Source organism: Aotus nancymaae, unplaced genomic scaffold (genome assembly GCF_030222135.1).
Source record: "Aotus nancymaae isolate 86718 unplaced genomic scaffold, 86718_ANA_hifiasm-v0.15.2.pri h1tg000025l, whole genome shotgun sequence".
Classification (NCBI taxonomy): domain Eukaryota; kingdom Metazoa; phylum Chordata; class Mammalia; order Primates; family Aotidae; genus Aotus; species Aotus nancymaae.
Window position 1 is genome coordinate 37,821,545 of NW_026988438.1, and position 1,153,433 is coordinate 38,974,977.

Sequence of the window (1,153,433 nt, forward strand, 5' to 3'; positions counted from 1 at the left end):
GAACCTTGTCTTCTAACTTTATTCAATCAACAAATATTTATTGAGCACTTAACACATGCATGCACTACTCTGGTCTCTTGGGATATGTTAGTGAACAAACGGGTAAGAATCCCTGTCCTCTAGAAGCTTACGTTCTAGCAACTTAAAGGCAACTTACTATTCAGATATTAATGGCATTAAATATGTTTATTTCTAAAGAAAATCTAGTCCATTACAGTATTCTGATAGAGTGCTGGTTTCTTTTTCTTTCTTTTTTTTTGAGAGGGAGTCTTGCTCTGTCTCCCTGGCTGGAGTGCAGTGGCGCAATCTCAGCCCACTGCAACCTCTGCCTCCTGGGTTCAAGCTATTCTCCCACCTAAGCCTCTTGAGTAGCTGGTACTACAGGCATGTGCCATCACACCTGGCTAATTTTTGTATTTTTAGTAGATATGGGGTTTTGCCATGTTGACCAGGCTGGTCTCAAACTCCTAACCTCAAATGATCCACCGGCTTCAGCCTCCCAAAGTGCTGGGATTACAAGCGAGAGCCACTGCACCCAGCCTATAGGGCTGCTTTCTAACTACAGCCTTTCAATGACCACATGGGCTGGCAAATAATCTGAGTAAGGAATATGGAAAGGAAGTATTCTTATAAACTCAACATGTGCTTTCAATGCTTCTGTCATTTGGGCCCTACCTCAAATGACACAGCTGAGAGAGCCTGATAGAAGTTATGGGATAGTAGCCCTTAAGCAAATGATCTTTCTGTAGTGGGGCACAGGGTTAAGGTTAAATCAGATTCAGAGAAGTACCTCCTTCATAGCAGCCAACTCCAAAGAAATCTTTCCTTCACCTCCTTACTCTCAGCATTATACTAACTATTCATTGCTTGTGAATTTCTGACATATATATCATTTTTCTGCACAGAGCTCAGTAAGGATAAAGAAACAAAGGGTTCGAGATGAAAATAAGGCAGAATGATGAGGGAGAGGAGGGATGACAGAAGAGCTTGGTGGCTTATATCCTAAGAAGTGTCAAGAAGCACAAAACTGCAATGTTTCATTGTCTTTCACGTTGCTTCCCAATCTAGCCTGATCCTTTTGAAAAGTAAGGCAGCCTTGAAACTTTCAGGAGACTGTTTACAATTCAAGGGAACCAAAACTCTCAAAGTGTTAGGGGATGGGGGAGTAGTGTGGCTTATGATTTCCTTTAGAAAATGTCTTAAAATGCAGATAGAAATGAATTCAGTACATGCCTTTAAAAAGCAAATGTGAAAAGTGTTGAGCTCATATATTTATAATTTTAAGTTCACAAAACTCTGGCTAGTAAATTAGGGCTTTATGTGTTTTTGTAATTTGAATTGTTATTTTGATACAATTGTAGATCCTATGTATTTTTTAATTTACAAATGCAGTCTATTCTATGGGTATTTGGCACTTCCCTCTTGCCCATCATTTATTTATTTGTTTTGGGGAGACAGGGTCTCACTGTGTTGCCCAAGCCTCCTGAGTAGCTGAGACTACAGGCACAAGGCACCACAGCTGGCCAGTTTTTTTCTCACAGTTTTCATAGAGATGGGGTTTCACCGTGTTGCCCAGGATGGTCTCAAACTCCTGGGCTCAAATGATCCACCCAACTAGGCCTGCGAAAGTGCTAGGACTATAGGCGTGAGACTGCCATCATTTAAATTGTAAAAAAATTGCTGTTCATTAGGCCTAACTATCTTGAGGAATTATAATTTTCTTGGTTTTATTTAAATCAAAAAAGACATTTTGTGACTTTGAACGTGGGTGGGAAGATGACAAATAGTTGAATAAACATCATTAGGAGCCATCCAAGAGATTGAGTTAAACTCTGGAATGTGTCTTGGGGATGGGAGCAGGAATGAGGAGGAAGATTTCTTAGTAGAGCAACTGCTGAGCAGAAAGCCCTTTGCTGACTTGCTGAAGTGCTTAAAAAGTGCTTCTATTCTGCAGTACGATTAAAAAGATTGCCCTTGCTCAAGGTAAGAAAAAAAAAAAACAACAGATACCTAATTAGGATTAACAAAATAGGGACCTCTGTGTGAAAATCTTCATTATTGTAACTGTTTACCCTAAAAATTACATTTTAAAAATGAAATTTATGATGCTTCATGCTTTCCTCATTGATGAAGACTTTTCCTGTCATGAAACTTCTTGCTTTAATCTTGATGGGCACTTTAATTTAATTAGTGTACAATCTGTTTAGCTATACACGAGAACTATAGCCCTTCCCAGATTAAATTTTAGAGAGGTTTTCTTCACCTTTGTTAATTACAAATTGGGAAGATTGCTTCTCTGTCCGCAACACTGACATGTGTGTGCATAGAAGTCATATTCATAAAGAGATAAAAAGACAGAGTTGGCCTGAGTTATCTTATTCAGACAAGCTTAGTGTGTGTGTGCTTTTTGTTGGGGGAAGGAACTGTTCAGATAAAATATCAGCCAGGAGTGGAACTACAAGTCCTCCATTCCATGTATAAGGTTGGAAAATTGAGTTTAAGGAGATACTGAGTGCATGCAGAAAGGGTGAATTATGGATCATCAAGACCCCTTCTTTAATTAGCAGCATTGCCAAGGGCCTGGGTGTGGATCCCTAGGGACAAATTCGGGGACAGTTGTGTCCACAGTGAAGCCTTGTGCTCAGTCCCTTGCCACCTTCCTCTGCAGAGACTCAGCCCTCTGGGCCAATATATAAGGCTGCTCCATCATACTCTGCAGTAGATCATGCTGCTTCCCCTTCTCAAGACACTGCCCTACATATAAATCAGCAATGCCCTAACATTTCTGGATGGAAGGAGAACAAATAGTACTAATTTGAATGGTATATTAGGTACGCCACAAAAACTTTCTGGATCTCCATTAGGAGCCTGACATTAACATCATTAAAATTCAAACATTACTATAAATGTGCATGCAAATCACTAGTTATAGTCTACCACTTATCACATACTCTCATACTGGAAAAGCATCAGATATCAAAAGACAAAGATCTTTTTTTTTACAATATAGAAAAGATGCATGAGAAGCATAAATCTTCATGAGAGCTGAGATTAAAATCGTTGGTCAGGAAACGATTTACAATATTCTGCGAAAATAATAATTGGTTGAAGTTCAATACTCTTTCCTTGAGTGTAATACAAAGTCATTGATTGAACCCCCTTTATTTGGTAAATTGTAGCGATTACCTCCTCATCCCACCATGCAACCCTTGAAAGCTCAGAGAGCCTAAGGGCTGGGAGGGCCTATGAACCAGACATACCTTCCCTATAGAGGGCATGGTGTGGGAATGAGTCTGCAGTCTGGTAGGTCAGTCTAACACCAGGGACATAGTAGAACTGATTCAGCAGCTGTCCAAGGACACACACTCATGGCTGTCCTTGTTGTCCTTTTGGAGATAGGTCCACCTGAATCTACATCTTCTGAGAAACCCCAAGCCTTGTCTGACTTCACTGAGAACCCAATATAGAAAATGCATAGTTGGAAATGGCTGGCCACAAATAAGATTGTAGAGCTATGTTGGTGGGGTAGGGTGATTAGTTGAGAATATGCAGAATGGTTTTCAGAAATACTGCCTCCTAACTAGGCTTGGTAACAGAGTTTATTAAGAATTCAGGGTCTCTACTGATGAATGCAATTGTGATTTGTGTATGGCAGCAGACTTCTTGTTTTTTTTTTTTTTTTTGAGACAGAGTCTTGCTCTGTCACCCAGGCTGCAGTATAGTGGCATGATCTCAGCTCACTGCAACCTCCACCTCCCAGGCTCAAGCCATCCTCCAACCTCAGGGTCCCAAGTAGCTGGGACTACAGGTGTTTGCCACCATGCCTGGCTAATTATGTTTTTTTTCTTGGCAGAGATAAGGGTCTTGCCAAGTTGCCAGGCTGGTCTCAAACTCCTGAGCTCAAGCAATCCACCCTCCTCAGCCTCGCAAAGGCGTGAGCCACTGTGCCCAGCCAAGCTTTCTTTAAAGATCTGTATTTTCTCTGGGAGTCTACTGTGTAATAGGTATTATGAAAAACTCACACACCAGAGGTCCAACGCCTTCTGAGAGAAGAATCTACTGTCCTTTTCCCCTAAAAGCTTTGAGGTGTAATCAGAAACAATGAATGAGATGCACACAAGCATCACAGATGAATCTTAAAAACATGATGCTGAGCAAAAATAGTTTGCAGTGAAAAAGAATGAACTGAAACGAGATTTACTGTACAATATAATTTATGTACATTAAAAACACAAACATACAACTAACAACCACATTTTATAAGAATACATGCATATCAAGCACTGCAGAGTAACGCTGCCTAAGGGGAAGTGAGGGAAGCTAGAGAGGAAGAGGTTGAATGAAATAAAGTAAAATAAGCAAGCTCTGGCCAGGCGCAGTGGCTCACGCTGTAATCCCAGCACTTTGGGAGGCTGAAGCCGGCAGATCATGAAGTCAGGAGATCGAGACCATCCTGGCTAACACAGTGAAACCCCATCTCTACTAAAAATACAAAAAATTGTCTGTGCGTGGTGGCACGTGCCTGTAGTCCCAGCTACTCAGGAGGCTGAGGCAGGAGAATTACTTGAACCTGGGAGGCAGAGGTTGCAGTTAGCAGAGATTGCACCACTGCACTGCAGCCTGGGTGACAGAGCGAGACTCCATCTCAAAACACACACACACACACACACACACACACACACACACACACACACACACACACACACAGGCAGTAGGCTGGATTTGGCCTGTGAGCTGCAATTTGCTGACCCTGGCCTCAGGAACTGGCTTCCCGGAGAGTCTCTCAGATGATTCTGTCACTCAAAAAAAATATGACATATGGGAACAAATGCAAAGCCATGAGCTTATTTACATTCAGAGAAAAAGAGCCCAAGGTCCACAGGGACTTCCATGGTAATAGAACTCAGACACTCCGAACATTCATTGCTGGGTAAATAACCCATGGGCAGAGTTCACATTGTTTTTCATTTGATCAAGTGGAGAGCATGTTTCATAAGCAAATTCAAGGCTCAGGAGCTTTTCAGAGTTTGTAGTGAGTGGCATGAATTCACATTCCCAGTCTCCCAGTGGAACTGTGGAAAAGGCTCCCTCGCTGCCTTTCTCAGACATCCTGGTTAAGTCGTGCAAGGTTCCTTGCGAGAACCCCCATGCTGGACAGGAGGCTGCCCAGGCAAAAACTCAACCCATGCCTGCCACTTACATTACAGGAACTTAAGACAAAAGTATAAAGCCCTCAAAACTGTAATTGCTAGATGAATAGACCAATCAAGCCCTGTACGTTCAAGTACAATGATCATCAGTGTGATTTTCAGACAACAATAGGAAAAGGTAAGCACAATCAAGTGCCTGGGCTGCTTTCTCCTCTGCCCTAGTCCGTTCACTTCTAATTGCTAATTGTTGTCTCTAGAGGTGCCTGCTCCCCATCTTGTTGTCCAGCAAGCGTCTCAGCCTCTCTCTCATTACTGAATCCCTGGCTATTTCCCAGCAGAGGGACAGCTTCCTCTAGCAGAGGAAGGACAGCCTGTGCCCACATTCAACTGACATCTTAATTCAGTCCTGTAACAATGCCCTTATCTAAGATGATGCATTTGTTCCAAGTTAGATTTCCCAAGGCACCCCTCCCCTGCATTTTACTCAAGTCTATACTGCCACAGCTTCTATGCTCCACTCTCCTGACAAGAGGCTGTAAGGCAGAAAAGGACCCTTTTAATGCCTGTATAAATTAGTGTCAGTCATAAATTTACCCACCAAATTGCCCAAGAGTCCTCAGGTTAAGAGAGAGGTGAAGAGAATCATTAGCTAGGCACGCATGTCTGTTGGGGCCCATCGAGATCTCAGCTCCAGGTTCTGTACATCTTGATGATGACAGGGAGGGAGTTCTTCAAGCAGACTTCGGGAAAAAAAATTAGCAAAGTCTCCATGGACCTATTATTCCCATGTAAGGTTGTAAATCCAGAATATTGAGAGATTGAAACTTGCTCACAAATGAAATTCATTTTGTTAATTTCCCTGTAAGTCATAGGAAATTGTCCTCAGTAGGGTTAACTTCACCTGATTTGAAAGTTTGCTGTTAGTTGAAAGTGCTGAAATGTTAATCTGACTGCATATGTTCCTACAAATAAATGTTACCTCAATAATTCAAAATGATGCTAAAAATGTTCATCTTTGCTCACCCATATGAAGCTTTGGGTACCGGATAATGACTACAACATTTGCATCTTCTGCATTTGCTGGGATGAAAGGAAAGACTAACTTATAATTACCGAGTTTCCTCTGTCTCTCTCTCTCTCTCTCTTCCTTTCTCTCTCTCTCTCTCGTGGTCAAGCACGGCTGTCATTTTCTCAATTCTGCAGCTCTGCCTTCTCTTCTTGTAGCAGTTCGGATATCTGGATGCTCCAACCCAAACCTTTTCAATCTTTCTAAACCTGGATTTCACTAAGGAAAAGCAAGTGTTCCTCCTCCTTTCCAGGCACAAAGGTGATAGTGGGCTCAGGAGAGAAACAAAAACACAGAATTTCTTCCAGTTCTGGTGAACACTCTGGGCATTTTGTTTAAAGGGGTAATCAACGGACCTTTAATTAATAACAGTATAAATGGCTAACACTGAGTGCTTACTATGTGTCAGGTGCTGTGCTAAACACTCTGTATTTTGTCCTCACAACAGCCCAGTGCAAGAGATTATAATTGAGTGACTTTTTTAGGTGGGAAAACAGAGGTATAGATAAGTTAAGAGACTTGCCTAGGACACACAGCTAACAGAAGGGGTGGAATTTGAAATCAGGAAACCTGGACCCTACTTTCAGCCCCTGTAGTATAGTAGCAAAAGAAACAGAGGAGAGTACCCTCCACAGTCTGGCCACTTTTGGTATGTAACTTCTTAAGGGAGACCAATCCTCATTATCCAATGTAAGATTTATTCAGTGAAAATTTAAAATGCCTGGTAGATTAATCTGGCAGCCAACAAGTTATTACCTGCCTCCCCTGAGCCTGCAATCAGTCCCTGTCTGTATATAAACTCAGATTATTATTAGCTGAGGAAAGTTATGAATATATGTGATTCATGTATGTAACTATTGAAAATATTACCGTAATGCCCTTTTCCTATCTTTAATCTTGTCTAAAGTGTTATCACTAGAGGCATTTTGGTGTCTGCCACCTAATTTCTTAGAATAGGGTTTTCTTTGTTCTGATTAAATGTGCATGTTGCATAAATACATAGTTTAATAGAGACTGGATATGTTTTTGACTTTTTTTTTAAGAGAAATGTTTGTGCCTGGTCTGATAAAAAGATGCCACTCACCTCTTCATCAATGAGATGCTGTTTGGGACTATTTTTCCTGGCATCTATTGGGAGTAATGATGCATGTATGAAATGGCTTGGCTGAGTAGGAGTTGTAGAACTGCTTTTGGAACAGTGCAAAACTAACTGTCCTAAGCATGGTCCAAACTGAAAACCTGGGCTCAGTGGCATTTTTCTCTAATGGAGGATCATCCAAAGACAAACTTACACACATCAACAAAACCCTGGAGCAGCAACAGCGGTGAGACCCTACCTCTATTTAGAGCTCTCGAAGGATCAGATGCTGTGCTAAGCAATTTACACGTGTTAAGTGGCTCCTGTAGATTTGGTACTCTATTATACCCCCTCAACAGATGAGAAAACTGAGGAACAGAGAGGCAAATGACACAGCTAGAGCCAAGATTTAAACGATTCCATTCACCTTTTAGCCCTCTGAGTCACCATGATGCCCAGTCAAGTGACACAACCTCAGCTGCTGCAGGGGCCTGGCAGGCAATTTAAATGAGTGAGGTCAGCTGGTGAGAGAAAATGGGGAGTGGTGGGGCTATAGCAAATGGAAAGAGTCTAAACTAATGAAAGAGAAGCTGCTACTCACATCTGGCAGGCAAGCAGGCCCGGCGCAGCCAGATCTTTTGATTACCCACAGCAGCCAAAAATCTAGAGTTCAATGAGAAATCTCCCAATTTTTAAATGTTGGCATGTAATTTTATAAAATCTTTCTGTATGCCAACAGCACATGCTGAGCCCATGGGCTGCTGTCTTCCACCTCTGCTACTCTGGCTCCCACCACACAGAGCCTCAGCTACAATGTACTTGTTCTTAAATGTTAACCTTCTCTATGGAAGTGCTCCTGGGTTCTGAGATCTACTTCTTGATTCAGCTTTATGAGAACATGCTGTTGAAGCCTGGAGGAGTGGTGAACCCACCCGAATCAGTGCCCCATACTGCACTTTACATGCTCAAGTGCCAATTGCCTCTTCAAGTTCTCCTGCACTCTCCCCACTGGGACTTACATCTTCTTTGCCCGAGTTCTCATGATGCCATGAACTGCAGTTGGTTGTATTACATCTCCCTCTTACCTAGCACATTTCTGCTTTCTCCCTAATAGAGTCTATTGGCCTATTTCTCCCTATTACAGTTTAGAGGCCTATTACAGTCAGTCTCTTGGGGACAGACCCAAAGTCAAATAAATTACCCGATTTTTTCTGCCTTCCTCCAAGGCTGAGCTCATTTCTTAATAGGTTCACCTTAAATATTTATTGAATTAAATATAAAAAGCCTGGGCAACATGGTGAAACCCCATCTCTACTAAAATACAAAAAATTATCTGGGCGTGGCAGCGTGTTCCTGTAATCCCAGCTATTTGGGAGGCTGAGGCAGGAGAATTGCTTGAACCCAGGAGGCGGAGGTTGCAGTGAGTCAAGATCGCACCACTGCACTCCAGCCTGGGCGACAGAGCGAGACTCTGTCTCAAAAAAAAAAAAAAAAAATTGCAGGTAAAGCTTGTTTTGTATTAAAGTTCAGTTGCTTTAATAAAAACCTAAAAATTCAGTGACTTTGCCTCTGCAAACCTCAGTTTTCTCATCCGTTAAATATTAATTATTTAATACCCAAGTACAAGACTCACTTAATCAATGTGGATTGCTTAGCACAGCACCTGATGCATAAGAGGCACTCAGTAGAGGTTAGTTCTTGCTGTTATTGTAACTTTCACAGATCACACGTGGGATTTAATAGAGTAGAGCCAAGAGTCATTAAACACCAGGAGTCTTATTGCAGGTGGTCCTCACATCATGGACTGGGGTCTTGAGGAACTCATAAAAGTTTTCTTTCAACTTAAGAAAACAGCTAGAGTTCTGAATATGTTTTTACTGTCAACTGTAATTGTTTATTTGGACCTCATTAATACACATTTTCTTTCATCACAGAAATATGCATGAATCTAAATATGCAAGAATCTAAATCTAAATGCATAAATGAATGTGCTAATTACTCTCTGTCATGGACTGAATTGTATCCCCCCAAATTTAAATATTGAACTCTTAATCCCCAGTACCTCTGAATGTGACTGGAGATAGAGCCTTTAAGGGGGTAAAGTTAAATGAAGTCATATGAGTGGGCCCCAGCCAATCTGATAGCTGTCTGTATAAGAAGAGGAAATTTGGACATACATAAAGACACCAGGGAAAGGGTCATGCCAGGAGATGGTGAGAAGGTGGTCATTGGCAAGCCAAGGAGATTGACTTCCAGAGAAATCAAACCTGCTGATACCTTAATCTGTACTTCAAACATCCAGAACTATGAGAAAATAAATTTCTGTTGCTTAAGTCACCCCATCTGTAATATTTTGTTATGTAGGGAAGGAAAAAAAAAACCTTCTACCCCTCTAAGCTCTCAGCTGTATCCCCTGTAATAAAAGACAGAATAACAAGAGAAAAACATTTTATTTATAATATATATTTATGTTTTATGAAAGAGGAGCCCTCAAAAGGAAATGAAGACCCCCCAAAAGCAGTTAGAGTTGAATGCTTATATACTGAATTGGACAAAGAGTAGTAAATTATAAAGAGGTGATAAGACAAAGGGTTAAGTAATCGTAGAGAAATGACTAGGAACATAACAGTTTTACGAGGTTTGTTTGTGCCGATTTCTCTCCGTTTTAACTTCCGGCCCTTGAGAATAAGAATGTTACTTTCCTTCTGGTACAGGGAGGACAGTTTCCATGTGGGAGTTTTATCTCCTCCTTCCAGGAAGAAAAACGGGAGGGCCAGAGAGCCCTTCTTGTATATGCTGGTTTTTGAAGTGTCTTTAGCTTTATAATCCTTATGCCCAAGGGGCATATTGTGGCCTGGCATATTCTGCTTTCCTTCACAAACGATTACACTTTTCTTCCTTTGGACCTTAGCCTCTTTTCAGTCATGAAAATTCAGGAAATTGGAAGTGGGTATCTGCCAGAAGTAAATGAGGAAAAATATACTTTGGAGGAAGAGCATGTTTCTTCCTGCCTCAACTGTCTCCTAGCCTGATACCTAGGCGTTTTCTGAGGAAGACCTGTGTGGTAGATCTGGTCAGTGTCCTGTCCATTTCCCCTTGGGGCCCCATCTCTGTCGTACATCCCAGCCAGACTTTAAACTGCCAGCATCGCATGTCTGCATGCAGAAGGATTCTTTCTGGTGGCTGAAACCTGCTCTACCAGTGCTCAGAGCAGGCTGGATGTACCAGAGAATTGATGGCCAATGATAGATGGGCATCGAATATAAACACCTCAGCTCTCCCATCCTTAAATGGGGAAGCTCTGATAACCCTACACTGGCTTCCAGTGTTCTCTAGCAGGGTTAACCTTCAGTACCCAAGTTGTAGCTTTCCTTTTTTTTTTTTTTTGAGATGGAGTCTCACTCTGTCACCCAGGCTGGAGTGCAGTGGAACAATCTCAGCTCGCTGCAACTGCCACCTCCTGGGTTCAACTAATTCTCTTGCCTCAGCCTCCTAAGTAGCTGGGATTACAGGTACGCGCCGCCATGCCTGGCTAATTTTTTGTATTTTTAGTAGAGACAGGGTTTCACTGTGGTGGCCAGGCTGGTCTCAGCTCCTGACCTTGGCCTCCGCCTCACCCACCTTGGCCTCCCAAAGTGCTGGGATTACAAGTGTGAGCCACTGCACCCGGCCTCCAAGTTGTAACTTTCTTTATAATGAACCTTTTATTGGCTTCCCTCTCTAATCCTGTTGAAGTTGTCCACTCTTCTATGTGTTTTTAGGAGCACTTCCCAAGTAAACTACTAGCTTTCAAATTCTTATTTCAGGGTGTGAAAATGCAGGAGGAGCTAGAACTAAGAAACCTGCTTTCTGGCTACCAATACGTGTACATGAAGCTTCCGTTTTAAAGATGCTGCTCTTGGCTGGGTGCAGTGGCTCATGCCTGTAATCCCAGAACTTTGGGAGGCCAAGGAGGGTGGATCACTTGAGCTCAGAAGTTCGAGACCAGCCTGGGCAATACAGCAAAACCCCATCTGTACTAAAAATATAAAAAAATAGCACGCCGGTGGTCCCAGCTATTCAGGAGGCTGAGTAGGAGGATTGCTTGAGCCAGGGGTCGGGGTGGGGTGTGGAGGTTGTAGGGTTATAGTGAGCCATGATTGTGCCACTGCATTCTAGCCTGGGTGACAGAGCGAGACCCTGTCTCAAAAAAAAAAATAAGAAAAAAATGTGGCTCTTGCTCCTGCTGTTTCTAATTTAATGAGCTGATACGCTGCACTGCGTTCCTTCTGTAGTAAGTAGTCCATCCTCTGGTGAACTCTTGGAGCCTCTACCTGCAGGGAAGGGTGCTTTGACAGTCTTGTTCTTTGCCTCACGTAAATATCTCTGCCTCAAATCCACCACTCTGCATTTCTTCTATAAACATGAGAGCCTAATCCCTTCAATACCTACTGACTGTCATTAGCGCGTACTCTTGCATCATATCTGTATTTTGGGAAAATGTGTTTGCATCAGTGTTGCATGATTTGAATAGTTGTCTTGTGGCTGAGCCATACATTTCTTATGGAGCTGCTGCAATAACTTTTGTGAAGTTTGGTTTGTCCAGGGGTTGATTCTGTCATTAGACTATGGCTGACGATGCTTCTTAGGAATGATACAAGCTGTCCTATGTGTACAGTAAAGCTCTGGCTAAGCATCACTCCCTTTTGTTCTCCTTTGAGTTTGACAGAGTGAATGTCAGAGGTTTAGGTCTTCTCAGACACCACTCAGAACAGTGCTACAGACACTCCCAAGTTATGTAACTTTTAGCATTCTGGGCTACATTAACCCTCTGCAAACCATTTACACCCAAGCCCTGGAGTTTTGGAAGGAGGACAGCTCTGGGTTAAGCCTCCAGAGAAGTGCATTACTAACCCGACCGTGCATTTAACCTCCTCAGAGGTTTTGCCAGCAAGATCACTCATCTTTCCCTCTCCTGGAAAGGTTTCGTCACAGCAACTGTCTCTGTTGTGTCTTTTGTGAATCTCTTATATTAGTGTGTAAATCCTAAGAAGTATTGCCGGCTTAGGGGATTTATAGGAAACATTCAGGGCTCCACCATCTTAGTTTTTAATCAGCAGTTAGTGCTCCATGGTCTTCAGCATAGGGATAAAGGCCAAACCACAATTAAAGGGCTGTGGCGGATGTACTCCGTGTATCTCAGCCAACCTATTTGCCTTCTGCTCATTTACCAGTAAAATGGAAATAAAAGCGCATGTTACTCTATTATTCTCTCTCTAATAATTTAGAAAAGCCCGGGCATTGATTAAAATATTATATGGAGGGAAGATTTCAAATAGGCCCTGGGTAAATCTAACCCCTGTAAATCCAGCTATTACATTTGAATGGGCTTCCTTTGAAGTAGGCCACTCTGTAAAAAGATGAGGGTCTTAATCCTGCCTGTCTTTGAAACATGTTCAGTAGGATAATTTCACCTAGCAGCTTGTTGGGGTATTAGTCTGGACCTGATGCAAAAGGAGTCAGCAGTGAATCGTGAAGCGCAGAATTCCTCGTTCGGTTTTCCAGAGTTTGTTTTCCCAAATTTAAAAGTGCTTATTTGTTTTTGTTTTATGTTAATGTCAAATGAGTTTGTTGAGACTGAGGAGCTTTGATATGATCTTATTATTCTTGACAAAAGCATGGAACACCAGGACTGCACTGGTCAGCTTGTGGAGAGCGAGTGTCACCTTCGCCTGAATCCCTTCTTTCGTCTCCTCTGTCCCATGCCATCATCTTCTGGGATTTTGCTTCAATAGGTCTCAGCTCTGCCTTTCCTTTCCATTCCTGATTTCACTATTTTGTATCTTGGGTTGTTTCACAGCCTGTCACTGTGATGCCTCCAAGTTGTCCTGATCTTAGTTCTTAATATTCCAGGCAACTCTGCCTCCTGTTTCCTGCTGTTCTATAAATATTGGTTATTTGATTACAGGGCATGATCTACGATTAAACCAGAAAGAAAAAAAAAAGAACATTAAATATTGTTATCTTCCTTAAGGCAAAATCAGCATCATATTTAGTTTGATTCTATAGATATCTAATGTGGACCAACAGTGAGATTTTCAGCCATATAAGGCCCATTTCAGGAAGCTGTCAAAATTGTCCAGGGAAAATAAAGAATTAGTCTTTTTTTTTCTTTCTTTCTTGTTTTTGAGATGGAGTTTTGCTCTGTTGCCCAGGCTGGTGTGCAGTGGCATGGTCTCGGCTCACTGCAACCTCCACCTCCCAAGTTCAAGGGATTCTCCTGCCTCAGCCTCCTGAGTAGCTGGGACTACAGGCTTGTGCCACTACACTTGGCTAATTTTTGTACTTTTTTAATAGAGACAGGGTTTCACCACGTTGGCCAGGTTGGTCTCAAACTCCTGATCTCAGGTGATCCACCTACTTTGGCCTACCGAAGGGCTGGGATTACAGGCATGAGCCACTGTGCCCGGCCAAGAATTAGTCATTTTTTAGGCAATAATCATAAAGTAGTTTTCCAGCAAGGTAGTTTCAATTATTTAGAACACTGAGTAGGTATTCAAGCCTATTAATATGCAAACTCAAAGGCAGAAAGGCTAGAAAAGCAACATCTCTGCCCTCTTGTTAGGGTCTAAAATTTTATGAGGATTACCTGTTGTCATGGCAGAAAATTCTAACAAATGCATACCCATCAGTAACTATAAGGAGCTGTGAATTCTCTAGTAAATGCTCCAGAAGACAGCCACAAAATGCTGCCATCCCATCTGTTTCTCTTTTCATGGAGGATCTGTGCTGCTTTAGGAAGACAAATGCAAGATTCAAACAAAAAATAAAGTTTTCCTCCTGCAAATGCTTAATTTTGGTATTTTCTTCTCTCCCATTTTACCTCTCACATGTGATCCTGTGCTGATGGTGTCTTCTTCAGTGTTTTTAAGATTTGAGCATAGACAGATGTGTTGGAATTCCATTAGAATTGTCCCTTCCCTCTAATCCCTCCCAAAATTGCCTTGTCAGAAGATACTGGTCCACTTCACAAACACTGGTGTGGAGTGTGACCTTTGCTCATTTTCAGGGTTGTGTCTTTTGGTGGTGGTGGGGAATGTCCATTTGCATTAGTTAGGTATCCTCTAAGATAGAGAGCAGTCCTCTGCATTGTAGTTGAATTCGCAATGACCGCCTTGTAGTGTAAATGGGGCAGCTTACATCTGTCTTGCTTCTGGTCTCACATGCTCACATTTACGAAGTTAGGCTCTGCCCCAATACTGTATGTCTTAGAAGATTTCCTTATTAGATTGCTTACTCTGAGAGTCTGATGAAGCCTGTGTCTTTCTACCAGAAAAGTGCACAGGCATTTTTCATGTAAGGAGGCTCCCCGGTCCTGTAAAGCCTATGGACTCTAGACTGAAAAGAATGATGAAGATAATCTCTAACACACTTATACTGACTGTGCCAGCTCCATTCTAAGTGCTTGACAAATAATGACCCATTTATTCCCACAATGATTCTGTGAAGTAGCTCCTAAAATCATTCCAATTTTACAAATGAGGGAACTGATTCCAAAGATGTGGCCCGTTAAACATCTCATGACTGGTTAAAGGCAGAAGGAGGATTTGAATCCAACGGTACTGCTCATTTAGGATTAGAAACTATAAGGAAATTTGGTAAGAAAGAAGAAAAATAAGATAAAACAAGAATGTTTCCAAGCCTTTTCTATGATTTCATGAACTCTTAAACATATTTCATGTTCTCTTCTAATGTCTGCACTATGGAGACCTAAATTATCTTGTCCATATACCCTGAGAAAAGCTAATAAAACTTTACAAACAGTAAGTCCTGAGTCTCCCATTTAAATAAATACAAAATTCTATTGTTATCATTATAAAAAATATCTGAAAGAATGTTTCAAATCTATATATTAGAAAAGTGACACATTATCAGTGTAGATCTGGAATCATATAATTATAGTTCCATGTAATGCCCACTATGCAGAAAACCATACTAAAACGTAATGGGGAATTTATACAATATTCAGAAAGAGTGACATTAGTCCCCAAGAAGTTCACAGCCAAAGAGGAGTCAAAGATAACAAATATGCAGATACCCTTGGGGACTAGCTCTCCCTGAATGGACTGGAGAACTGACTCAAGCTCTCTCAGCCTTAACCATGAAGGTTTCAACATTTCACTTGGAATAAACAGAAACTTTAACATCTTTTCCCACTTTTTTTTTTTTTTTTTTTTTTGAGACAGTCTCACTCTGTTGCCCAGGCTGGAGTGCAGTGATGTGATCTTCGCTCACTGCAGCCTCTGCCTCCTGGGCTCAACTGATTCTCCCACCTCAGCCTCCTGAGTAGCTGGGACTACAGGCGTGTACCACCATGCCTGGCTAATTTTTATATTTTTAGTAGAGATGGAGTTTCACCATGTTAGCCAGGCTGGTCTCAAACAACTGGCCTCAAGTGATCCGCCCAACTTGGCCTCCCAAAGTGTTGGGATTACAGGCGTGAGCCACCATGCCTAGCTAGCTTTTCCCATTTCTGAATGAATTGACATAATAGAGCATCTGAAAATAACAGATTCAGCTCTGTTAATAGCAGTTAGGAATTATTACCCCTTCAAGTGTCTCCTCATTTAGCCCTTCCTCTCTGGGGAACAGGTTGTAGAGACAGAATCAGATGAGTATCACATTTAAATTTTTTTTTTGTTGTTGTTTTTGTTTTTTTTGTTTTTTGAGATGGAATTTCGCTCTTGTTACCCAGGCTGGAGTGCAATGGCGCGATCTCGGCTCACCGCAACCTCCGCCTCCTGGGTTCAGGCAATTCTCCTGCCTCAGTCTCCTGAGTAGCTGGGATTACAGGCATGCGCCACCATGCCCAGCTAATTTTTTGTATTTTTAGTAGAGACGGGGTTTCAGCATGTTGACCAGGATGGTCTTGATCTCTTGACCTCGTGATCCACCCGCCTTGGCCTCCCAAAGTGCTGGGATTACAGGCGTGAGCCACCGCGCCCGGTCCACATTTAAAGTTTTAAAAAGAAAGTTCTTCATTGCTCCTCTTATCAATATTACCTCTTTCAAGTAGGTTTATTTATAAATAAAGCATTTACATAAGCTTTAGTGTTTCTCTTTATTGGACTTGATATAAAGCTGAAAAATAGGAAAACAAATTTGGGAGATTGACCAAAACCGTTCACAGAGTTTGTGTGCTTGTAAAAAGATATGCAAATTTCATATGACTGTCCAATAAATGTGTATGTGTGTATAATTTTGATTAAATATTCATTGTGAATTCTTTCTTCATTTACACCCCTTCTGAACGTAGAAGAGGTGAGATTTATTAACAGCCACTGACACTTCTGCACATTCTGATAGTTAATGGGGTTAACCATCATAGGCATTCACAGGCATCATTTACTTTAGCCTTCATAACCACCTGAAGGCTGGGTTTTATTATCTCTATTTTACAGATAAGGAAACAGGCTCAGAGACGTGAAGTGTCAGGCCAAAGTCACAGAGCTAATAAATCATAAATGTAAGACTTGATTCAGGGTTTTCAACTCTATGTTCAATGTCTGTTCTAATTCCCTACAACTGGATTTAGAGTTTGAGGGATGAAAAATTTATACTTTGATACTTGGCAATAAAGAAGCTGCTTCCAGAATAACCCATCCAAAGATTTGGAGTTTGCCAAGAGTGGCGAATATGTGAGAAAAGAAAGTTGGTGAAAAATCATATCTGGACCACGGTTTATTCATCAGGTTATGCGGCTTCCCTGGGACTCACTGGGAATTAAATAACTACAGCACCAGCAACGTGGAGACAAGCAAGTGCACCGGCTACAGTTTACAAGCCACCTCGTGGATTACAGTCTTTGCACATATTTTGTCTAATCTTCTCAACAGCCTGGTTGTATAGGTGTTAGAAGAGAAGGTAGAGGCTCAGACCAAGACCCTGGAAGGGTTTTGAGCAAGTCCAGAATCCTCAGATCACTGTCTAAGAATCCCTGCCCTTTAATCACTTCATTAGGTACTAGGGCCAGTGAAATAACTGAATCGTTGATTAGAAAGGACATTACAGATCATTTAGTCCAATCCTCCATCTGATGAAACAAAATCCCACCAAATCCTGCCTAAGCTCCCCATTTTGCAAGGACAGGAACCACTCCAGGTTCAAAAAGGACTTTAAATGAATAGAAAAACTCTTATTATGTTGAGAAGAAACTGTTTTTCTCTGTAGTTTCCTACTTTGGTCTTAACTCTGCATAGAATGAGTCCAGTTCCTTTTCAACAATTCAAAATATTTGAAAACAACTCCCTTGTCATTCCTTGAGTGCTGTCATCTTCTCTAAGCTAAAGGCTTCTTTATGTTTAAGAACTTGGGACAGCTTCTGCTGCTCTCAGTGTACTTCGGCCCAGATTTGTATCTTCTGATCAAGATCTTCAGAAGCCAATCTGAGCTCATAGAATGTTGCTAGTACCCTCTAAGACAGGTTTGCTCACAGTCATTCTGTATTTAGCTTGGATCAATGCTACAAATGCTTAACATTCACAAACAGAGGAGAAGCATATTCTTTAAGGTTTCTAATTTCTGTGTGGGCCTGACTTTGAATCCTTGTTTCCTTTTCCACTCTTTTCTGTCCTATTTTCCTGGTCCAGGCTCTGATTTATCCAGGGCATCATTTCATTTGCCCCTTCCTTTTCAATCCGGTAAGAATGGCAGTGCTATCTGTGCAGAGCTTTAAAGTTTGCAAACAGTGTTACAAACACCATTTTGTTTAATTTGCACAGAAATTCTGTGCACAGAATGCACTGATACAAATAGCAAAAGAAAGCACAGAAGAGATTTCCATGAACTTGATCTTATGGATTACCATTTTAATACTTTGTGCCTGGGATCCTATAACCTGCTTTGCTGGCTTTCAGCGTCTCCCTATTCTAAAGCATTTTACATACTGAGGCTAAAATCATCTTCGTTCCCTGCTGATCTGAACATGCCACCATCTGGTGTCCATTTATAGCCTCCCATCACCCATGGGATAATGTACTTTCCTACAACCTTAGAGACTATGCATCTGCTGAGACCTCTGTCTTGCTTTCCTTAATTTAGGATTGCCGTGTTTAGCTAATCATGATTTTGTTCATTCATTTGTTCATCCATCCAGCATTCATTCATGCATGCATTTATTTGCTTATAGTCTACTATATGGTAGCCCACTGTATTAGATGCTAGAGGAAAATACAAAGAAGAATAATTTCTGCCCTCAAAGGGTTTATAATCTTGCATAGGTCAGATGAGCAAATCTGACTTAATTCAAATGCAGAGATAGACTATGGTAACAGAGGTGGTAAATGTGGAATCATAATTTTAGGTAAACACTGGAGTTTACCAAGGAAGGATTAATCCCAAATGGAAAGAACAGAGATGGCTTCTAGGAGGAGATACTGTTTTACCTGTGTAGGGATGAGTAGATTTCCACAAGCAAAGAAGGGACAAGATTGTCTTGGCTTTCTTGCTGTCTGTTGGTTAAGGTAGTTCTATTTCACGCTTTTCCTCTGTCTTCTTGGGCATTCAACCATATAGATTTTTTTTTTTTTTTTTCAAAAATGTCCCAAGTACTAAAGGGCCTGGTGAATTTGCACAATTGACTTTAAAAAAGAAATTTCTAGGATGGTGGTAGTGAATAGCATATGAAATGGCATGAACAGACAGACTTTGTTTCAAGATTATTAGTGAGTGAATATCAGATGAACTTATAGGGAGGATCCCCCATCTGGCACCCATCCCTGTCAGCCACTGTCTCTGACTGGAGCCACCAAGGCAAATAATATAAAGAAGATTTATCATTCCCAAGGGGGATATATGCATGATGCACAGTGCGTGATGTGCTACAAAAATAATAGCAAGTGTCACACAGGTTTGTCATGAACAGTCAGATAGCAGATAGTTACATTTATGATTCTTGAAAACGGAAATAAAATGAATAAGGCTTAACATTTTTAGGTTGGAAACATGTTTCCTTATTTTGCTACATTTCTCTCAATTGCATATTCATTCCATAAGAAAACATAAAAATAGAGTTAGTATCAAGTACTTAAGACGTTCTGTCTGGCATTCTCAGCAGAGGCAGCACGGGGAGACTTGGGTTTCTCCTGCAAGGATCTGCCTTTTGCTCTCTTAAGATCAAATGAGAGAAGCCACTAAAATTAAATGAGAGAAGCCATAAGAGTCAGTGCCCCAAATTCCATACAACTGGGGATGGAAAGTCACCTGCAGCATGTTCCTCAAGCTTAGCAAGGGACAGTTTCCCTGCTACTTCTCTCCCCTGAGCACCCTGCTCTAGCTGTACTGTTTACCATCGTGATTTTCAACACTGGTGCCTCTCTCTCCAGTGCTTTCTCTTCAGTTCTAGCTCACCTCCTCCTCTTGCTGGTGGGAGTTTCATCTGAGTACCCTTTGCTTTAGTTGGTGTAACTGCTATATAAAACAAAACCCTCAAAACCAGCTTTCCCAAACTCTGACTTCTCTAAACCTGGAGGATGGATAATATATTCCTATGTTCTAAAAAACAACAAAATGTAAAAAGTAATACAAGAAAAGCTCCCGCCTTTCCTTTCCTCATGTGCCCAATTCCAGCGACTTGAAAAAGTTTCCGGAGTTTCTTCATGCATGTACAAAAATGGATATAAATTTCCATCCTTTTCATTCACAAGGGAGTATGTTCTTCACATTTTTAAAACCATGCATCTTGGTCATCTTTGGTTATGTAACAAATACCTCTAGACTCAGTGGCATCAAATACTTGATCACCTCTTACAGTTTGGTAGGTTGATGGGGCTTAGCTGGGTAGTTCTTTCTGGAGCTTCTTATGGATGGTTGTAGTCAGACATCACTAGCACAGGAGTCATCTGAAGGCTCAACTGGACTGTGTCCAAAGTGGCTCCCAAATGGCCAGCAATTCATCTTGGTTGTTTATTGGGAGCTCAGCTGCCAGACCAACTCTCCAGGGCTTCCATGTGGCTTGGGCTTCTCCCTGCAAGGAGGCTGGGTTCTTAGGAGGTACATCCCAAGGCCAAGCAATCCAAGACTTACAGGAAGTGAGAGCTGCCAGGCCAACCAAGGGCTATTTACAGAACAGGTGAAGTCACCTCTATTTACTCTTTTGGCCAAAGCATTCACAAGTTAAGCGCCTACATTGTCTGGGGTACATATCCAGGGTTTGTCGTCTCATGCCAGGAAAATTTAGGACACACATGAGGAGTTTAGGAGTGGAGATTTAATAGGCAGAAGAGAAGAGAAAGAAAAACATCTTTCTGTATAGAGAGAAGGGGGTCTAATGAGCGGAAAACACTGGCTGGTGGTGGATGTGCTGGATTTTATAGTCTGGCTTGTGGGGGCGGTGTCTGATTTACCTAGGGCTTGCAGATTGGTTCGATCAGGTGTGATATTTACATAGCACGTAGGGAAGGTTGGTTGCCTCACCCTAATCTTATTATGCAAATGAATTCTCCCCTTGGCTGCACCATCTTGTCTGCTCCTTAGTGTACACATGGCTAGCAGAGAAGGGAAAATGGAGCCACCATCTTGAACATGTCTAGACCCCAGTTCCTGCTGGCATTTACTTGTGCAAGCTCCCAGCTTGCTTGTCCGTGTCTGCAGCTCGACTTTACAGGCTGCTCTTTGTTAGACAATGATTTGGGACTGCTTTTCATTAAAAAGGAGGAAAACCTTATGGAGGACTTGCATACCCTTGCTATTTACCTAGGTGATTTCTTCTTAACTCTTATATCACAAAGTCTGCTCAAATTCAAAGGGATGGAGAGAGAAACTCCATCTCTTTATGTGGGGAGTGGCAAGATCACATTGCAGAAGAGCTTGGGGGATAGGAGATGCTGAACTGTCCATCTTTGGACAATACAATCTGTGACACCATCGAAAGTCTTTTTCTACTGCTTCTATTCCTGAGGAGCCTTCTTTTGAACTAACATCTAACCCCTCATTTCTGTTTACATTTTCACAACTAATTCAGGCCTTAATCACTTTGTAGCTAGTTCATTGTCAGAGCTATCTTCCTGTTCTCCAATTTCCCTATCCTGCAAATAGCCCTTAAAATTTGTGTTTTCTCACCATGCGTCTTTACACACACTTTGACTTTGATGATCTCATTCTCTTAAGTAAAATTCAGCTCTGGTACCCCATCCTCTAGGAAAAATTGCAGATGGCTGGCAAGTGGTCCCATTGACTTGTGTGATTTTGGCACAAGTATGATCTACATTTTAAAAAAATATTTATTATTGGTAAATCATAGTTGTACACATTTATGGGGTTCATGTGATGTTTTGATACAGGCATAGAATATGTAAAAAGCAAATTGGGGTAATTGGGCTATCCATCACCTAAAGCATTTATCATTTCTTTGTGTTAGGAACATTTCAATTCCACTCCTTTAGTTATTTAAAAATATACAGTAAATTATTGTTAACTATAGTCACCCTATTGTGCTAGATAGATCTTACTCATTCTAACACTAGATCTTATTCATCCTAATGTATTTTTATATGATTTATATTTTTATAAGCTTTCAATACTGCAAGATTAGATTTTGTACAGAAATCCAGCTTAAGCTCTGTTTGAAAACTTAGTTTCCATATATGAAATAATTCAATTATTCAACTCATGTATTCTAGAGACTGAACAAAAGAGGAAAGAAGCCCTGTCCTTATGGCATATACATTTTAGTTGCAGGGAGGCAGACCATAGGCAGAGTAAATAAGGGAAATGTATAGAATAAGGATGGTGGCAAGCTCTGTGGGGCGCTGAGAAGCGTATGAGGAAGGGAATAGATGGGAAAGACTGCAACTTCAAATCACATGGTCATGGAAGGCCTCACTGAAATGGTGACATTTGAATTTAAAAACTGAAGACACTGAGAGAAATGTGGATTTCTAGAACTGCACTGTCTAATATGGTAGCCACTAGCCATATGCTGCTATCTAAATTTATTTGAATTAAAATTAAAGTTAAAAATTCAGTTCCTCAGTCATGGTAGCCATGTTTCAAGTGCTCAGGAGTCACGTGTGGCCAGTGGCTGCAAAACAGATACAGAACATGCACATCATTGCAGAACGTTCTGTTGGACAGCACTGCAGAAGAATCTTATTCCAGGCAGAGGGCACAGCGAGTGTAAAGGTTGCTTGAATTGAGCTAAATAGTGACATGGCTCCTCTGTTTACACATCCTACTAATACCTGTTGTTGCCTGTTTTTATTCTGAGGCTAAATGGCATTTGTCATTTATCACCTTAACTTAAACCAATTCTCTAAAGGCCCTCCTTAAGCTTGGTCTGTCCCACAGAATCTATAGAATGAAGTCTAAACTCCTTGGCCTTGCATTGAGCAACTGTGTGAAGGGGCATGAAGACCAGGAACTTGAACCAGGAGATGGAACATGTGTTCTATTTTGGAGCAGAGTAGGTTTATGGTATGATTCACTGGTGTCTTCAGGGGTGATAGGGCACAAGCACTCACTAATCTGAGTGTCTTGAAGGGCTTCTAGTGGGCCAGGTGTTCACTCTTTAGTCATATGTCATGGGGAAGTTGGAAGTATGGGGGTGAGTGGCACTCTGGGGCTCAAGACAATGACTAATTACCAGCTACAGCTGAAATATTTTAACACTGTAAAAACTGATAGAGTCTGACATGGTAACATGCAAGTGCAATTTCAGCCTTGGATAAATACATGTGATAGGTATTTGGAAACTGTAATGGACTAAGGAGTCCTATTGTAGAGTCCTTTCCAGTTCATACACACAGCTTTGGGTGGCAGGATTTCAGGCCTGCAGTGTGTTACCAGCACCCATTCTGGTATTTTCTCTTACTTCTTCATTATGTCATCTTTCCCTTTGCTAGCAAGACATATTATCAGTGCCCAGTGAGTTCTGTGTGATACCACCCTGGTGTTTTTTCATGTTTTTCTTCCTTACTTGAAGGACACCCACCCTCCTTTCTGCCTGGTTGAATCTTCCCTACTCATCCTTAAGGTGCAGTTTAATCTTCCTTCCTTTCGTGGATTTAGCTTTGCCTGTCCCAGGCCAGAAGCATTTTTCTCTCCTGTGGCCTGAAGTGGTCTTACCCACACTTACTTGGCAATTAGCAAGAGTACAATTGCATTATCTTTGTTTTTTTCTGGATGTTTATCTACTCCTATGTTAAATCTTACCTTCCTTAAGGGCAAAGGTTATAGTTTGTTCTTCCTTTTTTGTTACATGGCATGTTTTTATACATATTTGCCAAGCACCTACCATGTGAGTGGCTGAGGGTGCAATCGTAAAACAACTCGGGGCCCTGACCGCTTATGATTCTTACTTGTCATTTTTTAAAAATATGATAAGCTTATTCAACTCTTCTAAGTCTTACACAAAGGTGAGGATTGCAGTGCCCCACTGATGAGAAGTCAAAACCCTGGCTGGCCCTTGTTGAAGACAGATTGAGCTGGGATGTGAAGATTCACCCTCCCTGGCGTTGAAGGCACTGGTGGAATAGTTTCACTCTCAGTGATCCAGAATTCCTGCCTCCTGGAAGGGTGTAAACAATGATTCACACCACGGCAGGCCTTTACAGTTCACCAAGCACATTCATCACAGCAGCGGGCTTTCAGGGAAGGTCAGGTTCTGACATGCTAACAGAGATTCACCTTCGGGTCACCAGACTTGCAGCTATTCTGCTCAACACCTATCATAACCAACACAAGTTTTCTCCCCTCGTCCTTTAAGAACGCGTGTGCCAAGAAGGGTCAGCGCAAAGCAATTCTGCCTCGTGGTGTTTGCCTTGTAGCATGCCTGTTTTGAAGTTCCTTGGCCAAAGCAGTTCCTAGGAGTAAATATTACGATGAGGGGCCAGGCTGTGCAAAAGGCACGGGAGGGCGGACGACTTCCCGACACACTTGAAGTCCAAGTCAATCCCTAGCTATTCGGAAAAGTGAAGTGAAGCAGGACCTTTCAACTTAAGGGGCAGGGGGACAGGGGAGAAGGCAGAAGAGCAGGCTTGGCGGAGATTCTGGGGATTCTGCACCTGTGGATGGAGCCGGCGCCCAAGGTGCCGTCTTCCTCCCGCGTCCCGAGTGGGAGATCCGAGGGGGCCAGGTCCCAGGCGGAGCTCGCCGGCGAGAGGGCGGGCGGGACGGGGCGGGGAGGGGCCGGCGCACCTGGGCGGGGAGGGGAGGGGAGGGGAAGAGCGACGAGGGGAGGTGCGCGGGGCTGAGCCTCGCGGGGGCCGCGGCGCGCGCCAATGGGCAGCGGCTGGCAGCGCGCCCCGCGCCCGAGCCGCAGTCGCGCCCTCTCGCTTCCTGGCGAAGGCGCGGACTGCGCGCGGAGGCGAGCGCGGTGGAGAGGAGCCCCCGGCGCCGCAGCGCCGTCAGGGCATGAGGATGGCCGTGGGCTCCGTCAAGATGCAGCCGCCGTGCGAGAGCCCGGCCCTGGCCACTGCGGCGGCGGTGGTGGCGGCCGACGGCGCCCTGCGCCGCAGCCCCAGCGCCCGGGAGCCCGAGCGCGAGCAGCCGCCGGCGTCGCTGCGGCCGCGGCTGAGGGACCTGCCCGCGCTGCTGCGGAGCGGGCTCACGCTGCGGAGGAAGCGGAGCGCCGCCGGGGGCCGGGTGAGTGGCCCGGCCCTGGCCGAGTGGGCACGGGCGGCGCGCACGTGGAGCCCGCGCCCACCTCCCGGGCCGCTGCGGGGGACGCCTGGAAGTTGGGGAGGTGGCGGAAGGGACACCCTTCTGCCGGACTCGGCTGAAGAGGGGCCCGGGACGGCGGGGTTTTGAGGTGCCACCCTTTGAGCGACGGTTCCCCCCCCCGACCCCTCCCCGCCCAAGCTGCACCTGACTTAACCCCAGGGCTCCCGGATTCAGGCTGCGGGACCGGGCGTCGGCGGAAGAAGAGCTGTTTGCCTCTTCTCGGAGGGGAAGCTGCAGGTGTCCAGCGTCCAACAGCCAGCCAGCCCTGTCGCAGCTGCAAGCTTCAGGCCCCACGAGCGGCATCCCAGTTTGCAGGACGCATGAGATGTGTGTGCTTGTTTTGGAGGTCCCGTTGCAAGCTCTGGGCATCAGGACTGGTTTTGGTGGCCTCCACCGTTGAGGGGGAGACCCAGGAGTCGGAAGCTCTTGGGTGAGCTTCCAGTTTCTGGGTTCCAGTGTCTCCAGCACTTAATACTCTTGGACATCCTCTTGAGCAGGAGGGTGCACACCTCCAAGAACCTTAAATATTGACTTCCTGATAGTGTGTTCAGATATGATTTCCTGGTGAAGGAGTGTCCCTCATTGGGTTCTAAGTGCATCTAATGACCTGAGCAGGTCAGGCATGTTTTGTATTTTTAAGAGAAGCAGGAAAGGTCTGCTGATTGTTTCCTGGGATCTTTAGGAAGCCACCTAGGAGGCTCTGCCAGGGCCTCAGGACACAGAGCTAACTTACGCAGATTTCCCCGCTCACCAGGGCTTGGTGGCACCTTTAGTGGGTTCTACACATCTTTAAAAAATTTATTATTAAGTAGTCTTTAATGAGAAGCCGCAACAATGTAGGTTTCTTTCCCGTTTGGCTGTAATTTTTGAAATGCAGTCTTGTCTGTCTTAGAAGACCTTACTGGGAGACTTCTAGCTCTTTCAGAGATAGGTTTGTGTAAACTTGAGAGTGAGGGAGAGCTGCTTATTTTGATACGTCCTCCTTTGGGGTAGGGAAGGGTCTGAACTGATGTAGGTCTTCAGTTTCTCCAGGCTACATTCCTCTTTTCCTAGACTTTTTCCATCTCAGATGGAAAATGGTCCATCCCAGGTCCATCTCAGAAGATTTTCTGAGGATTTTCTGGGTGTGATGGGACATTCTTAAAGTCAGTGACCCAGAGAGTTTAGGAATTGCCCACAAGTGACCTTAACATGTGGCATGTAGGATTGTGTGCAAAGTAAGTGAGGAAATGTGTCCCAAGATGTGGTGGTGAGATAAACAAGAACCGGAGTTAAAGACTTTGCAGGAATGTAGGGAAAAGTAGGTCAAATTGTGTTCCTGTTATCCTTGACAGTTACTTTTTCATGGCACAGAATACTGAAGACATGGGGGCCGGCAGGCAATCTGTGACAAGAATTGCTGAGGGTTTCTGTATAAATAGATCTATAGTATTCAATTGTGTTCAAACTCATGTTTCTTGCTGCCTGGGATGATGTTGTATACCTTGTCAATATACCTATTTACTTTTATTTTTAATTACTCTGAATGTGGTTACCTCAAATAATGTATGTTTTATTAACCTTTTTTGATTCTAATACTGTATTACTTCTTTTTGGAACTTTCCAAACACATTTCATAAGTGCATGACCAGTTTTTTATTGGAGAAAGATTGATTGTCAATTTTTCCAGTGTTGGAAACCCATACTTTTAGACTATTTATTTCCCTTTTCTGCTGCCTAGGAACCACTTTTGTGATTTTGGAATCTTCCCCAGGAAGAGGATAGGAAGGGGGTTGAAAGGAGGAGAAAAACAAGTGAAATATGTACTTGTCTTAGGCAGCTCAGACTGTCATAACAAAATAGCATAGACTGGGTGGCTTAAACAACAGAAATTTATTTTCTCACAGTTCAGGAGGCTGGGAAGCCCGAGATCAATGTGTAGGCTGATTTAGTTTCTGGTGAGGGCTCTCTTCCTGGCCTGCAGATGACCACTTTCTCGTATATCCTGGCATGGTTTTCCCTTGGGCTCTCTCTTCTCATAAGGCCACTAATCCCATCATGAGGGCCCCACCGTCATGACCTAGTCTAACCCTAAATAATTATCAAAAGCCTCATCTCCAAATAATATCACATTGGGGGTTAGGGCTTCAACATAAGAATTTTGTAGGGTGCATAAACATAACAGTCTGTAACACAAGGGGTTTGAAAGAAAGAGAGATACAGGTAGAATATGTACCAGACTGGTTCGTTGGTGACTTGTTAGCATCTGAGATTGTCTGGTTAACCACCTTGGACTGGGTAGTGATGCTAATACAAACAAATCATGGCTTGGTTCTTTTTGTAGACCAGCTTTGTGTCTCATGGGCCATACCTTTACACTGGAGCTGTGTGACTCCAGGGATAAGTTAACAGAAATCCATTATCACGAGTAAAGACGCAGCTTTGTGCATTACATAAGTTGGTTGAGTTTTCAACTCCTGTATTGACCAAGATCTGATTTAGGCATATGTGCGGTCCTTGTCCATGCTGCCTTGGGCTCCCACAAACCTGGACAATCTCAATCTGACATCAACTGACATTAACAAAGCTCTTTGTGGGTTGTGTTGCTTAACCCAGGTGCATTGTAGGCTTTTTTTTTTTTTGAGACCAGGTTTTGCTCTGTCACCTAGGCTGGAGTTCAGTGGTGCGATCACAGCTCACTGTACCCTTGACCTTCTGGGCTGAAGCAGTCTTCCCACCTCAGCCTCCTGAGTGGCTGGGATATAGACACCCACCACCATGCCTAGCTATTTTGTTTTCCCTATTTCTTTTAAAGACTGGGGGTTTCACTATGTTGTAGGCTATAACTTACTAGGAAAAAATCAAATCGTCATTTGGTTAATATACTTGAGTTCCTTGGTTCCTCAGTTCAGTCACTTCTAGCTGTGTTCAGCATGCATACTGGTTAAGACTCTTTGCACCTCTTTAGGACAAATGAGAGAAAGACTTAAGTTGTGCATTGTGGGAGGGCCCTAACTACCTCTTAGAAATCAGTAGCAAGGTAATGCACAACTTGAGTTCCTGACAAAACCCTTTAATTTTTTTAATTGTATAACACAGATGATGAGAGAATGGTATAATGAACACCTGTGCTTCAACAGTTATTAGCATTTTGCCAGTCTTATTTCATTTATTTTCACCCTCCCTACATTTTTGTAGGGGCTAGTGTATTTTAAAACAAAATCCTATACATCATGTTGTCTTACTCACAAATGTTTCAGTTTTCATCCTGTTAAGGATATTAAAAACAACAGCAAAACTTTGCCTTTTTCACACCTAAACTATTAGCAATAATTAAAAAATATTCCCATATTCAAATTTTCTCAAAGATGTCTTTTTACTTATGATTGGTGGAACCAGGAGCTAAACAAGATCCACATACTGTTTTTAGTTGTTAGGATTTTAAATCTATTTTATTTTATAACAGCTTCCCCTCCCCTTTTTCATGCCATTGATTTGCAGAAGAGAGTGGGTCATTTGTGCAATAGAATATCCTACTGTCTAGACTGATTCCTTGTGGTGCTGTTTAACTTGTTCCTCTATCTCTGTTTCTTGTAACCTGGCAGTTAGATATAGAGGCTTGATTAGATTCAGGTTCAAAGGCATGTAACCTTCATAGATGGTGCTGTGTAAAACCTCTCACATCACATTGTGAGACACAGAATGTCCGAATATCTCTTTTTGAGATGGTAAGATTGATTTGTGAGTTTGGATAGTGTCACTTACCTGTACACCTTCTACTTAATGATTTTAGCATCATAGATGGTTGTAGCCTAGATCCTTTTCATTAGCGGTTGCAAAATGGTGATGATCTAAATCCATCATTCTTCTTGCATTTATTAATTAGAATTCTGTCTATCAAGAACTTTCCCTCACAAATTATTTAGGTCTCCTGAAATTCACAATATGCAGGATAGACAGGGGAAAGTCTTATTTTTTTTCCTTTTATCAGCTATCAGACTAATGGTTTGGTGCTTTAACCACCTCCAGTTAGAACCAGTCAGTTTTTCTTTTTAAGTGTCATTAATGACTTATGAATCTTAATGTATTTGTTTCTGTCCATTGCAGTCAATATCCTTTTTGGTGCTTGGCTTGTCCTTGTCTCCTGTATAGTTTTTAAATGGCCCCAGTAAACTCAAATACCTTTCTTACTTTTCTGGCATAAGATATTCTAAGTGTATCTTGTCCATACTCTGCTGCTCCAGACCTGAAACCCTGAAATCATCCGTTTTTCCAAGGAGCACTGATTTTTTTTTTAAACAACCATTCATTTCTCCATCTTTTGCCTCTCTTAGTGGTTGCATTATTTTTCCCTTGGTCTTAAGCCTTCTACCTTACTGTTTTGTTTCTGTTTAAATATTTCTCATCAGGTTGTTTCTAAAACTGATATTTTTCCCCTAATAAAAGAACTGATAACAGCTATTCCCTTTTTCTATATATACTGTCAAAATGCTGAGACTGACTTATTTTGGTCTTTGGCTGCTGTGATGTTTTCTGCAGCCTCTGCCACTGTCTTCACCATCTTGAAATCTGTTTCATTTACAGCAGCCAGAATGATTCACCAACTGTGCCAAATTGCTCACCAAAGACCTTCAGTGATTCCCAGCTTTTGGATTGGACATCAAAAGGGCCTAATTCTCTTTAACCACCCTTCACTAACAAGGGTTCCTATGGCCAGTGCTCTTCAAAACTGAGAAACTGGGAAGAACAGCTGGTAGCCCCTGAATGAAGTTCTCTCTTTTTCTTTTACAGTTTCTTTGCCAAGATGATTCCCTCTCAAAAAGGAGCAAAGTATCCCTTTCCCTTTGTCCAAGCTGGAGTGCTTTAGCTATGACTCAGTACCCTCCTCTGCTAGAAACTTGACTTTGTTGATTGAGAAATACATACTGATCCAAGTTATATACAAGTATGCCCAATTTATTGCCATTTTAGGCACCTATTTTACAGGCAGAGCGTGCCATTTATTCTTTGTATTTAAATTGAAATCAATGGCTAACATATGGTAGCACTTAATTATGTACCATTCATGTTCTCATATAAACTTCAACTCTTACTATAAGCCTGTGAGTTAGATGCTGTTATTTGCGTTCTACAGATGAAGAAACTGAAATGCAGATATAATTTGCCCAAGGTTACAGAGTGTGTGCCAGAAGGGAGGTTTGCATCTAGGTATACTGTTTCCATAGAGCCAAATCCATGCTCTGAATTTAGTTTTCCTCAAATGCATTGGGAGGGCAAAGGATCTATTGACTCTAAACTATCATAGCCTTATAGTACTTGCTGATATTATCTTACCATTCTGAGAGAGGTTAATAAATGTCAGATAATGCCAGACTTTAAACTTTTATTTGACACACAGAAGCTTATTATTGACCTCTTGGATTTAGGAGGAGTGGGGAGAAGCATAGTGGTTATAGTTGAAAAGTAACTAATATTTACTTAAATTAAAAATAGCTCAAGACCAGCCTGGGCAACAAAGCAAGACTGTGTCTCTACAAAGCAAAACAAAACAACCAAAACAGTAAAAAACAAAACAAAACAGCATCCATGTGTCATAAGCAAAGTCAGCCATGCTCACTTGATCAAGGTCAATTCAAAAACCTTGTGAATTTGCCCAGCTTAGTTTGTTCTCATCTGCTTATGGTAGCCAGAAGATAAAGGCCATTAAGGGAGGCATGCATCTGCCAGGAAAGGTGAGTCAGATCAGATATGAGGGACACATTCTGAACTTATATGAGAAATACTGACTTCGCTGCCTCTGCTTACTGACAAACTACTATCCTGATCCTTGGTGTAAAACCATGTTAGCTATGGCTACAGATAAAATGAAACTCTGTGGATGCCAACTTCGAAATATTTATTTGGGAAGAAGGAAAAGAAACTGTAGATTCATTTAATTTCATGTGAATTAAAGCAAAGGAACTCAATGGCAAGTTGATACTTTACTTATTTCTTCCTATCCCCCTAACCCCTACCTACCGCACTTCAGTTACATAATTAGATCCCAGGAAAAGACACAGGCTGTGGCTTCAGAGTGCGTTTGAATCTCAGTGCTGTCTGTTGATATCTTTGCATGAGTTATTCTCCGACCTCTCTGAGCCTCAGTTTCTTCCCCTGTAATGACATACACAGTGGATAAGGTTTTCTAAGAATAGAGATAATATAAAGTGTTGAGTACTTTGGAACTTAAATAGTTATTTCCCTGGCAGGATGCTTACTCTAGGCAAATGGACTTTCATGGACATATTTATAGAAATCTAGACACAAACATTTTTGCTTTCGTATGCAATGTCGGATTCTATATTTTAAAAGCACATGATATCCTAACATATAGTGAGTATTTTAGGTGGTGTCTAAATACTGTTACCATAAGAAGTAGGCTTCACTTCATCCTTGCACTGTCTCTTAAATTGATGTGGCAGTAATTGGCAACTTGTGTAGCTAACAATAGATGGAAAGGTAGGAAATAAGACACTCGTCATGACTTTGAGCACTTGTGATTTTTTTCCTCAATATTGCATAACAATCTTTGTTAGGAGTACAGATACTTCCAGTAATGATATGTGATCTGGAAGTCGTTTGTGAGAAATCATAAGATTTTATATGAAGATAAAATAGTTAAAATCAATGACTTAATTTTTGTAGCAAATCATTGTTATGGTAAGTCATTCGTTAATGGGTATGGACAAAGGAAAATCCACAGATGCCACTGTGGCAGGTCTTCTTCAGATTGAAGCCTCCATAGTCCCCTGAAGGGAGGAGGTATTTTCACCTATGAGGAAATTACAGTCCAGAGTGTAACAGCCTTCCCATGGCTAAGCAGCTAGAAAATAGCAGAGAAAGAATGGAGCCCAGGACTACCTGATTTCAAAGACTATAGCCTATCTGCAATATCATGTTGTTTAAGACTTGGAAAGGATAACAGCATATCGTGTATTGGAACAGTGGGTGCAGGAAACATTTCAAGTCTTAGTGCAAAGCACAGCTCATTCTTTTTCCACTGTCTTTAGTAATGGCTTCCAGGATCAGTCATTTACTTATTTATTTTTATTGATACATATTTTCAGGGTACATGTGATAATTTGATACATTCATATAATCAAGGGTCATTGGGATATTCATCACCTTAATATTTATCTTTACACTAGGAACATTCAAATTTTTCTCTTGAACCTACTTTGAAATGAAATGCACGATTAATTAACATTAAATTATAGTCACCTTATTTTTTTTTCTTTCTTTTTCTGAGATACAGTATCACTTTATCACCCAGGTCGGAATGTATTGGGATCTCAGCTCACTGCAACCTCTACGTCTTGGATTCAAGCAATTCTCCTGCCAGCCTCCTGAGTAGCTGGGATTACTGCCACAACTGGCTAATTTTTGTATTTTTAGTAGAGACAGGGTTTTAGTTGGCCGGGCTGGTCTTGAACTCCTAACCTCAAGTGATCTGCCTGCCTTGGCTTCCCAAAGTGCTGGGATTACAGACGTGAGCCTCTACTCCGGGCCCCTACTCATCTATGGAACACTGGATCTATTACTTTTTTTTTTGAGACAGAGTCTTGCTCTTCCACCCAGGCTGGAGTGCAGTGGCACCATCTTGGCTCATGCAACGTCCACCTGCCAGGTTCAAGCAATTCTCATGTCTCAACCTCCTTCCGAGGGAGGTGTGTGCCACCACACCTGGCTAATTTTTTTATTTTCAGTAGAGATGGGGTTTTGCCATGTTGGCCAGGCCGGTCTAGAATTCCTTGCTTCATGTGATCTACATGCCTCGCCCTCCCAAAGTGTTGGGATTATAGGCGTGAGCCACTACAGCCAGTCCATTACTTATATCTAAGTGTATATTTGTACTTGTTAATCAAACTCTCTTCATCCCCTCCTCCCCACTACCCTTCCTGACCTCTGGTAACCACCAGTGTACTCTTTATCTTCATAAGAAAGGATCAGTCTTTATTCAGAAGCTTTGGCCATGGCTTGAGCTGAGTCGTTATCAGTCATCTCCCAGCAAGCAGTACCAGCCATTGTACAAGAAACATGTAGGTTTGGGATGACTTGTCCTAGAAGTCATTGTTTTCTCAGCTCCATAGTACACATCTACTTGGAGATTTATAAAACACGCGAGCTCCTTTTCTGGCCTGTGTGGAAAACTGGAAGAGGGAGAATGAGTTTCTTGTAACTCAGGATTTATGTTTCTGATAGTAACATGCTTGATATTTAAGCAACTTTAGATTAGGAAGTTGAAAGTACACACACCTGTCAAAGTAACTGAACCTATTTACAACAGAATAAAATCATCGAGAATACACAGTATCTTTTAATTAAATTTTTGTATTTTTACCTTTTAATGCGTTATGGTTACCTGAAGGGAATTACTCTTAATTGTTTTTGTTTTTTGGAGGGATTCCAGGCCTTTTTAACAATCAAAAGACAGCACTGCTAAAGAAATGCACATGCAGACATAATTTTGCATCTCATTTCAGAGGGCTTGTAGATATTCTGAAGCCTGGGCCACAAGACCCCTGTTTAGAAGGTACTTCCCTAACTTGCCTTCCAGAGAGCAGCATCATGGTTTTGTAATTATTTTACCTTTTCTCTGCTTTTCCTCTAAAAATTTGATGTAAGTACTCATTCAGTTGCTAGTAATTTTTTTTTTTGAGTTGAAATATTTTACTAGTTTGTTGAATTGAAAATCATTTCCCTCCGAATCTAGCAAATGCTTCAGTAAGTCCTGATAGGTGGTGGTACTGATAATGATGATGACTATTAATATTTAACAAATCTTAATATAACATTTATCATATGAGGTTGTTTGAAGTACTTAAAGAACAGTAACTCATTTAGTCCTGGTAACAACAATCTTACGTCGCAGACGGTCTCATGGTCTTTTTCCAAAGAAAAAAATGAGACATAGGTTGAGTTGCCTAAGATTACCCAATAAGAGAAGGAGCCAAATTCGATCCCAAGAAGTCTGACTCCATGTTATATAATCTAACACTTCTTCTGCATTCTCTCTTTAAACAAGATAATTAATGTATGCCTTTGATTAGAGTCTCTTTTTTTTTCATCTTGACACTTTCAAAGTTGAGATGTATCTTATGGTTGCTGTGATCATTTGAAGAACTTACTGTTTTTCTCTCTTTAAAGCTGGTATTAAGTTGATTGTATATCTTAAAATTATTGGTGCCTTTGAATAAAGGAATTATGGTAAGCCATGCTTTCATTTTAAAAAATAGCTGCATAGTTTATAGAAATATCATAGTAAATCACAGCCTTGATGTGGTGCATACAAACAATCCCAATTTATTTATGAAGTGTGAAAAATGTAAATTAAGATTATATTAACAATCTAAATGAATGATGATATTGCTTAGGTAATGATTTAAATGTCAAGAGAGAATAAATTTAAATTTTTTCCTACCAAAAGCATTAGTAGCCTTAGAGTAATGTTTAAGGTAGAAGAAACCAAAATTCTAAGTGGGGGGGATGGTTAATATATATATGTGTGTGTGTGTATCTGTCTGTATACATAATTTATTATCAGTTTCCTTACAGATTTTTTTTTTAGGAAAGCAAAATTTAAAAGTTAAGCTTTCCATATAAATTTCCTAAAACTGAGAACCATGAATATAACTAAATGAGATTGGATTTAGACATGCCTCTGAGTCACTGTAATTTGTGTAGTGAGTTGGCAGATCTTACCTTCTATGATTCAGTTAATCTGTTTTGTATTCATCTGCTTTGTTCATGGGACATTGACTTCTTGCTTATAAAATCCTTTTCATTTTGTACTATTTGTATTATCTGTAGAGAAAATATCATCCAGGATTTCTAACAAGGCAAAACAAACCTTTACTAAAGTTACAATTCTGAAAAGCAGGGGTTTTGCATTCTAGCTGGTTGTCTTCCTGTATTTTTTCCCAACTGGTCTAGCAACTTAAACTCAGTCCTATTGGTGGTTTTGTGGCTCAGTTGAATTTGACCTTGTCAAATCATTTACCTGCAGCTGTTATGAGGTGTACATGCAAATACTTGTGATTGCCTAATGCTTAGGACTTCGGTGCTGACTGTAAATTTATTTTACTCTCTCTTGTTACTGTTGAGGGAAGTGAACAGCTTATCACTTCTGCTTGCTCTGACACTCTAAATGTTGACTGTAATAAACAAACACTGCAAGTGTTTGACTCATTATATTGTGCTGTGAATTTGTACGTAGGTAATCTTTGCAAAAAAATCTTTGCAAAGAAATCTTTGCAAAAAATTTTTTTTAAGTAGAGAAGAGGATATAATAATAACTTTTGGAGATTAGGGGAAGTATGATACCTGTTTCAATCTGTTAAAATGCAGTTTGGCTGTAGTTTAATAGAACATTTTTAAAATGAGTTTATCACTTAAGGGCTGCGTGACCTGGAGTAAATCAGATAACCTCTCTGAGTCTGTCTCTAAAATGGAATACCAGTATTCTATCATGGGAACCAATGGTGGGATAGGAAATCAAGTTTTATTTCTTGTCCCTTGTCTGGCCAAGGTCCAAGCAGTGTTCTGTGTTTAGATGTCAACTCAACCGGTAGGACACTTTGGGGCAGACCTTAGACAAATGGAAAGATGGGTCTTTAATATAAACCACATCTCTTTAGTTGGGGAGGGAGAAGTTAATGCATTAGTAGAGGGAGCATTTGAAAATGGGAAAGGAATCTAATTAAATCAAGAATCTGTCATATCAAAAGAGTAAAAAGAACATATCTATAAATCTGTTTCTAGAAGATTAAATGGTTTGTTTGGCCATAAACAGAATTCTGGGAGAGATGTCAGAAGAGCACTTAGTAGCAGCAACCCTATGTGTCTGTCAGAGATCTTTCCAGGTGGTTTTCTCTTCTTTTGGCTAATGTCAAAGCATTCAAATTTCCCACTATTCTTGGAACATAACTCTCAAAAAAAAAAAAAAAAACTGCCTAGACATATTCTAATCTACCTTCAGTATCTCAAATGAAGTCAGAGCTTAAAAAAGCCCATCTGTAGTTGTGTGTTCACTGTTGTCAGTCATTTCTATAATGCTTTACCTTCACCAAGTGCTTTCACATACATTCTTACTTCACTCTTTTCATAACTGGAATAAAGTCTTTTTTTTTTCTCTTATAGACTCAAAAGCAAGTTACTGAGCTTTTCTATATGCCGCAGCCTCACTGTCTGAAGCATAGGCGGTGCCCACCTGGTTACATACAGGATGCTCAGTGAGGGTGAGCTGCTGCTGTTGTCATTGCTCTCATCATCATCAGCACCCGAAATTACAGATCTGAGGGATTCCGGGGTCAATCTCTCTGAAGAGCTAAAAAAGATCTTACTGGTTATATTGGTAGAAATTAAGTAAGGAAGCTGAGGCTTCACAATTGGTATCCTGCTGAAGGTCATCGTGAGGAAGTTAAGAGTCAGGATCCCCTTAGGCTCGTCTTCTCAGTCCAGGGTCTCTGAGAGGTTAGTCTCAGGCTGTGGTGAAAGGTGAGGCTAAAGCAGAACCTCTCAAACTGGAACCTGCATCAGAATCCCTGGAAGGCTTGTTAAAACACATATTCCAGGGCCTCAGCCTTAGAGACTTTGATTCAACAGCTCATGGACAGGACCCAGTAATCTGCATTTTTATCAAGTTTCAGGGTATGCTATTGCTGCATCCACAGACCACACTTAGTAGCACTGGTGCTAAGGCCTCCAAAGTGTGGTGACCTTCATCATCAGAACATTGCCTAGGTCAGGAGTCTGCCTGACCGTTTACCACCTCCATGATGAAGGCCAGACCCAAATAGAGGACTCTGACTATAAGAACTTTATTGAATGAATGATTTTGGAAACTCCCCTTTGGTGGTTTCTACAGAGTAACTGCAAGTTAAAAAAAAAAAAAAAGAAAAGAAAAAAGGGAGGAGTATTTGGAGCATCAGGGCCCACGGCAGCTATGCTGGTTATTCTGTTTGTCCATCCTGAGTCCTCTCTGCCCTTCCCTGTTCTAGTCTGCGCCATGGAGACTGCTGTTATGGATATGCATCACCAGGACTCTGTTGTCCTCTGGCTTAGGTTTGGGTTTAGTCAGTGGGAGGTCAGGAGGAGTAAGAGGCCAGGAGTATCTATTCTTCCTACTTGCTCTCTTGTTCTCTGTGGTGTTTGCAATGTCTGTGACCACCTATAACAGCAGCTCCCCCTGGGTAGTCCCACCTCAATCACATCAGCTCTCTCCAGCCTCCAATACAGCTGTGTCTCAGCTCAGCCCCCAGGCCTTGGACTGTTCAAGACTTGTCCTGACTGGTCCCTTTGTGCTATAGCATCTCCTGGGACCTCTTAACCTTGCCCACACATCTTTGATAGGCTCTTTTCTAGAGGACCCTTGATGGATGGAGGGGACCTAGTAAGAGACATGCTAGAAGATGTGACAGTGGGAGGTGTCACCATCATGAGAAGAAACTCATGAACAGAGTGGGCACTGGCAAGGATGATGGCAAGGCAGAGGCCCAATCCATCTTTGGGTGGAGGATAGAGGGAGAGGCAAGGGAAGGTCTGGCCTTGAAAGTGAAGCTGGGCTTAACTGTAGAGGGTCCTGAGGGGTCCCTGGACCTCTGGTCAGAAGCTAGGACTGCTTGAATGTGAATCAAGTGCCATTTCTATACATAAACTTGGGTGGCTAGGGTTTGGAATTGGAGAAGCTATTATATGAGGAACTGGCATTCCTTCCCTGCAGTTACCTAGCAGTGTTTTTTCTGCTCCTGCCTTTTTTTCCCAGACACCCTCTGCATTGTCAGCTTATACACAGGAATGATAAAACCTTTATGTGAGACTTTGATCTTGCTAAATTTTGTCACAGTATATTGAATATGTTCTGAAATGCCTGCCAAAACTACATTCATGAAGTAACAAATAGTTGAATAGGATAATCACAGCTTCAGTTCCTTTGCCCACAGGTTCCAGCAATGGCTCGTTGGTGAGATAAAACAGATTTTTCATGGTTTGGGGGCTCAACCAGATCATGTTCTACAGTAATCTCACCACGAAGCAGGAGCAACACACATACTCATACCAATTCTGTGTGTTTATTAGTTCTTTTATATTGAAATGTCATGCTGGGTTGAAACTATTTCATTGCTTTTATAAATAATATTGGGTTGGTAAAGGTTGGGTACCAACATCTTAATACCTTGTCTTAATAAACGAAATATATAAAGACAAAACAAGCACCCAGTCTCAAATTTTCTGTTGTTACAATTCTTTAGGTAGAAGAAAAGTTCTCTAAGAGGAAAAATCAACCCTGGAACTTTTTCCCCCTCTTTCTGGGTGATGTGGTTTGGCTGTGTCCCCACCCAAATCTCATCTTGAATTCCCATGCTTTGTGGGAGGACCCTGGTGGGAGGTAACTGAATCATGGGGGCAGGTCTTTCCTGTGCTGTTCTTGTGATAGTGAATAAGTTTCATGAGTTCCAATGGTTTTAAAAAGGGGAGTTTCCCTGCAAAAACTCTTTTCCCTTGTCTACCACAATGTGAAACGTGCCTTTCACCTTCTTCCATAATTCTGAGGCCTCTCCAGCCACATGGACTGTAAGTTCATTAAACCTCTCTTTTGTAAATTGCCCAGTCTTGGGTATGTCTTTATTAGTAGCATGAAAACGGACTAATACAGTAAATTGGTACCAGTAGAGTGTGGAGACTGCTGAAAAGATACGTGAAAATGTGAAAGCGACTTTGGAACTGGGTAACAGGCAGAGATTGAAACAGTTTGCAGGGCTCAGAAGTGTGGGAAAGTTTAGAACTTCCTAGAGGCTTGTTGAATGGCTTTGCCCAAGATGCTGATAAAACAATAAAGTCCAAGGTGAGGTGGTCTCAGATGGAGATGAGTAATGTGTTGGGAACTGGAGTAAAGGTGACTCTTGCCATGTGTTAGCAAAGAGACTGGTGGCATTTTGCCCCTGACCTAGAGATTTGTGGAACTTTGAACTTGAGAGAGATGATTTAGGGTATCTGGTGCAAGAAATTTCTAAGTAGCAAAGCATTCAGGATGTGACTTGGGTGCTCTTAAAGGCATTCAGTTTTATAAGGGAAGCAGAGCATAAAAGTTGGAAAATTTGCAGTCTGACAATGTGATAGAAAAGAAAATCCCATTTTCTGAGGAGAAATTCAAGCCAGCTGCAGAAATTTGCATAAGTTATGAGAAGCCGAATATTAATCCCCAAGACAATGGGGAAAATGTCTCCAGGGCATGTCAGAGACCGTTTCGGCAGCCCCTCCCATCACAGGCCCAGAGGCCTAGGAGGAAAAAGTGGTCTCGTGGGCTGGGCCCAGGGTCCTCGTATTGTGTGCAGCCTAGGGACATCGTGTCCTGTGTCCCAAATGCTCTAGCCATGGCTGAAAGGGACCAACATAGAGTTCAGGCTGTGGCTTCAGATGGTGGAAGACCCAAGCCTTGGCAGCTTCCACGTGGTGTTGAGCCTACAAATGCACAGAAGTCAAGAATTGGGGTTTGGGAACCTGTGCCTAGATTTCAGAAGATATATGGAAATGCCTGGATGCCCAGGCAGAGGTTTGCTGTAGGGGTGGGGCCCTCATGGAGAACTTCTGCTAGGGCAGTGTGGAAGGGAAATGTGGGGTTGGAGCCCCCACACAGGGTCCCTACTGGGGCACCACCTAATGGAGTTGTGAGAAGAGGACCATTGTCCTCCAGACCCCAGAATGGTAGATCCACTGACAGCTTGCACATGCCCCTGGAAAAGCCATAGACATTTGGGAGGGGCTGGGGCAGAATGATATGGTTTGGGTGTGTTCGCACCCAAATCTCATCTTGAATTCCCATGTATTGTGAGAGGAACCCAGTGGGAGATAATTGAATCATGGTGCAAGTCTTTCCTGTGCTGTTCTCCTAATAGTGACTAAGTCTTGTGAGATCTGATAGTTTTAAAAAGGGGAATTTCCCTGCACAAGCTCTTTTCTCTTGTTTGCTGCCATGTGAGACATGCCTTTTACCTTCCGCTATGACTGTGAGTCCTCCCCAGCCACATGGAACAAGTCCATTAAACCTCTTTCTTTTGTAAATTGCCCAGTCCTGGGTATGTCTTTATCAGCAGTGTGAAAACAGACTAATACACTGGGTTTTCTTATATGTCAGAAAATATGGACATGCGAGGGAGTCAAGGGATGACCTCGTACAATTGAGGCAATCAGTGGCATGAGTTCAAGTATATGAATCCTTTGGTTTCGCTCCATTTTCTCTCTTTTTTTGGTCACTTCTCCAATAAAGCTTGGTTGCTGGGTAACTGGAGAAGACAAGCAAATGGAAGCACAGAGGACAGGAGTCCAAATTTGCCAGGAAGGAGATAGAGCCTTCCTAGTTGAAGGCTTCCAGGAAGTGGCCATGGCTGTGCATCACCTTAGTGGGAACAGAGCAGAGGGAAGAGGTGAGCGGTTCTAGTGCAAATGACCCTGGGAAGAGAATCCAAGCCCTGGTCAGGGAACAAAGAGGAGCTTGGTGTGGAGGAGGGGCTGTGGGGGCTGGGAGGCCCAGGCATGCAGGCATCCCTTTTCCAGCCTCAGACCCTGGGGGGAGGATGGTTCCCACAAATCCACCTTTTTTTCACCTACAGCCTAGAGTGAAAATTCTCCCTATTCCCTTAGCTGGGAAAGGAAGTTATCCTGTTCAGAAACCTAGGTCCACTTTCTGTGCTTACCATCTCCTTCTCTGGTTTGGACTTCAGAAGTCTCTGATCAGCCTTCCCCCTGGTTTATGAAGATTCAGCTCCTCACTTCCCTTGGATGAGCTGTCCATCTTCACTTTGGGTAGGGTTTCCTTTGGCTTTTCGGTTCCTGTTGTCTTATTCTCCTCTCCTGAGCTTTTTTGCTGGAGGCTTCTGTGGTGGGCTGTTTTCCCAGCCTCTCTTCTCTGAATCAGCTCAGCTGCTTGTTTGCTGTCATTGTTTCCCGGCACAGCACTCCTGTTTCTTCATCCTGGCACCAAACCATCAGTTTGCCTGGCCCCCAGCTGAGGGCTCCATTTAGTGTGGGAGAGGGTGCTTGATGCCCTTTTCAGGAGTTTGGATGACTGAAGCACACCTCTGCATATTAAAATTGTCAGAGAAGCCCTCACTCCAACCAATCTATTAATTTTTTTAAAGAATCTTTATGTTCTCACATTCCCCACTTCCTGTGAGAAGGTGAACTGTTGCAAAGGCTTGAGTAACCATCCACCTGGTCTGCTTTAGCGGGTGGAGAGTTGCAAATGTGTTGATTGCTGATTAGCAAAACAGTTTCAAAACTACCTGCTTTAAATAGGGACCTCTGCCTTGGTCAAAGGATCCATACAAGAAGGTATTGCTCAGGTAAGCAGTGAAATTGTGAAATTCAAAACCAGTTTCATTTCTTAATGACTGTAATAAATGTAGAAGCTTCTACTTAAACAGTTACAATAGCTGTGGCCATATAAGGTTAAACACAAGACAAAAGAAAGTGGATTAATGATTTTGTTAATTGTTTCTTGCACTGCAGGCCCCACCTGTCCCTCACATCCCAGACTGCCGTCTGATGCAGTCACCCTCTTTTGCCTTTCTGGGTATCTTTTCTTCCTTCTAAAATCTGTATCATTCATCTACTCTCTGATGTGTCCATCAGGATCGTCTAGGTTTTGCTGCAGTAACAAAAAAGCACCACCAAAATCTTTGTAGTTTAACACAACAGTTTATTTCTAACTAAAACATTTTGGATCTGAGTGCTCTCCAGGGGAGCTATCTTCTATGTGGCTGTGTTACTGGCTGTGAATCTGTACAGGTCTTCAGCAACCTCAATTCTTGCCTCCTCAGAAGAAAGAATTTGACTGAGTGGCATAAGGCAGAGTGAGAGACTGAAGCAAGTTTTAGAGCAGGAATGAAGGTTTATAGAAAAGTATTAGAGCAGGAATGAAAGGAAGTAAAATACACTTAGAAGAGGGCCAAGTGGGTGACTTGAGAGACCAGGTACATGGTTTGACTTCTGACTTGTGGTTTTATATGTTGGCTTCTGGGAAGTTGTGTCCTTTCTTCCCTGATTCTTCCCCTGGGGTGGAGTGTCTGCAGTCACCTGCTCCCGTGGGAGGGGAGCATGCGGTGTGTTTACTGAAGTTGTAGGCATGCTCACTTGAGGCGTTCTTCCCTTAGCAGTCAAGTGTTCCCATAAGGTCATAAACCAGTTAAACTCCATCATTTTGCCTCTTAGTGTGCATGCTTGAGCCCACTCACCCAGCTCCTAAGATCTTATCTGAAAGGTGCTGATCACTAGCTTCAGGGTTTTTCTAGTTATTGGGAGACTGCTTTTCACTGGCACTGGCTCTGATCAATTATTATTTTGGAGAGACAGTTAACAAATGCCTGATCCTCATCTGATGGTCTTCTGACATTCCTGGTGGTGGGGGCGCAGGGCGGGGGGCGGCAGCGGGGGGATGCCTTGCCTGCCCTGCTTATGTCTGACTAGCTACGGACTGTAACGGCAGCTCTGCATGTATGTTTCCCTGTCACCATCTTCCTCCACAATGCACGCAGCATATGAAGAAATAATGGAGAATTGCACATGGGCTTTTAAATGCTCTGGCCAAGGTGACTTTTGCTCATATTTCACTGGTCAAAGCATGTTACCTGGTCTCACTCATTTGAGGGACTCATTTAAGTGTCATCCTCCCAGGAATCTTGAAGGATAAAAGAAGCACAAATATTAGGAATGTCTACATTAGTCATTGAACATTTAGAATACACAAATGACTAAAGGAATCATCCCAGTCCTTAGCTACTCAGGTCCAGTGGGGAAGGTAATCATGTTGATTGTATTATGATTTAGTTTTATGAAATTGTACGAATTCTAACATACATAATATAATAACTACAATATTAGAACAGAAAATACCCTAGGGAGTGCAAAGGTATAGGCTCTGCCTCTCTAAACTTGGAATGAGAGCAAAACTTCAGTGTGGAGGTGATTTAAGAGCTGGGAGTTGTCTGTGCACCACGTTTAGAGCTACATTACCTTGGTAAGGTTGGTATCTGACTTATTTTATGTGCTGCATAACATATAAACTAATACTTTGGGTTGCAGCTCTAAGAAATAGGCTTATGTGGTCTTTGAGACCTCAAGGAAGAAATGAAAGCAATCTTTCAGCAGTAGAATAGATCCTCTAGTTCAAATGAAATGCAGCTGGTAAGTATCTTCCTAATGAAGACTTGCTAAAAATACTTTTACTGAGCAATTATGCTACTGACAGTTCTTTGATCTCAAAAATTAAACTTGTTGCTACAGTATGAAAAGAACAAAGCCAAGTATAAAATGACAATCAGGGTTAGTTATTAGGCAACAAAGGTTGCGTATAGGTACTTTGATTTGGCCAGAGATTTCTGACATATTTTACGTTAGATGTAAATGTGAGTGGTGTGGTAACATTGCAAACTATGTGCTTATAAACAAAAGACAGTCTCTTCCTCAGATCTAAGAGCCATGGTATTGTCCTCTTGCACTGCTGTACTCCCCACTGGCTTTGCCCATCATGCTGGGCATGGTCCCGCTGAAACCGCCTTTGTAAAGGTTGTAACAGTGGGAAAATTTTGACAGTGAAAGAGATCTGACCTAACCAACTCTATCTTGTCTTTAACCTCCAGCCTGCCCTTGGCCATTCCTGGCCGTGGGCCACTCTAACTTTGGGAGAAATTTAGTTTATAGTTTAAATGGTAACAGCTCTTCCCAAAACTAAACTGCCTTTATCAAACTACTAAAAGGCCACAAGTTTAGGATTATGAGAGGGTCCTGAATTCTGCTAAGATGTAGGTATAGTTAACCAATTATCAGTCATGTTGGAGATCACAAGATTTGCAACTTTCTCAATTACTCCTGTAAATAACATCACTATTATAGAACGTAAGATTGGTCTTTTAAGATGTCTTTTAAAACTTGTGCATTTCTGATGACCTGACGGCCCCACTTGGACCCACAACGCTTGACAACAGGTCCTGTGATTCCCCCCAGCCAGAAGTGGTGTCAGCACCAGAGGACCACTTTCCACACCCCTATGATTGCGATCACATCCCCGACCAAACCAGCAGCACCCATACCCTAGCCCCTGCTCGTCAAACTATCTTTGAAAAAGTCTAGCCTTTATTTTCAGGGAGGCTGGTATGAGTAATAATAGAATTCTGGTATCCCATTTAGCCAGCTAGACATGTATTATACTCTTTCTGAATTGCAGTTCCCCTGTCTTGACACATCGGCTCTATCTGGGCAGCTGGCAAGATGGACACATTGGGCAGTTACACCACCTCAGCACTGTGCACTTGTTTTCTCAGTCAGAAGCTGTCTTTCTCCAGATACCCATTCACCTGTCTGCTCAAAGGCTATTCTCCCCAAGAGACGATTGTAGGACTCTTTCCTTAGTTCAGCTAAAGATGGGGGTCCTTGTCACACAGCCATGAAAAATTAGCCTCACAGACAATTTGAAAGGTGAGGAGGACAGGGTTTATTGGGTGAAAAGGGAAACAGGGACTCTGCAAAGCCAGAGTTCTGCTTGTGTACTTCCACCCTGGCAGATTGAATCTCAGGTTCCACCCAGGAAGAGGAGGGGCCAGGCTCCTCCCTGCTGCAAATGGCAGGAACATCTGTGGCTCCACCCCACTGTGCACGCCTCACAGTGCACAGGCTGGTTGGAGTTTCTCTGCGGACCCCTTCCTAGCTGAGTGTCTGAAGACCCCTTGGCCACTGTACTTAAAATTGCAACATCAACCTCCTCTCCATGCCCTATTCCTCTACCACTGTCTAACATAAATAATGGATAATTAATTTATTTATTTTGCTTAAGTTCAGTCTTCTCCCAGTAGTGTATAGCCTGTTTCTATACCACCAGAATAAAAGACTATGCTTCATAATTAAGTAATTTCATTTTATAAAAAAGCTTCCTACATTGCCCTTCTTATTGTGCCTCACATGAGCATTTTGGAACCACTTCATGTAATAGGTATATGGTTTGGGGACAGAATAAAGGTGAGACTAGGTGGACATGATGTAACAGATGTAAGGTGGCAATCATCATCAGTTGACAAAACCATTTCTTTAGAAAGATTGGTCTCTTTCTTTTTTTTTTTTTGAGACGGAGTTTTGCACTGTCACCAGGCTGTAGTACAGTGGCGGTATCTCAACTCACTGCAGTCTTTGCCTCCTGGGTTCAAGCAATTCTCCTGCCTCAGCCTCCTGAATAGCTGGGACTACAGCCATGCACCACCATGTCCAGCTACTTTTTTTTGTATTTTTAGTAGAGATGGAGTTTCACCATGTTGGCCAGGATGGTCTCGATCTCCCGACCTCGTGATCTGCCTGCCTTGGCCTCCCAAAGTGCTGGGATTACAGGCGTGAACAACCACGCCTGGCCAGATTGGTGTCTTTCTAAAGAGTGTACAGAGTGGAGAAAGGGGAGGTTGAGGCAGGGAAGTCACTTAGGGATTGTTGCCCAGGTGATAGGGCTTGAGGGCTCATTCTAAGATGGAGGCATTGGGAATAAGAAGTCTGGGAGCTGGGAAGGAAGGGATGCTAGGATTCAGTAATTTCTTTTCTGTTTTAACAAAAAAACTAAAAATCAACCAGAATGCAAAATAGGATTCTGGTGTTGAGAGGACTAGAACTGTGTCAGAAATATAACCAAAGGTTGTCTGTTCTATGCAGAAAGTCTCTTAGATTTCCAAGACTCCTAATTTAAGAAATTCTGAGTGTGGTTGTTTGCGTGTTTGTATGAAAAGCTGTCTCAGTTGTGTAAGTTACCTTATATGACAGAGAAGGAAAGGAGTTGCTTTTGAAATGACTAAATGGTGGTATTTGCCTCTAGGACAGTTTTTGGAGTTTCGTGGGTTTTTGTTTGTTTGTTTCTTGTTTCGGCTCAGGGAAGGAGAACTAGATGGCAGTTTGACCATTCTGTATGTCCCCCACCCCAGAGTTGATATGGTTTGTGGCCTCCAGGGAAATGGAAGTAGCTGCCCCACCCGCCCCACCTTGTCTTCAGGCTGCATATGCCCAGTGCCAGGTCTCCACCCTCATTGCCCAGTCAGCATGGTGCCAGCTGTCCTCAAGCCCAGCCTTGGGTTAGGTGCTGAAAGATGAGGTAGAAGATAGCTCTTGTGGGAAGAGAGGGAACTGACTGGATATAATGGAGAGAGTTTATTCCCTTTATCGACCTCTCCCTTTCCCAGTTCTTAAATTTCTACGTGTGTGAAGTCCAGGGAATGGTGGCTTAAAGATACTCATAGCTGCTTGTCAGAGTAGACTCTGGTAGAAAACTGTGAACGTGTGTAGCTGAACACATGAAATCCACTTGCCTCACTGAAATCGAGAAGAATAATGAACACCACTGTTTCTTGCTTTCATAAATTTTTCAAGTCCTCTTGACTCCCACCGTGTAAGGCAAGGATTTGGCTCGTGTAAGCATGCATGTCCCTGCCTACCCCCACCCATTGCCTCTTCGTAGTGTTCCTCAGGTAATTGACTTGCTATTGGGGCAGGATACAATGGAGGCTTTTGTTTTCACATAACACTCTTCTTTGTAATTGGATTTGGGCCTGAATCAGTCAGGGGTCTTAACTGCAAACAAGAGAAACCAACTCTGAAATTACTGGAAGGATGTTGAGATGCAGGTTGGCTTGCAGAATTGTTGGAAGGTTGAAAAGGTAGGCTTCAAATGGGGCAGGGACCAAGGGCATTCTCCAGAGAAGGAGAGGAAGAACGTAGAGATTACAAATATAAAAGCTGCACCCATCTAGCCAGGGTTTCCCTGACCCTCACCAGCTGAATGACTGTGGGCAAGTGACTTAACCTCTTTGTACTTCCAAAGATAGTTATGAATAGTAAATGTATTAATATTTATAAAAAGCGCTTAGAATAGTGACTGGAAAATAAGCAGAACATCAATGGTTGGCAAATACATATTGCTAAGTGATCTTCTATATATATATATATGTATGTTGGCAGTGCTGCTAAATAAATGCCAGGTTGCTGTCCAGGATGCAGATGTTCCTTCTATGCCACAATCTCTTCTTGGCTTGCCTTAGCTTTTCCCTGATCAGAAATTGCCAATCTCTGTTCAAGGACTTTGTTTCAGTTCTTCATGGTTCCCTCAGAAACACTGGTTCTGGAACTTGATTAACAACAGAGGGTACAGAAGACCTCATGGTCTACATTTTGGGCTTTAGTTTTACATTTCTGCCCTTAGGAATAGGGTATTCATTTTCTTTTCTCCAAACTTGTGTGTGTGCTTTTTAATACTATGTTTTCATGATCATTTTTAACATTCCTCTTTCTCTTTCCTTCTGTTGTTTCTTTAAGTGAGAAAAAGCCAAAATGGAAACTCTTGTAGTAGACAAACCATCTGTCAGGTTTACGACTGAGCCAGACGTCACGCTTAGGGTCAGGTTCGGGCCCATGCTGAGGTCCGCGGGGAGTGGTGGATGGGCGATAGCGGAAAGAACACCGGGCTTACCGTAGGCAGGTGAAATGTAGTTTTATTACAGCTCTCTCAGTAGCAGCTCTCGTACACTGTCCGCTCTGTCTCGACTGCTTGAGCCAGCAGCTCCCCTGCACACCTGCGTGACCAGCTCTCCTTTGCCTTCGGGGTCAGCAGCCTAACTCTTTCTCTGGGCACGAGCATGAGCCATGTCAAGTCGTGCCATGTCCTGGCTCCCCTCTGTCCGTCTGCAAGACAGACAGCTCTGGTACTCTCTCTTGTTCTCTGGGTGCCGGCACAACAGTGCCTGTAGAGTGCCAGCAGGGCAGTTATAGTGGCTGCAAGTCAAATATGAGCTTACACAAACAGGTTATATAAGAAGTGGAGGTGTGTGCCTGCGCACCAATCCCACCCAGGCATGCAGGCCTGGATGTCAGCCTCGGCCTATTCCTTGACCAAAGCACATCCATAAACCTTACACCATCCTACCCCTATTAAGGTTTTTAGAGGCCCCTCTCTTTTTAAAAATTGCAGCATTAATATTTAGAAATAAAAAAGGATGGGAGATTCCTGTAATGGATACTCTTTTCATTCTTCAAATTTGGTTCAAAGAAAACTACAGCTGTTCATTGTTTTGTTGAAATAATCTTTCCCTTAAGGGAAGATTGTATTTTTTGGTTTTTTTTTTTTGTTTTTTGTTTTTTTTCAAAAAAAGAAAGAAAGAAAGAAAAAGAATGAAGAAGAGGAAGAAAAAGGAAGAGAAAGAGGAAGAGAGAACGGGAGTATTGCTTTATTGCCCTGGCTAGAATGCAGTCTAAAAATGGGAATTGGGGAAGATTGTTGAGTGTTGGGAGTATTACTTTATTGCCCAGGCTAGAATGCAGTCTAAAAATGGGAATTGGGGAATATTGTTGAGTGTTGGTTATTCTGGCAAACCCACATCAAAGTCTGTTTATAGGGAAGCTTTACTTAAAAAAACCTTAATTTCTAAGTATATCCGATGCATTGAATATGCTGTTTGGGTTCCAAGGTTGGTTAGTGTTGCCCTCTCTTTCTCTTTCTCTCTCTCTCACCTTCTCCCTCACTATAAGTATATAGTAATGCAGTTCAACATGATTTTAAATATGTAAATACTTAAATGTTTATCTACTGAATATTTGAAGGCTCAAAGTAACTTTTAAAAAGTGTTCTTTTCATGACAGTTTCACATGAGAATTATAGAATCACTATAGGGAAATGTTAGCATTTAATGTGAATATATATTTATGTCACATAATGAGCTCAGAGTTGATCTCACTTGGCAGGCAGAGTAAGAAGAGGATGATTAAAAGCATTTGATTTCAGCCACGTGCCTACACACATATGTTTCTGTGACCTGGATAACCATATAAATTATACTCTTTACAGTGGGTTGCAGTAAAAAACAAGTTTGAAAGCCAGTGATTTATGAAAATAGCCACAGGTTCTTCCAATTGTGTGTCTGTGCACCTTGTAGTGGGTTGCTCCCTCAGGCATAGAAGGGCGTGAGAAAGCCGGAGAGAAGGTGGCTAAAGATTTAATGTGCCACCTGATGGTTAATAGGACTGCGACTGTGAGAAGCGTTTGCTGTCCAGCTTGAGATACATAGGACTTAGGTGAGGACTGTGTGAAATAAATTGCCTGCTATGACTCATGGGATTAATTTATAACTGAAAACCTTTCAAAAACTAGTTTCCTGTGTGTGTTAAATCTTGTCCATAATAAGAATGGGAACCAGTTGTTGAAAACCTTTTGTTAGGATGGAATCTTTACTACAGAAATGTGGGTGAGAGTGGAGGGAGAAAGTGCTTTTCATGGAAAGAGGAACATCCTGTTCTGTGTAGGTGGAACACTCCTCATTTTACCTTTGTATTTAAGGCTTCATTTATTTGATGACGTTTTTACTGCTTTTAAGTAAAACATGGGGATACAATAGCGCTAATTAACTCCTGGAGCTTCATTTGCTCGTGATTACCTTTCTAAGGTCGCCATTGAAAACCTCACTGAAATGAAGAAGGTTTGACAGGGCATTAAATCTCCCCAGGGCATGGAGGCCGAGCAACTTACAGGCAAAGTTACAGTGCTCTGGCAAAGAGCCTTCAACCAGGAGGCTTTAATTTTATGTTTAGTTAGCTTTGGAGATTATCATTTGCAAGTAAATTTATAATTTCAGAATCTGTCAAATATAATTTTTTTTGCTTTTAATTACCGTAAAATACACATAGCATAAAATTTTCCATCTTAACCATTTTTCATTGTACAGTTAAATAGTGTTAAGTACATTCATGTTATGCAACCAATCTCCAGAATCATATGTGGTTTTCAAGTTGGAAGTATATAATGCTTTTACCCTAGAATTTTAACAATATTTGAATGTTCTAAGTTTTTCCATTACTTTCAACAAGTTTCCTCTAAGTCATGATTTTTGAATTATGTAGTAGAAATAGAAGGAAATCCTTGGTTGCCTGCACACTGCTGTCCCTGTTCTGAATGTACTTCTTTCTTGAATGTTCTTGGTCAGCTCGGTACTTCCTGTAACTTTTTAAAGGGATGTTGACCTTTTATTTTAAGGACACACATAATATCAAACTTAAGAGGGTATAGAAAGATCAAGCTTCTGTGGGCCTTACACCTTGGAGATGGGCATATTTTAGAAAAAAGAAAAAGAATTCAATCATTCTATTTTCTGTTTCATCTACAAGTTTTAAAATAGTTTCAGTCTAGCTTAGGAACTGCTTTAAAAGCAACTATGTTGGTGATTTCATCTTACCCTCAGTGAAAGATCTGTGTGGAAAAGCATTTAATTGAATATTTATTTCAGGGTTCTTTAAAACCCCTTTTCCTCCCATGGGTTGCTAACTGTGTCCCTCTCTGCATGCTGAAGCCTGAGTACTGGCATTCTCTGGTGTCAAACTGGAGAGTTGGCACTCAGGACTCATGAAGGAATGTTGTGGACAGTGGAGGGCCACAGGGCAGAGATCAAAGCTGAAATTCTTGTTTATGGAGCTCTAATGAACCTAGTATCCTATATGTGAGGAGGATCATTTTAATTTAAAAATTGATGTGCAGTTTACATACCCTAGAGTGAGTAGCTAAGGCAATACCTGCACTCTGGGACAGAGAAAGGGAGTTTGGATTTTACTAAAAACGACATTGACCATGTGCCTTCAGATCATGTATTAAATGTAGATGTTGTCTTGTAATCCATTGCATATGTCACACACCTCCTTCTGAAGCTGACATAGAACCTGGTTGTGTAGAGACGTAAGTAACCTAAACGTGAGGGACCCGAGAGTTATTGGTATTTGACTTTGCAGTACTTTCTGAATTGTTTTCTTCAGATGTTGTTAGATTTGATTATTCAAAGGTTAGTGGTAAGAGAAAGTGGCCCTAAGCACTTTAGCAAATGGGCTACAAAATATCCGAGCAATGATGTTTTTAGAACAGGAATGTGGGCAGAGCCTAGTTTGTATCCTTTACCTACAAAGGGCCATTTAGAAATGGAAGGGCTGCCTCTTCCCTTCCTGCTTTGCTGTTTGAAATTTCCCCACTATAGGCTGTCACTGCCTTCTGCCTTTACACTTGCAGAGGGCTCCTTCCCTTACCTCTCCATGGTCTCCTCTTTGCTCACATCTCTTCACGGTGGGCAGAAAGCCAAATGGACTTCCCTGAGCAGAAAGGGAGCATTAGTGCCAACATCCTTTCCAGTAGAACTCAGCCTCGTCCAGTCTTCTCAGCTCTTTACCTAGAGGTTTAGCTCTTCCCCCATCCATAACTACACTTACATGAGCGCTAACTTAGTGTGGATTTCCTTGTCTGTAGACTTGTTCTTAATCCTTTATGTATCAAGAGTCACCCTGTTTATCTTTGAACTTTGCCTTTCCTTTATAGGGTTGGCAGTGACAGGGCTGTGAGAGTGGAAATGTTATCTTGTTTCATAGCTTTTTTATATGTTGTTTTATAGCTGTCTTGTAGACAGACAGAGGGGAGCCAGGACACAGCTCTTCTTCCTTGTGCTCAGAGGGAGAGTTAAGCTGCTGACCATAAAGGGAGAGCCCGCCAAGCAGCTGTGTGTGGGAGCGGCGGGAGCAGGTAGCAGAGTCAGGCAGTATAAGACAGCTGCTGAATAAAACTATCTTTCACCTGCCTATGCCCCGCTTCCCGCCCGAGTGTTCTTTCACCTGTCTGCCACTCAGCCACCCACTCCCTTAGGACCTCAGCATGGGTTGGAAGCTGATAATGTGAGGAGGCCTCACATTATCCAACATCAAAAATGTGAAAGTTTGGGAAGAAGGAAAAACAACAATCTAGCTATGACACAGGGCCCGTTCTGTTAACATTTTGGCGTATTCCATTTTGTTTGTTTTTAAAGTATTGTTGATCTTACTCTGTCTCCTTTACTTATTTTTATTTTTCTCTTTTCACCAAGATATTTCCATGTGTTAAAGCTCTTGAAAACATTTGTAATGGCTGCGTAATATTTCATTATGTACCTGGACTAGGCTGTGGTAAGGAAGGAGGAACCAGAGTGAGGGGAATCCTTTTAAGTAGTAAACATACCCTAGCAACAAGTGCCTGCCTCTGTAATTCACACATATTTTGTTGACTGATTCCCTAGTTATCTACTTTGGGAATGGAGGACACTTTATTAACTTTAGGTCTTTCATCTAGAAACAGATTATCAATCAGTGTAAACACACTTTTAAAAGGGGCCTCTTTGAAAAACTTAGGGTTGTGATTTACTCTAGCTGTGCTGAATAAAAGAGAAGAAATTAAGTTTGCTACCTAATTTCATGCAGATAGAAAGCAGAAAGAGTGCAGTTGTTGGTGTTTAAAATGAAGTTTGATTAAAATTAAAAATTGAGAGCATTGTAAAAATAGAGCCCCTTATGAAGTACCTCTTATAGTAATTATGCTTAAAGAGGAGAGGTAAACTCAACCTTAAGTCACTCTTGGAGATTACGTAGCACAATACATGTAAATTGGAATCTGAATATGACTTTCCCCCTATATAGTGAAAAAGTTAGAGAGGATGCAAAATAGATCCAGTAAGTTTGAGGCAATCAGGTTGCTTCCGTCTGAAGATCAGGTGACTCTGGTGTTGGCCTGTTTGCCCTGTTGTTCATCTTGACTGTACAGCGTCCTGCTTTTGGGACCAGGGCTTGTGTCTGCTTGACCTCCCCCACCGAGAAAGTAAGAGGCAACACCACATCTGACAAGTCATTGGTAGGAGGCCAGTAGAGGACTGTGGACGCAATGTTTTGCACTTGTCAAGTGGAGGTATTTACACGATGTGTTAGCTTTTTAATTTACTGGTTTCTGTTAACACCAATAAATGTGCTTTGAGTTGGTAACAGATGTTTAGATTAATAGATGTATGTACGTGGGTATGTATCTTACAAATTCCTTGGTCAGATGTTTGAGAAATGTTGGATTAACCAGGTTTATGTATTGTTGGAATTCTTCAACACCTTTAATGTGCTAATGTGCATTTTTTTTATCTTCAAAGAGGGAGATTAGAGTAAGCAACATCTTCAAAATTTATTTTGGCCACATAATCTCTTCCTGGGGGACCTTTGTTGATCTTGAGGGGCTTTTTTCATTTAGAAACATTGCAGCAGGAGCAGGATTTAATATCTAGGAGGTATAAATCAACGCTTCTCAAATTGTACTGTGATATCAATCACCTGGGGATCTTGTTAAGCTTCATCGTCTGATGGAGTAGGTCTGGCTGGGGTGGGGCCTCAGAATCTGCATTTCCCAGAAGTGCAGATGCTGCTGGTCCACAGACCACACTTGGAGGAAGTCTGTAGATGACTGTTGATTACTGCTATCTAGAGATTAGCTGAGATAGGCCTGAGGAAGTTAGTATTTGCCAGGTGGTTTTAGTAGCATTCCAGGAGACTCTATGGGAGCTTCCTAATTAGCAGGGAGAACAGATTGAAAGTGGCTGATGCCTGCTAACAAGTAAGGGGAATTTCCAGGGGAAGCCAGAGAACTAGAGATCCCCTTGAATTCCAGAACATCTGAACGCACTTCTGGTGACCTGAATGTGTGTGCCGTATTTCTCCTCTGGCTGAAGGGATCACTGGTTCTGTTTGCTGGGACTGTAGTGGGTCTTTGTGCCAGAGCAAAAAGTTGTGGGAAGGAGAGAAACAATCTGAGGAAAGATTATGAAGACTTACTAGAGAAAATAAAGGCTGTCTACACAGGTTAGAAGAAATAACTTAGTTGGCTAGAGAGAAGGTGGCAGAAGAAAACCTAAACCAGCATCAAAGAGTTGGGAAGTATAAGGATATAGTTAGGGCAACAAACTCGTCAGCATCAAAGCAGCCCGATACTGATTAGCCTCTTCCCATTAGACAGCGGGAAGCATGGGAGAAAGTGACCCTGTTCTGAACCCTGCACTTTGTGGAATCTGATTTCAACAAATTAAGAGAAGTGATAGGGTACTGTAGCTAGAAATATTAAAAGGTAATATAGCACATGATGTGAATGAAATTCTGATTCTGTAGTAACATTGTTGAAATGCATTAGAAAAGTAGAAGGAAGTGAAACAAGTCACTGTGGTTATCAAGTGAGCTTTTGATGGACCTGAGATTTTAAGAAGACTGGCATGCAAGAGGAAGGACTGACATGTGACCCAGAATCTACAGAGTTTCACCAGCCTGTAAGACTCAAGTGCCAGCTAACTGAGGGATTGTGAAATAAGTGAAGGATGACAAAGCTAACAATTTTATCTGTAATCAGTGCAAAAAAGAAGGAAGGCACAGACCTTATGGCAAATGGCAAGGCATTAACAAATGAGCCACACTATTCTTATCTCTGTCAAGAGGGTAATTTTTTTAACTGGAATTGCAAAAGATAGGCAGAGATAGAGTCGCTAAGTATTCTAAATGACCTCAGGGGAGCTAGAAAAATGACCTTGATATTGAAAGTCTGCACGTGGAATTATAGCACTGCTGTTAGGATTATTTGCAAGACTATAGAAGGTCTGTGTAATAACCCTGGAAGTGCAAGTGTCATGAATTTTATAAGTTGTCTGTGTGCAATTTTAGATTCCTAAGGTTAATTTCGATCCTCTCAAATTCCAAAATGAGTTATTAACTAAAATATTTGAGAATGCTAAGGAAAATATGTGGTCATAACCAGGAATTAGGTTTAGTGTCAATTACAGGATTTCCACTTGCCACTGTCTAGGTAAAATGTTGGTTTATATAAAAATTGACTGGACTTAGGGTTATAAACAGTGGTGATGGCAGATTGTTACACAGACAGAAGCCCATAGAAATTCTGTACCTATTTGGGAAAGGACTCTGGTCCCAGGAAACTAATAGCAGTTGAATAGTTCCAGGTTAGCAATTGTAGACTCCTAGGTAGGGGAAATGGGACCTAACCCCCTTGAGTCAAGCCGGTGAATGAAATAGCCCATGTCCAAAAGATGCTTGTTGGGAAATGCCTGGGAATGTTGCCAGGAGGAGAATTTTCTTTCTCACACATCCTATTTTCCCTTCGGACCAGGAGGAACCTTGGGTAAGAGGATTCTCTCTTGGTATGCAGAGAATTCTATTAGGGTCCCACTGGCCTTGCTTTGTGACAGGCACTCTGCCATGTTCTAGGGATGTGGGTGAAAAAGATGTAATCCTGTCCCTTGAGAAGCTTACAGTCTGGTAGGGGAGAACCACGTTCATGGACATAATAATACTGAAATTTCCTGAGTGCTCAACAATAACAATAGCTAACATTCTCCAAGCACTTGTTATATAGCAGGCTCTGTTCTAAGCTCTTTATATAATTTTACATTAGTAGTTCTCAAAATGTAGGCTTGAGACAGGCAGCATCAGGATCCTTTGGAAACTTGCTAGAAATGCAGACTCTGAGGCTTCACCCCAAACCAACTGAACCAAAATCCACGGGTTGGAGCTCGGCAATCTTTTAAATCAGCCCTCCAGGTGTCTCTGATGTCTGATGCATGCTGAAGTTTGGGAATCACAATTTTAAGTCATTTATTCTTTACAACAATTTTAAAAGATTTTATTTCATTTAAAGGAGAAACAGAGGCACAAAGAAGTTAAATAATTTGTCCAAGGACACAACTTTTAAATGGTACTGATGAGCTTTGACTCTAAGCAAGGTGACCCCAGAGAACTCCACTCTTTTTTTTTTTTGAAACGGAGCCTGGCTCTGACACCAGGCTGGAGTGCAGTGGCGCAATCTCAGCTCACTGCAACCTCTGCCTCCCGGTTCAAGTGATTCTTCTGCCTCAGCCTCCTGCGTAGCTGGGACTACAAGCATGCACCACCACCCCTGGCTAATTTTTGTATTTTTTAGTAGAGACGGGGTTTCACGATGTTGATCGGGATGGTCTCGATCTCTTGACCTCATGATCTGCCCGCCTCGGCCTCCCAACGTGCTGGGATACAGGCGTGAGCCACTGTGCCTGGCCGAGAACTCTTACTAGTGACCCAAGACTGCCTCCCGGGAGGAGAGGGTGCAATGTGTAGAGGAAGAGGAAGGAACTGGAAACTCTGGAAGGTGAAGAGCATTAAGGAAGGTATTAAAAGAGCTAGACTTTTTTTTTCGTTTATAAACATTTAATGAAAATTAGCTATACAGAATGCATCATGTTGGACACTGTGGACATTTATAAGTACGAGAACAATATAGACCCTATCTTTAAGATTCTTGTAATGAATCAGGGGAAATTCAAATGTAAATAAGAATCTGGAATCTAAAATGCTTTAGAAGCACGTAAGTTCTAACAGGAGATTTGAGCATATGAATACATTTTTACAATCTGTGAAAATTTAAACATGAAGAGAACAGCATTCTAGGAGGAGAGAGTATTATGTGCAATATTCAGATATTTGAAACAATACTTTATACTCATGGATTTACTAGTACTTTTGTATATTTGGCCTTTAGCATCAGTTTTCTGTAGTCAAGCCTTGTCTAGATATTTATAGATTGAAAATTCCCAATTTAAAAGGAGTTAGTGAAACTAATTGCTCCTTTTTCATTTGCTTTTTTAACCACTTTGTTGAGGTATGATTGTGTACAACTTGAGTTTGGAAATAAGTATACACCTGTGAAACTTTGCCACGAACCTATCCATTACCTGCAAAAGTTTCCTCCCATCCTCTTTATTATTGTTTTTTTGTGGTAAGAACACTTAACATAAGATGTACTCTCTCAGCAAACTTTTTAAGTATGCAATACAGTGTTGTTAACCATAGGTGCTTTGCTGTATAGTGTATCACTGGGACTTACTCATCTTATATAATTGGAACTTTGTACCCTTTAACTAGTACTTCTACGTTTTGTTTTAATCTTAGGTCAAAGTAACTTTTAGCTACCATTTCTTGCTTTCATGTAACCCAAGTAGAGATGGAATTGTGCCTTAAATAGTTTTGGAGGAAATAGTCTTAAATTGTAATGAGAGATAGTTTTGATTCAAAATTAAGAGCTCTTACCAATAACTGGTTAAGCACTAGAATATATTGCTTGGGAGCTTGTATAGCTCTTCCTGTTCTGTAAAGTTTGATAATCCAGACCAGGATTGGCCAACCTTTTCTGTAAAGGTCCAGATAGTGAATACTTTTTGTTCTGCTGGCCACTATGTAACTCTGCTGTTGTAGCAGGAAAGCAGCCAGAGTTGATAGGTAAACACACAGTGTTCCAATAAAACTTTATTTATGAAAACAGGTGACAACAGGGTTTCATCCGTGGACTCCTCATCTCCGTCCCCACTGTCTCACATAGTTTAGAGGAAGGCCTGGTGACCCCCGGAGGTCCATTCTGCTGCTACATTTCTGAAGCTCTTTGTATATCCTAGTTGAGTAATTGAAAAATAAAAAGTGGAACAAGTATCCTGAATTCTTCCTTTCATCAGAAGACTGTACACTATCACCTTTATTGTTCTGCAGCTTTTAAAAATTTATGTACAAATTGAAAAGACACATTTAGGACAGTGATTTATTTCCAGATGCCAAAGAAGGGAAGAAAGTTGGCTACTTCAAGGTTTGTTTGTTTCACTCATTTCTGACTTGTGAGTAATGTGGGAAGCAAAAAGACCATTTTTCCTGTTGACGACCCCATACAAACAACTTTCTTATTTTTCACTACAAAGGAATAATTGGTATTGAAGTGGATCATTAAGTTTTCAAACAAGCTTATAAGTCATTCAGTATATAAAATTGAGTCAGGTGCAGTGACTCATATAATCCCAGTACTTTGGAAACCTGTGGTGCAAGGATTGCTTGATCTCAGGAGTTGGAGACTAGCCTGGGCCACATAGCGAGACCCTGTCTGTACTAAAAATCAAAAACTAGCCAGGCATGGTGGTGTGCACCTGTAGTCCCAGCTACCCAGGGGGCTGAGGTGGAAGGATTGCTTGAGTCTAGGAGATAAAGGCTGCAGTGAGCCATGATTGTGCCACTGCACTCCAGCCTGGGAGACAGAGTGAGATCCTGTCTTAAAAAGATTACACACAGACACACACACACTTTATAGAGTTGTGTCTACTCCCTGTCTGTATACTCAGCTTGCTCTGTGTGTACCCTGTGCACACTCTGCACTCTCTATGGATGACCACTTAAGGCAGGGATGGAAACGAGGAAAAGGATAGGTGGGGATTGGAGTGGGGTGGTGGTGGCTATGGGTTTCATAGGTTTGGAGGTGGTAATATCATGCTTTACTACTTGGCAGTTATCAGACAGTGAGATATTGGAAATAAATCACTACTGGCTGGTTAGCTCCTCTTCCACATTGATGGTCCTAGGTCTATAGAGGGCATGACTCACTCGGGGAGTTAGGTTGGTTGAGAAGAGATGGCATATACCTGCAAATGGGGCCAAGAGCACTGTATTTCAGTGGCAGATATGGAAAGTGCTAGAATGTTTGGGGAAAGAGATTAATCATGGGAGGCTCAGGGGTTGGTTGGGCTTCATGCAGCATTTGTGTGGATTGACTATAGGGCAGAATGTAGAAATATAGAAAAGTTCACAGAGCAGAGATCATGGCAAGGGCTCAGGCACGGAGGGAGAATGCACATGGTTTGTCTCGTAAAAATGAGACCACCTGCCTGGCTGAACCAGAGTGTCTGTAGAGAAGTGAAGCAGGAACTCTGTAGACAGGTAAGGAAGGTGTGGACCAACAGGTTAAAGACTTGGAATACTGTGAGCACTCAGGGAGAGTAAACTTTAAAATATATATGTGTTGTATTAAAAATAAGGTGACAAGTAAGTAGGTGTTTTTGGGAGATGAATTTGTGTGTGAAGATGCTAGAGACCTGAGTGGGCAGGAAAGCTATTAGAGTCATTCTGTTGTGCAGCCTGAGAAGGTTATGTAGGGGCGATGCAGCTTTTAGCAAAGAAATAATTGCTGCATTTTGAGATAATATTTGAATAATCTTTGAGACTACATTTGTGAGGAGGAAGAAGGTCATTATTCTTTTTTTAAAGAATCTTTTTATTTTGAAGTAATTTTAGACTTAAAAGTTGCAAAACTAGTACAAAGGGAGTTCACTTACAAGCATCACTCAGCTTCTCCAAATGTTAACAATTCTGCATGACCACCAGCACAGTTGTCAAAACCAGCTCTGATCCACACGATTAACTAAAATGCAGACGTCATTCACATTTGCCAGGTGTCCTGCTAAGGTCCGTATTCTAGTCCAGGATCACACAATGCATTTAATCGTCTGGCTCTTTTGGTCTCCTCCCATCTGGGATAGCTCCTCAGTTCTTAGTGGTCTCTGTTAACCTTGACAATTTTAGCAAAGTACAGGCCAGTTATTTTGAGAAATGTCTCTCAATTTAATGTTGTTTGATATTTCGTCATTATGTTCAGGTATGCATTTGACAAAAATACCACAAAAGCACCTTTCTCAGTTCATCATATGAGGCAGATGATGTCAACATGTCTTATGATAGGCGATAATTTTTATCATTTGTTTAAAGTGGTGTGAGCTAAGCTCCACTGTAAAGTTCTTATTTTTTTCCTCTGTACTTACTAAGTATTTCTGCGGGAGAGACTTTGATACTCATGCAAATATCCTGTGTCTCGTACTTTTGTCCACTAATGTTAGCATCTATTGATGATTCTTGCCTGCAACATTTATTACTATGGTGTTTGCCTAACGCTGGTTTTCTGTTTTCTTCTTTTTATTGCATTTAGTAATTAAAATAATCCCATAAGGAAAGGCTGTCCTTTCTTCCTGATCCTCATTCATTTATTTATCAATTACTTGTATCAGTACGGACTTGTGGTTATTCATTTTATGAATTATAATTCAATAATTTTATTCTTTATTTTGCTGCTTAAATCATCTCAGATTTGGTCAATGGGAGCTTCTTCACCTTGGCTTCTATGGGGAGGGTCAGTCTTGGAGTCCAGGTATGACTGGATGAGTTCTTGAGTAAGAGTAGGGAATTCAGTGACCAGTGGAGATAAGTAAGCAGGCTAACTGAACCACTTTTCCTAAATCTTTAGTTACTTAATTCCCAAATTTTAAAGGTTTTTCTGTGATTGCATTAACCAGGGAAGTCCATTTTGGTAGGCAAAACTATTCTTTTGTTTGTAAATACAGCCCAAAAAAATTTGTCCCAAGAACTGAATAAAATCAGATTGATGAAGCTTTGGAGTTTGTTTCTGTTTTATCTGTTGTGTATATTTTCCCTAGGGTTCTTGCTGATTTATCTCCCTAGCAGTGAAATGTTTACGAAATGTTTATAAGTATTCCTTGAACCCACTTTCATTTTCTACTTAGCTTTTAAGTCCGGAAACATGTTTCTGCTGGAATAGAGCTCCTTAATAATGGGAAGTCAAAATTAAGTTTTATGCCGTGCATGCCATTAAGAGGGTTCTTTTTTACTTAAACCTTTGGCCCTTGCTATTTTGGTTCAGTACTGAAAACTAAGATAAAGTGTGTGGAAGTACAGTTAATGATAGTTGTTTTCAGTTTAGGGAGTCAGTGCTTGACTGAGTTCCACAGAGCCCTCTGGCTCCCCATGCTCAGCTAACAAGTTTGAGAACCGCTGTCCTAGAGTGTTAATGAAACAAAGCTCCCCTGGGACCAGTGAAGAGAGGGCTTCAAGGGAGTTCCTGACCCTTTCCAAAGGTAGGTAGATTCTAGCCTACTGTGCAGACATGGAGATACTTTAGCTTAGGGCTATGTCTAGGATGGGTTGTGTGGAAAATACATACCACATGAGCAGGTGCAGGATGGGATTTGCTGAAACAGTGGATTTTTGTTCTACACAGGCCACTTGGAGGTGCAGACACAGATCCCCATGCTGTTGGTAAATGACAGTACCTCTCCTTCATTCAGCAAGCCATGTGAAGGAGGTGATGTCTGAGCAGTGCTCCAAGCCCCACAGCTGAAGTGGATGAGGACAGGTTCAATGTGCCATTCCCAGTGACTTATTTTTAGTTCTCCTGAAACCTGGCTGCACCTTAGAACCACAAGAAAAATTTGAGAAAAGCCTGCTCAGGTCCTCCTCCTAGAGATTCTAATTCAGTATGTTTGGGGTGGGTCCTTAGTACCCATTTTATTTGTTTTTCTTCAGCTTACCAGATGGTTCTGTTTACATCCAGAGTTGAGAACCACTGGGTCTAGCAGATACTATTTGTGACTTCTTACTGAAGTTAGATTCACTTATTTGTCACATTACTTTTTAATTTTTTAAAGACAGAGTCTTGCTTTGTCACCCAGGCTGGAGTTCAGCGGCGTGATGTTGGCTCACTGCAACCCCCACCTCCCAGGTTCAAGCACTTCTCCTGTCTTAGCCTCCCGAGTAGCTGGGATTACAGGCACCTACCACCATGCCCAGCTAATTTTTTTTTTTTTTTTTTTTTTTTGAGACGGAGTTTCGCTCTTGTTACCCAGGCTGGAGTGCAATGGCGCGATCTCGGCTCACCGCAACCTCCTCCTCCTGGGTTCAGGCAATTCTCCTACCTCAGCCTCCTGAGTAGCTGGGATTACAGGCATGTGCCACCATGCCCAGCTAATTTTTTGTATTTTTAATAGAGACGGGGTTTCACCGTGTTGACCAGGATGGTCTTGATCTCTTGACCTCATGATCCACCTGCCTCGGCCTCCCAAAGTGCTGGAATTATAGGCATGAGCTACCACATCTGGCCCACATAACTTTTAAATTATCAAATTCTATGTTAAGAGACATGCATGGGACAATAACTGCAGCTAGGTTGCAAACTTGGGCAGACTTCTTAACCTCTTTAATTTTTTCATCTGCAAAATAGCATTAATTATAGTACCTAACTCGTAGGTTTTCAAATATTAAGTAATGTGATGCATGCAAAATATTTAGTATAGTCTGAGTGCTTTAGCTCACACCTGTAATCCCAGCACCTTGGGAGGCTGAGGTGAGCAGTTTGCTTGAGCCCAGGGGTTTGAGACCCCTGGCAATAGGGCAAAACCCTGTCTCTACAAAAAATACAAAAATGAGCTGGACATGGTGGTATATGCCTGTAGCCTTACCTACTCTGGAGGCTGGGGTGGGAGGATCCATTGAACCTGGAAGTTTGAGGCTGCAGGGAGCTGCGCTTGCACCGCTGCACTCCAGCTTGGATGACAGTGAAACCCTGTCTCAAAAAAAAAAGAAAAAGAAAAAAACACCAAAAAATCTCTGTCACACAGCAGAAACTCAGTTACTATTACTTAATAACGTGCAGCATGTTATCATAGAGTGACGTGAGCCACCGCACCTGACCCATTATCCCCACTTTGATAACTGGGTGATTCTTAAGCTTATAATCTGGCTGGGATTCTGTCCTTTTAACCTTGATCAAGCTTTGGTTGAGATGTAAGTTTATTTGGGGGCTTAAGAAGGGCCCGCAAGTTCTTCTTGTGTTAAGAATCTGTTGGGCAGCTTAATAGATCATAGCCTTTATTATTTTATTTTATAATCCTTCACATAGTGCCTGCTAGTTATGCAGCTTTTGAGCTTCCTGGGTTTATAAGAAGTTCAAGTGTACTTAGTCCATCTTCATATTCTGCCTGATCACCCAGAATAGGAAAAGGGACAGTGGCTGAAGTTGGCAGAAAGTTGTATCATGAACTTAATTCTTGCATTGTCAATACATTTGGGAGTTCTTGTTGGTTCATGTTAGTAAAAGGGCAGGTGGTACTTCTGTAGTGACTGAAGCGATTCAGTCTTTTTTCTTTATTTCTGTCACCCCTTAGGAGCCTAAGTACGTCAACTGAGTCTAAGGATAGGGTTAAGGCATCACCTTTAAAAGCTGATGAAAACTGTGCCTATCTCTTTTAAGGACTAATGAAAAATATGCCTTAAATCTATTACACTGTTTAGCAAGATATTTTTAGCAACCCTGGAATGAGTTCCATGCTTGCTTCAGACTCAGCTTCATGAACTATTATACTTTAATTTTAATATGTACCTGACTTAAAAAAATGTAACATATGATTGCTAACCAATTATTTTTTGAATTAGGCCATTTTTTTTTCTAGAAGTCCATTTGTTAATATTAAAGGATTGCAATTTACTAATTCACATTTAAAATATGAAGTTTGCCTATAATCAGTTAGGGAACCATTTTCCAGCTTCATTAAAATGGAAAAGAGGAGAAATACATTTGATTTAAAAATCTGTTTTCATTTGTGTTATTAGTATTTTCATCTCTCTGGGATATATATGTCTTTCATGAAAGAATCATCGCATCCAACTTAAGTAATTCTAGGAAATTGAAAATATAGAAGACAAAGGAATCATCACTTTGGGCATTATATTTGGTGAGATTATGGTGGAAGCCATTTAAGAGAGGATACCCTGCTGACCAGCCATCTAAGATTGCAGAGCAAATTGATAGGGAGATTAGGATGAAGAAAAAGAATTCATGGGCTTAATAGGTTCTTTAGATCCTATGCCTTCTGGCAAATCGGTTTTCTAAATTAGGGATGGTATCTTGTCCATGTGTGTGTTTCTGGAATTTCCCACAATGCCTGGTGCTCAGCTGAGTAAGAGCTTCAAAAATGAAATGAATGGAAGTAAGTTGCCACAGGAGTGATGAGATGAACCCCCGGGATGCTGAAAGGAAAAATAAAACCAAGGGATTCCAAGATAGGATGAAAACAGCTGAGTAATTGTGTATCAGGGAAAGAATGTTAAAATGGAAAGAGGAGGGTGTTTGCAAGGCTGTTTTTGCGGTATGCTTGCCGATAAATGCCAGGAGGGCAGATCTTGAGTGATTTACAGCAGCAGTTAAGATGGCCCATGGTGTTCCTCTGATAAAATTAAGTAACAGTCCTTTCCCAGTACCTGCTAAAAATGAGGTAGTGGATGGAATATTCCCCGTGTTCTTTTTTCCTTAAACCTTTGGCCCTTGCTATTTTGGTTCAGCACTGAAAACTAACATAAAGTGTTCTCTACGGAAGTACAGTTACGATAGTTGTTTTAAGTTTAGGGAGTCAGTGCTTGACTGAGTTCCACAAAGCTCTCTGGCTCCCCATGCTCAGCTAACAAGTTTGAGAACCGCTGTCCTAGAGTGTTAATGAAACAAAGCTCCCCTGGGACCAGTGAAGAGAGGGCTTCAGGGGAGTTTCTGACATCCAGTCTGGGAATTGTGTCCTGTAAAAGGCAGTTATTATGTTGAGCTTGTTGAGTCGCTGGGGGCCAGTAGCTTATCTAACACTGCTATCTATTCAGTAAAGAAGAACCCCATTGCTTTATTTACTCACCTTACCTACTTTTTGAGACCAGCCATCCATGAGGGAGGTTTCTGTTAAGTGGAATTGTGTGAGTGTAACACGATTATGTAGACAGCCAGATTCCGGTTGGCAGCAGCCAGGAAGGGAAGTGGCTTTTCTTCTGTGAAAATGTCCCTGCCCAGTTTTTGTTTTTTTTTTTAACTAGATTATATAAACTATTTGCTTTTCTGAGCCGATTCAGGCAATTAGATGAGTAATAAACATTGTCATTTCTAGTCTGCCATAGTGATTTTAAAAGTCTACCTGTTTAGAGAAAAAAATAAATTGTAATGATTCATCTTCATATACTCTGGTGCATTTAAAACTTTTAAATTGTTCAGTATTTCAATAAAGGACTGCATTTCATAGGCTCAGGGTACATGAGGCCTAGGTGGGGCTGATTAGGAGTACATTTAGACAAGAGTAGAAGGCTCGAATTAAAAATGGGCTCTCTACCTTATAAAATTTATTTTCTTTGAATCAAGCTACTTATCTTTAACAGGGTATCAATTGGCATTTCTGGGTAAAGAGTTGATTCATTTTATTTTAGTTTAACTAGGAGAAGTGTGAGGGCCATGTGGCCTGGAGAAAGGGCAGAATGGAAATTCTCATTTTAGACTAAAGTTTGGTAGAAGGTTCAGATGCTGGAAAGTGAAGACTGGAGGGTATGTTTTGTACATTTAGCAAATTTTTCTATGACATGGAGGCGGCAGGCTGAAAAGCTATAGGATCTCAAAAGATAGCAAGCCTTAGAAGAGAAATGTAAAGAGCTTTTAAATATAGGTTGGAAGTTCAATAAATGTTAGTTTTTCTGTTCTTTTTTTTATACTGCAATAGGAAATGATAATAGTTCTCTATTGTGCTTAAGCCTATGTGGGTGATGGTGTGTTTCCTGGATCATTAGGCAGGAAAAATTAGCTCCTGCAATTCAAATCATTCAGCAAATACTTATTAAGTTCATGCAGTTATAGAAATAACTAAATAAATGAATAGAAATATAAACATCTTTATGTACAATTGTGTGCTAGATGCCATAAAAGCAAAGCAGTATAAGCTGCCAGCACTCCGTCAAGGAGCTTATGGATTCCTTGGGGCAAATGCACACACAGAAAAATAGCCAACAATGCCACAATGCCGAGCACCCAGGCCCTGCACCTGAATAGTAGCAAAAACAGAGCTCTAAAGAGGAACACACCCCAGCAGGAGGAGGAGATTCATGCAGAAGCCTATTGCACAAAACTGGACTTCAAGTCTGGTGGGATTCTGGGAAGCATCAAGGAAGATGGAGGGCTTTTAACGTGAAGACTGATGTGACTAAAGGCAGGGTTATGAGTGGCAGGTTCTTCTGACAAGTAGGTCTTGCTAAACTGAAGAAGCCTTGTTGGGAGTTGGAAAGAATATTGGAAATCTCTTAAAGCAGACTGTGGTGAGCCAAGGGGGCATGGATTAACTCAGATAAGCAATAGGGACCCTCTGTAAGTCAAAGGGGTGATTTAGGGAGATTTGCTTAGTTGAGGTTTGAAGGATGGCCTGCAAGGGATGTGACTTAGAGAGCAGGAAAATCCACTGGGAAGCTGAAGCAAGTAGTTGGGGATATATAGTGATGAAAGCCTGAGTTAGAGTGAGGAAAAGGAAAGGAGAAATGGAATCCAAAACACATCAAGAATAAAGTGACTGATCCAAGAAAATCCCAGTCTTTCTATTGTACTTCTGCTGGGAACCATTCAAGTGGAATATCCTGTCCTGTTATTACAAATGTTGATCAGATATTTACATTGAGTGAAAATAAGGACACTAGGCTCTTAGGAGGGACCATGATTTGAGATTCAAGCTCTTTTTTTTTTTTTTTTTAAACAGGGGCCTGCCCCTGCCCCTATTGCTTATGTTTTCCTTTTAGGATACAAAATTTATTTGGTTCTAACTATTTTTTTTCTTTGTTTTAATATAGACTCTATCGAGAAGAATATCCAATCCATACCTTGAACATACACCTTCGCAGGTATGATTCTTTTCTCTTTTACTGGATATTCTATAATAGTGGTTGACAAATTCTGATGTGCAGTTCTCAAATTATAGTTGTTCCCTTTGCTCCTGACTACACAGAGTTTTGCAGGGATGCTGCAGTGCTCATATCACCTTCTCCACCAAGGATGACACAGCAAAAGTGTTTGAGACGCTCTGATTGTTGTCATGATGCATGATATTCACGAAATAGAGAAAAAAATTATGTTCCCATCTTCCAGGTTCTTACATGAATGAATTATTAATGGGGCAGAGCATATATATAATATAAATATGATATAATATAAACATATCTATTGTTAAAAATCCTGTATTTTACAAATAACATATATTTTACACTGAATTTTGTGTAAAAGGAGATTGACTTCCTTGTTATTTATCATTGTGTTGCGGTACAGAATCAGTTGACAAAGGGTTGCATTTTTTAGGCTAACAGGAGACTGTGAGCTTTGTGAGGGCTGGGACCTTTTCTACCTTCTTCACCAGCATATCCCAGCATCAGGAAGAGACCTGACACTTGACAGCTGCTCATTATGTACTTTTTGAATGACTGAGTGAATGACCATTGTATACTGTCAGAACTAGCCAAGTGTCAGCTGACTCACACTGCTTCCTTGGTAATACTTTCTGTCATCTGGCTTGTTCAAGCTTTGTTTTTTGTTTTTAATAGTTTTAACATGTTAAAAAATAATTTGCTTCCCTTCTTACTTCCTTATCAATTTGTGTTTAGGAGATGATATCAGGAAAATTTAAGAAGTAAAAAGATGGGATTGATGTTCCCAGTCAGGTCATAATCATTATATTATCAATTTGTTTGCCTTGAGAGAAGTTATAAAATATTTCGGCCAGGTACAGTTGCTCACACCTGTAATTCCAGCTCTTTGAGAGGGCAAGGTGGGCAGATTGTGTGAGCCCAAGAGTTCAAGACCAGCCTGAGCAGCATAGGGAGCTCTGTTTCTACAAAAAACCAAAAATACAAAATACAGATATTAGCTGGGCTTGATGGCTTGTGCCTGTGGTTCCAGCTACTCAAGAGGCTGAGGTGGGAGGATCGATTGAGCTTGGGAGGTGTATATATATATATATATATATAGTAGGTACATAAAAAGTTTACCAAGAAAAAAGTAAAACGATGTAGGCATGTACCCCCAATATATATTAATTTTCGTTAACCTTATGAAGACAGCTTATTTTCATTTAGCCTCCTTTGCTTGTGAAACAGCATTGTGCTTTGGAGAAGATGCTAGTTATAGAGAAGATAGTATTATAAAGTAGGACCTAGCCCCCTCTAGATCTAAGAACTACCCTTCTTCATCCTCCAAGAATCGGAGACTCATATAGGGGAATTAGAAGATTAAAAGAAGAAGTTAAATGAAATTTTTATCTGATAGATGGAATCATGAAGTAGATGAAACCGGATGCTTGGAATTGACTATGAACTCCGCAGCTGAATGAAGCTGAAGAGTAAAGCAGCCTGCTGTCAGATTGTGTCATGGTTCGAGATGTTCACTAGATAGGGAAGAAAATTATTTTTCCATCTTCCAAGACCCGTGTATGTTTGCATTCTCAATATGCAGACTTAATACATAATATAAATTCTTCAATTTGCTTTATTGGTATAAATATTGTATTTAAAACCAGTGGATGTTTTACACTGAAAATTTTGTGTAAAAGAAAATTATTTATAATTGTAGTTAAATAAAGCAGGTTAGCATCTGGAGAGTAGTTATAGCTTAATAGTGCAAGTGGACCAGTAGCTAAAATAAAATAAGATAGTTATAGGCTTTATAGCTATCTTGGCTAAAATATGTCTCAGCCTTGCAAACTTGGCTATGATTTTATATATATAGTATGGTTTTGGTAGGTCACAAATTGTCACATTATTGTTTTATATTTACAGTGACTGTTTGTCTTTTCCATTTAGATTTATGGAGAGAATTCTTCTTGTGCAGGAAGAGCATTGAGGAATATTATTATCGTTCAAGCAGCTGACCTGATAAAGGACAGAGTGAACCTCAAGGGGTTTTACAGGTAACACAGTTTTCTAACACCTTGTCAGAAATTCTCTGTGAGAAAAAAAAAAAAAAACTGTGTTAAAATTGTAACTTCGATCAAAGAGAGGTGGACAATATTGGTAGTAGGAGGGTTTGTTTGTTCTATTGAAGAAACTGGTGGTGACTTTTCATTAAACTTAGTCATGCATTTGTTTACAGTTGGACTCCTGTTCTGAGATTCGGGTATGGAATTTCCAGCCCCAAGTGTGGATGAGCTCCTAATACAGTCTCCGCTCTGCTTCCTCTGAAATGTGATATATTGCAGGGGGTGAGGGAATGGTGCTACATTAGGGACTTTAATAAATATAGGTCCCCTCTTTAGGGACCTTATTGAGGCTCTGAAAGGGATGGCAGGTGTCCACCTTGACAGAGGTATGAGAGTAAACAGGCGGGTAAATGGCCAGTTTTAAAGTACAGTTGGACCAAGGCATGGTCACTTTGAAAACTTGATGCACATGTTTTCGTTTTATGGAACTGTTTAAAGAAAAAAACAAAAGTAATTTATTAGCATTTTGTTTTGCCAGATAAAGACATTAAGCCACACCAAATGATGCCAAAACTATGAAAGGAAACAAAAAGAAAAACCACTACCATTTATCACTATTCTATTTCAAAGAAATGACATGTAATACCCATCAAGAGTAGGAAGAATACTCAGAATTCATGACACTAAAAAAGTAGGAAGTTCTCAGAATAAAGGATATTCCTTTATGTTAAATAAACTTAGCTTTATGATAAATTCATTATAATATTCCTGTTTTTTTGTTTGCTGCAGATGGAAAAAATTTTATCATGACTTGGGTTTTTGGGATAGTAATTCCCAGACTGTCGGAGTAAGACAACCTCCTTTGTACTGAGGCATAATTTTGGTATAGTAAAATGCACAAATCTTAAGTGTACAACTTGAACTTTTATTTATTACACACCTGTGTAATCATTATCCATTTAGTCACTATTCAGATATAATGGATTTTCATACCTCAGAAAGTTCCTTTATGCCTCTTTTCAGTCAGTAACCATTTCCTGCAACCATTTTTTAACATCACAGACTTGACAGAATCTATGTTCTTCTGAGCCATTAATTGAGCAAAGACCGAAGTGTGAAGTGCGGGGAGGAACCACAGTGAATTAACACTTTAAGCATATTTAATCAATCGCATTAGCATTTACGTAGGTTTTGAAAACTATGCCACAGGCTAGACATGCCTATTCTGTTTACAAACAATGCTTTTGTGTGTGTGGACTTGTGGAGCTTTCTAAAAAGCTCCAAGATCCACCCTTTTCCTCCCATTAGGGGTTCATAGCCCAAGGTCTGAGAACCACAAGGTTAGAGCCCAGACCAAATAGGACAGGGAGTAAACTGTGGTGGTTGGACGACTTCACGTAGAAACTCACTTCAATAGAAATTCCATTTGACCCGGCAATCCCATTACTGGGTATATATCCAAAGGATTATAAATCCTTCTACTATAAGGACACATGCACATGAATGTTCATTGCAGCACTGTTTACAATAGCAAAGACCTGGAACCAACCCAAATGCCCATTGATGATAGACTGGATAGGGAAAATGTGGCACATATACACCATGGAATATTATGCAGCCATCAAAAACGATGAGTTCGTGTCCTTTGTAGGGACATGGATGAACCTTGAAACCATTATTCTCAGCAAACTGACACAAGAACAGAAAATCAAACACTGCATGTTCTCACTCATAGGCGGGTGTTGAACAATGAGAACACATGGACACAGGAAGGGGAGCATCACACACTGGGGTCTGTTGGGGGGAAATAGGGGAGGAACAGTGGGGGGTGGGGAGTTGGGGAGAGATAGCGTGGGGAGAAATGCTAGATATAGGTGATGGGGAGGAAGGCAGCAAATCACACTGCCATGTCTGTACCTATGCAACAATCTTGCATGTTCCTCACATGTACCCCAAAACCTAAAATGCAATTTAAAAAAAATTAAAAAAAAATAGATAATGGCATCACCTCTAGAAACATCTGACTTCTTTTTTAAAAAACTAAATTTATAGGTATAAGTCTTTGAGTATAGTCATGAGCAAGCTCACAGGATTCATTTTATTTACATCAGGCCATGTGTAAGATCGATCATTATTCTCATTTTTTTCCCTTTATTGTTTCTCCATAGATAGAGATTGAAAAGGGATTGGGAGATGCACGTTAATCAGGTTCATGGAAAAAGAGCCATCTATCCAAATTAGAACAGATTTAGGATTTGATGGGAAGAGAATGGGGGAGAGCATGTGTTTTCCTGTGATCCAGCCAGAACCAGCATTCTTTTATAATCTAAGGACTGGTTAATATTCTGGGTTTAAACATGAAGTGCTCATGTGATTGCCTAGGGATGAATCATTTTCATTTGTCTGGTAGTAAATTGAGGTAAAGTATTCCCCATATACCACATGAGAACTCACTTTCAAAACTTTGAAATGTTTTTTGTTCACTTTGTGCTGTAGGAAGAATCACACTGGTTTCTGAGACTCTATTTCTTTTGCATAATAAGGCACTAAATACCATCACCTGATTTATATTTATGATTAGTAGCTGCATTACTCTGAATTAATTGCTAAAAATCTAACTAGAGACAGGAGGAGGCTAAGAGAAATCAAATGTTCAGCTCCAGAGATTGCGTAAATTCCTGTTGTGTTAAGCAGTCATATGGGTTTTGAGCGAATCACTCCCATATCACAATGTTCCTACCTAATACCGAAACTGGAGTTAGATCTGCATGTATTTGGAGCAGTTTCTGGATTGAGTACAAGACTGGAAATACACTGCGGGTAGGAACTGCTGTCAGTGTTTAGATTGCTCTGTTCCAACCATCTCTGTTTTCTTTCTCACTGCTCTCACCTAAGTCCTGTAGATTTAGGTATTTTGACCAGATTGTTGTAGGCATGGGGACAAGGCGTTAAATGCAGAGGCCACGCCGCCTCATTTTGTATGCTTTGGTGATGTTAATGATAGTGTTTACTCTTACCCCTAATGTTTGCCCTGGGGTAGGTGGATCCTTATAAGTGATTTAAAACATAACTTGATAAATTCAGTGGGGGAAATAGAAAGGGATCATGTGCAACAGAAACAGTAGCTTGCTGTGAGAGTGGGGCTCAGTTGTTAATTAATACTGTCATGACAATACTGTGTTCTAGCATATTGAGTCAGAGCCTTGCCTCCCCAAAACAGAGTGAGCCCTTCCCAATGCTAAGGGGAAGCTGGGAGATTGGGGCTTTGTTGTCACCAGCATCACCTGAGAGCCTGTTAGGAATGAATAATCTGGCCAGATGTAGTGGCTCATGCCTATAATCCCAGCACTTTGGGAGGACAAGGCGGGTGGATCACCTGAGGTTAGGAGTTCGAGACCAGCCTGGTCAACATGGTGAAACCCTGGCTCTACTAAAACTACAAAAATTAGCTGAGCGTGGTGGCAGGTGCCTGTAATCCCAGCTACTGGAAGGCTGAGTCAGGAGAATCACCTGAACCCGGGAAGCAGCGTTTGCAGTGAGCCGAGATCACGCCATTGCACTCAGGCCTGAGCGACAAGAGTGAAACTCAGTCACAAAAAAAAAAAAAAAGGGATGTGGATTCATAGGTGCCACCCAGTCTTACTGTATCAGAATCTATACTTTAGCAAAATCACCCAGATGACTCCTAAGCAGAGTTTTGAGAAGCCCTGTTCTAAGAAGCTTTGTCCTTATCACCTGTGAACAAACAAGCAGCTGTGTCCATCTGGCCACCTTTAGAGTTTGACAGTTTCGTTTGTTTAGTAAATGTTTTATTGTGTGCTTATAGTCCAGGTAATGTCAGACACTCAGAGCAGGCTGAGGAGCTGCATTGTTTTGAGAATATGAATTAAGGTGATACAGTGTTTAATCCATGAGATAAAAGTGCTCTCAAAGCCCTGAGATGCTGGCTAATTGGCAGAGGTGTTGAGGAATTAATTAGTTAATTAACTCTTTGAACCTTTAACATGAAAGGTATCCTATAGAATTAGAAGTTAATCTTGACTGGTCTAATTGCCTGTATTGTTGCCATCTGTTTTCTCATTTTCTCTCAAAAAACATCCATATATTTCACTGTTAATCTTTATGAGGTCTTATGCTAACATGCATCTGAACATGTCTAGAATTGGCCTAATTGCCTTAGAGTATCTTTCAAATAGTGATACTTTACCAAAAATATTCTAGCTTTTGATGAAAAGTTAGGATATTTGATCAAATATCTCAGCAGAAAAGCTTACTACTTTATTTTCTTCACCGCAGAAAATGTAGCATCCATGACAGTTCATATTGTTGGTTATGGAGTGATTCTAGGGTATTTGTAACTATGCTAATCAAGAGACAGCAAAATAGGCAATATTTTTCTACTTTAGGAATACAAATACATGTTGGCATCTCTTGGTCCTTCAGTACTGCATATAAAGATAGTTATTATATGATACACTTTTTTAAAAAAACATTTTGGCCAGGTGCGTGGCTCACACCTGTAATCCCAGCAGTTTGGGCGGCCGAGGCAGATGGATCACTTGAGCTCAGGAATTTGAGACCATCCTAGGCAACATGGCAAAACCCAGTCTCTACATAAAACAAAAATTAGCCAGTGGTGAGCACTTGTAGTCCCAGCTACTCAGGAGGCTTTGGTGAGAGGATCACTCAAGTCTAGCATGCAGAGCTTGACCCTGGGCAACAGAGCAAGACCCTGTGTCAAAAAAATATTTTTTCATGATCTTTTCTCATAAAGGAGGGTGAAATTTGATGAAATTTCTGCAAATGACAAAACATTTCAGAAGTTTTTCTTTTTGTCTTCCCATGAGGCTCATACGTATTTGAAAAATAGGCATGATGATACTGCCTGTGATACCCAGGTTATGACTTTTTTTTTTTTAATATAGTTGTATGTGTTAAGACAGATTACAAAGATAAGTTTTGATGCGTGGTTAGTGGAATCCAAAGCATACGGGTTTACAGTTAGGTGACCTAGGCTACTTAGCTAGTTACATCGATTATATTAAAAAGATAAACAATCAAATTTATTGTTATTTGAGTAAATTTTAGTGTTCAGTCTTTGAAGAGTAGCAAACAAAACTCTATGCCACTGACTGTGGTCCCAATTTTATCTAACCTTGGAATTATTTTGTTCTCAAAAGGAGTAGATAAAAATCTATAAAAGGTTGAACCAAAGTTTATCACCACCAGCTTGAGGTATGTAGTTCACCAAGGTAAAAGCATTATCTTTATATAAAAGGCTGCTAAATTTATTCCTTCATTTTTCAAACAAATATATTTTGTGAACTTACTGTGTATCGTGGACTGTTCTAATTGTTGGGATTTAATAGTGAGTTATATAAAGTCCCTGCTCTCCTGAAAATTATTCGCTAGTGGGAGAAGCAGATACTGTTCATTTGTAAAGACGTATACTTACTAAATGTTAGGCGATTTGATGAAAAAATAGAGGAGAATTTGACTCTTGTTTCCCTAAGGAAGTGATATTTGAGCTTTAATGTGAAAGATGAATAAGAGGTATATGCCATTTATTCTTGGGTTGCTTGTTTAAAAAAAGCAAGCACATCAAAGATATTATATATCATTTTTTTTTTTTTGGCAAATGAGTATCAGCAATATCTTACTGTGAATGGCTTTGCTTTTGTTCAGGAGGAGCTGCGTTGGGTCAGAACTGGTAGACTGGCTTCTAGAACACTGTCCTTTTGTCCAGTGCAGATCTATGGCCATAGGAGTCTGGCAGCTCCTACTGGACATGGGAATTATGTTATCAGGTTAGTATTATGTCTTGAAGGCACAGCATCATTATTTTATTAAGCTATCTGATGAAAATACACTTGATTTTCTAAAGGATGTTACAGTCTGGATGGAAATATTTTTGAAGATAAGTATTTGTATTCTCTCTTATTTTCTAAGTGACAGGTCATCCTTTGATTCACTTATTTCTGTTACACTTCTTGTAAAAATTATTAGGTACTTGCTGATTCATAGACTAATAATACCTGTAAGAGTCCTTCCTCTACCTCCTTTCTTCTGAATTCAATATGCTGCTTACATACTTTTTCAAAATCAGTGACATCTTTAGTTGCTCTAAGTGTGTGATTTATCTTGTTGTACTTAGGATAATCATCAGAAACTGATTTTATGAGTTGGATGTGTATACCATTTTAATTGGCTAAGTAATCAAGAATACGTAGAGATACGACCTATGAACATTAGCTGTTTAAACAGAACAGAAAATAGATGTTAACTGGGGACTAAAACAGATGACAGATATCTCTTTTCTTAGTTGAGCCCAGAGAATTGAAGGATTAGAAACTGAGCAATCTGGCTTTTTTATTTAGCTCCATCTCTCAGCTGCTAGTTGGTCACTGAAAAGCCCTTTTTTCCTGTTGGTAATAAATATTAAGGGCATACCCCTGGTCCTGTGGTGAAAGAATGGTACAGAGAGGGACGTGGGTGTAATTTTCTTACATAGTCAGTAATACGCAGCACCTAATACTCTTATTTATAAAATCGGTTAACTACCTTTGAGGAATGGAGGCATTATTAGCATACTTGATAGTTACAGGGTTTTGGTTAGCAAAACGTTTTATACTAATGCTTTTTTGAAAAATCTCTAGCTCTTGATTCCTTTAAAACAGGGTTTCCCCACCTTGGTAGTATTGACATTTGGGTTAGGTAATTCTTTGTTGTGAAGGGTTGTCCTGTGCATTATAGGATTTTTAGCAGCATCCCTTTCTTCTCTCCAATACCAGTAGCACCCTGCCCAGCGAATGTGACAACCAAAAATGTCTAGACATTACCACACGTCCCCTGGGGGAGGCACAGTCACCCTTGGTTGAGAACCATTGATCTAAAACTTGCCATTGTGTTGTATGTGTGTATCACTAAAGTAATTAAATATACTAATTTGCTTTGGGACACTAAAAAAGATTTCTCCCCATCCTCCTTGAATTACTATTGATTTTATCTGCACCTGTCTCTGAAGCAAAAAAATATATACATGTGAATATGCTGACCAAAGCTTCGAGTAGTAAAAACAGACTAGCCAGTAAGTCCTTTCTAATTCAATGGGATTATAAACATAAACGAGCTTAGAATGCATAATTATAGTCTTAACCCTGATTTCTCCCTAATAATTGTTAGGGCTTTCAGTTTATCATTTGAATTATTACTCTCTGAGTAATATCCTTTAAAAAACTGATATGTACATTTTTTTGTTTCAAACAGTGGACCAGCATCTATACTTTCAAGATACTTATGTTTTCTACCAGTTTTCCTCTGATGAATGTAGCTACTTGTACTGTGAATTTGAAAGAGAAGAAGAATGGCAAAATGGCGTCAAGCTTTTATTGCAACTTGTGCCTCTCATTCCTTCTAGAGCTGGCATCTGCGAACTGTAAGTAGATGCTCTCTTGTGCCATTGTATTCTTACACAGACAACATTTATCATGTCCAGGGACTATATTCTGCTCTTTAAGATCACTATCTCATTTAAGAGGGAGTTACTAGCCCCATTTTTCAGATGCACATTTAGAAAGATAAAATAAATTGTGGAAAATTAAATCCAGCTAATAAATAGCTGGTATTCAAATCCCAGAAGTCCATGCCTCACCAGCTGTACCATGCGGCTTCTAAATTATCATCGTTATAGGGGTAGGTGATCTAAATTAGGATAAAACATATGATTGGGCTTAAGTTGAAATAAAATAATAACTCTATCCTATTTGCTATCCAAGTCGTGACTTTCCTAAGAAAGAGCTCAACAGAATGTTTCTGAAAATAATCCAGAAGCAACATTTGGCAAATTAAAACACGTGAATCATTATCACATGAAGATACTGAATCACTATATGATTAAAATGAATTAAAATTAATTAGGGAAGGCTTGGGAACAGGACTTGAGTCATGATAAAAAAAATTCATAGTTCTAAAATAAGCTATCACCTTGGATAAACAAAGGCATTCTGACATGCCTTTGTTTATCCAAGGTGATAGCTTATTTTAGAATTATGAATTATGAGTTATGGATTAAAATTTCAGTTAAAAATTTTTACATATACAGAGCACTTCTGTTTCCAGAATACCTTCCCATATTGTTGACTCTTTCAGTTTTGGGATATTAGCAGACCCAACAGTAAGGTGTTTATGTCATAGATAAGAAAGTAGGTTCAGAGAGAAATACCTGTACAAACATAACGAAGGTAACTCTTACTAGTTAAAAAATGACGATTGTTGAGAAGGAGGTGGAGCAAGATGAGGGAATAGAAGGCTCCACCAGTTGTCCCCCAGGCAAGACACTAATTTAACAACTGTCTACACAGAAAAAAACACCCTCACAAGAACCAAAAATCTGCTGTGGCTCATGCCTGTAATCTTGGCACTTTGGGAGGCCAAGGAGGATAGATCACAATGTAAGGAATTCGAGACCAGCCTGACCAACGTGGTGAAACCCCATCTCTACTGAAAATACAAAAATTAGCTGGACATGGTGGCACACGCCTGTAATCCCAGTTACTCAAAAGGCTGAGGCAGGAGAATTGCTTTAACTCGGGAGGCGGAGGTTGCAGTAAGCTGAGATTGTGCTACTGCACTCCAGCCGGGGTAACAGAGCAAGACTCCATCTTAAAAAAAAAAAATGTGGTGAGCACTCATAATACCTGGTTTTAGTTCCATATTGCTGAAAGGAGCACTGAAGAGATGGAAAAAACAGTCCTGAATCACTGACACCACTTCACCCCCACCACTTACACCAGCATTTACAATAGTCACAAATAAAATTAAATACCTAGGAACTAACCAAAGAAGTGAAAGATTTCTATAATGAAAACTGTAAAACACTGATGTAAATTGTAAAACTATTTCATGTTCATGGATTAGAGTAATCAATATTGTTAAAATGTCCATACTATCCAAAGCAATCTACAGATTCAGTGCAATCCCAATCAAAATCCCAGTGGCATTCTTTCCAGAAATAGAAAAAAAATAATTAAAGTTTATGAGAAACTACAAAAGACCTAGACTAGCCAAGGCTACCCTAAGCAAAAACAACAAAACTGGAGGAACCACTTTACCTGACTTCAAATTATGCTATAGAGCTATAGTAACCAAAACAGCATGGTAATTATATGAAAACAAACATGTAGACCAATGGAACAGAATGGAGAACCAAGAAACAAACCCATACACCTACAGTGAACTCATTTTCAACAAGGTGCCAAGACATACACTGGGGAAAACAGTCTCCTTAATAAATGGTGCTGGGAAAACTGGCCATCCATATGCAGAAGAATGAAACTTGACTCCTATCTCTTGCCATATATAAAAAACTAATCAAAATAGATTAAAGACTTTTAGAGCTCAAACTATGGAACCACTAGATTGGAGGAAATTTTCAGAAAATTGATCTGGGTGAAAATTTCTTGAGCAACACTCAGCAAGCACAGGCAACCAATGCAAAAATGGACAAATGAGATCACATCAAGTTAAAAATCTTCCTGCACAGCAAGGATACAGTGAACAGAGTGAAGAGACAACCCACAGAATGGGAGAAAATATTTGCAAGTTATCCATCTGGCAAGGGATTAATAGCCATCATATATAAGGAACTCAACTCTATAGGAAAAAATCTAATGATCTCATTTAAAAATGGGCAAAAGATCTGAATAGACATTTCTCAAAAAAGGACATACAAATGACAAACAGGTTTGTGAAAAGGTGCTTGACACCACTGATCATCAGAGAAATGCAAATCGAAACTACAGTGAGATACCATTTCACCCAGTTAAAATGGCCTATATTCAAAAGACAGTGGCTTATGTTCAAAAGACAGCAATAACAAATGCTGGGGAGGATATGGAGAAAAGGGAACCCTTGGCCACTGTTGGTGGGAATGTAAATTGGTACAACCACTATGGAGAACAGTTTGAAGTTTCTCAGAAAAGTAAAAATTGAACTACCATAGTATCCAACAATCCCACTGCTGGGTATATGCCTGAAAGAAAGGTTATATATCAAAAAGATGCCTGCACTCCTATATTTATTACGTCGCTGTCAACAATAGCTAAGATTTGGAAGCAACCTCAGTGTCCATCAATAGATGAATGAATAAAGGAAATGTGGTATATATACACAGTGGAGTACTATTCAGCCATAAAAAAGAATGAGAGCCAGTCATTTGCAGCAACATGGATGGAACTGGAGGGCATTATGTTGAATGACATAAGCCCGGCACAGAAAGACAGACGTTGCATGTTCTTATTTGTGGGGTTTAAAATGAAAACAATTGAACTCATGAACACAGTAGAAGGATGGTTACCAGAGTCTAGGAAGGGTAATTGGGGGTTAGTGAGGAAGTGGAGATGGTTAATGGGTACCAAAAAATAGTTAAAAAGAATGAATAAGACCTACTCTTTGATAGCACAGCATGGTGACTATAGTCGATAATAACCTTATTGTACATTTTTAAATAGCTTAAAGAGGGCAATTGGATTTTTTTGTAACTCAAAGGATAAATATTTGAGAAGATAGGTACCCCATTCTCCATGAGGTGCTTATTTCACACTGTATGCCTGTATCAAAACATCTCATGTATCCCATAAATATATACAACTACTATTTACCCAGAAAAATAAAAAAAATATATATAAGAGAAAAAAATAAATAAAATCTATTAAATGACAATGCTGAATAGTTATTATGGACTGTTTTTAGGAGAATAAATAAGCTTCAGAGTAATAATGAGACCGTGCTAATAGAAAGGGTGATTGTAGAAAATGTATTTTATGTCAGGCACTGTGCTAAATGCTTTATATTCATTATTTTACTTTCAGAAGAATAAGACAGGTACTACTGTTACCTCTATTAAATAAGTGAGGAAATTAGGTACAGAGATTGGGTAACCTGTCCAAGGTCACACAAGGGTTAAGTGGAGTTTTGGTGTTTGAATCTGTGTGTGTCTGACTCTAATGACTGCGCTTTTAACACCTGATATCATGTGTCCTTCCCCAGAAGTTATGGGGATCATTCTAGGACCCCTTTCTATAAAATTATAAACAGACTCTATAAAAGTGCCAGACCAAGCTCTGGTGAAATGATTATGGATTTCCCATCACCACTGTCTATAAAGGGCCTTGCAATGGTAAAGCAGGATTCAGATATCATTCAATTAGTCTGACTGTAGGAAATGTCCTTTATTGTGATATGCTCTTAATATAGGTCAGAAGTATCCTGAGAAAAGTCAAGGAGCAGTTCAATAAACTTTAACAAGCTTCCTAAAAAGGAGTGGCATGTTTTTAAACAGGACATGGCTGTGACTGGCTGTGACTGTTTGGGACTGGCGTTCTCCAGCGGCTTCTCTCAACCTTTCCTGTCCTGCACACAAGATGGAGGTGTGCATAACCCCATGGGCATGCCCAGATTCACAGGGGCATAAGGACTGTGGAAATAAACTTGCAAGCTGTCCTCATGATTTAACTCCACTTCCTTCTCCCCCACTCGGAAAGCAAATTGGAATGCCAGTGAAATGACCTTGTTATAGAGAAACCAAGAGTCTATTTTAATTCTAAAAATGAAAAGTTTTAAAATTTGCATCCTAATATTAACTCCAGATTACTTGCAGTCTTTTGTCACACTGATCACTATAAACACAAATCTTAGGCTCTGGACTTGAGAATTGCTATAGCATGCCATGTTTATCAGCAAGTTTTTTCTGTTGGTGTGAATGTGTACATTTGGGAGCAGTAACTGACTCCTGCAGAAAAATTGTCATTGGGGACCTATGGGCCTGTCTGTTCTAAGGTAATAAATATATAAAGATAAAATCATTGAACTATTGCAGGTCTCTTCTAGAGAGAGACAGTATATACCTTTTTTTTTCTATACTAGAATTACAAGCCAACGTTTATGTTATGATAGAATGCTTTTCATCCCTAGCCCACACCTCTTTACTTCCTCATGCGAGTGTGATATTCTTGCTCTTTCCTCTGCTCTTCCTGCCTTTTTCCAGTCAAATTCTTTTTTTTTCTTTTTTCTTTTTTTTTTTGAGACAGAGTCTTGCTCTGTCACTCAGGCTGGAGTGCAGTGGCACAATCTCAGCTTACTGCAATCAAAACCTCCTTAGTTCAAGCGATTCTCCTGTCTCAGCTTCCCAAGTAGCTCGGATTGCAGGCCTATGCCATCACACCCACCATTTTTTGTTTTTTTTTTTTGTATTTTTGGCAGAGATGGGGTTTTACCATGTTGGCCAGGCTGGTCTCACACTCCTGAACTCAAGCGATCCACCTGCCTCGGACTCCCAAAGTGCTGGGATTACAGGTGTGAGCCTCCACGCCCAGCCTTTTGTAGTCAAATTCTGTCCATCCCTCAGGGGGAAGCCCAAGTCCTGCCTTGACCACAAAACTTCCCTGCTGTCTCCATGTTGATACTGCTTTCTGTAACTTAGTGCTCTTGCATTTTGTGTTAAAAACAATGCCATGCTTCCATGTCATTCTTAGTTCTATGTTGCTTCGTTTTTATTTTATTCAAGTGCCCTCTTGATTCTTACTCTGTCCATTCATGTGCTGAAAACCCAATTTCGTGTGCCTTTTAATAACCTTTTTGATATTTGAAGGCTACTGATATCTACCTGTGTGAGCCTAGCTACATTAGGCCCCTCTAATTTACTATCTTCTAAGTGTCTTCAAAATAATGCAAGAAAACCATTTAATGTCTCTATGTAAACACAATTTTGTTCTATACAAATGCATTTCTAAAAATAAGAAAGGAATGGAGATTTTTCTCATTTAAAAAAGAATCTTAAAAGCAGTGGGGGAAATGAAGCTGCTACTAGGTTTCTAAGCTACTTTGAAGAAACAGAATTTCTATTTTATACAAAATAACTTTTATACCCAAACTGAATAGATAATTAGAAAAAAAAAGTGACTGAATCGGTTGTCAAGGGTACTATCTCTGGGGAAAAAAGAACAGTCATGGTATCTCCTTCCAACAAAGAGCCAAATCAAGTTACCCAGAATGTACTGTTTCTAACTCTTTTATTTTAAGCAGAGAGTCAGGGAAGAATCAGTGAGGAATGTTGAAATAACAGTGTAGGAAAAGGCAGCCTAATAATTCCCTTGGGACTAGTAAGATGCTTCTAACACTACCTTGTTTGGGCCTTTAGGCTGTGAGGGAACTTGACAATTTTAATTCAGCTGTGGTTATAGCACGCTCCCAGCTTGCTAGGGGTGCGAGTGGGTAGGGCTTTGAATAGACAAACTCTATGAAGCTTGAATGCATAAAACTGTATCCTACCACTTACACAACAGTTAACATTTATGCTGTGATTAAGACAGGACTGCTAAAATGTAACTCATATTACCCTCAAATATGGAAAGAAAATGTAGCTTCTTTGTTTTTCTCTAAGTGATGTGATGTTTGTCTATATGAACCTCCATCCTGCTGAATGGCCAGAAAAAGGAGAGCGGGGAAGAAGCATCCTTTAGTAAAATTATTCTAATATAGGAATTTAAAACGTCTCTCTATTTAACTTTTTACTGTCCTTTAGTAAAAGAGGCCAGTATTTGTATGTCTCCCTGTTTCTCAAGGTCGCCTCTGCGGGTACATGGCGAGTGGCCTCGGCACCTTGACCTTGGCAGAGGAGGATGGGGAGAGGCTCTCCTGTCAAAGTAGGCATTTTTCCATCCTCACTGGTCCTGTGAGTGGATGGGCAGCCAGCCCCCTTGTGCCCCTGAAGTATAACTGTTTTTGGCATTCTGCTGGCGTTTGCTGTTGGAGCATGGAGCTGGTGTACGTTGGGTGTCTGTCTCAGCTTGATTAATGCCTGGTGGTCCCATCTGGCTGATTGGCCTTCCTAGAGGTCTGTTGGCATTGCTAATGTTCCTGAGGTCTGGCTGTGGCTCCCATAGATACCTTGTTCAGCCACATGGCTTCTGCTGAAACAGCCGCCTCTCCATCCTGACTGGCTAATGTTATTGTGATGAAAAGATTTTGTCAAACATGTTGCCTGTCGCCACTTGGATGACACTTCTGAAAAGCCTACAAATTTAGCTTTATACATACTTGTATTCGAGAGGGATTTACAAGATCGTTGAATTTGCTTCTATTAATGTTTAGGTGAGGAAGAGGAACAGGGAGCAGAGGGTCTGGGAAAGACAACCACTTGTCACCAGCGCTCTGCGGAGTGACTTATGCACCAGTCATGTACTGATCTTAAGCTTTGTGTGAAGTACTGTGTCTGGCCCTGTGAGGGATGTGACGATGTGTAAATAATGTAAGGCCTTCGGTGACTAACAGGGCTTGAGCTCAGCTCATACAGATAACAAGCTGGGACGTCGTGTGCCACAAGTGATACCTGGGAGCTTATCACAAAGGTTCTGAAGCTGTGGAGATAAAAAACAAAAATATTTTCTGAGAAATGAAAATATTTTGTACAGTTCATTTCTAACTTCCTAAGAAATCTGTAATTACTGTGTGGAATATTCAACTCTTCTCAACTATTGAAAATTAGTTTTTATGGCTGGGTGTAGTGGCTCACACCTGTAATCCTAGCACTTTGGGAGGCCAAGGTGGGTGGATTGCCTGAGCTCAGGAGTTCAAGGCCAGCCTGGAGAACACGATGAAACCCCATCTCTACTAAAAATACCAAAAATTAGACAGGCATGGCGGCGTGCACCTGTAATCCCAGCTACTTAGGAGGCTGAGACAGGAGAATCACTTGAACCTGGAGGCGGAGGTTGCAGTAAGCTGAGACCACACTATTGAATTCCAGCTCAAAAAAAAAAGAAAAAAGAAAATTAGTTTTTATTATAGGTTATTCCTGTCTTTTGTGTTTTATATGTTTTTATTTTCTTGTTACATTTAAGAATATAACTGATGTGCATATTTTTGGCCTGTCTACTCTTAATTTTTTCCCCTGCAAACCTTGACTTTTTGGCTTCTTGTTTGTGAGACGTTAACTATGGCAAGATAATCATGAATTCCATTGAAGAGTCTTATGAAGAATAACTTACTGATGGAGCTGCAGGTTCAGAGCAGGATGTTGTAAGTCTGCTACAGCCTATCTCTTGTATTGATTGCAACTGAATCCTCTAGATAAAATACAAACAATAACTACCTGAGGCCTCTGAAAAGTAAATGAAAGCAGGCAGATTATGGAATGAAGTGAAACCTTGGGAAAGTGACCTACCAGATGTGAGTTTTCCCTTTTTGTTGTTTCTTTTATTTCGCAACTTTGCCTCAAAGGCAGGCCCCAGCTGTAGAGCGGTGGGTCAGTGGTGGCACAATTGTCAAAATCTCCAGTAGAAACCTCATCTTTCCGGCAAGAAGAATCAGGAAAATGGGCCCCTGTGGTTTTGAAGAATGTGGTCGGGTGGGGTGGGTGGAGAAATCCTTGTCTTGATTCTCGTTTTTTCTTATAGGTTTGTCCCAGGTTCAGAGCTCTGTGGTGGTGGTAGTGCAGGCAGACAATAGACAAGGAGAAACCCTGTTTGTTTTTGGTCAGAACTGGGCAGAGGGACCCCAGCTAGCCTGAGAGTGTAGGGGAATCCAGGAGAGGGGTGACCTAGAGAAGGGATTCATTAATTTTATATATGAACTACACAAATGTGAGTTCACTCCTGAGCTGTACTTCTGTGGGACATACCTAGGTGCTATAGAAAAGGCACTGAAGACTGAACTGCAGTTGGAATCATTGAGGCTGTATAGCATAGGCGAAGACTGTGACTGAAACACCGAAAGCGTTGGCAGCAAAAGCCAAAATAGACAAATGGAATCTACTTAAGAGTTTCTGCACAGCCAAAGATACTATCAATAGAGTGAACCAGAAACCAACAGAATAGGAAAAATTTTTGCAATCTACCCATCTGACAAAGGGCTAATATCCAGAACCTGTGGAGAATTTAAACAAATTTACAAGAAAAAAACAACCCCATCAAAAAGTGAGCAAAGAATATGAACAGACACTTTTCAAAAGAAGACATTTATACAGCCAACAAACATATGAAAAAAAGCTCATCATCACTGGTTATTAGAGAAATGCAAATCAAAACCACATTGAGATACCACCTCACACCAGTTAGAAGGGTGATCATTAAAAAATCAGGAGACAACAGATGCTGGAGAGGATGTGGATAAATAGGAATGCTTTCACACTGTTGGTGGGAGTGCAAATTAGTTCAACCATTGTGGAAGATAGTGTGGCAATTCCATAAGAATCTAGAAATAGAAATACCATTTGACCCAGCAATTCCATTACTGGGTATATACCCAAAGGATTATAAATCATTCTACTATAAAGACACATGTACACATATGTTTACTGCGGCACTGTTTGAAATAGCTAAGACTTGGATGCCCAAATGCCCATCAGTGATAGACTGGATCAAGAAAATGTGGCACATATACACCATGGAATACTATGCAGCCATAAAAAGGATGAGTTCATGTCTTTTGCAGGGACATGGATGAAACTGGAAACCATCATTTGCAGCAAACTGACACAAGAACAGGAAACCAAACATCACATGTTCTCACTCCTAAGTGGGTTTTGAACAATGAAAACACACAGACCCAGGGAGGGAAACATCACACACTGGGGCCTGGGGGTGGGTAGAGGAGGAATAGCAGGGGGTGGGGCGTTTGGGGGATAGCATCAGGAGAAATACGTAATGTAGATGACAGGGCGATGGATGCAGCAAACCACCACTATGGCATGTGTATACCTATGTAACAAACCTGCACTACCCAGAACTTAAAGTATAATAAAAAAATTAAAAAATAAAATGGCCAGGATACAATACAGATTTACTTGAGACAAAATAACCAGGAAAATATGACCATTTGTCAAAGGAAAAGCAATTAATGTCAATCCTGAGATGACTCAGATACTGAAATTATTAAAGACTTGATAACAGCTATTTTAACTATGCTCCATTAGGTAAACAAATTTCAAATGAATAGAAAGTGGAAGTTCTTTTAAATAGAAAACAAAAAATAAAGAACCAAATGTAGTTTTAGAACTGAAAAATATACCTGAAGTTAAAAATGTGTTGAATTGGCTCAATAGCAAAATAGAGGTGACCTGAAGATAGATTTTAAATTATCCAGTGTGCAGGAAAAGAAAAACAAAACATTGAAAAAGGTGAATAGTCTCAGGGACTTGGTGGACAGTGTTGTAAAGTCTAATACATGTTGGCATCCCAGGAGAGGACAAAGAGATGGTGCAGAAAAAACATTTAAAGAAATAATGGCCAAAAGCTTCCCAAATTCAGTGAGAAACAAATCTGTAGATTCAAGAGGTTCAGTGAACCCCAAACAGGAGCACTCAGAGAAACACACTCTTAGACACTTCATAAACAACCAAGAAACAAATAATGAAAATATCTTAGAAGCAGCTAGACTAAAATGAGACGTTACTTACAGGAGGAGTAATGATTCAAATGATTAGTGGTTTTACTTTAGAAACCATGGAGCCCAGAAGACAGTGGAAGAAAGTCTTTAAGATGGGGTGGGGTGGGAGAGAGAAAAGAACTGTCAATCCTCTACGGTGAAAATAGTCTTTTAAAAGGGAGGTGAAATAGACATTCTTAGATGAAGGAAAATTAACAGAATTTATTACTAGCTGACCTTTTTTAAAAGAAATCTAAAGGAAAATGTTCAGGTTGAATAGAAACAATATCAGAGGGAAAGATGGAAATTCAGGAATAAAGGAAAAGCTACGTAAGTGGTAGATATTTAGATAAAAATCAAAGGCATTTTAATTTTAATTTTTAAAAAATATATGTGACTATTGAAAGGAAACATATTTGGTAGGCTTTTCAGTGTATGTAGATGTAATACATTTTATGACTAACAAAAGATAATTGGGGAAGGATAAAGAGGCATATATAATAATTTATTTAAAGGTAAAATGATATTTATAAAATCTACTATTTGGAAATCAGCATTCTTTGAAGTAATTCGTGGCTGAACAAGGAAGTCCCAAAGGAAATAGGGAATATTTAGTATAGAATGTACATTAAAACACAACATGCTCAAAATTGTGGGATGCAGCTAAAGCAATGCTTAGAGGAAAATCAGTAGCTTTTAATGCTTATATTAGGAAAGAATAAATATCTTAGATCAGTGATGAAGGCTTCCATCTCAGCAAGCTAGCCAAAGAAAAACAAACTAAACCCAAAACAAGCAGAAAGAAAGAATTAACAAAAATAACAAAAATCAATTTAAGTGAAAATAAATTAGAAAAAAAAAACTAATGAAACTAAGTTGGTTCTTTGAAAAAAAAAAAGTACTAAATCTCTAACCAGACTGTTAAGAAAACAAAAAAAAATTACCAATATCAGGAATTAAAGAAGGAATATCACTGCAGACTTACATTTGAAGGCTAACAAATGAATATTATGAACAACTATATGATCATTAATTTGAAAACTTAGGTGGAATGGACAAATTCTTTGAAAGACATTAACTACCTATGGTCCTTCAAGAAGAATCTGAATGGAATTATGTATACTAAAGTAATTAAATTTGTAGTTGATACCCTTCAAACAAGGAAACTATGGGCTTACATGGGTTTACTGGCAGATTTAAATAATCATTTAAAAAATAAGTTATGTCATTTCTCCCATCCAAGTACTAACCAGGCCGAATCCTGCTTAGCTTCTGATGTGGGACAAGATCGGGCACTATCAGGGTTGTATGGCTATAGACAAATCATATCATTTCTATACAGTCTCTTCCAGAAAATTGAAGAGGAGTGACTGTTTCACATTCATTTTATGAGGCCAGCACTGTCATGACAAATTTCAGAGAAAGAAAACAACAGACTAATATGACTCATTAGTATAGATACCATCTTCCTCACATATAAAAATTATAAATACATTATGCAAAAGGGGAGTTTACCCCAGGAATACAAGGATGGCTCAACACTCAAAAATCATTCAGTGTAATTCACCATATTCACAGACTAAAAATATAAAAATTACATGATAAATTTTATAGATGCAGAGAAAGAATTTGAGAAAATTTAATACCCATTCATGATAAAAATTCTCAGAAAATTAGAAATATAAGAGAACTTCCTCAATCTGATAAGACTTTGTATAAAACCCATAGCTTGCATCATACTTAATGGTGAGAGACTAAATCCTTTCCTACTAAGACTGAGAACAAGACCAATATATCTTCTCTTAGTAACATCTCTTCCATTCCAGCCAGTGCAAAAAGTCAAGAAAAAGAAATAAAAGGCACATATTTGGAGGAAAACAGAAAGCCATCTCTCTTTGCAGACGATACAGTTATATACATAGAAAATCACAGGATAAATACTTTCTCTCTCTTCCGCCATCGCTGACCATGGTCGTCTAGCATCTTGTTCTGTCACATTTTAAAAGTAGATGGAAGAGGTGGTTCGTTAAGGAGTCTAAGGATGATCAGTCTTATTTTATATTCATGACTTTTAATCTTGAGTGGGTCTTCAGTGCTGCTGGGTGGTCCTGTTCATTTCTTGATAAATTCAGTCTCCTAGAAAACTCTATCACAATTGCTCCCCTCTTACCTCTTTTTCCTTGCTTTTTATTTCATTGAAAGGAGCATTTTTAAAACCATCTTCCTCATGTTTTATTTACCAAATCTATCAATCTGCCTGCATCTATATTGGTGGACTCTGTCTTTGCTCCTGATAAAAATGGATGCATTCTTATTTGAGGTCACTTCCCTTCACTTTGTGCACTGATCCCATCTCTGCACCCCTACTCGAGGATCTCATTTCTGAATTCTCATTTTTTCCCTGCTTCATCAGCTTTTTCCTCTCTCCTGGATTGTTCTCTTCAGCATGTGTTGATATTTCCCTATGTCTCCCTCTAGCTGCTGCACAATGTCTCTGTTCCCTTTTACAGCGAAACTCTTCAAAAGATGTGTTTGTGGTTACTTTCTCTACCTCTTCCATTCTTTTCTGAATCCGCTCCATTCAGGCTTTCAACAGTACTACTCCACTGATGTCAACCTCGTCAAGATTAGAAAAATCTTCCATGTTGCCAAATGCAGTGGTTAATTTTTCAGTCCTCATCTTACTTGACATGTCAGCAGCAGTTGGCACAATTGATCATATCCTCCTAGAAGCAGTTTTTCCAACTGGCCCCTGGGATAACATCTCTGGGTTCTTCTGTCTCGCTAGCTGCTGCTTTTAAGGCTCCTTTGCTAATTCTTCCTTTTCCTGATTGTACTAACTGTGTTTCATTGCTTTGACATCTGGGGCCTTGCTGACCCTGGAGAGACTGCCCATCCCAGGAATAGTCATTCCTAGAGATAGTAAAGAACTTACCTGCTAGCTTAGCTAGGAGCACACCTTTCATAGGTAAGCCAACCATTCCATAGCTCATAACCTAACCACTTTTTTTTATTGGGCTTTCACCTTCTGGGCTACTTTTCATCTGCCCTAATCACCCCAGCTCCAGGTACCAAACAACTAGAGGCAGTCCCTATGCCTTTGGTCCTGCTGAAGTTAATCAAACAGTCTATCCTCAGGCAGGCCTCACCTGTTCTGTTCTGGGAAACCACAGTAAAGGTTCTTTCCCACATTTTCCCCCATGTCCTCTGCCTCCTGACTGACACTGGTGCCTTCCTGTGTGGCCCCTCCTGGTATGTCATGCCTCCTCCTCTTGGGAACTGGGAGTTAAAAACTGTCTTTTTAGTGCCAGTTATCTCCTGATCTGTTGGCCTCAGGTTATTCAGACTGGCTGTTCCTAAATAATGAAACCTACAATTTGAAGCAGTGACCTCTAAACACAGTAGAGGTCAGTCTTGGACTTCTCTTATTTTTCTACTCTCACTTTGGATGTGCCCTCACCCAGTCATGTACTTAATATCGTGTCATGGTGATGGTTCCCAAAATTCAGGTACCTGTCTCCTCTTACCACCCTACACAAAATAGCACCTCCACCAACCCCTCACCTCTGCCTCCTTTGTTCTCCTTCTCCCGCCTGGTTTTTCCTTTCTACCTGACATCTGTTAGCAACATGAGACATCCCTTGGCTCCTTAGTTTCTGAAGTGGTGATGGATTCGCACTCTCTGGCTGGAGAGCTTAAGTTCGAGTCTGCTATTCCGATGTCCCAAGGCTACCCTTTGTACTCCTAACTTAACTTTTCCTAACTACATCCTCATGACACTTGGAGAGGAGGAAATACCATGTGGGTCAACAAACATTTTTTTTTTTTTTAGTATTTCTCAAAAAGTTTTTGTGACGGAACTTGGCATAAGATTTGTATTGGCATCGTAAGTGAAGAACATTTCCACTTACTGCTTTAAACTGTTTTTGTAAAAAGTGTTATGAAATCAGCTAGTCCTAGTCTTTGTGATTACTCATTACCTCCTCTCCCAAGGAAACACTGAGTCCTTCAAAATTTCCATTGTTTATAGACAAGGCTTCTTCCAGGTGTGGGAACAGATTGCTTATCTTTATCAGAGTACATCTATATTTAAGAGTAGTACAGGACTTTTAGCAAAAATTGGAGATCTAGGCCTGATTATATTAGCATTTGAAATTGAACCATCGAATTAAATATTAAACATTAATACTCAAGTCCTCCAAATCAAATATGAAAAACAGTATCAGTAATATCTAATTTTATTCATTTTAGATTAATCTATAACCATACACTCTGGACTCTTAATGAAACCTTTCACATTCACAATTTATTCCTGTTTAGCACATTTTTTCTGCAAGCGTAACTAGTAGCTGGATGCTATGAAAAATTATCTTCTCCTGAGAAGGTGAACAAGTGTTTGTATTAATGATATCAGAGATCTCAAGAAAAATCTAGTTCTCATTCTTCCACCATCCCACTTCTTTTTTTTTCCATAGGAATTTGCTTTGTTAAGCAAAACAGACTTGTCCAGAATATAGACATCATGGGTAGGGGAAATAGGGAGATGTTGATCAAAGCATACAAAGTTTCATTTATAAACTGGGCAAGTTCTAGAGGTCTAAGGTACAGCATGAGTGGTGATGGGTGTGTTAATTTGATTGTGCTAATCACAGTGTATTCACAAATAATCATGTTGTACACCTTGAATATATATCATCTTTGTTAATTACATATTTTAAATACAAAAGGATCTTGGCTATATGCTAAGTGAGATGGGAAGTCATTCAAGGATTTTGAGTAGAGGGATGTGAACTAACTTAACATCTTAGCAAGACTACGCTGGCTCCTGGGTCCAGGTGAGAGATGTTGTGGCTGGGCCCATAGCAGTAGTGATGGAGGTGGTGAGACGTGGTCAGGTGAGAGAGATGTCCTGAAGGAAGAGCCAATAAGATTTCATGGTGGATACAAGGCAGAGTATGAGAGAAAGGGGTTCAAGGATGACTTCCAACTGGAAGAATGGAGTTGCCATCAATTAAGGTGAGGAAGACTATAGGAAGGACAGGGCTTTTGTTATTTTCCTTTTGGGTGGGAGTGGGCATAATGATAATGCATCCAGTTTGATGATTAGAGGGATGTGAGTGGAGGACCATTGGTTTTTGTCGTCTCTGTATCCTCACAATGACACGCTTAGATACGGCAGACCTCTCAAACTTACAGAGACATCTGGCTAGAGCACCAGGACTCAGCAATCTCCCCTGGAGAATTACCAGGTCTGGCTTGGGGTGTTGGTAAGCAGAGACCTTAAAAGGTAACCCGGGGGATTCCTAAAGGAGAGCATCTGTTGGCATAAACCCTCAGGGATGGATCTTCCTTCCAGGGGTCACTCCATTTCTCTTCTCTTTCTGTCTTATGTCACTTGTCACTGTCATTACCTGCTGATTCCAGTAAGAGTTTCTTTATTTTCTTTCTCTATCACTGAGAAACTAGACCCACAGCTTCTCTCTATCTCTCTCTCTCTCTCTCTGTCTCTCTCTCTCTCTCATTGGCTGAGCAGCACAGCCCCCCTTAGTAATAATGAAAAACAAGCAGGTATTATACTTGATTTTCCTCTACTGCATCCATTTTGTTATTTATTTTGATCAGATAAGTGAGAACTTTGTTTTTCCTGGGTTGCACTGAAGAGTTTGCATACATAAAAATGGAATGTATTTAAATTTTGTAAAAGATACATTTGCTGGAGAAAGAGAGCCTGGTATTTTTGGGCATTTTGGCCTAGAGCTGAGGAGGGGGTTTAAGGTAAAAAGTGAGCGTAGTGGTGAGGGAGAAAGGAGAGTGGCCGAGTGTTGCCTTCTTTCTTCTTTCCCCCTTTTCAGGCTCTTCCACGATTGCCTGTTACCACCAGTCCTGCCCTCATGACTTTCCTTTACACCAGGTGAGGTACAGATGCCTGCTGGTGCAGCAGGGCATGGGGTATGTTAGCAGGAAAGGAAGAACATTTCCGAATTCTAGAGCTCTCAATGGGCAGTGAGGAAAATTCCTGAAGGTTTGGAGTCTGGGGAACAGCAGGACCAGATCTGGGTTTCAGAAAAGTGATCTGGTGTCTGTAGTCATCTGGGTACGAGAAGAGAAGTCAGAGACAAGCTTGTTAGAAGGTGGTTAAAAGAATTTGTTCAAGCGAACTTGAGAGCCCGGACTATCAGAGAGGCTTGATAGGGATGGAAGGGAAGTGAGAAGATCTGGTGACTGCCCAAAGGCTGGGAGTGAGGAGGTAGGGGATGGCTTTAGGGTGATCAGAAACCGTGATTCTAAGGGGAGAGTGGAGGGCAGGAGGTGAGAGAGGAATTCAGTGTCAGGTTGAGTTAGCCTGTAAGGTCCCCACGCGGGTGAAAATAAAGTTCCTGGAATTGCCACATACAACCACTTCGAAGGCAGATGGAAAAACATGGCAAGTTCAGGGGAGAGCCAGAATCTAGAGAGACACTTGGGAGTTCTGGGCATAAATCTTGGTGATTGAGGTGATGACAATGGGATATGGGCTGTGGTACAGCTCTTGGGAGATCATCACTCTGTCCCTCTTACACATATTTCCTTAAGAAATGTTTTTACATAAGTATGTTTTGTGCTGGAAGATCAATGAAAGACAGTTTTGCTTCTGAACAGGGAGTAAATTATTTGTCACTAAAACAGCTGCAACTCAACCATTAGTCATGAAATAGCCATTATTAGTCTTGTACACAAGAGCTTCTTTTAGAATTTTGAATTACTTTCAGCAGCTTGTTGAAAACAGATTCATGAGATAATCTGTGCTAGCGCAAAATACCTCATGCCCATTAACTAATACTTCCAGTATCTGTTGGGGTCTGAGAAACAGGAAAAGGCATGACCAGCCCATGTGCCACTACAGACGCAGACGAAGCAGCAGAAGCCCTGGTTTGGTTCTCTTGTCTCCAGTGCCTTTGGTTCTTAATTTCCTGTCTGTTAAGTCACCTCTGCTTAATCATATAAATCTGGTTTGCTGGTTGAGGTTATAAAGTGTTTCTAATGTCTTCTCAGTGTAACTATAGAAGCCTTGTGAATACAGAATCTTAATAATAAACCTTGTTTGAAAAACCCATCATCCAGGTCACCTTTTTTAAAAAAAACAATCCCAAGTTATAATGCTCAGTTCCCACAGTTTTCATTGGGAAGATTGTTAGCAAGAGTCTCAAACACTCTGCTGCATGAGCGCTTAAGTTATTTGACAACCTCAGCACTGCTTCATATCTGTATCTTGAAATTTTTGTAAAGGCATTGGTTTGTAATACATTGCTGTGATTTGAAGTGTGGGACTTTCTTTCTGGAAAAGAGTTTAATAACATTTACAGAAACAAGAAGGCAATGCCAGAATTAATCCAACTGGCTTTTCCCTTCTTAAAGAGCTGCTTCTCAGCTGTCCTATGAGCTGGGAGAAGCCCCCCTCCCCATTAGGCTGGCGTTCCAGCTGGCACACTGCAGTTACTAAGATTGAAATCAATCACTGGACTGTGATGCTGATAATGCTACTCCACAGGGCAGTTACCTCTAACCCCCCATGTCTACAGCATATAGTGAAAAGGATTGCTGTGGAAATAGATCTTGGAGACAATTTTATATGTTCACTTGGCATTGGTCAGATTTTTTTCTTTGACCAAACTAGGAAAATGTTCTTAAGAAGTAGATAATTTTGTATGTTAGATTATATATTTGGTGAAACCTTTTACATGAATTAAGTTAAAAAGATTATTTTCCCTAAACAAACTGATCTTACATTGTTATATATCTTATTATTTAACACATGCATAATATTCTTAGCTTCTTACTGAACACATGCATAATGTTCTTAGCTTCTTAGTAGTCTCTTGAGAAAGCATATACAAAGCAATGCAAAACCTCTGTGTTTTGTATTCCTCCTAATTCTCATAGTGGTATTAGGTCTGTAATACACCATTTCATAGTGAGTTTATTTTGGCTAAAACTCAATTGTAGTGGAAAATCCACATTTCATATTTTCAAAATCTGGATTTCATTTAGATTTAGAGGGAATTTCAGCATTTACCACCTTTTATTTGTATCTACTTTCAGTGCAAGCCCCTGTATGTAAAACTGTCATGTCAGGGTTATTCTGCTATTTCATGGGGTGAGTAACACCCTAGCCTCAGGATTCAATTGGTGCACTGTAAAGAGGTTCTTGCTAATTGATTTTCTAAGAACATTGGCCTGCAAGAGGATTATGTTCCTATGGCGTTACTGACACAGTCTTCGTTATTTGCATGAGTACTTTTGCTAGTACAATAACAATGTCATCATTTGCCCTTTATTCCTCCTAACTTGGTAGATAAATTTGAGCAACCAAAGATGAAACGTAATTTGTTCTTTTTTCAAAGGTCTCATCAGAAAATTGAAGACTCTGAAGAAAGCAGTGATGAAATTCTTGCTCGTCTAACATCTGCGGTAAGACCATGCAATTTTCCTGCCTAGGGGTACAAAAATATTGAAGCTGGGGTCCTAGAGGGGAAGCCGTTTGAATGGTGGTGTTAGAGAGAGATTCTCCCTGTGGCTGCTCATCATTGTGAAAGGTGTGAGGCAAGGCAGAGGGAGACAATGGCTTGAACTTTCTGTATGCAGATGCAGCCTCCCTTTGCAATATCGTAGATATTTCTGGTGGAAAGTTCCTGCAACCTTTGTGGAGGTGGAGGTGTAGTATCTGATTTTTTAAATACAGTATGAGTCAACCTAGGAAAAGTTGTGACCTGCTGCAGAAAGGAGAAAAGATTCTTTCATTAGGGGAAAAAAAGAATTACTTCAGCCAAAAAAGGCCGAGTCACTGGTTTTTAATGTACCACATTGCAACATTTTCTTTTTTTCTTTTTTCTTTTTAAAAGCCATTGATTAGACTTTGTTATAGCCTTGTTGGTTGAGGGAAAGTTCATGGGTTTCTTCATAGGAAAAGCTGGCTGTGGTCACTAATCCTTGAGTTTCAGTTTTTTTGTTTTTTGAAATGGAGTCTTGCTTTGTCGCCCAGCCTGGAGTGCAATGCTGCAATCTCTGCTCACTGCAACCTCCGCCTCCTAGGCTCAAGCAATTCTCCTGCCTCAGCCTCCAAGTAGCTGGGATTACAGGTGCCCACCACCATGCCTGGCTAATTTTTGTATTTTTAGTAGAAATGGGGTTTTCACCATCTTGGCAAGGCTGGTCTCAAACACCTGACCTTGTGATCCACCTGCCTCAGCCTCCCAAAGTGCTGGGATTACAGGTGTGAGCTACTGCGCCTGGCCTGAGTTTCAGTTTTTGACAGGCTTTAGCAATCCTATGTCACCACATCGATACCCAGCAACTTGATTATTTGGAAACTTCACTAGCCTTCCCAAAAAATTATTTAGTTCTGCTCTAACTCCATTATTAAAATGATAATTGCTGAAAATCATGCTTGATTGGGTTATGTGTATGGATGAAATTGGTCTGTACAGAGTTTTATACACCGGGTCTTGTCAACTGAGTATAGCTTGAAGATTGAAAGTATCTTTCTTACTTTTCTGGAATGTAGCTCAGAAAAGTAGTTTTTTACTAAATATGTGTATTCATTTGTTTTCACACTGCTTTAAAGAACTACTTGAGACTGGGTAATTTATAAAGGAAAGAGGTTTAGTTGACTCACAGTTCCACATGGCAGGGGAGGTCTCAGGAAACTTACAATCTTGATGGAAGGGGAAGCAGGTACATCTTGCATGGCAGCAGGAGAGAGAGAGAGTGAGGGTGTGTAGGAGGAAATGTCACACACTTATAAAACCATCGGATCTTGTGAGAACTTACTATCATGAGAACAACATGGGGGAAACTGCCCCATAATTCAAACACCTCCCCTCAGATCTCTCCCTAAACACCTGGTGATTATAATCTAAGATGAGATTTGGGTGGGGACACAAAGCCTAGCCATATCAAATGATAATCCGTGGTGAAAAACACACGAAATGGAATCTTGACAGCATATGATGAAAACATATTTAGACCTTTGCAGTTTCAAATATTGACCAAAAAGGAGCGTCTATGGTGTACAGAATTATAATAGCCATCTGTTTAAAAAGCATTCACTATGGGCCAAAAGCTATGGTAAGCATTGTATGTTTGTGTGTACACACATACATAAACATTCTGCTAAGCTGTATAACAGCACTGTGAAGTAAGTGGTATTATGTCTGTTTTATAGATATGAAAGCTTACAGAGTTTGAGTAACTGGCCTAAGGTCACTCAGCAAGAAAGAACAAAGCAAAAATCAGAACTCAGAATTTTTTATCATGATATTCTTTTAACTACTATGCCTCATTAAAAAAATATATAGTAAATAATGTAATAGACTAATTGGAATAGTTTCAAAATGATAAAGACATGTATAATTTTGTTCCTATAGCCATACCAAGAAGATAAGACAGATCTATTCTGAAAGCTAATATATAAAGTAGTTGGAAATTGTGCATCAAGAAAGGTGATGAATAAGTAAAGTCGTCAATTCAAGGGCCGTAACAGAAAGCTTCACTGCAGACACTGGACTTGAACCACCATTGAAAGCAGTCAGGATTTGGAGATGATGATTAGGAGGATGTGTATTCTAGCTGTGCAATTTGTTGTGGGCAAACATAGGAATGAGAAAGTACAATGGAAAAGTCTGAGTAGACCCACCAAGTTAGAGAAGAAGGTCCTGGTTAAGAAAAATGAAAGATTTTCTTGAACAACAGATTAACGTGATGGAGATGTTTAAGAAAGAAGATAAGTTGAAGATAGGGAGACTGATTAGAGGCTGATGAAAATCTAGTTTATGGTGGTTTTTATGGGAACCAAAAGAAAGATGAATTCAAAAAGGAATACAAGGAAATTGCTTTTTAAAAAATCTGTATGAATGGGTCAAGGAGGAGGGGTGAGATAACTGAAGTCTGAACTTGGGTGATTGGAGACACGATGATGCTCTTTGGAAGCTGAGTAACTTATGCAGTAAGAGAATTGATTTGGGGGGGCTATGTTGCGTTTGAGGAGACAAGAACATAAAAATATGCAGGAAACATCTGGAGACAAGCGTCGGAAACTCAAAGAGGTCAGCGCTAAAGTTAAGGGAGCCACTTCCAGAGAAGTTGCAGATTGAAGAGCTGAGTAGAAGATAAAGAGTCTGGGGAACAGCCATAGGCAGAGGGCAATAGGGGGATGAGAGGACAGTGAGAGGAAATGGAAATAACTGAATGGTTTATAGCCTGAAGGTCACATTCAAAAGAACCTCCGAAAAGGACGGGATGGACAGCAAAGTGCTCAGTATGGATTTAATTGACATAATCTTACTGGAAAAATCCCCAAGCTAAGAGACTGAATAAAATGAGGTAAGATGCTGGAGTGGTGTTTAGAAATGAAAATAAACGGCAGAGAGGAAAACTTCATCTCTTCAATTGATGGGCAATGTGTTTGCAATATTGAAAATATCCTGTACTGAGATTAAGGACCTTGATTCTTATTTCAGCAGTTTCACCTTGGCCAAGTTGAATGGTTGGACTAGACAATTGCTAAGTTCCTTCAAGTTCTAAAATTCCATTGTTCATTCTAGAAGCATTTGTTAATGGACAGTGGAGCTGAGTCCACTTCTTCATAACATGGTTGTTCCTGTTGACAATGGCATATAAACTTTGTTACGTAGGTGATGGTATGTGCAGAAAGATATTTACATACATCACTCAAGGAACAGTTGTCATCTACCATGATCCCTAAGCATGACAAAGGAAAGCAGAAGCGACATCTGTAATAGAGAGTTGCCAATATACTGTTTGAGAGCGTGTGTTTTGGGGGTATTGGAAAGGGACAGTGGTTTCCAGCAGTACGGTCAACTGTGCCCTCTTGTATATTCACCATTTTTATTCAAATGTGGAATTTTTGCATATGACTATCTTAGAAAATTTCTCATTTCTTTAACCCTAATAGTTTATTTTCCTGGTTCCCTCTTAAGTTCATCAGCAGGCAAAGTCCTGTCATCTAAAAATACATTACCTGAAATTTTACTCTGGAAGAGGATACATGTGGATTTTCATACTGAAGGAACATGAGAGGACAGTGCATGTGCAGAAATAAAAATATCTTTATACCTGTAATCCCAGCACTTTGGGAGGCCGAGGCGGGTGGATCACGAGGTCAAGAGATCGAGACCATCCTGGTCAACATGGTGAAACCCCGTCTCTACTAATACAAAAAATTAGCTGGGCACGGTGGCGCGTGCCTGTAATCCCAGCTACTCAGGAGGCTGAGGCAGGAGAATTGCCTGAACCCAGGAGGCGGAGATTGCGGTGAGCCGAGATCGCGCCATTGCGCTCCAGCCTGGGTATCAAGAGTGAAACTCCGTCTCAAAAAAAAAAAAAAAAAAATATCTTTATAATTCAGTCAAATGTAGGGTTGTTAAAATGCACATAAACATGAACAATTAAAATGTTTCAGCCACGTTTTTAGTAGTCTTCATTAAAGAGCCATCCTTCCAAGTGTCAGACATACAAAAACCTAAACAGTGAAAGTCTGTAAAGTTTTCAGCTTAGGGAAGAAGGACATAGCTATAATAGACCCTTTCCATTATGTCAAGTCTACAAAAACGCTCTAGGAATTATCTAACTTATTACCTTAGCCTCCTTTCTGATATTTGCTGGGGCTACACATTTTAACTTGAAAACCTCTTTTCATTGACTGTGGTAAAGCTGGCAGGCCAAGAAGGGCCTTTGAATGACACAGCTCATCAGTTTCCACCCTTGAAGTTCTGAGCATTGCTTTATTTTTAAACATGAATTCTTCCAGTGTTTATGACAAATAGATTATTCTGAATTGACCAGACAAGTTTAAGATATTCGTATTACAATCCAGGGGTCTGCTTGCTCAAACCTTAAGTAAATATGGGGAAGTTTTTATGGTGAATTATGTATTACTTTCAAAGCCACAGCTCTTAGGGATGTAAATTTAGGAAATCAGCTAAACTTTGAAGCATTGAAAAGATCTGAGAAGTACTTGGGAAGTGTCCAAAGACAGGAAATAGAAACATGAACATTCTTAAATAGGAGATAAAATCGTACTCTAGACTTCCATCTCATGTTTACTTAAAATCAACAACCAGAACAAAACCTATTAGGTTGTTTTTGTTTTTTAAGGCTAAGTTTTTATGTTGGAAATTGTAGAAATAGGAAAGACAAAAACATCTCATCTGGGTTTGAATGAAATTTGTGATTTTTGTTCATAATCTGTCAAACACCTGAGGTAATGTCAGTTAGGCTAAGTTGTGCATTGTTTATATTAGATGCCTATTTGGTTAGATGGTTATATGGGAGGCCCTTATAAAGGGACAGGGAGCATGTGATGTGTCCTCTGTGCTGCTAGATTCAACGAAGTCAGCCATCACTTGGATGGTGAAAGAGAAGAGAGTTTGAGTGTCTAGAATAAAACATTAACCTGGTGGTGGCGGGGTTGGGGGGTGGAATTTATGGCTGTATCTTAAGAGATAAATTAAAATTACAAATTAGGTGTTCAGAATTTAGGAAGAGAGATCCATGGGGTTTAGAAAAACACTTGATACTCTTGGATCATGTAACTAGGCACTCTTAGACCCTTGTGTTCCATGTCAGAACTGACCCAGTTTATGACTTTTATCCGTAGAGATGTTTCTATTTGTATGGTTCTTCTCTGTCTTCTGGCTCATTTTCTTTGGTTCATCCAACTTTGTTGTGGGATCTCTGCCTTGGATGCATTTAGTGGTGTTTTTAAAATTCCTTTTCATGGCATCTTCAGGTATAAGTCATCCCTCCTCTGAGAAATACCACTGGACTAAAATCTTACTGCCAGTCAAGTCTCTCATCTTTCACCTGAACCTTCAGTCATATTCTTTAAAGGGTATATCTTTCACAGTACTCTATCTATAGCTTTTCTTCCTCCCGAAAGGTTGTAAAATGGCAAGGATTCCTTTAGTTTGTCCTAGTTTGACTCTACAGTTTGGATTTGATATATTGGAGAAATTCCTCTTTGAACAGGAATTGTTATTTTGGACAGGAATTAATAACATTGACAACTGTTTGATTGGAAACTTTTAAATTGATACTGCTTCCGTAATAGCATGAGGTTTGGGTTTTGATGAATCTTTAAAAAGGGAAGTTTAGAGACTTGTTTAAGAGACTGTGTGCCAAGTTAGCAAGGACTGGGAATAACCTTAGTGGAGTGAAAGTGAAGGGGATTTGTCATGTTGAATACAGATGGTCCCGACCATGATGGTTCAACTTAATGATTTTTCAACTTTTTATAATGGCACAAAAATGACATGCATTTGGTAGAAACTGTACTTCGATTTTTTTAATTTTGATTTTTTACTAGGCTAGCAATATATGGTAGGTTACTCTCTCGAGACACCCAGTCAGCTCCATGATCACTAGGATACACAACCGGTATTCCACAGTGCTCTGTGCTGCCATCTGTAGGCTGATGTGAGTGTTCTGAGCACGTTTAGGCTGGGCTAAACGAAGAAGTTTAGTAGCTTAGGTGTATTAAACAAATTTTTGACTTATGATTGTTTTAATTTATGATGGGTTTATTGGGATGTGACCCCATCATAAGTCAAGGATCATCTGTATGTGATGAACACAATTAAGTGATGGATTTCTACCACATTTAGAAATATGTTTTTAAAAAGGCAAAAAACGGGTTTTCTGCTCACCACTTTTCCTGGCTATCTGCTTTTTCTTCCTGGAGAATGCAGAAATAAAGTGTAGGTAATCCCTTCCCCTAGACTATCGCAGCCTGATCAGACATGTCTATTCGAAGAATAAAAGTTAGTTGCACCCCCAGTGAATGACAAGCCTTCTTTCTGGCTGCCACAGGATCATGAACATCTTGTTACCTTATATTTCTTATTTGCAGGGAACATAAAATTCCAACTTGGAATTCTTAGGCTGGCTCCAGTCCTTGCAGTGGCTTAAAAGCTACTATATGATTTGGGGAAGGGCCAGGCAGATTGCGTTTTGAGGGAAAGTGTCAAGTGAGACCAGAGAAGACAAGGAGCATTAAAGAAGCGCCAGTGAAATTGTAGCATATCCTGGTAGCAACTTTTTTCTATGGTTTATAAGGAGCCATAGGAGTTGTTACTACCTTCTCTCCTTGTGTTTCAGTCTGTCCTCATCCAGCAGGCCTTGGGCTATGGACTGTCAGTCTCTAGGACCACGTGGAATGCTGGTTAAAGCTCCTTCCGTTTCCTTCAGTGGAAGCTTAGAGTAACACCTCACAAACCTATACCTGTCAATACCTAAATAGATCACTGAATAGTATATTTCTATGGTTGTCAATAAAAAATTCTTATATGTTCTTGCTTGTCAATAATTCTTATATGTTCTGTCTATTTCTATTGCTTGTCAATAAAAAATTCTTATGTGTTCAGTCTTCATCCTGGTAATAGAGCCCCATATACCATAATATACAAGTGTGTGCACACACACACACACACACACACGCACACACAACTTTAAAAAGTTAATTGTCTAGTCATTATTTCTAATTCCAAAGAAACTATCAAAATCTACCCAGATTGTGTGGTGACTTAACTTTTTTTTTTTTTTTTTTTTTGAGACAGAGTCTCACTCTGTCAACAGGATGGAGTACAGTGGCGTGATCTTGGCTCACTGCAACCTCTGTCTCCCGGGTTCAAGTGATTCTCCTGCCTCAGCCTTCATAGTAGCTGGGACTATAGGTGCATACCACCATGCCTGGCCAATTTTTGTCATTTTAGTAGAGGCAGGGGTTTCACCGTGTTGGTCAGGATTGTCTTGACCTCTTGACCTTGTGATCTACCCGCCTCAGCCTCCCAAAGTGCTGGGATTATAGGCATGAGCCACCACGCCCAGCCCTTGATTTTTAACGCTAGCCCCGAGACTTTGGTTTTGGTAAGCAGCATAATAATACTGTTTTGCCTATTGAAATAAAGCAATGCAGGGTAGGGGGAAATTTATCTTTAAATATGTGTTCAGAAAGGTGTAAGTGTGCAGAACTCATTCAAGGATAAAATGTCTCAATGAATCTCTTGGGAATAGGGAAAGAGGGTTGTGTGTGTTTGCAAACGTGTATATTATGGTATTGAGTATCTATATCCGAGGTGAAAATCACTTGGATAAGCAATACGCATGGAAAATATAGACTTTTTTATTGACAGGAAATAGAAATATACCATTTGACTCTCAATTTGGATATTGACAGTCATGGGTTTGTGAAGTGTTAATGTGAAATTCTCTCTGAGGGAAGCTGACGGAGCTTTAAAGGATGATCCACGAATGTTTCATATTTGGCTTCTTCTTTGTGCATTTCTTTAAAATAGAACTTCTTATAGCTGCTTTAGATGAAATGTAAGTTTTGCATACTTCAGTCAGTGTTACAGCTTTGTATAGTATGCCTATATATAGAGAAGAACCAGGAGGCATAAAAAAAGTGAAAATTACTTGAATTTTTTGGTGGTGATGGAATAAGGCAAATTTTAAATTAGTTCCTGTTATTTTATATTGTTGTAGAAATTAGAATATAATGACATTTTATGAGGCTACTGGGTAGAAATAGTGTGAATTCATTTCCTGTGTTTGTAAATGTCAAATGAGAAGTCTGACAGTGAGATAACAGTACTATGGATTATGCTTTGCAGTTTCCTTTTTACTTAGTTGACATTCATATTGTTTAACTTGAATATAAAGACTTTATCAGTTTTTAATGCAGATTTAAAAAGTGCCTGTAATGAAACTACCCAGAAATAACTTATTATTACTTGCTAGGTCATTTTTCATGTGAGAGAGTGTGTGTGTGTGTGTGTGTGTGTGTGTGTGTGTGTATTTTTTTTTTTACAGAATATTTTTTTTGGCAGAAAAACCCTAAATATTTTACTTTGTCTTCTATACTTTTTATTTAATATGTTTTGAGAGCTAAAAGCACTGGCCACAACATATTTAGTGATTCTATAGTATCCCATTACACAGATTTAAAATTATTTTCTTCTATTTTGAACATTGTGGTTATTTTCACTCTTCTGCTGTTATGAACAGCACAGAGATGAACTTCTTTGTGGGGAAACCTTTGAAGAGACTTGTTTGCAGTTGTTAATGCATTAGCCTGCTATTGATTTAAGATGACCAAGTGAGAAATGGGTAAGAGGCTAAGAATGGCTAATATTTGTTGAGTTCTTACCTTGCACAGGCCTTCTGATACTGTTTGTCATATGTTGTCACATTTCAGTCTCACATGACAGGGTGTATAATTATTGCATTAGAGAGATGAAGCATTTGAGACAGGCAATATTAATTAAATATTGAATTAAGAGTCCATATTAGGCCGGGCGCGGTGGCTCACGCCTGTAATCCCAGCACTTTGGGAGGCCGAGGCGGGTGGATCACGAGGTCAAGAGATCGAGACCATCCTGGTCAACATGGTGAAACCCCGTCTCTACTAAAAATACAAAAAATTAGCTGGGCACGGTGGTGCATGCCTGTAATCCCAGCTACTCAGGAGGCTGAGGCAGGAGAATTGCCAGAACCCAGGAGGCGGAGGTTGCGGTGAGCTGAGATGGCGCCTTTGCACTCCAGCCTGGGTAACAACAGCGAAACTCCGTCTCAAAAAAAAAAAAAAGAGTCCATATTAATTAAAAATAATATATGGGTTTGAAAGCACAGTTTTCCACCTTATCATCACTTAAAACATTTTATATTTACTGAATAGATTTCAACAGGTTGGGTTTTGAATGTGATTGTAGAATTCTCTCCTAATTTGAAGGATTTTATGTAATGATGTCCATGGAATTATATTAAATAGCATTTTAATTTTTAACTATTAGAAATTATAAAATATTGGTAAACATGGCTACATGATTTAGCAGTTTAGAAGTTTATTCAGACTGGTTATCAGGTTTTGTGATTCCATTGTATGAATTCAGAGGGAAAAAAATATGGCTTGATCCATGTCTCCAAGAAGCTTACTGCATAGGAGTGAATAGCTATAAAGGTTGTCTGTTGTGAATACAAAGTGCTGTGGAGGTCAAAGTAAAAAGTCATTGTGCTTAGTTAGGGTTTTAAAATAGGTCGCCTGGAGATGGGGGGAGGGCATGAATGATATGTTGAATGTAAAGGAGAGTATGAATGAATAAAAAAATATTAATAGCAATCTAATTAGAATAGCCTGAGTGAAAAAAACCAAGATAGGGTATGTTTGAGGAATGGCCATCTTTTCTGTTCAGCAGAAGTGTGTGATGCATAGAAGGCTGTAATAAAGAATCCTTGTATCCGGTGGGCAGAGTGAAATGTCCAGGGTCTAGAATTGCAGAGGGAGAGGTTGAGATTTAATAGACAGAAATAGCTGGTGAGGCTCCTAAGAGGATTGGAATGTGATATAAGAAGCTTTATGTAGTAACAGCTTTGTCAGATGCATTAGAATAGCAAAAGAGAATAAGGTTCCTAAATTAACCCAGGAAACCCTGTTAGGTAGCTTGGTTTCATTCAACTCATCTCAGCCAGCTTGTTCAGCTGAGATGAGTTCAATGATTCAATGGCAACATTGTAGCTCCTAACCACAGGTTCTGTGGTGTAGCTCAGTGATTAAAATGAGGAAGTGGTATATAGTTAATTGGAATTCTTCAGTTTGAGAACATCATGATTGGTTTATTTGGAAAAAGGATAGAAGGGAAGACAGTTTTAGATAGCTTCTTCACCAGGTGCAGTGGCTCACGCGTGTAGTCCAGCATTTTGGGTGGCTGAGGTAGGCAGATCACTTGAGCTCCGGATGAGACCAGCCTGAGCAACAAAGTGAGAACCTGTCTCTATAAAAAATCATGGTGGTGTGCACCTGTGGTCCCAGCTACTCTTGAGGCTGAGCTTGAATTATGGCTTGCGCTCAGAAAGCAGAGGTTGCAGATCGAACCACTGTACTCTAGCCTGGGTGACAGTGCCAGACCGTGCCTCAAAAAAGAAAGAAATCATCTTCTCCAATTACCTCATATTACAGATAAGAATAGGAAGACCCATGGCAAATAAAAGCATTGCTCAGAGACCCCAGAATCCCATTTGTGTTTAGAGAGCAAGAGAGAAGAAAGGGTCTGCCAGGTAAAAATGTAGACTGTAATTTTATTCGTGTTTTTCACATTTGCACTCCCTCCCAATCCTAAACCAAAAAAGAAAGTTGTAGGACTGCTCTTAAAGTCACAAGTATATGTTCAGGCAATATTCTTTTTTTCTTCTTCACTAAATTTTAAACTTCATACTCCCTAAGATTACCCCAGCATTGGAGATGAGCAGGCACTGCTTCCTCACCTAGATCGCTTAAATGAAATTTAGTTAGGCTGATGTTCTAGATGTCAGAGATTAAACTTAGACTGCAGCATCAGCCCAGGATGTAAGAGAAACATTCCCAGACATAAAACAAGGAAAAGGGGATAAAGTTAAGAGACAAATAACAACTAAATGGCTTTCATAACCATATGTTTCTGTTCTCATTATAAAACCAAGTATATACAAATAAATGATTCACTAAATGAACTGGTCTAGATAAGATAAAAGCAGGAAAAAATTTACCCTTTTCCACCATTTTCCTCAAACTAGTTCTGACTGGTTCATTCCCACTCCTAGGTGAATCTTTGTGCAGATCCATAGCTTTTTTTCAGCTTTCTCAGGGCACTCTCCATTTCTTTAGATATTTAAAAGTCCATTTGAGTCCAGTATCAGAGCTTCAATCTCATCCACTTCAAAGCATCTCCTTTCCCCCAGCCTGAGCCTGGGCAAAGGGACAGGGTTGACTTTGTTGACATTTCCCACCATATTTTTCTGTTTTTTTCTCTGCCGTCCCTCCTCCTCTGCTTCACAGTGCTGCTTCTGGCTGAGCCAGGCTTTGAGAGGATGGGGGAAGAGACGCCACACCAAGAAAGGTCTTTCTTGACTACTACAGTTATAATCTGGCATCAGGGTTCTCTACGTGAGAGTTGCAGAAATCTCTTATTGTCAGCCGGGCGCAGTAGCTCATGCCTGTAATCCCAGCACTTTGGGAGGCCGAGGCAGGTGGATCATGAGGTCAGGAGTTTGAGAACAGCCTGACCAACATGGTGAAAAGCCATCTCTATTAAATCAATACAAAAAAAATTAGCAGGGCATGGTGGCACGCGCCTGTAATCCCAGCTACTCAGGAAGCTGAGGCAGAAGAATCGCTTAAACCTGGGAGGCAGAGGTTGCAGTGAGCCATAATCGTGCCACTGCACTCCAGCCTGGATGAAAGAGTAAGACTCTTTCTCAAAAACAAAAACAAAAACAAAACAGGAATCTCTTTTTTTCAGTATGGGGCCATTGTGTGGATTGGTATATTCCTGTGTCTAAAGAGCTCCTGATTATAATTCCATGGTTCCAGCAGTTCCTCTTTTTCTGAAAACTTTAGGACTGTCTCTCCAGCCTCTGGCTTCCTTCTCACAGTTTTCTTTTTTTTTTTTTATTGCATTTTAGGTTTTGGGGTACATGTGAAAAACATGCAAAGTTGTTGCATAGGTGCATTCATGGCAGTGTGATTTGCTGCCTCCCTCCCCCTCACCCATATCTGGCATTTCTCCCCATGCTATCCCTCCCCAACTCCCCCCCCCCCGCTGTCCCCCCCACTCCCCCGCAACAGACCCCCGTGTATAGTGCTCCCCTCCCTGTGTCCATGTGTTCTCCTTGTTCAACACCCTCCTATGAGTGAGAACATGTGGTGTTTGGTTTTGTGTTCTTGTGTCAGTTTGCTGAGAATGATGGTTTCCAGGTTCATCCATGTCCCTACAAAGGACGCGAACTCCTCATTTTTAATGGCTGCATAATATTCCATGGTGTATATGTGCCACATTTTTCCTGTCCAGTCTATCATCGATGGGCATTTGGGTTGGTTCCAGGTCTTTGCTATTGTAAACTGTGCTGCAATGAACATTCGTGTGCATATATCCAAAGGATTATAAATCGTTCTACTATAAGGACACATGCTCACAGTTTTCTTTTATTGGGGTCACCCCACCTTTTCAAAAGACCTGTTTTCAAAATGACCTAGACCCAACTCCCTGCTGGCACATGGGAGATTCGAGGGCATTAGTGTCCTGTCAAACCCTGGAAATGGAGGCCATCCCAACACAGCACAGCTCTTTTCTCTTCCTCTGCCTCCATATACCCTATTTGCCAGCCCTCTTGGACTTTTACAGATGAGAGCAGACTTTAGGGACAAATGCCAACCAATTCAAGTGACTGAGACCCCATCACTTGACTTGAAGTATATATGTATGTATAATATTTGACTATCCTTGTAGCACTCCAGCGACTCCTTTTAAATAAATGGTCTTTGCTGATCCCTCCTGAATAATCATCAAGTCTCCCTCATAATTCCTTGAGGTGGGTGAAAGGATTAGAGTTACCAGCATGGTTTTGCAGAATTTTGCTGCTTCAGGGCTAATGGAATCTGTGGAGGTGCACCTAGCTCTATCTTTAGGAGGTCTGAGCACTTTTCACCAATTGTTTTTGACTTTGGATTTCAGTGAAAATGCTAAGACCACAGGACAAATCTCATTTAATATCCTCTTACCTCTAATACTAATATGAAACTATGCATAAGAATATAGTATATCTTGGTAGATAACAGAGCAGGTTTTCAAACTTAATAGATCCTATGCCAATCATGAAAAATTAAAGCACCATTTTAATTTAATTTGAATTTGGATTAGAAGAAATATCAAGGAATAAAGTTCAACTTTTTAAAAAGCATCTACTTGTAGGAAAGTTCTTTAAGTAGATTAATACTTAATCTACTTAAAGAAACTGTGTATTGAGAGTCAGGACCAACACGTGGGGTTCTGAAAATCAAATGGGATTTAAGAAGACGGATTTAAAAACAGATACTAAATCCTTCCAAAAAACGATTACTAGATTCTTCTAGCTATATAACAAAATTTTGCTCTTTAAAACAAAAACCTATGGATTATTTGGAATATCAGTAGCAGGTTTCAGTGGTTTGTAAAGAGGTTTGAATAAGCTATGTAGCTGGGTAAGAAATTACAAACACATAAAAGAGGTCTGATGTACACCTATGAATTTAACTTATTCTAGATCACCTTCATAAAAATTACAGAACTTTTTCAAGAGCTTATCTATGCAGGTTACTATAGGTCAGATACAAAAGGCACTATGCAAATAAATTAAGTCAGTGAATACATGGAAAATATTTGGAACAATGCCCAGGGACATAATAAGTTCTATGGAAGTGCGTGTTTTGTTGTTTTATTATTTTGTGTTCTGTATTCTGTGTCGGGGATTAAGGCTTCTAGTATAGAGCTGAAGTAGGTGACCTTTGTATTACTTCTGGCCTGCAATTCTGTGATACCAACATTTTTCTTAAAACCAACATTACTGGTATATACCATCTATTGACAAAAATAATATGGTTAATAAATCAATTTTTATAGCTCATAGCTGATAATTAGCATCATGTTACATGCAGTGAGTGAATTTAGGATTAGCTCTTTGGACACTGGGACTGGGGGTAATTTTTCTTCATCAGTTTTTATACATTTTCCAAATTTCAAAAATAAACATACATTACTATAAATAACCCAACAAAAAACACAAAAAGTGATTTTCTTTAAAAACTAACAAAAGTATAAATTATAATACATTTTCCAGATTATATGCATTGTGTGGTGGTGATGAGATGTAAAAAACAAATCAGAAAAATTATGTACATCTTGATAATTAAGGTTAGCTCCATGCAGATGCTGGAATGCAGTGTCTAGATAAGGGAAAGAAAAGAACATTCTAGTTAGATTATAAGACTTGAGAGACATCTCAGTGGTGAAAATGGAGGCAAATAAATGAGTTAATTTGAGACAGATTTGGGGCACTGATTGGGACTTTGGGGTACAATAGGAGAAAGTTGTAAAGGGAAAGAGTTTGGTGTGATCTAGTGAAGATTTTATAGCAAGTAAATCATGTTCCAGAGCTAGGCTCTATTAGCAAGCGACTTTAAGTCCCTAATGAGGTGTTGAGGGATAGTTTCTCAGGATCTGTGTTATTCTGTGATGGGTAAAATGGTCCCCCAAACAAATACCCCACTTTGTACCTGCACAGATTTCATTACAGGTCAAAAGGTGCTTTATAGATATAATTAAGACTACAGACCTAGACTGTCTGTGTGGACTCTGTCTAATCATATGAGCCTTTAAAATAAAGAAGAGAACTTGCTTTTGTGGGAGTCAAAGTGAAATGGCAAAAGGCAAGGTGAAAGAAATTCTAAGCCTAAGAAGGGGTCATTATGTCATTGCTGGCTTTGAGATGTAGGAGCCCACGTGCAAAAGCCAGAAAGAGGCCCCTAGGAGCCATAGGCAGCTTGGGAACCAGCAAGGGACAGGTGACAACCAGCAAGGGAATAGGTACCTCAGCCCCACAGACATAAGAACTGGATTCTGTCAATGGCCTGGATGAGTGTGGAAGCACATGTTCCCCCAGAGCTACCAGTAAGGAGTGCAGCCCAGCAGGTACTTTGCTTTGGGCCTTACAAGAGGCCTTGTGAGAAGCAGAGAACCCAGTTGAGCCATGCTGTACCTGGACTTTTGACCTACATAAATATGAAATAATAAGCAGATATTAAGCAGTGAAGAGTGATAATTAGCTATGGAAGAGATATTAAACTAGTGCACATTTCTTGTTGAATACAAGAGTTTGAATTTGGAATTCAATTTGAATTTGAACCCATAATCCCCTGATTCATAATACAGCAGTTCTCTTTTGAATGTCAGACACTACCAGGGCACAGCTACTTAAGTTGATTGATACTTCTGACGTTTCAAAGTGCATTTTGAAACCTAACGTCTGTCCTCCATACATTTGTAAAGGCTTCAGAATTCTGTGGAAATCTAAAAGTTCTTTTTTAAAGTCAAGTCTAAAAAATCACTTTAATCATTGTTTACAACTTTTCAATAAAATGCTTCAGTCTCTTTTATGCTAGTTGAAATGGCACTGGGCTAGGTAGGTGAAATATAATAAATGGAGGAAATACTGATAGTGAAAGAGTTTATAATTTAGGTGAAAGAAGGGACTTAAACCTATGCAGTATTAAAGTAATTAAAGACTGGATATGTCCTTTCTTCTGTCATTCAGCTCAACTATATTCTAATAATGTGATTAGAATGATAATAGCTAACACTCAAATAGCACTTACTCTGTGTCAGATCAGTCAGTCCAGATGATTTATACATATTAATTTATCTGAATCTCACAACAGTCCTATGAGGTAGAGGACTATGACTCCACCCCACCATCAGTAATCTACAGCTTCTCTCAAGGTTGGCATAAAATAAGTAGAGATTTCCTACTCTTGTTTTAGAGTTTTTGATCTTGGGTTCTGAGTCTTGTTCTTCTAGAAGGCTCCACTTGTTAGCAGTTTCTATGGGTAGAATTTCTAGTTGGAAACAGTCTTTGCTGATCTGAGTTTATCCCATTATAAGTCTTTGTAATGTAACATCTCTACAAAGTTCTACAGGAGTCTGTCCCTACAAATGAGAGATTCCTAGAATGTATGGGACTTGACTGTTGATGTAGTTATGCAATTGCTATAGTTTATAATCTTACCTCCAAAGGGCACGATGATTGGGAAAAGACATGCATGGAATGGTATTTAACATAGAATAAAAGATATAGTAAGACATGAGTTTAAAAATGATATTTTGGCTTTGAAGATGCTTTGTTGAATTCACTGAGAATCATTTATGAGCTTTTTGTAGATTGATGACACTGGGCTTACCAGAAAATGAAAAAAAAGTAACTTGAGACATAAAAATTAAAATTTTAATGATGTAAACATAATGAATGTTTTATTTCATTATTATAACAAAAATTGAAACTTCCAATATGGACTTATTTCCTTAAAATATATCTTATGTATGAAGTCTTATTTATCAGGAAATTCATGTTGATCGGCAGTTAGGGCTTCAGAGAAATTACCGATCAGAGGTTGTAAGAGCAGCTTTGAAAACTGAAGACACAGATGTACCTGCTTTTTTGAAAAGATGTTAGTGTCATTAGCTTGCTCTTCTCACAGTTCTTGTAAATATCTGTTGTTTCTCCTGTTATTTGTAGGAATAACATCTGCAGGAATCTCCACAAAATTAATGAGATTTCCTCACCAAGAAATGGCTTCCAACAGTTATTTTTTATCTATTTGTTCAGATTTGCACCACCTCTATCTCTGTCAGGTGGATTAGATGACCATAACATCACCAACTGTTCAACTTCAGGCTGACAGATGTCACCAACTCCCCAGGTGACATGAACAAACCCCATGGTCTCCAAAGAGAACATGCTTGTTCTCTTTTGATAGTGGGGTGATTAGGAAAGAAGGCATTCTTAAAACAAATCTTTAGAACAACCCTTACCATGTAAAGCATCTCCTATTGAATCTCACGAATTCAATAGACCATTTCCACTGTGGACAGTTCTGGGTATTTGAAAGTTCTTATGTTGAGCTAAAACATGCCTTTTTGTAACTTCTCTCCATTGGTCTGAATTTTACCCTCAGACTTTCAAATACTTGAAGTTAATGATCATGTTCCCCCTACACCTTCTCAGTAACAACTGTAAACATTTAACTTGTGTTCTTAATCACAAACGTGTATACCAGGAATGGTGCCAGGAGTCAGGGTCATAAAGATGAATAAAGGAGTCCATTTCAGTGGGCATTTAATCTAGTTTTGGAGCCCTCCAGCTAAAGAGGAGATTTCATTAGAATGTGATAAGTGCTGTAATTGAAACAAGTCTAGAGTGCTATTGGAGTATAAACAGGACTTTCACACAGGAGAGGTGAGTGGCACTCAGGAGAAGATGGTACCTAAATTGGAATCTGAATGACAAGTAAGTGACAGCCAGACAAGGTGGGGAGGTGGGGAGGCATTCCAGACAGAACATGTGAACAGGCTTGGGGCAAGAGAGAGCATAGTCCATCCAGAGAATCGCAAGTGTCATATTTTAATAAGCTTGGAGAATGGATTTTGGAAGGAGGAATGGAGATAGAGAAGATAAGGAAGACTAGACCAGAAGAACACTATAGATGCAGTATCAGACATTGGACTCTGTCATAGTGTCATGAAGAAATCTTTGAAGAGTTTTTTGGGAAAAGATATAATATAAAAATTCTATTTTAGGATTTAGTCTGCCTACAGAGTAGAGAATGATATAGAATGGAGAGAGAAAAATTAGAGATGGAGATCTGAGTAGGAGACATTGATGGGCTGATAGCTCAGGGGTACCTTACCTCCTGGCTTGAGATTATGATATGTGATGGTGCCATTCATGGAGCAGATTTGTGGAGTGCAGGGGAAGTGGTAAAAAGGTGACTTCAGGCTAGGGGCAGTGACTCACTCCTGTAATCCCAGCACTTTAGGAGGCTGAGGCAGGAGGATTGCCCAGGAATTTAAGACCAGTCTGGGCAACATAGCAAGATGTCATCTCTACAAATAAACAAAAAATTAGCCAGACATGGTGGTGTATGCCTGTCCTCTCAGCTACTTGGGAGGCTGAGTCAGGAGACTTAATTGAACTCTGGTCATGGAGGCTGCAGTAAGCTGTGAATGGACCACTGCACTCCAGCCTGGGTGACAGAGTGAGACCCAGTCTCAAAAAAAGAAAAAGTGAATTCACCTTTGGAAATGTTGATTTTGAGCCACTAAGTGGAACTTTCAGGTCCAGAATGTAGATGGCTATGGGCTCTAGGGCCCAGGAGATATAGACTGGACATGCAAATATAATTGAAGTCATGTGAGTGAATGGAAAAAGAAGAAGGTCAAGAGGGTTGAGGGTAAACCACTAAGGGACATTTAAATCTTTATAAAAGGCAGAGAAGGGGAGCCTTAGGAGAAGAGAAGCAGTAGCTAGAGAGGAAGGAGAAAACCTGGAGCATGGAATGCCATGATAACCCAATGGTTAAGAAAAAGGGAGTGAGTAATAGTCAAATTGTACAGAGGACAAGGTGAATAAGGATGGCTGTGTTCGTTAAGTTGAGCTACTAGGAGATGACTATCTCCTGGTTGTCCTCCTGTGGATACTGTCTACTCCTCATGGACCTTAACGAAACCAAATACAGTCCAGATGTTGATCTTTCTGGGGTCCATTTTTTTGTGTGACCTGAATGTCACACCTCTAGTAATATTTCTAAAAATACTATTATCCATTCTAAGTAGTCCCTCTCCCATTAACTCGTAGTATGCTTGTACTCAACCAAACTATCAGATCCTTCTAATGTGAACCTCTATCTCACTAGGTGTATGTGTAGCAACATTTAAAATCTGTAGAAGACTTTATTCCAGTTCATTTTGTTAGTTTCAGATCACTTCTACATATATTAGTCTTGGAATGGCCAGCTGTTATCTTGGTTACAATAAAGTTAATATGCATATTTGTTTGCATTCCACAGAAAGTCTATTTAAGAGATTTAAAACATACCCCTTAGTACCTTGAAACAGATGAGTAAGCATAGATACATTTTATACAATAAAGTTAATATGCATATTTGTTTGCATTCCACAGCAAGTCTATTTAAGAGATTTAAAACATACCCCTTAGTACCTTGAAACAGATGAGTAAGCATAGATACATTTTATCATCACAGCATGCTTAACAAACACCTCTTTGATGTGATGACAGCAGTTATTGCGGAAATAACTATCTGTTAAATAAACTATTTGGTGGAGAACAGTAGTTTCTTGGCTGGGCACAGTGGCTCACATCTGCAGTCCCAGCACTTTGGGAGACCAAGGCGGACAAATCACTTGAGATCAGGAGTTCGAGACCAGCCTGGACAACATGGTGGAACCCCATTTGTACAAAAACATACAAACAAATTAGCTGGGCATGGTGGCAGGAGCCTGTTGTCCCAGCTACTCAGGAGGCTGAGGTGGGAGGATTGCTTGAGCCCAGAAGGCAGAGGTTACAGTAAGCTGAGATCGTACCACTGCACTCCAGCCTGGGTGACAGAGTGAAACTCTATCTCAAAAAAATAAGAAAATAAAAAATGATTAAGAAGCATATTTATTTTTTTCTACATTTCCTAAAGTCTTTACTAGCTTAACATTTTATAATGGCTTAAAAGTTGTATTTTTTGGGAATAAAACATGGAAGAATATTAGATTACATTTCTTCTTACATTTAGCTTAGGAAATTGAGAAAAATGGGTCTTGTATTTTAAAAACATTTCTATCATGGCATCAAAATTTAAATGTTTCTAAGATTAATCGATTTACTAAAAGCCTTTAGGGAATTTGTGAATTGGCAATTCTATTAAAAATTATTTTGTAAGGACAACCCTTTAGTAACTAAGACCTTTGCTAATATTGCTCTGTCCTCTCAAAATGATTTTCTTTGACTTTCCGTTGAGCTTCATACCTTGCTTTCAAGGGCCCCTTCTTCCAGGAAGCCTGCTCATATCTTCTCAGTTAACCTCTCCCATGGAAAAACCCTCTGTCACTCAGAGTTTGCATGAGTGATGCAAAACAGATCTGGGGCCTTTGGATTTTAAGACTGAAGGCACTATAAGTGCCGGAGGAGAAAAAAGGCAGAACGCTGGACATAAGACTGACTCTGATTCTCACCGAATGTCAAGGCTACTTTTTGAATAGCCATAGTGTCTTTGTGGTTATCCAAGATAGAAAGCCAAAACATTTCAATATGTTTCTGACTGTAGCTTCTGATGGGTAACTAGGGGAGAGGGAAAAATTTTCTGACTGTAGTTTCTGATGGGTAACTAGGGGAGAGGGATAGGTTTTATCAGTCCCTTAATCATCCTCTATTTAGACATTTACAAGGCCAAATATAACCATCAGCTGCAAGTGTTTTGAATTGCAGTTGTTTTATATTGAGTAAACTATATTTTAAATTAAACTTGAAGCTTCTTAAAAAGCTTCCTTGCAATTTTCTTTGTACTTGAATAAATCTTGTCTGTTGAACTGCTACTGCAGTAAGTGAATCTATCATTTGATTGGATTATTGCATAATTTTTATATCTAAATACAGTGGAGGCCACATTCCTTTACAGATGAATAAAATTAGAGGAGGACAAAGTACAGATTAAAATTTTTAGTTGAAATGAAGGTCAAAATATGGGGCCTTGGAGAAAGTAAGATACTTGTTGAGTAGAGCAGTGATTTCCCACCCTGGATGCAATAGAACCACCTAGGAAGCTTGGAAACAACAACACACACTGATGCCTGGATCTTTTCCCCTGACGTTCTGATTTAGCTGTGGCCCAAATATCAATATTTTTTTAAACCTCTCCAAATGATTCTAATGTGCAGTCAGGTTTGAGAACTGCTGAACTAGATGAAAACTCACTCTATATAAAGAAAGCATCTTTCTTTCTTTTTTTCTCTTTCTTTTCTCTCTCTCTATTTCTCTTTCTTTCTTTCTTTTCTTTTTTTTTTTTTTTTGAGATGGAGTCTCTCTCTGTCGCCCAGGCTGGTGTGCAGTGGTGACATCTTGGCTCATTGCAGCCTCCACCTCCCGGGTTCAAGCAGTTCTGCTTCAGCCTCCTGAGTAGCTAGGACTACAGGTGCACACCATCACGCCTGGCTAATTTTTGTATTTGTAGTAGAGACAAGAGTTTCACCATGTTGACCAGGACCTCATGATTCACCTGCTTGGCCTCCCAAAGTGCTGAAATTACAGGCATGAGCCACTGCACCCGGTAAAGAAAGCATTTCTTAGTAAATAGACAAAAAGTAGTGACTAAATAGCAACTGGAAAAGAAGCAACATGAGAAAAAGATGAGAGAGGGAAACTTTAATGTAAAACTGATAGAGGTGTACAGTCCCTTGTTCACAGTCCTACAGTAGAAAAGCTCTTCATAGCTAACTTGTGGCAAAATCCCACCAAAACTGAATGTATTTGGTGGCAAAACTCAAGGCTTTTTCTAGTTTTCCTTTATCCCATTTGGTTTGAATAGTAATGCATTTCATGGAAGATGTATTAACATATCTCACTACAAGTTGCCTCCCCAGACTTCACTGAAGGTACCTTTCTAAAATGTGTAAAATTTTGAATTCTGAAATACCTCTAGTCCCAGGGGGTTCAGAAAAGGGGTTACAGATTATAGCAGGGAAGGGTTATGATAGGTAAAGCCAAGCTGATAATTTACTCTTTTTGTCAGATTAAGGACAATGCATTCTTTTTTCTGATTACCTAGGCAATGGTTTTATATCTTCATTGGATGAAAACAATGGCCAGTATCAGAATGTGGTTCTACTACATTTGGTACATTTCTCAAGCCTAACCTTAACAGTGGCTCTGTTTTGGGCATAGCGAGAGGAACTCAGATTAGCCAACAACACAGTTAGATTGCAGTAGAAAAATCATAATTTTCCTATAAAAGACCTTTCAGCATAACCAAGACTCCAGAATCTAGAGATCTGAAACAACATGGATTTATTATGCTAGGAGTCTAGGAGCATCTTAGCTAAGTAGTTCCTACTCAGGGTATCTTAGGAGGTGGTGGTCAGAATGTCAGCCAGAGCCCCAGTTAGTTGAAGGATCAACTGGCACTGGAATATGGTATTTCCTTTCCAATGCCAACAGGTCCCTTTGTTAGCACACGAAGAAAAGTGTAGTCCCTGTTGAGGGGAACATCACACACTGCGGCCTATCGGGGGGTGGGAGGCTAGGGGAGGGATAGGGGATAGCAGGGGGTGGGGAGATAGGGGAGGGATAGCATTAGGAGAAATACCTAATGTAGATAACAGGGTGATGGATGCAGCAAACTATCATGACATGTGTATACCTGTGTAACAAACCTGCATGTTCCGCACATGCACCCCAGAACTTAATAAGTTCTGTACATGTACCCCAGAACTTATTAAAGTATAATAATAATTTAAAAAAGAAAAGAAAGAAAAGTATAGTCCCTGTTTATGTAATTCCTCACAGTTTTGGTTTTCAATTCAATTTCATATAAACCTAACAATTATTTGCAAAGGCAGCTTTGAATCCTTCTAACATGTTCTGAAGATTTCTGCTGGGAATAGTTTATGACAAGGGAATGCCTTCTCTGAATTCTCATTGTCCTCTCTTGGGAAGCCTTTTCTCTCCCCGGGTCCTTTCCTTATTTTCTCCTTCTGTCTCTGTATAAATAGGGTTGTCTCTTTGGCCATCTCTTGTGGGCTAATGAGTGAGTGTCAATTGCCCAGGATAATGTGAAGAAAAGGCAGACAGGTCCCTGCCTCAGCGGAGCTTCCAGCCAAAATACAGTCATTAGTCACACAACTTTAAATGATTAATTAATTGATTGCTAGAGCATTAAAAAAAAAAAAAGGACTGTGAAGATACTATGGTAGCATAGCATGGGATCTTACCCTTCTTGATCAGCACTTTCCCCTTTGTGTCTTCTAGGAAGACTAACCTACCTTTTGGGTTATTTTTGTTGTTGTTGTTGAAACCTTTTTCCTTCCTAGTGCAGAAACATGGAAGATATCATACATCCCACTTCGCATAAAATACTCATATTCTCCCATGGCAGAGGTTCAGTGGATGTAGTGTAGTGCAGTACAGTAATCTCATTTATTTTTTATAAAAAAGCAGCCTAGACTCTAAGTTGAATGGTGAAGTTCTTCTTGCCTTTCTCCCTGCCCATCTCTCACCCTCCCAGTGCCCCGGAAATGCTCCATTTTTTGCTTGCTCATCTCATTCTTTCCTTTCTTTCTCTGTCAACTCTTTGAAAAGCTGTAGTGTTCTACAGTGGTGGGATATAATACTTTGCTTTTCTGAGCTATTTCTATTTTGGGCATCATTTTCGAATTGGAAAAGGAAAAACTGAGAATCCCATAAATGGAATTCGGGTGTGGAAAATTAAAAGAAGAAGATGGTGATGACTGGTTTCGATCCTTTGTGAGCAAATTAAGTGATCCACCTCATCCATCATTTTCCATCTCTGCGTTCTCCCTGTGCATGAACCACAGTGGGGTTTTCCCTGGGAGGTCACAGCATCTGGAAACCATGGACAGGATCCTAGTGAAGGTTTATAATCTGCCTCTTTGCTCCAACTCCAAATATTTGTGACACTGTGAAGGAAGAAAATCCTAAAAAGAGCCAGTAATACTACAATAAACCTTACAAACATCTTAAAATATGTAAAATATGTAATAATTGATATTTTTACTTTGATATTTTTTTAATTTATTTGAGTTCACATACCAGTACTTATATAGGTTTTCTTGTGATCGTTCATTACTTCTGTCTGCCTTAGTATTCTTTTCCCACTAATTTTTTTTTTGAGACGGAGTCTTGCTCTGTCACCAGGCTGGAGTGTAGTGCCATGATCTCGGCTCACTGTGATCTCTGCCTCCCAGGTTAAGGCGACTCTCCTGCCTCAGCCTCCTAAGTAGCTGGGATTACAGGTATGCACCACCATACCCAGCAAATTTTTGTATTTTTAGTAGAGATAGAGTTTCACCACGGTGTCCAGGATGGTTTTGATCTCCTGACCTCATGATCTGCCCACCTTGGCCTCTCAAAGTGCTGGTATTACAGGCATGAGCCACCATGCCAGCCACACTAAGTTCTTTAACTGTAAACTTTCCAACCGTGAGCATTTTCAGAGCCCAAACTCCTAAGGTTGGAGAGGGACTGATTGTCTTCTCATTGCTGTGTAAGTTTCGTGACAGAGTCTTGAGGTGTCAAATAATTGAATTCTAGCAAACTAGAATTCAGTGACTGTCACACTAGCACATCAAGGAAAGTGTGGCAATAAAGGCAGCACATGGGACAAGCTGCCTTCTGCAGGGGTGATGATGCCCTGGCCATTGGGAAAGCAGTCCTAGGTGGAGTCTCAGGGTCTAGCATATTGCTACTCTTGCCTTCTGGTAAATGAATGTAGATTAAATTAATTTGAAGAGCAAATCTGCAATTTATCCTTGAACTCCCTTTTTCTCCTTTTAAAGTGTCATTACTGTAGTATATTCAGCTACCTGACATTCCCAACCCCCTCAAAAAAAAAAAAAAAACCCACCATCACCAGCTTCAAACACCTAAACACATAGACTTCTGAGCTTAAGAGATTGTGTCCTGAAGGGGAGAGAGGTTCCTCATTATGGAATTTTTATTGCTACCTCGTGTTATCTTTGAGAGTGACTGTGCTTATCTTTTTTGTCACTGTTTGGTGGTCTGCTTTGAAAATGTTTTCAAGGATTTAAGTGTTCAAAGTGGGAAGGATGAGAGGGAGATTAAGTGCTGAAAACTTTGGACAAGTAAGTAGAGTTTAAGACATTTAAGATTTTAAAGGTCATCTAGGCTATTCCCAATTCATCTGCCCTATGAGTTGATGATGCTTGTTTTTATGTGGCATATTATCCAAAATGGTTGCTGTAAACCTGTCAGGCTTGCAGTGAACATTCATTATATTTGAGCAGAGGTCCAGTTAAGCCAGGATCGCCTATATCAACTTTACTAGAATTTTTGTATAAACTAGCATCTTTGAGGGATAAATAATATTTAATCTTTGTTATGGTATCATGTATATTTTAATAATTTAATTCATATTTGCCTTATATCTGAATGTCATATAGTTTTTTTTTAGGTACTTCCCATTATCATGGCATAAGTACTAGTGTTTTACAATGTATACATTCTGGCAACTGTCTAACTTTTAAAAAAGTAACTCAGTATGATTCTTCCAAAATTTCCCATGCAGAGGTTTTTCCATGTACTAAAAACAAAAGAGTGATGTCAGCAAACTTAGGTTTAATTTCAACAGCTCTTAATTTGGGTTGCATATCTAAAAACAAAGTACTGCTTTTGATGGCTACATTTTTCTTCTTCTAATTTGATTTTTTCCCCTAATGTTTTATTAGGTGCAGAGAGAGCTAGCAGCTGTTATTGCTTTGAAAGCAAGGAAGTCTGGTAAGTAGTCCTTTATAGGGCTGGAGGAAGATTCTAATTCTTTGGGGACATTTCACATATCATCTGGTAGTGTGCAGTTGCGTGTATCTCAGGAGGTTGTGGTGAGGGATGCAAAGAATTATCACCATTTGTTTTTTAAAATCATTTGTTCTACCATCAAAACAGAACAGGATGTTATATGTAGTTCTTTAAGATAAAATGTTACTGCTTTGCTCTAATTTATTTTTGATCTTAAGAAAAAATGAAATTTAAAGTTAAAAGTATGTTTGTAGTCCATTGCATTCATAAAAGCTTGTAGGTACATGACAAAGTAAGCTGATCACCTTGTATTATACCACAAAGGACAATGGATACTATAGAGGTGGTCTTTTTTATAAGGCTTTAAAAAAGTCTCAAAGTAATTTCTTCTAAAAATAATTGAATTGTTTAATGACATTTCAAAGCAAACATTACTCCTAGGATTGATTGATAGGTCTGGGATTCCTCATACCTATAGGATGTAATCTGTGGAAGTAATATGTGGAAACAAAAAGGGGGCTTTCAAATATATTTTAAAGGAGAAAAAAAACATAGTCTGCTAAAATTCAATATGAAATGGAGACTCACTGAAGTAGAAAAATGCTTGCTTAGACGGGAGAAATGTCAGGAAGAGGCATCCTTTGTTGTTCCTCCCTTTGGAGGGAGGAGGTCAGTGCTGAATGGAATGAAAATCAGAAGGGAGGCACTTCTTGGATAATGTTAAACTAGAATAAGACTTTTCAGGTGGAAAGACTATGACAAAATCAAAGGGTTAACCAAATTTGAAGAAATAAGATGGAATGGAAATGTCTCAGGAACACAAACTGTACATTTTATATCTTTCTTTTTCAAGTTAGAAACTTGAAGAATTTGATTTTTTCCTCAGTTACTATTTGAACCAAACAGATCTTAGTGTGAATTAGCTTATTATATTCATGTTACTTTCTTTGTTGCTTTGGCAAATGCTGAAGATACAGAGACTGGAAGCTATACAGGTAGTGGGGAGGAGGATGCAAGGAATAGCAATCTTGGGTATTGAACGGAGGGTGGCATGAATAAGGCTCCTCAGTGAATAGCATTATATTTGCAGAGGTGAAGGCCAAGGTAGAGAAAAGACGTCAATAAAGATTGCAAGAGGGAAATGCAAATCAAAACCACTTTGAGATTTCATCTCATCCCAGCTAGAATAGCTATTATCAGAAAGACAAAAAGTAATAGATGCTGACAAGAATATGGATAAAAGGAAACTCTCATACACTGTTGGTGGGAATGTAAAGTACAGCCACTATAGGAAATGCCATGGAGGTTCCTTAAAAAAGTAAAAATAGAACTACCCTATGATTCAGCAATCCCATGGAAATCAGTATATCAAAGAGATATTTGCATTCTCCTATTTATTGCAGCACTATTGACAATAGCCAAGACATGGGATCAACTTAAGTATCTATCAACAGATAAATGGATAAAGAAAATGTGGCACATATACACAATGGAATATTATTCAGCCATAAAAAAAATAAAGCCTGTCATTTGTAGCATCATGGATAAGTGTGGAGGACATTAAGTGAAATAAGCTAGGCACAGAAAGACAAATACTCTATGTTCTCACTTATATGTGGCAGCAACAAAAGCTAATCTCATTGAGGTAGCGAGTAGAATGACGGTTGCTAGAAGCTGGCAAGGGCAGGAGGGATGAAGAGTTGGTTAATGGGTACAAAAATACAGTTAGATACAGGAGTAAGTTATCTACTACTCAGTAGCACAGTATTGTGGTTATAGTTATCAGTAATTTGTTGTATATTGCCAAATATCTAGAAGGGAAGATTTGAAATGTTCTCAATACAAATGATGTATGTTTGAGGTGATAGATATCCCAACTACCCTGATTTGATTCTTACACAATATTTGCATGTATTAAAATATGTACCATACAAATATGTACAATTATTATTTATCAAAAAAGTAACTCTAAAAAAAGATTGTAGGAAGGAGTACCTAGAAATAAATTGTGCTGCAGCTGATCTTGATTCTTGTCATGATAAAGAGACAAAATGTACAGTCCGTACACGTTGAGATGAGTATCTTGAAGGATAGGATTTGATTTTTTTAAATTTCTGAATAAAGTAGAGAAGTAATCAAAAACTTATAGTGTGTCATTGCCAGAGAAAGGACAAGTAAATACAGATAGGGAGGCTAGAGACGAGGGTGGGTGATTTACACAGAGTTGGATGGGAAGGCCTCTGACATGCAGATTTTGGAGCCAAGACCTGAAGTCAGTGAGGGAGTGAGCCCTGTGGCTAACCACAAAGCATTTGGGCAGACACATTGTGCCACATGGGTTTGACAGACTGCAAGGAGGCAAGCGAATGAGGCAGACAGAGGTAGCTTTTCGACATCAGACTAAGAAGTTTGAACTTTCTGGAGGTGAAGGGAGATGAAGATGAGCAAGCAAGACCCATACATGTTAGATTGTATAATGTCAAAGATGGTTGCGAAGTCAGTTTTATTATGTTGTGATGTCACTGTATGAGAGTAGCATGTCTGTTTTCCTTACTTATTTGATCCATGGAGCTTGGAATGTGAATACAATTTTGGCAACTTATCAGGGACAGAGTAAAGTGACCTCACACACTTATACTAAGGATGGGGACATAAATTCTTAGTTTTTCAGGAAAGCAGTTGTTCAGTACATTCCAGTGACTCTATAATCCAATAGGTTTATCTGGCTGGAGGTCTGAAGAGATGCATGTGAAGAGTAAGGTAGAAGAGTATATGTTGCATTGCTTTTTTTAAAAAACAGAGAGTAGAAACAATCCTTAATTCCCTATGATAATGAAATAATAAAATTGATAGATCAGTGCATTGGAATATTAAACAGCTTTTAAAATAATGTTTAAAAGAATTAATATAGTAAAATTTTCAGTGAAAAAAATGCATACAGTAGCATGTATTCTCTTTTTCATGATGAAAATCGCTTTATTTTTTCTTACCATCATAGTAGAGCATGCTCATTGAAAAAAAAATCATAATACATGAAAGTATGAAGAAGAAATTTGAAAGTTATGTATCATCTCACCAATATAACCACTAATACTCTTTTGTTGTATTTATTTCCATTTTTTAATTTTAAAAATTATTGAGCTTTGGCTATTTCCAATCATTATTTTTTTCTTTTTTTGGAGATGGAGCCTTGCTCTGTCACCCAGGCCAGAGTGCAGTGTCACGATTTCAGCTCACTACAACCTCCGCCTCCCAGGTTCAAGCAATTTTCCTGCCTCAACCTCCCTAGTAGCTGGGACTACAGGCATACACCACCACACCTGGCTAATTTTTGTATTTTTAGTAGAGACAGGGTTTCGCCATATTGGCCAGGCTGGTCTCAAACTCCTGACCTTAGGTAATACACCCACCTCTGCCTCCCAAACTGCTGGGATTACAGGCATGAGCCACTGCACCTGGCCTCCAAACTTTTTGTTTGTTTGTTTGAGAAGGAGTCTCTCTCTGTTGCCCTGGCTGGAATGCAGTGGCACAATTTCGGATCACTGCAACCTCTGACTCCCTGGTTCAGGCAATTCTCCTGCCTCAGCCTCCCAAGTAGCTGGGATTACAGACATGCACCATTATGCCCAGCTGATTTTTGTATTTTTATTAGAGATGGGATTTCACCATGTTGGCCAGGATGGTCTCCATCTGACCTTGTGATCCGCCCACCTTGGCCTCCCAAAGTGCTGGGATTACAGGTGTGAGTCACCATGCCTGGCTTGAACTTTTTTAAAATTAATATTCATTATAGTAATATTAATCATATTAATATTAATTATTAATATAATTAATTATATTAATTATAGTATATTAATTATATTAATTATGGTATATTAATTATAGTAATAAATAGAATATTTTATTAAGTTAATTATTAAATATTAAATATAATTAATATAATATAATTAATATTAAAGTATAATAATTAATATTAAAGTAATTATAATAATAAATAGAATATTATTTATAGTAATATTAATACTATATTATATATAGTCATATGCTGCTGATTTAATAAAAATATTATCTGATATGTGGTCTTTTGAGATAACTGTAGATTTGCACACAATTGTGATAAATAATGCAGACAGATTCAGAGTACCTTTTATGCCAGTTCCCCCAATGGTAAAATTTTGCAAAACTACAGTACAGTATCACAACCAGAATATTAACATTTTCATCAACACAGAGATCCCTCATGTTGCTCCTTTACAGCTACACTGACCTTCCACTACCTCTATTCTGTTCTTAATTCTGGCAATCACTAATCTGTTCTCTATTTCTGTCATTTCAAAAATATTACATAAATAGAATCAGACAGTATGTAACCTATTGAAATGGGCTCTTTTCACATGGCATGATTTTCTGAAGCTTCATTCAAGTTGTTGAATGTATCAATAGCTTTTTCCTTGTTTTTGTTTGTTTGTTTCGAGACAAGGTCTCACTTTGTTGCCCGGGCTGCAGTATAGTGGCATGATCTTGGTTCACTGCAGCCTTGACCTCGAAGGCTCAAGTGATCCTCCCACCTCAGTCTCCTGAGTGGCTGGACTCAGATGCACACCACTACACCTGGCTAATTTTGTTTATTTTTTTGTAGAGACAAGGTCTTGCTACGTTGCTTAGGCTGAGTGCTTTCCTTTTTATTGCTCAATAGTGTTCCATGGTGTGAATGTACCATAATACTTTTAACCATTGACCAATTGAAGGACATCTGGGTTGTTTCCAGTTGTTTGGCTATTAGAATGAAGCTACTACAAGCATTCCGGTATAAATTTTTTGTATGTGTGAGCCTATCTTCATTTCTCTGGAATAACTACCCAGGAGTATAATTGCTAGGTTCTATGGTAGTTACATGTTAGTTTTTTGAGAAACAGCTAAACTGGCTTCCAGAGTAGCTGTGCCATTTTTGCATTCTCACTGGCAATCTAATAAGTGCTTCAGATTCTCTCAGATTCTCTGCATCCTTGCCAGCATTCGGTATTATTATTATTGTTGTTATTATTTTTAATTTTAGCCATTCTGATAGGTGTGTAGTGATATCTTATTGCAGTTTTTATTTGCATTTCCCCGATGGCTAATGAGGTTGGTCTTCTCAAGTGCTTATTTGCCATCTAAATGTTTTTGGTGAATTGTTCGTTGATGCGTTTTGCCCATGTTTTAATTGAATTGCTTGGTTTTTGTTTTTTGTTTTTTACTGTTGAGTTTTGAGAGTTCTTTATATATTCTAGGTAGTTGTCCTTTGTTGATAAGGACTGGTTGGCAAATATTTTCTTTCAGTCTGTAGCTTTGTCTTTTTCATCCTCTCAACAGAGTCTGTCACAGAGCAAAGATTTTTAATTTTGATAAAGTCCAATTTTTTAATTTTTAATGAATCTTTTAATGTTTTTGTGTTAAATCAAATAGCTATTTGTCTACCTGTAGAGTCCACAGATTTTCTATGTTTTTCTTCCCCTAAAATTTTTAGTTTTATGTTTTGCGTTTAAGTCCATGATTATTTTTGAGTTAGTTTTGATATAAGGTGTAAGACTTAGGTCAAGTTTCTCTCTCTCTCTCTCTTTTTTTTTTTTTTGGCCTATGAATGTTCAGTCACCTCAGCACCATTTGTTGGAAATACCGTCTTTCCTCCATTGAATTGCTTTTGCACCTTTGTCAAAAATCATGTGGGCATATTTGTATGGATGTATTTCTGAGTTCTCTGTTCTGCTCCATTGAACAGATTCCATTGGTATCCACCAATACAGTATTGATTACCATAGCTACATGTAAAATCCATTTTTATAGGATTAATATTATTGTTATTTTCGAGACAGGATCTCACTCTGTTGCCTAGGCTGGAGTGCAGTGGCACAATCACAGCTCACAGCTCACTGCAGCTTTGACCTCCCAGGCTCAAGCAGTCGTCCTGTCTCAGCTTCCTGAGTAACTAGTGCTACAGGCAGGCATGTGCCACCATACTTGGCAATTTTTCTTTTTTTTAATTTTTGGTAGAGAGGGGTTTTGCTATGTTGTTCAAGCTGGTCTCAAACTCCTGAGCTGAAGGTGTGTGGTGATCCTCCCATCTTGGCTTCCTGCAGCAGCTTAGTTTTTATATCAGTAATGTAGTTTTACATTGTTTTTATTAATTGTATATGCTAGCAGTTTATTTGTTTGGGTTGTACGTTTAGGTTTTCAATTTTTTTCCATTGTAAATAATTATAGAAGAACCTGAACATATATTTTTATACATATCTGTTTGTGGCCTTTTCTAATTATTTCCTTATAATGTATTACTAAAAGTGAAATAGCTAGGTGTGGACAGTGTTAAGATTTTGTTTTTCACTTTAGGACTTTAAGTCCTCTGGAATTAAGTTTATGTATATGGTGTGATGTGGAAATCAAAATGTTTTCCTTATGTTAAGACAATTACCCTATTAGCATTCATTGAATTTTTTGCTCACGGATCTAAAATGCTTACTCCATCATATATGAAGTTTATATATATATAGTATGCTTATATTTATTTCTGGTTTCTGTGTTCCACTAATCTATTTACCTATCCTTGTGCCTACACTATCCTGTTTTAATTACCAACGCTTTATGATAAGACTTCAGGGGAGAGTGGAGGCATTGTATGGGCAAGGCAAGTCTCTTCTTACTTTTCTTGTTCTCTTCAAAGTTTTAATTTGTCAAGTTCCATTAAAACCCGTATAGGGATTTTTTAAAATGTGTATTCACCTTATAGATTATTACATACATCTGACATTTTTGAGATAATGTGTTTCTATCAATGAATATAAGATTCTTTCCCTGTACAAGTCTTGCACATTTTTGTTTGATGTATTTTTTAGGTACTTTGTAGTTTTGATTAGTATTGTAAATGAACTATTTTTTCTAATACCTTTTTTTTAGTGCCCCTAATCTCTGCATTGTGTGGTGATTCCTCAGTCTTTTTCTTTAATGAATTTCTTTTTTTGGATAGATTTTATTTTTTAGAGCAGTTTTAGGTTCATAGCAAAATTGAATACGAAGTACAGAGAGTTGCTGTATACCTCCTGCCCCACACATGCACAGTCTCTCCACTGTCAGCATCCTACTCTGGTTTGGAATGTATGTTTTTTACAATCACTGAACTTCCACTGACACTTAGTTATCACCCAGAGTTCATAGTTTAGGGCTCAGTCTTGATGTTGTACATTCTGTGGGTTTGGAGAAACATATAATGGCATGTGTCCACCATTAGAGTATCATAGAGAGTAGTTTTACTGTCCTAAAAATCCTATGTGCTCCACTTATTCAACTCTATCTTCCCCTAACCCATGACAACCCCTACTCTCTCCATAGTTTTGTCTTTTCCGTAATGTGATATGGTTGGAATCATATAATATGTAGCCTTTTCAGACTGGCTTCTTTCACTTAGTAATATGCATTCAAGATTCTTCAGAGTCTTTTCATGGTTTCACAGCTCATTGGTTTTTAGTGCTGCATAATATTCCATTGTCTGGGTGAACCAGTTTATTTACTTACTGGTTGTTTACTTACTTGATTGTTTTCAAGTTTTGGCAATAAAGAATAAAGCTTCTGTAAACATCTATATTGCAGATTTTGTGTGGATGTAAGTTTTCATCTCTTTTGGGTTAATACCAAGGAGTTTGATTGCTAGATCATATGTTAAGAGTATGTTAAATTTTATTAGAAACTACTAAGTTGTCTTCCAAAGTGGCTGCACTATTTTGCATTCTTACTAGCATGATTGAGAGTTCTTTCTGCTCCACATCCTCACCAGCATTTGATGTGGTCAGTGTTCTGGATTTTGGCCATTCTAATAGGCCATTTTAATAGATGTGTAGTGATACCTTGTTTTCATTCACAATTCCTTGATGACATATGATGTTGAGCATCTTTTCATGTGCTTTTTGTTTATCTTCTTTATTGAAGTATGTGTTCAGGTCTTTTGCTCATTTTTTAATTGGTATGTTTATTTTCTTATTGTTGAGTTTGAGTTCTTTGTGTATATTGGATAACAGTTCTTTATCAGATTTGTCTTTTGTAAAACATATTTTTCTCTGTGGCTCGCCTTCTTATTCTCTTAAGTGTCTTTGCAAAACAGAAATGTTTTTATTTTAATGAAGTCTAGCTTATCAAGTTTTTCTCTCATGGGTCATGCCTTTGGTGTTATAGTCATCCCAAATCTAAGGTCATCTAAATTTTCTCCTATGTTATAGTCTAAGAGTTTTATAATTTCATGTTATAATGTAGGTCTGGGGTCCATTTTGAGTTCATTTACAAGGGCATAATGTCTGTGTCTAGATTCTGTTTTTATTTTATTGTTTTGCATGTGGAGATCCAGTTGTTTCTGAACCACTTGTTGAAAAGACAGTCTTTTCTCCATTATATTGCCTTTGCTCCTTGTCAAAAATCAATTGCCTATATTTGTTTGGGTCTATTTCTGGGCTCTCTATTCTGTTCCATTGATCTATTTGTCTGTTCTTTCACCGATACTACACTGTATTGATTGCTGTACCTTTACCGTAAGTATTGAAATTGTGTAGTGTCTACCTTCCAACTTTGTTCTTCGCTTTCAATCTTGTGTTGACCATTCTCAGTCTTTTCCCTCTCCATAAAAACTTCAGAATCAGTTTATCTATATCTACATCTATTATCTCTTCTAGTTGGCTCTTTATTTTTGCTGTATGAGAATTTTTGATTTTGTGTCCCATAAAAGTGTTTAACTCCAATGAGTTCCAATAGCTTTCTTAAAAATTATCTTGGATTTTTTTCTACATGGACAAATTCATCATCTCTCAGTGATGACTATTTTGTCTGTGTTTACCAATTTATATAATTCATTTTTCCCCATATTATTATATTTCATCAGAGCCTTGCAGAATAAGGTTGAATAATATCAATGATAGTTGGCATTCTTATTTTGTCCTTGACTTTAATGAAATATAATGTTTTCTGATTAGAAAAACAATATAAATGAAAAGATTGTTAGGAAAAAACAAAGACATTTCTTTCTTACAACCCCTCCCCACCCTGAACTACAATAAATTTGGGACGCAATCTAGAGGTAAAAATAACCAACAAGATATATATTAGTGTATTCAAAGAATTCAAATATGGAAATATTAGAGATGCCTGCCTGTTTCACTATGCATTCTCAGTGGTTGAGTTGGCATTGAGAGTGGATGAAAAGTAACAATGGAAAGGTACAAAAGGACCTAAGTCACAGGTGTTGTATTCATTCATTCCTTTATCCAGCTCTAGCTGGGTACCAACTATATGCTGAATGCAGTGTAAGGCACAGGATACAATCGGGAGCAAGGACAAGCATGGCCCCTGCTGTTTTAGAATCACAGCATATGTTTCATAAGTAGAATGTATTAATGAGTCAATGACTGTCAGAGAAAGGAAAACTTATTATTGTGATTTTAGGAGGTGATCAAATGCAGAACCGTTAAGCATGGCCTTCATTAAGTAGAGTTCCCAGGGGCAGAATGGTGCTTTCTTTGTATGCTTCTTATTTTTAAAACTATTTTGGATAGAAAAAGACGCTAACATACATTAAATAAAAAAGTATTTAAAATGATAGTTGATGCATCTGGAGCTTGACAGAAGGAATTTCTTATCTACTATCTTAGGTCTTATAGGTAAAACTGTTAATTAGGGCTCAGGTGGTCCTGCCAGATTTATGTCTAACTGCAAAAGGTTATTAAAATTAGCATTAATATAAAAAGTTTTTGGTTTCAGCCCACTGTACAAACAGAAATAAAACTAACTGCCAATCTATGTAGGTTTTATAAATAATTAAAGGCTGTAGCTTAGTAAAAAATCTATTTTGTTATAATTTTCTTTTTTTTTTTTTTTTTTTTTTTGAGACGGAGTTTCGCTCTCGTTACCCAGGCTGGAGTGCAATGGCGCGATCTCGGCTCACCGCAACCTCCGCCTCCTGGGTTCAGGCAATTCTCCTGCCTCAGCTTCCTGAGTAGCTGGGATTACAGGCACGCGCCACCATGCCCAGCTAATTTTTTTGTATTAGTAGAGACGGGGTTTCACAATGTTGACCAGGATGGTCTCGATCTCTTGACCTCGTGATCCACCCGCCTCGGCCTCCCAATGTGCTGGGATTACAGGCTTGATATTTTGTTATAATTTTCTAAAAAGCCATTAGGATATGCCTTTGAACACTTTTCTTCCCTAAGAGCTAAACTTAGTAGATGTGAATAGCATTTTAAGGCTTCATAAAGATTTGCAGAAATTTGCACAGATATCCTTGCACTTCTTTTTCTTTGTTGGATTGCTTATTCTTCTGCTAGTGTTGGCTCATTAGTGTCTTGAGAGATGTGTTACTTCCCTTTTCCTGGGATTCCAAAGCACTTTTATCTCTCATTATCTTTAGATCATATGAAATTTGTGCTATGGTGGGCTTCTATTTCTGGAAAGCCAGAAATCTCATAGTGGTAAATCTCCTTGGCAGTGTTTAAATTTCACTTGCTGTCCTTAGCCCATAGCTAGTTAACTGTTTTAAAACTAAAGTATCTGGGATTTTAAAGTTTGAAAAGGAAAGAAAGGGCTCCAGGCTCTGTTTTATTTTTGCCATTATATGTCTTTGTGACCTTAGCTTTGTAATTTCAATTTGTATCTTGCAGGGGTTGGTGTAAAATCTGGTAACCTCAGTAATTCCTTTTAGCTCTAATATTTAAAAATCCTTTTATAACAGTGTTTTCATTTTTTATGTTCGTTCACCTCAGTCACAACCTTGAGACTATTTTATTCAGGATTATTTTAGGCACATGTGACAGAAAAACTAACTGAAAACCAAAAAGGGAATTTTTTTGCCTCAGGGAATCTGTAGAGTTTAACGTCTCAGCAAGGGATTGTCCTGGTAGCCCCAACAGAAACTTTGATAAGGGATCTTGTTGGGAGGATGAAGAGCCCACCTCTGGAGCAGCAGGAGAATGGCAGGGGGAGGTGGATAGGTCAAGTCAACCCCACCCAAGCAAAATACGTGGCTCTGCAAAGAACAGCAGTGGAGGGGAGAATGGCTGCTGGGCAGGCATCAGTAATGTGATCACCCCAGAAGGAATTCTCTGCACTCTTTGAATCACAGGATTTAGAGAAGAGATGCCAGCCTGAGACTCACATAGGCTAGAGAGTCTGCAGCCAGAATGCAATCTCAGATTTTTCAACACCTGGTCTCTGACATTCCCAGCTACACTCCCACTCTTGGTTAGTAATTTTCAGGATTATGAGAGTAAATATGTGATTTGTGAAAAGGCATTCTTGTTTTCCGCTTTTGTTCCTGGAAATTGAAAGGAATGAATTGAAAACTCGTAAACTCTTCAAGTTGTCAGTAATAGCATTTTTTCCCTCCTTCTAGGATAAACCAGCCAGGAATTCAGGTTAAAGTGGTCTTCTTGTACCAAGATACTTTATTAAGAGAATAAAATATGGCCAGGTGCAGTGGCTCACGCCTATAATCCCAGCACTTTGGGAGGCCAAGGCGGGCGGATCACAAGGTCTGGAGTTCCAGATCAGCCTGACCAACATGGTGAAACCCGTCTCTACTAAAAATACAAAAATTAGCTGGGTGTGGTGGCTCGCACCTGTAATCCCAGCTACTCAGGAGGCTGAGGCAAGAGATCACTTGAACCTGGATGGTGGAGGTTGCAGTGAGCCGAGATTTCGCCACTGTACTTCAGCCTGGTGACAGAGTGAGACTCCATGTCAAAAAAAAAAAAAGATAGTAAAATATACATGATATATAAAAGTGTATAACATGGTTTAGCCTATTGTATTTTTGTTTTTGTTTTGAGACAGTCTCGTTCTGTCACCCAGGGTGGGGTACAGTGGTTTGATCATGGCTTACTGCAACCTTTATCTCCCACGGTCAGATGGTGATCTTCCCACCTCAGCCTCCCGAATCGCTGGGACTGATGTTTTGTTTGTTTGTTTTGTTTCGGTAGAGATGGGGTGTTACCATGTTGCCCAGGCTGGTCTCAAGCTCCTGGGCTCAAGCAGTCCTTCTGCCTCGACCTCCCGAAGTGCTTGGATTACAGGTGTGAGCCACGGTGCCCAGCTAGCTTATTGTGTTTAGTTTTAGCTTTTTAAAATTTTATTATTTTTAAGAGGCTAGAACGGACCAGAGAGAAGCCAATGTTTCATGTTAAATTGTTCTTTCTAATCTTACAGATTCTCTTATTTTATAATCTTTGGTTCCTGTGTTTAAAGAATGTATCCCATATCATCTTTGAAGGCTACATTCAAGCTTAAATAGGCATTTGTGATGGACATATGGTTTGAACAGCCTGGTAACTGTTATTTGTCATGACAGTGAACTCCAGGTAAAACATTCAAGTAGGAAACCCCAGGATCTGGTAATTATGGTGGACCTATTAGACTTGGGGTCCCCAATCCCTGCGCCATGATCAGTGCCTGTTCATGGCATATTGGGAACCAGGATGCACAGTAGGAGATGAGTGGCAGCAAGCAAGCATTAGCCCCTGAGTTCCACCTCCTTCGGATCAGTGGCATTAGATTCTCACAGGAGCGTGATCACTGTTGTCAACTGCACACACAAGGGATCTAGGTTGTGTGCTCGTCATGATAATCTAGTGCCTGATGATCTGACGTGGAACAGTTTCATCCCAAAACCATCCCATCTCCCTCTTCCACTCCAGGTCCAAGGAAAAATTGTCTTGCATGAAATTGGTCCTTGGTGCCAAAAGGTTGAGGAAAGTCTGAGGGTTTTTTTTTTTAATTACCCTTTGTCTAAAGTCCCAGCTTTCCAGATCTACTGTAAGTAACAATCACATCACCAGTAACATGATTTTGAAAAATTTAGAGGTTTGAAGCCCCCCTTTTCACATGTATGTATGTAAGATTGGGAGCAGTCACATGTTAGCAGGACTCACCAATGTGAGGCATTTGTGAGGGTTGAGATTGGACACCACTGAAAAGGCATATTTTACTTTGGAGGCGAATATTCCAGTGACAAAATATTCATGTTGCTTTGTCACAAGAAATGAAATTAATAGACTAATTTTTAACAATATAAGTAAGGCTTTCCCTTTTCCATGTTTAGAAGAAAAATATAACCTTTATACCTATGGATTGCTTCTTCTTTTATGGTCTTATAAATTTTTACTTTTTATTTTTAGTTGACAGATTCTTCTTTTAACGTAGCACCGTATTAGACTTTACCTTGATCCTTTTGTAAATACATAGCTCATATTTAGGAGGATGCGTGACAAATGGGATTTTAGAATGGATGTCAGTAATAAAATGAAGGACCAGCAGAGACAGGCTGACTTGCTTAGTATAATTATTACCATCTCAAATTTCCTTTACCTTTCTGATAATATGTGTTTAATGTTTTTGGAAAAAATTTAAGTTCTCTTAGAAAGCTATGGAGATATTCTTTTGAATCTCCTTTTGATCTTCTTTCCATCTAATCTCTGAGTGTTCTAATAAAGAGTGTTTATGCTAAAAAACATATTATAAGAGAAATCTGTTGGCTGTATTTTAAGTAATTAAAAGATTATATTTATTTTTTGGTGGTATTTTCAACCACTTAAATTTCCCAAGACTTTCACAGCCTCTCCTCAAAGGATGGACCAGGGTCCTCTCAGAATTGATTCTTCCAGATGATTTGTTTCTGTCTTTTTTTTCTTTTGCCACGTCCTTGATGCTGTGTCTGGCAGCGCCCATCACTCTCATTTGTGGTCAGCACAGGCCTACACCAATTGTCTGGTAACCCCACTGAATGTGTTGTTTAGTATTTGTCAGGCAAGAAGAAAGAAGTGCCATGTGTTTTCCCCTAAAATAATCAACACAACATTCTTGTCTTCCTGATTGATTGATGATTCCTAGGATGTTTTCCCCAAAAGAGAGAGCTTTGCCTAACACTATGCTGATTGTTGAAGTTTGTAAAATCTGTCTCCCTCTCCAGTGCTATAATAACTGCTTGTTCTGACATTTCCAGAGATGCTTCTTCTGTCCCTGCTTGCTGACAGATTTTGTACATTCACATCCTGTCTCCACCAGTACATGTTCTTGTTCAGCAGTGATCAGTTTGATATTTAACGGGTTGTATCTTTCTTTTTTATTTTAAGTGAGACAAAAGCATCATAAGATCTTGAAACAGTACTTCTTAATGCAGTGTAAAGTTAAAGTATATTTGAAAATGTAAAATTCTTACAATCAAGAAAGTAATAGCACTGGTAAAGCCCAGGAATAATTGAAAATGCATTCAGCAGATGCTTTGTAAATTTTTTCTAACTCTCCCACTGGGATACAAAGAAGATTGCCTTTAAAAAAAGTCCCATGACACTGTCTTTTGTAATTAGAGCTATTAAGTCGAAATGATAAATAACCATTCAGTGGCATACTATAAAAGAAAATAGCTCTTTGCACAGATTTCTCCTGACGAGCAGAAGATCTGAGAGTAGTGAGTATAGGAAGTTAGATTTCTTTAACCCTGAGAATTGTTCAGAATTAAGAAAATCAGAGAGCAAGGCAAGATGATTTTCTTTTTAATCCTTCAATATGGTCATGTCCATGAAGATAGTAAATGACACATTTGCTAAGGAGGTGAATAATTATAACCACAACAGCATGTACTCCAGAATGCAAGGTTTTTGAGTTCTTGGTTTTCAAAAACACATGGGGCACTTCAGTGAAGCTGTGTAACACTTAGTAGACAAAGCTAATTAAATGACTCTAAGTGGAAGATTGTTCCTATTGTAGGGAATTTGATACTGGGAGGAAGAACTGAACACTGATGGTGTCATTAAGGTGATGGTGCACAGAGCGGGTTACTCTCTGGTCTTGTGTGGTCCAGGACAATGATGTTAAGCTCTTCAGAGTCCTACTTCTTCTTGCTCATGTTTTATACACGTTGCTAAGCCTGGAGGAACAGTTTCCTGAGACATAGAGCAGAGAGGTGGGTGTAAGGCGGGGGAGAGGCATTAAAGAGATAATCAAGTTTTCTAGTTGAGAGCTGAGAAGCAGCTTCCAGCATTGCAGCTCCTGGGAACATGTTTTTTTGTGAGGAAACTAGATGAGCATAATGAGTGTACCCTGTGCATAAATCCAATATTAGTTCTGTACCCAAGGTCAAATGAAAGTTAATGACCATTTGCACACCAGAGATCTGAAACCCACATTTTGTTTCCTTCTCATAATGACAAAAGGGGAGAGCAATTTATATTTAAATCAATTTAAATTTCAAAGCATAAACACAGAGGTCTTGGTGGCACCTCCACCTCCTTTTTTTTTTTTTTTTTTTTTTTGTTTTGTTTTTCTGGTCGGTGAAACTTCCTGGCAGGGCTCAACTTTCATAAAAAATTAAATCCCATCCCATTTCGTTTTCCCAGTGTGGACAGGTTTTTGTTTTCTGTGGAACTACCTCGTTTTCACCCTGCTGGGTTAGTGACACCAAATCAGAAGTCAGCAGTGCAATCAGGGCCACTTTATTTGATGATTTAGGTTTTGCATTTGTTGAGCTAATTAGCTGATTGAGGCAACTAATGGGTGTCCTTAATATACTGTTTACTGGGCAGCTACTCCCCTGAAGCCTGCCAGCTCCTTTGTCCTTGGTCCTCTGGTGAGTGGAAGCCGCTTTCCAGATGAATCTATGATATATGCCACCCAGTATTCGGAGGCAGGGCCCAAGAGGCCATTATGCTAATCACCAGGTGCCCTACACAGGGCATGCATCCACTTAAAACCCTGTATCTGACCGATTCTGTGTATATGAATACAGGTTTTCATTGGAGGGTGCATCAGTGGTTGCTGGGGGTGGATTGTCTATGATTTATTTTTAGAATTTACAGTTCTATGACTGCTTCTCTGTAAGGTACAACAGAAAAGCAATCTGTAGGTATTTTAAAATATTGAATATTAAAATACTTAAGGAAATATTAGGTGATGATCACATAATTAAATGGAAAACTTTAATGGCTAAAATCATCTCTATATACTAAAATATTCCTTAAGAAGAAAAATCCTTGCCATATGCTGTTTTTATAGTTATGAAATTCTGCAGAAAACATGGGCATCTAACAAAATTTAGCAGTTCTAGGGATGTGGTCAGGAAATTTGACTCCTACACTGGATGTGTTGCCCCTGATTAATCACTATGTTTTTTCAGCCTCAGTTTCCATTTTTTTAATAAAAGGCAGAGGTAGGCTGGGTTGATGGCTGGAGTACCATGCTGGAGGTCATGTCCTAAGTACCAAGTACTAGGAAGCTTCCCTTCTCTCAATTATACGTTGCTGTCTGTTTCACAAGAATATGAGAATAATAATTACTGATCATTAATTTTCCTCCCTAAACTTTTTTCATTTTATCGACATTTTTTCCCAGTGAAAATCAACAGAAGGCCCTCTTTTTTCCCCCCAAGGAATATTTTTTTCTGTCATTTGTATTGACAAGTAAAGGCTATCAAGGGAAATCTTTGTCCAGGTCATATGACCCAGCTCGTGTCCATCATTCGTCACATTAAAAGTCTAATTGTATAAACAGACACGCAAATGGAAATGTTCTCAGGAAAACTGGAAATGACATGAACATGGCATGTGAATAAAAGTAAATAATGTTCCATAGTAAGTGATGCAAAGTGCGTAATTTGCTTCAGCTGAATTCTAGCAGGATAAGTGATGCTTATGACAGAGAAATGTACTTTATATATTATTCTTTTCACTCATGTAATACGAAATACTTAATACTTGAGAGTTTTTAAATCAGACATCATCCTTTTAAGTGGAGAAGCAAACCCTGGTTCTAACTATTTGCATTTTTTAGATAGTTTATAAAAATACTGTATTTTTAAAATATTGTCATATAGTGATTAGGATTAGTTTTGGGTATAGGATTAGTGATAGACATTTTCACCCTGGAGTCAATGAAGGCACATATTGTACAATTTCAGCTTAAGCAGTACATTTTAATGTTAAGTGTTTTTGTTTGGAGTTGAGGAAACATAGATGGATACTTTGTAAAATAATCCTAGGCCCCTTTCTGAATAGCCACATCAAAGTTTCTCCTTGTCTAAATAAAATTGTGTTCTTCTAAAGCAGTGGTTCACAAATTTAATTTGCATAGCAGTTACCTGCAACGCTTGTTAATTGTGCTAATTCCTGGGCTCTACCTCATGGGGTTTTATTTAAGTATAGACTGAAGCCCTGTCATCTAATTTTAACCAGCCATTAGCCCTCAATGATTTAGATGCCAGACTTTGACAATCACATTCAAAAGTCTGTATGACCTGCAGACTTAGTGAATGAGCTGGTGTTTTATAAAGGGTGTTTGCTGGTCTAAGAAACCAATCATGGCCAGGCATGGTGGCTCACGCCTGTAATCCCAGCACTTTGGGAGGCTGAGGTGGGAGGATCACTTGAGGTCAGGAGTTCAAGACCAGCCTGGCCAATGTGGTAAAACCCTGTCTCTACTAAAAATAAAAAAAATTAGCCAGGCATGGTGGCGGGTGCCTGTAATCCCAGCTACTTGGGAGGCTGAGGGCAGGAGAATTGCTTGAAGTCAGGAGCTGAGATTGCACCATTGCACTCCAGCCTGGCAACAGAGCAAAACTCCGTCTCAAAAAAGAAAAAATGAAAGAAACCAATCATGATAGAATAAAAAATATACTTTATAGTTCTGCAACTAACTCATTTATTGGAGAATTGCCTAAGTTTCAGTGTTTCTCTGCCAGTAAGAGCTTTATAAAAGGAGATTTATTACCAAGCTTTATTTAGTTGGCAGTCAGGAATAAGCAAATATTCTAACTAAAGTTTCTATACTAAACTGGTCAAGACTTCTTTTGGAGCTGATTTGCACTAGTTTGAAGGGTAAGGCTGTGTGCAGTGGCTCATGCCTGTAATCCTAGCACTTTGAGAAGCCAAGGTGGAAAGATCACTTGAGGTCAGGGGTTCCAGATCAGCCTGGCCAACATGGTAAAATCTCATCTCTACCAAAAAAATACCAAAATTAGCCAAGCACGGTGGCGTGCACCTGTAGCTACTCAGGAGGCTGAGGTGGGAGAATTGCTTGAACCTAGGATGCAGGATGCCAAGGTTGCAGTGAGCCAAGATTGTACCCTTGCACTCCAGCCTGGGTGACAGAGTGAAACTCCATCCAAAAAAAAAACAAAAAAAGGGTAAATAACTTTAAGCCTAGCTCCAATTAAGTGTATTTGACCCAAGCCATATCCTTGTAAACTGTGTGCAGGTCCCAAGGGCTTGTCTGGTTCTCCTTTTGCCAAGAAGTAGCTAACTTTCATTTAATAAAAATGAAGCATTTGCTTTAAGACTTATTAAAATCAGTTGAGGAAGTTTACACCTTATCCTGTTATTGTTTTCTGGTAGAAGAATGACTGTGAGAAATTTCAGTTGAGGTTGTCTTTATAGGCTTCGGAATAGATGGTAGTATTTAGAAATGTTGCCCATTTTCTTCCACCCTGTCTACAATAGGGAGCAAAGCAGGACAGATAGAATTTGCCATCTTACTTTTATAGGTTCTAGTCTTCTTCAGTTTTATTTTTAGTATTGTTTTAGCATGTTTAAAAGGCTCATTTCCTACATCCTAGCTCCAGAGGTGGAGCTAAGTCCAAGTTCTTCCCCTCTGTGTGAGGGGCCTTACAGAGCAGACAGACACACATTTATCACAGGAGAGTTGTCAGGAAGATTAAGGGAAACAGGAAATTATCAATAATCTCTGGCTGAGAATACTTCTTGCTGACAGTGGAGGAGTAGGGAGCATTGTCCTAGCAGCCTGTGGTCCTCAGGGAAGGGGTGTGTCCATAGCATCTGGTTAGGGAAGGGGCAGATTCCATCACTGGGCCTCACAAGTGTTAGAGCAACACACCCCATCTGGAAGTTAGCACGCTGGGCACCTCACATCTCTAGTTCTCAGCTTCATCACTGAAACTAACCCGACTTAGAATTCAAGCTTAGCATTTGTGCCTAAATTCAAGTTAGTTGAAGTTGATTGGTTTTGTTTATAACAGGCCTCCATGAGTCAACTAATTTCATGGTTAGCCTTGTAACCAAATGGACAGTCTCATCAAAAGATCACATTTATTGGAATGATCCAGGCCCCTCCAAGGAAATTTTTCTGGGGCCTACCCTAATGTAGTTTTTTTTTTTTTTTTACTTTGATAATTTTGTTTTAATAATTTCAACTTTAATTTTAGATTCAAAGGGTACATGTGCAGATTTGTTACCTAGGTATATTGTGTGATGCTAAGGTTTGGGATATGCATGATCCCGTCACCCAGGTACTGCGCATGGTACCCAGTAGTCTTTTGGCCCTTGTCTTCTTTCCCCCCATCCAGTGGTCTCCAGTATCTGTTGTTGCCATCTTTGTTCATAAGTACCTGTTGTTTAGTTCCCACTTATAAGTGAGAACATGCAGCATTTGGTTTTCTGTTCCTGCGTTAATGGCCTTCAGCTGCAACCATATTGCTGCAAAGGACATTATTTCATTATTTTTATGGCTGCGTCGTATTTCATGGTGTGTATGTACCACATTTTCTTTATCCAGTCCACCATTAATGGGCCTCTAGGTTGATTCCATGTGTATTAGTGCATTTTCATACTGCAACAAATACCCTAAACAGGGTAATTTGTAAAGAAAAAGAGGTTTAATGGGCTCGCAGTTCCACGTGACTGGAGAGACCTCACAATCATGGTGGAAGGTGAAGGAGGAGCATGTCTTACGTGGCAGCAGGCAAGAGAGCATTTGTGGTGGGAACTACTCTTTATAAAACCATCAGATCTCCTGAGACTTACTATCACAAAGAACAGCACGTGAAAAACCCACCCCCATGATTTAATTACCTCCTACCAGGTCCCTCCCACGACACGTGGAGATTATGGGAGCTACAATTCAAGATGAGATTTGGATGGGGACGCAGTCAAACCACATCACCATGTCTTTGCTATTGTGAATACTGCTGCAATAAACATACAAATACATGTGTCTTTTTGGCAGAACAATTTATTTTCTTTTGGAAATATATCAAGTAATGGAATTGCTGGGTCAAATGGTAGTTCTATTTTAAGTTCTTTGAGAAATCTTCAAACTGCTTTCCACAGTGGCTGAACTAATTTACATTCCCACCAACAGTCTACAAGCATTCCCTTTTCTCTGCAGTCTTGCCAATATCTGTTGTCTTTTGACTTTTTATTAATAGCCATTCTGACTGGTGTCAGATGATAACTCATGGGGTTTTGATTTACATTTCTCGGATGATTAGTGATGTTGAGCATTTTTTCATATGTTTATTGGCTGCTTGTGTGTCTTCTTTTGAGAAGTGTCTGTTCATGTATTTTGCCCTTTTATAATGGGATTGTTTTGTTTTTGCTTGCTCAGTTGTTTAAGTTCTTTATAGATTCTGGATATTAGACCTTTGTCAGATGCATTGTTTGCAAATATTTTCTCCCATGTTATAGTTTGTCTGTTTACTCTGATGATAATTTCTTTTGCTGTCCAGAAACTATTTAGTTTAATTAGGTCCCACTTGTCAGTTTTTGTTTTGGCTGCAATTGCTTTTGAGGGCCTAGTAATACATATATATATTTTTTTACCAAGGCTAATGTCCACAATGGTGCTTCCTAGGTTTTCTTCTACTATTCTTATAGTTTGAGGTATTACATTTAAATCTTTAATCAATCTTGAGTTAGTTTTTATAAATGGTTAAAGTTAGAGGTCCAGTTTTATTCTTCTGTAAATGGCTAGGCAGTTATCCCAGCACCATTTTTTAAATAGGGCATCCTTTCCCCATTGCTTATTTTTTATTGCTTTTGTCAGAGATCAGATGGGTGTAGGTGTGCAGCTTTATTTCTGGGTTATCTATTCTGTTCCATTGGTCTTTGTGTTTATTTTTCTTTTCTTTTCTTTTTTTTTTTTTTGAGACAGAGTCTCACTCTGTCACCAGGCACCAGGCTGGAGTGCAGTCGTGCGACCTTGGCTCACTGCAACCTCCACCTCCCGGGTTCAAGCAATTCTCCTGCCTCAGCCTCCTGAGTAGCTGGGACTACAGGCACATGCCACCATGCCCAGCTAATTTTTTTTTGTATTTTTAGTAGAGATGGGATTTCACCATGTTGGCCAGGATGGTCTCGATCTCTTGACCTCGTGATCCGCCCACCTCGGCCTCCCAAAGTGCTGGGATTACAGGCGTGAGCTACCATGCCCGGCTGGTCTTTGTGTTTATTTTTCTAACAGTACTATGCTGTTTTGGTAACTGTAGCCTTATAGTATAGTTTGAAGTCAGCTAATATGAGGCCTCTGGCTTTGTTCCTTTTGCTTAGGATTGCTTTTGCTATTTGGGCTCTTTTTTTTTAATTCTATGTGAATTTTAGAATTCTTTTTCTAGTTCTGTGAAAAAATGACAGTAGTAGCTTGATAGGAATGCCACTGAATCTGTAGATTGTTTTGGGCAGTATGGCCATTTTAATAATATTTATTCTTCCAATCCCTGTTTTTCCATTTGTATGTGTCATTTATTGTTTCTTCCAGCAGTGTTTTGTAGTTGTTCTTGTAGATACCTTTCACTTCCTTGGTTAGATTTATTCCTAGGTATTTTGTTTTCTGTGTGGCTGTTGTAAATTGGATTGTATTCTTGATTTGGCTCTCTTCCTGAACATCATTGGTGTATAGAAATGCTACTGATTTATGTACATTGATTTTGTAGTCTGAAGCTCTCCTGAAGCCACTTAGCAGTTCTAGGAGCCTTTAAGATTTTCTAAATATAGAATCATGTCATCAGTGAAGAGAGGTAGTTTGACTTCTTCTTTTCTAAATTGGATGCCTTTTATTTATTTCTCTTGCCTGATTGCTTGGCATAGACTTCCAGTACTATCTTGAATAAAGTGTATTATGTTGATATCTTAAGAAGAAATCCAAACAGTTAAAGTAGCCTATGGTTTTTTCAGTTTATGTGGAAATTCAAAATGCCCTTTTTAAAAATGGGGTTGTTTTGTTTTTGTAAAAAAAAAAAAGTAAAAGTAAAAAAAAAAGTTTTAAAAGTAAAAAAAATGTAAAAATATACTTTTACTTATTTGAGAGGAAATATGGCTCAGTGCCTTCAACATGGACTTAGAAAATATACAAAATGGGAAGTCTTTAATTTAAATGGTGCTGGAAAGCTGTATATCCTCAAGCAGAAGAATGAAATTGGACCCCCATCTCACACCATATACAAAAACAAATGTAAAATAGATTAAAGACTTAACTGTATGAACTTAAACTGTACACTTCTAAAAGAAAACATAGGGGGAAATCTATATAACATTTGCCTAGGCAATGTTTTTTATGAATATGACTCCAAAAGCACAACCAATAAAAGCAAAAAAAGACACATGAGATTATGTCACTAAGAAGCTTTTGCACAAGAGAGGAAATAATCAACAAAATGAATAGACAACACAGAGAGTAGTAAAAATTATTTATAAACTATACATTTGATAAGGGCTTAATAGCCAACATATATAAAGAATTGAAACAACATGATAGGAAGAAAACCCAATTTTAAAATGGCCAAAGAACTTAAATAGACATTTCTCAAAGACATACAAATAGCCAACAGGTTTCTGCAAAAAATGGTCAATATTACTAATTATGAGGGAAATGCAAATTAAAATCACAGTGAGATATCACCTCCTACCTGTTAGAATGGCTATTACCCAAAAGATGAAAGGTAAGTGTTGATGAGGATATGAAGAAAAGGGAACACTTGTACTCTGGTGGAAATGTAAATTAGTACAGCCATACAACAATGTGGAGTTTCCTCAAAAGAACTAGAAATAGAATTAGCATATGACCTAGCAATCCTACTTCAGGTATCTATTCAAAGAACTGAAATTAGTATGCTGAAGAGGTACATTGTAACAATGTTAGCAGTGGTCCCCAACCTTTTTGGCACTAGGGACCAGTTTCGTGGAAGACAGTTTTTCTACGGACTGTGGTAGGCGGATGGTGTTGGGATGATTCAAGCACATTGCATTTATTATACACTTTATTATTATTACATTGTAATATATAATAAAATAATTATACAACTCACCATAATGTAGAATCAGTGGGATACCTGAGCTTGTTTTCCTGCAACTAGATGGTTCCATCTGGGGGTGATGGGAGACAGCGACAGATCATCAGGCATTAGATTCTCATAAGGAGCACACATCCTAGATCACATACACAGTTCACAGTAAGGTTTGCTCTCCTGTGAGAATCTAATGCCACTGCTGATCTGACAGGAGGTGGAGCTCAAGTGGTAATGCTCACTCACCACTGCTCACCTGCTACTATGTGGCGTGGTTCCTAACAGGAAGACTCCTGCATTACAGTATTCACAATAGCTGAGGTAAGGAATCAGTGTAAATGTTCATCAACAGATGAATGAATAAAAAATATATATATTTAATGTGTATATTTTATTCATATATACACACATGTACACACATATATACACATACATGTGTATATATACGCATGTACACATATGTATGCACATCTGTGTATATGCGTATATACACATGTATATATACACACATGTGTACATACACATATATACACATGTATATATACACACATGTGTATATACACATATATACATACATATACACATGCGTTATTATACACATATGTGTATGTATACATGTATATGTGTATATATGTGCGTATATACATGTATATGTGTGTATACATGTATATGTGTATATGTGTGTGTATATATGTATATGTGTATATATGTGTGTATATAACATACGTGTATATATACACACATATACATATCTATATATTCTATATAATAGTATTCTATTATAGAATATATACTCACACATATATACACATATGTGTGTGTATATATTCTATGTGTATACACATGTGTATATATGTGTGTGTATATATTCTTATATAATAGAATACTATTATATAGAATATATGTATGTGTGTGTGTGTGTGTGTATATATATATATATATATAAAATAGAATACTATTCAGCCTTGAAAAAGAGGGAATAATGTCATTTGTAACAACATGAGTGATCTTGGACGACATTTTGTTAAGTGAAATAAGCCAGTCACAGAAAGAGAAACACTACATGATCTCGCTTATATGTGGAATCTTAGTGGAACTTAATGGAAATAGAGAGTAGAAAGGTGGTAACTGCAGGCTTGGCGGGTAGCAGTGGGAGGGGACTGGGGAGATGTTGACCAAAGGGTACAAAGTTTCAGTTAGATAGGAGGACTAACTTTCCCAGATCAATTGCACAGCATGGTGACTATAGTTAATAATAATGTGGTCTCTATTTCAAAACTACTAAAAGAATAGATTCTAAATGTTTTCATTATAAGAAATGATAAGTATATAAAGTGATGGGTGTGTTAGTTTGATATGATCACTTGACATTGTATACATAGTCATTCTAAAATGATATAATCATTCCACAATGTATGCATATGTCAAAACATTCTATTGTATCCCATAAAGATATATAGTTCATATTTGTCAATTAAAAATTAAAACTTAAGAAATAGATTGGGCTGATAACTGAAGCAGTATGAAAACTTTTTTTTTGGCCAGGTGCAGTGGCTCATGCCTGTAATCCTAGCACTTTGGGAGGCTGAGGTGGGCGGATCACCTGAGGTCAAGAGTTCAAGACCAGCCTGGCCAATATGGTTGAAACCCCGCCTCTACTAAAATACAAAAATTAGTTTGGCATGATGGTGGGTGCCTGTAATAGCCCAGCTACTTAGGAGGCTGAAACAGGAGACTCACTTAAATCTGGGAGACGGTGGTTGCAGTGAGCTGAGGTCACGCCACTGCACTCTAGGCTGGGTGGCTGAGTGAGACTCCCATTACAAAAACAAACAACAACAACAACAAAAGCTTTTTTCCCCCAAATATATTATGTCTTAGTTTTGCTATTTGATAATCTTATGAGATTGTTTTCTTTTGTGAGCCGTAAGTACAATTGTTATTCAAAAATGGTAGCATAGAGGCTTTCAGAATTATTCACTGCACTGAAATATAGAGGGGAAATACTGTGTTCTTTATTTTCTGCAGTGGTTCTGTGGTCCTTACTGGTTGCTACCCACTGTCACAGAGCAATATTGTAGTTGTTTCTGATCTGAACTCTTTTCATAATAAACAGTCTGTTTAAGATGTAGCTGCTCCCTGAGTCCCCACTTTCAGATCACTCGTTCCTGGCATGCAGGGCTTGTTGGAACCATGTGGGCCATGTCAGCTACTCTGCCCCAGTGGATTCGAAGTGGTGACCAGGGGCCCCCTCTCAGCTGGGTCAGAGTCTCTGGGCCTTTCTGGCTACCCCAACCCATATTGGCAGAACTTAAACCCCCTGGCTTCCCTGCCACATGCTCCATCCAGACCTTTGCCTTTTGTGAGGGGAAGCTCCATAGCAAGTCCCTATCCCTAGGGGATGTAGAAACTGCTAAGTGCTAGGAACCTTCCCATCCTGAGAAAGAAGAGCGACTTGGAAAAAATAGCCAGTGACTTGCTGTGACTCTGCCAACTCCCAAAGGAGCTGGGGTCAGACTTTGGGGCAGTCTTCTCTGTGTGCCAACCAGCACCCTGTCCAAGTGTACCCTCAGCCATCTCTCTGGCTCACTCATCCTCTCAGACCCAGCCCAGCCAAGAAAGTCAGGCCCATGGCTCTTACCTGCCCTCTCTGTATCCTTGTCACCCTTCTCCCTGCAGTCCACTTGATGCAACATGGGGACAGCCTTGAGCTTTTCCAGCCTGTCACTTGCTGACCTTCTCCTTTGGGGGAGGAACCTGCAACTTAGCATCACAGGAGAGAAGGTCAAGATCTGGGACTTAAAGCGTCGGTACTTGATGTGCAAAGAAAGGCAACAGAATCTCTACAGATTCTGCCATTTCAAGTTTTTTTTCTTGCTGTAAAGTTCTGCTTTGGGTGTTGGAATATAAATATTATTGACTTTGTTTTTACATTCCTTATCTTCCACTCCACCCCAGTGGTAGGTGGGTCTGACTAGGAGAAGCAGCCCATCCACAGATAAAAATGCAAAAAAGCACATCACCATGTTTTGTATAATAATATAAAGTCACTACCATTGATTAAGTAGTTTAAATCCATCTCTCCTTCCACACATCCATCCTGTGGGTTTTTATCATCTCCCTTTTACAAGTAATGAAATTGAAACTTGGTGAGTTGATGTAATTTGGCAAACGGTTGTACCAGAAGTATTGTAGGAATAATGCTATATTTTTCCCTAAAGTGTAGTAAAAGGAAATTCCTTTAAATTGTAGCAGGATAGATTTTGAAGGGGGTTAAGGCAAATTTTCCAGTCTTCTTTCCTGGACTTCTCCTGGGCTGCCCTCCCACTCTATTTATTTAGTGACTCATTTGGTGTCACTGTTTGTGTTTGTAAACACGACCCCTGGGGAATTCTTGGTGGCTCTCCTGTCTGTTTTGAAATTCCACTGCAATATCAGTGGGAAGATTTAGCAGTACAATTACTGACTATTCAGAAACAAAAAACTTGAATAATATAAGTGGCAGAAAGTTTCAATAAATGTTTTTAAAATGTAGCTGTCTGCCATAAACTTTAGTTAACCAGAATGTCCTTTAGACCTGACCTGTTGAGTTTTCCAGTTTACAGTCCCCATGGCAGAATCATGTAGCTGCGAAAAGCAAATCAAGAGACTCAGGTTCAGTCCTGGCTTAGCCACTAGGCAAGACTTAGTGGCTTCCAGAGGCTCATTTTCTTATTCTGGGCAGTGGAGCTAATGACACACACTTTTGGGGCTTGTTGGAGGGGCTAAATGAGATGGCTTAAAGCACACAAAGCTTTGTACTGACACATAGGCTCAGAGTCATTTTTCTTTTGCTGGCCGATATAAATCTTTTATAATTTAATTCCTAAGAGAAATTGCGTAGAGTAGTGGAGTGCACTAGGATCTTTTTATGAATGAACATTTTGCATTATCTAGGAATCGATGCTGCTTAATATTTTACTGTGTGATGATAGCAGATTCGCCTGAATCCGTATTGTCACCAGAACACAACCTTGAAAGGCACAAAAAAATAAGTAAAGCTAGCCAGTCACAGTGGCTCACATCTGTAATCCCAGCACTTTGAGAGGCCGAGGCGGGTGGATCGCTTGAGGTCAGGAGTTTGAGACCAACCTGGCCAACATGGTGAAACCTTGTCTCTACTAAAAATACAAAAAATTAGCCAGGCGTGGTGGTGGGCACCTGTAATCCCAGATACTCGGGAGGCTGAGGCAGGAGAATCTCTTGAACCTGAGAGGTGGAGGTTTCAGTGAGCCGAGATGGCGCCACTGCACTCCAGCCTGCATGACAGAGCAAGACTCTGCCTCAAAAAACAAACAAACAAAAAAAAGTAAAGCCTTTCTGTCTCCCAAGAAAAATGTTGGTAAAAAGAAAAACCTCAAACCTATTGCTAAGTTTAACTTGATTTTTGTTTATCAACACTTTATTTTAGTTGAATAATATACAAGCCACCTTTGCATTAAAAGAAAATCTTTTTTTCCCAGTACATTTCCTTATAAGAATGGCAATGAAATGGGCTACTGGTATCAAGTACTGATTACCTCTTTATTGCCCCAAGCCAGTGAGAGAAGTACTTATGCTCTAATTAAAGGAACCAATATGAGATACCTTTTGTTCTAATGACATTAACATTGTTTTCTGTTGAATAACTTTTCCATTGACTGGCTGTATATTAAATCTTAATCAAAAGAAAACGCTGTAAAAACCTATTACGAAATAGTAGAGAAGGAAGCTTGGAGAGTCTTGGCTATTAAAAAAAAGGCGTAAGAGTTGAAATGGAATCCTCTCTGCTGTAGAGCAGGGATAAACCATGTAGTCAGTAAGGCAGCAGGGAGGGTGGAACGAGGCCACCCAGAGCCCTCTCAGTGGCTTGAGTTGCCTCCAGTCAAGCATGCTGAGCATGGAGCGTCTGATGGGGAAGATGGGAGCTTTTCAGCCCCCTCTGCTTTCCATCTCCCCACAGTAGATTTGTTGTGCTGTCTGAGTGCTATGGCTTTCCAGAACACACAGCACGCCTATATTCAAATGTTAATAAAAGTAATACGTTTCTTTCATGTAGCAAACATTTATTATCTTTTCCCTATAAAACCATGGGGAAGATTTGGGGGGAAGTCAGTAGGTAGGAGCACTTAAAATTGTTTAAGTCATTATGGCCCTAATGACAGAGCCACCAGTGACCACTCCTGTGGCACAGGCCCACCTAGGCACATCTCCCCAGCAGGACCCTGAGAATTGAAAGGCAGCCAGCTTCTATTCCAATCCCAGCCCCATCCCTCACTGGCTCATCAAACATCACTTCTTTAAACCTCAGATTTCTTAGTTCTTAGTAGGAAATCCAAGTCAGTTCATGCTTATACTGTTTGAAATAAAGTTCCTTTTCTTTGTTTCGTTTTGGTTTGTTTTGTTTTCAGCCTCATTTCTGTTCAATTTATTTTAGGCTATTTGATCTTTAAAACATATTGGTACAGATAGAGTCAGACCTGGGTGTTCTTAACTATCTCCTTTACTCACTTCCTCTATAATTTTGGGCAAGCTATGTGGCATCTCTCAGCCTCAGTTTTTCCACCTGTAAAGTGAGCATAATCTTAATAGAGCTTAGAATCTGATTAAGGAGAGGATCAACCACACACCTACCGTAGAACATCACTGGTATAATGGATATATATGCTCACATTTAACTCAGAATTTTTTAAATGAAGAATCATATAACTGTCAAATGTAAATGGCTCCTGCTTTGGCCAAGGAAGTTGGTCTTATCTACTAAAAAGTCATAAACACCCTTTGTTGAGCTTGTATAATGATGGAGGAATTCTTTTTCAGTGAGCATAATCTCATTGCTCAAGGCCTAGCAAGGCAACCACACCAACCTATAGACTTGTTGGCTTTGGGTGGTGATTAGTGACAATTCTGAAAGCAGATCGTGCATGGGGTGTTGCTGGGTCTGGGCAATGTGATTTTATCCATGTACATGATTTACCTCTCTTCTTTTTTTTTTTTTTTTTTGAGACGGAGTTTTGCTCTTGTTACCCAGGCTAGAGTGCAGTGGCGCGATCTCGGCTCACCGCAACCTCCGCCTCCTGGGTTCAAGCAATTCTCCTGCCTCAGCCTCCTGAGTAGCTGGGATTACAGGCATGCGCCACCATGCCCAGCTAATTTTTGCATTTTTAGTAGAGATGGGGTTTCACCATGTTGACCAGGATGGTCTCAATCTCTTGACCTCGTGATCCACCTGTCTCGGCCTCCCAAAGTGCTGGGATTATAGGCGTGAGCCACTGCGCCCGGCCCTTACCTCTCTTCTTAATAAGTGTGTTGGAAAAATTATGAATGTCAGAAAAATGAGGAATTAAGTGTCAGAAAATAAACACAACTATAATTTGTCACTTTACAATTCACAAAATAATTTTTAAAGCATCAGAAAAATTCCTAATTGAGATAATTCAAGAAAAGTGAATTGCTAAATTCCAAGAAATGGTATTCACCTTTTATTAATAGAAATTTGATTTTTCACTAGCCCTACTAAGTAAATGCTGAACAGATATTTAACAAACATTGGCACAAAGAGGTATCAAATTACTAACCTGCCCTCAATGGCCATATGCCTCAGTGTGGCCTTGCCAGGACCTCTACCAGAGGGCTATGGGGAGGATGGAATGGGATAATCCACATTAAGAGTTTACCATGTGACTGAAACATATTATGAGCTCAAGAAGTATATGTATTTGTAATACGGTGGTAGTATTTCTTGTGCTCACGGTCCCTCTACGCTCCTTAGCCTAGCATCCAAGCCCGACTTACTCTTCCGGCTTTGTTTTCTAACATTTCCCAATGTGATCTACATCCTGCTCACATATCAGATCCCAGAGGTTTCTTCAGTTTACCTTTGTTTATGCCAGTTCTCCACCTTCACTCCATTCCTCCCCTTATCTCATCCACCTATCAGAATCTACCTTTTCCTGGATGCCTTTCATGATGTTAACCCCTTGCCCCCAAACTGGGTTGACATTTTGTTCTATTTTTAGCTGTTTTATAGTTACTACTGTCTGAATTGACTACCTTTGTTCAGTTTAGTAGACCATTACTTGGCACCTCTATGTTCTAGAAATTATTCCAGGTGCTGGTGTTACTGAAACATGAGGGGTTAAGTCTAGATCCTGCTGCTCAACGCACAGAAAGCCAATCTCTGAGACAAGGATTATTGCCAAGGAAGAAGGCTATAATCGGGTGCTACAGCAGAGAAGATGGGAGCTCAGCCTCAAATCCATTTTCCTGACCAACTAAAACTAGGGGCTTATATAGCAGGGAAGAGATGTAACAAGTAAAGGAAAGCAGAAACCTAGGGAAGGGCAAGGAAGCAATCAAGATGAATGGAGGATCTAGCCTGTCATGTCTAGATGCAGTGATCTGGTGAGTTTCTATTTTTTTTATTTTTTGGGGGGCAGGGGGAGGGGAAGAAGCCTAAAGATTGTTTTCTGAGGAAAGACCTCGGGTAAAACAAATATAAGTTTCAAGCTTTAAGACCAGAAGGATCAATTTCTATGGACATCCAAAAAACCAAAACCAAAACAAAAAAACTATGCGACTATTGGGTCAGTTTCACTGGAATATGAAAATATACACTCTGTCCTCTTGAAGAACTCGTAATGTAGGTTAGCAAAGTCAGATATTTGTGTTGCTGACTAAAAAGTATCGACTATACAGAAAAAGAGCTTTGTTGGGCTAGGAGGAAATACTCTTCAGTTTGTCAGGGGCCTTAGATGCAGAGAGTGAGGACTCGGAAGACTCTTCATTAAGGAGCTGGTATTTGGGCTGGGGAGCCCAGTGGACAAGAGTAATTTTACCTGCTGAAGGCAGAGACAAGGGCATTCCAGGCTAGAGACAAAGAAATGTACAAAGGAAGAGATGCACTTGGGGAGAGGGTCCAAGACCCAATGGCCTGGCCTTTGAGGACCTGTTGAGGGCTTCCACCTGAACATTGGCCAGTGGTCAATAGAGTGGGGATCACAGGTATCAGAGCTTTCAAACCTGCCCATCCCTCAGCTAAGTCCCATGACATCAGAAACACTGGGGATGGGGCTGTGGAGCCTGAATTGGTATGTATCTCCCTGTGTGACTCTCATGTACTCTAAGCGGGCATAGACAGGATGTGGGGATGGTCTGATTAGCCTCCCATTCTGGAGATGGAACTCTGGCAGCTGTGTGGCGAATGGATGGAGGATGGAGGGAGAGGCCATGCCACAGCAGCCTACGTGAAGTGTGACCATGGCAGAGAGGACAAAGGGTGGAATCATTCTAGACGTAGAAGTGACAGGATTTAGTGTGAGCTTGATGTGAGGGCTTAGGGAAAGGAGGACCGTGAAGGTGCCTGAGCTTTCCAGCTTTAGTACTTGGTGGTGATTTAAACTGAAATATACTAGGAGCAAGAAGAGGCTTGTGATATCAGACCTTCATGTCCTCACACCATATTAAATCAATTACTCTTTCTTTAGATGCAGATTGTGCCACTACACCTATCACAGCAGCTTGTTTGTAGCAGATATGTTACCGTCTATGAAATGAAAATATTCAACATGTGACTGGAACTGTGGGCCTGGAACTCAGAGAAGCAGGCAGAAATGTGGACAGATTTGAGAATAACCCGCATAGCAGTGAAAGTTGAAACTCTGGGAACAGATAAGATCACCAAGGAAAGAGGCAAAGAGAGAGAAAAGAGAGCCTGGAGAAAAATTGCATTTTTAGAAGATTTGAGGATGATAAGGACACAGAAAAGAGAGTTTTAAGTCAACAGTCTTAAGTTCAGCTGAACAGAGTGAGGTTAAGAAAAAAAATGCTGGAGCAGAGATGTAGTGGTCATTGGTCCACCTTCAAAGAGAAGTTCAATGGCACTGGAGGGGCCAGGTTATAATACCATATAGAATGGCTTGATGGTGGACACCAACCCCTACTTCTCTAATTTTAACACTGAAAAAATACAGTGATGAGGCAGAAAGATTACAATTACCATTTTTCTTCTTTTTTAAAAAATGGAAGAGATTTGAGTATTTGGAAGCATTTAAGATTATACATTGATAGCAAAAATGCGTATACTCTCTAAGCATTTCTCACTGCAGGCTTGTGTCCGTGCCATCTCCCAGGGCCGAATGTGGACGGAGTGTTGTTGAAGGGCCTCCAAAAGTAAATACTGTGACCCCACTCCAGGATGGTACAAAAAACAGCTGATTATTTAGATAATGAGGAACTGGGCTCTGCCTCCTGTGGCCTGGAGACACTATGGTGTTTTCCTAACATTTTTATGTCCACAACCCACAGAACATGTAAAAGATTCCAACTTAGTACACCTCTCATCCACACTTGTGAAAAATACTTTGCTAGTGCAATGCATTTTGATCTTAATTGTTTTTCTGTTCTTTCTGTGATATTCTGTTGTATTTCATTAAAAGAGAAAAAAAAAATGAAAAGGAACCCTGGTCAGGATCCATGTGAATGGGTTTGCTGATACGAAGTTTGACCAGCCCTGTTCTGTTCCATCCTTGACTGAGGCGGTGATGAACTGTCACCGACACGTACAGTTTACGTGTGAGGCCTAAGGCAGGTTACTTCACCGCGCTAGTCTCAGTTTCCTCATCTGTAAAATGGGGGATGATTTTACCTGCCCAGCATTTCAGGTTGAACGTCAGATGAGACCCTTCATGAAAGAGTTTTCTTTCTGTAAAAATGCTACACAGGTGAAAGATTATATTATTGCCAAAACTTTAGTTCTTGGCAAAAATACCTAGTACGTTATTTTTCTTAACTGCTTGCTGATTTCTCACATTGAGTCTTGAAATGTTCAGTTTCTATCTGTAGTCATCTCTGTGGTTGGTTTGTAAGAATTTTTTTTTTTTTGAGATGGAGTCTCACTCTGTTGCCCAGGAGTGCAGTGGTGCAAAATCTCAGCTCACTGCCATCTCCAACTCCTGGGTTCAAGTGATTCTTCTGCATCAGCCTCCTGAATAGCTGGGATTATAGGTATGTGCCACCCTGCCTGACTAATTTTTGTATTTTTAGTAGAGACGGGGTTTCACCATGTTGATCAGGCTGGTCTCAAACTCCTGACCTTGTGATCCACCCGCCTCAGCCTTCCAAAGTGCTGGGATTACAGGCGTGAGCCACTGTACCCGGCCATTGTAAGATTTTTTTAAAGAAATGGGTTGGTTGATTTTTTAAAGAATGGTCCTGATGAGAGTCAGCAAACGACAGTCATTGTGTATTTAACGTTTTCTTGTTAGTGGGGCTCTTACCTTTACAAAATTGATCAGCAGAAGTTAAATAAGCATCATTTAGAAAGGACAGCAGTCCCCTTCGTGTTTAAGTATTATTAGTAGTAGAGTTATTCACAGAGTTGTTGGTTTTTTTTGGTTGTTGTTTGTTTTTTAGCACCCATCCTAGTAAGTCCTAGAGAGAGAAAACCTGTTTTGTCCCCAAGGCAACAAGAAAGCAATATCAAGTTAAATCCAAAATCCTTGGACGCTTTCAACTGTGTTCACCTTGAATCCCTCTTGGCTAATTTACAAATAGATACGTTTAAACTAGGTACTCCTACCCAATCAGTGTTAATTAATTCACATGCATGCTTAGTTCTCCTGCGGGCTCTGGTGCTCACCACTCAAAGTATATGCTTTAGATCTTGCACTTGTGTCTTTTGTTATGGTAAGTTATTTTCAAAGGCCTTTACTTGCTTTTAGACTCTGTGTGTTGAGAGATAAGGAGATGGTTTGTGTTGGCAGAGAATGAGGCTCCTAGCCTCCCTCAGTCCCAGAAGCTGTCATTCCTGTGTACGTGTTTCGCTGGAGGGAACTGTCCCAGAATCAATATTTGCATAGGAAATTTTCCCCAACCAACTCTTATTCTGATCAGATAAAAGAAAAATTGAACTGAAAAATCTAAATAACTCCTTCCTCCTTTTTCTACCACATGAGCCACACCACTGATTGTGTCTTCATTTATTTCTTGACATTAATCTATGCATTAAAGGGTCCACAGAGCTCTCCCTTTTAGGGGACTGTGTGTATTTTATGCATGCAACTTCATGGGATAATCATAAATCCTTAGCCAGGATAAATACACTTTTGCTCTTCAGATGCATTCTTGGAATTATAATTTTTTTTTCAGGAAAATAATGCTATTTTCGCTGTCTTCTCTCTGTCATTAAGGGGTTGAGGTTGAGTCCAGCAGAACTTTGAGAGTTTCTCCATTATGCAGATTAGTTTACAGAGTTAGCTTTACCAAGTCCCTTAACTTGCTCGTGTTTCTAATTCTCACTCTGTTCTTTTGGCATAATGCTAAGCAACTGATTTTGCGGTCTTTAAAGATGTGACAATAAATGTAGCATTGTTGTTGGAGATAAGCTAGAAAAATACAGGACTGGCATTTTATCTTAGGTTTGTTTTTATGTTCATCTATTCCTCCTTTATTGTATTTCTATGTATTAAGAATTATTCCTAAATCCTAAAAAGTAGTGTGAGGCCAGGTGAGGTGGCTCACACCTATACTTTCAGCACTTTGGGAGGCTGAGACAGGAGGATCGCTTGAGCCCAAGAAGTCAAGGTTGCAGTGAGGCGTGGTTGTACAACTGCACTCCAGCCTGGGCAACAGAGGGAGACCCTGCCTCAAAAAAAAAAAAAAAGGTGTTAACTCTCAATCTGAAATTATCATTTAGTGTCCTGCATGTTCTGTGTTCTAGTATAATAAGGTAAGAAAAAGAAATGCCTATACCCTAGAGCATTGTTGTTTAAAACCAAAACTATGAATTCAGTAGGCTAAAATAGTCCAACACTTAATTTTCTTCATTTTTATTAAAATTAGCACTTTAAAGAGAAAAAATACAAATAAAGCTCAAATGAAGTGCCAAAGTATGATTGCTTTTCATGGGAAGTTATTTTGCATTGCTATATGCTTAGCTTGCCCTCCAAGAAAATTACTCTGCATTCCAGAATGAGGAAAGACTTCTTCTATTATTTCAATTAGTTAAGTGAAGTTCCTTACTTCTATAGCCCATTGCATTTTTAAGTGGAATTTAGGATGTTATTCTGTGTTTTATTTTTCCCTTTGTATTCTTGCCTCTAGTTTTTCAGAGAAAACACAAATGTTTTTCTTTGTTCTTAAGTTTCCCCCTAGCGGGGCAACAGTAGCAACAGGGGACCCCTTTGAACAAGCATGAATGGGACTTTTCTCTGAAAAATAGAAGAAAAGCCTCTACCCATTTCAACTCTTCCTACCTTGCCTTTAGATGCCCAGGTGGTCAGAGTTATCCTAGTTATCCAAAGAGTGAACAGAAGAATTTCTCTCTTTTCTTCTTTCATAAATAGTTACAAAAGGAGTAGCTTATTATATAAGTGGGCATAGTCAAGCAGTGCCGTTTTGATCACTTGGGGATACATTGTTCATGCCACTTAGCATTTGCAGGGCCCTACTGTATGCATGGCATTGTAGGTGGGCTCCATGGTGGGCACCACACAGCAGGCATGAAAGGCATAAAAAGCAAAAGGTACATGAAATGATATTTTTAAAAATACAGAGCAGAGAGCACAATATTTAAAAGTACACAGGCTGGGCGCGGTGGCTCATGCCTATAATCCCAACACTTTGGGAGGCCAACGCAGGCAGATCACTTGAGGACAGGAGTTCGAAACCAGCCTGGCCAACATGACGAAACCCCATCTCTACTAAAAATACAAAAATTACTGGGTGTGATGGTATGTGCCTGTAATCCCAGCTACTCAGGAGAATCACTTGAACCCGGGAGGAAGAGGTTGCAGTGAGCCAGACTGCACCACTGCACTCCAGCCTGGGCAGAAAGAGGGAGACTCCATCTCAAAAAAAAAAAAAAAAAAAGTACACAGAACAATGCAAACTGAGTCCATAAGTACAGTGGGTGACCTCGCTGTCAGCCAGGGTTGGTGTGCTTTGGCCTGCTTTTGATGGGGAGGGCAAAAAGGATAAGTGACGTAGTGGATACAAGGAATAACTATTTAGGAGTCATCCTTGATTGCTTCTCCTTCATCTCCTCTTTTTTCTCTTTCCATATTCAATTCTTTGGCAAGGTGTGTCTATTTTGTCTAAAAAATACAGCTCCAGTGTTCCATGTTTCTCCTGCCATTGCCACTTCCCTGGTCTGAGCCATTGTCATCTGCAGGCAAGATTATAGCAGTAGTCACTTAACTGGTCTCCCTGCTTCCGCTCTTCTTTCCCTCAAGTCTGTTCTCCACAAAGAAGCAAAAAAGAACTTTTGAAAATAAATGTATCAAATCATGCACTTCCCAGTTTAAAATTCCTTTCTGGCTCTCCATGTTCCTAGGCTTAAATCTGAATTTATTTTGGTTTCTACTCTCTCCAGGCTTGTTGAATGTCACGTCTCCTGCTAGGGACATAATAGGTGCTCCATAAAAAATTTTAAAACAAAAGAACAGGTTGTATAAAGAGAAAAGTAATCCAACTATTATGCATGAGTCAGAGTTATGGAAAATACATTTTGGTGTTGAATGTCAGTGTGAAGTTGGACATTTGGAGGAAGCTAGAGAGTTCAGAGAAGCCCTTCAATGATGAGCAGGAGTTCAGATGCCATCAGATAAGCAATACATAAGCCAAAGTCTGGCACTTGTTGTTTCTACATTTTTTGAGACTGATTATTTTAGCATTGTGCCCAAGCTGGATTGGATTAATGAGAGGCTGGAGTCAGGGGCTTTGTGTAAGAGGTCATTGTACCAACGAAGAAAGGGTGATAAGGGCTTAAATAGGGAGATGCTGGGAAGGAGAGATGGGTGCAAGACTCCACAGTACGGAATTTTGTGGTAACAATGCACTGAGCAACCCAGATATAAAATACTGTGCTTCCTTTATTATATGACATTTAAACTGCCAGCCAGAAAACCACATTAAAATTATATCTATGGCTGTTCTCACATGAAATGAACAGAAGTCTTCATCTTAAACCCCCATCTGCCCTTTTGGTAAAGCACAATACTGATACGATGATGTCTGGATGGGTTTAGGTGAAGAACAGAATTAAGATTGAATTTTCTCACTGCCATTAATTTAATACATGAGATAATATGCATGAGAAGTACCCAGTGCTATTAGCTAACTTTGCATTTGATTAACAAAAATATAATGCCAATATTAACATTTTATGAATCTTTTTTTCTGCTGAATTGCAATCTGCGAGAAAATTATCTGAAACATTTTTTGTATGATGATATATTTGTTTAATAGTGTTCTTTTTTTTTTTTTAAGCAATTGAACAAGATGAAGAAAACAATGACAAACACGTAGCTGTAACAGAAGCTGAAAGTGTTCCAGATTCTCAGGTATGATCAATTCTGTGACAGCCCCTCATCATCCCCTTCTGTGTTAAGGGTGGTGAGACAGTACAGGTGTTCAGCTTTTACCTTTTATGTTTTGTAAATAGCCACAGTTCTGGGAATAAAGTGAGCAGTTTTGATATAAAGGTATTTCACACGAAGGGTCCTAAATTGATAATTATATTTATAATTTGATTCATAGGAGAGAATCAGATAAACACACTTTACTGGGCAAAGTGAAGAAAGAGAGAAAGCAAGGGAAATGAGTGAAGGGCAGACGTTGCCCTGAAGAAGGCAGTGGAGAATGAGCCAGCTAACAGCACAAACCTGCCAGAGGTTCTGTGCTACCTCCTAGTAGCTAAATCATGGCATGAATATGCTTTTGGTTGCAACCTACCTCCAAATACTATTGCAGCATAAAAACCTTGGATACCCTAGTGCTGACAGCTATTAACTTTAGATAACAGTGGAGCATTAAAAAATTCCGACTTAGCCTAGTTGACTCATCTCACTTTACCTTTAAGGTTTCCAAATCTGTTGATTCTGGTCAGAAGAATCACATTAATTTTTTCAATGAAGATTGCAGAGACTGTAATGTTTTAAGAAAGTCACATTGTTTTGCTATGGTAATATTAAACATGCAGCAGTCCTCAAGTTCATACTGAAATTATACTGCAGGCTTCCAAGCAAACTGGTGCAGGGATTCCCCTGCTCAGTGTATTTACCACTTTCTCCAAGATTTCTTAAATCCTTAAATTACTAGTGAGACAAGGGTTTCTACATTTGAAACATTTCTCCACATCCTTGCCTAGAGCCTGAAGACAGGTTTCTACATTTGAAACCCTTGTCTCACTAGTTATTTCTACTGTTTCTACTGTTATTCTTTATTTGTTCTGAACTTATTCTATGTGTAAATGTCTTCTTTGAATGCAATTTTATTTCTCAAAAAGGATACACAGACCTCACAGTATATTTTGTGATTTTTATTCAGCAGTGGTTATGTAACTATATTTCTACAGGACCTACAGAGGAATGAAATCATGAAACCAGTAGTTGATAATTAGATCAGGAACAGATTCTCCTTAGGTTTGAAATTCGAATCAAGTTCACCAGCATGGCATCATGGCCAGGTACGGTGGCAGGCACTTGTAATCCCAGCTACCTGGGAGGCTGAGGCAGGAGAATTGCTTGAACCTGGGCGGCAGAGGTTGCAGTGAGCCGAGATCGCGCCTTTGCACTCTAGCCTGGGCGATAGATTGAGACTCCGTCTCAAAAAAAAAAAAATAATATTGAGTGTTATAGGCCTAAGCTGGGTAGGAAGGAAGGCAGTTGTCACCTCTTCTGGTGTGTGTAAGAAGGCTTGAACTGCTACCATAGTGGAAACACCAGTTTTATTGGCTTAATTCTGCAGGCCCATCTATATAAATTCTCTGGATAGAATAAGTAGTTCAAGTCATGTGAGGTAAACTTCAAGAAAACTTAGAATTTTGCCATCAGATAAGTAGGCAGAATTAGAAATAAAAATGTATGCTCATTGGTGTGTACATACGTGTGTAATTTACATGTACAACTTATTTGATCGTATAATGGCTTGAGCACCTATTTGCCAATCTTCGCAGTATTTCAGATTACTTCAATCTTCATTCCAAAACATATTTTAAGTTAAGTGGATTCCGATTCCTTCTTCCCCATACATGATGAAATATGTTACTGAGGGAAAATGCCTCTAGGTTGCTGAAAACGTTGGGTCTATAAAGGGTTAAGATGGTCACTAACCCCAGAGAGACTTGGCCTCGTGGTACACGGGCTTCCCATCTACCGCAGATCTCTCATCTTTTCTCACATATTGGCTGCATTCTTCATACTCTCACTAAATATACCTTTTCTGCTTAAGAAACTCCCTGTGTTAATGCTGTCACTTGTGAGTGGAGTGAAGAGAGCATTTAGAGTTGGGTTTACATCCCAGCCCTTCTTCCTTAAGGGATGTTCCTTAGTAGCTGTAAACCTGGAAGTTCCTGTAAGGCACCTAAGTCTTTGTCCCCATGACGTCCCCACTATGCTAGACAATACCTAGCATGCATGGTTTTCCTCTGTACAAAATAGAGATATTATAAGCTTGTCATGAGGCTGAAATGAAGCAACATAAAACACTCCCTGCAATCCTGGCACATAGGAGAGTTTCAGTAAATGTTGGGCAGCATAATGTAAAGACTAGAGGCGCTGCCTCTGGGGCCAGACTGCCTGGGTTCCTTTCCTGACTCTGCCACAGTAACCTTGGGCAAGTTAACACTCTTGTGCTCCTATCCTCCTTTCCTGTAATAATACTGGGAGCTAACACTTGGGCAGTACTTCATATATATTAGGCACTTAAGGCTCTTTGTTTTTATTAATGTATTTAAACCTCACAGCAAACCCTCCAAGGTAGGTAGTATAATCACTACCACTTTATAGATGTGCTGGTAAGGGACCAGGCCAGGTCTCAGACCAGGGCAGTCTGGTTCTGATGTCTTTGCTTTAAACCCCTGTGCAAACTGCCTTTCTAACCTCTGTAAAATGGAAATAATTTTAGATTGTTTTGAAGATTAAACAACTACATGTGAAGCAATTAGAACAGTGCCCGGGCTGGGCACGGTGGCTCATGCCTGTAATCCCAGCACTTTCGGAGCCTGAGGTGGGTGGATCACGAGGTCAAGAGATTGAGACTATCCTGCTGAACATGGTGAAACCCCGTCTCTACTAAAAATACAAAAAAAAAATTAGCTGGGTGTGGTGGCTCATGCCTGTAGTCCCAGCTACTTAGGAGGCTGAGGCAGGAGAATTGCTTGAACCTGGAAGGCGGAGGTTGCAGTGAGCCAAGATCGCGGCACCACGCTCTTGCCTAGAGCCTGAAGACAGAGCAAGACTCTGTCTCAAAAAAAAAAAAAAAAAAACCCTACAAAAACAAAAAAGAACAGTGCCTGACACACAGTAAGCACCCAACAAAGTCAGCCTCTGTCATTTATTGTCACTCTGATCATCTCTCTCATTCCTTTTTGGTTGGAATATTTAAAGTATCTAACTGGGCCAAGATGCAGCATTACTGTCTCCCATATGGTATCTTCACAGACACAAAATATTCTAGTCCCTTTATTATAGGACAAAAGGATTTAAGAATCTTTGTCAAAATGTACTGAAAATTTGCTGGTTCTAGCTTGAGTTCTCATGAGATTTTCAATTAGTTATTAATTGACTGATTGATTGGTTGATTGATTGACACAGGGCCTCACTCTGTCACCTAGGCTGGAATGCATTGATATGATCATGGCTCACTGCAGCCCCAACTTCCTGGACTCAGGTGATCCTCCCACCTCAGCCTCTTGAGTAGCTGAGACAACAGGTGCACACCACCATATCCGGCTAATTTTTTGGAATTTTTGTAGAGACAGGGTTTTGCCATGTTGCCCAGGCTGGCCTCAAACTCCTGGGCTCCAGCAGTCTGCCCACCTCAGTCTCCGAAGGTACTGAGATTACAGGCATGAGCCACCACACTTGACCTTGAGCAATTAATGTGTTGAACTTTGGAAATTCTTGCTTTGATTCCATTAGCCATTGGCCACTGGATTCAGTGACTGTTTTCATTGTCTTGGATCCTCCAATTGAATCAATCATTTCATTATTAAGTGATAATGATTGTTAATTAAGCAAATTAACTGCTAAATATTTGGTAACTAATTTATCGTAGAGTATAACTTTTAAAAATATATATACTAAAGAAAGTTCTTATTTAAGACTGTCAAAGAAAGTTGACTATCCTGTTAAATGTTTTATGTTTGATATTATTTGAGTTTGCTTACTCTCTTTTTTAACTTTTTAGTTTTTTTTTTTTAACTTTGCTACCCTTTTTTTTTTATTGTATTTGGGCTCTGGGGTACATGTGCACATCCTGCATCCTGCAGGATTATTGCATAGGTACATACATGCCATAGTGGTTGGCTGTCTCCATCCCCGCCCCCCGCCCCAAACACACACCGTCACCTACATCAGGCATTTCTCCCAGTGTTATCCCTCCCTATCCTCCCTGCTGCCCCCCCCACCATCCCCCCTTCCCTACTCTCCACCCCATCACCTAGCTCTGTGAATGTTGTTCCCTTCCCTGTGCCCAGGTGTTCTCATTGTTCATCACCCACCTATGGGTGAAAACATACGGTGTTTGGTTTTCTGTTCTTGTGTCAGTTTGCTGAGAATAATGGTGTCTAGGTTCATCCATGTCTCTACAAAGGACACAAACTCATCGTTTTTTATGGCTGCATAACATTCCATAGTGTATACATGCCACATTTTTTTTGTCCAGTCTATCATGGATGGGCATTTGGGTTGGTTCTAGGTCTTTGCTATCATAAACAGCGCCGAAATAAGCATATGTGTACATGTGTCTTTATGATAGAATGATTTATAATCCTTTGGGTATATACCCGGTAATGGGATTGCTGGGTCAAATGGAATTTCTATTTCTAGATCCTTGAGGAATCGCCACACTGTCTTCCACAGTTGTTGGACTAAGTTACACTCCCACCAACAGTGTAAAAGTGTTCCGATTTCTCCACATCCTCTGCAGCATCTGTTGTCTCCAGATTTTTTAATGACCGCCCTTCTAACTGGCATGAGATGGTATCTCAATGTAGTTTTGGTTTGCATTTCTCTAATGACCAGTGATGATGAGCATTTTTTCATATGTTTGTTGGCCTCATGTATGTCTTCTTTTGTAAAGTGTCTGTTCATATCCTTTGCCCACTTTTGAATGGGCTTGTTTGTTTTTTTCTTGTAAATCTGTTTTAGTTCTTTGTAAATTCTGGGTATCAGCCCTTTGTCAGATGGGTAAGCTGCAAAAATTTTTTCCCATTCTGTTGGTTGCCGATTCACTCTAATGACTTGTTTCTTTTGCTGTGCAGAAGCTGTGGAGTTTGATTAGGTCCCATTTGTCTATTTTGGCTTTTGTTGCCATTGCTTTTGGTGTTTTAGTCATGATGTCCTTGCCTGTGCCTACGTCCTGAATGGTTTTGCCTAGGTTTTCTTCTAGGGTTTTTATGGTGTTAGTTCTTATGTTTAAATCTTTAATCCATCTGAAGTTAATTTTAGTATAAGGTGTCAGGAAGGGGTCCAGTTTCTGCTTTCTGCACGTGGCTAGCCAGTTTTCCCAACACCATTTATTAAACAGGGAATCCTTTCCCCATTGCTTGTTTCTGTCAGGTTTGTCAAAGATCAGATGGTTGTAGATGTGTGGCATTGCTTCCAAAGCCTCTGTTCTGTTCCATTGGTCTATATCTCTGTTTTGGTACCAATACCATGCTGTTTTGATTACTGTAGCCTTGAAGTATAGTTTGAAGTCAGGTAGCCTGATACCTCCAGCTTTGTTCTTTTTGCTTAGGATTGTCTTGGCTATGCGGGCTCTCTTTTGGTTCCATATGAAATTTAAAGTGGTTTTTTCCAGTTCTGTGAAGAAGGTCAATGGTAGCTTGATGGGGATAGCATTGAATCTATAAATTACTTTGGGCAGTATGGCCATTTTCACCATATTGATTCTTCCTAACCATGAGCATGGAATGTTTTCCCATCTGTTTGTGTCCTCTCGTATTTCCTTGATCAGTGGTTTGTAGTTCTCCTTGAAGAGATCTTTTACCTCCTTTGTTAGTTGTATTCCTAGGTATTTTATTCTCTTTGTAGCAATTGTAAATGGGAGTTCGCTCATGATTTGGCTCTCTGTTTGTCTGTTATTGGTGTAAAGGAATGCTTGTGATTTCTGCACATTGATTTTGTATCCTGAGACTTTGCGAAGTTGCTTATCAGCTTAAGGAGGTTTTGGGCTGAGATGATAGGGTCTTCTAAATACACGATTATGTCGTCTGCAAATAGGGACAATTTGACTTCTTCTTTTCCTAATTGAATGCACTTTATTTCTTTTTCTTGCCTAATTGCTCTGGCTAGAACTTTCAATACTATATTGAATAGGAGTGGTGAGAGAGGGCATCCTTGTCTAGTGCCAGTTTTTAAAGGGATTGCTTCTAATTTTTGCCCATTCAGTATGACATTGGCTGTGGGTGTGTCATAAATAGCTTTTATCGTTTTGAGATACGTTCTGTTGATACCTAGTTTATTCAGAGTTTTAGCATGAAGCGCTGTTGCATTTTGTCAGAGACCTTCTCTGCATCTATTGACATAATCATGTGGTTTTCGTCTTGATTCTGTTTATGTGGTGAATTATGTTTATAGATTTGCATATGATGAATCAGCCTTGCATTCCCGGGATGAAGCCTACTTGATTGTGGTGGGTAAGCTTTTTGATGTGCTGTTGGATTCGGTTTGCCAGTATTTTATTGAAGATTTTTGCATCAATGTTCATCATAGACTGTAGTTTTCTATTTTAGTTGTGTCTCTGCCAGATTTTGGTATCAGGATGATGTTGGTCTCATAGAAAGAGTTAGAGAGGATTCCCTCTTTTTGTATTGTTTGGGATAGTTTCAACAGGAATGGTACCAGCTCTTCTTTGTATGTCTCGTAGAATTTGGCTGTGAACCCGTCTGGACCTGGACTTATTTTGGTTGGTAGGCTAATTGCTGCCTTGACTTCAGACCTTGTTATTGGTCTATTCAGGGTTTCAGTTTCTTCTTGGCTTAGTCTTGGGAGTGTGCAAGTGTCCAGGAATTTATCCATTTCTTCCAGATTTGCTGGTTTATGTGCATAGAGCCATTTGTAGTATTCTCTGATGGTAGTTTTTATTTCTGAGGAATCGGTGGTGATCGCCCCTTTATCTTTTTTTATTGTATCTATTCAATTATTCTCTCTTTTCTTTTTTATTAGTCTAGCTAGCGGTCTGTCTATTTTGTTGATATTTTCAAAAAACCAGCTCCTGGATTTATTGATTTTTTTGACAGGTTTTTTTGTGTCTCTATCTCCTTCAGTTCTGCTCTGATCTTAGTTATTTCTTGTCTTCTGCTTCCTTTTGAGTTTTTTTGATCTTCCTCCTCTAGCTCTTTCATTTTGACAATAGGGTGTCAATTTTAGATCTTCCCTTGTTTCTCATGTGGGCATTTATTGCTATAAATTTCCCTCTAGACATTGCTTTAAATGTGTCCCATAGGATCTGGTATGTTGAGTCTTCATTCTTTTCAGTTTCAAAGAACATTTTTATTTCTGCCTTCATTTCATTGTTTATCCATTTGTCATTCAGGAGCAAGTTGTTCAGTTTCCATGTGATTGTGTGGTTTTGAGTGCTTTTTTAATCCTGAGTTCTAATTTGATTGCGCTGTAGTCTGAGAGACTGTTTGTTATGATTTCCATTCTTTTGCATTTGCTGAGGAGTAATTTACTTCCAATTATGTGGTCAATTTTAGAGTAAGTGCAGTGTGGTGCTGAGAAGAATGTGTATTCTATGGATTTCGGGTGGAGTGCCCTGTAAATGTCTATTAGATCTGCTTGGTCCAAATCTGCGTTCAAGTCCTGGATATCCTTGTTGACTTTCTGTCTCCTTGATCTGTCCAATATTGTCAGTGGAGTGTTAAAATCTCCCACTATTATTGTGTGGGAGTCTATGTCTCTTTGTAGGTCTTTAAGAACTTGCTTTATGTATCTGGGTGCTCCTGCATTGGGTGCATAAATATTTAGGATAGTTAGCTCTTCTTGTTGCATTGTTCCTTTTACCATTATATAATGCCCTTCTTTGTCTCTTTTGATCTTTGTTGGTTTTAAGTCCATTTTATCAGACACTAGGATTGCTACCCCTACTTTTTTTTGCTCTCCATTTGCTTGATAAATCTTCTTTCGTCCCTTTATTTTGCATCTATGTGAGTCTTTGCATGTGAGATGGGTCTCCTGAATACAGCACAGCAATGGGTTTTAACTTTTTTTTTTTTTTTTTTTTTGAGATGGAGTTTCGCTCTTGTTACCCAGGCTGGAGTGCAATGGTGCAATCTTGGCTCACGGCAACCTCCGCCTCCTGGGTTCAAGCAATTCTCTGGCCTCAGCCTACCGAGTAGCTGGGACTACAGGTGCACACCGCCATGCCCAGCTAATTTTTGTATTTTTAGTAGAGATGGGATTTCACCATGTTGACCAGGATGGTCTCGATCTCTTGATCTCATGATCCACCTGCCTCAGCCTCCCAAAGTGCTGGGATTATAGGCGTGAGCCACCGTGCCCAGCCTGGGTCTTGACGTTTTATCCAGTTTACCAGTTTGTGTCTTTTGATTGGGGCGTTTAGGCCATTTACATTCAACATTGATATTGTTATGTTTGAATTTGATCCTGCCATTTTGTTACTGGCTGGTTGTTTTGCCCATTAATTGGCGTGGCTCCTTTGTTGCATTGTTGTTCTTTACCATTTGGTACGTTTTTGCAGTGGCTGATACTGGTTGTTCCTTTCCCTGTTTAGTACTTCCTTCAGTAGCTCCTGTAAGGCAGGTCTTGTAGCGATGAACTATCTCAGCAATTGCTTGTCTGTAAAGGATTTTATTTCTCCTTCACTTATGAAGCTTAGTTTGGCTGGATATGAAATTCTGGGTTGAAAGTTCTTTTCTTTAAGGATGTTGAATGTTGGCCCCACTCCCTTCTACGTTGTAGGGTTTCTGCCAAGAGATCCGCTGTGAGTCTGATGGTCTTTCCTTTGTGGATGACTTGACCTTTCTCTCTGGCTGCCCTTAGGATTTTTTCCTTCATTTCAACCCTGGGGAATCTGACAACTATGTGCCTTGGAGTTACTCTTCTTGAGGAATGTCTTTGTGGTGTTCTCTGTATTTCCTGGATTTAGATGTTGGCCTGCCTTGTTAGGTTGGGAAAGTTCTCTTGGATAATATCTTGAAGAGTGTTTTCCAACTTGGATTCATTCTCCTCATTACATTCAGGTACACTATCAAGCATAGATTAGGTCTTTTCACATAATCCCATAGTTCTTGGAGGCTTCGTTCATTTTTCGTTCTTTTTTCTCTAATCTTGCCTTGTTTTATTTCATTGATTTGATCTTCCATCTCTGATATCCTTTCTTCTGCTTGATCGGTTCAGCTGTTGAAACTTGTGTATGCCTCGCGAAGTTCTCATTCTGTGTTTTTCAGCTCCATTAAGTCGTTTATATTCTTCTCTTAGCTGGTTATTCTAGTTAGCATTTTGTCTAACCTTTTTTCAAGGTTCTTAGTTTCTTTGCATTGGGTTAGAACATGGTCTTTTAACTCAGAGAAGTTTATTATTACCCATCTTCTGAAGCCTGCTTCTGTCAATTCGTCAGATTCATTCTCTGTCTTTTTTTGTTCCCTTGATGTGAGGAGTTGTGATCCCTGGGAGAAGAGATGTTCTGTTCTTTGATGGTTTCATCCTTTTTGTGCTGGCTTTTTCCCATCTTCGTGGCTTTATCTCCCTTTAATCTTTGAAGTTGGTGATTTCAGAAGTCTCTGAGTGGACATTTTTTCTGTTGAGGTTGGAGCTGTATCTTTTTTGGCCTGTAGAGGGCGTTGCTGGGCTTTCTCGGGTTCAGTCAGGTTGTTGGGTGGGTGGTCCTTCCTGGAGTTTGTTTGCAGGTGAGATTGGCCTCGCCTTCCCAATGGCATCTCGCCTTCCCAATGGCATCTCGCCTTCCCCAGCTGGATCTTCCTGGTTGGGGTCAAGCTGACGTATTTGCTGCCAAGCTCTCTAGCAAGGGCTGCAGTTTTAATTCTGTGGAGGTGGGACCTGCCAGGCCTTATGGTCTGTTTCCCTGCTTTCAACTCTGCCTCCCTCCGTGGGACGTCCCTCCAGCTGGCTTAGTCCAAACTCCCGCCCGGTCAGTGCTACAACTTGTGCCCGGTGGTAACTGCTGCTCAGATTTGCATCGACTACCCACGGTGCCCCACTGTTTGGCAGGGCTCTCGTGAACCGTAGGTTGCAGGAGAGATGAGGTAAGCACAGGATCCGAAATGGAACACCGAGGGGATTACCCTCCGAACTGGCTGCACGTTTCAGGTGGGGACACGCCCCCCGCCCCCCACCCCCCACCCCGTCCTGATTTGCCCCCCTGGGCGTCTGTTACCCTGCAGCTCCTTCCCTGGGCCTAAATTCAGTGCCCTATCAGTCCCACAGAAACTAATCCAGCACCTTGTTTGGAATCGTGAAGTCCTCTAGCCCTCTGAGTCTCATTTGCTGGGAGCTGCATTCCGGTGCTGGCTTCTCTCGGCCATCTTGGTACCCCTGCTACCCTGTTTACCAGTGTGGTCAAGAATGTATACAAGTCTGAGCTGTAATTTCTCTTAGTCAAAATAAGAGAAAATATTGGTGGCCCCCTACTTTAGTCTGAAAGTTCAAGGAATCAAGTATGTGAAAGGAATGAACCCCTTACTTTATCAATTATATAAATTAATAATACTATATATTATGTAAATTTATAACTCTGCATTTTGATTTTAATCAGAAGGGATAATTTTCTAAATACAAAAGATTAAGAAAGTATTTGAGGGAAATAACAGCATAAATTCCATGTAAGTATGGTTTCTGCCTTATTCCCGGCTCTCAGCATGCTCTGACAAGATGCAGTGTTACATAGTATTTATTTGGGATGGGTCTGTCCATCCCATACAAAGGTGCTGTTTTAACACAAGGAATTCTACAAAAGAGTAGGGCCAGAGAAACTGAACATCCATTGTCTTGCCTGGACAGTGAGGAGCTAGGAATTATGAAATGATTTCTAAGGATTTATGATGCCCCAGCAGGGTGTTCGAGGCCCATACCACTAACTCCATAGGGATTCCTCACCCGCCTTGACCGTCACACTTTCCATTAGGTGCGTTTCTCAATGTGGATGCTTCGTAGTTCTTTTCCCAATTCTCAAGGGACACATTCTTCTATCACTAATAGGGAGAGCTTTTTCATAGTGTTACTTTTTTATCTGAAGAAATTTGAGAAAATGAATATTTGTTGTCCTAAAATTATTATTACTTTTTGACTATGAACTGTCTTCTGAATTTTCCTGGAAAAGAATTCTTAATGTTTTCTGTTTTGAAAATAAGGTGCATACAATTGAATAATATATCATCTGAGCTTATCAGTGTTTTATTCTGTCATTTATATTTCTGTTTAAAATAGCTAAAATATTATATGAACTTTATTCCAGGATTAATTTTTTATGAAATTAAGATATTACATAGTAATTAATAAGTATTTATCTAAGCACCCTGAATTTGAACTGAATAGCATTCTGTTATTGCAAAAGTGCTTTCATGAAAGTTGGTTTCCCTCCTGGTTTCCCTGACCTTGATAAGCAATTTTTACCTAGGTGTTTTAGAAAAGGTGGTTGTTAAAGTTACGATAATGCAGAGAATGTTTTAATAAAAGAACTATGCTTTTGCCACAGTAACATGCTTATCTATCATCCATGTGGCCTTTCCTACGGGCATCTTGTCCACTTCATTCTACCATTGAGGGGATGGACTCAACATTTTTGTGACTCTATTTGTAAAGGAAACAGGCTTTTCATTTACATTCATAACATTTCTCTTCTCAAATGCTGAAAATCACGTGAATAGCTTTAATTATACATTATGGAGACTTTTTTTCTAAACAGACCTTGAGCTAGCTCTTAAATAACTCTTCTGACAGTTACACATTAATCTTTTATTTTTTTTCTGGCTTAGCAGTGTTAGGTAAACTGTTTATAATTAATTTTATGTAGATAAATTAAATAGACCAGGGATGTGAAGGTCTAGATCAAGGGCTGTTAGTTATCTTGCTTTTTCTGCCACAACAAAGCTCCCAAAATATATTAATAAATTCATGGGTTTCTTGAATTAAATCACTAAATTATGGAGCTCAGAAAGGAACCCTGAGGAACATCTGGTTTGGCAAGATGCTTCCACATAGCACTGCCTTATAAATCATCTAGGATATATGGGCTTAAAGTCTCCCAGTGAATGAAGAAGCATTCATAACCTCCTTGAAAGCCTTTTTTGATAGTTGTTATGTAAGGAGTGCTATAGGATTATCTGTGAAAATGCATCTAGAAGTTATTTTAAAACCAGAAAATCAAAACAGTAATGTTCTCTCTTTAATTATAAGATATGGAATTAAAGAAATACATTAGTCTGAAGCCCAGTTTAAAAAGTAAGAAAATTTTGCCTTTAAAATACATATTTCCTTTGTGGGCCCAAGTATATGGTTGTAATAAAAATGTTTCTTCCTGAAAGGAAAGCTTATTTTATTTATGGATTTATTTATTATTATTTATAGAGAGAGGGAGGGTCTTACTCTTTTGTCTAGGCTGGAGTGCATTGGCGTGATCGTAGCTCACTGTAGCCTCTAACTCCTGGGCTCAAGCGATCCTCCTGCTTTGGCCTCACAAAACACAGGGATTATAGGCATGTGCCACTGCAATTGGCTGAGATAAAAGTTTATATTTAGGACCCTAGTCATATGTGAAAAATGTTTAGAATTACTTAAAAAATCATATTCACACAGAAATCAAAAAAATAGTGAAGTCCTCTTAAATTTCCTCTACTTAATTTCAGGCTTTCATTGATGATGCTGTAATCAGCTAATTAAACACACACACGTACACACACACACACACACACACACACACTGTTTTGGGGAACTACAGATAGAAGGGAAGACTTTATCTCCAGTTTGAGTCTGTGGGAGCTAATCTCAGTTGCTTTGGAGTCTGTGCTGGAGAAAGGAGGGAACAGGCTCCCCGTGGTGATGAGTTATAGCTGCCCAGTACTCTAATCTGTGTCCCACCGCTGCCTGGGCCTCCAGTCCCCACATGCTGTCTTTTGTATGGGAGGGCCATACTGTGGAGCAGAGCAAGATCAGGTCTAGCCCATCACACCACTGAATAAACTATGGAACAGGTTTCCAAGTTGGCAGTTTGGAAGGTCATTAGCATGCTCCCTCTACTGGCAGGACAGTATATTATTACTGTTATTATTGTATGCATTTATTTATTTTTGAGACTGAGTCTCGCTCTGTCGCCCAGGCTACAGTGCAATGGCACAGTCTTGGCTCACTGCAACCTCTGCCTACTGGGTTCAAGTGATTCTCCTGCCTTAGACTCCCAAGTAGCTGGGATTACAGGTGTCCGCCAACATACCCAGCTAATTTTTTATATTTTTAGTAGAGACAGGGTTTCACCATGTTGGCCAGGCTAGTCTCAAACGCTTGACCACATGATCTGCCTGCCTTGGACTCCCAAAGTGCTGAGATTACAGGCCTGAGCTACCGCGCCCAGCGAGACAGTATATTAAACACTATGCAGACTACATGGAAGGAGAGAGACGAAATTCTTGCTGGTTGACATACTTGCATTTTCTAGATAACAGAAATGTATTTAAGTGTCAAAGCATTTAAAGAATGTTTATTTGTAAGTAGAAATTGCCCCCGTTTCCCTGCCTTCATAGTTATTTTATAACACCATTGAAACTCTTTTACCCTCCTTAGTGTAGATTAAAAGAGCATCCTCATGATAGACCCATATATTTACCATTGTCTCAGATTATGGACTGCATTAAACTCCTGACAAACAGAAATATGCCCTAAGGAGGATGGCTAGGAGCGTAAAAGGATCTAAAAAGAAAATCAGGTAGGCCTTTAGTAATGCTTGGCAATCTTTATTCTACTTCTCTTGTCCAGTTTCCTCTTCTCTTAGTCCAGGGGTTGACAAACCACAGCCCACTGCTTGTTTTTATTAAAAAATGTCATTGGAACGTACTGTGCTCATTCATTTATGTATGATCTCTTGCAGAATTGGGCAGTTGCAACAGAGACCCTGTGGCCTACAAAGCCTAGAATATTTACTCTCTGGCCCTTTACAAAATAGTTTGCCAGTGCCTGCAACCTAAATGACTATTAATGTGCCTTCTTTTCTTATGCCTCCAGCAGCAGCTCCCCACAATTTTTTATTTTCAGTTAATAACTTGCTACTTATTTTTCTGGGAAATAGAAGCCTTCAGAAAAGAATTTCTGCATGTTTCTAACACCAAATATGCCAACGTACCCACGTATTTACCCCTGTATTTCACTGTTTCTCCTGTTCAGTGGATGAAGTATTTATATTCGTATTTCTTCCTGAGAGTAGATCTTTATCTTCTCCTTCCTACTCAAGAACATTACTCTTGAAAATGCCCCTTTCTCCTTCCCATGTCATCAAATTTTGCTGTCTACTGGAATTCTAATAAAGGTAAATATCCTGGAATAGCCCTCATGTTAAGTAAATAAGCATCCCAAACTCTCTTCAAGGTCACTCTTAAGCTAATGCCTCATTTCTTGTCACAAAACTCTTTGGAAGAATTGTGTCCTATTTCCTGTTGAACCCATGCTATTAAAGGTTTTGTCTCTATCGGTTCAAACAGAAATTGCTCCACTTGAAGTTACCCGTTACTTTTGTCAAATCAGTGTCAGCTATTTTGAGCCCACCTTGTTTGACATTTCAGCATCATTTGATAGAGTTTTTCACCCCTTCCTTCTTGAGACAGCTTCACTACTCTCCAGATTCTTTTCCTGGAGCCACTCCTCCTCAGTCACCTTTTCTGATTGATTACTCTTCATCTTCCCAATATCAAAACACTAGACTTAATTCCTGGATTTACACTATTCCATTGGTAAAACCAGAGGAATACCATCTGCACTCTGAGGACTCTTGAATTCATACCTTGAGCCTGGACTTCCCCTGAACCTCCAGACTTCCAACCAGCAACTCCACTTGGATGTCAAATAGCCATTTTCCTTCCCAGACCAACCCCCACATCTCCCGTGATGACTCCATCCTTCCAGTTACTCAAGCCAAATATTTTGGAGACTCCCAAACAACAAAATCTGCTGACTCTACCTTTGAAATCTGTCTGCTGGTTAGAACCACATTTACCATCTTCACCACTAGCACATCTTCCAAGCTATGTCTCATGTGAAAACCAGGCTCCTAACTGGTGTTCTGTCATCAACTACTTCCCCACGTCCAACCCAGAAAACACAATGATCCTGCTAAAATGTCAATCATGTTTTGCTAATTCTCTGTTCAAAACCTTCCAAAGGATTTCTGTCTTATTCAGAAAAAGAATCCAAACTCCTTATACAGCCTATGAGGAAATTATGTGTTGGGCTCCTGCATTACCTCTCAACCAGTGTCACCAGTCTGCTGCTTCTGGCTCTCCTCTAGCCCTGCTGCGCTCTCTGCTCATCCATGAGCGTGCCAAACACACTTGAGACTTAGGGCCCCTGTACTTGCTGTTCCTCTGCCTGAAACACACTTCCTTCTGGATATCCACAGCACCTCCTCCTCATTTCCTTTAGGTCACCATTCAGATGTCATTTTACTAGAAAATCCTTCCTTGATCTTTTTATCTTAATAATGCCTTCAATTATTTCTCTGTCCTCTTACCCTACTTCATTGTTTTTTCTGTCATATATTACCACTCCATATTTCCTATTGGTATGTTACATTATGAATGTATGCTCCATGATGTGGCGAACTTTGTTTTTTTTTGTTTTGAGACGGAGTCTTGCTCTGTTGCCCAGGCTGGAATACAGTGGTGCGATCTCAGCTCATTGCAACCTCTGCCTTCCAGGTTCAAGTGATTCTTCTGCCTCAGCCTCCTGAGTAACTGGGACTACAGGTGTGCACCACCACGCCCGGCTAATTTTTTGTATTTTTAGTAGAGGCAGGTTTTACCATGTTGGCCAGGCTGGTGTCGAACTCCTGACCTCAGGTGATCCACCTTCCTTGGCCTCCCAAAGTGCTGGGATTACGGGTGTGAGCCACTGCACCTGGCCAGAACTTTGTTTTTTTATGTTCACTACCATATCCTCAGAACTTATAGTAGGTTCTTGCTCAAATAAATCCTTCACTCTGTTGAGTGAATGAATAAATAAAATAGGGAACTAGGAATATTGTATTAGTCTTCTCTTATGCTGCTAATAAAGACATACCTGAGATTGTGTAATTTATAAAGGAAAGAGGTTTAATTGACTCACAGTTCAGCATGGCTAGGGAGGCCTCACAATCATGGCAAAAGGCAAAGGAAGAGAAAAGACATGTCTTTTATGGCAGCGGTAAGACAACGTGTGCAGGGGAGCTCCCCTTTATAAAACCATCAGATCTCATGAGACCTATCACTATCACAAAAACAGCGCAGGAAAATCCTGCCCCCATGATTCAATCACCTCCACCTCGTTCCTCCCACAACATTTGGGGATTATGGAAACTACAATTCAAGATGAGATTTGGGTGGGGGATGCCACCAAACCATATCAGATATATATCCGGAGAGTATTAAAAGGAGAATATAATAAATATTTGTATTTAAATATATTGAAAGATTGTCACATTGGAAAAAGAATAGGCCTCGTTTCCATTGCTTTAAAAGGCAAAACTAGTCGTCACGGATTGAAGTTAAATGGTTACAGAGTTTTGTCTAGTGTGATAAGAATAAGGGACTTTCCAACAATCCTGGCTATCCAACAGGGTACAGACTGTCTTAAGATAAACTTAGGTTCCTGTCCAAGGAAACTTTAGAAAGGAGCTGAAAAATCACTTGTGAGGGATGTTGTCAAAATCTCTGACTTTGGTGGAGGAATTCCACTTGTTGTCCTCTAGGAGTCTGTGATGTGACCCACTTCAGAAATGTTTTGTTTCCTTCATAGATAAAGAGATACCATGGCCCTTGGGAATAAAGATTTAGTCATTGCTTTGCATGGATGGTTCCAGTTCTCTGCTGCCCACTCAACAACATGGGTATCTTTAGCACAAACCATTAAGATCATGAAGTTTGAATTCTTTGCCAGCCCCTTTGCTGTATTTGGTCATGTTACAGAGTATATTCAAATCCAATAGGTTATGGACTGGATTCCATAGTTTTGTCTGCTCCTGCCAAGTATAACTTTGGATTTCTTTATTAGATCAGGTCTTGGTATGTCATTATGAACCATTTTGGAAAGAATTTGAGCAGAAGCAGTTCATAATTAGTGTGTTAGAATGAATTTTTTTTTCAATTTCAAAGTCTTAGATTCACCTCTTTCCTCCTATTATTATTTAGGTGCTTTGACCTTATATAAAGTATGATGCTTTATGGATCATTTCCAAACCCCAATGAATGAAATTTCAAGCTTTCTTTTTCCAATCTCTTATTTTTAGTAAAATGTTTCACCATCTTTTATGCACTATTAGTGGCATTTTACTAATGCCCCATAGTAATTTTCCAGTTGTGAAAAATATCATCATGTGATATTTTTAAACATCTTTCAGGGTTTATTTATATATGGAATAATTTGATGTGGAGCTAAATAATTGGGGTGTTATTTTTAGGGCTCTGTATCAGTTCACCCTTTCACCAGTGTGGTTCCTGGCTAACTTTCCCATGAGTTTTTAACCTCTTGCTAGGCTCTGCTTATGTAACAGGAAACAGGCTGTCAGGAACAAACAAACAGGGGCATATCAGGCGCACACTTAGTAGCAAATGATTTAGTTTGCTCTGTCCTTCACCCTCTTAAAGTAGGGCGATACGCAGACTCAACGTTAAGTCTTTTGGCATGGTGCCCCTAGATTAAAATAATATAACTTCAGTTTTTGAAAGGCAAAATATTTACCAAGACCATGATTTAATCCAGGCAGTGGAAAAGATGAGCTTATTATAAGGTGAACTTTGCAGTGGTGTCATGTCCTGGGACTGTGGTTTTAAGTATATCTTCGCTTTTTCTCCGACTCTTAAGGCAGGGGTAATGTGCAAGCTTCAAGAGAAAGATGAAATCGGACGAATTGAACTAGTCCAGAAGCTGGCAAGAGAAAACTATCAGTTTTTGCAGACAGACAAAAAAGAACAGGAGAAGTCTGAACACGTAAGCCTTTTGCCTCTTGGGGATGCAGGTTTGAAGGGTTGGAAAATGTTTCTGCCTGATTGCATGTTTGAATGAAAGAATATTTTATTTTAAATTCTTTAGGTTTTGGGTTTTTAGGGGTGGAAAATGTTTCTGCCTGATTGCATGTTTGAACGAAAGACTTTTATTTTAAATTCTTTAGGTTTTGGGCTTTTTTTCCCCCAAGAGCATCCTCCTTAGTAAAAATGACAGCTGCTCGTAGCTCTAAGCAAGTGGCTTATGACACTGGATTTATAAGAGACTTCTCAAAAGTAAATTATGTAGAAGTATGAGAATGCATTTAAGCAAATATGAATGCTTATCTATTTATGATCCTGCTTGGGTGGTTTTCAAGTTTGATTTTGGAAGTTTTGCCTTATCATATAGTTTGTAGAACATGAATTTTGAAAAAAACATTTCAACGTATTTTTATGTTTAGTACAGAGGTGGATCTAGTTGCCAAATGAATGTGTCCTAAGTCCCTAGAAATAGACAAAAACATGAAAACAGATTATAGATGCTCTCACCAAGTGGGAGGGTCAGAAGGGAGATTTCCCAGCATCTTATGAAGGCTTGTGTTCCAACAAGACTTATATTGTTTGAATACAGTTAAAACTGGAGGAAAGGGACGTTCCGCTTGGTCCTCCTGAAAGCAGTTATTCAGATAGAGTCTTAGAACTGAGAATGCTGCCATCATGCTGGGAAGACAGTGGGACCAGTTTCTTGTGCCACGCGTTGTTATCTGTTGACTTTGTTGTTGTTGGTTGTAAGACTTCGCTCTCAGTGCTGCCCTATCCAGGACTGCTCATGAAGGGGAAAATTCCCCTGTGCTATGTGTCTTTCTCTGACTTTAATTTTTCCGTGCAATTTTATTTTCAATCCTTTTCAGGGGGGAAAACATTGCTTCATGCTTTTTCTGCTCCAAGTCTATTAATACAAATGGCAGGGTTTTACTGAGCAGGAGAGGGGTGAGATGCTCAAGTCTGGCTGGCTGCTTAGTTTAATAACACAGCACTTCTCTAACAGTGAGACTTCGAATTGTAGCAGTTGATGTCTCGTGAAAGAGAATAATTAGGCAGTTTCAAAGCCTTGTGATTGAACTATTTCAGAGGTGACTATTGACTTTAAGTGTCATGTAGGTCTCAGGCAACCTTCACTTTGCTAGGTACTGTTGAAAAATTTAGCACCTTGTTCAAGTTGTGAAAAGCACCCTGAAGGTTGACTGTATCATAGATTGACTCAACCTCGGCTGTGTCCTTAGGATATTTGAATATCCTAGTGTGCGGCTTAAATTTCTCAAAAAATTTCCTTTTGATTCATTTTAAATAGATGAGCAACAGTTTTCATATGCCGTATTTTATTGATTTCAAGATGCATGTTTTCCCCACAAGAGTCTTAACAATTGATGATATAAAAACATGTCATAGTTAAATTGTGAACATTTTTCTTTCCTTATGGTTGTTAAAATGAATGCTATATCTTACAACTGATTGCAAATTAGGTGCAGTGAACCAGTGACAACTTGAGGTATGGTAAGATCTTTCAAAAATCAAACTGTTGGTACCAAAGTTAGAAATCATAAGCTTTAGGCCACAAAACAACTTTGCGCTTATTAGAAAGATACCTTTATGTTGTCTTTGTTGTATATTTAGTTCAATCCAGAATATTGTAAGTAGTTACAGCCAATAAAATTATAATACTCTCCAAATCTGTAACTATAGAAATCTAAACTTGGGGCTGATAATTTTAAAGGCTTTTAACATGAGGCAGAAATTTACTGGTTGAAGATTTACAGCTCTGCTTATGGTTATCTGCTGTGTCACCTTTACACCTTTTTTTCATTTGTAAAATAGAACACTAACATTTTTTACTTCTTGCATGACTGTCTTATGGAAACATTAACAGCTCGGAAACGTTTGTGTTTCTGAGAGGAAAGATGGTGTGTAAATAAACATTGGGATTAGGACTTTTTCTGTGTAGACTTTTCTGTGAAGCTTAAAATAAGGAAAGGAATATTAGGGATCTAGTGATAAATATAAACTGAGCTATCCTGTCATCTCCCTTCTGCAGGATGACACCAGTGGAATCTCTCGACTCTTAAGGCTGATATTGATGTAGTGCTCCACTAAATGAATTATTTGGTACTAGATGCTTACGCTTTTGCAGTAATTTATTAGGGATAAAAACCACCTGCTAATTCATTTCAGTCTTTCATGTCTTGGGCATTTGATGTGCCTGTGCCTTTGCTTACCCGTTAACCTCACAGTGTTCATGAAGGTGGTGCAGCGTTTTCATTTTTCCTGACCTCGCTTTCTTTACAATAGCTGTCATCTGCTCTTCATAGAAACTCAGTTCCAACACACAGCATGGACAGAGGAAACTGCAGTTTACTTAACATAAACCTAGGTCTGCAGTTTCCTCTTCTTGTTATAACAATAATGACCAAGCCCTGAAGTTATATACAGATTTCCTTTCTTTCATGATTTTAAAATGCTTCATTGACCTCATCCGGGCCAAAGCTAGTTAAGTAGCAGTGATAAAATTTGAGTTAGAGTCCACGTTGCCTATTGAGTCATTCTTTTGACTAACCTACATTACTTTTCCAGTTCTAGAATGCCACATAGATGCCAAAGAGAAAGCTAATTTGCAGCACTACCGCGTAGGGAAAGACATGAATTTGACAGAATAAAGCTTTTGTTGCTGGTACATCTTGTTACAAATTGAAGGGGATTACAGCTTTCTCTGTAGGCATTTCTAATATTAACTGCTTAATGCTATGATTATAAATGCATGACATTAGAGAAATGCTTCACTCTGTGCTTTTGCCAAGGTGTTTCTGAAATTTAAAAAGTTAACTGTATAATTGTCACAGGTTTCTCAGGAAGCACTCCGTTTTTCTATTTTCTATTAACTAGCTGTAGGCAAAATTAGCAAGCACTCATTCCTATGTGTTGAAAATTATTAGGGAAGGACTTTCAGAAGGGGAAAGAAATGGGCTGTGTCTTCTAAGCATTATGATAGTAGAGTTAACGTTGAGTTGCTGGTTCTTTAAGGACGCTATCTCTTATGCAGCCATTGTCTTTGCTAGCTTTAATTCTGTGACTGTACCAGTAGAGGAAGGAGCATGTGTTATCAGATGAGGACTTTTGAGCTTGACCCTGAAGAATGACTGATGGTCATAGAGGAAGCCAGGGGACAGCATTTCAGGCAGAGGGACCCTCGGGAGGACACATGACTGCAGTCCTGATGATTCATAGGGAATGGAGAGGGGTGGGCTGGGAGTCAGCCTAAAATTCCATTGTGAAAGACTAGTAAGCTACCCTAAGGAGTTTAAACTTGCCTTTTTGGCAAAGGAAAGCCATCAAAGAAGGGAAGTGGCATAATCAGATGTGGCCTTTGGAAGTTCTCTCTGGCATTACTTTAGAGGAAGGATTGAGTGAAGAAGAGGAAAATGTTGGAAAGAACCTGTAGAAAGCTACTGTAGTGCGTCAGGTGAGAGGTGCCAGCCTGAACTGGGGCAGTAACCATAAGAACCAAGAAGGGAGTAAATGTGGAGAGTCATTTACGCAGTAAAATGGACAGAATTCGGTGACTGGTAATGGAGGATGTGCATGCTATTTTATATTAAGCAGTTTTTAAAGATTCTTTGGTATAGCAGCAGACATAAGAATGTTCTGTTTTTTACCACCTTTTCCAGAAAGCTACATGAGCCATTTACCTTGCTTTGTTTGCCTGCGGTTTGCTTCAGGTGACTGAGACGTTAGTATTTGTCTCATTGACAAATTGTTAGGTGGGGGTTCTGGCAAACAGTATGGGGACTACATAAACTTTTCTTTTCAGAACCCTTTGAAAATACCTTAATCAGAGTCTCTGGTAGCTCCCAAATGAACTGACGTGTTTGGCTAGAGCTTTGGCATTTGCTGCAATATCTATGCCTTCCTCAGAATTCACTAGGATTTTAGAGTTGCTCTCCTGATCTCTGTAGTCTGAGTTGATGTTACTATACTTCTATTCTAGAATACTCTCTGTCATCGATTCATTCACTAAACTTTTGTTTAAGCTGATGTCGTAGAAGAGCCAGACTGACTATGGTGGCTCCTGCCCTCAAGAAGTATAGTCTAGTTGTGGAGAAAAGATACCAACACGAATAACTGAGATACAGGGAAGCAGTGAAGAGAATCCCAAGAGAGATACATAGGAGTTATTCAGAAAAAGAATTTACAGCTGAGGAAACAGGATTCTTTCTTAGGGCAGAAGTAGGGTTTGACCCAGACCTTAAATTAGGTTTCGGGTTGGATTTAAAGAATCCACGTTGAAGAAAAGTATTCCTAGTGGGAAGAATGGCATTAGGAAATGCACAGATATCTCAAAATACAAGAATTTTTTTGGAACTCTGAAATGATTTCATGTTGCCAGAATACCAAGAGTTGGGGGTGTGGAAGGGGAGTGAAGGGAAGGAAGATTTCATGAGACATGAGATTGGGACCAGACTGTGGAGGACTTTGAGAGCTGAGAAGGTTCACTTCATTCTAGAAATAATGAGGACCGACTGAGCATTTGGTTTTCTAACTTTTCCAAAGGAAGGTGGTTGAGGCAGGGCCTTCATGAGATAAGTTATATTATTTCAGCGTGACTGAATAGTGAGGGAGCTGAAGAGTGATTAGGCAGACTCGCGCGCAGAGTGAATTCAGGTGATGGCCTCTGGAGGGTGTCTTCCTTCAGCCCTCATCACTGGAGTGAGGACTGATAGGCGGCCAGGAAGCCAAGGTAACCAGCACCACATCAGTCCTGCGAAAGAGGGCGTTCTTGGAGAGGGCAGCCCTGGAGGCCAGAGACAGAAAGAATACGTGGGCCGGGGGGAGTGGGGAGGCAGAAAAAGAAAAGGTGCTCGCCCAGTTAGTCATAACTTAGATTTGAAAAGCTCATAAAGTCTTCACATTTTAGTTTCAGTAAAATAGTTACATTAAAGTATACGTCTAGATGGAAGTGGGTCCCATTTTCTGGAATATAGCTACACTATTTACCAGAAAACTGAACCTGTATTTTTCCTGAAATGTAGTTTATGCTTTGTAATGTATTAAACTGTAGATTAGAAATACCAACAATAGCTTCTAAACTGACTTCCTAAATTCCAGCTGTAGAAATAAGCAGTGTCTGTAAAATGTCTGTGAAAACCTTGTTCGGCAATACTTTCCCTAGGGATCCTGTCTGTATCCCTCCCTTCCCCCCCCACCCCATTTTCTTCTGTTCCTTTGTTAAGTCTGGGGACCCACCCTACTTCCTTCCCCTTTTCTAATTCACTCATGCAATATGGATGGGCGGGAAGGGGATTTTGCACACTCTGAAACCGCATCTTGGCATAGTCTGCTGCCAGGGTAGGGTCCCTATCACTCAGCCTCAACCGGAATTTCCTTTCCCCGTTTCCTGCAGCCTCATCCTGGAATTCTGCCTACGTCAAAGGGTTCCTTGTTTAAGGATTACTAGGGGAGACGTGGTTCGGAGTATTCTGGCTGCTGTCACTCTTCTATTACATATTATAAGTTGGTCTCTACCTTTTTCCAACTTTCATTTTGTCTCTTTTTATAAGCAGTTAAATATAAGGTGAAAGTCCACTTTTTACTTTATATGAAATACTAAAAGGAAGAGAGGTTTTATCGTTGTTTTTAAACTTACACATCTAGGTGAGTAAAGTTTCAGGCAATCCCAGCATTATTTGAAGTTTGTCAGTAATTTAGTTTAACCAAGAAACTGCTTATTAAAGAGAAGGAGAACTTTCTAATGTTATTGTAATAGAATTGAAAGTCAGAACTAGGGTGTAACAGGCAATTCATAATACATTAAGTTGCCCACTTATAAACTGACAAATCACCTCAGGTTATTTTCCTTAATAGCAAAATCCTGACTTAGTGTTGGGTTGGGTATTAAAGTATCTTTTCATCAGAATTAGGTTTCCTGGAGTGAGTTATTATAGTCCATTTTTAATAGAGAATAATATGGCCAAGTAGAAGCTAGTTCTTTCCTCCAAGAAGTTTACAGTCTAGCTGGGGAAAGAATTTATACATGGAAAACAGTTAACCATTCAAGACAGCATTTAATGAAGTGTCTAAATAAGACATTTAGAGGAAAGTAAAATCTGGCAAACACATTTCACAACTGCAGCAAACCGTGCTCTTCTCATTTACTTCGGAGCAAGGTTTACAAGTTTGGTTCACTCTGTGTGCTCTTTAAATTCTAGCTTTTCCTCCAGAAAAATAGCAGTTAACTGCCAGTGTAAGTCAGTGGTGTGCTCCTGCTGTCTGGTGGAGCCATCTGCTCATTAGCTGTATTTTTAGGTTCTCGCAAGAAGCCCACTGCAAGTCCTAACATTTTTTAAAAATTAGTTTGAGCGTTTTTGAAGAGAGAAGAATTTGTCATTATGCTATTTTTTTTTTTTAATGCTCAAGTTTATTTTAAAAGGCCCAATTAAGAACGTGGATACTGGCTCCGTCTGATTTATCAAACTCGTGTTATCAAAGGTCTTTTTATTTCCTGCTGTACAGATGCTGCTCCTAGCTTTATTAGGTTCTTATTCTTGTAAAATTAAAATAGCCGTATCATCTGCAATATGGTTGAGAAATTGTTGAAGTGAAGTATTGAAAAACAGGTTATTTTTTCATTGTTTTTGTGCCCTCACCCTTCTCCCCCAGTGATATATCTCATTCCAGACCCCAGGTGACCTTATATTCTTTTCTTCTCTACCCCCATCAAGGCCTGATCTGCATTACAATAACAATGTTACTACCATATAGACTGGTGTCTGATCAGGCAACACTAGAAACTTTTGGCAGTCTGGTTTTATTTGGGATTATAATGAGTGCTTTAAGGCAAAAAGTTTAGGGAAAGGATGCACAGACAGATGGAGAGTCGTTCGTGATAACTGTGTACTACCGAGGTTTAGAAAAATAAAAAGAAGAGATATCAAGAAGTAGAGAAACATAGGTAGCAACGTATAGTGTGCCTTAGTTCCGGAAGGACTGCCCTGATACACCTCTGACCTCATGAGCTGATGCTCTGCGAGAAACTCAGAGACTGAATTCACAGCTTACCTGTATGGTCAGCATCCGAGTGCTGTGGAAGTGTTTAACAGGGACCTTGGCTAGTCTAGGGAGTCATGCACATTTCCCTGAGAGAGAGAGACAGAATCTGAAGGGTCAGGAGAACTGTGAAAAGTGAGGAGGGATGGGTATTCCAGGCAGAGGACAGAACACCTGTGATAACACAAGGGGCCTGGTGTGCAGAAGAGAGGCAGCTCTAGAAGCAGAACCAACCAGCTGGAGCCTAAGTGTGGACTCTGAATGCTGTGGATGGAAGAGGCAGGGCCAGGTGAAGAAGGTGCAGGAGCTGGAGGATGCAGGACCTGTGGGTTTAACCAAACATATGTGCTAAGAGCAGTAGCAACCTTATGTAGAATTTAAGCATGTACAATTTAAGCAAATAATTAGATTCAAATTTTTCAGATTCCTCTGCTGCAGTGTGGGGACGGATTTGAAGGAGGGGAATAGGTCACACTCCCTCCTTCAAAGCTTTCTGGTCCCCCTTTCCTCACCATCCACTCTGTCAATTTCACATTAAATAGTAACCAGCATACATGCAAAGGATTTGCTGTGGGCAGTTGAAGTCAGGGGACTTCAGTTCCAGTGAACACAGAATGTCCAGTGATGGTTCACTTCTAATTTACTACCTTTTCCCTAAAATATACTGTTGTATCACCATTTTTCTTTAAAAAGTTGGCTTGGAGTCAGTCCTGTTTTTTTAGAAATGAATTTTGCTCACACATATAATGTGAATACCTTTTGTTAATAAACACCATGCAGGCAGATATGTTCACTTTAAATACAAGTTACTGTGCTATATATTTGCCTCATACTGATTGAGCCAAAGTTTGGTGGTTTCTGAGTCATTCATATACTTTGGTTGCTAAAGATGAGGAAAAGGAATTTATAAAAGATTTCCATGTAGGATGCAAAGAACCTTTTTTTGCTTTTGCAGTGGGAAGTAGGTGGAAGGAAAAAATTCCATCTGGCATCCAGTAGTCCTAAATGTTGTTTTAAGATTGCAAAAATAGAAGATTGCTGAAAATATCATAACAGAACATAACAGACTGTGGGCAAGTGTACAGTACATTTTTTCTAATAAATCATGTTAAATATGCATATTTTACTTAAAACGTGACCAAGTTCTTATTTGCTGTTACATAAAAATTTGTCTTTATTTTTTGTCATAAAATTATCTGCTCTATTTTTTGAAGCAAAAAGGATGATTGTTTTGGTCTCAAGAGGTCAATGTTGCAGTGCTTAGTTTTAGCTGGAATGGGTTTTTGAATTTTGCAGTTTCTCCTCCTTTTTCCAGCATTTCCCTCCTACATTAAAAAAATAGAGAAATAAGATATGGCATGTATGTTCATTTATTGCACATTTATACATAAGTAAGTGAACAAGACTCATCCATTTTAACAAATCCTTGTAAATGTCCTCTTTGTTCGAGTTCCAGGAATGACTGGGCATGACTGAGGCAAAGTGAGTCAGAGTAAAGGATTAGGGGCACCGCAAGATCCAAGAAACACATAATAGGAGAGAATAATGGTGATAATGAGACAATTAAGATGTCAGAAAGTGGCTTGGAGGTATAGATTCACAAGAAGGCTCAAAAAATGAGTCATACCAGCATATCTGGGTGACCTCAGAGGTGGGACTGGGGTGGAATGTGTCAAGGTAAAATTTTTGCCATCTGCCATCAAAGAGGAAAGAGAGTGGTACTTCATACAGATAGTTCCTAAAACCTTCCATGATCTTGCCTTGGTTTGGATTTATAGAATTAGAACAAGCTTTATGTTAACAACCCTATGAATAAAGAATTCTAACATTCCCCAAATGGCACAATGCATAATAAAATCCCAAAGTGAGTTTTATGGTTGATGGATGCTATCACTTTCTCTCTGCTCCATCAGCTTACAGTTATTACACATTGGGGGGTTGTGATGGTGCATTGTTTTTCACCATTAATCTGAGTAGTCTGGAGTTTTCCTCTGAGAGTCATAGGCATTAGAAAGATCTTTAGATATTAGCTGGGCATGGTGGCTCACACCTATAATTCCAGCACTTTGAGAGGCTGAGGCGGGTGGATCATGACATCACGAGATTGAGACCATCCTGGCCAACATGGAACAAAAGAGAGAGACACCCCATCTCTACTAAATATACAAAAAATTAGCTGGGCATGGTAGCACATACCTGTAGTCCCAGCTACTCAGGAGGCTGAGGGAGAATCGTTAGAACTGGGAGGCAGAGGTTGCAGTGAACAAGCAAGAGAGAGAAAGAGAGAAAGAAAGAAAGAGAGAAAGAAAGAGGGAGGGAGGGAGGGAAGGAAGGAAGGAAGGAAGGAGGACTTTAGAAATCTTAATGGTTCGGGGAAGGAAAACTTTATTTCGAAAACTGATACCTGCTAAATAAGATTATAAGCAGTTTCCACCAAAATGGGCAAAATATATTCTGTGACCATTAATTTTGTTGAAAGTGCATAAGTAACAAGAAAATGTTAAAACATTTCCATTGATAATATTCTTCTAGGAAAAGTAGATACCTTTTAGCCTCTGTAATCAGAAGCAATTTTGTTAATGATTTATTAACAAAATTATAATTCTTTAGTTTGTTAGAGAACTTCTTAATTCATCCTTTGTGCTTTTATCTCTTTGTCTTTCTGAAGTTAGATTTTGAGGGGCCCTAAAGTGAGGCTGGGCTGACTGACATGACCCTTGCCCTAATACAACACTTCTTTTGAACTGCTCCTCCCCTACCTATTAGCAGTTAGTCTGTCAGAAAAGTAGTGACTCATGAAAGCGGGCACAATTTGGCTTGCAAAAAATAAATGGGATCATTCAGTTCTTTTCATTAAACACCCATCGGGAAGCACATGTCTAAAAATTATCTCAGTGTTAGAACAAGACTCAGGTATAACTCTAAAAACATGGTGGGGGGAGGACAGTTGAAGCTACAGAGATAATACTGTCCTCTCTAATAGTATGTATGAGTGGAATTTTAAAAGATATGTGAGTAAAACTGTAGGATAGGAAATGGAGAGCACACACAGCCCAAGTTGGTACTGATTTATACCTACAGGTTTGCGATTAAGGGATAAGCCAAGAAAAGGATGAAAGGAAGATCTTGAGTCTAGACAAGGCAGAATTCTGCCTATTCCTTAAAATCCGAGAAAAGAAACTTTGGAACAAAAGAGAGAGCCAGTTTTATTCTGATTGTCTTTATGGAATATACTTGAATGCCGATGTTTGTGCACAGAAGCCTTTCATGACTTGTTGAACTATTAAATGCCGTTTCCATTATAATTTGGCAATCACATCTGACCTTTATCTCAATTTTCAGTAGATCCCATTTCCATCCCAGGTCAGTAAATCTAAGTTCCTGTCTATTAGTATTACTCATAATCTTGGCATATAGAGGAGATATGCACAGACCTGAGAAAATTCACCACACCCTGGAAAGAACCTTATTAATGACAATCAGAGTGGCTGTAGGTACCGTCAGCATCTGCAGCTGCTTATTGGTGCCCCACCCTTTGTGGTTTTCGATTTTTGCACCTTAGCATGACTTCTACTTTATGTTCCACATCTGGCTAGTCCAGAACCTTTGGGGAAGAACATAGTGAAAGAGTGTCTTGTTGGTCTCATTTTGGTCCACACCTAAGTTTTTAGATTGCTTCAATCCAGACTAAAGAAGTAAGAAATGGTGGCTTTTCCTTCTGAGTGATAGATGATAGTAGGCTATAGACATCTCAGTCTAGGGGACCCTATTAAAAAAAGAAGAGTTGGGCAGCACAGGCCTGTGGAAGACGTAGTGAAGGGAATTATTCCTTAGCTGAACGTAATGAGCCAGAGATATAGGGATTTTGGTCACATTGGTTATTGCACTGAGGCCTTCAGACCAAGGCCAGCATCCCTTATGATCATCCCTTATGATCATCCCTTATGGTCTGTGCTGCCCAACTCAAACTAAGTGTCTTATCACCTCAGACACTTAGTTTCTCCATGATTAGCAGCCTAAATCAGATTCCTACATTTGAACTCACAGAGATTTTTTGAAAGAGTTATACTAGTGAAGATGGAAGACAACCAAATAGCTGTTTAGCTTGTTGCCACCAGTGGTAGTCATTCAGTGACAATACATAAAGTTGACTTTGTTGATGGCCTAAATAATTTTAATGTTAATATAACCTTTTTTTATAAGTAGAGCAAAATTTTAAAATATTTGGCTAAGAGTAATTTGTTCTTACCTTCATTCACTGAGAAAAGCATTTGTTGAGCACCTATGAGCAAGACATCACATAAAATAGAACAGAGACAGAAATGAGCAAGGTGTGATGTGAACCCCAAAGATACCAGCATTTAATGAGACAAAAGCATGTGAAAACCCACACAGGAGAGTAAAGAAAAAGGGAAAAACACACAGAAGAGAGGGTCAGGAAAGGATTCCAGGTGGGAGGAAAGGGTACACTTTGAATAAAGTATTTGTTTCCAGAAAATTGTTTTCTCACATTCCTGTAAGGGATTTGCTAAATTAAGCATCATCTTTTTTACTTCCTGGGTTATGGCCAGGTCAGGACACAAATCATAAATGACAAAGATTATATAAATCTCAAATCTAAAGGAGGTTGCATATTGGAGTTTACAATTCATTCCCTTTCCCATATTCTAGCTATAATATACTTTCCAAAAAATTTTAGTATATTATACATAGTCCTTGGCCTGTTTCACTGATTGAATTTGTTTTTGAAAACAAGCTTCATCTGGAAGAGGTTTACAGGTGTTTTAACAGTCCAAAGTAACAGGCAAGTCGCTAGAATTTATATCACATTTCTGCTAAAGATTTTTTGTTTAAAGTTGTTCTACTACTGTAGAAGTAATATGTGCCCTTCATAGAGAATTTACAAATAATAGAAAGCTACAAGGAAGAAAATAAAAATTTAATCATAAACCACTATTCCTCTGCTACCCCCTTGCTGTCCCCAATCTTTGTATTCTCAGGCTTTCCTCATATTTTCATAATGTGCTTTATTTAGCCACCCTTCCATTTGGGGGAATTTTGCTATTATAAACTGTAACACACAACTCTCTAAAAACCTTTACCTAAATTGATATTCTTAAGTATAAATTTCCAGCAGCATAATTAATACTTAGAAACTGCATTAATATCTTTTATGTTTTTGCTCAACCACTTTCCATAAAGCTTGTGCTAGTTTTTATTTAAATCAGCAATATATGAAATTACTTGTTTTGTAATCCCTTCATCCTAGCCTTCTATTTCATTGAGTATTATAATTTTGAGAAGGAGAAACTATGTGTCTTTGTTAGGTTGATGGTGGGGCAGGGGAGAGGGAGGAAAATACTATTTTGTTCAAATTTGCATTTCTAGTGAAGTTGAATATTTGCAACTTATATCAACCTCTTTCTCTTTCTTCTGTAAGTAATTTATTTTTCTCCTTTCTCATTTTCTTCACTGAAATGTTCTTATTTGGATAAGTTCTTTATATATGAAGGATATAAAATTTTGTCATATTGTTTCCCTAAGTTTGTTTCTCCTTAGTTTCCTAGTTATTTTATACACACGACTGAAACTGTTAATACTTTTTTTATTTTTTAAATTGTCTTTAAAATGAGAAATCCCTTCCTCATTTTATTTTATTTTTTAAATTTCTTTTGGAGTTGTTCTTTTCACTCAGATTTTGTTTTTCTTGATACATGGGTCTCACTCTGTTGCCCAGGCTGGAGTGTGAGGGTAAGATCAGAACTCACTACAGCCACAATCCTCCCACCTCAGCCTTCAGAGTAGCTGGGACTGCAGGCAGGTACCACCACACCCAGCTAAGTTTTTGATGTTTTTGTAAAGACAAGGCCTCATTATGTTGCCCAGGCTGGTCTCCAACTCCTTAGCTCTAGAAATCCTCCCAGCTCGGCCTCCTAAAGCACCAGGACTAAAAGCATGAGCCACTGAGATTGGCCTCACTTGGATTTTTAATATAGCTGTGATTTATTTTTGTAATGTAAGATTTCTTGATCAAGTATTACATGCATAATTTTTCTTCAGTTAATTTACTATTTTATTACTAGCATCAAAGAAATTCATTTTATTTTGAGAGAACTGAAATTCTGTGGTGAACACACTACCTCCCAAGTTAATATGTTGAGTACTGATTTAGTAAATCACTTTACCCCTCTGAGCTTCAGTCTTCTCATCTAATAAATCAGGATATTAGAGGTCTAAGATTTCTTCTAGCTCTAAAATTCCTTTCTTAACTTGAAGACACCCTTCCCCCAAAATTTGGCAATATCCATGCATTTGAGTGTTGGACTCTTTCTGGGAAAATGTCACCATTTTATAAAGGATACCAGTTGATTACTCAGGAAGTTCTCAATAGCTCTTTTTTCACTCTGATCGAATATATCTATCAATGCCAAGAATCATTCTGTTCTTTTATGTTCCTAAAATACTCCAGTGGGTAGAACTTCTAAAAACTTAACTCCGCGGAATGGTGCTGATAAAGGACAGATGGCTAATCTAGCATATCCAGCTAGAAGTGTCTGTTATCAGGACATTAAAATGATGTTTCAAGTCAAGTCATTAAATATTTGGAATTGTTTTCCTGAGATCAGAATGTTCTGAGGAGGATCAAAATCTGGAATTCCCAAATCTCAACAATGAAGGAAATGCTAGCTCTTTTTGCCTTGAACCCTTAGAAATACCAAGAAAATAACCTAGTTCTTGATGTTGGCTAGGTTCATTAGCTAGCCACTACCCGCAGCCTAGCTCCAAATCACTGTTTTTAAAACATGCAAATTTTTGTCTGTTACATATCTATCTCCCACGTGAAAAATGTACTCTTTGAGAGCATTCCTAGGTTTTATTTGATTGAACTTTTAACCCTAGTGTTCAGCACTAGGCTTTCAGTTTGTGGAACTGGAGCTGACAGAGAAGGACATTGTGGGTGGTTTGAAATGTGTCCCATAGTCAAGCACTTCACATCAAATCTGTGAAAATCCAAAGTTGTTCCAGCTTCAGGATTCCAGTTCATTGGATATTTAAAGTTTTAAATTAGAAGTTTTCTGCCTTGGAGAATTCACCTGGAAATGACAAGCAGAAAAGGCAGGGAGGTTCATAACCAATAGTCACTTTGTAATATAGAAGAGTCTTTGGAAGAATCCATGCTTGGTAAAGAGTAGATACAGACTTTAATGGGTCATAGGTTATGGAGCAAAGATCTTACCTAGGCAGGTTTTTGAGGATTTCGACCTTCCTTGGCATTCCGGGTGCACATTAATATTCAGGAAAAGAGAATTTGTTTTTTGTATGTGGTATCACTTCAATACTAATTCCTCACTTAAATACTAATTCCTTTTTTGTTCCCCCAGTCTATCCCTTCCTCCACACCTATTCCCTCCCTTAGGAAAAAAGGCAGGAGAGAACTGCTACTTTGCAAGCAAATTTATCTTTGTCTTATTTTAACCTTCTCTATTCCTTTTTACCTTCTGTTTTTTTTTTTTACTTGCCTCTCAAATCATTTTAGCAATTTTTCATTACATTTTAAATTCTCTTAACCTGTTTTCAGTACCAACTTCCGGTTACTGTTCCAAGCACCAAAAGTGACACTTTGTCTACCTTTCACCCAACCTTGTTTCAAACTGTGGAATGAAGTTTCTGAGATGGTTACAGCAGAGACTAAAGGCGTGCCTCCCCAAAAACACCAAGGAATGTACAAAACATGAAAAAACAAGAGTGTTTACTTAAGAGGCTTTGTATCTCCTCACTCCCATTCCATGTGATCTGGCAGCTGCTACACTAGCTAGGAATTTTTCTTTCCATAACTCGCGTAAATACTGGAACTCCCCTTTTGATTACTGCTTTGCCCTTGCAGAAGTTCTACATGCATGCATGCACACACACACAAAGCATATCCTCACGTACACACATGCAGATGCACATTGACACACACAGGAAATTTGGGAAGAGTGATAGAGTTCCTTGACATGAAGCCTTTCAATCTTTTAGGGTTTATTTCAAGTTTGAAGAATACTTCTGAGTCTACTCAGAGATAAGAACTAGCTTTTTCAAATAATTTCTGTTTATAAATTAGTTCCTCACTGAGTCAGAGGTATGAAACACAACTCAGTTTCAGATCCTATGGGAGGAATTTGAAAGGAGAAGTCAAGGCCATAGGAACCAGTCAGGGCTAGCTATTTCATGCTGCTCTGAAAAGTCATGTTATTCTCTTGTTATTCAGTTGTAAAGTCTTCTGTAAAACTGCTACCATGCATTATTTAAACCCCATGGGACAAATAATCTGCAACCAGAATGTAGAAACTTTAATCATAATTTAGTGTAGGTTTCTGTCCTATCTTTGGGCTGCTAGTGAAAAGCAGTGATTCTGGTCACTGGCATTTTTTTCCCTTTTCTTCTACATTTCAGGAAATGCTTAAGGATCTAATTTAAATTTCTGAAAGATCCTCATTTCTTCTGACGTGCTCTCAAATAGGCCTCTATCAGGTTGTGTGTGCACACAGTGCCGTGCCCTCAAGTTGCCCGTTGACCCAGCCTGCTTAGTTGCAGGGAACTGAGGCACTGCTGAAGAGCCCTGGTCCACAGCATGCAGGTGGTAAGTGGCTCAGAAAATCTCAGCAGTTTCCCAGTTTGGCTGACCCTTCGCCTGTTCCCTCAGGCCTTCTAACCAGGGTGAGTCGATGTACCTTCGAGTCTCTGCAGAAGGAAATAACCACCATCTGGAACAGAGGAGCAGCAGAAAGCAGTGGCATTCCAGCTGCCTCACCTCAGGTGACCATGGCTGGCATCACACCTTGTTTGTCACTGCTGTGTTTTATCCTGTCTATACTCCAGTCATGCCAACAACACAGGATGCAACTGTGCCTTTGCAGATCATCAGTAACCCTGACCAAAGACCAAGAGCCCACAGAGCGTTAGCTAACCCTTAACATTTTATGTTTAAAAATGTAAGAGTCAGAGAGACAACTGAACTACCTTGTCTCCCTTCTTTTAGTTTTTGGTCTCTAGAGGTGTATGCTTCTTGGCGAGTGAGATTTGGGGTGAGGTGAGTGCCAGAAAGAAACAGCTCTACATGCCCATGAAAATGATCAATTTCATCATCGTTAGTCCTTCTCTGGCAGAGGGGCTTGGAACCTCCGTTTCTGCAGGTTCCATGAGCTCTGTAGTTAACTCCTGTGATGCCTTCTCCCTCTCAGTGGCGCATACAACACCATAGGCAGCAGTTTGCATTGCAGTAGGAAAAGTTTTATGATGTTATTTGTGTGTGTTTTTAAAATTTGGATATTTATATATACACATACATAAACAAAATTATACCAAGACCCTGATGCAAATTCAATTTTGTAATACTTCAGTGTTAGTACACTTGGATGGTATACAGTTACAATATAGCTTGTATATTTTTCTGTCCTCTATTTATTGAGGGCTTTCTCTGTGTCCAGTATTCAATTGGGTCTATAAGGTAGGGATTATCCCATTTCACAGGCAAGAAAACTGATGCTCAGAAAGACCACTCAGCTAGTAAATGGCAACTCTAGGATTTGAACCCGGTCTGTCTTTGCTTTGGTGGATATCAGTTTAATTTGATTCAGGCCATAAGTTCTTTGAAGGGATGCCATCATCTGAGTTTAATTTTTATGCTATTAAAAATTGGTTATTACCCATGAACTAGAGAGAAATGGACCATATCCCTGGCTTGTGGCTTGGTGGAAGGGTTCTTGGTAAGGCGTGTAAATTGTTAAACAAATTAGATTTATCTAGTCATTGGTGATTGAACTGTAGTTGGGGTGGCAGGGGACCGTGGTGGGCCTTCATTGTCTTTTTTAGTGCCTAAAAGTCCTGGGAGCTGCATAATGGCCTTATTTTTTAGATGATACTTTGGAGTTTGGGGAGTATATTTTTATTTTCCCAGCAAAACAGCTATTGGATGGTTGCCAGGATTTGACTCTGGATAAGGCAAGCCCTGTAACCCAGGTCCTCTCAGTATAGGTTGAGGCCTTGTCTGCAGCTGTGAACTCAGCCCTTTGAGGATGGACATCTTTCTGGGTGAGAACTGGCTCCAAAGACCCTGGAGTCAGAATCAGGCTCTATGTGTGCTATCAGAGAGCTATGCCCATTACTCAGACTTAGCCTAGATCTGACTTTACAGCTTTGGTTCCTAGCTACAATGGACTAGATTTAGTTCTTTCATTCCGCAGACTTTAGGCTTGAATCTTCCTTTTCTACCCTAGCTTACCCCCTGGACTTATTTCCTCTGAGTCTGAGCCTCTGCCTCTTTTGACCTTGAGCCATTCTGATTTACAGTATCTGTTCACTTATCCATCATTCGCCAGGCTATCCATTCACTTAACAGACATTGTTCTGGATGGTGGGATGAGATAGAAAATCAAACCAACCCATTTACTGTTCTCATGCAGCTATCATCAGAGTGGAACTGGCCCTGCCATTTCTCCTCCCTCTTCTACCTTCTATCCCACTCCCAAATCTGGTCATCAGCCAAGAACTTTTATACTGGAACTAGAAGCTTGCTGGAAAAGATTTAATAAAATTCAAACTTTTATGATAAACAGTAACACCTGTGTGATTGACTAACCACTCTCAAAGGTCACATGGGAAATGTAGAGTGTGAAGCAAGCTGCGGAAGCTAAATTACAGTAAACTGATGTAGGCATTAGACAAGAAAGACTGTTAAGACCATAAAGCATGTAGAAATTGGATTCAGTCAAGTAGGAAAATGCTAACACACCCTACCCTAAAGATTTTAGATTTCGAGTTGTTTTCTGGACAGCAGGAAGATGACATACATGACCAATATGGTGTAGTCTAAATTAATGAAAACTTCACACAAGCTTCTCTGGAAACTGTGAAATGTGAAGCATGCTGGGCTGTCTCTGTTTGCATCCCCTTCTCCATTCTCACGTCTGCCCTGTGCTGGGACAGCAAGTCCTCACCACACACTATGGAATGCATCACCCTGGATTTCTTGTCCTCATGCTCTGAATGGGATGCAGCCAGTGGGAAGCATCGGCAAGAGATCAGAAGCAGGAAGGAGAGAGAGGTCAGGGTATTCCTCTCACCTCTGTCCAGCTTCCTCCTTAGTTCTGGCAGTGGCCACAACTCCTCCTTGGTAGCTTCTCACTTATGCCTCTAGCTCCCAAAGGGATCCAATACTTACTTTTACCTCCTCTTACCCCTTCCAGCCCAGGACTAGTTAAGATCTCCCTCTTTTCTAGTCCTGGTTATCTCTCACCATTTTTGCTTAGTTTCAGCAAACCTACCTACACAGCTGTAAATAGCCCCTTCATTAAACACTTTCAAAACCCTTGCTGAGTGTGCTTTTTCCTGCCAGTATCCAGAATGATCTGTCAAGCTAATACAGCATGTTGAAATATATTCTCAATAAAAAGGCATTGACTTTATATTTCAAGATGCTACAGTCTGTCCCATCACTTCTGCCCTGTTGTGTGGTAGGTATACTAGCTGAAGTTGGCCCTGGGATCAAATTCCAAGGCTTGCTCTGGTTTTGGGGTTATTAAACAAGTTGTTTTATATGACGATATTCATAGAGGCAATGAGATTTAATACATAAAGTTTTTGTCTAGTAGCCAGTAGCTTTCTGTTTAGTTATACATACTGGTTTTCTGTTGGGAGTTTGGTCAAGTTCCATAAGAAATATATGTTTATTTTCATATCTATAAAAGTCAGACTTTACCTAGATTTTATAAATGTTGGGGTGAAGAATTTTATTACTCTTATTTAGGCTTTCATTAGAGTTATTAATCTTGATATGTGTGGGATTGAAAAAAGGAAATAACTAATTATCATTGTCTAAATACTCTCCTTCTGCCAGAGTATCCTGTACAAAGACGTATTTGTTAGGCCAGCTCCTTTGTGGTCGGCTGAGTCTAGGCGGCTCACCTTGACATACATCTGCTAACTTAATCTCTCTTAATCAGTTCTGTCTTGCCAGCAATATTCTTTTGACCTTTTTATAAGACATGTTTACTTTTTTTTTCATAAGAAAAAGAATCATGAGATATATTTTCAGCAAATTATCTAAGGGTTGTTCTCAACAAAATTCTTTTTGGCTAGAGGAGTTTTTTTTTCAGATAAGCATTCTAATTCTGCTGTACCCACATAGAACAGAAACAGATGTGGGTATTGATGGCTTGGTCAGCTAGGCTTTAGGTGAATTTCCATAGTGCAAGATGGGAAGAGATACCCAACTGCTAAATCATGTGCCTTCTTCCTATTTAGGAGAGCCAACGCTTTGGGCTTCTGTGAGAAAGTGGAATCAAGAATAATTTTATAGAATCTTTATGTTAGAAAGGGTGCAGAGCATGGCCCTGACTCTCAATCCGGAATCATCTTCATTTTTTAATGATATGTTGACACACTGTGCTTCATCTTGGGAGAGAGCTGGGTCCATCTCTGCTGTTAGCACTTCTTTGAATTGGTCCACAATCAGCCACTTTTATCTCATCACCCACTAGTGGAAAGTCACCTTTCTAGAACATCATGAGTAATTCCAGGGCTTCCTCTCCCAGAGGGCCGAGTGGCTCGGAAAGTGGAAATAACCTGCTGTTACTTATCCTTCTGAACTCTTCTTTCTTGGACCTCTGGCTACCTAAACTGTATCTCTCAGGACATATTTCTCAGAGCTCCTTGTGGCTCCTTGGGGCAGATTCATGTGGCCCCTGACTAACAAATCTGTGTCCACAGACTCATCTCTGCTGAGATCTTTTTTTTTTTTTCAATTTTAAGGTAAAATTTACATAACATAAAATTAACCACATTAAAGTCTGTAATTCATGTCCACCCAGTTCTTGAGCCCAGCAGGCCTGAGGCAGCTTACATACCGGGAACCCCACCTCCACCAGCCTTAACCTGCATGTCTCTGTGTCCCAAGTTGCATAGACATAGGTGCCCACAAACATCGCCTTCCTCTAAAGCCAGTCCCTGCCGTGTTTAACTCCGTTTCTGCCTTGGTCCCTGCCTCGGGTCTGGTCGGCACTTCATTTTCCCCTTGCAGGGTCTCGAGCGCTGCCTGATCTGAGCTGGTTGAGCTGTGGTCACACCACTGCACTCGGCTCCTCCAACTCTCTTCCTCTCTTGGAATGAAAGCCCTTGTATGGCTTTCCCAAACCAGACAGGTCATCTGGAACTAACAACTGGCTATGCTAGCTCGAGCTTTTGACCCTGACTTTGGCCTAGGCACCCCTGTTGCCTGACCCACGAACGATTGCCCTGCACTGGCAGTCAGCACGAGGGAAAGTGGCATCTTTGATAATTGTCATCTGTAATATAGAGCACTGGCCATCTTAGGGGACATTTGTGGTTCTGGTTAAGAGCACTCGCATCGAGCCTGTCTGGGTTCAATCTCAGCTTTGCTCTGTGATCTTTCTCCTTTCATCTCTGGGCTCCCGTCTCCATTTGTAAAATCGGAATTTTCATAGCATTAATCTCATAGGATCATTATAGTGATTAGGTAAGATAGTGGATCTTCAGCTCTTAGCTTTGCCTGTGGTACAGTAAGCCCTCAGTTACTGGTAGTTGTTATAGGTTTATCTGCCTAGTGGTGGCTGATTCCTCCCCAGTTGCCCATTCCTAGTGGTTCTGTTTGTTGCATGTGGCAGTATTGTCTCCTTAGTTCTTGAGTTGTCATTACCTCTGCCACTATGGAATAAAATTATATTAGCTATTAATGGTCCAGTAACTAATAATTGCATGATGTTTTATACTTCACAAAATACTTTTCATATATTAAGTAGTGGTCAAGGCTCGGTGCTGTCTGACATAAGCCACTCTCAGGCTGAGATCCTGAATTAGAGCAGGTCGTTCTGATCTGATATGTAACCCCTTGCCTTGCTTTGCCATTGTCCAATTTAACAAGCATGCCAGCTGTTCTTCTCAGGTTAGCACTGTCTGTTTGAGTGCCTTAGCTAAGCTGATGGTCAGGATGCAGAGCAGGTAAGGCCAGTGCCCTGCAGAGTTTGACGACCACCAGCAGAGTTTGACGATCCCTCCTTAGGAAGAGCACCTCTTAGCAAAATGTCGCTTCTCTGGGCTCTATCACAATTCACCAAGTGAAATATATTCAGAGATTTAAGGTGTTCTTTGGGAGACTGACATGGGCAGATTGCTTGAGCTCAGGAGTTCAAGACCAGCGTAGGCAACAAGGTGAAACCCTGTCTCTACAAAAAAATAAAATAAAAAATTAGCTGGGCATGGTTGGTGTGTGCGCCTGTAGTCCCAGCTACTCAAGAGGCTGAAGTGGGAGGATCACTTGAGTCCAAGAGGCAGAGGTGGCAGTGAGTTGACATTGTGCTCCTGCACTCCAGCCTGAGTGACAGAGTAAAAATGTCCCCCCACCCCGCAAAAAAAGAAAAATGAGATTTAATGTGTTGCTCTCTAAACCTCCACTTTAAAATGCACATGCATTCATTCATCCTTTTGTTTATAAACATATTCAGTAAATGTTCATTGAGTGTCTGTGAAATGTCAATACCTGGTTAATTGTTGGGAATTCAAAGTGAAAGAAGATAGGGTACTCGCCCACAAGTGAGCTTGGGCAAGGCAGGGACAGAAAGTGCATCAGTAAGTGCTCCTCAGAGTGCTGAGTTAGAAGGATACGTGTGGTGCTGTGAGGTCACACAGAAGGGCCAGCAAGATCAAACTGAAGGCCAGGGGGCTGCCTGGAGGAGGTGATTCTTGAAGTGAACTTTCTGGGATAAATAAGAATTAGGCCAAGAAAGTTGTGAGATGAAAAGAAGTATAACAAGCTATTAGCGACAAATGCATCTTCAGTTAATGCATTCACAAACCTAAAGGCAAACAGCATTGGAAGTTGTGCTGCTTGTATGACTTCTTGAATGTCATGGGGTCGAGCTAGATGATTCTCAGCATTTGCCATCTGAAAGGTTCTCCGGTACTGGCTGCTTCAGACAGGTTTGATTTTGGAGGAATGGGCCTCTTCAAGCTGACTTCTTTCCTTTATAAGGAAATTTCCAAGATGTAGTCTTCTCTTCCTCTTTGTTCACTCACAGTTGAACACATTTGACCTAAAGTGACTTCATCATCACTTTTTCTTAGACTTACCATCTTTGTAAACGTTAGTGTCAGGCAGGCTTTCTCCTGGGGTCTCCTAATACAGCGCTGTCCTGGCTCTCCTGGCTCATCTTGGTGGTGGTCTTCATGGTCTCTCTGTAAGTAGGTTCCCCCATTTCTCTAATATTCTCCCTCTTTACTTCTTCCCCTTACTCTGCTTTTAGTTCCTTTAATCCCCCATGTTCATAGTTCTGCCTCTTTCCTGCTACTCCTTAACAATCTCATCCACTACCAAAGCTTAAATAATTCTTAAATTTGTCTTTTCCCTTGACCTTTGTTTAGAGGAGGCCTAGTTCTTTACTTCTAACTGCTTGCTAAACATCTATGGCAGGCAGGCTGTCTTAGTACGAAATGTCAATGTTTAAAATCAGAAGCATCAGTCTCCCTAGAATCGCTCCTTCATACACTTTCTCCCCTGTTTAATGGTATTTCCATTCTCTCCATCACCTGTAGTTATCTTTGATTGTCAGAGCCCATGGATTCTACTTTTGCATTGTCTCTTGCATTTGGCCACATCTTAGGGTGGTCACCTTGTTATACTTATGTTGTCATGGAGCCTATTAACTTGTCAGTTAAGAGCAGGATACTTGCCTCACTCATCTTCACTTGCCACTTGGTGTCCAGAACAGTGCCTTATGCAAAGGAAGCCCTCATTATTTGTTGAATGAATGTCACTTAAGTGTTTTAATACTTTACCTGCATTTTATGAACTATTTGTCATTGAATATATTTTCTGTTATTAGTTTTCTTAACACTTTTAATCTTAACCAAGCAAGCACAAGAACAAAATTTCATACCCAGAACCTCAACTATGATGATTCTGTTCTTTCTCATGATGAGAAATTAGTCAAGCATACCTGGGTCAGGAAACATTAAATTACCTTTCCTTCTTGAGAGCCAGATGTAATACAGAGGATTATTATGTTTTTATGGCAATTTTAGATAACATATTTCCCTTTATACATTAATTTTTCTGCTTTTTCTCTTCTTCACTTTTAACAGGTCTTCAAAATGGAAAACTATCACAATGACATAGATGCTATTGATAGTACATCAATATGATTCAGCCCTTCCCCTGCCCGGCAGAGTGTGGCTGCTGTGTGCACAGCCATGTAATACATATTAGTTACACAGGCATTAGAGAAGCCCTTCCCATCCATATGTATGTGCATGGCCTGTGGAAGTTAATAATGCCATATATCACATGCACATAGAATGTAAAACACGCTTCAGAATGACAGCAAGCTCATATAAAATGAGTATTGGCGCACGATTTAAGGGAAAGATTTTTGTCCTTTCAGAGAACAGAATTATTTGTTTGTTCTGTGTGTCTCAGCATCCCAGACCCTCATTCTGCTTTTTTTTTTTTTTCGGTCAATGTATGCACTTCTCTTCAGCCACCTTATTTCACTTCAGCCACATGTATAACAAAAGAACCCCTTTGGAGAAATGAAAGATAGCAATTACACATTGGTATTCATGTTACGGGAGTCCCACTGTCGTCCCCAGGGAGTTTAACAATGAATATCCAGCATTAATTGCCACAGTAACTGCGTGCTTCTGACCTTGCTGAAATGTAATACATCGGTTTTACATAGTGAAATTATTTACCACTAAAAGATTAAAAATGAATGATCATAAAATTATATTGCTGTTTAGAATGACAAATATTTTTTGGTTTTAAGAAAATCCTGGAGGACGTAAATGATTAGCTTATTACATTTTCTAAGGAACCAGAATACCAGGAGGTAAAATCACAATTTTATTACTGATTTGGCTGGCAATTAGGGCAAGATTAGTACCTTTCTATTCTTATGAAAGGTGAATAAAATACATTGACATCCCTGATTAGCCTGTAGAACCAATTAATAAGGCCCAATGGGTATTTTTTTCTCTTTGGGGGTGGGGATATCCTCTTTTATGTTTGTACCTGAGCCTAGGTAGGTAGGATTTTCTGTCATTAGGGGGAAACATGCTAGGAGCCCTAAGCATGTAGTACCCTTTTTAAAGAGGTGATATCGTTTTTAAAGTGAAACCTACTTACTCTCAACTTTTCTTGCTTTAATCTTTTGCTCAAATCCTCAGAAATAGGGACGCCAGATTTTCTGACATGCATCTTATAGTTCTTTTTTCCCGGGCTACCTTACGCTTACTGGATGTTGCACGTCGAAAGAATTTCACACGAAACACTCTGGATGTGTTTATGGCTCTCAGAGTCTGAGGCCAGCCTGCTGGGTCAGCAGCAAAGCTGTCCTCTGTGACAGAGCCACGTCAGCGGGCCACACTCACTCTGGGCTGTGGAAGCTGTGTATGCAGAAATGAATGATGGTTCAGCCGTCTCTCCTTTTTAAAAAGGGACTGAGGTGAAGAAAGTCTGTGCACTCACCCATGACATCCAAATTTCAGCCTAGATGAGATTCTAACTAGAGATCCATTTTTGCTTGTGTTCTGGCAAAACAAGTACATGATAAATTTGAAGGCCATCTCAAGTCTTGAAAAAAAAATTGAACTGAATGATGGAGTGGGTAGTTTTGTTTTTTTTTCCTTGCCTGCCTTTTAAAGTAGGGGTGATTACAGCTACTGAATATGGCTGTCTTATTGTTTAAATAATGTACTTTTTATGATTTTTCAACTTTAATAGAGTGTTTAATAAACATCTACCAGTTAAAAGAGAATATAGTATACATGTAATTAGTATTTGTACTTTTTGAAACTTTGAACTTTGCAGTTTCTAAATTGTTCAGGTAGTTTTCAAAATAAACTCTGAATTCCACTTCTACTTTGTTTTTTTATTTCCTTTAAACTATTTATGTCTCTCTAATGTTTTAAGTTTTCATAGCACTTGAGCCTGGATACTTTACTATTAGAGGGAGATTTTGGACCAGACTCCTAATTTATTTTGAATCTTTAAAGAGATGATACTGTAAAACAACTCTAGAAAATGCAGCTTTAGTTAGCTCCTTCCCCCCGCCCTTTTAATTTTCTCTCTCTTTCTCCTTCTCTCATCCATCATCCCTGTCCACAATTAAAGCAAGATGATGAAGTGACGACTGTTCAGGTTAAAGAGCAAGACCAGAGCGTCCTGGTGCTGAAGAAAGTGCAGTGCTGTGGCCCAGCCCCCACAGCTGGGAGTGCGGAGAGCCATTGGAGGTGAGAGTTTCCCTGCAGCCACAGAGGCACGCGCTCCCGTTTCCTTTTCCCTGCCTGCCTTCCCTTCCCTTGCTCCATCTCACTCGCTCTCTGCCTCCTCTACCCTCCCTCCCTCTCTTTTCTCTCCGCCTCTCCAGCGTTCTAGCTGACTGCAGAGCTCTTAGCAGCCAGATGGACTCAGTTCCCAGTGAAAGGACAGGGATGGCAAGATCTCTTAGCATTTAGGGGATGCCTTTGTTAGTAACCATTCACAATGGGCAGCTCCCGGCTGAGGGTCTTTGACCCTCATTTGGAGAGGAAAGATTCCGCCGCAGCGCTCTCAGACCGAGAGCTGCCCTTGCCTACCTTCGATGTGCCTTATTTCAAATACATCGACGAGGAGGATGAGGACGATGAATGGAGCAGCCGCTCGCAGTCTTCCACCGAGGATGACTCAGTGGACTCTCTGCTCTCTGACAGATATGTGGTGGTGTCTGGGACCCCAGAGAAGATTTTGGAGCACCTTTTGAATGACTTGCACCTGGAAGAAGTCCAGGACAAAGAAACAGGTAAGGCTCTGAGTAGCTCATGCTTCCAGACTCACAGCAGCTGATGCCCTTGTCAGTACCCTCAGGGGCAAGGTTCCCACTGTTAGCTGAAACCGGGGTGGGGAGAAATAGCATATGCTTTGTGCAACTCATCCCTTGCCTTGTGCTGATTTGTTTAAATCCAGTAAATGGACACATGTAGATCCCAAGCAGCTCCCTGGGAAGTAGCTGTACAAAGAAAATGATATGAAGGCAGCTGTTCTTGTTTCTTTGGCAATTTTTCCCAAATCTCACCTAAAGGCAGTTGGCAAGAGGCCAACATTCAATAGAATGAAAAGAAATACAAGGGGGAGGAGGGTTAGCAGCATTCACCTGGCATGTAGGCACTGCTGAGCTGGGGGCAGCAGCCTCCGTGCCAAATGTCAACAATTAATGCAACTACTCAGCAGCTACATGGTTAGTGGCAACTTCTGCCTTTTTCCAAGTGGTTTACAAACTGCTTGGTCAGAACGAGCCCTGAGGTGCAGGCTATGATACTCACAGCTTTTCAGACCAGAAATTGTAGTGCACTAAAGCCTTATTGATCAGACTTCTTGTCTTTTAAATGTAATCTGAGAATAGAACACTCATTTTGCTTTTTCACCCATGCACTTTTGGAAACCCTACTGTTCTACTTACAAAATGACTTATCCGTAACTTCCTTTATCTCAGAAGGGAGAGTACTTGCTTCTCTTAACCAGAATTTGTAATTTGTTCCATGCTGGAGCAGTTATTCCAATGAATAGGCCTCTGACTGTAGCCTGCATTTTACAACTTGATTCCTTAACTAAAATGCACTTTTTGCTTCTACCATAGAACCTGTGAGACCCACAGTTTTCTTAGATTTTTACTGTGCAGGAAGAATTGTTAAATGACAGCTTAGGTGGGAACAAGAATTTCCTTGTGTTCCTGGAGTTGTATCTGAACATAAGTGATGTCTGGGTCTATATTCCATTATTAAGGACAATAAGAGAAACAAGGATGTGTGAAATACGTAAATGGGCACCAAAAAAAAGTATAAAAATGACCGAATCATGTATCCTACAGAAAAGTTATTGTTTGGTTTTAAAATTCAGATAGATACCTTATTTTGCATATGTTTGAAGACAAAATCAATAGCTGTCATTTATATACCCTAAACACACCACTAAAAAAAAAAAAACGTATTCTCTTGGCATTTGCTGGGTTGATTTTGTATGTCTATAGATTAATATTTGGTGCATTTTAGCACTATTCTCATGTTCTGCTTCATCAAAAATAGTCATCATGGAAGTGGGTCTAATTTTCAGTCTACTGATTGCCAGACTGCTTTACACAGGTGGTTTGAACTAGAGTATAGGCAAATTATCTGTCATGGAAGAGACACTTTAGTAGATGTTTGGAAAGATTGAATGCTTTCTTCTTCTTCTTAGTAACACTACAGTTCTATAATGCAAGACTTTGTGTCTGGGTCACATTGGCAAGTGGGGAAATTATTAAAATTTGCGCAGGCCTAGCTTGATTTCTTTTTCTTTCTAATTGTCATTAGTTTGTGTTCTCTTTACTTTTGAGAAAATGGCTCAGGTGCTCACAAGTTCCCACTGCTTAACACTGGGAATGACAGATCACTCTTGTTATTGTTGCTGATGTCAGAAGTTGCCTCCTATTGGGAAATAGAGTGGTTTACATGCTGTCTAGTGACTTATTCTTGCTTTCTTCTCAGTTATACCAACCCCTGGGATCACTTATGTCACTTCTGCCTTGTGCTCACAAAGCCAAGAGGACCAGGACTTCATGGCTTGACTTTCCCAGCACCAACCTAAGTGGGGATAAAGGGGTTGGTTGGGGTCACCTCGCCTAATTCATGCTCGTTTCCTTAGAGTTTGGGAAGAAGACACATGTGAAACTTTAGAGTTTTGCAGAGTCATCTGAGTGGCAAAAATGGTAATAACTTTCATCAAAGAAAGATTTTATGAAAATGGAAAAGTCAACTTTGGAGAAAGTGATTAATATGTATATAAAAGAGATGCTTAAGTGGAAGTCACATGTAGCTCTTCAAACCTCAACTGTGGCACTTGGAGAAAACTCAACAGAAAAGCCACCATGTGGTTTCTGTTAATAAGATTACAAGATATATAATAAATATAAAACAAGTGTGTGCAAATTGAAGAAAAGCAGATATTAATAGTTTGAATACTAAGCGAATCAGTTATTTAAAGTAACAAGGCCCCTTGTCACTGACAAAGGTGAATTCTAGTTCTTTATCTCGGTCAGGTAAGCAACCCTCATTATCAAAGGCCCGGGTATGCAGGAGCTGAAGAGAGTTGCATAAACCATATGGAGGACAGATGGAGGAAAATGAGAAGGGGCTGCAATAAAAGTACACAGCAGCATTTTTATGTTCTTGAGCACCCCTTTTAGGGAGATGGAGCCATCTGGGGCCGCATGCAGCCATATGGTGGCCCTCCACACGGTCCAATAGCAGTGAGGAGGAGAGGGTCCATGGGAGAAAAGGAATGGTCCTGGAGGCTGGGATAAGCCTGTTCTGGATTCTTACATTTTTGGACCCACCAGAGGCTGAGGAAGATAGCTGAACAAGAGATGTGAGTAATTTCTCATCCCTTTCCCACAAAAGTCACTAAATTGTGAAAATGTAGCTGCAGGACCCAATAGAGGAGGCCTGTGCTCCCATAGGACAAGTAGAAATACTGATTGATGTTAACATGCAAATAAAGTTTACTCCATGGAATATAGCAGGAGGAGAATGCCAAGGCTATTTAGATAAGACATTTCTGTTGTGACTGGACTTGAGAATAGAATACAAAAAAACTAAACAATTCATACAGTATTCTGTCAGCAAATCAAGCTGAGTTTTTAAAGGAAATAATTTTAGAGGTGCTTAAAAGCAACCTACTAATGATTTTCCTAAATAAGTTGACCCCCACACACCTACTTTACATATTTTCATAGTTCCTAAAGTGCATATCTTTCCTTCTTAGTAATGAAAGGCACAAGAAGTCATCCAGTGATATCTGTGGAATGAAGGAATGCATGAGTGAATGAGTGAATTTCTTAAACTCTTAAAGAGAAGATCAGTGGGAAATGCTGATAAGGAACAAGTAAATCAACCAGGCATTTGGGTCCTTCTTTGCAGCCAGTTTTGAAATGTTCATTCATCTGTGACAAGCTCCCTTTTTGTTTACTAAGTTAGCTCTCTGAAAGCAAGCAGCAATGAAATTCATTGTCATCTAAATTTTTCAACATTTCTTCCTTTGTTCAATAGTTCTTCATTGTTTAAAGTAGGAAAGCTGTGAGTCTGGTAACTGGATATTTATTTGTGAACCTGGACGGTGATTGAAGCTATTTTCAAAGATTTTCCTTTTTTTTTTTTTTTTTCCAAGGTTCAGGTTTTGACTTGAAATATTTTGAAATATTAGAGGAAAATCAAGTTGTTTCTGGAGTTTTATCTTTTATCTTCCCAGAAATAGGGCAAACATCATTGGGCATGAGATTTATTTACATGAGAGGAAGGCAAGAAAGAAAAAAACAAGGAGCTGTGAGTTAGAGGAGTTGAAGGGATGGAGGAGCAAGTTTGGGCCCAGCCAGTCCTGCTCTGTTGTGGTCCTGCTGGTAGCTGGACCTGTTTAACCCTTTCTTCTCCCTAGAGAGGATAAAGTGTGTTTTGTTTACAGATGCTTCTGTAGTGAATGATGATTTATGTTTCAAAGCAGGGGGAAAACTGTGGATTATATAGAGAAACCCCTTCTTACTGATTTTCCTTTCTGAATTTGTGTTATGACAGGTCTGCCTTAGGGAAAACATAGGAAATATGTTCTTTCCCATTTCGTTATTCATCTTTTTGAAGAAAATGTACTTATGATTACAGGTTTCCAAGAAAAAAAAAGCCAACAGAGAATAGAATAGTAGGAATAGGTAAAGCCTACCAGCTGATTCTCATTAGGCCTGACCTGATTTCCTTTAGGTATGGCTGCTTTTTTTTAAATTTATTTCAGGAGGTTATCATTCAGTATATTCTGTTAACATGCCTCTGTGTGGAAATGTCTACACAGCCTGCCTTGATTCTTTCAGAGATACCTCAGTGTTGGGAGTTCACGTTTAGCGGCACATAGTAGGTTGAGCATGTGATTGAAGAAGTGAGTTCCTTACTGTTTTAAAGAGGAAACAACCTCTGTGAAGTGCCTGTTGTATATGATAGGAGTGTCTCACTCAGCTGATACCATCTAGAAGCTCTTGATGGTCAGCCTAGTGACCATTTTTTTTTTTTTGAGACAGAGTTTCGCTCTTGTTACCCAGGCTGGAGTGCAATGGCACGATCTTGGTTCACCGCAACCTCCGCCTCCTGGGTTCAAGCAATTCTCCTGCCTCAGCCTCCTGAGTAGCTGGGACTACAGGCGCATACCACCATGCCCAGCTAATTTTTGTATTTTTAGTAGAGATGGGGTTTCACCATGTTGACCAGGATGGTCTCGATCTCTTGACCTCGTGATCCACCCGCCTTGGCCTCCCAAAGTGCTGGGATTATAGGCGTGAGCCACCGCGCCCAGCTAGTGACTTTTTTTAACATTGCACTGATAAAACATTGAGTAAAGCAAGGGCAGGCACCTCATTTTCTATTAACTTTCTAATCTTCCCTCCTGCCAGCACCAAGCTCATGATCGTCCCTTGATATTTAATGATGTAATTTTCATAGAGGAAAATTAAGAATATCTGTCTTCTTCTCCTTGGAAAGGTAGAAGACAATGTAGATGAACTTCTTCCTTGCTTACCTTGCCTATTTGCATGTCTGGAATGATGCTGGGTGCCTGTATTCCAGGCTTTTTCTCTCAGGTTACCAGACCATAATAACCCTGTAGCAGCATGGCTTTTGCAGTACTAAAACTTTTTGAGGGTGGGTAAATATTTAGATGGTGGTAAGTCCTTTCATGATTTTGTGCAATTGATATGCACACAGAATTATCTTCTGTTTATGTCTTTTTATTTCTGTAAGGTCATGTAATAGACCAGTGTAGCTTATCTGTAGCTGTACATTAGCAGCACCTGGGACACTTTGAACAAAATAGCAATGTCCAGAGATCCTAATTCAGTTGGCCTCAGTTGAGGCCTAGGCCTGAAGGGCTGTAAAAGTTCCCCAGGGGATGCAATCTGCAGGCAAGCTGAAAGCCACTGAAATAGAACATTGTCTCACTTCTACATTTTTAAAGACCTATTCCAGGTTTCTAATGGTTATAGATATACAGAGAGTCAGGGACATCATTCCCGTTTCTGACCCCTCTTAGAGGACTGTATGTCCAGCCTCATGTCCACTGGCCCCTGCCCTGGAGTTCTACAGCCTGGGAAGTTCATAACTGACCAACCCACCCTGCCATTCCATCCATTAAAGTGGTTTTAGAGAAAAGGACACCATCAGAGGGAACAGAGGTACTGGACACACAAAATGTTTGGTTTCTCAGCTCTTGGAATGAGAAGGTGCAACTATAGTGAACAAAAGCCATTTGGATTTTTGTGTGGATTCTGTCACACTACATAAATTCCTGGGTGGTCCTTAGGTTTCACAGCCAAGAATGCTTCTGAAAGAAATAATGTTTTAAGAAAGGAGAAAATGCATATAGCAGAGTAGAAAGGTTACTAAAATGAAATTCTAACGTCTTGAGTACCAGATCTGGACTCCATTAAAAAACCAGCCAGAGACTTTGAGCAAGTAATAAATGAAATGATCTCTGAAGCATCTTTCATCACTAAAACTCTTTGATTCAAAAAGATCTATATCTTCTTTCCTTTCAAAATATGTTACAGAAACATAGGATTTTAGATGGGAGGGAGACCTGAGAATTCGTGTGGATGACCTCCAAAGTCATTTTATGCTGAAAACACCGTCACTTAGCCCTTGCACAAGTGATGGAAATTTGGTCTAACTTCATATTACTGCTACATTTCTGCAGCCTCATAGAGCTGTTAGAATGTTGTCAGGGTATTAAGCTTAGAATCCAAGGCTGAGTGGCCATACCTGCTTATGATTTAAGTGTGTTTTTATAGAACCTTGTCCAATGGGAAACTTTTTAAGTTCCTTTGAGAAATTATGCCATAACATTTCTAAAGAATAGCTTTGATTTATCACCTTACTACTAAATTCCATTTGCAGAGTTTTATTACCAAGCTATTTTGGGATATTCAGAAATAGTGTTGCAGGAGAAAAGCAGCAGTTTTCCCTCAGTGATGAAATATGCTACATCATATCTCTTTCCCTTCAATTCCTTAACTTTAAGCTTTATAAGCTGCTTCTATAAAAAATGTAACAGTGCATTTGTAGTTATTCAGTTTGTGTATGCACCCGAATGAATCTCTTAGAAAATTTTAGTTTCTTTATTTATTTAATTCCTTTAAACATCTTTGACCTCCAGCTGCATAGGCACTGTTCTAAACGCCAGGGATACAAAACAGACAAACTCCTTACCCTCCTGAAGGCTTATATTCTATTGGAGGGAATCAGACAATAAACAAAATAAGTAGGAAAATATTGTATATTAGATGATGGGTTTCTAAATAACCAGTATCATTCCAAGCACTAATTTGGGATAACTATATCCATGTCTTTAAAAATAAAAAAAACTGGAGGATAGTTTAATGTATTTAAAGTATTTTAAGAATTAACGTGAAACTTCTCATCAAATGCAACAAAGTTCAGAATCAAAAGAAATAGACTTAATTAAAAATTTTAAAATAACATAAAAGAAATTTGAAGTATGAATAGGTATCCCTAGATGGTAAATAACTACTGTTGGAACCCACAGAATCTGCATTTGTGGAAATGTTTGATAAGGATATCAGCTTTCTACCATCTTAAACTGTGAAAATCACTTTATCCAAGGCAAATAACTGGACTGGGCTGCTACTTAGTCTTTTTCAGCTTTATGAAACTGTAGCTTTAAAATCTTAGATTGAGCACTTTGGGAGGCCAAGGCGGGCAGATCAGTTGAGGTCAGGAGTTCGAGACCAGACTGGCCAACATGGTAAAACCCCGCCTCTACTGAAAATACAAAAAGCCATGAGTGGTGGTGCTGAGGCATGAGAATTGCTTGAACCTGGGATGGGGAGGTTTCAGTGAGCTGAGATTGCACCACTGCAGTCCAGCCTGGGTGACAGAGTGAGACTCTGTCTCCAAAAAAAAAAAAAAAAAAAAGATTAATTTGTTTGCATACATGCTAATAAAAAAAAAAAATCAATGAAAGACTGAATTCATTAGCACAAACTCCAGCTGCCCTGGGTGTGCCTCAGATGCAGATGAAGAGTACCACTGTTTGCTAAGGGCTTGTTTTTTCTAGATAAAGCAAAGACTTGAAACAGCTATCTACAGTGACAGTAAAAATCTCCAGAATGCTATCAAAAGAGAAAAAGTGCTCAAATTAGATTATGATTTCTGTTATGCTTTATAATGTGTGTGCTGTGGTTTTTGTTTTGTTTTGGTTTGGATTTTGGTAGTTCCTTGAGCTTCTCTCCTAATTACTAATATGGAGAATGTAATGTACTATATTTGTTGACCATAACTGAAGCATCGAAAGGCTTTGTAAATTAATGCTGACAAAGTGATGAGATAATTAGAATTGTTTAGAAATTTTCTCAATTGTTTCACTTATGAAAGCAGAGGCTTTAAGCCACATGACATTTGAGAACCAGGTTCAAAGATTATTCCAGACACAAATTTATTTATTCAAACCTTGTCCCATTAGATGGATCCTTGTGCAAGATAATTATCCCCATTTAATAGACATAGAAGCCAAGGTAGAAGTTAATTCAGTTTGCTTCAGTGATTGGGTGACCATTTGAATCGGGAAACAAGCCCAAATATATTCCGAGTTTTATGTCAAAGATTATTTTTGCTAGAGACTGGAATCATGGCTGAAAGGCATAATTGAAATAAAAATCCAACTTTCAACTCAAGCTGTAAGCCCCAAATCAGGTGCTTCAGTACCCACTTAAGAGTGTTCTAATCTCCAGCACAAAGACCTGCTTCTTGGCATCCAGCTGTGAGCAGGATGGCCACTGGGTAAGCTAACTACTTCAAAAAGGTCGAGAGAGAGAGAGAGAGAGAGAGAGAGAGAGAGAGAGAGAGAGAGAGAGAGAGAGATAATCCTAGTTCCAGCTGACGCTATCAGACTACTCACATGAGAAGTGATTAAAAATTAAATTTTGACTGTGGATTTCATTTGAGGTGCTCATCTTCTGGGTTAATCTATTCTCACCACCTTTGAACATGCAATATTATGTATGATAACAAGGGAATTGATGCTTTTACACTGCCAGTAGATTGTGGGTTAATTAATACCCTTGTTGTTAATGAAGCAAGGTGAAGTGAAGGGAGACCCAGCTGAAGCATAAGATCATTAACATACACTGATTAATAATGGAAATGTGGAAGTTTTCATTACAACACAACCAATGGGCAAAGGAAAATGTTTAATGGATAAGGATATATTTAATAGAAGTATAGCATACTTTCAGGGACACTACCGCGATTTAGAATGAGAATGGATCATTGGAATTCGTTTTTTAATTGCATCATTTTCATGTTTATACCACATTTGAGCTATAGTTTATAATCTGAATGTTAATTTTACAAACAATTTCAGCGTGAAAGGTTATGCAAATGTTACAGTTTTCCAAATGAAATTAAAGTATTCAGAAAAATGTTCAGTAGTTTATTCAGTGATTACCTAATATTTGTAGTGAACTATGTGGAGAGATGAACACTTTCATTAAACTTTTAATTTTATGATTTGCTTTCATTTTCCACCCTTGTTTATTCTGTGTCCGCTGTTAGAATTTACTACAATAAAGGCATAGGACTGTATATGTATATTTATTTATAAAGTAGAAAATAAGACATGGGGTAACTAAACTTGTAATATTTAATTAAAGGGAAGCTACAGTTAGCTTCATGGATCTGGCTTTTGCCACAGAATGTTGACCATTTACAGTAGACTTTGTAAAGAAAAAGTTCGAGGGGAAGTCTAGAGCGTGCTGGAAACAAACCAAAATATTATAGGGTTCTAGGAAGTTAATTTCAAGAGGATCTGAAGATCGGAAATGGAAAGTGGAGTACATGAAGGGGAAAGAATGACCTTAGAAATTAGATCCCTAGCTTCCAGACTATGAGAATTGTGGAAAACTTGGGCATCTTAACAAGACTTTATGGACTTTCTTTTTTAAATACTTTGAAGGAAAATGTCAACCACTTTCTGATAGATTGGAGTGGAGGTTTTGTCCTAGAAGCTGAAGGTGAGCTAATCTGGAGGTTTCCTGCACACTGTGTTCTGTCTCAGTGACATATGTATTTGACTGTTTGTTTCCTCAATTTCAGTGCTGACCTTAGCCCCTGAACCCCAGTTTTCCTGTGTAAACTGCAGCTAGCATGGAAGATGGAGAAATCAGGGGACTTTCTCCTTTATTCATATTTGCATATTTTATTTTATTTTTATTCTTTATTTACAGTTATTTACTTCACCTGAAATACTTTAACCTCTACCTCAAATGCCCAACTTGATACTCACCTTTTTAGCTAGACTTCTATGGAGAACTTTAGTTCTTTCTTTGGAGTTAAGTAAATTTCTAAGTTTCTAGAACTGGAGGATAAATTATTACAAGTAATAAAATACCCTGCTCTACTGATAGTTGCCATAAGTATGTACACGATTTGTCAAGTTTCAGAGAATCAAAATATATAAAATTACAATCTGCTTTCAAATATAAAATTTTTTTTTTTTTTTTTGAGACAAAATGTCACTCCATTACCCAGGCTGGAGTGCAGTGGTGCCATCTTGGCTCACTCCACCCTCAAGAGATTCTCCTACCTCAGCCTCTCGAGTAATCTGGGACTAGAGGCATATGCCAGCACACCCAACTAATTTTTGTATTTTTAGTAGAAACAGGATTTCACTATGTTGGCCAGGCTTGTCTCAAGCTCCTGATCTCAGGTGATCCAGCCACCTCAGCCTCCCAAAGTGCTAGGATTACAGGCATGAGCCACTGTGCTCGGCCTCAAATATAAAATCTAGTGGCAAACTATGAGTCCTTGGTTTTATTGTTATGTAGATATTGGCTTACATCTATATTATCTCTTTAACATAGGATGAAGGCTGCTTTTGAAACACAAATCCTCAATTTAACTTGTGTTTTCTCATAAAAATAAATTTGAGACAGATAACACCTTTTTAATATTCTCTTTATATCCTGTCTCCCTAATAGGTACCCTTTAAGGAAGAAGGCTACATACATTACTTTTCTATTTGTATTTCTTTGGAAAAATAATTTCTTCAGCACTGTTTCCCAGTTCAGTTAGTGCTAACTGGGGTTTTAGTTTATTTGAAAGGAAAATTCTGTTCTAAAACCTTTAACATTTTTTAAATTGCCATTTTTCTCAGTTTTGTGTCTATTGGCATGTTTAATATTGTGCTTTGGTAGAAACACATGTGGTTTTGTTAGTGTTTGGCTGTATTTCCAGGAACTTGTTTAAATGTGTGATTTAACTGGGGCATTTCTGGAGCAGCAAACTGAAAGGGAACAAGAGATACTGAAATTCATGGAGACAAGATATTGTCAGTTGTAGGTTTGACAACCTAGTAATTTTAGCAAAATGATAGTTTCACTCTAATATCGGCAGCTGAAATTACTTGAAACTGTGTTTAAGGCAATGTCAACGGTTGAAAAACCTCTGTCTTTCTTTCTTTTTCTGTGTTTCTCTCTCTCAGAGATCTTGTGTCATCTCCTCAGACAGTTGTTGATTTAAAGTGAGATCATCAGATGTCCTTGTCTGAATTTTAAAATGTTTATGACATCTTCCTCAAGTAAAATTTAGCATCCTATCAGAAAATGGGGGAACAAAGTGGGTTTTTTTGTGTAAGAGTGTGTACTTGAGATAGTCATATAAAGTATGAGGAAGGAATGTTGGTGGATGGCAATTTGTTGATTACAATCACTGCATGTTAATGTCTCACAGCATGTTTCAATCAATTATTGCTTCATTGAAAGGGTGTAATGTCATAGAATTGCTCTAACTGACAAGCCTGTGTCTAAAAGAGATATTCTTTGTGGGGGAGAATGTTTGCCTTTAACCTACCTATAATGGAGCTTCTCTTCATTTTTCCTATCAGCCTTTCAGCACTATAACCTTCCCCTCCCATTTCCCATTATCCTCATTTTCTGCCTCAGGCTTTCTTACTCTACAATTGAAACCTTTTTTTTCCATTCAGTTTGCAGCTTTTTTGCCTTGTACTTAACCGTGCTACTTGGCTGGCAGTCCTTCCCTTGAATCTAGAAAATAAATATGAAATTAGAATTGTTAAATACAAATGAACAGAAACCATCAGAAACTAAACACCACCACCAAAAATCCCAGAACATCTTGTCATAATCTAAATAGTGACAGAAAATAATGTTCAGAACAATTCTGTAGCCTTTTCTGCTTCAGTCTTGGCGTCCTTGTCTAACATTTAGGATATTTGCTGAACCTTCTAACTTTGGAATCTTTTAATCCTTTAAATAAGCGTCATTGAGTGTGTACAATTTAAAATTGTCTATTGCATACCTGGCTGGATATTCCTACGTAAATTCTCAGTGTAAAAATGAATATGGTTTTGATGAATGGGTATATATAATAGCTTCTGCTATTTTCCTTCTTATTATATCCCTTTCAATCTTCTTCACCTGTTATGAAGAAGAATTTATGTAGTACTGACAGCAAGTTAGCTTTTTCCCCCTGAGTTTTCTTTGAGTCTTGCTTGATATTACATATTTTCTTTTGTGTAGCAGCTTACAGATCTTAAATCTATGTCATATCATGTGTTTTATTAAGAAAAAAAAAAGAGCAGAGTGATCTTTTCATCCTAATTCTGGATTACTCCTTGGAGTTGGATATATCAAATGTGACCTTTGATGTCTTGGTTCAGTTTGATCTGAATTTGAAGGCATTGCAAGCCATTTTTATGTATCGATGGCTTCTAAAGAACAATTTTAGTAAACTCAAGTTCTGCCAATGGTGATTGGCATAGTGTGCATGTCTCAGAATTATTATGACAATTTGCACTATTCGACAGTTTCCCAGGGAAGGTGTTTGTTCTTTCAAACAAACCAACAAACAAACATTCAAGGCAGTGTGTCTTCATTAGCACACCCTAGAAATCCACAGTAGTGAGATCAGGATGAATTCGCATACTCAACACTCCTTAAATGTACCTTTCCTACTTTTAATAATTGAGAAAATTGAGAACCAGATCATACTGCCGATCAGATATTTGAGCTTCTGAAAACTTTCAGTGTATATGTATTATTTGTGATTAGGCACAACTGCATTTAACAGAAAAGCTCTAATGGTGATTTAAACATGGTATAAATGTGTTTCTCTCTCACATGAAAATAAGTATGGAGAAATACAGTCCACAGCCAATAAAGCTACTCTGATGTCAGTCAGTCTGAGATCCCTTGTCTGAACTTGGTCTTCTGGGCTCTGATGGAAACTAGCATAACTGTCCATGCAGCAGGATGAAGAAAGTCATGAAGAGCACACCTGTCTATCACACATGGCTTTGCTTTTACCTCGTGAACCAAAACTTAGTCCTGTAGCCACAACTAGCTGCAAGTGAAGCTGACACATATATTGTTTGGTTCTGATTTTAAAATATCAGGGGAGCAATACGCCCAGGGAAAAAAAAAGTTGGATTCCCAAAGAAGGAACAAATGGCATGCAGTTTTATAAATAGAAGCTTATGTTAGTTTGTTTTGATATTGTAGGCCCAATGCCTTAATTATATATTTGTTTCTTCAAAGAAATACAGACATACTATGATTTAAAGCATTGTATAGTTGTCACCAGAAAGGGGTCCTAATTCAGACCCGAAGAGAGGGTCCTTGTATCTCATGCAAGAAGTAATTCAAGGCAAATCCATAGAATAAAGTGAAAGCAAGTAAGAAACAAAAGAATGGCTACTCCGTAGGCAGAGCAGCAGCTTGAGCTGATGGACTAAGGATACTTATAGTTATTTCTATATGCTAAACAAGAGGTAGGTTATTCATAAGTTTTTCTGGGACTCAAGGTTCTTTCCTTTTTTAGAGTATATATGATAACTTCCTGATGTTGCCATGGCATTTGTAAATTATCATGGTGCTGGTGGGAGTGTCTTTTAGCATGCTCTTATATTATAATTAGCATTATAGTGAACAGTGAGAACGACTAGAGGTCACTTTCATCACCGTCTTGGTTTTGGTGGGATTTGGCTGGCTTCTTTACCACATATTGTTTTACCAGCAAGATCTTTGTGACGTGTACCTTGTGCATACTTCCTATCTCATTCTGTGATTTAGGATGCCTTAACCTTCTGGGAATGCAAACCAGTAGGTATCAGCCTTATTTTACCCAGTCCCTATTCAAAATGGAGTCACTGGCTCAAATGCCTCTGACATAATCATTTTTTTTTAAGCCTATAAAGTGGTTTGGATCATCTCTTAAATCCTTCACAACAAGTGAATATTTAGAATAATCTTATGTATGCTTAGCACTCAAGGTTTACTTAGCTATAAGTACTTTTCTTATGTCTGATTTGAGCTGTTGATTTTGTGATTGAGAGTTATACATCATTCACTCTCATATTCTTCCTAGTCATTGTTAGAAACATTTTTCAAATAAGAAATTAAACATGAACTAAGAAATATTCCATATATTATGGCTTGGAAGAAGGATTATTTAAACAATGCCACAGATTAAATTTGTGCTTATAAGAATAGATTTTAGTATCTAATTATATATAATATTCTATTATTGTGACATAATCAGAAATACCTATTTGGTCTCTGCCACTGGTATAGAGCTCTTAAAACCATGGAATTTCATGAGTGATAGAGGTGATAGGAGCATCTTTTGTTTTAGCATTTGTTTTTAATCCCTCTTTTTTTTAATCACAAAAGCTTGTAAGACTTTTGGAATCTCTAGAGTGATAGGAGAATCTTTTTGTATGCTAATGTGATGACTGGTGGCTGGGGTCCTTAGAAAGCTTCAGGGTGACTAGAGAGGGATGGAACTCTCAGCCCCAACCCTCAACCTCTGGGGAGGGGTGGGAAGGGAGATGGAGATTGACTTAATCACCAGTGGTCCCTGATTTAATCAATCATGCCTACCTAATGAAGCATCTATAAAAACTCTAAACAGTGAGATTCAGGGAGCTTCCAGGTCGGTGAACACTTCCATGTGCCATAAAGATAGTGAACCCAAACTCCACGGAAACAGAGGCTTCTGTGCTCTGGACCTTTTTAGACCTCATGCTGTGTAACTGCTCTTCACCTGACCATCTTTATATCCTTTATAATAAAACAGTAAGTGTAAGTAAATGTTTACCTGAGTTTAGTGAGCCCTTAACAGTTATCAGACCACAGAGGGTGGTTGTGAGAACCCTGATATACACTCATTGGCTGGAAGTACAGGTGACAACCTGAGACTTGTGATTGGCATTTGAAGTGGGGTGCAGTCTTCTGGGATGGAGCCCCTAGTGTGCGGGATCTGTGCTATCTCCAGGTAGTTAGTGTCAGAATTGAATTATAGGAAACTCAGCTGATGTGTTGAGAGTAGAAAAACAGTTTTTTTCAATATCTATAATCTTTCATATAGAGAATTTATGTAGAAGGGAGGGAAGAATTATGATTTGGCCTTTTGTAAGCAATTTTTTTTAGTTTTTGCCTTTACATTTAGATTTTTAAAAGTAGAAATACCTATAATAGGCCAATCTTAAAAGCATTAGGAATTTGTGGACCATTTAATCCTTCCATGTGATTGTCAGTTCTACCCTTTGTAAAGAAAATTGGCTGATCTCATATCTATTTGCTATGGCCAGGTGTCCTCTAGAAAATAAAAAACAAAATAAAATTTGAACAGGAATAAAGGAATTCCAGCATCTTGGAACTTAGATAGAAAACAACTTTATAGGGGCATCTTTGGTGATTTAAGACCAATAAAAGACCACCTTCTTGTGTCTATGACTCTACTCCCACTTCCAAACCTGGAGATTCCGTTAGTTTCCTGTATTTTCTTTTCCCATAAACCAGATGGGTTATTTGGGTCCACACCCTCACGAGAGCATAGTGTCATGAAAGAGCCAGGGCTGGGACTTAGGCCCTTCAGACATCATCTTGCTGAGGAGCCCTGGGTGGTTGTTCACTTTACTTATCTCAGTCCCAGTGCTGTCATCTCAAAAAAGACAATGTGCAATCCACCTTCTAGGGTGGATATGAGGAGTACAGGTCATGTAGGTAAAGCCCTTAGTGCTAACAGGTGAGGAATGTTGAATGATGGTTCAGCAGTTATCATTAGTACTGGCACACAGTTTGTGGTCAGTAAACAGTGGCTGTTGTATGTTCACCTAGAGAGGCCAATACCATTTTCCTCTCTTACTTTTTCTCCTTCCCCATTTTGAAGCCACTACAGCTTCTTGGTGCATGGCAACAGATAGATATGGTTCAAAACAAATTTGGGGCTCCTTAGAAAATAAAGACAAAATAAAATTTGAGTAGGAATAAAGGAACTTCAGCTTGCTGGCACTTAGATGGAAAACAACTTGATAGGAGCATCTTAGGTGACTCAAGGCCAGTGACATGTGCTGGATAGGGGTTGCAGTGTGGAGGACTGCCCAGATATTCACAGGAGTGTGGTGTTCATCAGCCTGGGGTGTGGAGGATGCCTTATATGGTCATTTAATTATCTCACCAATCACATTCCCAAACCCTGTGAATAACTTTCCATTCTCCATGGCAGAGGGCACAGTGCTTATCCCTTAGTCACAGAAGTTCAGTAAATGGTTGCTGACCAAACCTTTCTCTGTGACCCAAAAACACGAGTCTTCTTTTCACCTGTGTGAGAAAGAAAGCAGCTGTGCATTATTAAAAACACTAATGACAGCTCTGGAACCAGAACACAGACATGTCTACTGTTAGCCACTGATTGATATATTTGTCCTAGCAGTATTTTTAAATACAGGCAATACATTAAAGTAAATTTTCTTGTGTTGAAAATTGTTGGTATGTGTAAGATCCTGTACCAGATTATTTAGAAAGAGGCTTAATTGGTCAGGCACAGTGGCTCACACCTGTAATCTGAGCACTTTGGGAGGCGGACGTGGGTGGATCATTTGAGGTCAGGAGATCCTACCAGCCCCACCAACATGGTAAAACCCCAACTCTGCTAAAAATAGAGAAAAATTAGCCAGGCATGGTGGGAAGCACCTGTAGTCCCAGCTATTCAGAAGGCTCGGGCAGGAGAATTGTTTGAACCCGGGGGGTGGAGGCTGCAGTGTGCGGAGATTGTGCCACTCCACTCCAGCCTGGGTGACAGAGCAAGACTCTGTCTCAAGGGGAGAGAAAAGCTTTAATTGTGCTTACTTGTGTTTACTTTAAATTAGTTTTGTAGAATAGCTTATCTTTAATATAATCTAGCTATCATGCCAGTTCTTAGCCTTGAAAGAGGCAGATAACTCTGTCTCATATTCCTAGAATTTCTTTTAACCAGATGATATGGTTTGGCTGTGTCCCTCCCCAAATCTCTTCTTGAATTGTTGCTCCCATAATTCCTACATGTCATGGGAGGGACCCAATGAGAGGTAACTGAATCATAGGGTGAGTCTTTCTCCTACTGTTCTCATGATAATGAATAAGTCTCATGAGATCTGATTGTTTTATAAAGGGGAGTTCCCCTGCACACACTCTCTTGCCTGCCACCATTTAAGACTTGCCTTTGCTCTTCTTTCATCCTCTGCCATGATTGTGAGGCCTCCCGAGCCAAGTGGAACTGTGAGTACATTAAACCTCTTTTTTTTTATAGATTACCCAGTCTCTGATAGGTCTTTATTAGCAGTATGGGAACATGTTAATACACCAAAAAAAAAAAAAAAAAAGTCAATAAAATGTTTTCTGAAATTTAGTGCCAATATTAACATTCGGAATGATGATGTATTTCAAGTTTTGAAAAAAGTTGATAATACAGATACTTTTGGTGCTTGAGTGGTAAAAACATTACACAGGCCCTAAGTTGATTCAGATTAATTTGCTTATAATAACCATGTCTCAGGCTTCTAAGATATTATGTTTAAATTAATTTTTCTTTGTTTCCTGAAAGTTAAGAATGTTTAATTGACAATCACTTAGTAACACAGCTTGAATGTTTAGAACACATTGTGCGATGTTAATCAGAGCCAGATATTAATTTTTGTTGGTAGATGCTGGCAGATTGGTGCTGAAGGCTTCATGCCGATGACAATTTCCACATTCTAATTTTTAAAGTTAAATAAAATGATAGTTGTATTGATCATTGAGAAATTTTTCATCCCAGCTCCTTGTGAGAGCAACTGCTCTTTCTAAACAATGAGCTCTACAACTTTAAGAGGAGTCTTTTGGGAAAAAAACAAAACAAAAAAAACGGTATGATATATGGTGTGAGCATTGATTATCAGTATATCTTTAGTTCCTTTTAACTACAATATGTCCCCACCATTGATCAAGGGGCATCTCTCTAAGGTCATCAAACCAGGGATTGTCCACATGAAAATCCAGTGCCCTTTGAGTGCTAAGCCTGATGAAGCCCCTTCAAGCAGCATTTGACGCTCTCTTTTGCAATCCTTTTTTTTTTTCATGTTGGTTTATTACATTTGTGTCTCATTTGTTTGTTTACAGAAAGGAAGCATTGACTACTTTCATTTCTCTCGATTCTATGTCTCTCCTTCTTCTCTTTCCCCTTCAATAACTCATCTTTCCCTTACCATCACCCAAACGTGAATGTCCCACTCCCTTAGACCATTGCTTATTTTTCTGAGAAATCATGTTGGCCACAGCCATCCTCTTTAGGTACTGGCTACCACAATCATAACTGTAACCCTCTTTGGCAAGCTCTGGTCTTTGATATTTTTTTCCAAATAGCTTTCCGTAGAGTAACTTGGGGAACCCAAGATCAGCAAGTTTAAAAGGAAACTCACCTCCCTCCCCTTATCATTCCCTTATCCAGTCTGACTTCCCTGATGAAGGAAGCTTAACTCGTATCTCTCTTGTCACTTCTGGTCTTGAAAACCTCCCTTCATTTCCCTTTTCCTGTGGAGTAAGCCCCAGGCTCTTTAGTGTAGCATTCAGAGATCCTTCAGGAATTGCCGCCAACCTACTTCTCTAGGTTTACTTTTCAATTGTACTATGTGATCTCTTCTATTACTACTACACAACTATGCTGTAGACCAAGACTTACCAACTTGCATGTCCACAGGTGTAAAAGTGAGTGAGTAAAGCCTGCCAGAGCAGAAGGGTGATGAACTGGAGCGTGTCCCCTGCATGAAGTAGGCAAGTTGGCTCTAAACATGGTTGTCATAGGAGATACGGGCTGGGCGTTTGCCAAATCTTCTGACTTTTAGATTTTGTCAACTCACAAAAAGCATCCTCTAGGGGCTAAACAAGACCTGCAGGTCACAAGACCATAGGTTTATGACTCAGCCACAGACCCACCCACATCCATTGCTTTGCTCATATTTGCTTCTCCTTTTCCTCCTCCAGTTCTTCTTGGAAACTTATAGGTCTCAATACTCAGTTTTTGTTGGCAGATTAGTAGCACTTGGAGAATTGGTACAAGATTGAAATAATTTTATTTTATGAAAATATAGAATAGGTAGTATTTATTTAGAGTGCCCAGGGTATACCAGGCTCTCTGCCTTAGATGTACTGGCTTCTTTTAAATCCTCTCTACAACTCTGCTAGGCCTAGATATGATAGCCACTTTACAGGTGACTTAACTAGGGTCTAGAGAGATTAAGTACTCTGCTTTAGGCTACCCCGTTAGATTTTCATCTCCATGATTACATAGTATTCTTTGTACTGTTTTCTGAGCTTCCCAGCATGCCTGTCAGACACATGCATATGCCATGAATGGGGCTGCAATTGTGCCCAGACACAGAGCATTTGATTGGGGCGGTAACAGCAGAAGCCATGAGGCGGCTCACTGCTCTTAGTCCCAGGGTGACCTGTACCCTTTCTCTGAGTGCGACAGACAAGCCTCCTGTTTTTTACTCTATGCTCCTCCTAGTAACATTTTTAAAAGGCAGTGTATAGAATCAAGTGTAGCTAAGAATGGAATACCTGTTGTATTCAAATCATTCTTTCCCAAAGAAGGAGGGATGGGATTCTAAAACTGAATTTTGCAAGTTAAAATAAAAACAGATTTGATTATTTGAAGTGTGTCCCCAAGCCCTGTCTGTAGTAAGTTCCTGTCTTTTAAAGGGGTGAGTTTTAAGATTTGATATAGAAACAGCATATAGTAAGTAAGCATTTTTTTTTCTGCCACAAATACCTAAAAATAAAGCTAGATCTCAAGATTTGGTCATGTTAGAATAGCTAAACAAAACTCTATGGTGAGATTGTAAGAATTGGCAGGAGTTAAGTGAATTTAAGAGCTGTAGTAAAGAGCTGCGTTTGAGGTCATTAATATCACTTTCAGAAATAGAAGATACGCAGGGAGAGCAGCATTGCTTTTAATGGCATAGCACTTCATGATTCCAACCTGAACATGAAAAAATTTTTTATTTGTGCTTAATCAAATTACATGGTACATTTTGGCACTACTTCTCAAAAAATAATGGCAAGTTGTAACATTCCTGGATCAAAAATGGGCCCTTTCATGTTCAAAGCTTTTCTTGGCTTCTTGAAATAAAGGTTAAGTGGAACATATTTGAGATTGCCTTAAATTCCATTGCATCTGAAGTAGAAATACAGGTGAAACAAAACTGCTAACAGTACTTCAGGGAATATGAGTTAATACAGAAATGTTAAATATTCACATTACTATACTTGGATTAAATGGTTACTATAGGCAGTTGCCTGTCAAAACTCTTTTAATTTGCTTTCTTGATAATTCACTTTAACAGATGAGTAGTTTCGTTATCGTAGTGCATTTTGCTTATGAGTGTTGAAAAAATAACCAAGGTAGATTTCTATAATTTTTCCTACATGACGATATACTTCTAGTGAGTTTTAGGCTTCAGGATTTTGTTTTGGTTTTTTGTTTTTATGCTAAAAAATAACATTAAGCTTAGACCTTTTGATAACATTTAGATCCGTTTTTAAAATTTGATTACATTTATATAACAGAACTCTGTAAAAAGGGTCTGTACCTAACCTCTTATTATTCCACCTTGACACAACTCTAGGATGCTCTAGGGGTACTTGTGTTTTGTAGAAATAAAATGGGAGTTTTTAGAGCCTCATATACTTAAGATGAGACTGAGAAAAATGTTTTAATTGGTGCATACAAGAGAAATACATTCAAATAAAATCAAATAAAAATAGATAATTGTTTTTATAAGCCTTAAAAATTAAAATAGTAGGCTGGGCCCAGTACCTCATGCCTGTTATCCCAGAATTTTGGGAGGCCGAGGCGGGTGGATCACCTGAGGTCAGGAGTTCAAGACCAGGCTGGCCAACATGGTGAAACCCTGTCTCTACTAAAAATACAAAAATTAGCTGGCTGTGATGGTGTGCACCTGTAATCCCAGCTACTCTGGAGGCTGAGCCAGGAGAATCACTTGAACCTGGGAAGCAGAGGTTGCAGTGAGCCGAGATCATGCCACTGCACTCCAGCCTGGGTGACAGAGTGAGACTCCATCTCAAAAACAAACAAAAAAAAATTAAAATAGTAGCAGATGATAGGGAAAAGTCCTATATGACATCAGTATAAGTATTACACACATGGATTTCAGAACCACTTCTATATATATTTTAAGTTTTATAATATTTAAAACTGTAGAAGTATTACCTTCCAATTTCAATGATTATCAAGATGTTACTTTTTTACTTGCAAGGATTTTTCTTGTATTCAAAAAGCCACTACAGAAGTATTAGATTATTTTGGAGTGGGGAGGATAGTCCCAAAAATTTAGTGATGAGCCAAGAATTTGGGATTAGATTTAGTAATTAACTTAATACATAGAATATCAAAGAAAATGACTGACACAGTGGCTCACGCCTGTAATCCCAGCACTTTGGGAGGCTGAGATGGGCGGATCACCTGAGGTCAGTCAGAAGTTCGAGACCAGCCTGGCCAACATGGTAAAACCCCATCTCTACTAAAAATACAAGAATTAGCTGGGTATGGTAGCGCAAACCTGTAGTCCCAACTACTCAGCAGGCTGAGGCAGGACAATTACTTGAACCCATGAGGTGGTTGTACTGAGCCAAGGTCACGCCACTATACTCCAGCCTAGACAACAAGAGTGAAACTCCATCTCAAAAAAAAAAAAAAGAAAAAAGAATATCAAAAAAGTTTTTGTATATTAATATATGTATATTAATATGCCTAGGTATGCACAAAGTTAGAAATCAAAATGAATGCATTTTTATTCAGAATGTTAGTGTATATGGTAACTATGAATTTGTTTAGATGAAAGATACTTTTATATATACAAACATGCTTTTTTGCCTGTTATATTAAATTACTATTAATTAAATACTATGTAGTGTAATAGATAATTGTAGTGCTTTAATTTGAATTCCATTGAATTTGCTAGTCTTTCTAAGTGGCTGTTGTCGGCTAATAGTCTTCATGGGATCATTCATATAACCATCATTGTTCTAAAAATATCTCTAAATACCAATGGGACAGCCTCTTTTTTGGAAGTATGGTTATTATAAAATGCACTTTTATTTGAATTGCATGATTTTGATTATAGTATTTGAATTCATACCTCTCAATTACTTTCAGAATCTGTACAGCAAAAAATTTTTTAAATGCTGGAAAAGAATAAAATAAAGCGTTTTATATAGAAAAAATTTAGAATAATATGGTAGTTAAATAGAGAGATATTTGAGTTAGGAGTATTGGGAATCTGTCCTAGTCATTAGAATTTTTAACTATTTTCTTTATAGGAATTCAAATGGAGCTGTTTTTATATAGCCTCATTGTTTTTATTTTAATTAATATTTCTATGACAGATAATTAGGTAAATGCTGTTGAATTTTATATATGATATTAGCTTAGAAGAAAATAAGCATTTCTGGATCAAAGCCCTTAACAAAATATTGTCATATGTGAGCTGATTAATTGAACTGAATGCCAAATGGGTTTGCCACCATCCAACCAGACTCTGATAGTCAGTTCATTGTCTAAGGTTGTTTTGGAATGGAATGACTGGTTATGTCAAAGTTAATGGTTTAATGGTGTTCTTTTCAATCTCAGTTACTAATGGAGTAAATCTTGATTAGAGAATAGTTCTAACCTCATTAAATGCAGCTAAGTGTAAGAACATCCCAAAGAGTCTGAACCTGTATGTCACATCCAGCATTTTAAATGGCGACTTCCTTTCAATGCTGTCACCCAGTGGTTTCTGCATACTGGGGGCTCCTATCTATAAAAGCCATTGAAAACCTTAACTAGATTCAAAGCTACTCTGTTGGCTGGGTGCGGTGGCTCACGCCTGCAATCCCAGCACTTTGGGAGGCCGAAGCAGGTGGATCACTTGAGGCCGGGAGTTTGAGACCAGCCTGGCCAATGTGGAGAAACCCTGACTCTACTCAAAATACAAAAATTATCTGGACATGGTGGTGCATGCCATTAGTCCCAGCTACTTGGGAAGCTGAGGCACAAGAATCACTTGAACCCAGAAGGCGAAATTTGCAGTAAGCTGAGATTGCACCACTGCACTCCAGCCTGGGTGACAGTCTCGAAACAAACAAACAGACAAACAAAAACTACTCTGTTATCCTTCCTGCTTGTATCTAACATTGAGTGCAAAAAAGAATCAGCTTAATTTTTTTTTTTTTTTTTGAGACAGAGTCTCGCTCAGTTGCCCAGGCTAGAGTGCAGTGGCATAATCTTGACTCACTGCAACCTCTGCCTCTTGGGTTCAAGCCATCCTCCCACCTTGGCCTCCTGAGTAGCTAGGAAGATTCAGCTTAATTTTTTTTTTTTTTTTTGATACAGAGTCTCACTGTGTTGCCCAGGCTAGAGTGCAGTGACATGATCTTGGCTCACTGCAACCTCCCCTTCCTGGGTTCAAGAGATTCTCCTGCCTCAGCCTCCTAAGTAGCTGGGACTACAGGTGTGCACCACCACACTCGGCTATTTCTTTTTCTTTTTTTTTTTTTTTCTATTTTATTAATAGTAGAGTTGGGGTTTCACCATGTTGGCTAGGCTGGTCTCTAATTCCTGGCCTCAAGTGATCTACTCATTTCGTCCTCTCAAAGTCCTGGGATTTCAGGCATGAGCCACCATGCCTGACTACATTCAGCTTAGTTTCTAATCAGACCAGAAAGGTTGAGGATTTCGATCAATCACATTTAACACAGAGAAATGTTGTAACTTGTAAACATTACTCTTCAACAGAATCCCAGAGGGATAGTTTTCAAATTGTATTTCCAAAATATCCTAGGTTTCAGCTAATATGCAAGTGATTGATTTTAATTGAAACTATTTTATAAAACTGTAATGAAAGGAACACATTATATATTCCAAATTTCTCCTTAGGATGACCAGTGATTAACTTGAGCTGCCAGGTTAAGTTGTTTGGAGACAGATTTTAAAGGAAACCTTCCCCTGCCTTGTTCATATATTTGAAACTTCCATAAACAGAGACTCTAGTAGGGGGCTCCTGGCTCTTCTGCATACACAGGCTGTGCGTGTCCACCCATGAGACATTGTCGGATCAGGCACACCACCACAGCTTTTTTGTACTAGACCTAATTTATGCTCAGCAAGGCCCAGGTTTATCTGTTTAGAAATTTGCTTTTGTCATAGAGTAATAGTAAGTTAGACTAGTGATTGCTAATGTATTGCAGTGTGATACAACAATGTAAGTTTTAGGCTTTTAAAAACATGTTTTAAATCAAATAAAATGTGTCAAATTTATTATTTTGATATAGAAAGCTACAACTTAGAGAAATTCCATTAAACTCTTCATTGACACCCTTGGTTCATGTTAATTATGGGCATCTTGCAATTAAAAATAAGCTTAAAAAAGACTGCCATTTGCAACCACTTACCTATGTGGATCAGGATTACCTTGATATTCTGCAACCAGAAAGAAATAAATTATGCCTTGCAGCTAATACAGAACCATAGATGTCATCCACAACCTTTTGTATCAGAGTTTTGTGTTCATAAATATAACCTTGTTGTTGTGATTAACTTTTAAAGTAAATATTACTGGTTATTCCTAAAAATTCTGGAGATTTTCTTTCATCCAGTCTTCAATGTAGAGCTCTAGGGCTCTATACTGGGCAATTACTTTTACTTACACATCATCATTATAAGCTGGAGATAGTGGAGAGCATAAGCAGTATTGAGTATATATCTTGGTCAGCTCAAGCTGCTATAACAAATACCATAGCCTGAGTGGCTTAAACAACAGACGTTTATTTCTCACAGCCTGGAGGCTGGGAAGTCCAAGATCAAGGTGCTAGCAGATTCAGTATCTGGTGAGGACCTGCTTCCTGGTTCATAGACCACAGTCTCCTTGTATCCTTGTGTGGCAAAGAGAGGAAACGAGCTTTCTCAGGATTCTTAGAAAAATAGTGATGGCATTCAGGAGGGCTCCCCGCTCATGGCCTTATCTAATCCTAATTACCTCTCAAATACCCTGCTCCTAGTGCCATCACACTGGGGGTAAGATTTCAACATATAAAGTGGCGGGGTAGGGGTGTTGCAGAGGATATAAGCATTCAATCCATAACAAAAGTACACAAGCTAATGACTCTAATAATTTATTACTATTTTATATAACTAAAAATGTGATGTCTAGAATGTAAAAGATGAAAATTAAATCATACAGTATAATGAATTTTAAGTTAAGGGACTAGATAAAGACTATTATGGCAAAATCACTGCTTTGTATTATGCATATAATCTTTTGTGCCATATTGGAAATTACACTGAAGGTCAGAGTTTGCCTGTATAGCAATTCCATATTGTATACAAACTGGACTCATCTAAGAATGCTCAGAGTACAAAGATGATAACGATGTAAACTGTTTTGGCTGGTAGAAAAAAGAAATTAGAAAGAAGGCCGGGCGTGGTGGCTCACGCCTGTAATCCAAGCACTTTGGAGGCCAAGGCGGGCGGATCACCTGAGATCGGGAGTTCAAGACCAGCCTGACCAACATGGTGAAACCGCGTCTTAAAAATAAATAAATAAGTAAATAAATAAATAAAATAAAAAATGAAAGAAGGATGTTGTGATACGTTGTACCTGCTTTCAAATTTTAACTGGACTCAGTTCTGTCTCTCTTCCAGACTAAGAAAATCACTCATCACTTTCCCAACTTTTTAAAAATGCATTTAAGAGATAAAGGTGAATGGCCTTGGAACCTGATATGTGTCTTCTGGGTTTTATTATTCGTTGTTCTTGCCCTGGACTTAGTAAATGGCTTGGAAAAACCTTAATTTATTAACACATGAAGGCTTTATTCCCTATAGGACTTGAGTGTACACCTCAGAAGTCTTGTAAAATTTATTTCTTGAAGCACATTATTTATGCATTGGTTTTCTATGGCATCTTTGGCCACAAATATAAATGAGGTTTCAAGAAAACAAGATGATAACAAAATTGTATGTTTAGAGAGCTCTGCAACAAAAATATCTTATTGCTTGAGGCATTCTAAATAAGGAGTTTTTCAAATCTTAATTTTAATAAATAATGTATTTGTGGCTAAAATTCTCCTCTTCTAATCCCTCCCACAGCCATCAACATTTATCATATTTCTGCCATGCACATGGTTCTGGGGCCCGGATAAGCAGCTGCTTTTCTTATCCACTTCTTTGCTGACCTTGTATTTGTTTTTTTTTTTTCCCTTTGCAGAGACCCTCCTGGATGATTTCCTTCTCACATACACAGTCTTCATGACAACTGATGACTTGTGCCAGGCTCTGTTAAGGCAATATCCTTCATTATCTTCAGGCTGCTCTGTCCACTTCCTCTCAGACAGATGTCCCACATTAGGAATTAACTACTTTCCTTAATTTATTCCACCCCACAGTAGAGCGTGGATATGTTAAATATTAATATAATGATATCCAAGATAGAAGATGAAATGAGACAGACAGGGAAACTGGAAATGTGAACGGCTGTTTTCACATTCTATGTTGTGGGTATATTATACTGTTTATATTATGTTTGCTTCACATCTGTGCCTCACGATTGCTTAGAAATCTGGAGGTAAGATTGGCCTGCTGGGTAAACTCCAGAGTCAAAAGGTTGTATGGATTGGCACGATCATGGAATAAATGTACTTAAAGGAGAATCAGTTAGTTAAGTGTCAAACCACTTGTGAAGGAAAATGCACATATGTGATATCATGTTCCTGGCAAGTGTTCCAGGGGAGACAGGGGGAGGTCGAACCTAGTCCCTGGAATGAACTGTCATCTTTTCATGGCCTTGTCACTGCATCCTCTCTTAGAATGATGATTGTGATTAGAAGGTTAATGACCAGTTAAGGAAGCCTTATAATTTTATTCACTAACTAGAAGAGATGCAAAATGAGATCATCGAAAGGCCACAAAACAAAGCCGTGTAAACTTATTGAAAATCTCCAAATGGTCTTCTTGTTTCACAGTATTTAATGTGTTCAGAAGCATTTAAGTAGGCTGTTAGCTGTACTGTTTTTATTAAATGAATCTGAAGATTCCACTCTAAACCACATGAAAATTTTAAGTAAAATGGAATGCTTTTTGTATATACTAAACTTCTATTAAGACCTAATGATGGCTGGGTGAAATGGCTTACACCTCTAATTCCAGCACTTTGGGAGGCCAAGGTGGGAAGATTACTTGGGCCCAGGAGTTCAAAACCAGCCTGGACAACATAGTGAGATCCCATCTCTACTATATATGTGTGTGTGTGTGTGTGTGTGTGTGTGTGTATATACACACACACACACACACATACATACATACATACAAAAAAACACCAGAATTAGCAGGCATGATGGCAGTTGGCCTTTGATCCCAGCTACATGGGATGCTGAGGAAGGAGGATTACTTGAGCCCAGGAGGTTGAAGCTGCAGTGAGCTGAGATTGCATCACTGCTCTCCAGTTTAGATGACAGAGGGAGACTGTCTCCAAAAACAAACAAACAAAAGACCTAATGATAATGCTTATTTAACATTCTTTCTCTGCTAAATAATTATTATGTGTCTCCCAACTTTACAGCATTTTTACACCTCAAAGAATACTTTAAAACTTCATAAAGAGCATAAAGTAACATCTCTCTTAAAAAATATATAACTAGAAATAATGATTACATTTTAATCCTTTACTATATCCTATGACCAAACAAAGCTGTAGTAGGTATTCTGATACTTTTTAGAAGCAGTTTATAAAATTGATCCTGAAACATTGTTTGTTGGTTTTGAATTTGGAAAGTTTCAATAATATGTGCAGATTTCTTTCAAGCTTTCAAGTGGGGTGTTGCTAAGACATTTAACAATAACTATAAGATTTTGAACATCTCATTCTTCAAAAGCATTTTGGAAAAATATCTGTGAGCTAATTTCATATACATTTTAATGCTAACATATTTCTAAAACAATTACCATCCATTAAGTAATATAAAATGTACTTATAACAAATGAGAGGCCTTCAAACTACATTTTTTAACTATGATCCCAATATTATTTGTGATTATCATTTAATAATTTAATGTCTTTTGAGTCTTTGACTAAGACATTATATATAAAAATTTAGTTCAGATTTTTATGAGCCTTTCTACCAATAATCAAAACCCATGAACTCTAATAAGCCAGAAGGCTTTCTTTATGATTGTTTCTATAAATTTGCAGTCTGCCTTTTATGAAATAATGCCACAAACAAAAAGGGGAATCTATATTTAATCTGAGTTATTTTTGTGCACATCTTAGTGAAGATGTGTTACATATTCCACTACAGCCAACTTTTGAAAAATGGTCTAAATTACTTCTGTGTTTTTTCCATTGATTTTTAAAACATTATTTATAGATTAGAGCTATTTGTGCTGGGTTTAGATATTTTAGATAAGAATTTTTATTGTAATAGTATTTAATAGCTTTCACCTTTTATCATCATAAAAAGCATTAAGTTTATAGCTCTGGGCCCCCTAATATTCTGTGCATTACATAGAAGTTACAACTCCCACCACATGCCTTCCCACTATTCACATCAGCAGCTAAACTTATAAATCAGTGTAATCTAGCATAGACAAAATGTAAAAGAATATCTGTATCTTAATTTTGGAAATCAGATGAATGCAAATGCAAATTTAACCAGTAAATATATTTTAAATGTATTTCTTGCAGGGAGGAAAACAAGGTAAAGCAGATAACTATTTACAAATGGAGAACTGTGGTTGAAGTGTCACTCCTTGATTGCTTTATTCTGCTAGTCTATAATTGTAGAACATGCACCTCGAATACAAAGTTCATATCTTCATTTACGTATGCTGACCTAAAAAATTGTATTTCTTAATTTTCTAGATTTTTTTCCTTTATATTAGTGAAGGCATTATATTTACAGGAAAAAAAGAGAAGAACGTTTAAGTGGAAATAATATAAGATAAATCTTTGAGACAGGTCTTGCTCTGTCACCCAGGCAGGAGTAGAGTAGCTCAATCATGGCTCACTGCAGCCTCAACTTCCCAGCCTAAAGTGATCCTCCTGTCTCAGCCTCCCAACTAGCTAGGACTACAGGTGTGCATCACCACACCCAGTTAATATTTTTCTTTGTAGAGATGAGGCCTCACTTTGTTGCCTAACCTGGTCTTAAACTCCTGGGCTCAAGCATCCTCCTGCCTCAGCCTCCCAAAGTGCTGGGATTATAGGCATCGGCCACCTATTTTTTTAAAATAGGAAATAACCTAAATGCCACCGTGGTTGGCCTAGATAAATCTTTATTAAATTTTTCCTTTCAAGAAAAAAACTAAAAGAAATAGAAACAGATTTTTTTTGTGTTTGCCTGAGTTTATTTCACAGGTGGAAATTAAAGATAGTTTTAATGTATTTTTGCAGGGTGGGGAGACATTGACTAAATTATATTTTAAAATATTTACAAAGCCTGACATAAAGTTTATTCCAATTTTGCAATTGTATATCAGTGTTAAAGAATATGTAATCCTGTCCAACAACCATCAAGTGTTTGGTGTCATAGCATTTCCTATTCCTCGTCATCTTTTTAATGTGTCCAAGACACTCAGAAATTACCATTTTGGAGACAACTATAATAGATTGGTTTGGAATATGCCAAGCTGCTGTTGCATTCTTAGTAATTTAAACACTTTGCCTTTGAGGTTGTTATTTTTATGTAATTTAAACAGCATAGTTAACATATGGTCATTGTATATAAATTAGGAAATGCTAATAAGTACAATAACAATAATTTATGTGCTCTGAAATCTCATTACCTTGAGAAGCCACTGTTAACTATTCAATATGTATCCCTCCAGATAGCGAGATTATTCATATAAATAAACATTGTTAACAGAAGTAGATCATCCTAACATATTCTTTTCTTCCTTGCATTTCTGCTCAACAATACATTGTGCATACTCTCTGTCAGTAAATGTACTGCTGAACCATCATTTTTGTGGCTGCTGAATAGTCCATTAAGTGGATATATAATAATTTTGTCAACTGTTCTCAGTTGTTGAGGCATTTAGTTTATTTCCTATTTTTAAAAAATTTTAATCAAAATGAAATTAGTCCCTTTTACCTCTGTGTTTGCACAGGTGTCCAATGTTTTCTTCAAGTAAATTCCTAGGAGTGGGCATTTGAATCATGTTACAAATCATGTTCCATAAATCTATACTCATTAGGAACTACTTTAGAAGTACCTGGTTTTACAGAATGTGAATTTCTGAGAATCAGACAGTATCTGGCCTACTTCTGACCTCAAATGTATTGAAATAGTATTCACCTGTGTAGTGAGGCCAGTTTCTTCTCAGAGTCACTGTTGAAATTCACGGGTCACGTAGTATCTCCTTGAGCTGGCATTAACCGCATGCTGCCTGTGGAACCACGTCACCAGCTGACAGTGAAATGGTCCAACCCGTCGCTTCCTGGCTGCCCACCGAGTATGCTTCAGTCATTTTCCTCAGTTTACTTTTGCTCTTTTCAGGGCACACCTTTTGCTCTCCCTATGCATATTTTATCCTTCCTGCGTGTTTATATACTTGTATGCCTTCACTGTTTTGTAAAAATGAGAGTAAATGGATGTCTTCATTTTTTTTTATTTTCAACAATATAATTTTTTCTTAACCATTTGCACCTATTCTGCTAAGAAATATCAAGGCAAAGAAGAAAACTCAGATGTTCCTCGTAGGAAACGTAAAGTCTTACATCTTGTTTCCCAGTGGATTGCTCTGTACAAAGACTGGTTACATGAAGATGAACATTCAAAAATGTTTTTAAAGGTAATCCAACATTTCCAGATATTCTTTGATGCCAAATAACTGGTTTTATTTTTAGATCTGCATTTCAAAAATCTCCTTTGTAGATAAGTCATTCAACTTCCTTGTGATAGTCAAGTTGTGATTCAGAGAATATATACATTTATTTTGACTTCTGGAGTTTGATATTCCATATCTAAAAGCCATGGAAATTTTGATTGCTAATGAAATAATTAAAGAAGGTAAACCAAAACATTCAAAATTTGGTATAGTTTATTATGTTGATATTCATGATAAGTTTGAAGTAACTAGTTCTATATATATAATATTTGCATAAAACATTACTTATCATTTAAAAACTATATTGACATCCCAGCTACTCAGGAGGCTGAGGGGGGAAAATTGCTTGAACCCTGGAGGCAGAGGTCACAGTGAACCAAGATCACACCACTGCACTCCAGCCTGGGTGACAGAGCAAGACTCTGTCTTAAAAAAAAAAAAAAAAAAACTCTGTTGACAATATATGTTCTATGAAACATTTGTCAGACATGGCATACTTTGATAATTTTAAGCAATAATAATTTGTATAATAGATGTAATCTAGATTTACATTTGGAGTGAGACAAACTGATTTTTCTAATTAATAGGCATCAATATCTTTTCAAAACAGATGATTTTCTGGAGAGATAATTAGTAAGACAGTTGGATTCCTTTGGCCACCAAAATCAGATATTAAGTCTGCAGGTTAAGACAGAGAAGGAATGCAGTGGAATTCTAGCAAGGAAGAATTCTAGTTCAGAGTCAGCAACTGCCTAAATAGACTCAGCCTTTCATGAAGGAAACCACTTTGAATTCAACATTTAGTTGTCATTTAGGCATCCAGTTAAAAACGAGTCCAACCAACTCTTTAAATTCATGTTGTTTTCAAAGCAACTGCTTAATTCAATTCAATTGACTTTTTTCTCCCAAATGATTATGTGGAATTTTTGGTGGGGGGAGCTGAAACAGGGTCTCCCTCTGTTACCCAGGCTGTAGCGCAGTGACGCAGTCATAGTGCACTGCAACCTCAAGCTCTTGAGCTTGAGAGATCCTTGCACCTCAGCCTCCCAGCTATCTGAGACTAAAGGCATGCACTACCACACTCAGTTATTTTTTCTTTTTTTTTAGAGATAGAGTCTTGCTTTGTTGCCCAGGTTAGTCTCATACTCAGCTCAAGGAATCCTCCCCACTCAGCCTCCCAAAGTGTTGCGATTATAGCCTGAGCCACTACACCCAGCCGATACTATTTTTTTAAGATATAGAATGATCATGGAAATCTCTAGTAGCTAGCCAGCCAGGGATCTCTAGAATTCTCTTTCCAGAATTCCCACCTACAGCCCTAACAGCAAATAGGAAGCCATGGCAGTTGAGCGAAGAGCTAGGAGTTATGATCCCGCTCTGGATCTCATTGACACCTGGTGAAAACTATACATTGTCCTGAATCCCTCCTTCTTTCCTCTGTTAGGATAGCCATGGTATGAGTCTTAATCCCTACAAAATAGACATTCAACCACTCAGCTGTCATTTGTCTTTTTCTCCAGACTATATACAGGAATGTACTGGATGATGTTTATGAATATCCAATACTTGAAAAAGAATTGAAAGAATTTCAAAAGATACTTGGAATGCACCGTCGTCAGTAAGTATTTCATTTTCCTAAGTATAGTTAATGAAAGAAAGCAGCAGCAAAGATGAGAGAGTTTGGAATGCCCTATACATAAAAGTCGATTCTGAACATTTTGACTCAGATTCATCTTGATGCTTTAGCTTTTCTAGTAGTAAATTGTGTGTTTTGTTCTTGTAACTCAAAATGAAACAATATGGAATTGACCTCACTGACTGTTGTTTTAACCCTGTTTGGTATAGTAAAAACGACCTGGGTCATAACAATCGAGTGCATATAAACAATTAGTAAGTCATTACTTAATTTTAAAAGTCTGTTTAATTTGTCATTGTGGGACTTGTAGCTATCTCTATGGAATAGGGAGGAAACATTTTATAAATAGATCTCAGGGAATTGTGGAACATTTTATTTTGTTTTGTTTTGTTTTGTTTTATTTTATTTTATTTTATTTTTTGAGACATAGTCTCACTTTGCTGCCCAGGCTGGAATGCAGCAGCGCGATCTTGGCTCACTGCAACCTCCACCTCCTGGGTTCAAGCAATTTTCATGTCTCAGCCTCCTAAGTAGCTGGAATTACAGACATGCAGCACCACACCTGGCTAATTTTTGTATGTTTAGTAGAAATCGGGTTTTGCTATGTTGTCCATGCTGGTCTTGAACTCCCTACTTCAGGTGATTTGACTGCCTCAGCCTCCCAAAGTGCTGGGATTACAGGTGTGAGTCACCACACCCAGCCTATGGAGCATTTTAAAAGCTCAGTTGTTATGGGTTCCCTGAGGTTTCTTTATCAATTTAGAAAGATTACAAAAAGCCATTTACTCAATGACTCTTGGCATGTCAAAGTATCCCCTAGGTATCTGTCATTAATCTTTCAGATTGGCAACACCGACTTTACTATTAGTGATATTACCATTCAGTCCCCTTACTAATTTCAGTAAAAGAAAACATCACGTCATTCGGTCTTCATATTTAACCACAGAGTTCATCTGAAGAGAAAAATTGTTGTCTGATTTACAATGTAGTTTATATTTCGTAAACATGAAGCATATATATTGTCAAGTTGTGAAAAGCTTCTGTTAAGATTTCAACAGTCACAAATTGCACCTCTCATAGAAAATGTTAATTCAAGGCTTTCAGATTACTGATTTGTGATTTAAAGCTTGACCTAATTTTAGTAAAGGGAGACCTCATTACAAATGAAACATCTGTATAAATTAATCTTAGGTAGCAAACCATGTGTATACTTTAGTCCTCAGTCATCCAAATCTTATATTGAGAGATTTAAAAGTAAAGTGCAAATTAGCACAGTGCCCTAGAGATGAGTGCTGTGAATGTTGGAGGTCCTCTTCTATTACAGTGTACATTAAGTTTCCATAGCCTAAGACTGATACGAAAATATGAACTAGTAAACGAAATCAAAAAAGAAAAAAAAGAACAGCCTTGTCATCAAAATAATCCCCTGTATGGAAGTTGCTCTGTGCTGTGAGGCAGACCTGTTACAGCTGGGAAACTTTAATTCATGGTTTAAAACGTGTAAACACATTTCATCAAATACGTTAATGGAAATGTAATACATTTCATTTTAGAAACCTACACAAAAATGGTAAACTGTAGAGTAAAATAAGAATATGATGTTAAGAAATAATTCTTGGTCAGGCACGGTGGCTCACACCTGCAATCCCAGCACTTTGGGAGGCAGAGGTGGGAGAATCGTGTGTGTCCAGGAGTCTAGGAGTTTAAGACCACCCTTGTGAGACCCAGCCTCTACAAAAAAAATAGAAACTTAGCCGGGCATGGTGGCACATACCTGTAGTTCCAGCTACTTGGGAGGCTGAGGCAGAAGGATCAGTTGAGCCCTAGAGGTCAAGGCAGCAGTGAACACTGATCATGCCACTGCAGTCCAGCCTGGGTGACAGAGCGAGATTCTGTCTCCAAAAAAAAAAAAAAAGGAAATGATTCTTACCTATTTTTATAAGATTATGAAATATCTTTAGATTCTAGAATAAGATTCAAGCCCAAAATGTAAAACTCATAACATTTTTTTGTCTAGCCCCAGTGCATAAATAGAGGAGAAAACGTTTCTTTCTGAGAGCAAGACTGATACCTTTAATTCATAGTTTACCTGGTGATGTATGAAATTGTTCCCAGTACTGCCTCCTTCATCAGTAGAGGTGACCTTCAGAGGGCACTTGAAGGTGGAAATTTGCTGAGATGATCAGAGATGGGCAGAGTGTTCCCAGTTCCACCACACAGAGACCACATCCTGGAAAAGATGTGCCTTTAGCTATCTAAATAGCATAATATCACCTAAAATCTATCACTATCACTGTATGAGAAAACTTAGTTCTATGGACTGATTATTGCAATTTTAAAAAATCCTCATTTCTGTAGACTGAGTTCCCATGGACTGAGCAGATCCAGTTCCTCCCTGACTTCTAAGCTTCACTTTCTGTAGGTGGAAGGCAAAATACATCTGTGGAATTGATAACTTCTTTACTTCCTGGGTCATTTGAAATTCATAGCCCAATGTCAAGTGTGTTGTACGTAGTAAATTAATGAATACTGTGTTTTACCTTTTTTAAAGCGCAAAATCCTCTGTCTAGTGCTGGAAAATTAGTCTTCCATAACAATAACTGCAGTATTCTGGGTTTGGGACAAAGACTGACTTCTTGTCATTTTTTTTTCTTTTCAGTACTGTAGATGAATATTCACCACAAAAAAAGGTAAGCAGATGCTTCTGTACCTAAAATGAGGTGATCCGGTTTGGAGACCTTGCCTTGCCTCCCTTGGCATGTTTCATGATTAAAATGAATACTGCCTCGAGCATAACACGACCCGGCGAGGCGCCTGGGGCTGCAGCTTCCCTATGCTTTCCTGCTTTGCTTTTGTATCCCTGTGCTGGTATAGGTCCGATTTCAGCTGTGTACCCTTGACTTTTTGACATTCTGCAGATTTTGTGGTGCATTTTAGAGTCTCAGGGCTTCTTGCTATCCCCAGAGTGATATAAATTTGAATTTTAAAATATTTGTGTCAAAAAAAAAAAATCCAGGCAGGAAGAATCTTGACTCTAAGAGGAAAGGAGTCTCATAAGGAAAATATTTGCTCTTTTAATACAACAGAAAGAGAGAAGGTAGCAGGTGGGAATGTGTTCCCAGTCCAATTTGATGAGGGGAATATGTAGACTGAGATGTCAGGCACAAGTTTTGGAGATACAGATGTATCAGGTGGATCATCGTAATGAACAGTATACCTGTGTCCCTTAGGAAAGTCATTGTACTACAGCAGAGGTACTGAAACCATCTCAAAGTTGCTTCTGTGAACAATTTAATAGCGGAGGATCTGATTGTGATAACTATACCTTAGAGGTTAATGTTGGAATGGGGAAATGATATTTATCTCAGGAGAATCTGTGGATGTTCGTAATAGCCAGATGTGAAAAATCGTGTTGTAGGGAATGAAGATTGGGGCTTTTGGCCTGCCGCTGGCCTTAGCCCAGGCCCATCAGATTGCTCAGAATCTCCACCAGTGTTTGCATTAATTGAGGCAACTCCCAGTTTATTTTTCTAAGATTGGATGGGGGAATTTAACATTTAAAAAAAAAAATTGGCTGGGTCTTTTGGAACATGTCGTAAACAGCTATGGTTTTCCAAAGGGCAGTAATACATTCATTCATTGTTCTCTTTCTCCCATCTCACAGAATAAAGCCCTTTTCCACCAATTCAGTCTTAAGGAGAATTGGCTCCAGCATAGAGGAACTGTGACTGAAACGGAGGAAAGTGAGTATGTTTTAAGTGAGGGTTTGGGGGTAGGTAGCAGTTAGCCACCATTTTTCTCCAACATTGGCGCATCAGCCTGACTAACCTTCATTTCTATCTGTCACCCCTCAGATAAACATGTTAGCATCAAATAGGATGGTTTTTCTTTTCTTGCTTTGAGCATTATAGTTGTCTTAGATCATATAATTCTGTCCCAAGCACCAAGGGTGCTTATAATTTGGGAAGCAAGGAAAGTAGAAAATGCCTAGAGCCTCCTTGCATTCTTGAGAAGAGGTAAAAATGATCAGGAAACTCAGCCTTTTTCTCCTAGAACCAACTCCTCCCTGCCTTCATCAGCCCATTGCCTGTGACTAACTGGAAGGATCACCAAAGTCAATGTGCAGAGTTTGAACTGAGTCAGTCCATGACTGAGTCAGTCCATGACTCAGTCCAGAAGAAACTCTTGGATTAAATAATGGACAGGAGGCTGTACGGTGGAAGCTCCTGCAAGGCCAGGCTCTGTGGGCAGTGCCACCCATCTACTGTGCCCTCAGTCACTGCTCATTTGTGTGGCAGAAGCTCATGGCTTCCCCTGAAGAAGGCTGTTCATTCAACACAAGGAATAACACCTTTTTAGCACCCTGAAGATGCTGATGGGCTTTTCTATGTTAATACTTTAAAGAGGAACAAGAAATATTAATAGTGGTTTTCTCCTTTTAGATAAAGGTTGAGTCAAGTGCAGAGCTGGAAAACACAACAAATTAAAATTTTAATGCGATTGTGACTCACAGACCCTCTCTTTTGACTCATCTTTCTCCATATGCTGAAATTCTGAGTGTGATCATTCAATATTTGCCCGTTTAAAGACTGAATTTTGTCGCTAGTCTGTTGGCAAAATATAAAACAACTATTTGTTAGATGCTATTGTTTTAGCGACGTACCCAACCAAACCAAATATGTCAAATGTCTCCTGGTGGTGTGTTTACTTTGAGATTCTATACATATAAACTCACAGTTAAACTTTTGCTTCATTTGCATTTCTATGAAATCATTCCTGGGTTTGTTTTTGTGGTGCCATTTAAGCTGCATATAAAATTTCTCTAGAAGCTTCACTCCCAACTTTTTTTGTAATACCAAAGGGTAGAATATCTAAGTATATTACTGTCCTTCTGTCGATTTGAAAGAAGATAGTGCATTTTATACATTTATAGTAGCTGATATAAGAGGCAATGTGTCGGTTACTTCCATTGCTATTAAAACAGTTTCCGATATTAATATCATAAAGAAAACACTTTCCAGGATCCATTCACTCTGATAGTGATAACGTCCTATAAATAATTATTAGCATCACAGACAGTGAAAAGGAAATTAAAAAGGCTAGAAATGTGACCTCCATTTGGAAACTAAATTCTTCACTATCTTGATGGGGGAAAGGGAGTCATTCTTAAATGACTGAGAAAGCTGAACACAAAAACCAAGGCAGATGACAGATTTTTAGATAAGCGTTAGAGAATTCTAATAGCAAAATACGGTGTTCTTGATTGGGCCACTGAGATTGTCCTGAAATGGAGTGTAAAGTAAAAAGTTATGAATTAGACACTTTAATATGCAGCTTTGGGAGATCTCAGAAACTGTCAAAGAAGGGATTTAAAAGTACAGTCTGTGTACCACAGATTCTACTATATTATGGTCAGATGGTTTCTACCATGAGTACACACTTGCCTGACTCAGGTCTCTGAGTACAGTATGAAAAGATTCAACACCACTCTTGCTTGTTGGCTGGCTTTGTAACATCTGAGTTTCATGTGTTTGCAAGCATACACTTATAGACATACACCCTTAGGTGCTCATGTGCATATATAAATATGCAAATCTAACTCTATATGTGCTATACTGAAGAGAATAGCAAGGTGGGTTGATTTGAAAGAGTTGATCCAGGTGCGTTGATTTGGAAAAGTCTGTATGTCATGACCACTGTTCTCTGTTTACAAACAGTTTTTTTCACTTGTGCAGTTTTCTGCCACGTGTATATAACGGAGCATTCCTATGTCAGTGTGAAGGCAAAAGTTTCCAGTATAGCCCAAGAGATCCTAAAAGTCGTGGCAGAAAAGATCCAGTATGCAGAAGAGGATCTGGCTCTGGTGGCCATCACATTCTCTGGGGGTAAGTTGTTTTCTATCCTTGAATATTAATCTTTCACTGATCTTCAAAAGGGGAGGGTTGGCCTTTTTGTAGAGTAAAAGTGCAGCTCCTCCCTTCTGGGCCGGCAGCTGAATGACCACAGGAACAATAAGAAGCTGCCTACCAGAAGTGTTTCCATGACAACAGTTGGGTACTGTGGGATACTGAATTTTCTCCCCAAGAACTGAATAGAGAGGCATGCCAGTGTTTTGAAATACATTATAAAGCTTTTCATATTTTGTACTCTAGATAAGCCTTCTATTTTCATATTTAAATTAACTTGGGAAATTACTAAAGAGTGAAATTACTTTACGGGGGAAGAAAAAAGGAAAGATTGCCTTGAACCAGTCGTATTGCGGGCTGACAATTTAATAGTTAAAGACTCCCTATTGAAAGAAAGACAAACTGTACAATAAGGCGAAAGCTCACACAGCAGTGTTCCTTTAGGTGGACTTGGGGAGTGAGGCCTGGTTACAGCTTCTCCTTCTGTTGGGCCTTATTTATCCTCAGAGAATGGTTTATTGTCTGTTTTGAATAAGATCACACAGATTACAAGCTGACACTATTGATCTCTGCAGCTTGAACAGACCCCTTAGTTTTCACTGGAGCCTGTCAGATCTCAATGTTGCTGGCCTCCTTTTTTGGTTTGCAATCTTTATTTAATATCTCCTTAACCCTGAGAAAGAAATACAAAGGAAGTGACTTAGCATCAGTAGTTGAAAAATGTGAGTACTGTGTGGACTAATCAATCCAGGATGTGGGCGGGTGAGGGGAGCAGATAAACTGCATTCCTGTTTACCCTTTGTTATCATTCTCCAGTTGGGAGATGTGTATCAGAATATACTTGAGGGTAAAGTATTATGTGACAGAATCTTCTTCCTAGGGCTCTGTTGCTCACAGGCAGGTAAAATGGTCCTAGGAGCTGGTGGATTACGTTTGCAAATGAAGCCTTTCTCTCTGGCCCTCCTCCCTCTCCCAGGGCTCTAATTGTGTATCTTAGCAAAACATGATCTAGAAAAAAAGAATTGAGAAACATGAGGGCTAAATGAATTTTAACTAGGTAGTGGTTAGATTTTTAATAATATATTTCAAATAGGTATGATAAATGTGTGTTATGTTTAATTTTCAATTGACCAAAAATATAAAAGGATTTTAAACAGTATTAAGCTTCATCAATACTGTTTAATTAAGCAGCATTAAGCTTGAGCATCCGCCTCTCAAGGTAGCACCACTACAGATACTGATCCTGGGGTCCCCATACAAACAGAAGGTGCCAGAGAAGGAAGACCGAATGAACTTTGCAGCACAACTGAGACCCATCTCCCTTGGGAGCTGACTCAGAGTCAACCCAGGGACTCGTGCTGGCAGTTAATGAGCGGTTCTTTCACTACCCAATATCTGTTTGGTGGCTGTGAAATACCATTTTCACACTCTATTAAATTAGATTCATTAGGGTGGGCAATAGCATTATAATGTGTATAGACCCATTGCTAATTATCACTAGAAATATCAGCATATCTCTTGAATTATCCCACAGATTTGGAAATGTGCCATTATTTTCCATCCTCTACTTTTTTTTTTGCCTGTAGAGAACCTTTATGCCTGCATCTTTTTATCCCCCAAACAATAATGTTTTAATGAAGAAAACAAACTCAAGAGCTTAATGCATTCCTTGTTCTAGTTATGTAATTTTTTTTTTCTTTTATTTGAGACGGAGTCTTGCAATCTTGTTACCCAGGCTGGAGTGCGATGGCGCGATCTCGGCTCACCGCAACCTCCGCCTCCTGGGTTCAGGCAATTCTCCTGCCTCAGCCTCCTGAGTAGCTGGGATTACAGGCACGCGCCACCATGCCCAGCTAATTCTTTTGTATTAGTAGAGAGGGGGTTTCACCGTGTTGACCAGGATGGTCTCGATCTCTTGACCTCGTGATCCACCTGCCTCGGCCTCCCAAAGTGCTGGGATTACAGGCTTGAGCCACCGCACCTGACCAATTTTTAATAAATTGTATTTTAGTGCTACTTCAAAAAGAAATAATGAGATATTTTTTCTTTTTGTCAAAAAAAAAGTTTTAAGATGTCAGAGATGTTGGAGGTTTTATGGATTTTTCTGAAAGCAGCAATAGTATCATTCTCATAGCTTTAGTAGGTTTTTAGCTGTTTTATACCCAGGGTAGTTATATGTACGTAGTAACAGTAAACTACCCAGTTAGTGAAAGGTTAAAATTCTGTTAGTTTTATTTCTTTCTTTTATTATTTTTTTGAGACAGAGTCTTGCTCTGTTGCCAGGCGCCAGGATGGAGTGCAGTGGCCACTGCAGCCTCCTCCTCCCAGGTTCAAGCAGTGCCTCTGCCTCAGCCTCCCAAGTAGCTGGGACTACAGGCATGCGCCACCACTCCCAGCTAATTTTTTTTGTTTTTTAGTAGAGACGGGGTTTCACTGTGTTGGCCAGGATGGTCTCAATCTCTTGACCTTGTGATCAGCCCGCCTCGACCTCCCAAAGTGCTGGGATTACAGGCGTGAGCCACCACGCCTGGCCAAAATTCTGTGAGTTTTTATCTTTCATAGTATAGTGACAAACCTGAAAATAAGGGGATGGGATGAAATGTTTCTCAGCAAATAGAAAAACTGCGGTCAGAAAGTCATGACATTTTATTCTATAAAGTGTGAATGGCTCTCATAAATTCAGATTTAAGGTATACATAGGCACAAAAAAGGCTGCAAGAAATTATAGCTAAACAAAGAAGGAGCCGATGGAACATAGGAAATGGAACTTCAGAACCCAGCCATGTGAGAACATCTGCTATACAAGTCACCAGCCCAGTATTATAGCACTATGGATCTTTATAATGCTGGGCCATAAAGAATACATTAGATTATCATTTGTGTACTCTGCATTAAACAGAAATGTTCAAAACAACACTTTGTATTTGGACCAACTAAGTTGTCTAGAAAAGGCCTGTAGAATATTGCATTTCCCAATCATGCTGGATAGCTCCCTTAGGAGAAGTTGATTGTGTCACAGTGAAATAAACTTTAGTATGACTTTAGTCTACTCCCCTATGCATTTTGTAGTTAGGAGTAGGGCATTTTCTATGAAGAAACTATTTTGTTTTAAGAGGATTCCAACTGTGGTAGAAAATGGTCAAAGGATAGGAATTTGCAACAAGAAAAATAAGATAGAAGAGGAATATACAAAAAATATTCAACCTAGTAGTTAAGAAATACAAAGTAAACAGAGAATCTACTGTTTGTGTTAGCAAAATAGTAAACTTACCAAAAGTAGTGATCAGGCTGGGCATGGTGGCTCACACCTTGTAAAATCCCAGCACTTTGGGAGCCAAGGCAGGTGGATCACTTGAGGTCAGGAGTTCGAGATCAGCCTAGACAACATGGTGAAATTCCATCTCTACCAAAAATACAAAATTAGCCAGGTGTGGTAGCAGGCACCTGTAATCCCAGCTACTTGGGAGGCTGAGATGGGAGAATTGCTTAAACCTATGAGGCAGAGGTTGCAGTGAGCTGAGATCACACCATTGCACTCCAGCCTGGGTGACAGAGTGCAACTCCATCTCAAAAAAAAAAAAAAAAAAAAAAAGAGTGATGATCAGTGTACAAGTTTTATACCTATTTTTAAGTAAAATCTGTTGGCTTTTTAAAAAGTCACAAAGCAATTTGGTAGTTTATATCAAAAACATAAAAAATATTCATTCCCTTTAACCTAGTAATTCTAATACTAGGAGTTTATCTTAAGAAAATCCTTTATAATCAAAGATTTATACATAAGGATGTTGACTTCAGCAGGATAATTATGGCTGCTATAATAATAGATCCCATTTACCAAACCCCCCATGTTTCAGGCCCCGTCCGTGCCAGTACTTAGCATACATCATGCCATCTAATTTGTATGACCAAAAAAAATTGAAAACCATTAAATGTTCAATAACAGAGGAAACATTAAATGATGGTATACTGAACTATTGGTATTTAATTTTGTATACCAGGGCAGTTATATGTATTGGAATATACTATTGGTATATAACCAATTAAACATGACATATATGAATAATTTTGGCAAGTGGATAAAGTGCTTATAAGAACATCAGAATATAAAACCGTGTATGGAATAATTGCAAATATATATGTGTATCCACGATAATTATAAATGCCTATGCATAAATCATTGCAAATCGATGCAATTATTTCTGCGTATACACACAGTTACATAAAAATCAAAACAAAAACAGACCTAAAGGTAACCAGTGTTAACATTGTATGGTTATCTTAATATGTTACTGTTTCTCTTAAACTGTTCTGTGTTCTAAACAATGACTGAATGTTATAGGAAAGAACTCCAAGAGGGCTCCACTTTTTGGCCACTGAGCAGTGAGAGCTGTTCGTGATGCCACTGGTGTCATTGTACAGCGTGTGCAGAGCTGAATTAATCCACTTAGTTCTGTTTACTTTAAAGTATTTTTCTTTGGCAAGTTTCACTTTTTAAATATACTGTGTAGGCCTACTGCTGCTACTCTTGTATTTCTAATTATTCTTTTTTTTCTTTTTTTTCAAATAAAGAAAAGCATGAACTTCAGCCAAATGACTTAGTCATCTCCAAATCCCTCGAGGCATCTGGTCGGATATATGTCTACCGGAAAGACCTGGCCGACACTTTGGTAAGGACCTTCAGCCTTGTATTGGAAACAAACAGGCCAGGCGAGGTGGCTCATACCTGTAATCCCAGCACTTTGGGAGGCTAAGGAGGATAGCTGGAGCTCAGAAGTTTGAGACCAGCTCAAAAGTTTGCAATCTTTTCTCTACAAAAAAATTTAAAAATTAGCTGGGCATAGTAGCACACTCCAATTGTCCCTAGGTGTGTGCTGAGGTGGGAGGATCTCTTGAGCCCAGGAGATCAAGGCTACAGTAAATTGTGATCTCACCATTGCACTCCAGCCTGAATGTCAGGGTGAGATCTCAAAAAAAAAAAAGGAACACACACACAAATGTCAGATTCAAAGCACAGTTTTTATATGTTAATAATGAATATTAGAAAAAAATATTAAACTATTTCCTCCCTTATCCAATGATGCAATTCCCAAATAACATTACTTTTACAAATCAAAAAGGGATTGAGAAATTTAATTCAATTTAATCCAACATGAGGAGTTCTAAACCCTGCCTAAGTAAAACACTTTCGGTCCCTGAAATAAAGGATTTGAGACAAGTGACTCCTCCCATGGAATTTTAATTTTATTTCTTCTTTTTCGGTGAGCATATGGAGATGAGGTGAGAAATGCATCCTGGGTAGATTTAAGGGGAAAGAGACCTTTGTTTCCGTATGTTTCAGTACACTTTGTTCCATTCCCTTGAAGAAAAGCATGGATGACCAGCCTTCACTGTGTAGAACAGGGTCATGGCAATGGGGCATCAGATGCTGCCAAAGAGAAAGAGTCTGGAGAAATGTAGAACCCATGCTTTAAGTTACTTTCAGTCCAAAATTTAAGAACACTTATCCTAAGTGGATGATTTCATTGCTGCTGTGGTTCCTAAAGACCTCAGTAGAATGTGAGGATTTTTTTTTTTTTTTTTTTGGAGACGAAGTCTCACTCTGTCTCCCAGGCTGGAGTGCAGTGGCGCAATCTTGCCTCACTGCGACCTCCACCTCCCAGGTCCAAGCGAATCTCCTGCCTCAGCCTCCCAAGCAGCTGGGAGCATAGGCGCGTGCCACCATGCCTGGCTAATTTTTTGTGTTTTTAGTAGAGACGGGGTATCACAGTGTTACCAGGATGGCCTCGATCTCCTTACCTCGTGATCCGCCCGCCTCGGCCTCCCAAAGTGTTGGAATTATAGGCGTGAGCCACCGCACTCTGCCAGAGTGTGAGGATTTTTAAATGCAATTATATGTTTGACTCTGAAGCCCCTGCATATTCCCTTCATTTGTACATGTCTTAGTTGGACCTTTCCTGTGCTGTCCTTCAGCAGGTCACAGATCCTGTGTGATTCTCTCAGTGAAACGTGATCAACTGGGTGCTGCACAGCATTTCTGAGTAAATAATGAGGTTGATCTTACCCCTCTCCGTGAAGGAGGACAATCTGACACGTAGCTACTGTGGGGATCATTGTGGTAGAGGAAATCACCACTCTGAGTATCTTCCACGCCTCTTCCACCAGCCACATGTGGCCTTCTCAGGCAGCTCCCTCCCATGCATCTCCACGCTCAGTCTACTGCTATTCAGGGCCACCTTCAGAAAATAAGGCTGGCTTGGGCAATGCTTTGATGGAATAAATAGGTGCTATGAAATAATGTTCCGAAGGAAGCCAGACTCCATCCTACCCTCAAAAGCTTCCCCACCAACTCTTGATAACACCTAAAATTGTCCCAATGGAATCATAGGTTTAGATACTTCATCACCAAAAGATGTCAGTTAAAATCAAACATTGTAAGGAAAGAATAACGCATGAAAACACCAGTACCCACTATCACTTTCACATAGATTAGTTAATCCTCTTCGAAAACAGGAATTAGTGCAATGAAGGAATGAGATAGAAAAATTTCATGTTTCCTGGCAAGGGCAGGACAACCTTGAATAGAGTTATTCAACCTTGAATAACTGGAGTTAATAACTCCAGTTGGGTAAGGGACCCAATTAGGAAGAAAATGGGGACAAAAAGCCAAGTAGAAATATCCTGACACCTCCAAATTATTAAGCAGGTATGTGTGCTGCTTCCTCACTCTGGTTCTTCCTTTGAAAGTCAGCAGTAGAGTCTGTCTGTTCTTAGCCTAACCAGACCAGTCCCTGAGAAACCTCGGCTTTTCTTCCACCTCCACTGGTTCGTTAGCTGGTTCATTTAGTCAGTGCTTTCTGAGCACCACACTTAGTCCTACGCTGGGAATACAGAGACAAAGTGAACGTTGACCTGCTGCTGAGAGGGATGAGTCTGTGGGAAAGCTCTGTGAAGACCTTCAGTCGTTAGGTTTAAAAAAAAAAAAATAGGAAACCTACTCATCAATGTAAAACTTCTAAAATGCAAATAATTTATTTTTTAGTTTAAAAATATGGATTAACATTTGGCACCTGGAATATCCCCTTTATCCTACTATGTCATTTATTTTTGCAAGGTTCTTTCTTTTTGTTTTAAAGTTATTATTCAAATCTAACCCTTCAAATGAGAGAATTTATATTTTCATTAGAAAACATCAACTATTTTGGAAAGATGCCAAGTAATGTTTTAAATAACTTTAGTGGTGAAATAGATTTAAAGTTGTGATGGCATCTAATGACTTTATGCCATATCTTAAGGAAATACTGTTACCAGCCTCATAGTGGTTAGGCCCTATTTACATAGGGAAAGCAGTTGATACTTAAAATAATAATCTACCATGGGATGTAAATGAAATAATTTTTATTTTTTATTTCATGTTAAATTTTTTTCACTTTCCATGGGGCATTTTAATAAAATGTGTAAATGTGTGTCTGGAATGAGACTTGTTAAACATAGTTCCTGTTAAAGCCATGTCTGTCTTTATTGAAGTGCACCATGACATTTCTTTTGTTTGTTTTTATACTAACCCTGCTGGCACATTAATTCTTGCCAGAAGCCAAAGTGATTTCAGGGCTTTCGCTTTCATTATGCTGTCTGCCAGGGCAGTGTTTTATAATCAGATTTGTGCGGGCGTGTGTGCGCGTGGGGGCGGGGGAGAGGGATGGAGGAGGAGTGGGCGAACTCACTGAAGTATCATTGATCACGTTGTACTATTTCCAAGACCGTTTCCTAAATTGCCTGTAACTCACTGAAGGTGAACAGACCAGGGAAAATACTAAGTGCACTCAGAAAAGATTACTTTGCTAATGTGGGCTTCTAGTGCTTTTCTACAGCCAGTCAATGCCGTGCGAAACATTTGGGAATTCCTGAGGATCTTTTTGCTTCTGTTGGTTTAGAACCCGTTTGCAGAAAATGAGGAATCACAGCAAAGGTCGATGAGGATTTTGGGAATGAACACTTGGGATCTTGCTCTGGAATTAATGAATTTTGATTGGAGTCTATTCAATTCAATTCATGAGGTAAGTGAGGAATGAAAAGATAAAATACAAATGCTGTTTTAACTCTGAATTCTTTGTGAAGAATATCTATGTGTGTGGTGATAATATTATGTTAGAATAACATGGTCCAAAAGATATTTGGGGACTTTAAATATATTGAAAGACTGACTCAATTCTTAAAAAATCAGAATAGGTGAGCATGCTTTTATTTGCTTCTAGTGTGATCATATGCTTGTGTAATGTATAAATATGCTATATTTTGTACATATAAATACATATATGTATTTGGAGATAAGGCTGTAATGGGATTGATTAACTGTTTTACCTCTGATATTGATAGATTTATTTTTTCCATGAAGTTTATGATAATTGTACAAGAATCATATTCATATTTATGTATGTACACACAGTTATCCATCTTTTCACTTAAGAACATTCTATAAATTTAGACTGCATTGTAAGACTTCGAGTACTTTATGGAAAATTTTGGATATATTCAAGCTTTTATGTCTATCAGTTTTTCACTTGAGGACAGATTATAACATTTTTGAAACAATAGATTGGGAGCAAAATGCTGCTGACAATTCACGAGTACGTTTGGCCAGAGGAAACGCTCACAGGAATCGAGAGATGAAAAATGTTAGAGCCCCGTGCAACCATATGTTGCATTTGCTTTGCCATATAGTGAAATTTTTAATTCTAAAGTGGCCTTTCCTTCTGAAGAAGGAACCTCACGCCCAATTTAGAGATCCAGATGTCCTCATATTTTCTCATTAAACAGATTTCAATATTATGATCAGAATGTGAGCAAGTAGTGAATTCATTCATGCTAAATGGCTTGTGTCTTTGGAAATGTTAGTAGACTAGGATATACCCCTGCTTATGCAGCGGAAGAATGTAGATTGCCTCTGAAAATTCACACACACACACAAACACACACACTTATTTAAAAGCAAATCTCTTCTATTCCTTTGCACATGATCAGTCTATATAAATAGTTACTGGTGTTGTTTGCTCTTGTACCCTTGCCTTAATCTCATTCTCTTTCCATTTATGGTTTGACAATGTTTTATATCAGTGGTTTTCAAAGAGCAGGTACTCAGACCAGCATCATCAGCGGGACTTGGGCATTTGTTAGACATGCAGATTTCCAGCCCCTCCACACACCTACAGGATCAGAAGTTCTAGGGATGGGATCTAGCAGTCTGTGCTTCAGCAGTCCTCCAGGTGATCCTGATTCACACTAAAGTTTGAGGACCATTGTCTTAGAGAACAGACCTGTGAGGGTCTGATGTGCACCTTAACGAATACTGGTAGTACTAGCATTTGTTTTCACTTGAATTTTTTAACATGACAAGTTTGGGAAATTAGGGGATTCCATTTATCCTGTGATTTAAACTTTAGGATATCTTGGATTTTTATATAGAGATGTATTCCTTACATTCTGAAAAATCACTTACATAGTTCTAGGTGAACATTATTGAATGAGGCACCTCTAAAACTAAATCACTTTGAATTTAATGTATTACTATTCGCCATATTTTCTATTCACCTATTAATAATATGGGAGGGACTACCTGAAGTAGCTCTTAAAATGTGACCGAGTTTTGTATCAACTGTACTTTGCTATAAATAAACCCTGGCATGAATACATTTTCTTTCAGCAAGAGCTGATCTACTTCACATTCAGCAGACAGGGAAGTGGGGAACACACTGCAAACCTCAGCCTTCTGCTCCAGAGATGCAATGAGGTCCAGCTCTGGGTGGCCACGGAGATTCTGCTCTGCAGCCAGCTGGGCAAGCGAGTGCAGCTGGTGAAAAAATTTATCAAAATTGCAGCTCAGTAAGTTTCTAGTGTGAGAAGTGCCATTCCTCTACTCTCCTTGAGAGAGTATATTGTTTTTCTTTCTTTTTTCCTTAGGATGATAAGGGTTGGGATATAAACGTGTAATATGGAGTTAAATGACCAAATGGCTGAAAAGGTCCATTTTTGAATATTTATATCTTTGCATTTCAAGTATTTATACCTTAAAGTAAATGTCAAAGTATCAGACATAAGCACTTGGCTCTCTGCCTCTGTACTAATAAGCAGGCAGTACACACATCCTTTATCCTGCAGCTGAACTGCAATGTGCCTGGGTGAGCTACAGGAGGCTAGAAAAAAAGGGATGATGATATGCGAAAGTGAGAGTCATTCACCCCACCTCCTGAGCCTCACTCCTGGGTGCACCCCATGGTCCAGCCACTCATCTTTCCCACGAGCACCATCTTCCAAGCATGAACACTTGTTGGCTTTGCCAAGAATGGCTGCTTGCACCCAGCAAGTTGCTGCCATTCTTCAAGACCTCAGTCAAATAGTACTTCCTTCCTGAAGTTACCACTGATTTTCAAATGCAGAGGTACTGCTTCCCCTCTGCACACATATACTTTTTACTTTCTAAAGTCCTATTGTATTTATTAAATTTATCTGTTTATATAGGATTTCTTCACTAGGCTGTATTTGCTTTCAAAGAACAGAGACTATTTCTTATCAATCACTATACTTGGGTGAGTAGTACAGAACTTGGGTAAATAGCAGTGACTCAGAAAATTTTGAATGAAATTTTAGTCACTTGCTAGGAGCATCTCTTAAAATATCAGTCATGTCAAGAGTCTGTTCTTTGGACAGCTCCCCAGCAGAAGCAGGGAGCATGAATCAAAATATTCCTCAACTCCTTTTGCTTCCCAGCCTTAAGATTTTATTTCTCCTTTGTCTTCCAAAGTAGTTTTTATATCAGTTTTCAAGTACATGTCAATATCGATCACTCATATGTACAGATGTATACAAGGTAGTGTGGGGAAATCAGACTGAGTCTACACACAGTTCCTGCCTTTGTGAGGCTTGCAATGTTATCAGTGGGCATTTCTATACCTCAGCTGGCTCCTCTGCAAAGTAGAATGGGGAAATGCCCTAGAAGAAGATGTAATTCTGTTGAGGGCTTTGGAGGAGGGAGAGCTCATACCCCAAGGGTGTAGAAAGTAGGATCAGGAAAACATTGGTGAAGGAAGGTTTGAATCTATTTGAATTCTTGGGGAGGATGTGACAGGTAGGAATTCAAAAGAGCACACTCTCTGTGGGAGGCCAACTCAGCGGAGACAATGAAGCAGAGCCTGTGGTCAGAGAAGGTAACAGCTTCTGATTAAGAGTGGAGGGGGATGTATACAGAAGTTGTGGGAGAATGATCTGTAAAGACAGGTGGGATCAATTGCAAAAGATCTTGAATTTCAGACTGAAGAGTTTGAACTGAATTGAGAAGGGAGAAGGGAGTTTTTGAAAGTTTTTAGGCAGGAGACTGACAGGATCAGAGATGTCCTTCAGGAAGGTTGGTCTGAAACTAGCACATTGAACTGTAGCAAAAGGACCCCAGGAGCAAGATAATTTTTCTTAGCCAAGAGACTATGAAGGATCCTGACCTGGTATTTGGTGTGACTGGGCGTGGAAGGATAGATAACATGATATTCCTAAATCTTAAAGTCTTATTGGACTGCTTTTATAGTGAATGCTTTTTTGGGGGGCGGGGGGGCCATCGTGTTCCAAAATGGCTTGTGAAATTCCTGAAGGTGAGGCTCTTTTGGGTAAAAAGCTTTCTTGTAAATGCTAGTCACTTAGATAAATGGAAAATTAATGTTCCAAGGAGTAAAACGACACCGCCCAGCTCAGTTCCCACTATAAGATTGTCTGTCCTTGGGGAAATGAAATATATTCATGTCTTCTCCATATGGCCCCGTTCTCTTGAATTTTTATGGTGCTGGTCTCTATCCTTAGCCCAGGGGATAGAATTCAACAGAAACATAGAGTTAAATTCCTTATAATCACGCTAGTAGGAATAACCAAGGGAAAATAGTAATTTCCACAATCATGAAGTGTTTTTCCTGCCTAAGGCATCCTATTTGCATATTCATGTTTCTCCTCCATCTCACCATCCCCATCCCCCACCTCAGTGTATTAAGTGGATTTTATTTTCTCACACAAAGACAAAAGGAGTGTTTGCTGAACTGGAATGTTTACTGTCAGACAGTCTGTTCTTATCATGGAATGAATGACCCCTGTTAACAGAGGATTCCAGCCTGGAATGGGATCTAATATTTGTACTGTATCAATTTGTCTTCTCCAGAAATTGTATCTGTATTAATTCCTTTTTTTTTTTTTAACAGATTTAGATGTTAGTTATATGTGTGTTTTCTTAGATTTTTTTTTCCTTAAAATATGACTAAAAAGGACAGCTGTATGGACCAGGAAAATTGTTCATTGGGAGCTAAAAGATAAAAAGATGGGAATTCTAAGATTTCACATAGATTAATGAAGCTGAATAGAAAGTAGAATAATAGACATCTTTATAATGATAAATCCATTTCCCCAGAAGTTTGTTTTCTACTTCAGCAAATGCTGTTTAAAAGTCTTACTGTGTACTAGGCACCTGGGTGATGGACAGAATATAAAAAGATTAGACATATGCTCTATCCTTAAGGGACCTACTATCTAGCAGGGATTGCATAACCAGTGGGGCCTCCATCATATCCTAAGGTGCAGAGACCCGGGGTAAGAGAGACTTCCAACTGAAGAGCTTCCAGCAGAGTGATGGAACAGTTCTTATTGACCACAAGAGCCTCTGCAGGAGCCTGGTATTTCAAAACATCAACTCAGGAGATGTCACTAACTCACGTCTGTTCTGGCTGTTGGGAACATTCAGGTGTAAAGAGTCAGAAAAAGTAAAATGAGGGAAGTGAACAGCAGGAGGAAGGGGAGTCACCATGTGAAAGCAGTGATTCTCAAACGCAAGTAGGTTTCCCAATCACAGACTGCGAGGTATCTTGTTTTGGTTTATTCATGACTATACCAAGTAGGGTCTACCCAGGAGAAAGGTGGCAAAAAAAATGATTCTCAAACGCAAGTAGGTTTCCCAATCACAGACTGCGAGGTATCTTGTTTTGATTTATTCATGACTATACCAAGTAGGGTCTACCCAGGAGAAAGGTGGCAAAAAAAAAAACAAATAAGGGGTCACTTAAATGAAGGTACAGGGCCTCACACTTACCAAGGAACTGCTGGCAGAGCCAAAAGCTGGACAGGAGGACCATGAGAGGAACAGATCGTGCCCATTGGAGGCTCAGCAGCAAGATGCCTATGAGACACGTGTCCACCACAGATACCTTCGGCACGAGGTGTGGAGGCAGCACGGCCTCTCCAGGTTCCACTGTTCTTGGGAGTGGAAATTCTAGAATGCCCCCAGGCCTGAGCCTTCCTGGCTTGGAGCCTGGTACAGCTGGACTCAGGCAGTATCTAATCTGTGAGGCTGGCTCTTGGGCGGGCCAGTTTAGGCAGGGCCTGCCAGAGCACAGCTTCTGTGGGTCTTCCTACTCACGCCACAGCTCAGGTCATTCTCCTAATTCTGAACTAGACAATCTCATACACTGTGTACAACTGGGAATCAGTATAGCTTTGGGGGACAGCGGCTTGTAGTATGTGCGAGAACCTTTAATGTCTTCACAGCTTTTGACCAATCATGGAATGACTGGAAGTCTAACTTAATGGGGGAAAAAATCATAAATACAGTAAAAAGTTGTATGTATAAGAAATTTATTGCAGCATTCTGTGTAACAGGGAAAATTGAAAATTATTGTCCACATTAGAGGAATAAATTATATAATATGCTCTTGATAAAATATTACATCGCTGTTAATGATGATAGTAAATAATCTATAGTATATAACATAACATGGTATTTAACCGGAAAAACAGGCCATAGACTTACACGGTTCCTAAATTCCATAGACATTGGTGGCGAGGTCATGAAGGAATGGCATCTGAGGGAAGCTAGACAAACATCACGAGGTCCCTGATACACACTCTGCTTACTAAGCACTTCATATTTTTTCATAGTAAACTTTCAAGGTAGGGTAATTTTTTTTTAACTTTGTTTTAAAGCCCTACCTCAGAGAAGTTGTTTTCTAATGCTCTCCAGATAAAGGAGTGCCTGGAATTCACAGGCTATTCTGGTTGCCCTTAAAGCCCGAGCTCCCTCTGCCATTTCAAGCTCTCTTAGCTAGCTTTGGAAATTAGTGGAATGTTGACCAGTTAAGTCTCTGGGCATGATTGATGTTATGCAGAGTGAATGGCCTCATGAAGTGAATGGAGCTCAGCATGATCTTATTTTGCATTTCATTTCCTTGTTTAAGTGAGAAATGTGGAACAGTATTCCCATTAATATATGCCATGTTTAAAATATATACATAATATAGTAGCTATTTTGTTAGTAGCAAAGAAAAGTGTCTAAATGTAATGGGAAGGAGAGCTTAGACCTGTGAGGTGAGAAGGGCTTGTCTGTCAAAAAATGAAAAAAAGCATTTTGATGAAGGAATCAGGACTAGTGAGCTGTTAAAAGGAGAGTGCAGGATATACAAAGAAACATGAATTTAAAAGAGTGCTCAGTTGAAATTGTAAATGCACACAACATAGGTTTAAAAAGGAGGAATCTTGTGAAATGTCAGGAAGGTGTCAAGAGCACAGATCTTTTCCTTTAGGTAAGGGTGAGCTGAGGTGTTTGGAATCATTTCTTTGACATTTAGAGACAGCTGAGGGGCAGTAAGGGGTACGTAGGCTGTAGAGCAGAATTCCTGAGCTCTGTGGCCTAGGAGAGTATTTTCAGCTTTGTCTTTTGTGATCATCTCAGGAAAGAATGTTTCCTCAAAGTGTCCTCTACTCTCTTTTATTTTATAGCTGCAAAGCCCAGAGAAACCTGAATTCCTTCTTTGCCATCGTGATGGGTCTCAATACTGCTTCTGTCAGTCGACTGTCGCAGACCTGGGAGGTGAGCCTTGGAGTCCCATGGTGGGGGGATGGGCAAAAAAAAAAATAATTTACATGGACTAAATGAGATGAGTTCTTCTAAACTAAAAATGTTTGAAAGTTGTGTGTCAAGGTGGTGGGTATCTTTTTGATCAAATGGTCTTTAAACGGTTGTATAATGTGTCCGAACTAGATACAAATGGTAATGTGCTCCCCAGCTAGAATCAGTCTTCCCCTCTGTGCCGCCTGATAGTGCGGTTCCCATCCAGGCTGGTCCCCGAAGTCTCCCTGCCCGATGATGTGTGCTCAGAAGTGCGTTTGCCGTGATGCTAATGAGTTTAAGCTTCAGGGCCTCTCACGTGCAAGACTGCTGGCAGTGTGTTCACATGGAGGATATATATTTTTGTAAAATTTGTGAAAGCAAAGTAATTTTGTATTCTTTTCCTTAAAGAGGATCCACAAAACGTTCTCAAGTTTCAGGCCTCCCACATCCTGGCTCTGCACGCCGAAGGCTGTTTGGGTTCTGAGCTGCAGAGGCCCACTCAAGTTCGCACAAGGTCTGATGCGTGGACTGCGACATTCACGTGGGAAGACCTGAAACTGGGGAGCCCTAAACTTAGCCAGACGCAGGCGGAGGACTCGGCCCCTCTCATGGCCGCATCACCTTCCTTCCTTGGGCTGCTGTTTCCTTCGCTCGTTTCCTTCCCACTGGCTACCGCCCTGTGAACCATTTCTCCCCTCATCATTGCTCTTTAAGCCTCATGCCTCTGCCTTTGGCCTGCGTGTGCTCCCTGCGGTCTCCTCAGTCTCCCTCACAGTCCTCTCACATTTAGTTCCTATCACTGACTGTGCCATTTCTTCATGGTTGCCAACTCAAACTCCTACAAGAGAAAGGCTGATAGGCCAGCTCTCTTTTTCTCAGTATAGGTCTCTGGGCAACCTGTGGATTTGCTTTCTCTCAGTCAGGGGTCATACCCTGATGGAATGCTCTGTGCTGACCCAAGGGTCAGAGTCAGTGTTCCTTAAAGGGGCCCAGAAGAAAAGAAACGAAAGCCCTCCCTGCTCTGGTTAAGCAAACAAGACCTTCACACACAAAGCCAGATGACAGAGATGGGGATAGATGGCACAGTTCATTAGAGTAGGAGAAAAACAAATGGCTGGCAAGGGTCAGTGGGGGGCGAGTTTGAATTAAACCTGGAGTGAAACTGATTTGGAAAAATTGAGAGGAGAAGTAACTCAATTAGATTTAACCAGCTTATGTTTAATCTGCACGTTGACTGCCTGCTACGTGCAGGGCGCTGCATCAGTGCCATGGCAGACAGGAGATGACCGCGTGAGAATTGAGCGTGCCTGTGATGACAGAAGTCTTGCACCAGGGCAGAGCAAGTGGAGGGATTCATTCTGCCTCCCGGTAGCTGAGAAAACTCAAAGGAGAAGCTTCAAGCTGCAGGGTCTTCGAGGTCGAGCTGGGAGTTACTGGAGTGTGGGGATGGGCATCTCAGGCAGAGGTGACCACAGGATCTCCAGGTCTGGTGACTGGGTGAATGGAAAGTGATCACACTATCCCAAATAGATAATACAGGGAAAGAAGTAGATTTAAAGAAATAGATCAGAGGACAGCAAAGTGCGTTAGTAAAGGGCCAGCGAGTAAAAATGTTTAGGCTGTGCAGGCTACATGGTCTCTGTGGCAGCTGCTCAACTCCGCCATTGGAGGGAAAGAGCAGCTGTAGTATGTGCGTGAATGAAGGGGTGTAGCAGCAATCCAATAAAACTTGACCTACTAAAGGTAGCTTATGGCTAGATTTGGTCCACAGCTGACATTGGACATGTTGAATTTGAGGTGCCACTGGGACATTTATGAGGGATGTCCCACAGACTAAGGTAGGCAGCTCAGAAGAAAGATTGGAATCAGTTGCAAATACCTCCATTTCGTATCTCCTCATTTAATTTATCCTCCGTTCATTAGGGTTCATGCCTGTGTGTGTGTGTGTGTGTGTGTGTGTGTGTGTGTGTGTGTGTATGTAGTTTCCAAACAGATTAAACTACCTGTTTGCTGTGAGAAACTGAGTCCAGATTCAAAATTATCACATTGAAAAAAATCTCTAAATAACTGTAAAGTCTGTTTATTGTAGGAGTTGCCTCACTGTTTTGATTCCTTTTAGAGACAGAAAATCACAGAAATATCTTCTTAAAATTTGTATTTAGTGTTAATGGCTGGCATTTGTTAAGCACCAGCCAAGGACTGTGTACTTTTCATGGAGTGGTTTCTATATCCTCAGCTGAAGAAGCAAATCCGAGAGTTTGCTGACTCACACCAAAACACATAGCTAGAAAGGGCAGAGTCGGAGTTCCAACTCAAGCTACCTTTAAATATGTACTGTTTATCACAAAAGATTGCTAAGTCAATATTGAAAGGCACCCAATATTTTATTTAGCCCTGTTAAAGGCAGGCTGGAAAATTCCAGGCCCTTCTTCCTCAGGCCTGAATTTTTATTTGGGAGCATGGCCTGTGTTTCCATCCCTGTCACTTTGCCTGCCACCTGTTGTGAGCTCTGCAATTCAGTGATTCCACTCGTTGAAGTGCAGGCTTCGCCACTTAAAGTCTTCCTGGCCCTTCACTATTTAGCTCGATGCTGTGAAATAAAATTACATCATTTATACTAAAAATGTCAGCCAACATAATTACTTCCCACTCAGGAAGACTATTAAGAAGATGAGAGCATTTGTCAAAGGTAGGGTATGGAACTGAAATCTAAGTTTTTATTAAATGACCACCAATATGTGGAATGTCTAACCAACTAGATTCCTGAATCATGGGGTTGTTATTTTAAGCTCTTTTAAGCAACATTCCTAAGAAAGATCACATTAAAGAGATGATGAAAATTGCATAATGCGAAGCAATCATGGTAGAACAGATGATAGGGGTATTTATATTTATGTTCAGAAGTGTGACACAGATAAACAATGTAATGAAAACTCCCTTCGATGCTTCTGAAAATAACCAACTTCTGTGACCTTCTGTTTTTTGTTTGTGTTTGTTTTTCAGAAAATCCCTGGGAAGTTTAAGAAACTTTTCTCTGAACTTGAAAGTTTAACAGTAAGTAGTTGAGCTGAAGGGGACTTATTCTTCAAAATAATTCCTAGAGTGTAGTTTCTTTCTGGATTTCAGTGGTTGGTATTTGTACTCTACCGTGTCAGGTAGGCTAGACTAGTTTACTTGTATATGAAACTGTAGCTTTGCTTCTTATGGAGGGAAGGAAGTTGACAGTTAATGCTTCTTCCTCTCCTTCTAAAAGGGTAGTGAAAATAATCCTTTTAGTGTGATTTTTCAGAAGGCAAGTTTTTAAGTATAGTCCATTTCAAAGCCTGCAAAATTAATCAGTATCAATTTAGCATGCAATTAGTATCTTATGCATTACTTTTTCCCTTTTCTCCTTTTTACAATTTCTTAGATTGAGATTTTTAAGTTCCTTTTTAGAATACAATAAAACAGTATCCTCTTGTTTTTTCTGCATTGTCTGTGTATTACAAGGACAGATTTTCTTGGTAGTGTAACAAAAGACTTTGGGTTAACTCGTGATATAAATTATGCAGAGGAAACTGTACTTAAAGAACCTTTTGAGGAAAATAATAGGGCAATCAAAAGATGTCTCTCATTTGCAGTCATTTCTCCTTATTGTAAACCAATAACTTGAGTTTCATTCATTGCCTGGATTTCCTGCCCTAATTTGGTGAGTTTATTCTCCTAGGAAACCTTTATCTACTTTGTTCTTAGGAGGAATCTCTCTATATCTAAGTCATGTTCAAAGTATATAGCAAAAGTGGATTTAGAATTGTTTCTATAGCACACTGATTTCTCTTTCTCTTTGTAATCTGTTTGGTTCGGCAGGATCCTTCTCTAAATCACAAAGCCTACAGAGATGCATTCAAAAAGATGAAGCCACCAAAAATCCCTTTCATGCCCTTATTGCTTAAAGGTAATGATTTTCTATCTTTTATGCCATGTAATTTCATCTTCCAGAAATTTCTTACTCTATTGAGGCTAAAAAAGGGACTGTCAAGTTTGTCTCTTTACAGTTATTTTGACATTCGGACCCATTATGTTTCCCTGTGATTGTTTTTCAAACGGCCAATTTTTTTTTTTTTTTTTTTTTGAAACAGAGTCTCACTCTGTTGCCCAGGCTGGAGTGCAGTGGCGAGATATTGGCTCACTGCAACCTCCACCTCTTGGGTTCAGGCAGTTCTTGTGCCTCAGCCTCCCTAGTAGCTAGGACAACAGGTGCGTGCCACCACGCCCAGCTAATTTTTTTGTGTTTTTAGGGTGGAGACCATCTTGGCCAGGCTGGTCTCAAACTCCTGACCTCATGATCCGCCTTGGCCTCCCAAAGTGCTGGGATTATAGGCGTGAGCCACCGCACCTGGCCTAAATGGCCAATTATTTTTGAGATACCTAGAATACTTAATTGTGTTTGAGCAGACACCGAAGCATTTTCACTTGACTCACTAAACTTGGCACTGGAAACGTTTGTTTTTCTTTTACTCTGCTTTAAGCCCTGTATTATTTTCTTTGAGCCAACAGTCCACTGAATTCAACCAAGAATAAGGCTGGCATAAAGAACCCAAATGGTGATCAATCATGTTCTAGTTTTGCAACCTAAACTTCAGAGATGCAGCCCGCAATTTGCTGTTGTATTACAAGTACCTTTGGTCAACACAAGCAAGAGAGCCTTTGAAAATTGTTGACCGAGAGTGTAGTTCCTTTTTTCTAGAGTGGAATCTAGTTCGGAAAGTATTTGATAGCTGCAAGTTAAGACCACTGACCACTTTCCACTAAGCACCAAATAATTCATCATGAAATATGTTAGTTAAATTTATTGACGAGATCTCTGTGATCTCTCTTTCAAACTGAGGAGATTAATAAAAGGAAAATCTTTTTAAAATCTGGTGTACACCCCTGACATTCAGTGTAAATCTTTACCTGTATACTTTCCAGGGAAAGGGGGTTTGGGCATTGTCCTTGGCCATATTTTGATTCCTTCAAGGGGTTTTGTAGGAATACTCTTTGATGCAGCCACTTCCCTTCAGAGGCTTGTAACTTCTGGTAAGCCAGGCCCCAGTGGCTGGATCCATACATGTGCTTCTGGAAATGAGCTGTGTGGGAACTAGATTGCTGGTTGGCCTGGCCATCCTCATTCCCCACTTCCTCCCATTGCCACCATCCCCACACCCCTCACCCACCCAATAAAGCTGGCATTTTTCTCTTCAGCATCTCTCAAGAACAGCCAGAGCTTGGAGAACTATTGTGAGTTGCTGTACATCCTACAGCTACTCGTTGAGTCTTCCTTCATCAAATATGAAGCAAGGATCTCTGTGAAACAAGAATATAATATTAGGACAATGGAGATAGATATGCACAGATGCTTCATCAAGCTGTAAAGATTCTCTTAAATACAAATGTGTGAAATAAAGAGAGTCTGTGGTGCCCAAATAATAATGTATAAGTTTATTTGATTCTTCAGACTTACTTGCTTTTAAAAGAAGGGTGTTCAGGTCTGTGCTTTTTATTTGCGGAATAAAACACCTTCAATTAGTGGGTGGGAGGTGGCAGGTGGGAAGTAACACTTAGGATCATTTAAACACAAATAAAGACAATAGAAAATAGGACAGATGTAGGAAAGGAAATCATTTGTATAAAGAAAAAATTTTGAAATAATACATACTTTTGAAGTAATGAGAAATTAGTTGACAGTGTTCCTTTAACTTAATTAGATAGGAACAGAGCCTTCTGCCACATATTAGTGGTTTTCCCCAAAAATATTTAATGCAGTCAAGTGTCTCACACTTAACGTTTTAGCTTGGATGCAATTTTCTGCTCTACTGAGTTTATCGAGACCTCTGTTGGCAGCAAGACAAATTTCCCCTTTTCTACTGAAAACACATTTACTTATTTCAAAAAGAAATAAACATTTTTTCCTTTATTTATTAGAAGCTTCCTTGAGTTTAAATAAGCACTTAGTTTTCCTTTATCTTAATTTTTTGTCATTATAAAAATATATAGTAGTAGTACTTCATTGTACTGAAAGTTACTGTTTTTGTCCAAAATAATTTCCAAGGCAAATATGATGAAAATATAAAAAATATATATCATGCCTAAGATAAGACATTTTGGCAAAAATTATGACAATTCTTAGGCTTTTTAAATCATATAATTATTTTTTAATTGCAGTGAACTATTTTAGAGCAAGCAGCTTAATTTCTAATGAAAGCTCTTCTTCCTCCCGCTCTTGTGCCTCCTACTTTGAATAGCTTTTGATTAGAAAAGTGAGACCAAATTGAACTCCTTGGTGTTGAGGAAGGATTAGGCCTGCCGTGTTGCATTTTTTGAAAGTCAGTTTCCAAGTAGCCTGCAGATGATCAGGTTAGTGAATTGCCTGAGGATCCTTCCAGCCATCAGTCTTCCTCTTTCTCATTTGCATTTCTTGCCTTTTGATGTACTTTCCCCTTACGGTGGTGGGAAATCTTGGTCAGAAAGAGATGAATGGGAAACACTAAGTGCTGGGGAGAAGACCCAGCTGAGCTAAGGGTCTAAGCAGTTGTATATCGTGCTCTATTTTTGGAAGTGGAGTGAATCACCTAGTTGTTTGAGGATAAACTGGGGTCTCTGTGGTAGGTTTCATGTATGTGTCTTAGAGTGGAGTTTACTGTTGCAGATTTGTGCGGGTCTCTGAAGGAAATGAATGTTGGGACTCTTAGATGTGTCTCCTTCTCTTCCACTCGCCATCTCTTCAAACTGTCGTTTTATCGAGCAGTTGTATTTCAGGAGATGTTTGGGGTGTGTTCAGGTGTCTCCAGGTGGCAATTGCTCATTTCTCATACGCCAAAACTGCTTCTTGTCCCATGACTTAAATTCTGACATCTTGGTTTTTTTCAGCTCAGCCACTCATTTGTTTCTCTCTCGCATGCCTTCCATGTCAGGCACCTGCCATTCAGCTGCATCAAAATCTGCAGCCAGTTGAACTCTTCTCTTTCTTCCGAGCTGCAGCCCCTTCCAGCCTTTCTCCCCTCCCACCTGGCCAGCACCCTCAGAACCTTCCCTGCCTTACCCTTTGACAGTACCAGCCTGACAGGCCCTGGCCCCTCAGCAGAGCTGCCACCCACTCTGCTGATAGCTAAGAGAGAAAGGGACTACCCAGGAAGAGGAGAGATTGAAGGCAGGAGGGACTGCCTGGAGGGAGTGAAGGGGGAAGCACACTTTGAGCATTGCAGGGGAAGCTGATGTGTTGTAAATTAAGCAGGTTGACTGCACCTGGCAGCAAGGAAAGTCAGAGTCCTTTCCACATGAGGTGCCTGGAGGGGCACAATGGTGACGGGGAGCCAGCCTCCCTGGGTTTGAATCCTGTCTCTGACACTTGTAGCTGTGAGCATGGGTTGGCCATAGACGTCCTCGGTGCCTTAGTCTCTTCATGGGGTTACCTCCTAGAATTTACCTGATGAGTTAATGCAGCTAAAGCACTTAGAGCCATGTCTAACGCTGTTAATAAACGTAAGCCATCATTATTGTCACTGCCTTCCTCATCATCCCTAGGAAGGGGGTGAGGGTCAGGTGAGGGATAAACCTGTAACACAGGGGAAATGGACCAAGCTACTCTGAGAAGGTGTTTGGAATCTGGAATTCTCAGAGAGTTAGTAAAGGCCAGGCCTTTGGGTGATGTTTAATATAGACAGAGTGTGTGCACAGATTTGCATTTGCTATACAGAAAAGGTAAAACGTAACTCTGTTGCCTTCTCTTTTCTGAATAGCATGTCACAGAATGAAAGCTTGTAATTATTTTCTGAAAGCCAAGTTTCAAAAGATAATAAAATAACCAGAGAGTTTGTCAGGAGACTGTGTTGTAATTAGCTGTGAATCATTTTCCTATGAGGACATCAGTTTACAAGCAAAAAAAGAAAAAAGAAAGAAAGCCCCTCCTGAAAACACTGCAGTCCACATGGGAAGCTGTGTGTAGGGAGCCTTGGGGAAAGGGCTGCCTCAGTGTGTGCTGTAACTACGTAACTAGTGTCACCTCCTGGTGACAGTAAAAGTTTTGTGGCCCAGTGTTTTGGTGGCATATTTTAGGAGCACCTATCTCATAATTAGTCCTTAGGGACCAGCAGAATAAAAGTCTTGACTAAAAGCAAACACATTCCTTTTCTATTTATAGGCATTTTTAGGACATTCTTTTTCCCTCTTTTCTGTCAGGTTACTTTTACAAGATTTTTGAAGGCTGTTTTTATTTGGTTGGTTCTCCATGTCTGTAATATAATGTGATTATTTGCACATGCTTTAAAATACAGTGTATTTATTTTTGTGACGTTTGTCTGTGAGGATTCCCCGATGCTCAGTCATCACCTCTGATCTGATTGTGGCTAAGTCATCCACTCTCAGAGCTTCAGTTGCTACCCTTATTTAATGTAACTAATTTCCAAAACTATATGTCGTGGGGAGGCACTCTTTTGTTTACTGCAGCCAACAGGAGATATTTAATGAATATCTTCAGTTACTTTAAATGCAGTGAGCCTCAAACCAAATTGAACTTTCTCTTCCTCTGGAAATGCACTTTCATTCTACTTTCTTCCTTTTATTTTCGTCAGTGATGGTTGCTTTCTGCTAGTCGAACGGGGCCAGAAATCTTGCTATTTTCAAACCTGCCTCTTTCCTCACTTATTCCTGGTACACAATCAGACGTCAGCTTTGGGAACCAGAAGTTTAAATGTAAACATCTAAATCTAAATCTTAACTAGTTGTTTTAAGTAAAGCAGGTTCCATACACTTTGCCAGGGATTTGTAAAAAGCAAACACGTAATTGCTAAAATCCTGTTGTTTCTGGGTATTCAGTCCTTTTCTGTTCAGTCTTTGGACCTAAAAGCATAATGGAACAATTAAGTTATAGACCAGCTTTAGTTTTTATTAAGCAGATTGAAGTCAAACACTTCATTATAAGTGCAAAATATATACTTTCAGTAAGGTTACACTGTTTTTACATACCCACACACACCCGCACACATAAATTATGCAGTTTTACATCAAATAACATATAAATCCAATTTCAAATTGCCTCTCTAAGTGCACAGAAAGATCCATAATGTTTAAGAAAAATGAGTAAGTTGCATTGTACCTAGACTTCTTCGGCCCTAACTCAAGATCCATTCCTAATGATACATACATCTTTTTGTTTTTAATTTTCAGATGTAACATTTATTCATGAAGGGAATAAAACTTTTTTGGATAATCTTGTCAATTTTGAAAAGCTGGTACGTAAATTTCATTACTTTTTTCTTTTTTACAGTAAAGGAAATGTATGCTTTTCTTTCCTGCTCTAGGAAACAAATAGTTTAAGTACTCTTCTCCTTTGGATGTATGGTGAATTCAAGGAGCTTATTTGCTGCATGTTGTACGTTGCCAACAAAATGTATTCCAATTAACAACAAGTATGTTAGCAAGGTTTTTGCGAACCCAATATGAAAATCTGTTTTTTGTTTTTAAAAATAGAACATCATAAGATGAAGAATTGAGTGTATATTGTTGAACCAGAGCTAAAACTACAAGGTTGCTGTCAGGAGGAATCTGCACTCAGGAGATGAAGTTTTAGTGCTTTAAGAGCATCTCTCAGTGTCTCAGCCTGCAGGCTTTCAAGGCACAGAGGGAGAAAGTTCCCCTTCTGGGGATATATATTTGTCTCTCAGGACCGCAAGCTTAAATGTGAGGCTGGGATTTGCAGGATCTTGTGTGAAGGGAAGGGCCACCCCTTTATCAGCCTATGGGCAAAAGATGCCACCTCTGAGCACCGCGGCCAGAGCGGCTCAGGCAAAGCACCCTCCCTCCTCGTGAGCAAGAGGTTTCCAGCGCAGTCCTCTCTAAATGTGTCTGAAGCACCACTTCCTGAATGATCTCCAGGACATTCCCAGGTGCTTTGTGATCCGGTGGGCTCATCCAAGCCTTTCTGACCTGCCCTCGAGCAAAGGAGGGGTTAGCCATAAGAACTGAGCAACTGTAAAATAGAAGTACTCCAAAGAGACCCGCTTGACTGCAAGAGGAATGGATTTATCTGACAGATGAACTTTAGTGTCATAGAGTAAACTGCCCTTCATGGTTAAAGACGATGCCAGTAGCCCTGCTCCACAGATCCTGACCTTTGAGCGACCTTTTCAATAATGGTAATGGATTTGTGTGAACTCTTGCAGAAACTGACCCTGGTTCCCTGTGAGACTGAGTCAGGCACTTGAGAGGAGGTTAAGTGAGGCAGGGACCACAGACCATGATCAAAGAACAGTAGGAACTGATGAGTCCCGCCGAGGCTTGGCCCCTGACCTTTGCCTCAGAAGTACATTGTCTGCTCACCCAGCCAGCTCCCCACATGCAGAGTGAGGCAGCTCGAGAACAGTGTAGTTGGCTCTTATACAACCCCACAACCCAAGCATCTGGAATATGGAAGACAGTCTCGGAATATCTTGTTTTATCTCCGTTTTAACCACACGGAAGACAATCCCTTCTCGGCTAGTGCTTTCCTAAGTGGATGTGTCAATACATTTTCAAGTCTGTCTCTGCAGTAAGTGTTTTGGAATCAGAGCTCAGTTATTTTAGATGTTACAGTCAAACCAGCAGAGCCAGAAATGGATAAAGTGTTATTTTTTGTATGTGTTTTGTGTTGCTGTGTGAAAGTCTGAAGATCACAGGGCGCTTATTGGCAATGACAAGCTGCAGGCGCTAGAATTCTTGCCTCTAAGCAGGTTAATCCCTGGTGTTTGGAATTAAAGAAACAATTGCGAGAATATGAAGCCTTTGGTTGATATTTACTTCGCTTCCTGGCCAACACATCTTCCTCGGAACAACACATGAGCTTTGTAGAGCATCTGTGAAAATATGGGATGAGGTGTGTCACACCAAGTGGAATTCCCTGGAAAGGCCTGGTAGTCCTTTCGCCTGACTAGTCCAAGGGGCTGTGGGAGAGCAGCTGGACTCTTTGTCAGCTGACTGTTGCCTGTTGTTGAGGGCAGACGTGTGGTGACCTCCCTAAAGTGAACCTTGCTCCTGCTCTTGCCATGTAACGTACCTGTTCCTCCTTCACCTTTACAGTGAATTTGTAAAGTTCATTGTGTCATTTCCCCCTCAGATAGTGCCACCAAAGTGACAGAACAAGTCCGTAAAGTCACAAATGGGAACGAGCTGTGGAAAGCTTGTTCCCACCTTCCTTCTGACCAGCATCCGTGGCCTTCCCCTGTTCTCTCCAGTACTCCAGAAGAAGCCTCTTAACACCAGCTCTCAAATGTGCTAAGACTGCCAACTAACCGTAGGGTGTGAAACGAAGGAGGAGGTCTGAATGATACGACTTCTGTTAGGGTCAATCATCATACCCTTAATTCCTTGAGAAAGTTTAAGGGAATAGCATGGCATCAATGATATTTTAAAATCCTAAAGAGAACTTCTATTTTAAAAAAGAATGAAAAAATGGGTGCAGTTCAGCATGAACACAGCAGGCACGTGGTGCACATGCCAGCCTATTAGGCAGGCACGGGCTCATCATTTCCTCAGAGGGCAGGCTCTGCCCACGGGACCAGTAAGCTCCTGGTCCACAGCACACCTCATGCTGACCCCTCCTTATGCGGAGTAGACAGGATGAGGTTAAAACTGTGTCCAGGACAAAAAGCAGTTTTATGTCATATATAGCCCTGTGTGACACTTGGATGCTGGAGAATGAACTGACCTTTTTAGGAGAATCACTATTTTCAAAGAATAGTTCTTAGCAAAGGACTGAGTTTCTTTAAAGCTAAAACAGGATCATCTTTCACCATAATGAACCAATAGAACCTAAGTGAATTAACTTGTGAGAAGTCAGTTCCTCATGATGGATATTAACTTAAGCCAGCTCACATAATTCATTGTGTTATCTTTATCTGGCTGATGCAGGCCAACACATTAAGTCAGACCCCTTGAAAATCCAGAAGCCCTCATCAGGTCTAATGAGATTTATGTTCTTTATGGTACATTCCTTGCTGCCTCAACAACTGGAAATATTTTCATCTCAAACTGTTTCGTAAACAGAAACAAATGGTTTTTCTTCTCTGTATCCCTTGATGTTAAGAGCATCACCTTTTACCCTGTCTACCCCCTCCCCTTTTAGAAAGCCTAAAGATGAAGACCAGGACTCAGGTTTCAATGCCACACCCAGTACCCAGCCCTACATCAGTTTGAGCCTTGCACAGGCTACGCAAATGGCACAGGATAGAAATCAATGTGACGCCAGAGCTTAAAATGAGAAAACTGATCTGGGAAAAGTGGTAAAATTTGGGGAAGGAAACTGAACAATACATTCACAGACATGAGTCAGGTCTCATTTCCTTTACAAATGCAGCTTGAGCTACTGCAGTAATCACTGTCCTATTTAATTTTCCACTATTACATAGAAGTGCATTAGAAATACGGTTATGAGAACAATTCAATCAGTAGGTCATATCAAATAATGTTTCTGTGTAGTTCTTCTGAATTTTAAGTAAGAACATTTTTTAGCGTTTAATATTCTTTCAGCAGCAATTCACTGAGGGTTTGCCGTATATGGTGATCCATTGCTCAGTGAGTACAGTCAGGACATGAAGGACCAGATAATGAATGATGTTAATTCTTGAATAACAGGATGATGTTTGGATTTTGATGTGAAACAAAGTAGAGAGCTACTGTTGTTTCTCAGGAGGACTAGAACATGGTGACAATAGTATTTAGAGATTGTTCTGGCAATCAAGCCGGCTAACAGAGCATTTTGGAAGAGACTTTCCTTCACTCTAGTTCCTCCTACACATATACATATATGCTATAGGAGGAACTAGAGTACAGGATGGTCTCTTTCAAAATGCTGCTTCCTTCAACATGAAAAACTCAAAGTGGTAGAGACAGCTAGAAGACTCTTGTGGGTACACAAGTATAAGATGATGCGATCTTGTCAAAAGCAGCTGTGAATTTAAGAAGACTTTTACCGGGAAATCAGTGAGGACTTCAAGGAAAGAAATTAAATTAGAATATTGAAGACTGTAAGCAAATATAAACTTTGAACAGAAAATGGTCTCTGAAGATGTTGATGTTGGCTGGGTGTGGTAGCTCACACCTATAATCCCAGCACTTTGGGAGGCTGAGGCAGGTGGATTACCTGAGGTCAGGAGTTTGAGACCAGCCTAGTCAACGTGGTGAAACCCTGTCTCTACTAAAAATACAAAAATTAGCCAGGCATGATGCCTGTAATCTCAGCTACTCAGGAGGCTGAGGCAAGAGAATTCCTTCAACCGGGAGGCAGAGGTTGCAGTGAGCTGAGATGACACCACTGCACTCCAGCCTGGGCCACAGAGCAAGTCTCTGTCTCAATAATAATAATAAAAAAAGATGTTGATGTTTTAGAGAATGTTCATCTTTTATAAGTATCTCATTTCCAGTTACATTTAAGATACTTGAACCTTTGAATCTACAAAATTCCTACTTCCATTTAGCACATATGTGTAAATCAGTGTGTCTGACATAGCAGGCTCTGCATATGTAAAGCCCTCTGGTGGTACCTGGTCTAGAGGAGGAGAAAAGTTCAACAGCAATGACAGTGACACAAAGCCAGTAGGCGCTGCACAAAGAGCAGTGGGAACCTTGAGACTGGAGCCTCTAAATCCAGGAGGGACATCTCAGAAAGGCTTCATGAAGAGAAGGTGAAGCATGCCCTGAAGGGAAACACATGCACAGATGTGAACAGGATGATTGGGGTTGGGGTGCTGCACTTCTCTACAGTGTATTTTCTCATGGCTCGGACAGAACCTGTACAACCCGGATTGGGTGCTACTGTTGTTTGTTTGCTTGTTTGTTTGTTTGTTTGTTTTTCAGACGGAGTCTCACTCTGTCACCCAGGCTGGAGTGCAGTGGTGTGATCTCAGCTCACTGCACCTCTGCCTCCCTGGTTCAAGCGATTCTCCTGTCTCAGCCTCCCAAGTAGCTGGGATTACAAGCACTTTCCACCACCCCCAGCTGATTTTTTTTTTTTTTTTTTTTTTTTTTTTTTGTATTTTTAATAGAGATGGGGTTTTTCCATGTTGGTCAGGCTGGTCTTTTTCCATGTTGGTCAGGCTGGTCTTGAACTCCTGACCTCCAGTGATCTGCCCACCTCGGCCTCCGACAGTGCTGGCATTAGAGGTGTGAGCTACCCTGCCTGGTCTGGTGCTACTGTGTTTGCGGACAAGAACTAAATATTATTTGGTAATCCAACCTCAATATAATCAATCAGAGCTAAGTCCAACTCCAAATACAGTTTCTCTGTTTACAGCCAAGGGTGCTAGATGATCCATCCATCCTAGCAGGCAGTGCTTCTTCAGTAACACCTTTAACGGCCCTTTCATTGATGTTTCTGTTCTACCTTACAGCATATGATCGCAGACACTGTCCGAACCCTGAGACACTGCAGGACTAACCAGTTTGGTGAGTAATTGAAGTCAGGTGCAGAATATAAATTGACTCTACATTGGTACCAACTGTGGTCACAGTATTGGGTGGTAATCAATTTAAACAGATTGAACAGTATGATGTGTATATACTTATGCATATTGTGTATATATAGTAGATTGTCTCTTTGTTTCCTCATTGCATGTTTGGGATGCAAAGACAAGATATGGCAGATTATTATCCCCTCATGGCAGCGAGTTTATGCTGTGAAGAGTGACTTTAGGCACTCAGAAGCCTCTTTCCCCAAGCCCCCGCTGACTCCTGGCCCCAGAGTGTCTTGCTTTGCTTGCCCATTGGCTCAAAATCACTGGTGAGATTAGCAGGGGTGACCTTGTCCCTAACCTCCTCGCATGGAGCCTTCCTGGAATAGGACTATAGCTTGTAAAAGGGCCTAAAGCAGCCTTCCAGATTCTTTTCTCCTCTCCAAGAAAAACTTCCTGTCTGGAGCTGCCTTTCAGCTGCAAAAGTGTGGTTCTGAGCAGTTTTGTAGATCCCCGCTGAGACTAATGTATGTAGGAATATTTGTTCCATTTTAAATCTGTTATAATTTATACTATGCTTAAATGGTGTGAGAACATTGCAGGAAGGAAGGAAATCGACTTTATTGAGTTGAAGGAGCTTTCTCATGGGCAGTGGAATCCTGACATCAGTCCTAGTAGATGGGGATTATTAACCCTGCAGGTGTAGAGCAAAAAGCAGAGACTCAGAGAGGTTCACTTATTTAGCCATTATTCAGCCTGAGTCTGCCTGACTTCCTTGCCCTCTCTTCTGCTTTCAGATCCTATGGATACAAAGAGTAATTAAAAAATACAAAGTCGAGTTCAATAATTATAAGTTAATCAAAGGCAACCACTCAGTTCAACTTCATTTTTTTAAGTCAGGCATGCGCATTGTAAAACAATTTTTCAACAATATAGAAGTATATATAAAGTAGAAAATCAGAGTCCCACCTCTCAAGAAAAGTGCTACTGACAATAGAGTCGACCTGCTTGAGAATGTTTTGGTGTTCAGTGCTGGTCTAGGCTGGCAGTATTGTCCCCCAACAAAGTAAGTTAAGAACTGGACTTCTATGTGGATTATGTTTTCTTTCTGAAAAGGAGACTTATAAATACAGGGCCTAATTTTTTAAATATTCACATAAATTAGTACCACTTTAATGTACCTATATAATTCGTCATTAAGCATACAAGAACAATGCAGTTATAATAAAAATAGTAATCATACCATCATCATGGAGAGTCACTGAAATGTACAAGCATAATGCTGATGAGTATGGCTTCATATTGCTTTTACAAGCAATATGGAAAAAAAAAAAGCATATTGCTTTTCCCCAGTGTTTACTGGGGATTCAGCTAATTCTAAGACATCAGTCTCACTTAGCCAAAGAACTCTAGTTTATATATGCTCCAAGTACAGACAGGAAGGTGAGAGTTATACTAGCTTGTGTGGCCTTGAACCTCCCACTCATCAGAGAGTAATGCTCTGTGTGGCACTAAGCAAAGGAAAAATTTAAATTTAAATAACTATCAAGCCAGTTTGTGTTCTAATATTTATATACTGTATCTTTAAAAATCAGTTTGGGAACTGAATTATCTGAATTCATTTTAACAGTTTATATGAGCATAGTAAACCAACGTCAGCATTTGGGATAAAATATGAGAATGTTAATTCAGGTCACTTATACATTATAAAGTGTCATGCAAATGCCAGTTATCATGGTTAGAACCATTCATTGTGCCATTTTTTTTTTTTTTTTTTTTTTTTTTGAGACGGAGTTTCGCTCTTGTTATCCAAGCTGGAGTGCAATGGCGCGATCTCAGCTCACCGCAACCTCCACCTCCTGGGTTCGGGCAATTCTCCTGCCTCAGCCTCCCAAGTAGCTGGGATTACAGGCACGCGCCACCATGCCCAGCTAATTTTTGTATTTTTAGTAGAGACGGGGTTTCACCATGTTGACCAGGATGGTCTTGATCTCTTGACCTCGTGATCCACCCGCCTCGGCCTCCCAAAGTGCTGGGATTACAGGCATGAGCCACCGCGCCCGGCAATTGTGCCATTTTTAAGCCTTGAAAATTAAGAACAGAATTACCTTTCTATCATGTTATCCAAACCAATATTTAATAAATGAAAAGCACTTTCTCAATGTCTGCCAGAGAAGGCATTCTGGAATAAAACAGCTTTTTGTTACTTTCAAATAGATGGGATGGCATAAACTTTAACTCCTAGTGCTTTTACTTGCTAAAACCAGGAAACCTTGTTTCTATGAAGCCTAATAATTATAAGCCACCCATGTCCTACAGGTCTTAAATTATTTCCTCATGAAATGCATTTATTATAGAGGAGAAAAAAGGGGGTTTCACCAAAAGGAAAAAATGATACAAGAAAATGCTCAGCCTCCTGCATTCCCCTTCCCTCTGCTCAAACAGCTCCAGCAGCTCGCCCTGCCTGTCCCATGCATAATCTATAAAGCAAGAAGATATGATATCTTTGTCACTCACCTTTACATTGTCTCACTGTACTGCAGTTTAGCGTTCCCACCCTCGAGTGGTTTCGTATGTGCGTGTGTTTGACTGTGGTGTGTGGGCTTGCCCCATGGCTCCTGCTGCTGTATCCTGGTTCCTTATCAGCACGGGCCCTAGCAGGGCAGGGTGTGTTCACAGCGCACTAAGGCCTCTTTTGGCCCCTGGATTCCTTGACTACCCTAGAAATGTAAGTGAAAAAGCCCCTTGGCTTGTCCTTCTCTGGGTAGACTTTAATCCATACACATTTTCTGAACCTACTTTGTCTGTTGACCACATCTTAGAGTCTGTTCTGTGGTATCTCTTCATTCAATTGCTCCATTAAATTTTTTTTTCCAAAAACTGAGAATACCAAAGAGTTGTACAAAATCTAAACAACAAAAAAAGAGTGATCGCATTCATATGCTAAACACATTATCAGCGATTTTTAACACGTCTAGGCTGCGATATAGAAGCCAGTGCTGTCCATTTAAACAGGTGACTGCTGTGAAAGGCTGCATAGATGGACTCAGGAACCATATGACCTGGGTCCGAATCCTGGCTGTGACACTTGCTGCATGACTGTGCTCAGTTTCCCCATCTGTGGAATGAGATATAATTTCTAAATAGTATATAATGTTAGATAATAAATGCTGTAAACATCCTGCCAGTCTGTTTGCCTAACCTGAGGAGTCCATTCTGAGCTGAAAGAGCATGTCTACTGTTAGGACAAGGACACCTCTTACGGGATTCTGACTAGTGAGAACCTACCCGGTAGATTTACTAGCCTTAGTGTGGGGTTTTGTGGGTATGTAGACATAGCGTTACTGCTCTCCTGAGGTTGTCTTTTTTTTTTTTCCTCTAAACAACAGGTGACCTGTCTCCAAAAGAGCATCAAGAGTTAAAGTCCTATGTTAATCACCTGTATGTCATTGACAGCCAGCAGGCCCTGTTCGAGCTCTCACACAGGATCGAGCCTCGGGTATGAGCCCCACCACCTCACCTCCTCTGTATCTGCAGCACTTTGAGCTACAGGAATGTCTATGCCAAGCACGTTGCTTTCCTGTGAGAAAAGAAGTTGCTGAGTTTTATCAGCATAACCGAAGACATGCACAGGAAAGCCAGCCAAAGCGTGTTCAGGAAGTGATGTCAGCCACCAGAGAGGGGGAGAGGCCTCTCCATGCCACTCTTGGAAGAAGAAGGCAGAGGGAGAGTCAGAAGCATTCTTAAGATGGAGAAGGCTGCTTTTCATGATCACATTGTTGATCCAATCCAGTTTTCGAGATGAGATACGCCAGCATCAAGACAAGACAACTTCTTGACATGCAATGACCAAATATTTCATTAAGAGTGTGCATGGAACAGGAAAGAGTTTTTACTTTGCCTAGTTTTAGATTACTGTCTGCTGGCTGTCAAAGAAGTCATCTTTTGAACACCTGATGACAGAGACACCATCTCTAGATCTCCAGGGAGGAGAGGTTTCTGTTGATACAACCTATGACATCACCAAAAGCCACTTGTGTCTAGGGAGTTAGTGAGGGCTTCTGCTAGCATCCACGCTCTGATGGACAGATGAGCAGTATCAAGGCATGCATCGCTTCGCACCACGATCAACTATCGACACGTGCTTGCAGGTGAAATTGGTTTCTGTACAACTCATTTGCAGCTATAGGCAAGGTAGATGAGTTGGTTTGCCAATAAGGAAAAATAGTAATCTTTAAGAAATTGCCTCACTGTTTAATTTTTGGGGATTTTCTTTACATTTGCAAGCAGGCTCTTATCCTTCATTGGACATAATATGATTTTGAAAAAGCACAGTGCCTGACACATTGTAGACACTCACTAACTGCTTACTGAGGTGACAGAGTCACAAAAGTCTGCATTCTTGTGCCTGATGATGCATTTTGCATACCTCATACAGGCTCCTTGCCCACACTATGGAATGACAGCAGCCAGTGCAGGGAAGTTGAGTGACATTTAATGAGTGAAGCACTTAGCACTCTCTAGGTAATTAGATAGTGGTGATTACCAATGTTTCGGCAAATGAAAAATGCCCTGAAATAGCCGAATGTCTGATTTATGTGGGAGACTTAGAAGTCCTATAGTCCACCTACCAGCCAAAGCAGGGAGCCTTTCTATAATTTGCCTTTTTTTTTTTTTTTTTTTTCCCAAAATCTGAGTCTTCTAAAACCTTTTTTATTATTCCCATTTTTACCAGTTGGGGCTCCTGTAGCAAATAAGACTTCTTGATATTTTTAAGGACTGGTTAGAGGATTTCTTTCAACCTTCGTATGAACAAAACAGCCTATGGGTCAAAATAAAGAAATCCACCCCTGCCTGCTAGATACTTGTCACTTCGCTAAAATGCAAGGGCCTGGTCCATTCATTTTCCAAACGCAGGAGTCTTGGTGCACTTCTCACTCTGCCTGCCTGTTCATCTCTTTCATGCCCACACAGACCTGCTTGCTTTTTGTCTCAACACCTCATTCATCCTCATCACTGAGGCATGTCCAATGCTTTTTGACATCTTTGTAGCAGTGCTGTTTCCTGGGCTCAGGAACCACACTGAGCTTGAGATGCTGCTGGAAGGAACCATGTGGAGAGAAGTTTTGGGAAGACTTTCAGAGAGACTTAGTCTGGCCCAGCATGTAAACTTCAGTCCTGAACATTTACAGGGTTTTATAGAAGGGCATCCTCCAGAGCTGGTCCATTCAGAGAAATGCTGCGTGCTGCCGGTCATGGAATGCGGCCCGTGGGAGGGCAGCGGAGGCATGAGAACCAGGGAGAGCAGATTTCCCTCACGGCTGGGCTGAGCAAACCCTCCGAAGCCCTCCTCATGGCGGTTGCTGACGATAGCATGGGCTTACAGCACAGGCATGTGTTCTCATCTTTGGCCTGTCTAATCATATAAGTCTGTTCCGACACTGTTTCTGTGTTTCACAATTTGGATTTTTATTTACATTAGAACTACATTGCTCCTAGTAGAACATTACCGTTAGGGGACTAATTTTCCATGGAGAACTAGTTCAGCATTGTGCATGCTGCTTAGACCCCAAGTCAGATATGTACATCACGCCAGATCAAGCTACGTAAATATTGTGTTTAAATGCATTTTGTACAGTGACTTCAGAGTATCTCACATGACATGAGTGGAAACTGGCTGGGGAGAAAATGATGCTTGCTCACCTCTTCCTCCAGCTGTGGTTATGTGGTCCTAGGGGTAGCAGAGGGAGGATTTCGAGCAGTCGAGATGTGCTTCTTCATCCTTGTCTTCTGAATGTCTAAAATCTCTACATCTTTCTGAAGTTTAACAACTGTCTCCAGAGGTTTGCCAGGCAGCAGCTCTCAGAAGTTTCCAAGGCTTTGCGGAATCTTAGATCTGGAATTAAAGAATTCAAGCCAGAATTGTGAGTACCAGATTTTACTCAACAGAAAGCTCTTTCTTAGGAATCTGGGTTGCTCAACAGTGAATGGCCTCTGTGGGGCTTGAGTGCTCCTTGTTAATGGGATGGGCATGCTCTCTCTCTGGATATTCACCAAGGCCTCTTCAGAATAGGTTTTGTTCTGGCTGGAAGTGTGGACTAGAAGACGGCTAACGTCTTTGCCAGCTCTCATTCGCATAAAATCTAGGCTCCCTCTGCACATCTTAGGTCGTCCGCCATCTTCAGCAGCAGGTGGTGCAGGGGCACTTCTAAGTGGGCTCTTTTGGTTACAGCACAACTCCCAGACAGCCCTATGGGTCTTTGGCTTCATCAGCGTTCCAGCAAACTAGCGCTGCTTAGAAGTTAGCACAAGACAGCAGAATGCAGGGTCCCGTAGGCAAAATCATAGCCTTGCCGTTAAAAAAATTTTTTTTGCGTACACATTTGCAGGTGTTCCCTAGAGTGTGGTGTTTTGAATTCGCTCTTTGTCATCTGTATAATTGCCAAATGATTGTAGAGATACACATGACCTGCATTCACTTTTTTCTAGTTTATTTAATTAATGTTTAGAATAAATTCATTTCCTTAGACTGAGAACCACAGACAGGTAGTGTGGAGCATACACCGAATTTAGAAGCATGTGGATAAGGTCAATGCTCACACTGCCTAGTCCACCAGGAGAGGATGCTGCATGAATTTATACCCGCCTCTGAGTGGAGGAGAAACCGTGGCATGAAAGAGAGGGTACTGGTGATAACTTCTTATCCCTGGAGCTGGGCTTCCACCGCTACCCATATCCCAGCCCCGCAGGTCTGTTCTAGTCAGCACAGACACCACAGATCCAGAACCGAGTGCTCCTAAATGGCACAGCCAATCCAGGCTTCTCAGAAACTGGGCAAAAACATTAAAATGGGGGCGTTCAGATCTTCTGCAGTTGTCTAACAGAGAATTTCTTTTAAATGTTTCAAAAACATGTCCTTAAAATTTCAGCCTGCTTCTTAGCAAGTGGGCCAGTTTTGCTTAAAACTGGTGGTGGTGGGGGAAAGTTTTTAAAAATTGCCAAAAAGTTAGATGAAAATGTACTACTGTATAAAGCAAAGCTGTATATACTAAACATTTTTTAGCAGAGTAATATTTATTTGCATAGTCTATTTATTGTATTCGTATTACACTGTTACTAAATACTGGGATGAAATCAGTGACCTGAAGCAAGAAATCTTGCCTTTTAATGTATCATTAATTAGGGCTGCTGTGATATTGTCAGCTTGCATTAACAATTAGAAGATAGAGAACCTGCCATCAGGGTGTCTACCTAACTTCTCAGGGACTACACTTGGTAGTTTTCCACTATTTAAAGAAATGGTAAATATGAAACATTTGTTGAGTTACCAGAATTGCCATTAACAGTGTTTTCATTCCCGTATTTCATGCTTTCTGCCTCTGTATGTATATATATACATATATATATATGACTGTGCTGTGTATTTATCGAAGCTAGTAAGCAATAATTTATATGTAAAAATGGCCAAGCAATATAAGGTTAAAACTTATATAAGTAACCCTTACCTTATCTTGTATTTTCGATTGTTTTTTTTAAAACTGCTTTTCCAAATATAAGACTATGTTAAAGACACTATTCATGCCTCTTCGTTTCTTGCTTTCTCTGTGACGCGTGTGGATTAAATGGCTCTGTTCTGGCAACATATGATGCTCAGGGGTTTGGAACTCAGAAGTCATTTGCTCGCTGAAAGAGCTACAAGTAGGTGAAGAGGTTCTCAGGCAGCCCAGAGAAGCCTAAGTCGCTTATCCTGCTGTTGGGTTACTGCGGAAGCTATACACCCTGTTTTGAAAATGGCATCAGTGTCCTCAGAGTCTGAGATTTAGGGAATCCGGCAGCCACTAGCATTGCCTCACCCCACTTGAGCAGGACCAGGAACTGTCCCTCACCAGTCCAGATATTGAATGCAGCTCCAAGCCCAACGGTGATAGCCGGGGCCCAGGATAGAGGTCCGGATAGTGGGTAGATGGCGCAGCACCGGGGTAATAAGGATGCTCTGGACAGTGGGGTGACAGGCGGTGTATACACTAGCAGAGACTGTGTGACTGTGCAGCGTCTTCTCTCTGTATAAACAGGAAGTTTGTACATCTTGCCCATCGAGGTCAGGTTTGGCCTTTGGCATGCTTGGAACTCAGAAGTCATGTCAGTGACTTACAGGGGGATTATAAACCTCACCTTGTTGAACCCAGGAGTGGCCAAGCGTCTTGCTCTGTCCAGTGAAAGCTGGGGAGACATGTCTGTGGAAGCTTTACGAGGTAGCCTGCGCCTGCCATGTCTGCTCTGCTGAGAGACCTGCACTGCTCCAGATGAAGGCCCCCCATCAGCCTGGGTCCTGGATCACGGGAAACATGGAGCAGAGCCCCGGCTTGTGAACGACACATAACTTGAGGGAGAAATCAGACATCATCACTAGAAATCTCTGAGGTCTGGGAGTGGTTTCTTACTCAGTGGAATGTAGCCTCAGCTGACTAATACAGTCCCTCGGGACAGTCTTTCCTTGGCAAATTGCCCTTTTCCTCACTTCGTGGATGAAGCCACCTGTTGTCACACATCCATGCAAAGGGCTTGCCTTTTTATGAGAAATGGGAAGGAAGACTTGAAGACAATTTTCTTGGGTTTTTAATCACCAGGAAGTAGCACTTTTGTGAAACAAGGGGAAATGGGGAGAGAAAACACAAGGATATTGTGTCTCAGGCAGCCACTGGAAGCAGAGAGAAGTCCTGATCCCTAAATCACTTCATCTGCAGGGGCTGACCCCACAGGGTCCTTCTGGAACCTGGAGAACCCAGGAGATGAAGGGAGAATGGGACGCCCAAGGCTCCAGCTTCAGAAGGGACTAGGAAAGAACGGGAAACGCCCATTGCTTAGGATGCAATAGGATATTCTTCCGTTTTGAGTGGGATAGCCGGTGCTGGGAAGATGAACCAGGGCTGCCGTGGACTCAGAAGCCTGTTCTTGTTAGCAAAACTCAAAATGAAACTTCTGGTCCTGTCCCTGGTGCACTAGCGACAGAATCCTACTCAAGGCCTGAGGCTGCATATGAGGTTTTTTGTCTGAGGTCTTCTGAATACCCCACAGGCAACTTGTGTCTTTGCTCTTCATTCACTACTTTAAACAAATGAGATTCCTAAAGCTTTAGACTTGCTGATGTTCTTTGCTGAAATACTCCTGTTACCGAAGGCAGCAGGAATTTCTCTTGCCTAAACAGAGCCACAGCAGTTCCCGTTCCCAGCACCTAAGGAGCAGGATGGACTTACTGGGCAGCAAGTGGCGTCCTGAGGACCGAGCTAGTGCAGGGCTCCTGGGGGCTGCGCTCAGATCCCTGATCCAGTCAGACTCAGAGCTGGGTTCAGTCGCGCATTTGTTTATTTTGTTTCTCTTGTGGTGAGTCAGTGCCCAGGAGAAACTCAGCCTGTGTTTTGGCCCTACTGTGGGTCTAATCATGCATCCTTATCCTAAGCAGGGGAGTCTTCCAAGGGTTGGGAATTCAGACAGTACCCTAGGGTTAGCTTTGCGGGCATTTCTGCCACCGGGTCGTCACTGCTCACCACAGCAGTCCCATAGAAAACTGCAGCCACCTTCTGAGTCTACGGCTCTCCCCCAAGCCTGGAATTAAGGAACTTGCGGATTCTCCTCACGTGACACTTGTGCGCCAGGGTAAAGCAAGCCCCCTTCTAACCATACATGTCACCAGTATTTTCTGCTACAGCCACACCATGCAGAAGATCCGACAGGCCTGGAAGTTTTCCCCTAAAAGAACAAGCTCCCCAGTTGTGGATTCACCCCATTATCTCTGGGTGGCTCCTGCATTCCCAGGTTTTCAACCTGGAAGCGGGCAGGTGGAAATGCCAAGCTCTCCTGGTTGGACTTTTCCTCTCTCTGGAAGACCCTGAACAACAGTCCCAGCCTCGGAGGCTGGCTCACCTGAAATGCCATCATGGGAAGTGGTATGCGCCTCTCTGGAAGGCCCCTCTTGCTCACAGACATTTGGAAGTTCCCAAGTTGTGTGAAAGTTCCCAGCTTGAGTGAAAATCATCACTTCCTGAGAAAATCCCTCTACTGGTCACCTTGTTCTGGGAGTCCCGACCAAAAAAACAACAACAACTTAAAATGGCAAAGAGATTGACGTCTCAAAAGCAGTTAAAGCAATTAGCCCACCTGGAAGCCTTGAGGCAGTGGCAAAAGCTGCCCAAATTCTTTTTCTGTTTTTTGTTTGTTTGTTTGTTTGTTTTGAGACAGGGTCTCACTCTCTCACTTAGGCTGAAGTGCAGTGATGTGGTCACAGCTCATAGCTCATTCCAAACTCAACCTCCCCAGGCTCAGGTGATCTTCCCACCTCAGCTGCCTAAGTAGCTGGGACTACAGGTGTGTACCACCACGTCTGGCTGATTTTCTGTGTTTTTTGTAGAAATGAGGTCTTGCCACGTTGCCTAGTCTGGTCACAAACTCCTGTGCTCAAGCAATCCTCCCACCTCAGCCTCCCAAAGTGCTGGGATTACGGGTGTCAGCACCACACCTTGCCCTTCCCAAGTTCCACAGTAATAGGGCTGTGGTGTCTCAACTCTCAAGTCCCTTTCAAGGTGGTAAATCTTAAAGCCAGACTGATAAGGATGCATATATAACTGTGTGTAACTCTGTGTGTGTGTTTGTGTGTTGGCCCTAACTAGAGAAGCCCAGGCCACCAGAATTGCCTTTAGGACAATGAGCTCTTCCCTGTCAGAGATGTGCAAACAGACCTGAAATCAACCAGCAGAGATGATTACAAGGGCAATCCAGTAATCGCATGACAGCCACATGAGGAGACCTTTGAGATCCTCTCAGCTCATGGCAGTTAGGGAAGCTGGCACAGACCTGTAGTGGCCAGAACTAATTAGTTTTTTGGTGGGTTGGTTTTTTTTTTTTTAAGTGACTTGAGTAATGTAGGAAATAAGAACTGTTCATGCTCCTTTGTATTCAGTTGACCTGGGCTAGGCCTCAGAAGCTGGAAGGGAAAAGGCCTTGGGAGGATGCTGGAAAGAAACACCTCACCCCTTCCCTGTCCTGTGCCCACTGCTGACTCCACAGTCCTACCAGGGATGAATGCCTGCAATAAACAAACAGAAAAGCCTCTGGAATCAATGCATCAGGGCCTGCTTCCAAGCGCCAAGCTGGCTACTGCCCCCCAATAGTAGGGACTGGGTCTGCCTGGCTCCTCTCCTGGCCTCCCGCCGTCCAGCCCCATCCTGCCTCATCTCCCAGCCTCCCTGCCAGGCCCCAGCTCTCAGGTCTGGCCCATCCCTTCTCTGCTCACTCAACACAGTGTGCCCAGAACTCCTTCTCTACCTACCAAACAAGGACTGGTGCACTCTGAAGCCCTCCCGGACAACCCATCTGACACCAACCCCCCCCCCCCCACCCATCTTATCTGAATCCCTGCAGCTGGTTGCACCTGCTGCTCTCTTTCAGGAACCACCTTCCATTATCAAGAGCTGGGAGAACTGACGGAAGTTTCTGCCCTGCTCTTGGCTGCTGTTTCTGCATCTCATAAAATGCTCCCTACCTCACAAGATTGTACAAAATGTAAAATGAGAAAGTGCATATAAAGTGCTAAATACAATGCCTGGTACATAGTTCACACCCGATTAATGTGTGTGTCTGTGTGTGTGTGTAAAGACAAGGTCTCACTCTGTCACCCAGAGTGGAGTTCAGCAGTGTGATTGTACCTCACTGCAGCCTTGAACTCATGGACTCAAGGGATCCTCTTGCTTCAGCCTCCTGAGTAGCTTGGACTACAGGTGAGCACCACCACACTGGGCTTATATAATATATAAGAGAGATGAAGTCTCATTGTGTTGCTCAGGCTGGTCTCAAACTCCTGGGCTCAAGCAATCCTCCAGCCTCAGTCTCCTAAACTGCTGGGATTACAGGCACGAACCACCATACCTGGCCTGTTATTGTTATTAATACAGGATGCATGCCAGAAGATGTGTACCCACATTTTTCCTCCGTCATTGACTATACATGGCTGTGGGTAAGTCATTTGACTTCTCTGATCCTCACTCCCCTTCTTGTCAAACAAGATAATAGAACATCTCTATCACAGGGCAGTTGTGAGAATGAAATGGACAATGCACGTATGAGTTCTTCGTTCATGCTAACGTGCAATACGAATATGAGAGATTTCCTTTTGGAATCCCCTCATGGCTTGCACAATGCCAGGATGAAGCAACGGCTCCCTGAGTATTGGCTGATTTATCTGAATAAAGATGTCTGGCTGTAGCTTGCCAAGTTGGGATGATATTCCTGTTAGTATTTGTGTTATTAGTAACATTGCTAACACAGCAAGCAACAATGCTGACTAGACCTTGGGCCACAACTTCTCTGAGGACTGGGCGAAGTGCTCTTGCTAGGCGCCACCCCATTCCTTTCCCTGCTGCCCCTCTGCGGAGACTCCAGGCCAGGAACCCCTGAACAGCAGCCCCTCTTCCAAGCCTTGGGCTGCCAGTCTGCCCCACGGAAGTGTCATCATTTCTAACAAGAGCCTGAGAAGAACAGTGCTCCGTGGTGTGCTCTGTGCTTGGGGGAAATTTTCTCTGGTTTCATTCAGAACTCAGTCTGCAAGCGAAAGGGCAGAGAGCCTGCACTCTGAGCCCTGGGTTGAGATGAAGTCCCCTTTGTAAGTGAAAAATCAGGAGAGGCCCAAAAAAGGCATGGTTCACCCTGGGCCCTATATTATGCTTGCATGGTGTTTTTCTTCCTTAAATCAATCAATAGCTGACTTCCCCTCCACCTCTCTCTACATGCTAGTATTAGCTCACTGACATTAGTCTGCATCAGCCCTCATCAGCTCCATCTTCTGTTCTAGGTACTGCTCATCTACTGAGTGTCAGGTACTATTCTAGGTGATGGGAAAACAACCATGAACAAAGAGCCCTTCTTCATGGAGCTTTGATCCAAGGGAAAAGATAGACCATAAACAAAACAGGTAAGTAACACGTAGCAGCACATTCGATGGTAATAAGGCTCTCAAGAGCAAAAAGCTAAGGCTTGGAAGGGAGTTAGGGAATGCTAGGCAGGCTTCATGGGATTTGAAGTAGGGTAACCAGGGAAGGTCTTTATTATGAGTTGAACTATGTCCTCCTAGAGTTTAATATTTAAAGTCCTAATCCCTAATACCTCAGAATATGACCTTTTTTGGAATAGGATCTTTGCAGAGGTAATCATCTGAAAACAAGATTTTAGGGTGGACCTGAATCCAGTGTGACTGGTGTTCTCCTAACAGGGAAATTTGGAGACAGACACAGGCAGGGAGAACACCCATGTGAACGTGAAGGTGTCCATCACGCTGGGGGTGGGAGATGGAGGGCAGTACCTGGAGCCGACGTTTCCTTCACAGCCCTCAAAAGCAACAGACCCTGCCAGCACCTTGATCTCAGACTTCCAGCCTCCAGAACTACAAAGCAATACATTTCTGTTGTCTGAGCCACCCAGCTTGTGGCATTTTGCTGCAGCAGCCCTGAGAAACTCACGTAGCTTTGCTGGGAAGACCTGAAGGATGTGAGGGAACCACCCGCACAAAACCCTGGGGAAAAAGCATTCTGGGCAGAGGGAACATCAAGTTCAGAGGTGCCGAGCGTGCCCCTTGGAGTTCAGGAACCAATGAGGATCCTGGTGCGGCTGGAGTCAGTCAGGAAAGGAGGAGAAGTGGAGGAGGTCAGAGATAACGGGGGTCAGATCATGTGGAGCCTTGACGTTTACCTTAAGCCAGATAAGAAACCACTGGAAGATTTTAAGCAGAGAAGGACATGATCACTCTGGCTAATGAATTTCAGACCAAATATGGGCAAAGGCGGAAGTAGAGAAATCAGAGAGCTTATCGCAATAATGCAAGCAAATACAATGGTGACTTCCCCCAGCTGGTGGCATGCGGTGATATGACATTAGAGTATGGAATATTTAGGAAGAAAAATATGGTAGTGTTTGCTGATAAATTAGATATGGAGAAAGAGAACAGTTAAGCGTTGACCACAAGATTTTTGGTTTGACCAACTGAAACACTGGAATTGCAACTAATTGGAATGAGAAAGACGTTGGAGGTGGCAGGTTTGAAGGAGAATATCAGGAACTCAATTCAGGACATATTTGGTTTGCAATGGCCGTTAGACTTGGATCGGAACCAAACAGTCCCTTTGTACCAAGTCTGTACAAAGTCTACCTCATCACAGCTGGGATTTCACCAGAGTCAAAGCCTTCTATGAGCTGGGGTGTTGTGCTGGATGAATACTTGCTAAATAATGATGCTTCAGACCTCCAGGTCCAAGCCCCAAGCATTCTCAGCATGGCCATGTGGAGCAACTTCGACGCATAGAACCTCTTCAAGTCCAGCCAAATAGACACCACCCCCTTGGGCAGCAAACCATCTCGGGGCAGCCACCTCACGGGGTCTCGACACTCTTCCTCTAGCGACCATAGTTTCAACTTTGACTTCACGGTTTTGTTAATGCCGCCTGCTCATTCGGAATTTCCTTCCCAGAAGAAATGCAGGAATATGATTCTGCCATTAGAGATTCTGGAGTCTTCAGTTAGCCAAGCTGAAATAAAATCTGTCTAAAAGACATGCAATAATAGGCCTTTGAAAGAAGCTTCAGGGTGGTCCCAGATACTCAATTCCAATTTCACATTGCACAGCCAGAAACAAACTTCCACCTCAGTGGGAAAGAGCTTTCCAGACAGTCCCTTATTTTTATATGTTACCTTCTTTTGTCATCAAAAACTTACCTGGCTCTCCTCTCTGTTCCTCGTTTAAGTAACTCTTCTTCCTGCCCCAGGAATTTTTATTTACAAAGTGCTCAGCCTGGCGCACGATGCACGTTCGCTGCTTAATAAATATTTGTTGACTGAGGTGCTTGCTGCTGGCCTGACCGAAATGTGAGACGTTAGCGACATCTGCTGGGGATATGGTGATGCTGTACAGAGTTTAGGTCAGAAACGCCTGTTCTTGAAGGGCTGGGTTCAATCACATGGCACAATGGGGCACTGTTGCAAGCCCGTGTCACAGTGACCAGGCCATGTCTTTGCAGCTCTGCCTTACCAGGACGTGGTCCAGTAGATTATTGTTCTCCTACAATAGAATGCAGCCTTGTTTTTTAAAATACAGAAATCAAGACGATGGAAAAGGAGCCGAACCAGGGAAAGTTGAGGTTTGCACAGGTCTGTTGACTCCTAAGGAAATGAAGAGAATGCAGGCAGGGAAAGGAGAGGCAGGTCTCCAGTCTTCCTCCACTCCCGCCCCTGGCCCTCAGGAGACAGTGCAGGTGCCCAAATGCAGCTTCCCAGCCACTGTCCTTCTCCAGCCTCACCTCCGGCTTCTGCTGCCTGTCCCTGCTTCACACCCACACCTTAGCTCCACTCTAGCACAGCTAAAATATCCAGGCACTCGCCTCCAGGTCTTTGAGCTGATTTGTTCAACAGCCAAGTATCAAGCGGGAACTTGTGAGAACTAGGAGTCGCTGTGCTAAACACGGATATACAGTCCAGAGCTAGTCCAGGAAGTGTGGTTCCGGAACGGGTGGAGCTTCTGGTGCAGTGGATGTGGGCTTTCAGACCTGGATCTCCTCTCTCCTCCTCACGTAAGTAACTATTCTTCATGCCCCAGGTCTCAGCACTCCCGGGAAACCTGCACTGGCCCCTCTAGCCTACACTGGAATCCCGCCCCCCACAACAACCAAGCGCCCTCTTAACACTTGGGTTTTCCCACCCAACTGAGTCAGAGCCTATGGACTAGTTGGCCTCCTCCCCACCTCCCAATACACCTCAAGTACGGGCTGTCTTCTTTACCGTTTATTTATCAGCGTTCATAGCAAAACCAGAACCAGGTAGGTACCTTTGTGGTGCTGGCAGAGACCCAGGAAAGACGCTGTTTATGTGAGGTTTGAATGAAGCAACTGAGGTTCGAATGAGGCAACTGAGGCCAGTTATTGGAACAAAGAAATTTAATTGGCTCCTGGGTGAGGTTCTGCGGTCCGACAGGAGGGGCCAGAGAAGTGGCGCTTCTCTTCTTGGGGCGTGGGGTTTTATAGGGAGTGGAGGTATTTGATCGGCTGCAGGGGAAACAAAGTGGAGGTAGTTTCATTGGTTATGAAAGGACTGGGCACTTGCAAGGGTCTGGACGAGGACGTACGGGGCAAGCTGCCATAGGGCAGGTCTTTGGCGGGCTTTTTCAAAATTTCGGCAGGTGCAGGACTGAGATTGGAATGCGGAAATGGGTACGGGGAGCCTGCGTGGAGAGGGCAAATGCTGAGTAATGCGCTCAGAATGGTGACGTAGTTTTCAGGCGCGGAGAGAGAAGGGTGACGTGTCCATTTGGCTCCAGCAAGACAACCGGCCTTACAGTTTACACCCAGAGGTGCTACGGTGAGTGACAGGAAACTCAGCAGCATTGTCACATCACAGAGCAAACCCTGCCTGCTGGGCTTCCGGGCCCCAGAAGGCAGAAATCACCGATGACCTGCTTGATTGAGTGTGGAGCCCATGGAGCTGGTGGGGGTGTCAGGGAGGTCCCTTCAGATGCCTCCCAGGGTTCGGGTGTCTGCCTGTCCCAGGAACTGGCAGCAATTCCATCACATTCCTGAGCACATATTGCTAAGATAAGTCCAAGTTCACATTCCCAGAACATTTTCCAAGTCAACCATGCCAGAGGTCTATGCCATCTACACTTGGTCTAGGAGGCCTGGGACCACCATCAGCCCATTCTTCCTTGAGGCTCAGGGACAGTGTGGGACATTAGCCGAGCTGTGCTCAGAAGCAACACTCTCACTGATTAGGGCTGCTGAGAATCCCATCATCTGCTCACCTGTCAATTAATCAAGCCTCTTCACTGTCACCCTGACCATCCCTTCAGGGCTGATCACTTTGACTGCTCACAGAACCCATGAGGACTGAGAATTTCCCAGATTCTCACAACAACTGAGCAGCCTTGCTTCCCCAGCCCTTTAGAAGCACCTGGAACGTGCCCAGGTGTGCCCAGTGTGGCCTCCATGGCCTGCCAGAGGAGTAGGCAGGGAGAGCACAAAGACTGAATCAGACAAAGACTAAGCTTTGTTTCCGCCTCTTCTCCACCCTTCTTTTCCATATAAGAGTCTCAAAGCCAGATCCAGAAGGAAAAGTCAGCAGCATTTCACCATTCAGTTCCTTTTCTTGGCCCCAGTGTGTGCCCTGGGGCCCTTTTGTCCTTTGGGCTGGGTGGAGTGCCTGGCTACACTCTGCTGAAAAGGTCGGGGTCAAGATTCTGGGAGCGGCCCCTGGCACTAGGGGAACCCGTGTTTTCCATTGTGCGTTAAAATGCCCATTTGCCTGCGGCTGAGCTTCCCCTCCGAATCAAATAGGTCAACAAGGACCAAGGACAAAGCACAAATAGGGCCTGGAAGCCAAGAGATGTCGATAAAAATGGAGATAAATGGGCATTTCAGAGCAGGCAGGCAGTGGGTGTGGGGCATTGTCCCTTCTCTGGCCGGCAGTGCCTGGCCACTTTGTCTCCAGACAGTGCTTCCCTTTTGGAGATGCCAGATTGGTTTGGACCCAAAGCTTGACTGCTGTGGGGTGGGCTGAGGTGGGAGTGGGGAGGATTCACACAGAAAAAAAAGCATCCTCCTGGGTGACAAATGTGTCAGTTCCTGCATTTCTTGCTGCCGTACAAAACCCTCCTAATGTGAAAATCACCCCTTTTTGACCATATTATTCTTTCCCCTTAAGAAAATAAGTTCCCAATCTTAGGGGTTTTTAGCAGTGCAAATGCTGGCATTTCAGAGCTGCTTTCATGTCTTCAGCTAGATGTTTTAAGAGCCCAGTGTTCTCTCATGATTTCCTCTGCCCCTTGGTTCATTACATGAAGAGCTCCAATTGAAAGATTCCTGGAGCAGGAGTCAGGAAACATGGGTTCTGCTCCCGATCTACCATCTTTCTGCCACTGTGACCTTGGGCAAGTCATCATCTCTGAGTCGGACTTCCTAACATTCTGTGACTATGCAGAATCACAGGGTGGGAGGGGCCAGGGCTTAGTTGGTTCACCGGCTCACCATGAAATAAATGTTTGATTACGTATTCATGCATTCATCAAATACGCCAGGGATCGTGGCAGGCATGAAGATACAAAGTGAAATAAGACCAGTCCTTGCCCATGAACAGGCAGCATGACATGATGGACAGAGCACGGATTTTCTGAGGACACAGCCAGGTCCCACCCCTAATTAGTTTTGTGAGCTCAGCTACGTTTTTATAACTTCTCTGAGCCTCGGATTTCTCGTGTTCATCATGGGATTATTTTATATGTTGACCACCCATCCTGGTTTGCCTGAGACTAAAGGGTTTCCTGGGACACAGACCTTCCGGTACTAAAACCTGGAAAGTCTCAGGCATATCAGGATGAGTCAGTCACTTAGAGGACAGATGAACTGAAATGTTTTAAAGCAAAAAACTGACATGAGCAGATTTGATTTTTAGAAGATCACACTGGATATATGTTGGAGACAAGGCTGGAAACAAAAGGCCCAAAAAAAAGCTATTGTGAAAGTCCAAGAGGAAGGTACCACTGTCCTGAATGAAGGTGGCCACAGTGGATTTACAGAGAAGGTGACAGGCTGGGGAGACATTTAGGAAGTAGAATCGAAAGGACATGTGAGGCCGGGTGCAGTGGCTCACGCCTGTAATCCCAGCACTTTGGGAGGCTGAGGCGGGTGGATCACCGGAGGTCAGGAGTTTTGAGACCAGGCTGGCTGGCCAACATGCTGAAACCCTGTCTCTACTTAAAAAAAAAAAAAAAAAAAAGACAAAAAAACCCCCAAAAACAACAACAACAAATTAACTGGGTGTCGTAGCACATACCTGTAGTCCCAGCTACTTGGGAGGCTGAGTTGGGAGGATCAGCTGAGCCTGGGAGGCAAAGGTTGCAATGAGCTGAGATCATGCCACTGCACTCAAGCCTGGGCAACAGAGAGATACCTTGTCTCAAAAAAAAAAGGACTGAGAATGGACCTATTGAGTTAAATACATGAATGCATGCAGTTGAAAGATGTCCACAAAGAGAGACACGCCAGGACCTGACATGAAATTCACTGACACTTTTGATCCACATTTCACAAATGATACAGAAAAACAACCAGGCCAGGTCCCCATTATGACTTTCCTGGGCCCTAGGCACTTTGACTCCCTGAGCCCCTTCCTCCACACACACACACACACACATACTTTTTTTAAAGTATGTGTATGAAAGCATAATGATTGCATTAGCAGAAATCCAGGAGTATTGTATTCATTTTTTTTTTATTTTAAAAGAAATGAAAACACTTTTGTGGGTCCCCAAGAATATCATGCCCTCAAGTTCTGAAGGACACACCGGGCGCTGGAAGCAACGCAGGTCCTTTCCTTCTTGAGCATGGAGCGCCATCTGGTGGTTCTCATGCTCGCAAGGGTGCCCAGCCACCTCTGCTCTGCTGAAAAAGGTTAATCTGCAAAATTTCTATTCAGAGATTCCAGACCAAGCCCAACCGCTATGATGACTGCTTGACTCAGATTCAAACTGCCCGACACTGGGCTTTGAGACTGTCTGATTGGCAGGAGCTAAAGTGAGACTTTAAGAAGACAGCGAGAGGCCAATGATGACCACACACCAGCTGAGGAAAGCCGCAGTCCAAGCTTTTCATCAGACCGTCAGTGCAGTACTTTCCCACATTTCTGTGCTTGAGGCAACATACTGAAGACAGTATAAGATGAAGACAAGATTAAGAAAGCACGTTTTAAAACCCTAAAAAAAATCACAGCTCGTCAACGTTCACTCGTCATTTCCTGCTCTCGTCTTCCCTGTACTTCCTTCTACGTCTACAGATGTCACCAACGCAGGTCCATCCTCCGAGCAGCTGGAGGCTTGCCCGTGTGTCCCGTAGCACAGAATGCGGGGTGTGCAGGCCTCTGCCACTGGGGTAATGTTCTCTGTGTCCCAAAACTGGGATTCAGGAGCTCTTCTTTTGAAGTCATTAATTTATAAAGGGCGCTTAATAATTGTTGCTGCCATACGTATTGCTGTGTGTGAATTGTGTCCTCCAAAATCCATATGTGGAAGTCCTAACCCACAGCACCTCAGAATGTAATCTTATTTGGAAACAGGGCCATTGCAGATGTAATAAGTGAAGTAAAGGTGAGGTCATCCCGGAGCTAAGTAGGGTTCCTAATCCAATATGACTGGTGTCCTTTTAAGAAGGGAAAATTCAGAGAGACGCATAGAGGGACGATGCTGTGAAGACACAGGGAGAAGACCACCGTCCACAGACCAGAGGCCCAGAGCAGACCCTTCACTCAGAGCTCTCAGAAGGAGCCAGGCTCTGACACCTTCATCTCAGACTTTTAGCCTCCAGAGTTGCAAGACGATACGATCTGCTGTATGAGCCACCTACTTTGTGGTGGTTTGTAACATCAGCCCTGGAAAACTAATGGAGATTTTTGGTGGTTTGCTGGCAATCTTTGGAGCTCCTTGGCATGAAGAAGCATCCGCCTGTGGATGCTGCAGTGGGTCCACTTTCAGTCCAGAACCCCCTGGAAGACTGCTTTGGAGGAGGGCCTGAAGAATACACCTTTCACCAAGCGATGAAGAATGCACTGGTGTTGGGGCCGTCCTGCACAGTGAAGGGATAATGATAAAATATAACATTACAAAACTGAATTCACAAACAACAGTGAGGCCAAAAGGTGCCCCAAACAATGAGAAAGGTGGTTGTGGTCAATCGTCACAAAAGCTAGGTGGTTACTAACACAGTGACAGCAGAGTCTGAACATTAGTGCAGATGGGTGACAAGACACAGGAACCCTAGGGACAGAATGAATGGACAGCTATCAAAGGCATTGCCCAACATGTACAACCAAACGAAATCAGAGATGGCTAAGGGCAGTCGTTTCAATGAAAAGGTCCTCATCCTCTACCCAGTTGCTAGACCCGAACACATTTTCAAACTCATTGACGGAGAGGCCGAGTTCCCAGGATAAAGACCCTCTGACAAGTCAAGCACACATGATAACGATTCCACAGTCTTTCCTCAAAGAGGTTTACTGCCATTCACGCAGGTCAGCATACACTGGGGGCAGGGGAACACCTAAACGTGGCAAGGACTGTTAGATGCAGGGTCCAAGTTGGCACTGAGGGGCAAAGACCCAGAGCTTCATCCTGAGCCCCACTTAGAGGCGGGATATGGGGGCAGGTAACCAATGGAGTTCTGGCCCAGGGCTGGCTCACAGTAGATCCACTGGGTCTGTGGACCCACGGGGTAGTCATTTTTCTCATTGTTGAATATGTGATTGGAATCACCATCCTCTTTTTTTTTTTAACTTTAAGTTCCGGATACAAGTGCAGAATATGTAGGTTTGTTACATAGGTGTACGTGTGCCATGGTGGTTTGATGTACCTATCAACCCATTGTCTAGGATTCTTTCTTTTGAGACGGAGTCTCACTCTATTGGCCAGGCTGGAATGAAATGATGCAGTCTTGGCTCACTGCAAACTCCACCTCCCAGGTTCAAGCTATTCTTCTGCCTCAGTCTTCCAAGGAGCTAGGATTACAGGCACCTGCCACCATGCCCGGCTAAATTTTTTTGTGTTTTTAGTAGAGGTGGGGTTTTACCATGTTGGTCAGGCTGGTCTCGAACTCCTGACCTTGTGATCCGCTCACCTCGGCCTTCCAAAGTGTTGGGATTACAGGTGTGAGCCGCCATGCCCAGCCCTATCATCTAGGTTTTAAGCGCTGCGTACATTAGCTATTTGTCTTAATGCTCTCCCTCCTCTCACCTCCCACCCCCTGACAGGCCCCAGTGTGTGATGTTCCCCTCCCTGAGCCCATGTCTTCTCATTGTTCAACTCCCACTTATGAGTGAGAACATGTGGTGTTTGGTTTTCTGTTCCTGTGTTAGTCTGCTGAGGATGATGGCTTCCAGCTTCATCCATGTCCCTGCAAAGGACATGATCTCATTCCTTTCTATGGCTGCACAGTGGAATCACCATTCTTAATAATGAGCACAAGCCCCACGTTGGTGCTTTGGCCTCTGTGACAAGAGTTATTGCACTGGGGAAAACCAATGGAAACATCTAAAACTATAGCCCACCCTGGCCAAGACAGCAAATCAAAGACAATTTTGCATCCTGGGGGAAATAGTAGAAATTATTGCCGCTCTTAAAATTTTGAAAGGCGTAGTTCTGGTCCCTACAACAAACAAATCCTGAAGATAACAGCGGGATGCCACACACTCAACCAAACAGTGGCCCCAGTTGTAGGGACTGGACCAGATATGGCACCTTTGCTAGGAAGACTCAGGTCCACCACATCAGAAAATGTTAAAGGCCCATTGGTCTGGGATTTCTACAACTTCCTCTCCAAAATAAAGAATGAACTATTGCATGTTGAGCCTCTGATTACTAGAAAGAACCCTGGTTGGACCCTTGGAGTTCTGGAGACAATAGCTTCCATAACTATGGTTACCGCTCCAAACCATGTCTTGGAGAACACAGACAGCTGCCAGCTTGGAGGGAGGTTCAAAGCAGGAAGGAACTCTGCAGAGATCCAGCTTCTGCGGTGCAAACAGCTCTATTGTTGGGACTGCAGCACCCACCAGAACCTATGGTTTCTATAGTAGGAAAAGATGCTGTGTGGTGTTAATGGTGAGCTCCACTGGGAGAACCAAACTTAGATCCCCACGGTTCTGGAGTATGGCCATGACATTTTCATGACATTTTCAGCAGATAACTAAATTCTCTTTACTAGTAAACAGCTCCTGGTGTGCTATTGAAACTTGGTTGAGAAGGGGCACATGGGATGTTCTGTTATATGGCCAGAGCAGGCCATCATGAGCTGGATTCTGTCCAACCCACCAAGCATAATGTAGGGTGACCCCAGCAGGATCCATCCGAAGGTTAAAGGAGATAACCAGGCAATGGTGCGAGAGCAGGTTGAGTGCTCAAACAAGCCGAATGAGCAGGTAGCCCAACTCTCATGTCCCCCAGCACTTCACCTCACCCTCTCTCCCTGTGACCAGCTGGCAGAAGAGGAAGATGTTCAAGCTGATTTTACAGATGGGCCAGGTTGGTATGTGAGAGCAAGCTGAAAATGGACAGTAACAGCATTCACAGCCCCGTTCATGCGTGGCCTTGAAGGACAGTGACGATGAAAAATCCTCCTTGTGGGAAGCGCTTGAAGAAGTGCACGTGGTTTTCCACTTTATGTGGAAAGAAGACAGGCTCACAATAAGAGTATGGTTGCATTCATGGCAACCACAAATGGTTGGCTGGTCAGGGGCCTGGAAGGAGAAAGGTTGGAACAATGGAGACAGCAAGATAGTAGAAGGATATGGGTGGACACGTGGAACTTGGCACAAAGTGCGACTATCTTTTATTACACATTCACACCCAGCAGAGAGGAGCCGCTCAAGAAGAGGCTGCTAGAGAAAATGACAGCCAGTTGGTGTTAGCCAGCCTCTGTCTTGGCATCCCGGGGCAGGTGCTGCTGGTTCGGGAATGGAGGAGGTGTTGTGGCATACAGAGGCTGGGCATGAGCCCAATGGGGTGCCCTCCCCCGCCCAGGCTGAACCCTGCTACCTCCAAACACCCAGCCTGCCCAGATGAGAGACCAGTGCTCAGTCCCCAACATGGCACCGCCCCTTGAGGAGACCAGCCAGCATGTGGCGGCAAGTTACATTAAACCCTTAGCACCCTGTGGAGGCCAGAGATTAATTCTGACAGAACACTCATATTCCAGGCATGGATTTGTGTTTTCTACCCACGGGGCCTCAGCCAGCACTATTATCAGACCGCACTGGAGCAAAGGAGGTGGGCACAGTATGAGAAGATCCACGTGTCATAGCGCAAACCACGCCACTCCTCAGCTGCCCGCTGACAAAGCAATGGAATGGCTTTCAAAACCTCTGCTGAAGTTCCAGCGCAAAGGCGACACCATGTGAAGATGGGGTGCCTTCCTCCGGGGCCCAGGGCACATTCTAAGCAAAGGCATTTGTGTGGTGCTGCATTCCCCTTAGGTAGAATACGTGGGCCTGGGACCCAGGGGCCGGAAGCAGTGGCCCCTGTTACCCCCATCCCATCCCATGACCCATATGGGGAATTTATGCCCTTATCCCACCACTCTGGGCTCTGTGGTTTTAGAGACCAATGAGATGACTCCCTCCCACTCATCTCCCATTTGTAAAGAGAGTAATCTTTATGCAGGTCAAATGTAGCCATGACCACCCTGCCACAGACTGGGGAAGAAAAATGTAGCCAGGACCACCCTGCCATACACTGGGGAGGAAAAATGCGGCCAGGACCACTCTCCACAGACTGGGGAAGAAAGCCCAAGTCCTCTCTGAGATCTTTGCTAATTCCCAGGGCACCTGCCGTCTCATGCTCATCCCCTCTAGTTCCAGTTAAGTAGTTTCTGGCTCTGGTTAAATACTTTCTCCTGAGGAACATTGTTAAGAAGATGAGAAGGCTCTGGGTGTATTTAAGAGAGGCTAACTTCCCCCTTCCCCTGTCAGAAGTGCTGCGGGATTCTCTCTAATCTTAGTTGCGAGAACCTGGTTTGGCTCCCCGAGGAAACACGGGAAGTGTAGGAGGATACCTGAAGTTTTAACTTTCAAAACTGTTCCCAGCAGCGGTTCGTCAATTACACGGTAACGTTTCCCGGTCCTGCAGGAGGTTTCTGCTTCTGAGCCTCTCTCAGGTAAGTCGAGATTCTCCGTATCTCCCTGTTTGTCTCTCTAACGTTGGAGGGCAGCAGCTTGTCCTGTTGCCTCAATCCTGCGGTGGACTGTGAAGACTTGGTTTTCAGTTTGTTCAGCTTTTTCTCTTACTATAGGGATGGAAGAGGTAACTTTCAAGCTTCTTTATATGCCAAACGGGAACTGAAAGTCCGCTGACAGAATTTTTGAATGCTCCCTACGGTTTATTATATGGGAAGTAGTGTCGTTGTGGAGAAGTGCTTTGGAGACCTGGATTGTTGTGATGTTACCTGCCCCACCTCTCCTGACTAGATCTGGTAAAGCCTTGCTGCTCTGTGAGCTGGCGGCGTCCTCCATGCTCAGGAGCTTGTTAGAAAAACAGCATTTCAGGCGTTCTACCGCAGACCTACTGAATTAGAATCCACATGAAAACAAGACCCCAGATCACTCAGGTGCTTCTTAAAGTTTCAAAGCTCCGATGGAAAGTTACTTCTAACCTTTGAGCATTAGTTTACTGCCTCGGTTCCCAAACCATGCACCGTGGCCTTTTGAGCTATTGTAAATGTTTAAGGGAAACACTGCAACATCTGTCCAACACAATGTGAACTGAACTATCTGACTACTAGCTTGAGATAGTTCCGGGTCCTGCTTCTGCTCAGTTAGCATAGTTTAGGGATCCTTTTGGGTCCACATGCACTACTTGTAGTTTATACTCTGTCTAGTCACATGCTGGTTCAACCCTCTTAACTCCCATCAGAAATGATAATTAAACCATAACATACAAGTCCTTTGGTGAGTAGATTCACAGTATAATGTGCCCGACTTCACTGAGGCATCTCAAATGGTAGGGCACCGAAAGAAACTTGTTTTCAGTGACTCCTCCCTCTGGGCCCGGTGAAGGCATCAGGCTGGCTCTTCCCGCAGCTCAGGCTCAGTTACTTCCCAGCCGCTTTCACTATAACAGCCTGATTTTGGTTATAAAAATTCGTTCTTTAATGTTTTGTTGATACATAATGTACAGATTTTGGAGTGTATGTGACAATTTAACACATTCATATGATTTGTAAAGATTGAAGCAGTGTAATTGGGATATCCATCACCTCCAATATTTTTGAAACTTCACTGTTAGATTCAGTATCACCCCTTTCAGGGCAGGGCAGGGTCCCCACGATCTGGGCCTGCGAAACCAAGAGGAGTGGGGCTGCTCTGTTCTTCCCACCCTTTCTTTCCTCGGAGCTTATGTGCTGGGAGGAAGAGACAGGCTGCATTTCAGGGGCTCCCCACCGTCAGCTTCCATGATTCTCTACAAGGATTCACAGAACTCAGAGGAGTTGCTGTACTTGTAGTTACGGATTGTTACAATGGGGGGACACAGATTAAAAGCAGAGGATATGATCTGGCTCCGATGACTGGAGGAACACCAGGGTTCTTCGTCTCAAGTCAAATCCGATAAAACAACATAGACACACGTGCAGTGATTTTCAGGAGCGGAGAGTTTAATAGGCAAGAGGGAAGAAAGGAAGTACAAAACAGCTCCCCTCTATAGAGACAGAGGCAGGGGGTTCAAAGAGAAAACCCCCTGTGTGGTGGAAAAGTGGTTGCTTATATGAGGAGGCTGGAGGAGGTGTTGCCTGATTTCCATAGGGCTTAGGGAATTGGCCTGACCAAGCATGTCACTTACTTAGCCTGTGAAAAAACTGGCCCTCCCACTCCAGTCTTTTAATATGCAAAAACTGGCCCTCCCACTCCAGCCTTTTAATATGCAAAAACTGGCCCTCCCACTCCAGCCTTTTAATATGCAAATACCATGATGTTCTGCATATCTGGCTCTGTTGCCAGGCACATGTGGAGCCAAGGGCAAGAGGACAGCGATGGGAATCCCTATGTTTGGGTGGACCCAGTTTCTAATGGCCTGCATTTTCATGTCAAAGGTTGTCTGTCCGACTCTAAGAACCAGGACTTTGCTGCTAGACAAGAAATGTTTCTGTAACTGCTTTAAAAGAAACAAAAACTTCCTAAGGATCCCTTTTCCTCTTTATCAGCCTAAAATAGTCTCTTAATAACTCCTATAACAGGAAGAGGTGTTCAGGGCAGAGTCCAGGAAAGACCAGGCGTGAGCTTCTGGTTGTCTTCTCCCAGTGGAGTCCTGGAGCAGCACTTCCAGGAATGGCATGTGGCCACGTGCACAGAGCATTGCTAACCAGGGCAGCTCACCCAAGCCTTGACATCGAAGGTTTTTATTAGGGGCCAGTCACATAGGCATGGCTGACAGCCCATGTGGCTGATTTCAGTCTCCAGCTCTTAGAAGTTAAGCTGATACTTTATGGCCCAAGACTCCCAGATAAACAAAGACACTCTTACCAGGCAGAACATTTCAAAGACTCAGAAGTTAACTCCCAGGAGTTTAGCAAGGACCATACCTTTCCCTTGGACAAGGTTAATCCCTTACTGCCCACGGGCCTATCTTGATGTGACTGCTCATGGCAAGAGTTGGTCACCCTGCTAGGCTAGCTCATTGTCCACATAGGTTCCATATCAATGCTGGTAGCCTTGATGGACCTGGAGAATCTGGGGGCTTTGTTCTCTATAGTGCCCTGTATCCATTGTTATCCCCTGTACCATTCTGTAACCTCTGGGGTCAAGAATGAATATCAATCACTATTTCATATTATCCTGTTACTATAGCAACAGACATAACTTAATACTGCATTCAGGACATCCCTGTTTCAAAAAAAATGCCTTGGCATTTGTCTATAATGTAAGCTCCAGCTTTTCACCCAATGCCTCCGCTCCTCTTGGGAGCAAAACCAAATTCTTCCAGTTTCAGCTTCTTCTGTCCCCTCCATCAAAGTTTAGCTCCAGGTCAAACTCTGCATATCCAAGTCCACTTAAGAACTTGGCAGAAAAAGCCTTCCATTCTCCTAGGATCCACTCTCCTAAAAGGCATTTTTGATTATAGATGGCAATTTTTTAAATGTTACAATTACTGCCACATTATTAGTCATCGGTTTCGGATGATTCCCTTTTTTAATTGAACCCTCTGCTGCTTCCAATCCGCTACAAGAACTATGGTGCCTACATTCTGGTGGTTGGCAGGAACACTCAGTGAGACCTTGGCATTGCTGAAGTTTTACCGAATCATCTCGTGTTCTTATTGGCACGGGAGCGTGTCAATGGTGTTGAGGTAACTCTTCTTAGCAAGGAGGTAACCTGATTTGTTGTATGTCCTACTGAATAGCTTTGGCTTGCCTTAAATAAATACCTTATGAGAACTGTGCCATTCAATGGAATTGCTTTTGTGGATGAAATGCAATCTCATGCATACTGAGTTTCCTCCCAAAAACAGCTGAGTGTATGTGCTTTGCATGGTGATATGGCTTGGCGCAGTGTCCCCACCCAAATCTTACCTCACACTGTAATCCCCATGTGTCGGGGGAGGGGCCTGGTGAGAGGTGATTGGATCATGGGGGCAGACATCCCCATTGCTGTTCTCATGATAATGAGTGAGTTCTCACGAGATCTGGTTGTTTTAAAAGTGTTGCACTTCCCACTTCGATCACTCTGTTTCTTTCCTTCTCTGCCATGGTAAGACATGCTTTCTCACCTTTACCTTCCGCTATGATTGTAAGTTTCCTGAGGCTTCCTAGTCATGCTTCTTGTTAAACCTGTGACACTGTGAGTCAGTTAAACCTGTCTTCTTCATAAATTACCCAGTCTCAGGTAGTTCTTTAGAGCAGTGTGAAAATGGACTAATACTCATGAACATCCCTGCCTTGGGGAAATGGAACACCATAGGCACACTGGAGGGAAGGGGCTTTGTCTCCTGCTGCGCAGGCAGCGGTTCTGCTCTCTAGGCCAAGGCATGTGTCTGGTGTAAATTCACAAGGGGTACCATGGCTCATTGAGCGTGAGGTGGCCCTAGGGACGTTGCTGATTTGATGGGAAGCAGAGTTGGTGGAGTAAGACTGGCTGCTCAAAACCTCATCCGTTCCAGAACTTAGTTCCTGGGCAGGATCTGAAGCAGATATGTACATCTGAGAGCAACCACAGAGTTACATGTGCTAATGAGACTTTATCCTGGCATGCAGGGTGGCTTTGTGTCTGTGTGACCAGTGCAGTCACACAGGACCCTGTGCCCGGAATGGCCTGTGCTTGGGGTGTAATGCTTTGTGACTTCCATATCAAAACTCTTAATAATTTTAGCTTTAAATTTGTGTTTTGTAACTGACATCTGATGCGACAATGGAGTATGTGCTGGGGGCCTGAAGGGTCAGCTCTGGCTCTAGTGCCGTCACTCCTGCCACTGCCTTCCCTGTCTCCCCTGGATGACCTCTCAGCCTCCTGTGTCCTATGCCCTGGCTCCCCAACCCACATATGGCTTCCTCTTCCTTACCCTCCTACCTTGTGAATGTTGCTGCCCTCCATGCCCAGCAGTGCCTGGACCTGGACAAGGCAGGGGGTTGGGCTGGACACATGGTGCTTCATGGCATTGAGGGGCAGGGCATGGGTGCACCCCCACTCTGGGCTTCCAGCACCACAGCACAATTGGAAGGGACTTGGTAGCAATGAGCCTTTTATTCACCTGCTATTCAGTTATCTAGGGCATCCCAACATGAAAGCTGCAATACCGTTGGGAGTCACCCATCCACAATGACTTAGGGCAGCTGGCCCCTGAGAAGGGATGACGCCTGACTCTACTTCTCTGTCCCAAGCTATGACATGCCTCTTTGGTCCAGTAACTGACAAGAAAGCAGAGGAACCCAGCAGCCAGGGGACACATACACCAATTCTCCTAGGGGCTTGTGAGAGCCTGTATTCACCTCACGACTATCCCCACGTCCAAGGAATTGCAACATTAAAAATACAAAATTTTAAAACACAATACACACACACACACACACACACACACACACACACACAAATATATATTTCTATTTATTTTAATAACATAATTTTAAATTCACTGGACCCTGAAAATTATGTAGCCAGTTTTGCTGGCATGAAAGCAGTCATTTTTGTAGGTCATAGTTGAAACTACTTAAAAATTGTTAACAGTGTTTCTCTAGCTCCTGCCGGGATTTTGCCGATAGTCAGTATAATGGGCCAAATAATTACCCTAATTCCTGGAACCCATGAATATGTTATGTCACATGGCAAAGGAGATTATGCAGATAAAATTAAGGTAATGGACCTCAGGATAGAGAGAGCATCCTGGACTCTCCAGGTGAATGCAATGTAATCACATGGGCCATTAAAAGTGGAAGAGTGAGAAGAAGTTAGAGATATGGTGGAGAAGGGGAATCAAGAGGAAATTCAAAATTGATCGTTGTTGCTGGCTTTGAAGATGGAGGAAGGGTGCCATGAGCAAAGGAATGTAGGTGGCCTCTAGAATATGAGAACAGTCTTCAGCCTCTATCTGCAAGAAAGGGGGACCTTATGGAACATACAACTTCATACAGCCAAATGGAACTCAGTTCTGCCAACAACCTGCATGTTCTTACAGGTAGACTGTCCCCCAGAGCTTCCAGAAGGGAACAAAACCCTGTTTCCAGTGTGCTTGCAGCCTTGAGAGTCTCAGGCAGAGAAATCAGCTGAACCCACTGAACATCGGACATACACACTGTGATATAATAAATCTGTCTTGTTTAAAATTTCTAGATTTGTGGTCATCAGTTACAACAACAATTAGAAAACTAATACAATTGGTTGATCCAGTGGCAGCAAGAATCTGGCAAGGTCACAGCAAGAGCGAAATGAGAGAAAGGAAGCTCCAGAGGCAGGCCCCAATGTGTGCAATGTGTATGCAAACGTGGGTAGGTGAGTGGGTGGGGGGTTCCATATGAGCCATGGATAACTGCAGATATTGACATATGAACACTGAGGGCTAGACTGGAGGGCCAGTGTGGATAAAACAGCTGTTCCCTCAGGGGGAAGAAATGAGATTGATAGGATAGGATATTTTGTACAAAGAACATGGGCGAGGCAAATGTTTTGTGTGAACTCAAAAAGAATGTGTATTCTACTGTTGTTGGGTAAATTATTCTATAGATGTCAATTAGATCCAGTTGGTTCTCTTTCAAATTATACAATATAACTTCCTAGTAGTCTAAGTAGCTTACAACAGACTATTTCCAATTCCTTCCTTTTCTCCCTCATAAAGTTGCCGTCATTCATTGCATGTATCCAGTAGCTTTGATCGCTAAACACATTGTTGCTATTATTTTAATGAAGCTGTTACCTGTTAGATCAATTAAGAAGACAAGTGTTTTTTTTTTTTTTTTTTTTTGAGACGGAGTCTCGCTCTTGTTACCCAGGCTGGAGTGCAATGGCGCGATCTCGGCTCACCGCAACCTCCGCCTCCTGGGTTCAGGCAATTCTCCTGCCTCAGCCTCCTGAGTAGCTGGGATTACAGGCACGCGCCACCGTGCCCAGCTAATTTTTTTTGTATTAATAGAGACGGGGTTTCACAATGTTGACCGGGATGGTCTCGATCTCTCGACCTCGTGATCCACCCGCCTCGGCCTCCCAAAGTGCTGGGATTACAGGCTTGAGCCACCGCGCCCGGCCCAAGACAAGTGTTTTTATTTTATTTCTTCTCTAACACTCTTTATGTAGATCTGAGTTTCTGACTTACATGATTTTCCTGTTCTCTGAAGAAACTGTTGACGTTTCTTACAAGGCAGATCTACTGTTGACAGAGTCCTTCAGTTTTGCTTTGAGACATTACTGTCTTTTTGTTTTGAGAAAGTCTTTATTCCTTCTTCACTTTTGAAGAATAATTTAACTGGGCATAGAATTTTAGGCTGGTGTTCTTTTAGTCTTTTTAATGTCTCATTCCACTTTTTGCTTACTTGCATGGTTGCTGAAAGGAAGGCTGATGTATTTCTTATCCTCACTCCTCGATAGATACAGTGTTTTATTCTCTGGCTTCTTTCCAGATGTTTGCTTGTCTTTGATTTTGTGCAGTTTGCATGTGATGTAACTAGGTACAGATTTTTTGGTATTTATCCTGTACAGTGTTCTCTCCTTTGATCTGTGATTCTGTGTGTCAACTATTTGTTCATTTCTCTCTTCCTTCTCTTTCTGGTATTTCCATGACCTCTATGTTACACCTTTTGTAATTGTCCCATAGTTCCTGAATATTATTTTCTGTTTTTTCTAATTTTCAATTTGAATTTCAGGTTTAGAAATTTTGAGCAACATTTCTTCAAGCTCTCTGATTCTTCCCTGGGTCATGTCCAGGTTATTGACGAGCCTGTCAAAAGTATTCTTCACTTGTTAGCGTGTTTTTTATTTGTAGCATCTCCTTTTAAAAGTGTGCATCTCTCTACTGATACTGTCCCTCTGTTCTTGCACGTCGTTCATTTTTTTCCATTAGAGCTCTTAGCATATCATCATAGTTGTTTTAAATTCCTGTTCTGATAATAAAAGTGCCTCTGCCATGTCTGAGTCTGGTTCCACATCTTTGTTTCTTCAAACTGTGTTTTTTGTCTTCTAGTATGCGATACGTTTTTTTGTTGCAAGCAGGACGTGATGTACTGGGTAAAAGGAACTGGGGGAAATAGGCTATCAGTGTGAGTTTTTTGTTATCTAGCTAGGGGTTCGGCCATGTCTGCTGTTTGCTGCAGCTGTAGGTGTCAGAAGCTGACCTTTGCTCTGCTGTCCTTGTTTTTGTCTGCCCTGTTGCCTCTGGGTTTTCCTAGCGGCTCCTTAAATACCATCTGAGATGCACAGTTGTTTCAGCTGCATTTCCCTATTATTAGACGTGAGCCCTATTACTGTGGTAAGAGGAGGAGAGGAAGCATTCTGCAGTCCTGTGATTAGGTATTAGACTCTTAGTGCCCTGTGCTGTGACCTTCACAAGCGCTTCTCAGTTTTGTTTTGAATTTTTTTCTCTATAGGTGAGACAGGATGGCAGAAAGTGTTGGAGTTGAATACAACCAAGTTCTCCCAGGGTTAGGGTCTGGTAAAACCCCAGGAGGTCAGGCTCTGGTTAAATAGTTTCTCCTGAGGAACATTGTTAAGAAGATGAGAAGGCTCTGGGTGTATTTAAGAAAGGCTAACTTCCCCCTCCCCCTGTCAGAAGTGCTGCGGGATTCTCTCTAATCTTAGTTGCGAGAACCTGGTTTGGCTCCCCGAGGAAACACGGGAAGTGTAGGAGGATACCTGGAGTTTCAACTTTCAAAACTGTTCCCAGCAGCGGTTCGTCAATTACACGGTAACGTTTCCCGGTCCTGCAGGAGGGTTCTGCTTCTGAGCCTCTCTCAGGTAAGTCGAGATTCTCCGTATCTCCCTGTTTGTCTCTCTAACGTTGGAGGGCAGCAGCTTGTCCTGTTGCCTCAATCCTGTGGTGGACTGTGAAGACTTGGTTTTCAGTTTGTTCAGCTTTTTCTCTTACTATAGGGATGGAAGAGGTAACTTTCAAGCTTCTTTATATGCCAAACGGGAACTGAAAGTCCGCTGACAGAATTTTTGAATGCTCCCTACGGTTTATTATATGGGAAGTAGTGTCGTTGTGGAGAAGTGCTTTGGAGACCTGCATTGTTGTGATGTTACCTGCCCCACCTCTCCTGACTAGATCTGCTAAAGCCTTGCTGCTCCGTGAGCTGGCGGCGTCCTCCATGCTCAGGAGCCTGTTAGAAAAACAGCATTTCAGGCGTTCTACCGCAGACCTACTGAATTAGAATCCACATGAAAACAAGACCCCAGATCACTCAGGTGCTTCTTAAAGTTTCAAAGCTCCGATGGAAAGTTACTTCTAACCTTTGAGCATTAGTTTACTGCCTCGGTTCCCAAACTGTGCCCTGAGGCACCTGGTGGCACCCTGAGGAACTCACAGGGGCATTTCGAGCTATAGTAAATGTTTAAGGGAAGCACGGCCACATCTGTCCGACACAATGGGACCTGAACTATCTCACTACTCTCTTGAGATAATTCAGTTACAACTGAAATTGCTGCATTCTTTTTGATGATGTCAGAGGCGTTTGAACCAGAGCAATTCCATTTTGAGTAAGAGCTAGGAAAATGAGCTGGGACTTACTGGGAGGCATTCTCGGAAAGTGAGGCCTTCCTAGCCTCTAGATGTTTATGGTGAAGGGAACAGATTAATAATGTTTACTAAACAGACCCAGACTTGGGAGTGTTCAGATATACCAATATCTGGACAATAAAGGCGTTCCTAATTTTGCTTTAAAGATAATATTGATTCTTGCAAAATACAGTAATTAAGAAAATCCTTTATCACAGATCCTTGTAGCAGAGCATGTCTCCCCATATACACGAGTATTGTACCTAGGGTCGTGTGTTCCTTCTTACTTTCAGGAATGCCCTCCGCTGTCTGTGGAGTAGCTGTAGTCTCACCACTTGACTTTCTTAATGAACTTGCTTTTACTCTGCACTGTAGACCTGCCCTGAATTCTTTCTTGCGCGAGATCCAAGAACCCTTTCAGGGTCTGGATCGCCCCCTGTCTTGTAACAATGTCATATCTGTGAGAAGCTAGGATTTTAATTGTAAGAAAATATTAGTACTGTGTGAAAATCAATGTGGAACAACAAACAAGGTCCCAGTGTCCTATCTGATTCCCAAATCTGAGAAGCTATGCAGGGACCAATAGGGGCCAAGTCGTTAGGATATCAGTACGTATTAAATAGTTTGAATCTGGCTACATAATAAATAGAATGGTTAGGTTTTCCTTTTGGACTGGGAACGCTGACACACTAACACCATGAACTAAGAAAGTCTAGGAACCTCTGGTTTAACATTTAGCTAATTACTTCCCTCTCACTTGATTTTTGAATGGATTAAATGAGATGAGATGTGGTCAGTTCCTGTCATTGAATGTTAGTTCACTTCATATAGCCCTTATCTACTTTTTCTCATCTGCATTCTTTAAAGACAGGAACAGAATCATCATAGCAAGTTCAAGGAGCCCTGCAAGATACAATCACAGCCCATAATCACTTTCCTTACCTGTGCATCGCCCCCTGCTGTTTATAAACCAAGTTACATGCACAAGCTACTTGAATTTTCACAACCCCGTGAGGAAAGCCAAGAAAGGTATTCTTAAATTCATTGTATTTATTTATTTATTTTTGAGATGGAGTCTCACTCTGTCACCTAAGCTAGAGTGTAATGGCACAATCTCAGTTCACTGCAACCTCCGCCTCCCAGGTCAAGCGATTCTCCTGCCTCAGCCTCCTGAGTACCTGGGAACCCTTTTGGCCAGGCTGATCTCCAACTTCTGAACTTGTGATCTGCCTGCCTCAGCCTCCCAAAGTGCTGGGATTACAGGTGTGAGCTACCGCACCTGGTCGTTAAATTCATTTTAAATACGAAACCTCCAAACACGGAATTTCACAGAGGTTGCATAATTGCACAGGGTCACAGAGCAGAGTCTTTTGCTACTCCAAAACTAATTCCTCTTTTTACCTTTACTGTTTGGGGATAAAGCAAGATATTTGAGAACTGGGTGGGGCAGGAAATTTTAATCTAAACTATATGGCTGGTTGGAGGGTAGCTTCCTGCTGGAGCCAAGGGCCTCACTCTTCAGAAACTGAGGTCAGCTGGCCTGAGGGTCACATTTGTGATGCCATGGTATAATGGGAGTCCAGGTGACTCCCCCAGCTTGGCATGAAATTGCACAGGTCCTACCTAGGGCAGCAGTGGAAGTCAGCCCTTCCTGCTGGGATGATTCCACTTGGCATGGAGCAGCTGCTACAACAAAACAATCCCACAGATGACTTCTACCTCCTGCGTAAATTGAAAATAGTCACGAGGTCAGGAGATCGAGACCATCCTGGCCAATATGATGAAACCCTGTCTCTACTAAAATATATATATTTGTACACATAAAAATTAACCAGGTGTGGTGGCACATGCCTGTAGTCCCAGCTACTCGGAGGCAGGAGAATCTCTTGAACCTGGGAGGCAGAAGTTGCAGTGAGCCGAGATTGCGCCACTGCACTCCAGCCTGGTGACAGACTGAGACTCCATCTCGAAAAAAAGAGTAGTACAGTCTTTAAAATGGAAAAGAGCTTCGGATGCTGTGTAATATCCCACTCCCCTCATCAACCTGGTTTGCCACTCACCTTGGGACACTACAAAATAGGCTCCTTGTCCCCTTACTGCCTGTATGGTGTATGCTGGAGTTGGGAAGAAAGAAGTGGATTTCAGATTGTGCATGTAGCGTGCATAGAAGGAAGTTTTCAGACAATCCAGCCCCTTGCCTCTCTCTGGAGGACAAATAGAGGTGAAGGAAGTTACTTGCTTGCAGGGGTTGGGTTTCTGTTCCAAGGTGGCACTGTCTCACTGGCAGCCAGATAACTATGCTGTGAGGGTTGAGGGAAGGGAACTTTATATTCTGCTTCATTTATTTCCATTTCAGGTGATTTAATGAACCTTAAACACACACATTCGCAAAGGCAGTTTTGGAGGGACTGAGGAGATCAGGAGACTGGTAATGAACTCTGCTCCCTGTGACAGGGATGCTTATGGCCAGGAAGGACTGAGACAATTCATGGAAGGCAACCGAGGCCTCTGTAGAGGGCTTTAGAGGGGAGGAAAGCTACATCAGAGCTAAACACGCCATTGCCTCTGGATCCTTCATTTGGTTCTTGTCCAGATCAGGGGCGACCTGAAATGATGACCATCTGTCCACTGTTTCTTTGCCTCCAGCCAGGGCCAAGCAGGCCTGGCGTGCACCAGCGCTACTGCCCAGCCTCTCAGTCTACTGGGTGTAATGTCCTGCTTTGGTCCTTTTCCTACTTCTCAGATTTCATCCTTACTTAAAGAGGCAGTATACAGGATCCTTGTTTTTTTTTTTTTAAAAAAGAAATACAAATCTAGTATTTACTGAGAACTCTCTAGTAGAGATGACTTGCATTATGCAATGTGCTTTTAGATATAGTATCTCACACAGTGCTCCCAGATGCCCCCATATTAGTCTGCTAGGACTGCCAAACCTAGCAACCTGGGTGAATTAAACACTGGAAATTTGTTGTCCCCCAGTTCTGGCACCTGGAAGTTTGAAATCAAGGTGAGGGCAGAGCTGTGCCCCCTCTGAAAACACTAGCAAACAATTGGTTCCAGATCTCTCTCCTAGTTTCTGGTAGTTCCCTGGCTTCTTGAAGCACAGCTTTGGCATTAATTCTGTGTGCATGTCTGTCTCCACATTTCCCTTTATTATGAAGACACTAATCATATTGGATGGGACCCACCCTATTCCAAAATGACCTTATTTTAACTAACTAATATCATCTGCAATAACCCCTATCTACAAAAAAAAAGGTCACACTTTAAGGTACTAAGAATTAGGACTTCACTATGTGAATTTTGTTCAACCAAATAACAACTCCTCCAACTAACAAATTAAGAAATTGAAGCATTGGGAAGTCAAATAACCTGCACAGAATCACAAGGCTAGTGATACAGTTTGTCTCCCCATCCAAATCTCATCTTGAATTGTAGTTCCCATAATCCCTCACGTCATGAGAGGGACCCAGTGGGAAGTAATTGAATCATGGGAGTGGTTCTCCCCATGCTGTTCTTGTGATAGTGAGTGAGTTTTCACAAGATCCGATGGGTTTTTAGGGGGCTTTTCCCTTCTTCACTCTGCACTTCTCCTTCCTGCTACCAAGTAAAGGATTTGTTTGCATTCCCTTTCGCCATGATTGTAAGTTTCCTGAGGCCTCCCTAGCCCTGCAGAACTGTGCGTCTATTAAACCTCTTTCCTTTATAAATTACCTAGTTTTGGGTATGTCCTTGTAGCATACACCATACAGGCAGTTTACTGTATTAGGACAGTATTTACTGTCCTAATACAGTAAATTGGTACCACAGAGAGTAGGGTGCTTCTATAAGGATACCCAAAAATGTGGAAGCAATTTTGGAACTGGGTAACAGGAAGAGGTTGAAAGTTTGGAGGGATTAGAGGAAGACAGGAAAATGTGGGATAGTTTGGAACTTCCTAGAGACTTGTTGAATGGCTTTGACCAAAATGCTGATAGTGATATAGACAATGAAGTCCAGGCTGAGGTGGTCTCAGATGGAGATGAGGAACTTGTTAGGAGCTGGAATAAGGGTGACTCTTGCTTTGCTTTAGCAAAGAGACTGGCTGTATTTTACCCCTGCCCTAGAGATCTGTGGAACTTTGAACTTGAGAGAGATGATTTAGGGTATCTAGTGGAAGAAATTTCTAAGCAGCAAGGCATTCATGAGGAAGCAGAGCATAAAAGTTTGGAAAATTTGCAGCACAAAGATGCAATAGAAAAGAAAAACCCATTTTCTGGGGAGATATTCAAGCCTGCTGCATAAATTTGCATAAGTAATAAGGAGCCAAATGTTAACCTCCAAGACAATGGGAAAAAGCCTCCAGGGTATGTCAAAAACCTTCATGGCAGTCCCTCCCATCACAGATCCAGAGGCCTAGGAGGAAAAAATGGTTTCCCGGGCTGGACCCAAGGACTCCTGCTGTATGCAGCCTAGGAACTTGGTGCTGTGCATCCTAGCCACTTCAGCTGTGGCTAAAAGGGGCCAGAGTACAGCTCAGGCTGTGGGTTCAGAGGGTGCAATCCCCAAGCCTTGGCAGCTTCCGTGTGATGTTGAGCCTGCAGGTACACAGAAGTCAAGAACTAAGGTTTGGGAACCTCTGCCTAGATTTCAGAAAATGTGTGGAAATTGCAGGATGTCCAGGAAGCAGTTTGCTGCAGTGGTGGAGCCCTCATGGAGAACCTCTGCTAGGGCAGTGAGGAAGGGAAATGTGGGGCAGAGCCTCCACACAGAGTACCTACTAGGGCACTGCCTAACGGAGCTGTGAAAAGAGGGACACTGTCCTCCAGACCCCAGCATGGTAGATCCACCAGCAGCTTGCACCATGCACCTGAAAAATCCACACTCAGTGCCAGTCCATGAAAACAGCCAGGAGGGGAGGCAGTACCCTGCAAAGGCACACAGGTGGAGCTGTCCAAGGCAAGGGGAACCTACCTCTTACATCATTGTGAACTAGATGTGAGTCATGGAGTCAAAGGAGATCATTTTGGGACTTTAAGGTTTAATGACAGCCTTATTGGATTTCACACTGACATGGTGTTTGTAGCCCCTTTGTTTCGGCCAATTTCTCTCATTTGGAATGGGTATAGTTACCCAGTGCCTGTACCCCCATTGTATCTAGGAAGTAACTAACTTGCTTTTGATTTTACAGGCTTATAGGCAGAAGAGACTTGCCTTGTCTCAGATGAGAGTTTGGAGTTGAACTTTTGGGTTAATGCTGGAAAGAGCTAAGATTTGGGGGGACTGTTGGAAAGGTATGATCATGTTTTGAAATGTGAGGACATGAGATTTGGGAGGGGCCGGGTGTGGAATGACATGGTTTGGCTTTGTTCCTATTGAATTGGACCTGGTAAGAGGCAATCTAATCATCAGGGTGGTTTCCCCCATGCTCTTCTGTGATAGTGAGTTCTCATGAGATCTGATGGTTTTAATGAGGACCATCCCTTATAAGGGTTTTACCCCTTTGTTCAGCACATCTCCTGTGTGCCGCATGCGAAGGATGTGTTTGCTTCCCCATTCACCATGACTGTAAGTTTTCTGAGGCCCTCCCAGCCCTGTGGAACCATGAGTCAATTGAACCTCTTTCCTTATAAGTTACTTAGTCTTGAGTATGTCCTTATAGCAGCATGAGAATAGACTAATACAGCTAGTGAGTGACCAGGCTCGGATTCGAACCCGGGGCTGTATGATTCCAGAGGCCTCTTACTGGTTTTCGAACTTTGGAACCCAAGGTCACCTGCAGGGCTTATTAAACACAGATTGCTGGACCCCACTCCCAGAGTTTCTGGTGCAGCAGGCCTGGGTGGGACAGGAGTATCTGCTTTTCTAACGAGTTCCATGTGCTGCTGCCGGTACAACACCAGACGTTGAAAGCAGCTTTCCCAGCAGCTCTTGGACTTTTGTGGTCATAAAAATCACCTGGGAACTTTGGATTGTTCATTTGAGCAGATCTTCTGGCCCAGTCCAGAAGATTTGGATTTGGTAAATCTGAAACAGGGCCCAGGAATCTGCATTGTAAACCAGCAACCCAGTGATTCTCAGGGGATCAGCGGCCACACTTTGAGAAAGAATGTAGTTCCTGCTTCCCTGAAGACCCACGAGGTCCTCAGCTTTGACTGCACACTGGAACCATCCTGGAAAATTTCAGAAATTTGAAGCTGAACTCATATCTGGGATTCACCCTGAAAGATTCTACTTTCAGGTAGTGTGGGGAGGAGGTGACCTGAACCACTGGGTTTAAAGAAAATCTCATCAGGGTGACTCTAATGTGCAGACAAATTTGAGAACCACCGATTTCTCTACCAAAGTAATCTACTAGAAGCTGGTGACCATGTGCAAAATTCTGCAGCATTTTTTCTCCAGGAGTTCTAGTTCTTCCCCAGCACCAATCAGAAAGGACCCCCACATGACTAAGACCTTTTCCAGCCCAAAAGCCTGTACATTTTTCCAGACAGTTCACCAAAGTTAGCACACAATCATTCATTCACTTACTCATGTATTCATTGACAAGTGGCCATGTGGAGGCCGGATGAGCTGTGAGGGCGCTGGAGCCAGGTTGCCTGAAGCTGACCCCAGCTTCTGCACTTGCTGGGAATGTGACACCATGCAGGTTGTTTATGGGGTGCCTGGCTTTCCTTATTGGAAAACCTTACCTCTTAGGCTTGTTGTAAGGAATAAGTGAGTCACTGCCAGTGGAGATCTTATAACACGGTAAGCTCCAAATTAGTGTGTTTCATAATCAATCATGAAACAAATCTCGATCCAGCAGCTACCATGTGTCAGGCATGGGGCACAACGGAATAAAACACAAAGTCCCTTATCTCATTGAGCTAACAAGGAGCAGAAAGTGAAAATATAGCATGTGAGGGTAATAAGTCACTGCGTTGCTCTCAGAACCCCTCAGATGCCCAGGGGCACGCTACGTGAGGACAGCTGGACATCCAGTCCTGGGATGAGGCGTGTCAGTGAAGGTAGTGTGGAAGGCCAGGATGCCCATTCACCAGCTCGTTGCTTTTCTATCACCTGCCTTCATGCTGTCAGGTTAAACCTCCCTTGATCTCTCTCTCTCTCTCTCTCTCTCTCTCTCTCTCTCTCTCTCTCTCTCTCTCTCTCTCCCTCTTCCTCTTCCCCTTCATTCCTTCCTTCTCTGCCTCCCGCAACCGCTCCTGGGGATATGTCCCACTCTCACTAGTGTTTCCGTTTGGGGTGGGGTGAGGTGCACCGGGGCGGGTGCAGAAGTACACAGCATGGGGCGGCAGCGGTGGTGGGAGCTCCGGCTGCAGGGCCTGTCTGGCAGGGAGAATACAAATGAAGCATCTTTTCTCTTTTAACTCTGAAGGCATCTCCCAGCCGGCACTGGAGGGCTCTGGCCCCTTGATCTTCTAAGAGACACCCAGTCCCTCTGCGAGATCTGGAGGGCCATTCCCGCAGCGTCCCCTTGGGCAGCGCTCACCAGGGGGGCGCCTCGCCTCGCTCCCTGGCCCCAGGCTGCTCCGCAACTCCCCCCCACCGCCGCGCCAGGAGCTCCGACCCCGGGTCGCAGTGCAGTGCAGTGCAGTTCCGCGGGGCCTCGGCAGGTGTCACTGTGGTCGGGGGAGCGAGCTCCGGGACCCGGTGTTGAGGGACGGACGGGAGTGCTTGGAAGCACGAAACCGAGCCTTAAGCAACCGCAGGGCCCAGACGGACAGAGACTGTTCCCGTCGCGGTGGAGTCAGTGTGGGTCCGTGTGGCGAAGCAGGGAGAGACCTGGATCTGACCTCCCGGTCTGGCCCGGTGGGAGTCTGGGTGCTGCTGCTCCCTGGACCTACTTGGAGCCGTTAAGTGGATGATTCTCGAATCCCGGGGAGGGGGCACTTTAAATGCAGATCCCAGGTCCCCGCCCTAGAGATTCTGATTGGGAACCAGTAGGTGGAGGCCCAGGATGCAGCTTAGCGCCTCTGCTGTCACAATGGGTGCAGTTCCTGCTTCGAAAACAGGAAGAGAATCAGTCAGATTAAATCAATTTGCTGGAGGTTTTGCCAAACATTTGTGTGCCATTTCAAAATACGTTTCACTGGGTGATTAGGACACTACATTCGTAATTTTACCTCCAAAGGGCAGAAAGTGGCCATTTCCACTCCTGTTCCTCTGGCTCACCCACCCCCACCCCCCATCGTGGCAGGGCCTGCTTTCCACTCATTCAAGTCTCCACTCAAATGTCATTTCCCAATAATCTTCTCTGACCTCACTACCCAAGAAACGCGCTCCCTTTCCATCAATTCCCACCACCTTACTTGCTATTAATATTCTTATTGTTATGCATAACACTTACCAATATCTAAAAATGTTGTCACCGATTGTTCCTTTAAGTTTCTTCCCTCTAATAAAGACTTTATGGTCACATTTCAGTTTTCTAAAAAATGGAAATAATCACTTCTAATAACCAAACAGTGTCAGTGTGGCAATTGAAAGGCAAGTCTTACAGTCAAAATTTCAGTGTTGTCTTTAAATTGAGGCACATCTTCCTCGCCTTACTCTTGAGTCTCGGGGGTGGGGTTTAGACAGGGAAGGGGTCCCGGTAGCTTCTCCTCCCCTTTTGTCCTTGGCCCTGTCCTCCTCCTCTTCCTTCTTGCTTTCCCAGGTTTCTGACTTTTCCAGAAGGCAGCCCAGGGTGGGAGCACTGGTGACAAAGCTGTAAGGTTCTGCCACTTCAGTGGTGACCCCACACGAGCACTTGTTGGATATGATTACCTACAAGAACTCCCATGACAAAAAAAGTATCATGTTGGTGCAAAAGTAATTGCCGTTTTGGTCCTTAAAATTCATGGCCTCGCAATTACTTTTGCATCAATGTAATACTAAAGATCTGCCACATCCAGCAAGTAACAGCGTTGGGTCATGGGGAATATACGGCTCTCCCTCGTGTAGTCCTTTCACAGGGAGTGTGCACTCTCAGAGGGAAAGGGTTGGGGAACTATGAGTCCTCCTTACCTCCCTCAGCCCCTAGAAATGTAGCCATCCTCCAGCCAACACCACTCCAGTTACCCTGGCTATCTTCCCAGGCAGGACCCAAAGTAACCCCACAAAAATTCTTCCTCTCCTGTGCGCCCTCCCCATTCTGGTTCACAGGAAATATTCATGCAGTCTTGTCCAGGCTGGGTTTGCAGGCCAGCCCCAAGGTAGCAGCAAATGGCCCAGCCCCTGAGTCACCTGCCCGTTGGATTTATCACTATGAGCCAGTGTGCTGTGTCCCCTCAGCACAGGACATCCGGAGAAAGCCCTTAGAGTAGTCTTACTAAAGCCTCTTTGTCTGGATTTCCCTGGCGGGAGGTAGAGGAGGTAAGAGCCACAGCACAGTCGCAGCTTCCTCTAAAGAGACTGTTGTAACTGAGCTAGTAACGAACGTGCCAGGCTTTGAGTTTTAAGTTAAGAGTTTTTTACTGATTTGCCAGCTACTGAGAGACGGCTAATGCTTAAAATTTTTTTGGCCCCAAGTAAGGGGCCCGATTATCTTTTATACCTTGATTTAGGTAGGGGAGGGAAGTAGTACCTAGCTGAAGTAGAATTTTACAGAAGCAGAAAAGCAGGTGAGAGGAAGTGAATGCAGGTACAGGTGGTTTTTATACAATTACCAAGAAGGGGGGCGATGAGGCTCCTTTTACACAATGATTAAAGGGAAACTTTTTAGTATGCCAAGCAAAATGCAGTTACAATGGTTATAAGTGTTAAAAACAGTACACTTTAATGCTTTTAAGTGCAGCATAACCCAGTTATGCACCCAAAGGGGCTGTGGTAAGGAGGGGGAAGCCAGATTAAAGTTTACAGCTAAAATAAAGTTACGCTAGCCCAGGGCAGGTTATTACAAAATCTGCCTACTCTCAACCCCAGAACCATTTTATCCTCTGGATACATGTTAGGCAGAGCCAGGGCTCAGCTCAGGTGAGTAAGGCACCAAAAACCTCAGTCATAAAGATAAATTACGTTTTAATATATTGGTTTAAAAAAAAATCCATTAATACAAAAAACCCATTATAAGCAAAATATCAAAATGTTAAATAAAGATGGTATCAGTACTCTTAGGGTTTTAGAGCACACAGCAAGTTGGCTTTCTTTCCGCTCCTTTATCCGCGACTCTTTCCCACTGGGGATGTATTTTCTACTGTCTTGGAGCTTTGGCCAAAACTTCCATATAAAGGCCATGAGGGCCGGGTCTTTGCTCTGAGCAATGCTAAATCTTCAGTGTTGGCATTTGGCAAATATCTACGAATGAATATATGAGTTGTGGTTTTTGATTCTTGGATGTTATTTTAGTAGAGAATTTACAGTGGAAACTAGCTGTGGGGAAAAAAAAGCTTGGTAATGCTCCATTTTCCTTCTCCATGTTGACTTTAACATTTTCTAGGTTTGGGAGTAATGTGAAGGTTTGTTAATATAGGTCAACTCATGTCACGGGGTTTGTTGTACAGCCTATCTCATCACCCTTTTATTAAGCCATAGTTATTAATAACTGTTAGGCCATTAGTTATTTTTTTCTGCTCCTTTTCCTCTTCTCACCGTCTACCCTCAAGTAGACCCCAGTGTCTGTTGTTCCCTTGTGTTCGGGAGTTCTCATCCTTCAGCTCCCACTTATAAGTGAGAACATGCAGTATTTGGTTTTCTGTTCCTGCAGTAATTTGCTAAGGATGATAGCTACCAGCTCCATCCATGTTCTTGCAAAAAACATGATCTTGTTCTTTTTTATGGCTGCTTAGTATCCCATGGCGTATATGTACCACATTTTCCTTATCTGTCATCGTTGGATGATTAGTTTGAGTCCATGTGTTTGCTATAGTGAATACTGGTGCAGTGGAACAGTGTGTATGGGTCTTTATGGTAGAATGATTTGTATTTCTCTAGATATATACCCAGTAATGGGATTTGTGGGTCGAATGGTAGTTCTGCTTTTAGCTCTTTGAAGAATCACCATATTGCTTTCCCCAGTGGTTTAACTAATTTACACTCCCATCAACAGTGTATAAGTGTTTCTCTTTCTCTGGAACCTCACCAACATCTGTTATTTTTCTGACTTTTTAATAATAGCTATCTGACTAGTGTGAGATGCTTATTGTGGTTTTGGTTTGCATTTCTCTAATGCTCAGTAATATTGAGCTTTTCTCTTATGCTTTTTGGCTGCATGTGTGTCTTTTGGAAAGTTCCGTTGATGTATGATATGTATTTAAAACATAGCTGGGTACTGTGGCTTGCACTTAGAATCTCAGCTACTCCAGAGGCTGAGGCAGGAGGATCACTTGAGACCAGACTTTTGAGACCAGCCTGGGCAAAGCAGCAAGACGCTATCTCTAAAAATAAATTATCTGGGTACGGTGGCATGTACCTCTGGTCCCAGCTGCTTGGGAGGCTGAGGCAGGAGGATTTTTTTTTTCCACATGTGTTTTTGTTGTAGGTGACGTTTTCTTTTCTTTATTTTATAGAATTAAGCAGCTGTAGAAGGGTCACAGTCGTATGCTAGACACTGCCTGTTTTAGGTTTTCTTCCTGGCTACTTATTTTACCTTTTATTATTATCATTCTTTCTTTGTCAAATTCATTGACCCAGCTGGTAGGAGAAATGAGAGTTCTTTTTTGTTGTTTGGTGAGTGGAGAGGTACACCAGCCTCGGCTTTGGAGTTCATTTTTATTTGACATGACTTTTGTAATGGGTTCTGATGTGAGTCTTCAGCGTCTTAACACTATGAAACCAGTGAAAACACTTCCACAGTGTTTAGTAGAATTAGAATAGTATAGTAGAATTTTTATAGTAGAATTAAAAATATTTGGCAACCAAATCTCTATTTCTATGCATCAGTACAATAAGGTAAGTATAAAGTCACATAATGCAATAACATTTCTCTTTTTAAAAAGTAAAAACTTTTGGCTGGGCGCAGTGGCTTACACCTGTAATCCCAGCACCTTTGGGAAGCTGAGGCAGGTGGATCACGAGGTCAGGAGTTCTCGACCAAACTGGCCAACATGGTGAAACCTCATCTCTACTAAAAATACAAAAAATTAGCCAGGTGTGGTGGTGTGCACCTATAATCCTGGCTACTCGGGAGGTTGAGGCAGGAGAATTGCGTGAACCCAGGAGGCGGAGGTTGCATTGAGCTGAGATCGTGCCACTGCACTCCAGCTCAGGTGACAGTGGGAGAATCCATCTCAAAAAAAAAAAAAAAGTAAAAAATTTCCTTTCATGGTGTGTTTATATGTGGTATAATATTCATGGTATGTCTTATAATACAGTTGCATTATAAATCACTCTTTAAAAGCCTGATATCTTACCTTAGCTGTTCTATTACCGTAATTCATTTACATTGAGCTCCATCTTAAAGTATCAGATTTGAAGAATTTTACATTTGGATTAGATTTAGAAATTACTGGAACTTCGAATAATCTGGAACTTATTCATGCATTATTAACTCACAAAAATTAACGTCATTTTCCCTGTACACCATTCACTCTCATAGACATACAAAATTTAATAGATATTTTCAGTGTTTCCAAATCAGAGGCATCCTGGAGGCAGATTTCTGGATCATAGAATTACAAAACTGGAATTCAAAGGGACCTCAGAGCTCCAGAGGAACTTCTTAAGAATGTAAAATCTCTTCTCCTATAGTTGTTCTATTGGTTTGTCCTATAGTATTTCAGTCTCATAGAGTTCAGAGAATTGCCTGGGCAGAGTTATTTTCAGCAGAAAGAGAAGACTGAGTGATTAAATAGCACAGTCCAGTGCTACTGTTGCCTGGAGGATATTTAAGAATGTTCCCCGTGAAGCCTTGGCTCCAGGCTTAGCGATACGGATGTTTTCAGCTCAGACTCCAAGCAAGAGGTTATTCTTGCAGTCAGTAGGTTTTGGGGGCTCTTCTTTCTACTTTCTTGGTGAAAACATGCAGAGTGCAGTTTCTGAAGGGAGGAAACACACTCATCTGAGCAAAGGAGTGCACATCTCCCTCCTTCCGACCGCGCCCCGCGTTGTTGTCATGGGTCACTGGGTGAGGATTCATCATGAATTAGCCCACGTGTCCGAACCTGCTGTGGAAGCGTTTTCACTGGTTTGCTACTGTGAAGACACCGAAGACTCACAGAACCCATTAGAGAAGTCATGTCGAATAAAAATGACCTCCAAAGCCGAGGCTGATGTACCTTTCCACCCACCACACAACAAAAAGGAACTTTCATTTCTCCTGCCAGCTCGGTCAGTGAATTTGACAAACAAAGAATGATGTTTTCGGGTGAGACGGAAAAGGTGGAAAGTTGCTGTTGTTGTTGTGTTTCGTTTTGAAAGCGGTTGTTTGCCAAGGATCAGATGGCGGTTATCGCAATGTTGTGGGTGATGTTGGGGAAGGGCTTCCGAAGAGGCTGAGCGCAAAGCTAGACTTGCCAGGAGTCTGAACCGTGGCTGATCCCCAGCTGCTCGGGTCTGCCTCATCAGTGCCTTGGTCTAACGAGCCCCCCTCTCTCCCACCGCCGTCACGTGCCTCTCATAGTCCATGGGCCCCAATTGTTACTCAGTAGCTGCATGTGTACAAACAGCTACTGTATAAAAGTTACGATTTTTGTCTCCGCAAATATGTGGAAGCAACAACATTTAGTTCTCATGACGAAATAAGATTTCTGCCATTCTTAAAGCTTTTTTCTGTTTCTTAAAAAACAACCCAAGTTTACATTTTTCCCCAGCAGAAGTAGATTTATACTGAAACAAATAATTAAGTTTAACTGGCCGGGTGCAGTGGCTCACGCCTGTAATCCCAGCACCGTGGGAGGCCGAGGCAGGCGGATTGCCTGAGCTCACGAGTTCCTGACCAGTCGGGCAACACGGTGAAACCCCGTCTCACCTAAAATAGAAAAAATTAGCAGGGAGTGGCAGTGTTGCCTGTAGTCTCAGCTACTCAGGAGGCTGAGCAGGAGAATTGCTTGAACCTGGGAGGCGGAGGGTGCAGTGAGCCAAGATCGTGCCACTGCACTCCAGCCTGGACTACAGAGTGAGACTCCATCTCAAAAAAAAAGACTTAAGGCCAAAGATATGCATTTGTACAGCCTCTTCCAAGAGCTGTTTGTGTAAAATTAGAAAAAAATAAGATATTGGAACTGTAGTCAATTAAGACCACTGTCTTTTCTGCCTTCCCTTTCCCTTTAATGGCTTCTTGTATCTGGTGGCATTAGAGTGGCCACAGTCATTTTTGGGGTCCAGTTAAAGGAATGTTGAATGAGATACATTTTGTTTGGGTTTTATGAGATTGTATTTATTTGGTTCCCAGTTATCCTCGTAGGAAGAACTTATGCCTAGTTATGTTGATTGTCCCGGCATGGGAATGGTTTTTAGGAATGTACCTGTGGTCCACAGTGCTGCTTCTCCGGGCATTGTGAGCCAAAGGTGCCCGAAACCAAAGTATGCAAACAATGAAGGAGAAATGAGATTTGAAATGTAGTAAGTCAGAAGCTAATCTGCATCAAACGTGTACAATCATCAGAAATGTATTATTTAAGTAGAGGATGTGGTGCTCTTTGATGCTGGGTTAAAGCAGTCCTATCTTCTGAGGAAATAAAAATTTTAAAACATTCATAATGAGCCTCCACAACAATGACATCTATGACAAACTAATTCATAAGTGTTTTCAATTTATAGTATTTAAAATTAGTCACTCCCTAAAATCATAAACTCACATTTGAAAAACAACTTAATAGAGGTTTTCCTAAATTTGCTGTCAATCTGAAAAATTTGCATGACATTAAGTATACTGAGCTGCTTTTATTTCGCAGCACAGAAATCATCATCATATAAAAAAAGTACAGGTAAAATGTAGGAAAAAAATGCTGGGCTGGTCAGTCAATTGCTGTCTGTGTATATATAGCGATATATTTATTACTATGTTAATATATACAAATTATGGCATCATATAATTTGTATATAATTACTAATTATAAGTTTCTGGATGTTGTGACATTTGTGATATTTGTCAACTTTTAAAAATCTGTGGCCGGGTGCAATGGCTCCTGCCTGTAATCCCAGCACTTTGGGAGGCTGAGGCAGGTGGATCACTTGCGGTCAGGAGTTCCAGACCAGCCTGACCAACATGGTGAAACCCTGTCTCTACTAAAAATACAAAATTAGCGGGGCGTGGTGGTGCATGCCTGTAATCACAGCTACTTAGGCTGAGACAGGAGAATCGCTTGAATCCGGGAGGCAGAGGTTGAGTGGAAATCATACCATTGTACTCCAACCTGGGCATTAAGAGCAAAACAGTCTCAAAAAAAAAAAATCATCCTTGGTTTTGATCTCATTTCTCATTCTAAATCATCACTTTTATACCCCCTCACACACCTGTGTATTAAGATTTCACTGCCCAGAATGGACAAAAACAGGTAAGCAAATCCTGCTACAGGAACCTTCCTTAGCAAACCTAAGATATGAGGCAACACTACCCTACTAGCTAATCAGAATGGGAAAGGAAAGATAAATCAAAAGAGGGAGAAACTAGAGAGAAAAGGAGGAAGTACAGAAACTCAGAGGGCCAGGAGAAACATGAAAACCCGTAATAGCTACTAACTAGAGGGAGACATAGAAAGGAAAATATTAGGAAAATGTAGAGTAAAACAGACTCAACATTTGAGAGGGTTTTCCAACTTCTGCCAGGCCTTTCCCAGATGGTAACTGAACCATTTGTTTAAATTAAGTCTTGCCTAAATTATAAGGAGCTGAGCTAATTTTCAACGTCAAGAATTCTTGGAATAGGGCCACGGGAGGTGGGAGAATGTACAGTAACGTGGAGGCGTTGGGGGAGAAGCGAAACATTTGTCAGCTGAGAGTTTTGGGATCCTTCACTCATGTTTAAAACAATGGCCACCCTCCAGAAGCCAGCCACATCATCATTATTAGTGTTGAAGCTCAGTTGCATGAAATATTCGGCGTCTTGAATGGAAAACTTCTTTTTTAAAAAATCCCCTGAAATAAATGTCATGGAGGAAAAGTGAAAGCTCGGCTAGCAGCATTGTAGGTGGCTTTCTCCTTCCACTTCCTTGTTTTATAGATTTTATAAGGTTCTTTGATTTAGAAATAATTTTAAACCAAATAGGCAAACTTCAAGGTTGAAAATTAAGATAAAGTTGACATCGTTTTTGTTAAAGTGTTCTAAACAGCCACACATAGAAATAAGAATTTCCTGGCCTTACAAAATAGATTCCTAAATTTCTATGTTGATGGCACAGGATTTGAGATGAGCTGTTAAGAGAGAGTGAAAGAAACTCCCTGGAAATGGGCAGAAGCCACAGGGGCTAGTTCTGAACATCTGTGAAAAAGAAGCACCCGCTGGATAAGGGCAAATGATCCTGTTTCACCCTCTTCAAACTGTCTGTTCCTTTGCCCATGAAAACAGCTCTTGGGGCTGTCCCCACACCCTTCCCAGAATCTCCAGCTCATCTGAGTCCTTGGTCAGATGGCTTCCTTCACACCCACCTGCCCCAGCTCTGTCTTTCAAAAATGCTTAGAGGCTGCAGCCAAGCTAGTTTTTTTTTAACTTTCAGTTTTTATTGAGAGATAAATTAGGAGTTGGGAACATTCCCAACTTAACTTTCCTAAATACTGTCACTAAGTGGCCACGGGTAATTGCTTGAAAGCTGCAGCTGCCAGATGACGGATCTGCACAGAACAACCCAGGGTGGTCGGCAAACCTCAAAAGGGTCATCCATTCAGTGCCGCTCCACCGCCACACCAAACTTCCTGGGTCCATGAAATTTGGATCAGAACTACCTGAACAGCTTCTCTGTCAGCTTTTTCTCTGGGCTCAAAGGACAAGAATGATAATTGTTGAAAGCTAATGATGATGATGTCTAACAGAAAATCACCTGCTCATGTACACATCAAGTCGGATTAGTTGCTGGGGACTGTTCACCTAGCGCCAATAACTTTTAGAGTATCTCAGTGCCACAGGCAGAGGCATTTCAGCTCAAAGGCAGTGTGGCATGTTGAAAGGAAATTGAACCCAGCTTCAGGTCAGACTCTGTTGCCTACCTGCAAGCAGTGCAAAGGTCACGAAGTCTCTCCATCTCTGGGAACCTCAACACACCCATCTGTAAAAGGGGGGAAGATGTAGCAATGTATGCACTTCAAAGGGTAAAGACATCAAAGTCAATAATGTTGTCAGAGGATTTTGAGATTTCTGTACAAATGTAAGTAGAACATATTATACAAATGAAAGGGTCTCTATCACTAACACCTGGAGTTATGGGCTTGCTCTCCAGACCCTGCTGAAGCAGCCGTATCTGCTCTCGCCAAAAGCATTTCAGCCGGTCAGGAGCTATGCTGTGGAGTTCCTTGGATCAGTGAGATTCTTTCAGTTAAAGTAAGCGTCAGTAGTAGTATTTGCAAAGTCCTCTAAGACTTTGAAAGAACTTTGGAGGTCTCCGATCTGCCACAAGCTTGGCCTGACTCTCAACCAGCCTCATATGCAAAGAAGAGAATGAAATTGATAATGCATGAGTGATGGAATGAACACACATTAATGCACAGAAAATCTTAGCCACCCTGCAGAGTTTTTTAAATCAGCCCTTTTTGTTTTTACTCCATAATTATAATGAGATAAATGACAGGAGAGTGTCACTAACCTGTGGAAGTGTCGTCATTCCCTACTCTGTGGACAGATTGTCCTTGTTTACTTTTTTCTCCTGTTACATTGTTATTAAGCCTAATTGTACTATTCTGTTGAGTTCTGTCTTGTTTAGTTGACTTTAAACCTTCCAAGCAAAAGGGCATCTGTTTCCTCATCCTTACTTGGATCAGTTGCTGGGAACTGCTCACCTAGTGCCAATGACTTTTAGAGTATCCCAGTGCCATAGGCAGGGGCATTTTGGCTCTTGAAATTCCCGCAGGGCCTGTAGAGGCAGTGTGGCATTTTGAAAGGAAACTGAATGCAGTTTCAGGTCTGCTCCTGTTGCCTACCTGCAAGCAGTGCAAAGGTCAGGAAGTCGTTCCATCTCTGGGAGCCTCGATACACCCATCTGTACAAGGGGGGAAGATAAAGCAGCATATGCACTACAAAGGGTAATTAAAGACATCAAAGTTAGTGCCGAACCTTCCTTCATCGGGTGAAATAAGAAAGTCATTGCCAGCAGCAGGGAAGAAGACCACAAAGCTCTCAGGCAGGGAAAACTGAGGAATTAGAAAATAAGGAGACCTTGTTTATTTTTGCATATCTTTGTCTTTTCAAATTATAAAAGTAATACATTTTATACAAAATCTGTATAAAAAGTAAAGAAAACTAAAAGAGACAGAAAACACTGTTAACGTATGGGCACTTTCCTTCCAGTTTTTTCCCCCACAATGCCTTTGTCATAGCTCAAGTTAGTTGTTTATTCATTTAGTAACTAGTGTTTGTGTGGCACCCATGTAAGAGGCACCATGCTGGGTTGGCACTCATTGGGAAGACACTGGTGAACGGGGCAGTTTGACCTGAGGTTGTATTACTTTCTTCAGGGCTTCTCCCAGAGTATCACAAGCCCTGTCTGCAAAGTTGTGCTCAATTGTCTTCCTATGTGCATTGTTTACTAAGAATCACATCCCTCTCTGAGGCACACAAAAGTCTCTGTTCATTTGTTCCTTATGATAAAGCTATAACCATCTTAATATATCTGGTCCAGGATGGATAAGACCCCTGAATTCTGACAATTGCCATGGCCTTGGCCCAGCTGGTTCATCTTTTTCTGTGGAAGAGACAGAGACAGAGAGGGAGGGAGGGAAGGAAACAGCATTGTTTTCATGCTTGCTCACGTGACATGGAACTGTTCTCTACAGTATTCCTTCAGCCCCAGTCTCAAAGCTTTATAGACTTTCCTATTAGGATAGCCCTGCAAATGGTGAATCAAAGAAGAGAATGAAAGAGAAGTATTTTCTCTCTAAATTGTTCATGTCTAAGAATATAGGTACAGATCAGACTGCAACAACTTTAAAAATGACTCTCCCTAGGATGTGGCAAATACCTCCACCCCCAGACAAAAGTCAATTAACTTCCCACTGACTTAAGTGGCCTCCCAGCCACAGAATGGCATCTCCCTCGTTTTCCTTTGTACCCAGGCCTCCAGCCCTTGAATGAAATGGTCTAAACATTTGTACACAATCAAGCTCTGAGTACAGTGTTCACAGAGGGGCAGGCTGCACAGAGGAGAGGCATGAGATGCACAGTGACCATCTCAGTGCCGGGGATCCATCCTGGGAAATTTCTCACAGTTCCCACTTTTTAAATAGTATGTTCTAAATCCCCTTTTTCAGTACAAAGGCAAGTTTTGAGATCAGATTTTCAAAAAGTTACGTCCAATCTTTTCATATTACATAAGTCAATGGACACACGTATTGGGATGAAAATTTCCAGTGTGTGGATGATTTCCTGCTCAAATTTTAAAGAGATTTATTGTCTTCTGTCACTCATTTTTGTTCAAGAAAGCAATTTAGTAATGCTTATAAGACAAGTTTAAAAAAAGAAAAAGACAAGTCTTACTCCCTGAGAAGCAGTTATTGGAAATTAAAAGTATATATATATATTTATACATACACAATTTAAAAATCATGTATAACTTTTGACTCCCTGAAAACTAATAGCCCACTATTGACTGAAAGCCTTACCAATAACATAAACAGTCAATTAACATATATTTTATATGTTATACATATTGTAGATTGTATTCTTAAAATAAGCTAGAGAAAAAGTTATTAAGAATATCATAAGGAAGAGAAAATGTCATTACTAATCATTAAATGGATTGTCATAAAAGTCTTCATTGTCATCTTTATGTTGAGTAGGTTGAGGAAGAGGAAGAAAAAGAGAAGAGATTGGTCTTGCTGTCTCAGGCATGGGAGAGGCAGACAAAAATCTACAATAAGTGGACCCTCATGGTTCAAGCCCTTGTTGTTTAAGGATGAACTGTGTGTGTATACACACATTATAGATAGACAGACAGACACATACTGTGTATATATACACATACATATACTATGTGTAAAGTATACAATTATATGTATGTGTAATATGTATGTAGCATATATTACATGAAAATGAGCTGATGTTGAAAATACAGATTCCAGACATCCCTGAGTCAGTCTCTAGAAATGAAAATTCCTGAATCTGCTTTAAAGAAAAAAATTATGTGTACATACATATAATTGTATACTTTTTGATAAAATATGATGGATTCTTATATTTCAAGTTTTTAATTAAAAGTCTCCTAAGGCAATGAAACAGTTTCCTGTGCAAGTCCATGTGCCATCTACATCAGAATCACCCGGGGAAGATTTTTTTCTTTAATGCAGATTCAGGAGTTTTCATTTCTAGAGACTTATTTCAGGAGGTCTAGAATTTGAATTTTCAATATCGGCTCATTTTCATGCCCAGCTTGATTTGAGAACCACAGTTTAATGAAATATTGTTACCCAGGTGTGAAAAACAAAAAGCAAACCCATAGGCTAGACTTTAGTTTTCTAAAATAATAGTGACCACGGCTTCCACTGAGTTAGTGTTACATTCCAGGCCCTGTGCTAGGTATTTCCGTTATATTATCTTGAATTGCACCCTTGTTGAGAACCTATTATTGCTTTGACTTTGAGATCATCCAACCTAAGTCAAGAGTTTCTCTTGGCCGGGTGCGGTAGCTCACGCCTGGAATCCCAGCACTTTGGGAGGCCGAGACGGGCAGATCATGAGGTAAGAGATGGAGACCAGCCTGGCCAACATGGTGAAACCCTGTCTCTACTAAAAATACAAAAATTAGCTGGGCGTGGTGGCGCACACCTGTAATCCCAGCTACTTGGGAGGCTGAGGAAGGAGAATCCCTTGAACCCGGGAGGCGGAGGTTGCGGTGAGCCAGGATTGCGCCACTGCACTCCAGCCCAAGACAGAGAAGAGTTTAGCTTTAGGAGAATGTTTGGTTTCTAGACCGTATCTGAACAGTCTATTAAAGTGGGCTTCACTTTCTTTACTTTGGGTTTCTTTTGGTAAGGTGCACAAAGGAGAGTTGTGATAGACTGAAAGACTCTGAAAGACTCTCAAAGATGTAGCCAATAAGTAACATTGAAGATGATAGAAAGTACATTGTTAAGGCTGGGCACGGTGGCTCCCGCCTTAATCCCAGCACTGTGGGAGGCCGAGGCGGGTGGTTTGCCTGAGCTCAGGAGTTCGAGACCAGCCTGGGCAACACGATGAAACCCCGTCTCTACTAAAATACAAAAAAAAAAAAAAAAAAAAAAAAAGAATAGCTGGGCCTGGTGTTACACACCTGTAGTCCCCGCTACTCAGGAGGCCGAGACAGGAGAATCGCTTGAACTCGGGAGGAGGAGGTTGCAGTGAGCCAAGATTGCACCACTGCACTCCAGCTTGGGCGACAGAGCAAGAGTCCATCTCAAAAAAAAAAAAAAGAAAGTACATTAAGGCACAAAAGAGTGGAGTACAGTTTTGATAGGTGAGCTGATAGTCTATCTTTAGCAGTATTATAGATTCCTTCTGTGATGCTGATAGCAAGCGCCTAGTAAATGCCTTACTAGAGAGAAACAAAAATGTATTTAGATCAATCCCTTCATTTCTCTACCTATAAAGATCTATACATTTTTATATATATAAAAGATTTTCTGCTCGTTCATTTCGTTAATGTAACTATGTAACTGCTGATTTTGGTGGTTAGAACTGTTATTATTTTTATATCTAAGGTAGAATCATTTGCAAATTGATTCTAATTTATAAGCTATATTCCAAAGATCAGTTTCAGGGCATGGTCTTTATCTTTTTGAGAATAACCCCATTTGCTAAAGGTGACATTAGTCGTTACTGGAAATAGAATTAGAATCTAAGTCCATCCTTTCACTCTCTCAGTCACCTTGTTGGAACCAGTGTGATTTTTTGGTCTAAGACATGAATGCTACCCTCCCTCCATCCTGACTGTCATGTCAAAGCATTTGAGAATAGACAGAAAAAATTGCCATACCCAGTTTGCCCTTTCAACCCCAAAATGCAATATAGAAACTTTACTTTTAAAAGGTTTAACAAGCTTGGTTTTCAGAATGTCTGATCTCAGCACCTTTGGGTTGTAAGGTAGTGGATTTTCAGTCTGTGTGATTCTAAAGGCTCTTAACATCCCCCATATGGTCTGCATTGTTTTGAGTACATCTTCTATGAATGTTGTGCAAAGGGAGACCGTCAAAATTCATGGGTCCTGGGCAATTTCTCCCCAGTGAAATAGAGAACTGGGATCTGTTTAATAAAGTTTCAAAGGTTCTCAGCCATTATAATCATGGCTAAATGTTAAGCAGGAGGAAATCAGAACAATCTTCCTCTTACCTGTCTAGACAGCTAAACTAATGATCGCAAAGTTTTTTCTGATAATGAAGAAGAGCTATCTCTTGGACAGTGGGTAGTAATTCACGCAGCTCAACACTATTGTATGCCTACTATGTGCCAGCAACTGGTCTAGACACTTGGGACATGTCAAGGAACAAAATGACAAGGATCCTTTGTCTCTAGAGCTTTTATACTAAAAGCTTTTATGTATTAAACCCTATAGCATTATTGACTATTTGGAAATACCAATGGAATATAAATATTCCATTGGTCTGTGAGTTGCAAACCAGTCACCAGAATTGTTAGTGTAAACTTTCTTCCGTCACCTCAAAGAATCAGATACATTGAATGTATTCAGAGCTATATGTGAAATGTTTTGTTGTTCATGGGATGTCAACTCCTAAGAGTTGTACTCACTTTGCCTTACAGGGTACTCAAAGAGACCAGTGACTGACATGGTTAGTAATAGCTAAGGTGATTGTAAAACTGACCTTATCATTCCTTTCCCTTATACTGGAAAACCAAGTTGTTTGTTTTTTGACAGAACTGTATGTGCTGTGATTACAGGGGAAAGGGCTCTTGCATTTATTTTTGAGAAAGATGGTGGAAGTCCCATCCCTCATTCCTCTCAAATGTTAGCCTGTTACACTGTGTGATTCCCACACTCATCCTCTCTGACCCCCATTGACCCCCATGAATCCTTCCCATCTACTCAGTCCCACTCATCCTCCCTTCAGCTTTCCCACCTCATCCATGATAACATCCCATTCTATGCTAACCCTTGTTCATTTCCCCTTCTCTGAATCCATCACACATGTAGGGTAGTCAATGATGTTCATCCATGTATTTATTCAATATTTATGGATTGGCTTCCCTGATCTGCCCCAGGCACTCCAAAGTTAGATTTAATCATGCATTGTTTTGTGGGATTTAATGATAACTAATATGGTCATCTTGTCTTTTCAACAAAATATGCATCTTCCAATGTGACGAACCATGTCTGAGGCCACCATTAGCCACACAGTGCTCTGTGTGAGTTGGAAAAGGAGGCTCCTCTGGTGTATTTCTCCCAGCCCCTGCTTACCCCTCACCTGTGCACCTTCTGTCTGCACTGGAACACCTAAACAACCGTATGAGAGAGCCCAAGCATTGAACACAGCCCCAGCAAAGGGAAGACACATCAAAGCTTGACAAATAACTCATTTTGTTTAAAATGTAGATAGTCCTCAATTATCATTAACAACAGAATGAATCTTCCCAACTTTAGATTAACCAGGCTTTCAATTTCAATTCCTGTGTTACAAGTCTGATGCAAGGGCACAGCATCGAGTCTTTGATAAGCACTCAGTTTTTATTGGGGTGATGATAAAATTTACCTTCCAAACCTGGACATTTGTGAGAGGAGGTACACACGACACCAAGAATTAACTGGGACCGTCACAGGCAAACTGGGATGTATGCATCCTGATGCCTACAGTGGTAAAATAAGGAGCACCTTTCACTGCCCACTGTTTAAGAAGGTGTCAGCTCTAGTCTCTGACAATATAGGGCAAAGGAGCACATCGTGCCTCCTACGTTAGGACAGGATAGGAGATCATCAAGGACAGTAGCCACGTGTTCATTCAATTTTAGAGTCAAGTAGGCTGTGATGAGTCTAACATGTAGTCTTAGTCATCATGTTCTCTACTACCCTGGGCCTTTTGTGGAAGTATTAGAACTTTCCACCCCAATAAGAGGCTGCCCTCCTTGCAAATCCTCCCACGTGATCCTGTTTTCAGCCCTGATCACTACCATCCACCATAGTCATTTTAAGAGCTCAGCACCCACAGAAGCATGGTAATATAACTCTCCAGAGAAAGAACCTCAGAGCAAAAGCCCTCTTTGGTCAATGATGCAGCCCTTGGTATTCAGTTGATAAATACTAATTGGATATCTGACTGTGGGAGAAAAGTCCAGTTTCTTTCTATCCCATACTGAAGGTGGAAAGGGACTGGAACTACAGAGATTCTGTGATTTCTCTCTCCAAGGCAAAGGAAGTTGTTCCACCTTAAGATGTCATTAAAGAAGCTTGGAAGAAAGTCAGGGTTATCTATTTCTTAGGAACTTCTTTAATCTCAAGATTAAGAGAGTTTCACTCAATTTCAGCTTCCTTCTAAGAAAGTTTCGCTCTCTTAAGTCTTTCAAACATGGAGGTCGTCTTTCAGGAACTTTGAATCTATTTAAGGACATGCCAGAATATTTCTGACCTGGAACCTTTTTAGACTAAGAAACTCACATGTAATACACATATACAAGGTCCTCTATATTTATGCCTATATGTGTATTTCCTCTCTATACAAATAGACAAACACCTTTTATCTTGATAAAGAAAGCACATTCTATTCATAGGAAAATAGTTGGGTCAGGCTTTCTGGGCTTTTTGTTTGTGCGCCACAGGGAGCCTAATAGCACTGCAGGAGCAGGCATCCAGCGTCACGCCAGCCACCTACAGCATGCGTGGTGCCAGAGGCAGCGATGACAGCACTAATTAGAGGGTGTCAGGAGACAGGAGAGAAGAAAGGGACGCACACACACACACACACACACACACACACACGCATGCATAAAACTTTCCATGAAGATGGAAAGTAAAGGGCGGTGGGCTTCTCCTTTTTATTTTTGGTGGGAATTCTCTGCTTTTGGACTATGCTTCCTTCCCAAGAGTACTTTATCATTTTACAGTTTACAGCAGAGCTAGGTTTGTGGAAATTGCTGGGTCATCTTTAGAATGTTGGCTGCCTGCTTATAATAAACATTTTTTCCATCTGCTTTTATCTACATTTATATCACGATGACACCTTCTACTCTACAGCAGCCATCGCTAACAGAGAGTATATTCAGGAGTCTTCATGAAGATCCCCCAGTGTTGTAAAATTTATCCTATGGTCTAGCACTCCCTGTCTTCCTAGGGGCCATTTGTAGCTTCATGTCTTCATAGACATACCATTTTTATGTAAGTGGTCCAAGCCCCCTCACCCTGGATGGTTATGTCAGTGGGCAGAGTAGATACTACCTGTTATAAAGGCATCATTACTAATGCTACTAATAAATTGTAATGACTCCCAGCAACTATAGATTTGGATGGTTCCAGGTATTCACTTGACATTATTTTCTTGGATCTGATGTTGCCTATTTCCCCTGCCAACAGTTGTCGGCTTTTCTAGGTAAGCCTTTTACAACCCTATTTGAATATAAAAATTATCTAGGAATGTTAAAAAATACCAGTGCCTAAGTCTCACTCTAGGCTAGTGAAAGCAAAGACTGTGGAGAGGATGTCTGAGAACTGGTTTCTTTACAAGTTCTCCAGATAATTCCAGTATTCAGCGAGGGCTGAGAACCACTGGCTGTCCTCATCACATGACACTAGGGCTTCAGTGAGACCTGTGAGTGGTCTGCATGGCTCCATCGTGTCCTCGCTTGCATAAAATGCCACCCACTGCTTAATCAGCCTCTTTATGATTCTTAATCAGATCACCAGGGCCGGGACCAGGGGGACCTGAATGAGACCCCAAGTTTAAGGAGACACTCACTCTCTTGCCTCATCCTAGTCCTGGCCTGCAAACCGACTGACCTTCATAGAACCTTGCACTTGATTGTTTTGAACTAAAAGCATTTACCTCCTGATTGATCTCCTGTCATCTCCATCAAAACCTGCCTTATTTCCTCTACCTGATTTGACAGTCCTGTGTAGCAAATGTCATTTTAAGGAAATGAGACATTTTTTTAATTGCCTTTGGAGCCAGCATCAAACCGTAACTAAAAACATTGTTTTCTTTTTGTTCTCTAACTCTCATGTTAGGTTCAGGGGCACATGCACAGATTTGTTATATAGGTAAACTCATGTCATAGGAGTTTGTTGTACAGATTATTTTGTCACCATATACTAAGCCTGGTACTCAATAGTCATTGTTTCTGATCCTCTCCCTCCTCCCAACATCCCTCCCAAGTAGGCCCCAGAGTGTGTCATTCCCTCTTGGTGTCCGTGTGCTCCCACTTACTTACTTATTTTATTTGAGACAGAGTCTTGTTTTGTCACCAGGCTGGAGTGCAGTGACACAATCTCGGCTCACTGCAGTCTCTGCCTCCTGGGTTCAAGTGATTCTCCTGCCTCAACCTCCTGAATAGCTGGGATTACAGGCACACACCACCATACTCAGCTAATTTTTGTATTTTTAGTATAGGTGAGTTTCACCATGTCAAACTCCTGACCACATGATCCACCTGCCTCAGTCTCCCAAAGTGTTGGGATTACAGACATGAGCCACCACGCCCGGCCTATGTGTCTGTTTTTGTACTAGTGCCATGCTGTTTTGGTTACTGTAACCTTGTAGTATATAGTTACATAATATACACCCACCTCAGTCCCCCAAAGTGCTAGGATTACAGGCATGAGTAATGGGATTTCTGGGTCATAGAGTAATTCTACTATTAGCTCTTTGAGGAATCATCACATATAGTTCCACAATGGTTGAACTAATTTACATTCCCACCAATGGTGTATAAGCATTCATTTTTCTCTGCGACTTCGGTAGCATTTGTTATGTTTTTGACTTTTTAATCATGGCCATTCTGACTGGTGTGAGATGATATCTCATTGAGATTTTGATTTACATTCATCTAATGATAATGATATTGAGCTTTCTTCATATGCTTGTTGGCCACATGTGTATCTTCTTTTGAAAAGTGGCTATTCATGTCCTTTGCCCACTATTTAATGGGGTTGTTTGGTTTTTTTCTTGCTGATTTGTTTAAGTTCCTTATAGCTGCTGGATATTATTATAGACCTTTGTCAAATGCACAGTTTGGAAATATTTTCTCCCATACTATAGGTTGTCTGTTAACTTTGTTGTAGTGTCTTTTGCTGTGCAGAAGCTTCTAAGTTTAACTAGATCCCATTTGTCAATTTTTGCTTTTGCTGAGATTGCTTTTGGCATCTTCATCATGAAATCTTTGCCAATTTCTATGTCCAGAATGGTATTGCCCAGGCTGTATTCCAGAGTTTTTATAGTTTTCAGTTTTACATTTAAGTCTTTAATCCATCCTGAGTTTATTTTTATATATGGTGTAAGAAAGGGCTCCAGTTTCAATCTCTTGCCTGTGGCTAGCCAGTTATCCCTGCACCATTTATTGAACAGGAAATTCGTTCTCCATTGCTTATTTTTGCCAGTTTTGACAAAAAGCAGATAGTTGTATGTGTACAGCCTTATATATCTGGGCTCTCTATTCTGTCCCATTGGTCTAGGTTTTTTTGTTTTTTGTTTTTTTGTTTTTCAGGACAGAGTCTTGCTCTGTCACCCAGGCTGGAGTGCAGTGGCACATTCTTGGCTCACTGCAGTCTCTGCCTCCCAGGTTCAAGCAGTTCTGCTGCTTCAACCTCCTGAGTAGCTGGGATTACAGGCACGTTCCACCATGCCCAGCTAATTTTTGTATTTTAGTAGAGATGGGGTTTTACCATGTTGCTTAGTCTGGTCTTGAACTCCTGACCTTGGGATCTGTTCATCTCAGCCTCCCAAGTGCTGGAATTACAGGTGTGAGCCACTAATTTACAAAAGTAAAGTAATTTGCTTTACTTTTTCCAAATACAAATTCTTCCTCAAAAGACCAAATCCCAAAACTATTGTTCTATTTCTGAGAAAATGCCATGGTGGAATTCCAAGGGCTTTTGTACTATATATCATACACTGACACCCCAAAACACCTTCTACGGGTAGAGTTGTTTTACTTCCATGATGATTAAATGATATAATTTACTTTAAACGGCTATTACAGACCCTGGATGTTGCAACAGATGTTAGTTTTCTTTCCTTTAGACCCTCATTTCCAATTGCCCATTGCCTTCCCCTTCACCCAGAGGCCCCACACCTACCTCAAATGAACATGTCTGAAACTCACCTCATTAGCCTTCCCTCCAGACCTTCTGCTTCTAAGTCCTCCTCTCCCCATTCCCTATCCTGGTGACTCACTCTTCTTTCTACCCCACTACACCAGACCAGAATTCTGGAAGACATTCTGTTATGCCTCCAACCAATCCAACTCCAACACCTGCTAATTCTGCCCTCTCAACATTCCTCTTAGCTGGTTTCATGAGTAATAGCACCCATTTCCTGAACCTACCATGTTCTTCTCATGCTCCTTTGCAAATGTTATGTTCTTGCCCAATGAGTTCTTTCAGCACTTGTCAGACAAGTGCAGTCTTTCTGACCTAGTTAATGGCCGCCTCCCATGGGAAACCTCCTTTAAACCCTCTAGTTAGTAATCTCTCCAGTTCTGAGTCCCCATTGCCCCAAGTGGATGCCCCCAGTATAAGCTTTTATCATATTTACTGTAATTGCCTGTGACTATGACTCTTTCTTCCCCTGAAACCCTGGATTCCTTGAAGACAAGAGCCACTTTCCTTTTATCTCCATAGCCCCAGTCTTTAACCCAGTTAATGACAGCTAACAAATTTACAGTGGATGTTTAAGTGGGAGAATAGTCTAGTGGTAAGAGTAAGAATCCTTTAACAGGGAGTTAAACTACCTGAAATCAAACGCTTCAGGGTCACTACTTGCTAGTTGCATGAATCCAGGCAAGTTACTTTAACTCTCTCGGCCACAGTTTTTTTTTTTTTTTTATCTATAAATTGATATAATTATAGGACCTGTCTCATGGGATTACTGTGAACATTAAATGAGCTAATAACTTTAAAGCACTTTCCAATCTTGAGATTTAAGAAAACTATAAAAATACTCCCTCTCCTCCCATCCTCAGCAAATGTATGTATGAACTTACAGACTTTGAGAGCCCTTTTGAAATCACTTGCCGCATTTAACCCAATGTAGTGCTTAAGATCAACTATTTCATAGAATAGTTGTGAGGATGAATTTAGTACCACATGTAAAGGACTTAGAACAGTGCCTGATACTTTACATAGTAAGTGCTCATTAAACAGCTATTCTTATTATCCTTATTGCCACTTCCCTCCCCAATTCCTTCAAGAGCTCTCCAAGGTTAACTTAATCAAGTCCAAATTCTGCAGCCCGAGAATATGACTCATGTACCTGCTTCTCAGTTATAACTGACATTTACTACTTTCACAAATGTTGTTCCCTGTTCCAGTATTCTTTTCCAGTCCCACTGACTTTTTCACTTGTTACAATCCAATCATCTTTTAAGGCACGTCTCAGATATTATCTTCTTAATACAACTTTTTTTGAATTTTTAAATTATGTATAAACTTTCTTATTCTCAATGCCCTATGAACTTTGTCTGTATTATTATTATTTTTTACTACCACTAACATTTATAGAGCACATAGTATGTACCAGGACCAGGACCCTGATATACACAAAATATACACATCATATCATTTAACTGAAGGAAGTATGAGGTTGTATTAGCACATTTTCACACTGCTGTGAAGAACTACTTGAGACTGATTAATTTCTAAAGGAAAGAGGTTTAATTGATTTGAAGTTCTGCATGGCTGGAGAGCCTGGTGTGTTGATATCCACTCTCCCACTTAGTCAGCACTGCTGTGTGCTCTCCTGAAATCAAGGAGCTTCCTTACTCTCTGGGTCCAGTTGGGTTTGGCCAGTGGGAAGCACCAGTAAGAGAATGGAGGGAGAGTGGGAAGTAGTTGAAGAATTTAGTTCCTCGCCCCTCCCTGGCACAGTACCTTGGTCTTAGTTCCCATCAGTCTACCTTTTCCACACAACTCCCTCTGGCAGTAAGCCCCTTCCTCCCCTTGCTGGTTGAAGCCTAGGGGTGGTAACAGTTCTAGGATCACTAGTCATGTGGTATCCTTTACTTTGATGATATCTTCATAAACAGTTCCTGTATGAAACTTCCTCAGATTTCCAAATTTGGGTCTGCTCCCTGCTCCTTAGATACTGGCTGAGAAACCACCATTGCCATATCTAGATCTCTTAAAGTAACAGTGTCCAGTTTCAGGTAGGCAATAAGAAGACATCAGGTGCAGCCAGGAGGTCTTTCTAAATCTAAAATAAGTTCTAACTTGAGGTCCTACCAAAGCTCTCGAAGAATGGCCTTGAATGGGGGAGAAATTTCTCATATGGTTTTCATATAAGACCACTCCTATATATATCACTGTTGCTTCTTAAAATTAGATCCAGAGCAAAAATGCCGGTGAATTCCGGAGACGACTTGTCTCCTTAAATCCATGTTTACTTGCCAGGCTGGAAATTCATTGCAGCAGGCTTTGAACGGAAAATATTTGTCTTAAGTAAAAACCTGGAAGCTAGCAATGCACAATTCAGAAATGGAAAGTGCCATTTTTTAAAATTGGGGAAGATGGCTGTAAGTGGAAGATTCTGTTATATCCTTAATTATGTGCTGGTTCTTCATAAACTCTTAGTTAATCTGCATAGATACAAAAATTACACAGCAATCTGGAAGCTTTAAAAAAAGAAAGAATGAGAGAAAAGAAAAAATGGCAGTAATTAAACGACAAAACTATATTCAAATAAAATTAAGGGGTTGACTTAAAGCCATGGGGGGCATCTCCCTTTGTTTCCTTCTCTGTAGCATTTAAAGGCGAATGAAACAAAAAGAGCATTCTGGAAGTGTCTGAGCACTGACTTGTAGCCCCAGCCTGAGGAGAGGTTCGCTGGCCCGAAGTGCCCTGTGAGTCCAGCACGTAGTTTTGCTGCTTTGGCTTCATTGTTGTGCTTCCTGTCAAAGCTCCAAAGAAGAGGCCCAAGATCCAGACAGAAGGAAGGACCTCGAGTTTAGTTTTTATGTTTATCTGTCATATCAAGGGCTTAAAAGATCCATTCTTGACTAAAGTGGAAGTTATTATAATATTAATAGTGAAAAAAGAGGAGCATTTCAGATACAAAGGAAAGCACCTATATGCCCAACTGTATTTAAAATATATGTGAACATTTTGCTTCATTTTTAAAGGAATAGAACAGTTTCGGATATAGTCAAAGCCCCTAGAGTAGTCCTTCCTCTTTCCATTCCACACACTCTCTCCAGAGTCACCACAGTATGGAAGCTGATGCTTACCTTTTCTCTCATTTAATGCTTTGACTGCAAAGGTGTATATTTAGAAATAGTATGCATAGTCATCTGACTTTTTTTACTTTTAAGTCAAGATAAATTGAATTATATTGCATTGTGTTTTCCAGAATTATCGAAATTGACACATTGTAACTTTTAGATCACTCATTTTAAATGCTGGGTACTATTCCATTATATAAGTATACGCCATGGTTTATTTCTCCATTTGCTATTGACAAATATTTAGAATGTATCTGTTTTTTTCTGCTATTATAAGCAATGGTTTGATGAACATCTTGGTAAACATCTTCTTATGTACACCTGCAAAAGATTCTCTAGGATTCTTACTTTGGAAAAAATATTAGGCCATATGTCATGTGTACTAGCAACTTCCCTGCACGTTGACATAGTGCCTCCAAAGGGGTTGAACAATTTGTGTTCTTACCAGAAGGCTCTGAGAATATCCATTCTCCCATCAACCTTGTTTATATTTTATATGACCAAACTTTAAGGTTTTGCTAATCTAATGGTGGTTTCATTTGCCTTTCCCTGATTGCTAGTGAGGCTGAATTTCTTCTCAAGGGTTTATTGGCTGTTCAAGTTTTCTCTTTTTCAATGAATGATCCTTTATGGTGATTATTGCTCTTTTTTCTTTTATATTGTTTGCCTTTCATAAGTGATTTGTATGGCTTCTTTATGCTGTGTTCTCATCTTTTGTCGGTTACTAATTTGTCTCAGAGAAATTCCAGGTTCTGTCTACTAAGCAGCAAATATTGCAGGTGCCTGTTGCAACTGACACGTTATTCCAGGGCTGACTCTAGGTTTTGTCAAAAGGAAGAAGCAAGCCTGTTACGATATATGTTCTGAGATGAATATGATAGCAGAACAAGTCACCATCCTTTGTGGATTTAGGACCTGAGTTATTAGGGAGAAAGATCCTGGGAACACACCAAAAGCAGAGAACTAAGGATCTGTTGGAGAATAAGTCAAAGTTCATACAAGAGAGGCCAGCCTGGAAATTTACAGAAGGACAGGAGTGAAGGGTTTTCAACAAAATGTGTTGAAAGATGGGTTAGTGGTATGTGCTCTGTGGTGGATAGGATGACTCTAATGGTCTCTGTGAACTACAGAAAGAGGCATCCCAATTCCCCACTGTCCGCCCAGTGTCACCACATGCCGAGGTGGGTGGGCAGCAGGGAGATAAACCAAAACTGATTTGAGAAGGAAAAGCTTGCAGCTAAGTGGTATTCTTTCCCCACTGGCAGAGCCACTAATAACTTTGCAGTGCTTTGTCAGTGATATTGATAGTGAGGATGGCCAAAACCTAGCCAGGCTGTCTCCACTGCAATGTAATAACCATGATGGGGTAGGGCACCAGAACTGAGATCTGTTACCAAATTGTAATTTAACTTCAGATTTAGTCTATGCTGACTCCAACCTAGAATTAGCAAATAACAAAACTGGATGGTTTGCATTTTACCTCCTCGGCCTTCCCTTCCTCCCTGCCTGGTAGAGGTTGTGTAACTGACAAAATGACCCTCACTGAGGTGAAGGTAGGTGCAAACACATTCTTGGCTTGAATGGCTGGACCCAGAGTAAGAGAATTGATGGTAACAATAGTAGCCAAACTGACCCTATCTTCTGCTCTTGAGTATAGCGACCTGTGTGTTATCATCCATGAAGGTAAGTAAAGGCTGATAGGGTTTGGCTGTGTCCCCACCCAAATCTCCACAAATTGTAGCTCCCGTAATCCCCACGTGTCATGGGAGGGACCCAGTGAGAGGTAATTGAATCATGGGGGCAGTTTCCCCCATGCTGTTCTCTTGATGGTGAGTTGTCACAACATCTGATGGTTTGATAAGGGGCTTTTTCCCCTTTTGCTTGGCACTTCTCCTTCCTGCTGCTGTGTAAAGAACATACTTGCTGCCCTTTCCATCATGAGTGTAAGTTTCCTGAGGCCTCCCTGACCATGCTGAACTGTGAGTCAATTAAACTTTTTTCCTTTATAAATTACCCAGTCTCATATATGTCTTTATTAGCAGCTGAGAACAGACTAATACAAAGCTGAAAAGCAATTAAACTTAGAAATCCGCCAAATTGAGCATCTCTTTGGTTTGTAGCTATTTCAGGCCCAAATAAATAAAACTACTTGAAAAGCTTGTTTCACTTGGGTGGTGAAACACTGTCTCATAAATCAACTAAATGAAACTGGATCAACCCCAGCGTCTTGGGCACAATTAGCTGTATTAGAGAAATTAAGAAGCACTCTTAACCTATTGCTTAAGCTAAGCACAGCCTTTCCCTGTCAAGCCAGGCGTCAATCTTTGTTGCTGTTGTTTGTTGTCTTCTTGCTAGTACGTGTGAGAGCTGGTGTTCTCACCTGAATGTAGACTTCAGGGCAATGAAATATAATATAGAGCAGACACAGTAAGGCTTGCTGTAAGCATATAGATAAATATTCTAGTAAATACACAACTAGTCCTGCAGCATTAATTCCAAAGCCTAATTTCCTTTTGTTTCTTTTCATTCACCAAAATCCATAACTAAGTCTCCCTTCACAATCCATCAGAACCAATTCTACATGTCCTCAAAGCATATTTGGGAAACAAGCAAAGGCGGATCAGAAAACTCCCAGATTTCTTTTTGGCAGTATCAGTGGTTATTATCACAGAGCCATACAATGTTGTCAGAGACTTTAAAAAATAATAAGAATCAAATCAGTCTGGTGTCACAGATGGCCGGGAAGTGTATTAGCATGTTAGAGGATGTCCCTTGCCTTTTCCAGAATTTGGGAATACAAGACAAAATCTTAGGTTAACGTGAAATTTCAAACAAAGCCTAGCCCACCTTTGATATTCATCTTTACAGTTCGAGTAAAAGGTTTCAAAAGAAGAGGTTATTGGGTTTCCAGAAATAAATGATAATCATCATTCATAGATATCTTTTCTAAGGTTATCATTTGGTTGTATAGTCTCTGAAATTTCTCTTTCATTGCAATTTTAAGCAAATTTACCTTTGCACAGGGCTATCTTCCAAATTAAGCTATAGCCCATTGAAAATTTTCTATATCCATTTTATTAGGAACCCAACGTTCTGTTTCCAATTTATTTGTGCTTCTAAATGTAAAGAAATTGTTTTTTAGAAGAAGTCTCGCTCTGTTGCCCAGGCCAGAGTTCAGTGGCACGATCTCAGCTCACTGCAACCTCCACCTCCTGGGTTCAAGTAATTCTCCTGCCTCAGTCTCTCAAGTAGCTCAAGTAGCTGGGATTACAGGCATGTGCCACCACACCTGGCTAATTTTTGTATTTTTAGTAGAGACAGGGTTTCACCATGTTGGCCAGGCTGGTGTCGAACTCCTGACCTCAGGTGATCCATCTGCCTCAGCCTCCCAAAGTGCTAGGATTACAGGCATGAGCCACCATGCCCAGCCAAAAAGGTGCACTTTAAAATTAGATTTTATCTAAAATTCCCTAATCTTGTTTTCAGTCATATCCCTATTGCCTTGTTATCTGTGTACCTGGAAAATATTTCTCCTCAAAAAAGTGATCTGACCTCTTTCTCCAGAGTTGTATGAGGACCCTTAGCCCCTTTGATAAACTACTGAAGATGTGAAGGAGGCTGATAAACATCTCATTACTGTATGGGAGAAAAAAGTGGGATATGTTGGTCAGGTAGCATAGGAAAAGTTTCTTTCCTGTACTCCTCTTTTCTGGAGTGGCCCTCCAGGAATGCATGTTAAATTCTCCTGGGAACTCTGAAAGATGAATAATGCTTAAGTTCCACCCTACACTAGTTAAATCAAGATCTCAAAGTGATGTCTCCAGATCAGCAGCAGCGGCAGCATCACCTGGGAACTTGATAGAAATGCTCATTCTCACCCCCCACTCCCGAAGACCTGCTGAATCAGAAACTCCAAGGCTGGGCCCAGTAACTGATGTTTCAATCAGCACTTCCAGTGATTCTTGTCACATTCAAACGTGCGAGGAAATTCCTTGCAGTTGTTATTTTTGTAAGTTCCCTAGATGACTCTGATGTGAAACCTGGGTTGAGAACATTTAGGGCTTTCCTTCTCTTCCTATGCATTTACTTCTGTTTGATTTCAGTAAAGAAAAGACCAACTGCTTATTTCATTTATAGTTATTTAGCTCAAACAGCTATAGCTGAGAGAGTCCTGGCTTTGTATACTGTGGTTCAAAAATCTCAGCCTAAATGTGCCTGGGAGAATCTATCTCCGGGACCTGCCCTTTGACAGAAAGGAAACCTCTTCTCAAAGTACTAAGAAGTATCGCAAGATCCTTGAAGAAATGAAGAAACATTATTTTAATTACTAGAATACTAGTCATCTTTTTTGATATTCATAATGTTCAAAATCTCAAGACCTTTCAGGTTTGTTTTGTTTTCAAGGGATCTGAGTGATGTTCTGATTACTATTCACTTAATAAAATCTCAGGTCTGATATCACTGAACTTGGTTTGATTGATAGATATCCTCACAGCTTTATTAAATATGAATGAGTCCATGAAACGATTTCCTCCTCTCAACTACAGTTTCTCAAAATTTTCATCCTCTGCTTCCTCCTTCTTCCTCTTTTCCATTAACTCTCACCATACTCCATTCTTCTCCTTTTATTAGCAAGTTTTCTGCACCTGTGTGAGATAATAAATTACTCTTACTTGAGCCACAGTCTTCTTTACAAAATCCCCGGGACCAGATGGTTTTTAAATTCATGGCTATTTCAGTTTGTAAGGAATAATGCATTGTTCATATTGTACATAGAGGTCTGGAGAAAAGGTGGAGATATTCAGATAAAGTGGAATAGAGGCTATGCATAGCCTTATGATGGGCAAGGTTAGGTTTGCCATCAAATAACTTAGGAAAATTCAGGCTTTCAGAGTTTTTTGCATTTCAGCATTCTGAGTAGGGGATGGGGGATGGTGTTCTATCCTTGAACCCAACGGTAAGCCAGCACCAGCAGCATTGAAAAGTCACGGAATCCTGATATGAGCTTAACATCTTGATTATGTTCAATTTAGACTGTTGATATCTAAAGGGAAGAACTTGTGAATACATAGCTTTGAGTGCTTAGTGCTAAGACCCTGTAATGATGATGAAAGCAGTCTGGCTTAAAACATGTATTTTCTATGTGATGACAGTCTGGATGGTCACGGTACTCCTTAAGATGGACTGCTAAATAATCACGCTGCGTCTTTCACCCACTTCTTAACTACAGTACAGTCCAGGTGGCTCAAGTTATAAACATTCTTTAAAAAACTAAAGGAATGAATATGTTTACAATACTGCAGTGGGGAGGACTTTTCAAACATAATGAAACCCCCAAAAGTCACAGAGTTAAGAGTTGTTAAACTGCACAAACATCCAAAATTTCTTTAGAGCCAACATTACTATGAAAGTGTCAAAGTGTCGACAAGTATTTGCAAGATACAGATATACTAGATAAACATCTTGGATAAACGTGCCTTGAAGAGTGCCTTTATAAATCAGAAAGGAAAAGACCACCAGCCTAACTGGAAAATGGGCAAATAAGCCACAGACAAAAGGAATTACAAATTTCTTTGAAACATGAAGAGATTCTCAATCTTACTTTTAATTTAATAAGATTAAATGTGAAAAACAATCAACTGTCAAATTGCTCAGGATTAAGCTGTTTGGTAATTCTGTTTTTAGAAATTCATCCTACAATTATACGAATGAATGAGGATATACCTACAAGGATTTTCACTGCAGTATCAGTTTCAATAGATTGCTTTAGAAACAACCTAATTTCCTTCAGTAGAAAATTGGTTGACTAAAATGCATCCACATGCCAAAATATTCTGTTAATGTTAAAACAAATGAGATTCATCTGCCTGTGCTGACACGAAAAGGTGTCCACTGTGTCTTGATCAGTGCAGAAAACCAGTTGCAGAATAGGATATGGAAGTATGATTACACCTCTGTGTACGCTGGTATAAACATAGAGAATGTCTGAGGTGATGCAAACCACACTTATAACAGTGGTTACACCTAGTGAAGGCAAGCATAGAGGGAGAGAGTGTTTTATACAATTTTATATACTGTTTGATTTATTTGTGATAAGCATGTATTGCTAGGTGCGGTGGCTCACGCCTGTAATCCCAGCACTTTGGGAGGCCGAGGCAGGCGGATCATGAGGTCAGGAGATCGAGATCATCCTGGCCAATGTGGTGAAACCCCAGGTTTACTAAAAATACAAAAATTAGCTGGGCATGTTGGTGCACACCTGTAGTCCCAGCTACTTGGGAGGCTGAGGCAGGAGAATCGCTTGAACCCAGGAGGCGGAAGTAGCAGGGAGCTGAGACTGCACCACTGCACTCCAGCCTGGTGACAGAGCAAGACTCCGTCTCAAAAAATAAATAAATAAAAATAAGCATGTACTAATTCAGTAATATATTTTGGAAAACCTTAAAAATCTGTGCACCCTTCTTGCAAGTCAGTCTTACTGTGGTAGACTTATAGCTGGGCATAGATGGAGGTACGGTTGAAGGGATAGTATTTCATCATTTTGTAGGAATGTCTTATTTGCAGTGGATGCCTTACTGTCCATTTGCAAGAATGTCTTGTTATATCAGCATTTGTTGAGAATCTTAGTTTGCTATTTTGAGACAATCCCCAGTGGGATCTCAGATTAAAGATACTAGCCTCATACTAAATGAACTTCATAGCATTCAAATTTTCTTGATTGAGAAACCTTCTTCCTTTCACTCCTTATAATACATTGAATGTTAGTCAGTGTGTCAGGGGCCAGAAAGGGGCTGTGGACACTAATTTAGTCAGCAAGTGTCCAGGAAGGTCCTAGTGCAAGCCCCAGTCCTGGATGATGCCAGAGCGGGGACCCACGGATATCCTGCTTTGTTACCTTTTGTAGCTGTGCAGTATAGATGTATCATGTGAGCAGTCAAGCCGGACTGTTCAGGCTCTCTTCTGGAAGCTTTTACCAGCTGCCTAAGAGGATATGATGAGTAAGTTTGAAGCTAAAATCCAGATGACCAGAGACAGGAAAAATCAGTGCCGGATATGAGACCCTGTTTAGTTTTGTTCTTTTTTTTTTAATGGAGTTTTGGTCTTGTGGCCCAGGCTGGAGGGCCATGGCGCAATCTCAGCTCACTACAACTTCTGTCCCCAGGTTCAAGCAATTCTCCTGCCTCAGCCTCCCGAGTAGCTGGGATTACAGGTGCACACCACCACACCCAGCTAATTATTGTATTTTTAGTAGAGACAGCGTTTCACCATGTTGGTCAGGCTGGTCTCGAACTCCTGACCTTAGGTGAGCCACCCACCTTGGTCTCCCAAAGTGCTGGGATTACAGGTGTGAGCCACCGTGCCCTGCCTAGTTTTGTTGTTGATGGTGTGGAAAGATAAGAGCTGATGCAGCCCTCATAGTTCCAGGCTGTCCTCCCACAACCTCACATCATTGCTACAAAAGGCTCCAAACACACTTTTAACCAAAACTCGGTTCATCTCCCTATCAGCCAGGACCTCAGGCAAAAGAGAAACAGTGGGGTTGATATGAGTGAAACCTGCTGGAGACCTCAGTCCTCAGAAAGCAGCCCCTCTTCCTTAGCCTGAGATCAGCTAGCCAGGGGCCTGAGTCAAAAGTTTGGGCCTACAAAGATCTTCACATTACCCTCTGTCATTTTACCTCTTTTTTTGTTTTGCAAGCTAATCTAATGCATTTTAAGCTTTAGCTCGCAAGTTGGGTTTCTATTAGCAGCCAAGTCTGTACCGTTCACAAAATAATTAAAGAATCAAAAGGGGATCTACTGTGAAAATAAAAGCCGTGAAGCCTTTTATCGCTGTGATTTGCATCACTAGCTTCCTAGCAATCCATCTGATTTACAATGACGTCTTCATGACTCCCAATTTAGAGCATTTATTTGGGAACTTTGCTTCAGTCTCTTAACAGCTACTTCTTGACAAGGCACATTGAAATGTATGTTGTATGTTTTGGGTTTGCTAATCCAACAGTCATTTCTGAGATCCATGTAAATGAAAAATATACCAATAAGACACGAAACCCTTAATTACTCTAATGTATGTACCGAGGCTCTCCTCCCAGCCCCTCTCTCCCTTCCTCCCTCCACCCCAACCTTCCTTAACTCCTCCGGGCACAATCGCTAGCTGAAGCATCCAGCCCATCGCAGTTCACTTAAACGGCTGCAGGAAATTTGTTTTACAAGGCTGGTTTTAACTGAACTACCTGCTGTGCGCCACATTGCTACTGTTTGTGAAATGAATGATGGGAAAGGCAACTCTGTGATTTCATTTGTTCAGACCGATTACTCACACGTTGCACACGGTATCATTTGCTTGTCACTTAATGACTGACCAGCCTGCCTGAATCATTAGTGCTGCAGTGCAGTGAAAAGAAGACCTCACGGCATAATGAGGAGCTGAAGGAAGTGGAGTGCTGTTTTACCTAAAAGAAATGGTGCGCAGAAATCCAGCACAGCTGCAGGTGTTCCAATGACAATGTGGGAAGCAGTTAGCTTCCAATTTAGCAGAAAATTAAGAGCGAAAAAACTGTTATTTGTGAGAGAAGATACTCATGGCAGGCAATCATCCTCGCTCTGCAGCCACAAGATGAGCATTCAGCTGTCTTTGTCGTGACTTAAAACAATTGGTATCTTGGGCTGCATTCAACACCAGATTGGTGCTTATTATCTGCAGTTTATTCTTTCTTGGGATATTTTGTTTTTTCTCCCCCCTATTTTATGGTTAATTTGCTTGCTTGAATGTAAAGCCATTTAAGCTGAAAAATCTGGATTGTGGCTGATCATTGTGCCAGGGCTCTGAGCTGTATGATACAAGATAATTGGCAATTTTCAAATTCATAATCTATTTTGTTTCACTCACTTCCCCCCCTCCCTCTTCGTCCCTTCTACTTTCTTTGGCATAGTCTTCGAAACTGGCCACAGAGGGAAGGTGAGAGCATGCAAATTCCTCCAGTCAAGACCCCAAACTCCCTAGGTGTCTCTTTGGGGAAATTAAAGGGCACAGCTCTGTGATGTGTATCTACATACCTCCAGGGAAGGCAGTCACAAAACACACACACACACACACACACACACACACACACACACACACACACACAGTTTTCTCATGGAAAGATTTAATTCCATTTGGAACTAACACTCAAAGCCACATTGGTAGGATAATAAGATTTTTACTTAATTTGAGGTTTTGGTTTGAGGCAGGCAAGAAAATCCTGACATTCTGTAAACCAACTGACATTTTCCCATTTGGTTGTTGTCCAGCGGATAGATCTCACATAGCATGTTATGTTCCTATTACCCCTTGCTATGCTAATCAGGGTGATGATAGGGAAAGATGCCCATATCCATGATGACTGATACCTTTTTACTTTAAACAAGTTTAGCCCATTGACTCCTAATAGTGTGATCTCTTCTTGATTCATTCTTTTCTATTTTCCTGATACGTTATCAGAGTTCACTCATTTCAGTCAAGTAATTTGGGACCTGCTATGTTTCCTTCAGTGATCTTTAGAGATGAAGTCGTGCGCTCCTGTTATTCTACCCCGACCTGAACGCAGAACGATGGTGGTACTCCATGTGCGATTTCTCAGTGGAACTGCAATGGGTGATAGCAATATGTTAAGCAGACTGGGGAGCTGGCAGCAGTGATCTTGCTGCCTCCGCTCAACAGAATAGGCAGAGATTTGCTCTCATTAAGAGGGTTCGGTTTTCAATGACATTTTTTATTCTTGCAAACGGCCAGGCCTCATTTCCTTGAAAGCAGGAAAGTAATGTTCCGGTTCACTTTTCTTCAGCTTATTGATTCCAATATATTTATTTTTCCATTCTGTCACCCTGTCATGTCGATAAACACACCTGCTAATAACATCAGTTAAAACTGTAAAACATCATGTTTCCCATTTTGCAATAATTTGCCACTTGAATTGTAATGCTGTTGTTCATATACATTTGGGTAAATTCACAGAAAGAAAACAAAAGAGAAAGAATAGAGAGCATGAATATGGTGACCAATTACAGGCAAAACAAGCCGCAAATTAGCAAACGGAGGAGAAAAGCAAGCCGAGAGGGGATAAAAGGGTTTCCACCTGCAGATCCTATGTTATGTCCTGTGTTTATCTTTCATGACTGTGTCTTTCTCCTTTCATGTTACTCCCCAACTCAGATACGGTGAAATTCCCTTTCACTGTAGCTGTGTTTATTTTTCAAAATACTGGCAGGCCGAAATTTACAGCTGATGCGCTGCTGTCTGTGGTGCAACTTGGATTTCCAAGTACTCCCCATCCCACGTGTGGGCTTCATTTTACTACTTCCTCGCGCGGATATTCTGCTGTCACCAGCTGGCCTGAGAAAACACTCAGCTACACTGTATGTTCGTGTCCACTAATAGTCACTCTGTCTTCGATTCTGCCAATTTGGTGCATAATATTTTCATTTTCTCTATATTCATTTCCAATACTGCTGTCAGGTTCCAGCATCTCCTTCATTAAGCTTCTCCTCTGGTTTCATAGCAATCAGCAATGAAGGATCCTTTGTGAGGCCGGGGGAGAATTGATCTTGTTCTCCCAGCGCACTTTTGAAGCTGCCAGAATGGGAGGATTTACTGCGTGTCACGCAGATTGCCTGGAGGATGCACTGTGTCCCCATTTGTCACACGGTTCCCGTTGCTTACCAGGCATGTGGGCTTGTAAACTTATTTCTGAAAACGTGAAAGGATTATCCTCGCTCATAAAATGCAAAATATGTTTAACTGCCTTAGAAGATATAAGGCTGTTCCACTTGTTTTTAAAGAAAGGCTTATTTGAATTACAAAGTATGACTGCTGCTGTGGTCGGAGAGAGGGAAGGGATGGCACCAGGCTGGCTAGACAGAACTCACTGTCAACCATGCATAAAGGAAGCGGTCATGTTGACTTCCATGCTCTTCTACACTGTGAAACAAAGTCGTGGAGCAGGGCATCTATTTCTTTAATTTAAGGGTTCTTGGTCCAATCTGCCTAATTTTCCTAACGGGCAAATATGCCAATGCAGAAGCGCATGGGAAAATAATTAAACTCCAGTTGGCTATTTATCTTTTATTAAGCTCCTAAGGAACTGTAGATTTGTAATAGAAGACACAAAGGCCCAGACCAAGGGTAGAATCTCCGTATTTGGTAAGTCTAGTAACATCTTAAATATGCATATGAAAGCCTTCATGTTTTTTATCATTTACAGAATCCCATAGTTATTTTTATACCCAACCCAGACATAAACCAACTCCTACAAACGAAGTTGGATGTGGCATAACAGAATCCAGATATGACTATACTTTTGTAAAACCATCAATGAGCAAACCAAAAAGCCTTTGTTCCCTTATTAAATCTAGATCCTTCAGAGAATATACCCTCAAGGACTAGCAATAAAATAAAATCGCTATGAGAGGGGGCAGCTGTATCTCTTGAAGATCCTTCCCCAAGGCCAACCTAGAAAGCCATTCTCACCCTGACCATTTCTCTCTGCAGATCCCTTGGTAAAAATGACGATGTCTTATTGGATTTTATATCCCCCACACCTGTTTTGGGGATTGGTACATATCAGTGCTCAGTAGATGAGTGTCTGGGTAAGTGGATGAGGTGTGAAGTTTTGTGGCCACTTTTTTTCTTCTTCATTCTCAATAAATAATTTCAGCTCAGTTCATTCAAAGCAGTTCATAAATTCACCAATTTATAAATGGATGTGATATTTTTGGCGGAGAGAAAACTTGTTGAGGAAGTCTTAGAACGTGAAGTTAAAGGAGATTTGTAAAGAGAATATCAAAGAGAATGTTCAAATGTAACACCATGGAATGGATGAAATAAATGATAGATACAAAGACAGAAGAAAGAAACAAGGGCTATTATGCAAACAGCTGAGCCAAATGCCCATCTTCTTTAGAGGTGAGTGACAGGACCCAGATTTTACCACCTGCAAAAAGGGGTTCATGAGTAAGCTTTGCCATACTTGTGAGTCAGGAAAAGTTAGCTGCTCTTTTTCTGTCACCCCATTTCTTGTCCTCACTCCTAGGTGAACTATGCTACATTACTCTGTCACAGAGAGAACTGCAGTACACTTCAGCAGTTCTTACTAAGGCAGGGCAACAGAAAGAAGTTCTGTCATGGCTCCCTGCAGAAATTCAACAGAGTGTACAAGGAAATCTCTGGGATATAGAAAGACGTAACTGTTCTACCTAATCAAAATCAAGCACCTCCCCTTAGCCCCACATTGGCTGTATTTGACAATGGAATTTTTTTCCCTTGACATCCTCTATTTGTCCACTTTGGTAACGTTGACTTCACTGTTTTCTTCTGCCAGCTCCTTTGAGTGGCTCTCTCCTGACTGTGAAATAGGCCTCAGCCTCCCATTTGGAGATCAGGTGCTTTCTCTCAGGTCCTCCCTGGGCTGGCTCCCTGTGGACGTCACCATCAGGCTCCATGTGATGCCTGTCTGTGCCTTCCCATTTGTGGCAAGGGTACCACCCCATCCTGGCCCCCAGTGCTGCACTTCAGACACCACTCTGACCCTCTTTCTTTTTGCCTATCATCTAATCAGTCTGGCCAAGAGTTATCAAGAGTTCATTCTAAAACTCTTCCATTTTTCTCATTTTCACTGTCACTACCCCAATCTAGGCCTTCATAGCTTTGGGGCTGAATTATTGTATTAGCCTAGATTTTATTTTTCTCATTACCACCCCTCGCACACACCCACCCACACCTTCACCTTCTTATACATCTGACATACAGTTGCTAGATTAATTTTATGAAAATACCATTTCTATTAAGCTTATCTCCTTTTAAAAAAACAATCTTTGATATTTTTAAATTCACAAATAATCATCTCATAGATTTACATGTACAACATGAAGTTTTCGTATATGTATACATTGTGGAATGGCTTAAGCTAATTAACATATTCATTGCCTCACACACTTACTCTTTTTTGGAGTGAGAACATTTAAAATTTACTCTCCTAGCAGTTTTCAAATGTACAATGCATTATTATTAACTATAGTCACCATGTTGTACAATGGTCCCTTGGACTTATCTCCATCTGAAGAGCTAAAAATTAGTCTCCTTTTTAGATTTTATGTAATTTTATTAAATATTATATCTTAATACAAGTCTAAATGTGACAATTTTTTTGTACTTTAGTACCAGGAGTATTACTCTCTACAGTTTGGAATGCAACTAAAATGCCCCAGGACAACTACCTGTATTCAAAAATCTCTCCTCTCTTTAGTTTCGTGGATCTCCAAACTCTGATTCTACTTCATTAAAAGATGCCTTTGACCAAATTAATTCCTTCTGCTTCTTTGATATTTTTCCTCAAAGATGAAAGGTTTTCTTTCATCCTTAGAGATGATTTTAAACAGAAAGAAAGGGAATATAGATATACTCAGAGGGTACAATGTTACATAATCACCGATATGCATTCCTTTTCACTTAAGACGAGCTTTCCTTGGCACCCAGATGATTCTTTCCAAATTCTGTTCCTCGCCCTGTGCTTTACAGAACCTACTTTATTGAAAATTTGCTTTGCATAGACTACTTAAGGTTATATTTAAGGTGATACTTGAATTGACTTCACTTATCTAAGGACAATTGGATATCCAAGAGCATTGGATATCTTTCAGTAAAAGGACTATGGATATCTTTCTCTCTAATTATTTTAAAGCACATCTGGAAAAAACAAGTTTTAAAGTATAATTTTTTAAAAATAATTTTGCTTGGATGAGAGGTGCTAGAGAAAGAAGTAGGACAGGAGTCCCCAACCCCTAGACCACAAACCAGTACCAGTCCATGGCCTATGAGGAACCTGGCCACACAACAGGAGGAGAGGAGCTCTGCCTCCTGTCAGATCAACAATGCCATTAGATTCTCACAGGAGAATGAACCCTATTGCGAACTGCACCTGTGAGGATCTAGGCTGTGTGTCCCTTATGAGAATCTAATGCCTGATGATCTGAGGTGGAACAGTTTCATTCTCAAGCCATCCCCCACCAGTTCCCTGTTTGTGAAAAAAATTGTCTTCTGCTGGTCCCTAGTGTCAGAGAGATTGAGGACTGCTGAAGCAGAGGACCTCTTTGTGAGGCTGAGATCTTGAATGGTTTGTAGCTATGCAGAGACAGGTTGGGACTTGCATTTGTGAGAAAGGACAAAAACGCTGAGCAGCTGTGCATGAGAAGACTTGAGAGCTCTAGAGGCCAATCTGAGAGGAAGGGGAGGAGTCAGGCAGCCAGACTAAGATGCGGAGTGCTGTGTGGAATGAGTTAGCCAGTGAGAAATCCCTGGTGTCTGGGCAAACGAAGGCAAATGGAAGGACTTCCACTACAGGAATGACAGAACGCCCTACAGGTCCATCAGAGGGATCAGTAGATTTGAGTATGTTCATATAATGGAAGACTTGATAGCAGAGAAAATAAATGACTTAGAACTACATTAACTAGTATGAACCTTATAAGCAAAATAGTGAATAAAACATTTTCCAAAGCAGATATAATAAGATGCAATTGATATAAAATTTTAAAACATCGAAACAATGTGTCATAAAAATATCAGTAAGTGCATGGGAATAAGAAATTCCAAATTCAGGATAGTAGTTACCTCTAGAAGGGGGATGAGAGTATAACAGAGGAGTATGCAAGGGGCTTCAACTCTATCCATAAGCATTGTTTTTTAAGCTGAGAGTGGACAAAAGACACATGGTGTTTATTTTACTTTTTAACCTGTGTATCGGTCAGGGTTGTCTACAGGGACAGAACTAATAGGATAGATATATACACAAAGGGGAGTTTATTAAGGAGTATTGACTCACAGGATCACAAGGTGAGGTCCCACAATAGGCCGTCTGCAAGCTGAGGAGCAAGGAAGCCAGTCGAGTCCCAAAACCTCAAAAGTAGGGAAGCTGACAGTGCAACCCTCGGGCTGTGGTCGAAGATCCAAGAGTCCCAAAGCCGTAGAACTTGGAGTCCAGTGTTTGAGGGCAGGACGTATCCAGCACAGGAGAAAGATGTAAACCAGAAGTCTAAACCGATCTAGTCTTTCCGCATTCTTCTGCCTGCTTTTATTCTGGCCATGCTGGCAGCCCATTAGCTGGTGCCCACCCAGACTGAGGGTGGGTCTGCCTTTCCCAGTCCACTCACTCAAATGTTATCTCCTCTGGCAACACCCTCACAGACACACCCAGAGACAATACTTTGCATCCTTCAATCCAATCAAGTTAACATTCAATATTAACTATCACACCTTTTTTGTATATCTCTTAGATACCTCATAATACACTTTTTACAATAAATTTTATTTTTGGACGTTTCAGATTCATTGAAAAATTACAAAGATAATATAGAGAATTCCCATATACTCCAAAGGTACCCAGTTTCTCTATTACTAATATCCTAATATGGCATACTTTTTAATTAATGAACCAATATTGACCCATTATTATAAACTAAGGTCCATACTCTATTCAGATTTCCTTGGTTTTAACCTAATGTCCTTTTCCTGTTCCAAGATCCCACCCAGCATACTAGGTTACATTTAGCCATCATGTCTCCTTAAGCTCCTCTTGGCTGTGACTGTTTCACAGACTTTCTCTGTTTTTGATGATCTTGATAGTTTTGCCAGTACTGGTAGGGATTTTACAGAATGTGCCTCTTTTGTAATTTGTCTGTTGTATGTTTCGTGATTGGACTGGGGTTATGGGTTTGGAGAGGAAGACCACAGATATAAAGTTTCGTTCTTGTCACATCATATCAAATGCATATGTTGACAGCACCATTGATGTTGACCTTGATGAGATAGTGTTTTTCAAGTTTTTCTCCTATAAGTTTACATTTTTAGCCTTTTTCTATAAAGCAGTAAAAAACTTTCTTTTGTTTTACAGCAAAACGAAAGTTCCACCTTATCCATGGGGGATAGGTTCCAATCCCCCAGTAATCACCTGAAACTGCATATACTACTGAACCTGATTGCCATTGATTGGAACACATTTCTCTTCATGTCTTCCACTCACAAACTTAATGCCTTTTTCATCATAACTAAGCACTTTTAAAAATCATGCACTATGACTATAACTTTTGTAGTTGGAAGTGAGACAGCAAAACTAGCATGCATGCATTTTTTCTTCTTCACAATTTCACGGGTAGAAGATTCATTCTTACCAGATAATTTAGCAACCTGAACATACGTTTTTTGTTTTGTAGAGAACTTTCACCTTTTCACTTAAAGGAAGCACTTTATGGCTTCTCTTGGGCATACTTGAATTGCCGGCACCACCACTCTTGTGCTTCGGGCCATGATTAAGTAAAATGCAGGCTACTAAAACACAAGCCCACTGCAATACTGAACAGCCTAACTGATAACTGAGATGGCTGCTAAGTGACTATCAGGCCAGTAGCTTTTGCAGCATGGATACTCTGGAGAAAGGGATGATTCACACCCCAGGCAGAATCGCAGGAGATTTCATCACATAATTCAGAATGGTGTGCAACTTAAACCTTATGAATTGCTTATTTCTGGAAGTTTCCATTTAATATTTTCAAATCACAGTTGACCACAGGTAGCTGAAACCTCAGAAGCAACACCATGAATAAGAGGGGACTACTGTAATCCCTTCCTCACTTTCTGGCACGTGAGGTGCTCCAGGCTCACCTGTGTACTTCTCACGTAGGTCCTAGAATCTACCATTTCATGAAGGAGCCCTGGTTACTTTCACTGACAAATGGGATTAGACACCAAGGTTTGGATGTTAGATGTGTTCATTGCTACTGGGATGTTGTTGCTTCTATGCTCTCTCCACAAACAAAACAAGAAAATTACATACATGTCTATAAGTATATATACTAACCCATATGTATATATGTGTATATATATATAGTAATATATATATACATATATGCTAATATATAGTGTATATATATACTAACCCATATATATATACACACACACACGAGTACTTCTATATATAACCATCTCTATTAAGCTAAATAAGAGTTCAAGTTGATATCTCTAACTCTGATCATTACTATATGGGTCATTCTAGTCTCTTTCCCTTGCTTATCTGTAAAGTTTCACTCCAACAATGAGAAACTTGGCTTCCACAGTAATCCACTAAGTCAGTCTAAAATTTGGAAAAAGGAAAACCTGTATATATATGAGGAGTACGCTAATAGTTTTTCTGTTACAGAAAGCGAATTCTGTATGTACACTGAGAAGCAAAAACACAGCAATTGAGTCGTAATGAAAGTGTTCCTAGCCAAGAAACAGAATATATGTGGACATTCTAGATTAATATACAAACTATACATACACAGTTTTAATATAGGACAATAAAACTGAAACATACATATATATGTATCATATTTACAAAAGAAATTCATAAAATGAGTAAGCCTTACATTTACAAATCAACATTTATAAAATATTCAAATTAAAATTAAAATCATGTGTATTATTTTTCTCCTAAATAATTGTGTATGTGTGTATGTGTGTGTGTGTGTGTGTGTGTGTATGTGTGTGTGTCACTACCGATGAGTATATAATGAGCTGGGCATTCTACCATTAATACATAACTGACAATGATATAAAATTGTAACTACTTTCCCAGAAATAAATCTGAGAATAAGAATGAAAATGTTAAATACATTCTTATCTTTGAGATCAATAATTTCTCTTTTCAAAGCCTATTCTAGAAGTTCATACGCAGAAAAATAGACAAATATTTTTGTTCCAAAGTGTTTATCACTGGATAACTTAAGAGAGCAAAAAATGGAAATGACTACTTTAGCAGCTAGAAAACAATTAACTAATTTATGGCATCTTCATATAAAAGTATTGTAGTCATTGAAAGTAATGTATATAAAGTGTTTTGAATAATATAGGGAAGGAATAACATAAATTCAGTTAAGTGAAAAAATTCAGAAACTAAAATTGTTTTATAGTATGATCTTACCTACATTAAAAATTATATAGCACAATTTCATAATACCTAGCAAAAACTTTCAAATGTGTATGTCCTTAGATTGAACATTTCTTATTCTAAGAATTCATCCTATAGATATACTGACTTAAGTGTCAAATGCATATGTGCAAATATGCGTCCTAATATTGTGATAGAAGATTGGCAACAACTTAAATGTTCACAAAATGGGACTGATTAAATAAATTATAATACATCAAGACAATGAATAGCATGCATTGAGGCAGTGCTGTATGATTATATGTCATCTTGAAGATTTAGCATTTCACGAAGAAAGTTGCAGGATAACATTTTTATTTTCTTAAAAGATAAGAATATATTCACATAATGTTTTATACTAATAGGATCGCTCTGGATGCACAAGTAACTAGTAACAGTAGCTGCCTCTGTGAGATGGGGAACATGAGGATAAGGTGTAGGAGGAAGAATTTTCACTTTTTTAGATCTTGCATGTTTTGAATATGTTACTAAGTGCAACCATTGTCTTTTTAAAATAAATTAACGTTTTAATTTTAAAGGACAGCACAAGAACATGCAGTAAATTAGTTTCAGTTAAGTAATAAGTGGTTTGCTATGTGTTGCAGTCTTTTAAAAGCTGCAATAATCTTTTAAATGCTCTCAGCCTCTCCCAAACATTCAAGTCAAGCCTTCATACAAAGGCTTTCTGGGAGTAGGGCTTTTCTATTTTTTTTGGTTTTTGGATTTTGAGGGTTTTTTGGCAATCAAAGAAAGCGGTTGAATTTCACATGTTGTTTGAAACCAATTAGGAAAAGAACAGCAGTTTTGAGACAGTAAAAATCATCCTCAAAATCAACTAAAGGCACAGAAGCAGCAGCTCAGAAAGCCAAGGGTAACCATAAAAATATAGTATGGTTGTAATATAACCATAAAAATATAAATATAAATGTAAAAAATGATATATGTTTTATACGTTTTTATAAATATGTAATTCCCAGAATTATAGACCTCATGGGGAAGTCATCAGAATTCATGGAGGATATGAAAATAGATGGGAGGGTGGTTAAGCTTGTTTTATCTAGATGTTAAGGAGAAGTGTGACTCCATCTGGCATGGAAATCTACATTTCTATGTGAAAACTGTGGACACTTTTATTGACAGTTTCTCAACGAAAACTGAGGAGAGAAAAATGGCCAGCAGAAAATATTAATTACCAATCTTTAGAAAACTCAAACAACAAATTAAGCTGGGTTGAAAGGTCTTTTAAAATTCCAGGCAATGTTTAAGCCTAACTCACTCATTAGAATTCTTCAGTGCTTTTTTTTTTTTTTTCAGTACATGGAAAAGTCCCTTACAAGAATGGATACATGGATCATATTAATGCACAATTCTAACAGAGGTGTCACAAAACCTTATATACCCATTCGACTGCCAACAAAATATTTACACCTATGTTATCTTTTTAAAAAAAGTGGATGTATATCCAAAGCAAATGTTTACCATGAATAATAGGCTCTTAGACGATAACAAAAGAAATTTAACGCACTACCACTAAGTTTTGATAGATTGTCAGTTCCTCCTAATAAGTATCAGCAATAGAAGCTAGAAAAAATCATTGCTTGTGAGTGGTTACTTTTTTAAAAATCATGATTTCAATAAAACATGTTCTGATTGCTAACACTTTGCAGTGGGACCTAAAGCACACAAAATAATAAATAACCGTTTGCTTTTGGAATTTCCATCAAGGGGATAGGAGACTTGTGACCGTTGGAGAAGTCTTCTTTTCCCTTCAGTGGAGTCACTAACAGTTGTTGTAATGGTTGGAACGTTATGATTCAATATAAGGCATCACGCTTGGTTATGTCATGCAGGTATTAGTCTATTTGCAAATGGTGTTTTATTACTGCTGCTCTTAGAATAGTAAACAACGCTCTGTGTTGTGTATAGGATTTTGAAACCATTAGAAGCTCTTACAGTTGTCACCACTGCAGAGAAAAGACAAAAGGCAGCCCGTTGTTTCCATTGAATTTACAATGTATTGGAGAACATGGGGCTTGCTTGAGGCAGGAAAAAATAAAAGTTCATTTGCAGTTCAGTTGTGTCTGAACTGATTAACGATAAGTATAATTTGTGAACTATTGCTGTTTCCCACCAAAGGCAGGTTTTATGATTTTCCATAATTATCTGAAACATATTTTACAAAATTTTGACAGCAATAAAAATATAAAGGTCTACAATTTAAATGGCTCAAGACAAGTTCTGTAGAAATTTGACAGGTTTCTTGCCAACACAGAGAAGGAATTTACAACATAATAACTGAAAAAAAAAAAACCAAAGTGATTTTAGATCCATGGAGATTAGTTCACAGTCTTCCTTTAATTAGAAGTTGAATTCCTTCTTAAATGGAGATTTGTATTTCTGATTTCATATTATCCTTCCTAAAAGAGGAGATTTATATTATTTTTAACACACTGTCAAATTTAGTTAAAAATATAGACAAAATTTTTTCTATCCACTGCAGATTATAAAATCAATGATAACTCAGAATTTGTAGCAATGCATTTAGTTAACAGCCTTCTTTGTTATCTCTAGTTGTAAAAATATCTAATTGTGGAAATCACTACAAGAAAATGTGTCCCCTTCAATCTCCAGTTGGGTCACAGGCTTTTTACACAAAATTATTTTATTGAATCCGAAAGCCTTATTACATTGAACAGATCTCTAAATATTAACTAGAAATATATTGCCTTTGACTTTGTCTTTTAAACAACTGCGTGATGTTTGTGTTGCTGCCTAGCAACCAACCTCAAAATTTCATAGCTTGAAATTTTCTTGATTTGAGGTGATTGATTAATTCCCCTGATTCTGTAGGTCAGCTGGCAAGTTATCCTGCAGAGTTCGTCTGAGCTCACACGTTTAGCTGCATTCAGCTAGGGAGCCAACTTGGGCTAAGCTTGGCTATGACAGGATGGAGGGCTGTTCTCTCCATGGCTGACAGTCACCTGGACATGTCAGCTGGGACCCTTCCATTCTCCTTCAGGCTGGACTGGACTTCTTCATAGAAGAGCAGAAGAGTTCCAAAGCTGCTTCTTTAAAAGCACAAGCTGCAAGGCCATTTGAAACCTATACTCCTCAAATTGGAGAGTGTCGCTTCTACCACATTCTTGGTCAAACCAAGTCACAAGCTAACACAGATTCAAGAAGTGGAGAGATAGACTCTTATCTCTTTATTGGAGTAGCTACAAAAATATTCTGGCCATGTTTTCCAGTCTACCATGGCCATATAATTAGAGATACCAAAATTCAGTCCCCACTGATAGCTATGCAGATTTTGTCTTTCCTCAAGACATTTCACTACCTTACTACCATCTTCTAGAAAATTGTAATAACTACACAGATCTAGGAGGATTACTAATAAGAATGATATCTCTTGCCGTCATGCAAAGTACACATACATAATTGTAAATGGCTGTTTTGCTCAATTTCATACTGATAACTATGTTAAAGGCAAGAAGTGGCTAGGCTTAGTGGCTGCTGCCTGTAATCCCAACATTTTAAGAGGCTGAGGCAAAAGGATCGCTTGAGCCCAGGAGTTCAAGGGCATCCTGAGCAACACAGTGAGATGTCACCACTACAAAAAATAATAATATTTAAAAATAGCTGGGTGTGGTGGTTCACATCTTTGGTGTCAGCTACTCAGGAGGCTGAGGCGGGAGGATTTCTTGAGCCCAGGAAGTTGAGGCTGCAGTGAGCCATGATCACACCATTGCACTCCAGCCTGGGCAACAGAGCAAGACCCTGTCTCAAACAAATAAGCAAGCAAGCAAACAAACAAAAAGCTAATAAGGACTGGAATATCAGTAGGTACTTGGAGATGATAATGAAATAAAGGGGTATTGGAAACCAGAAATCTAGGATCTAATATTCATGATGATAGTAGATTGTAATGGTCAAGAGGTTAGACTGTACAATCAGCCGGTTTGAAATACAATTCTGGTCCCCTGTTCATGAGCTGTGTGATCTTAGGCAAAGTACTTACTTCCCTGTGCTTCAGTTTCCTCATCTGTAAAATGGGGATAATTCTGTCACTTCTCACGTCGACTTTTGGTAAGGATTGATTGATATAAAGCACTTGGAAAGTGTTTGGCATCTAGTAAGTGTTGAATAAGTATTCATAGTTTTCATTATCATCATTGGTAAAAGAAAGAGTCCATCAAGTTAGGTACACCATTAGAAAGGGGAAGAGAGATTTTTTCCTAAGCGGAATCATTCTGAGAACCAAAACAATAATCATATTGGACCAGATCCCATCTTCAAATCCAAGCTAAATGTTTGGGACAAATAGAAAATTTAAGAAGATGATAACTTTGAACATTTCTGAAAAAGAATTTTAATCAGGCATTTATCCAAAAAGCTTCAAAATCTAGAAAATTGGGTTACTTCATCAACTAATTAGGACTGGCACAGTGCTAACAAGGATAGAACTGAAAGATGAAAAGCAGAAATTGTCCAAGAACTTTTGTTGGGTATGAAAATATCTGAAGTTTGTAAGTAGCCTTTGGGTAATTTCTTAGAAACTGAGGGATTCAGGCCAGGTACAGGGGTGCACACTTGTAATCTCAGCACTTTGGAAGGCCAAGCTTGAGCTCACAAGTTCAAGGTTACGGTGAGCTATGACCATGCCACTGTACTCTAGCCTGGGTGACAGAGTGAGACCCTGCCTTCTAAAAAAAGAAGAAAATAAATTGAGTAATTCACAATGAATATCAGTGAGTTTCCACAGGAAATGTATCTGTGTGTCTAATACTTATTTATATATTACAAGATGAACATCCCAAATTCAAAAGTTTGAAATGCTCCAAAATCCAAAACTTTTTAAGCATCAATATGATATTCAAAAGAAATGCTTATTGGAGCATGTTGAATTTCAAATTGTGGATTTGGTATGTTCAGCCAGTAAGTATAATGCAAATATTCCAAAATTTAAAAAAAACCCAGAGTCCTAAACCTTCCACAATCTGAAACATTTCTGGTCCCAAGCATTTCTGATAATGAATACTCAACCTGCAGACATTAGTAAACTTCCAAGTCCCCAAAGTTCTGTTCCATGAACACAGATGTTTTTGTGGTGAGAGGGTCGGCGGGGGGTGAGGTGTTTACACTTAAGAGAGTCCAGGAATCTATGTTCCTAATAAGCATTCTAAGAGGTTTTTACCATTAGTCAGGATTGTGATACACTGTTGCCACTGAAATCTGGTCAATGGGCCAGCAGCATCAGCATCACATGGGATCTTATTAAAATGCAGAGGTCTGGCGTGGTGGCTCATACCTGTAATCCCAGCACTCCAGGAGGCCAAAGCAGGTGGATTGCTTGAGGTCAAGTGTTCGAGACCAGCCTAGCCAACATGTAAAAATACAAAAAATTAGCCAAGCATGATGGCAGACACCTGTAATCCCAGCTAATCGGGAGACTGAGGCAGGAGAATCATTTGAACCGGAAGGCAGAGGCTGCAGTGAACTGAGGTCATGCCACTGCACTTCAGCTTGGGCAGCAGAGCGAAACTCCAGCTCAAGCAATAAATAAATAAAATGCAGGATCTCAGGCCACATTCCAGACCTCAGCATCTGCATTTTAATAAGATCATATGATTCCTATGCACATTAAAGTTTGAAAATAACTAGATGACAACCTTTGGTCACAGTGCCATTGTGGTTCCATTTTCCAAATCATTTTCAAACATTGTGAAGTTGGCATTTAAATTACTAGCTACGTAATTACTAGTACTGTTCTCTTAAATAATGCCATTTCAATAAATTCGACAAGAAGATAAACCAAAGGTTCATTTTGTCACACCTGCTGTATTAAGTCTTGAAATAAAGGCTTTAAAATAACAATTATATGTGTAGAATAACAGAATCATTTTATTAATTCAAAAGAGAAAATAATCACCACCACCACCATAGCTACCCTTTGACAATGTCTTTGACAACAGACTCTATTATGTGTTGCTCTGGCTTACATATGTTATCTTATGGAATCTTCAAACTTCTCATAAAAACACAACATGATTTTTATCATTATATGGTAATAATTTAGATACTTTTGCTTAAGGTACAGGTAAAATCTCCTCTAGCTCTGCTTTTTTCCTTCTACCTTTTAAGCCAATTCCCCTTTAATTACATTTGAAGCCAATTCCCCTTTAATTATATTGCTCAGTTGTGAATCGCTTCACTAGTAGAGTAAACCAGTGGGTAAGGCATAGTGCAAACTCTTTTTGTGACTTTTGCCCATTCATACATACATTCATTCATTCATCTAACAAATAACTATTAAGCTCAACATGTTTTGGGCTTCATATTCATACAAGACAGAGAAGAACAAAATACAACCTAAGTCTTTAAGAAACAAAAATCTAATAGAAAAGACAGATGAAGCCAGGCACAGTGGCTCATGCCTATAATCCTAACACTTTGGGAGACTGAGGCAGGAGGATGCTTTGAGACCAGGAGTTTGTAACCAACCTGGGCAACACAACAAGAACCTGTCTCTACAGAAAAAAAAAAAATTAGCCAGCCATGGTGGTATGCACCTGTAGTCCTAGCTGCTCAAGAGGTTGAGGTGGGAAGACCAGTTGAGCCCAGGAGTTCAAGGCTGCAGTGAGCTATGGTTGTGTCACTGTACTTCAGCATGGGCAACAGAAAAAGACCCTGTCTCTAAATGATGGATAGACAGATATGTAGGTAGGTAGGTAGGTAGGTAGGTAGGTAGATAGATAGATAGATAGATAGATGATAGAGATGATCAGCAATCATAACTTGATTCAATACATAGCTTTAATAGCATTTTAAGAGATGCATAGGAGAGGCTCAGGGACCACTTACACAGAATGAATAGCCTGTGAGCTGTCATAATAGATGAGGGAATTTGATGAGGAAACGTGCTACATACAGACGGTGGAAGCAAAACCAGCAAGGGGGTGAAATTGCCTGCTGTGTTTGGGGAAGCATTCTAGTTCACTGTGGTTGTAGAGTGAACTAGGTGCATGTGTTTAAACGTGCTTTGAAATGTTGGCGGAGGCTACATTGAGAATGTCAGGCTACAGAATTTGAATGAATATTGTTCTGATGGCAATAGGGATCCTTTGAAAGATTTATTCAGGAAAGTGAGATCATCAGAAGTACAATTTGGAAAGATCATGCTGGCAGACATGTGGCAGATAGAATTGAGACAGTAGAGACAGCATTGAAAAATAAATGTATAGGCTAAGCCAGTGGGCACAGGGAGAAGAAGACAAATTAGAGAGAAGTGCAAAGTCAAAATGGACATGGCTTGATGTGCAGTTGAATATAAGGGATGCTGAAGACAGCAGCCTCCAGAGTACTGCTTAGCTTTCTGGCATGGATCCTCGGTGGATGATGGTGTCAGTACCTCAGTAGGGAACACCATAGGACAAACAAGTTTGGAAAGAGAGTAAGATGTGCCATTTGGAGCGGGTTGAGTTTGAACAAGTTTGCGCGTTATCCACTGGAAGTGTGCAGTGCGTGGCTAGTCTGCGGCCCAGCACAAAGGCCTCAAATTACTTATGAAGTGTCTATCATAATGAACCATAATGGAGTGACTGACCGTAAGTTATTATTATTCTCTTACACAACCATTTTAGCTGTCACATGCTGGGAAGGGATTTTCTTCCCTATGTGTGACATGTTTCTTCTTTAAGCAATGCTGTACAATGGAAGTTCTCTTTGCTGACCTCCATTTGAACAATATATAGAATTAAGCAAAATTCTCCATTCCCTCTTGTAAATCATAAACACTAACCTCATTGAACACTTCCAGTCAGTAGGTTTCTCTCACATATATCCTCATACATCCTCTCGTGCCAGTTGAGTTGAATACTTACCAAGAGTTAACTTGATAAGTTCCAAGACCTATTTCATACCAGTGTAGTTGCTATTGTAATTACATCATTTGAATAAATATTATGTAGAGCCATGAAATAGGAATGTGAAAGTAAAGATGAATAGGAATGTGAAAGGCACATCCACCCTCAGTCTGGGTGGACATGATCTAATCACCTGCCAGTGCAGCCAGAATAAAAGCAGGCAGAAGAATGTGGAAAGACTAGGTGGCTTTGTCTGCTGGCCTACATCTTTCTCCCATGCTGGATGCTTCCTTCTCTTGAACATGGGACTCCAGGTCCTTTAGTTTGGGACTTCTGGTTTCTATTAAGATAATAAAAATAAGTTTACTAAAAAGAAATTGCTGTCAAATGAGTGGATAAGACAAGTATGATAGATTAGGGGAAATAATCACAGCTTGGACAAACCTACATATTCAGATGGCTTTGCGTACATGTTAATTTCCCACTCCACTTCGAGGAAAGAGGAAACTGTGGGTAAAGGATTATGGCTATAGTTAATGCGAGAGAGATGTTAAGAGATTCTAACCAGAGGACCCATTTTCATAAAGTCTTGAATCTCCATTGTAAAGTTAAATTGTCAAGTTAATGTCCATATGTAATTGTACTTTGAAATAAAACGTTTAAATTATGTAAGAACCTTTTAAAAGTATTTTCCCACTTCAAATGATTTTTTTCGATTAAGTAACCAATATTGGTCCTGATCCCTCGGTTAAGAGAGTTTCTATTATTTTTGACAAATGTGTCAAATGTTGTCTATAGCTTGAACTCCTAAAGAAACAAAGTGACCTCAAAGAACCTAACGCTGAAGCCCCCTAAGGCATAGGAGACGGGAGCCTCTGGTTGTAGCTCTGACTCGAGTTGTGTGCTTGGCCTCAAACAAGTTTTCCTCCCTCTACATCAGTCATTTCTCTTGGAAAATAGTTGTTTTAAGGCAAATCAACTACATTTTTAAAAAGGCTGAGCACGATGGCTCACACTTGTAATCCGAGCACTTTGGGAGGCCAAGGCAGGTGGATCACGAGGTCAGGAGTTTGAGACCAGCCTGACCAATGGCGAAACTCCATCTTTACCAAGAAATACAAAAACTAGCCAGGCATGGTGGTGCATGCCTGTAATCCCAGCTACTCAGGACTCAGGAGGCTGAGGCAGGAGAATCGCTTGAACCCAGGAGGCAGATATTGCAGTGAGTTGAGATTGTACCACTGCACTCCAGCCTGGGCAAGAGAGTGAGACCCTTTCCAAAAGAAAAATGTGTGTGTATGTACGTGTGTGTGTACATATATACACATATACACATATATAAACAAATATATAGCCATTTGTTCAAGTGAAAGCAATTCAAGCCACCAGTCAATGTTTCCTGAGTTTCATGCATCATGCCACATACACCAGCCTACAGTGAGGGGACTAATGTGCGTAAGTGACACCCCAGTGGCTAATCCCTTAGCTATATTTGGAAAAGCATGGGGAAAATACTGCAACCGAAGCTATCTGAAAAGCAAGCCTCTCTAGAAGCAGTACCCTTGATAATGATTTAAGAAAATCAGAGAAAATCTTCTCTTTCTTTTCTTGGTCTTTTGTTTAAAACCCTTTATAAACCACAAGTAGCACAAAAAGATCTGAGCACAAACTGGTGGCTCATGGATCCAGTTTGGCTTACACTGCTCTATAGAATCAACTGTTTCTACATTTAAAAATTGGGAGATTTCATACAAGACCCTGAATCCAAATTTGGAGCGTTTTCACAAAATCAGAGAGGCTGACAAGAATCAGCTAGATTCAGCCATTGTGGCAGAGTATATAATATTCCACAAGTGGGTGCCTGCCTGTTGCCTGTTTGCTATAAACATTTAAGTCTGTAACTCCCAAATTTTAGAAAGTAACAATATAAAATCAGCCCTTGATATAAAACTGTGGCCCAAACTTTACATTCATTCAGTTATGCTCCTTCAATTGTTTTCAATTTACCTTTATCAATAAATGTTGTCTATCTGTATTTAGCTATATATCAACTTCTGTCTTCTCTAATTAATAATATTATCCATTGCTGTCTGTATTCATCTATATAGGTGCTACATGGCTACCTGCTTGTAATATGTCTTGAGGGCTTTCTTCCCCTCTTTAAAAAACAGTCTTATTCTCTATATATGGTTTTGGAGGCTGGAGTTCTGTATCAGGCATCAACAGACTTTTGCTGTAAACAGCAAGATAGCAAATATTTTTGGTTTTGTGTGTGACGGTTTCTATCCAACTGCTCAAATCTGCCATAGCACAAGCGAGACCATGGACAATGTCTTAGTCAGCTTGGGCTGCTGTAACAAAACACCATAGACTGGATGGTTTAAACAACAGAAATTATTCCCTCACAGTTCTGGAGGCTGTAAGGCCGAGAGCAAAGTGCCAGCAGGGTCAGGTTCTAGCAAGGGTCCTCTTCCTGGCTTGCAAACAGTCCCCTCCTGCTTCGCTCTCTTGGCCTTTCCTCAAGGCACACACAGAGAAAGCCAGATCTCTTCTGCCTCTTATGAGGCCACCAATCCTATCGGATCAAGACCCCACCCTCAGGAACTCATATAACCTTAATACTTCCTCAAAGTTGTCTCCAAATACAGTCACACTGGGAGCTAAGCCTTCAACATATGCATTTTGAGGGTACATATTTCAGTCCATAGCAGATAGTCGGTGAGTGAAAAAGCATGACAATATTCCAATAAGACCTTGTTTCCAAAACCAGGCAGCAGATTGGATTTGGCCTATGTTCTAAACCATTTCTTTATTTCTTTTGAAAGTATATTTTTAGGTTAAGTTTTTTCTTTTCATCTCTTATTGCTGTTGAAATCAGTCTCTCCTTAGTAAGCTAAATGGAATGTTGTTTTTGAATTGCAAAGAGAGCTCAGCATGTGCAGTGTGCAATGATTAGCCTTGGAGGAGAGTAGAAGAGGCCTCGATGTGGGGCTGCTCATTCAGGTAAGTTGCATATGAGGTGCTAAAGGACCTAGGGTTATCTGAAATGAACCTGAAGGTCACATCAAAATCACTGACATCCAGATCCCTGCAGCACTTGCAGCCATGACCACCGTCTGTTTAACAGAAATTGTTCTTGCTTTACAAGCTTGGTCTTTCAATCAGTGATGTCGGTACACTTAAAATGAAAACTGGCCAAGAAATTAGCTATACAAAGTAACAAAACAAACCTTAGCATAATATCCCCAAACAGAATCTTTTAATCTGATAGGATTGTTGGTTGGGAAAAAGAATGATCTCATTTCCCAAAAACCCAGAGTGCTTCACAAAATTTCAGGACTTGCTTGGTAGATGAGTTAAGAATATATATTTTAATCCTGGGCAGCAAATTTGCCCCCCTGGCAATGGAGGGAGGGCAAGGGAGCCGTCTCATCCCATGGCTGGGAGCCGCGTTTCCTTCCCAGTGAACCGCCCCACAGCCTGATGCTGAGTGGGGCGCCCCCAGCCTCCTCCTCTCCTTGTTTACGTTCTACCCACACGACCTTTAACAGTCAGCATCAACAGTGTCAAAGCAACATTCTCTGTTGTTTTCATGGAAGGGATGTGTTGACATGAGCTCCCTAGCTGTGAATGCAAACACGATGTTGACAGCAGTGAGGCAGATGGGTTAGCAGGTACCTCTGTTTACCAGGGGCAGATGTTTAACCTTGACATGAACGGCAATTAAGCAGAACCTCAGAAACCAGTGCCTTCCCAGGAGCCAATTAATAATTTAATGGGGAAATGCCATATGCAAATTTCCCCCAGAAACCACTCCAGAGTGGGCTTTCCCCCTCCGCTCAGTGGACTGAGCAGGGGAGGCATTTGTAACAAAGCCCTATGGTGTGGGTGTGAACAAATTGTAATTAGGCAAATTAAATGAGTGTTGCATGTACATCAATTAATTCGTGGTAGGAGATACTCAGTGATTGGTACTACCTGTATCATACATGGAAGGCTTAATCCTGACAGCAGCCTTTACCCCGCTCTCCTCCCTCCTGTCCCTTCCACACCCACTCCCAGCAGAAGCGTCGCCCTCACTTAACTCTCCTTGAGTTACTTCATCCCAGTTTGCTTTTACGTTATAACAACTGAGTATCAACACACACACTGCAAGCAGTCTTCTCACTTATAAAAGCTAAAAAGAAAAAAGCATCTCCTCCCCGGCTTCCAGCGATGTTTATGAAATGCACGTATCTAGCGCACATTGCTCTTTCCGGGCACAACAGTGATAAAATCCATTTCCTCTCCCACTGAGGCAAACACAATAAAATAAGGCTTCTGTAAAAGAATGGCAGGCACAAGTTGGGGACTTCCCCACAGAGTAAATTGTTTGGGGAAGGCACATGATTCAACATAATTGTCCCAAGTTAGGTCCCCCTACTGTGGATTTATGTGGGACTGAGTCATCCCACTAAGAAAAAAGCCTTGGAGGAAATGTAGTGAAATAATTGGCCTCGCTTGTCGCTGCTTAGACAGACTGTGCAGCGTTAAACCCTCTCAAGGCTGTAGTAGGGCTGTCCAAATTTACACGCTAAAATTTTATGGAAGAAAAACAAAGTAATTTCTCTACTGTATACAGCCCCGACAGGAAAAGAATAAATAAAAGCAAAGTTTAGGCCTCCACTGTAATTCAGTCCTAATGGAGCCTTCATCTTGGACTGAAGTCTCAGATGCTGAACCCTCATTCGCCACCGTTGTTTAGTTTTCTGCAGAAGCTGTTATCTATTTACTGTCCTGGTAAAACTGACCATTCACGAGGTGAGGGGTTTCCAAGCAAAAAGGCCAACGGGGATGGAGCAATGGTGGGCTCTGGCGGGCCAGGTGTTGCTCCCTGGTAGGTCAGCACTCCCTGAAAGGGAGGAGGGTCCAAGGCCAAGAGGAAGCAGCTGGGGGCAGGATGGGTGCCCAGTGGTCACATGGTGTAGGACGCCTCAGCCCTGGAGCCTGGAGCTTGGGTTGCCTCTTCAGTCCTATATGATTTGGGGCAAAGTATTGTATGGACCATGAGCAAAAGGACCCAAGGACACTCCGTTCAGCACTCATGAGAGAACCGATGCTCCTCCCCAAATCAAAGCCCCAAATTCAGCAAAACACTCAGATTCAATTTGGGAATGCTTTTTATAGCTAAGTGTTTTTCATTTATATTTATTATATATAATTATATATTTCCTTTATATTAATTATATATTTATCATATGATATAATTTAATTATATTTATCATTGTATATTACATTTCACTCATATTTATATTTCATTTATAATTAATATATATTATAAATTATATATTTATATTATATAATAGTTATAAAATAAAATCGATTTTATTCTATGGCTGGCTGGGTGGATGAGTGTTTACTGAAATGTTTTCCACCGCCTGTAACGCATCCCATCTGCAGCACTGACTTTGTTCCATCATCCTGCACTAGACACTGTGGTCTCCACACAACTGTAGGCTCTTCAAAAGTAGACCCCGGGCCTTTATTCACTTTTCCATCACCTCCCCCAGTCGCTCTGTTGTGCAGTGTGGAGCACAGCTGGCATGGGTGCTCAGAATACATCCTCAAGTATATATCCAATAGATCCAATAGCCTCAGATTGAACCTAGCAAAGGAAAATAAAACCCTTAAGAATTTCTGGAGTCGGGAGCCAAGGAATTGCCTTAGAAAGCACTGAAAAGAAACAGAAAATAAAAAGAATTTCAAGAGTCCAGGAACTAGAGTTACATTCATAGACATTTGGGACGAGGCCCAGCGGCTGGGTGTAAGCCACCTGGCTTCTGCCGGCATGACCAGCCCCTCCTCTTACTACTCCCTGCCCCTACTCTCTGCTCTAATCATACTGATCTATTTTTCAGTTTTTCAGAAAACACCAAGTTCTTTCCTGATGCCATGCCTCTTCTTTCCTGTTATCCCTTTATTTTTGTCACACCAGCTGATGAGCAACTTTCAGTTGTTCTTTCTCAGCTTGAAACTCCCCTCCTTTGATAGCCTCCATCACCCTTTCAGAGAGAAAGATTCTCTTTTACAAACTCCCATATCAGCCTACTCTCCACCTTTGTAATTCTCATCCTATATGTAGTGTTCATTAGCCATCCTTACGATAGGCTTTGGGTTTGATGAGAGGAAAGGGACTGGAGCTGTCATGTCCATTATTTAATTCCCAAGCATCTAACATAGTAGATACATGCATTGAAGGCATGGGTAGATGGATGGAAGGATGAGTGAATGAAAGGAGGAATGGGTGCATGAGTAGATGGACAGATGAGTGAATGGATGAGTAGATGGATAGGTGAATGGATAGATGGATAGATTTTTCTGTCCTTCCTTGACTTTTAGGGTTAGAAACGCAGGCCTCTGCTGTGGGCTGGGTTCTCTGGCGCTGAGCTGAGAAGGGACTAGGGTTACAGAGGCCAGCCACAGCAGGAGGCAAGTCAAAGAGTAGAACCAAAGATGTTAATCAGAGGTAAGGGCCAAAGGAAAAATCAGAAGACTATCTGAAGAGAAGACCCAGGGGAAGACAGGCAGGTATGTTGTGGGGATGAGAGGCTGCAGACAGTCTCCCCAGAATAAGAAGAAAAAAGAAGCCTAGAAGCTGTCTTGAGAGGGGCTATAGTTTGTGTAAGTGTTGTTAAATGGTGTTTTCCTGGTAGGTTGGCCCTCCCTGAAGGGGAGGAGGGTGCAGGAGACAGAGGAAGCAGCTGGGGGTGGAATGGGTGCCCAGTGGGCACATCGTGTGGAATGCCTCAGCCCTGGAGGCTGGAGCTTCTTCTGATGGTTTCCCAGCTTCTAATGATGAGGAAGGAGCTATTGAGCATGATGAACTGTTTTTTAAACAAACATACAAACTTGGGGAAAGGGTCATCATTTTGAGTATTTTCTCCCAGAAGTTGAACACAGGGATATGCTCTGTTGTTCCACATTTCTGATTTTATCAAGTCAGTAGCCCAATGATGGATGGAATATAAATGTCAAATGGATCATGCCTAGCTCAGTGGCTCTCAAACCTAGCTGGAGACTAGAATCACTGGAGAGTTTCTGAAAAACGTAATGCCCAGGTCCTGCCCACAGAGATTCCAATATATTACATTGCAAAATTATTCTCAGTGAGTGATTCTAACGTGAAGCCAGACTCGAGAAGCCCCTTGCTACTCAAGAGTGCTATGATCACACAACTCACAGTGTGGTCTGTGAACCAGTAGCATCGGCATCACCCAGGAGCTCATCAGAAATGCAGAATCTGGCTGGGCGTGGTGGCTCATGCCTGTAATTCCAGCACTTTGTAAGGCCAAGGCAGACAGATCACCTGAGCTCAGGAGTTTGAGACCAGCCTGGCCAGTATGGCAAAACCCCATCTCTACTAAAAATACAAAAATTAGCCAGGCATGATGGTGCGGGCCTGTAATCCCAGCTACTTGAGAGGCTGAGGTAGGAGAATCGCTAGAAACCAGGAGATGGAGGTTGCAATGAGCCAAGATCGCACCACTGCATTCTAGCCTGGGTGACAGAGCAAGGATTTGTCTCAAAAAAAAAAAAAAGAAAAGAAATGCAGAATCTCGTGTCTCACCTACTCTATCGGAATTTGCATTTCAGCAAGATTTCTGGGTGATCACAGGCAATTTAGAGTTTGAGAAACACAGCTCCATTAACCCAGGCGTTATGAGAATCCAAAGAACATTCACCAAGGACTGGACCAAGAGACCTGGGCGCCTGTGTGAATTTGCTGGGGCTGCTATCACAAAGCACTACATGTTAAGTGGCTTAAACAACAGGAATTTACTTTCTCACAGTTCTGGAGGATAGCAGTCTGAGGTCAAGGTGCTGGCAGGGTTGATTCCTTCTGAGAGCTGTGAGGGGAGGATCTGTCCCAGGCCCCTTTCCTTGGCCTGTCGGTGGCCATCTTCATGTTCACCTGGTGTCCTTACTATACGAGTGTCTGTGTCTAAATTGTGCCTGCTTAGAAAGATACCAGTCAGATTAGATTAGGGCCTCCCTGAGTCCAGTGTGCCTTACCCAACAACTTAACTGTTACATTTGTAATAAACTGAGTTCCAGTTAAGGTCACATTCTCTTGGGGTTTAGGACTTCTACATATGAATTTTCAGGGGACAAAATTCAACCTGTAACAGTTGCCCAAGATTTTTTACACAGTTTAAGAAACTTTTCTAAGGCAGGACAATGATAAGAAATAAAGGACAAAATGAGAAAATTGAAGTTCTCCTTCCACAGGATAAAGTGGGCATCCTGCCTCCACTCCCAGCACAAAGGAATTGCACAATGCTGTCTTTCCTTAGCAGAGACTTGAGTAAATCAGCAGCAAAATCTAAATTTCTACCTTCTCCAGGTGAAATACAGGGGCACTCCTGAAAAGATATGGCTGCCACCTTTTAATTTCACCATGTAGAAAATTATCGTCTCGAATGTCCTCTATACTCAGGCAGCTTTAATCCACTAAAGGATCAGCAACATTTCAAACAAAAAATAGCCACAATTTTACCTGATGTGGCCAAATAGATGGTTGGCAACAAATTCAAATTTTGTAAAACATGAGTTGACAGAAAGTGGTTTTCTCTCCGTACTCACAGGGGTCCCCGACTTTGAAGGAGATGGCAGGTGGGATTCCAGTGTGCCAAAGTAACATTCATCTCTTCCCTCCTAGTGGTCTCCTAGGGTGGACTTTGGAAATAAAATAATGATAATGGGTGAGACCTTTGATCATAGAGAGAGATTTTGTGCTGTTAAACTGGGGTTTCTCAACCTCAGACTATTGACATTTGGGGCTAGATAACCCTTTCCCGTGCCTTGTGGGTTTAGCAGCATCCCTAGGCTCTATCCACAAATCCAGTAGCGGCACCCCCTTTTTGGTTGTGACAACCAGAAGTATCTCCACACATTGCCAAATGCCCCTTGAAAATTGAGCAGCTCTAACCCAAAAACCGTGTTTTAATTCTCCTAATATCCTATATTGTTATTATTTTTTAATTCATGTAACAAAGTCCTGCTCTGATTAAAATAAGATTTACACATGATGGAGCTCAACTTTTTCTTCTTCGTTGTGGCAACCACCACTGTTCTGAACTTTTAGAGAGATGATAAGAAATAAGGGACAATGTGATCAGTGATTTTAAAACTACTGGCAAAAACGTAAGGACATCTTAAATTTGCCACAATGCACCATAGTCTAATGACACTATTTCTTAAGATGCAGCCAAAAAGCATTCTTAAGCCCAAGTGAATCTCATAGCAAAAACAAAGTCAAGTCAACAGGTTCTCAAGTTTCTTAATTTAATGGGTTCTAAAATTTATCTGAATACAACAGAGAGATATGGGAGGCTGAGGTGGGTGAATCACTTGAGGTCAGGAGTTCAAGACCAGCCTGGCCAACATGGTGAAATCCTGTCTCTATTAATAATACAAAAATTAGCCAAGAGTGGTAGTGGGTGCCTGTAATCCCAGCTACTCCCAGTGGAGGCCGAGGCAGGAGAATTGTTTCAACCTGGGAAGTGGAGGTTGCAGTGAGCCAAGATTACACCACTACACTCCAGCATAGGTGAGAGAGCAAAACTCCATCAATTAATCAATCAATCAATACAACAGAAAGTCAATTAAAAAGCTATGTTTTTGGCTGGGCAGGGTGCCTCACACACCCCAGCACTTTGGGAGGCCAAGGCAGGTAGATCACCTTACGTCAGGAGTTCAAGACCAGCCTGGCCAACATGGTGAAACCCCATCTCTACTAAAAATACAAAAATTAGCCAGGTGTTGTAGCATGTACCTGTAACCCCAGCTACTCAGGAGGCTAAGGCAGGAGAATCACTTGAATCCAGGAGGCAGAAGTTTCAGTGAACTAAGACTGCATCATTGCACTCCAGCCTGGGTAACAGAGTGGGACTCCATCTCAACAACAACAACAAAGGTAGTGTATTTTGGGCTTCTTTGGGTCACAGTGAACCAGCAGTCATTAGACCAAGTGCATAATAAAACAGGACCAGCTCTTATTAAGCATGGAAAACAAAAATGATGTTTTTAACCAAAATTTCACTTAAAAGAACAATTAATTAAAAGTCTATAGCTTTGCTCTCAGAATTTCTTAAAATTTCAGACTAAATTATCATGCCTTATCACAAATGATGGAACATTTTTCTGTAGTTAAAAAATACATGTAAATGCATGTGTGTGTGTGTACACATATGCTCCTCAACTTATGATGGAGTTACATCCAATAAACCCACCTTAAAGTTGACAAATCACAAGCCAAACCATTGTAAGTCAAGGGGTGTGTGTGTGTATGAGAGATATCTTTCTCTGATTCAATTCTATGTTGTCTCAAATCCTGTGGAATGTTATATTATAAAAAGAAACGTGCAATAATATCTCTGTATGGATACTTTTCTCTCTTTTTTTAACTTTTAGTTTAAGTTCAGGGGTACATGTGTAGGCTTGTTACATAGGTAAGCTTGTGCCATGGGGGTTTGTTGTACAGATTATTTATTGTCCAGGTAATAAGCCTAGTATCCATTCATTATTTTTCCTTATCTTTTCCCTTCTCCCACCCTCCACCCTCTGAAAGGCCCCAGTGTATGTTGTTCCTTTCTGTGTGTCCATGTGTTCTCATCATTTAGCTCGCACTTGTAAGTGAGAACATGTGGTATTTGGTTTTCTGTTCCTGTGCTAGTTTATTGAGGATAATGGCCTCCAGCTCCATCCATGTCCCTTTAAAGGATATGATCTCATTCTTACTTATGACTGCATAATATTCCATGGTGTATATGTGCCATATTTTCTTTATCCAGTCTATCAGTGATGGGCATCTAGGTTGTTTCCATGTCTTTGCTATTGTGAATAGTGCAACAACGAACATACAAGTGCATGTGTCTTTATAATAGAATGATTTCTGGTCCTCTGGATTGTAATGGGATTGCTGGGTCAAATGGTAGTTCTGTCTTTAGGACTTTGAGGAATCACCACACTGTCTTCCACATGGTTAAATTATAATTTACGCTCCCACCAACAGTGTATAAGCGTTTGTTTACAACCTCACCAGCATGTGTTATTTTTTGACTTTTTAATAATAGCCATTCTTACTGGTGTGAGATGTTATCTCATTTGGTTTGGTTTGCACTTCTCTAATGATCAGTGATGTTGAGCCTTTTTTCATATGCTTCTTGGCCACATGTATGTCTTCTTTTGAAAAGTTTCTGTTTATGTCTTTTTCCCACTTTTTAATGGGGTTGTTCGGTTTTTTTCTTCTTGTAAATTTGTCTAAATTCCTTATGAATGTGGATATTAGACCTTTGTCAGATGCATGGTTTGTAAAAAGTTTTCTCCCATCCTGTAGGTTGTCTGTTTACTCTGTTGATAGTTTCTTTTGCTGTGAGGAAGCTCTTTAGTTTAACAGATAGACGCTTTTCAATGGTGTATCTTCCACGTGTGTTGCACATAGCAGGTGCTCAATAAATGGCTTCAGGAGAACAAAAGGAGGAGGTTTAATTTCTCAGCTGGCAGAACTAAGGATCAGATTCAGAAGTCAAATCAATTTCAAGAAAATACAGCATGCGATATTCTTGTACATGTGAATATCTGGACTGAGAGGCATGCTAGTTATGTACCTTTATGCTGCAAGATGTAACAAAACCAGTGTGTTAGCATTTGCCATCTGAGAGCCTCTCACCTACAGACTACTTAATGCTATAGGGTTGCAGAGATAAAGTGTTCCAGAAAAGACCAGACCCTTATTACTGTCGACAGTAAGTAGATTCAAGCTGTTTTGTGTAGCTTTCATCATCAGTGCCCACCCAGCAACATGGATGAATGAGCCCCTACAGGAGAGTCATGTGTTCTAGGCATTACCGCCAGCGATGACGAAGACACAGCTCCTGCCCTTGGGGAGCTCATAGTCTTAGAGGGGAGACGGATTTAAATAATAAATATTCAGTGACTGCATAAAGAAGTAAATAATAAATTGTTGTCAAGGACCAGAGGACGTCAGGGATGTTTTGCACAAGAGATGACTTTTATATTGAATCTAGAAAGATGTGTTTGTATTCATCTGGGTGGAATGATGAAGGGGAAGGGAAAATATCAGGCATAAGAAATAATGCATGCAAAGACAGGGGGTCATACAATCAAGCTCAGGAAACAATGACGAGAAGGTCAGGGTTTCGTAGGGCTCTGGCAAGGCAAGACGTCACACACAGAAAGGGTCAGATAATGGAGGGCTTATATGCCCATGAAGGAATGTGGATTATATTCTGAAGGCAGTGAGAAGCCACTAAGGGAGAGGAGAAAAGTAATCAAACCTTCATATTGATTTTAGAAGATGAGGCAATAATCCATGGTCAAGTGTAGCTCTCAGAGACAGTGAGACCTTTCATTTCCATGAAAATGATGGAAATACCATTATAGCAATTTTAGACCTAGGACATATAGCACTAAGTGTACTTTCAAATCAATAAGAGTCCAAGCCAGAAAGAAGAAGGGAAGTGTGTCCCAGGCCGGTATCTCCCAGCTCTTGACCTCATGTCTTAACTGGCAGTGGGTAGCCCTGGGGTCTGGGGACAACTTGTAATGAGAGTGCAGTGCAGAGCAGGGGAACATTACGATGACGAGGTAATTTGCAGCTGCAGTGAGTGCCCTTCCTCCGGAATAGACAAGAGAGGGCCCCATGGTCAGCCTGTGTTGTGGCCCTGTCCACCGCTGACCAGTGGAGAGGTGGACACTTCACTGAGCTGAGCCTGGAATGTGGGCATCATCTAAGACTCTTGCAGGCAAGAAGGGTTGGAGCCGAATCTCATCAACGTCAGGGCCCCACAGAGCGAGTCTATCTGCTTTATCATGTGACATCCTGGGAGAAGGCCCTGTTCTGACCCCAGGATTATTTGTTCAGCCGTTCCATAGATAGAGCTTTTCAAATAAATATCTTCCCAATAAATCTCTACCTTTTTGAAGGAAACTGGGAGGAGCAGAGTTGTTTTCAGCTACTTACAAAAAGAACCAAAAACCCACTTAACTAGTACAGAGGATTGATATGTTGCAAATGCTTTGTTTTTTGTTGTTTGTTTTGTTTTGTTTTGTTTTGTTTATTTTTGAGATAGAGTCTTGCTCTGTCACCTAGGCTGGAGTGCAGTGGTGCTATCTGGGTTCACTGCAACCTCCGCCTCCCAGGTTCAAGTGATTCTCCTGCCTCAGCCTCCAGAGTAGCTGGAACTAGAGGCATGTGCCACCACATCCAGCTAATTTTTGTATTTTTAGTAGAGACGGGGTTTCACTGTGTTGGCCTGGATGGTCTCGATCTCTTGACCTCGTGATCCACCTGCCTCGGCCTCCCAAAGTGCTGGGATTACAGGTGTGAGCCACCACGCCCGGCTGCTTTAATTGTTTTAAATCATGGCCCCCTATACATTCAGAGCCTTGTTTCCAAATAGACCATGTTTCCAGATAGACCTCTCATGCTGGGAGTAGACAGTGCCTTATTGGCAACAGCCCTTGTATGTTGACAATCCAAGCCCAGTGTTTAGTGAACCAGGACACCCAGGTGAGAGATGCGACACAGTCTTCTAGGTCTCCCTCTTTCACAGTCACTGGGATCCCCAGTCCTGCAGAAAAAGCTGTGGTCGCAGAGCTAATGCCAGTACAAAGCCCTGTTCAGCGAGGCAGAACGAACCCAGCTGTCAGCAGGATGGCACAGTCTCTCTTAGTTCTTTTCCTTCTTTAAAGCTTCCACTAAGATTTCCAGGAACCGTCAAGTTGCTTTTTCTGCCCAGTCTCCCTGTTACTGATACTTGAGCAGCAAGAGATGAAAGGCATGGAACAGGACAGACTAGAAGAAGGAGAAAATCTGAGGTGAATTCCAAAGTAGATGGGCTTTTCTTTTTATATGTGGTCTTAACACTGTTTATAAAATTTCATGTCATGGAAAAAGCTGGGAGGTTAGGGATACCCCTAGCCTCTCCACTAGGAATTTGTTTTAGTTAGGTAGAATTACATTTAGATTCTGAATTTCAGATGCATTCTTGTTTAATACGCATCTCTATTACATATAGAACCTAATTAAAATGCTTAATGTTAATGTATCTTAACATATATTTCTGTAATGTGTAGAACTACTTAATTTAGCATAATTATCAAGATGAACCACATCAAACCTTACAAGGAAATTGCAACCTGTTATAAAATAAGAGGACCCATATTATAGCAGAGCCTTCACCCTCTGAGATACCCTGTTAGAAAAGCCAAACAGTGCAAATAAATCCTCACTCCCCAGTCGGATGCTGCTTTGGTGATTTGATTAATTACTGTGAAGTGAAACAGCTAACAAAGAAGGATAAATAAAAATAACTTCTTGTATCCAAAAAAGGGTATAAATTTTAACTCCAGTGCATGACAGCAAATGTAAGCAAGAATTATAAACAATGGAGCCTGCTGAATGAATTAATATGCATCGGCCTTTGTTGCTGAAATAGGCCCCTGTATTGTACTGGTAAACTGTGGTTCCACTCAACTGCAAATCTGGCTTTTCTTGTCCACTTCTCCCGGGAATTCAGAAACTGTCCTATTAACAACAGTGAGGAAACACAGCAGCCGAGAGAATCCTGAAAGTGTCTGTCTGTGAGCTTGGCCCTTTTTCCTAGACCCTGCTATTTTTATAAGACATTTCTGCATTTCGTTTGGCTTCCATTTCTCTTAATTCTTTAATATGATTTAGGTAACTGCCGACATTCAAGTCCCACTACAAATTTCTGCTGGTCTATTTCCACTAGTCTCTCACTGATGTACTTCTGATTTGTTGTTTTTGTTTTTTTGTGACGGCATTTCATTCTTGTTGCCCAGGCTAGAGTGGAATGGTGCCATCTCGGCTCACTTGCAACCACCCACCTCAAAGTTGGTTTCAAGCGATTCTCCTGCCTCAGCATCCCGAGTAGCTGGGATTACAGGTGTGCGCCACCACACCTGACTAATTTATATATATATTTTTTTCATTTTGGACCTGTGTCTAGAAATAATTTTTGTGTTTTTAGTAGAGATGAGGTTTCGCCATGTTGGCCAGGCTGGTCTTGAACTCCTGATGTCAGGTGATCCGCCCACCTCAGCCTCCCAAAGTACTGGGACTACAGGTGTGAGCCACTGTACCTAGCCCTGGTTCATTGTTAAAAGTCAAATCCCAACCCCAAAAGTTGCTGTAAATATCTCACTTTTCTGCAAGCCCCCAACACAAGCTGGTTTCTAAGCGCCTACCTTATGGAGCTTAAGACCAGAGGCAAACTACTAGGCACTTAACAGCTGTACGTGGCGTGAGAGGCCACCCTGACAGCGTGAATCACATTGTCAGCACATCGGCTTCCCTTCTTGCTCCATCCTCAATCCTATCCTTCCTGTTTCCTGAGTAACCTTCCTCCCACGTATTTGTCTCTTCAACAGTTTCTTCAACTGCTCTCTTTCCTAACTGCTTCCTTTGTGCCTCTCAACATGTTGCAAAAAAATTCTTTTTTTTTTTTTTTAACAAAAACAATCACAAAAGCCAACCAACCAACTGACTAAATAAACCAAAAGGCATTATAACCTTGCCCTTAGGACTCTCAATTCCTGGAAAGCTGGACAGGTCCAGTCCATCACAAATAGGCCTGCCCTCCTAGTGGTGAGATACGTATACAGACAGGTCCAGATGAGGCCGTACAGTTTTCCTGACTGAACCTTTCAGCTCAGAAGAGCCCACTTTCCATGGGTGTCCAAGAATCCCCTTGCCCCGAGTCTCTCTCCATTATCCCTTTACCTCCCGTGTGGGTGCAGCAAACATCCCCTTTCTTGCATTTCTTGGATCCATGCAGCAATTCCCATTTGTCCTAGGTTGTCATATTCTTCCATTAGAACGCCTTCAATGCCAGCAGCCCTCCCACTGCTCATCACATAGCTTTGATGTGTGTCCTTGCCCAAAAGCCCCATCCCACAAAGCTGGATGCTGGGGAGGGATAATGAAAGGGGGGCCGGTTCACCTGACCCGACTGCTCCTTCCATCTGCCTTTCTATTTCTCTTTATTTCCTGACAAGTTTCTCTAAATGGTCTATAACTGCAGCGCCCATTTCCTTGTTATCTAAGACTGATTCTGGCCATAACTACCCTTTGCCCCTGCCTTCCTGGGACTGTGTTCCAGCACCCTTCTGAGTGTACAGTTTCCTTGGCTTCCCCTTTGTCTGGCTCCCTGGGTACCCCTTCCAGATCTGCTCCTGTACTCTCAGTCACCCCTTCTTCCTCACCCCGAAAACATTTCCAGTGCATGTAACTTTAATAAAATGCCCTTTCTTCTCCCCATAAAAACTTCCATTCCCATTTCCTGGGAGAGGCTGATCTCAGCTAGATGTTGGACTTAAAAGGGGGATTTTGTGTTTTTTATGGCACAGAAATGGCTGAGCTGCAGATTCTAACTATTCATATTTAATAGCTTCTGCCTGGTCTGCTAGGTTCAGTGTGCTTATGGACTGTGACTTCACCCAGACTCAAACCAGCTTGTCAGGGAATCATCAGATTCAGTCACCTCGCCAAAAGAACAAGGTGCCAACATTTTTCTTTGGCATTGTGTTTAGTGGGCATCTGGTCTTAGCATTGCTAAGTACCCAATTTCACCAAGCCAGTCATGCGTTCCCACATCATCCACTAAAGCCAGAAGTGAAGAAGGAGAATGCTATGTTACAGTACACATGTGTGTGCGTGTGTGTGTACAAACACACACACACACAGCTACTGTGGGAAACTCAGTTTAGGAGTCTTATTGCAATATGGAGGAAATGCAGCAAGGTCACATTAAGGTTTTTAAAAATACAGATATGTTTTCATTTTTTCCTACTATAACTGCAAAGTACAAAAGCTACAGTTGTGTATTTTAATTTACTGACTATGCTGTGTCTTTAAATCTCCATTAACTTTTTATTCTCGGCTCCAACCCTACTTTTGTGAGTGGACTTGTGACCACCTCATGCTCAAGTGATAGATACACCATAAACTTGTGGTAACAGAGGCCTTGTCATCTTGGGGTCATCATCGTCGTGATTTGGGGTGCTATGGTGGAACATGATTGAAGAGCTTCAGCACCAAGCGGTGTGAGGTGAGGGTGTCATCCTAAAGGAGCTGTAACTACATGAAATGATAATTAAAATCTCGTAGTATTATAGAAGTGACATAGTAAACAGGTGCGAAACCATGAACAAATACATATGGATCAGAGCAGAGAGGTGGAGAGGCAGAAAGGACTGCAGGGTTGAGCATGAAGGGATTAAACCTGGTTGGTTATTAACATATCTAAAGAAATTAGCTTTTGGTCAAAAAGGAGAGAGGTCAACAAAGAGGACACAGCCCAGGGAGAGTCTGAAGACAGTGTCTGGCAGGGGCCGTTAGAGTACTGCCCATCTAGTGTGAGGATGGAAGCACGGGCCAGCAGAGAGAGACACCATTATGTACTCAGAGCTTCTGATTCTTTGCTCACCAAGCAACCCCCTGGTAATTTGCCCCCCACCCCCATCCTGCTTATAAACATGGAACAATTGTGTTGATAACAACCCATCCATCCAGTCTCTTTGGAAGTAATATTTTTTGTAATAATTTTTATTGCATTCTTATTTTATACATCAGTGTCTTGTAGGCTTTTCTTTAAGTCTCCTCCCATTAAAATTCTTTTTTTTTAAATTATACTTTTTCATGTGCACATAGGTAAATTTTTAAATTATACTTTAAGTTCATGTGCACATGTGCAGAACATGCAGGTGTGTTACATAGGTATACACGTGCCATGGTGGTTTGCTGCATCTATCACCTCATCATCTACATTAGGTTTTTCTTCTAATGTTATCTGTCCCCTAGTCCCCGACACACCAACAGGTTCCAATGTGTAATGTTTCCCTCCCTGTGTCCACGTGTTCTCATTGTTCAGTTCCCACTTATAAGTGAGAATATGCAGTGCTTGGTTTTCTGTTCTTGCGTTAGTTTGCTGAGAATGATGGTTTCTAGCTTCATCTATGTCTCTGCAAAGGACATGAACTCATCCTTTTTTTATAGCTGCGTAGTATTCCCATAGTGTATATGTGCCATATTTTCTTTGTCCAGCCTATCACCGATGGGCATTTGGGTTGGTTTCAAGTCTTTGCTATTGTGAAGAGTGCCACAATAAACATGCATGCATGTGTCTTTATAATAGAATGATTTATAATCCTTTGGATATATACCCAGTAATGGGATTGCTGGGTCAAATGGACTTTCTATTTCTAGGTCCTTGAGGAATTGCCACACTGTCTTCCACAATGATTGAACTAATTTACACTCCCACCAACAGTGTAAAAGTGTTCCTATTTCTCCACATCCTCTCCAGCATCTGTTGTCTCCTGATTTTTTAATGATCCTCATTCTAACTGGCGTGAGATGGTATCTCAATGTGGTTTTGATTTGCATTTCTCTAATGACCAGTGATGATGAGCTTTTTTTCATGTGCTTGTTGGCTACATAAATGTCTTCTTTGGAAAAGTGTCTGTTCATATCCTTTCCCTACTTTCTGATGGGGTTGTTTTATTCTTGTAAATTTGTTTAAGTTCTTTGTAGATCCTGGATATTAGCCCTTTGTCAGATGTGTAGATTGCAAAAATTTTCTCCCATTCTGTTGGTTGCCTGTTCACTCTAATGGTAGTTTCTTTTGCTGTGCAAAAGCTCTTTAGTTTAATTAGGTCCCATTTGTCTATTTTGGCTTTTGTTGCCGTTGCTTTTGGTGTTTTAGTCATGAAGTCCTTGCCCATGCCCATGTTCTGAATGGTATTGTCTTGTAGGCTTTTTAATGTGAGTCATCCTCCCTGACAGTGATCAATTCTGGGACTTTGTAAAGGTCAGAGCCCCCTGAACTTCCACAGCTGATGGACAAACTTTATACCCAGGACAGAGATTGCTATTTGTTTCTTAAAATGTATTTCCCCTTTTTCTGTTACTAACTGTACTTCTAAATTCTAGCTGGATACATGGCCTCAAATAATAAAAACCCTATGTCCAAGCTTCACTGCTCCTTGTGGCCATATGACTAAGTTCTGGCAAAAGAAATACAAGTGGAAGTGATGTGTACAACATCCAGGTCATGTCCTTACAAGAAAATTACATGCCGATGTCTTCTCCTTGTTCTTCTTCTCTCTCCTACTTGCCAGAATGTTGACAGGTAGACTCAGATAAGATGAAAATTTCCTAAACGATGGTGTATCCAGGAATCCAGTTCTCTAACACAAACAGTCACCAAATCATCCTTTAAATTCTTACTCTCGATAACTACATAAAAAATAACTAACTTCTCTGCTGCTTCAGCTGTTATTATTTACTTGAGTAATTATTATAACAGAAATTGTGTGACCTAATAGTGTACCATTAGCAGTTGATCTCCCAGAGGGCTACCATTAATGTTCCCCAGGCCAGCGGACGTGGTGGCTCATACCTGTAATACCAGCACTTTGGGAGGCTGAGGAGGGTGGATCACCTGAAGTCAGGAGTTCAAGACCAGCCTGGCCAACATAGTGAACCCTATCTCAACTGAAAATACAAAAAAATTAGCTGGGCATGGTGATGGGGGCCTGTAATCCCAGCTACATGGGAGGCTGAGGCAGGAGAATCACTTGAACCCAGGAGGTGGAGGTTGCAGTGAGCCAAGATGTTGCAATTGCACTCCAGCCTGGATGACAAGACCGAAACTCCGTGTCAAAATAAATAAATAAATTCCCCAGGCCACAACATTCCATTCATCATGTTGGGAGCCTTCCCACTGGAAATGTCCAGCTAATACAATAATAATCAAACAAGCAGAAAATAAAATGGTGAAAATGGAAACCAAAGGGCTAAGGGGAAATATGCACAGGGACAGATTAAAAGGGAAAAACAGCAGCAGCCACCATTACCCAACACTTGTTCCATGTCAGGCATGTTAAAGGATTAGCATAGCATTAATCTTCACAATAAGCTGGCGCGGTAGATATTATTTCTGCTTCTACAAATAAGCCAACCAAGGAACAGGCAGTTTAAAAAACTGCCCAATGTAACACAGCTAGAAAGTGGCAAAGTTAGGATTTGAATCTAATTCTGTTTGAAACTGGCCAAGTCAAGCCCCATGAATGAGTCAAGCTGACAAAACAGCAATTCTCATACCTTAGACATCAGCAGCCTTGCTGGAAGGGGACCAGACTCAGAAACAGTCAAGATTATATACTTCAGAAAAATTTTTAATATGCTCATTCAATCCCTAAATATATATGTACAGGAAGAAGAGGAATTATTCAAGACAGCAACTATAAAATTGCATCTTATCATTAACGTGTAGCATCAATAACCACCACTTCAATTTAAAACTTTCTATGGAATAACATAGGAATCTTGGCAACCTTGCTCGAAGGCTGTTGCTCAATTGTGTCATTAAATCTCATTAAATTTCACTGTAACCATCACATTGATCAGCTCTCATGTTTTTAACAAAAAAGACCAAATGTTTTTAACCAAACTTGTAAAACTATATTTATTGTTAACCAATTTTTTTTTAGTTAGGGATTAACTGGCAAGGACCCCCATAATTAAAATGCCTTAATTTTTTAGAATAACTTTTTGGCTGGGCAAGGTGGCTCATACCTGTAATCCCAGCACTTTGGGAGGCTGAGGCGGGCAGATCACGAGATCAGGAGTTCAAGACCAGACTGGCCAACATGGTGAAACTCCATCTCTACTAAAAAATACAAAAATTAGCTGGGCATGGTGGCTCATGCTTGTAATCCCAGCTACTTGGGAGGCTGAGGTAGGAGAATTGCTTGAACCAGGACCTGGGAGGCTGAGGTTGCAGTGAGCCGAGATGACGCCACTGCATTCCAGCCTGGGCTACAGAGGGAGACTCCGTCTCAAAAACAAACAAACAAAAACTTCTTAAAAAGCTGCTAAATTAGAATCCTATTTGCTCACCTGTTGATTCTCAGAACCATTATTAAACTTGAGTGTTGATCACGCCAGGCACCCAGTTGCCTCTGGGGACATGTGGAGGAATCCGCAATGGACTAGCCCCAGAGCAGCCTATTGGAATAGGAGGCCTCATTCCTATTGTAACTGAGTACCCACATTTTTCTAACAAAAAGCATGAGTTCATATGTTTTATTTTTTTCTCTTTTCTTTTTTAACGGTTTCCCTTTGATCCCCACTTCCTACTTAGGGCTTCAGAAATGCAATTGTAACCTTTCACCTCCCCTTCACCAAACACTCCCTTCAAGGCAAGTTGAGCTAATTATGAGCTTAGAAGTTCTGGAGTGGAACTCTCCCACCAAGAGACTGCCTAGAAGGACAACAGTCAATCCACAGCCCAAAGTCTGCCCACCATGATCTCTTCCATCTGCAGAGTTTCGGCCACCTTTACAACCTAGTTCTGCCCACACACCTAACTGGACTACCCAGTAGATCCGCACTTGCTCGCTTCCTCCCTTGGGTGCTATTCATGCTAGGCCCACTTTTAAAAGTCCCCATATTCCTGCTCCAGAAGCCACGCAGTGCCCTTAAGGCAAGAAGCCTGAACTTCTTCCCCTAAGCTAGCTTTGCAATAAAAGGGCACTCTCTTTATGCAGGACTTTGCTCTTGTTGATTGCACTCTGCAAGCTGCAAGTGAATGAACCTGCATTTTGCTTATGCTATCAGTGAAGAATCACAGTCAGCCTTCACAGGTGGAATCACAAAGGCAAAGAGCCTGGGAGCATGGGAGAAAGAGCAACCACCATACGGGAGTAATTCTTTGGCGAGGTTTGCAGAGCAGCCCCATCTTCTCTCCCATTCTTACTATCCACTCGCCTCCGCTCCATACCCCTGACACTTTTGGAGAGACAGTGACTGTGACTATGTATCAGGTTTGATAGTTCCTTGTCAAACATATTATAAAATGTCATATTTGTGCCTGGAAACTTAAAGTTGAAATCTAGATGAGCTGGTCAGTAGCTTTCTCCTAAACAATCGCCCCATCGTTGTTGCAGGAGAGGTGAGGTTCTGTTTCCTAGGAAAAATCTGTGGGGTTAAATTACCTTGGTACTTTTTAGAAAATGTAATGTGCTTGTCTGTGCGCGGTGGCTCACACCTGTAATCCCAGAACTTTGGGAGGCTGATGCAGGTGGATCACCTGAGGTCAGGAGTCGAGACTATCCTGGCCAACAAGGTAAAACCGTGTCTCTACTAAAAATACAAAAATTAGTGGGAGTGGTGGCACACACCTGTAGTCCCAGCTACTCGGGAGGCTGAGGCAGGAGAATCCCTTGAACCCGGGAGGTGGAGGTTGCAATGAGCCGAGATCGTGCCACTGCACTCCAGCCTGGGTGACAGAGACTTAGTTTCCAAAAAGAAAAGGCGAGGAGAAGTGGCTCACACCTGTAATCCCAGCACTTTGGGAAGCCAAGGTGGGTGGGTCATGAGGTCAGGAAATCGAGACCATCCTGGCCAACATGGTGAAAGCCCGTCTCTACTAAAAATACAAAAATTAGTTGGACTTGGTGGATCACTCCCGTAGTCCCAGTTACTCTGGAGGCTGAGGCAGGAGAATTGCTTGAACCTGGGAAGCAGAGGTTGCAGTGAGCCAATATCATACCACTGCACTCCAGCCTGGCAATGGATCGAGACGCCATGAAAGAAAGAAAAGACAAGAGGGAGGGAGGAAAATGTAACGTGGTTGATTAATTTTAGGAACAGCTTTGTGTAATAGACTGCTTACCTTAACAGGCTGGGCATGGTGGCTCATGCCTGGGCAGGCAGATCACCTGAGTTCACGGGTTCGAGACCAGCCTGACCAACATGGTGAAACTCTATGGCTACTAAAAATACAAAAATTAGCCAGGTGTGGTGGTGGGTGACTATAATCCCAGCTATTCTGGAGGCTGAGACAGGAGAATTGCTCGAACCTAGGAGACGAAGGTTGCAGTGAGCCAAGATAGCACCACTGCACTCCAGCCTGGGCAACAGAGCAAGACTCCGTCTCTAAATTAATTCATTAATTAAATAATTTTGTTAGTGATTTTTTAAAGGAACCTCATTAGGAAAAATGAAGCAGCTCAGTAGAGGCAATGCTAAATAAAACGTGTTTTCAAAATTATTTTAACTTTTCAACTGTAAAAAATTCCCAAAAGCACTTGGATAGGTGGCTTCCAAGCTACCAGAAATTTTTGAAAATGTCATAGTTAAAAGATCTGCATTTGAGAGCCATAACCTTGTGAAAGATTTTTTACATTATAATTATTGATTATATATATTTTTACATTATATTATTTCATTATAATATGAAATACACCTATTTTTGACAAGTTCTGGGAATATCATATGGTAGTGGGAACAGAACACAAATATGTGGCTCAAAATGACCGATACTCAACAGAATATCAAATGTTTTTTTTAAAATCCTCCAATTTTCAAAAAAAAACCTATATTAAACTGTAGCCTTTTTAAAAAATGTGATTTTCAACAGTTTGAACGTGTGAAAATACTAGTGGTAGAATGTGAATTTAACAGGCAAGATACAAAGTTGAATGTGCAGTGTGATTTGAACTTTGTAAACAATGAAACGAGGTGAGTTTAGATGGCTGAAAGAGTAGAAAACAGATCATTAATGAAGGTTATTTCCTAGTGGGATTTTTGAGTAATTCTTATGTTCGTTGTTGTATCTTGCTATGTTTTACAAATCTCTGTAATGAGCACATACTATTCCCCCCACTTCTTCTTTCCATCTTCCCTCTGCCCCCACCTCCCTCTGCCCCTACTTCCCTCTCCCCCCACTTTCCTCTTTTTATTGATTACCTAATAATTGCCAGGCAATATACCAGTTTCTGAAACTAAACAGATGTAAATAACAGAGTTCCCTGAGGAAGTAGTCACACTAAAACTTCCGAAGTGCAGCCATAGACAGACCAAAGGATCCCTATTCCAACCCATCCATGGGACAGAGGATGCTGCTCTGAAACATATCATCATCTCTTTGGAATTTTCAAGTGAAATGTAGCCAGTGATTATGCTTATTGTAAATTGTGGACTCCCTTGGACAAATGTTCCCTTCAGTACAGAAATGCACTAAATAGAGACTTTGGCACCTATTCTTGAAACGAGTGTTAGGAAGCACAATTCATTTTGGATCCTTCCCAGAAGATCCTGGACAAAGCCAGTTGCTGTGATGGCTTGGTGGGGGCGTTGGTGCTCCTGTCTCATCATCCCACGCCCCACTTCTGGCTTACTACCGAGAGAGCGGACATCAGGGTTCAAGAGCAAGGCAGCAAGGCAGCTGGCTTCCCGTGCCCCCTTGCATCCTGGGGGCCTCTGATGACTCCCAGCACAGCCTGTCTGCTGCTGCTTCTCCTGGACTTCTCAACCGGTCCCAGGGACAAACTCTGGCTTTTCAGTGGAGTCCTCAGCAAGGCCCCTGAGGGTCCGTGGTTGGCAAAGACTAAAGTGTGAAATACCTGGGGTTAAACAGCTGTAGGAGAAAATAAGTCTCTTTCTCTGGCCTGGCTACACAGCTTTCTTTTTTCTTTCGTACTGTTCTTTTTTCTTTATTTGGTCTTACAGACTGTTTTCAAAGCCCAGCTGTTTTCAAAGCTCATGAGAGAAAAATATATATTGAAAAGACTAGTAAGCATCCAGAAATCTGGAAAGAAGAAAGAAAATCTTTGACCTCAACTGACTCAAATAAGGTGTTCATTACCGAAAGATTAGAACCACCTATACAGGACAAAGTGAATTTCTAATCAACAGGTAGTAATAACAAAACCCCTTCAAAGGCCAAGAAGCATTAGAGTGGATTATCCACAAAGAGAGGATTAGAGAAAGAGAGACCCGGAACCCAGCAAAGGAAACCCCAGCGGGCCAGCTGGCTAATGTTTGGGATAATAATTCCAAATGTATTAAAATAAATTGTTAGAAAGAAAAGGCTGAAGGCAATAAAAGCAAGCTTCACATGATACTGTATATTGTGGATAAAATCATGCACATTTGCAGTAGTCAATTCCCCTGAGGCAGGCTGTAAAGGCACCCCCAGAAGAGACGGCAGAATTTAAAGAGACACAAAGCCCACTGCATGCTAATAAGAGTTGCCAGAATAGGGATTGTGGGGGGAGGTGTATAAAATGAAGCCTGCCTCAAGGAACCTTCCCGGTCCATTTTTCCTGTGGCCTGAGGAGTACTGTTGCACAAACAATGTTGAAATGGGAAGGATATAGCAGGAGTAGACAACTTCGCTCCTCCACAGTCTTAAATGCAGTCTTGCTTTATAAAGGACTTCTTCATTCCCTGAAGAAAGAAGAGAAATGTCTCTTTGTAAATTATTTTTTATTTTTGTTAAGACAGGGTCTGGTTCTGCCATCCGAGCTGGAATGCTGTGGCACAATCACACCTGCTGTAGCCTTGACTTCCCAGGCACAAAGGATCCTCCCACCTAAGCCTCCCAAGCAGCTGGGACCATAGGTGTGCACCACCACGCCTGGCTAATTTTTAAAACCATTTTTTGTAGAGATGGAGTCTTCCTATATTGCCCAGACTGTTTTAGAACTTCTGACCTCAAGCAGTCCACCTGCCTCAGCCTCCCGAAGCCTGAGATTACAGGCATGGCCACTGCATTGGCCACATGTCTCTTCTGTTTTTCCCACTTCAGGAGTTTCACCAGAAATCCTTCTTAGCTGTTGCCCCTCAAGGGAAGGACTAGAATTCAGAAGGTCACAGAAGAGTAGAGTAATCCATTTTTGTTTTCCCTATATCCAGAGCCTGCCAGCATTTTAAAATACTATTATTTCTAGGTTTTCATTGATAAAATTTCTCACAGCTCCGTGACTACAATGAACCATTTGGGGAAAAGCCTGGAATGTATTAAACATCCTTAGCGTCTCCAGAGCTATGTATATTCCGCTCCCCTTTTGCATTCATTTCATTTAAAATTTTTTTTAATCCAAATTTCATTAGATATCAGCAAATCTTAAACTTTCTTATTTCATATATTTCAAATATACATACAGTTTAGAGAATAATTTTTAAAATAATCTACAAACCCACCAGCGAGCTTTGTCAACTCTGAATATTTCTGCCATTATTTTTTTATCTTGAGTGTCTGACTTTTTTTTTTTTTTTGATTAAGGTTTCATGCTCCTTTGAGATGGCTTTGTTACTTCCAGGAAATCTGTAAATGCTATTTATTGGAATGTCCACCCTAATTATTTCCATTTTTAGTGTAGGTCAGTGAAATAGAACAACCAGTCTGAGCTGGAGGAACTCACTGAGCAAAAGGTTACAGCTCCTTATATAATGACTGGGTCAAAGGTTCCTATGGTTACAGGCTCCTTCTTAAATGTTTTCTTTATGAAGTCTGAAATTCCTCTATGGTTAACTTTTGAATAACTGGTGGTATTATTACTGAAGGATTTCCTTTCTGACATGATTCGAGAGTGTGCACTGAGCCTCTGGTTCCCGTTTAATACCACCCATCCATCAATCCATTCAACTATTAAGTGCCTAACACTTAGTAGGTGCTGTTGAAGATGAAATAAACACAAAGATAAATAATAATGATTCTTGTCCTCCAGCCTTTATGGCTTATAGAGGAAACAAGACATGTGACAAGTAATTAGAGCAATGGTTTAAGAGACAGAATAAAGGCTTTAGAGGGTTTTATGAGGATCTCTATGAGAAAGCTTCTGATTATTTTAATGAGTACTCAAAGAGGTCTCTATAGAGGATCTGAGCATGAATTAACCCTGAAGAAAGAATGGGAAGCCAGAGGTCAAAGATATGTGTGGGAAGGACATACCAGGGAAAGAACAGGAGGCAAATACAAGTTCAAGACCCGGGAGGGAAGAAAGAGCACAGCTTGTTTGGGGATTAGCCATGTTTGGTTGCATGGCTGGAATACAACTGTGTGTTGGGGTTTTTGAGGTTGGAAGGGGAGGAGTAGAATGAGGAGAAATGACAGGAGATGACAGAAGAAAGCAAGCCAGGGGCCAGATCATGCCCACTATTTTGCCCATAAAACAATGTAGCCAAAGCAGAGTTTCCTGGATACAGTGTTCCTTTCACTAATCTCCCTTGGCTCCCAGTCTACCTTCCAGCTAATTAGAACTTGCTAAATGCTCCAGCATCCTCTCTTTTGGATAGCTGTGCATCTAGTTGGTCTTGATTTATTTGATACATGAGAATGTCATGAGGCCATTAAGTAATTTACCTCTTTGTAGATTTCTCAAGGAATAAGACCGAGATTAAATCTGTTTTTCCATACCCTGACGTTGCCTTATATAATTCTTCCAACCAGAAAGTTTCAAACCTTTCAAGCAAGGCCGAGGATAGAAAATTGGGGCCCTAGATCCACACAAATCAATTCAAAATGAAATTGTGCTCTCTCAACTTTACCAATCTATTGCACTGCAGCTGTTCAGCTCTGCAAGAGACACATACACCTTTGTAAGGACTAGGAAAAGACAATCTAATAGGTATAGCCTATTAACATAATAGTTCAGGTTCAGAACTTTTTTTTTAATTAAAAAGCATTTATTGAATAATACTTGTTGAAACAAGTGAAATAAAACACAGGTGGGAAGACAAAATTATAATTCAGGATAATTTGCATCAAACACAATAAAATCATATACGATTGGAGGCAGTATGGCGTGGTGGTTAATGACCTGGGTGCGTTGGTCAGACAAATCAGGTTTTAACTCAAGGCACAGCTCTTATTAGCTGGGTGATTTTAGACAACTTACTGGGTCGCTCAAATCCTCAGTTTTCTCATCGGCAAAAAGAGAAACATGACACCACTCCTAGAGAATTGTAGTGAGGATTAAATAAGATAACATGTCTTAGGTGCATGCCACATGCTGATCAGGTAATAAGCACGTGCTAACTGGGGCTATTTAAAATCCAATGAGGTGAATAGAGTCCTAGCTTATTCATCAATTCCTCCAGGAGGTATTTTTGATGCCCCCACAGCACCCCACCATCCACCCTGCAAGACTGGGCTCACGCCCCTTCTAAAAAACATATTCCTATAACATTTTATTCCACCCTTACTTAGGAACCCATTCCATTTTCCAGTTAGTGGTCTAATTCCCCCTACTAGCCTGTGAGCAACCGAAGCACAGGACTGTCTTTTTCCCCACTGGCTCTCCAGGCCCTACCACAATGCCAGGTGTATGCAAACACTCAGAAAGTAATGTATTTTAAAATAAGTTGTAGGCCAGGCACAGTGGCTCATCCCTGTAATCCCAACACTTAGGGAGGCTGAGGTAGGTGGATCTCCTGAGGTCAGGAGTTCAAGACCAGCCTGACCATAGTGAAACCCCATCTCTACTAAAAATATTTAACTAAAAAGGGTGTTTAGAGTTAAAGACCATAGTGAAACCCCATCTCTACTAAAAATACAAAAATTAGGTCAAGTGTGGTAGCTCATGCCTGTAATCCCAGCACTCTGGGAGGCCGAGGTGGGTGGATCATGAGGAGTTCAAGACCAGCCTGGCCAATATGGTGAAACCCTGTCTCTACTAAAAATACAAAAATAAGCTGAGTGTAGTGATGCACACCTGTAATCCGAGCTGCTTGGGAGGCTGAGGCAGGAGAATCGCTTGAACTTGGGGGCGGAGTTTGCAGTTGCAGTGAACCGAGATTGTGCAATTGCACTCCAGCCTGGGCGACACAGCAAGACTTCGTCTCAACAAACAAACAAACAAACAAAAAAATTAGCCAGGCGTGGTGGCGAGTGCCTGCAATCCCAGCCGCTCAGGAGGCTGAGGCAGGAGAATTTTTTGAACCCGGGAGGTGGAGGTTGCAGGGAGCCGAGATTACACCACTGCACTCCAGCCTGGGCAACAGAGAGGGACTCTGTCTCAAAAAATGTTGATAATTAATTAACTAAAATAAGTTGTGGTTTAAAAAGAAATTGTTGGCAGGCCACAGCAAATAAGCAATGCAAAAATGTTAACATAACTTTAGGGTGTTGTCATCTAGCTTAGTGCATGGAACGCCCACAGGCTTTAGCAGTGGAGGAGTCTGCATTTTAGCTCAGGCTTTACTGCTTGCTGGCTTGTGACCTTGGGAAAATTAATTAATTTCTCTGAGATTCCCATTTGCCATCTCTAAAATGTGATTAAAACAACGAATAAAGTATGTAATATGTCTGGCATATAGTAGTTACCTATCAAATGGAAATAGCTGATTTTGTTAATGTCATCTAAATTGTGTTAATACCTTTGCTGATGTTTTGGGGAGCTTACGATAAATAGTATACTAGTTCATTGGCCGTGTAGATAATGGTAGCAAAGAGTTATTGAGAATTCTAAAAAATCTTCCAGGCACTGTCTCAAATGCTTTATTAATTTGTTTAGCATCCTAAGAACTGTATAAGATAATGTACCGTCATTATCATCATCCCATTTTACAGCTGAGGATATTGAATCAAGAGAGATTAGCAATGTGTTCAATATATAGTTAGTAAATTACAGAGCCTAGACTCAAACCCAGGCACCAGGTCCATACCCTTGACCAAGCCAAGAATATAACTTCAGAAAAATGCACTGTGGAAGGAAGACTGAGATGCCAGCCTCTACTGTGCTTTTATGAGACAAAGTCCCTGCAGCTCTGAGGCTTCATTTCCCTTCTGTAATGTGAAGGATCGTGCTTGTCCTCACAGGATTCCAAAGTCAAGTACAGACATACTACTTTTTGTTTCCATGATGGTCTCCTGGAAACCACACTGTGAGGTAAATCACTGCCAAGTGTTGCATATTTTCCCATAGGAATGATGGTCTAATTGCGGGTTATAGTCCTGAACAAGGCCTCAGAATCAAGTAAATCATTAATATGACCCAAAATGTGTCAAAGGAGAAGATATTAAGCAACTATAAACCTTTAGCATCCTTTTAAGAATAAAATTGTCTTCCAGGTTCTGCAAAATAGACACATAAAAGCTTCCCAGGTTAAGCAAGTCCGTAAAGAGAAAAAGCACTGCTAACAAACTGAACCCATATGTTGAGGATTCTTGCTTTTAATAACAGTTAATTAGGAATGGTATTGCTCTTTTTAGAATTTAGAATAGTTTTGCAGGCAATCATTTAATGGCTCATGGCTTACATTTGTGCTTTCTATGAAAAGCAGAGGCATTGAAAATAACTCCAGTGATCTCCATGTTCCTCTTAAAATGGGGATTACTGTTTTCCAATTTAGTGACTACAGAGTCTTAATGTTTAAGGCACCCCTAAGGACTGTTGGTTCAGGGCAGAGAATCCTCTTGAAACTGGTCTTTTAATTTATTTTTTCTTCTGTGATTCAACTTTGCCACCACCTCACTTCCCCTTTGCCATGTGAGGGACAGTTAGAAAGATGGGGAACCTAGTGTGTTGGAAAATATTTACCTCCTTGTTCAGTTACCGCTTTACTAATAGAAGGTATTTGGGGCTGATTGAATGGATAAACACCCACAAGAGACCAAAGTCCTTGTTTAGAATTGTCCTGAGACCCTACTATCCACATGAAACTGAAATGAAAGTGACGTGCATTGACCTAAACTGTGAGGATTAAAGCATTTGGAACAATGATGATTATGACTGTTACTAAATGGAAAAATCCATTTACAGTACAATAAATGTAATATGATTCCATAACTGTAAATAATTAAAACACAAATTTCAAAGGATAGCTATATTTAGCAGAAGAATTACAGTAATTGTGTTTTCCTTTGGCCTCTTCCCTAAATGTCTTTTTCTTTCTACAAAGGACAAATTCTTTGCGATCCTTTCTTCTATTTCCAAGGAAAAATAAACTTGGACTGATAGGTGCTCATCTGTTTCTACTTGGTCTGGTATGAAACCCTTCAGCAACTTTTGTAGGCTGGTATGTAGTTTTAATACATGCCCAGGAATTGACCAGGTCTTTGCCCTATGATATCATATTAATTAATAAAATAGAGCTGTTCATAACACTAACTGAGAATGGAGATACTAACGTTTTTAGCTCATATGAGTCTAGAGTGTCCTGTAATTCTGAGTTACTCCAGTAGATGGAAGTGTTGTACAAAAACAGCCGATGAATTGAGGCTGAAGGACTAGAGAAAGATTTTGGCTTTCTAGAAGAACCCTCCGTCCCCCAGTGGACAAATCACCGGAATGAGGTGAATAATAAAAACGGTATCTTCTTCCGTGGTACAATGTCGATTCCGTTAATGGCGTTAAATAAATAAAATAAAAATTATTTTATTTATTTAAATATATATGTCTTTGGTAATTCCCAGGCTGGATGCTTTTATCTGTGACATTAACAGAGGATTTACCCTCTCTCTCCCCACCCACCACCAAGTTTAACAAATCTTTGGTTTAAAGAAAGAGGATCTCAGAGACCTTAGCTGTATTTTTATTTCTTTTCCTATATTACTACTCTGAGGTAAATGTAGGAAGTGAGAGATTCACACCCTTTTTAGTTAAATATTTTCCTTTGTTTGTTTATAGCTGAAAAACTACAACTGCATGGTGGACAGATAAGATGCTTTGTACCATAAAGGATTCTCATCTTGGGGTTTCCACTCACCCTCTGGGCTGATTCCCTGATTTCTACAAGCCCCAGGTTCCTCATCTGGGAGAAATGGAGCCAGCAACAAGTTTCAGACAGTCGTCTCTAGGGATTAGCCGTCTCCATACACACAGCTTGCTCACACCCTGCACAGTGTAAATCCCCAATAAATGGTGGTGATTCATACTAAAATCGATAATGCCATAAGATCATATTAATTGATTAAATTTTCCCTTGATTAATTTCTGCTTTTATTCAATCTTCCAACATTGCTTTAAACTGAGGCAAGATAATTTGCCAGCCTTGACATGGGATCTGTGTCCATCCGTCCTTCTTTCCTTCCTTCCTTCCTCTCTCTCTCTCTCTCTCTCTCTATTTCTCTTTCTTTCTTTCTTTTTGTGAGATAGAGTCTTGCTCTGTCACCCAGGCTGGAGTGTAGTGGCGTGATCTTGGCTCACTGCAATCTCCGCCTGCTAGGTTGAAGCCACTTTCCTGCCTCAGCCTCCTGAGTAGCTGGAACTACAGGCCAGGGCCACCATGCCCAGCTAATTTTTCTATTTTTAGTAGAGATAGGGTTTTGCCATGTTGGCCAGGCTGGTCTCGAACTCCTGACCTCAGGTAAACCCGCCTCGGCCTCCCAATGTGCTGGGATTAGAGGCATGAGCCACTGAGTCCGGCCCTTTGTCATTTCTTAAAGAAGTATGGACATCAGCAACTACCTTAAAGTGATGTATGTATGCTAAAGTGCTATCTTCACCAGAAACAAAATACTGTTGTTTTTTGTTTTGTTTTGTTTTAAATAGGGTCTCACTCTGTTGCCCAGGCTGGAGTGCAGTGACATAATCATAGCTTACTGCAGCTTCAACCTCCTGAGCTCAAGCAGTCCTCTTACCTTAGCCTCCAAAGTGTTGAGATTACAGGCGTGAGCCACCATGCCCAGCCACAAAATCCTGTTTTAGTAAATGAAGATGACAGCTGATTGCTTAAGCACATGCATTGACTGGGGAGGGCTGACGTTCGCCCGGCAGGGCGACTGGGGACTCATGAGCTCATGCCCCAAATGGATCTTACACGTCATATGATTCAGCATACTCATTGTACAGACAAGAAAACTCAGGTCCAACAAGGGTTTCATTTTTAAATTTTTCTTTTGCAATACTTTTAAACATAGAGAAAAGTTGCAAAATTGTACGAAGAGTTTCTATATACCTTTCAGTCAGTCTCTTCTAATACATGACCGTAACATAATCTTACATAACCACATTAAGTTACGTAAAGAAATTAAACACAGCTACAGTACTGTGAACGAAATCTACTATCCTTCTCTGAATTCCTGTTAACATCCTTTTTCTGTTCAGGACTCAGTCTAGGACCCCACATGCCATTTAGTTGTCATGACTCCTTCGTCTCTTCTAGTCAGTAACAATTCATCAATCTTTTCTTGCCTTTCCTGACCTTGTCACTTTTGAAGACTACAAATCAGTTATTTTATAGAATGTGCTTCAGTTGGGGTTCACCTGATGCTTTCTCATGGATAAATGGGGTCAGGCATTTTTAGCGAGAGTGCCGTGGAAATCATACTGCGCCTTCTGTGTGCATCATATGACACCTTATGTCTGTTACTACAGATATGAACCTTAATTCCCGGTTAGGGAGGTGACTACCAGTTTTTCCAATGTAAAATTACTATTTTCCCATTAGGAATTGATTAATTAATATATCTGGGAAGATACTTTAAGACAATGCAAATATCTTGTTTCTCCTTAAACTTACACCCACTAATTTTAGCATGCTTTGATGCGTATGGCCATTTTTACTGTGGGATTTCCCCCCCATTTCTTCTCTTCCTTCTGCATTTATTAATAGAATTTCTTTGTAACGAAGATGTGTGCCTTCTCTCCCATTTATTTGCTGTATTATCACTGTAGACTCGTGGATATTTATTTTAGTTATGGTTTATAATCCAATGCTGTTACCCTTTCTCGCTTGCTCAAAATGACTCCAGCTTTGGCCACTGGGAGCTCTTTCAGGTGTTCTTCTGACATGGCTCCATCCTTTGTGGCTACTTCTTTGTATTCTGGCACAACATGATGTTCCAGGCTTTTTTTTTTTTTTTTTTTTCTCTGAGACGGAGTCTTGCTCTGTCGCCCAGTCTGGAGTACAGTGATGCAATGTCAGCTCACTGCAACTTCTACCTCCCAGGTTCAAGCAACTTTCCTGCCTCAGCCTCCTGGGTAGCTGGAATTACAGGTACCCACCACCATCCCCAGCTAATTTTTGTATTTGTAGTAGAGACGGGTTTCACCATATTGATCAGGCTGGTCTCAAATTCCTGACCTCAGGTGATCCACCCACCTCACCTCCCAAAGTGCTGGGATTACAAGCATGAGCCACTGTGCCTGGCCTCCAGGCTCATTTTATATTTTGCCTGCCCCAGTCCTGGAATCGCCAACTTCTCCAAAGAGTATGGTTCTTTTTATTTAAGAGCGATATTTAGAAACTAAGATCTAAGCACTAAATATATTCATTGCTAGTAAAGTCATTATTTCTAGGACCTTCCAGCAAAGCGAGGAACTGTGTGTACATATACTAACTCATGCAGGCATACACATCTGTATGTGTGTATGTCTGCCTGCCTGTCTATCATCTGTTCAACTACCCACGTACACACACACACACACACACACACGCACATATATATATGTAAACATGGGTTTATACTGAGATCTGTAACTCTAATAAATTCCACAGAATTCATTTTAGCCTTACCCCTCTTCTTATGTATAACGTCCTTCTCCAACAGTGAGAAACTTGACTCTCTTTATCTTTTCTGGTATATAATTCTAGTATCTGTTGGAAACAAATTTACAAGCTACATTACCGTATACTGTTTCTTTAGACTTTAGCCTTTTACTATTAAGTCAAAATCATATTTTCCAAGTGTACTTAGGTTTTTTTAAGGTATAGGAAATTTTGCAATGATTCTAAAAGTCAAAGTTATAAAAAAAACTGTACTCAGAGAAAGGTTACTTCCTCCTCATTCCTGCTACCCTGTTCCCATTCTCTCATCCTTTCTACCTGATTCCCTGCTGTTCTCTGTAAGTAACCAGTCTGTAATTTATGGTTTGTAATTCCTATATTTCTTTCGCACAAATAGCAGATATAGTTATATTACCTTATATCTCTTACATAAAGGTAGCATATAATAGAAAGGCTTGTAAACTTTGCTATTTACACTTAACAATATATCCTGAAAACTATCAGTTCACAGAGATCTTCCTCTTTATCTTTTATAGCTGTGTAGTATTTCATCGTGTGGCGTTATCACAGTTTATTCAACACACTTTCCTATAGACAGACATTTACACTGATTCCCATATTTTTCAATTATAAACAATACTGTAGCAAATAGTTTATACATATAAATTTTTTAAATGTTAGATGCGTATCTTCAAGGAAGATTCCTAAAAGCAGAATTGCTGGGTCAAAAGGTAAGTACAGCTGTGGTAAACAGACTGACAGCTTCTCAAAATGTTACACATAGAGTCCCAGTTACTTCGGGAGGCTGAGGCAGGAGGATCACTTAAAGCCAGGAGTTCAAGACTGTAGTACCTATCATCATGCCTGTAAATATCCACTGTACTCCAGCCTGAACAACACGGATCCTGTCTCTAAAAAGAAAAAAAGTTAAACATAAAATTATCATACAATTTGGCAATTCCACTTCTAGGCATATAGACAAAGTAATTGAAAGCATCAACCCAAACAGACACTTGCACTCCAATATTCATAGCTGCATTATTCACAAAAGCTAAACATATCCGTCAATAGATGAATGAATGAAGACAATATCGTATATACATACCAGGGAATATTATTCACCCTTGAGAAGTAAGGAATTCTAATACATGTTACAACAGGGATAAACTTTGAAAACATTAGGCTACATGAAATTGGCGAGACACAAAGGATAATATTGTATGATTCCACTTACAGGAGTTACCTAAAGTAGTCAGATTCACAGAGACGGAGAGACAGAAGGTAGAATGGTGATTACCAAGGGGTGAGAGAAGGATTGGTGATTACCAAGGGGTGAGAGAAGGAGAAATAGGGAGTCAGTGTTTAATGCGTACAGAGTTTCTTTTTAGGATGATGAAAGGTTCTGGAAATGGATGGTGGTAACGATTACTCAACATTGTGAATATACTTAATGCCACTGAACTGCCTTTAAAATGGTTAAAATGCTGACTTTTATGTCGTGTATTTTGTTAAAACTTAAAAACTGGAAAAAATAGGTACATGTGTAGTGTTTTTAGGTATTTCCAACATCTCCCAGCAGGAGTCCCTGTTTGCCCACAGCCTCAAAACAGGTATTAAAAATTAAAAAGTATAACAAGTGTATCAAAATGTTATACTTTTTAATTATTGTGATCTGATGGGTGAGAAATTGCATATCATATTGTTTTATTTGCATTTCTCTAATTATGAATGAGCTTGAATATATTTTCATATAATCAAGGGCTATTTTTCTATCTTTTTTGGTGAATAGTCTGCTCATATCTTTCCCCGATTTTTAGTGGGTTTTTGGTATTTTCAATTTTTAGAAGTTTTTTTTAAATACACATTAGGGGTATTAGCATTGTGGTTGTAGTATATGCTGTAAATAGTTTCTTCCAGTTTGCCAGTTGTCTTTCAGTTATAATTTTGATTATAGTGCTTTCACCATACAAATGTTTTAATATTTATGTGAACAAATGTATTGATTTTTTTCTTATATTCCCTCTCAATTTTGAGTCCTAGTTTAAGGAAGTTTCCCTACATTGAGGTTGAAGAATTCACTGATATGTTCTTCTAGCACATGTATAGTTTTGTTTTAATACTTAGATTCCCTAAAACATTTGGAGTCTAGTCTTGTATAATTTGTAAGATATGGATCTAATTTAATCTTTTATTCCAAGTGGATACCCAGTTGTCACTGCTCCATTTATTAAAATTTTCATAATTTCATTCGAGATGTCACTCTTACCATATGCTACATTTCCATATATCCTTAGGTGTGTTCCTGGGCTTCCATTCCATTCTGTCTATGGATGTGCCATTACCACATTGTTCAAATTATAGAGCTTCTTAGTATGTTTTCGTGTCAGTGGGATTAGTTCTCCCTTGTAGTTTTTCTTTTTCAGTGTTTTCCTGGCTGTTCTTGCATTTTTGCTTTTCAGTGTGAACTTTACTATCAACTTGCCTAGCTCCATCAAAGTGCTTACTGACATTTTTATTGGAGTTTTATTAAATTTATATGTTAGGAAGAACTGGTATCTTTATATTTTTTCTACTTACTAACGTGTTTAAATTTTTTAAATATATTTTTAATTGACAAAAAGTATATTTATTGTATGCAACATGCTTTGAAATATGAAATTGTGGAATAGCTAAATCAAACTAATTAACATATACAGTACTTCACATAGTTACCAGTTTTTTGAGGTGATAACACTTATAATTTATCCTCTTAGCAATTTTCAAGAATACAATACATTGTTATTAACTGTAGTCACCCTGTTGTAAAGTATATCTCTTGCCCATTCTAATTGATGTATCTAATAAATTTATCTTGTCTAATTGTACTAATATAATTTTTAGTAATAGGGAAGAGAGTGGGTATTCTTGCCTTGTTAGTAATCTTAGTAAAAACACTTTTAATGTTTTCCCATTAAATTAGGTACCAGATTTAGGATTTAGACAACACATACACACACGTGTGCACACACACATGCATATGCATGCATATACATATACACATATAAAGAAAACATTTCTCATTTTCTTTTCTCTTTAGTGTTTAAATCATAAATGGAAGTTGAATTTTATCAAAGACTTTGTCAAAATGTATGGAGATAATCGTATTTTTTTTCCCCTTAGGTCTATAAGTCTGATGTATGCTATTAGTGGATTTCCTAATATTAAACTAACATATTCTGCAGAAATTTTTTGAAATCTAAAACTTCAATACTGTGAATTAAATTAAAATTCTAAATACTAAGTGAAATATTGTATCCTAAAATTTGCTTAAAAAAATCTAAAAAGTGTATGCCATCATTAGCAGATCATCAAAAACATTCCCAGGATTATGCATGTTACTGTATAAAAGGAAGCCTACATGGCCTAAAAATAATTAAATAGAAGAATTCATTTATAGAGTTATCCCACAACTAAGGATACCATTAAAAAAATAACACTCAAATAGATGTTAAAATACAGCATATAGGTACACATGTATATTTACATAAGATTTAAAAGGCCAGAATTTCACATTTTTTCTTTGGAAACAGTAATGCATTATGTAAATACAAAGTGTTGCTAGTACTTGACCTCTAGTTACTTTTTTTAATCTCCAAAATTAAAAAAAAATCTGCTATATTAAAAAATCTTTCTTTTATATTCATATGTGAATATGTTAGGTAACTTCTCTTTTTCTCTGTTATGATATACACACACACATACACATTTGCACACACATTCATACACATATATATGGTATGAGGTCCCAGTCAGGTTCTCATTTTATTGGCCTTGAAAGCAATAAAAGGAAAAAGCATTCAGCTGTAGCAGAAGTGAATCCCATACCCTGAAAGCTCCCACCTAAAATATCAGAAAAAAAAAAAAAAAGACCAGGCACAGTGGCTTATGCCTGTAATCCCAGCATTTTGGGAGGCTGAGGCGGGCAGACCACTTGAGGTAAGAGAGTTCAAGACCAGCCCGGACAACGTGGCAAAACCTTGTCTTTACTGAAAATACAAAAGTTAGCTGGGCATGGTGGCACAAGCCTGTAATCTCAGCTACTCAGGAGACTGAGTCACGAGAATCTCTTGAACCCCTCCAAGGTTGCAGTGAGCCAAGATTGCGCCACCACACTCCAGCCTGGGAGACGGAGAGAGACTGTCTCAACAACAACAACAACAACAACAACAACAACTAAAACAAAACTGTTTGCTAGTAGGGAATTGAAGGCAGCTGTGAGAATTAATCTCAGTGGCCTACTAGAGAATAAGGGAAATGTTCATCCTTTAGTAACTTAGAGGATTGCATAATGTGTGTATATAGTAGGTTCTTTTTATCTGATAAACCTGTTATTTATAAATTGTCATTCAGATCAACAACAGCTAGTAATTATTCATTTTTGTCCCTGGGAGACAACATGTAGGTGAAATCAGGAAGGATAGTAAGGGCAATAGGGACGGAGGGTGCTCAAAAAAGAAAATTGCTTTCTCTCAGGCATCTTCTGTCTCTAGAATAACAAAAACTCTCAGTCAGGCAACCTAGATATGGTTATTTTTATCAATGCCTTTTGCAATTAAGAAGTAAATACTGTATTTTGTCAAACTAAAGACAACATATACAGAAGACATCATTCTTTTATGTACCACTAAGAAAGGGAAATTATGTTGCATCTGCTAGTTGATAATCCAGTGAAAATTTGATAAAAACTAGTTCAGGTTAAATTCACTCGAAATATTTGTTGGAGACTGAGACAGCAATCCTACAGAGGATGTCTGAAAAGTAGTCTGAGTGTTCTCGCTATGGTGGTTTTGTCATGCGTCATTTGGTATAAATTTATAGCTACTTATTTATTTTACTATCTGATAATACTTTTTGTAATACTTTATAAATTTTTTCCAAGTAAACCTTTTTAGTAACAATGAGCTCAAAAAAGATAAGTACGTTTAACAAATTATTAAATAAAAATATCTAATTTCTCAAGAAAGTTGATGAAGAACTTGTACCTTGAACAGATTGTTGATATTATCTACTGTTGGTGTCATAGTGGTATCACTAACCACATGAAACTCCGAAGACGCAAATCTACATAAAAAAGTGTCATAGTATTATAGGAAGTTACTGTATTATAGAAAGACTTTGCTTGAAAATGAAGATTTAACATTCAGCTTCAGAGGTGTGTGTACATTTCACTCTGTGGAGCATAACTTTTCCTTTAGATCAAAAGACTAGACTGTTGTTCTAAATCAGACTTTTTTTGTAAAAGCCCAGATAGTAAACATTTTAAGCTTTGAAAGTCCCATATGGTCTCCGTCATGCAGTCTTCTTTGGTTTTGCTTTTCAACCCTTTAAAAATATGAAGACACTTCTTAGCTGACAGCCACGGCCATAGTTTGTCCACCTCTGTTCTAAGTTAATTTCATTCATTTTTAAGTCAAAATTTTCTTGCACATGTTCAAAAATAAAGGAATAGCTCTTAATATGTTGGCTCCATTACCAAAAGAAAAACTTCACAGATAATTAAATGATGCAATTTTATATGAGTGACATATATATAAGAATTAACATGTCTACTAATTTAATAAAAACAATTTCTTGACCAGTAAGTCAATATTCTTTGAATTGTATGTTTACTTTGTTAGGATCCCCTTTCATACATATTTATATCGTGAATGACAAAACGTGGTTATCCTACTTAAAGATTATCTCATCTATGAACGACAAAATGTTTCTGGCAATCAAGATGACTATTTTTCAGGCTACCACAATAGGGATAATGATGATTAATGAGGAATGTCTGAATGAAAAGGGAGGATGGTCTAGAACTTTACAGAGGCAGACAGACAAGTGTACTGGTCCGTTCTCACACTGCTAGAAAGAAATGCCCGAGACTGGGTAATTTATAAAGGAAAGAGGTTAAATTAGCTCACAGTTCCACATGGCTGGGGAGGCCTCAGGAGACTTACAGTCATGGTGGAAGGCAAAGGAGAAGCAAGGACCTTCTTCACATGGCGGCAGGAGAGAGAAGTATGAAGAGTGAAGTGGGAAGAGCCCCTTCTAACACCGTCAGATCTCGTGAGAACTCACTGTCATGAGAACAGCATGGGAGAAAACACCCCCATGATGCAGTCGCCTCCCACTAGGTCTCTCCTTAGACACATGGAGATTATGGGGCTTACAATTCAAGACGTGATTTCGGTGGGGACACAGCCAAACCAAACCAAGCATAAGTTTTCAACCCATTGGGGTAAATATCAAAGAGCAGGGCTGCTGGATTTCATAGTAAGTGTAGGTTTAGTTTTGCAAGAAACTGCCAAACTGTTTTCCAAAGTGGATGTACCATTTTGGATTCCCACCAGCAATGAATGAGAGTACCATATCAACAAAGTGTCAACAAGGGTGTCATCCACAAGCCTTATGGGAATCATGAGGAAGGCTGGCGGTGGGTCTTATCTCATAATATGTGAGGACATATGGCTTTGGTGTTGCTTTTTAGTTAGCTCTTCCCCAGAATACAAATGGGGAGGTGAGTAGAGAGGTTCTTTTTTTTTTTTTTTTTTTTTAAGACAGAGTTTCACTCTTGTTACCCAGGCTGGAGTGCAATGGCGCGATCTCGGCTCACTGCAACCTCCGCCTCCTGGGTTCAGGCAATTCTCCTGCCTCAGCCTCCTGAGTAGCTGGGATTATAGGCACACGCCACCATGCCCAGCTAATTTTTTGTATTTTTAGTAGAGACAGGGTTTCACCATGTTGACCAGGATGGTCTCGATCTCTTGACCTCGTGATCCACCCGCCTCGGCCTCCCAAAGTGCTGGGATCACAGGCGTAAGCCACCACACCCGGCCGAGTAGAGAGGTTCTTAACTGTCACTGTTTTCTGGGACCACAGGACTCAGTATAAGTTCAATATTGTCACTCCCTGCTGTTTTTTTTTTTCCAAAAGAAGTGTCATTTGTTTTTGACAACTCAGAGGCAACTTCCTTAATGGGGTGGCCAAACAGGGTCTAAGAAATAGTCTCTGAAATACCCTTATTGGTATTGTTTCTGCAAAACTAGTTGAACAATCTTCTGAGATGTGGTAGCAAAAGTAAATTGTTTAAGGGTTTTGGAAATCAGGCATCTTAAAACAGAGATACTTCAAACAAAAGAGAAAATATTAACATAAATGATTGGACTAAAGAGCCAAAAGCTGAACCTTGAGGGTGATCAGGGCAGTGAATTCCAAGAGGTCAGTGGAGGAAAATCATTTGGTTGTGCAAGACCATTCACTGAGTTTCTTAAAGCTCTCAAGCTAGGACATTGATGCTCTGAGTGATGTTGTCTAGTGCTGGCTGTTTTCCTCCGGTGTAAGGGCAGGTATGGCCCGAGAATTTTTCTAGACTCTCTTAGTAGTCCAGATAGTGGCTTGTCCAGGAAGAATTCCAGCCCATCTGTCTTCTGGGGCAGTTGAGTCCTATGAGGTTAACATCAAGTCTTCAGACTTCAGTGTGCAGGGCTTCTTCAGATCCTGAGGGGAAAGGCCAGCTGCAAGATAGCCTAGAGCCCTGATGTGGATCTGGGCAAACGGGTTTTAGTTCACAGTGATGTCAAATTAGGCAGAAGGGAGAAAAATTGGAAAAGTTACTGGATGATTGTAGCCAGATATCGAAACACACTGGAAGAGTTTAAAATTGGGTAAGGATTGACAAATGGGGCAAGATAACAGGATCTAGTGCAACTGATAGGTTGATACCCAAACTGATTTTCCACAGATGGAAAGAAGCAATTAAATTCCTACCAGAAAAGATACAGTTTCCAAATTTTCTACTAATGATTCACAAATATGTACCAAGACAAGGAACAAAACTGCAATCTGATAATTTGGAAGGTTGTACATAGTTTTCCATTGAAGCACAGAATTCTTTCTATAGTTACCCTTATTTTGATCAAAGAATTCTCAAAGAAAAATTATTCTTCATCACAAAATAAGACTGATCTCATTAAATGTGACTGGTTATTTACACAGGTGCAGCAAGAATGGTAATTTACGCTATGCACTTTAAGTATGCTTTGCTGAAGTTTTCATAATGAGTTCCTGAATTGGCTTGTTAGTTTCTTGAGGGTAGGAAACCAAGCCAAGAACTTGCCATCAAATTTCACCCAGAATATTTATAAATTTGCATGAAATCGTCTCCTCTCCAGGTCCCCAATATATTCTAAGGATCCTGGAACTCCCAGAAAGTTAACTTTCTTATTCATCTGTAAGCCTGGGTACCAGGTCAGTTTTCCTAAGAGGGCTTTGTAAGCGTTACCTCCATAAAATCAACCATAGTTCTTGTAAAGTTTCTGGTCACATCTGATTAAAAGAGTATCAGTGTCAAATACCATCTTCCAGGAAAAGCTTTGGCTGCATACATAATGTTTCCAATTATGTCTCAGTAAAAAGAGGACACATTGGACCTATGCAAGTAATTATATTGCCAGGAGAATAAGGCAATTCTATAAGAGTTCTTGAATTCTGGAGGGGCCAGGAAGAGAGAAAAGGGGGATTTATTTCTGTTTATAAGAGCATAGTCAGCTGGGTGCTGTGACTTATGCCTGTAATCCCAGCACTCTAGGAGGCTGAGGTGGGCAGATCACCTGAGGTCAGGAGTTCGAGACCAGCCTGGCCAACATGGTGAAATCCCATCTCTATTAAAAAAAAAAAAATTAGCTGGGTGTTGTGGCACATGCCTGTAGTCCCAGCTACTCGGGAGACTGAGGCAGGAGAATGCCTTGAACACAGGAGGCAGAGGTTGCAGTGAGCTGAAATCATGCCACTGCACTCTCACCTGGGCAACAGAGTGAGACTCCGTCTTAAAAAATAATAATAAAATAAAAGAGCATAGTCTGCTAAATGGCTATGGCTTATAGATAGCTTAAGGGAAAAGAGAAAGAATTTACTCCTGTACCCAGAAAATAGAACATTAAGACAGCAACGATATTTGAAATGAGCCTAACAATTGTGCCTTATCAGTTATTCAGCCCTGTGCAATTCATTCTTATTCTGCTGCATCTTGGGTAAGCAGTCATGTGAACCCATCTGCTTTGTCACTGGCGCTCTAGAAACCCAGTACACTGGTATTGTCTCAAAGTTGTTCGCAATGCCTCCAAGAGTCTGTACCCAAAAACACCTGGCATAGTCTTTTTCTACAAGGCCCTGAGATAGTTCATTTCTGAAGACAGAGCACTTGGGTCTGTAACTGGTTACAAGAGCTTTCAGGAAAATATTAGGGTAAAATAAAAACTATCTGAAAAGGACAAAAGACTTAAAGTGGCTGTGTTTAGGTTATTACTGATCAGTCTTCAAAACTGAATGATCTGATGAGTTTATTTACAAAAATAATGCAACTGACATGGAAATTTGGTTGTTTCTGTGGCGTGCAAAACAAGATTAAAGTCAACACAGAAACATTTTAAACAAAACAAGATATGTTTATAATCTATAAACATGATTAAACCTGTGTTCAGAGAAGAGGAGACAGTCTATTTAATTTATAAAAATTGATAACATCTTTGCAGAGAAAAAAGTCAGCTATACTATGTAATAATCCTGATATAATGTACCATGAGTATACCAGACATGTAGTTAGGACTGGATGTGGTGGGTGTACGAAGTTTGGAATCCCAGCACTTTGGGAGGAGAAAGCAGGAGGATTGTTTGACCCCAAGAGTTCAAGACCAGCCTAGGCAATATGGCGAGAACTTGTCTCTACAAAAAATATAAAATAAGAATATTTAGCTGGGCGTGGTGGCACATGCCTGTGGTCCCAGCTACTTGAGAGGCTGAGGTGGAAGGATTGCTTGAGTTGGGGAAGTCGAGGCTGCAGTGAGCCATGATCACAGCATTGCACTCCAGGCTGGGTGACAGTGAGGCCCTGTCTCAAAAACAAAAACACAAAAAAACATGTAGTTAGAATACACTGAGAATATACAAGAGTGGCAAGAAAAGAGGTTCAATAAATCTGGCATGGGTCCTAAACAGCTTTATATCAGTAAAACCCCAGAAGGAAGAGGTGTGAATACCCAATGGAAGCCTACGGGTCTTTAGATGCTAGATTCAAATTAAGTAAAGTTCCAACAGATTTAACATTTTTTTTAAAACAACTGAAATTATTACTGATAACACTATACAGTTGTTGTCTAATATCAGAAAAATAGCACCAGGACTGTGAAAAATAGAAACATATCAGAAACAGTGAGGGCATTGACTAGTATCTTTCCATACTACATCGTCTTCTGAAATATTTATATTAATAACATGTATCCATACAAACTTAACCAAGGGAAAGTTAAGCATTTCTTTTGACTCAGTTCTGCTTCCTATGCAACTCATCAATTGTTTATTTATTCAATGTGCCTAATCATTTCTAGCACATCATTTTAATAAACTTTATTTTTTAGAGTAATTTCAGATTGACAGCCCAATTGTGCAGAAGATACAGGGATTTCCCATATATACCCTGCTCCCACACACACATAGCTTCCTGAATCATCGACATCACCCTCCAGAGAGGAACATTGGTTACCATCAATAAACTTCCATTGATACATCATTATCACCCGAAGTCCATAGTCTACCTTAGGGTTCACTCTTGGTATATTTTATGGGTTTTGTCGAATACATAATGACATACAGCCGCCATTATAGGATCGTACAAAGTAGGTTCCCTGCCCTAAATCCTGTGTGCTCTATCTATTCCTTCTTCCCTCCTCCCTAACCCCTAGAAACCACTGGTCTTTTTAATATCTCTATAGTTTTGCCTTTTCCAGAATGTCATACAACTGGAATCATACAGCAGGCAACCTTTTCAGACTGGCCTTTTCCCCAGAGTATCAGGCTTTTAAGGTTTCTCTATGTCTTTTCATGACTTGGTAGCTCTTCTCTTTTTAGCGCTGAATGATATTTCATTGTCTGGATATACCAAAACTTAATTATTCTTTCACCTACTGAAAGACTAACTTTGTTTCAAAGTTTGGGCAATTATGAAAAACTGCTGTAAACATCCATGTGCAGATTTTTACGTAGACATGTCTTCAACTCATTTGGGCAAATACCAAGGAGTATGAGAGCAGGACTGCTGAATTCCGTGGTAAGTGCATGTTTAGTTTTGTAAGAAACTGCCAAACTGCCCTCCAAAGTGGATGTGCCCTTTTGGATTCCCACCAGCAATGAATGAGTGTTCCCGTTGCTCCACATCCTTTGCAGTATTTTGGATTTTGGCCGTTCTCATAGGCGTGTAGTGGTACCTCGCTGCTGTTTTAATTTGCAATTCTCTAATAACAAGTGATAATATTTGAGTACTTTTTCAAATGCGTATTTGTGATCTGTGCACCTTCTTTGGTGAGATGTCTATTCAGATATTTTATACATTTTTAAATTTTATTTATGTATTTTTATATTTTGTCCATTTTTAATTCAGGTTGTTGGTTTTCTTATTTTTGAATTTTAAGAGTTTTTATATATTGATGCCAATCCATTATCAGTTATGTCTTTTGCAAATATTTTTCCCCAGTCTGTGGTTTGTCTCCTCATTCTCTTGACATTGTCTTTCATGAAGCAAAAGTTTTTAATTTCAGTGAAGTCCAGCCGATCAGTTATTTCTTTCATGGATCAGGCCTTTGGTGTTCTATCTTAAAAGTCATTAATGCCAGGAGCAGTGGCTCACACCTGTAATCCCAGCACTTTGCAAGGCGGAGACGGGCAGATCACAAGGTCAGAAGTTCGAGACCAGTCTGGCAAATATAGTGAAACCCCATCTCTACTAAAAATACAAAAAGTTAGGTGGTGTGTGACTGTAATCCCAGCTACTCGGGAGCCTAGGCAGGAGAATCATGTGAACCTAGGAGGCAGAGGTTGCAGTGAGCCAAGATCGCACCATTGCACTCCAGCCCTGGCGACAGTGTGAGACTCCATCTCAAAAAAAAAAAAAGTCATTAACACACCCAAGATCATGTACATTTTCTCCTATATAATCTATCTTCTAGGAGTTCTATAATTTTGCATTTTACATTTATATCTATGATCCATTTTTAGTTAATTTTTGTGAAACAGTATGCAGTCTGTGTCTAGATTCTATTTTTTTTTTTAATATGTGGATGTCCCTCATTTTTTACAAGATGATAGAACAAATTCTTTGTGATTTTGCAGGGGTCCTTTGGGAAATCTTAAAGACAGTTTTAGGGCAAAAGATATCATTTAGGTAACATTTGGGGAAGGCAAAAATCTAAAGTCATCAAAAGTTTAAATACTTAAGATAGGAGTCATGGAAACCTTACATTGTATACTGTAAATATATGTGGTTTTTATTTGGCAATTCTATCTTAAGTAAAACTTCAGGGAAAAGGCAGTAATTATGGTCACCTAAGAGAAATGTCTTGCTGCTTATTTCAAAGTGACAATAAAATGCTTCAAAATAACCACAGAAGGTAGCATATTTGTAAAGAACCTCAGCTCTTTCCCAAATGAGAAACTATTTTTTTTTATTAAATAATCAAGAACATAATAAAGTCAACAAAAATCATAGATTATTTTGGTAAGACACAAAGGTAAAGAATGACCTTTTCAACGTTTTAAGAGCAGACCAATAATCCAAGAAAACTGTGTCATTTTAACACGGAGAAAACCAAATTCTAGGTTTATCAGAATAATGTTTGATACTACAGTTCTTTTGAAAATCTTATAAGTAAACCCATCAATCCTGAGCCAGTTTCGACCTCATTAAATAAAATTCCTCTTCCGTGAACCTTCTCCAACTTTCTATGTCAATGCAGGTTTTGGCCTCTCCTTTCCTTTTTCTCATTGTAGAACAACTAGTCATTTAATTTCAGAGGAAAACTACTTTCTTTTTCTTGAACATAAACATGTCCTGCATATTCAGCATACAAAGTTGCAACTATTGCTTCTAGTAGAGTCTCATTCACAGATACTGATTGTAACTTTTCTTTCTTTCTTTCTTTTTTTTTTTAATTGCATTTTAGGTTTTGGGGTACATATGAAAATCATGCAAGGTTGTTGCATAGGTGCATACGTGGCAGTGTGATTTGCTGCCTTCCTCCCCTTCACCTATATCTGGCATTTCTCCCCATGCTATCCCTTCCCAACTCCCCACCACCCCCTGTCCCCCCCACTCCCCCCAACAGACCCCAGTGTATAGTGCTCCCCTCCCTGTGTCCATGTGTTCTCATTGTTCAACACCCACCTATGAGTGAGAACATGTGGTGTTTGATTTTGTGTTCTTGTGTCAGTTTGCTGAGAATGATGGTTTCCAGGTTCATCCATGTCACTACAAAGGACGCGAACTCATCGTTTTTAATGGCTGCATAATATTCCATGGTGTATATGTGCCACATTTTTCCTGTCCAGTCTATCATCGATGGGCATTTGGGTTGGTTCCAGGTCTTTGCTATTGTAAACTGTGCTGCAATGAACATTCGTGTGCATGTGTCCTTATAGTAGAACGATTTATAATCCTTTGGATATATACCCAGTAATGGGATTGCTGGGTCAAATGGAATTTCTATTTCTAGGTCCTTGAGGAATCGCCACACTGTCTTCCACAATGGTTGAACTAATTTACACTCCCACCAACAGTGTAAAAGTGTTCCTATTTCTCCACATCCTCTCCAGCATCTGTTGTCTCCAGATTTTTAAATGATTGCCATTCTAACTGGCGTGAGATGGTATCTCAATGTAGTTTTGATTTGCATTTCCCTAATGACCAGTGATGATGAGCATTTTTTCATATGCTTGTTGGCCTCATGTATGTCTTCTTTTGTAAAGTACCTGTTCATATCCTTCACCCATTTTTGAATGGGCTTGTTTGTTTTTTTCTTGTAAATCTTTTTTAGCTCATTGTAAATTCTGGATATCAGCCCTTTGTCAGACGGGTAGGCTGCAAAAATTTTTTCCCATTCTGTTGGTTGCCGATTCACTCTATTGACTGTTTCTTTCGCCGTGCAGAAGCTGTGGAGTTTGATCAGGTCCCATTTGTCTATTTTGGCTTTTGTTGCCAATGCTTTTGGTGTTTTGGTCATAAAGTCCTTGCCTACGCCTATGTCCTGAATGGTTTTGCCTAGGTTTTCTTCTAGGGTTTTCATGGTGTTAGGTCTTATGTTTAAGTCTTTAATCCATCTGGAGTCAAAAAATATGGAACGCTTCACGAATTTCCGTGTCATCCTTGCTCAGGGGCCGTGCTAATCTTCTCCGTATCGTTCCAATTTTAGTATATGTGCTGCTGAAGCGAGCACTGATTGTAACTTTTAAACACGGCAACATCTGTTGCACAGAGAAAAGGACATAGATAATTGTGAATTGCTTGAGTGATATTTTGCAACAGACTAGCAGAATGCACAATTTTCTATAGCCATATATATTCCTTATAGCATACCTTCTTAAATTGGCAAAAATAAACGTGTTCATTAACAGACAAAAATGTATATATTTAGAGAGAGAGCCTACGTATAGCATACATGTAGGTAAGAGAAAGAAAAGATATGTATACTTAAAATTATGCTTAGTAATTAAGGTTTTAGTACTTTATCTTATTTAGAAATAACCTAGGTATCCAATAAATACCCATTATTTCAACTTAGTTTAAGTTTAGAGTTTTTTGTTTGGTTGGTTGGTGTTTGTTTGTTTGTTGTTTGTTTCAAGAAAGAGTCTTGCTCTTTCACCCAGGCTGGAGTGCAGGGGCACAATCTCAGCTCACTGCAACCTACACCTCCTGGGTTCAAGCTCTTCAAGTGCCTCAGCCTCCCAAGTAGCTGGGATCACAGGCATAGGCCACCACGCCCAGCTAGTTTTTGTATTTTCAGTAGATATAGTTTCACCATGTTGGCCAGGCTCGTCTTGAATTCCTGACCTCAGGTGATCCTTCTGCCTCAGCCTCCCAAATTGCTGGGATTATTGGCATGAGCCACCATCCTCAGCCAAGTTTAGAGTTCTTATTACATAAAGATCTTAAAGGTCAAGTTGACATAATCCAAAACATAATTACTTTGGAAATAAAGTTATCAATTCGGTTAAACGAAATTTTCATTTTTTAAAATGATTTTAAACATGAAGTAGAAGTAATGCTAGCTAATTTGATGAGTAAATCTATATATGTTTAGGAGGAACATATCTAAGTAGAATAAAAGTATATGCCTATGTTATGCTTGAGGCTGATGATGCAGATAAAACAGGTTTGTTTTTATTAAACAAAAATTATTAAACTAGTCCTGTTTGCTAAAATCTACCTAAATTATTTGAACTTGAATTCAAAAAACATTTCTGAGTTAGGCTGGGCACAGTGGCTCACGCCTGTAATCCCAGTACTTTGGGAGGCTGAGGTGAGCAGATCATCTGAGGTCAGAAGTCTGAGACCAGCCTGGCCAACATGGCGAAACCCTGTCTCTACTAATAATACAAAAACTAGCCAGGCATGGTGGTGTGCACCTGTAATTCCAGCTACTAAGGAGGCTGAGGCAGAAGAATTGCTTGAACCCAGGAGGTGGAGGTTGCAGTAAGCCAAGATTGCACCACTGCACTTCAGCCTGGGGAAAAGAATGATACTCTGTCTCAAAAGAAAAAAAAATTCTGAGTTACTGGCTTAAAAACACTTTACTCCCTGTTGAAAGTATGTGAGGTTCAATTTTCATAATTTGGGGCCGATTAAAGAATATTCAATTTGTTTAAATGCTTATTTATTTAAGCCAATCAGAACAGAGCTCGTTTGGATTTTATAATCTAATTTGGTGGTATTTGGAAAATCTTACACAGTGAGAAGTAAAGGCCTTTCTGAATCACATAAACATGTATATAAATACAGAGAACTTCTAGCTTCAGTTCTAAAATTTCAGCCATGGATAAAGCATAAATAAATATTTACAGAACTTACTGGTCTATATCAAAGAACAATTATCTTTTCAGTTGGTATGAATTCTTAATTGATTTGAGCTAAAGCAGACAAATAAATCAACAGGAAAGGCTAACAAACCAGATTTTACCCAACAGAGATTTCTAAGAACTGCCAGTTTATTTACAGAAGTCACCAAATGGTCAAACCATAAAACCAAAAAAAGCAGGCACAAGGAATGAAGCAAGCACTCAGAAAGAATCCAAATCAAGTCTTGACTATGCTACCAATGGACAAGAATCTGTAGTATAAGACCAGGAGTTGGATTCACCACTGGATCTCTGATCACCAGTCAGGAATAGAATCACTAAAGGCTCCAAGGGGCTTGTTCCTTAGGTGGAATTCATGGGGAGCAGAAGGTGAAGTCCAAAGCTATCCAAGTCTCAGAACCAAACCGTGCAAGACAAAGTGCACCTCAAAATTAAACAGATTAACTTATCTAGAGAATAGTACTGGGAAAAACCTTTATTAATGCAGTATGTATCAAAGAAAAGGAAGGGATCCTGGGGTTTTATAGAATCAAGTGATGCAGGGCAGGCAAGCCCCAAACTGGGGCTTAGCCCAGGAGGGTTCTTTGCTTCATCCAGAAAAGAATTGAAGGGCAAGTCAATGGTAGAAGAAACAGCTTTATGGAAGTGGCAGTGTTGCAGCTCGGTGACTGCTCCAGCAGAACAAGGTTACTTCATAGGCAGTGTGCTGAGAGTAGCAGCTCAGGGGAGTTCTGCAGTCATGTTTATACCTACCTTTAATTACATGCAGATTAAGGGGCGATTTATGCAGAAATTTCTGGGAAAAGGGTAGTAACTTATGGGTCATCAGGTCATTGCCATGGAAAAAGGGAGGTAACTCCTGGGTGTTGCCATGGCACGTCTTATGGAAAGTGGCTTCCACCTCATCCCTGACCCCATCCCTGTTTTAGCTAGTCCTCAATTTGGTGCAGTGTCTGAGCCCCACCTCCAGAGTCAAATCCCATCTCCTACCTCACAAGGGCTTTCCTGAAGAATTTTTCTCTATAACATCCAGGTAAGCAACTGTGCAGACACTTCTCGAAGACCTCTTTTGATGAGGAACTCCTCCTTAAGACCACTCGTTCCACATTTAAACACCATTGTCATAGAAAGCTGCTGCTTTCCTTCATGTCTGAGTTGAAATCCGTATCTCTAGATCTTCCATCCAGCTCTCATTTGAGGCAGCTGGGCCAGATCTGCTTCCTCCTCACACAACAGCCCTTCAGATTTTTGAGGAAATCAACAACCTCCAAACAGAATCTTCTCTCTCAGTCCAGACATCTCCAGCTCCTCTCCCTGTCCTTGCACATGATGGTTTTCACCTATTCACACTTGCTCCGATTACAATCTGTGTTGTTTATGCTCTTTATTCCAAGTATGACATGTACCACTCCTTGTGCTCTTCTTAGCACATAGTAGGGACTGAATTAAGGGGGTTTTCTTGCTTGTTTGTTTTGGAAAAACCAAGTAACTTGTGAACTGAGGTTAGGTTTTCTTGATTTTTAAAAATATTTTAATTTTCAACTATGGTAAAATATACATAACATAAAATATATCATCATAACCATTTTTTTTTCTGGGACGGAGTCTCACTCTGTTGCCCAGGCTAGAGTGCAGTGGAATGATCCCAGCTCACTGCAACCTCCACCTCCCAGGTTCAAGCAATTCTCCTGCCTCAGCCTTCTGAGTAACTGGGATTATAGGCACTTGCCACCACACCCAGCTAATGTTTGCATTTTTGTATTTTTTAGCATGTTGACCAGGCTGGTGTTGAACCCTGGCCTCATGTGATCTGCCTGCCTCAGCCTCCCAAAATGCTGGAATTACAGGTGTGAGCCACCATGCCCAGCCCATCATAACCATTTTTAAGTATATAGTTATGTAGTGCTAAGAATATTTACATTATTGTGCAAACAATGTCCTGGACATTTTCATCTTGCAAAACTGAGACTCCGTACCCATTGATCGGCTCCCCATCTCTTCTTATTCCAGCCCTGGCAACTACTTTCTATTAGTTTGCCTATTCTAGATATCTCAGTGGAATTATATAGTCTTTTTTTATGATTGGCTTATTTCAGGTAGCATAATAACCTCAAGTTTCATCCAAGCTGTTCATCCAATTCATATGTCAGAATTTCCTTCTTTAAGGCTGCATAAGATTGTATTCTATGTATATATGGCATTTTGTTTATCCACTTATTCATCGATGGACATTTGGGTTGCTTCCACCTTCTGGATATTGTAAATAATGCTGGTAGATCTTGATTTTTTAAAGAGTAATCAAAAACTTGGGTCAGGCACGGTGCCTCACATCTGTAATCCCAACACTTTGGGAGAGGCCAAGGCGGGTGGATCATTTTAGGTCAGGAGTTTGAGACCAGCCTGATCAACATGGTGAGACTCCGTCTCTAATAAAAATACAAAAATTAGCTGGGGGTACTGCCACATGCCTGTAATCCCAGCTACTCGGGAACCTGAGGCAGGAGAATTGCTTGAACCTGGAAAACAGAGGCTGCAGTGAGCTGACTGCGCCACTGCACTCCAGCTTGGGTGTCAGAGTGAGTCTCCGTCTCAAAAAACTAATAAATAAATAAATAAATAAAAACCTAACTGGCTGGAAAATATCAGGAGCTTCAAGTCATACATTATGCATTCTTTCATTCATTTCTTCAACATTTATTGAGCAGTTACTATAAGATACTATTCAAAGCACTGTGGGGAGAAACAAAGATGAAATAAACTGTAAAGTCTAGTCCCAGTAGAGTATGTGTCTAATAAACTTTGTCTTGTACTGTTATTCTTAAATTATACTCTCCTATAAATAAATCCTCACCATTTCAAGTCTTAATAAAAGAAAAGAAGACTAAAAAAGGATAATATAGATCAAGGGAAAGCAACTGAGATCAAAGGCAAAACAGGAATTTCCCAAAATGTCTTCTGGGAGAGTCCTTACGTACACACACTTTGTCGTGAATGTGTGAAGCCTTGAACTCTACTCTCTTGGAGTACCTTGTGGACTCATCAAAAAGCCCTGGTACCTTGTTTTTTACTTAAAAATTTTTTAAGGCACAAAATTTGTACATATTTATGGGGTACAGAGTGATGTTTTAATGGATGCATTCAATGTGTATGGCCAAATCTAGGTAATCAGCATATCTCTCACCTCAAACATTTATCATTTATGTTGGGGACAGTCAAAACCCTCTCTCCTAGCTATTTGAGAATATTTGATAAATCATTGCCACCTAGTTACCCTCCAGTGCTATAGAACACTGGAGCTTATTCCTCCTATCTAGCTGTAATTTGTTTGTTTGTTTTTGAGACAGAGTCTTGCTTTTGTCACCCAGGCTGAAGTGCAATGGCGTAATCTCAGCTCACTGCAACCTCCACATCCCTGGTTCAAGCAGTTCTCCTGCCCCAGCCTCCTGAGTAACTGGGATTACAGGTGCCTGCCACCACACCTGGCTAATTTTTATATTTTTAGTAGAGATGGGGTTTCGCCATGTTGGTCAGGCTGGTCTTGAACTCCTAACCTCAGGTGATCCACCCACCTTGGCCTTCCAAAGTACTGGGATTACTGGCTTGAGCCTGGCTAGTTTTATATCCTCTAACCTCTTTGCTTTCTTCCCTCCTTCCTATGCCTTCCCACGTCTGGTAACCACTCTTCTGCTCTCTAGTTCTTTGATATCTACTGTTTTAGCTTCCACATATGAGTAAGAAAACATGGCATTTATTTTTCTGTGACTGACTTATGTCACTTAATGTCTTCCAGGCTCATCTATGTTGTTGCAAATGTCAGGATTTCATTATTTGTAAAGGCTGAGTAGTATTTCATTGTGTGTATATACCGTATTTTCTTTATTCACTCATCCACTGATGAACACTTAAGCTGAACACTTGGCTATTACTAATAATGCTGCAATGAACATGTGAGTGCATCTCTTCAACATACGGATTTTATTTCCTTTGGATGAACGTGAATAGGTATAACCCAGAATGCAAAGTGATATGAGCGTGTGAAGCATTAGTCTTGAGTTCGAGTTTTTGTTTTTTGTTTTCATTCATCTAACAAGTATCTGTATAGGCGTACTGCACTTCCAGTTTCTTTTTCATTTTCTTTTTTTTTTTTTTTTGAGAGATGTAGTCTTGCTCTGTCGCCCAGGCTGGAGTGCAGAGACGTGATCTCTGCTCACTGTAACTTCCGCCTCCCAGGTTCAAGTGATTTTTCTGCCTGAGCTTTCCAAGTAGCTGGGAGTACAGATGTGTGTCACCATGCCCAGCTAATTTTTGTATTTTTTTAGTAGATACAAGGTTTCACTATATGTTGGCCAGGCTGGTCCCGAACTCCTGACCTCAGGCGATTCACCCGCCTTGGCCTCCCAAAGTGCTGGGATTATGGGCATGAGCCATTGCAGCTGGCCCGCACCTCCAGTTTCTTATGAGGATCAAGATGCCTACACGGGAAGAAGATGTTACATACAGGAGTGTGTGTGTGGGTGTGGGGGTGTGTGTGTGTTAAACAGAATTATCCATGCAAAGCGCCCAGAATAATGCCTGAATCATTTTTTGTACTCTTGACAATTGCTGATACTAGCTAACTTTTGCATAGCACTTACTCTGAGCCCGGTATGATTCTAAAGGCTTGACATATGTTCGTTCATTTAATCCTCACAACTCTAATACTATTTTTAATCCTAATTAAAAATGAAGAAACTGAGGCATGGAACGTTTAAGTGACTCCCCCAGGTTATTCAGCTAGAAGTAGAGAAGCGTATCTGCTCTAAAGCTCATGCTAGTAACGGCTTCATCATTATTAACCACAGGTGGGAGACCCTTTCGTTCAGAGTCTTGTCTCAGTAATTTGAGTCTGGACCATGATATTTACTCATCTATGGGTGAGTGGCACTCCTTGGTGCTCCTATGACTGTGATGCCATGAGCAATAACAGGTAACAGTGGCCCAAAAGTGCGTGGAGATAAATCACGAATCAAAGTAATTTTGATGATATCGGGACATAGAGATTAATAGATATTAAACAGTAGTCAGGCAATTCTAAAATCAAAGAAAATGATCCTTCTTTCTACCCCCTGGAATACCCATGCCTGAGGGCCTGAGCAGAATTTGGGGGAAGCAAAAATGGTCTCCCCAGGCCAAGCTAGGAACCTGCTGATGAGCCCTCATATTCAACGTAGGCTCTCATTTACTTTAGTTGCGTTTTAGATTTGTCTCCCAAGTGACATAAGGGAGAGCTTTTAGAAACACAAAACACACATTTGATGTCTGAATTCCTATTGACTGCCCGTCCTGCTCTCAGGCTCCTGGACTCCTGTCCCTTTTCCCAAGGCCTGGGCTCTGCTGGTCTCCTGCCCTTGAGGTGTGACTGGGATTCCTTCGCTGCTTTCTCTCCTCTCTTCACTAGATTTCAAGCCCTTATGAGTGGTGGCAGTTCATACTTCGCAGGTGCTTTGAAGGCAGTTAAGTAATGCTAATTGAGCTGAAAATATTTAAAATTTAATTCGATAAACATTCATCAAGTTCCCCACTGCACGCTACATGCTCTTCTAAACACTGGTAATGAGGGCAGAAAGATCTAGCATGGTCGTTTACACTAAATAGCAGTTCAATAAATAGCAGTTCCTGTGCAGCAGGAAGGAAAGGCTCTTGGTTTGCTCATCATAGGGCTCAGTATCTGATGGGAAGGCAGACAACTAAGAAAGTACCTGGCACTAAGAGTGGGAATTACCAGGAAGGAAGGTAAGCAGAGCTGCTTGCTCAGGAAAGAGGCACACCTGTGAAAGGACAGGTAGGAGCCAAGTCAGGTCGTTGAGGGAGAGTGTGCCTGGGATGGGGAGGTGCAGAGCAGCGTGCTGCACTCAGTCCTCTCCTGGGCTGCTGCAGGACTAGAAGGCAGTTGTGGGGAGAGGGGAGGGATGAGGCTCCACAGCATGGCAGGAACCAGACCAGGGTGGCCTCACTTGCAATTTAACCTGGGAGTTTTGGATGAATTTAAATAGGGGAATGAATGACCGGATTTGTGATTTACTGCTCCCTGACGGCAGTTCAGACGTATATTCGGAACAGGGGGGCATAGGACAGAAAACTAGTGACGGGCATTTGTGAAGCAGGCCCAGCAGGGATAGGGTGTGACCAAGACAGTAGTGGCAGTGGAGAGAAGGTCAGAGCCTGAGACATTTAAGAGAGAAACTTTTTGAAGGTTGTGAGCAGGGAGGGTAGAACAGAGGAGATTAGGAGCACTGTAATTGTTTTTGCTTGGTCCTTGGGAAGAGAGGAATAAACTTGACCAAGACAAGATGCGTAGGAAAAAGAGTAGGTTTGGGAAAATCAGATAAGTCTTCTTATGATGGGTGGAAGCGTCTATGACACTTTCAAAGGAGGTATCCTGGAGGTGCTTTGCTGGCCTGTGTGATGACAACGCAGGTAATGATGATGATGCCGCCATCCTGAAGAGAGGGTAAGTAGGTGGAACAACCCCATGTGTATACTATTCTTTGTAAAGTGAGTCTTTTTGGCCAGGTGCAGTGGCTACAGCCTGTAATTCCAGCACTTGGGGAGGCTGAGGTGGGCCAATCACTTGAGCCCAGCAGTTCCACACCAGCCTGTGCTACATGATGAGACCCCCATCACTACAAAAAGTACAAAAATTAGCCGGATGTGGCAGTGTGTACCTGTAGTCCCAGACACTCAGGAGGCTGAGATGGGAGGAACATTTGAGCCCAGGAGGTCGAGGCTGCAGTGAGTTGAGATCATGCCACTACACTCCAGCCTAGGAGACAGAGCAAAACCCTATCTCAAAATAAATAAATTAATTAATTTAATTCAATAATTTTTATTGTAGTTAATGCATAACCTAAAATATATCATCTGTACCATTTCCAAGTGTACAGTTTGGTAGTGTTAAGTATATTGACATTGTTCTGAAAACAGTCTCCAGAACTTTTTCATCCTGTAAAACTAAAACTCTGTACCCATGAAACAGCAACTCCCCATTTCCCCTTCCCCAGTCCCCACAATGACTATTCTCTTTTCTGTTTCTATGAATGTGACAACTCTAAGTACCTCATATAAACGGAATCATACAGTATTTTTCCTTTGGCGACTGGCTTATTTAACTTGATATAATGGCCTTGTTATAGACTGAATTGTGTGCCTGCCGATCATATGCCGAATTCCTAACTCCAAGTACCTCAAGAGTTGACTGATTTGGAGATGGGGGTGTTTAAAAAGGTGATTAAGTTAAAATAAGGCCATTAGGATGGGCCCTAATGCAATCTGACTGGTGTTTTTAATGAAAAGAGAACATCTGGACTGAGAGATTCCAGGGGTGTTTGTGTGCAGAAAAAGACCACGTGAGGACACAGTGGTGAGGCGGCCACCTGCAAACCTTAGAGAGGGTTCTCCAGATAAACAAACTAGCTGGCACCATGATCTTGGACTTCAAGCCTCCAGAACTGTGAGAAAAGAAATTCCTGTTTGTAAGCCACCTAGTCTGTGGCATTTTGTTATGGCAGCACTAGTAAACTAATACAGGCCACGGGTTCACTGACTGATGTTCTAGCATGTATTAGAATTTTGTTCCTTTTTAAGGCTGAATAGTATTCTGGTTTTGTTGTTGTCGTAGAGACAGGATTTTGCTATGTTGCCCAGGCTGGTCTTGAACTCCTGGTCTCAGTCACTCTGCTAGCTTTGGCCTTGCAAAATGCTGGGATTATAGTCATGAGGGCTTCACCAGCCCTGTTGTATGTTTATATTACATTTTGTTTATCCACTTATTTGTCAATAGACACTTGAGTTGTTTTCACTTTTGACTAGCATGAATCATGCTGCTATGAACGTTGGGTGTACACTATCTCTTCAGTATCCTGCTTTTAATTCTTTTCAGTATATACTCAGACATGAAATTGATAAATCATATATAGTAATTCTACTTCTAACTTTTTGAGGAACTGCCATATTATGCTATTTACCCCATTTTAAATCTACGCCATTTTATATTCCCACCAACAGAGCACAGGGTTCCAGCTTATCCACATCCTCACCAGTAGTTTCTGCCTTTCTTATAGAAGCCATTCTGTGAGCGTGAGGTGATATTTTCTGTAGTGTTAATTTATATTTCTCTAATGATGAGTGATGTTGAGCATCTTTTCATATGCTTCTTTAGGCCATTTTTAGAACATCTTTGGAGAAATGTCTATTGAAGTCCTTTGCCCCTTTTAAAATCAGGTTTTTGTTGTTGCTGCCGAGTTGTAGGACTTCTTTATATATTCTGAATATTGACCCTTTATCAGTCATATGATTTGCAAGTATTTTCTCCCATTCCATTGGTCGCCTTTTCACTCAAAGGACTGTGCCCGTCGATGCACTGAAATTTTGGTTTTGAGGTAGTCCAATTTGTCTATTTTTACTTTCGTTGCCTGCGCTTTTTGGTGTCATATCCAGGAAATTCTTGTCAAATCCAATGTCGTGAACCTTTTCCCCTGTTTTCTTCTAAGAGTTTTATAATCACATATGCACTATTCTTTAAGAAGCTTGGCTGTGTAGGAAAGGACGAGGAGAGAGAATCCGAAACGAGGGAAGAACTATTTTGAGATGAGCAGAGATGTATCTTACTTCCAAGCTAAGAGACATACCAGAGCAGAGCTAGAGCTTAAAGATACAGAAGAAAAAGAATGATGGGTGGGTCTCAGACATCATGGAGGTGTATGTGTGAGGGGGAAGAAGGTGATGACCAAAGGCCACAAGAAATGGGTGAACTGGATATAAGAGAAGCATCTTTTCCTCTGACAGGAGGTGAAGAAGGTAGGATGAGTATGATGGAGCTGAGGTTGTCAAGTGAGGGCATATTGTGGCAAGATATGCCCTCAGAGGGCTTCCATTTTTTCTGTTAATCAGTCCCAACATCGTCTAATGAGAGTAATGGAAGAGACGATGGTGAATGGTGAAGGTGGGAGAAGCTGCTTAGGAAAACAGGGAAGAGCTGCCCTTGGACATGTTAGAAGAACTGTGCAGCCCAGTAGGCTAAGGGATGTGAAGTGATGCTGGTTCCAACCCCAGGTAGTTTTATCATACAGTCCCTAGCAGCTCAGTTGGAGGTGAAGAAGTCAGGCTATTGGGGCCAGGTGTGGTGGCTCACACCTGTAACCCCAGCACTTTGGGAGGCTGACAGGTGGATCACAAGGTCAAGAGATCAAGACCATCCTGGCCAAAATAGTGAAACCCCATCTCTACTAAAAAAAAATACAAAAATCAGCTGGGTGTGGTGGCGCATGCCTGTAGTCCCAGCTACTCTGGAGGCTGAGGCAGAAGATTCGCTTGAACTTGGGAGGCGGAGGTTATGCCACTGCACTCCAGCCTGGCAACAGAGCGAGACTCCAGATCCAAAAAAAAAGAAGTCAGAAGTCAGAAATCAGGCTGTTGGATTGAATTAATGTCAGGGTTTTCATCTCTGACATTGTATTTTTCATCTATAGAAGTTCAATTGGGTCATTTAAAAAATATCTTTCATGTCTCTGTGTAATATGCACATGCTTTTGTCTATTTTAACATAATGTTGAATTGTCTTGTCTTCAGATTTTATCATTAATGTTATTTCTAGGTCAGTTTCTATTGATTTATTTTCCCTTCTCATTATAGACCATGTTTTCTTGACATGCCCAGCAATTTTTCATATGATCCAAGTCATGGTGGGTTTTATTTATACACTTTTCAAAATTTGTAAAAGTAATCTTGAGCCTCATTCTAGGATGCAGTTAACTTACTTTGTAACACCCATTTGTTTATTCATTCGTGTGTTTGCTCTTGCCATTTTTAGGGAAGGCCATCAGGCTGGGACAGGGTGAAGGAGAAAGGACAGTACTACTTTAGACTTTCTGGGAGTCTATACAGAGGTTCGCCTGTAAAGAACTGAGGAGACCTGTTTTGGGAAGGAGGCCAGGGGATTGAAACTAGTGAAATGGCTGAGACATGTTCTTTAAGATGTAACTTCATGCCCTGTGACCCACCAGTATTCAGTGAGACCCTAAAACCCATACTGTGCTTAGTGTGATTGGGTTTCCTGTAGAAGCCAGCAGGGGACATCCATGTCACCACAAGGCCAAACCAAAGTGGTCCATGAAGACTTAATTTGTGAAATAGAGAAGATCAGGAGGAAATAGGTCTGGGTTTGCAAAAATTATGAGGAGGATGGAAGTCATGTGTGAGTTCTTCTGTCCTTACACATGAACGTGATGTTTGGATCTGTTCATATGCAGTAGATAAGCAGGGGAATAAACCAACAAAATGTGGGTGTTAGTCCGAGTACACCCAAGAAGGAGACATCACAACAGGATTAAACATTCAAGAAACTTATTAGGAGAAACATCTGTGACAGAAAATGGAGAGGGAGAGGCTGGGAGAATCATCAGACCCCGAGTGAATCCAGAGTGCAGGGGAGAAGGAAGGAAAGAGGGGTTTGTGGGTAGAAGGGTCTGAGACTTCCTTAAATTCTTTCAGGAGTTCAAGATGTTTAAAACTAGGGTCACATTTTTATTGGGCCAAGGGGAGCCTGGCAACTCCACCAGGCAGTTCTCTAGCCAGAGTCATCTGATAGAAGATTCCCGTGTCTCCTGGAAATGAGCCTGCTTTGTTACCATTGTCACCAGAAAGAGCAGATAAGGAGGTGACTATGCTTTTTTCTTGTGTCACCAGAACCAAAAAAACCCATGATCGCCTTGGAGACAGTGACCCATGGAGGAGTAGACCATATCCAGAAGCATACACACACACACACACACACACACACACACACACAAAAAACACACAAACACATACAAACACACACACACACATACACAAGGATCTTCATTTTTTTCTTCTTATCCCAATTCGCCTTCCCTGTGGTTATCTCACATTTTTGTCCTACGTTTGTACAATTTTCTTGATGCAAATGTCTAATAAATGTGCCAATGTCAATTTCCTGGTTTGGATCTTGTACTGTAGATGTGCAGGTTGTCATCACTGGTGAGGGGGTAGAGGCTAAGTGAAGGTTCTCCTGATCTCTCTGTAATATTTTTGCAACTTCTTATTAGTCTAAAATTATTTAGAAATAAAAAGCTTTTGAATAATGTTTAACGCAGAATTCCAAACATGAGTAAGCCTACTGATTTTAAGAAACCAAGTAAAACACAAAAAAGAGAGCCTTCATTATGGAAGCGAATCTTGATATAATAAAAGACATCTGTAAGAAATGATAGAAAATGCATGTCATACCACAGAGCAACAGGCCTAAAGAAATATACTGTGTGCCTTCAGAGACAAGGCTGCAAACTTAGCAGAAAGGAGAACGGAACACATCAGAGTTTTCCTGGCTTTAAGTGGGGTTGAACAGCACTTGAAGTGGATTGAAAATAATGACTGTAATATTAAGCCCAGCAGGCTACCATTTCGTGGAATCTAGTCTTGCATGGAGTCATACAAGCTGCTGCTTTAAGAAAGCAAGAGACTGAAAACAACAAAAGCAGGTTTTCTCTTTGAATCCAGACCAGAAGAAACAAAATCAGGACAAATGAGCCATCTACCTCTGCTACTGCACATCTGGCTTCTAACATGATGGTCCTATTCACCACTTCTTTCTCCATCCTAAAGAAGCCACAACACCTCACCACATCACTCTCACCAAGCAAACGTTACCTCTTTTATCCAGGCCAAGTCCTGCATTCATTCTATTAGGAATTCAAGATGTTTAAAACTAGGGTCACATTTTTATTGGAGCAGTTTGCTTTATTTTAATAACTTTTTTCACATATTACTCTTGAGGTGTTTGTTTCACATATTACTCTTTTTGTTTGTTTTGTTTTGAAGAAGGAGTTTATTTTTTTATTTGCTTTAGAGAAATGGCTCACTCTGTCACCCAGCCCGGAGTGCAGTCGCCCAGTCATAGCACAATACAGCTTCAAACTCCTAGGCTCAAGTGATCCTTCCACCTTAGCCTCCCAAGTACCCAGAACTACAGGCACACACCACCACAATCAGCTAGTTTTAAAATTTGTTGTAGAGATGGGGTCTCACTGTGTTGCCCAGGCTAGTGTCAAACTGGTCTCAAGTGATTCTCCCACCTCAGCCTCGCAAAGTGCTAGGATGACAGGCATGAGCCACCATGCTGGGCCAGACTTTATAGTTTTGAACGTTGTGCCTATAATTCCTTTTTCCCTTTAGGCTATTATTTATATTGTACAAGATCCAATAATAACACGGTGATTTTTAGTAACACGTATCCCTTGTTGCTGTTTCTTCTTGTATTTTAATTTGCATTTCCCTAGGTACTAAAGTCATTCTTTCATTTTCTGGCCATTTGTGTATCTCTTTTGTTGTGACACAGATAGCCTAACTTTTGCTCATTTTTCTGTTGCCTTATTATCTTTCTAATATGTACGAGTTTTAAAAAATCTACTTTGCCTGTAATCCCAGCACTTTGGGAGGCTGAGGTGGGCAGATCACTTGAGGTCATGAGTTCAAGACTAGCCTGGCCAACATGGTGAAACCTCGTTTCTACTTCAAATTATAAAAATTAGGTGGGCATGATGGTGCACGGCTGTAATCCCAGCTACTTAGGAGGCTGAGGCAGGAGAATCGCATGAACCCAGAAGGCGGAGGCGACAGAGCGGGACTCCATCCCAAAAAAAAAAAATCTACTCTGGAAGTTTATCTTTTATCTATCATATATGATCCAAATATTTTACCAGTTACTCTTTATTTAATATACTCTTTTCTTGCCACTCTGTTTTTAATCAAGATATGTGCACACAGTTAAAAAAAAATAAACTCATGTCTAGAAGTAGATTTCTCTCGGAGCTAATGAAACTTAAATTTCAGGGCCTTTACTTGCATAGGTTCTTCCCCAGGCCCCAGAAGAGGCCATACCAGAGTACCACATTGTCATGAGTTTTTGTGAAATGTACAAAGCAGATACATATTCATTTCTATTTTTGTTTTGGGCAGGTTTATTACAAGGGTATATGGTGTTGATGCTGAGGTTTGGGCTTCTATTGATCCTGTCACTCAGATAGTGAACATAGTACCCAATAGGAAGTACCCAATAAAGTTCCCATCTTTATGTCTGCGCATATCCAAGATTTAGCTCCCACTTATAAGAACATATGATCCTTGGTTTTCTGCTTCTGCATTAATTTGCTTAGAATGATGGCCTCCAGCTACATCCATGTTGCTGCAAAGGACATGATTTCATCCTTTGCTGTGGCTGCATAGTTTTCTATGGTGTATATATACCACATTTTGTTTATCCAATCCATAGTTGATGGGCACCTAGGTTGATTTCATGTCTTTGCTATTGTGAATAGTGCTGCCATGAACATATGCGTCCCTGTGTCATTTTGGTAGAATGATTTATTTTCCTTTAGGTATATCCTGGGTCAAATGGTAGCTCTATTTTTAGTTCTTTGAGAAATCTCCAAATGGCTTTGCACAGTGGCTGAGCTAATTTATAGTCCCACCAACAGTGCATACGTGTTCCCATTTCTTCACAGCCTCTCCAACATCTGTTATTTTTTGACTTTTTAACAGTAGCCATTCTGACTGCGGTGAGATGGTCTATCATTGTGGTTTTGATTTGTATTTCCCTGATGATTAATAATATTAATGTTTGTCAGCTGACAAAGTAAGATATATTAATGACAATCTGTTGAGACTGCTGCCTCTTCCTTTCTTTGTGTTTGGTGGTATTGGAGCAGCTGCTGGAATTATTGGGATCTGGCCAAGGGCATGTTGAACTGGGACATATTCTGTTTGGGTTTAGTGAGATATGTCTATGTGGTTCACAGTCACTTCCACATAAAGTTATTACTGGACATCTTGGTGTAGGTATGGCTTTCAGGAATACATCTGCTCATCATGCTAACTCACCCAGCACTGTGACACAAAGGTTTGGGGCCAGAGGTCATATTGAGATAGAAATGTGTTCTATTCTCCCAGCACTGGAAGTATGTGAGTAAGGGAGGAGAAATGAGGTTTGAAATTTGCAGAGCCAGAAACTAGTCTATGGAAAATCCTTCCAATGATTGGCTATGTAAATTATAAACAGAGGACAAGGTTCTCATCCATGCCTGGTCAAATGGAAGTTCTCAACTGTGATAATGAATCATTATATCAATACATAATGCACCATTACAAGGAGAATATAGATAACAAGTTGGTTTGTGAGTATCTTCAATTCAAATAGTATTAAGATTAATCACTGCACAAGAAAATTTTACATGCCCTGAAATTTTACTGTTCATATATTAAAGAAAGTGAACAGAGCTTTTCAAATTTTTAATAAATTCCTGTAAATTAAATAGCATTACCAATAGCAAGATGTGAAGCTTAGAGAAACTTTTCTGTTCTTCTCTTTTTTTTTCTTTTAAGAGATAGGATCTTGCCCTGTCATCCAGGTTGGAGTACAGTGGTGTGATCATAGCTCACCGCAGCCTCAATGTCCTGTGATTAAGTGATCCTCTCTCCTCAATTCTGAGTAGAGCTAGGACTGCAGGCATGCACCACCATGCCCTGCTAATTTTTTTTATTTTCTATTGTAGAGACAGGGTCTTGCTATGTTGCTCAAGCTGGTCATGGACTCCTGGCTTCAAGTGGCCCTTCTGCCTCAGCCTCCCAAAGTGCTAGGATTACAGGTGTGATCCTGTAATCCTGCTCCTGGCAGAAACTTTTCTAAACTGTCAATAATAAAGAACAATTTCAGTTATCTGTGCTAAAGAAAGACTTTTACCCTCCAAAAGAAATGGTGTGACATTATTTTTATATTACAAATGAAGAGGCAGTCAAAAAATATGTACCAAAAAACCAGAAAATGTTTTAAAAGGAGGTGTCAGGTAGTTAACAAAAATATGGTTTTCCATATTTTGTGATGTCTGTGGATTTATATTTTTTGAAATTTGTAACTTTTGTGTTTTTTAAGTTCTAAATATTCACTGTTATAACTACTTTTATTTATAAATGTTTATTGTTTTGTTTAAATAGGACTCTGCTTTCCCCGTATTGTAAAAACTAAGTCCCATAAAACCTAGATGTGCCCCTATAATATTTTCAAAAGCTTATACTAAAAATAATAAGTCTCCTCTACTACTTTTCCATTGTTCTCAATCCCCAGAGTCATCCATGTACATATATATGTGTGTGTGTGTGTGTGTGTATATATATATATATATATATATATATATATATATATATATATATATTTGGAGACAGAGTCTCGCTCTTTCACCGTTGCTAGATTGCAATGGTCCGCTCCCAGCTCACTGCAACCTCCACCTTCCAAGTTCAAGCGAATCTCCTGCCTCAGCCTCCTGAGTTTATAGCTGCCCAGATTACAGCTGCCCACCACCACACCCAGCTAATTTTTGTTTTGTTAGTATAGATGGAATTTCACCATGTTAGCCAGGCTGGTGTCAAACTCCCGACCTCAGGTGATCCACCCGCCTTGGCCTCCCAAAGTGTTGGGATTACAGGCGTGAACCCCTACACCTGGTCCATATTTTTCTTTTTTTTTAAAGCTGTGATTCTATTAGTAATTTTCATATTCCAAAATAATATGCTTATACTTTTCTTGATTTATCCAATTTTAGGCATTATCTAACGGCATCTTCCTTGATAGATTGAAATTTAATAATCTACTTTTACTTCTTTCACCATGTCTATGTATTTCATCATTACTTTTAGTCAAATAAATAATCGATATTTATGTCACAACTCTGCATACATCATATATTTCAGAACCAAGACGTAAACCACAATTATAGCTGCTTTGTAATACAGCTTTGTGTTTTTATTGAAGTTTCAGGTTGCTCATCTGTTTCCTTGTGTAATATGCTATTCTCTAGTTTCCTCAGTGCTTCATTTTATCATTAACAGTTTTCAATTTCCCCTCTCTTTTTTTTTTTTTGAGACAGAGTCTCACTCTGTCGCCAGGTGCCAGGCTGGAGTGCAGTGGCGAGATCTTGGCTCACTGCAACCTCCGCCTCCTGGGTTCAGGCAATTCTCCTGTCTCAGCCTCCCGAGTAGCTGGGACTACAGGTACACACCACCACACCCAGCTAATTTTTGTATTTTTAGTAGAGACAGGGTATCACCATGTTGGCCAGGATAGTCTCAATCTCTTGACCTCGTGATCTGCCCACCTCAGCTTCCCAAAGTGCTGGGATTACAGGCGTGAGCCACCATGCCTGGCAATTTCCCCTCTTTTCTAAGGCTCTTCCCTTTGGAGTCCACTACCCTGCTCCAGTCTGAGCTGTTACTTCCTCTGCCTGATTTATAGCTGCTGTTCACGACTTTCCTTTGATGTTGTCCTTACTGGATCCATATCTACGAGGTCTCTCTCTAATTTTCCTCCCCTGTTTTCCCCGGGCAATCCTCTAACATATGGGAAGTAAATTTTCATGTATCAAATGATGTCTTTATTGTATACTTACATTGAATTCCTAGTTTTGCTAGGTATTTAATTACAGTTAAAAATCATTTTCTATCTGGGCAAGGTGGTTCATGCCTATAATTGCAGCATTTTGGGAGGCTGAGGCAGGAGGACCTTTTGAGGCTAGGAATTTGAGACCAGCCTGGGGAACATTGAACGACCCCCATCTCTATTTTAAAAAATTTTTAATTAGCAATACCAAAAAAAAAAAATCACTTTCTCTCTGTACTTTGGAAATATTGCTCCATTTTCTTCTAGATCCAGACTATCTATGAAATTGGATATTATTCTGATACTTGTGATCTATTCTTTCTGGAAACTTTAGGATCTTCTTTTAATTCCCTGTGTTCTGACATTTTATGATGATTTGGAATTGCCTGAAGGTGAGGATATAGCATCACTTGTTATGTTAGCTAATCAGTGGATTCTTTCAGTCAGGATATTTATGTCCCTCATTTTTGGATTGATTTATTTGCCTGTTTCTCTATCCATCCATATACTCATTTATCTATCTATTTACTAACTTATCTAATTCTTTTTTAATTTTCTCCTTTCTCTCAAACTCCCTTAGTCAATATTGGAACTCCTGCATTCATCCTACACATTTCTCATCTTTTCTCTAACACTTTCTATGTCTTTTGCTTTACTTTGGGAAACTTCCTGGACCTTATCTTGAAAATCTTTCATTGAATGTTTCTTTTGACTGTTATGTTTAATTTCTAAGTGCTCTGTCTTGTTCTATTTTGTTCCTTTTTCATAGCATCCTGTTCTTATATATGAATATAACCTAACCTTTCTGAGGACACAAATATTTTAAAAATGTTTCTTCTAGTGTCTGTTACTGCCTTTTTTGGTGAGTTTATTTTTCCTATTGGTTTGGTCAAATTTGTTTCATGTTGGAGCATTCCTGAAAATATCTGGTATTCCTTGTTGTGTTGTATTGTTTATATTCAAGAGGAGCCCATATCATGCTGATTGGAAGCCTTGGTGGCATGAACCTGACTTGTTGGCCAGTGGGCTTCACTTTTGGACAACAGAAGAGAGCCCTGAATGTTTCACTTAAAGACCCACAGATGTCAGTGTGTGGGGATCTTCCTCCTAGGTTGTCCAACCTGCCGGTGGGATTCTGGACTACTGACATGCTGCATGAGGAGTAAAAGAAGTCTCAGGTCGAATCACAGTCCATGCACACTTTGAATTTCTTTGTTTTCAGAGCCTCATGTCTCCCTTCCCTAGGCCATACTTAGCCTAGGGCAGGGAGTTGAAGTAAATTGTATATCTTCTGGTTGTTGAAGTAAATTGTGTATCTTCTCTTCCATATCCTTCTCTGGATTTTGGCTGCAAATTCTTCCACTATGCTAAATCAGTTACCAGCCACCCATTTGCTGTGATTCTTCCAAAAGTGAATTGAAATCTCTCATTCTATCTTTTCTTCTACATTTCTTTTTGTTCCTGTGGGTTTATACATTTGTTTATAACTTCCCAATCATGTTAGTGAAGCCTTGAGAAAGGGGAAAGATAAAAACAGTCCATCTAGCATCTTTAATGGAAAGATCGTTTATCTTTTAACTTTGCTATGGCAATGTATTAGATAAATTTTAACTCATCAGTTTAATGTAAAAAATTTACCACAAATGACTCACCACTTATCCCAACAATATTTGTTGATAGGCTTTCCTATCCCCATTAATTGTAAATGTTGATTTTGACATACACTAAAATCCCTTATGTGCATGGTCCTTTCTCAACGGTCTATTATTTTTCCTGTACTAATGATGCAGTGGCTGCTGCCATCATTCCGGCTGCAGCAGGGAGGCGTGGCTGGGGCTGGATACTCCATGGAGCTGGTGGGAGCCCCACCCCTTCTGAGTTGGGAGGGGCGCTCCCCGAGCCACTGCAGCCACCCAAACCCCAGCGGCAGACCCAGGCCTACCGCTCCACGGAGCAGGCAGGAACCCCACCCTCCTGGGCGGGGCAACAGCCGCCCCAACTGAAGCTGTGGATCTGAGCCTCCCTGTGCTCTTGGAGGAGCCGGGAACAAGCAGGATCTGTCCTCCCCAGGTGCAGCTGTTGCCGCTGCACCTATGGCTGCAGACCTGGGCCTCCTGCTCCAGGAAGCAGGCAGGCGCCAGGGACAAGCGGGAGCTCCCGCATGCAGCTGCAGCTGCCCTCCCAGGCTCAGGACCCAGGTGTCTCTAAAGCCTGCAACCTGGTGTGCCCCAAGAAGGACCCCATGTCCCTGCAGGCTCACAGGTGTCTGCTTCCACTGCCTGGCCTCTCTCCACTCTCAGTGCTAACTTCCATTTGGGTTGGAATGGCAACAGGAGGCAGACAGAGCCCTGGGTGGAAGCAGGCAGGGTCCCTAGTAAGGCCCCATCCTCAGGCTAGGGAGGCCCTGAAGACTGGGGAGCTAGGCTGCTAGTACCATGGACTTGAATGGGAACTTGTGGTGCCTCTTTTGGGCCCACCCCTGGCCACCCATGGACAAATTGGCACACACTTCCTCCCCTCTGAGGTCCATAAAAGCCCTGGGCTTAGCTAGACCAGGGCAGATGACAGCCAGAGGACAAAGAGAGCAGAAGACAGAGGATAAGACGACCAGCTGCAGAAAGGAGAACCCTCTCTGCTGATACCTGGATAGAATGGGATGACCAGCTACAGAGAGGCATACCCTCTCCACTGAGAGCAGCTACTGCAGGAGAGAGCTTCAGAGACCTGCAGAGAGATCAAATGACCTGCTTGCAGAGAGGAGCTACCCTCTCCAGGGCCTCCTCTCTGCTAAGAACTGAACACTCAAGGAGGACCTGCCTACAGAGAGGAGCTAACCACTCATCTGAGCTGTTCTAATGCTAAATGAAAGTCTTCTTCACCCTTCACTTGTCTGCATACCTCATTCTTCCTGGGCACAGGACCAGAACTTGGGCAAAGACACTGTGGCCACAATTTCTGCCCAGAAAAATGGACACCCCAGAGATCTCGTAACACTAATACTACAATGATTACTCTACATAATACGATTTGGTGTTTGGTAGGGTAAGTCTCCTCTTTCACAGGTCTTTTCAATTCCTGAAGTCTCTTCTCACATACACATTTTAGAATTTAGTCCAGGGCACAGTGGTTCATGCCTGTAATCCCAGCACTTGGGGTGGTTGAGGTAGGAGGATTGCTCAAGGCCAGGTGTCTGAGACCAGCCCAGGCAACACAGCAAGACCTTGTCTCTACAAAAAATATGAAAAAATTAGCCAGGCATGGTGGCTGAGTAGTCTCAGCTACTCAAGAAGCTGAGGTGGGAGGGTTGCTTGAGCCCAGGAGGTAAAGGCTGCAGTGAGCTATGATCACCACTGCACTCCAGCCACTCCAGAGAAGAGGCCCTGGAGAGGGTGGTTCCTCTCTGCAGGCAAGTCATCCAGATGTCTCTGCAGGTCTCTGAAGCTCTCTGCTGTAGCTGCTGTTCTCAGTGGAGCAAGATCTTGTCTAAAAAAAAATTATATATGTATATGTATGCGTATGTATATGTATACATACGCATACATATATACACACACATGCATATATATATAATTTGTCAATTGGCACACAGATTTTTAATTATGGTTCTTTTACTTTACATATTAAACTAGGAGATTTTGAAGAATGGAGTTTTCTCATTCATCAGTATACTCTGTCCCTTTATTCAGATCTTCTTTTATGTGTTTCAGTAACATGTTATTTTTGTCATATACAGCTTCATTTATTTATAATGGTCTCATCAGGTAGAGCCATTTAATAACCCATTCCAGTTTTCCAACAGTTCTTTTGATTCTGAAGATAGGCTATGTGACACAACCACTTGGCATTCTTTTGGGCCATGTTTTCTACTGTTGGCTGGTAGAACATGTATCCTAGATGGAATAACATTAGATTCAAGGTTCTAATTGATGAAGATTTGCCCTGTAGAGTGCTAGCTGCAGAGCCTCAGAAATAAGAAACGAAATTCCAAATCCAAAGAGACACTGGCTTTTTTCAGAGCACAGCACACCCCTCTTGCTCTGTGGGCAGGGGCCTGATACAGTCCATCTGCCAGCTGCAAGGAGTGCGTTTGTGTTTGAGATTGTTCCTGATTGTATTTGCTTTGTCCTTGTTCTGCACCACCCATTTGGTCTTCAGAGATACAAAAAGACCTACCTCAGCATGACCTGCAGCCTACCATGCCCTGACATCCTATGAACCCACCCACCTGACATGCTGGAGGTTGATTAATAAAATGTTCATTGAACTTGCTAATGATAGGCCCCCATTTTCCCCCCAGTAACTGTTGAGTTCCAATGCAGGCTGTTTTATACTGCTCAATTGTCCATGTCCACTTGGCTTCATTGGGTCTTTGGAAGTTATCCAGGAGTTGGTATGAACCTGTGCCAGATGGTCCACAATCACGGCTGGCCACACTTGGGTCTACAGGCTGATTGTCTTCTGTTCTTCCCACTTAGGTGCTCCAAAGTTGGGCCATGGGCCATAGAAAGCAAGCTTTCCATCCACAGCCTAAGGGTATCAGTAAACCAAGCAAAGGTTATCAGTCTAAGGCTATCAGTAAACAAAGCTGTGGCTTGTAACTATTAAGAAAGACACTCAGCCAGGCCCTGTGGTTGATGCCTGTAATTCCAGCACTTTGGGAGGCCATGGTGGGCAGATGGCTTGAGCCCAGAAGTTCAGGACCAGCTTGGGTAACATGGTAAGACCCCATCTCTATAAAACAAACAAAAATTTGCTGACATGGTGGCATATGCCTGTGGTCCCAGCTACTTAGGAGGCTGAGGTGGGAGGATCACTTAAGCCCTGGAGGTCTGGGCTGCAGTGAGCCATGCCTGCCCCACTGCACTCCAGCCTGGAAGACAGAGTGAGACCCTGTCCTCCTCAAAAAAAGAAAGAATCTCAGACGTATAGCCCATTGATCCACAATGGAGACCATCCATTTGGAGTTCACGAGAGGGCACTACAGCATCATCTCTGAGCTCTGCTGGGCCTTATTCAAGAATCCAGTTCTCTCCACCTACACCTCCCATTTGGCATGTTCCTGACTTCCTGGCAGCTCCTTCTTATGTGAAAGTTGCTCTGAAATACCCAAGACGTGATTGTAAACTGTAAGGAGAGTAATAAAATTGCCCATCAGTAGTTAGTGAGAGCTCAGATGAAGCTTAGTAATAATCGCAACAATGATAATGAATGATAATATTGAAGGCTTACTCTGTGCCAGGTGCTATTGTATTTCATACACATTAACTCACAAAATTCTCGCAACTACCTCTATCATTATTCTAACTTTTCAGATTATAAAATTGAAGCACAGAGAACTTAAAAAACTGGCCGAAAGTAACACAGCCAGGAAGTACCAAAGGTAGAATTTAAACCCAAGCCAGCTGGCTCCTATGTCTTTAGATCTAAGCACTTTACTGTTTCCAGATTTAATGCAGATTGTGAATATCAGTTTCTGGGAGACACTGGGTTCGAAGCCAGTGCTACACTGCCCAATGTCAGGCTGAGAAGTCGCAGCTGATGCCCCAAGTTTCACAGGATCCTGTGGTTTGGCTCCCACAATGCAGTTCCTGTCATGGCCTTTTTGGAATACCATAGAGCAGCTTCTACTCAGTTGCCCACGTGATCAGTCAATCTTTCTAACCTGGAGGGCTGGACCCAAAGCAATCCACGATCATGGGATACAACTTTGCCAAAATCTTAGTGGTCTTACCAAGTGATGGGCTTTATTGCATGGATTTGGGTAGAATCGGGGCTGAAAACTTACTATTAGTGTTTTGTCAGATAGAGTCTCGCTGTGTCACCCAGGTTGGAGTACAGTGCCTTAATCTCAGCTCACTGCAGCCTCTGCCTCCCGGGTTCAAGTGATTCTCCTGTCTCAGCCTCCTGAGTAGCTGGGACTATAGATGTGCACCACCACACCCAGCTAATTTTTGTATTTTTAGTACAGACGGAGTTTCACCATGTTGGTCAGGCTAGTCTTGAACTCCTGACCTCAGGTAATTCACCCATCTCAGCCTCCCAAAGGGCTAGGATTATAGGCATGAACCACCGCACCCGGCCCTAATAACTTCTTGATTGTATGTCCCTTCTATGCTAGTGCTGGGCTGACATCCGTTAGGCACAGACGGCTGGGGCCTGTGATACTTCAGGACCTAAAAAAAGTTTTAATTTCGTCTAAAATCAGAAGAAAAAAATGGATATAATAATAATGAACCCAGCATGGATTATATGAATATTTGTCTTTATACCAACATAGTCACGAAATATCATTTTTAACACAGCTTATAGAGGAAAGCACCTACAAAGGCACAAGGGTTGAGGGTCCGCAAAAGTCACCATGCAGCCCCGCCGGTGTATGTTAGTTATTTTTGCTGAATAACAAGTTTCCCTAAAATTTTACAGCTTTACACAACACCCATTTATTATTTCATGCTGTTTCTGAGAGTCAGGAATCTGGGAGTGGCTTAGCTCGATTTTTCAGGCTCAGGTTGTCCTAAGGTGAGGTTGCTGTCACCTGAAGGCTCTGCTCTAGGAAGATCTGCTTCTCAGCTCACTCGTATGGCTGTGGGCCTCAATTTCCCCCTGGCTGTTGGCCAAATACTTCAATTCCTCACCACTGAGCCTCCTCACAAGCTGCCTGGTATGTTCACAGCGTGGCAGCTGCCTTCCCCCAAAGTGAGTGAGCAGAGAGAGACAGAGACAGAGACACAGATAGAAAAGGGAGAGGACACACAGCTGTGACAGAAGCCAAAGTTTGTGCGTTTATTGTTGTTGTTACTGCTTTTGCTTAATACAACAAATCTTATTTCTCACATCTGCCACATGTCTGTCATGGGTTGCCAGTGAGGTTCTGCTTATCACGGTTGCCCAGAGACCCAAGCTGATGTAAGTTCCATCTTGACATACACTTCTAGAACTGCAGAGCCCCGGAGAAGATGTTGAACCACATGCTGGCTTTTAAAACATTATTATTTTCTATGATTTGAAGTGATTATAGACTCACAGGAAGTTACAAAAATAGTACTGAATTTGTAATGTTCCACTTAGAGAGCAAGTAGTTCTTCCAAATAGAAAAGTGCCTTCAAGACCCTGACCTCTGAACTCTGTTTTAAAACTCAGTTAGCGTCACTGAACCATATAGTTGCAAGGATTCCATGCTTTTTTTTTTTAAGATGGAATCTAGCTCTGTTGCCCAGGCTGGAGTGCAGTGGCCCTATCCTGGCTCACTGCAACCTCCACCTCTCAAGTTCAAGCGATTCTCCTGCCTCAGCCTCCTGAGTAGCTAGGAATCCAGGAGCGCACCACCATGCCCAGCTAATTTTTGTATTTTTAGTAGAGATGGGGTTTCACCAAGTTGGCCAAACTGGTCTTGAACTCCTGACCTCAGATGATCTGCCCACCTCAGACCCACAAAGTGCTGGGATTACAGACATGAACCACCATACCTGCGCGCGCGTGCGCTCTCTCTCTCTCCCTCTCTCTCTCTCTCTCTCTCTTCTTTCTGAAGCTACAGGTTCAATATGAAAAGAACAGGAAGATTGTTTCATAAACATTAAAACAGAAATTCTTCTTAAAAGTAATCATGTAACATATCTGTGAATACACATGAAAAAGGCCTGGGTAGACACATACCTTTGATTCAAGATCTCCTCTGGGTGTTTGTCAGAGGTAAAGAGGAGCTGTAATGTTGCCTTACACTTTGAGTAAGTTCATGCAAATGTCTTTGTGTGTTATATGTGTAACTAAATGTTTTAGGGAAAATATAGAGAAGTCAGTAAAACTTTTATTTTTTCATCCTAATCTAACTTCCTCTTTTTTTGATCGCGCAGGTAGAGTCACAGCAATTAAAACAGTTTTAGGTCCATTCTCACTCTACGTCAAAAACATCAGCAATTCTCTAATTTCTGCTTGGGAGCCCCCATTCAGAAGTCTAATGGGGTCTTGAGGAGCCCTCAGTCTCTAGATCTTTTCTAATACATGGCCCAGGTGTCAGATATTGGCGTTCACTCAAGGTACCTGGTCCAAACTTTAAGTTTCCCCCACACTTCAGGGATCCTTGGCTACTTGGCTGTATGCTTCTGGAAAACCAGGGAACCACATCTGGGGTGACTGCCCCTAGCTCAGGTCTCTTTAATTAACCACTGGCAGGCCAGTTGGAGTTAGGGGGAAACTGGGTAAACTGCACTAACAATTCCTTCAGTGGCGCAGAAGCTAGCCTGTCTCTGCATAGGGGGCCTCAGCATTTTCTTCTTCAGCTTCCAGAAGTTCCTTCCAAATACAACTGAGGTGGGGTGGAGGCTGGGGCTGAGGCCAACCCCAATGATGACACCAAATGCAACATTTAGTGACTAAGGGAAGACACACACACACACAGAGTTACCAACTTAGGTTCCAAAGTCTTAACAGAAAGGAAGTAGCCACACAGGATAAGGGCAGATACAGATAAGATAATCTTATTTTAGAGTAGTTTCCCTTAATCCTTGAAAACCGCTAAGGGGAATGTGAAGTAACCAGAGACACTGACGATGTCTGCGACGTCTGGGGGAAAGCCTCATTCTGTGCTTTACTGCTGACCTTTTTACATCGCTCCTGAGGTGGAACTTGCCTAAGTATAGTGCTCCATGCTTCTATTTAAGGAAGTGTTTTAAGACCTTGGGCTTTCCCCAAGCTGAGCATCTGGAAGGCCTCTCTGTCACTGGAGGAAAACAGCAGTCAATCCTGGGGTGTTCTGAATCAGCATCCCTGCCTCCAGCCTCCCGGGGCTCAGGAAGGTCCACAGCCTCAACAGCATTTACTCATGGTTGTGTCCAGTGGTTCTTTATCTTTTCTCTCTTTTTGTCATCGTCAGTCTTATCAGGAATTTGTAGAAATCACATCTTTTCAAATAATTGGTTTGGTTTTTTATATTGCTTTTACTGCTTGCTTTATTTTGTTAGGTATTATTTTTAATCCTTATCATGTCCTTGGAATTCATTCTGAAATGGGAGAATTCCCTACCTCCCCCTTGCAGGACATGTGACTGGGTGTTGTAACTCTCTATGTGGCCACCACAAGGTCAAATGCCTTATGAGAGGAGGAGCACACAGATGGGCAGGTGCTGGAGCCGGGGTGAGCACTCTGGGCTCTGGCCCCATGGTAGCAGATAGGGGTGGGTGTCTGCGACTCTTGAAGCCCAAGTGGGCATCTTACAGTGTGGCTCTTTTAGCTTTGCCGTCTGCAGATGGCTTAAGTGTTAAGCTGTTCAGTGCCCTCTTGGTACCCAGGTCCTTGCCCAGAGTCCAGGAAGAATCAGCTCACACACGGACTTGAAGAGTGACTGCAGGGGTTTTGCTGAGTGTTGAAGGTGGGATGGATGGAGAGCTAGAAGGGGGATGGAGTAGGAGGATGATCTTCCCGTGGAGTTTGGCTGTCCAGTGGCCAATCTTTTCTCTGATCATCCCCACCCAAACTCCACTCGCTGTTCAACGTTCCTTCTCTTCTGTCCTTCTCTGTTGCACTCTTCTGCTGTTTGTCTGCTCGTCTTCTCCTGGAGTCGGGGTTTGGGGTTAATGTGGGTACAGGATAGGGGGTGTGGCAGGCCAAAAGGCAACATCTGGGGCTTGAAAACAGGAATGTCTGTTCCCATGTAGGGCCACGGGTTTCCAGAGTTGAAGGTGGGACTTTTGCTGGGAAACCATCCTCCTCTACCCAGTATTTCCCTGTCTCCTATCCGTATCAGTTCTATCCTTTTTTTTTTCTAACTTTCAGATGAATGATTTACTCATTTATTTTAAATATGTATTGTATCCTAATAGATGCATTTTAAATTTTTACATTTTCCACAAGTTGGTCTTTAGCTGCATCCCCCAAGTTGTGACTGGCAATACTTTGAATACTTTTCGGTGCTATTTCATATTTTTAATTTTATCTCCTTGAAATTGCAAATTAGTCAGAAGTAAGTTTTTGATTTCTAAGAATCTGTTTTTGGTTTCTTTTTCTTTTTGTTGTTGATTTCTTTTTTTTTTTCATTGAGACTAGAGAACATGATAGTTGTGATTCTGAGTCTTTGCAAATAACTGATACTTCCTTATTGCTATTCCTATTGAATTTTTAAATATGTTTTAGGATATGCATATCCAGTATGTGCACATATGTGTATTTTAGATCCTTCCTAATATTTTGTCAGCTTCATCGAAAACTTCCTAGAGTGAGATACATTTAAAATTTCTCACACTAGCTTTATGGATGTGTCAGTTTCTGTATTAGGCTGTTCTTGCATTGCTACAAATACCTGACACTGCATAATTTATTTTAAAAAGAGACTTAATTGGCTCTGGTTTCTATCAGTATCTCCCCAGCAGTGTTTCTTCACCCAGACAACGGCAGTTCCTTCCATAGCAGTAGCAGAACCCAGCTTGGGTTTTTGTGACCCTTATAGAACCAGCTGTATGAAACTCACCTCAGACACATCAGCATCAGCTGAGCAGCATGGCCCTTCAGGGTGTGTGTGTTGCATTTCTGTAGGCCTTCTTCTTAGCACATATGGACCACGCTAACCTTTTCCCTTCCTTCTACCCCAGGCCTAGGGATGCTAGCTGCTTCCTGCAGTTGCCCTCTCTGTGATACCACAGTGTTCTCTTTTTATTCTTTGCTACCTTCTTGTATATCTATGTAGCTAACAGTTCTTCATAATCAATCCTCTCTCTTCAGATAACTGGCATGGTTCCTATCTCTTGCCTGGACTCTGACTGATACAGGTTGTGAAGATGTCAAGAAATGAAACTCTTGGATGTTGAAATTAATAAGAATGAGGATAGGAAAAAGAGTGACGAGCAAGACAGTGCTTCAGAGGAGAAGGTCATCACGAATGTCAGGGACTGAGCACTACAAGAAGAGGGACATTAGATGTAAAAATATGGTAGATTTTGTACACTTAAATATTTAATTTGACATTTTCCTATCTATGATTTAGGCTCAAAGGTAACTACACTTAAAATCCACCAAGTTGTTTTCATAGCTACACTTGAATGACACCTTTCCCTTCCACCTCGTAAGAATTGTAAGCTAACTTCAAGTCTCCAAATCAGTCTTTCTGAAAGTATTGAGGACCACTGACATCTGAATTTACTAGATCAGGGGTCCCCAACCCTGTACTGGTCCATAGCCTGTTAGGAACTGTCTGCACAGCAGGAGGTGAGCAAGCAAAGCTTCATCTGTAAATATTTACAGATGTAAACACAGGCTGTATTTATAGCTGCTCCCCATTGCTCGCATTACCACCTAAGCTCTGCCTGCTCCTGTCAGATCAGCAGTGGCATTAGATTCTCATAGGAGTGCGAACCCTATTGTAAACTGCACATGTGAGTGATCTAAGTTGTGCATTCCTTATGAGAACCTAATGCCTGATGATCTGTCACTGTCTCCCATCACTCCTATATGGGACCATCTCGTTGCAGGAAACCATGCTTAGGGCTCCCACTGACTCTCATTATGGTTAGTTGTATAATTATTTCATTACATATCACAATGTAATTACAATATAAATAAAGTGCACACTAAATGTGATGTGCTTGAATCATCCCAAAACTACCCTCAACACATCTGTGGAAAAGCTGTCTTCCATAAAACCAGTTCCTGGTGCCAAAACGGTTGGGGACTGCTGCACCAGAGTGCTTACTAAATGTGCAGAATCCTAGACTGCACAGCAGATAAGAAGATCCCAAACTAAGGAGTTTTGCAAATAGCATGATATTGGTATGGTTGGCCACACTAATGCCAGACCTATTGAGTCTGAGTCTTAAAAGGTAGGGCAGATCCCTACATTTAAGCAAGTGCCTCGGGTGAGTTTCAGGTATAGTAGTATTTGAGAACCAGTGCTCTAGGTGTCCTGGACTTGATGATCTCTGTGGTCTTCTTTTCTTCTGGGCTTTATGCTACCTTTAAATTGGGAGGTATTCCCTGGCCAGGGCAGAGCGTCCCACTTGCTTGTCATGGGAACACTGTGGAAATCCTAGCCATCACTTCTGCTGCTAGTTATGAGATCCTGAGGATAAGAAGTGAATGAATCACACTTCTTTATGGTCTCTTCCCTTGGTTCCTAGAAGGAGGTATACCACTAATGCTGTTTCATGGTAGTAGAGGGAGGCAAACTCCACCTCCATCCTCTCAGGGTCTCAGCTGGGCCTGAGAATTAAACTGATGTAAGATAGATTAATAGGAGAAAAGCACACAAATTTATTTAACACAAGTTTTATGTGGCAGGGGAGTCCTCATAAGGAAATGAAGACCTGAAGTTACAGTCGATCACTTACATGATGAATCGGACAAAGAACAGTGAGGTGTGAAATAGGATAAGGCAAAGAGACTTGGGCTATGGTAGCTAATTGGGTGGAGAAGCGACTAGGAAGATACGAGTTAGTTTAAAAAGGTTTGTGGCCGGGCTCATGCCTGTAATCCTAGCACTTTGGGAGGCCGAGGAGGGTGGATCATCTGAGGTCAGGAGTTTAAGACCAGCCTGGCCAACATGGTGAAACTCCATCTCTACAAATAATACAAAACAAAAATTAGCCAGGCACGGTGGCTTATGCCTGTAATCCCAGCTATTCAGGGGGCTGAGGTAGGAGAATTGCTTGAACCCAGAAAGCCAGAGGTTGCAGTGAGCTGAGATCACACCATTGTACTCCAGCCTGAGTGACAAGAGTGAAATTCCATCTTAAAAAGTAATAATAATAAAAATAAACAAGCCAAAAAATAAAAATAAAAGCAAGCCTTCAATTTTCCTTGGCTTCAATTTTCTGTCTTTGATAAGAAGGCTGCGTTCTTTCCAGGGTAGGGAGGGCATCTTCCACATGGGAGTTTCATACCTGGCTTTTAAGAAACAGCATGAAAGTCAGAATGATGTTCATGTACCTGCTATTAAGTGCCTTGAACTCCTGACCTCAGGTGATCTGCCTGCCTTGGCCTCCCAAAGTGCTGGGATTACAGGCATGAGCCACTGGAATCAAATTTTAACATGAGGTTTGGAGAGGTCATATATCCAAAGCATAGCAGAAGACATAAATAAGTTTACATGCATACCTTGTTTATAAATTAAAAGAATCAACATAATAAAAATATACTCTGCCAATTGACCTGTAGACATAATACAATTACTATCAAAATTCCAGTAAAGTTTTACATAGACATAAGCAAACTTATTCTAAAATTTATAAGGAAAGGCAGAGGCCCTAGAATAACTAAAACAATCTTGACAAAGGTGAACTGAGTGGGAGGGTTGTATCTGATGTTAAGGCCTATGCTACATAGCTGTAGTAATGAGATAGTGTGATATTGGTGGACAGATAGACACATAGATCAATGTGCCAGAACAGAGAACTCAGAAGTAGACCCACATACATATGCTCAACTGATTTTTTGACAAAGATGCTGATATGGTTTGGATTTATGTTCCCATGCAAATCTCGTGTCAAATTGTAATCCCCAGTGTTGGAGGTGGGGCCTGATGGAAGGTGATTGGGCCATGGGGGTGGACTTCCCCGTTTGGTGCTGTTCTCATGGTAGAGTTCTCATGAGATCTGGTTGTTTAAAAGTGTATAGCACCTCCCCGCTCTTTCTTCCTTCTGTTCTGGCGACATAAAACATGCCTGCTTCCCTTTCTGCCATGATTGTAAATTTCCTGAGGCCTTCCCAGCCATGTTTCCTGTGCAGCCTGTGGAACTGTGAGCCAGTTAAACCTCTTTTCTTTATAAATTACCCAGTCTCAGGTATTTTTTATAGCAGTGCAAGAACAGACTAATAGAGGTACAATACTAATTCTACAGAAGAGAGAGTTTGCCTTTTCACCTAATGATGTTTACACATTTCAATATAAGCCACACAAAAAAAAGTCTCAACCTGAAACTCATAAAAAATTAACACAAAATGGACCATGGACTTAAACATAAAATGTAAACTAATAAAACTTAAAAAAAGAGAGAAAATCTGCAGTATCTAGGTCTAGGCAAAGAGTTCACAGACTTAACACCAAAAGTAGGATACTTAAAAGGGAAATTGGCTGAGCATGGTGGCTCATGCCTGTAATCCCAGTACTTTGGGAGGCCAAAGTGGGTGGATTACCTGAGGTCAGGAGCTCGACACCAGCCTGGCCAACATGGCGAAACCCTGTCTCTACTAAAAATACCAAAATTAGCCGGGTGTGATGTCGTGTGACTGTGATCCCAGCTACTAGGAAGGCTGAGGCAAGAGAATCTCTTGAACCCAGGAGGCACAGCTTGCAGTGAGCTGACATAGCGCCACTGCACTCAAACCTGGGCAAAAGCGCGAAACTCCATCTCAAAAAATAAATAAAAGAGAAATTGATTAATTGAAGGTCATGACAATTTAAAACTTTTGCTCTTTGAAATCATCTGACGAACACGAAAAGACAAACTAAAAATTGGCAGAAAATACTTGCAAACCATGTATCTGACAAAGGACTAGTATCTAGAACATATGAAGAATTCTCAAAACTCAATAGTAGAAAGAAAATCCAATTAGAAAATGGGAGGATAACCCAAGACGATGTACCGATGGCTAATAACAAATATTATTCAATATTTGTAAAGATCTTCAATATCATTAGACATCAGGGAAATGTAAGTTAAAACCATAGTAAGCTATCACTACACATTTATCAGAATGGTTAAAATGACAAATAGTGATAACACTAAATACAGGAGAGGATGCATTTGGAGAAGGATATTGGGATCCTGGGGACTGGACCACCCATATATGTTAGCTGGAATGTAAAATGGTATTGCTACTCTGGAAAACAGTTCAGCAGTTTCATGGGAGACTAAATTTACAACTTCCATATGACCCAGTAACTGTGCTTTTGGGTATTTACCCCAGATAAATGAAAATTACATTCACACAGATATTCATACAAGCCTTATCTGCTATACCCCAAAACCAGAATCAGCCAGATGCTCATCCACAGGTAAATGGTTAAAAACTGTAGCACATGCATACCACGGAATACTACACAACAATCAAAAGGAACCAACTGATCAATACACATGGCTACTTGGATGAATCTCCAGAGAACTGTACTGAATTTTTTAAAAGCCAATTCCAAAATGTTATATACTACATGATTCCATGCATGTAACATTTTTTAAATGACAAAGTTTCTGAAATGGAAAATAAATGAATGGTTACCAGGGGTTAAGGAAGGAGGAGGGCAGGTGGGAGGAAGGTGGATGTGGCTATAGAGGGCAACAGGGGGAACCTTGTGTCCTCTTTGTGGTGGTGCATGGGCAAACCTATACAGGTGGCACCCATGACAGACAAGTAAAACTGGAGATATCTGAGTAAGTTTGGTGGATTGTATCAATGTCAGTATCCTAGGTGGGACAGTGACTACAGTTTCCCAAAATGTTACCATTGGGGGAAACTGGGCAAAGTGTACACACAGTCTCTCTGTATTGTTTCTTACAACTGTCAGTTAATCAGCAATTATCTCAATAAGTATTGTAATTACAAATGACACTTTTAGAGATCTATTTCAAGCTTGATATTTGTCCCCAAAGAGCATGAAATAAAAAACAGCTGACTTACAGCTTTTGCCACAGGAGCACATGCTCTGTCATTTATATGTAGCTATAACTTGGGGATTTCAAAAGTTTAGAGATCTACAGTGACTACCAGATGGTTAGTAAAAATCTGAAACAATGTTGCACATCAGCCGTGTTGCTGGAAGGAATCAGGATGGAGATACTGAAGCAGAAGCTGTTAACACAACAGTTTTTGCTTGCCACTGGGTTTCAGTTAAAAGATTTCATGAGGATGAAAAAAAATCTGAACAGTTTCAAGCAGTTACACTTTTGTCCAGAGTTAATGAATTTCAGAAACTGCTGATTTTAGCCTATGCCTTCTGCCTAACCTATTTTGACACGTTTAGTTGGCTTTTTTTTTTTTTAAGGGAAAGGAGTGGAAAGCCAAAGATAAATTTATGATGCCAAGTAAAGGGCATGATTACATTGCTGCCTCTTTCAGTTGTTCAGCCTTGTAGCTCAGTTCCTTTTTGTTTGTAACATAGACACTGCTTTCCCTTCTCTTCTCTTGGAACATGGTGTATAAATATCCCAGGCACTAGTAGGTCAGAGAACACAGGCAGTTTCTGGAAAAAAAAAAAAAAGAATTCCATCTATTATTATCACTTTGACTTTCTGTTTGATTGTTTTGCTTTTCTTACTACTTTGGGGAAGCTTGTTTCAAGTTTTAAGCATGGTAGATTTCTGTCTGGGCGCTCACATGCCCCAGCGTTCCTAAGAAACTGCAAAACCTATGCTTTCTTCCAGAAAAACTCATCTATGCCTCTCCTAACCCCTATGGAGAACTGCAAGTTCTCTTATAGAAAATGCTTGAGAGTTTCAAAGTGTTCTGAAAGGAAATGAAAGGGAGAGATGGAGTGGGAGCAACTGCAGGAAAGAAGCAGGGAGGCTTTTGTTGCTTTTCTTAAAAAACAAAATGACTCAGGCTGTAACATCATTACATTTAAGTTTACTTGGTCAGAGTCTGATGGGAACAGTCCACCTCCTGTTTATAAGAGCAGTGTAGAAAGGCTGTGCTTGCAAAACGAACATTCTGTAACAAGCCTTATTTAACATGCTTTCAGACTAGCAGACTTTGTGGTAATTCATATACAGATATGATATGCTTTGGAAGTAATGGTCAGAAATGCCAAGTCCTGTTGTACTGAGCCCATCTTGGAATTTATGGTTATCAATTTCATTACATAGTCTTAAGATTAGGTCTTGAGTTTTATACTGTCAGAAATCTCCTGGTGCTGGGCTTCAGTTAGAAAGGTCAGAAGCCTGTCTGGACTCAAAAGCTATAAAAGAATCCAGACATGACTTGTAGGTCAGAGCTGAAAGCTGTTAAAGACATGATAATCAGATTATCAGATTCGAAAAACCAGCTGGGGCAAATTTTACAGCGTTAAAGTCCAGACTATGTGTAGATGGCAGAAAAGAGAGCCAGGGGTGTGTGTATGATGAAGTGGGGGAAGTCTTTTGAAAAGAATTCAGGAATAACTGTTAAACATGGCATATACACAGATAAATAATCATTTTCAGAAAGAAATGGGGGAAGGTATCGGAATCCTCGGCATAGTAAATAAACAGGTTGGGATTGTAGTATATAAAGAATCTAGTTCCTCGGTTTTATTCTTTTATTAACTTGATCTTTTAATACTTTTTGACATTTATTCTTACTGATTGATAAATGTAGATCCATTTTTTTCATTTGAACTGATATACAGTATTCTAGTATATGAATTAAACAGTTTACATCTACATGCCCATTCTGATAGACAAATTAGGTTGTCATTAGCCTTTTAAACATTTTTAGTTGACATGTAATAATTGTACAGATTTATGGGCTATAAAGGGATATTTGGATACATTTTATACAATATGTAATGCTCAAATCAGGGTATTTAGCATATCCATCACCTCAAGCATTTATTATTTCTTTGTGCTGGAGACCTTCAAAATCTTCTCTTCAGCTTTTTAAACATAGACGATAAATTATTATTGACTGTATTCAGCCTACAGTGCTACAGAACACTTAGAACTTACTCTTCCTCTCTAGCTCTAATCTTGTATCCATTCCCAGTCCTGTTTTAATTAACTATATATGTTTAATTAATTAAATATATATTTATAATTAATTATATTTTTATGAAATATATATACGTATTTGTTGTTGTTGTTTTTGAGATGGAGTTTCACTCTTGTTGCCCAGGCTGGAGTGCATTGGAGCGATCTCAGCTCACTGCAACCTCCGCCTCCTGGCTTCAAGCAATTCTCCTGCTTCAGCCTCCCGAGTAGCTGGGATTACAAGCATGCACCACCACACCTGGTGAATTTTGTATTTTTAGTAGAGACAGTGTTTCTCCATGTTGGCCAGGCTGGTCTCAAACTCCCAACCTCAGGTGATCCACCTGCCTCAGCCTCCCAAAGTGTTGGGATTATAGGTGTGAGCCACCACACCTGGCCAATTAATTATATATATATTTTGAGATAGGGTCTTGCTCTGTCACCCAGGCTGGAGTGAAGTGGCACCATCATAGCTCACTGCAGCCTTGACCTACAGGGCTCAAGCAATCCACTTACCTCAGCCTCCTGAGCAGCTGGGACCACAAGGGCATGTTACCACACCTGGCTGATTTTTAAAAAATTTTTTGTAGAAATGAGGTCTCACCATGTTGCCCAGGCTGCATTTTTAAAATCAAAGTTTGAATTTCTTCTCCCTCTCTCTCAGACTATCTGAATAAAGGCAAAAATGTGAAAGGGTATAGCTTGACAGTAGCACACATCTGACTTCTAACTTGGCTCTGCTGGGTTACCCTGAGCAAGTATCTTAAACCCTCAAAGCCTCAGTTTCCTCATCTGAAAAAAAAAAGGTGGTATTCTGTACAACACATGTTTGTGGTAATGACTGAGTGGTATAATATGCCAACAGGTTCTGGAACATGGTTAGTGATCAATAAATGGAAAGATTACAACTATTAATACCATTTTACAAGTGTAAAGCACTCTAGCCTTCTCAAATACTGTCACACTTAATATACACGTTCATCTTTGTAAGAATACTGTTGAAAGGGGTGGGAGAACTGGGGGAGGGTTGGTCAAAGAATGCAAAAGTTTCAATTTGACAGGAGGAATAAGTTCAAGAGAGCTCTTGAATATCATGGTGACTGTAGTTAATTAGAAAATATTGTGTATTTGAAAATGCTACAAGGGCCAACTTTAAGGTTCACCAAAAGTGTCAACTATGTGAAGTAAGGCATATGTTAAATAGCTTGATTTAGCCATGCCACAATGTATACATATATCAAAAATATCATGTTGTACACCATAAACATATATAAGTTTTGCTTGTCAAATGAATAGGTACCTCCACATACATACAAAAAGAAAAATACTTTTGAGGGACTAGGCAGGTATATAGTGTCCCCATTTTAGAAATGAGAAAAATGAAGCTGAATGATTAGTCTGTGTAAGGTCTGTTCTCGCCGAGTTTAAAAAGAAGAAACTGAGGCCAGCACAAGAAGATCCAATGCGAAGGAATTTATTCAGGCTCCCAAAAGACGTTCTGCGGCCCGATAGGAAGGGCCAGAGAAGTCACGCAGACTCCTCTCAGATGTGGGGTTTTATAGGGAGTGGAGGCATTCGATTGGTTGTGCCCAAGGTGAGTGGGACAAAATGGCGGGGAGTGGGGCCCGGATGGAACAAAATGGCAGGCAGGGAGTGGGGCCCGGATGGGACAAAATGGTAGGCGAAGAGTGGGGCCTGGCTGGGACAAAATGCTATCGGGTAGGTCCTGGTGGGGCTTTTTTCTGGGCTCCCGGTGGGGGGTGTGTGTCTGAGCTCCCGGCAAGGGAAGGGGCTGTGTCCGAGCTTCCAGCGAGGGAAGGGGCTGTGTCCGAGCTTCTGGCGAGGGAAGGGGGTGTGTCCGAGCTCCTGGCGAGGGAGCGGGGTGTGTCTGAACTCCCCGAGAGGGAAGGGGGTGTGTCCAAGCTCCCAACGAGGGAAGAGGGGAGTGTCGGATCTCCCGGTGATGGAGGGGGGAGTGTCCAGGCACCCGGCGAGGGAAGGGGGGAGTGTGCACGAGCTCCCGGTGATGCAACCAGCCTTACAGTCTGTAGATTGCCTGGTTGGAGAGCAGTACACCTTGGATTAGAATACAGAGGTTTGTAAATTTCAGTAAGGATCAGAATCACCAGAATGGTGACTAAAATTCAGATTGTTGGGCTCCACGTCCAAAGTTGCTGATTAAGTAGGTCCAGAAGGGGGCCCAAGAACGTGAATTTCTTACCAGAGCTCAAGTGACGTTGATGCCATTGATCTTGCCACACTTTGCAAGCCACTGAGCTATGCTAGAGCAATGGTTTTCAAATATGCCTGCTCTTTAGAATCAGCTGGAAGCTTAAAAGAAGAATAAACCTATAACTGCATCACTTCCATAGGTGTTCTGCTATCACAAATGCGATCCAGCCTTATCACTGGCATACAAATACTTGATTATTCCAAGTAAAGAAGGATAAGTCTGTAACAACTTTGGAAATTTTGCAAAGCCTGGAAGGTTTTGTTTGTTTGTTTTTTCTCTCGAGAATATAGTATTACTATACTTCTTGGCCAGGCGTGGTGGCTCATGCCTGTAATTTGAGCACTTTGGGAGGCTGAGGCTGGTGGATCACTTGAGGTCAAGAGTTCAAGACCAGCCTGGCCAAAATGGCAAAACCCCATCTCTACTACAAACACAAAAATTAGCCGGACGTGGTGTCACACGTCTAATCCCAGTGACTTGGAAGGCTGAAGCAGGATAATCGCTTGAACCCGGGAGGCAGAGGTTGTAGTGAGCTGAGATTGCACCACTGCATTCTAGCCTGGGTGACAGAGCAAGACTCTGTCTTTAAAAAAAAAAAAAAAAAAAAAAAAAAAGAATATAACTATTTCTGATCCGAAATTTTCCATTTTACAACCTAAGATTTTCTATTATTGCCTGTCAAATACTGAATCAGGCTAGCAAATAATTGAGATTAATTACCATACCTGAAGCAGTAAAGTTTTTTTCGGGGTGGGGTAAATGAATCCCGGTCTCCTACATGACTAGTTTTTTTTAATATTGTAACAAATATTGATACTTTGATGTTCGTTTCTGAAATACTATATGGTTGGTTATTTTAGCCTTGTCAAAATAGAAATTTAAAACTCTGCTTTAAAATATATCCTGAATTGCCAGGTGCAGTGGCTCACGTCTGTAATCCCAACACTTTGGGAGGCCAAGGCAGGCGGATCATGAGGTCAAGAGATCAAGACCATCCTGGCCAACATAGTGAAACCCCGTCTCTACTAAAATACAAAAATTAGCTGGGCGTGGTGGTGTGCACCTGTAGTCCCAGCTACTCAGGAGGCTGAGGCAGGAGAATTGCTTGAACCTGGGAGGCAGAGGTTGTAGTGAGCCAAGATGGCGCCACTGTACTCCAGCCTGGCGCCTGGCAACAGAGCAAGACTCTGTCTCAAAATAAATAAAAAATAAAAAATATCCTGAATTTATTGAACTAATGAAATGTTTTATGACTTTTTGCTAATTAAGAAGTAATTTAAAAGTTATTTTTATAGATACATTATTCTGAACTCTGTATATTGACCTTTTATAGATTTTTAAGTATGCTGCCTAAATAATTATGAAGAAAAATGTAGTTCTTTAAAAACTATGTATCAGAGTACTTTCATTGATACCAGTAATTGGAAATTAAACATTTTCTTTTATAAGACCTAAATTCATAGAAAGATAAGATTTATTTAATAACATGTTTTCATTTTCATTCATTTATTGTCAGTGCCTAGTCAAAATCATATTTTATGTTCACATACTAAATGATAAATAATGTACTATCTGTTGCAAAAACCTATGTAATAAGGGTTGTATTAATCGTATTTGGGGTTTACATAGCATCTCTAAGAAATCCCAAATGCTTTGAAAATATTATTTCACTTACTTTTTTTTTTTTTTTTTTTTTTGAGACAGAGTCTCTCTCTGTCGGTTACAGAACTTGTTTTGAGGGGATGTGGTGGAACTCTCAGCTGAAGGATTGAAGAAGGGAATGCATTCAAAGGTTAATTCAGCACAGGCTTAGAGCATGGTGAGTACTCTTTAAATCAGCTGCTATTCCTGATACAGTATTACTGTTGACTTTTTGATAGACCACAGGCTTTAAAGTTTCATCATGATGTGTATTTTTCTGCATCTGATGTATGGACAGATCTGATTATTGATTGTCCACATTATTTTCTCGTCAGCCATTAGGATGATTTTCATCAGAGTGTACTTATATTGTGAGATCGTGACAATATCATCTTGACATGCCAAGTCAGGAAGATGAAATACCAGGTTGTACTAATAATTTTTTTAAAACTTTCCAGAAAGACACCCAGTCTGTGTTAGAGGATGATTTTACAAGAGACTTGATTCTAGATCTTTTTTTCTGTAGCAACTTGGAAATTTTATATCTGAATGTTTCAGATTTAGGGATGTCTCCCCCTTCTAGGGTAGGCGTTATCTAATCACAATGAGATGAAAGGTTTAAGAGACCAAGAGCTAAAGAAAAACCAGTTGTTTTCTTGTTTAATGGTCACTTTATTTTTTCATGACCACATACAATGCTAAGTGGTGCTCAGATACTGTTACCAGCTAGGTCCTGGTCCTATTCTGCCCTGAGCAGTAAATCTATTACTGTAACATAGGTTTTGCAAAAGAAAAAAAAATTATTCACAAGGGCATAGAGTTAGGAGGTGGGAGAATAGCTCTGAAATATGCCTCTCTGAAGATAATAGGGTTATTCATGGGTTAGGGAAATGGGATGGTCTGAGGTGTGGGGAAATGTAATTGGCAGTGGGGAAAAAATGAAGTAATAGGCTCATTCTGCACAAATGTAGCCAGAGTTCATGGCATTATATAGGACGTATGTACAGAAAAATGGCAGTGTTAGCATGATCTGAGGGTGGAGTTTTTGACCCTCTGACATCAAAAGGCCACCTCTCAGGCACTTGAAGAGTCAGTGGTCTCAACCAGTTTGAACTGGACAAAAGCTGGCCTGTTTCTGAAAACAACACAAGCGACAGTTACCATGGTGACCTATGAATATTATCTATAATATCGCCAGTGAAGGTTAAGTTTCAGTGTTCAGTGTCCCGGTGCTCAGCCACTGCAGCCTTCAACTTCATGGAAAAAGGAAACAACAAGAAGAGGCAAATGACCAAAAGCAAGCAGGGGAGACTGACCTAATGAAATTAACCTCTCAGTTGCAATATATTCATGCTGCTTCCACCTCTCTGCAAAAGGTAGATTGTCTGCTGAGTTGTCCAGAGCACCAAACCAGCATGATTTTCTATTAAATGGGGAGGACTAGGGAGTTTGCACACAACTAAGCTCTGTGGGGAAGGCAGAGATACTACTTCAGATAGAGGAGAGATGTTTGGGCTCCTTTTACAAAGCAAAAGTGGACAAGCATTGACAACCAATCACAACTCTCTCGCATCATTTCTAAACAGAAAGGCTCAACAGCTTACAGATTTCCAGATACAGAAGTAGCTAGGCTAGGCTGCTTCAAGTGCTTTGCAAAATCTCACCTACTTCAAATTTATGCTCCCTTTTCCAAAATTGATTTGATTTAACCTACAACGAAAAGAAGTAAGTGCAATCAAGATCAGCAGTTCATGAGGAAACAATTATCTTAAAAAAAGAGGGAGAGAAAGAGAAAGAAGAGCTCTGATCAAATCAATTTTCACTCTAAGCTTCCTGGCAGCCAAGGGAAAAAATAAAGAAAAATAGAAAGAATGTTGGATCTGGAGGCATAAGGAATGGGTTTCAGTTTGGCAGTCTGCTGCTGTCACTTAGTGGCAGGGTAGGGATCTCTTAATGTATCTTCTTAGATTCTGTTTCTTTATTTTTAAAATGTGGACAATAAGAATCTGGAAGGATATTGAGAGGATTCAAGGAGATACTGAATGTGAAGGAAAACTCTAAAGCATAATAAAAATGAAGTGGCTATAATGAGTAATTAACATCCAATAAAAATAAAACCTTTTAAGTCAGACAATGTTACATTTGTCTTACCACCACCAAGAAGAACACAGAGGGCTGGAACATGAGAACTCATAACACACGTTGTTTGCTGAACTAACGAAAGAAGGAAGGAAATCTTTCCCAAGTTTTCTCTTCAAGCTTGAGTAAACGTCTGGCAAATTTCATTCACTCCTTCAATATAGAAAAGATGAACATCAGATCCCAAGCAGCTGAGGAGGGCTGCAGAAGGTCCTATGCATGCAGGATGCTCTACTGTAAACCCATGACCGCAGTTCTAAATAGGTGTGCAACACTGTCCAGTAAACTGTGATTTCAGCACAACTTCATTGACCATTCTCCCCATTCTCTACTTCAAGTCTCCTACAGTCTCCACCCACTTAATTCCTCACTCTTCATACCTGAGCTCTAAGAACTATTCCCTGACCTCTGCCAGATTGTCTCCCTATTTTACACCACCATGGAACAGTTGCCTTTTTCTCATAGCATTATCACTCCAAAGTTACATTTCTTTGCATCATGATTACATTATGGTATCAAATTAATTATACATCTAATTTATAAAATGTACATCATCATTATTATTACGCTTACTTGCATCATTATTTTATTTATTTAGAATAATGCAATTAGGTTGGCAACGGGCTCTCAGGCTGTAAACCCCAACAGAGCAGGGGCCTGTTTTTGTTTTCCCTTGTGTTCCTTGGCCTAACCCAGTGCCTGATGCTTAGTAGGTGCCCGGGGCAATTTTGCTAAATTAGTCAGGATTCCTGACCTCTACAAACTCTCTGCCTAGTAGAGGTGGAGGCCTACTGTGTGTAATGGCCATCTAAAGTTTCAGGAGAGTTTGCAGCTCTCCACCTGGGCTTCGGTAAAGAAACTTGGGTTGCTTGTTTTGCAAAGGGAACCCTGTAGCAAATGTTTTGGGAGACAGAATCCTCCCAAAGAGAACCCTGCCCCTTTACAACAACAAAACAAAATAAGCCCCAAAGCCGCCACAAAATATTTTCCTGGATCAGAGACAGGGGTTGCTCAGAAGCCCGCGCCCCAGGGAATGACCTGGAATAAACCCTTCCAAGTATCGAGCGCGCGTGCCAGCTGGAGGCTGCGCCGGGACAGCCCCCTCTCATTTCTCCCGCGCGAAACGCCGCCGGACGGCTCCACTCCCTCCCTCCGCTGCAGGGGGGAGCCCGGCGCCCTAACACTGGCAACTGGTCTTGCCGCGCACAACTGCAGCCCCCTCTCGCGCCGTCTGCGAAAAGAAATTCAGTGGCTGCGAAGTTGAAACAGTGATCGGAGCCACGAGGCTCAGCGAGGCGGCGTCAAGCGGGCAGCGCAACGCGCTCCCCCTGTCCCAGGCGCGGAGTGCGCCCCTCCCGGGTCCCGCCCGAGCTACGGGCGGAGCGCGCTGGCTGCTCGGCCCCGGGGAGTTCTCGGTGCGTCCGGCCCTTGGCGAGGCCCGGCTCCGGTGGCCGAGTGCTTGGAGGAGACCGGGGCCTCTGTAGGAAAAATGGAGTTGGCGACTCGCTACCAGGTGAGGGTTCGGCCGCCCGCAGTCACGCGGACGCACCCACAGCTTGACTTTCCTTTGCGACCGGGTCCTACTGGCGTTGGACTGGAAACGTGGCCCTTGGCTGCGGCGCTGACGATTTCGCGTGCCCAGCCGTGAGTGCCGGAGTGGGCGCGCCCTGCAGGTGTGCGCGGTGGGTCACGTTTGTGCCACGCGGACCGCGCCCCCGCACACAACCGCGCTCAGCCTGGCGCTATGCTCCGTCTCGAGTGGCTGCCGGGGGTGCAGGCGGGGAGCTAGCGGGGCGCAGCGCCTGCGTTTGCAGCCCTCGTGAGACGGGGGAGGGGCTTTTTTGTCCGCTCCCCACACTTTCTCGTGGAATTGGCACAGATATCAGGAAGCTTAAGAAAGTTGTATTTTTTTTTTTCTGATAGTCTATCGCCAGACCAGTCCAACTTGGATAATGGGGTTTAAAAAGAGTAACTTTAGTGTTTGTTCTAGAACTTCTGTAAACGTTTTCAAGGAATCATGTGGGGGAAATAGCAACGTTGGCCAAGTTAAACAAGCTGCAAGATCCCAAATTTTAGGCACAGCAGGACCCCAATTACGCGTTAAGGGCCTAACTAGCCTTTAAAACTCATTAGCAAACACTTGAGTAAGTTCCCCCAAAGGTTTCAGCGAGTGGTGGGAATGTGAACGTGACTTCAGTTTTCTCTTTTTACTTCTTCAAAGCGCTTTTCTCTGCCTTATCGTAATGGAGATACATTTTTTCTTAGAGATACAATTTTTCAAAAGAACTAAAAGTAAAATCTTTAAAAAGAGAAAGCAGCAGCCACGCCTCTGCTTGTGGGGGCGCAGAGATGCTTTGTGCGAGAATCGTTTTTTTCTTTTTCCACTTGTTTTTGTGAGAGTCGCGAGATTCACCACTTTCACCTTGCCTTCTACTGGTGTTTACTTTCCTCCACCTGCGTGCCTAGCCCGGGAGACGAGGAGGCGGGACCCCTAGCGTTGGAAGGCGCAGAGTGCCAGGTGTCCGAGCCCGAGCCGCTGTCACCTGCCAGAGTCTGGCGGCAAAGACCGAGCCCCTAATGGTAGTTTTGGCAATTTCTGAAGGCTTCTTGAAATGGTTGTTTGAGGAAAATCTCGTTGATGCTTCTGAGAAAGAGTATTTGTAAAGTGCCTCCTGTGAGAGAAACTGTTAAAAGCAAGGGAAACAGTAAAACCTAGGGAATGAGACGGGGTTCGATTTTTTTATTTTTTGCCACTGGCTTTTATTGTGTATTGGCATCCTAATCTTTTATTTGTTTTTTGTTTTTTTGAGACGGAATTTCCCTCTTGTTTCCCAGGCTGGAGTGGGAGTGCAGTGGCGTAATCTCGGCTCACTGCAACCTTTGCCTCCCTGGTTAAAGCAACTCTCCTCCCTCAGCCTCCTGAGCAACTGGGATTACAGGCGCCCATCACCATGCCCGGCTAATTTTGCTTTTTTTTCCCTTTTTTTAGTAGACACGGGTTTCACCAGATTTGTCAGGCTGGTCTTGAACTCCTGACCTCAGGTGATCCACTTGCCTTGGCTTCTCAAAGTGCTGGGATTACAGGCCTGAGCCACCGCATCCAGCGGCATCCTAATGTTCTAGGAGTTTCTGCTGGTACAGGACAGAAAACAAAAACAACAACAACAAAACGCTCTGGATGGAGATTTGCGCTTCCTGTGAATTTCATCGCAAAATGTATCTGGAATGTGTCACTCCCGAAACCTGTTGTTAGGCTGGAGAGTTCTTTTCACTTCTGCCACTGATATTCATAATTCATGCTTAGGAAACTCAGAAGTTCCCAGAATGTTACATAATGAGGCTAATTTTTGGTAGTTGTAAAATGTTAAATAAACTATTTTTCATGTGGGGATTACCCACAAATTATATCCGGTCCATTTATGCACCAATTAAGGCAAATTACTATATGTAAGATGATCAGGGTGTTTTTTTTTCTTTTCTAAAGACCTAATTGGCAGCTGAAATCAAGATGTGTGATGATTTTTTCCAGTGGAAATGTTCCTGTTCATCGTAATTTAAATGTGAACAGATTATAGTCTCTAAATTAGTGGAGAGTGGTTCTATGGGGTGAGCAGATGACTGCAGATAAGAGTACTTAATGAACGTTTCAGGCACAGCAAGATGTTAAATTCATGTGGTTCCACCCTGTCCCCCAGCCTTATGAATAAAGCAGTGTGATGAACTGCCTGAAGTGGCATTACTGCACGCTCAATGTCGTTCAGCTCAGTGTGCAGTGGGTTTTAATCTCACACATTGGAGTAAGTATAATTTTTATCCCTTGGAAAGCACAAAGCTAGACGGTGTTTTCAGCAAAGCAGCTTAGGCCTAATGTTATGAGTAATAAGCAAACAAGGAAACACTCATTTACTCTCAACTACCTTCGAGTCTACTTTTCTGCCGTTCCACCCGTGTGTTGGTTTTGATGTTCTCTGACAGCAATCACGCTTCCTACAGTCTGGAGTCTTGTCTAACTGACCACTGTGTCTTTGTGCTTTTATATGGGATGACAGAAATACCTCGTAAAGACAAGGGTGTGATCCCTTACTAAGAGCTGTCAACAGTGCAGCTTGCTGCAGCTCCCTTGGACGGAAACTGGTAGGCACAGAATATCAGTGTTCTCCTGGTACTGTCTTCTAGCTCCAGGGTGCAGGATGGCCCATTTAAGAAGGAAATGATGCTAAATGTTCTTGTAAATAGGCAGGAGGAGCATGCTGTTAAAGGGGTAAGGGGTAAAGGGGAATTTTTCTGGTATTGATTTGTTAGCTGCAAAGGGCTCCCATCTGATGCTGTTGCTTACCATGTAATCCCAGAGCCCCAGAACCTAGTCACAGAAAGGGCAGTGATTTGCCAATTTAATAGTTTTGTATTTAAAGCCTCCTCGGTTCTGTCTGTGTTCTGCTGGCTACCCCATCCATAGCAGAGCAGGATTCTCAATAATCAGGAGAAAACCTCAGAGACCATAGCGATTCTGATCAGGTACACAGGCCAGGAAACAATGAGATAAGTGTGGCCTAAAACAATTAGGAACATTAGCGTAAATTAATGAAAACGATCGGAATGCCATTGGAATAGAATAAGCCAGGTATACTACGTTTAAACTGCTCTTGAGACTTTTCCTTTACTCAGAGTTATGGTTTACAGTTTTTACCTCCAAGATAATTTTGTTTTAGGAAAGACTCAGCTTTATTCACCAAAGTAGAATTGATGCAGGCTACTTGAGGTAGGTAGGGATAGAGATAAGAAAGTATTATTGGGGCCATTTTATTTTCTTTTTGTTTAGGAAAAGCAGTGGTTTCTGGAGAGTTTTTGACATAGGTCCATTCAGAGGCATATTTGGTAAATGTCACTGAACACTCAGAAAAATGTATCTTCTCTAGTAGTAGCACCTTGTATGCAGTACAGAAATAAACTGTTGAGTCTCACAATGCAAGGGGCCTGAGCTTTGGTTCAAAATAGTTGGTGCTTCTTGCTGGTTTTCCCTTGTGATCATGAGCTGAGGACAGAGGGTTTGCTGGGTGGGTTAGTCCACTGATCAGATATTCAACAGAGCACCTACTATGTGCTAGACATTGGTAGGGTGATAGAACAAAGACACAGAAGACTCTATTCTTTCCCCATACTCTCTACCAGAAAGCCACCCTTGAACTTCCTTCCTCTTCTGCTTTTGCCACAGCTCAGCTGCCTCCTGCTCTGTGCTGTGGGGACTTATGGGGACTTTGGGTTTGGAGAGAAGAGGGAGACCTTAAGAGCCATCCTTTTTTGCCCTCAAGGAATGGAAACTATCACTTCCTTTTAAAAGTCATGCTGTGCTAGGTACTTAAAAGTTATCAAGTTTAATCCCCACTGTAGTTCCCCGAAGTAGGTTGTGTTATCTACATTTTAAAGATAAAGCTAAATTGACTAATTTGCTCAGGGCAATTTACAAGGAAGGTTACTTAGCCAGGATTCTGTCCCCAGAGCCTCTGCCTGGCCCTTGCTGCTGGAATCCTGGGGCCTTGGTGAGTCAGGAACTTGCCCTGTTCCCTCCTCCCTTTAACTAGAAGGGCAGGAGTGTTAACAGCAGCTAGTCTGGTTCTTTTTTTAGGAACTCAACAGATTATGCTTTACACTGCCTGTAAAAGTCAGTTTGGAAATGTGAATCAGATCCACCAGGCTTTTACATAGGAATGACTTTTATGTGAAATTTGCATTGTGCAGACAATAACATGCTGCCTTGAAGCACTTCTCTGCTTCCCCTACTCTCTGTGCCCCATTTCCTGGAGACTTTCCATGTAGTGTTTGCCTAATCTTTTCAGTGTGATTGCTGTTGGAATCTGCTTTCCTTAGCACTGTCAGTATTATGTTTCCTAGTAGCTTAGAGGTCTTTACAGTTTTCATTTTTAGTGACTGTGTAGTGTTTCTAGATGTGCATTTTATGTATTTTCTGTTGAAAACTTTTTTTCTTTATTAGAGGAACTTTATAGTAAATATCTCAGGGTAGTGTCCTGTGTATCTTACAGCTTGTGTTGGAGTCTGCACTATATATATGTGTGTATGTGTGTGTGTATATGTATATATATATATGTGTGTGTATATATATATGTGTATATATGTATATATATGTGTATATATGTATATATATATGTGTGTACACATACACATATATATACACACACACACACACACATATATATATATATATTTTTTTTTTTTGAGATGGAGTCTCGCTCTGTCGCCCAGGCTGGAGTGCAGTGCCGAAATCTCAGCTACTATTACACTCTTTTAATTAACGTTTATATAGCATCTTCTACTTGACAGAACACTTACAGGCATAGTTTGGAAGTCATCAGGGCTTGTTCTTTTCCTTCCAGGTAAGTGGTAGGGTTGCACTTTCCTGGCCCTGAAGCAGGCAAGGCTATTTGACTTGCTTTGGCCAGTGAAATATGAGAATACTGTCTGTCACTTCTAGGTGAATTGTTTAAATGCCAGCATACCACTCACTACATCGCATTCCTTCTGCCACTGCATCCACGGGCATTCTGCAGGGTGATAGCTCTATCAGCCCAGGCTCTGGTGTGAAGGCAGTGTGGAATAGAGCCTTGGGCTGTCCTGTGATGAACATGTAATGTGAACAAGACGGAAGCCTTTGTTTGTTTTAAGGCATTCATTGAGATTTAGAGTTGTTTGCTACTGCTTTATAGCTTGTCATATTCTAACAGGGCTCTCATACTTCAGTTTTGGATTCATTCACTCTGTAGTTGTCATCTGAGTGAACTGGGATCATGGGAGTCTTGGTAACAAACGTGGGTGTGTTTCTTTTTAATTGTTAAAGTGCTAAGAGTAAGGGGAATGCCCCTGGTAAATGGTTTGGAGATCAGGGATGTTAAGTACCATATGGCAGGCAGGAGAGTCCCACAGGACGAAGCGATCGTTCTGTCCAAAATGTCAGTAGTACCTTGTTGGAAAACACTGAGAACGGACTTGTTCAACTTGATAATTTTTTTTTTTTTTTTTGAAACAGAGTCTCGCTCTGTCGCCAGGTGCCAGGTTGGAGTGCAGTGGCGCAATCTCGGCTCACTGCAACCTCCGCCTCCCAGGTTCAAGCAATTCTCCTGCCTCAGCCTTCTGGGTAGCTGGGACTACAGGCGCATGCCACCATGCCCAGCTAGTTTTTTTTTGTATTTTTAGTAGAGAGGGGGTTTCACCAAGTTGGCCAAATGGTCTCGATCTCTTGACCTTGTGAACCACCCACCTCGGCCTTGCAGAGTGCTGGGATTACAGGCTTGAGCCACTGTGCCCGGCCTCAATTTGATAATCTTTTACTTAGACTCCAGAGAAAGCTTAACATTGGCTTCACATTTCCTATCTGCTGACCTCCCTGGAGGAAGATATTACTTCACACTTCCCAAGTGATTTGGTTCATTTCGCTCCTAGGATCTCTGCCAACAGTCTGGTTCATTGGGTGCTCATCTGCTGGATAGCTCTTCTAAGCCCCCTATAAATTCATGTCTGAAATGTCTCCCCATTTATATCTTCTCTTTTAAACATAACATTGACTATCTTGTGGGGCTTTTTATTGTGGTAAGATATACATAATAAAATGTACTATTTTAACCTTTCAGTGTTATTAAGTACAGTCACATAGTTGTGCCACCATCACTCATCTCTCATGAGCTTTTTCATCATTCTAAACTGAAACTCTCTACCCACTCAACCATTATTCCCCATGACCTCTTCCCCCAGCCCCTGGTTACTTCTATTTTAGTTTCTGTCTCTGAGGATATGACTCTCCTAGGTATCTCATATAAGTGGAATCATATGGCATTTATCCTTTTCTGACTGGCTCATTTCACTTAACATACTGTTTTTAAGGTTTATCCATTTTGTTGTATGTATCAGAATTTTTAAAATATTTTATTTATTTGTTTTTTGAGACGGGGTCTCTGTTGCCCAGACTGGAGTGCAGTGGTGCTGTCGTGGCTCACTGCCTTGACATCCTGGGCTCAAGTAATCCTCCCACCGCAACCTCCCGAGTAGCTGGGACTACAGGCGTGTACCACCCCGCTTGGCTAATTTTTCTTTTTAAAATTTCTTGTAGAGATGGAGTCTCTCTGTGTTGCCCAGGTTGATCCTGAACTCCTGAGCTCAAGCAATCCTCCCGCCTTGGCTTTCCAAAGTGCTGGGATTAGAGGCGTAAGCCACCATGCCTGACCTCATTTCATTTAAAGTCTGAATAATACTCCATTATATGTACATACTACCTTTTTCCCCTCATCTATTTATTTTGTCAGTTTCCACCTTTTCGCTATTGTGAATAATGAATTGGCACACAATGAATAAACATTGGTATACAAATATCTGCTTGAGTCCCTGCTTTCAATTGTTCTGGACGTATGTACCTAAAAGTAGAATTGCTGGGTTATATATATGATAATACTAAATTCAATTTTTTTCAGAAACCAGTATACTGTTTGGCACAGCAGCTGTGTCATTTTATATCATCACCAGCGGTGCATGAGGGTTCCAATTTCTTCACATCCTTGCCAGCACTAGTTCTTTTCTGTTTTTTTGATAATGGGCATTCTAATGTGCATAAAGTGGTATCTCATCCTGGTCCTGTTTTGCATTTCCCCAATGATTAGTGATGTTGAGGATTCTTTTTCTTGTGCTCATTGGTCACCTATATATCTTCCTTTAAGAAACATTGATTCAAGTCCTTTGTCCATTTCTTAAGTGAGTTTTTGTAGTTGTTAAGTGAGTTATTTGTATGTCCTGGATATTAATCCCTTATTAAATATTATGATTTGCAAATATTTCCTCCCATTCTATAGGTTGCCTTTTCACTGACTTGATAGTGCCCTTGGCACAAAGTTTTTAATTTTGATGGTCTAGTTTATTTACTTTTCTTTTGTTGCCATATCCAAGAAATTATTGCCAAATCCGGTATCATGAAGCTTTTCTACTACATTTTCTTCTAAGAGTTTTATAGTTTTAGCTCTTATATTTAGATTTTTGATCCCTCTTGAGATAGTTTTTATACATGGCTTAAGATGAGGGTCCAACTTAATTGTTTTGCATGTAGATATATCCAGATTTCCCAGCACTGTTTATTGAAAATACTGTTCTTTGCCGTTAGTCTTGGCATCCTTGTTGAAAATCAGTTAACTGTATATGCAAGAGTTTGTATCTGAGCTCTTTATTTACTTCCATTGATATGTATGTCTGCCTTTATGCCACGACCACACTGTTTTGATTACCATAGCTTTTTGGTAAGTATTGAAGTCACGAAATGTGAGTCCTCTAACACTGTCCTTTTTTTTTTTGGTTTGTTTTTGGAGATGGAGTCTCACTCTGTTCCCCAGGCTGGAGTGCAGTGGCACGATCTCAGCTCACTGAAGTCTCCACCTCCCTGGTTCAAGCAATTCTCCTGCCTTAGCCTCCCGAGTAGCTGGGACTACAGGCGCATGCCGCCATGCCAGGCTAATTTTTTGTATTTTAGTAGAGATGGGGTTTCACTATGTTGCCCAGACTGGTCTCAAACTCCTGAGCTCAGGCAGTCTGACTTTCTTACCTCCCAAAGTGCTGAGCCACTTTGGGATTACAGGCGTGAGCCTCTGCGCCCACCCACTGTTCTTTTTTAAGATTGTTTTGGCTATTTAGGGTCCTTTGAGATTCCACATTAATTTTAGGATGGACTTTTTTGTTTTTACAAAAGAAGTCACTGCAATTTTGAGAAGGAATGCATTGAGTCTGTAGATAGCTTCAGTTAGTATTGTCATCTTATATTAAGCCTTCCAGTCCATGAACATGGGATGGTTTTCCATTTCTCTGTCTTCTTTAATTTTTTCAGGGATGTAGTTTTCAGTGTACAAGGCTTTCACCTTGTTGGTTAAGCTCATTTCTAAATACTTGATTATTTTGATGCCATTGCAAATAGAATCGTTTTCTTAATTTTCTTTTTATAATTATTTGTTGTTAGTGTGTAGAAACATAGCTGATTTTGGTGTTGATTTTGTGTCCTGCAATGTTGAATTGTTAGCACTAACTACTTTTTGTGTAATCTCTAGTATTCTTTACATATACAGTCATGTGTCTTTAAGCAGAGATAAATTTCACTTCTTTCTTTCCAATTTGGATGCCTTATTTATTTTTCTTGCCTGACAGTCTGGCTAGAGCTTCCAGTACTGTGTTGAATAGAAGTGGTTAAAAACAGGCATATTTGTCTCTTTCCTGATCTTAGGGGAAAAGCTTTCAATCATTCATTCATCATTGAATATCATGTTAGTTACGGGTTTTTCATAAATGGCCTCATGTTGGTGAGTTTAAGTTTCCTTCTGTTTTTTTTTTTTTCTGATGATGAAAGGGTGTTGAATTTTGTCAGATATTTTTCTGCATCAGTTGAGATGATCTTTGCTTTTCCCCTTTATTCTGTTCATATGGTATACTACATTAATTGATTTTTATATGTTTGAACCATTTTGCATGCCTAGAATGAATGCCACTCGGTGATCTTTTATAATCCTTTTGCTGCAGTGCCAAATTTGTTTCACCCGCATTTTGTTGAGGATTCTTATATCAGTATTCATAATGGATATTGCTGTATAGTTTTCTAGTATCTTTCCCTGGCTTTGGTATCAGGATAATGCTGGTCACATAAAATGAGTTTCAAGTATTCCTTCTCCTTCAGTTTTTTGGAAGAGTTTGAGAAAGATTGGTGTTTGTTCTTTAAATGTTTGGTAGAATTTACCCGTGAAGCCCTCTCGTCCTGGACTTTGTTGGGAGGTTTTTGATTACTAGTTCAAATATGTTCAAATCTTCTGTTTCTTCACAAATTAATCTAGCTAGGTTGTTTCTAGGAATTTATACATTATATCTAGATAATCCAATTTGTTGGCATACGGTTGTTTAGAGTACTCTTAAAATCCTTGTTATTTATGTAAAATTAGTAGTAATGTCCAGTTTCACTACTAACTTTAGTAATTTGAGTTTACTCTGTATAGTAGTCATGTAGTTTAAGACTTGGCAATTTGTTGATTTTTTTTTTTCAAAGAATAAACTTTTGGTTTCATTGATTTTTTTTTTTTCTCTATTTGCACTCTATTATCTATTTTAATCTTTGTTCCCTTCCTCTTGCTAACTTTGGGTTTGGTTTGCTGTACATTTTCTATTCCCCAGTGTGTGACGTTTACTTGTTGGTTGGAGAGCTTCATTTTTGTTGTGCTTACAGCTATAAATTTACCTCTTAGCAATGCCTTTTGCTGCATCCCAAAAATTTTGGTAAATTTTGTTTTCATTTACATTTGTTTCACGGTATTTTCTAATTTCCCTTGTGATGTCTTCTTTGACCCATTGGTTGTATAGAAATATATTATTTAATTTCCGTGTATTTGTGAATTTTCCATTTTTCCTTCTGTTCTGAATTTCTCATTTGGCTGTGTTCTAACAAGAAAGGATAGTATGATTGCAGTCATTTTGAAATTTAATCACACTTATTTTGTGGCCTAACATACAGTGTGTCCTGGAAAATTTTCTATATGTACTTGAGAAAAGTGTTTATTCTCTTGTTGCGTAGAGTGCTCTTTATTAGTTTTAGTTGGTTTATAGTACTACTCAAGTCTTCTTTCTGTTTGCTTATTGCTCTGTCTTATTCTGTTCATTATTGGAAATGGGATCTTGGAAGTTTCCATCTGTTGTTGCAGAACAGTCTGTTTCTTCATTCAGTTCCATCAGTATTTGCTTCATATGTTGGGAGCTTTGATGTTTGGTGTGTGTATATATTAATAATTGTTCTATCTTCTAGTGAATTAACTTTCTTATCAATCTATAATGTCTTTGTCTTTTAAAACAGTTTTCGACTATTGATTTAGTCTCATATTACTATAGCCACTCCAGCTCTCTTTTGGTTACTATTTGCATTATCTTTTTCTGACCTTTTCCTTTTAACCTATTGGTGTCTTTAGATCTAAAGTGAGTCTGTTGTAGATAGTATATAGTTGTATCCTATTTTTAAAAAGACCCTTCCTGCGAATCAGTTTCTTTTGGAGTTTAAAGCATTTAAATTTAAAGTAATTTCTGGTAGGGAATTATTTAATCTTGTGATTTAAAAAATAGGTTTTCGGCATACCTTATGGCTTTTTTGTCCCTCATTTCCTACGTTATTGCCTTCCTTTGAGTCTAGTTGATTTCTTGGTAGTGACACATTTTGACTCTGATTTCCTTTTCTGTGTTTTCTTAGATACTTTCTGTGTTACCGTAGAGATTACATATAACAGTCTAAAGTTATAACAGTCTAGTTTGAATGATACCAATTTCACTTCAGCAACATACAAAAATTTTACTCCTATATAGCTGTGTCTTTTCCCAACATTTTATGTAATTGAGATCAGGAATTACATCTTTATGTGTGTATCCACTAACAGATTTGTAAGTATTTTTAATCCTTTAGAAAATAACAAGTAGAATTATCAGCCAAATTTATAATAATTCTGTAGTTTTTATATTTGTCCGCGTATTTACCTTAACCTGAGAACTTTACATTTTTGCATGGCTTTGGCAAAGTTACAGTGTAGTGACTTTCATGTCAATGTAAAGGACGCCTTTCAGCATTTTCTCTTGCAAATGCCAGTAGTAATGAATTCCCTTGGCTTTTGTTTATTTGGGAATGTCTTAATTTCTATCTCATTTTTGAGGGCACTTTTTTTTTTAAACCAGATACAGAATTCTTGCTTGATAGTTTTTTTTTCTTTTCAGCATTTTAAATATATTATAAATGTACCATCCTACTGCTTTGTGGCCTTTAAGGTTTCTGTGATAAAACAGCTGATAATCTTACTGAGTGTGACTTATATGTGACAAGTAGCTTTTTTCTTACTGCTTTCAAGATTCTTTGTCTTTGAGCTTTTGACATTTGATTGTATGGTGTCTTTGTAAGGATCTCTTCCAGCTTATCCTACTTGGAATTCATTGAGGTTCTTGGATGTATATATTCATGCCTTTCAGCCAGTTTGGGAAATTTTCAAGCTACTGTCTTACCAAATAATCTTTGTTTCTTTTTCTCTCTGTTTTTCTTCTGAATCTCCCATCATTCCTGTATTGGTCTGCCTAAATACGTATTTTAGGCTCTTTTCACTCTTCTATATTCTTTTTAGTTTTTTCTCCTCTTTAATTTTTTTCTCCTTCAACTCAATGTTTTCAAATCTTATCTTCAAATTTGCTGATTTGCCCACCTCCTCAAATCTGTTTTTAAACCACTCTAGTAAAGTTTTCAACTTGGTCATTTTGTTTTTTTTCAGCTCCATAATTCTGTTGGGTTCCTTCTTCTCTTCTCTTTGTTTATAGACTCATTTTGCTCATTTTCTTGATGGATGTTAGTTCTTTGTGCCTTTTGTTCTTTCAGCATGTTTAGGATAGTTGTCTTTGTCTTCCTCTGGGAAAGTTTCTGCTAATATATTTTGTTTCTTTGAATAGGCCAGGTTTTTCTTCTTCTTTATATAACTTTGCTCTTTTTTTGAAAATTGGATATTTGAGAAAGTGGCCACCTCTTCCAGTCTTTACAGAATGACTCTGTGCTATGGAAATCTTTAAAAGATTGGCTGGGCATGTTCTGAGCCTGAAAACTTAAGGTCATCATAGATCTTTTCTGAACGTACTGTCTTACCTGTACCTGTGTGTGGCTTTTTTCAATTCCCCCATTGGCTTCTATTCAATGTCTTTATTATTATTATTAGTTATGAGCCAGGGTCTTGTGCTGTCACTCAGGATAGGGTGCAGTGCCTTGATCACAGCTCACTGTAGCCTCGAACTTCCAGGCTCAAGAGATCCTTTTGCCTCAGCTGCTCAAGTAGCAGGGACTACAGGCATATGCCATCATGCCCAGCTAATTTTTTAATTTTTTAATTTTTTTTTTTTTTTTTATAGATGGGGTTTTGCTACCATTGCCCAGGCTAGTCTAGAAGTGAGCTTAAGTGATCCTCCTGTCTCAGCGTCCCAAAATTCTTGGATTACAGGCAGGAGCCACTGTATCTGGCCAATATTGCCTATTTTTGATTTTCATTTCCTTAATGACCACTGATGTATGTATTTTTATGTACTTGTCATTTGTATGTCTTCCTTGGAGAAAGGTCTATTCAAGTTCTTCACCTAATTTTCAATTGGTTGTTTGCCTTTTTCTTGAGTTGTAAGAAATCTTTATATATTCTAGATTGTAGATCACTATCAGATACGATTTGCAGATGTTTCTCCCATTCTGTAGATTTTCTTTTCACTTTTGTGATGTCATTATGCACAACAGTTTTTAATTTTGATGAATTGCAATGTATTATTTTCCTCTTGTTGCTTGTGCTCTTGGTGTTAACTTGAGTTTGTATTTTTTGATTAACTGCTGAATACTAATTAATACGTAGTTATAGAAAAACAGATTGTTTTCCTATTTAGATGTTTGGAAATTTTTTTTTGTAAGGACATTAACAAGCTACATGCCTTTGAGTAAGTCTAAGTGTGGTTGCCCTAATTTTATTTTATTTTTATTTTTTATAGAGATAGGGTCTTGCTTTGTTATGCAGACTGAACTTGAACTCCTGGGCTCATGCTATCCTGCCTAGGCCATCTAAGTAACTGGGACTATCACTCCATTATATGAAGAGAGATGCACAAACTGATGGATGAGATTCCATCACAATCTGACAATCTTTTTTTTTTTTAATTGTTTGAGATAGGGTCTTCCTCTGTTACAGTGGTAGGATTATAACTCACTGCAGCCTTGAACTCCTGGGCTCAATTAATCTTCCCTCCTCAGCCTCCCAAGTAGCTGGGACTACAGGCACATGCCACTATGCCTGGCTCATTTTTTATATTTTGTAGCGGTGGAATCTTGCTGTGTTGCCCAGGCTAGTCTTGAACTCCTGGGCTCAAGTAATCATCCTGCCTTGGTCTCCCACAGCACTGGGATTATAGGCATGAGCCACCATAGTTGGCTTGATAATCCCTGATTTTATGATTCTTTTAACTGCTAATGGTAATTCACATACTTCTTCACCCTGAGTTTAACCACATTTTCCTAGCAGTCTTGAAATTGCAGTGTATATAGCTTTTAAAAAATTTACTACCCTATTTTCGATGTATATGGTGATGTTTATTTTCTGAAACTGGGTCCAGTATCCTCAAACCAGTTCTATAGGGGAGTGTTTGTCTCCTCACACCTTCCACATCATTTAGCATGCCCTTAAAAACAGAAGCAAAATGTTGCTAAATTGCTAGATGAAAAGCATACTTGTTTTACTTTCCATTCTTTCATTACTAGGTAGGCTGAGGACTTTTAAAGTGTTTTTAGCCTCTTTTATTTTCTCTATTCAATGAGTTTTCTTTTTATTTTTGCCATTTTGTCTGTGTGACCTTGGTGTATATTTCATTTTGTATGAGGTTTTCAGCAATTTTAATAATTTATCATCTTCTTATCGTATCCTTTGCCCTACCTTTGTTGTTTTTGTTTTTGTTTCTATGTTTTCTTCTTTTAAGTAAGAAGCTTTAGATTACTATATGGTCAGTAATACACTTTTCTATTTCGGTCTCCTTTACATGGATGGTGAAAGTCCTCCCCATTCAGAGGTCAGATGCATGTGTGTGTGTTAATTAAATTCTCCTTTGTGCTTGTTTACCATTTAATTCTTTGATCATCTGATTGGTTTGTTTTCTTTTCTTTTTTGTTTTTTGAGACAGAGTCTAGCTCTGTTGCGCAGGCTAAAGTGTGGTGGTGTGATCTCAGTCCACTACAACCTCTACCTCCCGAGTTCAAGCGAGTCTCCTGCCTCAGCCTCACGAGTAGTTGAGATTACAGGCACGCACCACTATGCCTGGCTAATTTTTGTATTTTTGCTAGAGTCAGGGTTTCACTGTGTTGACCATGCTGGTCTTGAACTCCTGACCTTGTGATCTGCCCTCCTCGGCCTCTCAAAGTGTTGGGAATACAAGTGTGAGCCACCCTGCCCAGCAGGTTTGTTTTCCTTTTATTGAGTTTTGAGAGTTCTTTATATTTTATGGGTGCAAATCAGAGATTCCATTTGCCGTTATTTTCTCCCAGTCTGTGGCTTTTCTTTTCATTCTCTTAACAGTGTTTTCTGGAGAGCAGAAGTTCTTAATTTTGACTCTCTATGCATGATCTGTATTGCGCTTCTGGTGGTGTGTCTCAAGAATTCTTTGCCTAACTTAAAGTCACAAAGATTTTAGTTTTATAGTTTTTTATTCAAGTTTGTGATCCATTTTGAGTTCGTGTGATTGGTTCATGGTATGTACTTTTCTTGTGGGCCAACCAATTTAATTGTGAAAGATTTAAAGAAATGATTTTGCAAAAGAAACTAACACAGAACTCTCACCCTTCATAGAAGATCTCCTTTCACAGATGCAAGATAGTACACCCTGCACATTCTGCTGTCATTGCTATCAAAATCACTTTCAAAACACTTAATAAGAAAAATGCAGTAGTGTGCATCAATATCTTTTGTCTGCTTTTTAAATCTTAAAATGGAGGTTGTTTCTAGGTGAAATACACACTGAATATTCTTGGAGTATATCATAATCAGCCCTTGTATCAATTGGCCTTAAAAGTGAATCTTACTTTCTTTTGCTTCAAAAGCTAATACTGATAAATGTGTTCCTTCTGGTTAGGAGGTAGTATTTTTTTTAATCCAGGAAGGATGAACTTAGATATCATTGAGATATGGAAAAGCTTTAATTAAAAAAAATATATAATTTCACAATATAAAGTTTTAAATTAACAATACTTCACATTAAACTATTTTCAAAGGTAAATACTTGACTGAAAGCCACCTGACAGTTTGACGATCTTTTTAAAGCTTATTAGTTTTTTAAGTTGAATTTTAATGGAGACTCAGGCTGACAAAGTTCAAAATGATATGGAGACCTCCAAAGCACTGCTTTTGTATGCCTGAAAGGCACCTACTCAACAAGAAGCCAGCAGCAACTCAGCAGGGTTTATTTTTATTAGGATAGCTTAGCTGGGATAGAACAAAGCTGGATTTCAGCCAAACGTGGTTCAGCAAACAGCTCTGTCCTTCAGACTGTCAGTTAACTTCTGGGCTTACAGGCCCAGATACCTGGTTTGTCAGACACTAAAGCTGAAGCCTTGGCACCTGCGTAATGTATGTGAACCTTCCTTAGGTGTGAGAGTGTTGGGTTCTCAAGCCACATACTCCTAAGGTGATGGTAGCATTAAAACCAGGCTAAGGTCTGGACTTACTCTGTCATTTTGGAAAATTTCATTCACTTAAGGAAGGAAAAATTCCCCTCCACCCTGGTTTTTAATTTTTTTTTTTTTTCTTTCAGAGACAGGGTCTTGCTGAGACTCTGACTGCAGTGTAGAGGTGAGGTCATCTCACTGCATGCAGCCTCTTAACTCTTGGGCTTACCTGATCCTTCCATTTTAGCCTCTCAAGTAGCTGGGACTACAAGTCCACACCACCACACCCGGTTCATTTTTCTGTCTTTTTTGGTAGAGATGGTGTCTCACCATGTTGCCTAAGCTAGTCTCAAACTCCTGGGCCCAGGGGATCTTCCTGCCTTGGCCTCCCAGAGTGCTGGGATACTAAATTGTCTTTCTTTTTCTTTTTTCTTTTCTTTTCTTTTTTTTTTGAGACGGAGTTTCACTCTTATTGCCCGGGCTGGAGTGCAATGGTGTGATCTCAGCTCACTGCAACCTCCACCTCCCGGGTTCAAGTGACTCTCCTGCCTTAGCCTTCCGAGGAGCTGGGATTACAGGCATGCAGCACCACACCCAGCTAATTTTGTATTGTTAGTAGAGACAGGTTTCTCCATGATGGTCAGGCTAGTCTTGAACTCCTGACCTCAGGTGAGCCGCCTGCCTCGGTTTCCCAAAGGGTTTGGATTACAGGTGTGAGCCATGGTGCCTGGCCTAATTGTCTTTCTTAATTTGTCTTTTTTTGTTGTTGAATTTTTAAAAATTGTGCTGATTCATATTACATAAAATCTACCATCTTAGACACTTTTAAAAGTATGGTTTAGTAATGTTAAGCATATTTAAATTCCAGAACTCTTTTTATCTCACAAACCTGAAACTCTGTATCCATCAAAGAGTAACTCCATATTTTTCCCTCCCCTCAGCATCTGGCAACCACCATTCTGCTTTTCTGTCTCCAAGAATTCAACCATTCTGGGTACCTGTTACAAGTAGAATCATACAGTTCTTGGTTTTTGGAGACTGGCTTATTATCATTTAGCATAATGTCTTCAGGGTTCACCCACGTTGTGCCATGTGTCATAATTTCCTTCCTTTTTAATGCTGAATGATATTCATTGATAAGTATGTATCACATTTTGTTTATCCATTTATCCATTGATGGATACTTGGATTGCTTCCACCTTTTGGCTCTTGTGAATAATGCTGCCATGAACAAGGGAAAGTATATGTTAAGTTTTTCTTAATATTCTTAACACGTTGGTGCCCTCTACTATTACTGCTAGGCACTAGTAGATATATTAACGCTGTTGGTAATATTTGGAATTCCGGCATTTACACTTTTCCTTTGTGTTCCACAGAGTCCCATGAGTTCCACTGTGTGTGTTTCCTGAACAAGTTTCAGATCCAGTCTGTAGATGGGATGTTTCTTAGCAAGACTCAGATTCCTAGGTTCTCTGGGAATGTTGGAGGTCAGGCACACTAGACCCCTGTTCCTGCAGGGCAGTGATTAGCTGGAGTGGAGGAGTGGCCTCCCTTCCTGGATATATGTGTTCTGCCCACCAGTCAGCACCATCTCATATTGTCCTACAGCTGACCTACTGCCCTGTTGCCCACCTGCTTGGCCCCAAAGCCTGTTGAGTTTGCAAAATATAAAAGCTCTCAGGTAATTTGTATGGCTTATTAGGGAAACTTGCAATCCTTTCCAAAAGAGGAGCTGGGAATATGACTGCTTTGTAGATGGATGTCCTAGGTATTCTGGGTGAAAATTCTTAATTCCTCTCATGTAGGAATGCCACAAAGAGTACCTTTTTGACTTAGTACTTTCCTAGTAAAATATGCCTTTCTTAGGAAAATGACTACAAAGTCAGATGCATGTAAATGCTTTCAGCAAGGGTTGACTGATCACCTGCTATAGGCTGGGCCCTATGTTAGGTACCTGGGGATTCCCTTCCTAGTATCTGTGTTCCCAGGGAATTGAATCCTGGTCCCTTACATGACTTTTGATGACATTCACACTGTTAATTCCAAGAAAGGCAGAATAGAGAGACACTGTACATGAAAGGAGTAGCATAAAGTTGTTGATTTTTAAAAAGTATTATAAATAATTAGTCTTTTCACTTTCAGATGTGAATAATTTGTTTTTTGGTTTGCTAGATTGCAGTTATCCTAATTTTGTGGAAGTTCTAATTTACATTAGAAGAACTAATGTAAATACCATCCGGTGATTGAGAAATTTTGTGTTTGTGTTGTTTTCAGTTACTTGCTTTAGTTATCTTTTTGGTGAGTCTTATGATGGGCATTATTGGAATAGAATGGAACATAAACTTAAAAAAAAAAAGATCTGTTGCATTTTGTCTAGACTGTGCAGCTACCCAGTGGATCACTGCGGGATGGAACAGGGAAATGACAGATCCTTGGGCCTCAAGTATTGCTATTCTGTGGAACTGGTCATTCGCTAGAACAGTGTCCTGTGTATCCTTTCTATCAGGTCCTTCTCACACAAATATTGCTGCCTTTGTCGCATCTGTTAAGTCAGTTTGTTACATTGATGACACTTGTACAGAATTGTGATTGTGTGTGTGTGTGTGTGTTTGTGTGTGTGTGTTTGCCAAATCTGGAAGCTTGTGACTATCTGAAGCTCTTTTAATACCTTTTGAAGTTCAGCAAGGATCAGAACCCAGCATGCCCCAAGAATGCACAGTGTTTTTTGAAAGTGTGCTCTTTCCTTTTGTTCCTAATCAGTAATTACAGGCCCCTAATCGTACCTCTGGAGCAGATGCGGAAGTCAAAAGATGCAAGAGGAATTAGCGAGGCGGACACAGGCTCGCAGCAGCGGTGGGCTGAACACAGTAGCACAGGGACTAATGCAGTTGCCGCTGGAAGCACTTTATTCCTATCACTGACCCTCTCCATTCCTTATATGTCATGGATGGGGTGCTCCTCCTCCTTTAAACCATTTATATTTAAAGAAGCTTCTGGGCCAGCAGGGCTTTTTGATTTTTGTGGAATGGTGAGAAGTCAAAAAGAGAAAGACTGAAACTGACACAATATCCCTCTCAGTGCCTCTGCAGGGTCTGAACTCAGTAGCTGTCGTGTAACTACAACGTAGGCTCACTTTCATTAAATATTGTCTGTTTCTCTAGTCTGGGTGTTTTCCTTGCATATTAGTTCTGAGTTCTGAGTGCTAAACAACAAAAGGTGTCTTTGACAAGATAAGGTGGCAAATGTTGTTAAACATACCTCCTCGAGAAAAGTTTCAATATTTTTCCCAAGAACGATGTCAGAGTTAGGCTTTGCTAGTGCTGCCCTGCATGTGACTGGCAGAAAAAATGTCAGTGGAACTCTACTTCTGTTATAAGTATTATTCCTGTTTATAACTTGAGATTATTTTACTAGATGGTGGGAAAGTGTATTAACCCGTTAGCATCACTGAACTTGGAGTATTCCATCTCTGTATTTATGTTACAATTCCTTTGATTGAACCATTATTTTATAATTATTTTTAATCAAGAAATGAACCTGACAAAATGCAAAATTAAGTCAACACACCTACACAGAGAATTCCAAGGAGTGAAGTAGCTTTAGAATACACAACTCTGTGTATGCCAGCACAGTGGTCAAAGTGTGAGATGGAGGACCCTGAGACCCTTTCACGGGTCCATAAGGGCGAATGTATTGTCATCATAATACTGAGACATTATTTGCCCTTTTTGCTGTGTTGATGTTTGCACTGATTACGCAAAAGCCAAAGTGGAGGAAACTTCTGACCTTTAGCAGGAATCCAGTTGGTAGCAGCAAACTATAGTAGTAGTCATTGCATTATTCACCTCCATGCACTCAATTTACAATGTCAGTTTCACATAAGAACGTTTGGATGAAACAGTAAAAATCATTAAATCTCGACTGTTAAGGACATCTTGTTAATACACCGTATGATGAAAAAGTACATGTAAAGCATTTTTGCATAACCAAGTGCAATGATCATCTGGTCAGCTGAAGGAAAAGATCTCATGTGCAGTGGGACTATGTCGAAGGCCAGAAAGAACTGCAAAGAAATCTTGACCTGCGCTGTTTGTTGTCGGTGGTGTCAGTTTGGCACTATTTTGTGTTTATTGTAGATAGAGCACCACATGGATAAGTATATTAAAAATGTTGGGAATCGAGGGTTTTCCTTGTGGTGGAACAGCAATGCTAATGTGGGATGAGGAAGCAGAGGAAGAAGCATCCATGTTGGATTTGAATTCACAGTGTCACCATCAACTTGTGATTTATGTATTTACAATATCCTTGCTCTGTCCAAAGAGCCTACAAGCAATGATATTTTATTAACAAAGAGGTACGCCGTGTTCTCCGAACTTGGTTTTTAAATGCCATTTCCAAGAAAGGTTCCAGGGCTCCTTAGAGAAATGGCTGATTTGAAGTCTGGGATAGGAAATGCACACGGTTAGCTGGCCATGCTTGTTGTGTAGAAAGCAGGTGTTGAAAGACCCCTAGTACCATGTCAGGAGGACAGAGGATGACTTAAAGGAGCTCCCAATGACCAAATTTGGGACAGTCAGAAAGAAGTATGACAGTATGGATTTTAACACATTGAATAATAATGTTAAAAAAATCCATGGATATACATGGTAGAAGGAAAGGGGGAGAGTGAAAGAAACACTATGTTATACAAGAATGCTAGCTACTTTATAAAGGAGAGGGAATTTGAAACTTTGTTTTGCAGCCCCTTAACAAAGTAATTGATTCAGGGGTACACTGGCTCACGCCTGTAATCCCAGCACATTGGGAGGCTGAAGTGAGAGGATCACTTGAGGCAAGGAATTTGAGACCAGCCTGGGTAACACAGACCCTGTCTTTATTAAAATAAAAAATTTTTTAAAAAGTTGTCAATGGGTGTTCAAACTGTTGAGTGAGATGTTATTACGGAGAAGGATATTCACAGAATTTCAAGTATCACTCTGCATATTCCTTATTAGTAACGAAGGAGAAAGCATGTCCTTTTTTTTTTTTTTTTTTTAAGCGAAGGATAATTCAGGCTGATTCCACCTTAACTTGTTGACCAAACAGCAGCACCGCTAAAAAAAGAGCCAGACCTTACATGCTTTCCAAAGGAAGAACTTCTACAAACACTTAAGTAGTCTTGGCAAAAGCAAGCAAACTAGAAGTGAGCCTCCAGATTCAACTCCCAAATTATAGAAAACCCAAATGAGCCTGTTAAACACCACCTTGGGCTGGAAAAAAAAAACAACTTCAGACTTGGGCAGACTCCACAGTCAAATTACCCAGTTTCTTCGAATATAAACTGCAAGAGAAAAAAAGATAAAGGAGTGATGAGAAGAGATTTATGAGCCATGTTGATCAGTGTGTGACTCTTATTTGGATCATGACGCAGATAAACTAAGCTTTTAAAAAATGAGGCAGAAGGATTATGAACACAGACTGCGCATTTGATGATGCTGCTGCTGCAGAGTGACATGGTACTATGTCTATGGTCGCTTCACAAGAATTTGGAAGAAGAGGGGTTGGGTTGGGATACAGGGGAAGCAGAGTTAGCCATGGGCAGATAATTACTGGGAGGATCAATGTGTGCTCATTAAAATATCCCGTCTACTTTTGAAATATCTTTGAAAGTTTTTACAATGAAAAATGTCTTAAAGTTACTAATTAATAGTGGAATAACTTGACATTTTGTGCCCGCTTATGCAGTGCATTGAGAAGTACATGTCACCTATGTAGAATTGGTGCCAAAAATATGTTACCTGAATCTAATCATGAGGAAACACTCAGATAAGCTCAGAATACATGACATTCTACAAGGCAGTTGTCGTGGTCTAAGAAAAAGTCAGTGTTGTGAAAAACAGCAAAAAACAATGTCATAAAAAACAATCAAATGCAATACAAAACCTCGCTTGTGTGGCTCTTACTGTCTCCAAAAAGTTATGAAAGACATTTTGGGAACAGTTGCAGATATTAAAATGTAGAATTACAGTAACTCATACTGTTAAATTAATGTTAATTATGTTTACTGTACCAAACATAATTAACATTGGTTCTGTGGGTGCTATGGGAGAATGTCCTCATCCTTGGGAGATACATGCTGAATTATATTAGGGCCAATCAATACAATGTCTACAAATTACTTTAATCGGTGTGTGGATATATATGGATGAGGTTGGCTCCTATTAAATGCTGTTTTCCTAGGTTAAAAACAGCCAAATATCATCACATGCCCACGGTTCAACTTAATATTCGATGAAACAGAGAAAGAAGGCAAATGCAGCGACAAATAGTGGCTCTAGATAATGAATTGACAGGTGTTTGTACTATTTTTTTCACTTTTCTGTGTGTTTGAACTTTTTTAAAACAAAGATTTGGGAGAAAATAGTCAACTTAAAAAATGAACTCCAGCAGATACATATTCGTGGATTAAGTGTGCTGACAACGTCCCCTCTGGGGTCAGTCGTCCCCTAATAGCAATTAAATTCTCTTAGAATTCATTTCCAACTACTCAAGTTGACTTACAATATTGAAGAGAAGGAAAGCTACTTATTTCATTGTATGAACTTTCTACTTTCTGAGTCAGCCTGTGACAAAGAAGAGAAAAATAAATAATGTAGGTGAACGTTAAGAAAAGAGCTTAATCATATTTTATGGCAACCTTTTTATGTAGATGACATTTAAAGATGCATCCACTGTGGGAGAAAAAAAGAGATCATTGGTTCTCAGAAAAAAAATTTATTTTTGTCAAGAGATCAAAAATGTCCTCTCTCTGGCCTGGTTTTAACATTCTCTGTAAAATAGGGTGTATGTCTGGAATTTTAAGTTTTATCACCCCCTCCACACACCCCTTATTTTGCCATGAGGTCTTAGCTGAAGCGTGTTTTACTCAGGGTTACTGGAGACTTCTGGGCAACCATGGCAGTTAGATGAAGTGGTGAAATCTCTACTGCCCTCCAGAAAATGTCCCTAAGTGATTACCAAGAACCCCTGGTTTAATCCCACCTCTTTTGAATCCAAAACAGATCCCTAAAGAAGTGGCTGATATCTTTAACGCCCCCAGTGATGATGAAGAGTTCGTGGGCTTCCGAGATGATGTTCCCATGGAAACCCTCTCGTCAGAGGAGAGCTGCGATAGTTTTGACTCACTGGAGTCAGGGAAACAGGTACGGATGCTTCCTTCCAAGCAGATGTGTTCATCTGGAAGCCTGAATCTTGGTTTGGATGTTCCTTTATTTGAACATAGTGTGAGACTGGTGATACAGTTCATCGTCTAGCATTTTATTTTAGAAATGTTATGCCTTCCTGTTTTAAAAAAACTGGTGAGAGAACCTAGTTCACTTTGCTGTGTTAATCCTTTTCTGTACCATAATTCAGGGATTTTTTTTTTTAAATACAGGGACCTCACATGATCAAGTGCATTTTCTTGCTGCCTTGGGGCTGTAACCTGCAGCGACGCTGTGTTCAGAGTCTTCCCACAGAGGCGAGGCTGCGGCAAGCCATGAGGGACCGTGTGGTTACTGGGAGACAATTGCACCTCTGTGGTCCTGTGGTGCAATTCTGTTGGCACACCACTCTTGGAATTGCTGGGGAGAGCCTTATTCTTGCGTTAATGACTTTGATCTCTAGCACGCACAGGTTACAATTCTCTGAGAAGTAGATTCCTGGAGGTTCACATTGTGTCCTAGTAGTAGAATGGCCAATCAGAATCTCTATCCTTCAGTGGCATTTTCTTCTGAGTTGATTATGGCACTCAGAAGTCCTCATTCTCCCTTGACCATGGCTTCTCCAAAAAGGCAGCAAATTAAGCCCACCTTGCTTCTACCCGGCAAGTACAGGAAGGGAAGCAGTGAATTATATGTAAGTGAAGTACCCGCTTAATTATGCGGGACACTGTAAGTTCTGGCCTGGGTGGGAGCTGTGCTTTCCGAGATCACCAGGGGCTCCCTGGTCTCTGCTGTCCGGGTCTCATTTAACATCTCCACAGCAGTTGATCCAACTAGCCACGTCCTTCTAACCCTCTGGGTTACTTCCTCTCTGTTATACACCTTTTCTTCTTTTTTCTTTCTTTCTGAGACAGAGTCTTGCTCTGTCGCCTAGGCTGGAGTGCAGTGGCATGATCTTAGCTTACTGCAACTTCTGCCTCCCAGGTTCAAGCAATTCTTCCTGCCCCAGCCTCCTCAGTAGCTGGGATTACAGGCGTGTGCCACCACACCTGGCTAGTTTTTTTATTTTTTTTAGTAGAGACGGGGTTTCACCATGTTGGCCAGGCTTATCTTGAACTCCTGACCTCAGGTGATCTGCCTGCCTCGGCCTCCCAAAGTGCTGGGATTACAGGCGTGAGCCACTGCACCTAGCCTGCTCTTTGGTAATGTCGCTTGTTTTTCCTGTCCCTAAATGCGGATGTTCTCTAAGGTTTGTCTTCAGTCTTCTTACTTGGCCATCTTGTCTGTTGTCTTGCTTTGAGCTGGTACTGTGTTTTGTGGAGCTTGTCTTCTCTCTCCAGCCCCCGGTGGTTTCTGACTACCAGTTGGACTGGTTGCTAAGGGAGACCTGAAACTCACTTTTCCTTCCCTTGGTTGTCTTTCTGACTTCCCTCTTTCCTCATCTTGATCTCCATCTTTTGTTGTTCTTGACCCTCCTTCCGCTCTTCCATTTCCCCAGCATTCGTCCAGGAGTTGATGAAACTTCTGCTGTGTTCCTCGTGTTCGTCCTTCCCTTCCCTCTGCAGCTGTGGACGCCCTTGTAGCTCTTACCTGAATGCTCATCCCTTCCTACTAGGATCTGTTATAGGACTGAGCTCCGGTCGGCTCCTCCTTTACACAGAGATTGCCCAGCCCTCCATCTGATCACAGTCAGGCAGTGGGGAGAGTAGAGCCTGCCGGATCCACCTTGAGCATTTGAGCAGGGCAGAACATGTCTAAAGTGCTAAACACAGAGCCTGGCAGGCACCGGGCATTAAGAAACAGAACAGCTGCTTCTGCTGCTATGATGACTGCTTTTGGAGTCAGGTCTGTCCTCCCCAGGGAGGAAAGTATGTCAACTGCTTTTCATACAGATACTACATTTAATCCACAGACCTCCCAGGAAGCTGCCGGTGTTGTTACTATCCCAATTTTGCAAGTGCTGAAACTGAAGTTCAGGAAGGTGAAATGATTTGCCCAAGGCCCCACATCTGGGAAGTAGCAAGCTGGGATGTTCCAAATCCAGGGCCACCACTTCCCAGCCTCTTACCCTGCAGGGCCTCTTTCCTACCTGCTATGCTACAGGGCTCAGGAACTGTACTGACATTCTCATTATCCACTGTTCAGGCCTTTCTGCCCACTGGCCCATGCTGTTCTTCCTGCCTGTCTGCTCTCACCATTTTTCTAGCCTCTACCCTGGATCACATCCGTTTATGCTACTTCTTCCATGAAGTCTTACTGGGTTTTCTTTCCCTCCGTGTGCTGTATTGCTTGAGTATCCCTTGGAGCACTGACCCTCACTAGGGTTATTCGTGGACCAGTCTACCTCCCTCTTAGACTATAAACTCTTTGAAGAAGGGGGGGCTCATACTTGAATGGTGCTTTCTAGCTTCCTGGCTCTGACTTTTTGTCCTCATGTATCGTCCCTTTCCTCGCATTTCAGGCTCCACCTGACTGTATACAGTGAGCACAGGGAGGGTTTTGTTGGCAGGGTGCAGTTGAAATGGGGTGCTTGTCTGCTTGTCTGGTTCAACCGGCCATTGCTCTCCAGTCTGTTTCTTCTTGTCACATGGGCTTCAAAATGAAAAGCTTATCCACTAGGTTAGCTTTGCCTCTGATGTGTTATTTGCTTATGGTCCTGATCATGGTAGATGACCAAGGCCCATAACATAGTGCCCAGAATTGATTTTGAAGGAGAATCAACCAGTGCCAGAGAGCAACTAGCAGTGCAAGGGTTTGTAACTAAGAATGCAACGGAACAGTGTAGAGTGGAGATTGATGTCCTACAGAGCCATGTGAAAAACAGTGTTTACACACTTTGGAGTAAAGAAACTAAGGCATAGGCCTCAGTTCACAACAACGGTAAGTTATTTTTCTCTATCGGGACTGACCATCTCCCAGGCTGCCTATTGCCCTGTGAGGCCAGCACACAGGACTGCAAGAACCAGAAAAAAATGGAAGACGGGAACTCACTGCTTCATGGCTTGCTCTGTTCTCTTCAGGGCCTAGGCAGGGGCTTTAAGTAGTTGATGAAATTTACACACAGAAATACGGCTCCAAATAAGCCTGCATGGGCTGCCCAAGGCTCTGTGAGCCAGATGTTTCTTGCACTGAGAGGCCTCAGGTGCGTGGTGGGTTTCCTTAGCAGCAGCTGTATACCATTCTTCCTTAATAATCAAGCCCTGGCCTGCTACTTCTCTACCCTGACCCCACACGCACAAGATCCATTTAACCAACAGAAGCTGCGTGAACTTGCACACAGCATGCGTATGCTAACTCTGGTCTCCCTTAAATACGATTTGAATTTCACTTTAAAGAAACTTCGCTTTTGTGTGTGCAATTTTTTTTTTCAAGCAGCTGCACTACAGCTATCAACAAAGGAACAAAGTAATTTAGCTCCAATTACCCGTAATAATTCATAGGAGACATTTTTAAGCATACAGAATGCTAGATGGAGACATTTCTTTCTGTTTGCCCCTGTAAGTTTTTCTACTTGTCCATTATATCTGTTTTTCTGCAGAGATATATGAGCTTGAAGAAGTATATAATTACAGTCGAGGAAAGGCAGGGGGAAGATACAGATTCTCAGCCAAGTGTGGTGTTAAGAGGGGTCATTGCTATATCAGGGATGGCGGGGAAGAGATGGCAAAGGAAACTGGGGACAGACTCGAGCCCCGATGAGGCGTGGCAGCCTGGCAGGAGGCTGGTCTCGCAGGTCTCCCGTTGGCCTGCAGTTTGTTCTTTTTTTTCAAGCATACTATTAAGAGAGCTGGGTTTCCTTCTTTGCACTATTTCAAAAGAAAGAAAAAGTCATTATTAGAAAATGCCTTTTCTTAAAGAGTCACATTGCATCTTTCCTTCTGCTCACTTGACACCTTGCCATGGTTGCTCACCTCTCACCTCATGCAGAAGAGAAATTTCTGGGGGTGACCTTGGGTGAGCTTTCGATCAGGCGTGTCTGGTCATGCAGCAAGTCTAGGCTCTCTGGTGGTGGGCAGTGAGGGCTGGGAGAGGACCCAGCCTTTTCCTACAGGGAAACTCGCTGTTGGTGAACGGGAGTCATGCTCACCCACTTGGAGGAGACTCTGGCTTTGAAAGGCTGTTGAAAAGGGAAGCCAGCACGTGGGAGGGAGCCAGGTTTTCTCCTCATGTCTTCTTTCCATGTGTTTTGGTTCTGTGTGAAAGCAGACGTTTCTGGTTGCCAGCTTTGGCAGGAGAAGCTGAATTCCGTGAGCACTTACCAGTCATATTAGAAGCTGATTGAGACTACACCCATGCTGATTTTTAAAAACTGTCTGATTTCTAGGTCTGAATTTTGTAAGCTTTAGAAAATGTGTATATATATAAAATATATATGTATGTATATGGGTTTTTTGAGACAGGGTCTCTTTCACCCAGCCTGGAGTGCAACGGTGTGATCTCAGCTCACTGTAGCCTCAACCTCCCAGGTGTGGGTAATCCTCCCACCTTAGCCTCCTGAGTAGCTGGGACTACAGGTAAACGCCACCAGACCCAGCTAATTTTTGTATTTTTTGCAGAGACGAGTTCTCACTATGTTGCTCAGGCTGGTCTTGAACTCCTGAGCTCAAGTGATCTGTCTGCCTCGGTCTCCCAAAGTGCTGAGATTACAGGCATGAGCCACTACACCTGGCCAGTGTTTTCTTTTTTTTTTTTTTTTAATTGTGGTAAAGTATGCATAACATGAAATATACCATTTCAGCTGTTTTTGAGTGTACTGTTCAGTGGCATTAATTACATTGACATTGTTGACCATCCATCTCAGAACATTTTCGTCATCTGCATCAGAAACTCTGCACCTGTTCAGTAGCTCCCCATTCTCCCCTTCCCTGGTAACCTCTATTCTACTTGCCGCCTCTGATGTATGTGTGTATTTCATTTAGCAGGATATGCGCTTTCATTCCAAATACTTCACCGAAGAGCTAAGAAGAATTTTTATAGAGGACACTGACTCAGAGACTGAGGATTTTGCAGGATTTACACAGAGTGATCTGAATGGAAAGACTAACCCAGAAGTAATGGTAATAATTAAAACCGAAGGGATGTGGGTGGTGATGTTTGTCATCCTGTCTCTGCATTAGAGTTTTACTTGTAAGAAGTCACTTCACAAGTGAAAAGATTTTACTTTTTCTTACATATTTATCTTTCAAGCTAATGAACATAACCTAAAAAAAAACAACGCTCCCAGAAGGCTAATCCGTGGTCCACCAGTCCATTATTCTCTTAGAGAAAATCCGTTCATCTTCCCCTTGTTCCTGTGGGGTTTGGGGATGTGTCCCAGGCATCCTTTATTGTCCTTCTCAAACTGAGCCATGCACGGTGGCTCATGGCTGTAATTTCAGCACTTTAGGGGGCCGAGGTTGGTGGATCACCTGAGGTCAGGAGTTCAAGACGAGGTTGACCAATATGGTGAAACCGTGTCTGTACTCAAAATAGAAAAATTAGCTGGACATGGTGGTGAGTACCTGTAATCCCAGCTACTTGGGAGGCTGAGGCAGGAGAATCGCTTGAACCTGGGAGGTGGAGGTTGCAGTGAGCTGGGAGTATGCCACTGCACTCCAGCCTGCGTGACAGAGCGAGACTCCATCTCAAAAAAAAATTAAAAGAATTTATCTCACAGTTTTCTTGAGATTCTTACTGTGTGTGAAGTGATAGTTTTTGGTTTGAAGTCAATGTGGCGAAAATTTGGCTGTGGTACAAATTTGGTGTTCCCCGTGCATTGTGGATTTGGATTTGTCCTGCTTTTTAGTGTTAAAGAGGACCTGCCTGGATTCTGGAGGGAAGTCTACTCTCAGCACTTCCTATGAGCAGCCTTCTTAGTTGACCTCTTCATGTTATTCTGCACAGTTAGGCTACCTGACTGCCCAGTTGTGTTTCAATCTTAAGGTAACTTTAAGGCACAGCCTTTGGATTTAAGTAAAGAAATGTACTTATGCTTACTAAAAATGGCATACATTTATGCAAAAAATAAATGCTACTTTCTTCTTCAGTATGAAGGTGGAACGTAGAGTTTAAACTTCTTCACAGCCAGAGCTGCTTAGGACTAACTTTTGGCACAGAGCCTGTATAGAGGTATAAACAAGCCGTGACTCCTAGGCTGGCCTTGTCCCTCACCTGTCCTAGGAGAGGACTTAGAGTATAAAAGCCCTCATGGTCGGCTGCTTCGTTTGATGGTGACTTTTTGCCATGAGTAGCAACATAGAGCCGTGCTAGCCTGGAGGCCCCAGCTCTCCTGTGGCTTTCTTTGCAGAAGCTGTTTGTATGGCAGTTCATTGGTTCTGGCCAGAAAGTCCCCAGTTTCTTGCCAGCAAGATATTAAGATCCTTCTAAACCCCTAATGGGCATTATGTCTTAGTGACTTACTTGTCTTCTGTTCTTCAGTGAAGTGATGTCTGGTTATTTGAAGCATTTGTTTCTAGTGAGAGAAAGTGAATTACCCCAGAAGTCTTCCCTCCCACCTGCCCCCACGTCTGTGGACTGTGATGTGTTACATAGATCATGATATGGCGTACGGTTCAGCACAGGCCCTGCAAATTTTATTTTAGAATCCAGTGAGAAGAAAAGCATGGTTGCCTCCTAGCCCAACCTCCTGCCCACCCTTGTGGGAACTGGAGAGACCATCTTTCTTGCTAAATGGGATATTGCTGTCACCTTGGTTTCCAGGGATCTGTGGGCCGGATGTGACATAGCCACATGCACGTGCTAGACCGTGCTTTACTCTCAGGTCTGATTCTGGGCTGCTGTGGACAGTTTGTTCTTCCCTCCCTCCAGGCCTCTGTAGTGAGCTGTTCCACGTCTGTCTGTGGTAAAGAGAGGCCTGTAGATGATAAGGATGGAAGATAAATGGATCGAAACTGAAGTTCTTCCCTGACAGTGTCCCCTAAAATTGGGTTCCTTTGCACTACACTATTTTGAATTCTGAAGCTACTAATGTGGAAAGTAATGTGGAAAGGTCAGAGTATTAAAAAAATAGAAAAATCAGTGCTGTATAGTCTTATTTCTCCCTGGGCTTGGTGTGGCTGTACCAGGGTTGGCAGTCATCTGCATTTTCTTTCTCCCTCTGTCTTACTTCTAACTTTAGTCCAGCTAGAATTTGGCGGGGGTGATGGTGGTCACTGGGGAGGAAGCAGAGTTCCTGAACTGAGTCCTGGGTCCGTCCTGCTGCCACTCCATGTTCTTGGTAGATTTTCGGAATTCCCAGATAGCGGTTCCTTAAGTTTTCTAGCTTGTGGTCATGGAAAGATGCCCAGAAGATGTCCTGGATCTCACATACTTAAACCTGTCTCTGTACCACTGCTAAGAGTCTCATCACATGTCACTTAGGTGATGTGACCCTGTTACTGCCTTCCAGTTCTCACTTGTAAAGCGAAGCAGTGTTTGAGTGCTGGAGACCTATACCATGTGGAGCTTGAAAACGTAGGGGGAGGATTTCTTGAGTTGACTAAGTGCGGTGTTGCTACAACCTGTAGAGCTTTCTGACTTGATTTCACCCCGTGGCTCTGAGGGTTCCAGAGAAGGGAAGGGTGCTCCTTGACTGAAGACCCAGTGGCAGGTCATCAGCCTGGCCTGGGTCACTGCCCTGAGGTGCAGTCAGTTCTCCTGCCCTCTTACTTGGAAGTCTGGTTCCTGCTATTTGAGGAGACCAGTCAGCACTTGTTCCCCTTAGCACCATTGCTTGTCTGCAGATCACATGTGTCGTGTACACCCTTTTCTGTGACTGTCTCTCCTCTTGCTGGTGCTCCTTGGTCTTCCCATGGTGGAGGAACCCACCCTGTCCGTGTTTTGCTTACAGCCTGATGCTCCAAATGGACCCAGTTCTGTCATGGGGTTTGATGGTCCACAGTTCAGTAGTAGATTGCCTGTTCTTTGATTTTATTCATCAGCCGATTTCTTGCACATTTAAAAGAAATTCAGAGGGAACTCAAAATATGAAGGGGAAGCTTTTCATTTCTCATGTTTTTTTCTCATATACTACCAGAGTTGTTTTAAATGCATGTCTTTTTTCTGGGTCTGAAACGGTGTCTTTGTGCTTTTTCTTGCTCTTATTTTATTAGCTCGTGGAGTCAGATTTGAGTGATGATGGCAAAGCATCTTTGGTGAGCGAGGAAGAGGAAGATGAAGACGATAAGGCTACCCCAAGAAGAAGCAGGTCTCGAAGAGGTAGTATTGGTCTTCGAGTAGCCTTTCAGTTCCCCACCAAGAAGCTGGCCAACAAACCAGATAAAAACAGTTCCTCTGAGCAGCTGTTTTCTAGCTCACGCTTACAGAATGAGAAAAAAGCAGTTCTTGGAAGAAAGAAAGCCTGTAGACAGGCGATGCAAAGGGAAGATTCTACTTCTGAGTCTGAGGACGACTCTCGGGATGAGAGCCAGGAGAGTTCGGATGCTCTGCTGAAAAGGACCATGAACATCAAGGAGAACAAAGCCATGGTGAGACTCGCGGGGGGCGCCCTGGGAGTGGGCTCCAGGCTCTGGCAGCAGTTGCTGGGCTCCCAGAACAAGGTTGCTCCTATAGATGCTGCTGTTGCTTTGGCTTCTGTCAGGAAAATATACTCTGGGTATTGTGTATCCTTTTTCTTTTCCAGAACCCAAAGCAACTATTACATGATCAGCTCTGGTTTGGGAACAGAGAGACTCCCCAGGACCATTTTTAGCTCCTCCATGGTGCCATGAACTAATGCTGCTTACTCTTGACCAAGCTAAGTTCTGAGTGTATAGTGTGGTGTTGGGGATGAGATGGGCTGAACAACTGGCCTGTTCCCAGCAGAGTAAAGCAGGGGGAGTGGGATGTCACTGAGTCCGTGGAGGAGCTGCAAGGAGCAGATTGGGCAGGTAGCTTTTCACCTAGAAACCACTGTTCTGTGGTGACTGGCCCTGGTTCCAAGACATCTCAAGGAATGGAAGAGGTTTAGGAGTTAAAATGACCTCAACAGTGTTAATTCACTCTAAAATGTCTTCATTAGAACAATTAATGGAACAAGGTGAAATCTTTGTTACTATATTTGGTTTTTCTGTGTGTAATCAATTACTGTTAATCTGATCATTGTAGAGAATCATTGTTTGCTTCATAATTGTTTATCGACAGAGTGTTTTTTTATAGTTCTACCACTTACCACTTTTAGCATTTTGGTGTTTTTTTAATCTTTTCCTTTTAAAAAAAGAATGATATAGTGATACTGTATATGTAAGCTAATATGTCAAATATAAATTACTTACAAAAATGGAACGCCTACTTTTGGGTTAATTTTATCCTAAGAAACATTTTTACTTAGCTAAGGGAAACTTTCAGCACTGTATCCATCTGCATCTTTAAGAGCTGGCTGGGCGTGGTGGCTCACACCTGTAATCCCAGCACTTTGGGAGGCCGAGGCAGATGGACCACGAGGTCAAGAGATGAGACCATCCTGGCCAACATGGTGAAACCCCGTCTCTACTGAAAATACAAAAATTAACTGAGCATCTTGGCACGCACCTGTAGTCCCAGCTACTCGGGAGGCTGAGGCAGGAGAATTGCTGGAACCCGGGAGGCAGAGGTTGCAGTGAGCCAAGATCCACTGCACTCCAGCCTGGCGACAGGGCAAGACTCCTTCTCAAAAAAAAAAAAAAAAAAAAATTCTTTGATTTTCTTTTTTAGTGACGCTCATATAATTGTATAAACTAAAATGAATCCTAATTAAATTATCCTACATATTGATGCCTCTTATTTGGTGTTATTGTCCATTTAGGAATATGTTCATAAATTACTTTTATTGATGAGAAATTAACCTATTTAAAAAATCAGATTTTTGGAGCTCTAAATAACCACTGAAATAATCTAGTTGAGCTTCTTTTTTGAACATCCTGAAACTTGAGACTAACATGTACAAAACGAATTGACATCACCTTGGATTAGCCTTCAAGTCAGGTTTGGAATTTCATGCTCCAGGTCTGGATGATTTCAGGACTGTTTCATAGTGTTGTGTTTTCCTTATATGTAAGGAATAGGCTAGTGTTCATTCACATGAATGATGACATCAGCATCACAGGTCTGGAGATAAAAACTTTACATGTGAGGTTAAAAGTATAAGTGTTGTGGGTTACATAAACTATTCAAGTTAGGTTTCTTACTGTAGCGGAATGGAAGACTTGAGATAGGTGTTGGATGACCTAGCCCTGGAGCACTATTTATGTAAAATTCTTTCTTTTGTTTGAACTTCAGCTTGCTCAGTTATTGGCGGAATTGAACTCAATGCCAGATTTCTTCCCAGTACGAACCCCGACCTCAGCTTCTGTAAGTAGAACTCCTTATAATTACACCCATATTGATACATGGTGATCAGCCACCAGACAGCTTTTGTTTAAGAGAGTCCCCAATTGCTTCTGTCTGTGCTCTTGATTTCAGAGGAAGAAAACAGTGAGGCGGGCCTTATCGGAGGGACAGATCACGCGGCGCATGAACCCGACCCGGAGCGCGCGGCCTCCTGAGAAGTTTGCTCTAGAGAACTTCACTGTCTCAGCCGCCAAATTTGCAGAAGAGTTTTACAGTTTCCGAAGAAGGAAGACAATTAGTGGGGTATATTCTGACTAATATATGAGTTAGTTTTGTCTGAGCCACTGTTCCTCCAAACGTGAATGCACATTGCTGTCACCCAGGGCTGGTTCTGATCCCATGGGTCTGCAGCAGCTGAGAACTTGCATTTCTCTCTGGTCCCAGGTGATGCCGTTGCTCCCAGGAGCACACTTGGAGAAGCAGTGCTGGTCTAAGCTGGCGGTCACAGAGAGAGCCTTTATCCAAGCCGAGCTGAAAAGCAGCTCATTTGTTAGGATGCTGCTTTGATCTCTGCGGGAGGCAGTAAAGGCCTGTCCACAGCTCCTGTCAGCTTTGTGGTTTCCACTTTGTGGAAGAGTACAGTGATTCCTCTTTGCTTTTCTGTTTTAGGCCTTAGACATTTCAAGCGCTTTCAGTTTGGAGGGAAAAACTTTGGACCCATTTGTGGGTTTGGCTGTTCACTGTGGTTCATCTCTCCACAGAGTTCACAGCAAAGAACCAAAAACCTTGAGTTTCTCCTCTATGATTGTATTGCCTTGCTGAGAAGGAAGCTTGGCAGGTAGCAGAATCTCAGTAAATACCGAAATGAAATGGCTGCAGGGAAATAGAAGAGGGACCGGGTTAACATGAATGGTGCTAGATCTTTGAGAGTTTAAAATGTTTATAATTTTTTATAACTGCTCAAAACAGCTCACTCTAGGTTCTGCTTGTGTTCATTGTGCAGGGAAAATGCCGGGAGTATAGACGACGTCACCGTGTATCTTCTTTTCGGCCAGTGGAGGATATCACCGAAGAGGACTTAGAAAATGTTGCCATAACTGTTCGAGATAAAATCTATGATAAAGTTCTGGTAAATTCTATATTATGAGTAATTTGCATGATTGCCATTCTTATTGGGAGTCTAAGACATTGGTATTTGAAATCTCACGTGTTTTTCAACTGGATCAGGGCTTATGCCATCTCACCAGGGGCTCAGAGCCAGGCTCTGAATCGGAGGGTCAAGGGTCAGCTGTACCTGGGGAAAGGGGAGCAGCTTAGTGCAGTAATTCCCACTGGGATGGTGTGCTCTCTTACGGATGCATAGAACCTGGGGGAAGGCAAGGGTATAGTTTAAAAGGGATTTTTACATGTAGCTGTTACGGTTTAAATATTGTATAGTGTTATGTTTTAACTATTGGAAAAAGATTGTGTATTTGGGGGTAACATCACCATAGAAAATAAAGGTTGGCAGAATATCTTTGGTAGGAAACCGGTTCAATTTCTTCTAAATGGTGATTTAGAGGGAGGCTTTGTATTCTACTTTTGTATGTGTTTTCTAGATAAGTAGTGCGACACTGTCTTAAGATAGTATTAAAATGCTTTACGTTTAGTTGCCAATATTTAAAAAAAAATAGATTTCACATTGGAGATATCCAGGTCTGCAGAGCTAGGGTGGAGCCGAGATGATGCCATCCAAGGCTCATTGCCACTTAGTCACCTGTCAGGGGCTCAGCCACCCCTGCCTTAAGCTTTTTCCTGGTCTCTCTTCCTGACAGTCTGATCATTTCATTCCTTCCGGCTCTCTGCTCAGCCTCATGTGACCTCATGTGCTCCTTGGCCCTAGAATGTGATGCTTACATTCTAGAGCAGTAGTCCCCAACCTTTTTGGCACCAGAGACCAGTTTTGTGAAAGACCATTTTTCCATGGATTTGGGGGGACAGGGAAGGGAGGGTTTCAGGATAAAACTGTTCCACCTCAGATCATCAGGCATTAGATTCTTAAAAGGGAGCACAACCTAGATCCCTTGTGTGTGCATTTCACCATAGAGTTTGTGATCCTATGAGAAGCTAACACTGCCACTGATGTGACAGGAGGCAGAGCTCAGGTAGTAATGCTCAGTCACCTGCTGCTCACTTCCTGCTGTGCATCTCAGTTCCGAACATGCCACAGACTGGTACTAACCCGAGGGCTGGGGACCCCTGGTCTAGAGACACTGCTATGGTTCTTATTAGGAAAACAATCCTGCTTGATTCGAGGAGACAGGTGGTATTTCTTCATGCACTTGGTAATGCACATGATGGCATCTGGCTTCAAATGGGCATCAGCAGATCCCTGAGTTCACCTGCTCACTGCCTTCACCCTCTAGGGTAACACATGCCATCAGTGTCGACAGAAGACCATCGACACCAAGACGGTGTGTCGGAACCAGGGTTGCGGTGGTGTGCGGGGACAGTTCTGTGGACCATGCCTGCGAAACCGCTATGGGGAGGATGTCAGATCGGCATTGCTGGACCCGGTAGGTGCAGTGTTTCTATTTGTCGTAAATTGTATGGGTGAAGGAAGCAAGCCAAAGATGGGGCTTCTGGGCTCTCACTGGGAACTGGGAGCTCCAGAACTTGGGTTTTTTTGCCTTCCATCAGTCCCTTAAGGCTCCAGAGAAAATGAAAAATAGGGATCCTGGAAGGGAGAGCAAGCTGACCAGTGGATATAATTTGTTAGATTTTCCATCGTCAGAACAAAACTTGGTTACAGTTGTCTAGCTTTGTACAAGTAATCCCGGTACCCTTCCTTCAGCAAAGTGATTTCCCTCTGATTTTTTTTTCTGAGCCAGGCTGAGATGGGTGTAGATTGCAGTATAGACTGTGTTCTGTGTGCCTGGCACTGTGCAAGGTGTTGCTCACGCTATCATAAATGTTTAATACCGAGAAATAGGTGTGTAACCCCTCTCTGCCTCAGCCCCCTCAGTAAAATGAGACATAGTATCACGGTTAGTAAGCACGACCTTGAGCCTGGGGCAGTCCTGCTACCGAGTATAACCTCTTAGGCAACAGTCAATGGGGTAAATATATCATCCTCAATTGACAGATGAACGTAAATTGCTGCTCAGGTCAGGTTAGTCATTCAACAAGCACACATATTGGAAGGGCTGAAATTCACACCTTGATCTTTTGGAAACCTTGTGCTCCTAAACCATGGCTGACATTCTGCGCTGTGACCTGCACGCTCACACAGAGCTATGCTTGGCCAAATGCTGGTGAAATTCTCCGTAAGTTTTAAGCAGGGGGCCCTGAAACCCATTGTTTCTCAGTGTTTGCATGTGACATGGGGTGATGAGCCTTCCTGCCTCATGAGGAGCCCCCTGGGGTGTAGACTGAAAGATGCCATGTGATTAAAAGTTGGGGGAGAGGCCAGTTGAGCCAGTCTGAATCTAAATCTCAGTTCTGGCCAAAGCCTGCAGATACTGAGGGAAGTTTCTGCTGTCATCTCTCTGTTAGGATTGGGTGTGTCCTCCCTGTCGTGGGATCTGCAATTGCAGCTACTGTCGGAAGCGTGATGGCCGCTGTGCCACAGGAATCCTCATTCATCTGGCCAAGTTTTATGGTTATAACAATGTTAAGGAATATCTGGAGAGGTAAGTCTCTAGCAGTTTACAGATCTTGAAATCCCCAGGCCGAGCATGGGAGACCCTCTTGGACAGATTTTTATAAAGCACGAGTGCCATTCTGCATCTGTTTGCATTGGAGAAGCTCAGGCCTGATATTTTCCCTGTTGGGGAATATTCTCCTTTCCTAGATTTTTCAACTCCACATGGCCTTTAACCAAGATTTTTTCTTGAGGTGTGTGTCAGAAATGGAAGGAGTGAACAAGGCAGGCTAAGGAGAAATGGCACAGTCTATGAAGAGCCAGAGGCAGCCATAACCCTAATGCACAGAGAAAGTTGAGGCAGTGTGCACTTTAGGGCGAGGAGACAGAATATGAGTGTGCGAGAAGTCATGCTTAGGGCATACTCGACCGGAGGGTGTCCTGTTAGTGATGCTTAGACTGTCAGGAGATCTGGGTTCTGGCTTTGTACTCTTAGATGATTGTGGACTCTCTCCAGCCTAGAATGCTGCCTTTGGATTTGTCCTAATGACTTACTTACTTACCAAATACTTCTCATCTTTTTCTCAGCTTACAGAAGCAGCTGGTAGAAGACAATTAAGAAGAGGAAAATGGAACTAGCCACCTCGCCATAGACTACTCCAGTGAGACATGCATACCATTTGTGCCTAAGATTTTTTACAGTTGTGTTTTTGTATAGAAATTCTTCATAGAGATTACTGTTTGTTTGTTTCTAAATACTATTTTTTAAAAAGATTGTTTATATGCTTACAGAGATTTCTCAGGAAGACAGCAGAGCAGAGGAATCTATATAGTTGTATACACAGACCTGTTTGTATGCTGTATTTTGTTAAAAGTATCTGCCAATGATTAAAAAGCACAATTTAAACTTTAAACGGGGTGGAGTTAAAGTTCAGGTAAGTTAGAAAACATTGTATGAGCAGCTCCTGTTGATCTTTCGCTTCCCAAACAAACAGTAACTCCAGGCCAAGTTTGTACAGGGGTCCTATATCCTTTAGTTTGCCTTAGCATGAGTGACCACAGTTCAGCATTCAGCAGACCACATGTATCGTTTAACCTGCTCTGGGTCATTGGACATTTATACTGAACAAAGTGCAATTTAACCACAGCACATGAGAGTACTACAGTTTTATTTTTATTAAAACTTGACTGAACAAAAGGGGACTGTCAATGTTGTAGACACTGGAGGGCTCAGAGTACCAGCCTTTGTCTTCAGGACTCACCTGGGGCTTGCTGCTTCTATATTTTGAAAAGAATGTAGGGGGTAATAATTTTTATTTTAATTTGCTGTTTAAAAATCCCCCTTCTTTTTTTGTGGCTGCATTGCTTTTGTAGTTGTATGTTTAGATGTACTTTTGTCTTTTTTTGAGATGGAGTCTCGTTCTGTCCCCCAGGCTGGAGTGCAGTGGCACCATCTCAGGTCACTGCACCCTCCTGGGTTCACGTGATTCTTCTGCCTCAGCCTCCCACGTAGGTGGGACTACAGGTGCATGCCATGCTAATTTTTTGTGGATACAGGGTTTCACCATGTTAGCCAGGGTGGTCTCGAACTGCTGACCTCCTGCCTCAGCCTCCCAAAAAGTGCTGGGATTACATGCATGAGCCACCATGCCCGGCCTCAGATGTACTTTTTTGTCTTGAGGGAGCCATGGGGTTTCAGAGGGAAAGCTACAATCTAATCAATGGACACAGATTTGGAATAGGTTTCTAATATTTTTTCTGCATTTGCTGATTTTTCTCTCTCTCTCCTTCACTTTTTAAGGATAGTGTTGAAAAAAGAGAATGTACGTGTGAGGTACTAAAACATTAAAACAGGATACATTAGAACAGTGCAGCAACACAACAGAAAATCCTCACTGCACTCACTCCAGCCAAGGCTGGAGGAATGACAGTGTTATCTTACGCTTCTAGCAGCAGAGCCACTCCGGCCAGAACCCATTTTGCCGTCTTCTCTTTGCTCTTCAGCCTAAAGGTCCAGATGTAGCTGGGGCCTCTCAGTTTGGTTCTGTACACTGGGCACTCGTAGGTTTGTCTGGTTTCTTGTCTGTCCACAAGGGTGGCCTTCGCAAAGATGACCGGCATTGTGCACGTCAGCTCCTTGAGACGGGCTTCGACAATGGTTCCTGACTGGGTGTCCCATCGGGCGCCTATGGCAAAAACACAACGGTTGCAGTTGTGTGGCATGTTGCTACTGATGATCTAGTTGTTTTTGATGCAATAAATATGCTGGTTTTGTCACATTTTTGCTTGTCAGTGGTTATTTTTACCCAGCTGGCCAGACTGAGCTTTGGAAGGTAGGTTCCCCTGCCTGTGGCCGAGGCTCTGCTTTGCTTCCATGTTTAGTAGCGAAACTTTATGAAATGGGATTCTAAGAATTTGCATACATTAAAATAGTTTGCTCTTCCTTTTAAAACAAGTAAAAGAAATCTCCAATTCACCAAATTCCCTCCCTGTCACACCTTATTCTGTTACACCAAGTACCAGACACTCACTTACATCAGAACTTGAAGTAAAAAAGGAACATCTTAGTAGAGACTAATTGTCCTGCAGAATAATGCATGGCCACATAAATTCGGAAACTATTGCATAGTCTAGCCCCCTCTTAGAGACTCACCCTATGCAGTAGCATCTTCAGGGCTTGGAGAAGTCTTGTAGCAAACTATTGGAGCAAATTTACTGATAGTTTTTAAACAAAGGAAACATTTTGAAATGATTACATTATTTTGCTTTTCAATATAAATTCAGTCTTTCTTAAGTAACTCTGTGGCATTAACACCCAGACATATGTGCAAAATTTAAATGACAGCCGTCACCCCAAATATTTTACAATTTAGTTCACATTGGACACCCATCCCAGCATTTCAAGTGTTTGAGAAAGAGGAAGAAATGCGATAAATATGATTAGCATAAGGTTACTGTGTGAGGAGATGCTGAGAGACCGTAAGCAGAGGCCCAACATTGATCTGAACCTGAGTAAGAAAAGGCTCCCCACCTACTCCTCAGGTGTCTTACCCTCCATGAACAGCCCGTGGAGGTATGCACCTTCCCTTGGCGGGTGGCCATAATCTTCCTTTGTTTTTTTGGTAACATCAACAGTCAAGCACGTTTTATCCAGTGGCCACTCATTTTTTCGAGCCATTGTCTGCATGATTGCTTTGGAAACAAAAACGCAATAGGATCAATAGGATAAAAACGTTGTATATAAGGTTCCCAGGAACTACCAGTAAACTGAGGCATCCTTTAGTCCCATGGGGTGTTTTAGGTTCTTAGGCATTTGCACGTGGCTGTGCCGGAGCAGGGATTGGCCAACTAAGGCCTGCAGGACAAGCTCACTGTTTCTATAAACAGTTTTACTGGAATAGCCACAGCCATTTGTGTATTGTCTGTGGTTGGTTTTGCAGTACAACAGGAGAGTAGCCGCGCCACAGACCATGTGGCCCTTTCCAGAAAATGTTTACCAGGGAACACACCGTGCCCCACCTCGCCGTAGGAGGTCCTTTTCCTTTTGCTGCGACTCGCCTGCCCAGGACTTTGTTTCCTCTGTAGCTGCTGGTCCTTTCTGTAATGGCTGCTGCTTGAGGATTGCTGAGCAGGGCAAGGCGATGCTGTCATACATAAAGCAAGCAGGACTTCTGCTGGGGGTATGGTCCTGTCTGCATCGGGGACTGCACTGCCTCAGCCCTTACCAGTTAAGAAGGACTGTGGGTTGAAGAAGCCTGAGAGCCACACGACAGCTGGAAGGACAAGGTCTTGTGTCCAAGTATCGAGTTCTCGGCATCGTAGGAGGAGGTCATTGAACCTGGTTAATGGGAGGTAGGAAGAAGGAAACTTGCTGTTGAGTAAAACTCATTTTCCAGTACATTCTGGCAGTACGTGGGAGGCAGTTAGGGCGGGGTGGTGGTGGAGGAGAAGTATACCACTGACAGCTGGTAAAATCCTTCCCTGGGAATTTGCAGGGCACTGTCCCTTTAAAGGGCTCGTTTGTTTCCTGTTGGAGACGATGCCTGTAGCCCTTGCATTAGGGCAAGATGCACTGAGGAATGTGGAAAACTGATTTCCATTTATTCAATGGATCCTCTTTATGCTATGTAGTGACTGTACAAAGATCATCACTCTATGACTTGGACTTGGACTGACAAGCGCCAACTTGGATGTATGGACAGGGTGTCCGAGGACAGGGATGGCAAGGCTCCTGGTTACAAGGCCAGCGTGGGCAGAAAAGCTGATACAGAGAGAACAGCACGTGCAGAGGCAGTGGAGCATGTGACAGTAGTCTAACCACGTGCAGTAACTACCTGAAAGCAGGGAGGGAAAGGGTAATAAGGAAAACAAGTCAGCCATGAATGGCGTGCCAATGGTTTGAGAAACGCTGCTGTTACAGACATGTTCTCTCCTCTACTCACAATTGCAATTGGGCAAGGTAGGAAGTATCTTCATTTTTGTTTGTTTGTTTTTAGATGGAGTCTCGCTCTGTCTCCCAGCTGGAGTGCAGTGCCACAATCTTGGCTCACTGCAGCCTCCGCCTCCTGGGTTCAAGTGATTCTCCTGCCTCAGGCTCCTGAGTAGCTGGGATTATAGGCACACGCCACAACACCCAGCTAATTTTTGTATTTTTAGTAGAGACAGGGTTTCACCATGTTGGCCAGCATGGTCTTGATCTCCTGACCTCGTGATCCATCCGCCTCAGCCTCCCAATGTGCTAGGATTACAGGCCTGAGCCACCATGCTTGGCCTCTGCAGTTTAACTACAAGGAAGCTGGCTCACAGAGGCTAGGGACAGATGAACCTCTTTGATAAAATTAAGAGACAAGTAAAACCTTGAAATGTCAAGTTTCAGAGGCTGCTTAAAGGCGACCAGGAGAATGGAGTACAGAGAGCACAGCCTCAACATAAAAGCCAGAGACTTCTCCAGAAGGAAGGACTGGCACTGAAGTTTTCTAGGACCTTGTCTGCTTCAGAGTTGCAGATGAAGTGGGGATGAATGAGCAACCAGCCAGCCAAACCACATGGCAGACGTCTGCCTGAGACACCTGGCTGACGTGGCTGTGAAGAAGAAAAGGCTCATAATGCTCACATTCAAACTTAGGTCACCACAAGGAAAATTCCTGTTCCCAGACCTATATTAAATTCTTCCAAATAGCTGGATCAGAAAAAGCATACTTGAAGATAAGAAGAAACCCGCATAGGCACCATACAAAGGAAAAAGGGGAAGAAGAAGAAAAGCAAGAGCAGGAAGACATTCCTCTCAAAATGTTGCCATCATGAGGATAAACACTGCAACCAATTTGTAACAGCTAAAACCAGTTTATATAAACAAGATCATGACTTGGATCAGGAAGGAAAAAGTAAGGAAATTAAGTTTGAAGACCTCAGAAAAGAAGAAAATATAAAAATGAAAGCAAAAAGCAATAAGGCATAAGGGAGAATAAAAACAAATGGAAATAAAGAGGTAAAGGATTAGAGTGAAAGCAATAAAATGAAAGCTGAAATGAGGCCACATGTGGTGGCTCACATCTGTAATCCCAGCACTTTGGGAGGCCAAGGCAGGTGGATCACTTGAGGTCAGGGGTTCAAGACCAGCCTGTCCAACATGGTGAAACCCCATCTCTACTAAAAATAACAAAAATTAGCTGAGCGTGGTGGCACATGCCTGTAATCCCAGCTACTTGGGAAGCTGAGGCAGGAGAATCACTTGAACCCAAGAGGCAGAGGTTGCAGTGAGCTGAGATCATGTCACTACACTCCAGTCTAGGCAACAGAATAAGAATCTGTCTCAAAAATAAATAAATAAATAAAACTGAAATGAAACAGTATGAAATAGTGTAATTCTAGACAATTTCAGTTTTCCTAAATCATATCTTTGAATCTATGTAATCAAGGGCACATGATGTTCCAAGAAAATTTGGTAGCGAGTAATCAATACTAAAATATAAAGAATAATATGAACAATAAAGACACAGAAGCCCTGGACGGCCAGGGGAAAACAAGAAGCCATTTATAAAGGGAAAAGAAGTATGCTAGCTTTCGACATCTCCATGGCAGCATTTGACAAGAGGAACGCGATGGCTACAAAGGCCTCCAACTGAGGATGTTACTATTATTGTTTAATAACTAGCCAAACTGTCATTCAGGTGTAGGCATGAAACACCACCAGCAAATCCAACAAACAGGAAGGTTTATAACCCAGGAAAGAGAGAAGTCTTGATCAAAGTACTCATTTGTAAGAATATTTACACTTCTCAGGAAAACAGTGTAATAGTTGTAAAAACAAAAGTAGGAAGTTATGAAACTAGGCTGGGCACCCTTTCAAAAATAAACAACCTGGAACTGAAAAATTACGGACAATGAAATATATTTTATTTAAGACAGTGTCTTGCTGTGTTACCCAGGCTGGAATGCACTGGCATGATCACACCTCACTGCGCCCTTGACCTCTCGGGGTCCAGCAGTCTACCACCTCTACACCTCGAGTAGCTAAGACTACAGTCACATGCCACCACACCTAGCTAATTTTTAATTTTTTTTTAAGAGACAGGGTCTCATTATGTTGCCCAGGCTGGCTTCAAACTCCTGGGCTCAAGTGATCCTCCTGCCTTGGCCTCCCAAAGTGCTGAGATCATAGGCATGAGCTACTACACCCAACCTGGACAATGAAATTTAAATAATTAAGAAACAGATTGGAGGCAGTTGAAGATACAATGAAGATCACCCAAAACTGAAGTCTACAAGTATACACCCGAGAGACACTGAAAACATAACAGGTCCGGCAGGTAAATGCAGTTATGAGGACAACATTCGGAGAAACAAGTGCTAAGACTTTTTCGGAACGGAAGCTATGGATGGAGTCTCGTGTTTATAACAGCACTTTAAAAATCCACACCTCAATACAATAGTAAAACTGTTGAACAACAAGGGTAAAGAGAAAAGTCTTAAAACTTTACTCGGGAAGGAATGGCAAATATGTAAGACCAGACCCACCCTCTACAATCAATGCTAGAAAACCATGGAGTTAGAACATCAAAGTCCTGAGGGAAAATAATGGTGTGTCCTAGAATTCTACGTATAAGTAAACTATCAATCGAGACTGAGTGCGCTGAGGACAGTTTCAGATACACAAGACGATTCACATTGCCCGCCGCCTGAAGCCCTGCTCTATATTTTATACTTTGGTAAAAAGAAAAAGGAGCCTCAACAAGATACAAAAAAAAAAAAAAGGCAATGATGAGCAAAAAAAGCAGTGCAGTATATTAAAGCAAAAGTAATGATTGAGCATAAACAAAATAGGACAAAATGACTCTGGTTTAAAATAAGGTAGAACTACAATTCCAGAGCAGGAGGCTGATGTTCAGAGGGAAGCTTAAGGGTCTAACGTTGTGTTGGAAAAATCAGAACTGTGCATGTTACAATGTAAAGGGTCTCCACTAAAATAATAGGAATGGTACAGGGATAGTTCAGGTTCATGGAACAGGATTCGGGAAAGCAGGGGGAAAGAAACTCAGCACCAAAAAGCCAGGAATAAAGAGCTTTGCGAAACTTCCTGAATTGTTTGCCAAGACCAAGGAGCAGTTAGGTGTAACACCCGCCTTGAGTAATCTGTGAATTTCTGCCCTGGCTTTGTGACACATCTCTGCAGTTATATCCCTGGTCTAGTTTACTGCATACGGCATACCATATTACAGACTTCCAAAAGTTGTCTATGAGAAGGCATAGGAATCTTAGGCTTGTAAAGTAAAGGTAGAAGATGACACAAAGGCAAATTCAAGTTGCTTTCCGTGGCCATTTAACTCTTACAACTCATGCAGAGGATTCTATTACTATCTGCATTTCTCAGATTTAAATAAGAGAGATTATTTTGGCTAAGATCATATACACAAGGAGTGAGAGGCAGAATTTGAATCTTGCTCTGACCCTGACTTAACTGGTTTTTGCCTTTGATGCAATAAACCAAGTAAACCCAAATGAAGTTGGCGGAAGAGTTTTCACAGTGACAGGTTGAGTACAGTCACAAAGCGTAGTCTGTGTAGTTCTTAGGAAGCCTTATTCAGAACACTAACCCAGCATCGAGGCTGCTCAGGGCCACTGGCAGTGAGGACGGGGTAACTTACCACTGGGCTAGGCTGTAAGTAGAAGGATAAGCCAGTTTGCTCCAAGTGTCTGGTACCGTGTCATAACTTAATGCAAACTGCTGGGCTTCCACAGCAGGAGATAATGCCAACTCCCCCTTGCATGGAGAAAAAAAAGCCACGTAGTGAATACCTTCCAATGTACTGAAGTCTACTATAGTCTCAGTTTAAGCTTACCTTCAAGCTAAGGTCCAGTTGTTCAAGTGATAAACGTATTTCCCGAATGAGAATATTCATCCTCTCACATTCTTGGAAGCAAACAAGAACATATGGGCTTCTATTTGAATTTTTTTGCATTATCTCTGCCATGTTGAACTCTTCTGGAAGTTTCTCCAAAATGTCATCCAAGACATTCTTAACCTTAAATCATTAACATAAAGATTTAGCTCCTTTCTGTTTCGGTGTTGGTCATGATGACTATGTATATCCTCTACTTTTTGAAGTTCCAGAATAGAGCATACAGCTTCTGAAGGTGCCTGCAAATGCATCTGAAAGATGCCTACGGCTACCAGGAGGTGAGCAACATGGCAATGCCAACTCCCTCAGCTGCTTCTGCACCAATGCCAGCACCTCCCCTTCCACAGAGCCCCAAATCTAGTCAAGAAGGAGCTTCAGTTATTTGCAGTTTATTCACTTCACATTTAGGAAGTATAGAACTGTCATCAACTACATGTCATTTGTATGTAAAGACACAATCAGAGGAAGTAGAGGCCTATTATCTTGGGACTGTATTTTATAATCTGCTAAATTAATAAGATCATTTTAAAATTCATGTAAACCAGGGGTTGGACACAGTGGCTCATGCCTGTAATCCCAGGACTTTGGGAAGAAGTCAAGGTGGGCAGATCACTTGAGGTCAGGAGTTTTGAGACCAGCTTGGCTACCCTGGTGAAACCTCATCTCTACTGAAAATACAAAAATTAGCCAGACATGGTGGAGCATATCTGTAATCCCAGGAATTTGGGTGGCTGGGGCACGAGGATCACTTGAATCTGGGAGGTAGAGGTTGCAATAAGCCAAGATGGTGCCACTGCACTGCAGCCTGGGAAACAGAATGAGACTTTGTCTCAAAATAAATAAATAGATAAAACATGAAATAAAATTTACATAACCCAAATAAACCTTTTAAGCATAAGCAAATTCTGGTGAACTATGAAGCTGCCTTCCCAACCATGGCATCCGAAAATTCCTAGAGCAATTTAGACCCACATTTTTAACAAGGCAACTTCTATCTTCTGTAATTGTTGGCCTGAAGGAAAGATTTATATATTAAAGATACGACTATGCACATGGTACTCAGATATGCATATTAATTCTACCAACACGGCTCCACTGAGCCAGAAAAAACAGTCAATATCTAGAAAGGACAAAACATGGAAGAACTTTGCTTGTCCTTAGCCCTGGGTGGCTTTCCTTCTGCCCTTGGTTTCTCAGACTACTGCCTTTGGTTCTGACATAATGCCTGCCAGCTGGCATCACTCTGGCAGGTAATTTATCAGGTCCTAAAATCTTAAGCTCATTTACAGCAGAGGTACACAGTATATCCAGATGGCCATAAGCATGTGAAAAGATGCTCAATATTATTCCTCAACTGAGGAATGCAAAGCTGAAACCACTGTGAGATATTACCCTAACAACATCACAAGAAGGCAGAGCAACTGGAACTCATACACACTGCTGGTACAACCGCTGGGGAAAGCTGATTGGGAAGGCTGTTAAAGCTAAACATGATACCCTATTATCTGGCAATCCCACTTCGGGGTATAGATAAATGGGTATTATGAATGGATGTTTTTGGGAGTTACCTTTGCATATTGACAAAAGACTGGGGAAGCATGTTCATGGTTGTGATATTTCTACAAAAGTGAAAAACAACAAACAACCAAAACATCCATTCACAGGAGGATGAAGAATTTTATATTCATATAGAATTCTAAACAAAAATGAACCACTGGTACATGAACAACATGGATGAATCTCACAAATGTAATGCAGAATGAAAGAAGTTAGACCTGAATGAACGCTTACTATATGATTCCATATATTCAGAATCAGGTAAAGCTAATCTATGATGATAGAGGTAAAGATATTGATTATCTCGGGGGTGTGAGGGGCACACTGACTAATAAGGGGCATGAGTATCTTCCTGCAGTGTTGGAAATATTATTTTGATCTAGGTGGTGGTTATATGAGTATAAACGTAGGTAAAAACTTAATGATTTGCACAACTGAGATTAGTACACTTCAGTACAAGTAAGTTATACCTCAATTAAAAAGAGAAGAGAGACCCTCTACCTTTTCTTCTGTAGACTGCCCCAGTTCATCACCACTGAGTGCCTTCCTGGGCTGCATCTCCAGCAAAGTTCTAAAGAGAGTGTTGGACGTCGTTGTCAGAAATTCGATTTCAGCATTTGGGTGGAGGCCGTACAGGGCTGGGCTTTCCGGAGGAAGCATCTCCTCTATGTACTGGTGGTAGCCTGCATAATCTAGGTAGGGTGGGGCGGCAAATCCCGGTGCCAGCATCAGTTCATCTTCAGTCTTCAACCACAAAGGAAAAGTCAGTTATTCCAAATGAAGGCAGGCACCCATTTTCACTTCCTAAGCACTTGGAGAAGACTGACAAGAAGGCCCCAGCACAATGCTGGCTGGGTAGGAGGCTCTCTAAACTGTTTTATAATCAACCATTCTGTTCTATATGCAGCACCAGACTGATCTCTGGGGAAGATCTCAAGGAACGCACATTAATCCTATTCCTAAGAAGACTCAGTTTGCAGCGTGCATAGGGCAGTGTGATACACGCACACAAAAGGAATGAGCACGTGCTGAGCCATCACGGAGCATGGGCTACCCTGTAACACACTCCCAGTCATCGACTCTCCCAACAGTCCCCATTTCCCTGAGAGGAAATCGAGACTCTGATGTGAACTTGCTGAAGAAGACATTGGATTTAATCTGAATTCTGAATTCATTTTCGTACGACTCTATAGCCTGTCCTTCCCCAGGGTACCGTACTTTCCACAGAACTGCTTCACATCATTTTATGTATGATGTGAATTTATATACATGAATTGTATAAATACAAATAACATGTGCATTTAATGAAAGCTGTGTGTGTGTATAAGTACCACTTATAGGCCATATATCCTAAGAGTCAAACTGATGTCACCTTCCCAGGACTTGGAGCTACTCACAGCAGAGTCTGTGTTGTTCAGGATCCACAGACCCTGAGAGAGCTGCTGGTGCTCAATACACAGTTACCTGCTGAGTGAAAGGCTGGAGTAAGCGGGCTTTGATCATGCCCATCTACTTCAATAAGGCTGGGGCCAGAGGGTAGACATTCCGTTTAGAGGGAAGTTTTGAACACAGGCAATGTGAGCAGCAATAAAAACCCTCTAAACGTTAGAACATAGATCTTCAAAACGTAACAGAACAATTTATGAGCCTGAGTCTCTGACCAGCCATAAACAGAGTCAATCAAGTGCTTACAATTTTCTAAGTAACAGTGTAATCTCAGATTTATTTTTCCATGATTGCTCTTTGATTTCCAGGGGTCATTAACCCCTCTGCTTTAATTCTCCCAGCCTCTTGCACCATAAATCCTGTCTGTATCTGCACTTAAATGTATAGGGGAATGTTATTTTTAAACTATTGCCTAATGTAGCTATTTTCTGCCTAGATTTTCTAAGTCGGTTTTTGAAATGAGATTCGTCTGTAGATGTGTATGCTATGCTGTGGTCCCCTCCCTATAACCTGGAGACAAAGTGAATGCTCTTTAATTCATTCAGTAATGTATACTCACCACCCAGTACCCTACAACAAACCATGAAGTATAAGCTTCATATGACCTAGTTATTAGGAAACTCAGAGTCTAAAGAGGACAAAGTAAGTGTGAATCTCCACACAATCATGTGGGTAACAGTGGTTTTCTCTTTCCTCCTTAAACCTTCAATCCTAGGTTGCTTAGAAAGCCTATGGCCAAGTGGGGTGGCTCACGCCAGTAATCCCAGCACTTTGGGAAGCTGAGGTGGGCAATCACAAGGTCAGGAGTTCGAGACCAGCCTGGCTAACATGGTGAAACCCTGTCTCTACCAAAAATACAAAAATTACCCAGGAGCGGTGGTAGGTGCCTGTAATCCCAGCTACTTGGGAGGCTGAGCAGAACTGTTTGAACGTGGGAGGCGGAGGTTGCAGTAAGCTGAGATCACACCACTGAACTCCAGCCTGGGCGACAGAGCAAGATTCTGTCTCAGAAAAAAAAAGCCCATGTCCTAATAAGGATGCTCGACGGCTTTCTGCAAAGTCTCGCATTTTAAATACTCAACTCAGCATTTTTGTTTTGTACCAGGAGGATTTTCAAGTTAACTAATCTTGCAATAAAACCATATTGCCAGAAATTCTGACCAATGAATATGAGAAGGAAGAAGTTGAACTATTCCACCACCATTATCCATTGGCTTGGTTTTATTTATTTATTCACATTTGTATCATTTCATATTTCTTTTTTTTTTTTTTTTTTTTGAGACGGAGTTTCGCTCTTGATACCCAGGCTGGAGCGCAATGGCGCGATCTCGGCTCACCGCAATCTCCGCCTCCTGGGTTCAGGCAATTCTCCTGCCTCAGCCTCCTGAGTAGCTGGGATTACAGGCACGCGCCACCGTGCCCAGCTAATTTTTTTTTTTTTGTATTAGTAGAGACGGGGTTTCACCATGTTGACCAAGATGGTCTCGATCTCTTGACCTCGTGATCCACCCGCCTCGGCCTCCCAAAGTGCTGGGATTACAGGCTTGAGCCACCGCGCCCGGCCATCATTTCATATTTCTATATAAGAATAGTCAAAATTTATATGTCACCTGGCTCAGAGTGACCAAAATAAAGCTGTGCAGGAGACTTAAACTCATCATTATTAGTCTATGATGGATAAAGTAGCCAAAATAAAAATATGAGCAAAATATGAATAGGAAAACCAAAAGCTAGAATTTACACATCCCGAGTGAACATTATTCCCTACAAACAAGTACTTGGTCTTCTCTGCTTGTGCTTACTAGGAAACTGAAATAAATTTCAGAAGCTACAGTTAATCTGTCCTTCAATAAAAACAAAAAGTTAACACAAAATTTCAAGCAAAGAAACTGACCAAAAACAAAACCACTTGGAAAAGTTAAACTGCCACGGGGTTAAACGGCCGCGTCTGAATGCGTGCTCATGTACTGCTGATGGGACTGCAATGGTCCATGCTCTTTGGAAAGAAAATTAGTCTTTATACACACGTGACAAGTGCTTCCATATGGTAGGCAAGGAGCAAAGCAAAAGAAAACAGCCAACTCAAAAGGACGGACCTGAGGTTTACAGCTAGACAACCTGGTTCAGCTCCCATCCTTTAATGATTTGGTGGCCTTATGAAATGACGATTTATCTGCGTTTCAATCTCCTAATGGTTGTGGCTATGTGAATTTAATAAGGTATGCAAACAGCTTGGCACACAGCAGACTATTATGTTAGTTTTGCTCTTCCTCAGAACCTAGCAACAGACGTGATTATTTTAGTACTTCTTGATTTTTCTAGAAGGAAAAAACATTTCTCATTTTTCTGAGAAATGTTCTATACACAGAGACTTGTGTTCTCTTTTACTTTAAGAAAACTTTTGGCCGGGCGCAGTGGCTCATGCCTGTAATCCCAGCAATTTGGAAGGCAGAGGTGGGCGGATCACGAGGTCAAGAGATCGAGACCATCCTGGCCAACATGATGAAACCCCATCTCTACTAAAAATACAAAAATTAGCTGGGCGTGGTGGCGTGCGCCTGTAGTCCCAGCTATTCGGGAGGCTGGGGCAGGAGAATTGCTTGAACCCAGGAGGCGGAGGTTGCAGTGAGCCAAGATTGTGCCACTGCACTCCAGCCTGGCACCTGGCGACAGAGCAAGACTCTGTTACAAAAAAGAAAGAAAGAAAAGAAAACTTTCAAGACTTTAATATACTCAAGGAGCCATGTGAATCCTGATGCTGAATCTAGACTTTCTCCTTTCCCACTCGAGTTTTTATGAAAAGCTGCTTTTTGCTAATGGGGCCATAATTGCAGACCTCTCTACACAGTGGCCGTTTTTCTTGCTTTTGGGGGAGGTTTGTTTGAGAAAACTGTTGTAATGCCTCAAAGAATCAATAGTTCTAACTAGACATTTCTCCAAAGAAGAGACACAAATGGCCAATGAGCACATGAAAAGATGCCCAACATCATCAGTCTTCAGGGACATGCAAATCAAAACTACCGTGACACCACTGCACCTCCACCAGAATGGCTAAAATAAAAAATGTAGACAGTAGCAGTGCTGGTGAGGATGTGGAGAAAACAGAACCATCACGGACGGCTCGAGGGAATACAAACTGGTGCAGCCACTATTTAAAAAATAGTTTGGTGGCACTTGCAAATAATAAACAGTCACTGCTTGGGCCAGCAGTTCCACTCTACCTGCAAGAACTGAAAACACACGTCCACACAAACTTTGTACATGAAAGTTCATAGCAGCATTATTCATAATAGACAAAAACGAGAAACAACCCAAATGTCCACTGACAGACGGCATAAACAAAATGTGGTATGTCCATACAATGGAACATTATTCAAACTCACAAAGGAGCCGAGTGCCGATACATGCTACAGCATTGATGAAACCTGAAAACATTATGCTAAGTGAAAGAATGTTGTATGAGTCCATTTATATAAAATGCCCAACTCTATCAAAATTGATTAGTAGCTGCCATGGGCTGCGGTGTAGGTAGTGTGGGGTGGGAAACAGACAGTGAGTGACTGCTAATGGTTACAGGGGTTTTTTTGGCGGGGGGTAATAAAGCTGTTCTAAAAGTGGTCATGGTTGCAGAACTGTGAATATACTAACGACCTTTGAATTGTATAATTTAAATTGGTAAATGTTATCATGTGTAAATTATATCTTAGTAAAATTTTTAAAAAAATAAAATGAATCAATAGAATCATGCTCAGGCAGAAAGGATCTCCACATCATGAAAATATCATCAAAAATTTGAAATCATATTTGTTAATGTCAGGGCAGGCACAATTATTAGAAACTGGAGAACCAGCATCCAGCCCAGCTTGTTGGACTCCAAGAAATTATTGTCCTTTTTACATTTTCCTATCTGCATATAATAAAAAAACTGACCCCCACTCTACTGCTTCTCCAAGTAGTGTTGGTAATGGCAAGAAGCTCCAGTTCATTGTGAGTTTAAACAAATGCATTTGCCTTTGGCCTTTTGGGTCAAAAATGCCATGGCCCCAAAGTACTGTTAGGGATTTTAAGATATTACTCAAGTTTGAATTATCATGGTGTCTTGAGAATTGAAAGGTACCCTGGTGATTTTCTAGGCAATACCTTAATTTTACAAATGAATAAACTGAGGCACAGGGAAGCCATGCACAAAGCTAGACAGCAAATCAGAAGCGGAACCAGAACTCTGGTCTCCTGTATCGTCCGTGTTGTTCTCAGTGCCGGCCTGTACACCATCCACATGCAGACACGAGTCACTGTTTTGGTGACCTGTGCTACAAACAGGTCAGCACTCCAACCAGGGCAGTATGGTGCAGAGAAAGACTGGCCTTTGGAGTCTGATTGCGAGTAAATCCTGGTTCAGCTGCTTGACCTCTCTGAGTCTGAGGTTCTTTTTTGATTAAATGGGATAATACCTAATCATACATATAAAGTGCGTGGTATTGACCCTTGGCACAGAGCAGGTATTTACTAAAAGATTCCCATTGTTATCACAGATTAATGTACAGCCAAGTATTAAATATATATAATGAAATGAATACTTCATAATAAAAAGAGTTCACATTTTTTAAGCGTATTGTTCTAGCACTGTACCAATGTTTAAACCTGACAGCAAATCTGTAAGTTGATCATTCTTGTTTTGTAGATGATAAAACTGAGGCTAAGAGAGGTTCAATTACATCACATGGCAAATACAAAGAGGTACTTCAATGTGAACCCAGGTGGTTTTTTTTGTTTTTTACTTCAAAGCCCAGATTCCTGTTGTTCTATATTACTAAAATAGTTTGTATTATGTAATAACTTTAAGGTGACCTGGTACCTTATTCTCTGAAAGTAATTTCCTGTAGTTCTTACTTAACACTGCCAAATACATGCTTTATGCGAGATGATGTTTTCTTTCTTAACTTTGGCCGGAGACCCTCTGAAGGCATTGCCATTGGACAACTCTCTCTGAGAGCAAACTCACTTATTCAACAAGAAACTCACTGACCCTCCTAAAAGCAAGATCTCACTGAAAGCATTCTGATTCTTTTGATAAGAGCAGCAGAACATTAAACCCCACACCATGAATGGGTTGCTTTTTTATCAAGTTCCAATGCAACCAAAGACACTAATTTTCAAACACATTAACTACTTGTGGGAAGTGGCAAAAAGATGTCCTGCAAATGAAGTGTTAGATCACGTTGCTAATCATATAAACAGCATGAACAGGAAGAATGTGCATGAGAACCAAATAACTGGGATTTGCAGCCTCTGACATCAAGTCAGTTAAGTGCTTTAATTTCCTCTGGTGATTTGAGGAGGTAGCTCTCCAGTGAGGATGCCAGCTTGCAAATGAAGCATTTCGATCCTGAAAACCTCACCAGATCCGTATGGAAGGTCAGGTACCTGCAGTTCTAAAGGACTTACACACACCACTGATGCCCCTTCAGGTTGCATCACCTATATTTATTTTACAATTATTTGAATGGGAGTTCAGGCTTGTGAAGGTTAATGGACTGCTGCATTTGGCAACAGTAATTCTCCCCTCAGCCACAGGCCAGAGCCAGGGGAGGGACCATCCACGGGAGCTCCTCGCGGGCCCCTTGCCCTCCACCATCATTCGGAGAAATCAGCCTCTGTAAAGGTCGCATGCCTCCCATCTCCATGGTAACATGCTCCCAGAGCTCTTCTGAGGAGTGACTTCCAATTTAGCACAACTGGAGCCTCTCTCTGATATGTGAAATCCTGCTCATTAGAACTAAGGAAAGATCATGAGACTCACAATCGAGAGAAACAATTACATAGCATTGTGCATTTTTTGCACTCTCTCCAAATGTTCCACATTATTAAAAAGTAGTAACAAAATAATGTCCCCAGTTTTCTACATTAGACTAAAATACACTATGTTTTCCTGGTGTATTTTAGCCTAATACAGTCTAAATAATAGACTAAAATGATTTTAGTGATTTAATCTAATACAGACTAAATATTAGACTGATATGATTATATTACTTCTCCAAATGAACTGAAGGAAGGTGATCAAATCTATGTAATGCTTCTCTAAGGTGAAATTTTCAGAGAAACTATAAATAGGACATTGCTCAAGCTATTGAAAGCATTGCTTTACACAGAGCTGGTGTCTCACCCGCCCAACAGATTATATATAAATAAAAATGATATGGTGTACTGGCACTTTAGGTCCTCAAGAAATAACCCGGAATGGCCATGAACCTGGACACCATTAGAGAGAGAGCATGAGAAAACTACAGCCACCATGCTCAGATTCCATAGTATGAGAAATGTCATTGGGCTTATTTGGCTCTTGTTCCAAATAAACTGTAAAAACAAAAAAAGTCAGATTTTTTTTTTTCTTTTTTTACAGTTTGTTTGGAACAAGAGCCAAATAAGTTTCTTACCTTGCACTTGGTTGATATAACGTTTTTTTTTAGAATTCATTTTAATTTTATTTTAAATTGACAGATTATATATATATACGTACATATATACACGTGTGTATATATATGTGTGTGTATATATATATCAGGAATCATTTCTACATAAACACAGGGTCACTAAGATGAGAAGTCAGAAAAGGAAGCCTGGTCTTTTAAAACTGCACCTACAGAGGTGATCTACCTCTTCCTCAAGAGAGAAGGAAGAATGAGGTTCTCAAATCACCATACTTTTCTTTTTAATTGACACATAATAATTATACAAATGATGGGGTACAATGTAATGTTTTGATACATGTATGCATTGCATAATGATCAAATCAGTTAATAAGCAGGTCCATCACCTCAAATATTTATCATTTCTTTGGGTTGGGAACGTACAAAATCCTTTCTTCTAGCTATTCGTAGATACACAGTATCGTGTTGTTGACTACAGTTAGCATACTGTGCAGTAGGACACCAGATTTATTCTTCCTTTCTAAGGATGGTAACTTGGGACCCGCTGACCATTCATTCCCCATCTTCCCCTCCCCAGTCTCTGGTAACCACTGTTCTATTCACCACTTATAGGAAATCAGCTTTTTAAGAGTCTGCATGTGAGTGAGAACATGTATTTGTCCTTCTGCACCTGACTTATTTCATTTAACATAATGTCATCCAGGTTTACCCATGTTGTTGCGTCTTTTCTCTTTTTAAAAAATACAACTATATTACTTTATTATCACATGTAAAATATTAGTAGAAATTCTATATTACCATGATATGTTAATGTAAATTTCCCACTGTGCCATAAATATCATTTTTTTTTTTACAGTTTGTTTGGAACAAGAGCCAAATAAGTTTCTTACCTTGCACTTGGTTGATACAATCTTTCTTTTAGATTTAATTTTAATTTTATTTTAAATTGATAGACAATAATTATATATATTTATGGGGCACAGTGTGACATTTTGATACATGTGTACATCATAGAATGGTTAAATCAAGCTAATTAACAAATCTATCACCTCTCATAGTTATTCACCACATTTTTCTTAAGCACGTATTTATTAGGGTAACTGTAGCTGGTCAAACTGTAGACTATTCCCTAGGACTTCTATGACAGGCAAAAAAGGAACTTTAGTGAAATGAACTTTGGAACAGAAATCAAAAGACTTCTATCAAAAGATGCACACAACTCTTGCCCATAACAACCTAGTGGCCTGGGGCCAATCTCCATGTTTTAGCATCTCAGTCGATAAAATGGAGTTTAACAGTGTCAGCTCTGTATATGTCATAGGGTTTTCATAAAAAGCCGACGAGTCAGTGCATATGAGGATGCCTCATGCTGACGCACTCTCTAGCACGCACAGAAATCACCTGGAAGACGTGTGAAAATGCAGATTCTCATTCCATAGGTCTGAGATGGGACCCGAGATTCTGCCTTCCTAAGAGATTTCCCAAAAGGCCAAGAATCCTCAATACATTAAATAATTATCCATAGTGCAATTCATTTATAAGATTCTTACCAGAATTTTTCCACAGTGAAATTAATTTAAAATTAATTAATTTACAAATGTCTTACCAGAGATGAATTCATGAATTCTTCTAAATACACCCGACACAGTTTGCGATCCCAGTCATCTGTGATGTGGCCTCCGTACATGATCTCACCAAAGAGGTAACGGAGATCCTCCCACGGGACCTGGGGGGAAAAATCACACAAATACTCACTGCTGGGTGCAGAGTCTGCCTCAGAGTAGCCAACCAGTGGCATGTGCCCCTCATACACAATGCCCTCCAAACCGCCGTCAATAGGAGCAATTAAAGGTGGTTCAGAAATTGTCTAAGTTCCTAATTTCTTGGGAGAATTATTTTCAGTGTCTTCTAATATAGTCAGTGAAAATTCACTAACATTGAGATATTTACGAAGACTTTTTAAGAGATGACGTCTGGCTCTGTTGCCTAAGCTGAAGTGCAGTGGCACAATCACAGATCATTGCAACCTTGGCCTCTCCGGCTCCAGCAATCCTGTCACCTCAGCCTCCCAAGTAACTACGACTACAGGCACATGACACCACACTCGGCTGATTTTTAAAAAATTTTGTAGAGACAGGGGTCTCAATCCATAGTCCAGGTTGGTTTTGAATTCCTGGCCTCAGGCCATCCTTCCTCCTTGGCCTCCCAAAGTACTGATACTACAAACTTGGGCTGCCATGCCCAACCTTAGGCAGATTTTAAAGAAAACTGAATCATTCATAGAACATGTTTCCAGGGAAAGTTTATACATTCAAAATCTCATCTAAAAATTGTGAGGGGATGTTGATTCACAAGGCCTTTGAAGCATGACATGTTTTTATTATCTGATTTATATCAGCTTTCATACTCTGATTCAGGAAAAGAAAACAACATTCACGCAATTTGAAATTGGGGTGTATTTAGAGTCCAGGCAAACAAAGCCCTTTGCCACAGACGGATTTGAGGGCTTGGTTTATGGCATGACTGTTCTAAGGGCTGTAACTAATGACTGTACCACGTTTTATTCAAGAAATCACTGTATCTCCTCTTTATTTGGCTTAGCAGGGTTTGAAGCCTCTTTTGCTACCCTTTAGCTTCTTCTGGGTTTGCAAAACATGCCAGTGTGTGATGAAGCCTTTCTAGACAGGAACCTTTATACCTTCGGGGGCAGTAAACTGCCTCCCAACAGTTCAAGTAAAAACATAATTATAGCCTTTGCTTGTTGCGTGATGTGACAGAACAGAACAAGTAAAATTGCTTCAACTATGCCAATGTACTTGCTACAAGTTTATTTGAATTTGAATAAATGAACCTCAAATATGTCTTTAAGCTGGGTTGAGGTGAATGAAAGATGAGAGGGGTGCCTAGGCTGCAACATGCTCTCTGCATAGACTACCTCAAAATAGCTGAAATGGATGGGAAACAAAGTCTTCTTATTCTTTTTTTTTTTTTTCTGAGACACAGTCTCACTCTGTCACCCAGGCTAGAGTGCAGTAGCACAATCACGGCTCACTGCAACCTCCGCCTCCTGGGTTTAAGCAATTCTCCTGCCTCAGCCTCCTGAATAGCTGGGATTACAGGCAGGCACTATCATGTCCAGTTAATTTTTGCATTTTTAGTAGAGACGGGGTTTCACCATGTTGGCCAGGCTGGTCTTGAACTCCTGACCTCATGATCCACCTGCCTCGGCCTCCCAAAGTGCTGGGATTACAGGTGTGAGCCACCACACCTGGCCAGCTTCTTACTTTTATTTCCTTTTCTGCTTACATTTAATTGGTATTTGCTATGCATTTCAGTATTCAATATGTATCTCTTTTTAATTTTTATTTAACTAGGGATCTGTTCTTTTTAATAATTCTTTATTTCAGTAATTATGTTTTTGTTGTTTTTTGTTTTTTTTGAGATGGAATCTCACTCCGTAGCCCAGGCTGGAATGCAGTGGTGCAATCTTGGCTCACTGCAACCTCCACCTCCCTGGTCCCGGTTCAAGCGATTCTCTTACCTCAGACTCCCAAGTACCTGGGATTACAGGCATGAGCCACCATGCCCAGAAAATTTTTGTATATTTTACTAGAGACAGGGTTTCACCATGTTGGTCAGTCTGGTCTTGAACTGCTGACCTCATGATCCGCCCACCTTGGCTTCCCAAAGTGCTGGGATTATAGGCGTGAGCCACCGCACCTGGCCTAATTATCTGTCTTTTCAATAATTATTCAGCTAAAAATTTGTTCTTTCCTCTTTTGTTTTTAAGACAGTTTTGCTTTGTTGTTCATGCTATAGGGCAGTGGTATGATCTCAGCTTACTGCAACCTCCACCTCCAGGGTTCAAGCGATCCTCTCACCTCAGCCTCCTAAATAGCTGGGACTACAGGCATGTACCACCATGCCCAGCTAATCTTTTGTATTTTTTTATATTGGGTTTCCCCAGGTTGCCCAGGCTGGTCTCGAACTTCTGGACTCAAGCGATCCCCCGACCTTGGCCTCCCAACGTGCTGAGACTACAGGCATGAGCCATTATGCCTGGCCTCAGATCTATTCTTTTCAATAATTGATTCTCAGCCTGGTGCGGTGGCTCACGCCTGTAATCCCAGCACTTTGGGAGGCCAAGGTGGGTGGATCACAAGGTGAGGAGATGAAGACCATCGTGGCCAAGATAATTAAACCCCGTTTCTACTAAAAATACAAAAATTAGCCGGGCATGGTGGCAGGTGCCTGTAATCTCAGCCATTCAGGAGGCTGAGGCAGGAGAATTGTTAGAAGCTGGGAGGCGGGCGGAGGTTGTAGTGAGCCGAGATCGTGCCACTGCACTCCAGCCTGGGTGACAGGGCAAGACTCCCTCTCAAAAAAAAAAAGAAAAAAGGAAAAAGAAACAAATTGATTCTCTTTCTCTCAATCCTGGTCTTCGTTTTTTACATATACTTTCTTGAAAAGGGCATTTTGTACAACCAAACTATGTGCACAGAGAAATTTAATTCCCCAATCCTGATAACTCGCTTTGTGATATGCAGAAAATGACTGAGGTCAAGACATCTGAGAAACATGAGAATGTGTGAAAAACTTGAGGCTGTTCTGATCCTGGAGGCCCAGGAGGAGAAATGGGCAGGAGACAGCGTGACTCAGTTGGTCAACTGGTGTTTCCAAGACTAAGGAAATAAGAGCTGGAGAGAAACACGTGTCCACTTCCCTCTTCTTCTCCTTCATTTCCACTTCAATTAGGTACAGGATTCAGCTGAAATACCATTGTATTCCTGGTCTTAGCCTTGCAGGACAGTTATGAACAACTTGAATAAAAGTCTTAAATGGTCCATTCCTTTTTCTGCCTAGAACTGTAATAATCTTATGTGCAATAGTTTAGACAAAATGTGCTGGGAATCAACACAAAAATATTACCATTTATTAGAATGGGCAAAATATGCTCAAAGTATACAGAATTACTTAATTCTATAAATTAAAAAATGAGAGATGTGGAACATTGAACATCAAATACCATATTAAAACCATTTATTTTGGATACAACTTATTTAAAATTTGTTCCTTGGGAAAACACACCTATGTTATGTACTGAGGGTATATATTCTAATAGCAATCAAGTCACCACTAAAACTTGAGAAAACTGGCAACCAAAACTGTAACAATTGTGACTGAAGAAACAGAAAACAAGAGTTTCCATTTAGAAACAGGGCCGGGTGATTTTAAAAGCCCTTTATGGAAAACGTGGCTTAGAGTACAATACTCGATTGGTTTTGACACATCTATTCTAGTTTTAACGGATTTAACTTAATGAAAAAAAGTTTCCCTTGAGAGGATTAAGGTAAAAGAATTCTTAGGAATGAATGGTTCTTGCTTTTTGAAATCCAATCATAGGGTTTATGAGAATTTATACAAATGTTCCTGATGAGGCATTCCCATTCCCATCTGTAAAACACAATTTAGCTATGAAATAAAATCATTCATCTACCTTTAGCTTCAAATCAAGGGGAACATTACTGAGAAAGTCACAACAAGGTGGCATCCTTAATACATAATAATGACATATGCAGGAAATGCACCATTATTTACACATGTGACGTGCTGTAAATTGCTTCCATCATCAGAACTAATTGTAGTGATTATTAATGCAGTGTTATGAACTGTCAGAATTGCTGTATGTAATTACATTTGTGCAAATGCTTCATTACCTGCCTAATGAATCTGGCATATATGCACATGTAAACCACTGTTTTTGTTAACATAATGAAGGACATTTTTTTTTTTCCACTAAGCTGCTGATGTAGAACTGGTTTGACCTATCTCATGAAGTTCGAACATCTACTGCTGGAAAACCTTTGATCTGGTTTATTTTCACACTTGGCAGAAGATGCATATATAGTGTCAGCTATTTCAATAATAGCTTCAAAAGAGAAATTATGGGCAATTTTGATAGTGCCCAAAGACTGACAGTTTTGTAAACTTGGAAGAGCTTATCTGACCACTAGCACTCACCGTAGGGTTTGCCTCTAAGTAGTTGTAGAGGACGTTGGCACAAATGGTGAGGTCTCCAGGACTGAAAGGATAGCTTCGGCTCCAGCCCTGGGCGCCAAACCTCAGTCTCCCAGCAACACAGGCGTGGAAGTAGCAGAGAGAGAAGAGGATGCTTTTAAACTCCTGCTCCTTGGAGCATATTTCAAGTGTATCCTGAGAGAAAAAAGAAGAAATGCTTGATTATCCATCTTTATGGTTTCCAAGGGCAAGGGTCTGAGTTTTCGATACTCTGGTAAAGAACTTTGAGAGAGAGATACTACAGAGGTAACATGCAGTTTTCAGCATGGCTACCTCTGCTATGAGAACATAGTAGGAGACTATTTAGCATTTGCCAGCCTGTTGGCTTAAGAGGAATACTTTTATTTTGCTTCGGTCATTCTTCTGAATGCCTCTAAGTTCACTAGGAAGTAAGACAGTTCATTTTAACCATGTTGATACTGCTTGACATCATTTTCCCCTGCAAAATTTTCTTTGTAGAATCTGGATGACATAAAGCCATCATCTTCATTTCATCACTGTGGTGGAATGCTACTACAGACGGGAGAATGCTAGTTCACCACAGCTATCCGTTCTTCGCGGGTTCCACGGCAGTAGAGATCATCTGGGCATATGGACACCCATGACTGTTTCCCGCCTCCCCTGAAGTCAGTTGTGTCATATGACCAAGATTTTGCCAACAGAATTTCAGCTAAAGTATTGTGTATAACCTCTATGACATTTGTTGAAATACTCGTCTTGGCTGTCACTCTTCCCTTTTTCTTTCTTTCTTTCTTTTTTTTTGAGGAGTCTAGCTCTGTTGCCCAGGCTGGAATGAAGTGGCACCATCTTGGCTCACTGCAACCTTTGCCTCCTGGGTTCAAGCAATTCTCCTGCCTCAACCTCCTGGGTAGCTGGGATTATAGATGCCTGCTATCACATCTGGCTAATTTTTGTATTTTTAGTAGAGAAGGGGTTTTACCACATTGGCCAGGCTGGTCTCAAACTCCTGACCTGAGGTGATCCACCCACCTCAGTCTGCCAAGGTGCTGGGATTACAGGCATGAGCCACAGGGCCTGGCGAACTCTTATCTTTTCTATGGCTAGAAATGATGATGATTGAATATCTGGAAACCTTGAGTTAGGTGTAGCAGAGGCACCCACCAGCTTGGAGGTATGAATGATCTCATGGAACAATGCTGCCTAATATGTGACAGTGAGAGAAACAAACTCCTGTCTTGTTTGAATCTCGTTTTGATTCTCTTTCTTACAGCAGCTTAGCCTCTACCTTCACTAATACAATCACCATGACACATGATTTCCTTCCAATGAACTAAGAGTAAAATTCATTGTTGGGATGACTGGGTGACAAATCGAAGATTGGGAAACATGTGTCTAGACCTGTGAGATTTTTTTGAGAATGCAGAGGGAAAGTGGAATCCTGGAATGCTACGTTGATATGGTTATGGCCCAACTACCATAAAAGGAGAAAAACAGCTGTCCAATATATGGCTTAAAAGTCATACTTCACCCATGTTTGGACTTGGCAGTTCTGTGAGGCAAGGAAAGGAAGTTGAAGACTACTCCTTCAGCTGGCATTGAGCAGCAGGGGAGGAAGAGGCCAAAATCTGCACCTCCCTGCCTAGTCCTTTAAAATGGGCAAACTACAGCCAATTCCCATTTGAAATGGATCTGACGACTTGGGCCATATATGAAGTATACTTAGAACCAGTGGGAGTAGGCGTTCAGACCTAGTCTTCCAGGGGACTTCTGGTACTAAACCGAACCTGGATTTGTTCTCTGTGGGCCGGGACCAGAGAACTCTAGTTTCTTTTGACAGTGCTTTTAGCAGAATCCCGGGCTCCCACCTAATATGGTTCTAGAATTGGCCAGGAAGCATACAGTGCAGACCCAATTACATCACAAAGTCACTTTAAATCACTAGGCCATTTTTAGGTCAGTTATGGGGCTTGGAAGTATACAATCATTACAAAATAACTTTTCCACAAATAAAAGGCAGCTTGTGAAGGCAGAAAAGATAAACTGTATTACTGGAATTAACCTTGAAGGATATTTGAAAAATTACTTGTAAATGTAAGAAATTTCTAGGAGATCCAATATAAGTATCAAAATTTCACTTTGGAATTATGATCTAACAAATCAATACCTTTCTGAATTACAGATAGTCCACATAAAACCCAAGGTACTACAATAGCTAAGACATTAATTCAATCTGTATTTTAAATAACTGACTTGGCTTTATTCTCAGTGCTAAAACAAACACAAGTCAATCCATTTCATTGTGTTCTGATAACATAAATGATGTAGGAAGAAAATATGAATCAGGCTTTCTGAAGAAAAGGTATGAGTCTACCTACCATTCCACATTTCAGGCCAGTTGTATTTTTGCAAACAAGTGATAGGCAAATTAATACTTAAAAAATACAGACTGCATTGTGAACACAGAACAGGCATCTGCATACACATAATAGTGCTATTTGCCCACAATCACCAGTTTTATATGCACAATGATCAATTACTTGTTTCTGCCTGCAAATTTTACAGAAACAGAAATCTATATTCTTACTCTAAAAAATATAGTTATCTGCGTGTGAGGGGAGCCAAAAGAGCACTCCTTTACAGTATCTTCTTCAAGAGAATCTTTAGCTGACACGTGCAGGTAGATGGCACCCTGCAAGAAACGGTTCTTTATGTCTCGGCCACTTAATGATTAAATCTACATAAATACTCTGTATTGCTCAGGAGATTAAAGTACCAGTATTAAACAAACTGTTTATTTTGAATTCACATGCCAAAGTTTGGAGGTAAATTCTAATTTGAGGGGAAAAATTAAAAATATGGATTTAAAAATTAGCCAGGCATGGTGGCATATGCCTGTCGTCCCAGCTACTCAGGAGGCCGAGGCAGGAGGATCACTTGAGCCCAGGAGTTCAAGGCTGCAGTGAGCTCTAAGTGTGCCACTGTACCTGAGCCTGGGTGACAGGGCAAAAATGAAAAATATATATATTTAATTTGATTTGAAAACTATCCCAGCAGTACAGCTGACTTACTAAACCTCTTGGGTATTTTACTCCACTGCAAGGGACACCCAGGCAACAGGAACAACTGATCCTGATTTACCTAACTCATATGAGTAACAAGAGAACTAGTATTCATCATTCTATCCATTCACAGGCTTTAACAAGACTAGACCATAGTAGCCACACACAACACCCAGGATGATACAAGGAGATGTGGCAAAGGGCATCTGCGATAGAGGCTGCTGACTGCCTTCCTTAAAATGTCTTCTTGCTGATTTCTAGCTGGGCATATGGTTAAGATAAATTTACTTTTCCCAGCCTCTCTTGCATTTAGGTAATACAATGTCTGATCAATGACATGAAAGAAGTTCTGTATGTTAACTCGTAGGAAGCACTTGCACAGCAAAGCAAACACAATCCTTTTCTTTTTGTCATCTTCTGTGTTTCTTTTCTCATCCTCCTGTCAGGAATACGGATATAGGGGCTGCAACTCCCACAGCCACCTGGGACCATGACGAGCCTATTCTAGACATGGTGAACTATCAAGAGCCCGAATGATGGCAATTGTAGTAACACACGGGTTCTGAATGGACTATCTATAAAACTCTCATGTGGCAGAACTACTTTTGACCCGTAGCCAACCCAACATTCTAACTGATAAAAGGGTAATGGGAACTTATTCACAGACAGCCAGGGAGCACAGGCTAATACCCTTGAATTATATAATCTGATTAAAAACTGCATTTTGTTTTCTAACATAATGACAGGTCAGCATTAATAAAAGATGATAACATTTTAGCTTTTCTGCAGAGTTTTTATTTTGTTGGTTGGTTCTAGCTAAAATAGGTTTGATGAGAAGTTTATTTAGTGAATCACTTTGGTCATCTTTGCTTTTGCTGCTTTTTATTAAGTTCAGTCTTAATATTTCAGAGGACCCTCTCCACAAAATAAGAAATATTCTTCCTTAAAGTTCTTAAAAGTCTTTTCAATAAATGTAACCTTCAATTAATAAAAATGGCTTTCCAGATAGCCGTCAAAAGAACTGAATAGGTTCATGAAAAGACTAGAACAGGTGTTCTTAACTAGGGAATTCATACATAGACTTTGGGAGAATCTGTGAATCTCTATCAATATATGCAACGTATTTTTAAAATTCATTATTTATTATTTTTTGAGACAGTGTCTCGCTCTGTTGCCCAGGCTAGAGCACAGCATAGCTCACTGCAGCCTCAAACTCTTGGGCTCAAGTGATCTTCCTGTTTCAGCCTCCTCAAGGGCTAGGATTGTAGGCATGAGCCACTATGTCTGTCCCAATATGCAACGTATTTTCAAAAGTGTATTTCTCTGGGGAGAGTGTCCATAGTTTTATGCGATTCTCAGTGTTTTGTTCTTATACCAAAAAAACACAACAAACAAACAAACAAAAAACTGAAGGATAATTGGGCTGAAGAGTATTTGTTCATGAAATGTTCACTTTCAGGAATAAATATAATTATTTTAGGGGGTAGGTAAGTCCTATTTAAAGAAATCAAATTCCTCTTTGTACTTACTTTGGAAAATAGCTTGAAAATGTCATAAATAGAAATTATAAATTAAGGGATGATTAAAAAACATGTATGTCTCTCAGTGGATTAAGGCATATTGCAAATATTTAATAGTTTCAAAAAGATTTTTTGAGTCCTATTTACACAATCTTCTGTGTGTACATAGGATACAAATCACTCAATTTTTCAATGAAGTAATTAAATGCATTCTTCAACACTGTATTCTTAGGTAGTCAATTATCATAATTCCTTCATAATGTTGGTTTAGGTATTGACCCAAAAAGTACTAGAAAAGAAGTTGGATGTTGACATGCTTCATAAAGAACAATATTTCTATGAGGGGGCTGAATATTTATCACCAAATCATATGTATTTCCTCTTTAGGACATGCATGTCATGTCCCTGTAAATGACATGCATGGGTGATGCTGGGCCCCACAGTCTTTGAGAACCCATTCTACTCTCCTAACAAGAGTGTGATTTACCAAGGATTTCCAAGAAATTAGAGGAAGGAAAGAGATCTCAGAGCAATAGCAAGAAAGGAAACTGGAAGACTTGATAATGATATTGACAGATAGGATAATTTGGGTAAAAAGAATAATGATAATATAGGTATCATTAACTTATATATGTATTTAGCCAGGTGCAGTGGCTCACACCTGTAATCCCAGTACTTTGGGAGGCTGAGGCAGGCAGATCACCTGAGGTCAGGAGTTCGAGACCAGCCTGGCCAACATGGTGAAACCCTGTCTCTACTAAAAAGACAAAAATTAGCCAGACGTGGTGGTAGGCACCTGTAATACCAGCTACTTGGGAGGGTGAGGTGAGAGAATCACTTCAACCCAGGAGACAAAGTCTGCAGTGAGCCAAAATCACACCACTGCACTCCACCCCGGCAACAAGAGCAAAACTCTGTCTCAAAAAATATATACATATATAAACATATATATATAATCTCACATACACATGTATACATTTGTCTTACCTTGTACAAACATGAAAATATAAATAAGGTATCAGAGATATAACCTGAAAAGAAGGCTTTAAATTCAGTCCTATCAAAACCAAAGCTAAAACATTACACTGAAACTTTTACCATGTCATTACTGTTGCCATCATCAACAAGAATAACAATGGCTTCTCCTCTTTCTGTGGTCAGAGATACCAGTCTGCCACATTTATTGTCGAGAAGCGAGTTCCAACCGGGCACGATGGCTCACGTCTGTCATCCCAGCACTTTGGAAGGCCAAGGCAGTTGGATCACCTGAGGTCAGGAGTTCAAGACCAGCCTGGCCAACATGGTGAAACCCCGTCTCTACTAAAAATACAAAAATTAGCTGGGCGTGGATGGTGTGTGCCTGTGAACCCAGCTACTTGGGAGGCCGAGGCAGGAGAATTGCTTGAATGCAGCAGTGGGCTGAGATCACACCACCACACTCCAGCCCAGGGGACAGTGAGACTCTGTCTCAAAAAACAAAAAGAAGCAAATTCCTCAAGAAGTTACCTAGTTGGTTCTCCCTACACAGTAGCTGAAGTTTTCTTAGTGTCAGGGTGAAACGGAAATATATTTACTAGTCATTAGAACAGAAAATGACGGGGCAATTCTTTCAAGAGACTAAAACACACCCACTCCTAGCCCTCCACACTCAAACATTGAGAAGTTGCTTCATCCCTGTAAATGACACGCATGGGTGATGCTGGGCCCCACAGTCTTTGAGAAGACTCTGACTTCACTGTCTGCCCAGGCTGCTTTGCTTTCTTACCTGATCAAAGTTGTAGAGGGCCGCATGCAAATTGGCCAGCATCCCTGTGGGAGGCTCATTAGTGATCTTAATGGAATTTTCCAGGAGTCCTTGAGGGATGATATGCTCATCTGGGGAAGGTGCAGGCTCGGCACTCATGAAAACCCTGTAATCTCTGTGGCTTCCTTGGCTGAGTCTTTCAAGGAGCTTCTCCAAGGTTCCTAGCCACTTGGCTACCAAATGAACATTCTGAAAGATAGTATGGTGCATAATTCCTGTGAAGGTGAGGCATATTACTTGAATTATAAGATTACATTTTCCTATATGTAACTGCATTGAAAACTCGGAGAACCATGATTCAAATTTTCCTTTATCAATACATCAGAAAAAGGAAGGAAAGAAAAGCAAAAAGGGAATTGAACCTTGAATGTATTAAATGTTCCCAATCAACACAGATTATCTTTGTAACCCCAAATCTCCAGGCAATACACATACCTACTTCAAACACCCACCAGTCACTTCTGAGATGGAGTTGCTTAGTACTTTTCTTTGCTATGGTTCAAATCCAATTACTGGGACATATCTAGGTTAGTTTAAGAAAATATAAAAATTAAAAGCCAGAAATGTGCCTGATCACCCACTTCATTGTTTCTGATGGAAACTTCTTCTACTCAGACTCCTACCATGAGCAGATGAACTCAAAAGGATATAAGGGAAGTAAGGCCAGCTGAAAGAAAGCACTCACTCACTGTCAAGATGCTTTGGATATTCCTAACAGATGACTTTCCTTAAATCCTAGGACTCTCAGAAGTTACACAAAAAAAAAAACAAACGCCACCACTGTCATCATCCTTTTCTTTTCCATTTTATGATTCACAAATTTGCTCCTCTAATACTAAACACCCACAGGGTACAGCTTGGCAGTTGGTGCTGGGAGGGTGGTATAAAGGCTGCACCTTACACACTCTCTGGCTTTGGAGAAGTCCTTGATACAGTAATTGAAACATCACACCCAGAGATATATAATTATTTCCAACAAAGATCATAACAGCCACAAAAATACAGAGAATGAAGGCAAACAAGGAACAAAATAATAATACAGGTATCCTTCTTTAAAATTCCTACTGCAAAAAGACCTATGCCAATTCAGTCATTCACATTGTTGGCTATTATTCCCTTGGCAAATCATGAACACTGGTAGATGTGATGGGCTGAATAGTGTACCCCCAAATTAATATGTTGAGGTCTTAACCCCCAATTTCTCATGTGACTATACTTGGAAATAGGATCTTTAAGGAGATAATTAAATCTAAATATGGTCATTATGAAGGGTCTTAAACCACTAGGATTGATGTCTTCATGAGAAGAAGAGATTAGAACCCAGAACACAGAGGAAAAATCATGTGAAAACACAAGAAGTTGGCCATCTACTCTAGCAAAGTAATACAGTAGGTAAGGGTTCTAAGTTCCCTCCTTTGCATGTTTGCTAACAGGTTATAAGGAGAGAGTATTTCTCATTCCTAATTGTGCCACTCATAAAAGAAAACAACAGAAACAATAGTAAAGCCTGCTTTGTAAACTCAATTGTATCTTCATTCTCTGTCTTATGGACTACAACAGAACCTTACTTGAAAAGTTCACTTGAAACAAATGTAAAAATATTCCAGGCAGTGACTGTGGAGCCACTGAAGGGGACAGGAAAACCTCCAGGTGAGCCACTGTGGAACACAGGCACGCTCTGGAATCCAGCCTGGCAGCTATGCCTGAGGCTCTGGGACTGGCTAGATTCTTACGTCTATTTTTCCAAGAACTGCGATGCTTGTGCAACATTTTTAGACAATCTACATGTCTTGGAAATGTATGAAAAATGGTCATTTTGTCCTTGAAAAATGGTTTTTAATACCTGTTATGTTAATTCACAAACATTCTGGTGTGCATATGAGATAAAGATAGTTGCCAGCCTGCTACTTTTTCTCTGGAATGTGGGCTTTCGATGAACGACCATCTCAACACCTTTAAAGGGCTCTATCTAATCATAACAAGTGATCATATTGAGGTTCGGGTAAGAACTAACACGTACATACATATCATATACCCATGTTAATAAAATTTAATGTAAATTACGAACAGCACAAGTTTCCATTATGTTGGTCTTCTCTTTCTTCAAAGTCCTGCTTCTCTTTTTCCTGCTGATCAAACAGATAACTAGAAACCTCTAGACACTGGGACAGCCAAAAGTCTGGCATAACCTCTCCTTACCAATTACTCTATGTGGGTACGGGGATAGGGAGTGAAGAGGCTTAAACAGTCAAATTCGAGGTTACTGGCTGAGCAGTAAGAGCAAAAATCAAATGTCTGAAACAAATATCCAAAAGTTGATCCTCGATAAAATAAGATCTTTTAAGGTTTTTTTTTAAGTGGCAAAATTGACAGCTTGCAATTTTAGGGACAACAGGTAGCTTAGCATAGATACAAAAGTAATAGAAACATTTATTTTGAGTATATTCTTTTGAGGATCACTATAGCCCTCCTAGTGCTCTCTCCAGTCTGAGCTGCTGGGCGCATGAGAACTCTCAAAGAGCTCCTTCCTTTCTGAGACGATCTGACAATCTACCAAATTGTATGACCACCAACTGTTTTCTTGGAAAAAAACAACCCTCCTGTGTTTCTGATTCTGAGCCTAAGAAGGGGATACACTACATTACCCTCAAGTCTCCTTACAAAGGTCTCTATTAAGGCCTCATCTAAGCAGTGAGTATTATTGTCCCAGAAGGTTACGTTCCTGGCATCATAAGCCTGCTTGGACTCTGGAAGCCCCTCTATGAATCCAGTTGGATTTCAAGCAGAAATGCCAAAGGCACTGAACGTGGATACTGGAGACACTAAGGGAGGCCAATGCTGTATCCTGCATGAGGGTGGCTATTTTCAGGAATGCCTCCTGCTGCCAAACACATCTAGACTCCAGTACCAGCTCTGCCATCCAACCAGCCCTGTGGTCTTGAGGCTCTCCAGACCACTCCAATGCTCACTTCTCTCATCTTGATATGGAGAATGACGACTCCTAACCTTGGAGCTTTGTTGTAATAATGAGAGAGAAGGTAGCCTGTGAAGTGTCTACTAAAGAGAACCTTTGCAAGACTGAGCTGAGAACTAGACAGCCATTCCTAGACTGGCTGAGACGGCTAGCAGAGCTTGCTGTGGACGGAGTCAGCACATTTCTCAGGTGCCCCCTAATGCTGGCCTGTGCTCCAGGGGTTCCTGTAACACTCAGCCAAGGGGACCATCCCAGAGGACACTGGGTGGTATAACCAGAGGTCTGTATGATGTTAGCCTGGGAAGGGATAAAGGGGTTGTCTACTCAAATCCCTTTAATTTATGATCAAAGGGAATATTACACACTAGTTAGGGGCAGAGTCAGACTTGTATGAGATAATAATGATTAATGCAGAAGGCAGATAAGAGAGGGTCCCCAGAGCATCTCTGACCTGCCTGCGCACTGGGAGAATACAGTGGAGCCCTAGGAAATTCGCACCTTTTGCAGTGGGGAGGAGCCAGATCCGGGGAGGGTTTCCTTCCCCCTTATCTCTGACCTGACTGCGCACTGGGAGAACGCGATGGAGCCGTAGGAAATTCGCACCATTTGCAATCAGGAGAAGCCTGGCCTCTCCAGCTCTTGTGTGGTGGCCTAGTATTCACTCTATGAGGCCAGGGCCTGTTAGCAGGATCCTCTCTAATTTTGCTGAGATTTTTTTTTTTCTTTTTGCCCAATACATTCATTCCCCTCCCCCTTCAGTGTATCTGTGTTCCTAATCCTGGTTGTGTGACAAGAACCCAGTTTAGTTAAGTAGCAAAATTCTGCAACAATAATATACATTTAAACAGGGTTCTGTTGACTCTAATGTGCAACAGACACTATGAAAACAGTGTTGGCGATCTAAAGGAGCCTGTTTCTTTTCAGGCACTACTGAGTGTTCCAGGTATCTCTAAGAAAGGGGAACGATGAAGCTCTTCCAAATCGTTTTAATTTTAAAGCACAATGGCTAGACAGTCTCTCACTGTCTAGCCAGTGAGAGCCATCGCTGTCTACAGAGCCCCTCACTGTCTTTTGCAGGTGTCATGAACACTGACGGAACTGTCTGGACCCTGCAAATCGCCATGCGGAGTGGTGTGAAGGGGGCGTTCTGTTGGGCGGGACAGCTCTCCCTGGCCCTCCTCTGTGTTTATGCCCAGTGTCTTCCTGAAACTGAATACTCACTTGGAGGATGACCCAGTGTCCTCCTTTGGAAGCTTTCTCCAGTGCCATTTCTGCCACCGTCTCCTGACCTTGTCCTAAAGACACGTTGTGGAATTTTCCAGAGTCAATTGTAAAGCCAAGTCTTTTGCCTGTGAAAGAATACACCACAGTGAGAGGAAACCTCTGTGAAGGAGGGTGAGAGAAGCCTGGAATTCTGTGGTCTAATGCACAGCTGTGCTCACCGCAGCTATCTTCTGGGTGACTTTCCTGAAGAATCCAAACAAAACTTCTGTTGTATCCACAAGCAGCATTTTGAGCTCTCCACAGCTGCCTCATTGCAACCATTAGAAAAGCCTGTGGAAGCCAGTTCCTTGGGTTTTATGATAATGAAGCTTTTGACATTTTGATAGATGGCAGGCATTGTTATGGAGCTTTATAAACTCTTGCAGGAGTAGCAAAGCATTTCTCTCAAAAAAAGGAGCAACATGTGGTAGATATCACATCATTTTTTTGAATGGATCTGTTCATTGGGTAAATGCACAAGCCTCTCACCTTGAGAGGCTGCATTTAAATTGAGCGCAGTCAGGTCACAGCTATATTAACCTGGTATTCTTGGTGCAGGCCGTGGGGAATGGTAATCCAGAACACAAAGGCGACAGTGCCTTGTGCAATCAAATACACTTGCTCTAATGACCATTATTTAGTCACAGGGGGCACAAGATTACATGAGCATGGGGAAAATTGCCCTCTGGCCCTCATAAAGTCGAAAAGTGGAAAACAGTACAAAAGAAACTTGCATTATGCCAGCCAGAGGAATGTTCCATTTGAACATTTCTTCAGACTACAGTGTTATTAGCCTTACATGTTCCATACACCCAATCTTCAATGAAAGAAAGAGAGAAAGAAAAAAAGAAAGAAAAAGAAAGAGAGAGAAAGAGAACTGTGAACTGAAAGGAAGGGCAGGGGTGGTGGGTGAAAGGGAGGGAGGGAGAAAGGATGGGTCAGCAAGCCTCCCGGCCACTCACCAAGAATCTCCAAGTCTTTAAGGGCATCTACCCCTGGGGATAGGATGAAGAATATGGGGGTGGCTGGGCTGCTTTCTTCGAATGCTTTAACTAAGTCCAATCTGGTCCTCTCTACATACTTTGCACCCAGTTTTTCCTCTACAAAATTTCTACAAAAAAAGAAGAATACAGAAAACACCATCAGTGGTTTTGACCTTGAAAAGAGTCACCATTGGGATAAGCTTAAACCACAGGCACAAGAGAGAAGTAACCATGTTTATTACATGGGAGGTCTTGTTAGAAAAACAATGTGAGTCCAACCAGATGTATGCAGTAGGTGTATCAATGAAACCCCTCTCTTCCTTAGAAGCTCTGAAAATCAGAAGCCTACATTCCATTTTGGGGGCTACTGAGACCCCCCTCCCCAGTGCCATCAGCTGTCTGTATGGCTTTGTATCCCCCAAATCCCCTGCCAGATTCCCCCATTACTTATTAACAGTTCATTAGATTTGCCAGTGCAATTTTCCAGCCTGCTGGGCTTCTCATGAATATACAAATGCTTTTTGGGGTGTTTCTTACACAGGGAGGCTCAATTAAGCAGGGATTATTTTCCAGCATCAGATTTAGCAGAAAGTAAGTACTACTAAGCAGAATTAACTTGTAGAGTTCAGCAGAGGCTTTTGCAAGGGGAAAATTGGCTGAACTAGACAAAGCCAAAGAAAAAACCTGAGGCACATGAATATTACCAAGAAACACAATAGGGAAGGAAGTTAGGAACTCTTTCGTTGGTGAACTCAAATTAGAATAAGACTTGTGTGAATTAAGCAGCACATTACCATTTAGAAGCCAAGAGGGCAAAGAAAAAGGACACTTGAACCAAGACGTAGACAAAAGTTTCTGCTTTTAAACTGTGTTGGTTGTAAAGTTATAGGACTACGAGTGACTCCATGACAGGAATTCATTTTTGTTTGACATGCAAAATCTTCAGAGCCCAAATGCCATCACTGAATGAAAACGATGGAAATTACACTTGGATAATGCATGTTCCTGGCCTCTGAACTCTGCTGACACCCATCTCTCTTCCAGAAATATTTCCATCAGTCCCCTGTCTCCCCTACTGATTTCAGAATTAAGCTTTTTGGGAAGAATGTGCTGGGTCTGCCTAGCACGCGGTTTAGTGTTTAGCAAATTTAACAGTAGCAATGATTATTGTATCAAAATCCCAGCAGAATCACTCCCCATCCATGTGGATGGTAAACACTTCCACCAGATCCTCCTAACTCCTCAGACTAAATTTCCTCTATGTTAACTTGTGTTCCTAAAAATGCTGACCACCTCACCTGAGAGCATATGTCATTCTGTCAGGGCGCACTGCTCTCAGAATAATCAGCTTCTGTATTAACCTTTTCTTCTTCCATTCTTGAGGTAATTTTTCTTTTTCTGGACACTCGGATTCTACCCACTTCCTCCACTGCTTGGCAGATCCTTCCACATCCCGGTCTATGCCTCGAAACTCTTCCAAGAGGGCGATTGCCTGTAATGAGATAGGGAAACAAGCAGGAATGGTGTGAAAGGTATTTTATAGTTTGAGATGAAGACCTGTGAATGTATCTAATCTTATATAAAGACTTCATGCTGTGAGGTCAGGAGTTTGAGATCAGACTGGGCAACACAGTGAAACCCCGTCTCCACTAAAAATACAAAAATTAGCCGGGCATAATGGCACACAACTGTAGTCCCAGCTACTCGTGAGGCTGAGGCAGGAGAATCGCTTGAACCTGAGAGGGGGAGGTGAGGAGGTTGAGTAGAGTCAAGATCATGCCACGCACTCCAGCCTGGCCAAGAGAGCGAGACTCAGTCTCAAAAAAGCAAAACAAAATAAAACAAACCAACAACAACAACAAAAAACGTGCTGGATACTGTTCACTTTCCTCTCCAGATTTCCTCCTTTCTGTTTTTGTTTTTCGCTCTGCTGAGAGGGTGAGCTCAAAGGACAGTTGAGCTAAGTTCTCTAGTTCCCTAACCTGGTTGGGTTTGGCCAACAGAAAGCAACGGTAGGAGCCTGGAGGATGGAGAAGAGAGAGGAGGGGGTCCTTCTGTCAGAGGCGTTTGAACCAGAGCAACCCCACCTTGAATAGGAGCTGGATAAACTGAGGCTGAGACCTGCTGGGCTGCATTCCTAGCGGGTTAAGGTATGAGTCACAGGATGAGACAGGAAGTTGGCACAGGATGAGACAGGAAGTTGGCACAGGATACAGGTCACGAACACCTTGCTGATAAAACAGCTTGCAGTAAGGAAAATGGCTAAAACCCACCAAAACCAAGATGGTGATGAGGGTGACCTCTGGTTGTCCTCACTGCTACGCTGCACCAGTGCAGTGACAGTTTACAAATGCCATGGCAACATCACCTAGTTACCCTATATGGTCTAAAAGGGAAGGCATGAATAATCCACCCCCTGTTTAGCATAATCATCAAGAAATAACCATAAAAATGGGGAACCAGCAGCCCTTGGGACTACTCTGCCTATGGAGTAGCCATTCGTTATTCCTTAGTAAACTCGCTTTCACTTATGGACTCACCCTGAATTCTTTTTTGTGCAAGATCCAAGAACCTCTTTTGGGGTCTGGATCAGGACCCCTTTCTGGGAACGTCTCTAGCCCAGCTCTTTCTGCGGGAATGTGGTTTGCTAGTGACTAGGTTTCTCTGCCACAGGCCACAGGTCCTGTATGACTGGCTCTCTCCCATAACTTCCTTTCTCGGCAGTTCCACTCACTGTCCTTCTCCTCCCTTTTCCTTCCCCATCTCCTTGTTGATTTCCTCTTTTGCCCATACTATGAAAATATACTCTTGGTTAAACTTTCTTCATCACCCTTTTGAATGTGCCATCTGTCTCCTGCTAAGACCCTGACTGATACACACTTGAACTTGATTTTTGAATTCTAAAGTTACAATCTAATTACAAATACTAATTTAGAAAGCTGAATATATATAAAAATAAGAGGTAGCACAGTTATTTTTAATGCATAGAAATGTTTCCTTCTTAGAAAAAAGAGTGGGGCAAAGCTTAACATATGTTGACTATCATTAAGAAACTCCAGATCCTAGGAGAATTAGCTCCTAGCAATAGGACCTTTGACAGAAAAATGCAATGAGGATTGATAATTAAGGTTTGTGATAATGGTCACTTTTTTCTCTACACTATTCTGTTTTGCTGAAACATTTTACAATGAGAATAAACTACTCTATTGTGGTATAATTTAAATAGCTACTTAGAAAAATGGAAAAATAATTTAAAAAGAAAACAAAGTAGATATAAGGAAAATTTTAAAAATATTCCTTTGCATGACTTGGCTTTTATCAAAGGTCCTGACAGACTGTACATATTTATTAACTTTCCATCCACACTTACGTCAAATGCTCCTTTACATCTAAATGAGAAATTAACCAATTTAATAATAAAAAGATTCACTAAATAACATCACATTATATAGTGCATTTCTACAACTGAGATGGTGCTTAATACATCACCTGTATTCTTTAATGTTTACATTTCAACCCTGGAGACAGCTAATATTTTAAATAAGATCTAGAAATTGAGAAACTGCATTCCTAACATACCTTGATAGCGCTCCATGACTGAGTAGTTAGGAAGTCAACGGGACTCCGATGACTGTGTTCAACCTTGAATCGAAGCAGGAAGTCCAATTCAAGGGGGTCTATCTCTTTCTTTCTCAACAAAATCTTGAGAGTAGACACAATTGAAAAGGATTATTTGGTTTACATCAAAATCATGACACAGGAAGTAGTCACACATTTAACAGACATGACTGAGTAGGTGGAACCATATCTGCTGATAACTCTGTCTGAAATCTGTTCTACTGTTGAAATAGGGAATCTTAGATTATGTCAATGATCTCAAAACCATGATCAGAAATCTAACAGAAAATAATTGTGAAGGCTGATTTATTCCAATTCTAACACCTATCCCTATTGGCAACATATTTAAAACATGCATTTGTAATTATTTTATTATTAGATCAAACATCTTAACACTTATATAAAATGAGAAAGCCTCAGGTGACAACGGATTAAATTACTCAACAGAAGGCAGAACCAGTATTATTAGTTAATTCTGATATAGTAGTTATTCAATAAACTATGAGGTACATGAAGGTTTTTTTAATATGTAAGATTATATTGAAAAGAATGAGAAAATCCTTTATAGGTACAACTAAACAAACACTGTGAAGTGGAATAAACTTTAGACATTCTAGTCACAGAACTGATAGAAAGTCCACAGTATAAATTTTGGAGAATATAAATAAAGTGTTCCTAATTTTCATATAAAAACCGTAACAGGCTGGGCATGGTGGCTCACACCCGTAATCCTAACATTTTGGGAGGTCAAGGTGGGTGGATCATTAGGTCAGGAGATCGAGACCATCCTGGCCAACATGGTAAAACCCCATCTCCACTAAAAATACAAAAATTAGCTGGGCGTGGTGACACACGCCTGTAATCTCAGCTACTTGGGAGGCTGAGGGAGGAGAATCGCTTGAACCAGGGAGTCGGAGGTCGCAGTGAGCCGAGATTGTGCCACTGCACTCCAGCCTGGTGACAGAATGAGACTCCGTCTCAAAAAAAAAAACTAAAACAACAACAACAAAAAACCCCATAACACCCCACAAAGCTAACCAGGTGAAGTTTTTGAGCTTTGTACTATCTTTAAATTCCAGATATTTTCAAAAGGTGTTATGGATGATAGCATGCCATTAAAATATTTTATTAGATTTTTTTTAAATCGAGTTTATTTCAACAAACAAGTAACTGTCCATACAGTTATGAAACTTTGATTTATATAGACTGTCAGGACTTGAGATAGATTATGATATAGCTATGGCTTCCAAGGAGAAGTTTTAAATAGATGCTCATGTCATGTGGTATCATCCCTGGCCTTTTCCTATTAATAAGCAGTACATATAAAAACAAATATTTCACACCTGTAATCCCAGCACTTTGGGAGGCTGAGGTGGGTGGATCATGAGGTCGAAAGATTGAGACCATCCTGGCCAACATGGTGAAACCCCGTCTCTACTAAAAATATAAAAATTAGCTGGGTGTGGTGGCACATGCCTGTAATCCCAGCTATTCGGGAAGCTGAGACAAGAAAATCACCTGAACCCAGGAGGCAGAGGTTGCAGGGAGCCCATGTGGCACCACTGCATTCTAGCCTGGAGACAGAGCCAGACTCCGTGTCAAAAAATAAAAATAAAATACAGTCAATAGAGTGAATTGGCAACCAACAGAATGGGAAAAAATTTTTGCAGCCTACCCATCTGACAAAGGGCTGATATCCAGAATTTACAACGAACTAAAACAGATTTACAAGAAAAAAACAAACAAGCCCATTCAAAAATGGGTGAAGGATATGAACAGGTACTTTACAAAAGAAGACATACATGAGGGCCAACAAGCATATGAAAAAATGCTCATCATCACTGGTCATTAGAGAAATGCAAATCAAAACTACATTGAGATATCATCTCACGCCAGTTAGAATGGCGATCATTAAAAAATCTGGAGACAACAGATGCTGGAGAGGATGTGGAGAAATAGGAACACTTTTACACTGTTGGTGGGAGTGGAAATTAGTTCAACCATTGTGGAAGACAGTGTGGCGATTCCTCAAGGACCTAGAAATAGAAATTCCATTTGACCCAGCAATCCCATTACTGGGTATATATCCAAAGGATTATAAATCGTTCTACTATAAGGACACATGCACACGAATGTTCATTGCAGCACAGTTTACAATAGTAAAGACCTGGAACCAACCCAAATGCCCATCGATGATAGACTGGACAGGAAAAATGTGGCACATATACACCATGGAATATCATGCAGCCACCAAAAATGATGAGTTCGCGTCCTTTGTAGGGACATGGATGAACCTGGAAACCATCATTCTCAGCAAACTGACACAAGAACACAAAATCAAACATCACATGTTCTCACTCATAGACGGGTGTTGAACAATGAGAACACATGGACACAGGGAGGGGCGCACTATACACTGGGGTCTGTTGGGGGGGAGTAGGGGGACAGCGGGGGGTGGGGAGTTGGGGAGAGATAGCATGGGGAGAAATGCCACATATAGGTGAAGGGGAGGAAGGCAGCAAATCACGCTGCCACGTATGCACCTATCCAACAATCTTGCATGTTTTTCACATCTACCCCAAAACCTAAAATGCAATAAAAATAAATAAATAAATAAAAAAACCAATAAAACAAACAAGTCTTTCATTGTGCAATGCCTTGTTCCTGTTTATCACATACGTTCTAAAACACTCATACCTGTATATTCTTATAGAGCCCAGAGGAATCTGTGAATACCAAAGTATTGAAAGAGAAGTCATAGCTTATCATTAACTGCAGGTGTGTATAAAGTGTCTTCTTTGGCACACACAGAATAGGTAAGATATACACCTTTCCTTAACATTTGGATAGAAAAAGCCATAAAGCAAACTAGCTGATAAAAGGACAACCTGCTTATTTTATCTGGGAATATGGTCTGGAAGGGTTTCCTTTTTCTTATCATGAATACTTTTATTTAAACAAAGTCTTTCATAGAAACTCATGTAAAAAAGGAAAAAAAGGAAGCTGGTCTCACTGAAGGTTTGGGCAGGAAACCTGGAGCTCTCTTTACTCATTCACTACTGTCATTTTCTGAATTTCAATTGACAAATAATAATTATATATATTTATGTGGTACAGTGTGATGCTTTGATACATGTTTACAATGTAGAATGGTTAAATTAAGCTAATTCATATATCCACCAGCTCACATACTTGTTTTTGTGATGAGATTTAAAAATCTACTCCTTTAGCAATTTAAAAATACACATTATTAACTACACACAATGGAAAAAAAAGGAAAATTAAGTTATTTGTGGCAACATGGATGAACCAGTCACTATTTCATAAGGAGACTCTGAAAAATTCCCAGCTCTACTCAGATCTGGACTCACAACCTTGATCTCAAAGAATCTTCCTGGTAGTGCCTGGAAGTTTATAGGACCTGAGAAGGTGAGAAAATCTCTCATGTTTTTCAGGGTGACCACTGTGGTAGAGCTTAATGTGCATACCCGCCCCCTCCACTCTCTAAACCAACGCACTGGGACCTGGGAGAAGGCGGTCACATGCCTAAGTTTCCTGTGGAATGCAAGGTCTCCTCGTGCCACCAAGGGCTTCCAAAAAAGGTGTCTACATTTTGCTTGAGCAGAAATAAAATATATAATGTAGAGAGGCATCTGCCTTTGGTTCTGGGATCCTTTCAAGTAACTGATCTCCTTACCTGAAAAGCCATCTGGGACAGGAAGGTGAGCTTGTCCTTCTCAAACAGTGCCTGGCTGGTGTAGAGGAAGACGGCGTGGGTGACGCTCTCCATCAGGGTACAGATGCGTCCCTGTGTATCTTCCACCTTGTCAGCCTGCTCGATCGCTCTGTGGAACAGCACGTTAAAAGCCTGGGAAATTTAATGTGACCATTAAAATGTGACAATTGGTGCCTGGATGTCTAGCTAGCACTGGATACACAGGGCAACAGTTTAAGGTTTATCTACAGGGAGTGCAAATGAGGCAAAATTTTAAGGAGGATTATAGTTTCTGGCACACGGTATGTGCTCATTAAATGTTTGCTGTCATTACTGTTATTATTAATATGATTCCATGAAATTCATTCACAACTCCTTCCAAGCAACTGAATTGCATCATTTTCTCTCCTTCTGCACATGTACTTAAAAGAAGTTTTTAATATTTAATTAAGATACACATAACATAAAAGTTACCATCTTAACAATTTTAAGTGTACATACATTCAGTGCAGTAGTGTTAACTATATTCACATTCCCATGCAACCAATCTCTAGAACTGTGCTTTTCGTAAACATGAATTATACTGTTTAACGTAGACTCAAGGTCATACGTTTTCAGGGGAGTAGGTTTTATTTGCAGTACCGATTCTCTTCATGTAAGACTACAAAAATATAACACAATGTGAAGAGCCCAATTTAAAAATTACACATGGCAGTCCATATTAATACAAATAGCACCCAAAGAACAACAAGAAAAGCTAAATCCAATGTCACTAGAACTCCACAGCTTTTTCATTTTGTAAAACTGAAGCTCTGTACCCATTAAACAACTGTATATCCTCCCTTCCCCCAGTCCCTGGCAACCACCTTTATTCTACTGTTTCTATGAGTTTGACTATTAGAGGTATCTCATGGATATGGTTTGGCTGTGTCCCCACCCAAATATCATCCTGAATTATAGCTCCCATAACTCCCATGTGTTGTGGGTGGAGTGGACCCAGTAGGATATAACTGAATCATTGGGGTGGTTTCTCCCATACTATTCTGGTGGTAGTGAATAAATCTCTTGGGATCTGATGGTTTTATAAGGAAAAACCCTTTTCACTTGGCTCTCATTCTGTCTTGCCTGCTGCCACTTAAGAAGTGCCTTTCACCTTATGCCATTGTGAGGTCTCCCCAGCCACAAGGAACTGTGAGTCCATTAAGCCTCTTTTTCTTTATAAATCACCCAGTCTCTTGGGTATGTCTTTATCAGCAGTGTGAAAACAGACTAATACACTCATGTAAGCAAAGTCGCAGTCTTTCTGTGATGGGTTCATTTGAGTTAGGATAATATCCTCAAGGTTCATTCATGTTGTAGCATGTATGAGAAATTTCTTCATTTTTAAGGCAAAAGAATATCCTATTACATGTATATACAACAATTGATTAATCTATTCATCCACTTATGGACATTTGGGTTGCTTCTACCTTTGGCTATTGTAAATAATGCTGCAATAAATTTGGGTGTTTGGAAATCGCCTAGAGACCCTCTTTTGATTCTTTTTGATATATAGCTAGAAGTGGAATTGCTTTATCACATGGTAATTCTAATTTTAATTTTTCTGAGAGACTGCTACACTGTTTTCCATAGCGGCTGTACCATTTTGCATCCCCATCGGCAGATTCCAATTCTCCATGTCATCACCAACACTTGTTATTTTTCTTTGATAGAAGCCATTCTAATGTGTGTGTGAGGTGGTATCTCATTGTGGTTTTGATTTGCATCTCTCTAATAATTGGTAATGTTGAACATTTTTTCATATATTTGTTGACTTTTTTTTTTTTGAGACAAAGTTGCATTCTGTCATCAGGCCTGGAGTGCAGTGAAGTGATCATGGCTCACTGCAGCCTCAACCTCCTGGTCCCAAGCAATCCTCCCACCTCAGTCTCTTGAGTAGCTAGCGCCACAGGCATGTGCCATCACACGTGGTTAATTTTTATTTTTTTTGGTAGAGATAGGGTTTCTCTGTGTTGTCCGAGTTTGTTGACCATTTCTATAAGATTTTTAGAGAAATGTCCACTTATGTCCTTATCCTATTTTAAAATCTGGTTATGTGCTGGGTTTTGTTTTTGTTTTGTTCCCATGTACTTTTGGGGTGCCCTTGGTCATCTGTTATTCCTTTAAAGACCACTCTTGATATTTATTACTGTAGTTCATGACTTGATGATAATGGTGTCGTATGAATTGTTTTATCTCTCTCTATAAATATAAATTTGAAAAATATATCTTTTTTTTTTTTTTTGAGACGGAGTTTCGCTCTTGTTATCCAGGCTGGAGTGCAATGGCGCGATCTCGGCTCACCGCAACCTCCACCTCCTGGGTTCAGGCAATTCTCCTGCCTCAGCCTCCCGAGTAGCTGGGATTACAGGCACGTGCTACCATGCCCAGCTAATTTTTTGTATTTTTAGTAGAGACGGGGTTTCACCATGTTGACCAGGATGGTCTCGATCTCTTGACCTCGTGATCCACCCGCCTCGGCCTCCCAAAGTGCTGGGATTACAGGCGTGAGCCACCGCGCTCAGCCTGAAAAATATATCATCTGTCTATATAAGTAGCTATAAATATAAAATATTTATTTATTTATTTATTTTTGGATGACAGGGACCAGAGACCACAGATTAATTCACCTTGAAATATGTGTATTTAAGTGAAAGTAAAATCCTACAATGACAGATACATACAGCAAATATTGCTAAGAAGGCATTAATGAAGTATAGCTTGAATATGTCTTATCTGAAATGCCGGGGGCCAGAAGTGTTTCAGATTTTGGATTTTTTCAGATTTTTGATTATTTGCATATACATAATGAGATATCTTGGGGATGGAACTCAAGTTTAAACACAAAGTCATTTATAGGTTGGGCATGGTTGCTCACGCCTGTAATCCCAGCACTTTGAGAGACAGACGCTGAGGCAGGTGGGTCACCTGAGGTCAGGAGTGTGAGACCAGCCTAGCCAACATGGCAAAACTCTGTCTCTACTAAAAATATACAAATTAGCTGGGCATGGTGGTGGGCGCCTCTAGTCCCAGTTACTCCAGAGGCTGAGACAGGAGAATCGCTTCAACCTGGGAGGTGCAGGTTGCAGTGAGCCGAGATCGTGCCACCACATTCCAGTCTGGGCAACAGAGAGACTTTGTCTCAAAAAACAAAACAAAACAAAATGAAAAAACAAAATTCATTTATGTTTCATATACACCATATACACATAGCCTGAAGTTAATTCTATACAATATTTGAAATAATTTTGTGCATGAGCGCATGAGATCAGGTATGGAATTTTCCACTTGTGGCATCATGTCAGCATTCAAAAAGTTTCAGATTTTGGAGCATTTTTATTTTTGGATTAGGATGCTCAATCTGTACTAACCTGATATTTACACTTTTTAATCAGTTTTGCATTTACATACAATAAAATGTGCCTATTTTATGTACAGTTTGATGAGTCATGACAGATACATTCCAATAATAACTGTAGCAATCAAGATACAGAATCCTTCTACTTACATCACCACAAGAAGTTGTCATGTGCCTATGTATAGCTAATTCCCACCACCACCCCTAGCCCCAGTCAAATACTGATCTACCTCTGTCACTGTTGATTAATTTTTCCTTTTCTATAATTCCACATAAATAGCATCGTAAGGTATATACTCCTCAGTATCCAGCTGCTTCTTTTCAACATAATGTTCTGGTGACATATCCATGTTGTGTGTATCAGCAATTCATACCTGTATGTTTTGAGTAATAGACTACTGTGAGAACATGCAAAATCTGCATAACTACTAATGTGTCAGTTCTTTGGATTGTTTTCAGACTTTGGCTATTATGAATAAAGTGTCTATGAACATTTGTTAACAAGCTTTTTGCAGGCATTCCTTTTCATTTCTCTTAGGTAAACGCCTGGAGTAAAAGTGTGAGATCATGCTGTAACTGTGTATTTATCTTTATAAGATATTGCCCAACTGTTTTCCAAAATGGTTTATTGCATTCCCTCCAGCAATGTGAGAGAGTTGCAGTACAATATCCGTGCTACACTTGGTATTAACAGTCTACTAAAATTCTTCTAAAATTTTACCCATTCTATGGGACATAGAATAAGACCTTATTCTGCTTTTATTTTGCATTTTTCTGATGACTGATGAGCATTTTTAATGTGCTTGTGGATAATAAATGTATGTTATTATATGTCTGTTCAACTCTTTTTACTGAGTTTTATAAGTTCTTCATGTATCCTGATACAAATTCTTTGTTTTATATATATGTATTGGGAATATTGTCTTTGCTTATCTATGGCCTACCTTTTCATCTTCACATCTTTTGAAAACCATAAACTTTTAAGCTTGATAAGGTTAAATTTACTACTTTTTTGTTTTCTATTGTGTCCTAAGAAACTTTTGCCTAAGCCAAAGCCCAAAGCTTTTCTCTTATTTTTTCCTAGAAGATATATAGCTTAATCAGTTCATTTTGAATTAATGTTTTATATAGTAGGATATAATAGTTGAGGTTTATTTTATGCCATGTGGATATTCAACTGCCCTAGCACCATTTGTTGTAAAAACTATCCTTTCCTCATTGAATTGTCTTGGCGCCACTACTGAAAATCAATTGACCATGCATTTGTGGGTGTACTTCTGGATTCTCTATTCTGTTCCTCCAATGATATATGCATTTTTCTTCAGGCCAATACCACAACATCTTGATTAGTGTAGGTATAAGTCTTAAAATCAGAAATTGTAAGTCTTCCAACATTGTTTTTTTCTTTTTCAAAATTGCTTAGCTATTTTAAGTCCTTTGAATTTCCACACAAATTTTTAGAATAAGGTTGCCAATTTCTACCAAAATACGACTATGTCTTCTGGCGCTTTGATTGGGACTGAATTGCATCTATAGATCAGTTTGGAGAGAACAGACATCTTAACAATATTGAGTATTCCAATTAATAAACATGGTGTACCTCTTTATTCACTTAGGCCTCCTTTAATTTTTTCTCAACAATGTTTTGTCGTTTTTAGTATACAAAACTTGCATACATTTTATTAAAATTATTCCTAAAAAGTTTCATGGCTTTGGAAGCCACTATAAATAGTGCTAAGATACTTATTTTTCACTTGTTTCTCATGTATATAAATACAAGGGACTTTGTATATTAAACTTGTATCCTGCAACCTTGCTAGAAATTTACTTCTTAGTCCTAGCAGGTTTTTGGTGAGTTTCTTAGGATTTTCTATATACTTAATTGGGTCATCTGTGAAGAAAAGAAAGTTTTTCTTTTTCTTTTAAATCTCTTGCCTTTTATTGTCTTATTGTACCGAGTATAACTTCCAGTGCAGTGTTGAATAGATGTGCTGAGAGAAAGTTATCTTTGTTTTGTTCCTGATTTTAGGGAAAAGCATTCAACTTTCAACATTGAGTATAATGCCAGGTGTAGATTTTTTCTAGATGTATTTTATCATGTTGAGAAGTTACATCTATTTATTAGTTGAGGGTTGGGGTTTTTTTTAAACTCATTTGTTGAAATTTTTCAAGTTCTTTGCATCAACTGAAACAATCATATGAGCTTTATTCTTTTATTCTGTTAACTAATTGATTACACTTCGTGATTTTTATTTATTATTTTATTTATTTTTATTTTTTTTTGAGATGGAGTCTTGCTCTGTCACCAGGCTAGAGTGTGGTGGCATGAACTCGGCTCACTGCAACCTCTGCCTCCCGGGTTCATGCTATTTTCCCGCCTCAGGCTCCCGAGTAGCTGGGACTACAGGCACGCACCACCTCACCTAGCTAGTTTTTGTATTTTAAGCAGAGACAGGGTTTTACCATGTTGGCCAGGATGGCCTAGATCTCTTGACCTCGTGATCCGCCCACCTTGGTCTGCCAAAGTGCTGGAATTACAGGCGTGAGCCACCGCACTCGGTCATACGTCATGATTTTTGAAAGTTAAGCCAATTTGATTCTTGGCATACATTCTACTTGGTCATAATATGTTGTGCGTTTTATATGTGGTTGGATTCAATTTGCCAATATTTTCTGGAGGAGTTTTCCACAATGTTTACAAGGGGAAATACCCAATATTTTTCTTTTATTGTAAAGCTGAGTGTAGTTTGGCATTTGGGTAATACTGAGCTGACACTACTGATATAGTTTTATTTTTCTCCTCATACACATGTACTTTCAAATTCCAACCACACTGTGCTTGTTAAAAGTTTTGCATAGCCGGGCGCAGTGGCTCACGCCTGTAATCCCAGCACTTTGGGAGGCCGAGGCGGGTAGATCACGAGGTCAAGAGATCGAGACCATCCTGGTCAACATGGTGAAACCCCATCTCTACTAAAAATACAAAAAATTAGCTGGGCACGGTGGCGCATGCCTGTAATCCCAACTACTCAGGAGGCTGAGGCAGGAGAATTGCCTGAATCCAGGAGGTGGAGGTTGCGGTGAGCCGAGATCGCGCCATTGCACTCCAGCCTGGGTAACAAGAGTGAAACTCCGTCTCAAAAAAACAAAAAAAAAAATTTTGCATACTAGTTCATACTATTAGGAAACCTGCTAGTTATGCGTGACCCTTTCCTCTTCTCCACTGCCCATTTCCTCTTCATCGTAAGCAGTCCATCTCCAAGAGCCAATGATTCCAGCTTCAAATCATCTCTCAAGTCTGTTCACATCTCTCTGAGTCTTTTGTCATCATATCAGTTATCTACTTTGAATCTTCCAATGGCTTATCGTTGCATACAGAATGTAATCCCCAAATCCCGCAGTGGTCTACAAAGCTCTATGCGATCAAGTCCTTTCCACCTCTCTAGATTCATTTCTTACTACCTTTCCCCTTGCTCATTGCCCTCCAGCCACAGAGATTCACTCACTACCTGGAATCTCTGAATTCCTTCATCTCACACATTCCTGTTTTCTCCAAATGCTCTTTACATACCTAAGTCTAACTTATCCTTCAGAAATAAATGTTACTTCCTCTGGAAGGCCTTCTCTGACCCCGAGTAAAGCAGTCTCTCCATCCCTATCATTCTTTCTTATGGTATTTTCTGCTTTTATAAACAGATGTATGTTCATAAAGGTGGAACTATATCTATGTGTACATATATATCTATATGTATCTACATATACATATAGCTCCACCCATTCTTTTCTCCCAAAACTATACACTCAAGTGACAAGCATCTGAAATGATGACTGACCACAATAAGCAACTGTCTATAAACTGATGAACAGATATACAGAATGAATGAGCACCGCCCAGCAGGCAGTAGATGATAAAAGGTATAGAGCATGGGCTTTGGAAAGAGTTACACGTTGAAATGCTGGCTCTTACAATAACAAATACAAATTATTGGGCAATTTATTTGAAGTCTAAAAATGTCATCATTATTTTTTTAAGGGGATGAAATTATATACTTTATTGAGATTAACAGGGATAAAGAATGAGCCAAAGTATAAAACGCCTTGCATGTAATAGTGACTTAATAGTTGTTCTCATTATTTTTCTTTCTTTAGCAAAGAAATATGAGCGTTTTCTTTCCAAGACACATTTTCACAAAGACAAAATAGGAGTCTCAAGAAAAATTCCCTTAAATTTAAAAGTCTGCTTAGGAGCAATACACCAATATAATATGATGCCATATCCATAGTTTAATTACTTCAAAGTCTTACTGAAAATTATATACAAAAATCCCTGAGAATGAGGATTTTGCTTTTGTTACTTTGTTAACCAGATCCTCATGACTCCTTACTGGGTACAGAGATTGCTTAAAAATACATTCCAGCCGTGCGTAGTGGTTCACACCTGTACTCTCAGCACTTTGGGAGGCCGAGGTGGGTGGATCACTTGAGTCTAGGAGTTCAAGACAAGCCTGGGCAATGTGGCAAAACCGTGTCTCTACTGAAAACACAAAAATTAGCCAGGCATGGTGGCACACTCCTGCAGTCCCAGCTATTCGGGTGACTGAGGCATGAGAATTGCTTGAACCTGGGAGGCAGAGGTTGCAATGAGCTGAGATCATGTCACTGCACTCCAACCTGGGCTACAGAGTGAGACTCTGTCTCAAGAATAATAATAATTATTAATAAAATAAATTCCAAATTTCCAGAAACAAATTGAACTCCTAGTTTTCCATATTTCTTAGCTACTTCAGCATTACCTTCAAAGAGAATTGGTAGATGGGGTTGATTTTTTGGAGGTCATTAATAACAAAATAAAGAAGAGATGCTCTTGCTGCCACTGGTCTGTAACATTCTCGGGCCTCGTTGATTTTTCTTTCATTTTCTTTGGCCTCAATCACCTACGGTGGGATCAAACAAAAAAAGTAACTTACTTACTCTTCATATTCTCTACACATATCCAAGGAATGGAAGGACGTACCCGAAATGAACAATTACGAGGATTAAAATAGGTAACATGCATGGCATCCACGTGCTCAAGCTTTTCTAAATTCATATTTAAAATTTTTTTTTTCGTAAGCTGAGTTTCAGGGAGAATGGACTTAACTCTAGCCATTTTAGAGGCCACAGATTAAACAAACCTAGTTGTTTCTGGGTCTACAGAATTTGTTTCTGAGTAATGTCACCTTCCTGCCTCCCCTCTCTCTTTCAAGGCTTAATAACCCAGCTATATCACCTCCCAGGGATGGCTCTTAAAAGTCTGCTGGGTCAATTCAATGCCAATAACTTTATTAGGCTACGAGGTATACAAAAGCAGTCAAGGTCAATAATACATCCGGTAACTGTACTGACTAAAGAGCCTTTATATGAAGACTCTCATGCCTAATTCTAACTTTGCACTGGATCATCCATATGTCTACATATTTCCATTTAGTTTATCTTTATGTATTAGCCTCCGGGTACATTCAGAGATAATTAAACAATTAAAAACACCACCACCATCAACTAACATACTCAGTTTTACTCAAAGCTCAAATACCTATTTCTTTTATCTAGGACTACTGCTGGTCCTGCAGGATACAGTATTTTCCCCAACCTTCTCTATAGACTTGACTCATAGTATTTGTGTATAAAAGGAAATAAAATGTAGGGCAGAGAAGAAAGTCACTACATGGTGATGTATTAAGAAGACAGGAAGACGCATTTTAAGAGACAATTGGAAGTTAACTTCAAAGCTAAGTTAATTTACTTAATTGCTCTAATCTTTGCCATCTCAGGAGCCACCTAGAATTCACTTACTTGAAAAGACAGAGTAATTTGGGATTCCATTTCCTTGCTTAATTTAAGACAAATATACAGGATGTGTAGTAACATAGCTTCTCCTGGGTAATTAATAACTACTTACTAATAAGGATATTCCAGAAAGCAAACGAGGGTCTAATTCTCACTGCAACAATGGAATTTTAAGGGTTAACAGTCATTTGTGAAAGTCCAAAGTGCGTATCACACATAAGGCATATTGGGACCCATGTTGGACATTAGCAGGAAGGCTATTCAATGAAAATTTCTACTGCCGTTTAGGAAATGTCATTTTTCCTGGGGTGAATAGTGCATTTGAGTGCAGCAGGAGACCATCCTTTGTTCAGTATCCTGCCATGGCAGGCATATAAACAAAACTTCTAAGAATTTCTCTGAAATGTCCGACAGCCTGGAGAACCTGCAGAGAAACTGTAGGATGCCAGTTTGGTAGAGCTGGTTGCTAAGGCTTTTCAGATTTTCAGCCATAGAAGCCAGCAGGCCTCAATTTTCTTCACATTTGGTTGCCCAGGAAAAATAATAGCCAGATACTGTCTAATCTGAATGAGATCTGTATGGAATTAGAAGAAGCACACATTCAACCATCTCCATCTCCATTTCGAATCCCACACAGTCCAATTGCAGCTTATTAAATCACCTCAATTCCACACGCTGGTCCTCTTTGAGGAATTAACAAGTCTGATTACACTGCCGCCCCATGTATCTCATTCAAACACAGCATTAGAACCTGCCAGGCATCCTCAGCCCTTCCTACCTTGTGCTGTATCTCTGCCGCGGTGGTCTTTGTCGCCTCCAATCTCTCCACCAGTTTGGTGTCATCCAGAAAGCTTCCCTCTGCCGCAGAAAGGCGCAAAAGGAGGTCGTCTTCCAGATACTTGAGCTCAATCTTAAAATCATTTTGGTGCTTTGTCAATACCAACTAATACAAACCAAGAAAAGTGTGAGAAATGGTGGTTAAGTACATGTTCTTTTTGTTCGTTTGTTTTGAGAGGGAGTCTTACTCTGCTGCCCAGGCTGGAGTGCAGTGACACGATCATGGCTCACTGCAACCTCTACCTCCTAAGTTCAAGCAAATCTCCTGCCTCAGCCTCCCAAATAGCTGGGATTACAGGCACCTGCCACCACACTTGGCTAACTTTTTGTATTTTAGTAGAGATGGGGTTTCACCATGTTGGTCAAGCTGGTCTCCAACTCCTTACCTCAAATGATCCACCCACCTGGGCCTCCCAAGGTGCTGGGGTTAAAGGCGTGAGCAACCAAGCCTGGCCAAGTACATGTTTTTAAAGCACAGTTTCCTTAATCACAAATTTCATGGAATCAGTATATAATAAAACACCCTTAACATTTAAACCATACCAATCATAACTTCTGGAAATTCTTTAAAAAACTTCACAAGGTATGTTAATGTCTGGTTGCACTCCAGGGCACAGAGTATAAACCCTTTTGGTAATTTAACATCATGAACCATAGGAAGAATCTGTTTAAGAAAACATCAGAAACTGCTGGTTTCTGCTTAGATATATAAAGGCTTAAAAGTTTGGTTTCTATTCTCACAATAGGAAAAAAGCTCATCATCAATTCTTCTTACATATATCAGAGAACTGAGATCACAGGGAAAATTACCATTGTAAAAATAGGCAAATACAGAGAATCACAACTTCTCAGGAACACTGACACAGTAATAGGCTAATTGCTGAAGGTAGAGCTTGAGTTAAAAATTCAGGGGGGCGTGGTCACAGTGGCTCATGACTGTAATATCAGCACTTTGGGAGGCCAAGGCGGGCGGATCACCTGAGGTTGGAAGTTCAACAGCAAGCCAGGTCAACATGGTGAAACTCTAACTCTACTAAAAATACAAAACAATTAGCCAGGTGTGGTAGTGGGCACCTGTAATCCCAGCTACCTCGGGAGGCCAAGGCGGGAGAATTGCTTGAACCCAGGAGGCGGAGGTTGCAGTGAGCTGAGATTGCGCCACTGCACTCCAGCCTGGGCAACAAGAGCAAAACTCTATCTCAAAGAAAAAAATTTCAGGGGGCCCCGTCTTTGGAGTCTCTCTACACTTCTTTGCGTTTTACCTCCAGGAAACCCTATCAGGTTCTTACAGTGAAGGTTAGATAAAATCGACTCCTGCTCTGGGCTGAGGATGGGAAAAGTAACCTTTCTGACATAAGCTCAGAGCGAAAGTAACCATTTTAAATATGTCCAGAGCTTTCTGTTCTCCTTAACAAAAGCTTGCCCACAATGGAAACTACTTGGCCAGGGCCTAATATGACCTGGATGTATTAGTCTGTTCTCAAGTTGCTATAAAGGACTTCCTTAGACTGGGTAATTTATAAAGCAAAGAGGTTAATTGAATCATAGTTCCACATAGCTGAAGAGGCCTCAGGAAACTTACAATCATGTTAGAAGGGGAAACAAACATGTCCTTCTTAACTTGGTGCCAGAAGAGAGAAGTTGCCAGCACAGGGGGAAAAGTCCCTTATAAAACCATCTGATCTCATGAGAACTCACTATCACAAGAACAGCATGGAAGAAACCAGCCCCATGATTCAGCTACCTCCCACTGGGTCCCTGCCACATGTGGGATTATGGGAAACTGCAATTCAATATGAGATTTGGGTGGGATCATAGCCAAACCATATCAATGGGGAAGGGCAGACTTCCTGTATTTTAAAAAAGGCTAAGTAACTCTTCTGAAGGTTACATCCCAGTGATTCAGGCCTCCAGAAAAATCCTGAGATTTAATTATAAAAGAATGCTTCTCCTTCATAATACCTTACCAACACATTGACAGACTGCACTATCAGTGGATTATAACTGAGAGATTTGCAAAGCACAGATTCTATTTAAAAAAGAGTTTTTAGGAAAACCTAAAGACAACAAGGGAGACAAAAACAAGGACATGAGATTAAACTGAAGTCTATGACACAAGCAGCTACAATGAGCATGAAACACAGCCTTAGCTCCTAGCCCTAGAAACATAAAACCTCACACTAAAACGCTATTTCCTTTTGTGACAATTATCTAATACATCACGTCTGGCTTTCAACAAATAAGTATAAAGTATGCTAAAAGGCAAAAAAAAAAAAAAAAAAAAAAAGGAAAAAACAGAAGAGACAAAGCAAACCTCAGAACAAGATGCAGACGTGGCAGAGATTTTGGAATTATCAGACTGGGAGTTAAAAATAACTACTTAATGTGCTAAGGGCTTTCTGGAAAAGTGAACAACATGCAAGACCACATGGACAATGTAAGTAGAGATACAGAAACTCGAAGAATAAAAAGAAAATGCTAGAAATAAAAAACAATGTAATAAAAATGAAGAAAATTTTTTGATGGGCTCATGAGTAGATTAGACACAGTGACAGGAATCAGTATGCTTAGACATATGTCAGTAGATACTTGACAAGAAAAGAAAGAATAAAAATTAAAAAAGAAAGCATGTCCAAAAACTGTGAGATGCTTACAGGAGGAAGAAGGAAAAAAAAAATGAGCAGAAGGAGGATTGGAAATTATGGTAGCTAAAAATTCTTCAAAATTAATGAAAGATAGCAAACCACAGATCCAGGACACCCACTGCACATTAAGCAGAATAAATGCTGAACATCAAGTCCTAGGCATTTCATATTCAAACTGTATAATGTCAAAAACAAAGAAAAAATGTTGAAAGAATCCACAGGAAATAAATTACCTCTGAAGGAACATAAGAATTCCATAGAAATTCTCTCAAGAAACTATGCAAAAAGGAGAGCTGAGTAAAATATTTAAAATTTTTAGGGAAAAAATCAACAAATAATTTTGTATCTTTTAAAATTATCCTTTAGAAGTGAAGGAGTAATAAAAGCTTTCTTGGACAAACAAAGCCTGAGGGATTTTGTTGTTGATGGACCTGCCTTACCGGAAATGTTAAAAAAAGTTTTTCTTCATAGACAAGAAAAATGATATAGGTCAGAAACTCACATCCATATAAAGAATGAAAGAGTACGAGAGAAGGAGTAAATGAAGGTACAATATGTTAGTTTACTAACTGAGCTGTTTGCTCAAAACAGTAGTAACAGCAATGTAGTCAGTGAGGGTAAGTGAAATGAATGTCAGCAATGTTATAAAGGATGAGAGGGAGCAAATGAGAACAGTCCATTAAAATATACCTGCACTACCAACGAGGCAGTAGTGTTATTTGAAAATGAAATGAAAATTTTTATAAGTCATAGATCCAATAAGAGTGACATTCAGAATAAAGGACTCCTGCAACTTTCTTATGCTAACATTAAAAAAAAAAAACAAAACTATTTTCTTATATGGTCTAGTGGTGCCTTGACTACAGATATGGTCCCTGATCCAGCTTGGCAATTAGCGCACAAGGCAGCAAGCCAGTGGTCCTTTGAACTCTGACTCGGTGAACCACTCGTTTCTGGCATGTTACAGTTCCACTGAATGTGAGCACATCTGTAACGAGGCCTCAGGGAGCCAAGTGTACTTATACCCAGCCTTGATCTCATGACTATCTTTGCCTACTTATCAACTGCTGCAGTGGCAAATCCAAGTAAAGTAGCCTCACACAGAGTCTGAGCACAGGCCAGAATTTCTTGCATGGCTCAGTAAAACATGATTGCCATACGCCTCCCACCAACCTCCAGAGTTTCTCATTTAGTGGGATCTGGAGTGTGGTCAGAGAATTTACATTTAAAGCAAATTTGCATCAGCACCAGCTGATGGTAATGTTGCTGTTCCAGGACCCATAGTTTGAGAACAATGGATTTATACCAGGGTGGCAATCGTTCTCTAGAAAGGGCCAGACAGTAAATACTTCAGGCTAAAAGGTCTCTGTTGCAACCATTCAACTCTGCCATTATAGTGCAAAAGCAGTCATAGACACTATGTAAATATATGAACACACTGTGTTTTGGGTTTTTTTTTAAGACAGTCTTGCTGTGTCCCCCAGGCTGGAGTGTAGTGACACTATTCTGGCACGTTGCAACCTCCACCCCTCTGGGGTCAAGTGGTTCTTATGCCTCAGCCTCCCGAGTAGCTGGGACTACAGTTGTGCATCACCACACCTGGCTATTTTTTTGTATTTTTAGTAGAGACAGGGTTTCATCATGTTGGCCAAGCTGGTCTCAAACTCCTGGCCTCAAGTGATCCACTCACCTCAGTTTTCCAAAGTGCTGGTATTATAAGTCTAAGCCACTGTGCTTGGCCATGGCTGTGTTTTAATAAAACTTTATTAACAAAAAGAGGTGGCAGGCCAAATAGTTTGTGGACCCCCTGATGTATACTAAGAAAAAGTATTCTAGCTTAGTTATTCAAAATATGAATAATGTTAAACTGTGGAAAGAAATCCCTTCAATTTCCAAAATGCAGGACATAGATCTCTAACATCTGAAATATCAATTCTTGTTTTAATTCTTAATATATCTCATTTAAATGTTTGAGACACACTATTGCCAAATTTGCCCATTACCACATAAATTATTTTTAATTTTCACATCACCATTTCAATTTTCAACTTTATTGTTAGAAAGCTGAGCACAGCACTCCTTTATATATTTTAATCTGTGTAGTTATGTGCCCTTTTCTTCTTTTACCTGCCTTTTGTCTTTCATTCTTCACTAGCCCTTATGGAGGTATATCGACTTTATCACTTCCTCACCCCTTCTTGCCAAAGAACGATCTTTTTATTTTGTTCATCTTTTGTTTCTCTATTTTCTATGTCATTATTTTCTGATTTTATCTTTAATATTGCCTTTTTTCTGCATTTTAAGGCTATGTTGTTTTGTTTTCTGTACATAACACTGAATTTAAGTATTTTCAGCACTGTTTCTTAATATACTTAGGGCCATAAATGTCCCGTTGTATACTAGTCATAACTGGCTACCAGGTCCTTAATTTTTCCAAGTTTATTCATTACACCTCTTCTTCATTCTTTTGCCCAGGCTAAATTAGTCAATTACCTTCCAACCTACCTGGGCACATACCTGCTTCTATACCTCTTATTGTCCATCACTCGTACGCCTCTTTGTTTGCCCCAGTCCTATGCCTCAAACAAGATCTACAGCCAGCCTATTTTCTACTTGTGGCATAACTGTAACAATCTAGCATTTATAAAGAGCAACTTTGAATTGTTTAACTTTTAACATGTATACTTATTTTTCCCAATTACACTGCAAGATTTTAGAGGGCAAGAATCCTATTTTATACTTCTGTGTCTAGCACTATGATCTGTGCAAAGCAAGTGCTGTGTAAGTGTTAGTGGTGACATAAACATTTTTACCTTAAGTTTCTCCAAATCTGGCCTTTCAATACTGACGACCTCTGCCAGCAGCTGTGCTTCTAGACCATCTTCCGTGACTGTGAAATTGAGGAGAGTTGTCTGAGCTTGTAATTCCGGCTTATAGTGAGGATTTGCCAATTTTGTGTGAAGGATAAGGCGAAAGTTCTTGTTAAATTCACATTCTTTATCTCCAATCCTGATATACCTAAAGGGAGGATAACACAGACTTTCAGGAGATTTCTATGAACCATAACTGATACTAAGGTGTCATTCCATTCCTGCATTCTTATAATGGCCAGAAGGCTAGGTGATTTAGAAGTTTTCGGCTGCTCCCAAATTTCCTGAAGTACAGCAGGATCAGCAATCACCCACTAAGTCATATGATTAAGTTTCCTCATATGTGAAACGGTGACAATTGTACTCACCTCACAGTGTCACTGTGACAATTAAATACAATCATATAAAGGACCTATAACAACAAATGTTAGCTTTTATTATTATACAGTAAGTCCTCAATGTTGTGGATAAACTCTTGCAAATTGTGACTTTAAGCAAAACGCCATATGAGGAAACCAGTTTTACCACAGGCTAATTGATAGAAACAAGACTGAAGTTCCTACGGCACGTTTCTGGTCACAGAAACATCATCAAACTTTTAAATAAAGGCCCCAAACACTTCTAATATTAAACACTGAAACAAACATGAGCTACACATAGATTTAAAAAGATTAATAAAAATAAGTAAGGTAATTATTTACTTAATTTTTGGTGCATTAATGAGAAATGGTGGGCATGGTGGGGGTGGGTTCAATTGAGAAATAAATGCATGCAAAACAGGAAATCTTAAGTAGCACCTCCTACCACCAGGCGGTTCAAAAACAATGACAGATCTGGCAGGCTTGAGAAGGGCTTTTGTACTGCAACGTTTAGTGTTGTGCATTTGTATGATTATCATCTACCTTACAAATTTTTATTTGACAATAATTTTCATTCACTCATTCATTCCTTTTCCAACCCACTGACTGCAGTTCAGGCTCATGGGGAGCTAGAGCCTACCCTGGCAGCTCAGGGCGCCAGGTGGGAACCAGGCCTGGAGAGGATGTCATCCCAATGCGGGGCCACTTGTACACCCCACACTCACTCACACTGGGACCACCACGTAGACACTCCAGCTCATCTAATGTGCACAGCTGTGGGATACGGGAGGAAACAGGAGGACAAGAGGAAACCCAGGCAGACATAGGGAACATGTGCAAACTCCACACAGACAGCGGTCCCAGCAAGCAGGAAGTGATTTTTTTTTCATCGACATTATAATGAAAGGATGTTATTTCAGGGCCAGCTGTACTTTCTGTGATTAAATGTACATTAAATGCTGCTATTCTTTAAGGATAAGATAAAATGTGTATGTGTTTATATATATTTGTATATATGTATGCTATATGTGTGTATATTATATATATAACATATATACACATATACAGATATACATAAGTGTATATGTATGTTAAATAATGTATTAAAATATTTTATTTTTATAAAGATGAAATATTAAAAACACATATATTCTCTTTCGTTTTGAGACAGAGTCTCACTCCTTCACCCAGGCTGAAATGCAGTGATACAATCTCAGCTGACTGCATCCTCCACCTCCCAGGTTCAAGTGAATTCTTGTGCCTCAGCCTCCTGAGTAGCTGGGATTACAGGTGTGTGTTAACACACCCAGCCAATTTTTGTATTTTTAGTAGAGATGGGGTTTTGCCATGTTGGACAGGCTTGTCTCAAACTCCTGACTTCAGGTGATCCACCCATCTTGGCCTCTCAAAGTGCTAGGATTACAGGTGTGAGCCACTGCGCCTGGCCCCAAACACATATTCTTAAAACGACTTTCCAATACTTTCGGCAATGGCTTCCTGTAACTGCAAATGCTTGGTTGCCTCAACATCTCTACTTAACCCTTTCCTCTGAAATTGATTTCTGTGAATAGTCACTACGCTAATTCTATTCAAAACTCCAAGCTTAATTTATGTTTTTTCTTTTTAAATTTTAAGGGTACATAGTAATTATATGTATTTATATAGTACATGAGATGTTCTCCTACAGGCTTTATGGTCACTTTCCTGCGAGGAACCTGCTATGAGGATCTAGTAAAGGGGGAGCTTTCTAATTCATGCAAGAGACAGAGAAGCCAAAACCACAAATACTGGAACTTCCTAAAGCAGCCCAAGTTGCTTAGAGTGAAACTTCTTACGAGGCCTGGAGGCATGGCTGCAGCAAGGAGTATCTTCTGTCTCCTCTTTTGCCTTACATATGAAAATTCTGGATTCTTCCTTATTAAGTGTATAAAATATTTAAATTGTATAGATAGTATCATGATAGAATATCAGCCAGAGCCCAATTATAATTGAAATTATTTTAAATAGCCATGAGAAAAACGTATTTATTGCCTATCTCACTGACTTCAAGGTGAGATGTTATTTCACTGAATTTGTCAATTTTGAACAACTGGGTAAATTCAAAATAAAAGACATTCTATCACATTCGGGCAGGGCTCCTTTTTATCAAAATGTCACAATATTTGCAATAATTTTTAATTTGAGGAGAGATATCCAGAATGCCATCAAGTGGCAATGTTTTATGTGATTCTTGGGGGATGTTTTATAATTGCATCTTGTTCAGAGGTTAAGTCTCTTGTGTCTTTGATAAGGAAAGTACCTCTGAACCACTGGCCGTGTTATTTGACCGGAAACATTTTTAATGAGACAACTGGTTTTAATGTGTAAAGATTATTTAAAAATTATAATTTGCTTACATTACTAAAGCTTTACTTGCCTGAATATGAATTTAAAATTCCAAAGGACTGACCAGACTTATCACCTACTGTGTTCATCCGACTCTCACATTTTCCTGCCCCTGCAGAGGATCTTACACTGGCAACAAAAACCTTCAGAGTTGTTGATTAAGTGTCTAAACCTGAAAAAACGTCTGCCAAATAAGCCACTTTTAAAACCTACTAGTTGCATGATTAATTTATTCACTTTATTCAGTTCGGATTTGTTTTTACTTTGTCAGTACCTCCTACTATTTAATTGTTTTCTAACAGGAGAATGAGCAATTCAGCTAGCAACCCTCTTCAGACCAAGCGAGTGTACAGCTGGGCAGTATACATCCCTTTTTCAAAAAGGACAAATTTTAAAAGATGAGTATTGTGAGTATTGATATCACTATTAAAAATAAACACTAAAACCATTAAGAGGTGAATGAACTACAGGCCAAGTATTGTAAGTGAACCAGGCAGCGGCTACTAGTGTATCTGGCAAAGGCGGTGGTCCTGGGCCCTTGTTTTATACGTCCTGGATTTGACACTATTTGTTCACATATTTGCAAATATTTTTGAGTTAATAATCATGCTCATTTAAAAATCATCTTATTATCTTATTGATATCTTCTTCAACTATTGGTGATATCATACAACACATTGCAACCAAACATTTATTCACCCGGTGAATAAACACCTATACCATGCCAGACTGTCAGAGAGTCTTCTAGGTACTGGGCATATATAACCATTACCAAGACAAACACGGTCTCTGCTCTCACAAACGTTATTACTTACTATTTCATTATTGGCATCAACTTTTAATATAATGATTTGTTCTTTCATCTATTCAGTCGATAATTATGTATTCAGTCATGTTCCTACAATGTGATAGGCATACAATGATCAAACATCCGTACAAGTAGAAGATGGGTAAAATAACTAAATAGACATTTCTCCAAAGAAGAAATACAAATGACCAATAAGCATATAAAAAGACGTGCAACACCGTTAGTCATCAGAGAAATGCAAATCAAAGCCATAGTGAGGTACTACTTCACACCAATGAGAATGACTGTAATAAAAAGCCAAGACAGTAACAACTGTCAGTGAGGACATGGACAAATTGGAGCCCTCATACACTGCTAGTGGGAATGTAAAATTGTGCAAACATGTTCACAAACGGTTTGGCCCTTCCTTAAAATTAGCACGGTGTCATGGTGCACACCTGTGATCCCAGCTACTTGGGAGGCTGAGGGTGGGAGGATCACCTGAGCCTTGGGAGGTTGAGGCTGCAGTGAGCTGTGATCAGGCCACTGCATTCCAGCCTGGGCAACAGAAAAAGACTCTGTCTCAAAAATAAATAAATAAATAAAAATTTAAAAAATCCAAGCAATGAAATATTATGGAAAAACTCACAATTACTTTTGCACCAACCTAATATTTGGCCATAGAATGGAATTAAGTATTGATACATGCACAAACGAAACCTGAAAATGTACAAAGTGATAGAAGTCACAAAATATTACATATTGTATAACTCCACTTATGTGAAATGTCCAGAACAGGCAAATGAATACAGAAAAATACAGAAATTTCAATTCTAAAATAGAGTGTGCTAATGGCTGCCCAACTCTGTGAATATACTAAAAACGACTGACTTGTACACTTTGAGTGGGTGAATTATATGGTATGTGAATTTCAACTTGATAAAGATGCTACCAAAAAAATGGAACAATTATCATGGGTCAAATCACTAACATTTGGGCTTTTATCAATCTGTAAGTTACCGTGCTAATATTGTTTCTCAGAGGTTCATGCTTGTCTTTTGAGCATAGTAATGTGTATCACAAGGCAATCTTGTTTGATAAGGACACCTTTCTAAGTTAATCTGCCTCTTTTGACTGACAATCTAATCAAACATATCTATAGTAGGAGCATCATCGAAATTTCTCCTACTGAGTTTCCTCTTTTCAAGGATTTCCAAAATGATGTTACAAGTAGCTTTGAGAAAATCTTTGTTAGTGCTATTCACTGTACAGTTCACTGCCAGTTCTGTTGACTCAGCCTAACTTCAGGATTTGTACGACTGACTTTTAAAAGAACTATTTTTAACTGACACAAAACTGTACATATTTATGGGGCCCCATTAGGTGTTTCAATACATGTATTCATTGTATAATGATTGAATCATGATATTTAGTATATCCATCATCTCAAACATTGATCATTTCTTTGTGGTCGGAATATTCAGAATCCTATTCTAGTTATTTTGAAATATACACTATAATACTGTTTACTATAGTCCCTCTACTATACTATAAAATACCAGAACTTATTCCTCCTTACTAAAAACCACTGAATTGTACACTTTAAGTGGGTGAATGGTATAGTATGTGAATTATATTTTGATACTGGTGTTACCAAAAAAAAAGTAACAATGATCTATTAAAATGATCAATAGGTAATTTCGTAACCACTGACCAATCTCTCCCTACCATCCCCTCTCCTTTTCCCTCCCCTGCCTCTGGTAACTACTTTTCTACTCTGTACTTCTATGAGATTGGCTTTTATAGATATCATAAATGAGTGAGATCATGTGGTATTTTTTTATGCCTTAGTTCACTTAACATAATGTCCTCCAGGTTCATTTATGTCACTACAAATAACAGGATTTTATTCTTTTTTTATGACTTTTTAAAGTTTTCTAAAGATTTTTCACCTCCTTAAATTTCTTAGTTTTTATTTGATAGCTTTTGTAAATAGAATTGCTTTCTTGCTCTCATTTATGTCACTACAAATAACAGGATTTTATTCTTTTTTATGACTTTTTAAAGTTTTCTAAGGATTTTTCACCTAAATTTCTTAGGTTTTTTTATTTGATAGCTTTTGTAAATAGAATTGCTTTCTTGAATTTTCAGACAATGAGTAGTATTCCATTGTTTATATATACCACATTTTCATTATCCATTTATTTGTTGATAGGTTGACTCCAGATCTTGGCTATTGTGAATAATGCTGTAATAAACATGTAAGTGCAGATATCCCTTTGACATGCTGATTTCATTTCCTTGTGATAAATCATAAAACTACTGGATCATATGGTAGATTTTAGTTTTTTGAGGAACCTCTATACTCTTTTCCATAATGGCTATACCAATTTACATTTCCACCAATGGTGTATAAGCATCCCCTTTTCTCCACATCCATTCTAGCAATTATATTTTGTCTTTTTGATAATAGCCATTCTAAATGAGGTGAAATGATATATCATTGTGGTTTTGATTTGCATTTCCCTGATAACTAGTGAGGGGGAACATTTTTCACGTACTGTTTGCTCATTTCTATGTCTTGTGAGAAATGTCTATTCAAGTTTTTTGCCCATTTTAAATCAAATCTTTTTTTTTTTTTTTTTTTTGCTACTGTGTTCCTTATATATTCTGGATATTAAGCCCTTGTCAGAGGCATATTTTGCAAATATTTTCTCCCATTCTGCAAATTGTCTCTTTAGGCTGTTAGTTATTTCCTTTGTTGTGCAGATTTTTAGTCTGATACAATCCCATTTGTCTATCTTTACTTTTGCTGACTGAGCTTCTGAGGTCTTACCCAAAAAAATCCTTGTCCAGACCAATGTTATAAAGCATTTCCTCAAAGTTTTTTTCTAGTAGTTTTATGGTTTCAGGTCTTACATTTAAGTCTTTAATCCACTTTGAGTTGATTTTTGTAGCTGATGAGAAACAGGGGTCTAGTTTCATTTTTCTGCATGTGGATATCATTTTTCCAGCACCATTTATTGAAGAGACTGTTCTTTCAACAATGTGTATTCTTGGTACCTTTGTTGAAAATCAGTTGGTAATAAGTGTGTAGATTTACTTCTGAGTTTTCTATTCTGTTCCATCTGTCTATATGTTTGTTTTTATGCAACTGCCATACTGTTTTGGTTATACAGCTTTGTAATATACTTTGAAGTCAGGCAGTGTGATGCCTCTAGTTTTGTTCTTTTTGCTCAAGATTGGTTTGGCTATTTGCAGTCTTCTCTAATTCCATATAAATTTTGGGGTTGTTTTTTCTATTTCTGTGAAGAAAGTCATTAGTGTTTTCATAAGGATTACATTGAATTTGTAGATCACTTTGGGTAGTATGGACATTTTAGCTATGTTAATTCTTTCAATCCATGTACAGGAAATATATTTCCATTTATTTGTGTCCTCTTCAATTTATTTCATCAATGTTTTATAGTTTTCTTTCTAAGGATTTTTCACCTCCTTGGTTAAATTTCTCAGGTTTTTAATTTGGTAGTTTTTGTAACTGGAATTGCAATTTTCAGGTAATATTGGTGTATAGAAATACTATTGATTAATGTATGTTGATTTTTTATCCTGCAACTTTACTGAATTTGTTTATTAGTTCTAATAGGTGTTTTGTTTTGTTTTTTTGGTGGAGGAGTCTTTAGGGCTTTCTATACATATAATCACATCATTTATAAACAGGGAGAATGTGACTTTCTCCTGTCCAATTTGGAGCCCTTTATTTCTCGTTTACTTGCTGTCTAGAACGTCCAGTGTTATGTTAAATAGAAGTGGTCAAAGTGAGCATTCTTGTCTTGTTTTAGATTTTACAGGAAAAGTTTTCAGTTTTTTCCTGTTCAATATGTTAGCTGTGGGTTTGTCATATACAGCCTTTATTGTTTTGAGGTATGGTCCATCTATACACAATTTATTGAGAATTTTCATTGTGAAAAGATCTTGAATTTTATCAAAGCTTTTTCTGTGTTGATTCAAACAACTGTAAGATTTTTTTCCCTTGATTCTGTTAATGTGATGTATCATGTTTATTGTTTTCTGGATGTTGAACCACCCTTGCATTCCCAGAATGAATTCCACTTAGTCATGATGAATGATCTTTTTAATGTGCTATTGGATTTTGATTGCTCTTATTTTGTTGAAGGTTTTTATATCTATGTTTATCAGGCATATTGGCCCATAGATTTTTGTGTGTGTCCTTATCTGATTTTAGTATCAGGGTGATGGTGGACTTGAGGTTGGAAGAACTCCCTCTTCTTTTTTTTCTAACAGTCTGAAAAGAATTGGTATTACTCCTTCTTTAAACGTTTCACAGAATTCTGCAGTAAATGCATCAGGTCCTAGGCTTTTCTTTGATGGGACACTTTTGACTATTGATTCAACCTCATTACTCATTATTTGCTTGTTCTGATTTTCTATTTCTTCACGATTTAATTTTGATAGGTTGTACATGTCTAGGAATTTATCCAGTTCTTCTAGGTATTCTATTCTGTTGGCATATAGTTGTTTATAATAGTCTATTTTTATTACTGTGGTATCAGTTATGTTTTCTTTTTCATCTCTGATTCGAAACTTATTAAAATTTAAGTCTAAGTAGAGGTTTGTTGACCTTATGTTTTTATTTGCTTTTTGGGACAGTATCTCACTCTATCACTCAGGCTAAAGTGCTAGACTGGTGTGCAGTGGTGTGATCATAGCTCACTGCAACCTTGAACTTCAAATCTCAATCTATCCCCCTGCCTTAGCCTCCAAGTAGTTAGAGCTATAGGCATGCATCACTATGCCTGGCTACTTTATAATTTTTAAAAGTTTTTATAGAAATAGTCTATGTTGACCAGGTTGATCTCGAACTCCTGTCCTCAAGCAATCCTCCTGCCTTGGCCTCTCAAAGTGTTGGAATTATAGGTAATTTTGTTTATCTTTTCAAAAAACCAATTGTTTTGTTGATCTTTTGTATTTTTTTTTTAGTCTTTGTTATTTCTATTCTGGTATTTCATTTCTTCTACTAATTTTGGGTTTAGTTTGTTCTTTTTTTTTAGATTCTTGAGGCATAACTATGGGTAGTCTGAGATTCTTTTAATATTATTAAACTTTCCTCTTAAACTGCTTTTCTGTGTCCATAGGTTTTGGTATGTTGTGCTTCCATTTTTGTTTCAAGAAGTCTATTTTAATTTCCTTTTTCTGTTCTGACCCATTTGTTGCTTAGGAGTATATTACTCAATTTCCAAGTGTTTGTATAGTTTCCAAAGTTTCTCCCATTATTGATTTCTAGTTTTATTCTGTTGTGGTCACAAAAAAAGACTTGACATAATTTCAATTTTGTAAAACTTTTTGATGGAACTTATTTTGTGGGATAACATATGATCTATCCTGGAGAAAGTTGCATTTGCTGATGAGAAGAAGGTATATTCTGTGCTATTGGGTGAAATGGCCCTAAACATCTTTTAGGTCCATTTGGTCTAGAGTGTGGTTTAACTCTGACGTTTCTTTATTTTCTATCTGGATGTTCTGTCCATTGCTGAAAGTAAGGTGCTGTGGTCCCCTATTATTATCGTTTTGCTGTATTGATTGACATTTAAATGAAATTTCAAGAGTGAAAGTTTCATCTAGTTAGGGCCTAGGGTTCTCACACATAAAAGATAATAACACCTCTACAATAAAAGCTACATTTTAAATACACCTCTGTGTACATCCTGTGATTTTTGTTTTTTGCAGCGGAGCCTCACTCTGTTGCCCAGGCTGGAGTGCAGTGGCATGATCTTGGCTCACTGCAACCTTTGCTTCCCAGATTCAAGAGATTTTCCTGCCTCAGCCTCCTGAGTAGCTGGGATTACAGGTGTGTACCACAGCACCCAGCTAATTTTTTTTTTTTACTTTTTAGTAGAGATGGAATTTCACCACGTTGGCCAGGCTGGTCTTGAACTCCTTACCTAAGGTGATCCACCCGCCTCGGCTTCCCAAAGTGCTGGGATTACAGGCGTGAGCCACCACGCCCAGCCCATCCTGCGATCTTTTGATTGCCACTCTACCTTGGATTCATTCCTCTCCTTGTGGAAAGTCTCAGAGAAATTCCAATGGGTCACAACCTTCTATCATTTCAGGATTCTTGAATTTTTCTTCACTTGCTTAAGAATTTTCACCTGGTTTATGTTCATACTTCGTAAACTTCCTGATTCAACCACTAACTTATATTCTCAGATGAAGAGAGAATTTATACATTTTGATAATTAAAAATTAAACAAATAAAAATATTTAAGTCAAAAACACTGAATCAGAGAAGTCTAGAATTTTTGTTTTTGTTCAATGGGACAGTTCACTGTGATGGGATTAGGAACTGGTAAGAAGTCAGGTTAGCTTTGAGATTTGTGTGGTATGTATGCATGTGTTTGCGTGTATTCACATATGCACAAGAAGCAAAACAAGCCACCAGCAAGATGATTAACTTATTTTTTAAAGTAGCAGGTGTTCAGGCTTCAATGAAACATTTCTCTAGAGCAGGGGCCGACAAATTTTCTCTGTAAAAGGATCAGAGAGTAAGCATTTTAGGCTTTATGGGTCACATACATCTCTGCCATATATTCTTCTTGTTTCCAATCCTTTGAAAACCATTCCTGGCTTCGGGGTTGCACTGAAACAGGCCATTTCTCCACTGCCACTCTAGAGGGTCACATCAGCTAACAGTATTAGTGTAATCTCTTCTCAAAGCAATAGCAGCTAATTTTTCCAGTTAGCCACTATACATAACCATGCTCCTTCCTCTAGGGTTTCAAGAATAAATGTGTGAGACTAGTCATCAGAAAGCGTGAGGTTCTCACGATTTTGCTTCTGGGTGTAAGTGACAGAAGTCTGTTGGTTTGTTTGTTTGTTTAAACACAGTCTCGCTCTGTCGCCCAGGCTGGAGTGCAGTGGCGCTATCTCAGCTCACTGCAATCTCCACTTCTAGGTTCAAGAAATTCCCCTGTCTCAGCCTACCAAGTAGCTGGGACTACAGGCACCTGTCACCATGCCTGGCTAATATTTGTAGTTTTAGCAGAGACAAGGTTTCACTTTGTTGGTTAGGCTGGTCTCAGACTCTGGACCTAAGGTGATCCACCCAGCTTGGCCTCCCAAAGTGCTGGGATTACAGGTGTGAGCCACCGCACCACACCGACAGAGGCTTTCAACTGGTTAAATGTTTATTTAACCATAAATATCTGAGTTAACCTCCATAAGATGCCTCATAGATGACTCCCTTGCTATCTCTCTTGCATATCTACACAGACCCTAAAGAATTCAGAGATTCCAGTTTGAAAATCAGAAATCTATCTGCTTGGGGAACAGGTCTGATTTTCTCTGTGAAAAGAGAGGTTAATAGAGGGGAGGAAGATGCTGCTATGCTGATGGAAAGGAGAAGGATGTCTGCCTATAAAATTGGGTTTTACATCTTGCTCTGAAACATTATTTGATATGTTTAGATTTCCCAGGGATAGTAAATTATCCTCAATTGGGGTGTTTATGACCTATGAAAGGCAAAAATTATATAATGACTCAGTGGGTTTTATCATTGCTGCTAAATTAATTTTTGGTTAATTTCCTATCTGGGAAAATTAAACAGACTGCTAATGTTCTCTTATGATTTGAAGGATCAAAAAGCAACAAAGTTAACCAGAGGGGTGGGAAAAGCAAACAGAATCACTTTGTTGTTTTTGTGAAAGACATGAATCCAGAGGTTATGACTTCCAGAACACTGAAGGTAGCTATGAGCTCTTGAACTTAAACTCCAAGGAGGAGCAACAGCAGGTGTGAAAAGCAACATAAAACTTGGAAGTGTGGTCGTGTTCTTAAAACAGAGGTTCTTAATCCATCTTCCAGTTCCACTCCCAGCAGGAACAAAACACACCGGCCTTTGTCACTGCATCATACTGAGAATCAAGTGGGTGTGAATCTCCAAATTTGCCATGGGGCTGCTCCCATAGGGTTTTTATACGTTCCTCTACAGAAGTGAGTTCCTCCTCTGTCTCTTCCCACTGGCTGAGATTTGCTGGTTTGGAGGTGAGAAGCTGATTATGCAATCTCAGAACAGAAATAAAACTATTTTTCTGAGTACAAATACCCCGGTTTAATTGGCTAGGACACTGGGTGAGTAAAAAACATGCTGTTTCATCTAGCAGAGCATAATTTTAGACCAAGAAGGACCACTAAAGGTTACTCAACTGATTTCTTTTTATGAACCTAAAGAGTTTATGGCTTGCCAAGGTCGCTTAGCTTAGTGGCAGAACTGGGACTAGAACCTGGGTCTCTAGACTCCTAGTATGAAGTTCATTCCACCACATAACATTGCAGGCTAATTTGCTCTGACAGTGGCAGCCTATAATGTCAGCCTCTGTCAACCTGCCTGCCTTTCTATCACAAGAGGGTACTGAGAGAATATGACTGACTCATTACCAATCTACCGCCACTAGAGAAAAACAACAGACACAGGTCAGAGCACACGCCCTGCTGGTTGGTCTCTGGTCAGAAATTCTGTCCTTGTTTATGAAGGAGAATAGCACCAACTACCGAAGCATCAATTCCTAATCTAAGATCTTTAATTTCTGGTCAATAGATTCATTAAACTGAATTACTTAATTCATAATACTTTTACAATACATCACTCAATTTATATAAAAGTTTTCTATTGTTTAGCTCTCAGGAAAAGAAAAGGTATTAAGTGTGCCAAAATGTTCGCTAGTTAACCAAATGAATTATTTTATCATAATGACAACCATCTTCAAATATGTATGATCTATAAAATAACCTTACGTACATTAGATTTACATTAAAGCCAGGTACACTGGGAATATCAAAATACTTTCAATGTTTATTCAAAACCCAGATAAAAAGTGAGTGTCCTGGGACCAAAAGTCATGGAAAATTGTTACTGTTGTGGAGGATAGCCATGCAAATTACATTAAAAACACTTAGGAATGCGGATTCACAGCTGAATTCTACCAGAGGTACAAAGAGGAGCTGTTACCATTCCTTCTGAAACGATTCCAAACAATAGAAAAAGAGGACGCCTCCCTAACTCATTTTATGAGGCCAGCATCATCCTAATAACAAAACCTGGCAGAGACACAACAAAAAAATGAAATTTCAGGCCAATATCCCTGATGAACATCGATGCAAAAATCCTCAATAAAATACTGGCAAACCAAGTCCAATAGCAAATCAAAAAGCTTATCCACCACAATCAAGTTGGCCTCATCCCTGGGATGCAATGCTGGCTCAACATATGCAAATCAATAAACGTAATCCATCACATAAACAGAACCAATCACAAAAATCACAAGATTATCTCAACAGATGCAGAAAATGCCTTTGACAAAATTCTACACCCTTTCATGCTAAAAACTCTCAGTAAACTAGGTATTGATGGAATGTATCTCAAAATAATAAGAGCTATTTATGACAAACCCACAGCCAATATCATACTGAATGGGCAAAAGTTGGAAGCATTCCCTTTGAAAACCAGCACAAGACAAGGATGCCCACTCTCACCACTCCCATTCAACACAGTATTAGAAGTTCTGGCCAGGGAAATCAGGCCAAAGAAATGAATAAAGGGTATTCAAACAGGAAGAGAGGAAGTCAAATTGTCTCTGTTTGCAGATGACATGACTGTATATTTAGAAAACCCCATCGACTCAGTCCAAAATCTCCTTAAGCTGATAAGTAACTTCAGCAAAGTCTCAAGATACAAAATCAATGTGCAGAAATCACAAGCATTCATATACACCAATAACAGACAAACAGAGAGCCAAATCATGAGTGAACCCCTACTCACAACTGCTACAAAGAGAATAAAATACCTAGGAATACAACTAACAAAGGATGTAAAGGACCTCTTCAAGGAGAACTACAAACCACTGCTCAAAGAAATAAGAGAGGACACAAACAAATGGAAAAACATTCCATGCTTATGGATAGAAAGGATCAATATCGTGAAAATGCCCATACTGCCCAAAGTAATTTATAGATTCAATGCTATCCCCAGCAAGCTACCATTGACTTTCTTCACAGAATTAGAAAAAAACAATTAAAATTTCATACGGAACCAAAAAAGAGCCCGCATAGCCAAGACAATCCTAAGCAAAAAGAACAAAGCTGGAGGCATCATGCTACCTGACTTCAAACTATACTACAAGGCTACAGTAATCAAAACAGCATGGTACAAGCATCAAAACAGATATATACACCAAAAGAACAGAACAGAGGCCACAGAAATACCACCACACATCTACAACCATCTGGTCTTTGACAAACCTGACAAAACCAAGCAATGGGGATAGGATTCCCTATTTAATAAATGGTATTGGGCAAACTGGCTAGCCATATGCAGAAAACTGAAACTGGATCCCTTCCTTATACATTATAGAAAAATTAACTGAAGATGGATTAAAGACTTAAAGGTAACACCTAAAACCATGAAGACCCTAGAATAAAAGCTAGGCAATACCAATCAGGACATAGGCATGGGCCAATACTTAATGACTGAAACACCAAAAGCAATGACAACAAAAGCCAAAATTGACAAATGGAATCTAATTAAACTAACAAGATTTTGCACAGCAAAAACAACAACAACAACAACAACAACAACAACTATAATCGGAGTGAAGAGGCAACCTACTGAATTGGAGAAAATTTTTGCAATCTATCATAATATCCAGAATCTGCAAAGAACTTAAACAAATGTACAAGAAAAAAACAAACAACTGCATCAAAAGGTGGGCAAAGGATATGAACCGACAGTTCTCAAAAGAAGACATTTACGCTGCCAACAAACATGAAAAAAAGCTCATCATCACTGATCATTAGAGAAATGCAAATCAAAACCACAATGAGATACCATCTCACGCCAGTTAGAATGGTGATCATTAAAAAGTCAGGAAACAACAGATGCTGGAGAGGATATGGAGAAATAGGAACGCTTTTATATTGTTCGTGGGAGTGTAAATTAGTTCAAGCATTGTGAAAGACAGCGTGGCGATTCCTCGAGGATCTAGAAATTGAAATTCCCTTTGACCCAGCAATCCCATTACTGGGTATATACCCAAAGGATTATAAATCATTCTATTATAAAGACACATGCACACGTATGTTTACTGCAGCACTGTTTACAATAGCAAAGACTTGGAACCAACCGAAATGCCCAATTATAGACCAAATAAAGAAAAAGTGGCACGTATGCGCCATGGAATACTATGCAGCCATAAAAAGGATGAGTTCATGTCCTTTGTGGGGACATGGATGAAACTGGAAACCATCATTCTCAGCAAACATACACAAGAACAGAAAACCAAACATCCTATGTTCTCACTCTTAAGTGGGAGTTGAACAATGAGAACACAAGGACACAGGGAGGGGAACATCATGCACCAGGGCCTGTTGGGGGTAGGGGGCTAGGGGAGGGATACCATTAGGAGAAATAGCTAATGTAGACGACAGGTTGATGGGTGCAGCAAACCAGCATGGCACATGTATACCTATGTCACATACCTGCACAATCAGCACATGTACCCCAGAACTTAAAGTGAAATGTATATGTGTGTGTGTGTCTGTATAATACAGACACACACACACATATACATACATATATATACACACACACACACACATACACACTTGGGAATGATTTCTTGGCTAGTTTTCAAAGTACTTCTAAGATAGAACATTCCAAACACTGGTCCCAATGATCAGTTTCCTGAAATCCAGAATCTCAGTGAGCTGAGAAAGTAACCATTATTTTAATATAACCAAGATAAGAATTTCAATTTAGAGATTATAATCTGAATTCTTATTTCCAAAATCTTCATCGGAAAACAAAGGACATCCCTTTTACTTTTATCGGCACTATTCTCAAGACTTAGTATACTGTTGGAAATGCCTTCAGCGTTGGATTATAGAAACCGAAACCCATTTATTTAGTTTGCAGATATTCTGAGTACCTGAACACACACCATCACTATTTTTCATTGCCATCTAAAATCAAACATGGAAAGCAACACATTTAATTTGGAATGAAGATTTACTGCTGTGTCAGACCAGAGTATTTACTGGAAATGGCTATGGCAGGAATCTCTTCAAAAGGTTTGCAAAATCTGCTGTTTGGACAGAGATTTGCTAAGATATTGTATTAGATTGAAGGTTCTCACTCTAAGTTGGACAATTCAGATAGCTAACATGTTCTCTGAATAGGAGAAATTCCATTCTGGAGGCTTCAAAGAGCCATTTTGTCAAGGTAAAGAGATAGTAGGTGTTTTTTAAGATAAGCAAGTAATATAGCCCATTAGTTTGCGGGGGGTGGGGGCGGGGAAACACACATAGGAGAAGAAATAAACTTTTCAGTGGACATCTAAAAGCCTTACTGCACATCCTGCTGTTTAAAATTAAAAGCTTCTCGATTAGACTTGGGAGTTCTAACAGCTACAGTCAAGAGTGCGGTGGAAAAGATGAGGTGTAGCAAAAGTGGCAAACCACAAGAGGGGAGTTGTTACTTAGCAACCTCAGCAGGAAGGGCTGTGCAAGTTGGTCAAACCCATTTCCTGAAGAAAGGTTTTGGTTGAAAGCTGCACAGCTGGCAAGACGTTCAAGAAAAGAAGGAAAGAAAACCCTGAATAGAAATGAGTTAATTGTCTTGCTGCTTCATACAGTTAATATAACCAACATATCCTTCTAAGATAAAAGCAAATTTCAACCAGAATTAAAAAAAAAAAATAACATTGGTGCTTCAGGAATCCAGATAACATTATACAGAAAAAAAAAAACAGAAAATTAAAAAAGAAAGTCATAAGGAGACTGTTTCTCCTTTGATACACACATACACATCCTTCAACATATCCATTGTCAACACATACTGTAGCAGCAGAAACAAAGAAAATTTCATTCACTGTTTTATTGGAAGATTGTTTTTTCAAAAAGAAAAGAATCTGATGATTCTTAATCTGAAGACCTGTTTGGTACTTATTTCCAGATAAAGTCAAACAACTATTTCCAAGATGACTGTGAATGTGAGACTGCTTTATCTGCAGATGCTAAAGATGATGACACTATTAAGAAAAAAAAAAGAAAAACCTTTACTAAATTTAGGAATAGAAAAGCTGTTGGAGATTTGTGGGAATTAAATTTTATTTTGAATTTGCAAATTAGGAGAGACTAGAATGCTGAATTCGATTATAGGAGAGCATGAATGAATTGAAAACAAATCTGTTCTTACCTGCAAGGGAAATAATGAGAGAACTACGTAACTCTACAGTTTATTTAAAATCCATAAGCTAGGCTCTGCACGGTGGTTCATGTATGTAATCCCAGCACTTAGGGACGCCAAGGCAGGCGGATCACATGAGGTCAGGAGTTCAAGACCAGCCTGACCAATATGGTAAAACCCTATCTCTACTAAAAATACAAAAATTAGCCAGGCGTTGGGGTGGGCACCTGTAGGTCCTAGCTACTTGGGAGGCTGAGGCAGGAGAATTGTTTGAAGCTAAGAGGTGGAGGTTGCAGTGAGCCAAGATCGTGCCACTGCACTCCAGCCTGGGTGACAGAGCAAGACACCATTTCAAAAAGAAAAAGAAAAAGAAAAAAATCCATAAGCTTCCAACTCAAGAGAATACATTCTACTACACTATAGGGTTCAATATAACATGGTTATGCCTTAAGTCTCACCTAAGGCCTCATTTGAATAGATCTATAGTCAACTCTAATGTAATTTGCATGGCATCAACTTCAAGAACAGCAACATAATAAGAGTTAATAAACTGGAAACTTGCTAACCGAAAGCAATTCTTCTTCTTAATCTTAATATAACTTTCAGGAAACCTAGTCATTATAAAATAAATATCTATAAAATGCCATCTCCCTCTTCGTATTTCTATAAAAATAATTTTTTAAATCATACAGCTAATATTTCTAGTAGCCAATTTTAAGCTCCTTTCTAGGGCATGCTACTTAAAGCCTATTACGATGGCGTGTTGATGGGTACAGCAAACCACCATAGCGTATGTATACCTAAGTAACAAACCTGCACATGGACCCCAACGCATAATAAAAAAGAATAATTGTATACAAAGTAAATATAGAATTAAGCATAAAATAGCTTTAAAAAATATATTTATATACTCCAACCTGAAATACATCTTGCAGTAAAGTTACTCCAGTCTTTCAAAAATTATTTCCATAATATTTAGGGGTATTTGAAAGATTAAAGAGATAATTTTATGAAGATGCTTCACAGATCAGCAACTTCTCTAATACGTAAGCCAGTAAATTTGCTTTGGAAAAATTACATGTTGATAAATCTTTCCAGGTATGTTTTCTTGTCGATTGATATGATAAAATATATTTTATTTAAAATTAGGATTGTCTGGAGCTTGGTGGATTTAATTATTTGTAATTACCCAGCTGTCGTCGGCCTGTGGCCATTTTATGACAGTGGTATCTACTGTGTGGGGCAGGTTCACCTGTATATCTTCTCAAACACAGATTTAATGTGCTATTGATGAAACCATTACTCGAACCGAATTAAAGTCTGGGCTGATGTATTGGTCCACAGGGAGCTGTCAGACATGAAAGGAGCAATTAGTATTCATTACTTCATACTCCACAACATTCCAATTATTAATGAACTTCAACTTTTGGACTATGCTGTATCTATCACAAACATTTCTCAGACATTCATTATTAGGAAGAATAAACTAATACTGGTTAAAAAAAAAAAAAAAAAAAAAACTCCACCATGCAAACAGAACTAGAATAAACAAAAACACTATTGATAGCCAAAAACTTTCTGATGGATGTGAGTTTCTCAAGGGAGGATAGTGTCATCCCACCTGCATTTGAGCATATGATAGAGACGTTCCGGGTGAACGTGGCAGCTGCGCAGTCCCTGTAGGTTGTTTTCCTTGCTCTCTCTTTTCAGTGCTATCTTGTCTTTACAACACCAAGAAAAACATTTGTAAAGCCACAGGTTACATAAAGATAGAGTCAGACAGAAAAAATAAAAGAGGACAGAGAACTCGAGTGAACCGTTCATTGTTGGAGGTCAAAACAGGAAGATCCATTACAAAATTTACAAACATGTAGATTAATTTTCAAAAATTTTCTGTTCCTGTTATAACACTGCAAATGGGTAGCTCCATTATTAAATAAATACATGGCAACATTTTCTCATTAATTTTCTTTTGTATTTTCTCCCAACTTTTATTGATTTCATTGAAAAAAGAAAAATAATTTATATTTGTATCAATCGAATTTTTATTTTACCATATCTCCTACTTTGCATATGTGTGAATACTTTTTAAGAGTTAGATGAGGGAATGAGAAAGCATTTGCTTTGTTTTAAAGATACTTTTATCAAGCAAAACAATGCAATAACAAAAATACGAAAATTTATTCAAAATGCTTTTTAAGAAAATGACTTTTATAGATTTAGGGCGTATGAAAGAAGTTTTGTCACCTGGATACACTGTATGGTGGTGAAGTCGGTGCTTTCTATGTAACCATCGCTGGGAAACATACATTGTGCCCATTAGGTTACTACTTAACCCTCACTCCCCTTTCCAGGGTCCCACCTTTCAGAGTATCCAATGTCTATTATTCCATCAAAGTACTTTTAAAGTTTTTGCAACAAAACTATTTTGAAAGCTTAGTGTGCCCTCAATTTGTTCATTCAAAAACAAAAGTGGGAAAAAAAGGAGGCAGGAATAGTTCGACATAGGAAGAGGTAGCTAATAGTATTAAATATGGGAAAGCATTTGGATTGTAAAAGCAACAGAAGCATAAAAGTCCCTCTTAGTTCTCTGGAAGACTCCACAATTTTTTTTTTTTTTTTAAGATGGAGTCTCACACTGTCGCCGGGGCTGGAGTGCAATGGCACAATCTCAGCTCACTGCAACCTCTGCCTCCTGGGTTCAAGAGATTCTCCTGCCTCAGCCTCCTCAGTAGTTGGGATTACAGGTGCCCGCCACCACGCCTGGCTAATTTTTTGTATTTTTAGTAGAGACAGGGTTTCACTATGTTGGCCAGGCTCGTCTTGAACTCCTGACCTTGTGAACTGCCCACCTTGGCCTCCCAAAGTACTGGGATTACAGGTGTGAGCCATGGCACCCAGGTCATAATTCTTAGATACTACCAGTAAGCATGTAAATTTCTAAACACTTTGGAAAACAATTTGGTATTATCTTTTAAAGTTGACTGTGCATACATTCTACAACCCAACTATCCCACTACAGAATATAAACACTTAAGAACCTTGCTGTGTATACCTGTAGATGTATACATGAATGTGTGTACCTGTAGATGTATGCATGAATATTCACTAATATTTATAGCAGCATCACTGATAATAGCAAAAAATCTAAAAACAACAAAAATTTCCTTCAATAAGAATGTTAAATAAATTGAGGAACACTCCTATCATTAAATATTATAGTAATATGCTGGGCACGGTGGCTCATGCCTGTAATCTCAGCACTTTGGGAGGCCAAGGTAGGCAGATCACTTGAAGTCGGAGTTTGAGACCAGCCTGGCCAAAATGGCGAAACCCCATCTCTACTAAAAGTACAAAAATGAGCCAGGCTGGTAGCAGGTGCCTGTAATCCCAGCTACTCGGGAGGCTGAGGCAGGAGAATCTCTTGAAACCAGAAGGTGGAGGTTGCAGTGAGCCAAGATCGTGCCACTGCACTCCAGCCTGGGTGACAGAGCGAGACTCTATCACAAACAAACCGAAAAGAATATTATAGTAATGAAATTGAAAGAACTAGAGCCAGTAGCAACAATGTAGATTAAATCTCAGATACATATAATTGAGGGAAAAAATCAAGTCCTTTTAAACTATATACACTATAAGGTGTTTTTATAAAGCTCCAAAGCAATATGTTAAGAATATACACACATATGATAAAACATTACAATGAAGTGATAATAAACAACATTCAGGATCTTCACCTTCTTGTGGCTTTGATTTGCATGTTCCTGATGACTAGTGATGTTGCATATCTATTTAGATCTTTTACTTATCTTTTGACAGCTCTTTGATCTTTATATGCCTGTCACATTCTAGAAACTTGACTAAATACGTATTTATTCACTGAATTAAAAATGTATGTTATTAAAAATATTAAGTAAATAATATTTACTATGTCCCGTCTGTTAGACTTTATGGAACTGGTATCATTCCAATATGTGCACACTGGTTACCTCTGGAAGCAAGGAGGGGAGCACAAAAGTAACTTAAAGGATATTGACGATAATTTGAATGGCAGATAACATGTCTAATTTATTATGCTTTATAACTTATTTATTTGGTATTTTATAGGTCTCAGTATTAAATAATAAAATTTAAACACAGTAAAAACCCAAAATACTCCTCCTAGGATGCAACTAGGATAGGACATCTGCCTCTTCTCAGTGCCAAGCTAGAAAAGGAAAGTTTTCTAGGTTTAGCAATTATTTGTGTGTTTATTAATTTTAACAGAGTCATCCTTAAATGGAAGGTGTGTCCTCTAGCTTTATACAGCAATCTCTTAGCAGACTACATACCCTGAACAGGCCCCAGGCTTGTTCAAGCTTTATACCTCTTCAAAAGAGAAACCCAAGGTCATCGGGTTTTAGCAGGTATCCTCAGGAAGGAAACAATCTTTGGTGTTCCTTGTATGAGTTCCTGCTTTTTGGTTGCCCCCTCTTTTTTTTTTTTTTTTTTTGGTCAACTCAGTAACACATTTCAAAAGACATTTTTAATATTTTAACTAACATATTTAGGTTTTTTAGCTAATATATTTAGGTTTTTTCAAATATCTAATCTGCCACGGTAACCGAAATAAAAGTTTTATGTTTGTATTGTTCTTTTAACTTGGTTAACCATCTTTTTAAGTCATATATGATTCTTATCCATAAATAACTTATAATCAATTAAGGTTATGTATGAGTGAGAAAAAACTAAGCATATTATAAGGGGGAGAAAAAAATGGCAAAATGACACAGGGAAAATATACTATGCATGGGAGGCATTAAATATGGAAAATTAAAATTTCCTGTTAACGTTTAACTGCTATTGGCTAAATAGCAGTTACATCCTAAATTTAGTGAATTTAAGATCTGTGAAAAGAAAAGTTAAGTAAAATAAAATATCATAGGAGGGGGAATTATCTGTGGCATGAAGAAATGAAAGGCTTGGGCTATATTAGAGGAAACTGTAGGTATGAAAAACATAGTTTCCAAACAATGATGGTAAATAAACAAGGCTTGGGAAAAAAACTAAGGAGCAGGGAAAAAGTTAGACTGGTAAAGTAGCACTCATAAAAACTCTACAGAAAGAGAGTAATGCCTGTTTATTTGAAAAAGCTGGTTAAAAGATTTGGGGGATAAGACCTCAAAAAGAATAGCAACAAAAGCGACAATATACAAATGTGATTACATCAAGCTAAAAAGCTTCTGTACAACAAAGGAAACAATCAATGGAGTGAAGAGACAACCCACAGAATGGGAGAAAGTATTTGCAAAGTATCCTTCTGGTGAAGGATTAATAACTAGAATATATCAGGAACTCAACCCAACAGCGGGAAAAAAAAAAAAAAAGCAAATAATCTGATTTAAAAATGGGTAAAAGACCTGTATAGATCTTTCTCAAAAGAAGATATACAAATGGCCAACGGGTGTATGAAAAGTTCTCAACATTATTAATCAACAGAAAAATGTACATCAAAACTCATCCCAGTTAGAATGGCTATTACCAAAGAGACAGAAAATAACAAATGTGAGAAAGCAGAACGTAAGGCCTGTTGCCTCGCCGGGAGCTTGGATGCACACACCACTCCCCCCACCCGCCGCTTTCTTTTCCGAAAGCTCAGACAAGCTCCGACAAGCTCGGACATGCTCCGGCATGTTCCCTTCTCCCCTTCTCGCACAGCCTGGCCTTCAAAGGCTTGTAACCATACCCAATAGTAGTCCTGCTTTGCCCACACCCTGCTCTCCCAAACCAATAGAGCTATTTCACTCCCTATAAAACCCCATGCCTGAGAGGAGTCTGTGCGAATTCTCTGGCCCCTCCTGTCGGACTGCAGAACCTCACCCGGGAGCCTGAATAAACCCTTCGCATTGGATCTTCTTGTGCTGGCCTGTTTCTTTATTTTAAACTCGGCAAGAACAAACCTTACATAGAACACCTGTACACTGCTGGTGGGAATGTAAATTAGCATAGCCACTACGGAAAACAGTATGGAGATTCCTCAGGATCATGCCACAGGATTCAGCAATCTGATTACTGGGCATATATCCAAAAGAAATGAAATCAGTATATCGAAAAAGTATCTGCATTCCCCATGTTTAATGCAGCAATACTCACAATAACCAAGATAAGAAATCATCTTGAGTGTTTGGATATCTGTCCTCTCCAAATCTCATGCTGAAATGTGACCACCAATGTTGGAGGTGGGCCTGGTGGGAAATGTTTGGGTCATGGGGGCAGATCTATCATGAATGACTGGGGTTCTCCCTGTGGGAATGAGTTACTTTGAGATATGGTTGTTTAAAAGAGCCTGGCTCCTCCTGCGCACTCTCTATTGCCCCCTTTCTTGCTGTGTGACGTATCTGCTCCTCATTTACCTTCCACTGTGATTGTAGGATTCACCAGAAGCAGATGCTGGCACTATGTTTCTTGTACAGCCTACAGAACCATGAGCTAAATCATTATCTTAAAAAAAAAATAAATTACCCAGTCTCAGGTGTTCCTTTATAGTAATGCAAAACACATGAACACAAATGGATAAAGCAACTGTGGTACATATACACAGTGAAATATTATTCATCCATGAAAAGAAATGAAACTGTCATTTGCAGCAACATGGATGGAACTGGAGGGTATTATATCAAGTGAAATAAGCCTGGTACAAAAAGACAAATAAGGCATTTTCTTACTCATATGCAGAAGCTAAAAAAGTGGGTCTCATGGAGGCAAACAGTGGAATGGTGGTTACAAGAGGCCAGGAAAGGAAGTCGGGGGGGAGGGGGAAGATAAGGAAAAGTTGGTTAGTGGGTACAAAAATACAGTTAGAAGGAATAATTCTAATAATTCTAGTATTCAACAGAATAGTAGGAAAATTATAGTTAATAATTTGTTGCATATTTCAATATAGCTAGAAGAGAAAAACTGTAATGTTCTCAACATAAAGAAAAATGTTTGATATGACAGATATCCCAGTCACCCTGATTTGATCATCACATATTGTATACATGTATCAAAATATCTCATGTACCCCCAAAACATGTACAACTATGACACAGCAATTAAAAAACACAAAAAAGAAAAAAAGCTGTTAAAGAAACTAGGTTTTCACATAACCTTCACATAGTTATAAGGTATGCAAGAGGACATTAATTAATGTCTCTGGGTCCCCACCCAGGTGCCCTCTGTTTTTCTGGCTGTATAGAGTCTCCCTAGATAATCACATCCACCATGATGGCGTAACTGCTTCTCCAGATAGATATGCCCGGTCTACATAGTAGACCAACATTCTTTTATTAAGCTCCATACGCACACGTCCAGCTGCTTTTCAGACTTCTGGTTTAGAAATGAGTGTTAAAGAAGTACCTCAGCCTTTGCATTTATAAGTAAGAGAAATCACTACTTCTTTCCCCATACTTACTCTTATTCTTATATACATTTCTCCATAAAGCACAGTATCATTTATCTGAAAGACGGCAGAATAAACCATCCTTGAACCTTCCTTTCTCCCCACCAATAATATCCAATTAATTACCATAAACTGATGGTATTAACTTCTTGTTATCACACTGATATGTCCTCTCCTCCCTTTCCTGTCACTGCCTAAGTTTAGGCTCATACCATGTCTCAACCAATGGATTACTGCAATTATTTACTAACTGGGCTCTGGCTCTAGGTCCACACCCCTTCAGTCAACACTTTCAGAAACATTCATCTGCTCACTCTGCTTCCAGTGTGCACAGGAGTTCTTACTAGCTTCTCCAGTGACTTACCATGATTCTCAAGTGAAAATATGGAGACTCCAGGAAGCAGGGTTCTTTAGTTAAAAACAATTGCTGGGCCGGGCGCGGTGGCTCAAGCCTGTAATCCCAGCACTTTGGGAGGCCGAGGCGGGTGGATCACGAGGTCAAGAGATCGAGACCATCTTGGTCAACATGGTGAAACCCCGTCTCTACTAATACAAAAAATTAGCTGGGCACGGTGGCGCGTGCCTGTAATCCCAGCTACTCAGGAGGCTGAGGCAGGAGAATTGCCTGAACCCAGGAGGCGGAGATTGCGGTGAGCCGAGATCGCGCCATTGCGCTCCAGCCTGGGTATCAAGAGCGAAACTCCGTCTCAAAAAAAAAAAAAAAAAAAAAAAAAAAAAAAACAATTGCTATTGCCAGCCAGTGTAACTGATAGAAACAGGCCCCTTGGGTGTATTTAGGAGAGGTTAGAAATCATCGACATATAGATAAAGGCCAACCTAGGGATCAACCAAGGTAGTCTGTGCTCTGGGTCCTGCTTTCTTCTCTGGTCTCATCTACCCCAGTCCACGTCCCTCTCTCTTCCTCCCCAACAGACTCTCCACCCATTTGGATTCTATTTGCACTTCCCCAAAGCTGTTGGATTGTTTTGCGCGTTTTGCTATTTGAAATTAGGGCTCTCTCTCCAAGATTCTCTTCTCCCACTTGTCTACCTCAGAAACGCCTACTTAACTTTTGAGACTTGCATTAAATAAAAATATAATCAAAGGTAATTTTTTCCCAAGAAGTCTTTCCAAGTCTCCACTATGGAGCTGACAACTCCTTGCTATGTATACATCTATCACCACACCAATGGTTCTGCTTTACATTCATTGATTATTTATAGGTCTGTCTTTCCTGACGGAAATGTAGCTTCCTCAAGTGTAGGGTCTGTGTCTTACCACACTAAATCTGCAGACCCCAGTATAGTACCGGGCATATAGCAGTGCTCAGAGGTTTATTCAATGACTGACAGGATATTTAAGGACTCCACTGGCACTCATAGTCTCTGGGTGAAGATACTATAAAAACATCTACATGCAAGAGGGAAGGAGGAAGAGCTGAGGATACAGAGTTGAGATTCACCCTCAAGCAAGCGGTTGTTCCCATGCTTAAGGGTTAGGAGCCCGGACTGTTAAATGTAACAACTGCATACAATCAGCACCGTTTGTTACATTCTTACAGATTATCTTAAATCTTCTTGGTCTTAAAAGAAATGCTAGAGTAACACGATCAATTCTATAAGGCCTAACAGAGAGAACATATTCCATAAATATTATTAATTTGAATTAAATTGTTCTGGCCTGATATTTTGTGATAAAGACTTGAAGCTCTATGTAAAATTTGTTTCTAAAATTGAAGACCTCTAAAATCCTCACTGATAGTTAACTACATCCATACCGGGAATCATGACTCAAATTTATCAGTCTTTGGAAATTTCAGATTATCCAACTATATATGTAATGAGAATCAACAAATTGCTTACACCTAAATTGTGCTACTGAAAGTTGAAGTTGAAGCCCAGATAACATGCATTTAACTGATAAAAATTTTAGGTCTTCATAATAGAGTCAGAACCTTAATAACAAGGATTTCACTTTACCGACATTCAAGATTTTACACTGTATTTTTAACACATCAGACACAGCTACAATTATATTTATGTTAAAAGTTGCAGTTTGTCAAGTGGCTTATTAGATTGTTCTAAATGTGTGCCTGGGCAAATTTTGGTTTATTAAACAATTATAAGTTGTCAGTCACTCTGAATGGATTTACTTAGTGAGCTGTATGATAAATACCATACTAATCAGTTAGAGACCAAGAAGTTAGTCCCCCTGATGTACGCTTATTTCCACTTAAAACTGACAGGAATAATCGGGTGATGAAAAAGGAGACAGACACCTTAGAGGCAGAGCGTGGGTGTTAAGGAAGAACAGGGTGGGGGAAGTTCTGAAATTACATCTTTTTGAAGAAAAAAAAGGAGAGAGAGAAGGAAATCCAGTGAATTAAGTCTAGTCAATGTTGATTGCTTGTGCGAAGAGGCATAGGAGTCTCTGGAGTGCCAGTTTCCCCTATGCCCACCCAGACTGGATTGAAGACACAACTGCTGCGCCTGACCTTTCCCACATTGACAGGAAAGTGACATGATGACTCCTCAGAAGTGGCTTCAATGCCCCTAAGAGAATGTTCTGGGAAGTATATTGTCTTAGGAGAATGGCAGCCAGTTAGAAAGTCACACATAGCTCCTGGAGGGGCAGGAGAAAGTGTTTCTCTGTTGTTGATAATCCAACACTGTTGGCATAAGGGGTGATTTCAGGGATGCACTCATGAACTCTCCTTTTCTGAATGGTTACATTTTAAGTATATTAGAAACAAAACAGAGTTAGCCCAGTAAACGCATCCTGATTTTAAAAAACAGTGAATGGATATAAAATCTAGTTTAAGAAAAATATTAAGTAAACAGGTACAAGTGATACGTAGATACGCAACCACATTCAAGGTGTTGTGCAAATTACTGAAGTTAGAGAAACACTGGTATAAATTTAAAAAGAGGCAACTCTTCTCTGATTTGTAACAATGCATTTTTTGGGTCCATAAATCAGGAATTGGATAAAACAAATCGAAATCCACCAAACAAATAGTCTGAAAGTCTGGATTATATTGTGGTTGCCTTGGCCTTGGAGTGTAAGTCCATAAAATGGAAACTCAGAAATATCACCGAGATTTCTATACACTGCTTATTATGAGGCTAAGAAACAGATGCTGCTGCTGAAAATCATTTAGCACAAAATAGATGTTAAAAATTCCAGAATACTTACTTTCCTTTTTTAATTGTGTTCCTGCCAAGTAGTGGATCCAGGACTGGATCTACCGTTTCCTTGAGATTTTCAATTAAGATGACATCACCAAAGGCCAAAGCAGTTTCTATGGCATTCAAAAACCTTAAAATTCAGTGGGATTTGAGATCATAAAATGTCAATTGGCACAAAAATGTTCAAAATTATTTATGTGATTAAATTATCATTAATAGAGAATATTTTATAAAGTGGTAGTTTCCTTTAGATTACACAGAAATTAAAGATGAGATTTTAAGATACATGTTAGTCATATTTTTCAACTGAAATTCAATCATTTGAAATAATAAATCTATATGTAGATTAGTTGCTTGTAATAGCAACCATAGTTTAAACAAGTGTAACTTACCCAAATATCATACATTTAAATTCATTTGATGGGTCTTTTTTTTCATGAAAAATTCATGTATAAATTGCTTTATAATTTGATCAGACTTTTATTTTTTAAACCTTTAAGTTTAGTCACTGAAAATGGTGAGCTATCATTTTATTTTGGTCTTCCCCTCCAAAAAATTATCTCCCTACCAAAAATAATTTTCTGCAAGTATTCAGATAAGCAAGAACTACATTTAAAAAATAGAGATGAGGTCTTACTCTGTTGTCCAGGCTGGAGTGCAGTGGCATGTTTATGGTTCAATGTAGCCTCAATCTCCTAGGCTCAAGTGATCCTCCTGCCTCAGCCTCCCAAGTAGCTGGGACTACAGGTAGGCACTGCCACACCTGGCTACTTTTTTTTTTTTTTGGTAGAGATGGGGGTTTCACTATGTTTCCCAGGCTGGTCTTGAACTTTTGGCTTCAAGCAATCCTCCTGCCTCAGCCTCCTAAAGTGCTGGGATTGTAGACATGAGCTACTGCACCTGGTCTAAGAACTACATTTACTTGTATAACTACATTTACTTGTATAACTACAGAAATTTCTTATTTCACTCTATGTATAAAAAAAGAATGGAAAGGTCAAGTGACATATCCATAGTTCTAAGATAATTAATTCAACATTAACTGAATAGGAACTGCATACAAGACAGCTTTCTGTCTATCAGACAGTATTATCATGATGACTCAGTAACAAAGTCTCGGAGTAGATTCAGTTCTCATAAGAGACACGTAAATCTTGACTAAGATATTACATTAACTTCAGGCATTCAATGTTGGGATTTGTAGCCATGTTAAGAGCCTTCTATAAGCAAAGTACAGATTTAGGAATACGACCATACCATCATTAAACCTGGAGGCACCGCTGACAATTCTTGTGTTACTATCCAAACACTCCAGAGAAGGAATGCAATATATATAATGGATATATAATACATATCCACTCTTAGCTTTAGAAAATTTACATATGTTTCCTTTCTAATCTTCAATCTTATCTCTTCTTCGGATAACTTGATGCCATCCAACATGAATGCCTTTTCAACACAGATACGTTATATGACACACGAGCAGGCAGATAAAAAAACTAGCACCAAATTGTAATACATCAATGTGGTGGAGAGGTCTAAGAAACATCACGCCTTTATAAAAATCAGACCCACTGCACAGCAGGTAAACAGAAAGCCTTCAAACTTCACATACCCTTTCTGGCCCAAGTGTGTGACTTTCAGGTCCGTTCCATACTTATTCTTGATCCACTTAATTCCCTGCTGCTGGGGATCTATCACCAGAGGCCAGCGCTCACAGTGTGTTAGGATAGCAGCATTTTCAGTGGACATTCTGTCGCTGGGCAGTCCTTCATTATTCCAGGCGGCAACTGTAGCATCATCCGTCAACATGGAAATCAAGTCCAGGCCTTCAGTTAGTGGAATGAAAACCTTTAAAATCAGAGTTGAATGCAACAAATTGGCCATGTGGCAGAGAGAGCAGACAGACAAGAACACATGAGAACAAAGCCATGAGAAAGTAACTCTAGGGAAACACATGCAAACTCTCTGTGGATTCTCAGAAGCCAAACACAACTCATCATTAGAGGAAGTTTGACTTGATAAACCCAGCATTTTACATCTCAGAATTCTGTCAACTGTGGGATTCAACATCTTGTTTTATCAACTGCATCTACTGGGCTTCAGCTGAGAGAGACTTTGCCCCATACTTAGGTAAGAGTGAATTTACACACCAGGAAGAATGGCAGGATGCTAGAAACCTATTTGCCCATGGAGCGATCCACAACCCCCACCCCCTCATAAGCAATGCTAAAATGCAGTATCTTGCTGAGGCACTTCATTTTTTTCTACCCACTACCCACCAATCCTGCAAAGAGATGACCTCTCTTTCTGGATGGGTTAATGAAAAGTACTCAGTACACTGGAACTCCATCAACTTCTCAGTTCTGCAAAGGAACTTAGGATGTCACTTCTAGGCTGAGAGGAAATTCTCTATGCCTTGACTGCATTATAAAGTAAGCGGATGAGGAGGGGCAAGAGAGGAGGGATGGGCAAGAGCGGGGAGGGGGAGAGGGAGGAGGGGCAAGAGAGGGGGAGGGGCAAGAGATGGGGCAAGAGGGGGGAGGGGTGAGAGGAGGAGGGGCAAGAGAGGGGGGCAAGCGGGGTGGACAGAACAATCCATTTTAAAGAATAAGGATCATTCTTTATAAAAATTGACAACAAAGAATAAATATTGTGGCAAAAATTTATTAAAGAATGTATTTGTTCACTCCTTCAGTCATCAATCACTGGAAAATTATTGAGCATTTTCTGCATACATGAAACACTGTCTGAAGACACCAAAATGTGCAGGATGAATACCGAGCTAGTCCCCTGGCTTGCTGGGGCGGTTAACATGGAAGCCTTCCTCCATAAGAGACTGCAGTGAGAACCCACCTGTAGTAGGTAGAGGAGGGAACAGTTTGGTTCATTGGTTTGTCACAGAGCTTCAAAATAAAATGCTGAAGGGATTCCCACATTAAGGCTGGGATGAAATTTGGTATGAATATAGGAAAAGTAGCATAATATTCTTAATGCCTCTGACTGCAGTGTTATCTTAAAAATGAATCAGACCTTATCTCCTAGTGATACTGAACAAGTCTTGGTATCTGACTTGATACATAGTTCCCTTAGAGGCACAGGCAATTTGATCTTTTAGAGTAAGTACTCTCTACTGGCAAGAGATACGTGGCTTTAATTTGTTACTTCTACTTGACATAAACAGCTGAAACAATTGGTGGCTGTGAGTAACTTTGATTTCTGAAGCTAAAAGGACTAACAGAAGGTGCACCTGCAGATCTCCTATCCAAAATCCATAGTTTGAGCACCTGCTCTGTGCAGAGGACAGAGCCAAGGATGAAAGAGAACACCAGTCTCCCCCGAGCACTGGCTTAGTCACATTCACGTGAATGTGAAGGCCTAGGACATTACTGTAGACTACCGTGGACTTTGTATTTGTTCACAGTAGTCCTTTTAGCTTCAGAAATCAAAGTTACTCACAGTCCCCAATTGTTTCAGCTGTGTGCATTAAGTAGAAGAGTCACTAAGAGCAATTTCCAGTTCTGCAAGCTCCATTCAGGATAGCTGCTCTATACGGGTGTACCAAGTTTAGTCTTCTATGCTATATTTTCAGTGTATCTTTTCTACATTTGGATAGATTTAGATGCACAAACACTTATTACTGTGTTACAATTGCCTGCAGTATTCAATAAACTATCACGCTGTGCAGGTTTGTAGCCTAGGAGCAATAGGCTATGCCATGTAGCCTCGGTGTGTACTCGGCTCTCCCACCAAGGTCTGTGTAAGTATAGCAACAGACATATCTCAGAAATAGCCCCTTCCTTAAGGGACATATTAGAGTATACCTTTTTATTATAAGAACTTGTCTTTTCAGAATCTCTTAGAGTCTGCAGCAAGGAAAACGGGTTTGGAAACCAAGTACAAAGAGGGAACCCTTTAAGTTCAAAGTCTGCTTCTAAAGTCAGCCTATTGCATGGCTCCGTCTAATTGCTCTACTAAGTAGGGTCAACATGTCAGGTTGTTACTATGAGGTGGAGCTGAACACACACACACAAAAGGAGGCTCACTCCTTGGAAAAGAAGCATTTGCTAGAGAGAAAAGACAAGGCTGGAAGCACATGCCATGAGCCAAAGTGAAATTAGTCCTAACACCGAAAGCCCATCAGTCCTCCAAAAACTGACCAACTGGCATATTCCTAAGAAAAAAGGGTAATTTCCCGTGGAGGTAATACTTCCAGTTTCTCCTAATGTTATGGTAACGTAACAGCTAATGTTTATGTAAGGCTTGAATATGTTCACAAAATTTATCCATATATATTCATTCTTTCCATTTTCTCATTTAACTCTTAACAAGAGTTCTGCAAGGTAGATACCTCTATTTTATTGCTTAGGACATAGAGGCTTAGAATTAGTGCTGGTAATAACTAATAATAATAACTAATTACAAGCACTAATAACGCCATGTCTTTGCTCTGTCTATAAACTGCTGGGTCAAAGCAACGAGTGGAGTGCAAAGGCTGCCTTGAACTTGCCTGTGACTCTGTCCATCTGCTCAGCAAACGACAACTTTGGATCGAAACAACTTAGGAAAACTGTGATTTGGACCCTCAAGGCCATTTCAGCCACTACCCTCTGTGTTACTGTTCTCTCCCTGTCCCATCCCTCAAACTATGCCCCCATGGTTGTACTTTCTGGAAACCCTTCCCCCATACCCTTTAGTATCTTAGTCCTGTTTGGACCAAATTGCCTTATCTTCTCTACCTGTTTGCCTTAACCCAGGGCAATGGCTGTCAACCCCAGGCTGGATATTAGAATTATGGGATAGCTTTAAAAAGCTGCCAACAGGAGGCTGGGTGCAGTGGCTCACGCCTGCAATCCCAGCACTTTTGGGAGGCTGAGGAGGGCAGATCATGCGGTCAAGAGATAGGGACCATCCTGCCCAATATGGTGAAACCCAATCTCTACTAGAAATCAAAAAATTAGCTGGGTGTGGTGATGTGCACCTATAGTCCCAGCTACTTAGGAGGCTGAGGCAGGAGAATCACTTGAACCTGGGAGGCAGAGACGGCAGTGAACCGAGATTGTGCCATTGCACTCCAGCCTGGGCAACATACTAAGACTCTGTCTTGGGAGGAAAAAAAATGCTACCAAGAGGCATGGTCCTTCCCCCACTGATTCGGCTTCAGCTGGCATCAATGCACTTCAAAAGTTCTCTGTCACATGATTTTAACACGAGGCTGGGATGCAAGAGGCATTGTTGTAGAGTCTCATTTCACTTGAGGCTTTTCTCAAGTGGAAATAGTTCATTTTCCTCCCTTCCTTCTCCCTTCTTTTTCTCTTTCTCTTTCTTTCTTTCTTTTTGAAATAAGGTCTCACTCTGTGACCCAGCCTGGAGTTCAGTGGTGTCATCATAGCTCACTGTAACCTCTAACTCTTGAGCTCAACTGATCCTCCCTCCTCAGCCTCTTTGCCACCACACCTGGCTGGGTATTATATTATAATTTATTTTTTTTAGAGATAGGGTCTCACTGTGTTGCCCAGGCTGGTCTCAAACTCCTGGCCTCAAGGGATCCTCCTGCCTTGGCCTCCCAAAGCACTGAGAGATGTGAGCCACCACACCGGCAGACAGTTCATTTTCTTAATACTCCCATAACTGAAAAGTGGATGTGGGAAAGAGCTGCCTTTCTTTTTTCCCTTTAAGTCAACCCAAAGATGATTATTCCATCCTTAAGTCAAAATGCCACCTTCGAGACCCATAGTATCCAGATATACAATCTTCCATCTATTTCCTCACTTTATGAATGATACAGCTCCTGGTGCTTCTCGCCTTTCCAAGTTCTGCTATCAATCCCTGACAACCTCAGTGCCCATGCAGATGATGAATCCACTCTCTGGCCTTGACATCTGTCACGTTAAAGCACTATATTTCCTTTCTACTCCAGCATGCTGGGGCAATTGGGGGAGGAAGGGGATGACGTGAGAATCACCTGGGAGGATTATACAACACCCTTTCCCTGGCTTCCGATATGCGCACCCCCTCCCATTTTGGTGGGGTATTAGAGTACCTCCTTTTTCGATGGGAAATGTTGACTCGGACTTTGTAAAAATCTGAAATTATTTCACCATTGAAACCTAAAATTCCTATGCCTAACTCTTGGATTATGATTTTCTGCATCTCTTTCACATCTTTAAACGTAACACTCTAACAAATACTATTGAGACACCAGGCCAGGCCAGGCACGGTGGCTCATGCCTGTAGTCCCAGCTCTTTGGGAGGCTGAGGTGGGTGGATCACGAGGCCAGGAGATCGAGACCATCCTGGCTAAGACAGTGAAACCTTGTCCCTATTAAAAGTACAAAAAAATTAGCTGGGTGTGATGGCATGTGCCTGTAGTCCCAGGTACTTGGGAGGCTGAGTGAGTGAGGAAAATTGCTAGAACCCAGGAGATGAAGGTTGTAGTGAGTTGAAATTGCACCACTGCACTCCAGTCTGGGTGACAGAGTGAGACTCTCTCTCAAAAAAAAAAAAAAAAAAAAAAAAAGCACACCAGGCCTTTAGCCAACTATTTACTGTTTATTGTGGTAAAATATACTTAACATAAAATTATTTTAACCATTCTAAGTGTATAGTTCAAGTGGCATTAAGTACATTCACATTGCTGTACAACCATCACTATCTATCTCCAGAACTGTTTCATCTTCCCAAATTGAAACATACCTATTCAACAATAACTCCCCATTCCTCCCTCTCCCAGTCCCTGCTAACCATCATTTCACTTTCTGTCTCTATGAATGTGAATGTGCTGGTTCCCTCCTAAAGTGGAATCATGCAGTATTTGTCCTTTTGTGAGTGGCTTATTTCAGTTAGCCTAATATTGACAAGGTTCATCCATGTTGCATTGCAGCATGTACCAGAATCTTCTCCATTTTTAAGACCGAGTAACATTCTATTGTATGTTTATTACCTTATGTTTAAAAATCCATTCTGTCCACGGAAGAATTGCTTCCATCTTTTGGCTGCCGTGAATAGTGCTGCTATGAACAACAGCATGCAAACATCTGTTTGAATTCTTACTTTTATTTCTTTGGGGTATATACCGAGAAGCAAAATTTTTGGATCATGTGGTAATTCTGTCTTTAATGTTTTGGGGAACTTTACCGTATTTTAACCCTAACTTCTGGCTAACCTCCCATCTCTTTTCAGCCTAAAGTGCACCTCCCATTCCTTAAATGTTCTGCTAGTCACTACATGACTTTCCTCACCTCCTTTCTTTCTGGCTTACCTGCCTATAAACCTTGTACTTGGCTGGATTTGGCATTCTCTGTCCTCTCTTTTTACTCCTGGACTTTGAATACTGCTGATGAAAGCTTCATTACTGTGACTATAAACCCATCTTGTTCAAATACATCTTGGGTTTCTTAAAGCTGCATGGAGACTCTGACCACCTACTCCCCTATTGCCCTTCACAGGTATTTTTGATATTTTTACCACACTCCTCAAAGGTATTCTCCTAATTCCAATTTTCTTTTGTCTGGCCAGCTTGCACTGCATTTTCCTACTTCCTTTAAGTAAGAGAGACCAGTAGGTGTGACTGCTTCAATAATCTATCAATATCTGTGCCCATGTGCATCTTTGTCTCCATACTCCAGAAAGGACTGGATACATAAACTAAGAATCTGTTCCAATAAATTGAGATGACAGTGTTGTATAGAAGATAGAGTCCTGGAAATCAGGAGGTCTGATTTTCTATTCTATATGATTGAAGAGGTGTCATTTAGACTTACTTTCTCAGTTTTCTCATTTGTACAAGCAGGATCTTAAACTAGATGATTTTAGATCTTCCAAAACTATTACTTCACTTTGCTCATGGGTTTGAATTTTCAAATTTAGGGGAAGATACTTTATACTTACATAAAATGCTACACTTAAAGTCTGAAAGTAGTCTTTTAAAAATCTTTAACAAATAACCCATAATATTAGTAAGAAAACAAAAAGTTTCACACTACTCAATAAGGTGACAATCTGAGTTTGTTTTCGTTATCACTTTTGTTTAACATAAAAATTTACATAATTAATTTTTATGTTCTTGTTGAAACCATCACTAACATAAGAAAAACTATTCCCATCTTTTATCATGTGCAAAAATAAAATCAGGTCAGGCATAGTGGCTCACACCTGTAATCCGAGCACTTTGGGAAGCTGAGGCAAGTGAATCACCTGCGGTCAGGAGTTCAAGACCAGCCTAGGCAAAATGATGAAATTCCATTCCTACTAATAAATTAGCTGGGTGTGATGGCAGATGCCTGTAATCCCAGCTACTTGGAAGGCTGAGGCAGGAGAATCACTTGAACCTGGTGAACAGAGGTTGCAGTGAGCCAAGAATGAACCACTGCACTCCAGCCTGGGAAACAAGGGTAAAACTTTGTCTCAAAACACAAAATGAAATAAACAAAAACCAAAACCAAAACCAAACATCAAATCAAAATGGATTAAAGACTTAAACCTAAGACCTGAAACTAGAAAATTACTATAGGAAAAAATTGGGGAAATGTTCCAGGACATCTGGGCAAAGGTTTTTTGGGTAAGACCTTAAAAGCACAGGCAACAAACGCAAAAATGGGATCATATCAAGCTAAAAGGCTTCTGCCCAGAAAAGAAAACAACCAACAGAATGAAAAGATGATCTACAGAATGGAAGAAAATATTTGCAAACTATTCACCCAACACGGCATCAATAACCAGAATACATAAGGAATTCAACTCAATAGCAAAAAAGCAAAAAACTTGATTGTAAAGTGGTCAAATGACTTGAATAGATATTTCTCTCAGAAGACGATGTACAAATAGCCAACAGGTAACATGAAAAAATGCTCATAATCATCAAGTCATCAGGGAGATGTAAATCCAAGCCACAATGAGATATAATTTCACCCCAGTTAGAATGACTGTTATCAAAGAGACAGAAAATAGCAGATGCTGGTGAGGATGCATAGAATAGAGAAAGCTTGTACACTGCTGGTGGAAATTTAAATTAATATAGCCACTACAGAAAACAGCATGGAGGTTACACACACACACAAAAAAAAAAAAAAAAAAAAAAAAAAAAAAAAACCCTACCATATGATCCAGCAATCCAGCTGCTGAGCATAAATCCAAAAGAAAGGAAATCAGCGTATCAAAGAGATACCTGCATTCCTATGTTTATGACAGCACCATTCACAATAGCCAAGACACAGAATCAACCTAAGTGTCCATCAACAGATGCGCAGATAAGGAAAATGAGATACACACGCACAATGGAATACTATTCAGCCATAAAGAATGAAATCGTGTCATCTGGAGCCACAAGAATGGAACTGGAGGACTTTATGTTAAGTGAAATGAGTCAGGCACAAAAAGACAAATATCGTATGTTCTCACTCACATGTGTGAGCTAAAAAGCTGGATCCTATGGAGGTAGAGAGAGTAGAATGATGGGTACCAGAGAACCAGAGGGAGGGGGACGGGGTAGAGGGAATGCAAAGAAGTTGATTAGTGGGTACAAAAATACAGTTAGATAGAAGAAATAGGTGCCAGTATTCAATAGCACAATAGGGAAACTGTAGTTAATAACTTACTGTGTATTTCAAATAGCTGTAAAGGAAGAATTATAGTGTTCCTAACACAGAGAAAAAATAAATGTTTAAGGTGACAGATATCCTGACTTGACCATTACACATAGTATACAGGTATCAAACTATCATATTACCACTAAAATACATGCAAGTATTATAAATCAATAAAAACATTTTTAAAAATAATGAAATATTTATTATGAATTCTGTAAAAATAAAAACTGCAGCACATAAGAAACACCTTCACAGTGGAATTTCTGGTCAGTTCTTGTTACTGAGGTCCCAAAGTACCTGGTAGACACATGAGCTTTAATACCGAAATTTGTGTGATTTTTCTACCTGTTGACAAGGTAAGGAAGTGAACTTACCTTCTGCTGAAGAAAGGGAACCCACTTGCAGTCCACCAGCTCCTGGCGATACTGCTTCGTGAAGGGTCCAACATAAGACACAAAAGCTGCTGTGAGAAGAACATCTCCACACAGTGTCTTCTCTTGAGCTTCGAAGGACTTAATGGATTGACCCCAGCGAATCTTCTCCGACTGAAAGATAAAATTACTCAGCTGTAATTGCAGGCTGAACGTCAACTCAACAAATGCTTAATGCAATCACCTTATGGCACAGTTTATGTCCTTCCACCCAGTCACTAGAAGGAACAGAGTGTAACGGGTTGGTGTGACTATTATAATCTTTCATGTGTTTGAAACCCATCATTATGACGGAGTCCTCATACTCTCCTCAGTGGAGTTTATCACAATGTGACATTCGTTCTTTAACATCTCTTCTCATTGAATATCCTAACTCTTCCATTATGACTGAGGTCCTTCTTGAAAGGCTGACAGTCTCTACCCTACCCCTGTGGGAACGGAGGATGACCAAGAGCTGTGGCAAGAAATGAGTGATGTTAGGTTTGTTTGTTTGTTTGTTTGTTTATTTGACGAGGTCTGGCTCTATCGTCCATGCTGGAATGCAGTGGCACCATCTTGGCTCACTGCAACTTCCACCTCCTGGGCTCAAGCCATTCTCTTACTTTAGCCTCCCAAGTAGCTGGGACTACAGGAATGCACCATCATGCCCAGCAAATTTTTGTATTTTTTGTAGAGACCGGGTTTTGCCATACTGTCCAAGCTGGTCTCAAAATCATGAGCTCAAGCAATCCACCCACCTTGGCATCCCAAAGTGCTGGGATTACAGGCACAAGCCACCGTGTTTGGCCTGATGTTAGGATTCTTAATGTCAGCCTGGCTGCTTTCCATTCTTCCCACTACACTGCCCTAGGCAAACTTTTTATTTATCTATTTTTAACATGCTGGCAATGGTCTGATTACAGACAAAGGGAAATGACAAACACAACTCTTTTTAATTAGGTAAAACATAAGCTGAAATAGCCATCTATCCTGGATTCTATTGATTAAAGAGTAGAATCAGTAGTTACTAAACTCAGGTTAGTTTTCTAATATAATTATTAAATCAGTGGAGGAAACTATGATCTATGTACAAAGATGGAAATCAGGACTTCACAATACTCTCCAAGACAGCTGCTGAAGTCCTTATATCTAGTTGGATGGCCATTTAAAATCTGATTTACAGGTTAAGTATGTGAAGCCCTTAATATTGGATTTGAATAAAACTGCAATAAATACGTATGGATTGACTGAACTGCAGGGTAGTTCACTAATTCATTTTGTTTCAACGTATGCTAAAAATTAATACAACATTTTAAGAACATGCACATTAACAGAACTTGAAAAAAAATCAGCAACTTGTTAGTACAAGCAAACAAGCACCCTATGGAATTTTGCTTTCATGAAAGAAGATTGACCACAGAAAACAAAAATGATGTCGGAATGGATTGAAATGCCAGTTCCCTGCAAGCCATCTTAATATCTACAACACTGAGGTTGGAGGTCATGGAATTAGCATGTGAAAATGGTTATCAAAGCGGTTTCAAGATCATCTCCTTGCTTTGACTGATAAACATCCCCCCAAGTTAACTGTATAATTAAACACTAAGGAACTTCAGCTCTCTAGCCCTCTTTACAAAATGTATTACTTTCCTTCCTCAGCCATAGACAACATAACCATTAATTTTCAGGAGGAATCTCTCATTCACCTACCCTCCATCTTTGTTGTTTTTGGTTTGTAAAGAATAAAGTGTACCCATCTCATTCTCCAAAACAGCTTTGAAATTTGAAGATTTACTAAACATAGATTTATTGGCTATCGAAATCGTCAATAATTTCGCTACAGTATCCAGGCAACATAAATCATTACTGACAATGGCTAACAAGGGTTTAAGAGTTGGAACATGTCCTGTAATAAATTTCTAGACAGTTAAAAATCACTATAATTTTATTCTAATGCATTATAGATTGCCTGTAATGTCATCCTGGCCGGGGTGACCCATTTCTAATTTTGAACAGCTGCTCAGCTCAGGAGTTAGTTAATGATTAAATATAAATTGCCTGATTTATTAGTCTGAATGGCTGAGCTTCCAGGTCAATGCTATATAGACAAAATCATCAGTCTTGATGTTTTTCAGAAGTTAACTGTCTCCTGTTCTAATCAGAAAGAATTTACCCTCAAAGAAAAAGATCTGACATTTTCAATTAATCCTTTAAAAATATATTTTTTCCTAGTTAACATGATACAATCTTCTTTTCCTTTCCTTGTCTAAATCATCACAAGTAAGTAGAGTCTTTGAAAATACTGCTGTATGTTGGAGACACATGGTAGAGCCTGCTTTTCCTCTGACAAAACTTTCAGACATTCTATAACTAGTCCAGGAAAACAGTCGAATTGTATGACCCTTTTCCTCAGGCACCTCACAAATGGTGAACACTTCAAATTGCTTGAATCTTGCCACTTTAAATGGAAGTAGTAGTAGGAACTAGTACTGGTGAAATTTCTCAACTGACCTAAGAAGAGCAAGTCTTCAAAAGGCTCCAGCATTTTAACACAGGAGGCTCCCCAAACTCCCCCATTCATTAATTTATTCATTCAATAAACATCTAGTGATGCCTACGACATGCCAAGACTATACTATATGCTTGGGATCAAGCAGTGCACAAAACAGGTGAAGGTGCCTGTTTTTGAGAAGCTTAAATTTTGGTTGGGGAAAAAAAGACCAAGAAGTATTTTTGCGTATGCATACATGTACAACTATGTTCATGCAATAAATGCTACCAAAAAATGGTAACACAGGGGCCTGTAGGTCAGTAAAGCCTTTAGAGTGCACTTTGAGTGATTAGTTATTGGGGAGTTCTGAGTGAAGGGCTGATGTGAACGGACTTCAGTTTGTAAAATATCACCAAGCTGCAGTGAGGGAAATAAGCTTTAGCAGGCAATGGTGGGGCCTGCAGAGGTACTCTAGGGAACAGATGCCAGCAGGCTGGACCAGCACGGCGAGGTGAAGAGAATGCGAAGAGCTGGGATTTGGAATGAACCTGAAAGGCAGAGTCAATATGCTGATGGACTGGATGTCAGAAAGAGAGCAAAAAGTCAAGGGTGATTCAAAAGCTTTGGGCCAGAAAAAGTGAAAGAACGGAATTGCAGTTACTGAGATGGAATGGAGACAGGGCATTTTACAGAATGAATTATGAGTTTTTGCATAATGAACTACGTATTTCAGAGAGATAGTGTGTTTAAATTTGTGGTAATAAGTTAGGGTTTTAAAAATCTACCATAAGAAATTAGGCTATCACCTGGCCAGCCCGAAACACGTTTCCCCCTCCTTTCTTGCTAAGAGAACCCTGAATCTGAATGGGATGCCACTGTACCCAACCCCATGAGATGAACTGTGACTTGCTAAGCCAATCATGATAGCCCTGTTTCCCACTTTTCCAGACTTTTCTTTTTTGGGGAGGGCATGTGGTGTGGAGTTAGGAGTTTATCTAGATTGACTAAAGAAACTTAAGTGGGAATTTGCCAGAGACATTTCCAGAAAAACATCAGTGTTTCTCATGAAAGAGAAAACCCCAGCTGATAGATGGTTTTCTTTCTCTACTGTCTCTCTGAATCTGAAGGTGTAGCAGCCCCCTGGGTACTCGTGAGGCAAAATGCATGATGGCAAATGCCCACTTGCTAACTGTGGAGACGTAGAGGTCAACAAAGAGCCTGGGTGGAGATCATTATTCAGCTGGAGCTACACTGATAATGGTAGCCTTAGCATTTTTTGTAATATGTGAAAAATAAGCTCCCATTTGTTTGAGCCATGGTTAAAGTTTTCTAGCACCTCCAGCCAAATGCATTTCTAATCAGGCAGTTACATATTTTAGTACAGTTATATACTTACCAGCTGAAGGCATTTTTTTTTTTTTTTTATTATACTTTAAGTTCTGGGGTACATTTCAGATCTTACAGAATTGTTACATAGGTATACATGCCATGGTGGTTTGCTGCCTGCATCCCCACTTCATCTACTTTAGATATTTCTCCTGTCATCCCTCCCCAACCTCCCCATCCCCTGCTATCGCTCCCCTTGCCCCCCCGACCCCCCAACGGACCCCAGTGTGTGATGTTCCCTTCCCTATATCCATGTGTTCTCATTGTTCAACTCTCACTTATGAGAGAATATGCAATGTTTGGTATTTTGTTTTTGGTGTCAATTTGCTGAGAATGATGGTTTCCAGGTTCATCCATGTCCCTGCAAAGGACATGAACTCATCCTTTTTACGGCTGCATAGTATTCCATGGTATATATGTGCCACATTTTCTTGATCTAGTCTATCATTGATGGGCATTTGGGTTGATTCCAAGTTTTTGCTATTGTAAACAGTGCCGCAATAAACATATGTGTGCATGTGTCTTTATGATAGAATGATTTATAATCCTTTGGGTATACACTCAGTAATGGGATTGCTGGGTCAAATGGTATTTCAATTTCTAGATCCTTGAGGAATCGCCACACTGTCTTCCACAATGGTTGCACTAATATACACTCCCACCAACAGTGTAAAAGCATTTCTATTTCTCCACATCCTCTCCAGCATCTCTCGTCTTCAGATTTTTTAATGATCACCATTCTAACTGGTGTGAAATGGAACCTCAATGTGGTTTTGATTTGCATTTCTCTAATGACTAGTGATGATGAGCATTTTTTCATATGCTTGTTGGCTGCATAAATGTCTTCTTTTGAAAAGTGCCTATTCATATTCTTTGCCCACTTTTTGATAGGGTTGTTTTTTTCTTGCATATTTGTTTTAGTTCTATGTAGATTCTGGATATTAGCCCTTTGTCAGATGGGTAGATTGCAAAAATTTCTTCCCATTCAGTTGGTTGCTGGTTCACTCTAATGACTGTTTCTTTTGCTGCACAGAAGCTCTTAAGTTTAATTAGATCCTATTCATCTATTTTGGCTTTTGTTGCCAATGCTTTTGGTGTTTTAGTCATGAAGTCCTTGCCTATGCCTATGCCTATGGCCTGAATGGTTTTGCCTAGGTTTTCTTCTAAGGTTTTCATGGTGTTAGGTCTTATGTTTAAGTCTTTAATCCATCTGGAGTTAATTTTAGTGTAAGGTGTCAGGAAGGGGTCCAGTTTCTGCTTTCTGACATGGCTAGCCAGTTTTCCCAACACCATTTATTAAAGAGGGAACCCTTTCCCTATTGCTTGTTTTTGTCAGGTTTGTCAAAGATCACATGGTTGTAGGTGTGTGGAGTTACTTTTGAGGCCTCTGTTCTGTTCCATTGGTCTGTATCTCTCTTTCGGTACCAGTACCATGCTGTTTTGATTACTGCAGCCTTATAGTATAGTTTGAAGTCAGGTAGTGTGATGCCTCCAGCTTTGTTCTTTTTGCTTAGGATTGTCGGGCTCTTTTTTGGTTCCATATGAAGTTTAAAGTGTTTTTTTTTTTTTTCCAGTTCTGTGGATAGCAATGAATCTATAAATTACTTTGGGCAGTATGTCCATTTTCATGATATTGACTCTTCCTAACCATGAGCATGGAATGTTTTTCCATCTGTTTGTGTCCTCTCTTATTTCCTTGAGCGGTGGTTTGTAGTTCTCCTTGAAGAGGTCCTGCATGTCCTTTATTAGTTGTATTCCTAGGTATTTTATTCTCTTTGTAGCAATTGTCAATGGGGGTTCACTCATGATTTGGCTCTCTGTTTGTCTGTTATTGGTGTACAGGAATGCTTGTGATTTCTGCACAATGATTTTGTATCCTGAGACTTTGCTGAAGTTACTTATCAGCTTAAGGAGATTTTGGGCCAAGACAATGGAGTCTTCTAAATATAAAATAATGTCATCTGCAAATAGAAACAATTTGACATCCTCTTTTCCTAACTGAATACCCTTTATTTCCGTTTCTTGCCTGATTGGTTTGGCTAGGGCTTCCGATAGAGCAACCTTGTCTAGTGCCAGTTTTCAAATGGAAGGCTTCCAGTTTTTGCCCATTTAGTATGATACTGGCTGTGGGTTTGTCATAGATAGCTTTTAGTATTTTGAGATATGTTCCATCAATACCTAGTTTATTCAGAGTTTCCAGCATAAAGGCATTTCTAATAATGCAATTATACACTTTTTAATTATACACTGTTATTACTCTTTTTTTTTTGAGATGGAGTCTTGATCTGTTGCAAGGCTGGAGTGCACTGGCGCAATCTCAGCTCACTGCAACCTCCAGCTCCCAGGTTCAAGTGATTCCCCTGCTTCAGCCTCCCAAGGAGCTGGGGTTACAGGCACGCACCACCATACCCAGCTAATTTTTTGTATTTTAGAAGAGATCAGGTTTCACCATGTTGGTCAGGCTGATCTCGATCTCATGACCCCATGTTTTACCTGCCTTGGCCTCCCAAAGTGCTGGGATTACAGATGTGAGCCACCGCACCCAGCCTTGTTATTAGCTTTTAGTTATATATTTTATATACTTTTTAATAGTGTAGTTGTAAACTTTATACTTTAAAAAGTGACTGCTTTATTGAGATATAATTCACATACCATGAAATTCACCCCCTAAAGTATACAGTAGAGTGGTTTTTACTATATACGTAGACTTGCACAATCATCTTCTCTAACTAATTTTAGTACATTTCCCTCACCTCAGAGAGAAACCGCGTATCCAGTAGCAGTCACTCCCCAAACCCCATACCTTTGTCCAGCCCCTGACAACCATTAGTCTATTTTGTGTCTCTATAAATTTGACTGTTCTGGACATTTCATACACATACACTTATGTGATATGTGGCCTTTTGTGTCTGACTTCTTTTAGAATAATATTTTCAAGATTCATACATTGCAGTACGAATCAGTATTCATTTTTATAGATGAATACTATTACATTATATGGATATACATTTTATTTATCCATTAAGAAATTAATGGACATTTGGGTTGTTTCCATTCTTAGCTATTATGAATAACGCTGCTATGAACATTTGCATATGAGCTTTTTAACGGACATTTATTTTCATTTATTTGGGGTATACACCTATGAGTAGATTATTGCATCATGTGGTAACCTTATGATTAACATTCTGAGGAACTGCAGAACTGTTTTCCAAAGAGGTGGAACCATTTTATATTCCAACCAGCATTTCTCCATACCATTTGCCAATACCATTACTGTTCATATTTTTTATTATAGTCATCCAGGTGGGTATGAAGTGGTATCTTGTGGTTTTAATTTGCATTTCCCTAATGACTAATCGAGCTGAGCATCTTTTCAGGTGCTTATTAGCTATTTGTCTATCTTTTTTTTTTTTTTTTTAGATGGAGTTTCGCTCGTTACCCAGGCTGGAGTGCAATGGTGCGATCTCGGCTCACCGCAACCTCCGCCTTCTGGGTTCAGGCAATTCTCCTGCCTCAGCCTCCTGAGTAGCTGGGATCACAGGCACGCGCCACCGTGCCCAGCTAATTTTTTGTATTTTTAGTAGAGACGGGGTTTCGCCACATTGACCAGGATGGTCTTGATCTCTTGACCTCGTGATCCACCCACCTCGGCATCCCAAAGTGCTGGGATTACAGGCGTGAGCCATTGCGCCCGGCCCTTGTCTATCTTTTATGGATAAATGTCTATTCAAACCCTTTTCTTATTTTAAAATTTGGTTATTTATCTCTTTGACTTTTGTTAGGAAATACTTGAACATACACTGTGTCTTTTCAGCATCATCACAACCTTGTAAGGGAAACATCCACATCCTTGTTTCAGATACAAGAAAACAAAGTTGAAGACGTTCACTGATTTGTCCAAAACTGTTGAATGCCACATTGTAGAGCAAATAAAATCTGTGAATACTGATGTCAAAGAACATATGTTCCTCTGCCACTCATGCTCAAGCAAGAGAACGTTAATAAGAATTATAAAAAACCTTTATCGGGGAGAAGATCCAAGATGGCTGACTAGGAGCAGCTCAGGACTGCAGCTCCCAGTGAAAGCGCAGAGGGTGAGTGGACGCCGCATTTCCAGACAGATTTTTATTGCCCACAGACCAGGAGATTCCCAGGCGGAGGAGCCCCACGGGTCACCAGCGTGGCTGTTTTGGCCCGTGCTGCTGTTTTGCCAGCACCCTGGCGCAGCGGTTCTCCGTACAAAATACACAGGTCTGGGTGCCATTTTAGCTGGCCAGAGGACCTCCGGGAAGGCATGGTCACCCATTCAGCTGATTAAAAAAGGGGACTGAAACAGGGAGTCAGGCCAGGAGATTCCCGGGCAAAAAAACACCACAAATCTCAGCGTCGCTGTTTCAGCCGGCGCAGTGGGTCACCACACAGGAAATCACACACATCCCGGCGCCTTTTCAACAGGCGACTGGAACACCTGGGAGAGAGTCAACCATTCAACTAAAAAAAAAAAAAAAAAAGGCTCTGAGGCAGGGAGCCAGGTGATCAGGCTCGGCTGGTCCCACCCCCCCCACACAAAAAAAACAGCAATTGGAAGCTCTCTAGGTTGAGAGTTTCACAGCAAGCACAGCTGAAACTGGGACCATCCAGCTCTGTGGGGGAGGGGCGTCCACCATTACCAAGGCACTCCACCACCACGGAGGTAGTCCGCCGTTGCTGAGGCAGTCTGCCATTGCTGAGGCAACCCGCAATTACAGAGAGAGTCCACCATTACAGAGGTGGGCCACCATTGCCGAGGGATTTCTAACTACACCCATATAAACAGGACTGCAGGGAAGTTCACATGGCAGCTGGGCGGAGCCCACAGCAGCTCAGCAAAGCCTCTGCAGGCAGACAGTGACTAGGCTGCCTCCTTGCTGGGCAGGGAAGCCCTGAAAAAAAAGGCAGCAGCACAGTGGAAACTCATAAATAAAGCCCTAACTACCCGGGACAGAACACCTGGGGAAAAAAGGGGGTTTATGAGTTCTGCTGTAGCAGACTTAAACGTACCTGCCCAGCAGCTCCGAATGAACAACAGAGTTCACAGCTCAGCACGCGAGCTCCTATAAAGGACAGACTGTCTCCTCAAGCAGCTCCCTGACCACCATATATCCAAAGAGTCAACTTACAAAGGAGAGATCAGACTGACATCTGGTGGGTATCCTTCTGGAACAAAGATAGCAGAAGAAGAAACTGCTAGCAACCCTTACTGTTCTGCAGCTGCTGCAGGTGATCCCCAGGCAAGCAGGGCCTGGAGTGGACCTCAGCAGTCCTACAGCAGAGGGACCAAACTGTTAGAAGGAAAACTAACAAACAGAAATAACTTCATCATCAACAAACTGGACGTCCACTCAGAGACCCAATCTGAAAGTCAGCAACTACAAAGACGACAGGTGGATAAATCCACAAAGATGGGAAGAAACCAGCGCAAAAAGGATGAAAACACTTGAAACCAGAACGCCTCTCCTCCTACAAGGGATCACAACTCCTCACCAAACAAGGGAACAAGGCTGGATAGAGAATGAATGTGATGAAATGACAGAATCAGGCTTCAGAAGGTGGGGAATAAAAAACTTCCATGAGCTAAAAGAACATGTTCTAACCCAATGCAAAGAAACTAAGAACCTTGAAAAAAGATTTGACGAAATGCTAACGAGAATGGACAACTTAGAGAGGAATATAAGTGAACTGATGGAGCTGAAAAACACAACACGAGAACTTCGCGAAGCATGCACAAGTTTCAACAGCTGAATTGACCAAGCAGAAGAAAGTATATCAGAGGTCGAAGATCAACTCAATGAAATAAAACAAGAAGGCAGCGTTAGAGAAAAAAGGGTAAAAAGGAATGAAGAAAGTCTCCAGGAAATATGGGACTATGTGAAAAGACCTAATCTACGTTTGATAGCTGTACCTGAATGTGATGAAGAGAATGAATTCAAGCTGGAAAATACTCTTCAGGATATTATCCAGGAAAACGTCCCCAACCTAGCAAGGCAGGCCAATATTTAAGTCCAGGAAATACAGAGAACACCACAAAGATATTCCTCAAGAAGAGCAACCACAAGGCACATAATCGTCAGATTCGCCAAAGTTGAAATGAAGCGGAAAATGCTAAGGGCAGCAAGAGAGAAAGGTAGGGTTACCCACAAAGGGAAGCCCATCAGACTCACAGCAGGTCTCTCAGCAGAAACCCTACAAGCCAGAATAGAGTGGGGGCCAATATTCAACATCCTTAAAGAAAAGAACTTTCAACCCAGAATTTCATATCCAGCCAAACTATGCCTCATAAGTGAAGGAAAAATAAAATCCTTTGCGAACAAACAAGTACGCAGAGATTTCATTACCACCAGGCGCGCTTTACAAGAGCTCCTGAAAGAGGCACTACACATAGACAGGAAAAACCAGTACCAGCCACTCCAAAAACATACCAAAGGGTAAAGAGCATCAACACAATGAAGAATCTGCATCAACTAATGGGCAAAACAGCCAGCTAGCATCAAAATGACAGTATCAAATTCACACATAACAATATTAACCCTAAATGTAAATGGACTAAATGCCCCAATCAAAAGACACAGACTGGAAAATTGGATAAAAAGCCAAAACCCATTGGTGTGCTGTATCCAGGAAACCCATCTCACATGCAAGGATACACAAAGGCTCAAAATAAAGGGATGGAGGAAGATCTACCAAGCAAATGGAGAGCAAAAGAAAAAAAAACCAAAAAACCAGGAGTTGCAATTCTCGTCTCTGACAAAATAGACTTTAAAGCAACAAAGATCAAAAGAGACAAAGGACATTACTTAATGGTGAAAGGATCAATGCAACAAGAAGAGCTAACGATCCTAAATATATACACACCCAGTACAGGAGCACCAAGATACATAAGGCAAGTTCCTAATGACTTACAAAGAGACTTAGACTCCCACACAATAATAGTGGGAGACTTTTAACACCCCATTGTCAATATTAGACAGATCAACGAGACAGAAAATTAACAAGGATAGCCAGGACTTGAACTCAGACCTGGAACAAGCAAACCTAATAGACATTCACAGAACTCTCCACCCTAAATCCACAGAATATACATTCTTCTCAGCACCACATCAAACCTACTCTAAAATTGACCACATAATTGGAAGTAAATCACTCCTCAGCAAATGCAAAAGAATGGAAATCATAACAGTCTCTCAGACCACAGTGCAATCAAATTAGAACTCAGAATTCAGAAACCAACCCAGAACTGCACAGCTTCATGGAAACTGAACAATTGACTCTTGAATGTTGACTGGATAAACAATGAAATGAAGGCAGAAATAAAGATGTTCTTCAAAACTAACGAGAACGAAGACACCACATACCAGAATCTCTGGGACACATTTAAAGCAGTTTCTAGAGGAAAATATATAGCAATAAGTGCCCACATGAGAAGAAAGGAGAGATCTAAAATTGACACCCTATTGTCAAAATTGAAAGAGCTAGAGGAGGAAGATCAAAAAAACTCAAAACCTAGCAGAAGACAAGAAATAACTAAGATCAGAGCAGAATTGAAGGAGAGAGAGACACAAAAAATCCTTCAAAAAAATCAATAAATCCAGGAGCTGGTTTTTCAAAAAGATCAACAAAATAGACAGACCACTAGCCAGATTAATAAAAAAGAAAAGAGAGAATAACCAAATAGATGCAATAAAAAATGATAAAGGAGATATCACCACAGATTCCACAGAAATTGAAACCATCATCAGAAATTATTACAAACAACTCTATGCACATAAACTAGTAAACCTGGAAGAAATGGATAAATTCCTGGACAGTTGCCTCCTCCCAAGCCTAAACCAGGAAGAAGTTGAAACCATGAATAGACTAATAAGAAAGTCTGAAGTCGAGGCAGCAATTCAGAGCCTACCACCCAAAAAAAGCCTAGGTCCAGATGGGTTCACAGCCGAATTCTACCAGACATACAAAGAGGAGCTGGTATCATTCCTTCTGAAACTATTCCAAATAACCTAAAAAGAGGGAATACTTCCCAAATCATTTTATGAGACCAACATCATCCTGATACCAAAACCTGGCAGAGACTCAACAAGAAAAGAAAACTACAGGCCAATATCCATGATGAACATAGATGCAAAAATCTTCAATAAAATACTGGCAAGCTGATTGCAACAGCACATTAAAAAGCTTATCCACCATGATCAAGTAGGATTCGTCCCGGGGATGCAAGGCTGGTTCAACATATGCAAGTCTATAAACATAATTCACCACAAAAACAGAACCAAAGACAGAAACCACATGATTATCTCAATTGATGCAGAGAAGGCCTTTGACAAAATTCAACAGCCCTTTATGCTAAAAACCCTCAATAAACTAGGTATTGAAGGAACGTATCTCAAAATAATAAAAGCTATTTACGACAAACCAACAGCCAGTATCATACTGAATGGGCAAAAACTGGAAGCATTCCCTTTGAAATCTGGCACTAGACAAGGATGCCCTCTCTCACCACTCCTATTCAATATAGTACTGGAAGTTCTAGCCAGAGCAATCAGGCAAGAAAAAGAAATAAAGGGTATTCAAATAGGAAAGGAGGAAATCAAATTGTCTCTATTTGCAGACGACATGATTGTATATCTAGAAGACCCCATCGTCTCAGCCCAAAATCTCCTGAAACTGATAAGCAACTTCAGCAAAGTCTCAGGATACAAAATCAATGTGCAAAAATCACAAGCATTCCCATACACCAATAACAGACTTAAAGAGAGCCAAATCAAGAATGAACTGCCATTCACAATTGCTACAAAGAGAATAAAATACCTAGGAATACAACTAACAAAGAACGTAAAGGATCTCTTCAAGGAGAACTACAAACCACTGCTCAACACAATAAGAGAGGACACAAACAGATGGAGAAACATTCCATGTTCATGGTTAGGAAGAATCAATATCGTGAAAATGGCCATACTGCTCAAAGTAATTTACGGATTCAACGCTATCCCCATCAAACTACCAATGACCTTCTTCACAGAACTGGAAAAAACCACCTTAAACTTCATATGGAACCAAAAGAGAGCCCGCATAGCCAAGTCAATTCTAAGCAAAAAGAACAAAGTGGGAGGCAACACACCTCCGGACTTCAAACTACACTACAAGTCTACAGTAATCAAAACAGCATGGTACTGGTACCAAAACAGAGATATAGACCAATGGAACAGAACACAGGCCTCAGAGGCAACACAACATATCTACAACCATCTGATCTTTGACACACCTGACAAAAACAAGCAATGGGGAAAGGGTTCCCTGTTTAATAAACGGTGTTGGGAAAACTGGCTAGCCATGTGCAGAAAGCAGAAACTGGACCCCTTCCTGACATCTTACACTAAAATTAACTCCAGATGGATTAAAGACTTAAACATAAGACCTAACACCATAAAAACCCTAGAAGAAAATCTAGGCAAAACCATTCAGGACACAGGCGCAGGCAAGGACTTCATGACCAAAACACCAAAAGCATTGGCAACAAAAGCCAAAATAGACAAATGGGACCTAATCAAACTCCACAGCTTCTGCACGGCAAAAGAAACAGTCATTAGAGTGAATCGGCAACCAACAGAATGGGAAAAAATTTTTGCAGTTTACCCATCTGACAAAGGGCTGATATCCAGAATTTACAATGAACTAAAACAGATTTACAAGAAAAAAACAAACAAGTCCATTCAAAAGTGGGCGAAGGATATAAACAGACACCTTACAAAAGAAGACATACATGAGACCAACAAACATATGAAAAAATGCTCATCATCACTGGTCATTAGAGAAATGCAAATCAAAACTACATTGAGATACCATCTCACGCCAGTTAGAATGGCGATCATTAAAAAATCTGGAGACAACAGATGCTGGAGAGGATGTGGAGAAATAGGAACCCCTTTACACTGTTGGTGGGAGTGTAAATTAGTTCAACCACTGTGGAAGACAGTGTGGCGATTCCTCAAGGACCTAGAAATAGAAATTCCATTTGACCCAGCAATCCCATTACTGGGTATATATCCATAGGATTATAAATCGTTCTATAAGGACAGATACACATGAATGTTCATTGCAGCACAGTTTACAATAGCAAAGACCTGGAACCAACCCAAATGTCCATTCATGATAGACTGGACAGTGAAAACGTGGCACATATACACCATGGAATATTATGCAGCCATCAAAAATGATGAGTTTGTATCCTTTGTAGGGACATGGATGAACCTGGAAACCATCATTCTCAGCAAACTGACACAAGAACAGAAAATCAAACACCACATGTTCTCACTCATAGGTGGATGTTGAACAATGAGAACACATGGACACAGGGAGGGGACCACTACACACTGGGGTCTGTTGGGGGGAAATAGGGGAGGGACAATGTGGGGTGGGGAGTTGGGGAGAGATAGTATGGGGAGAAATGCCAGATATAGGTGAAGGGGAGGAAGGCAGCAAATCACACTGCCATGTGTGTACCTATGCAACAATCTTGCATGTTCTCCACATGTACCCCAAAACCTAAAATACAATAAAAAAAAAAAGTTAAAAAAAAAAAAACTTTATCTAATGGAATAGCTGTTAACATTAGCACGTCAGTCACCTATAAAAAGATAGAACAACAAAAACATAAGCCAACCAGTTAGCTTGAAAGGAATCATTTGCTGGTAGAATTCAATGGCAAATGTGTATTAAAAGAATTAGGCAACAAGCAGTTCAATTTCACAAGTATCTAGCAGCCATCCTGAATTTTATAAAATATTTTAAGAAAAACATGCTTTTTGTTTTTAAAGCATTTTACAGTGTGGTAAGAAAGGAAGAGAGAAAGTAGAAAAAGGAAGGACATAATCCACCCACAGCTGATGTACTCCACTGTCTTAAAGTGAATACAAGACCACTACATTCTGATAAAGTGTATGTCTTCCCTGTTTTAGTAGGAGCTCAGACTGATGGCACATCGAGTTCAGGACTACATATGAAAAGATATGTACTTGATCATTTCTTCCTTCTGGTGAGTTAGAGCCACAGTATGAGTGATGATTAAATATTACCATTTGCAGTCAATTCTATGTCTATTTAGTTATTACTGAGGGCAACGAATAAAATCCCCACAAGCGGATCTGAATTTTTTAGTTAGAATGTTTGGAAGAAAAGGTTTAACTTGCCTCAAGTTCCTTGACAAGTCTGTTAGCTAATGTGATGGTTTTATCAGTTTGGTTCACCTCTTCTTGACACCGGACTTTCTCAGCTATTGCTTTCTCAAATGAAGCTGTGAGTCTGCTCAGATTTCGATCCAGATCCTGAATCAGAGTGGAATTAAATTTTGAGTCATTTTTACTTAAAACAGAGAGATTACAATAATTCTTAAAACACCTGTAACTGTAAGGTGAATGAACAAACCTCTCCCCCACATTAACATTTACCCCTTTACCAGACATATTTTAGGGAAGAAGGAAAAGAAGAATATAACGATAATAAACACATCAGTGACACCACAAAGTAACAGTTCACAATGTGGTCTTCTCCCCTTCCGTCTCCACCGGGCAGAATTCAGGAAGCAATTGGGGTGAATGGAGGTACCCTGAAGATGCAATTACACTATGCACACACTATCCCCCTCTGCTCTTGCACCTAAGCCTCATCCTCCAATACCAGCTTTATTAAGGACAAAAATGATTTCTTTGGTTTCTCCACCTACTCCTTCTTTTCTCTTTGGGTTCAAAATTCAGGCAGTGAAGAGAGGTGTTAATTACTGAGCCCTTTAGACCCAGCTTGGCCAGTCAGATTTTTCTTTTTCTTTTGGAAAGAGTATTTCTCTGTTGCCCAGGCTGGGTGCAGCAGTGCAACCTCAGCTCACTGCAACCTCTGCCTCCCAGATTCAAGTGATTCCTGTGTCTCAGCCTCCTGAGTAACTCACATTATAGGTGTGCACCACCATGCCCAGCTAATTTTTGTAGATTTAGTGGAGATGAGATTTCCTGATGTTGGCCAGGCTGGTCTTGAACTCCTGGCCTCAAGTGATTCCCCCCACCTCGCCTCCCAAAGTGCTGGCATTATAGACGTGAGCCACTGTGCCTGGCCCACATTTTTCTCTTCTGGAGGTTGGGACTGAAACTCAGAGATAATCCACTGTCTTTAGCATTAAAAGGCCTGGGGGAAAGTATGAATCAGAGGGCTTCATTTGGAGACGGAACAACTTCCACCAGGGGACAAAAAAACAGAGAAAAGCATTGTGGAGAAAGGGAAAAGGATGAAAGGGACATACAAAGAGAAGCATGATGAGAAGTCACACAGCCCTCCAGAGACTCCAAGAGAAGCTCACGGCAGCTGCTTGTTTCCTGGATCTCTTGGAGCCCCTGCTCGCTTTTTGTCCATGAGTTTGTCTTTGTGTTGTTTTTGGCTAAGATATTTTTAATGAGTTTTTAACATTTATAGTCAAGAAGTCTTGACTAAGATGTCAAATGCCTGTGAGACTCCTCTTAATGCTACCTTGCATTAAGATCCAACAAACCTAACAAGATTTATAACACTGCTTTTATAGATGCATGCAAAGTTCCAACACAATTCAACAAGAAAACCTGTAGAATATAACCTATTAATAATTTAGAGACAAAAAAATAATTTAGAGACAGACTATATTTGCCGATGACCCAGTTATTTCACTATTACTTTATATTGCTAAAGCAGTATGTATATATACATATGTATATACATCAAATTTAAGATTAATATGCAAAATGGCATCAAATTTATGAGAACTGATGGAACTATTATACATCACCAGTTAGAAATAAGATTAAAATAAACACATTACAGGTCTGTTTTGGGTTACTAAGAGCACTTATAGCTTACTTACAGTTTTACCAAACACAGAAGCACATGAAGACTGTGGCATCAGACTCCTGGGTTCGTACTTGGATGCTGCTACCAGCTAAGCAGTGTCAAGTTGGGACTGTTTACAATCTCTATGCTTCAGTTTCATTATCTTAAAAATTGCATTAATAATGTACCTAGCTCAAAGGGGTTATTCTGAGGATTAATTTTGATGATTCATATAATAATACCTAGGACGGTGGAAGGCAATGGTTCTCAAAATTTTTGGTCTCAAAACTCTTTTACATTCAGAACCCTAAAGGGTACTGGTTCATACAGATGATATCAAGTAACATTTATAAGTTAAAACTGATAAAAAATAAAAATTAATTTTATAATAATAAACTCACCATATATTAGCATACATCATTTTATTAAAAATATTACCAAAACAAAATTAATGAAAAAAATGGCATTTAGATTTCTGCAAACCTTATTTTAATGTCTTATTTAACAAAAAACTGTTAAATTCTTATACCTGCTAATGAGTTCAGCCTGTTGGGTTGTTGTGTGTCATACAGCCTCGGAAAAACTCTACTGTATGCTTGTCGGAGAAAGAAGGTGAAAAAAGGAGACAATGCCCTATATAGGCGAGGAAACTGCGACAAAGATCAGTTGAGTGATTTGCCATAGTTTCACTAGCTAGTGTGTGAAAAAATGAGGCTATGAACCCAAGCCTTCTGAGTCCTCAACCAATTTAATGGAAGGCATTTAACAAAACAGATGTTTGAGGAAGTCCAGTTGTGGAGAGAGAGAGAGCAGATACTTCTAGGCTTCCCAGTCAGATCACACCTGGTGAACTGTATAGTTAACAGGATCCAGCTTTGAGTTAAAAAATGTCTTTGTTCTGCCAGGCACAGTGGCTCACGCCTGTAATCCCAGCAGTTTGGGAGGCCAAGGTGGGTGGATCACTTGAGGCCATGAGTTTGAGATCAGCCCGGCCAGGGTGGTGAAACTCTATCTCTACTAAAAATACAAAAAATTAGCCGGACATGGTGGTGTTTCTGGGTTTTGGGGTTCAGGGGAGCCCTCAGTTCCCCTGAGAGGATGTCTCTCCAGGTTCTAGGTCTATCACTCCCCCAAGAATAGGTGAAGACACCACGGCGCAGTGTGCAATAAATGCCAGACTCAAGTGTTGTAGAAAAGTGATTTCATTTTAGGTGGAGAAAGAGGAAAAAAAGGAGAAGAGAGAGAACTTCCATACGAGAGAGTGTGTGGAAGGGGATCCAAACATGGAGTCCAAAGGGGTGTGGAAGAAGGGGACTTTTAACCTGGGAGGAACCCCCACGTTCTCCAAGACCCCTGGCCAATGAAAGGAGTTCCTAAGAACTTCCGCTGGAGTGACTGACTTTTTGATTCTTCCCGCGCCTGTGAAAATTAAAACAGAAACTGTTAAATCTCCCAGATGGAGAGAGATGGGAGGATGGCATGGCACTGGGAAGTTCTTGCCCTTAAAACTACACCCCCTTGTTGTCCCAGAAAGACAACACCTTCCCTCAGTGGCACACGCCTGTAGTCCATCTACTCGGGAGGCGGAGGCACAAGAATTGCTTGAACCTAGGGAACGAGGTTGTAGCGAGCCGAGATTGTGCCACTGCACTCTAGCCTGGCTGATGGAAAGAGACTGTCTCAATTAAATGAATGAATGCATGCATGCATGTACGTATGTATGTATGTCTTGGTTCTAGTCCCTCTGCCTCTTACTGGCCCTGGTGGTGTGGGCTCATTATTCACTTTCTGTGAGTTTTACGTTTTCTCATTTGCAAAATGGTGCTACTCCTACTAATACCTGCTTCGTACGTACGTGCGCTATGGAATGAAATCTGTGTTAATGCATGTAAAATATGGCACAGAGCACTCAGCAAGCACATGGTAAGTTAGCTTGGTGTGCAAATATCACTGGGGTTTATTTCAAATGGGATACAAATTCACTTTGGTTCATCTTTTTCATTTACATAATCACCTTAATGGCAAATGTTTGGGTAAAAGTTGGCCCTTGGCACATAACTTTTAAGGGCATCAGTGAATGTTCACCAGGAGTAAGTACTAACCTGGTGTAATAGCCAGCATTCTAAGCATGCTTAAAGGTGACAGTCTACTACTTTCACAGGAATGTTTAGCTGTTGATTTGAGTTTACACTGACTGCTTTATATATAATCAGAGATTTGAAGGGAGTGCTAGTGTCTCACATGAATACGGTTAATATAAACATAAATGTGTAAACTACATGTACTAGAAAAAATAGTTCAAAGCAAATATATAATCACCATCAAGATGATTTTGCTCTAAAATACATAAGATTAGGTTTCCAAAATATTTTCTCAGGGTGTCTTAATATAGCTTGTATCTTTCTCCTTGTTTTAAAAAAAATTTTTCTCTATAGAAAACTCCATTCTTGCTGTTCTTTTCTCACTACCCATTCTCTCCTTCATCTCTTTTAATCTTTTATTCCTATCACTGTTTTCTTTGTTCTTCTCTACCATTTTACTGAAACATGGGATACAAACCACCTATGAATCTGATAAACAAGCTTTATTCTCTAGTTACTAATCATTGTTTGTAAAAAAATAAAATAACAACTCATAGTTACGGATCCTGTAGCATGCGCCCAGCACTATTCTAAGTATTTTACATGTGTTGATGCATTTGATTAGTTTGGTAAGTCTCAGAGAGATTTTTCCATTTTATAGGTGAGGAAATTAGAGTCAAAGAGACAAAAAAGTTACTCAAGGTCACACAGCTGGGAAGTACTGGGTAGGATGTAACAGCGATGTTTGGCCCCACAGCCTATGCTCAGATGCACTGTGGTATCCAGCCTCTTTACTCTCTGTTCCAGGTGATGGTTCCTTTCCCTCCCTTGGCCCCCAGACACCAATTTCTCCTGGGTCCTCATTCACCTTCCTAACCATCTCTTTCTTGCTCTTTCAGGTATCATCATTCGGTACCCAGTGTATAAACTGTTTATAACCCAACCTTCTCTCCTTGACTTTCTTCTGTTTTCATTCTGCTTCCCTCATCCATGTTCATTCTGCTTCCAGTCTCTTCCCTTTTGTTTGCTGGCTCAGAGTTATCTTTTCAAAAGGCGAATGTGATCAGTTTATCCCTCCTGCCCCCAACTACAGTTCTTCAATGGTTCTCCCTGTCTGATGGTGTCAGTTCTCATATATGGCTCCCAGATCCCTAGTGGGGCTAGTTTATTCTGCTAGGGCCCACTGAATCTATGTTTGCCTTAAGCATTGTCTATATAACATGGTTAAAGGAAAATATAACTACTATTCATGACTGTCTGGAACTTTTTTTTTGGCCTTAAGAGGAGTCTTCAGTATTAGCGAGCTTAAGATCTTCTGGCCTATAGGACAAACACTTAACTCTTAACCAACCCCTTGCAATTTCCTGTCTGATCATGTCCCTGCTTCTCTTTTCACCACAAGTGATCTACACAGTGACCTTTATACTCTACTCTTCAGCCATACTGAGCCACAGAATACTTGACCTTTTTTCACTGCTCCTTCATGAAATACCCTTTCCCTATCTTCTGGGTGAAAACCTATTCATCTTTTAAGAATTGTTTCAAGAGGAAACTGCTCCTCCAAACGTTTCCTGAGCATCCAGCCCCATCCTCACCTGCAGAACTGATCAACTCCATTCTTTGTGCTCCAGCGATAGCCAATGCAACTTCCCTCGACAGCACTTAGCAAATTAAACAGCATTTAGCAAATCTGTAAGATTTTTCAGAGCAGGGACTGAGCCTTCTGTGTCCCTCTGACACCAGTGCCTAGTCCAGTGTTACAAAAAGCTTTTTGATTGTTAAAAGGACAGTGAGTCCTTCAACTAGAACAAATAAACCTTTTAACTAAAATATAAAATACGGTTGTTTGTTAAGTTAATTTAACTAATAGCTTTCGAGTTCCTCTCATGTGCCAGGTGCTAGACATAAAAACCTAAGACTTTAAGGAGCTCATAGTGTGGAAGACAGAAAAGGAGATGAAAGTACACATTAGGATGAAGTGTACACTGCTGTGCAGGGTATGTGGAATAACAGAGAAACTGATCAAGTATTTTCTGCAAGGAGTGTCATGAAACGCTGCTCTTTATCTCAGCCAAAGGAGACGCCAAATCAGAGTGGCCATTCAACAGCACCACACTATAGGAGGCACACTCCACGTCTTCTGGGCACAAACCCCTCTAGCCGGCTTTCCCACAAAGCCAGAGTATCTTCTTTGGGACCCCTTACCCCCAATTCAGGATTATCAGTACTCAAACATTTCTAAGAGTCAAGGCAAACCTAGGCTTAATGTACCATATAGTGCTGAAAAGGAAGCAGTGATCTAGAATTAAGGAACTCAACGGATGGCTGCAAATAACCTCTAAGCCAACATACTCCAGAAAGACCAAAATAAGCCAATCAGCAAAGACAGGAAAAAATAACTAATCCTTCCACGTAAAGTCATAGATGTATGTCCACAAGAAACAGCAGCAAACAGGGAGCCATGACCTCTCCAAACAAACAAAACAAGGACCTAATGACCAACTCTAATGAGATGATGATATGAGAGCTCTCAGATCGATAATTCAAAATAGTAGTTCAAGAAAACTCAGCCAACTCTAAGATAACACAGAAAAGCAATTCAGAAATGTATCAGGAGTTTAAGAGATTGAAACAATTTTTTAAAAACCAAACAAGAATCCTGGAACTGAGAAATACATTTGCTGAAGTAAAAAAGAAATCTGAGGCTTTAAACAGCAGAATGAGTGAAGCAGAAGAAAGAATCAGTAATTTCAAAGACAGACTATTTGAAAGTACACAGAGGTGAAAAAAGGAAAAACAATGAAAATAACAAATGTCTACAAAGAATGACCTCAAAAAACATCTAACAGTCACTGAAGTTGAGTTTAAAAACAGCAAGATGTAGAAAGCTTGTTCAAAGAAAGAAGTATATAGAGCCAACATTAATAGATCAAAGTGGAGAGCTAGACTGAAATACAGTAATCGCAGGGGACTTCACACCCACCTTCAGTAATAAACAGATCATCCAGACATAAAATAAAGGAAAGGAAAGGAAGAAAGAAAGAGAGAGAGGCATATTTTTACAACACCTATTTCACAGATGAGAAAACAGAGGCTCACAGAGGTTAACTACCTTGTATGGGATGCAACAGTAGACAGTGGAGCTAAGATATAAACCAGATAGTCTGACTCCAGAAGCCCTGCCTGAAATTATGATGCGCTGCCCTCCCCCTTCCACTCTCAGACTGCAAATGTTTCTTAGCTGTAGAAACCATGAACATTTGCACTTTCCCAGTTCAGGGTCTAGCACAGAACAGATAAGAAATACCTACTGAATGGTATCTAAGGAAATACATTCATGGAAGATCAAATTCGTTTTTGTTTGATAGGGCTCAGGTGTGGTGCTGTCTGAGGGTGGAATCCTATGGTGGAGGCAGGAAACACCTCTTGGGAACCTTTTCAATGTCATAGTTTGTACTTACCACAAGCTTTTTCCTGATAGCCTCTAGTTTTTCAGTAGCTGCAGCCAATTCTAAGTTTGCTTGGGCTAATGCTTGGCGTTTTGGCTCCACATCACAGTAGACCTGAAAGTTCATGAATTAATAAAGATACAAAGAGGGTACATAATAATTCAAACCTAGATAGGATGGAAGCTTTACAATTAAAATCTCTACTTCATCTAGCAATTTCTTTTCTCTCTTTTATTGAGATGGGGTCTTCCCATGTTGTTCACGCTGGTCTTAAGGGTTTTTCCCACCTGAGTCTCCTAAAGCGCTAGGATTACAAGTGTATGCCACCACACCTAGTCTGTTACTTTTCAGACATGGGGCCACCTAAAGGCGGAGCACAATCTACATAGCTTCCACATTCTCTCTGGTCCACCATTATTTTACCTATTTATTCTGGACCTTAGAGTTACAAGTACTTGCATAAAATGCTATGAAAAGTCAAACACCATTAAGATACTGAAATCAATTTGTCATAAAATGTGGAGATACTTCTCATATTACTAGAAATTGCACTGTGCAGGAACTATAGCCAATGTTGAGATCATGCCTAGCCTTTAAGGCAGAAAATAAGCGTGGACAAATTCTCAACACAGAAAGGAGAGTGGGAGATATCACACAATATTAACCACACTGTCGCCTTCTTTTCTAAGTTCCCGATCACCTTAGGCACATGTTGTTTGAATGGACCATTTGAGAATTTAGGTGCATCAATTTTTCTGCTGGTGGGGAGAGAGGAAGGAAATTAAATTATTTTCCTATTTTATAGCAAAATAACACAGAATGCAGCCACAGTCAAGATCTACGCTTGTCTTTTCACCTACAGTACAAGTAGAAGACAGGGCTGAGGCATTTTACTATAGAGAGAAGCTGTACATCAACCACAACTGGCTACACTCTTCCTTTGTGAAGATTTCCACTAAGGAGAGAGATCAAGAGAGTCCTATCCCTGTGGGCCCCACAGTATAATGCGGATTTGTGAAAATTACTTTGGGAACTGAATTGACAATTTTGACTTTTTCTCAGTGATTCCATATATGAACATAACATACAACCCTCCAAGACAAAAATGAGAGTTCTTCAGAGTCGTGGGCCACGCATTGTTCTCTTTGTAGATCAAGTACTCTGCGAAGCACTTGGAATGCAATTGGTCAGCAATAAATATTTGATAAATAAATAAGTGAAATTATAATTTATTGATATACTGCCAAAAATTACAAATTTTAGATTAGATCACATATAGGCAAAAATCTTACCTATAATTAAAATACTGAAGAAATGGTTATTTTCTCATCTTACTGTATCAACAATACAGATGGTGTGAATGTTGCTTTGAGAGAAGGGACATTTAATTTGATGTGAATTCAGATTTGCAGTTGTTTCAAGTCAACATGAATTGAATATTTAAGTGTATATAAGTAAAATTCATATCTAAGTTTTTATCTAATTACTGCTCTTTGATCTAAAGTGGCCAATCACTCTACCCACAAAAGAAAAGATAGTTTCTAACATTTCAAATATTCTCCTGTGAGAATTGTTTACCCTGACATGCTTATGTCTTATTCTTAGAACTATACATTCTTATTCAGAAAATAAATAACAGATTTTACTCTTTTTGCGGACCTAGAAATTGATGTGTCTGTGGCCCTTTGTGGATAATACCTGTAAACAATCAGTATAGAATTGCTACCTCATAGAATTTAACGATGTTGATGACCCAGGCACAGAGGCCAGCTGCCGCAAAAGATTTGGTTCGAATCAGGTTTGGATTAAACTCTGGGTCTTTCAAATATTGTTCATTCACCACTTTTAGACAGTTCTCTGGAATGTGCTCTTTGTCATAGTTAATTAATGCTTGCAAAAAATCATCAACCTGCAAAGCAAAAAGACTTTTTGCAGTGAACCCATTTTGGCTGCAGAGAAAATTCCAAGATCAAAAGTTAAAATCAGCTTTTAGGACTCACATTACAAAAGCAAAATTGGCAAGCTGCATTTATCCTACTGTTTGACTTCTTCCGTCTTTATAGCATTAAGTTAGAATTAGCAATGGACACTTTTAAAACCTCTTCTATCCCAGGGTAAAATATTCAGTCCCGGCACAGGAGGCATTCACATTTTGAAGAAAAGAAAGGCAGAAAAGAAAAAGCAAAAACACACCAAAAAGCCCCTGTGCTTCACCTTCTTATACATTAGTAACATTTTTCCAACCTAAGAAATCCATGTAATTTTCTCCCTCCTGCACTTAACTGCTTTCATAATTTTGCAAATAATTAGCAACCTTCCACCTGCTGCTGGCATTGACTTAGGTATGCCATAACCCCAAGCTAACCTCCAACTTGGCAAACAAAAACTGTAAGTCTAGAGAATATATAAAGTGGATCACATTCAACAACCATTAAGATGATTTCTTCTGACTTGAACATCTTTTGCTATTAAGGATAGCCACAGTACTGAAAATAGTATGGAAACTGTTAGGATTTTCATCTTTCCAGGCTGGGCTGATACCTTTCCCATGAAGACTTTGGCTGCTTTCCAACTTCGGTCTTTGGGCACTCTTCCCCGAGGAGCCAGAAGGACCATCACAGCTGCAGTAACATTGGTAACTGCGATGGGGGGGTTGGGAAAGGCTTTCAGCTCACTGAGGTTGACCTGAAAAAAAAGCATACACACACACATACAGGATCAGGGGAGGTCTGGATTAATTCTGTAAGTTGCCAAGCTAGTTTTTAGTGGCCTCCCATGTCTTTGTATCAGATCAGTTTCAATTTGGCCATTCTTTGCTACCTGGGGACTCCGGCTTGGAACTCCAGGAGGTTGAGTTTGTGCTGGGCAGTTCTCTGATTCTCTGGAGACATCACTGCCCTTTTCGCCTCCAAGAAAAATGATCTGTGTATCAGTCCTGCAGAACCCTGCTCACTGAGTCACTGAGGCCAGGAGGGGTGTGTGTGTGTGTGTGTGTGTGTGTGGTGTAGTGTGTGTGTATATATACGTATATGTGTGTGTGTATATATACATAGATGTATGATATATACATATATATCATATATACATATATATGTATATATACACATACATGTACATATATGTGTATATATGTTGTAAGATATTTATAGGTTCTATCCCACTATGTAATAGATTTGCATCTTAACCAAGCCACTCCCAGACACATAAATCCTTAATTCAGTGTCACTTAGGTCCGTTTTTCTGTCTTACATGTACAAGTAAGTAATATTTTCCATTACATTACAGGGACTCTCAACTAGGAGATGGCCAAGATAGGCTGAACCTTCTTCTCTACTCCTTAATCTCCTCGGGTCAGACCATTGATTAATCCAACAGATGATATTAATAGTATAAATTATAGGTATCAGGGCAAATACTTTGAGGCAGGCACTAGCACATATAAGAAGCTCATATAGGCTTGTGATATTTAATAAATGATTTAAAAAACAAAAACCACCAACCAGGTATTTTCTCTGATATTTTATGTGCTACATAATACATTTTTGCTTATAAAACCTTATCAAATGTTGAACCTGATTCTGCTCTCTTATCAGAAACTGCCTATTTATTTGGTAAATAATTACAAAGAATGGAAAGAGACTGAAGGCAAGAACAAAAACAAAGACTTAAAATATGCTGATAATAAATGAGAGCTGGCTAACCAAGATTTTTTTATAATTTATAAATACATACAGCTTTATCTTTTAAGTAGTGCTAATTTATTTTGCCTGAGTAAAGAGTAATTATGCAGAGAAAAATCTGCAAATTTAGAGAAACACAATAAAAAAATATATATTCCATTACTCAGAGAAAACCAATTATCCTTTTTTCCAATCTTTTTCTGTACACATATTCTTATCAAAAGAATTAGTCATATAAAATATCCTATTTTATAATCTGCTTTATTCTCTTAATATATCATGGTTATTTTCTCAGATTGCTAACTAGCATTTAACAGTATTATTTTAATGGCAGCAGGGTATTTGAATGTGTAATAATCAGAGCTCTATCATGCTACGTTTCCATTTAAAAGTTTTCGGTTTTATGGAAATACTATAAGAAATACCAATGTAAGTATCTCTTTACTCACAGTCAAAATTGTTTTCTTCAAAAAATACTTAGAAAAGGAATTCAGTATTTCTATGAGGAACAGTGAAAGTCTAGATTCTTTACGTTCTGAAATAGAATCTTAAGAATCTCAGGCCCAGTGATTTCCTGAGCTCTCCCTAGAGGTCTAGGGGAAGACCCCAGGATGAGATTAGCTGCAGGCTCTTAAAAAAACATTAGTTGCCATTTCACTTTCCCTAACAATATGTTTGTGATGAACATAGCTTACTTTCTCTTATAAGAATCTGAATGCTTAGGGACGTTTTATTAACAACATGAAGCTTGAAGAAAAGATGGGGACCAAAACTAGGTATCTTTGCTCCCATCGTTCTTTCCCTGAGGCTCTCTAATCAGTGCTACTCTTTATCTTATTCCAGAGGAAATAAAGAATGCCTTGCCTAGCTCTTAAAGCAACACATGATATGAAAAATTGGATTTGCGTCAAATCCAGTTACCAGCAATCCAGTTGCCTTTCATAAGAGTATAAATCCCATAGGGTTGGAAATATTCAAAAGGAGACTGCTTATTGGGGTGCTGTAGGACAGAGTCCCGGATGGAGAAAAGAAGTGGAACCGTAACATCAACCTCGAAGGTTTGTTTCAACTTTAATATTCTATGGGTGTTGCCGGGTGCAGTGGCTCATGCCTGTAATCCCAGCACTTTGGGAGGCCGAGGTGGGTGGATCATGAGGTCAGGAGTTCGAGACCAGCCTGACCAACATGGTAAAACCCCGTCTCTACTAAAAATACAAAAAAATTAGCTGGGTGTGGTGGCACACGCCTATAATCCCAGCTACCCAGGAGGCTGAGGCAGAAGAATCACTTTAACCCAGGAGGCAGAGATTGCACTGAACCAAGATCGTGCCACTGCACTCCAGCCTGGGCGACAGAGCAGACTCCCTCTCAAAACAACAAAAATACTTCATGGGTGTTTCTTTCCTTTTAAAACACTATTTGGCTGCATGGGCCACGCTGAGCTCAGTTATTCAAACTCTAATAACCCCTAAATATTACTCTGAGGAAACTCAGGGACCAAAAAATCATCTTTACCCTGTTGAGTGTATTGAGTGCAGCTGTAGCAGCCACCAGTGCAGGCTCAGCCTTGACTAAGTCAGCCTCGCACTCCCTCTGTTTCTGGAACACTTCAGTCTGAATGGCTGTCACCTAATTAGAGAGGAAAAGCACACAAACTCACATAATACATAAATTATTATCACAGATATCTCTAAAGAGAAAACGGAGGTTGACTCAGATGCACTGTTAAATAATTCATTTCCCTGGTACTTTGAACAGGTGAGAAATTTGTTAAACAAACTAATTTTCCTTTAGACATATTATGTATACAAAGTTCTGTAAATGTAAGAACACACAGTAACAAATCTCAACATAAATGGATTCGAGTTCCAATGCTCCAAGAAAAGCTTTGACTAATTTAATTATAAGGTACCACTAATAGTAAAAGCAAGATTAAGTGATTCCTCTGTTCTTCAGTTTTCTTTTTCAGAGTCCTGGATAAACATCTGGGCTAGCTTAGCAACCTAGACCACAAAATATTCTCACTAGGATTCTCTAATTTTTGCTAACTTTTGCTTAGAAGCCATGTTGGCTATTCCTAAAGAAAAGATTTGAAGCTCTTTTGTTCAACTGGTGAGAAGATATCCTATTCTGTAGTCGTGGATTGCATGCCTACCTATAAACAAAATTTTAGTGAAGACTGATTACTGGTTTCTCCACAGACATGGTAAGAAACCACAGATGCAAGAGCCCACCTCTGCCTTCGGTACTGGAACAATGACACTGACACCCACTGTCCTCTTGTGGGTCCAGTGGCACCTCTTCCCAGTCCACAGAGGGGGCTGCACTGGCCTTCTGACATGATATATAATACAGAGGAAAGTCATACTGGTAAACTTGAACCAAACCAAAATGAGAAGCGGAGGTGGGGACAGAGGATGGTTTACCCTCCTCCCCTTAAGATACCTATAGAATGTGAAAGGCCAGGAAAAGTTAATTTTTAGTATGCAGTAGAAATTTGGGTTTCAAAGCTGTGGCACTGGCCACCAGGATCTAGCTGCCATGGGGGATGGTCCCTGTGGTGATGGTGATTGTGGAATATAAAGTGTGAACAAAAGTATATTTCTTCAGATGTGTTTGAAATGAACAGGTTTAACCATACCATAAAATTAAACACTGCTTACAACAAATTATGTTGTCTACTACAGCTTTATTAGCAGTAATTACCCTTCTCCTGATTAACAATTATTTTGCTGTGTGCTGCACTTTTATGAACATAATTGGTTCAGGGTAGATACAAGCCTCCTGCTAATACACACACAGCTATTGTTAATATAAATAAGAAAACCCTGAATGCTTACAGAGAACTGCCCCAAAACCACAACCCTCAAAACCTTCCAGGAATGGACCACAAAGATTTTCGGTATGCTACAGAACACTGCTACCGATAAAAGAAAGTTTATGTGAGTGAAGGAGTTACCACCTCAGGTTTATTTATTTAAATTTTTTTTTTTTTTTTTTGAGATGGAGTCTTGCTCTGTCACCCAGGCTAGAGTGTAGTGGCACAATCTCCGCTGACTGCAACCTCTGCCTCCTGGGTTCAAGCGATTCTCCTGCCTTAGTCTCCCAAGTAGTTGGGATTACAGGCATGCGCCACCACATCCAGCTAATTTTTGTATTTTTAGAGATGGGGTTTCACCATATTGGCCAGACTGTTTGTAGCCCACTGCGCCTGGCCAAAGTGCTATTTCTATCAGCCTAGGAGCTGCTACGCCTTTCTAACTCCTTTACTGTTAATGAAGTGGTTTTTTTTTGGGCAATTTTTAGAAACAAAACAATCTTGAACATTAAAACCCACTCATACAAATGAAGAAAATTCTCAGGTTGGTCAACTTATTTCTCATCCTCAACACTTCTCACCCTAAGGTGCAGTACTGGAAGAGTGAAAATCCTGTGTATCTCCATGAGCTGGTAAGCTAGTGTGCAACTTCCTTTGCCCAGTGGCTCCTAGGCAGTGGTCAGCAAGGCTCAACCTATTAAACGGGAGAAGAGTTGCATGGAGTGCCTAGAGGATGTGCTTTCCTCTTACCAGTGTAAGTTAAAGCAGGAATTTGGAGACAGATCCCCCTTTGGGTAGACCAGAAAGTCTCTGCCTTGTATTAGTCAACAGCCCCTTGCAGATGTTCTTATGATTTAGTGATGATCACAGGAAGAGAAAAAAGAGAATGAAGTCTTATTAACTGCTTGTTATGAGCTAAATCATGTCCACCTAAAATTCTTATGTTGAAGACCCAAGCTCAGAATTTGACTGTATCTGGAAATAGGCCCTTTAGAGAGGTGATGAGGTTAAACTGAGGTCATTAGGGTGAGCCCTGATTCAAACTGATTGGGGTGAGAAGTTTGGACACACACAAGAGATATCAGAGAAGTAATCACAAAGAAAAGATCACGTGAGGACATAGGAAGAAGGCGGCCATCTGCAAGCCACAGGAGGCCTCAGGAGAAACCAAACCTGCCAATACTTTGATCATGGACTTCCAGCCTCCAGAACTTGGAGAAAATAAACTTCTATTGTTGAAGTCTCCCAATCTGTGATATTTTGTCATGGCAGCCTTAGCAAACTGATACAGTGCACTTACCTGCCTACGGATTATAAGAATTTCCTTATGATCCTCTGAAACCCAGAACAGAAATACACACAAAAACTGATAGCCGCTCCAAATCAAGATTGATGTCCAACTTTTGAAGACGTGATATGAGTGCTTCAATTTAGAATGCACCTCTACTCACGAAGGCTTACAACCTACTCAAGGGAGAACACAGTTTGGAAGCAATCAGAGGATTCTTAGCATTTTAGAATTTGGAGCTGAGAAGCCAAACAAAGATGGAGGAAGAACTAATTTTCACAGGCTTATGATGCTTGTGTGACTTGAAGTCATTACTGGCAATGCCACTGGTTCAAATTGCCCTTGATTATCTTATAAATCTGAAGCAATGATTTCAACCTGCCTCTCTATATGGGCTATCAAGACACACAGCAAGACAGTCTCGAACCCCAACATTTGTTTAGTCATATTAAGCGTGGTTCTGTACTTTGTGAGCTATGCGCTGTTGCTTTTAAATTACTGCTTATGTGTGAAGACTTGAGACCCCAATTTCATAGGACCAAAACAGTCCATATTCACCCCCTTTAGTATGGCATAGTGTAGTATCTACCACGTGGTTGGACATATGACGAACGTGAGCCCACAGCATGGGCTCAAGTGTTGGTGAATTTCTAGATGCTACCTAGTTTAATTACAAAAGAACTGCCTTCCATACCCAATTTACAATAGCTCTCTACTTGATTTTCATCAGATCACCGATCTTGAAATATCCTGCTTCTCAATGTATAACATGTCTCCTGTCAGTCTTTTCCACGGCAATGTAATTTACATGAGAGCACCCTGCTTCTCAAATATCCCTAATAGTCTCCAACAGTGCCTGGTGAAAAAGCAGATGTTCCATTAAATTTGTTATTTATAATTAAACTAAGCTCTATGGATAAAGTGAAAACGTTTAAAAGTATAATATTTATGTCTTGGTATGGATTAAATATTAAAAACAGTATGTCCCTTCTTTGTGTTTTAAGAACTTCACTAAATGACCTGTCAGATGAATTCTAATTTGCTAAAACTTCTTTCTCCTTTTGTGAGGGTAATTTTTCCTTAAGAATTCATACGTAAAAATGCAAAAAAAAAAACCTCCTACAGTATTTATAATTTAAGTTTTTCAACAAGTATCTGTGATGGTAGGTTATGATATAATAAATTCTAGAATATCACGTTTGTGTAATGCTTGAGAAACATTCCCTGGGTGGAATTAGCTCATGGTAATTACATCATGTGTGATACCTAATTGCTGAATATAATGATATACTTTGTCTTTCTTGCCCCTCTTTTATGGAGAATAGAGTCTCATTATCTTGTCCAGACAGGTCTCCAACTCCTGGGCGGAAGATATCCTCCTACCTCTGTCTCCCTAAGTGCTGGGATTACAAGCATTAGTCACTGTGCCACGCCCAATAATATACTTTTAGGGACATTCTCCACTTAACTGCAACATAACAGAAACACTTATGACTCTAAATAGGAATCATATGCCCCTTGATCATGTCAAATGTGCCTTATCTTCAATTTTAAATGTCATAATCTTATTTCTTAAAACTGTCTGTTTCTAGTTTTGATGTTCAATTACTTTTCAAGTCTTTAGTTGTGCAAGAAAAACACCCTCAGTATGTATTAGAAGAAAAAGCAAAACAACTCAGTTGTATATGAATGGCAACACCACTGGGAAACTCAAATATTTTCAAGTACCCTAAAATACAAGAAAAAATGGCATAATCACTACTGATCCAATAGGTATGAGTATGTTAGCAACTCATAACTTGTTATTAATTAGGCCCTCATTATAATCTTTTGTCTAAAATAAGAATTTTTTACCTTGCACATGTACACTCAATTTTTAAACAAATATGTATTAAAATGTTTCTGTTTACGATGGTATTTCTTTTCAGAAATCAGTCAGATGTACAAAACAATGTCTTCCATTTGTAGCTGACATTTTGGAAAAAGATGACAAAAGACGTATTTCAGAATTGCTAGAACCCTGAGTAGAAAGAAAGCAGAATCTACATAATCTTAAAAGAAATTATTTCCAACAATAAAGCACAATACAGAATGCTAGGGTCTCAATCGAGTCAAAAAGAACAAATTTAGCTTAGGACTTAATAATAAACTCCAGTTGTATTATTAAAATGCAAGATTTGAAAACCATCTTGCAAAGTGATGGAATGGGCTTTGTTAACAATTGAGTTGTTCAATTTGCCTAAAAAGTGGAAACCTTTAAAAAACCTCAGAGGTGACTTCCTGACCTTTACTGTATTACAAATAGGCCTGATGTTCAAGATCCACATCCATTATATGCTTGAATGAGCTCAGTATTTATTGTTCTTTCATATCATTAAAAGAGCTAAAAGGTTGGGGAAACGCATAATGTAAAGAAAGGTCAAGTGGTAATCACGGTGTGAAATGCTGTTACATGTGTAACTATAATAATTCTTTAGACTTTATGCTCCCTGGAGAGGAACTTGTTCAAAATTGTTCACCGAGCAAGGTTTATTTTGTGCTAAATATAGCTCAGCATTCTAAATGGTAGAATTAGCCTGACCTTCCGCTCCTCAGCATCAGCGATGGTCTTTTCCCGGCTCACTTTCTCCGTCTGAAGTCCGATCTTCGTGATCAGAGCTTCGGCGTCATGATTTTTCAGTTGCAACTCGGCTTCTTGAGAGGCAAGTCTGGCTTTTAAATCTCCCACCTAAAGGAAAAGTCACTATTGTTATGTCACTTGCCTTGGTCACGACAAATCCCAGGCAGAACTTATTGTTGGGAATGAATTCAGGAATACCTAACAATTTGTATCTTGCGTCTGTTTCCACTCTGATTTCACATTCTGATTTGCAAAAATGCAGCTACATTGTTTTTCTCCATGAGAACAAACAGAATATTTTCCAATAATTTTGCAGGAAATATAATTAATTTTTGTCAGTACTAACAGGTTGAGTAGAGAAGCTTCTCTTCCTTCTGTCCAATCACATACTCCTTCTCCAACATCTGCTTTCAGGTCCTAGGCATATCAGGCTCAAAGAGGCAGAAGTTGTGGAAAGACATACTTGATGATAAACTGGAAGAACCATGCCTCTCACTCTCCAACAGAGAGTTGTTGGAGGCTTCGGTGGGTTGAAGACTTGAGTACTACTTGCCTGACTGCAGAGTAATTGGCTGCATATTAAAAAGCCCATTGACAGGTCTCACCTTTTCCCATCAAATAGAAAATGGCCCTCTTGATTTTTTTCACCTCATTTATGATCGTGAAGCTAACCCAATATTCAACTTAATAACTACTAAGAAGAGCAAACTGTGTGTTTGAGGCATGAGTATGCTGTGGCCAAAACTTAGTGAGCTTCAGGGGCATGTATGTCTCCCATCAGCCCGTCACTAAATAACCTTACTCAGCTTTTGGAGAACTCAGCCTTCCGAGAAATCCACAAATTCATCTCCTAAAAAGAACTCTCAATATTTTCATTTAAAATTTCATTAGGTTCACAGGGCATTACTAGGTTCCTCAGTTTGAGGGCCATGTAACTAAGAGCAGAAGTGAGGTGCTAGAGAAAAAGACACGACTCAGTTATCAGACGTATCTGAAAGCAGCTGTATACATCACAATAATTAACTCCTCATTGCATTCCTTTTCCAAAAGTACCAATATTACCATTTGAAAAATCATAGCAGCAAAGAACCACCATAATCATTTATTTTAACTCAATTGCTAAAGGTATTTCAGTGGTTTCATCTTGTGGAACAACGTCCCACTACCATATCCGAGTAATCCTGTAATTTCCACCCAACACAGCATATTCACACTCTAGCTAAAAAGCATGATTACTACTATGACTGCTTCTCATACTATTATAGATGAAGCTATGACTGATTTCGCAGTCTCTCTACGAATGCAGGGTAACTTTGCATAGCGACATGCTTCTCTGCTCTTTTCAGCTCTGTGAAACTAGTGTTATGTTAGGCCATAGTCAAAACAATCACCAATCGGGAAATCGCAAGGAAAACCACCATATCACTACACGCCTATGAGAACGGTTAAGATAAAAATTAGAGGTACCACCAAATTCTTGCAAGGAAGCTGAGAAACTGAATGTCTCATACACTGCTGGCGGTAATGCATAATGTCACAGCCATTCCGGAAAATATTTGCCTGTTTTCTATAAACATAAACATGCAAGTACCATATCATCCAGTAATTTCATTTTTGGTCACTTGTGGATTTATGTTTATAAAAAAATACCTGTACATGAGTACTGATAATAGCTTCATTTATAATAGCCAAAACCCAGAAATAACCCAGATGTCCTCCAATGGTTGAATGATTAAATTGTGCTACCTTCATACTGTGGAATATTACCCAACAATAAAAAAGGACAAATTATGGATACGCCCAATACCTTGGATGGATCTCAGGGGAATTACGCTGAGTGAAGAAAACCATACCCAAAGGTTACATATTATATAACTCCATTTATATAGCATTTTTGAAATGACAGAATTATAGAAATGGAGAACAGATTAGCAATGGCCAGGAACTAGGGATTCAGGAGGCGGGGAGGGAAGAGGGGTTGTAGGTGTGGTTATAAAATGGCAACATGGGATCTTTCTGTAGATGGCAGTTTTCTGTGTCTTGACTGTGGTTGTGAGTCCCCAGACCTACGTATGGTAAAACTGCATAAAACTATGCGCACACGTACACATGTACACACACAGACACACAAAACAAAAAACAAACAAAAAAACCCCTGGAAATCTGAATAAGGTCTGTGGATTGTACCAATGCCACTTTCCTGGTTTCGACATTGTACTAGTTATGCAGATGCTACCACTGGACCTATAAGATGTGACACGGACCTGTCTGTACTATGTTTTGTAATTTCTTCTGAATCTAATTATCATCTCAAAATAGAAATAAAGGGAAAAGAATCACCCAAGAGACTAGGACAAAATTATGTTATTTCAAGCCTTAATTTCAGTTTCTAAGGAAGCTGTTAGCTCTGAAATATTCAAGGTGGGTGAAGCCGTGGAAGTAAGGCTTTATTTATGAAGAAAGGTCACTATGACTATCTATGATGACCTAAGTTGACATCTAGAGAGGGATTATTTGGCTATAAAAGGGATTTACAGCTTTACTGTAAACAATGAACATTGCTAAGGTTTTCAAATGACATAGAGTTGCTTAACGCAGACCCCTAGAGGACACATGCCCCAATATGCAGGCATTATGCTCTGTACAACCTGACCTCACACTATATGGCTCTCCAATTCTCCACATAGGAAATCATCCTTCCTTTTTATAACCCACTTATTTCTAAAACTACCATGTAGCTATTGACTATTCCAACCATTTTTTTGATAGTAAGAGCATTCTATACACAAATACCTGATGAAGAGAAATCACCGTCAGTCTTTCCATCAAGACTTCATATGTCAATCAAGACTTCCTGTGTCTTCACAGACTTTCTGCCTGTGGTTCTTAGCCAAGGGGGAGTAGAGAGACCCAGGCAGCCCTGACTCGGCAGACACAGTGAACTGGCTCTCATTTCTCTTTCTCGCCCATCCCCCTCACTCATCAATACATAACCGAGGTGATTATTAAGACATCAGAGTCTCTCTACTCTTCTTTTTTCCTATGGCTGAGATGCTGCCACCACTGGAATGGTCCAGGACGGTAACCCACTTGCTTTTAGCTGTGTCATTTGGGGAAAAAACCCTTTAAGTATGGCCATAGCACTTATTTATTTGCCAAGGGTGCCCCACAGTATTGAAAGCTGTTTGGGTGACAATACTATCATTTCCTGTGGGCAAAGTCAACAGGATCAGGTTGGGACAGCATTCAAAGGAATATAAATACGCTGTGACACAGAGCTCCTTCCTTGTCTTATTCACCACGACAGGACTCCTGGGAAAATCTTTCTTATGGAAAGGAGTCTTGATTTCAATGAGGTAGAAGAGGATAGACAGAAGAAAACAGACATGGAGAAGGACAAAAACAAGAAAGTAAAATAAGGTGTGAATAAAAAGAAGCAGGTAACACAGACATTCTTCTTGTTTTTTTGAGACAGGGTCTCACTCTGTTGCTCAGGTTGGAGCTCAGTGACCCAATCAGCACACCATAACCTCAAACTCTTGAGCTCAAGGGATCCTCCTGTCTAAATCTTTCTAGTGGCTGGGTCTATGGGTGCATGCCACCATGTTAGGCTCATTTTAAATTTTTTTTGTAGCGATTGGGTCTCATTTTGTAGCCCAGGCTGGTCTCAAACTCCTGAATTCAAGCAATCCTCCTCCTTCAGCCTCCCAAAGTGCTGGAATTAAAGGCGTGAGCCACTGTGCCCGGCCTAGACAGGCATTCTTTGAGAGGGAAGGAGAAGGTGTACAAATATGGATATGCTATTTGTGGGTTTCCTGGAAACTTTTTTTTTTTAGATGGAGCCTTGCTCTGTCACCCAGGCTGGAGTGCAGTGGCATGCTCTCAGCTCACTGTAATCACTGCCTCCCAAGTTCAAGTGATCCTTCTGCCTTAGCCTCCGGAGTAACTGGGATTACAGGTGTGTGCCACCACACCCAGTTAACTTTTGTATTTTTAGTAGAGATGGGATTTCACCATATTGGCCAAGCTGGTCTTGAACTCCTGACCTCATGATCCGCCAGCCTAGGCTTCCCAAAGTGCTGGGATTACAGGTGTGAGCCACCACGCCTATTCTTAATATCACTTGATCCCAACTGTCTTGGAAACCTCCTCACTCTGGTTTCTCTTTCTCAACTGTGGTCCATCTACTCATTGCTTAGTACAGATAACAATGTTTTGCCACAGAGTCATTCTTGGTGTATAAAACTAAAAGGGAATGAGGCAAGTGGTGCTTTGGCCCAGAGTGACTGAAGGATATGGCCAGAGAGCTCTTCAGAGTGAAAAGGTACCCACATGAAAATGTGCTCCCTCCTTCGGGTCTCAGCTTATTTGTAGCCTAGCCACAGGTGGGTCACGCAGGCCACGTGGGGGAAATGACTAGCCTAATTCTTGTAAAGCATATCAGAGTGTGACCTGATGACATCACTCTGAAAAGGCCACCAGTATTTCTAGTCTTGAGGCGATCTGCAGTGAGAATTCTTTTCACTCCAGCTCTAAGTCCTGGCTGGCTCAGAGAAAGGCTGGGTTACTCTTCAAAGTCTCGAGTCTCTCATTCCAGTCTCCTCTTTCCAGCCACAGAGAGGCAGCATGGTACCATGGACAACTCACAGGCATCAGAGCAGACCTGGGTTTAAAATCCAACCTTGCTGGCTCTCTGGTCTTAAACTCTGAAAGTTGATGAATAAGAATGTCCCAAAGCCTACAATAAGATTGGCCGATTTCGGTGTCACAGCTGGTTTAGGGAGAAACCTCCTCCTGGCGTGAACAGAGCCAGTTCACTGTGTCTGCTGAGTATGGGGCTGCCTGGGTCTCTTTACTCCCCCTTGGCTAAGAACCACAGATAAAAAATCTGTGAAGACACAGGAAGTCTTGATTGACACATGACGTCTTGATGGACACATGACATCTTGATGGAAAGACTGATGGCGATTTTCTTTCATATATAAAATTACGTCACACATAAAATTACAGAAACACCTACTTCATGAAATCATCTGTTTTTTTAACAGTGAAATAATGCCGTGTGCACAGAGCCATACATGATTAACATCCTGTGCTGATTTGCTCCTGATTTACTCCAGCAAGTTAGAGGTATCACCCTTTGTGGGAACAGGGGCATCAGGACTGAGGACAAAGATGACACTGGACACTTTTATCTAAGAGAGCTGGTGGCTAAGAGGAGCAGACCAGTCACCAAGGTAGGAGAAACAGCTCTGCTTTGGGATCTTGCCACAGTCATTAGCCAGAGAATGATGCCCACACTGGAAGTTGAGAATCTGAGACCAAATGGGATACTGGTCTATCCCAGGATGTTAAAAACTTTGACGACAAGTACCGTGCACTGAAGTCAGGGACAAGAGAGGCAACCGCTGTGTCTGCTCCCTTCAAATCCCACGCTGCCTTGCACTGGGTCAGGCCAGGAAGAGAACATTTCTCCCTAAACCAGCTGTGACAAGTCATCGGCCAATCCCATTCTAGGCTCCAGAAAGCAGTAGCAGTGTGTTCCTTGGGTCATCAAACTGTACATTTCACCAGGTGGCATCTTATAGAAATGGATTTAACAGTGCTTCAAAAGGAAATACATTTTTCTCCTAAGCAGCATCAATGTCACTCAGTAATAACACATCCTGGTCATACCTGAGAGGCTGTGGTTTTTAGCTTTTGGATGCCGTTCACCAAGTGTTCTTTTTTCTCAGATGCCTCATTTTGCTTCTTCTTCAACAGGTTCTTAAACAGTGATATTTGTTCTAGAAAACTCTTTGGGGTAGTATAGTTGCGTCTTCTCTCATTCTGGTAATACCTGGCACTCATTTCACTTACAGTGGTGTGAACATGTGCCATGAAAAGGCTAATGGAGTCCTTGTGCTGTGGCTGAAAACATAAACATTACAATTCATGTGAAATCCTCTCAAGTTAAAAATACAACTTAAAAAAACAGAAGAAAAATCAAGAAAATGATCTTTTTCCCCTAAAAGTCAGAAAAAAATTATAGGATAACCTAGGAAAATTTATTTAATCTTTAAGAGCTATCCACAGGATTAGGGAGATTACAATAACGCATTCAGCTTGATGAACCTTCTTCTTGCCAAGTAGGACAAAGGACTTGTATGTGCTTCACATACCAAACCCACAAGCCAACATCTAAGAACGGCTCTTCACAACTTGATTTTTATATGCCAAGTGTGTGAAAGAGAAGGTGGAGAAACAGACACGATATCCTGAAAAATATTTGTGCCAATGATTTCAAACTAAGCTTTAGACAAAGAGAAGCAATAACCCTTCAAAGTCACTGGGAAAAAAAAGCCAAAACTCAGAAACTCACAGTTCTATGAGAACTCATGTAAAGACAAACTGGGTAGTAGGGTATATATGTCACTGCTTCTGGGAGAAAAATATCACGATCATTTCTACTCTAATTTAGGAAAAAAAACTACAGAAAGAGCAACTCTCCTTCAAAGAGTTACTGGAGGACCCCGACTATACATTCTTTCCGTTTTGTCCTCTATGACTTCTGAAGTAGTTAACTTTTCAATCTGTGGAGTCACATCTCCCTCATTTTAATGATTATTTATTGCATTCTGTACAAGATGAACCAGGTTCAATTAATCAAGAGAAGCCTAAAAATCAATTAATATGAATTAAATGAGCGACACCGACTCTTAGGAAAGTCACACATAATTTACCAAAGTGTTGCCAATAATGCTTGGACATCTTTCGGAAAATTGCACACAAGTGGCTGGTGATGCAGTTAAACGTTTCAAACCTGCACCATTAATATTATAAGCAGAGGTGCGAGGAGAGACAGGCCAATTCTTGTTGGTGAAAAACAACTGCTCCTGAACAATGTCTTTAAACAACTAGTCTTCCAACATCAGGACAAATTCCCAAGTGGGTTTAAAATACCTACATATAGGACTGTGCTGAGTATTAAAAGTCCATCTCACTAGTAAATGAAATAATGTGTATTACTATAAAGTTAAATATAATGTGATATAAATTCTGAATATTCTTGGTTTCTAGTGGACACTAGATACAAATATATTTCCGAACAGCAGACTCAGAAAAATAAAATTTATGAAAAAGTTTATATCAACTTCATGTAAATCGTAATCCCTTGGAGACTGTATTTTACAAGAGCTTGACTTCCATACAGATATGTGCAGGAATTTACTCCTGCCCTGTCTTGTTTTAATGGGAACTAAAGGTACACACATACCTTTCTACAATATAGATAAATACTTCCTCAGCCAAGTGTAACTTCCTTAGAGGGGGGGAAAAAAAACCCTCTGGCCTCTGCCCAACCATGATCCTTATGAGGAGGCTCCTTGGAGGCGCTGAAAGCTTTCTTTAACAACAGTTTCGTTTGTAAATTGGGGATGGAAGAAGTGGTTTCCGGTAGAGCTGAAAGTGGCCCGAGACAACTTGTCTCAATGGGGCAAAATAACTATTGTTATCGGGCTTAACAAAATGGCACAGCATGGGAGACTCGCTGAGCCAGGGAGCAGCTGGTTGTAATTCACACTGTTTTTCAGAAAACTCTAATCGTTCCAGAACAGACCTCTTTGATGACTGGTCTTCCCTGCATTCTCAATTTGTCACTTTCTCTTATGATAAGGTCAGTAGTGACAGCACTTCCTGACATTAACAGCTGTGGCTTTTAAAAGGGTCATTGTAGAACTACTAATTGCAGTAATTTCATTAGCATAAATTATTTATTCTGCCATTCATTTATCTCCAGTTTTTTTTCTTTTTTTTTGGTGGGGGGCATCGGGGAGAGCTGGGGGGAGTTGCTGCTGGTGCTGCCACGGCTAGGGCTACGCAAAGCTGTATTTTTCACTTTGAGAGACGTGAGGGGAGAACATCATTCCTGTGAGGTTTGGCCTCTTCATAAAAACCGGTAGATAACCGTTGACGGTCCTTTAGCAGCCAATCATGATGAAGGCAAAAATAAAAATAAGCCGAGTGCCAGTATCAAACGGTTATAAACTCAAGGTTTCCCCACTAAGATGCTTCGGAAAGGGATGCTGTCTCCAATGTATAATCAAATGCAAAGATGAAACTGCTTTTCCTCACATTAAGAAAACATGTTTAATTTCTACTCTCTCAGATGGCTCACTGCAAACACAAAAACATAAACAGATCTCGGCTATCTGGTGTGACAGCTCTCAAGCAGCCTTAGTCTCTGCCACACCAAGTACTCCAGACACCTGGCACATCAAGCAACTGCCCAGTATATTCCCCTTGAAGACGACAAACAGCAGAGTTGAATGTAAACGACACCCAGAGGTCAGCACTAAATCAGTTTAGGATTTTATACCTTCTCAAGACCAGCAAAGAAGACTACATGGTTTTGTAATATTAAATTAGGGCTTTCAAGAGCATTGTATTCAAGGGAGGGAGGAAGGGCAAAAGGAAAAGGAACAGGTGAAAAAAATCTACTTTCATTTTGAAGTTTAACTTGGGACAATTTTGTCACATTAAATGCCATATACCTACAGTAAGTCTTCAACATTTTTCTCAGAAATTATTTGTGTTAATTTTTAAATATGTCAAACTGATGTGCTGTACATCAATTACTGGATCTTTTTGCTCCCTTTAGGGCTGGTAAAAGAATGTATTACTAAGATGTTTATGGTTGTATGGTGGCTTATTAAAGAAAGGAAACTTAGGAATGCATAAAATGAGCAGCGTTGCATTTTCGCACTTGTCCTAAGCTCTTCATAGTGCTGTTTCGCTCTGAGAAGAAGATTCTGGAGGGAGCCAGGGACACAGGGTTTGAATCCTAGGACCTGGGCTAGATTTCCAGTTCTGAAAAATCTAGTAAAATACTACCCACTCTCCTGTACTTCTTCCCGCCCACAAAATTGCTCCTAAAAATTCCGTTTCCTTTCTTCTTTGACTTCTTTCCAAATAGTCAAACATTCATGCAATAGTCAAGAGAAGGATTTAAGACTATGGGCTCTGGTGTCAAACTGCAGATATGCCCCTTACCAGTGGCATTATTTACTCTTGGGCCTCCATCCCAGGGGAAACAAGTGGTCCCTCCTCATGAGGCTCGTGATGGGTAGGAGGTGACAAGCAATGCAAAGTGACAGCGGGAACAGGCTGAGCATCCCTAATCTGAAAAAATTCAAAATATGAAATGCTCTAAAAGCCAAAACTCTTTGAACATTAACATAACACCAGCTAGGCAAGGTGGCTCATGCCTGGAATCCCAGCACTTTGGGAGGCCAAGGCGGGCGGATCACAAGGTCAAGAGATCAAGACCATCCTGGCCAACATGGTGAAACATCGATTCTATTAAAAACACAAAAATTAGCTGGGGTGGCACACGCCTGTAGTCCCAGCTACTTGGGAGGCTGAGGCAGGAGAACCACTTGAACCTGGAAGGTGGAGGTTGCACTGAGCCGATATCCTGCCACTGCACTCTAGCCTGGTGACAGAGAGAGACTTTGTCTCAAAACAAAACAAAACAAAACAAAACAGAACACTGCAAGTGGAAATTCCACTTACAACCTCATGTGATGGGTCACAGTCCAAGCACAGTCAAAGCTTTGTTTCATGCACGAAATTATTCAAAATCTTATATAAAATGACCTTCGGATTATGTGCATAAGGTGTGTATAAAACATAAATGATGCCGGGCGCGGTGGCTCACGCCTGTAATCCCAGCACTTTGGGAGGCCGAGGCGGGTGGATCATGAGGTCAAGAGATCAAGACCATCCTGGTCAGCATTGTGAAACCCTGTCTCTACTAAAAATACAAAAAATTAGCTGGGCAGGGTAGTGCGTGCCTGTAATCCCAGCTACTTGGGAGGCTGAGGCAGGAGAATTGCCTGAACCCAGGAGGCGGAGGTTGTGGTGAGCCAAGATCGCGCCATTGCACTCCAGCCTGGGTAACAAGAGCGAAACTCCGTCTCAATAAATAAATAAATAAATAAATAAATAAATAAATAAATAAACAAACATAAATGAATTATATGTTTAGATTTGAGTCCTATCCCCATGACATCTCATTATGCAAATGCAAATATTCCAAACCTCAAAACAATCTGAAACCCAAAATAATTCTGGTGCCAAGTGTTTTGGATCAGGGATACTGAACCTGTATCAGTTCTGCTGCTGTGGTAGTAGCAGCACCAACGTCAGGTGCAGCAAGATTACTACCATTACATAAGGCAGCAACAAGTGCAGCTTTCTAAACCACATGCCAGTTTCATGTTTTGAGTTGTCTGGTGAGTACACTATACCATTATTTGCTTATGCTTTTCGTATTTTGTCTTTAATTCTGGAGCTCAAGTACTGGTCAGAGGCAAGACAAAGTCCAGCAGAAGCCAACAATTTCCTAGATGAGATTACAGTCATTGAAAAGGGCACCTTCAATAGTTCTCTGCCAGAAAGTTAAAACAAAGAGGCAATTGAGGACTCAGGAGGAGTGGCGGAAAAATGAAACCCAGGCTGCGTGCAGTGGCTCACGCCTGTAATCCCAGCACTTTGGGAGGCTGAGGCGGGCAGATCACCTGAGATCAGGAGTTTGAGGCCAGCCTGGCCAACATGGTGAAACCCTGTCTCTACTAAAAATACAAAAATTAGCCAGGTGTGGTGGTGCACACCTGTAGTCCGAGCAACTCAGGAGGTGGAGGTTGCAGTGAGCCGAGATCATGCCACTGCACTCCAGCCTGGGTGACAGAGTGAGACTCCATCTCAAAAACAAAAAAAGAAATCCAGCTACCTCTTTTATAGGAAGAAGACAAAGCAGGAGATGGTGTGAATGTTGTGGCTGGTTCTGGTGAGGCCAGCACCTAGAGAAAAGCCACAAAACTACAAACTTATAGTGACAGCTCCATCTGAGTTAATTACACTTTCAGCTGAATATGCATATCTAGATTCCTAGGCAGCGACAAAGTCTGGACCCTACTTATGAGGTCGAGGCCTGAAGAATGGGGAAGGACGTTAACAACTACCTGGGTCTTCCCTCAGCCACGTGACGATATGCTTAAGCCAGTGTAAGAACTGGGCAGAATCGAGATAAATGTCGTTGCATTTGTTTTTGTCTTAATATTTTTAAATGGCTTCAATATTCCTCAAAAAAGAGGATTATTTTCCTCAAATTCACAGAATTTCTATTGCATGAGGTTATCCTTCTACTTTTTATTCATAGTGAATAATTCTAATTTATATTTCAAAGTGAGAATTGAAAGTCATTAATAGAAACTCTGCTAATATAGCTATCACTGACAAATATGTTGTTTTATACCCTTTGTGTTTGTCATGCCATTTTAAAAATGAATTTACAGACCATTGGAGAAACAAGGCTTTAAATATAGCAGTAAAATAACTTTCTTCTTAGACTGGACTTTCTCACAATCAGTTGTGGAAAACAGTAACAAAACATGTCCTTCACAGGCTACCAAACTCTGCAACGACGGAAGAGGTGACTGCATGGGGCACAACTGCTTTTCCCTGAAAAAGCCGATGATACCGAGTTTGTGTCATTACTTTTAAGTGGTACCACATAAGGACAGAGGATTTTAACTCATCAGTCGGTGAACGTGCCCAAAAAGATGACCTCGTTCACCTTGCTCAGATCCACTCCACACCAACCAACAAGCACCTCACTCCTTCACCAGACAGCTGACTGCTTCATTTCCATTCAGTAACTTCTCCTTTCATCTGGCCTTGCTTTCAAATATGTCTACGATGCATTTTACCCTGAAAAGCAAAAACATCACCTGTCTTTCAATACCCCAGCTTCTCTCAATTTTTCGTTGTAGAACCCATGTACACATCAGTAAGGTCTTCACCCAATTCTCTCTCCAGTGAGCTTCTCACAGCCTTTCCAACCCTGTTCCCAGGTTTACCCAGAGGGCTTTTTCTTCTCTCACTCCTTACACATCTCCTCCCATCTTCATTTCAAAATCTCCTTGGAGAAGTAGTGTATGTTGACACAAAGTCTTCAGATAAATACTTAAGTGTCAAACTGTTTTGGTCATTGTTTGTCAGCTGTCATTCAGTTCAGTATCAGGTAACAGAAAAACAGCACAAACATTTATTTAGATGCAGCCAACCCGTACCCCTGGGTGCTGAGTGTGTACTGACGGAAAATGATGTGTCAACACACACCAAACGGCTTGCCTTTAATGAATCCTTTCTCTCTGGCTTAAGGGGGTCACCTTGTGTAAGTACCTCAGACTCAGCAAATGAGGTCAACAATTAAGAAGGGCCTAAAATATGCCGATAACTTTCAGTCTTAATAGAGGAAATTAAAACGAAGAAAGTGATCAAATTAGTGCTAGTTCAAAACATGTAAAAGCTGTTTTTGACCTCTACAGAAAAGACACCACATGTTTTTAGAAGAATATGGACACAATGTACTCTGAATTATAATCATTGCTCCTGTGCAACAAATTAAGAAGGTGAGAAAGTTAAATAAGCACCTTGTGCTGAAATAAAATCAGCTGGCTAATTGGTTCTGAGGCACAATTCAGTTCAACAGAAATGCTAAAGTGCTTTTAAAATTCCTATTTGGCGCTCAGCATCCTATAGGAGGCGTTATGACACCATCGGATCGAGCTGAGCACCTGACAGGAGCCCTCTGACTTAACACGATGCAAGTCCTGCCTCATCCAGCAGATGTCAACGGTCACTGGCATATCAAAGCTCCTTTAGCCGTTTTCAAAGTGGCACCGACCTGAACACGGAAAAAGCCTGCACAGAGCAGCAAAGCGAAGGAACTTTAAAAAGCCCTGTGCCAAATGCCAACTTAAACCATGCTACTAGCTATAATTTCCTAACATTTGAGAAAGTAACAGGCAGAAACAAGTGCTGTGGTCCCCTTCTCTTCCTACCAAACCAGCCGGGATGAAGCAGAACTTTGCTATCAGAAGATTCATACTGACTCTCTCCCTCTAATAGAGCAACACCGTGAACCCTTCTTGTAACTATGAGAAGATAAAATCATGCCCTAGAGAATTCCAGAAACGCAACAGACCTGGCAACTGCATAAGAAATTTGTGTTAACATTTACGACTATTATTTGCCATACTTAATGATTTTCCAGATGTTAAAGTACAAAATATTTCTGGCAGACTTTAGAAGAGATCATTTCTTATTTTCATTTATTTGTGGAAATGTTTTAAGTGGAAATGTAGGGGAGAGAAGGAGGGTGGGTAGCTGAATAGCCCAAAGCCTGTACTATATATAAGTATCTTCCAAATTAGATGTTACTTGACAGCTCTTCCCTAGCAATCCAGCACCAAATAATTAAATGAATAAACATTTCAGGAAAAGACTAAAGGAGAGAAGGTCTTCCTCCACAAAATTCTGTAGGTATCGCAGAATACTTGCATGTGTACTTACCTCTATAGCTGTTTTTTTTTTTTTTAGTAGAAGCAAAGGAAAATGATACTATGAACAATAAAGCTAGCTGCATACAAACAATTAAATATGTAAATATGACCAGATTTTTAACCATATGGCCACCGAAAGTTACAACATACAACAAAATGTAAAAGAATTGCTTTGGAACTGCGGCAGTTATGCCTTTTGGAGTAAGGGGTGCTACGGTGGGTTGTACCTGTTCATGATAATCTTTCAACTAGGAACAGACATCATTCCTTTCATATCTCCAGTTCTGTGTTTGCCTCTGAGAGTCAATTTCAGTGTCTGACCTATTCTAGGAAACTTTCACCTTATCACTCAATGGAATGAGGAGACAAAGCTCCCTGGGAAATGTCCACAATCACTTTGAAAAGCTATGTAATCAGAAAGGCACTAGACATGAATAAAACTTCATCTCCAGGAAATCTAAATAACTTCATAGCTACATCCCTTTTCCCTCTCAATCTGAATGCTTGAAGCTTCTGTTGTTTTGTTTTGTACAACCATTTTAGAATGCCATGGGAAGTACAAATTTCATCATGAAGACATGAATGACAAAATAACCCATAAAACCTAAGTCTGTAAAGCAAATAAGCAGATATATTATTTGACTTAGTGGTTATGGAATATGGGGGCTGATTTTTCAACTATCGATACTATGAGAATAATCACAATGAATTGCCTTACTTCATTAAGAAGCAATTACTTCGTTAAGAAGCATGGCTACAGTGACTACACTTCTGTTTGGGCTTTTAGTTCGGACTTAAAGGATTTATAATCAGTAAGCCCCATTATGATTCAAGGAAGTAATGATCCTGGGCTTCGAGTGAGTCAGTGCCTGAGTGAGAATATACTCAAGTGCTCTGTGTGTGCCTGTGCTCCCACACGTGTGCACATCCTCCTCAACCTGGTGGAAAAAAGGCCAGCCATCGTATTCCTTAGAATGTAAACTAACAGATAAGTTAACATCTTAAATCAGGACAGCTTTCTGACAGGAGATGTATTTTTGAAAAGTACTTATCTATCGAGGATTTTTGGTGTGAGTGTGTGCGTGACGCAGGCTGACACGGCCTACCTCAATTCCCTTGGTTTCCTCAATGAACCTCCTGCTGACGGAGACCAGGGCCTCCTGCGGCCATGCATGAAACCAGTCAATAGCCGTGCAGTTAACTATGGCTGGGAACTTCCGAGCTCTAACTCTCAGCGTGTGACCAACTGGAGAGAAACACAAAATGATCTGTGGAGACACGGGGGCAAGGCAGAAACAGGCGGGTGATGAGTGAGCAGAGAATTACTTTGCAATCTTAGACAATGAGAGAAAGGAGCGCAGCCAACCGTGACATGAAACTACCCTAAAGCCCTACAGAGTGGACAGCAACATTAACTTCCTTGCTAATCAAAGTACAAACCTGTCCAAAGAGGCTGCTCCACTGAACACGTGGAAACACTGCTGTCTGCTTTCCTTAAAATTTGTCTCTCTTTGCTTAAACATTTTTGATGATTATCATTAATAGGGAGACCTATTATTCATTTACATCACACAAGTAACATTGTAATAAAAAAAACCAAAAATTAAAAAGAAATCACCATGATACAATACCAATATCTTCATCTTCTGTTCCTTCCATTTTGTAATTCATCAGGCTCCATAAAGCTGCATAATGAAACACTTTAAAAAATGTTTTCTCAGCATTAATGTTTGTGTTTCCATTTAAAATGAAACACATCTACTTGAGCTCCCACTTCAGAATTGTAAAGAAATTAGAAATTCAGTTTATACTATCACACTAGTCTTCAAGAAAAAAAAATCAGTTTACACATTCTCCTGCTGAGAAAATTTTTAAGTTTCTGCTATAAAGCTAACGTTTTGTGTGGCTGTGTAATGAATTACAAGTTAATTAAAATTTAAATATACTTCTAGACTTTTTTTTAGGGACATAAGGGATTCTGTCAGGAGTCCTGAGGGTGGCCATGGCATCTGGCTATGACAGAGGGTCAAAGGAACTCAGTGAGAGGAGCACCTGGTCAGCTCCTCTTTGCTTCAGAGGGTACTTCAGAGGAGACATGCTGTATAAGGTGCCAAAACAAAGGAGGTGTTCAGGGAGCATCCTTTCCTTCTCTGCTTTTATTCTCAAGTTCCTATGGATGCGAGGACACTGGGAAGAGAACTGTCAACTGGGGTAAGGTCTGAGAGGGAGAGTCTTGGTTTCCTCTTCCCTAGAAATGGCTCAGATCTGATGATATAAAGCTTTGTAACTGCCTCTCAGTCTCTAACACTTTGAAATCAGGCAATTGAAATCACTTTTCAAAGGATGTGATTTTTTTTTACCTATAGCAGTTAAAAAGTCGACATCATACAATATTCCTGCATACATGAATCCATATCTCATTTAACAAGTGTTTTATGTTTATTTTATATACCATGTGTATTCAACAATTCAAGCTACATAAATATTAAGATTGAAATGTTTTATTATGTCAAAAAACATGAGATCTACCCTCTTACATTTTTAAGTGTATGGTACAGTATTGTTAACTGTAAGCACAGTGTTGTGCAGCAGCTTTCTAGAACTTTCTTATCTTGCATTACTGAAACTCTACACCTATTGAATAGACATCCCTCCAGCTCCTGGTAACCACCATTCTACTTTCTGTTTCTAGGAGTTTGACTACTCTTGATACCGCACATAAACAGAATCATACAGTAATTGTCCTGTGACTGGCTTATTTCACTTAACATCATGTCCTCAAGGTTCATCCATGTTGTGACATATGACAAGACTTTCTTCCTTTTTATAGATGAAATTATTCCATTGTGTATATATAGCACATTTAGTTTATCTAGTCATCTGTTGATGGACATTTTAGTTGCTTACATGTCTCAGCTACTGTGAATAATGCTTCAGTGAACATGAAAGTGCAGATACCTCTTTGAGATCCTGGTTTCAGTCTCCTTGGCTATATACCTAGAAGGGGGAATGTTAGATTTTATGGTACTTCCGTTTTCAATTTTTTGAGGAGCTACCATACAGTTTTCCATAGTGGCTGCAACATTTTACAATTTCACCAATAGTGTACAAGGGTTCCAATTTCTCCACAGCTTCATCAAAGTAACACTTATTTTCTGCTTTGTTTTTTTTCCAACTGTAACTATCCTAACCTATGTGAGGTGATACTTCATTGTGGTTTTGATTTGCACTTCCCTGATTAGTGATGCTGTGTATCTTTTCATATACCTGTTAGACATGTGTAAGTCTTCTTTAGAGAAATGTCTACTCAAGTCCTTTGCCCATTTTAAAATCAGATTTTTAAACTTGAATTATAGGAGTTCCTTATATATTTTAAATATTAATTCCTTATCAATATCAACTATCAAATCAGTATCAAATAATCAAATATCAATATCAAATATCAAATACACAGTTTGCAAATATTTTCTCCCATTTCACATAGGTTGCTTTGACTCTGTCGATCATTTCCTTTGCTATACAGAAGCTTTTTAGTTTGATGTAATACACTTGTCTGTTTTTCCTTTTGTTTCCTGGGCTTTTGGTGTCATATCAAAGAAATCAATGCCAAGACAAATCTTCTGAAGATTTCCCCTATGTTACACTTAAGTATTTAACCCATTTTGAGTTGATTCTTCCATAGGTTGTGAGATAAGGCCCAATTTATTTTTTTTTGCATGTGGTGAAATGTATTTAACGTTGCATAAGCTGATCATTTTTTCATTATATAAAATTCTAGTTATAAACTAAATGATTGCTGTAATATTTCATGTGCTAACAAGCCTTAGTTAATGCATAGTTTTTACTTATATCTTAGTTCTTATGTTTCTCTTATGAGCTTTCCCCAAAACTTGAGTATTTCTCCTTTCTTTCCAAGTTGGCTTCCCACACCCAACTCATCTCTCATTTGTGCCAATTTTAGAAATGTCATTCACATATAATGTTAGCAAAGGCAGAGAAAAAAAAGCATCTTTTATTTCACAAGATCCCAAATATTTCCATCACTTCTACACTTAATTTCCACACTTGTAACTGGCATAGTAAATGTGTTAGAAAATAAAGTATCTGAACCATGTTTGTTCAGCCTCAGGAAAAGATGCTTTCCCTGAGTTACTGAGTCATAAGCCTTCATTACTGGTATGGTTTGCCTCTGTGTTCACACCTACATCTGATCTCAAGTTGAAATCCCCACAATCCACATGTATCGAGGGTGGGACCTGGTGGGAGGGAACTGGATCATGGGGGCGGTTTCCCCCATGCTGCTCTCGTGATAGTGAGGGAGTTCTCATGAAGACATGATGGTTTTATAAGCACCTGGCATTTCCCCTCTATGCACTTCTCTTTCCTGCCGCCATGTGAAGACGGTCCTTGCTTCCCCTTCTGCCACGACTGTAAGTTTCCTGAGGCCTCCCCAGCCATGTGGAACTGTGAGTCAATTAAACTTCTTTCCTTTATAAATTACCCAGTCTTGGGAATTTCTTTATAGCAATGCGTGAAATGGAGCATTTATTGAAAACCAATATAGAATGGTCACTTAGAGAACTATTATTCTTTTCTACAATTTTATGACTGAAGATATTTCTTCCTGTGTTATGTATTATTGCTTAAATAAGGATCCTCAGAACACTACGTAAAATTTCATAATATGAGAGGGCCTGGAAGGGTGGCATGGAGACCAGGTGTTCTCAAAGAACGGTCTAGGAGTTGGTTAGAAATATAAATCCCTGGACCAACTCCAGACAGAAATAATCAGAAACTCTGGGGGTGGGACTCAGCAATGTGTGTTTTCAACAAACTCTCTAGGGTTATTCTGATACCCACAGCGATAGTCTAATAGTTTTAAGGTATCTACAGGAATACTTCAATGAAACATTGACTTTTTCAATGTTATTGCAGTTTGTTAAATACTCATAGAATCTAGGTCTCTACATACAGAGATAAAAAATTTAGAGAATTTTAAATAAGTAATCTAAATTGTATCAGCTAAACTAGACCCTGGGAACTAAATTACAGAAATATACTTGTTCATCAGTAATCTCTTTGAAGGTAAAGGAGAGTGTCATGCCAGCCTTGAGGAGTGCAGTTACTGACCCAATTCACTGCTCAGTAATTTCTAGTTTTGCCAAAAACTGAGCATAAAGCTTCTCCTGCCATCCAGCTTTCCTTGGTAGTGGAGTCATGTGAGATTCTTCCAGAAACCCACACTAATGTCTGGAAACCATTGGTTATTCTGCTCTTTTCTAAGACACTGTCTTAGAAAACAACTTTACAGACAACCTGAAGTAAACCCCAGTTGTCACAAGGAACATTATTGTGGGGGAAAAAGCATTCCAAGCAATTTTCCTGTTACTTTTTCCTTAATTTCATGAAAGATTAATATAGCAAAGGGCTTATAAGAAATAAAAACAAAATACATAATTTAAAAAGGGTGTTGTCTATAATCTAACTACTAGTATAACAAGCATGTGAAAAGTCATTTTATTTTACGCCTTAGGTGCTGTTTGTTAATATCTGCGATACATCAACAAGGGCTACACAGACTGGTGGGGATGTGGCTGAGCAGCATTTCATGGTCTCTAATGTAAGCCCACACTGCAGAGCCAGCTACCAGAAGCTCTTAGCCAACTACTTCTCTCATCAACATAAATGGCTGGTGTGGCAGCATCATGGATGGTAGACATGATTTTTCACTGATAAAATAAGTAGTGTTCAAGATACCTGAAGCAAAACCTCCCCACTCCAAAAAATGTGTGCATACCTCTGCCAATGTATGAACAAAATTTAAAAATCTAAGTTTCGAGGTATCCCAATAATTATATTTTGGGCAGCGGCCCTTGGGATTTTGGAACTTGACCAGTCCTGCAGTAAGGTGTTTATGAAGAGAGTCTAGTCTTTTGATGTGATTCCAACGAGGTCAGGTCAGCTGAATCCTTCTGTGGAAATACTGCCACATCTGCCCCAAAGAAATCTTCCAAGGATGGGCAAATCGAGTCCCCAAAAGAACAGAGCTGGGATTACACCAAACTTATAGAGCAAGTTGTAAGTTTTTTGTGTGTCTTATTATCACCAATCAACTCTCTGTAGCAGGTTTCAGTCTGAGACATCCTTTCCTGGAAGCATACCTTGAGTTGGGAGATTTGGGGAAAAAGCCCTCTCCCTCACCCAACAGACGTCATCTACCTTGAAGTACCTAAATTCACTGAACTATACCCTTCACCAAAAAGTTCTTGACAATTGCTAGTAAGCTTAAGTTAGTTTCCAACAGTGGGATTAGAAAGGAAAGTCAGAGAAAAAATAAAGTTAAAAATGCCTCTGGCAGCTGTGCTCTTTTCTCAGAGCAAATTCTCACAAGTAAAAAGCAAACCCTGAAATCACCATCTATGTACTTCCTGCGGCTCTAACATTTGGATGTCAGGAACTTGCTTTTGGAATCCATACCATAGAATTTTCTATCTTTTTTTTTTTTTTTTTTGCCCACACAGGTGTTATGACTCATTTGCAGGAATTCACTTTTCCCTGTGCTTTGTAATATGTTTCTGTTTCTTTTAGATAAGATCTCATCATAGGTACATGTTTATTTGTATATCACTAATAGGACTAGTCAATTTCATCTGGTAATGAAAATGTGAATTGCCACAGTCACTCTGTATTTTTTTTCCATTTGATATAGTTTATTCTCAGATGGTAGTAACCCTCCCACATATTTACTTCAGAAGCTTCCATCCATCACTTAGGTTTGCACTTATCCTCGAAAGCCTCGATATTTTTCAAGAATAATAAAGTCTCAATCTGAGGGAACCCTCACAGGAATGGAGGTTTAGTGTAGAAAATCTTCCCCAGTTTGAATGCTCAGTGTCACTTTATCACTGTCCTCATATCTTCCTGTATTATCCCCATCTAATTACCTTTCAATTTCAATTCATTTTTAAAAGATCCAATACCTTCAACATGCACACACTCAATACATTTTCTTATTTATTGCCCTTTTAGACAGCACACAATGAACTCATTCCCATAACCTTTGACTTGTGTAAATATTGGACATTACAGATATTTGCTAGAGGTAATGTTTGACAGCAGGGAGTTTTAGTTAATTTATTTTTCTTCATTTTCTAAACAAGAAAACTCTTCTATTCACAAAGAAAATTGTGTGTGGAATCCCAATAGATAGCAAAGAGCAAGCCTATTTCTGAGGGGGAAGACAGGAAACAGAGCCCTTGTCTCAGCTCCTGTGCTTGTCACCAGGGCCCGTGCTGGTCACAGACTGCGTTCCAAGACAATCTCTAGCCCCATAACAATGTATCAGTTTTGTTTTGTTTTGTTTTTTAAGAAAATCAGTTGCCTACTTTTCTTTCTTCTGGATAGGCCTCTATTTGAACTGTGTCACATCAGGTTTCTGGCTTCCAAGCTGTGCTGCTCACTTAGAGTAGAGGATGTTTCTCCTGACGCTATTGGGTAACTCCATACATGTGCACCACTGCAAGAACAGGCCTCAGATTCTACCAGCAAACCCCACAGGTGAATGCTAGCAAAATGAGAAAAGCACGACACGCTTTCCAAAATGCAAAGGCTATTCAACATACAGTGATGTTCCTACTCAAGGGATTAAGTGCTGGATTTCTGGTATAAAAATTTTCTTTTACAATATAAAATAACGGAGAAGACTTCTACTCACTCTTTGAAGTCTCTTCTGGATCATTATTTTTTGGTGAAATCTTTCTTATCCTGTCTTCTGTTGTCGTACATAACCTTTCTCTCTCACATACATCGTTGTGATTTTACTTTTTGTGTGTGATTATTAGATTGAATGAGGTGGCTCTAGGTGGGCAGTGGCTGGGTTAACCTTTGCTCCCTGTCACATTCCAAGGACTCAGAACCTCACAGGCACTCAGTACATATTTGCTGAGTGATGAATGGCTACACGAATGAGTAAATCTATAATGGTTTGAAAAAAAACTTTTCTGAGTAAAATAAAATACTGGTATTTGTGTCCTAATTTTTTGAGGTTTTGCCGTTTTATCTAATCTCAGAGGGTGAACCTCAGATACAGAGTACAAGGTGGCACCTTTTGCCCTTCTCTGAAGTTCTTTTCATTCTATTTATGTCAAATAATAACAGAAAATGGGAGGACAGAGACTAGAGCACTGTATCCAGAGAGGTGTAGTCCTGCAAAGCGAAACACAGCTGGCAGCACTGAGACTCCCAGAGCCCTGGAACCAGTACCGGGCAAGACAGGTGTCAGCGTTGCTTGTTTCTCATCAGTGCATGTGTCAGAATGTGCACGAATGAGAAACAAGTGGGGTGGGAGGGGTTAAGAGTGTCCCTGTCATCATCGAGATGGCCCCGCATAAGGGAAAGAAATTAAATGTTCTGCTCCTCAGCCACAGGGGGTTTGAAGAGATTCGACTTTATAATCTTGCAAAGATAAGGTTCTGTGATATCTGATTTTCCACCGGGCAAGATGAGTAGCTGAGCTTTTACACAAAATGAACAACATACCCCGAAAATTACTTATGTTACTACTAAGTCTCTTGGCTTAGGCCATGTATGTCTATGTTCATCTGTTGCTTGGATACAAGTGGTGCTTGGCATCTTTTGTTGAGACTATCAGGTCCCTGCACACGACGCAGGGTGAGCCAGTAGGAAATCATCCACCTTGTCTGTTGCCAAACTTTAGCTGTGAATTGCTGTCTCTACTATTCAAGAAGAAAGAAGAGGAAAGAAGCCTAAGTGGAGCCAGAGGAAGAAATACTATAAAACCAAGAAAAGTAGAAAAGCATCCTGCAGATTGAAAGGCAGACGATTCCTCTGAAGTTGATTTAATACAAGAACCTTAAGAAAAGAATAAAAACTTGCAAAGCACTCTCAAGAGGCTGGAAGGATAAAGAAAATAATAGAAACACACAGTAGGAGAACAGGCAAAGATGAAAGAAGAAGACAAAAAAAGGGAGTTTAAATAAAAACAGATAGGATAAACTGCAACACCTTTTCCTAAAAGTAATATTGAAAATATCCTAAGCCAGCATTTCATCTAATACCAATGACGGAAAGCTAATGGCATTCTCATAACAAAAATAAATAAATAAAGATGATCACTATAGTTACTTAAAATTTTTAAGTGCTGTTCAGAAAGTATGGCTGTCCCAGGATATACGAAAGTGGTGATAGTTATAAAGGATTAAAAATTAAACGATGATCTGTCTACTCAGCAAACTCTAAAGAACAAAACGCAAAAGCTATTGGAATTAATGTATGCACTGAATTTGTTGGTAAAAACAAATGCATAACTAATTATCCATCTATTCCTCCTTCCCTCCATCCAATGGCTTTATGTCTACAATGATCAGTTAGAAATTTGGCAGGTGTAGAAAACAGTATAAAATATTGAGAAAAGAAATTAATGAGAAATGTGTGAAATGAATTCAAGAGAATAATCTGCTTTTCAAAAGCTTAAAGACATTTTGACTAAAGGAAGAGATGTGTCACATTCCCGGAAGAGGTCAATTATTATAAAGATGCTAATTCTTCCCACATTCATTAACAAATTTTAGGCGATTCTAACAATTCCCAACAGGCTTAGCAGAATTTAGCAAAGTGATTTTAAAGTTCAGCCAGAATAAAAATGAGTAAGAACATCAAAGGATATTTGGAAAAATAGCCTTTTTGTTGGGAAAGAATTCACACTGTCAGGGAACAAACCTTAAATTGTAACAAGGAAAACAATGTAGGTGAATGAATAAAAATATTCAATATCGTAAATATATCCATTATTCCCAAATTAGTCTATACATTTTCATTGGATTTTTTTAAAAAAGTCAAACTGATTTTACAGTTAATCCAGGAAATTAAAGGTACAAATAACTAAGTAAATGTAGACAAGGAAGGTGATTTTGCTCTACTAGATTCCAGAATATACTATAAAGCTATAATAAACAAAGCAGTGTGACAATTCTGCAGGGACAAATTAATGGGACATAATAGACAGCCCCAAATAGAATGTCTTATGTTTAGGCATTTAAGGTCTGAGATAAATAGCATTTCCAATCAGTGGTAAGAGTGCGATGGCACGATCTCGGCTCACCGCAACGTCCGCCTCTTGGGTTCAGGCAATTCTCCTGCCTCAGCCTCCTGAGTAGCTGGGATTACAGGCACGCACCACCATGCCCAGCTAATTTTTTGTATTTTTAGTAGAGACGGGGTTTCACCATGTTGACCAGGATGGTCTCGATCTCTTGATCTCCTGATCCACCCGCCTCGGCCTCCCAAAGTGCTGGGATTACAGGCGTGCGCCACCGCGCCCGGCCGCAAGAAGACATTTTTTTTGGGAAAAATAACCTGAAACATCTCAGCTTACACTTTGCCATATACAATAAAAAATATAGCAAAGTTTTAAAGAGAGCGTGAAAGCATATAGGCACTAAAATGACTGATACTGCTCCTTTTGATAACTATTCCAAAATCCCTTTCCGATTTTACTCATAAAGGTAATGTCCCCAAATTAAATATTCACTCCCTCAGACTCCTTGGTAGCTGGAGGCAGCATGGGATGCATTTGCAGCCAGTAAGACATCAACTTATGGTTGTGGGGAGGAGCTTAGGTTTCCTGGTACAGAGCCTCCAGGTCCTCTTCCCCTTCCTTCCTCCTGCCTGGACCATAAACATACTGCACCCACCTGTGATCAGGAGGCAAGAGGCATCACAATGAAAGCTGGCAGAAGGGAAAGATGAGAAGAGCATCTCTTCTAAGGAGCCTCTAGGGGTGACAATGAGCCAGTCTGGACTTACTACAGTGAGAGGCTTTAAGAAACTATTGAGTTTTCTCTTATTGTAGCTCAACTTGAGTTCCAACTGTTTCTAGTAAAGATGATCTGGCTCTCGCCTTTGGGAGGCCAAGGCAGGCAGATCACCTCAGACCATGAGTTCGAGACCAGCCTGGCCAACATGGTACAACCCCATCTTTACTAAAAATACAAAAAATTAGCCAAGCATGGTGGCAGACATCGGTAATCCTAGCTACTCAGGAGGCTGAGGCAGAAGAACTGCTTGCACCAAGGAGGCAGAAGCTGCAGTGAGCCGAGATTGCGCCACTGCACTCCAGCCTAAGCAACAAGAGGGAAACTCTGTCTCAAACAAACAAAAAAGACAATCAATAAAAATAACTGGGCATGGTGACTCACACCACCTGTGAGTAAAAAGAGCATCAAAGAATTTGAATGCCTGTAACTACTGAATCCAGCAATATCCAGTCTACGAATTTATCCTGTAGAAGCAAGCGAAGTTGAGCATGAAAGATACACATATAGATATATATACAGATATGTAAACAATGCTCATTCTGGCACTATTTGTAACAATGGCTCTTAAATTTCATCATGCCTCTAAATCACCTGGAGGCCTTGTTAAGACAGATTTCTGGGGGCCTCCCGAAGTTTCTGACTAAGGAGGTCTGGGGTGGAGTTGGAGAAACTGCATTTTAAGAAAAGTTTCTTGTTGACGTTGCTTCTGCAGCTCTGAGGAAGAGACTGAGAGCCATTACTTTATACTATTACTACCTCAAATTCTATCATTGTACTTGTTTTCCCATTCTATAAAGAAAATTTGATTCAAGTATATCACAATGGAACAGGAAGAAATCCCTGGCCTTGTTACTACCTGACAAATGTATTTTTAGTCGTATTTTTGATGGAGAGAAAGCTCTTTGGGCAACTGAACCTTAAGTCCTAACCTTCTAACCTCAGCACAGAATTGCTCAGGAGGATTAATGTGGAACTTGAAATCGCAGAATGTCAGAGAAACTTATTGACTCTGCTCCTTAACCTCCAAACAAAGGCATATTCAGGGCCAATGCCAGTCCCCGTCTCCTATCCTTAAATACTTTAGTTTTATAGCTGCGGCAGCCTGCTACTAACTTGACAGGTATAACAATATGAGAAGCATCAGTAAAGTAGCAGCTTTCCTAGATTACAAGCCATTCCATACTAGACAGCCTGAATTTTCCCAAGCAGCATTCTTTAACTGGCTTCCTGCCGTAAGTCTGGAGGCACTCCCTGTTTCCTTGTGATACTTGATCTTTATTGACCTATTTTGTTTACAGTACATGCCTACGTGATACACTATAGCACAGAGCAGTTGATGGGGAAGAACTGGGGTAATCCTTCAGAACATCTGAACATTACTTTTTTTTTTTTTGAGATGGAGTCTCACTCTGTTGCCCAGGCTGGAGTGTAATGGTGCGATCTCGGCTCACTGCAGCGTCCACCTCCCAGGTTCAAGTGATTCTCCTGCCTCAGCTACCTGAGTAGCTGGGATTATAGGCACACACCACCAAGCCTGGCTAATTTTTGTATTTTTAGTAGAGATGGGGTTTCGCCATGTTGGCCAGGCTGGTCTTGAACTCCTGACCTCAGGTGATCCCTCTACCTCAGCCTCCCAAAGTGCTGGGATTACAGGTGCGCACAGCCCATTGGAGTGTTACTTCTAAATTCCTTTCCGAGAAGTTACTGACATTATCATCACTTTTTTAAATTCAAAACTCTCCTCACTGCTCACTTTATGATTTAGAAACCTCTTATCTCATTCCAGTTTACTTTTCCAGATTTATCAATCTAACTCTCTCTACAAGAACTCTATGTCCCGGCCTTTAGAGGTAACCTGGGTTTCTCCAAATATGTACTGTGAAGCTGACCTTTATATAAATGCCATTTCCTGTCCCTGAAAGCTCCTCCCTGCAAATTCTTCTCCATGCTTGACATGTGGCCCATCATCTCCTCCAGGATGACCTGCTCCAGGGAGGAAGGATACTGCGTTCCTTTGTAATCCCAGGGCACTGTTTACATTCATCTTGTATGATAAGTATTTGTCATGTCTCCTGTGTTCTATAACAGTGGAAGTTCCTCAAGGGCACAGACCACATGAAACTTCAGCTGAGGACCGCACACACTGCTCAGCAATGCTTTGCGGGATCTCAGCATCATGGGACACTTTGGGGAGGTACACTCCAGATCCAGGCATGTAGAAATACACACATCCTTTCAAAGCGCATGACTGAAATTCAATCCCATAATAAAAAACTCGAAACAAAACCAGAGAGTTGCAAAAGCAGGTTTTAAGTAACATGCAAATGAAGCAAGTATTTCTTACTTTGAGCTGTAGTCGCACCCTGGCCAAAAAGAATTTCCAACAGTTTTCTCTGGAGTCCACCATGCCCAGAGCATGAACTTCATTATGAATTCCAGAAATTATCTTGTCCACATCTTCATCACTGAACAGATCTGGGATTTCTCCTGTCCCCAAAGAATGAGTAGAATTATTAAAAGATTATTGTAATTTAAATTTTACATATAACTTTTTAACGTTTGAAATGATGTATAAGACAAAGTTCAGCATAAGAGTTTAAAATCAGAAATGTCACGTTTCTTTTTCTTTTGCATTTACAAGGCATGCAATACATTCAGAACAATCCATGATGATCACACCCTCTCTCTACACCCATAGGTGTAGGAATAATATTTACTTCACTGAAGACCTTCTCATCCATAAACAGACTAAGAAAGCCATACACCTCAAATTAGGTTTACAGGTTTCTCCCCAAAGAGTGCCCAGCAAACATCTCAAAGACGAATTCTCTCTCTTTAAAGTTCACTGAAACTACAGATAATTTGTCATTGGGGAAGATCCTTCAAGAAATGTGTTGGTTTAATCACCTGATGCCAGCAAGTCATTAATCAGCACAAGGAAGCTCTCATCTAGAACCTGGGCATCTGTCAGCAGGAACACAGTGGGCATGTTCTTGGCTCCAGTTTGGACGTACAAATTGGCAAGATCTACCTGTAAGGAAAGGCCATCATTCATGTTTTGTTAAAATGCTGATGCGGCGTTGAGAGGATATGTGTGTGAGCGCTGGGGAGAACTGAATAACTACATTGCCATAGCACTGTGGGGTGCCTTTCCCTGGTTTACATATTCCTTTTCTGAGGGACCCCATTCTAAGGGAAAGCAGCGTGACTTCACCTCCATTTCTGACATTTAAGGATGGGTGTCATGTTTCTGGTTTCTTGGAGCCGGGGGATGAAGACAGGCTGCAGATCACCAACTCCCTTCTCATTGAGTACAGATGAATTCAGTGACGCCTTTTCTAAGCAGTGTCATAAAAAGAAGTGTGCTCATTTTAACAATTGTCCTACTTTATTGAAAATGGAGTTTATTTCATTAGTAATATTTAGAAAATAAGTGATTTTTAAAAATGTAAAATATTGCCACAAACTGTAGGTACTATTTTCTAAGTACTACTGTTATTAAAAAGCAAAACTTGAAAAACCCACAAGTTTCTTGAATGTGTTATTCCTATTGCAGCTGCTTCTCCTATTCTTATCCAATGTGGAAGAAATCTATTTTCACTTGTAAAGCTAGTGGCTTTTCCTATCAGTCTATCATACAGGAACACTAACAGCGATGAGCATCAGGTTCGATTAATGGAAAATAGAAAGATATTTGTGTAATCAAGTATTTAAGTAAATATTTTCTGAGTCAGGTTTACATGTTATTAAACCTACACAAAATTTGTAGAAATTTATTATTACTAATTTGACCTTAAAGGCAAAACAGCCAAAGGGAAATTGCTGCTGTAAAGAGCTCCCTCTCTCCCATGGTTGGGGAGGCCTTGGCCAAATCTGGGAGTCACAGCGCACATGGGCACACTAGGAGCCTCGGCTTTGTCTGCCAAGCAGAAGGGTCAGAAGAACAGCCTGTCTCCTTTACTCACCCGAAGTTCCTGGATTCCGTAGCCCTCGGTCAGAGAGATCTGAAAGACCTCAAGGCCACAAAGGTAAGCTGCCAGCCTGGACAAGCTCTGCTTGCCACTGCCCCCGACTCCAACCAAGAGAGCACAGCCCTGAGGGGTGCGTAAGATCCGGCTGATGCGACACCTGGGGAAAGAAGTGCCCACCGTGGCACAAAATCGAAAATGCCCTGGGACTATGTGTGTTTGTTTGTTTCTTTATTTAGAGGCAGAGTCTCGCCCAGGCTAGAGTGCAGTGGCGAATCTCGGCTCACTGTAGCCTTCATCTCCCCAGTTCAAGTCATTCTCCTGCCTCAGCCTCCCAAGTAGCTGGGAGGCACCTGCCATCACATGCCCAACTAATTTTTAGTAGAAACAGGGTTTCACCATGTTGGCCACGCTGATCTTGAACTCCTGACCTCAAGCGATCCACCCACCTTGGCCTCCCAAAGTGCTGGGAATTACAGGCATGAGCTACAGTCCCAGTCTATGTCTGTTTTGTTTATTCATTAGATAAGTAGTGAGAGACTAAATTCCAGTTTTTTATTGGAAACCTCTAGTCCTTGTTCATTTGCTTCCTCATCAAACAAAGATGCTATCTTCATCTCACCCTTGAAATGCTGCCATGACAAACCATCCTATGCTAGTAACATTTTGGATTCTCTTGGTGCTTTGTTACCACCAAAAGTCCAAAAAGAAAATATATGCAAAGGCCTTGTGTTAAAGGCTTCAAAATATTTTGATTAGCAAGAAAGATCCAAATTCCACATCGGCATCCAAGTATGAGGACATCAAAGGGGGAACAGCCTTGTGCCAGAGATCTTTGCTGTAGAATTATTTTGGAAAGAATGGATTTGTTTAGGCCAACACGTCTCTCTGTGTGATTTACTCAGCAAATCAAACACTTGTTTCTTAATGCGATTCTTGCATCCTTCACACTAAAGCCTTCCCTTGTAACTACATCATTCTAGAATAATTTTCTGAAGCTGTTCAGTATCATAAAGTTAAATTTCCACCAAGGCCAACTAATCCCTTGTTCTATAGCATCCAAAGCATTCTGAATGCTTAATCCATTTATATTATTGCTATATTTTATGGCTATAAACCGGCTTTAACTTTAGAAAAGGATGGGTTTGGCCGAAGAAATAGTTCATAATTATGTTTTAAATATTAAGAAAACCAACAAAACCAAATATAAGCATGTAGATGGTAAAACATCCCAAATTTGATGCCACCAGTTTGCTCTAGGTCGCTTTTCTGACATGAACTTAAACTTCCGAACCTGAATAATCTACATAATTTTTTTAAAATAGTGCTTTTTGAAAAAATTAAGTTGAGATCAGTTATATTAGGACCAGCACATGTGAACATTTCCTGAAAGCCTCCAATAACTGAAAAGATAGGCTATTTTTATAAGCTCAGTCACATTAAATTTTACTTCACATGACCACACAACAAAACAACCTTGGGGAAAGCTATAAAATTACTCTGACATGAGAGATACCCCAAGCTATAAAGCAGGGTTTTCATTTCATTTTAATGTACACTTTGAGGTTTTTAACCTCACAAGATTCACTAAGTGGCAAAGTCCCTTTCTATAACACTCAAGGACATGCTCTTAAATCACCTGTAATGCTGAGTAAATCAGCTTCTAGCTCATAATCCCTGATCAAAGAAACAGTCTTACCTTTCAGGCCACTGAAAATTCTGTATTGAGGGATTATATGGGAAAACTCTTTTCCTCAGTATCAATGGGAGGTTTCTGTTTCACCTGAGCCAGTCCGCACATACACAGTAAGTGTATATGAACCCAACCAGAGACAGCATTACCAATAGTTAATACCACGGTCTTAGATTCCAACTGAAACCTCCTTTGCATAATCAGAGGAAGGATCACAACTGCAAAGGGATCAATAAAACTATCAACACTTAGTTGTGATGACAGGAAGGGTTCTACAATTATCCTAGGCACTGGGGCCTAGGAGGATTTCAAAGATTAATTCTTCTAAAAACTGAATTCTCTACATCTTATTTTATTTGGATTCTTCCTTCTCCCTTTTATTTTTGAGAGACAGGGCCTTACTCAGTTGCCTAGGCTAGAGTGCAATGGCATAATCCTAGCCCACTGCAGCCTCGAACTCCTGGGCTCAAGCAATCCTCCCTCCTCAGCCTCCTGTGTAGCTCAGACTAGAGGCACATACTACCACACCCAGCTTATTAAATAAAACAGTTTTGGAGATGATGTCTCATTATGTCGCCCAGGCTGGTCTCAAACTTCTAGCCTCAAGTGATCCTCCTGCCTCAGCCTCCCAAAGTGCTGGGATTACAGGTGTGAGACACCACATTCAGCCTCCTCTTGTTTTCAACGATTTCTTTTTTCGCTTCCTTTTTAAGTCTTTGGCTGTTGTCAGAGATGAAGGTGACTTGGACTAGGAAAGCAGCATCAGATGTAAACATATGATCAACTTTCTGCACAGAGTGGCAATGGTGAGTTGTTTAGCCCAAAAAATGAACTGTCATCCCCATGCTAAAACCCATCCAATCACTTCTCACTGGACTTAGAACAGAATCAAAGTTCCTTATTCTGGTTACACGGAAATACTCTGTATTGGTAAGGCTACTTCCTCCCTCTCCATTTTTGTTATCTTTTTCTCTATGCTGCAGCCTAACTGATCTTCTTTTCTGTTTCTCAAACATTCTTGCCTTAGGGTCAGATGCAATCTGCTCTCTGTCTAGAGTGTTTCGTTTCCTCCAGATCTTTCCATGCTTAACACCTACTTATCATTCAGGCCTCACTTTAAATGTCAACTCTTCACAGAGATGCCCAGCCCCTCTTTGGAAATTCACATATTCTATTTCTCACAGAATCAACCTATTTTATTTCTGGGCATGACACATCACTTTCTGATATTTTTCTTGCTTCTTCTCTTGCTTAGTTGTTCATGTCCTTATAAATGTCCATCTTCATTGCTAACGTGTAAGCGCGACTGGAGAGGGGACTGGACCGTGTTCACTGCTGCTGTTTCCCAGCACCTAGAACCATGTCCGATAGGAGGGGCTGCAGATGGCTGTACGGTCTGTGCATGACCCGAGGTGCCAGGTCTCGGAGGTGAGTGAGAGCCCTGTCAGCCATGCTGTATCCAAGGACAGGTGCCTATTTTTAATTTTCTGCCAAGAAAGCATGAGCCCTCCCCCTTTTTAAATAATTTGCCCCAAATTGCTGAAGAGGCTGGCAGTGTTCCTATCTGGCACTCAACAGGGGCTCAACAAACCTGCTTAATCAATGAAAATTAGTTGGAGTCCTTCATCCCTTATGAACTATATGACTTTGAACAAGCTATTTATGTTTCCTTTCTTAATATTCAAGAGAAATAATGGATGTGATGGCATCTCAGAAAACAGTGTACCTATGTAAGACATTATTAAGGTTGTGACATTAAAAGCAACCCTTTTATATTTGTAAATTATATGACAAACAGCAGATAAGAACTGGTGGTTCAGAATGCTTGGTATGATCTATTGAAAAACGACAATTGTGGATACCCAGCAGTTCTTCCTTTTGTGAAAAGGCGTCTTAACTAGTCAACTTACACGTGTTGCATGGCGTCTTCAAATAAAACTAGGTGCATGGTAGCATTTAGTTCATTGTAGTTGTCTAAGGTTTCCATAAGAATCGTCTTCAGCACTTCCCAGTCCTTCACTGGCATGTAACATGGGTCCTTCCCTCCATTAGCAAAGTGGCAATAAATGAGGGGCTGCTGAAGCAGCATGTGACTATCTATACCCTGCAGGATTAGAAAGAGAAAAATATAGCATGTCAACCATCCACAGAGATCCAGCTGTGGGCAGCATGGCTTAGCAAGGGAAAAGCTTGCCGACCCACACATGGGTAGGTGGATGGAATGTTCCCAGGCATAGACCAGCGTATTCTGGAGTCACAGCCATTGCAAAAAGGTAAGCGTTTGCGCACTTCTCTCATATCTTCTAACTTTGGTCCCAATACCCAGTTAGTGTAGGAGTAAGTAGTGACCTGTGACATTCATATACTTACTTCAAAATATTTATAAGCAGTTTCCAGCATTTTTTTCTGAAACAAATCACAATCTTTTGTGTCTATCAGTTTGTCTCCATAAACACGGGCAGATTCATGAAGCCACAGACGTACTAAATCAAGTGAACCTTTTAAACACTTGGGGGAAGCAAATAAAATCCCCTACAAGGCAAGAATGGGGAAAATACCTTTAATTCAGAGGCTGATCACATTCCAAGTAAGATTTTCTTTACCACTTTTGAAACTAAAATGTGAATTTAGCAAATGGTTAAGTTGAAATAAATATTAGCAATAGTAATATGTGTGTTTGTGTATAAAAGTAGTTTTACAGCCAGGCATGGTGGCTCACGCCTGTAATCTCAGCACTTTGGGAGGCTGAGGCAGGTGGATCACAAGGTCAGGAGTTCGAGACCATCCTGCCCAACATGATGAAACCCTATCTCTACTAAAATACCAAAGAAAAAATTAGCTGGGCGTGGTGGTATGCACCTGTTGTCCCAGTTACTTGGGAGGCTGAGGCAGGGGAATCACCTGAACCCGGGAGGCGGAGGTTGCAGTAAGCTGAGATCGCGCCACTGCACTCCAGCCTGGCTACACAGCATTTTTAAATTTTAGTACGCTCATACCCATTTTTAGGTGTGCAACTAAGACTATTTCAAGAGCCAGTGCAGGCACTAAATATCACATCTGAGTGCTTATGTCTATTAAGTCTTACAGTGGACTAAGTTCACAAAACCAAAGTACAAACAGCTAATATGAAAGTCACAGATTCGTTTTTTTTTTTACTATAAAATCATTTGATATCAGTCTCATCTCTTCACTTCTCAGATGAAGAATACGAGACCAAAAGTAAAGTACCCAAATTCATACTTTATAGGTGGAGCTGAGTCTAGCACCAACACCACACTGCGACTCCCATTCCCACTCAATGGTGCTTTCGGTGTCTCAGATTCACATCCACCACTCCTCACAGAGAGAGTCAGCCTACTCTGGATTCACAGGAGAACAGTAAGGGAGTTGTGGAGAATTAAGCTGCAAAAGGCTAAAAAATTATTTGGCGGTGTCAGGTGCAGCTGACAGACTGGATCTGAAGGGTGAGCAGGCAGCCCTCTCGTCCCATTTCACCTGTGACCTCTCTTCCCTTTTCTTCTGAGAGCAAAATTCTGCTTTTAAACAACACTGTATTAAGCACTCTTTCTGGCAGGAGCTAGATACACAGACATGAGAAGAAGTGCTCTGTGTTCATGAGAAGCAACTGCCTAATGCTGCGTTATGGTTTTGAGGCAGCTTTGGATACTAAAAAGAGGGTTATAAAAATATAAAGAAGTCCTATGGAGTCTTCATATTTAACCAATATGCCACCTCTCTCACAAAAGAAGTTTAAGCTACCCATTTTTACTGTACAGGTAGAGCATATTAGTTGATTTAAAAAAATAATTCTAGACTTTCAATTCCCTCTTCAAAATTTCCTAAATCAAATACATAAACACTGTCCTTTTACTAGGTAAGCAAGGCAATTTTCAGTATTAAACCAAAATGATCCAACAATTTAAAAATTACTATTTCTCTTAATCTATGTTGAAAATCACACATAAATGCCTTATGCAAAAACATGATCAATTTTCCTTCTTACTTGGCACTCAAAAACAGTAACAGTCACTCACTCAATCTAGGATCCAGACTTCTACCTCTGCTTCCATTGCTAAGTCACCATATGCCATGTCCTGAATTGCCCCTACAATTCATTTACTGAAAGTTCACTGCCAATGTGACAATATTAGCAATATAAGGTCACCTTTAGGAGGTGACTAAGTCATGAGGGCAAAGTGATCTTATGAGAGAGGTGCTGGGCATTTACCCTTTCGCTCTCTGCCCCTTCTGCCCTGTGAGGATGCACCACTTAGGGTGCCACTTTGGAAGCAGAAACCAGGCTCTCCCCAGACACTGAATCTGCCAGTGCCTTGATCACGGACTTCCCAGCCTCCAGAACTGTGAGAAAGAAAATTCTATTATTTGTGAATTACCCAATCTTGGCTATTTTGTCAAAGCAGCACAAAGACACTATACGACCTGAGGAGAGGCACTGTTCTCATTGACGAAACGGTAATAATAAGCCCACCATATTTACTTCCTGAGAAGTTTATGGGTAAAGTTAAAGGATACATATAAAAGTATATAGCATAGTTTTAAGCTGTTTTATAAATGAACACCATTAACAGTATGGTATGGTTTGGATATGTGCCCCCTCCAAATCTCATGTTGAAATGTGATTCCCAGTATTGGAGGTGGGGCCTGATGGGAGATGACTGGATCATGGGGGCAGATCCTCCGTGAATGGTTTAGCACCATCCCCTCTGTAAGTAAATTCTCACTTAGTTCATGCAAGATCTGGTTGTTTAAAAGTTTGGGACCTGCCCCACTCACTCTCTCGCTTCTGTTCTTGCCATGCAAAATATGAAATGCTGGCTCCCCATCATCTTCCACCATGATTGCCAGCTCCTGAGGCCCTCATCGGAAGCAGATGCTGGAGCCATGCTAGTACAGCCTGCAGAACTGTAAGCCAATTAAACCTCTTTTCTTTATAAACTACCCAGCTTCAGCTGTTTCCCTATAGTGACACAAAAAATGGCCCAATACATAGTATTATAAGTATTTCTCTACTCAAGAGGCATCACATAGAGCAGTCAATGTACCTGGAAGACGTTTGATAGATCTCTCAGATTAAAGATGTAGTGGAATTTAATAGCTGTGGGTAAAAAGTTACACATCATTGTCTGATGGAATGCTATTGCTGCCCGAATCAAAGTGGGCCCACTCCTGAGAACTGATGGACCAAATGCTTGCTGTTGGAAATGGAAACTGAAGATTTGGCCATAGATGGTGTTTAGTGCATCCAAAGATGGAAAATTGAATGCAAACACTGTGAAATGTCTCTGAAAAGAAAAACAAATATAAGAATGTAAGGATTATGATTGTACCAGAAAACTGCCAAGACCTGATTTTTTTCACTCCTGCTTATATCCAGGCCCATTACCACGTAGCTTTTTAATGCTCCACTCTGACTCTGGGGTTGGCCATGTGATTTACTTAAGCCAACAGAATGAGGTGGAAGTGATACTGTGCCAGTCGTTCTCAGAGGTGTATGTTTCTACTTGCTTTGTTAAGTCTCTAACTTTGCAATCAACTCTACAAGCCTGATAAAGTATGAGAGACACATAGACACATAAAGCAGGTCCATCTTGTCCTAGTCACTCCAGCCAAAGCCACATCAAATTAACTGACAGTTTATCCCCCGCATGCACTGATGAGTCCAGCAAAGATCAGCAGTCACTGAGCTCACTCTCAGCTGAGTCCAGAGAGGTAAGCAACCACTGTATGCTACTGAATGTATGTTGGTGGTAGCTGTTGCTGTTGTCATGATTAAAAAGCTTATATGCATACACAAAACCTGCACACAAATGTTTATAGCAGCTTCTTTCTTAATTGTCAGAAGTGAAAGAAACCAAAGTATCCTTCAGTAGGTGATTGAATAAACAAGGGGTGATGCATTCATTCAGTGACTACCATTCAGCAATAAAAAGAGATGTACTATCAATATCAAGCCATGGAAAGACATGGAGAAATCTTAAATGCATAGTTAAGCCATGTGGGGAAAAAACCCAATTTGGAAAGACTATATACCCTATGATTCTCACTATATAAAATTCTGGAAAATGCAAAATTTATAGAAACGGAAAGTATCAATGCTTAAGGGATTAATATTCAGAATACGCTGAGGACTCCTAAAACTCAGTGATAATGAAATAACCCAATTTAAACATGAGCACGAGACTTGAATAGACATTTCTCCAAAGAAGATACAAAAATGAACCATAAGCATAAAAAAATCACTAATCATTGGTAAAATGCAAATCATAACTATGAGATACTGCCTCACACCCATTAACATGATTACTATCAAAACACAAAACAAAACAGAAAATAAATGTGCGTGAGGATGTAGAGAAACCGGGGCCCTGATGCACTGTTGGAAGGGAATAAAATAAGGTCTAGTTGTCACAGAAAACAGTAAGATGATTCCTCAAAAATTAAAAGTAGAATTCTGTTATGATTCAGTAATTCTTCTACTGGGAGTATAACCCAAATAATTAAAAGCAGGGTCTTGAAGATATATTTGTTCACCCATATTCACAGCAGCAGTATTTACATTAGCTCAAGTGTGAAAGCAACCCAAGTGTCCATCAGTGAATGAATAACTAAAGAAAATGTGGTAAATATATGTAATAGAATATGACTCAGTCATAAATAGGAAAGATATTCTGCAATATGCCATAACTGGATGAACCCTGGATATTACACTGAGTGAAGTAAGCCAGCCACAAAAAGACAAATACTGGATGATTCTACTTATATGAGGTACTTAAAATAGCCAAAATCATAGCCACAGGAAGTAGAATGGTGGTTGCCAAGGGAGGGCGCGGCGGGGCAAGGGAGGAGAAAAAGGGGAGCTATTGTTTAATGGGTCCAGAGGTTCAGTTTCACAAGATGAAAAGAGTTATGGAGATGGGTGGTGATCCTGGCCACACATTATGCGTGTAGTTAATATTACTGTACACCTGAAATGGTTAACATGGCAAATTTTATGTAACATATTTTACAACCATAATTTTTTAAAAAGATAAAAGATCATCTGTTACCAGGGACTCAGAGGGGAAGGAGGGAAGAATGAACTGGTAGTGTACAGAGATTTTGAGGCAGTGAAACTATTCTATATGATACTGTAACAGTTGGTACGTGTCATTACACATCTGTCGAAGCCCATGGAATGTATAATACAAAGAAGGAATCCCCATGTAAATGCTGAACTTTAGTTAATAATGTTTCAGTATTGGCTGATCATTGTAACTAATGCAAGATGGTAACAATAGGGTAAAACTAGTGGGGGCACTAAGGGAGTATACAGTAATTATTTGTACTTCTAGCTGATTTTGCTATAATATAAAAAAATAAAGTCTCCTAGTTAAAACAAAAAAGCTTATTAGAACCCCTGTCCATTGTTAGTGGGAATAAAACACAGTACAGCTGCCACGAAAAACATGCTTAACCAAATGTCCCATAGGAATCCTAATCTGTACTCAAAAGCAATAAAATACAGATCGACAGTTCAAAAACTGTATTTAACACCCTACCTGTAGCCTAGGATTGATGGTGAAACTGCCCACCATCGGATTCATGCAGGCGACATACTGGCAGTTGCGGATTTCTTTAAGCATCACCTTCTGTCTATCATACCTAAAAGACAGAAAATAGAACCTTAAATCCAAAAACTGGAGATGATAAAACAGCAAAATCTAACAGTTCATAAAGGATTTCATAGCAAATTATCTTCTTATCTTCACAAGCACTCTGTGAAGTTGACCTTGTGAGCCTTATTTGAGAGACATCAAAACTGAAGCTCAGAAAACTGAAGGTGACTTATTTCCCTGATGCCAAAATCAGTATCTGGAACTGAATCAATATAAACTATTACTGCTTACTGATTCTCATGTTACTCTGTAGAAACTATCTTGTACCCATAGCAAGACTCCATGGATGGGCTCAGGGCTGTCCCTGTAGTTAATTGTCAGGGATTGCAGACTACAGTGCCCAAATACTTACATCCTGCCAAGTAAGATGAAGTTTCTCTTAAATAATTTAGTGAGAGTTCATTCTTAAAGAGGACATGATTTCTGGACAGTCTTAACATTTCTGAGATACTTTTCAATCCAATATTCCAAAGATACAAAGGGAAACTATTCCACTTAATATGATGAAAAGAGATACAAAGTAAACCCAAAAGATATTCCTTAGAAGGAACTGGGGATAATTCCACTTGAAAATGTTCATCCATAATAATTATTAGATTTGGGGAGAAAGTAAACTACAGAGACTTGCTTACCAATGCCCATAATCAATATGCTGTCGGATCAGGGTGTGAGGCTGAACAGTGCCATATAAGTCCACTTCAGGCATGTTCATGTCATCAATAAAATAAATCAATTTTTTATTTCCTCCTGGACCATAGTTATGACCAGCTTTTTTCTCTAGGGGCTTCTCGAGGATTTCTGAAATAAACAGATATTTCTGTCCGCCAATCAACAGAATGTAAATGTTCTGTCTACAGTCATTTTTCTCTTGCTCTTACCTTCTTCTGTTGATTTCATCCACCCACGGTTTCAGGTATCACCTCTTCATAGGTTAGGAGACCTGAGATGTGTCTCTGGCCCCTCCTTCTATGTCATGCTCTCTGGCCAATCTCCCTCTTGTTGCCAGAAGTCACTCCATCTCTCCTTTTATGGAGATCACAACATGTGCAGCACGACATCACATGGCCCATCACAGCTGAAACAACCCAACTGCTGATCTATGCACTTCTTCCCTGTACCCACTCTACATGGCCTCTGCTCGTCCAACCACGGCCTGGTCTCTCAGTTCTATTCTCTATCATCCCTGCAGAAAAGTCTGGGAACAGCTCAGGAAAGTCTCCCACACCTGTCTTCTTAGGCTGCTGCAGTGCAGAAGCACAAGAACAACAGCGTATGTAGACACTACCCACAATGTAGACACTAACTGTGAATACAAGGAGTTACATTTCTTCCTGTGATTGTATGACTTTCTGTCTATTTTTTAAAGTCCTATGTGAAGAAAATCCAGAACAGTGTGTGCCTGAGACATTGTATCTAATTACTTGTTGACTCTCCAAACAGACTATAAATATTTTAAGACCAAGGAACTATGTGATATTCAATGCTATACCACTGCTGATGGCCACAACAAATACTTTTTTTAAAATGAGCAAACAAATAAATGAATGGAAAAAGAATTGTACAATAGACAAACACCTTTTCCAAGAGGCAGACTCACATTTCTAAACACTTGCCGGACATCGATTCTTACCAGGCATTAGCATCCAATGTTCAGCCAACACTAAGTCTGCCTCTTTTGAAACTCAGCTTAACATCTTCTCTTCCTCACTCGGAATTCACCTCTTTTCTTTTGTCTCTGTGCTCTTGCTTATGGGGTTAACATGCCCATCAGCCAGATGCAAAGCCTCCCAGTAATCTCTCTCTCTTGGTCCCCTGTTTGCCCAACCACAGCCTATACATGGTACTTCATGTCATTTCCATATGTTCCCAAGTTGTCACCTCATTTTCTACAACTCTGGTACAGGGCCACATTACCTTTAGCTCTTATACTACTCAGGGGGACTGACCTCCCCACCTCAGATCTCTTTTCTCAAAAGTTAGTTCCTTGCTTCCCTATCAATGGTTCACCACTTTCCATCAAATGAAATACAGTCCCCTCTGTTTGCATCTCAGCATTCTCTAGAGTTGGTGTGATCAACCATCGGTGGTTGCCTGGGACTGTCCCAGAAGACACTCTGGTCTTTCAGGGAACTGGACAGGTGGTCATCCTACGTGCAGTATAACTGCAAGTCAGTAGCTGAGCCTTTTCCGCATCTTCCACCCAATCACTATGCTTCAGTCATCACAGAGATTCAATTCATTGAATGTGTCCCACAACTTTCTCTCTTCCATGTCTTTGCTTAAGCTGGTCCTTTATCCTAATCTTCTTTGCCCATTTGTTGTCCCATCTCAAATGGCTGAAATCATAATTCTCTTTACAAGTACACTGACAACCATAGCTCCTTCTATACCTCATACTAACAGGCCATCTCCAAGTCTTATTCATGCCTGTATTCCTTTTAGGAATTAGCAAGATGCACTCACATCATAATCAAGTAATTTGTTCAACTACTGAACTGCAGCCTAATCTTCCATTTATAAATCATAGAGTCTTTCTTTCATATCTACAAATGAAAAACATATACCCTACACAATGCTTGGGAAAAAGTAGGTAAATCATATGTATTTGCTGAAGTGATGAATGAAATAATGCAGAACTGGCTCTTTTTTTGGGACAGGTATCTCAATACATTGCCCAGGCTGGACTCAAACTCCAGGGCTCAAGCAATCCTCCCATCTTCCTCTCAGCTCAGCGTCCTGAGCAGCTGCGACTACCGGCATGTACCACCACACCTGGCTTGAGCTGGCTTTCTAAAGGTTCCATTCATAAAGACAAGTAAGACCAACTGACTAATAAAAAGATGACAGAAAAATCATCACTAGTGGCTGTTACTGATGTCAATGAGTAAAAATACTATTAGCCTCTACCGATGCAGCTAAGAAACAACATATATTCACACACATACGGATACCCCAGCAACCCACAGTCAGGGCAACTCAACAGTTTTAATCAACAACTGGACAGCAGAGAGACTGGCTGACCCCCAGCAGAGTCCCCTTTCCCTGCTGGACAGTGACTGGCCTTCCGACATCAGCTGTTTCTGTGATTTCCCCTCTACTTCCCATGTCTCTTTTGCTTGCTCTACCTAACTCTGGGAATGTCCCAATCTGGGCGGTTCTTTTGATTACACTGATTAGATATTCAATAGTTCAAAATTAGTTCTAGTGACTTCAGGATTTCATCAATAACTCTTGGCTCTGTCATTTACTCTACACAGTTTTAATGAATTTCTCCTAAATTAATATTGTACTTGAAAAAGTAACCATCCCTCCTTGAGTACACCCTTATATTGTCAAGACTCCACGAAATTGAAGGCAACCAATGGTTCTGAGGTAACACATTAACACTACTGATGTATATTCTTGCTGTTCTAAAGCATAATCACCCAAATAAAGCCATGAGTGACATAAAATGCCAAAGTGACAACAATATTTAAGCAACATATATTTAACAAGGATGATGATGGTAAGTAAAAATTCAGCTGAGGCCCAAGCAACGACTGTAAATTCTAGGGAAAGGTATGATGAGTCTTTGGGGGCTGCATGTCCCCATCTTGATGATTTTTGATCCCTTGTTTCTGGAAAATAAACAGGTGCACTTACTTTGCAGAGCTGCGGATGTTGTATAGTAGTTGAAAGGCACACGGGATACTATGTAATCTTCACAGAGACTTGCCAATGTGTCACCTACCAAGACTGTTTTCCCCACTCCGGCATTTCCTACTAGCATTAGAGGCTTTCCTTTCTCAAGCAACAACTCAATGAAATATCTAAGACGAGTTGTCTCTGATGTGTGAACCAGAACTGTCTGGGAGGAGAAACAAAATAAGACAAAGATCAGAGAGAGAGAGAGAGAGAGAGAGAGAGATTCCAAAATTTTATATATAAAAAAAGTGGCACAGTCACTTCAGAATTGAGATCCAAATAATTTGTAGTACAGATTAACACCCAGTGGGAGAGATTCCGCCTTATTTTCAGCTTTTAATGGTCAGAGTTCAGACACTGTAGCTTGACGAGAGCAATTGGGCAACGCCATCAAAGTACCATAACGTGAACAACTGGCTTATCATTTTCAACTTAAGTACTAGCCCATAAGGCTTCTTATTCCAGAATACCTACCCTCCGCCCAACATCATGGTAAGCACAGAAGGGAATATAGCAAACATATAAGAAACTATGTACAACATTTCAGGAGATGAGGAAACGTTTGTGAAGTCAAGCCACACACAAATGAAAATTGGGACTAATGCCTTGGCCTGGTTAAATTAAATGGCTAAATGATTCAGCACAGTCCATTTAAAGGAGTTCAGTGTCGGAAGAGACCAGTTTAGGGAGAAATGATGGCTTTTAAGTGGAATATTAAGAAACCAAAACACAATTGAAACATATTATGCCTTGCTTTGTTAAAAACTAAAGCTTAATTTTTATGTTTTAAAAATTAGCTGTTTATTTACTTATGCGCTATATTACTTGACAATTTGAAGTGGCTTACAGGAACACAATAAAAAAACAAAAATCAAACTCGGGGAACACATTAAAATCTAAGATCGGAACAAGAAGTAGATATAGATAGGCAGCAAACAGAATTTTGCTCAGAGATTAAAAGACAGCTGATCCTGGGTTTTGACACCAAAACAAAACACAAAGTACAAAAGACAGTTGACAATTTGGTTGCATTTTTTGGTGTTCAAATTTAAAAGGAGGGGAGAACCTACCTGCAAGATTCAGATCGTTTGTAAGAAATCCACAGAAATTCTGTAATCGATGAAGTACTTCTCTACCTGGTTAGCATGTACTAAACACAATGGACTATTTTGAGTTTTTTAAATTATTATTTTTTTGAGACAGGGTCTCACTCCTACGCCCAGGCTGGAGTGCAGTGGCATGATCATGGCTCACTGCAGCCTTGACTTCCTGGGCTCAGGTGATGCTCCCACCTCAGCCTCACAAGTAGCTGGTCCTACAGGCATGTACCACCATGCCCAGCTAATTATTTTGTATTTTTTGTAGAGAGAGGGTTTTGCCCTGTTGTCCAGGCTGGTCTCAAACTCCTGGGCTGAAGTGATCTCCTGCCTCAGCCTCCCAAAGGGCTAGGATCACAGATGTAAGCCACCATGCCTCACCCAGCTGAATATTTTATACACAATTCAAGATCATCCTCATGACGGAACATTTACTCTAGACTTCATTTTAATTCAGTGATACTCTTAGGGCTTACTAAAATCAGACTGTTTTGTGCTATACTAAACAGTCCTAGACTACTGTTTAAAAAATATTTGAGCTGCATCTCATATGTTTTCTCCTTTCTTGCTGCTAGTTGTCATCATTGGCTTTTACATTTGTCTACTGTAAATGTCTTGTCTACTGTCAATGTCTACTTGTCTATTTTCCACACATTAATACCAATAATTAACACTTACTGGGAAATACGTGGCAGGTACCATGCTAAGCACTTTATGTGTATGATGTCATAAGACACCCATAACAAACCTATAAAGAGAGTTATTAGTTTTATTTCAGAGGTGACTAAGGCTTAAAGGACACAACAGACTTGGTCAAGGCATAACTACTAGTAAGTGGCAGTACTTTGATTCAAACCCAAGTCTGTCAGAGCCTGACCTGTCTCTTATGTATACACAGAATGCTCTTCAGAGCATGGACTCTGGAGTCAGGCTGCCTGGGTGTGAAGCCTGCTTTGCTTGTTTTAGTGTGACCAACTCTTGTTTGCTCAGGATTTCCATTTTAAAATTCAAAGTCCAATGTTCCCCAAACTCCTTTAATCCCAGTCAAATTAGAACTGTTGGTCATCATATACTTACTACCCATAGAGCTGTGAACCTATTTCTTCTCTTTGTGCCTCTGTTTCTCCATGTGTAACACAGGGCTAGTGACAGTCCCTGCCTTAGAAGGTTGCTATAAGGATGGCTTTATGTATAGCACTCAATAAAGGGCCTGGCATATAACAGCATAATATTAGTATTCGCTATTATTATTGACTTACTATGGTTCTCTTCTATGATATTAAGATGCTGTTAATCAAATAACCACATTTTGTACAACTGTGCATAAAGAAAGAGTACAAACTCCTCATAGGTTCTCTTTTCAATACAAGATATCATCACTAAGGTGCATCAGCCTTTTGATACCCGTTTTCAGATCTTAAGCAGTTCTCGGTTGATTACAGTTTTTTAGCCTTCAGCCAGCTAGATCATACTTGTAGGTAGCTGAATTCTAGGCAGCTTCAACAAAAAGCAAGGTTTCCAAAAAGATAAAGTGGATGGAGCAGGCACTTTTGGCTGCATCCCAACCCCCTTTCCCTGCTTCTTCTTTTTTTTTTTTTTGAGATGGAGTCTTGCTCTTCTTGCTCAGGCTGGAGGGCAATGGCACGATCTTGGCTCACTGCAACCTCTGCCTCCAGAACTCGAGAGTCTCCTCCCTCACTGCAACCTCTGCCTCCCGAGTTCAAGTGATTCTCCTGCCTAAGCCTCCTGAGTAGCTGGGATTACAGGCACCCACCACAATGCCCAGCTAATTTTTTGTATTTTTAGTAGAGAAGGAGTTTCACAATGTTGGCCAGGCTGGTCTTGAACTCCTGACCTCAGGTGATCCACCTGCCTCGGCCTTCCAAAGTGCTGGGATTACAGGCATGAGCCACCATTTTGTCCAAGTCCCCACCACTCATCCACATAGCCATGTACTCCATGAGAAGATCTGCCTGGCTCTTGCACGAGGTGAGGACTCATCAAAGCCCATCATGGCAGCCCCACTGTCCAGGCCTGAGATTGGGTTAGAGGTGGCACATGGCCCAGTCTGCAGAATTAGATGCAGGTGGCAGTCAGCTCCAGGCTTCTGAGGAAAGTGTCCTAGCTCTTAATAAAAAGATAAGAGAAAGTCCCTTTCTCCTTTGAAGTCTTCTGGGACCACCAGAGTCATCTTGAGACCAAAGGGATGGCTGTCTTAGAATGAAGTCAGTGTGAAAGATGGGATGGTCAGAATCCTTGGTGATTCCACCAAGTCACAGAATTAATCCACATTGTGGTTATTCGATCTCTGAATTCCTTGTTTGTGAAATGATAAATTTCCTCAGTCAGGTGTTAGGGGTTGAACTGTCTACTCCCCAAATTTCTATGTTGAAGTCCTAACCTGCAATACCTCAGAATGTGATGTCATTTGGAAATAGGGTTGCTACAGATGTAATGAGTTAGGATGAAATCACACTGGAGTAATACTGCAGACTGATAATGTTGCATACCACAACATTCATGTCATGAAACCCTAACCTCCATATTTCAGAATGGGACTGTATTTGGAGATAGGGGCTTTAAAGAGGTGATTAAGTCAAAGTGAAGCCGTTAGAGCAAGCCCTAATCCAATCTGATGGGTGTCCTTATAAGAAAACGTGGACACACAGGGAGACATCAGGGATACACATGCACAGAGAAAAGCCATGTGAGGATGCAGAGAGAAAGTGACTATGTGCAAGCAATGGAGTGAGGCCTCAGTACAAGCCAAATTTGCTGACATCTTGAGCTTGGAGTGCTAGCCTCCATAGCTGTGAGAAAAGAAATTTCTGTTGTTTAAGTTCCCAGTCTGTGGTATTTTGTGATGGCACCCCAGCAAAACAATACAGCTATCCTCCCTTAAACTTGGTGAGGTATGGTCCAAGGCCCCCAGGGAATGCCTGAAACCACAGATGGTACGGAACCCTACATAGACTGTTTTCTCCTGTATCTATACACCTTTGATAAAGTTTAATTTATAAATTAGGTAAACTAAGAGATTAACAATAATAAAATAGAACAAATATGTCAGCAATACCACTCTTGCACTTTGGGGTCATTATTATGTAAAATAAGGGTTGCTTGAACGCAAGCACTGCAGTATACAACGGTCAACCTGGTCACCAAGCCAGCTGGACGAAGGGAAGGTTACAGTCCTGGGTGGGATCAAGTGGGATGGTACAAGATTTCATTCTGCACCTCAAAGCAGTGTGCAACTTAACTTATAAATTGCTTATCTTTGAAATGTTCCACTGAGTATTTTTGGACCACAGGTGACTACAGGTAACTGAGACCTCAGAAAGCAAAGTCATGGATAAGTGAGGGACTACTGTACAGGTTTGCCTGTTTGTTTGAACTTTTATTTGTAAATTTATGCAACTAGTTTCAGGATATACAGATTATTCCACAATTTGCTTTTTTCAATCAACATTATACTTTTGAGATACGCTCTGATGTATCTAGGTCTAGGTAATTTTTCTCACTGCTGTATAGATTTCCATCCTACTAAGAAACTACAGCTTTGCTTATCAATTTTCCTCTTTTTGGGTTGTTGTTAGGAATAATGTGGCCATGATCATCTTTGTATGTGCAGTTGGTTTTCTTTAGGTTAAATAATTAAATTTTTTGGATCACAGAGCTAAAATATGTTTTTAGAAAGTTAATTTTTAATTGACAAAATTGTATATATTTATTGTGTATAACCTGATATTTTAAAAGATGTATATAATCTAAAATGGCTGATTCCAGCAAATTAACATATACTTATAACTCATGTGCTTATTATTTTTTTTTGAGACAGAGTTTAGCTCTTATTGCCCGGGCTGGAGTGCAATGGCGCAATCTCGGTTCGTTACAACCTCCACCTCCTGGGTTCAAGCAATTCTCCTGCCTTAGCCTCCTGAGTAGCTGTGATTACAGGCACACCCTTCCACGCCTGGCTATTTTTCACGTTTTTAGTAGAGATGGGGTTTCGCCATGTTGGCCAGGTTGGTCTCGAACTACTGACCTCGGGTCATCTGCCCACCTCAGCCTCCCAAAGTGCTGAGAATACAGACGTGAGCCATGACACCCAGCCCCACATGCTTATATTTTATGGGAAGAATACCTAAAATTTATTCTCTTAATGATTTTCAAAAAACACTAAACATCATTATTAACTGTAGTCACCATGTACAATAGATCTCTTGAACTTATTTCTCCTAAGTGAAATTTTGTATCCTTTGACCAACATCTCCCCAACCTCCTAACTCCAGACCCTGGTAGCTACCATTACACTCTCTGCTTCTATCAGTTGAACTTTTTAAATTTCGCCAATAAGTGAGATCATGCAATATTTGTCTTTCTGTGTCTGACTTATTTCACTTAATGTCCTCCAGGTTCATCCAACTTGTTGCAAAGCACAGAATTTCCTTCTTTTTAAAGGCTGAATGGTACAAGTTGAATATCCCTTATCTGAAATGCTTGGATATTCTGAATATCCACAACTATTCTGGATTTCAGTGTTTAGGGTTTTTGGGATGTTTGCGTTATACTTATTGGTTGAGCATTCCTAATCTAAAATGCAAACTATTCCAAGGAGCATTTCCTTTGAGCATCATGCCAGCACTCCAAGTTTTTAATTTTGGAGCATTTTAGATTTTTGAATTAGAGATGCTCAACCTGTATGCCACCGTGTGTAAGAACCACATTTTCTTTGTCCATTCATCCATGGACGGACACTGAGCCTAACTCCATGTCTTGCATATTGTGAATAGTGCTGCAGTGGACATGGGAGTGCAGGTATCACTTTGACATACTGATTTTATTTCCTTAGGAAATATGCCCAGAAGTGGGATTGCTGGAACCTCCATACGATTTTACACAATGGCAGGACTAACTGACATTCTCACCAAAAATGTGCTCAGGTTCCATTTTCTCATTTTTCTTGACAACAGAAAAAAGTTTTCTTGTTATCTTTCATCTTTCTGATAACAGACATCCTAACTGGTATGAGGTGATATCTCATCATGGTTAATACAGATTTTGATTCTGAGAAGTGGGCTGCTGCTGTAACAGATACTTTAAAAGGTAGAAGTGGCTTTGGAACAGGAAAAGACGACAGGATAAAATAGTTTTAAGGTACAGGCATGAAAATGCCTAGATTGCATTGAAGAGATTGTTGGTAGAAATACGGACATTAAAGAGGCTTCTGTTGAGGCCTCAGACAGTAATGAGGAAAATGTTATTTGACATTGACGGAAAAGCAATTCTTGTCATGAAGTGGCAAGTAACTTGGAGGAATTGCATTCTGGTGTTCTGTGGAAGATAGAATCTGTGAGTGATTAACTCAAGTACTTAACTGAAGAGATTTCTAAGAAAAGTGTTGAAGATGTGACCCAGTTTCTCCTTACTGCTGGCAAATGGCAAGGAGAAAGGCATAGTGAAGAAGTAATTGTTAAGCAGAAAGGAACTAGAACTTAAAGATTTGACAAATTCTCAGCTTGTCCATATGCAGAACATGAGAAAGTGTATTCTGGAGAGAACAGCAAAGGGTGGCCAGACAATGACTCCATAAAGAAATTATGGATGTAATTCTTAGACAAAATCAGCTATTTCAGAAGAAGCCGGGAACAGAGATGGGTTATACCACCACGGATATTGCCAGCTTGGGCTAAAGAGCATAGGAACAGGACAAAATGAAGGAAGGTAAGACTTCTGAGATTCTACAAGACAAGACAATTTAGCAACCTGGCTGCAGATATGCATTATCCTCCAAGAAAAGGGAAAACAACTCCAAAGGCAATTCAGAGATCAGCAGAACATCCGCTGCCAATGTCACCACTGGCCCAAAAGGTACAGGTCTGGGAGATGAGGCTACTTCCCTCTCACTTTCAGGGAGTGGGGTCAGCACTTCTGTCACTGAGCCAGGATGATACAGCCCAGTGCCTCAGGGACAGGGCTGCTGCCCAGGACCATGGAGGTGGGGTTGCCACCAAGGGCAACACTGCCACCTTAGTGGGTCCAGAGGCAGGGCCATCATTCCAGTGGGCCCCGGTATAGGGCATTGAGCCAAAGAAGATTATTCTGAAGTCTTAAAAATCTCAAGGGCACCACTGCACTCCAGCTTGGTGACAGAGCAAGGCTCCATCTCAAAAAACAAAAAATCTGAAGGCATTTGCTCTGCTAAGTTTTGGACTTGCTTGGGAACTGTGATCCCTTTCTTCTCTGATCTCTCCCTTTTGGAATGGAAAGGTCTATCCTATGTCTGTTCTACCACTGTATTTTGCAAGCAGATAACTTCTCTGGTTTTGTAAGTTCATAGCAGAAAGGAATTTTGCCTCAGGATGAACTGTACCTCAATTCACTTCATGAACTGATAGATGAAATATATCATGTAGATGATATTTGGATTGTATTTAGGACTTAGAGTTGATACTGGAATGGGTTAAGAATTTTGGGCTGTTGGTAAGCTGGGCGCAGTGGCTCACACCTGTAATCCCAGCACTTTGGGCCAAGGCAGGTGGATCACCTGAGGTCAGGAGTCCCAAATCAGCCTGGCCAACATGGTGAAATCCCGTCTCTATAAAAAATACAAAAATTATCCAGGCATGATGGTGGGTGCCTGTTATTCCAGCTACTCGGGAGGCTGAGACAGGAGAAGCACCTGAAGCTGGGAGGCAGAGGTTGCAGTGAACCATGACAGCACCATTGCACTCCAGGCTGGGTGACAGAGTAAGACTCTGTCTCAAAAAAAAAAAAAAAAAAAAAGAATTTGGGGCTGTTGGAATGGGGTAAATACATTTCGTATGTTAGGAGGACTTGAATTTTGGAGGTCCAGAGGGCAGATTGTTACAGGCTCAATTATGACTCCTCCAAAATACCTCTGCTGAAGCCTCAACCCCTGATACCTCAGAACGTGACTGTATTTGGGGATAGGACCTATAAAAGAGATAATTCAGTTAAATGAGGCTATTAGGGTAGTCCCTAATCATGTGACTGGTATCTTTAGGACAAGAGGAAATTTAGACACACAGGGAGACAGTGACCATGAATGTGTACAAAGAGAAAAGGTTATGAGGTCACAGCAAGAGATGCCTATCAGCACCAAGGAGAGAGGCTGCAGGAGAAACAAAACCCCTCAGTATCTCCATCTTGAGCTTCTAGCCTCTAGAATTATGAGAATACATTTTTACTGCTTATGCCACCTGGTCTTTGGTCTTTTGTTATGGCAGCTCCAGGAAATGAATGCACTGGGCTTTCTGTTATTTGGCACTAACTGCCTCCTAATAAATGCCGTAGGAATCACTGACATGCCATTCATACAGCACTCCCAAAACAGTAAGCCCCAAAATGAATCAGAATGACATGATTTTGAGGAATAAATAAAATAAAAAGGAAAACAGACTGAGGCAGAATAAGATGATCAAAGAATAACTGAATCTAAGGGAAATGTAGAAGAGCAATCTATGAAAACAAACAGTAAAGAGAGAGAGAAAGGTTCATTTGGATCATCAGCTGTCACGTGACTTTGAAACATTTGAGTAGAGGAAATTAAACATCTTCATTTGCTGGAGGGTAAACGAAGAGTTATATGTGAAAAGTGGTATCTAAGAAATTTACATTAAGGTCAGAAATAAGAATCACCGAACAGAAATATGCCTCCAATTTTTACAGACTCACAACATTTCTAGGAAAATATAAAGAACAATGTTATTGCAGAATTAAGTTGTAATATTGTTTTAAAGGAGGATGGAGAGATATAACAGCTATCTCAGTAAGCATTCCTATAGCTGAGATTCTTCTCCCCCAATGACAGATGTCATATGCTGAGCATATTAACACAATAATTTATTGACCAAGCAAGAAAGAAAAAAGGACTTTTTTTTTTCCTTTTTAAGGGATCACATTAGCACACTGTCACTTGAATACTGCTGATATGGTTTGGATCTGTGATCCCACCAAATCTCATGTCTATTTGTAATCCAGAATGTTGGAGGTGGGGCCTGGTGGGGAGATGACTGGGTCATGGGGGTGGTTTCTCATAAATGGTTTAGCACTATCCATCTTGGTACTGTTCTCATGATAGTGAGTTCGTTCTCATGAGATCTGGTCATTTAAAAGTGTGCAGCACCTTCCCCCTCACGCTCTCTTGTTCCTGCTTTGGCCATGTGAACTGTGTGCTTCCCCTTCCCCGGGATTGTGTTTCCTGAGGCCTCCCAGAAGCCCAGCAGATGCCAGCATCATGCTTCCTGTGCAGCCTGTGGAATCATGAGCCAATTAAACCTCTTTTCTTGATTAATTACCCAGTTTCAGGTATTTCTTTATAGCAATATGAAAATAGGCTAATGCAATTGCTATGTTCCACACACCTACCTGCAGGGGCACATCTGGATCCATAGTAAATTGGGCGATTTTGTCAGCCCAGGGCAAGAATTTCTTAGTTTTGTGGTCCACATAATAATCAAAGATTGTTCCCTGGGATGGAAATTTCACTGCTTTCATCTCTTTCTGCCACCACCGGCTGAAGTGAGCTTGATAATCAGAAAGCTACAGAGAATGAGAGAAATCCTTATGATAGACTCAAAGGTATTCAAAATGATTAAAAAAGAAATGAATTATAATAAGTAATACTGTCACGGGGTAGAAACCTAAAATTGCCATATACCCATCAAGTACAAATTTTGTGAAATAACTAACTTAAAAAGCAAGGTAAAGTTAGGTGAATGCCAGATTAACTGTTGGTTATTTAATCTAATGACAGCATATCATGCAAATTCCTGTGCTAGGCAGTCACTATTGAACAGCGGTGTTCACTTCTACCAATGTTCACATTAATTTGTGGGAAAATGGGGAAAATAAGGAGTACTTTTTAAAAATTAGTAACATTATTTGATTTAAATGCTGGCCCTTTCAGTGATAAAATGTTTTTCCCTTATAAAACTATGGTGATAGTTATTTTTAGAAATGCTCTTGCTTAGAAAACAACTGGGAACTCTATACCATTCCTACAAATCATTATTGAAACTATGCTGATCTCTGGAATTCTAAATCCAGGAATCCCTGGCATGAGAGATGGAGGAATGGAGAAAGGCATGGACTTGGTTTCCCACCAGACCAAATCTAAGGGGTCCAACTGAAAACTGCATAGGGACCAACTTTCATCCTCCAGAGAGATTTACAGTGGCAAGAAACAGGCTCTCCTTACCGGGAGGTGCTTGTTTTAATATGATTATAGATATAAGCCATTTACTGCTAGATTAGGGTTTGGAAAATAAAGAAAAAGACAACTGTGTATAACAACTAGAAAAACCCCTCTATATCCATAGGATGACCTAGCCTAGTGATGCCCTTGTCCACAGGATGACCTGGCCCAGTGACTTCTGTATCCACAGGATAATCTGACCCACAGATTCCTATATCCATAGGATGACCTGGCCCAGTGATTCCTATATCCACGGGATAATCTGACCCACTGATTCCTATATTCACAGGATGATCTGACCCACCGATTCCTATATTCATAGGATGATCTGACCCACTGATTTCTATATCCACAGGATGACCTAGCCCAGTGTCTCCTATACCCACAGGATACCTGGCCTAGTGAGTCCTACATTCATAGGATGACCTGGCCCAGTTAATCCCATATCCACAGATGACCTGGCTCAATGCTTCCTATATTCATAGGATGACCTGGCTCAGTGCCTGTAATTTTCACAGAAGACCTGGTTCAGTGACTCCAATATCCATAGCTTGACCTGACATAGTGAGTCTGGTGAACTCTTAAAAATACTGCATCTGTCTATTGCTTCAGGCAATCTCATTCTTATCTTTGACTTCAATTGTGATTTTTCTCCCAGAGAAGTTTTTAAAGGGCTTTTACTTTGATGTCCCTATGTCATCAGAGTATGGCCTATAAACTGGGCAGAGGGTAGTGGTGTTTGCAGGGAGAGCTTTCTCCACCATCTTCCAAGCCAGCTGAGTGCATTCTTCTAACACCCTATGCATGAGTTATGAGTTTAGGTTCATTTAAATTATTTTCAGATTGGTGGCAGAAGACATTTCTTGACCCCACAACATGATATTACTTATATGACACCATTCTCTGTAGGCAGACTACATTTAACTTTCACTTTATATCAAACTTTGCTATACCTAACCACTACATAAGCAAAATGATTTTGGTGACAAATCTTTGATTCATTAATCCATTCAACAGAAGTGCCTTTGTTCTAAACAAGGGAAGAAAACAGTCCCTCCTCTCACAGAGTTTATGGGAAAGACAGAGGGGAGGAACATGAGGATGTGTCGTGCAGCTGAAGCTAAGCCAACAAATGCAGAAATGAACAGTTGCCTTGAAAGTAAAGTCTGCTATAAGTGAGAGTAACAGAGGCAACTCATTATAATTGGAAGTTCAGGGAAGGCGTCTTTAAGCGCCACTTGAGGAAGAGACCAGCATGTACAAAGTTCCTGTGGTATGAAAGAACTTGGTGTGTTCAAGAAGCTGGGGTTGGGGGAGTGGGGGAGGGAGTGGCAGAGGAAGAAACAGGGAGAGACAAGCAGGGCTAGATTCAGAGGCCTTGTAAAGAGAATTAAAAATTTTGAAATGTTATCTTAAAGGCAATAAGGAGCCTTTCAAGTGTTTTTAACTCTGGAGTATGTCATAGGATTTAATGTACATTTCAAAAAATCACCGACTGCTGAGTAGATGATGAATTATCGGAGTAAACGTAGAAATAGAAAACCCAGTGAGAAGGCTACTTCAGAAGCCAAGTGAGAAATGATGGCAGTTTATGGGAATTCAGAGAAAGTTGATTTGAAACTCGTTTTGGAGGTTGGCTGCAATGACTTCAGTTGAGAATACAGGTCCTAAGTCAGCTGGCTGCTGTTTGAACCTGGCTTAGGCATGGGTTAGCTTTGTGCCTGGAAGCAGATTAATATACCTTTCTAAGCTTCAGTTCCTTATTTATAAAAGAAGAACAGTTGTACCAATCCATATAGGGTTTTGTTGTCTTTGATGAATCAATGAGGTGCCCTGTGAAAAAGCTCTAAGCACATTCCCTGACACATATTAGGCACTCAACTGGTTAAGCTACCAAGTAGCTATCCTGAGAACATTTCTCATGTCTGTTTCATTCATACTGCCAACCTCATGGCCTTCTTTTGAACGCTTTGTAGTTACAGCCCTTTTGAAAATATTAAGCTGCTGCTGCTGCTCATGTTGACTACTAAAGAAAGGAAGGTGCCAGTGATATCCAGCTTGTGGCTTATATAACTAGGGAGAAGGCTGATACATTTGGAAATTGGAAAGATTAAAAGAGGATCAGCTGGGAGGGAGGTGAGGGATTATAAGGAGAAGTGGGAAAATGTCCGCTTTCAACATCTCAACAACTTTACAGTCCTGGAAAGGGAGAAAACTTGTGGTAAATATTGAAAGAAATACCCGGTGGAGGAAGAGTGTTGCCTTCTGTCTGCATGTGGCTTCCATAACAAGAAACCCAAACACATTGCAAAACGTGCCTCTGAGAAAGCCACCTGAAGTCCCTGACATGAACACTTGACTGTCACTCACGCAGTACCAGCTGCTAATCTTTAGAAAGCACTTGGAAATTACAGAAGGAATCTGGCTTCTGAGAACGGCTTAAATAAGATCTAGGAGGCCATGTGAGTGCCAAATATATTATTATCATAATAGGCGTGAGTTATGGTAACCTAGTGGCAAGAAGTGGAATTGGCCAACAAATAGTATCAACCATTTATTTTCGGATCTACAGTGAGCAAACCAACAGAAATACAGGTCACTCCTGGCTGTGATGCCTTCTAATGTAAATGCTCCATTTACATCTGGAAAGAATCAGGAAGCCTGGAAAATGTGTCCCATCTATTTTTAATGTAAAAATTCAGGGGTACCCATAGAAGGACCATGAGAGGTCCTGTGGTACCATGAAAGGTGTGGCTTTTGGAGAAAGACACACTTGGGAGGGAATCCCGATGTTGCCATTTCCCATGAGTATGACTTCGGACAAGTTACTTTGCCCTCTGAGCTTTACTTTATTGGTGCAAGAGGACAATCTTGAAGAACCATAGTAAAGATCACATGAGAAAAATTACACATAGAGGTGCATGGTGGCAATTAGATCGGCAAATTTCAAAGTTGAAAAATTCCCACTTTGCACTTTGGTAAGCCTAGGCGGTTCATGGGATCTGTGTGCTGGTGCAAATTTTTGTCTCATGTGTTTTCCCACAGGAACTTAGAAGCCACAAGAGGGCTATGCAAGCAATCTGTGCAGGCATGAATATTTCAGACCAGTGCAAAAGGAATTGGCCCAGGGTTGACTATGGTTCACAAATGACTATACTGGGAATAGTGCTTGAGACTGGTTAGAAGTAAGAGGGACTAGAGACAGGGAGACCCATTTGAAGGTTATCATATGCTACAAACTGAATAGTGACCCTCCCCATGCCCCACCCCCAAATCCATATTTTGACGCCCACCCTCCAGTATGATGGTATTTGGTGGTGGGGCCTTGGGATATAATTAGATTTAAATGATGTCATGAAAACAGAGTCCTCATGATGGGATTCATGTCTTCATAAGAAGAGAAACCAGCATGACTCTCTCTCTGTCACATGGGGACGTGGTGGGAAAGTGGCCACCGGAAAGGTGAGAACAGAGTCCTTGCCGGAACTCAACCACGCTGACACCATGATCTTGGATTTTTGGACCCCAGAACTGTAAGAAATAAATTTCTATTGCTTAAGCCCCCCAATCTGTGGTATTTTGTTATAGCAATCTGAGCTACTAAGACACTCTGACAGCCAGGGCAATCTAAAGATGATTTGCCCCTGAATTTAGGCTGCAGGGATGGAGACGAGGGAACAGAGTTGGCATCTATTTTACAGGTGAAACTGAAAGAGTTTGAGATCACACAACACAGAAATAAGGAAGAGAGATACCTCCCACGTTTTTAACTGGAGCTACCAGAAATAATGTACCACTGAGCAAAAGAAAAGAAGGAAAAGCAGGGGCAAGTTGGAGTACGCGGCCCAGGAGGAGGTCTGTCTCAGGCACACTGAGTGGGGCTTCTTGTAGTAAAGCATGCTGGAGGTGAGGAAACATGAAACCTTAGGTTCAGAAGACACAGCCAGGCTGGAGGGTATGGATTGGGCATTGTCAGCTGGGGTTAGCATCAGGGGTGGTTCTCTGGGGATATCCAGAGAACACACAGGCTTAAGAGAGAACAGGGCAAGCAGTACAAATCCGTAATATAACAAAAAGCTACGGATCATATATTTTAACCTCCCCCCGACCCTGTCCCACACAAAACTGGAAACTGGTCCTGTAAACCATTTCTAAACATACCTGATCTTGTAGCAGGGTACCTCCAAAAGCCCAGATACAAGCAAACACAAAATAGACTTCATAAACTTCTTTTGGGCTGTCAGATGGTACATTTTCAGGAGTCAGCAAGCACTCCAAAAGAACACATATAGTCTAAAGAAAAAGAAATTGTCAAATAAGGCGACATTTTAAAAATAGTAGAGTAAGTTAAAGGACGTTTTTCTAACTCCACTTTATCCTTGACAGAGTATATAGTTTTTCCCAACTATGATTTGCTACATTGGGAGAGACAAAAACTACCACCTTGGGTGTCTAAGTTAACAGGAGAAAACTTGTCACTTCCAACCAAAATGGTCTAGGTAACAGCAAACTATTTTTAAAAATAAAATTTTAAACACTTTAGTTAATAATCATGATACAAACCAAAATGACATATAAGCAAAAAAAAGGGTATATATCTATATTTACTTTTATATAAATAGGAAGTCATTTTATACATGGCATTCTATCACCCACTTCCTCAATTAAAAACTGTAGACCTCTTTCCTTATCAATAAGTGTTACTCTACACCATCATTGGGATGGGATGGATGCATAAGATTTCACTGGATGGATGGGCATTTATTTGACTATTTCCCTCCTGCCGGACATTTAGATAAACCACTTTCCGTTAGCGCTTTGGCAGCCATTTTACCACCTGTTGTCATAAATTTAGAATGCTGGACGGGCAGCTTAAGCCGGTGGCAGTTTTTTGGACACCAAACTAAATGTAACCTTGAAGGAAATGCTGTTCAGGAACTCAGGAACGTTCTTCATCCCTCCAGGTGAAATGGCAACACGCTCGGGGGTCCTAATGAACCTCGCCCACGCTTAGGGCACTTGCATCAGCAATGAGGGGAACGTGGCTGCTGCAGAGGCCTTCGCCATGTGAAATAATAACCAGTAATGAGCAGGTCTGGGGGCTGGCTCTCTAAAGCACAGAAACTGTTGTCATTAATTAGCATTGCCACAGGTCCTAAAAACTCAAGAGACTCTTCCTCCAGTTTCTTCAGGCAACAGTAAGTTTTCATCTCTATTATATACACAGCAATGCAAGGATCACAAATCAGGTCAGGACTGTGTGTGTTTTTCCTTGCTTGCCACAAAAGATGGGGAAATACTTTTCATTTAAATTGTTGAGGACCTATTATATTTTTAAGTCTTCTTTCTTGATTTCTGTTATTTTGCATTGTGCCACATTTCCCAATTTGAAATACTCTTTTAATAGAATAAAACTCACCAATTTGCTATTAAGAAAAACAGTGGAACACCCTGAGGCTTTGTTATTTTTAGTAGAAGCCATGTTGCTCTAAGCAACTGTTGAAATCAAAACAAAAAAGACTAAAGGGTCTCAACGTGAAGCTATCTGCTGAGATGAATACACTAATAAGGTCATATCCTGCTTCTATTTTCTCCCACAGTACTTGCAAAACATTTTGAGTTCTGTGTGAGCACTTAAAAAAATCATACTTGAATGCATAATCTGAAAGAGTTAATACACCTTCCCAAACTTAAAGAAATGTCATATATCAGAAAACAGAGTGCATTAATTTCTCAAGAGAGTCATTTCAGGTTACTATCTTCTTATACTCATTTTTGTCTCAAATATCCTGTTAGTAACAAGACAAGAGAAATTACTCTATAAAACAATAGCCTAACAGGAGCTAAAAAAATTAAATGCCATTTCTGAATACTACAGAAGAAAGAAGTAGAGCAAAAGTCATATTAATTCCTACTGACCTATTTTCACACTGCTCTTGAATGGAAAAGTTCACACCACAGAGAGTCACACAAATACACAAGTCAACCTGAGAAAGAACACGATCATGCTTTTCTGCAAGTATTACACCAGAGGAAGTCTAATTAGGCTAACTACATAATTAATTCATTATGAATAAATTCAGACCTGCTTTCAGAAATAAATTATACCTCAGATAATTACTGTTGAAGACTATCGTTTATTTAATTGGTGTGTGGATTATCCAAAAACCTGAACAGAATTTCTCTTCTTATTATGCTTGTGACTATTTCTAATTTAGTGTCAAATAAATTTGGTAACACAGTCACTTAATGGTAACAAAGTACCCAGAAAGCAATTTTGCTTCTATAGGGAAAAAAGGGTGTGGGGGGGTTTCTAATCGTAAACCTTTTTGTGAAGTTTTTTACTTGTAAGGGCTGGGATAGTTTTTCTTCATGCTGAGATTAAGATCACAACCTTCATTTCTGTGTGCTGTGAATTATTTTCATTGGCTTCCATGACAACATATCATATGTACCCTTCACTCTTTCCAGCTGTCTCAAGATGAAGATCAGAAAAAAATGTATCCCTGGGATATTATGAACTCTTCATCCAGACTGACATGCCTTCACGAATATTTTTGGGAGAAGGAGGTCTGTGAGTGGTGGCACCTAGATGTTAGAATTCAGAGGCTTTCTCTTACTCTCTGGCTGGCATCTTTAATCGCATAGATTTATTTTATTAAGAAAACATACTGGCAGGGTGCTGTGGCTCATGCCTGTAATCCTAGCACTTTGGGAGGCCAAGGAGGGCGGATCATGAGGTCAGGTGTTTCAGACCAGCCTGGCCAAACAGTGAAACCCCATCTCTATTAAAAATATGAAAAAAAAAATAGCTGGGTGTGGTGGTGGGCACCTGTAATCCCAGCTACTCGGGAGGCTGAGGCAGGAGGATTGCTTGAACCTAGGAGGCAGAGTTTGCAGTGAGGCGAGATGGTGCCACTGCGCTCCAGCCCAAGCGACAGTGTGAGACTCCATCTCAAAAAAAGGAAAACATATTGAGCACCTTCTCTGGGAAAGTTATTTAGGAACCAGAAAAATAAGTAAGGCTATTGCAACTTTGTTCTTCTAATTCTGTGTGAAGATACTGGAAAGGAACACAATGATTCAACAAACACATATCTGGCACCTACTATGTGCTAAGAACTATCTGGGGATATAAAAAAAAAATCAATGAAATAGGGTTCCAACCTTCTTTCACAAGACTGTGAAAAGAATCACAGCACAAACTTAAATGCTAACAGAATGTAACAGACATTTACAAAAAGCTCCAGGGAACATGGCGGGTGAGGGCAAGAGGTGTGGAGCAATCTAACAATTCTGGAAATCTTCTCATTTTCTTGGGCAAGCAAGAACTTCTGTTGTCTTGATCAACAAACAATACCACATCAGGACTGGAATCTTAAATGGTATAATGGAAGACAAACCTGCACCAGGCTAGTCTCAGGAATTGAAGTGATGGTTTTAAAGCTTGTTCTCAGCTTATCCAAGCATGCGGGGACATATTTATCAAAAAGAATAGTCAAATTGGCCTTTTCTGATTGATGCTGCCTTCTGTCTATCCAACTGGCCACATACCTGAAAAGGAACACAGAAAAGCTTTTATTGAACACTAGGCTTGAAAAGCAGAATTTCACCAAGTCAAAAGCTTCCTCCTTCAACACAGCTTGGTGCAACACTTCAGGGACATGTTTAGTGAGTTCATTCTATTTCTCAAACTGCAAATATTTTAAAATGGCCCTTTAAAAAGTTGTTTTAATGGCCATTCTACTTTAATGAAAAGACTGTAAAAGAAACTCCTAATAGCACTTAGAAGCCAAACATAATGGAATATAAGTAGGCCATTACTGAGCATTTATGAGGAAGTGCAGTATGTCATTTCCTGAAGGGGCGAAGCTATTCCCAGAGTGTAGGCCTTATTTATGAAAACAGCTTGCGATTTTTCATGATTAATCTTGGCATCAATTATTTAGTAATGAGAAATCTAGTTACAAATAAAAAGATGAAAATTCCATAGGGGCTATTTCAAAGTGCCTCCTTTTCCAATGGACCGAATGTAACTCCAACCTGATAGCTGATAACGAGTTTTGAATAGGTGGCTCTGATAGGCCATTTCATTCTTGGGTGGGTGTGGGGGTGTGTGTGTGTGTAATTTGAAACAAAATGTTACCAATTTGATACAACAAATATCCTTAATTATTAGTAAAATATCAGTAAAACAAAGCATGACTACGTAGCACCTATGGTAGTCTATAGGGCAAACACGTATTAGGTTAAACTAAAAATAATCCCCCAGAAAGTTCTCATTAAGGATGAAGCCAGGGGAATAAATGCATTTAGCAATCAGCAGAGAAGCAGTATGACCACAGATCAATTTTAGCGACACCTTGCTTTAAGCAAACCAGATTTTACATTTTGAGCATCAGAAGACATTAAGGCAAGATGATTGATTATCTGACAAAAGGCTCCTTTTGCTTTTCGCAAGGCTTCACAAAAGAGTTTATTAAATAGTCAATGATGTTACAACTCTGATTAATTTACAAAATGTCAACTGTCAAAACTTTTTTGGGTCCGAGAGAAATGGTTTTTCAGTCAAAGTCCAATTGCGTAAGAGTAACCTAATAATGTCTCTGTGTGGTGGTGATGGTGGGAACCACGGAACAATGGAAAGCAGGTGTCAGTGCCTGGGACAAAGGAATGAAGGCCACCCTCCCAGCTACTGACTTTACTCCATATCAGCTGCCAGAGTGCAAAGTGGAATCTTTGTATCTAGAGCTTATCAAGAAGGGTCAAAAAGAGAATTTCTCAGGGAAAGGAAAGTCTAAAGTGAGACTGCCTGGATATGCATCTCAGTCCCACCATTTTTTAACTGTGTTACCTTGGGCAAGTTACTTAACCACTCTGTGCTTCAATTTTCTCCTATGTAAATGGAGATGATAATCATCTAAACTTCCTGGGGTGGTTGTGAGGATTATGTAAGTTTGCATGTGCAAAGTGCTTACGTTAGTATCTGACAAATAAATTCTCAATCAACATTACTCATTAGTAGAGTTGGTGGCATTGGGAGACTCAGGTTCAGATCATGATTCCATCTCCCTTTGTATCTTCTAAAGGCAGTGGTGTCCTGTTGGGCCTAAGAGCGGGCATCCTGGGCTCTGATGGATATAACAAACCCACACTCACTTCCCAACAAAGTTTCTTCCAGGGCTCTGTGGAAGCAGAAAGCCATTGCAAGGATAACTAGAAACAGTAACTTCAAAAAATAGCCCAGAAGGAAAAAGTGAGCTTTGCACTTATTGTGTAAATAATAGCAACTTGACTGAGTCACAGCAGCAGCAGCTAAAGTCTCAGAGAAAATCTACCAAGCCCACTAGCAAATGGTGCTATTGCACAAATTAATTCCAATAGTGGGAGTTGCTCCGGAAAAAAGTCCAGCCAAACTGAAATGTGGTAAGAGCTGATTCTACTTGAGAAAAAAAGAGGGGGCAGACAAATCACCTCTACAAGGGGTCAATCGTACCACATAGCATAGGATCGAGAGTAAAAATGGCTATGTTGCTGAATATGGACAGTTAAAAAATTTATGTAGAAATTATTGCTAAACTTTCATAATTTAGGAATAAAACAGACATTAAAAGACATTAAATTTAGGAGAAACTGTTACCTTCAGCAAACACTGAAGCTTAGAGCTGCATTTGTGTGCAATTCCTGCAACACTGCTTCACAAAAAAGTTCCTTATGATTTCTCAAAGATGCAACAGATGTGAACATGACTACTATTATATTTCATACAATTGAAAATGGCATACTAAAATGGCACATTTTTTCCTTGAAAGTTCACAGAAAAGATCACTCATAGTGGTGTGCACCTCGGGAAATGGCTACAGTGGAATGCCCCAATGTATCATCTCAATGCCAATACATAGGTCATTAACAAACAATTTTGGCTTTTCAGAATTTGCACATGAGTCCTCCTATCAGCGGCTCAGTTGTTCTTCCCTCCTCCAGAACTGCTCCAGATTTATCAAGTGAAGTCTAAACCCTGTGCTTTTGAAACTTTCTAGTACAGGCAAAGTTTTCAGACCTCCGAAAACTTTTTATTTATTACTCAATCCTCTGGGACTGGAACCTGTTGTATAGGATAGAAGGAATTGAAGAGACTGTAAGTCTACCTTCAGAGGAAGCTTGAAGGCCGCTTTCACATGGCCTGGAAAAGTGGCAGACATTAGCAGCACATGCTGACTAGCAGTGTACACCAATTGTTTCAGAAGTTGCATGTTTCTGAGTATATACAGTATCCAAAGATGAGACAGTGGGATTGTAGGGACATACGACAGTAAGTTCATCTGATTCAGGTGCAAGTGTTAGTGATGCAAAGCCAGAATATTTTATAAGTTCAAGTAATAGAAGAAAGAGTATGATATAAAGCTGTGACTCCCAAGAGTCGTCTACCAGTACCTGCTCTTTAGTAATCAGATTTAGGGATGAAGTGTCTTAATGCCTCCAACTTACTTTCATGTATTTCAGCAAAAATGGATAAAAGTAGAAAATGTGCCCGTATGCCAGGGAAAGAGAGAGAAATACATGTGGTAAAATGGTAACAGTTAGCGATTGTAGGACGTGTCTCAGGCTGCACGTTGTCTACCTTCCCAACTTTACTATAGTTTGCAACTTTATTTCAAAGTTTTGACTCTGAAACAAAGCGCTGACACTTAAGAGATTCACTTGGAAAAGTTAATAATTATGTCTATCTCAGAAGGTAACTGTGTATTAAATGAATTAATAACCATAAAGCTATCACTTTGTTAATATAATGACATTAAAGATGTTAAAGTATCCAATAACTATGGAGTGGAAAAAATACCCTTTTTTCTAAAATAGCCATTTTGTGACTTACTGGAAGTTTATTGCAATGAGAGGTGAAAATATAAAAATATCTTTTAGAGAAGATTTCCATTGTTTTGGAAAATGACCTGGATGAATTCTTTGGTTACACAAACGAAAAGTAATACCTACACATTAATTCTGGATAAAACAAAAACCTCCAAAAGTAAAATCTAATGGTGAAAACAGAGTTGTTTAACTCTCCTAGGAATATAAGTTGGGCGTCTCTCTAGCTAACCTGTGATCTTTGATGTATTGCATGAAAATCCTTCTTTAAATAGGGATTTCGACCAAGCTTTTGTTAGCACAAATCTCCATGGGCCAGGACTCAGACTGAATTACATATGCCTTGGGAGCTGTGAGGTTCCCTACTGAAATCAGAGCACACTCAGGAGGGGTAAGGGGTCTCATGAAAGAAATGAATGCTGCCATGTACTGCGGTGCCTGAGCTCTCTGTGCAGAGGGAGTCAGGGCTGCTGGAGAGACTCCTTCAGGTAGCCCCCAAACAATAAGCATCCCAGGAGACAGAATCCTAGGTGTGGAAAGAAGTTATTATCCCAAGAAAAACACTCCATTTGAGACTTTTGAAAAATCACTCCTTCCCCCAAGCGAATCCAATAAAGCCTTGTCAAAAACAAAAGCCTGGGCATGGCTCTACTATGCTGTAGAGATAGGGAATCAGTACACAGAGGAAAGGTGACCTGGAGAAGTATATCAGTTAGGCATTCAGCAGGAAACGGACGTCATCCCCAAATCAGGATAATAAGGGAAGGATCAATAAAAGGACTAGTTACCGAAGTGTGGGCGAGGAATAGAGAAAATGGAAGGGACAGTACCATGGCAAGACGGTAATAACAAGGAATGGTTATTGTACCCATTCCTGGAGGGACAAGAGAATGAAGGACTGCCAGAACCTCAAGGAAAGAACCTTGATGGAGAGATAGAAGAAGAGCTGTGACCTGCAGTTTGAGGGACAGAACCAGCCTGACATGACCCTGTCAGGAAGAAGAATAAATAGCCTGACCTCACTCTCCTCTCTCCTTCTCACTTCCTGCCAGGATTCTTCATTGGCCAAACCAACTAGGAGCCAGAAGGCAAGGAGCTCACTAATATGATCCATATAGGACAGCCCCTGGGGCACAGAACACGGTGAGACGAATGGAGAGTATGTCCACAGGGGTAAACAGGTTTCTGACATAAGAAGCATGCCAGGCACAAGCATGGATTCACTGGCAGAGCTCAGCCATTCCTACAGCTCCGAATGGAAATGCTGGAGGTGACAAGTTACCACCAGGGTGAACCGTAGAAATTGTAAGTATTTGAGGAGTAAGCAACTGGGCACAATGAAGTTGCTCTAAACCAAAGCACTACGACTGTTCATGTATGCGAAGTATATATACTTGAAACATGTAAAACCTAAGTGATTTCTTTTTACATAAGTGCTCCATATAAGCTTTCATTACCTATTCACTTACTCAACAAATATTTACGGAGTTCTTAACATGTTCAAGATATGTGAACCAGGTAACATCCAAGTAAAAATGGCAAAGGCATTCCAGTGCTTAAGTAATTCCAGTGCTTAAGTAATTATCTTTAAATTAGCCTAATTCATTAGCCTGCAATTTAATTGTTAATACCTTCTTCAAGTAAGCATGTATTTATAATTTTATACTAAGATTTTAACAAGATCCATGAACAATTTAAAAAAGCACTGATTAAAAAGTAGGCAAAGAACTTATGTGAACATTTTTCCAAGGAAGACGTACAAACAGCCAATAAGCACATGAAAAGATGTTCAACATCACTAATCATCAGGGAAATGCAAATTAAAATGAGATATCACCTCATGCCCATGAGCATGGCTACTGCTAAAAAAAAAAGGAAAATAACAAGTGCTGGCACAGATGCAGAGATTAGAACCCTCATACACTGTTGGTGGGAATATAAATGAGTAGCAGCTGTGGAAAAAATATGTAGTTTCTCAGAAAACTAAAATTAGAATTAACATATGATCTAGAAATTCTTCTTATGGGTTCTACCCAAAAGAATGGAAAGCAGGGTCTTGAAGAAATGTTTGCGCATCCATGTTTACAGCAGCATTATTCACAATAGCCAAAAGGCAGAAGAAACCCGAGTGTTCATTTACAGATGAAGGGGTAAACAAAATATAGTATATACACACAATGGAATATTACACAGCCTTAAAAAATGAAATCCTGCAATATGCTGCTACGTCAATGAACTCTGAAGACATTGTGCTAAGTGAAATAAACCTGTCACAAAAAGACAAACACTGTATGATTCCTTTCATATGAGGTGCCTTGAGCAGTCTAATTCACAGAGACAGAAAGCAGAATGAAGGTTGCCAAGAGCTGGGAGAAGGGGAGAATGAGGTGTTATTGTTTAAGAGTTAAGTAAGGTTCAGTTTGGGAAGATAAAAAACTTCCAGAGATGGATGGTGGTGATAGCTGTGCAACAACTTTGTGAATGTGCTTAAGTAAAAATTATCAAAATGGTAAATGTTACGCACAGTTTACTACAAAAAACAAAAAAGAAATACTCACGGATTCCAGCCCAGATCTTGTGGGTTCACAAACAGAATACCAGCTCTGGAAACAGTGGCCGGGGTTGCGCTCCTTAAGTGATGTATCTCAAACACAAGCCTCATGGAGGGAGTGAGGGCGATGCGCTCATTGCTGGCGAGGGTCAGCACCTGGAGTGAGTAGCACAGTGGTGTACAGAGGTGCACTGTCACCCGCGGGCAAAAGCAGTGCTGCGAACATACAGAAGCAACAAGTACTTTCCCTACCAGAATTACCACAGGCTGTGCACTCAACGTCCTGAATCAGAAGTGCAATCTGAATAAAGATCTAAGCTCCCCTCTGAGATGACCTGATTTACCCTTGAGGAATAAACTCACCTAAATGGACTTGGAAATGCCAACCTTTAAATAATTGTAGTAATTTTATTACTAAGTCAAATAAAAGACATTTACTGTAAAAATTAATCACATGAAAAGACCTTTATACCAAAAAAAAAAAACCTTTAGAATCTGAAATGCCACAATTATCAATTGTCCCAAGACACTCATACAAGTATAAAGATCCCAAACCTGTATTTTATGATGAACAGTGTCTCAGCTGAGAAAGCAGTCATTACTGTTAATTTAAGGGGGTTACTAACTCTGTCCTGGAGTAACGATGATTACTGATCTCTCTGCTGACCCCAACAAAAGACCCTGTGTTGCCTGAATGCTATCTCACAGACCTGTACCAGGTTTTTTGCTGAGAATGCTGGATTAACTGTGGCAAAGAAAAAAAAAAAAAAAAGCTTGGGAAAACATTTAAACTCAATCCATAGCCATAGGAACTAGTTACTTTCAATTATCATATGTCACAAACCAGTTCTTTCATTGTCTAAGTATTCATACTTAATCAAAGATAAGATATAAGCCAGGTGCGGTGGCTGACAGCTGTAATACCAGCACTTTGAGAGGCTGAGGTGGGCAGATCACAAAGTCAGGGGTTTGAGACCAGCCTGACCAACATGGTGAAACCCTGTCTCTACTTAAAAATACAAAAATTAGCCAGGCATGGTTGCACACACCTGCAGTCCCAGCTACTTGAGAGGTTGAGGCAGGAGAATTGCTTGAACCCGGGAGGCGGAGGTTGCGGTGAGCTGAGAGTGCACCATTGCACTCCAGCGAGACTCCGTATCTATCTATCTGTCTGTCTGTCTGTCTGTCTGTCTGTCTGTCTGTCTATCTGTCTATCTATCTATCTATCTATCTATCTAATAATTTATGCCTACCTCTTAGTGGTAATGCTAAGATGTGTAAACTAAATTCTTAGATTTGTATCTGAGAGTTCTCAGTAAAGGTGGCTGAATTCAAAGAAACAGAACATGTTCCTTGAAATTCTTTAATGGTGAAATTAAGAAAGTTATCAGGAAAGCAACACTTATCGAAATGGTAATTACATAAAGAATACCAGGTTAATAAGCAAAAACTAGTACTAACATCAACAAGTGAATGGAACTCTTAATACACTCGGGATGTTATATTTAAGGTTTAGGACTGAAGTTTTATTCACCTTGTTATCATCCATTACAGTATTGAGTGATTCAATCCACATGGGATCAATATCTCCATCCAGGACTATCCATTTCGGCCCATCATGCTTAAGATTTGCTTGTTCTCGCAGAATGAACGAGAAGAGACCTATAAAGTAAGAGTACACAATCCTAATATAGAATGCAGTTGAGTGCTGTTTACTCCTACCATAGATTGGTATTACTCATCTTGGAAGCTCTTTTATTAACTAAATAAAAGCATGTTTCCTGCCTCTTTCTTGTGGGCAGTTTGGAACACCATTTGAGCCACATGGTTTCCAAATCCAGCTCTGCTATTTGCCAGTGTGCAAGCTTCACCTCCCTGAGAAGGAACTTCCATGACTGAGCTTCTCCATATGCCAGACAGAGATAACAAAACCTTCTGTCATGAACAGCTGTGTGGATTTACAGAGGTTAATGTACATAAAACTCAAAACTTACACCAAGTGAAGACACGATCCTTCTTCACACACATGTTAAGTATCCATTTTAGATCAAATATTTGTTTATTTCACCTTTCTCCATTTTGCTATAACAATTTTCAAGGGCATAATTCTGAAGCTAAAGCACTCAGAAGCACTATATGTCTCTTACAGAAATGTGCTCATTGGGATAACAACACATCATTCCTTAACAGGATGTATACGCAAAACCATTTTACATCTACAGTCCTTTTTGCCATTATTACATATCTAAGCATTGTGTATTTTATGTGACATATTTAACAGTCGTTAATTTTTCAAGCTCTAGTATATCTAACAGCATTGTAAAACTGTTTTGATGCATGTGTGTAGAATGTTTCCTTTGTGAAACATTTTGTGTCAAAAGTGACGGTATCTAATGGAACCTGCCACCATGATTCACAAAGCAGCTAGCAAACTTTTCTAATAGTTTGAACAGTTTCCAAGTTCTTCAGCCTAAACAGATACAGTTCTCTCCCTGCCACAGTTCTTTACAAAAAGACAGAAGCTAGGCTGAGACAGTAAAAGCTGTCCCACAGAAAATGGAGTGTTCACAAGAGGAGAGGATAGAGAATGACGAAGGGTGTCCTGCTTTATTATTCTTTTTAAAATTTCAACTTTTGTTTTAGATTCAGATGATGTGCGTGCAGGTTTGTTGCATGAGTATACTGTGTGACACTGGGGTTTGGGATACAAATGGTGCCATTGTCCAGGTAATGAGCGTAGTACCCAACAGGTAGTTTTTCATCCCCTGCCCCTTTCCTTCTCTCCCACCTCTAGTGGGCCTCACTGTCAATGGTTCCCATCTTTAAGTCCACATGTACCCAATGTTTAGCTCCCACTAATAAATGAGAACATGCAGCATTTGGTTTTCTGTCTCTGCATTAATTCATTTAGGATAACGGCCTCCAGCTACATCCATGTTGCTGCAAAGGACATGATTTTGTTCCTTTTTATGGCTACGTCGTATTCCATGGTGCATATGTACCATGTTTTCTTTATCTAATCCACCATTAATGGGCACTTAGGTTGATTCCATGTCTTTGCTATTGTGAACAGTACTGCAATGAACATATGAGTGCATGTGTCTTCTTGGTAGAACAATTTATTTTCCTTTAGGTATGTACCCAGTAATGGGATTGCTGGGTTAAATGGTAGTTCTGTCTTAAATTATTTGAGAAATCTTCAAACTGCTTCCCATAGTGACTCAACTTATTCACATTCCCACCAAGTCTATAAGCGGTCCCTTTTCTCCACAGCCTCACCAGCATCATTTGACTTTTTAATAATAGTTTTTCTGACTGGTGTGAGATGCTATCTCATTGTGATTTTGATTTACATTTCTACCTTAGATCTGCCATCAGAGAAGTCCTTTCTGATGTGACATTTGACCAGATGCTGAAATAAGATAAGGGAGCAAGTCATGCAGGCATCCAGAAGAGTGTCGCTAATGGCAGGAACATGAAGAGCTGAGGCCCCATGACAGGATCAAGTTCAAGGAACAGCAATGAGGTCAAAATGAATGGATTATAGTAAGTGGTGGGAAATGAAGTCAGGGATGGTGGGATTTGGGGACGGACAGGGATCCAATCACATAGAGCCTTATAAGCCAAGGAAAAGGTTGGATTCTAAAGGTGACTGGAACCCACTAGAAATCAAAAGCAGAGAAGTAACATTTGAAGCCTTCTGTCTGCTGTAGGTCAAATGAACTGCAGGGAAAACAGCAGGAGGAGGTGCCCAGCTGCTGTAGTACAGGTGAGACATGATGGTGGCTTCAACTAATGTGGTATCTATGGAGAAGGTGAGAAGAACTGGAATTCACAGACATTTTAAAGGTAAAGCCTACAGGATTTGCTGTGAGGTTGGATGTAGGGTGTGAGAGGGAGAGAGGCCTCAAGAATGATGCCAAGGTTAGTGCATTTATTGTAATAGCAAGTCCTAACAGATTGGCACAAAGAGACCTGTTTGTTTACAAATAATTTCAGGGCAGGAAACATGCTCTACTGACTTCTGTCCCCAGCACCTGGAATAATGCCTGCCTGAACTTCAGTCAGTGTCTTGTATCAGGTACTTCAGAGACATTCCCTGAGGCATTCATGGTGACTTCGCTCCTGATTTACAGGGAGCCCTGACATAATTGACATGGGATAAAATACAACAGCTCTGAGTGCAATTCTGCTCAATGCAAATCAAGTACTTATTCAAATCTAGTTTCAATTTATACATTATAAATGCTGTTGTGATCTGCTATATTTCCAATAATGCCAACATATAAACAGTAAATCTGGGACTATGACCAAAATTGGCTCATACTGAAAAATGGCTCTCTGGATAGAAAGAAAAGAAAACTTTAGTGCCTCTAAAGAGGAGATACTACTTACCATCTTTCCATTCTCGGGTAACATGATGTATGAAACCAAAGAGTTCATCTGTTGTCACAGCTTTAGGGTTTAAGTCATTCCAAACCGGCTTCTGTTTCATGTTAACATATGTTCGGTTCAGTGTTCTCAAAATCTGAGGGGAAGAAGAACCAAATAAATTAATACTAATGTGAGGCAAACAGAAAGTAAAAGATTTCTGAAGGGTTTTTCTTATTCATTATGTGTTCCTAGATGTTCTGTGTGCGCTAAGATTGAGAAGGGAAAACTGCACATATGTGCACTTCCATTACCATCTTGAAAAGCTTCATCTTACAAATGCTCAGCGAGACAGAATCAGCTCACTGGATTCTTTGAACCATTTAGACTAAAGGAAGTCGCTTTCTCATTTGAGATTTTTAACCATGTGTGCAAAGTGCAGGGCCATACATAAATAAGTATTCATGTTGATTATAAAATCTACCCTGCCTGCATCAGCAAGATTGGTTTTTCTCAAAATGTAGCCCACATCAGAATTGTTTGGAGGGTAGTGAAATACAGATTGCTGGGCCCAATCCCAGAGCTTCTGTTTCGGTAGGTCTGAGGTGGGGTCAGTAATGTGCAGTTCCAACAAGGCATCACTGATGCCAATGATACTGGTCTGGACATGCTTTGAGACCCAGCGACTTAGGGCAGTGGTTCTCAGAAAGAGACTGTCTTGACTTGGGGGAAGAAGCGGGAAAGGGCTTCTGGGCATCTAGTGGATGCAGGCCAAGGAGGGTGCTAAATATCTTTCAGCGCACAGGATAGACCCCTACAGTGGAGCTATCCAGTCCAGAATGTCAACAGTGCTGAGGCTGAGAAACCCTGATCCAGATAATGGAGGAAAAGCCTTGACAATGAGAACTCACAGAACAGGTGATCGGTGTATGTCTATTGAACTAATTGATACTGTAACTCAAATATCTGCCCTAACTCTCCCTTTTGCTCTCTTTGAAAAGCCGAGACTTTTGTCTTAGGTATTTATCATGCTGACCTACTCAGAGGGGTTTTGAAGAACTGATAAACAATTGGCAAACACTTTGAAATGGTAAGATGCTAAAGAATGTCACCCTGAGCTGCAGTGCTCTGGGTATCCTCGCTTCCGTAGATGTTGAGTAGAACAGAACTGGTGAAGACTAGATCAAAGAAAGTAAATGCCTTAGGAATATTAAGCTTATATTTTTTAGAAACCATTAATCTACTGGAAAGTATAGAATTATCCTTCCTTGAACTGTGGCCTACATCTGTAACTTACTCTAACAAAATAATTACAGGTCTATCAGTTATGTACTTTAATATTTCATTTATCATATTCTTCACTAGAAAAATCTCTATACACAGATTGTTTTTCTTACAATTTTTCCACTTTGGGCTCTGATCTAAACACTAGCAAGTTCCATATACTGCCATGCAGTAAAATCTCACATGCTCAATCTGATTATTTTTAGTTTTTGGCTACCAAATATGTTTATACCCAAGCATCCTGAATTAAAATGCATGCAGTTCTGCATATACCGTCTGCCAACCAAGAAAATAAGTATGTTGCCAGGACTGTCGGTAAGACAAAACAAAATCAAGCAGTGAACTAAAAACGGGGACAATAATACCCATAGTATATCACTGTTGTGCAGAATAAGTCATACACAATGCACCTAGCACAGCACATAATAGGTACCTCAAAAATCTGGCTTTTGCCACTTCCTTTTATTTTTAAGTTTTGTTTGGCCATATAGAGGGTTCCATTTCTGAGGGAGTACTGAAGGAAAATATTTGGGTTTGTTTTTCTTAATGATATGGGGAAGAAAGTCAAGAATAACTTGGAAAAGAAAATAGGGATGATAAATGCGGCTACAGCCAATCAAATCCTCCAGCCAGATATCTTGTTCCACAGTCTCTTAATATGTTTATCTTTGATAAAAGAATCCAAGCACAAATGTATTGAAAGGTGTGTAAGGTAGGAGGGCGTCCATCAGAATGCCTGTATCTGATGCTAAACATCTCATGTGGAAAGCTCAATCTTCATCTTGGCTTGCTTCTCCTATGTGAATGCAATGCTCTATTTGCTTCTCATTCTCCACCCCCCAACCAATATCAAGAAAAAGAATGATAATTGGTCAAGCAGCAAGATTATAGTCTCAGATTCTGAACCAAAATTATGATGGGCTTCATGGAGGGGAATTCTTTTGAGGAGCATTGCAAATAGACCAAACCGCAATGACAACACATGTTCTTTCTATGGCTGAAAGCTATTAGGCAATTTACTATACCTTACTCTTTCCTGTGCCTGCATTTCCAACCACAAAGACCGAGTGCCGCACAGCCAACAGTTCCTCAAGCTGGACAACCTGCAGAGCAAACAGCTGGTCGCTGGTTTCCTTTAATGGGTTGGTGACAAAAAGATAACCTACCCATTTTTGCCCAATTCTTCTTTCCTTACACCCAAGCCAGCCCCTACTGACAACCGTATGTTCAGAGAAAGTTCAAATAGACCATAAGTGCAAAGTATAGTTTCTCCTGGATCTCCCACGCAGACCACAGGGATGAGACTGAAGCTAACCATGATTTTATGCAGTACTCAGTATATGGCAGGGGTTATTTACAAAAATCATTAACTCTCCATGAAGTTTTGAACAAACAGTTGTAAATAGCTAATCACCCTCTACAACTGAGTAATGATTTATATCCTATGAAATATCTAAAATGGATAATGTATATAGTGTCTAATGTGCATTCATTCGCTGAATTCAAGTTGAATATTAATACAGCCAAGCCTTGGATATGTCGGATATCTACCTAAGTTATTCTCACACATGTTGTCATTCTTCCCTCACTAGAAGCATGCACTAATGATTTTACTTCCAATATTCTCTAAAAAGGAGGAAAGAGCAAAGTAAATTTTTAGTGTATGTCTCCAAGAACCAACTTTTGTAACCTAATTAAAAGTATGCTTACATTTAAAACTCGTGACAATCATATCTATGTTCACCTTACAGAGTGAGGCTACTAAAATATTTACTAATGTTTACTTAATACTGCCATATGAAAATGCTTGAAAGCATATAGTGAGATCCTATGAAGGTTAGGGTGCAAGTTAACATCTTGCTTTAGTATCAGTTAGCCACGATTATTTCCACTGACAATCCCAATAGCTGCCATGAAAACCAAATGCTCCTTTTACTTTTAGGATGAAGCTCTCTTCAGGCTGCAGGCGGAGCTCCAGGGTAGACTGCCTGACCATCTGTTCAAAGTGCAGCTTCCTCCTCCGGGGCACATCCAGGGCTGGAAACAGGTCACCGACCAAGCCCAGAAACACTGGGATGTCGTCAGTCACTATTTTAGGCATATTGAAATCCCTTAATGCTCTCATGAGTACCTAGAAAAAAAACATTGTATACAAAAGCCAATACAAGGTCTAACAAACACCTAAAGAACCAGAGATGTTTGTTATTTTTAATCCTAATATGGGAAGCATGAGATACTGGTACTGTTCTCCATTAAGATGGCATTCTATTAATAGGGAGGTTAAATGTCTAAAATTGACATATCAGAACATGAGAAGGGTGAACTGATACAATGGGCAATGCTTAGAGTAAGAACAGCAAGGAGGCCTTTTCCTTCCCTGCCAATGATCTGTTTTGATCTTCAGGCAGAATCTAAGGGCATTCTCTCTTGAATCCTCAAATTCCAGAATTTAATCAAACCCATCAGACCATTTTGTCCACAGTACTCTGAGAATTTAAGAATGAAAATCTTAAACATTTTGTTTTTTGTTTTTTGTTGTTTATCTATCTTGGCTGAAAGCCAAAGATTTTAAAAGCAGTAACTCAAACATCAAGATAACTTTTACAGAAAGAGCTAAGCATTTCAACAGAAATAAAAAAGCAAGAGAACAAATAAATGAAAGAAAATCTTCACCTAGTACTAAATTATGACTAAAAGGAAAAGAGAAAAATATTGGCAAAGAAAAGTAGAAAATCACATGATAAATACACCTCAGTTTAAAAAAAAAAAAGAGTAGATCAAGGTTTTTTTTTATTTTGTTTTGCTATTTCTCAGGTCACACTGCACATAGACATGGTGATACATATTGATATGGTTTGGAATTGGAGGAGAGCCTAGTGGGAGGGGACTGGATCATGGGGCGGATTCCCTCCTTGCTGTTCTTGTGATAATGAGTTCTCAGGAGATCTGATGGGTTAAAAGCATGAGGCACTTTCCCCTTCACTCTCTCTCTCTCCTGCCACCATGTGAAGAAGTTCCATGCTTCCCCATCGCCTTGCTCCATGATGGTCAGTTTCCTGAGTTCTCCCAGTCAGGCTTTCTGTTAAGCCTGTGGAACTGTGAGTCAACTAAACCCCTTTATAAATTACCCACTATCAGTGAGTTCTTTATAGCAGTGTGAAAATGGACTTATAAAGCATATGCATTGCTCTCGCTACTTATTTAATAGGGAAAAATGCATGATGTGTTATCATTTCTCTCCAGAAAGGAGAGTAGAACATTTCTCTAGTTGCTCTAACCAACCAATCAAGCATTTCACTGGTGTTAGGAAACTACCCTTCCTGTTTCATTCTGCATGCCCATCTTACATCTCATGAAATGGATGTACTTTCTCCCATTGTATCTTCACTGACTTTCCAGGATTAATATCCCAACTCAATCAGATTTCTTAAATGTTCCTCAGAGGAAATCAATGATTACTGAATTATCTGATTATAACTTGTCAAAATACTTTTTGTGGCTGATATTTCAAAAGTACTCGTACAATCACATTTTCTTTTCCAGATTCCTTACTTTGTACTCAGAAACACTTGTGACCTCTTATAAGTAGCACCACTCCTCAAATTTCCTGCATGAACAATAGATGTTATGCTTGTTAAAAGTTGTGCTATGCACACCCCACCATCCAGGCATATACTTTCACTTCTGTGAAACTGGTCAGTTACTCACTCAGCAAAATCCTATTAGCACTGCAGTACCTGATCTTCAGGTCTGTTTCTATCTCCTCGTTTCAGAGAGCCAGCCACAACCAAGACAGATTTAATAGCACGAAGTCCCCAGTCATAATGATCCTAAAATCAAAACATGGGTTGGTTTTCTCAAAAACTGAGGGAATAGGATTCTCATTCCAGAGGTAAGAGTTAAAAGTTTAAAGAAAGCGGTTCCCATAAATACACACTTTAATGATTCAAAATACCATTTTCTTGTCCTCTTTGAAATTGTGGAAAACTGTGTCCCCATAGTGTTGTCCTGTTTCTTTCACCTGTTTTTTTCTGCCTCTGTCAGCAAGTCTCTCCTTTCTGCAGCACTTAACTGCAGCATTTGCACAAGGCTCCGTCCGCCTCCCTTGCTGGAGTCTCTCAATAGACAGGCTAACGCAGTAGCTCAACAAATTCCATGTCTTCACCCCCAACCTGAAGCTCATTTCTCCAGCTGAGCTGGTTTCACCAAGGGCCCTGGTATTCTACCTCTTCCCAGACTTCAATCTCTAATGGCCCTAATTACTGCACGTCCTCATCACTCAGACGCTTCGGCCTAGATGCTGGCACATAATATAATAAAAACCATGTCATGAAGATTCAGTTATATCTTTTTGAGACTTCAACATTATCCCTAATGAAGATTCCTCCCACAGGCTCTGAGCTCCTGGAGGATCCCAGAATAACACTTCTGAGATTGGACACAATTGCAACTCCATGCTCCCTGGGTCCAATTACATTTTTTCTTCTGGCTTTTTCTCATGATAAACTTATTTCCCATATTCACCGTCTTCTCGGGCCTAGCAGAGTGTACGGCACAGGGCAGATGCTCCGTAAAGGTGTCCCGAATGAACCAACTGCTTACACAGGACTGTCCGCCTCTCTTTTGCTGTCCACCTACAACCTACATAGTAACAACCCATCTCTCCAGTGTCTCTCAGCTGTGTCTGTGGGAAAAACACTTTACCTCCCAGAGCCTCAGAATCATCAGCTATAAAAAGGCAGATAAAAGCACCCACCTACGTTTAAGTGGTTGTAGGAGTAAAGTGAGTTAATGTGAATACAAATTTTGCGTGGGCCCTGAAACAATATTACATGTGTAAATATCCCATTTACTCCATTAGTGGATAATCAAATCAATTTAGTAGGTCTCGACCATCACTGCTGTCTGTAATAAAATAGATAGAATGAAATGTAAAACACCAGGGTATGATGCAAATAAGAGTAAAAAGTGGCTGGGTGTGGTGGCTCATGCCTGTAATCTCAGCACTTTGGGAGGCTGAGGTGGGTGGATTGCTTCAGCCCAGGAGTTCCAGACCAGCCTGGGAAAAATGGAGAAAATCCCACCCCTGCAAAAAATACAAAAATTAGCCAGGTGTGGTGGTGCATGCCTAAAATCTCAGTTACTTAGGAGGCTGAGGTGAGAAGATTGCTTGAACCAGGGAGGTTGAGGCTGCGGTCAGCCATGATCACATCACTACACTCCAGTCTGGGCAACAAAGTGAAACCCTGTCTCAAAACAAAACAAACAAACAAAAAAGAGTAAAAAATCATTTGAAAGCCACTGATGGAGTAGGACGAGGCTTGAAGAGGAAAAGGAGGAGGAAGAACCAGTCTTTTTTTCATACTTTAAGCTCTGGGCTACATGTGCAGAAAGTGCAGGTTTGTTACATAGATATACATGTACCATGGTGGTGTGCTGCACCCTCAATCTGTCATCTACATTAGGTATTTCTCCTAATGCTCTCCGTCCCCTAGACCCCCACATGCCTGACAGGCCCTGGTGTGTGATGTTCCCCTCCCTATGTTCATGTGTTCTCGTTGTTCAACTCCACTATGAGTCAGAATAGATGGTGTTTGGTTTTCTGTTCTTGTGTTAGTGTGCTGAGAATGACAGTTTCCATCTTCATCCACGTCCCTGCAAAGGACATGAACTCATCCTTTTTTATGGCTGCATAGCATTTCATGATGTATATGTGCCGTATTTTCTTTATACAGTCTATCATTGATGGGCATTTGGACTGGTTCCAAGTCTTTGCTATTGTGAATAGTGCCGCAATAAACATACATGTGCATGTGTCTTTACAGTAGAAGGACTTATAAACCTTTGGGTGTATATCCAGTAATGGGATTGCTGGGTCAAATGGTATTTCTGAGAGCCAGAGTTTCAAGCTGGGAGATGGTTATGTTATTGCAGTGACAAATAAAGGAGAGGATGCAGAAGAAATTCTGGACCACAGATTTCAGAGTACTTGGTGCCTCTGCTAAACATTTAAACAATGCAAATTGCTAAAATTATCTTCATCATTTTCATTATATCATTCCATTGGCCAAAAATGTCTACTATTTTTCCAAATTAACTTCTGGAGCACAGAAAGGTATCCAAGAATTGTGTTCCTAACCCAGCTCTTCCGTCCTGGCCGGATTTTTTTCACCTCATGTCATCTGTAACATTTCTGAATTAGCGAACTCTTTCCTTCTTTGTTCTACCTGTACTCCCAACACCTTCCTCTTGTAATTGGCTACAGGTATGTCCTAGACAGAATTAGAAAGAACTGAAGTCAAATCTTGCCCTTACCACTTGTTAGCTATATGGACTCCGGGTTGTTTTGCTCAGTTTTCTCATCTGAATAACAGGGCTAATAAAAACAAACTGGTAAACTTCTTTTGACAGTTTTGTAACATAACACATGGTACCCATTCAGTAAATATTGGTTTCTTTCCTCCCTGAAAACTCTGACAATCTTTTCATTCTCCATTGTCTCCCAATTTTTATGTCATGTAAACTGAATTACCTAAATTCCTCAAAGTCAGAAATCTGGGTGTTTGTATCTTACCCATTCATCATGGTCAACAATAAGCACGTTACTTAGATATAGTAGATGCTCACTAAATGTTTAAATGTCACTACTGAAAATGGATATAGTTGAAACTCCACATTCCCTGGACTCTATTACAGTTTTTCTTCTGACTTTTTACCATTACAAAATTAAAATAGGCTTGGGCGAGGTGCAGTGGCTCACACCTGTATTACCAATACTTTAGGACGCTGAGGCAGGCGGATTATGAGGTAAACAAATCAAGACCATCTTGGCCATCAAGGTGAAACCCCATCTCTACTAAAAACACAAAAATTAGCTGAGTGTGTTGGTGCACACCTGTAGTCCCAACTACTTGGGAGACTGAGGCAGGAGAATGACTTAAACCCAGGAGGCAGAGGTTGCAGTGAGCCGAGATCATGCCATTGCACTCCATTCTGGCAAGAGTGAGACTGTCTCAAATTAAAAAAAAAAAATACCCATAATCTTATCCAGAGACAACTGTTAAAAATTATGATTCCACCCCCCCATGTGAATTCAGTTACCACAAGGACAACATAAGTTTCTGTCATATTCCATCCATATTGTGCCCAAACAACGAGGAAGTTAAAATGAATACCTGGCAATAAGGTAACTGTGTGGTTTTAACTGTGGTATTTTGACACTTCCTTATTTTTTTTGAGATGGAGTCTTGCTCTGTTGCCCAGGCTGAAGTGCACTGGCACGATACTTTCATTTTGGCTACAGAATAACGTCACCAGTAATTAATGAAATGTTATCAAGAGACCAAAAGTCAAAAATGACCATATGGCTAAACTGTAAAATATTGATGCTTATATGTAATTCCTGTGGCTTATCAGCAACTTCAATAAATCCGTGAGAAGCTTATGATTGGTGAGTGGAGAGTATGTCAATTTGATCCATTTTAGAGACAAGGAAATTGTAGAGAAAATGTTTAGAAGAACAAAAAAACAGTCAACCCTACCTTTAAATAAAGAATTACCAATAAATGAGAATAATTTTAACATTCCTTGAGATATTCTTCAGAAAATTAGCCTTGCCTTACTCTTATGAGCACTCCTGCCCTATTGTACTAGAAAATAATATTTTCATGAAGAAAGGGAGGCAACATAAAATTCCATTTATAATTACAGAATTGATAAAGAAAATCACATAGCTCACTGAAATGTCTCTAATTTCAGAAAAAATTAAAAATTATGAAATAAGCTTTTCAAAATTTATAGAAAATATTTCTAATGTCAGATCAAATGGTTGTTTTAGGTTTTTTAAAGGAATCTCCATTTGATCCAGCAGCCTCACTACTAGGTATCTGCCCAGAGGAAAAGAGGTCATTAAATGAAGAAGACACCTGCACACGCCTATTTCTAGCAGCACAATTTGCAATTGCAAAAATATGGACTAGCCTAAATGTCCATCAACCAATGAGTGGATAAGGAAAAATGTGGTATATATACACCATGGAATACTACTCAACCATAAAAAGGAATGAAATAATGGCATTTGCAGCGACCTGGATGGAGGCAGAGACCATTATTCTAAGTGAAGTAACTCAAGAACAGAAAACCAAGTATCACATGTTCTCACTTGTAAGCGGGAGCTAAGCTATGAGGACCCAAAGGTCTAGGAATGATATCATGGCCTACGGGAACTTGGGGGAAAATATTGAAGGTGGGTGAGGGATAAAAGACTACACACTGGGTACAGTGTACACTCCTCAGCTGATGGGTGCACCACGATCTCAGCAATTACCACTAAAGAACTTATCCATGTAACCAAAAAACACCTGTTCCATCCAACTACTGAAATTTAAAAAGAATGTACAAATATTTTTTAATGTCTAATGTAATTTGAATAATAAATTACCTAGAATCCATACTTCAAAAGCTTTTTCAGTGGTACATAAAAACCAAGAAAACGTAACAAATCATCCCTCACCTGCTTGGAGAGGAGCTCCTTGCAAAGTGTGTACAATGTAATGAACTTTCGGGCTAATGAGTGCGCATCCACAAAACCTTCAGCAACTAACATGATTTCACAGATTAGCTCGATGTCAGGGGCCACCATGGCACAGGGTCTAAAAAGTAAATATGAATTTTTTTTTAAAATGTGACAGGGTGATAAGTACAAATGACTGAAATCAAGTGATTAATTCATACCAACATTTTAACCATTCCTAAGCAGGTCATAATTACGTCTGTCAATCACAGCTAATAAGACCCTTCACTTCAACTAAAAAAATGTCCACTCATTACTGAACGCAAAAAATGAAAGTCTGGAATGGTAGAAGCACAGGCATAGGAGTTCAAAGAAAATCCATGAATACATTCTGTAGACTTCTGGTATAAGTTGTCACTGCAGAAAGAGGAATAGTGATGTTCTGAGCTAGCGGCCAGCCTTTTCCTGTGGTGTGCTGGTTAATGTTTTGACAACCAGCTGTCTAAAAAATAGCATTTGCTTATTTCCAATGAATAAATCATTGTACCATGGCTGATTCCCAGCTACCAACGCAATGTCACAAAACGTTGAGCTGAGGAGTATTACCACCATACAGACACAAAAGACAGAAGTAATCTCAAGAGCATAAATATCAGTAAAATAAAAAACTATAAAGTGACCAGTTTGGAGTGTTTCTCACCTTTGTTTTTAATACAATTTATTGAATCAAAAGTTGATAAAATTTAGTTTTCATTAAACTGAAGAATCAACTCAGAAAATTCATGAAAACTGAACCATCAGCTCTTGAGAGCTTGTACCAGCCGTCTCCAGCACACCACTGCCTAGGGCCAACTTGGATAGACTTGTAAAGGGCACATTCAGAAAAACATAGCTTCAAATCCCCTTTCTTTTGGAGAGGGACTTCCAGTATATAAATAAATAAGCTCATTATTTTATACTTCTTAAAGTATACATTCCAATAATACCTACCCAACCCAACTGGTTTTGTAAATATAATTATAGTCTATTTCATGCAAATCTGATTTTAATCCTGAACATCAAATCTTAAAGTATCTTTGGATTTAGGTTATTCAATACCTCTTATATCTTAACTGACCTCAGTTTTTTTTTACACATTTATTACTCTTCATCATATGATGGAAGATGATGAAGAGTAAATGGAGAGAGAAAAAGCTAACATATCTATATATTTTATATCTACATTAATATAGACAACTAATTTTTATTGAGCACTTCATACCATATAGGGTGCTAAAATCTTCTTATGCACTCTCTCACTTAACCATCACAACACTACGAGGTGCCCATTCCTCTTATCTTTATTTTACAGAGATGCAGACTGATGCTCCCTGAAGTTCAAGCACAGGCTGTAGGCCTCATGGTTGGTGAGTGGTGGAATCAGAACACTCCAAAGGCGCAAGCATACGGCTTCCACGTGTGAATAATGCTTTCATCATCCATTAAACAAAAATTATTAAAAATTCACGAAACAATTTCAAATTTCAAGTCCCAAATGAAAGACAGTATAAGTTGGGTCACAAATAGAATACTGGAAAGGCACACAGTTTTCAAACAAAGCTATTCTGTAGTTATTATATTTATTTCTAGAACGGTTATTCTCTATCCAGATATTTTCAAGAAAGTTAGACATTAAAAAATTACTATGCTAGAGAAAGCTGTTACGAGGAAAGGAAAACATTCAATACAGCATGTTAGAATAATTAACTAGTTAGAATAATTGATTAACTATTAGGGTAAATAACTGTTTAAACACTCATTTCATATTACCAACCAAAATAAGTTCTCATCAGATGAATTACATTTAATAAGTACAGTAATACTATACAAATTAGAAGAAAATACAAATAAAATTATGGTTAAATATCTAGATGAATGGGCAAGCAAACTCCAGGCTTAAAAGAATGGAAAAAGATCACACTAAAAACTGTAGAGGTTCTTAGAATATATGTGAAGTGGAATATTATTATTTTGAAAGCACACTGAATAGGTAAAAACACATATTGAGAACCCTAAATAATACCCCAAAATAAAACTAATAATCCTCTATGTTATCATCAAAGAAAAAGAGAGAAAAGATTTAAGTTACCCATGTATCAGGCATGGAACTCAAGACATCACTACATATAATAAGGGAATATTGGCCTCATGAATGTCTTCTTTTGAGAAGTGTCTGTTCATATCCTTTGCCCAGTTTTTGATGTTTTTGTTTTTCTTGTACGTTTAAGTTCCTTCTACATTCTGGGTATTAGAACTTTGTCAGCTGGAGAGATTGCAAAAATTTTCCCCCATTCTGTAGGTTGCCTGTTTACTCTGATGATAGTTTCTTTTGCTGTGCGGAAGCTCTTTAGTTTAGTTGATCCCATTTGTCAATTTTGGCTTTTGTTGCTATTGCTTTAGTATTTTAGCCATGAAGTCTTTGCCCTGAATGATATTGCCTATGTCCTAAATGGTATTGCCTAGGTTTTCTTCTAGGGCTTTTATGGTTTTAGAGTCTATGTTGAAGTCTTTAATCTATCTTGAGTTAATTTTTGTATAAGTTGTAAGGACGGGGTCCAGTTTCTGTTTTCTGCATATGGCTAGCCACAGCACCATTTATTAAATAGGGAATCTTTTCCCCATTGCTTGTGTTTGTCAGGTTTGTCAAACATCAGATGGTTGTAGACGTGCGGTGTTACTTCTGAGGCCTCTGTTCTGTTCCATTAGTTTATATCTCTGTTTTGCTACTAGTACCATGCTGTTTTGGTTACTGCAACCTTGTAGTATAGTTTGAAGTCAGGTAGCATGAGGCCTCCAGCTTTGTTCTTTTTGCTTAGGACTGTCTTGGCTATATGGGCTCTTCTTTGGTTCCAAGTAAAATTTAAAGTAGTTTTTCTAATTCTGTGAAGAAAGTCAATGGTAGCTTCATGGTAAGAACATGGAATCTATAAATTACTTTGGGTGGTATGGCCATTTTCATAATATTGATTCTTCCTATCCATGAGCATGTAATGTTTTTCTATTTATTTGTGTCCCCTCTTACTTCCCTGAGCAGTAGTTTATAGTTCTCCTGTAGGGAGGAGATCCCACAAGTGCTGAGGCAGGAGCAAAAAGCCTCAGCCTATTTCCGTATAAATAATGAAGAAGAAAGTAACTAGAAATATAACCGTAGTAGTTATTAGTTATTCATATGTGATTTTAGTTATTCATAGGTGATCTTAATTCTTTTACTAATGCCTCTCAGGTTGTTAGTGTGAATCTGGGGTGACACTGTGAAATGAATGACACTAAGGCAAGATGCTCTAAGCCCTCTTTCACGCCTGCATAAGGGCTGCTGGAGGGTGCTTTGGCTGTGCGGCAGCCTCAGCACTGGGAAAGCGCCTGCAGTTTAGCCAGCGAGGGAAGGAGACGTCCAAGATGACTGAGACATCTCCTGCCCCAGAGGAGTTAGGAGAAAACTCTGCTTCTCAATGCTCTTGTGTAAGGCCTGACAGCTGTCAGCTAAACTGACAGACATCCAGGGGCTTAATTGTCTCTATGTGATGCTGTGCTGCAGTGGTCACGTTCCATGTCCACTCTCATGTTCTGCTCTGCATTGGTTCCTTTTTTCTTAGAAAAGATAATCAGTAATAGTAATATAAATCTTAATGTCTTAGTTCTCTAATGATAAATATGGAAAAAGTGCTGATGCATTATGCTCCTTACTTCACTTCGGGTGCCAGAAATTCCTGAGCCCCTACCTGAATTACTCGTGATGTACTTCACCCTATCACTGCCACGCCCTAACTACCCTGCCCCCAGTATCCGACCAACAAGACCATGCCCTACCTACCCCACCCCCAGATTTGCAACTCAGTAAAATTGAGAGCATCCCAGCATTAGGGGCCACTGCTGGTCTCCAAGATTTGGTTAGCAGTGGACCCCTGGGCCCAAACTCTCTTTTCCCCGGGCAAGGGGAGGGAGAGCATTAGGACAAATATCTTCATGTCTTGTGTCTTTTATTTCTACAATTTCTCGTCTCCACACCAGCCAGGAGGGGCTTACAGAACCCTGTAGGGCTGGACCCTATATTCTCCTTGAAGAGGTCCTTCACATCCCATGTAAGTCGTATTCCTAGGAATTTTATTCTCTTTGTGGCAATTGTGAATGGGATTTCAAACATATGAAAAAAAGCTCATCATCACTGGTCGTTAGAGAAATGCAAATCAAAATCACAATGAGTTACCATCTCAAACCAGTTAGAATGGTGATCATTAAAAAGTCAGGAAACAACAGATGCCGGTGAGGATGTGGAGAAATAGGAATGCTTTCACATGGTTGATGGGAGTGTAAATTAGATCAACCATTATGGAAGACAGTGTGGCGATTCCTCAAGGGTCCAGAACCAGAAATGCCATTTGACCCAGAAATCCCATTAATGGGCCTATACCCGAAGGATTATAAATCATTCTAATATAAAGACACACACACACACATATGTTTCTTGCCGCACTATTTACAATAGCAAAGACTTGGAACTAACCCAAATGGTCATCAGTGATAGACTGGATCAAGAAAATGTGGCACATAATGTGCCATGGAATACTATGCAGCCACAAAAAAGAATTAGTTCATGTCCCTGTAAAGGATGACGCTGGAAACCATCACTTTCAGCAAACCAACACAGGAACAGTAAACCACACACCACATGTTCTCACTCATAAGTGGGAGCTGAATAATGAGAACACATGGACACAGGGAGGGAAACGTCACACACTGGGGCCTGCCAGTGGATGGAGGGCAAGGGAAGGGAGAGCATTAGGACAAATACCTAATGCATGTGGGGCTTTAAACCTAGATGACAGATTGATGGGTGCAGCAAACCACAATGGCACGTGTATACCTATGTAACAAACCTGCATGTTCTGCACATGTATCCCAGAACTTAAAGTATAATAAAAATTAAAAAAATAATAACCAGGGAATATTATGAACGGCATGGTGTGGCTCTGTGTCCCCACCGAAATCTCATGTTGCATTGTAGTTCAGTGTTGGGGGAGGGACGTGGTGGAAGGTAACTGGATCATGGGAGATTTTCCCCATGCCATTTTCATGATGTTGAATGAGTTCTCATGAGATATGATGGTTTTAACGTGTGTGGCACTTCCCCACTTCATGTACGTTCTCTCTCTCCTGCTCTGCCATGTAAAATGTGCTTGCTTTCCTCTTTGCCTTCTGCCATCAGTGTAAGTTTCCCGAGGCCTCCTAACAATGCTTCCTGTAGAGCCTCTGGAACTTGGAGTCAATTAAACCTCTTTTCTTCATAAATTCCCCAGTCTCAGGTAGTTATTTATAGCAGTGTGAGAACGGACTAACACAATGAACAAATGTGTGCCAATAGATTCCACTATCTAGATAACACCAATAAGTTCTTTAAAAGGTTTAAATTACCAAAATAAAATCAAGAAAATTAAAAATCAGAAAAGCCTCATATCTATTAAAGAGACTGAATTTATTATTAGAGAGATTCCAGTAAAAATCTCTAGGTCCAGATGGCCTCACCGATTAATCCAATCAAATACTTCAGGAGTAAATAATAACAATTCTACACAAACTCTTAAGAAGATAGAGAAGAAAACACTTGCCAACTTAGTTCAAGAAGTCAGCATTACTCTGATGCCAAAGCCAGACAAAAATTTTACAAAAAAGGACAGTATAGAACAATATCCCTCATGGCATAGATTTTTAAAAATTCCTTAACAAAAGAGTGTCATATTGAATCCAGCAGTACCTATTAATAAAATACCTACTGATCTAGTGAAGCTTATCCCTGGAATGCAACACTGAAGGACTGCTTAGCATTTGAAAATCAATCAATATCGTTCAGCATATTAACGGAATAAAGAAGAAAACCCATATGAAAACTATAAAATCAGGAAGCTTATAAAGGGAAACATGGTTAAAAAGTTTTGCAAGCTGTGGCTAAGCAAATTTTCTTGGATAGGATATTAACAACAAAAACAAATTGTTCAACTGTATTTTATCACATTTAAAACTTCTATCTTTGATGAACACAAGCAAATGAAAAGGCAAGCCACAAACTGAGGGAAAAAATATTTGCAATGTATGTATTTGACAATGAAACTGATGCAGAATACAGCATTTCACAAAAGATGGTATAGCAATAGATAGTAAGTATGTAAAAGAGGCTCAACATCATTAGCCATCATGGAAATGCAAACTAAACCTATGGTGACATACTACTACCTATTAAATCGGCTAAAATTTAAAAAGGCTGACAATATCAATTTTTGACAAGAACGTGAGCACCTAGAATTCTCATACATTGATGGTGAGGGTGTAAACTTGTAAAATCACTTTGGAATCCAGACTGGCAGATTCTTATAAGTAAAACATACATTCGCCATGTAGACCAGCAATTCCAGCCATAAATATATGCCCCAAAGAAATAAAAATATATGTTTATATAAAGATTGTACATGAATGTTCATAGCTGCTTTATTCATAACAGCCCCAAACTGGAAATAGCCCAAGCGTCCATCAACTAGTGAACAGATCAACAAATTGCAATAGGTGTATATAATAGAATACTAATCAGTGAGAAAGAGGAACAAACTACTGATAAGCTCAACAACTTGGATAAATCTCAAAACCACAATCTTCAAAGAAGCCAGACACAAATAAGTACATATTGTTCAGTTTCATCTATATGAACTCTAGGAATGACAAATTTAATCTATAATCACAGAAAGAACATCACTGTTATGGGAGGCTCACTTCAAAGAGGCAGAAGAGAACTTCTGGGGGTATGAAAATATTCTGTACCTTGATTGTGGTTGTGTTTTCACCACTATTCACTTGATTATATTAAATTACACCTGAATGTTTTTACTATCACCTAGTATGGTGCTAGACCTCAAAATTATATCTCTAAACCTGATGGCTCATTCTCTAAAAAAACATAAACCACAGTTTAACTCTGTAAAATTGTAATACACAGTTTTCTGGAAAACTGAACCAAAAAAGTGGCAGCTGAATGAAGTTGACTTAAATTATAAGCGAATCATAACTGATACTAGATGTAACAACACACGTTCTTTTATAGACTCCTGCTAAGCGCATACATTGGTAGAGTACTTTTGAAAAGTAGTCATCAATAGGGATTTTAATCATTCTCTTAAGTAATTCTACATTTAGAAATCTATTCTGAAATAAGAATAAAAAGAATAACCTGAAATAATAATTTTTAATATGAATAGATGTTTGTAGCCTGCTACTTCATTAAAATAAAAAACAAAAATGAAAACACAAACCCTACATAACAGACAACAGGGAATGGTTAAGAAAATTATGAACGAGGCATGAGAGGGACTATTTTAGAGCTACGTAAAATGGTATTTTTCGAGATTCTTAAATAATATGATACAATATGTATGTCAAAATATTAAATGAAGAGAACTAAAGAAAAATCATGCCTACTGTAATATCTTAATCCCACAAAATGTAAATTATAAAAGAGGCTAGAAAACATTTAACAATCATATCTGAATGGTGATGTAATTTTTTCTTTATTCTTTTCTGTATTTTCCAAACAGTTCATAATGTATGAAAATTATGTTTATGATAAAAAATATGCATTACAAAATAGCTAACAGTAAATATTCAAATATACCATGTAACTTCTAAACACTGATTTTCAGTCCTGGTTTCATAATTCAAAAGGGTGAATTTATCATAGTGAAAGTTTTGTGTATAAAAGGAGCCCAAAGAAATCGCAAAGGATTTTCCTTAGGAAATTTCAAGTAAAAGCAAATCACTTCAACAGTGCAAACCAACAACATTAGGTGGCATGAGTGTACCAGATGCTAAGCCACAAGCATAACACTTGCCTGAAAAGAGCTTTGAGATTTTCCGGTAATTCGGTTCGACCAGCATAACCCAGGTTCATAGTAATAAATATTCCAACTGATGGCTTCAGTGCAATAGCTTCCCCAAGAAATGCAAATCTACCATAAAAAGAATGTTGATGAAATTAAATGTGTTCATTGAATATGAATGCACACTGACAAATGCAAACCACTGCAAAATGCAAATTATTATTAGGAAGCTGTTTATTCTGTGTAATTTTCTTTAAAATTCATAAGCATACATATTTTGAATATATTTTGAAGCATATTTATTAAAAACACCCTCCAGAGCAATTATAAAAATAGAAATATTCTTTTTTATTTTAGCATAGCCTTAGTGTCCTAGAGTATAAAAATAAGGACTTGACTATTTTAACATTTAATGGAAGGTGATGGCATTTTTACCTTCAACATGGGCTGCAGTTCCTTGAATGGGATGTTGCATAGAAAGAGAATGCCCATACTAACAGGAGAAAGGAATGCCCTGTTCAGTCTTAAATTTTGTCTATTTCTTCAACTTCTCTCTTTCTCTTTCCCTCCATACCTTCCATTGACTCAACAAAAATCTATTAAATATCACTGAGATGTAGAATAGCTCTGGAGCCAGACTCTGAGTATTCACACACCAGCCGTATCACTTTAGGCAAGTTAATTATCCTCCCTATGTTCCAATTCCCTCATCTAGTAAAAATAATATTACCCACCTTACTGGATTATGCAAGGATTTAAAAGGGATTATAAATATAAATGGGTAAAAGTACAATGCCTAGAACATGGTGAGCACTCAAGAGATGTTAGCTATGACTATTGCTATTACTGTCACTTGAAGGCATTGGAGAAACAGTGAAAGATTTTCAGAAAGATTTGCAAGGACCCAAGGGAGTTGTTGCTGGCCAGGGAAATGAATGGTAATGTGCTATGCGAGCCATATTGAGAGACAGGTAGAAGGAAACTTTCAAATCAGGGTAAATATGACAAAATATAAGGCTGATCTCTCGCTGAGAGGGGAGAGCTGAAGCAGTTAAGGAGATGGGTCGGCATCATGGAAGAGAGAAGATACAGAGAAAGAAACCACAGTGTTTAGGACTAAGAGTATCTTATATACTAGGTAATTAAGAGCAGGTGGATTCTGTATAGTCAAGGTAAAAATGGAGAAAACTTCATTTCCCAGAATGTCAAGCTAGGGAAGGCAGACAGGCTGACAGGGCTGCTCACACACAGAGAGGTGGCTCTTGCCACAGGATAACTGCCTACTTTCCCACTGTATACAGCAGAGACAGCCACAGTCAAAGGTGTGGACCACCAGGGGGTAGAGCTGGCGAGGCACTAGAAGGCTGTGTAATTGAGGCATGGTCCCGTCTCCTAAATCTTCATGTGTAAAGAGAATTTAATAAGCTCATGAAAACAAGAAGGAGCAGAGCTGTCTGCATCTGGACTGAAAAAAGATGAAGAGAGAAGACCCACAGACATTCAGACAAGAGGAGACTACCAAGGAGCATTCCTGGCAATTTTCAGAAATCAGTACATGAATCAGTTATATAAATCTCCATAAGAAAGGATGGCCTCAAATGACATATGGGTTACAGCAAATAAAAAGATTTTAACTAAAAGCTACATAAAATATGGCTGGGGATCTAAGAAGAAAGAACTGAGCTACTCTATAATGGCCTTAGAGATGGAGCAGGTCAGGAAACAGACATCTGAACATATAAAACTGGGACCCAAGGCCCATGTGGCAGAAGGACTGAATGAGAGGTTTTCTAGAAGGCAGAAATATCCAGATGTAACTACTAATAGCCTGGAAACCTCTACAACAGGGTCACAGTCCAATAGGCAAGATAATCCTTGGCAGATTGAAAATGTTCCTATGGACAAGACAGCTAGCTGAGCAAAATATTCTAAAACCTGGGGGGCACCGGTAGGCCAGATAAGACTGCCCTGTTGATAAAAACGTTACAAAGAGGACCAGGATTGTGCTGCATATTATACTTATTTCTCAAATTAAGCCATCAAACCTAAGTGCCAGTTGCGTTTTGCTTTTTGGAGTGTGGCATCATGTTGAGAAGTGTTTAGATTTCAAATATAACTTCAAAGACCTTGGCCCAAGTTACTGGAAGAACATAAAGGTATAACCTGTTGGGATGAGACAACTAGCAAAGGAATTGTTGGTGGAGGACTAAGGTTTTGATTGTGGATATATTACATATGAGAAGCCCGGGAGACCTCCAATAGAGTCTCGCGATGCGCCAGGCAGGTGTTTAGGTCAGTCTAGAGACAAGGGGAAAGGAGGCCTGCACATCTGGCAGTCAGCAGCATAGACAGAATTTTTAAAAGCCCTGGGACTAGTTGAAATCAACAAGGGGAGAAAATATAGAGAAAATAAGTCCAAAGACCGAGGCCTGTGGTGTCTAACATGAATTGGCCAGGAAATAACAACAATAAAACATAATAGCAAACACTGATATGGTGCTTACTATGTGGTAGGCATTTGTCCAGGTACTTGGCATTTAATCATCACAGTAATCTACAAGGCAGGTACCCTTCTTTCCCCATTTTATAGATGGGAAGAAACCAGCAATGAAGCAGCTGTGAGGGGAGAGAGATGTGGGAGAGGTGGTTTCCTGCAACCCACATGAACAAAGTGTATCACGCAGAGAATGACCAACTGCATCAGATGCTGCCAGAGGTCAAGAAAGATGAGGACTGAAAACTGATCAATGGAATGAGTATCTTCGAAGTCTTTTGGGTTTTTTGGAGAAAGGGTCTTGCTCTGTCTCCCAGGCTGGAGCATGGTGGCACGAACACAGCTCACTGCAGCCTTGACCTCCTGGCCTCAAGCAATCCTCATGCCTCAGCCTCCCAAATAACTGGGACTAAACATGCTGCCATGCCTGGCTAATATTTTAAATTTATTTATTTTGTAGACACTGGGTCTCGCTATGTTGCCCAGGCTGGTATTGAACTTCTGCACTCAAACAACCCTCCCACCTCAAACTCTCAATGTGCTGGGATTACAAGCATGAGCCACTGTGTCTGGCCGATCCCAGAAGCTGTTTTTAAAGTGATTAAAGTAACGTAATATACATGTGTTGTATTCGTCACTTCGAAACCACTTATAAAAATGGGAGACTATTCAGTTCCCCCGAATCGACTAGACTCTTCCCTTTATCTATCTCATGAGACAGGGAGAGGTAGCAACAGACAGTGAAGGGGAGGTTAGCTGCATTATTCCATGTTTTTCTTCTATTTATAACAAGAGAAAACCCACATGCCACTCACCTCTTTTTCCTGTTTCTGATGGCATCATGAATAATTTTCACTTGTACCGCCACCACTGACAGAACTTCCACAGAGATTCGGTTGAACTCATCAAAGCAGCCCCAAGCTCCTGTCTGCACCAAGCCCTTATAGATATTTCCTATGGACTAAATAATAAAGTGAGGCACTCGAAATTTAACAGAAGGGGTTTTTAAGCTATTATAATGAATAATTCCCAACCAAGAACAATGCTAGAGAGTACACAGTTTTACACATGACTTTATGACTGACTTACTTTGTAGTCCATTTGCTCTGAACAGTTGAATACATAAACCATCATGCCAAGGGCACGACCTAGGTCCTTAGTGGTCTCTGTTTTTCCAGTACCAGCTGGGCCAGCAGGAGCCCCACTCATGGTTAGATGAAGTGATTGAGTTAAAGTAATGTAACACCTTTAAGCAATAGAAAACAAAAATATCACGGTCTACTGTGAGATTTCTATACAACATCAGAGGCAATAAATGTTTTTTTAAGTTTAAGAAGCTCTAGAATGTGATAGTAGCACAAAATAACAAAATTCTGATATACTTCTGATTTGTTCATGGCAATAATGAATCGATATTTTGTATCACATTTATTTTTAGGCTAGCTGTCTAAAAATACTAGAAAAGAATGTATTTCTTTGTTTATTGATCTCATTTCCTATGAATTGTGTATTTGAATACAACACTTGATTTGTGATGCTATTAGATTTCAGGTATTTCCAGGTAAAGATACTATTAATATGGCAGACAACATCTCAAACTATTGTTTATAAAGAAAAAGTAGTTTAATGCAGTTTAATGCAGCAAATGTTTAATTCATTCATCATTCAAGACTGATGAATTAAACATTTGCTGCATTAAAGTGCTACTTAATGTATATATAATTTATATAAATACATAGTATACAAATAATATATACCTATTTCAACATATAAAGCAAATATAAAAAGATAATTTATTATATTTAAATGTATTTTAGAAACTTCTTTTGAATGTGTGGCTACATGCACTTAGATTACCATAACATTATTCTACATGAAAGACTGAGAGGTTCTTAGAAAATCATGAAACAAGAATATGTAATAAAAGAAGACAAGACAAACAGCAAGGACCTCAAATGGCTGTATTCTTTATTTGGGGTTTCCTCAGGTTCATAAATTGTGTTTGTCTTACTCAGACAGCAGGTCTAGTGAAATGACACACACATCAAAGTCAGGAGATCAGAGACTAATGTCTCCTTTGCCAATCATCAGATGCTCATCTTAAATAAGTCTTTTGACATCAACGTACCTCAGTTTTCTCCTCCCTTAAATGAGGTTAACTGTAGGATTATATTCAGAAGGCCAAAGGTAAATGCCTTAAAAAATTGAAAGTACTATGCAAATACAAGCGATTAATTACAAAAACAGAAAGTATTTCTGTATTTTATATCCATTGCATGTTTAAGCATATCTTACAGTGAAAGAGTGAAAAGGCTCCCAGACTAGGAATCAGAGCATTTCTTGTAGTAGCGATTTTCACCTTGTAATTTTCTCTGGTGGTTCCAAGTTTTGGGTAGGCATATGGCCTCCAACGTTTACAGACTGCATTTCCCGCCTGCTGCCAAGTGACCAAACCAATGGTATATGTGCAGAAATGATGAGTGCCATTCCTGGGACACTTCCTTGCAGATATTTGACCTAGATTCTCTTTTCATCCTTTCAACTGGCTAAAACACACATGGAAACCATGTTTGGCATGTGGGCCACCTGCCAGCCTGTACTGCTGACCCTGTACTCTCCTCTGGACTGTGAGGAGTTATTTAAGCCATTGTTTTCTGGAATTTCTAACAGCAGCTTTACCTGCACCCTCCTAACCAACACACCTGAGTTCCAGCACAAGCTGATCAGGCACGAGGTAGTTGATTTAAGTCTTTGAACCTGTTTACATATGGAAGAAGGAGACACTATCTCCCTTGCCTACCTCACAAAGGGATGGTCAGCATCAAATGAATATAATGTTAGAATTTGAAAGGCATCATTTTGTTTATGGAAACAATTAGTAAATAATTCAAAGAATGAAATGGAAATGGAAACACTTTATCCAACACAATTCACACTATAAAAATGAACAATCATCTTCCTTTTAGCTCCCAAAAAACCCACATAGTGACTCTTCTAATTTAGAAGTTAATAAACTATCTGGCCTCACATAATGATAAACTTTAAAATGGCTCTTCCCTTTTTCTCCTGTACCCTGGGCCTGCCTTCCTTCGCTAAGCGACAATGGCATGCATACAGTAGACTCCTCATATCTGCAGTTTAGACTATTCTCAAGTGACTTCTTTAAGCTACAAATTGTAATCCCTCTCATTGAAAGCAGTGCATAAATTAATGAAAGCAGTGCATAAATTAATGAAGACAGTGAATGCTGACGTTTAGTGAGAGACAAGTTAGAACTGAATTAGACATAATTATAGAAACGATACAATACACAAGTGTTACAATTATGAGCAGATTAATATGTATAAGAACAATCACAAATGTAGCGTGACAATCCTACCAGCCTCTCAGGACTACCATAGCAAACCAGTTTTATAGACTTACATTTGAAACTGTCTACATTTTGGTGAAAGTGGATAATTGGGCATGACTTTGAGGTGTGATTTCTCCTTCATGAATGTCAAAGATTAAATGTTCTGTCTCCCATTAAACAGGACAGCAGAGATTGGAATACTAACAAAGAAATTCATGTCAACGTGACATAGTCTTACCTCCACAATATTCTAACTATGTATATATTTACTTGGAGTCAAGTGGAAATGGACTATTGATAACAGTGACCTCTTGCCCTGTTGAAATACTTGAACCACACTGGCTTTCCTTCTATCCCTGGCACTCGTCAAGTGTCTTCCCACCTTGGAAACTTTGTCCTCGCTGTTGCCTGTAACTTTCTGCCCCAGGATCTGTGCCTAACTGGTTCTTCATTGTTTTGATCCCACCTCAAGCTCTCTATAATCTATAACAGACACTCCCTCTTTGAGACAATTTTAAATATATTGATCTTTTTTATTTTTTCATAGCATATATTACAGCCTAAATAATAGTGTTCATTAATTTATTTCTTGTTTCTCTGTATCCCTACTAGAAAGTAATCTCTGTGACAGCAGGAACCCTGTCTGTTCAACACTGGAATAGTACTTAGCAGAGGACTTTAGAAGTATTTGTTCAATCATTTAATGAATGCTATGTTCTACCCCTTCCTTTCCTTTCACTGTATACAATTCCTCAAATATGAATTTGAACACAGGCAATTCCTAGTTATTTTTATACTTTGAATATAAGAATCCTGGGAGGGTGGAAGGAGGTGGTGATAGATCCTATTACCAGAATGTCAGTTGTAGATAATTGGGCAGAATAAAAAATGCTTCCTTGAGCCCTATTAATCCACTCATGATTTCATCATTTGTGCATTGTATAGCTTCTATAACTCTGTTTCTCTAATTTAATTCTCTTTACCTTTTCCTAATTAAAGTCAACATTCCCTATCTCACCTTATTAGTTAATTTACATACCACGTTCACGTAGTTCATTGTTGGTTTATCGTTTCTCCTTATTTCTTCCTTTTCATTCTCACACATCTCTGATCATGCTAGGGGACTTTTTTGGATTGGTTTTTCCCATCTGAATGGAAACTTAGAATTGTTACCTGTCAGTTAGAGGAGTGATCACTAGTCGAGGACTGTTTCCTAAGTATTCATAGAAGTACTGGAACTGGGCATCACAAATATTAACAAAGCAGTGCTTCTGGGTATCCTCCCACTGGTGACGAAGCTGAGAGAGCCATGTAAAAGCTTGGGGACTGACAACCTAAAAGCATTGCATAATCATCATATACAGGACACTGGTAGTTTTGGAGCAAAAATTTGTTAATCTAATTAACTCTACAGGTTCACATTTTATTCATAAAATTCTCACAAATAGGAAATCTCTTCCTATTGCCAATTTGTAACTGCACATACATGGTTAAATAGTAAGAAATATGCATGTAATAAGTTCTCATTTTAAACTGGCTTTTATTTAAAACAATATGAATTTCTTCAAGCAATGCTTTTTTCTCTCCTTTTATGAATCATCCCAGGGGATTAGATAAATTTTGTAACTTCATACTTATATTACTGAAGTCAGATGGAAAAACACACCATCTGTATTAAAATGACATATAATCCATAATTTCTGCACCTCAGAGGCATAAATAAACTACACTTTCAACCAAGTTCATTCTAAAACCAATATGCTTTTAGTGCAGAGATTTTCTGCTTCATTTTTAATCACATCAAATAACAGTATTTTTCATTGCTATTCTTTCCCGTCTACTCAATCCTAACCATTCATATTCTTGTTAAAAATCCCTGTCTTTTTCAAGGTATATGTGACCCTCGGATTTCTTGAGAATCAGTGGAACTTACCAAAATTACTGTATACTAACTTGTCTGATGACTACATAGATTTTGGCATTGCATATTCATGTATATTAGATGGTTGGGAATTAGACAAAGTATCTCTTTTAGTACAAAATAAAGGACGTATTTTAAATCAGAATTTATCCTACTGCAAATCAGCAGACTGATAAAACAGAACAAAACATGTAGAAAGATAAAAGGCCCTATTAAAGGAATAGTTAGTTATCAACAGTTCATTATCAAAATGAGAACTATCAAAATGGTAAGTGATGTTTTGCAAGGAAAAGTTCTGGACTAGCAATTAAAGAATATTGCTCACTACTGGTCCTGAAGCTGGATCAAGGAATATTAATATATGTTTATGGCTCACATGAAGAAGTATTTTCTTGCACTTTATAAAAAGAATTAAAATTCACTTTGTTTTTAATAAACTGAGAGAAAAAAAGAAAAACCACAGACACATTTCACAATACATCCAGGCATTCGAACTGTGAAAGGAACGGCCTTGTTTTAGTACTACCAAACAAGTGCAGTCCAGTAGACAAGCATGCTCCTGACTTCTGTAAATCGGAATATATTTTGGAAAGAAGGATGAGAAAATTCTCCTTTCACATTAAACACTGCCAGCACTTAAAGGCACACAGACTTTTTAAAGATATATAAAACAAGAGTTAATATACTACAAGATTTAGAAAATAACTTCTTCCAAGAAAATAAATTAGCTGTTCAAGGAATAGACAAAGGATTACCCAAGTGACAACCTAGAATTATGACCGATATCTCTCTCTTCAAGGAGAAATGTCTCAAAGGCACACAGACATAATTTAAATTACATACACAAAATCTTACTGCTATTGGCTGTGTAAGTCACAGAGGTGAGGCTCACAGGCCAATGACCCAAGATGTCATGAACAGAGAGATGAACACAGTGATTTCTCACGGTTCTTTCATTACAGTAAAAATTTTTTTGATGGTCTGATGTTCCTAACTTGTCAAACCCTTTGGGATATCACTTGGAATAACTCTTATCAGGATAATATATTGGCTAATCAAAATCAAATGCACCCAAGATAACCACAACTTTTGACAACTAATTAAAACATACAAACTTTCAAAAAACTTTCTTGGAACTACTCTGGCAATAAACACCATTTTAAGGCAACAATAATGAATGCATAAAATTTCTACAAATGACTTGCCTTCTGAGAAATAAGTTTGGCCACCACGTCTCTGGCATGGACATCTATGGTACAAATTGTCATGATCTTCTGTCTGTCTCCTGGTGGAAGTTCTCCCAGCAAAAGTGTAATTAGTGTATTCAGCTGAGAAATCTAGGAGGAATTGTTTTTTAAAAAAGAGGGAAGGGTTACAAATACAGAATTTAAGAGCCCAAAATTCTTCATATTTGTAAAGAGTCATTTAGTTCACAAAACAATTTCTTTCTTTCTTTGAGACAGAGTCTCACTCTGTCACCCAGGCTAGAGTGCATTGGCATGATTTTGGCTCACTGTAACCACTGCCTCCCGGGTCAAGGCAATTCTCCTGTCTCAGTCTCTCAAGTAGCTGAGATTACAGGTACCCGCCACCACGACCAACTAATTCTTTTATTTTTAGTAGGGACAGGAGTTCACCATTTTGCCCAGCCTGGTCTTGAACTCCTGACCTCAAGTGATCTGCTGACCTTGGCCTCCCATAGTGCTGGGATAATAGGCATGAGCCACCGCACCTGGCCACAAAACAATTTCAAATGTGTTACCACAGCTGGTTCTCAAAGAAGCTTGGTGTAGAAATGACAATATTATTATCCCCTCACACAGACGAAGGACAAGAGAACCTGTGAGTAAAGACAAAGCTGGGGCAGACACAGGGTTTCCTGGCTGCACTGAACTGACCCTCTACCCTAATGATAACCTGGTCCACAATACTGCTAGAATAGAAATGACTACAACACTTACAAGGCCAAATTAGACTAACTTTCAAAAACTATAGCAAGAGTTAAATGACAAATTATATTTTTCTTTAGAAAAGTATTTGCCTAACAATTTGTGTTGTTTTTTTCTTTAAATACACAATAGTGATGATTACTGAAAAAGTATTTAAAATGTAGAGCTGAAGAATATCCTCCTTTATTCTGATTCACATCCCTACTGTTTACGTCTGTCAAACTTTTAAGACAAATATTTTCAAAGTGCTGATCTTTTTTCATAGAATAGAAAGGAATAAAATGAAATGATGTGACTGACAATTCATTGAAGTGAATGGAATAGAAAATACGGCATTACAGGTAGTACATGTATATACTGTTTCAAGCTGTTTTATTTCCGTTTTGACTACATACATAAACATGAACTTGGAGCTGACAGAAAATATTTCTTATGGTAAATTGTGGTCAGAGAGGTTTGAAAGATGCTGTTATTAGGTGGTCATTTTGTTACTATGGTTATTTACACAAAAAGATTTCTGCTTACTCAAGCCTTATTTACAAAAACAGTATTTCTGCCTTATTCTAGGTATCGTACTGTGAAACAATACCATCCTTTTTTCTCTTCAGCTGTGCAAAGGACAGTCAATGACAAACTGCTAGCACCTGAGAAGGCTGGCAGTAAGTGTAGAAGCCAGATCACCAGAGACTCACGCCTTTGCAGCCTACTGTCAAATACGGGTTCCTACTGTACTATTATCATGTGCCGGAAAATGCAAAATCCTGCAAACTTCCCTGGGACTGCTGTGCAGCTGGAGGCTGGAGAAAGTCATACAGCTGGAATAAGAAGGCAGAAGAAAGGCAGGAAGAGATAACCATAACACGTGCAATTTACATGAAACGAGAAGACAGAAGGTTCCAGGCACTGACTAAGCATGTTGCTGATTTCATCACACTTAATCTTAAGACAATCTGTTATCTGAACTTGCAGGTAAGAAAACTGAGTCACAGCCTTATTAACCACTTTGCCAATCCAGGGAGGGGAAACTCAAATCCCAACAGTCTGACTTCAGAGTTTTCACATAAACCCCCTCCAGCGTCCACAAGACCTACCCACCCCTTCAGGTCTAAAAAACTGTAGCTGTGCAAGAAGAATTCAGGACAGACTTAAAGTCAAATACAAAGGGAAAAAAGAAATAAAAATATTAACATACGTCCCCTAGACATTCAGGATACACAACAGCTTTATAAGCATTTGCTCTATTTCTCCTACACCCTGGCATTATTAAGGTATGAGTGAAAAATAAACATTGCACACATTTAAGGTGATATTTTGATATATGTATACGCTGTGACTCTATTACCCCAACCAAGCTAACTGACATATCCATCAGCTCACCTATTTTTTTAAGTGAGAATACTTGATATTTACTCTCTCAGCAAATTTCAAATATATACTACATTATTAACTATAGTTGCTATATGTTACATTAGGTCTTTAGAACTTACTCATGCTATAACTGAAAGTTTGTACCCTTTTACCAGCAGTATCTTCCCTTCTCCCTACTTCCTATCCTCTGGTAACCACCATTCTACTGTTATTATGTGTTAGACTTTTTTTTTTCAAATCCACTTATAAATGAGCTCTTGCAGTATCTGTATTTCTGTGTTTAGCTTATTTCACATAGAATAATGCCCTTCAGATTCATCCAGGGTGTCACTAACGGTAGGGTTCCTTTTTTGTAAAGGCTAAATCACATTCCTCTGTACGTGTGTGCATGAGTGTCTGTGTGTGTGTCTACACATTTTCTTTATCCATCTATCAATGAATACTTGGGTTCATTCCATATCTTGGCTATTGTGAATAAAGCTGCAATACACATAGGAGTGCACATATCTTGTCAAGATAGTGATTTTATTTCCTTTACCTATATACCCAGAAATGAAATTGTTGGATCATATGGTAGTTCTATTTTTAATATTTTGAGGACCATTCACTGTTTTCCATAATGGCTATACTACTTTCTACCAACCACCAAGGAGGTATAAGATCTGTAAACTGAAAACTAAAAAATTTCAAGGACAAAAATTAACGACACAAACAAATGGAATGATCCCATGCCCTTGGATTAGAAGAATTTATATTTGTTAAAAATCTCTGCACTGCCCACAGTTCTCTGTAGACTCAATGCAAGTGCATCAAGATTTCAATGGCATTTTTTTTCAAATGTAGAAAAAATGATCTTAAAGTTTGTATGGAATCACAAAAGACCTTGAATAGCCAAAGCAATCTTAAGCAAGAAAAACAAAGCTGGAGGCATCACATCTCCTGATTTCAAACATTACAAAGCTATAGAAATCAAAACAGTGTGGTACTAGCATACAAAAAGACACATAGACCAATGGAACAGAATAGAGAGTTCAAAAATAAATTTTTCAACTTATTTTCAACATAGTCACCAAAAACACAAAGTGAAGAAAGGATAGACTCTTAAATAAATGGTATTAACAGAAAACTGGGTATCACATGCAAAAGAACAAAACTGGACCCTTACACTATACACAAAAATCAACTTAAAGACTTAAAAAAAAAACTATACAAAAAAAAATTAAAGAATTGCACTTGTAATTCCAGCTAAGTCTCTTATCAAAGACTTAAAGATAAGACATAAAACTGTAAAACTCCTAAAAAAAAAAAAAAGTGGGAAAAGCTTCATGACTTTGGTCTTGACAATAATGTTTTAGACTTGACACCATAAGTACAGACGACAAAAGCAAAAACAAACAAGTGAACTGTATCAAACTAAAAAGTTTCCATACAACAAATGAAAAAATCAACAAAATGAAAAGGAAGCCTATGAAATGGAAGAAAATATTTACAAACGATATATCTGACAAGGAGTTAATATCTAAAATATATAAGGAACTGATACAACTCAATGGCAACAAAATAAATAACCTTATCAGCAATGGGCAAAGGACCAGAAAAGACATTTTCCCAAAGAAAACAAATGGCCCACTAGTATATGAAAAGATGCTCAACATCAATAATCATTAGAGAAATCAAAACCACAATGAGCTATCATCTCACAGACCTTAGAGTGGCTACAACTAAAAAGTCAAAAGATAACAAGTGTTGGCAATGATGTGCCTTAACCTACTACAAGAGTGACATCAAAGATCACTAATCACCAGCCGGGAATGATGGCTCATGCCTGTAATCCCAGCACTTTGGGAGGCCGAGGTAGGTGGATCACTTGAGGCCAGGAGTTCAAGAGCAGCCTGGCCAACAGGGTGAAACCCCATCTCTACTAAAAATACAAAACATATTAGCCAGGTGTAGTGATGCGCACTTTTAATTCCAGCTACACAGGAGGCTGAGGCAGGAGAATCACGTGAATCCAGGAGGTATAGGTTGCAGTAAGCTGAGATCGCACCAATGCACTCCAGCCTGGGTGACAAAGTGAGATTCTGTCTCAAAAAAATATAAAAAAAGATCACTGATCACAGATCACCATGACAGATACAATAATGAAAAAATTTAAATATTGCAAGAATTACCAAAATGCGACACAAAGACAAAAAGTGAGCACATGTTGTTTGAATAATGTTAATGCTCAGCATAGGGTTGCCACCAATCTTTAATTTCTAAAAAAAAAAAAAAAAAGGCAGTATCCACAAAGCACAAGAAAGCAAATCACAATAAAATGAGATATACCTGTACTTTTAATACGCTGCATCTTTAAAAAGTAGTTAAATGTTTAAAAAGCAGATGTGATTATTGTTTTATGTCTAATGTGTTCACCATCCCCTAGATTTTATGTTCCACAAAGGCAAGGACAGTGACCATCTTATTCGGTACCTTATCCCAGAGCCACTGAAGAACTGTCAGAGTATGGGTGCTTAATGTGTATCTGCTGAATAGATGAACTAATGTACAGTAATAACCCATCTCCACTCAAGTTTCTAAAGAAAATTAATATACACATCAGTGAGTAAAGAGGTGTTTAGGCCTTGGATATTTTCTCATTTGGGTCAAGATCCAGTCTTTGAAGTATCCAATCTTAAACCATTACCAGTATTTGGTTAAAAAAAAACCAAAACGTTGATTGTAACAAAAGTAATAATATCATATACCTTATAAAAACATTTACAATTTTAAGTGCATTCACATGCATAGCCTTGTCTGAGCCTCCCAACAACCTGTGATTTCTGCATTACTCATTTTTCACACAAGTGCAGTCAAATGGAAGATGATTAAAAACGCAGCTTGTCAACATAATCTACACAGCATCGTATGTTGGGAATCTCATATTGTGCATCAAGATTAAACATTCTCTGATGATACTCTTTTTTAAGTAATAAAATTCTGTACCCATAGTTATGTCATGTCTGCATTATTTGGGCAGTGGCAACAGGTAGCAATCATTATGGACAATAATGTAGCTGCATATAAGTTTATGGTCTGTGATGTATAAAACATTCCTTGGCAGCTTTAAGAAAATATATCCTATCATGTAATCAGTACATATTCTTGCCACTAATCGCAGTAGTGTTACATGATTTTCTACTGGATCAAGCATGCATGCCTGGCTCAAGTCTAGCTACATCCCTTTGAAACTCAAGTGGCTGTTTTCCTGGTACATGGTGACTTCATCAGAGTGCAAGTACAGCATGCACCTTGAGATAGAAATAAGAGCATATTAGAGTAAAACCCAAACTTTTGTTCCCGGAACACAGTCTTCCATAGGCTCACGCCACTCCTTTCCCATCTCACTTCACTGTCCATGCTGGCCTTCTCTTTGTTCTCCTCTCACAGCTGCTTTGAGGTCTCAGCAACCATTTCATCTGCCTGGAGTCATCTTCCCTCTAATCTTTGAATGATTAGTTTCCTCTCATTACTCAAAGTTTTAGTTCTAATTTACCTCCTCAAGTTGGCCTTCTCTGGCCATTCTAATTACTATTACCCCTGTCTATTTATTGTTTTCATTTTATTCTCTTCATGGAATGTATGACTATCCTATCAATTATTTATTTATTTGTCTACTCCACCCTAAACTCTAAAGGAGCAAGACCCACATCTGTCTTATTTTGTGCTGTGTTCCCATACTTAGCATAGTGGCCACCATTAAGCATGTGTCCAACTCAACACTCACTGTATGAATTGATGAAGGAAGAAATGAACAAATAAATGATGGGAGCAATACACACCAGAACAACAGTTTTTTGTTCTCTCGTGCACTCATTTGCACAAGATGACAAATGTGGTTCTTGTTTCCAGACCTTACAGGACAACAAGGAACGCAGATAAATAATGATAACTGTTTTGCTAGGGCAAGTAAAAAGTATGCTGATATCACACAGAAATAGGGCCTTGCCTGACCTAGGGCTTAGAAAGGCACTTTAGAGGAATTTATACTAAGACCTAAAGAATGAGCAGGATTTAGGTTGAGAAGAATTTAGGGGTTGGCCAACAGGGAGGTAGTGTTTTAGCCACAGGCAGCAGCCTGTGGAAAGGCCCTGAATGGAGCGAGTGGCTCTGGGGAAGAACTGAAAGAGGTCACCAATGGCAGGATGGGACAGCAGAGGTGGGACAGGTGTATAAGGATGCTGCAGAGGAAAGCAAGTGCCCAAGATGAGTTAGGACAATGAGATGGTGCTGAAGGGTCTAGGAGGCGGGGTGATAATGAGATTTGTGTTATTATATGATTTCTCTGGCTATACTGTAAAAATGAATTGGAGGGAAGTAAGATTGACAGAAAAAAGGACCTGAAAGGAGAAAGCTCCAGTCATTTAGATGAGAGAAGAGAGTGGCTTGGTCTAAGATATTATCAAAGCGGCTAGAGAAGGCAGTGAGAATGGGGATCTTCAGAACAGCTGAAGAGGTTTGATGGCTGTTCGGATATTGAGCATATGAAGAGTCAGGTGGGCTTCTAGTGCGGGCAACTACTGAAGACATTTTTTTTCCCCTGCAGTTGGGCACATTAGGAAGCAAGTTTGAGAAAAGAGAATGTACATTAGATCTTTTAGGTTGGGTATGCCTTTGAGACTTCAGTGGAAAATCCCTATCTGCTTCTGGCTGTGCTTCAGGAGAGAGATGTAGGCTGGAGCAAAGGAAACTGAGCAGCCATACAAGTGGATGAAACCAGTCAGGGATGTGTGGGGGTGTGGGGAGGGGAGGCGAAGAAAGGAAAGGAAAAAGAAGAAAGACCGTGAGAGGCTGAGGCAGTGGATCACTTGAGGCTAGGAGTTCCAGGCCAGCCCGGTCAACATGGTGAAACCTGTATCTACTAAAAATACAAAAACATCAGCCAGGCATGGCGGTGCACACCTGTAACCCATTACTTGGGAGGCTGAGGCATGAGAATCATTTGAAGCTGGCAGGTGGAGGTTGCAGTGAACCAAGATCACACCACTGTACTCCAGCCTGGGTGACAGAGTGACACCCAGTCTTAAAAAAAAAAAAAAAAAAAAAACAGAATAGAGCCATAAGGAACAGGAATATTTAAGAGGCAGAAGGAAGAAGACTGGCCAGGTAAAGTAAAGTGCAGCCCAAGTTTTCTAAGTAGAAAACTGTAATTCAAAAACCATGAACATAAAGCATATGAAGGAGGAAGTATTTTCTAACTTACAGAAAATAGAAATAGAAATAGACTCCATCGAGTGGTAGAAATTGGTTGTGATGATGAGAAAAAGTAAAGAGCAAGTATAGACATTAGGTCAGCAAGCTTGATTATAATAAAGGTTACAGAGATAAGGCAGGAAAGAAAAGGAGATAACGCATGAATGGACAATTTTTGGTTATTATTTTGAGTAATGAGGGAATTGAGCATGTTTAATTACTGATGGGAATGAGCAAGAGTGAGAAACTGAAGAAACGGGAGAAAAGGAAGTCACGGCAGCCTTGAGAGAGGTCAGAGCAGAAGGGAACCAGAGCAGAGGCTGAGAAATAGCTTTGGGCGGTGGAGGCTACCCTTCCCTCTGAGCTGCAGGATGGTGCGGGGGGAGGGACATCGGCCTGATGGCCACTGTTCTAGTTCCTCTCTGACGATGCTGGCAGATAATAAAAGCACTGACTGAGAGGCAGTGTATGTGTACATGTATACTGTTTATGTGTACATGTGTACTGTGTATGTGTTTTCTAATTTTATCATCACAAGAACCCTATAAAGTAGGTGCAATTAGTATTCCAGTTTTACATACGAGAATATGAGATCATCTGCCCAAGATCACACAGTTCTAAATGGTGGAGTCAGAGGCTAGTACACAATTCTAAGATCTTATTGTATGTTTTACAAATATAAACCCTTCTTATGTGGATAACAGGGAATCAGACCAGCAAGAGCTGGCCTCCAACGATTGTGGTGAGTGAAGAGAGAGAGAACTGAGTATACCCCACTTAGGAATTCTCTTCCTTATATAAACATAGAGATGCTTCCTAACAAAAAGACAAGATCTTATATTTTCTATATCACACACCACAAAAAAAAGACAAAGAAAAAGACACAATCTTGACTACCACTGGGGTTTATAGGAATACACATATCTAAGGGACTATAGTGCTCCCAAAGAGGGCCAGCTAGCTTGGCAGGGTAACGGTGGGTTCACCAAGTAGGACAATGTCAGACCTAGAAAATAACAGACTCAAGGTCAGAGAGAAATGGTGGTCCTTGATACACAGTGATGGCTGGTCCCCCATTTTGTCCTGACCTGGCTACTATGGCAGCATAGTAGAAAGAGGCCATACTGTGGATTTAAAGAGTGTGTCCCTCAATACTATAGGTTTAAATAAGGCAACAACGAAAAAAAAATCTTCCTTGCAGCAGAAGCATTGCAGTTTTACCAGCATCAGCCATGGCTTATCTCCCAATCTGGGGACATCCAAGCCATGGTGGTAAAGAAGCTGGAAGAGGTCACTCTGCAGAAAAGCTGAGATCTGGAGGTCAGATTTGGCGGCTCACACCTGTAACCCCAGTGTTTTTGGAGGCTGAAGAGGGAGGATTGCTTGAGGCCAGGAGTTTGAGACCAGCCTAGGCAACATAGCAAGTCCCCATCTTTACAAAACATTTAAAAATTAGCCAGGCACGATGTCGTGCCTCTGTAGTCCTAGCTACCCAGGAGGCTGAGACAGGAGGACTGTTTGAGCCCAGAAGTTTGAGACTGCAGTGAGCCATGATCATGTCACTGCACTCCAGCCTGGACAAAAGTGAAAGACCCCATCTCTTAAAAAAAAGAAAAGAAGTCTAGAGCTAGAGGTCCTCAGCTTAGCAGACCAAAGTGAACATTACAATATAACTGCTATAGTACCTTGGGGATCAGCTACAGGAACCTTGATCCCTTTCCAACAGGACATAATACTGAAGTTCTTCTTGTTTCAAAACAATAGCAATGGGGACCTCTAATCTTGAAACCCACCAGTTTCACCTTCAGCAATGTCAGAAACAACGAATTTTCACTTCCACCAGCCACAGCAAAGGAAACGACAAAAGAGACCAAGTCCCACACTCTTAAAACTATCAGAGCATGGATTGTTGAATCTCAATTTGTTGTCCTCCTTTCCAATGCTCACTTCCCACTTCCTACTTCTTTAATCCTACTGCTAAGACCTCCAGTGCAATATGCAGCAACGAATGTCAGAGACAGCGAGCATAATTACCTCATTCTTGACACTAATGGAAACGATTCTAATGTTTCACCATTACATATGATTTTCTCTGCAGGTTTCTGGTAGATATTTTTCAAGTTATAAAAGTTCCTTTAAATGCTTATATTAGAAAAGAAAAAGGTATAAAGTTATAAGTGCCTACCTTAAGAAACTTGAAAAACAGGAAAAAATTAAGCTCAAAGTAATCAGAAGAAAGGAAATAATCAAAATAAGGGCAGAAATGAGTGAAATATAAAACAAACAATAGAGAAAACCAACAACGTCAAATGTTAGTTCTTTGAAAACAGAAATAAAATTGATAAACATCTAGAAAACCCAATTAAGAAAAAAGAGAAAAAAAAATTAACTACCAATGCCGAAAGTAGGACAGCCGGGCAGATCTTCCAGATGTTGTGAGGATAATATGGAAATAGCTTGACCGACTTAAATCAATAAATTGAAAACTTAGACCAAGAGTGGCCCTTTTTCTGTAAAGGGCCAGAGAATAAATATCTTTGGCTTTGTAGGCCACGCAGTCTCTGTCACAGCCACTCCACTCTGCCATCATGATGTTAAAATAGCCACAGACAATAGACACTGGGCCAGATTTGGCTGAGGTCTGTAATTTGCCACATGCTGAATTACACAGAATGGGCAAATATCTTAAAAATATAAAATTCCAAAACGGACACAAAAGAATCAGCCCAAAACACTATACAGCTGCATATGTATAAATCAATTTATAATAAAAAGTGTTCTACAAAGAAAACCTCAGGCCTGATGCATCACAAGTGATGTCTATCATAAACTCTTTCACAAAAGATATAAATGGATTACTTTCCAACTCTTTCTAAGGAGTGTACCCTGATTTCAAAACCTGGCAAAGATATCCTAGGAAAAGAAAATTACAGACAAATGTCCCCTTTGACTGTTACATTGTCCATGGGGGCATAACAGAGAACTGATTGGCTGTTTCTTAAATGGTTAAACATACACTTTCTTTGTGATCCAGCAATTTCACTTTTAGGTTTTTACCCAGGAGAAACGCAAATATATGTTCATGAAAAGACTTTATCTAATAATGTTTAAAGCAGCCTTAGAAATAACAGCATCAAACTGGAAACCCAAATGTCAAGTAACAGAATGGATAGAAAGATTGTAATACATGTATTCAATGTATTCGTAAGCAACAAAAAATAAAGAACAGCAAATACATGCAACAACAGGGATGAATCTCAAAAACATGTTCATTGAAAAATGTGAAGGGTCTCAAATTTTATCCTACTTTCAGACTAACAAGTCATAGATGCTGGTAGAAGACGTAAGACTCCTGCGTTAGAGATAAAGGACAGTTTATTACTCACAGCAGTAACACAAGTAATATTAGAACATCAGCATTTGCACTATCTCTGAGTACAAATTTTCAAAGGATATTCAAAGAGGGTTAGCAAATGCAGTGAGTTGTGTTACAAGAGAAACATCCTGGATTCAGGGAGCACAAATCATTTATAAAAAACAGCATGCCTGACATTTGGCCCAGAAAGAGGCATTATTTTTTATTATACTAAATAATAAGTCAACATGTCTTTGCTCTGGAGAGAGATACTATCTCTATTTTCAAGAATGTTCACAATAAAAATATCCTTGAAAAATAGAAAAAAAAAAGAAAAACAAATCCTTGAAAATACAATCTGGAACAAAGAGCAGTCATTACCTCTGTTAACAAGATGTACAGAAATGAAAGGCCCATAAGAACTGTCTCCAAAGGTTAAGTAAAAAAAATCCGCATACACAAAAAAGATATGCTAACTTAGGATCTTTGACAAAAGAATTTTCTTTTGTATTTTATCATTGTGTGGTTTTTGTATCAAGTATATTAGAACTTTACAGAAGGAGTAGAAAATCCTTAGATTTCTGTTTAGATTCCAGAACAATTGATGTAACACGGTGTTTATCTTTCCCATGATAAAATCATTGAAACAGGGTCCTATTTAGGAAGGAGTGCCCATCTTTGACTACTATAATTACCATTTCAATTATTTCCATGGTTAATGGTCTACTTGAGTTTTCTAAATTATTTTGAATCAATTCTAGAAAAAGTATTCACAGAGAATCATCCCTTTACATTTTTGGCTTAATAGCAAAAAAAAAAAAAAAAAAAAAAAAAAAAAAAACACGTATTTTTACAGTCATTTTCTAATCTATTACTTACAGGGATTATGTTTTTTCCTTATCCCTTTATTGTATGTTTTTTGATTTCTTCTCCAAACTGCAAAAATTTGTATTATTGGTCTTTTCAAAGAACCTACTCTTGTGTTAATGGATCTTATTGAAATAAAATGGCAATATATAGGTGACAAATCCTCTTTTCTCTTACCTCCATATCTCACTGTGGGGATCTTCAGTTACTTTAGGATTTGTTCTTGTTCTTTCTCTAAAGCACAGGTGGTAAACTATAGGCCATGAACCAAATTTGGCCCACCACCCATTTTTATAAACACAGTTTTATTAGAATCCAGCTATACCTATTCACTTACAAATTACCAACAGCTTCTTTTCAATCACCACAAGATAGACGTGTGCATGCAGAAGAGACTATGTGACTTACAAAGACAAAAATAATTACTAACTGATTCTTCCCAGAAAAAGTGACCAACTCCTGCTCTTCAGTCAAGACATATTCATGACAGAAGCCCTCTACAAATGGCCCACTTTGCTTGCAAAGCATTTGTCAGGGCTTTGTGCTAGGGACAAACACCTCCACTAATAGCCTTTTAGGATATACAGGAAAGAGAAGAGGCTCCCGCTGTCCCTTTCTTCTAGATTTAATCCTTATCTCTAATCATAAACTCCACATTTTTTCTATTTGTTTAAGATGAGTTCATAATTTATCTGAAATTTTGCTGGGTGAAAATAGCCTTACCATTGCAATAGCTTCCTCTTTTTACAGTTTTGGGCTGATTTTCTCTGTTCTTAGTTAGCTATCAATTCAGTTTTGTATATTCCTGGCATTCCTCAAATCATCTGTTCCTGTATTTCTAGGAACAATATGATTTTTTTCATATACCTTATCTGTCATTCAATGTAATCTTTGATCAGAGGGGAGGTAACGAGTATGTGCTCTACTCATGATCTTGTGAGTTACTGCAGATTATAAAGCATAGGCTATCAGGTCACATTGTTATATAAAGACAAAAAAACGCCTGTGTCCAATATACACTTGGTAGCTCCAGGCTTGGCAGGCTTCTCTATTCAGGTAACAGGGTTGAAACAAGGTAAGAATGCTACCAATACTGTATCTAAATTTATAAAAAGAATTTCTTAGTTAGCAACTAAAAGTGAGGCCAAAAATTGGCTTTAAGCAGCAAAATGAGGGTCTCTTTCTTAAACGAACACTGGTATTTCTGAGTCTTTGTTGGGAGGGGGAGGATGGTTAATGAGTAAAGTTTTATATTATTTATCATGAGCTTTTATCAAAAGTCTCTGGGTAAAGTCCCTGCACACTACAAATTTAACTTTTTAAGTTTAAAACACTTCTGTCTCTCTTTTGATGATTTCTGCACAGCTCAATAATAAAAGAGGAGTGGAGAAACTTCCTTACCATACCCCAAGCCTGCAAAACAAAACACTTTCACCAAGGAACCTTCAAATACGAGAAATTAATCACACTTGCCACTTTTTCAAAGACTCTGACAAGGCAGGGATACATACTCAAAATGCAGTATTTTTGCCTTTAATCCCAATACTAATATGCGATCACCACAGATCCAGGGAAAAATAGAGTTTAAAATTATGATCTTGGTTTATTTATCTCACTACAATTTGGGAGAACCAAGGAAAGGAATTACTTATAATCATCAATTATACACAACTCTGATACCAGTTTTAAAATTAAGCTATTTTAAATGACTAAACCTCATATAAAAAACTGCTCACAGTATTACCAAGAATAATTTTAATTAAAAGCACACTCCAGCAAATGGTTACATCCATTTTGAAAGGAAGAAAACTAAAAAGGTTTCAACTTAGATACAAACATTTCTCATGACCCAAACCACAGCTTTAGTAAAATTCAAATGTTAGCTTCTCTAATATACGTTAGTGCCAGTCAGAAAACTGAAACACTGTAGTAAAGGCATCTGTCTGGTCTGTCAAACATTTCAAATCATGCAGAAGTGTTTTATAATTACACGGATAAACACTTTCTTCACAAACCATCTCCTTTCTTTACTTCTCATCCAACATGAGAAAAGAAGCTCTATGTAACTCTTGAACAAAGTAGAAAACTTTTAAAAGATTGTAAGAGAATAATACAAAATTCCATTAATTAGTTGAATAAGAATATGAATAACTTTTTAAGAATGAGAAGGAAAAAAAGAACCAGCCCAATGTCGCTAACAGGGAAAGGAGTGGACACCTCTTATACACTGATATTGGGAAGGTAACCTTGGCACTGTCTTGCAAAGGCTTTGATCTAGCAATTTTACGTCTGAAAATTTATCCTGAAGAAATAAAAAAATACATGCAACATGTCTATACAAAGCTGTTCATTACAGTATTGATAGCCAAGAATGAAATAGCAACCCAACTAGCCAGTATTACCAACAATAATAATCATAATAGGTGGGTTTGCAACATATTGATTAAATGAACATGGACAATTTCTTTATTAACACAGAGAAATATTAAATAAAACAGAACATACCTAAATATAAAGTATATAGCCAAACATGAGAAAGGTGGAAAGGGATAAGAGAGAGACAGAAAAGGGAGAGGGAGACAGTGGAATGGAAAAGAGGGAGAGAGAGGGAGGGAGGGAGGGGAAGGAGGGGAGAGAGAGAAAGAGGAAGAGGAAGAGAGACAGAGAGGAGATTGATACCTTCCTGACAACAGGGATGAGCCTCAAAGCAGAGAGGTATGATGAAGTGGATAAGCAAATGCCATGGCAGCTGAAAGAATTTGGATAGACAGCCAAACATCTGGAGCTGAGGTTTAAATTGCCACAAGGGAACAGAAATGTTCCCATTTCAGTTGTGCCTCTCATACTCCCTTGAGCAAGGCAGAAAGTTGGAACTGAGATGTTGAACATAAAGCTGAGATACTGAGTGTTACAATTCTAGGAAAACTCTCCCCATCAGCTCAAGGAGCAACATGAAAGCTGGAAATATCTTAAGGCTTTGGACAGGAAAAAATCCCTGAAAACGATTCAAAATCTCACATTTATACCATATGAAGCTGTGGCATCCAAATTCTAACCCTACCAACGTGATCAGAAAATCCTAAACTTAGTAACTACAAAATTAATCTACAACTGGGCAGATGCAGTGGCTCATGCCTGTAATCCCAGCACTTTGAAAGGCGGGGGTGGGAGGATCGCTTCAGGACAGGAGTTCAAAACCAGCCTGGTCAACATAGACCACCTCTCTACAAGAACCAAACAAAAATTAGTTGAAGGTGGTAGTATGTACCTGTGGTCCTAGCTACTCTGAAATATCAGATTGGAGATTTCCTTGAGCCCAGGAGTTTGAGGCTGCAGTGAGCCATTATCAATCCACTGAACTCCAGCCTGGGAGAAAGAACAAGCCTGTCTTAATCATAATCATAATCATCATCATCATCCACAACTTAAAAGGCCTTTAGAGACCTGGAAGAAATGGCGTCGGGGGCGCGGGGGGCGGAATACACTGTAGGAACATTTGCTCAACTTAGGGAAGAAAATTCCTACAGAAAAAACAAACAATCTTTAAAAATGAACATTAAAAAACAAATCAAATTTAATAGTACATCCAGCCGCAGAACTAGAGCTAGAACAATGTAAGTAAAACTATTAAATATCTCTTTAAAATAATTAATGAGATTAAAGAATAGAAACCACAAAAAAAAGATAGGTCATCATAAAACTGATTTTTAAAGAAGACAAAGGAAAACTTTGAGAAAATGGGATCTAGCTGAAATTAAACTGATGAATTGGGTATGTAAATTTAAGTGCTTAAAAAGGGAATCCCTGTACACTGTTGATGGAAATGTTAGTACAGTCATTATGAAAAACAGAATGTTTCCTCAAAAAATTAAAAATAGTATTACCATATAATCCAGCAACCTGACTAATGGAGATATATACTAGATAACTGAAATCAATATGTTGAAGAGATATCTGTATTCCTTTGTTCACTGCAGCATTATTCAGAATAGCCAAGTTATGGAATCAACCTAAGTGTCCATCAATGGATGAATAAAGAAAATGTGGTATATATACACAATGAAATACTATTCAGTCTCCAAAAAAAAAAGAAAATCCTGTCATTTGTGACAACCAGGAGGACATTATGTCAATTGAAATTGAAATGGCAGGCACAGAAAAACAAATAGTGCATGATCTCACTTCTATGTGGAATATAAAAATGTCAAACTCCATAAATATATATTTTTCAAAAGAAGATATACAAAAACCAACAGACATATAAAAAATGCTCAACATCACTAATTATCAGAGAAATGCAAATTAAAACCACAGTGAGATATTATAAAAGTCAGATGGGCTATTAAAACGACCACTACCACCACCAACACAGATGTTGGTGAGGATGCAGAAAAAAGAGGACTCTTATACACTCCTGGTGAGAATATAAATTAGTACAACTTCTATGGAAAACGGTATGGAGATCTGTCAAAAGAACTAATAATAGAACTACCATTTGATCCAGCAATCCCACTACTAAGTATCTACTGAAAGGAAAATGAGTCATTGCATCAAAAAGATATCTGCACTCCTATGTTTACTGCAACACTATTCACCATAGCAAAGTTGTGGAATCAGCCTAAGTGGCCATGGATGGATAAATGGAAAAAGAAAATGTGATATACATACACAATGGACTACCACTCCATCACAAAAAAGAATAAAATTAAGTCTTTTGTAGCAACATGGATGGAACTAGAGGTCATTATCTTAAGTGAAACAAGTGAGACACATACAAATATCACATGGTCTCCCTTACAAGTGGGAGCTAAATGATGTATACACATGGATATTGAGTGTGGAATATAGACAACGGAGACTGGGAATCATTAGGGGGTGTTAAGGGTGAATGATGAGAAATTAATGGACACAGTATACATTGTTCAGGTGACGGATACTCTAAAAGCACTGAATTCACCATTACAAAATCAAAGCAGGTAGCAAAATTGCCCTTGTACCTCATACAGTTACGCAAATAAAAGTTTTTAAAAATTTAAACGAAAAAGTCAAACTTATATAAACAGCAAAATGGTGGTTACCAGAGGCTGAGGGGTGGGATGTTTTGAGGAGATATTAGTCAAAGGATACAAAATTTTAGTTGAGCAGAGTAAGTTCAAGGGGTCTACTGTACATCATGGTGACCTCAGTTAGTAACAATATAGCATATTTTTTAAAAGTGCTAATAAAGTAGCTTTTAAACATTTTTACCACCAAAAAAGTATGTGAGGTAATGCATATGTTAAATACCTTCATTTAGCCATTCCATGATGTATACATATATCAAAACATCAATGTTGTACCCATAAACACACACTGTATTTACTTTTCAATTGAAATTTAAATTTAAAACAAATGAAAAACTTAGGGGTAATGGTATCTGCAACTTCCTTTGAAATAATTCATAGATTCGAATTGATGGATGATTATAGGTTTTGATAAACAAGTGATGATGAAAATAAAACAAGATATTAATTACAGAATCTAAGTGGTAGGCATACATGTTACAAAATTCAGCTTTTCTGTGTGTTTGAAAATTTTTATTATAAATTACTGATAAAAACCTAGTAAATGAGTTGTGTATCACACTGGACACCACTGTCATTATTGTCGTAGCATTAACAACAGCAGCAATAGCCAGATCTTATATAGCACTTAAACTGAAATACTATTTTAAAATAGCATTTAAACTATTTTTTGGTTAAAAATTGTATTTTAACTATTTTTAGTTAAAAATGGTAAAAATATTTTTAGTTAAAAATATTTTTAGTTAAAAATAGTATTTTAACTATTTAATCTAATAGCATATTTATGGGTACAACATGATGTTTTGATACATGTAAACATCATGGAATGGCTAAATCAAGGAATTTAACATATACATTACCTCACATACTTTTTTTGTGGTAAGAATGTTTAAATACTATTTAAAATACTATCTGAAAATAGCATTTTCCATATACTAACTAATTAATCCTTCTAATGAGCCTATGATGCAAGTACTGCCACTGTCCATGTTTTGCAAATGATGAAACTAAGGCATAGAGTAGTTAAATAGCTTGTCCATATCACACAGCTAATAAATAGTAGAAACTGAGATTTGGGCCCACTTAATCTAGCCCTGGATTCCTTTTTCTTCTTAGTCATATGCTACAAGGAAAAGAGTTTTATCAGAACCACAAAAACAAAGAAATCTTAAAATTATCCCAAAACAAGACAGATAGCTTATAATGGAAAAAGAATTGAAATGACATAAGATTTCACATTAACAATAATAAAAGCTGTAAGATAAATGGAAAAATATTTTTCAGGTATTCAAAGAAAATAATTCTCAACTTAAAATTCTATACCCAGCTAAATTTTATATATATATATATATATATATATGTCAAAATAAAGACAAGGGACCAGAAAATTTCCTATAACAATTCATCACTGCACAAACTGCTAAAATATATTCTACAGAAAGAAAGAAACTGAATTCACAAATAAGGAATCAGGTGAAAAATAAATTAAAAATGAGCAAAGTCATTTTTTATTTTTCAACTGATTCCTTATTTGTGAATTAGTAAACATGTAAATATGTTGGTAAATCTAAGTAAGATTGACATAACACCACTGCCACCATAATTAATGGATAATTTAAAAAAATTAAACTTTAAGGGAGGCCGAGGCGGGTCAATCACGAGGTCAAGAGATCGAGACCATCCTGGTCAACATGGTGAAACCCCGTCTCTACAAAAAATACAAAAAATTAGCTGGGCATGGTGGCGCGTGCCTGTAATCCCAGCTACTCAGGAGGCTGAGGCAGGAGAACTGCCTGAACCCAGGAGGCGGAGGTTGCGGTCAGCTGAGATCTATTGCACTCCAGCCTGGGTAACAAGAGTGAAACTCCATCTCAAAAAAAAAAAAAAAATTAAAAAAAAAATAAACTTTAAATGACTGCATGTAAAATGGGGAATGGAAACCAGAATAAATAATCCTAAGATTCCTGAGGAGAGAGGTAAGATCTATTAACAGTTAACTAGAATCTAAGTGCCTGAGTAGAGGAACATCACTGCTAGAACCACAGAACCTAGAACAGTGACCGATAAGCTAGACAATCAGAGTAAACTGAAAGAAAATAGAAGAAAGAAAATAAATTCTGGTATATTCACAGAAAGAAATAATATTCAGTCACTTTTAGACGAGATTGGGCGCGTTCAGGGTGGTATGGCCATAGATTATTCAGTCACTTTTAGTGTGGATACAATGTATATTTATAAAAAGAAAAAATGCAGAGAATATACTGAGTGAAAATATAAAGTAATCAAATGTATGGAATATAAAAGAATTCTTAAATGTATATTTATATACAGATACGTAACTATGTAAATCACTACACTTATATATAAATAGCTACATAGTTATACATGTTTATACCTATAAATAAGGATGTTAATACATTCATAAAGAAAGAGAGACAGTAAATAGAGGAAAAGCTTTTGATGTTCGCATGCCAAAGTTAATAATTTTTCTCCTGAAAATGAATTTATAGGTACTGTTTAAAGGTTATGTCCCTTCTTTTCCTTTTCTGTGACTATATTTTCTTTATCATCTTTAACAGTAAACAATAATAAAGAAATCATAAAATAAAGCTGATATAAATAAGAAATATCCATAAAACATCATTTAATCTTATAAGTAATAAAATAGTCTAGCAATAAAAAAGTGACAAGTTGGAGATAAGGGAGAGTTAAGAGGAAAAAAAAGTAAAATAAGTAGAAATATGCTTGTAGAAAGATTTGAGTAATGATTGGTAATAGCTGAAATTTAAAAGACGATATTATTTTAACTAAGTATTTTTAAATGTCCTTACTTAAATGCATAATGAAAATGGTCATAACAGAAGCATAAATATCAATAAATTAACTAACTAGAAGGCTATTTTATAAGAAAGGCATAACAGAATTATTTGCATTTAATTATCTTAGTTATTTATGTCCATGAAAAATATATAACTACTCAGCTTCAGCATCCAAATGGCAGCTACTAGAATTGCAAAGATGGCACCCTAGGAAGAAACCAGCCACTTCTTTAAATCGCATCCTGTAACTTGAAGCCTACTAAATAGCAACAATTACCTTATCTTCCTAAGAATATAAAATCTAGAATTTTTCTCCAAAAGTAAGTGGTACCAAAACTTCTTTAGTAGCCTAAGTTGGATGGTCTCTATCCAAGATTGAAAGAGTAAAATTAAAAGGAATAACCCAGACTTGAATCTTCAAATGTGTTTAAGAATACAAGGATCACTCGCTATCTATTTTATTCTTAAGGTATTGAAGTAAAAGTATTGCTAAGGCAGAAAGGGGGCAATGAGGAGCGTCGGGAAGCATTCTAACTCACTATCAGGTAGAGGGTACAATCCTACCAGGTTAACTTATAAAGTGTGCAACACTGGGAAGGTCATTTCATATTTCTGGATTGAGATTTATCCACTGAAAACCAGAAGAAGTAATACTTATTTCCTTTTCAAGCCTAATACACTCTGAATCTGTAAGTCCAAAAAGATGCTATATCTTTGAAGTGTTACATAGCTCACAGCGCATACTAAGATGAAAGACTTAAGGAAAGGTCACAGGGCAACTGGCATCAATAAAACAGAATTCAAAATAGATTGCTTTCCAAGTTCTCATCTGTAATTTATAATTAACAGAAAACCAAAGCCCACGAAAATATCTGCTTTTGCTGAGCCACCCTCCACCATTTTGAATAATGCAAATCATGCACATATTTTCTAATAAATACATGATCAGCCTAGTCGGAGAGTCTTACATAGAAGAAACTAAGTATGTACAATATCTAGGATAGTCCTATACTAGAGCCTTACAAGATAATAGACGTGGACTTTTAAAACACCCATATAGAAAATTAGAAGGATACAACAAAGGTAAAAAATGATTTAACAACTGATTGCTAAAATCTTCCCGGCATAGTATTTTGCACACAGAAGACACTCTACAAATGAATGACTAAAAAAATGAATGAAGCAAGCTTACGTCTTGAAGTTACTTTATGTCTCAAAATCACAAATCTATAAAATACCTGTTTTTTATGGAAATCCTTTAGGGCTGTCTCGTAGCCTTCTTCCAGTCTACTGAAGGCTATTCCGACATCTGTGGTCCACCATATTTGTGAGCTGGTTAGTGCGACTTGAGCTGGGAAATCGAAAATCCACAGTTCCCTAGGTTTTTCCTCATAGGCCACTATGGCTTCCGTGATAGAAAGACGCACTGTTTCTTGCATAGTCTGTTCAAGTTGCAGAAGCCATGTTTCCACCTTTGGAAGCAAGTTGAAACGTTGTAACATAATACAGGCTTAACTATGGATGGAAAATTTCATCCTCCTACTGGCTCTAAGGCCATGCAGAGGGTCAGACAGGTGGATTCATTTTAAACACAGGTAGAAAACTTCAAAGGGGAAAGTGAACAACTAATTGGCGAAATCCTTCTCCTACATGAAGCTGCCTTCTCCCAGGAATAAGGCTCATCTTACTTTACCTACCAGCTGGCTAACGACTTCTACAGCCTAAACAGAAAAGGGGTTCTCCATGATTCATTTCTCAGCTTTGAAGGGAAGGAGGTTCTAGACCAAGATTCCCCTCAGGTAACACACAGTGTTTTCAGAAACCAAATGTCACAGACACTTAATAGAGGTATGAGTCATACTCTAGATCTTTGAGAATGAAAATTCAATTAAAAAAATTTTTCTATTAATTTTTAAATCCACTGAAAATTCTCTAAAATCTTCATAATTCATAGTTTTAAGATAAATGTTTTCAGCAAGTATCTTAATTATATTCCCTACTGGTTCTAATCTTCACACTTGTCAAAAATTGGACCACAGGAGACTATGAGAGATAGGACAACTGCTGACTTGTAAAAATTAATCTATTTTTTTAAATTCAAGTTTAGTTTGCTACCACAATCATACCTTAGCAAGTTTTCCATCCTGTTCAAATGTATTTTGTTATATTAATCCAGACATTTGTTTCCTTGGGATAGCATAGAACTAAAAGGATACATATACTACTTGCAAATAATTGACCACAGCAATAAAAAGTGACTATCATAAATAAATACCAAGGATCACATGAGATTCTGAAGATGATACAACTGATTTTTTCCTCCATCCCTGTGAAGAGAGCAGCAGCATTCCTAGAACCTCTGGAGAATTGGGACAGAGCGGTAAGTGGTTAATGAGCTGACAACCTCCTCTCTTGAAAGAAAAAGAAAACACTGCCCCGGCAATGACGTCAGTATCTCTTATTACAGGCCTTCTCTCTTGCTTCACAACTGCACTTTGTTAACAGGCATGAGTTCAGTTTAATTGAATTAGATCTGGTTGTTTTGTTCTAAGCCTTAATAACTAAGGGTAACTCCCAATGTCAACAAACAAAAAGTTCCCTCATTAATTCAGTCATTATTGTGTGTCTCCTGGATGCCCTGGGATCCATGTCCTCCACACGGCCACCTGTTCTCAAGAAACCTGCAGTCCATCTGGGAAGACCAAACACACATATAAGTCGATATATCAGCTCCTGTACAGGTGACTGTGCCAACAGTGGCGACCTAACTCGGTATGCTTTGAGAACTAAGCTCTAATGAGGTTCTTGCTGGATCCTTCCCTTTTTGGTACTTCTCAACCAACACCCTGTAACAATTGCTACCTCTGTTATCACTAATTGTGTGCATATACATTTTCTCGTTGGGCCTAAGAGCTCCTCAAAGACAAGGGCCATATATTGCTGATTTCTGAACTCCCAAAAGCCTCACCTAGCATCTGATGCATAGTAGGTATTCTACACTTGCTGAAGAACATAGAAATGGACTAAATTGGGAGAAGCCAATTAAAAGAGTGCAGAAACAGAAAAAAAGACCAAATTAAAAGCATCTTTATATAAAACAAAGGCAATTAGAGGGTGAATTTGTATATGTTTACAAGTCTCTAGCATCAGTTGCTCATACAGAATAAATTAGAGCACCATAAAAACTTTCAACATCAAGGATTCCAGCTAGTGACAACCACATCCATCAACTGGACTAGCCCCCTCTGGGCATCATGCCAGTCAGTGAGCAGTTTGCTGGGAGGGAGCAGACAGCAACATACTTTTGTCAAGATAGTTTATGGCAAATTTTTCTAATCATTATAATAATATCCTAAAAAGCCCAAGAGATCAAAAAATATATTTTAATCAAAGTATTCCACCATCTGCTTCTCCTTCATTTGGCAGGTTTCCGGTACAATACTAAAAGGCAACGAAAAGGAGTAAAGAAAACTCTTGTAAAACATGGTTGCAAGGGTTTCTGCAAATACTTTCAGGAACCACTGCCCCAACCCAAAGGTTCAACAGGCTCTATTCATTCAGTTACTCTGTGAATTAACCCAAGCTACACAAGCATCATCATAAAAAGATGCAATTCCCCTAAATCATCTGAATACACCAGACATGCTTTCATAAATCATAATGAGTCACTCTTGTGGATAACTGTTAAGAATATTTTTGAGGTATTTGGCTGCGAGAGAAGAGAATATGCTAACTTAACTCTGTGCACATGGTAATTAGAGTATAGGATATCAGCTTGCTAGACTCAATCAACTTTATTTATGAGGCACCATTTATAACATTCACAATGGACTACTGAACCACAGAGCCTCTTTAAAACATGCTTTACTGCAAGGTGCTGCTTCACTAGAACCCTTCTCTATTCTCTGAGCAGTGGTGAAAACAGAATACACTTTGGAGGAGACTGAGTCACTGAGTTGCATTTGCTACTAATTCTGGGGTCACTCATTCCATCTGTGACAGCTGCTTCTGTCTAGTTCAATTCCTAGCATCTCTGAGACCCTGCTGGGTGCCAAAGCCACATAAGTAGAAACTGGGACGCATGGCAGAGGAGCCCTCTGTCACCGTGGATATAGGTAAAAAGGAACCTCCGAGCACAAAACTAGGCAGAGCCTGATTTGACCTGACTTGAAACTTTTTCTTGTTCAATTCAACCTTCAGAGAGTATGCTGAAAATACTCCCCTAGCATAGAAAATATAATCAAATCTTACATGGCCCACGCATTCACACTCGTCTTGGAATGGGACATACTCCTTCTCTCTGCTGTACATTCCAATTGCCCTGTGTGCAGAAACATCCTGACTGTCTTCAAACTGCAGGTCTGCAATGCTGTCAAAAAGTTTGACAAGGTGACGTGTTACCTAAAATGAGAATATTAGAAAAGATAAGAGCATTTCTTACCGTAGGTATATTCTGATAATCTAGAGATTATGCCATATGAAGTAATGAAACTTTATGGAATTAGAGTTGTCTCAAAATGTTTTTCCTCAAGATAAGAGTCACTTCTAAAATGTCAGAGCTTGAAACAATCTTGGTGGAGAAGTGGCCAGGCACTCTGATTAAATAATCACATATTGGCTGATGAATGCTTACCATGTAAAGTGACCTATTTTCTACTTGGTGATGGGAGGCTTACTGACTTCTCTATCTGTACCATATTCCTGTAGACAAGCATCCTGCTGGAGCTTCTGTAGTCAAGTTTTAAAAATTCAAATTCACAGCATTAGTGTACACTATGAAAAGCTGCTAAAATGTCAGAAACAAAAAAGGTCAATTAGAAAGAATCTTACTTTTTTGGGGGGGTTGTCTGTTGTTAACATGCACTGGCCTTGATACTCTGGTAAGCCCCACAGTATATAAGAAAGGTGAGTAGGATTTCCCCCTTTTCATTGATAAGAAAATTAGAACAAAAATATTAGGTAAATTCTCCAAGATGACATCACTAAAAGTAAGTGAGAGTTAGACAGTGTATCTGCAATTCCAGGCCACATCTATAAAGATCAAGTTCTTTTGGTATCATAATCTCTTGCATTCTAAGTTTTGCATTCTCCAAACAATACAAAAGCAGTAAATGGCATACTGAACTCTATGCAGGTTCCAGATAATTTGCAGGGGAAAAAAATATCCCCACCAACAACAAAGATAAGATGAAAGACAAAATGTTAGCATTTATTTTGCTGGAGGCCAGTTTGAAGAAAACCTAACTGGCCTCTAACCACAACCCCAGAATGAGCAACACTTATCCATCATATTAATATAATCCATGTATTATCCATCATAGGATGATACAATATATACTATGTGGTATATTGTAACTGATTTCTTTCATTTAGCTTATATTGTCAAGGTTCATCCATGTTGCAGCACGTATCAGCAATATCATTCCTTTAAATGACTGAACAATATTCCACTGTATGGATATACCACATTTTGTTTATCCATTCATCATGTGATGGACATTTAGGTTGTTTCCACCTTTTGGCTATTGTGAATAATGATTTGATGAACAGAGATGTACACATATCTGTTTGAGTTCCTATTTTCAACTCTCTAGGTATATACCTAGGAGAGGAATTGGAGATCATTGGTAATTCTATGTTTAACTTTCTGAGGAACCATAGAACTGTTTTCCACTTAGCAGCTTTTATTTGCACTGTGAATATTTATGTTAGCAGAGACCAGAACAGGCCTCCTCTGGGGAGCCTGCCCTATGTTTTCATCATGGAGGAAAGGAGAGAATGACATGCGTTGTGTAGGTAAATTCACCCCCAAGGAGACAAAAGAGAACAGACTTTATCAGGGAAGTCACTCTATCATCTCTCTTGGGGTAGACTGAGTAAAGGGCAGGGATCAGCCCTAGAAAGTATCAGAAATGGGAATACATGTTCCTTTGTTATTCACGGTGCAAATAAAAGCTGCTAGGTAGGAAACAGTTTTGTGGTTCCTCAGAAAGTTAAACATAGAATTACCAATGACCCAGCAATTCCTCTCCTAGTTATATACCTAAAGAGTTGAAAATAGGAACTCAAACTGGTATTTGTACACCTCTGTCCATCAAAGCATTATTTAAAATAGCCAAAATATGGACACAACGTGAATGTCCATCAAATGACTGTATAAACAAAATGTGGTATGTCCATACAATGGAATACTGTTTAGTCATTAAATGATATTACTGATACATGCTGCAACATGGATGAACCTTGAAAATACAAGCTAAATGAAAAAAAAAAAGTCACAATATACCACACATTATATATTATCCCATTTATATGAAATATCCGGAACAGATAAATCCATAGATATAGATAGCAGATTGGTGGCTGCTAGGAGCTGGAGGGAGGGATATGAGAAGTGACTGTTTAATGGATAGGGGTAGGAGGGGTTTTTACTTTCAGCTTGATGAAAATGATTTGTCATTAGATACAAGGTGGTGGTTGCACAACACTGTGAATGTACAAAATGCTACTGAATTACATACTTAAAATAGTTCATTTTATGTTACAAAAACTTTATCTCAACAGAAAAAATAAGTATGAGCTGCTGATAACCGGAAGATATGGTAAAGCAATATAAAAACATTTCCAAGGATGTAGGCGCCATTTCTGTAACAAAATTTTCTTGAAATGCAGTTTAACTGCATGTGGTAAGTATACCACTGCAGCATCTATAAACGACAGCAACCTGCTTAAATTTTCTGCATGACAAGACCAACACCAATATCGGTAAGGAACTTCCTTAGGGTGATTTAATCTTCGAAGCTTTCAGCCTTTTCATTTTTGCTCTATGTGCAGTTTTAGTATCAAAGAATATCATAGCAAGTCCTCTGTGTTTAAAACAGATGAGTTTTTGAGACTCTTGCTTACTTTAAACACAGATAGAGTGGTAGCCACCTGATCACAGCTTGGTTTCTATGCTACATCCCTGTACATTACCCAGAGAACATTAATCTGTAGAAAGTCTCCAATAATCTCACAATTGACTCTCGCAGCTGAAGTGGCCAGGAAGTACACAGATGTTGAATGGCTTCTACTGTGTAATGGGCCTAGATAACATTCAACTGAAAAGCCTTAGGATAAATGAGACTTCAGCATCAGACACTCTCACATGTTATTGCTTGGGTGAGAAAATCATTTCAAGAGAACTCCTAGCTCTGTGGTAATTCAATGACCAGGAAACCACAAACTTTATGGCTTAGAGTCCTATTACCTATATATGGCATAGTTCAAGTTGGATGTTTTCATATTCTGTCTTTTATGTAACGTTTCAGGGAACAAGACTATTTTTTTTAACTAATGTGGACCCTGTTGCCCTCAGATTTGGTCTATTTTTAATGCGATCTCTTTGTATTTGTTAACACAAAATTAAAATTCCTTCTTCCCAGTTAGCTGTTTGGAAAGACCTTTCATTTTACAACTAAAAAGAATAGATTAGGCTGGGCATGGTGATTCACACCTATAATCCCAGCACTTTGGGAGGCCGAGGCAGATGGAACACCTGAGGTCAGAAGTTCGAGACCAGCCTGACCAACATGGTGAAACTCTGTATCTACTTAAAATACAAAATTAGCCGGGCATGGTGGTACATGCCTGTAGTCCTAGCTACTTGGAGGCTGAGGCAGGAGAATCACTTGAATCTGGGAGGTAGGGGTTGCAGTCAGCCAAGATCATGCCACTGCACTCCAGCATGGGCAATGACAGCAAAATTTCACCTCAAAAAAAATTGATTAAAAAACTAATAACTGATTAAACTTTGTAGGGTCCTCTTTTGATAGAGAAAGGATATGAGTACTTCAGATCATTTTTTTTTTTAAAGCCAATAACTTCATCATGTATTTTAAGTAGGTTTCTAAAAGACTGGTGCAAAAATTGAATACAGGTATTCTTGGCTTTGCAGAAGAGTACAAAATAATCAAAATGACCACAACAGCTGAAATTACACTATGCAATCTGAATGATCAATGGGAGAAACCTACGATGGGGCAATGACCTTTATAAGCTTTTGTCAAAACATTAAAACTTCTCACTGTTGATTATAAACATACAGGAAGATGCAAAAATTCATCAACTAATATTTGGTCGACTGCATTTTAAAACACCAAACAGTTTTCTTGGCAGAAAACTTTATGTTATTTGAATAGCACTTGCCTCCTCCCATCTCACTACTTAAGTTATAGAAGAAGCATCTTTTCTCTGCCTTGACAAACTCATACTCCCTTTGAATTTGGATTGGCTGTCAACATTTTATCCTTCGAGCATTCGAAGTCATGAAATTTCTTCTAAGTCTCTTTAATAAGAAGTCAGTTTTTGTTGTTTTGGGGGTTAGTTTTTAATATGTTTGTTTTTGCTGGCATTACTTCCTCTGGTATATCTTCATCCTTTTTGTCAAAACCACCGTTCTCATTTATATTCCTAAATTTATCTTCACTAAGTTCCCCTGGCTGTAAATCAGACTCTCAAACAGTGCACGGTTGTCACTGTCAGTCAGTTCTCCTCTGTAACTCTCATCTATGTTTGATTCCATTTTTGCTTCTAGCATTATCAATTTTCATTTCTTTGCTACACTTCCAACTTTGTGACTAATTCCTTCTGTCCCTTAACTACTGAAAAATGTCATGTAGGTTCATCACAGAACTACAAGCTTAGCTGCCTGTGTGTGAAGTGAATAAAAGCAGCACAGTGGCTGATCACTGACAGAATTAGAAAGATGTGACATGACTGTCGCTGATCATGCTGTACATCTGTTACTTACGCAGTGATTTTTGTCGGCTGAAGAGTTAGTAATGAAGTACGTGCTTTATGCAATCACTCAGAGTTAATATACCATGGTATCTGAAATTTGAACCGTGTTGTCGGGGCACTAGCGTTATTTAACCAAACCTTAGTAACTGAAATCATACATATCAGAACTGTGCACAGGGAGAACCTCTTATGAAATACAATAACTTATATTTATCTAATTGCAACTAAACTGAAAATACTTAATCACTAGGTAATTTTATAATTTAAAATGCACACCAGAATAGTGATCACTGATCTACCTTCATGACTTAGAGCTACAGTTCACTTAAAAAACAAAGGGAAAAAAGATGAAATTACCACTGCTTACAATTATATTCTCAAACCTTAACACTTGCTTTCTGCCTATATCTAACTTCGTTTTTGCCCTATCTACCTGAAGATGCTGCTGCTGCTTATTAACGGGATAAAATATACACAAAGCCTAGTGCCACTCCCGACCTGGTGAGCACCTCAGGACTCACTCATTTGTTTTCATTAACTAATTTATTCATAATGACAACACTCACAACATTTGTAAGAATATAAGTCATGGCCAAAATACAGGCAGCCCTGGTCTTTTGTGGATATTTTTTAGAAAGAGATAATGTGAGTCCATGATTTTTACATGTGTAAAAATTTAAGTCAATATGTCAAAATAGTAAACAGTTTTGCAAATGTGGTTTTGTTTTTTTTGAGACAGAGTCTTGCTCTGTCTCCAGGCCAGAGTGCAGTGGTGTGATCTCTACTTGCTGCAACCTCTGCCTCCCAGATTCAAGTGATTCTCCTGCCTCTGCCTCCCTAGTAGCTAGGACTATAGGCACATGCCACCACACCCAACAAATTTTTGTATTTTTAGTAGAGACAGGGTTTCACTGTGTTGGCCAGGATGGTCTCAATCTCTTGACCTCATGATCCTCCTGCCTCAGTCTCCCAAGTGCTAGGATGACAGGCGTGAGCCACTGTACCTGGCCATTTTTTTTTTTTTTCCAAATAATAGTTTTGGGCCAGGAGTAGTGGCTCACATCTGTCATCCCAGCATTTTGGGAGGCCCAGGCGGGCAGATCACCTGAGGTCAGGAGTTTGAGACCAGCCTGGCCAATACAGTGAAACCCTGACTCTATTAAAAATACAAAAATTTGCTGGGTGTGGTGGCATGCCTAAAATTCCAGCTAATCTGGAGGCTAAGGCAGGAGAAGTACTTGAACCTGGGAGGCAGACGTTGCAGTGAGCTGAGATCATGCCATTGCACTCCAGCCTGGGTGACAAGAGCAAAATTCTATCTCCAAAGAAAAAAATGAATTATTTATTTAATTAAATAACAGTTTGGTGATGGTAAAGGGAAATAGGTATGCAATATTGTTAAAAGTCTAAATCTGCAAAAAAAAAAAAAAAAAAACAGCCTTCTAGAAGATAGTTAAATGGCATATTCATAAAATAAAACCTTTTATAGCTACTAAACATATTGTTTCTTTCACTTTGGGAGGCCAACGCAGGCAGATCACCTGAGGCCAGGAGTTCGAGACCAGCCTGGCCAACATGGCAAACCCCTGTCTCTACTAAAAACAGAAATTGCAGAGGAATATTAAAATTTAGATTAAGTATATATATTATGACTCACAAACACAGACACATTTAAAAACCTATGCTCACTCAAAAATAGCAATGAGTAGTATATTCTAAACTTTTTAATGTATTTCTATATTTTTCAAATTTTCAGTAATGAACATGCAATTACCTATATGATCCAGATTTGCTTTTACCAAAAATAAAATCACAGCATATTTTGTAATTTGATTTTTCATTTATTACTGTAACTAAACATAGCTGTATATCATCAGTGTATACGGGGTTGATTGTTTTTTTCATAAAATGTTTTACACACATAAATCGTATAATTTATATGAATGTGTTCACAACACAAATGCTGTTTTTTTTTTAAACAAACTTTTGGAATTGAAACACATATGCTGAAAAATGGGAAAAAAGTCATGTGTGTACAGCTTAATAAATTTTAACAAAGTAGGCAGAACTCTTGTGACTACCACAAGATTAAGGAATAGAATAGTGGTCGGGCACGGTGGCTCATGCCTACAATCCCAGCACTTTGGGAAGCCAATGCAGGCAGATCATCCGAGGCCAGGAGTGCAAGACCAGCCTGGCCAACATAGCAAACTCCTGTCTCTACTAACAATACAAAAGTTAGCCAGGCACGGTGGCACACACCTGTAATGCCAGCTACTCGGGTGGCTGGGGCACAAGAATTGCCTGAACCCAGGAAGTGGAGGTTGCAATGAACTGAGATTGCACTATTGCACTCAGTACTCTAGCCTCGTTGACAGAGTAAGACCCCGTCTCAAAAAAAAAGGATAGCGTATCAGCACCCACAAGACTCCTTATGGTCATGCCAGTTACTATTTCTCTAAAAAGGAACATTATCTTTTCAGAAGTGAATTCACATAGTATGTACTCTGCCTCTTATAGTTCAACATTGTTACTTGAATTCATTCATTATTTGGTATAGCACTAGGTTTTTTCATTTTTATTGCTATGCAGTATTCTACTGTATAAATACAAAACAATATATTTAGCCATTCCACTGCTAAGGGACATTTACATTGTTTCCAGTTTGGGACTATCATAAAGTGGCTATGAAAATTCTTGTATACTTCTTTTGGTCCATCTATGTATGCATTTCTGCTGAGTGTACACTGAGAAGGTGAACTGCTACATAATAATATATGATGTATTCCTATTTAGAAGATGCTGGTAAACAGTTTTCTTACGTAGTTGTATTAATTTATAATCCTGATGGCTAGATATGAACGTTCTTATTACTTCACATTCTTTCCATTGTTTAGTATTGTGAATTTTAATTTTAGTCTTTTGCTGGGTTTGATCTCAGTATCTCATTGTATGAGCAAGTATGTATGTTTTTTGGAATCCCAAATCATATCAACAATTTAGGAAATATCTACACAAATTAAAAAGAGAAGGAAAAATGAATGCTAGGCAGACTATTTTAGCCTACTAAAGAGAAACACATTAACTTACAATGTTTTCATCAACCTTCCCAATCTCACTGCTGTCAGAACAATGATAGAAAGGTATTCAAGAAGGGAAAAAAGAAAAAAATAAGCAAACTTGGATTAATACTTGATTTTAATCAATTCTTGCTTTGTTTTTAAATTTCAAGTAAAATTATTTTAAAACAGTAGCACAGAAAGTCCTTGATATTGATGAATGTAAATCCATATACACATATATGATTACGTAAATATTAACACGTATTAATTAACTTTGCAGTATAACAAAGCACCCAAAAATTTACTGGCTTTTTTTATCCGCTACAATTCTGTGTGTTGGCTTTGGGTTGCCTCAGCTAGTCCGGCTGGGCTCTTCCACACATTTATATTCGGCTGGTGATCAATGGCTTTTCTCATGTGTGTGATGCCCACATGGTAGCTTGGTCATGGGCACATCATTTCATCATCCAGTGGGCTAGTGTTAACTCATTCATGATGGTGTGGTTACAGGTTTCCAAAGAGCAGCCAAAGGGCAAGTGCCGGTATGCAGGAAATTTTCAAGCTTTTGCTAATGACACAGTGTGCAAAACAAGTCATATGGCAACCCAGATGGAGAACTAGTATCTAGCCCTTGATCAAAACTTCAGTATTACATTGAAAGTGCATGGATACATAAAGGGAAAGAATTTGTGGCCAATTTTACAATATTGTATGTTATGAAATTTTACTGGTTCTTTACACATTTTTTTAAATTGCATTTTAGGTTTTGGGGTACATGTGAAGAACATGCAAGATTGTTGCATAGGTACACACATGGCAGTGTGATTTGCTGCCTTCCTCCCCATCACCTATATCTGGCATTTCTCCCCATGCTATCTCTCCCCAACTCCCCACCCACTGCTGTCCCTCCCGTATTTCCCCCCAACAGACCCCAGTGTGTGATGCTCCCCTCCATGTCCATGTTCTCATTGTTCAATACCCGCCTATGAGTGAGAACAAGCGGTGCTTGATTTTCTGTTCTTGTGTCAGTTTGCAGAGAATGATGGTTTCCAGGTTCACCCATGTCCCTACAAAAGACACGAACTCATCGTTTTTTATGGCTGCATAATAATCCATAGTGTATATGTGCCATATTTTCCCTGTCCAGTCTATCATCAATGGGCATTTGGGTTGGTTCCAGGTCTTTGTTATTGTAAACACTGCTGCAGTGAACATTTGTGTGCATGTGTCCTTATAGTAGAACGATTTATAATCCTTTGGATATATACCCAGTAATGGGATTGCTGGATCAAATGGTATTTCTGTCCAGATCCTTAAGGAATAGTCACACTGTCTTCCACAATGGTTGAACTAATTTACACTCCCACCAACAGTGTAAAAGTGTTCCTATTTCTCCAAATCCTCTCCAGCATCTGTTGTCTCCAGATTTTTTAATGATTGCCATTCTAACTGACATGAGATGATATCTTAATGTAGTTTTGATTTGCATTTCCCTAATGACCAGTGATGATGAGCATTTTTTCATATGTTTGTTGGCCTCATGTATGTCTTCTTTTGTAAAGTGTCTGTTCATATTCTTTGCCCACATTTGAATGGACTTGTTTTTTTCTTGTAAATCTGTTTTAGTTCTTTGTAGATTCTAGATATTAGCCCTTTGTCAGATGGGTAGACTGCAAAAATTTTTTCCCATTTTGTTGGTTGCCGATTCACTCTAATGACTGTTTCTTTTGCTGTGCAGAAGCTGTGGAGTTTGATTAGGTCCCATTTGTCTATTTTGGCTTTTGTTGCCAATGCTTTTGGTGTTTTGGTCATGAAGTCCTTGCCTGCACCTAGGTCCTGAATGGTTTTGCCTAGGTTTTCTTCTAGGGTTTTCATGGTGTTAGATCTTATGCTTAAGTCCTTAATCCATCTGGAGTTAATTTTAGTATAAGGTGTGAGGAAGGGGTCCAGTTTCTGCTTTCTGCACATGGCTAGCCAGTTTTCCCAACACCGTTTATTAAACAGGGAATCCTTTCCCCATTGCTTGTTTTTGTCAGGTTTGTCAAAGATCAGTTGGTTGTAGATGTGTGGTGTTGCCTCCAAGGCCTTTGTTCTGTTCCATTGGTCTATAACTCTGTTTTGGTACCAGTACCATGCTGTTTTGATTACTGTAGCCTTGTAGTATAGTTTGAAGTCAGGTAGTGTGATGCCTCCCGCTGTGTTCTTTTTCCTTAGAATTGACTTCGCTATGCAAGCTCTCTTTTGGTTCCATATGAAGTTCACGGTGGTTTTTTCCAGTTCTGTGAAGAAGATCATCGGTAGCTTGATGGGGATAGTGATGAATCTGTAAATTACTTTGGTCAGTATGGACATTTTCACGATATTGATGCTTCCTAACCATGAACATGGAATGTTTCTCCATCTGTTTGTGTCCTCTCTTATTTCATTGAGCAGTTTTTTGTAGTTCTCCTTGAAGAGGTCCCTTACGTTCCTTCTTAGTTGTATTCTTAAGTATTTCATTCTCTTTGTAGCAATTGTGAATGGCAGTTTGTTCTTGATTTGGCTGTCTTTAAGTCTGTTATTGGTGTATAGGAATGCTTGTGATATTTGCACATTGATTTTGTATCCTGAGACTTTGCTGAAGTTGCTTATCAGTTTCAGGAGATTTTGGGCTGAGATGATGGGGTCTTCTAGATATACAATCATGTCATCTGCAAATAGAGACAATTTGACTTCCTCTTTTCCTATTTGAATACCCTTTATTTCATTTTCCTGTCTGATTGCTCTGGCTAGAACTTCCAATACTATATTGAATAGGAGTGGTGAGAGACGGCATCCTTGTCTAGTGCCAGATTTCAAAGGGAATGCTTCCAGTTTTTGCCCATTCAGTATGATATTGGCTGTGGGTTTGTCGTGAATAGCTTTTATTATTTTGAGATATGTTCCATCAATACCTAGTTTATTGAGGGTTTTTAGCATAAAAGGCTGTGAACTTTGTCGAAGGCCTTCTCTGCATCAATTGAGATAATCATGTAGTTTTTGCCTTTGGTTCTTTTTATGTGGTGAATTATGTTTATAGACTTGTGTATGTTGAACCAGACTTGCATCCCCGGGATGAATCCTACTTGATCATGGTGGATAAGCTTTTTGTTATGCTGTTGCAATCGGTTTGCCAGTATTTTATTGAATATTTTTGCATCTATGTTCATCATGGATATTGGCCTGAGGTTTTCTTTTCTTGCTGAGTCTCTGCCAGGTTTTGGTATCAGGATGATGATGGTCTCATAAAATGATTTGGGAAGGATTCCCTCTTTTTGGACTATTTGGAATAGTTTCAGAAGGAATGGTACCAGCTCCTCTTTGTATATCTGGAAGAATTCGGCTGTGAACCCATCTGGACCTGGGCTTTTTTTGGATGGTAGGCTCTTAATTGCTGCCTCGACTTCAGACCTTGTTATTGGTCTATTCAGAGTTTCAACTTCTTCTTGGTTTAGGCTTGGGAGGAGGCAACTGTCCAGGAATTTATCCATTTCTTCCAGGTTTACTAATTTATGTGCATAGAGTTGTTTGTAATAAACTGATGATGGTTTGTATTTCTGTGGAATCTGTGGTGATATCCCCTTTATCGTTTTTTATTGCATCTCTTTGATTATTCTCTCTTTTTTATTAATCTGGCTAGTGGTCTATTTTGTTGATCTTTTTAAAAAACCAGCTCCTGGATATATTGATTTTTTGAAGGGTTTTTTGTGTCTCTATCTCCTTCAGTTCTGCTCTGATCTTAGTTATTTCTTGTCTTCTGGTAGATTTTGAGTTTTTTTTATCTTGCTCCTCTAGCTCTTTCAATTTTGATGATAGGGTGTCAATTTTAGATCTTTCCTTGCTTCTCATGTGGGCATTTATTACTATATATTTTCCTCTAGACACTGCTGTAAATGTGTCCCAGAGATTCTGGTATGTTGTGTCTTCACTCTCGATGGTTTCGAAGAACATCTTAATTTCTGCCTTCATTTCATTGTTTATCCAGTCAACATTCAAGAGCCAGTTGTTCATTTTCCACAAAGCTGTGCAGTTCTGAGTTAGCTTTCTGAGTTCTAACTTGATTGCACTGTGGTCTGAGAGACTGTTTGTTATGATTTCCATCCTTTTGCATTTGCTGAGGAGTGACTTACTTCCAATTATGTGGTCAATTTTAGAGTAGGTGCGATGTGGTGCTAAGAATGTATATTCTGTGGATTTGGGGTGAAGAGTTATGTAAATGTCTATTAGGTTTGCTTGTTCCAGTCTGAGTTCAAGTCCTGGATATCCTTGTTAATCTTCTGTCGATTGATCTAATACTGACAATGGGGTGTTAAAGTCTCCCACTATTATTGTGTGGGAGTCTAGGTCTCTTTGTAAGTCATTAAGAACTTGCCTTATGTATCTAGGTGCTCCTGTACTGGGTGCGTATATATTTAGGATCGTTAGCTCTTCTTGTTGCATTGATCCTTTTACCATTATGTAATGTCCTTCTTTTTCTCTTTTGATCTTTGTTGCTTTAAAGTCTATTTTGTCAGAGACGAGAACTGCAACTCCTGCTTTTTTTTGCTCTCCATTTGCTTGGTAAATCTTCCTCCATCCCTTTATTTTGAGCCTTTGTGTATCCTTGCATGTGAGATGTGTTTCCTGGATATAGCATACCGATGGGTTTTGGCTTTTTATCCAATTTTCCAGTCTGTGTCTTTTTTTTTTTTTTTTTTTTTTTTTGAGACGGAGTTTCGCTCTTGTTACCCAGGCTGGAGTGCAATGGCGCGATCTCGGCTCACCGCAACTTCCGCCTCCTGGGTTCAGGCAATTCTCCTGCCTCAGCCTCCTGAGTAGCTGGGATTACAGGCACGCACCACCGTGCCCAGCTAATTTTTTTTGTATTAGTAGAGACGGGGTTTCACCATGTTGATCAGGATGGTCTCGATCTCTTGACCTCGTGATCCACCCGCCTCGGCCTCCCAAAGTGCTGGGATTACAGGCTTGAGCCACCGCGCCCGGCCCAGTCTGTGTCTTTTGATTGGGGCATTTAGTCCATTTACATTTAGGGTTAATATTGTTATGTGTGAATTTGATCCTGCCATTTTGATGCTAGCTGGCTGTTTTGCCCATTATCTGATGCAGATTCTTCATTGTGTTGATGCTCTTTACCATTTGGTGTGTTTTTGGAGTACTTGGTACTGGCTGTTCCTTTCTATGTTTAGTGCTTCTTTCAGGAGCTCTTGTAAAGCAGGCCTGGTGGTGATGAAATCTCTGAATACTTGCTTGTTCATAAAGGATTTTATTTTTCCTTCACTTATGAAGCTTAATTTGGCTGGATATCAAGTTCTGGGTTGAAAGTTCCTTTCTTTAAGGATGTTGAATATTGGTCCCCACTCTCTTCTGGCTTCTAGGGTTTCTGCTGAGAGACCTGCTGTGAGTCTGATGGGCTTCCTTTTGTGGGTAACCCGACCTTTCTCTCTGGCTGCCCTTAGCATTTTCTCCTTCATTTCAACCCTGGTGAATCTGACGATTACGTGTCTTGGGGTTGCTCTTCTTGAGGACTATCTTTGTGGTGGTCTCTGTATTTCCTGGACTTGAATATTGGCCTGCCTTGCTAGGTTGGGGACGTTTTCCTGGATAATATCCTGAAGAGTATTTTCCAGCTTGGATTCATTCTCTCTGTCACATTCAGGTACACCTATCAAATGTAGATTAGGTCTTTTCACATAGTCCCATATTTCTTGGAGACTTTGTTCATTCCTTTTTACCCTTTTTTCTCTAATCTTGCCTTCTCATTTTATTTCATTGAGTTGATCTTCGACCTTTGATATCCTTTCTTCTGCTTGGTCAATTCGGCTGTTGAAACTTGTGTGTGCTTCATGAAGTTCTCGTGTTGTGTTCTTCAGCTCCATGAATTCACTTATATTCCTCTCTAAGTTGTTTATTCTTGTTAGCATTTCATCAAATCTTTTCTCAAGGTTCTCAGTTTCTTCACGTTGGGTTAGAACATGTACTTTCAGCTCACAGAAGTTTCTTATTACCCACCTTCTGAAGCCTGATTCTGTCAATTCATCATACTCATTCTCCATCCAGCCTTGTTCCCTTGCTGGTGAGGAGTTGTGATTCCTTGTAGGAGGAGAAGCATTCTGGTTTTGGGTATTTTCATCCTTTTTGCACTGGTTTCTTCCCATCTTTGTGGATTTACCCACCTGTCATCTTTGTAGTTGTTGACTTTCATATTGGGTCTCTGAGTGGAAGTCCAGTTTGTTGATCATGAAGTTATTTCTGTTTCTTAGTTTTCCTTCTAACATTCAGGACCCTCTTCTGTAGGACTGCTGAGGTCCACTCCAGGCCCTGCTTGCCTGGGGATCATCTGCAGCAGCTGCAGAACAGTAAGGGTTGCTGCCAGTTTCTTCTTCTGCTATTTTTGTCCCAGAAGGATACCTGCCAAATGTCAGTCTGAGCTCTCTTTTATGAGGTGACTCTTTGGATACATGGGGGTCAGGGAGCTGCTTGAGGAGATAGTCTGTCCTTTATAGGAGCTCAAGTGCTGAGCTGTAAGCTCTGTTGTTTATTCAGAGCTGCTGGGCAGTACGTTTAAGTCTGCTGCAGAACTCATAAACCCCCCCTTTTTTTTCCCAGGTGCTCTGTCCCGGGGAGTTAGGGCTTTATTTATGAGTTTCTGTTGTGCTGCTGATTTTTTACAGGGCTGCCCTGCCCAGCGAGGAGGCAGCCTAGTCACTGTCTGCCTGCAGAGGCTTTGCTGAGCTGCTGTGGGCTCCACCCAGCTGCTGTGTGAACTTCCCTGCAGTCTTGTTTATACAGGTAGAGTTAGAACTGCCTCGGCAATGGCAGCCCACCTCTATAAAGGCGGACTCTCTCTGTAATGGTGGGCTGCCTCAGCAATGGTGGACTACCTCTGTAGTGGTGGACTGCCTTGGTAATGGTGGTTGCCCCTCCCCCACAGAGCTGGACCGTCCTAGGTTCAGCTGTGCTTGCTGTGAAACTCTCAATCCAGAGCGTTTCAGACTGCTGTTTTTTTGAGGGGGTGGGACCAGCCGAGCCTGATCACCTGGCTCCCTGCCTCAGGGCCCTTTTTATTCTCTTTTTAGTTGAACGGTCGACTCTGTCTCCCAGGTGTTCCAGATGCCTGTTGAAAAGGCACCAGGATCTGTGTGATTTCCCATGCGGCGACCCACTGCACTGGCTAAAACAGCCGTGCTGAGATTCATGGCACTTTTTTGTCCGGGAATCTCCTGGCCTGGCTCCCTGTTTCAGTCCCCTTTATTATCAGTTGAATGGGTGACTCAGTCTCCCAGGAGCTCCAATCGCCAGCTAAAACAGTGCCCGGACCCGTGTACTTTGTATGAAGAACTGCCACGCCGGGGCGCCAGCCAAAACAGCTGCGCTGGCCAAAATAGCCATGCTGGCGACCCGTGGGGCTCCTCCACCTGGGAATCTCCTGGTCTGTGGGCAATAAAAATCCATCTGGAAATGCGTCGTCCACTCACCCTCCGCACTTTCGCTGGGAGCTGCAATCCTGAGCTGCTCCTAATCGATCATCTTGGATCCATCCCCCTCCTCTTTACACATTTTGTTTTGCCTGTTACTTAGAAGCCAAAGAGACAATACCTACTGCATTCCCCATTTGGTATATAAAGATATTGAGGTTTTAAAAGGTTAAGCAATAACATAGCCAGTATCCACAGAGCCAGTATTTAAACTTACATATATATTATTTCAATGTTTCTATTTTTTTGGTACCATTCCATCTTCTGATGAATGGCTAATGTTCCAATTTTGTCTAGTTCCATACAGTTGACATTTCAGTGTTCATAATTTTTTGGCATAGATCAAAATTTCCATCTAGAGTCATCCTCCTTTTCCTTGAAGAAAATTCCTCTAACCTTTCTTGTAGTGCCAGTCTAGTGGTGATAAAATCTTTGAGTTTCTGAATGTGTTAAAATGTTTTTATTTTGCTATCATTTTTTTAAAATATATTTTTACTGGGTATAAAATTCTAGGGCTACAGATGTTTTCTCTTTCAGTACATTGAAGTTGCTACTCCATTGTCTGCTCATTTGCACTGTTTCCAATGTGAAGTCTGTTGTCATCCTTATGTGTGTTCATTTGTATTAAATTTGGCTTTACGGATGACTTTGAGACTTCTATATTGTTTTGACCAATTTAAGCAATTTGGTGTCATTTTCTTCCTGTTTTTTGTATTTGAGTTTATTAAGTTTCTTAAGTTTGTGAATTTATACTTTTGTACTTTTCATCAATTTGGAAAACTTTGGCTGTTGTTTTTCAAATATTTTCTCTCTTTCTTCTTGTTCCCCACTTTGGAAAGTCCTAGAACACATATTAAACTCTCTGATATTTTCCAGGTCACTACTTAACTCTTTGAACACACGAAATACAGATATAATTACTTTTATTATTTATTGGCCAAGTCTATTATCTGTGTCAGTTCTAGGTCAGTTTTGATTTGTCTCTTTTTTCATGCATTGAATATTCCTATTTCTTCACATACTCAGTAAACCTTAATGCAATGCCAGACATTGTGAACTTTACCCTGCTTAAAGATGAATATATTTTCACTTCTATACTTTTGAGTTTCTTTTCCTGGGACAGATTACTTGGAAAGAGTTTGATTCTTTTGGATATTGCTATTTAAGATTTGTTTGGAAGGACCAGAGCAGTGTCTAATCTAAGGGCTAATTATACCCCACTACCAGGAAAGACCCTGTCAGTTTCTGCTTATAAATTATAAGGGCCTCAAGTCTAATTGGTGGAAACAGGTATTCTCTCTCGCCCTGTTGGAGCTCACTGGGGACCCGATGATTCTTTCCCCAGGCTTCGGTAGTTTCCTCACATATAATGCACTATTCAGCACTCTGCCTAATACTCAAGGGAGCCTCTCTGTAAGTTTCTGGAGTTCTCTTTGTATGGCTCTTTCCTCTTTGGTATTCAGTTCTGCAAACTGTAGCCACCTTGGACTCTGTCTGGGTTTCCCTTCACATGCTATGGCCTGGAAATTCTCTCAAGGCAGAAAACTGAGATAATCATAGTGCTCACTCCATTTGTTTCTCACCTGTCATGAATCCCTGTTCCTTATTGCTCATGAATCCCCCCTACCTGATGTCGAGTATCTAGAAAGCTGTTGTTGTTCATGTATTTTGCTGAAATTTTGTTGTTTCAGGCAGGAAGGTAAATCCAGTTCCTGTTACTTCATCTTGGCCCAAAACAGAAATGTATCTCTTGTTGTGGTTTTAATTTGCATTTGCCTAACAACTTCTGAGGTTAAGCAACCTTTCTTATGTTTACTAGGCATGAGAATCTTTTTTTGTGAACTGTCTGTTTAAGCATGCTGTCCACTTTTATATTAGATTATCTGTCTTGTTTCTTTGTAGGAGTTCTTTATATGTTTTGTATATGAGTTTTTTGTTTGTATTGCAAACATCTTTTCCCATTTTGTGGCTCACACTGTTATTCTCAACAGTAACTTTTAATAAGCTAAAGTTTCAAAATTTTAACATAGTCAAATTTATCAAATGTTTTCTTTATAGTTAGGACTTTTGTATCCAATTAAGAAAATTTTGCTTACCCCGAGATCATAAAGATATCCTTCCTCACATGTTGTATATATTATTGTTTTGCCTTTCACATTTAGGTTTACATCCATCTGGAACTAACTTTTAGATATGGTATATAGTAGATTCCTTCTCCCCCAACCCTGGCAACTTTCTATCCAATCTACCTTAGAACCATTTCTTATTATTGTTTGATTATCTGTATAATATCCTCCTCAAGGGAGCCTGAGTTCCAGTTTTAATTTTTTATTTTATATTTCTCCTTCATTCAAGTTCATTGAGTCTCATGAAAGCTCTGATCAGCTTCTCACGCCCTTGACCACATCTATGAACCATTGAAGGCCTCAAGGGGAAAAGCAGCACCAAACATTAGGCAAATCTCTTTGTGCTTTCTTCTGCTGCCATCTTAGCCCCTGGAACACTGACTTCCTCAATGCTCTTTAGATGCCCTTCAGTACATTTAAACAGATTCAGTTAAATATTTTATCCAGCTTTTCTAGTTGTTCCCAGAAAGAACAGTACTCTGTTAAAAGTTCATCTGTTAAAGCTGGAAGCTCTATCCACTGAATTTAAGCTGGAATTAAACAACCTTAATCAAGCAACATCAAAGCCAGAACCGTTTCAGATTCCACAGAAGGGCCTAGAACGCCTTGCTGGTAGGACCCCCAATTATAAATCCATTTAATTTTTGGATCTCATCACATTGAAGTGATATTTTACTTTAATCCCACATTATAATAGCCCTAATGTTGTTGTTTAACTTATACACTGGCTATGGAGAGAATTCCGAAGCGCCTGCAATAGAATACAATGCAGTGACAACACATGCAAAACGAAGAAAAAATTGTGCATACTGCTATACAAAATTTGTGATTAACCACATATTAATCATTTTGAGAAGATAATTAAGGATAATCTCCATAAGATATATAATTTATTCGTTTATTTTGAAAGCAGATTCTCTATTTTCTTGTCATACACCTAAATGCCTGAATCTCTAGGCTAATCAGGCTGCCTTTATATTAAGGTATCTATTTAAAATATTACATATTCTTAAGTCATGCCAAGCAGAGTTGCTCTTACTTTGCAGTTTCTGTGACAGACCACACTTTCATGAGCAGCTTCTATTCCTTGCTCCTCAGCTTCAGGTCAATGAAGCCAATGGCAAGATGGTCAAACCACGACCCCTTTTCTGTGTCCTTTTTCTCCTTCTCGTTCCATCTTCAGTCCCAACTTAAACTCAGGAACAACCCTCTCCTCCACTTAAGCTACCTCGTATCTTTCCAGCTTCCTATTTCCTTTAGGAAAGTTAGTACTTTTTATTGATTTCATTTTAAGTAAAACTCATTCATTCTTGCATGCCCTCAACTTACCATGTACATCTTGAGTCTTTTTCCTATTAATTATCTAAAGAAGAATATCCTTCTGTCAGTGAAGGTTTTGGCACACTATGAATGATTACTGAGCTCCATCCTCTTGAAATTCTTATGCTGAGACACTTTTACTCTATCAGGAAGATAACCAAATGGAAGCTCTACATAAAAACATATTGTGCTTGTGGGAGTGTGGGGTCTAGATATTTGCCCCTTTAAGATCCAGTGGTGCTTTTTATCACCTAATATAAAGCTCATTTCTCAGAAGCACCTTTCCGAATGCCAATATTTACAGTCTATTAGAGGTATCAGTTGAGTGCCATCTGTCTCATCGCTGCAATATAGGAGATTTCTCCAAAGACAAGTTGGCAGATTTCCTTTTGTGCAGACTGGTGCAGATGCCCTTGAAGGGCATTTCTTCGGGCAAACATTAAGCATTCCTGAGTATATGTATTTTGTTATTTTAGAGAATGCATTGTGGCTTCAATATCCACAGCTACAACTACCTAGTAGCCACATTAAGTAATATCAAAAAAAGGTGAAATTAATTTTAATGTATATTTAATCCAGTATATCCAAAAATATTATCATTCAACATGTGAGTAATAGAAAAAGTGAAATATTTCCCATATTCTATTTGTGGTAAGTCTTTAAAACAAGGTATATATTTTATATTTTCAGCATAGCTCATCTGGATTTTTCATCAGAAAATGCCAGACCTGTATTTTCATTTCAAAAAATATGCAGGGGCAAAGGTAGATTCACACACCCAAGTTGTTTCAAACACACTATGTTTTCCAGTAACTGAATCAAATATCAATTTTTAGATTTAAATCAACTGCGATTTATTCCAGTAAGAAGTCAGTTCCTTAGCTGCCACATGTCCAGTGCTCAGTAGCCATGTAAGAATCACAGCTATCCCATTAGAAGCACAAGCAGAGCCAATCACACTGACAGTGTGTCTTTCTTTAGCATACCTCTATTGTGGGTTAGCTTATCCAAAGCTAACCTTCATGGAGAAGCTCAACGTTTCATAGCAGATGAAACAAGAGAAAATGTGCAAACTGTCCTCAGACAAAACGATCTTTCACATCATTAGGAAACAATGGCTAAAAACACCTGACACTCCAAAGTTGTCAGTTATTTTAAGATAGTATGTAACAACTTGAAAGGGTGCAAAAGGATAAACTGGTATTATTTTATCTGACTTTAGCCACTGTATGACTTTAGTTTAAAAATACACGTTTTTCTGAAATGAGAAAAAAATATCAAAGAATGTTAATATTGAATCCCGTAACGACTTCAGACCAGTTGTCCTTAACTATTGCACCATGTCAATGAATCTGGCAAATACACCTTTAAGTTTTATTTCTACAGCAACTGCAAGAGAGTTTTACCACTGAAGTTAAGCAGCACCTGTATCCACCACCCTTTAGTTAATCAATAATCCTGGGAGGTCAGGCTGAATTCTGGGGGAAGAAAATTTTTAAAACTTGATCTTAACCAAACTTACCAACAGCTAATAATCACTGACAGCATTTTAGACACACCAGTTTTATCATTCTGCCATTCGAACTCTTGTATCTTAAACTAGGGGTTTCTGCTTACAGAGTGGGGGTTGTAGTGGTTATCAGACCTCCCTGGCTAGTCTATTAAAGCTGATCAAATTCCACAATCAACTGCAGAAACTCTCACTTGGACCAACACACTTAAATGGAGTGTGGTTGGGGTGGGGGCAGCCTGGAAAATTCAAGTCATTCACAAGATGTCAAGATGAATTATCTACACACAAAGGGCACCTTTTATGGGGAAACTGCATTGTTGCTCCACAAGCTGCAGTTGCCATGTTATCTCAGTCACACTACACGGAGCACATTCAGGAATGTTAGCACAAAGGGCACAGACGGAAAGACTAAGTCTGGTGGTCTGAAACTGATTCTAATATTGAAAAGAAGGTAAGAGAGCACAGCGAGATCACACTATCTGGCCTAACAGCCTGTAGCATGAACTCTTCCACAGTTAGTGAGCAAGAATTCAGAATGCATGTTGAATGTGCAGAACCATTTCTTTCAGGGAAAGAAGCTGACTATGGCTCTAGATGACTCAAATGGCCCTTAGCTCCTTCTCAACAAGTCACTCTTGGATGGTAATTTGTACCACGGAGGCTACTAAACACTTTTTCTAATAATAGACCTTTAGTAACAGTGTGACAGCATTTTATGTGAATTTTAATTGTCCCTAATTTTAGTGTACACAAAAAGACTTCAATGAAATCACATTTTGAACACAACTTGAAATGATATGAATTTCTTCAAAATTTTAAAATATATCAAAAGTATATCTAACCACTTCAAATGTGTGTGTCAGATCTGTAAAGCATGTTTATACTGTGGCCACAGGGCTGGATCCTTTTAGCTGGTGAGCAGAAATATCCACTTCCCTTTGTTAGTGTGGTGGCATTTATCAGCACAGCTGTGAGGGAGTCTGGAGAGCTCCGTGCTATGATTTTAACATTCAGCTTCATCACAATTTCAGATCTTTAAAATGTCTTATATAATCTAGTCATTCATTAAGGAGGGGTACTAGTACTGAGCAATGTACCTGGAGTTCAGGGATTCAGAATGCATGGTTAAAATGCTATGAATGGTGTAGGTGAGGAGACATCCACAGTAAGTCACACTGATAATGGAGAAGACAGCGCTCTGTAAAATACCGAAGTCATGTTGCAAAAAAATTTTAAAAGGATTTAAAAAGCACATCACTGAAGTCTGAAAAATAAACTGGCATCAGGAATGCATAAATTGTGAGTCAACATGTAGTCTAGCTAAGGCATGAAGCATTTTTTGATGATTTAAAAGGAGGGTGAATAGAGATGGTGACAAGAATATACCGAGTGATCTTTCCCTCTAGCACAGACTAGGACTTCAATTAAGGACAAAGAGGCAGTGAGTACGTGCACATTCTGAAGGAAATGGACAAGGGTTAGGACAGGTAAGTCCCTCCAGGGTTTGGTAAGACACATTTCAACAGGCCACCCTCCTCTACCTGCTTGCACGCCTTCTACAGAAAGTACTATAGGGAGGAAGAGAGCAAAGGAGGCCATCTGCACAGCATGAGTTATCAGCCATGACGGGGAAGCCATGGCACCTCCCTCCCACTCTGTGGGTAGGACAGAAGACTGGGTCCCCCAACCTCCACTCTAGAGTCAAGCAAGAGGAGTAGGAGAATCACTTATAAAAACTTTGGGAACCAGCAGGAAGTGAATCTTCAATGTGCCCCTTGTTTGGACATCTGCCTAGGTAGAAACAGAGGAGGAAGATGGAACCAGGTGGCTGGTTATACTGCCAAGAGCAAGAACTGGAAGGATTAAAGTGGAAGTGGCTCTGGCATATACATCCCAGAGGAGGTTCCCTTTGCCCAGAGGACCTGTACACACGTTCCACCAGAAACCCGGCACATGGATCCTTGCTGTTAAGGGTGAAGATGGACAGTCACTGCTGGCAAGGGAAGCAGGAGCAGTCATTAAGAAAGGGCAACAGGAGATAAATCATACCCCTAAACCCCTCCCAGTGATAAACGGGCAGAGAGTGGGGATGAAATAACTGAAGTCTCCCTCCCAACCCCAAGTTCTTAGATGAAAGCTTGGCCTTGACATGGAGATGAGATAGAAATTTCCAAACAGAATATGCTGAGTTGCTTTTGGTTTATTTTTTAAGTTTTGAATAAGAAAGGTGGACCAGGAAATTACAATACCTGTCCAAGATATTAGAAAGGGGTCAGCTACCAGTGCAAAGAGATTCGGCAGGGCACAGGCAAGATCAGTAACTGCAGAAAGATAAAACTGTTTCATGACTGTTATTTCATGGAATTAATATTATTCAGTAAGCCCGTCACACTTGTGTTCGTTGTATTTAAATAATGTGATTAAAAGAAAGAGAATGCTAACCTACTTACAGATTTACACACCTCTCTGCTAACTTAATTATTGAAAATTCATTTTGCATTATAAACATTTCAGATTTGAAAAGTATTCAGGAATATGTACTTTAATGGAATATGGTACCTGCTGCCCTCACAGAGTCACCCTGGGAAGAGGGGTCAGTTGCTGGTTATGAGGATGCCCTTGGGGGCTTATTGGAGCATGAGTGTAGTTACCACTATTATGTTTCAAATTAGTTTTTTTAAAGCATCTAATTGTGCGCTAATAAGTATATAAAAGATGGATATAGTAGATTCATAATCAATTCAATCAGAGAGATTTTGTTTGCAAAGCCATCTGGAAATTAGCACGAACACACAAAACAATACCTGAGTGGTGACCCTGAACATGCTGCCCAAATTGTCCAACAATTCTGTTATTAATAGCAAGACTGCACTGTATTAACAACAAGAATAGCCACCCAATTAAATTTAGGTGCAAAGTTGAATGATGAACAGGAGAAAAATAATCAAGATAAATACTGTTCCCAAAGAACAGCAAAATTCAGGGAACTGCAATGTGAAGAGACACACGTTCTAAAGAAAAATGGCATAAAAATATTTAGAGAAAAATTTTCACAAGAAAAATAAAAACATTTAGAAAACCCCACAACTATAGAGCATACGCTTCAGTTTCAAAATAATCTATAGTATACAGTCAACTCTAGGAGTGAGCAGCTATGTCAGCCACAACTGTAAGATCTAAGTGAACAGGAAGATTGAGGAGGTCTAAATGAAAGGCAACATTCTCTAAAGTTTACAGAAAGGAGTGCTTGGGAATTTGTACGAAGTCTGTCTCTGATCTGAGCTCTCAGATTCTACAAGATAATACCTCCTTTTATTAGCTTTAAATATTGACATGGGAATCAGCAAAAAGGCGATGCATTATTTATGTATAGATAGGGGAAAAGTAGAGGGTTAGTTTAGGATGATCCCAAAATTATACGAATCTAACTCGGCCAGCACTGAAGATTAGCCCAATGTAATAATTATGAAGGTTACTCTGGAGGGAGTAGTAAGAACGTACCAGCCATGATCTCGTTCCAAGTGAATCTTTCTCCCCTAAGAAAGCTGCTAACCAGGCAATGGATGTCCTAGCCCTTGTCCCAGAATTCTGGGGGATTTGGCACCAGTGTTTCTTTCCATCACCTTCTTTCAGGACTGTAAGCCTTACACATTTAATACCATTCCTCTTTACTGAGCACCACACAGTTATTCTTCCTGCTCCATTTTGCACAGCCTCTGACATCCCTGTGATGCTGCATTACAGATTTTAACTGCAGATTTTCTAGTTCCTGGCCCATATGACATGACAGGCAGCATTTGACAATGATAGAGACACTATGACATTCCTCAGCTAACACAGTGTGATACAAGACTTTCAAAAAAAAATTACCTGTTTAGGCTGAGCTCCTTTTGAGAGAATGTCAAGTAAATCAGCAGAAGAGATGAAATAGAAGCGAGGAAAGGCTACGCGCTTGGTTTCCAGGTATTCAGCGAGAGCTTTTTCACAAAGAGAAAGCCTGTATGAATGAAAAATCTTTTTAAGCATATCTTGTCCATTCAGTCATTAAAACTTCAGCAAAACGAAACTCAAGACCTGTGTGCCATTCAATACAGTAAACTCACTGTTTAACAGGTAGCCGACTTCCCTCTTTGACACCATCATTTTGGCTTATGACTAATATACAAGTAATGCCAAGTAAAAGAGTACTATGCCAAGTATACACCACACACACACACACACACACACACAGACCCCATTAGTTGCGGCCAAATATAAATTAGACTTAGGTTTATGTTATTTATTGCTTTTCTGAATGACACTCCTAATCAGAAGTGAAGACTAGGTCGTCATCCTTCATCCTGAGAGCAAAACACACTGGTAAGATGCAATTGGTTTAGGGTCTTCTTTTCCCCACTGGATGTCTACAAAACACAAGTGACTTCACTCCTCTCAGGTATTCAGAGGAGTCATTAGATCCAGAATTGGTTCCACTTTATTGCCCTCAGCAAAGCAGAAACGACCCAGAGGCAGGGTCCCAAAGCCCCAAAGAGCTTCACTCAAACGAAATAGTTAACTTCACCCTTTTAAATACCAAAACACTTTGAGACTATAAAACTGTTTTGTTTATGTAATATACAATTGTGTCTAGATCTTTTTCTTACCTTGCAATAAAAAAGGACTGCAGGTCCATAACCCATCATTTTAGTAGCAGATCTGCCCATTTTTTAATCAAAAGCCAGAATATTCTTATGACCACTAACTGTTGTAAAATTAAATGTGAAAATTACTTTACAAATGGCCCTTGGGACAATGATTTCAAAAGTGCTACTATGCTCCCTAAGGATAATTTCTAATAAAATGAAAGTGTATGCAAACTAAGGAACTACATTAACTGAGTGCAATCCCAGTTCCTGGCACACAGTACGTGCACAATCAATACTTACAGAATAGTTTGATGAAAGAATTAATCAATCAATCATGTCAGTGCTCTTGATAATAAGATATTCCAATTTTACCAGTATAACACTCCTCTCAGAAAACAAGCATTTTTGGATTTACATTAACTTACAATATATACGTTTCATGTAACATGTACGAGGCAACCAGACAATTATAAACAAAATTACAAAATAATTTAGTAGAGGTTGCACCTATAATAACACAGTATTAAATACTATTAGGTATGTGAAAGAGACTCATAAAATTACAGCAAATTAATCATCTTCTAGAGCTTTATTCTTACCTGGACTGTAAATCTTTAAGTTTTTCATAGAGGTTAGGTTGACATGTTGCTCCCAACACATTTTTTACTTTGGCTGTCTTGAACATTAACTCCTGTATGAAAGCACAACATGAAGCCATGGATATTAAAACAATCTTTTCTAAACTTTTAATCATTTTGAGAATTAAAAAAATGAAGAACAAAGAATGAAGAGGCAAGGTTCAAGAGATTTCTAAGAACGTCTGACACCACATCTGTTGACTTTTGCTTTTCAACTCTTAGATGAAGAGCAAAAGCAATGTACAAACACATAGTTTTTATCAAAATAAATGTAATAAGCATTGTCACCAATTTAGGCCCACACAGAATTTTTATCTTCTGAATCAAACAAAAGAGAATAAAGAAAGGGAAAAGAAGGAGAAAAGGATGGGAGAAAGGGAAGAGGAAAAAGGAGAGAAATGGAGAGAGGAGGAGAGGAGCGGTGAGGGAGAGAGAAAGAGAGGGAGGGAGAGGGAGAAAGAGAGAGAGAGCATGCAGAATCTTAAAAAGCACACCTCTGTATAAAAGTGACACAGAGCTAAACAGTCTATTTTTTCCTCCTCGAAAGTTAAAGGAATTAAAATTGATCCAGAACTTCTACTTCAGGTAGAAAGAAGAAACCATTTAATTCAATTTTATGAGAAAGAAATAGTCATTATCCTTTGCTAGAAATCTCTCAAATCAATTATCATTATTATGTGCACAGTGCTATGGGGTTTCCGTGGCTCTTATAGAAAAGCAAAACCCAAACTAGTAGTATTGTTTTCTACCTGTTGTCCTTTCTCAGTCTTTTACTTATGAAGACGAATCTGTTTACCTTTCTTAACACAAGTGTCAGCAATCTATGGCACATGGGACAAATATGGCCTGATGTTTGTTTTTGTGTGACGTAGAAGCTAATAATGATTTTTACATTTATTTTGGAGACAGGGTCTCATCCTATCACCCAGGCTGCAGTGCACTGGTGCAGTCATAGCTCACTGTAACCTCAAACCACCTTGGCTCAAGTGATCCTCCCACCTCAGTCTCCCGAGTAGCTGGGACTGCAAGCGTGGGCCACCTTGCCCAGCTAATTATTAAAAATTGTTTAGTAGAGAAGGGGTCTTACTATATTGCCTACATTTGTCTTGAACTCCTAGCCTCAAGTCATCTTCCCACCTTGGACTCCCAAAGGGCTGGGATTATAGGTCTGAGCCACTGAGCCTAGCCTACAGTTTTAAATCATTGAAAAACATCAAAAACAGCGTAGTATTTTGTGACACATGAAAACTATGTGAAATTCAAATTTCAATGTCTACAAATAAAGCTGTATTGGCATATAGCCATATCCAGTTGTTGATGTATTATCCATGTCTTCCTTCATGCTTTGATGGCACTATTCAGAATGTGTTAGAGAGGCTGCATGATCTACACAGCCTGAAATATTTATTACTTGGCCCTTTGCAGGAAAAGTCTCCAGACTCCTGCTTACTCATGCAAAAATATATTCATTTTTATAAATATGATGCTCCAACTCATGTTTCTTTACAAAACTTTGCTAGAATAGCATACAGCCTGTCTTTGACAAACCTTAAATTCAGCATCCACCCCATCAAATCTTCTAGCATCTTTCACAAGCTGGATTCGAATATCCTCTGAACAGACAAAAATGCTTTCCAGGTGAGACCAAGTTCGCTGGACTTCCATCCAAGTAAAGATGATCGAGTCTGCTATGTTTAATTTATTTTGCCAGCTTAACACTTGCTCAATGAAATATTCTACATACTTGCTTTGAAGAAGAGTCTGCAACTGAACCTAAAATAAAGGCAAACAATTTTAAATAGTAGCTAAATTTAGTAGACTGTGAGTGCTATGAGGGAGGCACTGTATCTACTCTGTTTATTGCTGGATTCTTAGACCTAGTATGTAATACCTGGAACTGGCATTTGTTTTTGCTGAATGAGTGAATTAATGGTAGTAAATACTCATATTAACATTTTTCCAAAAAGAAAAAAGATAAATACATCAAACAACTGTATCTCATATGTCTTTCTCAAGAAGGCCATGTAACTACTGCAGGCAGAAAAAAAGTACTGTGTATTGGGGTTCAGCGTTGGGAATTAAACTGTATTCTTTCATTATTCTTCCTCGCATCCCCGCCTACTAGTCAGGCCAAGATTATGTAAGTATGTGTTTATCAATCTTAAAAAAACAATTTAAAAAGCTGCCCCCCACCAGCCTGCTAGGCCCTCGTGCTTCCACTTTCCTCCCTTCTCGGTTCACTGCTGAGCTCCACAGCTCTCCTATCACCAGGGCTTGTTTTTTTTTCCAAGTATTGATTGCAGTTTTATTTTGAAAAGAATGCTGTAATTAATATGGTTTCTGTTTCTCATGTTCATATTAAAAAGAAAATCTAACAAACTCTGTTTTAATTAAAATGTGGCTAGTATGTCTGGAATACTGCTATCCCACAGCATTACATCTCTGCCTAACTTAAATGTTCTAAGTCTGTCTTCACACGTCTTTTTTTACCTTCCAACTTTTATTCTGGGTTCAAGGGGTACATATGCAGGCTTGTTACATGGGTAAACTGCATGTTGTGGGAGTTTGGTGTGCAGATTATTTCATAATGAGCATAGTACCTGACAGGTAGATTTCTGATCCTCACCCTCCTCCTGCCCTCCACCCTCAAGTAGGCCCAGTGTGTATCATTCCCTTCTTTGTGTTCATGGGTACTCAATGTTTAGCTCAGCAGGGCTTGTTTTAATCACCATCCTATGACATGAAATCTCAGAAAGTCACTGACCAGCATGACCTCAGCTTCTCATGTTTCTCTACTCTAGGTATTTAACAGTATTTAACATACTTGACTTTTTTTTGAGGGAAAAACATTATCCCTTCACTTCTCTATGATATTACAGTATGCTGTTTCAACTATTTCTCTGACCACTCTCTTGTTGCCTCCTTTTTGTCTTCTCCTCTTGTTCCCCAAATTCAGCCTTTTCCAATGCTCTGTTCTCAGCTGGCTTATCTTCTTTACTCTCTTTATCTAGTTCATCAAGTCTCAAGATACTGATAGTGAACTCTCAACCACCAGTTCTTGGCTGGACCTCTGTGTTGAGCTGTGGTCTGGTGCTTCACCTTTGCATAAATGTCCCTCACACTGAGTAAGCCAATTAATGTCATCTCTCCAAACCATTTTACCTAAATGTCTTATGTCTAAAGTAACACTACTGTCATTTCCTGTTTGTCCCTACTACATTTCTTCCCATGTGTGAAGAGACACTAACACCTATAATTTTAGAATTCAAGGCCATAGATCATGTTCTCAGACTATCTACTCAGGCCTACTTTTCACTATTCCCATAAAGAAAATGTATAGTCCAAGGAAACTAGAGTCTTGACATTACCTTTGAATGGCAGAGACATCCTGTCATTCCAAGGTACTACTAATATTGTCCTCATTGCATAAATATCCTTTTCTGACTTCCAGTTTTTGGAGAATAACAGACTATCCTTTAAGTCTCAGCATAAGCACCATCCTCTTCTAAGGCCCTCCCTGAGTCTTTCACCTGCCTTAATCACAAAGCTTCCCTGTCTTAGACTCCTTGGAGTCCTTTTGTTTATCTCCCTACTCAAGTACATCCTCCTAGAGAACAAGTGTTCATAACTTTGGATCCCAAATGGTATCATACCTGGAGTCTACAACAATCAGATGCTCAATGAATAAACAGATGTTGAGTATTAGAACTAGGAAAAAGTAAAAACATTACAATTTTTTAAAAATCTGATTCAAAATATATATGCACCCCACATCAGAGAACCTAAATATATAAATCAAATGTTAACAGATCTGAAGTATGAGATAAACTGCAGTACAATCTACTTCCAAAAATGAACAGATCATCTGGACAGAAAATCAAGAGGGAAACAGTGGACTTGAACACTTTAGACCAAACCAACCTAATGGACATAGACAGACTATTTCATCCAATAGCAGAATACAGATTTTTCTAAGCACAAATGAAACATTTTCCAAGACAGATCATGTGTTAGGCCAATGATATGGTTGGGCTGTGTCCCCACCCAAATTTCATCTTGAATTCTCACGTGTTGTGGGAGGGACCCAGTGGGAGGTAACTGAATCATGGGGGCAGGTCTTTCCCATGCAGTTCCATGATTGTGAATAAGTCTCACAAGGTCTGATGGTTTCAAAAGGGGAGTTTGCCTGCCCAAGCTCTCTTCTCTCATCTGCCACTATGTGAGATGCCCCTTTAACCTTCTGCCATGATTGTGAGGCCTCCCTAGTCACATGGAACTGTAAGTCCAATAAATTCTTTTCTTATGTAAATTGCCCAATCTTGGGTATGTCTTTACCAGCAGTATGAAAATGAACTAATACAGTAAATTGGTACCACTACAGTGGTGTGCTGCTGAAGATACACCCAAAAATGTGGAACCAACTTCGGAACTAGGTAACAGGCAGAGGTTGGAACATTTTGAAGGGCTCAAAAGAAAACAGGAAAATGTGGGAAAGTCTGAACTTTCTAGAGACTTGAATGGCTTTGACCCAAATGCTCATAATGACATGGTCAATGACATCTAGGTTGAAGTAGTCTTAGGTGGAGATGAGGAACTTGTTGGGAACTGAGCAAAGGTGACTCCTGTTATATTTTAACCAAGAGACTGGTGGCATTTTGCCCCTGCCCTAGACATTTGTTGTATTTTGAACTTGAGGGAGAAAATTTAGGGCATCTGGCAGAAGAAATTTCTAAGCAACAAAGCATTCAAGAGGTGAATTGGGTGCCATTAAAGGCATTTAGTTTTATAAGGGAAGCAGAGCATAGAAGAAGTTCAGAAAATTTGCACCCTGACAATGCGATAGAAAAGAAAATCCCATTTTCTGAGAAGAAATTCAAGCTGACTGCAGAAATTTGCAAAAGTAACAAGGAGCCAAATTTTAATCCCCAAGGCAATGAGTAAAATGTGTCCAGGGCATCAGAGACCTTTGTGGCAGGCCCTCCCATCACAGGCCTGGAGGCATAGGAGGAAAAAGGGGTCCCCTGGGCCAGGCCCAGGGCTCCCATGCTTTGTGCAGCCTAGAGACCTGGTGCCCTGCATCCCAGCCACTCTAGCCATGGCTGAAAGGGGTCAACATAGGGCTTGGGATGTGGCTTCAGAGGATACAAACCTCAAGCTTTGGCAGCTTCCATATGGTGCTGAGCCTGCCAGTGCACAGAAGTCAAGAACTGAGGTTTCGGAACCTCTGCCTAGATTTCACAAGATGTATGGAAACGCCTGGATGCCCAGACACAAGTTTGCTGTTAGGGGCAGTGTCCTCATGGAGAACCTCTATTATGGCGGTGCAAAAGGGAAATGTGCTGTGAGAGTCCCCACACAGAGTCCCTGCTGGAGCACCACCTAGTGAGGCAGTGAGAAGAGGGCCACTGTCCTCCAGACCCCAGAATGGTACATCTACTGACAGCTTGCACTGTGCACCTAAAAATGCCACAGACACTCAATGCCAGCCTATGAAAGCAGCTAAGAGAGAGGCTTTAACCTGCAAAGTCACAGGGGCAGAGCTGCTCAAGACCATGGGAGCCCACCCTTGCATCAGCGTGGCTTGGATGTGAGACATAGAGTCAAAGGAGATCACTCGGGAGCTTTAAGATTGGACTGACTTGCTGTATTTTGGAATTGCATGGGGCCTATAGCCCCTTTGTTTTGGCCAGTTTCTCTCATTTGGAATGGCTGTATTTACCAACAGCTGTACCCCCATTGTGTCTAAGAAGTAACTAACTTGCTTTTGATTTTTCAGGCTCATAGGTGGAAGGAACTTGCCTGGTCTCAGATGAGACTTTGAACTGTGGACTTTTGAGTTAATGTTGAAATGTGTTAAGACTTTGGGGGACTATTGGGAAGGCATGATTGGTTTTGAAATGTAAGACATAATTTGGGAGGGCCAGAGGCAGAATGATATAGTTTGGCTGTCTTCTTACCCACATCTCATCTTGAATTCCCATGTGTTATGGGAGGGATCCAGTGTGAGGTAACTGAATCATGGGGCAGGTCTTTCCCATGCTATTCTTGTGACTGTGAGTAAGTCTCAAGAGATCTGATGGTTTTAGAAAGGGGAGTTTGCCTGCACAAGCTCTCTTATCTGCTGCCATGTGAGACCTGACTTTCACCTTCTGCTGCAATTCTTAGGCCTCCCCAGCCACATGGAACTGTAAGTCCAATAAACCTCTTTCTTTTGTAAATTACCCAGTCCTGGGTATATCTTTATCAACAGCATGAAAACAGACTAATATAGCCACCAAACAAGCCTTAACAAATTTAAGAGAACAAAGAATGAAAAGCAGGGAAAACTGTCTACAAGATAAATAATATTAAAAACTTTCAAAAACCTGAGGAAGATATAAATATCCAGGTATAGGAAGGTCAGAGAACACCAAATAGAACTGACCCAAATAATACTACCCAAAGTCGTACAATAATCAAACTCTCAAAGGTCAAGGACACATAGAGAATTCCAAAGCAACAAAAGAAAAGCAAGTAAGATATAAAGGAGCTCCAATTTGACAAGAGACACCACAGCAGAAAGAATGCAGGCCAGTATAGAGTGGAATGATATTCTCAAAGTTCTAAATGTAATGGAAAAACTCTGCTAAACAAGAATACTGTGTCCAGCAAACTATTCCTTCAAATATGAGGGAGAGATTGAAGTCTATTCCCTGACAAGAAAAAGCTAAGCTAATTCACCACTACCAGACTAGTTTTACAAAAAAAGCTAAAGGAAATTCTTCAATCTGAAATAGAAAACATCAATATTAAAAACAATTTTAAGGCATAAAACCCACTGGCAAAATAAAATACATGAACAAATGCAGAAGAGTCTAGTACTATAACTATGATGTGTTATCCACTCATACCTCTAGCACAAAGCCCAAAAGACAAATCTATCAAAAACAATAGCTACAGCAACCTGTTAAGAGATAGACAATATAAAAATATGCAAATTGAGACAATTAAAGCTCAAAATGAGGGGTGGAGAGAAGGAATAAAGTTTGTTCATTTTTTTCTCGGGTTTTTTTTCTTTGTGATCTAAGTTATCATCTCTTTAAAATAACCTGTTATATTTTTTTCTAAGCCTCATGGTAACCACAATGTAAAGCCTATAATAGATTCACTAAAAATAAAAAGCAATCAATTAAAACATACTAGAGAAAATCACTTATCCATAAAGAAAGACAGTAAGAAAGAGTGGAATTATAAAACAACCAGAAGATAAGTGACAAAATGGCAGCAATAAGTCCTTACTTAATAATAATGACCATAAATGGACTCAATTCTCCAATTAAAATGCATAAAGTGGCTGAATAAAGAAACATAACAGAACTATGCAGTCCCTACAAGTAACCCACTTCACCTATAAAGACACACATACACTGAAAATGATAGAGTAGAAAATGATATATCAACTAGAAACCAGAAAAGAATATTCGTAGCTATACGTAGATCAGATAAAATATACTATAATCAAGGCTGTAAAAAGCGACAAACAAGGTAATTACATAATGATAAAGCAGTCAATTAGGGAAGAGGATATAATAATTATAAATATTAAGTATCTATGCATCCAACACCTAAGCTCTCAAGAGTATAAAACAAACATTAATAGACCTAAAGGGATAAAGGAAAAGATAGACTGCAACACAAAAATAATATAGGACTTTAACATCCCACTCTCAGTAATGGACAGATCTTCCAGATATAAAAAATCAACAAAGGTCTGGGTGTGATGGTTCATACCTGTAATCCTAGCACTCTGGGAGGCTGAGGCAGGAGACTGAAATCATCCTGGCTAACAAGGTGAAACTCCATCTCTACTAAAAATACAAAAAACTGGCCAGGCATGGTGGCACGTGCCTGTAGTCCCAGCTACTCAGGAGGCTGAGGCAGGAAAATTGCTTGAACCCAGGAGGTGGAGGCTGCAGTGAGCTGAGATTGCACCACTGCATCACAGAGTGAAATTCTGTCTCAAAAAAAAATCAATAAAGAAACATCAGACTTAACACTACACACTAGACCTAGTAGGCCACAACATTTTACTCAACTGCTGCAGAATACACATTCTTTTTGTCAGCACATGGATTCTCCAGAATAGATCATATCTTAGGGTGCAAAACGTGTTTCAACAAATTCTAAAAAGTAAAAATCATACTGAGTATCTTTTCTGATTACAATGAAATAAAACTAAAAATCATTAACAAGAGGAACCTTAGAAATGTTAAAAAGACATGAAAATTAAACAACATGCTCTTAACCAACCAATAAATCAATGAGGAAATTAAGAAGAAAATGTAAACGTTTCTTGAAACAAATTAAAATGAAAATAAAACATATCAAAATCTATATGATATAACAAAATCCAGTAATGAGGGAAGTTTATTTGAAGCCCTTCTACTTTTTTGATATATGTGCTATTGCTTACAATAAGCACATATATCAAAAAAGTAGAAGGCCTTCAAATAAACAACCTAACAATAGACCTCAAGGAAGTAAAAAAGCAAAAACAAAACTAACTGAAAACGAGCAAAAGGAAAGAAATGACAAGGATGAGAGCATAAGTAAATAAAATGGAAACTGAAGAAACAATATAGAAGATCAACAAAATAAAAGTTGGTTTTATGAAAAGATAAACAAAATTGATAAGCCTTTAGCTAGACTAAGAAAATGAAGATAGCATTATCATGATACCAAAATCAGAAAAAAACACAAGGAAAAGAGAAAACTACAGGCCAATATTACTGGTAAACATAGATGCAATAATTCTCCACAAAACACTAACTGATGGAATTCAACAATACATTAAAAAATCATTTACCACGAATTAGTAGGAGTCAATCCAGGGATAGAGGGATAGTTTAACCTATGCAAGTCAAGAAATGTGACGTATCGCATCAATAGCACCAAGAAGAAAAATTATATGATTAGTTCAAGAAATTTCAAAAAGGCATTTAATAAAATTCAACATCTCTTTATGATAAAAACTCTCATCAACATTGGTATAGAAGGAATATATCTCAAAATTGTAAAGGTCACGTATAACAAACCCACACCTAACACTATACTGAATGGGAAAAACTGAAAGCCTTTCCTCTAAGATCTGGAACAAGACAAGGATACCCATTTTCACTATTTGTATTTGATATAGTAACAGAAGTCCTGGCCAGAGCAATTAGGCAAGAGAAATAAATAAAAGGCATTCAAATTGGAAGGAAGAAGTCAAATTAGCCTTGTTCTCAGCTGACATGATCTTGTACCCAAAAAAACCTAAAGGTTCCACCAAAAAACTGTTAGAACTGATGAACAAGTTTCGGAAAGTTGTAGGATACAAAGTAGACATACAGAAACCAGTTGCATTTATATGTACCAACAGCAAACATTTGGAAAAAGAAATCAAGAAGGCAATCACATTCACAACAGCTACAAATAATATAAAATATGTAGAAATCAAATTAACCAAAGAAGTGAAAGGTGAAAAGTGAAAGTTTCTATACAAGAAACATTATGAAACACTAATGAAAAAAATTGAAGCCACACACACAAAAAAAACAGAAAGATATTCCATGCTCATGGACTGGAAGAGAATATTGTCAAAATGACACTATTACACAAAGCAATTTCTAAATTCAGTGCAATCCCTATCAAAATACCAACAACGTTTTTCCACGGAAATAGAAAAAGTTTCAAAATTTATATGGAATCACAGAAGACCCTGAAAAATAGCAATCCTGAGCAAAAAGAACAAAGCTAGAGGCATCAAATTACCTGTCTTTGAAATTTTCTCCAAAGCTATATTAACCAAATCAGCATAGTACTGGCATAATAATAGACACAGAGACCAATGGAGCAGAACGGAGACCCAAGATATAAACCCATATGTTTACAGCCAATTAATCTTCAACAAACGTGCCAAGAACCACATACAATGGAGAAAGGACAGTCTTTTCAAGAAATGATGCTTGGAAAACTATGCGCAAAAGAATGCAACTAGATTCCTATCTCTCAATGTAAACAAAAATAAAATCAAAATGGATTAAAGAGTTAAATCTAAGACCTGAAACTATAAAACTACCAGAAGAAAACACTGGAAAAATGCTACAAGACATTGGTCTGGGCCAAGATTTTGTGTGTGTGTGTGTGTGTGTGTGCATGAGTGTGTGTGTAAGACTTCAAAAGCCCAGACAACAAAAGCAAAACTGGACAAACAGGATCATGCTAAGATAAAATGCTTCTGCACAGCAACAGAAACAATAAAGTGAAGAGTCAACCTACAGAATGGGAGAAAATATTTGCAAACTACTCATCTGATAAGGGATTAACAACCAGAATACATAAGGAATTCCAACCACCCAGTGGCAAAACAAAATAAAACAAAAACAAATCCGATCTGATTTAAAAATGGGCAAAAGATTTGAACAGGCATTTCTCAAAAGAAGACATACAAATGGTCAACCGTTACATGAAAAAATGCTCAACATCACTAATCATGAGAGAAATGCAAATCATAATACAATGAGATACGATCTCACCCCAGTTAAATGGCTTTTACCAAAATGATAGGTAATAATGGATGCTGCTGGCAAGGATGCAGAGAAAGGGAACCCACATATGCTGTTGGTAGAAATATAAATTAGTACAGCCACTGTCGGGAACAGTACAGAGATTTTTCAAGAAACTAGAACTAAAAATATAATCCAGCAATTCCACTACAAGGTATATTCCCAAAGAAAATGTGTTGAAGAAATATCTGCACTTCCATGTTTTTTGCAGTACTAACTTACAATAGCCAAAATACAGAATTGACCTAAGTGTCCATTAACAGATTTAAGAATGGTGTATATACACAATAGAATATTATTTGGCTATGAAAAATAATGAAATCATGTCATTTGCAGCAATGTGTACTGAACTGGAGAAGGATATTAAGTGAAATAAGGCAAGCACAGAAAGACAAATATCACATATTCTCACTCATATGTGGGAAATTTTTTTAGTGGATCTCATAAGACCCAATGTTAGATAGATCAGTAGGGTGGATATAGTTTACAATAACCTATTGTATATTTCAAAAGAGCTAGAAGAAAAAATTTCCAATAGTTTTAGCACAAAGAAAAGACAAGTCTTGAAGATGACGGCCATCCCAATTACACTGATTTGATCTTTACAATTTATGTGAATATATTAAATTATCACATGTACCCCCAAATTATGTACATCTCTTATGCATCAATATGAAAAACATAAATGTTTTCTAAGTCTGCCAGATAATCTTAGATAGAAAACAAGATAAAAAATACCATCAAGTATTTTTCCAATCACAATGGCATAAAAAGAGAAATTAGTAACAGGAGGAATTTTGGAAACTCACAAATACTTGAAAATTAATAACATGGTCTTGAACAGCCAATGAGTCAAAGAAGAAATCAAATGAGAAAAAATTTAAATATCTGAAGACAAATGAAAACAGAAACACAACATACTAAAATTTACAGGATGCAGCAAAACCAGTTGTAAGAGGGAAGTTGTTAGAAATAAATGTCTACAGCAGTAAGAAAATCTCAAATAAAGAACTTAACGCTAACCCTCCAGGAACTAGAAAAAGAAGAACAAACTAAGCCCACAATCAATAGTAGGAAAAAATAATAAAGATCAGAGCAGTAATCAATGAAATAGAGACTACAAAGACAACAAAAAGACCAATGGAATTGAGAATTGGTTTTTTGAATAGGTAAACAAAATCAACAAACCTTTAGACAGACAAAAAAAAGAGGACTCAAAATCAGAAATGAAAGAGGAGTTAATAAAACTGATAAGACAGAAATACAAAGGATCATAAGAGACTACCGTGAACAGTTACATGTCAACAAATTGAAATTGTTAAATTCCCAGAAACATACAACCTATCAAGACATAATCAAGAAGAAATAAAAGGTATGAAAAGATGAGTAAAGAGACCAATTCAATACTAAAATATTTCCCCTCAAAAGAAAGGCCTAGGACAGGAGGGCTTCATGGTGGAATTCTGCCAAACATTTCAAAAAGAACTAATACTAATTCTTCTCAAACTCTTCTAAAAAACTGAAGGAGAAATATTTCCAAACTCACTTTATGAGGCCATCATTATTCTGAAACCAAAGCCAAACAAGGACACCACAAGAAAAGAAAATTAGAAGCAAAAATGCCAATGAACACAGATTTTAAAAATCCTCAGTAAAATACTAGCAAACTGAATTTAACAGTATATTAAAAAGGATCATTCACCATGATCAAGTGGGATTTATCTCAGGAATTCAAGGATACGCAAATCAATAAATGTGATGCACCAGATTTATGAGAATAAACAACAAAACCATATGGACATCTGAATATATAAAGATAGGCATTTGACAAAATTCAACATCATTTCATAACAAAAACTCCCAAAAAATTTGGCATAGGAAGAATGTACTTCAACACAATAAAGGCTGAAAATGAAAAGCCCACAGCTAATATACTCAACAGCAAAAAATCAAAAGGTTTTCCTCTAAGATCAGAAATAGGACAAGGATGCCCACTCTTATGCTTCTATTCAATACAGTACTGGAAGTTCTAGACAGAGCAATCAGACAAGAAATAAAAAACCCTCAAATAGGAAAGAAAGAAGTGAAATTGTGTCTGTTTGCTGATGACATAATCTTTAGAAAATCCTCAAAACTCCATCCTAAAACTGTTATAATAAATGAATTCAGTAAAGTTGTAAGGTGCAAAACCAATATACAAAAATCAGCATTTTGTTATACCAACAACAAACTATCTGAAAAAGAAATTAAGAAATCAATCCCATTCATGATAGTAACAAACAATAAAATAAAATAAATTTAACCAAAGGAGGTGAAATATCTGTACAATAAGAACTACAAAACATTGATGAAAAACATGCAAATAATACAAATAAATGGAAAGGCATCCAGTATTTAAAGTTATCACAGTATTTAATTTGTTAAAATGTTCATAGTGCCTGCTATTGTACTACCTGCTATTGTGTCTCAAAGCTTATGTGTTGCTAACTTAATCACCAATGCAACAGTGTTTGAGGTGGGACCTTTATAAGAGGTATCATGAGGGTTGCGCTCTCATTAGTAAATTAGTGATATTAAGTAAGTGGATTCTTATCAGTCACCAAAACTTCTAAAGAAAAAAAGCGTCCAAAAGAAAGTGGATTCCTTATCATGACTGGGTTTATTATAAAAGTAATTTCAACCTTCTCTTGCTCTCATGCCATGTGACACCTTCTGTCATGTTACGACAAAGGTTACGTCCATGTTACAGTCATAACATGTTACAACCACGTTATAACCAAAGGGCTGCAGAAGGCCCTCACCAACTGCAGCCCTTTGGTCTTGGACTTCTCAGCCTCCAGAACAGTGAGCCAATCAACTACTGATCACTATAAATTACCCAGTCTGTGGTATTCCATTGTAGCAGCACAGAACAGACTAAAACACTACCAAAGAGATCTACAAATTCAATGCAATCCCTATCAAAATTCCAATGTCATGCTTCCCAGAAATAGGAAAAAAAATCCTAAAATTTGTATGAAATTACAAACACCTAAATCAGCCCAAGTAATCTTGAGCAAAAAGAACAAAGCTGGAGGCATCACACTATCTGGCTTCAAAATCTATTACAAAGCTATAGTGATCAAAAGAGTAAGGCACAGGTATAAAAATAAACACACTGACCCATGGAACAGAATACAGAGCCGAGAAATAAAATTACATGTTTATCATCAATTGATTTTGAATAAAACTTCCAAGAACACACAATGGAAACAAGACCCTTTCTTCAATAAGTGATGCTTTGAAAAGTAGATATTCACAAGCAGAAAAATGAAGCTGGACCCTTATCCCACATCATATAAAAAAACCAACTCACAATGGATTAAACACTGAAATGTAAGACCCAAAACTATAAAATTATGAGAAGAAAAGTAGGGACGTGCTCTACGACATTGGTCTGCAAAAAGATGTCTTGAATATGACTTCAAAAGTACAGGCAAAAGCAAAAAGAAGTAAGACTGCATCAAACTAAAAAGCTTCTGTACAGCAATGGAAACAACAGAGCAAAGCTTACAATGCATGGACTGGGAGAAAATATTTGCGAACCACAGATATAATCAGGGCCTAAAATCCAAAATAGATAAGAAACTTAACTCAAAAGCAAAAAACCAAATAACCCAATCAAAAAAATGGGCAAAGGACCTAAACAGATACTTTTCAAAAGGTGACTTACAAATGACCAACAGATAGTTGAAAAAATGTTCATCGTCCACGATCATCAGGGAAACGCAAATTTAAACCACAATAAGATATCACTTCACACCTGTTAGAATGGCTATTACCAAAAAGACAAAAGATAAGTGTAGGTGAGAGTGTAGAGAAAAGGGAACCCTTTTGCAAATACAGCTATTATGGAAAACAGGAAGGAGATTCCTCAGAAAACTCAAAATAGACTTACCATATGATTTGGCAATCCCATTTCTGGGTATATACCCAAAGGAATTGAAATTAGTAGCCTGAAGACCTATCTGTACTCTCATGTTCACTGCAGCATTATTCACAATAGCTAAGATATGAAAGCCACCTAGGTGTCCATTATGAGATGAATGGATAAAGAACATATGGTGTATAAACACAATGGAACACCACTCACCCTTAAAAAAAGAGAAAATCCTGTCATTTGCAACAAAATGGATGACCCTAAAGGATATGATGCTAAGCAAAATATGCCAGGAACAAAAAGACAAATACTGCATAATGTCACTTACATATAGAATCTGAAAAAGTTGAACTCTTAGAAGTAAAGAGTAGAATGATAGCTACCAGAGTCTGTGGGAGGGGCAAAGAGGTGCTGTTGATCAAAGAATACATACAAATTTTCAGTTAGGAGGAATACGCTTTAGTGATCTATTACACAGTTGGTGACTATAATAAATAATGCACTGTAGAAAAGCAATCCAAGATGGCCAAATAGGAACAGCTCTGGAATGCAGTTCCCAGCGAGAGCGGTACAGAGGGTGAGTGCTCACCGCATTTTCAAACAGGTTTTCACTGCTCACAGACCAGGAGATTCCCAGCCGAAAAGCACCACAAGTTTTCAGTGCAGCGGTTTCAGCCAGTGCTGTGTCGTCGGTGCACAGAAACTCACACAAGCCAGGATGCCTGGGAGAAAGAGCTGCCCATTCAACTGAAAGGGAGGGGGCTAAGACAGGGAGCCAAGGGATCTGACTCCGCGGGCAGGTACCACCCCCACAAAACAAGCAATCTGAAATGCTCTGGATTGAGAGTTTCACAGCAAGTGCAGCTGGACCCAGGACTATCCAGCTCGGGGGTGCTGGGAGGAAGGGCATCCCCCACTACCGAGGCAGTCCGCCACCACCGAGGCAGCTTACACAGCAGGAGGGCAGAGCCTGCAGCAGCTCAACAATGCCTCTGCTGGCAGACTGTGACTAGACTACTCCGTGCAGGGTAGGGCATCTATAAAAAAAGGCAGCAGCACAATAGGGACTTATAAATAAAGCCAACCTTCCTAGGACAGAGCACCTGGGAAAAGAGGTAGTTATGAGTTCAGCTACAGCAGACTTAAAGGTACCTTTTTTGAACTCTTAGAATTAAAGAGTAGAATGATAGTCACCAGAGTCTGGGGGAGGGACAAAGAGGTGCTGTTGATCAAAGAGTACATACAAATTTTCAGTTAGGAGGAATACGCTTTAGTGATCTATTACACGGTTGGTGACTATAATAAATAACGCACTGTAGAGAAGCAATCCAAGATGGCCAAATAGGAACAGCTCTGCACGAAACAGCGGAGCTCCCAGCAGAGCATCTGAGCTCCTATAAGGGACAGACTGTCTCCTCAAGCAGCTCTCTAACCCCTGTATACCCAAAGAGATGCCTCATAAAGGGGAGCTCAGGCTGACATCTGATGGGTACCCTTCTGGGATGAGAATAGCAGAGGAAGAAACCTGCAGCAACCCTTGCTGTTCTGCAGCCCCCGTGGGCAATCCCCAGGCGAACAGGGTCTGGAGTGGACCTCCAGCAGTCCTGCAGCAGAGGAGCCTGACTGTTAGAAGGAAAACTAAGAAGCAGAAAGAAATAGCTTCAACATCAACAAAAAGGACGTCCACTCAGAGACCCCATTGGAAAGTCACCAACTACAAAGACCACAGGCAGATAATACCACTAACATGAGAACAAACTAGTGCAAAAAGGAGGAAAACACCAAAAACCAGAACGTCTCTCCTCCTTCAAGGGATCACAACTCCTTACCAGCTAGGGATCAAAGATGGATGGAGAATGAATTGGATGAATTGACAGGAACATATTTCAGAAGGTGGGTAATAACAAACTTCTCACAGCTAAAAGAACATGTGCTAACACAATGCAAAGAAACTAAAAACCTAGAAAAAAGGTTACATGAGATGCTAACTAGGATAAATAGCTTAGAGAAGAATATAAACAACTTGATGGAGCTGAAAAACACAGCACAAGAACTTCGCGAAGCATACACAAGTTTCAATACCTGAATCGACCAAGCAGAAGAAAGATTATCAGAGATTGAAGATCAACTCAATGAAATAAAACAAGAAGGCAAGACTAGAGAGAAAAGAGTGAAAAGAAATGAACAAAGCCTCCGAGAAATATGGGATTATGTGAAAAGACCTAATCTACATTTGATACGTGTACCTGAATGTGACAGAGACAATGAATCCAAGCTAAAAAACACTCTTCGTGGTATTATACAGGAGAACTTCCCCAACCTAGCAAGCCAGGCCAACATTCAAGTCCAGGAAATACAGAGAACACCACAAAGATATTCCTCAAGAAGAGCAACCCCAAGGCACATAATCATCAGTTTCACCAGGGTTGAAATGAAGGAAAAAATGCTAAGGGCAGCAAGAGAGAAAGGTTGGGTTACCCACAAAGGAAAGCCCATCAGACTCACAGCAGATCTCTCAGCAGAAACCCTACAAGCCAGAAGAGAGTGGGGGCCAATATTCAACATGCTTAAAGAAAAGAACTTTCAACCTAGAATTTCATATCTAGCCAAACTAAGCTTTGTAAGCAAAGGAGAAAGAAAATCCTTTATGGACAAGCAATTGCTGAGAGATTTTGTCAACATCAGGCCAGTCTCACAAGAGCTCCTGAAAGAAGCACTAAACAAGAAAAGGAACAACCAGTACCAGTCACTCCAAAAATGTACCAAATGGTAAAGCCAATCGACACAATCAAGAAAATGTGTCAACTAACAGGCAAAACAACCAGCTAGCCTCAAAATGGCAGGATCAAATTCACACATAACAATATTAACCTTAAATGTAAATGGACTAAATGCCCCAATCAAAAGACACAGACTGGCAAATTAGATAAACAGTCAAAACCCATCAGTGTGTGCTGTATTCAGGAAATCCATCTTACGTGCAAGGACACACATAGGCTAAAAGTAAAGGGATGGAGGAAGATTTATCAAGCAAACGGAGAGCAAAAAAAAGCAGGAGTTGCAATCCCAGTCTCTGATAAAATGGACTTTAAACCAACAAAGATCAAAAGAGACAAAGAAGGGCATTACATAATGGTAAAAGTATCAATACATCAAGAAGAGCTAACAATCCTAAATATATAAGCACCCAATTTAGGAGCACCCAGGTTCATAAAGCAAATTCTTAATGACCTACAAAGAGACTTAGACTCCCACACAATAATAATGGTAGACTTTAACACCCCACTGTCAATATTAGACAGATCAACAAGACAGAAAATTAACAAGGATATCCAGGACTTGAACACAGATCTGAACCAAGTGTACCTAATAGACATCTACAGAAATCTCCACCCCAAATCCACAGAATATACATTCTTCTCAGCACCGCATGGCACCTACTGTAAAATTGACCACATAATTGGAAGTAAATCACTCCTCAGCAAATGCAAAAGAATTAAATTATAACAGTCTCTCCGACCACAGTGCAATCAAATTAGAACTCAGAATTAAGAAACTAACTCAGAACCACACAACTTCATGAAAACTGAATAACTGGCTCCTGAATGTCAACTGGATAAACAATGAAATGAAGGCAGAAATAAAGATGTTCTTCAAAACCAATGAGAACAAAGACACAACATACCAGAATCTCTGGGACACATTTAAAGCAGTGTCTAGAGGGAAATTTATAGCAATAAATGCCCACCAGAGAAGTGAGGAAAGAGGTAAAATCGACACCCTATTGTCAAAATTGAAAGAGCTAGAGGATCAAGATCAAAAAAACTCAAAAGCTAGCAGAGGACAAGAAATAACTAAGATCAGAGCAGAACTGAAGGAGATATAGACACAACAAATCCTTCAAAAAATCAATAAATTCAGGAGCTGGTTTTTTGAAAAGATCAACCAAATAGACCACTAGACAGATTCATAAAACAGAAAAGGGAGAAGAATCAAAGAGATGCAATAAAAAACGATAAAGGGGATATCACCACAGATTCCACAGAAATACAAATTACAATCAGAGACTACTACAAAGAACTCTATGCACATAAACCAGTAAACCTGGAAGAAATTGATAAATTCCTGGACACTTGCACCCTCCCAAGTCTAAACCAGGAAGAATTTGAAACCCTGAACAGACCAGTAACAATGGCTGAAGTTGAGGCAGCAATTAATAGCCTACCAACCAAAGAAAGTCCAGGACCAGATGGGTTCACAGCTGAATTCTACCAGACATACAAAGAGGAACTGGTACCATTCCTTGTGAAACTATTCTAAACAATACAAAAAGAAGGAAACCTTCCCAAATCATTTTATGAGACCAACATCATACTGATACCAAAACCCAGCAGAGACTCAACAAAAAAAGAAAACTTTAGGCCAATATCCATGATGAACATAGGTGCAAAAATCTGCAATAAAATACTGGCAAACCGATTGCAACAGCACATCAAAAAGCTTGTCCATTATGATCAAGTAGGCTTCATTCCAGGGATGCAAGGCTGGTTCAACATATGCAAGTCTATAAACGTAATCCACCACAAAAACAGAACCAAAGACAAAAACCACATAATTATCTCAATAGATGCAGAGAAGGCCTTTGACAAAATTCAACAGCACTTTATACTAAAAACTCTCAATAAACTAGGTATCGAAGGAACATATCTCAAAATAATAAAAGCTATTTATGCAAAAACTGGAAGCATTCCCTTTGAAATCTGGCACTAGACAAGGATGCCCTCTGTCACCACTCCAATTCCATATAGTATTTGAAGTTCTAGCCACAGCAATTAGGCAAGGAAAAAAGGGTATTCAATTAGGAAAAGAGGAAGTCAAATTGTCTCTATTTGCAGATGACATGATTGAATATTTAGAAGACCCTATCATCTCAGCCCAAAATCTCCTCAAACTGATAAGCAACTTCAGCAAAGTCTCAGGCACAAAATCAATGTGAAGAAATCACAAACATTTCTATATACCAATAGCAGAGCAACAGAGAGCCAAATCATGAGCTAACTCCCATTCAAAATTGCTACAAAGAGAATAAAATACCTAGGAATACAACTAACAAAGGATGTAAAGGACCTCTTCAAGGAGAACTACAAACCACTGCTCAACGAAATAAGAGGACACAAAGCAATGGAGAAATATTCCATGCTTATAGTTAGGAAGAATCAATATTCTGAAAATGTCCATACTGCCCAAAGTAATCTATAGATTCAATGCTAACCCTATCAAGCTACCAATGATCTTCTTCACAGGACTGGAAAAAACCACCTTAAACTTCATATGGAACCAAATGAGAGCCCGCACAGCCAAGACAATCCTAAGCAAAAAGAGTAAAGCCGGAGGCGTCATGCTACCTGATTTCAAACTATACTACAAAGCTACAGTAATCAAAACAGCAAAGTACTGGTACCAAAAGAGAAACATAGAGCAATGCAACAGAACAGAGGCCCTGGAGGCAATGCCACACATCTACAACCATCTGATCTTTGACAAACCTGACAAAAACAAGCAATGGGGAAAGGATTCCCTGTTTTAATAAATGGTGTTGGGAAAACTGGCTAGCAGTGGGCAGAAAGCAGAAACTGGACGCCTTCCTGACACCTTACACTACAATTAACTCCAGATGGATTAAAGACTTAAACATAAGACCTAACACCATAAAAACCCTAGAAGAAAACCTAGGCAAAACCATTCAGGACATAGGCAGAGGCAAGGACTTCATGATCAAAACACCAAAAGCATTGGCAACAAAAGCCAAAATAGACAAATGGGACCTAATCAAACTCCACAGCTTCTGCACAGCAAAAGAAACAGTCATTAGAGTGAATCGGCAACAAACAGAATGGGAAAAAATTTTTGCAGTCTACCATCTGACAAAGGGCTGATATCCAGAATCTACAAAGAACTAAAACAGATGTACAAGAAAAAAACAAACCCATCCAAAAGTGGGAGAAGGACATGAGCACTTTTCAAAAGAAGACATATATGAGGCCAACAAACATATGAAAAAATGCTCATCATCACTGATTATTAGAGAAATGCAAATCAAAACCACATTGAGATACCATCTCACACCAGTTAGAATGGTAAACATTAAAAAATCTGAAGACAACAGATGCTGGAGTGGATGTAGAGAAATAGGAACACTTTACACTGTTGGTGGGAGTGTAAACTAGTTCAACCAGTGTGGAAGACAGACTGGCGCTTCCTCAAGGACCTAGAAATAGAAATTCCATTTGACCCAGCAATCCCATTACTGGGTATACACCCAAACGATGATAAATCATTCTATTATAAGGACACATATACACGTATGTTCATAGCGGCACAGTTTACAATAGCAAAGACCTGGAACCAACCCAAATGCCCATTGACTGGACAGGGAAAATGTGGCACATATACACCATGGAATACTATGCAGCCATAAGAAACGATGAGTTTGTGTCCTTTGTAGGGACATGGATGAACCTGGAAACCATCATTCTCAGCAAACTGACACAAGAACACAAAATCAAACACCACATGTTCTCACTCACAGGCGGGTGTTGAACAATGAGAACACTTGGACACAGGGAGGGGAGCATCACACACTGGGGTCTACTGGGGGGGGCAAGGAAGGGACAGTTGGGGGGTAGTATGGGGAAGTCGGGGAGGGATAACATGGGAGAAATGCCAGATGTAGGTGACGGGGGGATGGAGGCAGCAAACCACATTGCCATGTATGTACCTATGCAACAATCCTGCATGATCTGCACATGTAACCCCAGAACCTAAAGAACAATTAAAACAAACAAACAAACAAAATGCATTATGTTTCAAAATTCCTAAAGGAGTAGATTTAAGTGTTTCACCACAAAAAAAATGTTACGTATATGAGATGATGGTTAGCCTGATTTCATCATTCCTCATTGTAAACATGTATCAAAACATCAAATTGTATCCTGTAAATATATACAATTATTTATCAAATTAAAATAAAATTAAAAACAATCTGCAATAAAAATATCCATCTTACTTGGTTGTGCTCTAGAGTTTCAAAAAGTTGTTCATCAGACTTTAGTAATGGAATGCCTGTTCGATAGTGAACTTCATAAGAAAACTCCATGGTTGCCCAGGTCTGACTGATTTCAGTAATAACCTAGTAATCAACAATACAAATTAATTTATGTGCACAAAAGTTTAATTGAGAATTAACATCTCAGCTATTATCTGGAATTATTTTTTTTTAATTTTCAAAAATGCAAACTGGTATCAAATATTATTGGCTTCAGTTTTTTTCCTCCAAGTAATTCATGGTGATGGGGTTTGAAGAATGAATTTTATCACATCAAAGGAACGAGAATCACACTAATATCAAACATCTATTGTATAAGTTTACCATCCCTAACCAAAATAGAATTTGAGAGCAGGAAGGGACTTAAATGATTACCTAAATATTTGGTAGATATTATTTACAAATTAGCCAGCATGAAATAGGTAATGCCTTAAATGTAAATCTGTCTTTTGTGTGAATCTGGGTAAGTAAATTACCTCTTTATACCTCAGTTTCCCCATCTATAAAATAGAGATACTATTACTTACCTCAGAGGATTAAATGGGTTAACATAAATAAGCACTGAGAGTGGTGCTTGCTACTAAATAAAGGATATGTAAGTATTTTCTGCTATAATCATCATCATCAACAGACCCAATCCTCCTGTTTTACTGGGGCTTAGAATGCTTCTAGTTCCTGTTCATCCCACCCCTAATGAACAGCAAGGAACAAACTGGGACTCATCTCTCCAGCCTCCCAGGACATCAAAAGTACTTTTCTCCAGGTTGGCTTTTATGCAAATACCCAAAATTAGCCGAGTAGAAATGACCCAGCCCTGAGGACACTACCTTCTCAGTCCCCAGCTCTTTCACCGCTTTGTCCACAATCCTTCGGACATCATCTTCCACGCTGTGTAACTGCAGTGCTAACAAATCTGCCAAAGTCGTGGCTTCATTTATTAAAAACTTGACCTGATTAGGGGGGAAAAAAAGGTGGACTTTATATTCCACATATATTCATGGTTCCTTTTGCCTAATGGCTGGTGAAATGAATCTTAAATATACTCAAGTCAGGTGCTGAGTACATCTCTAGTCTTGAAAGGTATGGGCAATCTAAGACATTCCTTTTTAACTCACAATTCCTGCCGGAAGCAAGGGCCACTTTAGTCACGTTTGTGCTACACTACTTTGTTTCACATCTTTCCCTTGTCAGCACATTTTTATCTCCTTTGCCCACAAAACCCATTATTTAAAATTTATTTATTTATTTATTTGCTTTCCAACTCACATATCAGCTCAGCTAAAAACCCATTTTTAAAGAGAATCTCATTGTTCATTTATTTTAATTTGGTTGAAATCCCAGGAATCAAGTAGCAGCTTATTTGTCTTTTCTTCCTAAAGAACCCTACTCACTGAACTTAACTCCCAGCTGCTTCCATGATTTAACCTAGTTTTATCACTAATTTAATCTCAGTTCTTTGGCAAAAAGTACTCTTATTCATAATGTCATTATTCATATTTACCATATGAGATAAATTCTTATTTATTTCCACACTGTCTTGTGACAATTACTCTCCTTCTCTCCTCAATATTTGGTTAAGACATCCTCAGCTCTTAGACATGCCCAAACTCACTCATGTCTCCTGTAAATGAAGAGTAGAGCCAGCCACATGATTGCAGGAAAGCCATTTTCTTTCCTGCTTTTACTAGCAATATCCAGAATCTGCTTCTTGGAAGTGGCCGCCTTCTGCCCCTCCCTACCCTCTAACATTCCTCAGCACCATCCACCCCTCTGCAAAAAAGGACCAAATGCCCTAGTTTGCTAAGGACTGCGGGGTTTCTAGGAAGTGAATTTCAGGGATTTGAGACTTTCACTGCTAAAAGCTGAACTGAAAAGTCGTCAGCAAACGAGATGATTTTACCAGTCTATCTCTGCATCAATTTTGACCTCACTCCAAAGCTGATGGGAGCCTGGGAGCCAGGAGCCAGGAGCCAGGTCTGTCCTTGACAAAGAATGAGCAGAGATGTGTAACAGGTGCCCCCTGATTAGCTGTGCAACTCATGTACTGAATACCAGCCCAGATGACAAATGGAGAAGGAAGCTAGTCTCTGCGCCGCTGTCCTGGGGACAGCCTGGAGGAGGATGCCTTTTTCTAAATTGTCTGCGAGAGCAGATGACTTTTTCTGGCTGGCAAAAAGGCAAAACATAGGCAAGTAGAGGCTACATGAAGCCAAATTTTACTGGCAGAAATATGAGAAAGAGATGGGGAGCAGGGCACATAGTCTACTACACATTCAAAGATTCAATAAAAATTTTCTGAATGTGCAAATTAATCAATTACAAAGGCTAATTAGCCAATGTCTAAAAGACTACGAAAAATACAATAGTGCCAATAGCTTCAGAGACCCATTTACTAAGCACTTACTACACATTAGGTCCTTTACATGTAAAATCATGCATTGCTTAACAATGGGGATATGTTCTAAGGAACATATTGTTAGGTGATTTTTGTCACTGTGTGAACACTATGCAGTGAACTTACACAAACCTAGATAGCATAGCCTACTATGCACCTAGGATATATGGAGTGCAGTAGGCTATCTAGGCCTATGCTCCTAGGCTACATACCTATACAGCACATTACTGTACTCAACACTGCAGGCAATTGTAACACAGTGGTAAGTATCTGTGTACCTAAATATATTTAAGCATCTAAAAGCTACAGTAAAAATACAGTATCTTTTTATGGGACTACTATTGCATATGTGGTCCAGCACTAACTGAAATGTCATGCAGTGCATGAGTATGTGTGTATATATGTGTGTTTTAAATATATGTGTATATATGTGTGCATATCTATATATTTTTATATATTATATATACACATATATGTGTGCATATGTGTGTGTGTGTGTGTGTATAAAATTTCCAATTTGTTCACCCAGTCTGCATGGGAAGTATTGTATTTATTTTATAAAAGAATCAACTGGGATAAAAGGAACAGGTAACTCGCCCCAGATCCCAGAGTTGCTAAGTGTTAGGGTCAGAACCACAAAGCCCAGGCTGTCCCCACGTCTCCACAATGCCCTTGTCCCTGTTTTCCTACTCTGCAACTCCCCTTCACATCCTGAGAGCCTTTCTTCAGTGTCCCCCTCAAACTCTTGATTTGCTTAATGAAAATACATACACTAGACTTCCTTTTACATATTTTAAACTCATAAAGGTCACCTTCCCCCAAAATTAAAGTGTATGGTTGTTACATTTGCTTTTAAATAGATACAGAAAGGGAAGAAACCAGAAGTTCAAGTGGCATGGATACAAGAGAAGTCACTATATCCTGCAACAAAATCAAAATCATCAAAAGACCATGGAAAAATGCACCATTATTAAATGAATTACGGGTGAAAAAGAAATCACAATTTCAGATTCCTTTTCCCTATAAATTCACTTTTATACCTTCTAACCCTTTCCATGGTAAGAGTCTTTGCAGCCATCTGGTGCTCATTAAAATGTTTTCATATTATCTCACTCCTTGCAAGATTCCTCTAATGTATAAGAGCAGATAGCATCCCTTCTCATTTTATTACTAAAAAGCAAAACTCAAATGCAAGAGGTTAAGTGACTTGCTTACGGTCACATAGCCAGTAAGAGAAAAAAGTGGGGAGCAACAACTAGGACCTTGGCCATTCAGTCCACTGGTCCCCTCTCAAAAAGCTTCATCTCTTGCATTTGACTAGAGACCTTTTCATCAATTACAGTTCATCCCAAATTATGCAAACCAAGAAATAATACTTTACAGTCACAAAAATATTCAACTAGTGAGACTGAGGATACTGACCCCGATAGCCTTCATCAGCTGGTGCCAATGCCTGTCCCTGAGGGCAGGGCTCTGTAACTCTGTGACGGCCCTCAGGGATGCTGTCATGTCCTTAACTGTGCCTTCCAGGCCTGTGTAAGCATCCCAGACACGGACTTCCTTGTCGAGTGACCAAATTTCCTAAAGAAAAGTGGAGGAAAAAAACCTAGCTCCCATGATATAATAACACAGTATATATTAATAATTTGCCTCCTTTGGAAGAATAAATATACATTTCCCAACTCCTGGATTAGAGAAGAGTGAAAGCATTTGAATTCCTAGCCAAGGACAAAAACCAGAGAAAAGGAAAGGAAATGAAATGTACACTCACTTGTACATTACAAGCCCACTTCGTGCAAGCCACTTGGGTACACTGTTTTCTCATTCACAATATCTCACTAAATGTCCCATGAGGAAACATAGGTAAGTAACAGAGCTCACAGGACACATCCAATAAATAATGTTCCCTCTATAAACGGAAATAAACGGAAATAGACTGTTACCGGATTACTAAGACCTCGTTTGGAATACCTGACTCATTTAAATGGTAGCCTTGGAACGTTGATTACCGTTGGGTGTCTGTTCCTTGAAACTTAAATATTTCATCATCTTAAAATGCTGAATAGGGCTCTTGACTTGGCTGGTCCTCCTAGCCCACAAAACAACATCAGCAGTTGTGAATGAGAAAACCCGTAAGAAAACAACTAGAACTTAGCATGAAATAAAGGACAATGTCAACTGCTTTAAAAAATATGTATCTTCAGCTGAGAGTGAGGGTTAAGTTGTCACTCTGAAGTGAAGTAAGTGAATACTAGAGGAGAGAAGCAGAAAGAGAGTATAGAACGTAGAATGAGGTACAGTGACTCCATGACATCCAAAAGAACGAAAGAACATTTTAGTTTGGGTCTTTGGGACTGGCATAATATAGGAGACAACACAGGTGAGAGTGAGAAGGAGCTGAGGCAAGGAAGCCCTGAGGTGGAAAAAAGCAAATGGCCCTGTCACTTTTTTTTTTTTTTTTTTTGAGACGAAGTCTCGCTCTTGTCTCCCAGGCTGGAGTGCAATGGCACAATCTCGGCTCACTGCCTCTTGGGCTGAGGCAGGAGAATTGCTTGACCTCCACCTCCCAGGTTTAAGCAATTCTCCTGCCTCAGCCTCCGGAGTAGCTGGGATTACAGGCCCTGCCACCACACCCAGCTAATTTTTGTCTTTTCAGTGGAGACAGGGTTTCACCATGTTGGCCAGGCTGGTCTGGAACTCCTGATCTCAGGTAATGCGCCTGCCTTGGCCTCCCAAAGTGCTGGAATTACAGGTGTGAGCCACCGCAGTTGCCTGGCCCAGTCACTTTCAACTGCCTTTCACTGATATGTATTTTGGCTTTATCCAAAGATGCTCTGTCTTCAGAGGGCATATGGCTATGCAGAATAGACATCAAAATTCCAATAGGTAACAAAGTCCAATAAGCTCAGTTCTGTATACGTTAAGCCCTCTTGGGATTCCAGAGTCATTAATAAGAACAAAGATCATAGTATTCTATATAGATACAGAGGTAGCATACTCCTATTAGTTGCTCCAAATTCCAGAACCAAAAGGTATCTTTTCAGATACAAAATCTTCATGGTTGCTAAGGAAAGAAACCAAAAGCTTTCGGAAGTCTGACCCCTCGGCCCTGATAATGCTCCTCTCTGCTCTCGGAAGCTGTAGGAAGCTTATGATTAGAGCTGCTTCTCATAAATTCATTAACCCTAATATGCTTCTATCAACTCACTCACAGGCTTGATTAGAAGTGCAACTGGCTAAGGGTGAAAAAAACACTGCCTGATATGACTGTGCTAGAAGTAAATGAATACACGCAGCCCAATACACCAGATACCAGGCTAGCGAAGAGGGAAGGAGGTGGTGCTGAGGAAGATAAATTGTTATAATAGACAGTTACGGAACTCGCCTTGGCAAACCTTCTGAGTTCTACATCCATCTGTTCCACATTAATCTGTCTCCACTGGGTTTTAGTCCAATTATCAATGCTTCTCTGAAAACGCACAAGCAGATAAAAGTGTCAACAACATTTGGTGAAAGCAAATCTCTGCAGCAAAATACATAAACTGATGATACACAGTAACTCTATCATCCAGTGGAAAGTCAATTTTTTACATATTAACTGCACTTGTCAGAACTTCCCTATCACCAAAACAAAAAAGTTGTCAGAACGTGTCAAGCTAAAGGCGAAAACATTATATTAATTTCTAGTAGCGATGATAAAGTCCACTCACATACCATCATTATCACTTAATCCTGCGTACTTTGAATAAATTAATTATTAAATAACAGACTTTTATAATTCTACATGTAACAAAATAAGCTTTCATATGACAATTTTCATCCATTATAAACAAAACTCTCATTAACCATTTCTTGACCATATTTTCTATCTTGTTAATATATTTCTATATGGCTTTCAACTTACAAGATTTTAGAGCTTCTTGCAATATGCCTCGTTCCCTAGAACTTATTTTTTCACTAAAGTTTTTAACTTAACCACATACAACTATTTTTTTAAGGGACTGTTTGTATATGTCCAAGTATGTAAGTATAAGAATAGGTATATGTATGACTTGGTATGCAGCGATGACAACATATGTTATATATATTTATATATTAATTATTTTTCAGACAGTCTTGCTCTGTTGCCAGGCAGGAGTGCAGTGGTGCGATCTTGGCTCATTACAACCTCTACCTCCCAAGTTCAAGTAAATCTCCTACCTCAGCCTCCAGAGTAGCAGAGACTACAGGCACTCACTGCCACGCTCTGCTAATTTTTGTATTTTTAGTAGAGACGGGGTTTCACCATGTTAGCCAGGGTGGTCTTGATCTCCTGACCTCATGATCCGCTCGCCTTGGTCACCCACAGTGCCAGGATTACAGGTGTGAACCACTGCACCTACCTTATTATTTTTTATTTATATTCTATACAATCTCCCCAAAGGATTTGAGGCAGTCAGCTTATTATACAAAGCTTCATCCTGAACTAAAAATAAAAACAAGTGGTATGCAAAGAAGAATCATCCACTAACACAGATATACGAACTCTAATTTGGGGCTGGGGCAGGGATCTAACTTACACATGTTTCAAGCATTGTAAAACCCAGAGAGAATACTATAGACCCTAAAAACTGCATACATGAAGAAGTCCTAAATAATAAGCATGTTTTGAAAAAGCACATCTTACTTGAACATAAATAATGACATCCCACAGTCCCTTGAGCAATTTTATTTCTTTGCGACACTGCTTCATTTGTTTGTACTCTGGAAGAGCCACTTCAAAAAGATGAGTAGATTCTTGCATCTGCAACATTTCTTCTTCTAATGCCTCAAGCTCTTGATTTGCCTAAGGAGAGAACATGCACACCTGCATACAAACTGCAAGAGAAAGCGAAGACATGCAGTTCTGTAGCTCTGGTTGTCTTGACATTTCAATCTTTGATTTTTAAAGGGAAAATACAAAGAAACCTGCAGTATAATTATTGGTAAAATGTCGAAAGCTTTAGAAGAGCTAGCTCAGCTACTCAAAAAGTGAGAATAGATTACTACAAAAAACAATAACTTTAACAATATTTTCCCTAGGCACTTATTTTAGCAAAATTTCTTCTGCATCAGATTTCTCTGAATACAAATTTTCCTCTTGGTTTTTGTACCAAGAGCCGGGGAATTTGCTGAAGAACAAAAGGTGGGGCTCTAGAAACTTCCACTTAAGAATAAGTTGTCTTTTTAGTAATGACTTAGTTTATTAAAAAAAAATACTTTCAGATTTTAAAAATACCCTATAGATTATCAATAACACCAAATGCAGTCAAGGTAATTTGTGAAATAAAGCACAAAGCTAAAAACACAGCTTAGGGTGAAAACATCACCATATGACTATCTTCACCAAGGTTCACTTATATACCCCATCTACATAGAACAGTTCACATTTTACACCAAATATAAATGCTGACATGTTCTTTCATGATAAACTTTTTTCTTTTTTTTGAGACTGAGTCTTGCTCTGTTGCCCAGGCTGGACTGCAGTGGCACGATCTCGGTTCACTGCAACCTCTGCCTCCTGGGTTCAAGTGATTCTCCTGACTCAGCTTCCTGAGCAGCTGGAATTACAGGTGCGTGCCACCACACCAGGCTAATTTTTCTATCTTTAGTAGAGACAGGCTCATCACGTTTGTCAGGCTGGTCTCGAACTCCTCACCTTGTGATCCTCCTCCCAAAGTGCTGGGATTATAGGCGTGAGCCACTGCGTCTGTTTTTTTCTTTAATTAACAAAAAGGCACTATGTTTACATGGTAAAAGTTCAAGGTGTACAGAAGTGTTTGCAAGGCAGGAAAGCAATCCTGCAGGTTCACTCTCATTCTTGTGGATGCTGTTTCTGTAATTCCCAATTCTGTGCTCAAGCTGCTCTTTCTTGATTGATCAAGTTTAGACAATATACTAGGTTACAACTCGATTTGCAAAAGAAGGATTTAACTTTGTTTTTCCACTCTCTATTTTCTCCCATCCTCCTCCCAAGATCCAACAATTATACTGCTTTAGTTTCTCTGAGGTTTAAATACCTATACTTAATGCTTTTGTGTCCCATCAACCTTCAACTCTTTTTTCTTTTCTTTTTTTTCTTTTTGAGACAGAGTCTTGCCCTGTCGCCAGGATCCAGGCTGGAGTGCAGTGGTGCGATCTCGGCTCATTGCAACCTCCATCTCCTGGCTTCAAACAATTCTCCTGCCTCAGCCACCCGAGTAGCTGGGACTACAGACGCGCACCACCATGCCCAGCTAATTTTGTATGTTAGTAAAGACAGGGTTTCACCATGTTGGCCAGGATGGTCTTGATCTCTTGACCTCGTGATCCCCCTACCTCGGTCTCCCAAAGTGCTGGGATTACAGGCGTGAGCCATCGCGCCCAGCCATGAACTCTTTTTTCAATTGACAAATAAAAATTGTATATATTTATCACGTACAACATGATGCTTTGAAATATCCAGTCCCTTTGAAAACTGGCACAAGACAAGGATGCCCTCTCTCACTGCTCCTATCCAACATAGTATTGGAAGTTCTGGCTAGGGCCATCAGGCAAGAGAAAGAAATAAAGAGTATCTGAATGAGAAGAGAGGACATCAAATTGTCCCTGTTTGCAGATGACATGATGGTATATTTAGAAAACCCCAGTGTCTCAGCCCAAAATCTCCTTAAGCTGATAAGCAACTTCAGCAAAGTCTCAGGATACAAAATCAATGTAGAGAAATCACAAGTATTCCTATACACCAATAGTAGACAAACAGAGAGCCAGATCATGAGTGAACTCTCATTCACAATTGCTACAAAAAGAATAAAATGCCTAGGAATACAACTAACAAGGGATGTGAAGGACCTCTTCAAGGAAAGCTACAAACCACTGATCAAGAAAATGAGAGAGAACACAAACAGATGGAAAAACAGTCCACACTCATGGTTGGGAAGAATCAATATCGTGAAAATGGTCATAATGCCCAAAGTAATTTACAGATACAATGCTATTCCTTTCAAGCTACCATTGACTTTCTTCACAGAATTGGAAAAAACCACCTTAAACTTCATATGGAACCAAAAAAGAGCCCACATAGCCAAGACAATCCTAACCAAAAAAACACAGCTGGAGGCATCATGCTACCTGACTTCAAACTATATTATAAGGGTACTATAATCAAAACAGCTTGGTATTGGCACCAAAACAGAGATATAGACCACTGGAACAGAACAGAAGTCTTGCAAAGAATGTCACACAACTACAACCATCTGATCTTTGACAAACCTGACAAAAACAAGCAATGGGGAAAGGATTCCCTGTCTAATAAATGGTGTTGGGAAAACTAGCTAGCCATATACAGAAAGCTGAAATGGAATCCCTTCCTTACGCCTTATACAAAAATTAACTCTAGATGAATTAAAGCTTTAAACATGATACCTAACACCATAAAAACTCTAGAAGAAAACCTAGGTAATATAATTCAAGACATAGGCATAGGCAAGGATATCATGATTAAAACATCAAAAGCAATGGCAACAAAAGCCAAAATAGACAAATCGGATCTAATTAAACTTAAGAACTTCTGCACAGCAAAAGAAACTATCAATGGAGTAAACCAGCAACCCACCAATGGGAAAAAATGTCTGTAATCTACCCATGTGACAAAGGGCTAATATCCAGAATCTACAGAGAACTTAAACAAATTTACAAGAAAAAAACAATCCCATCAAAAAGTGGGCAAAGGATATGAACAGACACTTTTCAAAAGAAGACATTTATACAGCCAACAAACATGAAAAAAAGCTCATCATCACTGGTCATTAGAGAAATGCAAATCAAAAACACATTGAGATGCCACCTCATGCCAGTTAGAATGGCAATCATTAAAAAATCAGGAGACAACAGATGCTGGAGAGGATGTAGAGAAATAGGAACATTTTTACATTGTTGGTGGTAGTGTAAATTAATTTAACCATTGTGGAAGACAGTGTGGCGATTCCTTAAGGATCTAGAAATAGAAATACCATTTGACCCAGTAATCCCATTACTGGGTATATACCCAAAGGATTGTAAATTATTCTGTTATAAAGACACTTGCACACTTATGTTTATTGTGACACTGTTCACAGTAGCAAAGACTTGGAACCAACCCAAATGCCCATCAATGATAGACTGTATCAAGAAAATGTGGCACATATACACCATGGAATACTATGCAGCCATAAAAAAGTATGAGTTCATGTCTTTGCAGGGACATGGATGAAGCTGGAAACCATCATTCTCAGCAAACTGACACAAGAATGGAAAACCAACCACCACATGTTCTGACTCATAAGTCAGTATTGAACAATGCGAACACACAGACACACAGAGGGGAACATCACACACTGGGCCTAGCGGGAGGGGGGCGAGGGGAGGAATAGCAGCGGGTGGGGGGATTGGGGAGGGATAGCATTAGGAGAAATAACTAATATAGATGACAGGGCGATGGATGCAACAAACCACCAGCATGGCACGTGTATACCTATGTAACAAACCTACATGATCTGCACATGTACCCCAGAACTTAAAGTAAAATAAATGAGTTTTTTAAAAAATAAAGAAAAGAAAAATCTATACATTGTGAGGTTGGGCGCACGCATATAATCCCAACACTTTAAGAAGTCACAGTGGGTAGATCACTTGAGCCCAGGAATTTGAGACCAACCTGGGCATGTGGCAAAACCCCAACACTATTAAAAATACAAAAAACAAAAAATAGCTGGGCATGGTAGCATGTGCCTATAGTCCCAGCTACTCAGGAGGCTGAGGTAGGAAAATGACCTGAGCCCAGAGAAGGTTGAGGCTGCAGCGAGCTGAAATCACACCAATGCACGACAGCCTGGGCAATCAGAGAGAGACCCTGTCTCAAAAAATCCAAACCAAAACAAAAAATCTATGCATTGTGAAATGGCTCTATAGAGCTAATTAATATGTGTATTACCTCACATACCTCATCATCTCACATTTTTTATGGTGAGAACATTTAAAATCTCAGCAATTTTCAAAATACAATATATTGCTATTAACTATAGTGACCATGTTGTACAAGAAGTCTTGTGAACTTTTTCCTAAAATTTTCTATCCTTGCCTAACATCTCCCAACCCCAACTCTGTCTCTTCATTCCTACTATGTAAAGAATATTAGCACCCTGCTTTCATGTTTACAAATTATATCTTCACAAACAAGAACTGCAATTCTTTGACTTAGTTTTAAAATGTTTTATTATGAAACATTTTATACACATAAAAGGATCTATGCATTTGTTCCCCATCTAGCCTAAGAAATATGACTAGTAACTTTTAACGCCTTTTTCAATTTTATCCCTATTTTTCCTACTACAAATTTAACCATAAAACCTAAAGTTTTGATAGTCTAATTTTTATATTTTCACATTAATGTACTGCTAAGTGCTGTTAAAGTTTGTTTTTGAAATGTATATACTTGTATACATTTCGATTGATATGTTCATCTATATATTCACAATGATGTGTGTGAAGTGTGTTCATTCCTCTACATTATATGAATATATCACAATTTGTTTCTTTACATCTAATAGTCATTTTGGTTTTTCCTATGTTTCACCATTATTACTAATGCTACCATAAATTTTCATATTCCCTATTGTATAGTATTTTATGTAGAGTTATAATTATTCTTTCATTAGGTTAAAAATGTCTTTTAAGTGTTTCTATCATGAATGAATGTTGAATGATATCTAAAGTTTTTGAATTTCTTAAGATAATATGATTTTTTCTTCCTAATCTATTAATGCAGTTAATTATATTGATTTGCTAAACATAAGGGAAGCTTAGTTTCCCGAAATGAATCCAACTTGTTAATAAATTGGTATAATTTGATTGTTTTGTTTGGTATGTTTATATCTACATGTACATGAGAAACACTGATCTGTATTTTTTCTTTCTCATACTATCCTTGTGTAAAAATCAGACATGCTCCATGAAATAATTTTACAGTGTTCATTCTTCCTCAGGTTCCTAGAATCATGTGAATGAGATCTGTTTAGATTCACCAGTAAAGCCATCAGGGCTTCTTCACCTCTCTGTTGGAAAATTTTTTGTTTTTTAACTACTGGTTACTATTTTTTTTTTTATTATTATTTTCCTACTGGCTAAGTTTGAATAGTTACATGAGTACTCATTTACTGAGACAGTTTTGGTAAATCGTATTTTTCCAAAAATTTATCCATTTTAAGTTTCATATTAATAGTGCTCTATATTTTTGAATGTCTCTTTCTGTACAATCATTTCCTATTTTATTCTAATACTGTTAATTTTGCTTTTTTCTGTTTTTCCCTTGATTTCACTGGGTATTTGTCCACAGAGCTAGTCTTTTCTAAGAACCAAATTTGGCATTGTTTGCTTGGAGTATAACTGGAGTTATAACTAGTTATTCATCACTATAAAAAACTAGAGTTATTTAGTGATGGTTTACTGGTGGTAAATACATTACATTTTTGTTTCCCTGAAATATCTTCATTCCATTGTCATTGAGATACAATTTTTCCCAGAATTAAAAGACATCATCCACTACCTTCTGGCTGCCATTGTTGCTGATGAGAAGTATGCTCTTAACCTAATCATCATTTTGAACAGGTGACCAGTCTTTATGGTTGCTTTGAAAATCCTTTTGCTTTAGGTATTCTTCAGTCTGCTGTGATGTGTCTACATGCAGTCTTTATATTTATCCTGACTGGGATTCGGTGAATTTCCTGAATCTATTGATTCATGCTTACACCAGTGTATTAGTCACAGTTCTCCAGAAAGATAGAACCAATAGGATAAAATAAACAAATATATGAGGGAAATTTTATTAGGGATATTGGCTCACAATAAGCCATTTGCAAGCTGGAAACCTAGATGTCAGTAGCATGGCTCAGTCCAACTTCAAAGGCAGCAGAAACAGGAAAGCTGATAGTGTAATCCTCAGTCTGGGGCCAAAGGCCTGAGAACCAGATGCCGAGGATGGGGAGCTGTAGGTTCAAGTCCTGGAGTCCTAAGTCCAGGGACACTGGAATTCTGATGTGCAAGACCAGAAGAAGGTATTCCATTTCCAGGGGAGATAGCAAATTTACCTCTCCTCTGCCTTTTTCTTCTATCTGGGCCCCCAGCCAATTGGACAGTGCCCACCTGCACTGCAGGTGGATCTTCCCCACTCTGTCCATCAACTCACAAACGAGTCTCTACTGTATCCTCACAGCCACACCCAGAAATAAAAGTTGACACCTAAATTTAATCATCACAACCACTCCTTTGAAAGTCTCAGCTATTATTTTGCAGACTGCATTCTGTTCATTCCCTCTTACATGAAGTACAAGTAGAAGAGCTGGATGGCATTCTAACTTCTGTGTGTCTCTTAAGCTCTTTTATATTTTCCATGTCCTTACACCTATGCCTGCATTCTAAGTGCTTTCTTCCAATGTAATTTGCATTTCACTAAGTCTCTGTCCAATTTTAACGAGCTCTTTAACACATCTGCTGAGTTGCTTTTTATTTTTCACAACTGTATTTTTCATTTCCATGAGTATCTGGCCCTTTTTCAAATTCAATTGATCATTGTTGATAGTCTCAAAGCTGAGAACTTACTTATTTTTATCAATATTATCTTTTATTTTCTTCTAATATCTGAAGCTTTGTATGGATCTCTATCTGTGGTTTCTTTCAACTGACTCTTACGCATAATGGTGTTTACTGTTTTACTGTGGACTCATATGTGACTGAACTTAATCTGTTGGACGCCCTGAAGAGACTGAATGAGAATGCTTTTTTCCAGAGATGATTTAGGTTTGCTTCCACTAGTTGCTAGAAAGAGGTACTTGTAACCATTTCAATTTCCTGGTTTAGACATTCCTTAATCATAGGGGTAGTATAAAACTGGATTATAGACCCTTGTGAGAACAGAAATATGTTTACAAACTCCCAGAGTACCCTTTTCTTGTTTTGTCACCCTACTCTGAGCATTAGTGAAGACCCACAGCAATCTCATAGGCTTCTTTGCAGGCTGCAGACCTTCCCTAGCCCATTCTCCAACGAGGGTATCACCCTTAAGAGCATCTTCTAGTTCCCCATGAGAAACTTAATCTCATAGTTCTAGACTTCTGCTATTTTCATTGTCACTACAGCAGCACAGGCCTCTGCATTTGTCTCTACTTTTTATTGCCCTTTAGAAATTTGTTTTATGTTCTCGTAAGCTCAACAACAGATGAAAAATTATACATTTGTAAGTATGTATTCAGCATCTGTTTTACAAAAGACAACTTTTAAAAACGTCTGGTCTACCATAATCTACAAAACCAACTTCCCTTTGATTTATTTTTAATCACTTTTTTTTTCCTATTACTTATACTAATTCCATTATTCCTAGAAACATATACCCAGTTATGGCTGGGCACAGTGGCTCATGCTTGTAATCCCAGCACATTGGGAAGCTGAGGCAGGCAGATCACTGGAGGTCAGGAGTTCAAGACCAGCCTGGCCAACATGATGAAACCCTGTCTCTACTAAAAATACAAAAATTAGGTGGGTGTGGTGGTGTGTGCCTGTGGTCCCAAGCTACTCAAGAGGCTGAGGCAGGAGAGTCGCTTGAACCTGGGAGGCAGAGGTTGTAGTGAGCTCAGATCATGCCATTGCACAGAGCCTGGGTGACAGAGTGAGACTGTCAAAGAAAGGAAAGGAACAGAAAAGCAAAGAAAAACAAAAAGATAAGAAAGGAAAGGAAGAAATATCCAATATGATCATTCAACTGGTTATTATGTGGTTACTATATCTCCGGCTATGAAGAAACGGAAGCACTTTACCAGGAAACCTCATTTTAATGGGAGAGATTCACTGCACTGTTACCCTTATTCACGGAGGGTCAGTGGTTTCTGTCTTGTGGACTGAGATACCTTCAGGACCAGGTCCACCATACCAGCCCAGAACAAGAATCAATGTGCCTTTAGCTGACTGTAACTAGATTAACACTAGATATGTCTGAACAAGCACACCAAGAACATGACTTCAAGAAAAAGTTCACCGAGCCCTACTACATTCAAAACATCCCTGTAGTTAAAAGCATAAGCATCTCTGACTTTTAAATATGTAACTATATGCTGTTATAGTATAGCACGAACATGATAAAATTCAATAAATAACTATAGTAAATGTTTACATAGAGCATCTTGGTTAGTCAAGTAAAAACGTTTCCCCATCCACAATCTGTTCAGACCACCTGCAATTTAGACATAATCTTAAAAAAAAAAAAGGATATTAGCATACTCTAACCTACTCCCTTTTCAATGAATATATTAACCAATTTTCTTCTGCCAAGTGAAAGAGGCAACATGATGCTATAGAATAGTGTTTTCTGAATAAGTTTAAAGCAATTAAATCTAAATTCAAGCCAAAATTTAGGAGAGGTAAGGGCTCTGTCAGCTGCACCCGACTAAGGAGCAAAGACTGCCTCCAGCATTAAGTGAAATCAGGGTGACAGGCTAGAGGAGCAACTCGTAAAGGTGTCGAGCTCCAGAATCTAACTTCACACAATTATTTTCTTATTATGGGTGCTAAGTTCCTAGAGAAACAAAGACATGGTTTTTCTAATAAAAGTTTAAAACATATTTTCATATATTCTATGCATTACCATTTGGATTCTTCACCCACCATGTTCATTCTTATAGTCAACTATAATAAAGTACAGTTGTTCACTATAAACCAGGATTGAATGATTCAACAATTTTCATGTCCAGGGTTAAGAATAAGTTATGGGCTTCCGTGACTATGGTTAAAGTTATAAGCAAAAGCATCACAAGAGAAGGTGTATAGCGGTTAAAATTTCTGATTAAAAAAAAAAAGTTCAGATAGCCAGAATGGTAATCCTAGTTCTGTCACCTACACAAATCTGCAAGGAATTACTTAATTATACAAGTTTTTTATTTGAAATAGGAAAATTAATTCAAGCCATATCACAGAAACACTGTGAGAATTAGAAAGCAATAATGTAAGTCATATGCTTCATGAAATTCTTGATATATACTAAAGTGCTCAAAAACCAGGAGTAGTTGTTATTCTCTCTAGTATGACTATGGTGATTGTGACGGTTAACACTGAGTGTTGATTCTTCGGAAGCATCGAAAGAAAGCTTCTCCGGAGTGCAGCTATGACCAAGTGAGACAGAACCAGAGGGATATCCACATCTCCAAGCGAGGTACGGGTTTTGTTTTAAAGGGACTGGTTGAACAGCAGGATTAACCCCCCAAAAAAGGGAGTGAAAGCAGCCCAAAGGTGTCCAGCCGAAGCAAGGCGGGGCACCGCCCCACCTGGAAAGTGTATCAGGCATGGAGGATCGGGGGGCATTGATCCTCCTCGGTTCTCTGAATCTGATACAACAATTCACTCCGAGACTTTGGCAGCACACAGACTAGGAAAACGCCACCTTGCTGAGAACCACCCAGAGTTGCTGACCCAGGAGACAGCCCAGGCCAGCAGCCCTGGCCAGATCAGTGCCTTGTTAGCACAGACCAGAGCAGAGATTTGGACTAATACTAAGAAAGCCTGCAAAAAGGAACTGCCCATCCCACAGAAGGGAGAGTTGAAACTGGGGAGAGGGATACAACCAGACAAGCCTCCTCCCCTACAAGATCCAGCAACCAGAATCCCTCTCCTAGGAGCGTTCTGCAGTTAACAGATCCTCCACCTGGGAACAGCAGACTCGGCAGAGGGAAAGAGCCCGCCATTGGGAAGGCAGAGCTAACCCCACCAGTAAGGAAACCAGGTGAAGAATAAACAGCAGCCTGGCTGAGACTGAGACAGTCCAGCAGTGCCTCCACAGGCAGACAATGGACACACTGTCTCAGGTGGCACACTGACATTTACATGTTAAAAAAAAAGCCTCATACAGGACAAATAACCCCAACTTACAGAAAGGACGTCCACCCAGAAAAGACAGGAAGAAACCAGTGCAAAAAGGATAAAATCATCAAAGTCCAGAACGCCTCTCCTTTCCAGAGAGATCACAATGACACACCAGCATGGCAACAAAACAGCTCAAAAAACGATTTTGACTAGCTGACAGAAGCAGGCTTCAGAAGATGGGTAATAACAAACTTCTCTAAGCTAAAATAACATGTTTTAATACAATGCAAAGAAACTAAAAAATCTTGAAAAAAGATTAGATGAAATGCTACCTAGAATAAGCAGCCTAGAGAAGAACATAAACCACTTCATGGAGCTGAAAAACACAGCACAGAAGCTGAAAAAGAACTTCAAGAAGCATACACAAGTTTCAACAGCTGAATCAATCAAGCAGAAGAAAGGATATCAGAGATCAAAGATCAGATCAATGAAATAAAATGAGAAGGCAAAAAAAGAGAAAAAAGAGTGAAAAGAAATGAACAAAGCCTCCAAGAAATATGGAATTATGTGAGAAGACCTAATCTATGCTTGATCGGCATACCTGAAAAGGATGGGCAAAATGAATTCAAGCTGGAAAACACTTTTCAAAATATTATTCAGGAGAACTTCCCCAACCTAGCAAAGCAGGCCAACATTCAAATTCAGGAAATACAAAGAACACCACAGAGATACTCCTCAACAACAGCAACCCCAAGGCATATCATCATCAGATTCACCAGGGCTGAAATGCAGAAAATAGTGCTAAGGGCAGCCAGAGAGAAAGTTCGGGTCACCCACAAAGGAAAGCCCATCAGACTCACAGTGGCTCTCTCAGCAGAAACCCTACATGCCGGAAGAGAATGGGGACCAATATTCAGCATCCTTAAAGAAAAGAACTTTGAACCCATAGTCTCATATCCAGTCAAACTAAGCTTCATAAGTGAAGGAGAAATAAAATCCTTTACGGACAAGCAATTACTGAGAGATTTAATCACTACCAGACCTGCCCTACAAGAGCTCCTGAAGGAAGCACTAAACACAGAAAAAAAATCCAGTACCAGCCACTGCAAAAATGAACCAAATGGTAAAGACCAATGATGCAATGAGGAAACTGTGTCAACCAACAGTCAAAACAACCAACCAGTAACAAAATGGCAGAATCAAATTCACACATAACAATATTAGCATTAAATGTAAATGGCCTTAATGCCCCAATCAAAAGACACAGACTGGCAAACTAGGTAAAAAGTCAAAACCCATCAGTGTGCTGTATTCAGGAGACCCACCTCACACAAAAGGACACACACAGACTGAAAATAAAGGGATGGAGGAAGATCTACCAAGCAAATAGAAAGCAAAAAAAAAAAAAAGCAGGGGTTGCAATTTTAGTCTCTGATAAAATCAACTTTAAATCAACAAAGATCAGAAGAGACAAAGAAGGACACTACATAATGGTGAAAGCATCAATACAACAAGAACTAACTATCGTAAATATATAGGCACCCAATAAAGGAACACCCAATACATAAAGCAAGTTCTTAATGACCTACAAACAGACTTACACTCCTGCACAATAATAATGGGAGACTTTAACACTCCACTGTCAACATTAGACATATCAACAAGACAGAAAATCAACGAGGATATACAGGACTTGAATGCAAAACTGGAACAAGTGGACGTAATAGACATCTACAGAACTCTCCACCCCACAGCCACAGAATATACATTCTTCTCAGCAGCACACTGCACTTACTCTAAAATTGACCACATAATTGGAAGTAAATCACTCCTCAGCAAATGCAAAAAAACGGCAATCATAACAGTCTCTTAGACCACAGTGCCATCAAATTAGATCTCAGGATTAAGAAACTAACTCAAAACCTCACGACTTCAAGGAAACTGAACAACTGGCTCCTGAATGTCAACTGGATAAACAATGAAATGAGGGCAGAAATAAAGATGTTCTTCGAAACCAACGAGAACGAAAATACAATGCACCAGAATCTCAGAGAAACATTTAAAGCAGTGTCTAAAGTGAAATTTATAGCAATAAAAACCCACATGAAAAAAAAGGAAAGATCTAAAATCGACACCCTATCATCAAAATTGAAAGAGCTAGAGGAGGGAGATAAAAAAAAAAAACTCTACAAAGAGGAGCTGGTACCATTCCTTCTGAAACTATTCCAAACAATCCAAAAAGAGGGAATCCTTCCCAAATCATTTTATGAGACCAACATCATACTGATACCAAAACCCGGCAGACACTCAGCAAGAAAAGAAACCTTCAGGGCAATATCCATGATAAACATAGATGCAAAAATCTTCAATAAAATACTGGCAAACCCACTGTAACAGCATGTCAAAAAGCTTATCCACCATGATCAAGTAGGATTCATCCCGGGCATGCAAGGCTGGTTCAACATACACAAGTCTATAAACATAATTCACCAAATAAACAGAACCAAAGGCAAAAACCACATGATTATCTCAATTGATACAGAGAAGGCCTTTGACAAAATTCAACAGCCCTTTATGCTAAAAACCCTCAATAAACTAGGTATTGACGGAACATATCTCAAAATAATAAAAGCTATTTACAACAAACCCACAGCCAATATCATACTGAATGGGCAAAAACTGGAAGCATTCCCTTTGAAATCTGGCACTAGACAAGGATGCCCTCTCTCATCACTCCTATTCAATATAGTATTGGAAGTTCTAGCCAGAGCAATCAGGCAAGAAAAAGAAATAAAGGGTATTCAGATAGGAAAGGAGGAAGTCAAATTGTCTCTATTTGCAGACGACATGATTGTATATCTAGAAGACCCCATCATCTCAGCTCAGAATCTCCTGAAACTGATAAGCAACTTCAGCAAAGTCTCAGGATACAAAATCAATGTGCAAAAATCACAAGCATTCCTATACACCAATAACAGACTTAAACAGAGCCAAATCAAGAATGAACTGCCATTCACAATTGCTACAAAGAGAATAAAATACCTAGGAATACAACTAACAAAGAATGTAAAGGACCTCTTCAAGGAGAACTACAAACCACTGCTCGACAAAATAAGAGAGGATACAAACAGATGGAGAAACATTCCATGTTCATGGTTAGGAAGCATCAATATTGTGAAAATGGCCATAGTGCCCAAAGTAATTTACAGATTCAACGCTATCCCCATCAAGCTACCAATGACCTTCTTCACAGAACTGGAAAAAAACACCTTAAACTTCATATGGAACCAAAAGAGAGCCCATATAGCCAAGTCAATTGTAAGCAAAAAGAACAAAGTGGGAGGCATCACACTACCGGACTTCAAACTATACTACAAGGCTACAGTAATCAAAACAGCATGGTACTGGTACCAAAACAGAGTTATAGACCAAAGGAACAGAACAAAGGCCTTGGAGGCAACACCAGACATCTACAACCATCTGATCTTTGACAAACCTGACAAAAACAAGCAATGGGGAAAGGATTCCCTATTTAATAAATGGTGTTGGAAAAACTGGCTAGCCATGTGCAGAAAGCAGAAACTGGACCCCTTCCTGACACCTTACACTAAAATCAACTCCAGATGGATTAAAGACTTAAACATGAGACCTACCACCATAAAAACCCTAGAAGAAAATCTAGGCAAAACCATTCAGGCGTAGGCAAGGACTTCATGACCAAAACACCAAAAGCATTGGCAACAAAAGCCAAAATAGACAAATGGGACCTAATCAAACTCCACAGCTTCTGCACAGCAAAAGAAACAGTTATTAGAGTGAATTGGCAACCAACAGAATGGGAAAAAATTTTTGCAGTCTACCATCTGAAAAAGGGCTAATATCCAGAATCTACAAAGAACTAAAACAGATTTACAAGAAAAAAACAAACAAGCCCATTCAAAAGTGGGTGAAGGATATAAACACACACCTTACAAAAGAAGACATACATGAGGCCAACAAACATATGAAAAAATGCTCATCATCACTGGTCATTAGAGAAATGCTGCATTGAGATACTAAATCAAAACTACATTGAGATACCATCTCACTCCAGTTAGAATGGCGATCATTAAAAAATCTGGAGACAACAGATGCTGGAGAGGATGTGGAGAAACAGGAACCCCTTTACACTTTTGGTGGGAGTGTAAATTAGTTCAACCATTGTGGAAGACAGTGTGGTGATTCCTCAAGGACCTAGAAATAGAAATTCCATTTGACCCAGCAACCCCATTACTGGGTATATATCCAAAGGATTATAAATCTTTCTAATATAAGGACACATGCACATGAACATTCATTACAGCACAGTTTACAATAGCAAAAACCTGGAACCAACCCAAATGCCCATCGATGATAGACTGGACAGGGAAAATGTGGCACATATACACCATGGAATATTATGCAGCCATCAAAAACGATGAGTTTGTGTCCTTTGTAGGGACATGGATGAACCTGGAAACCATCATTCTCAGCAAGCTGACACAAGAGCAGAAAATTAAACACTGCATGTTCTCACTCATAGGTGGGTATTGAACAATGAGAACACATGGACACAGGGAGGGGAGAATCACACACTGGGGTCTGTTGCGGAGAAACAGGGGAGGGACAGTGGGGGGTGGGGAGTTGGGGAGAGATAGCATGGGGAGAAATGCCAGATATAGGTGATGGGGAGGAAGGCAGCAAATCACACTGCCAGGTGTGTACCTATGCAACAATCTTGCATATTCTTCACATGTACCCCAAAATCTAAAATGCAATTTAAAAAAATGGTAAAGGGTAGATCACTACCAATTCCTCAGAAATACAAACTACCATCAGAGATTACTACAAACAACTCTATGCACATAAGCCAGTAAATCTGGAAGAAATAGATAAATTCCTAGAAACTTGCACATTGCCAAGACTAAGCCAAGAAGAAGTTGAAACCCTGAATAGACCAATAACAAGGTTGGAAGTCAAGGCAGCAATTAATAGCCTACCAAACAAAAGAAGTCCAGATCCAGAAGGGTTCACAGCCAAATTCTACCAGACATACAAAGAGGAGCTGGTACCATTCCTGTTGAAACTATTCCAAACAAAACAAAAAGAGGGAATCCTCCCTAACTCTTTCTATGAGACCAATATCATCCTGATACCAAAATCTGGCAGAGACACAACTAAAAAAGAAAACTGCAGGCCAATATCCAGGATGAACACAGATGCAAAAATCTTCAATAAAATACTGGCAAACCGAATCCAACAGCACATCAAAAAGTTTTTCCATCACAATCAAGTAGGCTTCATCCCAGGGATGCAAGCCTGCTTCAACATACGCAAATCTATAAACGTGATTCACCATATAAACATAAGTAAAGACAAAAACCACATGATTATCTCAATAGATGCAGAGAAGGCCTTTGACAACATTCAACAGCCCTTTATGCTAAAAACTCTCAATAAACTAGGTATTGATGGAATGTAACTCAAAACAATAAAAGCTATTTATTACAAACCCACAGCCAATATCCACAATGAATGGGCAAAAATTATAAGCATTCCCTTTAAAAACTAGCACTAGACAAGGATGCCCTCTCTCACCACTCCTATTCAATATAGTATTGGAAGTTCTAACCAGAGCAATTAGGCAAGAAAAAGAAATAAAGTGTATTCATTTAGGAAAGGAAGAAGTCAAATTGTCTCTATTTGCAGATAACATGATTGTATATTAAGAAGACTACATTGTCTCAGCCCTAATTCTCCTAAAGGTGATAAGCAACTTCAGCAAAATCTAAGGATACAAAATCAATGTGCAGAAATCACAGGCATTCCTATACACCAGTAACAGACAAACAGAAAGCCAAATCAAGAATGAACTCCCATTTGCAATTGCTACAAAGAGAAAAACATACCCAGGAATACAACTAACAAAGGAGGTAAAAGATTTCTTCAAAGAGAACTACAAAAAACTGATCAAGAAAATAAGAGAGGATACAAACAGATGGAAAACCTTCTGCTCATGGTTTGGAAGACTCAATATTGTGAAAATGGCCATACTGCCCAAAGTAATTTATAGATTCAATGCTATCTCCAGCAAGCTACCATTGGCCTTCTTCACAGAACTGGAAAAAAACACCTTAAACTTCATATAGAACCAAAAGAGAGCCCACATAGCCAAGACAATTCTAAGCAAAAAGAACAAAGCTGCAGGCATCACACTATCAGACTTCAAACTATATTACAAGCCTACAGTAATCAAAACAGTATGGTACTGGTACCAAAACAGAGATATAGACCAATGGAACAGAACAGAGGCCTCAGAAGCAACGCCACACATCTACAACCATCTGATCTTTGACAAACTGGATAAAAACAAGCAATGGGGAAACGATTCCCTGTTTAATAAATGGTGTTGGGAAAACTGGCTAGCCATATGCAAGAAGCTGAAACTGGACCCCTTCCTGACACCTTATACAAAAATTAGCTCCAGATGTATTAAAGATTTAAACATAAAAACACCATAAAAACCCTAGAAGAAAACCTAGTCAAAACCATTCAGGACATAGGCACAGGCAAGGACTTCATGTCTAAAACACCAAAAGCAACGGCAACAAAAGCTAAAATAGACAAATGGGACCTAATTAAACTTAAGAACTTCTACACGGCAGAAGAAACAATCATTAAACTGGCAACCAACAGAATGGGAAAAAATCTTTGCAATCTGCCCATCAGACACAGGGCTAATATATGGAATCTACAAAGAACTGAAACAGATTTACAAGAAAAAAAACAAACCCATTCAAAAGTGGGCAAAGGATATGAATGGACACTTTTCAAAAGAAGACAAATATGCGGCCAACAAACATATGAAAAAATGCTCATCATCACTGGTCATTAGAGAAATGCAAATCAAAACCATATTGAGATATCTCACACCAGTTAGAATGGTGATCATTAAAAATTCTGGAGACAACAGATGCTGGAGAGGATGTGGAGAAATAGAAACACTTTTACACTGTTGGTGGGAGTGTAAATTAGTTCAACCAGAGTCCTGCAGGATCCAGAAATAGAAATTCCATTTAACCCAGCAATCCCATTACCGGGTATATACCCAAAGGATTATAAATCGTTCTGTCATAAAGATACATGCACACATAGGTTCACTGCGGCGCAGTTTACAATAGCAAAGACCTGGAACCAACCCAAATGCCCATCGATGATAGATTGGACGAAAAAAATGTAGCACATATACACCATGAAATACTATGCATTCATAAAAAATGATGAGTTTGTGTCCTTTGTAGGGACATGGATGAAACCATCATTCTCAGCAAACTGACACAAGAACAGAAAACCAAACACCCCATGTTCTCACTCACAGGTGGGTGTTGAACAATGAGGACACTTGGACATAAAGAGGGGAGCATCACACACTGGGGTCCGTTGAGGTGGAGCTACAGGAGGGATAGTGGGAGGGAGGGTTGGGGAGGGATAACACGGGGAGAAAAGTCAGGTATAGGTGATCAGGGGATGGTGGCAACAAACCACCTTGCCATGAATGTACCTATGCAACAATCTTGCATGATCTGCACATGTACCCCAGAATCTAAAGTATAATTTAATAATATACATGTATTGAGTGTCAACTTGATTGGACTGAAAGATACAAAGTATTGTTCCTGGGTGTGTCTTTGAGAGTGTTGTCAAAGGAGATTAACATTCAAGTCAGTGGAGTGAAAGAGGCAGACCCACTCGCAGTTTGGGTGGGCACCATCTAAGCTGCCAGCACAGTTAGGATAAAAGCAGACAGAGGAATGTGAAAGGACTAGACTGGATGAGCCTTTCTGGCCTCCATCTTTCTCCCGTACTGGATGCTTCCTGTCCTTGAACACTGAACTCCAAGTTCTTCAACTTTTGGGCTCTTGGATCTAAACCAGTGGTTTGCTAAGGACTCTCAGGCCTTTGGCCACAGACTGATGGCCGTATTGTTGGCTTCCTTGCTTTTGAGATTTTGGGACTCAGACTGGCTTCCTTGCTCCTCAGCTCGGAGATGGCCTGTTGTGGGACTTTGTCTTGTCATGGTGTGAGTCAATAGTCCTTAATAAAACTCCCTTTCATATATACATCTATCCTATTAGTCCTGTCCCTCTAGAGAACCCTGACTAATACAGTGAGGATGATAGGGTGGGGAGGCATGATTTGGAATACAATACAATTTACTTGGGGGAAAACTGCTTATAACTGAGTTTTAAATAATTCCTGTAACAGCTAAACAAAGGCAGTATGTGGCAGTATTTTGTGTCTAAACTTACATTTTTTAAAGTGGCTACTGTAATGCACACAAGATATTTGAGATCTGTATTACCTTATCAAGTGCTGTGTATGGATTTTCGGCATTAAATTCAAGAGGGGCATAGCATCTGAATCTCTCTCTGAACTCTGCCTGCTTTCCCTGATTAGTGGGAAAAAAAAGTGAATTTCAGACAAATACTTCAATTATCCTTGTAAAATCTTTCTTAAAGCAAAAACTTGGTAACTAGCTTACATCAAACAAAACACATTTTTTCCTTATAAGAGTGACTTCGGCATTATGGAGAGGTGAGACTTCATGTCTGACGGTTGCTGCCATCTTTTTGGTAGTTTCCCATCTTTCAGGTAATGCCTGCAAAAGCAAAGGTATAAATGGGAAATTACTTCAACTCCTAAAACAAATCAACCCTATAGGATTAAATTACTCTAATTTCTTTTTTTTTTTTTCCCCCTCTTGAGACAAGGTCTGGCCCTATCCCCTAGGCTGGAATGCACCGGCATGGTCTCAGCTCACTGAAACCTTCACCTCCTGGGTTCAAGCAATCCTCCCACCTCAGTCTCCTGAGTAGCTGGAACTACAGGCGTGCACTACCATGCCTGGGTACTACTTCTGTTTTTTGTAGAGACGGTTTCACCATGTTTCTCAGACTGTTCTTGAACTTGGGAGCTCAAGCGATTCACCTGTCTTTGACTCCCAAAGTGCTGGGATTATAGGCATGAGCAACCATACCCAGGTAAATGATTGTAATTTCTTTACACTAACCCATGACGTCCTTTCATTCTTACATAATGAGTTTATAAAAAAAAAAAAAAAAGATAAAAGTGATGAAAAGGCTTAGAACTAGGGCTGATTCACTGGCACTGCTGGGTTCAGAACACCAAAGCATGTACCAGAATTGTTCTCATCTCAGAATCCATGGAAATCTTTTCAAAATAAACACAAATATCCCAATTTTTTTCCTGCTGTGGGAATAAAATTAAAATGCTCTGGAAATGACTTTGCTGGTCTCTAACAACTAGAAATGGAAGCCAGCCAAGTTAAGTAATCTGGCAAGTGAAAAAAAATATATGCTTTGAAAATGGTGGGGCAAGGATGAAAATGTGAATCAATCACATCCTCTGCTTTTCTCTAGCTCTCAAAGTTCTTCTGTACATTCTCCTCCTTGTTGGAGCATTGAGGTTGGGTTTATTTTAGGTGACTAGGATTTTTTGAAGGGAGAAGAGGCAAAGGGAAGAAAGGTTAATTCCTACTCTATGTAGGACAAAAGACACAATAAATAGTTCAGGTACCAACTCAACTCTGCTCTCCCTGCCTACAATGCAAATAGGACAAAAGCAAGTTATTTTCTCTGAGGAGCCATGCATGGGGCATAACTACCATTGAAAAGCATTGCTTGTGTCCCCGCTAACAAAGCATTGTTCCTCTGGGTCATCTCCTGGGAAACTCAAATTGTTTTGTCATACAAAACCACCCATAGTGATGGAACTCTACTTGTGTAGCTGAAGTGCAAAATTCAAAGGTTCTAAAGACTATGTTGTAACCCTCAATAAATATTTGATAAATGATTCAGTAACTGCCAATTATGAAGAACGCACTGTGCTAAGTCTAAATACTATTTGAGTGGCGAACAGGGTGCTAAAAGGTAAAACACATTCTCTGACTTAAATTGTTTCATAATCTATCAGAGTGAGCGAGAATCACAATAACTATTCTACACAACAGAATGTCTATCAGGAGGTCTATGTGTTATGGAACCAAAACAGTTGGGAGATAACATGGTGTCATGACAGGAATACCAAACCAGCTCAGGAACTAAGGGACTTGGGCTCTAACCCCCCTTGTCCTTCCCTCTTGTGGCTTCTCATCAAAATTCTGCATCCTCCTCTATACAGACAGAGTCTCACTTCGCATTTCCAATTGCAATCCATGGAGCCTAAGTATTGCATGGGGTCCCTTCAGAGGCCATGGCCGGGAAGCCAGGAAGAAATCACATCCATGAGCTCAGGCCCCCTTATCCCTCTTCAAACACAACATCCTGCTTTATATTTGGGGATTCCAAACCAGTTTTTATTGGTAAAATTAAATTTTCTTGAAACCCAAAAGATCAGATGATCTCCAAAGCCTTGCTAAGTCAGATGATCCAATCAAGGATGAGGTAATATTGAAATTGAGGCTCAACAAAATGACAAGGTTTCAACAGGCAGAGATTAGGGTGAGATCCCTTGAGGTATGACAACCAATACAGGATGGCGTGAGTGTGTAACCGCTTATGGAAGCTGGACACCATTCAGGAAGTTAGGCGCAGTTAGTGAAGGTTTCTGAGCAGAAAAGGGACTGGATAAATCCTGTAGATTAGAATATTCATCTTGTTTCAGAGTATATTGTGGGTGGGGTGTGAAAAGGAATGGGATGAATTAAGGAGTAACTGCTGTGGTTGAAGTGAGACATAACAATAATTGAATTAAAACGGGTCTACCAGCAATGGAAAGAGGAGAAGACTGAAGAGATGGTGCACCGACAGAAAGATCAAAGTGCCGCTGTTGAGTCCCCTTGACTTTAAGGAAGTCATACTTCAACTCTTAGTAGGCACAGCCAGACTTCAGGGTGTTTTCACACAGAACTCAGCATAGACAAGTATTTGCTAAGTGTTATGACTTCTCAAAATAATAAAGGAGAAAATGAAAGTAACTATCACTTAAAGTTGCTTAAATTAAAATAAAATTGGTCCCTGTCACCCTCCAAATATACCATATACTGCCTATGAATCTTATTTTTCCTCCTGACAAGTCTAAATTACTGATACACAACTAAAATTGTATCCTGCTTTTGAAATGTTGAAAAGCTTAATACTTTCAACACTACCATCACCGGAAGGAGTGAACCAAACTTTTATAATACAAATTCTGGAGGCCATGTCTAAAATTCCCTCATCAATTACTTATGTTATGACTACTTTCTCTGTGAGATATAGTTTAAGGTCCAGCATCTGATTCAAGGAATATATAAATCTTCCTAGAAACAAGAAATATTTATAGTTGTTCCTACTGTAACTGTTTTATCTCTTGGTCTTGGTATGTATCTATCTGTCTAGAACTTGTCATTTTGCTCCATGTCTTACTGGATTGCAAGCTCTAAGGACAGTTTAATGCTTAAATAAAATTTAACAATTCATATAGTCATTCTTAATAGTCTTCATAGTCGAGAGAGCACTTGTAAATATCTGGCTGCATTTAATCCTTACAAAGCAAAATGACAGAACAGAAAACAGAACAGCCACTGTGAGAAACAGTTTGGCAATGGCTCAAAAAGTTAAATATGGAATTACCAGATTACCCAGCAATTCCACTCCTAGGTATACTGAAAAGAACTGAAAACAGATACGCAAACAAATACACACCAATGTTCATAGCAGCACTACTGACAATAGCCCAAAGATGGAAACAACCCAAATGTCCATCAACAGACAAGCAGATAAACAAATTGTGGTATGGACATACAATGGAATGTTACTCACCCATAAAAAGACATGAAATGCTGATACATGCTACAATGTGCATGAACCTTGAAAACATTATACCAAGTGAAAGAGGCCTAACACAATAGGTCATATATTGCATGATTCCATCTGTATGAAATGTCTAGAATAAGTGAACCTATAAAGGCTGAAATAGATTGGCAACTGCCAGGGGTTGGTGGGTAGGGCCTGGTGGAGCATGGAGGAGGATAACAGGGAGGGACAGAGAAGTGGCATGGGATTTCTTTCTGGGAGCGATGAAAATTTCTGGAAGTAGACAGAGGAGGTAGTTGTGCAATGTTGCACTAAATTGTACATTTTTAAATGATTACTTTTATATGTTATCTGAATAGTAAATTTCACCTCAATAAAAAAAGAAAAAACAAGAAATTGATGGGAGAAATTATAGAGGAATTTTTTAAATGAGGGATCATGAGGCATATTTAAGCAAAAAGGAAGTGTGGTCTTAGACATCAACAAACTTGCCAAGGCAAGCAGAGAAGATGAACTCATACAGTACTTGAAAACAAATCTAAATTTGCATTTTGTGCTCTGACTACTAAACAAGATAAATCCAGTGAAAGCTTTTTGGTTAATGTGTCCAACTGATCACCATTGCAAGGTTCAATGTAAGTACGTGTGTGGACACATACACACATACAATTTATAGAATATCAATATTGGCATAGAAAAAGAACATCAATTGTGACACTGTGGTTTGTGGTTTCAGTTATAATTAAAAAGACTTTGTTATTAAAAAGCTCCCAAATCTTTCCACAGCATGGAAACAGGAGGATGGCATAGAAATCTGTTTAGGAAACACAGTGATTTCCCCATCCAAATTGAGTTTATTTATGATGATGATTATTATTTTGAGATGGAGTCTCACTCTATCCCTAGGCTGGAGTGCAGTGGTATGATCTCGGCTCACCGCAACCTCCACCTCCCGGGTTCAAGCGATTTTCCTGCCTTAGCCTCTTGAGTAGCTGGGATTTACAGGTATGCACCACCATGCCTGGCTAATCTTTTGTGTTTTTAGTAGAGATGGGGTTTCACCATGTTGGCCAGGCTGGTCTCGAACTCTGGACCTCAGGTGATCTGCCTGCCTCAGTCTCTCACAATGCTGGGATTATAGGCGTGAGCCACCACACCTGGCCTATTTATTAACATGTCCATGATACGTTTGCAAGACTAGGACACTTCTCAACTGTTCTTTTTTTTTTTTTGAATGAAATAAAGTATGGATATATTTCATGTGTGAAAATGGTAAAAGTGAACTCAAAAAAGCAACTTACAGGTTCTTTACAACCTACATAGTTTCTAATAATAAGGCAGTGGAGCACAGTGGTTAAGAGTAAGTATGCTGTCATAAAACACACCCAGGGTGTGGTAGCTCATGCCTGGAATCCCAGAACCTTGGGAGGCTAAGGCAAGAGGATTGCTTGAGCCCAGGAGTTCAAGACCAGCCTAAGCAGCACAGCAAGACCATCTCTACAAAAAATTAAAACATTAGCTAGGTGTGGTGACTTGCACCTGTAGTCCCAGCTACTCAGGAAGCTCAGCAGGAGGATATACTATTTGTGTGACCTTGAGAAAGTTATTAAATCTCCTTAAGTATCAGATTCCTAACCTGTAAAATGGAAACATCAAATGTGTACAGTATAGATTGTTGTAAGGATATTGTAAGACAGTACATGTAAAGCACTTCGCTAAAAAGAGATGCTCAATTTGTGGTAATTATGATTATTTCACCTCTGCACTTACCTCTAGCTGAATATAGACTTGCTCAGGCATCTTCTGACCATAGCTCTCCAAGAGGGTGATGGTTTCTTTTAGAGGTTCAAAGAGTTCATCAGTAGCTTTCTGTCGGCTTCTCACAGCCAGAAGATGCCCCATGATGTCAACTAAATCATCATGATCACCTTCATTTAATTCTCTCTGAAGTCCTGCATCTGTCTCCTTTATAAATTCTTGCAGCTCATTCAGACTATGAAATATATATGTACATATATACACACAAATTCAGTTTATTAAAACATTTAGTAGTATAGGATTTCTGATTGAATCTTATTTTCATTACATACCTGATTAAACGTTATCTCTATTATGAAATTGGCAACATTAATACTCTTAAAAGTAACATCTCAGTTTTACAAAGCAGATTAGAAAGTTATAATTCCAAATACCAAAGTACAAAGGCTACCTGTCAATGACAAATCTCAAAAGATGCTCCTGAAACATCCAGCTCCATTTCTTAATTATGGTTAACAAGCTCACTTTGAAAGGCTTCATGTCCACCTTGAACCAACTATCAAACACTTTGAAGTCATCAAATTTGCTCATCTGGACATATAAAGCTTCATAAATGTCGATCTGTAGTTAGAAAAAAAGTTAACTAGAACAACTCACTGAAAAGCCAGTTCACTACATTAAATGCTAAGGGTTTTCCTTGCCTGTTCTTTGAATTGCTCAAGAGTTGGTGGTTGTTCGGGAATTTCTTCGTTTGCATGAGCCTCCATTTCCTCAGAAGATACAGTGTGACCGTACAAGAGAAAATGCTTCATAAACTCAGCTCGATCATCCATCCAGAGGTAAGCATGGGTCTCCAGGGTATTTCTAAAATCTAAGACTTTTTTGATGACATTCGCCACTCTGTTCATAATCTCCTGCCTGACCTCTGCCAGGCCTAACATATTATCCATATCATTCTAAATGAGAGGAAAACAAAGCGCTTATTATTCAAACCAATCTTGCTCCATTAATTATCTACAACATAACATTACCAAGGTAATTCTTCAAAGCGAGAGTGGTTAGAAAAATTAACAATCATGTTGCTTTTTCCAACTTCTGTTTTCCTTGTGCTTCCCATTATCCTAATTTGTTCTGGGTTTTGTTTTCCAGTGGTTTTTTTTGTTGTTGTTGTTGCTGTTGTTGTTGTTTTGAGACAGGGTCTCACTTTATCACTCAAGTTGAAGTGCACTGTCTTCATGAGAGCTCAGTGCAGCCTCTAACTCCTTGGCTCAAGCAATCCTCCTGCCTGAGCCTCCTGAGTAGCTGGGACTATAGGTGCATGTCACCCCACCTAGTTAATCTTTCTAATTTTTTGTAGAGATGGTCTTGCTATGCTACTTAGGCTAGTCTCGAACTCCTAGGCTTAAGCAATCCTCTTGCCTCTTCCTCCCAAAGTGCTGGGATTCCAAGCATGAGCTACCACATCCAGCCACTATTTGTTTTTGAATCATTAATATAAAAGTTAAATACACATTTACTAAGAAAATACCTGATAATTTTTTATTTCCAGATGTGTTGCTATTCGGTTCATCTGGGCAGACATTCTAAAACTATTGCATAGCATTTCTTCTACCAGATCATAGAAGCCATCCGCAGCCTCTCTGTCTAGAGAAGGTTTAAACACAATCTCGGGAGGCAGTAAGATCATTTGTGCTTGAAAAAATGGTGCCGGTTTCAACTGTTTCTCTGTATTCTTCAGAAAGAAGTCTAAGTCGTACATTATAGCCTGGAAAAAGCCTTCCACCACAATGTCATCAATGAATTCTACATAAATCTTCCAAGTATCCAGAGAGGGATCGGCTTTAAAGAGCTTCCTATTTTCCTAGAAACAGACAAGTATTAGTAGACGAATATAAATAAATAAATAGCATAAAAACAAAACCTTTCCATTTAAATAGTTTGTAAAAGAAGAGACTGCATTTTTGTGCCCAAGACAGGAACATTCAAATACTAAGTTGCAGAACCTTAAGCTACATGTCAGATTTAAGGAATTTAGAACATTAAGTTCACTCATGAAATACATTCAAAAGTCATTTTTTCAAGGAAAGTTCACTACAAAGATTGCTATCTTCAGATACAGACAGGAAATACACTAGCTCCAGATAAAGTCTAGAGATAATGGACCTGGGCTCTAGTTTTAGCTCTGTCACTAACTCTGTGTCCTTAGACTTTGCCTTCCAGGGCCTTCCCTATAAATAAAGAGATCCATCAAACTGGTCCTTCAGAGAACACTGTTCTGGAACATCTGAAGATTATCAAGTCAGGGAAGTACTGTGTACTCTATGCCATTCTTGGAGACTCACAAGGTACTTATTTTATTAAAGCCCATTGAGGCTAGTACTGAAAAGTCAAAAAATAACAGATGCTGATGAGGTTTCAGGAAAAAAAGGAATGTTTATACACTGTTGGTAAAAGTATAAATTATATATTAGCTCAACCATTGTGGAAGACAGTGTGGAAATTCCTCAAAGAGCTAAATGCAGAAATACCATTTGACCCATCAATCCTATCACTGGTACATACCAAAAGGAATATTCGTCATTCTATTATAAAGACACGCACATGTATGTTCACTGCAGCACTATTCACAATAGCAAAGACATGGAATCAACCTAAGTGCCCATCAATGATACACTGGATAAAGAAAATGTGGTACATGCACACCATGGACCACTATGCAGCCATAAAAAAGAATGAGATCACATCCTTTGCAGGAACATGGGTGGAGCTGGAGACCATTATCCTCAGCAAACTAATGCAGGAGCAGAAAACCAAATAATGCATGTTCTCACTTATAAGTGGGAGCTAAATGATGAGAACACGTGGACACAAAGAGGGGAACAGCACACACTGGGGCCTAAAGGAGGATGGAGGCTGGAAGGAGGTAGAGGATCAGAAAAAATAACTAATGGGTACTAGGCTTAATACCTGGGTGATACAATAATTTCTACAACAAACCTGCATGACACACATTTACCTATCTAACAAACCTACACATACTCCCCTCAACTTAAAGTCCACTGAATATGGTTTAACCCAATTGTTTTCAGATCTTGTTTAAGCACAAAGAATTTTTTTTTTTTTTTTTTGCAAATCATCTATGATAAGCAACTTGTGGAATAGAAAGTTCTAAGCTCCCTTCGTGCCTCAACAATATGAGCTTCTTGCACCTGAGCATCTCATCTCCCAAGAGTTTGGGTGACATAATGGACAAGCCAGTTGGGGCAAAAATAGGGCCTGAAGACAGAGGTATGGTTAAAGACCACTACAGGCTGAGCACACAGTGTGCTTGGCCCAGAGACACATGTTTCAAAAGGTCGGGTGGGCAGCAAAGTTGATTCCAGAGAGGCTATCTGAGTGGCTAAACTTGCACAGTCTATACAGACCAGACAGCAGATGCCCAAGGCAGGAACTATAGCACAGAGCAAAGGAGACATTGGAATGAGAGCTGATTATAAGGTGGACTCTCTGCTTTGACTATTCTTTACTATGGATATGTGATCCAGATGCAAAAGTATGTGCTTTAAGCAAGAATCAGAACTAGAGAGGTGAGTATAGATCCTAAAAAGACAGGGCAGAGAGGAGAGAACCCTAGCCCTCAGACAAATTTAAGAGCTACTCCTTCTCAGGAATGCTGTGTTGCCCACCAGCCAGGTGGAACAATTCGCATCTGTGTAATCGTGTGACATGCACCCCTGGAACTGTGCAGTACACATCCTAGCAAAGTATACACAGCTGCCCTGGCCCCTTTGTAGGTACTAAAAGGGCAAAGCATAGGTCCTAGAGTGGAAGAAAAATCCTTAGAGGCCATCTTGTTAAGTCTCTTTATCTTAAAGATACTGATATGGTTGGCTCTGTGTCCCCACCCAAATCTCATCTTGAATTGTAATCTCCACATGCTGAGTTGTAGCCTGGTGGAAGGTGACAGAATCCTGGGGCAGACTACCCGCCCCAACCTGCTACTTGCTGTTCTCAAGATGGAATTCTCATGAGATCTGGTTGTTTGATAAGTGTGTGCCTCTTCGCCTTTGCGCGCCCGTGCTCTCTCTCTGTCTCTGTCTTTCTCTCTCTCTCTCTCTCCCATCATCATGTAAGATGAACCTTGCTTCCCCTTTACCTTCTGCCATGATTCTAAGTTTCCTGAGGCCTCCCAAGCCATGTAGAACTGTGAGTCAATTAAACCTCTTTTCTTCATAAATGACCCTGTCTCAGGTAGTTCTTCACAACAATATGAATACAGACTAACACAGATATGAAAACAAAGACCTCATACGCATTCAGTGTCACGCTAGTGGGAAGTTAATAGCTGAGCGAGGACTAGAAACCAGCCCTCTTGACCTCCCAGGGTAGGGCCTTTCCCATCATGTCATGGTCATACACACTATTTCACACCAAAAGATCCAGTTTACATCACTACAGTCACACTGATGAGAAATGCTGTATATTTAGCACATTAGGGTAAAGGGAGCAAAAGGAAGAGAAGAGAGCTTTAGATCACTGAATGATCACTCAGGTCCCTTCCAGACCCAGTCTTCGATGGTCCTGCTCCTTCCTCTCTTCTCTCTGTCTTTAACTCTGACTCCAGACCGCTGACGGACACCCCACTGGCCAGCAAGATGCAGCAAGCAAAAGGCAGAACTGCCCACCCTTGGCCATATTTCTACTGCTTTTCCCCAAACCACGCTCCTCACCAGAAGCCTGAGAACTAGGTTCAACATCATGAGCTAAGTCAAGAGGAAAATAATCACTTAAAAGACCCAATTTATGGAAACAAATAATCATTTAATTTCCATTTTAAAGCTGGCTTGCATTCCCTCAAGGCAGAAGCTCTCTCCCATTCTCAGATTGAGAACAGCGATTTCAAAGCTTCTTAGTTTTTGCCTTAAGGACAAAAAGAAGAGAATCCATTTATTTTCTATATTTATTAATGTAGAAAAAATTCTAACATTTTTCTCTGAGATAACACTGCAAAACCTTGTTTTATGACACTTTCTAGTCATGTCTTGGCTATACTTTTAATGCATTTTCATCAGGATTCATAAATCTTAATGGTTTAAAAATCCTTGGAGTTTGGGGAGTACTTTTTTTATTATCAAGAAAATATAACAGAAAAAACTAATTGCAATCCATCATCTGTCTTCTATGAGACAGATTCTAACACATAAACAGTTGTAGAGGTGTCTTCAAAGTCACAGAATAATTCACAGCATTTCAGTGAACAACTAGAAATAGTCCATGGCATGACTTAGTTAAGATACTGCTGAAAAACAAATAAACTTCCAGATAAATACCTCTTTTACATGTCAGAACCCCCCTAGAGTCTCTCCAGGCTACCCAGGCCTTTGGCAGAGGCTTCAGAGTGCAGGGCCTGCCCACGCTTTGACTTCAGACTTCTAGTCCCCGGACTATGAGAGAATAAACTTCTTTCATTTCAACACACCCTGTGTGTGGACCTTGTCATGGCAGCCTTAGGATGCTATTTCAGGCAGTATTCAAGGAAGACGGAAACAAAGTCTTTGTCCTAGCAAATTGTCATCGATGGGAAAATTAAAACTTTCTCAGAAATTTCAGAAAACTTGTCAAGTCAACAGAAATATTGAAACCCATGTTAATTATGTGCTTCTTCTTATTTTCTTCTCCATATCCACTAGAGCATAGCAAACGTGCTGTACTTTGCTTTTTGGTAAGAAAATCTGTTACCCTTCAAACCTTTTCTTCACTCAGCCCCTTGTCCTGGTTTTCCTCCTACTGTCTCGTCTTTACTTTTCTCTATCTTTGGCTGGTCCTTCTTCTCCCCCGTCTCCTAAGAGAAGGATGGTGGTCCAGCCAATAGTTCTTGATTTTTTTCTCTTCTCTAGCTAGACTCATGTTCTCAGTGATCTCATCCAGTCTCCTGGCTTAAATATCATTGCCACCCACTCCTCTTTCATTCGTGTTTTCAGTTTGGACCCCTCTCCCTAACTCTAAATGAATAAATCCAATAGCCCACTCAACTCCTCTACTTGGCTAATTAACACCTCAAACTGGAAATGCCTAAAACTGAAATCTTCACCTTCCCTGCTAAGTCTCTCCCCCTCACACCCTTCCCCATATGAATGAACTGCAACTTCACCTTTCCAGTTGATTATGACAAAATGTGTAGAATAATCTTTAACTTGTCTTTCTTTCATGCTCCACATCCAGTCTTTAGGAAATTATGTTTGCTCCACTTAATTCAAAATATATCTAGAATCCAACTACTTCTAATCACTTTCACTGTTACCACCCTGGTCCAACACCGTCATCTGTTACATGCTTGTGCCACGCTCTGAATGCTTATGTACTCCCAAAATTTGAATGTTAAAATATTAACCGCCAAGAAGATGGTATTGGTGAGGGGGTTAGGAGGAAGTGGTTAGGTCCTGAGGGCAGAGACTTCATGAATGGGACTAGTGCCTATTTAAAACAGGCCCAGGGGAACTCGTGTGCCCTTTCCTCCATGTGAGGACACAGTGAGAAGTTGGCAGTCTGCAACCTAGAAGAGGGCCCTCACCAGAAACTGATCGTGCTGGCACCTGGATCTCAGGAACTACGAGAAAACCATTTCTGTTGTTTTTAAGCTACCCAGTTTACAGTATTTCGCTATAGCAGCCTGGACATACGGAACCCCTAGATTACTAGCAAGAACAGCAACCTACCAGGTCACCCTGCCTCTTCCTTTGCCTCCCTGTGGAGAGTCTCAACACAACAGCCAGAATTCCTTTTAGAATGAAAGTAAGATTGTATTTACTCCCCTCCTTAAAATTCTGCAGTGTCACATACCTCAGAGCAAAAGCCAGCATCCGTACAAAGCCTAAGAAGTCTCCCCTGGCTTCCGGTCCCTTCCACACAGCTTAGCATCTGACCTCACCTCAGCAATTCTCCACTCAGCTCCCTGTACTCCCCCCACACTACATCCCTGCTCTTCCTCGAGCATGCACAGGGAGCTCCCGCCCACCAGCCCTCTTCTCTGCCTGGGCCACTCTTCACCCAAAGGCACACTTGGCTGACTCTATCGCCTTTGTCAAGTGTGTGTTCAAATTTCACTTGCTGGTTGAGGCCTACTCTGATCATCCTACTTAAAACTGCATCCTTGACCCCACCTTCCAGAATTCCCTTGCCTTGCTCCCATTTGATCTTTTTCCTGTAGCATGTACCAGTTCTAACACTCCGTGACTTACCATGTCAGTGCTTATTCTCTCTCCCCTCACTAGACTCAAGTTCTATGAGAGCGAGGATCTTTGCTCTGCTCTCTTTCATATTTCAAAAACTGAGAAAGGTGCTGGGTACAAGGCTCACAGTAAGTATTTCTCAAGTAAGTGAATGACGATGCACTGCCAAGACTAGATAAAGGGTGGTATACCATTCTCAGCAGGAATACCGTCATCTATTTCCTGTTCTGCTGAGAGTTAGCCTAGAGAGAAGGACCTTTATTTTACACGAGAAAATTCAGGCCCAGCCTCTAGGAGACTCTGGTTTCCAGCCTCTACCAAGGACATTTTCCCTACCCCACATTGTGGTACTTCATGACGGATGCAGTGTGTGTGTGTGTGTGTGTGTGTGTGTGTGTGTGTGAGAGAGAGAGAGAGAGAGAAAGGGTGTGAGAGGGTGTGTGTGTGATATGTGTGTGTGTCTGTGTGACAGAGAAAAAGAGAGTATGTGTGCGTGAGTGTGTGTGTGTGTGTGTGTGAGAGAGAGAGAGAGAGAGAGAGAGAGAGAGAGAGAGAGAGAGAGAGAGAGAGAAACTTTGTGTGTGCGTGTGTGATCTGTCTTGCCCAGAGGAGAGTATTCATGGTTTGAGGACTGTGCCTGTCTATATAGAGGACTCCACATAACAAGGATGCACAGAGGAAACAGAATATGCTCTTTCATTCCCATCCCTTTTTTCCTTAAGAAACAGGAACAAGAAATCAACTCCCCAAGTTCTTATCATCAACATTGCACATCTGTGAGCACCACATTCCTCCATCCCATACTACAGATGAACACTCTGTGCTCCTATCTAAAGACACCTTCTACAGGCATTTATTAAATCCCATTCCCTCAATGGCTTTCTTCCAACAATTTTTTCTCCTTCCTAGATCACTGCGATTAACATAAAAACATCCTGAAACATCAACCACTATTAAAAATAAAACTCTCCCTACCCTGATACATAGGCCGCAGGCACTGTCCAGTTCTCGGTTTGCCCCACAGCAGAGCTCCTCAGGATCTCCTTGGCTGTCTCCACTCACATTTCCCCATTCTCTCATCAGTCCACTCCCATCAGGCTTCCACTCTGCCACCGTATGAAATCACCTCTTCTCATCCCAATGACTTCCATGTTGCCAGATCTGAGAGTTAACCTCTGTCTTTATTTTCAGGTCCTATGCCAGGATGGGACAGAGTGGAGCTCTTCCTCCTCCTCAAAGTTCCTTCTTCATTGGTTTCCTGGGCAACACTCTCTCTTCTTCAGTATCCTGTGCTGCATTTTCCTCTGACCTAGGGAGGACTTCAAGTCTCGTTTTTGGACCTCTTTTCTACCTCCAGTTCCTACATGTTCTTAATCTAATTATATGGCTCTAAATGCCGTATATATGTGCATGAATCTCAATTCTGTTACTTACTTGGATTTTCTCCTGGACACAAGGCACACTTGCAATTCTAGTCTACTCAAAATGTCCCTTAGGATAAGCATCTCTAACTAATATATCTAAAACCAAACCTTTTTTTTCCCCCTACAAAATCTGCTCACCACAATCTTCCCCATATCATTAAGGGGCAACTCCAGTCCAGCCACTAAGACCAAAAACCTTGAAATCGTCCTTGACGTCTCTCTCCTCTGATTCCTCAAAGCAAATTCTGCTGGCTCTGCCTTCAAAATATATGCAGGATATGAACTGCCTTGATCACTAGCACCATGACCCAAGGCAGCATCACTTCCCACCTGGATCATTAGAGTAGGGTCCGAAGAGTCTCCCTGCTGACCACCTTCCTTGCTCCCCTGTGGCTTACCCTCCACAGGGAAAGCTTTTCAGCAGAAAGTCTCTGGCTGCTCTTTCCTCTTATAGTAAAATCCAAAGTCCTCGTAACAGCCTGCTAACCCCCTGTAATGTGCTGTTAGTCCCTTTTAAACTTCATCCTCTACTACCACACCCCTTGTGAATTCTGATCCCAGTTTGCTGACTGATCCTGGGACAGGACAGGCTGCTCCCACCTCAAAGCATCCATACTTTGGTTCTCCAGAACATCCTTCTCCTGATATCCGTATGCTTTGTTCCCTGTCAGTTCTCTGCAGAAATGCTATCTCAGGAAACAGGCCTTCCCAACCACCCCTCCCCCAAGCGACTCCCCATCCCACCTGCTCTATTCTACTTTTCATCATTGCTCCTATTACAACTGACATATCAACTATTTGTTCTTGTCTCTTGCTAACTTCCCTGACTAGAGTGTAAACTCCATGAAATAAAGGATTTTTTTGTTGTTGGGGGGGGTTTGCTTTTATTTTTCTGCCTTCTGCCTTTTGTTTTGTTTTTTGTTTTCTGTTTTCTCTTAAATCCATAACCCTAGATTAGTGCCTATTACTGTTTTAAGAACTCAAATCTTTGCTAAAAGGAGAGTAATTACTGTTGCCATCCTCAGGAGATGGTTGAGAGCATTCCTTGAGATGACGTAAGCAGGTGTTTGGCACATACGAGGCAGTCAGCAAAGAGTGGTAGCGATTAAGAGCATCCAAAAAAGGACGCTACTGTGACAAGATGAAGATTCTATCACCAGCCTTTCTGTTTAATCAACACATCTCACATTCTAATCTCTTCCCTCAGGAATGAGAGTAGTGAGGGCTACAGAAATTGCAGGCAAGTAACACAAATTCCCCCACTTTAAATGCCTAATAAAACCATTCATAAAGCCCTTTCAGGCTTGATAGAAGAGTCCCACATTTTTAGGCTAAGTATTTTTGCTCTTCTCTGAACTCAATGCAAAGATCTATAAATCTTGAAAGCTTAAAAGCCATTACCTCGACTAAGCTGTGGATCTTGTGGCCATCTTCTTGGATTAACTTGTATTTTTTTGTAAACAAATCACCCTTGTCCTCCAAAGTGAAGGCCGCCTCTCGTCTGTGCTCTCTCCGGGGAGGCAGTGCACACCCGGCCCAGGCCCTCATGGTCTGCTGGATCACCTTCACGTTGCTCTGCGTGTGCTCAACTCTGCGCTCCAACTCAGCTGTGGCCGCCCTCACCCTCTCGATGTAGCTCCAGCAGTCATCCTGCCATGTCAGCCACGTGGTGGCTGCTGTCAGCTGCTCGTCAACAGCCCTCAGCTCATCTTCAATCAGCGGGTATTCAACTTCTAGGAGCGTCTGTTTCAGCTTATTATATCCTTGCACAAGAAGGTCAAGGTTTCCAATGTACTGAGCAAAGAAAGCCCAAAACAAAAAGTGCCAAATATGTTAGCTATGTTCTCAACCTTAAAAGTGTAAAAATGTCATATCGGTCTATACATTAACAATTAAAATGCAAAATATTGCTATTCATAATAGGCCCTAGTATCTTTTTTAAAAAACACAAACCTTTAAAATAGTGTTTCTTTTTTTGAAGATGGTTAAAGCTGAATCTGGCATGTCCTGCTTCTTCAACATCAAAAGATATTTCACTTCTCTCAATACAGCCACTAGCTATTAAAATAAAATTATTAATATTATTGCATATTTTCATATGGTCATTCTATTTTAACTCAAGTTTAACTTGAAACACTTAAGATGTTATCCGAGGATTACTATATTTTCAAATCATCAAGGTAAATAGGCTTTTGTTTCATACATTTTTAAAAAATAAAAATCATACTTTCTGTAATACAGTAAAGGTATATGAATTATCCCTAAAACATCTCAAGAAATTCGTTTCTATAAATTGGTTTCATGAAATCAGAAAGTAGAGAGACTCCTCAGTTCTCTGTATCATATATTTAGGTATGTGTGCTGAGTTTTACTAGCAAAATCAAGTCAATTATTCTCTGCATATATTTTAGGAAAAAAGATCAGGATTCGGGTGTAGAGTTTGCCTACTGAACTCACTGAGGCTAACTTTTCCACTTCCTAGGCATGCACTTGGACTGTCAAGAGAGACTCCAGCTAATCACTAATAGTGAATGTACAATCTTCACCCCTAAAAATTCAGCTACATGTTCAAGGCACTTTGTGTTTTGTTATGGAAACCACAAACAGGTTTTCTTTTTTTATTGCACTTTAAGTTCTGGGGTACATGTGCAGAACATGTAGGTTTGTTACACAGGTATACATACATCATGTAGTTGGCTGCATCCATCAACCCATCATCTACGTTAGGTATTTCTCCTAATGTTATCCCTCCTCTAATCCCCAACCCCCTGCCGGTCCCTGGTGTGTGATGTTCCCCTCCCTGTGGCCATGTGTTCTCATTGTTCAACTCCCAATTATGAGTGAGAACATGCAGTGTTTGGTTTTCTGTTCTTGTATCAGTTTGCTGAGAATGATGGTTTCCAGCTTCATCCATGTCTCTGCAAAGGACACGAACTCATCCTTTTTATGGCTGCATAGTAGTCTATGGTGTATATGTGCCACATTTTCTTTATCCAGTCTATCATTGATGGGCATGTGGGTTGGTTCCAAGTCTTTGCTATTGTAAATAGTGCTGCAATAAACATACATGTGCGTGTGTCTTTGTGTATCTACCCAGTAATGGAATTGCTAGGTCAATTGGTATTTCTAATTCTAGATCCTTGAGGAATTGCCACACTATTTTCCACAATGGCTGAACCAATTTACATTCCCACCAACAATATAAAAGCATTCCTATTTCTCCAGACCCTCTCCAGCATCTGTTGTCTCTTGACTTTTTAATGATCGCCATTCTAATTGGCCTGAGATGGTATCTCAATGCAGTTTTGATTTGCAACAAATAGATATTCTTACAAGCTTGCCTGCTACCGTAAAGCATATCCATGGTAATAAATAGAAAAGAAAGCTCATTTTGAGTCTCATATCTAACAAACTGCCAGACATGGAGATCCATTATTTAAAATATATAATATGTATATACACAATACACATATATACATGCACATCTAGTATTAAATATATGCACATATTGTATAATCATATACACATATATAAATGGTAACAAAGTCCCACTGTTACATAACACATAATGAAATTATGAGAAAATGAAATTTCCTTTGAGAAAATATATGAAATTTCCTTTGTTACATGATTTATCGTGCAGTAACGAGAGACCTGTTCAACAAAGATAATATTCATCCTGGATATTATTTAACTGTTAATATTTTTATATTAATGTGTTTTATGTTTTTTAAAATTACCATCAATTTAATTACCATATATAAGCTTACCGTCCCTTTGAAAGAAATGACAAATTAAAATTTATCACTGTTCAGCAAAAGCATGACATGTCTTTTGATGAAATTTTAACTAACTGAAAAACTGGTGTATGTTATGAACGTATTTAGGCCAGGAACTATCTGGTAAAGACAAATGATTCAATTCAGTTGAGCTAACATTTACTAAGTGTTACGAAGTGCCAGACACTACAGCATAAAGACTCGATGAAACGAACGCTACTCTCAGTGGCTCATTATCTAGTGAGGGTGGGGTGGTGAAGAAATAATTACACTAGAAATTAATAAAGTAATTAGTAGAATTTGAGAAACAAATCTCTACAACAGAGACTTACTAGAAATTGTTTACAGTTATATTCCTCACAACTCTGATATTTTCCCAAAATAAATTACAAATGACTGGAAATATCAGAAATACGCTTATAATAAAAAGGGCACTTATAAATCATCTTAAAAAGTCAAATTCCTACCTTTGGGTCAAAGTTGACACAGAGAAGACCATTTATGGCACTGAATTTTACCAAGGGTTGATTCAAATTGAATTCGCAGATTTCATCCACATTACTTTTCCATTCATTATAGATAAGATTTTCAAATTGTTCAAGCAAAGTGGTCATTTCAACATACTTTTGATAAACTAAGGCATTATCAGGATTGCCCAAAAATCTGTAAGAATAAGGTTTTTCTACTGGCTTATTCATATATTACATAGATTTCAGCTTAATAATTGTATAATATGATATACAATATAAAATATATAAAATATGATAATGCACTATAAACAACCAGGAAAAAAAAACAGTCAGGAAGAGAAACAATTCATTATGTCTATGAATTGCTTTTACTTTAAAAGATAAAGTTATAAAATGAGTAAAACTCCGAAGATGTTACCAAACATTGACAGCAACAAGCTACCAGCTCCAATGAAGAGAAGAAAAAGACACAAAGACTAGATAACAAAAGCAGTGTTACTTATTGGAAAAAGGAAAAGCAATTACAGCAAAAAACTCCAAACATGGCAGGTGGAAAAGACAAGTGAAAAGAAACAAGGACCAGAAAACATGTAAGCATATCAAGTTCTAAGAGTCCCATTATAAACATCCCAAAACCGTGGGAATGATCCCTCTCCACAAACCCAACCAGTGACAGAAGTAAACAGGGCAATGGCTTCCTAAGTGCTAATATGAATAGCTCACTCCCTTATATAAAACATCACCCATAACATTAGGATCACGTACCATGATCTAAGCTTAACTACTCACAGATAACGGAGAGATGCAAAGTTTGACCAAAACATGTGAAGTCGCTGGAGGACCTGATGGGCCCATTTGATATTTCCTGAGGTAAATGGCATGTTCTTGTTAAGAACTACATGTCCATGTTCAATCTGCAAGTTGGTATTTTGGTGAAAAGGAAGAAAGGGAACATTTAGTCAGAATGCCTAGCAATCATTTTTTTTTTTTTGAGACAGAGTCTCACTGTCACCAGGCTGCAGTGCAGTGGTACAATTTCAGCTCGCTGCAACCTCAGACTCCCTGGTTCAAGCAATTCTCCTGCCTCAGTATCCCGAGTAGATGGGACTACAAGCAGGTGCCACCACGTCCAGCTAATTTTTTTTTTTTGGCATTTTTAGTAGAGACTGGGTTTCACCATGTGGACCAGGATGGTCTCAATCTCTTGACCTTGAGATCCACCTGCCTCGGCCTCCCAAAATGCTGGGATTAGCCTCCCAACCTTTTGAGCAATTGTTCATTTTGGTATTTTTACAGTAGTATAAAACATATGTGTTTAATCACTTGATTACTAGAAGAGTTATAGTCCTAAAGCAAGTTTACCGTTACCATGAGGAAACTATTAAATAAAAGCACAAAAACGTGGTGCCTATATATAATCTTTAGATATAATCACATCAAGTTCTAGTTGATGGTCATTATCTGCAAAAGTGATATTGTGAATGTGCCCAACCTTACCTGCCACTTACCTGTTTCATGTGTTCATTGTACAATTGCTTACACACATCCAGCTCTGTATTAAACATATGCACTAGTGTGCTGTAATGTAGGCTGAAAATTTCCATGACGACTGGCTTCTCTAGAAAATTTCCAAATACGGTCAAAAGCTATAAAAATCAAAGTTAAGGAAATGTTAAGCACTATGAGTTTTTAACACAAATACTCAGCTCACAATGTCCTCTTTCAAATCTCTTACATGACTAAAGTTTAGAATCTTCAAAGTATCCTGCGATGCTTCAAAATGTAAAATCTATTTTTGCATCTCTCTAAAATTTCTGTACATCCAATAAACCAATTCTAGATGTAAAATAATTTCCCTTCCTCAGCAGAAAGGAACCACTGTCTCTCTGCAATCTCTGTCCACAGCTAATACTATTTCCTGTTGGGTGCCAGGTAATGTTTCAGAAGATGCTTTGTGGATGTAAAAATAGAAACAAGATTCACATACTCGTTATTGTTCTTCCCTCCTACGTATGTATTCTTTAGATATAAATATCCATATATCCATATTGAGGCCCTCTAGGTCACAGCATGAATAATTATACCAGATGTGCCAGTCACCATGACCGCTTGCCTACAGCCCCCGGTACATCCACGTGACTCAGCCACCCCCAACAGTGCCCTGGGGCTACAGCGGTGACTGTTCCAAGGACAACCACTCCACAGGTGGATGACCCCTGTGACATGGATGTCCTGGCTCAAATCAATGCCTTGAGCTAATCAGATTGTTTCTCAGAGAGTCAGAACCTGGCTGAATCCATGCTGGCTAAAATTAATCAGTGAGCAGAAACTACTAACAAGCAGAGGAAGCCAACTGATGGGAGACAGAAGCAAGCACACACAGGCTGAACAGGATCACATCACCAGCAAAGCAAGAGTGAAGTCTCACAAACTCCTCTCGTTCAGTCAATGGAGCCCCCTAGATTTCAAACACCTTCACTGCCAGCGTTCACAAAGCAGATTCCCAGTGAGTCTAATTTTAGATTCCCATTAGTCTCTTGTCTTGTTTACTACCCAATGCGGATTCTTCTGTGTGCTAGCATAAAACAGCTCTTCCCTTGCAAGCAAAATGATGTAACTAAAATATATATTTTTATATCACCAATGTTTCTATAGGCTATGTCCCAGGAACTATATGTTAAGGGCCTTAAAAGTGCTGTTATTATTACACATTCCAGGTGAGGAAACCGAGTTATAAGGATGGAATGATTTTCCCAAATTCATATAGCTAGTGGCGGAGCTGGAACTGGAAACCAGGCAGTCTAGCATTCAGGTTTGTGCTTCACTGTGTGGCTTTTATCAGCTAATATCCCATTGAAAGTTGTATCATTTTGTTATCTGATCATTCTGTGGGGACTTCATAATATGTTAGTTATTAAGCCTGTCAGGTAGATAGTTGAGAAAATGTCTTCTTTCAAAGACTAAGTATATTTATGGTGGCAGAAAAATTGTATCCAAGGTCATGCCTTATTTAACAATATGGCAAAGGAGGGGGCTTTGTTCTTTTTCTTAAGGAAATAATAGGTGATCCCTAAAACTAGTTTCACTTTAAAAAACAGCTTCATAATAAAGAATTTGCAAATATTTCCATAAACTACATTCACTGAAAATAGTTACCACCAAAAAATTATAGAAACTAAAATGTGTTAGCTGGGTGTGGTGGTGCCTGCCTGTAATCCCAGCTACTCAGGAGGCTGAGGCAGGACAAACTGCTTCAACCTGGGAGTCGGAGGTTGCAGTGAGCAGTGATTGTCCCATTGCACTCCAGCCTGGGCAACAGAGTAAGACTCTGTCTCAAAAAAAAAAGAAAGAAAGAAACTAAAATGTAACTCTAACTATACCTTAGGGGCCAATTTGGCCAAACACATTCTGACTTTTTCTGGTAACATCAATTATAACTACAGTAGAAACTGCTAAATATTTCTAAATCTACTTGGCTGCTACCTAGCAAAATGTAAACGATTAACTTTCTTCCCAAAGCCATTGTTTTGTTGAGATTGGGCTTCAAATACAAATTCTAAAGTAAACACTGCCTTATAAACAAGAAAATATTCTCCAACAAGAATTGCTAAGTATATTTATTTCACAACACTGTTTTTTTAACGCTCACCATACTGACCACAATGGCAAGAATACCAGAACCTTCCTAGCTACATCACATCTTGCTTACCAGCTTAGCCGCCCTTAACTCCAAGTTGTGAAGACAAAATACACAGATAAAATACTCTGGGGCAAGGTTGTAAAGCCAAAAAGTAGTAGGAAAAGTCTCAATGTTTGAGGCAGTATACATTATTGTAATTGCTCATCATCTAAAATGTATAAAAATTACCCTCCAGGAGGAGAGTAAACGTCATTTCAAGCTCTTGCTTCCTTGTTCACAGTAAAACTAAAAGCCATTTTATGAAGAGTAGAGATGTCTTCCTTTACGTTGACTTCAAGACTAAATAGTAATTCCCACCACAGGCTTCTCTTTCTAAATATCCCACCTGAGATCTGCAAGGTTTGCCTTAATTTTGATCTACTTCTGTTTCACTGCATAATACAGCTTTTCATAACACTGTTGCATGTTCAATGTAGTACATATTTATATTTTTCCTAGATGTGCCTCTTTCAAAGATTTTTTAAAATCTGTGGCCACCTTAACCATATATACCACATTTTAATACTTTTCAAAGCTATAGTCCTTTCTAGACACATTTTTTTCTTACACATTTCAGTCTACCATCATGTAAATTTTAGAGAGCCATTCAGTAGTATTTGGTCTTGGTTTTTGGTGAGTGCCAGCACTTTCAATTTTGAAGTACTATACTTTTGTATTAGAGTAGAATAGCGCTCTGCTCCAGTGCCCTTCCTGGTCATGTCTTTGACAACAGCAGGTATTGGAACAGTCTACAAATATATTTTTCCCAGGGTGATGAGTAAATAGGCTCATCACCCTATCCCTATGAGCGAAATATTTTTCTAAGTAGACAACCTTGTAATATTTTCCTCTGCCATTACGCTTGCAGTTTACCCTCATCAGTATGTTATTTCATTACTTCAACTACCAGTCAGTCCACCTAGCCTCAAGTAGTTACAAATCGCCATTTTGTATAAGTCACCATGGAAAGCGCTGTACACAGAAGCTGCAAGGTGATGTCACACCCCCACCGAGCTTATGACAGTATGATCTCATATTTGTTCAGTATGCAGGTCAAATACGTGAAAAGGTGAGAGATTAAATTGTTTAGAAAAAATTAACTGGCAGGTACTTTAACAGAATTCAAATTAATGGTTGTGAAAAAGAGAGACTTGAATTAGAAATGGCAGGAGCGTCTGTAATGGAGCTTTCACTCTACATTCTTTTTTAGTTATTTATAAAAGCATTTAAAAAACTAGTTTCAGTAATAAAGAATAGACTATTACACAGATATTTAAAAAAAAAATAGTTGAATTCTGTTATAAAGGCAAGAAAAAATTTTATGACTGTTAAGTGAAGATTATAGTAGAGGTTTAAAATATGTCATTTTTGTCAAAGAGAAACATGTATGCATATCTAGGCAAAGAAAAAATAGTGGCAGTATTAAAGATGATAGTAATTATACCTGAGAGATGAGATTACAGGTCATTTTATAACAACAGGCTGTATATTTTGGCTAATGGCACCTCAGTTTCATTGAAGAGTTCTTAAAAAACAACCAATGATTTGATCTTCATGAATTCTTTTTTTCCTACTTTAAGTTCTGGGGTACACGTGCAGATAGTGCAGGTTACATAGGTATACACATGCCATGGTGATTTTCTGCACCCATCAATCCATCATCTACACTAGGTATTTCTCCTGATGCTATCCCTCCCCTAGACCCCCATCCCCCAACAGGCCCCAGGGTGTGATGTTGCCCTCGTGTCCATGTGTTCTCATTGTTCAATACCCACTTAGGAGTAAGAACATGCAGTGTTTGGTTTTCTGTTCCTGTGTTTGTGTGCTGAGAATGATGGATTCCAGCTTCATCCATGTCCCTGAAAAGGACAGGAACTCATCCTTTTTATGGCTGCATAGTATTCCATGGTGTATATGTGCCACATTTTCTTTATCCAGTCTATCATTGATGGGCATTTGGGTTGGTTCCAAGTCTTTGTTATTGTGAACACTGCTGCAATAAACATACACGTGCATGTGTTTTTATAGCTGAATGATTTATAATCCTTTGTGTATATACCCAGTAATGGGATTGCTGGATCAAATGGTATTTCTGGTTTTAGATTCTTGAGGAAACACCACACTGTCTTCTACAATGGTTGAACTAATTTACACTCCAATAGTGTAAAAGTGTTCCTATTTCTCCATATCCTCTCCAGCATCTGTTGTTTCCTGACTTTTTAATGAATGCGATCATAACTGGCATGAGATGGTATCTCAATGGGGTTTTGATTTGCATTTCTCTAATGACCGGTGATGATAAGCTTTTTTTTCATGTTTACTGGCCACAGAAACATCTTCGTTTGAGAAGTGTCTATTCATATCTTTTGCCCACTTTTTGATGGAGTTGTTTTTTACTTATAAATTTGTTTAAGTTCCTTGTAGATTCTGGATATTAGCCCTTTGTCAGATGGGTAAATTGCAAAAATTTTCTTCCATTCTGTAGGTTGCCTATTGACTCTAATGATAGCTTCTTTTGCTGTGCAGAAGCTCTTTAATTAGATCCCATTTGTCAATTTTAGCTTTTGTTGCCATTGCTTTTGGTGTTTTAGTCATGAAGTCTTTGCCCATGCCTATGTCCTGAATGGTATTGCCTAGGTTTTCTTCTAGGGTTTTCATGGTTTTAGGTCTTAAGCTTAAGTCTTTAATCCATCTTAAGTTAACTTTTGTATAAGGTGTAACAAAGGGGTCCAGTTTCAGTTTTCTGTATACGGCTAGCCAGTTTTCCACTGCACCATTAATTAAACAGGGAAACCTTTCCCCATTGATAGTTTTTGTCAGGTTTGTCAAAGATCAGATGGTTGTAGATGTGTGGCATTATTTCCAAGGCCTCTGTTCTGTTCCATTGGTCTATATCTCTGTTTTGGTACCAGGATCATGCCGTTTTGGTTACTGTAGCTTTGTAGCATTGTTTGAAGTCAGGTAGTGTGATGCCACAATTTTGTTCTTTTTGCTTTGGCTTGTCTTGGCAATGTGGGCTCTTTTTTAGTTCCATATGAAATTTAAAGTAGTTTTTTCTAATCATGTGAAGAAAGTCAATGGTAGCTTGATGGGGATAACATCTAATCTATAAATTACTTTGGGCAGTATGGCCATTTTGACCATATTGATTCTTCCTATCCAGATCCTCATGAATTCTTTATGTTAAAATGCTTGACTGGGACCAGAGAACATTGGTGGCTTCATCACTGACTAGCCAATTCATTTGAAGGTTGAAATCGAACACTATCTTTAAAAATATCTGTGTCTGCTATATTGCTTGGCACTGCCATTCTCAGTGAATTATACCCAGGATTTCTTAGCTCTTTTTCTTTTGATACAAAATGCTCCATTCCTCTTTTGGGATATCATCTAATTATTAACTTATACTTGATTTGTAATTTTATTTCTTTGTCAAGCAAGTTTTACGTGGTGTTACCATTCCTCATATTATAAGCTTTTCATCTGGGAGCACTATCTTGTTACTTTTCTTTATGTAACTCTTAACCGTATCTCATCAATTCTGTGACAAGCTACTTTTATGTTTCAAAATCTCTGCAGTTGAAATACATTATGCAATCAATGAAATCGTAATTATTTGGCAGTATTTTTTCTTTATTGGTACATAAAATAATGGTGTGTCTGATAATCAATGATGTCTTATGCCTGCATAAATACAGTATATAAATTGCTATTTGTTTCAGTCAGAATAATAAAATAGACAGATGAACCTAACGTATCTAAACAATGGTAAATAAAAGAAATTCCAGAATTAAGGTATTTTTCACTTTTTACTGTGACTTAATTTTAAATCAATATTTCATTGGCCAGGACAAACTTGCTGTGAAGGTAATGAGAGCTAAAACACTGCAGGCAAGAAAAGTAAAGTAACTGAATGTCCTAAAATAATCTTGTTCAAAGTGTCATTATTCATTAGTACATTATTCAAAGTTTATTATTCAGGTAGCTGAATTTGAAGGGAATGTGACTAGTTAACCTATTTAATACTCTTCTTGAATTTACCCCTTTCATCTAACAGCCTGGATTATTCATTAGTAAAACATTTTTTATGACAGCTTCTTCAGAACTAACCTTAAATGCAGCTTCTAAGCCATTGCAGTTAAAGAAAGCTTCACAAACAATTGTCCCAAGCCTTCTGTCAAAATCCAGAGTTTTGGACTTAAATGCGACATAATCACTTTCAAATTCCTGTAAAATTCAAAGTAAAATATTAGTGTACTCGAAAGAATCCAATAGTGAAAACAGCAATCACACAAGTGTGACCTTATTTTAGCGCACTCATGCTCTCGCTCTCTCTCTCTCTCTCTCTCTGAGTGACTTTATTTTTTCATAGCAGGATTCCAGGGAAAATAAAGATGAGCTATAGCTGACTGACTGTGCAAGTACCACCTTACAGAAACCCTGAAAGCTTAGCACTGTTCCCCTATGCTTTCCCAATCCTTTTCGGTGGCTCAGGACCCAACAGCAGTGCTGTGGCCCGCATGCTCACAGAAGCCTCAGCCTCTCCTCCTTCTCCCAATCCACTTTGATTATAAATGAAAAAGTGACGTTTTTCAGAAAAGACAAAATCTTTCCCCATTATAACTCTAATCCATCTGTAAGTTTAAATAGGAAGGGTTTTGTTTGTTTTTGCAAGCAGTGGAAAATCTACATGGAAATACTGTTTCTTCATGTGAGAATTGAAATCCACAGGTATGAAAACATCATTAGTGATACAGAGAAAACAAATACTCTTACATTTTCCCAGTTTCTTATTAGCATGCAGTTAACACCCCTCAGTTTCCTCCTAATACATAACCACCACTCCATAATTAGAAACAATACAACGGCGTAAGAATAGCTGTCCTGTTCATAGCATCACAATTGAGTCTCCAGTAAAGTCGTCCCCGGATTTCACAAACATTTTGGTACTTTACAGTCAAAAGGCCTCTGAAGTACACACCACAGATTTCTCATAATGAAGGCCTTTGCCCCCTCTGTAAGCTGAGCCTCCATCTATTAACAATAATAACAACAGTAATAGAATAAATGACAGCTAGCACATAAGTAATTGTGTTCTAAATGCTTTACATGATTAATCAATTCTTACAACATCTGATGGAGGTAGTAATTTTTTCTGCATTATAGGTGACAAAACAAACTCAGAGAAGTTAAGTGATTCACCTAAAATCACACCACTGGTAAATGTCAGGGCCGGAATTTAAAGGCAGGCAGCCTGGCTCCAGATCCCAGAGGCTATGTTTCTTTGAAGGAATATACCTGCTAGCGTCTGAATGTTTATGTCCTTGCAAAATTCCTATTTTGAAATCGTAACCCTCAATGTGATGGTATCAAGAAGTGGTGCTTTTGGGAGATGACTAGGTAATAAGCGTGGGACCTCCATGAACGGGATCAGTGCCATATAGAAAAGGCCTGAGAGAGACCACTCCATCCTTCCACCAAGTAAGGACATGGCTAGAAAGTACAATCTATCAGCTGGGATGTAGCCCTCTCCAGACACTGAATCTGCTGGAGCCTTGCTCTTGGACTTCTCAGCCACTAAAACTCTGAAAAATAAATTTGTCATTTATAATGTACCCTGTTTATGGTGTTTGGCTATAGCAACCTAAACAGAGAGCACCTTATGATGAATTTCACACGAACTGAAAAGCAGTGTAACAACAAAGTTCTAGGACGCTACACGTCATACACCATAATGTTGTATTTAGCATCAAGAGGAAGTCTCCACTTCTGAATTACAGTCATGCAATCTCTTCATTCAAGAATCATTGGCTAATAAAGTAAACACAACTCCCCAACAAGTTTTAACAAGCCTAACATCCCTCTTCTTACTATGGTAACAGAGAACATACGGCTTAAGTCCCCAAACATTAACTGAACATTTAGAAATAAACATCTCAGGGAGAGGAAAGTATGCTAGTCTCCCTGCCTGATCTCTCTCCCTCACCTCCCTCCAGCCTCACTCATTTCCCGAAAACAAATTTAGAACTGCACATGGGACCTCTCCCTTGGAAAGTCCAATAGAAAATTCACACTTAATTTGTTCAAGTACATATCTGAACTCACTATCTTCTCTACAAAGCTGCTCTTCTTTTTCTACACCCTAACAGAAACCTGGGCAACCTTCCTGACTTCTCCTACTGTCAAGTGCTCTTCTAACTGCCTCTGGAGTGACCTTCTACCTACCTCTGGAGTCTCTCTACTATTCTCCATCTTTCCAGGCATGCCCTAGGACAGGCCACCATTATTGCTCATCTGGAGTTCTGCTAACCACTTTTTAACTACTCTGTTTGCCTCTAGTCCTGTGTCTGATTCATCCTTCAACTGCAGCCTAAATAATCTTTTTAAAAGACAATGCGTGTATCACTTTCTTACTTAGAATGCTTTAACTCATAATCTCAATTCAGAATTGTCAGTTTCTGAGGATAACGTCCAAAGGTCTTAGCATCATGTATTATATAAGACCCTATGCAGTCTATATGCCACTTACTGCTCCTAACTATTCTGCCACCTCTCCTAATTTCACACTCTAGGATCCAGCCACAGAGCTTTATCACATTCTGTCTCTCTCCTTCACCCACTTCTCACCTGCTTCATTTCTATTTATGTTACAGTTCTCAGTTTATTTTTCACCTCCTCTGGAAAGGGGCCCTGGGCAAATGCTCTCAGAACACTCTGTACTCTTCAAACCCCGGCACTGGGCACCTATCTAATAACTGCCTATCTACATTCTCCCTTGGATTCTGAGTATAACCACCAGGTTTATTTTCTTTCACAATTACAGTACCAATATTTAATGAGGTTCCCAGGACATAGCTGTTTCTCAATAAATACATATTACAGAATAAGTGATGTACTAGTATTGTTCAGAAATCATTATAAGAATGTTTCTATATTCTGAACACTGAATAATTGCCTTTATTAGCATCATGAGAGGCTACTGAAGGGTTGTAATTAGAGAAAAGCTATGGTTTGACTTAGTATCTAAAAGGCACTCAGGCTGTCATGTAGAGAATAAACTAACAAAGCAAAGATGGGAAAGGGAGCAGTTTAGAGTCAAGGTCAATAATCCAAGTCACAAACAAGACTTGGATATACTTTCAAGGCATACCCAAAAGAACTGGATGTTTGTTGTGAGAAAGTGAGCAAGATGACAGATGACTCAAAGGTTTCTCACTATGTAGCCCATCATATGGTCATTTAATGAGTTTGAGAGGCAGGCAAGGGTAGGTTTGGGGAGGGATAAAGCAGGGATACAGATCTGAATGTGATTTCTGAGATGTGTATGAACTATCTCAGGAGACACTGAGTAGGTAGTTGTGGTTGGCACGTGTTTTGTTATGTATTTGGCACTTAGGAAAGTCTTTCACCTTTTAAGTATAATGTACTTTAGGCTTTTGGTAGATGCTCTTTACCAAGTTTATGAACTTTCTCTCTATTCCTATTTTTAAGAGTTTTCATCATAAATGAGTATTACATTTAGCCAAGTTTGTTTCCTGCATCAATTAACACAATCATGGGATTTTCTTCTTTGGCTTGTTAATATGAGGATTACACTGATTTCAAATATTGAACTAGCCTTGCATACCTAGAATAAATCTCACTTTAACATAGTATATAATTCCTTTTATATTGGTGGGAATGTAGATTGCTACAGCCATTATGGAAAAGAGTATAAAGATTCCTAAAGAGGTTAAAGTTAGAACTACCATATGACCGAATACTCCCTCTTCTACGTAAATTCCCAAAGGAGATGAAATTACCATCTCATAAAGATATCTACTCCCACATTCACTGCAGCACTATTCACAGCAACCAAGATCCAGAAATGACCTAAGTGCGGATGGACACATGGATATTAAGAAACATATATTTGTGTATATGTGTATATGTATGTATATTATATATTATATATAATACAAACATGCACATGAATGAAAAATCTATAAACATAATCCATCACATAAACAGAACCAAAGACAAAAACCATCTGATTATCTCAACAGATGCAGAGAAGGTCTTCAACAAAATTCAACAGCCCTTTATGCTAAAAACTCTCAATAAACTAGGTGTCGATGGAACGTATCTCAAAACAATAAAAGCTATTTATGACAAACCCACAGCCAATATCATACTGAATGGGCAAAAACTGCAAGCATTCCCTTTGAAAACTAGCACAAGACAAGGATGCCCTCTCTCACTACTTCTATTCAACCTAGCATGGGAAGTTCTGGCCAGGACAATCAGGCAAGAAAAAGAAATAAAGGGTATGCAATTAGGAAAGGAGAAAGTCAAATTGTCTCTATTTGCAGATAGCATGATTGTATATTTAGAAAACCCTATCATCTCAGCCCAAAATCTCCTTAAGCCAATAAGCAACTTCAGCAAATTCTCAGGATACAAAACCAATGTGCAAAAATCACAAGCATTCCTATACACCAGTAATAGACAAAGGGTCAAATCATGAGTGAACTCCCATTTACAACTGCTTCAAAGAAAATAAAATACCTAGGAATACAACTTACAAGGGATGCGAAGGACCTCTTCAAGGAGAGCTACAAACCACTGTTCAAAGAAATAAGAGAGGACACAAACAGATGGAAAAACATTCCATGCTCATGGTTAGGAAGAATCAGTATCACGAAAATGGCTATACTGCCCAAAGTAATTTATAGATTTAATGCTATCCCCATCAAGCTACCATTGATTTTCTTCACAGAATTGGAAAAAGCCACTTTAAATTTCATATGGAACCAGAAAAAAAGCCTGCATAGTCAAGACAATCCTAAGCAAAAAAAAAAAAAAAAAGGTAGAGGCATCATGCTACCTGACTCCAAACTATACTACAAGACTACAGTAATCAAAACAGCATGGCACTGTACCAAAACAGAGATATAGACCAATGGAACAGAACAGAGGCCTCAAAAAGAACGCTACACATCACAACCATCTGATCTTTGACAAACCTGACAAAAACAAGCAATGGGGAAAGGATTTCCTATTTAATCAATGGTGGTAGGAAAACTGGCTAGCCATATGTAGAAAACTGAAACTGGACCCCTTCCTGACACCTCATACAAAAATTAACTCCAGATGGATTAAAGATTTAAACATAAGACCTAACATCATAAAAACCCTAGAAGAAAACCTAGGCAATACCATTCAGGACATAGGCATGGGCAAAGACTTCGTGAGTAAAACACCAAAAGCACTGGCAACAAAAGCCAAAATAGACAAACAGGATCTCATTAAACTAAAGAGCTTCTACACAGCAAAAGAAACAATCATTAGAGTGAACTAGCAACCAACAGAATGGGAAAAAATTTTTGCAATCTACCCATCTGACAAAGGGCTAATATCCAGAATCTACAAAGAATTTAAGCAAATTTACAAGAAAAAAACAACCCCATCAAAAAGTGGGCAAAGGATATGAACAGACACTTCTCAAAAGAAGACATTTATGCAGCCCACAAACATATGAAAAAAAGCTCATCATCACCGGTCATTAGAGAAATGCAAATCAAAATCACATTCAGATACCACCTCAAACCAGTTAGAATGGTGATCATTAAAAAATCAGGAGACAACAGATGCTGGTGAGAATGTGGAGAAATAGGAACACTTTTATACTGTTGATGGGAGTGTAAATTAATTTAACCATTGTGGAAGACAGTGTGGTGATTCCTCAAGGATCTAGAACCAGAAATACCATTTGACCCGGCAATCTCATTACTGGGTATATAGCCAAAGGATTATAAATCATTCTGTTATTAAAACACATGCACATGTATGTTTACTGTGGCACTGTTCACAACAGCAAAGACTTGGAACCAACCCAAATGCCCATCAATAACAGACTGGATAAAGAAAATGTGGCACATATACACCATGGAATACTATGCAGCCATAAAAACAGATGAGTTCCTGTCCTTTGCAGGGACATGGATGAAGCTGAAAACCATCATTCTCAGCAAACTGACATAAGAACAGAAAACCAAACACCACATGTTTTCACTCATAAGTGGGCATTGAAAAATGAGAACACATGAACACAGGGAGGCGAATATCATACAGTGGGGCCTGTCAGGGGATGGGGGGTCTAGGGGAGGGATAGCATGGGGGTGTGGGGCTAGGGGAAGGATAGCATTAGGAGAAATACCTAACGTAGATGATGGGGTGATGGATGCAGCAAACCACCATGGCATGTGTATACCTCTATAACAAACCTGCACATTCTGCACATGTACCCCAGAACTTAAAAAAAAAATGAAAAAGGGGGGATCAAATATACAGTGATAAAGAATGTCACAGTGGTTACCAGGGATTGGGTGGGGGAGAGGAAGGAAATGGGGAAATGATGTAGGTCAAAGGATGCAAAGTAGCAGCTCTGTAGGATGAACAAGTCTAAAGATCTAATGGACAACATGAGAATTATAGTTAATAAATTATTGGAAACCCAAATAAAATATTTGGAATTTTCTTTTTTTGAGATGGAGTCTCGCTCTGATGCCCAGGCTGGAGTGCAGTGGCACGATCTCAGCTCACTGCAACCTCCGCCTCCCAGGTTCAAGCGATCCTCCTGCCACAGCCCCCTAGTAGCTGGGACTACAGGCACGTGCCACCATGCCCGGCTAATTTTTGTATTTTTAGTAAAGACGGGGTTTTGCCATGTTGGTCAGGCTGGTCTCCTGAACTCCTGACCTCAGGTGATCCACCTGCCTCAATCTCCCAAAGTGCTAGGATTACAAGCATGAGCCACCATGCCAGGCCAGAAATTTTGTTAAATAACATGTTAATTTGCTTCACTACAGTAGCTAGTTTACTGTCTACATATATCCTATAATATCATATTGTAAACTTCAAATATATACAATAAATATTTTTTAAAATAATGAAATTAGAACTTTCAAAAAAATTGTCTTTATATGTTGCTGAATTCTGTTTGCTAACAATTGGTTTAGAATTTTTACATCTACATTTATGAGTGATAATGGTCTGCAGTTTCCTTTTTTTCCATTAACTGGTCCAGTTTTTGCATCAGGGTAGTAAATACTAGCTTCATAACAAAGTGATTAATGTTCACTCCTCTTCTATTTTGTACGAGATTATATAGAATTGGTGTTCGTTCTGAAATGAATGAAATGTTTCACAGAATTCTTCAGTGAAACAATCTGAACCAGGACATTTCTTTTTGGGAGTTTTAAATTACAAATTCAGTTTCTATAATAGTTATAGTGTTATTCAAATTACCTATTTCATATTAGGTGAATTGTGATAGCTGATGGGTTTTTGAAGAACTGGTTCATTATATCTAAGTTGTTAAAATAGTGTATAAACCAGTTCTTGCGTGTTTTGAGATATTTTCTTGGTATTTCCTATTATTCCTTTTGTGTCTGCAGAGTTTGTAGTGGTGGTCAATTTTATTTCTGATTTCAGCAATTTGTCTTTTTTTTCTTTGTAGTCTTAGTAGAGCTTTGTCTTTTCAAAGAACCAGTTCTTAGTTTGATTTTTCTCTGTTTTTGTTTTCAATTTAATTGATTTCTGTTCTTTATCATTTCCATCTTTTTGGCTTTTTTTTTTTTTTTTTAACAAATTCTAGGTTCTTCGGGTGGGAACCTTAAATTACAGGTTTAAGGTTTTCCTTTTTAAATGAATGTAATGTGTTAAATTTCCCTTTCAGAACAGATTTAGCTGTTCCCACAAATTTTATGTTGCATTTTCATTTTCATTATTTTAAAAATTTCCCTTAAGACTTCGATTGAAAGATTTTTTTAGAAATGTGCTGTTTAGTTTCCAAGTGTTCCTGTGATCGTTCTACTGATTTGATTCCACTGTCGAAGAACGTACTCTATGTGATTTCAACTGTTTTTAGTTTGTTAAGGTTTGTCTCATGGCCCAGAGTATGACCTATCATGGTACATGTTTCCACTGACACTTGAAAAGAATGTAAGTACTGCTGTTGTTGCATGGAATGTTCTATAATGTTAACCAGATCCTCTTGGTTGATGGTATTAAGTTCTTCTATATCCTTGCTGATTTTCTGTCTGATTGTTTTTTCAATTTCTGAGAGAGGAGTATTAAAGTCTGCAACTAGAGTTGTGGATTCGTCTGTTTTTCTTTTTAGTCCTATCAGTTTTTGCTCCGCACATTTTGCTGCTCTGTTGTTTCACTATACACACATTTAGGGTTGCTGTCTTCTTGGTGGACTGACCCTTTTGTTATTATAGAATGTTCTTTTCTGGTACTTTTCTTTATTATAAAACCTACTATATGTGGCATTTTTATAGCCATATCACTTTCCTTTGATCAGTGTTTGCATGATGTGTCTGTTTCTTCCCTTTCACTGTTAATCTGCCTACATGATTACATTAAGTGAGTTTCTGGAAGAAAGCATATAGTTGGATCACAATTTTAAAACCTACTCTGCCAAATGGTATCTTTTAATTTTTGTATTTAGAACATTTACATTTAATGTCATTATGTTAGAGCTCAAGTTTACTAAATTTTTCATTTCAGTTTGTTCTGTTTCATCTTTTCCTTGCCTCTCTGTAATTATTTAAACTTTTTTTAGAATTACATTTGATATATGTACAGAGTTTCAAGTGTATCTCTGTATCTTTCTAGGCATTATATTATATAGGCATTATTATGTTGTATACATTACTTATTGCTGCCAAATGTTGTCATCATTTCACCAGTTCCAGTGAAGTATGAAATCTTACCTCCTACAATCAATGAGTCAAGGAAGAAGTCACAGAAGAAATTAAGAATACCTTGAGAAAAACAGGGAGAGAAACCCCAGCATATCAACAGTTGGGGGATTAAATGGAAGCAGTGTTAAGAGGGATCATGCATAGCTATAACTGTCTCAAATGAATAACCTAACTTTATACCTTAAGGGACTTGAAAAAGAAGAGCAAATGAATCCCAAAGCTAGCAGAAGGAAGAAATTAATAAAGATTAGGGTGGAAATAAATAGAGGACAGAAAAACAATTTTAAATATCAACAAAACCAAACGATATTTCTTTGAAAAGATAACGAAATTGACAAACTTTGAGCTAAAGTGACTAAGAGAGAGAATACTGAAATTACAGAAAGGAAAGTGGAGATATTACTATTGTACAGAAATAAAAAGGGTTATAGAAGAATGCTATGAAAAGCTGTATGCCAAATTAGATAACATAGATGAAATGGACATATTTCTAGATATACAATTTATCAAGACTGAGTTACAAGGAAACAGAAAATCTGAGTAGATCTAACTAGGAAAGAGATTGAATCTGTAATCAAAAACTTCCCAACAAAGAAAAGCCCAGCACCAGATGGTGCCCCTAGTGAATTCTACCAAACATTAAAGAAGAATTAACTCCAATCCTTCTCAAACTCTTCCAGAATATTGAAAGGGAGGGAACACTTCCTAATTCATTCTATGAGGCAAGCGCTATCCTAATATCAAAGCCACATAAAGACACTTCAAAAAGAAAACTACAGACCAATATCCCTTACAAACCAGTATCTTTTACAGACTCAACAAAAACTAGCAACAGAATTTAGTAGAGTATTAAAAGAATTATAAACAATGACCAAGTGGAATTATTCCCAGAATGCAAGAATGCTTTAGTAATATGAAAATCAGTCAAAATAACACATCACATTGATAGTAAGAGGAGGAGGGAAAAAACACATGATTATCTCAATTAATGCAGGAAAAAGGTAACATGTAATACCCTTTCATAATACAAACACTCAATAAACTAAGAATGGAAGGAAAATCCCACAACGTGATACAGTCATCTATGAAAAACCCACATTTAACATCACACTCAATGCCGAAAGTCTGAAAGATTTTCCCTTAAAATTAGGAAAAAGACAAGGATGCCCACTTCTAACTCACCACAGTATTGGAAACTAGAGCCAGAGCAATAAGGCAAGAAAAATAAAAGGCATCCAAATTGGAAAGAAAGAAGTAAGTTATCTTTGTTCACAGATGACATGATTTTAAATGTAGAAAACTCTAAAGATTCCATACATTAAAAAATTATTAGTTAATAAATTCAGCAAAGTTCTGGGATGCAAAAAATCAATGCAGAAAAATCAGTTGCATTTCTATACATTAATAACCAACAATTCAAAAATAAAATTAAAAAACAATTCCAATCATAATAAAATTTCAAAAACATACCTAGAAATAAATTTAACCAAGGAGACAAAGGACTTATATGCTGAAAACTACAAAACATTGCTAAAAGCAATAAAGGAGACATAACTACATGGGAAGATGTTCTGGTTTTATGGACTGGAAGATTTAATATTGGTAAGATGACAATGCTACCCAAAGCAATCTATAGAATCAATGTAACCCCTATCAAAAACTCAGCATTTTTTGCAGAACTGTATTTTTTAAAATGCATCCTAAAACTCATATTGAATCTCAAGGGATCCTAAACAGTCAAAACAATTTTGTTCTTTTTCAAATTTGAAAGATTCATACTATCATAAAGCTACAGTAATCACAACAACGGGTTACTGCATAAGGAGAGGCATACATAAGTTAATGGAACACACATCCCAGAAATAAACCCTCACATATACAGTCAAATGATATTATTTTCTTATTTGGCGGGGAGGGGTTTAGGGATGCGGTCTCCCTATGTTACCCAGGATAGTCTTGAACTTCTGGTCTCATGCTGTCCTCCCAACTCAGTCTTCCAAAATGCTGAGAATACAGGCTTGAGCTACCATACCCAGCCAAGTCAAATGATTTTTGGCCAGGTTGCCAAGACTATTCAATGGAGGAAGGATAGTCTCTTCAGGTAAATGGTGCTGGAAAAACTGGTCATCCAAAAGAATGAAACTGGAATCTTACTTACCATAATATGCAAAAATTAACTCAAAATGGATCAAAGCCCTAATCAAAAGAGCTAAAATCATAAAATTCTTAGAGAAAAACATTGAAGAAGATCTTCAGTGAATTGGGCAATGATTTCTTGGGTGTGAAAATAAAAGCTCAGGCAAAAGAAAAAAATTAATAAACTTGACTTCATCAAGATTTAAAACTTATGTGCATCAAAGGACACTACCAACAGAATGAAAAGACAACATGCAAAATAAAATTTTTGCAAATAATGTATCTGATAAGGGCATCGTATTCAGAATATATTTCTAAAAATCCTATGACTGAACAACAAATGACTCAATTCAAAAATCAGCAAAGGAGCTGAATAGAAATTTCTCCAAAAATATAAAAATGGCCAATAAGTACTTGAAAAGATGTTCAACATCACTAATTAACCAGGGGAATGAAAATCAAACTACAATGAGATCATATCACAGCCATTAGGATGCTTATTATAAAAAAAGAAAAGTAGCAAGTGTTTGTGAGTATGTATTGACATTGGAATCCTTCTGAATTGCTGGTCCAAAGGCAAAACGGTTTAACTGCTGTGAAAAACAGTTTACCAATTCCTCAGAAAGTTAAAGAATTATCATATGAATCAGGTGTTCTTAATATCAAACAGATAGTTGCACATTAATGTTCATAGCAGTAGCCAAAACATGGAATTAACTCATGCATTCACCAGCAATCAAGCAAACATACAATGGAACATTATTCAGTCTTAAAAAGGAATGAAATTCTGACACATGCCACACCATGGATGAAACTGAAGACATGCTAACTGAAACAAGCAAGTCTCAAAAGGACAAATATTGTAAGATTTCACTTACACAAGGTACCCAGAGTAGCCAAATTCATAGAGACAGAAAGTAGAATAGTGGTTAGCAGAGGCTGGTGGGGAATAGAGTTACTGTTTAATGGGTAATGAATTTTAGCTTAGGATGATGAAAAAATTCTGCAGATGGGTGGTAATGATGGTTGCCCAACAATGTGAATGTACTTAATGCTACTGAACTATACACCTAAAATGGCTAAAACGATAACTTTTATGTTATGTGTATTTTACCACAATAAAAAATAATGAAATTGCAAACATGCTACAACACAGATAGAGCCTGAAGACATTATGTTACATGAAATAAGACTGTTACCAAAGGTCAAATAATTATATAATTCCATTTATATGAGGTACCTAGGATAGTCAAATTCATAGAGACAGAAAGTAAAGGTTGCCAAGAGTCAGGGAGAGACGAAAATGAGGAGTATTGTTTAATGAGCAGAAGTTTCTACTTAGAATGATGAAAAAGTTCTGAAAGTAGATAGTAGTGATGATTTTACAACATTGTGAATGTACTTAATGTCAATGAACACTTTAAAATATTGAAATGACAAATGTTACATAACATATTTTGCTACAATTTTAAAAAGGCAAAAAAGAAGAAATGATAAAACTTACTTCCCTTTTGGTCCCTTTACTCTCTTCTATGTATAGCATATTCGTCTTAAATATTTTCTGTACAGACATTTGGAACCACAGTGTTACATATTTTTGCTTCCACCATCAATATAATTTAGAAAACTCAAGGGAAGGGGAAGAAATCTATTTTACTGCACACATTTTTACCCATTATATTTTTCTTGGTAGAATAGGAGGTTCTAAGGTTCCTTCTTAGATCCTTTCCTTACTACAAACTTCCTTTAGTGGTTCATTTAAGGGCAGTCTGCTGGCGGTAAATTATCTTAGTTTTTGTTCATCTGATATTTTGTTTCCCCTTTATTGGTAAAGGGTATTTCACTTGGTAGAGAATTCTGGGTTAACAGTTTATTTCAGTACCTGAAAAATATTTTGCCATTTCCTTCAGGTTTCCATGGCTCCTGATAAGAAACTTGCTGTCTTTCAAACTGTTTCCCCTGCAGGTAAGTAGTCATCTCTCTCACTTTCAAGATTCTTTCTGGCCAGGTATGGTTGGCTCACACCTATAATCCCAGCACTTTGGGAGGCCGAGGTGGACAGATCACTTAAGGTCAGGAGTTTGAGACCAGCTTGGCCAAAACGGTGAAATCCTGTCTCTACTAAAATACAAAAAAAAAAAAAAAAAAAAAAAATTATCCAGGTATGGTGGTGCACACCTGTAATCCCAGTTACTTGGGAGAGGCTGAAGCAGGAGAATAGCTTGAACCCAAGGCAGAGGATGCAGTGAGCCAAGATCACACCACTGCACTCCAGCCTGGACAACAGAGTGAGATTCCATCAAAAAAAAAAAAAAACACATTTTTTCTCATTTTTTTTTTTTTTTTTAAAGAGACAGGGCCTCAGTGCCCAGGCTAGAGGAGAGTGGTGATCATAACTCACTGTAGCCTTGATCTCCTGGGTTTTCAAGCAATTCTCCTGCTGCAGCCTCCCAAATAACTACTACTACAGGCACATGCCAAAACACTTGACCAATCTTTGATTTTTTATTTTGCAGGGACAGGGTCTCGCCATGTTGACCAGGTTATTCTCTTGAACTCCTGGCCTTAGGTGATCCTCCTGCCTTGGACTCCCAAAGCGATGGCATTACAGACATGAGCCACAGCACCCAGCCTCCATTTTCTCAAGTTTAATTATGATGTCTTGATATAAAATTATCTGAGTTTATCCTTGGGTTTATCTCTTTTTATTGATTTGTAGTTTATTCTTCAATCTGTATATTCATGTTTCTTTCCAAGTTTAGAAGTTTTGGGCCATTATTATTATTATTATTATTATTATCATCATTATTATTACTGAGACAGAGTCTTGCTCTGTCACCCAGTATGGAGTCCAGTGGCTCAGCTCACTGCAACCTTCATCTCCCAGGTTCAAGTAATTCTCCTGCCTCAGCCTTGCAAGTAGCTGGGATTACAGGCATTCACCACCACGCCCAGTTAATTTAAAAAAATTTTTTTAGTAGAGATGGGGATTCACCATGTTAGCCATGACCTGGTCTTGAACTCCTGACCTCAGGTGAGCCACTTGCCTCGGCCTACCAAAGTACTGGGATTATTGGTGTGAGCCCCCATGGCCGGCCCATTATTTCTTTGAGACTTTTTCAGCTTCACCTTCATCTCCCCTCTTTCTGCAACTTCAATGACAAGATTAGATCTTTCAGTGTAGTCTCACAAGTCCCTGAAGCAGTGTTCATTTTATTTCAGTCTATTTACTCTTTGTTGTTTAGACTGGGCAGTGTCTGCTATTCTATCTTCCAGTTTTCTGACTCTTTCCTCCATTTTTTCATTCTTGTAAAGCCCAATCACTGTGCTTTCCATTCAAATTTTTATATTTTCAATTCTAAAATTCCCTTCCTCTTCTTTATATCTTCTATTTCTTTGCTGAGAACTTCCTTTTTACTGAGGCTATTTTTTCATTTGTTTTAAACATGTTCACACAGGTTGAACACCCTTAATCTGAGAATTTGAAATCCAAAATGGTCCAAAATATGAAAGCTTCTGAGCACTAACATGAAGCTAACATGTAGAAATTCCACACATAAGTACTTAACATGAACTTCGATTCACATACAAAACTACTAAAAATACTGTATAAAATTAACTTTAGGGTATGTATATGAGGTATATATGAAACAAACGAATTGTGTTTCATCTTGGGTTCCACCCTATATCTAAGTATAGGTAAATCTTCTGAAATCAAAAACATCTGAAATCTAAAATATGTCTAGTCTCAAGCATTTCAGGTAACAAATACTCATCCTATCAATGCTTCTTAAAGCATTTTTAGCAGGGCGGCTTTATATGGTTTGGATTTGTGTTGCCACCCAAATCTAATGTTGAATTAGAGGAGGGACCTGCTGGGAGGTGACTGGATCATGGGGGCAGATTATCCCCTTGCTGTTCTTTTGATAGTGATAACTCACTATCACAAGATGAGATCTGATGGTTTAAAAGTGTGTGGCACTTCCCCCTTCATTTAATCTCTCTCTCTCTCTCTGGCTACCATGTGCAAAAGGTCCTTGCTTCCCTTTCACCTTCCTCCATGATTTTAAGCTTCCTGAGGCTTCCCAGTCATGCTTCCTGTTAAGCCTGTGGAACTGTGAGTCAATCAAACCTCTTTTCTTCATAAATCACCCAGTCTCAGGTAGTTCTTTATAGCAGTGTGAAGACAGACTGATACAGAAAATTGAGACCAGGAGAGTGGGGCACTGCTATAAAGACATCTGAAAATGTGGAAGTGACTTAGGAACTGGGTAATGTGCAGAGGTTAGAACAGTTTGGAAGGCTAACAAGACAGCAAGACGTGAGAAAGTTGGGAACTTCCTAGAGACTTGTTCAATAGTTTTGATCACAATTCTGATAGTGATATGGACAATGAAAACCAGGCTGAGGTGGTCTCAGATGGAGATGAAAAATTTATTGGGAACTGGAAAGGTCACTCTTGCTATGCTTTAGCAAAGAGACTGGTGGTATTTTGCCCCTGCCCTACACATCTGTGGAACTTTGAACTTGAGAGACATGATTTAGGTTACTGGCAGAAGAAATTTCTAAGCAGCATAGCATTCAAGATGTCGCCTGGCTACTCCTAATAGCATATACTTACTTAAATGTATTCACAAAGAGATGGTCTGAAATTGGAACTTACATTTAAAAGCAAAGCAGAGTATAAAAGTTTGGAAAATTTACAGCCTGACCATGTAGAAGAATAAACCATTTTCTGGGGAGAAATTCAAGCCAGCTGGAGAAATCTGAATAAGAGAACCCAAATGTTAACAGTCAAGACAATGAAGAAAATGTCCCCAGGATATGTCAGAGACCTTCATGGCAGCCCCTCCCATCACAGGTCCTGAGATCTAGGAGGAAAAAATGATTTTGTGGGCCAGGTCCAGGACCCAGCTGCTCTGTGCAGCCTCACGACATGGTGCCCTGTGTCCCAGTTACTTGAGCTCCAGGAGTGGCTGAAAAGGGCCAAGGTACAGCTCAGGCCATTGCTTCAGAGGGTGCAAGCCCCAGGCCTTGGTCACTTTCACATGGTGTTGGGCCTGTGGGTAAATAGAAGCCAAGAGTTGAGGCTTCAGAATCTCCACCTAGATTTCAGACAATGTATGGAAACACCTGGATGTCTAGGCAGAAGTCAGCTGCAGGAGCAGAGCTCTCACGGAGAACATCTACTAGGGCAGTGCAGAAGTGAAATGTGGGGTTGGAGCCTCCACACAGAGTCCCCACTAGGGTACTGCCTAATGGAGCTGTGAGAAGAGGGTCACATCTTCCAGAACCCAGAATGGTAGATCCACTGACAGCTTACACCGTACACCTGGCAAAGTCGCAGGTACTTAACACCAGCACATGAAAGCAGCTGTAGGGGTTGTACCCTGCAGAGCCACAGGGATGGAGCTGTCCAAGGCCTTGGAAGCCCATCTTTTGCATCAGCACATCCTGGATGTGAGACAGAGTCAAAGGAGACTATTTTGGAGCTTTAAGATGTAATGACTGCCCTGGTGGGTTTCAGACTTGCATGGGGTCTGTAGCCCCTCTGTTTTGGTCGATTTCTCCCATTTGGAAGGGGAGCATTTACTCAATGCCTGTACCTTCGTTGTATCTTGGAACTAACTAACTTGTTTTTTATTTTACAGGCTCATGGCCAGAAGGGACTTACTTTGCCTCAGATCAGAATTTGGACTATGAACTTTTGTGCTGATGCTGAAATAAGACTGGAGGACTGTTGAGAAGGGATAATTGTATTGTTCAATATGAGAAGGACTTAAGATTTGTGAGGGGTCAGGGGTAGACTGATATGCTTTAGATTTGTGTCCCTGCTCAAATCCCATGTTGAATTGGAGGAGGGACCTGCTGGGAGGTGACTGGATCATGGAGGGTGGATTTTCTCTGTTGTTCTCTTGACAGTGAGTTTTCATGAGATCTGATGGTTTAAAAGTGTGCAGCACTTCCCCCTTCACTCTCTCTCGCCACTGTGTGAAAAACGTCCTTGCTTCCCCTTCATCTTACATCATGATTGTAAGTTTCCTGAGGCCTCCCAGTCATGCTTTCTGTTAAGCCTATGGAACTATGAGTCAATTAAACCTCTTTTCTTCATAAATTACTCAGTCTCAGGTAGTTCTTTGTAGCAATGTGAAAATGGACTAATATACTGCTTTAAAATCTTTGTCAGGTAATTCCAACATCTCTATTGTCTTGGTATTGGCATCTACTGATTATCTCTTTTTCATTCAATTGAGGTCTTCCTGGTTCTTGGTATACTAACTGATATTCTACTGAAATTTCATACTGTTATAAGACTCGACTCTTATTTAAACCTTTTGTTTTTGCTGGCTTTCTCTGATACTGCTCCAGCCTCACGACAACAGAGACAGAAGTCCAGGCTCTCCATTCAGCATCTATTCATCCCCAAGGGTGGGTGGGGCTCCTTGTTATACCTGGGCTGGGATTTCCAATTCCCCATGTGGTCTCCACTGATGCCACAAGTGCAGGTGGCCTTGTCACCACTTGGCCTCAGTGATAGTCCGGACTCTCCATCATGTTTGCTCCAACATCAGGCTGGGATGAAGAAGGATATCCAGGATTTCCACACTCTCCAGACACTACAGAGAATGAAGATCATTCCTGGCCAGGAGGGATGAAAATCATGGCTTCCTATGTGGTCATCTCTGACACCACCCCAGCAAAAGTGGGAGCTGAAGCATTTTCAGACAGACAGGGCTTAAGTCTAGGCTCCCCACTCAGCTTTACCCAGCAAGGGAAGGGGTCGGGCATAGTTTCTTCTGTGGTGTTTGGCTAGAGTGGAGAGATTATGGTTTACAAATTTTCTTTTGTGCTAAGCTCTCTCCTTCTTGATCTTTTGACTAGGGAGAGATCAGGCTTTTACTGGGCTTTTTTCTGGTCTGTGCCCACTGGCATTTTCTGGTTGCCAGTGTCTTCAGCTCCAAGTCTGGATTCTTTCAGGCAACAAGAAAATTCAGGAAACTCATCATGTCGTTGTTTCTTGAATCCAACTGTCCTGAGCCACTCTGCCTTTTTCTTTTCACCGTTCAGAGTCTACTTATGTCTATTTTATATATAATGGCCAGTGTTTTAGTTGCACTTAGCGGGAGGAATAGGGAAAAGTACACCTCCCTCTTTCCAGAAGCAGAAGTTTCTAATTAAATTTTTAAACAGTATCTACTACTCTAGCATTTTAAAATAAATAAGACAAACTTTAGTATATAAATCTGATAGAATAATATGCAGTTGTTTTAAGAAGAGCAATACTATTGTAGTGATACAGAATGACTGCCAAAATATAGGAAGTGATGAAAGTAAGGTATAAATGCCATTGATGCAAAAGCAGAAAACCAAAGGCTAAATACATGTACATGTGAGTGCATGTACCAAGTATTTCTGGAATATCATCTAAGAAATCTTTAAAAGAGATGCCTTTGGGGAGGAAAAATGGAAGACAAGGGAAAAGGCCATCGGGTAATAAGAAAGGGACTAAGTTTCTACAAATGTCACCTTTCCAAAAGAATCACTAAGGAAGGTTGCTAAATAATTTCATCTTGAATAATACGCAAGCAAAACATGGAAATGCTGTGTATGACTAATAAAGATGAAATCTGTATAGTTAAAATGAAAAAACACTATATACAGTAATAGCAAAAGAATAGTTCAGTGGATGAGAGCAGAACAGTAGACTCATTCTAGGAATTAGAATACAACCTAGTACAGATGAACTAAATAACTACTTTTAAAATGTATTTTAGATTCTGATATCATGGTTAGCTGGGAACCTGAATAAACATTCCCATTGAAAACCAGCAGTAAAACAGACATAGCAACCTGGATCACTCCATCTCAGGGCACAAGTCCTTGAGTGAGTTCCAGATGAACTTATTCCTTTTATTTCAATAAGGATGCAACAAGCAAGATAAATACTAACAGTCAGGGTGGTGCAGTGAAAAGAACGCAGGGGCAGGGCATGGTGGCTCATGCCTGTAATCCCAGCATCTTCGAGGCCAAGGCAGGTGGATCACTTGAGGTCAGAAGTTTGAGACCAGCCTGGCCAACATGGCAAAACCCCATCTCTACTAAAAATACAAAAGTTAGCTGGGTGTGGTGGCACATACCTATAATTCCAGCTACTCAGGAGGCTGAGGCAGGAGAATCACTTGAACCCAGGAGGCAGAGGTGCAGTTACTCAAGATCATGCCACTGCACTCCAGCCTGGGCAACAGAGTAAGATTATCTCAAAGAAAACCCCCCAAAAAACAAACAAAAAATACCCCAAAAACAAAAAAGGAAAGAAGAAAGGAAGGAAGAAGGGAGGGAGGAAGGGAGGGAAGGAAAGAAGAAGAAGGAAAGAAAGAGAGAAAGAGAAAGAAAAGTATTGAGGACTTGTGATTGAGAGTTCTGGATTCAAACTTCTTTTCCACCAACTGGAAATATAATCTCAAGTAATTTAGTGAAACTGTAATTTGCCTGGGAGACCACTCTCCAGGTTATAGTGAGAATTAAGCAGGCATATAATGTGGGAAAGCTCTGGCACAATGCCTAGCACCCAGAACTTCCTCCATAAATATTAATTGGGTCTCATTAACAGAGACTAAATGGAGCCAAGGGGTTGCCCTCAACAAGAATAGCTACCGTTATTGCTTGGGTATCTGAGGGATTTCATCAAGAAACACTGTAGAATCACAGCAAAACTACCAAGTCTAACACCACTGGACTAACTGTTCAATATCAACAATGAAGAAAGCAAGTTTTTTTCTCCATAATTGTCTAGATTTGAAACAGTCCCCTAAGAAGATGCCAAAGAAAACACCTGAAGTAACATTTCCATTCAATATTAATAACTGAGAAACCCAAAACCATTTTTATGGGTACACCTGATAAAATCCCCACATTCTGTAAACGGACCACAGAGAAAACTTTTGCTACACCAATAAAAGCTCAAAGCCTGATTAAAAGGCTTGGGATTGATGAAAAGAGAAATAAACAACAGCATTTCAAAAAGCAAATTACCAGTGATCATTTATTTAACTTACTGGAACATATTTAAACCATGTATACACCAAAGTGCAGAATGGTTGACCCTGACACACTTACTTCCCTGTTATATAAGCACTAGCGTGTAGTCGGAGCACATGGGGCACGAGTGGGAACATGGGGGAGTATGCAATGGGAGAGGAAGGGCAGGGGTTGTGCGTGTATTTACATGTGCATACACACATATGTATACACTAGGTTGGAAGTCATTTGTTAAATGATATATCAACAATTACCAACCAATTTCATTATGAAATCAAAGTACAATGAACTCTGCTAAAAAGTACCAAAATGAACAGATTAGGCAAAAATATATGATAAATGCAACATTTTAAAGTATAATGATAGCAACGACAATTTTTTTTAAAAGCAATGGTTTTCTTCAAGGTAAGTATGCTGATTAAGTTAACTTTTAGTTAACTCACATTTTAATTTTAGGGAATGACCAAAGTCAAGGAGCTTCTAGATTCTAAGGCAAGAATCAGGAGGATGAAGGGAACTTCAGGGGAAGGTCATGATGTCTCCAATCAGACTGAAGATCAGAGGTAAACCCTGCCTACCTTATTTGCAAAATAGAATGAGCTTACAAAATACAATTACCAAGCAGATATATACCTCAAGAGTAAATGAATTTTCTATTCCTACATGTTTGTGACTACACAGGCTTTAGGCAGAGACAGGAGTAAAATCAGGACCTTTGGCATTGCCAAGGCAGTGACATCGATTAAACCTGGCCACATTCTCTAATTCTGGCACTCTAAAAACTTGCCAGTTTTTGTAATTGTAATGAATCAAGACTCTCTTGCTATTCAAATGTTTCCAAAAATCTTGTGCAGGCTCAGTCTCACACTCCTCCTCCACTAGCTCATTCAGCAGGGCTAAGCTAGAGGCTCTCATAAGAATCCTATTATATACATATTTATTGAATGCCTTCCAAATGCTAGGCATCTTACAAGGCTTTGGGGATGAGCTCACTCAAATTATTCATCACCATGATCCTAGGTTCCTCATACTTTTTCATAAACTATAGAGCCCTGGTTTAGCAGAGTCAGTTACTATAGCAATGTCCTTCTACCATTAACTCCACTTTCCAAAACTGACTATAATTCAGAGGGCTAAAGTTTGCTAACTACATCCTTACATAGCTAACATACTGCACTCATACAGATCAAAGAGTCGATTATCTGGCCAAATAGAAACATAATAGTGAATAAATTCACATTACATATAAAATAATAAGGACAAGAGCTAAATCTTAATTCTTTTGGACTTGGGCTTCACTGTTCTTAGCAAACTACTAAAATGAAGCTATTTTTATCCTAGAGCTGCAGGGATGCTCACAGGTAGCTCCCTGGATACTAACACGCTGGAACTGACAGAGCACAGAAGCAGCTTAAATCAGAAAACATCCTGTGGTTGGAAAGATGAAATTATAAGCAGCTCTCAAGAATAACAAAAATTGTAAGAAACAGCCAACATATTAACGATACACATAATGACAGACAGGTGTGGTGGCTCACGCCTGTAATCCCAGTACTTTGGGAGGCTGAGGTAGGCAGATTCCGAAGTCAAGAGACTGAGACCATCCTGGCCAATACGGCAAAACCCCAACTCTACTAAAAATACACAAATTAGTTGGGCATGGTGGCACATGCCTGTAGTCCCAGCTACTAGAGAGGCTGAGGCAGGATAATCGCTTGAACCCAGGAGGCAGAGGTTGCAGTGAGCCTAGATTGCACCACTGCACTCCAACCTAGCAAAAGAGTGAGAGTCTGTGCCAAGATGGCTGAGAGAAGCCAGGACCGAAATGCAGCTCCCAGCAAATGAGTCGCAGAGGGCTACAGGACTTCACGATTCCAAATGAGGTGCTGGGTTCATTTCTGTGGGACTGATAGAGCACTGAAAATAGGCCCAGATTAGGAGCCTCAGGGAGATAGCAGCCCAGGGGGACAAATCAAGGGGGGAGGGGGGTGTCCCCACCTGAAACGTGCAGCCAGCTCAGAGTGTCGGGGGACTTAACTCCCTCGGTGCTCCCATTCAGATCTTGTGCTTATCTCATTCCTCCTGCAACCCATGGTCCACGAGAGCCCTGCCAGACTGTGGGGCGCTGTGGGGTGTCAATGCAAATCTGAGCTGCGGCTACCACCGGTAGCGACAAGTTGTCGCACGGACCTGGGGCGGGAGTTTGGACTGACGCCAGCAGGATGGACTGTCCCACAGAGGGAGGCAGAGTTGAAAGCAGAAAAACAGACCATAAGGCCTGGCAGGCCCCACCTCCACAGAGCTCAAACTGAAGCCCTAGCTAGAGCTTGGCAGCAAACACACCAACTTGATGCCAACCAGGAAGATCTAGCTGGGAAAGGAGAGACGCCATTGGGAAGGCGGGGCCAATCTCGCCTGCAAACAAACTCCAGGAAGGACCACCCACTTAACAACCTGACTGAACCCGAGAGAGCCCAGGAACGCCCTCTACAGGCAAAAAAAAAAAAAAAAAAAAAAAAAGATACAGTTCCAACCTCAATAGAAAAAATGTCCGCTCAGAGACTCCTCCTGAAATCACCAACTTCAAAGATCAAAGGGCAATAAATCCAGAAGATGGGGAAAAATCCAGCTCAAAAAGGATGAAACCATCAAAGAACAGAACACCTCTTCTCCTCCCAGGGATCACAACTCCTCACCATCAAGGGAACAAAAAGAATGAATTTGACAAATTGACAGAAGCAGGCTTCAGAAGGTGGGTAATAACAAACTTCTCTGAGTTAAAAGACCATGTTCTAAACCAATGCAAAGAAACTAAGAACCTTGAAAAAAGGTTAGATGAAATGCTAACTAGAAAAACCAGCTTAAAGAACATAAACGACTTGATGGAGCTGAAAAACACAGCATGAGAACTTTGCGAGGCATACACAATTTTCAACAGCCGAATTGATCAAGCAGAAGAAAGGATATCAGAGAAAGAAGATCAAATCAATGAAATAAAATGAGAAGGCAAGATTAGAGAAAAGAGAGTGAAAAAAATGAACAAAGCCTCCAAGAACTATGGGATTACGTGAAAAGACCTAATCGACGCTTGATCGGTGTACGTGAATGTGACAGGGGAATGAATCCAAGTTGGAAAACACTCTTCAAGATATTATCCAAGAGAACTTTCCCAACCTAACAAGGTAGGCCAATATTCAAATCCAGGAAATACAGAGAACACCACAAAGATATTCCTCAAGCAGAGCAACCCCAAGGCACATAGTTGTCAGATTCACCAGGGTTGAAATGAAGGAAAAAATCCTAAGGGCAGCCAGAGAGAAAGGTTGAGTCACCCACAAAGGGAAGAACATCGGATTCACAGTGGATCTCAGCAGAAACCCTGAAAGCTAGAAAGGAGTGGGGGCCAACATTCAACATCCTTAAAGAAAAGAACTTTCAACCCAGAATTTCATATCCAGCCAAACTAAGCTTCATAAGTGAAGGAGAAATAAAATCCTTTATAGACAAGCAACTGCTGAGAGATTTCATCACAAGACCTGCCTTACAAGAGCTACTGAAGGAAGTACTAAACAGGGAAAGGAGCAACCAGTACCAGCTACTGCAAAAATGTACCAAATGGTAAAGAACAGCGATGCAATGAAGAAGCCATGTCAACTAACAGGCAAAACACCCAGCCAGTAACAAAATGGCATGATCAAATTCAAACATAATATTAACGTTGAATGTAAATGGCCTAAATGCTCCAATCAAAAGACACAGACTGGCAAACTGGATAAAAAGCCAAGACCCATCAGTGTGCTATATTCAGGAGACCCATCTCACACGTAAAGACTGACACAGACTCAAAATAAAGGGATGGAAGAAGATTTACCAAGAAAATGGAGAGCAAAAAAACAAAACAAAACAAAACAAAAACAGGGGTAGCAATCCTAGTCTCTGATAAAATGGACTTTAAACCAACAAAGATCAAAAGAGACAAAGAAGGGCATTATATAATGGTAAAAGGATCAATGCAACAAGAAGAGCTAACTATACTAAATATATATGCACCCAATGCAGGAATACCCAGATACATAAAGCAAGTTCTTAAAGACCTACAAAGAGACTTAGACTCCTGCGCAATAATCGTGGGAGATTTTAACACCCCACTGACAATACTGGACAGATCAATGAGACAGAAAGTCAACAAGGATATCCAGGACTTCAACGCAGATTTGGACCAAGTGGACCTAACAGACATTTACAGGACACTCCACCCCAAATCCACAGAATACACATTCTTCTCAGCACCACATTGCACTTACTCCAAAATTGACCACATAATAGGAAGTAAATCACTCCTCAGCAAATGCAACAGAACGATAATCCTAACAGTCTCTCAGACCAGACCACAGTGCAATCAAATTAGAACTCAGGATTAAGAAAAGCACTCAAAACTGCACAATCACATGGAAACTGAACAACTTGCTCCTGAATGAATGGATAAACAATGCAATGAAGGCAGAAATAAAAATGATCTTTGAAACCAACAAGAGTGAAGACACAACATACCAGACCCTATGGGACACATTTAAGGCAGTGTCTAGAGGGAAATATATAGCAATAAATGCCCACATGAGAAATAAGGAAAGATCTAAAATTGACAATCTATCATCAAAATTGAAAGAGCTAGAGGAGCAAGATCAAAAAAACTCAAAAGCAAGTAGAAGAAATAACTAAGATCAGAGCAGAACTGAAGGAGATAGAGACACAAAAAACCATTTAAAAAAATCAATAAATCCAGGAGCTGGTTTTTTGAAAAGATCAACAAAATAGACTGCTAGCTAAACTAATAAAAAGAGAGAAGAATTGATTAGATGCAATAAAAAAAGATAAAGAGGAGATCACCACCAATTCCTCAGAACAAACTACCGTCAGAGATTACTACAAACAACTCTATGCACATAAACCAGTAAATCTGGAAGAAATAGATAAATTCCTGGAAACTTGCACACTCCCAAGACTAAGCCAAGAAGAAGTTGAAACCCTGAATAGACCAATAACAAGGTCTAAAGTCAAGGCAGCAATTAATAGCCTACTGACCAAAAAAAGTCCAGGTCCAGATGGGTTCACAGTCGAATTCTACCAGACATATAAAGAGGAGCTGGTACTATTCCTGTTAAAACTATTCCAAACAATAGAAAAAGAGGGACTCCTCCCTAACTCTTTCTATGAGACCAACATCATCCTGATACCAAAAATCTGGCAGAGACACAACTGAAAAAGAAAACTACAGGCCAATATCCAAGATGAACATTGATGCAAAAATCTCCAATAAAATACTGGCAAAATCCAACAGCACATCAAAAAGCTTATCCACCAAGATCAAGTAGGTTCGTCTTGGGGATGCAAGGCTGGTTGAATATATGCAAGTCTATAAACATAATTCACCACATAAACAGAACCAGGACAAAAACCACGATTATCTCAATAGATGCAGAGAAGGCCTTTGATAACATTCAACAGCCCTTTATCCTAAAAACTCTCAATAAACTAGGTATCAGTGGAACGTATCTCAAAACAATAAAAGCTATTTATGACAAACCCACAGCTAATATCATACTGAATGAGCAAAAATTAGAAGCATTCCCTTTAAAAACTGGCACTAGTCAAGGATACCCTCGCTCACCACTCCTATTCAATGTAGTATTGGAACTTCTAGCCAGAGCAATTAGGCAAGAAAAAGAAATAAAGGGCATTCAGTTGGGAAAAGAAGAAGTCAAATTGTCTCCATTTGCAGACGACATGATTGTACATTTAGAAGACCCCATCATCTTAGCCCAAAACCTCCATAAGCTGATAAGCAACTTCAGCAAAGTCTCAGGATACAAAATCAATGTGCAGAAATCACAAGCATTCCTATACACCAGTAACAGACAGAGAGCCAAATCATGAGTGAACTCCCATTTACAGTTGCTACAAAGAGAATAAAATAAGTAGGAATGAAACTAACAAAGGAGGTAAAAGATCTTTTCAAGGAGAACTACAAAAAACTGATCAAGGAGATAAGTGGAAAAAACATTCCATCATCATGGTTAGGAAGAATCGATATTGTGAAAATGGCTATACTGCCCAAAGTAATTTATAGATTCAATGCTGTCCCCATAAAGCTACCATTGACCCTCTTCACAGAACTGGAAAAAACCACCTTAAACTTCATACGGAAGCAAGAGAGAGCCCGCATAGCCAAGACAATCCTAAGCAAAAAGAACAAAGCTGGAGGCATCATGCTACCTGACTTCAAACTATACTACCAGGCTACAGTAATCTAAACAGCATGGTACTGTACCAAAACAGAGATACAGACCAATGGAACAGAACAGAGGCCTCAGAACCAATGCCACACATCTACAGCCATCTGATCTTTGATAAACCGGACTCGAGCAATGGGGAAAGGATTCCCTGTTTAATAAATGGCATTGGGAAAACTGGCTAGCCATATGCAGGAAGCTGAAACTGGACCCTTTCCTGACACCTTACACTAAAATTAACTCCAGATGGATTAGATTTAAACATAAGAACTAACACCATAAAAACCCTAGAAGAAAACCAAGGCAAAACCATTCAGGACATTGGCACAGGCAAGGACTTCATGACTAAAACACCAAAAGCAATGGCAACAAAAGCCAAAATAGACAAATGGGATCTAATTAAACTGAAGAGCTTCTGCACAGCAGAAGAAACAATCATTAGAGTAAACTGGCAACCAAAAGAATGGGAAAAAATTTTTCGCAATCTGCCCATCAGACAAAGGGCTAATATCTAGAACCTACAAAGAACTAAAGCAGATTTACAAGAAAAAAACAAACCCATTCAAAAGTGGGCAAAGGATACGAACAGACACTTTTCAAAAGAAGACAAATATGCGGCCAACAACCATATGAAAAAATGCTCATCATCACTGGTCATTAGAGAAATGCAAATCAAAACCACATTGAGATACCATCTCATGCCAGTTAGAATGGCGATCATTAAAAAATATGGAGACAACAGATGCTGGAGAGGATGTGGAGAAATAGGAACACTTTTACACTGTTGGTGAGAGTGTAAATTACTTCAACCATTGTGGAAGACAGTGTGGCAATTCCTCAAGGATCTAGAAACAGAAATTCCATTTGACCCAGCAATCCCATTACTGGGTATATACCCAAAAGATTATAAATTGTTCTATTATAAAGACACATGCACACATATATTCACTGCGGTGCTGTTTACAATAGCAAAGACTTGGAACCAACCCTAATGCCCACTGATGATAGACTGGACAGGGAAAATGTGGCACATATACACCATGGAATACTATGCAGCCATAAAAAATGGTGAGTTTGTGTCCTTTGTAGAGACATGGATGAACCTAGAAACCATCATTCTCAGCAAACTGACACAAGAACAGAAAACAAACACTGCATGTTTTCACTCATAGATGAGTGATGAACAATGAGAACACTTGGGCACAGGGAAGGGAACAACACTCACAGGGCTAGTGGTTGGGGTGGAGGGGAGGGAAGGGGAGAAGAGGGACAGTGGGGGAGGGCAGGGAGGATGGGGAGGGATAACACTGGGAGAAATGCTTGATGTAGGCAACAGGGGTGGGGCGGGGGGTGGAGACAGCGAATCACCATGGCATGTATGTACCTATGCAACAATCCTGCAGGATGCAGGATGTGCACATGTACCTCAGAGCCCAAATACAATTAAAAAAAATGTAATGAATGAAGTGAAACCAAATGTTCAAAAGAACAAAATAAATAAATGTCTGGTGATTCAAGAAAAGGCTAAAATAAAGTATATGAGTTACATGGACACCAGATCAAAATGAGTTCATGCAGAAAGTTTCTATTTAGTATACACAAACAAGATACAAATCCAGACTGAGGTCTGCAGTTTGATTAGCCACGGTTCTGAACTGAAAGTGCAAAAGCCTAAGTTCTGATCCCTGATCTGCTACTTGAAAGCTACGAGACTTCAGGCAAATCTTTGAACCTCTTTTGGTCTTAGAGGTGTCGGAATGGATGGTCCCTATTATTACTTTGATCTAGCTTCCTTTTCAACTTTAAAATTATAAGATCCCATGAAATGAAAATGCAAAGGTACAACATTACCATGTTATTGTAATCAGATGGGTCATATGTGCTCTGCTTAAAAATTCTGTAGAGTTCCATAAATTCTTCACTCATCTCATGGACTTGTCCATTTAAAATTGCTCCCTTGGTACCACCGAATTCCAGTCTTTCCAGCTTTTCAAATTCCAATGTGGTAACAAATATATCCTTTGTAAAAAACACAGTACAGTCAAGACCTTTCCACTACATTGAGCAGAAAAATAATATTTTAAAGTTTCAAATCAAGAGCATTTTCACATATTCAAAATCGATGAGTCAATGGACACTTACATGACAAAATAATTATTAATTATTTAATTAAACAAAGTCATTGCTAATTTTTAAGCTTACTTTCCTATTTTTATATTTATTAAAAGTGAACTCTCACTGGCCAGGCGCAGTGGCTCACACTTGTAATCCTAGCACTGTGGGAGGCCAAGGCAGGAAGACTACTTGAGCCCAGGAGTTCAAAACCAACCTGCAACAAGGCAAGACCCTGTCCCTACAAAACATGAAAAAGTTAACTAGGCATGGTGGCATGCACCTGTAGTCCCAGCTACTTGGGAAGTTGATGTGGGAGGATCACTTGAGCCCAGGAGGTCAAGGCTGCAGTGAGCTATGTTCATACCACTGCACTTCAGCCTAGGTGACAGTATGAGACCCTGTCTCTTAAAAAAAGAAAGAAAGAAAAGAAAGAAAACTATCTCTCAGTATAAGCAACCTCGAATTCACTGTAGCTAGACATATAACTCCCCCAATTTTATATCCTCCTAAACATGTCAGATCCCCAGGTAGTATCCAAAACTCCTATTTTCATCACCCCATACTTTGTGGTGAGTCAGTTGCTTTATCGAAAGTGAGCTCAGGAGAGTGTTAATGAAGGGATATGTAAGCTGCCCTTCATTAGGTATTTCACATTCAGAGACATAGAAGGCATTCAGCCTCATTTAAGTGATTATAAGAATTCTCAAGACATAAAGCTCTAATTTTGAATGGAATAAAACAAATCTTATATCAATGACAAAGTCCAAAATTCTTAGCGCTTTACAAAGAATATAAGGCAGTGTCATCAATTTAAACTTAAAAAAAAAAAAATCTTAGCCAGTAGGCACCATACAAGTGTAAGAGTGTGTGTGTTTAATTGTTGGTTTTAAGGTATTTGAAAATTTTTATACGGAGTGCATATTTCAATGTTTTGTTTTTTTTACCAATAGTTTTAATATTTTTGTAGTATAGCATATATTCATATGCTAAAAATTAGTGTGATAATTTAAATTATCCAATGGGTTTTAGGGTATGAAATACCAATTTTAAGCATTAAGCATATAAAATAAAAAGTGGATTCATTTACAGAGCATTAGTTTACTGCTTCCTGATTTACAGCTCCCTTCCAGAGGATTAGTAAATCCTAAGTCAAGAGTCACTGATATATAAAAAGATTTACTTATACTCAGTGTAATAACAGAATCAAAAATGAACTTTAAAAAATTCAAATTAAAGCTTTAAAAACCACCCTTGTATCATCATAGCATTGGCCTGCTGAGCTCTTGATGAGAAACACTGAAAGAGAAACTCCACCTATGACATAAACTGTTCCATGAATCATGTGAAAAGCTGCCAGCTTTTTGAATCCACCTTCAACATGAATAAATAAAATAAAAAAATAAATACCTCTATTTTCATTAAACGATCAAGAAATTTGTCAAATCTGCAAAACACCAGATGAGACTGGAAATCCCACAGTCTCAGCTTCTTACTTCCCATAAAATAGCTTGCCAATTTTTTCCTATAGTTGAAAAAGGAGTTTTTGAAAGTCTGTAAGATGTTAACAGCCACCTGAACCTTTTCCAGTGACTCTTCTTTTTCTCCCTTCAAAAGGTCCTCAGGTGAAAGGTAAGCTATTGCCTACGATTTAATGAAAGGGAACAATGATCAAAATTGTGTGTAATAGTTTTTCCCTGTAACAGTCTCGTTTCAAAGAATTATTTTTACATGCCAATATCTAAATTTGGGCCAGCAATGGTGAGAGAAAGAAAGCACAGACTCTAGAAATTCAGCTAGTTGGACTTCAATAGCATACTTGTATACATTAGAGTTATATGGAGAAGACCTTTTATTTCTGGAGTTTTACATTCTAGCAATGACTAAATTGTTGCTAAGCCTCATTATATGACAACTGTCGTGGAATTTGCATAAGTGTGCCTGCCAGCAAATATTCTGAACAATCATTTTCTCATATAAAGAATACATAAGCCAGCCAAGGAAATCTATCAGAACATGAATTTTTAAAATATGCTCACTTTACCTAGTAGTTCAGGGTCACTTGCAAAGAGAAAGAGTGGATTAGTAGTGTACAACAGTGGAAATTCCTTCAGGTTAGCACACTTCTCTTCTGGGGGGCTTAAGTATAGGACATACAATCTAGCTAACATGTGCCATATGAGCTAGTTTTGAATACCGGGAAAGAAAGAGAAGAGAAGGAAAAAATAAAAAGAAAGGACTAGAAGATCCATGTAGCACTGGTCAAACTCTGATGGGACCATCCAACACTCCCAATTTCTTCTCTCTTCACATTTGGGATAAACATTCAGAATTCCCTTCTTCAAGGACCAAGAGCCTCTGCATTCTGAAGGTTCTTTTGCATGCTTCCTTTTCCTGATGCCTCTTAACCTCATATAAATTATAGGTTTAGTTTGTGTGCCTTCAAGTTTGTGGACGCTTAGAAAGTTTTTCAAGATGTCAATGGAGAATGTAATGAAAGCCCTCAGTTCAAAATAGCAGAGGGAAGTACTTCTTCCCTAAATGTACTCATATGACCTTCCATTTCCCATTAATGAAAACAGTTTTATATGCAATATAGATTCTGTGCCACGAATTTGTAAAGCCATAAGAAAATCGAACTTTAGTGTCTAAAACCCCTACTGATTAGACTCCTTCCCAATCTATGCTCTTATTTCCCAGGTTAGATAGAAAATTAACCTCCACATGAGGGCTGCTATAATAGCAAGTAATTCAGGACAGTGAAGGAAACCATCAGGAATCCCTTAGCAATGTGAATTTCAAAACAGTAACAATTTGGCATGGCATAAGGTGTATTCCATTTACCTTTATCTCTATGTGTTCTTCAGAGTAAATGTGTTTTTTTTAGGAAGCTGAAAAATCTATGGCAACGACTCAATGTTTTGCTTGAGTGGCTCCTTGTTTCAGCAGCTCCCCGTTACCTAATTACCTGCATTTAAGGTAATGTCCCTAGACCGAGCCATGTTTAATGTTTATTCCTGTGCTTCCTGGCTGGCCCTCACATAGATGAGACAATCATGACCAGCGAACCTCCTGTTCATACAGCCCACTGTCGGGTAAGGCCTCCTAAGACTTAACATTACTTAATATTAAGTACTTAAGTTATAGTACTTAATGTCCTAGATTAAAACACCCAGTCTGTCTCCTTGCATGGAGGCAGAGTGTGTGAGAGAAAAAGCATGACCTGAGGCAGAGGCTGGGGCTGGCTATGACCCTGCTAGAGGCCATGAACTACTTTTGTGATAGTAGCTAAGTTGTCTCAGAGGATCTATTTCCTTAGCTGAAAAATTAGGGAAATGAATTAGGTGAACCTCAAAATCCCTTTTAGCTTGTAAACTCTAAATTCTTTTCTAACTGTTACACTACCCGCTCTGGAACATGCCAACCACACCAGCTTTATCATCTCATACTTAATGGTACCAGCACAATCAATCAAGAAGCCATGGGAATTAGGATGAACTTGTACCACTTCAGAGGTCTTATTAACTAAAATACTGCTAATCAACTTATTTATCAATAACCTAATGATCAATTAGCAAATTTACAAATGATATTGTTAGTTGGAGGCTTGTTTCCCTGCTGCTGCTTCTCTATTTTTTGCATGTGTTTTTATGCACTGTTATTTTAGCTCAGTCCTGACACCTCTACTCCCCACTCCACTACTCAGACTTAAACTTGTCCTCACTTAGGATCTTACAGGTGACAATGTCTACAATAGAATACACCAAGCCAGGGAATAGACAGGTGGTGGCTAGAGTGATGATGACACACCAGGACCAGGGAGCAGAGTCAGGTTACCAGAGAAGAAAGTCAAGGCATTAAGACCCCATTACCAAAGCCTGTGCTAGCATGCAGGGTGAACAGATGATACCTTTTATATGTCTGGCCTAAATGATGATGTTAATGGTCACCACTAAAAAAAAACAAGACAAAAGAAATACATTTGCTTTTAAAGTAACAAAGGGTTTCTGACTCTGGCATTCCAGTCATAGGGTGAGGCAGATAACGAAACTGAGTGAAGTGGATCAGAAACAACAGTAAACAGTGAAGGTCATGGTCACCTAGACAGCACCTGTTTCACCTAAAGGGGCATCTGAAGCTGTAGTCACTGGCTGCTCCAGTGGGGATGGCACAAACTGTGGCAAGGTCTCTGAGTTTTCAGTGGAGGCTGAAAAGCTGGCATTTAAATGAGATCTAACCAATTTAAGTATTAACAACAATTTTTAATTAAAAATATACAAAACAAAAACACTGCATTGATCTTTGGGCCAAATGAGCTGATAGCATCTTTAGCTTATGACCTCTAATATATAACATAGGAAGGGTTCAAATTCTCAAACAAGCTTGATCAATAAATTCATGAAAGCAAAGAACATGTAGGTGACAAGAGGAAATACAATTATAAAAACATAAAATGTGTAATCACACATATCATGCAAGGTACTAATTTAAAAACGTGTTACCACTGGATACCCAATAAATGACCCCAAACATTTTTAAAGATGGCAATGCTCAAAGTTGACAGGTCATAATAAAACCTTTTACACGTAGATAATAACAATGCAATTGATGTAACCTTTTAGAAAATAATTTGCAAGTATTTCTCAAAAGCCCTGAAAAGATTATACCCTTATAGGAATTTATAGTAAGCCAATTATTCAAGTCAAAAGAAGGGATCTTTGTATAGTTTTCTGCATGTTGTTTATAATCAAGGAGGCTGGAAGCAACTTAAATATACAGTAACAAAATCATCTTTCAGGAAGTTACTAAAAATTGTATGTATGATAAAATGTATAAATATATCTAAGTTTGGGAGGAAGGAAAAATAAAAAATGCTAAATAATAGGATGATAAAACCGTAGGACCATTTCCATTGTTCCAACATTATGCAATGAAAATATATCATTAGCATACCATGTATAAGGCCACATTTAGAAATAAAACAACTTGTTTTAAAATATGGAACATGGTAGAATGGGTAAAAACTCTATTGACTCACTGGGGTGAAGAATTACTTATCTTCTCTGGGCTTCAGTTTTTTAATTAGAAAATGAAGCTACTAATAATACCTATGTCATAGTGTTGCTACGAGGATTTAACTTTTGAATTTTTGTAAAGGGCTTGGGAAAGCTTCTGAACAAAGAAACTACTACATAGTGTTTGTTAAACAACTATACGAAAGTAGTAAAATTGGGGAGTGGGGGTTAGTGTTTCAGGGAACCAGCTATGGAAATTGGCTAATTGCTAATTTTTGACTCCTAACATGTTGGGCATATTTACCACAAAGTCTGAAATCTGCCATTTATAAAATCAAAGAAATCAGGTCAATGAAACCTTTGGACAGAAACCAGAACTAAGGAACAAGAGAGGCTGCATTATTTTATCGGGAGCTTGGCAGACTCTGGCTGTTGATACTGAGTAGAGGCCAGGGATGAGAAGTTTACAGGCTTACAGCAACCAGGACTTAAAACAAGTCACCTATGCCAACAAATGGTGTCCTCTGTGATTTAAACATTAACAAGGATTTGCAGTGAGATAGTTTCAATTATTCTCAAAATGAGAAATAGGTCACTAAAAAGAAGTTTGGGGGAAGTGGTGGTTATAGTTTTTGGCCCTGCAACAGGGATTGTGGTGTTTTACATAGAGACCCAAGCCATCATGAGAACCTGCTTAACAAGAGTTTTAAAAAGAGACCTAAGCCCAGGGAACCTGCTTAATAAAAGAGTAAAGCTGAGTTTGCACAACAGAGAAACAGAAATTGAACAAAACCAGAGGAGATGGTGGTAAAATATAGCAAGGAATCCACCTGATGTTATCGCCTACCAAGAGCTGCAACTAGCCTGTAAGTTGATAGTTTGGGTAGAAGAACAAAAGGCAACTAACATTTACTAAGCCTCGATTTAATACCAAGCACTACACAGGGCATTTCACTCAGGTTATTTTTTTAATCCTCACAATAGCCGTGGACTAGGCATTATCCCCACTGACAGATGTGGAAACTCAGGAGTAATTTAACCTCCCTTAATTGGGTCAATTAGATTTGAATCCAGGTTGCTCTGGGTCCAAAGCCTTTCCCACACACCACTCCATCTTTTCAGAATCAGAGAGAGAGAAGAAAAATATTAACAACACAATCTCATACTCCAGAAACTCTAAGCTGCAAGTCTGCAGACCTGTCCTCTGGTCTGGCTTTCCTTCTAACTTCTCTGGGAAATTGGGCAAATAACATCATTTTTCAAGTCTCAGTAAGTCTCAGTTAATTCATTTGAAAAATATTTGAATTGTGTCCCTTCAAACCGATGTATTAAAAGACTAACTCCCAAAGTGACCATATCTGGATATAAGCTCTTTAGGAGGTAACTGTGATTAAATGAGGTTATAAAGATGGGACCTTAATCCAACAGGACTATGGTCTTCTAAGAGGAAGACGGCCAAGTGAGGACACCATGAGAAGGCAGCCAGTCACCAGCAAGCCAGGAAGAGGGCCCTCACCAGAACCTGAGCATGCTGGCATTCTTATCTCAGACTTTCAGCTTCTAGAACCATGAGAAAATAAATTTCTGACGTCTAACCTACCCAGTTCATAGTATTTTGCTATGGTGGCCTGAGCAGACTAAGACACACCTCCCAATAAGAACCAATGGATTATGTAGAACCCAAGTATTCTTTAGCTCTCATATTATGTAATATCCTCTGGAACTGTGGACATGGAAGAATCCACATTAACATAGACAGGATGAGGACACAGAGGGAGGTGGTCCTTTTTTTTTTTTAAATAACATTTTGCAGGTTGAGTAAGGAATAGAGAAACAATTATAGTAGAGATTTTAAAAGATTAACAATGAATCAGAATTCTTTCCAATACCATTCTACTACTATTTTTTTTTAGGACTTTCTTTTTGCCAGATGCTCTTAACTTACCACACTTTCCAAAAGTCTTTTATCAGCCAGTGTTTCTGTGAAAACTGAAGGGAAGGCTACAAAGAAATACTGTACATGCCTGTCTTTTACTGGAAGCTGGCTTAAAGCTTTTTGAAGAAGGTACAGATATTAAACAAAACCCAGCAACAACTAGTCCTTTGATTGTATCTGACTTATTTTCACAGCTTCCTGCCATTTAGGATTAAAAATGTACCCAGCCTTTGTTACCATAAATGTCCTTTCTGAAAAAAAAAGAAAAATGGTGTCCTTACCGTGTACTAGATTATTCTTCACTAGTCTAGTAAAACCTACCTCACAGCATCGATTCTTATTGTTCCTGTTTTTTGATGCTTCATACCTGGTTAATGAAGAGATTACAAAACTCTTGCAATAAAACTATAACCCGAGTAGGGGTATTATAAAACTTGGAATGACTCCATATCAGACAGATGGTATGAAATAATGGAGCGATTAATACACGGGTCTGTGGGAATTCCGTCTCCTGGAGACATTGGATGTGTCTCCTCAGAGGTCTCAGGTAAAGTTCCACATCTTGGGCTTCGAGGAGGGCTGAAAGCAAAGAACCATCATTAATGTGATTCCATCTTTTCTTTTTCTAAATTCACTTTACATGTAAGAGAGAGCCATAGAAAACAACATGGCCACACTTAAATGTTGTCATAGTTCCCTTTATATTACTTAACCTACAATCTACACATGAGCAATTTGGAAGACTTTAGACACTGTCCATCTGTAACTCAGTCATTTGGGAGAACAATGATCTAGCTACCCACATAGCATAAATCAATCATGGGAAAACCCAAGGGGAAAATACCCCTGGAGTCTAAAGAAATTTCCTCAACCCCATGGAAACTATGAGAATAAAACCTCTCTGCAATGTTGTCACTTTATGGTTTGGATTACAAACTTCATCACTAGAATGTTAATTCCTTCTAGGAACTTGGTATGAGCACATTAAATTGTTTACTGTCTCATTCCAGTTTCCTATGAGAGTAGCTCATGCAATGACTGAGGAAAAAAATACATCATTAATAAAGTTTTATCTTAAAATTGTTAAGTATGGTGATCAAAGTATTTTGAAACTCCGCAGAGGTGAGGTTGTACAACATCATGAATGCACTAACACTTGAATGAATTATACACTTTAAAATTAATTTTGTTATGTAAATTTTATTTTAATAAAAAATGTTAAGCATGGTAAAGAAATACTTTTTGAAAATGCTATAGAGAGCCAGGTATAGTGGTTCATGCCTGTAATCCTAGCACTTTGGGAGGATTAATTGAGTCCAGGAGTTCGAAACCGCCCTGGGCAACATAGCAAGACCCCATCTCTACAAAACACTTAAAAATTAGCTGGACATGGTGGCAAGCACCTGTGGCCCCAGTTCCTCAGGAGACTGAGGTGGAAGGATCACTTGAGCCTGGGAGGTCAAGGCTGCAGTGAGCCATGATCATACCACTGCACTCCAGCCTGGGCAACACAGCGAGACTGTCTCCAAAAAACAAAAAGGAAAAAACACAAAGAAAATGCTATAGATATGAATAAATATTTACATATTCGATAACTCTCATTAATGACTGCGTAATCGAATCCAAAATTTTAACTTGCTTAGCACTGGTCCTTTTAATATACCTTAAATGGATCTCCATGAGACTCCATTTTGTTCCCAAGACTACAAATTCCCTTGACTAATTGAGAACAGATTTTATTATCAAAGTAGGGAACAAAGTCAAGTAAATTCTAGCTCTTGGTGTTAACCCAAAAGACTTGTGTCAAAAACAAAAACAAAAAAAAACCCTGCTGAATTTTGTCACCAGGAGTCAGGGATGCACGCAGCCACTTGATGTGTAACCAATTAATCTGTCTATGTAACAATAAAGTCCTGAGAAGAAAGAGAATGTTCAGGAATTATTTTCTTTCCAGATGTACTCATATTTTGAAATTGGTATTTTTGTCAATGTTTATGTCAAAATAAATGTGTTTAGTGGCAAGTGCCCTTAAATATTAAATATCCTTAAAATGTGATCAGCATGTCTGGTGACTTCACAATGCCTGAAGTATGTCTGTAAGAAGAGCTTTCTTCCTCCAACTTGACCACGGGATTGAGCCACTCATTCTACTGAGAACTGGTTTTCTCCTGAATCTCCAGGCCACACACACATAAGGCTCAGAGGATCCCTGGGATTCATTCCTGTAGCAGCTGTATCCAGAGAAAATTTTAATCCTATGCTAACACAGAAAAAAAAAAATGCCCAGAACTTCTATTTATTAAAGCATACTTACTATGTGCCCAGTACCTTGTATAATGTATATGCTGTCCCTAACTCAGTGGTTCTCGACCAGGAGAGATCTTGCCCCCAGGGGACATTTGGCCATGTCTGGAGACATTTATGATCATTACAACAGAGATGGGGCCAGCAGGTAAAGGCCAGAGATACTGCTAAACATCCTACAACATGTAACATGGCCTCCCACAACAAAAAATTATCTAACCCAAACTGTTGACTGCGACAAGATTGAGAAATACTAAATCCACATAGCAATTCTTCAAGGAAGGTGTTAACAGGCCAATTTGGCCATTGAAAAAGCAGAGGCTTAGCAAGTTTAAAATGCTCAGTAAGCGGAGTTGGGACAGGAATTCAGATCTTACAGAGCGCCTACTGCGTATATTCCTCCTTGTGCCTTCTTTTTAAACAGAATCCATGCAGAAAACCCTAGAGATGTATTAAAACATTTTTGAGGTAAATTTTAAGTATTTCCTAACTTTCCAAATGTCACATAGGAAAAAAATAAAAAGAACCTTTTTAATGTTAGAAACTAAAAAAGTTACTTGTCCATATTATCTCTAATTATATTATTTAAAACCTCAATATCATGTATATCCAGAAGTAAATGCTTATACATGCACAAAGGAACATGAACAGAAATCAAGAAACTCAGCAGGGCTGTCACCTCTGGGTGGGGCTGAAACTAGAGAGTGAGAGAATAAGGATGGTGAGAAGACTTTCAACTGGGTATCACTTTACGATTCCTGGTTGTAACAACATGCATGCATTGTCTATTCAAAATTCAACAAACAAACCCTCCACTCCATACATTTAATCTTCACCAAAACTTCAACGATGGCTTTGAGTGTTTGCAATCTAAATAACTGTTAGATATCAAGCACACTCAGAGAGCTGAACTGGTGAATAACTAGACTTATCATAGCCCAATCTGTTGATTGGAAAACCTCTATTCAGAGGTTTTTTTTTTCCTCTGCTAAATACTGAAGGCCTTACTCCTCCACAAACATTCTAATTAAAACTTCAATCTGGAGCCACTTTGGCGGTATCTACTATATACCAGATAAACTAAAAGTAGTTTAGTATGGGCGAAGAATAAAGTCCAAAGGGTGAGATGAATATATCATTAGAAGAGCCAAAAGCAATCACTCCACAAACATGGCGCAAAGGTAAACGTCAAGGCCAAGCAAGCAGGGGCAGGATCATAAGCAGATGATGATACTGATGCCAGGTTGAGTAACAAGAGTCTTACCATTTTCCACAGCCAGAAAAATGTCCTTCAGAGTAGGAAAATAGCTGCTTTGTTTAGTTTTCAGGATCTTAGCCATTTTGAGCACAATAGGTGCCTGAAGCTAAGTTAAAAGGGGTGGGGGGGGAGATAACTTTAATAAATATAAACTTGATTACTAAATACATGCATTCTGTAATAAAATACTGAAATTCTATTTCACTTACAAGCGATACAGTATTTAACATTCAAAGGTGTATCTGGTTTCAACTTGAAAATTATTTTTTAAAAATACATTTTTCTCTTAGGCTTGTATTTTATTTTGCATTTTAGGTTTTTAATTTAAATTTTTAAAGTCAATTTATATATTATTAGATGTGACAGTTGCGTGTCAACTTGATTGGATTGAAGGATGCAAAATATTATTCCTGGATGTGTCTGTGAGGTGTTGCCAAAGGAGATTAATATTTGAGTCAATGGGCTGGGCGAGGCATACCCATCCTCTGGCCAACCTGGATGCGCACCACCTAATCAGCTGCCAGTGAGGCTAGAATAAAATGGGCAAGAGAAGATGGAGGAGCAGACGTGCTCAGTCTTCTGGCCTACATCTTTCTCCCGTGCTGGATGCTTCCTGCCCTTGAACATCAGACTTCAGCTTTTGGAGTCTTGGACTACAGCAGTGGTTTGCCACGGGCTCTTGGGCCTTTGACCACAGCCTGAAGGCTGTCCTGTCAGCTTCCCTACTTTTGAGGTTTTGGGACTCAGACTAATCCACAACTGGCTTCCTTACTCCCCAACTTACAGACGACCTATTGTGGGATTTTACCTTGTGATCATGTGAATCAATTCTCCCTGATAAACTCCCTTTATACATACACGTAACCTATTAGTTCTGTTCATCTAGAGAACCTAGTACATTATATATGTAAAATATTAATTTTTCCATATAAAATTTCTGTTTCAGAAAATCTTCAAAAGACATGTAAATGGACGTCTTCACTTTTAGAACCTTAAGTAAGTAATTTGTATGGCAAGCACCCAGCAGAGGAACCAAAGTTAGTTCTTCCAAAGCTGTGTCTCTCTACCAAGCAAGAATTTATTCCTTCCCAAATCAATTAAATTGACTAATTAAATTTTCCAGTCTTCAACATTTCCCTGGGAAAGTACTCCTCTTCCAGGGGAGCCCAATGTTTCCAACCATCTCAAATGCTGTCAAAATATTCTGGTAAAGACAAAGTTACTTTAAATTAATGTCAAAAGTACCTGCCATACATACAGAACTCTGGAATAAGAAAAGAAGGCAGACCAGTAAATCAGGCAAAGACAGTGTGTTAAATCTTTAAAACTATGGGTCATTGCTGCTCAGGAGACTTGCTAATTTAACTTGCAATTTCTAGGGCTATCTACTTACTTGATCATAAATGCATGACAGATTTTCTCTCCTCATCATCCAGAAATCTAGCTCTTCTTGAGGAGTCAAGTGAAGACCATTCAACAAAGGCTGCACTGAATCTTTTTCTATAACTTCTTGGATTTGATGCGACCATTTAATAACCACAGATTCAATTGCATGAAGTATTATCCTTTCATTTGACTGTGGCCTACAAACATTAAAATAACAAAATAATTCAAAGATGAATCATTTTATCCAAACAAAGACAGGAATTTTAATAGTTATTCCATACATCCATAAACTAGTTTTCTAAAAATAAATTCTTCAAAATCCGTTATTTTTATGGTCCTGATCTGAGTTGTGAGGTTATGTTATTCTTCACTGACATGTCTCTAACCTTAAATGTTGTTAAAGAATTATCATATCCTCAAAAACCATTTTACTAAAGTGACATTGTTATTGACATCACAGCAATTGCTACAGTTTGCTTATTGTGCAATTTGCTTTTTAAAAGCATACTTTGAAAGGAAATAATACACGTTTCTGTACTTATTTTAAAAATACGATATAGTTGTAATTCTCTATTTTGCTAATGGGTTTGCTAGAGGTGTGATATTAAACGGGTAGGCTGACTTTCCATTTTATTTTATTATTTTATTTCATTTGCAGAGACAAGATCTCACTATGTTGCCCAGGCTAGTCTTGAACTCCTGGGCTCAAGTAACCCTCCCACTTCAGCCTCCAAAGTGCTGGGATTACAGGCATGAGCCACCACGCTGGCCTGGCTCTCCATTTTAATAGCCTATATATAGTGCATTGTTACGTACTTGTTCTCTGAATAATTCTGATCCAGGTTGATCTTTCCTGCAACAGTGGGAATTGGTAGAAGAGTTCTTCTAGACATTTTGCCCCTAAAAATATACATCTTATTTTTCATGACTTCTATGTGATATTCCATATCTCGTGAAGTAAAACAGGACCAGGACTTATGGTTGTTCTTATTAGAAATAATCGGCACTAAAATCTAGAGAAAGAGAAACATTGTTAAAAGCAGTGAAATTAATTTACAGACAGTGCATTCCTTCAAAGATTTTCGTCATAGAAAATTGGCAACAAAATCACCCAATTTCATAAATATCATCCAATGATACCAAATATACAAAGAGAGGACAAAGTCAGTGACCCATTAAGACTTAATCAATTAGACATAAATTCTGCCAAAGTGGAATTAGCATATTGGTTGTTCATTCATTTATCCATTTATCAAACATTTGTGGAGGTTCCCAATAACTCAAACACTGCATGAAATAGGCAGCCACGTCAAGCAAGTAAACTGCCCTTATGATGCAAACCGAGCATGCTGGCAGGCACATTAACGAAAACAATCTTTCTGAATCATATGGAAGCTAGAAGTAAATCAATCTTCTCAAGCCCTGTATGACATCCCAGCGGATTAAAGTTTGGATAGTCAGAAAGATGTTATTCAGCCACATGGACCGGAGGGACCATATTCAGAAATCCTCCTACCATTAAATGGGAAACATCAGTGAAACTATGTGAAAACTTGGAAACAGTGTTTTTTGTATTCCCAGAGCCTGGCATGTATTACATGATTAACAAGAGAACGCTGCATTAATGAAGCTGGTCTCTTGCCTTCCCTTCGAGTATCTATTCATTTTAAACATTTTTTTCATTTTTCTGATATATACAATCTGTCCAGTTTATAAACATTTTACTATAAAACTTGAATTAGCCACATGCTCAGAAAGTGTTTATTCTACCCTTGTAGAGTTTAGTTTGATGATACAATCTTCTAGTTAACTAAAAACAAGCTCAAAATTCACTTTCATTTTTGAATGGTGTTGAAACAAATGTCTCCAAATGTTATTATTCTTTTCCTACTTAGCACCCATTACATGTCAAACTGGTAATAGATTAGTACAAAATAGTCCCTGCCCTCAGTGAGCTCAGTAGTGAGGTCCTGGAATTATGACCCTCAAGGTAAGAACTGCCATGATTAGAGGTATGTCCAGGATGTATATGAAAACATGGGAGAAATACCTGCCTCTGGGAGAGAAGGGTATTGAGAAAGACTTGCTAGAAAAACCGTTACTTGGTTTGAATCTTTAAGATGAAAGAATAGGGCAAGGCAGGTGTTATGGTGTGAATACGTACCCTCCAAAAATTCGTATATTTAAATCCTAACCCCCAAAATGATGGTATTAGGAGGTGGAGTGTTTGGAAGGTGATTAGTCATCAGGGCCGAGTCCACATGAATAGGATTAGTGTCCTTATAAATAAGCCCAACGGAGCTTGTTCGCCCCTTCTACCGTGAGAAGACATAGCAAGAAGGGGCGGTCTGCAAACCACGAAGCAGCCCTCAGGTGCCTGAATTTACTACTGCCTTGATCTGGGACTTCCAGCTCCAGAACTATGAGAGATGAATGTCCAGTGTTAACACGCCACCAAGTCTGTGGTATTTTGTTATAGCAACCTGAACAGAGTAAGGACAGCAAGCATTCCAGAAATCAGAACACTGATAACATCATGGGGGTTCAAGGAGTATGGTGCTTGTAGGAAACCGCCAGTTTGACCATCTGGAAACAGAGCCAGCATCTCTAAGAGAAATAGCAACACTCAGGCTGTGAGGAAAGCAGAGGTAGTTTGTGAAGAACTTTACAAACAGGCTGAAGAGTTTAGGTTTATGCAAATTAACATAGGAATAGAAAACCCAAATACTGTATGATCTCACTTTTTTTTTTTTGTTTTGTTTTTGAGAAAGAGTCTTGCCCTGTCATTGACACTGAAGTGTAGTGGCAAGATCTCGGGTCACTGCCACCTCCATGTCTCCTGGGTTCAAGCGATTCTCCTGCCTCAGCCTCGCAAGTAGCTAGGATTACAAGCATGTGCCATCATGCCCAGTACTTTTTGTATTTTAATAGAGATGAGATTTTGCAACGTTGGCCAGGCTTGCCTTGAACTCCTGGCCTCATTATCCTGCCCACATTGACCTCCCAAAATGGTAGGACTACAGGTGTGAGTAACTGCACCCAGTCATACATGTCCTCACTTATATTAATAACTGGGAGCTCAACACTGAGTACACATGGATACAAGGAAAAGAACCACGGAGACACTGTGGCCTTCTTGAGGGTGGAGGGTGGGAGGAGGGTGAGGACTGAAGAACTACCTATCGGATACTATGCCGATTACCTGGTTAACAAATTCTATGTACACCAAACTCCCATGACACACAATTTACCCATGTAACAAACCTGCACATGTACCCCTTGAATCTAAAATAAAAATTGGAAAGGAAAAAAAAGTGTAGAATTGTTGGGCTGAACATGCATTACCTATTGGGAAACTGTTTTCTGGATTAAATCCCTGATATCAAAAGCTTTTTCTAAAAGTCAGGCTCAAAGAAAATTAAAGTTATTCAACATTTCTAATATACTGGGTACTGTTTCAGACTTTATTTACTATTGTGAGAAAATATTTTAAAGGGTCCATTTTCAAGGCATGATAAATCAAAGTACTGGCAGCCAGCCTGCAGATGTGATAAACTGCATGTCTCATGCACCTAGAAAGTCACAAAAAACAAACAGAATGTAGAGGACGGGTCAGCCCCTAAAACGGAGGAAAGTTTCGTTATTGGGAAATGGAAACTTAAGCGGAGAGAGGGACTGGGGTATAACCTTATAAGCGGGATAATGAAACTTAGGCAACCTCTGGGACAACTGGAACCCCACAGTACTCAACTAATAAGGAACTGGAGGAGGGACTTGCATGCTAAGAGATAAATGACCTCACCTATAACTGCCCTGGGTGTGCTTGCCTACCAGACACCCAATCTTGCAAGACCACCATTAAAAGTCTTGCTTCCACTGTTCTTCACGTCCTTTCTTTGGGTTTGGACAGGTAAATGTGTTTCTCAGAAACTTGGGGGCTTGTCCAGGATCTCTGTGCCTGTGTGGAGTGGGAATCCAGCTGACAGTGGAAACATGCCCCACCTGATTTTGGTGGCCGGCTCTGCCTGGGTGTCCTGGCCCCCTGCAGAGGCCATAAACAACCACAACACTGTTATTTAGGAGGCAGCAGAGGCAACACGGGGAGAAAAGCAGGCACCACAGCAACCAGGCAACCTCATGCACAAACCAAGGGAGGAAAATTGGAGTCTTAAGTACTGCCTTGGTGGCTGGGCATTTTCAGAGGTCAAGTGTGTGTAAATGAGACGTATCCTAGATATGAAGCAAATGCGGAGTCCCAATCCCAATCCACAGTTCGGTTCTACCACGAGGAAAATGTCCGGAGACAAGTAGGCAAAGCAATTCTCAGGGTATGCAAGGAACCTCCAGTGGATGGTGGGAGGTGGTTGAGTACACAGGGAGAAGCTTGGACACAAAGACTGATCGAAAATGGGCAACAGAAATTCTAGGCCTATGGGCCAAAAAAAGAGGGAGCCAAAGAGACTCCCTCTGGCATTCCCCCAGATAGTCCTTTGGGGAGAATGCTGCAAGTTTGGAGGGACAACCCATGAACCAGGGAGAAGAGAAGAGAGAAGAGAAAAGATGATAAAGTATTGCTGTTTATCTGGCCCAAAGACCCAATTCCTAAGCCTTTGGTCTTTTGGGCTAAATTTAGTTCAGATAAAAGTTGAGTGTGCCAAGCTTTAATTCTCTATTTGAACAATGAAACCCCAATCTCACAAGAAGAGATGGGTTATGCTCTCTGCTGGATCAAGGCATTAGTCTCCATGTTTCCCTTCAAAAAAAGAGAAAAAAAGCCTCATAAAAAGCCCTCGCCTAGTGAAAAGCCCTGGGACCTTCATCATGCCTGCCCTTCCATACATCTTACAAAATAGGGGACAGCAGGAAGGTTAGAAGATCAAGGGGCAGTAGGAAGGTTAGAAGAAGAAAGACCTGGAGACCACAGTGGAGTTGAACAAACTGCTCCTTTTAAATCCTTATCCAAATTTGAGAAAAGAATTAGAACACTGTAAGAGGGATATTAAGAATTTTCTTATCCCTTCCACAAGCAGGCATCTAGCATATTCCCTCTTAGGGAAGTTCCCACAGACAGAGAGAGATTGGCTGTGTAAATGCTCCCCTTACAAGTATTAAAGTTAGGAATTTCAAGAAGGAAATGAAACCACTCCTAAAAAATCACCTGGGTTGATTTTCCAGCAAGATGGCTGAATAGGAACAGCTCTAGTGCACAGTTCCCAGCTTGAGTGACACAGAAGGCAGGTGATCTCTGCATTTCCAACTAAAGTTCCTGGTTCATCTCATTGGAACTGGTTAGATAGCGGGTGTAGCCCAAGGAGAGTGAGCCAAAGCAGGGCTCACCCAGGAAGTGCAAGGGGTGGGAGAACTCCCTCTCCTAGCCAAGGGAAGCCATTAGGGACTTTTCCAGGCACGGTGGAACTCTGGCTCTGATATACAACACTTTTCCCACAGTCTTCACAACTCACAGATCAGGAGATTCCCTCCAGTGCCAACAATACCAGCGCCCTGGGTTTTCAGCACAAAACTGGGTGGCCATTTGGGTAGATACCAAACTAGCCGCAGCAGTTTTCTTTTCTTTTTTCATAACCCAGTGGTGCCTGGAACACCAGTGAGACAGAACCACTTATTCCCCTGAAAAAGGGGGCTGATGTCAGGGAGCCAAGTGGTCTGGCTTGGCAGGTCCCACACCCACAAAGAGCAGCAAGCTAAGATTCACTGACTTGAAATTCTCGCAGCCAGCACAGAAGTCTGAGCACAACCTGGGACATTTGAGCTCAGTGCAGGGAGGGGCGTCCACCATTGCTGAGGCTCAGGTAGGCAGTTTTAACCTTGCCTGTGTAAACAAAGTCTCCAGGAAGTTCACACAGATGGACAGCTCAACAAAGTCACTGCAGGCAGACTGTGTCAATAGACATGCTGGGCAGTGTATCTCTGAAAAAAGGCAGCAGCCTGTCAGGGACTTATAAATAAAGTCCCCACCTTCCTGGGACAGAGCACCTGGGAAAAGGGGCAGTTGTCAGTATAGCTTCAGCAGACTTGAACGTCCCTGCCTGGCAGCTCTGCAGGGAGCAACAGATCTCCCAGCACAGAGCTCAAGCTATGATTAGAGACAGAATGCCTCTTCAAGGGGCTCCCTGACCCCCATGTAGTGTGACTGGGAAACACCTCCCAGCAGGGGCTGACAGACACCTCATACAGGAGAGCTCTGGCTGGCAGCTAGCAGGTACCTTTCTGGGACAAAAAGAGGAAGGAACAGGCAGCAATCTTTGCTGTTCTGCAGCCCCCACTGGTGATTCCCAAGCAAGCAGGGTCTGAAGTGGACCTCAAGCAAACTCCAGCAGACCTGCAACAGAGGGGCCTGACTGTTAGAAGGAAACTAACAAGCAGAACGGAATAGTTTCAACATCAACAGAAAGTACATCCACTCAGAGACGCCATCCATAGGTCACCAACATCAAAGACCAAAGGTATATAAATCCACGAAGATGGGAAGAAACCAGTGCAAAAAGGCTGAAAACTCTGAAAACCAGAACAACTCTTCTTCTCCAAGTGATCACAACTCCTCACCAGCAAGGGAAAAACACTGGATGGAGAATAAGTTTGAGGAATTGACAGAAACAGGCTTCAGAAGGTGGGTAATAACAAACTTCTTCGAGCTAAAGGAGCATGTTCACCCAATGCAAGGAAGCTAAGAACCTGAAAAAAGGTTAGATGAAATGCTAATTAGAATAATCAGCATAGAGAAGAACATAAACTACTTGATGGAGCTGAAAAACACAGCACGAGAACTTTGTGAAGCATACACAAGTTTCAACAGCCAAATCAACCAAGCAGAAGAAAAGATATCAGAGACTGAAGATCAACTCAATGAAAGAAAGTGAGAAGGCAAGATTAGAGAAAAAAGAGTGAAAGAAATGAACAAAGCCTCCAAGAAATATGGGATTATGTGAAAAGACCTAATCTATGTTTGATCAGTGTACTGAAAGTGACAGGGAGAATAAATCCAAGTTGGAAAACACTCTTTAGGATATTATCCAGGAGAATACCACCAACCTAGCAAGGCAGGCCAACATTCAAATTCAGGAAACACAGAGAACACTGCAAAGATATTCCTCAAGAAGAGCAACCCCAAGACACATAATTGTCAGATTCACCATGGTTGAAATGAAGGAAAAAATGCTACAGGCAGTCAGAGAGAAAGGTTGGGCTACCCATAAAGGGAAGCCCATCAGACTCACAGTGCATCTATCAGCAGAAACCGTACAAGCCAGAAGAGAGTGGGGGTCGATATTCAACATCCTTAAAGAGAGAATTTTCAACACAGAATTTCATATCCAGTCAAACTAAGCTTCATAAGCAAAGGATAAATAAAATCCTTTAAAGACAAGCATATGTGGGGAGATTTTGTCACCACTAGGCCTGCCTTATAAGAGAAGCACTAAACATGGAAAGGAACAACCAGTACCAGACACTACAAAAACACTGTGAAGAAACTGCATCAACTAATGGGCAAACCAACCAGCTAGCATCAGAATGGCAGGATCCAATTCACACATAACAATATTAACCTTAAAGGTAAATGGGCTAAATGCCCCAATCAAAAGACACAGACTGGCAAACAGGATAAAGAGTCAAGACCCATCGATGTGCTGTATTCAGGAGACCCATCTCATGTGCAAAGACACACATATGCAAAGACACACATAGGCTCAAAATAAAGGGGGGAAGGACGATTTACCAAGCAAATGGAGAGTGAAAAAAAAAGCAGGGGTCCCAATCCTAGTCTGATAAAACATACTTTAAACCAACAAAGATCAAAAGAGACAAAGAAGGGCATTATATAATGGTAAAGGGATCAATGCAACAAGAAGAGCTAATTATCCTAAATATATATGCTTCCAATAAAGGAGCACCCAGATACATAAAGCAAGTTCTTAATGACCTACAAAGAGGCTTAGAATTCCACACAATAATAGTGGGAGACTTTAACACCCCACTGTCAATATTAGACAGATCAACGAGACAGAAAATTAACAAGGATATTCAGGACTTGAACACAGATCTGGAACAAGTAGACCTACAGACATCTATAGAACTCTCCACCCCAAATCCACAGAACATACATTTTTCTCAGCATCATGTCACACTTACTCTAAAATTGACCACATAACTGGAAGTAAAACAGTCCTTACCAAGAGAAATCGTAACAAATAGTCTCTCACACCACAGTGCAATCAAATTATAACTCAGGATTAAGAAACTCACTCAAATCCACACAACTACATGGAAACTGAACAACATGCTCCTGAATGACTACTGGATAAATAATGAAATGAAGGCAGATGTTCTTTGAAACCAATGAGAATGAAGACACAATGTACCGAATCTCTGGGACACATTTAAAGCAGTGTGAAATGTATAGCACTAAATGCCCACCAGAGAAATGAGGAAAGATCTAAAATTGACACCCTAACATCATGATTAAAAGAACTAGAGTAGTAAGATCAAACAAATTCAAAAGCTAGCAGAAGACAAAAAGTAAGTAAGATCAGAGCAGAACTGAAGGAGACAGAGACACAAAAAACCCTTCAAAAAATCAATAAATCCAGGAGCTGGTTTTTTGAAAGATCAACAAAATAGACCACTAGCCAGACTAATAAAGAAGAAATGAGAGAAGAATCAAATAGATATAAAAAAATGATAAAGGAGGTATCACCACCAATCCCACCGAAATACAAACTATCATCAGAGAATACTATAAACATCTCTATGCAAATAAACCAGTAAAACTAGAAGAAATAAATAAATTCCTGGACATTTACACCCTCCCAAGACTAAACCAGAGTGAAGTCAAATTCCTGAATAGATCAATAACAAATTCTGAAATTAAGGCAGCAATTAATAGCCTACCAACCAAAAAAAGTCCAGGACCAGATGAGTTCACAGCCAAATTCCACCAGAGATACAAAGAGGAGCTGGTACCATTACTTCTGAAACTATTCCAAACAATAGAAAAAGAGGGACTCCTCCCTACCTCATTTTATGAGATCAACATCATCCTGATATCAAAATCTGGCAGAGACACAACTAAAAAAGCAATTTCAGGCCATTATCTATGATGATCATTGATGGAAAAATCCTCAATAAAATACTGGCAAACTGAATCCAACAGTACATGAAAAAGCTTATCCATCACAATCAAGTCAGCTTCATCTCTGGAATGTAAGGCTGGTTCAACATACGCAAATCTATAAATGTAATCCATCACATAAACAGAACCAAAGACAAAAACATGATTATCTCAATAGATGCAGAGAAGGTCTTCAACAAAATTCAACTGCATTTTATGCTAAAAACTCTTAATAAACTAGGTACTGATCAAATGTATCTCAAAATAATAAGAGTTATTTATGACAAACCCACAGCCAATATCATACTGAATGAGCAAAAACTGGAAGCATTCCCTTTGAAAACCGGTACAAGACAAGGATGTCCTCTCTCACCACTCCTATTCAATATAGGATTGGAAGTTGTGGCCAGGGCAATCAGGCAAGAAAAAGAAATAAAGGGTATTCAATTAGGAAAAGAGGAAGTCAAATTGTCTCTATTTGCAGATGACATGACTGTGTATTTAGAAAACCCCATCGTCTCAGCCCAAAATCTCTTTAAGCTGATATGCAACTTCAGCAAAGTCTCAGGATACAAAATCAATGTGCAAAAATCATAAGCATTCCTATATGCCAATAACAGACAAAAAGAGAGCCAAATCATGAGTGAACTCCCATTTACGACTGCTACAAAGAGAATAAAATTCCTAGAAATACAACTAACAAAGGATGTGAAGGACCTCTTCAAGGAGAACTACAAACCACTGCTCAAGGAAAAAAGAGACGCCACAAACAGAAGGAAAAACATTCTATGCTTATGGTTAGGAAGAGTCAATATTGTGAAAATGGACATATTTCCCAAAGTAATTTATAGATTCAATGCTATCCCATCAAGCTACCATTGACTTTCTTCACAGAACTGGAAAACCTACCTTAAATTTCATATGGAAAAACAACAACAACAAAAAAATAAAAGCTGGAGGCATCACACTATCTGACTTCAAACTATACTGCAAGGCTACAGTAATCAAACTGCATGGTACTGGTACCAAAACAGAGATATAGACCAATGGATCAGAACAGAGACCTCAGAAATAACACTACACATCTACAACCATCTGATCTTTGACAAACTGGATAAAAACAAGCAATGGGGAAAGAATTCCCTACTTAATAAATAGTGTTGGGAAAACTGGCTAGCCATACGCAGAAAGCTCAAACTGGACCCCTTTCTTGTACCTTATACAAAAATTAACTCCAGATGGATTAAAGATTTAAACATAAGACCTAACACCATAAAAAAACCTAGAAGAAAACCTAGGCAACACCATTCAGGACATAGGCACAGGCAAGGACTTCATGACTAACATCAAAAGCACTGGCAACAAAAGCCAAAATACACAAATGGAATCTAATTAAACTAAAGAGCTTCTGCACAGCAAAAGAAACAATCATTAGAGTGAACTGGCAACCAAAACAATGGGAAAAAATTTTTGCAATATACCCATCTGACAAAGGGCTCATATCTAGAATCTACAAGGAACTTAAATTTACAAGAAAAAAACCACCCCATCAAAAAGTGGGCAAAAGATATGAACACTTTTCAGAAGAAGACATTTATGTGGCCAAAAAAATATGAAAAAAAATCACATCATCACACAAAGAAATGCAAATCAAAACCACATTGAGATACCATCTCAAGCCAGTTAGAATGGCAATCATTAAAAAATCAGGAGACAACAGATGCTGGAGAGGATGTGGAGAAACAGGAATGCTTTTATACTGTTGGAGTGTAAAGTAGTTGAACCATTGTGGAAGACAGTGTGGCAATTCCTCAAGGATCTAGAAATAGAAATACCATTTGACCCAGCAGTCCCATTACTGGGTATATACCCAAAAGATTATATATTATTCTGTTATAAAGACACATGCACACATATGTTTATTGCAGCACTGTTCACAATAGCAAAGACTTGGAACCAATCCAAATGCCCATCAGTGATAGACTGTATCAAGAAAATGTGGCACATAAACACCATGGAATGCTATGCAGCCATAAAAAAGGATGAGTTTATGTTTTTTGCAGGGACATAGATCAAGCTGGAAACCATCATTCTCTGCAAACTGACATAAGGACAGAAAAACCAAAGACTGCATGTTCTCACTCAAAAGTGGGAGTTGAACAATGAGAACACATGGACACAGAGAGGGGAACATCACACACCAGGGCCTGTCAGGAGGTAGGGGGCTAAAGAACGTATTGCATGGGCTGGGGTGACAGGGGACAGACAGCATTAGGAAAAAAAACCTAATGTAGATGACAGGGTGATGGATGCAGCAAACCACCATGGCACGTGTATACCTATGTAACAAACCTGCACATTGTGCACATGTATCCCAGAACTTAAAGTATAATAACAATAAGTCTCCTGGGTTTAGCAAACCAGCTGAATCAATTCCTAAGACCCAGCTTTTACACCTGGGCTGAAATAATGTCTATCATAAATATCCTCTTCACAGGGAAAGAAAGGGGAATTATTAGGAGAGCAGCCATAACCATCTGGGAGAGATAACACCCTCCCAGGCAAGAAGTCCTGCCAGCTGAACAAAAATTTCCAAATGTAGATCCCAAATGAGATAACAATGATCCAAAAGGCCAGGCGTGTGGCTCATGCCTATAATTCAGCACTTTGGGAGCCAGAGGCAGGTGGTTCACCTGAGGTCAGGGGTTTGAGACCAGCCTAGCCCACATGGCAAAACCTCATCTCTACTAAAAATACAAAAGCTAGCTGGGCATGGTGGCACGCACTTGTAATCCCAGCTACTCAGGAGGCTAAGGCAGGAGAATTGCTTGAACCTGGGAGGCAGAGGTTGCAGTAAGCTGAGATTGTATCATTGCACTCCAGCCTGGGTAACAGAGACTCAGTCTCCCCACCCCACCAAAAAGAAAAATTCCAGAGAACAGACCCAAATGCAGAACCTTAGGGAACTAATAATAAAAGGGATCAAAAAGTCCACTACTGGGACACAAAATGTCTCAAAGGCATTCAAGATTCAACAAAAACAAAAAGAGGAAACTTCCTCTGCATTCCCGCAGAGGCTCAGAGATCAGATAAGAAAGTACTCCAGATTAGATCCAGAGGACCCAGTAGGGCAAGGCCTTCTGAAGGTTAACTTTCTAAGAAGGAGCTGGCCTGACATTACAGAAAAATTACAGAGGATTAACGGATGGAATCAAAGACCAATTGAGAAAATACTAAGGGAGGCTCAGAACGTCTCTGTAAGGAGAGAGGAAGAGAAGCATAAACAAAAAATCATGGTTGCCACTGTGGAAGAGGTAGTCAAAAAAAGGTTAGATCAAGATCCTCCTCAAAGGAGATAAGATATATTTCAACACAAAGAAGAAGGGAAATACAAGGAAAGCTCCTAAGACTACGAATGGATGTTACAAGTGTGGGAAGTCAGGGCATTTTAAGAAAGAATCTCCTAAATGGAAAACAGAAGAAAAGGTGATACCCCTCATGACCGTTGATGAAGACTAGGGAGGTCAGGGGTTCCTTCTGAGTAGGTCCCACCAGGAACCGTTAATAAATTTGAAGGTGGGACCTGAGGGAGAAGAAGTGACATTTTTTTATTGATACTGGCATGGCTTGCTCTTTCCTAATTCACCAACCAAGTGGTACAGAACTCTCCAAAGAACAATCAACAGTATCAAGAGTAAAAGGGGAGGGATTTCAACGTCCGGTATTCAAGAAAATGTTCATTAGATTGGGACAAAACAAATTGGTCACTTTTATATGTTCCTAAAGCAGAAACTAACATCCTATGTCAAAACCAGGTTGTAAGATTGGTTTTAGGATTAGGAGGGAAGGAAGGACAAATAAAAGTAATAATGGGCCTCCTAACAGAGGAGGAAGAAAAAAAATTAGTAACATTTTGAGAGTTAGGAAAGGCAATAGGGGATGGTTAAAAATCACACCCTTATAAATTAAAATAAACCAAGAGAAGTAGTTGGCAAATACATATATTCCCATTTTTACTGAAGTGAGAAAAGGTCTCCAACCAGTAATAAAGAGATTAATGAAAGATGAACCATTAAAACCCTGAATGTCACCTGTATAATACTCTAGTTCTCCCAGTCAAAAAGCCTAATGGGTTGTACAGATTGGTGCAAGATCTAAGAGCTATATATCAAATTGTCCAGACCTACAACCCTGTGGTGCTTAACCCCTATACCCTCCTCAGTAAGATACCCTATGAACATAAGTGGTTCAGTGTGGTGGATCTAAAAGATGTAGTCTGGGCGTGTCCCTTAGACTTTCAGGAGTATGGACCTCTTTGCCTTTAAACAGGTAAATCCTGTAACTGGGAGAAAACAACAGCATGCTGGACTGTGCTGTCACGAGGTTTCATAAAGCCCCACATGCATCTGGTCAAGCCTTAGAAAAAGTTCTGGAGAAATTCCAACCTTCCAGGGGAACCCAGTTGTTACAACACGTAGATAATCTTTTAACTTGTGGGGAGAGGAGGGCCAAAGTATCAGAAACCACCATAAGCCTGCTTAATTTCCTAGGAGGAAGAGGAATATGTGTCTCTAAGAACAAACTGCAGTTTGTAGAAAAAGAAGTTAAATATTTAGGACACCTACTTAGTGAAGGGAAGCAAAAAAAATAAACCCAGAAAGACTATCAGGAATAGTAGGTCTGCCTTTGTCTAAGAAAAAGAGAAAACTCAGAAAATTTTTAGGTTTAACCGTAGGTAATAAATTAACTTACATGCTCAAAAAACAAAGATTCTGTCTCAAGTTACTAGAAGAGAAACCCAATCTTTTGCAACAGTCCCAAAGGAAATTCAGGCAGTAAAAAAGCTAAAGCAGGCTCTCGTTACATCCCTGGTCCAGGCCTTCCCATCTTTAGGGAAACCATTCCATCTGTTTCTAACAGTAGACTAGGGTGTGGCCCTTGGGGTGCTCACTGAAACCTGGGGAGGGAAGAGGGAACCTGCTTTTGTCTCCAAGCTTCTGGATGCTGTCTCTCAGGGCTGGCCTGAATGTGTGCAAGCAGCACAGCCCTGCTGCTAGAGGAGAGAGGAAAGCTAACCTTTGGTGGGGCCCTGATAGTAAGCACCCGACACCAGGTCAGGAATATATTAAATCAAAAGCCGGGAGATAGTTAACAGATTCTCAGATTCTAAAATATGAAGACATATTAGTTAAAAAAAAAAAAAAAGATTTGCTCGTAACAACGAATATTTGCCTAAATCCAGCCAGTTTCCTATGGAAAGGAGAGAAGAACAAAGAGACAACAGACCAGAACTGCTTAAATATCATAGAATGTGTAACCAAACTTAGACCAGACCTTAGGGAAGCTGCACTACATAATGGGATAAGCTGTTTGTGAATGGGTCGTCCCGAGTGATAGATGGCAAGAGACATAATGGCCATGCTGTCACTGATGGAAATAAACACTCCTTGTGTGAGCAAGGTAGATTACCTAGCGGCTGGTCAGCCCATACCTGTTTATTATATGGTCTTAACCAGGCCCTAAAGCTCCTTAAAGCCCAAGATAGCACTACATATACTGATTCTAAGTATGCCTATGGGGTGGTACACACTTTTGGAAAACTCTGGACAGAGCCAGGTCTAATAAATAGCACAAGAAAAGAACTGGTTCATGGGGAATTAGTCAAATAGGTTTTAAAAAGCCTCCTGCTTCCAGCAGAGGTAGCCATAGTTCATGTAAATGGTCCTCAGAAAAGGAACACTATAGAAGCTACAGGAAACAAGCTTGCAGATGAAGCTGCTGAGAAAGCCTCTCTGGAGGAAGAAATCAGAAGACTATTTAGCTTGCTCCCAGACATCCATAAGGTAGTATTTAAGGCCCCAGTTTACCAGAGTGAAGGAAGAATTAGACAGGATAGGGGTCACTCAGACTGAAGGTGGCAAATGGGTACTTCCTGATGGAAGAGAAATAAGTAAACCACTAATGAGAAAACTAATATCTACATTATACAAGGGGAATCACTGGGGACTCCAGGCTTTGTGTGATGCAATATTTATGAATTATGGGTGTATAGGGATGTATACCATCACTAAACAAGTATGTGGAAGTTGTGTAGCTTGTGAAAATATAAACAAGAAGGTGATTAGAAAACAGGCCACGGGAGTAAGACCTCCCAGACTAAGAGCATTTGAGAGCATTCGAGCAGATTTCACAGAAATGCTCAAAGTAGAAAGACTAAAGAATTTACTGGTAATCATAAATCACCTTTCCCCTTCCAACCACCACCACCGGGAATGTGGTCAAAATAATATTAAAACAGATTGTGCCTATATTTGGCCTCATAGAAAATATAAATTCAGATAATGGGAGCCACTTTACCTGAAGAATGGTAAGGGGAATTATGGAAGGTTTACAAATTAAATGGCATTATCACACCCCTTGGCATCCCCCTTCCTCTGGAAGGGTAGAAAGAATGAATCAAACTCTCCAAAAGGGTATCCCTAAACTACTTCTTAAAAACTAAATGCCTTGGACCAAATGTCTCCCAGTAGCACTCCTTAGGATTAGGACAGCCCCAAGAAAAGACTTGAGCTTGTCCTCTTCCAAGTTATTATATGAGCTCCTGTATTTGGGCTCAGCTAGAGATCTTCCTACTATGGAAACCAAGGATCAATTCTTAAGAAATTATATACTGGCCATATACTCCACCCTGTCATCCCTTAGGTTAAAAGGACTTCTGACTCAAACTCCACCTCTTGAGTTTGCGGCTCACCACTTCCAGCCTGGCAATGGTGCTGATTAAGACTTGGGAAGAAGACAAGCTCTGCCTAAGCTGGAAAGGTCCCTGTCAAGTGCTCCTGACCGCTGAGCTGGCCCTGCAAACAGCTAAACTGGGGTAAACTCACTATACTCAAGTCAAGGGACTGATTAAAAAAAAAAAAAAAAAAACCTAAAAGGCAGAAAAAAAAGACCAGTGGAAAGTACACAGGTCACCTAAGGAACCCTTAAAGTTAACATTGAGAAAAATCTAAAAACAAAACATGGGCTGGTCCCATTTTTGCAAGTTAATGTCTGGGATGGGCTACTATAAAGAACAGAAGGTCAAAATGGAAACCAGCAGGGGACTCTTCCCTACCCAATCAGGTTGCTAATTAATGTAACCCAGACAGTTGCACCCCAAACTATAAAAGTTAATGTCTGCTAGGTTTTACCTTGTCGGAATGTGGAAAATCAAAAACACCTCTCAGGTGGATAAATCTCTTCGCCCTGAACCAAATACAGGTTAGGGTAGAGCATCACCCTGCACCAGCTGGGATAATGTAGGGTGGACTACCCAATTTCAAGGTTTGACAGTAAACATGGGATGGGTAATTCCAACCTGGAGCCTCTGAAAGAATAAATCACACCTGTCCAAGGGCTCCCTGCCAAGTAACTGCCAGAATTTACAATGCAATCCTGTACTCATCACCATTGACAATCCAGCTGTTCTAAACCAAAAACCAAAAGTAGCATCTCGGTTATATGGGTTGGGGAAAACATCACCAGGAAAAATCCACTAGGGCAATTTGTTCTCCAACTAATAGAAAAACTCAACCCCCCATTTGCCTGGCTATACTCCAAAACCCTAATAAACACTTTAGTTCACCAAATGACACTAAAGGGTAAAAATAACTAAGGTAAAGGATTTAAGGCAAACCTTAGAAAGTGAGACAGGGTACAGGAATAGGAATGCTCGGGTCAAATGGGTCAAATTTTCGGTACAAGCCCTCAACAAGAGTAACTGCTATGCATGTGCTGTGGAACAACTTCAGGCACAGGTGGTTCTGTTTCCTCTAGGATGGAATTCCAATCCCAAAGGAATGCATTGCATGTTAGCTCTATACCAGGATAAGGATGCATGGGGAAATGAGACTTATAAAAGTCTGTCATTGACCGGTAACACTGGCTCACGACTTTAATCTCAGAACTTTGGGAGGCTGAGGTGGGTGGATTACCTGAGGTCAGGAGTTCGAGACCAGCCTGGCCAACACTGTGAAACCCCATCTCTACTAAAAATGCAAAAAATTAGCCACGAGTGCTGGTGCATGCCTGTAATCCCAGCTACTCGGGAAGCTGAGGCAGGATAATCGCTTGAACTAAGAGGCAGAGGTTGCAGTGATCTGAGCTTGTGCCACTGCACTCCAGCCTGGGCAACAAGATCAAAACTCCATCTGGGGAGGGGGTGGGGGTGGGGGTAGGAATCTGTCCTTGCTCTTTCCCCGCACTGCAGAGGTCGGATCCCAGAGCAATTCCTTCATTCTCCACAGGGAATATGAAACCACTCCTCTTGCCTCTCTAGGCAGGGGGCAAAGTTCATAAGCTCATGGGAGAACTCTCAACTTGTACCCACATCCTAAACATCAGGGGTGAGTCAGGCAATGGCAATTACTCAGCTCTCCATATACCCCAGGCAAACGTCTGGTGGTATTGTGGGAAAAGGAACCTCTGTAACCTGTTACCATCCAACTGGATCAGGACTTGTGCTTTAGTCCAATTGCCTTCACTCTGGCATTTCATAAAATACCCGAAAATACACATCATTACCAAAACTGGAGATATTTGATAAATTCTTTTAATCCCAATATATATGTTAACTCAATATGAGCTCCCAGTAGGGTGCCTAATAGATTTAAGGCCCAAAACCAAATAGCTGCTGGGTTTAAGTTGGCACTCTTCTGGTGGTCAACTATTAATAAAAATATGGATTAAATTAACTACATCTATCATATTCAACAAAATTCCTCAGTTATACTCAGGACACCCTCAAATGGGTAGCTAGCCAGTTAAATGCCACCAGCCAAATAGCCTTAGAAAACAGGCTTGCACTAGACATAATACTAGCAGAAAAAGGGGTGTATGAGTTATGCTGGGAGGGAAATGTTTTACTTTCATTCCCAAGAATACTACCCCAGATAGGACCACCAGAAAAGTTTTACAAGAACAATGCTAGCCAATAAACTAGCAAAAAAAGCTGAAATTAATGACCCATTAATAGGTTGGCTAGAAGGTTGGTTTAAATAATGAAAAGGCATGGTAACTCCAATCCTTACATCTCTCATAATTGTGGCAGGAGTCTTAACAGCAGTGGGATGTTGTGTTATCCCCGTGTAAGGTGACCAGCACAAAGATTAAAACCGTTATTAATAAACAAACACACATAACTTACTAGCAAAATAACCTGCTACTGTTAGAAACCAAATTAAATTCACTTTCCTATAAGGAAAAAAAGTAAACAAATTCCCCAGAGTGATTCGAGAACCAAAAGAGTTTAGATAAAAATAAAACCAATGAAAGTAAATAGAAAAGAGGAGGGAATTTGTGAGAAAACATTTTAAATGGTCCATTTTCAAGGCATGATAGCTAAGTACTGGCAGCCAGCCTGCAGACATGAAAAACTTCACCGCTCATGCACCTAGAAAGTCATGATAAGCAAACAGAAGGTAGAAGAGGGGTCAGCTAGTAAAACAGAAGAAAGTTTTCTTATTGGGAAATTGAAACTTAAGCGAGGAAGACGACCAGGGTATAACCTTATAATGGGCATAATGACACTTAGGCAATGTCCAGGAAGATTGTAACCCATATACTCTACTGATCAGGAACTGGGGGAGGGGTTTGCGTGCTAGGAGATAAATCACTCCTAGAGATAACTGCCCTGGGTGTGCCTGCCTACCAAACACCTGATCTTGTAAGACGACCATTAAAAGTCTTGGTCTGCTGTTCTGCGTGTCTCGGAGTCCATTCTTTGGGTTTGGAAGGGTAAATGTGTTTTTTACATTATTCCATGACAAAGCCAACTTCTTTTAAAAGCTAATGTTTGTGTTATGAGCTGTAAATAAAACACTATGAAATTCTGAGACACATGCTCTGGAAAGCACTTAGTAACACAAACAGCTAAAGTATCTCTAGAAATATTATTTAAAACAGACCTGGGATATGCTTGTTACAATAAATTTTATCAAATATGTGTAAGTCAATTAATTTGAGGTTCTGTCTTATTTTAGTTGTAAATTTGTCTAGTTTTTGCATTTGTAAGAAAAATAACAAACTTTGTGAATCAAAGACTCACCAAGGACATACACAACTATAGATAAAAAAGCAAACGTGCTTTTGCTGTGGATCTCTTTACTTACCTTCTGTTTCTTTTTTGTAAACTGTAGAGTTTCTCTTTACCATGGTTCTTAAATCAGTCAATACAATTATTGAAAAAATCCTTACAAAATACAGGAGCCTGGGTCCCTCCAGACTTTTTAAATTGGAATTTCCAAGGATGGGGCCCAGACACTGACTGAAAAGAGCCAAATGAAATTTCCTCTTTGTCTTGGCAAGCATTCATAATTGTTTTTTATTGAAATGTGGGCCAACATGATACATAACCACATGACATTTTAAATACTTTTGCTAAGTATAATTATGTAATACAATCTGGTTACAAAAAGTCATGTATGGAAGCATCATGATGTTGAGGGGCAGGCATAGCTTTTTCAGAATGGTATGCAGATCTTGGTACTCGGATAAAGAAAGAGTAAAGAAATTTGGAAAAGGCTTGTATCTTCTGTTGCCAGACAGAGATAGTAGAGCAAGAATTTCAGTGTAGACCTGTCCCTCCAAGTTCCAGCTGATAGCTGTCTAGATTCACATAATGACTAAAGTCATCAGATACAGTTCAATTAAAATCTAAGCACCTGCTGCATACCAAAAACTGTTCGTGGTGCTGAAGTTAAAAGACTCTTCCTAGCACCTCCCTGAAATCAGCTAAAGCCAACTAAATTCAACAGGAGAGGATGGAAACCACACAGGGTACGGAAGTTAGGGGTGAGAGACTTCGGTTAGTCCAGAAAGAAAATACCTCCCTTCAAAAAGACACACGAAGAGACTCAGAAAGTAGAAGAGGTGTGATCATGAGAGACTGGTAAATAATTAGTAATAAATATGTCAGCAATTTTTCCTACCTTAAATGTCAGCCTTGGCAGGACTACACTGATTACAGAGGTCTGATTCAGAAATTGGCCTGGTAGACAGATATCTAATCCAGCGGTTCCCCAAGCTCACTGTACATTAGAACCACCTGGAGATCTTAAACAACTGCTGCCACCTGGCTCCCATTCAGGACGTTCTAAATTAATTGGTATGAGGTGTGACCCGGGCATTGGCGTGTTAAAAGTTCCCCCAGGTGATTCTAATGTTCAGCGAACTTTGAGAACCGCGGAACCTGGTTACTTGGCAGTTGTTCTTCAAAGTTGTTCCACGAACAAAGAGCATCATTATCAGGTTAGAAATGCAGAACCTCGGGCTCCACTCTAGACTGAATGAACCAGCCTGTCTTGCACAAAATCCCCAGGCAGTTCTTTTCACATTAAAGTGTCAGTAACATTGGTTAAAGAGTGTTTCTCTAAGAGGGAAAAAGAAATTTTAAGAGCTATTTCTAACACTTTCATCACCTTTTCCCATTACCTGCCATGAGTGAAACTTAGTCTTTAACTGTTAGTTTCTAACAAGTATAAAAAAGAACTGATAATACCCATTTTCAAAGTGTAAATTTGTCTCTACGCTGAATGTGAAGTTTAAAACCTACTGCTAAGGTGCAAGAGCCAATTCAACTTGCTTTTTATTTGCTTCTAGTATCTTGGAAGGGAGAGAATGAGCCCTGCAATTAGCAGCTGTTGAATATTAGCATCCGTAAGTACCAGCTCCTTTCAGGAACAGTCTAGATGTTATGATTCCATCCACCTGACTAGAGACTACTGGCTCCTACAAGCTTTTTTTTTTTTTAAACCCTAACCCCTTTCCTTCCCCCCAAGCTCTTTTTTTTTCTTTTAAATTATCAGAGTTGTCCTAAATAATTCCAAATATCATGGAAATAACTGAAAGCTTTAAATATTAAAGACAGACCAGTACCTCATCAAGGAAAGCAGATACATGTCCAAGAGACATCTCAGGTAACTCTCCAAATAAAACTATTCGAGAAAAGTCATTTACTCCAATGCTTTCAGTAATCTTCTTAGAAATAAAAACAAGTTTATGGTTTGCATCTCTTGGAATCTGAAACAAGAGCAGGATAATTAGCTAAAGTTCACTTTGTAGTTTTCTTGTTAACAAGCAGGATTTACTATATCAACTTATAGCTGGATTGCTCGCAGAAGAAACAAAACCTGGCGTCTTGCCTGCCCTATAAACAAGGTCCTTCTACATGGCAAGTTATAGGCGCTCTGCCAAACACCACATTTTTTTTTAAAGGATGTGACTCTAGAGTGATCCAAGAGCAACTGAAACCAAGTTTTTTTGGCAGGGAAAGCTCTTTCCACCTTGCGTCTAACACCCAAGCAGCTGAAGAAAGCGCTGGTTTTCTTGCATTATCCTAGTCGAACAGGCTCAACAGGGGATTCTTGGACAGATACAAAAAAGCTCTAACCTTCTAGAAAACTAACCCGCAGCCGCCGAACTGCAGAGTGGGTGCACGTGGGGCGAAGTCCTGCGGGCCTCAGGATGGGGACTTCAAGCCAAGTTTGAAGTGCCCGAGTGAGCGCCCCGCGGGAATCCAAAGGGGTGCGGCTGGGCTGTCTCCCCTGGGTATCCGTTTTGCTGACGGGGCAGGGGGCGGGGGCAGGTCCCCTTGCCCGTCGTCTCTTACCTCCTGGGAAGCCACAAGGCGCCCCGCGGCAGCTACGCTAAACACAAGGCAAGCCGGGCTGGTGCTTTCCAGAAACTCCTCAAGAACCTGCCGGTTGTCCTCGCTCTCCAAATACTGGCTCCATTTCTCCTCGGTGAACCCCAGTATCATCTCCAGGCGGCCGCCGAGGAAGCGCACCCGAGCGTCTTGGGCGAAACTCTGCGCTCTCCGGGCCGCCGCCTCCTCCTCGTTCTCCTCCTCCTCCTCTTCCTCGAGCTCCACAGCGCCCACTGCCTCCAGGGCGGCCCCCGAGGTTAGGTGAAGGGTCGGGGCTTCCCGAAAGTCTCGCGCCTCCCTGCCTGCCACCGGGGCTGCCATCTGGCAATCGTCCGAGGGGCCGCGGGGCCGCCTGGGTCCTCACCCGAGGCTCTGGGTCAGCCTGGAGTGAGCAAGAACACCTGCGGAGGCGCCCAGCCTCCTCCGCGATCGCCGCAAGCGTAGACCCTCGTCCCCCACCTGCTGCTACTTAGCAGCAGCGGCTACTGCGCACAGTGGTAGGGCTGCCGGGCCGAGGAGATGGCCTGGGTCGAGCAGCGCGTCCCGTTTCCCGGGGGACGGTGTCCCCGCCCCAGCACGCTGGGGGCGGAGTGAGTGCTCCGCGCCACCTCCCAGTTGAAGGCAAGGCCAAGGCCAGGCCGAGGGGAGCGGCCCTCGGGCTCTAGGTCCCGAACCGGCTGAGAAGGCTCCGGTACCGGGTCGGTATGAGCCCCCAGTGCGCTTGCTCCACTGCCCTGCGGCTCCGTCGCCTACTAGACACTTGGTGGGGCTCCCAGCATTAGTCAAGTGCTCTGGATGAAGTAATGCTCTCTTGCGCCAAACTCCGTGCTAAATCCTTTACCTAGACTAGTTCACATAATCCGTGGAAAGCCATGTTTCTGACTAGTCAGTCTTTGTTTTATGGGCAAGAGACTAACTTACAAAAATAGTTAAGTAGCAGAGAAGTTTCAGGGCCCAAGTTGAGGGCTGTTATTCACCTTTCCCGAGGTGTCCAACTATTACCAGAAAAGAGCCAATCCTGCAATTCAACTTTCCTAGTCATGGGAATCCAAGATCTAAGTACTCAAAGTCCTCCTGATTCCCATCCTCAACCTGACACTTACTGGAATGTTAATACGCCCAGTAAGAGAACGCGCAGTGCCCTTCTGTGAACTCCAAAATGTTCCGAAAATCTGTAGAATTATTATTTAACTCAAGAGTGAAAAGTTCAGAGGAACTTTTCAAAAGCGTCAGATTAAAAACAGTTTCACGATACTGAAATGGGATTCCACTGTGGTGCATTAGTGGCTTTTGTTGAGACTAGTATGGAAATTTTGAATTTTGAGGAGTCCTCAAACTCAACTTTTAAATCTCCTTTGTTAATTGTTTATTTCAAACTAAAGACTTCAACCCCCACCCCTTCCATGGTGGCTATTGAAGGACTGTTACCCTACAATAATCATTTAATACCTGAATGTTGATAAACAGGTATTTCCAGAAGATGAGGCTTCAACAATTTTTTTCTTTTCAGGATATTAACTGCCCCTGAAAACCATCTACAAGTTTCCAGTTACATAATCAGAATCTTGAAATAACACAGGCCCTTGGAAAACCTTGATAATGACTTCTAAGTTGTCAAGGCTCCTTTATATGGTCCATGATATTCTTTGGGACGCCCAGTTGCTAGTATACAAGGCTAGCAATCACCAGTTCCTAGTCTCTCCTCTCTTATATTCCAGCTTCACATCCCTATACCCTAGAAGACCAGAAATTCTGTAAATAATAGTTGAATTAAATTGAAAGTAAATAGCTACTTACAAATCTAGCAGAATTTTTTTTAAATAATGCTAATTTTAAAGTACAATTTTCAAAATGTTAAATATCTAACTCAAAATATAGGATGAAGACATGTCAAAGATTTATTTAACTCATTAATGAGGAAAACAACAAAATGATGTAAATTCCAAGTACAGTTAGAGAAAGAAATTTAGCAGCATGGGAGAAAGGGGGAGTCAGATTGCTAGGTTCAATACAATACTCATACATGGCACAATAATCCTTTGTTTTTAAAAATAATTTGTTTTTCAGAAATAAATTACATCTGTAATGAACAAAAATCTGTAAATAAGAACATAACTTCACAGAGTTTGGGCCTTTGATCAATAGTAGTTAATGAGCCCAAAAAATTATTTACTTTTCCCTAAATAATTAAAAATCCTTTCATTGGCCACTGAAGCAATGTTTTAATGTGACAATGAATAAACATGCCTTTACCTTGTTCTCAAGTGTTAGTTTTCTCAATAATAATAGCTAACATTGATCAAGTACCAACTACGTGCCATGTACTGTGCTGAGTTCATTCATTTGTCTAACAAATCTTTATTGAATGCCTACTAAGTGCCAAGCACTGTTCTAACCCTCATATTTGTGATTCAGGCTAGATTTATACTGGCTAGAGTGGAACTATACCAACTGAATTTGCATTTCATTTCAATTTTCTAGGTACCTGAGTTTTCTCATCTGAAATTTAAAAAAATAAAATGGTAGATGAGATTATATTTTAGCAAATATCCCTCCCCTGACCCCGCCTTCATGAAAAGAGTATGCTTATACGTTTTTGTGCTATTCAAGTTGTGGTTGGCCATGTGACTTGCTTTGGTCCATAGGATACTGGCAGACATAACAAACAGAGGCATCGCTTCTCGGCCTTTCGGCTAAGATCAAGTGTAGTAACAAACAGAGGCTTAGAATGTCTTTGCATGGTGAGGCTTGCCTTCTTGTGCCTCTGCCACTGTCTTGAGAACATCCCCAGTTAGCTTGCTATGCAAGGAACCAGGCTGGACCCGACTTGCAGCTCAGAGGCATGTCCAGTGAGGCCTGGTCTTGATCAATCTACCTTCAGTCAGCCCATAGATGCATGAAAATAATGAATGATTATTGCTTTGAGCTACATAGTTGTGGTGAGGTTTGTTATGTAGTGACAGTATTGAGGGATTTCTCTTCCCAGGTCTACGAGGGGTGTGGTTTAAAAAGCAGGAGTTTCTTGGCTCCACGCCTCCATCCAGGAACCAGAGGAGTTTCAAATGTAAAGTTCTTTGTCTGGGTTTCCCACTTGAGGGCTAGGTAGAGAAAGCCAGTTGAAGTTCCTTTGTCCCAAAAAATCCACGAAAGTTCTGGGAGGAGGGGGCTCTGTAACCTAGAGTTGTGGACCAAGTAGCCAATCTGGTATCAGAGTCAAAAGATCAATCACTCCAGAGGACGTTTGAAAGAACTCCTCTCATTGGACGAGAACATGAATGGGGAGGGAATAACTCAAGGGTTAAAACTCCAGCTGCTCCTACCTATACAGATTCCTTCTCCCGGTCCCCTCCCGTGACAGGGTGGAAGCTGTTTTTCTTTCTCTCTCTCTGTCTAATAAATTGCTTTTCTGCAAACTCTTTGGGTCCACAATATTTATTTTAACGGCAAACTCACCACGCCTTCGGGGCCCCTTTCCCCATTCTTCGGGTTAGCGAGGCTAAGAACCTCTTTGGAATGGGAAGCTGAGTACACTCCCCTGTTAGATCTTTTGGCAAGCCAGTCAGGAGAACGTTGGACTTCAGAGCGGTGAGTGACACTGGATCCCTTTCACTTGCTAATCTGTCTTTCCCTTCTTTTAAATGTTTAGGAGGTAAAAAGCGGGAGCCCATCGGTCATCTAAGTGTGAATAGCATGGCTGCCGGTCTACAGATGGGGTGTCAGGCTTTCTAAGAATGGACTCTCCAACAACCCCCAGCTCTTTGGAACTGGGAGTGTTGGCTAGCCCCGAACCAGCTTCCCTTTCTTGCTGTTCTTTTTTTCTCTGGGCCAAGCCAAGGGCTGGCTGGAGGAAAGGGCAGTGGTCCCAAACTCCAAGTTCAGTCCCATTGAGGTTGGGGCCCCACTTAGACCTCCTAAGAAATAGCCACCTATGTGAGCCACGTCCAGCCTTTCATACCCCAATCTCTTGGGTCCAGATTTCCATAAGGCAAACTTCTTCCCGGCTCTTTCCTCTATGATATTTCCTACACATGAGGCTATTACCGTTCTTGCTAGGACTTTAGGGGTGGCTAGACTTTTTTGGGGTGGCAGTCCAGGGCCCCTTGCCCATGGCACCCTCAGGCTTATGCCTATGGGGACATCCTACATTATAAATACACAGAGCTAGTTCCCTTAGTCCACAGTGCTAGGCTATGTCCTAATGAAGCCAGAGTCTATCAATGGGTACTGGAGGCTATAGGACATTTTGTTTTTTTTTGTCACCCGCAATTTCTCAATCCAACTGAGTGGTGCTAGAATCCAATGATGTACAATTTGTCTTGCCTAGGATTGGCTCTCCATACGGCAGAACTTCTCCATCTAGAATGCCATAGTCGGACATGGTCCGAGGCTCAAATAGTTAATTACAGGCCCCACAATCCTAGGGCATATTCCTATAATGAAGAATGGGGTCGGGAGAAGGCTGGGTCTTGAGGGCATTGTTCTGGCCTCGGCCATGCAGCCAGCCTTTACCTTCTTTAATATTGTTGTGCTTAGAGGCCCCTCCCAAGGAGTTTATCCTCCTAAGGCAGCTTTATGGTCAGGCCTATGTTAATTTTAATTGAACTCTTGCTAGAGAATATTGGCCCATCACCCAAGCCTCACTGGCCTAGTTCTTGAAGGATGCACTGGTGCAGGACCACTAATCCCATCAGTCCCCATGTCCTTAAGGTGGCCATAAGGACATTAGACAGCGTGCGCCCATGATGCTGGTAAGCATGATTAAACCTGGCACATGGGGGGTGCAGATGATGATTACGCATCTAGGGTGCAAGGAAATTGCCTGCATCCCTGTGTTCAATTTCAGACGGTGCTACTCTTCCCAAGGCAAAATCACCCTTAAAGTGTATCCTGGATAACTGGGACCAATCTGACCCAGGATCTTTGAAAAAGAAGGGGCTCATTTTTCTCTGCCAAACAGCATAGCCGTGATACCCTCTGCCAAGTGGAGAAACCTGGCCTCCTAAGGGAAGTATAAATTATAACACCCTTCTACAATTAGACCTGTTCTGTAAGAGGGAAGGTAAATGGATTGAGGTCCCCTATGTGCAAGTTTTCTTTTCTCTATGGGATAATCCTTGGCTATGTAAGGCCTGTAACCTATACCCCACTGGCCCCTCCTCAGGACTATCCCCATATTTAGGACTCCCTGTGGCTCCTCCCTTCACTGATACTGACCGGGTGTCCTCAACTCCTACAACCCAAGAGGAGTCAGGGAAGGCCAAAGTGGCTAAGTCACCTCAGGATACTAGGATGCCCCAACTCTGCCCGCTACAAGCAGTAGGAGGAGAATTTGGCCCAACCAAATACATACCCCGCTTTCACATTCTGATTTAAGCAAATCAAGGTGGACCTAGGAAAATTTTCAGATGCCCCGGATAACTACATAGATGCTCTGCAGGGCCTGGGTCAGTCCTTCGAATTGGATTGGAAAGAGATCATGTTATTGCTTAGTCAGACCCTAACCAGTAATGAGAGAGAGGCTGCTCTAGCAGCAGCTCAAGAGTTTGGGAACACCTGGTGCCTTAGTCAAGTACATGACCAAATGATGCCAGAGCAGCAGGATAGATTCCCTGCAGGTAGACAGGCAGTCCCTAGCATGGATTCTCACTGAAATCCTGACTCAGAACAGGGGGACTGGAACCGTAGGCACCTATTAACTTGCATACTTGAGGGATAAAGATGAACTAGGAAAAAGCCCATGAACTATCCAGTGTTATCCACCATAACTCAGGGAAAGGAAGAAAAACCAACAGCCTTCCTTGAGCAGTTATGCGAAGACTTAAGAAAGTATACTCCCCTGTCACCAGACTCCATCGAGGGTCAGCTAATACTAAAAGACAAATTTATTACACAATCAGCAGCAGACATTAGGAGGAAGCTCCAGAAGCTGGCCCTGGGGCCAGAACAGAGTCTAGAATCATTACTAAATCTAGCAACCTCAGTGTTCTATAATAGAGACCAGGAGGAACAGGCTGAAAGGAACAGGAGGGGTCAGAGAAAAGCTGCAGCCTTAGTCACGGCCTTCAGGCAAGCAGACCCAAGGGGCTCAGAGAGGGAAGGGCTTCTGTTAGCCACCAGTCTGGCAGAGCTTGCTATCACTGCGGCCTTCTGGGACACTTTAGGAAAGATTGTCCCCAGAGGAACGGACCACCTCCTCATCCTTGCCCACCATGCCAAGGGGATCCCTGGAAGGCACACTGTCCCAGGGGATGAAGGTTACTGGGGCCTGAGGTAGCTAACCAGATGACCCAACAGCAGGACTGAGGGTGCCTGGGGCAAGTGCCAGCACAAGCCATCACCCTCACTGAGCCCCGGGTAAAGCTGACCATAGAGGGCCAGGAGGCTAATCTTCTCCTGGACACTGGCACAGCCTTCTCAGTTTTGCTCTCCTGTCCTGGACTGTTGTCCTCCAAGTCTGTAACTGTCCGAGAAGTCCTAGGACAAGCAGTCTCCCAATATTTCTCCCAGCCCATAAGGTGTAACTGGGGAGATATACTCTTCTTATCATGCCAGTAAGTCCCACTCCCTGACTAGGTCGGGATCTGTTAGCCAGAGCAGGAGCCATTATCTATATGAACATCATCATAGAGGAAATCCCTCTCTGCTGCCCATTATTTAAAGAGGGAATTAATCCTGATGTTTGGACAATGGAGGGACAATATGGGCAGGCAAAGAATGCATACCCAATTCAAATAAGGTTAAAAGGATCCCACCTCTTTTCCTTACCAAAGACAGTACCCCCTAAAACCGGAAGCCAAAAAGGGACTACAGGATATTGTAAAGAACTTAAAAGCTCAGGGTCTAGTGAGGTCCTGTAACAGCCCTTGGAATACTCTAATTTTAGGACTACCAAAACCTAACGGACAGTGAGGCTGGTGCAGTATCTCAGGCTTATTAATGAAGCCGTGATCCCTCTATACCCAGCGGTACCCAACCCATACACTTGCTCTCTCAAATACCAGGAGAGGCACAATGATTTATAGTCCTGGACCTTAAGGATGCCTTTTTCTGTGTTCCATTACATCCTGACTCCCAGTTTCTATTCACCTTCGAAGACTCTTTGGACCAGAATTCTAAGCTCTCCTGGACAGTGTTACCCCAGGGATTTCGAGATAGCCCCCACCTGTTTGGCCAGGCTCTAGCTCAGGGACTTAGTCATTTTTCACATCCACGTACCCTGGTTCTTCAATAGATGGATGATTTACTTTTAACTGCTAACTCAGAAACCCATTGTCAGCAGGCCACCCAGGACCTCCTAAACTTTCTAGCCACCTGTGGATATAAGGTTTCCAAACCAAAAGCCCAACTTTGTAGGCAAGAGGTAAAATACCTAGGGCTTATATTGTCTAAGGGCACTCGGGCCCTTGTTAGAGAATGTGTCCAACACATACTGGCCTTCCTCTGTCCACAAACCTTAAAACAATTATGGGGATTCTTAGGAATAACTAGTTTCTGCCGATTGTGGATTCCCAGATACGATGAAATAGCCAAACCCCTCTACACTCTGATTAAGGAAACCCAAAAGGCTAACACCCATCTAATGCAATGGGACCCTATAGCTGAGGCAGCCTTTCAGACCCTGAAGCAGGCACTACTGCAGGCTCCAGCTCTAAGCCTTCCTACAGGGAACGACTTCTCCCTATGTTATGGAAAAGTCAGGAGCGGCACTGTGGGTTCTCACCCAGATTTGGGGGACCACGGCACAACTGGTGGCATACCTAAGTAAGGAAATTGATGCAGTAGCAAAAGGCCATATTGCTTGTGGGTCATAGCCGCAGTGGCTATATTGGTCTCAGAAGCTGTTAAGATAGTACAAGGGAAAGATATAACTGTACAGACTTCACATGATGTAGCTGGAATTCTGGACTCTAAAGGAGGCTTATGGCTGTCCGACAACCACTTACTCAAATATCAGGCCTCAGTGCTTGAAGGGCCTGTACTTCAGCACACATGTGCAGCCCCCAATCCATCTACTTTTCTTTCTGAGGAAGAGAGAGACAGAGAACATAACTGTCAGCAGGTTATAGTCCAGAGCTATGTGACTTGAGAGGATCTCTTAGAAACTCCTCTAGCCAATCCTGACCTTAACCTATACACTGACAGAAGTTCATTTATGGAAAATGGAGTTGGAAAGGCAGGATATTCAGTAGTCAGTGACCAAACAGTGCTTGAAAGTAATTCCTTTCCTCCTGGAACTTCTGCCCAACTGGCAGAACTAGTAGCCCTCACTTGAGCTCTAAAATTAGGGAAAGGAAAGAGAATAAACATATACACAGATTCCAAATGTGCTTACCTGGTTCCACATGCCCACGCTGCCATATGGAAGGAAAGAGAGTTCCTAACCTCAGCAGGAACTCCCACTAAATATCACTAGGAAATGTTAGACTATTATAAGCTGTCCAAGATCCCAAAGAGGTAGCAGTCTTACACTGCTGAGGTCATCAGAAAGGAGATGAGAAGGAAGCAGAGGGCAACCACTGAACTGACCTAGAGGCAAAAAGGGCAGCTAGACAAGAATTTATAGAAGGACCTTTAATATGGGAAAACCCTCTCCAGGGAACTAGACCTCAATACCCATCAGAAGAGGTAGAGTGGGCAGCCTCCCAGGGACACAATCTTCTTCCTTCAGGATGGCTAGCTACTGAGGAGGGAAAAGTACTCCTACCTGCTGCTAGCCAGTGGAAAGTACTTAAAACCCTGCATCAAACCTTCCATATGGGTATAGAGAATATATATTGAATGGCTAAATCTATATTTACAGAAATAGGTCTCTTCAAGGCTGTCCAACAAATAGTCAAGGGATGTAAAATATGCCAGAAAAATAATCCTTTGGCATATCACACAGTTCCTCCTGAGGAACAGCGAACCAGTCATTACCCAGGTGAGGACTGGCAAATGGACTTTACCCATATGCCTAAGTCTCAGGGATATCCATATCTGTTAGTATGTGTAGATACCTACATGAACTGGGTTGAGGCTTTCCCCTGTAGAACAGAAAAAGCCCAAGAGGTAATAAAAGTCCTGATTAATGAAATAATCCCTAGATTCAAACTCCCTTGCTGTCTTCAAATCAATATCAGCCCTGCCTTCAAAGCTGCAGTGACCCAAGGAATTTCCAAAGCATTAAGAGTACAATATCATTTCCACTGTGCTTGGAGGCCTCAGTCCTCAGGGAAAGTGGAGAAGATGAATGAAATTCTTAAGAGACACATAAAGAAACTGGCACAGGAAACCCACCTCCCATGGCCTTCTCTACTACCCACAGCACTCTTAAGGGCTTGAAACTCTCCTCAGAAAATAGGACTCAGTCCCATGAGATGCCTTATGGATGGCCCTTTCTTACTAATGATCTCATACTAGACAAGGAAACAGCAGATCTAATAAAAGATATAACCTCCTTGGTTAAGTACCAACCGGCTCGTAGGACCTTACCTGAAGGACACCCTAGGGAAAAGGGAGAGAGTTGTTCTGCCCTGGAGACTTGGTGCTTGTTAAACCTCTCCCCTCAGACTCTCCCTTTCTAGACCCATCTTGGGAAGGACGATTTTTGGTTATTTTGTCTACCCTAATGGCAGTTAAGGTGGTGGGAATTGACTCGTGGATTCATCACACTCGGCTGAAGCCTTGGACCCCTCCTGAAGAAAGTCACAGGCCCTCCACTCCACAGCCTGAAGTTCCAGGAGAGGACCCTTTGTACACCGGTGAGCTGTGAGAGGATCTACCTTTGTTCTTCCGGTGAGATCCCCAGGAAGGTAACTACTCATGAGTGTAACTTACATCCTGGCTTTAACAGGACTATCACTCTTGACTTTACTATTTGCAACTGGAATCTATGACGTTGCCCCTACAGATTGGCCTAATACCTCTCCTCCTCTCCTTCCTAGTGCCTGCCCCCCATGACAATTTACACTGACTCTCAGGTGCAGAGTCTTCTCTTGCCAAGGCCATGACATACTCAAACTCCAATTATTCCTTTCATAGTTGGGGGGTGGCAGAATAATAGGAGGACTTGGTAGCGGCCTTGGAGGAATTACTACCTCTACTCAGTTTTACTATGAGCTATCTCAGGAGTTAAACGATAACATGGAAAAGGTTGCTAATTCTCTCTGCAGAGCCAGCTCACTTTGCAGAAGCAGCTTAACTCTTTAGCTGCCATGGCTCTTCAAAACAGAAGGGCCCCGGATCTGCTAACAGCAGAGAAAGGAGGAACCTGTCTCTTTTTAGGAGAAGAATGCTGATACTTTGTAAACCAATCAGGTATTGTCTTAAACACAGTTAAAGAACTCAGGGACCCAATCGAACACAGGGCTAAAGACTTTCAAGAAATAGGATCGTGGAGCTTGTTTAACAGCTGGCTGTCCTGGCTCTACCCTCTTCTAGGCCTGTTTATAACCATTCTATTATTGTTGGCCTTCGGGCCTCTCATCTTTAACCTTCTTGTCAAATTCGCTTCTTCTAGAATTGAGGCCATGAGGCTACGAATGGTCCTGCAAATGGAACTCCAAATGTCCTTGGATCATGAGTTCTATCATGGACCTCTGGATCAACCTGCACCCCTGGAAGACTCCCCTCTGGAGGAAACCTCAACTGCTGGGCCCCTTCTATACCCCAATTCAGCAGGAAGTAGGTAGAGAGTGATCGATGCCTGTGTCCCAACAGCAGTTGGACTTTCCTGTTCAGAGGGGGGACTGAGGGACTTCTCTTCCCGGGTCTGCAAGGGGTGTGGTTTCAAAGGCAGGAGTTTCTTGGCTCCACGCCTCCATCCAGGAACCAGAGGAGTTTCAAATGTAAAGTTCTTTGTCTGGGTTTCCCACTTGAGGGCTAGGTAGAGAAAGCCAGATGAAGCTCCTTTGTCCCAAAAAACCTACTGAAAGTTCTGAGGGGAGGGGGCTCTGTAACTCAGAGTTGTGGACCAAGTAGCCAATCCAGTATCAGAGTCAAAAATCAATCACTCCAGAGGAAGTCTGGAAGAACTCCTCTCAATGGATGAGAACACGAATGGGGAGGGAATAACTCAAGGATTAAAACTCCAGCTACTCCTACCTATATGGACTCCTTCTCTGGGTCCCCTCCCACGACAGCATGGGAGCTGTATTTCTTTCTCTCTCGCTTTCTGTCTAATAAATCACTTTTCCACAAAACTCTCTGGGTCCATGATATTTATTTGAATGGCAAACTCACCATGCCTCCAGGGTCCCTTTCCCCATTCTTCAGGGTTAGTGAGGCTAAGAACCTCTTTGGAATGGGGAGCTGAGTACGTTCCCCTAGTTAAGCAGGGTAATAGTAAATGATATACCACATCACAGAGTTGTTGTGAGAAGTAATTTGGCTTAAATATATAAAAGCACAAACACTTAGGCCAGTGCCTGGCACATTTATTATTAGTTGTGGAGGAGGAAACATGAAAAACTAGGCAAGCTTCCGTATGAAAGTCTTAACTGCAGTGGTAAAAAAGAAAAAATAAAAAAAGAAAGAAAGAAAAACTAGGCAAGCAAAGATATAATATGTTTATTACGTCAGATGTGAAAGGAAATTAAATTTTGGGACCTAAACTCATTTAGCCAATGGGAAAAGTCAAGCTGGGAACTGGGTCATGCAAACCTGCCTCCCCCTTTTGGTATCTAAATAAGATGGCTACAAGATGAAATGCTACACACCTCTTCCATATTTGGCCCACAGGAAAATTCCTGGTGAGCTGTTAAAACTTCACCATGGCAATGCAAATTGATAGCTTGTCTGATCATCCACCAGACACAAATGCGTATCTGATTGTTCCCCTGCACCATTTTGTTATCTTATGTAAAATGTGACTCCTCATATTCTTCCTCTGACCCCTTTTGTTTTTGTGAAAACTGTGCTTCTCAATATCCCACCCTTTCCCCTTTAAATTTGGAGCCCTCAAAATTATCTTTGGAGAAAGGCATAGACCTGTCTCCCAGCAAGTCCTTAACTTTGGCAAACAAATCTCCTAAAATGATTCAGACTTGTCTTGTCATTTTCCTTGATTGACACAGATGATAAGTTCTAAGAAGAAAAGCAAAGGAGAGTAAAAGTTGGCTATGGGGAGCGTGTTAATTACCATCAGTGTTTAAGGAAGGGCTTACCTTTGAGCAGAATTGTGAGAGTGAGCAATGAGTTCTGGAAGAACATTCCAGGCATACGGAAGAGAACGTAGACCCACAAGAGAGGATGCTTGATTTCTGGAGAAACAGCAAGAATGCCAGTAAGAGGAAGTATAGCAAGAGATGAGGACAAAGAAGAAATATAAGCAAAAATCACATAGGGCTGTGATAACAGCTAGGCTTTTCTTAAAATAATATGATGTAGCAGAAACTGCTAACTGTCCCCAGTGTCCACTCACTTTGTCTTTCTCTTGGTAATACAACATTTACCCCTATTCCAAGTTTAATGGGACTCATGCTCACCCAAACTGTATACCTCATTTACTTTCATTTCATGTTACCTAAAAGGGAAACTAGGAAATTTTCCCTGTAGCTAATGTGAAGTGAAAGTAAATGAGGTATAAAATACATATATCATATTCTTAGAATTTGCCAGCTCTCCATTTCCTCTTGTCTTTCCAACTTGCTGACTAGTGTATCAATGTGAAATGCTGAGCCATGTTCAATTATGCAAATGTCCCTTAAACATAAGACAAGATGTTCAACTTCCCTCACAAAAGAAAAATACAAATTCAAACAAGAGTATCATGCTATTTTTTCACTTATTAGCTTTAAGACTGACATCATATTCTTGGCATGGCTGGGGAATAGGCATTTTCATACATCACTGCTGGGAATTCAAAGTGATACAACCCCACAGAATTCACTGATTTCTAAAAAAGTCCTGTGTATTTGTCCTTTGACCCAGCATCTTTCTTCTAGAAATCTATACATAAGGTTAGTCATTATAGCACTAATGATAAGAGCAAAAGACTGGAAATAAGCCAAATGTCCAGCTGCAGGAGATGGGCTCAATAAACTAATATCAAAATAATGGAGTAATATACAGCTAAGAAAAGAGAAAGCAGTCAGCTGGGGCTTCCTGCCACCCCTACCCATGTTCTACAGCCAACAGAGTTCTAATTTCCCCCTGGGATGGATTGCCCAGAGCGAGGACAGGCCGCCATCCTGGCTGTTTGGGTTTCTCAGCCAGTCCAGCCTTATGGGTCTTGGAGAACCCAAACTAATCAGAAGCTGAAAGGATCCCCAACACAGCATAGCTGCTCTACAAAAAAACTGCCAGACTGCTTCTTTAAGTGAATTTCTGATCCTGTTCCTCCTGACTTCCCAAGCGGGGTCTCCAGTCACCTCCCTACAGGTGTGTTTGGGCCAGCAACAGGTCAGTACCTACCAGAACAAAGCTTCCAGAGAAAGGGGCAGGCTGCCATCTTTGCTGTTTTGCAACCTTCACTGGTGATACCTCCAAATATGGAAAACGCTGAGGTAACTAGGGTCTGGAGCGGACCCCCAGCAAATCACAGCAGCCCTACAGAAGAGTGGGCAGCCAGACTCTTAAAAGGAAAATGAACAGGAAACAACAACAAAACCCACAAAAACCCCATCCAAAGGTCAGCAACCTCAAAGATCAAAGGTAGATAAGCCAACAAAGATGAGAATGAGTCAATGTAAAAATGCCGAAAACTAAAAAATCCAGAGAGCCCTCTGTCATCCAAATGACCACAACACTCCTCCAGCAAGGGCTCAGAACTGGTCTGAGGCTGAGATAGCTGAAATGACAGAAGCAGGCTTCAGAATGTAGATAAAAATATAAAAATGAACTTTGCTGAAAACTAAAGGAGCATGTTGTAACCCAATGTAGGGAAGCTAAGAATGATGATAAAAACAATGCAGGAGCTAGGCGACATGGCTCACGCCTGCAATCCCAGTACTTTGGGAGGCTGAGGCAGGTGGATCACATGACATCAGGAGTTTAAGACCAGTCTGGCCAACATGGTGAAACCCCGTCTCTACTAAAAATACAAAAATTAGCTGGGCCCGGTGGTGCATGCCTGTAATCCAAGCTACTCAGGAGGCTAAGGCAGTCTAGAACTCAGGAGGTAGAGTTTGTAGTGAGTCGAGATCATTCCAGTGCACTCTAGCCTGGGCAACAGGGTGAAACTCTGTCTCAAAACAAACAAACAACCAAAAAACAATGCAGGAGCTGACAGCCAAAATAGCCAATTTAGAGAGGAACATTAGCAACCTGACAGAGCTGAAAAACACACAAGAACTTCACAATGCAATCACAAGTATTAATAGCAGAGTAGAACAAGCAGAGGAAAGAATCTCAGAGCTTGAAGACTATCTTTCTGAATTAAAACAGGCAGACAAAAATAGAGAGAAAAAAAATGAAAAGGAATGAACAAAACCTCTGAGAAATGTGGGATTATATAAAGAGACTGAATCTATGACTGATTGGTGTCCCTGAAGGAGACAGGGAGAATGGAACCAAGTTGGAAAACATATGTCAGGATTTTATTCAGGAGAAATTTCCTAACCTAGCAAAACAGGCCAACATTCAAATCCAGGAAATGCAGAGAACCCCAGTAAGGTACTCCACAAGAAGATTATTCCCAAGACACATAATCATCAAATTTCCAAGGAAAAATTTTAAGGGCAGCCAGGTAGAAAGGCCAGGTCATCTACAAAAGGAAGCCCAGCCGACTAACAGCAGACCTCTCAGTAGAAACCCTACAAGCTAGAAGAGATTGGGGGCCAATATTTAACATTATTAAGGAACAACCCAGAATTTTGTATCTGGCCAAATGAAGCTTCATAAGTAAAGGACAAATAACTTTCTTTTCAGACAAGCAAATGCTAAGGGAATTTGTTAACGCCAGACCTGCCTTACAAGAGCTCCTAAAGGAAGCACTAAATATGGAAAGGAAAAACCATTACCAGCCATGACAAAAATGCACTGAAGTACACAGACCCGTGACACTACGAAGCAACCACATAAACAAGTCTCCAAAATAGCCAGTTAGCATCATGATGACAGGATCAAATCCACACATAACAATACTAACCTCAAATGTAAATGGACTAAATGCCCCAATTAAAAGACACAGAATGGCAAGCTAGATAAAGAATCAACACCCATAAATATGCTGTCTTCAAGAGACCCATCTCACATGCAAAGACAAACATAAGCTGAAAATAAAGGGATGGAGTAAAATGTACCAAGCAAGTGGGAAACAGAGAAAAGCAGGAGTTGCAATCCTAGTTTCTGACAAAATATACTTTTAAACCAACAAAAACCAAAGAAGACAAAGAAGGGCAATCCATTAATGATAAAGGATTTAATTCAACAAGAATACCTAACTATTCTAAATATATATGCACTCAATACAGGAGCAGCCAGATTCATAAAGCAAGTTCTTATAGACCTACAAAGAGACTTTAACACCCCACTCACAACATTAGACAGATTGAGACAGAAAATTAACAAAGATATTCAGGACTTGACCTCAGCTCTCAATCAAGTGGACCTGATAGACATCTATAGAACTCTCCACCTCAAAACAACAGATTTACATTCTTGTTATTGCCACATGGCACTTACTCTAAAATTGATCACATAATTGGAAGTAAAACACTCCTCAGCAAATGCAAGACTGAAATCATAACAAATAGTCTCTCAGCCCATAGCACAATCCAACTAGAACTCAACATTAAGAAATTCACTCAAGACTGAGCATGGTGGCTCATGACTGTAATCCCATAACTTTGGGAGAACAAGGCAGGTGAATCACTTGAAGCCAGGAGTTTGAGACCAGCCTGGCCAACATGATAAAACCCCATTTGTACTAAAAATACAAAAATTAGCCAGGTGTGGTGATGCATGCCTGTAATCCCAGCTACTTAGAAGGTTGAGGCAGGAGAATCACTTGAACCCAGGAGGCAGAGATCCTGGGCCATGAGATTGTGAACTGAGATTGTGCCACTGCACTCCAGCCTGGGTGACAGAGCAAGATTCTGTCTCAAAAAAAAAAAAAAAAAAAAAAGGAAAAGAAAAAGAAATTCACTCAAAACCACACAACTACATGGAAATTGATTCTTGGGTAAAAATGATAAAATTAAGGTAGAAATCAAGAGGTTCTTTGAAGCTAATGAGAGCAAAAAGACAATGTACCAGAATCTCTGGGACACAGCTAAAGCAGTGTTAAGAGGGAAATTTAAAGCACTAAATGCTGACATCAAAAAGCTAGAAAGTTCTCAACAACCTAACATCACAACTAAAAGAACTAGAGAACCAAGAGCAAACAAACCCCAAAGTTAGCAGAAAACAAGAAATAACCAAGATCAGAGCTGAATGGACAGAGATAGAGGCCTGAAAATCCCTTATAAAATCAATGAATCCATAAGCTGGTTTTTTTTTTTTAAATAATAATAAAATAGACTGATAGCTAGACTAACAAGAAAAGAGAGAAGATTGAGATAAACAAAATCAGAAATGACAAGAGGAATATCATCAATGACCCTACAGAAATACAAACAACCATCAGAGAATACTATAAAGACCTCTACGCACATAAACCAGAAAATCTATAAGAAAGAAATTGACTCCAAGAATAGACCAATAAAATGTTCTGAAATTGAGGCAATAATAAATAGCCTACCAACCAAAAAAAGATCAGGGCCAGATGGATTCACAGCTGAATTCTACCAGAGGTAGAAGAGCTGGTACCATTCCTACTGAAATTATTCCAAAAAATTGAAAAGAAAGGACTCCTCCCTAATTCATTCTATGAGGCCAGCATCATCCTGATACCAAAACCTGTCAGAGATATAACAAAAAAAGAAAACTTCAGGCCAATATCCTTGATGAACATTGATGCAAAAACCCTTGACAAAATATTGCAAACCAAATTCAGCAGCACATCAAAAAGCTTATCTACCATGATCAAGTAGGCTTCATCCCCATGATGTAAGGAAATGTAACTCATCACATAAACAGAAGTTAAAGACAAAAAGCACGTGATTATCTCAATAAATGCAAAAAAGGCCTTCAATAAAATTCAACATTCCTTCATGTTATAAACTCTCAGTAAACTGGGTATTGAAGGAACATGCCTCAAAATAATAAGAGCCATTTATGACAAACCCACAGCCAATATCATACTAAATGGGCAAAAACTGTAAGCATTCCCCTTGAAAACTGGCATAAGACAAGTTTGCCCTCTCTCACTGCTCCTATTCAGCATAGTATTGGAAGATCTGGCCAGGGCAATCAAGCAAGAGAAAGAAATAAAGCGTATTCAAACAGGAAAAGAAGAAGTCAAACTATCTTTGCTTGCAGATGACATGATCCAATATCTAGAAACCCCATTGTCTCAGCTCAAAAACTTCTTAAGCAGATAAGCAACTTCGACACAGTCTCAGGACACAAAATCAACGTGCAAAGATCACTAGCATTCCTATATACCAACAACAAGCAAGCCAAGAGCCAAACCATGAATGAACTCCTATTCACAATTACTGCAAAGAGAATAAAATATCTAAGAATACAGCTAACAAGGGGCATGAAGGACCGCTTCAAGGAGAACTATAAACCATGGCTAAAAGAAATCAGAGATGACACAAACAAAAGGAAAAGCATTTCATGCTCATGGATGGAAAGAATCAATATCATGAAAATGGCCATACCACCAAAAACAATTTATAGATTCAATGCTATTCCCATTAAACTACCATTGACATTCTTCACCAAACTAAAATAAATAAATAAATTTTTAAAAAGATTTTAAAATTCACGTAGAACCAAAAAAGAACCTGAATATCCCAGACAATCCTAAGCCAAAAGAATAAAGCTGGAGCCATCATACTACCTGACTTCAACTATGCTACAGGGCTACAGTAACCAAAACAGCACGGTACTGGTACAGGAACAGACACATAGACCAATGGAACAGAACCCAGAACCCAGAAATAAAACAACACACTTAAACAACCAGCCGATTTTTGACAAACCTGTCAAAAACAAGCAATGGCGAAAGGATTCCTTATTTCATAAATGGTGCTGGGGGAACTAACTTGCTAGCCATATGCAGAAAATTGAAACTGGACCCCTTCCTGACACCATATACAAAAATCAACTCAACATGGATTAAAGATTTAAATGTAAAATGCAAAATTATAAAAAATTCAGAAGAAAATCTAGGCAATATCATTCAGGACACAGGCACAGGGAAAGATTTCATGATGAAGAAACCAAAAGCAATTGCAACAAAAGCAAAAATAGACAAATGACATGTAATTTAGAACTAAAGAGCTTTGGTTAGTTTAATTAGATTTCATTTGTTATGCACAGCAAAAGAAGCTATCATTAAAGTAAATAAACAACCTACAGAATGGGAGAAAAATTTTGTAATCTATTAATCTGACAAAGGTCTAAAATCTAGTGTCTATGAAGAACTTAAACAAATTTGCAAGGAAAAAAGAAAGACAACCCCATTAAAAAGTGGCCAAGGACATAAACAGACACTTCTCAATAGAAGACATACATGCAGCCAACAAACATATGAAAAAAAAAAACCTCAGCATCACTGATAATTATAGAAATGCAAGTCAAAACCACAATGAGACGCCATCTCACATAAGTTAGAATGGCTATTATTAAAAAGTCAAAAAACAACAGATGCTGATGAGGTTGTGGAGAAAAAGGAATGTTTTTATACTGTTGGTGGGAGTATAAATTAGTTCAACCATTGTGGAAGACAGTGTGGCAATTCCTCAAAGATCTAGAGGCAGAAATATTATTTGACCCAGCAATCATATTACTGGGTAAATACCCAAAGGAATATAAATCATACTATTATACATGCATGTGTACGTTCATTGCAGCACTGTTCACAATATCAAAGACATGGAATCAATCTAAATGCCTATCACTAATAGACTGGATAAAGAAAATATGGGACATATACATGATAGAATACTATGCAGCCATAAAAAGGAATAAGATCATGTCCTTTGCAGGGACATGGATGGAACTGGACCCCATTATCCTTAGCAAACTAATTCAGGAACAGAAAACCAAATACTGCATCCTCACTTACAAGTGGGAGCTGAATGATAAGAACACATGGACACATGGAGGGGAACAACATACACCGAGCCTGGCAGAGGGTGGGGTGTGGGAGGAGGGAGAGCATCAGGAAGAATAATTAACAGATGCTGGGCTTAATAAATGGGCCATGGGATGATCTGTGCAACAAAGCACCGTGACACATGTTTAATGATGCAACAAACTTGCACATCCTACACATGACCAGCAAACTTAAATTTGGAAATTTAAAAAAACAAAAACAAAAAACACGTGTCGCTCTCTGGTCCAGGCGTGCAGGTGTCAGCCGCGACCTCTGTGCTGGGATGAGCCATGCTCCCAGTGGAAGCAAGGGAGCCCAGCCGCAGCCATGGCCAGCACACTGGTAGCAGTTGGACTGACCATTCCAGCTGCAGGATTTGCAGGCCGTTATGTTTTGCAAGCCATGAAGCACACGGAGCCTCAAGTAAAACAAGTGTTTCAAAGTCTACCAAAGTCTGCCTTCAGTGATGGCTATGACAGAGGTGGGTTTGAATCCAAAATGACAAAACGGGAAGCAGCATTAATACTAGGTGTAAGCGCTACTGCCAATAAAGGGAAAATAAGAGATGCTCATCAACAAATTAGGCTTTTAAATCATCTGACAAAGGAGGATCTCCTTATACAGCAGCCAAATCAATGAAGCTAAAGATTTACTAGAAGTTCAAGCTAAAAAATTAAGTAAATGTATGACGAGTTTTAAGTTCATATTAGTTTATGTATATGAGTACTAACTTTTTATAATAAAATGCCTCAGAGCTACAATTAAAAAAAAAAAAACAGAATATAGGTGGCAAATCTAGGAGACTTCAGGCAGAATCGTTTCCTAAAACTCTTCACATTACTAAGGATTCCAGTTAGGTGACGTCTTGTTCTATGCATATGGCTTGGCATATTGCAAGGGGCAGTTGCCAAAAACTTCTAACAGCCAGGCACTCTCTTAATCTGTCCAGTTACCTGTGGGGGCAGGCATAGCTTTCTTCATTCTGAAGATGAGGAAACTGATACTCAGAGAGGCAAAGAAACTTGCCCAACAAAAGAAAATAAAAGATAATGGGGAATACTTCCATATTCTTTACTGGAATGACTTCCAAAATAAATTCATAAGTGAAAAATACAAGAGAGAGAAATGTGTGTATTATGCTACCACTCATCTATGAAAGCAGAGGGGATATACCCCACACACACAGTCTTTGTTAGTATTAAAAAACAACACGACGGAAGGGTAATCCAAAAATGAAAAAATGTATTTACACATGGGAGAGAGTGAAGAAAACAGGAGTAGAAACTAGATTTTTCAGAATATATATCATTTTCTATAACCGAATCAGGAATCATGTAGATACATAATTAAATAAGCTTTAAAACAAAATCTCTAAAAATTAAAAGCAAAATGACACAAATGAACTTAACCTGCAAATCAAGTTAGTAGTCTCACTATACAGACAGAAACGATTTCAAGTGCCTTTAAAAGAGCAATTAGACGATATATCCCAAATCAGATATGACCTAAACACAAAATGAAAATAACATAAACATATTATTTAAAATGGCCTCAGTAATTATGTTGTTAGTGATAGTGTTGCACCAATCTAATATTAGAAGACTGCTTGTGCATTGTGAGATTGAAACTGTCTTTGGTTAGATTCTGTGATAAATATACTCTGATACTCTTCTGTGGGATTTCACACAGGTCATTTGTTAGGGAGTGTCCTCAGGAAACAATACCAATCAGAGACTGAAGGAAGTAGGGCCGGGCAGAGGTACAGGTTGAATTGTCAGGCAAGAGAGACCTTGGTTGATCCCATGGGAAGCTGTTAAATTGCTGGTCTTTAAAAGGTGTCTCAAACTGAGACAAGAAAATCTTACCTTTGTACTCCCATGTAACCCAATCTTTGGATGAGAATTTCACCTGCGGAGGAGGCATAACCTTGGCCAAGACAGTACTTTTTGGCTGAGGGCAATTTTCGGCGAAGAACTCAGCTGTGGAGCCATCAGCAGGCAACAGCTCCTGCAGATAGAAGTATTTTGTTCCTTAAATGAAAGTTGCCAGGAAAGTTTCTTTTTGTTTGTTTGTTTTCTTTTTTTTTTAAAGAGGTATTTTGTTCCTGAAGGGAAAGATCTGGGCAGCATCTACTACTATTACTATTACTCCTAATAATAAAAATAATAATTATGCTGGTGACATTGGAACCCAGGGGTTGGGGCATGTTAGAGAGGATAAAGAGACCTAAGACAGATGAGGTTAAGTAAAAACCTTTCAGACCTGATTTTGAAATTAAGGTTTCAGTATAAATTCATGATCTATTTTAACTTTAAAAAATATTCAATACTTAGTTTTGCTCACTGAAAAGAGTTTGAAATAAGAAACAACTGTGTTGTAAGGAGCATCCCTAGTGCTTAGATATTGGTCTCTAAATGCCATTTCTCACTCAGGTAAACAAGGAAACTAAGAAATGGCTGATTTCAACTCCAAGGCAGAAAAAGGACAAGTTGGTCCTGAGACATTTTGTAATACAAGAAAGCAGAGAAACTATCCAATACTAGTGAGAGCGTGTCAAAGAATTTAACCTTCAGGAGCCAGCCTGAAGAGGCTTCTACTGTCACAAATTTGAGCTTCAATAAGAATAACAACTGCAAAAATGTAAGATTCTATGTGTCATCTTATGCTTCCAGCTTCTGCTTATGATACAGAAACTTGAGGCTGGGTGTGGTGGCTTACACCTACAATCCCAGCACTTTGGGAGGCTGAGGTGGGCAGATTACCTGAGGTCAGGAGTTTAAGACCAGCCTGACCAACATGGAGAAACCCTATCTCTACTAAAAATACAAAATTAGCTGGGCATGGTGGCACATGCCTGTAATCCCAGCTACTCGGGAGGCTGAGGCAGGAGAATCACTTGAACCCAGGAGGCGGAGGTTACAGTAAGCTGAGATCGCACCATTGCACTCCAGCCTGGGCAACAAGAGCAAAACTCCATCTCAAAAATAAATAAATAAATAAATTTGAAAAGAGCTTCAGTCTCATCCTTACAACAATGACAATAACAAAAAGTGCTGAGCAATTTGCAAAATCAAAACTTAACTTTAACGTATAGAGAGCTGAGATTGAAGGTGGTGAACTATTCTGAAGCCTCTGAAGAGAGGGGAGATAAGGTACTTAATGAGCTAAGGCAGACACCACTAGACAATGCTTAAAAGAAAAAAAAGAACATCCAAAATGTTTAACAAATTGCTATCAGTAACGTAGGCCATCTAGAGAATATGAGCATGTTGGGGCCAAAGGGAATTTGTACCCATTCACAGGCTCTTCTCCATAGACATCACAAAATTCCCATATAAAAAGTTTGGATAGGCCAATATGGTGGCTCATGCCTGTAATCCCAGCACTTTGGGAGGCCAAGGTGGGCAGATCATTTGAGGTTGGGAGTTCCAGACCAGCCTGGACAACATGGCGAAACCCCGTCTCTACTAAAAATACAAAAATCAGTCAGACATGGTAGTGCGTGCCTGTAATCCCAGCTACTCGAGAGGCCGAGGCAGGAGAATCACTTGAACTTGGGAGGTGAAGGTTGCAGTGAGCCGAGATCATGCCATTGTACTCTAGAGCCTGGGTGACAGAGCAATACTCAGTCTCACAAAGAAAAAAAAAAAACTTGGCTTAAAGGGGCCTCAGATGCTAACTAAGACAGATTCCTTCTTGATTCAGGCCTGGAGATCTTTCTCCCCTGTTTCTCCTGTGGTGCTTTTTAAAAATATCTGCAAGTTCATCCACACTTCTTCCATCTAAAATGTAGTGACTAATTCTCCTCCCCTTGAGTGCAAGGCTAGATGTAACATCTCTTCTAATAAATGAGAAGTGGCAGAAATGAGAAGTGGCTACGTTACAAAAGGCACTACATTTTCCTTGTTTTCCTCTCCTTTGGGCCCCTCACTCTGGAGGAATTTAACTGCCACAGTACAAGGACACTCGAGCAATCTGTGGAAGGGCCCTCCTTTCAACAGTCATGTGAGTTATCTGTTTTGGAAGCAACTCTCAAAGCCACAGTCAAACCTTCAGATGACATCAACCCCTGCCAGCATCCTACCTGCAAGCACATGAGTGACCCCACATAGAGCCATTCAACTAAGTTGCTTCAAAACTACTGTCCCATTGAAATGGTGAGATAATAAATGTTTAACGGTTTAAACCATTGGGTTGTAATTTGTTATGTATCAATAGATAGCTAACACAGATTTGGGGACCTGACAGCAGGGCGTTACCATAACAAATACCTAATATATGGGAGTGGAGGAAGCTGCAAAGACATTTAAGAAGGCACTGATAAAATCTTGACAGGACATACCTTACACACATTATTGTAGAAGGCTTTGAGGAGGGCTGTGGGTAAAGACTTAAAGAAAAGTGAGGAAAATCTGAGAAAATGAAGGAAGGGAAATCCTGGTTATATAGCAGCAAATTATTTAGCAGCCCTGTTACCTGTAACAATATGGAAAGTAGAGAATATACCAAGTGAATGGACGGTTTAGCCAAGGGAATTTCCAGGGAGAATGCTGAAGGTGCTTCTTGGTTTCTTTTTTCCATTATCAATAAAATATAAAGTAGAGAGGTAGGCTAAACAAAGGACAATAAAATAAAAATGAGCCAGGACATGATGATTTTGAAAATTCTTAGCCTCTCCAGAGAGCAAACAATGCTAAAATGAAGAAATAGCTTCGAGTAAAGATCAAATCAAAGGTGCTATCAGAAACACATGGTCTGAAGAAGAAACCAAGGGTAAGCCTATAAAATTATTGGTTAAAACTTCACAAAGGTGGTGGAGGGATCCAAGACGGCCGATTAGGAGCAGCTCAGGATTGCAGCTACCAGTGAAAGCGTGGAGGGTGAGTGGATGCCGCATTTCCAGAAGGATTTTTATTGCCCACAGACCAGGAGATTCCCAGGCGGAGGAGCCTCACGGGTCACCAGCGCGGCTGGTTTGGCCAGCGCAGCTGTTTTGGCTGGCGCAGTGATTCTCCATACAAAATACACAGGTCCGGGCACCATTTTAGCTGGTGACTGGAGCTCCGGGAAGGCAGCGTTGCCCATTCATGTGATTAAAACGGGGACTGAAACAGGGAGCCAGGCCAGGAGATGCCCGGGCAAAAAAGCGCCATGAATCTCAGCGCCACTGTTTCAGCCAGCGCAGTGGGTCACCACACGGGAATTCACACAGATCCCAGTGCCTTTTCAACAGGAGACTGGAACACCTGGGAGACAGTCGACAGTTCAACTGAAAAAAAAAAAAAAAAAAAAGCTCTGAGGCAGGGAACCAGGCGATCAGGCTCAGCTGGTCCCACCCTCACAAAAAAACAGCAAATGGAAATGTTCTGGATTGAGAGTTTCACAACAAGCACAGCTGAACCTGGGACAGTCCAGCTCTGTGGGGGAGGGGTGTCCACCATTACCGAGACAGTCCACCACTACGGAGGTAGTTTGCCATTGCTGAGGCAGCCCTCCATTACAGAGAGAATCCGCCATTATAGAGGTGGGCCGCCATTGCCGAGGCAGTTCTAACTACACCCGTATAAACAGGACTGCAGGGAGGTTCACATGGCAGCTGGGTGGAGCCCACAGCAGCTCAGCAAAGCCTCTGCAGGCAGACAGTGACTAGGCTGCCTCCTCGCTGGGCAGGGCAGCACTGAAAAAAGCCAGCAGCACAACAGAAACTCATAAATAAAGTCCTAACTCCCTGGGACAGAGCACCTGGACAAAAATAAAAGGGAGGGTTTATGAGTTCTGCTGCTACAGACTTAAACGTACCTGCCCAGCAGCTCTGAATGAACAACGGAGCTCACAGCTCAGCACTTGAGCTATTATAAAGGACAGACTGTCTCCTCAAGCAGCTCCCTGACTCCCGTATATCCAAAGAGTCACCTCATAAAGGAGAGCTCAGACTGACATCTGGCGGGTATCCTTCTGGAACAAAGATAGCAGAAGAAGAAACTGGCAGCAACGCTTACTGTTCTACAGCCGCTGCAGGTGATCCCCAGGCAAGCAGGGCCTGGAGTGGACATCAGCAGTCCTACAGCAGAGGGGTCAGACTGTTAGAAGGAAAACTAAAAAACAGAAAGAAATAATTTCATCATTGACAAACTGGACATCCACGCAGAGACCCAATCTGAAAGTCAACAACCACAAAGATGACAGGTGGATAAATCCACAAAGATGGGAAGAAACCAGCGCAGAAAGGATGAAAACATCTGAAACCAGAATGCCTCTCCTCCTACAAGGGATCACAACTCCTCACCACCAAGGGAACAAGATTGGATGGAGAATGAGTGTGAGGAATTGACAGAATCAGGCTTCAGAAGGTGGGTAATAAGAAACTTCTGTGAGCTAAAACAAGATGTACTAACCCAATGCAAAGAAACTAAGAATGTTGAAAAGAGATTTGATGAAATACTAACGAAAAAAAACAACTTAGAGAGAAATATAAGTGAACTGATGGAGCTGAAAAACAAAACACGGGAACTTTGCGAAGCATACACAAGTTTCAACAGCCGAATTGACCAAGCAGAAGAAAGGATATCAGGGGACGAAGATCAACTCACTGAAATAAAACGAGAAGGCAAGATTAAAGAAAAAAGGGTAAAAAGGAATGAACAAAGTCTCCAAGAAATATGGGACTTTGTGAAAAGACCTGATCTACGATTGATAGGTGTACCTGAATGTGATGGAGAGAATGAATCCAAGCTGGAAAATACTCTTCAGGATATTATCCAGGAAAACTTCGCTACCTAGCAAGGCAGGCCAATATTCAAGTCCAGGAAATACAGAGAACACCACAAAGATATTCCTCTAGAAGAGCAGCCCCAAGGCACATAATCATCAGATTCACCAGGGTTGAAATGAAGGAGAAAATGCTAAGGGCAGCCAGAGAGAAAGGTTGGGTGACCCACAAAGGGAAGCCCATCAGACTCACAGCAGATCTCTCAGCAGAAACCCTAGAAGCCAGAATATAGTGGGGGCCAATATTCAACATCCTTAAAGAAAAGAACTTTCAACCCAGAACTTCATATCCAGCCAAATTAAGCTTCATAAGTGAAGGAAAAATAAAATCCTTTGTGAACAGGCAAGTACTCAGAAATTTCATCACCACCAGGCCTGCTTTACAAGAGCTCCTGAAAGAGGCACTAAACATAGAAAGGAAAAACCAGTACCAGCCACTGCAAAAACATACCAAATGGTAAAGAGCATCAATACAATGAAGAAACTGCATCAACTAATGGGCAAAACAGCCAGCTAGCATCATAATGGCAGGATCCAATTCACATATAACAATATTAAACCTCAATGTAAATGGGCTAAATGCCATAATCAAAAGACACAGACTGGCAAATTGGATAAAAAGCCAAAACCCATTGGTGTGCTGTATCCACGAAACCCATCTCACATGCAAGGATACACAAAGGCTCAAAATAAAGGAATGGAGGAAGATTTACCAAGCAAATGGAGAGCAAAAAAAAAAGAAACCAGGAGTTGCAATTCTTGTCTCTGATAAAATAGACTTTAAACCAACAAAGATCAAAAGAGACAAAGAAGGACATTACATAACGGTAAAAGGATCAATGCAACAAGAAGAGCTAATGATCCTAAATATATACTCACCCAATACAGGAGCACCCAGATACATAAGGCAAGTTCTTAATGACTTACAAAGAGACTTAGACTCCCACACAATAATAATGGGAGACTTTAACACCCCATTGTCAATATTAGACAGATCAACCAGACAGAAAATTAACAAGGATATCCAGGACTTGAACTCAGACATGGACCAAGCAAACCTAATAAACATTTACAGAACTCTCCACCCCAAATTCACAGAATATACATTCTTCGCAGTACCACACCACACCTATTCTAAAATTGGAAGTAAATCACTCCTCAGCAAATGCAAAAGAACAGAAATCATAACAAACAGTCTCTCAGACCACATTCCAATCAAGTTAGAACTCAGAACTCAGAAACTAACTCAGAACCGCACAGCTTCATGGAAACTGAACAACTGGCTCTTGAATGTTGGCTGGATAAACAATGAAATGAAGGCAGAAATAAAGATGTTCTTCAAAACCAATGAGAACGAAGACACAACATACCAGAATCTCTGGGACACATTTAAAGCAGTCTCTAGAGGAAAATATATTAGCAATAAATGCCCACATGAGAAGCAAGGAGAGATCTAAAATCGACACCTTATCATCAAAATAGAAAGAGCTAGAAGAGCAAGATCAAAACAACTCAAAACCTAGCAGAAGACAAGAAATAACGAAGATCAGGGCAGAACTGAAGGAGATAGAGACACAAAAAAACGCTTCAAAAAAATCAATAAATCCAGGAGCTGGTTTTTCGAAAAGATCAATAAAATAGACAACTAGCCACATTAATAAAAAGGAAAAGAGAGAATAATCAAATAGATGCAATAAAAAAATGATAAAGGGGATATCACCACAGATTTCACAGAAATACAAATCATCATCAGAGATTATTACAAACAAACTCTATGCACATAAACTAGTAAACGTGGAAGAAATGGATAAGTTCCTGGACACTTGCATCCTCCCAAGCCTAAACCAGGAAGAAGTCGAAACCCTGAATAGACCAATAACAAAGGTTGAAGTTGAGGCAGCAAGTAATAGCTTACCAACCAAAAAAAAAGCCCAGGTCTAGATGGGTTCACAGCTGAATTCTACCAGACATACAAAGAGACTCTGGTACCACTCTTTCTGAAACTATTCCAAACAATACAAAAAGAGGGAATCCTCCCCAAATCATCTGATGAGACCAACATCATCCTAATACCAAAACCCAGCAAAGACTCAACAAAAAAAGAGAACTTCAGGCCAATATCCATGACGAACATACATGCAAAACTCTTCAATAAAATACTGGCAAACCTATTGCAACAGCACATGAAAAAGCTTATCCATCATGATGATCCCGGGGATGCAAGGCTGGTTCAACATACACAATTCTATAAACGTAATCCACCACATAAACAGAACCAAAGACAAAAATCACATGATTATCTCAATAGATGCAGAGAAGGTCTTTGACAAAATTCAACAGCCCTTTATGCTAAAAACTCTCAATAAACTAGGCATTGATGGAACATATCTCAAAACAATAAAAGCTATTTATAACAAACCCACGGCCAATATCATACTGAATGGGCAAAAACTGGAAGCATTCCTTTTGAAATCTGGCACTAGACAAGGATGCCCTCTGTCACCACTCCTATTCAATATAGCCAGAGCAATCAGGCAAGAAAAAGAATTAAAGGGTATTCAATTAGAGACAATTAGGCATCCAAATTGTCTCTATTTGCAGAAGACATGATTGTATATTTAGAAGACCCTATCATCTCAGCCCAAACTCTCCTTAAACTGATAAGCAACTTCAGCAAAGTCTCTGGATACAAAATCAATGTGCAGAAATCACAAGCATTCCTATATTCCAATAAAAGACCAACAGAGAGCCAAATCAAGAGCAAACTCCCATTCACAAATACTACTAAGAGAATAAAATACCTAGGAATACAACTAACAAAGATGTAAAGGACCTTTTCAAGGAGAACTTCAAACCACTGCTCAATGAAATAAGAGAGGACACAAACAGATGGAGAAACATTCCATGTTCATGATTAGGAAGAATTAATATCGTGAAAATGGCCATACTGCCCAAAGTAATTTATAGATTCAACACTATCCCCATCAAGCTACCAATGACCTTCTTCACAGAACTGGAAAAAAACACCTTAAATTTCATGTGGAACCAAAAGAGAGCCCGCATAGCCAAGTCAATTCTAAGCAAAAAGAACAAAGCTGGAGGCATCACACTACCGGACTTCAAACTATACTACAAGGCTACAGTAATAAAAACAGCGTGGTACTGGTACCAAAACACAGATATAGACCAATGGAACAGAACAGAGGCCCCGGAGGCAACACAACATTGCCTTGGAAGCAATGCCACACATCTACAACCATTTGATCTTTGACAAACCTCACAAAAACAAGCAATGGGAAAAGGAGTCCCTGTTTAATAAATGGTGTTGGGAAAACTGGCTAGCCATGTGCAGAAAGCAGAAACTGGACCCCTTCCTGACATCTTACACTAAAATTAACTCCAGATGGATTAAAGACTTAAACATAAGACCTAACACCATAAAAACCTTAGAAGAAAACCGAGGCAAAACCATTCAGGCCATAGGCATAGGCAAGGACTTCATGACTAAAACACCAAAAACATTGTCAACGAAAGCCAAAATAGACAAATGGGATCTAATTATACTCCAGAGCTTCTGCACAGCAAAAGAAATAATCATTAAAGTGAACCAGCAACCCACAGAATGGGAAAAATTTTTGCAACCTACCCATCTGACAAAGGACTTATATCCAAAATCTACAAAGAACTAAAACAGATTTACAAGAAAAAGACAAACTAACAAACCCATTCAAAAGTGGGCAAAGGATATGAACAGACACTTTACAAAAGAAGACATATATGAGGTCAATAAACAAGAAAAAATGCTCATCATCACTAGTCATTAGAGAAATGCAAATCAAAACTACATTGAGATACCATCTCACGCCAGATAGAATGGCGATCATTAAAAAATCAGGAGACAACAGATGCTGGAGAGGATGTGGAGAAATAGGAACACTTTTACACCATTCAGGGGAGTGTAAATTAGTTCAACCATTGTGGAAGACAGTGTGGCGATTTCTCAAGGACCTAGAAATAGAATTTCCATTTGACTCAGCAATCCCATTACTGGGTATATATCCAAAGGATTATAAATTGTTATTATAAGGATACATGCACCCGTATGTTCACTGCAGCACTGTTTACAATAGCAAAGATTTGGAACCAACCCAAGCATCCATCGATGATAGACTGGACAGGGAAAATGTGGCACATATACAGCATGGAATACTATGCAGACATAAAAAAACAGTAAGTTCGTGTTCTTTGCAGGGCCATGGATGAACTGGAAACCATCATTCTCAGCAAACTGACACAAGAACAGAAAATCAAACACTGCGTGTTCTCACTCATAGGAGGGTGTTGAACAGTGAGAACATATAGACACAGGGAGGGGAGCATCACACACTGAGGTCTGTTGGGGGGGACTAGGGGAGGGACAGTGGGGAGTAGGGAGTTGGGGAGGGATAACATGGGGAGAAATGCCAGATATAGGTGAAGGGGAGGAAGGCAGCAAATCACACTGCCATGTGTGTACCTATGCAACAATCTTGCATGTTTTTTACATGCAATAAAAAATATATATATAAAAAAATATGAGCTCACAGAAAAAAAATTTTTTTTACTATACATTTTACTTGTTTATGACCTATATTCTCTACTAGAATGTAAGCTCTTTGATGGCAGGGAATTGATCTGTTTATTCACTGCTGTATTAACAGTATCTAAAACAGTGTCTGATATGTAATTAATGCTCAATAATTATGTTATGATAAATAGGACTGAGATTTTGAATCTAGGAAGTTGGAACAATAGTGATAGCTTGAAACACAGACTTGAAGATTGCTAATAAAATGGAATGTCTTCATCTTTCCTTTTTCCTTCCTTCTTTCCTTCCTTCCTTCCCTCTCTTTCTCCCTTCCTTCCTTCTTTCCTTCCTTCCTTTCTTTCCTTCTTTTTCTCCTCTTTCCTTTCTTTCTTTAAGACAGGGTCTCTCTCTATCACCCAGGCTAGAGTGCAGTGGCATGATATTGACAACCTCCACCTTCTGGGTTCAAGCAATCCTCCTACTTCAGCCTCCTGAGTAGCTGGGACCACAGGTGCAAGCCACCATGCCTGGCTAATATTTTATTTTAAATCTGTTGTAGAGATGGGGGTTTCACTATGTTGCCCAGGCTGGTCTCGAACTCCTAGGCTCAAGCAATCCACCTGCCTCAGCTTCCCAAAGTGTTGAGATTACAGGCGTGAGCCACCATGCCTGGCCTCTTCATGTTTTCTTAGTGCAAATAATTTCTAGACTTTTAACGTATCTTTATGGAGTCTATTTTATGTAGTTTATGATATTTTGGTTTCTTTTGTTTAAAGCTCTTTTACAATTTTCTCCCCTAAAATAAATAATGAAAAACTGTAAAAAAAGAAAAAAGAAAACGAAACAAAAAACAACACACACAGTAACAGAGATGAAAAACACTTATGACAGGTTCATCAGAAGGTTAATCTAGGCAAAAAATCATTAAACTTGAAGGTAGGTCAATAGAAATCACCAAACCGAAACAGAAAGGGAAAAAAGAATAAAGTATATATTTATACCACAATTTGTTTAATGGGATATTCTGCGCTCTCTCGCTCTCTCTCTCTCTCTCTCTCTCTCTCTCTATATATATATATATACACACACATATATATATATACACACATATATATATACACATATATATATACACACACACACACACACACAAATCATTAATCATCCTTTTAATCTGAGATCACACCACTCTTTCATTTAAAAGGATGATTCTTGCTATTTATTATAAAGAGTTTAGGATTATAGCAATAATCCAGGTGAGAGATGATGGTAGCTTAAACCAGCTTTAGTAGTGGAAATGGTGAGAAGTTATGAGATGGGTAGATTCTGAATATGTTTTAAAAGTGAAGCCACAAGGAGTTAATGATTTGGATATTAGATATATAAAAAAGTAATTAGTATGGATTAATTGAATTTTTTCTGACAAAGTAACAGATTTAAAATGTGATGAGAGGCTGGGTGCAGTGCTCATGCCAGTAATCCTAGCTCCTTGGGAGGCTAAGGTAGGCAGATTGCTTTAGGCCAGGAGTTTGAGAACCACCTGGAAAACATAGTGAAACTCCATGTCTACTAAAAATAATTTTTACAAAGATTACCTGGGGATGGTGGCATGCACTTGTAGTTCCAGCTACTCAGAGCCTGAGGCAGAAGGTTGCTTGAGCTGAGGCTGCAGCAAGCCACACTCACAACACCATATTCCAGCCTGGGCAACAGAGTGAGACCCTGTCTTTAAAATCAAAACAAACAAACAAAAAGCTGAGATAAGGAAACTTGCAGAATAAAATAGATTTGAGGAAGGAAATGAAGAGATTGGCTTTGGGTATGTTAAATGTGAAGTGTCATGGAGATAGTGAAATGACAAATGGATATACGGTATAGGTTCAGGAGAGAGGTCCAACATAGATAAATAAATTTGGAAATCATCAGCACAGAAATGATGTTTGACGTTATGAGACTAGAAGAGGTTACCTAAAGTTGTATAAAGATCAAACCCTGAGGCTGAGGAGACACCAGTAAAGAATGCTGGAAAAAAAAAATGGAAAAGATGGGGGGTAGCAGCGAGAGGGTGTATCGATTAGAAGTGAAATAAGGGAGTAGTTACTTAAAGTTGTCAGAAATGAAGACGCTTATGGTAAGACCATAACGGTGAGTAGCTGAAGTAGATGGGAAAATAAGAAGCATGTAATCTATAAAGAAAACCAGGTGAACACAGAGTTCCAGAAGCCAACAGAAAAAAAAAAATGACTTCCAGAAAAAGGGAGTAACCAACTGTGCAAATGCTGAGGGGTCAAGTAAGATGAGGACTTGAATCACCTGTTGGACCTCATCACATGGAGAGATCATTCAGGACTTCGAAAAGAAGTTTGTCAACAGAGCAGTAGGGTCCAAAGTCTGGTTGGAATAAGTTTAAGAGAGAATGGAAGATGAAAATTTAGAGAGAGTAAATGTGGAAAACTCTTTATAGAAGGAACAGAGAAATGGCGTAGAAAGTAGGTATAAGAACGAAACAGCTTTCTTTTTATAGGCATTTTCTTATTTTTAAAATATATCTCTGCATTTTCTTTTTCTGATGAAAGTGATTCAATAGAGAGGGAAAAGTTGCTGATGCTGGAGAGAAAAGGAAGGAATTGCTATCTTTGAGTAGGTAAGAAGAGGATGCAATCTAGCCTTAAATAGAGATTAACCTTTAGAAACACAGATTTCATCCATAGAAGCAGGAGGAAAGGCACAGTAAGATATAGGTAGCCTGATAAAAGTGAGGATGGGAGTTTGTGGAGGTTCTCTTCTGCTTATGCCTATTTTCAACTTCTTCTTCCTCTATTTTTCTTTTTTGTACGGATGGGGTTTACATGTTGCCCAGGCTGGTCTTGAACTCCTAGCCTCATGCCTCAAGTGACCCTCTACCTCAGCCTCCCAAATGCTGGGGTTTGTGAGCCACTGTTCTGGCCCTAATTGTGTCTATTTTCTAATGAAATACAAGCAAAGTCATCAACTAAGAATGCAAAAATAGGGAGGAAGTGTTCAGGAGACTGGAAAAGTGAATAAACCACGGAATGTAGTACATTTTCAGAGCAGCACTAAAGGCCCACTTGAGTGTAATTACCAGGGATTTGCAGGTTTTTCTCTGGCCTTAATCAACTGCATGGTTATTAGAGCTGTGTTGGCTGGATTTAACCATGACTGGTTTGCCATTTAACCATGACTAGTTTGATTTTTGCCAGGATCGTTTGATCGAGAGACATTAGGGAAGGAGAGTTCAGGGGATACAAAAGTGACTCACTAATATTTTACTATAATAACTAAGCTGCATAGAGAGGGATGTGAAGACATGAAGAAACTGAGAGGCAGTAACAAGGCAATGGCATCAGTGGATTTCTCAATCAGGTGGAGTAAAAGGTTTTTGAAGTGTGAGTAGTTGAGTAAGTGAGCTAGAAAGATAGAAGGTAGCAGAAATAATATAATGGTTAGAAGTGAACTAATGTAATGGTGGTAGTGACTTATAGTTATTGGAAATGAAGGGGTCTACTCTAGGTTAAGTAGCTGAGGTAGGGTGGACTTCAGGATCACTGTAAGAGAAGAGGTTATATAACTAAGGCTTTGGAAGAATCATCTCTATGGCTATTGAAAGCACTAAAAATTGTTACAGAATTAGTGTTGGACAGAGTGATAGTGTGCCAAAAACTCTGTGAAGGAATGGTGAGGGGCCTGAGGATGACACAAGTGTGCCTGATTATGTGAATTATCTCACATAATTCTCACAGTGACTCTAGAGATACTACACTTATTATCTCCATTTAACATATGAGGCAGCTGACGTTCAGAGAGATTAAATAACCCATCTAAAGTATGGTAAATATGCAATCTCTTGTTTGGGAAAATAGTATTCATGCTGAACACCCCAAGGATGAATTCATACCTAGCTTTCAATATCAGATGATAAATAACAATACATAATTATTCCCAGTATTTTATTATTCTATAAGGATGAATAATCCAATCTCACAACTCTTCAAATTTGATGGGCAGAATATTTTAAAAGAATAGGAAGGTTGTGAATAACTGAAAGGGTAAAGAGTACCCTGAGGAGAAACGGGAAGGGCAGTGTATTAGTCCATTCCCACACTGCTATAAAGAACTTCCTGGGATTTATAAAGAAAAGAGGTTTAACTGGCTCACAGTTTGGTAGGCTGTACAGGAAGCATGGCTGGGGAGTTTGGTAGGCTGTACAGGAAGCATCCTCAGGAAACTTACAATCATGGTGGAAGGTGAAGGAGAAGCCAGCATATCCTACATGGCTGGAGCAGGAGGAATAGAGAACAGGGGGAAGTGCCACACATTTTTAAACAACCAAATCTCATGATAACTTACTATCATGAGAACAGCAAGGGGGAAATCCACCCCTATGATCCAATCACCTCCCACCAGGCCTGTCCGCCAACATTGGGGATCACGATTTGATATGAGATGTGGGTAGGGACACAAATCCAAACCATATCATTTTCCCCCTGACTCCTCCCAAATCTCATGCCCTTCTAACATTTCAAAATACAATCATGCCTTCCCAACAGTCCCCCAAAGTCTTAACTCATTCCAGCATTAACTTAGAAGTCCACAGTCCAAAGTCTCATCTGAAACAAGACAATTCCCTTCCACCTATGAGCTTGTAAAATCAAAACCAGTTATTACTTCCAAGATACAATGTGGGGACAGGCATTAGCTAAATACTCCCAATTCAAAAAAGAGAAATTAGCCAAAAACAAAAGGGCTACAGGCCCCATGCAAGTCTGAAACCCAGCAGGGCTGTCATTAAATATTAAATCTCCAAAATCATCTCCTTTGACTCCATGTCTCACATCCAGATAACACTGATGCAAGGGGTGGGCTCCCAAGGCCTTGGACAGCTCCTCCTCTGTCTCTCTGCTGGGTTCAGCCCCCCTTGGCTGCATTCATGGAGTGGCATTGAGTGGGTGAGGCTTTTCCAGGCACAGAGTGTAAGGCAAGAGTGGATCTACCATTCTGGGATCTGGAGGACAGTGGCTCTCTTCTTATAGCTCTACTAGGTAGTGCCCCAGTGAAGACTCAGTGTGGCGGCTCCAACACACACATGTCCCATTTACACTGCCCTAGTAGAAGTTCTCCATGAGAGCTCTGCCCAGGTGTTTCCATACATCCTCTGAAATCTAGGCGGAGGCTCTGAAGCCTGAATTCTTGCCCTCTGTGCACCTGCAGGCTTAACACCACATGGAAGCTGTCAAGGTTTATTGCACCCTCTGGAGCAGCAGCCTGAGACATACCTGGGGTCCTCTTAGCTACAGCTGGAGCTGGAGTGGCTGAGACACAGGGAACAGTGTCCCAAGGTTGCACAGGGCAGCAAGGCCCTGGGTCCAGGCCACAAAACCATTCTTCCCTCCTAGGCCTCCAGGCCTGTGATGGGAGGGGCTGCTGTGACGGTCTCTGAAATGTCTTCAAGGCATTTTCCCATTCTTTTGGCTATTAACATTTGGCCTCTCTTATACAAATTTCTGTAGCCAGCCTGAGTTCCTCCCCAGAAAATGAATTTTACTTTTCTACCACATGGTCAGGCTGCAAATTTTTTAAACTTTTATGCTCTGTTTTTCTTTCAAATGTAAGTTCCAGTTTCAGACCATCTCTTTGTGAACATGTTAGAAACAGCTGTTAGAACAGCTTTTGCTATTCAAAAACAGGCCACATTCTGAAAGCTTTGCTGCTTAGAAATTTCTTCCACTAGATACCTTAATCATCATTCTTAAGTTCAAAGTTCCACAGATTTCTAGAGCAGGAGCACAATACTGCCAGTCTCTTTGCTAAAACATAGCAAGAGTATTCTTTACTCCAGTTCCCAGTAAGTACCTCATCTCCATCTGAAAGCACCTCAGGATTTCATTGTTTATATTATTATCAGCATTTCCTTCACAACAACTTAACAAGTCTCTAGGAAGTGCCAATCTTTCACTCATCTTTCTGTCTTCTTCTGAGCCCTCCAAACTGTTCCAACCTCTGCCTGATACCCAGTTCTAAAGTTGCTTCCACATTTTCAAGCAATGTGGAATCTCTATAGTGATGCGCAACTCTCGGTACCTATTTTGTATTAGTCCATCTTGCATTGCTGTAATAAGCCACCTGAGACTGGGTAATTTATAAGGAAAAGAGGCTTAATTGACTCACAGTTGTGCATACTGGAAGCATGGCTGGGAGGCCTCAGGAAACTTACAATCATGGCAGAAGGCAAAGGAGAACCAAGTATGTCTTACATGACTGGAGAAGGACAAAGAGTGAAGAGGGAGGTGCTACACAGGTTTGAACAATGAGATCTCATGAGAACTCACTATCATGAGAACAGCAAGGGGGAAATTCGCCCCAAGGTTCCAGTCACTTCCCACCAGGCCCCTTCTCCAACACTGGGGATCACAATTTGACATGAAATTTGTCAAGGATGTAAATCCAAATCTTATCACGCAACAAAAGAAGAAATGGAAAATAATTTAGCATTGTGTCTATTTCCACCATAGAGGAGATGTCACACAGGCTGCTTGGCTTTCAACTGCAGTCAACAGAAAACCCAACTAATAGTGACATACAATAAGGACATTTATAGTCTCACACAAAAAAGTCTGGATGTAGCGAAGTTGTGAGTTGGTTAATTCAATGACGCAGGGATGAGACTGTGGTCCCAATGATCATGGTTGCTAAGTGGCAACCATGGTTTCTGGCCGTCTTTGCAGGTATAGAAATGTCCAGAGGCAATAAAAGGGAAAATCCTCATTTTTAGTGTAAAAAACTTACTAAAGCCCCCCAGAAGACTTTCCCTTATGTCTACCAGTCACAATAATACCTCATACCCACGTCTAACCCTTGCATTTGTCAAGAGAAATGGTACCTCCTTGCTTAGTTTAACTAACCAAGATTCATCTGCAATTACCTCTTAAGAATATGGCCACTAGGAAGGAGGAGCCTGAGGAAAATCTGGGTTCTCTTAGTGAGAAAAGGGGGAAAAAGCATTCATTTGGTAGTCAACCAAGACATGTATGCAGATGTTTTTGTCTCGGATGCCCCGATACATATATAACATCATTGGAAATATCACTTTACACTAACATGATTTCCCATAAATGATGAAGAGTTTATTACTTTTTTTCTTTAAGTATGGCTAAACATTAAAAGAACTTCATTCTTGCAGAAACCCTTGACTGAGGTCAACTTAAGATTTGGGAAAGAGAAAAAGAAAAATAAGGTAAAATTGAGAAAACCATGTGACTTGAGGAATTTTAAAAACTGGTTTATTGACAGAAATAAGCAGGTGAAGGACAAATATAACAGGGAGCTGCTGTTTAGGTCATCAGATACATAACGTGGACAACGGTGGAGGCAGAGAAGGATTATCCAATAGAAGATACATGCAGATCACAGGCAGGAATGTCAACTCATAAGGTAAAGACCATTCAAAGCAGAAATAAAACTAGAGTAGTATTTTCTTACCACTCCTGGTTTTGATAGAATAATTAAAAAAACAAAAACAGCCGAGCTCAGTGGCTCATGCCTGTAATCCCAGCACTTTGAGAGGCCAAGGCGGGTGGCTCACCGGAGGTTAGGAGTTCGACACCAGACTGGCCAACATGGCAAAACCCCGTCTCTACTAAAATACAAAAGACTTAGCTGGGCGTGATGGTACGTACCTGTAATCCCAGCTACTTGGGAGGCTGAGGCAGGAGAATCGCCTGAACTCGGGAGGCAGAGTTTGCAGTGAGCTGAGACTGTGCCACTGCGCTGCAGCCTGGGTGACAGCTAGACTATATATCAAAAGAAACAAACAAATGAACAAACAAACTGAAGCATCTTTGCAGACTATAACATGAATTTAAGAGTTAAAGGAAGAAACAGTAAAAAAAAAAAAAATACTGATGAATGTATAGGAAAGAATAATGTTGCAATATTTACAGAGAAAAAACTGTGAGCAAGCAATGAAGGCCAGGCGCAGTGGCTCAGGCCTATAATCCCAGCACTTTGGGAGGCTGAGGCAGGTGGATCGCTTGAGCCCAGGAGTTCAAGACCAGCCTGAGCAACATGGCAAAACCCCATCTCTACAAAAAATAGTTTTAAAATCAGCTAGGCATGGTGACATGCACCTGTAGTCCCAGCCACTGGGGAGGCTGAAGGTGGTAGAATCAACTGAGCCCAGGAGGTTGAGGCTGCAGTGAGCCGTGATGGCACTACTGCATTCCTGCCTGGGTGACAGAACAAGACCCTGTCTCAAAAATAAATAAATTAAGCGATCAAAAAAGGAAACCACCACCACAAGAATCTCAGGAGAGGAAATCCTCACCTAGTACTGGTAGTCTCTTTTCTGTACCAGTATAATACACACTACCCTACATTATACTTAACTGTATACTTACTTTTCCTTGTAAGTATCTAAGCCCTTTGAAGGCAGGCACTATGAGACTCGGGTCGTTTTTGTTTAATCCCCTGCAGCATCTAAGGTAGACCCTCTAGCAATACTTGTTCATATATTTGTTGAATTGAAAGAAGCACTATAAATGTTAAGGAGGGAGGGACTTCTGTGACCCAAGAAATTCCAGTCAGGGAAAGAGTTAGAGCCTCTGAAGGAAAAAAGGGGAAGGATAAATCTGTAAAAAGAGATTTAAATTACAGGTGATCAGAACAGGAAAGAAGTTCTATTTTAGGAGCTTTCACTCCAGAGAAAGAAGAAGATTTAGGGATTAAATAAATTCATCCAAAGACATGAAAGGGAGTTAAGTTCTAGAGGGTATAAGCACAATTATTTCTGAAATTCTTCTAAATCATATTAAACATCATTATTTCTATTTCTGTTCCTTATACCTTTCCTTGAAATCAGAAATGAAGAGAAAGCTCAGAGAAAGTACTCAAAGTCAGGCACAGGTGGGAATTAAATGAGGATTTGCAACTCCTCTCAGCACGGAGGCAGCACATGTATGTAATTAAAGCATACATTTGTCTAGTGCTTGTTAGTTTAAAAGCCTTTCCATATGTGATATCTTTGTGGTGAAGGATTAAAGGAGGATATCAGTGTGGTTAGGTCAGGTACATCTGTCTTTATTTTATATTTACTTTGACTATGCACACGTTGTGTGTGACACTGCTAATTGTTTGTGTTCTTGCTTCTCTCTCTGTGTGTGTGTGTGTGTGTGTGTGTGTGTGTGTGTGTGTGTGTGTATGCATTACCTAATATGCTGGTAATGAATTGTTGCAGGATATAGACTATTACATGTTAACTGAAATATTCCCAACTCTTTAAAGATTAATTTGCCCTCTTTAAGGCCCCAAATTCCACCAGCATCATAAGCTCCTTCCCCAGCATCACCACTTACCCAGCAATTTCAAGATTCCACAAAGAAGTTACTCCCCTTTGTGACACTCATAGCAAAGGTTGTTTGGGCTGGGAAATGTTACAGTTAACAAAGCATTCTTTCAGTTCACACCAATTGTTTCTTCCCCATAACCATACGTGCCCTGTGCTGTGCATGTAAAGCAGAGGATGTGAATACAGTAACCCCCTACAAACCTTTGGTTTGTCCTGAAATGGTCAAGGTCAAGTTCTTAGAGAAGGAAAGGGGTTGATGGAGGCAGAAGGGAAATAATAAACACGACCTAAAATGTCTTTCACCAATTCTATGATGCACACTTTCCCCCCCATATTTCAACATCTTTGAAAGTGGGATGTGCCTCTCATGTGTGGTATGCCAACAGGCAGGTAAGTCTGTTGTAGTTATTACTGCCCATACATCTCCAGCAAAATTTGCAGAATGTATATCATTAGTGTACAGAAAATTCCCAAAGATAATAATGGAGCCTCCTTTTAAGAAATGCTGCATCATTTATGCTTTTAAGGGTACAGAACGTATGGACTGAAAATTGTTGACTCATGGTATATTAGTTATCTATTACTGCATAACAAATAGCCCCAAAATGTAGCAGTTTGAAACAACAAATATTTATTTGTTTCTGTTGGTCAAGAATCAGCTTAGTTGGCTGTGCCAGTTCAGGGTCTCTCATGAGATGTAGTCAAAATGTTGGCTGGGGCTGCAGTCCTCTGAATACTTGACTAAGCTGGAGGACCACTTCCAAGCTCACTTAGGTGGCTATTACCCAGAGATCTGAATTCCTCTCCATATTCGGCCTCTTGATAGGATTACGTGTCTGGCCTGTCTGAAGCAAACAATCCAAGAGAACAACTAAGAGGGAAGCCACAGTGACTTTTTATGACCTAGTGCCAAAAATCACAGCTGTCACATCAACTTTATGCTATTCATTAGAAGCAAGTCATTAAGTCCGGCCCACACCCAAGGGGAGGGGAATTAGGTTCCATCTATTGAAGAGAGGAGTATCAAAAAATTTGTGAACATAGTTTTAAAACTGCTACTCTTGGGCAAAAACATAGTAAGTTAATCACTGGCTGGGCATTGTGGCTCACACTTGTAACCCCAACACTTTGGGAGGCTGAGGCAGGAGGATCAGTTGAAGCTGGGAATTTGAGACCAGCCCGGAAAATATGGTGAGACACTGTCTTTACAAAAAATTTAGAAATTAGCCAGGTGTGGTTGTGTGCATCTGTAGTCCCAGCTACTCAGGAGGCTGGGGTGGGAAGATCGTTTGAGCCCAGGAGGTCAAGGGTGCAGTGAGCCAAGACCGTGCGACTGCATTCCACCCTGGGCAACAGAGTGAAACTCTGTCTCATAAAAAAAAAAAAAAAAAAAAGTGTCAGTGATGTGAAAAAACGATTTCATTTATATATGCATATATTTTAAATTAAGACATAATTGTATATATTGTATAATGATCAAATTACAGTAACTGAACATCCATAACCTCAGACATTTACCATTTATTTGTGTAAAGAACACTCAAAATCCTGTCTTTTAGCTATTTTGAAATATGCCATAATTTATTGTTAATTATAGCCACGCTGTTGTGCTATAGAATTTATTACTCTTATCTAACTTTAATTTTGCATCAATTAACCAATCTTTCTATTCTTCCCTAAATCCCTACCCCTCCTAGCCTCTGGTAACCTCTATTTCTACTCTCTACTTCTACGAGATGAACTTTTTTAGCTCCCACATGAGTGAGAACATGCAGTGTCTTTCTGTGCTTATTTCACTTATCATAACATCCTCCAGGATATTACGTTGCCAAAAATTACAAATCATTTGATCACAGCTAAATAATATTCCATTGTGTATACACACCACATTTTCCTTAACCATTTGTCCACCAATGGGCACTTTGGTTGACTCCATATCTTGGCCATTGTAAACAGTGCTGCAGTAAATGTGGGAGTACAAATACCTCTTCAACATTCTTATTTTCTTTCCTTTGAATATATACTCAGTAGTAGAATTGTGGAATTAAATGCTATTTCTATTTTTGTTTTTTTGAGGAACTTCCATACTGTTTTTTATAATGGCTGTTCTAATTTACATTCCTACCAACAATATAGAAGAGGCCCACTTTTTCTGCATCCTTGTCAGCATTTGTTACTCTTGGTCTTCTTGATAATAGCCATTTTAACTGGGATGAGATCATTGTCATTTTGACTTGCATTTCCCTGATGATTAGTGATGTTAGGTATTTTTTCTCATATACTTGTTGGCCATTTGTATGTCTTCTCTTGAGAAATGTCAATTCAGATTATTTTGCCCATTTTTAAATCAAATTATTTGGTTTTTTGCTGTTGGTTGAGTTCCTTATGCATTTTGGACAGGAATCTCTTTCCAGCTGGATAGCTTGCAAATATTTTCTCCCATTTTTCAATTTGTCTCTTCACTTTGTTAATTGTTTTTGTTTGCTGTGAAGAAGCATTTTGGTTTAATATAATCCCATTTGTCACTTTTGCTTCTGTTAACTGTGTTTTTGAGGTCTTATCCAAAAAATCTTTGCCTAGACCAGTGTCTTAATGTGTTTCTCCCATGTTTTCTTCTAGTAATTTCATAGTTTTGGTTCTTATCTTTAATTCTTTAATCCATTTTGAGTTGATTTTTGTATATCGTAAGAGATAGGGGTCTAGTTTTATTCTTCTTCAAATGGATAGTTTTCCCAGTACCATTTGTTGAAGAGACTGTCCTTGCCCCATTGTATGTTGTTGAACTTCTGGCCTCAAGTGATCCTCCCACCACAGTCTCCTAAAGTGCTGGGATTACAGGTGTGAGCCACCACACCCTGCCTCCAATTATATGTTCTTGGAGCCTTTGTTGAAAATCAGTTGGCTGTGAATATGTGGATTTATTTCTGGGTTCTCTATTCTGTTCCATTGGTTTACATAGACTATTTTTAGGCTAGTATCATTCTGTTTTGGGTACTATAGCTTTGCAATATATTTCAAAGTCTAATCGTGTGATGCCTCCCCAGCTTTGTTCTTTTTGCTCAAATTGCTTTGGCTATTCAGGGTCTTTTGAGGTTCCATACAAATCTTAGCACTGTTTTTTTCTATTTCTGTGAAGAGTGTCATTCGTATTTTGATAGGGGTTACATTGAATCCATAGATTGCTTTGGGTAATATATTTCATTTGTATTTCTAATATAGGAAGAAGAATGATACATGATAAAATATACAAATACGTCTAATAGCTCTTTCATAAACTTAAAAAAGCTTTCAAATGATACTAAAGTAGTGGACTGTAGTGTAATTGGCAGGGTTTTTAGTCGCATATGAAATAACTGGTCTTAGATTCAATAAATACAGTTAACAGGTTTTTAAAAAAATCACTGAAAAGACAGTTTGGGAAGTAATCACATTTGTTGACGTAACAAACCAGCTGTTACAGTTTCCCTTTCTCTGGTTTGCCTTTTAAGATGGTTTGAGGCATCATAATCCACTGAAGCTGCATCTCACATACATTTCACAGAAATTTTTGAGTCAGTCCTAAGTATCCTGAAGTGAAATGACTTTTCCACTTGCATTTTCCCTTGATTTTCATGTGTCTCATCAAAATCTTTATGCAACTGCTTAGGTCTTTTTATTATCATAACAATTAATTAAAAGAATGGTTTTGGGATTGGGTTTTTCCATCCAACATATTGGAAGTCTGAAACATGGGCAGAGAATAAACCCACCTACTGAGGGTGCACATTCATCTGGGACACCAGTATAACCACACTGGTTGATTATTTAAATATTGAGATAATTCCATACAAGGAGGTCATTCCATTCAAGGAATTGTAGTTCCTGATTCCCCTACTACCACCCCTTAACCTTCCCAGAACCCAGGAACTAAGGGGAGGGGAGGGAATTTGCTCTAGGACCTTCCTCCATTAATATGTCCAGCATCCCTTCTGACTGACGAATGCTGTGTTGTGTCCCTTATTAAATATTTTGACTGTTACTCCTTGTTTTAGTACATTTGGGCAGGCAGCTAAATACAAAATATACAACAAAGTATAACAAAATACAATTAACTAAGCCACAAATTTATTTGTCACAGTTCTGGAGGCCGGGAAGTCCAAGATCAAGATCAAGTGCCCATAGACTTGGTGTTTCCTGAAGGCTCATTTTCTCATTTATAGATGGCACCTTCTCTTTGCTTCCTCACATGGTGGAAAGAGCTAGCTGGCTCTTTGGACCTCTTTTTTTTTTTTTTCCAGACTGAGTTGCTCTCTGTCACCCAGGCTGGAGTGCAGTGGCAGGATCTCGGCTCACTGCAACCTCCACCTCCTGGATTCAAGCAATTCTCCTGCCTTAGCCTCCTGAGTAGCTGGGACTACAGGTGCCCACCATCATGTCCAGCTAATTTTTGTACTTTTAGTAGAGATGAGGGTTTCGCCATATTGGCCAGGCTGGTCTCAAACTCCTGACCTCAGGTGATCTAACTGCTTTGGCCTCCCAAAACGCTGGGATTACAGGCATGAGTCACCACACTCAGCCTTTGGGTCTCTTTTGCAAGTGCACTAATCTCATTTATGAGGGCTCTGCTCTCAGGACCTAATCAGCTACCAAAGACCCAACCTCTTAATACTATGATACTGGGGATTAGGTTTCAATATACAAATTCTGGAGGGATGCAAACATTCAGACCATAGCACCCTTGTATTCATAATATTGAGAACCTATCATTGCTTTTATATTCTACTGTTTCTGGGGAATGAATGGAATTCGAACTGAATTTATAACTCTTAGTTTGGTATCTAAATATGTCTAAATTTTGACTGGTTGTTATATATTCTTAAGAACAAAGCAACGCCCTCTGGATTCACACACTGGATGTATTTTAAACCTAGTTATAGTTCATGCACAAAAACTTTCAAGCAGAAGAGTTATTGGATTAAAAAAAAAAACTATTTTGGAAGTATTCTAAACAATGCCAGAGTTAAATGACATCTTATATTTTTCTTAGTAAGAGATATAAATATTTCTGATCAATATTTCTATTAGAACAAAATATATAATCTGAAGACAAATTATTTCATGAATCTCTGGTGATTATCACCTCTTTTCACATAGCACTAATTCTTTAGAGAATTGTCAAAACCACAGATTCAAACAAACATAATGGTTAAATAAGAATTAATATTTAAAAACATATTAAAACAAGGTGATGCTTTTCCTAAAAATATAGACTACTACATATAACTGCAAAATGGTCAATTTAAAAAGTTCTCTAGCTTTGCCCCCTGACCTTTTTTTTAGGTCCAATTGGACACAAGAATAAAAGTACTTCTAGCTACTTATCAAATTGGTGGACATATTTACATAGACTCTTAGTACAAACTGGCATCCACAATATTGTGAAAAACAGAGCAAAACAAACAAGGAGAAATGAGTTTCTTTCTATAGAACCAAAAACTCTGTTCTAGTCATAATTTGCTCCATAAAAATGAAAATTTAAATAAGGTTATAGATGATAATCAGAATAGGACTTAATTTTCTAACAATTTTATGTCTGTCCACATAATTAAAGACAGAATAAGCAACTACAACGCAAAACCACAGTAACAAATTTAATTCTGACTTATAAACTATAAATATATATGATGTTCCACCAACATGTTATACACATACATTTCATGTATACATATATGAACCTGACAAAGAATAAGCTAACGTAAAGAGCTGCAAAAACATAAAATAGTTACATTAAAGTTGTAACCATTTACAGTATTACTGAATTGGGTTAGAATTTTTCAATTAGCTTATTGTTTGCCATTAGATTATTTTCCTCAACAGTGATTTTCACACTTGTTAAGGTGACCAAATACTTGGAAACCGTAATGCCCTTTACATAGTACCATGAGTTACTGATATATTTAATTCCAGCATAACATTATACAAGCAAGGAACAATTTTACCAGCAGAAAATATAACTTTATTATGGTTCCACATCTAAAAAATACTACTATAAATAAAATATTTATTAAACCATACTTCATATCAGGATAATAAATAACACAATGTGAACCAAGCCAACCACCTAGAAAAACATGATTCAAAGACAAACTGGCATTTGTGACAACTGCTTGTTTAATTTCCTCCTCTTCCCTATAATTTGCTTTCGTCTGATCTTAACACCCACATCTGATTTACGTTGCTAACCCTGGCTTAGAACCTGTTCATCTTAACTTTCTTCAGATTACCTGAGTCTCGGCTCCTCTCCATAGATATGGTCTGAATGGACTCCAGTATCTCTGCAACTGCTGGCCGGCCCATTCCTAGGCATAGGGCAAGTGGATCTCAAGGTGCTCCAGAAATCTAGCTGAGGTTGGGATGCAAGAAGGCAGAGTTAGCATACAAAAGAAAAACAGCACCCCTCGAGCCTCAGTCTGGCATACAATAGGTGCTCAATAAACGTATTAATTGGAAAAAGCATCTCTAACAAAGGTGAGCTTGGGAATGAGGAAGGCAACTCAGAGTTAAGAACAGGATCTGAAGCAAAGTTAAGGGGCAAGAAGCTGTAAATGGAGAACTGAAGCTACAGCCAGCAGGGATGCCTCAACCTTGCAGGGAATTACAGGCCAGTCTAGGTATTTATTCTATATCCTATCTTATTTCACAAAGAATCGAAAAAGCAAAGTAGAGAATTCTATTATTCTTTTCTGAACCAAGTCTGAGAGGAAGTTGTCTGAAACCTTTGAACACCAAATTGCACATCCTCTTTTTATGGCTGCAATTTGGTAGGTAGCTGAAAAGAGGGGTACTTTTGCCCTGTATGCCTGGGATTATTTGGCAAATATATTTCTAAATATAGGGAACGCTTTTAAATATAGAAAATCATCCAGACATATACCCACAAAAGTTAGTGACCAACATATGAGCAGCTGTTTCTGTTTTTCAGTAATGGGTTTGCTTCTTGTTCACCAGTTTGCTTGTCTGCTATCACTTTGAGGTAGGCAAGCGGTAGTTGTAATTAACTTGTGAAGATTAGGAAATAGGCCAGGTGCAGGGGCTCATGCTTGCAATCTCAGGACTTTGGGAGGCAGAGGCGGGAGGATCGCTTAAGCCCAGGAGTTCCAGATGAGCTGGGCATGGTGGTGTGTGCCTGGGTGATGAAGTGAGACATTGTCTCAAGGGAAAAAAAAAAAGAACTATGATTTAAGCCTTTTTCTTAGAATTGGAAAAAGACTGTCATCATAAAATTTTGAGGTAGTATGCCAAACTAGCTCACAGTTTGAGAAAAATATGTTTGAATTTGGAAATTCCCATTGAAATTTCATTTTTTAAATGGGATTTGAGAATTAACTTTTTGATGTATTGTTGCCCATTTTCAGGACATTTCAGCATTGGTCCAGCTGGGAACTATTCCATGCCCCCTGCTATGGTCTGAGCAGTTCTGCCCCCCAAAATTCATGTTGAAATCCAATTACCAACAATATTACTAGTGATATTAAAAGGTGGAACATTTGAGAAATGATTAGATCATGACAGTAGAGCTCTCATGAATGGGATTAGTGTCATCACGAGAGGCCCCAGAAAAGTTGCCTTGTTTCTTTCACCATGTGAAGAGACAGCTAGAAGTCACCATCTATGAACGAGTGAATAAGCACTGAATCTGCCAGCATCTTGACCTTGGACTTCTTGGCTCCAGAACTGAGAAATAAATTTGTTGTTTATAAGCTACTTAGTCTAGTGTATCTTGTTATAACAGCCTGAATGGACTAAGACAACCCTCTCCCTTTTGAGTTAACTTAATAATTAACAATAACTTCATGTATTAAACACAACTATGTGTTAAGATACTTCATAGTTTTCTTGTTGGATCTTAACAGATCCATGTATTATTAATAATGCTTAACATTATTAATAAGAATTGCTCTTCTATGAAGTAGGAAAAGAGAGGTGCAGAAAGGTTCAATAACCTGCCCACGGTTGTGTGCCTACTAAGTGGCTGAACCAGAAATCTAGCCTGAAATCCTCAGACTCTCCATGGGTCTCTTGGCACAGTGCTTAGCTATTAACCAGGGAGATCAACCCTATGTATTATAAGTAGGCCTTGATGCTCCTTTTCCTTCCCTCCCTCTCTTCCTTCCTTCCTTCCACTATTTCCACTTGAGATTACTCCCAGGTATCCAAAAATAAATTATTTCATTGCCACCTGTTACTAAGAGGAACAGAGCCCAAGGTTTATGCTAATGAGCCAAACGTAAAAGAATGGAAAATACATGCTTTAGAAGTCCTGCTACCGAATTAGAAGTTGGCTGTGTGTATATTAAGCAGGCATTACTGTTTGGGCAGTAGATATAGCAATATATTATTCAGATTCACAGGGAAATAAAGTATTTCAAATTTGTTGCAGATACTTGAAGCTCTGCACCCCTATAATTAAGCATCTGAACTTTTAATAAAAAATAAACGATACTGTATTTTTTTCTATCTTCAAGTTATCTTTACCAATGGCATTGTAAACCACACCATTATTAGTGTTGCTTTTAGCACTGCTTCAACTTCCCTAACTTATTACACCAACAGCTTTGTCAACAACTTACAAGGTGATTTATCCCTTTTTTTAACGATTGTCTTGTTCATGTAGCTGAAATTCCTAGAAGTACAAGAACTAGACTATATTAAAAATTGAAAAACACAATTTAAGTATTCCTAATTTTCCATCATCCTGATGCTTTCAAGTGTGAATTTTTCAAGTTATTGAAGTATATCTTTACTTCGGATAAAAAAAATCCTTTGACAAACTTATTCCTTACTGTCTGATTTGACATAGTAGCATAAATTCTTTGATTCAGTCACTGTTATGAACACATACTATTTTACAAAGTTGGAACATAACCATGCCTTTAGGACCTTGCTGCACAGGGCTCTCTAAACACCCTATAGCCCCTGGCTTACTACCTAAAACCTAGAGTCTTTGGAGTGTTCTGTCAGTGGGCCAGCATACTTCTCTTGCTACCTAACATCCAACCCCCGCCACCCTGGGCCACCAAACCCTTGCTTTGCTATGTCTACATCTGGTGTGAGTTTGGAAATGTGTTAGCTGAAGTTGTTACAATAATGTATTCATTATGTTACTAACGGTCTTTATGAGATTTGCAGGGCTCTCCCAGGAGGAAAAGACAATTTCTGTTTGCAGTCTTTGTGGCATCCATGTGGCCGATACTGCTTAAATGATTCTGTGAGCTTAAATAATATTTTAATTATGTTTTTCATTTTCAGATCTTCCTATAATTTCCTAACAGTGATTCCTTAAAATATTTAAGTAAAAAGTGTCTCTAAATCAAATTTTAATTTCCATAAATGTCTAGAGCAATGGCTACAAATTAACATGCAATTTGAATTGGTGCTCTTTGGCGGTATGTTCAGAGAAGTGGTGACCAGATCTCAATACGAGGAATTATGAAGGACTGCCAATGTGCTTTCTAGTGAGAAGCATTTAACTCTCCAGTGTTCATGATAAGAAGGTTGATAGTTCAAATAATTTATTGCTGCTTTAGAGTATACATAATTAAATGAAACATGTTAAACTCAAGGGAATTTTTAATAGGTTACTTGCAATTGTTATTGCAGGCAACAACTTGTACATGATTTTATTTCCAAATCCACAAAAAACAAATTTTATACAAATCAGCACTGTAAAAATGTCAATTACAGCCCCAGAGGCTTTGCTGGCAGAATAATTGTCTAAATTCTAGGATATGGGAAACAGGTTTTTTTCTGGATTCATCTTTTTTTTTTTTTTTCAATTTCTTTCTTTTTTTTTTTACAAAAAAAATTTACAAGTGAAATGTTACTACAAAACTTTTTATAAGGAATTTTTGCAAAACATTTACATTTTACCATCAACTATTTCTGTTTTAAAATCATTATGTAGATTTAATACCCTATGCTGCACATCAATTTATGTGGGATGACAACTTAGTGACATGCATAAAAAAACACCACAAGGCATTAAAATGGAGACTTAAATACAAATATTGTTGCAATAAAACAGTTATAAAATTGAAAAATAGGACCTAAACATCATGCTTATCTAAGTTTGACAAATTAACTTTTTCTCCTAGATTACACACTTTTATTACTGCTCTCATGAGAGTGTGATAAATAATGACTTAACATCAAGTTCTAATGTAATCAGCAACACATACACGAACCTAACCAAAGAAAGTATACGGTAAGAAAAAACTATTCTAACACTGGAGTTTTACCATGATAAATACATAGCTTTGCACTGATAATTACAATAAAGAAAAGTTTTATAATGGTGGCAAAGGGAATGAACAGTGAAATGCCATTAAACAAGACTCTACTGCACATCTGTGCCCTATTACTTATAACAGCTATATCCCACTGAGTCAAATAAAGGACATTGAAATTTACGATTCTTATAAGACGGAAAAGCCAACTCAGAATGGTATGCAGAAGAGACTGTCAAAATATTTCTAATTTCGGTGATGAAATGTGCACCTGCTAACACAAATTAACATATTTTATATGCTATAAAACTATCCAGATTCATTTGATAAATTTATAATAGGCCTCATTGTTGATTAAAAAATAACTTCCATTCCTAATGGACATACATAGGTTTGCATTAAAACTGGTTCATGGAATAATGATGCAGAGTGTTCATACTTGGTTATTAACAACAACAACAAAAAGTGTCACTGTGAGGAAACATGATTAAAACATTAAGAAAGTTTCTTTGCATAAAAAAATTTATAGCACTGATTGTGTAGCATAATGATAGATAAAATATATATCTGATGTTTCAGCTCCTATATAATAAAATTAAAATTAACACTACCAAATGCTCCTCTGTACCAAACAAAACAACAAACCAATTCTGATGTTTTAAAGCCAGATACATCAGTTGTTAAGAGTACATTAAATAAAATATACAAAACAATTTACAAAATCCAACTAAAATTTAAAGACTCTGTTACAAGTCTACAAAAGCTTTAAGAAACTTGAAATTACCACAGTGTAAAAATTTTTTTTTCCTTTAATCTCAAAGCTTTTTTATACAAACTGAAAGCACAAAAGACCTTCAGTTTTATATAACGCTACAAAGGGCTGGCCTAAAGTGTACATAGTGTAAACAGTGATCATTACAGTATTTCTCCTTCATCAAAAATACAAGACACATCACAATTTTGGAAGAGAATTTGCATGAGTAGTACTTTCCTGAAATTATAGAGAATGCACAAGAAAACATGTACCTATATTCAAACAATCCCCAAAGCAATGATGTTAATAAACTGAGCAGGTAAAAACTTCAGTTTTCAAATGCTAAATTTCACTGATTATGATTCTGTGTAAATACTTTTTTAAAACATAAAATATCCTTACTAATGTTTAAGTTACTGGTATAATCCAAATTTTTTTCATATGAAACTTTTGGCCATCTTTCCTAATAAGACCCTTTCCTAGCCAGGAGCAGTGGCTGACGTCTGTAATCCCAGCACTTTGGGAGGCCGAGGTGAGCGGATTACCTGAGGTCAGGAGTCTGAAACTAGCCTGGCCAACATGGAGAAATCCCATCTCTAATGAAAATACAAAAATTAGCCAGGCATGGTGGCAAGCGCCTGTGATCCCAGCTACTCAGGAGGTTGAGACAGGAGATTCACTTGAACCCGGGAGGTGGAGATTGCAGCAAGCCGAGATCACGCCATTGCACTACAGCCTGGGCAACAGAGCGAGACTCCATCTCAAAAAAAAAAAACCTTTTCCTGTAAGACCCTTGCATAAACAATGAAATATATTTTTTTCTTTCGTCATTTTCTTGACTGAAAATTATTCTGACTTTTCAAAAATAAAAATTTTGCTTCATAATATATCTATTATATATCTGTTAGGCTAATTTTTAGGGAAAATTCAGTTATTAATGTAACATAAAAACTTTACTGTGTTTTAATTCCTAATTACCTTCTAACACAGCACTAGAAATAAAATGGATTGGCCAATTTTTAGTAGAGGAAAACAAGAATTATAAGGTAGTTAAAAGAGAATGTTCTGCTGGCCTTGGAAAAAAGTATATAATTCTTTCTTTGGCTACCAAGTCAAAGCATAAAGAATTCTGCACATTGTCAACATAACTCATATTTACAGAATATGGAACTACAGAACAATTTACACTCTATGCAAATATTTCCAATATAAAATTTTAAATGAAATTTTGTGGTTCAACTTAAGGTTAGGAATATAATTAATCCTAACTTTAAAACATTGCATGTTAAGTTGCCTCGTTTTATTTTTCTTAAGCTATGATGAGTTTTAACCATTTTTTTTCCCAGCATTTCCTAAGGTGTCAACCTAAAATTTAACCTAAGATTTAACTCTAAGTAGTTCCTCTTTTGTCTCCAAATGGAGAAAGTAATTGGACTTCACTGATTGTCTGCATACACACTACTATAATGTAGTGGTAATAAAGATCTGAGCTGCATCTCAGATTATTGTTTTGGAACTTACCTAATTCAACTGTTGAAGAATTTCTAACATTTAGAAAAGACGGCCAAAACTATTTTCGGTTTATTTTCCAAAAATCAAGCTAAGGAAATACGGTATTATCCCTATCATCAGTTAACTATCTGTTTTCTGTGCTACAGAGAAAAAGAATACATGTAAATTACTACTGACTGAATTTATAACAAAGTACTTTCAAAGAAAATAAGTCCAATTAAGGTCTAGCCTGTAAACTACTAAAGTCTTTTTAAACATGTTAACACATGATATTAAGAGATGGGAAGATTCTGTTTAAAGGTTATGTGATATATTTCCAAACAACTACAACTTATAGTATGGAGGAAATACTTTTCTATCTGTTTCCAGTATATCAGTTTGCTTTTCGTATTTTTAAAAATTCAACACTTCATGTGTTGACCCCAAACCCTGGAATACTTAAAGAAATACTGAAAGAACGAAAACATAATTTCCTACTCTGTAATCCACTTGACCAGCCCATTTCCAGATTTTCAAAGGTGTGTAAACAAGTGCAGCACTAGAGGTCTCTGTTATAAATAACTTTTCAGAATTCTTCCATGTTGGTTGAAACATTGGGAGTTGCTGGATTCGAATCTTGAGAAATGGCTGCAACTGTGACAATTCTTGGGGAGCCAAGCACCTCTGTAACAGATGAGTCCAGTTCTCCCGAGGTAACAATGGCAAGAGCTGTCCCACCACCTTTTTTATTCTGGTGCGTTTTAACATGTTTGGAGAGATGATCACTCCGCATAAACCTTTTAGAACATTCTGGACATTCAAATCTCTTTTCACCTACACAGAAAACAGTAAATGAAGTTATACACATTTTACTTAAGTGAAATTTTAATTTTTAATAATCTCCCTTCTGGTCATATTATACTTTTTATATGGCATGACTTTTTTTTTTTGTATAGTTTCACTAGTTGCAAAATATTTTGTTTTATTTAAAAACATTATCAGTCAGGCGTGGTGGCTCACGCCTGTAATCCCAGCACTTTGGGAGGCTGAGGCAGGTGAATCACCTGAGGTTAGGAGTTTGAGACCAGCCTGACCAATATGGTGAAACCCTGTCTTAAAAAAGAAAAAAAAAAATTAAAAAACAAACAAACAAAAAATTTTAAAAAAAACAAAACAAAAAAAACATTATCAAACAAGCAGTGCAACACCAGAGAAAGACCATGTGATTGAGACAAAAAGATGTGAAATTTAAGTCCTGGTTCTGCCATGAACTGGAAATAGAAGCTGGAGCAAGTAAATAGCCACTGGGACTCTCAGTTTCCCCATCTACAAAGCAAGAGGGTTTCTAGCAGACAATTTAAAAACTCTCTATCAGATGTAACAAATATATATAATGGTCAAGGCCCATGTCCACTCTTCTTTAGAACTGCTAACCTGGGTTTTAGTTTTAATCCTTGGAGGCATGAAATAGCTTAGAACTATTTCAAATGAACTAAGTTAATAATTTAATAGTGTACTAAGTTCTTTACAAGGCAAAAATGGGACACAGGCACACGCTACATTTCAAATTTAATAGAGCTTTTAGGTTTCGTAAGGTAACAGTTTCTGTTGTCCAAAGCAATTCTTAAATATGCTTTCTTCAAAATAGTTCAAAATTCAAAATATGCTTTCTTCAACATAGTTCTATTGGAGCAACTTATTTGCTTTGGAATGAAGTTTCATGTTAACTAAAAAGAAAAAAGCCATTTTGTTTGTCTGTATAATGAGGCACATGAAAATTTGCTTAACTGGTATATCCTGATGTGCACAATGAATAATTGTTAGCTTTAGATCTTCCCTCTAAAATTGTTACTTAAGGGAATGAAATGCTGTTTTCCCAGTCTGATAGAACTTGGATAATAAGTGATAAGGTTTGGCTCTGTGTCCCACCCAAATCTCATCTTGAATTGTACTCCCATAATTCCCACGTTGTGGGAGGGACCTGGTGGGAGATAACTGAATCATGGGGGTGGTTTACCCATACTGTTCTCGAGAGAGTGAATAAGTCTCACAGGATCTGATACTTTTATCAAGGATTTCCGCTTTTGCGTCTTCCTTGTTCTCTTATTCACATAAGATGTGACTTGTTCTTCCTTGCCTTCCGCCATGATTGTGAGTCCTCCCCAGCCATGTGGAACTGTAAGCCCAATTAAACCTTTTTGTAAATGGCCCAGTCTTGGTATGTCTTTATCAGCAGCATGAAAACAGACGAATATAATAAGAAAATTCAATTTGGATAATTTCCTTTCTTGCCCTTGCTTTTGACTTACCAATAAAAAAATCTACAGGCTCAAGTTTGTCCATGTCAGATAATCTTTTTCTTTACATTTACATTTTAACAAACTTTTTGAAAAAACCATTAGTCTTCCTTATTATTGTTATAAACAACCATTAAAACTTACAGGACCACTGCAATCAATACAATATTATATTAACCTTCCATCCGGAGTAACACAAAGAAGTTGCACCTGCATATCACACCACACACCAAAATACATGCTATAAAGATTTAAAACCAAGTATTTCTATAATCTAGAGTTTGGAGATACTTTAAAAACCGTACAGGTTATTTAGAAACCATAAAAAAGAAAACAAACAAATCTGACTACACAAAAATAAAATATTTTGTATCACTTAAGATTCCATAAAGTTAAAGGAGAAAACAAAAAGATCAATGAAGCATAAAAACAATGTGATAAAATTTAACACAATTTGATAAGACCTCTTGGCAAACCAGGAATAAAAATTTATTTCTTTTACCTGCTAAAGGTCCTTGACACCCCTACAAGTATCATAATTAATGGAGAAACTTTTGATCTATTACTTCAAACATGAGGAACAAGATAAGAACGCTATTATACGTCATTATTATTATTATTTTTTGACATGGAGTTTCACTCTTGTTGCCCAGGCTGGAGTGCAATGACACCATCTCAGCTCATCGCAATGTCCACCTCCCAAGTTCACGCAATTCTCCTGCCCCAGCCTCCTGAGTAGCTGGGACTACAGGCATGTGCCACCACGACTGGGTGATTTTGTATTTTTAGTAAAGACAGGGTTACTCTATGTTGGTCAGCCTGATCTAGGACTCCCGACCTTAGGTGATCCTCCTGCGTTGGCCTCCCAAAGTGCTGGGATTATAGGAGTGAGCCACTGCGCCTGGCCTCATTACTATTTTCAACATAGTATGAAACATTCTGACCAAGCCTATATATAAGATAGTAAAATGAAATGAGGTAAAATTATTGGAAGAAAAAAACTGAGATAGATTATTACTTAGAGTGATTACTATTTACATTAAAAATCTGAGAACATAAACCATCAGAACGAATAAATTTGTCAAGTGGCCAGATTCACAATCAATCATTATAAGCAACACCATCCATTAATTACATAAATCAACATGTAACACAAACACATATACACAAAAGTCTATGAAGCAGCCAGGAATGACTAAATGCAAAGTACAACCATTTAAAGCATATTTTAAGTAAAGTGAACGATGAAAAGGACAAACATTTCATGGACTGGCAGGTTTGTTCTAAGTAGTCAATCATGGGATAGGCCTTATGGGGAAAGACAAAAAGAAACAAGTGTGGGCTAGGTGCAGTAGCTCAAGCCTGTAATCACAGTTACTTTGTGAGGCTGAGGTGGCAGGATCAACTGTTTGAGCCCATGGGATAGGCCTTATGGGGAAAGACAAAAAGAAACAAGTGTGGGCTAGGTGCAGTAGCTCAAGCCTGTAATCACAGTTACTTTGTGAGGCTGAGGTGGCAGGATCAACTGTTTGAGCCCAGCAGTTCAAGGCCAGTCTGGGCAACATGGCAAAATCCCATCTCTAAAAGAAATACCAAAAATTAGCTGAGTGTGGTGGCGTGCACCTGTAGTCCCTGCTACTCGGGAGGCTGAGGTGGGAGGATCACTTGAGTCCTGGAGGTCAAGGCTACAGTGAGCCACTGCACTCTAGCCTGGATGACAGAGCAAGGCTTTGTCCCAAAAAAAAAAAAAAAAAAGTGTGTAGACAAGACCTGCCCCTCAGTCAGGCACAAACTCTATGCCAAGCCACATATGGCAAGCCTGGTCTTGGTATCTTATTCCATGGTCTAGCTAGGTTCTGAAAGGAGGAACCTGGGATTTCTCTGTGCAAAGTTGGAGGCAGTGGCTGACTTTTTAAAAAACTGCATTTGGGCCAGGTGTGGTGACTCATGCCTGTAATCCCAGCGCTTTGGGAGGCCAAGGCAGTTGGATCACTGAGGTCAGGAGTTCGAGACCAGCCTGACCAACATAATGAAATCGTGTCTCTACTAAAAATACCAAAAAAAAATTAGCCAGGTGTGGTGGTGCATGCCTGTAATCTCAGCTACTACTTGGGAGGCTGAGGCAGAACCACTTGAACCAGGGAGGTGGAGGTTACAGTGAGCCAAGATCACATCACTGTACTCCAGCCTGGGTAACAAGAGCAAAACTCTGTCTCAAAAAAAAAAAAAAAAAGAAAAGAAAAAATTCCATTTGCACTATTCTTACAGAGCTTTTTTTATTTTTCCGTGTCTTAAAAAAAATTAAAGCATACATACTTGAAACAAAATGATCAAAGACACTGAAAATAAACAGTTAAGCTTTAAGGTATATAGGGACTTGAATTTTGTAAATGCTGACACTTAGGTAAGGATGAAAAAATTAAATGCAGTTGAGGACAAATCTTGATTTCCTTTAGCCTTTTAACTTACCCATTTTATTTCAAAAGAAAGATTCTCAGTAAATTTTAAAGTTGGAAGAAATCTTTACGATCTTATTTCTATTTTCATTTACAGATGAGTAAGTTGAGACTCAGAAATTAATTTACTTAGGAATCATACTTATCTAATTGATTCGTATCAGAGCAGGATTCAAGGTACCTGATTTCTAGTTTGGGTTCTTTAATAGAGACTACTGTTATTTTAGAGCAACAACAGCTGTGAATTAGAAGTAAATCAGGTGGTGACGACTTAAAGACAAAGGATCACTCAGTAAGTGCACAACTGGCAATCAACCTGTGCATAGTGGCCTTTTAACAAATATTTGTTAATTGAGATGTGCATGAATTCATTTTTCAAACAAACATTTGTTAAACATCTGCAATGTTCAGGCACTAGTGATATGAAAATGAGTAAGTTTAGACTCTCTTATTTTAAAGAACTTCCATTCTCTTAAGAGAGTTATTTGCAACCATATAGAGCTATCAGTGTCAATTAAGAAGTAATGAAAGTCAGCAGGGCACAGTGGATCATGCCTGTAATCCCAGCACTTTGGGAGGCTAAGGCGGGTGGATCACTTGAGGTCGGAGTTTGAGACCAGTCTGACCAATACGGAGAAACTCTACTACTAAAAATACAAAAAACTAGCCGGGCACTAGTTGTGCATGCTTGCAGTCCCAGCTACTCGGGAGGCTGAGGCAGGAGAACTGCTTGAACCCGGGAGGCGGAGGTTGCAGTGAGATCAAGCCATTGCACTCCAGCCTGGGAGAGAGTGCGAGACTCCATCTCAAAAAAAGAAAAAAAGAAATTCAAGTCCCTAGCTACTCAGTGGCAAACTGAGTGGTTAATGGGGAAAGATGGTGACATGTTTTCTGTGTGGACTTTCTAGTCTGTCTACTCATAAGTGGTATGGATATACAATTAAATTCAAGCAACAGAAGCTGGCTAGAACCTCAAGTAAATTGTGTTGTACAATTATACTTTCATTAGGTAAATTATTCATCACAGTTTATTATCCTTTTTCATATACAAGTGTTTTCTATGTCAGATAAAATTTCTAAATTTCCTACTCTTAGCAAACATTATCATTATACTTTATCTCAAACAGGTAGTAAAGAGTGCTTGCACTAACTACATATAATATTTCTGTATTTGCATTTTATAATTATGTGCAATATATTAATAATTTTTATAATTAATGTGACTAATTATCAAAACCATTGACATCAGTTACTGTGGTAGGCAGAGTGATCTTAACAAAAGCTTCCAAGCCCAAATCCCTGGAACTTACAAACATATGAAGTTTAAATGGTCCATGTTGAAGGCATGATAAATCTGAGTACTGGCAGCCAGGCTGCAAATGTAACAAACCTCACAGCTCATGCACCTAGAGTATCACAATAAGCAAATGGAATGTAGAGGAGGCGTCAGCCCATAAAAGCTAAGAAAGTTTTGTTACTGGGAAATTGAAACTTTAGTGGGGAAGGAGACCAGGGTATAACCTTATTGGGTGGATAATGAAACTTAGGTGACGTCCTGGAAGATTGTACTTCACAGTACTTGACCATAAAACCCCAACCTCACAAGAAGAGATGGGTTATGCTCTGCTGATGAAGGAATTAGCCCCCATGTTCCGGCTTAAAGAAGAAAAAGAGCCTACTGAAAAGCCCTCACCCAGTGAAAAGCCCTGAGACCCCCTATCTTGCATGCCTCCTCCACGTATCTCACAAAATAGGGGGCAGGAAGACAAGGGGCAGAAGGAGGGTTAGAGGAAGAAAGACCTGGAGACCATGGGGGAGCCAAACCAACTGCCTCTAATCCTTACCTAAATTTAGGAAGAGAAAGAACTAGAACACTATAAGAGGGATATTGATAACTTCCCTATCCCTTCCACACAGCAGGCATCTAGCATGTTCCCTCTTAGGGAAGTTCCCACGGGACAGGAAGAGAATGGCTTTGTAAACGCTCCTCTTACAAGTACTGAAGTTAGGAATTTCAAGAAAAAAAATGAAACCACTCCGAGATCTCAGTTTAGCAGACCACCTGGACCAATTTCTAGGCTCCAGCTTTTACACCTGGGCTGAAATGATGTCCATCAGGAATATCCTGTTCATAGGAAAAGAAAGGGGAATGATTAGGAGAGTGGACATGACCATGTGGGAGAGGCAACACCCTCCTGGGTAAGAAATCTTGCCAGCTAAACAACAATTTCCAAATGCCAATCCTAAATGGGATAATAATGATCCCAGGGACTAGGCCCAAATGTAGGACCTCAGGGAATTAATATATTAAGGAGTCTACTCCTAGGACACAGGACACATTCGAGATTCAACAAGAAAAAGAAGAAACTCCCTCCATATGCCTACATAGGCTAAGAGATCAGATGAGAAAATACTCTGGATTACATCTAAAGGATCCAGTAGGGCAAGGCCTTTTGAAGGTTAACTTTGTAACTAAGAGCTGGCCTGACATTACAAAAAAATTTCAAAATATTGATGTATGGAATGAGAAACCAACTGAGGAATTACTGAGGGAAACTTAGAAGGTCTTTATAAGTTAGAAAGGAAGAAAAGCAGAAACAGAAAGCAAAATTCATGGTTTCCACTTTGGAAGTGGTAGTCAGAAAACGGTTGCACCAAGATCCCCCTCTAAGGAGACAAGGGAGTAACAGATTTCAACAACACACAAAAAAATCAGAGAAATGCATAGAAAAGCTCCTAAGACTATGAGTGGATGTTAGAATTGTGGAAAGACAGGACATTTTAAGACAGAATGTCCTAAATGGAAAAAAGAAATGGTGATCCACCTCATGACCACTGATGAAGTCTAGGAGTGTCAGGAGTTCCTTGTGAGTAGGTCCCACCAGGAACCCTTAATAAATTTGAAGTTAGAACCTGAGAGAGAAGTGACATTTTTGGTTGATACTGGGGAAGCTCGCTCTTCCCTAATTCACCAACCAAGGAGTACAGAACTCTCTGAGGAAAAATTGACAGTATTGGGTAAAAGGGGAGGGGATCTCAGGTTCCGATATTTAAGAAAATGTTAATTAGATCAGGACCAAAACAAACTGAGGGGTCACTCATATGTTCCTGAAGCAAGAACTAACCTCCTGGGTCCAGACTTGACTGTGAGATTGGGTTTAGGATTAGGAATAGAGGAAGGACAAATAAAAGTAACGATGGGCCTCCTAACAGAGGAGGAGGAAAGAAAAATCAATCCCCTTGTGAGGGTTAGGGAAGGCAAGAGATGAAGGTTAAAAATCACAACCTTACAAATTAAACTAAAACAACCAGGAATAGTAGGTTGCAGAAAACAATATCCCATTTCTACTGAAGGGAGAAAAGGTATCCAACTGGTAACAGAGGGATTGATTAATGATGGACTATTAGAACCCTGAATGTCACCATACAATACTCTAATTCTCCCAGTCAAAAAGCCTGATGGGTATATAGATTGGTGCAAGATCTAAGGGCCTGTCCAGACCTACCACTCTGTGGTGCCTAACATCTACACCCTCCTTAGTAAGACACCTGATGAACGTTAAGTGGTTCAATGTGGTGGTGGATCTAAAAGACGCATTCTGGGCGTGTCCCCTAGACTTTACAAGTGGGGAACCTCTTTGTCGTTGAATGGGAAGATCCCGTAACTTGAAGAAAACAACAGTACCCCTGGACTGTGGTGCCACAGGGTTTCATGGAAGCCCCAAACTTATTTGGTCAAATCTCAGAAAAAGTCCTGGAGGAATTTCAACCTTCCAGAAGAACCAGTTGTCACAATATGCAAATAATCCTTTAATTTCTGGGAAGAGGAGGGCCAAGGTATCAGAAACCACCATAAGCTTGCTTGATTTCCTAGGAGGAAGGGGATTGCTAGTCTCTTAAGAACAAATTGCAGTTTGTAGAAAAAGAAGTTAAATATTTAGGACACCTGATTAATGAAGGGAAGTGAAGAATGAACCCAGAGAGAATAACGGGAATAGAGTGGGTCTGCCTTTGCCTAAGACAAAAAGAGGACTCAGAAAATTTTTAGGTTTAACTGGCTACTATAGGTTATGGATTGACATATATGCTCAAAAGACAAAGATTCTATATCTCAAGTTACTAGAAGAGGAACCTGATCCCTTGTAATTGTCCTCAAAGGAAATTCAGGCAGTGAAATAGCTAAAGCAGGCCCTCATTTCAGCCCCACTCCTGGCCCTTCCATCTTTAGGGAAACCATTCCATCTGTTTCTAACAGTAGACTAGGGTGTGGCCCTTGGGGTGCTCACTGAAACCTGGGGAGGGAAGAGGGAACCTGCTTTTGTCTCCAAGCTTCTGGATGCTGTCTCTCAGGGCTGGCCTGAATGTGTGCAAGCAGTGCTGCCACAGCCCTGCTGCTAGAGGAGAGTGGAAAGCTAACCTTTGGTGGGGCCCTGATAGTAAGCACCCGACACCAGGTCAGGAATATATTAAATCAAAAGCCGGGAGATAGTTAACAGATTCTCAGATTCTAAAATATGAAGACATATTACTAGAAGAAAATGATTTGCTCGTAACAACAAATAGCTGCCTAAATCCAGCCAGTTTTTTATGGAAAGGAGAGGAGAACAAAGAGACATCAGACCAGAACTATTTAGATATCATAAAATACCAATCCAAAGTTAGACCAGACCTTAGGGAAGCTGCACTATATGATATGATAAGGCTGTTTGTGAATGGGTCGTCCCGAGTGATAGATGGCAAGAGACATAATGACCATGCTGTCACTGATGGAAATAAACACTCCTTGTGTGAGCAAGGTAGATTACCTAGTGGCTGGTCAGCCCATACCTGTTTATTATATGGTCTTAACCAGGCCCTAAAGCTCCTTAAAGCCCAAGATAGCACTACATATACTGATTCTAAGTATGCCTATGGGGTGGTACACACTTTTGGAAAAATCTGGACAGAGCAAGGTCTAATAAATAGCAGCGAAAAAGAACTGGTACACAGGGGAACTAGTTAAACATGTTTTAGAAAGCCTCCTGCTTCCAGCAGAGGTAGCCTTGGTTCATATAAATGTTCATCAGAAAGGGAACACTATAGAAGCTACAAGAAACAGGCTTGCAGATGAAGCTGCTGAGCAAGCCTCCCGAGAGGAAGAAATCAGAAGACTATTTAGCCTGCTCCCAGACATCCCTAAGGCAATATTAAGGCCCCAGTTTACCAGACGGGAGATAGAAGAATTAGACAGGACAGAGGTCACTGAGATTGAAGATGGCAAATGGGTACTTCCTGATGGAAGAGAAATGATAAGTAAACCCCTAATGAGAAAACTAATATCTATATTACACAAGGGGAGTCACTGGGAACCCCAGGCTTTGTGTGATGCAATACTTAGGAATTATGTGTGCATAGGGATTTATACCCTCACTAAACAAGTATGTGGAAGTTGTGTAACTTGTCAAAAGATAAACAAAAAGATGACTAGAAAACAGGAAGACCTCTTGGACTAAGACCACTTCAAAGCATTCAAATAGATTTCACAGAAATGTCCAGAGTAGAAAGACTAAAGTATTTACTGGCCATCGTAGATTACCTTTCCGACTGGTTAGAAGCCTTTCCCATTCCAACAGCTACCTTATTGGGAATGTGGTCAAAATAGTATTAAAACAGATTGTACCTAGATTTGGCCTGGTGGAAAATATAAATTCAGACAATGGGAGCCACTTTACCTCAAGAATGTTAAGACGAATTATGGAAGGTTTACAAATTAAATGAGATTATCACACCCCTTGGCATCCCCCTTCCTCTGGAAAGGTAAAAAGAATGAATTAAACTTACAAAGAATATCACCAAACTAATCGTAAAAACTAAAATGCCTTGTACCAAATGTCTCCCAGTAGCACTCCTTAGGATGAAAATGGCCCCAGTAAAAGACTTGGGATTGTACCTCTATGAGTCATTTTACGGGGGTCCCATATTTGGACAGCACTACAGACCTCCCTATTATGGAAACCAAGAATCAATTCTTAAGAAATTATATACTGGCCATATACTCCACCCTGTCATCCCTTAGGTTAAAAGGACTTCTAACTCAAACTCCACCTCTTGAGTTCATGGTTCACCGCTTTCAGGCTGGTGAGATGGTGCTGATTAAGACTTGTTAAGAAGGTAAGCTCCACCCAAGCTGGGAAGGTGAACAGCTGAACGGGGGTGGAATCACTATCCTTGAGTCAATGGACTGGTTAAGGAGACCCCAGAAGGGAGGGAAAAAGACCAGTGGAAAAAGAAAATGCATGGGTCACCTGAAGAACCCTTAAAGTTAACTCTTTTGAGAAAAATCTAAAAAGAAAACATGAGCTGGCTCCATTTCTGGAAGCGTCTCGGTTATATGGGTTAGGAGCAGACATCACAGGCAAAGACCCCCTAGGGCGATTTATTCTCAAACTACTCAAAAATTCAACCCCGCATGTGCCTGGTACTACTCCAACCCCACAGACTAGTAAACACGTATGTCGGCCAAATAATGACCCTAAAAGGGTAAAAATAATTGAGGTAAAGCAAACCTTAAAACTTGAAGACAGGGTACAAGGTTGTGAATGCCTGGGTTGAGTGGATCAAATTTTTGGTGTAAGCCCTCAACAAGAGTAATGCTACGCATATGCTGTGGGATAACCTCAGGCACAGGTGGTTCTGTTTCCCCTAGGATGGAATACTGATCCTGAAGGAACATGTTGCATGTTGGCTCTATACTGAGACAATGATACATGGGGAAATGAGACTTGTAAGAGTGTCATTGCTCTTTCCTGTACTGCAGAGGTCAGAACCCTTAATTCTCTACAGAGAATATAAAACACTCCTCTTGCCTCTCTAGGTAGGCGGGAAGAGTTAAAAAAGACTGCAGGAGAACTCTCAACTTGTCCCCACATCCTAAACATCTCTGGCGAGTCAGGCAATGGGAATTACTCAGCTCACCATACACCATGGATGATGTCTGGTGGTATTGTGTGAAAAAAGGACGATAACTTGTTACCGTCCAATTGGACTGGAACTTGTGCTTTAGTCCAGCTGGCCATTCCCTTCATCCTGGCATTCCATAAGATACCTGAAAATACACAGGGCCACTGAAACCAGAGAGATTTGACAAATTATTTTGAGCCCAATATATATGTTAACTCTATAGGAGTCCCTAGGGGGTTCCTAATTAATTTGAGGCCCGAAACCACATAGCTGCTTGGTTTAAGTTAGCACTCTTCTGGTGGTCAACTATTAAGAATGTGGACTGGATTAACTACATCTGTGATAATCGACAGAGATTCATCGATTATACTCAGGACGCCCTCAAAGTGGTGGCTAGCCAGTTAAATGCCACCAGCCAAATGGCCTGGGAAAACAGGCTTGTGCTAGACATGATACCTGCAGAAAAAGGGGGCATATGTGTTATGCTAGGTGGGAAATGTTGTACTTTCATTCCCAACAATACTGCCCCGGATGGGACCATCAGAAAAGCTTTACAAGGAATGACAACTCTAGCCAACAAACTGGCAGAAAATGCTGTAATTGACAACCCATTTACAGAATAGTTAGAAGGTTGATTTGGAAAATGGAAAGGCATGGTAGCCTTAATCCTTACATTTCTTATAATTGTGGCAGGAGTCTTAACAGCAGTGGGACTTTGTATTATCCCTTTGTGAGGGGACTAGCACAGAGATTAATTAAAACAGCTATTAATAAACAAGTGCCCATGACTTACCAGCAAAATAACCTGCTACTATTAGAAACTAAATTAACCTCATTCTCCTATGAGGAAGAAAGTAAATGACTTCTAGAGTGATTAGAGGACCAAAAGAGTTTAGATGAAAATGAGATCCAAAAGAGTAAACAGAAAAGAGAGAATTTTTGAGAAAATGTTTTAAATGATCCATTTTCAAGGCATGATAAATCTAAGTACTGGCATCCAGCCTGCGGATGTAACAAACTGCATGGCTCATGCACCTAGAAGGTTACAATAAGCAAACAGAATGTAGAGAAGGGGTCAGCCTATAAAAGCGAAGAACGTTTCATTATTGAGAAATCAAAACTTAAGCTGGAAAGAGAAGGTTATACCTTATTAGGGGAATAATGAAACTTAGGAGATGTCCAGGAAGATTGTAACCCCATAGTACCCAAACAATGAAGAACTGGGGGAGGAACTTGTGCTAGGAGATAAATTACCTGCTATAATAGTAACATGGTAAAAGGGACATTACAGATTTAACTAAGGTTATGGAGCTTAATATAGGGATATTATTTTGAATTATCCAGTGGTGCATAATATAATCACATGAACTCTCAAAAGCAAGTTTTCTTTAGTTAGAATCAGGGAGATTAGAAGTGTGAGGGAAACATGTCCTGCTGTTGCTGGAGAGGACCACATGGACAGTATGAAGAGTAGTGTGGGCAGTCTCCAAGTGTAAACACTGGCTCCCAACTGCCAGCTGGCAAGGAAACAAGGACCTACATTCTACAACAGAAAGGAACTGAATCTAGCGGACAATTTGAATGACTTTGGAAACACGTTTCTCCCCAAGGCCTTCAGTAAGAAATGCAGCCCTGCTGACACCTTGATTTTGGCTACGTGAGAAACTGAGCAGACCATCCAGCTGAGGCCCCTTGAACTTCTGATCTAGAGAAACTATTAGGTAACAAATGTGTGTAATTTTAAGTGGCTAAATTTGTGGTAATTTGTTGTGGCAGCAATAGAAAACTAATCTAGTTACATAGGATATAACCTTATAAAAAAAATAAAGTCCAATAAATTACAGCTGACCTAAATATAGCTCAAGATACATAAACATCTTCATTACAAGTATCCAAAGTAAGTCAAGAATAAATTTCAAATTTTATTTCTTCATGAAAATCTCAATGTATCCCCAAAATTTTTTAATAAACTAAGTACAGAAAAAAATCGCTTATTTTATCTACATTATCTAAGAGAATACCATGCTTTATCACATTAAGAAAACGTAGTCTTTTAAAAGGATTTAAATATAATATTCATATTTAGAAACTACATTAGACTACTTACTATTACAATATTCTTAATAGTAATTTCCTTTGGAAAAAATTTGCTGAGATTTCAAATGGAACGACAGATTGGAATGGATAAGTGGAATAAATCAATCTTTTAAGTTTTCTGTATCAGAAGCACCTATCAAGAAACAGTTATCCAGCTGTCAGAGTTTTGCCTATAATGTTTTTCAAATTGCTACTCTCAAAACTAAGCTACTATAATGTATGAAACATACTTTGTTAACTACTAATGCTATTTCTAAGTTTGTCATTTGATAATATACTGCCATATTTATAAATTAAAATTAATTTCAAGAGCAAACTAAGGTAATATATTAGTTTCCTGGGGCTTCTATAAGAAAACACCAGAAACTGGGTGGCTTAAAACAACATGAATTTATTTTCTCACAGTTCTGGAGGTCAGAAGTCCAAAATTAAGATGTCAGCAGGGCCTTGCTCCCTCCAAGGACCCTAGAGAAGAATCCTTTCTTGCCTGCTGGCAATCCTTGGCATTCCTTGGTTTGTAGTTGCCCTTCTGCAATCCCTGCCCTTGTCTTTGCTTGGCCTTTTCCCTTCTGTTGTCTCCTCTTATAAGGACATCAGCTATTGGATTTAGGGCCCACCCTAATCCAGTATGGCTTATTTTAACTTCATTTCATCTGCAAAGGCCCTATTTCCAAATAAGGTCACATTCACAGATACTAGGATTAGGATTTAAACAATATCTTTTTAAAGGAAGAAACAATTCAACCCACTACAGGGACATTTTTAAATGTTTGGCATTTGTTATAGCTAAGTAATAAGCACACACCCTTCAGTCAATGAATAACTTCCACTAAACGTCTATGTGTAGCACATATAGTTTCTTAGTGAAAGGAACCAGACTTTTACATATAACTCACATTCAAGTACAACTGACCCTCGAACAACATGGGTTTGAACTATGTGGGTCCACATATACTTAAATTTTCTCCACCTCTGCCACTCAAGACAGTAAGAACCACTCTTTCTCTTCCTCCTCAGCCTACGTAATTTGAAGACAAGGATGAAGACCTTTATTTATTTATTTATTTTTTGAGACGGAGTGTTGCTCTTGTTACCCAGGCTGGAGTGCAACGGCGCAATCTCGGCTCACCGCAACCTCCGCCTCCTGGGTTCAGGCAATTCTCCTGCCTCAGCCTCCTGAGTAGCTGGGATTACAGGCACGCACCATGCCCAGCTAATTCTTTGTATTAGTAGAGACGGGGTTTCACCATGTTGACCAGGATGGTCTCAATCTCTTGACCTCGTGATCCACCCGCCTCGGCCTCCCAAAGTGCTGGGATTACAGGCTTGAGCCACCGCGCCCGGCCAGATGAAGACCTTTATAAAAATCCACTTCCACATAATGAATAGTAAATATATTTGTTCTTCCTTATGATTTTCTTAACAGTTTCTTTTCTCTAGCTTACTTTAAGAATCTGGTTTATAATACATTTAACATGCAGAATATGTGTTAACTGACTGATCAGTAAGGCTTCTAGTCAACCGCAGGCTCTTAGTAGTTAAGTTTTAGAGGAGTCAAAAGTTACACACAAATTTTCAAATGCTTGGGGGTTGACATGGACTCATTTTTGAATCTGTCTAAGGATTCTAGTTATTCAAACTGAGAGTCATGTAGTTCCTGAAAAACCCATCAACACCCTACCTTACCCCAAGTCTCAGTCCGTCCTACACTCTCTTACCTACGCAGCCTACAATATCTAAAGTCTTTTCATGAGTACCCTAAATTTTTCAGTATCATTTACCTGTGGGTAAAAGAAGACAGTTGTCCTTAGTATACATTAGGATTGGTCCCAGGACTAGAGACCGTGTTGGTCAGGCTGGTCTTGAACTCCTGACCTCAGGTGATCTGCTGGCCTCAGCTTCCCAGAGTGCTGGGATTAAAGATGTGAGCCACCACACCTGGCCATTCCTCCCATATACTTTAATCATTTCTAGATTATTTTGTAAATAGTTGTTACGCTCTATTTTTAAATTTGTATTTTTATTATTATTTTTTCAAACATTTTCAATCTCTGGTTGGCTGAATCTGAGGATGTGGAATCCACATATAAGGAAGGCTGGTTATAATAAGTGGGGGAAGATGATAATTTGAGAGAAGTCATGTGCTTTAATTTTCTTGAAGTAGAAGACTGAGAGTAAGGGGAGGCTGAAGGGGAGTGATAAGGGATATAAGAAGACTTAAAGAGGTTTATATAATGATTAAGGTAATAAGAAAACTGACAAAGAAGACTAAGATTGGTCTTCTTAGTCTCAAAAGACTGGTCGAGATTTGTGACCATGAATTTATAGGGACACCAATCTGAATAATGAGTGATTCTTCATTTTTTCCTGTAGCAATTATCAACTCATATATAGAAGCTCTTTGGTTATTTCATTATTCATGCTTTATTTAGGCTATTTAATCCACTTGAATAGTTTTAACTATCATTTATAAATAGATGACTATGCCAAGATCCAGATTCCAAAACTCAGCTGTGAATTAGACATTTCCTGGATGTGCCACAGACAGTATCATTCAACATGTCACAAAGAGAACTCATCAACTCAACACAGGATCATTCTAATCCCTATGATGCTTCAGAAAGAAAGGCGGGTAGGAGCAAAAACAAGAGATGATGTCAATGAACATGGTGAAGAACCTCTAAACCTTTTTCTTTCATAGAAGCAACAAAAACTTATGAGGGAGAAAGCCTGTCAAAAGCAACCATTTCAGATTCTGGCTATTAATCAAGGCTTACAGCAATCCATCAAGTATTTATTCAAGAAAAATTGCTGAATTTCTGGAAGAACAGCAAGTTTTGTGGTATTTTAACTTACTAGTCTCATTTCCCACTCCCCAGCTCTGTGGCAGCCTTGATAAATAACAGAGTAAATTCTGGGCACCATCTGGCAGCCACCAGAGGGAATGGAACACAGTTGGGGTTCTTTCAAAGCCTAATTCCCAAATAATCATTTCCTGAAGACCCCACTTTTAAAACTGTCATATTTAATCTGACTTTGAGGTAGCCCCATGTGAAATGGGGCTTCTCCCAGGTGTGAGGCAGGGCATGTGTTTGTCTAAAATAATTAGAAGCAAGTATTTTAACTTCATGGATGCCCAAAACATGGGATAATAACTGGTACAAACAATAGACTAACCAAAATGCTTTAAAGGAAAAGCTAGCTGAGAGCTAAGACATTCAGAAGAGCTTTAAAAAGCTCTGACATATACACGGGAATCTAGAAGATCACACATATGTTTAGGGCTGTGCGCCTGCTCAGAATAGCCTGACAAGGCCCTAAATAATCTGTGTCTTATCCTGAGGCCCTAGGTAAGCAGAAAAGTGAAGGCTAAGGCAGAGATGTCAAATAACTGGCTGAGTGTTGAAGGCAAGCTGCAACATGCACACAGAGCCTTTCAGCACAGATTGAGAGACTCACTGGTTCCAAGGTGTTTAAAGAAAGAATATTTGAAATACAGGCAAAAATTTCCCCAATTTAATTAAAAAAAATTAATCTGCATATTGAAGAAGCGCAATAAACTCCAAGTAGTTTAAATGCAGAGTCACATGGAGTCACATTATAATCAAACTGCTGAAAGACAAAGATAAAGAGAAAATCTAGAAAGCAGCAAAAGGAACTACATTTAGGGCCTTGGAAGACAATTAGCCTCTTGAGTCTTCGGTTTGCTTATCTATAAAATGATGGGGTTGCACAAAATAATTTTCAGGAGTCCCTGTAGCTCTAAATCCTATTATCCTTGGCAGAGTTAACAGAAGTGTTGCATGATACTGAGGCATGCACAAGAGGCTTAACAGAAAACTGTTTTGAATTCTTAAAATATAAAATAGTAAATCTCTCTCCCTTTTTACATTGCAGTCTCTCAAAATGAGTTTGTTTCCACTTTTTAACATTTGTGTTTTAATTTATATACAGTAAAATTCATTTTTTGGTATAGAGTTCTACGAATTTTGACAAATGCATTCAGTCACATAATCGCCACCAAAATAAAAACACAGAAGAGTTGTTATCACTTCCAAAAATTCCTTTGTAGTGTCTCTTTGTAGTTGAACTCTCCCTCCTCCTTGCTTATGCCCTAGAAAACACAAATCTGTTCTCTATCCTTACAGTTTTGATTTTTTCCAGAATATCATATAAATGATATCATGCATTATGCAGTCTTTTGATTCTGAGATCTTTCACTTAGCATAATGTATCTGAGTTTCATCCATGTGGCTGTTTATTAATAATTCATTCCTTTATGTTGGGGAGTAGTAATCCAATGTATGGATATTTTTATCCATTCACCAGCTGAAGGACATTTAGGTTACTTCTAATTTTAAGTAATAAATAAATAAATCTGCCACACACACATATGCACACTCATAGCTTTTTTGTGTGAACACAGTTCTTAGTTCTCTTGGGTAAATACCAGGGGTAGATTTGCTAGATCCCATGGTAATTGTATGTTTATAAGAAAATGTCAAAATGGTTTCCAAAGACAGTGTGTCATTTTGCATTCCCACCAGCAATATATGAGAGTTCCAATTGCTCTGTATCCTCACTAGACCTTGCAGTTGTCAGGTTCTTGTGCTTCTTGCTTTTAATTATAGCTATTCTAATAGGCATACAGTAGTATTTTGTTGGTTTTATTTTCCATTTCCCTGATAATAGATGATGTTAGACATCTTTTCATGTGCTTTTCTATCACATGTATATGTTCTTTGGTGAAGTGCCAAATCCTTTGCTCATTAAAAAAATGTTGTTTGTTTACATTGAGTTTAAGACTTCTTAAGGTGTTCAGAATAAAACTACTTTGTCAGATATGTGATTTTCAAATACTTCCCCAATCTATATCTTGTGTTTTCATTTTCTTAACAGGATCCATCACAGAGCAAAAGTTTTTAGTATTCATCAAGTCCCATTTGCTAATTTTTCTTTTATGGAGTATGCTTTTGGGGTTCGTGTTAAAGCACTTGTAGCCTATCTCAAGGTTGCAAAGATTTTGTCCCATATTTTATTCAAAAAGTTTTGTTGTTTTAGGTTTTGGATTTAAGTCTCTGAATCATTTTGAGTTAATTTTTATAAAAGGCATGAGGTATGTAGGTCAAAGGTTTTGTTTTGTTTTCTTTTGTTTTTTGCATATGGCTAATTCTTCCATACCATTTATTGAAAAGACTACTTTTTCTCTACTGAACTGTTTTTGCACCGTGTGTGGAGGAGAATTTCTGGACACTCTCTTCTGTCTTACTTACCCATGTGTACTTGAAAATCACACAATGTTGATTAGTCTAGCTTTACAGGAATACCTAAAATTATGCAGCATAAATCAGCCAATTTGGTTATTTTTGAAATTGTTTTGGCTATTCTAATTGCTTTGCCTTTCATATAATTTTAAAATCAGTTTGTTATCTCCAAAAATGCTGATGGAATGAGAAGGATTATATATATTGAATCTGTAGATATGTTTGGGTAGGAAGTACATGGAAACAATATTGGGTCATCCAATCCTTGAATACAATATGTAACTCAGCATGAATGTAGTTCTTCATTGCTTTCTTTCATCAATGTTTTAGTTTTCGGCTTCTATGTCTTACATATATTTTGCTAGATTTATGGCAAAATGTTTCACTGTTTTCATCATACTACAAATGGCACTGATTTTATAAACTACTTATATCTAGTTGTTCATTGCTAGTATGTAGAAATACAATTCACTGTTGTACATTTATCTTGTCTCTTGCAACCTTGCCAAACTCACTCACTAGTTCAACAAGCTTTTTGGGAGGCACCATTGATTTCTTAAACAGACAATCTGGTGTCTGCAAATAAAGATAGTTTTTATTTTTTCCATCGGAATCTATATGTCTTTTATGACATTTTCCTGCTTCACTCCATTGCATAGAATTCCAGTACTACAGTGAATAAGAATGATAAAATCAGATGTCTTTGCCTTGTTCCTGATTCTACAGGGAAGAAATAGGTCCTTCATCATTAAGTATGATGTTAACTGCAGATTTTTTGTAAATGCCCTTTACTTGGTTAATGATGCTTCCTTCAACTGAGAATTTTTACAGAAATATATGCAGAATTTTGCCAAATATTTATTGTGCATTTGCTGTCATGTGATTTTGTTTCTTCTTTCATCAGTAGTGAATTACACTGACTTTTCCAAATATTCAAATAGCTTTTCATTCTTGGAATAAACCCTACTATGTTATAACACATTATTTCCTTTTAATATATTGCTGGATTTGCTAATATTTTGTTGAGAATTTTGACAACTATATTTACAATACTGGTTTAAGTTTTTTCCTTTGGTATTATTATAACGTGGGCCTCATAGAATAAGATGAGAAGTATTCCTTATTTTTTGAAAGAGATTATAGAATTCAGTATTATTTATTCCTTAAATGGTAGAATTTGTCAGTGAAACCATAAAGGCCCAGAGTTTTCTTTGTCTATAGTTTAAACTACAAATCTGATTTCTTTAACAGATATAGGAGCACTCACGCTATCTATTTCTTCTTGAGCCAGTACTGGTAGCTTGTACCTTTCAAGGAGTTGGTCCATTTTATTTAAGTTCCCAAATTTAGGTTGCAGAGTTATGAATAGCATTCTTTTCATTTCTACTTTTTATTATTTCCTAACTTCTTGTTTTGAATGTAACTAGCTCTTCATTTTCCAGTTTCTTAAGGTTAAAGTTTAGATTATTGACTGAAGACCCTTCCTTTTTACTAATAAAAGCATTTAGTGCTACAAAATTTCCACTAAGCACTGCTTTATCAGCATCCCAGATTTTGTGGTATATTTTCATTTAATTGGAAATATTTTCTAATTTCCCTTGAAACTTTTTCTTGACCCATGTGTTGATTTCTAGATATTTAGAGATTTCCTAGATATTTCTGTTACTTGGCTTCTAGCTTAATGATCTAAGAACATACCTTGTATGATTTGTTTTTCCCAGATGGAATCTCGCTCTGTCGTCAAGGCTGAAATGGTGCAATCTCAGCTCACTGCAACCTCCGCCTCCAGGGTTCAAGCAATTCTGTCTCAGCCTTCCAAGTAGCTGGGACTACAGGTATACGCCACCAAGCATGGCTAATTTTTGTATTTTTAGTAGAGATGGAGTTTTGCCATGTTGGTCAGGCTAGTCTCGAACTCCTGACCTCAGCTGATCCACCTGCCTCAGCTTCCCAAAGTCCTGGGACTATAGGCATGAGGCACCATGCCAATCTGCTTTTTACTCTTTTAAATTTGTTAAGGAGTGTTTCGTGGTTCAGAATATGGTCTGTCTCTGTGAATGTCCCATGTGCTCTTAAACAAAATACATATTCTGCTGGGTATTCTTTAAAGTGGGGTTCTTATCCAGACAACATACAGTTGGATCCTTTTTTTAAAATCTCATTTGACAATGTCTCCCTTTTGATTAGCATAATTTATACCAATTGCATTCAATGTAATTATTGATTAGATTCGATTTTAGGTCTGTCATTTTATCATCTGTTTTCAAATTGTCTGTTTTTCATGTTTCTGTTTTCCCTTTTCTCTGTTTTATTCAGATTACAAGTCAAGTACTCCTTACCTGAAATGTTTGGGCCTGTAAGTATTTCTGCCATTTCATTCATTTCAATCATGTTTACCTTTAGTCCATGGATCATGGTTATAAGAGCTACTTTAAAGGTTTTAACTGATAATTCTGAAATCTAGATCATCTTGACATCTGTTATCTTTTCTCTCAAGAAAATGTCAGCTTTATGTGGCTCATAGTATGTAGAGTAATTTTGGATTGTATCCTGGACATTTTGGACATTATGTTGTAGAGATTTTTAGGTCCTGTTAAAAATTCTCTGGAGAATGTTTTTGTCTTAGCTGGCAAACAGCCCATTTAGGTTCAGACTAAAAGTTCCATCTTGCCCTCTTTGAGCAGCAGTTCCAACATTAATTCACTTTTCAGAGGCTTTGTGATGCTTTTTGTCTCTGCTCAGCACATGCTGAGAATTGGATGGTGGTTTTTAAGACTTTAAGGTCTTGAGGCCTTTGCTGGATCTTTGTGTCTGTGCTGTACACGCAATGCTCAAGGTTGAGCCTAATGCAAGACTGAATCCAGGATTTCTTTTCCTCCACACACAGAATTAGGGAACATCTTCTGTATCTCTCTCAAAATTTCCCCTATGCCTTTCCAACCTCCAGCTGTCTCTCTTTCTAGTTCCTCTGGCTAGAAAAGCCCCATTTCTGGGGGCTCCTATAATGTTCAGCATGTACACTATGACTGGGACCACCTTCAGAGTAGAAGTGGCAAGACAAAAAAATGATGACTTCCCTCAGATTTGTTGGGAGACAGTCTGCATTTTCTAGTTCCTCTAGCCAGAGATACAGGTATTTTCTAGAGTTTTTGGTGCTTATGCTGCTACTACTTCAGTGTAATCTGCAAATGGAACTGATTTTGGAGCACAAAGTCCCCTTTTCTTGCTTTTTCTGGCTAGATACAAGAGGTTTCTCTTAGAGTGTTTGCTACCTGCACCTGCTATGCAGTGCCCACAGGGTCAAACCTGGCAGACAAAGGAGAGAAAAAGATCTCTATGAAATGAACACATATGACACACTATTATTCAAGTTTTGATTTCATTTCTCGATTGCCTGCTATAGTTTGCTTTTCATTGTCCTCATTTAGATACTTAAGAAAATAAGTAAACTTGTCCGGAGTTTTTAGTGTAGTCAATGTAACAAGTTGTAGATAGGTTGGTCCATTTTGGCCAGCAGTGGACTCAAAGGGCAACAGTCTTGACCATTTCATATACTGATTAAAGCATCTATATAAGAAAATTCTGGGAATGGGCTATAATCCCAGTACTTTGGGAGGCCGAGGTGGGTGGATCATGAGGTCAAGAGATCGAGACCATCCTGGTCAACAAGGTGAAACCCCGTCTCTACTAAAAATACAAAAATTAGCTGGGCATGGTGGTAAGTGCCTGTAGTCCCAGCTACTCGGGAGGCTGAGGCAGGAGAATTGCTAGAACCCAGGAGGCAGAGGTTGCGGTGAGCCGAGATCGCGCCATTGCACTCCAGCCTGGGTAACAAGAGCAAAACTCCGTCTCAAAAAAAAAAAAAAAAAAATTCTGGGAATGGGCACTGTGGCTCACACCTATAACCCCAGCACTTTGAGAGACTGAGGTGGGAGGATCACTTGAGGCTAGGAGCTTAAGACTAGCCTGGGGAACGTAGCAAGACCCTATCTTTACAAAAAAAAATTAGCTGGGTGTAGCGGTGTGGGCCTTTAAGTTGTAGCTATTCAGGAGGCTGAGGTGGGAGGATTGCTTGAACCCAGGAGGTCAAGGCTGCAGTGAGCTATGATCACATCACTGAGTTCTGGCCTGGGTGACAGAGTGATATGGTCTCAGCAACAACAACCACCACCACCAACAAAATTCTGAGAGAAAACTTCAATGCAATTGATGGAGTTTACTGTTTCATTTGTTTTGTTTTGATCAAATATTCTTTTACTAAAAAAATGGAAGTTTCATTCCCAAATGAATTTTACAGAATCTGCTTTCTACACTTAAGTTTATAATTATTGATATAAATATATTTAACTTTATATAAAATCATATCTTGGCTAAAACACTAAGTCATCATGTATTATAAAGAACCTATATTGCAGTTGCACAATACTTTTAAGGGGCTCTTTTGAAAAAGACTTTATCCTACTTAGCTGGTGAAAAAAAATTTGAGGTATGGTTAAAGATGTAACCTTCTTATAACACTAGTTACCAAAAATCATCCCTTGGTTGCCTTACTGCTAAGTAGATTATGAATGGCAAAGGAAACAGTCCAGTGAGTAGGCAAAGTATCCACAATAAAATATTCACAAAGTACACTATATTAACACATATAACACATCAAGTGTGTATATCTATATAACAACCTTATTATAGACATTATTTATTTAGTTATATCATTATAGTATTTCCAAGTTAACAGTACATTTTTTTTTTTAAGAGACCGGGTCTTCTAATACTGCCCAGTCTGGAGTGCAGTGGCTATCCATGGGATCATAGGCACTATATCCTTGAACTCCTAGCACAGCAGTTCTTCTGACTCAGCATCCTGAGTAGCTGGGACTATAGGTGTGCACCACTGAGCCTGGCTAAATGTAAACCTTTAAAGTTTAAGAAAGCAGCATGATTACACCTGTTTATTTTTTTCTCCCCACTAAGACACCCGTTAAAATAGTAAAGACATAAAAGGGTTACAATCCATCAGCAAAACAATGATTGTATCAAATGTCTGCAAACCAGAACAGAAATTATTAAGGAAGAGGATATATTCTAGAAGACAGTCAATGTATCTTCTGCTGGAAGGGAGACATGGAACATAAAACAGGAAACTGAAGTCCATACATAGACCATAAATACTATCAAAAAAAATGGGCAAAATATTAAAGATGTGTATCTAAAGAAATATAGTTACACAGCATATTATTGTATTTTGGTAATTAGGCATCTTTCAGTATAACACAGTGTCCCACCCAGGTGCCTAAAATAAAATCCACTAGCTCAGCCAAGGGAGTGGCTCACACCTATAATCTCAACACTCTGGGAGGCTGAACCGCTTGAGCTCAGGAGCTCAAGACCAGCCTGGGCAACACTGAGAAAATCTGTCTCCACAAAAAAATACAAAATTAGCCAGGTATGGTGGTGCACACCTGTGGTTCCAGCTGCTCGGGAGGGTGAGGTGGGAGGATCACCTGAGCCTGGGAGGTGGAGAAGGTTACAGTGAGCTGTGATTGTGTCAGTGCACTCCAGCCTGGGTGATAGAGAGGAGACCCTGTCTCAAAAAACAAAACAAAACAAAACGCCACTAGCTCATAAAGTTGTCAAAATCTTTTGCTTAAGATTTAATCAAATCACCACCACGACCATGACCACCACCACCACCACCATCAACTTGAAGAAAAACCAAGAATCACTGGACAATTCAGGAAAGCCTACAACACTAGAAAAAGCAAGATAGAGACAAAAAAATCATCCTGGAGGAAACATAAAATTCTAGATTAAAAAACTTAAATAATTTCAGCAAGCACCTGCATCCATACAATGAGAACAAGATGCAGTAAAAAACAGAAACAAAACAAAAACCCACCAACAATAATGGAATGCACTATTGAAGATTAAAATGCAATTCAATAGAAATATCTGAAGGTATAAGAGATAAGCTGTAAGACTGAAAAAAAAAAACCCCAAAAACCTAGGGATTCCAATATATGTCTACTAAGAGTTAGAGAGAGAGGAGAGAGAGGGGCAACCCAGAGTACAACTCATTAGCACAACAAATAAAAACCTATTCTTACATATATCACTATGAAATTTGCAGAACACAGATTAAAAGGCGACCTTAGAGTGAAAAACAAAACCAAAACAAAACAGAGGCACTTCAAGAGAACATAGGAACTAATGTGAAAAACCTTCCAATGGCCACAGGTGAAACAATTTGAGCAAAAAAACAATGACAGTATTGAATTGTAACCCAAAGAAAAGAAATATTCATGAGACCATACCAATGTAAATAAATGACTGCGTAACTAAATAACTGGAGGAGAAAATAAAAGCGGTACAAAGAACAAGGAATATAGAAAACGACCTTTAAAACATCACAGCAATAACTGCTGCAGGCAAGATCCACTAAGGAACGCTAAAAGTGAAGCTTTAGTATTTTTCTTTAAAAAGGGTATTCATAAAAAACGCCCCCCAAATTCTTCTAAAATAGTAATTAATGCGGTGGTTTTAACATATGTCCACAAATTCTTCAATACTTCTCCCTTCAGGGTTTGGTAAAGCTCAATTCTCTTCCCCCTGAATGTAGACTGAACTTAGTGACTTGCTTCTAACAAACAACATGGAAAGAGAGGAACTGTAACTTTACAGTGAAGAAATGTGGCACACCCTACATTAACCAATGCCTCAGGGTTAACATCACCAGCAATGAGAAAGTCACATTACATACCTCCTCTTACATGATGTGATGAGAAAGGCACTAATGTGCTATTCTTCCCATGACAATTCACAACCTTAGACTTATCATTAGAAAACATTAGACAAACCCAAACTGAGGGACATTATAAAAATACTGAACCTACTAACTTTCAAACGTGTCCAGGTGATAAAAGACAAGGAAAAGACTAGGAAAAGTCACAGATTACAGGAGACTAAGGAAACACGACAAATAAATGCAGTGTGTTTTTCCAGATTGAATCCTGGGGGCGGGGGGAGGCATATTGGTGCAAAGTCTGTAATTCTAATAGTATTGTAACAATGCTAATTTCTTAATTTTCATAAGGTACTGTAATGATGTAAGAAGTCTGCATTAAAGGAAGCTTGGTGAATGATAAGAACTCTATGCTACTCTTGCAACTCTTCTCTAAGTGTAAAATTATTTCAAAATAAAAATAAAGTTGCAGGGGAGAAATCAGGTCATCTATAGAAAAAAAAAACAAGAAAAAAATAACAAACCTCTTATTGGTAAAACAGATGAAAGAAAACAATAGAGCAGTGACAATAATGTTTTTAAGAGAATATACTTTTCAAACTAGAATACCGTTATTAGCCAAACCACCAAATTAAGCAGCAAAACAAAATAAAGAATTCTTTAGACAAATTTATTTCCCCATACTTTTTATTAGGAAGCATTTCGGCACGTTTTCCAGCAACAAAGAGAGCAGATCAAGAAAAATGAAAAAATGAGATCTTGAGAACCAATATGAAAGCCAAACCAACAGAGGAGGGAAGAAAAATCTCAAGATTATACCCATGCAACAGGCCTACAGAAGAATCAGTTCATGTTGATCTGAAAGATGGAAGGCTCCAGTAAAAAAGAAAATTTGAATGGAATTGACATTGTTCTTAAAAATTTGAAGTAACTAGATTACTTCAGAAAAAGACTATGCAAGAAAAAAAAAAGCATTGTCTAACTTTATCAAAAACAAGAGTGGTAAGTTAAGAGATAATGTCTGGGCTGCATACAGTTTTTCCAAAGAATCTTAAAGTGAACCTGGAAACCATCATTCTCAGCAAACTGACACAAGAACAGAAAATCAAACACCGCATGTTCTCACTCATAGGTGAGTGTTGAACAGTGAGAACACATGGACACAGGGAGGGGAGCATCACACACTGGGGTCTGTCGGGGGCGGGGAATAGGGGAGGGACAGTGGGGGGTGGGGAGTTGGGGAGAGAGAGCATGGGGAGAAATGCCAGATATAGGTGATGGGGAGGAAGGCAGCAAATCACACTGCCATGTGTGTACCTATGCAACCATCTTCCATGTTCTTCACATGTACCCCAAAACCTAAAATGCAATTAAAAAAAAAAAGAATCTTAAAGTGAAGTAAATCCTCAATTCTAAATGCAAGAACTCAAAAGATAGTATCTAATATTGATAGATAAGTAACAGTGTTTAAGCATATGATTTAGATACATGGCAATCATCCTAGAAAGATCAAAAATCAAAAATAGTTAAAATAGCTAAGATTTTCTCTGGGGAGCAGGATAGGGGGTGGGGCAAAGAGCCTCCTTATAACAGTAAGCTCTTCTGTGATTTCACTTTTAAATACCATATTCATGTATTGTTTTGAAAACCTTTTAAATTTCCTTTAAAGAGCTAACAGATCATTATTTTCAGCGGTGAATAAAAGTAACTCCATTCATTCATAGCCAAGTCAATAAGTTTCTATTTATAGTAGTGGTTAGACGTTAAATAAAGCATAGTTCTTGCTATGAATGGTCAAGGCTTTCAACTTATTAAATGATTAATCCATACTTATTTCAAAATGTATTTTTTTATATTCTTTTAGACAAATTTAATAAACAGGAATTACCATGTTAAATCTTTAAAAGTAACAATTTTAGGTATAGTGATATTAAACAATATTTTTTAGTGTCAACATGTTTTAATTAAACAATTTTATGTATGATAAATTTAAGATGTTTGAACCACTGGAAGTAAGCTTAAAGCACATTGGATTATGAGTTGTCAATCCAATAGATGATAATAATGGTGTGAATCTTTTTTCTTAAAGATATGCCCTAAATCATTAATATTTGGGTTTAAAGTATATGTATATATAAATTCTTGAATAAATTTGTTTTGTGAATCTACAAGTGTGTGGATGTGTAAGAAAGAGGAACTTTACAAACTCATCATTTCTCAGACAAAATGATGCAATCATAACGTAAGGTTCCAAATCAAACAAAGCAGCAATCTTTCTTGGCTTCCCTAACTTATCCCACTGTTAATCCACGGTGGGAATACTGCATCCTTTCATACAGACATAAATAGCAGAGTATTTTTCAAAAACAGTTATCAACAATTGGTATGGGATTAACTTTTAATCCATCATATTTGCCAAAGTCAATGGTGTGGTACAGTACTATACGAAAGCTTTCAAATTACTTTTTTTAATTAAAATTCATAGTTTTAGTAAAATGCTAACTTTTTCAGGGATTGTGATGCTATACTAACACAGGGTGAGTATACCTAACACAAAAATCTAAAATCCAAATTGCTCCAAATCTGAAACTTTGAGTGTTGACATTATTTCAGAATAGAAAAATCCACACATAAGTGCTTAACACAAACTGTTTCACACAAAAAATTACTAAAAATAATGTATAAGATTACTTTCAGTCTATATGTATAAAGTATATATGAAACAAATGAATTTCATGTTCACGCTTGGGTTTCATCCCCAAAGTACTGCACTGTATACATGCAAAATCTAAAATAATCCGAAATCCAGAATCTTTCTCGTCCCAAGCATTTCAGATAAGGGGTACTCAATCTGTACTCATTTGTATTATTACTTTATGTGTTTATCAATTTAAAGAACTTTATCATTTTTAATAGATTTCATAAATTTTTCTTTGCAGATACTTTCTAATCTTAAAATGGAGCTAATTTCTATGCCAGTGCTGCTGTTAGAATCAAATAAAGTAATATATTCAAAATATCTGACATATAGCAGCTGATTTTAAAATGTCAGTTTTATTTCTCCTTTTGTCCCACATGTAACTTGGTACAGGTTTAAAGTGTAAAGTATAATTCAATAATTTATTTAAATTAATTTATTCAATAATGAAATACTGAGTCCCAAATTCTAAATATTCTAAATAGGGTGGGTGTTCTTGGGAAAGAAAGAGAAAAGAAGGAAAGAAGGGGAAAAAGGAAGGAAGGAAAAAAAGAAAGGAAAAAAGGAAGGAAAAAAGGAAGGAAAAAGGGAAGGAGAGGGGAGGGAAAGTGAGGGAGGGGAAGGAAAGTGAGGGAGGGGAGGGGAAAGGAGAGAGGGGAGGGGAAGGGGGGAGGTGAACGGGGGAGGGGAGGTGAAGCGGGGAAAGGGAGGGGAGGGAGAGGAAGGGAGGGGAGAGAGGTAGGTTGATTGCCCAACCAGAAGTCAAGACTTGATGTAAACCCACAGTCATTAACACAGTAAGGGCACTGGTATAGGAACTGGCAAACAGATAAAAGCTTCAAAACAGAGAACCCAGTAACTGAACCACACTTAAAGGAGACATTATGTAAAAGAGGAAAATCAATAGAGACAGAATGGGCTATTCAAGAAATGGCTTTCCATGTATTAGAAAAATGAAATTATATCCTCATTTCATTCCATCAACAAAAAGAATCTTGAGCTGATAAAGGATCAAACTTAAAAAACAAAACTTTAAAGCTATTTGAAGAAATTATTTTTTAAGACATGATGACTGTGGGGCAGAAGAAAAATTTATAAACCAAAAGCAAAAGACAAAAAAAAAAAAAAAAGATTTATATTTGACTAATTAAAAATGTAAGACTTCCATATGAGAACAGATATGACAAAGCTTAAAGACTAGCAAAAGCCCTTTATTGAAAGGAAAAACATAACATATAAATCATGTAAATGCAAAAAGGAAAGCTTCTGAAAAAAAAAATGAGAACCAGAATAATAAACCAAGACATAAATGACCAATATACACATGAAAAGATGCTTAATCTCATGGATAATCACGAAAAATGCATATTTGAAAAATGATGAACAATTATAGATTGACAAAAACTTTCAAGGCCTGACACAGTACTGAGTACCAGTGAGTACAAAGTGGCAACTATCAGTCATTGCTAGTGAAGGAGAGACTATAATAGCCACCATAGAGACTCTTTAGCCATTACCGAGCAAAATCAAACACATACATTCTCTATGATCCAGCAATTTCACTTCTCACACACATTCTCATCAACTAAGTTTGTGATAGCACAGACACAAAAAAATCCTAGCAATAAATATAGTGTTGTAGACTCATGTGATAGAATATTATATAGCAGTTCAAGGAAACACATATATGCAAATATATATATGTACAAACTTATAGATCTCAAAACATAAGTAAAATTTATAATTCTGTAACACTGTAACATTTCACAATATACACAAAACATTTTATATGTATATGCATTAATAATACATGTAAGAGTATTAAAAGTGTACATAAAACTTAGACACATTACATTTATAGTCACTGCTGTCTTTGAAAGGTGAAAGGGTAAAGAGTAAAGATGATATTCACTTTTTAAGTGCTTTGCTTTATTTTTTTAAAAAAGCAGAAAATATAATATTAACAACTGCCCATTTTGAGTGAGAGCTGTTAAAAAGATGTTTATCATATTATTCTTGATATTCTGGTCAATTTTCTGGACTTGTTAAAAAAAAAAACCTAAAACACACTAATGAAGGATCCCATTAAGATCATAATTGAACTCTTTTCACCTATTTAATCACTTATGAAAAATAATATATGACTTCAACATGCTAAGAATACAATATAAACAAATGGAATAAATTCCAGGTCTCAAAAATATGCTGATAAAGTTTACAAAAAGTAAAATAAAATGTATCTCAGAACACCTGAGGTCGGGAGTTCAAGACCAGCCTGACCAACATGGTGAAATCCCGTCTTAAAAATAAATAAATAAATAAATAAAATGTTAACCTTAAACATCTTCCATATAACTGCTAAAGTAAATACTTCTCCTACATTTGCATATTTCCAATTTGATAGCTAAACTATCACTAAATCTTTCATGGAAACACTGAAGAAATAAGTAAAAAGTGCATGTCCTAAAATAAACCAACTAACCTGTATGGGTTCTTCTATGTCTCTGAAGCTCATCACTCCTTGTGAATCTTTTGCCACAAAACATCCAGTTGCATATAAAAGGTCTTTCTCCAGTATGCCAGCGAAGATGTGCTCGTAAGTGAGACGTTTTGCCATAAACTTTACCACATCCTTCAATATGACAGATATGTTGTTTCTTTTTTCCTGGTTCATTACTGCCTCTATCAAAAACAAAAACCAAACATTAATAACACTGCCAAATCGTAGGCTTATAATTATAGAAAAATTAAAAAGAAGGTAATTAAATACATGTAAATACAAAAAGGACTTATTCAGTGCTTCTCTGAATAAGTTTGATCATGATGCCATAACAGTAGTTAAAATCAGAAAAATTTCAATTAAAGAAAAAATAAAACAGATCTGTGTACCAAATTGCTATGAAAATGTGTTAATCTCAGGCAGTTTATGCTCTACTATGAACTGCATGTTCCTTCCATAGTGGGCTCTTCGCTTGGGAAAAAAATTTCTCTAAGCCTTTCAAAACACTTGAAACTTCTCTAAAATTTCAAAAAGATGGCTAAATCCAGTTAAAAGTGTTAAGGTGCAGAGTTTCGTTTCCAGCAAGACAGTGTGAGTTCCATGGATCTGTTTCCCAGTGAAACTGGTGACAATTATAATAAAGTAAAAAAATACTATTTAAAGTCTCTGGAAATGGTCCTAAAAGCAAATAACAGCAAATAAACAAACACTTATTCAAGAAAATTTCACAGAACTTGGTAAGAACAGTAAGAGTCTGTGGTATATGAACCAAGACTCATTCCTTCCCTACTTCCTACCACCTCCACACACAGGAACATTAGAGACTGGTGCAGTCAAGAATATGATTCCTATTCTTCCCACCTCCTAGTCAGAGGGCGACGGCCCCAAGAGGGGCAAGATGTCTGCACTTCTCCTCTTACCCCTGGTTACCTGTTGCTAAGTTCTAGGCAAGCATAGCGGAACCAAGTCCTTAGCCCTGGGACACAGGCTCTTCCTTGGATGTGGCATGATGAAAATGCTGGGGTCTACACTGCCCCTGACCTGGCCCATTCATAGTTCAAAAAGTCAAAGTTCTAAGCCGAGAGAGGCCAGCTAAGGAGACCTGAGACTTCTGCTGTCTCTGCAACCAAGCACTCAGGTCTTAAAGCAGGGTTGTCACTCAGAAAAGAGCCACTGTCTCAACTCAGTTCAAAAGCTGTGACTCAGAAACACACCATAAAACAAAGAGCTCCAAATCTCTTCCCAGAGGAACTGACTTCATTTGTAAGACAATGGGAAGAAGTCCAAACTTAAGGGTACTCTCAAAAAAAGTAGATATTGTTTCAAAAGACAAATAATTGGGAGAAGACTAACAGATTCACTGGAAATAAAGGCTTAACTACAGGCTGGCTGGTTTGCCAGACAGACATGAGCCAAGAGGCTGTGAAGAACCCTCTTAGGGTCAAAATAAATGTCAAACATTGAGATTCTTGGGAAACGTAAACAAAGCTAACAAACCTTTAGCTAGACTGACCAAGAAAATAAGAATCAAATTATTAGAATCAGAAATCAAAGAGGAGATATCACTACCAACCTTACAGAAATAAAAAGGATTACAAAGGAATACCATGAACAATTCTATGCCAATTACTTGGATAACTCAGATGAGATGGACAAATTCCCAGAAAAATACTGACCAAAATACTTAAGTAAATAGTCAATCAGAATAAATTTACAAGTAACTAGACTGAATTAGTAATTAAAACTACCCACAAGAAAAGCCTAAGAACGGACAGCTTCACTGGTAAATTTCATAAAACATTTAAAGAATTAATACCAGTTTGGAGGAAATACTTTTGAATTTATTTTATGAGGCCAGTATTATCATTACCAAAACCAGATAAAAACATTACAAAAACAGAAAACCACAGACAAATCTCTTAGGAATACGGATGCAAAAATTCTTAACAAAACACAAACAAGCACACTGCCAACACTGTACTAGAGGTTCCAGACAGGGAAATTAGGTAAGAAAGAGAAATAGAACTCCTGCAGAGTAGAAAAGAAAAAGTAAAAACTATCTCTGTTCATAGATTTCATGATCTTATACATAGAAATCCTAAAGACTCCACTAAAACAAAACAAAACAAAACAAAACAACATTTATAACTAATCAAAAAGTTCAGCAAAAGTTGCAGGATACAAGATTAATATATTATTTAAAAAATCAATGTATTTCCACCTACTTGTAATGGACAATCAAGAAAACAGTTCAATTTACAATAGCATCAAAAATAAAATTGGAATTTAACAAAGCGTAAAATGTATACTCTGAAAACTATAAAATACTGATGAAAGAAGTTAAAGATTAAATACCCAGAGAAACTTCCCATGTGTATGGACCAAAAGATGTAATATTGTTAAGTTGGCAACAGTCCCCAAAGTGATCTACAGATTGAATGCAACTTCCATCAGAATATCATCTGGCTTCTTTGTAGAAACTGATAAACTGATTCTAAAATTCACATGGAATTGCAAGTGTCTCTAAAGAGTCAATACAATTTTGAAGAACAACAAAGTTGGAGGACTCACATTTCTCAATTTCAATAGTTATTCCAAAGCCAAAGTACTCAAGACAGTGTGGCACTCACATAAAGACAGATATATACATCAATGGAATATAATTGAGAGTCCAGAAATAAATCCATGTGTCTATGGTCAAGTGATTTTTGACATGGGTACCAAGACCATTCAATGGAGAAACAGTAGTCTTTTCAACAAATGGTGCCTGATGAATCCTTACCTAACACCATATATAAAAATTAACCCCAAATTAATCAAAGACCTAAATGTAAGAATAAAAACTGTAAAATTATCTTTAAAAAACCAGGAATCTTCATGACTTTGGATTTGGCAATGGATTCTTAGATATAATACGAAAAGCAGAAGCAATAAAGGAAAATAGAAAACACTAGACTTTAAAATTAAAACTTTGGTGCTTCAAAGGCACTATCAACAAAGTATCAAGACAATTCACACAATAGGAGACAATATTTGCAAATCCTATATCTGATAAGGAACTTGTATCTAGAATATGTAAAGAGACAATTCCATAATAAAAAATATATATATACAATTTAAAGTGGGCAAAAGAGCCAAATAAATATTTCTCCAAAGATACACACATACCCAATAAGAACAAGAAGATGCTCAATATCATTAATAATCAGGAAAATGTAAACCAAAACTGTAGTGAGATATCACTTCAAACCCACCAGAATAGCTTTAATCATAAAGTCAGATTATGACAAGTACTGGCAATGATGTAGAGAAACTGGAACCCTCAAATACTATTGATAGAAATGTTAAATGGTATAGCCACTTTGGAAAACAGTCTGTAAGTTCCTCAAATGGTTAAACATACAATATGACCCAGAAATTCCATTTCTAGGTAATTCCATATAAATACAAGAGAAATGAAAACATGTCCACACAAACACTTCTACACAAATGTTTACTACAGTATTACTCATAATGGCCAGTGAGTGGAAAAAAACCAAATGTCCTTCAAGTGACAGGATTAACAAAATACTGTATATCTATACAGTGGAATATTATTTGTTCCTAAAAAGGAATAAAGTACTGATCACCCTGTAATACGGCTGAACCTTGAAAACATTATGCTAAAAGAAACCAGTCACAAAGAACCACATGATTTATATGAATTGTCCAGAATAGGCAAATCTATAGAGACTGAAATCAGTTGCCTAAGATGGAAGGGTTGGGAGGATAAGGGGGTGATGCTTAAAAGATACAGAATTTATTCTGGGGATGATGAAAACATTCTAAAATTGACTGGTCATGTCTATACAGCTCTGAATATATTAAAAACCGCTGAACTGTATACTTTAAATGGGTAAACTGTATAGTATATGAGTAAATTTTGCATCAATAAAGGTATATAAAAATTTTGTGAAAAAGAAAAAATGGGTTGGGCACAGGGGCTCACACCTGTAATCTCAGCACTTTGTGGGGCTGAAATTAGTGGATCACCTGAGGTTAGGAGTTCAAGACTAGCCTGGCCAACATGATGAAACCCCATCTCTACTAAAAATACAAAAATCAGCTGGGCACGGTGGCACATGCCTATAATTAATCCCAGCTACTCGGGAGGCTGAGGCAGGAGAATCGCTTCAACCTAGGAGGGGGAGGTCGCAGTAAGCCGAGACTGTGCCACTGCACTCCAGCCTAGGCAGCAGAGTAACACGCTGTCTCAGGGGTGGAAAGAAAAAAAAAAAAAAAAACAAAGAAAGAAAAAACATTTTTAAAAAGTGTAAGAAACAAGGCAAAGGACCACTTAAATTTCATTCCTGAAACAGCCCAACTTAATTCCCTTACTAATATTATATATCAACTTCTAGGCTACAAAGCTAGTGAGGTTCCAGTGACCATCATTCCCAGTCAATTACTTGGTTTTAACCCCTGTTTTATACCTTCCAAATTGACATAGTTGAAAAATAAGAACATTTACCTTCCTTCTCCTTCCCTACAATTAGGACAGGAACAGGCAACTCTTCGAAGCCTCTTGCCAGGCTGTACCTCTTGATCAGAAGTTTGCTGGCCTTGCTGCAAATGCACTTGTGTGAGTTGGTCAGGACTAACAGCACCTATCGTGGCATTAGCAATTCCTCCAACTGCTACAGTTACAGGAGCTATAGTAGCTTGTTGGACTTTTACTCCATCTTGTCCTTGCTGCTGACCTAAAAAGGAAGGGAAAAAAAGTATTATAATGTTCTCTACACCTAAAGAAAGAATTTTTTAAAAATTCCATGTGCATATTTTAAAGCTAAAATTTTGCTAACAATCTGTGTGATGTACAAAAACTAAGGGGTTAACGGCTTATACTATGTCAATCTTCCTAAAATACAGTATTCTTACTTCAGTAGATCAGATTGCCTATGTATTTAGATGATGGAACTATATACATAAATCATTTAACCCACTTTGTGGCTTAATTTCTGTCTCCACCTGTAAAATGAAGATAATAATACTTGTCACTTACCTACTCACTAAACTACTATGAGGATTCATTAGATGGCTGAAAAGCACTTTGCGATCCTAAGATGCAAGATGTTATATAAACATAAAGCTTTATTACCATTTCCACAGTAAGCAACATATCTCATCACAACAAAAAAATACAACAGTGAAAAGTCACTAAACAAAGGATTAAGTTTTATGGACATCTTGCATTCCTAAATTGGTTAAATAAACATCTCTTTATTGATTAGACTTCTTTTAGTATATAAAATCATTTTTAAAATGCAAAACCACCCAAGATTACTACATACTGTCACTGGAATAGTAAAAACACATTTAAGATATTATTACTTTATTCACTCATGTTATATAGCTTACACTTCATGGCTCAGATTAGTGTATATACCAGCTTGGCTTCTTCACTTCGGGAAAAATATAATAAATAATGCACAATAAACCCAAAAAAAATCTATTTGCATGGCTTAACATTATCCCGAAATAAAATCCTTTTTTTTTTTTTTTTTGAGACAGAGTCTTACACAATCTGGACTCACTGTAACCTCCACCTCCCAGGATTAAGCAACCCTCCTGCTTGAGTCTCCCTAGTAGGTGGGATTATAGGTGCGTGCCACCACGCCAGGCTAATTTTTTTTGTATTTTTAGTAGAGATGGAGTTTTGCCATGTTGGCCAGGCTGGTCTCGAACTCCAGACCTCTGGTGATCCATACACCTCGGCCTCCCAATGTGCTGGGATTACAGGTGTGAGCCACTGCACCCAGCCTACAATACCTTATAATTACCTTTTCTTTCACACACTCCTACATTCTTTCCATCAGGTGTGGGAATGACAAGTATGTCAACGGAATGAAAAGAAAATAGCAATTTATGAAAGAATTTTCCACCTCAGAAAGTTGATTTAAGTATTAAGTTAATTTTTTACAAATCCTCTACCAAAGAGCCAGAATTGCTCATTACATGTTAGCTACTACTACTAATTCATCTCTGCTGAGTTGGGTAGCAATACAAGAATAAAATACGCTAGTAGAAACAAACGTGGGTCCTGTGTATAAAATAAAAAAGGTTTATTTTAAAGCTGCATATGTGGTACTTTAAATGTATGGGGCAACCAAGAAGAGGCAAAAAAAAATTACCAAATAAGAAAATAGTACACATTTTCTAAACAAAATGAAACCTCTGACTCTCCCAGTCAAAGTCAATCTCACCCTCTTCTGTGCATCCACAGCACCCTTAATCCTTTTGGCAGCACCCAAAACTAAGATACACATTAAAAAATATATTTTGCCACTGTTTTAGTAAGGATATAAACTTCTACTAAAGTTTACTTTTTTGTGCACCTTTGAATTAGCATGCTGTGGTAAGAAAAGTAATGCGAGTGAAGTGAGAGTTGTAAATTTATGACTGTGCACTCAGAGATCCTCAGTTTCCTCAACTCTAAAATAGCAACATGACTTCTGTAAAATTCCTGTTCCCTGCTTTAAAGAGTTGTTTCTTATCAAGCAAATGGAGACCAAAAAAAAGCAGGAGTTGCAATTCTCGTCTCTGATAAAATAGACTTTAAATCAACAAAGATCAAAAGAGACAAAGAAGGACACTACATAATGGTAAAAGGATCAATGCAACAAGAAGAGCTAACGATCCTAAATATATACGCACCCAATACAGGAGCACCCAGATACCTAAGGCAAGTTCTTAATGACTTACAAAGAGACTTAGACTCCCACACAATAATAGTGGGAGACTTTAACACCCCATTGTCAATATTAGACAGATCAACCAGACAGAAAATTAACAAGGATATCCAGGACTTGAACTCAGACCTGGACCAAGCAAACCTAATAGAAATTGATAGAACTCTCCACCTCAAATCCACAGAATGTACATTCTTCTCAGCACCACATCGCACCTACTCTAAAATTGACCACATAATTGGAAGTAAATCACTCCTCAGCAAATGCAAAAGAACGGAAACCATAACAAACAGTCTCCCAGACCACAGACCAATCAAGTTAGAACTCAGAATTCAGAAACTAACTCAGAACCGCACAGCTTCATGGAGACTGAACAACTGGCTCTTGATGTTGACTGGATAAACAATGAAATGAAGGCAGAAAAAAAGATGGTCTTCGAAACCAACGAGAACGAAGACACCACATACCAGAATCTCTGGGACACATTTAAAGCAGTCTCTAGAGGAAAAGATATAGCAATAAATGCCCACATGAGAAGCAAGGAGAGATCTAAAATCGACACCTTGTCGTCAAAATTGAAAGAGCTAGAGGAGCAAGATCAAAAACAATGAAAACCTAGCAGAAGACAAGAAATAACTAAGATCAGAGCAGAACTGAAGGAGACAGAGACAGAAAAAACCCTTCAAAAAAAATCAATAAATCCAGGAGCTGGTTTTTCGAAAAGATCAACAAAATAGACCACTAGCCGCATTAATAAAAAAGAAAAGGGAATAATCAAATAGATGCAATAAAAAACGATAAAGGGGATATCACCATAGAATCCACAGAAATACAAACCATCATCAGAGATTATTACAAACAACTCTATGCACATAAACTAGTAAACCTGGAAGAAATGGATAAATTCCTGGATACTTGCATCCTCCCAAGCCTAAAGCAGGAAGAAGTCGAAACCCTGAACAGACTCAATAACAAGGTCTGAAGTTGAGGCAGCAATTAAAAGCCTACCACCCAAAAAAAGCCCAGGTCCAGATGGGTTCACAGCCGAATTCTACCAGACATACAAAGAGGAACTGGTACCATTCCTTCTGAAACTATTCCAAACAATCCAAAAAGAGGGAATCCTTCCCAAATCATTTTATGAGACCAACATCATACTGATACCAAAACCCGGCAGACACTCAGCAAGAAAAGAAAACTTCAGGGGAATATCCATGATGAACATAGATGCAAAAATCTTCAATAAAATACTGGCAAACCAATTGCAACAGCACATCAAAAACCTTATCCACTATGATCAAGTAGGATTCATCCCGGGGATGCAAGGCTGGTTCAACATACGCAAGTCTGTAAACATAATTCACCGCATAAACAGAACCAAAGACAAAAACCATGATTATCTCAATTGATGCAGAGAAGGCCTTTGACAAAATTCAACAGCACTTTATGCTAAAAGTCCTCAATAAACTATGTACTGACGAAACGTATCTCAAAATAATAAAAGCTATTTACGACAAACCAACAACCAATATCATACTGAATGGGCAAAAACTGGAAGCATTCCCTTTGAAATCTGGCACTAGGCAAGGATGCCCTCTCTCACCACTCCTATTCAATATAGTACTGGAGGTTCTAGCCAGAGCAATCAGGCAAGAAAAAGAAAAAAGGGTATTCAAATAGGAAAGGAGGAAGTCAAATTGTCTCTATTTGCAGACGACATGATTGTATGTCTCAGCCCAAAATCTCCTGAAACTGATAAGCAACTTCAGCAAAGTCTCAGGATATAAAATCAATGTGCAAAAATCACAACATTTCTATCCACCAATAACAGACTTAAAGAGAGCCAAATCAAGAACAAACTGCCATTCACAATTGCTACAAAGAGAATAAAATACCTAAGAATACAACTAACAAGGAACGTAAAGGACCTCTTCAAGGAGAACTACAAGCCACTGCTCAACAAAATAAGGGAGGACACAAACAGATGGAGAAACATTCCACGTTCATGCTTAGGAAGAATCAATATCGTAAAAATGGCCATACTGCCCAAAGTAATTTACAGATTCAACGCTATCCCCATCAAGCTACCAATGACCTTCTTCACAGAACTGGAAAAAACCACCTTAAACTTCATATGGAAACAAAAGAGAGCCTGCATAGCCAAGTGAATTCTAAGCAAAAAGAACAAAGCGGGAGGCATCACACTACCGGACTTCAAACTATATTACAAGGCTACAGTAATCAAAACAGCACGGTACTGGTACCAAAACAAGAGATATAAACCAATGGAATAGAACAGAGGCCTCGGAGGCAACACAACACATCTACAACCATCCGATCTTAGACAAACCTCACAAAAACAAGCAATGGGGAAAGGATTCCCTGTTTAATAAATGGTGTTGGGAAACCTGGCTAGCCATGTGCAGAAAGCAAAAACTGGAGCCCTTCCGGACACCTTACACTAAAATTAACACCAGATGTATTAAAGACTTAAACATAAGACCTAACACCATAAAAACCCTAGAAGAAAATCTAGGCAAAACCATTCAGGACATAGGCGTAGGCAAGGACTTCATGACCAAAACACCAAAAGCATTGGCAACCAAAGCCAAAATAGACAAAAAGGACCTAATCAAACTCCACAGCTTCTGCATAGCAAAAGAAACAGTCATTAGAGTGAATCAGCAACCAACAGAATGGGAAAAAATTTTTGCAGTCTACCTATCTGACAAAAGGCTGATATCCAGAATCTACAAAGAACTAAAACAGATTTACAAGAAAAAGATAAACTAACAAACCCATTCAAAAGTGGGCAAAGGATATGAACAGACACTTCACAAAAGACGACATACACAAGGCCAACAAACATATGAGAAAATGCTCATCATCACTGGTCATTAGAGAAATGCAAATCAAAACCACATTGAGATACCATCTCACACCAGTTAGAATGGTGATCATTAAAAAATCTGGAAACAACAGATGCTGGAGAGAATGTGGAGAAAGGGAACACTTTTACACTGTTGGTGGGAGTGTAAATTAGTTCAACCATTGTGGAAGACAGTGTGGTGATTCCTCAAGGACCTAGAAATAGAAATTCCATTTGACCCAGCAATCCCACTACTGGGTATATATCCAAAGGATTATAAATCGTTCTACTATAAGGACACATGCACACTAATGTTCACTGCAGCACAGTTTACGATAGCAAAGACCTGGAAGCAACCCAAATACCCACTGATGATAGACTAGACAGGGAAAATGTGGCACATATACACCATGGAATATTATGCAGCCACCAAAAACGATGAGTTCGTGTCCTTTGTAGGGACATGGATGAACCTGGAAACCATCATTCTTAGCAAACTGACACAAGAACAGAAAATCAAACACCGCATGTTCTCACTCATAGGTGGGTGTTGAATAATGAGAACACATGGACACAGGGAGGGGAGCATCACATACTGGGGTCTGTCAGGGGGAAATAGGGGAGGGACAGTGGGGCGTGGGGACTTGGGGAGAGAGAGCATGGGGAGAAATGCCAGATATAGGTGAAGGGGAGGAAGGCAGCAAATCACACTGCCATGTGTGTACCTATGCAACAATCTTGCATGTTCTTTACACGTACTCCAAAACCTAAAATGCAATAAAAAAATAAAATTTAAAAAAAAAAAGTTGTTTCTGAGGATCAAGTTGATTTTCCAGGGGTAAAGGCTATTTAAATTATAAAGCAATACATAAACAAAAGGTATAATTATTTTGTTTCAGTGTACTTTTTTAAGCATGTATTCAGTAAAACCAGATACCTTAAGGATGACCTTTGCTACACAAACTACTCACACTACTTGTGTACCAAGAAGCACAGTGATACACATATTTTGTTTACTGTAAAAAATACATTATATATATTTCTAGAAATGAGAGTACTGTCTAAACAAGCACTATACAAAATCTACAGCATGGTCCCTATGGAGCTGCAGGTATTTTAAGTTGTCAAGTATCCTTTACGTTTCCTGAAGACACATGTATTTTGGGCCATGATTTTTCAACTACTGTTCTCATACATTTAAACAATAGTCATTACTTTCACGATGCAATAATATTTAAGATGACCTTTATTTTGGTAAAGAACTGCTAAATGAGTTTCAAGTCAAAGCTAAGTTGGAGGGGTAAGAGGTGGGGAAGAACTGCTAGAGATTCCCAATCCCTCTGGTCCCTTGAGCATGTCCTTGACCCCCTTTTTCAAGCCTCCATATTGTGAGCATTTATTTTTCAATGCCTAAACAACTTGGCAAGTTATTTCAATGAATAATAGAGGCAAAATATATTTAAGTTTGTATATTTAAGCCCGTTAATTGACTTCATCTAGATGTTTCACAGACAGCTAACTTCAACAAACTACTTTGTTTCCACTGCCATCAGTAAGCACCAAACTCCATAGTGAGACCTCCGAGGCGCCACTTAAGTTTAATTCTATTGACTCATCTGTATTAGTCTCTCTCTTGCTCACTAGGCAGCTGATATACTGGCCCTTCTTTTGGCCCTCAAATAAATCAAGCTCATTTCCTTCTTAAGGACTTTGCAGTCTGAGCAAGGATGCCTTTGCACCCAGATCTTTGCATAGTTGATTCCATTGTAATATTCTGGTCTGAGTTCAAATCTCCCCCTCTTCAGAAATGCCATTCCTGACCACCCCATCTAAAAGTGGTTTCCCTCAGTATATCTCTGTATCATCACCTAGTTTTGTCTTAAATTACTTTGTCCCTTTATTATTATTATTATTATTATTTTGTCTTTACCTCACTTCTGAAGGTAAAGTGCCATGAAAGTAGGGATCTTGACTGTTATGTTCACTGTTGTAACATAATATTCACTCAATAACAGCACCACTCAATAACATATGCTTAATAAATCAAAGTTTACAAATAAGAAATGGTTTCATCTTTCAGTCTTGCTTATACTAATGTCCTGTCCCTGTTTCAGTAAATGCTACTCCTACTCTCCAATTATCCACACTGAAAACCTTAAAATGTCATCTTTTAGGCTACTTCTTTTACTCATTATATCCAGTGATGACCAAATTATGAAGACACTACTGCACAATAGCTCTTGCACTTATCTTTCTGTTTCCAAGCAAGATTATCATCTTGATCCAACCCCTTGCTAATGTGGGCCTCTACCAACCTAAATGAAGCCTTCCCTCCTTTCTCATCCTTCAAATGCTACCAGAAAAATAAAAATAGTGTTCTGATCATCTCACTTTCATGCTCAATAACATTTAATCATTCTTCCACTGACCAAAGTCTGGCATTCAAAGCACTCGACCACAAAGTCTTACTTAGCTCCTGGTTCACAGTCCTCCTCCTAATGACCAAATCCATCGTGCATTTTCTTGGTGACCATTACAGGACTGCTCCGCTGCATGACACCACCTGCCAATCCATCTTTCTTCAATTTTGACTCTGTGAGCTAACTTCCTACATTTCAGAAACCCCTTCTTCTCTATTAGCTCCTTTTTGTTTGGTTGTTTTTTTTTTTTAAGAGATGACTGCCTCATTCTGCTGATCAGACTAGTCTTGAACTCCTGGGTTCAAGCAATTCTCCTGCCTTTGTCTCCCAAGTAGCTGAGATTACAGGCATGAACCACCATGCATGGCCTTAGCTCTTTTTTAAAATCAGCACTTAAATCTAAATTTATGTCACATTCTTCAAAGATGTATCAGCCAGGAGCAGTGGCTCACACCTGTAATCCCTGCACTTTGGGAGGCCAAGGCAGGAGGACTGCTTGAGCCCAGGTGTTCAAGACCAACCTAGGCCAACACAGTAAGACCCCATCTCTTAAAAAATTTATAAAATTGACTGGGTAAGGTGGCATGTGCCTGTAGTCTCAGCTATTCATGACACTGAGGTGTTGAGGTGGGAGGATAGCTTGAGCCCTGGGGATCAAGACTGCAGTGAGCCGTGATCGTGCCACTGCACTTCAGCCTGGGTGACAGAGGAAGATCCTCTCAAAAAAACACAAAACAAAAAACACCCTCTACTCTTCCTAGGCTACTCTCCAGGGTTCTGACTTCTCATTGCCTCTTCTTGGGGGACCTCATCTACTTTTATAACTTTTACTGCTATGTGTAAGCTGATTATCTTGCAGATCTGTGCCTTCTACTCAGAAGTGTCACACTCTTATTGTCAACTGCTGGTGAACACTTCCACCACAGAGTCCTCACGAGCAATCTAAGAACCAGATAGTATATCCCACTTTCCTAATATAGGTCTTTTTTACCATTCAAACAGAAAACTTGGAAGTCATTTTTGATTCCTCTCTATCACCTTCATCCCCAACAACGAGAGCAGCTATCATTTTATATCTAGTATGTGGTAAGGCACTTTTTACTAAATGCTTCCCATATATTGTCTCATATTTCTATGGGTTGAATATTACTGTCCCAATTTTGTTTTTTTTAAGAAATGGAGACTTGCTCTCTTGCCCAGGCTAGAGTGCAGTGGCACAATCATGGCTTACTGTAGCCTATAACTCTTACACTCAAGCAATCCTCCTGCCTCAGCCTCCTAGGTAGCTGGGACTACAGATGCATGCCACCACACCTAGTTAATTTTTATAATTCTTTTTAGAGATGGTGTCTCACAATGCTGCCCAGGCTGGACTCAAACTCCTGACCTCAAGTGATCCTCCTGCCTCAGCCTTCCAAGTAGCTGGGACTATAGGCAAAGCCATGGCACCTAGTTTACTGTTCCTTACTGATATGGCAGTCAGATTAAGATGAGGAAACTAAGGTTCTGAGGGTTATATAAAACACCCAAGGTTTGAAAATGGAAAAGTGACGGAGCTGGAATTTGAAACTCAGGCTTGGCCAACTCAAAAAGCTATTCTCTTTCCACCATATACATTATCTATGTTGATCATTACTCCCTGTTGAGTCTACTGCTTCAAAATATTTCAAATGTCTCCATTTTCACCATACCTATTGCTTGTACATTACTGCAAGCCCTTATCACCATTACGTCAGTTTTGCTCCTTCTAATATTCATATTGCAGACCTAGCTCCCCAAAAAGCCAGTGGGCCCTCCATACATTCACAACAATGTCAATATTTCTTAGCATAGTACATAAAGTTCTTCATTATCTACCTCTTGCTGAGTTTTATAACTTCATCTCTTGGCATTCCTGTTCTATGCCCACTCTCACCATCATCTACAGTGAACTCCTATCTTCTCTAATGTTCTGTGTTTTTTGAGCATTTGAATAATATAGCTGGAATCCAACACATTCTCCCACCTCAAATCTCCATCTCTCTTGGTCTGACAAAAGTCCATTCATCTTATAGAATTCAGTCTTTAATCCTTCTCTTACCACTGAAAGTGCTTTGTAAAATAATTTTTAAAATAACTCAAAATTTCTTGGTGTTGTAACTACAAACTACGGTGAAACAGATTGAGGATGGCCGTTCTTTTTCTCCCATATTACCCAGGGTAAAACAGTCCAAGGCTGCTTGGAGTAGCCAAGCCATCTTTCTTATTCCTTTTATTATTTCAAATATAGAAACTGGGCCAAAGTAATGGAGGGGGACAGTTTGTTAGTAGGTAGCAAGGTATTAGAATCGCTAACTATTCAACAAGATCTAGCTTGTTGGGTGTTTCTTGCTCATTTTCTTTTAGTACCAGTAGTATTTTGCCTCAATAGAGTAGTAACATTTGAGATGTCTTGAATTTAAGCTAAGAGGAAGAAAGGAAAGTCAGGTTTAGCTAGTAAAGGAAAATGGCATATTCCATACAGAATAGCCTAGTTCTCTGGATTGTAAGGCAGGGGCCTATGCCAAAGCCAACAAATTCTAACTTGAATTTCAGTATACCTAGCTCCCCAAGAGACCTCGAGAATTGGTTGAATTAGTATTTAAGTATTTCTGGTTTTGCTAGTAAGATACCATCTCATTCCATCATAATATTAGTCATATTATTTCCAACAAAAGCTGCTCAAGACAGAGGCCATCTGTGTGGTTTTTATGTCATTTGTCCTTTGGCTACCAAAGTTACTGGCACACTGAAAATACTTAATGAATGTTTCTTAAAAAAAGTGAATGATAATCTCAAATCCATACAAACATAGAAGCTTTTCTTATGAAACTTGGCCAGCAGTATATCACAGGGCTGCTAGATGACAGTTTACAATACATATGCACGTGGGTGACAAGATAGTAAGAAATCAAATCAAGTGGATATCTGCCACAATTCCTCCCTGACTTGCTGATATGGCAGTCTGATCATTTAGGAGCAGATCGCAGAGCATAAATCTCAACCTTGGTACTGAAACTATGTGTTATTCACTCAGGTATCAGATTTATCCTATGACATTTGCTATCTACACTCAGCAATGTCTTTTTTGAAAACAGTATTATAAAAATGTTAACTTAAAAAAATTACAACTAAATTTGCCATTTAGGGAATAGGTTAAGATTTCTCCCTTTCTACCTATTTTGATGAAAGTAAATAATTTAGTATGACAAACATATACACTTTAAGTTTCTTTTTCTTCTGATTTTAAGAACAAAGCATGCTCACCATAGAAAACTATGAATGAGGAAATGAAATCATCCACAAAGTTATTATCCATAGAGTAACACTATCATAATTTTGATGTAACGATCTAAGTTCTGTTTTAATCTTTGTTCAATGCATTTTGATGCTGATACAACCTTACTACATAAAAATTCTGTATTCTTTTATTGAATAAGTACTTATAAGTTATTAATATTACAAATTATTTTAATATAATGGTTGTACAATATTTCATCATATACCATAATTTATAAAGTCATGACTTTACTATTAGATATTTATTTCCAAATACTTATTATAAGTAATATAAAGGAATGAGCAATTTGAACAAAAATGTTGTTTATTATTTCCAAGGGACAGTCCTAGAAGTGAGATTACTAAATCAAAGGATATAAAACATTTGTAAGACTATCTAGAATACAAAATTACAGGAATATATATAAAGAGCCGCATTCATTTACATTTACACCAGAAGCATGGGAGAATCCTGTTTCATCTCATGGAGAAAGAGAAACTCAGTAAAATTTATAAAATCACTTAATAAACAAAAAATTGATATCTCACTGTAGTTTCTAATAGAAGTGATTACTGCTCTCACCTCTAATACTGTATATTTCCTTAAGGTCTAAGCCAATGCAGTAAGGCAAGAAATAACAGATCTATACAAGAAATAAAGACTTGAAAGGAAGAAACAAAACTGTCATGATTACAAAAGACGTACTTATATTATTTAGAAACCCATAGAAAGTCAACAAAGTATTATGACATTTCAGCAAGCTGGCCAACTACAAGATCAACAAAAAAAAGCAACAGTTCCCAAACACATCAGCAAATTCCATTCATAATAGCAACAATAAATAACCACAAATACCTGAGAAATCAATCTAACAGAAATATGCAAGATCTTGAGGAAGATTTAATAAAGGATATAAAACAAGACCTCCATAGAGTGAAATATATGTTCCTGGATAGGAAGAATCATTATACTAAATGTGTTAATTTTTCCAAAATTATTCTATGAAGTGAATGCAATCACAAATTTAATTTGAAACTCTTCCATGAAACTCTGCTAATTTCACATGTGAAAAATCAAGTAAGAAAACTTTGAAAAAGCAGAATAGTAGAATAAAGATATGTTACGCAGCTACAGTAATTAAAATAAGGTGCTATTAGCTTAGGAATAGGGACAGAAATTAACACACAGTTTCAAATAGATGTGTGTATACACACAAAATAATCCAACTCTGCCTTATTTCTTCTTTCAGAAAAAATAATTTGCAAAGTTTTTTCTTACAGTAAATAGTAGGTAACATTACTATGTAGGTAAGACAGACCCGCAAATTTGAAAAACAAAACAAAACCAAGTATTTATCTACCTGTAAATAAATTAACTCACCTACCAATAAACTGAAAATGACCTATTTAATAACAACCACACAGCAGGTTCAAAGTACATGTGTTTCTTAATTATGTTTTGTGCACACAGCCTAGGGAACAAGGTTTTCTACTAGAACTGATCAGGAAAAACGAACTTTTGATTTCTATGATACAGGACTTACCGTCGGGGCCAGGGGGAGTTTTCTGTTCTGAATAATAGTAAAATGATTCTTGACTGAGCCTACTTAGATTGATTTCCTTTACAGATTAAACTTGGAATCTGCCTAGACAAATGTCTAAGGTCCTCTCAGAATATGTCTCCTAACACTGCAAGTAACTTTCAATAAACACACTCTAAAATAGGATTTGGATTACATAATGATCTGACTTAAAATAAGCAAGGAGGCTGTATATTCCTAAACGTAAAAAGATAATCAAATATGCCTAGGGCTGGGGGGTGTGGATGGATAGAGAGGAGAAATGGGGAGTGACTGCTAATGAGGGTTTCTTTACGAGGTCATGTAAATGTTCTAAAACTAGATTCGGTGATAGCTGCAAAACTGTCAATATACCAAAAGCCATTGAATATACACTTAAAATTGTTGTATAATATGGTATGTGAATATATATAAAGTTTTTTTTTTTAAGGTAACCAGATTTAAAAGAAAAAAAAAACTAAAAATTTCTACTTTTGTTGACTCTAAGTACCTTTAAACCAGTGGTTCCTAAATGGAGGTAATTTTGCCTTTCAGGAGATACTTAGCAATGTCTGGAGACATTTTGGTTGTCACAAAAATGTGAGATTACTGGTATATAATGGGTAGAGGCCTGGGACGCTGCTAAACATCTTAAAATACACAAAATAGACCCCCAAAACAAAGAATTACCTGGCCTAAAATGTTGATAACGCTGAGGTTAAGAAATCTGCTAAAACTCAGCATTGGAATAACTCAACTAACATTTACGCCTCTCATTCATATCATTATAAACAGCTATAATCAAATATATGAAAAATTAAAATATGGTGTATTTGTGTGATCCCTATAAAAACTACATGAGTCTCTACAAAAACAGAAACTGTATGACTCTAAATTAGAGCCTTTGAAAAGTCAGCTATATAAATTTGGGAATAGGTTGTGATGGTTTTGACAGACATATGACTAGAGAGATTCCATGGTACGGTGGTGGTAAAAAAAAAAAAATCCTAGATTTGAAAATTATGCTTATTAATTACAAAATACTTCTTTGCCTTATGCAAGAGCTACAATGACATGTTTTGCTACAGATGAACTATAAATGAAAATATTGAGAAATAACTGAGTACCTTCTGTACCTCTTAAATGAAGGTGAACTGTATTAGCCAATGACTTCCAGGACTATTTACATACTATGGGTCATGTACAATTTGTGAACCAATGTTGAGTTACTTAACAGGCACAACAGTTTAGTAGAAGCTACAGGTTAAACAGAACTTTGGGGTCAAGCAGATCTGTTTCTGACTTCTGATGCTCCCTGCAGTTTCTTCCTTTGAGGACCTGGGAGCTGTGGGAGTTGACTGAAATAATGTATGTAGCACAAGTCTTAGCATAATGTCTGGATTATGATAAACACTCAAGAGAAATATTAACTCCAATAAAACAAACTGCAAATGTATTAAGTACAAATACTTAACAGCCATTCACATTTCCTTAAGTCCTACCACTTTGGATGTGAACCTAGTGTGCAAGTGAGATTTATTCATTCAGCAAACATCTACTGAGTAATGCTATGTGCTTATTAATGCTGCTGGAGAAATGATAAGTAAGAGCTGACCTGAAACTCTCATGTGTAAGGAAGACACATTCAAATAAGTAATTATATATATTTGCACAATAACAAAAATGTGAATAAAATGCCTACTTAACAGAGAGGACAGTGATTTACAGTCAAAGAGAAACAATGAAGGCTTCACAGAGGAGATGAAGCCACTGACAGGTGGCAAGAATAAAGGCAGTGGGAAGGCTGTATTTAAAGACATAACCCTAAGACAGCATACCACTAGATTAAAGTTCAAGGAAGTGAGGGGGCCAAAAATGAGGTTGGAAGGATAGAGTAGTAAGGGACTTAATTAAACTATTTTTTTTTAAGGGACAGGGTTTTGCTCTATTGCCCAGGCTGCAGTGCAGCAGTGCAACCATAGCTCACTGTAGTCTCAAATCCATATGAGCCCTCTCAAGTCGGACAACAGGCAAGTGATATCAAACCCAGCTAAATTTTTTACTGAGACAGGGTCTTGCTATGTTGTCCAGACTGTCAACTTCTTAAAGAAGGGACTTTCTAGGGTAAGAGACAGGGAGTCCTTGTTAAGGTTATTACACCCGTCCTTCCCATCCCCAATCCAGAATACCTGCCATACAACAATCACTTGCATTTACTCTATTTACTAAATGGTCAAAATTGAACTCAACTATTTTACACTTATACGTTGTCTAATGTTCTCTCCTAAAACTTGGGGGATTATGTGTATTTCCCAAGATTACACAGCTGCTATTAGGTATCAAAGCCAAGATGTGAACATAGGTCAGCCTGAATCCAGAGCCCTATATTTTTTTCCAGTTGGTTATATTCTCTCCTTGTACACTAGGGTTATTATTTGGACTTTGGAGGCAATGGGGAGTTAGAGGTAAACATAGTAATATCTATCTATCAATTCTGATGCCTGAAGGCGTTACTCTTTTGAACTGCCCTGAGCTAGGAAGGAAAGGCAACTCTAGTCATTTGGTATTGAAGAGAAAAGCTTAGGAAAACAAAGACATACAATCCTCTTTGATACCTAGTTATTTCTATTTATTCTAATCTTGCTCCAGATAACTGTCAACTATTCTCAACTCTATTTATGTTAAAGAAACCCTTCCTAGCCAACAAAGCCTACAAAGGTCTGAATACTTTTCTTAAACGGAATTTGCAATATTTAAAACAATAACAAAAAAACTTTCTAATTCTCCCTCACTCTATTCATTCTATGTTGAACCATACTTGCCTAAGATGATGGTAAAAAATAAATCAAAAAAGGAAAAACTGACTAATTCTGTATGAAATTTTAAATAGTCTTTACAAGTTTTAAAGCTACTTCCAGTCCTTTAGAGGTACAATAAGTGACCACAGTAGTAATGTATTGGTATAGCCTCTATCACCAACTTTTATTCTACTCTACATTGGGCTCTCTTACCTCTTGACAGTTTTCATAACTTAAAAAGTCTGCAATTCGAAGCGTATGAAGGTTGTGCAGAAGCCTGGCACAGTGGTGCACACCTGTGGTCCCAGCTACTTAAAAGCCTGAGACGAGAGGACTGCCTGAGCCCAAGAGTTTGAATCTAGCCTGGGCAACATAGAACCCATCTCTTAAAAAAAAAAAAAAAAAAAAAAAAAAAAAAGTTTAAATGAAGATTGTGAGGAAGGGAGCAGGAGTGTATGAGATCTCAGTTTTAGGAAAACACTGAAATGTCAAGAACAGAATAAACATGTGAAAACCTAGAGGCAGAGATACAGGTTAGGAAAGAAGTTATTTTACCTTCCAGATCATGAGGCTCTGAAAGAGAGTCCTGACAAGGGAATGAACAAGCTATAAAAATAATGAACAATTATTATAATAAATAGTTGCTAACACTTAGTGAAATATTTTCTGTGTTCTAAGCACTGTGCAAAGTACTTTACATATATTATCCCACTAAAGTAACATGACATCTTCCATTTTACAGAATAAGGACACACAGACCTAGGGAAACACTTGATCAACATTTAAGTGGCAAAACTAAGACTTGAAGCAAGGTTCAGGCACAAAACTACAAACTTTTGTTAAAATCATTAATTTACGAAGATTAAATAGATCTATAAGAATTCTAATCTGAATGATGATGATCCCATTAATGGAAACAGGGGAAGCCTGGAGAGGAAGTAGGTTTGGAAAAGAAAATCAGTTCTACATTCAGATGTCTCTTACAGACAGAACCCAGCTCAAACTCTGACTTCAACTAGAACTGCTCTTCCTCCAAGAAGTAAAGCTTAGCACTGTCTCCTCTCCAACCACGGTCATTTAACTTCCTGCCCCTTTCACTCCCTCGTTTTTGAACTTAATCTTCATCCTCACTTTGTTCTCTAGTTACATGGACACACTCTCAATCCAACCCTCCTCTGGCTTCACTTAGCATCTTTGGTAATCCCTTGTCTCTTTGAACTTCTGCCATACCTGATGGTAATTCTTATCATCCACCTTCTGGTGTTCTTAGGCTGCTACACACCAAGGAATAGGTTCCAGGAGGGCTAATAAAGCCCTAAAATTTACATTGCTGGAGCCATCACTATTGCTTGGTAACCATTCATTCATCCTATGTTGGCAATGTATATAGGCCTTCATTAACTGTTTCAATTTGTTTCCCTGTCCTCAAACCCTCATTCCCCTTTCCTTGCACCTTACAATCTGTAGATGATTTTGCCTCCTAATTCACTGAGAAGTCACTCAGAAGCCTCTTCATGCTGCCTTCTATTATCAGCATCTGACTAGTTCTCCCAACATTGATCTTTTTAAAATCTCATTTTAGAAGCACTTTCACCTGGGTGAAAGACCCTGTCTCAAAAAAAAAAAAGTTCTATTATCAGTGCTGTCCAATATGATAGCCTCTAGTCACACATGGTTATTAACACTTTAAATGTAGTTAATGCAACTGAGGAAATGAATTTTCAATTTTATTTGATGTTTATAAGCCACATGTGCCCAGTGGCTTTCATACTGAACGGCACAGTTCTTAGGTCTTATCAAATGATTTAAACACAAAACCTGCTGAACTTTTCTCAATACTCTCAAGTCAATATTCAATACCATCTGAGATTCCCCTTAGCTGCTGACATACCACCCTGTTCTCTTTCTATTTCTCTGATGGTTCTCACTTTTCTTAACTTTCTGCTCTTGGCCCCCAAAGACTGGGTGCAACCCTAAGTTCAGTTCTCCTAATTCTGCAATTCAAACTCAAAACTATCTGCCTTATCAGTTTCATACACTGCCATAAGTTCAACCATCATCTCCATGCAAAAGACTTTCAAATCCAGACTGCCAATTCTGATCTCTTTTCAGACCCTATCTCCAGATACAAACAAGACACTTTCAATAAAACATTTTACGATTAGCTCATACTTATTAACAAATATCTAAATCCAGGTTCATCACAATCATTTTCTAACAGTCATTTCTTTCAATGGCCCAAGCATTTTCATGGTCATCCAGATTCACACTCTACAGAATTACCCTTAAATTGTTTTTCCTCAATCCATTTGTACATCAAATCCTGTCTTTTTTTTTTTTTTTAGAGACTCTTGAGAATCACATACTTTACACTCAAGTTCAGATTTCCCATCACTGATATCTGAATCAATACTATGATCCCAAAACTGGCTTCTCCATTTCTCCTATGTTTGTTAAAAAATAAAACTAATTAGCTTGGGCAACATGGCAGTATCTCATCTCTACAAAATACAAAAAATTAGCTGGGCTTGGTGGCAGCACACCTGTAGGCCCAGCTACGTGGGAGGCTGAGGTAGGAAGATTGTTGGAGCCTGGGAAGTGAGCCTTGCAGCAAGCCAAGATCACACCACTGCACTCCAGCTGGGCTAACAGAGTGAAACCCTGTCTCCAAAAAACAAACAACCCAAAAACCTAAAACACTACTTTATAAATGAAACTTCCTGTCCCCTGCCCGTCAAAAATACATACATTCACATACCCTTTTAACCTGTCCTTGGTCTGACATTGTCATTCTACAAACTTCTACCAACCTTGTGAACTTCATTTTCTTTTTTTTGTTTTTTATTTATTTATTTATTTATTTTTTGTGAACTTCATTTTCTAACATTCCCCTCAAAGTCTTTACTACCACTTAAAAGGTCTATCCATTCTTTTTTAAACATGCAAAGCATATTCTAACTTCCTATCTTCTGTACAATGCCTTCCTTCTTTATTCTTGTTTGTTAGGGCTCTCCTTTACTCAAAGAATCAGTTCAAGCCTCCTAGGCTTCATTAAGTCTTTTATTTCTGCCCTGGTTCTCAGAGTATTCATCCTATTCTTAATTTTGGTATTACCATCTTTTACTATATATTTAACTTTTAAAATATACCACTGTGTATTACTTCTATGCATTGCATTACCTTTTATTTTAATGAATATTCTGTCTCTTCAACTGGAACATAAGCTTTTAGGAGGAAAAGACTTCTACCTTTGTGCTCTCAGAACTTAGCCCTATGCTTACACTTGGTAAGAATTTAAAGAATAATCACAAAGAAATGGATATGCAGTTGAGAAGTGGTAAGAAGACAAATGTTAGTAAACAGAACCATTAACAATTAAATGGATAAAATAGGAAATAAGGGTAAAAAGCAATCTGACATGAGAGCAGAGAATATGGGCAAAGGCAATCACATAATCAGGTATTAGTGTACCAACCATCTAAGAATAGAATAATCTTATTACAGTGATCATCAAATGATTCTTGGGACTTTTCTATTTTACAGGCAATTTATCCTAAAACAAGTAATGCACAAAATATATTACCTGGGTAAAACATAGAGTTTATGGTTAATATCTTTCCCCCCACCATAGTTTTATTTTAATGAAATCTGATAAACCAAGGCAAGCTGGCAGCTTGTACAGGTGGGTATAAGAATTCCCAAAACATTACAATGATAGCTTTAATTCTATAGAAGTTTAAATCAGTCCACCTCTGGAAATACAGAACTAATGCTCAGAGCTAAGAGGGTACAGTATGCTCTGTCAGTTCTTAGGGTCATAGCTTAAAATAGTTGCATAGTTTAGGGCCAAAAGAGGTTGGTCCAACACTGTTAAGCTGTCATGAATCAGTCTAACTCCATAGATGGCTATTTTAAGCTGTATCTCTAAACAGCAAAATGAGCAACCAGGAAATCATAGATTTCTACATTCAAGTGTAAATGAACTGGCCAAAGATTTTTCTCTAAAATCGTGTGTAGGAAGGAGGGGGGTGCCATCTAAGAACTATCCTGCATATTCTATGAAGCAATCTAGATCTATCTTCAAGTAGTAGGGAATTCAGCTTTTCACTTCCAATTAAGGTGAAAAACAGTATGCACACTTACTGGGAGTAAAGGAGGATTTTAAAAAATTATTATAGTAACTTTCTTGGACACAAATAACATTTGGCATTTTGTGGTAAAGGAAGAAGAGATGAGAACACAGGCAAAGACAAGGTTTCATTCTCTTATGTGGTGAATTCACAATATGATTTTTTAAAACTCTTTTACAGAAATAAATCGGCTGGGCACGATGGCTCACACCTGTAATCCCAGCCTTTGGAAGGCCGAGGTGGGTGGGTCACCTAAGGTCAGGAGTTCAAGACCAGCCTGGCCAACATGGTAAAACCTCATTTTTACTAAAAATACAAAAAAAAAAAAAAAAATTGCTGGGTGTGGTGGCAGGCACCTGTAATCCCAGTTACTCAGGAGGCTGAGGCAGGAGAATTGTTTGAACCCAGGAGTTAGAGGTTGCAGTGAGCCAAGATCGCGCCATTGCACTCCAGCCTAGGCAACAGAGCGAAACTCCCTCTAAAAAAGGGAAAAAAAAAAGAATCTGGCAGGAAATGGAAATTAAAAAAAAAAAAAAAAAAACTCCTAGTTTCCAAACAAACCAAATTATTCTATATCATTCTCCTATGATTAAAAAGTTGTATAATAAAATAAAGCTGCTAAATGCTTTTTCAATTTTTTTAAAAAAACTTCTCTTTTTTTTTTTGGAGACAAGAGTTTTGTTCTTGTTGCCCAGGATGGAGTGCATGGCATGATCTCGGCTCACTGCAACCTCCACCTCCTGGGTTCCGGTGATTCTCCCACCTCAGCCTTCCAAGTAGCTGAGATTACAGGCATGCACCACCCCGCCCTGCTAATTTTGAATTTTCAGTACAGACAGGGTTTCACCATGTTGGGCCAGGCTGGTCTCAAACTCTTTTTTTTTGGAGACGGAGTTTCGCTTGTTACCCAGGCTGGAGTAGCTGGGATTACAGGCACGCGCCACCATGCCCAGCTAATTTTTTGTATTTTTAGTAGAGACGGGGTTTCACCGTGTTGACCAGGATGGTCTCGATCTCTTGACCTCGTGATCCACCCGCCTTGGCCTCCCAAAGTGCTGGGATTACAGGCGTGAGCCACCACGCCCAGCTGGTCTCAAACTCTTGACCTCAAGTGATCCACCTGCCTCGGCCTCCCAAACTGCTAGGATTACAGGCGTGAGCTACTGCACCCAGCCAAAACTTCTCTTATTTAGGAAATTATAGGCTCCCTGGAGAGTAGATACATACTTTGGTGACATGTGACTCAGATATGTTTCCCAGTGGTAAGATACCTCTTTATACCTTGCCTTCTTAGGCTGAAGGCATTCAACCCCCGGTACGCAGTTTTTCTCTTCCGTTCACTCTCCTGCTTACTAACCAATCCCCAGAGTGATTCCTCTTGGCCACAGTGGTTCTGCACCCTCACCCTGCCAGAGGGCTTGCAGGGCTGGGAAAGACCTTAAGGTCCACACTAGGAAGACTTGAGACATTTTACTTGAAAAAGCCGAGGAAATCCCAGACGGCGCACAGTCTTAGGCCTAACAGAGGCTTGTAAGAATGGGAGGGCTGAAGCCTAAGACTGTGCGCCGTCTGGGATTTCCTCGGCTTTTTCAACTAAAATCGGCTCTTTACCAAAATCCCGCGCCACCTCTTCTCCTGTTTTTCCTTTGTGTATTCTGAAATGGCCTTGCACACCTGCCTGACCGCCTGCCTCAGGGGCAAGTCTGCCTCTTTGTTTCCACTTCGCATGCCACATGACTTTTAAAACACACACCCCCTGTTATTCATGTGCCCACAGCTCTTGCTGTGTTTGCGTGGCAGCAAAGACAGTGGCTCCTTTGTGGCTATACCCTGAGATTTATACTTGTTTTTACCCTACTAGCTCAGATGACCTCCAACCCTTCCTGTTTGTTGGCACACTGCTGAGACAAACACTAATCGGAATCCTGGCTCTGTAAGCTCCTTATGACTTACCATACGCCTTTTGTTCCTGTTAATGCCCCTGGGCCAAGTTTTCCAGTAGCTTTCGAAGCAGTTTGCCTGCCTGCACAGGGCCTCACTCTAAGGCCCTTTAAGGACCTTACCCATCTGCTTTTTTGGAGTTAGCAAACATTTGGGAGGAGAGGAAATTCTTCTTTTGCCATTTGTGAGTTCTTATCCCAAGCCCCAAGTCATCCAGAGATTCCTCTATGTCAAGAGGGCCAATAAACGCTGCCCTCTCGAATCCAAGGGCTGCTGCTTTTGCAAGCATATGAAGGCTTTCCATGAGCATTCCTCTAGCTTTTTTCCCACTTTCTCCTGTAGCCACCATTTCACTAATAAACTCCCATGCCCTTCCCAATATGCATCAAGATCTTCAAGGTCATATTTGAAGGGAGGGAAGTCCAGTCCCTTGTGGCAGTTAGCTGGAAAAGCAGACTTCTCATCTACTTAAAGAACATGGAAAATGGGAATCTGAGAAAAGACTTTCGCTGCTAGAATGCTTCAAGCAAGAGTCACTCTAAGATTATGGAGATGAGGATATCGGCTGGCCCAAGGCTGCAGGTGAAAGGGACCCTATCAGACAGAAATGAAGGTTGGTTCCAGATCCAGTGATTACCATAAGAACAGGGATGGGCCGGGCACGGTGGCTCACGCCTATAATCCCAGCACTTTGGGAGGCTGAGGCAGGTGGATCATGAGGTCAAGAGATCGAGACCATCCTGGTCAACAAGGTGAAACCCCGCCTCTACTAAAAATACAAAAATTAGCTGGGCATGGTGGCGCACACCTGTAGTCCCAGCTACTCGGGAGGCTGAGGCAGGAGAATCGCTTGAACCCAGGAGGCAGAGGTTGTGGTGAGCCAAGATCGCGCCATTGCACTTCAGCACCTGGGTAACAAGAGCGAAACTCCGTCTCAAAAAAAAAAAAAAAAAAGAACAGGGATGAAGGCAAAGTGATGGGTACACAGTAAGACAGATTCATTCTGGAACCCCAAGGATGAACAGGGGGCTTGTTCATTTTGGTATCTCCTCTATTCTCAAGTGGGAAGTTGTAACAAGATGGGACAAAGGTTAAGGGTACATGGTAAGACCAGTTCATTATGGAACCCTAAGGACAAATGGGGGATGTCCTATTCAGGATATATGAAAGTAAGAGGCGATGCCTTCTTTTTCTTTTTCCTCCTCTGTTCTCTCTTCACAGATGGGTAATCACATTTCCATACCCCAGGACATGTTCCTTGGATGCATCCTCAAAAAACTGGGGAAAGTTTGATCCTTCAAACCTTAAAACAAAAAATTAGTTTTCCCTTGTAATACTGTTTGTCCTAAAAATAAACTGGACAAAAATTGCAAAAACCTACTCTTTCAGGTGGTGTGGGAAGCCAAGCTACTGGAAGGCAAACTTCCCCAATGGGATAGACAGTGGAATATCCCTGCATGGCTTGCCCCCTCTGCCACAAGCTTGGTCACTGGAAACAGGACTGCCCTGAGGGTTGAAGCACGCCCCACCCGCCTGCCCCAGACAAAATCTCAACCCCTGATGGCCTTGAGCTGAAGAGGCTCTCTGCTCTGGCTGGCTTCCAAATCAGAAATTGTTGCCATCAGTAGTACAAAGCCAAGGGAAACTATAGAGAAGGCAAGTAAAATGATAAATTTCCCTTTTGGGTACAAAAGCTGCCTACTCTGTGCTAATGTCCTCCTCTGATCAATTCTCCTCCAAATCCTGTTGGGTAATGGGGCATATGGCACCCCTTCCTTCAAAAAGGAAAGATTCACATCCCTTTGGGGCAAAAACATACTTTCAAAGATGGATGCCCAACCTGTGAATTCATCTCTCTAACAGCCCTATTTCTCTTCAAAAAGCCACCTGAATCTTTAATACTTCAACCTGGAAAGTCCTACCTCAGCAGTTTATAGAGAGCCCACACTTATTGGGAAGAGCCTTAGAAAAAAATCTAACCAAGCAATCTCTTGAAGGGGGATAACTTCTACAGTATATAGATAACCTTCTCACCTGCTTCCCCTTCACAGGACTTGTACAACAACAAACCATAACTTCCTAATAGAAGGAAAATGACTTTTGTCTAATTCAAAGGTTATAAAGGTAAAGAGGTATTTTTGTTAAGGAAGATTATAAAGAAAAGAGATTTTATGAGTAAGGATCTTGTATGGTAAATTCTTGTCCTAAAGAAAAATGGTTGTATAAAAACAGGGATGTTTAAGCCAAGTCAGAGTCCAAGTATATTGTAGATGGTCTAAGTTGTAAAAAAAAAAAAAAAAAATTAGTGAAAGATAATTTATAAAGAAACGTTATATAATTTTAAGGGTTATTAGGCCTACTAAATGCTTCCTAAACTGTTACTATGACTCTTGACTGCATGACTTGCCTGCTTTAAAGCTAGGTAAGGTCTAAAGACATACAGAGTTATGTTGAAAAGAGGCAGACCTTATCTGCACTTCCATCTGGTGTCCTAGGCTCCACACCTGATATATAATTAGAATTTTTTACTTACCAGGATTTCATCCAAAGTAAAAGCTGTTAAGAGTTAATAGTGTAACATATACTTGAGACTACTGAGAAAAAGAGTTTTACATGCAAAGCATGTAAGAAAAGTGAAACACACTTTTGGTAAAATATCATAAGAAAGCATGAGAACATAAATTTTTTTCCCCCTAGTTTAGAGAGTTAAAGAATTGTTTTAAGTTAGAGAGGATAAGGTTTGAGCAAGTTGTGGAAGATTTGTAAAAGATTAATCTTGTAAAAAAAATTCTGTGTGAACATGTTAGTCAACATTAAAGGGGTATTACTCAGACTATCCATAAATTAAACATTGAAATAAAAGCATAACACGGTTTTCTTACAGCATTCTTCTACTCTTCAACAAAAAAACTGTAAAGGATTAGAAAAGGTGTATGAGAATCTTACCTTATGGGCAAACTGATTAAAATTGAATAGATTTATCTATAAGAACTGGGTTTGACATCAATAATACATGAATGCAAAGGTTAAATCCAGCTTTCTTTGGGCTGTATTTGTGTAAGTGTGTTACTGGTATGAGTTCCAAAATTATGTGAAGTTCCTATAATTCTGAGATGACTAAGCATACATTATCAGTAATAATTATAATTGTTATGCTAAATTATTTCGTGCCATAAAGGTAACAAATTTCCTTGTCAATTGTGTCTGACTGTGACTGCCCTAAGACTTTTTGTCATCCACAGCCACCAGCTGCCTGGCATGTTGGGAGTCTCAGAATTCTTTAATCTGTCCTCATCCCCTTATTTCATCTTAACATCAATAATTGTCCTTTTTGGCCCATGTCTTCTAAATCTATTAACTTGATTTATCTCCTCTCACCTTCAGGCCATCCAACTCCAGATGATCCTCAGTGAAGAATATCATCCTCTCAATATTCAAGAGTCACTCTTCTACAGGGGACTCCTAGATTGTCCAACAGTGGGACATAACAGAGGTGAAACCCTGTGTCTCCCTTGAACCTGGCTGAATACAGCTTTCATCAACCCACAGAGCCACCCTACCATGACAGTCAGCAAGAGGCTGAGACCCACAGAACCACCACCATCACCCCTGTCATCAGGAAGCAGTTACAGAAGACTGAACATCCATTTTCCCCAAAGAATTGGGGTCTTGGACACTTGAGGGAGGAAATGTTACAGTAGCTAATCAGACATGAGCAAAGCAGAGAACACCCCCTGACCCCACAACCAAGAATATCAGGTGATGGTCAGGCAGCTGTTAAACTGTCAATCTAAAATAGTAACTGGTCACAACAGCACCAGGGAAAGGCAGTCTCCCAATAGCTACAAACACCTGAATCTGGCAATCAGCAGCTTCCTGATAAGATCTCAGGAGTTGTGCGAGTGAGCTCAAGCATGCACATTAAGAGACAAAATGGCAGAGTTTAACTGGTATATGAATACTGGACTGGTAAGGGAAAAAATAGCTCAAGTGAGCATGTACAAAGCTTCAGCAGGCCAGGTGCTATGGCTCATGCCTGTAATCCCAGCTCTTAGGGAGGCAGAGGCGGGAGGATAGCTTGAGCCCAGGAGTTCAAGACCTGCCTGGTCAATACAGCAAGACCCCATATTCTAAAAAAAAAAAAACAAAAAACTTCAGCAAACACACTGAATGTGCAGCACCTCCTAAGTGCTGGCAGCTCATCTGCACATGTGGACAGCCCAACCCAAGGGAAGAAACAGGCAAGAAAAACACAATCCCAGAAGCATGCCAACATATAAGACCCCAAGTCAAAGGTCAAACTGCACACTTGACTCTCATGTCACCCACTTGGCCCACTTCCATGTACTATACTTCCTTTCATTCCTGCCCTAAAACTTTTTAATAAACTTTCACTACTGCCCTAAAATTTGCCTCAATCTCTCCCTCTGCCTTATGTCCCTTGGTTAAATTCCTTCTTCTGAGGAGGCAAAAACTGAAATTGCTGCAGACCTGTACAGATTGACAACCATTAACAAAATGACACGCAATTCTAGAACAAGCTAGCATGTAGTATATGAAAGATTTTCATGGGCAGAGAGTTAATACCCTTCCTCACGAAGTTATACCCTGTTTAAGTACCTGCATAATTAAGAATGTATTTCTTTAACCTAAACTTTTTATTCCATCATAACTATATCACAATTTGTTCAATTTTCTGAAGAAATGGAGAACTATCACAAATGTCTGTATGGAGAAACATTTTTAAGCCACTTATCAGGCTTCATCTCTTTCTTCCTTAAAATGTGGAACACCAAACCAGATCCAATACTTACAATGAAGGCCCAATGAGACAGAACACAACAGAAACCTATTTTACCCCAAAGCATGCACATTTACCTCAGTATGCCCACCAAAAAACGCACCCTAAAATTTAAAAATTAAAAAAAAATCCACCAAATTTCCTAAATCATTTTTAACTATAAATTATTGATATCTCTAGTCAACAATTTCTCATGTTGTCTCTGTTCACAATATGATTATTTGACCCAGTCAAATTTACCATAAAAGCAGAAATCCTGGAAAATGTTTACAATGAAGTACCTAGCTTAAAGTCTGCTGCAAGTTTCCAAGCTTAGAAATCTAATACCAAAAGCCAAGTAAAACAAAGTAAGAAAAAACATAAAAACAAGCTGAGATACAAACGGGTAGATTTGGGACATAAAATTAAGTATCTGGGACCTAATGTAAGGCCGATGCCTCCTTGGGAGCCAAATGGACACGCCCTTCTCTCTCCGTGCCTAAAAACTACGACATCATTCTGAGTGCATTGCTCAGCATTTGCCCTCTCCACGCAGGCTCCCCTTTGCCCATTTCCGCATTCCAATCTCAGCCCTGCACCCGCCAGAAACATTAAAAAGGCCCGCCAAGAACCTGCCCTATGGTAGCTCTCCCGTACGTCCTCAGCCAGCCCCTTGTCTGTGCTCACTCCCTTCATACCCAATAGAAATGCCCCCGCTTTGCTCACCTCGCCCATCCCCAGTCTTTTAATACCCATTTTGTTTCCCCCGTAGTCAGTCAGCTACCTCTACTCCCTATAAAACCCCACGCCCCAAGAAGAGAAGTGCGACTTCTCCGGCCCCTCCTGTCGGACCGTAGAACCTCGCCCAGGAACTGATTAAATTTCTTTATTCCAATAACTGGCCTCAGTTGCCTCATTTAAATCTCAGTTGCTTCATTCAAACCTTACACCTATTATTAAAAACTTTTATAAAATAAAATATAAATAACTGTATTAAGTTTTAAATGTTAATTTTGCTAGATGGAGAAACTATATCAGTTGGAACAATTACTTAGCAACCAAACCACCATCACCTGGGATAGGAGAAAACAAAATTAACTTTAATACCTTATTCTCTTAAGAAAGGCAAGAAGAAAGAAAGACTTGCCTATAATTTTCAAAAAAATGCTTACATTTGAATGTCTACTTAAGCCTGAAGGAATGACATCTAGGTTACCCTGGTTTTGCCAATAACTAAAGGTATAATTTGGGGAAACCACATATCCACACTGGGCCTTAGTTTTTCCATTTATAAACCAACAGAGTGGAATCAAAGATGATCTGTGAAACGGAGCTTAAAGATCAGAATTTCTGTCATCTTCCAAATCAAGTTTAAAGTTTTTTTATGCACATACATTATACATATATGTGAATATATACACATACATATACTTAATCATATGTACATATTTACATATACACACAAACATACGTATTTCAATACCGTTCTGAATCTCTATTCAAATTACTTCCAAAAAAAAAAAAACTAACAATATTTAATACTTTCTTAATAAGATTCTTTGGCACAAGAATTGGAAAAAAAAATCAGTAGCCCGATGTTTTAAAATATAGTGTGCTAATAGAAAATTGTCACTGAAAAGACAGTTTGTTACAGCTCCCAAGAGGAGAGAGTACAACCTGCCATAGGATGTAGGGCATATGGGTCAGTCAGGAGGCAAAAGGACGGGGAGAAACTGTGGGCAAGATCCTTTACTGTAGTTTCCAACAGAAGGAACAGGCGAGGCAGGGTAAACAGGCTTAGGATTGGCTAGTATGAATAACTTTAGAAAGCTGTGGGGCATAGGTGCTGTCCCTAGTTGTCTGGTACCTAGCCCTGGCGGGGGTGATGAAAGCCAGTGGTTTAAAATATGGGAACCTAACGTAGGAGATGGTTAGGATGCAGGCTCAGGATTGGTTGGTGTGTGTTTTGAAAAGGGCATTTACATGGGAATTGTTTACTGTCTCTAGAAATTGGCTAACCCTGGAAGAGGCAGTCCTTCCAAAGTCAGCAGACCTCAGATGTCAAAGCATCATAATACATAAAATAAAAGGGCTAATATACTCAATCAAGCCAAGTAATAAAGCAGTCTCATTTCTATTGGCTATTTACTGAACATGCACCATATACCAGCACTGTTAAATGTTACAGACGTAAAAATGACCATGTAATAGAAAATAAGCCTGTAAAATGTTAAACATACCCACATATTAATGTAGAAGACTAAAGGTAAACATAATGATGTAATAATACTTTACATCTACTCAGTGCTCCGGCATTTACAACACATTGTCACACATATTATTCCATTTAATTCTCAGAAAAACCCTGTCTAGTAGGCAGATTATCTTCATTTTATATGTGTTTATTATTGAGGCTTGTGAAAGCTAAAGGAGATTCCCACATCACAGACAATAACAGAACATCACAGATAGTAACTAATTGAACCCACATTTCATTCTTGTCCATTTCTATTCTTCACCCACACCACAATGTCACCTTCATTTTAAGTCAAATCTATGATTATCATGTAGAAACAAATAGCTATTCCTAACAACTGAGGATTGACTGCTTAGTGATCTTTAGTTAAGAATGGACTAATATTACATTTAAAAACATGTAGGAGTCAGCCGGGCACGGTGGCTCATGCCTATAATCCCAGCACTTTGGGAGGCTGAGGTGGGTGGATCACGAGGTCAAGAGATCGAGACCATCCTGGTCAACAAGGTGAAACCCTGTCTCTATGAAAAATACAAAAATTAGCTGGGCATGGTGGCGCACGCCTGTAGTCCCAGCTACTCAGGAGGTTGAGGCAGGAGAATTGCCTGAACCCAGGAAGCGGAGGTTGTGGTGAGCCAAGATCGTGCCATTGCACTCCAGCCTGGGTAACAGGAGTGAAACTCCGTCTCAAAAAAAAAAAAAAAAAAAACATGTAGGAGTCTTAATAATTAGTGAAACACAAATTCTTTACTACGAGTACTTGCAAGCAGTACTTGAAGGCACGATTTTTTTTTTTCATTTCTGTATAATAGTAGTGAGCTAGACCTCAACTAAACTTTCTAAGACACTACTTCCAAAACAGCTCTCTGATTTCTCAGTAATCATAGTTAATTAAATATTTGTAAAGTGTTTCAATAAATTTAGATTAACCTACAAAATGAAATCCAAGCAAATATATTTTAAATTCTTGTATTTTATTTTATTGTATTTAATTTAAAAAATTCTTCATGGGAAGTCATTCTGTAAATGCATCCTTTGATGCAATCCTGTATTTAAAGAAGTACTTTCTTCCGGACCGGGCGCAGTGGCTCATGCCTAAAATCCTAGCACTTTGGGAGGCCCGAAGTGGGAGAATCACTTGAGGTGAGGAATTTAGACCAGCCTAGACAAGATGGTGAAACCCCATCTCTACTAAAAAAACAAAAAATTAGCTAGGGGTGGTAGCGCATGCCTGTAGTCTCCGCTACTTGGGAGGCTGAGACATGAGAACCGTTTGAACCTGGAAGGTGGAGGAGGTTGCAGTGAGCTGAGATGGCACCACTGCACTCCAGCCTGGGCCACAGAGCGAGACTCAGCCTCAAAAAAATTTTTAAAAAGTACTTTCTTCTCAAGATAGCAGCTGGAATTCAGTATTAAACTCTTATTTGTGCCAGTAGTCGTGAGGCTGAAAATAGTATTCTCCCTGCCTTAATACTCTAGCAGAAAATTCAATAGGTCCAGCAAATAAAGTTTCCACTGTTTTAATGAGACCTCTTGGACCCCAAATCAGCTATGATATTCTTCATCTTCTAGAATAAGAATTAGAAAGTTGTCTCCTTTGAAACTGAGATACAAACATCCATCTAACTCTTCTGCTTCTAAATTTCTAGATTTTACAACTACTGTCCCTGGGGCACACTGACCAGAAGTCTAAGTCATATGGGTGCTGAGGTAATAAAATGGTTAGGTAGGTTAGGATGGTTATCAAAAGTTAGATGTCAATAAGGCAGCAAGGACTATGGTAAATTCCTTGGTCTGAAGATAAACTACTGGCTTTTGGAAAGGTCAGGAGGTAATACTGAACAGGAGAGTTCTGCATCACAGAACTACACTGCTTGTAAGCTAGAGATGCTCAGGCCTAAGCAATCACACTCTGTGGCTTCAAAGGCCAGCTGGTTTCTGACTAGGCATCTTCAAGGTTTGTATCCACTGGCAAGGGCATCTGAATAGTCAGATGAGGTCCCAGATGGCAATCTACATGCCCAAGGGTTTAGGGCCCTGACCCCTATCTTTGCTGCTGCTGAAGGCTGGGCATGTGGCTAGTTACAAGGGCACTAGTGAATGAATCATATTTTTTAAAAATCTGTGAATTCAAAAACTGACTTAAGCCTAGAAACTAAACTTCTTTAACAGAGAACAGCAGTAGACTCAATATTAGATTTGGCTTCTAGAATATTTCAAAACATTTTATGGAATCCAGGCTTGGGAAAAAGAAAAGAAAAACAAACAAAAAAACCCTTGTATTTCTGAAAATGTGAACATGCTCTATTCACAGTTTAACTCCAAAAAGAAATCAATTTGATTTTAAAACTAGCAATATTAGTAAACAGTATTTTTCCTGAGTTTTCCCATTGGCTCACTGAAATGGAATTAAGTTGAATTTGGTTTTTATATATTTGTGCTTTATAGAATTCTAACACTAAATAAAACTACCTCAACTATTTCATTTTACAAAACATACTACACACACATACATATTTCACTACACAAAAGAAAAAAACCAAGACCTCCATCTGCAAAGGTTACAAAATAGATTAATGGCAGAGACAAACGGTTACCTAGCACAGAGCTCTTTAAGTATGTCATAGTTATACTCTGCTCATCACAAATGGCTTATGGAATGAAACATGTTTGCCTTCCAGTTAGAAAATTATACACAGTTATCACTACCAGTTCAGACAGCTGCCAAAGAATCATTTTTAAAGTGCTGAAAGCTCTGAGTACTTTGATTTCAACAATCAAGTTTTCTTTGTGGCTTAGGGTAAAGATAGGAGTATGAAGAGGTGGGCTAATTTTTAGAAATATTCCCAAATGTGCTGGTATCCTTAATTACAGGGAAGGCGTGGGAGAATAAGGAAGGTGATGAATAGGTATAGAATATAATCCCTTTAAGTTTTTCTTGAATGTGTTGATAATGACTAAACATATACACTAAGTGTGCACACACCACAGACATATATGTATGTACCTACATATGTGTGTACACACACACACACACAAAGATACACAAATGAACTCAATCATATGTTTTGGAAATATGGACTAAATCAACTACTCTATTTTCATATACTGTGAATACACTCTGATGCATCAAACTCTTACAAAATGTAAACTGGTCTTCAATTCTCTGGTCACTTGTTACTAAAAAAGAGAAAATTCTTTTAAAACTTTTCAGGGAAACCATGACTTCCTTGGCCTCAAGGGTTTGTGATGAAACAGCAGAAAATCTTTTGAAGCCACACAAACTCTGGTTTCTTTTCCCAACACCCCCATGTATTGATTCTGTAACCTTGGACAAATTATCTAAACTTTCTAAGCCTTGATTTTCTCATCTACTAAAAACAGCAATCATCTAAGATCAAGATGAAACACAAAGTATAGTCTCCATGAATAAAGAACATGTCTGTTTTGTTTCCCTAGCACCTGGAACAATGTCCAATATATACAATGAAAGACACTAAATATTTGTTTATTATTTATCCACTAGAAAACAATAAAGTCACAGGACCAACCCTGTCAACTAAGCTAATGCTACATAAAAATCACATACAGGATTAGCTGAAGAACATAAATTCTATACATAAGGGTCTCTGAGTTTTCTTAACGTTATCCTTCAGAAAAAGATCATAAATTCCTATCTAATGACATATCACATCTTGATCAAGAAGCAAGTCATGAAATGTAAGCCTTACAAAGTATATTCTTTTTTGGGTTTTACAACTATTAATGAAAATGAGATTTAAGACTCCCTCTTTTGGGCCCCTTTCTTCAAAAAAATAAAAGGAAAAAATGAATAAAGACTTTATTTGGCTTATACTCTTAGAATCTGTGTTTTTAAAATTTATTCAAAATTAGTTTGTGATACACATATATTTAGTCAAGGAAATGTTCTTACTAGCCTCAAATTCCCAATCAACACAGGCCACTAAAGTAGTAAAAACTTTTTCTAATTCCCTTTGTGGCATATGCACCCCGAACCTCCAAAGGAACACAAGGAGTGGAACACTCAGCTATAAGAGCTAGGAAACTTTCTTATTGAGCATATTACAGTAATTACAATAAGATACTTAAAATAGTAGTGGTTAGCTATAAAGAGAGATTACAGTCCTATTGACCTGGACTTGTTTTATAAAGAATTTTTCTTACTAGCACCCTAACTTACTAGCTATATGATCTTGGCCAAGTAAATTAACCTCTGACAGCCTTGGTTTCCTGTTCTATGATTTGAGGTCACCACCAACAACTTCTTTATTGAATTGTGAAAAACAAACAAGTTAATATATATAAAGTGCTTAAACAGTGGTATATAAGAGACAAAAAAACTGAGTCCATAAACGATCACAGAAAACAAACACTACAGTATACAGAGAGCATATAGTTAGAGGCAGTAAGTGGTAATAGTACAAGTATGTTTAGACTCTGGTTCCATCATTCACTACGTGGCCTTGAGCAAATTATTTAACCTCTATAGGCCTCAGTTTTTATACCTGAGAGGAGGGATGTCAGCAATACTTACCTTACAGTGTGTTCTGAAGATTACATGAGTTAATAACTCAAGTGCTGCATACACTATCTGGTATACTATCAACATGCAGTAAATGTCAGCAAAATATAAACAAACATAAGGTTCAAAGAAGTACCCTTTTACTACTTGTTTTATTCATTAAAGAAAACTGCATAATTTCTTTCCCCACTAGAATATTACAGAGGCAGGAGTTCAGTCCCATGTTATTCAACTATCTAAGGAACACATCAAGCCACACAATACAGATGCTTAGTATCTACTTGCTGACTGAATTCATGGATGTGTCTGCCAGTAGGGAGTCCAGGTAATAGATGAAAGTCTATCAAACGGATATTAAAACCATTTACCTGCCCTATCATTCAAATGAGTAAAGGCAGTGATATACTACCAATGAGAACAGGTGAGAGAAATTCTGAAAAAAAATTATGCTTTAAATTTAAAAACCTATACTAATAAAATCACAATAATCAAAGTTTGCTTCAACAAGCATGTTTTCATACTTTGTAGTATTTATGACAAATATCTGTCAACTGTCTCAACCTGGTTCATATGTAGATTTAAATATTTAGAATTCACAAACCACTTTAAGTATTTGTTTCTCTTATATAAATTCAGTTAGTACCTGTCATCATATTCACCTAGTCTCTTCCTCTTCCCTCTTCTTTAACTCCCTGGCATAGATATCCTCAACTAGACCCGAGCAAGGATTTTCCATCCCTTCCCCAGCCCCACATCAGGCACAGATACCCACTTACCACAGTACAGATCACTATCTCGTTCCTATACTCCTGTGCAAAAGCAGCTCCGCTTCTGTGAACAAAAAGCTACGGTGACTTGACTCATTATTTACAGAACTGTACTAAACCCCTTCTGACTGGCCACATTATGAGGCATCTACAAAATAACATCAGAGGGACTCAATCTGGAAATTTAATATACCTTCCATTTCTTCTCAACGTTCTCCTCACTGGTAAGATTCTCACCTGCAACTGTGTACCAAAACATGCGAAGCAATCAGATTTAAATTCCCTTTATTTCACTTTACTAATCATTTTTCCTTTTATGATCATAAACTCTCTCATTCCTTTAATATACATCTTGAGTCTATTCCAAGGATCTGTCCATCCTATTCTCCTATGAAATCAAAGTTCTCCACCTCTGTCCTTTATTCTGGTTCAGTATCAGAATGACAAATACTGAGCAATGCTCATCAAGGTGTGAGGAAAAAAATAAAATTATAAAATCATACACATATTTACATTTACGACACAGACTCTACTTACATGAGGCTTACAATCCAACTTTTATATGAATACTCCTTGAGCTAAGTCTGAATTTTGTAATGTTTACAAAACACTAATTGAATTTCAAAGTGTATGTGAAAACCAACACAACCTTAAAGGATGACTAAAAAGTTTACCAGGTCAGAAGGAAGAGAAGAAGAGTGGCCCTTCTCTTCCTTCTGAACTGGTAAACTTTTTAGTCATCCTTTAAGTCATCCCCTTTAAGTCTCGGCTCAGTTATCATCCTTTCCATGAAAACATTCCCAGAACCCTACAAGCAGAACTAGTTCTTCCTTCCTCTGGGCTTCTATAACACTTCATTCATAGCTTTTATAAACCAAACACCACTAAGTAATTTAATTACCTACCTACCTACCTACCTACCTACCTATCTCATATACCATTGAGTATAAGATACAAGTGATCGTTAAGAAAGAAAAAAGTTCTGCTAGTTAAACTATGACATGCCTTTTGTGTAATCAAAGGCATGTCATAATTTAATCAGCAGAACTTTGAAATAATTTCAAAGATTTAAAATGGGCCCAGTCACAGTAGCTTATGCCTGTAATCCTAGCACTTAGGGAGGCTGAGGTGGGTGGATCACCTGAGGGCGAAACCTCCTCTCTACTGAAAATACAAAAATTGGCTGGGCATGGTGGCAGGTGCCTGTAATCCCAGCTACTCAGGAGGCTGAGGCAGGAGAATCACTCGAACCCGGGAGGTGGAGGCTGGAGTGGGCGAGATCATGACACTGAATTCCAGTCTGGGTGACAGAACAAGATACTGTCTCAAAAAAAAAAATAATAAAAATAAATAAAATGTAAAAAGCATGTCCTAGAAGCAGGGAAATACAGTATGTCTCCCACAACATTCTATGAGGGCAGAAACATATCTTACTTCATCTTTAGTTTCTCAATCCCTATTACCATGCTTGATACAGAGTAGGGGGAAAGAACAAACCAACCTAATGTTTTTACCTAATCTCTTACCATTTCTTTCATGTCACCATTCTGGGTCCTAGAGAAATTCAACAAGCTGTTTTTTATATTTAGCAACCATTTACTTCATTGCCACAGTCTTTCTAGAGACCACTGTGAATTCATAACTAAATTACTCCAACAATATGCTTTTATCTGGGCTCCTGATCTCTAACTTTTCTACACTTTTACCTACAAAGAAACATTCTGTAATTATCATTTGCATTACAAATAATTTCACTCAATACCTCCAATCCACTAAAGTTTTTCAAATTTATTTTTTATTTTTTTCATTTTTATTACTCAAAAAAATTTAATTTTTTTTTTTAGTTTTCTGATTCTGTGCTTGCGACTTCAACACTTTCACAAGGCCTTTCTGCTCCTCGATAAGGAAAGCACACTTGATCCTGTCACAAACACATTTAGCACATATGGAACCACCACAAGCCCTGCTCACGTTTCTTTCTTTTGGACAACCTCATAGGAACTTTAGGTCTTACAGCACGAACCCTCGAAGTCTGCCTGGGCACATGCCACACGCAGATTTTGGTGTTTTCCCAAACTTCTTGGTATAAAGGTAAACAACTCTATTACCAGGGGTTCAGGACAGCCTAGTTTTGTTAGAGGAAAGCCTACGTCAGTATGTCAAACGCTGGACCATTTTGAATGCCTGCAGACAATGTCCCCAGAAAAGAAAGAAGAAAACTCAATTTATTTTTAATTATTATTTTGACAAAATCACTTCTTCAAACAAAATATTAGGAAATGCTTCAACACACACACAACTTCTGTGGCTGAAGCAGGAGTGCCACAGGCTGTTTGGTTGGCAATTCTGAGATACTATGTGAGACTACTACGCTTCTAGGAAACACACAGGAGAGACCCCATCATTCCCTGTGTTAGTTACAAGCTTCCACATGATAGCTTTTTTTTTTCCCAATCTTTGATACCCATCAAGCTCATTCCAAGTTTACCAGATTGACTCAAAACATCCTCACTCTTCATCTCTGACCCCCAAAGTCTCAAATGTTCACTTTCCGAACTAATCTTTAAGGCTTATTTCAAGTCCTATCTCCACCAGAAAAAGCCTTTCTTTTTTACTCCCCACTAACCTCACTGACTTCTGATCTCTCACACTTGTTTTTCATACCTCAAAACCCAGTACTTAAGTATAAATTCTCATATGTAGTTGCAGCTGCCATATAATGGTTTCATGTATGTAAGTCTTTCTCCTGAACACAAGCATAATTTTAAGACAGGTTAAGTTAGTGCCTTCAGAACCTAACAAGGGCTAAACAGACAGCAGACATTTAGTTCTTACTATACTGAAATACATCGCCTTTTCTTTTCGAGACAGGGTCTCTATTGCCCAGGCTGAAGTGCAGTGGCATGATCTCAGCTCACTGCAACCTTCAACTTCCAGGCTCAAGCAACTCTCCCACCTCAGACTCCCAGGGTAGCTGGGACTACAGGCATGCACCAGTATGTCCAGCTAATTTTTGTATTTTTAGTAGTGATAGGTTTCACCATGTTTCCCAGGCTGGTCTCAAACTCCTGAGCTGAAGTGATCCAACTGCCTCAGCCTCCCAAAGTACTGGGATTACAGGTATGAACCACCATGCCCAGTCACACCACTTCTTTTCCACCTGGAAATACACCACTCTCTCCATACACCTCACCTCACCCGTGCTTACCCTTTACCAAAGCTTTCTGATTCCTCTATACAAATTTCTCATTTACCTCTGACATGTAACTCAGGCTAATATCCATACCTAAAATAGCTCATTCTCCCACTTTACTACTTCACATTCTTCTAGTGGGTGTCACTACGTACAGATGTTGCCGGGTTACTGCCGCCTGCCTAGTTTTCTTTATAATATGCAAAGCCTTTTCATATATATTATCTTATCTAATCTTTGAGACTCTATGAGGGAAAGAAGGTAGGAACTAATATCATTATTTTGTGAATGGAACTACAATTATGATGTTTGCCCAGATGGTACAGCTAATGGGGTGGGGAGGAGGCAGAAAGTACCCAAACAAAAATGTGAGTTTTAATTCTTAGTGTGCTATATGATGCCTCTATGTACATGTGATCTGCACCAATAATAAACCTACTATGAGAACCATTACCTCTGATCAAGCACAGATATTTCCAATCTCCTTAACTTTATTATCATCCCTGAGGAAAGGAGAAGCTTCATATATTTGAATTATCACTTTTTGTATTCAAAAGATTCTTGAGTCTTAAACATTTTACATACATATAGATACATTTTTTAAGAGACAGGGTCTCACTCTCCCACCCAGGTTGGAGTGCAGTGACTGTCATAGCATACTATAACCTTGAACAGAACTCTTTGAGTTCAAGCAATCCTCCAGCCTCAGCCACTTGAGTAGCTGGGACTACAAGCATGGACCACCACACCCAGCTAATTCTCTTCTTTTTCCTTTTTTTTGTAGAGACACAGTATCACTGTATTGCCCAGGTTGGTCTCAAGCTCCTGGGCTCACGTGGTCCTCCTCCCTCAGCCTTGCAAAGTGCTGAGATTACATGCATGAGCCACTGCGTTTGGCCTCAAACATTTTCAAAAACACCTCTGTACCAGATAATTCTGAGCCAAAAAGGAAGTGACTACTACAGGACAGAAAGAAAGAAAGAAAGACAAAAAGAAAGAAAGAAAGAAAGAGCGGGGAGGGGAGGTAGGGAAGGAGAAAGGAGAAGAGAGAAGAGAGAAGAGAAAGGGAAAGGGAAAGGAAAGGAAAGAGGGTGTGAGGGTAGTGGGAATAAGAAATTACTTAATGAATACAATGTACATTACTGAAGTGATGGATACACTAAAAGCCCTGCCTTCACCACCATACAACATAGCACTATAACAAAATTGTACTTGTACCCTATAAATTTAAAAGATGAGCATAAATACCTTAAAAACAAAAAAGGCATACATACTGGATTTGCTTACTCCATAGGGAAAATTGACAAATTTAATGCTGCCAGTGCTTCCCAGAATTTGGGCTCTTTTAGGATCCTAGATTTTCCAATTGTTCTCTAATTCCACTCAAGAAAAGGTAATCACATTGTTCACACTAAAGTGACAGTACCAGAAACACAACTATGGTTAAAGAGCTAGAGTAGTCTCCCCTTATCAGAGGGGGAAATATGTTCCAAGACCCCTACTGGATCCCTGAAACCATGGACCGAACCCTATATATATTGTTTTTTCATATATACAAACCTATAATAAAGTTTAATTTATAAATTACACAAAGTATGAGATTAACGACTTCTCTTTGGCATATATTTGGCTTATTTTAGATATATTCGAACTGCTGGCATTACTATGTTTGCACTTTGAGGCCATAAATACATAAAATAAAAATACTTGAACATACTGTGATCCCACAGCAGTTACGAAGGCTACTAAAGTGACTCATTAGTAGCATATACAGAGTGTATAACTGGATAAAGAGAAACTTCCCATTCACCTTGGACAGACTGAGATTTCATCACAATACTCAGAAAGGTGTGCAATTTAAAACTAATAAACTGTTTCTTTCTAGAATATACCATTTAATATTTTTGGACCTTGGTTGACTGCAGGTAAGCGAAATCACAGATAAGAGAAGGCTACTATACTGAGATAAAATATCATTAACTACAAATTCAGTGTCAGAACTAAAGCACATTTTTAAAATACTGTTTTGGTATTCACCAAATAAAAGAGCAAATGACATAGAAAAACAGCACCTAAGCACACAGTAAATTTAAGAACAATGAACACAAATATATTAATTAATGAATTAAAGTGCTGCATTTATTAATAGAATTCACCCTAATTATACAGCCTCCATAAGAAAACTGGTAAATATCACCCTCAATCTCTCTCACAAAAATCCCTAAATAACTGATTAGGTAAGTCTAACACTTACAGAGAACTCTGACCATGTGTTGGATGGGAGTACCCGGAACAAACTAAAATATATACTCTAATTTCATAGATCTTAAATTTTAGAATTAGAAGACGACTCAGGGTTTATAGTTTAATCCAACTTTCTTTCTTTTTTTTTTGAGACGGAGTTTCGCTCTTGTTACCCAGGCTGGAGTGCAATGGCGCGATCTTGGCTCGCTGCAACCTCCGCCTCCTGGGTTCAGGCAATTCTCCTGCCTCAGCCTCCTGAGTAGCTGGGATTCAGGCACGCGCCACCAAGCCCAGCTAATTTTTTGTATTTTTAGTAGAGATGGGGTTTCACCGTGTTGACCAGGATGGTCTTGATCTCTTGACCTCATGATCCACCCACCTCAGCCTCCCAAAGTGCTGGGATTACAGGCTTGAGCCACCGCGCCCGGCTCAAAATTAGTTCTATTTTGCAATAGTGTGAGACTGCTTAGAGGTGAATAATCAATGACCACTTTTCATATAATTGTGCAACCTGCTATGAGCCTTCAAAGAGACCAGGACTATCAATACTAAAATCAAGATATATTATGTTAACATTATTTCCTTTGCATATGCATCTGGAAACCCTAAAGAAAGAACATATGAACCTAGTTTCTTAGTGAACCCATACTGGCTCCCAGTGACTCCTGAGTTCTTTTTTAAAATGCTCGAGAGCCAACTACTCAATAGTTCATTCAAGGACTTTGCTAAGAATGGTTATCAAGCTCATTTGTCTGACGTTCAGGATATTTTAAAGAATTTAGGTGTTATTCATGCTAAATTTTCTGGTACTTTTTACCATGCAGCATAAATTTTAAGTTATTGATACTACCCTGAAACCGAATCTGAAAGTTCCTTCTGACCTTAGGATAACTTCCAAAAAGCCAACCCAGAAACGCAGTAGAAAGACAACTGAAGCAGAAGTCAAGATTCTAGCCCTCACTTTATCATAAAATATAAGAGGGTCATTTAACCTCTCTGGGCTTCAATTTCTTCATTTCTAAAATAGGGCTAAGGAAACAGGGTAGAAGAAAGAGGCTCAGTTATTTTTAAGTTACCTTAGTAACTACAATTTCATTAAGCCTTCATCTCACCACATACTTAAATAAGCCATTTGTGATTCAACAGGTTTCCTTTGCCACAATTTGCTCATTGACTAGGTAGCAAAATTACAAGCATTATGAACATCCAAACCTAACTCAAACCCACATGAGAAGAGTATAGAAGAGCATACATATGTGTACAGTCTGATATTAGGTCAGGTCCCCCTATTACTGTCAATCCTTACTGTGTCACCCCCAAGTACTTAATGTAGCAATGCAGAACCTCTGACCCACATTTCTTCAAACAGTAGAAACATAAAATGCCTTTATAAATAGACTTTAGCAGCATTATCAAAAGGTTACAATTGCTGAGCCATAATCTCCAAGATCCTTTCCACCTACAATTCTGTCATTTTGTAAGGGTATGTTATTTCTACACATAGCACCATTCCCTATCTTCCTTCTTGATTAAGCAAATTTAAAGCTGTGAGTGCTTTCATGCCTGCCCCAATATACCTCGTGATCTACCCACCTCAGCCTCCCAAAAGTGCTGGAATTACAGGCATGAGCCACCACGCCCAGCATATTCTTAATCTGCTTCCATGACTGCCCCAATATTCCTTCAGTACTACTCATTATATATTCTCTGATTCAGAATATGAAAAGCAGGTGATTAAAACTCTGTTTCAGCCAGTCATGGTGCCTCATGCCTGTAATCCCAGCATTTTGGGAGGCTGAGGTGGGGAGATACCGGTGTCAGCAGTTTGAGACCAGCCTGGCCAACATGGCAAAACCCTATCTCTTCTAAAAATATAAAAATTTGCCAGGCATAGGCCTGGCGCAGTGGCTCACGCCTGTAATCCCAGCACTTTAGGAGGCTGAGGCAGGCAGATCACCTGAGGTCGGGAGTTCAAGACCAGCCTGACCAACATGGAGAAACCCGTCTCTACTAAAAATATACAATCAGTCTGGCATGGTGGTATATGCCTGTAATCCCAGCTACTCGGCAGGCTGAGGCAGGAAAACTGCTTGAACCCGGGAGGCGGAGGTTGTGGTGAGCCGAAATTGTGCCATTGCACTCCAGCCTGGGCAACAAAAGTGAAACTCCATCTCAAAAAAAAAAAAAAAATTAGCCAGGCCTGGTGGCATGTGCCTGTAGTCCCTACTCTTGGGAGGCTGAGGCCGGAGAATCGCTTGAACCCAGGAGGCATAGTGGACATGAGCAGATATCCTGCCACTGTACTCCAGCCTGGGTGACAGAAGAGACTCCACTTCCAATGCAAACAAACAAACAAAAAACTCTATTTTCCTTTGTTACTTTCTATCCTGAAATCCTAAAAAAAAAAAATGCAGGGCCAGGCATAGTGGCTCATGCCTATAACCCCAGTACTTTGGGAGGCTGAAGTGGGTGGATCACAAGGTCAAGAGTTCAAGACGAGCCTGGCCAAGATGGTGAAACGCCATCTCTACTAAAAATCAAAAATTAGCCCGGCATGCTAGTGCATGCCTGTAGTCCCAGCTACTTGGGAGGCTGAGGCAGGAGAATCACTTGAAACCAGAAGGCAGAGGTTGCAGTGAGCCTAGAACATGCCACTCCAGCCTAGGCAACAAGAGTGGAACTCCGTCTCAAAAAATAAAATGCCTTTTTTAAAAATTAATGTGGTTCTACATTGAGAACTTTTCATCTTCCATGAAAAAAATCATTTAATAGTTAAAGCCAGTTTGGTAGTTCAGAGCCTGAGTCATTCGAATTGTGTACAAGATTTAAGTTTCTAATAATGAATTCCAATCTAATAAAATGTATAAAGATTTTAAAGAAGTAAGATTACTGGAGTAAATCTGACTCCTCTGAAAAGAGAGTAACCAAACCCGGGAGTACATGAGTATGTATATATACAGCTACCCATGAGGGAAATCCAAATTAATAAAACATATATGGCAAAGGAAAACCATATTTGTATTAAACCTCAAGCCAATTTTCCACCTTTAATAGCTCTGGAAAACAAAATCACTGTAAGAGGTTAATTCAACTGAATAAAATTCAGTTTTAAAATTAAATATAAATTTTAATTATTTTCTTTGGTACTAATAATGAAGAACTGGTCCTTCCACTTCTAGTTTCATACTATATCCCCAGGTTTCGTATTTTAATTCCCTGGAGAAGTAAAAAAAAATCAGGTAAGAGAGTCAAGTTCTTCAAGTATCTTATCATCAAGTCTGAACTTCCTTTGTGGGAGAACCAGCATATTTCCACTAAAATTGACTGAGAAATATTCATTCATCAATCAAAAGGCCTACAGTATAATCTCTGTTACTACATATGATGATTACTGCCAAAAATAAGGCACATTGTGGGCCACTGCAAGTTAATTACAGATTTAGCTATCCATAGTTCCTACAAGCTCCAAATTCTTTAAGAAAATGTTAACACCTGAAATTCACTTTATTTAGGGCTCTTTGACTATTAGAAGACATTGTGAAAACAAGCAGTTCATTCTCCTCACTTAGTTAAAATAAAGGCGCTTAAGCCAGAAGTAAAATTTGTTGTCTTTGAGCTTAAATTAAGGTTTCTGCTTTTCCTCTGAAGTCAAACTCAGCATGTTCTCCCTTATAAGTGAGAACTAAAAAAAAAAAAAAAAGGATTACACATGGACATACAGGTGGAATACACACACTGGGGACTACAGAAGGTGGGAGACTGGGTGAGGGGTGAAAAATGACCTACTGGGTACAACGTTCACTAGTTGGGTGACGGGTACACTAAAATCTCACCACTATGCAATATATCCATGTAACACAACTGCACTTGTACCCCCATATCTATTTTTTTAAGTAAAAATTTTTAAAGTCAAATTCAGAATCCCAATAAGGAAACAAACAAAAATACACAGAGCATACACATATTTGGTTCCTACTACAATTCTAACTAACGCTCAGCATGGAGTCAGGATTTACAGCTGAGACCAAAGCACAGAAACACATGATGCTGAATATACTATTAATGGAAGAGGATCCTCCTAGGTTGTTGCTAATATTCTCATTTCATAAAACTAAGTACCAAGCTCCCCAGCTTCAAGTACTGGTTTTATTACATTTACCTTGTATGATTTTACTTTTTTCAAATTTCCTCCTATACTTAAATGAAACCATCCAAATCACGTAAATCCTTTAAGTGAAAAAATTATCCCTGAAAATGAGGGAATAACCACACCTATCGGCAGTGTTCAGCATACAGTAGCCATCTCAATACACACTTGTCGAATAAAAACTAAAGTTTTCAGCTGAGGGTTGGAAATCAATTAGGAAAAAAAAAAAAAAAACCTAAAAAGTTGTACTTGCCACCAAAATCTATTCTGAGGCACAAATGAACTAGCTCAACACCCACCTGCTTCCATATTCTGTCTTCTGGTTCACTGCTGAGGACTAGACACTTGATTCTCAAACTTCAGTGAGTTTGTCCGAGACAAGGTCTCCATCTGTCACTCAGGTGGAAGTGCAGTGAGGCAGTCACAGCTCACTGCAGCTTGCATTCCCTGGCGTAAGCGATCCTCCTACTTCAGCCTCCCAAGAAGCTGGGACCACAGGTGTACAACCACATTCAGCTAATTTAAAAAAATTTTTTTGGAGAGACTATGTTGCCCAGGCTGCTCTTGAACTAGTGGGCTCAAGCAACCCTCCCACCCTGGCCTCCCAAAGTGTTGGGATTACAGGATGAGACACCACACCCAGCCGCTTCAGTGAGTTTTAGAGTTACCTGGAAAGCATGCTGAAAGGCAAATCCCTTGTCCCCCACAATTCAAAACTTACAGTACCAGAAGCTGGATCCTGTGTTTATAATCAACCATTCAAGTTAATCTAAGTTTGGGTGGCCAAAACATTTGTTTACTCTCACAATGGCTAAGGGAAAACCTCTGGATTGCAACAGATACCAATTAGAGAGCAGAAGAATTGATTACTTCTAACCTAAATTATAAATTACTCCATTCTCTTAATCACAATTCGCTAACTAATGCTTAATAAGATGAAATGGAAGTGAAATAACTTCTGCTTTTACAATGCAAACTGTCATTCAACCCATCAAAAACACTTTTCTGCAATACTACAATTATTGTCAAAGTTTTCAGCAAAGGAGTAGAAACAAAGCAAGTTAAGGACTGTAAACCAGAGAAACACTTATATAATCACGCTGTGACAGTTTTAGGGGAAAAATACCACACTCAGAACACTAAATTACTGTGCCTGCCAATAAAGAAGCCACTAGCCACATGTGGTTACTTAAATTAAAATTAAATAAAATTTAAAATTCAGTTCCTCAGATACCCCCGGCATACCTAACTGCTTAGGAGCCACAAGTAGCCTGTGGCTAGATAGGACACATAAACATTTCTAACATCACAGAGCATTCTGCTGGATGGCACTGGTCTAGAAATAGTGGGTATCTACATAAAAACTATAATCTCAGTTCTCCTGAATCAGAAAGTTTTACCTGGCAATTTACAATTTCACATATATATGTCTACTTGAGGTATTAACCATAAAATAAGAACCCTAGCATATTTTTTTGGCAACTTATTTCAAGAAAGGTCATTCAAAAGTGATAAACTTATTTATCTCAGATTATCAAAATAGAAATATTTAACTGACAAGGTCTGAAAGTATCATAGGCACAAAAACAAAACGAGGTTTTCATCAAATCAGAATCCATGAAAAGGGTTTAATTACTAGAAAACAAAGTTATTAGGGACAAGACTGGTCCAAAAAAAGATTAAACTACTTGCCAAGTACTTCAGAAGTATCTATTTACACGCATAACAAGTAACAACTACTTTTAAAATTGGTTTAAAAATAACTTTACCACGATTAATTCAAATTAGTGAATTCTGTCAACATTTTTCATTGCTTTCCATCAACCTTACATTAAACATCTACAAATCACACAGTGACCATAAGATTTAATTAAATATAGTTCTATAAATTAAGGATTATAAATTCAAATCCTGATATTAGCTTAAAAGTAGACATAAAATTTAACCAAACAATTTACAATGTAAAACTATCTCTCAACTGCATCAATATCTAGTTTAAAACAGTCCAGTGTAATAAAACACAAAAGTATGGGTCACAAGACACTGAAGCTTGAGAAATAACTTCCATTAAAAAAAAGTTAGCCTTATTATACCACAGAATTAAAAGTTCAACAGATTCACAGTTACATATACAAATTCAGTTTAAAACTACTTTCCCTCAAAGAAGAGATAAATATTATTTTGACTAGGGTTCTTTCTGAAAAGTTCGAACGTACTGAAATAAGACCACTAAATTACAGAAGGTAAATTATGATTCTAATCAGAAAGCTTTGTCTCATAAAATAATATTTTTAAAAACTGTCTAACAAAATTAACATATAAAACCTAACATCATAAAATCTACAAAAGTGAACATGTCACACTGGTTACTATAGAGCTATGTTTGTTACTACAATACTCCTGTTTCTGGTTATGATTATGTGTTTACTTCAGAGGCTATGTCAAACCTAAGAATTGGCAAAGAAAAGCAATGACTGTTACGAAAACGATTTTAAAAGTACTTAAAAAGATGTCATAACTTACCTGCAACACTAGTGATTGTAACGGGAACTCCCTGCACTTGAACACCTGCAGCACCCAGGTTGGCAACGCTCACTGTCTGAAGGTTAGGCACTGATGCAAGCTGGGCAGTATTCAAAGTTATTGGGGCACCAGCAACAGCCACAGGAGCAATCTGAGCAAGAGTTGTGCCACCACTTGAAGACACTGGGGTGATGGTTAATTGTTGGGATAACCCAGCATTCTGAACTTGCAAATTTGAAAGACTCTGAATATTCTGAACCTGTACAGTCTGCCAACTGATTTGCCCTGAAGGTGTTAAAGTTGGAGCCCTGATAAGCACCTGAGTCGGATTTACTGCTTGAAGTTGAACATTCTGCAAAGGCTGCTGCTGGATGGTCTGAATTGTCTGCCCTGACTGGAGTTGAAATGACTGTGGTGGAATCGCCTGAATGATCTGTTGCTGAGGCTGTTGGATCTGGATCTGCTGTAAGATAGGTTGGCCTACAATTTGCACCTGCTGAAGAGAATTTGATTGATCCTGTGCATTCTGCATTCCATTAGGCTGTAGCTGACTGGAGCTCTGGGCTTCAGACTCAGTAGCAGCAGGTGTCTGAGATTCTTCAATGGTGCGTTCAGAACTACTGGCTGACGTGCTTGCATACTGGCCCGTATCTGCTGAGCTCACTAATGTGTCACTGCTTGTCAGAGATGTTGAAGCAGTGGTTGTGCAAGTAGTAGAGGAGGAGGGAGATTCCGGCATAGTACTGGCAGAAGTAGTAGTATTAGTGGGTGTGGAAACTAACTGATTCCCATTGGAAGTCCCACTATCAGCAGTAGTAGCAGGCTGGCCAACCTGCCCAGTCCCTCCTCCAGCAGCCACGTTGTTTATCACTGGCAAAGCTAGAGTCACGCCTCCAATGTTAATTGGTAGGGTGGTTACAACTTGAGCCTGAGTACCAGGAAGAGTCTGTAACTGAAGTGGTATTGAAACGCCAGGTCTAATTTGGACTGGAACTGTCTGATTTGCCAGGTTTTGAGCAAGAATATTCCCAGAAGCTGTCCTGTTAGCAGCTGTGAGTATAGCTTGATTATTACCTGCAGAAATGAGCTGAATTTGACCCTGCAAATCCTGTAGAGATGAACTACTAGTTGGATTGATCTGAATTTGTTGACCTTCCACTGTCTGAAGTTGTGGAATCACTTGGTACTGTACACTACCACCTGGATTTTGTACTTGTATGACTTGAAATTGACCAGGGGTGGAAGAATTACCTGATTTAGTTTTTGTAGGAGATGCACTCCCGTTATTACTGCTGGAAGAACTAGATGAACTAGAAGCTGGTTGAGAAACGTTATTTTCTTTTGAAGCAGGAGGAGTGGAGGCAACAAGTTGCCAAGCGTTTCCAGCAAGTTGCGTTGTTACCAGTTCTAGCTGTTGTGGTTGATTCTGAAGCTGCACCAATCCTTGGCTTGGATCTATAATAATTTGTTGTTGTCCAGTTGCTTGATTTTCACCAGGAGTCCCTATTTTGCTGCAAGTAGCTGCCAGTAAAGCCAGAGGAGAGGGCTGAGAGTCCTACCCAAAATAGGGTGGTAAAGCAGAAGGGGGAAAAAAAAGTGGGCGGATTTAGTGGAGGCCAGTAGTTGCCAGGGGGTTACTTATTTATTTTGACAACTCTACATAACAGAATTTAGGAAGCAGCAGAAATCAAAAAGAAATACGAACAAAAGTAGATAAGAACTATATGAATAAGGAAGCAGGTCCTATAATATCAAGTTTAAATAAAAGGAAATTTCTTTAAAACTTTGTAAAGTGTTTTGTTCCTAAACTCAAAATGCCCTTGGGAACACACACACCGTTTTCTTATAGTCTGAATTCCTGATGTAATTTTAAACAGCGTTATACCCTCAAAGAGGTGAAATCTTGATGAATTTACAATTTAAGTTCCTCACTCTCAGAAAGATGCTTTGAGTGGACAAACATTTTTATTCTGTTCTTTACTTCTGGGCATTTAAAGGGCATAACTCCCTCTCTTTTCTAATGTGTCGTTAAGAATTTTTTTTTTTATTTGTTTGCTTTTACCTGGGAGCCTGAGGTTTTGGGTTTTTTATTGTTATTCTCTGGCTCAGAGGTTTTCCCTCCTTCTGTAGCCATCGCCGCTGCCGCTGCCGCCTCCTCCTCCTCCTCCTTCTTCTGATCTGCAACAAACCCCCCAACCACACACACACACGACAACAGGTTATTAGGATTATTATTATTCGTCTTCTCCCTCTCCTCTTCTCCCTCCTCCCCCCGAACATTAATCTCCATAAACCCGCGATCCACGCACACCGGCAGGGGGTGGGGGAGAAGGAGGGAAGGGAGGAGGGGGTATCACAAAACGTGGTTTGAAACCCGACCCATCGGCTCCAGAGCAACACCCAGAAGGAGGTTGTTCCCTCTCAGACATTAAGACAAAACACAACCCTCCTTCCCTCCCCCTGATTCCCTCCCGCCCTCTCCTCCTCCCCTTAAAGCATCTCAGCGGCCCCGGGGGAGGGGGGAGAACCGAGCAGGGTCTGGGGAGGGAGGGAGAGAGGGAGGCGGCGAAGGAGACCGAGGGGGGTGGAGAATACGTACCGCTCATCTCGCATTAACAGGACAAACCCTCAGACGGAGACACTGGGATAGAGGTGGGTGGGGGTGGGGGCGAGGCGGGAGGAGAGGCCGGTCCCGCCCGCCCGCGGTGGCTCGGAGGAGGCTGTAGCTGGCACAGGCTCTGCCTCTTTTTCCACGAATGGCCGCCGCTGGGCTGTGGCGTAGCAGCTCCTCTCTCCGCCCGAGCCCGGCTGACTCGCCCTTGATTGACAGCGGCGGCGCGCGGCGCGGGCGGTGGCGCGGGTCGGGGGCGGGGCCAGGGCGGTGCGAGCCCTGCCGACTCCCCACCCCCCTCGGCCTCTCTCTGCCGGAGCCTCCGACTCTCCACCCCTTCCCCCAGCGGATTGGCCGCCGACCTGCCGGGGGCCGGGGCGCTGGGGCCGCCTCCTCTCCACCCCCTTTCTCGGGGTTATTCTTTTAGCAGCTCTTCTCCTCCTCCCTGGATCCTCTGGCGCTCTTTCCTCGGCGCTCTAACTCAGGAGCGCTGCCGGTAGGCCCTCCATACAGCCAAACTTGTTGTCTCAGGATATCCCGCCCCCTACTCATTTCCCAGCGCCCTTCACTCAAAAACCCGCTCCAGCATCTCTCCAATTGCCACTAAAGAAAAAAATAGGGCCCTCGCTCCAGGCACGCGAGAGGGGCGGACGTGGGCGCGTGCGGACCACGACGACTCGGTGCGCCGGCTGAACTGCCCACTGCCCCCGCGCAGGGAGCATGGCTTTCTTGAGGCGCATCCGGACGCGGGCGCCCTTTTTCCCTGACTCGGTCTCCATTGGCTGAGCCACTGGTGACGCGCGCTGAGTGGTGGGAGAAAGGGGGCGGGGCAATGTCGCAAAGGCTGTCGGCACTCGTAGTTTCCGGCGGCCGCGGCGCCTTCTTCGAGGCACCGCCTCTCTCCCGCCCCCGACCGAGGCCTGGCTGCCGAGCGGAAAGCTGCCCGAGGGGGCGGTGGCGGCAGGGCGTGGCCGGGGCCGAGTGGGAGTTGAACTGAGCGAGGAGGAGGGGGAATGGGTGTTGTTTGCCTGGGCCTATCCGCCGCGCGGGGCTGCCCAAACCACCTCTGCCACCGCCTCCTCGGCTCCAAGCCGCTCCCCGCGGGGCAAGCTCACACCCGGAGCGCTCGGCGATTGAGCGGGCGGCGGCGTGGGGAGGCGGGGTTTGCTGTCCTCGGGGTTTGAATGAACCCGGCTTCTTGAAGCAGCGCCCTCGCCTTGCCTTTCTTTGCTCACCTTCCTCTCATGCCCCCCGCTTTGAGTCCGAGGCCTGTTTTCTCACTGAGAGGGATCTTCCATTTTTATTTGTCTCTCTGACTGGCAGCTGGTGCAGAGCACTGACCCGCCTTCTACGGTTGCATCGCGTTTTGCCGAAAAACCTAAGTGGTTGGCAGAGTTCTCACAAGAGTCTCCGGGCAAAGAAAAGCCCAGCTCCATATGGGTCAGCCCCGCTCATGGTTTAGTATAAGCGTATGGGCAAGTGCAATTTACATCTGGCTGCACAAAGCATTTTATTGTCAAATGCACTTGAGCAGTCTCCTACCCCAGCTTTCCTCCAAAGTCCTGAAGTCTGGATGATGCCATGGAACATAATCAGAGCCTGATTAAGTGTACCAAAGGTGGAAGTGACCCTACATGTAAATATTGACCTTGGGAACAAGGCATGCTTACCCACCCAGGCTCAAAGCCATTTTCTCTCTTTTAACCTGGGCTCCACAGTCAGCCTTGGGCATTTTTGTCTCCTTCCTGAGGCCTGACGTGCTACAAGGGTGAGGAGGTCCCAGATGCTGAACTTCTCTGGCATTTCCTTTGCTTGTTAAAGTAATTGCAAAATCAGATGGTGACAAAGCCATGCAGCAAGACAAAGCAATTCGAATAATTACATAGTATTGTCTACCCCATTTTTTTTTGTCTACCCCATCTTATAAAATGAGCCAGAGATCCCTGAACAACATGCTTTCCCCCCATCGTGTACAATATAGAAAGCTCAAAAGTGCTTTTTTGCATTTACATATATACTATCTATCCTCAGGTCCCCTCCTCCCCTTAGTTCACCATGACAAATGAAAGAAGACATTTTTCAGTCTTACGAATTGGGGCTTTCCTTTTCGTTTTCTTTTAGAAAACCTGCTTCTGAGAGGCAATGTTACTGTCTCTGAACCATAGATTAAAAATAATGCTTTGGGAGGCTGAGGCGAGCGGATCACAAGGTCAGGAGTTCAAGACCAGTCTGGCCATCATAGTGAAACCCCGTTTCTACTGAAAATACAAAAAATTAGTTGGGTGTGGTAGTGTGCGCCAGGAATCCCAGCTACTCGGGAGGCTGAGGCAGATTACCTCTTGAACGTGGGAGGCAGAGGTTGCAGTGAGTTGAGATCGCACCACTGTACTCCAACCTGGGTGACAGTGCAAGACTCGGTCTCAAAAATAAATAAATAAACTTAGCCATCAGTATGAATCTCCAAAGCCCTAAATATTCTGCACCCTGTAGATAAGTGGCAATACTGGTATCCAAGAAACATAAGTCCTGCTTTTTATGGTGGACCAAAGTCTTCTAGTCCCTGACTGTTACGGACTGAATGTGTTCTCTGCCCCCTTCCCCATTCATGTGTTGAAATTCTAGACGGGGCGTGGCTCACGCCTGTAATTCCAGCTCTTTGAGAGGCCAAGGCAGGTGGATCACTTGAGCCCAGCAGTTCCAGACCAGTTTGGGCGACATGGTGAAACCCAGGCTCTACAAAAATTAGCCGGCGTGGTGGCGCTAGCCTGTAGTCCCAGCTTCTTGTGAGGCTGAGGCAGGAAAATCACTTGAACCCAGGAGGCGGAGGTTGCAGTGGGCCAAGATGGCGCCACTGCACTCCAGCCTGGGCAACAAAGTGAGACTCTGTTGGTTGAAGTCACTTGCCCAAAGGCCGCACTTTTAATAAGCAGCAGACCAGAATATAAATCCGAATAGTTTTATCCAATGAAAGATTATTAATGAAAAAATAATAAATTGAGTATCAGGAATTGCATATTTTTGAAAGTTGCAATTGCAAATACACTGGGCATTTTCGCTCTATATTTTCATGATGTTTAATAATCGACTTTATTTTTTATCTATTTTTGAGACAGGGTCTTGCTCTGTCACCCAGACAGAAGTGCAGTGGCACCATCACAGCTCACTGCAGCCTTAACCTCCCAGGCCCAAGTGATCCTCCCACCTCAGCCTCCTCAGTAGGTGTGACAACAGGTGTATGCCACCACACCCAGCTTCTTGAACTCCTGAGCTCAAGTAATCCTCCCACCTCATACTCTCAAACTGTTGGGATTATAGGAATGAGTCCCTGTACTTGGCAATCACCAAGTTCACATATAACCTTGGGAAATTTAATTCATCTATGTCTTAACTTCCACATTGACCAAATATATTTTATTTTATGGCAGCAATAATAAGCCATATTATACTCCTTTGCACATATAGATCGATATAAAATATTGAACAGATATATGCTATGTTCTAATAATTGCCAATAGCTATTGTGTTCTAATGTGTATTAACTATACATGTAACTAGGCTGAAGTAATAAACTTTACACATTTAAAAATTGTGAGTTAAATCTTCTCTGAAGTTGTCCAGACTATGGGAGAGCTAAATGCATGCACGTGAGGAATAGCAAGGCCATCTGCTTATCTACCAAACACAGCATTCTGCCGGTTTATCTTGATCCACTTGCTGGTGTCAGTTATATATGTATATATATGAATATCCCAGTTACATTACACTTAAACTTTCTCTGCTTCCTGAAAACAATTATTGTTGGTTTTTATTTTTAATGTAATTTTATGTTCTACCAGGGCTTTATTATGGTAACAACTACACATGGTCCAGATGTACTAATGAGGCTATTTGTTCTAAGTGAAATATGTTCACTGAGCCCTGTTTCTAATTTCTGGTTGGCTATACTCTTAGTTAATACACTTTTGAGCAAAGGTGGATGTTAAGCTTTGACTATTCTCTGGTTTATAGTCTCTCCAAATCTTTTCCTATATGCTTCCCAAATACAAAATAAGTTGTATAATTTTCAGAGGGTGCTAGGAAAAAAGAAAAAAAAAGAAAGCAGCTTAACAGTTTTTTAAAAAGTAGCTTCCTAAAAGAGACACTCAAATATGGTTCCTTTTTCTCATTTATGCCATGTTTGGCCTAAGTTTCTTCTGAAATACTAAGTAACCTCTGGCACTCCTTCTGTCACATCCATTCAGGTGTCAACGAGTGTCCAAATCCCCTCCTTGCAAAGTCCCCTCATTGTTCCACCACTCTCTGGATCTCTCAACTCCACAACTATAAGATAGTTCGTGGCAGAGGACGGGAAGAATATGAAAATGAATAGTATTCATTTTAAACTACTCAGGATTGTTTTCTGGTTTGTCAAGCCACCACCCTTTAAGCCTACCCACATTCTTGTGGGACCATGAAAATGCAAATTTATTTATTGAGAGTATCAATTAATAGAGTTCATGAAGCTTGGCTAATAGCCATTTCAAAGTGAGTGAGGTAAAGTAGGGTGAAACTTACCTGACTTCGGAACCAGGCAAGCAAGGACAACCATCTCAGTTCTCAAGTGAGTTACTTAACCTGTCTGAGTTTCCTCATTAGTATGTAAAAATCTTCATAATAATTTCTACCATATAGAGTTATTAGGAAGATGAAATAAGGTAATCTCGATGGCAGGTGCTTAATTTGGATTTCTTTCCTTCGGGTTTACACTGTTTATGTTATCTTTCCTGAAAATTAAGCCTTGATTTTGTTATTCCCTGAGTTCTAAAATGTAGTGAGCAATCCAACTGGTGAAAAGTATTTTCCATGAGCAAATAATAGCTTCTGGGGACATCAGCCTTTGTGGGCTTCAGGGTCTATATGCATTTTAGTTTTTTGGGTTTTTTTTGAGACAGAGTTTTGCTCTTGTTTCCCAGGCTGGAGTAAAATGTCACATTCTCTGCTCACCACAACCTCCACCTCCCGAGTTCAAGTGATTCTCCTGCCTCAGCCTCCCGAGTAGCTGGGATTACAGGCATGCGCCACCATGCCTGGCTAATTTTGTAATTTTAGTAGAGATGGGGTTTCTCCATGTTGGTCAGGCTGGTCTGGAACTCGTGACCTCAGATTATTCACCTGCCTCAGCCTCCCAAAGTGCTGGAATTACAGGCATGAGCCACCATACCTGGCCACATTTTAGCTTTTCAAAAGCAATTTACTATAAAGCTTACGGAAAGCAGTTCACTTAAAATTTAATGTAGGAAGGTGGGAAAGTCTTCTTTTATCTCCAAAAGAATCTGAACTCTGAAGTTTACTAACTTCTAGACCTAAAAGACTTGAGTTTGTTTAACAAAAAGAAACGCTTTAGGGAGAGGAGAGGGGCTCTTTAAGGCAATGGAGAAGAGAAGTGGGAGGAGGAGAACGACTGGGATGCAGGGGAGGGAGTGTGGCAAGCAGAACAGTAAGGCTGAAAACTGCGGGGCACACATGGTTTGGCTTCCCTCCAAAGGGGAAGATCACCTGAGTATGGCTTGTGCACTCAAGGAAGATGATTCAGAAGTTGGGGTGCTTCTCCATCTCTACACACCAGGGAAGGTGACAAGTTTCTAGACAAAAACAGATGGAATATTGAGGGGAAAAAAAACAGAAGGCAAAATGTTGAGAGAAATCCATGTAGAAAAGGATATAAATGGCAAATGTGACCAAAAAAAAAATTATAATTATCCTGTTCAATGAGCTCTGCCCACAGAGATTTTTTTTCTAAAGGTGGTAAGTCGTTTAAGAAAATCCGAGTTAAAGTATGACCATGAAAGGGGTAATGCCTGTCACGTGTTATAGACACAGTGGTATTCTGTGCAAGGACAGTTGTAGGTGTGCTGTCTTCCCAAAGAATGTGTCTGGAATATTCCTAGAAGCTTTCTTGTTAAGTCCTGCAAAATCCTTGGCCAACTCCTGACAGATCATGAGAATGTGAACACCATAACCAAAAGAAAAGTAGGAAGCATTTCTCCGGACTGTGAAGGCTGGGGTGGAAACAAAATCAGGGTGCCATGTAATTGGGCAAGTTGCATCAGTGAGTCAAATATAATATCAATAATACATTTCCATAGTGATGAATGCAAAGTCTTCAGCAAGTTAGTATAGCAGTAGAGTTGCTTTGTTCTCTGTCAGTCAAGCCAAATCTGGAATGTTTTTTTAGGAAGGACATCAACAACTGGAAGAAAAGATGGGCCAGGATGGCAAGAGATAAGAATAGTTCTAAGGATGGAGGATATCAGAGAGGATACTGTAACAGTCTTCAAATATTTCAGGCCTATTCATGAAGAGGAATTAGGTTTACTTTAGGTATAGCAGATCCTCAAGTAACGCTGTTTCATTCAACATTGTTTTATTATAACATTGATAAGAAAAAGAAATGAATTCCCAGTAAGGAATTCCCTGTGTGGAGTTTGCACGTGCTCCTCATGTTTGTATGGGTTTTCTGCAGTCCTCTGCTTTTCCTCCCACATCCCAAAGTTGTGCCCATTAGGAGAATCACCACATCTACATGGTCTTGGTGTGAGTGAGTGTGGGTGTGTGTGTGAGTGCACCCTATCACAAGATAGCATCCTGTCCAGGGTTAGTTTCCACGTTGGCTCTGAGCTTTGGGGATAAGCTCCAATCACCTTTGATCCTGAACTGAAATAAACAGGTAAACAATTAGTTTTGTTAATCTTTCTTAAATGTATATATAGCTCAGATTGATTTCAATGTTTCATATTAGAAGTGTCTGATCTGCTCTGTCCTCCAGGCTGGAGTGCAGTGGCACAATCATGGCTCATTGTAGGCTGCATCTCCAGGGTTCAGGTGATCCTCCAGCCCCAGCCTCCCAAAGTACTGGAATGACAGGTGTGAGCCACCATGCCTGGTCCGTTTGGGACCTTTTTTTAAGTTTGGTGATGTTTTTGTGACCAGAAGAAATATGCCATAGAAGCTTAACTCTTGTTTATATGAATTAGCCTATGGTCAAATTGGTTTGTTGTTTCTCTTGAAGTCACAGTTTCCAAGAACCTATTGATGTTAAGTAAGGACTTACTGTAGTTTCAGAGGACTGAAAAAGATCAATAAATGGATATTGGCAGGAGGTAGATTTTGGCACAATATAAAAAGACCTGGGTTGGATAGATGTTGGTAAAAGGATAAATAATTTAAAGAAATCCTGAAGAATTAAAATGATCTGAAATGAAACAAACTCCCTTGCGGCAGTGAGCTCATCTGAATCAGATGTGTTGAAGCACAGGTTGAACTATGACTTATTGGGAATGTTGTAAAAGAGGATTTAGGCATCTGACAGCAGCAGGAGCGAACCCAAATTCTGTGGAGACTAAAGTTTTTAAGCTTGGGGAGCACTTTTTAGGAACAGAGGATACAAAATTATGAATAAAAATAGATACAGAGGTTTGGAAGGCACTTTTACAAGTGAATGGTCCTTGAAACTTAAGCTCCAATAGCTTTGCAGTAAATTCATAACAAGGAAGTCAGTGGATAACAACTGTGAGATTTAAATTGTTTCTAAATAATGAGTAATTCTTAATTTTAAAATAATTATCCTGTTATCTCTGAGACAGCATGGAGGTAGCAGAGAGAGAAAGGAAATGAAGTAAGACACACCTAGGTTTCTATCCTGCCTCAGCCAGGTAACCTTGGGGAAACTACTTGATCTCTTTGAGCCTCAATGCCTGTAACTGTAAAATTCAAGTGATGATGTCTATCTGGAAATATTTGAGGGGAAAAATTAAATAAAATTGTGCATGTAAAGCACTGATATATAGAAGTTGTGCAATTAATGATAGCTAAATTGAAGGATTAATAAGGTTTGGGTAGTCATAAGGATAAGATTTTTAAAGACGTCATTTAGAGTTATCGTGTCATGCCAGTTGCAGAAAGAAAAAAAAGTAAAAACGAAGTAGAGTTATTGTGTCATCAGGAAGATAACGAATAACCTTATTTCACATCCTCAAATTTAAGGTGTAAGACAAGAGTTCATAAATGTCATCAAGCTGTGATAATCATATTAGGCTTCCTTCAGCCAACTCTAGCTTGTGAACAGACTGGAAAAATCACTCATAGAACTGATTGGCCAAGATAAGCAACTTTGTACTCTTTGTTCCCTCTTCTTTCTTTCCAAGTTTGGGATCAGAATCAAGGACTGGGGCATTTCTTGTCACTCTATACCCAAGAAACAAGTGGGCAAGTGCAAGTGTACACAGATGGGCCACATTATTAAGGGGGTAGTAGGTTGGCAAGAAAGTGTATATCATGCAGCTCTAGGACACCATTCATCTAGAAGAGTCTACTCAAATTGAAGTCCTCAGTCCAGCAGAGGTGGTATCACCTGGGAGCTTGTTAGAAATGCAGAATCTCAGCCCCACCCACGTGTTTTAACAAGATCTCCAGGTGATTCAGTGCACAGCAAAGTTTGAGAAGTGCTAAACTAGACAACAATGTCCATAGCTCCCCTGCCCCACCCACTTTCCACAGTGCTTTGCAGTTCTGAGGATGCCTCCTTTTGGCTCTTGGAATGTATGTTCTTTTGTAAGATCAGAAAGGTAAGAAGGAGTGAGGGGCTGGCCTGCTCTTCCTAAGAGAAGGCCCAGTCTGCCTGATTCTTATTGACCTTTCATTCTGTGAGTTCTCTTCCTTTCATACAACTCATGAGACAAGATAGTTCAAACTTGAGAGCAAGTTATACTATGCAGAAGGTCCAGGCATCTCTCTCTGGCTACCACATTCCCTTCTCGGAGGTGGAAGAGGGACGATGGGGCCAAGGGTTGGCTCCTACTCCAGAAAGAGGCCCAGATCCTCTAAACCAATTATCTCTCTCTCTTTTTCTCTCTCTTCCCTCCTCTTCATCATTATCCTTTTTCTTTTCCTCTCTCTCACTGATTATCAGCTGGGCAAAATAAGCCAGGGAGCAAACTCATCAGGAATGACTCCTGTATTAGGAAAACCTACGTGGCAGGCTCAACCAGTGTTGGAGCTCACTCACTCTCTTATCTTTTTCAAGCTAATTTGTTACGTTCTGGATTCACTTTTCCTAACCTTGGCTGTGGCCTTGAGGAAAAGGGAAAGAGGAAGAGAAACCTATTAGGCATGTATTATTTTTAAATCTCTAGACTAAACAAAATGAATCCTCTATCTGTCCTAGCACAGCTTCTCAAGATGCATTGGCATTTGGGAAGTCTCATTTAGTACAAAAAGACATGCCTTTGCTGCCATTGACTGTGTGTACATTGATTACAAATATTTACTTAGGATTTACTGTGGTATATATAAGCACTTTACATATATTAACTAATTTAATCCCCCATTAACTCTAAAAGTTAGATGTTATACTTGTTCTTATTTTACAGATGTGAAATTAGAGGACTCCGGGTTTTAATAACTTGCAAGAACACCCAGAAAATAAATGGTAGGGAGCAGGGATTTGAACCCAAGTGCCTTGTGCCAGAAACCTTGCTCTTAACCTGCCTGACACTTGTCTCCCAGGGACCTTAAAAAGAGAGTTGTTTGGTTGGAGTGTTCCTGCTCCTCCAGCCAGTTACCATCCTAATCGCATTACCATTCCCTACAGAGCTCCTTTGTCAAAGCACAGCCACAGATTTTAAATCATGAAGGATGTGTATGACTTTGGTGAATGCGGTTGTTTGTTTAGTAGACCAACCAGATTTACACATGAGAAAAGGAAGCGTATCATAGGCTCAGAAAAACTTCCCATAGCACCAGTAGTTTTTTTATTCAAACAACAACAAGAAAACCCTCAACAATAAAAAAAAAACAGAAAACAGAAAAGAAATATGAACAACACATAAGATAATTAGGGCAATCCAACCAAAGTGAGACAAAGAGTTACTCTTTTCCTAAAGGGAGTTTTCTAAGGGTAAGATTTTCAAAACAGAACCAATTAAATTTATTTCCTGTTCTCACCCACAGATCTTTGCTTCGGGTAAGCAAGTATGCTGTTTACAAAGTACTTTCTCAGATGTTTACTCTCTGATCTTCACAGCACCCCAGAGAGGTTGAGTATCTTGCCTAAAATAACACAAACTAAGTGGGAGAGTTTAGACTGCAGCCTGGTGTTCTGAGGTAGAGACCATAATAGTCTAGCTTCACTGCCTGTTCTCTGTTCTTTAGTGATAAAAGAAGAGTGGAAAGACGTGCAGATCTCATACTTTAATTTTGGAAATTTCCAGTCACACAGAAATAACAGCTAGCAAGCTATCAAGGGCTTTGCCATTCACTAGATGCTGACCTAAGAATGTCACATGGTGTAATTTGTTTAACCCCCACAATAAATCAGTAAAAAACCTGTTATAATCCCCATTTTGCAGATGAAGAAACTTAGGTATGGAAAAGTTAAATACTTTGCCAGGCTCATCCTTCTAGCAAATGGCAGAGCTAAGACTCCAACCAAGACAGGTTTCCAGAGCTGTTCCATTACTACCAAGCTCTCCCATCTCTGCTGAAAAATTAAATTTAATTGTTTGACAGAGAACTCAACAGCATTAGTCTTCAGAAACATCTGTGATGGAAAAGGGAGAGTACACAACATATTTGTAGTGGGAAAGAGTATTATTACAGTACTCACATGTTAAATAATCATTTGAAAGTAAACAGGATTATCAGTTAGGTGTCAGAATGGAATATTAATGATTGATAAAGTGTATCAACTTTTGTAATCTGAATATCTTCTCTATGTAAGGAGCTATGTGAGGTGATGGGGGCTCCAAAGACAAGCAAAAGCTGCTCCCGGCTTCAAGAAACGCACAGGGAAGCTGGAGAGACGAGAAGCCATCATCACAAGAGAAGTTATACAACCCAGAAAGCATAAATACAAGTTCAGTTGAAGCCATAATTGAAGAGATGTCACAAGACAGTAGGTGATTAACTGCAAAAGGAATTTTCCAGTCAATAACTGTAATGGGAGTTTAGGGCAAGGAGCAATCCCTCCAGGCTGGGGCTGTGAAGGAAAACTTTGTCAGGGAGCTTGAGCTTGAATTGGATCTTGAAGGATGCCCATAATGTGAATAGCTGTAGGGTTGGAGGGAAAGGGAATTCCAGACAGAACAGTGTAGGTGAGCGGAGGTGTAGAGGCAGGAAAATGCTGAGAATGCACAATTGAGGTGGGGACAACAAACAGGAAGCCTGACTGCACCTGACATAACTCCAGTGCCGACCCCTCAGCCCTTGGAGCTGCTGCTGTGGAAAACACTTCATGAGGCACCCTGGTACTTATCCAATCTCTAACCATCCACCCACTCTCTGCCTGCTTTCCTACTTCTAGGTCAGGGAGTCCTTGGTAACACATACAGCCACAAGATGGGCAAATCCTTCCAAAAATCTTGTGTTTATCCCACACCTGTGTCTGTTGCTCTTTCTCATGTGAATTCCTTGAGAAGTACAATCAATCCAGGCAGGCTGTTAGGAATATGTCTTTTGGAAAGCCAGAAAATTTGATCATACTTCCCATCCCAGTCTTTATTCTTGGAGACTTTCTGAAAAGTAAGTTCCTCTTGTTGCAGTAGGTAGCTGGTCAGACATGAGCAGGGCAGGACAGAGCACACCCGCCTGCCTCCACCAGGAATGTTGGGTAGCCATCAGGTGATGGTCAGGTGTTATTAAACTGTTTCTCTAAAATAATAATTGGTCATAGCTGGCACCAAGGAAAGTCAGTCTCCCATTAGCTAGAAATACCTGAAACTGGTGATGAGCAACTTCCCAATAAGATCTCAGGAGTTGGGAGAGTGGACTCAACCATGCCCACTATGAGGCAAAATGGTGGAATTTAGCTGGTATATGACCTTCCTCTAGGAGCACTGGACTGGTAAGGGAAGGACGTCTCCAGTGAGCATGTGTACAACTTCAGTAAACGTACTGCGCATGTGGCCCCTCCCAGCTGCTGGAAGACCACTGCGTATGTGGACGGCCCACCCCAAGGGAAGGATCAGGAGAGGAGGATGCTAATGTATAAACACCAAGTCAAAGGTCAAACTGTGCCCTTGATCTCTCAGGTCGCCTGCTTGGCCTTCTTCCAAGTGTACTTTACTTCCCTTTGTTCCTGCTCTAAACCTTTTAATAATAAATTTTTGCTTCTGCTCTAAAACTTGCCTGGGTCTCTCACTCTCCCTTATGTCCCTGGATCAAATTCTTCTTTTTTCTGAGGAGGCAAGAATTGAGGGTGCTGGAGACCCATATGGATTAGCCGCTGCTAACACTCTGACCTACATCTGCCCTGCCTGTATGTCCCATAGTGCTCCAGGCTTCCCATCAGCAACCTATGCCCACAGGTCCACCTACACCTCCCAGAGTGTCCACTGGAAGCCCCCTGCATGGTGACAACTCCCTGACATGCTCACATTCTTCCCTCCCTATAGCTTCCCTCAATGGAAACATTTCTCTGAGTTATCTCACAGAGAGCACACAGGGTCAGAGTCCTGCTCACAGCCATTGCCACTGCCTTCATTCAAAAAAATAGTCTTTCCTGTTTGGATTTTGGAGGCAAGGAAAAAAAAAATAGTCTTTATACCTGCTATGGATACAGCAGTGAGCAGAATGATCAAAATGATAGCTTACATCCTTTGGGAGAGGTTTACTAGGGAAAAAAAGTAAATGTATGTAAAGTTCAGTGGTGATGAATGCAATGGAGAAAACTTAAGCATGGGGATGTAGAGTAGGGACTACCTGTGGGGATGGCACAGGAGGAGACTAAGAAGGCCATGTTGAGAAGGGGGCAGCTGAGCAGAGAGCTGAAGGAGAAGAGGGGCCGCTAGGGGAAGAGCTTTCCAGGCATGGGGGAGAGCAAGTGCAGAGGCCTTCAGGTGGTCACAAGTTTTGTCAGGTTTGGGATTGCAAGGGAGCCAGTCTGACTGGAGCAGGATATGCAAGTAGTAAAGTGGCAAGAGATAAAGTCGGAAAAGGGGGCAAGGTAGTCAGGGAAGACCATGGTGAAGATACTGGGGGTGGTCAGTGGGAGGTGGGAAGCCATGGGAGAGTTTGAGTAGAGGAGTGCGGTATCATATGGGATCGATTTGGTCTTTGTCCCCATTTCCCGTCACAGAGCTCCTAAAGCCCTTGGAATTTTCTGAGTGATAGGAATGTCTTTTTTCAAAATGAACCCCTTTATATAACACCTGAGCTTATGCTAATGAAGTGGCTTAAGGTGAAGCCCCTCTTAGATAAACCTCAGAATGGGGACAGTCACCCGAAAGACCAAATGGTTAGAAGATTAGAGGGTTAGAACGTTCAGCTCCACCTACCAACATCCAGGATAAAGAGAGCGGAGCGCTGGAGATTAAGCTTTCTGAAAACTCCAACAAGAACTGATAAGCTTCTGGCTGCTTAGTATGTGGAGGTGCTGGCCCCATTCTGAGATTATGGAAGCTCAGGGCATGGAAGCTCCTCTCTGTCCTCCACCCATACCTTGTCCTATCCATGTCTTCATCTGGCTGTTCATCTGTATCCTTGTTAATGTCCTTAATAATCAACCGGCAATTCTAAGTGTTTCACTGAGTTCTGTGAACCCTCATAGCAAATTAATTGAATTCAAGAAGGGGGCCATGGGAACCTCAGTTTGTAGCCAAGTCTGTCAGAAGTAGAGGTGATGACTTAATGCTTGTGACTGGTGTCTAAAGTAGGGTGCAAGTCTTGTGGAACTGAGCCCTCAACCTGTGGGACCTGACACTGTCTCCAGGTAAATAGTGTCAGTATTGAATTGGATTATAGGACACGCAGTTAGTGTCTTTTGGAGAACTGCTTGGTGAATGGAAAACAAAAACAAAAAACCTGAACATCTGGTCACAGAAGTGTTCTGTGTTGAGTGTGAGAGAGTAAAAGAGAGAGAAAAGTTTTTTCCTTTATTAGGAGTAATATGGTCAGAAATACATACAAAAAAAAAAAAATTTCACCCAACTGCTAGGTGATAGTTGCAGGGAAACAGGTTCAGAATGCTTCTTCTTCCATTATTTTGTGTAGAAATTCTACATCTGGCCAGGCCTGGTGGCTCACACCTGTAATTCCAGCACTTTTGGAGGCCGAGGTGGGTGGATCATGAGGTTAGGAGTTCAAGACCAGCCTAATCAAGATGGTGAAATCCAATCTTTTTTTTTTTAAAAAGAATTTCTCATCTGTAAGTGAGGTCATGCCATTCAGTTGTGGCACACTGTCCATGTGACCATCACCTTCATATTTCTACTTCGTCATTGTCAGTCACTGAAGACCTTAGACCTTGTTTCCTCTTCTGAAGACGCCATCAAACAGAATTTTGTTTATACCTGGGTCCTCCCTTCAACTGATTGCCTTCTTAGCTCATTGATTTTATTCCAATTATCTTCACATCTTTTTTCCGATTAGCCATTTAGTCTCATTGCTAGGTCAAAACTTTATCTTCACCTGGGATTTTATCTACCTTTAAAATCATTAAGTAAACATTCCATTTTCAAATTCCAATTGCCTGTCTTTGCAGTTTTCTTGCTTATTTACTCCTAATTCAGGTATTCCCCAACTTCATGGAAAAAACCAGTTCATTTCCTGTTCACTATCACTCAATCCTTCCTTCTCAATCCTTCTACAGTCATTATGGCTATTTCAAACATTCTTCACACTTTGCAAACCCTTCATCTTACTTGCTTTCTCAGTGACTTTGAAAATGAAATGTGTCAAACTCCTGTCACCCTGTTGACCACACTCATCTCTCCTGTCTTCTTATCCCACAGAATGAAGCTAATGCCCTCATCTTGCTCAGTTTCTCAGCCTCTCCCACGTTAGGCACTTGCTCCACGACTGTTCCTGCTCTCAAAACTCTGCACTTACATATACTTACATCTTTCTTACCTTGGAAACACACATGCAAATAACCCCAAACTCTCCCCGAAACAACACCCGTTTTTCTTCTTGCCTTGCCTTTTGCTCCTCTTCACAGCCAAGCTTATGGAAAAGTGTTCCAATCCCTTTTGTGTCCTCAGCTTTCCTTTCCATTCAATTTTGCTCCCACGTGTTTTTTTTAAGATTGGTCTTGACATTCACCAGTTTCTCTCTCCAGGCTTCAATACTCTGCACTCACCATTACTGAAGCGGCCCAAAGACAGGCCAAGCTTATGCCTGGGAAACTCTACAGCAGGAAACTAACTTCTTTTCATATTTCCTGTTTCACGAACTCTCATGGCTTCAGAGAAGCTATTTCTAAGACACTATACCCTCCAAATTACTGGGTAAGATGCCCATGTGCTGGCATGGCATCTTGTACTTGCTAACGTATGCCCATGGTCAACAGACAAAATGGGCTCCCTGCAGCTAAATGAGCTGCTCAAAGTTAAAACATGAGAGTGAGGCAGCAATGACTGGGTGAGGGGGCAGTCACATACTCTGTATTCTTGGCTACAATCAAGCCAAATCAGTTCCTATTGTCAGTGCCAAGATACACTACAGCTGAAAATTCCCCAACTGAGCACCAACAGGCCACCTGGTGGCAACCTACCACCTGGTCACAACCTACCACCTGGAACCAGCCACTTAAGAAAGACTAATTATTTGGGGCTTAAAAGTCAACCAATCAAGACACTATTCTTCCCTCCCTTTCTCTCCCTTTCTCTCCCTCTGTTCCCTTTCCCTCCCTTTCTCTCCTGCCCTTCCCTTTCCCTCCCTTTCACTCCTTGTTCTGCTTTTATATAATAATCTCTAACTCTGCATCCTCTTCCATCCCACTTTGGACTACACTGAAGGCTTTCACCTTTCCAACTGTAGATTGCCTTTTGGTTTGCACTGAAGGCTTTCACCTTTCCAACTGCAGATTGCTTTCAGAAAATAGAGCTCTCGAAAACAAAACAAAACAAAACAAACAAACAAAAAAGCCACCAAAGAAGAAAATAAAGTTCTTCCTTTTTTCTCCAAAGATCTCATGGTCTTTTGTTAACATGCTTAACCCTTATTTATATTCATCACATCGTATGGACACTTTACTCATGAGCCTCCCTTGCTAGACCATAAGCTATTGGGGTCAAGTTCTATCTATATGACAATTCTTTGTATATGCTCGGGTTATTTCTGTTTGATACATGCTCCTTTAAATTAAATATACAGCTAAACATGAATTATGAGTAATGGCATATAGAATTTGCATTTTATCTCTGACCTTAAAAAGTAATTGAAAGTATTCAATCAAAGGAGTGGCTTGATCAAAAGTCTAATTTTGTAATAATCTCTTTTACTCCCTGGTTCTCTTTGCCTCTGTCAACCATCTCATTTCATGGAGCTGTCAAAGGACAAAATTACAAAAAATTTGGTGCAGAAATCTCAGTTGGCTTTATTTATGGTTCTAAAACAGAGCAACACTTCATTCTATGAAACAGAATGTTATTTCAGTGAGCTGAGCAGAAGAGTTTGGCTTCATAGACAGAGAAGGGCTGAAGAAAGCAGAAGAAAAGAACAAAGAGTATGTTAATTACTCTTAGAATAATAGGAAAATAGCTACTTAACATTGGGTTATTTCAGGCTCCTTTAAAAATAATTAATGTTTAGAGGTGGGGTCTTGCTGCATTGCTACCGCTGGTCCCGGGCTCAAAGATCCTCCCACCTCAGCCTAGGGTACATTTTTAGTGCAAAGGAAATTTCATTATTATGCCAATTGAAGATTTAAACTGACCTGTTTGGGAAATTGGCTGTTATTTCTTTCTCCTAATGTTGCAGAAGGTCAGATAACAACTTAGTTTGAGTTTGGTGATGTGGAACTTTTACCATGGGTGACTTCATTTTGATTTTTAGTCTGGTCTAAAATGCAGAATCTTAGTCCAAAACAATGGCTTCCTAGAATTTTTACTTGACAGGGCTCTATGAAATTCCTATTCTACTGTGTGCAAAATTACACTCACCCTCCAAATCTTTCTATTTTCCAAAATAGGAAGAAGAAGAAGATAAGTTGGATAGAAAAGGAGCAATGTGGGATATTTACATTTGAAATGTGTGTGGCACAATCAGGTGGAAATGTCCAATAGGTAGCTGAGTAACTGCATCTGATGCTTAGGAGAGGTCTGAGCTAGGGATATGTAATTTGGGCTCATCAGAAAATGAGAATGTGTGTGTGCTCACCAAGGGAGAGCATAGAGAGAGAAAAGTAGAGGGCTGGCATGTGGAGCCCTTAAGGACACAGCATTTGGAAATGGACACAGGAAGATTAGTTGCAGAAAGTAAAGCATAAAGGACTGGTCAGAGAAGAGGGAAAGAACCCAGGAAAGGCATATGGTGGCCTAGGTCTACATCCTGACCTTGTTCTTTGTGCAAGCCCTCCAGCCTATTTGCTCTCCCAACTCTCCAGACCCAGAGCTGAAGCCTACAGAACTCTGCTGCTGCTGCCTTGACACTGCACATATGTGTGTAATCTAATTTTAATCAGTTTCTCACCATTGAACAGAAGTACTTTATCTTTGACCAATTCCTATCACATGAACCTCAATAGTTATCCTAAATCTCCACTCTCACAAGCATTCTAATCGTTCTCTCTCTCTCTCTCAATTTTTTAAAAATAATAGCTTTAAGATATAACTCATATACAATTTATACATTTAAAATTTTTAAATTTAAAAATTAAAATAATTTGATAATTTAAAAATTTAATGATTCTTAGCATATTCACAGATTTGTCTAACTACTACTACAGTACATTTTAGAACATTTCATCACCCCAGGCCAGGCACGGTGGCTTACACCTGTAATCCCAGCACCTAGGGAGGCTGAGACAGGAAGATCACCTGAGGTTAGAAGTTGGCGACCAGCCTGGCCAGTATGCAAAACCCTGTCTCTACTTTAAAAATACAAAAATTAGCCAGGTATGATGGTGTGCACCTGTAATCCCAGCTACTTGGGACGCTGAGGCATGAGAATCACTTGAACTTGAGAGGTGGAGGTTCCAGTGAGCCAAGATTGCACCACTGCGCTCCAGCCTGGGTGACAGAGTGAGACTCCATCTCAAAACAAAAACAAACAAGCAAATAAACAAAAAAGAGAGTATTTCATCAACCCAAAAAAGAAAAAATTCTGTACCCTTTAGCCATCACCCAGTTCTAGCCAATCACTAATTTACTTTTCATCTCTACAGATGTGTCTATGCTGAGTGTTTCTTATAAATAGAATTGTAAAATATGTGGTCTTTGTGGCTGACTCCTTTCACTTAAGATAATGTTTCGAGGTTTATCCATGGTACAGCATTATTGTAAAATATGAAATACATTTGGTCTTTATCCTCCATTCCTGACACAGGAGCTCCTAAAACCCTTGGAATTTCCTGAATGACAGAAGTATCTTTCTGTAATAACACTTCTGTCATTCAGAAATGTTATTCATTATTAGCCCCTTTTGATCACTCCTGAGGTTATGCTAAATTTAGGGTGGCCATCCCTAGATAACCTCAGAATGGGAATGGTCACCATAAAGACCCAGGGATTAGAGGGTTAGAACTCTCAGCCAGAGGCCAGGCTCGGTGGCTCATGCCTGTAATGCACTTTGGGTGGCTGAGGTGGGTGGATCACGAGGTCAAGAGTTTGAGATTAGCCTGGTCAACATAGTGAAACCCCGTCTCTACTAAAAATACAAAAATTAGTCGGGTGTGGTGGTGTGCACCTGTAGTCCCAGCTACTCAGGAGGCTGAGGCAGAAGAATCTCTTGAACCCAGGAGGCAGAGGTTGTAGTAAGCAGAGACTGCCATTGCACTCTAGCCTGGGTGACAGAGTAAGACTGTCAAAATAAAAAAAAGAACTTTCAGCCCCACCCACTGACCTCTGGGAAGTGTTTGAGAGGGAGGGTGCCTATAGATAAACTATAAAAACTTGGGCTGGGCGTGGTGGCTTACACCTGTAATCCCAGCACTTTGGGAGGCTGAGGTGGGCGGATTACCTGAGGGTCAGGAGTTCAAGACCAGCCAGGCCAAAATGGTGAGACCCCATCTCTAAAAAAAAAAAAAAAAAACTATAAAAACTTGAACAATAAGATTTGATGAACTTCTGAGTTGCTGAACATAGGGAGGTGCTGGGAAAGTTTCATGCCCAAAGAGGGCATGGAAGCTCTGCATTCTGACTCTTCAACCTTACCCAATCCATCTCTTCATTGGGCTGTTCATCTGCATCCCTCATCATATCCTTTATAATAAACTGGTAAGTCTGTTTCCCTTAGTTCTGTCAGCTGCCATAGGGTATTAGTCTATTTTGCATTGCTAAGAAGAAATTCCTTAGACTGGGTAATTTATAAAGAAAAGAGTTTTATTTGGCTCATGGTTCATAGGCTATATAAGCATGGCACCACCAAATGTTTGGCTTCTGGTGAGGCCTCAGGAAACCTTTACTCATGGCAAAGGTGGAGGGGGAGTAGGTGTGCCACATGGTGTGAGAGGGAGCAAGACAGACAGGGGGAAGTTCCCAGATTCTTTCTAACAATTAGGATCTCACAGTAACTCATTACTATGGGGAGGGCAACAAGCCATTCATGAGGAATCTACCCCCATAAGCCAAACACCTTCTGTTATGCCCCACCTCCAGCATTGTGGATCACATTTTTAACATGAGATTTGGTGAGGATAAACATCTAAACCATATCAGCAGGCAAATTAATTAACCCCAAGAAAGTGTCAGTAAGAACCCTGATTTATAGCATATTAGTCAGAAGTGTAGTTGACATCTATTACTTGTGATTGGCATCTGAAATGGGGGTGGTTATGTGGGAATGAGCCCTTAATCTGTGGGATCTGACACTACCTCCATGTAATCAGAATTGAATTGAGCTATAGGGTGCCCACACATCTGGTCACAGAAGTGTTCTGTGTTAAGTGTGAGCAGAGAGAAAAAACAATTTGTTTTTTTCCTTTACAAGCATCCATCAGAACTTCATTCTTTTTTATGAAGAAATATATCTAAATGATATTTCATAGTATAGATATAACACATTTTGTTTTTCATTAGTGATATTGTCACCTTTTGACTATTATTGAAACTGCCTTTGCAAAATTATGACTGAGACAGTCAAAGAGATTTAACCTAATTGACTCCATCTTGCTGTTAACCTTTAAGCTGTCCTTGTTCCTTTCTAGGTATAGGCTGAACTAACTTTGGGAGGAACTTTTTTTATAGTTTAAAACAAAGACGATAATAGCCCTTTCCTAAAACAAACCTCCTTCTTGCCGGGGAACTAGACTGCCTTTGTAGGACTAACAAATTCGCCACAAGATTAGAAATTATGGCTTAGGAGACATGTAGCTGGAGGCTACAAGACTTTGACCCTCCCTAAACTGCTCCTAAGATCTGTGCTTGAGATATTTTGCAGACCCTGCACTTAATGAATCAGCTTGCACCACCCAGATTGATAAACTGGCTTATCTGCTCTTGTGGCCCCCACCTAAGAATTGACTCAATACAAGAGGACAACTTCGACTTCCCATGATTTCATCTCCAACCCAACAAATCAGCACTCTTGACTCACTGTCTTTCCTCCACCCACCAAATTATCCTTAAAAACTTTGATCCCCAAATGTTTTGGGAGACTGATTTGATAATAATAAAACTTTGGTCCCCATACAGCTGGCTCTGTGCATACTACTCTTTCTCTATTGCAATCCCCCGTCTTGATAAATTGACTCTGTCTAGGCAGTGGGCAAGGTGAACCCACTCGGTGGTTACATTATGAATAATGCTGCTATGAACATTTGTGCACTAGTGTTTTAGCAGACATATATTTTCTTTCTCTTGAGTTTATACCTAGGAATGGGATTGCCAGGTTATATGGTGTATTAGTCCATTTTCATGCTGCTGAAAAAAAATACCTGAAACTGGGAAGAAAAAGGTGTTCTATTGGACTTACAGTTCCACATAACTGGCGAGGCTTCACAATCATGGCAGAAGGTGAAAGGCATTGCTTACATGGAGGCAGCAAGAGAAAATGAAAAAGATGCAAAAGTGGAAACCCCTGATAAAACCATCAGATCTAGTGAGACTTATTCACTACCACAAGAACAGTATAGGGGAAACTGCCCCATGACTACCTTCCAAAACACATGGGACTTATGAGAGTACAATTCAAGATGAGATTTGGGTGGGATCACAGAGCCAAACCATATCATACGGGAACTCTATGTTTAATTGTTTGAAGAGCTAATTGCCACACTATTTTTTAAAGTGGCTGCCTCATTTTAAATTCCCATCAGAAGTATATGACGGTTCCAATGTCTTCACATCCTTGCCAATACTTGTTTTCTGTCCTTGATTGTAGCCATTCTAGTAGGTGTGAAGTGATATTTCATTGTGGTTTTGATTTGCTTTTCCTTGATGACTAATGATATTGAACATCTTTTCATGTGCTCATTGGCCATTTGTGTACTTTTCATGGATAAATGTCTATCCAGAATCTTTGCCCTCTCATTTCCAACTTGGGCCCAGCAGAATGGCTCCCACAAAGAAGGGTGGCAACAAGAAGGGCCATTCTTCCATCAATGATATGGTGACCTGAGAATACACCATCGACATTCACAAGGGCATCCATGGAGTGGGCTTCAAGAAGCCTGCCTCTCAGACACTCAAAGAGATATAGAAATTTGCCATGGCAGGTGCAGTGGCTCACGCCTATAATTCCAGTACTTTGGGAGGTTGAGGCAAGTGGATCAGGTTAAGGTCAGGAGTTTGAGACCAGACTGGCCAACATGGCGAAACCTTGACTCTACTAAAAATACAAAAATTAGCTGGCCATGGTGGTGTGTGCCTATAATCCCAGCTACTCAGGAGGCTGAGGAAGGAGGAGCCCTTGAACCCAGGAGGTGGAGGTTGCAGTGAGCCAAGATTGTGCCACTGTACTCCAGTCTGGGTGACAGAGGGAGACTCTGACTAAAAAAAAAAAAAAAAAAAAAAGAGAGAAAGAGAAAGAGAAAAAAAAGAAAGAAAAAGAAATTTGCCATGAAGGAGATGGGGATTCCAGCTGAGGGGATTGATACCAGGCTAAACAAAGCTTTCTGGGCCAAAGGAATAAGGAACGTTCCATACTGTATCCATATGTGGTTGTCCAGAAAACATAATGATGGTGAAGAGTCACCAAGCAAGCTCTATACTTTGGTTACCTATGTACCTGTTACCACTCTCAGTAAAAGTGCCACTGTAAATGAAAACTAACCACTGGTTGTCAAATCAAGTTAAAAAATGGCACACACACACTCATAAACACACAACAATCTTTTTTTAAGAGATGATATCTCACTATGTTGCTCAGGTTGTGTGCTGTGGCTATTCACAGGCATAATCATAGCATACTACAGTCCTGAGCTCCTGGATTCAAGCAATCCTCCTGCCTCAGCCTCTTGAGGCTGGGACTATGGGCATATACCACCATACCCAGCTACTGCTCAGTTTTTAAGTGGGTTATTAATCTTTTTATTATTGAGTTGTAAGAGTTCTTTATATATTCTAAATACAAGTCTCTTATCAGATAAATATTTTCTCCCATTTTTAATGATGTCCTTTGTAGCACAAGAGTTTTAAATTTTGTCTAATTTAGCTATTGTTTCTTTGATTGCCTGTGCTTCTGGCATATTTAAAAAATCATTGCTTAGTCCGAGATCATGATTACCCACTATATTTTCTTCTAAGAGTTGTTCTAAGTCTGTTTCCTCTTCTCCAAAATGGAGCAAGTTAATAAAAACACTTACCTTAGAGTAATGTTTTAATGCTCCACTGAGTTAATGTTTGTCTAAGCTCATAACACATCTGGCACATGTAAGTGCACTAGAAATGTTAGCTCTTAGAGACCACCAAGTATAGCTTCCCAATACTTCTTCTTCACCATCTTCAACATCTCAATTTTTACCTTTACTTCTCTATCAGAGCGAGGGTGTAATTGACTTTTTAAATTTATTAGAAATAATACAAAATCACAATAACTTGTTTAATGTACATTCTATTATCTAAAACTGTGATGGTTACTTTCCAAGATCTAACTTTTGGAGGCATTCCTATATTTGTGTTATGCAGGATATTACATGATATTGATCATTTTAGCATTACCATACAGAATGTGTTTTTAATGAAATGGAATTATGGCAATTTTGCTTCGCATTATATAAATCAGAATGTATTACAACTATTAATTTGGATAGTAACAATAGTCTCTTTATATAAAATAGATGAAAAAGGGAAAAACCCACCAAAACACTTTGTTTCTATAGAGTTAAACAGTCCATTTATTTATGGAATGAATGACCAGCTAACAGTATAATCTACATAAAAGCCATGATCATTCTTCATGAAGTTGGTTGGTAATTATCTAAAGCTTCTTTGAGAGTTGTTCTGGACTCGTTAGTCCACTTTCTTCTATTGGATCAATAATGTGAACTACTACCAAGAATGTTTTAAGAATCTGGTTGGTAAGCTTCATTTCCAGTCTACTTCTGGGTCCATGGTTCTCAAATTTAGTTGCATTAGAATCACCTGGAGGGTTTGCTAAAACACAGATGCTAGTCTCCAACCCCTACAAATTTTTGTTTGTTTTTGAAACAGGGTCTTACTCTGCCACCCAGGCTGGAATGCTGTGGTGTGAACATGACTCACTATAATAGCCTTTGGCTCCCAAGCACAGGTGATCCTCCTACCTCAGCTTCCTGAGTAGCTGGGACTACAGGCGCATGCCCTACACCCTGCTAATTTTTGTATGAGATCTTGCCATGTTGTCCAGGCTAGTCTCAAACTCCTGGGCTCAAGTGATCTGCCCTCTTCAGCCTCCCAAAATGCTGGGATTATAGGCGTGAGCTACTGTGATGGCTGTGAGACTAGAGTTTTTTGTTTCAGTAGAATTGGGGTGCAGGCCTGAGAATTTAGGTTTCTTTTTTTTTTTTTTTAATTTTTTTTTTAAAGACGGGGTTTCACCATGTTGGCCATGGCTGGTTTTGAACTCCTGACTTCAGGTGATCTGCCTGCCTCAGCCTCCCAAAGTGTTGGGATTACAGGCATGAGCCACCGTGCCCAGCTGAGAATTTAGGTTTCTAAAGAATTCCCAGGTGTTATTGACACCGCTGGTTGGGGTCCACATTTTAAGAACCACTGCTGTAGTGCAGTTAACAAACATTGAGAATATCTAGTCTACAGTTTTAAGTTGGCCAACATCCAGGAAATCCTGATGGTTCTTCAAGATTCCAATACTCGATCTTCCTAGAGGATCTGTGGAACTCCAAACATCTCACAAATCTTATAGCCTTCTAGATAAAGATGAGAATATTTGAAAAATTTGGGAGATGGTACTCCTCAAGTTTCTGGGAAAGCTTAAGGCCCCCAGAGACTCCACTGACTCTTATGTGCAGACTATACAGTTATCATGCAGCCTGACTATGTGCTTGGTCTAGTGATTTTGGTTAGATTTATTTTCCCCAGAGAGCAGGCCCTGTAACAAACTGGCTTCTAGTACCCAACTCCTGCTCAATGTTCCCTTTGTAAAAACAGGTTCATTTTAATCACTTCTAAATTTATAGCCATTTCTGTGAGTTTTATGATTACTATAATTTGCTTTCTAGTCCCTCTCGGAGCTGACACGTTTGTTTGACTAACAAGCTTTTCTGTCTTTTTCCTTCTGGTTTTATCTTCTCTATCAATAGCAGTAGGCCTATCACTTGAGTACCATCCCTGGTCTTGCTTTGGAATTGGAGTATAATCCATCCCAAACAAAAAATTAATGGGTAAGTTCCTCTTTAATGTGAACTCACAATGCTGATAGATAAAACTCTGGGGCCACCATTAACCATGATCCCTGCAACACAGAGAAAGACTCTCTTTAGTATGATACCAAAGTTTGGGCTCAGAAAATGATACCCCAAAATATGGAGACTTGACACACTGAACCAAAGAAGCAGTCTCAGGTCTCTCTGACTTTCCTCACTTCTCAATCCTCTGTTTCTCCCAAAGCACAAGGTGAGGCTGTTCTCTGGATTTCTTTTATCTACCTAGAAACTGGACCCACCAAAGAGGAACATAATTGCCATTGATCCTCTCCCCCAAATTTCATTAACCAGAGAAGGTTATTATATCAGGGAGGAAGAGACCAAAAATTAAACATCACACCCAGAGCCCACATACTGTTCTCTGGTCCCATTCGATTCTCAAAGAGAGTTATTTACTAACCATTATCTGTGCAACGGGCTTATTCGTCTCCCCTAAAAATAATTAACTATGCCTCAAAATGGCCACATTTTCCTCATCTTCTTTTCTCCTATGAAGAAGGGTATACAAGCATCTGAACCTCATTGGATTGTTGGGTAATCATGCTCTTGCAACACCCTCATGCATAAACATGTTACGTAAATTTAAATCTCTTTTTTAAAATGAATCTGCCTATTGTCAGTTCGTTTCCAGCAAAGTTTTAGAAGGCAGAGGGAGAACTTTCCCTTGGTCCCTACACCAACATACAAAGAGAAATAGAGCCAAGAAAAGAGAACTTGATAACATTGTTTGAACCTGAACCTGGATTAACAGCAATAGCCTTGTCATTCTGAATTACTTAAGCCAATACCTTTGTATTTTAAGTTAGCTAGTTTAAGTTAGGTTTCTGAGCTGAGTGTGATAGGTCACGCCTGTAGTCCCAGCTACTCAGGAGGCTGAGGTAGGAGAATAGCTTGAGGCCAGGAATTAGAAGCTGCTGTGTGTTATGACCGTGCCTGTGAATAGCCAGTATAGCTACTGCACTCTAGCCTGGGTAACACAGCAGTAACCCATTTCTTAAAAAAAAAAAAAAAAAAAGGTAAATGACAACTCATCTGCATGTCTCTTTCTCCATTAGTAAAGTGGTTGAGCCTATTGTCTCTGGTCCATGGTCTATGCCTTAATAGATAACTACCTCTGATTTTAAAGCCAAGGAGAATTTGTGATTTTAAGAATTATACTTGCAGATCCCCAGAAAGGAGCTAACTAAAAGAATGCTTCAAGCTTGGTATATCTAGCATTTTGTCCCTCCTCCTACTCTCAAAACATGTTTCATTTGTAAAGACATGGTGCCGGCTGGAGTAGCAGTGAAGGACTCTGCTTAAACTACTGTGGAGGAGAGTTTTCCTTTCTTCCTTTAATTTATAAGGCATGGGGAGAAAAGCCTCAGTAGGCCGGGAATGGTGGCTCACACCTGCAATTCCAGCACTTTGAGAGGCTAAGGCAGGAGGATTGCTTGAGCCCAGGAGTTTGAGACCAGCCTGAGCAACACAGCAAAACCCTGTCTCTACAAAGATACAAAAGTGAGCCAGGTGTGGTGGCAGGCCCCTGTGGTACCAGCTACTCAGGAGGCTGAAGTAGGAGGATCACTTGAACCCAAGAAGTGGAGGTTGCAGTGAGCCATGATCTCACCACTGCACTCCAGCCTGGGTGACAGAGAGGGACTCTGTCTCAAAAAGAAAGAAAAAAAGTATAAACTCAATCAACAAGAATTTATACTAGGGAGGGCGAAATGACAAAACAGCAAATAAGTTTTGTTCATTCCCTAGTCCTAATGTGGATAATTACGTCCTGGTTCCAGTTAACTGGGGTGTCAGAATATTTTGAAATAAGCTTTTTTTTTTTTTTTTTAAATGAGCTTTTATTAAACTACCTAGGACAATGAGTGGACAGAAGATGTTTTACCATGAAATTCTGACTTTGAACATACTTTTCCAGCAATAGATGAGTAACACAAGGTACCTCATTTTTGTAACAGAGACATAGTCCACATGTTGTTTGAATTATAAAAGAAAGACTTAAAAGAGGTAGGACTCATGAAAATAAGATATGGAGAATTCTCCATTTTTCTTTTCCTTCCTTCCTTCCTTCCTTCCTTCCTTCCTTCCCTCTCTCTCTCTCTTTCTCTCTTTCTTTCCTTTTTGAGACGGGGTTTTGCTCATTACCCAGGCTGGAGTGCAATGGCACGATCTCGGCTCACCGCAACCTCCGCCTCCTGGGTTCAGGCAATTCTCCTGCCTCAGCCTCCTGAGTAGCTGGGATTACAGGCATGCGCCACCATGCCCAGCTAATTTTTGTATTTTTAGTAGAGACAGGGTTTCACCATGTTGATCAGGATGGTCTCGATCTCTTGACCTCATGATCCACCTGCCTCGGCCTCCCAAAGTGCTGGGATTACAGGCGTGAGCCACCGTGCCCGGACCTCTTTTTTATTTTTTATTTTTAAGACAGTGTCTTACTCCAAAGCCCAGCTGGAGTGGTATAGTGGCGTGATCATGGCTCACTGCAGTCTTAACTTCCCAGGCTCAAATGATCCTCCCACCTCAGTCGCCCGAGTAGCTGGGACTACAGGTGTGCACACCACACCTGGTTAATTTTTTGTATTTTTTGTACAGATGGGGTTTTACAAAAACTCATGTTCCCCAAGCTGGTCTTGAATTCCCAATTCAATCTGCCTGCAATCTGCCTGCCTTGAACTCCCCAGGTGCTGGATTACAGGCATGAGCCACCACACCCAGCCAACTCTCCTTCCAAGATGTATTTTAAATTATTTTTTGCAAGGGAAAATTTCATGGTGGATTTTTGTCAAGGTAAAAAGAGCAAAAAGAGTGTTTAAACTGAAGAGCAACCTCTTTGCAAGCATTGTGTGATTCCTGAAAAGGGACACTCTTCGACAGTCCCTGGACTTGCCTAAAACAGCATATATATGCTGGCATGCCCAGCTAATTTTTAAATTTTTTGTAGAGACAGAGTCTCAATATGTTGCCCAGGCTGGTCTCCAACTCCTGGCCTCAAGCGATTCTTCACCTCAGCCTCCCAAAGTACTGGGATAACAGGGACAAGCCCATGCTCAGTGACATACATGCTTTTAAATAAATATTTTAAATAATGGGGAACAATTCATTATATGAACTACTACCAGAGGGCTTATCACAAATGCATTCATTTCCTAAATGAGGTTTGGTAATATTTTACAAATTAATATTGATGGTATTTAATTATTTTAAGTAGCCTTGCAAAATATTTTAGAACTTAATACTATTTGCTGTTTTATCATATGGTCACTTCCTACATGATTTCTTTCTTATTCTATTTACTAAGACTGGGCTGCTAACCATAATTTTGGCCTCATAATTTTTTTCATATTAATTTTTATTTATATTAAGCATATAATAATTGTATATATATATAAGGTACAATATGACATTGCAATGCATGTATACATCATATAATTATTATAATTATTTTTAATCCATAATATTTGTCCAGGTGGCTATTGTTTTCTTGAAATCAGCTGTGAGTTTCCCGTATGTCCTATTTCTAATCCCTAGGCTTTTGGTCACAAAACAGGAATAATTAGTAAGATTGTCAATGAGAAGAGAAAAATGTAATGATTTTAATACTTTAAATTTCTGGCCATCTAATAAATACACTACTAATTTGGTTTTCTAAGCATTGTATCTAGCTGTCAATAATACCATCATCTAACATATTTCTTTTCATTTCAGGTTGATGATTTGCTTAATTCAACTGAATTTTCCAAACTAGTTTGTGTATTATTTGCTCAGTGGGTGAGTTAAAGGTCAATGGGAGCAAGCAATCTACTCACTCTCTCATAAGTACAATAAAACCATAAAACCATTACGATAAGTAAAGAAGGTCTAATGCGAGTAACAACTGAGGTGGCCAAGGAATAATTATGTGCTAGGAAACCTAATCTATGAGAAAGTAAACTGAATGCTAAAGTTAACTCTGAACTTTAAGGACATAGAAGATAAAATGGAACTGTGATATGTTACAGACCATACCTGTGTATCAAGATGAACAAACGTTTCCTTACCATATACTTTAAGAGGCATATATCCTCCAGGGATCTTGATTGGTATAATGAAACACATTCAAAATAATTTTAAAAGGTTGGGGAGGGGGTGATTCGTGTTTTAGTTCTACGAAAGGAGAGTGTAATATGTTAGCTCATAGTCTGTGAAGTCATTTCTATTAGGCAATTAGAGTATTATCCAGGTTGACAGATTACTAATGAGTTAATATAATATAAAGGCAAAAAGCTTAGAGGATCTAGGGCATTGGTCTTCAATACTTCAGTCTTTATTTCTATACATCCTAAAATAATTTTTAAAATTTCTCCCCTTAAAAGTTTTAAAATTAATATCTAAAAAATTTCATAACAAGTTAAAAAAGCTAAAAAGGATATAATTTTTAACATTTTAACTATGATAATTTTAAATGGAAACTTTTACAGTACATTTAAAAGCATAAAAGAGCATTTAAATATCATATAGACTTGATAGCACCATTATCAGTTTAAAACACATGAACAACATTTAGTAGTCAGGAATTTTACATTGTTCCTTATTATCTTTGAACACACATTTTCATTCTGCTTTTACTATAGAATTATCTTTGGAGAGGAATTATTATTGGCATTCTATTGCTCAAAACAATCTAATTGTATACATTTATAGAAATTATTCTAAGTATAATTGGTTAATATTGCTATTTCTTTCCATTCAGATTTCTGCTCTTCATATTTCCCTTTGGATTAAGTACTGTGGGAGTGGCTGTGGGGATCTTTTGGGGAACCAGATAAAAGGAAGTTGAGATGGGAACATGTTTAGTATGTATTTAATGGGTTATGTAGGCTGGGCATGGTGGCTCACGCCTGTAATCTCAGCGCTTTGGGAGGCCGAGGCAGGCGGATCACCTAAGATCAGGAGTTCAAGACCAGCTTGGCCAACATGGTGAAACCCTGTCTTTAAAAAAAAAGAAAAAGAAAAAAAATGGGTTATGTATATATGAGGTTGACATTCACTTCCATCTGTAGTTAGGTAGCAACTATTAGAGAAGGTGTAAAATCTGTACTATTTTGTCAACTCATAGGAGTCTTAACACATAGGTTCAGGGCTAGAGGTTGAACAATGATGTAAATGCAGAAACTTTGCACCACAAGCATGTAGGTGGTAGAGAAGAAACAAAGCTGGAATTAATGGAGACAGAAGCTAGTCTGTGAAAAACTGTCAGCAAAAGACCTGGTTTCCATAAACACCTTGGTCAAAATAGAAGTTCTCACGTATCAAGAATGTACTTGGTAATGCAACATGTGCAATTATAAATGTACCATATAGTTTTCTCCTTTTTGCTAAAAAATCACAGCAAATAGAATTTCTTTGCCAGTCACAACTCTGTAGCAATACTAAAAACAGCATTTATGTCTGTGAGTAAAGTCACGTTTATGCATCCAAACTATCAATAATTTTTAAAAATTGTTCAAGCCTGTCATTATAGAATACTGAATCCCATTCCTATTCTTTCTATAAAAATAAAATATTGATATAAAAAAGATTTCATGAAAAAAAGAAAAAATAATTAAAAAATAAAAATAAAATATTGAAATCATTATTATATGAAGAGGCTATGGAAGTACGCAGGCAAAGAAATGTAAAAAATACATGAGAGATGTATTGAGTACTTAATGAAAATGTAATATTTCTAGAAATATTTGTGTTATCTCTTAGCATCACAAAATTTGTAATGTTTTATTTCTTTTTATTTCTTTTTTTCATTCTAAATGTTAACATTTATACTAAATTTATGTACTTTTTCTTTCTTTTTTTTTTTTTTTTTTTGAGACGGAGTTTCGCTCTTGTTACCCAGGCTGGAGTGCAATGGTGCGATCTCAGCTCACCGCAACCTCTGCCTCCTGGGTTCAGGCAATTCTTCTGCTTCAGCCTCCTGAGTAGCTGGGATTACAGGCACGCACCACCATGCCCAGCTAACTTTTTGTATTTTTAGTAGAGACGGGGTTTCACCATGTTGATCAGGATGGTCTCGATCTCTTGACCTCGTGATCCACCCGCCTCGGCCTCCCAAAGTGCTGGGATTACAGGCGTGAGCCACCGTGCCCAGCCCAAACAGAATGGGTGTACTTTTTCTTTAAAAGTTCTCCTCTTGCCCTAAATAATATAAGCCTCAAGCCCCGTAAAAGCTGCTTACACTTTCTTTGCTTTTATTTTGTAGGCCTCTGCCTCAGTGGTGATATATAACTGTATAGCACACAGACTGCAGTACAAGAGGATTCTGCCCTTATAGCACATCTCAATCCAGAACATCTTAAGTTCCTCAAAACAGCCTGTTCTAGTGTGTGGTTTTTGTTGTTGTTGTTGCTGTTGTTGTTTTTGAGATGGAGTCTTGCTCTTGTTGCCCAGGCTAAAGTGCAATGGCGTGATCTGCGCCCACTGCAACCTCCGCCTCTTGGGTTCAAGCTATTGTCCTGCCTCAGCCTCCTGAGTAGCTGGGATTACAGGCACGCACCACCATGCCTGGCTAATTTTTTGTATATTTAGTAGAGATGGGATTTCACCATATTGGCCAAGCTGGTCTGGAACTCCTGACCTCGGGCGATCCACCCACCTCGGCCTCCCAAAGTGCTGGGATTACAGGCGTGAGCCACCGTGCCTGGCTTTTCTGGTGTTACAATCTGCCTTTAATGGAAATATGGTTAAGTCAAGGAATAAAGCATCGTAGATATTTGATTGGGGCTGTTTCACAGATAGCAATTGTTTGGGGATCATGAAATTTTTTTTCTCACAACTTTTTTTTGAGATGGAGTCTCACTCTGTCACCCAGGCTGGAGTGCAGTGGCGCGATCTCAGCTCACTGCAACCTCCGCCTCCCAGGTTCAAGCAATTCTCTTGCCTCAGCCTCCCGACTAGCTGAGACTACAGGTGCATGCCACCATGGCTGGCTAATATTTTGTATTTTCAGTAGAGACAAAGTTTTACCATGCTGGCCAGGCTTGAACTTCTGACCAAGTGATCCCCCTGCATTGCCTCCCAAAGTGCTGCGATTACGGGCATGAGCCACCTTGCGGGGCCTCTCCCAACTTTAATTTTAGAAAGTGTCAAATGTATGGGAAAGTTGCAAGTGTAGTATGATGAATGCCATTTATCTTTCACCTAGACTTAGCAATTGTTAATGTCTTATTATGTTTTCTTTCTCTTCCTAAATAATATAATAATAGCAAGTATATATTATTATTGTTGTTGAACCATTTGAGAGTAAGTTGCAGACATCCTGATCCTTTATCCCTAAATCAGTGTCTACTGCCTAAGAGCAAAGTCATTCTCTCAGGTAAACAGATCCCTCTTCAAGGAAGAGTCTGCTGCCCAGATGCAGTAAGTGCACAGCTTTTACCTGTGAGCTCCTTTAAGTCAACCCACCTCAGCTTCAAGGAACTGCCTCTTCAGTATAATGTCACCCTCTTCCCAAAGCAGCTTTCATCAAGTAACTAAAGAAGGTGATAGCAAAAAGAAACAGTTATTTCAATGGACTTGGGATGATTCAGACAGGCAACAGTCACTCCAGAGCTCCCTTGACCTACTCCTTAAATATTGGTGTTTTTCCAGGATCTCAGCCTCATTTTTTTTCTTTTCTGACTCCAGATTAGTGTTTTCCCAAAATTTTTTGCATCTAATGAGTACATTTTTCAGGAGAGGAAGCCCAATTGAAGATACTTTACAAAAATTGATCATAGATATCCACATACCAAAAAATTAATCCAGACACAGCTCTTTCATAAAAATTAACTCAAAATGAATCATATACCTAAATGTAAAATACAAAACTATAACACTCCTAAAAGACAACATATAAGAAAATCTAGATATCCTTGGGTATGGTGATAACATTTTAGATACAACACAAAGGGATGATCCATGAAAGAAATAATTGATGAGCTGGACTTTGTTGAAATTAAATAGGCTGGGTGCAGTGGCTCATGTCTGTAATCCCAGCACTTTGGGGGGCCAAAGCAGGTGGATTGCTTGAATGCAGGGGTGCAAGACCAGTGTGGGCAACACGGTAAAACTATGTCTCCACAATAAAACACAAAAATTAGCAGGGTGTGGTGGCATGCTCTTGTAGTCCCAGCTACTCAGGAGGCTGAAATGAGAGAATCATCAGAGTCCAGGAGGTTGAGGCTATAGTGAACCATGATCTCACCACTGTGTTCCAGCTTAGGCAACAGAGTGAGATCTTGTGTCAAAAAGAAAGAAAGAAAGAAAGAAAGAAAGAAAGAAAGAAAGAAAGAAAGAAAGAAAGAAAGAAAGAAAGAAAGAAAGAAAGAAATAAAGAAAGAAAGAAAGAAGTTAAATACTTCTACTACTTTGACAGACACTGTCAAGAGAATGAGAAGACAAGTCACAGATTGGAAAAATGAATTTGTAAAAGACATATCCATTACACTTTTACCAGTAGTGAATCCACACGGGTCTGCAGCAACCTCAACTTTTGCCTTCTTGGAAGACAATTTGACTGAGGGGCATAAGGCAGAAGAAGAGATAGAGGTAAGTTTTAGAGCAGGAGTGAAAATTTATTAAAAAGCTTTAGAGCAGGAATGAAAAGAAAGAGAGAACCAAGCAGGCATCTTGGAGGACAAATGTGCTGTTTGACCTTGGACTTAGGGTTTTATATGCTGGCATACTTCTAGCATCTTGTGTTTCTTTTCCCTTGATTCTTCCCTTGGGGCAAGCTGCTAGCATGCATGGTGGCTGGCTAGCACTTGGAAGTTGAGCATGCACAGTGTGTTTACTGGAGTTGTACGCATGCTCACCTGAGGTGTGTGGAATGCCCTGGTAGGTCATATACCAATTAAACTCTGTCATTTTGCCTCTTAACCTGCATGCTTGAGCCCACTTGCTCAACCCCTGAGATCTTATTGGAAAGCTGATGACCACCAGTTTCAGGTGTTTTCTATCTATTGGAAGACCGCCTTACCTGGTGCCAGCTGTGACCAATTATTATTTTAGAGAAGCAGTGTGACAACTCCCTGACCATCACCTGATGGTCACCTAACATTCCTGGAAGGGGTGGAAACCCTCTCCTTCCCTGTTCATCTCTGACTAGCTACCTACTCTAACGAAACAACTACTAATCCAAAATATTTAAAGAAGAACTTTTAAAGCACAACAATAAGAAAATAAACAACCTAGTTAAAAAATGGGCCAAAGACTGAACAGACTTGTCACTGAAGAAGATATACAGACAACTAATAAGCATATGGAATGATGTTAAGCATCACATATCACTAAGAAATTGCAAACTAAAACAACAATGAGTTACTGCTATGTATCTACTGGAATGGCTACAATCCAAAACACTGACAACACCAAATGCTGGAGAGGATGTGGAATAATAGGAATTCTCATTCATTGCTGTTGGAAATGCAAAAATGGTTACAGCCACTTTGGAAGGCAGTTTGGCAGTTTCTTACACAATTAAACATACCCTTATCATATGCTCCAGCAATCATGCTTCTTGGCATTTACCTAAATGAATTGAAATATGTCTGCACAAAAACCTGCACATTAATAGTTACAGCAGTATTATTCTTAATGGATCAAACTTGGAAGCAACCAAGTTATCCTATGGTAAGTGAGTGGATATATTTAGACAATGGAATATTATTCAGCAGTAAAAAGAAATGAGCTATCAAGCCATGAGTAGACGAGGAGGAATTTGAAATGCATATTACTATGTGAAATAAGCCAATCTGAACAGGCTACCTAAAGTATGATTCCAACCATATCACATTCCAGAAAAGGCAAAACCATGGAAACAATAAAAAGATTAGTGGTAGCGAGAGATTGTGGGGAGGAAGGAATGAATAGGTGGAGCATGGAGAATTTTGAGAGCAATGAAGAAACTATTCTGTTTGACATTCTTCAATCTGTATGACACTATAATGGTGAATACATGTCATTATACATTTGTCACTAATTCCCTTAGAATATACAACACCAGGAATGAACCCTAAACGATGAACTTTGAGTGATAATGATGTGTGAACTTAGGCCTATCAGTTGTAACAAATGTATTAATACTACTCTGGTGGGCTAATGATAGTGGGGAAAGATGTGCATGTTTTTGGGGCAGGAGGTACATGGGAACTCTCTATACTGTCTGCTCAATTTTGTTGTCTATTTCAAAGCACTCTAAAAAAAAATCATCTGGGCCAGGTGCAGTGGCTCACGCCTGTAATCCCAGCACTTTGGGAAGCCGAGGCAGATGGATCACGACGTCAGGAGTTTGAGACCAGGCGTGGTGACACATGCCTGTAATCCCAGCTACTCAGAAGGCTGAGGCAGGATAACTCGCTTGAACCCAGGATGGGGAGGTTGCAGTGAGCTGAGATCGTGCCGTTGCACTTCAGCCTGAGTGACAGAGCAGGACTCGGTCTCAAAAATATATATATATATCATTATTAAAAAATTAATCATAGTTTTGAATAAAAAGTAATCATAGTTTTACTTATGCATAGCTTTTAAAGTCAATCATAGTTTTGAATTAGTAAAAGTAAAACCATAAACTTTTGTAACTATTATTATTTTTATTATTTATTAAGGTTGTTTCATATTTATGAGAAGAATACTATGGTTTCCATTCTTTCATCAAGGTGTCTTATTTGAGTTTAAAATCAGACACCACATCCGGGCAGTTTCTTTTTTTTAATTAAAATTTAAAATTTTTAATTATTATGGATAGATAATTTATTATCTATGCAATATTTCTTGGCACATATGATATTTTGATATAAGCATACAATATGTAATGATCATGGTATCCACCACCTTAAGCATTTATCATTTCTTTGTGTTAGCAACATTCCAATTCCACTCTTTTAGTTGCTTTGAAATACACAGTAAATTATTGTCAATTATACTCACCCTATTGTGCTACCAAACACTACATCTTACTCTTTCTAACTGTATTTTTGTACCCATTAACCTATCCCTTTTTATCTCCCCTCTCCAGGCAGTTTCTTTCCTTACTTTTTATTCCTTCTATTTTATAAAAATGTATAATTATGGGTTGTTGAGAATAGCATTAAGAATTGTAAGCTCTCTCAAGTAGTTCTGGCTATTTGGATCAAACATGGATCCAGAAATTATGCAACTTTTTTCATCGTAATTACTTTCCACATTTTTCAGTTACTTAAAAGTCAAATATTAGAATTTGGGAAGTAATTGCAAAATAATTCTTCATGTAACTCTTAGGGAAGTTTTTGGCTCTGAAACTTTTATCTTGATGTTTTAGTTGTAGCATGTGAATATGATTTTAAAGCATATGCTTAAATATGTTGTTTATCCCCTCTTTTTTTTTTTTTTTTTTTTTTGAGACAGAGTCTCACTCTGTCATCCAGGCTGGAGTGCAGTGGTGTGATCTTGGCTCACTTCAGTCTTGACTGCCCAGGCTCAGGTGATCTTCCTACCTCAGTCTCCGAAGTAGCTGGGACCACAGATGTGTGCCACCATGCCTGGCTAATTTTTGTATTATTTGTAGAGATGAGGTCTCACTATGTTGCCCAGTCTGATCTTGAACTCCTGGGCTCAAGCAATCCTCTTGCCTCGGCCTCCCAGAGTACTGGAATTACAGACATGAGCCACCATGACTGGCCATGCTTATCCCCTTTACATAGGGAAAAAAATCCCCAAGAGTTAGAAAAGAATAAACTCTTGCTGTAACCACAGAACTGTACTTTGGTTTTTCCTGAGAAACTGTGAAATCTTAAATATTAAACTTAAGGTATTTCAGGCATGAAGTCAAAATATTGAACGCATTTCAAAGATTTAGCACTTGAACAAGATTTTAAAACCATATAAATGTGTTTTATTGACTATGCCATGTCATAAAGAAATGCTATTATCTTATCTATCATTTCCTTTCAAGAGGTATTGTTTTTATTTTTATTTTGTTTATTTTTTTTAGGTCAATTTTTACTAGTGTCTGGAAGACATTTCACAGAGAATTCCAACTGATTGCTATTTACAATGATAGCAGTGAAATTGCTCAGAGTTACCACTGAACATCAGTAAGAAAATACAACAGTATCATCAGGACAAAGGAGAGGGCAGGAGACTGCTCCGTCGCTCTGCTCGTGTCCACACCGCCAAGGTCCCCACCACAGGGGTCCCCGGTGCACCCCAACTCCAGGGCAGGAGAGGCAGCCTGCATATCTCCGCTGCCAGGAAAGAGCTAAAGTCGTGGAGTGTGGGCACCGCTGGGGACGCGGGCCTTCCACAGGTCTCCCACCTCATGAGGGACTGCAGGGCGAGGCGTCCAGTGGGCAGCCTGGGGTCACTTCCACAGCTCCCCCAGCGGCTTCTCTGTGGCAGTGCGGATGGCGTCCTCAGAGAGCACAAGGATGTCCTCATGGACAGCTTCAATGCTTTTGGAAGCATCCACCATCTTCCAGTTCACGGTCGTGTCTCTCATGAGCTGGTGGAAACACTGCAGCGCACGCTCCTGGAAAGCCCCATTCTCATAGCACTCATGGCCAAACGCGCTCCGCTTGGCAGCATCCACCAACTGTAACTGGAGGAACAGGACCAGGTCGGGTTTGGGAAGGCCCATGTCTGGGTGCTTACACCAATCTAGGGAAAAATTCTCCTTGGCACCCGAGAAGGCCACACCAGAAAATGCGTATCTGTCCATGACGAGGGTCACACCCTGGCTGAACTTTTCCTTAATTAATGGCACTTGTTCCCAGTGATTTGCAGAAAAAAGCAGGTGCACCGAGTGATCCTCCAAATCACTTTTCTTTTCCAAGTAGGAACTCAGAAGTTTGCCAGTTTCAGTTGATCTTTCCGGGAAGCAGAGCAGCTCGGCGCGGTGGCCCAGGGCGCACAGCACATCCACCAGCTTGCGGCTCTGCGTGCTCTTCCTCGGGCAGTCCATGCCCTCCAGCACTATGAGAGCCCCGCGCCCGGGCCGCCATCGTCGCCCGCCGCCCGCGTCTCCAAGCCACCCGCCGCCCCCAAGAGGTATTCTTTTTAAATGTGAAAAGCATAACCTTGAACATTGTGCCCATTTATTTGCAAGGCACACTGAGAAGATGCTAAACTTTGACCTCATTCACAGTTTTTCATAACCTACTTGTTAAGTTCTGAATTAAGATCTGGAGGCATATTTTTACCTTCCTGTTATTTGTTATCAAGAAAGTAAGATGGGCACTTGGACAAAACTCCCATTTATTAATGTATTAATAACAACGTCTATTCTTGCTGCCCATGTTGCAGGTGCCCTATCAATACTGATCTCATCAACCCTTTCCAGTCCAGAAAGAAATTGTTAACTAAACAACAAAAACTCTTCTCCAATAGCATGGTGAGTCAGGGGATCTTTAGACAATTCTGGTTTGCAATGACCACTTGATTTCCTTTATTGCAAAAAGATGAACTTGACAAACACACCAGGAGATGGTAGAACCATAAAGCTTGAGTCATTTCTGTACTAAGATAGAATTTATCTAAATTACAACAAGAGTATGGAACAAATGTACATGTTATTCAGGCTTTGTATCTTTTTCTATATCACAAGAAATTTTGCATATTAACTGCTTTATAATATTTCTATTCAATAACTTAGGGAGGCTGGGTGCTGTGACATGCACCTGTAGTCCCAGGCACTCAGGAGGCTGAGGACGGAGGATCAGTTGGGCTGAGGAGATTGAGGCTGCAGTGTGCTATAATCACACCTGTGAATAGCCATTGCACTCCAGCCTGGGCAATATAGTGAGACTGTCTCTACTAAAAAAAAAAGGAAAGAAACACAAAAAAAAGAGATCTTAGGAGTCTTGTCTCTCAGTGCCCCAAATGAAAAAGAAAACACTGTGATTGGTTGTCATCTCTGTCAAGCATTACAGGCATAATAGAGGGAGGCAGGTCACCAAACCCAGGGGAAAATACCTAACTGAGACCATGAGGCTTGGCCTAGACAATATTTTTTTTCTGCTTTCTCCTCCTAAGACAGGACAATTCTACTGGTGGGAACACTAACAATTCAAGCAGAGACTGTGATATAATAAGAAATATATTTGTTTTTTGTTCCTGGATCCAGGTGCTAAAACCCTTGGAATTTCCTTAGTGGTAGAAGTCTTTTGTTATTCATAATAAACCCCTTTTGACCTCACCTGAGTTCATGCTAATGAGGTGACTTAGGATGAACACCCTCGATAGTCTCAAGACAGGTCTAGTCACCAGAAACCAAGTGATTAGAGGTTGGAACTTTCAGCTTCCACCCTCCTCCAACTCTGCAAAGTTAAGCCCCATAAAAACTTCTGAACAATGAGATTTGATGAACTTCTAGATTGGTGAATACATCCACCAGCTGGAGGTTAGCACACCCTAACTCCACAGGAACAGAAGCTTCTGCACTAGGGACCCTTCTTGACATTGCCTTATATAACTCTTCATCTGGCCGTTCATTTATATCCTTTATAATAAACCAGTAAACATAAATAAAAAACATGGCTTCTTGGGTTCTGTGTGTGAGCCATTCTAACAAATTATTGAACCTGAGGAGAGGGTCCTGGGAAACTCAATTTATCCATGTGTCAGTCAGAAGTATGCTATGAGAAATCTGATATTTGGACCTGGCCTCTGAAGTGAGGGCACTCTTGTGGGTATGAGCCCTAAAACCAATGGAGTTTGACACCTGAGTAGTTAGTGTCATAATTGAACTGGATTATAGGCCGGGCGAGGTGGCTCAGGCCTGTCATCCCAGCACTTTGGGAGGCTGAGGCGGGTGGGTCATGAGTTCAGGTCAAGACCATCTTGGCTAACTCGGTGAAACCCCATCTCTACTAAAAATACGAAAATTAGCTGGGCCTGGTGGTGCGTGCTTGTAGTCCCAGCTACTCGGATGGCTGAGGCAGGATAACTGCTTGAACCCGAGAGGCGGAGGTTGCAGTGAGCCGAGATCATACCACTGCACTCCAGCCTGAGTGACAAGAATGAGACTCCGTCTCAAAAAAAAAAAAAAAAAAAAAAAAATTGACTGGGCATGGTGGCTCACGCCTGTAATCCAAGCACTTTGGAGGCCAAGGCGGGTGGATCACCTGAGGTCGGGAGTTCAAGACCAGCCTGACCAACACGGTGAAACTCCATCTTTGAAAAAAAAAAAAAATTAAACTGGATTGTTGGACACCTAATTGGTATCTGAATAAAATTAGATAATTTCTTGGTGTGCAAAACGCCCCACACATTTGGTATCAGAAGGGTTGTGTGTGTATAGAAACAGAGTTTTCTACTGGGGACACCATAGCAGGCAGCTGAGAAACTAGGGTAGATAATAGCCAATTAATAACTTAAAATTGGTCAGCATGGTGGCTCTCATCTGTGATCCCTGCACTTTGGGAGGCTGAGGCAGGAGGGCAGGGAGATCACTTGAGCTCAAGAGTTTGCGAACAGCCTAAGCAACATAGTGAGACCCTGTCTCTACTTATATAAAAAAAAAAAAAAGCAAGTCCTGGTGGTGTGCACCTGTAATTACAGCTACTTGAGAGGCTGAGGTGGAAGGACAGCTTAAGTACAGGAGTTCAAGGCTGCAGTAAGCTGTGATTATACCACTGCATTCCAGCCTGGGTGACAGAGTGAGCTCCTATCTCCAACACAAAACAAAACAAAACAAAAATGAAAACAAAAACAAAAGGAAACATTACAATTATTGAAATAGAAACTAAAGAATACTTTGAAAAACCTTTTGGCCAATGTCTGTCTCTTAAAGTTCTGAACTTTTCACTTAGCTATTGATTAATTAGAGCTGTCAAGGAGAAGAGCATCTGGACCAACTTTGGGCCAAAAATTCTCCTAAAATCAACACAAAGACTTTTGTTTTGTTTTTTTTTAAGAGACAGGGTCTCGCTATGTTGCCCAGGCTGGAGTGCAGTGGCTATTCACAGGCGTGATCCCACTACTGATTAGCACGGGAGTTTTGACCTGCTCCATTTCCAACCTGGGCTGGTTCACCCCTCCTTAGGCAACCTGGTGGTCCTCCACTCCCGGGAGGTCACCATATCGATGCCGAACTTAGTGCAGACACCCGATCAGCATAGTGCACTACAGCCCAGACTCCTGGACTCAAGCGATCCTCCCACCTCAGCCTCCCAAGTAGCTGGGACTATAGGTATGCGCCACTGCACCCAGCAACACAAAGACTTTTAATGAAAAACAAACAAAAAATATTGTCAAGCACTTCATATATCTATTAGACAATTGCCAACAAATTGTTCATACTCTATACAGCTGTAAAGCAAAATATCTGCTAGTATGCAAGCTAACACATATCAGAGTCCTATACCATTTGCTTGTAGTTCTCATCGGTTATGATTGGTTGCTCTCTATGCCTTATCAGTTGTTAAATATTTTGAATATCTCACCTGGCCATTTCCCCAAAGATAGTGATTGCTCTTCAACATTGTAGGCCATTTATATTGGGCAACATTCACTAGAGTCATTTGCTTAAAGATTTTTGCCAAACCTTGATCAGTTTTGTTGCTGAACAAAATACATAGAATTCACTTTTGTGGCTGGTTTTATCAGCTTGTTAGCAGTGTGACTTTTGTCTGTTTTTGCTGTGAAATGTACAATGTTGAAAGATGCCTCTATAGTTTTGGTTTAAGTGATATAATTAATCTGTTTTATATTAGAAAATAGTATATCTGCTTGTTCTAGAAAAATTAAATTGTTTACTTGATTGAAACTGGGCTTTCTTTGAAAATGGAGCAAAGGCATATATACTTCATGTTATCATTTGACAAAACTTCACTATTTGACAAGGGATGGCGTGAATGGACCCCACCATATAATGCAATATTCAGATATTCATAATGGCAGTTCCCATTTGTGTTTTTCTTTTTCAGGTCCTTGTGTAAAACCATCCCACTTTATATTTCACTGGATGGTTATACCGTTTATCTTTTTAAAATTAAATTATTTGGTGTTGTAGTGTTTGTTGCCATCCTTTATGCTTCATTGGGTCACTGTTAGTCCATTTTTGTGACTTGTGGATAAAGCACAATATTATTAATTAAAATGCAAAATCATAGATGTAAAAAATAACATAAAAATATTTTCCAATATAAACTTGCCAATGCATTTTTTACAGAGCATGCAAAGCAATAATCATTAAATATGTAATGGGATTTCTGTGAGAATAATGATGAGCTTTTAACAAAAGTTTTTAATAATGAGTAAGCTTTTTTTGGCAGGGGGGACAGAGTCTGACTCTGTCGCCCAGGCCAGAGTGCAGTGGTGTGATCTCAGCTTACTGCAACCTCCACCTCCCAGGTTCAAACAATTCCCCTGCCTGAGCCACCCGAGTAGCTGGGATTACAGGTGCTCGCCACTATATCCAGCTAATTTTTTGTATTTTTAGTAAAGACAGGGTTTCACCATGTTGGTCAGGCTAGTCTCAAACTCCTGACCTTATGATTTGCCTGCCTTGGCCTGCCAAAGTGCTGGGATTACAGGGGTGAGCCACTGTGCATGGCCAATAATGAGTAATCTTATACTTCAATTTTGTGAGATGTGTGTGAATAGAGTTTTCTTCTATTTCTCCTTTCATACAGACACTCCCTACAAACCATCATGGATCAACTAGCGGTCTCAGGATCACATTTAAAGATGCACCATTTGGTCGGGGTCAGTGGCTTACGTCTGTAATCCCAGGACTTTGGGAGGCTAAGGTGGGTGGATCACTTGAGTCTAGAAGTTCGAGACTAGCCTGGCTAACACTGTGAAACCCTGTCTCTATTAAAAATACAAAAAAATTTAGCTGGGCATGGTGGCACTTCTATAATCTCAGCTACTCGGAAAACTGAGACAGGAGAATCACTTGAGTCCAGGAGGCAGAGGTTGCAGTGAACTGAGATCCCGCCACTGCACTCTAGCCTGGGCGACAGAGTGAGAGTTTTTGCACATCTCCTTTTGAACATTGATATGTCCATTAATCTCAATATGTCAAAGATCTCAATATGTCCTAAAGATGCTCACCCAATTTATTTTTGGCAACTATTCAGAAAATTTTGAATCATTAGAAATCTTCCATTTACTTCATGTCTCACTTACAATTAGCCAACAAACATATTCAATTGTATCTTCTAAACATATTGAAACTTACCTTTTGTTTCCATTCTGCTAATACTGCTTTTCTTCAGAATTGTGTAATTTCCTGCCTGTTTTGCTGCTATTCCTTCCATATTGATCAGGCTCTCCTGTTCTTCTCTAATTTATATTCCATGATTCCAAGGTGATCCTTTAAAAAAAAAATACAAATTTTAAGTATTACTGCAAAAATTATCCATACTTCTTTCAGGATAAAAATGGAAACCTTTAGTATCACATGCAGGTTTCTTCATGATCTGGTCTTGGCTTATGTATCTGTCACTTCCTCAATAGTACCATACACAATTTTTAACATTTATGTAAATATATCTTGGTATTCCTTGCTGTGTTTTGCACATACTATTCCTGACGGCACCTTCCTATGTTTCTCCCAAGTCAGCTTTGCCTTGATCACATTCTACAAGATACGGTTCAAAACTAATACCACATCTGAGTAGCCTTCCCTTATTACTCTACTATTTTTCTTTGTAACCGGGAAGAACACAAACACGATATGGTCACAAATTATGCCATCAAATTTCCCACTTTTGGGGAAATTTCAGGGGTCTGCACATCCAGAGTGCGATGAATAAACCTCACCCTGGGAAAACCACCTTCACGATCATGTTTTCTTCCCTGACAGATAAGTATACTCCAACATTTTTGAAGTAAATGCTCTCCTCTACACTTAATGCTTCTCTACATAACTCTATTATCACACTTGAAGTAGTTATTTTAGTATCTTTTTTTTTCTTTTTGTTTTTTTCCTTTTTTGTGGAGAACAGGGTCTTGCTATATTGCCCAGGCAGGTCTCAAACTCCTGGGCTCAAGCTATCCTCCCGCCTCTGCCTCCCTAAGAGCTGGGATTACAGACATGAGCCACAGCGCCCGGTGGGTTATTTTAGTATCTAAACATTTCTCATTCAATCTTATCTTTCTGCACTTCTTGATTTTGTTTCTCCAGTTATGTTTTAAGATTATGGAAAGATAAATCAATTGGTATATACTTATGCTCTTCTCTAACATATTTTAGCATGTAGTCTTTTTTTAAAAAAAGAGATTAAATAAGAGGACTAAATAAACTTGTAATATTTTTCCCTAAACTTAGGACTCTCACACCCAGGCCTTTGTTAAAATATTGATAAGAATTTTATGTCCTATTATGTAAAGTTTTTTCAATTTTCCTTTTTTTCAAATGGAGTCTTGCTCTGTTGCCCACGTTGGAGTGCAGTGGGGCAATCTCTGCTCACTGCAACCTCTGCCTCCTGGCTTCAAGCGATTCTCCTGCCTAAGCCTCCTGAGTAGTTGGGATTACAGGCATGTGCCACCATGCCCGGCTAATTTTTTGTATTTTTAGTAGAGATGGGGTTTCATCATGTTGGCCAGGCTGGTTTCAAACTCCTGACCTCATGATCCGCTCGCCTCAGCCCCCCAAAATGCTGGGATTACAGGCATGAGCCATCATGCCCGGCCTAAAGCATTTTTTAGAAAAGGTTTTGCTCTGCTGCCCAGGCTGGAGTGCAGTGACAAGATCACAGCTCACTGCAGCCTTGACCTCCTGGGCTCAAGTGATCCTCCCACCTCAGCCTCTCAAGTACCTGAGACTACAAGTGTGCACCACTTAGCATAACTCAAGTAATGTGTCCACCTTGGCTTCCCAAAGTGCTGGAATTACAGGCGTGAGCCACCTTACCTGGCGTAAAGTTGTTAAGCTGAAATTGTATGTTAAATTCTTTTTTGTTATGTTAAATTACTTATCCTGAAATATAACCAAGTTTCAAATCCAAATTTTAAACATGTTGATATAGTTTTAGGGTAGAAGATAAGAAAAAAATAAATTGCTGTTTCTTATGGGTTGAAATTGCCCAAGAAGAGGGGTGACTTAGTTTTTATGTTAGAAAGGATCATCATACAAACCTGTTTTATATGCACTACCTTGATATCAGAGAATCAAAGTGTTTTGAAAATTATTTTTATGTTATTGATTAGTGAATCAGTAGTATATAACTTATATAAAAAACAAAGATAAGAAAGCTTGTGGACTGACCAGTCGACCATGCAGTAGGAAGTTTCTAGACCACAAGAAGGATTAAGAGGGGGAAAGAATATAAGAACATACATCAGTATAATCTGGAAACAATAAAATTGCAAAAGTAGAAAAAAGCACATAGAAATTTAACAATAAATAGCTAACACACTCTGTTTTGTGGAGTCTTGTTTAATAAATGCATACATTTACATTAGTACAGCAAAGTCACAAAGTCATCTGTTTCTATTTTGATGAAAGTACTATGACACCTTAAACAATCCAGTCCACAGCTAAATGTGGATCCAATTGTCCTTAGAAGACTAATGAGGTATTAGCCTTGATTCTCTTTTGAAGCGCTAGCTGTGTCATGAACACGAAGGTTAACAGAATGTTTTGGAAATAACTTTGGAATGAAAGCCACAGGTTTAGGGAGAAAGTTTATTTCTTGATTGAAATATAGATAAATAACATTCATTGTTTCATACAATATCAAATACTGTTTACAACTAGGGTGCCAACATTTACTTAAATGCACAAAATATTTTGATTAGTGTTTGATATATTTTTAAACTAGAATCTTTATATTTAAAATTAGTTACTTACAGACAGCATACACTTGAGTCTTGCTTTTTATCCAGTCTGACAATTGATACTTTAATTGGAGTGTTTAGACCCTTTATGTTAACATAATTTTGATGTGATTAAATTAAAACCTACCATCTTGGTAACTGCCTTTTATTTGTCTTGCCCACTCTTAGATTTTTTCTTTCTCGTTTGTATTTAGATTAACATAATACCTTTTATGATTCCATTTTATCTCCACTATTGGCTTTGTATTTTTTTATTTTTTAGTTTTTTTAGAGACAAGGTCTTACTATATCACCCAGACTGGAGTGTAGTGGCATCATCATAGCTCACTTTAGCCTGGAACTCCTGCACTCAAGCAGTCCTCCAGCTTCAGCCTCCTAAGTAGCTAGGACTACAGGTGCATGTCACTAAGTCTGGCTAATTTTATTTTATTTTCAAATTTTTTTGTAGTGACCAGATCTCACTATGTTGCCCAGTCTGGTCTTAAACTCCTGGCCACAAGTAATCTTCCTGGCTTGGCATCCCAGAGTGTTGGGATTATAGATGTGAGCAACTGCACCTGGCCTGGCTTATTATTTATACCTCCTTAAGGTATGTTTTAATGTTTGCCCTAGAGTTTATAATGTACATCTTTAATTAATTATAGTCTACCTTCAAATATTAATATAATACTGCCTCATGTGTAGTATATAAACTTTGCAACAGTAAACTCCAAATTTCTCCATCATCTGTGATATTGTCAGACATTTTACTTTTACATAAGGTATAAAATCCCAATACATTGATGCTACTATTTTTGCTTTAGGCAATTACCTTTTAGATTGGTTAAAAATAACAAAATATGACTTTTATGTTTAGCCTCATTTAAAGTGTTTCAGGAAGTGTTTACTTCTTTATGTAGATACAAGTTTCTGTCTGGTGTCATATTTTTTCTGCCTTAAGTACTTTTTAAAAACATCTATGGCAGTGTATGTCTGTGTGTAATGAATGCTCCAAAAAATATGTCTATATTCTTCTGTGGTATAATAAGAAAAGTATTTGGTCTTTATCCCTAGTTTCTGTCCCAGAGCACCTAAAAAGCTTGGAATTTCCTGAGATAGTGGTATCTTTTATTATTCACAATGAGCTCCTTTCTGTACAACTGAGTTTATGCTAATAAATTTAGGGGGGTGTCTGGGGATGACTGAAAAGTATTGGAGATTAAGCTGTATGGAAACTCTTGAACTAGGAGATGTGATGATCTTCTGGGTTGCTGAGCTTGTGGAGTTCTGGAAGAAGGGCTCACCCAGAGAAGGCATGGAAGATCTGTGTGGTCCCCTCTCCCATACTTTGCCCTATGTGTCCCTTTCACATGGCTGTTCCTTAGTTATATCCTTTATGATAAACTGATAAACATAAATAAAGTATAATTATGAGTTTTGTGAACCATTCTAGGAAATTATCAGACTCCAGGAGGGGCTTGTGGAAACCCTGATTTTTAGTGTCAGAACTGAATTGAATTATAAGCTACTCAGTTAGTGTCTGCTGCAGAATTGCTTGGTGTGTGGGGAGAAACCACACACAATTAGTGTCAGAAGTATGTTGTGAGAGTATAGTGTAGAGAAAGCGTTTTATTTTCCTGCCTTCATTTTTGAAAGATTTTCTAGGTAAAGCATACAGGTACACAAATATTTTTTTTCTTTCAGTGCCTTAAAGACATTATTCTACTGCTCTTTAGTTTGCATAGCTTTGATGAGAAGTCTGCTGTAGTTCTTATCTTTTTTATCCTTTTGCAACGTGTCTCTTTTCTTAGGCTGTTTGTAGATACAGACGGGCCCCAACTTATGATGGTTCAACTTACAATTTATTTATTTATTTATTTATTTTCCTTCTTTCCTTCCTTCTTTCCTTCCTTCCTTCCTTCCTTCCTTTCCTTCCCTCCCTCTCCTCCCTGCCTTCCTCCCTCCTTCCTTCTTATTCTCTTTTTTTCTCTCTCTTTCTTTTCTCTCTCTCTCTCTCCCTCCCTCCCTCTCTCCTTCCCTCCTTTCTTTCTCTTCCTTCCTTCCTCCCTCCCTCCCTCCTTTCCTTCCTTCCTTCCTTCCCTCCTTCCCTCCTTCCTCTGGCCCTAGGCTGGAGTACAGTGGCATGATCATAGTTCCCTGCAGCCTTGACTTCCTGGGCTCAGGCCACCTCAGCCTTCTGAGCAGCTGGAACTACAGGCCCATGCCACCATGCTGGCTAATTTTTTATTTTTTGTAGAGATGTGGTTTTGCCACACTGCCAAGGCTAGTCTCGAACACCTGGGCTCAAGCAGTCCACTCACCTTAACCTCCCCAAATGCTGAGATTACAGGTTTAATCTACTGCCCCTGGCCCTCAACTTTAAACTTTTTTTTTTTACTTTATGATGGTGTGAAAGCAACACACATTCAGTAGAAACCTTCCTTCTCTCATGATCCTAGGCACCTACAGTGAGTCACAGCTCCCAATTACCCTGCATTTCTGACTGGCACTATTTTCAATTTGGGATGAGTTTATTGAGATATAACCACATTGTAAGTCAAGAGGCATTTGTACTCTCTTTACCTTTGTCTTTCAGTTGTTTGAATTTTTCAGGTCTAGGTTTTTATTTATGTACTTTGTATTTATCTGGCATAGGGTTTTCTGACCTCTTTGGCTTTAGGCTTTTGTTGCCCAGGGGAATAGGGTCATGGTAAAGTTTCCTGTCCCTCCTACAGTGGTGACAACTCCCTTACTCTACATTTGCATCACAAGTGAGTCTTTCATTGGTTTCCTATTGTGTCTGTAATCTTTCTCATGACCATAAAATGAAGGTCCATGAAGAGCCTGTGAATGGGTACAGACACCCCTGAGTTTGCTGCTACTGTGGGTTTTATACTCTCATGATAGTCAAGGCTCAGATTTAACAATTTGTTGCTAATAGCATATTTTTACCCACATACATAGCAGCCACATATTCTTCTTGTGCTCTGCCCCAGGTGATTCAGTGCTTGCATCCAGTCTCTTCTCAGGGTTTCCAATCTTTCCTTAGGATTCAGGCTAATTGGTTGCCATGAGATCTCAGGTTACTGATGGTGTCAAGAAAAGTTATAATTTAAAAATATTTTCAGCTTATGGATAAAAGGCTTATGAATAAAAGCAATATTCTTTCCATTTTTCTACATTCAAAGTAGAACCCTGAAGTCCAATTAGCAAGATATTTTGGACAGAGAAATTGTGCATTTCACACATAAAGGAATTTAATGACTTACATAAAATTTTATTTATTGAAAAGAACAAATGTGTTCTACTTAAAAAGTGTTTTTTACAAAATTTCTGTACATTTAATTTTAGTGTGTTTATTTAAAACACTATACATTTATATATATATATATATATATTTTTTTTTTTTAAAGACGGGGTTTCACCATGTTGGTCAGGCTGGTCTTGAACTCCCGACCTCAGGTGATCCACCCGCCTTGGCCTCCAAAGTGCTTGGATTACAGTTGTGAGCCACCACGCCCAGTCAACATTTTTAAATTATAATTTTTATTTTAAGAGCTCTACAAAACACATTACTATTTAATACTGTTTAAAGCAAATACCCAGTTTCTAATGTCATAATTTAATAGATCTGATCACAGAATTTATATATATATGTATAATATATATATAATATATAATATATATATTTATATATATATGTATAGTACTGTGAAGTTTTTAAAGAAATATCTGTGAATGATATACAAACAGTGTCCCTCCATATATATTATGCAGAAAATATTTTTAAAATATAACAATAAGAAAACAACTGGTTTGGCATTGCTTATAGCTACTTTATTTTTATTTATTTATTTATTTATTTATTCATTTTTGCTTTTTTAGGCCAAGCAACGGTTATGGAGCTCATAGCTACTTTATTAGATTTTTTTTTTCAGTAGAAGCCGTTATATGAAGTATGGAAAGTATGTTCACTCTCTATGCGAACACGGTATGTTTTCATTGATAAATACATTAGATAAATGAATATGCAATGGCATTAGTACATAATTCCTGAAGCCTAGTCCATTGGACATTTGATCTTGTGTATAGCAGAAGAGTTAATGAAGGTTCTATGGCCAAATAAATTTGTACACTTCTGGGTTAAATAAACTTAAATAGGTTTTTTGTTTTTGTTTTTTTCAGAATCTTGCTCTGTTGCCAGGCTGGAGTCCAGTGGTTTGATTTCAGCTCACAGCAACCTCAGCCTCCTGGGTTCAAGGGATTCCCTTACCTCAAGCCTCCAAGTAGTTGGGACTACAGGCATGCACCACATACACCACTATGCCCGGCTAATTTTTTGTATTTTAGTAGAGATGGGGTTTCACCATATTTTCCAGGATGGTCTTGATCTCCTGACCTCGTGATCTCCAACCTGCCTCAGCCTCCTAAAGTGCTAGGATTATAGGCGTGAGCCACTGTGCCCAGTCTTGTTTTTGTTTTTTAATAACTAGACTACTCAGACTTTAATATTCTAACATGCATTGTAAATCTCATTGAGAAGACTATAATTTTCTTAAAATTTTTTTCTAATTAGAATTATCATTCTACAAGACTATAATTTTCAGTGTTATCAAAATTTATTTAATTGCCTAACACTTTGAGAAATTCTGTATATTTTCAAATAAAAAAAATTTAATGGATGCCCCCTAAGTGCCAGGCTACATATTAGATCCTACAGATTCTTTAGAGTAAAATAGTCATGGTCTTTGCCCTCATGGAACAAACACATATTTTAAAATAGATTATTTTTCTTAAAAGAAAGTGAAATAATCATTATGCAAAATATTTCTAGATTCACTGCCATAGAAGTGAAAACAAAACATTTAAGTATATGTATAAAATGGAATATGATAAAACTTAATAGAAGAACAACTTGCATAAAATATAAGTATGAAAAGCTTAACATAATACATAAAGAATTAATTTGAATTCACAAGATAGACATCAAGCCCCAGTAGTAAATGAGCAAAGGGTATAAACGATAAAAACCACACAAGTAAAAATGCAAATAGCAAAAAATGTTATTTTAAAAATCTATTGTTTCAATGAGAACACATGGACACAAGAAGGGGAACATCACACAGTGGCGCCTGTTGGGGGCATGGTGGGCTAGGGGAAGGAGATCATTAGGAGAAACATCTAGTGTAGATGATGTGGTGATGGGTGCAGCCAGCCACCAACTGTATACCTATGTAACAAACCCGCATTTTCTGCACATGTACCCCAGAACTTAAAGTACAAAAAAAAATCTGCTGTTCTTAGTAATTGAAGCAACATTTCAGAACCATCTATTTAACTTCTATAAATTTACTCTTACTATAGAACATTCAAGCAGAACAAATAAGTATAATACTGACATAGTTGTGATCAAACAAGATTTTTGGAAAGCATTCAAAGCAATACCTATCAACAACCAAACTAAATGCATCTGCTTACTTAGTAATAATACTACTAAGTATTATTACTAATTATTACTACTAATTAGTAATAATAGTAAACTACTAATTTTTATAAAGAAATAATCCTACAGAACAATAAAACTATGTTTATGAAAACATACATGTTCACTGTAATTTTGTAGTATCAAAAATTGGAAACAATGTCAATTATTATAATAGGTAATGGTAAATTAAATATAGTTATGAAAATTTAGTGGATTATTATTTTTATTGTGTATCTAACCTGGAAAGCTTAGATTTTCTGAAAAAATTAAAAAATAAGCTTACTTAGGTGAGCTGCAGTGGGTGTACAAAATCCTATACTTATTAAGAGTAATACTTTATGTTTATGTGGAAAGATTGTTATTAGATGATTAATTTGAGTGAGCTATGGCAGGCCTTAGAGGTTGATAGCCACAGGAACTAGCTGTCCTCAAACTGTGACCTATGTATATGTTTAATAAATGAACATGAAAGCAATGTTTTCCCATGATGGAGGAAAAGAATTTATAAACATTTGCATGTATTTGCATAATATACTTGTAATCAATTATATTGTTAATATGCAGTTGTTTCCCCTTATCCATGGGGATATACCCCAAGACTCCCAATGGGTCCTTCAAACTGAGGATAGTACTGAACCCTATATGTACTGTGTTTTTTCTTATACATACGTGTCTATAATGAAGTTTAATTTATAAATTAGGCACAGTAAGAGATTAACAATAACTAACAATAAAAAAGAACTATTATAAGAATATACTGTAAAAAGACTTCTGTGAATGTGGACTTTTTTTCTTTCTCTTTCAAAATATCTTATTGTATGTAATATTTTTGGATGGTGGTTGACTAAAGGAACTGTGGAAAGTGAAACAGTGAATAAGGAGGAAACTATTGTAAGGATTATCAAGTAGTGGTCAAGAAGGCAGATAATGAATAAAATATAAAAGTGTGCTATCACCATGAAGGGGGTACAAAATTCAATTAACTGTAATTGAAGGCAATTAGCTGGATTCCCTGTAGTGGGTACAGAATCCCATCTATCTAAATCAGACAATAAAAAGTAGAAAATACAACCATTGTGGAAGACTGTGTGGCTCTTTCTCAAGGACCTAGAAATTCCATTTGACCCAGCAATCCCATTACTGGGTATATACCCAAAGGATTATAAATCATTCTATTATAAAGACGCATGCACACCTATGTTCATAGTGGCACTGTTTACAATAGCAAAGACCTGGAACCAACCCAAATGTCCATCGACAATAGACCGGACAGGGAAAATGTGGCACATATACACCATGGAATACTATGCAACCATAAAAAATGACGAGTTTGTGTCCTTTGTAGGGACATGGATGAATCTGGAAACCATCATTCTCAGCAAACTGACACAAGAACAGAAAATCAAACACCACATGTTTTCACTCATAGGCAGGTGATGAACAATGAGAACACATGGACACAGGGAGAGGAGCATCACACACTGGGATCTGTTCAGGGGACCCAAGGGAAGGACAGCAGCTGGGTGGGGAGGTCAAGGAGGGATAGCATGGGGAGAAATGCCAGATGTAGGTGACAGGGGGATGAAGGCAGCAAACCACATTGCCATGTGTGTACCTATGCAACAATCCTGCATGATCTGCACATGTACCCTAGAACCTAAAGTACAATTAAAAAAATAAATAAATAAATAAATAAAACGTTGAAAATAAAATTTGCATAAAGGTGAAATTTACCCAAGGAAATTTACTGAAGAGATATACTTTAAGGACTGCAAAGCTGCATGGCAGCTGAAAGCATGCCTTTGTGTTTCCCTGTTGACAGGGTTAAGTGTTACTGGCTTGGAAAAGGATCACAGATCTGATCCCACATTCCAGTCCCCCAAATCAGATGGTTTACTTAGCTCTGTAGCAGGATCTTGGTTTTGAATCTTTATCTGAAGGTCCTGGCACTGCTGGAAATAGTCATTTTCACTCTTTAGCTGGATAAATGACTTTGTAAACCCATCAAGTTGTAGAAGTAATCTAAAGATAGTGAAATAATATATAGAAAGTATTAATAATGTGATCATTTATATGAAATATATTTTAAGTCATAATGACAATTTATGTTTCTTATATGTAGCATATGAAATGTTCAAGAGATGATATGTTAGATAATCTCTGACATGTTAGAGAATTTAATTTTTTTTGTATTTTTAATTAGAAATGCCTGATTATACTTGTGATTTAAATTTGATATGCATTAGGGAATGTAATTAATTAAGTTTATAAACAATGCTTGAGTGCTTACTAAAGTTGTACATTCAGTTTGTTTTATTTTAAAAAGTGGCTTAAGAATTTTTAAAGACTGTTTTAGTTTGTAAGTTGGCCTTATCAGAAATGTGATGAGTTCGAAAAAGTAAAAAATATTAAACTTATATATGTAGGTTAAAATCTTTAACAAAATTTAGTGAATTAAGTTTTTGAATGAGTTTTAGCTCATCTAATATATTAAACTTACTAGACCATTAGTGAAAAAATAATCAAAGAATAATTAAAGGCAATTGTGCTTATTCTTAATAAAAATTATTTAGTTTCTAAATCTGCTAGCAAGATGTCGAATTTAGGGGTTTAAAAAAAATTTAGTCTTTTAATTAACCACAACAAATTTCAAATTTAGACAGCTCTAAGTGGTTAATTTTGCATTTAAAAGCCCTCCCTTGGACATCAAAATTTCACGGACGTGTTATGCCCAATGTTAATTATCAATTGAACAAGACAACATGACAAATTTATAAGTTGCTCTAGAAATTCATTTCATTATTCTATTTGCATTTAACTACTTACTGACATTCCTGGCATTTTAAATAAATATTTAATGAGTATCATATTTAATATAGAAAATTTGTAACATAAAAAATAAATAATGTGTAAGAAAGAAACATTGCCAGGAATCCACCAAAAGATGGCCACTACTAATATTTTAGTATATTAGCTCTTAGTTTTTTATATATATTTTGAGCACAAATTAAATTAGTAACCTACTATATATTCTTTATACACTTTTTTTATATGTTGGCTTTTACATTTTAACTTTTTTATCATGGCAATGTGTACAGATTTTACATTGCAAAAAGAGGTGGGGCTTGAGTGACTTCTGACACAGTATAACGAAGGAAGTTTTGGATTTGGTATTAGACATAAAAGAGGTTAAATTTGGTTTCAATGTTTACTACCAGGGAGGACCTTTCACAAGCTTCTTAAGGTACTCTAGCCTCAATTTCCATACTTGTGAAGTAGTAATGATAATTACTACCTAATTTGTTTGTTAGGGGAAATGAGGTATCTCTATCTAAGGCAGTATCTGATAGTAATAGTTATTTTTATGCTAAGAATTGTAGAGCTTGGTTTCAGGAGAAACTTTTGGTTCAGTCTGTGATCTGAAGTGCTTCTGAGGCGAAGGAATCTCAGACCCATGGAAGGATTCTTTGTTCTCTCAACCCCACACATGACTAGTTAGAGCTGTCCAATGTGATTGGCAAGCAGAGTTAAGAGTTTGCTGTAATAGCTACACTGGAAGTGTACAGGCAAATCATGGTAAGAAATTCAAAATCCAGAAACCAGGCAAAGAAAAAAATGCTCAGCACATAAATTTATATAAAAGGATTTGTTCTAATTGCTTTTATGCACAGTCAGAGACAAATCATTAAAATGACAAAAACAGGATTTTTGGAAAGCTCAGCAGGCATTCAGGCCCTGGAGAGTCATCTTTATGAAGGGAAAATACTAACAGGGTGGACTTCAATTTTCAATAAGAAAATTGGAGGCTTTATTTGTGTGAGTCCAATTAGTGCAGCTAGTCAAGTTTTTCAAATTGCAGAATTATAAAACAGTTTTAGAAAAGAAATTCTTTATGTAATTCTAACAACTATGCATATCCCCTTGTAGCTGGAAACAACCCTTTCCATGAATGATTCTTCTCAGAAGAGAGGCATTCACTTTATGTACATAACATCTTTTTTTTTTTTTTTTTTTTTTTTTTTTTTTAATGAGCCTCACAAAAAGACCTCCTAGAAATGATCAGGAGATGCCGACTTATTCTCCACATAAACATTCTGATTTCCAAGTGTTCACAGCCACAGTCTTTGTGCTTTACCTGAGGCTACACTCATTGTCAAACTTCCCTGACAAGCTTTTTGCCCTTACTTATTGTAGTGCTGATATCCGATGTCAGAGTGTTGTAGATTGTGCTGGAAACACTATGTAATTACATGGACTTTCTGTGCTCAAAGTTACCTCACCTATTTCATCACTATACTTTTCTAACAAGGGAATGGAAATCCAAGATATAAGACATCAGCAGGAAATTGGCGTCATGGGTATTGGAGAGCCGGTGGCACTATATTAAACTTCAAAATGAAAGAAGGAGCCTGATGGCAAATTCACTTGCTTCCACTTTCAAAGGTCAACTGGTAACATCCCAAAAACGAGAGTGATTCTTCAAGTGATCTGTAAATACTTCATGTGTTTAGAAATGAGTGTTGTAACCTAATCATTTTGGTGACTATAAATTCTCAGACATCTGCTCTCTGTCTTCTTCCTTATACCTGAGGACCTGAGCAATGCGGAGACTACAACAGATATATGGCGAAAGTAGACAATGTGCTACTTCTGCATGTTCATATTCCTAAACATTTTAACACAATTTTTAATATATGCAAATTAAAATTATTTAAAGAAAACGTAGTTTCAGATATAAATCTATTCAACTTTTTATTTGAAAACAATATTTGCCCTTACAAAGTCTAGTAAGTTGTTTTCAACTAATTAGTGTTTTATTGATAGAAGGAAGGGTCAGAGAATGGCATTAAAAATTTAAAAAAATCTATTTTGTTACATCAAATCAAATTGTTGAGGCTATTTGATGTCTGCACTTTTGAAATTTCTAAAATCAATGTCTTTCGCACATTGACATGCAAAGACTCATTAGAAAAATCAGGGAAAAAATAAAAACATGAAGAATTATTGAAGTGTACAAGTCACATGATTTTAGTTCTTTAAGCAGGTATTGAAGGTGCTTTAATACCTTGGTCAACTCTCTGGTCATCAGTTTTGATGCACTAGGCTCAAGTTAATAGTAAAGAAGGGATTCTATTTTTTTTTAAAGAGACAACTTTTACTCTAACCCAGGCTGCAATACAGTGGTGCAATAATAACTCACTGTAACCTTTAACTTAGACTTCTGAGCTTAAGGGATCCTCTGGCCTCAGCCTTCCAAGTAGCTAGGACTGTAGGCATGCACCACTGTAGCCAGCTAATTGTTTTTTTTTTTTTTAGACAAGGTCTGGCTCTGTCACCAAGGCTGGAGTGCAGTGGCACAATCCTGGCTCACTGCAGCCTCAACCTCCTGGGCTTAAATGAGCCTCCCACCTTAGCCCCCTGAGGAGCTGGGACTACAGATGTGTGCCACCATTCCCAGCTAATTTTTTTTTTTTTTTTTTTTTTTTGGTAGAGATGACATTTTGCCATGTTGCCTAGTCTGGTCTTGAATTACTGGTCTCCAGCGATCCTCCCACTTTGGACTCCCAAAGTGTTGGGATTACAGGAATGAGTCACTGTGCCTGGCTAAAAATTTTTATTGTTTTGTACAGATGAGGTCTTGCTATGTTGCCCAGGCTGCTCTCAAACTCCTAGCTTCAAGTGATGCTCCTGCCCAAAGTGCTGAGGTTATAGGTGTGAGCTACCACGCCCAGTCTGATTCTAATTGTTAAGAGGTCTTAATAGACTGATTTGACCCACTTAAAGTTATCTGCCAATAATAATGATAATAATTTATATTTCCTTCCTTCCTTCCTTCCTCCCTCCCTCCTTCCCTTCCTTCCCTCTTTCTCTTTCTTTCTTCTCTCTCTCTTTCTTTCTTTCCTTTTTTTTTTTGTATTTTAGTAGAGATGGGGGTTCACCATTTTGCCCAGGCCGGTCTCAAACTCCTGAGCTTAGGCAATCCACCCACCTCGGCCTCTCACAGTGTTGGGATTACAGGCGCACCCAAACAAATAATTTGTATTTTCAAAATATTCATTTAAATATAGATTTCCTTTTAAAATGTGAACATTTCTGTTTGCCTGAGTTTCTATTTTGAGGAATCAAGTTTGTCCTGAAATGTTGAGCACTGGCCACTGTCTCTGGAAGATGATTTTTATGTAAAGGTCAATTGACTTAACAGTTAAAGCAGAGAGACGCGTCAAGGCTGAGGGTTCAACTTGTGCAAGGACCAAAACCTTCACATACAGAAAATGTCTTGACATCGATGGTTGACAGGTGCACTCTTAACACCAGCACTCTAATCTGTGCTACTGGCCACTGAGAAACAAAAGTGAAGCCCTTTTAGATCGCCACCAGAAAAAGTGGAAACCAGCCCATCTGTCCTGGAATGTTTTCGTATCACTATGGCCATTCTGAAAGCAAAGAACAACATTTTTTTTTTGAGACAGAGTCTTGCTCTGCTGCCCAGGCTGGAGTGCAATGGCATGGTCTTGGCTCACTGCATCTTCCACCTCCCAGGTTCAAGTGATTCTCCTGCCTCGGCCTCCTGAATAGCGGGGATTTCAGGTGCCGGCCACTATGCCCAGCTAATTTTTGTATTTTTGAAGAGATGGGGTTTTACCATGTTGGCCAGACTGGTTTTGAGCTCCTTACCTCTTAATCTGCCCGCCTTGCCCTCCCAAAGTGCTGGAATTACAGGCGTTAGCCACCACACCCGACCAACATACTCTTTTATTTAGAGTTCTAGATCTGTATCTACTGGAGCTATGAGCTCCAGAATGAACGACCTTTAGACAGAATCATAGCCCCCAATGAGTGCAAATGGTTTTCTTTTTCACTGCACACAAGGCAACATTTTGGCTGCACAAGTTAATCAAGAAGTGAAATGAAGAGCAGCAATAGCAACAAAAACAGCAACTACAAAGATGTATGAGACGAAGAAATATAGTGAGCAGGACAAGAAAGTTTACATCACGGGTCTGAAGATATTGCACTTAAGCTGACTGCTTGTTTTTGTAAATATATTTAAAAAATTATAGGCCGGGCGCGGTGGCTCACGCCTGTAATCCCAGCACTTTGGGAGGCCGAGGCGGGTGGATCACGAGGTCAAGAGATCGAGACCATCCTGGTCAACATGGTGAAACCCCGTCTCTACTAAAAATACAAAAAATTGGCTGGGTGTGGTGGCGTGTGCCTGTAATCCCAGCTACTCAGGAGGCTGAGGCAGGAGAATTGCCTGAACCCAGGAGGCGGAGGTTGCGGTGAGCCGAGATCGCGCCATTGCACTCCAGCCTGGGTAACAAGAACGAAACTCCGTCTCAAAAAAAAAAAAAATTATGATTCAATATACGTAACTTAAAATTTATCGTTTTAACCATTTTTAAGTGTTTAGTTCAGTGGTATTAACTACATTCGTGGAATATGCAACCATTACCACTATTCACCCCTAGAACTTTTTTTTTTTTTAGTTAGAGTCTCACTCTGTCGCCCAGGCTGAAGTGCAGTGGTGCTATCTTGGCTCACTGCAACCTCTACCTCCTGGGTTCCAGCAATTCTCCTGTCTCAGTCTCCTGAGTAGCTGGGATTACAGGCGCTCGCCACCACATCCGGCTAATTTTTGTCTTTTTAGTAGTGATGGGATTTCACCATGTTAGCCAGGCTGGTCTCAAACTCCCAAAGTGTTGGGATTACTGGTGTGAGCCACCATGCGTGGCCTCAGAACTTTTTCATTATCCCCGTCAGAAACTCTGGGCCCATTAAACACTCACTCCCCATTTCCCTCTCTTTCCAGCCTCTGGTAACCACCATTCTACTTTCCGTCTCTATTAATTTGCCAAATCTAGATACCTCATATAAATGCAATGATACAATATTTGTCCTTTTGTGTCTAGCTTATTTCACTTAGCATAATACTTTAAGATTCATCCATATTGTAGCCTGTGTAAATAAAGTTTTATTGGAACACAGCCAGCCCCATTTGTTTACATAATGCCCATGGCAACTTTCACATTAAGGTGGCCGGGTTGAGTAGTTATGATAGAGCTATGACGGCTGGCAAGACCTAAGATATTTACTCTCTGACCCTTTACCGACAACAAAGTCTAAGTCCCTAGTTTAGATTAAAGAACGAAAAAGTACCTCCTTGATACTAAAAAATCCCTTTATAGTGTTACTTGCCTATGGCAATTTTGGCTTATTTCTCAGCCTGATAAATAGGATTAATGAACTGTTTATCACACTGTTGTCATTAGTAAAGAGCCTCAAATGTCAAGATTTAAAATTCTTTCCGCAGTCCTGGTTACAGTGAAAGAGGGCTCATTTTCACATTTCAGTGATACACATTTTATATAATGAGGACTGATCAGTGAGAGCCGATTAGTGAATCTCGGTGCAGAAAGTTCTAAAGCATGATGGACAGTTGCAGAATCTAAAAATGTATCTTTTTCTTTGCCTTTGTCCTCTTTAATTGTATGAAACAGCATAATGTATATGCAATATTCCTAATGATAAAAACTGTGCATTTTTGCTTGAAAGTCTAAAATATCATCTTCTACCTGAATAGTTTTTTATTTTATTGCATTGTATTAAAAATTTAAAAAAATTTTTAAGGACTTTCCCAATTAGCGTCACTGGATTATTTGTGGACAAATACAAAGAAGTCTGAGAAGAACATTTTTTTCCTCTGTTTTCGAAGCAACCAGGAAAGAAATGTATATTGTAGTTGTAAAATACAGCTGAAATGGCAGATGATGCTATTTCCCATGAGGTCAGGTTTCAATGATTCATCCTGTGTTAACAAAACGTAATGTGCTTGGGCAAACATTCCAGATAAGATAGCACCTGGTTTTATCATACGTGATAAAAATGAAAAGGTCTAAGGGACACTTTATGGAAACCATCGAGGTAATAATAACAAAACTATAATAGCAAACATTTCTATGGTGTTGACTTTGTGCCAGACACTGTTTCAAGGATTTTGCATCTATTAACTCATTTGATCCTTATGGCAAGTTTATGAAATAGGAACTTTTATTATCTCTCTTTTACAGAAGAGGTATTTGAGGTATAGAAATGAGTACCTCTACTTTCACTGTTAGGTTGGGAGTTGGGGATGGATGTTGACCAACTGCAGCACTTTTCTGTTTCAGAGGTCACTTTCTCTATTCAGACACCCGGAAGACACAGTTCATTCATCTAGGGAGGAGTACTCTGACTCCAGTGAGGGGCTGGTGCCCTATTCCTGTCTCATTGCCTCAACAGTTACCTCCACTCACTTTAAAAGGTATCTTCATGACAAAGACTCTGATTCCTACTTTTGCCTCAACTTATGCCATTTTTCCTTCTCTTCCATCCACATGCATATACTTCCATGCAGTCATGTCAAACAACTTCGAATTCCTGAAATGCGTCTTTCCAGTATGAGTTCAAATCCACCTTTTCCTAGCTATGTTGTGCAACCTGAACAAATTACTCAACCTCTTTTTCTAACCTTTTTTTACTTTTAAAAAACTGTGATAAAATACACATAACAAAAAACAAGATTGTGCACTCATCACCACTATCTAGTTCCAGAATTATTTTTACCATGTCAAAAGGAAACCCTGTACCTATGAAGCAATCACTTTCCATTTCCCATCCCTCCAGTTCCTGGCAACCAATAATCTGTTTTGTTTGTTTGTTTTCCACACAAGGTCTTGCTTTGTTGCCTAGGCTGGAGTGCAGTGGTGCAATCATGGCTGACTACAGCCTTGAACTCTTAGGCCTAAGCAATCCTCCTGCCTCACTCTCCCAAGTAGCTGGGATTACAGATGCTTGTCGCCATACCTGACTAATTTTCTAAAAAATAATTCTTTTGTAGAGATGTATTCTTGCTATATTGACCAGGTTGGTTTTGAACTCCTGGACTTAAGCCTCCCAAGGTAGTGGAATTATAAGCATAAGCCACTGTGTCTGGCCCAATAAGTTTTCTGTCTTTATAGATTTCATAGCTCTGGATATTTCATATATATGGCATCATACCATATGTGGTCTTTTGTGTCTGGTTTCTTTCACTTAGTATAATTTTTTTTTTCACTATAGAAAAGCAACGACAGGGCATGTTTTTAAGATTCATCCATGTTATAGCATGTATCAGTACTTAGTTCTTTTTCATGACTGAATAAAATTTCACTGTGTGGATATACCACACTTTGATTATCCATTCATCAGTTGATAGACTTTTGAGTTGTTTCTGCCTTTTGGCTGTTATGGATAGTGTTGCTATTAATATTCCATGCAAATTTTTGTTTGAACACTTGTTTTCAGCTCTTTTGAGTATATACTCAAAATGAGAAGTACTGAGTCATATGGTAATTCTATGTTTAACTTACTGAGTAACTGCCAAACTGTTTTTCATGGTGGCTGCGCAAAAATGTACAAGTGTTCCAATGTCTCTGTATCTTTGCCAACACTTGGTATATTCTATTTTAAAAAATTATAACCATCTGAGTGGATGTAAAGTGGTAGCTTGTTGCGGTTACTCAATCTTTTTAAGCCTTTGAATCTCCATTTGCAATGATGACGCAAATAGCACTTAATTCATACAATTGTATGAGGAATAAATGCAATCACGCGTGTTAGGGGCTTGACCTAGTGCTCAGTAAATGTTAGGTCTACTATTATTCTTTTTTACCATTGAGACTGGGCCTACGTTATCTCTCCTGGAAAAGACAGTACTCTGGGGTCAGATGTTTGGGCTTGAAATCTGATTCTGCATTTGCCAGTTGCATGACCTCAAGCAAGTTATTTAATTTCTGCGTGCTGCACTATCCTTGTCTATACTGTGTTCTAATAGTACCTATATCGTCTGGTTGTTCTGAAGACTGTATGAGTTACCATATGTAAAGAACTGTACTTGGCTCAGAGGAGACACTGTAAGTGTTAGCTCTTATTACTTCCTCCTTCCACTTCCCAGGATAATTTCTGCTCAATCTCCAGATTGCAGCTTTTCTCTCTACCTGTAGAAAGCTTCCTTTGTCAAGCCCCCTAACCTCCACATCCCACCCCCTGCAAAGTTAAGTTAGCTGCCCCTCCTATTTACTTACTGAGTCACTTAGATTGCTGTCTGTGTCTTGTCTTTTTGCACCTTTGTTTGCTCACTATCTAGCAGACTACCTGGCATACAGTACTCTCAATTATTATTAGTTAAATAAATAAATGAATGAGTGTTAATGATGTGTATGGTGGATTCATTCATTCATTACCATACTATACTCAAGGTATAATGTTGGGATAAAAGATGCATTGAGTGTGGCTAGATATGTTTTAAATATTGACTGTCAGGTCCATTTGTATAGAAAAAGTCAGAAAAAATTGTTAACAAACAGAACACTTGATGTAGATTATCTACATCCAGGAAATAAATCTATAAGACACTTATTTTAAAACGACTCTTGAGATACTAAATATCTAAAACTTCTGAGGATAGAAAAACTACAAAGATAATTTCTATATTATAATCATTATCCTTTGTTAAGTGACAAAGAATGACAGAAGAGGGGAGAAAGAGGGGTTTCTTTGGTTATTGAAATAATGATTTTTGAGTTGTATATCTATTACCTTTGATTAGGTGGGTAAGGGTATATAACAGGGAATAAAGTATGGAAACTTTAATACTGACTCTTATTAGAGAATGGGACAGCTAGTTCAAATAAGTTATTAAGGATAGCACATTAAAAAAAATTAAAAGTAAATATATAACAAGATCTAGCTACTGGCCAGGTATGGTGGCTCATATCTATAATCCCAACACTTTCAGAGGCTAATGTGGATCAATGGCTTGAGCCCTGGAGCTCAAGACCAGCCTGGGCAACATGGCAAAATACCATCTCTATTAAAAATACAAAAGATTGTCCAGCATGCAGCTGTAGTTCCAGCTACTCAAGAGGTTGAGGTGGGAGAATCACCTGAGCCTGGTAAGTTGAGGCTGCAGTGAGCTGTGATTGCAGCAGTGCACTCCAGCTTGAATGACAGAGCGGGAACCCATCTCAAAGAAAGAGAAAAAAAATCTAGCTATTTAAGTTTATAGATTTAGCTATCTTGAATTTATATAGTATTGTTGCCTGAATCATTTAGTGAATATATTAAAATCTACTTGTTAGAGATTAAAATGACAAGAAAAGTGACTAATTTTATTTAATGTTTGTTAAATTTATTGTAGGTACATAAACTGTACATTTTATGATTTCTTTAGTATTTATATAGTTTTGATTAGATATGATCTTTGTTTTCTAAGATTTCACAATGAAAATTTTCAACTGTGGTGACTATTGCTTGGAATCAGGAAGTTTATGAGTAAATTTTAAGTGTCTGTTCTGCATGATCCTACAGGGAATTCACATTTTTTATGACAGAGCAAGAATAATGGAACCCAACTGAAATGAGAGTTCCAGAAACTAAATATTAACTTGGTGCCAATACTGGGGTTAGTAGATAAAGTTTAAATGCCACTTCTTCTCAAAGTCCCCACACATACCTTTGTTTTTCTTTTCCTTAAAACAAATTCCATATGATAAAGAAAGGCTTTTGGATTTTGCAGACTCTACTCCCCTTCAGAATACCAAACGTAACTAATGATGCTATAACAAGTTAAAATCTACCTACAGCGAAAATTGAAGTAAAATTAAAGAACAATTTTTGAGTATCTGTTTTTTCTCATGCTAGACATTGTTGTGAGCATAAAGACTATAGGACAATGTTGCTTCCCCAAATAAGTCTTTAGTCTAGTTGGAATGTAAAAGTTATACATAAAAAGAGACAGACAACACAACAGTCAAGTAAATGTTAGGTGTTTTGTGGAGTGTACAGATTACATATAAAACTAAGAAAAGGAAGGAGGAGGAAAGAGAGAGAAGAAGACCATTGAAATTTTTATTCTTATGAGGGCCTTTTATTGGAACAAGCCAATCTGATTAGGGTGGTTGGAAGAGGAAGTCTCAGCTGACACATACATGCAGAATACTGCTCAGGAAGCCAAAGTGGTGGCCAGTGATCAGATTCAACATCAGGAATTCTTCCAGCCAAGGCTCTGGGCAACACCAAAGTCTGCGACTTTAAAAAAAAGAGAGTTTGTGGGTTTTTTATTGGGTTGCTTGGGAACTTCTTCATGGTGGTATTAATGGTAAATATTTCTCTTTTGAAATTACACACAGCTGTAAGACTCCTGTTTGGTAGAGGTAGGAGTACATATGGTCAAGCAGATAACAGTGGGGTTTGACAGACAGTCTAGATAAGAGAGAAAGCCAAGATACTGGAGAGAGGTATGTAGAAGAAGCATTGAGATCATAGGCACCAGAAAGCACTGTGGTATGAATGAAGGTTAAAGGAGGCAGGACATGTCCAAAAATGGTTTCCTCTGTCAACACAGGTCAACTCAGCTTGAAAAGATGTGAAATTAGGATGTGGCCTTAAGAAAATGATTAATTCAGGCAGACAGAAAGACTTCAAAGGCAGAGCCACTATGTTTTAGAAGAAAACCATTTTTGTTTGGATGATGGAATGGGTTCAGAGCCCTGTGACAAATGCCCAAGGGTACTTAAGTTTCAGAGCTGGTAGAGTCACCAGTAGACAAAAGGAGTACACTGTAAAAGAGGGAGAGGCGAGGGAAGTTGCAACAAGAAAATCAGGAAAACAAAATTTCCAAAGAGCAGAGAAATGAGATAGCAGTGTTTTTTTTTGTTTTGAGACAGAGTCTCACTCTGTTGCCAGGCTGGGGTGCAGTGGCAGAATATTGGCTCACAGCAACCTCTGCCTCCTAGGTTCCAGCGATTCTCCTGCCTCAGCCTCCCAAGTAGCTGGGACTACAGGTGCCCGCCACCGTCCCCAGCTAATTTTTGCATTTTTAGTAAAGATGGGGTGTTGCCATGTTGGCCAGGATGGTCTAGATCTTTTGACCCGTGATGAGCCTGCCTTGGCCTCCCAACGTGCTGGGATTACAGGTGTGAGCCACCACTTCCAGCTGAGATAGCACTTTTATACACAATTTGAGTTCATAGAGTTTATGCCACTCTGTAGCAGGACACCAGCAATGAGAGAAGATGCACCATGTTGAGAATCCATAGATAAAGGCTAACATGGAAATGACAGGCAGCCTAAAAAGAGAAAAGCTTGTATTTCCATGGTAGTAGTGTAATGACAGGAGGTATTTCATGTGGGGACACCTGACTATTTATCAGTTTAATTTGTATGTAAGTTAGTTACCCAAATACGGTTTTTCACTTTGCTTATATCAGGATGGTTTGAAACTCTGAACCCCATACCAAGGGGAAGATCGTCTCTAGAAATTTCCCTTCTATCCATCTAGCTCTGTGTAGTATAATATGATCCACCCTAGATTGCTTCTATGAGGCAGGGGCCAGTGTGTTGGGAATTACTGAAATATGATGGAGAGAGCACAGCTTTTAGTATCACAAAATGGTAGCACCACAAATTACTAGCTGTGATGCTCTGGACGCATTTCTGATCTTCACTGAGCAACAGTTTTCTCTTCTGTAAGTTGGGAATAGTAATATAGTCATTCTTAGTATTAGTTGGTGGTGCATATTAGTGATAATTGACATAGCTAAGGCAGGAGGAGTGCCTGTTACATACGTGCTACTCAAATGGAGTGCTGTCTTTAGATATCTCTAAAAAATTCTATTACTACAAAACTTGTTATTGTCTTAATATTTGAATATGCAATTTTTCCTTCTCCTAGGAAACAAGGAAAAAAATCTATCATTTGTCACATTTCTTTTTTTATTGAGTATAGGTGATATCACTAGGACAATTTATCATGAGTACATATTACTGTTTTTAGAGTAATTTTTTTTCCTTCCTATAGTGGCACTGAAGTAGGTTAAATTTTCTCATTTTTAATTGCAGGAATGGTTGGGCTATTTCTACTGGGCAGGTAAGAGCAAATTTCCCTCCCTTTACATGGTATAGAAAAAGAGATCACCAGTATTGTTCCACCAAGGACCATTTAAAATTGTCCTTTAGATTCACCTTGGTTATAGATTTTAAAGTACAGAGGCAGTGACAAAAAGTATCTAAGACTGACAACCTAAATTTTCTCTTTCCTGTTCAAGGAGACTTCCTGACCATAAGAAACCTCAGCCATCTAACCCTATTAAAATTTGTCAATCCTACTGGTAAAAATAAAACACGTCAAATACCTCCATTTAACTCTGTCCCTTCTTTGATTAAATTTTTCACTTTCAAAATAATGACTTGTGGCAGAATTGAACAATTATATGAACTTTTTCTTTTCTTGGCTTCAAGAAAAGGACTGCCATTTTACACCAGTCATATTTCTTTGCCCTCTTCAGCAATTGAATGATGGTTGGTGTTTAGTGAGAGTTGTCATTTTGAGTGCCTCATGCAGATTGCGATAATTCACTTGCGAAGTGTTTAAAAAAGACAGGGGATAAATCTCAAAATTATTTCCTTTCCCCCAGGGATTAGCTCTTGACACTCATAAGGGAACAGAGAAGATTACTTTCTGATATCTCTTGGAATTATGTGGCATCATATGGTGCTGATCTTTAGGGGAAGAAAACAAGCAAAGCTCAGCCTCGTTTGTGGGGAAAAGAGCACATCTATAAACAAATCCAAATTTAGCTAACAAAGAATTCACCTTGATTTACAACAGTATAAACATCTGTATATACATCTATCTACTTTTAATTTCATAACACACATACCCAGTTCCCTGACATTGAAGGAGCTTGTCCAAGAGTCAATTTATTATACTTCGCAGGCCCCAATAACTTCACTTTGCTTCTAGCAATCCCACAGAAGCGCACAAAATTGGTCATGACACTGAGTAACCCCAGATATTTAAGCCTTTCGCCAAAGAGCTGCTGAAATGTTTTCATGTTAAGGCTGAGTCTCTTGTAATGATGGTTAACAACTGTAGGCTCTAACCAGACATGACCGTGGGTTATTGCTGCTCTGAGTGTGAGAAGAAAACCATAATTCATCTGATGTGGCTGTTTGCAGAGGACATGTTAGCATTGACAAATGACAAATTGTTGTGCAAAATCCTGAGTAAGTTGCATGTAAATAGAGCGTGATCACTTCCTCTGACACATAGTTCTCCTGCACAGTTGAATACAAAGCATGGCAAACACTGAAAATTAGAATCTGGTGATCAATTTCTTTACAAATAGAGAAATATCACTGTACAAGCCCCATAAAATAATTTTTTAAGTATAGTTGAGTATGGTCAATTAAATCATCTACATTAACATTATAGGTAACATAACTCTTTACTCTTAATGCTTTCTAATTCATACATTCATATAGGCATGCACACACTAATATGTGTGAAATCCTGCTATCTGTAAATCACTGGGAAAGACATTTTGTTAGGTATAAAGATGAATCAGGTACAGTCTCTGATCCCAGGGATTGCGAAGAGATTGAGGCAAGACGTTAAAAAATGCATACCAAAAACTGTAATATAAGAGAGCTATTAGGTGCTAAATTATTTCTGAGGTTCTTTTTTATTTTTTGAGACAGAGCTCGCTCTGTCACCCAGGCTGGAGTGCAATGGCACAATCTCAGTGCACTGCAACCTCCGCCTCCTGGGTTCAAGCAATTCTCCTGCTTCAGCCTCCCAAGTAGCTGGAACTACAGTTGTGCACCACCATGCTTGGCTAATTTTTGTATTTTTAGTAGAGAAAGTGTTTCACCATGTTGGACAGGCTGGTCTCGAATGCCTGACCTCAAGTGATCTACTGGCCTTGGCCTCCCAAAGTGCTGGGATTACAAGCTTGAGCCACCACACCTGATCTTCTCTCATAGGTTCTAAAACAAAATTCTAAAGAATGAGAATATGATTTATCAAGCTCATTGTTGGATGCCAAGCATGAAGTCACTCCTCAGACTGACTACATCAACTGAGGTTGGGAGGGAAGTGTAGCAGAGATGGCAAATTGCTCAGCAAAATGTGTTTCCCTTCCACAATATAGAATGATCACTCAAAAGCACCTGTATTTACTCTTATCTAGTGGGACCATTTAACCAGTTCTTGCCAATGGAATGTGAGCAAAAATTTGTGTCACTTCTAAGTCAAGGCAACTTAAAAAGCGGATATGTGTTCTAAACTCTCTTTCCCCTTTCCATAGACAAAGGGGCCCTACAAAGTGGTGGAGATACAAGATTTAAAAAGCCTGGATCATTGATTCACCATGTGGAGGACAGCCACCAATACACCTGGAACACCTACTGTAGGCTATAACTGCTGAGTCTCAAATTTCTATAATTAAGCTACTAAAAATTCGAGGTCTATTTGTTATAGCACCTAGGGTTATTTTGATCCTAAGTAGGATTACTTTAGCAAAGTACCAGAAACTGAGTGGTTTAAAGCAGCAGAAAGTTATTCTCTCATGGTTCCAGAGGCTAGACCTCCAAAGTCAAGTGGTAGGCAGGGTGATGCTCTGTCCAAAAGCCCTAGTGAAATTCTTCCTTGACCCTTTGTAGCTTCTGGTGGTTGCTGCGAAGTCTTGTTCCTTAGCTTGAAGCTGTGTCACTCTTGTCTTTGCCTCTGTCATCACATGGCCTTCTTCCTTCCTTCTTTCCCTTTCTTCCCTCCTGTCTTCCTTCCCCAGTGTTTTTGTGTCAGAATCTCTCTCTTCTCTTCTCTCCTATTAAGACACACCAATCACTGGATTTAGGGCTACCTAACCCATTGTGACCTTGTCTTAACTAATTATACATGCAAAAACCCTATTTCCAAATAAGCTGCAATTTCTGAGGTTCCAAGCAGACATGAATTTTGGGGGACACCATTTAATTCAGCACAGGTACCCAGTATAAAAAGTGGCTCTGCAGAATGCCCCTTTAGCAGACAATATAGGCATGTTAAACATCATTATGGACATCTTTAGTAAAGCTGCAAAAAAAAGTTAATCTAATGTGTTACAGAAATAAGGAATAATTGCAAGAGTTAAGTTTTAAAGAGTTAGCACATTATTCTTTGGGTTCCATATCTCTTTATTCATCAGTACAGGCACCAGTAAGCTACAGTTGAAAGATCCTTGCTTTGAACTCACATAAACCCACCTCTATCTTATTTCTTTGTTCAAAAAGATTTAAGCAGATGTGATTTCTCCCTTTGTTGAAATTACAGTTTAGCAGGGAAGTCATATATAAAATATTAATTATGACAATAACTATTTAAGTGGGCTTGTAGTAGATACTTTAAAGGAGAGTACAGATGCATATGAGAGAAGATCTAGCCAGGCCCATCTGTGGAAGTACCCCTAAGCCAAAGCTGTAAGAGAGATTTGCCATGTATGGGCTGGGTGGAGTGGCTCATGCCTGTAATCCCAGAACTTTGGGAGGCCAAGGCCAGCAGATCATTTGAGGTCAGGAGTTTGAGACCAGCCTGGCTAACAAAGTGAAACCCCATCTCTACTAAACATACAAAAATTAGCAGGGTGTGGTGGCAGGCACCTGTAATCTCAGCAACTCAGGATGCTGAGGCAGGAGAATCGCTTGAACCCAGGAGGTGGAGGTTGCACTGAGCCTAAATTGCATCACTGCACCCCAGCCTGGGTGACAGAGTGAGACTCCGCCTCAAAAAAAAGAGAGAGGTTTGCCATGTGTGTTTGTGTAGTTTGGGCACTGCACAACTCTAAGGGCATTTTTACATTTGCAGCACACAATCTATAAAGCTGAACATGGTAGACTTGCTTACTAATGGGTAGGAATTAGATAAAAACATTCTTTATCTAAGCAGATGTGTGTGTGTGGATGGTGGTGGTGGTGGTGACAGGTTGAGAAAGAAGATAGGCATTCCAAGTAGAGAGAACAGCATATTTTAAGACCCTGAGGTGGGAAGGTGCTTTGCTTTCCTTGTCACCTGATTTGTGGGTCATTACTGAAACTTTCACAACCTCAAATGTTTTATTGGTAAAACTGAGGAAAACAGTTTCATGGCTACTCAACTTGCATTGTCATTGTGAGGCACTGAAGCTATGTACGGAAGCACAGTGCTCAGCATTGTGGTCAGTCTCTGTGTTTCCGTCTTGCTATTTCCAAGAAACAAGGTGAACCTGGGGTCACCAATGTGACATTTAATAAATAGCAGCTACTTAATTCACACCTCTATCATTAACACTCGAAGTTCTAGGACTATCAGTGACTGCTAAATAAGGTTTGCTTTCCAGGCAGCTAGTGCAAGAAAGCAAGCCATGTTTGAACAAAATTAACAAGTTCCTTTAGCTGTGCGGTGACCAAAAAGGGAACTGAAATTATGACACTGTCGTCTCTCCCACCGCACAGACGACACCCTTGTCACCCACACCCATCTGATCATATCTCCTGCCCAATCTGACACTTTGCTCTTTCAGTAAGCAAGTTATGCTGTTCTTGCCTTATGCCTTCGGTCTATTTTTTCAACATTTTAATTTTATGTTACTGTAAAATATACAGAACATGAAGTTCATCATTTAAACCATTTTTAAGTGTACAATCCAGTACTTTTTCCTTTTTTGCTTTGTTTACAGATTTGAAAAACTTTAATTCAGCTCTATTAAGCACCTTTATGATAACAGGTAACAAAAGTGCCATTCTTAAAATATACATCAATGCAGGGAGTGTTTCCAGTTCCCTAAAGAGTAAACACTGTATTTTCTTCTGTACACTCATCCTGAATGTGATCAGAATATACCTGCTTCCTATATAATATTGTTCCTAGGGTTAGTCGCCTTGGTAAACTATGCAAAATGAGTACAGAATGTACCCCTAAAAGGAAATGTTTAACATACAGAGGGAACAAGTATGCATGGTTTTCGTTATTCAGGGAGGAGGAGAGAGTATACATTATCATCTTCCATGCCCTTCTCTGAGCCTTTTTGTTCATACATTTCACAGGAAAGCCCCAAAATAACTTTTCATGAAATTTGATTTCTGCTGTTCTCCTGAGGTTTTAATCCACCTCCACAGTTTAGGTACTTATCAACAAATCAAAGTTATTTTAGTTTTATCACTACTGAACATATTTACAGTTTTCAACACACACACAGCTAATCAAAATGTTTATGAGTTTGTAAAAGATGACCATGTGGTAACTATCTTATTTTACTTTTAAGTACATTCACAAGTCATGCGATTGTCATCACTATCCATTTCCAGAACACTTTCATTATCCCAAGCAGAGCTCTATAACCATCAAACAATAACTTCATTCTTCCTCCCACCAATGCCTGGGAACCTCTATTCTGTTCTCCATTTCTGTGAATTTGCCTATTCTAGGTACTGCATATAAGTGGGATCATAGATTTATTTCACTTAGCATAATGTCCTCAAGGTTCATCCATGTGGTAGCATGTCAGAATTTTCTTCCTTTTTATGGCTGAATAGTATTCCATTGTATGTATATGTGCCATTTTGTTTACTGCACTCTCTTTTGTACAATTATCTTATTGCAGTGCTATCGTTTGCCCATGGCCACCAGTGTGTGAGTGCCTGATGGCAGATGCATAGGCAGAAGTTCTAAAGCTGATCCCAACGAAGTCCCGCCCAAGTCCCTGGGACTTCAGAATGTGCTATCATACTTGAGATAATGTTTTGTTACAGAGGGAGATTAGCCTGGATTAGCCCGGTGGGCCCAATGTAATAACATACATCTTTAAAATTGGAGTTTTCTTTGGCTGGTGGTAGTAGAGGCAGTCAGATTTGAAGCAAGACAGTCATTTGGCACTGTTACTGCTTAAAGATTGAGGAGCCATGGACAAAGGAATGTGGGTGGCTTCAAGGAGCTGAAGGAGGTCCTGGATGTCAGATGGCAAAGAAATGAGCATTTCAGTCCTGTAACTGTAGGGTACTAACCTCTGCCATAACCTGAATGGGTTTGGCAGTGGATTTCTCCTCAGAGCCTACACCTAAGTTCCCAGTCTGACTGACACCTGGATACTGGCCAGGGGTGACCTTGAGCAGATTCCTGTCAAACCAGGCTGTTCTCTGATGTACTGAGTGGGGAGGTAATAAATGCGCATTAGTTTAAGTTGCTAGAGTTGTGGGTAATATGTTACTCAACAACAGAAAAGGACGACAGCGAGGACCCAATCTTTTCATGTTTGTGTTTAACCCAGTACCTGGAACTAACTTCCCAACGAACACTAAGTAATTGATTGAAGGAGGCAGGAAGAATGGATGATAGATGAAAGAGAAAAGGAAGAACAAATGAAAAAAGAATGAATGAAGTGGCATGATGGCTTGAGGCCGGCAGTTTGAGACAAGCCTAGCCCTAGAAATAGGGAAACCCTGTCTATACAAAAAAATGGAAAAAAAAAATTAGCCAAGTGTGGTGGCACATGCCTGTAGGTCCAGCCACTAGGGAGGCTGATGTGGGAGGATTGCTTGAGCCCAGAAGTTCCAGGCTGCAGTGAGCTATGAATGCACCACTGCACACCAGCCTGGGTAACAGAGCAAGACCCTTTCTCTAAAAAAACAAAACAAAACAAAAGAAAACCAAAGAATGGAATATAGAGGAAGTGAAAGGAAAAAAGGTAGAGACCAAATATAGGGGAAGGCATTAGAAAGGGCTGAAGAGTGAAGGAGGGGAAATTTGTCTTAAAAAATCTAGAATATTCTTCACCTTCTTCAGAAATTAAGATGGTTAATGCTTTTTAAATATTTAATAAGATATTCTGGTTATTTAATTGTGTAAAGTAGGTAGTTGTTCATTGTCCTGTCAGCACAGATTGTGACTTGAATGAACAGAAATCATGAACGTAGTCTTATTTTGACTAAGAACAGTTAAGATTTAAGGCTCGAACATTTATCTGATCTCTTATGCATCCACATAGTCAAGAATAGCCTGCTGGTAAAAGTCCCTGAGGGCAGTTAGTCAAGGGGCATTGGGACATTAATATCTTTGAATTTTGAAGAAACTCAATGGAAGTAATTCTAAATTATTTGTTGAACTTGTATGAGTCGATCCTTTGCATGATCATGTATCTGGATTTTAAAGAGACGCCCAAACTTCTGATACCTAAAATGTCACTTGCATAGCTCCTCATGTAAACAGCAGGACGATTTTCTTGACAGAAAACAGCTTCCCAATGCACTACAGTCTTTATGATTTCAGCATTGGAGATTCGTTTCTTTAGACTAAACATTGATCTTGACCCTTATGAAATGCAGCTATGTTTCCAGAAGGAGTAAACTGTTCGTTAACCTTTAAACATTAATGAAAAATATCAGATGATTTTTCTCTCCCTTGCACATGAGCAGTGAGAATGAGGTCATATGGAGGAGCACTAAAGAGAAACTAACATCAAAGTCAAATTTACTTTCTTAGAAATTCTCTGTAGCACAAGCCCTGGCTGGCAAACTTAATAACTGAGTTCCAGTTTCGGTTTCATGGGACTGATCTGCTGCATGCTCAAAGGTGTATTCAAATGTCAAGGCAAGGACAGTTGCTTTAGAGCTTAGTTCCTTCTTTTATTTGATTAGACACATAAAGGGGTCATGTTCATCAACATGTTTATTTTTTTAAAAGACAGAATGATAACCTCAACAAGCTGAAGAAAAATTGGGATATCCTTGGGCAGGTAACTTAAGGGTCCAGAAGAGTTGCTGACTTCCAACAGAGTTGGGGGTTCTTGTGCCACATGTCATTACTAGAAACCTCAGACTCTCTGTTGTGCTCTCTTGTTTCCTCTCTGTCTTTTTCTCTGACTCTCTTTCTCCTCCCCAACCATCCAATCTCCTCTCTCTACATGTCTCAACTCTGCATTTCCCTATGTTGCCTTTATTCTCTGAAAACAGTTTTCCTCTGGTAAACTACATGGTACCCTACAGTGCTCCAGGAATACACTGTTCATGCCATAGCCTACAGTTTGTTACAGAAAGGGTACAGCTCCAGTCCTGAGAATGAGCCTGATTGGCCAAGGCTGGGTGACTTTCCCATCCCTGCATCAATCTTTCTGGGTAGGGAGACTGGTTCCCTGTTTCCCATAGGGGCAAGAGCTTCTCTTACCAGAAGAGGGGAAAGGAAAAGACTTTATGCAGCTGAATCCATGACTTCTACAATCTGTTTCAGGGTTCTATTTGGATTGGCCGGATTAATGAACACTGTACTTCATTGCTTCACAGTGGATGGCAACATTTCTATTTCACATTGATGTTATATTTTTTGAAACTTTGTATGGCAGCGTAGAAGAGGATAAAGAGGTGGAGTGGAAGAAGGCAATGCTATAATTGTATTCATTGTTATCTATTCTAAGAATACAATGGCTGAATCATTGTCCTTCAAATTATTTTTTTTTTAAGAAAAAGCCCTTTTCAGGGCCAGGCGTAGTGGCTTACGCCTGTAATCCCAGCACTTTGGGAGGCTGAGGCGGGTGGATCACAAGGTCAAGAGATCGAGACTGTACTGGCCAACATGGTGAAACCCTGTCTCTAAAACAAAAACAAAACAAAACAAACAAACAAACATACAAACAAAAGCCCTTTTCAAAACTAGAAATGTGCTATTTTTGATAAAGTTAGAGATCCAAATTTTAATTTCACTGCTGCATTATCAGAGTTAAAAGGTAGTTACACCTGGTTAAGGATTGAGTGCTGAAATAAAATGTGTAAAATAAAATGAAAAGTTACAGGCTTGGTTTGACTCCAACTCTTTAAGATATCTTTGTTGCTTACTCATTTTTTATTTATTTATTTTTGAGATGGAGTCTCGCTCTGTCTCTCAGGCTGGAGTGCAGTGGTACAATCTCAGTTCACTACAACCTCTGCCCTGGGATTCAAGCAGTTCTCCTGCCTCAGCCTCCTGAGTAGCTGGGATTACAGTTGTGGGCCATGATGCCCAGCTAATTTTTTGTATTTTTAGTAGAGATGGGGTTTCATCATGTTGGTCAGGCTGGTCTCAAACTCCTGACCTCAAGTGATCTGCTCATCTCGACCTTCCAAAGTGCTAGAATTATAGGTGAGAGCCACTGTGCCTGGCTTCATTTTTTAAAATGAAATATAAATACATACATACACACACGCACACACACACATACACACACAAAGTATTGGTGACCATTTATGACACTAATGATGATCAAAGACCTCTACACATACAAGCTTAGCATTATAAAGTTTCTAATGCAGAAGAAAGGTGGATTCTAGTCATCTTTTCTCACTTAGATGTATTTCTTGAGAACCTGCTGAGTAATTTATTTGGTACACTCTTGGTGTTGGCTACAAACAAGTAAGTAGAGAAAGGGCCTGGCCATTCCCAGGAAGTCTGTGAAGTAAAGGACAGTCTTCCCAGGGACAATTACACAGTAGAGCCCTTCCTACTATTTTCTTACTTGTTATCATTTTTTATTTTATCAGGAAGCCCCAGTTACCAGGCACAGTGGCTCATGCCTGTAATCTTGGCACTTTGGGAAGCCAAAGCAAGCAGATAGCTTGAGCTCAGGAGTTCAAGACCAGTCTGGGAAACATGGCAAAACCCATCTCTACAATAAATACAAAAATTAACTGGGCATGGTGGCACACACCTGTGGCTACTTAGGAAAAGGCTGAGGTGGGAGGATCACCTGAGCCTGGAGTGGTTGAGGCTACAGTGAGCAGTGTTTGTGCCACTGTACTCCAGCCTGAGTACGAGTGAGGTCCTGTTTCAGGAAAAAAAACAAAAAACAAAACAGAGCCCCAGTCCCAAGGAAAAAACTTTCAGAGTCCAATAGACATAAAATTACTGCTAAAACAATTGGTCTCACACTGGGTAGTACTGACAAAGATCATTACTGTCTGTCATGACAGACCCTTACACTGACTACAAGAGGGATGATGCTGTGTCTGAGAGGCTGAAGAAGAGACCCAGAGATAGTGAATGAGACATAGGATTTATTGGGGGTACTTAAGTACAGGGGTGGTCCAGTGGAGGTGGGCTGGACAGAAGAACTACCATTTGTAAAAAGCATGCTGTTTACATGGCATTTTTAACTTAGCACCCTCTACCTAGAAACCTCTGTTTAACCCAAAACCAAGGGCCTCAATCCTCTGTATGACCTGTGTTCCAAGGGCCTGGAATTTAAACATCCTTCATAGATAAGGAGTGAATCTCTGAGTTGGTCACTCCCGATTCTTTAGCACAGAACTCCAAACACACATTATTCTTAGACCATAGGGTCACTCTTCAGGGTATGTATAAGTTAAGTGGTTGCTGTCAGGTGCATCTGCCAGACACTGCCTCACTTCTAAACATATGAAAATTTTGAAAGAATTTCAAGCTTTTCAAAGTTACAAAAATAGTACAGATTTCTCACACACCTTTCACCCAGCTTGTCCTAATAGTAACATCTTATATAACCAGAGTACAATGATCAAACTAGGAAATTAACATTGGTATAGTACAATACTATCAAGTAAACTACAGATTTCATTTGGATTTCCTCACCTTTTAATCTAATATCCTTTTTTCTGTCCCAGGATCCGATCCAGGATCCCATATTTTGTAGTCATGTCTCCTTGATTTTTTTCCAGCAGGTGACAGTTTCTTAGTATTTCCTTGTCATTTGCAACTGGACACTTTTGAAGAGTACTGGTCAGTGATTTTGTAGAATGTCTCTTGATTTGGCATTGATTAAGACATGATGGGCCGGGAGCGGTGGCTCACGCCTGTAATCCCAGCACTTTGGGAGGCTGAGGTGGGGGGATCATCAGGTCAAGAGATAGAGACTGTCCTGGCCAACATGGTGAAACCCTGTTTCTACTAAAAATATAAAAAAATTAGTTGGGCGTGGTGGTGCGCGCCTGTAGTCCTAGCTACTCGAGAGGCTGAGGCAGGAGAATTGCTTGAACCTGGGAGGCAGAGGTTGCAGTGAGCCAAGGTCGCACCACTGCACTCCAGCCTGGCTCCTGGTGACGGAGTGAGACTCTGTCTCAAAAAAAATAAATAAATAAAAATAAAAAAGACATGATGTCTTGGCCAGATGCAGTGGCTCACACCTGTAATCCCAGCGCTGGGAGGCTGAGGCAGGTGGATCACCTGAGGTCAGAAGTTCAAGATCAGTCTGGCTAACATGGTGAAACCCCATCTCTACTAAAGAGTACAAAAATTAGCCATGTGTGGTGATGAGTATCTGTAATTCCAGCTACTTGGGAGGCTGAGGCAGAAGAATCGCTTGAACCCAGGAAGTGGAGGTTGCAGTGAGCCAAAATTGCCACCACTGCACTCCAGCCTGGGCAATGAAAGCAAAACTCCTCAAAAAAAGACATGATGTCTTAATTCTGATGATTTTATCCTTGATTGTTTGGTTAAGTTGGTGTCTGCTGGGTTTCTTCACCATATTAGTCCATTCTCACACTGCTATGAAGAAATATCCAAGACTGGGTAATTTATAAAGAAAAGAGGTTTAATTGACTCACAGTTCTGCATTGCCGGGGAGTCCTCATGAAACTTAAAATTATGACGAAAGGCAAAGGAGAAGCAAGTACCTTCTTGACAAGGCAGCTGGACAGAGTGAGTTTCAGCAGGGGAACTGCCAGATGCTTATAAAACCATCAGATCTCATGCCCCTATGATTCAATTACCTCCTACTGGGTCACTCCCACAACATGTGGGGATGATGGGGATTATAATTCAAGACAAGATTCAGGTGGGGAAACAGTCAAACCATGTCATCCAGTATAATTATTTTTTCCTTTTATAATTAATAAATGTCTTGGAGGAGTTATTTTAAGCCTATGCAAATATCCTGTTTCTCCTCAAATTTTGCCAATTTTGGCATCTTTTCAAATTTTGCTAAAATTGATAGATCATGTCTATGACAGTGATTACATACTATTTTATTTTGTTGTTTAAAGAGACTCAGGTAGAGAGACCACGCATTATTAACTGGATTGCTCTGTAAAGAACAACCTCTTCTTAATTTGTTTATATGTTAAGTTATTTATTTGTATTGGTACAGAGTTACAGGTATTTATTCTATTCTGTGAGTTATGATCCAACATTCTATTTTTAAATTTATTTTAAAGACAGGGGCTTGCTCTGCTGCTTAGGCTGGAGTGCAGTGGTTCAGTGGTAGCTCACTGCAGCCTCACATTCCCAGGCTCAAGCGACCCTCCCAACTCAGCCTCTCAAGTCACTAGGACTACAGGCTTCCAGCCAATTAAAAAACGTTTTTGTAGAGACTGTGTCTCACTATGTTGTCCAGGCTGCTGTTGAATTTCTGACCTTAAGTGATCCTCCTGTCTTAAACTCTCAGTGTTGGCATTACAGGCATGAGCTACCATGCCCAGCCCAAACTTCTAATCGTTTATTTTGTTGCTGAAACTGTTCCAGCTTTGGCTACTGGGTACTATGAAAAGGAAAAACCTTAGTTTTTCTGTATTCACAACACTTCTGACACCAAATGTGTAGTCTTTTCCCTCGCATTAAGCAATTTTCTAACTCTCTAGACAACAACTTGGTGTCCTACAATTTAATTACGATACTACCTTAAGTTACCACAGACCCCCATGGGTTAAAGGCTCAGTCCTGTTATGGTAGGTAGGAAGTCAGACACCAGCAGAGTAGGAAAGGCCCCTCCCACCACCAGAAATGTCAAGCACCCATCAGGTGATGGTCAGGTGGTTGTTAACTGTCTCTCCAAAATAATAATTGGTCACAGCCAGTGCCAGGGAATGGTAGTCTCCCAATAGAGAGTAAAGACCTGAAACTGGTGATCAGCAGCTTCCTAATAAGATCTCAGGAATTGGGCAAGTGGGCTCAAAAGTATGTGTACTAACAGGCAAAATGGTGGAGTTTAACTGGTGTATGACCTCCTAGGGACATTTGACTGGTAAGAGACAAATGCCTCAAGTGAGCATGCATACACCTCCAGTAAACACACTGTGCATGCTCCCCTCCAAGTGCTAGCAGGCCACTGTGTGTGACGACAGCCCACCCCAAGGGAAGGATCGGGGAAGAAGGAACACAAGTCCCTGGAAGTACACCCACATATAAAGCCCTAAGTCAAAGGTCAAAACTGTGCAGTTGTCTTTAAAGTTGCCCACATGGCCCTACTTTCCTTCCTTTCATTCTGGCTCTAAAGCTTTTTAACAAATCTTCATTCCTGTTCTAAAACTTGCCTTGGGTGGTCTCTCCTTCTGCCTTCTGCCTCCTTGGTTCCATTCTTTCTTTCGAGGAGGCAAGAATTGAGGTTGCTGCAGATCTGTACAAATTCACCATCACTAATGTACTTTGGTGCTGTATGACTTAGCTACCTTTGGCTGCTAATGTTGGCTGCCACAAGACTGTCCCCCACTTTAGATGTCATTCACAAGTAGTGATTCCTAAGTTACATGCACTTCTGTCCAACTTGGCTACAAATAAGGGCTTCTCACAACCCCCTCCTCAATTTGCTATAATATCTCACAGAACTAGGAAGTACATACTCTTTACTAGTTTATTATAAAAGGTACAACTTAGGAACAACAAATGAAACAAATGCATAAGGCAAACTGTAAGGGTGCACAGGGTTGTACAGAAGCTCTATGTTTTATGCACACCAGCACCTAAATGTGATCAAGAATCTGGAAGCTCTCGGACCTCTTTAGCTAGGGTTTTTATGGAGGCTTCCTTATACAGGCATGACTGATGAAATTACTGGCCATTGGTTATTAGCTCAACCTCCAGTTTCTCTTCCTCCCATAAGGTCAGGGATTGGGGGTGAAAGTTTCAACCCTTTAGTTACTTGGCTGGTCTTCCTGGCAGCCAGCTCCCCATCCTAAGGGGTTTTCCCAAAGCCACCTTAGTAAAGCATAAACTCTTATGGTTAAAAGGGGCCTGTTAAAAATAGCAAAAGATGTTCCTTTCACCTTTATTGGTCTGAGCTATTTTAGGAATTGGGAGCAAGGATCAAATATTACAACAAAAGATGCTCCTATGGCTCCTATAACTCAGGAAATTACAGGAGTTCTAGGGTCTTTGGCCAGGAGCCAAGGATTAAGACTGAAAAATATATATCTTATTATATCACATTATCACAGATGCTCTTTCACATTGTAATTTTTCACCTCTTATGACTAGGAGTAAAGGAATGGAAGGAATTACATGTTTTTGATTCAGTAGTGGGCCATCTGAGAAGCACTGTGTGTAAGTTTCTCATGCAGTTCTCACCACAGCCCTATGAGCTATGCATTAATATCCCTAATCAACATGGATTATAGATCTCAGGCAGCCTGACCAAGACCACAAAGCAAATTTGGGTATAAATAGGATTTAGACCTGGGCTTGTCTGACTTCGGAGCCTCTTTCTCATACACCAGACTGCTTTGCTTTAAGGACTCAGGTCTTTCTTAGGGGCATCAGTCCAGTAAGTAAATGCTTAGTATGTCTACTCTCTCCATCACTTCCCTCCCCCTTTCTGTTTTCCCAAGCCTCTTCTCTGTCTTCCCCAGAGGGACTGAAGTCTTAGAATCACAAACTGTGAGGCCTCTAGGGGATCTCAGAGAAATTCTGTTTCAAATCTCCTAAAACACAAGCAAGAAAAATGTGGCTCAACCTGGGGATATAGCTAGGTATTGAGCTTTGATAGGATCCCAGGACCCCTGAGTTAGAATCCAATAGTCTCTCCCTCAAATTATCAGAGCCCAGCTCTGTACAGGTAGAGTCTATCTTCTTTCTCTGAGCTTGGAGAAAGGCATTTTGGAATCTGAAGTTTTTCCGAGCACATTAAAACTATAGAGAGGGATTCCTGGACAAGATGGCTGAATAGGCACAGCTCTGGTGTGCAGCTCCCAGTGAGACCAACATAGAAGGCAGGTGACTTCCACATTTTCAACTGAGGTACCCAATTCATCTCATTGGGACTGATTGGACAGTAGGTCCAGCCCACGGAAGGCAGAAGCAGAGTAGGGCATCACCTCACCCAGGAAGTTAAAGGGGTCAGGGAATTCCCTCCCCTAGCTAAGGGTAGCTGTGAGGGACTCTGCTGTGAGCGATCCTCCCATGAGGGACCCTGTGCCATGAGAGACAGTGTTATTCAGCCCAGATACTATGCTTTTCCCACGGTCTTTGCAACCCATAGACCAGGAGGTTACCTTGGGTGCCTATACCACCAAGGCCCTGGGTTTCAAGCCAAAACTGGGCAGTGGTTTGGGCAGACACTAAGCTAGCTGTAGGAGTGTTTTTTCATACCCCAGTGGTGCCTAGAATGCAAGTGAGACAGAACTGTTCACTCCCCTGGAAAGGGGCTGAAGCCAGGAAGCCAAGTGATCTAGCTCAGTGGATCCCACCGCCACAGAATTCAACAAGCTAAGACCCACTGGCTTGAAATTCTTGCTGCCAGCACAGCAGTCTGAAGTCGACCTGGGATGCTCGAGCTTGATGGGGGGAGGGGTATCCACCATTACTGAGGGTTGAGTAGGTGGTTTTCCCCTCACAGTGTAAACAAAGCTTCTGGGAAGTTTGAACTGGGCAGAGACCACTGCAGCTTGGCAAAGCTGCTGTAGCCAGACTGCCTCTCTAGATTCCTCCTCTTTGTGTAGGGCATCTCTGAAAGAAAGACAGCAGCCCCAGTCAGGGGTCTATAGATCAAAGTGCCTTCTCTCTGGGACAGAGTACCTGGAGGAAGGGACAGCTGTGGGCACAGCTTCAGCAGACTTAAATGTTCCCAGCTGCTGGCTTTGAAGAGAGCAGGAGATCTCCCAGCACAGCGCTCAAGCTCTGCTAAGGGACAGACTGCCTCCTCAAGTGTGTCCCTGATCCCTATGCCTCCTAACTGAGAGACATCTCCTAGCAGCAGTCAACAGACACCTCATATAGGAGAGCTCTGGCTGACATCTGGTGGGTGCCCCTCTGGGACAAAGCTTCCAGAAGAAGGAACAGGCAATAATCTTCGCTGTTCTGCAGCCTCTGGTGGTGATACAGAGAAACAGGGTCTGAAGTGGTCCTCCAATAATTAGGCAAGAGAAAGAAATACAGGGTATTCAAATAGGAAGAGAGGAATTCAAATTATCTCTGTTTGCAGATGACATAATTGTATGTTTAGAAAACACCGTTGTCTCATCCCCAAATCTCCTTAAGCTGATAAGTAACTTCAGCAAAGTTTCAGGAAACAAAATCAATGTGCAAAAATCACAAGCATTCTTATACACCAGTAATAGACAAACAGACAGCCAAATCATGAGTGAACTCTCATTCACAACTGCTACAAAGAGAATAAAATATCTAGAAATGCAACTTAAAAGGGATGTGAAGGACCTCTTCAAGAAGAACTACAAATCACTGCTCAAGGAAATAACAGAGGATACAAACAAATGAAAAAACATTCCATGCTCATGGATAGAAAGTATCAATATCATAAAAATAGCCATACTGCCCAAAGTAATTTATAGATTCAATGCTATCCCCTTCAAGCTACTTTAAAGTATGAATTTACTTTAAATTTCGTATGGAACCAAAAAAGAGCCCATAGAGCCAAGACAATCTTAAGCAAAAAGAACAAAGCAGGAGGCATCATAGCTGACTTCAAACTATACTACCAGGTTACAGTAATTAAAACAGCATGGTATTGGTACCAAAACAGATATATAGACCAATGGAACAGAACAGAGTCCTCAGAAATCATAACACACATCTACAACCATCTGATCTTTGACAAACCTGACTAAAACAAACAATGGAAAAAGGATTCCCTATTTAATAAATAGTGTTGGGAAAAATGGCTAGCCATATGCATAAAACTGAAACTGGACCACTTCCTTACACCTTATACAAAAATTAACTCAAGATGGATTAAAGATTTAAATGTAAGCACTAAAGCCATAAAAACCCTAGAAGAAAACCTAGGCAATACCATTCAAGACATAGGCATGGGCAAAGACTTCATAACTGAAACACCAAAAGCAATGGCAACAAAAGCCAAAGTTGACAAATGGGATCTAATTAAACTAAAGAGCTTCTGCACAGTAAAAGAAAGTATCATCAGAGTAAACAGGCAACCTATAGAATGGGATAAAATTTTTGCAATCTATCCAGTTGACAAAGGGCTAATATCCAGAATCTACAAGGAACTTCAACAAATTTACAAGAAAAAAACAACCCCATCAAAAGGTGGGCAAAGGATATGAACAGACACTTCTTAAAAGAAGACATTTTATGTGACCAACAAACATGAAAAAAAGCTTATCATCACTGGTCATTAGAGAAATGCAAATAAAAACCACAACAAGATACCATCTCTCACCAGTTGGAATGGTGATTATTAAAACATCAGGAAACAACAGATGCTGGTAAGGATATGGAGAAATAGGAGTGCTTTTACACTGTTGGTGGAAGTGTAAATTAGTTCGACCATTGTGGAAGACAGTATGGCTATTCCTTAAGGATCTAGGACCAGAAATACCATTTGAGCCAGCAATCCCATTACTGATTATATACCCAAAGGATTATAAATCATGCTACTACAAAGACACATGCACATGTATGTTTACTGCAGCACTATTCACAATAGCAAAGACTTGGAATGAACCCAAATGCCCATCAATGAGAGACTGGATAAAGAAAATGTGGCACATATACAGCATAGAATACTATGCAGCCATAAAAAAGAATGAGTTCACATCCTTTGCCGGGACATGGATGAAGCTGGAAAACTTCATCCTTAGCAAACTAACACAGGAACAGAAAATCAAACATGGCATATTCTCACTCATAAGTGGGACTTGAACAATGAGAACATATGGGCACAGGGAGGGGAACATCACACACTGGGGCCTGTCGGGGGTAGGGGGCAAGGGGAGGGACAGCATTAGGAGAACTACCTAGATGACGGATTGTTCAAGCTACTTGATTAAAATCACACCATGTAGATGATGGATTGATGGGTGCAGGAAACCACCATGGCACATGTATACCTACATAACAAACCTGCACATGTATCCCAGAACCTAAAAAACAAACCATATATATATATATATATATGAACTATAAAGAAACTGGTAGCTGCACTGGCAAAAACAAGGATGGTACTATTCATTGATTGAGCACCTAGGGGCTTTACATCTATGCTATCTGTTAATCACGTGACAAAAGCACACGACTATTAGTATTATATTCATTTTGCTAAAGAGGAAGCTGAGGTCAGAGCGGCTAAGCTACTTGATTAAGATCACACCATAAGTGCTAGCACCACTCGGCGTGATTCAAGCGGCACTCAACATTGGAAGTGGGTGGTTCCTAGAAGAGGTTATAAGGTCTTACTGGCAGAAAGAGCTTCCCACTGGGGGAAAAGGGGAGGCAGAGTTCGGGAGTTTTTGGAGCTGCTGTGTTATTGGGAAAGTCTCTCTTTACACCAAGCTGGGGTTCTGAGTAAGGCTTTCAGCTTTAAGGAGAGTGACAAAGGCAGGAAATTATAGAATAGTGGATCGAAGCTAGGGCTCTTGAGTGAGTCACATCTGGGCTAGAGATAAGAATGACAATGATCTGTTTCCTTGTGCAAAGTACCTGACCTCTTTGAATGGGAGCATTCTCATCTGTCAAATGGGAGTAACAGACATATCTCCCTTATGAGGTTTTGTTAAAATTAACTGATGTAACATATGTAAAAATATTAAAAAGTGCCACAGTAATGTAAATTTCAGATGAAGTATAATTGGCAAATGTCTCCCTGGCTCTGGAACTCCCAGATGCCTAGCTACAATGTGGCTGGCTCAGATCATTTCAACAACCTGGCAATAACCTTGCATTTTACATGGTTGAATTTGGGGTGGAGATTTACTCAACAATGCTTGAAACATTGCAAATCTTTATAAAATGTACAATAGTAATAACAATAAAAGGAAAAAAGAAAGAGAAAAAAAGAAATTAATCAGAATACCAAGCCTGGGTTCCTAAATATGGTTCCCAATTTAGAAAGAAGCCCTTACTTATTTCTTCAAAGCCGGGAGGATTTTAATTCAGGAGAGCCACAGGAGCCCAGCAATCAGTCCTGGGATTCTGAGGCTGTTTATATCCTCTTTGTCTGATGTGGAGAATAGCACAGGAAATACAGGCTGACCCTTCATGAAGGGAAGTCAGCGCACCTGGGGGTTGTTGAAAAATAGATCTAAGAGAAATTAGATGAAGATTAAGTCCCTCACTGCTAAAGACATTTTAAGCCAGGGAGATGTTAAAAGGGTTAAAGCGATTCCATATATCACAGTACAAACTCTCCTGACAATATTTTTGAGGCTTCTTGACAACTGCCCAAAGAGAATTGATAGTTGATTGTTCATAATTTGCCTAATACAAATCTATTTAAATGGTGGCATTTTAAAAGTTATTTCTAGTACTTCAAATAGCTTAAAAGGAGAGTTTTCTTTTGTACGGCTAAATCACAATAATTGGTTTAAAACTGAATGGAAATGCAGTGATTATCAATTAAGCAATGGGATTGATAAAAGCATGGCACTTGGTTGTTTTCAAGCTTTATTTTTTCTTCTGGATACTCCATATTTACTTCTATCAATCTAGTGATTAGAAAAACAAAGTTCTGGTAAATGATGAAAATGTTATACAAACAAGAGCTATGGAGTAAAAACTGTATTGTGCCAAGTAATGGGGCTCTGTTCATTTCAATGTGTTTGTCAGCAAGTATACATAGCAATTTTCATTATGTGCTTTTACTAGAAATAAATACGGACCCACATTTAGGAAAAAACCATTGCTTATTTCCTCTTCCCAGGAACCCCATTTGGCTGCATCTTCAATCTATGACTTCCACATTCTGTTGATACCGTTAGAGCCAGAAACCTACAGAGTAATTAGTTTAGGTTTTGTCTACATAGCACCAACATAAGCAATTGGAAAGTGAAAAATTCAGCCAAACAATTGGGCTTTGTGTGTGGAGGTTTCTACATGACTTTTAAATAGCCAGTTAGCTCTTTTTTTTGTTCTGTGAAAGGAAAACGCATTTGGACTAATTGGTTCTTTTATCACCATGTGGACCACATTATCAATAATTGGCCTAGGAGAGTTAAGTATGTTGGAGTTTTTCTTTGTGACGGAATGGGGAAGAAAGAAGAGAACTGCTGAGAAACAAGAAAAAAGACTAGCAGAAGGTTAGCTGAGGAAGAACAGAGTGAGGGTAGGAATGAAGGGATAGAGGTGACAGACAGAGTCTATTTAAGATCCACCATGTGTTAGCACTACTATCCTTGGTTCTGTACGTTTTTATCTCTTCTCCACATTGCACCAATTCTACAGTTCAGTGGTTCTCAAACTTTAGTTTGTATCACAGCACCCTAGGGGACTTGGTAAACACAGTTTCTGATTTTGCACATCTGGAGTATGGTTAAAGAATTTGCATTTCTAATAGTTTTCCAGGTGCCGCTGGTGCTGCTGTTCTCAAGACTGCACTCTGAGAGTGTGACCTACAGAAAGCATTTTAGGTTGAAATTGGTGGATGAGAAGCTAACTCCAAGGCCACATGTGTACTGAGTAGGGATTGGAGCTAAGATTGAAACTCATATCTCTCTGTTTCCATATTCCACCCTTCCTTTCCAGAGAGAAAGGTTAATGTGAACCTGAGAGCCAATGCCAATGGGCATTTTAAAATAAAGTAAGACATTATAAATTATAACAAATTAATAAATTATATTATCAACACACACCTTGGTAATATAATAAATCTACACACACATCTCTGTGTGTGTGTGTGCAAATTTAATTAATTAATTTTATTATACTTTAAGTTCTGGTGTACATGTGCAGAATGTGAATGTCTTACTTTATTCCTTTATGGCACAGACACTGCTGACCTTGTTCCCGAAAATATTACCTCTTTGGTGTCCTATGAGTTCATTCTCTTCATTCTTTACTCATTCTCCATTCTCCAGCAGACCTTTTTTTTTCTTGAGACAGAGTCTTACTCTATGGCCCAGGAGTGCAGTGGTGCAATCTCAGCTCACTGCAACCTCCGCCTCCCAGGTTCAAGCCATTCTCCTGCCTCAGCCTCCCAAGTAGCTAAAATGCAGGCATGTACCACCACGCCCAGCTAAATTTTTGTAATTTTAGTAGAGAGGGGTTTCATCATGTTGGCCAGGCTGGTCATGAACTCCTGACCTCAAGTGATTTGCCAGCCTCAGCCTTCCAATGTGCTGGGATTACAGGAGTGAGCCACTGTGCCTGGCCTCCAGCAGACCTTTAAACATTGATGTTTCCCGAGAATCCATCCTTGGTCTTGTTCTCTTACTTTGGTAAGATATTATTCTAGTAAATGAACAGATTTGGTTTTTCTGGTATTTGGTGAGTGACTAATGCTGTTGAGAATTATACTTGAGATACCTATTGCTTCATATGTGTTAGCACAGAGGAATCAGAGAAAAAGTAATCAAATTCTTGGTTACTGATTTGTAAAAGCCAGAGTTAAGGTCTGAAATAATAATTTAAAAATTGGTTTGAACATATGCATAACAGGCAGAGTGCTTACTTTCTGGTCCTTCCTACATGAAGACATACACGTTTATAGATGGTGGGAATGGAGAGGAGAGAATGACAAGAGTCAACATACCTTGGGGAGGAACCAGGATTTGAAAGGATCACCTGACGGGGTGCAGTCAACACCCAGGTGTTGACATTCATTCTCTGCTCCTGCAGCCCCAGTGGGAGCTAGTGCCAGGAAGATAAAGGGAGTGAATTAGTGACCCAGGCCATCTGGCATCCATTCAAGTGGCAGGCCTGGGGAGCTTCCTTTGGTGAACTCCCTGGTGGTTAGCAGAAAGAATGCCTCCCATTGACAGGATACAGCACATCTCCCATTGACTTCCCATTGGGAGAGATGCCATCTGGCCCTTACCTGGTTTAGTCCCTGTTTGGCTGCTCTATGGGATCACTCCTCTCAAAGGCCTAAGATGCTCTTAGACATGGTGTAGGGTATGGTTTCCAGTACCCAGGTGTGGACGCTGCTGGACAGGAAAGTGTCTTGCTTCCTGCATTCTGAGCTTATGCTTGGGCAGAGAGAAAGAGACAGAGAGAGAGAGAGACAGAGAGACAGAGAGAGACAGAGAGAGACTGAACAAACTGGCTTCTGCTCTTCTAAGTAGAAACCTAAGCAGTGGTAACTCCTGCTACCAACCCTTTATTTTAAGGAGTGATTCATGGCTTCGGGCTACAGCTATATTGTATCTCTGGCCTTAACTTCTTTGATGACATATAAACATTTATTTCCCACTAACCATCTTGGAATTCCCTCAATTACCTTCATTATTTTCTTCTCCCCTTAGATTTCTCTCTATACTTACCATTTACCCTATTATCTCTAACTTCATTTGCCCTTATTTCCAAAGCCTCCTCCTTGACTCCTTGCTTAATCTCTTTCAATGAGCTCTGTGCCTTTACCACTGAAACACAGTCATGCATCCCTTAACAGTGGGGATACCTTCTTAGAAATGTGGCATTAGGCACGGTGGTTCATACCGGTAATCCCAGCACTTTGGGAGGCCGAGGCAGGTGGATCACTTGAGGTCAGGAGTTTGGGACCAGCCTGGCCAAAATTAGCCTGTGGTGGTGGCAGGTGCTTGTAATCCCAGCTATGCGGGAGGCTGAGGCAGGAGAATCACTTGAACCTGGGAGGCAAATGTTGTAGTGAGCTGAGATCATGCCACTGCAGTCCAGCCTCGGTGACAGAGCAAGACTATCTCAAAAAATAAATTAATTTAAAAAAGAAAAGAAATGTGGCATTAGGCAATTTTGTCCTTATGCAAGCATCACAGAGTGTACTTATACAAACCTAGATAGTATAGTTTACTATACACGTAGGCTATATGCAGAAAAATGTAGAGACTAAGGTTTGATTTAGATTTGAATGCCAACCATGTTATCAATAGCACATAAAAGGCATGTGCATAAAAGCTATCATTATCATCACAAAATCATCAGAAGTCTTTGTTGTTAAGTTTATAAGATGAGGCCATTGTTATCAGGTTTATAAAATAGAAGAAGCACTTAAATAAGAATCAAGAGAACTGGCCTTTAATTTTTTGGTGTATTACTCATTCTCCTATAATTAGCCCTAGGACTTTAGGTATATTTTAAAAAGTAGGATGCAAAAGGTCATCAATTTTCTACTTTTCTGGGTTATATATTAGCTTACAAAGGGATACATTAAGCCTGAAATTCATCCAAGCACCCATCTCAAAAGGGGAAGAAGAGCAAAGTAAACCCCGATATGCAGAAGTAATCATAGAGAGCAGAAATTAATGAAGTAAAACAAACATATTTTTGCCATTCTAATGTATGTAGAGTTATCTCACAGTAGCTTTAATTTGTAATTTTCTCACAACTAATGTTAGCATCTTTTCATGTGTTTATTTACCATCTATATATCTTCTTTGGTGAAGTGTCTGTTTAGCCTTTTGTCTATTTTGTCTTGTCTTTTATTCTTTCTTTTTTTAAAAAAAAAAAAAAAAGATGTAGGTCTCACTATGTTGCACAGGCTGGTCTTGAATTCCTGGCTCAAGAGATCCTTCCACTTTAGCCTCCGGAGTAGCTGGAATTACAGGCACATGCTACCATGCCCAGCATTTATTCTTGATATTGAAAATTTATGCCCTTTTTCTCGATCGGTCTAACTAGAGGTTTATAAATTTTATTAGTCTTGTTATAGAATTAAACTTTGATTATGTTACTTTCCCCTATTCATGTTTTTTTTTTTTTAATATTTTATTGATTTCTTCCCTAATCTTATTCTTTTCTTCCTTCTACTTACTTTGGGTTTAATTTGCTTAACCCCCTCCTTTTAGTCTAGCTTCCTAAGTTGGGAGCCTAGATCACTTTAGATCTTTCCCCTTTTCTAATATAAGCATTTAGTGCTATACATTTTCCTCTAAGCATTGCTTTAGCAGCATCTGACAAATGTTCATTATTATTGCATTGAAAAATACTTTCTAATTTTCAACGTAATTATTTCTTTGCTCTGTGGTTTGTATCAAAGTAAGTTGTTTATTTTCCAGATATTTGAGGTTTGTCAATGCTTCATTGTTAATTTCTAGTTTAATTACATCATGATTAGATAACAGTGTAAAATTTCAATGTTTTCCAATAAATTGCAGCTTCTTTATTAGCTCTGTATATGATCTATTTGGGTGAACATTCCATGTGCACTTGTAAAGAAGAGATTTTCTGCAGTTGTTAAATATATTGGTCTCTAAACGTTAATTAGATTAAGATGGTTGATAATGTCATTTGATCTTCTAGATTTTTCTTGATTTTATGATTTACTTGTTCTGTCAGTTACTGGGAATTGTGTGTTAAAATCAACTATGACTGTGGATTTGTCTATTTTTACCATTAGTTCTATAAGTTTTGCTTCTTATATTTTGAAGCTCTGTTATTACATACATACATGTTTTTTCATTGGTATATCTTCCTATGTATATACATATAGAAATATATATAATGCCATTATAAAGTGTTCTTTCTTGCTTCTACTAACACATGTTATTGAAGTCTTTTGGGTCTGATAATAGGGCTATTCTACTTTTCTTACGTTTATTCTTACATAATATATCTTTTTCAATCCTTTTAACTTATTTGTTTCTCATAATTTAGAGTGCATCTCCTTTTTGTGTTTTTGTTGATATATAATGTACATATTTTGGGGGTACATGTAATATTTTGCTACATGTATGCAATGTACAACGATCAAATCATGATAATTGGAATATTCATTACCTCAAACATTTCTCTTTCTTTGTTTTGGAAACATAATTCTTTTTTTCTAGCCATTTTGAAATATGCAATAAATTATTGTTAACTATAATCTCCCTACTAGAGTGCATCTCTTGTAGACAGTATAGAGTTGATTTTTCTTTTTTAAATTCAGCCTGCCAATCACTGTGTAGGCTATATGTAAATTTTTAAATTTTAATTTATTAAATTTTATTTATTTTGAATTTTATTAATTTATTTTCTGAGACAGGATCTCACTCTGTCTCCCAGGCTGTAGTGCACTGGTGTGATCAGGTCTCACTACTGTTGTGACCTCCTGGGCTCAAGTGATCCTTGTGTTTCAGCCTCCCATGTAGCAGGGACTATAGGTGCATACCACTGAGGCAGGAGAATAGGGTCTGGAGGTAGGGATACTAAGGCCAATTCATGCTGACTTCCTAGAAGTAAATTAAAAGGAAAATCCCAACTTTCCATGCCCAAGTAACAAAAGGACCAGAGGCTACTCCCTTTGCAACTTCCCCCTTTTCCTGTGTGGCAGATGAGAAATTGAAAGTATCTCTGATTGGTCCCCTCCCACAACCAATCAGGCTGGTCATGGGCCGAGTCTTCATTTGCAAAGGAGAGTAACTTTGTAACTTTACTTCAGCCTTTGATTTGTCATTTTCTGCAACCAATCAGATGTTGCATTGGGTATAACTATATAATTTCACTCTGCCTCTGACTGGTCACATTCTGCAGCCAATCAGATTGATTGCAAACCACTACTTCATTTACATGGAGTTTACACCAAATAACTAACGGGAAAACTCTAGAGGGTATTTAAGCCCCAGAAAATTCTATAACCAGCACTTTTAAGCTGCCTGCTTGAGCCTGCTCCCACCCTGTGGGGTATACTTTCATTTTCAATATATCTCTGCTTTTCTTGCTTCATTCTTTCCTTGCTGTGTTTGTGTGTTTGTCCAATTCTTTGTTCAAAACACCAAGAACCTGGACATCCTCCACTAGTAACACCACCATGCTCAGCTAATATTTTTTGTAGACTAGGTTTTGCCATATTGTCTAGGCTGATGTGGGCTAAAGCAATTAGCCACTTTAGCCTCCCAAAATGCTGGGATTATAGGCATGATCCACTGTGCCTGGACCTACTTTTTCAATATTTAAATTATTTAATTTATAGATTACTTAAAATATTTAATATAGTATTTAAATAAAGTACCATTTAAATAATACTTTATTGTTTAAATTATTCTAGAATTATTATCTAAATAATTATTTTAATTATTCTAGATTATTTATATTATTTAAATTAGCATAAATTTATATTTATAAATAATATTTAAATTATTTCTAGATTACTTATAATACTTAATATAATGTAAATGCTATGTAAATAGTTGTTATATTGTTTAGGAAATAATGACAAGAAAAAATCTGTGCATGTTCAGTACAGATGAAATTTGTTTGAATATTTTTGATTTGCTGTTGGTTACTCCACAGATGCAGAGACCACAAATACAGAGGGCCTACTGTACTCCGAAGTTGAGTCTTTGTTTATTCGTAGTTCTCTTGCTGCTAGACTCTCTCCTTTAAAATTTCACTTGTTTTTCCAGTCCTGAACTTTGATCTCTGACACCTGGAGCTTGTGAGACTATAATTTCCACTACTACTGTGTTACACAACCATGGCTTTGGGAGTTGGCAAATGCCTACAGGCCAGAAAGCCACAAACTGAAAATTAGAATCCTTTCCAATTGCAGATTTTTAAGAATTAACTATGCAATGGCTTCCATCTGCTTTTGGATATTTCCAGTATCTTACATTTTTCTTTTTAATTCCTGTTATAAATCAAAATGGTGGATAGATTCTACAATCACCATTATTGGAAGTCTAGTAAGTGGTTAATTTTTTAAAATATGCCTATCAGAGTGCTCCAAATTCATTCTGTGATGGGAAAACAAGTTACCTTTTGCTTTTTATTAACAAACCAAATTCTGGCATTGCACAAGAGAATGCATAGGATGAAACATTTAAAAAGTGTTATTTAGAGAGATCTCATAATTAACACTAATCCTCATATGTACATTGGAGCCTGACATTATAGGTCTTATAAGAGTGCCAATTTTCATATAATAACTTAAATGTAGAATTTATCAGGAAAATTTACTTCTTGCTATGTTCTATATGATTCTACTAAGATTATTAGTTTTTAGATCAATAGGCTTTAGATATAAAATTACATATTACTTCATAGGGAGTACTTTTTTCTTTTAGGAGTTGGGTTCTTCTTGACTATTACAACGAGAGTATAATGTGTAGTATTTTTTTTTGAAATCCCTTGGTTTCTTGATATTGTATTTTCTATTTGTATAGAAATTGCCTGAGTCTTTTTTTTTTTTTTTCTAATTGCATTTTAGGTTTTGGGGTACATGTGAAAAACATGGAAGATTGTTGCATAGGTACACACATGGCAGTGTGATGTGCTGCCTTCCTCCCCATCACCTGTATCTGGCATTTCTCCCCATGCTATCTCTCCCCAACTCCTCACCCCCAACTATACCTCCCCTATTTCCCCCCCAACAGACCCCAGTGTGTGATGCTCCCCTCCCTGTGTCCATGCGTTCTCATTGTTCAACACCCACCTATGAGTGAGAACATGTGGTGTTTGATTTTCTGTTCTTGTGTCAGTTTGTTGAGAATGATAGTTTCCAGGTTCATCCATGTCCCTACAAAGGACACGAACTGATCATTTTTGATGGCTGCATAGTATTCCAGGGTGTGTATGTGCCACATTTTCCCTGTCCAGTCTATCATTGATGGGCATTTCGGTTGGTTCCAGGCCTTTGCTATTGTAAACAGTGCTGCAATGAACATTTGTGTGCATGTGTCCTTATATATCTGAAGGATTATAAATTGTTGCCTGAGTCTTATTAACAAACAGCCTTGAATGGACTAATAGGACTAGTCATTCATGGCTGAATGCTCTAGTCAGGAAGGCAGGTTATAACAGTCAAGGGTTAGTGCTTCTATAATAGAAAAAAAATTCATCTATATCATTCAACTATTATTTCCCAATATGCCAATCTATAACCATATTAAACCACAAAATTCCATCATTACTATTGCTTTAGAGTTTTTAATTTTCAGATCGTAAAGCTAGCATTGTATGGAACTATTTTATTTTCAATGTACTGTTCTGTTTCCAACCTGGGCCGGGTCACCTCTCCATAGGCAACCTGGTGGTTCCCCACTCCCGGGTCACCATATTGATGCTGAACTTTGTGCAGACACCTGATCTGCATAGCGCACTACAGCCCAGAACTCCTGGGCTCAAGCGATCCTCCCACCTCAGCCTCCCAAGTAGCGCATGTGCCACCGCGCTGGCTCAATGTAGTGTTCTAAATATATGGATATCATCTATTGGAAATACTTTTGAAACTACTGAAAAAATACTAACTCTATGCCTCATTCCACCCTGAGATAACAAAGTCAGTTTTGAAAGTTACTCTTACTGAATGTAGTATAAGATGCATCTAAAGCCAGGTTAGTCAGATTGATGTTAATATTGAACAAGCTGCTGTTGTTCATTGTAGTGTATAGCTCTTGAATTATTTTAGAAATTGAAGTCCCATGTATGTCTTCTTTTGAAAAGTATCTGTTCATGTCCTTTGCTCACTTAGGGGATGATTGTTTTTTTCTAGTAAATTTAAGTCCCTTATAGATGCTGGATAGTAGATCTTTGTGTCAGATGCAGAGTTTCCAAACATTTTCTCCCATTCTTTAGTTTGTCTGTTTACTCTATTAATAGTTTCTTTTGCCATGCAGAAACTCTTAAGTGTAATTAGATCCCATTTATCAACTTGTTCTTTCTTTACAATTGCTTTTGGTATCTTCATCATGAAACATTGTGCATTCCTATGTCCAGAATGGTATTGCCTAGGTTGTCTTCCAGGGTTTTTATAGTTTTGGGTTTCACATTTAAATCTTTAATTCATCTTTAGTTTATTTTTATATATGGCGTAGGGGTCCAGTTTCAATTTTCTACATATGGCTAGTCAGTTACCTCAGCACCATTTATCAAATAGAGAGTTTTTTCCCCATTGCTTGTTCTGTCAGCTTTGTGGAAGATTAGATGGTTGTAGGTATGTGGCCTTATTTCACAGCTGTCTATGAGGCCAAAAAGCATATGAAAAAAAGCTCAATATAACTGATCATTAGACAAATGTAAATCAAAACCACAAGGAGATACCATCTCACACCAAATCAGAATGGCTATTGTTAAACAGTCAAAAAATAACATGCTGGCAAAGTTGTGGAGAAAAGGGAACACTTATACACTGGGAGTGTAAATACTCCCAGTATTTACTCTTTAAGGAATCACTACACTGCTTTCCACAATGGTTGAACTAATTAGTTTATCTATTGTGGAAAGCAGTGTGGTGATTCCTTAAAGAGATAAAAACACAACTACCATTTGACCTAGCAATCCCATTACTAAGTATATGTCCAGAGGAATATAAATTATTCTACCATAAAAACACATGCATGTGAATGTTTGTTGCAGCACTATTCACAATAGCAAAGACATGGAATGACAGGCAACTTAAATGTCTGTCGTTCACATACTGGATAAAGGAAATGTGGTACAGATAAAGGAAATGTGGTACAGATAAAGGAAATGTGGTACATATACACCATGGAATACTATGCAGTCATAAAAAAGAATAAGATCATGTTATTTGTGGTAACATATATGAAACTGGATGCCATTATCTTTGGCAAACACATGCAGGAACAGAAAACCAAATACCATGTGTTCTCATTTATTAAGTGGGAGCTAAATGTTGAGAAGCATGGACACAAAGAGGGGAACAACAGACAGTGGGGCCTACTTGAGGAGGGTGGAGGGTGGGAGGAGAGAGAGGTTCAGAAAAATAACTATTGGATACTTGGCTTAGTACCTGAGTGATGAAATAATTTGTACAACAAATCCTCAGGACATGAGTTTGCCTATATGACAAACCTACACATGTACCCCTGAACCTAAAATAAAAGTTTTTAAAAAACCCCAAGTATCCTCAAGTTCTCCAGATTTCAGAGGTCACCCCTTCCTTTTAAGAATTCAGTAACAATAATTAGAGGTCCAATTTTGTAGGCTATCAAGAAGTATAGATGTCTCCCAAATGTTTAGGAGGATTCTGCGTGGGGCAAAGAGACACAACTCATTGTACCAGTCTTGGAATATGGCTGTACCAGAGATGCTTTAACAATGATTCAAACAGCCATAGGATAGTATGCACAAAGCTTTGACTATCTTAGGGAGAAAACCAGCACCACAGTTTTGCTCCCAAGCTATGCCACCTGAGATACTTAGGTTCTTTTTCTCATTCACAAAAAAATATAGAGAAATGGTAGTAAACAAAAGATACCTACTTATTGGGATGGTTGCTGAGAAAAAGGGTAATGTTATGGTAGGCAGAGAAATACTCTTCATCTAGATACAAGCTGTCTTAGCAAACACTCAAGGAACACAAGGACTCTGCTTCATATCTCTGGGGAGAAAAGAGACTTCAAAATAGTAAGGTAAGTTTGAAGTCATAGTCTTCCCTACGGAAGAATGTGTTTCAACCATCACTCCTAATTTAAGTGAGGGTTGCTATAAAGAAATGAAATACTAGGAGCCGTGATAGCCTTGTGATTTAGCTTCTCAGGTCTTCACAGGACTCTTTGAATAAGAAATGAGCTAGGTGGGGAAAAGCAGCACAGGGCAAATAACCATTTTGCTAGCATAGACTGCAGCAGAAGCAACACAACCCTGGAGTTGGCACCTGTGGTGGCTCATAATGCTGATTCGTGGCCGGGCACCATGGCTCATGCCTGTAATCCCAGTACTTTGGGAGGCTGAGGTGGGTGGATCACTTGAGGTCAAAAGATCGAGACCAGCCTGGCCAACATGGAGAAACCCTGTCTCTACTGAAAACGCAAAATTAGCCTGGTGTGGTGGTGAGTGCCTGTAATCCCAGCTACTTGGGAGGCTGAGCAGGAGAATGGCTTGAACCCACGAGGTAGAGGTTACGGTGAGCCGAGATCGGACCACTGCACTCCAGCCTGGGCAATGGAGTGAGACTGTGTCTCAGAAAAAAAAAGGAATAATAATAATAATAATCCTGATTCAACAGTCTCCTGAGTGCAGTAGGCACAGCAGTGCCTTAGGTGGGCTTGCTGTGGGATGTGGCCCTGTGTACCATTCCTAAGTCAACAGTCTTTTTCTGTAGCTCTTCCAGTGATCTTGCAGGCCAACTATATGGCATAATAAATCCCTTTATTTAAACTAAAGGGAAAGGATTCTGTTGTTTACAAAAAATAATTCAGGTCTTTACACTTGTCATTTCTTAGTATGTCAGCTGGATCTAATCTGTTATTTGTTTATAACCTTGACAAATATTATTGGAAATCGTATGACCAAGCTTGTCAAGGCAATTAAGCTTAACACACATATCAGTTTAGAGAAGTTTTGTGAAGTGGTAGTGTTTCTCTATTTAAGAATAAAGTGCATAGTTTTTGATGGTATTTTGGCACTTAACTTTGAAATAGATTATTGGGGTGTAGTTCAGAAAACTGATGGTTAAAGATGTCTTGAACAGCAGAAATCACTATAATACAAATTCAGTATAGAATAATAAAATATGTACACTGAAACCTTCCAACTCTAAAAGGTAAGGGAGTACTTTTATGAAAAGAAAAATTCAAAATATCCACATATTTTCCAGGCTCCAAAATTTTCTACATGATTAAAAAAACTTTTATTACAAAATATATTCTCTTTTGAATAGTGTTTTTATATTATGTGTGTGTGTGTATGTCTCTTTTCTTTTTTTTTTTTTTTTTTTGGAGATATGGTCTCACCCTGCCACTCAGGCTGGGGTGCAGTAGCATGATCATGGCTCACTGCAACCTCTGCCTCCCTGGCTCAGGTAATCCTCCTGCCTCTGCCTCCCAAGTAGCTGCAACTACTGGCATGTGACACCATGCCCAACTAATTTTTGTATTTTTTTTTTTTAGTAGAAACCAAGTTTTACTGTGTTGCCAGGCTGGTTTTGAACTCCTGGACTAAAGCAATCCACCCTGGCCTCCAAAAGTGCTGGGATTACAGGTGTGAGTCACTGCACCCAGCCTTTATATTGTTTGTTACAAACTTCTATGGCATTACCCACAAGGCAAGTTATACATAAGCTGAGATATACATTACAGGGTCAGTATTGGTGTAAAAGTAGTTGCAGTTTTTTCCATTATTTTCAATGGCAAAAATAGTCTGAAGATACAAAATCCCAAATATACTAGCATCAGTAACTCATTATAAGATTAAAGCTGTCTAAATTTCTAATTTCTGAATGACTTTGAAAAGCAAACATGTAAAAACAGGATGTGGATGAACATTTAACAAGTCATTTATAAAGTTGGTAAAGCCTGTATATAAATATTGGTATTAAAAAGGAGCAGATAAATAAAAATCTATATAGGATAAATAAAATCAAATTTTATCCTTTATATCCTTTCTAAATCAAGTATTTATACTACATACCCTTTTTATATAGGATAAATCCTTTCTACACTGGGTAAATCCAACACAAACCTTATTTTAGTTTTATAAAAAAGGAAAGTATGATTAATTATAATACTACAGAAAGTACAGATAGCTATGATTGACACTGTGACGTGTTTAATTATAGTATTTATTCTATAGTTTTATTGTTTATTTATTTTTATATAGATATAACTAAGAATTCTATGAGCATTTTTCCACTTAGTTCTCTAAGAATTTTTTATTTTTAGAGGTTCCAAGATGGTCAGTTAGATTCAGCTCAGGATTGCAGCTCCAAGTGAAAGTGCAGAGGGTGAGTGGACGCCGCATTTCCAGACGGATTTTTATTGCCCACAGACCAGGAGATTCACAGGTGGAGGAGCCTCACAGGTCGCCAGTGCGGCTGTTTTGGCCGGCGTAGCTGTTTTGCCTGCACCCCAGTGCAGCTGCTCCAGGTGCAGAGTAAACGGAACTGTGCCCCACTTAGCCAACAAGGGGAGCTGAAACAGGGAGCCAGGCCAGGAGATTCCCAGGCAAAAAAAAGTGCCACAAATCTCAGAGCTGTGGTTTCAGCCGGCGCAGCCGCTCCCAGTGCAGAGTAAATAGGACTGTGTCCCACTTAGCCAGCAAGGGGAGCTGAAACAGGGAGCCAGGCCAGGAGATTCCCGGGCAAAAAAAAAAGCTCCACGAATCTCAGAGCTGCGGTTTCAGCGATGCAGTGGGTCGCTGCACGGGAAATCACACAGATCTTGGCACCTATTCAACAGGCGATCAGGTCACCTGGTAGAGAGCAGACCATTCAACAAAAAAATAAAAGGCTCTGAGGCAGGGAGCCAGGAGATCAGGCCCGGCTGGTCCCAACCCCACAAAAACAAAAACAAAAACAAAAAAACAGCAATTGGAAACACTCTGGGTTGAGAGTTTTGGGATGGTCCAGCTCTGTGGGGGAGGGGCGTCCGCCATTACTGAGGCAGCCTGCTGTTGCTGCAGCAACCCTCCATTACAGAGAAAGTCCATGATTACAGAGGTGGGCCAATATTGCAGAAGCAGCTCTAACTACACCCATATAAACAGGACTGCAGGGAAGTTCACACGGCAGCTGGGCGGAGCCCACAGAAGCTCAGCGAAGCCTCTGCAGGCTGACAGTGACTAGGCTGCCTCCTTGTGGGCAGGGAAAATGGCAGCAGCACAGCAGAAAATCATAAAGCCCTAACTCCCTGGGACAGAACACCTGGGAAAAATAAAAAAGGGGTTTATGAGTTCTTCTGCTGCAGACTTAAACTTACCAAAATCAGAAAGTCAACAACTACAAAGTTGACAGGTGGATAAATCCACAAAGATGGGAAGAAACCAGCGCAAAAAGGATGAAAACACCCGAAACCAGAACACCTTGCCTCCTACAAGGGATCACAACTCCTCACCAGCAAGGGAACAAGACTGGATGGAGAATGAGTGTGATGAAATGACAGAATCAGCCTTCAGAAAGTGGATAAAAAGAAATTTCCATGAGCTAAAAGAACATGTTCTAACCCAATGCAAAGAAACTAAGAACCTTAAAAAAAGACTTGATGAAATGCTAACGAGAATGGACAACTTAGAGAGGAATATGAGTGAATTGATGGAGCTGAAAAACACAACATGGGAACTTTGCGAAGCATGCACAAGTTTCAACAGCCGAATTGACCAAGCAGAAGAAAGGATATCAAAGGTCGAAGATCACCTCAATGAAATAAAACGAGAAGGCAAGATAAGAGAAAACAGGGTAAAAAGGAATGAACAAAGTCAACAAGAAATATGGGACTATGTAAAAAGACATAATCTACATTTCATAGGTGTACCTGAATGTGACAAAGAGAATGCATCCAAGCTGGAAAATACTCTTCAGGATATTATCCAGGAAAACTTCCCCAATCTAGCAAGGCAGGCCAATATTCAAGTCCAGGAAATACAGAGAACACCACAAAGATATTCCTCCAGAAGACCAACCCCAAGGCACATAATTGTCAGATTCACCAATGTTGAAATGAAGGAGAAAATGCTAAGGGCAGCCAGAGAGAAAGGTCAAGTTACCCACAAAGGGAAGCTCATCAGACTCACAGCAGATCTCTCAGCAGAAACCCTACAAGCCAGAAGAGAGTGGGGGCCGATATTCAACATCCTTAAAGAAAAGAACTTTCAACCCAGAATTTCGTATCCAGCCAAACTAAGCTTCATAAGTGAAGGAAAAATAAAATCCTTTGTGAACAAGCAAGTACTCAGAGATTTCATCACCACCAGACCGGCTTTACAAGAGCTCCTGAAAGAGGCACTACACATAGAAAAGAACAACCAGTACCAGCCACTTCAAAAGCACACCAAATGGTAAAGAGCATCAACACAATGAAGAATCTGCATCAACCAACGGGCAAAAGAGCCGGCTAGCATCAAAATGGCAGGATCAAATTCACACATAACAATATTAACCCTAAACGTAAATGGACTAAATGCCCCAATCAAAAGACACAGACTGGAAAATTGGATAAAAAGCCAAAACCCATCAGTGTTCTGTATCCAGGAAACCCATCTCACATGCAAGGATACACAAAGGCTCAAAATAAAGGGATGGAGGAAGATTTACCAAGCAAATGGAGAGCAAAAAAAAGCAGGAGTTGCAATTCTCATCTCTGATAAAATAGACTTTAAAGCAACAAAGATCAAAAGAGACAAAGAAGGACATTACATAATGGTAAAAGGATCAATGCAACAAGAAGAGTTAACGATCCTAAATATATATGCACCTAATACAGGAGCACCCAGATATATAAGGCAAGTTCTTAATGACTTACAAAGAGACTTAGACTCCCACACAATAATAGTGGGAGACTTCAACACACCATTGTCAATATTAGACAGATCAATGAGACAGAAAATTAACAAGGATATCCCAGAACTTGAATTCAGACCTGGACCAAGCAAACCTAATAGACATTTACAGAACTCTCCACCCCAAATCCACGGAATATACATTCTTCTCAGCACCACATCACACCTACTCTAAAATTGATCACATAATTAGAAGTAAATCACTCCTCAGCAAATGCAAAAGAATAGAAACCATAACAAACAGTCTCTCAGACCACAGTGCAATCAAGTTAGAACTCAGAATTCAGAAACCAACCCAGAACCGCACAGCTTCATGGAAACTGAACAACTTTCTCTTGAATGTTGACTGGATAAACAATGAAATGAAGGCAGAAATAAAGATGTTCTTCAAAACTAACGAGAACAAAGACACCACATACCAGAATCTCTGGGACACATTTAAAGCAGTCTCCAGAGGAAAATATATAGCAATAAGTGCCCACATGAGAAGAAAGGAGAGATCTAAAATTGACACCCTATCGTCAAAATTGAAAGAGCTAGAGGAGCAAGATCAAAAAAACTCAAAACCTAGCAGAAGACAAGAAATAACTAAGATCAAAGCAGAATTGAAGGAGATAGAGACACGAAAAACCCTTCAAAAAATCAATAAATCCAGGAGCTGGTTTTTTGAAAAGATCAACAAAATAGACAGACCACTAGCCAGATTAATAAAAAAGAAAAGAGAGAATAATCAAATAGATGCAATAAAAAATGATAAAGGGGATATCACCAGATTCCACAGAAATTCAAACCATCATCAGAGATTATTACAAACAACTCTATGCACATAAACTAGAAAACCTGAAAGAAATGGATAAATTCCTGGACAGTTGCCTCCTCCCTAGACTAAACCAGGAGGAAGTCGAAACCTTGAATAGACCAATAACAAGGTCTGAAGTCGAGGCAGAAATTAAGAGCCTACCACCCAAAAAAAGCCCAGGTCCAGATGGGTTCACAGCTGAATTCTACCAGACATACAAAGAGGAACTGGTGCCATTCCTTCTGAAACTATTCCAAATAATCCAAAAAGAGGGAATCCTTCCCAAATCATTTTATGAGACCAACATCATCTTGATACCAAAACCCGGCAGAGACTCAACAAGAAAAGAAAACTACAGGCCAATATCCATGATGAACATAGACGCAAAAATCTTCAGTAAAATACTAGCAAGCCGATTACAACAGCACATCAAAAAGCTTATCCACCATGATCAAGTAGGATTAATCCCGGGGATGCAAGGCTGGTTCAACATATGCAAGTCTATAAATGTAATTCACCACATAAACAGAACCAAAGACAAAAACCACATGATCATATCAATTGATGCAGAGAAGGCCTTCGACAAAATTCAACAGCCCTTTATGCTAAAAACTCTCAATAAACTAGGTATCGACGGAACGTATGTCAAAATAATAAAAGCTATTTACGACAAACCAACAGCGAATATCATACTGAATGGGCAAAAACTGGAAGCATTCTCTTTGAAATCTGGCACTAGACAAGGATGCCCTCTCTCACCACTCCTATTCAATATAGTACTGGAAGTTCTAGCCAGAGCAATCAGGCAAGAAAAAGAAATAAAGGGTATTCAATTGGGAAAGGAGGAAATCAAATTGTCTCTATTTGCAGATGACATGATTGTATATCTAGAAGACCCCATCATCTCAGCCCAAAATCTCCTGAAACTGATAAGCAACTTCAGCAAAGTCTCAGGATACAAAATCAATGTGCAAAAATCACAAGCATTCCTATACACCAACAACAGACTTAAAGAGAGCCAAATCAAGAACAAACTGCCATTCACAATTGCTACAAAGAGAATAAAATACCTAGGAATGCAACTAACAAGGAACGTAAAGGATCTCTTCAAGGAGTACTACAAACCACTGCTCAACGAAATAAGAGAGGACACAAACAGATGGAGAAACATTCCATGTTCATGGTTAGGAAGCATCAATATCGTGAAAATGGCCATAGTGCCCAAAGTAATTTACAGATTCAACGCTATCCCCATCAAGCTACCAATGACCTTCTTCACAGAACTGGAAAAAACCACCTTAAACTTCATATGGAACCAAAAGAGAGCCCTCATAGCCAAGTCAATTCTAAGCAAAAAGAACAAAGCGGGAGGCATCACACTACCGGACATCAAATTATACTACAAGGCTACAGTAATCAAAACAGCATGGTACTGGTACCAAAACAGAGATATAGACCAATGGAACAGAACAGAGGCCTCGGAGGCAACACAACATATCTACAACCATCCGATCTTTGACAAACCTGATAAAAACAAGCAATGGGGAAAGGATTCCCTGTTTAATAAGTGGTTTTGGGAAAATTGGCTAGCCATATGCAGAAAGCAGAAACTGGACCCCTTCCTGACACCTTACACTAAAATTAACTCCAGATGGATTAAACACTTAAACATAAGACCAAACACCATAAAAATCCTAGAAGGAAATCTAGGCAAAACCATTCAGGACATAGGCGTAGGCAAGGACTTCATGACCAAAACACCAAAAGCATTGGCAACAAAAGCCAAAATAGACAAATGGGACATAATCAAACTCCACAGCTTCTGCATGGTGAAAGAAACAGTCAATAGAGTGAATCAGCAACCAACAGAATGGGAAAAAATTTTTGCAGCTTACCCATCTGACAAAGGGCTGATATCCAGAATTTACAACGAAGTAAAACAGATTTACAAGAAAAAAACAAACAAGCCCATTCAAAAATGGGCAAAGGATATGAACAGATACTTTACAAAAGAAGACATACATGAGGCCAACAAGCATATGAAAAAATGCTCATCATCACTGGTCATTAGAGAAATGCAAATCAAAACTACATTGAGATACCATCTCACGCCAGTTAGAACGGCAATCATTAAAAAATCTGGAGACAACAGATGCTGGAAAGGATGTGGAGAAATAGGAACACTTTTACACCATTCAGGGGAGTGTAAATTAGTTCAACCATTGTGGAAGACAGTGTGGCGATTCCTCAAGGACCTAGAAATAGAAATTCCATTTGACCCAGCAATCCCATTACTGGGTATATATCCAAAGGATTATAAATCGTTCTACTATAAGGACACATGCACACGAGTGTTCATTGCAGCACAGTTTACAATAGCAAAGACCTGGAACCAACCCAAATGCCCATCGATGATAGACTGGACAGGAAAAATGTGGCACATATACACCATGGAATATTATGCAGTCATCAAAAACGATGAGTTTGTGTCCTTTGTAGGGACATGGATGAACCTGGAAACCATCATTCTCAGCAAACTGACACAAGAACACAAAATCAAACATCGCATGTTCTCACTCATAGACGGGTGTTGAACAATGGGAACACATGGACACAGGGAGGGGAGCACTATACACTGGGGTCTGTTGGGGGCAGTGGGGGGACAGCGGGGGGTGGGGAGTTGGGGAGAGATAGCATGGGGAGAAATGCCACATATAGGTGAAGGGGAGGAAGGCAGCAAATCACACTGCCACGTATGCACCTATGCAACAATCTTGTATGTTTTTCACATGTACCCCAAAACCCAAAATGCAATTAAAAAAAAGTGAAAAGAGAAAAAAAAAAAGAATTTTTTATTTTTACACAATTCATATAATTTTATGAGTGTAAAGTATTTCCAGTTAACATCCAATGGTTTAAGTTATTCCCCTATTAGCTATTACCAAAACTTTGAATTGTTTTCAGTTTCCTGATAATATAAATAATTGCATGACACACATTTGTGCATACAGTTAATTTTTATATTTAGGATTCTTTTCTTGGGAGAGATTCCAGATTAATAATTAGCAGAATCTCCTGATGAAAATTAGCTAAAAACTTTATAAAATTAATATTGTAAATTATACTTCACTTGAAGTGAATAAACCAAATCACTGGAGGCGAAATATGGTTGGTGGATGGGTAATGGTATCTTTAACTTGAATTTTGCAATTACTAGTGACATTGAACATTTTTCCATGTATTTGTTAATTAGTTGATGCTTCTCTTTCAAATGTTACGCTGTTTGTACATTTATTTATTGAGGTCTTGGTGGTCTTTTACTTTTTTTTAATCAAATAAATTTTATGAAGATGACATTTCAACATGTAGCTTTAGACAAGTTCAAAGGTAGTTGAGGGAGAGGCAGGTCCCAGAATCCATGTCACTGCCAGTGCTGTATGTGCTGATTAAAATAGAAGTTGGCAGCAGCAGAGACCAAAGAAATAAAGATGTGAGGGGCCAAAGTCTATGTCAAAAGCCAGCTCATTAGTATTCTTGTGGTTTCATAAAGAGTTAGTTGAACTAATTCATATTTTTGGGTGCTTCATCTTGAAGTGGCAACATAGTGTAATAGAAAGAGTGTCAAATTTGAAACACAAAGTGACAACTTTATCTTTTATTCAAGTGCAGAGTTAGCACCAAATGGATGCTGCTACTCTGTACCTTCAGAGTGGTGGCCTGAGCTATATCTGAGTTCATTTGAGCTGCAGCTGGTGCAACTGAGGTATGCTATGCTGGAATGTGTGGAGCAGAGACTTGAAGTGGCCCTAGACAGTGGGCCCTAATGTTCTACAGGTACCCTAAGCCCCTCCTTTAAAACCATTCTTCCCTCAAGAACCTGGCACTCTGGGCCTGCGATAAAAATGGCAGCCTCAAAGATCTTCTAAATTCGTTTGGGCTTTCTCTTCCATTGTCTTGATGAATAACATCTGGCTTCCTTAGATCCATACTCATCTCTTTATCAAACATTCACTTGGCCACAACCTTGGTATTCTCTACTGAACATGCTTTTTTATTCTACCCATGACAGAAAACTTTCGAAGTTCTGCTTCCCTTTTGATTATAAATTTCATTTTACTTTGCTTCTCTCTCCTTGCATTTTACTATAAGCAGCCAACAGAAGCCATGCAGCACCCTGAACATTTTGCTTAGAGATTTCTTCTCTAAAATATCTTAGATCATTGCTTTTAAGCTCTGCCTTCCACAAAGCAGTAGGATGTGGGCACAATTCAGCCAAGTTCTTTGCCACTTCATAACAAGGATGGCCTTTCCTCCAGTTTCCAATACTCTGTTCCTAATTTCTAAGACTTCATCAGAGTGGCCTTAATTTTAATCTTGTTAATTTTTTTGAGACAGGGTCTCACTCCCATTGTCCAGGCTGGAAGGCAGTGGCCTGATCTCAGCTCAGTGCAGCCTCAACTTCCCAAGCTCAGGTGATTCTTCCATCTCAGCCTCCTGAGTAGCTGGGGTTAAGTTGCATGCCACCATGCCTGGCTAAGTTTTTGTATTTTTAGTAGAGATGAGGTTTCACCATGTTGCCCAAGGTGGTCTCTAACTCCTGAGCTCAAGCGATTCTGCCTGCCTCAGCCTCCTAAAGTGTTAGGATTATAGGCGTGAGCCACCGTGCTTGGCCCCAGAATGCCTTCAATGTCAATCTTTCTATCAGCGTTCTGATCGCAGCCAGTTAAATAATATCGAAGAAGATCCAGACTTTCCTTAAAGCTCTCCTCTTCTTAGTCCTCACTGGAACAGTCCTTTATGACACAGCCTCTACTCATTACCCAGTTCCAAAGCTGTGTTCACATTCTTAGGTATTTGTTACAGCAACACCCCACTTCTCAGTACCAATTTCTGTCTTAGGTTCATCATTATAACAAAAGATCTTAAACTGAGTTTAGAAATAATAGAAATTTATTTCTCATAGTTCTGGAGGCTGGGAAATTGAAGATCAAGGTGCCAGCAGATTTGGTGTCTGGTGAAGCCTTGCTCTGCTTCATGGATGACACCTCGCTAAATCCTCACATGATGGAAGGGCAAAAGGGATTAATGCTGTGTCCTGACATGGCAGAAGAGATAAAAGGGACAGAAATGCAAAACAGCCTAGCTGGTTCCTTCCAGCCCTTTTATAAGGTACAAATCTCATCCTAATTTTAACATGCATTTTGGAGGGGACACAAACTTTCAAACCACAGTAGTTAGCATGGCCATGTACAGTTTTGCAGGAGTATACTCCACATGGACTATGATGCTGACATAGATGGTGCTCTCTAGAGCAAGGCAGTATACATCCTGTACAGTTATATGTGGTGACCCTAGTGATGTTAAACATAAGAAGAGGAGGGAAACAAAATGAAGGATTAGAACCATAAGGAATATCTCAGCAGGAGCTGGAGCTACACATTTCGTAGCACACCTATCCCTGAGGAGCCCTGGTCATAGGATTCTAATTTTCAGCATGTCTGATTCACTGCATTTTATTTACACCCCGAAGTCTCGTCAATGTCTAGTGCTGCTAGGTGTTTGCTGATTGTGTTGTCTTGAGAGAGCTTCCATCTCATAGTTGCAACTGAAAGTTGCTATCTGGCACAGATTTCACACAGTTCTGCCCGTGAACACTTATTACATCCTATGAGGATTGATAAGCACACAAAGGGAGCAGTCCATCTGATTCTCTGAAAGCCAATTTAACTAATTTACTTGTTTCCATTAATTATTTAGTTTCAGCTGACTGCTTTTCATTGTCATATCAACTGTAGTTGTTTCTGTACAAAGCTCATAATAGAATTTTGAGTGATGTTCAATTTGTCCTGCCCCAGCTTCTTGTTGCAGCTGAAATCTGAGGGAAAACAGGAAGGGATACAGGCAGAGAGAGGGGATATAGGGTGGAGGGTTGTGGGGGGAGCCTTCCTTTAAAATCAAGCATCCTTATAAACTATTTTTCACTAATATATTTATTTGTAGAGATTAAACCTCATATTGGTAAATCAGTCATTTGTTAATGGCTTTGGGGAAATTAATTAGAACCAAACAAACATTCATAAAGATTATTAGGGGTTGGTGTTTTCTTTTGTTGGAAAGTCATGGAGACTTCATTTTGGTTTTGTTGCAGCTTGAATAAAGTCTAGGAGGTCACCAGGAAGCTTCTAAGCCCTGAGACAGAGTGAGTATAGCAATTCCTATGTATGTATATTCTTAACCTTTTATGTCATAAACCAACACAAAATCAGATAAGTGATGGGAAAAATTCCCAAATACATTTCTAAAGGGAAACATGAGGCTTTCAGGCTTCTTTGGATTGTTGAGGTTTATAATTGCTTATTTTTTCAAATTTCTCATGTGGTGACGGCCATGCGTTCCCATAATTTAGTTTTGACTCCCAAATTTTTTGAATCCCTGGTTCTATTGTCTGTGAAATGGTTCCTAATGGTGATAGTCAGAGGAGCTTGCTTTCTCTGAATGCTATTAGTGACCTAACAGAGAAGGGCGTGATTTAATTTGCCAGCTAAATGCATAACTGTAGCTGTGTAGAACAAATGAAGAAAGCATATGCTACAATCTGGTATTCTTGTGACCTTTAACATTTCAGTGATATATGGCTGCTGTGAACGTAACTGAACTATAACCAAGAGAGAAGAATTTATCTTCTCTCTTCAAAGTATCATAATCCTAAAGACATTATCTCACTCGATTTGTTAACAGTAAGAGCTCATAACAGTAAGAACTTGCAAAAGGACGGCAGAATGAGAGTTTTAATGTATTTTGCCAAAGGGAAATTTACCATCTGCCTGTCTACATGAATCACATATGCTGAGAATAATATTTTAGAAGATACTGACAATAAGACCCAGTAATTTGTAAATGAAAATTACTGATGCTGCCCTTTTCAAAGCACTCTGTGGAATAAATCAGTACGGCAAACTATAGGATTACAAGTCAAAGACTTGAAATAGGAGAATAATAAACTATATTATTGGCTTTTTGTAATTATAATAAAGATCCCAAATCTTTAAAGTGTAATTACTTTGATTCAAACTTCACTATTTCCATATGTACCCTTTCAATGTGCCCCTGAGTTAGGTAGGCTAGAAAAATACATTATTAAGCCAAGAGTGCAATGAAGTCTTATTTGCAAACATTGTCAGACATGCAATTAAAGATCATAGAAATATGTCACTAACCAATCTGATTTCTCAGAAAGCATTCCTTATAGCACAAATCATGAAGTTGTCATTAATGGAAAACTCCAAATTTCTGTGTTTTGAATTTGAAAGATTAAAAAAAAAAAAAAAACTCTCCAAATTTCAATGTGTAGCGTTAACTCAAAAATCATGCTAACATCAAAAGGCATGATTTTAACTCTTGGAAAAAGCAAAACATACCTTAAAATTGTACAAATTCAGTCATAAACTTGGGAATAAGCAACAATTTTCTAGCAATGGTCTTATAATATTCTTGATTAGTCATATGTATATTGTAAATTTAGAATGAAAATTTTTCACAGTTAATAAAAATTAGAAAATTAGTATCCTCTCAAAGATTAGTTTTGTAAAGGGTATTAAAGAAAACAAAATAAGAGGTTTGTATACAAAGTGACATCTCTTCTCTCCTAAATCAGGTGATTTTAGCCTGTATTAATGTGGCTAAATTAAGAGAATCTAAATTAAGGTAATTTTCTATTCTTTCACTGGGTCTCTGGTGATACTGATACTATGACACCTTAAGATCTTGAAAGATCTTAAGGAAGATTTTCTAATGATAGAAGTATTACATGAAAGAAAAGTCTGTGGTCAGTAAGGAGGACGAGAACTGTGACAATCTCCATTTTCCAAAACCAGAAGTACCTATTTTCCTTCTCTGAAAACAGAGTAAGAGAAAAGCTTTTGCAAAAGAAAATATACATCCTAGCAGTATTTATGCATGTTTCTTTAATAATCTATAAAGTTGAGTTAAAAAATACAGCAGTGTATTAATTAGATATATTTATCTCTTGGATCTGGTAAAGACAGGACTTGCAGTTTCATAATGATCACAATAATAAGTGATTGAACATAGGGTATATATAGTCATATATTGTATGTAATATAATTATAGTTTCTGCCTAAAGGATGTAATTTGCATGACAATTAAGTGGCATTGGGGACTACTTTAGATAAAATCTCAAGTGACAAACCAAGTACATTCTTATTTAAATTCAATTTTTTACAAACTTTGATTTAAGGAGGAAAGATACTAACACCTGGTGTGAAATCAAATAACTGTGACTTCCAAGTTGTTAGACACTCAGAAGATATAAAAATCTATGTGGAAGAGTTTTTAGAAGCTTCCAGAAAAAACAATTTTGTGGCAGCATTGTTTGCTGAGAAGAATATAACTCCCAAATTATTGTCTGAGATGATAATTTTTTTAAAAAACTTGGGATAGAGATGTAGGTAGAAGAAATTTGAACATTTTACTAACTATTCTCATTTTGCTTGTTTTTAGTGAGTGTGGAAATACGGCTACAAAATTAATTTAGGAATAAGCTTTTCAAGCATAAGTAAGTTGTAGATTAAATCCTCAGTCTGGTGGATTATTTGTATTTATCTAAATCTGCAATGAAAACGAGTAGATTAAATACAGAAGGAACACTATTTTGGGGTTAATTTGGTATATGACAAATCCTTTAAAAAAGGTGAAGAAAGAACAAAGGGAAAATATTGTGACCCAATATGTTGTGGCAATACAAGCTATTTATGATTTGGACATTAGAAAACATCACAAATTGTTCTATTTTAAACTTTTAAAATATGTATTAACTGTTTCAGAGTAATATGATTGATTCTTATTTGAGTCTATATAATAATAAACTGTATTTTACTCAATAGTAATACATAATCCAATATTTATACTTTAGGTGAAACATAAAGTGGTATTTTGATGAAGCCATAAAAAACTTGAAGGGAAATAAAGTATTTGAGTATTTTTACAACCTTGAGGGTGAAGTCTGTGTATTTACAAACAAAGGAAGAAATCCTAAAGGAAAACATGAATAGATTTGGAAACATAGAATCTGTGTTTTTTTACGTGTCAAAACTTAAATTAGGACAAAAAACTAATTGAGGGAGATAAAGAACATATAATCATGTTACCAAGTCAATAAAATAAACACCCTCAACTAGAGTGGGCAATAGATAATTCACAAAAAAAGAAATGTAAATGACTGATATAGAAAACTATTTAATGCCAATATTAATAAAATACAAATTAATGCATCTCTAAGTTATATTTTTCTCTTACTACATCAGCAAACTTTGTGTGTGTGTGTGTTTTTTTTTTTTAATAAAATGATTTCTAGTGTTGATGAAGATGAAGAGAAAGACAGTGTTTTTTATTTCGTGGTAGCAATGATAAGAGATAAAAAGCTCTCTGGAGAACAATTTGGCTATGTACATTAAATATATATTATATCAAGTTATTGAACCAGACTATTCCACTTCTATTAATTCAGACAAAGAAAATGATTATAGATCCACATTGAGATATACATTGAGATTTGTGTGCAGTGATGTTCTTTGTATTTCTGCTTTGTCCTGCATAAACAGTGGCAGTATTGAGTAGGATTCTGTGATAGGCAATGAGGCATTTGGGAAGTATATAGCATTTGGCTGAAACATTGTGAATAGAGAAGTAAATCCAAATCCAGAAGGAAAATCTATTTCTGTTAAGTTGTTGTTTTTTTAAATAATAAAAGAGAGCTAATGTAATCAAACCTGCCCCCAGTGACTAATTTTTTCTCCTACATGCAATACATTACCAGAGCCTCAGAGTTGATAATTTAGGATAAAGTTTACATACCTAAGAGTGACAGCAGCCAGCTTGACCTTGGCGAGGCAAAACGGATGATTTTAAGCCCATACATGACCTCTACACTGTGGCAATCTGGACACTTTGTTCATGAATTCCTTTTTATAAGAAGACATAGGCTGGGAAAAGAACTTAACATCCACAAGGTGAGTCATTTTATCTACCTGATTAATCAATTAATGGGTACCCTATTTGCAGCTGTAATCATATGTGACATGAATATTCTTACACTGTGTCCATCATGTCTGTTATAAATTCTCCAGTTGTGTTTTCTCCGGGTCTCTGACTATTCATCTAAACCATTATCCATGGCCAATGCTGTATCTCATAAATTTTGATGTTTATGTTGCTGTTTTTTTCTTTTCTTTTCTTTTCTTTTTTTTGTAGAGACAGAGGTCTACCATATCACCCAGGTTGGTCTTGAACTCCTGGACTCAAATAATCTGCCTGCCTTAGTCTCCCAAAGTGCTAGGATTATAGGCATGAGCCACTGTACCCAGCTATGTTTTTATTTTTATCCAGTTGAAGATATTTCTCATTTTCCTTGTGATTTCTTCTTTGACCTATGAGTTATTTAGAAATGTAATGTCTATTTTTCAATTGTCTGGTGATTTCTCAGAATTCCACTATGTTTAGAGAATGTACTTGGCATGATATCAAGTGTTTAAAATGAATTGAGATATGTTTTACAGCTTAGCATATGTTCTATGTGTGCTTGAAAAGTGTGTATTGTATTGTTAAATGGCACGTTCTATATTTATTAATAAGGTCAAGTTGTTTGATAGTGTTGTGTAAGTACATTTTTTTCACTTACTGATTCTCTTTCTAGTTGATCTCTCAATTACTAAAGATGAATATTGAAATCTCCAACTAAAATTTTTGAATTATCTGTGTCTCCTTTCAATTCCGTAAGTTTTTGCTTTATGTATTTTAGGGTTCTGTTGTTAGGTACATATACATTTATAATTTTTTATATCTTTCTGAAGCAATAACATTTTATCATTGTGAAATGTCTCCCTTTGTCTTTAAACATATTCCTTGTCTTAAAGTCTGTCTTTTTCTGACATTATAGCCACTTCTATACCATTACTGTTTGCATGGTATAACTTATTTCTTCCTTTTAATTTCAATCTATTTGTGCCTTTGCATCAAAAGTGTGCCTCAATCTGTTCCAATTTTTCTGTAAAATTATTTATAAAATTTTCAAAGAAAAAATACTGTAAAAATTAAAGTGTAAACAGCATATAGTTGAAGCTATCTTTTATATCCAGTTTGACAATCTCTGACTTTTGATTGAAATATTTAGCACATTCAAATTTAATGTAATTATTCTATATGGTTGGATTTATACTTGTAATTTTGTTAGTGTTTTTTGTATGTCTCATGTGTTGTTGTTCTTCTGTTCCCCACTTATTGAAAAAAAAATTATCAGGCCATTTTCTTTGTGAAATTTTAGTTATATTTTTTGTTATCTGTGGGTCTGCGTGTATATATTTCTGTGTATATGTGGTTGTTCTAGGTGTTGACATATATGACTTAAACTTATCATGATCTATTTTAGGTTAATATTGACTTATTTCCAGTAAATACAGTAAACATTTCAATATACATTTGATCTTTGAACAACATGGGTTTGAACTGCATAGGTCTACTTACACATAATTTTTTTGTTTGTTTTTTTGAGACAGAGTCTCACTCTGTCACCCAGGCTGGAGTACAGTGTTACAGTCTCGGGTCACTGTAATTTCCTACCCGGTTCAAGCAATTCTCCTGCCTCAGCCTCCCAAGTAGCTGGGACTACAGGGACCTGCCAACATGCCAGGCTAATTTTTGTATTTTTAGTAGAGAGGGGATTTCACCACATTGGCTAGGCTGGTCTCAAACTCCTGACCTCGTGATCCACCCACCTCAGCCTCCCAAAGTACTGGGATTACAGGCGTGAGCCACTGCACCAAGCCGTACATAATTATTTTTCAACCTATACAGATAGCAAATACAGCATTCATGGAATGTGAAACTCGCATAAATGGAGAATTGACCTATTTTGTATTTACAGGTTCCAGAGGGTTGACTGTGGGATCTGAATATGTGTGGATTTTGGTATATGCAGGAGATCCTGGAACCAATCCCCCAAGTAGGCTCAGGGATAACTGTAGTTCCATTAACTTTTCTCATCTTTGTGCCATTATTGTCATATATATTATACATATACATGTCATTGATTAAACAATACAGTCTTAGAGTTACTGCTTTCTGCAATCTGATGGTTTTAAAAAAATATTAAGAGAAAAGAGGATATGCATATATACAGTTAAAAAAATCCATCTACCTATTTACCATTTTTGGTGCTTTTCCAAGTTACCATTTTGTATCATTTTGTTTTAGCCTGAAGGCTTCATTTAGTATCTCTTATAGGGAAGATCAATGAATTCTCAGATTTTGTTCATCTGGGAGTGTCTTTATTTCATCTTCATTTCTGATGGATAGTTTTCCTTTATATAGAATTCTCACTTGACACTGTGTTGTTCAGCATTTTGAATATGTTATTCAACTATCTTCTGATTTCTATCATTTCTGATGTCAACTGTTAATTGTATTGTTTCCTATATTTGATGCATTGTTTTTCTATTGCTGCCTTCAAGATTTTCTGTCTTTCACCAGTTTGACTCTGATACGTCTGTGTTCAGATTGCTTTGTGTTTATCCTTCTTGGGACTCATAGTGTTTGTAGGATTTGTTGGTTAATGTTTTTCAGCAAACTGGGGAGTTCTCAGACATTATTTCTTCAAATATATTTTTAGACCTTTTTTCTGTCTTCTCTTCCTTAAACTTTCATTATGTATATACTGTAATTCTTGTTATTGTCCTGAAGATTTCTGATACTGCCTATTTTTCTTACCTCTTCAGATTGCATAATTCCTATTGACCTACCTTCAAATTAGTTTATACTTTCTTCTGCCATCTCAAATCTGCTGTTGAACTCATTCTAGTAAATTTTTGATTTTTATTATTGTATTTTTCACTCTCAAATTTCCATTTTTTAAAATAGTTTCCACTTAATGAGATTTCTCATTCATTGGTTTATTACCAACATATTTTTCTTTAATTCTGTAAACATATTTATAATAGCTCTATTGAAGTATTTGTCTGATAATTTCAGGGTCTGGGCTCATTCACAGTTAATATCTATTGATCGTTTTTTTTCCTCCTTGTGTGTAGGTCACATCCTCCTGTTTCTTTTTGGTTGAAAAGTTGGCATTTTAGACAATATGTTCTCAAAGCTATTCTGAGTTTGTTTGTTTTTGTTTGTTTGTTTTATTTATTTTGAGTTAGAGTCTCACTCTTTCACCCAGGCTGAGGTGCAGTGGTGCAATCACAAGCTCACTGCAGCCTCTACCTCCTAGGTTCAAAGCAATCGCCCCACCGAGGCTTCCTCAGCAGCTGGGAATACTGGCATGCATCACCACATCTGACTAATATAATTTTTTTTTTTTTTTTTGTAGAGACAGGGTCTCACCATGTTGGCCAAGCTGATCTCAAATTCCTGGGCTCAGGCAATCTTCCTGCTTCCGCCCCTCTAAGTGTTGGGATTACAAATGTGAGCCACCACACCTAGCTTGAGTTTTGGAGGGGACATTGTTATTGTCATTGTTGTTGTTGTTTTGTAGAGGCAGAGTCTTGCTATGTTGACCAGACTGGTTTCAAACTCCTGGCCTCAAGCAATCTTTCTGTTTCAATCTCCCAAAGTGTTGGCATTACAGTCATAAGCCACTGTGCCTGGCCATGTTAGTTATTTTTAATTAAATTCCTAGACTTAAAAGCAGAATGTGCTTCTCCCATATTTTTCATTTGCTCATGTCTTTTAAGTGTTTCTATTCCTTTTTTTTTAAGCCTGGCTTTCTAGAAGTTAGCACTGTGTCTACATCAAGCTTGTCCAACCTGTGGCCCAGGATGGCTTTGGATACGGCCCAAGACAAATTTGTAAACTTTCTTAAAACATTATAAGATTTTTTTTTAAAGCTCATCAGCTATCATTAGTATTAGTATATTTTATGTGTGGCCCAAGACAATTCTTCTTTCAATGTGGCCCAGGGAAACTGAAAGATTGGAAACCCCTGGTCTACGTAATTTAGTTTAGTGGTCAGCCACTGTTTTGGTAGAGTTGTGCTCAAATACCTCAAAGACAATAAGGCTTCCATCTTATATTGAAGTGACATTGTGTGAATGGAGGAACACTTAAATTAACAGCCAGTTCTCAACTACCCCTTTGCTTGTGCTTTTTGCCAGCCCCTCTCAAGTCTCTCTATGCATGAATAGTATCCTACTGGTCTAGGGATCTGTGAGGAGTTTGTCTCAATCCATCAATGGTTCTCTATTTCCAGGACCTCCTTGGTAAGTTTTCTGGTTAGTCAATCAGTCACCCCAACTAGGAATGCAACCTTGCTCTAGTAACACTTTGGGTTTTCCCCTGTCCATCCCTATCCCTAATCTCCACTTTTAGCTAGAAAAACTATGGTCTTTTTGTCCCCTAATATAAAACACACTCAACTTTCTCTGGCATCAAACCTTCAGGTTTTCATGGCCTGTCTCAGCTGGTAGTGTTTTATTCGTATTAACCAAGCCAGTCACAAAAGACCACATAGTATATGACTCCAATCATATAAAAGTCTGTAAAAGAGAAATCTATACATTGTTTAAGGCTGAGGGAAGGTTGGGATACGGCACGTGGGTGTGGGAGTGATAGTTAAAGGGTACAGCATTTCTTCTTTGAAATGAGAAAAATATTTCAAAACTGACTGTGGTGATGGTTGCACATATCCATGAACATATTAAAAGCAATTTGATTGTCCATGTTAAATGTGTGAGTTAGATGGTATGTAAATTAATTATATGTCAATGAAGAATTTTTTTTAAAGGAACATAGAGCTGTGGCCAAGAGCTATTCAAGGCAACAAACAAACAAACAAACAAAAACAAACAAAGCATGATCAGAATGTAGTCTAATCAGGCAGTGAAGAAATTTGCAGAATCCAAATAAGGGCAGAAGGAAATTTTTTACTAACAAAATGTAAGTATGTAAAGCTACTAACAAACATCAGATGCTAAAATTAGAAGATACTATGAATGAATGAAAGATGAATTAATTATGTAAGGTATAAAAATTCAGGAGGCATAGGCTACCAAACTATACTCCAGGTATATGGTATTGGCCTGGAGTTTCTTGTTGACACAAGGACCTTTAAAAACAGTTCATTAGGCCAGGCGCTGTACCTCATGCCTGTAATCCTAGCACTTGGGGAGGTTGAGATGGATGGATCACTTGAGGTCAGGAATTCGAGACCAGCCTGGCTAACACGGTGAAACCCGATCTCTACTAAAAATACAAAAATTAGCCGGTGTGGTGGCGGGCACCTACAGTCCCAGCTACTCAGGAGGTTGAGATAGGAGAATTGCTTGAACCTGGGAGATGGAGGTTGCAGTAAGCTGAGATTGGTGACAGAGACTCTGTCTCAAAAACAAACAAACATATAAACAAAAAACAAAACCAAAAACAAAAAATAATTCATTATATTCACGTAACTCAGATAAGCATATTCTAGACTAACATAATTCTTGGTCTCATGTCTCAATCTTAAAACTCACTAATGAGTAACCATATTTTGGTCCCTCATCTCCAGTTCCAGAAATGGTCTCCACATTTCATGACAAAGTTGTTTCATTAATGAAATTATTTTCCATACAGAGAAAATAAAGAAATAAGCATAGAGAGAATAGAGTATGACACTTAGATATTAAAGTCAAAAGGATCAAGGTTGTTATAATTTGAAAATGTTTCAAACATCTTTTACATTTTCAGCAGAAATGTGTAAGAAAATTTTATTAAGCACACAAATAGCATCCAAATGTTTGAGACAACTTAAAAGTTTTATTTGCAAATTTAGTTTATTTATAAGAGGAAGATTTGCTTAACTTTGTAACTTTGCCTTATCAGATATTTGAAGTACTTAAAAAGAAAATGTTCTGGTGAAACCCCATCTCTACCAAAAATGCAAAAATTAGCTGGGCACAGTGGCATGCACCTGCAGTCCTAGCTACTCAGGAGACTAAGGCAGGATAAGTGCTTGAACCCTGGAAGCAGAGGTTGCAGTGAGCTGAGATTGTGCCATTGTACTCCAGCCTGAGCAACAGAGCCAGACCCAGTCTTAAAAATAATAAAATAAAATAAAATAAAAAAGAAAATATTCAAACTAAATATAGTTTAAAAATCTTTAGCTAATTTAATTAACACATATGTAACTAGTGAGACTAAGACATTTAGAAGAGTGGGATTTAGCCAAGGTGGTTATGCGGCCAAATTACAGTTTCTTTTTTTCAGTGGCAGTTACCAAAAAGACAGAGCAGCCTTGGAACATTGTCACCATGTTTTTAACTTTGGGAAGAGAGAGATAAGAATCAGGAGAGTTAACAGCTTGTGCTCTGAAGATAGATTGCATAGAACCAGTTTAATGACCTCGAGCAAGTCAACTGATTTCTCTACACTTCAGTGTCTATATCTATAAAATGAAAACAATAATGATCCCTACTGCATGAGATTATTGTGATGATCAAATGGACCAAGGCTCTCAAAGTATTTAGTAAAATGTTTGTAAATAGTAAATGCTAGCTGAAGATTACTTGTTATTAGTAAAGAAAATAGGCCAGGCATGATGCTCACACCTATAATCCTAGCTAATCCCAGCCCTAGCAGCACTTCAGAAGGCTGGGCAGGAGGATGGCTTAAGGCCAGGAGTTTGAGACTAGCCTGGGCAACACAGTAAAACGTATTTCTACTAAAAAAAAAAAAAAAAAGTACTCTTTCATTTGTCTCGTGGAAATTTTAGCCATAACTCTGAATTCTGAAAGGCATAAAAAGGAATACATCAGAATCTTAAGGGAGTTAACTAAAGTACTGATCCGACAATAGAATATTTGTTTTCCAGAGAAAAGGCAGGGGTCAGATGCTCAAGAGTCAGACGTTCAAGATGTCTTTCAATTTAGATATTGCATGTACTGTGATGTAACATCCTGCCCACTATCTTTTTAATATCCTGATATTTGAGACAGCAGAGTACATGAATCATAATCCTTACTCTGCTACTTCTAGCTATGTGACAGTTATGGGTTAAATTGTGTCCCCTGAAAGAAATATGTTCAAATCCTAACCCCGTTTCTTAGAATGTGACTTTATTTGGGGATGTGGTAGTTGCAGACAGAATTAGTTAAGATGATGTCATACTGGATTAGTTTGGGGTTTGAATCCAATATGATTGATATCCTTATAAGAAGATGATCATGAAAAGACACAGAGACACACAGGGAGAAAACCATAAGACACTAGGTTGGAACAAAGAGGAGTAGAGTGATGGATACACAGCCAGGGAACATCTGGGGTTACCAGGAACTAGGAGGGAGCAAAGAAAGATTCTCCTACAGCAGCAGTCCCCAGCCCCCAGGTTAGAGACAAGAACATAAACCCCATTGTGAACTATGCATGAAAGGGATCTAAATTGCACACTCCTTATGACAATCGAATGCCTGATGAGTTGTTACTGTCTCCTATACCCCCAGATGGGACCATCTAGTTGTAGGAAAGCAAGCTTAGGGCTCCCATTGATTCTACATTATGGTGAGTTGTATAATTATTATTATTATACTGTAATAACAAATTAAGTGCACAATAAATGTAATGAACTTAAATCATGTAATCATCCCTCCATTGCCCAGTCCACAGAAAAACTGTCTTCTACAAAACCTGTCACTAGTGCCAAAAATGTTGGCGACCGCTCCTCTACAAGTTTCAGAGGAAACATGGCTGTACTGACACCTTGATTTTGGATTTCCAGCTCCTAGAACTTTGAGACAATAAATTTCTGTTGTCTTAAGCACCCAGTTTGTGGCACTGAGTCCTTAATAGGAAAACCAATACTAGAAAATGACTATAGTGACTTTGATCAATTAGTTCACTTTGCCTCAGTTTTCTTATGTTTAAAATGGGAATAATCTGCCTACCTCATAAGGTTGAATGATTATATGAAGTAACCAATGTAAGCAGTGAATATATTCATTATTTTTCCAAACCTGTATGTTTAATGATTGTTGGCTTACAAAAACATTGACATGAAGGTCAGACTATATTTCTGAGTACCAGCTTTGTACCCACAGCTCTTAGAAGCGTTTGTTATCACCTGAGGGATTCTTCTTGCTTGTTGCACAGACAAAACCAATTCACTGAGACTGGTATTGCAGTAAAGAAAGAATTTAACTAATGTAGGGCCCACCAAGCAGAATGATAGGAGTTATTACTCAAATCAGCCTCCTTTTGAACTCAGGGGCTAGGGTTTTATGGATAATTTGATGGATGGGGGTCAGGGAATGAGTGCTACTGATTGCCTGGGGGTGAAATTATGGGGTGTGGAAGATGGTCCTTGAGTGTTGAGTCAGCATCTGGGTGGGGGCCACAGGAACATTTAAGCCGTAAGTTGCGGGTCTAGGTAGGGTCAGTTTCCAGAATGCAGCAGTCTGAAAAAAAATTTCAAAAGCTCAGTCTTCGGTACTGCAATAGTGATGCTATCTATCTATGGGAGCAATTGGGGAAGTCACAAAACTTGTGACCTCTGGACACATGACTCCTGAGCAGTAAGGGATTACAGAAACTATGCCTTCATCTTTGCAGAGTTCAGGCTCCTCCTGTAATCCTAATCTCTGTCCCTTCATTAGTTGTACGGAGGTGATCTCTAAACAAGGAGGGGAGCAGTTTTAGGGAGGGACTATTATCCTTGCTTTAAAAATTAAACTAAATTCCTCCCATGGTTAGCTTGGCCTATGGCCAGGAATGAGTGAGGACAGCTTGTGAGGCTAGAGCAACATCGAGTCAGCCATGCTAGACTTCTCTTCCTGTCATAATGATGTTTGCAAAAGTGGTGTCACTGTCAAAACAACATTGGTGATAATAGAGTAAAATCCTGTGATTATGTGAATCAGGATATTCTGTAATAGGTTATTGACTTTCATTTTCTGTGCAACTTGCATTCTCAAA

The 1,153,433-nt window shown here is 39.7% G+C and overlaps 5 protein-coding genes, 2 non-coding genes and 1 pseudogene across 13 annotated transcripts; 3 read left to right on the forward strand and 5 right to left on the reverse strand.

Moving 5' to 3' along the window:
• Positions 1-24,588: 24,588 nt before the first annotated feature.
• On the forward strand, positions 24,589-275,725 carry RAPGEF5 (Rap guanine nucleotide exchange factor 5). 3 transcript variants are annotated; one of them, XM_064380549.1, is made up of 26 exons: positions 24,589-24,913; positions 66,152-66,202; positions 68,150-68,256; positions 73,951-74,072; positions 75,532-75,700; positions 94,068-94,134; positions 119,565-119,613; positions 156,986-157,059; positions 174,742-174,867; positions 200,125-200,243; positions 200,703-200,791; positions 226,654-226,732; positions 231,088-231,232; positions 232,789-232,886; positions 235,564-235,594; positions 236,569-236,647; positions 238,640-238,789; positions 243,380-243,477; positions 246,742-246,864; positions 248,508-248,686; positions 253,601-253,691; positions 256,716-256,766; positions 257,559-257,646; positions 262,896-262,960; positions 268,091-268,145; positions 271,540-275,725. In XM_064380549.1, the coding sequence occupies exons 1-26, from the start codon at positions 24,683-24,685 to the stop codon at positions 271,653-271,655; spliced, it is 2,652 nt and encodes an 883-aa protein (XP_064236619.1). In that variant the 5' UTR covers positions 24,589-24,682; the 3' UTR covers positions 271,656-275,725. The 3 variants fall into 3 exon arrangements, with proteins under 3 accessions (XP_064236619.1, XP_012303210.1, XP_064236620.1); XM_012447787.2 differs by lacking the exons at positions 24,589-24,913; positions 66,152-66,202 and having other exon boundaries at positions 68,175-68,256; positions 238,622-238,789; XM_064380550.1 differs by lacking the exons at positions 24,589-24,913; positions 66,152-66,202; positions 68,150-68,256; ... (5 more) ...; positions 174,742-174,867; positions 200,125-200,243 and having other exon boundaries at positions 200,396-200,791; positions 238,622-238,789.
• A 7,958-nt stretch (positions 275,726-283,683) lies between these two features.
• Positions 283,684-490,103, forward strand: CDCA7L (cell division cycle associated 7 like). 3 transcript variants are annotated; one of them, XM_012447805.2, is made up of 11 exons: positions 283,684-283,755; positions 447,453-447,567; positions 473,778-473,918; positions 478,838-478,975; positions 482,009-482,383; positions 484,152-484,223; positions 484,335-484,505; positions 485,206-485,331; positions 486,608-486,757; positions 487,737-487,873; positions 488,413-490,103. In XM_012447805.2, exons 2-11 carry the CDS (start codon positions 447,565-447,567, stop codon positions 488,441-488,443), a joined length of 1,344 nt encoding a protein of 447 aa, XP_012303228.1. In that variant the 5' UTR covers positions 283,684-283,755; positions 447,453-447,564; the 3' UTR covers positions 488,444-490,103. The 3 variants fall into 3 exon arrangements, with proteins under 3 accessions (XP_012303228.1, XP_012303226.1, XP_012303227.1); XM_012447803.2 differs by lacking the exons at positions 283,684-283,755; positions 447,453-447,567 and adding an exon at positions 450,936-451,041; XM_012447804.2 differs by lacking the exons at positions 283,684-283,755; positions 447,453-447,567 and adding an exon at positions 450,936-451,041 and having other exon boundaries at positions 478,841-478,975.
• On the reverse strand, positions 407,648-407,754 carry LOC135276561 (U6 spliceosomal RNA). The gene has a single exon (XR_010344122.1). It is a non-coding gene; the product is annotated as a U6 spliceosomal RNA (small nuclear RNA).
• Positions 489,135-896,520, reverse strand: DNAH11 (dynein axonemal heavy chain 11). The gene is made up of 82 exons (XM_064380322.1): positions 896,371-896,520; positions 895,638-895,781; positions 875,414-875,610; positions 874,605-874,794; positions 873,218-873,317; positions 870,017-870,228; positions 864,109-864,342; positions 862,438-862,605; positions 834,480-834,596; positions 828,199-828,336; positions 827,480-827,604; positions 826,688-826,883; positions 824,395-824,499; positions 823,843-824,235; positions 815,317-815,649; positions 814,490-814,744; positions 814,240-814,409; positions 813,801-814,023; positions 808,757-808,873; positions 808,577-808,663; positions 789,986-790,144; positions 788,690-788,788; positions 786,742-786,900; positions 783,752-783,874; positions 782,886-783,008; positions 762,863-763,087; positions 761,276-761,367; positions 759,922-760,048; positions 736,008-736,157; positions 732,995-733,228; positions 712,309-712,440; positions 710,356-710,516; positions 706,920-707,076; positions 706,646-706,791; positions 703,349-703,465; positions 695,442-695,580; positions 690,667-690,759; positions 688,866-689,060; positions 687,955-688,032; positions 685,670-685,802; positions 682,809-682,936; positions 681,282-681,430; positions 675,261-675,411; positions 672,019-672,150; positions 667,029-667,202; positions 657,499-657,703; positions 654,489-654,654; positions 653,740-653,842; positions 651,244-651,483; positions 648,551-648,712; positions 648,091-648,284; positions 644,485-644,647; positions 643,427-643,550; positions 642,864-643,006; positions 630,791-630,952; positions 621,973-622,206; positions 616,258-616,404; positions 611,086-611,199; positions 608,432-608,575; positions 607,617-607,799; positions 605,903-606,004; positions 598,704-598,838; positions 583,566-583,736; positions 575,220-575,455; positions 573,612-573,734; positions 546,148-546,352; positions 540,631-540,795; positions 538,820-538,960; positions 530,612-530,782; positions 526,876-526,998; positions 524,595-524,788; positions 523,276-523,424; positions 522,272-522,399; positions 518,038-518,265; positions 511,676-511,867; positions 507,261-507,380; positions 498,282-498,524; positions 496,164-496,346; positions 495,969-496,084; positions 491,550-491,662; positions 490,876-491,016; positions 489,135-490,010 (listed from the first exon to the last, which is right to left on the reverse strand). Exons 1-82 carry the CDS (start codon positions 896,518-896,520, stop codon positions 489,763-489,765), a joined length of 13,341 nt encoding a protein of 4,446 aa, XP_064236392.1. The 3' UTR covers positions 489,135-489,762.
• A 19,342-nt stretch (positions 896,521-915,862) lies between these two features.
• Positions 915,863-916,265, forward strand: LOC105713913 (mitochondrial import inner membrane translocase subunit TIM14-like; annotated as a pseudogene).
• A 29,557-nt stretch (positions 916,266-945,822) lies between these two features.
• Positions 945,823-1,032,702, reverse strand: SP4 (Sp4 transcription factor). 3 transcript variants are annotated; one of them, XM_021670165.2, is made up of 6 exons: positions 1,032,527-1,032,702; positions 1,031,990-1,032,105; positions 1,029,928-1,031,448; positions 984,242-984,470; positions 979,714-979,913; positions 945,823-949,575 (listed from the first exon to the last, which is right to left on the reverse strand). In XM_021670165.2, exons 3-6 carry the CDS (start codon positions 1,030,664-1,030,666, stop codon positions 949,328-949,330), a joined length of 1,416 nt encoding a protein of 471 aa, XP_021525840.1. In that variant the 5' UTR covers positions 1,030,667-1,031,448; positions 1,031,990-1,032,105; positions 1,032,527-1,032,702; the 3' UTR covers positions 945,823-949,327. The 3 variants fall into 3 exon arrangements, with proteins under 3 accessions (XP_021525840.1, XP_012303246.1, XP_012303245.1); XM_012447823.2 differs by having other exon boundaries at positions 1,029,928-1,031,482; XM_012447822.3 differs by lacking the exon at positions 1,032,527-1,032,702 and having other exon boundaries at positions 1,029,928-1,031,482; positions 1,031,990-1,032,373.
• Positions 1,032,703-1,069,635: 36,933 nt separating this feature from the next.
• On the reverse strand, positions 1,069,636-1,070,439 carry LOC105713917 (thymidylate kinase-like). Its single transcript, XM_064380323.1, has one exon. The coding sequence runs from the start codon at positions 1,070,437-1,070,439 to the stop codon at positions 1,069,663-1,069,665; it is 777 nt and encodes a 258-aa protein (XP_064236393.1). The 3' UTR covers positions 1,069,636-1,069,662.
• A 5,520-nt stretch (positions 1,070,440-1,075,959) lies between these two features.
• LOC135276547 (U1 spliceosomal RNA) lies at positions 1,075,960-1,076,120 on the reverse strand. Its single transcript, XR_010344110.1, has one exon. It is a non-coding gene; the product is annotated as a U1 spliceosomal RNA (small nuclear RNA).
• Between the last annotated feature and the right edge of the window lie 77,313 nt (positions 1,076,121-1,153,433).

Coding starts and splice junctions, on each gene's coding strand:
- RAPGEF5 (XM_064380549.1), top strand. CDS start 24,683: ATGAGGATGGCCGTGGGCTCCGTCAAGATGCAGCCGCCGTGCGAGAGC. Junction 94,135..119,564: donor TTGCTCGTCTAACATCTGCG/GTAAGACCATGC, acceptor ATGTTTTATTAG/GTGCAGAGAGAGCTAGCAGC. Junction 262,961..268,090: donor TTGTCAATTTTGAAAAGCTG/GTACGTAAATTT, acceptor TCTACCTTACAG/CATATGATCGCAGACACTGT.
- SP4 (XM_012447822.3), bottom strand. CDS start 1,032,217: ATGGAGATTAATGTTCGGGGGGAGGAGGGAGAAGAGGAGAGGGAGAAG. Junction 1,031,483..1,031,989: donor CCAAAACCTCAGGCTCCCAG/GTAAAAGCAAAC, acceptor TATTTTGGGTAG/GACTCTCAGCCCTCTCCTCT. Junction 979,914..984,241: donor TGTAGGGAAGGAGAAGGAAG/GTAAATGTTCTT, acceptor TGTTTTTGATAG/AGGCAGTAATGAACCAGGAA.
- LOC105713917 (XM_064380323.1), bottom strand. CDS start 1,070,439: ATGAGGTCAAAGTTTAGCATCTTCTCAGTGTGCCTTGCAAATAAATGG.
- CDCA7L (XM_012447803.2), top strand. CDS start 451,018: ATGGAGTTGGCGACTCGCTACCAG. Junction 473,919..478,837: donor CACTGGAGTCAGGGAAACAG/GTACGGATGCTT, acceptor TATTTCATTTAG/CAGGATATGCGCTTTCATTC. Junction 484,506..485,205: donor GAAGGAAGACAATTAGTGGG/GTATATTCTGAC, acceptor TTCATTGTGCAG/GGAAAATGCCGGGAGTATAG.
- DNAH11 (XM_064380322.1), bottom strand. CDS start 896,520: ATGATACTGGGGTTCACCGAGGAGAAATGGAGCCAGTATTTGGAGAGC. Junction 814,745..815,316: donor TGGAAATAAAAAATTATCAG/GTATTTTCTTAG, acceptor CCTCTCATTTAG/AATGATATGGATAATATGTT. Junction 507,381..511,675: donor ACTTAGAGGCAAACCCTACG/GTGAGTGCTAGT, acceptor TTTTCCCCCCAG/GTCCCGTGGGAGGATCTCCG.